This window comes from Camelus dromedarius, chromosome 4 (assembly GCF_036321535.1).
Source record: "Camelus dromedarius isolate mCamDro1 chromosome 4, mCamDro1.pat, whole genome shotgun sequence".
NCBI classification, from domain to species: Eukaryota; Metazoa; Chordata; class Mammalia; order Artiodactyla; family Camelidae; genus Camelus; species Camelus dromedarius.
The window spans coordinates 55,368,472-56,521,904 of NC_087439.1; the positions used below are offsets into that span (position 1 = coordinate 55,368,472).

The following is a 1,153,433-nucleotide window of genomic DNA, read 5'->3' on the forward strand; positions in this document are numbered from 1 at the left end:
ACGTATGTTATGGAAAAAGAGAAAAGTAAGAGCAGGTTATTTTTTCTTTTTTTTTATGAGGGCTATCCTTTTGTTGACAGCAACTTGATCCCCCAAATCCACAAATATTTCACCCTATATATTTCAGGATGCTTTCTGTAGAATCCTAGAATAAAAATTTGGCCAACACTTTTTTCAATGAAGTCAGTGATAAAAGCAATGTTGGAAATTCAGTGGGAAAATTAGGGCAAAATGAAACATGAACTTTCATTAAAATAGTTATTAGTTAAGTTCCAACTTCCTCCCTTTATTCTCTGCTTATATGTGTGGACTACCACCTACCCAGGCCCTCGAGTCAGAAATAAGGAATGATCCTAGGATTGCCTTCTTTAGCTTGCATACTACCAACCATCACTATGTTGCATCTTTCTTTTACACATTTCTTCTTTAGCATACCTCCTATTTCCCCCAAATTCCACTACCTCAGTTTATGGAACCATTTCTCATCTACTTGATTGGAAATTTTTTTCTGGCTCCCTTTTTAAAGATCCTTTTTCCCTAGACATTTCCAGAGGGAAAATTGTGAAACTAATCTTAGATTGTCACTTTTTTGTTTAAAATCAATATCTCATGTTTAAATTCCCTCTTCACCTTCTGGATAAAGTCCAACTTTGATCTCTTCAAGCTGTATAGACAAGACTCCTCCTTCATCACTTCCCCACATGCACCTACGTGTCAGCCATATCAAAGGACACACACACTGTGGTCTTTCTGGCCTTAGTGCCGTTATATGTCCCTTTAATTCAAATGTCCTTATCCTTCGTTTTCACTTGGCTAACTCTCACTTATTATTTGCAATTGAATTCCAGTGACTTTAGTAACCCCTTTACATTCCACATTTCCTACACTTACATCAGTTATAGGGCCTTTATAGCATTATTGATATTGTGTGTTCTGTCATGCCTCTCTGCTACCTGTCTGTTAGCTTCTCGAGGTCAGCTTGTATTCCCAGGGGCTAGGACTGTATATGAGGTGTAGCAGGTGCTCAGTGTACACATGCAGTAGTCTGGTGAGTTCATGGCAATGGAAACATCCCCAAGGTGAGGAGCAGAGCATCCCAGCCAGGGCTGGTTGCCCCTGAGCCCTTCTGTAGATTAGCCTTACCTCTTACTATCCCAGTTCACCAGAACTTTACCAGTTGTTTATTTTCTTTCTTTCTCTCACTATAGGTTTTTCCCTTTCTGGTTCTACCTGATTTACCTAAGCGGATCCCCTGTTTGGGCAGTTGTAATTGACATTGTTGAAATTCTTGAAGCACTTAGAAATAAATCATGTTTGTATATAACATACTCAAGTATTGCATTCACACATGACACTATCTTTATTGCAGAAAATATTTTAACATTGTCATATAAATCTACCTATACTGTAATTTCATTATCTCTTAAATCAATTTCTAGAGCTATGCAACATCTTAAGATCTTTTCATATTTTTCATTACTGGGATAGTATAGAGAATTAAACTTGTGCTTTGATTTATAAGGGCCAGAAAATGGTCTTTAGAAATTGTTATTGGGAGTTCATGGAACTCCTCCCCTTCCTACTCATACAAATGTCTCCCTTCTACTTTCTTTATAATTTTACTGGACTGTCACTTTTGTTGCATATCCACATGCTATTTTTTTTTTTTTTTGATTTAGGAAAGACATATTTTTTCTAAACACTAAAAAATATTTAAAAATCCTATTATAAGCCAAATTTAGATTCATTTGGTATTTCTAGTCAGCTTTCCCTAAAATTATTGGTAGCAAGCAAAAATTCATTCAAAGTACTGTGGAGAGCTCAAATTAAAATTGTTTATATTCCGTCAAAGACCATGATCTGTTCTTTGAGAATCTTCTGTTGTTTTGCTTAATTCTTCTAGTACATTTTCCATCTTGCCTATATTAAATTGTGTTAACAACATTCAGCGGCACTGCTGTCAGACTGATTGTGAGGTTAAATATATACGTGTTTCAGCAAGACGTTTCCTTTTTGGTCATGTCAAGAAAACATCATTTATAATCTATGAAATACTTGCAAGAGTATTATTACTACAAGCACAAATGTGGCCTTGTATTCTTGGAGCAAATTTCAAATGATGTGCTGTATATGGCCAATAGTATACTCCTGGAATTTTGGCCCAAATTCTGGCTTATACACTATTTTCTTTACGAGCTATGTTAGTGTAACTATCCTAGGCTTTCCCTCGACAATATTTTGAATCAATGACTAACAAAGAGGCCATTTTTTTTTAACCTAAGTTGCAATTTGTACTTTCTATAACAGGTGTAAAGCTTATGAAAAACAAAAATTTCAGCTTCGAGTTAGGGCTATGGGAATAGACCACCCTGAGTGTAAGCTATAAAGTGATATATTGTTGCTTGAGAATTACAAAATAACAAAACTGGCTAAGAGTCTGTGTGCTTTTAGTGGCCACCATGGACTGGCAACTCTAAAGTAAATGATAAAATCTGCTCTAAAAAAAGTCTTGTTTATCTAAGTACCAAACAATTACTGTATTTACTATTGAGCTTTAATAGTACATATTCAAGTTAGCATTCAAGTTATATTACTTACTCTTTAAAAGATACTGTATTCTACATGGAAGTTAATTTGCAGAACATTCAGTTACACTGTTGGTCCCTAACACACACATGGACTCAGCTATGTGTTTCGAAGTTAAGTTATTAGTAGTTTAGAATTGTTTAAGCTGCTTCAGACTCATTCCTTTTTTTTTTAACCACCCCCTCCTTACTCTTTCTTTTTCTTCCTACTTTTTTTTTTTTTTCGCCTCAGACAGGAATTCTTAGTTATGTCCTGTAATGCATGATAAGCTTAGGGATTTTTACATCTTTCACCCATCTACTCTCACTCAATCTGGCACTCCCTTTATTTTTTACCACTCTAACTTTCTTTCTTTCTTTTCTTTTTTGGTTTGCTTTTTGGGATGTCTCTCTCTTTTCTTTAAGTCTTTTTTTGGGGAGGAGGTAATTAGCTTATGTATATATGTATTTATTTATTTAATGGAGGTACTGGGGGTTGAACCCAGGACCTCATGCATGCTAAGCACACACTCTACCATTGAGCCATACCCTCCCCCCTTCTTGCTACTTTCTTACTGAAATTTATTCTTAGAAATAATTCTGATATTTAAAATTAAAAATAAAATTGATAAAATTTTATAATATGCTTAGGGATACTGATATTTTATCAAATTACACAAAAGGAATGAATATGATTTTTAGAGTTTAGATGTTACTTAGCCAGGTGAATAGGGTAGATATTTACAGAATGGGCAGGGCCTTCTTGAAGCAACCTGGAACTATAATGTGTTTCACTGTTGTCACCTCTCTACTGCTTTAAGGATTTGTACAAGTATGTACCCTGGCATTCCCAGTGAAAATGCCCTAATGACTAAAGGTATTTTTTCCTTTAATTATAAGGGGGCATTTATTGAATGTTATCAAGACATCTAAACTTTCATAAAGATTGACATTTATGTACAGTATTTCAGAAAAAAATTACTTACTTTCTGGAGATGAACTTTTCAAATTGTAGAAGCTCCATAAAACACAGAGTTCATATGAAGAAAGTGCAAAAGGCAATAGAAGATTCCTCCCATGCGTTTCATAGATTTCAGTATCACAGGGAGTCCCTGAAATAGAATTGGGGATCTTTACTTTACAGTCTACAGAGAAAGAAATGGAGAACTTCAAGAATTTTTTGCTCAGGGTTGATAAATTATTGTATTATATTTGTATATTGTATTTTTGATGCCATAATCTACCAGGTAACTATTTTATTCTTGGAATTATGTAAAATGAACAGTCAACAGGAGGATGCTTGAGTTTTTAGATTTAAAATAGAGAAATCATATCTGTTTCTCAACTAGGAACATTGTTTTCTCTTTATGATTTCAGAGAGCAGTCACAAAAGCTCATTGTGTTCATTTTGAATAACTGGCCAATAATGAGAGAAATCAGCCAGAAACTGAAAGCTAAATGACAAAGAGAGATCAAGAGCAAATACTTCAGAATAATGACAGCTTTGATAAGTCTGTTACATTGGTACTTTTAAACCATGGGAAATCTCCATGGGGAATTGATGAATGATGGGTAATAAGAATTTAAACAAAGAACCTTCAAGAGAGAATCTTTCATGGTAGTTGGAAACAGAATAAAAGAGACCAAACGCTGGTCTCTGTGCCAGGTCAAAATAATAAAGGTCAAAAAGAGGATCCAAAGGACAAGCTATGCAGGGCTCTCTGAGAAACTGGGGGAGAGAGACAAATTCAACAGGGGAGCTGTTTGCATTAAAAACTACAAAATACTGAAAAGTTAGGTTTGAGATGTATAGTGTAACATGTGCATCTAAGGCTTTTAAAAATTCAGTAGAGAAGTAACTATAAACTGTAAATATTCTCCTTAATTTTAAATTTAAAGAACAAATTTGTTTTATAGTGTTTATCGTAGACCTATAGTATTTTTCCATGTCAAATATTATTAAAAAGTTTATGCTGAAAACATGTTCTCAAATGTTATTTACATATTCTAAAATATTAATTAAGAGCCCAAAGTGTAAAATTTTAAGTTTGTTATGATGTATTTTTAAAAATGTTCTAAAATATTTAAAGTGTTAGCAGAGCAAAATTTTTATTATAGCTGTATACTACTTTAATTCTTAAATTAATGTTACTATCATAGCAGTGTGTGAACCTGAAAAAAAGCAATCAATTTTTATTGATTGGTAAGAATGTTTTATAAATTAAGAACACTGATTTTTTTGGATGTTATATATATTGCAGTATTTTTCCATCAAAATTTTTTGTAATAAGGAGTACTTGTGGATTGAATACTCAGTGCCAGGGACTCTGCTTAATAATGGAATTGCACTGATGGACAGGGTCACATCTGTTGATCTCATAGTCAGATTCCTTCACTAGCTTCTTTCTTATGAACCATGCTTTAGAAAGTCCTTTCCCATCCTAAGATTGAATAAATATTTACCTATTTTTTTTCTTCTAGCACTTGTATGATTTCAATTTTTACATTTAAATCTTTGACATATTGAGAATTTGTTTTGGTGAAAGGACCATTGAACTTTTAAACAATTTTAGTAGCCTAGCTCCAAGTAAAATGTTATACATTTATAAGTAAAATATTTAGATATAGTTAAAATGTTTAGAATATTTTGTTTTGGTTATTTCTGAATAGTGTGTGCTAATATTTTCTCTCCTCAACCGTTTTCCTTCATTTTGTGGTAAGAAACTGGTAGGGGGCATTTAGGAGAACTAGTTAATGGGAAATTGGAAGGCATGACTCTGAGCTTAGCTGTGCCATAGCTGAAAAGCCCAATTAGAAACTGTACTTCTCAGCACAGAGCTAGAGTGTCTCTGAAATAAAAAGCAGGGACTCCTGAAAAGTTTAGCTAATGTAAATGGTTTTATTAGACATGACACATGAAGACTAAATTGGATTTCATTCCTCATCTTGATTTAATAATCTCATGTGAAACTTTATGATGCCCTTTTGTGTGATTAAAGACCTAAATTAAACTTAAGTGTTTATTATTTAATGAGAACATTTTAACAGCTCATGTAGAGTTCTTTGCTGATCTCAGGGTCATACAATTCAATTGTTGCCTTCCTAAGTGAATTTTTTCTTTTAAAAATGAGACATGATCGGGCTCTACAGGGTATATAAGCAAATGTACTTTTCTTTATATTATGCAACATCTCACTGATCTGGTTAATGGTGGAGAGAGAAGGAAGAAGGAACCAAGTTTGAGCTAACTAAAAATCTGAGTTTAATTAATAGGAAAAGGCATTGGAAAATTTAAGATGTATCGGATAGACTCTTGACCTTGAACAGGATACAAGTCCAGTTTGAGCTAACTAAAAATCTGAGTTTAATTAATAGGAAAAGGCATTGGAAAATTTAAGACGTATCGGATAGACTCTTGACCTTGAACAGGATACAACTCCTGACTCTTAGTTTCTACATGTGTAGGATAGTGATCATACTAACTTCCTGGACTGCCAGTTCTTTGATAAGTACATAAGATAATGCATATGAGGGTCTTTGCAAACTATGAGATACTATATGCAACTTCCCTATTGTTATTGATTTAAATATGGATAATAACCAAAGTGAGCAGTATGCTTGCTCTGGGTCTGCTTTAGAGAACAGACGACTCACTTATAATGACTACATGCATTTGAATAGAGTGAGTTAGAGTTTTACAAAGTCTGACTATTGAAACAGGCTAAAATTTTCTCTTTTAATTCTAATTATTCTTGAAAGTTTTTGAAGTAAGTCACCAACTTTATAAGAAGTTTTATATGTGACATCAATTTGATGCAGCCACTATGTAAAACAGTATGGAGATACCTTAGGAAACTAAAACTAGAGTTACCATATGATCCAGCAATCCCATTCCTGGCATACTTACAGAGAAAACTCTAATTCAAAAAGATACATGCACCCTAATGTTTATAGAAGCACTATTTACAACAGCCAGGACATGGAAGCAGCCTAAATGTCCATCAACAAATGAAAAGATAAAGAAAATGTGGTATATAAATATATATATATATATATATATATATATATATATATATATATATATATATATATACAGTAGAATAGTATACAGCCATAAAAAAGAATGAAATACTGCCATTTTCAGCAACATGGATGGACCTAGAGATTATCATACTAAGTGAAGTAAGTCAGACAGAGAAAGACAAATGTCAAATGATACCACTCATATGTGGAATCTAAAAAAAATGAGACAAATGAACTTATTTGCAAAACAGAAGCAGACTCACAGACATAGGAAACAGGTTTATGGTTACCAAAGGAGAAAGGGGATGGGGAAGGATAAATTAGAATAAATACAAGCTACTATATACAAAATAGATAAACAACAAGGCCTCACTGTATAACACAGGGAACTATATTTTAATAGCTTGTAATAACCTATAATGAAAAAGAATATGGAAAAGAATCTATATATCTATATATATATTATATGTACAGCAATTAACATAAAAACCCATTCCTCTCATGCATGTCTGATTTTATTTTGTACCTTTATTTCCATTCATTTTATTATTGCTGATTAGTTTAAGTGGGATAATGAGCAATCTCTAAGTTTTCTATTGAATCACTTTCCCATGAAATCCTGTATTTACATATGTGCTATTCACTAAAATCAGAAAAAAAAATGCAACTCTCAGTAAATTTTGAGTACAGATGCATCCTTTACAACTGGTTTTATTACATGAAACCTCTGTAATCTTAGGGGAGCTAGTTAACTGCCTTGTGCCTTAGTTTTTCATCTTAAAAAAATGAATATAGCAATAAGACCTACTGCATTGGATTTTTGAGGGACCTAAATAATACATTTAGAACATAAACTGGGAAAGAGTAGCTATTCAATAATTTTATTCTTTATGGTTTTGTCCTGATTTCCAAAACTATGTTTAAAGTTTAAGAACTTCCTGAATTGCTTTGTCTGTGGTCTATGCAATTTTGAATACATAACAAAAGAATGTGTTAATGTTTAGATGAAGTGAGTAAAAAATTCCAACTTCAGTGTACACCCACATAGGTTAAAGTGGTCTTTAATGAATTATGGATTATTGTTAGTCAAGCAAGTAAATAACTATAATTTTTGCTTATTCACTCTGTTGGGGGAAAAGCAGATTTATTTTATCAGTTTTTTCTTATTTTTCCCAGCCACTTCTCTGCTGGTGTGCATCTCAGGCAGTCAACAAGAACAGTATTTGCTAATTCATATTGTGTATGCAGTCAACTCGTAGGTGTTTGGAGAAGGCAAGGTGGAGGCTGTTCATAGGGGTATGTGTGTGATGCAAAAGAAGGAAAATTGTCCCTGAACTACGAGTAATGTATTTCTTATCCAGGTAGATATTACTTATTTCTAAATTGTATCCTGTACTCCCGTGGTAATTTAGAGAAGGAAATGATGGAGTGGACTGGACTGGTCAGGAAGTGCCTTGGAGAAACTGGTGTTTGAACTGTGCCTTCACCGAACTACAGACATATGGTATATTAAAGTCTTAGGGCTGGAGTAGCAAAGTATCACAAATTGGGTGGGTTTAAAAACAGAAATTTATTCTCTAGTAGTTCAGGAGGCCAGAAGTCCTCTCACCATGTCAACAGGGTTGATTCTTTTATGGGGACCCTGCAGGAGAATCTGTTCCATGCCTCTCCTAACTTCCAGTGGATTCCAGCAATCCTGGCATTCCTTGGCTGGTAGCTGCTTAACTCCAGTCTCTGCCTCTGTCTTCATGTGGCCTTTTTCCCTGTGAACATGTCATCTCCTCTTCTTACAAATATACCAGTCACGCTGGATTTAGGGTGTACCCTAATCTAGTATGACCTTATCTCAACTTGATTACATCTGTAATAACTGTTTCCAAATAAGATGACGTTCACAAGTATTGAGGGTAACAACCTGAATGTATCTTTTTGAGGGGGACACAGTTTAATCCAAACACACAAAGAGAAAAGATGAGACAATCCAAGAACAGAAAAATAGTGTGAGTATAAGCAGCACATTTTTTTAACTTTCCCTAGTTGTTTCTGTTATTTACTTGAATTTTACCCATTTTTATGGTGTCTGGGCCATTAGCAGGTATGATTGCTTCCTTTTAAAGAAAAATACTAACATTTCATTGTATTTAAATTTCACCATTTAGTTGTTTTTGGCTGTCACCAGGATATGATTTAGATGAGATTTTATTATTTTTGAATACTGTAGACTTGTAATGTAGTTCTTACTTGAAAAGAATAATACTAACCACAAAATTGAAACAATCCTATTAGTTTGCACAGTGGTTCTAGGACTAGTATTTCCTCATATTTCATGACAAAAAAGTTTTCCTTAAATTTTCTGGTCAGTTCTTCCTATTTCTCTGTCAGCAGAGGTTTCTTGATAAAACAAAACAAATAAGTTCCTAAACATTCAAGAGGGGAAAAAAGAATCTAGTTTGAAGAATTAAGTAAGCAAAATAGCCAGCATTACAAAAGTTGCATTGAAACTGACAACTAATGTCTAATCAAAATAGAAGGGAAAACATATGAACTCCTTACACTTAGAACTGGAAAATCAATGATGAAACAGTTTTATTTCACTGGGTATGTCAGTTATCCTAGTTATTTCTTCTTATTTCCAATAGAAAAATGATAGTACAGAATTGGAGATTGAGTCTCTTTCTATTCAGATTAGAATTGCAGGATAATTTGTCCACACTCACTTAGAAGATAGTGTGAACAACTGGAAACACTGAACATGGAAGGAAACAATAGTTGAATCATTATATTACTTTGTTTAGCTTTTTTGTATAATGAATGTTTACCTCAGATAATCATATATTTCATGACCTTCTGCAATCACAGAAATCCATCTTTACTTTCTTTTTTAAATTAATTAATTAATTAATTTTTATTTTTATTGAAGTACAGTCAGTTATAATATGTCAGTTTCTGGTGTACAGGAGTAGTCTCAATGTCTTAGTCATGCATATACATATGTACATTGGTTTTCATATTCTTTTTCATTAAACATTATTACAAGATATTGAATATAGTTCCGTGTGCTATACAGAAGAAATTTTTTTAAACCTGTTTTTATATATAGTGGCTAACATTTGCAAATCTCAAACTCTCAAATTTATCCCTTCCCAACCCCTTTCCCCTGGTAACCATTAGATTGTTTACTATGTCTGCAAGTCTGTTTCTGTTTTGTAAATGAGTTCATTAGTGTCCCCCTTTTTTCTTTTTTAGATTCCATATATGAGTGAGATTATATGGTATTTTTATTTCTCTTTCTGGCTTACTTCACTTCGAATGATGATCTCTATGTCCATCCATGTTGCTGCAAATGGCATTATTTTATTCTTTTTATGGCTGAGTGGTATTCCATTGTATAAATATTCCACCACAACTTCTCTATCCAGTCATCTGTTGATGGACATTTAGATTGCTTCCATGTCTTGGCTATTGTATATAGTGCTGCTGTGAACATTGCAGTGCATGTACCTTTTCGAATTAGAGTTGCCTTTGGATATATGCCCAGGAGTTGGATTGCTGGATCATATGATAAGTCTATTTTTAGTGTTTTGAAGGATCTCCATACTGTTTTCCATAATGGCTGCACCAAGCTACATTCCCACCAATAGTGTAGGAGGGCTCCCTTCTCTCCACACCCTCTCCAGCATTTATTGTTTGTGGAATTTTGAATGATGGCCGTTCTGACTGGTGTGAGGTGATACTTCATTGTAGTTCTGATTTGCTTTTCTCTGATAACTAGGGATATTGAGCATTTTATTGTGCTCCTATTGACAATTTGTATGTCTTCATTGGAGAATTGCTTGTTTAGGTCTTCTGTCCATTTTTGGATTGGGTTGTTTGTTTTTTGTTATTAAGTTGTATGAGCTGTTTACATATTCTGGAGATTAAGTCCTTGTCAGTTTCATCATTTGCAAATATTTTCTCCCATTCCATAAGTTGTCATTTTGTTTTGCTTATGATTTACTTTGCTGTGCAAAAGCTTATAGATTTAATTAGGTCCCAATTGTTTAGTTTTGCTTTTACTTCTAGTGCCTGGGTAGACTGCCCTAGGAGGACATTGCTACAATCTATTTCAGAGAATGTTTTGCCTATGTTGTCCTCTAGGAGGTTTATTGTGTCTTGTCTTGTATTTAAGTCTTTAAGCCCATTTGAGTTTATTTTTGTGTGTGGTGTGAGGGAGTGTTCTAATTTCATTGATTTACATGTGGCTGTCCAGCTTTCCCAGCACCACCTGTTGAAGAGACTGTCTTTTCTCCATTTAATATTTCTTGCCTCCTTTGTTGAAGATTAATTGACCATAGGTCTGTAGGTTTATTTCTGGGGTCTCTATTCTGTTCCATTGATCCATATGTCTGTTTTTATGACAATACCATGCTGTTTTGACTGTTGTAGCTCTGTAGTATTGTCCAAAGTCTGGGAGGGTTATTCCGCCAGCTTTGTTCTTTTTCTTCAATATTGCTTTGGCAATTCTGGGTCTTTTGTGAATCCATATTAATTTTAGGATTATTTGTTTTAGTTCTGTGAAAAATGTCCTGGGTAACTTGAAAGGGGTCACATTAAATCTGTCTGGAAGACCTGTCCAATGATGTTAGAGGGGTGTCAAAGTCTCCTACTATTATTGTATTCCCATCAATTTCTCCCTATATATCTGTCAGTATTTGTTTTATATATTTAGGTGCTCCTATATTGGATGCATTTATGTTAATGAGTGTAATATCCTCATCTTGTATTGCTCCTTTAATCATTATTTAGTGTTCTTCTTTATCTTTCTTTATGGCCTTTTAAAAAAAGAAGTCTATTTTGTCTGAAATCAGTATTGCTACTCCTGCTTTCTTGTTATTTCCATTTGCATGAAATATCATTTCCCATGCTCTCACTTTCAATCTATATGTGTCCTTCACTGTAAAGTGGGTCTCTTGTATCCAGTATATTGTAGGTCCTTGTTTTATTATCCAATCTGCCATTCAGTGTCTTTTGATTGGAGCATTTAATCCATTTACATTTATAGTAATTATTGATAGATGTGTGTTTATTGCCATTTTGAACTTAGTTTTAGAGTTGGTTTGGTATTTTCTCTTTGCTCCTTTCTTTTTCTTTTTCTTTTTTTTTGTGGTTTGTGGTTTGATAATTTTCTTTTGTATTTTCTTGCTTTTGTGTGTGTGTGTGTGTGTGTGTGAGACTCTATTGCATGCTTTTGATTTGTGGCATTACTCTATTTTTCAAGTATGTTAACCCATTACTATATCTGTTTGCTTTAAACTGATAATCATATAAGTTCAAACACATTCTAAAAAGAACAAAAAGAAAAAAAAAAGAGAAGAAAATCTGTATTTTCTTCCTCCCCTCTCCCACCTTTAATGATTTTGATGTCCTCTTCATGTTTAATCTATTGCAACTCATTGTAGTTATTGCATTTCCAATTATGGTTTTCTCCTTTGTCTAGTGTCCTGCTTCTTTTCTATTTAGAGTAGACCTTTCAATATTTGTTGTAGCATATTCTTAGTATTGCTGAATTCTTTTAGTTTTTGCTTATTTGTGAAATTATTTATCTCTCCTTCTATTCTAAAGGATAGCCTTGCTGGATAGAGTATCCTAGGTTGCAGCTTTTTCTCATTCAGGACTTTGAATATATCTTGCCACTCCCTTCTGACCTGCAGTGTTTGTGTTGAGAAATAGCTGAAAGCCTTATAGGGGTTCTCTTGTAACTAACTCTGTTTTTCTCTTGCTGCCTTTAGAATCATTTCTTTATCTTGAACTTTGGCTATCTTATTTATACTATGTCTTGGTGTAGGTCTATTTGGATTCCTCTTGTTGGGGACCCTCTGTGCTTACTGTACTTGGATATCTGATTCCTTCTTTAGGTTTGGGAAGTTTTGAGTCATAATTTCTTCAAATACCTTTTCAATCTCCTTTTCTTTTTCTTCTCCTTCTGGGACCCCTATTATGCATAGATTGGGATGCTTTATATGATCCCATAGGTCCCTTATGTTGCTTTCATTAGTTTTCACTTGCTTTTCTGTCTGTTGTTCTATTGGGTGATTTCTGTTATCTTGTCTTCTAAGTCACTTTCTCATCTGTCTGCACTGTCTAATCTGCTTTTGCCTTTAGCTTGGCTCTTACCTCAGCCATTGAATTTTCTGTTTTTAATTGGCTCCTCTTTATGCTTTCTATTTCCTTTTAAAGTATTCTGCAAATTTATTTATAGTCTCTCTTATTTCCTTCAGTGCTTTTATCATCCCCTTTTTGAAGTCATGATCTAGTAGACTATCGAGGTATATTTCATTGATTGTTCTTTCAGGGGACTTCACTTGTTCTTTTAATTGGGTGTGGTTCCTCTGCTTCTTCATTTTACTTGTATCTCTCTGGCACTATGGATTATGGAGTTAGTCACTGTGGTCTTGAAGGAATTTTTTTTTTTTTTTTAAGAGGATGGGTCCCTGTTTAGACTGTGCACCTCTACTAATTTTGTCACAAGATCTGTTTTTAGTGTGGATGGTTGCCACGTCTTTCTTCTGTGTGTGTTGGCTGTTATCCCTTTGATTGGGGGTGTGGCCAGTGTTGTGATCAGAGCCTGTCCTAGTTGTTGAGGGGGGCCTCCTTTTTGTATTGTGCTAGTCACAGCCCTGACAGGGGCTGGGTCTGTTCCCCTTTTGTTGGAGTGGAGGATTCCAGACCCATTTCTTAGCTGCTATGCATGGTAGGCGAGGTTGAAGCACTTCAAGTACTCCTTGTTGATGCTGCCTTTGTGCCTGCTTTAGCCATGGGAATGTCAGTGCCCTACTCTGGTGTCCTGCATGTTCTCTGTCCTCAGAACTACCACCGTCCTCTCCATTGGAGAGGGGGCATCTGAGCGAAAGAGCGGTATTCCTACTTTGCCACTCCCTCCCCGTGGGACAGGCCCTGCACTAATTTCCTTTTGCTTGTTTTTTTCTTTTTCTCCTACCAGACTGTGTTAGGAATCTTGTCTTTTAAAGAAGGTGATGTTCTGTCAAAGTTCAGCAGGCATTCTGAGTGAATGAGTAAGCCCATGGATGTCTCTCTTGGTGTATTCATGAGAGAGGGTGAGCTAAGAGCATCCTTCTACTCAGCCATCTTGGCTGCTTCCTCATCTTTACTTTCTTTAAGCAGTTTAAACCTTTCTTATACCATTGAAAATCTTAATCCATGTATTTAAGACCATCTATGAATAATAATCTAATTAAAGAGGAAAATAAGCAGTTAATAAAGGTCAGTGAAACAATTAACTATTCAATTTTGCTACTGAAGAAGTAATACAATTGTTGTAGAATATGTAGCAAATCATAATAAGATTAATTATTATCAAACAGCTACGGGAAAAATACACTTAGTCTCTGATATATCAAGAGTACATCAGTATGTTGATCAGAATAAATCAATCAAAATGAAATATTAAGTTTAGAGAAAAATTCAAATATAGACATTATTAGACTGTTTGTTTAGAATGACATAGGATTTCATCATGAAATCCCCTTTATCTATGGAGTGAAATGATATTGTAACCTTCTGTTCCAAGCAACAAGCTAAATTAATGGAAAGTATCTGCACTCTATACTAAGACCAGACATTTCACTAGGTGCAGTAGTTTCTACTGCCTTACTTTATCTTACTTACATATATCCATAATTTACATGGAATGCACTTTGAAATACAATCTGCAAAGAATGAGCTTCTCAGATGACTCTCTTGTCTCCCTGTGAAAAATGTAATCATCCATAGCAGAACCACTTCTATCTACAAATCAGTCATTAGAGCTGGAAGGTCTTAAGCCAAGGGCAAGTAGTTTTTTTAAATATCAACCTTCTGAGTCATCGTCACTTTTGATTAATATGATATGTGCACATGGAAAAAAAACCTGAGGGCATATTTAGATAGACAGTGACCTAAACCCTATTATGGTTTGCCTTTCCTGTATAAAACCAGAGATTGACTTAGAGGCATGCAACTGATGGATCTGCAGGCCTGGGTTATATCAGAAGATCTCCAATAATGAGAAATTCTTCAGCAGAGGGTCATAAATCCTTCACAATCTTTCAAACCTGGGTACAAGTTATCTAAACTTTTGTGCAGCTGTTGAATTTTTCAGGTTTCAGACAACAAAAGGTACATGAAATTTCAGCTTAAAAAAAAATGACCTCAATGAGTGCCCCTCCCCTAAGTTTTGCTATTGTGAGGAATTGCTAAAAACAGAGAAACAGTAGTTAATAAATTGAATTTTAGAATGTAACTGTTAATGCTAACTTGAAAAAATATTGAGATGATATTAAGGCTGTGTGTGAGAGAGAAAGAGACAGACAGAAAGACAGAGAGAGAGAGAGAGAGAGGTGGTAGGAGGAGGGAGAGTTGAGATCAAATGTTGGGATATTGCACAAAGTCTCAACAAGCACATCAATGCCCCACCCCCACCCTTGCCCTACTCCCCCTCCTGCCCAGATGCACTGTACTATACAGTGTCTTGATAGGCCTTGTACCTTTTGCCTGCGGTCTGATTTTGCTATCACTTATTCTTTATACTTTTACTTGTTCCTTAAGTCACTCTTCTGTGTCCTCTATCTTCTGTTTTCTCATTTTATTAGTTGTCATTTACTAGTTGTCCCCATGTTTAACATTTACTCTGTAGCCTCTTAAATGTGTCAGAGTAAAGCACTAAATAAATCTAGCAAACAGCCCTTTGGTCCATGCAAAAAATAATACTGAAAGATTCTGGATTATAATTTTCTCTCTAAAACTGAACTATCTAAATTCTAGGCATGTAAAGTATCACACAGACATGTAATTGTTATTCACGTGATATATTCCTTGCACTTTGTATTTAACAAGGGATTATTGCCATTGATTTTTTTCCCTCCCCCCAATTGTCAGTGATTTTATTTGTTGTAGACAAAATTCTTTGCTCACTAATTTTATAATACAGGATTAGAGTGCACTTATTATTTGCTAGAATTTTTAAAGAAAAACTCAAATTATGACTTCATGTCATGCTTTATACTGGCCTCTTGGACACTAAATAAAAAAGGATATAGAAAACATTGTCAGAGCACTCATTCAAGAGAAAGTATTTCAGTGGTTTTACCATAGAACACTTGAAATTTGTTTTTTTGCTGTCCCATATCTATACTACAAATACCTGGCCATTTTTTTTTTTTATTGAAGTAGTCAGTTTACAACGTTGTGTCAATTTCTGGTATACAGCATAATGTTTCAGTCATACATACACATACACAGTTCGTTTTCATATTCTTTTTCATTATAGTTTACTACAAGATATTGAATATAGTTCCCTGTGCAATACAGAAGAAACTCGTGTTTATCTATTTTATATACAGTAGTTAGTATCTTCAAATCTTGAACTCACAATTTATCCCTTCCCACCCGCTTCCCGCACTGAACCTTCACGTGTACCAAATTAGATTTTCAATGCTTACCTTTTCCTGGATCCTTAGATTCATATGTTTAATTCGTATATTCAACTGCCTGCTTGACACCTCTGCCTGGTTATTTAGGAAGATAAACTGAGCAGGACAAAACCAAACCCTTTTGATTCCCCTCCCCACTCAGTCCATCCACCAGTCCTGCTCTTCTCCCAGGCCTCCCTATGTCAGTAAATGGCACCACCAACCACCTTGCATAAGCCAAAAATCTAGGAGTTATCTTAGATTCTTCTGACCTCTTCCTTCACATCCATTCTTTAACAAGACCTGCCTATTTTACCTCCAGAGTATATCCTTAGTCAATCTTATTCTCTCTGCTTGTGCTACCATCCCCCCCCCCACTCCAGACTACTACCGTCTTCTGCCTAGGCTACTGCAGTAAGCTTCTAACTGGTCTCCCCTCTTCCACTCTGGACCCCTTACTATCCACTCCTCACAATACCCGGAGTGATATTTTTTGAAAACAAAAAACTCTACCACATCCCTACTCTGTTGAAAATCCTCCAGCCGCTCCTCATTGCTAGAATAAAACCCTACCACCTTACCCTAGCTTACATATTCTGGAGACTGCCTAACTTCACCAACGATAACTCACGCCATTTTACCCCTTGCCCACTACTTTTTAATTAAGTGGGTTTTTCTGTTTCTTTTTTACATGCTAGTCCTGGTCCTTCCTTAGGCTCTTTGCACTAGCTAAACAGTACTCCACTTGCGCTGACCATCTCCCTGATCTCTAAGCAGCATTGATGCTTATCATTCAGCATTTAGCTTATACATCATCTCCTCCAAAAAGCTCTGCCTGAACAGTGTGAAATTGCCACCCAATCACTAATTGTATTAGCAATTGCCACAACAATTCTGTGTAGCAATCCACCCCAAATTTCAATGACTTACAAAAACAATCATTCATTTTTCTTGCTCACAGTTCAGTGGGTTAACTGGGACAGCTCTACTTCAGGCTAAAGGTTGGCTGGACTTGGCTCCAGGCTTCTGGTCAGATTCAAGTGTGCTTCACATGACACATTCTCCTACCCAATGGTTACCTGAGGCATGCTCTTCTTATGGTGATCACAGGAGTTCAAGAGGCAAACCAAACTGTAAAAACACATTTAAGTTTCTTCTCCTGTCACATCTGCTAGCGTTCTGTCGGCCAAAGCAAGTCATAAGACAAAGTACAACATTAACAGAGCAAGAGATATATTTACCCAGATTCATAGTCAGTAATAATGACAGAAGCATTCTCAGGAACACTCAGCAGCCTCTACTTCATGTTTCCTTGGCTCGGATGGTGTCATTTACTCATATCTAAGCCAACTACTGGCAAAGCAACAGAGTTACCTTTAGACAAATCAACACTCATTCAGGAGGTGATGAAGCTTTTCCTGCAGCACATGGTCACTTGGAGAATGACAAAAAAAATTTCAAGATTCCATTAGAAAGGAAAAGTGGATAAAAGGCTGTTGGTAAATCAATTGTAAATTAACAACAACAAATATAAGTTAACACTAGAACCTTAATGAATAGTAGTTATAGTTGATACAATTGTGCTCACATTGATGGAATTTATATATAGCTATACATTATTATTTAAAAATTATTATATATTGTATTATTAAAATATTATATATATATTATTTTTAATGGAGATATTGGAGATTGGACCTAGGACCCTGTGCATGCTAAGCATGCACTCTACCACTTGAGCTATACCCTCCCCACTATATATATAAACTTTTTATTCCAGAGTAAGGATTGGCCACTCTCACCCAATTTTACTATGATGCTCCTGAAGTTCTGAGTTACTAGCTAGAAAGCTGAACTGTGTCAGTCCTATATGACTATTATGGTCCAAATTTTGGTTCCCAGAACAGATATAAAGTAAGCAACCTCTGCTCAGAAGGGATTTTTAACAAGGATTAGTTCAGTCTGGATATAATCACTTTATATTTTGTTAGAGAATGATGATCTCCAAGTTTGTCTTTTTTTTTTTTTTTTTTTTTTAAGCACTAAGGCCTTCTTAGGAGAAAATCTATATAGTAGACCTCTTGGTTTCTAATACTGCTTCTCCTGCTAACAGCTAGAATGGAGAAGTTTCCTTTTTGCCAAATTGCACATACTGGTAGAATTGATTCTCAAGGAGAGCTTGTAACTTCACCCGTTTCATACATGATCAGTCAAGGTTATACCTTTTTGGCCTACTTCCCCAGGTGAAACTTCTATTTCATGCTTCAGAGATTAACTAGTGTGTAGTGGTTCCTGGCCTCTCTGACCTATCTGATAAGATTGTGCCTTATTTCTGCTGTCTATGGTCCTAATGACTTTGTAACAGATATAGCTGGTTAATAATCATAGACAACAAGATCACAAATTCAGTCTTCCCAGGTTAACAAAAGATGGCAGAGCCCTTCACATGTAAAAAGCCTCATAATATTCATTCATTCATTCATCAAAGAATTAAGGAGCACTTAGAATGATTCACTTTTCATTGATTTATCTATTGGCCATAACTAACAAGCTAAGTCAAGTATAAGTCAGGTCAAACTGAGATAATATTTGAAAATGTGAGGTTAAAGTACTAATTAGTGGGATGTGTATTTAGCAGTGACCTTGAAGGAGGAAATTTTCTTGCTAAATTTCAGGGTTCCTGAAGGATATTCTTACAAGTAGTTTCAACTACTTCCCTTCTCAAAAGGGATAAATTCAAACTTGGGAAGTTATTGTAATTTCTTTGGTTAGTGTCTGATTTTTAAATCATGATAATTTGCAGAGATGCTATGGATTTAATGATTTTTTTTTTTTTGAGAGAGAAAATTTGCCTCTGGTCAGTTTCTGTCACAGTTAATCAGCATGTTTTGTACCATTTTCTAACATTTAAACATAGTTTCCTGCTAGTATACAGGACATAAAACATTGTTAGTAAGTATACAGGCACCAGTGGATGGCAGAACTTATAAGTAGAGCCCATTACTTAAAGATAATTATGGTAAGCTTTACGAATTCTACTGCCAGTATCAGTTTTTCAAAAATTCCAGGCCATGTGTTCAGCACTACCCACTTAAAGCCAGTTTATCTGTTTAGAATCTTATCTATTTAAAGCAAAACTGGGTTCTAGTCTCAATATATTTCTGCAATATATTATCTATGTGACATTGGTGAACTTCAGTCTTCACATCAGTCAAATAGGGATGAGTTCAGTTGCTCTTCCTACACCACACACTTATTGAGATGATAGAGTGAAATAGAAATGTGTTAAATTTCCTTGAAAACTCAAATGTGATAAACAAATTTAAGTTTTTAAAAATTATGATATTTACAGTAAATATGCCCTAAGGGTTTTAATGCCCTGATGTTGAAACGTGGAATAGTTATCACTTTTATTTTCCTGTCTCAGAATCTCCCCACTTCCCCTTTTCAGTCATTTCCAGTTTAATGCAGTTTCATTTCAGTCAACTTGACATACTGTCTATGAGCGTCCATTTCAAAGCCCCTTTCCCAGGATTCGGGCAGAGCTCCCACACAGCTGCAGAGTCCCACTGACCAAAGAAAGGCTCATGTCTGAACTCATCCCCCTCTCCCCTCCCAGCTCACTCTGTCCACACAGCTGCAGAAGCTGCAGGTGTGTGTGTGTGTTAATGTCTTTTCCTGGGAAAGATCATAATTTGGCGATGGCGTTTGTGATCCCCTCTTCTGTTGGTCACTGTTGTTTCTCCACCTAATGCCAGGTGCCTGTTGGCTCCCTCAGTGCCCCTGGCAGGTAAATGCTGGCTCTCTCATCATCCTACTTGCTAGTTCTTTTGGGGAATCTGCACCACTGGCTTCCTCTTAGCTAGTTCTCCAATATGGATGATTCTTTCCAGCTGCAGCCACTCTTTGTCCTCTTGGTGGTAAGTCTTGTAACTGGAGTCTTCCTAGTTCAAGGGCAGTCCTTATAGTATACTGACAGATGGCTTAAGCCCCACTTGCCTTCAGTCGTGTTTTTGTTTTTGTTTTTGTTTTTGTTTTTGTTTTTGTTTTTGTTTTTAACTCAGGGAGTACTTAGGCATCCCTGTAGGCTAAGCAGTGGGGTTTCAGACAACCTTTGCAGACTACCCTGGGCATTCCAGCTCTCAGCTACACATCTAGACTTTTCCTCCATATTCTGACAGAATGAGGTCCATCTGCAGGTTGTGACTGAAGTTTAGGGGTAGGGGGAAAAGAAAAACCCACACCCCAAAAGAAAAACCCAGGGCCAGGCTGGGTAAGTGATCTTTGAGAACTCATAAACTCTATGCAGATGGCAGAGTTGGAAGAGGGGCAATGTTTTGCCTTTGGAATGTTACTACTTTGAAAACTTTATTAATATATAATTTTACTTATGCTGCTTTTCTTTGACTTTAGAGGGTGAATCATCTATTTCTCTTTGTTCTCAGCTCTGAACTGTTTCCAGTGTAGTCTCTACCTCAGGTGGAAAGCTCTAGGGAAGCAGAAATGTTCCTTACACCTAACTTAAGGTTACACTTTTGTGAATATTTAATATCTCATGCTTCATAATATTTGCTTCATGCCTGATTAAAGGTCCTGGTCCATCAGACTATCAGCTGTTTACTTACCTGTTTCACCTGCTTGATTGGAACTTCTTGAGTGCAGAGACTGCTCAGAGGCTGGTACATAGTAGGTGCACAGTAATGTTTGTTGCATGAATGCATAAAATAGATGAAAGTGAATGAAAGAAACTCCAGAAATGACAGGGTAGTACCTTCCATGTACGTCCATGAGCAACTTTCTAGATAGCAAATACTATTACTATTCCTGGTAGATGTTTGCTGTTCTTTTTCATCAGTGATGGTTTTATAAGTTCATATCAGTATACATCCAGTTTTCATATACTGAGTACAAGGCCCATGAGTATATAGAAAATAGTTTTCTTTTCTATACAGAAAATGTTTAACCTTACTTTTCCCAGAAGCCAATGGTAGAATGAATGCAACATAAAGTAAACAATGCACTAAGCTTACTTACATGCCTGAAGTAGTATAAAAATAGCGAATCTTGAGGGGGTTTCCAGGTGCTAAGATCCTTTTGTGTTTGAAGGGAGAACGTTTAGAAATCCCCTCCCCTGATGCTGCCGCAGAGCTGTGTCCTGTTAAATAATTTCAGCTGTAACCTTTTAGTAAGTCTCATTTTTATAATTTCACCCTTTGAAGGAATAGTTTATTTTGCCCATCTCCTTTTTAATTTTGTGTATATTTATCTTTTTGTATTTTAGAACTAATATTAACTTAAAAATTGAGCTTAAGAGAAACTGCAGTAAGTTGTTCAATTATACTTGACATTTCAGTACCATGGAAGTGTACACTTTCTCATGGAATTCACAGCATGTCCTCACCTTACTAGCTTAGCTGTTCAGTTCGTGTCAATAAATTCGTCAGCTGTGTGTGCTCCTCAGCAGATGCAAAGTTCAGTTATTTGCGTGGTTCACAGTGAAATCTAATTTGAGAAATCCCTGAATTCATATCCATGTTCTCTGTTATGTAAAGTTTTCTCTACTATTTCCCTTATTATGAAAAGTTTTCACTAGCTTTGCTTTTGGAATGTCATAGCACACTATTTTTTTTTTTTTTTAAATTTTGCTTTCAAATCTAGAATTTTTTTTCCCCACCCAACACACAGCTAATGTGGGTCAGGTAGAAAGCAGAGTGTCTTTCTTAAAGGGCCCACAACTGAGAAAGACAGAGGCTGACTACTAATATCCGTAATTCATGATGAGCCAGCCCAGTGACAGAGGAGCAGAGAAGGTGCAGATTCAATGGATATTTGCAGGCAAGACAGGACTGAAAAGGCACAGAGGGCAGGACAGAGCTGGGTACTGAAGATAGAGCAGTTAGTTGGGCCTGCATTGAAAAGGGGTCCAAATGAAGATGAGAAACCAGAATGGTATAGATCATTGCTTCTTAGCTAAGGTCAAGTGCAGAATAGGATAAAAATCATCCAAACATGGAGGATAGAGTTGACGTGGATAGTTCAAAATAATATATTTCACTTAATGTATTCTGTTAGGGTTGACATAACAAAATCCCGTAGACTGGATGGTTTAAACAACAGGAATTCATTTTCTCACAGCTCTGAGTGTCAGCAGGGTTGATTTAAGAGGCCTCTCTCCTTGGCTTGTTGGTCCTTTCCTTACAAAGACACGAGTTAGATTGGATTGGAGTCCTTCCTAACCCATCACTTCTCCAAATGCAGTCACATTCTGAGGTACTGGGGGATTGGGGCTTCAACATAGGAATTTGGGGGAGACACAGTTCAGCCTATAACACTTAGGAAAAATATATTTTAAAGATATATCATCTATGAAGTTAGTGCTTCCCAAATACTGGCATACACATGGCTGGGGCCCATCCCTTACCTGTGAGTTTCTGATTCAGTAGGTTTGGGGAGCTGGCTACGAATCTGCATTTCTAACAAGTTCCCCGGTGATGCTGATGTTGCTGGTCCCAGGTCCACACGGTTGTAGATAATTAGGGAAATAGATTAGGTAACAAGCAGAGGGAAATAATATTGCACCATAAAAATTTAGGATGTCCCATACTGACAGCCTGAAAGAAGGAAATGGAGATCTCATGGAACTGAATTCTGCCAACCACCTGAATGAACTTGTAAATGGATTCATCCCCAGAAACTCTAGAAAGGATGGAAGGCCTTTGCTTTTGCCTGTGAAATTCTAAGCGGAGAATTAGTTAATTCATAATGTACCTTGACTTCTAACCCACAGAAGCTCTGAGATATTATGTGGGTGTTGTTTTATGATGTTAGGTTTGTGGTAATTCGTTTTGATGGCAATAGAAAACTAATACAGAAGAGATCATAGTTATTCCATAAAAAACATGTGGATAGAACACTCTCACAAAGTATGTGGTTGTTCTACACACGTAAGTTGGCTCACATTTTACCAAGTCTTAAAAGGCAAAATAAAGGCCTAGTAAACTGTTTTCCAGATTGTGATCCATGGAGAAAAGATGCATAGTTTATCTCTCTTTTGAGGAGTCACAATGCTCATTTTCATAAAAAGGCTCTGCTTAGTCCTGCAGGGGAAAAAAAAATCCATTCATTCATCTAATTTAATAGGTTTTTTTCCCCCCAAATTTATTTGACCACTGAATCCTTTAAAAATAAAATGTTCATGAGCCTACCACCAAAAACTGGTTAAAAGCATGTAGATTTAGTAGTCCAGGGATTATTGATTTTGGGACTCTTTCATGTTAAACCTGTAGGAAATAATCCCAAATCTCATTTCCTTGGGCTTAAGTCTTGGAATGTCTATTTTAACAAATAACATTTTTTTTCTGCTGAATTTAATAAAATGTAAATTCCTCCCCACCCCCAGCCCCATCATCTAAACTTAGATGTTGCAAATACCTACAGGCCAGGCAGATAGTATAAATGAGTGAAGTGGGCTGACTGTGAGTGAATAGAGAGTCATGCATCTCATGCATACGTATGAGAGGTTTTCAAGAGTAGATATCTCTACCTATGGCTGTGTTGGAAGATCTTGATCTTTATTAGGTATGGTCAAATTGCTCTCCAAAGTACTTGTAGCAGTTTTCACTCCCACCAGAAATATTTAAAAATTCCAAACATTTTATTTCTTTAAATAAAAAAAGTGATATTAAGCAAGGATGAAAAAGTGTCTTACATTGAGTGGTATATCGGGTAGATGTGTGTCTATTTTCTTATTTTATGTGATTTCTTTTTGTATGTTCAAAATATTTTGTAATCATAAAAAGCTAAAAAAAAGATCAAAGAAAGGAGGATAAATATGAACAGAGAGAGTTTTAGGGATGGTGGTAAGCTGGAGAGCATGACCTGTCTAAAGCAGGCAGGTTCTGCTTGGCCCCGGCTAAATGCTGCCATGTAATATGGCATTGTGAGATTTTTTTTTTTAACATCAGACAGATAATGTGCTGAAGTTATAACAAGGCTTGAGGGAGGCACATATCACACAAGCCCATGACACCCAATCATCACGCTCATGAACTAACTACAAAAGGTTCTGATTTGCTGAATTTTTAATAAAAGACTAAAATTCAAAAATTTAAGTGAAAATCTCCAACGTTTAAAACAAGGTATGGGCCACATGGAACAATTTTGTGTCCAGGATTTGGCTCGTGGGCACTGGTTTTGATCTTTGAAGGAGGAGCTCACAGGCCACACTCCCCTCCCTGACCAATATGTGGAGTTTGGGGGAGGTTATTTGTGGCAGAGTCTGTTTTCCCACATGTGGCAAAAGTATGTATGAAGAAGCACGGTTCTGAGTTCTTTACCATCTAGAATAAAAAGCAATATGCAATCTTGTTGTAAATGGTTTTTGAAGCCCAGAACCTACAACTAGGCTTCAGTAACTTCCTATTGTCCACAGAATAAAACTCAAACATAGCCAAACATTTAAGCCCTGTTTTACTTTTAATACTTTGCTTCCTACTATTCCTTTTCTCATACCCTTTGTTCAGACCAAACTGAACTTGTTATTTTCTAGAGAAGGAGCCTAACAGAAATTCAGAGCAGAGGCACTGGAATTGAACTGACCCGGAGTTGAAAGCAGGCTTCATCATTACTGGCTGCATGACCTTAGGCAAGATACCTCATCTCTCCGGTCCTTACTGTCTTTCCTGGAAAATGGAGTCATCGTAGTATTCATGTCGTAGGTTTGTTAAGAAGATGAAATGGAACTGTACATACATAAAAGGCCCAAGAACATACCTGACACACAAAAAGCATTTGATAAATGTTAGCTCTTATTATCATCTGTGGAATTAGGATAATACCATCATCACTGTGAGAGTGGAATTAGATAATATTTGTAAGGTGGTAAATGAAGTGCCAGGCATAAATTGTAGCCACAGTTCCTGTTCTCTGTGCCTTCCCACCTACCTGTACTTATGCTAGTCCCTCTTATTTAAGGTCCTTTCTCAGTCTCTGCGTGTTCACATTCTTCCCATTTTCAAATGTCATTTCAAATGCCACCTCCTCCAGAGAGTGGTCATTCACTCATTCAAAAAAATGTTTATTGAGAACTCTTTTCTCAATCCGTATCATTTTATCCTGGCACTTTCACTTTTATACTTGTAATATATATTGATTTTTTAAAAAATAAAACTGTCAGTTTTTGGAAGGCAGGGTATATTTTTATTCGTCTTTATATCTCTCACCCTGTCTACCACAAGGCTAGACACACAGTAGGCAGTAATTTTCTTTCCAAAAAGGGAATAAGCCTGTATGGAAATTCTCCTTTTCTGACTGGGGGATCTAATTACAGTGGAAGATGTGCTTCCAGTGAAAGACAGGAATTCGAAGTCCTAAGAGGTATTATGCTCATTAGTGCCTCTAACTTTTTAAATTTTTTTGCTGCCTATGTACAAAGATTGACATGTCCACGCAACCTGTATGATTAGGAGGCCGGGAATTTGTCTCATTAGAAGTGATAGGATAATTCACTGTAAACATCTTACTCATTCAAGAAACCACAGAGCTGTCATTTAAAAACATGGCTCCTAAACCAGCAATAGATTAATGTGCTTAAAACCTTCTAAATTATTTAAATTGTTTGCTAAATCCTTGATAAGATGTGACATAATTTATTTTACTGACTAGAAAATTTCTTAGTCCTGAGAAGGTTGCATTGACATCTCTGCCCCTAATTAGTTATGTGAAGCTGAACAAGTTATTTTACCTCCGTAGATCTGATTACTCGTAAGTGTAAGGGACAAACCATTAACCTGACACTGTTGAATCAACTTCCTTGTGCCATCCTAGCTGATGAGGACTGAATCCTGTAATTGGCAGGTCCTTTTATTTCTTCTTCACCTTCCAAAAGATTTTTTTTTTTTTTTTTTTTTAGCTATTTGGAAAAGGGCTAAGGGCAAGGTAAAGGAAGAAAAAGGAAATTTAGATCTGCATCTGATGGATAAAGAATTCTTTTGGGGGCTATTTTGAAGGTGATATGGTATTGGAACAGCTGTGGAGTATCAGGAAGAGGGTAAGAGAACAAGAATTTGAATAAACAAAGCTGTGGATTGTGAGTTTGTGGTGAGACAAGTTGTCAACACCATGTCTTCCTCTTGCCTTGGAGTTTCAGGCCAAAAGGCCGAGAACATGGCTGGGGACTCACATTCTAAAGTAAGGTGCTTGCAACCTACGTGCTACTTGCAGAGGGAGTAGTCCACGCTGGATTTTCTTATTCATCACCTATGTTGCATCCATGTAAGAGGGCGAGGCTGAAGAGGCTGAGAGAGAGGATTTACTGGAGAAAGTTGTCAGTGTCTTGAATTGTTCTCCTTGACCAACCACACCCCCAGCGAAGGTAATGGGGTGCGAGATACTTCCTTTTTACTTTAAACCCAGTAGAAGGTTTGTCTCTGTCCTTTAGGATGTGAAGGACTCCAAAGTTGATATTTGACTCGTGCCTGAAAGGTCAAGGGGTGAGAAGCTGGAGCTGGCCCTTTCTGACCGTAGAGGACTGAAGGCTGTGCTTCCACCAGTGGTGGGGCAAAGGCAAGGTTTCTTGGGGACAGATGTGGAGCCCATGAATATTAATACAGACTTCTTAAAAACTATCCTGCCCAAGATCATTGGACAGTGTGACCCAAAGAAGAGAAGGTGAACACTGGGAATGGAATGGATGGCTGCAGACAGTAGCTGGAGGAGAGGCACTGCTGTGCCCATGGGAGTGTAGACTTGTTTTCTGAGGTCCCTAGTGAAGAGGGTCTGTGAGGTGCCTGCACACATCTCCTCGTTTCCCTCCACGAGAAAAACGATTAGCACTGGATATAAGGCGCCAATCCCAGATCCCGACTGGAGCAGTCCTGTGAATCTTCTGCCCTCTTATCTCTTCTTTGGCTTTATGCTCTGACCCTGGAGGGAGCAACATATGGGAGAGGAAGCAGGGAAGGCTTACTACATTGCTTCCTTCATCCTTTGGGCTTCCAAATCAGGCTCAGATGTGATCTGGGGGAGGGGAGAAGTTCTAAATGGAGTTTTGATTTTTACACTGGCCTGGACAGACTTACTTGATTTTTATGTTAGGCCATATTTTTTAAAATGCCAAAAACTAAGCTTCCACTTATTTAATATGTAATAGTGACTGGAAAAGCTGTGGGACCTGTCTGGAATTCCATCCAGAAGCGGGAAAAATGAGTCCATGAAGCTGGACTAATGGGGAGCGGTAAGAAAAATACGGTTCCTTTCATCTTTGAATGAGTCCAGGTCACTCAGTGAATCAGTTACAATGGTTTATGAGATAAGTAAGTAAAAATGGGATTTAAAAAGTTTACTTTTGATTGTTAACTGAGCTTTTAAAATATGCCACTATTCTGAGACTGATTCACATGGGATTCCAGATTTATTAGAATTAGAATATATTAAGATAAAGGAAATGGATTAGATGATCTTTCATGTATGTCTCTTCAAAGAGTGTCTTTCCATGACTTTTAAAACTAATATGGCAGTTGAAAGTGAATTTAGAGAAGAAACTGCTAAGAGCTAAATACCTAGCTTGGAATTCAAGAGCAGTGTTTTAGTTTACTTTAGAATTGAATTTAATGAGGGAATTAGGTTCCAAAGTTACCACACAAGGCAAAAATCTGGAATACCAGGAATTACTTCTGAAAATCTCTTAAACTGTGAAAAAAGTATACTTGGTAGTTTTTTTAGGAATGAATGACTTCATTTTCCTGAATAGTTCATCACTCTTTTATTCATTTGACAACTCTTATATGTCCTTCGAACTCCAAGTCAGATGCCGTCTTCTCTGGAAAGCCTTGGGCGGCTTCCCTCTGTGTCGTGTTGTAGCTGTATGCTCCCAGCACGTTGTCAACTTCCCTATCATAGCAGTTACCACACTCTCTTGTAACCATCTGTTTATTGTTGTAGAACATGTAAGAACAGAAGAAGAATACTATCTTAGGGTGCTGCAAAGAGCCATGTAAATATTTTCAGTGGCTCAAGGGATGACTTACTTTTAAGAATGATACCCTGCACTCCTGGAAACAGAATACAGCCTGGTTTTGATTGTCCCATGGTCTGGTTTTAGATTATAACTACTTAAGAAAATTGGATTTAGATGGTGAAAAAGACACTAATATACTTAAAAAAAATTGAATGTTGTCAGGTCTACACAGTTAAACGATTGCTTATGATCTGATTTCTTTCTTTTCTTTCTTTTTTTTTTCTGCCAGCTTTCCTTTGCTTTGATGACTTTCTCTTGGCTTGAGATTTGCCATGAGAGATCAGCTAACTACAGTCAATCCAGCTAAAATCTAATGCTCTAATTCTCTAGTAATCATTTGTATGTAATTATTTGACTCACACAAAAATAATTTATAACTTAAATTTATTAAAATAATAATGCAAGAAATCGTCATAAGCCCACCTCCCCACTAATAACCAGCAAATTACCCATAGCGTTGAAGCTACCTGTTCTCCTCACTCTCCTAGTTCTCTTCGACAGCAATAATATTCAGCATTACATTGCTTTTAAAAAAAGAATTACTATATATGAAAGTAAATAATGTACTTAACTTTGCTTATTTTTAGCTGTATTCAATGTTATCATACTATATGTAGCATTTTGTGACTTGCTTTTTAAAAAAAAACTAATATTATGCACATGAAAATCATCCAGTATTGTGTATAGTGTATATTGGTATAGAGTTGAGTGTTTTGTGTATAGTGATTCATTTATTTTCACTGCTAAATAATATTCCACTGTGTGAATATTCTCCAATTTATCTAATCTTCTTTTGATGGACACACTTAAGTTGTTATCGATTTCTTTGCTATGTAAACATTGCTGTTACTGACATTTCTGAACATGTCTCCTGCTGCACATGTGCACAAGTGTCTACAGAGTATGTGTGTATGTTGATGATGTTCAGAACAGGCTACCGCAAATATGGCATGTTGGCATGTTAGATATCTTAAGCCAAAGGAATCTGAGAAATGGTCTGTGCAGAAAGGAACTTACTCTGAAGCATGTGAGAGGTGCCCTCCCTATGCCCAGAACAAAGGTACATCCTTATCTCCAAGATACTGGGAGGAATCTGAATGAATAGGCCTTGCTATTTCCCCCAATTTACTACACTTAGCTCATTCTCTTTTTCTGTCCTATTACATTTTTCTATGGCTCTGCACTCTTCATCAAACCTAGCATAAAAACACTCAGGTTTAGCCACTTCTTTGAGTCTTTGTTTCTTTACAAAGGCTCCTGTGTCACATGAAACTTACGTTAAATAAATTTGTATGCTTTTCTCTTGTTAATCTGTTCTTTGTAAAGGTGTTAGAAGGGTAGAGGAAAAACATACTTTTCCTTCCCTATCTTTTATATCTATACATACATATCTGTATCTGTATATATAAACATACATACAACATATAGGAGTGAAATGACTTGAGTTCTAGTAAATTCATGTGTTCAGGTTTATAGCAAAATGCTAAAATGTTTCCCATCAGATTGTAACAATTTATAGTTCTACCTGCTATTTATGAGTTCCTCTTGCTCTAGTGCTTCTCACTACTTGATACTATCAGCTTTTTAAATTTTTTGCCAATCTAGTGAGCATAATATTAATTTTACCATAATGGAATGTCATTATGGCTTTAATTTGCATTTCCATGATTACTAATGAGGTTGAGAATCTTTTCATATTTTTATTGACCATTTTTCCTCTTCTGTGGAATGCCTGCTTATATTCTTTTCTTACTGATGTAGAAATTCTTTCTGTATTCTTAAATTAATCTTTTGTCATTCAGGCATATCTGGAGATATTGCTGGTTCTGTTCCAGACTACTGCAGTAGCAAATATCACAATACAGAGAGTCATGTGAATTTTTGGATTCCCCAGTACGTATAAAAGTTCAAAGTTATGCTACACTATACTGTAGTCTATTGTGTGCAGTACCATGATGCCTCAAAAAATGTACATGCTTTAATGAAAAATACTGATTAACACCTGAGCCTTCAGTGAGTTATTATCTTTTTGTAATGTAACACCGAAGGTCACTGATCACATATCACCTTAACAAATACAGTGATGAAAAAGTTATGAAATATTGTGAGAATTACCAAAATGTGACACAGAGACACAAAGAGAGCAAATACTGTTGGAAAAATGGTATTGTTAGACTTGCTAAATGTAGGTTGTCACAAATCTTCAATTTGTGAAAAATATGGTATCTGTGAAACACAATAAAGCAAAGCACAGTGGAATGTGGTGTGCATGTGTGTGTAAGCACCTCCTGGTTTGTGGCTTGTCTCTTTACTTTAAAAACATTCTATTTTGATGACAGAAAATTTTACTTTCAGTGTTTTCAAACATATCTTTTAAAAAATGAAGGTTCCTTTTTGTGTGTAAGTAATATTTCCCTGTCTTGAAGTCATGAAGATAATCTACTAGATTTTCTTCTAAAATTCTAGAAATTCTGCCTTTTTATATTTAAATCTTTATCCATCTGTGTTGGATTTTTGTTTTTGGTGTGAGGCAGGGGCTCAATATTTTTTCCCTGAAGGGTAACTGGTTTTTCCAGCTCTGTTTATTGACTGGCTTCTAATTGATCTGCAATGTCATCTCTCTCAAATAACAAGTTTCCTTATTTGAATAAAAATAATCTAATATCATGTATTAATATTTCCTTGATTTTGAGCTCCCAGGAGGCAAGAGTGTATCTCAGATGTCAAGTATCTGTGGTGAAAAAAAAATAATAAAAATTGACCTTTATTAAGATCATTAAATGATGAATGACAGTATTTTTGCTAAAAAGTTTTTTTTTAAACTTGTTTACTAGTGTTTATAAATATTTCCTAAAGGAAATAATAAAAAAGTTTAAGAATGTCACAATATCATTTGCCTGCACATATGGACTTTTAAGTTCTGAATCTTGGGAGAATTTAACTCAATCTATCAGCACAAATCATTGAAACAAATAAAAAAACTTGATATTTTTAGTGTATACACACACACACACACACACACACACACACACACACACACACACACACATTACATCTTTATCCAGTCATCTGTTGATGGACATTTAGGTTGCTTCCATGTCTTGGTTATTGCTGTGAACATTGGGGTGCATGTGTCTTCAGATTAGAGTGCTCTCTGGATATATGCCCAGGAGTGGGATTGCTGGATCATATAGTACCTCAATTTTTAGTTTTTTGAGAGATTTCTATACTGTTTTCCATAATGGCTGCACCAAACTACATTCCCACCAACAGTGTAAGAGAGTTCTTTTTTCTCTACACCCTCTCTAACATTTATTATTTGTAGTCTTTTTGATAATGGCTATTCTGACTAGTGTGAGATAATACCTCATTGTTGTTTTGATTGTTATTTCTCAAATAATTAGTGATGCTGAGCATCTTTTCATGTACCTGTTGGCCATCTGTAAGTCTTCTTTGGAGAAATGTCTATTTAGATCATCTGCCCATTTTTGGATTGGGTTTTTGTTTTTGTTTTTGTTTTTTTTTTTTTGATATTGAGCTATGTGAGCTACTTGTATATTTTGGAAATTTATCCCTGTTGATCACATCGTTTGCAAATACTTTCTTACAAAAAAGCCTGATATTTTTAGATGAAGGATAATTTTAATAAAATTCAAATTGATCACGTGGATATCATAATTCCAAATAAACATTTCTGTACAGCAGATTTCTCCTGGTACCTGACAGGATGAACTGGGGAGTAACTAAAAGCAGCTGCTAAAGTTGGAAACCTTGCACGAAGCTTGTTCATGAGAGCTGTCTCACCTGACTACTCAGCCAGAACATTTGACAAGCTTCAGAAAAGCAGTCAAACTTAATTTTTTTTCTTAGACTGAATTTATTATTATAAAGTATGTTCCAAATTGATGTTTAGAGAAATTCCAAGTTCTGGGGCAACACTGCCCTCTGTAGTGAGCAGAGTAAGATTGTGCTCTTTAATTTTTAAAGTATGTCAACTCTGGGTCAGTTATTTCTCTCCTAAGTCAAGTAGATCTCCTTGCTGAGTGATCAGATGACAGGTTTCATCTTCGGCCCATTTTGATGAGGTGGAATAGATGTCCTAGAAGCTATGTTGTCTCCTTGTCCTCTCTTTTCTCTATCCCTCGGGTCAGGAGCTCTTCTACTACCTCTTTTTTGGGCCCTTTCCCGTTACTTTTTGTTCACCAAGGCTCTCAGAAGGCTCCATTCTCTCCATCTGCCCTCCCAGAGACCAAAAGGAGGCTTAAGACCTCAGACCTGAAGAAATAATACAGGATGCCCACTTAAATTTAAACTTTGGATAAATAACGAATACTGTTTTAGTATGATTATGTCCCCAGTATTGCAAGGAAAATACTTACTAAAACCTTTCATTTTTAAAATCTGAAGTTCCGATTTAACTGGGTGTTCTGTATTTTTATTTGCTAAATCTGCCAACTTTCCCCTACCCTCCAACCAAAATTCCCCGAAAGCATCCATTCAGATCACCTGACTAAAAGCTGTGGGGCAGCATGTGGAACTTTCAGCTCTTCTGGTTGTAGAGTCCCTGTACACCTCTACAAAAGTGGCCGCGTGACATTTGTCCATAAATACGGCAGTAGGAGAGAGGGACTGCTTCCTTTCCATCTTTTCCTGGCTGAACTAACTGAATCACAGTACACTTTCATTCCTTTACATTACTATGCCTGTTTTATTTGTTTATTTATTTTTCTCTTAACAGTTCTATTGAGATATAATTTATGTACCATAATAAAGTTTATCTGTTTAAATTGTACAGTTCGGTGGCTTTCAGTGTATATACAAGTTGTACAGCCATCACTTTGCCTGTTTCAGATTTCTCTTAGAGCCGCTTGATCTGCCTTTGTACTACCCTCCATGTGTGTCCCAGAAGCTCCTGGCCTGTCAGGAACCTTTTGGGGAAGAAAGCTGCAAGTAGAACATGGAGTAGGACACCAGGTCTGCGGAGGGACTGGGTGTGAACTGTGAGCGTGGGAGCCACAGAGCCAGTTCTGCTATCTCTTCCTAAAACTCTGGCTGCTGGTATCTTTCTGGATGGCTCAAAACTCTAAACTTTAGACCGAAAAAATCCATCCTTCAAATTTGCTGCAAGTCTCTACACTCTTTACCAAGTTTTGTTAGAATCAATAAATTAGCTCACTGATTTTTTTTAAGGGGAGGGAGGTAATTAGGTTTTTATTTGTTTGTTTATTTATTTATTTATTTATTTATTTAGGTATTTATTTAGGTATTTATTTATTCTGATGGAAGTACTGGGGAATCCAACCCAGAACCTCGTGTGCACTAAGCGTGCCCTCTACCACTGGGATATACTGTCCCCCTAGAAGCAATAAATTAAATGTAAATGACTTTATTTTGGAGGTGAGCTTGGTTTATATATCACTTGCAATAAAAGAAGTGATAAAATGAAGTAGCATGTAAAGCAGATTAATCTGTGAAGTAAAGCTGGTTAATTGGAATCTATGTCTAATGGTGAAAGCAGAGAACTATGTTTTCAGTGGCTGTGGTGGTATTTTTCTCAGAGTAGGGGAAATAAATTCAGAGAGTATGATATTATCCAACCTTAAATAAATAGCCATAACAGAGATTTTGCAGAGCACAGAATCTTTTGAAAAATATTAAAAAGACAGGAAGAAATTGTTCTTAATAGATTCTCATGAGAGTTATATTTTAACCCATAGAAGCACCCTTCCTTTTTATTTTTCAATCCATTCTAATAAAATTTTTCAATAAAAATCCATTGGGACTACATGATAGGGCCATTTTGATGTTATTATATTCTGACATTATCAGGGGAAGTAGCTTTAAAGTATTTCATTAGATGAATGCCTTTAGATTACAAATAGTTTGAAAGAGTGATACATGGCATTAAAAAAAAAAATCAGAGCAAAGAAATGGAGGTAGAATTACCATGATAATACTTGACTTACAAAAACAAGTGTTCTTATCAGCAAAATAGAGTTCTGATTTCACAATTAAATTTGTAATAATTGGAATTATATTATTAAAAATGATAGCAATATATTTACTTGGCACCAATCAGCCAAATCTTCAGCACTAAAGTTAAGCAGAAAATGGGAATACTTGTCAGGGGATATTTAGATCAAAAAGCTGCCTTTATTTGAGTTAATTATTCAGCTAAAATAAGAGAAGCACAGTCAGTCATCACTAGATAGTCTTGGAGGGATGCGGTCTGCCCTTTGCAGAACTTCCACGAATGTGAATGTGTCAGTCAGATGCTTGATAAGCTCCAGATACACATCTTAACTTCAGAGCCTTATCTAAAATGGCTGCACTTTTTTTTTTGTCATTTGTCTATCAAGTACTCACAATTGAACTTGTGTCAATAGAAGATATTCAAAAGGAAATCATTTGTAAGTGATTTAGCACTCTCAGAACAAGTGGAGTACATTATTTTATTGTCTCTGACTCAAATTTGAGGCTCAAAGCAGTGGTTTTCAAACTTGAAGGTGCTCAAGAATCTTTGGGATGCCTACAGATATGCCTAGGAAACTTCAACATAGTAGATTTGAGTTGCGATTTTAGTGTAACTTTTAACAGATACCCTAGACCATAGATGCCTATGGTCCAAGCGCCATACTTTGAGAAACACTGACTTATGCTTTCAGTTGTTTTCTATATTTGCCATTCTTTCACAAGTCTACTTAAGCCCTACATGGCATAAGACAAACATGACCAGGGTGCAGGGTGTGGGATCACAACACATAGCATTCCATTCCACTCTGTCCTATTCCTTGCAATTCCATTAACTTTAGCAAACATTCATTTGACAGTAGAGTAAGGACAGGGAATATAAAAGGGGTGAGACTACAGACTTGAATTAAAAAATACATTTTGCCATTAAGGAATTTGCAAACCTTGCCATATCTGCATGATAAAGTAGAATAAAGGAAGGGAATTAATTTTGTTCTCTACTGGGTCCCAGGCACTTAGGTGATGCCTGTCACTTCTCACATGCTGAATAAATATTTGTTGAATGTTTAATGAATTACAAAGCAAAGTGAAAGTAAGTGATGTAAATAAGCAAGCAGCAATCTACAAGTGGGTGGAACAGGACAGGAGTCTAGTTGTGAGGTTATTGATGTTTTAAAAATTGTTTCACCTCTGCAGTTTGCTTCCCTCCAAACATTACCCTTCATGTTACTCATAGAATATGATAATCTCACCAGCTCATAGAATTTTTAGTGAGGATTTTCTGAGCTGGGTGTCCAGAATGGACATTGTGGAAGAATGGGTTGGCAGTGAGAAGTTCTGTGACTGGATCTCAGATCTACCAGTGACTAACCATGTGGCAACATGTCCCAATTTCTCCATTTGATGAATTGGCAGGGACAATACAACCTGCCTGATTCACAGAGATGGTAGATGATTACTGAGAACATACCTAGGGAAGTACTTTAACGCTTGAGACAAAAAAATGAGCTATACAATTATGTTCCTGGGTTGCTTTCATTACTCAGTACATATACTTTTCTCAGAACAGACCTTATACAAAATTGTTGCTCAGGTGGCCCCTTCACTCATTTCCCTCCGTGATGTGCTCTAGCTACTCAAGCTCTTCGCGTTATATTACTTTTTCTCTTTGGGAAGTAACTTCCAAATTCTACACTTCTTATTTTTTTACTGTTACAACCCATTCTGCTGAAGCAATGTTTTTATCTAGGGTTAATAAACTAATTATATGAAAGTTTTTAGTAAGTAGTTATACTTTAGTAGGTTATTTTACTTATATATTTAAGTTTTAATAGAATTCCATTCATAGAAATGATTCTAATTGTGGAAATTTCTGGTACTATGGCAGATAAAAAGAATGCATTTTTATAGAGATACCTCTTTAGCAGTCTGAAATTATATAATTTATTCTTTCATTTTAAAAATGTATGTGGTTAATTCTGTGCCTGGCTCTCTTAGAAGCTGGGGATGTAGCTAAATAAACGAGTTCTGGCTCTCATGGAGCTTACATTCAGTAAAGAAGGGAGTAAGTAAGCAAAATGCCAGCCAGCAGATATCCTGCAGAATTAAAGCAGAATGGTGTGATAGAGAATGACAGAGTGCTTGTTTTAGACCGCATGGTCAGGAAAACCTCTCTGAAAAGCTGACATTTAGACTGAGATCTGAACAACAAGGAAAAGCCAGCCAGGGGAAGATCAAAGTAAAGAGGATCTCAGAAGAAAATGCTAACAGCGTGGTACTAGGGCAGAAATGTGCTTGATGGGCAACTTGGGGAAACAGCAAATTTGAAGGGGAGGGTGCTACGAGACCAGATTGGAGAAGTAATCAGGGCTCAAGATATACAGGGCTTTGTAAACTGGGTGAGAAGCTTGGATTTTATTTTAAGTGCAGTGCAAAGCCATTGGAGATTGTTAAGCAGGAGCTTGTGTTATATTTTTAAAAGGCCACTCTGGCTGCTGTGGGGAGAATGGCTTGTGGGAGGCCAAGAGATGAAGCTGAGAGACATGTTGAAAGGCTACTGCACTATCTGGGTGAAAGATGATGGTGGCTTTAGTAGAATGAAAAGAAATGGTTGGATTTATTATTTGATTATTTGGTGATAGAGTTAATGGAGTTAATGGAGCTAGTTTATGAATTCAATGTGGGAGTTGAGAAAAAGAGATAACGTACACTGTGCCTTCATATGATATTGTTTCCATCTAGGCACAATTAAGGTAATTTTGGGAACTAATTTAAATGATCTCTGGTGATTTTGATTACTCGTTTGTTAAACAAGCTGTTTTTCCACCTGGGCATTGTATTAGTCAGTTCTGGGTGCAAAAACAAAATACCATACGCTGGGTGGTTAAACAACAGACGTTTATTTCTTATGGTTGTGGAGGTGGGGAAGTCCAAGAGCAAAGGTGCTGGCTGATTCAGTTCTTGCTGAGAGCCTCTCTTTGGCTTGCAGATGCCTATCTTCTCTCTCTTCCTCTTCTTATAAAGCTACTAACTCCATCATGAAGTCGCCACCCTCGTGACCTTATTTAACCCTAATTACCTCCCAAAAGCTCATCTCCAAATACCATCACACTGGGGATTGGGACTGCAACATACACATTTTGAGGGGATACAATTCAGTCCACAGCTAGTATCACAAAGATAATCAAAACTGGGTATGTCCTAGTCAAATCAGAACTCCTGGCCAGTTAGTCTTCGTAAATTACTAGCAAAGATCATGCTAGTCTGCATGTACAAGATTACTTTATTTATTGTTTTATATTGTATGTCTTCTTATCCAATGTTATTTAAGTCAGGTAGATAACCTCTGAGAACTGTCTAATCTGAGAGACATGATTTTAGGAAATATCTGTCGTCACTAGGAATATGTTACTTTTATAGATTATTGACCTTCGGATTTAATACTGTAAAAAATTTGAACATTTAGGGAGAGGAGAAAATTGTCAAAGGACACTATATGAACCTCATTGTTTCTGAAGTCTGCCTTTGTGGTGGTTTTTGCATAACTCTCCCAGAATTTATGACATGCTGCACAAAATAGCCCTAACTGCTAAAACCTTTTCTAACCTAAAATAGAAAGAAACAATGAAGGTCAGATAAAGACCCTGCAGCCTGATTTCCCCTTCTGTATCTGCCAAATCTTCAGCTGATAATAGATGACTGTGCAGAGGCACAGGCTTCTAATACTTTCCTCTCCTCTGCCATCAGGGAAAAAGATCAGCTTAGATCAGTTAACTGGAGCTGAAAGTCAGAGCAGAGTGATGAAAAAGCTGATCAAAAAGAAGGAACCAAATTTCAGCTGGATATATTCAAAATTGCAGTCAGCTGACAAACACCCTTTTATATTTAAGGAGCTTTGTAGGAACAGGTAATGATGTCATTAGTAATTTTTAGACCACAAATCTTAACATCAATATACAGTATTTATTCATTGAGCTAGATGATTGAAATTAATATGTTTAGAGAGTAGTCAGAAATTTGCACATTAGTCACAAATTGTCAGTTTTTGCTTCCCTGCTTCCTCAGTACTCAGCTGTTTTCCAGAGCTTCTTCCTTCCCCTGCTCCATCAGGCTTGGCGTCCTGCCTCTGAGCCTGTACCAGCTCTGTCTGTAGTAGTAAGAAATGATGCAACACAGAGATGGCTTTTGGCAATGGTCCAATTTTCTTTGATCTAAAATTGAAGGAGAAAATGGAATTTTCTTATCCCAGCACCTGGAATTATATTGTAGAAATATTTCATGGAACAGGGTGTGATTGGAAGGCTGGCTGGAGAGAAACTGCTCAGAGAACTACTTGAAAAGCTAGGAAAAAGAAAATAGTTGTAAAAGAAACTAGAAGTGACTCTCTGGCCTGAAAAACATAAAGAGGAAGGAATGAAGATGGAGCCTATTCTTCCAACTAGAGGGGCCTGTGAGCCACGGAAAGAGCAGAGCCGCTGAGATGCAGCCAATAGAAACACAAGGCCCGTGAGGCAGCAGTAGTGGCAAAAAAATCACATGTGAGACAGCCATCCCTCTTATCTTCAGCCATCTAAGTCAAGGCCAGGACCATGCGGTCAGAGAAAAGAGGGCTCTGTCAGTTTGTTACACCAATACTGATAAGTGTTATATTTTGTGTTTCTGTCAGTTAACCTTCTTAATATTTTTCAGTGTCAAAAGTACTTAAAATATATTTCTGTGAGATGTGAATACCATTTGGCTTAGTGTAATGAGTATTCCTAGTTATAACACATGTTAAATACAATATTCCCTAAGATTACTTCCTCAGCGTTTGCTCTAAGCGTGTTCCCTAGGTAACAACATTTTACTATGACTTCATTCCCCCTGCTCCCCCAGAGATGTCAGAGGTCTTATTTTTTCAGCTTTATTGAGGTATAATTGACAAATGAAATTATAATGTATTAACAATGTAGTGTAATGATTTAATATACATACACAATGTGAAGATCCCTCCCATTGAGTTAACATGTCAATAACCTCACATAGTTATCTTTTTTGTGTGTGATAGCATTTAAGTTCCACTCTCTTAGCAAATTTCAATCACAGAATACAGTGTTATCAACTATAGTCACCATGTTATGCGTTAGATCCTCAGACCTTATTCATCTTGTTACTGAAATTTTGTATCCTATTACCAGCCTCTCCCTACTTCCCTCATCCTCCAGGCCCTGGCAACCATCATTCTACGCTGTTTTTATGAGCTCGGCATTTTTTTTCCCTGTGTTTGAGTGATACCATGTAGTACTTGTCTTTGTTTGGCTGGCTTTTTTTCTCCTAATGTAATGCCCTTCAGTTTCATCCATGGTGCAAATGAAAAAAAATTCCTTCTTTTTTAACAACTGAATAATATTCCACTTTGCAACCACACTTTCTTGATCCCTTTATCCATTGACAGACACTTAGGTTGTTTTCTATTCCTTGGATAATGTTAAAAATGCTGCAGTGAGCAAAAGAGAGCAGGTTATCACTTCAAGATCCTGATTTTATTTCATTTGGATATATACCCAGAAGTGGGGTTGCTGGATTTTATGATAGTTTTTATTTTTATTTTCCTGAGGAAATGCCATACTGTTTTCCATATCAGCTGTACCAGCTTACATTGCCACCAACAGTGCAACAGTTCCCTTTTCTCCCTGCCCCTACTGACTCGTTATTTTTTGTCTTTTTGATAATAGACATTCTAACAGGTTTCAAATGATATCTCATTGTGGCTTCAATTTGCATTTCCCTGAGAATTAGTGTTGAGCACTTTTTCATGTACCTGTTGGACATTTGTATGTCTTTGGAAAATGTCTATCAGGTCCTTTGCCCATTTTTAAATTGGGTTATTTATTTATTTATTCATTTATGCATGCATGCATGCATGCATGCATGCTGTTGAGTTGTATGAATTCCTCATATGTTTTGGATAAAAACCCTTTATCAGATATGTGGTATACAAATATTTTCTCTCATTCCATAGGTTGCCATTTCATTTGGTTGATGGTTTTCTTTGCTGTACAGTAGCTTTTTAGTTTCTTTTCTTTTCGTTTTTTTTAGTTGAAGTATAGTTGATATACAATGTTGTGTTAGTTTCTAGTATACAGCATAGTAATTCAGTTATACATATATATTCTTTTCCATTATAGATTATTATGTTATTGAATATAGTTCCCTGTGCTATACAATAGGAACTTACTGGTTATCTAATCTGTATATAGTAGTTTGTATCTGCTAATCCCAAACTCCTAATTTATCTCCCTCTTTCCTCTTTGGTAACCATAAGTTCGTTTTCTGTCTGTGAATCTGTTTTTGTTTTATAAATAAGTTCATTTGTGTCATTTTTAAAAAAGGTTCCACATATAAGCGACATATATTTCTTTGTCTGGCTTACTTCACTTAGTATGATAATCTCTAGTTCCATCCATGTTGCTGCAAATGGCATTATTTCATTCTTTTTTATGGCTGAATACTCTTCCATTGTGTGTGTGTGTGTATAACATTGTTACCCAGTCATCTACTGATGGACATTTAGGTTGCTTCCATGTCTTGCCAATTGTAAATAGTGATGATATGAATGTTGGGGTGCATGTATCTTTTTGAATTGGAGTTTTCTTCAGACATATGCCTAGGAGTGGCATTGTTGGATCATATGGTAAGTCTGTTTTTAGTTTTTTGAGGAATCACCATACTGTTTTCCATAATGGCTGCACCAAACTACATTCCCACCAACAGTGTAGGAGGGTTCCCTTTTCTCTACAGCCTCTTCAGCATTTATCATTTGTGGACATTTTAATGATGGCCCTTCTGACTGATATGAGGTGATACTTCATTGTAGTTTTGATTTGCATTTCTATGATAATTAGTGATACTAAGCATATTTTTAGGTGCCTGTTGGCCATCTGTATGTCTTCATTAGAGAAATGTCTGTGTAGGTAGAGGCTTTTTAGTTTGATATAGTCCCACTTGTTTATTTTTGCATTTGTTCCTATTGCTTTTAGTGTCAAATCCAAAAAAAATCATCACCAAGACTGATGTCAAGGAGCTTATCCCCTATGTTTTCTTGTAAGAGTTTTACGGTTTCGGATCTGACATTCAAGTCTTTCATCTATTTTGAGTTGATTTTTATGTTTGGTGTAAGATAGTAGTCCAGTTTCATTCTTTTGCATGATGCTGTTCAGTTTTCCCAGCACCATTTATTGAAAAGACTATTTTCCCCATTGTATATTCTTGGCTCTTTCATTGAAAATTGACCATATATGCATGGAATTATTTCTGAGCTCTCTATTCTTTTCCATTAATCTGTGTATCTGTTTTTATGCCAATACCATAATGTTTTGATTACCTATAGCTTTGTAATATAGTTTGAAATCAGAAGTGTGATATCTCTAATGTCATCCTTTCCCTAAGATTATTTTGGTTATTTGGGGTCTTTTGTGGTTCCACAAAAATTTTAGGATTGTTTTACATTTATGTGAAAAGTGCCATTGGAATTTTGATCAGGATTGCGTTAAATGCGTGTATGACTTTGGATAGTGTGGACATTTTTACAGTATTAATTATTCTGATCCATGAACATGGGATATCTTTCCACTTATTTGTGTCTTCTTCAATTTTTTTCATCAGTGTCTTATAATTTTCAGTGTAAAAATCTTTCATCTCTTGGATTAAATTTATTCCCAAGTGTTTTATTCTTTTTGATACTATCATAAATGGGATTTTTTCTTAATTTTTATGTTTTATAGTTGATTATTAATGTATAAAAACACAACTGATTTTTTAAATACTAACTTTGTATCCTGCAACTTTACTGAATTTGTTTATTGGTTTTAACAGTTTTTTTTTTTTTTGGTTGAGTCTTTAGGGTTTTATATATATATATATTTATATATATATATAATATCATGTTATCTGCAAACAGAGGTTTTACTTCTTCCTTTTTTCTATTTTTGGAAGAGTTTGAGAAGGACTGGTACTAATTCTTCTTTAAATGTTTAGTAGAATTCATCAGTGAAACCATCTGGTCCTAGACTTTTGTTTTTTGGGGAAATTTTTGATTACTGATTCAGTCTCCTTACTAGTGATAGGTCTGTCCAGATTTTCTAATTTCTTCTTGATTCAGTCTTGGTAGGTTTCATGTTCCTAGGGATTTATCCATTTCTTTTAGGTTATCTAATTTGTTGGTGTATTTTTTCATAGTAATTTCTTATATCCTTACTAATTTTGAGTTACCATTGCATATGTTTCCTCTTTTTATTAGTTCATTTATGTGCATTTTCTCTCTTTTTGTCTTAGTGTAGCTACAGGTTTAACAGTTTTGTTTGTATTTAAAAAAATCCCAGTTCTTAATTTCATTGACCTTTTAAATTGTCTTTTTAGTCTATATTTCATTTATTTATTTCTGCTGAGGTCTTTGGTTTTTTTTTTTTTTCTTTTCCTTTCTTTCTTTTTTTTTTTTTTCTAACTTTGGGCTTAGTTTTCCTGTTTTCTAGTTTTTTGAGGTGACAGGTTGTTTGAGATCTTTCTTTTTTTAATGTAGGTATTTATCACTGTAAATTTCCCTCTTAGTGTTGTTTTTGCAGCATCACATAGGTTTGGATATACTGTGTTTCCATTTTCATTTTTCTCAAGATATAAAATTGTTTACCTTTTAATTTTTTTCCTTTGAATGACTGTTCAGGAACATGTTTAAACTCCACATATTTGTCAATTTTCCAATTTTCTTCTTGTAATTGATTTCTTGTTTCATATTATTGTGCTCAGAAAAGATGCTTAATATGATTTCAATATTTAAAAATTTTTAAAGACTTGTTTTGTGACTCAATACATTTATCCCAGGGAAAGTTCCACGTATGCTTGAGAAGAACATGTGTTCTGCTGCTGTTAGATGGAGTGTTTTGCATATGTCTGTTAGGTCTATCTGATTAGATCTATTATTTACCCTCAAGCATCTGTTAGTGATAACCCTAACTCCTGGCAATCAGTGCCTGTTTTGATATGAATTTATGGAACAATGGCTCCCACCCATCTCATCTCTCTCTGCTGCCTGAAGTCTGGCCCAGCTCACTTCACCACTCTCTCCTTGGTTGTTAACAATTCAGAGTGATGGCATCATTTGCTTGGACTGAATAAATAGCCAGGAGTACTTTGGGGAGCCAGGAGCTTTTCAATTCTGTAGACCTGTGACTTTGACTCAAACCAAGAAACTGTGGGAAATATGATGGTCCAAGTCTATAGACTGTAAGTCCACCCAGTATCTGAGTATTAACATCTAAATGCTCACTCTTTTTTTGAATTCCTGATTTGAAGCAGCAAAGAGCAATAAAATATGAATAAAAGATGAAAAGCTGGAAACCATTTCTATCAACACATATAGCATTTATACTCTAATCAGTAACATTTTGTATAATAGCAATAAGCATCTTAAAGTATTTAACTTTAGGAAATCATAGTGGTCTGAATGGATAAGGAGTTAATCACATATTAACATTTGAACCTAATACTTTAGCTGCTTGGTTATGAACTAAAACAATTGCCTCTTAAGCATTTCTACTTCGATACTCCACAGGTATTTCACAATCAGTGTGAAAATAACTTAATTATTTAATAATGCAGCATTGTGTATCATCTTAGATTTCTTTCTCTCATATATTCCTCAATATCCAGTATTATATCTAATAAATCACTGACTATAAATAATTTCTTCTTAATATTTTTTCAATGTCCCCTCACCCTTTGCACCTTAGGCTCTCCAATTTCTATCTTCATTGGCTTAGTTCAATTCTTACTTGTTTTACTTCAGTAAGCTTCTCTTTGGCCTCCAGTATGATCTTTGCTCCAGTGCGATTTGTCTGCTGGTTGACCAATGATACACTAGGGAACACTGGAATGTTCATGTACATTTTTTTCATTTTACTTGTAGCTATTATTGCTAAAAGAAAGATATTTTGTCAGTAATTCCTCTAATAATATACATATGTGTTTGTATATACACACATGGGCTATATGGAAATATATTGGTATAAATGTTGACTTGTATTAAATTATGGCATATTTGGTATTAAATTAAGCAAACATTTTCTTTTGGATCCTAAACAAATGCATAAATGGTTGAAACCATAATTTTAAGGTAAAATAAAAATATGATTACAGTTGAATTCTACATGATACTTGGACATACTTTTGTAACTGTAGTTTCACTGTACATCATTATCTAAAATAGTACACATGTAATCTCTCATATTCATGTTACTAGTTTATAAAAAGGATGAAATTTGGTAATTAAAATGTTATTGTTATTAGTACCACCTATTCCTCAAAAAATTTTATCTAATAGGATTTTTACATCTTAAATTTTTCTTTGAGCTGGAGACTGTCTATTAAAATATGTTTTGGATGGAGTACACAGCCTTTAGGTAATCATTCTGTAAGTGCAAAATTCACATGCAAGATTCCATGTGAATAATCTTTTCGTTATACATGCTTCCTCTCATCTGAAAAGATTCGGTAGTGATTTCTCTGTGTCAGGTATCTTCTATGTGTCCCTCCAGTTGTTTCGTTCTCCACCCATCTGCATCCTGTTTTTCGCCCTGTGACAAAAGCTATGGGCTCCCTATCTTCTGACTTCCTATTGGATTTGACTTCTGGGAGCCTTATCAGGAGATGAGAAGCAGTAAGAGTGAGGTCAGGGTATTTAATCAAATCCTTCTTCTTTGTGAAGTTCCCTTTGATTGAAGATTAAACTCCTCTCAAGGCTGCCTCCTCTGTATCACTCTCTCCTCTGGGTTCTGATAAATGCTTCTTTCTGTCATCTCTTTGGGTCTCAGGCTGTAGAAGTCCTGTGTTACTTACCCAGTTTCCTGCACTACGTCCCTTGTGGTTCCCATCACTCATACGCATTTTTGTTAAAAAAAAAAAGGGCCCTTTGCTAGTCACCCTTGAATTATCCAAAATTGCGTGTACTGTCTCCTTTTTGTTGAGGCTTTGCTAGCTAAAGTTTCCTACTATTCTGGAATGTTCAGACCCAAAGAATTATATTAGCCAATGTATGATTGTTTTAGCTCTTAGTGATTGATTTGATAAGAACTCACTTTTGGTGATTGACTAAAATCGCAATAACTTGTGTGGTGTTTAAAGGAAAACAATAAACAAGAATGACTAATAGGCATCTCAGAAACCACGGGTCTGTAACAAAGACAGAAATCTCAACAAATGTTTCTCTGCATTTCCCGGACTGCTTGAAGTTAGGTGGAACCATGAGACTAATTCTGGCCAATAAAATGCAAACCTTTATTTTGCACTGAGAAGCCCATGGATAGTTTCTAGTCTCTCTCTTCCTATGGCAACTGAGAGAGCTTTGTGTTTCAATTAATGCACCTGTAACGTGCTGGAACCTCTACCATCCAGGATCTCTGATGGTCTATGTGGAGCACAGCCCCTTTGTTGACCCCTGAACATGCAGGTTGAGTGGGAAATGAAACTTCGTTATGATAAGTTACTGAGATTTTGTAGTTATTAGTACCATAGCATAATATATACTCTTCTAATACCAGGACCATGTAAACCCTCAGGAATCCCTTCCCCCAAACCTGCCTTTCTCTAGGCTTCTCCATGTCAGTAAGCAGCACCATATCACATTAATAAATTAAGAGGTTTTACTGATTCCTGTCTTTACCTCACCTCCAGGTACAATCCACTGGCAAATCCTGTGCTCTCTAACTCCAAAATATCTCCCCGATCTGTTTCTGATGATCTTCTCTCCAATCCTCTGCTAGACCAGGATGCCATCATTGCTGTCCTGGGTTACTATGATAACTTTGTAACTGGTTACCCTGTTCCTGCTTTTGCACCATAATCATCTAATATCCAAACAGTAGCCTAAAATATCTTTTAAAAATTTAAATTGGATGTTTCTTTTCTGCTTAAAACCAACTAGTAAGTTTTCATCTTCCCATTGTGCTTAGAAATAACTGCCTGATCTAAAGCAGCACCCTCAACTCAGAGCAGTCACTGTTATACTCTATAGTTTTTTCGTGGCACAAGGCAGTAACTGCAATTGGTTTGATGTGTTTGTTTACTAGTTTATCTTTTGTCTTCTAGTTTAACGTACATTTGGTTAGAGCAGGTAGTTTTTCTGTTTGGTTTGTTTCTGTATTCTCAGTACCTAAAACTGTGCTCAGCACAAAGTGGGCCTCAATAAATATTTGTAGAAAGAGTGATAAATTATAAGGGAAAATGGTCTAGGGCATGTTTACTAAGCTTAATGCTCTATTTCTTTTTTTTTCTTTTATTTTCTGTTTCTATGTTTTCTTTCAGATTTATAACTAGAAAATTAAAACCTACCAGTCAGACTCCAGGCCCTAGGAAAGATTCAGTGCAACATCAAATTAGCCAGAAAGAGAGAATAAATGAGGTAAAAAACTTTTTGTTCTATCATTTTTCCAAGAAAGCTTGTAAGAGTACAGAGTCACCACATGAAGCTATTCTTGTGCCAATTATTGCTGCAAAAATGAGAAGTTCTATTGTAGCCTGTGAATATCCTTAAAATGGCCAATAGTTCCAGATTTATTAAGAATTCTGTTCTACACAGTCAGCTTAAATGCCCACACTATCTTTGAAAATCTTTCAGTGGTGTGGAGACAGTTTTATAGGGTTGTTTATTATCACCATGACGGAGCAGAAAGCTGGAGTGTGGGAGCCTTGTGCTGGCTCTGCAGCATAATGGAAGTCCCCTAGACACTGTATTTTAGGTCTTCCAGGAAGAGTGGCTCACTTTTATCCAAGGCATAACTCAATACTTTCCCAGAATGTCACTCGTTTGCTAAAGACCTACTTCATCTCTTTACTTAGTTAAGAAGTTTTCAAGTACCTCACAGGGTAGCCTGCTAAACTATTTACACCTTTGTGGAAAATTTATACAACATTTTCTTTTTATTTCCTTTCATAGTTGGTCTCTAAAAATATATTCTTCCCTATGCCACCTATACTAGATAAAATTGAGGAGTTATTCTCATCTCGATTTGTATATATTAAGCCTTAATGATATGTTTAAATCACCTGAGAATAAAATGTGTTCTCTTGAAGTTCTCCAAGGAGATGTGAAACATGATTATTTTACTTTCCTACCCTAAATACAAGAGGAGACATCTCGCTTTCCTTGTTAAACTCTGCATATGCCATACAGATTGGTACATTTTAAGGATGGATGTTGCTCGTTGGGTCCAATTATGCATGTTTTATTTCCAGTAAAATATGGAAATAGCTGTTTATCTTGAGGAATGAATCAGTAGGGAAACAAATGCCTTAGAAGGCAAAAATGCTGCTATTACCCAAAGAACCCACATTTAGAAGCTCTCTTAAGGCTCTTTAGGTTAAATGGCCTGTTTTATGTTATGGATTAAAACTGAGGAGTGTTCTTCCCATACCCCTAATCAAAAAGATAAATCGAAACATTGGAATTCAGTCACTTACAATAATTAATTTAGTAACTTAACTAGATATGGATGTCTATTAGTTGTAATTGAAATTAGAATGGCTACAAAGGATGCAGTCTTTGCCATAAGATGTTAACAATTTAGAAAGAAAGCAGACCAATCTCACACACACACACACACACACACACACACACACACACACACACACACACACACACACGGTACTGGACTTGAATGTATACAAATGCCAAGGAGATGACTTAAAGAGATAATAGAGTCACCAAAGCGTATGTTGCATTTGTAGATTATGTACTCTTAAATCTAATTTATTTGTCCCTTAAAATTTTCCCCTACCTCCCAAAATGAAGGGAGTTAGTCCTAACCTTAGGTGTGAGTTTACTTTACAAATAGAACTTTCAGAAAATTGGCTCTGACTGTTCTCTAACGTCTTGTTTTGGTGGCTAACTGTGTACCAAACCTCTCTCTTCCTAGAATGAAATTAATGGCAAATATTTTACAAGAAAAATACAATAAATGCAAACATTTTCTTAAGGCTTTTCATTTTTGAAAAAAACATATACAAAACTAGTGCAATATTAAAATCTCATTTGCTTAAAACAGCTAAAACTTTTGAAAATTATGGTATCTTTTATTTTCATCAACCTCTATCACCAAGACTGATTATGGTTACTTAGTGAAAATGCAATTTTGGTGATATTTAGAATGTGAATATTGTCTCTCCCTGGGATGATCTTCTCTCCTATGTCCCCCACTGTGCCCCCTAAAATCCTGCCTATCTTTCAAGGCCAATTCTGCTACTCCTTCTTGATTCCTTCAAATAGAGTTATTTTCTCTCTTCTTTAAACTCCCATGGAAATTTCTTTGTGCCTCTCTAGCTACACTTACCAGTTTTGATACTAGGTTGTAGTTTTGGTGTTTATGTCTCACCTGCTTGAGGAGACCCTACATTGCTTCATTCTTCATAGCAGCTAGCTTATATCTTGCACACAAGCTGAATGAATGAAGGACTGACCTGACCAATTAATTGGCAGCACTGCATGTATCGTATAGAGGGCCTATGATCTAATCTAATGTAATTCAGTCACATCTTAACTGTGACATTTGATTGAGTCATTTGAATTTGCATAAATGACATCAAGTTTATTTTGTAAAAATTATATTTAAGCAAGACAGCGATTCTTAGCAAGTGATTAAATTGTGGGCAAGTCATTTAGTTTCTTCGTGCACTATGGCAATGTATTAGTACTTTTTCCGGCATACTGAAAATCAGCTAAACTACAACATTGTAATTTAATGTCAAGTCAGAGGAACAAATTAGAATATTTTCTTCTGATAGGGAATTCTCTAGATGACATACAGCCATTTATAAACACACCTCCAAACTTACAGTCTCATACTTGTTCAGGCTGAAAGTACCTGCTGGTAGTTTGGTAATTCAAAAGCTTCTCTCATGTCTGTCCTCTCCACCTTTCCAGTTTCACCTGATTTGACAATTTCAAGCCCTTAGATATTATAAATGCCTTGACAAAAAGCATCTGATGGGGTCATGGTGAAGGATGCTGAGTTAGATAATTTCCAGGCTTATCCAGAATTCAGATTATTTTGAAGGGCTGGGGATAGTATTGTGCCTGGCTGTGGAAAGGTCTGGAACAAAAAAAGTGCTGCAGAAGAAAAATGAACTGCTATACAGATCTGTCCCTGGGAGCAGGTGTAGTGCATGCCATGGGACATATCTACAATTGTAAGTGCTTTCCCATAGAACTTGATCAATCCCATCATTTGGTGAAACCCTTCCCTGTGGAAACACACATATGATTTTTATAACAGATATTTACAACATGTGATTCACTCTGCCTTTATAAACTCTTTGGCTGAATATTGCTGTTCCATAAAGTGTGGGATACTAAATTGCTTGATGAGATATATTTCTTATTATGTTTTGTAAGCTTAATAACAATTCATTTCATAGAAAGATCTCTTGGTTCTCTTAGAAACAATGCTGAAACTAATGCTCATGTCATTGCCAGAATGCTCTCCTGCCCCTTGAGACTGAATAATTTCATTCCTGTGAATTTGCTGCCACACACTAAGGGAAGGTTTGATTCAAGCTAACTCCCCAAGCAGAGTTCTGCCGAGACACACAGTGCATGATGCCAAAGCCATACAGTCACCCCTTGGGTAAGCACACTTGTATCAAAACAATGACATTGTTCTAATTATTTATTAATTTATTCATTGCCATGTTCCCTCAACAAGGCAACCAAAGGGAACATTAAAAAAAAAAAAAAGCAAGTGGATTAAAATCTTAAAGAAGCAGGTCTTTGCACTTATTTCAAAACACTCAGTTGGCTAAATGAATGGTTGTTTGAAGAAAGACTTTTCTTCTGGGGAACTGACTAGAAGAAGCTTCTGCACTGAGGGAATCGTGGAGAAAATGAAAATCTTTGGCACCGATGTCTGGGCTTCTGCAAGGCAAGGGACTATTCCTGGAGCTCTCTGGGTTCCTTAGACACTCCCAGGATACTTTAGGTATTTTAATGGCCAGGGGGTAAGAGCCCATAACACGTCTGAGTGCTGTTTCTGGCTGTTTCAACTTTCTCTCTGGATGGGATTAGGCAGGGATTCATGGAATACTCTGATAACTCAAATTTTAGGTATCTATTAATATTGTTTATGCCTAAAGATATAGATAGATATCATTCCAAGGATATTAAGCTCAAAAAATCCATGATTGGAAGAAAAATTCATATAGGGTTATTGATGAAAGGTAAGATAATTTTTCAATTCTTGTTGATTGGCTGAGTAAACATTGTTAAGGTCAAAATTGGTAAATAATTTTGTTTTCAGTGCCTCCTTTGTTTATAGTGGCCTCCTGGAGTGCTATTTTGAGAAAGTGTGAGTACATTGATCAGTTGGTGATGTCTGTCACAGGCAGGGGAGAGAGGAAGAGAAATGCTTTGAATGTAGTGACCTGGTATAGGTCTTTTGAATGTTCTATTATTCTTTATAATGAAGGCAGAAATATGATTCACGATGGCTTTGTTCTTCAATTTTATGCAATACCCAAAGTGAAGCTCTGAAAAGCCACCCAAAATCTTTATGCAGGCCAATGAAAATTTTTGTTCAGCCCATAGCAAGTCAGTAAGTTAACAACAGGAATGAGATAATGGAAATCCTATTTTCATTATCATTTGTAGAGCCAAATTGGGGACCTATGAAGAGTTCAGATGCATATTTTTCAAAGTAATGATCTATTCCAAGGCAGCATTTTAAAATCTTTCCACAACATAGAAAGTAGTAATGCATTAGGTAATTTCTAATTTTAAACTCCCAACATCTATAATCATGAATAAATTATATAGAACATGCAGAATACATTTCTCTCTTTATGCCTGTCTCAAACTTGAATTTATGATAAATACATGTCTCCATCAAGTTGGAGCCATCAAAAGAGACAGTTTAAATGGTAGTAAGAAGTTGGAGAGGAGGGGAAAGAATCACTGCATGAATGAGCACACTAGCTTATATAATAATTACACTCTCAGTAATTGCAAATGTTGTCAAATTGGACTTCTTCTATTTGGAGAAAAAATTTAAAATGTGAATTTATGCAAATTTTTTATTATCACGTCCAGAGATTCTATTAAACAAAATTTCTTCATTATAGAGAAAATTTCAGAGAAAAGTCTCATAGGTATTTTTTTTTATAGTTAACAAATGCTGACTTTTAAGATGGAAGTATAGTTGATTTACAATGTTGTATTAGTTTCAGGTGTACAGAAAAGTGATTCAGTTTTATATATATATATGTGTATATATATAGATGTATATGTTTATATATATCTCTATATATGTATATCTATATATAATTATTTTTATCTTAACCTCATTTCTTTTCTTGTTAACTGCATCCTGACTTTTTAAAGGGAAACCACTCTACTCATGTCCTTAGTCCATGTGGTCCAGGGCTGGGTACATGACCAAGGTCTAAATAACTGGAGTCCCAGAGATTGTTTTGCAGATAGTTTCACAACTTAATCTGGGTCTATGAAGAGCAGCCATGGGGATTCTACTGAAATTATTGGGAAAGGGGCAGACTCATTCTATTGTGACTTTGAAGTCTGATTTGCTTGTGGCCATCTTATGGGGAGAGAAGGTAACCCAGAGAAAAAGAACTGAGAGATGGAGACATGACATTCTTTGAGTTACTGCCTTGAAAGGTTCTTGAGTCAGCTCTATCTTGTACTTTTCATCTCTGTGCTAAAAAATTTTTTTTTCTTTCTTCATATATATTTTTTCATTACAGGTTACTACAAGCTGTTGAATATAGTTCCTGTGCTATACAGTGGGACATTGTTGTTTATCTATTCTGTGCATAGTAGTTTGTATCTGCTAATCCCAAACTCCCTGTTTATCCCTCCTCCCTCCCTTTCACCCCTGTAACCATAAGTTTGTTTTCTATGTCTGTAAGTCTCTTTCTGTTTTGTAAATAAGTTTATTTGTGTCATTTTTTTTAGATTCCGCATATAAGTGATTATCATATGATATTTATCTTTCTCTGCCTGACTTACTTCACTTAGTATGATCATCTCTAGGTCCATCTGTGTTGCTGCAAATGGCTTTATTTCATTCTTTCTTTATGATTAATATTCCACTGTATATATATACACCACATTTTCCTTATCTAGTCATCTGTCAGTGGGCATTTAGGTTTCTTCCATGACTTGGCTATTGTAAATAGTGCTACTATGAACACTGGGGTGCATGTATCTTTTCAAATTGGAGTTTTCTCCAGATATATGCCCAGCAGTGGGATTGTTGGATCATATGGTAACTCCGTTTTTAGTTTTTTAAAGAACTTCCGTATTGGTCTCCATAGTAGTTGCACCAGTTTACATTCATACCAACAGGGTAGTTCCTTTTTCTCCATACCCTCTCCAGCATTTATTATTTGTAGACTTTTTGATGATGGACATTCTGACCAGTGTGAGGTGATACCTCATTTTTGTTTTGATTTGCATTTTTCTGATAATTAGTGATGTTGAGCATCTCTTCATGTGCCTTTTGGCCATCTGTATGTCTTCTTTGGAGAAATGTCTATTTAGGTCTATGCCCATTTTTTGATTGGGTTGTTTGTTTTCTTGATATTGTGCTGTGTAAGCTGCTTATATATTTTAGAAATTAATCCCTTGTTGATCGCATTGTTTGCCAATATTTTCTCCCATTCTGTAGGTTGTCTTTTCTTTTTTTATGGCTTCCTTTGTGTGCAAAAGTTTTAAAGTTTGATTAGGTCCCACTTGTTTATTTTTGCTTTTATTTCCATTACTCTAGGAGCTGGTTCAAAAAATATTGCTGCAATTTATGTCAAAGAGTGTTCTGCCTATGTTTTCCTCTAGGAATTTTGTAGTATCTAGTCTTACATTTAGGTCTTTGATCCATTTTGAGTTTATTTTTGTATATGGTGTCAGAGAATGTTCTAATTTCATTGTTTTACAAGTAGCTGTCAGTTTTCCCAGCACCACTAATTGAAGAGGCTGTCTTTTCTCCATTGTATATTTTTGCCTCCTTTGTTGTAGAGTAAGTGACCATAAGTGTGTGGGTTTATTTCCGGACTTTCTATTCTGTTCCATTGATTCATGTGTCTGTTTTTTGTGCTAGTACCATGCTGTTTTGATTATTGTAGTTTTGTAGTGTAGTCTGAAATCAGGGAGCCTGATTCATCCAGCTCTGTTCTTCTTTCTTAAAATTCCAACTAATTTGTTTTTTACTTAAACCAGCTTGAGTTGGCTTTCTGTCACTTGTGACCAAAAAATACCTGATTAATAAGTGTCTACAGCCCTATAATTCTGTAAAAGATTCTTATGTAACTTACTTTAAATTTGTTAATAACTCAAACTCAGAGAGATCCTAGACTTTCAGGTAGTCTTATTGTCATATTCATATATTTGGAGGATATGAAACATTTCTGCACACATATGACATATGTGTATGTTTAAAATTAGGACTACCACTTAATATATCTAGATTGATTTTATATATTGAAAGATTATAGTATTTATAATGTTTTTAAATTATGGTTAGAATGATCACACGACTGTAGTTGGAAAGACTATTGTGGTGGAGTTTGGATTTTGGCATTATTATGATGGTGTTATGGCTACAGATTTTATAGTGTCCAAAATATGCCCTACTGATTATCTGTCATTGTCTCATGGTTTTAAAAAGTGGGAGCAATGTGTAAGAAACAAAAAAACTGGCAATCAAAATGCAACTTTATGGCTGTTTATGTCAAGAATGCCCAATAACCTGCAATTGCAAGGCCCTCTGGCACACTGAGTTGGAGCATATGGTGAGAGGCACTTTCTCCATTAAGTCTAAATCTGCTACACTAGGCATGTCTCTGAGGGAAAAGAAAAAAAGTCAGGGAGTTCAGAGATTGCCCTTACTGATGACACAGTTGAAGACACAGAGCAAGTAAGAGAAAAAGTTGAAGTTTGGCACAAAAAATAGAAGAGAGCACTGCCCTCCATAATGCTGACTTGAAGGCCCCGTTCCTTCAGCTGCTGGCCCACCATGGCCCAGTGAACGTGCAGGGCTCTGACCCCGCAGACTGTGACTCTGCCAGCCTTGGGCAGGGCGGTAACTAGCAGGAAAGTGGGCAGAAGTGGGTCTGGTGTAAAAAGCTGGGAGGGGACATTTCCCTTTCCAATACAATGTAGAGCCAAAATTACTTTTGTATGCTAGATAAAGGAAATTAGTTATTTGGATAATTAGTTGTCTGTGGATCTTTATTAGAGTTTGGCTTCTGGCTTTGCTCCAAGAGTATTCCTTTCCTGATAGCTGCTGACTGTGCTAGACTCCCAACTGCTACTACTGTTTGCCAGGGAGGCATGCCTGTCACTCTTTAACATTAATTACTCTTTGTGCTTGTGACTTTACCATGTTGTTTCGATGCTCAGGAGCTACGTGAAAGCCATTTTACCATTTAGTGTTCTAATGCCACCAATACAGCAGAGTTGCAGCCAACTCAACAGTGTTGTGTTGCAAGGAAGCTCTGGGACACCACCTGTGATCTCAGTCTATCAGTTAACTATCAGTAGAATTTGTGATTGAAGGTGATGATGAAGCAATACGAGAAATACATACGATTTTAGTAGCTATGGGCTCACGTTTATTGATGAAATTTTGAGTCTCTGTTCTCCTCACTCCTATATGCTACTCCACTTTCTCTTGGGAGAAGTGAGCATTTTGACAAACATAGTGAAGCTTCTTAAGAATTTCCATTTTAGCCTGGTTGGACTGGATAGTGCATGAGAAAAAAAATCTAGTACATATGAGATTTATAAACAGCATTGCAAGATAAGGCTAGACACACTGAGAACTGAAGTGCTTTTCCTGAGGCTTGTAAATATGATTCAAGGTAATTTTATTTCTGTAACTAATGCCTTACTCGGTGGCACAGACTGTGTTAAAATTATTGATTTTAATAATAACAAAGACTATTAATTGAATACTTATTATTTACAGGACTTGTGCATATGCAAGTTCTTTCTTTTAATTTTTTCCCATGATGACTGGTCATATGTTTTTTTCACTATCCTTTTAGTGGTCCTGGCATGAGAGATGATAACAGGCATCCTTGACTTATTATGGTCTAATACCAGTTATTGATTTTATCACTTCCTGATAATACCGGAATTTTATGATGCTATATTCACCCACGCTCTCCTTCTATGTTACTGTTGCTACGCATTTTAATTATACTTACTTTCAATCCAAGAAGACATTACTATTATCATCAAAGTGACGTTTGTTATATTTACACAAATATTTACCAATTCATTTACATTTACACTTTGTTTCTTTCAGCATTTTGGTAATACTTTTCCTCCTGCCTGAAGATATACCTTTTAAATTTGTTTTAGTGAGTATCCTATGGATATAAATTCTCTGTTTTTATTTATCTCAGGTATGACTTCATTTTACCTTTATTTCTGGAGGATATTTTTGTATAGAGTTAGAGATTGCAGTTATTTTCTTTTAGAACTTTAAAGAAGTCTTTCCACTGTCTTTGGCTTCTATTATTTCTATTGTGAAGTTTTCTTTTAGTCTTATTGTTGCTCCTTTGAATTTATACCTATTGGTTGTTTAATGACTTTACTTCTTGAAAATCCTGACTTTAGGTGAAGAGCTATTAAATTTAAAAATTCTATTAATTTTAATGAGATGTTATAACATAGTCCATCTCAACCTCAGATACCCAAGTAATTTTAATTGAACAAAGGAAAAAGATCAATAAAGTAATAAGCCAAACTTTGAAGTGCAATAAATGCAGGTCTGTTGTACTCACTAAAAGAGGAAGAGAAGAATCGATAGGAGGTAGTAGTTGGAGAAGAGCTCATTCTTTGGGAGGTACCTTCTTTCTGCACCATTTTCATCACCAGTTTTTCAACTTCTTTGAGACTCTTGGTTGGCTAATATTTAAACTGCACTTAATTGGGAATTTAAAGCCACAAGGATTCCTTTAGGATAAAATAAAGGCTAAACATGAGAGTTTAAAACACATGAACACTAGCATATACGTACAACAGATTGAAAAATGGTAGAAGAATTGCTGAAAATGCTACTTTTCCAACCTTCTCACTTGGTGTGCATTTATAAAAGAATGTATTTTGGGGGCATCTAAATGATGTGTAATTCATATTCATTTCATATGATATTCTCTGACTAGAAACTGTTGTGTTGGGTAAGTTGGTGAATATATCTGCATAAAATCATATTGAAAATATCACTTACCATAATCTAATTATATAGTATGAACTGTGCCCTCCAAAAAGATGTGTTGATGTCCTAACTTTGGAACCTCAGGATGTGACCTTATTTTGAAAAAGAGTTATTGCAGATGTAGATAGTAAAGATGAGGTCATACTTGAATAGGGTGGCCCCCTACCCCTGTATGACTGGTACCCTCCCTCATAAGAAAAAGAGAGACACGGAGAGAAGGCAGCCTTGTGGTGATGGTGGCCGAGATTGGAGTGATGCATTTATAAATCAAGGAATGTCAAGGATTGCAGACAAACACTAGAAGCTGGAAGAAGAAAGGAGGATTCTTCCGTACAGGTTTCAGGGGGAATGTGGCCCTGCTGATACCTTGTTTTTGGACTTCTAGGCTCCATTATTTTAAGCCACCTACTTTGTGGTAATTTGTTACAGCATTCTTAGGAAACCAATACTGTGTTTTTCTGAGGGAAAAGTTGCTATACCAAAGTTTTCTTTTTCTGAAAAGTGATGTAATTTTTCCAGAGCTCTTGTGTTGAAAATTACTAACTGAAAAGTATTTATATGTGTTATGAGAGAAACTTTTAAAAACATTATAGACTTTGGTTTTCAGTTGTTTTACTATTATATGCCAAGTATAGTTTTATGTGGATTTATCCTCGTGGTTAAATTGATTTCTTAAGTCTGGATTGATGTCTTTCATCAATGGAAAATTCTTGGTCATTCTCTTTGCAAATATTCTTCTTCCTCACTGTTTTAGTCCCCTTCTTCTGGGCTCCAACTGCACATAGTGCAAGACCTTTTCCTTATGTCCCACACATCTCTAACAATCTTTACTGGATTTTTCATTCTTTTTTCTTTCTGTGTTTCTGTTCAGAAATTGGTCTGCCTTCTAGTTAATGAATCATATTTCCTGCTATTTCTAACCTGTTGTTAGCCCACATATTGAGTTCTTAATAAGAGATGTATTTTTTATTGCAGAATTTTCACCTGACTATTTTATAGATTTCAATTTTGTGACAAAAAGTCTCCATTTTAATGTAGTTACTCCATTTCCCCCTCTCTTTCCATGAACCTATTAATCATAGTTCTTTTAAAATCCTTGTCTACTAACACAATACTTGGATCATTTGTGTGTCTATTTTTATTACTCCTTTTTCTCTTGATTTTCATTTTTTTGCCATGCATACCGACTATGATTTAATATTAGGCATTGCTTATAAAAAGTGTGGCTTATCCAGATAATGTTGTCTTCCACTAGAGAGCGTTCACCTCTTTTTCTGTTAGGCAGATAGGTGGAAGCTGACCACATTGATCCAATTGGTGACTGAACTGTGCTAAGGCTGAACTGCAGTTACTTATTTTGTTTTTAAGGCTGTAGTACACCTTTCATTTGTTCCTTTCCCAAGGTACAGTTCTACATGTCTTTGAATTAAGAGCCTGGTGTATTCACTGGGAACTCTTCCTCTGGTGGGTCCTTAACTCTAATCTGTAATGTTCAAAGCTTTGAAAGACTGAAAGACATTCTTTCCAGAGGTTTCTGCTTCCAGCACTGTGTGCTTTCAAAATTTGACAAATGTCATTTGTTTTTTAAAATATTTTTTTACTGAAGTATAGTCAGTTTACAATGTTGTATCAGTTTCTGGTGTACAGCACAATACTTCAGTCATATAGGAACATACATATATTTGTTTTCATATTCTTTTTAACCATAAATTACTACAAACATCATTCTGAGACCTGTAAAGTCTCCAGTTTTGTCTCCCCAACTGCATGGCACTCTGCCTGAGCCAACCTCAGAGTTTTCAAAGTCTCAGCCTCTTGCATGAGCCCTGAGCCAGCAAATGACCCCAGGAATAAAGCAGCTTCAGATCGTTAGCTTACCTTTCTGAGATTCTCCCTTTAGAATTTTAACTTCCATAGTTTGAATTGCTTTCTCAGACCTCTGATGATTATAAGTATTATTTTATCTGGATTTTCTGGTTGTTTTATGTGGTGAATTGAGTGTGCCACAAAGTACTCTAGTCTACCTAAATTGGAAGTCTTGTTTAAGTTTTTAAACAATCTTTTAAGGCAGATTTATTTTTATTCAGATGAGATAAAACACAAGAAAGTCAGTTTTGCTCTTTGCAAACAAAGTAGACATTTTACAAAAGAATTATAATTATGACTTGGCTTTGATGGCCAGACTGGAAAAGATTACAATCCAGAGATCAGACAAACCTCTAGTAGGAAAAGTGTTCATAGAAATTATAAAGAAAAATGTCCAAATGAAGGAAGCTCAGATAGGAGAACATCTCAGCAATTTGGAAGGGGAAAAAAAACTCAGGATTAGCTGAAGACATTTGGTGGAAATCTGGGCAGAATGATTGGGCTGTAGACGTGTGTGTCTGTGTGTGAGGTGAGCGGAGGGACCCATAATAAGGCTCAGATTTACAAACAACGTTTTATCTTCTAGGATGCTTGAAATGGAAGGCAGGAATCTACTAAGCCTTGGAGAATAGAAGTACTGGAAAGTAAGGCAGGGATTTGTATCCTTTGAAAAAAGCCAAGGAGTTGGCCAGAGAAAAAAAGGCAAACTCCCATAGTTAATCCAGCCATAGAAAGAATGACTTGAACCAGTGATTTCCTGGAGCTTGGGCTCCTTTAAGTTCTGCTACCTCAGTACCTGATGGGCTACAGTCCTAGGCAGGCCTGAAGTTCTTTGTCTAGATGTCCCTTCTCTTTTCCATTCCATCCCTGCCCAACTAAGAAAGTTAAATTTCAAGTTTTTCCTCTTCTTTGGAGCTTTTATTGACCCACATCTCATCAAATTTACCCTGATTAAATCTATCACTCTGTTTTGCCATTGAATATATTTTGGTAGAGATTCTTTCATACTTTTTCTTCTTTCTTTTTAATTGAAGTACAGTCAGTTACAGTGTGTCAATTTCTGGTGTACTGCATAATGTCTCAGTCATGCATATACATATGTATATTAACTCTCATATTCTTTTTCATTAAAAATTATTACAAGATACTGAGTATAGTTCCTTGTGCTATACAGAAGAAATTTGTTTTTTTAATCTATTTTTATATATAGTGGCTAACATTTGCAAATCTCAAACTCCCAAATTTATCCCTTCCCACCCCTTTTCCCCTGGTAACCAAAGATTGTTTACTACGTCTGCAAGTCCATTTCTGTTCTGTAGATGAGTTCATTAGTGTCCTCTTTTTCTCTTGTTTTAGATTCTACATATGAGTGAGATCATATGGTATTTTTCTTTCTCTTTTTGGCTTACTTCACTTAGAATGACGATCTCCAGTCCATCCATGTTGCTGCGAATGGCATTATTTTATTATTTTTTATGGCTGAGTAGCATTCCATTGTATAAATATACCATGACTTCTTTATCCAGTCATCTGTCGATGGACATTTAGGTTGTTTCCATGTCTTGGCTATTGTAAATAATGCTGCCATGAACACTGGGGTGCATGTATCTTTTCAAATTAGAGTTCTCTATGGATACATGCCTAGGAGTGGGATTGCTGGATCATATGGAGTCTATTTTTAGTTTTTTGAGGAATCTCTATACTGTTTTCCATAATGGCTGCACCAAAATACATTCCTACACTTTTTTTTATACAAATCCTGATTTATTAAGACACAAAGAAAAATAAAAAGCACAGAGTTAGTTGTATCATCTTAATGACTAGAGACATACTATGATAGCTTGATGGATTAATCTCCATGTCTGAGTTAGATTTGCTGGTGAGGTAGTTTTATCAGCTGATGTGAGGAGGGAAGGGATGACAAAAGGGTGTTAAAAAGTAGAGTTCTTAATGCTGGTTTAATGCTGGCCAAACCTAGAAACACCCATCATTGGGTTTGAGCCTTGAGATGCAAAATCAAGTGCTTTAAAATCAGCCACTATTCTGGCTTATCATTCTTCTACTTAAAAAATACGCTATTCACATTAGAGGTTTTCAGTGTTAAATATGATGAAGTGCTGTGGGGTGCAGTTTAAGTTACTGAGCATATTTAAGCTGGAAAAGACTTCAGTAGATCTGAGAGCTGCCTTAAAATATCACAGCCTTTTCCTTTGACAGGGATATGATTAGGACTGTTTGTAAGAATTTACAGAATGAGACTTCAACTCATGACAAATATAGATGAGTTATTAAAAATTTAATTATGTAGGACCACCTATGGAGTTATTAACCATGCCTTGTTCATGCTTAAACAAATGAAAAGCATTTCCGCCTTCCTTCTTCCAAAGAAGTAGCCAGCACTTTCTTTGAAATCTGTATTTTTCTTACCCTCAAGGAGAAATCAACAAGTCAAGGCTTTGGGAAGCAAATAGAGTTAATTGTCTAAGAGGGGAATAGATACAAGCTGTGTGCTTAGACTTACAGTGTTGACCCCGAAACATTGTTGGTAGTACAGAGAGGGTAGTGTATTTTCAGGTGAACTTGGTTTCTGGAGCCTCTGTGAATGCATCAGCTCTGAGATGGCAGGGCCTCAAAGGTTGTGGCTGGGGAGAGGCAGTGAAGGCCTTGGTGCTAAGTGTTTGGGTCTCAGGGAGAATCTGCTGTGGCCAGTTGAGCTGCCAACCCACAATGAATCATAAGTGCCTAAATCTACTTCGCATAGAGCCACTGCACTAGGCAGAGAGTGGAGGAAGAATGGCAGTGTGGCTGAGGGATCATGTTTGATTTTCACTTCAAAATAAATTGTGTGTGTGTGTGTATGAATGTGAGTGTGTATTATCTGTCCACCTGCAGGTATTGGGCAAGGGTGTGTGTGTTTTCCTGTGGAATGACTCATAGTGACTTTCCTGCCAATCTTGGTGAATTTGTTTGAATTTGGTTTTCCTGATTTCAAAAATATGACATTATTCGTGCCCTCAGTATTTCGAAACAGTTTATACTTATCTCAAATGGAATTCTTAAACAATTTTATCAGTTCAAAAATGGGATTGGATGCCTGGGAGTTTTTAAGATTCCTGTCACTGAATCTAGTCAAACAGGAACTGGCTTTCAGGGACATTCTAAGGAAGAGCCCTCTGTTGGTTGGGAGGTTGAAACATTTTCTTATTTATATTTATATCTCTAGTGTCTAGGAAAGTACCACTCATATAACAATCATGATGTAAATTTATGCTGAATACGTGGATGAATGGATAGAGGCATGAAAGGGACCCTCAGTGTGGGTGTTGGATGGATATATGGATGGACTAAACAGTTATTAGAATACAGTTTATATGGATGCTGTATGGAGCAAGTTATATATTTGTAGGGAAGATTTAAAGAAATCAATGTTTAAACTCTTCATTTCACTTGCAGTAACAGTTCTTATTGATGCTACAAAACTTAATCTAATTGCTAGTGCGCCGTCAGATAGGAGCCTGCTTATTCAGAACTCATTTGGAACTTGCGGCTCCTCTAATTTTGCCCCTCATCTCAGCACTAAATTGCTGACTGCTTGCCTTTTTTTTTTTTGTTCATTTCTCACTACACTGTTGTCATCTGGATTAAGTGGTTCTTTTTCTCACTGAAAGAATTATATGTGGGCTTTTCATTTCTAAGGGTGGCCCTCATCCTAGAGCATAAGGCGGAAACAGTTTCTCATTTTTGTACTTTCTGTGTCCTTTAGAAACAAAACCCCAAATGTATAAAAAAGTGAACATTTTTCAATCATTGTTCCTTCAGGGACAATATTCAGGGGTGGCTGATCATGTCATTAGTGCGTGTTCCTTGTCTGACTTTGTATTTCTAGCTGTTCTGTCTACTGACAGACGTGTGGTTTGTCTTTCTCAATACTCTTTGCAGCATAACTGCTTTAAGGGGTATTAAATTTAGACTGAACTGGGTGTAGTAGAAAAAAACACTGGTCTGGAAATTCTGGCTGAAGCTAGGTAACTTGCCCTTCAGTTTAACCAGTGGGACTCTAAGGTCCATTCTATCTTAAACATTCTATGATTCCATCATACCTCTGACACATTGTGTATGCAATTTTAGACAAACTTGGGTATAATGTAATTTGGACTAGAAAATAGTTGCCCAACACTTAAGGGACTTTTTTTCCCGTGTGTATTTAGATTTTGAGAATCTGGTTCAAATTTGTACATGTTAGAAGTTGTACTTTGCAACATTTCAATATTGTTTCTTCTAAATTCTATCACGTTTCCTGTTTTGAGTGAAAAGCTCTATTTTAGAAAATATTTTGCTAAATGTTTTCCATTTGTTTTAACATAAATGTGTCACCCTTTGAATTCTTCTGGATAATTTGGGAAAATGGCATTTGCTTTATTACAGTTATTACTTTTTTTTTTCACAGCTCAATTCTGGGCTGGCATGTACAATGTAGGTAGAGTCTGTACGTACTACTGCTTACAGCCAGAGAAGACAATAGTTGTGGGGATTTTTTTTTTTTGGCAAAACACTTTAGAAAAATCTATCTTCTTATCCTGTTCTGAAATTGCTCCAGCAATGTTCTTGAAAATCAGTCATCCAAGTTTGATTGAACATATTCAGTGAAGGAATGTTTACTGTGCTTTAAGTCTCCATTTTCATTTTAGAAAGTTCAAATTTATTGGTAAACCTTTCCTTCTCTTTCACTGAGCTGAAATTTGCCTCTTTTGAACTTCTACATTTTGATGTTAGTTTTAAATTTTGGAGCTTTCCAGATAAATTTAATCTCAACTTCTATATGACAGTGCTTCAAGAATTTTAAGGTCTTTAATGCCTTGTCTTCCTACTTTTTTTCCTCGAGACTTAATATCTTCATTTCCTTACCATTTTGGTCACCCTCTGGAGGTACTTCAATCTGTCCGTATTGTTTCTCTTAACTCCTTATTGTGAAATAATGACAGTTTCACAAGAAGTTGCAAGAAAATTTATAGGGAGGTTTTGTGCACCATCACCCATCCTCCACCAACGTTAACACCTTGTATAACTGTAGTACAATTGCAGAACCAGGACACTGACATTGGTAGAAACCACAGAGGTTACTTGTACTTTACCTGTTGTGTGTATGTGTGTGTGTGTGTGTGTGTGTGTGTGTGTGTGTGTATGAATCTGTCTGTATAGCTCTATGCAATTTAATCACATAGATAGTTTTCTGCAACCACCACCACAGCTAAGATACTTAATGTAACCTTAAACCTGTGGTAGTATCATTACTACGAGAGTCCCCGTATTGTCCCTTTATAGCCATGTCTGCACTCTTCCCCGTCACTAATCTATTCTCCGCCTCTATAACTTTGTTATTTTGTAAGTGTATACGAATGTCCATATCTTTTTAAAACTGACAAAGAATTAAGAACTGTCTCTTAATGTTTGACACTATGTAGGCAGTTCTTGACTTATAAATATTTGACTTACATGACCTTGTATGAATAGTGTGGAAGCCTGAATCGAGAATTCCTATTTTCTCAGAGGGTGCTGTTCTCAGGTTCAAAGTTCTAGGAAATGACTTTTTTAAGCCCTTGCCAAAATCAGGGCAGACTGTTCTCCAGACTAAAACTTTGGTTTTCAATACTTGAAAAATAAAGAAAACAGACGAAAAACAATAAGGCAGAAACATCAAGTCTCAAAGACAAAGAGGTTTATCAGTCTCTGTGAATTTTCGTATGTCCGGTATCTGGACCTCCTCGCCTTTGGGGAGATGGATGGAGCTCTGTTTACCTACACCTGAGTAGCATCTGCTCTGACAGCTTTGTGGACCTTTGATAACCTTTACTGGCACATATGGCATTCATGTGCTGACATTAAATTAAAACTTTATCACTTCATTTAAGGAATATTAGCAATAATGAACAAAAAGCTGGCAAAATTTTGGAGATTTCTCTTATTAACTTTGCAATCATTGAATATTGATGTTTATACTGACCAACGCAGCCTTAACATTCCCCTCAGCTTAACTGAACTTAGACAAGTTTCTTCGTGACTATAACCCCTGACCTCCCTTTTCTTAAAGCATTTACTTTATTAAATATTAAATTTTTTTAAATTGAAGAATAGTTGATTTACAATGATGTATTAGTTTCAGGTATACAACTTGGTGATGCAATATTTTTTATAGATTATACCTCATTTAAAGTTATTACAAAATAATGGCTATATTTCCCTGTGCTGTACAATATATCCTTGATATTTATTTTATACTTGGTAGTTTGTGTCTCTTAATCCCGAACCCCTATCTCTAGAAAGATGTCTGGCATTGAGCAGGCAATGCATATCATATTCGTGTGTTGAACAAATGAACAAATTTAGACTTGAAGACTGATGAGGGCTGTGGAAACTTGAGTTACACAAATAGAGCCTAATCGTGCACATCAGTATGTCTGGTATTCTACTTCAGGTAGGTTACATCATAAATTATAGCGGTTTATGTGATAGAAGCACTAAATTCAGTGCATTGCATTTTATGGTAAAATGCATTTTGAGTTCCAAATAATTGGATTACATATAGTATTTTCAAACATAACACACTTAAGTTGGGCATAGCTTGGACTTCCATAAATGTAGCCTGCAATCTCAATAATATATTTTGTGAAATGTGGTTACAAAGATTATGCTGTTTATGGAGAAATTTTATCTTCCCCAGTAACTGTGGAACTCAATTGGTGGGCAAAGATAGGAGTTTCTTGACAGCAACATTACTCAAACTTTTCAGATAATTTATCCATTTGGAGAAGGACTCTAGCCATCCTTTAAAGATGTGAGGGGGAAGGCTGATTTTTCTGCTACCTTGGAGAACTAATTGGCAAGAGGTAGGATAAGTGTCAGTCCAAGGAAATAAACAATGCTCCATTTTCATTTGAGAAAGTATGTTCAGTTGGAACACAGCATAAAGCTCAGTGGTAACAAGTAGAGTTAGGTGAAAGCTACAGCATGGTGGGCATGCAGGGGCCCACGATTTACCTGGGCATGTTTGGTGCTAAAATTACATCAGCCGTAATTATGAATGCCATAATTACATGGCATAAGTTCTGTCTCCTCATCTGTAGTTTTTCCCTGGTTAATAATAGTTTAGGCATTGCAGACAGAGATGGAGAAAGGCAGTCATGTTTCCTGAGCACTCACTGTGCCAGACACTGCAGCTGTACGTGCGTTGTCCCAGTAAAGCTTCCAGCTCCCTCCGAGGTGGGTGCTTGTATAATCTCCATCTCATAGGTGAGGTGGCTGAGGCTTAGGGCGGATGAGCGCATGGTAAGAAGGCTGTGCTGGAATACTGATCCAGGGCTGTCTGACTGTGTAGTCAATCTTGTCTTCTGTGACATTCTGTGATTACAGCTGCATAGGACTGGGGAATAAACAATCGATGGCACAGACTGTGAGGGCAGCATTTCAGAAAGTCGTCAATATTCTTGTATTTTACTGAAAGCTTTTTAAGTCATTGTCGGGGATTTAGGGCCAGATTGGAAAGAATTGCTGGACAAGAATAAAGTGCACATTAACTTTTGGGTCTTTGAGTTCCTATGTAACATCTATTTGTCAGCATTTATTCCCCCTATAAGAACATACCCACTAAAGAGAACAATTGAAATTACTTGTTCTTACGAATATCCAAATACGTGAATTCATAGACAGTCACTAAAGCATAACCTCTGCTCTGCTGGAGTTGGAAAGTTCTTATCAGTTTGAATTCTTATTTGTCTCATTAAATAATGGATAGTGGTTGCAATGATTCCAAGACAGAAAAACGAGAATGAGAAAATAGGTGAATGAGTGTTACCAAACAAAAAAAAGTTATCTACAATCTTCAAACCACAAACTAATTCAGAATAACTATTCCTGAGGCAAGAGAGGTCTGTGGGCCCTTCAGAAAATGGGAGTGAGTATATATACTAACTACTATATATAAAATAGGTAAACAATAAGGTCCTACTATACAGCACAAGGAACTATATTCAATATCTCATAATAGCCTATAATGAAAAAGAATATGAAAAGGAATATATATATGTATGTATGTATAACTGAATCACTATGCTGTACACCAGAAATCAACACAACATTGTAAACCGACGATATTTCAATAAAAAAAGAGGAAATGAAGAGTGAGGAAATTCTGCTTTGGGGCATGAGGGGAATAGCTTCTCCTGTATTTTTGTTATTTACGTAAGAAACCTGGTTTTGAGACCTTTGGTTTAAGGTATGGAGGTCTCAGACTCTGAACTTTGCCCTTCTATAGTCTTGCATTATTTGCTTTTGTTCGAGGCTGTTAAGTTAAAAAATAATCTGTTTAAAGAGAGGTTTGCCTTTCTGCCTGTAAAAGAGACTTTACCTGGGTGTTAAATGTTGTGATTCGCTCACATCCAGGTTCTTGTTCCTTGTAGCAACAGCCTTACTCAAGAATTCCCATATAAGCCTCCCATGAAGCTACCCAAGAGGATCCTAGTGATGGAAAATGGAGTGGAAATATTCACGGTGGTCTGAAGTGCCCAGAACTGGATAGGTGCTTAAATACATGTTGATTGATTGACAAGCAGCAACAAATCTCTGAGTTCCTTTTGCAGTTTTATCTGAATTGTGCCAATTTGTTAAAAACAGCTGCCATCTAATGAGGGCACACATACAAATAAAGAGTTATCATTAAATGAAAATCATTTCTAGATACATTTTGGTGAGGATTGAAGATTTTAAGTCCCTTTAATTTTGTAGTTATAATTGGCATGAATTTCCAAATTATTACAAGAGAAAATTTTCATGAAATTTGATTTGTAAATTGAGTTTATACAACCACGTAACAAATATATCATTTACAGTGAGCACTGCAAATAGAGCAGTGACAGGTGAGTAAGATTACCTAGAAGCTCTGTGCTCTGCCTGGTTGCTAAGTCTTCAGCACACGTGGGTGACTTAGCCAGCGCTGACCTGTGTTTGCATGCCTCTTAGCTGGCTGGGCTTGATGAGGAAACAGGCAAAGCTTATGGTGTTTCCATTTTGCTGTCCAGTCCCTCCGTGCTGCTCTCTTCCCTTATCAAATCTTGCTTTCGTGATACTAAGAGAACTAAAAATTTAAGTGATTGTCCCAAGTGTCTTAGTGATAAAAGTAGTATTCAGTAAAGAAGCTCTAATGGTAGGAGTTTGGACTGTCAGGGGCCAGGGAAGTTTTCTTTCTTTTCTTCTTCACTGTACTTTCCTGATTCCTAAAAGCAATCCATTCTGTGACTTGTAAGCCATTCATATGCCAAAGAAGTATCAAGATATTTTATCCATTTTTTTTGAAGAAACCGTATTTTCTAGTCCTTACATTGATGAATAAACATTTCCCTCCTGCCTGGTTGACAGTCTGTATTATTTTTTAAGGGTTAGGTCCTATTGGAATACAGTTTAGATTTGTAATCACAAGGAGAAATTAAGCAGAGTTGATTGCTTTTCCACCAGCTTGCTATAAATTCATACGTGTATTTAACTACTCTCATCAGATATTTAATATGTATTTTAGGTCTGAAATGCATGATGATCTCCGTGCTATGGATATTTATGAAAAGAAAGCAAATGCCTATCAGAATGGTAGAAAATATGTAATAGGCAGTATGCATTTATTATGTAAACCCAATTCTAGAGAAAAACATTCTTTGGCAAGCAAATAACTTTAATGTAAAATTTAATGCAACAGGTTTGACACATTTTAGTACAAATTAATTAGATTAGTGAAGTGAAATGGCCTGAGTCAGAAAAAATAAAATGAGCTGCAAAGCACGAGTCATTTGCAGTATTTCTCAGGCTATCAGTTCTTTTACTTTGCAATTTGAATTCTATTTCGATCATCAAGGATCATATGAAACCAATTTTATTTCTTCTGGTTGATTACATAAAAATATAAAAATGAGTTCCATTTATCTGGAAAATGAACAGAACATCACTTTGTTCAATAAAAAGTTACTAATTTGTAAAATACCTTTAATTGTTTCTTTAATTTTCTTTGTGTTTGTGCAGTGAGTCTTCTGAGAAAGTTCCACTTATTTTGTTACTTTGCTAATTTATTTAAATCTCAACTTACTCTGCAAGTCATCTGTGGTGGTTTATAGCAAAAATTAAAAATTAAGAAGAAAAAGTTGGTATATGTGAATATAATAACCACAACCAGAAAAAAATAGAAAGACAAATGGGAAAACCATTAAAATAAGACTAAAAATGTAGGCCACAAGGCTTATGTAAGTTTTGTGGCTGCATTTCAAATTTGACTCTAAGTTCTTTGCAGCAAAAATTGAAACATGATTAGTTATACAATTGTCTTAATTACGAAAGAGAATCCTGTTAATTTTATGTGTTAGAGTATTTTAAGTCCTAAGTAATGGAAGATTCAACTCAAACTAGCCCTCAGGAAACCAAAAATATTTATAGGTAGGGTAGCAACTAGGCCTAGTTTAACCAGAACTTGGTTTGATTGACTAAGTATTCTTGGCATTTTCATCCTTTTTGCTTTGATTTCATCTCAGTCTCATTACAAGATGGCTGCAGCAGTACTGGGCCTCACATCCATACACGGCTACATACACAGGCTCTCTTTTCTGCCTTACTCTTAAGGCAGGAAAAATTTCTTCCCATCTGTCTAGTAAACTTCCACTTGAACACTCGCATCTCACTAGCCTAATCATTTAATCAATAACCTGCAACCAAAAGAATGCCATGGGCTGATTGGGTTAGGCCTAGAATTTTTGAACCAGGCATAGCAAGGAAACTGCATGGTGTTGCACCACTCAGGACTGTTCCTGAAAATTATGTGTGATCAGTTTCCCTTCTAGTTCAAGAGCTATATGGTTAGGGGTGGATACTTGAGCAGATGTTAGAAACCGGGGAAGGGAAAAGAGGTGCAAGCAACAGTGTTCTCTCTACAACTAAGCAGAGGGCACTTAGCTTTTTATTATGAAGGAATTTAATATTCTGGATTCAGTAATTGGTTATGAAATGGTATTTTGAATTTGCATTCAGAGACAGTCATTATGCTTGGCATATTTTAATGTTAAATAAAAATAAATCAGAAAACTCTCCTGTGATAACTGTATTTCCTTTGTAGAATACTCTGAATATAGCTGACTTCATAGAAGTTTTACATGATGGATGAGCTGATGGGAGTCATTGTTTCCAATTTAAGCTGTGCAGTTTTGCCCAAGTCTTTTCCTAGTTTCACTGTATTTTCCTAATATTTGTCTAAGTAGTAGGGGTAGAAGTCATTGACTGTCAATCAAATTATGTTGATCTGGAAAATTTTTCTCAATGTTGAAAAAATCATTTTTTGGCAGGAAAAGAACAAATTTGAACAAGAGGGTAATCACTACAGTCCTGGGGCTGAAACTTTTGGATTTAAAGGTATATTTCAAGGTAAAAGTGCTGTTACTTTAGTGGTTATGATCTTAGGTAGTGATGTGCCTGACCCTTGGGTACACACACACTCATACACACTGGTAATATGCACCATGATCTTGAAAAGACTTATTTTTAAATGTTATTTTTCTCTCTAGAGAACCTATGGGATTTAAAATAATGTGAATGCTACTGCCTAGAAATGAAGAGCAAAGTACTCACTGAAAAATATTTTAAAATAAAAATGAAATTTAAGGAAGAACTGATGATAATAATTATTCATCCTTACCTCTCTGAATGTGATGATACTGTCTTATCCTTCTCCCTGCCAGTATTTGAGGAATGTCCACAGCATCTACATTTAGACAACAGCTCCTAATTTTCTGGCTCTACTTTGCTACTTATTTTTTTTTTCTTTTATAGACAGTGGTCTTGGCAGGTAAATCAATTCCCGTAAGTACAGTCTCCTGAAATGAAGGCAGATTCAGTGTCCTCTCTTGGGGCAGCACCAGCCAGTGTTTTATTATCTCTTCCAAATCATGACACTCAGTGAAGTGTGGAACTGATAAAAGATGAATTTACTTTAAGGTCCAAGAGGGAAAACATAACAGAAAATGAGAAGTTTCATCATAAATGCATCAATGAAGTTGCCCAGGGAGACTTGGTGATGGTGAAACTATCTCAAAGCTGCAGAAATTGCATCTTACCTTGTTCACGACTGACGCTCTAATGGAACCTGAGGCTGTCTCAGCCTACTGTCTGTACCAGCTTCATTTTCTCTTTCAGGTGCAAAGCAGTGTTTCTGGTTTGACCCATTGTCCCAAGCTAGGCGGACAGCTTCTTTGTCATTGGCCCAAAGGACAACAGGGAAGCGATCTAGCTAAAATTACATATTGATCTCCCCTTCACCCAGCATCCTTTCCAGTTAAATTACCCTGCTTCTTCCTGAAGGAATGACCATGAGTTTTCAAAACCTGCTCACCCAGCTTCTTAGGTAATGATTTTTCCTCTTACAGTGTTCTGGTTTAGATTCCAATATATTTAAAAACTGTTATTTTCACAAAAAGTACCAATTTTAGAGTGCTGTAAGCACAGACATTTCATAAAAAACAATTCTAGAAGTAGGGAAAATTAAATATTTGTTGAAATAAACATTTAGGAAACAATTTCCCTACTATGGGAAGTGAATATTCTTCCTTCTTTTTCTTCTCACCTACCATGGTCTCCTTACAATCAGTTTTCCATACTGCTGAAAAATTCTTCTTTCCCAATTTTACTAATTTTTAAGCCACTTGAGGTAGGAAGCAATGTTTATGCTTGTTTCCTTCTTCTTTTTTGAAACTTCAGATGCACAGACTTGAATTAACCATAGTCCTTAGTACAGGGCACACCCTCAGTCCTTGAAAAGTTCCTGATTGATACAGTCGGTGTTCAATGAATAGGGTCCACCAATTGATCAAAGTCTTACCAATTCAGGAAATTCTCTAATGTTAGGCTTGGGTAAGAAGACTGAAAACTGAAACAGCTGTTTCCTTTACCACACACATTAGAGGTTATCAGCGGTTCCTTAGTGAGTCAACACTGGAGTCTGACATGAGAACTAGGGAATAATCTTTATACTTTATTGTATATTGACATGATGATGAAGGGCATATCACTGAGTGCGATTCAGCTTTTGCAATTCTTTTGTAAATTAACTGACTGCTTTAAGTATTGCTGTAGGTGGATGCCCAATCTGGTGAATCCCGTCTTCCTGTTCTAGTTAAGACTCAGGTGTTTGGAATATGCACAGTCAGGAAGTTGCATCCTTTATAGAATTCTGTATTAACAAAGCTTAATTCTCTCTGTATTCTACAAGTTGAACAGTCATTTACCAAATCTTATTTGATGATGTACTTGATGTCTCACCATTCACTGAGTGGTCAAGCTACGCAGCCAGGGTTGAGAGGTGGCAAGTGCCACGCGGGGAAGAAATGAGACCATGATTTGAGGTTGCTGAGAGCAGACATCAGGCACCCCGGGCTCAAGTGGTGCAGGAGGACAGAAAGGTGCACAAGATCCAGACCCTTGTACTGGGTCCATCCCCCATGGTCAGTGGATTGACTCTGCAGCAAGCGAACACAGGCATTCTAGTGGTACACATCCCACTTCCCACTGCTGTGGAAAGACCTTGGCCCCTCTCCTGAGGGGTTGAAGTACAGAAAGCAGTGGACATGCATGAGGGCCACTTAAGCAGAGCAAAGGGATGTACATTGAGTCTGAAACAGGGAGGTGATAACACAGCACAGACTCTGAGGATTCTTTATCTCTTGGTAGAGAAGTGTTCTGGGCTCAAGTCTCATTCTTTTGTGGCCAAGCAGGGGTTAAAAAGTAGCAGGCATGAGACTGCCTTTCCTAACCATGATGATGATGAAAATACTTCTATTGCAAACAGTTTGAATCATATATACTTTGCAGAGGATATTCCCTTGGCATTTTATTGACTTTTCTAGCATAGAAGTTTCTAGATCAGTATTTCTCACATGTTTTTGACTATCGCAATAAGAAATGAAGTGTCCATATGATGGGTGTTCCTGTATATGTATAACTAAAACAAAAGGTTCAAAAGAACACTTTCCATTATGTATAATACACTGTAATACTTTAAAAGTTTGATTTTATTACTTTCTAAAAAATCAACTCACTTAATTGATTTCATTAATGGGTCCAAAGTACCATTGAAAAAAATACTGTTCTAGGACATGGGCCATACAGAAACAATAAAGTTTATAAGGGCATTCATTGTTTTACAAAACAAGTGGGGAGGATAAAAACGAGCTGCAAGCCCTGCAAAGCAGAGAGTAACTTTACTTGTGTGGACGTTACATTAATCATATTTGCCTTTCTGGCTACGATAAACATGTGGCTGAAAAAACCTCTGGAAGAAGTAACTTTAAATCTTACACATGAAGAGTCACATAGATTCTCACAGTTTGCTTATATAGTTATGCTAGAAAAAGGATTTATTATTTTAGCAATCCACAGAGGAATTGGTAAAATGAATTTAAAATTATATTATTATATGTATAATATACATAGGATATATAATTGTATTATGTGTTAATATAAGAATTAATATAAAATGATTTTTAGGATAATATATTCTTTTAAAGTTATATTATACATATGAAGCTTTATATATATATTATACACACACACACACACACACACACACACACACACACACACACACACACATATAAAGCTGCATATATACATACAGTTGACCCTTGAATAACACGGGGTTGGGGCACCAATGCTTCCGGCAGTTGGAAATCCCGTATAAACTTATAGTGGTCCCTCTGTGTATGTGGTTCCATTCCTCCATATCTGCGGTTCTGCATCCACAGATTCAACCAACTGTGGACCGTGTGGTACTGTAGTGCTTGCTACTGAAAAAAAAAAACCTGAGTATAAGTGGACCTGTGCAGTTTAAACCCACATTGTCAAGGGTCAGCTGTACACATATTTATGTAAAATTACATACATAATATATATTTTAATCACACATATACATATCATCCATCTACCAGCAATCAAACAACTTGCATTTGCCTTGTGTTCTGGGTTCTACCAAGTTTTCTTTCTATCCATCTGAAGGACAACCCCAAGAGCTTTACGCATGTTATTTGCTCTGCTCAGGATGCTGTCTTCCCTGCCATTTTGCTAATTTCCTCTCTACATAATTTAACTTTCACCTCTTTTAAATCTCAGCATAATTGTCATTTCCCAACTCTGTCCTGACTTTCCCAAGACTAAACCATGGCCACTTCTAGTATGTTCTTATAATGTACCTTTCCTTAGAGTGTTTGTAGCACCATGTTTCTTTTTGCTTACTGGTTTTTCTTGCATGCTTTATGTAGTGCCTGATAAGCATTTGAATATTTGTTGCATGATTAAATGCATCCCAATAATTAGAATTCCAATTTTAATGCTGACTTCAGCATTCACAACATACTGATTACTTTTCAGATCTCATGACTTTCTGCCTGGAGCATAGTTTTGTTTTTGTTTTTGTTTTTTTAATACAGGAAGCCATATTCTTTCTTCATATTTTTATCCATCAGATTTGGTATTGACTTTTGTGTGGTAAATGCCAAATAAATCTTTGTTGAATTGATCCTTTTAGGCAAAACTCATGTTATGACATATATATGTTATTCATATAATGGGACTTGTGGAGAAGGAAATATATTTCTAGTATAACATTAGAGCAAATTTACATAGTTATTATGGTTGTGTTTATTGATTTCCATCTTTTAGAATCAATCTAACGAGAAGCAGAGAAAATATGTTTGGGTTTTAATGTGCTTAAGTTACAAAGTGTGTTCAAGAGCTTCTGTAGAAAGACAATGTAACAAGTATGTGTTTAGTATGTTATTTATAGTTAATGGTTATCAAATACAAAAGCTAAAAATAACAATATAAATAGCCAACACTGGGAAAAAAAGGGGAGGAGGAAGCATGGAAAATGAACTCAATTTTCACAATTCATAAAGTTGGCAGTCAATAGATGTTATCTAAACTTAACTCAAGATAATAAAAAGAAACAAACTTCTTACTCACAAAGATAACCACCAACACCCCTAGAAACATAAAAAGTTAAGAGATATTATCCTTGGAGAGTGTATCTGCCAGAGGGGAGGAATTAGATGAGAGATTGCTGCTTTTCATCATAAATCTGCGGTGCTAACAAGGCAAAAATCTAGGAGAAAAAGTGATACAGGATTCTGCTTTATGATTTAACTCTCTTAAAGCTAGTTGTGAGGCCCATGCATTTTTCTTGCCTCTGGCTATTCCTCAGTATCTTGCTATGAACTGATCATAATGATTTTTTTTAAAGCAAGTGTTGGATTGCCATGATGGAAAATATTCAGGCCTACACACTAGAACACTGTTATGGGTGGAAATCTGGGTTCCTATAAAATTGGCATCTACATACTATACTGGCATTTAGAATTTCTATGCAAACAGGAAATCCTTAACATTTCCCAAACTTTCTTATAAGCAGCCTTGTTATTAATCCTAATTAGTAGACCATTATAGTTCCTTCCAAGGAAATAGCATATACTCTTCATTGTTGCTGCTCTGTTCAGACACAAAAACATAAGGATTCTAAAATTATAACATTTGTGAATAGATATTTATAAGGAAACTGATTATTTATCAAAAGTAAGAGTTCTGGAGGTTGAGGGGACTGGGTGAAATGAAGGGTGGTTTGTGCTCTCAGCTCCCAGAAGCCTCAAGGAGCTAGTGGCCTCTTTTTTAAGAAAATATTTTTATTAATAGACTTTATTTTTCAAAACAGTTTAGGTTCACAGCAAAATTGAGCAGGAGTGACTTCTGGTTTCTGGTTTCACATGTATGGAGCTCAGAATTTAGGTAAAAATCTAAACAAACTGAAAAATCAACAACTCTCCTAGGATCCATAGGAGAGGTGAGGACACAAGATGACCACTGCCCACAAGACTGGACAGACACACAGGCAAATACAGGGAGTCATGGATGTTCAGAGCAGAGACTGACAAGAGGAAGCTGCCGTGTGAGCCGGTGCTGAGTAGGAAAATCTGAACTGTGACTGACTCAGTGCTGGGAGCTCAGTGTGGACAACTCTGAGAGCCAAAAACTCCAGGGGAACTCAGTCATGGAGGGGCTCATTTTTGGGAGTTTTACCTCAAGGAGTTTGACCAGGTTCTCACAGCAAATATTAGAGAAAATCTTGTGCTTCCAGCGCAGGGAGGAAAAGGCACCGTTTTGAAGTACCCAGAGCGCTCTGTTCTGCTTTCAGGAGAAGCTAGTTAACAAAGCCTAAACTGCCTGACTCACCTGGGGGAAGGGGAATACCCACTCCAGGCAGCTCTAGTCTTCCATGTGGGGGAGGGGAAATACCCAGCTCCAACCAGCTTTCGCCATCCTGCCCCACCTGAGGGGAGAGAGAGAAACTGAGAAATACTTGCAAAGTTCACAGTCCAGAGGCACAGGCTCACTGTCGCACTGAGGCCTAATCATAGGACTGTAGAATGCGTCCCTTCCCCCCTAGACCTCACCACCACATTACTAAAGGCCTATATACAAAGGTTCCTTTTACTCAGTACATCATGTCTAGTTATGAAGAAAAAATTACAAGGCATACCAAAAGGCAAACAAAAACCCGGAATTTTGAAGAGACAGAGCAAGCCTCAGAACAAGACATGGCAAAAATGTTGTAATTATCATGCTGGGAATTTAAAACAACTATGAAAAATATGCTAATAGCGCTAATGGATAAAGTAGACAGCATGCAAGAACAGATGGACAATGTAAACAGAACAATGGAAATCCTAAGGGAGAACCATGAAGAAACGCTAGAGATAAAAAATGCTGCAGCAGAAATGCAGACTGCCTTTGGTGGGCTTGTTATTAGAAGACTGGACATGGCTGAAGAAAGCTCTCTGAGCCTGAGGATCTCTCAGAGAAACCTCAAAGACAAAAAGCCAAAGACAACATAGACATGAAAGAACAGAATATCCAGGGGCTGTGGAACACCTACAGAAGGAGTAACGTGTAATGGAAATCCAGAGAAGATGAGAGAGTGGAAGAAAAGAAATATTTGAAACAATAATGACTGAAAATTCATTAATCTCAATTAATAATTCAATTCAATTAATAATTCAATTCAATTAATAATTCAAATTAATCTCAAACACCAAACCACAGAACCAGGAATCACCGAGAATGCCAAACAGAATAAATGCCACCACTCATCTCCCTCAAAGCAGCAACAAGCAGGAAGAGAATAGAGTGAAGTATGTAAAGTGTTGAGAGGGAAAACCCCACAAACCTAATGTTATGTGCCCTGTGAAATGATCCTTCAACAGTGAAGGTGAGATAAAGATATTCTCAGACAAACAAAAATTAAAGGGACTTCTTGTCAGTAGACTTGCCTTACAACATATAAGAAGTCCTTCACAGAGAAGGAAAATTTCATAGGTCAGAAACTCAGATCTATGTGAAGAATGAAAGAGCACTGAAGAAGGAATAAGTAAAGGTAAAACAAATTTTTTAACTTTTTAAATTCTTAATTGGTATAATAGATAAACAGTTTGTTCAAAATAATAGCAACAGTGTATTTGATTAGGTAAGCTTATATATATATGTATATGTGTGTGTATTTATACACACATACTTATATATGTGTATATGTAAGTGAAATGAATGACAGCAATGATACAAAAGACAGGAGGGAGAAATGAGGATAATTTTGTCATGATAAGGTATTCACTCATGAAGTGATATAGTGCTATTTGAAAATGGGCTTGAACTAGTTGTACATTGCAAACTCTAGGGCTAACACTTAAAAAAGGAAGAAAAGAAATGTAACCGGTTTGCTAACAAATAAGAGAAAATGCAATCATGTGGTGCTCAGTTAAAACCACAAAAGTCAGAAAAGGAGTGGAAGACAAAAATAGGAACAAAGAACAGGAATGAAAAATAGAAAACAGTAACAAATTTGTAGAAATTAATTTAACTATGTCAATAAGTACTTGGAATTTCAGTGGTCGGAATGAATCAGTTAAAAGAAAGAAATTGTCAGAGTGGATAAAAAATAGTATCTCCTTGGCACTGGTCTTGGCAATGACTTTTTAGATTTGACACCAAAACCAAAGGCAACAAAAGCAAAAACAAACAAGCAGAACTGCATTAAACTAAAAAGCTTCTGCACAGCAAAGGAAACCATTAAGAAAGTGAAAAGGCAAACTATTGAATGGGAAAAAATATTTGCAAATCATATATCTGATAGGGGATTAATATCCAAGATACATAGAGAAAATACAACTCAATAGCAAAAAATGAAACAATTTAGTTAAAAAATGTACAGAAGATCTGAATAGACATTTTTCCAAAGAAGACATACAGATGGCCAACATCTGGACATGATGCTGAACATGAAAAGCTGCTCAACATCATTTATGATCAGGGAAATGCAAATCAAAACCATAAGGAGATATCACCTCATACCTGTTAGAATGACTGTTATCGAAAAGACAAGAAATGATGTGTTGGTGAGGTTGTGGAGAAAGGGAACCCTTTTATACTGTTGGTGGGAATGTAAACTGATGTAGCCACTACAGAAAATGGTGTGGAGTCTCCTCAAAAGATTGAAAGGAGAACTACCATACGATTCAGTAATTCCACTTCTGGGTATTCATCTGAAAAAAACAAAAACGCTGATTCAAAAAGCTATATGCACCCTGTGTTCATGGAAGCATTACTAATAATAGTCAAGATATGGAAGCAACCTAAATGTTTATCAATGGATGAATAGATAAAGAAATTGTAGTATATTCAATAGAATATTATTCAGCCATAAAAAATGAAGTCTTGCCATTTACAGCAACATGGATGGACTTTGAGTGCATTATGCTAAGTGAAAAATTCAGACAGAAGACAATTACCGTGTCACCTCACTTATTTATGGAATAAAAAAATCAAAACAACAGCAACAAAACCGAGCTCATGAATACAGAGAACAGATTGGTGATTGCCAGAGGCAAGGATGTGGGGGGTAGGTAAAATAAGGGAGGTTTAAAGTACAAACTTCCAGTTATAAAATAATTCATGAGGTGTATAGTGTGGTGACTATAGTTAATAATACTTGATTGTATGTTTGAAAATTACTAAGAGTAAATCTTAAAAGTTTTCATCACAAAAAATTACAGCAATGTGTGGTGATGGATTTTAACAAGACTTATTGTGGTGATCATTTCGCAATATACACAAATATCAAACCATTATGTTGTATACTTGAAACTAAAAAAAAAAGATTCTGTTTAAGCTTAGAATCTGATGAAATTTATCTAGTATTTCTCATTGATATTCCATTACTTTTGTGGGTATTTTGTGAACTTCTAAGTTTTACACATTTTTCTGTTCAACACATACTTAGCAACTTATTCTTCATTGTGTAGCTGGGCGGCTCATTTTTTTTTTCCCTCTCAAGTATTGCATATTTGATTCTTTTGCTATAATCAAGTACTTGTTCAAAAATTACTGTAATATATATTCAAAATCATATTTTGAGTTATGGTCATGTGATTATTTCACTTGTTCCTTTTCATAAAAAACATCTTAAATGAACTAAACAAAATTTGTGAGATGCAATAAAGGCAGTGTTTGAAGGAAGTTTATAGCATTGAACGCATCTGTTAAAAAAGAAAAATCTAAAATCAATAATGTAAATTTCCACTTTAGGAAACTGAAAAAGTAGAGCAAACTAAATCGAAAGTAAGCAGAAGAAAAGAAGTAAGAATTAGAGCAGAAATCAATGAAATTGAAAACAGGAAATCAAGAGAAAATCAACAAAATTGAAACTGGTTCTTTGAAAGGATCAGTGAAATCAATAAGCCTCAGCCAGGCTAACTGAGAAAAAAGAGAGGACATAAATTATTAATGTCTGATTTGAAAGAGAAGACATCATTACAGATCCCAAAGACATCAGAAGGATAATAAAGGAATACTATGAATGACTCAATGCCTACAAATTTGATATCCTTAGTGAAAGGGACCAATTCCTTGAAATATGTAAGCTGTCAAAACTCACACAAGAAGAGATAGACAATCTGATTAGGCATATATCTATTAAAGAAGTTGAATCAATAATTAATAACCTTCCAAAACAGAAAGCACCAGGCACAGATGGGTTCACTGGTAAATTCTACCAAACATTTGAGGAAGAAATGGTATCATTTCTGTACAGTCTCTTTCAGAGGGTGGAAGCAGAAGGAATACTCCTAATTCATCCCATGAGGCTAGCATTACCCTAATCCTGCAACTAGATGGAGACATTACAAGAAAAGAAAACTATGGACCAATATCTCTCCTGAGCATAGATGCAAAGGTCCTCAACAAAATACTAACAAATCAAATACAACAATGTATAAAAATAATTATACACAAGTAGGTGTGCTTTATCCCAGGAATGCAAGGCTGATTCAACATTTAAAAATCGATTAATGTAATCCATCACATTAACAAGCTAAGGAAGAAAAATCACATGATTTTATCAATAGGTGCAGAGAAGGATTTTGACAAAATTCAATATCCACTCATGATAAAAACTCCCACTAAACTAGGAATTAAGGAGAACTTATTCAACTTGATAAAGACTACCTACAAAAAACCTACAGCTAACATCATATTTAATGGCCAGAAACTTGAAGCTTTCTTATTAAGGTCAGGAACAAAGTAAGAATGTCCCCTCTCATTAATCCTTTTCAACATCATGCTGGAAGTTCTTGCTAATGCAATTAGACAAGTAAAGGAAATAAGAGGTATACAAATTGGGAAGAAAGAAATGAAACTATCTTCCTTTGTAGATGACATGATCATCTATGTAGAAAACCCAAAAGAATCAACAAAAAGCCTCCAGGAAACTAATCAATAATGATAGCACGGCTGAGGGATATGAGGTTAAAGTGCAAAAGACAACTGCTTTGCTATATACCAGCAACAAACAAGCGGAATTTGAAGTAAAAAACACAATGCCGTTAACAAGCCCCCCAAATGAAATATTTAGATATACATCTAACAAAGTATGGACAAGATCTGTGTAAGAAAAAAATACAAAACTGATGAATAAATTCAAGATAGATCTAAATAAGTAGAAAGATATTCCAGCATCATAGACAAGAAGACTCAATATTGTCAGGATGTCAGTTCTTCTCATGTTGCTCTATCCTCATCAAAATCCCAGCAAATTACTTTGCAGATGTCAACAAAGTGATTCTAAAGTTTATATGTAGAGGCAGAAGACCCAGTAAAGCCAATACAATATTGGAAGAGAAAAGGACAATTGGAGGACTGACATTACTCACTTCGGGACTTACTATAAAGCTACAGTAATCAAGACAGTGTGGTATTGGTGAAAGAATAGATAAACAGATCAATAGAACAAAGTAGAGAGCCCAGATATAGACCCATATCAATACCATCAATGATCTTAAAACATTTTTTCCCCATTTTTTATTTAAGTATAGTCAGTTTACAATGTGTCAATTTCTAGGTACAGCATAATGTTTCTGTCAAACATATACATACATATATTCCTTTTCATATTCTTTTTCATTATAGGCTACTACAAGATATTGAATATAGTTCTCTGTGCTATATAGTATAAACTTCTCAGTTATCTATTTTATGTATAATAGTATCTGCAAATCTCAAACTCGCAATTTATCCCTTCCCACTTCCTTTCCCCCCTGGCAACCATGTTTGTTTTCTATGTCTGTGAGTCTGTTTCTGTTTTGTAAATAACTTCATTTGTGTCTTTTTTATTTTTTTAGATTCCACATATAAGTAATATCATATCGTAGTTTTTTTTTTACTCTTTCTGGCTTATTTTGCTTAGAATGACGATCTCCAGGTCCATTCATGTTGCTGCAAATATCACTAATTATCAGAGAAATGCAAATCAAAACTACAATGAGGTATCACCTCACACCAGTCAGAATGGTCATTAAGAAGTCCACAATAATAAATGCTGGAAAGGGTATGGAGAAAAGGGAACTCTCCTACACTGTTGGTGGGAATGTAGTTTGGTAAAGTCACTATGGAAAACAGTATGGAGATTCCTTAAAAAACTAAAAATAGATTTACCATATGATTCAGCAATCCCACTCCTGGGCATATATCCAGAAGGAATCCTAATTGAAAAAGACACATGAACCCCAATGTTCATAGCAGTACTATTTACAATAGCCAAGAGATGGAAACAAATGACTGGATAAAGAAGTTGTGTTATATTTGTACAATGGAATACTACTCAGCCACTATAAAGAATAAAATAAATTCAATGATCTTTGATAAAGGAGTAAAAGCAATGCAATAGAGCAAAGTTAATCTTTTCAACAAATGGTGCTGGAATAACTGGACATCCACATGCAGAAAAGTGAATCCAGACATAGACCTCACACTCTTCTCAAAACTAACTCAAAATGGATTACAGACTTAAATGTAAAATGCAAAACTATAAAACTCTTAGAAGATAACGTGAGATAACAGTGTCATAGGTATGGTAATGACTTTTTAGATGGCTCTATGAAAGGAATAGTTGTTTTTAATTTTGATAAGATCCATAAAAGAAATAGTAGTTTTCAGTTTTGCTGTAAACCTAAAACTGCTCAAAAAAGATAATCTTTATGTATATATAAAGTGACATACTATATGTCTCATATGAGAATAATGATATCTTTATTATTGATAGTTTAATAACTGAGAAAAAAAGGCAAAAAGTTGAGCAGAATATATAGATTTCCAATATATGCCCTTCCCCCCAATACATGCATGCATAGTCTCCCCTATTATCAGCATCCCCAACCAGAGTGTTCATTTGTTGCAACTGATGAATCTATGCTGACATGTCATTATCACTCAAACTCCATAGTTTACACTTGGGTTCACTCTTGATGCTGTATATTCTATGGGCTGGGACAAATTATAATGACATGTATCCACCATTATAGTGTCATACAGAGTAGTACTGTTCTCAGTTTGTTAATTTTCCTTCCTTCCTAACCCCTCGAAACCACTAGTTTTTTACTGTCTTTTCAGTTTTGCCTTTTCCAGAATGTCATATAGTTGTAATTGTGCAAAGGCATTTTCAGAATGCCTTCTTTTACTCAGTAATATACGTCAAAGTTTCCTTCTTGTTTTTTCATGGCTTGATAGCTCATTTCTGAATAATATTCCATTGTCTGGATGTACCACAGTTTATTTATCCATTCACCTACTGAAGGACATCTTGGTTGCTTCTAAGTCTCAGCAACTGTGAACAAAGCTGCTGTAAACAACCAGGTGCAGGTTTTTGTGCAGACATGTTCTCAACTCCTTTGGGCACACCAAAGAGCACAATTGCTTGGAGGTGTGGTAAAAGTATGTTTTGTTTTGTAAGAAACCTCCAACTTGTCTTTCAAAATGGCTGTACAATTTTCCATTCCCCACAGCAGTGACTGAGAGTGCCTACTGCTCCACATCCTTGCCAGCAGTTGATAGTGTCCAGTGTCTTGGATTTTGTCTTTGCATTCTAGTAGGTATGTAGTGGTGTCACGTTGCTATTTTAATTTGCATTTCTCTGATGATGTATGATGTGGAACATATTTTTGTGTGCTTATTGGCTGCCTGAATATCTTCTTTGGTGAGGTGTCTGTTAAGGTCTTTGGTCCATTTTTTAATCAGGTTGTTTGCTTTCTTATTGCTGAGTTTTAAGAATTCTTTGCACATTTTGGAAAACAATTCCTTGCCAGATATGTCTTTTGCAAGTATTTTCTCTCAGTCTGTGGCTTGTCTTCTCATTCTCTTGGCATTGTCTTTGGCTGCCAATAATAGTTTTTAATTTTAATGAAGTCCAGCTTATCAATTATTTCTTTCGTGGATCATGTCTTTGGTGTTGTATCCAAAAAGACTTCACCATACACAAGGTCACCTCGGTGTTCTCCTATATTATCTTCTAGTTTTATAGTTTTACATTTTACATTTAGATCAGTAACCCCTTTTGAATTATTTTTTGTGAAAGTTGTAGGGTCAGGTACAGGTTCATTTTTTCTCACGTGGATGTCCAGTTGTTCCAGCACCGTTTAATCGCCTCTTTTTAGTGTTAAATTCTGATTGATTTTAAGGAAACTTCACTTAGAAAACTATAGAAAAGAATAACTAGTTCAGGTTAAGTAAGGAACTGCTTTTGGCTGGCTTAACAAATTTAGAGTTTATTTTTCCTCATGTGAAAGAATTCCATAGGTGGGCAGTCTAGTGTTCATACTATACCATGTCACCCCTGGCTCCTTCAGTCATTCTGTTCCCCACTCCGTTAAGTATGGTTTTTCTTCTTGGGTTCTCTCTTGATTTCTCTCCTTGGTTTCTATCATCATTGGTTTTTCTTATGGTCACAAAATTGCTACTTCTTTCCAGGCAGAAAGAAGGAGAAAGGGAATGAGAGTGTCTGTCAGTTAAGTAATCCCCTTAAGAGAACTTTCCCAGTGATTCTGCCTTAAGAATTTAGCTTACATCTCTTTTGGTAACTTTTTCTGCAAGAGAAGCTTGGCAATTTAGGATTTCAGCTGGAAACATTGCTACACCAATTGTGTAGAAGTAGGGGAAGAAGGGGAGACAGAATTTTGGCAGGCAACTTGCTATTCCTGCTAAAAGCTTCATCTGTGCCAACAGTTATGCTTTCAGCCATTTACCCTGCGTAGAATGGGAACAAGACATGGATCTGTAAAACGCCACAGATGTGTTTTAATAAATTATCTTGTCTAGACTATAGGTATGGAACTTTTCTGAGCAATACTCATGATATTGTATGCTAAAAGAAGCTATTCTAGGGTCATACGATGGGACTTGTGGAGATGGGAATGTATCCCTGAGCATCTTACTCGTTGGCTCTATAACCCAGCAGAGCTCTTGCCATATAGGTAATGATATTGGCTTTCTATAGCTGCTGTAACATATTATCTCACATTTAGTGACTTTAAAAAAACCCCAAGTTTACTATCTTACAATTCTATAGGTTGGAAGTCTGACACTGGCCTCACTGGGTTGAAGTCAAGGTGTTGGCAGGGCTGCATCCCTCTCTGGAGGCTCTAAGAGAGAATCCTTGCCCATGTCTTTTCCACTTTCAAGATGCTTCCCATATTCCTTGCCTCATGGCCCCCTGCTTCATCTCCAAAGCCAGCAACATTGAATTTCTATGCCTATTTTTCTACAGTCACATCTCCCTCTGACTCCAACTCTCCTGCCTCCCTCCTTCACTTTTAAGAACCCTTGTGATTACATTGAGCCCACCTGGAGTATCTAGGCTACCTCCCCCTCCTCATATTTTAGGATCAGCTGATTGTCAACCTTAATTCCATATGCAACCCTAATTCCCCTTTGCCACATAAAGTAACAAATGTATAGGTTCTGGGGATTAGGAAGTGGACATCTTTGGAGGGCCACTATTTTGCCTACCACAGTGATGCTGGATAAAATTTCTATTAAAAAGTGATAATTATAAACAGTTAACGTAGCGTGTGTCATTTTATCCTGCAACTACTCTGTGAAACGAGGAAACTGGGGTTTTGAAACTTGGACGAACTTGCACAAAAATCACAAGACCAGGATTTTGCCCACATCTATATGACTTGAAAGCCCAAGCTGGTAAACACCGTGCTATGCTCTTCCTCCCTCTGATGAATACAATGAACAAAGTGTGCAGCAAACCTGACTCTGTGACAGCATTCTGTGGTTTTGCATGAAGGTCAGTGCTAAATCAAGGTAAACATATTTTAAAGTCTTATTCTAGGCTGGAGATCTTTTGAATGTATGATTATGAAGTGAAATAAAAATATTATTTTGTTTTATGATTTGGAATGTTTCTCACCATTTGCCGTCTGTAAAGCCCCAAACTCGTACAGCACCTGCTGGGAAGAATTATTGGTCTTATCATCTGTGCTTAGTCATACTATATAGACTTGGTAATTATATTTTAGTTAATACTGTTCTTTTCTTTGTTAAGCGTTATTATTCCTGTGAACTAGAGGCAGGTCAGAGAGTTAGGCTTTGGACTATATTTGAATACCTTTTATACCATAAAGAAACCATACTAACCAGGAATGGTATGAGGGTTTCTGAATGTATTTTTATTTGCCTCATCCTCATTTAATTTTGCATTCACATAATGCAAACCATTATGCTCAATGTAGATTGAAAATATTTAAGGCTGTGAAAACCTGTGCCAGTTTATTATTGTAATTGAATACTAAAGAACAATATTGGAAAAGTTTATATTATTTTCAGTCTCTTTCATGACACATATTTTGAACTGTTCACATGTACATAAAAGCATTTACTTTTATGAGTATTCAAGGAGAAACCATATTATATTTGAATAAGGAAGTATAATGAAACTGTTGATTAAAATTTGAATTTAGCAATATTGAGAAGTGAAGTTAGAACAAAAAAAGAAAATTGTCACACTACAACAGAACTTTTCACAGTATTTAGTTCTGATGCTTTATTGATATGGCAAATAATTTTAGTCAATAATTGCAATGGCCTTCTATGAAAGAGTGTAACCAATATTTGCAGGTTTAAATGTTTTATTTGATTTATGTTGAAATCATTCTCCTATACTGGTTTCATTTAAGCCCTAAACCGTCTTTTCTTACAAAATGCTTAGAATTCTTCATGATTGTTATGATAAATTCTATAAAGAACGAGTGACTTAGGAAGATCTTCTAGTTAAGCTAATGGCCATCTTTCTACATGATGACATTCTATGAATAAATGGTAAAGATTCATTAGTGTAGTTTTGGAGGCTCATTTGTTTTTCAGACAGAAGAGGAAGACTTGAGTTTAAGTTAGCTTCAGAATTCTAGGAAATCTGGAAATGTATAGTTTGAACTTCAATATTTAAAGTATATATATATATATATACATATATATACACACACACACACATACAAGAAAATTGTAGGCTTCAGTTTGATTCTCATCATTTTGCATATGGTGATTCACAAATGTGGGGTAAGAAAGAATATAAAAAGAAAACAAATGGAAGAGAGTTTATTATCATTATTTTTTATTTTTAATTAAAGTTTAGTCAGTTTACAATGTGTCCATTTCTGCTGGACAACATAATAGTTCATATATATATTCATTATATATATATGTACATATATATATTGTACATACATATTCATTTTCATATTCTTTTTCATGATACATATATATATATACACATATATATGTACATATATATATTCATTTTCATATTCTTTTTCATGATAGGTTATAAGGTATTGAATATAGCTCCCTGTGCTATACAGTAGGAACTTGCTGTTTATCTATTTTATATATAGTAGTTAATATCTGCAAATCCTGAACTCTCAGTTTATCCCTTTACCTTCTCCTTTCCCCCAGTATCCACAAGTTTGTATTCTATGTCTGTGAGTTTGTTTCTGTTTTGTAAATAAGTTCATTTGTCTCATTTTTTTAGATTCCACATGTGAGTAATAACATATGATATTTGTCTTTCTCTTTCTGGCTTACTTCTCTTAGAATAACAATCTCCAGTTCCATCCATGTTGCTGCAAATGGCATTATTTTATTATTTGTTATGGCTGAGTAGTATGCCATTGTATATATATCACATCTTCTTTATCCAGTCATCTGTCGATGGACATTTAGGTTGTTTCCATGTCTTGGCTATTGTAAATAGTGCTGCTATGAACATGTACCTTTTTGAATTAGTTTCCTCTGGATACATGCCCAGGAGTGGGATTGCTGAATCATATGGTAAGTCTTTTTTTAGTTTTTAAAGGAATCTCCATACTGTTTTCCATAGTGACTTTACCAAACTACATTCCCACCAACAGTGTAGGAGAGTTCCCTTTTCTCCATACCCTTTCCAGCATTTATTATTGTGGACTTCTTAATGACCATTCTGACTGATGTGAGGTGATACCTCATTGTAGTTTTGATGTGTATTTCTCTAATAGTGATACTGAGCATTTTTTCACATGCCTGTTGGCCATTTGTATGTCTTCATTGGAGAAATGTTTGTTTAAGTCTTCTGCCCATTTTTGGATTGGGTAGTTTATTTTCTTTTGTTATTGAGTTATATGAGCTATTTGTATATTCTGGAAATTAAGCCCTTGTCAGTCGCATCATTTGCAAATATTTTCAAAGAGGTTTTATTATTAAACATTTTTTCACTGCAAGAATTCTCAGCAAAGCTACCATACAGTGGCAGTGTTTACCCAAATTCTCCCTATTAAGAATCCTTTTCTTTTAGCCATTTGGTTAGAATTGTCAAGTGGTATTAACCCAATAGTGTCATGATATACTGAATCAGTTTTTGAAATATTATTATTTGGACATTTAAACTGTAAATACATAGATCCTCAAGGCAGGATAATGTCTTATATTTTCATCCCCCAGTGCTTATCCTAGTGCCTGATGTGTTGGGAGTACTCAATACATGCTTGTTGGATGAAGGATAAGTGAATTAAATCATAAATGTTTTTCTCTTCTAGGTATGTAAAATGTTTTATTTATTCTTGCTGAGCTCAGTTACCTGATTTATAAATTGATAACCTGGACTAGATTGTATCTAAGACTCTCCCTGGTGTCTATGGTTTTTCTTTTCTCCATTTGGTTGTGAAAGATCACAGGCCCTTACTTCTTTCTCCCTCAGTTGTCACCTCTACTGTGATGGCAGAGAAGATAGAGACTCCTGGGTAATAAAGTCTCTTCACCCTGGTTGGTTACTTGCTGATCCAAATGGTTGGTGGCAGCGGTGGGAGGTGGATTTTGATGGATGGCAAAAACTTCTAGCAGCTTCCATTCTCCTAATTCCTTGGTGACTGGGTTGCTCAACATAACATTCTCAGCACTTCCTCTTTTCCTGCTGAGCTTTCTAGAGGTGGCGGAGTGCTGAATGGCTCTTTCAGTAGGCCGCTTTGTCAGAGGATTTATTCTAAGCTGCTAGAGCTGCTTTAGACCCACAGTGGTCTCTCTCCTGCTGTGTGCCCTGAAGCTCCAGGTTCACTGGCTTTTTTGAAGGCTTGTCATAGGTTCCGGTTTGCCTGGGACAGTTCCAGCTGCCTGGTATCATGGTTAATGGTGCCTCTTTCTCTCTCAGAGATGACCTGGTTTGGACGATAAGTTGTAGGGTTACCTACTAATTTGGCTCCGTTACACCTGAAGGGTTTCCTCTCATTCCTGGCAGTGCTGAGTCTTAGGTGTTGGCCACAGTCCCACATCCCTCCTCCTATACCTCCTGTGAGACCTCCGGCAGGGAGGCAGACTGAGTTCACTCTCTTTCTCAAGTGTTTTGGAAAAAAAAAAAGAGTCAGTTGAATTCTTTTGGGTTAAAAATTTGTTCTTTTTCCTCCAAGAACTATTAAGATAGAACAAAATAATAAATAGTAATAATAATAATAACAGTCAGGTAGATAGAATTTTAAGAATAAAAAAAAATCTACTAGGTTCTAAACAGGAAAGGATGTCAGTATGCTATAAATGAAGGCATTATAACATCCTTCAGATTCTTTTTATCTTCTTGGAACTGTCTTTTTTCATGCATTTCCAGGTGTGCTTCCTTCATGTTTGTGGCCTTTATAGCCCTCCAGTTCAGGGATATTATGCTCAGCATGCTTCTGGGATGCAAAATCTGTTTTGGAAAATTATATCAAATGCACACATAATGCACTTCAAAAGGAAAGAGGACAAGGAACATGTCAGAAGAAGAGAACAAACCAAATGCTGTAGTCTTCCCAAGGGATTTGGAATCGGAGCTAGGCATTCAAGGATGGGTGAGATTTCTGCAGGTAGAGATGGGGGCAAACTGTTAGGAAGGAATGTGTTGTCTTGTAGTGGCCCTGCACAATTTAAGCAAGAGAGAAAAGTGAGTGATAATGTGCTTGGGTCAGACAGAGAATTTGGCATTCTGGAGGTAAAGGAGTCTGAACCTTCTGGTATTCAGCTTTCAATAACAAGTACTTTTATTGGATTTTGAATATTATTTCAAAACCTGTACTCCTGTAGAAGAGTTTTACCCTAAAGACAGATATAGATAGAGCTGAAAGTGCAAAGTAGTTTAACAGTTCTCAAATTGGCTTTATTACTGCCTCTCCTCCTTTCACCCCCTTGGAGTATAGAAGAGCATAAGGAAGAAAGGAGGGAGAGAAAGTGGAATATATGATTGGATTGCTGCTGGCCTGCTTGCATTGGCTGTGTATCCACAGGCAGTCTGTGGGCTTCATTTTGACAGGGGTGAGAGCTTTGAGGACACAGCTCTGGGTTCTATTTCGGAGGATGAGCATTCTACTGGGACATTCCTCATAGCCCGTGATGGGGGTTAGGTTTGTGGGGGAATGAAGATGTCCCTGAGTTTGCTCCACTTTTAGAGAAACTTGTTGGAAGCTTTTATCCATTCAGCTGAGGGTAGCCTGGAGGCATTAATGCTGGAAGCTTGGACCTTTAATCCCAGCAGACCTGCCCTTCACCCAAGGTGGAGATCCTGGTTTCTGCTTTCCCTCTCTCTTCCCATCTGTGTTTTCAGGAATCTTAGTACTGTAGATTTTATAGGTCATCTTCCTTTGGGCACCCTCTCAGGACATCATTTACTTTTTGATTTTGGAGGATTTTTAGCTTATGTCCTCTCTGCCCACCATAAATAGTTTTACAGACATGAATTTATATTCATGTTCACTTTTAGACGGTTACAAATCATCCATTTATTGACTCAGCAAATGTTTATGGAGCATCTACTTATTTGCCCTCCATTGTTCTAAGTGTTAGAATGCAGCAGTGAACAAAAAAGACAGTCCTTGTGGAGCTTAGATTCGCGGGAGGGAAGAAGTGGGGAATGAAGCATAAGTGATAAACATAACAAATAAGAAAATCATACAGTGTGTTAGATGCAGATAAGTGCTGTGGCCCACAGGGAAACTACATCAGGGTAAGCGGGGCTGGGAGAACAGAGGAAAGGGGCCACTAGCAGTGGTCATAAGAGTGATCACGTAGGCCCTCTGACGAGATGAGATTTGAGCAAAGACTGAAAAGGAGGTGACAGAACTGGCCAAGCAGTTCTGTCACAGATGAACGTTCAGCAGGGGAAGAGCAGGAGCAAAGGCTGGAAGCAGGAACATGCCCGGTGTGTTCAAAGGGCAGCAGGGAGGCCAGGATGTCGGAGGGAAGTAACTGAAAGAGAGAACAATAGTAGAAAAGGGAGAGGTAACCCACGGCCAGTCATTTAGGGCGTTGTTGGTTACTGCAGGGACTTAGGCTGTCATTCTGAGGGAGATGGTAGGCCGTTTCAGAATTGGTGATGCAAGAGTGTCATGATCTACATGATGCTTACAAGGATCACTTTTGCTTTGTGTTGAGGACAGACTGTGGGTGGGATGTGGGTGAGTAAAGACAGAGACAGGAAGACCTGTAAGGAGCTGCCTGCAGTCCTTCAGGCAAGATAGGAGGGTGGGTAGCATTCAGATGGTAGCAGAGTGGGCAGACTCTTCAGACATATTTTCCTACCACACCCCACTGAAAATGCACACCTCAGATACAGGGACAGTGAACTACTCCTGCATCTTGTACCTACTGCCATGCCTGTTATATGCCTTATTTCATCAAATCTATTGCTGTTGATTTTAAGATATAACATTATTTTATGTATTAACAACAAATGCTACCACTTATGTAAGTGATATATTATTACTTTAATTATAATTATACATTTAATTTAACTGAAATTATTAAAAGAGCTATTTGGGACTCTTATTGCATACATGTTTATTATTTAGCATTACTGTGTTTAGGGGCATTTGGCATTTGAATGACAACGCTTTTCATGTATATCAATCAAAAAAGTGACATAGCTTCATCTGCGTGTGGGTGACATCCTTTCTTAGATGTCAAAAAGCAGTTGGTGTTACTTTGCAAAAAAAAATACGGAATTGCAATCATTCTCCCAACCATGAATATGTGCTTCATTAATATTAAATGTATGCCCTGTTGCACAGATTCCTTTTCTGCATATGTAATAACATTTCATTTCAGCGCTGGATCATAGTTTAATCTTTCTGAAGATATTTTAAACAACAATTGAACTCTACAAATATAGTATTAACAATGTACATAACTCATTTGAAGAGATGAAAATACGAAGAATTATGACCCAGTTCTGTGCAGACTTTGAAAACTGTATCACAGCCGCCCCCTGGCCAGCAGCCATTATAGGATGTCATTCATTGTAGGAAACATTCTGATACCTGAGTTGTTAAAGTGTGAAAAATGTGCATTTGAGAATCAATGAAACATGACAGTAAATATTCAGCAAATGCTTGACTGCTTGAAGTGTGACTCCCCTTCCCCTGTCACCCCACATGTGTACCTCTGGCTCCAGTGTTTTAACCTGTATGTATGCTACAAGTCCTGGTCAGTCTTTGATGCATTATTTATTTATTTATTTATTTTCTGCCCAGCATCCCTTCTCCTAGGGAACTATCCCTCCCACTTGTCTGTCCCTGTGGTCGAGTGGGTTAGATTTCAATCCCTACTCCCCCTAAAACAGGGCCAGGGGAGGACATGCAGTTAATCATTTGAGACCTGCTCCATCAGGCCACAGTAATTTTTTCGGGGATGGTCACACGGTCCAAGCCAGGCCAGACCCAGACTTTTGTCACCGCTATCAGGAAATAGGCTTTCTTTTCGGAGGGGATTAAGGTCTTTCAGGACCTTGTAGGCCTGCAGCTCATGGTGGCCACCTTAAGGAGTCAGAATTGATACAGAGAAAAAGTTCTCTGGTCACCTCTGATCACTTCTATCTAGCCCTAATTGAAGCTAGGTTTATCTTTGGAGTTTTCAGTTATATGGCCAATATACATTTGTTTTTCCTAAGGTATGCTGAGTTCACTTTCTTTGGTTTAAAACTGAAAATGTTCTTACTAATGCAGAAGCATTTTCCCATCTGCTGCTCTCCACCCTCTTCTCGGTAAATATCCCACGTAGAATGTGGGCGGACGTTCCACTACCATCTTTACTCCGTGTGGCTCCAGGACTTGAAAGCCTTACTCTCACCTTTGACCCATTTCTCTCTGAATTATTCCATTAATCTAGATCGATTTTGAAGTCAGTTGTCAAGGCCAGGTGTAAGTTAGACTCTTCACTTCTTCTAGGCCAAACCTTCAGCTCCATCTTCTTAGTCGTCAAGTGGCAGACCGCAGCTTCTTGCTCTCACACACTATTGATAGACTCAGACTCCTGCTTCTGACAGAAGCTGACTCTCTTTTTCAAAGCCCACATGTGTCTTTGTGCCTCCCACAAAGCTCTGGCCTCTTTTGGTGATAAAACTCCAGGCTCACTTGCACGGAATAGAAGCCTTGATGCCCTTAAAATTATTTGAAGGTTGAAACTTTTTCAGGTCAAATTATCAGCTCCAGCTACTTTCTAAATTTTTCTGTGGTGACTCAGATATTCCCAGGGTAGAGATTCAAATCTTCTGAACATTTCCTAATTAAACTGTTATACCATGTAAGGCATTGTATTGTGGGGAAAAGGATAAATTTTGGAGCTAGAGAGACCTGAATTAAAAGCCTTTCTCTGGCATTTCTAGTTCTATAGTAAATTATTTTCAAATCTCCAAGTTTTAATTTGTAAAATAGGGATGGAAAAATTGTTTCTAGCTCAAATATTTGCTGTGAGTTTTAAATATATCTATGTTTTGATCTATAATCTATCTAACCAAATCTGTCATATCTGGCACTGAATAAGTTCTCATAAATGGTAGCCATCATTAGAAAATTTCATCCCATATTATTTCAGAGTGGTCTAATGTCTGACTTGTGTTTGACACTGAATTTTTATCACACGTGTCGAATTGCTATTATTTTTCTCATCCTCTCACACATGCACAATGCCAGAAGAGTCATACTTAATCCAAGACTGCCAACTTTGGATCCTTGTAGAACAAGAATCTGTTTAATATTGCAGATAAATCCACATATCTTGCCCTATGATAAATATAGGAAAAACTCTGAAAGCAGAGTCAGAATGGTAATAGAATTTATTACCTAAAAGACAGGACTTGGCCAGGTTCTGCCATCTCTTATAGGTTCAATATGTCTCTACAGAATTCTTAGCTGCAGATGAAGTTATCCTGTTTGATGTATGTGGCCTCAGCTTAAGAAATCTACAGGGGGGTAGGTCTATACCAATTCTTTATCTTAGGCACTTCGTTGGCAGTGGCTTTGTGTCCAGAAAGATATGGAATAAGAGGATATAAAGGACTGTTCTCTCTATGCAATTTTCATTTGCTCAGTTCCTTCCTCAATATGTAGTAACATTTGCTGAGCTACATTAATTAGGGATTTAAAAAGTACTTTTCTTAGTACTTGAGGAAAGTGCCTGGTTGATGGCCAGGAAGTTTGTGTCCTCTTAATGTATCATAATTAACTAAATTCAGTCTCTTCTTTGCCTACTTCTTATACCTGTCAGAATTAAACAGCTTTAGGAGAAACTGCTGTCAAATGTGAAAAGTCAGTCCCTGTATTTCTTAATATTATGGAAGAGAAAAAAGAAAGATGATTAAAGATTTAGACCTATGATAAAATTATTAAGAATTATTTGTTCGAGCTTGGTTTGTAAACTTTATGGGTCACAGACCCTTTAGAGAAATTTATGAAACCTCTGGACACTCTCCACAAAAATGTAAAAATATACATAGGCAAAAAATTCTACACTTAATTTCCAAGTTATTATGAATCCTTTGAAGCTCATCAGGTTAAGAATCTCAGTGTGGTTTCTTAAAATCGTAGAATCTTAGAATAGTACACGGACATTAGAGGCCATTTAGATCAATCTCCAGTTTAACTTGCAGTTTTCAAACTCAGCACCATGGGCATGTGGACTGGATAATTCTTTATCCAGTGTGGGATTATTCCACGTATTGTGAGCTGTTTAGGAGCACTGCTTTGCTCTACCCACTAGATGCCAGAGTGGTGGTAGAGGTTGTCATGATAATCAAGAATCTCCCCTGGGGGACAAAATCAGTTGAGAACCACTAGTCTGACTTAAAAATCTTTCTGTTTTGAAGGCAAGTGATCATCTGGTCCCTAAGGGCATGATCATTAACTCCAGCCTGACACATTTATTTTAATTTGAATCTGCAGAAAGTGGATTCTGAGGAAAGTCCTTGAGGGCAGGTAGTTTTTTTGAGAAGTGATCCTCAGAAGTATAAGGGAGAGTGGGAAAAAAGATAAGACATAGACCTGGGCAAGCTAGTATAGTTTGCATTAATGAGGCAACTGGGTTCAGTCATGATGGGGATTCTCTGAAGGACAGTATCGAACCCACCTTTGAATTGCTCCACCAAGGGGAGGAAACTGAAGTATTTATTCTGTCTCCTAGCCCTCATTGGTTGAGATTGCTCCAGGTAGAATTTAATCCTCAGCATTCCCAAATTGCCCTGCAGGTGGGCCGTACTGGCTCCTCTGATGCTGGAAAAGGCCTTCAGGCAGAGCGGCAGAGTAGTCAGACGGCTGGCAGTTTGCAGAGGAATTGTCTGTGCAACTCAGAGGTGGTCCAAGGGGATATGGGACAGGTTTTCAACAGCACCTGTGCAGCATTCCATTTTGTTTCAATTATGAAAACAGTGTGGTCTTTTGAGATGATATTTGTTTTCTTTTCACTAAGAACCAATGCCTTAGGGTGTTACCTATTGCAGAAGGTTGGTATACTTGGCTTGTGGGCTAGATTCAGTCTGCTGCCTATTTTTGTGTGGCCAGTGAGTTAAGAATGTTTTTTATAATTTTAAATTATTGAAAAAGATGGAAAGAAGACTAATATTTGTGATGTGGAAATTAAATGAAATTCATATTTCATGAGTGAGGTTTTATTAAACACATCCATGCACATTAGTACCATCTGTGGCTGTTTTCCTGTTACAGTGGTAAAGTTGAGTGGTTGCAACAGACACAAGGCCTAAAAAATTTATGTTCTAGCTGGTTTATTCCTGAAAAAGTTGATCCATCTTTGGCCCTACATATTGCCAACCTTTGATCCACAGCAACAGCAGGTAAACCTATTTCTTCTTTCAAATGACAGCCTGAAAACATTTCAAGATATTCCTCATGTTTCCCTCCCCTTCTTACTTTTTTCTTTTCGAAGATGAACTTTCCAAATTCCTGTACATGTTTATCATATAGCATTATTCAAAGACCCTTCATTCTCTTGGTCACCTTCCCCTAGACACATTCCATTTAATCAATGCTTCTCTTAAAATGTGACTGTTAAAGTGGAACATATCTTATAATTTGTGGTTTGAACAGTCAAAAGAATAGTGACAGTATCCTCTGTGTTGGGTATTCTAGTTTCTAAATGCAGCCTGATTCCATTAGGCTTTTGGAAGACTCATTACAATGTCAGCTCATAACGAGTAGTGAATCAACTATAAAATCCATTTTCACATAAATTGGTGTTCAGTAGGTGCATTATTTCTTGGCATTAACTGCTCCTCCTTTTTAACTCTTAGATTTGTTTTCTTTGAATAAAGTTTAGGAGTTTGCAATCATTTTAAGGATCTTATTTATTAACTTTAAATATTTGTTAGAATTTAATATTCATTGGTTGTAAACAAAAATCTTTGTGTTTATATTCAGGTGACCCTGATTTGGGATCTACTTTGTTCTTGGAAAACAGTCTCAACATGGACTCACTAGAGGTCAAACTGAAATTTCTATACCATTGTATCATAAAGTGGGGCCCTTTAGGCAAATTATATAATTGACTTTAATGCTTTAGTCTTTTGTAATGCTTTTGGCATTACATTCTTGTCATAGGCTCACGGTGGGTGTACATTAATGTACTTCTCTACCTTTTGACTTTGAACTTGGCCATGTCATTTTCTTTGACAAATGGGATAGTAGCAGACAAGAAACAGGCTTCCATGACTAGGTTTGCCTTCTGGGAGATTCTGATAACTGCCATGAAAAAAACACAAGCAAACCCTGCTCTGGGAAGGCATTGATCTATTTATAAAACCAGAGTTTAATCAAGGAAAATTCCTTTACTTTAAGAGAGAGGGCAACATTTGCCCAGTATAATTTCAAAATTTCTAGAGACCAGAGATTCCCATGTGGCTATCATTCTTCTCTTTTTTGAATGGAAGTGTTTTATTGGAGTTATCCTGTCCTCCTTTGACAATTGTGGAACTTGTCTTTTTACTTCCTAGACCTACAGGTCAAGATTGGCCACATTTGAATCTGATGTAGATCAGAATGTTAGCTTAATGCTTTGCTTGGGTGAGTTCTGGGGTGTCTTGGGGTAGGGGTGGATATATTTTGCTCATTATAGGGATATAAATAGTTAAAACCAAGAGAGTGATTTGTGGCAGATAAAATTATTTGTCCCACTTAAAAGAAAAAAAACCCCACAACTTTCCTATGGTAATGCCATCATGGCCAGGGCAGTGGTGGGCATACTATGGCCTGTGGGCCAAATTCAGCTGTAGCTTGCTTTTGTAAGATCCTCAGCTAATACTGGCTTTCGTATTTTTAAAGAGTTTGAGAAAATAAGAACTTGCAAAAAGGAATATCTGTGGCCTGTAAACCTAAAATATTTCTATCTGGCCTCTGCTGCCAATCCGTGGCCTAGTGGAGGCTGAAGAGCACCTCCCCAGCTGGACTCTGGGCTTTGCCGTATGACTTGCTTTGGCCCGCGGGATGTCAGCAGATGTGATGTGAGCCAAGGCTCCAGACGTGTTTAGGAGTTTGGTTTGACTTCTGGGAGTTCTCCATGCCCTGTATTGAGTTTTAAAACTTTTAAGTGTGAAATATAACACATATGCAGAAAATGCACAAAATGTAGAGCTCAATGATTAATTACAAAGCATACAGCTATGTAACTATCACCTACATCAAGAAATGAATATCGCCACTACTTTGAAACTACATTGTGCCCCCTCCCTACCCCCAAAGGTGACCCCTATCCAGTATGTATCCTTGACTTTCCAAGTCAAACATTATTCAGTATTTTTCCCTACTTCCTGGATGATGCAAGGACCTCAGAACTCTTTAATTTAGTGCCTCCAGACTCATATGTCATTTTTGTCTTTGTTCTATATATATTTTAAACTTGAAACATTATTTTTTTTTACATTTAACATTCATTTGAATTTACCTACATATTAACAATTTTTATTTTTATTTCTTTCCATGTCTCTGAGATTCTGAGTTTTTTTTTTTCTTTTGCTATTAAGAGTACCCATTAGTGTAGGTCTGCTGATAAGTTCTAGCTTTTGTCTAAAAATACTTTTATTTCTCCTAAATTTCTGATGAGCATTTTTCACTGAATATAGAGTCCTAGGTTAGCAGTAATTCATTCATTGCTTTTTGACTTCCTTTGTTTCTATCAAGAGGTCAACAGTGGGTCTCTTTTTTTTTTTTTAAAGCAAAATAGCTGTATTGAGATAAAATTGACAATCAATAAAATGTGCATGTTTAGAATGTCTAATTTGGTTAAGTGTGACATACTCTTGTGAAATAATGATCATAGTCAAGATAATGAACATAGCCATTAGCCTCCAAAATTTCCTAACACCTCTTTATTCTTTCTTTCTTCCTGTGCCTTCCTGCTCTCTATGCCATGGCAAGAAGAATCTGCTTTCTTTCTTATAGATTAGTTTGCATTTAAAAAATTTTTATATAAATGGAATCATATAGTATGTACTCTTTTTATTCTGTCACTTGGCTTGATTATTTTGGAGTTCATCTATATTTTAGTGTTATCAAAAGTTTATTCCTTTGCCTTCCATTGTATATGGATATAGCAACAGTGTATTTATCCATTCCCCTATTGATAATGTTTGGGTTGTTCTCAGTTTTTGTTTCTTACAAATAAATCTGCTGTGAATATGTGTGTACAAGTCTTTGTGTGAATTTGTTTTCTTTTCTCTGGGGTAAATTCCAAAGAGTGGAAGGGCTAGATCTCATGGTAGGTACATATTTAACTTTTAACTTTTTAAGAAACTTCCAGAGTGTTTTCCAAAGTAGATGTGACATCATACATTTCCACTATCAGTGTATGAGAGTTCCATTTCTTCTCCATCCTTCCCAACACTTCGTATTGACAGTCTTTGTAATCTTAACCATTCCAATAGGAGTTAATGGTATCTGAACAAGCTTTAATTTTCATTTTTCTAATGACAAATGACATTGAACATCTTTTCATGGAATTTTTTGCCGTGTGTATGTTTCCTCTGGTAAAGTGTCTCTTCAGATCTCTTACCTTTTTTTAAATTAAATTAAAATTTTTTTTGAAAATTGAGGTATAGTTAATTTACAGTATTATATTGATTTCAGGTGTACAACATAGTGATCAAAATTTTTATAGATTATTCTCCACTTAAAGTTATTATAAAAGATTGGGTGTATTCCCTGTGCTGTACAATATATCTTTGTAGCTTACTATTTTATATATAGTAGTTTGTACTTCTTAATCCACTACCTCCACCTTGCCCCTCCCTTTTTTCCCTCTCCCCACTGCTAACCACTAGTTTGTTCTCTATATCTGTAAGTCTGTTGCTTTCTTTTTCTATATTTACTAGTTTGTTTTATTTTTTAGGTTCCACATATAGGTGATGTCATAAAGTATTTGTCTTTTTCTGTCTGACTTATTTCACTAAGCACAATACCCTCCAAGTCCATCCATGTTGTTGCAAATGGCCAAATTTCATTCTTCTTTATGGCTTAGTAGTATTCCCCCCTCCACCCCACATCTTTATCCATTCATGGGTTGTTGGACACTTCCATATCTTGGCTATTGTAAATTGCACCGCTATGAACATTGGGGTTCATGTATCTTTTTGAATTAGTGTTTTCATTTTCTTTGGTTATATACCAAGGAGTAGAATCACTGGATCATGTGGTAGTTCTGTTTTTCAGTTTTTTGAGACCCCTCCATGGTGTTTTCCACTGTGGCTGCACTAATTTATATTCCCACCAACAATGTACAAATGTTTCCTTTTCTCCACATGCCTGCCAACATTTGTTATTTGTGCTCTTTTTGATGATAGCCATTCTGACTGGTGTGAGGTGACATCTCATTGTGGTTTTGATTTACATTTCTCTGATGATTAGGTACTTTGTTTTCTATGTGAATATTAGAATCAACTTGAAAATTCCACGAGAAAAAGTCTGCTGTGATTTTATTTGCAATGTTTAGATCTATTGATTAATGTGGGGAGAATTGACATTTTAAAAACATTGGATCTTTTGCTATTGGTATATTGGCATATTTATTAATTTATTTTGGTCTCTTAAAATTTCTTTCAGCCTTTTTTTTTTAAAGCTTTTAGTATTCTGGCCTTGTAGTCTTTTGTCAGATTTATTTATCCCTAATTATTTTCTATTTTTTATATGATTATAGCTTGGATTGTATTTTAAGTCAATTTTTGGATGTTTGTTTCTGGCATATAGACACACCATTGATAGATGCATATTGATGTTATATCTCGCAGCTTTGCTAAACTCAATTATTTATTCTATTACTCTAGATGATGCTTCATTTTCTTAATTAAGGGAGTCTGATGGGCTCTGCTCCAGTTCCCCATCTGTGAACCATAGCCCGAGAACATGCTCAAGGCAGTTGGAGGGCTTAGCTTGTGTTCTGTGTAGCACAGATCACTGTTCCTCACTTCCTGATGTCCAGTGTCTTGAAAGCCATTGTTTCATGTATCTTCTCCATTTTGGGGATTGTTTCAGCCAGATAGTAAGTCCACTCTCTGTTACTCCATTTTGTCTGGAAGAGGAAAATTCTGGGAGCTATCACCTCTGCCCTGAAGTGCTCTAAGTACCCACTGCTCTCCCAGCCTGGGCCCCACGAGGAGGTACATGGAGCAGCACGACCTCAGCCAGCCTGCTGGTCTGTAGCCTGACTTGCAGTCCTGTGAACGTGTGAACTACAATAGATTAATACAAATTGTTTTCTAAGTTCACCAGCATTGGTATTAAAAACAAACATAGAAACAAGTAAACACATGAAGGAACAAAAATTTCCCGGTTGATCCTAATGTGTTCTAGGCTTTATGATAAAATGCTATTAAAAGAGAGCAAAGTAGATGAGGTTCTTAAGAAGTTACAGGCAGGATACAGACAATCAGCAGACAGGGCAACATTTCTTTGAGAAAGGTGTTGTGAAGAAGGAATAGATGAAACTGGCTGTCTGTCTTTCTGAAAACTTGATTGGTTGAAAGGGGGAGGAACTTTTATGTACAACTGCCAGCAGTTTCTTTTTCCAGTTGCTGTAGAAGTAAAGCTAGGATTCCACACTTGAGAACAGACTGCTTCGTGTGTGTGTGTGTGTGTGTGTGTGTGTGTGTGTGTTTTAAGAAAAAAAGACACTTCTGTGGAACTTTTGGTTATGTTAAAGTAAAAGCTAAGATTCTGATCTGGAATGAAAAGATTCAAGACAATGAAGAGGTAAACAACTTTCTATAAAAAAGTTTTTCTCTTTTGTAAAAACGAGTTTATCTTCATCAGATTATTCTAACCACTGGAGTACGGGAAAGAGACCGGAGATAAATAGAAAACTTATTTTTTTCTCTCCTCCCAGTTTGGTCCAGGCAAGGGGTGCTGGACTCTGGATGGGAAGGGACACTCAAAGGCCCCCCTTGGTGGATGAGTCAGCTGCAGGGGGGTCTTCTGTAGAGGGCCAGGCCTTAGAACTCTGGAGCATTGTTGGTCAGATTCAGTTTGAAGTTTTCTTTTCTAAGTTACTGTTCCTTTGGCTATATTCAACAATGTGTTGGTGTTTTCTTTTAAACACTGTAGCCAACTCATGTCTGTACTTTGTCCAGTTGGGAAGTTTTCTCTTTCCAGGTGTGGCAGAGTTCTGAGACGTCTCCCAAGATTCCTGCTCCCGGGTGTTCCTGCCCTGCGTAATGCCTTTCCCTTGAGTGAGGGTGGACTGTGTGCTATTGTGGGATATCACTTCCATGATCATGTTATTTTATAAAGCAAAGGGACTTCACAGTTGCAATGAAGGGTCTCATCAGTTGTCTTTGAGTTAATCAGAAGGGAGGTTACGTGGGCAGCCCAGAACTACTCAGGGGAGCCCTTAGAAGAGACGTTAAGGCACAGCAGATGCTCTTCTGCTGGCTGTAACCAGGTAACCTGCCGTGTTGTGAGAGAAAGGGGCTACGCGTCAGAAACCCCAGGGCGGCCTCTAGGAGCTGAGAGTCGTCTCTGGCCAACAGCCAGCATGAAAACAGGTATCTCAGACACCTGTGAGCTGGCAAGAGGATCTTGTTCCTCAAATGAGATGGTAGTCCCAGCTAACACCTTAATCACAGCCTGGAGCAACCCTGAGCAGAGGAAACAGCTGATCTGTACCTGGAATTCTAACCCAGAGAAACTGTGAGATAATAAATGGTGTGGTTATAAGCTGTCAGGTTTGTGGTATTCTGTTAAGCAGCAATAGAAAACTAATTCATCTGCAGAGAGCCAGGTGACACAGGAGAGCAGCAGCCTCCGAAGCAGATATGAAGCAGCAAAGGGTGAGGAGTGATGATCTGCAGAAGGAAGACAGGCTGAGAGAGGCAGCTACTGGAGCCGGTTTATGGCATGTCTCCTTGGAGACTCATCCAAATACTTAAGAAACCCAAGTAGATTTTGTATTTCGTGCAGTCGTATGAAAGAGAGAGAATCAGACTAGTTTGTTCACGGAGGAGGAGTTTGGTATCTGATTTTTGGAGGACTTGGTGATTTCCATGTCATGTTTTCTGTGCCTGGCATTATACTGAGAGCTGGGTGTTCACTGGTGAGCAAGACAGACAATGTTTCTGCCCTCCTGTACTCACTAGGGAGTGGAGAACATAGTCCATGAACTAAACACTTACAATAGACCGTAAGTGCTGTGATGGAGAAAAGGCAGGATGCTGTAGGAGCATGTAGCAGTGGCACAGAATCTGAATTTAGGGACCCAAGAGGAGTAGAGGATTCCTAGAAGAGTAGGTACATCACCTGATCCTTACAGAGGAGCTGGAGGTGGCCAGGTGAACTGGGTGGCACTGTCTCCTTGACAGAAGAAATAGCATGGCCAAAAAGAGAGAAGCAAGGGCTAGCATCACTTTTGAGGAACTGAAAGCGGTTCAGTATGGTGGGAGGATGCAGTGGCTGGAGGCTGGCAAGATAAGCTGGGCTTACATCATAGATATTGTGATAAAACTTATTAAAGGGTTTAACTTTCTACTGGCAGCAAGGGAAGCCACTAAAAAATTTTAAATGAAAATGAGCAGAAAACATCTTGTAATTAAAAAAAATCATTTTGATTGTAATGCAGAGAATGATTTGAAGTAGGGCATGGCTGGAGGTAAGAGGACTAAAAATGATGATTTTCTAATGTCTTTTCAAGGTAAAGCTAAACTAAAACAAAATAGAGCATATTGTCATGGCAGTGATTCAGTACTGGTTTTTATTTTAAGGTAACTTTTAGAGTCGACAACTCTGTCTTGGTTCAAGCATTTTAGTACTGCTTCCTACCCAAGATTAAGTTGTGGCTGAAGCACTCCCCAGCAGCTTTTAAGTTCTGTTCCAGTATAATTAAATGGGCCCTTCTACGGACGCCAGTAGGCCGTGTACGACTTCTTCACGAGTTTGGTCCTGAATTTGAATTTGGAGCCAGAATTCCAGTTGCAGTATATACTGAAAAGCACTGCTTTGATTTAGGGCTAGTTCATTAGGAAAAGAGATAAGGGTGGCAAAGGGCCACCCTGCTGTTACTTTGTTAGCAAAGAGCATCATCCATCCTCTTTCTCACCAACAGACAGACACTGGTGTAGATGAATGCTCATCCTCAAGCCTTTGGAACTCTCGAGTCGTTTTTTCCCATCAGAGTGTTCCAAGTGGGAAACAGGCCCTGTCCACTTCCCATCAATTGTAGCTGAATGAAGAATCAGGGTTTGTTGGGGAAAACACAGATATAATTTTATTTAAAAAGATACTGTAACAAAACTTACATTAATTGATGCATAATTCAAGTTGAAGGTGGAAGACTGGGTTAGAACAGGCATGCCAAAACATATCTGAATTGAAAAAGATTTTGGTTTATTAAAAGTAATTGATTGGAATGATCCACGAGAAAGATTTTGAAGCTGAGTTGACCCTCCTTGGGAAAGATGGTTGTGGTCAGTGAATGATGTCTGCCTGGGCTAGATCTTTTATTAAGCAGCCTTCTGGATCTGAATTCTGTGCTTTCTATCTGGATTAGAACAAATCTATGCAACTGAGACAACAGCGAGGGTTGCTTGATTTGTATTATTTAAGACAAAAATTCCATTTTTTCCCCCAAATTCATGGGGTTTACACTTGTGCAGTTGGAGAATAATTTCTTAGTGGAGCAGAAAGGTTCTGGTCAGGAGAAATTTGCTGGTGTCATTTACGTAAAATGTTGGTGAATCATGAGTCCAATGTTAAGTACACAGGACTTGCCTTATGCATATACTGATTATGTCATGGTGAGTCTAATCCTTATTGTTTGACTTAGGTCGCATTATTCTAGGAACTCTATACTAAACCAGATTATATACATTGTCACTTCACCAGAGAGTATTAAATTGGGAAAGACGGCAAAGAACCATTTTATATACCAACATGTAGGCCAGGGCTCATACTCCCTTCTGATTCAGAGCCTAGCTGTGCTCTGTTCTCTGGTTGGGTTGCCCTTGAACTTAACCGGATTCCTCCTTCCTCCTCCCTTTCCTCCTGTCTTCCCTTTTACAGTTATTCAAAAGCGATTTTCTCAGGGAGGCCTTCCCTCATTTTGAAGACTAGATCAGTTCTTCTTGTTCACCTTCTCATAGCTCTGTTAACTATTCTTCCGTAATACTTCACTGCAGTTTGTAATTGTATACTTTTGTGATTATTTGGTTAGGGTCTGTCTCCCCACTAAACTGTGAACGTCATAAGATTGAGTTTATGTTTGTTTTGCTTACAAACATAAGCACCCATAAGCACTTGTGTTTGCTTATGCTCAGAGCGCAGGCACATCTATACGGCTGGAACAGAGAAGGAACTCAATAAGTGTTGAATAAATGATAATTTTAAATAATTTTAATATAGTAGGACAAGGGCAAATGAAGATTGTGTCAGTGATAGAGAAGTCTTCACCGGGGATTTAATTTTAAGCTGTCTTCAGGGATGAGGACGAGCCAAATGTGGGAGAGAAAGGAAGGGCATTCTGTAAAGCAAGACCTGCATGTTGGCAGAGACACAACGTGTGACAGAAGAAGAGAGGCAGTGATTGTGTGGCTGATGTACTGAGGGCATAGAGGGGTGAGGCTGGAGTGGCCAGCGGGTCAGCTAATGAAGGCCCTGTGATTCCACTGTAAGAAGTTTCAGTATTATCTTCCAGCAGGTTATGGGGAATGATTGAAGGATTTTAGGCAGAGCCAATATGATCACATTTTTTACTTTAGAAAATTCATGGATTTGAAGGAATGAGCCTGGGACCGCAGTTGGAAAAATATTGCAGGCTTCTAGGCCAGAGATGAAAATAGCGTTAACTAAAGACATGAAGTGGAACTAGAGAAAAGGAGATAAAGTTGAGAAATATTTCACAGGCACAATCTACAGGATGTGGTGGCTGACGGGACAGAACCTGGGGGCTGTGTGTGGACAGAAGCATGCTATTGCTGGGGCAGACTGGCTTGGGTTCAGCCCTGAGGAGGGTGGTGGGTAGGTGTCAGCAAAAGCTGGGCAGAGGAGGGCTGGGGCGTTGCGTTGGCATCCTTTACATTCTAGGAGTGCTCATCACCCACTTTTCTTTATTTTCATCTGGCTTTGAGGCATGTAAGAAAAGTCACAAAATTTAAGAAAGGAAGGTTTTTAATTGGGAGTAGAGCACTAAAAATAAATTTTACTTAGGTCTTTTAATTTTGACTAAGGCTTTTCCTTTGTCAGGGAAGAATATTTAATCACACATACAGCCAGTGTCTCTGGCTGTGGTTTTCTCTGACTATAAATTCTCTGAGGAGCATGAATAAATTATGGAAAGTAATTGAGATGTGAGGTTATATGCTCAGTTGCATAAAAAGCTGAGAGGTCATAGTAGGATGGATGGGAGTGATATGTTTTTGACTTTGGCACATGTATTTGTATTAGAATAGCATGTTGTTCTAAGTATTGAAAATGTTAATGGATGCTTTATTATATTTTAAATATCAGATGAGACCTAAAATAGTGCTAAGAGTCTCTGTAAATGACTGACTATTGTGTCCCTGTCCACGGAAGACTTAAATATGACCCTGATTTTAAATAGGAAGTACAGCAAACTGACTAAATTTGTCAATTCTGAAGTGTGCAGAGAGTCCTAGTCCCAGGAATATGAAAGTTGAGCAAATTTTGGCTCTGACAGGGAACCTGCAATTTCTTCCCTCACGCTACAGCTACAGCATGTACCTTCTAATACCCTTCCTTCATTTCTGATTCAAACCCTTCAAATTGATATAAAAGCATTTAATGGGATTTTAAAGGAGTAGCCCCTTAAAACAAGCTCTCTAATGAGGAACAAAGCTATCAGAAAGGAAGCAGATTTTCCTGAGACTCGAAAGACCTGAATTATTTCCTCAGCTCTCCAGGGACAAGGAAAAGAAAACCTTGTTCTCTCTCTCTGGGCTTTGTTCACATTGACTGGTGTACAGATTCTGGATAATCGTCCTCCCACTGGCATCCTTATGGAAGGGTTGTGCAGGCATGTTATCATATCTGAAAAATGCTGCAGAAGAAAATCTCTTCATGAATATAAAGGAGTGATGCCGCTGCCTTGGCCCTAAAAGCTCTAATTTCATACAGTTTGGTATAATAATGATTTCAGCGCGTTTCTTCTCCAGTGCTTCAAAACATCTTTCTGAAGATCTCAACCAAGCGAGACTTGTTCCTCAAATGGTTTTATGAGTGTAAGTGTCATGGTGGCCTCTGAGAAGAGGTGAAGGCACACTGATGTTAGAAGCAGTCATGGAGCTGTAGAATGAGAAGGCGGTGCTGGTGCCTGCCCAAGTATCTGGCACAGAAAAGCAAGAATTTGTCTGTTTACTACCAGAGCAGGTTTTGAGTGACTGTCCATAATATTATATTTGTATACCAGCTATACTCAGCTTTGAGCTAAGCCATCTGACTGTTTTAAGCACCCCTGTCTTGAATTTATATCCAAGGACTATCAAACCTTTAGGACAATAACAAATTGAAGTGGACCGTCTTAGGATTAACTGATGCTGGCTTGTCAGGCGGCTGTAAGCACTGTTGCAAAGGCTGGCAATAATCAGTCCTTCTAATGGTAAGTGAAAGCATTTAATTGGATACTGAGATGTGATTGGGATGAAATGTCAAGGGGAAAGTGAGAAATTCAAGGTTGTTGGTCATCCCAGTCTTATTTTCAAAGAGACATATGCTGGAAAGATTTGGCATTAAAGAGGAGTTTCAGGGCTTAATAGCTTTAGCGATGGTCCCAAAACTATATCAAATTTAGTTACTCCCTTTTTCGTGGTTGAACTAAGAGAGAAACTTTAACAAATAGAAACTTGCTCTGGGGAACGTTATAGTTAACTAAGTTTACTGGAATATGAGTCATTGAACAAAACTGAGAAAGAAAAATTTTAGCATGGTGTACATTATATTAAAAAGCAAATATAAGTAATTAATACTGCTATTATTATTATTTGTATATTTAGCCAAATGTATGAGAAATTTAAAATGGCACTTTTATCTTTAAATGAGTGGCTAAAGTATTCTAGCATTTTTGATGGGCTGTTTATTAAATTGATATTGCTAGTTAGTTTCACAACACTTCAGCATCATTTATGTCCCTTAAGGTCATCTTCAAACTACTGCACTTTTTTCTAACTAATGGGATAGTCATAGACCTTTCATAATGGGGAAGCTGTTACATTATGAAAAAAGGAATATTTTAAAACTTTAACAGCAAATTCTGAGAGGTTGCATTCTTATGTCTATAGTACTGCTTAAGTTGGTTGTGAGAGAGAAAGCCGTTCCACCCGCACCTGATTTTATAGCACCATTAGTGTTATGTGACATCGGGGTACAGAGCAGTGATTCTTGGGCACTGCAGGAAAAAAAGTCAAATAAAATGTTCAGCAGTGGTATCAGAGGTTATTAAGTAACCAAAGGCAAATTATTAATTTTTCTTTCTAGAAATCCCAGGCTCAGGAGGACCACCAAATAGAGAACTCATGGCAATCTTTGAGTGGGTGTTGGAGGTACAGACTGATGGCACTAACTCATACTCTCTCCCTGTACAGGGAATATTCCCCTTGCATACTCTGCTAAAAAGATGGAGGCCCCTAGGATGAAGAGAGCTGGATTTCTGTTTCAGCTCTGTCTTTCTTAGCTGCTCCCCTGGTTCAGTGATTTTGTTTTCTCATCTGTGAAATAAGGCGAGTCTTACCTTTCTCACAAGGTCATTGTAAACATTGATTAAGGCAGCTTTTTATGGATTAAGACAGTCTTAGTATAGACCTGACATATAGCATTTGCTAAATAAATGAGACTTCCCTTTTCCTTCGTTTCCCCGTCTAGCTTAGTATGTGAGGACCTTCCTCAATCCAGCTCCCTCCTCCTCTCCCTAAGTGTGGCTGTCTGGTGCTCAGTCATGAGCTCTCTTGTACTTATTTTTAAGCACAGGCTTAGTGACATTGAGCAGGGCTCCGAGACTGGCCTTTTTAACATTAATTTTTTTTTTTTTTTTTAGTTTAGAACAAGTTCTGTAACTTGTTCTATTATAGACCCAAAATGTACCATTTATGTAATTAATTATTACAGTGATTATAATAGTTGGGATTTTTTTCCCCCCAAATACCAGACCCAAAGTCACAGAGGACTTTGCTTTCAGTTTGACAGGGCTCCTATAACCAACAGCCACTTAAATGGCAGATGGACAGCATGAAAACATGATGACAGATCTTTCTCTAAACTAGCTTCTTAAGATGATACTCAGAATGTTCATTCGCATTTATTGGTTGTGCTCCTTGGCCTTGAATAGTTCCAACCATAACATTAATAAAAAAAAAATCAGTTAGGGTCCCTTTCTACAAAGGGGCAAGATTAGAATGACATTCCTCTGTGAATTCTGATGGTTGCACTGTAGCATGAGCTGGTCTCGGCTGTTTGGTTGATTAACATTTATGGCAAAATTATTTCAGAATAATTTTTTTTCTGTGAATAACTAAGTGTGAGGTGGTTTATAATAGTATTTTAATGTAGTAATACACCACTGGTTGTAGATCAAATCTAGTCTAAGCAATACCAGAAAGAATATTTTTTATAAAGAAACCTGAATGCTAAATTCTGGTATCATTTCTAATATCATTGGATATTGCAGTTATATATGAGTTTAGGACAGTTTCTGGAGAGTTGAAGTTACTTGATAAATTAACTTTCAGAGGTCAAGATATGAGATCAATATTCTGGAAGTTCCATAAAAAGAACTTTATATCAACAAATAAGGTTTCAGTCTTTTTACTTCAACTTCAGCTACCGTATACATACTGGAAACTAGCAATTCTAAAATAGCATATTTTAGCATGTACTAGCAATTATTAACTTTGCTTTGGCAATAAATACCTTCCTAAACGTCTGTATTTTATTTACTGAAAACTCAACAAATGATATTCTGGAAGGGAGAATTTTCAGGATGCTACTGTGGGTCACAGCATGTGATTTTATATTATTACATAGTGCCATGTAAAGACTTTTTCCTCTGAAGGAAGGAGCAATAATTACTTCATTAGTTACATAAGAGAGTCATAGGTCTGAAGCATAAATTGATTCTGATTCATCAAGGATATTATTAAGCTGTCAAAATCTGTCAATATGGAGTGTGACAACAACATGTAAAATTCCATTAAAGGGTCATTAACAAGGTCTTCAAGCTCATGCTTAGCATTTTCTCTGAGTTCCTAATGGAACTTTTCTCAAAACAGGATTTAAGGCAGATGTCTCATAAACTTTAATGCTGTTAAAAGTTTGCTATTGTAAGAAAGCATTAGTCTTTTTTGAGTTTTTTAGTTCCTATGTCAGTCAAAATGAAACAGCAGTTAAGTACCAACCAGAGTAATTTTCAAATCTTGACATTTACACCCATTATTCCTAAAATCTAGTAAGCTCTAAAGATGGGCTGCAGTTGACGTCATATTAGTTTGTATTTAGACACAAACACTCCTCTGCCAACAACAGTCATTGAATTTTTGCCATTGCTTTGATAGATTTTTATTTTTCCTGTAGAAGAAAAGGAAGTACAATTTGTGATGAAAACTTATTTTTTCTATCATTACACTGTCAATTACTGAGATTGGTGGTATTTGCAAATGAATGTCCAACAAGAAAGTTAGTGCAATATTTTTTTCCTTTCTGTAGAAATATCTGACAACTGCAGAAAAAAGAAGTGAGTCATTACCATTTTTCTTACTGCCATAAATATAACTCAAAATGCCAAATTGATCGAGTCTCAACATTGTAGGTGATGGCAGCTGTGATCCAAATAACTTAGTTCTTCATTTAAATGGCAGACAGGTAGAGATTAGAGCTATTCTATCATTTTAATGAACACCAAGAAAAAGTTATCTATGATGCATGGAATAATAAGTTGCATTCTTTGAAAACAGCAATAAAAGTTGGAGCTGCTGAAAAACTTTATGAAACTTGAGTAACTAAACAAAATTTCATATACTTGTTCCTAGTATTTTAAAAAAGATAATTAAGATATAGATGAGGAAAAAAAAATAAACACCTGATAAGCATAACATTGACCTGGGATGAGCCAGAAGGAATAGGCCTACATGTAATCTATTTGATAAGATCCTGGGAGTTAAGACCATGTTCACCCATAGAAGGAGAAATTAGGAGGATACATACAGTTGCCAAGAAAGGATTAATTGTGAGTGAGGGCTGAGCCAAAGAGTGGTAATTGCATGATAACCTTGAAAATCAGAGTGAGCTGAGCTAGGAAGGTAAGAGAACAGTATACAAGGCTAATAATAGGAGAAGGCTTAAAGCAATTAAGATATTATATAACGGCATAAAAATTTAGATGTTATTTAATTTTCAATTCAACAGTTTTTTTTAAACATGAAAACAGAGCATGATTCCTATCTTGAATAGTATCCAATAAGAAATTCATTAATTGATTTAACAGGACTCTACTGTTGTCATGACCACTGATGTTTCTTTAGAAGCTGATTGCTGATTATGCCAATTTCATACCTTGGAAGTTTCCAAGGGGGTGCTCAGACCTTTTGAAACTTATTTTCACTTTGAGAGAGATAATAATTATTTGCTGGCTGACTAAAAAGAAACTGGAGTAATGAAATAAAAATCTTTCTCGGCACTGAATGTTTATCAACCGGGGCTAAGGTACCCCATATAAAATTTGAGAGGAGGCATTATGCAAACTTTCTCATATGCTATTGGTTGTTAAGAGAAGGACTTGCCTCTGCTGGTCACATGGCTGCAGGGATGCTATTAAAACTTTGGACCAACTTGTGCAGTATGCTTACAGCAACCAGAGTAATGACCATTGTAGACAATCACTATGGTCCCGCTGATGCTTCCAGACTGAACGTCAGCTCCTCATGGCTGACCTGGTATGTTTTAGGGTGTGGTCTGGACCAACCGTAGACTCTGTTCTAGGTGAGTGAGTATAAATTAAATGTTGGTTTCTCATCACTAAAAAGGTGAACATCACTGAACAGCATACCCATATTAAGGCAACACTATGTTGACTTGCTTACCAGTGACTGAAAAGTGCTTGAAGATGTGGTAATTTCTGAGATGATTCTTATGAGGCAGCATAAAAGACAGTGGCCAGTGCAGAGCCTGATTAATATCATTACTAGTTTTCACATAATAAACTGGAGTGTAGGCAAAATGACTGCTCCGTTTTGTCAGTTGGGGTTTTTTTTTTTTTTTTTAAGCCAAGATTTTAAACATGTAACAAGTCAAATTAAGTAAAAATGAAAATCTACCATGAATTTGTACCTTCCTATTCTTAAACTAGTAACTTGACAGGATGTCACTCTTATTCTGTATCAGTAAGGGAAGGATGATTATAAATCCGGTTAATTTGGATTAATAATATTTCAAAAATAAAACTTAAAAAATTATTTGAAATGATTTTGAGGATTGGGTATAGAAAGCAGTTTCTCATGGAGGAGAGGAGGGAAAGATGAAAATAACAGTAGAGAACATTCGTGAAACTAATGGACTTAGAAGACAATTATTACTATGGAGAAAAATTTTGAGTTCTCAAAAGTCAGAGTTTTGGGAAACCATATCTGCACAGCATCTGGGATTTACCCTTTTGAACCAATGATTCCATTTGCCAAATTCTCTATCTGTTTTGAAGGCCATAGCGTCTCTTAGGAATTTTCTTACAGACTATGATTAATTATTATTAATAAATTACAGGTTATTACAGACTGTTTTGGAGAGCTTCTCTTCTTTAAATTTCTTCCTCCTAGCTTCCAAAATACTCTGCACTTTTAAAATTCATTACACACTGGTGCTCACTGACCTATTGCCCAGGCGTGAATGCGCTTTGGCTGCTGCGGACACTGCTCACCCTGGGGACCTCGAGGGATCAAGAGGTCTGACAAAGGCCCACAGGGGCCGACGCAGGAGGCAGTTCAGGGAGCATGCGCAGTTTACATCATCTGACTAGGAATGTGTGCTTCTCCTTATAAATAGAACGATGAGATATTTCTTTTGTGTAGTAAATCACAGTTTATAAAACTTTCACATGAGTTGGTTCAGACGTCACCTTTGTAAAGATTTTACTTTTCCATTCTTCAGGTTTCTCCAATAATTTACATGTACCATTTTAATAGTATTTTCCCCCTATTTTACTATGTTCATAAGTATCTTCTCCTCCATTGGGCTGTAATAAAAGGGCACAGGACATCTTTTATTCATTTCTGTATCTCCGTATCTAGTTTGGTGCTTGGTACCGTGGTGCCTGATAACTTTTTGTTTATTTGTTTTGGGTGTTTTGCATGAAGAACATAAGCTTTGCAACAGACAGGGCTGGTTTTCATAGGCTCTCTTGCCCACTCTAACGTTAAGGAGGCTTTGCTTTTCTGAGTGATGATTGTTAGTTGGGTAATCAAAATATAACTGTGGAATGTTCTAAGTTCAATTCTTTCTATTTTTAAGTATATGGTTTCCCTAATTTGTGCTTATTTTTAAGGTTTTAAAGTATGTTTTTATGTTTATTCTTTAAAATTTTTCACTGTTTTCTTTTTATTAAGAATATAGCCCCATTAACTCTTGTTTATTCCCCCAAGTACAGAAATATGTGATGTTATGTTCTAGTGTGTTGAAATTTTTAATTAATGAAAATTAGATTCATATGTAAAATACACAAACATGAAAAGATATACAGCAAGTGGTAGGAAAATAGCATCACATTGATTTATTGAGAAAGAAGAGATATTTTTATATTTTATGGTTCTCACTGTGTTTGTCGGCTGTATTTAGCAGGGTCAGCAAGGGAACGGACAACTGGTAAAAGGTCAGAGAAAAAGTTCTGATGTTGCATTTAAGTTCACAGCGTTGTCCAAAAGCTGAATAAATTTATGGTAACACTACGAACTGCCATCGAATATCCAGTTAAATGCATACGGAAAGATCAGTTTCAGGAAAAATCAGACCCACGCCTTGCAGTTAGCAGGGAAATGGGCTGATGAAGCGATTCGTCGACACTGGGTAGACCTGGCACATTGGAAACTGGGGTGTCTAATGCCTTGGTTGAGTACAAACCTTGATTTTTTAAGCATAGGAGCAGCAAAGAGACTTGCCTCAGACACAGGAAGACTTTGGGCTTTATCACCTGGCTGGACTCACAACAGGGAGGGGTTGGTGCCACAGCGTGAGCGCTGAGTCAGCCTAGTGGCTGCCTCTCTAGCTCCTGGTATACAGGTGGCAAAGGACAAAAAGTGTGAGCTATAAATGCAGAGTGCCCTCTTTTCCTCATTCTTTGTGGAGCCTCTTCCAGAGAGGAATGGTGCTTGTTCTTTGCAGGGAGATATGGCCCCATTGGCTGTCAGCATGTGTTGTGAGCTAATTTAGGTTCACTGAACATGCCTGAAAATCTCTAGAGCTGAGCCGCTCATTTCTGTGTCTGAGACTTTATTTTGTGAGAAAGATGCAGTAAGCAGGAAGAATAAAACATTGCTCAAGTAAGATTTCTACTCAGAAGCTTTTTCAAAGAAGGCTATGAATCACAATGCAAAAGGACACTGCACTCACTGCATGGTGAACTGGTTCTGCAAGCAGAGCCTTTCTTGGATAGCTAGAGACCACGTAGTTCTGAAGATCAAAATACTTGTCGTCACGATAAGAAACCTAAATCTATGCCTGTGTAAGCAGTATTTTCCGAAACGCTTAGTCGTGTATTAGTCCCCGTCACTTTGGTGTTCAAAAACTAAAGTGAAGCATGGGATGCGGGGATAGTGATATCATGGTAGCCCATTCGGGGCAGCCAGGTGGATCCCTTTTAGGGCCCCTCAACTTGGCCTTCATTACCTTGTTGGATCCTTTGAAGTGACTCTTCAGGTTTCTCTTTCTCTCTCTAGTGCCCAGAGTTTCTGGCAATAGGACAAAGTGGACAATGGACAACAGCAGGAGGTGGCAAACTGAGGCCTGTGGGCCAAGTCTTGCCCCACGCCTGTTTTTGTACTGCCTGCAAGCTAAGAAGGGTTTTCATACTTTGAAAAACAAACAAACAAAAAACCAAGTAAGAGTATATGACCGAGACTGTAGTGGGCCCAAACCTATGTCTAAAGTACACACTATCACTTTGACAGGAATGTCTGCCAACCCTTCCACAGAATCAAGCTCACACGGCTAAGCTTGCCCTCCCTGACATCTTCCACAGACTCTTCTGACCTCCTCATGCTACCTCCCATGCACGTCTTGACTTCTGCAGCAGCACAAGACACCCTTTAGTTCCTACAAGGCTGCGTCCTCCCTTTCCCCCACGCCTCTGTGTCTTTGCACACGCTCTTCCCTCTTTTGGGAGCGTTCTCCACGCTACTCTGCATCTTTTGTGATCTGAACTCATTGTGCAATTTATCTACTTTATCTTCACTTCTCTGAATAGGGCAATGTACACTATGTTGGTAACTTATGAATATTATCTAATAATTAAATCTTATTAAATAAATAATATCTGGCTGGGGAGAGAATTATAGATACTGGAAGAAAAGCCAGGGACAGATCCGTGGTTCCTGCTGCCATGGGTCATGTTGCTGTTCTTGATAGCTGTCTTCTCCCCCGCCGTGGTTATTCATTATCAGCATCAAGAATGCAGTGCTTGTGTTTTGATCTTTCTTTCCTCATCTGTGTTTTATTGACATAATTTCTTTCAAAACACAGTGAAAAATATAAAGCCCAAGGTCTTGAGGATTAGTGGTCTGGTGCTGTAAGCAGTGGTGGGGAGGGAAGGTGACATTTCAGGAGGGGAAAAAGTAATGGTAAGAGCAGGTGATTTGGTAAGGAGATACATATGACAGACAGTGTGTTTGTTATGGAAAAGAATTAAGACCACCAGCCACAGTCAGCTGTTTTCAGCCCTGTGTGTCGCTCGGGCTACACTAAGGAAACTGTTGTGGTCACCCTTGGAGTCTGCACAATGATAAAGGGAATTTAGTGCATTTAGATACAGATATGAGTAATGAAAAGTCTGTTTTCAAATCAAAAGGAAGTGAAAATGAGTTTGTTTGTCTCTATCAGCTATGGGAATTAGAGGTTGGAAAAATGAAGTAATTGGCATATGTGTTAGGTTATAAAAAAAGATGTGGTAATTTAGCACTATTCCTGAAACAAATGAAATATTATTCTATTGTGAAATCTTGACAAGGGGCAAAGGGGCATTGGGAATAAAGTAAACTTGGTACCATGGATAAACAATACCAAAATTCTTAAATGAAGGTTTAGAAATAATAAAATACAAAAGTGAGTAACCTATTTATTCCCAAACTTCAATCTTATGTTTGGAACATTCTTGTAATGTTAAGCTGTTCAAATCAGTTCTTGTTCGTTGCCTGCTTTTCCCTGATCTTTAAGGAACCTGTGATTAAACTCCACCTCCATATTTTCCCATTTTAGAGTTATCCAGCAGAGCCGTTCTTTAGTCAACACAATGCTTTCATCTCTGTCTCTGACTTGACCTGAATTTCTTTTGTGATTTTTTTCTCCTAGAAAAACCTATTTCAACCTTTGATATCAAACTCACTCCCTCTGTGGGCAAGTAAAATGTGGCAAAGTGTCAGATTTCATTCACCTAAATCTCCTTGAAAGTCCAGCTATCTCATTTACCTATTTATCATCGTCAAAGTAGGAAGTAATTGGTATTGTCATTTTTATTAAGATTCACTTTCATTATTATTTTTAAAATATCTAAATAGATGTATCACTCACTGACCTTTTGAGATGTGAGGTCAGTACATTATCTTGTGGCTGGCACTAAGATAACACTGCATATTTTATTTTAATTACCTGACTTGGGAAGCTTTCGGTCTCGTTTAGATAATATAAAAAAACCTTAACAAGGCTATGTAAAACTCATTTGACTCAATATTTTGGCTCATATATTTGCCAAATTGATATTATCTAATTCAAAAGGAAAACATGTCCAGTTTTTTTGGGTTTTTTTGTTTTAGTCCAGTGGACCTTTATTGAATGCTAATCTTCCTTATTTTTGATCTAAGTAATTTTATGTGTTCTGAAACTTTGGGCTTTGCATTTAAATGTGATTCTAAAATTCCTGGTGGAACTTAGAAAAGAAATGTTATCAATTACATCTGTCTCTATACCTTTTGACAACTTCTATTGTTCACAATATTAATTAGGCTCAGTGAGCCAAGAGATACTGGTCTTTCTTTTACATTTAGCCTTTCAGGGGTGTTTAGATAAGGCCATCAGTGAGCTTGAGAGCACAAAGGCTCATAACCATGGTCTGGTGCAGACCACTGATCCCCCTCTCCCTAGTCACTCTCGTTCAACCAAATGATCAAGAATGGTCACCTTAACCTAAGTAATAATAAGTAATAAGCTTTGCATGGCACTGGCGAGAAGAGATGAGTTTGAAACATCAGATTCTCTCCCAATACTTTTCATTAGAAAACCTGTGTGATCCTTGCAATTAAAAATGGAGGATGAGATGAAAAGGCTGCAAAGAGAAGAACTACATGGTAGGGTTGGGGCCCAACATAGTCAGGTTGAGGCTGTGAAGATTTATGAAGAACTGAAACCATAATCTAGCACATTTTCCCAGAGGCAGAATGAAAGACCACGTGACCTCTCGACGTGACTGAGCTGCCGCCCCATCTGATGACAATCTGATTCTGATTTATACAGTTTTTTAAAGTTTTATTTTGAGGGAGTAATTAGGTTTAATTAATTAATTAATCGATTAATTATGTTAATGGAGGTACTGGGGATTGAACCCAGGACTTCGAGCATGCTAAGCACGCACTCTACCACTGAGCTATACCCTCCCCCATATAGTTTTATGAAGCATTATATGTAGTTTTACAATAAGGTTTATATAGCTTTACAGTTCTCTCTCTCCACCCATTTCTTCCCCCCAAGGTAACTTGAGTCCCTTACCGTCAGAAGAACTGACCAGGAACAAATGAAATTCTTGTCATTTAGACCTTCCTCCCCGAGCAGCATACCAATGAGCTCCGTCTTCTGCTGCTGCTCTGGGCGTGCAGTCAGTGTAAAGTCAGTGTGCGCCGTGAACAAGGATCTGACAGGCGGCCATTATCCATTCACAGAATGTCATGCTCTTGCTGCTTTTCCTTGGACAGCTGGTCCCCAAAGAATTGTTTCACTGTCAAAATTTAAACGTGGCCCAGCTCTCCTTAATGTGCTTATGTGAGAAACATGTGGCCTCTTTGTCCGTAATAGATGATCCAACTATTTCTGGAATTGAATTGGACTACATGTGTATTTCATGCTCGGTTTCTCTTGTGTTAGAAAAACGCCACCAGCTGAGTTTGCTTTTGGGGAGCTGAGGGACAAAGGCCCTAGCCTGTCCCCATCCTGACCTCTAACCTGCAGGTTTGTACTTACTTGCTTGGTAGATACAAGCCCATGTAGCTCAAGACACTTAGAAGTGTTGAGGTGAAGGTGTCAACTTCTAGCTAACTATTCTCCCGGACATAAGCTTGCTGGGCCTTTCTTCAGGGCTGGTATGATATTGTGATGTAATAAAAATATTACATTTGATCTTTGTCCCTGGTTCCAGGCACAGAGCTACTAAAACCCGTGTAATTTCCTAAGTGATGGGAGTGTCTTTTTGTATGCTAGTGAGATGACGGGTGTCTGGTAGCACCTAGATAGCTTCAGGATGGGGGTTGTTCACCAAGATGACCAAGGCACATTTAGAGGATTGGAAGTCTCGGCCTCACCCCCTCACCTCTGGAGAGGTTGAAGGGGCTGGAGATTGAGTTAATCACCAGTGGGTAATGATTTAATGTCATGCCTATGTAATGGAACCTCTATAAAAACCCTACACCACAGGGTTTGAAGAACTTCTGAGCTGGTGAACACATCCACATGCCAGGAGGGTGATGTGTTCCAACTCCAAGGGGATCGAGATTCCTGTGTTTTGGACCTTTCTGGACCTCACCTTAGGTACTACATCTGGTTGTTCACTTGCATCCTTTATAATAGACTTCATAATAAACCAGTAAGTATAAGTAAATGTTCCCCTGAGTTTTGTGAACCATTCTAGCCAATTATCAAAACTCGGGGGAAGGTTTGTAGGAGCTCCTGACTTTGTAGCCGAGTCAGACAGACCCGTTACTTGTGGCTGGCATCTGAAGTGAGGGCTTTTAGACTGAGTCCCAAACCTGTGGAGTCAGACACTGACTCCTGGTATTGAATTAAACTATAGGACACTGAGTTTGTGTCCAGAGAGTTGGAAAACTGATTGACGTGGGGAAAAACCCTCACACATTTGTCTTCAGAAATGCTGTGAGTAGGGAAATAGCTTTCCTTTAACAGTGAATATTTACAATACACCAGTGGTTCTGGGCACAGGGCATATAGTACTAAGATGAAGAGGAAATCAGGTGGCAATTATATAATGAGCATTTTTATTAAATTTAGGAGCTTCAATCAACCTGTGAGCTTCATTTTTATTACTTAAGAGGACTTCATTTTCTAGATGCATTTATTTCATGGAGAGAGGTACCTGGTAAATATGTATAAGGACCCAAATCATGCCTTAAAGTAGGCACTGTACTCACTTAATTCTTATAAGAATACTACCAGGTAGGTATTTTTACCTGATTTTCTTATGAAGAAATTGAGGCTTACAGTCATTTGTGGACATTGCCCAAGATCTGCTAAGAAGCAGATCTTAACCCACAGCTGAGCTTATTCCAAAGCTTGTAATCTTTCCAATTATCATAAAGATATTGGAATACAAATGATTTATCCTAGCATTAGTTTGCAGTGCCTTTAAAAATTCCATTTAGTTTCTTTCTTTCTTTCTTTCTTTTTTAATAAAGTTGGTTTTAAATCAACTTAAAAACTCATCTTTACCAACAGTATTTCATTTCTGAAAAAAAAAAATCCTTTTGCATTGGAGGCATTGGTGATGAGTAACAGCGGGCTTCTGAAGGTATAATTCATTGTTCCTAATCAGGTGGTAGAAAGAAGTTTTTCTATTGCCTTTGCTCAAAGTAATTGCATATTTATCTATTTATATGAGCAATTAATCAGAGACCCAAGTAGTCAAAGCAAAGCAGCAGCTGGAATTCCCACGCTGGACTTCCATGTTACCTTCACCAGTTCTCAGCACGTTAAACGATTTCTTACCCAAGCAGTGTAAAACCACATGAATCATGTGGCCAAGTACTAGCTATACTAGGGATGATTTACCCATCCCAGAGAATGCATTTCAGATGACTTTGCCGGAAATACAAGGCAAAGTGATTCCAGTAAAGATCTTTTTAAACTGAAGAGCATTCAATAGTTTGTATCTTTAGAATGACACTCCTAGGCCTTACACATTTATCTAAAAATTATGTTTTATAGAGTCAATAGGTATAATGTTCTATTAATTTAATATAAAATCTTCTGTGAAAACATCTTTGTTTAAAAATGTGCGTTTTTAAATGACTCAGAATCAGCATAATGGCCATTGTCCTTAGGTCTCTGTGGCATTGAAAGACCCATGGTGTCTTCTAACCAAGATTCAAAAAAACAGAAGTTCCTTTGACAAAAATGTTGAATGGCAAGCTTATTGGGAATAGGAAACTCTTTTTGAAGACTCAAAAGGAATTACAACATTTATCAGTAATTAAAAATTCAGTTATTATTGGGTTGTCTAAAGCACCCATGAGGTCCAAATTGACTGAGGTTCAAGGAACTTGAATTTTGAAAGCTGGGAGCAAGTCTTGAAAGGCTACCTCCTACAGGTTTATTGTGTTAGGCCTGCATATGTTTTATGAATTAAGAGTTAGTGGGAGAATTTCACATAAAAATGAGGATTTTGGCTTCTCTTCAAAAAAGATAAGGCAACACAGGGCCTATTGTCCCTTTCAGTTGAGGTGTATGCTTTCTGTTTCTTATTCTCTTGCACTTAACGTGTATGCAAATTCTCTTCTACAGCTGACTTGACTCATTTAAAGTTACCTGACTAGCAGTGTAGGCATTTGAGTTTCAACCTATATCCTAAGGTCTGCTTGCTGCTAGTTCCCAGACCACATGGCCATGTATGACTTTTGCCTTTTGAGATACTCTCCCAGTCTTCAGGAGATGGTGGTGATGATGATGATGATGATGATGGTGATGACTTCTGCAATTTGGCTCCATTATTAAGATCTCAGAGACTTTTTGAAATCACACAGACATTAAAAGGAAAGAGCCATTGGCATGAATAAAGAAGAAAATAGAAAATAGTATTGTTAAGATTATGAAATTTGGTAACATTATTTGTTGTGGGAGATTTATGTGTTAAGAAAGGTTTGGAATATATGGAGAGAATCCCAATCTTGGTTATATAAAGAAATCGACTGCTGTTAAGACTGGGAATACAGTAAGAAATTCTATCCTATAGACTTGTCTTCCTCATCCCTTCCTTCTCCTTACCCAACAAATGAATAAAGCCAAAGAAAACCAAGACCCGTAGTAATGGTGGCTGAAGTAAAAGTTGACCCTCCCATATTTAGCATGTTAGAACTGGATTAGAGTAGGGTAGGGTGGTAAGATTAGCATATAAAAGAATACAGGATGTCTAGTTATCTAAATTTCAGATAAATAACAAACACTTTTATAACATAAGTATGTTCTATGCAATATTTGCAGTATGTGTTATGGTCTGAATGTATCCCCTCTAATTCATATGTTGAAATCCTAACGCCCAATGTAATGGTATTAGGAGGCAGAGCCTTTGGGGTGATTAGATCATGAGTTTGGAGGCCTCTTGAATGAAATTAATGCCTCCATAAAAGAGGCTCCAGAGAGCAAGCTCGTTCCTTTCGTCCGAGGACACGGCAAGGTGTCAGCAGGCTGCAGCCCCGAGGAGGCTTTTCCCCAGAACCATGCTGTAGGCAATAGGTTGAAAAGTCTGCAGGTTTTAAAGATAGGTGTGTATTAAAGTCCTGCCTGAAGTGAGAAGAATAGTAATAATGACGATTATGCTGGTATCTAATACATGAGCTTCATTTCATGCCAGGCATTGGTTTGGATGCTTCATACATTAACTTGTTTAATTTTCATGACAACATAGTAAGGTAGATACTATTATTATCCCTTTTTTTTTTTTTTTGGTAAGGAAACTGGGTACCAAAAAGTAAATTAATTTACCCAAGTGACAGAAATGTCAAAGCTATTATTAGGTAAATCATATAATTATTTATTGAATGCTAATACTTTATAAATGTTTCACATAATTTTAACAGCAACCCCATGAAGTAGACATTATTACCAAAATTAAAAAATATCTAAAGTGTTGTTTTTAGGGGTAGAAATTGTTAGAAGTATTTTTAATAATACAGGCTCCTTACAAATCACTGCTGTGGACAGAAGCTCAGAGTATATTACTTTTTAAGAACCAGAAATTACAACTGAGTTTTATACTTACAGAAAAAAGAAGACAGAGAAAGGAAAAGGAGAAAGAAAAATAAACCAGAGCAAATTCATATATAACCTAAATGATTTTCAATTTGCATCAGGTACAAATTTATAGTGTATTGATATATTTTCAATATCAGTCATGTCTTACAAGTCTGTATTTTATAAAGCTCAAAGTTGAACCAACACTGCTGTTTATATAAACGCACATATATACAAATACACATATGTATAAACACATATGTATTTATGAACTTTTATATATTTTAATATGTACTCCCTCTCTATATGTATATATTCTAATATAAAGACAGCTCTGTACAAATCTTCTTGACCTTGTATGCCAGGAAACTTAGGGAGGGTGAACACCCATGAGGAAGGAAAGAGGAGAGAGTTGAGATTAGCTCCCTGGTGGTGGTTAGTCCACCAATGAGGTTGGTCACCCAAAGTGGTACTGTCAGTGGTCTTGCCAGAGACAATATACTCCACTGTCTCTGGATAAACAAAACTTCATGTGGCTACCTCAGAGTCTACTTTTATTAAAACCGACATATTTCTTAAAGATAGAATCATATTTCTGACTCTATATTTTTTTCATCTACAAGAGCAGGCTTTTATTATTTTGGTTTGCCATTATGCTTAAGGTCTCCTAAAAGTTATGGATGACTCCCTTCTCTGGGCCAGACTTGGGTTCTTTTAATTGCTAAAAGAAGTAAATATCAGGACAGCAACGGACAAAAACTGGTCAAAGGTTTCATGTGACCTTTGATTCCCTATTTTTAATGCGGCACTCAAAGCTTACTTTTAGCTGTTAGAAAGTGAGAGTCCATGCTTCTGAGGGTCCCGTGTCAAGCCTTGTTAAACGCTAATGTTTTCAGTGGGAAGTCAGAGGGCAACACAAAAGCTGACTTCTGGACTATTGTGGAGAATTTCTGGACTATCCTTCTTCAGCAACTTATTATAACCTTTCCAAGGTCCAGAGATCGCATAGGATGTGGCTGATGAAGAAATCATTTTGAGACTCTAGGTTTTAATCCTATTGGCTCTTTTGCTGGGCTCAAAAAAGGGCAAAGTGCAATGCCTTAAAAAAAAGGGCAAGCATTTGCTTAAATAGTTTGGGGAAACTGATCTGGTATGGGTGAAGAATGCCTAAACCCGGGTGTAGGATTTATGTATGTCATCCATTTGCTCTCAGGAAAACACACAGGAGTGCTACGTGAAAGAGCACGGTGGTCTCAGGCAGTCCATCCTGGGGGTAGTAAGTATAAATTACTAATACTTTCTTTTCCCTTCATCAGGAAAGAAAAACTATGTGGCTTGGTCACAGAAGGTTCAGCTCCACAAGGGAGACTCTTCCTGCCCACCCCACCCCCAACACACACACAATCAGCTATTATACTTTACTATTCTTGTTTTACTATTATTTCACTCATGAGAAAATTGAGGCTTAAAGAGGTCAAGTGACCTTGCTTAGGACCATAGACCTAGTTAATGGTAAGACTCCTCAGATTTTTAAACTCTAAGGCCATGTGCTTTTCCTTTACAATATCTCCCAGGACAGATTGCTCAGTCTTCTCAGCCTCAGCCTCTTCACCAACAAGATGACGGTGCTATTACCTGCCTTGATGTGCTGTGGTGAAGATTAGAGATACCTGATGCAGTTTCCAGTGCAGTGACTGGCCCATGGTTATGCTCAATAAATGAGAGCTTTTACTGTTATTAAGCAGGTAACAGGTAAGTGTCCCAGCAAGTAGGTGGACAGAACACCGTGTCAAGAAAGTCCAGTAGGAGGGGAGGGTATAGCTCAGTGGTAGAGCGCATGCTTAGCACGCATGAGGTCTTGGGTTCAATCCCCAGTACCTCCATGAAAAAAGAAAAAAAAAATTTTTAAAAAGAAAAAAATTTTTTAAAAAAGAAAGTCTGGTAGGAGGCACTAAACAGAGGTCTGTGTAGGCGACAGGTTTCATGGAAGTGTGATGACTGTAGGAGGAGCAATTAGCTCAGGGAAGGGCTAGACTGAGAATAAACAAGGGAATGACCTAGTTTTGCAGAAAATGAAGGCAGGAACTTAGAAAGGAGATGACTAAAATTACTCAGTCCGGAATGAATTTGACCTGGAATGAATTTTCTTGGAAAAGCTGGTACACACCCCTATAAATCCACTGGTATTGTTCACGTGCTTGCTAAATAATTGAAATGCTTACATTAAAAATATATTTGCTAATAAAATAATCCAATTATTTTTATAAACCAAAAGCATGAAAACAACAGAGGTCACTGGTTGTTTTTCTTTTATCATGGTCTGGATTTGGGCTTGAAATAATTTTTAATTTATTTCACATGCAATCAGGAGTAGAATTTTCTCTAGTTTTTTTATGCAGTGTAATACAGGTCTGACATTTAAAAAAAAATTGATGATGTGTGACAGCAGCAAGAACACTTTTGTATGTGACTGTACAACCTGTCAAACAATTTGCATCAGACCTTTCTGAAGTGCTGTCATTCTCATTCACAATAAAGGCCCTCAAGCCCCTCACTGTCCCGTAATAAAGACTGTCACCCAGTCAGCACCAATTTCCTGTGTGTATGAGTCGGCTTTGATACTGCTGAGGCATGTCAAGCTCTTGTTAAATTCACTGCAGGTCAGCTACCTAAATGTTCCCTCTCAGTGATTCAGTCGTAAAGCATGAGGCCCTGAAATACCTAGCGAAGTGTGGCAACTGGCATTTCTGTGATAGATGCGTTAGGAGCCTGATGAATAGGGGTGGGAGCTGAATTTAACACAAATGACAATAAAAGTGAAGTAGTGAAGATTCTTTCAAGTTTATTTTGTATAGCTGCGTATTATCACAAAGACATTTGGTTTGCTTAGTTACTGGCATCTGCTCTCCCGAATGCTGTGCTAAGCACTGAGGATGCAAAGACAGCTCAGACTTGGCCTCTGTCCTTTTGAGTGTCATAGTCTGTTAGGAGAAGAAATTTAATTGGATAATAAAATTTTCATTGGATTTAAATTTCATTGAATTTAAAAAATTCACATTATTCTCTTTTTTAAGGCTTTCCTTTTCCTTGATTTTTAAAAATGAGTTTCCTGGCCTTGCTGAAAAGATGTGATGGGTTAAATGTGGAGTGCTTTGGGAAGTGTTGAAGAGCGGGAAAGCAAAGATAATGCTTATTCTCTTCGATTCTCTTCCTAGTCTGCATCATGCTGTTCCCCCTCCACTCTGAGTCTCCCTATGTGTGTTTCTGCGTGAGAGCCAAAGACTGGAGGTTGTCTTTTTGTTAAGGGGAGGTCTTTTGGCTTTGGATTTTTTTCTCCCCCAGTAGAAACTGTTGCCCCTCAGTGACTGCCTGCACCACCTAGACTAGGAATCTCCCTTATCGGTTTCTAACTGTAGGGTCTGAAGCCACACATCTAAAATTAACTCTTGCCCCCTTGGGATCACAGAGTAATTTAGAAGAGACATAAAACTATGATCAAGTTTTTTCTGACACTTGTGTGTATTTTAACCCTGTTGCCCTTTCAATTGTGATATATTTATTTTATTATGCAATTAGCATGTTTATCAGAGAAGGTCCCAAATAAAATAGATAAGAGAAAAATAGAAAATAAAAATTTACCTGCTTCCTCAGTACCCAGATAGACTCACTGTTGATGTTTTGTAGATTGTTTTTCTAGCCATCCTTAAGGTACTCGCAGATGCACATACTTTTCCTTTAAACAAATTTGTGATTTTGGGAGAAAAATTTTCTAGAAGAAGATATGCATAGGCAAAACCCTGAACATTTTTAAACATTTAAAACATATCACCAATTTGCTTTCCTGAATCAGTGTAGCAATTTGTGCTCCCATCAGCACTGTGTATAAGTGGTTATATTTCTCAATTTGCCAAAATGAGATATCATTTTTTTTAAAGATGTCAATTTGATAGGTGTGCTGTTTCAATTTTTACAAAGTCTTGGTATAATCCTTGGGTTTTTTTATTGGCCATTAGTCCTCTTTTAGCTCAAGATACTCTTTGTCTATGATGCTTATCTTCCTACTTGCCACCTCTTTCCTATCCTAAGTTGTTTCTGGCTCCTTGAGATCTGTTTGTTGTTGCTGCTGGTAATTGTTTGTCTCTTGGTTTTATCTTGTGCAGTCAGTAGGTTTTTCTCTCCCTTTCTCCTTTTTCTTCTCAGGAAGAGGCCTGCTCCTAGGAGGGCCACCATAGCTAGGACAGACTTCTACTGTATCCTTTCATTAATCCATTAAATAGTATTTACTGCTCGCTAACTCGTGCACAACTTTCTAGGAAAGCAAAATCCTGTCCCTACAATTATTCAGTCCGTTGTCCGAGGTCCTCTGAATAGGGCAAATGCACTATGATTATTTTGATCAGGAAAACAGAAACCATTCTAAGTATTTCAGGCAGGATGGGGTTCCACTCAGAGATTTATAAGCTTGCACAACTGGTAGAAGGATGAGAGAAGCAAAGGATAACAACTATCCAGAACATACAGGGACCATGTTGTCTACGTAGAGTATTTCCATTTGATGGTATACTTGGTTGGATTAAAGTCATTTCCGTAGTGAGTTTTCATCTATTTCTCTCATCTGTTTGCATCTTAGATAGCGTTCAGTTCTTTTTATGAGTCACATTTTCTCTTAGAGGCTGTAAGCATTTTTGTTATTCAAAAAAAAAAAAAAAAAAAAGAAGCCACTTCACCTCATGGTGCACTAAGGTCGGCCTGTGTGCTGTGTAGCTGTTTGCTGACAGGCAGCAGCAGTGTGGTGCTTCTTGAAGTTGTCTCCGTGTGCCTTTATGCCGCTCCTCCAGTCCTCCTTGTTTGCTGCTCCCCTGATTCAAGTTGCTGAGCCACAGCTTCTTGACATCTGGCTTGAGTCCATCCTCCTCTAACGTACACCCTCTGACGGTGAGTTGCAGCGAGCAAATCTGTAGTGCTGTGAACTGGCTGTGCTCCAGGCCTTAGCTGCTGATAAATCTGCCTTGGCATTTGATGTTAAGTATAGCTCTCAGATGATGGCTATGTTTTTTGAAGCTGCGTGCAACATTTTGATAGGGCGTTGTTATAAACCAGCACCTAAGACTGGAACTGGGAAAGAAGGAATTTTCCATGCAGAGAAGCCCGTTAGCAGTGGTTGTCCTTTTCTTCACTCATTAATGTACAGTCTAAAGATTTTTTTTTATCAGAATGTGATCCCCAAATCAAAAAAGACAGGCGAGAGCATAGTCACCCCTAAGGGTGCCTTAAATTTGAGGGCCTTTGCAAGCGGCATTCCCAGAAACCTCAGACGGCCTTTGACTTAGGATGTCCTTGAAAATATGGGTAGTTGTCTATTGTGGATGCCCTCAGGAGAAAGTGGGGCCTGATACAGACGTATAGGAAACAGAGATGCCGTCTGACTCCAGCAGTTACCAACACCCCTCACTTTTATTAGCTTCTGGTCAGTGTTTCCCAAAGTGCATTTCAACCCTGAGCCTTGAGAGGTACTCCAAAAAAGTTTTTCATGGGCAAAGTAATTTGGGAAATGATGTGATGTTACCCATATCTTGAGAATCACAACTAACATTTTAAAATTTATGACAAGTCTTGTAGTAATAAAATCTACTTAATTTTGTTTAACCCAGCATTCCCCCTTTCCCTTTTGTTTTGATGATGGACAGTTTTTAATTCTGCAGTAGTTTAATAAAAGCATGTTGAAAACTGGGATTTTTTTTTTCCTTTCCATTATGTCAGTTATTTTATTCTAGATAATTATACCTGAGGTTCTTCAACTTGTTCTATGTCACTGGCCTCTGTGGCAGTCTGGTGCCTAAACTTCTCAAAATAAATTTTTTTTTTTTGCATTTTAAGATTTTCTCCTTGTCTTTGACTTTCAGCATTTTCACTATAATGTATTTGCTTGTGTTTTCTTGATTAGAGTTCTTTTGCTTCCTTTATGTTATTATTTTTCAATAAATTTGGAAAGTGCTCAGCCACTATTTCTTTGAATATTTTTTTCTTTTCCTCTCCCTTGCCTCTCCTACTGCCATCAATGAGTATGTTGTTGTGCTTAATAGTTAATAGTACCCACCTTTTTTTGAGGCTGTGTTCATTTTTCTTCATTCTTTTTTCTCTCTGTTCTACATCTTGCATAATCTTTACTGATCTATCTTTGAGTTCATTACTTTTTTCCTCTGCCAGTTCAAATCTTCTGTTGAGCCCCTGTAGTAAATTTTTTAATGTCACTTATTGTATTTTTTTTTCTATTCCAGAATTTCCATTTGGTTCTTTTTTCTAATTTCTATCTTTTTATTGATAGTCTCTATTTCGTGGAACATTGCCATCACCTTGGTTTACTTGTTTAGTCATTCTTTCCTTCAGTTCTGGGAACATATTTATAAAAGCTACTGTGAAACCTTTTTTCTTTTAAATCTGACATCTCTCACAGGCAGCTTCTGTTGCCAGTTTTTTCTCCTGTGTAATACTTTCCATGACTCATAATTTTTTTGTTGGAAACTGGGTATTTCTGATACATGGTACCAAGTCTGGGAATGGTTTCCACCCCTCCTTGCCCTTTCCTCTTGTTATTTGCTTGTTTGTTTGTTTAATGGCTGCCAGGATTACCAGGACTATTTTAGTGAGGCCCGTTGTCCTCTCTCCCCTCTCCCCGCAGTGCTCTGTCTCTGACACTGCACCTCAGGGAGGTGCAGTTTAGGGGATGCCGCGGTTACTCTGGCGTGACCGCGGTCCTGGCGGGGCTCTTGCTCACTCTTCCCCTAACTATACACAGTTGTTAAACGTCACTAATTGGTGACTGATTGCTCTGTTGTTTCTAGCAATGCCCTGGGGCCTAAATTCCTACAGAACTGAATCCAGTCAAACTGTGGATCCTTTACAGTGCTTGGTATTTCTTAACCTTGGTTCTCCACTGCAAATTAGCCAGTTTACCATCTAGCTTGTATCTTCATTAGATCCACGCATCTCCTCCCAACCGCCTTTTACCACAACTTCCACTCTTCTTGAGAGTCCTCTTAGGTTTAAACTCCTCCATGTTCTGTCTTAAATGAAGTTTGTTCCTTTGGGAAGGGATTAGGAGCTCTTTTCCCCCCACAGCGTGCTTCTCCTCACTGGCAAAATCTCTGAAAAACCTCTGAGCTACGGCTCTGGAGTATTGTGGGACATGGGTGGCAGTGAGAGCCAGTAATGCATGGATTGGTAAAAGGATTTGCCACAGATGAAGGATGAGAATAGAAGAGGAGTTTATCAGGGATACACTGCCACAGACAACAGTGAGCCACACCGATGGGAGGTGCCTGTGTGAACACGAGGGCTGGTTGTTGGGGTCTTTTATAAGGTTGAGTCACAGGTGCCTGATCAGTCTCTTTTTTATTTATTTAATTTTAAATTTTCTTTAAATTGAAGTACAGTCAATTACAGTGTGTCAGTTTCTGGTGCACAGCACACTGTCCCAGTCTTGCATATACGTATATATATTTGTTTTCACATTATAAGTCTCTGATTGGTTGTAGGTGAGGTAAGAGGTTTAGGGTCCCTGAAGAGTGGTGGGATTTATGACTCTGATAATGTGGGCTGAGATAAGGCAGCCTGAGCTATTGTGAGATTAGGAATTACCTAGGGCTATTAATCTGTTAGGGGAAACACGCCCAGTAAAGAGTGTACTTTCTCTGTTGAGGGATCACAGGCAGACATGTGAGAGCCCAGAAATGGGGGTTATTGAACTTTGAAGGATGTCACTTGGCCCCACGTGGAGGTTGGGCTGGGGCAAAGGCAAGCTTCTCCCTGAGTGACATCTCTGCTCTAGGAGCTGAGAGCTAAGTGAGAGCTAAGTGGTGGGGGGTCAGCATCCCAAGGTCCTCCTGACTTGCTTTTCCAGGTATGAAACCGTCACCTCGTGAGTCAGGGAGGGGCTCTTGGAGTCCTAGTGTTTTCAGTGCACCACGCCCAAGGTGGAGCCTCCATTTCAGGAGTGGAGTTTGGACAGAAAAAGGGTACACTCACTGCTCAGTTGTACTCAGCTGGGGTTGAACCTCAGCGGCAGGCAGCTGGGGACAGGAGGAGAGCACGGAAGTCCTGCGCGTCTGGGAAGGAAGCCCTGTGCCGGGGAGCTGGGAGAGAGGCAGCCTTGTGTTCTAGGCTGCAGCTGTCCCGCGTTTACTTCGCTGAACTGGGAGACTAGAAGGAAGGAGTATCTCGATTCAAATACCACAGACTCTCACTTTTTAAATGAGTTTTCATAGATTTTATTGAATTGATTTTTTTCTTTATTTTTCGTTTGTACTTAGGATCCAGAGTTTGTTAGGATCCAGAGTCTTTGAATGATTGTTTTTTTAAAAAATATCTCACCAGTTTTATTGGGGAGCAGGTTAACAAAGCTGCTTCTGTTGTCATAGAATAATTTTTAAAAACACAAAGAAAAACACACAGAATTACAAAGGAAATAAATTATATTGACATATAGTCATTAAAAGATTTAACAATAATGGTTTTAATGATAAGAACTGTTGTTTGAAGACTGGGTTTGCCTCTTGGTGGGTGTTGACCCGAAAGACACAAGCAAGCCTAAGATAGGGAGAAGGAAGGATTTCTTACTTGCAGCAGGTAAGGAGAACACCAGGGGTCTTTCCCAAAGCAGTGTCACCTGGAACAACAAAGCTGGGGAAGTTTTAAACTCAGGATATACGTCATAAATGGGCTTGGGCAGTGTATGCATATTCATGAAAAGGCTTGAGCAGAGGAGAACTCAGTATAGAATTGGGTCAAAGGTTGACAGAGTCCAAGCTTTAGTTGATTGAAGTCACAAGGGTCAGAAAAGGTCAACACCATCATGTAGGTTCCGGCCAGTCTGGGGTCTCAGCATGTAGTTACCGTCCTCCACCTGGGTGAGGGCCTTAGTTCCTGCAGAACTCAAAGATAAGTAGCAGATTGTTACGTCCCTTAAGGACGAACAAGGGCTCTGTTTTATCTGTGAACTATTGTTTGTTGATTGCTTTTCCTTCGTTTACTGCATTCCTTTGTTCCCTTAAGATCATTAATTACTGAGACCTGTTCAAGGGCAAGCATTGTGACCAGGTGTAGATGATAACATGGCTTCTCTTATGTTGAGAAAGCCATGCCTGGTTCTCTTTTCTCTGGGAAGCCCCTACCCTGTCTGCATACATAACTACCCTACTTTAAGGTAGAGGTGAACATAAATGAAACATATATTTTAGAATATCCACAACAACCACAATGTGATATGAAAATATCTGTGATTGCTATTAGTGACAAAGTTGTGAGGACTTAATACCATTGTGGTTTGTTGCCATATAATTTCAGGAGGTGATACATTTCAGTGAGAGGTCAGTGAATATAAAAACATTTTCCAGCCTGCATTCCATGATCCCCTGAATTTTATCCACAGTCTCCTTGGAGGTCTGTGTACCCAGGTGAAGACTGCATGTAAGATTCCAGACTATAACAAAACTAGAGAAGATCCTTGAACAACTCGTGTCCTGTGACCTAGGAATGGCTCTGATTCTTCTTTTCAATGGCAAATGAAATGAGCCATAGGAATTTTAAAGTCCTTTCAAGTCTTGCATGAACTTTTCCTGGAAAGCCATGACCTCTGTCACCAGCCTTGTCACTTCTCTGTGTCCTCTGACCAGAGTGACCTTGGAAATGATGGCACAAGCATGGGTTGGGAATTTTAATAAAAGTTACATCATTTCCATTATTGTAACAAGAAAGCTACTGTTGATTTTAGAAAAACAGCACTGACTCTGAAATGTGAAAATCTGGGAGCTTTAAGTTGTAAATATCAGGCAATACAAGCTCTAAGAGATTTAAAGTTATGAAAAAGTATTTAAATAATTGCCTACTAAAATTTTAGTCTCTGTAGAAAACATCTTTGTGAAAACATAATACTCTTCTTAGAGACTACAATTCACTTACATAACCCCTTTAAAAGGGAATATTGTCCAAGTCTTACATGATGGAGAGAAAATTATTCTTTACTTATTACTCAGTTCAATTTTTTATTTAAATGAATTCAGATTTTGCTTCTACTATTAAATATAACTATTTCTAAGATACAAAGTTGCCTCTAGAATTACTTCCTCCAGGTTTTATGTAACAGCATGTTGTGTAGGAAGCTTTAGTTCATGCTGTTTGTTTATGTCACCCTAACCAATGATCTGTTGTTTTTAAGAGCCAGTATTAAATATTTGGAAATCTAAAGCAATATAAATTGTGAATTACATAAATTATACATATGTAATTTTATTTTTTCCACCATAGTCATCAAATATGCTATTAAGAAATTAGCAATATGTTATGAAATAAAACTCTTATGCTGTTTTACTGTTGCTCCTTAAGACATTTTGTTTAGATATAGAAGAGGTTGTTTATTTGTTTCTCTCTCTCTCTTTTTTTTTTAATCTTAGCATAGTTAAAATATTAGAAGGAAGGAAGATATCCTTCTCTTTAAAGGTCATTAAAAAACTCTTCTATCCAAGGTGATTTGAGAGTCCTCCTGTTGTCCAAAGGTGGTGAGTTGGACTAGATCACTTTTCAGTGCCTTGGCCGGTCATTTGATTTATGATTCTGGGTTCCGATGTGCAAAAGCAGTTTGGTATGCTGATTTGCAAGTGATCTGGCTAGAATAAATCACATCATTCTCCCTGTTTCAGTATTTTTTTTTTCTCTTATAGAAAAGGATTCATTTTCAGAGAGCAAATGAGGGACAATTATCAGTGTTTGCAAAATAGTTCATGAAATGAAAAGAAATAAGAAAGGCAAATTTCAACTTACTGGCAAATTATTTTGTCTTTCCCTCTATTGTGGAGCTTTATTTCTTCAAGAGCATTAAAAGTTACCAAAAGAGTAATTTTGGTTCTAGGACTGGAGAAACATATCTGTTCTGAGACCAGAACTCTAGGGTGATTAGTACTCCAGGGATGTATAAAACCAGTGTAATGGTTTGCCTTTGCATGAGAAATCACCTTCTTCTTCAAAACCTGAAAATCCCTACAGAGTTATGACTAAGCTCGCCCACTGGGAGGGCTGTGGAGGGGATGGCATCACACTGAGAAGGAGAGATAATTGTTGAGGGCCAGCAAGGTTTTGGAAGACAGACCGCTTGGGTGGAAGGAGAAATATTAAACAGAAATACAATGTAAATACAATAAAAAATCTCTAGATAAATTGGAGAGTAAAGTAATGATTGTCTAATGGCTCAACACTCAGAAATGGACTGAAAATTCAGGGACAATACGTTCTGATCCTGGCACTGTAATTAGCTCACCGTGTGTGCCCGCACAGCCAAGTGCACTTCCTGTTTGAGGTTCAGTCGTTGCAGCTGAATGAGTTCAGAAGGTGCTCGCATACCTAATGGGCATAGGCACATTTGCTTTCCTCTTAGAGTCTCTCACTGAATTGGGAAATCAGGAGAAACACCATTACTTCCTTATAGCTTTCATTGTTCATTGCTGATACCTTCTACAACCCCATTCACATTTGTAATTTTAGGAACTGAAAGTAGAGACATCTTACATAAAAATTATTTTGCTGAGGTCTATTCACTTGGATAACTTGGAATAGAAAGCATTGCCACCTTCGATCGTTTTGACCTCATGTGAAGCTGCTGGACATCAAGATAGACTCTATCTCCAGGCCCTCCAAGAGACAGGTTCTCACCATGTGGCCACGTTGGGGACCAAGTCAATTCTTGGCAGGCACAGTGAAGCCTTTCTTCTTCTTCTTCTCAAATTCTAAAAATGCAGCTTCCAGCTGATACCAGAGAACAACCTGAAAACTCATGTGGATTTGAAGTATGAATACCCATATCCTGGCTTCTTTATTCTCGCAGGGCCAGAAATATTTGATAAAAGCAAAACCCCCAAACCAACCAGCCAACCGAACAAAAGGGTCAGTGAGGCAGCATAGGTTCGGTGAACATTCTCTTGAGTGTAGCCATACCTTCTGTGCCACGTGACCTTCTTCCCCTTTCGGCTCCTCAAAGATTCCTTAGATTTTCCAACTTTTTCTCCTTGAGCCAGGGTTAATTTTCCTTGCTTTAGCATTCAAGCTTATTTATTTATAATTAAAAACATTATTTAAGATCACACAAACTTTTCTGAATGGGTGTTTCAAAGCTGAAAACAGAACACTCGGTGTTTCTGGTACAATGACGTAACTCTCAGAGCACCTGGGTTCTACTTTGGAAGGTATATATATTTCCTACATAGAATTAGTATTTATTTTCTGTATCAACGATTTTATAATGTGACTCTCTTAGTTCTTCAAATAAACCACGGGGGATAATCAGATAATAAACCACTATTATCACCCAAGTTTAACCCTTCATCCTGTTCCTGATCCTAATCGTTCCTACATCTTCCAAGACCTTGCTATTCCAATTACATTTTCCTTCATACTGTTACCAGGAGGAGGGAAATAAGATTTACCTCGGTTCTTAGTCACCCAGAAAAAAAGAATTTTTAACGAGAGACAATGTGATATAAACAAGATTTTATTAGTAAAAGGGTAGTAAAATATAGTACATTCCCAAGAATTCGGAGCGGGCCAATCCAAGAGAGGAAGAATGACGCTGCTCCTTTGTTGTTCCCATTTTTATATCTTGGCTTTGGGGCGTTTCATGATTGATTGATTGATTGATTGATTGATTCGTGGCTCAGGTTCTTTGAGTGCTCAGGCTGACTGACAGCTCAGGTTCCTTGTGCTCTGGCACGCCCATCCCCTTTTGGGCAGGTTCTTGCCCATGAAGCATGCAGAGAAACCCATGGGAGGGGGCTCAAACTGCAATGTTAATTACATTATAATGAGCATTGGGGCAGGTTGATCTGGGTTCTTCTCTCTATTGCTTGCCTGCAGCGTTGGATCCTAGCTGGCTTCTTTGCTGGCCCTTATTTAGAGAAGGTTTTTGGAGCCTCTTATCCTGAGCACAGGTGTACTGTTACTTTCTGGGTCGCTCCTTTCCCCCTCTTCTCCCCCTACCCGGTGCTCATTTCTGTCTAACTGCCTAACAATACCATGTTTAAATCTTCCCTTGAATCTTGAAGTATGTGTATTGAGTGTGCTCTGCGTGTTGGGTACTGTGTTAGTTGCTGAGGAAACGATAGTGACTGAGACACAGCATCTGCCCTTAATTAATGTCTAGTCTAGCGTGGAGGAATGAGAAATAAACAGGCATTGCAAGATGGAGGGTGAGTACTTTGAGAGTCTGGGACATCAGCACAAAGAGAAGAGCCCTAACTCTTCCTGCTGTGTCAAAAGAATGCTCAGGATTCCCCTGTCTTAAATAACCCCACTCAACTCTTCTATGGGTCACCTTTTACTACCAGACTTTTCCGTGGCTCTTTCTCCTATTTTACAGTTTAATTTATTGTTTCTACCATTCAGGCTTCTGCCCTCACCATCCTGATATTTATCATTGAAGAACATCTTCTAAAGGCCAAATCCAGGGTCTTTTTCCTTAACCTTATTTCCTCTTGACTTTATGAAGCACTCATCATTGCTGACTGCCCCAAGCTCGTTGACTGGATCCTTGAACAGCTGCCTAATGTGTTTTACATTTGTCTTTGTCCCTATTCACTCCCAAGATGTTAATCACCACCTCTAGCTCCAGCTCCTCTCCTGAGTGCCATCTTTCATTTCCAACCGTTCATTTCCCCCTAGATATTCTGCCAAACCTTAGATTCATGGGTATCAGTACTAACTCATCATATTCAAACTCCAAAAAGCATGTCTTTGACATAATACAGTTTCTTTTTTAAAAAAATCTTTAATGGTTCCTTGTTGCCTACTAAATAAATGCCTACAAGGTCTCCGGTTTGACATTCAAGGCTCTATATATCCTCAAGCCATATTTCCAGCCTTTTCTTTTTTGTTGCTTCCCACACACACCTGTCCTGAAGACCAAGTTTAGAGATCGCTGCATTTTAAGTGTTCCCATATTTTTCTGCTTCTATCTGTTTGCTCGTTCTTTTTCTTAGACCGGAATTCTATCTACTCCGGTATCGTTCTGTCAGTATGCTGTTAGTCTTTCAAGGTCCTCACAGTAGTCACCTGTTCCATGAAGTTTCCCTATGCCCCCCAAAGAGATATCATTTTTCCTTTTTAGAATGCTGCAGCGTAGTATTTTTCCCAAGCATCATCCTCTATCATGTTTGTATATGTACAATGTGTTTTCCTAATATGCTACAGAATATCTTTGAGGGCTGTACCTAGCATCTTGCTTTGCACATGTACCTTACAAAATATTTGTTGAGTTGCACTTATATCCTCAAATCATCATCTTTTCTTGATTTGCCTATTTCTGGTGTATATTTGTCCCAGTAACTTGTATATAGATATAAAAGTACATATAGTAAATTTGAGGTTTGCATATATTTGTGATTGATAACATGCTGAATGACAAAATAAGGAGTGAAAAAAGATGACTGTGTTTAAAAACAAAGGCAGGATTAATTATAACATTGATCTAAAAGAAACCACTGGCTAAGAAATTGATGAAGGGGATATGGATAGGCAGTAGCTTATGTAGAACAAGTTCTTAAGGATTTGACTCTGTGGTGAAATCTAAATGAGTCCACAGTCAATAACAAGTTGTTCAGTTCTACCATTTATTAGGAGTCAAACATGGGGATGTCACTTAATTTTTCTGAGTATTTCTTTCAACTATTAAACATTATTGAGCACTAGAACTATGTGACAGACATTTCTCAGTGTTGGAGTTACAAGTGTGCAAAAGAATGCATGGTCTCCTGTCCTTGGACTAATGGACTAAAACATTAGTGAAATAATAATAGTTGCCTGATTTTATAGTAAAATAATAATATTCATCTCAAAAAGTTACAGTGCAGAATATTAAATCAGAGAAGGACAAGAGAATTAAGAGCAGAGAAATAGACAAATACAATGTGAGAGATTTAAAAATGTACATAATAATACAAGTAAAAATGTCTAATATGTTACCTGGGTGTGTTTTTGATATGTTTCAGTCCTGATGTTATTTCACTTTCACTGTAATGCATCGGTGTGAATTCATTTCCTACGCTTGGTACTGGCAGTGCATTTTTGATCTGAGGATACATGTACTTCTTCACATTTGAAATTTTCTTAGATATTGCTTCTTCAAATATTTCTGGTCCTATAACCTAACATTCTTTACTTCTGGAACTCCTCTTGTGTGTGTGTTGGAGATTCTCAACATATCTACCATATTTCTTGACTATTCTTTCTTTTAAAAAAGTGCCTTTATCCTTTTATGCAGCATTCTGAGCAGTTTCCTCAGTATTTGAGTATAAAACGTAAGGTCTCTTTTCAATGATGTCCAGTCTAGATTATCTAATCAATTAAATTTAAAAAATTGACTTTATTTTAAACTTTATAGGTTTCTAATTTATATTTTTATGTAGCTCACCACTGTAATTGCTTTTGCTTTTTTGTTTCACAATTTCTTCTTTATTATTTCCATGCAAATTTTTCTTTAATACATCTCTTTGGACAATCTAAACATATTTATTTAAAAGTCTTTGTTATAATACACTTTAACTACGTATAGTTTAAAAAAAGTTTTTGCCATATGATCTCATAAAATTAATTTTATTTGAGTGAATTTATCACCTGATTTTTGACTTTTTTTTTCTGGCATTAGATATCTTCATGGGATTCTGGAATTTCATTTGGTAAGATCAGTTTTTGTGGGAGATTTCTGCATTTATTTTTTCCTGTCACTTTACTTCTGGATCATCCCTCATAGTCTCATATTTTTGCAGTTGTTTCCTTCTGCCCCCTGGTGTCCCAGCCCAGGTCCGGTCTTATAATGTTACTGATAGTCCCTGTCTAGTAGTGATAGTGCAGATCTGGCTGCTGATCCTGGAGATTCTTGACTTGACTTTGATGAGGCTGTGCTATATTCTCCCCCTGTCTCCCTCGGTCTGAAGCTTCCTGTCATGCTAGACCGGCCCCCAAGGACAAGTTGTGGGAGTTACAACACTCCAGCCCCTGACTTGGGCCATGGCCCTGACTTTGTTGCATCATCTCTCCAGGGGGACATTAAGTCCCTGTTATCCTGCAGGAGCAATATTCTGAGCCACTAGTGGCTGCTTCTGGGTCAAGAGTGGAGCAGGCCTGTGACTAGACCTGCACACATTGTCTTCAGTTTTCATTCTTTTTTAGTTCACCAAGATGGTAAATATTTTTGTAAACTTTCCTCTGTCCTTGAGTTTGAATAATTTCTTTCATGTACATTCAGCATGCACAGTCACTTTCAGAATACTTAAGTTAGTTAATTTAAAACCAGAAGTGAAACAAGGCAGCAGATGTCCAACTGTATTGGCAGTCACCTAGAGAGAAAGCGGTGAAACGTTTCTGGCCTAGTACAGACACTCCAGCTTGAATTCCAAACATCTTCTTCTGGCTTCTCCTTCGGAGCCCTCTCTTTGAGTTTTCATTGAATATTATTTAAAACTTAATATAATTCATATAAAAACACTGAAATAAGGGAGGGAAATAAGAGCGAGAGCGCCGAATGTTTTATCTCAACCCCACAATGCCCAGAGACAGATCTACACCCTCAGTCTTACTAGAGAGGCCGTTGAATATAGTTCAGTCCATATCATATTAGTGACTCATTAAGTATACTTTTCCCCACATTTTTCTTTTTTAAATTTGTTTTTTGTGGCGGGAGGTAATTGGGTTTACTTTTTCATTTATTTTTAGAGGAGGTACTGGGATTGAGCCAGGGCCTTGTGTAGGCTAAGCATGTGCTCTACCACTTGAGCTATGCCCCCCTCCTCATTAAGTATACTTTAAATGCCTCTAGGCTTCTCCTCATTAAAGTAAGATTTCTCCAGTTTTCCAGCAAAAAGGGAGAGAATCTCCACTCCTTATCTCTGTGTCACTAATACCTAGTTCTTCACATATATCAGAATTCAGCAAACATATGTAGAATACAGCCTGCAAAAAGATTGTTTGCTTCCGCTGTAGGACTGTAAGAATGTGTTACATGCATTTGTAATTTCTAAGCACTTTCTATCATTTCATGAAAAAAGTTAGATAGTTGGAAAAGTCACATCTCTGCCATATCTCACTGGAACTAACCACAATGATACCACACAGTATTAGATATTCAATGCTAGACCTAATGACTACTCGTTTTTGGATCAAATTCTATAGACTCATTTATGGAATGTCATTTACTGTGTTATTCTTTCCATATATATTGCAATGCCATTAGTTTAGTCCTTTCTAACTTTTTCTTTGTACAGATTCAATTGCTTTTAACTGGTCTTCCTACCTTGAGTCTAATGGCACTCAATGTTTTCAGGGTCCTGGACCTTTCTGAGAATCTGATGAGAACTATGGAACTTCTTTCTTGAAAATGCACTTAAGTACATTACAATCCACATCTTATATAAACTTCAGTAGGGTTCATAAGTCCCTGCAGCTGCCGTGTGGACTCCTAAAAGTGCTTCTATTTGAAATTATCAGTTCCATCTCATTCTTCCACTCATTTATCCGTCAAACACTTCATCTGTACTAAGTTTGGTGCATTTGTGCTAACCTCTGGGTGTACAAAAATGAGTTTTCCTCCTGAGGAAGGCCTGGTCAAGACTAGCGGGAAGAGCTATGTCCATTATATGCAATAAAGTGATACAGGCATCTGTGGGCTGCAGAAGAGGTCCAAAGACAGAAAATTTTGATCCTGTTAGGGAAATATTAAGTAAAAGCTTCAAGAATCAGGTTAACCATTCTAAAGGAATTCCTTTATTATTTTCTTCCTACATTAAAAAAAAAAAAGCTGTGGTAATACTCTATTGATGGAGGAAAATGAACAAACGTCTCAAATTAAAACCTGAGAACTTTGTTAATCAGCTTTCCGTTTATTTTTGTTCTGTCGGGTACCAGCAATGTCACATGGGTTAAGTTAAACAAAGTCTCTGGGTGTCCGTTTTTTCATCTGTAATAATAATGGCAATAGCAAGGAAAACAAGAATAAGAAATAAAAACCGTCTTACGGGATTTTGGATAGTAATGGTAACGTCAGGAGCAAGTACATCTGCAGGCGTCGTGCTAAGGTCTTCCCTTTATTATCTCCAGGGTATCAGACTGGCCGCAGAGGAGGGCCTGGGGGTCAGCAACACCTCTGATCCATCCTGGCTTTGCCAGTTTTTGTCTGTGTGATTTGAGTCAAGTAATTTGACCTGCTTATCGATTTTCTCATGTGCACAAAGGGAATAATATGCACCCTGAAGGTAGCTGAGGATTAAACAAGGATTAACTGGGACAGTGCAAGTGATCTGGGCATGCTGCCTAACCCAGCCCTAGATATCAGTATTACTATTGAAAAATAGAAGACTTTTAGAGGAGATGTAGTTATCACCATTCACATGTAAGGAAACTGAGGTTCACACAGTTAAATAATTTTCTCAGGTTATACGGGCACTGAGAAGTATAGCTGGGATTCAAGCTTCTCTGACTCCAAAGGCCAGGGTTCATTCAGAGCTGGGGGAGGGTTGGGCGGGATGTGGGCGGTTGGGGGAGAGGCAAGACATGAGAGGGAAGGAAGATCACTGGTGCTGCCCTTAGCATGTGGCCATTTGTTTCCTTCTCTTTTCAGCCTTCCAGGTTGAATTTTCCATTTCAACTGGTCATATCTAGTCTTTGACCCAGAACCACCTCACCTCTGTGCCTTTGTCCAGGTCACATCCTGTCTCTTCCCTCCGGGCTCAATTCCTACTCCTTCTGAAAGGCCCCTGGAAGACCCATTGGCTTTTGGAGGCTGTCTAGACCACATCTCCTGGGAGTCATCTTTTGTAGCCTGTGGTCCTATAACACTTAATTTTTGTATCCATTCACGTGGCGCTAATATTACCCAGCTCTTCATGGTTACCCTTTAGGTCCATGTATTTTTCTGACTGTACAGGGTTCATGCCTTCTTGTAAGAAGGAGCCGTGGTGAGAACTCACAGTGCCTGCAGTGCTGTCTCACATGTACAAGCATTCCAAGCACATCTCCTTGTGGATTGATTGTGATTCATTTCAAAAGATAATTTTAAAAGATGTCTTGCCTCAGTGTGAACGGAACTCTGAAATCACAATCTCAATCTTGAGGAAAATACGTTTTCTATTTGTACACTGTTTCTTTAGAAATATAGCTAATGTGTAGAGTAACAAACACTTCTATTCTTGTAGCTGGAAGATGGATGACAAGATAATAGTGTCATGGGCTGTAGAAAATCGTGGCATCGAGGGAGGGAAATGTGATAAAATGCTAGAGAGTTTATCATTATGATCTCTTCCTTTTTTTCTTTCTTTTTTTCTGTCCTGGGCAAAATGAGTTACTATAGCATTTTAAGAGTCGGTCCTTGCAGCCCTGTTAATGTAACAGTAACATTCTTAACAGTGTGCTATTTACTTGCCATATGTAACACATGGGTGTCAGACTGTCGGTAAAGTTCTTTTTTGAGAGTATGTGATTCCTTATGCAAGTCCTTCATATTGACTTGCAGCATGATGTATGATTTGGGGAAAAAAGATACTTAGAGATAAGAATTCAAGACAGTGTTTTGTTTTTTCTCAGTGGAGCTGGTTTTTTTTTTCATTTTTGTTAAAAAATAGATGTTGCAGTGTTGCTCTTAGAGTTTATGGTTAGCTTTTAACTTGTACTATCTCTGTTTTTTTTTTTTTTTAAGTTTTCTGTTCTTTTACTCAGATCATTTTCTGTAGATAAGGAATACTAGGGAGAAGAGACTTCAGACAGATGGGCACTGGTGCCTCGGGTCTGATCTTCACAACAGGCTGTGTCCTGCACTGTAGGAAGCGCTGCTATTGAGGTAACTAAGCATAAGGCATATGGTCATGCCATGTTGATTTTTGGAAATCAAAAAATAATATTTTCATTTGTGTCTGACAGAAAACCAGTTTACTTAATAGCTTTCCCCTTAACCTTAAGTAGAAGAATATGAGACTAGAAAACTTAAATTTATATGGTTATTAGGGCACAATTAGACCCTGTCTCACAGGCCAGTTTGGCATTGTGCTTGTGAAATAATGCCTTTTGTTTTTGCTTTGTTCTTTAACGGCCCGTTCTCAGTCTTCATCTTACTTGACCTCTCAGAGCATACCACACACACTTGCTCACTTTCTTCTGCACCGCTCAGTTCTTCTCAGTCTCATCAACTGATGCTCCCTGTCCTCTGATTGTTGGAGTATCCAGCACACTCACTGCCTCGGGGATTGCATCCAGTCTTATAGCTGATATACCAAGTAGATGCCAACCAATCCTAAATTTATATCTCCAGCCCAAAGCCTGAAATACAAATATCAGTATTTAACTGCTGACTTGACCTCTCTACTTAAATGCCTAACAGACATCTCAAACCGGACATGTCCCAAACTCCTCCCTTCTGAACATGTTCCTGCTCCAGTCTTCCCTGTCTCTTTGATGGCATTTCCATCAATCCATATGGTAAATGGAAAATGGTAGATTCATCCTTTACTTCCCCATTCCTCTCAAACTCCACTCTAATCCATTAGGAAATCCTATTGACTGTAATTTTAAAATATATCTGATTTCAATCACTTTTTACTGATCTAGTCTACAAGTTTGGTCCAAATCATTATCAACTCTTGTCTGGGTAACTGTAATAGCATCTTAACTTGTCTCTCTCCCTACCATTGCAGTACTAGACACTCCTATCTGATTTGTGGATTTGGGAAAGGTGCTTTGACTCCTTTACATAGCACCTGTTCTAATTTCTGAACCTCTGTGTTTACTGTTATAAGATATGACTGATTGCGTTGAAAGCAAGCCAAGCTGGGAAAGGTGTGGTGTAGCAGTGTCACTGTCATTAGTTACTGCGGTGGTATTTTTAGTAATTTCTAGTAATCATGGAACTGAGTAATGTTAAGAATAAAGGAAGCATGTCATGCTATTCTGATTTTTAAATATCATAGCGTTAGGTAAAAATAGACTTTTCTTGCCATTTCATCCTCATATCATTTAAAGTCTGTTTCTCATGCTGGCAAAGCGTTAACAAGTAAACATATGTTACCCTATTGTTTAAGGACACCTATTCTTCTTCTTTAGAGGAATTTTCATTCAGATTGTGCTTAGGATGTGGCAGAGAGTCTCCCGAGATAGCAGCACAACAATTCCTCCTTTTCCTGTATACGCACTCCACTTCTATCTAGAATTTCAATCTGTCTTTTGCACACTTCTCCCCCTTGAGCTGGGCTGGCCTTGTGACTTGCTTTGACCAGCAGGATACTGAAGACAAAAAAGTGATGCTGAGCCAGTTCTGGGACTGGTTTTGAGGGAGTGGCAGCTTTTGCTCTCTCTCTTTTGGAACCCAGCTGCCATGATGTCGGGAAATCCAGGACATCCTTTTGATGAGAAGAACCATGTGGAGAGGCCCTGGAAGATGAGTCACCATTTGGAGAGAGAGGCCACATGGAGAAAAACCAAGTGGCCCAGCTGACACTCAGCACCAAGTCCTAGCACATGAATGACATCTTGTTGGCTCTTTAGCTACCAAATAAATGCAGGTGCCTGAGTGACCCCAGCCAACACCATGTGGAACAGAAGAACCACCCATTCTACCTTCAGAATTGTGAGACCTCATAAATTGCTATTGTTTTGAGCCACTAAGTTTTGGTGTGGTTTGATATATTGCAGTATATAACTGTTACAAAGGACTTTTGGGGACCAGAGGATTGTATTTTGACCTTTAATTTTGGACCTTGCTTGAAATTATTTGGTGGGTTTCCACAAAGGTAAGAAAGTGACTCATTTCGCTTGTTAGATACTCTTACAGAGGTACTGGAAGAGTAGCAAGTGATTGCTCAGTCAAAAAAAAGGCAGTGCTTCTCAGGGGTGCTGTGGAGGGGAAGCCACATAGCCCTGTGCCAAGATGGCCTTGAGAGGGAGATGTCCATGGGTGGAAGGAAGAAGAGAGATGAAGAATGTAATTCTTTTCTTAGGGCAGGTATAGGTCTACCTGACTGCTGTACTGGCACATTAAAATGACAACTTTTGGTGGATTGAAATCTGGAAGATAGCAACACCCTATTCACTGTGAGTCAGTGTGTGTAGAGGGCAGGTGTTCATTTGGTAGGTTTGGATACAAATTATAAATTATTTTTTTCCTAAAGATGAAATAGTGAATATTTGAAATTGCTGGATATATATTTCTGAGCTATCTGTTTTCAAGATTTTTTACCTTTTTATAGACTCATTTCAACTCTGCATTTGAAACCAGATGGTTTATTCTTGAACTGCAAGACTGAATATATTAACCTTTAATGTAAATGCACTTACTCATTGAACAGTTGGTTACTCCTACATTTTTCTGCATGACCTTGGTGATAAAGAACCATTTTTTGATTCTTATTTTTTAAATGCTTACTAGGAATTTTTATTTGAGAGTTACCGAACCGTCTGATTTGGATATTTTAAAGTGTGAAAGTCAGAAATAAACTGGCATTACTAAGGTACTCTGGATGAAAGGGTTACCACCACTCTATAATCTCAAGTAGTAAAGAAGCAATTTGAGTTATTTTCTATGTGGGTTGACAAGTGAGCTTTTCTGTGGGCTAGAGTTGGTGAAACAAAGATTTGTTCAAGCTGTGAAATGCATTCATGAGTAAACAGCAATAAATGACAAGAGGCCTGTTTTGTCAGATATGTTTTTGACTGTTGTACGGGCTTCAGATTAGGGAGAAAACAGGCCTGTTCAAAATTGTGGAATGGTGGCTCTTCCATAATGGGGATAGGTTGGTTTGGCTGCAAAAGGGAACAGATGGAAAACTTTATCTTACACTGGAATGCTATCAGTCAGTTTTTCCTTATCTTTAAAATATCATATGTTCCTAATAGTTTTTAAAGTTCAAATTTTTTATGGAATCCTTTAAAATTTTTACATAACTACTATTTTTTGATTTGGGCCTATTTTAGTCACGTAAATCCAGTAGGTTCTTTCTCATTACTATATTCAAAACCTGTTTACATGAAGAATTCAAGGACATCTCCTTCAACTGAAACTTTTCCTTTCAGTGTGCATTAAAAAAATTACATTCTTTCTAAAATGGTATTGTAATTTTAACCTCAGCAATTTTGCATAGCATAGTTTTCACATTACGGGGCTGGAGTTCGAGAGATTTTCTGACAACTTAATTGATTTGTATTTAGTGTTCTTTGGCTTATGTGTTTGGGCTAAAAATAACTGTCTGAGGTGATCTCATTTTAACTATTTAAGATTTCAAGTGCATCTTATATGTAGGTCTTCATTTCATTTAGGTTTCAGAGAGTTCCTGTTGGTGATTACGGAATTTGATTCTGATATTATGTGTTATTATTTCATTGCCTGTCAGAAAGCAGATTTAGTAGTTAATGTGAAAACCATCAATAAAAGTTGCTTGCTTTTGTGATTTGACTTCATCTATCAGCAAGAAATATTGATGTTTGTGGACAGAAACAGCTTAGATTTTTCTTCCTGACCAAATGAATATGAGGTGGCATTCATTACTCTAATGGATAAATGGCCTAGTGCCTATTAGTATTATTCATCTGTTTGTTCACTCACTGTGTGAACTTTATTTCTTTCAATATGATATCTGAAGTAGTGGTAAACTTGGCATTGCACTGTCTGAAGCATGAACATTTATTTAGTTACTTTATTTTTAAATTAACATTAGTTATTTAAAATATTAAGCCAATTTTAGTAAAAACTGATTTAAGCTATATAATAAAATCAGTATTTCCCATCCTGTTTGTGACTTAATTGGAACATTTCAAAATGCACTCTAATCATTAGTCTTTCTTCATCATTAAAACTAGCAGTAATGAAACCTGTAACCCAAATTTTAAAAACGACTACAATCTCAGGCATTTAGGTTAGGTATAAATTGTGGGTGATCTTGAAATCTCTCAAATTCCCATTTACTCAGTTTATGAATACATATAATATGCTTATGTGGTTTGATATATATATTGATGCATTGTCATAAGATGTAAAATTAAGGTACAAAAGTCAATAGTTAATGTATTTTAGTTAGAAGATTTGATAGAGAAAAAAAACCTATGTACAATGGCAACATAAGATAAGGAAAAATCTTAGGAAATGTGATAAGGACTATATGAGAAAAGCTTTGAACTCTTGAACAAGTGAAATGACATTCCCCCTAAAGTAGGACAACTCCACATTATAGAGATGTTAGTTCTCTTCTTAGAAATCCAACAAGATCCCAGTAACAATGTCAGCAAGTTTTTTTTTTTTTTTCTTTTCGTTTTGGAGTTAGACAAATTGGTAATAAAATTGATGTGGAAAAATCATGAAAAAATTTAGAAGAGCTCTAAAAAACCCAGCAATATAGGGCATATTAAAATATACTATAAAAATGCTATAATTAAACCAGTGTAGTGCTGGTGCTTGATTAGATAGTCAGACGGAAAGAATGGAAATTTCCAGGAATAGACCCAGTGCATGCTGAAATTTAGTATCAAATAAAGATGACATCTAAATTCTCTGTGGAAAAAATGGACTTTTAAAATAAATAATGTTGAGAAAACAGACTGGCCATTTCAAACACACAAAAAATTGGCTTATGCTTTGCATAAAATACTAAAATAAAACTGCAAATGGATCAGAGATTTAAATGTGAAAAAAATGAAACTACATTTCAGAAGATAATATCTGAATTCCTCTATCACTTTGGGGTGAGAAAGCTTTTCTATGACTCAAAATTCAGAAAGAATTGATAGGTAGATAAAGATGGTTAAATCTGACTACATAAAATGTTCGCATGGGAAAAAAATCATCAGCAAAGTCAAAAGACAAATGACCAATTGGGAGAAAATATTTATAATATTTATAGTAGACAGTAAGTCAATTTTCTTAACATATAAAGGGAGTCACAAAAAATGAGAGGGAAAAAAGGCCAAAACCTGATAGAAAAAAATAGACAAAAGACATTAACAGTTCTGAGAAAAAGATATCTAGTGGCTTTTAAATATGCGGAAAGATTGAAAGAGTGGCAGAAACATAAAAGCTTGACAATACACTTTGTTGGTGAGACTGTGGAGAAGCAGATATTGTCCTGTTGATGTGAGGGAAATACGTTACAAGCCCTGTAGAGGGGAATTTTGCAATATCTAACAAAATTAAATGCGCATTTACCTGTTGACCATTTTTAGAGATTTACTTTGAAGATGTATCTACACAAATATGAAATCTAAAAATGTAGAGGATTGCTGATTGTGTCACTGTTTATAAAGTAAATATGGGAAATAACCTAAATGCCCAACAACAAAAAATTGATTGAATATGGTACAACACCCAGTGGAGCACTGTGTGGCCATGAAAAAGTCTCTATAAACTGACAGCAAATAATTTCTGCAATTTATCCTTATGTGAAAAAAAGGTGCAGAAGAGTATCTAAGTTGTGATAGGCAGCTTCCGACATGGTTTCCAATGACTCCCACTTCCCAATGGTATTCATGCCCTCCCCTTGAGTGTAGATGGACTTTGTGACTTGCTTGTCACAGAGTATAGCAAAAGTGACGGAATGTCATTTCCGTGGCTAGGTTGTGAAAGACTGTAACTTCTGTCTTGTTGATGTCTTCTTTCCCTGGATCTTCTCATGTGCTGCCTTTGATGGAGAGGGCTACCTGGGCAGCCTCCTATGAACAGCCTGCGAAAGTGGGCCCTCAGTCGAGTAGCTTGGGAGAAACTGAATCCTACTAGCAACCACTGAGTGAGCCAGTGGATCCTACTTCAGCTGAGTATTGACATGACCGTGGCCTGGGCTGCCGCCTTGATTGTAGCCTTGTGAGGGACCCTGGGCTGACACTGTGACCAGGGGCTCCGGGGAAGCCTGAGGCAGAGGACTCACTTAGCTAAACTGTGCCTGAATTCCTGATCCCACGGACACTGTAAGATATTATATGTGTGTTGTTCTAAGTTGCCAAGTTTTATAGTAATAGGTTATGCAGCAATAGTTTAATAAAATAGTGTGTGTATATATATATATATATAAAATACAATAAAGAATGGAAAGTAAAAATATATATTCATTTTTTACAAAAAAGTCTCATAGGAAAGATAAATTATAGCAAATAATCAAATTCTGAGTATTTGAAAAATTATTGTGAAGTGAATTCGAGCCTCGTCACCTGCCCATCCCCGAGACACTTTAGTATAGAGGTATACAGATGCATTTGCTAGCAGAGTTGTAGCCTTGTCATGATGAGTTCACGTATAGATTTACTGGAAATTATTAATTCTAATTCGTGACAGAACCTGAAATATATACATGCTTCTGTTGAAAATTTTGACCCTCAACTCTGTGGAGAATTTGTTTTTGGAAATACTCTGAACTGGAAGGCTGACATGTTTTGCCTTGTAAAGACTTGATTTTGGTCACTGAAAAAGGCTTGTGTTAAAGGAAGTCTCTATTTATAGTCAGCTTTTGCTAAAGCACATTTACTGCAGAAATTTAACATGTCTTTGAGATAATTTGAGTGTTTTAAAAGAACTGTGAACTACCTCACAAAGGAAGTGATTCTTTACTTTTACTGAAGCTCCCAATGAATAACATAAGTATACAATTTACAAACACTAAGGAGGTTGTAAATTTTTTCAGTAGTCCTTTCACAAGCTCTAACAGCTTGCTGCATCATTTTAGTTGGTTGGCAAAGAGTTGGCTAGATGTACAGACTAAAAGATAATGGGTCAATGAGACTATTCTGAAGGAGTCAGGAAAGTCCCCCACCCCTTTTAATTTCTGAGGGAATTTACAGTGTCTTATGTGAAGGAGAATTGCTAAAATAGCTTTTGTATAAAGTAGTAATTGTTTGAAAGTTCTTAACATATTTAAAAATATCACTGGTTCTGTTTTTTTGTTTTTGTTTATATTTTGTTTATTAGAACAGAGACATTGCAAGTCCAGGTGAGTTAATTACTACATGAGGAAGAATAATTTTCTCTGGTTTTATCCTTGGATTATTCAGTCATATCATTCTTTCTATGCACCTGGAAGCATCACAACCTGAAGCTTAAGTTCCCATCAAACATATTCTTAACTTATTCAAGATCTCAGCCATCTATAAGAAAGTCAATACACATATTCATTTATCTTTAGCTATTTTTTCTTAAAGTGATAAGGTGATCCCTCCAAGGAAAAGGAGGTGTGGTGTTATTGGCATTGCTTGGTAAAGGTATCACGTTTCATTGTGCATTTTATTAGAGCAGGTAGATAGCCAGATATGAGCAGAGAAAGGGGGAAATGGGCCAAATGGCAGGAAACCACACGTCTTGTGAACAATGGGGGCCCTTGGGCAGATAGAGAAAAGCAGGAACTTCCAGACTGATAAGAAACCATACATTTTGGGTTGACAAGTGTCCTGGAGGCAGACAAATAAAGGTGGGGCGAGACAGGACTCTCCACCATCTGAATGTAACCTTTCACTTTTTATGCCCTCATTGCACTTCCCAATCAAGACTAAAGGACAGAAAAAAAAAATCCCTCCTTCCCTTGGGAAGGTGGAGCTGGGATGCAGAGCAGGAAAGAGGACCCCAAACCCCTCCCTGCCAATGAATGTTCTGCCCATTCATTTTTACACCCCGTATTCCCAGCTTGCCAAAGAAACTTGAGGCAGCTACCCACCTGGGCCTCCCCGCCCTCCCCCCAAGAGTGTACTCTCTGTTGTTAGTAAATCCTTGCTTTGCTTTTTTGACTTCCATGTCTCATTTCTGAATTCTTTCTGCTATGAGACAAAAAGCTGCTGCCTGATAACAATTTGGCTCCCTTAATCGTGAGAACTTGTTAAAGGCAGTGTGTATGGACAAGGTAGGGATGACTTAAAACAGCGATCCCAGCTTTTCAAATGCCTGAGGGAAATGTGCTGTAGAGGTGATCCAAGGCTCAGTTAATGTAAGCCCAGGATATAAAGAAAGCACATCCCTGGGTACAATGAATGGAGTGTGAAACATTGGATACAATACCTATTTGTTTCAGTAATGGCAAATTGGAAATTCTGCCTCACTCACCTGTTTTCCTATTGGTTAGATTAAAAAAAAATTCCTTTGATGGAATTTTCCTAGGGAGAATATGGTGAGAAAAAAAGAGTAGTAATAAACCTCTGAAAACCCCCAGCCTGACTCCTCAAATGTGAAACTGAGCATATTTTAACTTTAGCTGAGTGCTCCTCTACTTGGACCCAACTGAGACACAACACTCTTGGTTATAGATAGAAGGGAATCATACTTTGAAAACTGGTATGAAATAGTTAGATCTGGGACAGTCTACTGCTCTATGGGGGAGTTTTCATTAATGCAGATTGTTGACTTCAGGACTCTTTTTTGTTGTTTCAATCTTCGTTAATAAATGAGGCTATGAATGTATCAGAGTAAGACAGTTGGAAATATGTAGAGAAACAACATTCTCCGAACAAGAAGAAATGACGAGAAACCGCCCAGGGTTCAGTGGACAGTGACTGCTGTGTGGCTGTAGAACAGGCCCAGGGTGAGCTTTGGTGGTTTGGAAGAGAGAAGGAAGTGAGAAGATCATTGAGAAAGAAGACACGCATATGTCTGAAATTTTGACGAGTTAGACAAGTAAATTAAATCTGTGGGGGTGTGAGCAGGCAGCACAGATGCGAAATTGTAGCCCTTGAAAAAGAGGAAATAGAACATAAGGTTTTTGCTACATGTGTGATTAAATCTCATGGGTCTATGGAGAGGAAAATTGAGATGCCGGAAAAACAAATGATGCTGTAAAAACTGAAGTGCACTGATGGAGGCAGTGGGTGGAGATCCCTGAGGGAGATGGGGTTTTAATGATTTCTATTTGGAGCTAACTAATAACTAAGGGGATATGTGGCAGTGTCCCACCATTGAAGAATGTAACTATCAACCTGCACTTATAACCACATGTAGCCAATATGTTGGTCAGTACCAGCTGCTGATTCTTGAGGGAAAAAAGTATCAAGCAATCTGGCAAATTCTTACTGTCAAACACTTCTGCTGTATTTGGGTACATGCTGGACACTGCAGTGAGATTTATGCTTTATTTATTGATATGCTCTTGTATTCTTTCTACCCTAGATTTCAACCTCTTTCTTGGTCCTATTTTAGAACTCAGCTATATGAAACTTATGCCTGAAACTTTAAGAGTTTCTAATAATTGAGTAGTGGGTGTTTGTGTGTATATGTATATGACTGTGTGTTTTTGTATGTATATGTATATTTATATATAAATGTTAAAAATAATTATACATGCTTGAGAAGTCAGAATTACAACAGATAATGGAACATTATTTTTAAATATTAAGTCAAAATTTGAAAATTAAAAATAAAAATATTTTAACATTATTTATTAACATTATTAAACAGTTATAATAGTTAATATTTATTTCTAATATTCATTATTATCTTATGATCTTTGAGAAAATGCTTAGTCCTTCCTATACTATATATTTTTTTACTTATTTAAATAAAGAATGGGATGAGAAAGTTAGTATCATTTTTATATTTCCCAAACCCATGATCATTCTTTTTGTGTGTCCAGAAAATTATACAGAATCAATTGATTTAGAAGCTTTTAAAAGAATCAGCTTTATTAAGGTATAATTGATATGTAAAATTGTAAGATATTTACAGTATACATTGTAGTGATTTGGTTTATGTATATATTGTGAAAGGATTTCCCCCATCTAGTTAACTAACATACCCATACATATTTATCTTGCTTTTGTGTGTGTGTATGGGTATGTGAGAGAAAGAAAATTTAAGTTCTACCCTCTTAGCAAATTTCAGTTATACAGTACAGTGCTGTCAACTACAGTTCCTGTGTTTTACATTAGTTCCTGAGGGCTTTTAATCTTGTAGCTGAAAGCTTGTACCCTTTTACCAACCTTTCCCTATTTCCCCCACCCCCCCAGCCCCCAGCAACCTCTTTTTCTATGTTTCCATGAGTTTGAATTTTTTTTAATAGATCACACAAATAAGTGATACCATATAGTATATTTGTCTTTCTCTCTCTGACATCTCACTGAGCACAATGCCCTCAAATTCCATCCATGTTGTCACAAATGGCAGGGTTTCCCTTTCTGCTCATAGCCGAATAATACTCCATTGTGTATATATACAGACACATATATAAACACACATATATCACATATTCTTTATCCACTCATTCATCGGTGGACCCTAGGTTATTTCCATATTCTGGCTATAGTGAATATGCTGTAGTAAACAGGGGAGTGCAGCTGGGACTGTTTAATACAAATCCCTTTGTATGACAGCAGCTGCTGATTGATATTTTTTCAGTCAGCTCCATGTCTCTCTAACTGTCCTGTTGGGGGCTCAACACCTGCCTCCCCATTTGCAAGTCCCTAACTTACCTCTGGCGTGCTGCTTGAGTGGTCCATGGTGCTGGTGGCTTACCAGCTGTGCAGAAGGTGTTATGAAGCAAATACCACGCTGTCTTCCATGGTTCCATGGAATGAACCTCAGTCAGCAGCAGCATATATTCATTTCTGTCATTCCAGAGCAGGGCAGGGAACAGAAAAGACAGACTGCACAGAGCGTTCAGTCCAAAAGACAGAGGGCCAATCAAACTGTAATTAATGGCACATAGTTTGCAGAGTATATGGAGGGAAAAAAAGCTTCCATCAGAATTTGCTGAAAAATGTTAGGTATTTAAAATCAACTTGGATCGATTACTGGAAAAAGCTGAGCAAGTCTGCAAATCATATTAGTAAATTTGTTTCAAGCACATGAACATCTTCATCCCTATTGAGTCATAGAACGGAAGAGTATGGAACACACCAGAGGAAGAATCCAGAACAGACCAAAACAGCAAGTTAACTTAACCATGTTGTTTAAGAGTTTCAGAATTTCCTCTGCAGGAGAAGTAGAAACTCATATCAGAATCTCATGGTATATTATGTACAATGTTTTATACATCCTAAAATTAATGTGTATTGTAGAAAGTTGCTTATTGTTCTTATTTGATTGTGTAAATTCAGTCATCTCCAACTTTTTTGTTTTGGTTGCTTTTATAAAGATCAGGGTTAAAGGACCACTTTGGGTATTTTAATGATTAATATTTGTATTTACAAGTATGCTTCCTGACTTATACAGTAAAGATTCTGATGTCCAAATAACAGAATACGTAAGTGATATCACTTACCAAAAATGGCTTAAATAAGATATATTGAAGTGCATTTACCTGCCTGTTTCGCAAATCACCTTCAAGTATCAGCCATTTTGTTGCTGGAAGTGGGAATTTAGATGGGATAGTGGGTCTTCAAGGCTGCGAACCATTTAATTAGTTATGATTTTGGCCAGCCCGAGGTAGAGCAGTGGAGCTACCAAAAAGAGAAAGAAAGAAAGAAAGAAAGAAAGAAAGAAAGAAAGAAAGAAAGAAAGAAAGAAAGAGAGAGAGAGAGAGAGAGAGAGAGAGAGAGAGGGAGGGAGGGAGGGAGGGAGGAAGGAAGGAAGGAAGGAAGGAAGAAAAAGATGACAGTTCCTTTGGTTAATTAATCAGACAAATGTTAATTGAATATCTGCTGTGTGCCAGGTACTGTGCTAGGCACTTACATGAATGGCTCAAACACACAACACATGGTCCCTGCCCATGTGGAGTTCCAGAACAGTGCTGTCTAATAGAACTTTTTGTGATGATGGGAAAGTTTTTGTGTGTGTGTGTGTGCTATTCAACACCATTATCAGCACTAACCCGATGTGGCTTTTGAGTACGTGAAACATGACTAGTATGACTGATGTACCGTATTTAAAATTTTGATTGTAATTAATTAAAAATTTTTAACTTAAAGCATCACATGTAGCTAGTGGCTATCTTTTCGGACAATATAGCTCTAGAATATGACGCAGTTTTATTGCCACAGTCGTCTTGTTTCTATTTTTAGATTAATATTTATAATAAGGGGTCTATTTCTAGTGGAACTTTCTTCCTTGGGAGATGCGGATAGTAGAGACAGATCCTCCCACGTACCCTAATTCTGCTTCTACTAGAGCTTTTTTGCCTCCTGCCTCTGAGTCCAGTCTTATGGCAGAATTAAAAGAGCTCAAAAGTCACTATAAACATAGCATATGTTGTTGATTTTTTTTTTGCTAAAATACACAATTGAACTAATATTTTTGACAGTTTACTGTTCTTGATTTAGCACATGGGATAAGTGAGTTTTCGAAAATGGCTTTGTGAGTCACTGTTTTCTTTGTATATGTGTTTTTTAAAAAATAAAATACTCACTAATGGGCAGTCTTAGAATGGGAGAACATTCTTTTTTGGAGTTATTAAGCATACGGAGTGTTTGCATTTTCAGAGAAAAAAGAATTAATAGAAAATAAAATTCTGTTATGCACTAGTGCTGCAGCTTTGTAACATAACATATCATAGGCTGATTACAGTTCGGTCTTTCACCAGGATTATACATGATCAAAGCTTTTGAATTCAAAATTATTTGGCTTAAGTGATTTGAAAATAATGTCACTCTTTAAGTTATTCTGCCTTCTCTCTGTTCATATAATGATGCTCATGGTGTGCTTAAAGTGGGGCTGTCCATCTCTGATTATATTTAATTAATTATGCATATATTCATTTAATACCTAAAAATCTCAGAAGTTTACCATAGGTTTAAGTTATTAGCAGGATTAACCATTTTACCTTACAAATGCTAATATTTAAAGATCTGGCTCTGTTCTCTTCTTGGAATTCTTTTGCAATGGACTAAGCATAAGAGAGGTGACATAGATTTTCTCTGCATAATTTTTCTTAAATGAAATACAGTCCTTCCAGAATCCTTGTCAACTTATTTTCAAATCTTAGGGAATAGAGATTGAAATTCTTTCAATATGGTGGCCTTTAGCCTATGACATGGATCTTAATTATTTTCAAGAAATACTTAATAATTTAAGTGATAAGAATAATGATAAGGGATGGTCATCAGAGAAGATGGAATGTTATACATGTCTGCTAGTCACCTCTATCTAAAACCCTTTCCATCGGCTTTCCTTGATACCCATAAGCCATCAGGAGATAGTCAGAGAGCTCGATTTTAATCATCAGTAGGACATTAACACTTTGGCAGGAATTTGTATGTCTGATCCTTTTCTGAATGCTTCATCTGAGCAGGTACCCTTTTGGAACAGAAAAGGCTGGACACCCCAAGGGAAAATGAAATAGGATGCAATGAGAAAGGAGAAAAGTTCTGAAAGAGAGTAGGAGGAATCAGAAACAACCTTCTCTTAGTTCACATTTGGCCTGCTTAGTCTTGATGCTGAAAAGAGTATAATATGAATGAGACTGGCAGCTGAGCTCAATGTTATATTCTCCAAGAAGTAATTACTTGAGTGATTCACTATTCACAATTTGACTGGAATTTTGACTGCACATATTAAAAAAAATAATTTCTCAGTATATATACAAAAACATCTATGACACAGCTTAAAAATTTAAAAGATATTTTTTTCTCAGTAGGCACATGAACACATGTAAGTATGGAAATGTAAGCTAAATAAAATAAAAACAGTGTATAATTGTATATATATCCTTTCATGATATTTTATTATTGATATTAAAAAGCAATATGGTAGATTCTTCCAGAATATAAACTCCCTTTGGATGACTCAGGTACTTAGAGAAAAAAAAAATTAGCCTCTCCAAGTTCACTGATTTACTACCTAATAGAATTTTGAGGTAATATTTAAATTTTTCCTTGTTTGCATAGTTTTATTTATCTTAAATCATATTGTGCTTATTTGATTTATGGATGTATAATAGTATGAAAATTATTAGGCTATTATTTAGACTTTATTCATTTCTGTTTTCTGTATTTAGAAGTTTTTTTTAAAGTAAGTGTTTTATGCACTTATTTTAAACTATTGGCAAAACCAGTCTGACTCAGATCACAGAGCATAGTATAAAAAGTTACAAGAACTCACTTAGACATATATCAAATCATCATGTCGCACACTTTAAAATCTTACAGTTTTGTCAATTACACCTCAATAAAACTGAAAAAAAAAAAGCAGGTGGCACTATTCCAGTGTAAGACAAGATTTTTAATTATTGTTACCTGAATTGTTTGAACATATTTTAAACAGATTGCTTATTTTAAAATGTTATTTTGTGCCTTCGAGGGAAAAAAGGAACTCATCTAGGATAAATATTTTATATACTTTTTGGTTAAACTAAGTTTTTATTTCTCTTGGGTAGATACCTGGAAGTGGAATTGCTTGGTTGCTTGGTAGGTATTTTTTTAAACTTTTGAGAAACTACCAAATTGGTTTTCAAAGTTGATGTATTATTTTGAATTCTGAACAGAAATATATGAAGGCTCAGGGTTTTCATATCCTCATCCATACTAGTCACTGGTCTTTTGAATTATGGCCACTCTGATAAGAATGTAGTGATTCCTCATTATGCTTTTATGGTTTTAATTTGTGTTTCCCTAATGATTAATCTTTTCATGTGCTTATTAGATATTTGCATATCTTCTTTGGTGAATGTTTACTCAGATTGTTGCTGATTTTTAAACTGAATGTTTTCTTACTGACTTTTTAGAGTTCTTCATATATTCTGGATACAAGTCCTTTATCTGATATATGATTTGCAAATACTGTCTCATAGATTTGACTTGTCTTTTTATTTTCATTTTCTTCTTTGCTCTTGTTTTGAAGAACAAACTTTAACTTTGATGAAGTCCAACTTACCAATTTTTTTTACAGATTTTATTTTTGGTGTTGTATAGAACATTCCAAAGATTGTTGCCTAACCTAACATCCCAAAGATTTTTCTCTTATGCTTTCTTGTAGAAATATTATAGACTTACATTTATCTTATGATCCATTTTGAGCTAATTTTTGTGTATATGAGGTAAAGGTAAGCTTTTAATGTCAATTGGGGGCATATCGATAGGCATTGTCCTACGTTTGCTGAAACTACTATTCTTTCCCTATTGAATTGCCTGGCATCTTTGTCAAAAATTAATTGACCATACATTTAAAGGTTTACTTTGGTTTCATTGATCTATGTACTTATCTTTATGCCAATACCACATTGTCTTAATTACTGTAACTTCATAGTAAGTATTGAAGTCAGGTAATATAAGTCTAATTCATTTTTTTCGTTTCAAAATTGTTTTGGCTATTCTAGGACCCTTACATTTCTATATAAGCCTTAGGTTTGGGTTGTCAAGTTCTACAAAAATGGCTGCTTGGATTTTGACTTTTGTATTGAATCTGTTGTGTTGAATTTGAGGTAAATTACCTTGTTAACAGTTCATGAACATGATATATCTCTCCGTTTACTTGAATCTTTTTAAATTTCTCTCTGCAGTGTTTTCTAGTTTTCTTTACAAGTCTTGTACTTCTGTTAAATTTGTCCCTAGGAATTTTAGTCTTCTCAATAGTATTGTGAATGGAATTGTCTCAATTTCATAATTATGTTATTCGTTTCTAGTATATAGAAATAAAGTTAACATTTTTATCTTGCACTCTATGACCTTGCTAAACTTGTTTATTATTTCTGGTAGGTTTTTTTTTCTTTTGTAAATTTCTTAGGATATCTGTGTAATCCATCAGGTCATTTGTGAATAAGTGCAGTTTTACTTCTTCCCTTGCAATCTGATGGTTTTTTCTTTCTTTTTCTTTTCTTACTGCTCTGACTAGAACCTCAAGTACAATGCTGTGCTTGAAGTGGTAAAAGTTGACATCCTTGTCTTGTCTCTTATTTTAGGAAAGAAAACATTTAGTCTTTTGCCATTGAGTATGTGTTAGCGATAAGTTTTTTGTAGATGCCTTTTTGAGGTTTAGAAGTTCCTTTCTAATCCTTGTTTGCTGACAGATCTTTCTTTTTTTATCATATATTGTGATTTTTGTCTTTTATTCTATTGATATGACATATTGCATTAGTTGTTTTTTGGATGTTAAATCAATCTTGCATTCCTAGGATAAATCACACTTGCTTATGGTATATAATTCTTTTTATATATCGCTGGAGTCAGTTTACTAATATTTGGTTAAAGATTTTTGAATCAACGTCCAATACATAAAGGATATTGGTTTGCATCTTTCTTTTTTTTGTTACTTTTTTAGGGCTTCCATTTAGTGTCCTTTGCCTCAAAGTCTACCTTTTCAAAAAATAATAATGTCACACTATGACAATATTGTTTGTTTGTTTCCTTATCAATCTTATAGTAAATCAGGCCCTGCCTTACATTATCCTTTGCACTATCACAAAGACTTCAATTGTCCACCAGACTCAAACAAAGCAAAAGTCTTACCTAGCACAAAGCTGCACTAATGATTGTGCAAAGGATTCAAGAAGGGAGCCACATGCATCATTAAACTGCTGTCCGAGAGTGCCCAAGTCAGTCAGATGCTCGTTGCTAGGCAAACATCTGGGACCATTTGGGTTCAGAGAGCCAGAGCTAATTCTATCCAGGTGAGTTAGCACAGGGAAGCTGCTCAGTCTGGAGATCTCCTAGTTAGCTGTTAACTAGGAATACTGTGTGATTAAATGCAACTCTCTAGCAGAGCTTGGGGTAATCAATCTAAAATTCAGGCTTCTTTATTTTGAAAAAATTCAGTCAGATCAGATATATCCTGGTAGAAGGATTCTTTAGATGAGTACATAGAAGCCACAGGAAGAGCCTCATTTTTTAATGGATATTAAACTCTGTCAGTCATATAAGGAATTTTAGCTGAGGTCAAAGGACCTCAGGTGTCCCTGAGGCAGGAGAGACTGATTTCAGATCTGCCATTAACTCCTTCCTTCTCATACTCTTTCTGTATTACTTTGTTTTAGCTGTGTGTTTTGTACATTATATAATTGGCATTTGTTTTTTGTAAATTAATCTGAAGGCTATTTTTTTAAAATATGCAGAGGCATGTAAGCCATTTTTATTTGCTGCTATTAACAGATATACTTAGCTTTATCTCTGTGATTTTGTTGTATGCATTCTCTTTTATGTGTCCTGGCAATTTCTTTTTTAATTTACAATGTTCTACTATTATACTTTGATCTTATTTTTAATTCTTCTGGAGAATACTGTTAAGGTTGTGTAGAATATATTTTAACTTTAAAAATAAATTAGGAACATTAGGAATGAAACTATACTTTATCACTTCATCTTTTATAAAAAGAAAGGTTTTAACCCAACCCTCCTCAGGATAAGAAATGTTGAAAAAAGATAAACTTAATTTTCGCAGACGGGATCAAGGAATTCTTTATAGAAGAAGCAGCATGTAAGTTGGGCCTTGAACAATAGGTAGAATACAAGTAAGATGGAGGGGCCCCTAAATTAGGAAGCCCACCAAAGTGTGGGTCCTTGCTGTTGGCTGTGAAAGAACTCATGCAGCAGAGGCGGAGGGATGAAGTGAACAGCTGCTTTGTTGCTCAGAAGGGGAAACGGAAGGAAGGTGCTTAAGCAGGGAGAAGGAAAGAAAAGCGCTAGAGTGGGGAAGGGAAGTACTCCAGTGGGGACCCGTCAGCAAAGATGGCCGGGTAGAGTTGTTACTGGGAGGAGGGAAATAAGAATTACCTCGGTTCTTAGTCACCCCCCCCCCTCAAAAGAACGAGAGACAGAAAATGTGATGTAAACAAGGTTTTATTAATAAAGTAAAAAGGTAGTAAAATACAGAACACCCCTGAGAAGTGGGGGCAGGCCAATCCAAGAGAGGAAAAATGGTGTCGCTCCTTTGTTGTTCTGTTCTTATATCCTGGCTTAGGGGCGTTTTCATGATTGATTGATTGATTCGGGGCTCAGGTTCTTTGAGTGCTCAGGCGGATTGACAGCTCAGGTTCCTTGTGCTCTGGAATACCCATCCCCCATCCCCTTTTGGGCAGGTTCTTGCCTGTGAAGCACACGGAGAAACCTACCGGAGGGGGCTCAAACTGCAATGCTAATTACATTAGAATAAGCATTGAGTCAAGTTAGGCCAGGTCCTTCTCTTTACTATGCAGCATTTTGATTTTAGCCAGCTTCTTTGTTGGCCCTCATTTAGAGAAAGTAAAAGTTTCTGGAGTCCCTTATCCTGAGTACAGACGTACTGTTATTTTCTTGGTTGTTCCTTTCCCCTACCTGTCCCTCTGCCCAGTGCTCATTTCTATCTAACTGCCTAACAGAGTCAGCTCCAGCTGCGGCATTTTTTTTTTTTTTTTTGTGGGCGGCTCGCACCATCATGTCCTTGTTCTGGGTGTCCTGGAGCCAATCACCTTGTCTTCTGTCCTAGTAAGGGCGTTTCTGGCTGTTGTCATGGCAGCCGTCAACTGTCCCCGGTGCTGAGGGGTGCGTCACTGAGCATGCTAATGCATTACAATGACCGTATAATCAGACTCAAGGTCCACTGGCAGTCAGACTCTCCATCGTCTTGGGCTTCATGGGTTCTAACCAGTTCTTGTTTCTCCTCCTCAGACTTTGATAAGAGTAATTGGTTTCTAATTCAAGGGTATGATCCTAGGGATAACAGCCTTGGCTACAAGAAAGAAAGATGCTTTAATCAGAATGCCAGCAATCTGGTGGACCCAGTGTTCCCCCATAAAAATGTCTCTGAAGATTCTGCTCAGCCATAAACAAGAGGCAGGGGGTGGGGGACCTTAGTCCCCACAGAAGAACTTAAAGATGCTGTTATGTATATTCCTTGAGGAGGAACCAGGACCCTGCTCCAGGGCTGCACTATTGTTTCTTTCTTTCTTTCTTTTTCTTTTTTTTTTTTGTTGGTGTTGGGGGTAGGTAATTACACTATTGTTTCTTAACTGTTTAACTCCCTAGTTTCTGCATTCCCTCCCTTCCCTGAATAGCAACTGTTTGAATCTGCCCTTTGGAACTCAGGGAAGGTCTAGGAGGCTGCTTGAAGCATATTTCTTAAAAAAGAGAAATGGGACGTAAGGGATTTATATCAGGGAGGGCCCACAGGGTCCTGCTCTCTTTCTGAGCCAAAGAGCAATATGTAACTGTTTGGCACTTTTTATCAATTATGTAAAATTACTCATTCCATAGATTATTTTAGGAGAATGGTTACCATTGACTATTTTACTATACAACTTTTGAATCAGAACCTGAATATAATACTCAGAACGAAAACCCTTCCAACAGCAGTTGGAAATGTTAGTTTTTGGTAACGAGTGAAGGTGGTTCTTTCTGAAACAGAGATATAGGTGCAGCTGTGGCAGACCTTTAGGGACTGGCACTCCCAACCCTGGCTCTGAAGTGCAGATACTGAAGAATTGGAGCATCTAGAGAGAGTGTAAAACACAGGACACATCCCACTTTTGAACAGAGAACATTTTGCTTCAGCCAAAGATATCAGTGCTATTATATATCTTCTTGGTAATCTACATTTTTATGATTCAATATAAAATATAAATCTGCTTGTGAAAGTATTGACTTTTTCTATGCTACCCAAAATGAAGCTGCCTTCTACATAGCAAGGCTTAATAAATGACTGTTGAATTGAGTGAATGCATGGATAAACAGAGTTGTCAGATATGGCCCTGAAGAGGTGAAATGTTTAATTTAGTATGTACATTCACTTTCCATTTTGTTAATAAGAAACTACAGACTGGAGCTGCAAGATAACCTTTACTGAGAGTGACGTTGCATACACAAACAACTGAAATCTCTTTACCAGGCTTGTAAAATGTTTTTATTTTACAACGAAATTTGATTTGTCCTGCCAAATTTGCATTGCTCCGCTCATTATTATCAATAGCATGCGCTGTCCTTTTTTACTCATTTCCATTTAAATCAGGGACTAAACTGTAACTTCTTCAATCATAGATTTTTTTATTTGTAAAGTCATGATGGTAGTGATAATTGTTGTTAGTAAATGAGAGTTTTGAAGCCTATAAATCAGGGCGCCAGACTCTGGGTCATGGTAATTTTAAGGCCCTGACAGGCTGCTTGGGAGATATCGTATTAGCCTTGGAGTTATCTGAAATTTTTGCATTTGCATTGAGCTTCTTGCCTTTCACATTTATCCTATACCTTTTCAGAGGTCCATGGTGAGTATTACTTTAGTCAATGCATACAGAAATATGCCACATAACTTTTTTTTCTCACTATAGCATCATGGCCAGAGGCAGTCTTCCTTTTAGAATCAATGCTGTTTCACAAATGACCAGATTAGGGAAGATATTTCATACACTTGTTGGTGGCTAAATTGGGACAAAACCCTATTATGCTAACTTCTAGGCCAACCTGTCTCCAGATTCAGTGGAACACAACAAACTCTGATATAAACACTGTGTTTGACTCAACCTCTGGGCCCGTAATTTATAGGTGTCATTAGTACAGTTGCACCAACAACCAGAACAGAACAATGGAGACATCATGTCTGAGTTATAGAGTCCCGGAACTCTGCCCAGCTAAGTACAGAGGCACCATCAGCTTCCATGGTTGAGTCTGAACTTAATTTGAATTCAACTTTTGGGCCAGAGACAATTCATTCAGAGGAAGAGGTAGCAAAGGATTTTTAAAGCCTTTTTTTTTCCATAGGCAATCCTTCAATTGCACTGAATGACTTATTGAGGAAAAACTTTTATATATATTATATATATTATATGTGTGTATATATATTATATATATAATATATATAATGTGTATATATATATATATAGTCATGTGACAAATTCTTAAGCTTAGTGTGTACCCAGGAGAGATACTTTTATAGACAAAAGCACATATAATGTATGTCCCCTGTTTTCCTAAATGATAGCGTTTTTCTGGGCATACTCTCTCATCTGGAAAATGATTCTCAAGGATAAATATCAGGTAGAAGACACATTAGAAAAAAGAAAAATGATGTCTCAAAAATTCATTCTCACACAACTTAAATGGTAATTAAAAATACCTTGATCCAACTAGTAGGAGACTAGGATCCCCCAAAGCAAACTAAGGAAGAATTGAATTAAACTTACATGTGTTAAAACTTTATTATTCATACAGTGAAAGTAGCTGCTTAATATGACAAGTAGAAAAATTAAATTTTGGACATAATATTCAACAACTTTAAAATGATTATAATTTTTTTTGCATTGTTTCATTTTGCTTTCTAAAGAAAAAATGAGAAATGCAATTAATATAGTTTAACTCTGCAGGATAAATATTATTATTTAATGATGTATAAAAGAACTCCATTCTAACAGCTTCATGCTGGGCACAGAAATGAAAAAAAACAAATTTATGTTTATGTGAGTATGCATTTAGGACATCTACTTCTTTATTTTGAGCATGAGGACTCATTTAACCTTGTTACCTATCAACTGAATATTTTGGGAAGCATTATGCATGTCACATCTTTCTCAAAAGTCTAAATGCCATGCAGAATAAATGTAAGACATCAGGCTAAAATCTAAATGTATCCATTTACTGATGGCCCATTCCTTTTCCTCGCCTCACTAATTCTACAGATGTAAAGGATATGCCATAATAAATAATGATGCAGTTGGCATCACTGATTGAGTGCCTGCTATGGCCAAAATGCAGTCAGGACTCAGTGTTTCTGTACCTATTCTAGATGATCACATCCTCCAGAATTAAAAGTTCTGACTTCTGAGCCAGGCATTGCAAGTTTTCACAAGTCAAACTCTTTCAGTCTAATCTCCCACTCTACCCTTCATGATACTACTGAACAATACTTTTCTGTGTTGTGCTCTGACACCAAGACTTTCATTCCTTTGAGCTTTCCCTTGTGCTGCCCCTGACACCTGGAATGCTCTCCTTGTGCAATCTGCATATCGGATTTCTATTTCTCTGGAGTGTTTCCCACCACCCCCCCAGTCAAAAGTAATATATTTGTATCTTTTTCATGGCATTTATTTTCCACTCGAATTATAGTAATTTTTGATCATGCTCTATCTTTTTATTAGATTGCAAATTTTGTGAAGCCATAGACCATGCATTAATTATTCTTGTGTCTTTTCCCATCACCTTGGAAAGTAATTAGGCTCCTGATAAATGTCTGTTAAAGAATATGTAGCACTATATTGGCGAACACATGAGAGTAACTAGCAAACTCTTGATGAATTCCTTCCTCTGTATAACTTGACTACTTTTTGGCCTTGAATGCATTCTTAGCTTAATTTCTTCCATATCTCAAAGTCTTCTTTAAAAATATTTTTAAAATATCTAGAATAATAAAGGGATTTATAAATGAAAAAAGCAATGCTGGTTCAAATGGGCAAAAAGAAACATCCAGATACAATGAATTAAAAGATGGAGAACAAATGCTTTGCAGGAAATTTTGAGTACATTATATACACATTGGTAAAGTAGGGTTAGTATTAACTTCCTGGAGCTTTTTGTGTATGTTCTAAGGATAATAATAATAGTGTTAAGAATCTTAAGATGACTTCAGGGTATTTGTTTAGTCTTTTGTAGTAGCTCTGTATATTATTGTTCTTACTTAGACCGTCCTGTAGTTCAGAAACAATACAATTTTCATTCATGAACAGAGTTATTATTAGTAGGCAGGTAAACAACTTTACATAATTTTCTCCATGTTTTAGAGTTTATTTTAAAACTGGTAGGTAGTGCAATGTAGTGGTTAAGAAGAGGAATAGATTACCTAGGTTCAAAGCTAGTTATGACCTTAAGCCAGATAATTAGCCTCTCTGATAGTTGTTTCAGCATATGTAAAATGAGCTCCTATCTTGGCATCTTGTGTGGTTTAAATAAGGTATTATATGTTGTTAAACTAAGACAACAAAACAGCCAGTTATTTTACCAGTGAAATGCGTTCATTAAAGGACAGCAAAGAATTACAATCTGGGACATGCAACTATGGCAAACCACATGCAAGTCTGGTGAAACAAAGGAGAGGAAACTCTTATAGAGGAGAAGGGGAAGTTGGGAGGGGCTGTTGTAAACAAAAAGCCCATTGGAGGAAACTGGGAGTTCATTGTATGATGGCTTTTCATTGGCTGAGTTGTAACAGTCTCTCATTGGCTGAGCTGTTGCCAGGCAAGGAGAAATTATTTCTTCCTTCTGCTGAAGGTAATAAAGTGGTGTCACTTGTCACTCCCTCTGGAAATGCAAGGTACATCTCTTCCTTTTGGGATTTGTATTCTCCTTGAGTGGTACAGGCATGAGAGTTCCCCCTTCTGGCCTCCCAACCCCATTTTAATGAGGTTTCCCTTTATTAATTTTCACAATGTAAAGCAGATAGTGTTTATTAGTACTATTCTTGACTTCTTTCCTCAATTCAGTGCACGGGTGCAGTTATCAATAATGCCATTTATTAGATAGGGAAACAGCTTCCCATTGCAATTTGTTGTGCATGTTTGTTTCTTTTGTTCCTTTTTCACAGGACTTAGGGAACTGAATCTTCCTGAGACATCTTTACTAATCCCAGAAGATGTTATTACTTAAGAAATGTAGCAACTTAACTACCTTGGAGTTTGTGTATTGGAATACATGACATACATTTTTTGGTTTTTAGTAAACTATAAGTTTCCTATGAGTGTGCATCAAGCAACGGAACTGACTCTGACTGGTTAAAGGGAAGTTTTTAAAAAAGGATTTTGGGAGACTCACAGTCATTAAGGGGGCTGAAGAATAACCTCAAAGTCTCAAAGCTAAGCTTCTAGGAAAAAGACTTAAACCATACAGAACACCAGCCTAAGGAGAAAATGACCTGGTGGCTGCCATGGTGGTCAGGCACTGGATGCCACAGCATGTGTTCTGCTCGGATCTCTAGCTCCCAGTGTTGGGATCTCCACCTCACGATCATGACTGTCTCCCAAATGCCTCTCCTCCTCACTCACCAGCAAATAGGGTGCCCCTGAAAGTGGGATAATGCATACTAGTTAGTGGTTTCAGGCCTCTGGCTCTGCATGCAAAGCAGGAAGAGTGAGTGTTCTGGTATCAAGCTTGGAGAGGTGGGATTTGAAGTGTGGAAAACTTCCTAAATTTTAAAATTGTGTTGAAAAGGCACTGAGCAGACAGAAAACAAAATATCCATTGGAATCATCTCCACTGTTCTGTATGATTAACAGGTTATGGTTTTATCATCAACAATGCTAAGTTCTAGAGGCAGTTGTAAAATTTTAGGTGAATGAAATAGTTGCTTTCCATACATATTCTGTGGGCATTGACATATCCTTTGAACTTTTTTTTTTTCTAATTACTGTCAAGATTTTAATACTATGAAATAGCCCTTTGTTATCCAACATCAAAGAATTAGGAAAGTTCAGGGTTTTTTTTTTCCTTTGAGTCTCAAGTCAAGTAATTTAGGAATATCTTTCAATGGTTAAATTAACTTTTTTGAAATTTATATTTCTTTACTTTTGAGGCACTTGGTTCAAAAATTATGAAAGGGCATACAATGATCAGTCTTCTTCCCACTCCTGTCCACTAGCAACTAAACATTATTCCTGCAGACAGCCTATACCAGGAGTTTCTTGTGAATCCTTCCAAAGAATTCGCATATAAAGACACTGTTCTAGCCACCCTGTAGCATCCTGTCTGTATTGTCCTGTACTGTTTTTTTTTTTTCACATACCAATGTATCTTGTATGTCATTCTGTGTCATTCTCTTATGGCTGCACAGTATTACATTTTATGAATGCATAACTTTTAAAAGCAGTTTCCTAATACTGGACATTTAGATATTTCCAATCCAAAAGCAATGCTGCTGTGAAAAGCCATGTACATAGGTCTTTGACACATGTATGTCTTGTATATAGGATAGACTTTCAGACGCTGAACTCCCAAGTTAAGATGTGTTTGATTGGATAACTTGTTCTAAATTGCCTTTCATAGAGGTTATGCCAGTTTGTGCTTTCATGAGCATGTGTGAGAGTAACTTTTTACTTTTATCTTTGCCAGCACAGAGTGTTTTCAAGCTTTCTGAGCTTTTCTAGCCAAGAAGGCAAAGAATACAATATCTTGATGTAATTTTACTTTTCCTTTATTATAGTGAGTGAGATTGAGAAGTTTTTATGTGTTTGAGTCATTTGTATTCCTTTTCTGTTAACTTTCTGTTCATAGAGTTTGTATATTTTTCATTCTGTAAGTTGACTTTTTTCTTTGATTTATAAGGTCTATTTATTGTTTAGGGAAATTAATATTTAACTGACAGATAATTTGCAAATATTTTTTCAGTCTTGCCATGGCCTTCTGATTTTGCTTTTCCTGGTCTTTGGTAATTGTCTTCTGACTTTACTTTTGGTAAAGTCAGCAAAGTGATATTTGCCAAGAAGAATTAAAAAAAAAAATTTGGGGGTAGCCAAGTTGGTCAATCTGACAAATTTATGTCTTCTAATTTATGTGTCATATTAGCTAGATTTATTTATTTTTCCTGAGTATATGTATAGGAACTCAAGAACCACTAGATAAGACAAATCCAAATATGGTATGTGCATGAGAAGATATCTTACCAATGCCCCTTCTGTCTTCTCTTTAGAACTCTTCAATAGCTCCCCATTTTTTTTTTTTTTTAGGATATAGTATAAGTTCAGATTTCTACCATGGGCCACATGGTTCTTCATGAGAGTTTTCTCATCTAGCATACTAGTTGTCACCCAACTCTTTCACTAAGTCACAGAATATATTTTAGTTCCTCAGTTGTCTAAACTCTCTCTTGCTCTAGGCTTTCACAGTATAAATTCCCTTGTTTGCAATATTCCTCTTGCTTAAGTTATTCTCTTGATTCAGTATTCCTATTTAGTCTTGGAATCTTTGCTGACTTATCATTTCTCTGGGATGTTCTTTTGGAACGTCCTCAAGTCAATGTTGAGTACCCTTCCCACATCTTCCCATGGCATACTATTCTACTCTGGGAGAAAATTGTGAGGTTGGATTATTCCCTGGGAGCAGGGATTATTTGTGATGTTATCCACTATTTTTTGGTAACAATTTCTTTGAAATATGATTTACAGACATAACATTTACCCATTGAAAGTGTACAATTCAGTGGATTTAGTACATGCACAGAGTTAAGCAATCATTATGACAATCAATTTTGACATTTTCATCACTCTGAAAGGAAGTTTCATACCCTTAGCAATCACTCATCAATTTCCCCTCAATCCCTCAACTCTAGACTACCACTCGTCTACCTTCTGTCTCTACAGATTTGCCTATTTTGGCCTTTTCATGCAAACTGAATAATATAATGTATGGACTTTTGGGCCTGGCTTGTTTCATTTACCATAATATTTTTAAGGTTCATCCTTATTGTGGCATGTACTTCATTCCTTTATATGGCTAAGTAATATTATATTGTGTGGATGGATATACAATATTTTATTTATATATTCATTAGCTGTAGGTTTTTGAATTGTTTCCCTTCTTTGGCTAGTATGAGTAATGCTGCTGTGAACATTCATGTACTAGTTTTTGTGATGTGGACATGTTTTACTGCTCATGAATATATATTTATAAGTAGAGCTGCACGGTTATGTGGTAATTCTGTTTAACCTTTCAAAGAACTGCCAGATTATTTTCTAAAATGACTGCACCATTTTACCTTCTCACCAGTAGTGTATGAGGGTTCTGATTTTTCACATCTTCACCAGCACTTGTTGTTATCTGTTTTTTTTTTAAATTATAGTCATCCTAGTGGGTATAAAATAGTGATTTTTATTTTGTATTTTCCTGATGGCCAGTGATGTTGACCATCTTACATGCGTTTACAAGCCATTTGTATATTTTCTTTGAAGAAATGGTTTTGCACTTTTAAAAAATTGGGTTATTTTTATTATTATTATTTAGCTATAAGAGTTCTTTATATATTCTAGATACAAATCCCTTGTTGGTGTATGATATTCAATTATTTTCTTCCATTCTGTGCATTATCTTTTTACTTTTTGATAATGTCCTTTGAAGCACAAATGTTTTTAATTTTGATAAAGTCCAATTTATGTATTTTTTTCTTTTGTTTCTTGCAGTTTCTCTAGTTTCTATGCAAATAGTGTCATGTCTGAAAATGCATTGTCTACTCAAAGGTTACAAAGATTTGCATCTATATTTTCATCTAAGAGTTTTATACTTTTAAATTTTATAATCAGGTCTTTGGTCCATATAAAGGTGTGAAGTAAGGGTCCAACTTCATTCTTTTGAATGTGCCTATTCAGTTGTCCCAGAAGCATTTGTTGAAAGACTTTTCTTTCCTCACTGAATTGTCCTGACACCCATGTAGAAAATTAATTGACTGTAAATGTCAGGATTTATTTCTGGACTCTCAATTCTACTCTGTTGATCTATTAGTCTGTCTTTATGCTAGTACCACACTATCTTGATTACTGCAGTTTTGTAGTAAGTTTTGAAAATGAATGTTTGTGTTCTTCAACTTTATTCTTCTTTTTCAAGATTGTTATGGTTTTTCTGGGTCCCTTGCATTTCTATATAAAGTTTTGGATCAGCTTGCCAATTTCTGCAAAAAAAAAGTGTGATTTCGGTAGGGATTGTATTGAATAGATACTCTTTATCTGGTTGAGGAAGTTCCATTTTATGTTATTGTGTTCAGATGTTTTATCATAAAGGTGTGTTGGGTTTTTCCAGATTTTTTTCAGAGTCTTATTGAATGATCACATGGATTTTGTCCTTTATTCTACTGATAGAGTGTATTTCATTAACTCATCTTTAATATTAAATCCACTTTGAGTTCCTGAGGTAAGTCTCACTTAGTCATGGTATATAATCCTTTCTGTATGTTGCTGAATTTTGCTTGCTAGTATTTTCTTGAGGGTTTTTGCATCTATCTTCATGACATATTGGTCTGTGGCCTTCTTTTCTTGTGATATCTTTGTCTGGTTTCAGTATCACAGTAATATACTGGCCTCATGGAATGAGTTGGGAAGTGGCTTTTCTTCAATGCTTTGGAAAAATTTGTGAATAATTGGTATTAATTCTTTAAATGTTTGGAGAATTTACCAGTGCAGCTATCTGGGACTGGATTTTTCTTTGTGGGCAGTTCTTTGATTTCTAATTCAATCTCTTGACTTGTTATTAGTCTAGTGAGATTTTCTATTCTAAAGTCAGTTTTGGTAGTTCGTGTCTTTCTAGGAATTTGTCCATTAAACCTAATTGACCTAATTTATTGGTGTATATTTGTTCATAGGGAGTGCGTATTGCTTCAAATGTCATAGATTCTTTCTGTTTTTATTGATTCTTAGTAGATTTTTTTGAATATATGTTTCTTCATTTTCTCCTTGTCCTTAGAAAAATTTGCAGAGATATAAAATTTTTTTATTTAAAAAAATTTATTTTTATTTTAATTTTTTATTGAGTTATAGTCAGTTTACAATGTTGTGTCAATCTCCAGCGTAGAGCACAATTTTTCAGTTATACATGAACGTACCTATATTCATTGTCGCATTCCCTTTCGCTGTAAGCTACCACCAGATCTTGTATATATTTCCCTGTGCTATACAGTATAATCTTGTTTATCTATTCTACATATGCCTGCCAGTATCTACAAATTTCGAACTCCCAGTCTGTCCCTTCCCACTCCCCTTTCCCCTGGCAACCACAGTTTATATTCTATGTCTATGAGTCTGTTTCTGTTTTGTATTTATATTCATTTTTTTTTTTTTTTTTTTAGATTCCACATATGAGCAATCTCATATGGTATTTTTCTTTCTCTTTCTGGCTTACTTCACTTAGAATGACATTCTCCAGGGACATCCATGTTGCTGCAAATGGCGTTATGTTGTTGTTTTTTATGGCTGAACAGTATTCCATTATATAAATATACTACATCTTTATCCAGTCATCTGTTGATGGACATTTAGGCTCTTTCCATGTCTTGGCTATTATAGATAGTGCTGCTGGGAACATTGGGGTGCAGTTGTCTTTTTGAAGTAGGGTCCCTTCTGGATATATGCCCAGGAGTGGGATTACTGGGTCATATGGTAAGTCTATTCCTAGTCTTTTGAGGAATCTCCATACTGTTTTCCACAGTGGCTGTACCAAACTGCATTCCCACCAGAAGAGTAGGAGGGTTCCCTTTTCTCCACAGCCTTTCCAGCATTTGTCATTTGTGGACTTATGAATGATGGCCATTCTGTCTGGTGTGAGGTGATACCTCATTGTAGTTTTGATTTGCATTTCTCTGATAATTAGTAATATTGAGCATTTTTTCATGTGCATATTGATCATTTGTATGTCTTCCTTGGAGAATTGCTTGTTTAGGTCTTCTGCCCATTTTTGGATTGGGTTGTTTGATTTTTTTCTTATTAGAGACTTAAAATTTTTTTAAAGATAATTTTCACCAGTTATGCTTGTTTTGCTAAGGAGCAGTTCTGCAGGTCTTAGACTGCCTATCTGGAAGTGGAATTCCCCTTGTTCATTATTTTATTCCCAATGCCTTCCAAAAAAATGGACATCTGACAAATATTTCTTGGATCACTTCCCAGTAGACATTAATTCTTAGGCATCTCTTCAAGAAGATGATAAAGATTGCAGACTCTGGGCCACCTTGCTATTTTTTCCTTCTTGTGAGGTCCTCAGGACTAGCTGCCACAGAGGACTCTCAACTAATCTATACTTTATTACCCATTAGAGTTGGCCCAGTTCCCTTATCTAGTCTTACAGTATGAACCTGACAAACCATATGAGTGCTGTGGCTCCTTTCACAAGCAGACTGAGAAATCTCTTTGCTTCCTTTCTCCTACACTCATATCCTAATCTTGACCTTTCAAGTTGAGTCTTAACACTCTTGTGGAAAGAACAATAATGGCCAAATGAATTTGAAAGAACAGCATTTCTCCCCATGGACTGCAGTAGGGTCAGGTTATGCTATTAACTTCTTCCTAATGAACATCCCAGTTGGGATTTAAGGTACCAATCACATTCCACTCTTGATGAGCTTAGAACTAGTGAAAAATCAGCATCGGTACTGAAATATCAACTGGATCTGTAATTACAATTGGCTGAAACGCCCAGGTTGCACACTAGACTAATTAAATCAGAACCTCTGGGGGTGGGGCTGAATTATTCATAGTGTTTAAGCTCTCCAGGTGATTCCAGTGTTCAGCCAAAGCTGAGAAAGTGGGTTGTCCAAGGACCAACAGCATTGGAATCACCTGATACCTTGTTGGACCTGCAGAATCTTGGGTTCCATCTCAGAACCACAGTGTGAAGTTTAATATTCCCAGGTTATTCACATGCATGATGTGCTGTTCTAGAACAGTACTTCTTCTTTTTTAAAAAATACCTTGATTATTTTATTTTATTGTCTGTCTTCACTAATAGAATATGTCTTTTGAATTAACACCTTGTTATGGCTAAGTAAAAAAAATACCAGCTTTATCCAACAAATGTTGCCGTTTTGACCAAGGCTAAATATACAGTTAAAATAGGATAAATTTAAGTAAAAGTAATACATGCTTATCTGTAAATTTGATAAATACAGTAATGTATAAAAACTAAGAATCAGCTATAATCTTATCATCCAAATGTAGCCATGTTAACATTTTGGTGTATGTCTACCCATGTGTAGAACAGTACTTTTTAAACTTTAGCTGTGTGTAAGAATCCCCGGTGGGCTTGTGAAAACCCAGATTCCTGGGCCCTAATTCCAGGATTTCAGATTCAGTAGGCCTGGAATTCAGCAGGTCGATTTGCATTTCTAACAAGCTTACAGGTGCTGCTGCTGCTCCTGGGATGCGGGGCCCACTTTGTAAACTGGCATTGGAGACTCAGGTGTATCTTCTTACTACGGGAGCTCAGCAGTGGGCGGAGCATCCGGACGCTCAGGAGTGGGAGGAGCATCCGCACGCTCAGCGGCGCAGCTCAGAAGCTCGCGAGAAGGGCGCCCAGGCTGTGTGTGGGCAGTGACTCTTCTCCCCACTGTACGACTTGATAAGTCAACCTCTTCTTTTGAGGGGAAGAGTGAGCGGAGTGAAAAGGTTTGAGGCTCTCGGGTACTGCTGAAGGAGAAGCAGCGTCTCTTCTGACAAGGTAGGACTACCCGGAAGGAACAAACTGGTCCTCCCCTGCCCACTCTGGGCTGCCAGGGATGAGATCGCTCCAAAGGGAGAGGAGTCTCGGCCTGTCTTATACCACACACATGAGATAAAATTTAGAGTGAAGAAGACTCAAAAGTGCCCAGGGAGAGAAATTCGGAGGAGCAGTTCTCCATTGGTTTTCAAGTGCCCATGCTGTCTCTTGCCTCTGGTCTTCACTTCTGTTGAAAACTGTAGTCATGACACATGACAGTCTAACCACTTGTGTCCTGAGAGTTTTCAAGTGTCAGAAATCCCTCTCCTCAGCAGAGCTGTGAAGTTTGTGTGCTTTATTTGAGAGAACTACTGGGAAAAACTTTGGCTCTCTGTAAGCATTACAGCGTGCAGTCCGCACTGGTTACTGGTGACTCTGATAGGAAAACTGCTTTTGGTGATGTTGCATATGACGTGGAGGAGCTTTAGCTGGTGTACCACCTAGTGGACCTTGCTGGTTTAAAGGCAGCAGCATAATTATGGCGTCTTCTCTCAGTTTGAAAGTCTTCCATTCCCCCACACGTATCACGAGGCTCATTATGTTTTGCCATTAACGTTAATGGGATTTAATGTACAGTGGGACAGAATAAGGTTCTGACTTTGCAAGCGGAAAGTGGTTTTGAAATCAGTGTTTAGAAATCATAAAACACCTACTTGTCACAGAGGCATTTGACAAATTTCCTTAAATTCCCTAAAGATATTCACTTATGTGCTTTATTATTTCAAATTAATGATCCTTAGATCTCATAGGAAAGGAAAATGTTGTATGTGTCTAAGTGTAACAACAGGTCGCTTTTTCCATTTGAGTGTCAAGTCTTAAAACAGGTGTTCTTTCGTACAAGCTCATCTGTTTTCAGTTAAGCTTTTACTTACAGGTTTTAAGTAGAAATGTAGCTAAAAGCACACTGAAATAAATGTTAGCTGTGGCACAGAAACCTATAGGAGTTTGACCCAAAAAAGGGGCAAAACCTTAGGTACCTAATGAATAAGAGAAACAGCACATGGAGAAGCTTGGTGAATGTCAGTGGAGAGAAGCTGAAGAGGAATTCAAGGAGGTGAGCTGCCCAACTGGAAGAAGGTGCCAGGAGCCAACATGGAGCAAAACAGCACTTTATTGCAGTACAAGCAGACGGCATGGGCGGCGGGCGGTGCGCAGGTGTAGCACTTGTCCTTTTATAATGCTAGTGGCGCATGCGTGGTGTTCATAATGCTGACTCATACCACTGGCACATGCGTATTCATAATGCATTCGCGTGCTGTTAGCGCATGCGTACATTTACCTTTTTAACCAGGTGCAAGCTATTGTGAACTTTGGCCTGGGTCCCACAATCTACTCACTTAAGACTGCTGACAGTGAGGCAAGTAAGAGAAATGAAAAACTACCAGGTAATAGAGAAGAAAGATGGAGGCAAAGGGCTAAGAGGGAACAGTCAGGGGGAGGTTGTGACACACACTTATTGATAACTAATGTCAGAGAGCCCTGGGATTGTGAAAAATAACAAGGGAAGTCAAAGAGATAGAAATGTAGGTTGAAGGGGATTGAAAGGAGATGTGGAGTGTACAAGGGAAGGATACAGAGATATTGACATGAGGTTCATAACAGAAATCAGGTTTGCTGCAATATAATAGGATGTTACTGCCTTGTCGACAAGAATAAACAAGCCACAAGGTGGTGGGTAAGGTAATCGTTCTTGTGATTAGAATATGCAAACATACATATCCTTACAATGTGGTAGAAACTTGAAAGCTGGGTTGGTGAGCATAATTGTGTCTTTAAATATTTTAAGAGCTATCAAAAAGAAGAAGAATTAGGTTTATTCAGAGTGGAGCTAGTGCCAAAGGGAGTGAATATAGACGTAAATTCCTTCAGAATGAAAAAACACACCTCATGTACTACAGCAGGGTCTTTCAGGCAGCCCACTGGGGCAGATTCAGGTTTGGTACTTACTGCCTTGCCATCATGGAGTCAGTTTAATGTGTTTGAGGTTTTCAAGTTTGGAGATGGAATAGTTATTACATTATAGGGCTGTTGAGTGATTTGAATGAAACAGCATATGTAAAATGTCTGTCACAGAGTTGTTGGAAAATAATTGGATTTCTCACAGATACTTCAAATGAAGTATTACACTGAAAATGGGTCTCATTTGAATGCATTGCTCTTCCCAACTCTTGTATTTACCCTTCAGGTCTTCCCTTAAGTATCAAACTGCTGAGCCCTGTTCCTTAAGTTCCTGAACTTCTCTAATGCAGCACTTTAAACAAAAACTGATTACTTAGAATCATATGTTGATAGTTTGTAAAGTCCATGAAGAAAGGGACAAGGTTTGTCCTAGAAACTTTGGCTTCCCTAAAATCTAGCACAGTGCCTGGCACTTAGTTCTCAGATTTTAGAATGGATGAGTGTGGAATTCCTGTCCATTCCAACCCAGCTTCCCTAACCATTGCCCCGTTGCCTTAAATGCCTTGATCATTCTTAGTCTCCTAGTGTTGTAACTCCTTATGTGTCTTTGGTACCACTACCTCTAATTCACTGCATCATTAAGCACTTTTAACATTTGTTTATGTACATGTTTTAGATTTATGCCTAATTTCCATGCCGTCATTCCAGCCTGTGTAGATCTGTTTCTTTTTTATAACTGGAAGACTGAAATGGCTTCTCATTTTCCTACATCAGTTTACTTATCAGAACCTATTACATCCATAGTTGCTAGTACGTTTCCTCAAATGCAAAGTTTGTTAAAGATTTGTTACGTATTTTGTAATGATAAAGAGATCTGCTGATTGTCTATGACCTTCTGAGATGAACCTATCTCCTCATTGGATAGTACTATCAAAAGAGTAGCATATTTTTTTAGAGGAGGAAAATGTTTTAGTTGTGGCAAGTGAAAATAGAAGGGGCTAACTCAATGAATACAACAAAAACATTTGAAAAAAAAAGCCCTCTTAAAAACTTTAGAGAGTTTTATATTCTTGATATCACAAAAGTGAGGTGAGGCAAGAACAGTGGTAGGAATTCCATTAAATGGTGGGGGGTTGGCTGGGTGTGGTTTTGGTTGATGCCACTCCGGGTATTTGGTTAGGGGTCTCCTCGTACATGGTAAAGAGGCTACATGTAAAGTAAGTTAACAGTAACAGGGGGCAGAGCGACATGCGGTCTAGTTAATGTCTCCTAGTAGGTTCCGGGGAAGTGTCTGGGCGATGCTGGATCATGACGGCTGATATCCTGAGGGTATAAACCCGTGGCTGTAGTGAGCCTGTGATTCAGAGCTGCAGGCCCACTGCAGACAGCTTAGTCTCTCCTGCTGATGTGATCTCAGCGTAAATGAACCGGGTGAGCTGACAGTCACGCTGCCTCCTGTGTGCTGAGGGGTGTGTTTCTGCAGGGGAAGAAACCCCTATGTGTTTTTGACTCCACTGTTGCCCTTTAAATATTTGCTCATGGCTGTGTACCCTCATACATTCCTCCTGAGCCCCAGACACTTTACCTCCCTTTCCTAGTACAAAAACCTCTCCTCCAGTGACTCACTCAGAACACAGACACCCCCAGGAAATCCTCCCTGATTAGATCTTCCTGACATTTCACGCTGGTCCTCAGCACAGTTTCATGCCATTTTGCCTCCTGTGATCTGTGCTTGCTCATCTGTCTTTTGGATTCTTGCTTTATGTACTTAATGCCTTGTAATCTTAATTTGATTTACCCTCCTCAGGCGTGGGAACTTTTTTGGTTATCTTTCATGGCATCAAACGCCGTGGTTGGATCACATTTGTTTCCTCCGTAAATGTTGACTCATTTGGGTTATATTTGTACTTGTTCCAAAAGCCACTTTGACCTTTACGGAGTGTGTCACTTCAGTCAGAGTAGATCTGACATTTGGAAAATAAGTCTTGGAATTGTTTTGCTTCAAGGCGTCCTGCATACTTTAAGCCCAAATCCTTGTTTTCCAGGTGAGGAAAGTCAGAACCAGAGAGTTGATGTGATTGCTCAAGGTCGTTCGGAATAGAAACTACCAGGGCAGCCTGACACCTGTCAGGGCCCTTTTTGCTGCCGAGTGCTTGTTCACTGATAAGGCTCAGGTGCAGCTGTGTTGGCTGGCAATTAACTCTGCCGGGTCGAATCTGAGCATGTTCCGTAGCAAGTGCTGTGCGATAAAAGAGGATACAGAATTTGACCAGCACAGGTTGAAATGAAACTGAAAGGAATATAACATGGCCATTTAAAAATGTTTAATTTTATAAAACCCAGTAGATCAAAGTAATTATAGAGCAATAAAAGGTGAGCTGAAGCCTCAGATGGACGCAAGGAAGAGATAAGGCCAGACTTTAGAATAGCTTCTGTTCTTCCTACAAAACATTTTCTGGTTTTGTTTTCTATTGTCTAGTTCTTATTAAACTGGCTGGGTTGCAAACAAAGCCATGTTAATACAGTGTGGATACAATTTATTCATGAGTACATCTTTCCTTTCACAAGGAAAAAAACATCTATTTAAACACCAATGTTTCCCTCAAATTTAAAGTTTTTTACTTATGTGTCAGTTACCCTTATAGTATATTGACAAACTGGAGCTTTAATCAATTGATACTTATTTATAAACTTATACGTTTTCTCACTTTAGAATGCACACTGCAAAAATACAAAATGAAGAAAAATCAATTGTTAAGAAATCTTACTGCCAACACTGAATATAATTTTCATATTTGAGATGTAAGAATTACTTTTTAAAAACTTTTAAAGTTAGGAGTGATTCCAAGTGAAAGTAAAATCAAATTCAAGTTGAAGTAAGGTCGTAATATGAGTATCACATTTCATTATAGGCAGCAAGTTTAGAAATGGTGGGAAAATATTTTGAAAGTTATTGATACACAGAAAAATTGATGTTTTTAGAGAAAATCACAGAATTTTTCAATCCTCTACTTTCAGAGACTAAATATAACAAGAGATAGCCATTTCAGTTTTATACAAGGGCTATTTAATAAAGAAAAAATACAGTGGAGGGAGAAAGGAAGAAAATGTACTTGGAGTTGGGGGGAAGTGCTGGTAGGAGAGAGAAACTGAGATGGAAAAACAGGCAGAAATTCAGAGATGCAGAGGCTGAGATGGACCTTCAGGGAATAAATGAAATCCAGCCTACATCACTTTAATTTTTAAATTTTTCTAGAATCAGTTTTATGTGGAACTAGGTTTCAAATTGATGAAAAAGATTTCAGCTTTTATTAAGTTTGATACTGCCTTTGGGGACCAGACTCTCTTATAGTGAAAATAGGAACATTGCTTATTTTAAACTCTTCTGGATCATCCACCTTCCTAGGGCTATGTAAAATCCCTTAAATGCCTTCTAGTGTTTGGTAGCGGGAGTGTGTCGATGTTGACGAGATCACTAGGTACGCAGAGCAAGGACCAGATGACATGAAGGTGGAGGTTGGGGCTGTTCTATGAGCCGAGGTCTCCCTCCCCTGGCTCTGTGTTGCTGTGGGGTGGCTCCTGTCTGACTTTGCCTTTAGGTAAGTCATTTGCCTCAGTTTTGGTGAATGTTTTCCCTTTATATTTAATGAAACTGTGGGGAAACAGTACTGTATTACTATAGATGGAAATATTTATAACTCTTAGGAAGAAAGAAGACAGGCTATAAGTAGTAATATAGTAATACTTTATGATTTTTTAAAATTAAGTACTCACTATTGCTCCCTTTATAAAATTCCTGTTTAATTTCCTTTCTTTTTTCTTGAAAGATCCAGAAAAGTTTACCCTGCATAATAAATCACATCTTCCATTCTCTTTAATTTCTAATGTATGTGTGCAAAAGTTTGTGTATTTATGTATAAATGTATTATAAAGATATAGTATATATGTAAACTTCAGATATACACATATACATAGTTTCCCTTGAAAGAGCAAACTTGCTGCCAGCTGAGCCCCCTCAAGATGATCTTGCTGTTTGTTGGGAAGAACAGGTGGTCTAATAGTGAGGGAGCAGTGAAGAAATGATGCACTGTTTTAGGTAGGAAGTGATTTAATACAGAGAATGAGATGTTAATCCACAAAAAGTGGACACCAGGTTCCAGAGAACATCTGCCTTTTAAGGCCTCCACTTGCATTGTGGTTTGAAGACACACCCTGCAGCTGTAATCCAGGGAGAGGAGGCCAGGAATGATGGTGGGTGCTGTAGCTGAGTAGCCTCTGATTCCCTAGGATGGAGAAGGGACCCTGGAGAACTAAAAACATAGCTTCAAGAGAATGCAAGGCGTACAGTTTCCACCTCTCCAGCCAGGAGAATGGAATGGAAATGGAGAATACCAATTAAAATTACCTGCTACATACAGATGCCAGTCAATGGTCTCGTGAAGGAAGGCTGGGCAGATGACACTTTTATCTTCCATCCTCCCCAGGGATACTCTGATGCATGTGCAGAAGTTAGACTGCAGTTGGTGCACTTCAGTTTTGATCCCTTGAAATCAAAGAGGTATAATTAAAAAAAAAAAGAATGAATAAGTTACTTCACATAAACCCTGATTTTTAAGAACTTTGAAGTCTTTCACAAAATACTGGTTTTCTAATCAAAATACTGATAAAGAAAAAGAAATGATTGGAGAAATAGATATCAACAAAACTTATTCTTGTGAATCTGAGTCAGTCTTTCTTAGTACAGTTGTGAATTTTAGAGTAGATGAATTTTCTGATGGTGAAAGCTGAATAGAATTCACATGCTAACATAAAACTTCTTTCACTGCTACCCTAGACTAAAAGTATCATTTGGAAAGACTATCACATACAAATACTTTTCAAACTGTTAACAAAGCTGAAGCATAATTTTTCATCTCTGTAGCAAAGCAATTCTATAGTTTATCTGAAAAATGACTTCCTTGATTGATCAGTGAAGCATGTTAATTATTGCTGGTGTAGGGAACCCTGCCTGGAAGGATTGGTATTTGGGAACAAGGGACCCCTATCATGCTCGTGATAAAGAACAATAATGTTGAGAGAAGGCAATATTGTCGGTGGCATGGAATAAAAACAGAGCTTTGTTCTTAAGTTCCAGGAGGGCCACTATTTGGAGCCACTTGTAAGAACTTTTTACTTATTTTTAATGAGTGATACTGTGTTTCTGGTAACAATTTCAAAGTGTTTTAAGGCATACAAAAAGTTGCAAGTTAAATTACTTTAAAATGAGGTTTTTCATAGAATTTTTGTGTATTTTAATGTCTGTTTTCTTGCTTTCTAGATATCAATCTCTGAATATTAACCGATCACCTAACTCAGTAGGCTGATTCATGAATTAGAGCATTAGAAAATCCTGATGCAAATAGGAATCTTTAAGCCATATTTCCAATCTTCAACCAAATGAATTCTTTAGTTAATGTTAAAAACAGCTTAGTCTGTGGCATCATCTCCAATTATGTTCTCAATAATATACCTTAGACATCACTTGACCATCTCTGCATCCATCTACTATAATGGAGATAAATGAACAATTGCTCTTGAACAGTAAATGATGCTTTTATTGAATCACTTGCCCTGTTAGTCTAGCTCCAATGTCCCATTTTAGGGTAGAATGAATGTTCTTGCATAGCAGTTATCCAAGTTGTGATTTTGTTTCCTTATAATCATTTGCAATTGTGTTTGAAATAAGCCATAATGCAATTTTTCTCAATTTAATATGAGCTATTTTTAGTGGTGCAAAAGCTTTGATTACAAATTTTATTTTATCCCTTAGTGTAAGATGGGCATCCATGTTTAATCATATTCACAGATTACTGCAATGAATACAAATGTGTTACATTATCTTTAAATAAATGAATGTCAATATGTTCCAAGGTAACAAGTAATTGCATATTGATAACAGTCATTATTGTAAGTCACGGTCTCTAGGAGAATATGCACTTGTATTTTTTAATAAGGTACAATATTTAAGTCTATTTTAAGATGATAGCTTTGTTTCATATGCAGACAATAATATTACTCCAGTATAGCTGGAAGACCCTACAAGTGGATAAAAATGCAAAATATAAACCTGAAAGTAACAAGATTTTGTAGTCTTTTGAAACTGGATGGATGTTATGAGTACCTTAGCAGAGCTAATATGAAGTTGTCATTATCTGTGACAGACTCTGAGAACTTTCATCTACTCTCCAGCTAAAGCAAATAACAGGAGCTAAGCCATCATCCTGCATTTTTACAGCAAGATATTTTCAGATTTTGTATGGAGGCTTATTGTAGTACACAAATCAATCCAGAAAATGCTCCAGGAAAAAACATTGTCCCTTTTTCTAAATGTGCTAAAAAAAAAAAATTTCATGGAATAGATGGGAGAATGTGAGTATCAACAGCACTCCTTTTCTGTGGTCTGAGTTTTTGTCATTGAGTGGGTTGTCATTCAGATCACCATGTTGCACAACTCCAGGGGGTGCCACTCAAATTATATTCTGTATGGTTAAGGCTCCTATCAACTTGTGCACATGTGTGTGGCCATCCATGATAGCCGTGGATGTCAAAATATTATCTGGGAAACATGCTGAAGGATAAGCAAGGGCCATAAAGACACTGTTAGTCGAGATGACGTAGAAAGTATCCCAGCATTCATTAGTGAAGGAATGAGTACCTTTTTTTTTTCTTTTGGCCATAATCTTTTCAAAATTGAGTATTTCATTATAACTCAGAATACTAATCTTAAATATGAGACCTAACTTTAATCTCAGGTTTACTGCTAGCTGAATGATGCTAGACAGGATATTGCATATCTTGGCCTTAATAGTTGCCTCTGTAAAATGTGGGATTTGACTCCATCAGGGATCTGCAAACCTAGTATTTTTACCTGTGGAACCCCTAAGCAGGACTCAAATGGGATACATTGCTTGATGGTTTCCTTTGGGTAAGTTCTGGTATCTAAAAGGGAACTTCAGCCCTGGTTCTCCTTGGTTAAGTGTGGAAAAGGATCAGTAGTTGAACTGCCAAACTGATTTTTTCCTTCATACTCAGATTATATATGAAGTACTGTCTCCTACTTATTTTGCTTTTATTTTCAGAGTATATATTTAGATGCCATGTTCTAAGAATTTTGAAGAACTCTTAAAGTTACTATTTCAGAGAGGCTCTGGAGTCAGATCAATTTTAAATTGAGTTTTGGCCACTTGTTAGCTGTTAATCCTTAGGCATGTTAACTAAATTTTCCTCATTTGTACATAGTGATAATATAAGCCATCTCCTAGTATATTTGGGAAGATTGAATCTGATAATAATCCAAAATGTTTAGCAGAATTTTTAGCCCAAAGTAAATGCTCAAATTATGGCTTTCATTCTATGCAGAAATAACTTGGAGAATATTTTCCTACTTAGTCAGGGAAAGGATTATGAAAGAAAGGAACTTCTTTTATATTTTTAATACAGGAGCTCCAGCAGCTTAAGAAGCCTGAACCAACTTTTTTTCCTCAGGCGGGGCTTTCTAGGAAGGGAGCTGACTGGGATGGAATCAGTCTTAACCAGAGTCTCCATGTAGGAAGAAAGAGGATAAATATTAACTTGGAAGAAAAATGCTCCAAGGGATAAAGTGGGGGAGAAGAAAACATTTAACCTCGACCCAAGTCTTTTTATAATTGCTTTCTCCTCCCATTAAGTAGATAACTCTTGAGTACTTGCTATTTGCTAAGTGCTGTACATGGACTAGTTTATCTAATCCTGACAACAACCCTCTGAGGTAGGTAGTATTGTCCCTATTTTATAAATGAGGAAACCAGAACACAGAAAGATTAAACAGCCCAAGGTTATACATCTAGAAATAGTTGAGAAGGGATTAAAACCTGGACACCACAGCCCAAACTATTTAATACTGTACTCTCCTGCCTCTTAAATTTGAGTTCTTTCATCTTGGAGAAAGAATAAGAAGTGAGGGAGAGAGAAGAGAAAAACTAGTGGTTCCCACTGAGCTTCGATACCTGGGGAAAAATATTAGCCTATCACCTGTGTTCCAGAAATAAATATATTTAGGATAGTGTGATAAACTTGAATTGTTTTTAATGCTACTATTAAATAACCTTCTGATGGGTAGTGTATATTTCCTTGTTTCTTGACTTTGAACTTGACCATGTATATATACTTTGTCCTGTGGGATGTTGGTGTATGTAATGTGAGAAAAAGCTCAAAATCGCAGTTGTTTGCTCTTACACACCTGTATTCCATTATGAGAGGAATTTGCCTTGGGTAGCTATTGGTGAAGCACACTTGAGCACACCCTGCAACCTAGAGCAAACCCCAGTGAGTCCCAGCTTATGCAAGCCAAATTCCAGCGGATGCATGTTTATGAAATTAAACACTGTAGGCCAGTGAGGTTTGGTTTGTTAGGCAGGATTATTGAGACATAGTTGAGTATAATTTATAGCTATTATGGTGATCTCATTAAGTTACAATATTCCTCCTAAAAATTGAACATGAAAACTCAACAAGTTGATTGTCCCAAAGTTAGACCACTAAAGCATTCATTCAGTTTAAAAAGAGTTTGTCTTTAGAAATGAGTAATTAGAAATTAATTTGAATGGGAATTTGGGGTGATGAGAAAGAAAGGGTCAACTTACGAGGCTGGAGAAGGCAAAACAGATGTATATACAGTATTAAAACCACAAATGATTATTAAACAATACTGAAGGGATACTTAATAGGCTCAAATTGAATGATCCAGAAACAAGTTGGTGGGAATAGTTGGAAATTTTGATTTTCAATTGCTATTTTATTTACTTTATTGACGACTTTCCTAAGTTTGCTCTACGGAAGTTTACTACTTAGATTCTCTGGGTTTGTATGTTCTTTGACTTTTTGTAACCAAGTGTTTATAAAACTTTAAAATCTGTCTTGAAATTAGAGAATTCAATGGAGGATTCTCATTACCACATTATATAATTACATTCATTCCCGCAGTAGTTATTAATGCACCTGTTCGAAAAAAATCACTTAAATTTCAAATTTCAATTAGCATCTTGGCCTTCTTAGGGCTAGATGTGTGTAGTGCTGGTGACAGGGTGTTGATGACATCCTTTATGGTTTCTTTTTGGGGTGTGTGTGCATGTGTGTAGTGTTCTTTTATGCTTGGAAACTGGTGAGAAGAGAGGAGGAAAAAATAAAACTTCAAAGATTCTTTGTGTATAGCTAGCCACTGTGGAGGAGGACTAAGTTGCCCTATATAAAACTGAGTGACTTGATAGGTCAGGATATCTTTAGTAAGAGAGCGAATTAAATAAGACATTTCAGGGTCACCAAAACTTTGAGGTATAAGGATGTCTGATATTAAAGTTTTTGGGTGTGTGTGTTTCTCAAGTGTAAAACTCCTTTGCTCCAAACCTTCAGTAAAGTCTGCAACTCATAGAAATGCCAATCTGAGTAATTTGGTGGGAAGTGGGGATAAGAAATGAGCTAAGATCTATACAGACTGAGTCAGTGAAGAGTAGAAAGATGAGTAGAAAGATACCTGTGGGTGGTATGAGAGAGAAATGTAAAGTTCAGTGGAACCACTGCCTGCCTAGGGGGCACTGGTTCTTAGTTGTAGCTGGATTCACCTGGGGAGCATTAAAAAAAAATGCTGATGCCTTTGTCCCACTCCCAAATATTCTGGTGTAATTAGTCTGGTCTGTGGGAATATTTAAAAACCTCCCCAAGGGAATTCTACTAAATTTGACTGTCACCACTGTCTGTAGCGAAGTTCATACCTGGCTACGCATTAGTCATCTAGTGAGTAACAAATGGCAATGGCGATACCCTATTCCCAGAGATTGCCATTTAATTACTCTGAGAGGGAGGTGAGATACTGCATTTCAAAGCTTCTCAGGTGATTATCATGTACAGAGTACAATCAGATGGGGTCCTGAGAATGTTGGAATGGCTCTGTCTGTTAAGACTCAGAAAGGTGCCCCAATGAGTAGGGAGGCTGGGGAGATAGTGCAAGGGAGAGAGATACACACGGGGCCCTTTCCAGGAAGATAAAACCTTTATTCTGCTCTGGTTACAAGGTTGGAACTCACAAATCCACAAATTTATGGATGTTAATGAAGCAACAGGTAACATAGTAATACTAGTGCCTCATCTGGATTCATGGGTGCTGGGAGCCCAGGATTACTTTCAGAGTTGCAGCTGATCGTGTGAAAATAAGCCTTTGGAAATAATGCCCATTATTCAGGGAGATTGTGTTGCCAGATTCGGCAAATACAAGATACTAAGTCGAATTAGGATTTCAGATAAACAGATGCTTTTCAGTATGAGAATGTCCCATGCAATTGGGGTATATTTCTACTAAATATTTATCTGAAATTTAAATTTAACTGTGCCCTATCAGGAGACCCTAGGGATAGAGAGCTTGAGTTTGATACTTAAACCTTAAGGGATAATGGGATCTTGGTGCTGACTCAGAATGGGTTTAGAAAGCACCTACTGTATGCAGGAGAACATGGTAAATACTGTGGAAGAGTCTCATTACCTGAGATTTTTTTCCTCTTGACTTTCGTGAGTTTAGGATGTACTAATTCAATAGTAAGTAAGAGAGTATTTGTATAAGTAGTAAACCTTCCCAACAGCTCTAACCTACTATTTATCTCAAAACCCCATTTGTAAATTGCATGGTTCCATGTCACAGTGGCAACACAAGGGAGTACCAAAAATACAAAAACATGTTGCTGAAGATGATTTTGGTAATTTTTTAACCTTATTTTTTAAATCCATAGTTTTTTTCCCCTGAATACATACTCAAGTTGTAGGAAGTCTTTGGTCTTCCTTAAAAGGTCAAACATAATTACAACCTTCATTCTCAGCTTAATTCAAGTCAATGGTCAAGTTACGCTTACTGCTTTTCATTTCTTTCATAGGACCTTTCATCTCAACTGGGTGGAAATTCATAGCTTGAATAAAGGCATACAATTAGTGAACATAACATAGTTGTTGACTAGAAGAGAGGAACGTGTTAAAATTTAGTCCTGGATGTATTTTAAAAAAATCACACCCCTATACTTCTAAAACATTGCAAAATTAGTTCTTCTGAACTCTAACAGGAATATAATTGCAAAATATTTTCATGTATATTCTTTGATTTAAATGTTGTACTCATATTTCTTGTAATAACTGAAATGATTCTCTTTAGAAAGTAAAATGAATTATAAAGATTAATATGGCAATATTCATTGATACTGAAGACCAAATGACAATAAAACATTGATTAATCCAGAGAAAGTCACTTAACATTTGATATTTATACATCAGTACAGTTTTTAATAAGGACTGTTGAAAATGTGAATGAAAGGGAAAAAAAAAGCACTGGAATGTATATGTAGGAGTATTTAGAAGCCTGGGTAGGAAATTGAAGGTCTTGGGAACACAGGTGGTGGTTTAATTTCTTCTAATTGAAGGTCATGACTTTGGAAGATAAAGAAGGGACTGAGAAGTGAACAGCTGGCTCTGTAGACGGTGTCAAACAGAATTTAGTTTTCTGGACCATGATGCATGATACTAAACTAATGCTCCTGGCAAAAGAGAGAGTACATCTAATGAAGAGTGGGAAGAACATGCTTGGCAGAAGATTTGCTGACCGGAACAAGAAGGCATTGATATATGAGTAGGGTGGAATAAAGGACCAAACAAGCTGTTAAATTATACCCCATGGAGGAAAACAAGCTGACTTAGGAAGAGTAAAAGTAGTGGAAAATGATCAGTAAATCAAGAGAACTTAACAGGAGTGAAGATAAAGGAGAAATATTTGTGGCTTTATGTATTTATATCCATATTCAGATAGTGTAGGTAGTGATAATATTTTAGATAAGAAGGTAAGTAATACTTGAAGGTTTTCATTATGACTTGATGGGGATGGGAGCTTTGGCTGAGGAAAGCTATTTGATCCTGAAATTCTAGTTCTTACTGCTTCTAGCAAAGAAACCATAGAACACAGACGAACGTAAGGTGGGACCTAAGGAAACAACCAGTAAATTCCCTGGTAAGAGAAACTCTGGAATGACTAGGAGTGATTCTCTATTAAACAAGAGTGCTGTAGGTTGAGAAAATTGGCATTTTTCAAAGGAAATACACTTTGAGTTATCCCCTTTCCCTTCCTCTTAGGCTGTAACGTGTCTACAAGAAATTTCAAAAAACTCAGGGATATAAAGAACACAGTTCAGATTTGGAGGGGAGGAAGATCTCCAGATTCCTGTTACAGAGTATGTAGCAGAGAAGGGGATGAGGATGATGACTGACCCAAGATCGTGGCCGCTGGGAATGTGGCAGAAATGGACAGATTTGGAATTAGGCAATTTCAGCTTTCACATGTCTCTTATTGTCTGCTGTGAGCTTGACAGATGCCAAAATGTAGCATGGAAACTTTATAACTTTTTTCCCCCATAGTTGAGCTTAATTTCTATTCTGAATTCTAATTTCTTGCCTTCTCAACAGCAGAGAATTTAGTCTGCTCTCATCCAGGTAGATACAGTCCCATCACATTAATGACTTCTCACTCTTTTGGGGTGTAAACTATGTCAAGGTCAGTGATAAGTCATTTCAGTTTAAAGCTCAAACACTTCATGATTTATGAAACCCTGCTCGCCTACCTCTCTGGCCTTGGAGTTGATTTGCAGGTGCTCGAAATGATCTATTGCTGGAGTGTCCACAGTGGGAAGAGGCGTCTGCTTTGTCCTTTTCCTTCCTCTTTCTGATACGCACAATCAACCAGTCATGACCTTCACTTTTTGGTATCTATCTCTACATCTGCATGAGTGGCCAGTACCACTTCAGTCCCATCTAGAGTGCCCCTCAGGCCTGCCAACCTTCTCCCCGTTAATGTTCTCATATGCTTAAAGATAAAGACGTGGGTCAGGTTAAGCTGATCTGTGCTTTTCTTGGGGCTCTAAGTGCATGACCATCAAAACTTTTCTACTTCTGTCAAATTTCATTCATCTCTATTTTTCTTTATTCACGCCATTTTGGGTAGGGAACGTGGACGGGTTTTTTTCTTGCAGAACTCCAGACACACAGCCTTCTACTCTCGAGTCTCCAAATGTGAGAGTGCCCATGTCCACCCCATCTTGTCCCACCCACAATCCAGACCCAAGTAAGGGAGCATTGTAGACTAACAGGTACGCCAATGTCTATTCTCATTCTCCAGTTTTCTTCCTTCTTTTTCAGTAGCTCTCTCACTTTTGTTGGCAAGGGGGTGGAAAATAAAACACTTGGTTAGCATTCCCCACCCCAAATCTTTCTTGAAATTAGATTACTTCATTGATACTTTAAAACTTGATAATTTTACTCCTTTCACCTCGAAAACCTTGTTTCATTGAAGCAATGGTAAATAGGGATGCTTCAAGTGTCTAAGATACATACATTGAAGAAAGAAACATAATATTTCATATATCATACTATAATTGGTATGTTTGAATTCCAAGTAGATCTATATTCTGACAAATTTATATTAAAGTCATAGATAAAAGTTTTTGTTAGCATGCCTGCCTATAATTTAAATATTCCAGAAGGACATATTTATTGACAAAACCAATAATTTGAACCCAAGAATCTATTGAATTCTCTGGAAGACCCTCTACCAGTAGTGGAGTTGCCTGTAAAACAGAAATAGTAAACTGTACCTGTTTCATGAATTTTTTCCAATGATTAATTGTTGATAAAATACCTACCTTAGTATCTAAAAAATGCTAAGTCTTCAATAATTGCTAATAGCTATCGTTATACTATTATTGAAATCTTAGGATCTTGGATAGAAACACATTCTAGAGGAAAGGTAAGAGAAACAAATGAATAGTTTAACGATTATTTATGGATTGCTGGGACAATCTGCCTTTTCCTCATGTCCACCAGCCATCAAGAGTTTTGACACACAGTGTTTAAATGAATACAAAAATACTTCTTAATCTGTTTTATATTACTTGACCTGCAGCATTTCCTTCCCTGTGTAACAAAAATAGGTGAGCTTAAGAGAAGTCATGGAGGAAGAACGTTTTAGGAAAGAAGTAGAAAGATGTTTGCTTGAGTGGTTGTTGGCGTTTGAGGTTTTTCCTGTGATACTATGATCTGTGATCTACTTAAGGAATAGTTACAGTTTATATGTTATATGTTGTATAATAGAATAGAAGGATAAATGTGGTGGAGAGGTTTCTTTAATGTGCATATGGAATAATGTTTTGCTTGCATGGCAAAATAAATAACAGCAAGATACTCTCTAAGCACCTGCTGTTCTCATGGTGCTTTCTAATTTTGAGACTTCTCTGGGTCTCAGTGTCTTGGGGTGTTGCTGAAGTAATGTAGTTACTGCATGGAAGTGAAGATGGGTGCAGGCAGCAAGTCCTTTAGTAGAGTAGAGTACCACGGCTAATTATTTCCCTACTTGGGGAATCCAAGTTATACTGAGATGGGTAGGGAAGACAGCAGTAGTTTTGTTGTTGAAATATCCCAGGAACAACCTTCAATACAACTATTAAGTATTGGTTTTTTTGTTGTTGTTGATCAAGAAGCTTTCTTTTCAGGGCTTAAGAATGAGAGGAATTAGATTTTTTTTTTTTCAAACCATCATGGAGCTTCTGAAGACAAAGCATAACAGTTAGAGTTCTAGATGCAAACAACAGGAATTGGCCATGGCTGAAAAATGAGTTTGGTGAAAGGATGTTGGGGAGATCATGGAAACTGGGGAGGTGGCAGGAGGTTTGAAATAGGCAGAGACCTCTGGGGCCTCATCCAGGACTATAACCCAGACACTGTCATGGGGACAGTTCAGTGCCTGGACAACAGCAGGTGTGGTGGCTGGCAGAAAGGTTACATATCGTAGACGTGGCGTATTGAAACACAAAGTGAAATTACAGGACAATTTGATATTTTTTCTTACAGCCATAGTACCACCAGATTATATAAAATTGCCTCATTTAAAAGTAAATGAGTTAAAGGGGTGCCTTTTAAAAATTGAAGCAACATATACTATTGAAGCTAGTACAATATAGAAGTACAGGTACTTCCCACCTTTAACTTCACTGTGCAGAAATGTCTTCCATTAGAAGTTTGAGCTTTATCTTCCAATCTGTGTAAGAACTTAACATGTAGAGCTATAAGATACATGCTGCGCTGTAACCTTACTTTTTACTTGGTTGATTTTACTCTTTGGTTGACGTCAGAATATGTAGTTCTATCTGATCATTTTAGAGGCTCTGCAGCATTTAATTGTTTCAAAAACACAATTTAGTCAACCAGTCTACACTGGATGTTCAGTGAGCTTGTTTATAATTGCAATATTGTACCATGTTTCAGTGGACATTTTTCTTTCACTTGTAGGAGTTCCTCTGGGCTAAATTCCTGGGAGTAGAAATGTTGGGTCAAAGGGAGAAGCATATTTAAAAACTTGAGTCATTACCAGTTGACTTTGTAGAAGGGTAGTCCACTTTGTAGTCATAGTAGTAAGATATGAGAAGGCCAAATTCCCTGTAACTTGGATGCATTTGCTATTGTGTACGGATAATATTAAGTGGAACAATATTTTTCAGAGATGGCTGACTAGATTAATCAACCTGTTCTGATTTTTTTCCCTCAAAATATTTGAAAGCAGAAGAATAGGATCTAATAACATTTTCTATATTTTGGGTACTTTTCTAAAGCTTTATTAATTTATTAAAAGAATTAAAATATGGCACTAAAATGTAGGTGGAAAAGGCCAACTTTTCAAAAATACTGGAGACTGAGTAATTTGATAATCATTGTCATTAAACCAGATAAGTGTTTTCCTTAAGAATAACTTAGTACTAGAAATTTCAGGATGGGTTCTTTTTCAGTGAATCTGAAGGAACATTAAAACAAAACGTTGCTTCTCTAAAATAACAAATGTCTTAAGAAATTTAAGTGTTCTATGCAGGTCTAATTATTTTCCTTTGAAAATAACATGTTGGGTTGAAACTTTTCTTTACAATGAAAAAGTAAAATGTAAAAAAAAATGACATAACTAGTCTTTATAAGAATTTTTACAAATGGTTGAAGAATAGTTGGATGTTGTATATAAATAGTTCAGCCATTTCTCTGCATTAAACATTTTTAATACCACTAGGTAAACTGGGTGCTCGTATTGGCTTTTTTTTTTTGTATAAATGCAGTAATTCTCCAAAAATAACTTTCTTGACATTGTGCTGGCAAAATAAAATTTTCATTGATGTACTCAATTATACATCCCACACAAGGATGAGCATATGTGCTAATTGCATCTGATATTTCATTTGCTTTTATGTTTCAGCAACAAAAACAGGAGTTTGATAAAGAAAAAAACTAAAAACCAACCTGCTCAGGTGGCAATCTCCTTGATTTTGAGTTTCAATTTTTTTTTTAACATTTTTTATTGATTTGTAATCATTTTACAATGTTGTGTCAAATTCCAGTGTTCAGCACAATTTTTCAGTCATTCATGGACATATACACACTCATTGTCACATTTTTTTCTCTCTGAATTATCATAACATTTTGTGTATATTTCCCTGTGCTATACAGTGTAATCTTGTTTATCTATTCTACAATTTTGAAATCCCAGTCTATCCCTTCCCACCCTCCACCCCCCTGGTAACCACAAGTCTGTATTCTCTGTCTGTGAGTCTATTTCTGTCCTTTATTTACGCTTTGTTTTTGTTTGTTTGTTTGTTTTTGTTTTTTAGATTCCACATATGAGCGATCTCATATGGTATTTTTCTTTCTCTTTCTGGCTTACTTCACTTAGAATGACATTCTCCAGGAGCATCCATGTTGCTGCAAATGGCATTATGTTGTCGGTTTTTATGGCTGAGTAGTATTCCATTGTATAAATATACCACCTCTTCTTTATCCAGTCACCTGTTGATGGACATTTAGGCTGTTTCCATGTTTTGGCTATTGTAAATAGTGCTGCTATGAACATTGGGATGCAGGTGTCATCCTGAAGTAGATTTCCTTCTGGATACAAGCCCAGGAGTGGGATTCCTGGGTCATATGGTAAGTCTGTTCCTAGTCTTTTGAGGAATCTCCACACTGTTTTCCATAGTGGCTGCACCAAACTGCATTCCCACCAGCAGTGTAGGAGGGTTTTCCTTTCTCCACAGCCTCTCCAACATTTGTCATTTGTGGATTTTTGAATGACGGCCATTCTGACTGGTGTGAGGTGATACCTCATTGTAGTTTTGATTTGCATTTCTCTGATAATTAGTGATATTGAGCATTTTTTCATGTGCTTTTTGATCATTTGTATGTCTTCCTTGGAGAATTGCTTGTTTAGGTCTTCTGCCCATTTTTGGATTGGGTTGTTTATTTTTTTCTTATTGAGTCGTATGAGCTGCTTATATATTCTGGAGATGAAGCCTTTGTCGGTTTCACTTGCAAAAATTTTCTCCCATTCCGTAGGTTTTCTTCTTGTTTTACTTCTGGTTTCCTTTGCTGTGCAGAAGCTTGTAAGTTTCATTAGGTCCCATTTGTTTATTCTTGCTTTTATTTCTTCTAGGAGAAAATTTTTGAAATGTATGTCAGATAATGTTTTGCCTATGTTTTCCTCTAGGAGGTTTATTGTATCTTGTCTTATGTTTAAGTCTTTAATCCATTTTGAGTTGATTTTTGTATATGGTGTAAGGGAGTGTTCTAGCTTCATTGTTTTACATGCTGCTGTCCAGTTTTCCCAACACCATTTGCTGAAGAGACTGTCTTTATTCTATTGTATATTCTAGCCTCCTTTGTCAAAGATGAGTTGACCAAAAGTTTGTGGGTTCATTTCTGGGCTCTCTATTCTGTTCCATTGGTCTATATGTCTGTTTTGGAGTTTCAATTTTCTTTTTATCTTAAGAATAAACATTAGAAAGGTGACATGTCATTGGGATAAACACCTCAATAAAGTTGATTGTTATTGTACAGTTTGGTACAGCCTTTTGGGTGCAATTCCTAAAAGGCTAAGAATGACACATACTAAAAAGAAGCTGTTTTCAGGGTCACAAATCTGCTACAACTGTGTTGTAAGCAGGAGAAGAAAGCATGTTCAGGATTTGTTTTAAATATAGTATTTTGTGGGACATATTTATTTGTTTGACCTAAATTTTCATAAGACCATACTTAAATTTAATTCACTATCGTGGTGTAGTAGGAAGAACGTGGAACTGGGCTCCATAGGCCCTGGATTATAATTCTGGTTCTTTTGTCATCTGCTAGCTATGTGATTTAGGTCAACTTACTTATCTTGCTGAACCTTGGTTTCCTTGTTTCTAAGATGGAGTTAATAATACCTACTGCAAAGGGTTGGTGTATGTTCAGGGGAATACATGTAAATCACTTCAACTAGTACCTGGAAGATAGTAAATGTTCGTCTCCTTCTCTCCTTCCAGTATCCCCTCGAAGCCTTACTTTACACCCCAGTGAATCATTAAATTTTCTTGAGCCAGCTGGTATTTTACCATCTCTACATCAAAGCAGAGACCCTTACAGAAGAATTTCTGTATCCTCTGTGAGCCTCGGGGAAAAAACTCGGAGAAGCCTCAGGAGTTCTTGAACTTGTCTGTGTTTCTGAGCTAGTCATGTTTTATTTAACTAATATTAATGTTCTTAGTGTGAATATCATCACTACTTAAAGGACCTCTTCACCTAAAACCACAAATGATTTTTGTGTTCTTACTATACCAAAGTATTACCTTAAAATTGTTTTTTAAATTCATGAACATTCATAATTATAATGTGATATTTAGGTAGTCTCAACAATTTCCTTAAAATATTTAGTAACTTCATATATTTTTTCTATTTTGTGAAATATTCAACTCTTGATATTCACCCTTGCCCTTTTCATCTGCTGTGTATCTATTTAGTGTTGCTTGAAGAAGTCATTACAGTTCAAAGTAGGTTCTCTATACACAAACTAGTTCTTCAGAACAGACTGTCATTTCTTTATTGCTCTCTTGTTGGATCTTTATAGCACAGGTCCACAGAGGATGTTAAAAAAAAAAATTCTTAGCCCTACTTTTGCTCTCCTGACTCTCAAGAGATCATCTTGCTGCTACGATGACTTGCTTCCATTCTTTGAATCCATCCTCTGCCCTATTTCATATGTGTCTGTGTCTGGTGGGATGCTCAGTGAATGCTTACCAGTGTTGAATAAAATTTTCCCAAAGCCTACTTTCTAGCATGTCATAAGTTGATCGGAGATCTTTGCTAGCTTCCTGTTTGCCACTAAAGCTCTTCAGCCATATTTTCAAGACCCTCTCCAGACAACTTTTCTCACTTCATCTAGTGAAATGTAAAGCAGAGTTTGATGCCAAAGGATTCTGAAAGATTCCATACTATTCAAAGTTGTAAAACTATTTTGTGTCTTCCCCAAACTATATTGTTCCCATTGAACCCGACCGAAGTCAAGATTTAATGACAGAAGAAATAATTACCAAATAAATTTTAAGGTAATACTTTGGTATAGTAAGAACACAAAAATCATTTGTGGTTTTAGTTGAAGAGGTCCTCTAAGTAGTGATGATATTCACACTAAGACTTTGTGTCTATCGCATTCTATATTAGATTTCAGGGTTTTTTTCCCCCCTTCTTTAGGTACCTTAATAGTCTAGTCTTCACGATATTAACTTTATATTGTCTACATTTATTCCAATATTGAGGCCAAAGCCCATTTTCTAAGACAGAAAAGGGACTAAGATTTTCTATCAGGAATGAATTTAAAGAATGTTCTAGATGACAGGGTACATACCATGAGCCCTTATATGCCAGATGTTATTCCATTTCACAAGAACTATTTCATTTCCCCAGTAATATTCTTATCCCCCTTTTCTAGAATAGGTCATGGATCCTTTAAGACCTTAAGTCATTTGCCCATGTCCGTGTAGACAGTAAGTGGCAGAAGCATGATTTGAACTCAGATCCTCTTGTCACCAAGTACACATTTTCTCTTCTACTCCTGCTGCAGGAAAAATTACTAAAATATTGACTTTTATAAATACTATAAACCTAATAAATCACCTTCCTGGGAATATAATGAATGGAAAATGTTAGCACTGTAGGTCATGCCCTTCTGATTTTTTTCCCACTGTGACTCGAAAGCTGGCAAGTGGCTCTTGAGGAAGGTTTCACAGCTGTACTCTTCCCTCTGTTACTTTTGACTAGGTGGATAAATGGTTCCTGGCTTTGAGTCTTAGTTCCACCCTAAAGAACTCACACGTGCCCAGGTGTGTTCTCTGAGCAGTGTCACTGCTGCCGTCACCCCCACTGCGCTTGCATTTGGAAGGATGATTTCTAAGCTGCAGCTTTGAGAAGCAGGCCTGACTTACAATGCCCATGCGGCAAGTTAGCTCTGTTTCCCACACAATAATGTTGACGCTGTGCTGAAACTGTTTCTGGGACAAGTTATTTTTAAATGTGATCAGAGACTAAGCAGACAGATTGGCTCAACCCACTTTTCTATGTCTTCATAACAATTTTTCCTGCTCCTTCATCTTACAGTAGGGACACCTCCCAGGAGTTATGATACTTGAACTGCATTTCTTCTTGGTCATGATTCTTCCTGGAAGTTGTTTTTAATTCCTGCTTCCTTTAGATGTCTTTTCCACGACCCCTGCTTCTCTTTGCATGCCTCCTGACCACTGAACTCCCATGTTCAACTTGGATATTCGACTCTTTTAGTGGGTTGTCTTTCAAAGTTTTCAAAACCTTAAGATACTACATGTAAATATAACTTAGTGTTCGTTTCTTCTCTTATCCAGGCTTTTTGTCCTCTCTTTCAGTTCCTTAATGCTTCGCCCACAGCTACAGTTATCCTGAGGGAAGAAATGACTTGTGGAAGGCTGGATGGCTGGTTCATTATTCCTTGGGTTACTTTAAAAGTGCAGTTAACTTGTGGCTGTGACTGATAGTTTGTAAATGAAACTATAGGCTGAATGATTAAGGACAACAGCATTTCCCATTTGCACACAATTTGCTATTTACTTCAGGTGCTTACGTGGTAATTTGGCTCTGGCTGAAATCCTGCCTCCTCAGGTCTTTATATTTGTACAGACCAATGGATGGGGAGAGGTGTCTGGAGTAGTCTGTAGTTGGCCTTCTGGGCAAGCCTCAGAGAGGGACTGCTGAAAAAGAGTGAAAATGGGCCACATTAGAGCCGAGAACACTGTTTGCCAAGAGACGAGCCTAGTAAAACCTGGTTTCTATAGAGTATGACATAACTATTTACAGTATATATAGGTAAAACACCTAGAAATTAAGAAGAATATAAACAACCCAATTTTTAGAAAATAGGCAAAGGGCATGAAAAGACAAATCACAGGGAAAAGTACATATAGCACTTAAGTGTTTGAAAAGATGTTCAGTCTCACTCATAATAAAATAAATTTAACTACAGTAATGAACCACTTCTTAACTATCAAACTGAGAAAAATGCAGAAGTTCCAAAATAATTCTTTTGGACATGTGCTTGCAATTTCTGGAAGGATTGCAAAAATGGTATACCACTTAGGGAGAATTTGGTCGTGTTTAACAACATTATAAGTGTTTTAATCCTTAAATATGACAATCTTCTAGAAATGTATTCTGTAGATATACCCGAGTAAATGTGAAATTTCATATGTTCCAAGCTTTCACTGTGCTACTAATTGATACCTGAGTTCAGCAAAAAACAACTGGTTGAGTAGACGATGATACATTTATGTAGTAAAATATAATAGTTTTTTTTTTAATGAGAACTTTTTTTATGTGTTACTGATAAGGAGAAGATAAATTGATATTCCAAAATAAATAATACTGTTAGGGGTAGCAACATGAAGAATAGCATATGTTGTAGGTTGACTTTGGGTAAATTAAGGGGAAGTAAATACTTGTTCAAGGATAAGAAATTTAGGAAAAGTTACCTTTAAGGGGTAAGAAAGAAGGAGCAAGAAAGGAAGCAAGACTTCTCTATGTATTTTTCCATGTAGTTGTAACTTGAATCACATAACGCGTTACCTGTATGTGTTTAAAAAAAAACACACACACACACACACAAAACTCAATTTAACAAAATTCCTGATCCTGAAAACAAAAGGAAACAAATTTAACTGGATATTGAATTAATAATGTGACCACATGGAGAAAAGATTTATTTCAAGTAGCTTTAAAATATAAAAATTTTGGCCATACTTAGTAGAGGTGGATTCCAGGGACAAAAACCTACAAATATATTTGAAACTTTACAAAGGTTAAAAAGATTAAACTACTGAATATATTGAGATAATTTTAGATCACATACAGTTGTTAGGTATTTTAGACCACATACAGTTGTAAGAAATAATGGAGAGAGAGTCCTTCATCTGGTTTTTTCTAATGGCAATATTTTACATAGCATAATCTGATATCCCAACCAGATAATTGACATTGACACACTCTACCAGCTTTGTTCAAATTTCACCAGTTTTACAGGCACCCCTTTTTGTATGTTCTGTGTGATTTTGTCACATCTGTAGATTCATGTGATCAGTCAAGATATAGAACATTTCCATCACGAGGATCAATTATGCATCTCCTTTATATTCACCTCTACCTTTCTCCCTTACCTGGTAACCACTGATGTCTTCTCCATCTCTGATTTTGTCCTTTCAAGAATGTTATATAAGTGGAATTATAGAATGTATCTTTTGAGATTGGCTTAAAAAAAAAACTCACCATAATTTCCTTGAGATTCATCCAAAAAAAAAAAATCCATTCTTTCATGTTGCATGTATCAATAGTTCATTCCTTTTTATTCTGAATAGTATTCCAAAGTGTGATGTACTATAGTCTGTTTATTCACCTATTAAAGTTTGGATTCTCTTTTTTTTTTTTTTTGGCTCTTATGAATAAAGATTATATGAACATTCATGAACAGTATTTTTTTGTGTGTGTGAACATAACTTAGTTCCCTGGGACAAAAGGCAGGAAATCAACAACTGGGATATATACTAAGAATATATTTAGTTTTGTTAGAAACTGCCATACTCTCTTCTAGAATGACTATACCATTTTGCTTTCCCAGTAAAAGTACATGAATGATCCAATTTCTGTTTTTTTTTTTTGTTTTTCCAGCATTTGGTGTTAATCACTGATTTGTCTTTTTATTTTAGCCATTCTGATGAGTGTATAGTGGTACCGTGTTCTGGTTTTCATTTGCATTTCATTTCCCTAATGGCTAATGATGTTGAACATCTTCTGCTCATTTGCCATCCGTATTACCTCTTCAGTAAAATGTCTCTTGATGTCTTTTGCCTATTTTCTAATTGCATTTTTCTTCCTGTTGAGTTTTGAGAGTTATTTATATATTCTACATACAAGTTCTTTGCTGGATATGCGGTTGACAAATATTTCTTGTCTGTAGTTTATCTTTTCATCCTCTTTACAGAATCTTTTGGAAAGTAAAATCTTAAATTTTGTTGTTAATCCAGTTTATCAATTTTTTTCTTTTATGGGTCATACTTTGGTGTTAAGTCTAAGAATTTTTCACCTAGTCCTGGGGACTGAAAATCTTCTTTTTTTTTTTTTTTACTAAAACTTTTGTAGTTTACATTTAAATCTGTGATCCATTGAGTTAACTTTTGTATCAAGTATGAAGTTTAGGTAGAGTTTATTTTTTAACCTACAGATGTCCAAGCTCCATTACTGAAATGGTTATCCTTCCTCCATTGAGTTACTTCTGTACCTTTGTCAACATCAGTTGGGTATATTTATATTGGTCTGTTTTAGGAATCTCTATTCTTTTTCATTGATCTATGTGTTCATTCCTCTGCCAGTATATCATGCTGTCTTGATTACTGTAGCTGTGTAGTGAGACTTGACTTTGGGTAGAGTGATTCTTCCCATTTTATTCTTTTTCAAAGTTCTTTTGGCAAGTCAATGGCATATGCCTTTCTATATAAGTTTTAGAATAGGTTTGTCTATGTCTACAAAAACATGCTGGGCAGTAGTTAAACCTCTAAAAAGTAATTTGCTATTATTACATTGATACTCTTTTCTTTATATACTGTTGGATAAAGCAATAAATGTTAATAAAACAACATAATGATACAGTATTTTAGTGTAAGTTAGGATATATACAAGAAAAGATTAAAGGAATAAAGTATTGTATATAATACTGAAATTGCATTGCAGATAGCAAGACAAAGTCATAAATTTTAAATGTATAGCTCTTTCCACTGGAATTGCTTAGAAGCAGTGTCACCCTCATAACAGCAATCATCCATGGAACCATGGTTGTGTCCTCTGATACCATTTCCCTCTTTAGGGAAATTGTGGATTTGAGATGTGGGTCAAGGAGAGTACAGGGTGGTATTGGGACACCTAATTATGCCAGAAATCAAGGAGGCTTCGAAGATTGTGGTCATGTCAAAGATCACAGGGGCCAGTTCAGAGGAGCTCCCAATGACCAAAACTGTAACAATATTTGAAAGAGAGAATAACTACTATAACTGTTGGAATTACACTGATTTTGCAAAAAATTGTTTAGAGTTAATGACAACATGGGAGAGAATACTATAGAGACTGATTTGATTGTTAGTGGGAATGTAAATTGGTGCATTCATTATTCACTATGGAAAACACTATGGAGTTTCCTCAAAAAATTAAAAATAGAACTACCATATGATCCAGCAGTTCCATTTCTGGATATTTACCTGAAGAAAATGAAAACACTGATTAGAAAAGATACATGAACCTTTGTTCATTGGTCATTATTTATAATGTTATGTTCATTGCAGCATTATTTATAATAGCCAAGAATGGAATCAATGTGTCTATCAATAGATGAATGAATAAAGAAGATATGGTATATATATACAAAGAAATAATACTCAACCATAAAAAAGAAATAATATTGCCATTTGCAACAACATGGATGGATCTCTAGACTATTATGCTAAGTGAAGTAAGTTAAACAGAGAAAGAGCTTATGATTTCATTTGTGTGGAATCCGAAGAAAATGAACAAACAGAAACACATACACAGTGAACAAACAGGTGGGAAATAGGTGGGTGGATGAATGAAATAGGTGAGGAAGATCAAGAGGTACCAACTTTCAGTTATAAAATAAATACAGGGATGTATTGTACAACATAGGGAATATAGACAATAATGTAATAACTTTGGTGACAGATGGTAAGTAGACTTGTGATCATTTTGTAATGTATTGAAATATTAAATCACTATAATGTGTACATGAATCAAATAACATTGCAAGTCAGTTATACCTCAGTTAAAAAAAATGAAATACACAAATTGTTGCTTTTACCTCTCATTCCTGAGAAGTGTGTACAATGCCCTAGTGGGCATGTGCATTCTGAATACAAACTTTTCTATGCTTGGGAATACTTCGCTGACTTATTTATCAAGTGACATTGAGGGCTGTCTGCTGTGAGTCAGGCCTTGAGCTGGAAAATGTTCTTATCAGATTTGGTCTGTGATACAAACACCCTTGCACTTATTACCTGTGTGTCTCCGATCCCTGTGGATCTAAAAGTCCTGCTTCTCAGAGAGGAAATGCTTCTTACATGGAACACACAGCAAGAGTTACACTTTATGCCGTAGCTGAACACTATGGTATATTTGGGCTCCTTGGTGCTAAGAGAACAGGAGCAAGGAAAAGAGCTATTACCCTGGAAAAAATAATTAACCCTGATGAACAGGAGGATAGGACTGCTGTTAAATAGTAGGGGAAGGTTAGCATAAGTGAGGAGAACATGTGATCTCTTAGGCTATCTTTTAATATTCTTATACTCAGTTTTGATGATAAATTGACAAGTGCAGCAGCTGTGGCCTGAGAAAGGCATGGTGGCTAGGGGCTCATATTCTTTGTTTGGGAGTCTGGGTCCCCCTTCTGCTCCTGCCACACCCCAACCTCAACTGCCAGATAAAGCTCCTAGACCAGTAGAGGGTCTGAGGATGAGGGATACCTAGAAAGTATAATTGAGGAGGTAAGTACCATTTAGAGACCAGCCGCAGTGGCAGGGGCTGTAGTTTATTTAGGTAGCCTCCTTAGATCAACCAGAATACTAGAGGAAGAAAGATCAGCTGGAATACTGGAGGAGCTATTCCCAGATGGGGTGAAGTTATTATATGGAATGTTTTTGAGAGCTGCAAGAGTTGGACTGCAGTGGATACTATGATAAGCCCCTGAGATCCTTCTTCAGGAATGAGACACTTGTTTAACTTCTGCCAAAGTCTCACAGCTAAGACCCTCTCCAGTAAGTGCCTTTGGCCTAAGAGAGTACCTCATTGAAGGTTATGCCCTGTCTGGGGGAGAGAGCCAACATACATTAGGGGTTAATAGGTACAAAGTTCCAACCCCCTTGACTCAGTTGGAAAACTGAAGGCCCCATGGGGTGAGCTGAGGCCTTTGTTGCAATAGCATTGCAGTTAAACCTCTGCCTCTGCCCATTTGTTTTTCTCATTTCATCAGCTGTGATGTTTCTTAGAACTTCAGTGTCCTGGAAAATTTAGATTGTGCATTAATGTTGAATGGTAGTCAGGCAGCAGTATAGTATAACAGGATGATTACTACATGACCACGCGTGAGTTATGCTAACATGTTTTCAAAAACAGGTTTGTTGAGGTGTCAGTTACATAATCATAATGAAAGTGGGGTTGATGAGTTTTAACATACCCATATCTATACTTTTTTTTTTTTTTTTGGTAGATTTCTTAGGATTTTCTACGTAGACGGTCATGTCTTTGACTAAAGGACAATTTTGATGTTTCTTTCCTGTTTTTTTCTCGCCTTATTGAATTAGTTACAGCTTTGAAAATAATATTGAATGGAAGTGGTGAGAGGCATTTTGAACTTAGGGAAAGTGATCTTATCTCAATTTTAGAGCAAAAGCATTCAGTGCTGCTCCATGAAGTATCTTAGTCATATGCTCTTTGTAGATGCTTTTCATCATACTGAGGAAGTTCCTTTTATTCTCAGGCACTGAGAGTTTTCATTATGAACAGGAATTGAATTTTGTCAAGTGCTTTTTACTGCATCTTTTGTGACAAACATGCCTTTTCTTTTTTCCGGTAAATCACATTATTTTTCAAATGTTTTAGTTTAATAACCCTTTATTCTTGGAATGAACTCCATGTAGTCACAATATATCATCCTTTTCTATATTGTTTGATAGAATTTACAAATGTTGTTGATTTTCTGTCAGTGTTTATGAGGAATATTGGCCTGTAATTTTTTTCTTGATTGTATTTTAAGTTTTTGGTTGTTAGGATTATGCTGGCCTAATGAAGCTGAGAAATGTTCTTTCTCTATTTTAGGAAAAAGTTTGTACAAAATGGTATTATTCTTTACATGTTTAGTAGAATTCACTAGTGAAAATTTTTTGGGCCTGGAATCTTCTTTCTGGAGATTTTTAAAGTAAATGTATTTATAAATTCAGTTTTAAAATGTATGTATACAGCCACCATTTCATGTATAAGATTTGGGAAGTTGTATTTTTCAAGGAATTTGTCCATTTTATACAAGTTACGTAACTTATTGGCATACAGTTTATAATCTTATTTATTTAATGAATTTCCATTAACATTAATGGTAGTTCAGGCTTCTATACTATACATTCTTTCAGCTTTTGTTAATTGTGATGTCTTTATTTTCCCCTTGTTTTTGAGAATATGTTAGTTAGATACAGAATTTCAGGTTGACAGTTCTTACTTTCAAGACTTGAAAGATGTTCTATAGTCTGTGGCCTCCTGTGTTTCTAGGGGAGAAATGTCAGTCACCGCTTGTCTGTAGTTCCTCTCTATGTAAAGTCATTTGTATCTAGTTTTACTTATCTGCGTGAAGACTGGTTAAACTCCAGTTTGCCTTTTTCCCTAGGGTGAAGTCCTTTGAATTCAAGCTCAACATACAGAGCAGTGAACCAGGGGTTCCAACCTCAGTGGACACTGGACAAAATTTGTCTCTCTGGGCCATCACGGCTCTCAGAACCATAGCTCTGACTTGTAGTCACCGTGTCTGAATAGAAACACCTCATGAAAATGTAACCTGACAATTCAGGCTCACCTCCCTGTCTTCCTTCCTATCTTTTTCTGGATCTTGACCCAGTAGTTCTTCACTTAGATGTTTAGAGGAAGAAAAAATACACACATACAATATAATCTTACCCTGCTTGTGTAACTGCCTTTAGTGGGAGGGTTGGTCCAACTAACATAGTCACCCATTACTAAAAGTGGAAATCCCACCTGTACTTTGTCATTAGATTAGTACATCTATGTAATATTCTCCATTTGATGATTTAGAAAAGATATGTGCTTGTTATGTGACACTTTTTCTTGTCTTATTTGATAAACACATATTCATACATATACATACCTAAGTATACACATACATGTATCCACATACACATGTATCCAAATAATCTTAAACTCCTTATATGGAGATACTGAAGGTTTTGAAGAACAGAACAAACATAATTCTGAAAAGCTTTAAAATACTTTTTCTCGATTTTAAAAGTAAATCATGGCTGTAAAAATTTCAAATGATACAGAAATGAAGTAAACAAAGTTCCCTATACTTTGGGTACCCTTAGTTATGAAATGATTGTGTGAGTTGTCTACTGAGACATTATGAATTTCACTTTGACAGTGTCATTTAGACACAGCTTATAAATGACTACATCAAAGTGGCCATGGCAGTGTAGCCGCATTAGAATGCCGCTTTTTTCCTTATGAGTTAATCCTCGCTGGTTGATTCACAATGCATTTTAGCATGTGAAGGGCTCTGAAAAATCCTGTAAGAGAGAAATCTAGTTTTAACTCAGCGCTTCCCCAAATGATCTGCTGTCCAAAGATTTTTTTTTCACTTATTACCTGTTATAGTCTATGGCATTAATATTCTGTGGTACAGTCTTTGTTAAATACTGATTTTTACTTTTGATTTTCATATGTACCCTATTAACATTATTTTTAAGTGGAAAAGTTATATTAATTTGAGATTTACTGTCTAGAAGAGTCAGCAAATAAAATGAATTACAAGCAGAAGAGCTGATCTTTTATTTACAGTTCACTCCTGTATTAGTTTGCTAGGGCTGCTGTAACAAAGTACCATAAACTGAGTGGCTTAAACAATGGAAATTTATTGTTTCATGGTTCCAGAGGCTAGAAGTCAAGATCCAAGTGTCAGAAGGATTGATTGCTTCTGAGGGCCATGCGGGAGAATCTGTTCCAATACTCTCTGCTCTAGCTTCTGGTGTTTTGCTGGCAAGCTGTGGCATTCCTTGGCTTGCAGAAGAATGACCCCCATCACTGCCTTTGTCTTGATGTGACATTCTCGCTGAGTGCATGTGTCTGCGTCTAAATTTCCCTTCATGTAAGTGTACCAGTCAAACCGGGTTATGAGCTACTCTAATGACCTCATCTTAATTACATCTGCAATAGCTTTATTTCCAAGTAAGTCACCTTCTGAGATACTGGAGGTAAGAATCTCAATAGATGAATTTTGGGGGGCATACAATTCAGTCCATAAAAAGTTTTTCTGAGAGAAGAAATTCTCATTATGTAAATTCCTTTAGATCAATCTTCTGCATGTAGGCTCATACTCAGGAAAATGGGAAATGAAATGTAAGAGGTAAGAAGATTGGGTACCATTGATAAAGCCTTTGCTTTTTCAAAGATGGTAAGGAGGCTGCAGACTGGAAATAAGATTTTGTGGTAATTATAAAAATGGTGAGGAGGGTATATATTTTCCGAGGAAAGAATTAATGTATATTTGACTTTAGGGAGATACTTGACCCTCAAACTACACTATAGTTATATACCAATAAAGGGTTTATCAGCTTTATACTCAGATATGCTGTATTATTGGCAATCTCTATATTTCAGAATACAACTCCTTTAAAATTTATTTTATCCAAAGTCAGTAACCATTCTACCTATAAATTATTTAACTCTAGCATTTTAGGATTTGTTTAGTCTGGAATAACCTCAGAGAGCATATGGATAGGGTCTGTTTAGTAATGTAGAACACCTGGCACAAAATATGTGTAGAAGGCTGCTTTAGTAAATATACGATATGGTGCAGAACTTCTATGTAAAACCTTTGTTAGCTGATAAACAGGGAGCATCTGTTACCTTATGAAATTAACTCAAAGTTAGGCAACCCATAAGGTAAGAATCCCTATGGCAAAAAGACTATAGACTTATTTACTGAACACTTGAGAGCAAGGCTCTCATTCATTTTTATTTCCCTAAATTCCTGACATGAAAAACTATAAATAATGAGTGTTCAATATATGTTAATGTAATTTTTGGGAGGGGTTAATTTAAAAATTTATTATATTTTATTTTTTAGAGGAGGTACTGGGGATTGAACCTAAGACCTCGTGCATACTAAGCATGTGCTGTACCACTGAGCTATACCCACCCCCCATGAAGTATTTTAATTGAACAAAAATAAATAAATTGTCGTGTTAGATATAGTTCTCATTTCTAGTCACTTAACAATTCTCTATTTATGCCGAAGTTTAGGCTTTAATATCAAGTAATTCTAGGATCAGATCTCAATCCTGGCACTTATCAGCTGTGATATTTGTAAGTTACTAAAATACTTTGAGTCTCAAGTTTCCTTATCTGTCAAAAGGAAACAATTATAGCTCTATCAGAAAGTAGGAATGAGAAATAAAACTGCTGCTACTTTAATATTGGCCATTATTATTACATTTTACCTGGATGAAAACAACCACTTCACAACTAGTCTACTTAAATTCACCATGCCCTCCTCCGGTCATTCTCTACCCAGGAGCCAGTCTTTCTAAAATGAAAATCCAATCGTGTACTTCTGCTGCTCAGTCCTCCAGTGTTTCCCTACTGAACTAAGAATAAAACCCAGATTTCTTGGAGCCAGTTAAGATCCTTCACAATCTGCCTCTCTCTGTTTGTCTTTCTCTTTACTAATGTGATGGTTAATTTAATGTGACTACATGCCTGGTACAGGGTATGCCCAAAGTAAATATTATTCTGGGTGTGTCTGTGATGGTGTTTCTCAGTGAGATGAGCGTTTGACTCAGTGGACTGAGGGAAGCAGATTGCCCTCCGCAGTGTGAGTGGGTCCTCATCCGCATCCATGTGTGTGGAGAGAGGAAGAGGAGAGATCTCTGATTGGTTGTTTCTCTGAGAATCCTGACTAATACAGGAATGCATTCAGCCATCTTACCCAGCAACTTACTTTGGCGTGGAAGCTCCATGCTCTCTTCTCTATGAGTGTATCTGTCACAATGCATCTGCACCGTAATAGCCGCCCTTCCAGATCTCCTCTTCCTTACCTCCTTTTTCATTTTCTCCCTAACTTACTTGATGAAACGTTAGCTTTCTTGCAAGTTGAATTTATTTTTTAACTTGAAAATGCCATTGGGGGAACTTAAAAGTCCCTCATGACTAGGTTTTGTGTTTCTCCCCTGTGGGCCCTCTGGTAGTTGGGTTTACTGGATTCTAGATTTGACTCTATGACATTCAAGTCTCCCATTCACTTCTCTACTTACCTTGAAAACTTTATGAATGCTTACACCTCTCGTACAGTTCCTAGTACCTGGTACATGATGAATAATTATTTATAGAGTAAATGTGAATGAAAACAAGATGGCATTTGTTAAAAATCAGTACAGTTATTGGCATAAAATAAGTGTCAAGAATAAAGAAAGCTCCATTTGAAATTCAGGTTTGTAAACTGATGGAGTACTTCTACAATAATCACTGAAGAAGGGAGATAGAGATGCTGTTCTTTTAAATATTGGACATTATCCTGAGCTTTTCATAGCATATAAGTTACTGGAATCTAGTTAAGGGGAAGAAAAGAGTTTCAAAAGCGAGCGCGTTTTAACTTCATTGGTATCAAACATGAGTAACTGTAAGTTAAATTTATAAACTAATTTCCTGCACTAAATTTTGATTTTGATGTAAAACACTTCACAAAATGTGTGTGTACAAAATCAGGTAGGTAAAAACAGGGTCTTAACAGTAAAACAGTCTGATAGCAAGAGAGTCACAGTACTTGACCTTGATGGGCAGCAAACCACAGCAGGGAAACTGGTCAGTTCTAAGACAGACATGTGGAAGACACCAGTGTAATCTTGTTTGACACATTTCCCTTTGTTGATGAAGTGGTAAGTCTCTTTTTAACTTCCGTTTTTCCAGTTTACTGGTGTTTAGTTTGTTACTAGCACAGAGAAGAAAATTGTAACTCAATGTCTGAATAAATGAAAACTGCTCTAGATACTGGCCATGTGCACTGTGCTAGTTTCTTTAGTTATAGATGACTCCCTTCCAGTAGAGAGACTCACACTTCTGATACACTTGCCTTTCTCAGAGATGGGGCTTCTAATACTCAATTTCCCAGCATGTTAAAAAAAAAAAAAAAGTTTCCTCTTAAGAATTTTTTGGCCTATGCAGACTGGATAATCCTGAGATGCTAAATTTTCTAAAATGTTACTTTTATTACCAGAAAATTATTCTAGCTATTTTGTCCAAAATATCATATCTCATACCTCAGATTAATTCTTCACTCTGTTTCAGAGAAGTACGATTCAGTGTTGGCTACACATTAGAATCACTTGAAGAGCTTTTTTTTAAAAAAGGCAGATTTTTGAGTCACATACCAGATCAATTAAACTGCTTTAATATCAGCCCCAATGGGGTGGAACTGAGACATGGATATTTCTTATAAGCTCCCTTAAGTGATGTAAAGTCAAGAGTGAGCACCAGTGCCTTAGGGTCTATATCTAATTAAAAATCAATCCCTTGTCCAAGGTTAATTCCAAATCCAGTGCCCCAGAAGGTTATGATACTGGGTTTTCTTTTTTCCCTTTTTAAAGTAATTAATATTTTCCCTTCTGATTTCAAAAAAGAGACAGCAATGTGGGAAAGTACAAGGGAAAAAAAAGGCATCTATAATCCCATTGCTTAGAGGGAATCAGGGGGACCATTGTTAAAATTTTAGGCTTTAAAAATTTAAAATTTTTCAAGTGAGCAAAATTACTGTATGCTGTTATATGAGTGCAGTCTCTATTCATTGCTATTTTAGGATTAAATTGAGCTGGAGGAGCTCTGAAGTGATTACCCGGTTTAAAGTTGTACCTTTATTAAAGTAACAATGTAACTGAGGCAACTGGTAAAATAACTTTTTCAAAGGCACATAGATAGTGAACCAGATTCTGCGTCTCGCCTCTCTGCAGTTCATATCACAGTACCGTGTGTTTTGAAATACTAGACTTTTTCATCCTTAGGCAATTCCCTTAGTATCCACTATCTTCTTGGTGGATACTAATATTATTTTCAAATATGTGTAAAACTCTTTCTGTCTGAACTTTAGTAATTCATGTTAGCACTGCTCCGTTGCTCGTTCCTGTTGAGTCCAGTCTCCCGACACACTTACGAAGTACATCCTTTGAACTTCAGTCAGTTTTTAGTCTTTCTGTGTCCACTGACCCTCAGAACAGTCGCTTGTATCCTCTGACTGTGGAAAACTAATTTTTCTAATCCTGAGTTCTAAATTTGACAAGTGACTGCTTGTCAGGCGTCCTAGGAATATTATATGAAAAACTGCCTCCTACCCTATTAATAGCAGACACATTGTTTAATTAATGAAAAATCAGGCTGTTAGGTCAAGTAAGTGATGGCTTGCAGTGAATGCCACAAAGAATGTCAGGAGTTCGTTCATATCCATCTTAATTATAACTGAATAATGGGGTCAAGTTCTTTCCTTACAAAATAAATGATTCCCTACTTGTTATGGTAGAGTTCTAAAAGTTAAAATAAGACTGGCTCCCAATGTTACAGTGACCCTAAATAATGTTTAATTAAGCCTAAATTTTGAGTAAATTATTTCCAGACTAGTTTAAAAGTTAATGAGATAATAATCACTCAGGAGAGAACAGCATGGTAGCGATATTATGAAACAGCAGCAGCCTGGCTAGCTTGTGTATTTTCTCTTATTCCAGATCTCACACATGCTTAATTGACTTAAAACATTATGGTTCAGATGTGCTTAGGGTCACTCAATAGGCCTGTAATGTGGATGGATTTGAATTATATATGAAGTGTTTAAGGCACAAATATATGAGCATCGTTGATGCAATGAGAGAAAAAAATACTAATTTTTTATCTGACACATGAATATTGGTTCAGTTATCCTGACAGAATGTCAGGAAACCTGGAAAGTTTACTCAGCAACCTTAATAGCATAGTTATTAAAGAGCCATAGTGTTGACAGAACGTTTATTAACGCCTATATAATTACCTAATCCCCCCAAAATCTGGTGAAATTCTGTCTCAATCACTTTCTGATAATAAAGTGATAAAAATTTATAATAGAAAATGTAGGAAATAGGCAAGTTTAAAAAAAAGTCACTTGTGTTACCACCATAACGAAGCAGTGGTCATTCACACCTTGGACTTTAAGTGTTTTTAGCCCAATGTCCTTAAAATACAACTGTTTTTGTATTGGATATACTGTTTGTAATCTACTTTCCTGACTTACTGCATTAGAATGTTCTATGTCATTGTATTTTTAACTGGTCTCCTGGTGCCGTAACTGGTCTCGTAGCTTTTATTCTGCACACACAAGCACAAACAAACAAACAAAGAAAACTCTAAGTATCTAACATTAAGGAGTCTGAACAACAGCTTATATACTACTAAAGGCAAACAAACTGCAGGAAAGAAAGAATTTGCAGCCTATGTAACCAGCATGGAGGATAATACTCCAGGTACATGTTTAGCTTGGCAGTAGAAAAATTGCCAGGCCCCTAAGAAGAAAATAATTCACAAAAGAAAAAAAGTTACTTCAACAATACTGTTTAAAATATCAGTAGTATTTTTTAATCTCTTAAACTAGAAAATCCTGAGACAAGTAGATAAACTGGATTCCCTGTTTAGAATTTGTGATTTATGTCTGAGATCCCCAATGCCAAGTTTGAGTTTTCTGAAAGTGCTTATGTGCCACATATCATAAAATGATGAGTGTGTGTTTCTTAATTATATTTTTCATACAGAGATTTATAATGCTTAATCAATTATTTAAAGGATATAATATTTGTGTTTTTAGAAACTATGTTCATATAGGCATTTAGTGCAATTCATCTTTATATTATCAAGGATTATAAGAATTAAGATCTTTGTAAGAACTAGTTCTCTGTAAGTATCAACTGAATAGAAAAGAAAATTCCAAATTTAGAAGTTTTATCCTAACAGTTACTCATTTTTATCCCACATGGTCCTCTTAATCTCACATTTATTGTACTTCTTTTTCTCTTTCATAATTTAATTTAATCTCAATGTACATCAAACAACTTAAAAGCATATGTGATTGAGATATTCATTTTCCATTTACAGTTTATAAGTTTAGTAAAAAAAAATTTTTTAGCCTATAAGTTTACAAGAGATAGGGGAATATACTTAGAAAAAGATGCTGAGAATTGGATCTCATCATTCAGATGCTGATGTGTAAATAATCATTAACCCATAGTACTGTGTGATCCCTACAGTTCCCTTCATCCTCAGATGACACGTTTTGAGTTCCAGTTTTAAGACCTAGTTTTCATTTTATGCAGAGTTTTCATTCCAGATTAACTAAGCATTGGAATATATGCATATACTGTCTGAGAACTTCCCCCCAACTTAGCCTATCCTCCCATCCATATGTGACCTTCACAGCTTGAATTTTTTTTTAATAATTCATCACATTCTTCTATTAGGGACAATTTCTTTTTTTCAAAGTTACTCATGTATTAATTTGGAATTCTTTTTATGAATACATTTGTTTACTTACCTTACTTTGAATTATCTTTGCATGTTAGTGAATATTTTGTGACCATACTATGAAGTTTGACTGAAACAATATTTGACTAAAAAAAAATACTAAAATACTTATTCAAATGAACATTGGCCTTTAAAAGTAATACCTTGAAAGCTCCATACTTGTTTCAATGTTAATTGACATTATTCCAAGTATTTTTAAACTCCTAATTTTGAAATTATTTGCAAAGGCATGGTTTATTAAAAAAAAAACTTGTCATTAATAAATCTTGATTTTTCTCTTTTAAATAATTAGAATATAATAAAACACTTGGGGAGTAACCTAATCTAGGTAATTCTGATGTATTTCATTTTATACGAGATACTCTTTTTTTAAGACTGCATTATTTTTAAAGAGTTTAAAAGGTATTTCAAAAGATAGAGGTATTTTAGAATAAATACATTGCTTCTTAAGATGAATTTTTTGAAGGAAAATACTCTTTTAGAATAAGTTCTAGAATAGTTACAAGCCTCAATATATAACAGTCAATTCAGATGAAATGTGTGGTGCTAAAAGGAATCTGAAAAGGTCACTTTGTCCAAACTTGTCTGAGGAATTTGGAATATTAAAATAAATGTTCACTAGCAAATGGTTATAACATTTGGAGCTATTTATAAATCTACACGTTTACCTAAATTATAACATATATACATATTTGTATGTGCATATGTGTACATATGGCAAGTAAAACTGTCTAGATAAATGTAAAGCATGTTTATTTTTCACTATAGGTATTTTTTTCCTCAATCTTTTGTCTGAACCATGTTTTATATAAACCTCATTACAATTAGATTTGGATTTGAAAACCTGGTTTTATTACCTATTAACTATGTGATCTTGACCACATAATCTAAACTGTGAGTCTTAGATCTGCATTCGTTTATTAGAAATATTTTCCTTTTTTGAGGATGGCATACGAGAATTAGTGTACATTGCCTTAGAGCATGGGTTATTTAGCAGCTGTACCACATGTTTCTTCTCTCTGTGCCCCCGTCACTCCTGTTTCACTCTTGTCTGACACAGCCAATATTTGTACTTGGATATTGGGACTCCAGGACTTCACTTTTCGTGAAATTGGCTTTGCTTTCCAGCACATTACCCCCCTTCTTTCAGATAGTTGTTTTTATTTTTTAACAATTTTCTACTGAAAATCTTGCTAGGCCTACACCTCTCTTTGGTCATACAAAATTATACAAAATGGAAAAACAATAGAAATGGTTCTATTTTGTAAAAAAGATTTGTGAAAATGTTTGGAAAAGAAGTGCAAATGACAAAAAATTTCTGAAGGAAAATATCTGAAGTTGAATGGAGTTTATTAGAAGATTAAAAAAGTAACATTAGCATTTTCTCATACCAGTTGTGGCTTTTAAAAAAGCCATAGTCTGAGCAGTAGTTTAATTGATCCCTTCAGGCCTTTGATAAATCTACAGATTTAGGGCAAATGTAATTTATGGAGGTATTAAAATTAATTTGACACCGAAATAAACTCTGCATCATTAATATGGTAACATCTACTGGGAACTGCCCCAGACCTATAAAACCAAAGCTACGGTAATTGATAATGAATGATCATTGCTGAAGTACAGATCATGTACTGTATGCTAATGAACGTGTTTTCTCCCTGTTGGTTGCCTGTCCCAGCCTCTGATCCACATCTTTGTCTCTGTTCAGCTCAGAAATAAACCCCTTCCCACTACTTACCAGCAAAACCAACTTCCTGTTAACTTACATATTAAAAAAAGAAATGTTTCATAAAGCTCTTAACCCTTATTTGCACTGGGGCCTTTACACCGTGTAGGCTTATGGGTTTCTCTTGAATCACCTTTTTTTGATTAAGTTGCATGTTTTCTAGATACATCATCATATCACAAATTAATAGTCTCTTGAATTTTCACTAACATTTTAATATCTCCAACATAATGCTTTGTAAAATGGTCTGAGTTCCTCACTGAAACACTTTAAAAAATCTTTTTCTTATGTATATAAAGAAGCAGAATCATTCAAGGTACTGACAGCTGAACTTCTGCCGAGTTAGTTCCCATAGTTTGTGCGTATGGTCTGTTTTAAGAGTAAAATGATCTTGTTATTTTAGCTCTTCACCAGTGAAAGACTGGTCAACCCAGAACTTACATTGAATTCTAGCTGCAAAACTCTGCTATGAAATAGTTTTACTGAATGAAGTCAATTTTGTTTTACTATTCAGATCTAAAATTTTATAATCTATTAAATTTTACTTAATTTATACAGCTCTAGTCCTTCGGTTCAGGAGAAAAATGATGTTTTTGGTCAAACTGTAGTTCAGTCTTGCAAGGAAAAAGTTTATATTGAGTGATGTTACACCATTTAATTTTTATGTCCATGGAACATGACTAAAACCTAGGGGAGTATTTGAGAAGTAGGTTGATGGCTAGCCAGCTTGTAAAAATACTTTATTTAATTTACAAATATTCATAAGGGAACAGTTGTTTAAAAACAATTCTTATGTCAGAGAAGCTCCTTCTGTGTGATACATTGAATAAAAGGGTGGCTGTTCAATTCAAATGAAATAGTGAATTATGAATACCTTTTTCTAAAGCTTATTTGCAGAACAAATCCAGCAACACTTTGTTCATCAGAGACCCCAAAATACTCTCTTCACAGCAGTGTACATCTGGGTAACAGTTTGTTCACAAGTTCAGATGTTCTACTATTTATGAAATTATGGTCTCAATATTTCAGTGACATTCAGATAGATTTTCACAAAGAATGTTATGTGTGGAATGGAAGCTAGAACAGAGAAAGGACCAGTATTGTAGGAAAAAAAATTCACAAAGCTGATCTCTGGATCTCATTTTCTAGAGTAGCCATTTGGGACTCACTTATGTCACTAAACACAAAGAATCACTTTTCCAGAGAGAAAAAGAGGAAAGTAAATGTCTTGACACATGGTAAGGGATTTTGAGTAGATATCTTTGTGCTTTTAGAATATACATACTTCTCCATTTATGAAAATTGAGTTATATTTATTAGAATTCAAAAAACTTATTTTTTCTTTTAAAGAAGCCTTTGCTTATAAAATGAATGGGGAATATAATCTACTTAGCTGGAATTAGCTTCCTGTATCAGCCAGTTTCGTGGGGAAGTGGCCTAAAGAAACTTAGTCATTGTCAGGAGATAACACCATGGATCTCTGTGTATCTTGCTAGCAAAAGCACTGAGTATATTTGTTCCAGACAATCTTTTCAAGGTTGGTTGTTCAGTGAATGGACAGATAGTGTCTCACCCTGGAGCAAAGGAAAAATTTATTACAGCCTTGAGAATAGAGATAGCATCTCCCTTCAGAGCAAAGGTCAGCTCTACTTTCTGTTAAGTAAAATAAAGATAATGTTGCCTTCTGGAGCAAATGAACAGGCATGCTCACTGCTAATTATAAGATTTGTATTCCCTAAGTTCAGAGTGGCCTTCCTATAATGCAGCTCAGAGTGTGCAGGTGTCACCTGGCATTCTTTCTATTACCCGGTAAGAGTTGGAACTCAGGAAAATGGCACATGAACATGCTGATGCTCTGGGCAGTGCTGTTGCTGTGAGGTTTTTGTTTTTTTTTTTTTTCCTAATTGAAGTATAGTTGATTTACAATGTTAGGTTGGTTTCTGGTGTACAGCATAGCCATTTGGTTATACATCTATATGTATATACATTCTTTTTTGATTCTTTTCTATTTATTATAAGGTATTGAATATAGTTCCCTGTACTCTACAGGAAATCTTTGTTGTTTATCTACTTTATATATGGTAGTGTGCATCTGTTAATCCCGTACTCCCAATCTATCCCTCCCTTCCCTTCCCATTTGGAAAGTTTGTTTTCTGTCTGTGAGTATGTTTCTGTTTTGTAAATAAGTTTGCTTGTACTATTTTTTAGATTCCACATATAAGTGATAGCATATAATATTTGTCTTTCTCTGACTTACTGCACTTACTGTGAAAATCTCTAGGTCCATCCAGGTTGCTACAAATGGCATTGCTTCATTTTTTTTTATGAGTAATTAATATTCAGTTGTGTACACCCACCCACCCACCCACCCACCACGTCGTCTTTATCCATTCATCAGTGGGCACTGAGGTGGTTTCCATGTCTTGGCTATTGTAAATACTGCCACTATGAACATAGGGGTGCTTGTATCTTTTTGAAATAGTTTTCATCTTTTTGGGATATATGCCCAGGAGTGGGATTGCTGGATCATATCATAACTCTATTTTTAGTTTTTTAAGGAACCTTTGTACTGTTCTCCATAGTGGCTGCACCAGTTTACATTCCCACCAACAATGTAGGAGGGTTCCTTTTTCTCCACACCCTCTCCTTGCTGTGAGTTTTAATAAAATCCTTTGCTTCTGATCCAGGAGTTTCATGTCGGCTTGCAACATCCATGAAACTGGCAGGCAAATACATTAGCATTCAAGAAAGGTAATCTCTTAGATCTTCGACAGTCTTAGTGACAAGGGTCAGATGCTGATAGAGACATTGTTTTCTGGAAGAGAAAGAATGAGCACTGTATAGTCCAGTTAATGGAACTTGAGAGAAATCCTTTGTATTGGTAGTGAGCATATTGAGCAACTTAGGTCAACTAGGCAATAAGTGATTCTTTATTCTGTTTCTTGGTAGTAAGAAGTTAAGGATGTGGTCATTGGTCAAATGTGAGGAAATAGGTTCAAAGACAGCAGCTTGAATGGTGGTGTTATATCATCCATATGGCATAATGGTTGAAACCTCTTCAAATCCAGTTCTTTTCTAATCAAATTACGATAGTGAGCTGAGGAGTTCAGGGAGCCCTGTGGCAAACAAGTAAATATAAACTGGGATCCTTTGCATGTGAATTCATATTGCATTAGACTTTTTTCCTGGGTTCAATCCCCAGTGCCTCCGTTAAGGGAGGGAAAACAACAACAATAAAAGAATAAAATTGTTCAAAACAGTTGAGATTGAAAGAAGGCATTAGCAACATCAGTCACACAAATCCAGTCCCCTTCGGCTTGTTACAACTTTTGTATTGCCAATACCATGTCTGGAACCGCTGAGGCAGCGTATGGAACTACATTCAGACTGGGCTGGTCTATAGCAAGTGTCCATAACCTCCTGCCTTTTTCACAGACCACATAGGGCTGTAATACAGAGAGTGAGTTTGTGTCTGTACTCCTGTTTAGGACACGTCACTGAATAAAGCTGTAATCTTTTTTTTCTTACCAGGTATTTCCTATTGCTTCAAATTAAAAAAGTACGTCTGCTCAGGCAATTCCAAAGGCTCCCATTTAGTGTGGCCAATTCATACTGGCTTAAGGGCAATTTTATGTGTGTTCTATTTAAACTATCTGGTAGGGGAAGTGTTCCCCAATCAAACATAACATCGATTTCAAGAATACATTCAGGCAGCGGAGATGCAATTACCTCACATAACATTTGTTCAGGCAGCCCAAAGTGCATCCAAATTTTTACTTTAACTCCATTTACAGAAAGAGCCCCGTATGCTCCCAGTCCAACCATTGCTCTTTGTAGAGGTGCCCTGGTTGTTGCTACTTCTCTTGCAGGTAGAAGGCTTCCTTGCCAATCTGGAAGTCAACTTCTAGTCTGCTTAATTGTACCAACTGGTACTGAGACTTGTCCTGGTACTAAGTACTAAGAAGTCCTGCCCCCACTTTTAGACAACAGCTACAGAAGTACACGTCTATCCTGAGCGTGAAAAATAGAAAATCTGTCACCACCTTGGGCATAAGGAGGCAAATGGTTAGAAATTGAGCTGGGACTAAACCTACGGTGTGGCATGCCATGCTTAAGGATAAAGGCAACAACTGATTGTCTCAACTTCTGCGTCTAATATGCCGCTCTGAGATCCATCTGGAGATAGCTGCAAAAGCTCTGAAGTCCGTCCCCCACCCCCCAGTGGGTACTCTCGACCAGATTTCCCTGAGAGAGTAACTCCCATGGGAAACAGTGAGTACTTAACTACTATTTGGGCTGGATTTACTGTGCTGATGAAGGTGAAGAACTGGAAAATGAAAACTCACCTGAAGAACTAAATAGATACAGTTTTGAAGTTGGCCCCACTAATCAAGAAAACTTCTCTAGCCTTTTTGTTTAAAATCAGGCTATAACTAGGGTGTTGTCATAGCAACAGGGCAGCAGATGCCCATTATTAAGATGGACTCTAAAAAAATTCTTGCCACCATGTGACTCAAATCCAAGTCAGCCTAAGTATGCAAACCTTGTGGTCCTAGTTGGAGAACAGTGTGTCTGGCTGCTTCATCAGGGGGTGCTCAATGCTGAAATAAATGGTGTCAGGTATGAGGTTCTTGCTGTCTAATGTAGAGCATTGACTGGTTTCCAAACACAGAAGTTCTTTTAGTTGAGTTGTGATTGAGCAGCTTCTTAAAGCTGAGAGTGAATGCAAAGCCTTGGGGGTGCTGTCTGTCTTTGTGAGCCCTGTTTCCTTTCTTGCCCTACTCCAGCCTCAGCTGATTTAAGAATAAAGGCGATCAGATGTGAGGCCAAGGTCTTCCTGTCTCAAGAGGCAACAGAGACCATAGGCACCCGAGGATGGTGGGGGAAACTTTGGTCTGGCAAGGGCTCAAACTTTTATGACTGTTAGAGATAGGCACCCAAGTTAGTATTCCTACCTCTGGGGGACTAGGACTCCCTCATTTAAATAATGTGGTTCACAGTTAGGAAGGGAGGCTAACATTACCTTGTTGGCACTTTGGTGTAACTCTAAGTACTGTTGTTGTAGCTTCTACATCTGAATGAATGGTAGGAACTGATATGTTTAAACTTGTACTTCTCTATCCTATCAGAGTCAGTAGGGGATTCTCCCACCCTGAGAGAGCCACATCTGGCAGGGGGAGTTAGCATCTTTAGGGTTCCCCAACCCTGATGACTCTTTTCAGGTACAAGTGTTAGTGACCGATGATTGTACCTTATGGAGCCTTTGGCAAAAGGAGGCAGCCTTTACCAGTTGTATCCATTAGGGTTTTGGACTTTTGCCTTCCTGACAGGGCTACCTGGTAAACCTCTTGTTGTTGAAACTTAACACCCTCCCAGGACACTTTGATTCTCTAGCCTGTTACTTGCTTTTGTGGTCAGTCAACTTGGACTTGGTGACTAGTAAGGTGGGAAGGGCCCAACAAACCTTGCTTGCTATGTTGAAATAGTGTATGATGCCATGGTCCTTGCTGTCTGGTCTGCCATTTGGAAAACCACAAACTGGCAGATTAAAGATGTTTCTCTTTGAGGCCACAAACTGTAGAAACAAATAGTATTTACTGATGGAATTGGCTGGCTTACTGATATAAGTGACCCATTGTAAGGCATCATTATTTGATGAGATTGACTAGCATTAAGCTGCTGATTAAGTCTGTACTGTCTGGGTTGCCACTGTTGCTGCCTGGATACATCATCATGTTGGACAGGGGAACATATCTACCATCACAGGCTGGGCTCAAGTGAAGGAGCCTACATTTCTGATACCGTGATAGATTTGTGGCTCCTGCCAAAAGTTGACCCTTTGTTTCACAGTGAGGTAGATCTCACTACGTGGGGCATGGCTTCTGCTGCTTTGGCAAATTGACAAGATCAGATCTTTGACTTCTCTTTGGGCTTTCAGTGAGGCTTCACTGTTGTTGACACCTTTTCAGGTTACAGTGTGGCTGTTCAGCTGACCATGACCGTATTGGGGAACTTGAAAATTATCCATGTCATATTTTCAGCTCCCTGGATCATTTGCAGAAAGCAGTACTCCTTTCATTGCAAAATTACTGATTGTTGAATGTCATCCTCAAAATTCAGCTCAAAAAGATTTCTCCCTTTTTTCTCACCTCTTCCTTGTCCATACATCTTAATACTGAATTTTGGCAATTATTCTTTTTTTTAAATTTTATTTTTGATAATTACTCCTTTTTAATTTAATTTTTTATTTATTTTTATTTATTTATTTTTTTTTGTTGGGGGGAGATACTTAGGTTTATTTGTTAATTTACTTAATGGAGGTGCTGGAGATTGAACCCAGGACCTCAAACATGCTAATAAGCACCTGCTCTGTCATTGAGCTATACTCTTCCCACTTCCTGACCTTTGGTAATTAAATGTGTCTGTTCCAAGGTAAAAATTACTTGGTCTTCACTGCTTCCTGGGGGTATGATCAGAACAAAAATGGAAGTGGTTTATGTAGAGTGATTTTGAAAATTCAGAATTTCACTATGACTATATCTGTGTAAGAAGAGGTATTTCTTTTCTATTACTGCAGTCCTGGTTGGTACACAACCTGGATGGTACCCTATCAAAAGGCAGGCATAGGAGATTCAGACTTAATTCTGGTTCAGTCACCTAGATTTTCATTACATTGGCATGGTCCTAGATGTTAAGTATGATGACCACTTTGTAGAGTAGTAGCTCAGTAAGTCCCTACACCATGGCCCATACAGATTAAAATGAGTCTCTAAGTTTGATAAAGAATGTACTTGACCTTTCTGGACTGATCCTTCTGGATGAATGATCTGATTGCACGTAGGCAATTATAGGAAGGAAATTAAAGTTGTAGCTACTAGTATGGTAACACTGATTTTGTAGTAGTGACAGGAGCTTCCCAGAGGAATAACTGACTCATTATTATTATTTTTTACTGACTCATTGTTTATGAGCATCTTGCAGCAAGTATTCCTACAATAAGAGTAATCCAATAAGAAAGAGTTGTCCCTGACTTTAGCTAAGTAATCAGTGACACCACCTTGCCTCTGAAAGATGTTCAGATTAGTCTAAACTCATTGGTCAGAATTGTGGGGAATGATAGAATTATTCTAGGTGTACTCCTTGTGGGCTAAAGCAGAATCTGTATAATCACCAGTACCATGTGCTGAGCCTAGATGTATACCTCAGGTCAAATGGAAAGGTCAGTGTAGAAACTTAAGGAGAAAGCCACCTGGCTTTGTGCAGTTTGCTTTGATGGTTCAGGCAATTGGTGCAGCTGGAATACTGCAGGCCTTACCCTGTTTCTTGGGTCCTGTTGTGGGTCTTAATTAAATGCTGTAGGAGACAAGCTTAATGAATTTGGTCCCAGCATCTGTCAGTCAGATAAATCAGGGTGGCCATCAGAGTAGTATATTTACTGGGAAACCCACCAGAAGCCAGCCAGCATAGAAACCTGGAGTGGATACTTTTGGGAGGGAGTTTTCCACGGGCTTCTCACATTGCTGCACGTGTATTTCAAGGACAGTTTTGATAGCCTTGGGAGATAAGAGATATTGCTCCTCTCGGGAATGGAGGGCATGGTTGGTACAATCCTTGTGAACCTGCCCAGTGGAAAGAAGACAGTGTTACCCTCAGAGTGAAAGGCAGGCATGTGTATTGGCCACTATAGAAGTTTCAGGTTTGCTAAGCTCAGGGCTGCTTCTCAATAAAGCAGTACATCTGGCTTTGTTGCATTGCTTTATGGGAATGGGTGCAAAAACTTCTGATCCTCTGCTGCTGCTGTTACTGTCTGACCAAGGAGTTGTGTCTTTCACCAAGATCTGTGAAACTGTCAGGTTATCTTGTTAGCTTGTAAGTAGGTAAAACCTCAGTCACCTGATAATTCTTGGTGGTGGTAAGGCAGTATATTAACTCCATTGACTCTCCCAGTTCTGCGTCACCATTTCTCACCCTGGCTACACATGGGAATTATATGGGAAGCTTTTAAAAATACTTATGCCTTTGATTCACTTAAGACAATTGAAAATCAGATTCCCCGAGAGTAGGACATGAGCACTGGTAGTTTAAAAGGGCTCCCTCAACAATGATAATGTTTAATTGGAAGATTCACTGAGTAAGATACATAAAATGTTTGCTATGGAGCTGGATACATAAAATGTTTGCTATGGAGTTCAACATCATTCTGCACTCTGTTATCCATGCTGTCTCAGGCAAAAGTAAAGAATCCATAAATAAATACCTAAATAATTGTGCATTAAATCAGTTTTGTGACTGTGTGCTTCAGTGTTGTCTAGTGGTCTTCCACAAACTTATTTCCCTGATGGTACCCATTTTTCCTCACCTGTGATTAGACATCTCATGATGGGTAGTATGGGCTGTTTCCTAGACTTGTACAGGATGGCCATCTTCAACTTGATTTATACCTCTTGTGAATGATATCACATGCTATTGCAGGCAGTTCTGCTGGATCTTAATTTATCATCAGACCCCTGGAGCTTAGCAGCAAACCTAATCAGGGTTATTCATGCTTATGTTCTGTTATCTTAGATGGACTTTTATCTTGAACACAAATTCTGAATGACTAGAAGTCAAGTATAAACTAGATTTGTCAAACTGCTGAAGAACTTAGATGCTGATTAAGCAGCAAGAATTGTTGAACAAATACAAATGTAACTCATATAATTGTCTCATAATACTTGAAGTGCAAGGAAATTATATTTCTTTAGATTTGAAAATCATATCAGGTATAGCCTTGGGCTTCTGTGAGCTAAGGTCAAGTCAAGTTTTTGGAACAACTGTCTTCCTTTTTTAGACCATGCCAGGAACTTGGGGACTGTAGTTCAGAAAAGTTAGGGAGAAGCATATGGTTGCTGGTCCACTGGGGAAGCTGCAGAGTTGCTCCTGGTTTAAGGCCAACTCCCTCCACATCCACAAGGCCTCAGCATAGGGCCCTCACTGCTTCTTCTAAGCATGCTGTGTCTAGTATCCAGATGCACAGAATTCCACACAGCCTGCCCACTCGAGATGCTGCCACCTTGGCATGTATACTGTATGAAGAGTACAAGTCTCTGCCACATAAGAAACAATACCTTCCTGTTTCTTTTCCCATTTCCGGGGATCCAGTCATATTTCTCATGTCCAGCAATCAGCCCCCAATTCCTGGAACCATGCCAACCTGGACAGTCCTGTCTAATTCTGTATCAAGCCTAATTTTTAGTAATCAATGACTAATTGACTCAACTTTAGGAATGATCATTTATACATCCTGATGCAAAACTCTTTTCCTTCTTAGGAGAGAGAGGAGAAATATTCTAAACTGTTGATAATAAACTTACTACCAAGAAATAAACTACAGTTAATTTTTGAATGAGATCATTATGCCACACAAAATTTTCAGTAAACCATTCTGGAACTGAATGTGAATGTCTATAGCTTTGTTTAGTTGAGTATGATGGAAACCAGGCTAGATATTAAGAACCAAGGTGTTGTCCTACAAAAAACTAGCCATAAGAATAGAGAATGTAGAATAAGAAGAATTAGAAGGATATTAATAGCCTTATAGTTAACCTAGCAATGTTGTCAATGCGTAAAGATGAATTCAGTACGTGCTATGAGATGAAAATACGGTTTAAACATTACAATGTCAGTTATTTTTAGTAGATTTTCATGGTAAGGATAGTATTGTGATTTATGCCTTGCCTCTGAGAAATCATTTAATTCTTCATTCAAGTAGCCACATACCAATAACATAGAGACATGGACAGATATAAAGTTAGGTCATTATAATAAATTCTGAATAAATTTCATTCACATTAAAATTGTATATAGTCTTGTCAGAAACCAGCAGAAGTAGGATAGTGGTGTTCCCATTAGGAAGGTACTTGACTTGTAAAGCAACCTTCGGTAACAGCTTTTTGTGTAACAATAAAATTAACTTGAATGCTTATTACATCGAGAGTACCATGGTAGACGTTGTAGGGGGTGCAGAAATGAATAATACATGAATGTTGCAGCCAAGGACTCATATTCTAATGATTAAAAACCCACTTCTGAATAAGTAATATAAGAAAGATTAAGTAATATTGTAAGGGTCCTATAATCAATGTAAAAACAAAACTTTGGTAAAGTTTAAAGACAAATGTGATTTGAGTGAGGACTGAAAACATAGACGCCATCTGTAAGCAGTGTGGTGTGACTTGAGCACAGGGAGGTGGCGTGGTGACGCAAGGAGTGCACTGGTGCCGCTGGATCAGTTAGCACAGTTACCTGTCACTCTATGAGCCAGTGTTAAGTGGTGCTGGAGGCTCCAGTTGAGTTGGAGCTGAGATGCAGATACATTTAGTGTGTCTCATTTGGTGTGGTCTCGTAGGTCCCAGATGTCTTCTGACAGCAGTAGGTTGCTTTCTCAGGGAGGACTTTCCTAGGAAGATACTTGTGTCTAAGCACCTGGAGATAAGGCAAGGGACAGACAGCAAAGAACAACGGAGAAGGAAACTGTGGTGTCTGTTTCCTCAGCTCTGATTTCTGAGGCCTCCCTTCCTGCAAAAGCTCACAGAACACTTCATGAGAGAATTGAGCAGAATTAGGGAGGTGAGCAGTGCAGGGACTGGGATGACCAACTGTCACAGAAAGGGAGAGATGAGCAACCTGCTTGTGTATGCATGGGGATTGGAATCATTTGAGTTTACGAGGGTGCAAGGCCTTTGAAAGCGGCACATTAGAGGAGTCATGGCACTGGCAAGGACAGCGGTGTGCAGTGGAAAAGGCAGAAGCCTCGCGGACCTGGCACTCAGCATTTCCTGGGAAGGCTGGAATGGGGGATGGATGATGTGCGTGTGTGGTGCCCTCTCAGTGCCCTCAGAGTGTTAGAGAAGGCCCTTGGTACTCGTCTGGGTGCCTAGGTCAGATATAGTCAGATAGGAGATTTGCTCTCATTAATATCCAAAGACCCAAAGAGGGTAAGAAACTTTAGGGTTGCTGTACTATTTATTGGAGAACACAGAGTGCTTATATTCCGTTTACTGAAAATCTATTCATCCGATTTACATCATGCACAAAGATGTAAATTCTAGGCCCTCCTGTCAGTTTCAAGGTACATGTCCAGCAGAGAGGGGTCTCCTGTCCTTGATGCCTCCAGCACCAAAGGGGCTTTCTAAGCAGTGCTGGCATCTCTTAGGTGCACATAATGTGCAGAAAAGACACAGCAGTAATCAAAGAACTGCAGAAATCTAGCTTCTTGAGGTTATTTCAGCAAACTAGATTTAGGGCAGGTATTCTCGCTGATGAGCTATTAATAAAACTTTGTCACTTTTACCACTCTCTTTAGTTATAAGCAAGCTAAAAATATCACAGTCAATCAGCTCTTATTTAAATGGCCATACGGAGGTGAAGGAATGAAGAAAGTAGCCCACGAGATCTGGAAAGGTCAGAGGTCAAAAGCAACAGCAGGCGTGCCAGTCTATTTTCAGCCTGCAGTTTTCATAGTGGATTTCTTTGAGTAGAACTGTGGGATATAATTTCTTTCCTGCCACCAGCAAATATTTCTGGGTCTAAAGATCAGACAAAATATTAAATTCCCTCTTTATTTTGATGAGGCACAACATTGTATCACTCTGTAGCCTGTCATTATGTTTTACTTTTTCTGCTACCTTAGGTCTGTATGAACAACAGGAATATCTTTTATCTCAAAGATAAAGAATTTTTTTAGATAGTGAAGAATCCCCAACTGTGTGGGGACAAAAATGGTGCAAAGAGAAAATATACTAAGCAAAGAGAAAATAACTTAAGCAGTTGGGCTCTCCTATTTAACATTTCTAAAATGTCTTCCTTGCGTTGGAAAAAGGCTAACAGGCCATTAATCTCGCTTGAAGCCCCCAAAAGAGCTCTCCTTATTAAAACAAAATTTAGATGGTCCATTGGAGGTTCAGTATTTAATTCGGATAAAGTTTTCACATGAAGGCCATTTGGCATCTTCCACCATCAAAGTCTGGAGTAGAGTGTTGAGAATGAAGAGGAGTGTATCTGTAAAGCACATATTCCTGGCTAGGGTTGCTGCATCTTAACTGGAGTTCTTATATGAATTTCACAGATTTTCCCTTCCCTACTAACTCTCAACTTGGAACTGAAATTCCAAGGTAATAATCTGTAAATGAGGAAAGGGCAAACCATCATATTTGAAGTCAATACGGGGAGCTCTGAGTTGTACCTTAGGGTGAGAACCCCTGGGTTAAATTTATGACCCCTAGAAGCAAAGAAGGCACATGCATCTTACAGGCAAAATGTCCTGGATATCTTACTCCAGTTAAGCATATGGATTTTGGAGTCAGACTTGTATTGGAAAACCAGCTTCAACACCTACTAGTTGTGTGACTTTGGGCAAGATACTTAAACTTTCTAAGGTTCAGTTTTTTTATCTCTAAAGTGGAGATCATTATAATCCTTCCCTTTTTAAGAGTACACTGAAATAATGCATATAACGTGCTTAGCATATTGCCTAGAACAAGAAAGTACTCAAATACAGTTGACCCTTGAACTGTGTGTCTACTTGTACATGGATTGTTTTCAGTAGTAAATCTACACTACTACACGATCTGATTTGTGATTGTTGAATCTGCAGATACAGAGGGAACTTGGATACAGAAGGCTGACGGTAAGTTACACACACATTTTCCACTGTGTGGAGGGCAGGTACCCCCAACCCCCATACTGTTCAAGGGGTCAACTGGATTGGTAGTTCCTGCTGCTATTGTTATTACTGTAAGAACTTGTATTACAGTAACACTGATCATTACTTAGTAGTAGTAGCTGAGCTTAGCTAGGGAAAAGGTCAAATGGTAGTGGATACCAGACTAGATTTTCTTGTTTACATTTTACCTCAACCATGAAATGTTTTTACCTCTTTGTTACACTCAGTACTTTCTCATTTTAATCATATTAAAATAAAAAAGTAAAAGGTTAGTTATCATACATCCTTATACTTTGAATAAAACTTATTGAAGACATTGCATTGTCACCCTCAGTCCTGACAATTAAAAATATCTATCTGTAATTATCAAGTGAAAGACTTTGTCTCCTGTGCCAGGAATTCTTGGCAATGTGAAGCAAGCAGAAAAACAAATACTGTTTTTTACTTGAAATTGTACTATTCATAGGATTATTCTGGAAGGACCTGCAACAGTGGTTGCTCTACAATAAACACTTAAAACATATTTGGGTAAATCTCCAATTATTTCAGGTTGACAGGAGGAAAGAAACTGTGACGAGGGAGGGAGTATGGTCTCTGGGCAGGCAACTGGCTTCATTTTCTTTGTTTCCTTTTTGGTGGCCCTTTCTAGGCTCGCTTTCTTAGCTCTGCCTGCTCTTAGCTTTCCAGCACACCCAGGGGGAGGGCCGCTGAGAGGTGACGAGAGAGTCTGGAAGACAATGGTCTGTGGGAGTTAATGGGTGTAAGAAAAGAAAGTGTGACTTGGGTCCTAGGCCAGGGGTGCCAAGTTGAAATTCCTAAGGAATTGGGTGGATAACTTAGATGGGGACTGAGCGTAAGACACATGGGTGTGCAAGGGACACTGAGCAACTAAAGAGTTCCGATAGGAAGAGGCCAGGTAGGGATGTGGTCCATTCCTAGAAATCTTACTTTTTTTAACCCCAAGAAAAGCACAAATCTAGATTTTTTTTTTTTAGATAAAAAAAACCCCTTTCCTAATTTTGAAATGTAGGCAAGTGCATTCAACTTAAAAGAAAATCATGAACAAAACATGTCGACCGTTGAGTCTTCAGGCCTCTGCTTTGTAATTTCTAGGCCATATTATAGAGCAAGGGTAGTCCAAGTATTGTGTATAGTTGTTCCTGGGTATCCACAGGGAATTGGTTCCAAGACTCCCGTGGGTAACAAAATCCACAGATGCTCACGTCCCTTATATAAAATGATGTAGTATAGTTGATCTCTGTATCCGTGAATGTAGAACCCTCAGATACAGAGGGCCCACTGTAATGAGTTTTAAATCGTGAATTCTTCTGTGTTCATGTGATGAAACTGATAAAACAGTACATAGTGTGAAGGAATACTGCGTACTTGATGTGAGTTATAGATATGAGGACATTCAGTAAATTAGAAGAGGCCAAAGATTTGTTTGGTTCTATTAAACTGACACTGTTTACAGGGCTGTTTTATTGTTTGGCTCGGCATACTATTTCAGAATTCCTTTCTTGGTTGTATGGAATATGAAACAACTGTTTTTCTTTTTTTGGTTTAAGTATAGTTGATTTATAATGTAATAGTTTCAAGTGTATAACAGTGATTCAATATTTTTATTGAAACAACTAATTTTCCTAATGTCTATCAACAATATAAAATGTAGTTTATATACTGATATAAGTTAATGTTAAAACAAAAATGACATAAAATGTTACAGAATTTTACTGTCTGTCTATATCATGCACAGTATTTCGTTAGATACATTTCTTAAACCAGTGTTCAGTACTGTTTCTGGATCTGATATAGATATTTATAATTCAAATAAGTTATCAAATTTATTGGAATTAAAGATTAGGAAAGCTATTTTTGTTTATCATACATATGCACTGTCATTATGTAAAATTGCAAAAAAATTCAGATTTCATTTGAATAATACTGATAATTTGTTTAATCTTATTTATATCCTGTTAAATAAGGATATCAGATTAAATGAATTAAATATTCAAAGTACTTTTACTGTGACTTTTGTCTGGGTTTGTAGTGTTCAGAACACTAAATAATAATCTAATTTATCTGAACAGAATTTTTTTTAAAAGAAAGCCCTACTCTTGGAGTTTTACCAAAAAGGAACTATGTGAGGTAATGTGGTAAGGCAATTTACTTAACATTTTAGAAAGAACCATTGTTGGAGCCAAGAAATGAGCTCTGGCTGCAGTTTTTATATGACAATTGAACTATCTCTTTTGCATGGTTCCAAACAAAATAATCATATTTTAAAGAGTCTACATAATCAGGCTTACTATTAAACAATAAGCTATCGTTCAGTTTAGCAACTAAGATGGCATGTGCATGTTAGTGTTAAGTCATTTTTGTGTAATTATAACCATTGCCTATAGAGAGGAAAATCCGAACCTCTTTTCTTACTTGTGTAAACTTTGTATTTTTCCCATGGAAGTTTTTAGGGCAACAATTCTTCCATTCTCTATTATACAAATCCTAGTATATAGTCTCCACAGTGTGGGTTGAATGAATGAAGGACTAAATGAGAATTGACTTTGTTTGGAAGGGGCAGGGGATGGGGAATGGATGGATTCTTTTTATTTTTTTTGCTGCAAGATTGATCTTTACACAGAGTATGAGAACTCTTGCCTCAAACTAATAGGGAAGTGGAAATGTTTTAGAATACATTGTTTTCCCATTGGCTGCTTTATTAAATTGAAACTCGAGATATTTGTAAAAACAAGTTGAGATAATATTTCATTAATTTGATGTGAGCTGCATCAACTCCAGAAATCTATGGTGAAGTTTTAATGTAGTAAGAATTTCTATTATATACATATTATATTAAAAATATGACACTTGTACTTCCACAATAAGTCAGATGAGAGATCTTATGAATTATTTTATCTAAAATAAATAAGGACATTTTCAGTGGATCTTGAAATAAATTCAGTTCTTTTGAGTGGGGTGTTCTATTGCTGCTGTGACGAGTTACCACAAACTTAGTGACTTAAAACAGCACATTTGTTATATTACAGTTCTCAGGTCAGAAGCTGGCCTAGGTGTCAGTGAGCAAAAATAAAGGTATGGTCAAAAATGCATTACTTTCTGGAGGTTCTAGGGGAGAATCTATGCTCTTGCTTTTTCTAGCTTACAGAGACAGGCTGCATTCCTTGATTTGTACCCTCTTCCATCTTCAAAGCCAGCAGTGTCTTGTGGGGTTTCTCCCATCGCATCGCACACTGACACTTCTAACTTGGTCTTTCTCGTTTAAGGACACTTAGGATTACATTAGGCCTATTTGGATAATCCGGGATCATCTACCTAAGGCCAGCTAATTAGCAACCTTAGATCCATCTGCTCCTGTAATTCCCCTTGTCACGTAACATTCACGGCTTTTGGGGATTGGAATGTGGACATCTTTAGGGGGGCTGTTATCTTCTCTACCATGGTAGGTTTTAACTATCCCTTAATATATATTAAATCAGGTACTGTAAATGTGGCTCATGGGTGAGATAAGACTCATGGATAAATAATTTTTTTCTTTGCTATGTTTTTCATCATGTTGGATTATGAAGTATTTAACATTTAAGTTGCCAAAATTAAAGATACAGTCTTAGTAAAATAATCTGTGTTTCTAGATTTTACAGCAAAAAATAAAATCAAGCATTTGTGGTTTGGTAAGAACTGGCTGAAATGTGTTAGCAGTGACTCAGTTTAAATGGGTTTTATGCTTTTCATCTTACCAGTGTCCTTATCACTCCCAATTGTATCTGTAAGTCGGAGGCTGGATCTTGGTAGCCATTTGCTCTTTTATTCAGTCCATCTGTTTGATTTATATGACTTGCCTGGTCCTTGTTAACATCTGACATCCTGTGTCAAATGAGTAAATAAGTGTGTACTAAGTCCATTTATAGTGAGTATACATTTTACTTTATTGTAACAGTAGAATGAATGAAGCACTAAAATGTTTTCCTAAATTTTTATATTTCTCTAAATCAGACTTCCAGGCCCCAATTACCTTAGTAGCAGAATATTTAGTCTTGTTATGGGATCCAAACTCCTGAAGGAGTGCCCTTTGGTGAGCTGTAGCCAGGTGAAATATTTACAATATATGCATTTCATAAAGGATTCTTAGGCAGATTATAAAAATAATTCCTGCAAATAGTAAGAGGACAAACACTCTAATTAAAATTATGGGAAAATCTTGAACAGGCACTTCAGAAGAACCTATTCAAATGGGCAATAAAAATAAGATGCTCAGTATCTTTATTCAAGAAGAAAACAATTGAAAAGAAGACGTGGAACGACCGTATCTGTTTTGCTGATAATAGAATAAATGGAAACAATCACTTTGAAGAACTCTGGTTATATTTCCTAAAGCTATGTTTACATCTGCCTATGATCCAACAATTTTAGGTTTCTTTGTGCAGTCACAGAAATGAGAACATATATTTATCAAAAGACAAAAATGTTTATAGTAGTTTTATTTGTAATAGCCCCCAGTTGAAAACAAGCATATGATCAACAACAGGAGGGTGAATAAATATGTTATAGAATATTATGCAGTGGAATACCTCTTACTGTAAAAGAATGAACTGCAAATAATGTGAATGGATATCACAGACATAATTATGAGTAAAATAAACCAGACAGAAGAGTACCTACTGTTTGATTTCATTCATATGAAGTTCCAGCACGGGTTCCAGAACTAAACTATTATGACAGAAGTCTGAATAATGGGAGAGGCATGAGGGAAGACTCTGTTAGGCTGGAAATGTCAATATTTCAAATGGGGTGATGATTACATGAGTGCATACATAAATATTTTATACTTAAGATTTTATACTTAAGATTTGTGTATGTGTCTTAAATCCTGACTTGAAAAATTTAAAGAGAAGACAACTTGGTCGTCGTTTAATCCACTAATCCACTTCCTAATTTTTGTGTTACGGTCTTGTGTTTTAAATTAACATACATTTTAAATTCTGTAGGCCATTATATTGTATTTTGTGCACACAATATTAGATTTATTAGATTTATCTTCATACTAACCTCTTCAGGTACGCTTCCTTAATAACCAAATTTTCATGTTTTCCTGTCGGTTTTATTTTTCTTCTACCTAAAGAAATTCCTTTAGTATATTTTTTACTGTAAGTTATATAGTAATGAATGTTTTCAGTTTCTGTTTGCTAAAAATGGTTTTTTTTTCTGTTTTGGAAGAATATTTTCTCTGGGTGTAGAAGTTTTTGTTGGCATCTAGTTTCTTTCAGCACTTTAAAGATGTTTCATTGTCTTTTGGCTTTCATACTGTTTCATAAAAAGTTACCACTCTTGCTGCTTTGAATGTCTTTTTTTTTTTTTAATTGAAGTATAGTCAGTTTACAATGTTGTATCAATTTCTGGTGTACAGCATTTTGTTTCAGTCATACATATACATATTCCTTTTCATATTTTTCATTATAGGTTACTACAAGATACTGAATATAGTTGTCTGTGGTATAAAGAAGAAACTTGTTCTTTATCTATTTTATATATAGTAATTGTATCTGCAAATGTCGAACTCCCAATTTATCCCTTCCCACCACCTTTCCTCCCTGATATGAATGTCTTATTTCTTGATACCTATAACATTTCTGCTTTGTATTTGATTTTCAGAAGCCTTTTATGATTTACTTAAGTGTGGCTTTCATTATTTGTGTTCAGCTTTGGATTGCAGAATTTCTTGAATTTGTGCATTGATAGCATCCATCAGTTTTGGAACATTTCCAGCTCTTATTTTAAATATTGCTTCTGTCTCATGATCTCTTCTCCATTTGGGTTTTCATACGACATATGTGGCACACTATGCCTTTTGACTGTGACCAATGTGTATCTTCTCAATCTTTCTTCTCATTTATTCTTTGGTTTGAACATTTTGTATCGGCCTCCCTTTCATTTCACTAATCTGCTGGATTCAGTCTTCTCTCTATAACTATCTACAGAGAGATTTCAGTTTCAGATATATTTTAGTGCTACATGCATTATCCATTCGGTTCTTTTTTAAAGATTTAAAATTTCAAGCATAATTCTTTATCTTTTCATATATTTTCTCTATAATTTATTTAACACTTTTAGTTATTTAAAAATTGTTGATAGCTATAGTAGAAGTATCTCCTGTGAATTTGTTTTTTCCTTTTCTGCCTTTTTTTTCCCTCTTGGTTATTTGTCATAGGTTTTATCTCTTGGCATGACTAATTCTTTTTGACTGAATGTTGGACATTAAGAATAAAGATCTGTGTAGGATGCAGTGATGTTTTATTCTATCACAAAGAGTACTTTTCACTGTTAAAATGATAAAATGGAGGCTGACCACTTGTTAGGTACTGAGCTGATTAGAGACTGGGTTACAGTTTTTTGGTTTTGTTTTTTTTAAAAACTCTCAGTCTGCTTCTAGTTCTCCCATTCCTGGGGCACGACCCTCGAGGGCTTTCAATGGAGAGTCTTGCGAGGCTGTGCATCCTCAGTACCAAGAAATGGGGAGAAATGTTGCTCTGCTTTTCATAGCCTTTCACCTTAGGTCCGTCTTGTCGACAAATTGATACAGTTTACTACTTTCCTTTAGAGCGTTTCACTGTGGCCTTATGTCAGGGACGCTTCCCATTCGTAAATCTTTGTCTCCACAGCACTGCTAGGTGGTGGGAAAGTCTGGTCTGTTTCCTACGGGTTTTTGGCTTAGTCTTTGAGACTTCTGCATTGTACAGCCTCAGGATTTGGAACCGAGTATTTTGAGAGAAACCAGCCATATGTTTGAAGCCCTCCAATCTTGAATTTTGTCATTTTCCTGCATAACTGCCAAAAGCTTTGCGGGTTTCTCTGTCCTCTGGCGGTAGCCCTCTGATTGTGCCAGATTCGGATTCGCAGCCTGCAGCCCTCACCCGGAACTGGCAGAGACTCTCACAGTGAAAGTGGGTACAGATTTGAAGTTCAGATCTTAGAGTTTATCCCCGCTCTGGAATTTAATACCTCTGGTTCTTCTGTTTCTGCGCCTCTATGATACCTTTAAAAACATAACCTTGGTGTTTAATCTTGATTTTCTAGTTCTCGGTGGGATCTTTGATACCTTGTTAAAGGATTCTGCCCTACGTTAGCACCACTGGGTTTTGAACAAGCTGATTTGCTCATGGCTTGTTGCTGTGGTTGCAGAGGAATAGAGCGTGAGCCTTTCTTCAGGCTTTTAAAATGTTTGTAATTCCAGGGCATATCCCTCAAATGATTAATAAAACAGAACATCGTGAGATAATGTCCTGATGAATTGTATAAATAGTATAGTTAGGAGGCCAGGAGAGAGCTTGCTGAGTTCTAGGATAGTCAGGAAAGGCAGACTTTTAAAGTTAACTTTAAAGAAAGGGTTTTGTGAGATAAGAAGGAGCATTTTCTTTTGAGAATGTGTGGGCCAACAATGTGGGTGAAACAACGATATTCACAGTAGTTTTATTCTGAAGCCCCTAACCTGGAAACAATACTAAAGTCCATCAAGTGCAAGAATTGGTAAATTAATCATTTTAACTTATACAAGAATGTAGCTCAGTAATTTAAAAGGCTGAACTAATCATGAAACAATATACATATAAAAACATAAAGCAGAATAAGCCAGACACTATAGAGTACACATAGTACGTGAGATTCCATTTACAGGAAGTTAAAGCATAGGTGATACCAGTAGGCAGGCAGGTAGGTAGACAGATTGATACACATGTAAATCAGAACCACAGTTGCCTCTGAAAGGAGGGGACTGACTGGATGGGAACATAAGAGAAATTTCTGGGGTGATGGGAATGTTCTATATGTTGATTATTTTTAAATAGTGGTTTTGTGGTATATACACATACCAATTAGCCAAATTTTTGTGTACGATTTGTGCATTTCACTTTGTGTAAATCTTTAATAATACGACTGAATACAAAAGCCATAAGTAATCAAAATGGCTTATAATAGATAATTCGTTCATTGATTTGCAAGAAATGGTAGAAGATACATTTTGATAAATGTGTTGAAGCTAAGATGCAGAGATTCTTAAATGTTTGGCAAAAGAAAAAAACCACGAAAATGCCTGCAGAAGTGAGAGAAAATAAGAATAATGGTTTAGAGATTTTAATCTGCGGGTCCTAGAGAAACCACTCAAAACAAAGACATATAGCCAATAACCCATAGCTGAGATATCTTTTAATGCTCTGTTTTCTGGAAAAAGTCTGTTATCATACTTTGGTAAAATTGTAAAAAGTAATATATTAGTGCCTCCTTTAATACATATTTTTCTAACAATAGTATGTTAAAATTTTAATGTGGCCTTTACTATTAGGAGTTAATCCTACTGCTTCTTTCAAGAGTGAAAATCACTAGACTTGTGCTAAAAATAGGTAGGAAGTCTAACAAAGCTATAGGTAGGAGGGGAAACTTGATTTCCAGTTTCACAAATTACGGCTTAATTTCTGTAAAGAGGTTTTAAAAAATGCAGCAGAATTATAACTAATGATATGAAGAAAAAAATTGGTAGAGGTGAGCTCCTTTTGTGTCTCTGAACACTCTGGTTCAATTCTGATTGGGTTTTGAGCAAGTTTTATTCACTTCTATGAAAAAATATTAGAGGAATACAATAACATAATCTAAGATACTTTCAAACTACTTAGACTATAAGGAAATGAGAAGAAAATGGTAATGAGCATCAACAGATGTTTCTTTCCTGGAATAGTAATTAGAGATAAGAAATAGCATCTTGCAGAAAGCAAAGGGGTCTTATCACCAAATCTTTAGGAAATCATTCAGCCAGGTAGCTAACACATATGTATAACTTTTACAACAAAATGTGAGGAAGAAATGCAGATCTGTAAGCTCCAGGGGGCTGTGTGGATCCCAATTCTGTGTACTGGTGTACTAACCAAAGGCCGCAAAAGACCCCACTAAACAATATCTGAAATTATGTTATAATAGATTCATTGTTTTTGGTTGAAGTGCAGTATCTGCATTTTGCTGTGTAAATGTACATTTCTCTGGGAGTGGTAACATGGAAGAACTATTTCTTCCACGTTGATGACTTAGTAAGAAATGCAGAAGAACAGTTGGTTGAAAAGGAATGGCATGTTGTGGTGGGGGGAGGGTATAGGTCAGTGGTAGAGCGTGCACTTAGCATGCAATGAGGCCCTGGGTTGAATACCCCATACTTTCATTAAAAAAAAAAAAAGCTGCACACATATCAATAATTTGCTTGTGGGAAATATATTACAGTAAGTGGAATGGCATGTTGCATTTTTTTGCAGTAAAGAGATCCACTGTGGGTTTACATCAACCAGGAAAATTATATCCCCTCTTCATAATACCATTGAAATTTCTTATTCATCTCATTCGTCAGGGACATTGAATACCTCAGAAGTGGTGCTATAGGACAGGAGGGAGAGCCTAGGAAAGATGAACAGTAAGATGAAGAAGATCAGCCTTTCTGGTTGTTTGTTTTTGTCTACTCAGCCTTAGTATGTGGAAAAAATTATCAGTGCATAAAATTAATCTTCCTCCATATATTTGTTCTCTTTAAAATGAAGTCGACGTACAGGATTATGTTAGTTACAATCTGTTGTGTTCTTAATGTTACTGTTTGGAAGTTTGACCAGCTGCCTTATTCTTTTGTTAGAGTTGCTGACTCTGCCCTGTTCTGAGCTCCTTTTTCAGCAACACCCCCAGCACCCGTCTCCATGGCAGAAAAAGACAGCCAACAGTGATATATGAGCATTGCAAGCTTAATATTCTCAAACTTTCAGTTCCAAAATTGCATTATGAAGGTCATCTTTTAAAAGCAAGCTATATGCTTGATGCTTGTGATTGTGGATTCTGTCATTCCATTCCTGTGTTGTTGGAGAAAACTGTGTTTATAATATTTCTCCATTTGAAATCATTAAGGACAATCTCACTATTCAACCAATTCTTAGATCCCCGTTAGAAGCTATGGTCTTAATGTTGTTTTGTGTGTATGTGTACATGTGTGTGCATGCATATGTGTTTGAATTACAATGCTCATTATTCCTTTGGAGTTTTACTAAAGGTCTGGATTTGTAGGTCTTTGCTAGTAGTCTTGACAGAACACATACAGTTGCCACAATCAATATGTTATTAGAAACAGTGAGTCCTTTGGTTTTTTTCTAACTTACTATCATAGTCAAGGTTAACTCATGCATTTGTGTTATACTTGACATATTAATTTTTCTTTTTTAACTTATTATTTTCTTTTATCAGTATGTAAATGTAAGTATAGAGAAGTATTCACAAATTTTCCTTGATGACAGAACTCAGGGAAGAAAATTGTGGTGTTTATTAGGCTGTATATTGGTTTTATTTGATGATGTTTTTATTAGTATTTTTTACCTCACTTTATTAGTTTTATGTGCTCACAGAGGTGTAATCATTAATGTGCACATTTCTTAGATAATACTATTTTTAAATATTTTAAGCTCTATTACTGAAAAAAATTTAATATATTAAAAATAGAAATGTAAATCCTTTTTTTGTACTCTATAATGAAATGTCCAAATTAAGTTCTTTATGCTGATAACCGTAATCTATTTGTAATCCAAAGTGTTCAAATTGTTATGGAAGGCCCACAGTTGCAGTAATACTCTGGGCAATGGGAAGTACCTCTGTCAGATGCTCTATTCTATTGCTGGATTGTAGTTGTGGAAAACTAGGTGGCACTTAAACACACCATTTCACAGTGACACAGCCCCACTGTTGAGCACAGGTGTTTTTCTAATTGTGATCTATTGAGAAGGTGTAGAGTTTAATGGCCCAGAAACTTACATGTTACCTCTCTGACCTTGGGTATTTGTGTAAGTACTTAGTAAAATTTGTAGGAACATAGCCTAACTCCTGGAATTGCTGAGAATTATTTTCTCAAGTGTATATGGCAGTGTATTTGTTTTCTCCTTCTTAATATTTAATACTTTGTTAGAAAGGAAGTTGCTTAGATGTATGTTTCCTTAGGTGTCTGATAGCATGAAAATTTTACCAATTTCCAATAAGAATGGTAACTTTCTCCTTTCTGCCAAGAAGGGGTAATGAATGAGAAAGCATTCACTAGGAAGTTCCCACTTTGTATACTGGTTTCTTCAGGGTTTATATTCTTTCTTAGAGTGATAGAAAATTTAAAATATGCCAGATAACTCATTTGCAATAAATTAATTGTCCATATATATATTTGAATTTATTTCTGGACTCTCAATTCTGTTCTGTTGATCTGTATGTCTGTTTTTCTGCCAGTACCATGCTGCTTGGTTACTATAGTCATGTTTTACAATTTGAATCGGAGTGTGATAACTCCAGCTTTTCCCCTCAGTATTTTGGCTGTTCAGGGTCTTCCATGGTTCCATATACATTTTAGGGCTTCTTTTTGTTCTATTTTTGTGAAAAATGTCATTGAGATTTGGATAAGGGATACATCAAATCTGCAAATTTCTTTAGGTAATATCAACATTTTAACAATTTTAATTCTTTCCATGAGCATGAAACATCTTTCAGATTCTTTGTTGATAGCAATTAAAAATGATGTCTTATAGTTGTCAGTATACAGGTCTTACATCCCCTTAGTTAAAGTATTTTACCCTTTTTGTTGCAATTATAAATGGGATTGATTACTTAATGTCTCTTTCTGTTAATTTGTTGTTAGTATATAGAATGCAACATATTTTTGTGTATTGATTTTGTACCGTGCAACTTTACTGTATTAATTACATCTAATAGATTTTTGGTGGAGTCCTTAGGGTTTTCTTTATATAAAATCATGTCATCCACATATAGTTACAGTTTTGCCAATTGGATGCCTTGTATTTCTTTTTTGTGCCTGATTTCTCTCGCTAGGACCTCCAATACTGTGTTAAATTAGAGGGGCAGGAGTGGAGATCCTTGTCTTGTTCCTGATCTTAGAGGAATAGCTTTTGGTTTTTTACCACTGAGTATGATGTTAGCTGTGGGTTTCTCATTTACGGTCTTTATTATGTTGAAGTACATTCCTTCTTACACATTTTATTGAGAGTTTTCATCATAAATGGGTGTTGAATCTTACCAAATCCTTTTTCTGCATCATTTGAGATTATCATATAATTTTTATCTTTTATTTTGTTAATGTGGTATATGACACTGATTAAGTTGTGAATGTTGAACCATACTTGGAATAAATCTCATTTGATCATGGTGTTTGATCCTTTTAATGTATTGTTATATTTGGGTTGCTACTATTTTGTTGAGAATTTTTGATTCTATGTTCTTCAGAGATACTGGCTTGTAATGTTGTTTTCTGTGTTGACCTTCTCACATTTTGGTATTAGGGTAATGTTGGGCTTATAAAATGAGTTAGGAAATATTTCCTGTTCTTCAGTGTTATGAAAGAGTTTGAGAAGAATAGGTACTAAATCTTCTGTGAATGGTAGAATTCACCATTAAAGGCATCTGGTCATGGACTTTTATATTTTGGGAGTTTTTTGATTATGGTTTCAATCTCCTTATTAGTGATCAGTCTATTCAGATTTTCTATTTCTTCATGGTCTTGGAAGGTTGTATGATTCTCAGAACTTATGTATTTCTTCTAGGTTGTCCAACTTGTTGGCGTATATCTGTTCATATTACTTTCTTATAATCCTTTTTATTTCCATTGTGTCCATTCTAATTTCTCATCTTTCACTTCTGATTTTATATATTTGAGCCTTTTTCTTTTGTCTTAGTGAGTTTAGCTATTGGTTTGCTGATTTTATCTTTGCAAAGAATTAGCTTTTATTTTTATCAATTCTTTTCATTTTCTTTTACGTCTCTATTTTATTTACTTCCACTTTGATTTTTATTATATTTTTCCTTCTACTTACATTGGGCTTTCCTCTTTTTCTAGTTCCTTTAGTTGTAAGGTTAAATAATTTACCTGAGATTTTTATTGTTTCCTGAGGTACGCCTTTATTACTATAAACTTCCCTCTAGTACTCCTTTTAATGTATCCCATAGATATTTGTGTGTTACATTTTCATTTTCATTTGTCTTCAGGCATTGTTTGATTACTACTATGATTTCTTTATTGACTCAGTAGCTGTTCAATAGTGTGTTGTTTAGTCTTCACATGTTTGTGATTTTCCAACTTCCGTCTTGTAGCTGATTTCTGGTTTCATACTGTTGTGATTGGTAAAAGTTTGATATGATTTCAGTCTTAAATTTATTAAGACTTGTTTTCTGTCCCAATGTATAGTCTATCCTTAAGACTGTTCCATGTGCACTTGAGAAACATGTATATTCTGTATTTGTATGGAATGTTCTGTAGAAATCTATTAAATCCATTTGACTAATATTCCTTTAAGTTTGTTGCTTCCTTGTTGACTTCCTATCTGGACGATCTATCCATTGATGTAAGTGGGGTGTTAAAATGGCCTCTATTACTGTGTTGCTGTCGTTTTCTCCCTTTTGGTCTGCTGATAATGGATTTATATGTTTTGGGGGTCTTATGTTTTATATATATATATATATATATATTAAAATATACCTGTTGTTTTCACTTAACACTATATAATATCCATCTTTGTCTCTTGTTACTTCTTCTGGCTTGAATCTATTTGGTCTGATACAAGTATGGCTACACCTGCTTTCTTTTGGCTGCCGTTTGCTTGCAGTATCGTCTTCTATCCCTACCACTCAGCCTATGTTTAATCCATAAAGCTGATAGGAAGCTCCTGGAGGCTGCATATGGTCAGGTCTTATTTTTTTAAACCATTCAGCCACTATGTCTTTTGATTGGTAAATTCAGTCCATTTATATTTAAGATGATTACTGATAAGTGACAAGTTAGTACTGCCATTTTATCTTTTGTTTTCTGGTCTCTCTATATTTCCGTTCTTTCTTTTTCCTTGTTTTTGTTTGCTACTTTAGTTTGGTGATTCTCTGTGCTGTTTTTCTCAGTTTTCTCTTTTTTACCATTCACATCTCTACTCATCATGTAGTGGTTACCATGAGGTTTATGTAAAACATCTTATAGATAAAATGGTTCTTTTTCTGCTGATAGCATCTTATCTTCATTTGCCTACTTGAGTTCTGTCCTTCTTTTCCCTTTTTATGTTTTTGTTGTTACAAAGCCATAAACATGTAATGGAGAAAGGATAGTCTCTTCAATAAACAATACTGGGAAAACTGGACAGTCACATGAAAGAAAAAGAAACTAGACCACTATTATACCTTACACAAAAATCAATCAAAGTGGATAAAAGACTTGAATGTAGGACTTGAAACCGTAAAAGTCCTAGAAGAAAACATAGAAAGTACAGTTTTGGCATCTGTCTTAGCTGTATTTTTCTGGATATATTTTCTGAGACCAGGGAAATAAAACCAAAAATAAACAGATGGGACTACATCAAACTCAGAAGCTTTTGCACAGCAAAAGAAACCATCAACAAAACAAAAAACAACCTACCAAATCAAAAAAGATATTTGTGAATCATATATCCAATAAGGAGTTAACATCCAAAATTGGTAAAAAACTCATACAAAAAAACCCAAACAACCTGATTTAAAAACTGACAGAGGAGCTGAGTAGACATTTTCCCAAAGAAGACATAGAGATAGCCAACAGGTACAAGAAAAGATGTTCAACATCAATAATTATAGGCAAATGAAAGTCAAAACCAAAACCACAATGAGATATCTCACACCTGTCAGAATGGCTGTTATCAAAAAGACCACAGATAACAAGTGTTGGTGAGGATGTGGAGAGAAGGGAAATCTTGTGCACTGTTGGTGGGAATTTAATTGGTGCAGCCACTGTGGTAAACGTTATAGAGATTCCTTAAAAAATTAAGAATGGAACCATCATATGATCCATGTATTCCAATTCTGGGTATTTATCTGAAGAATACCTAAACACAAATTCAAAAAGGTAAATATATACCCGTATGTTCTTTGCAGCATTATTTACAATAGCCAAGATAGGGAAACAACCTAAGTGCTGAATCAATGGATAAATGGTTAAGATGTTGTATACACATACACATACACATACACACACAACCACACTGGAATACTACTCAGCTATAAAAAAAATAAGATTTTGCCATTTGCAACAACATGGATGGACCTTGACAGTATTATGTTAAGTGGAATAAGTCAAATGGAGAATGTCAAATACTGTATAATTTCACTCATATGTGGAATATAAAAAAATACCAAGCAAGACGAAAACAAATGTTTAGATACAGAGAATAGAGGAGTGGTAAAGGGGGGTGGGAGGAGTGTGAAATGGGTAAAGGGCACCAACTGTACATTGATGGATGGAAACTAAACTTTTATTGGGTAGCATGCTTCAGTGTGTACAGAAGTCAAAATATAATGCTGTACACCTGAAACATATAATGTTATAAGTCAGTGTTACCTCAATAAAAAATCAGTTGGCCATAAAAAATAAAATGAAATATACCAAAGAACTGAAATCTAAGAAAATTCTGTCTTTGACAGTTTTAAAGAATTTTTAGTTGTATAATACTCAAGTATAAAATTTTAAGAAGTTCATTGAATTGTGGTGCTTAGGTTGTTTGTTTACTATATTTCAGAATCCTTATTTTATTTATAGTTCTAAGAAGTCTGAAAGTCCTACTGTTTATTTCCCCTCCCTTGAAGCACTGAGGTTGAAAGATTTTTCAAGTTGCTTTCTTTTAACTGTTGGTAGAATAAGGAGTGGGTATATTTAGCAAGTTCCATTTCTAGAAATAGTGGATTAAGTTATTTTAAACCAAAGGTCTTGTTCAGAACAAGTAGAAAAACTGAACAAAACGTAAAAAATAGATTTCTTTAAGGCATTGAGAACTACCAAAGCAGGAAGGATTTATAGCGTCAAGATCAAGGGAGAAGGAAAACCATCCCAGCGAGCATTAGGGCTGCTTTAAGGCAAGAAGCATGACTTTAGAGTTAGGGGGAATATTTCATAATGAGAAAAGACTCAATTCTCCTAACAATCCTAAGCATGTGTACGACTAGTAATATGGCTTAAGATATAGTAAAGACAAAATTGAAAAAAATTAAAATAAGTACACAAATATGTCATTAGCATGGGATATTTTAACACATCTTTCCTTGTAATTAATAGAACAGACAAAAATAACTGAGTATATAGAAGATATGACCAACAGAGTAAGTCCACAGTGCTACTTCGGCTTTGCAGTAGATCAAATAGCTCACCATGTCTTCTTAGGAAGCTGCTGTCAACTTGAAAGTGTACATGTGCTTTTTCCTTCTTCCCTGCCTCCTGCCTCACTTTTTTTTTTAATTTAATATTTTTTTTCACTTACTTTTGCTGTCTTGGGTTCCACTACACAGGACTGTCACATATTGGCTCTGTTTCATAGGAAACTTAAATTAAGAAAGCATATTATCCTTTAATAACAATGTTTATTTGAAAAACAACAGGGTTGCTTCAACACCTTGCTAAGCAATGATAGATAGATACTCCAGATGTTAAGCTCTCTCTGTAGGTGATAACGGAGATGAGAATATTAACAGAGATAGGTACTGAGCAATACTTGAACTATGGCAAGAGCATGAAACTTTGCCAATATTGGAGGGGAGGGGACAGCGTTAAAAAAAAAAAATCAGTGTTCCTAACATCAGTGCCACACTGAAAGGCCAAGAGTACCATTCTCATCCCAAAGAACGAACACAAAATAGAAGACATATGTGAAGAGTAATCTGTGGAGTCAAGAGTAATTGAGCAATTAGGAGTATTTAGCAAAAACTGTTTTGGGAAAAATTTAGTGAATCTCCAAGGACATAAAATACCTACTAATTTCAGGGTAAAGTATCTTATAATGTACTATAATTAAGAGAATTTCTGAAAATTTAAGCCAGATGTTTGATACAAATCGTAAAATATCACATTTTCCCCGCAAACCAAATTCAATAAAGCATTTTCATGTAAATTAATTTGGGAGAGTAGATTTTATAGCAGACAGGTGCCTGAAGACTTAGCATATGGTCCACAGTGTAGCTCTGGGAAAACACTAAATTCTAATCTGCTCTCTTCCTTAGGTGAAGAAGTGTCTTTTCTAAACAATTTGATGCCTTAATTTCTGAATTTATTTATACTCTTGTCTTAAATGAGTATGTACATTTCTGAAGTTCTTTGAAAATGTAATCCAAAAGAATGCCTACAGTACTTCTCTCGGTGATTCTCAGATACTTGAATTGACCCTCAGTTCAGCCTATTTATTGTTCCAGGGTGGCTTTTCCTATATCACAGAGCATCTCTCTCTAAAGCCCATATTCATCCCAAACTCTGTATATCCCAAAATACACAAACCACGTCCTACACTTAATGAATCCCCATTACACACACTATCATGTCCAAATCCTTTCTTCTAAAAAACAAGAGTTATCTTTCCAGGTTCATTTCATAGTGATCCCTTCCATACACCCTGTGCTTAAGTTGAGCAGTGTTATTGAATATTCCCTAAAAATGATCTGTATTTTTCACTTCTTTGTCTTTTTTCACATTGTTCCTTTTGCCTGATGATGCTGCTACTTGTTGACCCTCATGATATTTTTTGAAGTTCTGTTTTATCACTTCTTCCTAATACTTTGCCTGAAGCCCTGAAAAAAATGCCTTTTCTGTACTCCCATTTTATTGTATTGCTGTTATTGGTGAACCATTTTTATTCCTCTGCTAGATTAAAAGCCCCTTTCAGTCATTTAGAATACTTTATTTCTCTTATTCTTATAGTACATAGAACAAAACTTATTAATTCATGAAAATGAACATCTGGGTTTCATAAACTAACAAGTAATATATTACATATTTTTATTTTACATATATTTAAAGCTATTTTGGGAAATAAGCAGACTTTCCTATTTTAATGAGGAAAGGTTTTGTCAGGAACTTGCTGAACAATCGTAACTTAAGCATTTAATGAAGTATTATCTTAATGCCTAATTCTATTATTGAAATATCATAAATGTCCACTAATAAATGTGCATTTTAACCTGACAGCTGTCAACTAAAAAGCAGCTATATATCATGGTAAAGAAGGATGCTGATAATGCTGAGAGCTTAAGAATAAGGACAAACATCATTTTGATATTTTAAAAACCTAGTTATGGAAATGGAGACTAAGAAATGAATTGTTTTGAGTGTTTTAATATATAACATTCTTAACCACTTTAGTTGAAATTCTCAAAATAAGCATGAACTTTTCTAAAAGGTAAAATTTGATCAAATGAACTCATTTTATGGTGCATCTCTGAGAACTTGATAGCTATAGTTTCTTAATGAACTTACAACTTGCTTTGCTTCAGAAATTCTTTGATGTGAAACTGCCACATGCATTGAATAATCTCCATTGCTGAGTGGAGTAAAGGCAGAGACCTCACCTTCAGCCACATTTTAAAAATTCATTTCCTTTTTTTTCCTCTTTTACATTTTATCAGTCACTACATAGATAAGCACATAAGATTTGCAACCAAGTAAGTAATAGTGATAATAATAAACCTTACATCTGTAAGAGTTATTTTTACCTTTCAGTCTGTTATCTAGACCATCTCACTAACAACGTTGGCGTGAAAGTCTAGTTAGGATTATGCTCGATGGAGTTCACCGAGTCAATGAAGTTGTGTTGGCATGACTCATTTGAGCTACTTTTAAGACTGCTAAGAAAGACATTATCTCATTTCACCATAACATTTAGTTTTTTAATCCAACTGGTATTTACTGAATCAGGGTCTATATTATGTTACGTGGTATCCAAAGAATTTTTTCTTTTTTCTGAAGTTGATGATTGAACTAGAAATCCATTATGATTACAGAGGAATAACAGAAAAGAAGGGTTGTAATATTGAAACTGTTGCCATGAATTCATTCTGGTTCTCAGAAAACTGTAGACATGCTGTTCAACCAACATTCTCACCTCAAGTTTAAACAAGTTGTCGCTCTTATAGAAGAAAAGAACTTTTGTGTCTTGGTGGTAATAATATTCACTGCTCTGTATTAAGTGTTAAAAAGTAGTTTCTGAAGAAGTAGATATCAATTCACAGATAGAAGTGTCTGAAAGGTAATCATTGCTTAATGTGTCGTTGACTACACCACCAAGCTGAAGTGGGCTTGTATTAACTCAGCATGCAGATCCAATACTTCAACAAATTTTGAGACTTGAAGCCATTCTCTCTCTTGACCACCAGAGTGGAAACTGCTGCTTTCCAATCATTACAGCATGAATGATGGTTATATTTTGCTGAAAAATCCATTTGTCAACATGCACTCTTTGGTATGACGCCTCTGCCCAGGAAGACAATCGCAAAACTTGCTATAGTGTTGTTTTCTGGCATTGTGAACACTTTTGTGGAAGATACCTGGGAAAAAAATTTATCAGAGCAGCAGGTGTCCTTCTCCCTGGTTAGAAGAGACTGATAGGACTTAGACACGGCTAAAATCTAGCTGCGTGTGCATTTCTCATTCTCATAAAAGAATGTGCAACATCCAAATGTACTTACAAACAAATCAGTCAGTTGTTTTGTTGTATTATAATTACTGCTGTCTTCAAAAGAGGCTTTTAAAATTTATAATTAAAATAAAGGTTTTTCCTTTTTTGATAAAAATTCAAATACCAAGATGAAGCATTTAAATGTTTAGAGATTGTTGGTTAATGATGAAAATTAGTTGAATTACCAGAAACTCGGTGTGTCTTCTACACACTATAGAAATACGGTTTCTGAACAGGGTTTGGGAAGTACATTTTATGCCACCTATTAGTTCTACTCCAAGTTTATTAGGACTTCTTGTATTCTCTCTCAAAGGATATGATTCATTCTTTAATACGTTGTCATCTTTCCCTAACCATATATCTATGACTCGTCCAGGAATTAAAAAAAAAAATTGAACTGTTCAAGCCCACTCTACCTGGAAGAGAGGAAAGGCTACTTTAGTCACTGTTTTCTTTGAAATACATTTTTCTTTACATCTTGTATTTCAGTTTCTCACTATTGATTTCCTCTGCTTCCAAAAATTGACAGAAGCTATGGATTTTGTTCAGCATGTTCTGCCACACCTCCTGGTAGGAAAGAACACACTTCACTGGCTTTTTTCGGTTTGACTGTTGTCACAAATAACTATGCAGTCATAATTAGTGCTTGATTTCTTGTCTTTAGATAAAGTACTTGAAAGATACAAGAAGAAACAGGCAAGGTTTTGGCTTAACTTAGTAACAACTCCCTTTATAACTTTTGAAAATGTCTGATTTTCTGTTGTAGACCTAAAATTGCATTACTGTTTGTGGGAGCAGAGAGTTTGGATTGTTTACAATAGCTTTTCAGTCAAGATGAACATATCCAAATTGTTTCTTGGGTCCCAAAGACCACTCCCATACTTCATGATACTATAGAGGGACGCAGGACTCAGCATGTTGTATTTATGGCTTAGATTTCACAGTCACATATTAAAAATATACAAGATTAATGAGGGGGAAAGACATAATAAGAATCTGGATAAATCTAGTCTTACCAGCTAGGGAATGTCAGAAAAGCCATATCCCAGGTGCCAGCCGAGGGCCAAATGTGCAAGCAAGTCTTTCTAAGGATGAAAGCCTCAGAGTTGCTTTGTTCTCTTTTCTGCACACAGGTGTGTGGTGCATACTTTGTTCCAAATTTTTTTATGATATAAAGATTTTGTTTTTAATTCTACCCTCCATGTTTTCTTTTTCTTTCTTTATCTTCCTTTCCCAGTGACTGCACACACGCACACTCATAATTTTTTTTTCTCTTTCAAAGTGTGTGTGTGTTGCTAGATTGCTTGCTCCAAGAAGGAAGAAACTTTTTTATCTCCAGCAAAGTTATATTTGTTAATTGATGCATCAAGGGAGACCACACACAATTGGATGATGATTTGGGGGGAAGTTCTAAGAAAATTGCAGGTCTCTTTTGATCAAATATTTTCAGGAAGAAGGGACAATTCAGTGATTTTTTTACTGCTATATTGATTTTACATTTATTATATTTTGCACGAAACATTTTATATAGGGGGCTGGAGGAAAGAAACGGGTACAGTTACCACTGGGGAGAAAAGTAGTCACACTTTAGTGAGGGGCAGAGCGTGCTTGGTGTCCTGTGGTTGCACAATGTCTGTTTTTGTCTCTTCAGGCTCGATGTTGGAGTGTTCTCATTTTTGTCTTGTCCTATTGTGCTCAAGGAGAGTCCTCATCATATGTTACTGTTTTGTAAAATTTCTTATTAGCAGAAAACTGTTAAAACATCCGCTTGTCCTGTTGTCATAAAATACCTATTAGAATGCTTTGTATACAGTTTGTAATTTATAGTAGTTGATTCACCATTTCCTGGCCCCACTGTCAGTGACAAGGACAAACATTGCATCAACAACTCTACCTAGCCATAATCATTCTGGTAGAGTTTCTCCTTTTCTGAGGTCAAATGTTAGAGATGTCTGAAGTACAGCCCTACCTTTTCTCAAAAGGAATGATAATCAGATGTTACTGCAGAATTTAAGGAATCTGAGTACTTACCTGTCCCTCTGTGTTCCTCAAGTGAACACTGGAGCGAGATAGTCTACAGCGAAGGAGGCTCAGTGCTGGTTAGTCAAGTGTGAATACAGAGTATGAGTGAGTACACATCGCTGCTTTATGAGCTCAGCGATGATGGTCTCAGCTATCGAGAGTTCATGGGATTGAGAGAGAGACAAGCCTTCCATTGGTTACGGTTAATCAAACCTTCCTGTTAGACTTGACTCAATTTCCGTGTAAACAGGGTTGAGTCTTAAAACTTTCTACATAACCAGTCCCTATTCTGGCCCTGAAGACCCTTTGTCCCTGAGTTTCTCTCTTTCTCCCTTTTATCTCCTCCTTCCTTTCTCTTCGTAGTCCATTGGAAATTTTAATTAACATTTTGCCTTCATTGGCCACACCAAGTTGAAACTTCTCTTGGTGTTCTTTCTGGGTCATTCTCAGTTTAGGCTGAGCATTCGCACTTTTATTATATATAATTAATCCATAAAAATAGGACTGTGTTCCTTGTGTAGCTTTAAACACTTTAATAAATATAATCATGCTTTTACATACTGGTGTGGATCTTGATTTTTCACTTTACATTATGCTTTTGATACCTACCTACTTGAATATATTTACACTTAATTATTTTACCTCCTGTGCCATAGTAAAGGGTATGTTAACTTCTAGATATATAATCTGAACGTCTCTAGTCCTCACTCTAGGGTCAGTCTTGACTGTTCAAATCTAACCCTCCCTCAGTGACTGCACGTGGTCCGGCCCTCTCCCGAAGTTTATATAAGGATTTCCAATAATGCTTCCACCCAACTAATTGTCAACTATCACAGGAATTCATGAGCTTTCAGTGACTTCTGTAAAAGATATTTGCTGATGTACTCCAAGAAAAATTATGCTTGAGTGAAGCAAATTAGCTCCAATTCTTAAAAAAAAATCTTGTTTGACAGACTTTTATGAAACTGTTCACTTTTTTTTTTTCTGAGTTCAGCTGGAAGGAGGAGTCTGTCACTAGAATTAAAAATAACTCTGTCCTTAGAATTCCATAATGGTTAAGAAAGTTCAATAGAATAAAACTGTTTAAAGATCATAATGCTGCAGCTACAAAAGGACTTAGGTATAAAATATTTGGAAGATGAGTTCTTTTTTATCTGCTTTCATTGTGTCTAATCATATAAAACAAGAATTTGGAGATTAATAAGGTATAAAATGTTACACTGACATTGTAGTTCTTAATATGTATTCCGAAATTTAAAACTGCTAGAAAATACACGTTCTCATTTTGTGATATATTAGATGACCTCTTTTTAGTGGCTTCTTTTCCACCATCCACACAAGCTGAATGACATGCTTTCTTTTCTTTGTCCTTTTTTTCATCGCTTCTTTCAGGTATTGTGGCATGTTTTGTTGGCAAAGGATGTCATAACTTTTGTTCTCTCTAAAGGAAGTATCTTCACTTTTGTCATAGGGCTGAAAAAAAAGTTTTATTTTATTTTTTTTTAAATATAATCTGGTCTATGGGCAGGTGGTGTGCTGAGCTTTAAACAGCTTGATGAATGATTTGGCTCTGCGTAGCAGTGTCAAATAATGTATCTCAGTTGGCAGTCTCAATGAAACAGAATAAGGCAGCCAGTTTTCCATTATATATTAGAATCCTTGTGCCTACTCGACTTCCAGCTGTGCATGCTAGCATAAATCCTGTCCTTGCTCTCCTTCTGCCAGTAATTCACCCAGGGCTGCCCATTCAAGTCTGTTTACCTAACGATTGCATTCACCATCAGGAGCCACTCCTGTAACTGCGGCAGATGTATGTTCTTTACTTGCTGATCTACTAAGTCGTATTATTCTAATCAACCTATTTTCTGGGAATAATAATGAAGGATGGAGGGAGTTATTGCCTTTTAAAACCCTCTCTTATGAAGGGAATAGATAGTTTAATCTTAAGAAACTGGTGAATTTGCACTTACACTTCAATAAGTATAACAATAATACTAAATACAGCAATATTGATATCAACCTTTTCACCATATTTTCTCTAGAATTATGCTTTAATTTTTCTTGATAAACAAATAGGGCAAAATCCACTCATCTAAAGGAGCAATTATATTATTTAAGGTGCTGAGAACTTCTTCATGACACAATATTTGCCTTTTAATTTTACCCTGTAGACCACAGTGAGATGTTTAAAGAGAAGAATTTAGTTTTTATTGCATACTGTTTAATTCATGAAGACATTCTTAGGAGATAATGGAGGATGTACTGGAATGAAGACGTGAACAGTATTGCATCAGTGTTTACATTGATCACTTGATATATTGTTTAATTCAATAAATCCAAAATGTTATTAAAATTATTATTTCTTTAATACAGCAACTGTGCAATGTTAAATTATTCATGTGCTTTGTATTTTATTTCTGTTGTTTAGCACTTACCTATGGAATAAAATCCTAATGCTTTTGCACACTGGCTCATTGTGATCTAGCCGTTACCTGCCCTCATTCACTTTCTGTTCCGTCCATGTCGTCTCCGTCGAGCTGGCTGTGAGCTAGTCCCCTTCCACACTGTCCTATCTCAGATCTGTAGCCTTTTGTACATGTTGCTCCCTGTTTCGAGAATGCCCAGCTCTTCCTTGTAAATCTTCGTTCTTTCAGATTGGCTTTTCAAAGAGAAGACATACAGATTTAATGACAAAAAGAATTAGAAATTCTCGAACTATTTTTCAAGAAATAAAGGGGAGAGAATAATAAAATGAGTCCTCATGTACAGATCACCTCATTTGGTAATTATCAACTTATGTCCAATCTTTTTTTCTCCATATTAGTGCATCCTGTTCCATCATTTTTGGAGAAAACCCCAGATAGCACCTAAGTTCATCTATAAATATTTTAATGTGTATTTTTAAAACAATGAGGGCTATTTATAACGTAACTCCAATACCATAATTCTTTAGTATCATTGAATGTAAATGACGAAGTTTTTCTCTGACTTTATTTTTCTTCTTTTCAAATTGATTGTTCAAATTAGGATCCAAATAAGATCTCGGTATTGCAATTGGTTGATTTGACTCTTAGTTTTATTGATTCTCTCTTCATCTCTCTCTCTTTTTGTTAATGTTTATTTGTGGAAGGAACTGGGTCATTTGACTTGTAGAGTTTTTACAGTCTGTATTTTATTTTTTGAACTCCCATTGTTTTGTATATTTCTCTATATGTTAATTCTACAAGCATGATCAGATTCAGGTTTTTTTTTTAAAGAATGTGTCACTGGTGATGTGTGCTTTCATTTGTAGGTACGTAATATCTAGTGTTTTTTTTTAAAGTGATGTTAGCAGTCACTGATGACCTCTGCCCACATTCGTTACTTAGGAGTTGCAAAATAGTAATTTTGAAATTCTGTTCTTTCATTTTTAGCTAGAATACTTCAATAAAGAGAAATGTTTCCTCATCAACTAACTGGTAAATTTTAGGGTCCATTTGTACAGAAAAGGAAGGGTATATGTGTGATTCTTTCCCTTTACATCCTACTTTTTAAAATAAAGCTTTCCTGGCACTAGGTTCTACGTAATTTTCTAGTTCACCAGCATTTTCCAGGAGTTGCCAAGGAGTTGTTGCTGCTGCTGTTGCTATAAACTCGTGAGTAACAACATATAACTGTCCCTTCTTGGCCAGTTGACTGAGTCCTTTTTCCTCGTGTTTTGTTATGACAGAATGTTCCAGTATTATCTTGCGCATGTCCTGCTCCAGACCTGGAATCAGTCATTTTCCCAAGGAATTGTGGCTCTTTTGTGGGACACACTATTTAGAAACTGCGATGTGGTTGCTAGGGATTCTCGTTGTTACTGGGTTGCTTACTGGTCCCTAGGTCGTACTGGTAGACAAAATTAGGAAGTAAGCAATTCTGTTTTCATAAGAGGTAATTTATTAGAGTTCTTATTGTCACTTTTGATTCAAATGCAGTATAACGTGGTTTCAACTTAAACCAATCAATCTTACCATCTTTATCGCTTTTTCATGCTAAAAAATGGTAGTTCTCAATATCAATACAATTGCTCACTTACTTTATTCTGCAGCACACTATAACTGCTTCATAATAGTAATACTAACACCACCACCAACACTATGATTTCTTAGAAGCCATTTATATATTTTTGCAGTTCTTTTTGTCCTAAGGCTGTATCTCGCTATGGATGTTTAGTCAAATTACTGCTTTTTAATGTCACTTGTTTTTTCTCTGTGTGGTTATTAGCACCAAATGGTTACAGTTCAACTCATTTGTTTTATGGTTGCTCTTTAGGAGTTGTTTTTAAAACACTTTTAAATTTTCTCTTATGATTGCATAGATTCTTGACAGTGTTCCAGAATATAATTCTATCGATTAAGGAACATTCAGAGAAATCTTACTCTATGTGCATCCTTTCTATTCTGTTCTCAATCTCTCTCTGTAGGTAACCATCTCTACAAATTATGTCCTATCTTTGTATGCTTTAATATAAACTACCTACCCACCCACCTACCCTCCATCGTTTCCTCTTCCTAGATAAGTCATAGCATTCCATGTACAGTTTGTTCTAACTTATCTTTTTAGATTTAAAAGTACATCTCCATAACAGTATGTAGAGAGAGTTTTTTCCCACTATTTTACATCTGCAGGGAGCTGCATTGCTTGGCTGTCCCCTGATTTATTCAACTAGTACACTGATGATGGATATTTTGGTATTTTTATTCTTTCGCTATTGTAGATAATGCTGTAGTGCGTAGCCTTGAATATAAATATTTTTAAATCTTTGCTTGTGTGTCTTTGATATAAATCCCTGGAGAGAAATTGCTGGGTCCAAAATTACCTTGTAATTTTACTAGGTAGTGCCAAATTTGCCACATCTCCTGGGAGAAGTATCACTTTGCATTCTTACCCAAATGTGGGAAGGGATAAATTGGGAGTTTGACATGTGCAGACATTAAGTACTATATATAAAATAGATGTACAACAAGTTTCTATTCTATAGTGCAGGAAACTATATTCAATATCTTGTAGTAACATAATGAAAAAGAATATGAAAAGGAATATATGTATATATATGCATGACTGAAACATTATGCTGTACACCAGAAACTGACACAACGTTGTAAACTGTACTTCAATTAAAAAAAATGTGACTGTGTCTGTTTCTCTATCAGCAGAATGTGTTGTCAAAATGTGGATTTTGCAAAACTGACAAGTGAAAAATTGCATCTCAATGTAGTTTTAATAGACTGAGGTATAATTACCTTCGGTTAAAAAGTACAGATCTTCAGGGTACCTTTGCATGAATTATGGTAAATGTATTCATGTGTGCAACCCACACCGATCTGTAGAATGTTGCCCTTGCTCTACAGAGTTCTCTGTGAATTTCTACTCAGTGCTCTGCTCCCCAGTGGTAACCAGTATTCTGACTTCTGTCACTAGATATTTGTTTTGCCCTTTCGTAGCTTCATATAAATGGGATCATACAACATGTACTCTCTTGTTCTGACTCCTTTTACTCAAAATAATATTTTTGTGATTCATCCATGTTACATGTGTGTCAGCTTTTTATTGTGGAGTAATATTTCATGGTATAAATATATCAGACTTGTTTATAATCCTGTCTAGTTGTTAAAGTTGTTTTAAAAGTTGTGCCAATAATAAGACGGCAGCTATTATTAACAAGGCTTCTTGGAGATACATTTTTGGGGGCAAATACCCAGGACTGGAAATGATAGAATCATAAGAGACAGAAATACTGAAGTTCACAAGAAACTATTGAAGTTTTTCAAAGTACTTGTACCAGTTTGCATTTCTACCAGCAATATGAGAGGTCCAGTTGCTCCACATCCTCTTCAATATTTGGTTGTAATCTTTTTAATTTTAGCTATTCTAGTGGGTATATGTCAATATTTCATTGTGATTTTATTTTGCCTTTCCCTGATGACTAAATTTTGAGAATCTTTGACTATTTTTACATTCTTTTCTGATGTGTGTTGCACCAGATCTTTTTGAGAGAAATGTTGCTTCTTTATGTATTCTGAATATCGGTCCTTTGTGTCTTTCCCCCTTTCCCTTCGCCCTCCTCTCCCTCATGTTCTCTCACACACACACAATAAAATATGTAAATATACTTCAGTTATTTTTTGACTGTTCATTGTCTTGTGTATTTTGATAAGCAAAGTTTTTGACTTGGAAATCTAGTTTTTAAAGTATTTTCTTTAAAGATTAGTGATTTTTGCATTATAAGAAAACAGCATAACTTCACATTGCTAAGGTTTTTTTTTTTTTCTTGTACTTTCTCCTGTGATTTTTAGGAGCTTTTTGGTTATAGCTTTTATGTTTAACTGAAATCCTCTCAACTTAATTTTTGTGTATGGTTTGAGAAATTCAAGCCTTATATTTTTTTTCCCACATAAATGTTCAACTAATAATGAACCATTTGATGAAAATATTCTTCAATGCCTATTAGGTTTCACTGCCAGTTTGTGGAAGAACAAAGTGGATTTATTTCTAGACTACTGTTACTTATTCATTTGTCTGACTTTATACTAATAGCACACTGCCTTCATTACTATGGTTTGATAATATGTCTTACAATTAGGTATTGTAAGGAATCTAATTTTGTTGTTTATAAACTTATTTTGGCTACTTCAGTTGTTTCATATTTCCATATACATTTTAGCATTGGCTTTTAATTTCTACAAGAAAGATTTCTGGGATTTAGATTGGTATAGCAATGAATATATAGATAAATTTGGAAGAATCAACTCATTTACAATTTTGTGTCTTCCTATCCATTAATGTGGTAGATCTCTCTCTTAGGTCTGGTTCTTCTCAGCAATATTTCATAGTGTTCAGGTTGGAGGTCTTGTATATTTTTGGTTATGTTTATTTCTTGATATATTCTGTCAATATGTATTATTAAATTTTAAAATTATTTAATTGTACATAGAAATACAATTGGTATTTTTTCTTTTTCTTGTCTGAGTCCCTGATATATTCACTTACTAGATTTAGGAGCTTTTTTCATAGATTCATTAAGGCTTTGTGTAAACACACTGAAAATGTCTGCAAATAAAGACAGTTTTATTTATTTCTTTAAAATTTGTATGCCTACTGTTTGTTTTCTTTGTCTTACTGCATTGGCTAAGACCTCTATTAAAATATTGAATAGAAGTGGGGATAGTAGACATCTTTGCCTTGTTCCTGCTTTTAGGGGAAAGTGTTCATGCTCAGCGTTTCATCATGTATAATGTCAAGTAGGAGGGTTTTTTAGATACCCTTTATCAGATAGAGGCTTTCTTTTTTTTCTGTAAATAGTTTGCCTAGTTGTATTTTAATCACAAAAGAGCATGTATTAAATTTTGCTAAATCGTTTTTCTGCATTTACTGAGAAGATCATGTAAAATTGTTTTTCCTTTTATTAGTATGGTGAATTACATTGATTAATTTTTAAAATATTATCCAAATCTGCATTCCTGGATAAATTCCACATGTTGTGATGTATTGCCCTTTTTGTAAATTAATACATATTTATGCCAATATTTTGTTAAGGATTATCTTATATTCTTTTCAGATTTTGATGGTAGGGTTATTATGGGCTTATTTATTGAGTTGGGAATTGTTTCCCAGGGTGTGGTTATTTTTAGTACTAATGTTGAAAATACTTTAAATATTTATTGGCATATGTATTTTTCTATGGAGATTTTTTTCTTTTCTTTTCTTTTCTTTTCTTTGCATGTCCTTGGCAAGTAGTTTTCCAAATAAAACTTTGATCTTTTGTATTATTGCATGGGTAAAATGAGTTGACAGGCAGTATTTATTTCTAGGCAGCTTGAGAATTTGATTTTTCCTTTTAACTTAAATTAGCATATATATTTTTGTGGTTTTGTCTCAGTGAACTGATTGAGTTCATTCATGTAAGGTAGATCTTTCAGAAGGCAGACAAGTTGAGTTTTGGAGACCCAAGGTGGGAATGTGATAACCTTCATAGTCTCTGCTGAAGATCAACTCTAGGTGACAGATTATCAATTTATAGGTATATACATTTTAATTTATAGCCTTCTTTATAGCATTTTTAGAAATAAATTGAAAAATTAAGTTCATGGGCACTATTATACAGGAATTTTTAAAACATTCATCAAAGAGAAGCTATTGAGCATCAGAGAAAAATTAGGAACTGAAAGCTGATCCGTGACAGAGGGATGTGGCATGGGGGTGGGGGATGAATGAATCTGGTTTCATATGGTCAAACGAGCATTTCATAAAAGTCTTTAAAATGTGGAGGAGAGATTGCAGCAGGGTGAGACTGAAGGCAGTTAAGAGGTCATAGTCGTTGTTCGGGGGAGATGATGAGAAACAGAACTCTTGCATTGGCAATGAGAATGGAGAGACATTTTGGACGGACATAGGACATATGTGGTAAAGTGACTTCAGGAGGGATGGCAGTATACTGTGAAACAGGAGTCAGCTGGTAAGTTTTCAAATTGTTGACATCACTGTCTACTAGAATCTAGTCTGAGCAACAATGATCTCACAGTATAATTCATAAGAATAGAATTTTCTGAAATAAAAAAAAGGAAAAAGCTGAATACTTCAGACCCTTTTTGGAGATGACAATGGTCCTGTGGGTCCAGTGCCTCTGTCTGCTTCTAGTTGTGTATCCCTTCCATCAGATAAAAGTAGAATAAAAGAGGGATTTGAGTATTAAGATTATTTTTAAGGGAAATGAATTGCATGCATTGTAGAGTAGGGGTAAGTACTTGAGCCCTCATAAGTGATTTCACTTTGTATAAACTCTTTCAAGATAATTGCTGTCAAAGAGACTTTTGAAGAGTGGAGTTTAAGGGTTTTTTTTTTCCTTTTTTTTTTTTGAAAACTTAGTTTAAGTGAAAACAGGTTTTCCTGGGTACTGAAGTGTATTGGCATAAACGTATTTCCTGGCCATATGGATTGTAAAATAAGTTGGGATGTTGAGAATTAAATGAGATAATTTATGCAAAGTCCCTAGCATAATGGGCACATAGTAGGCATTCCATAAATAGTGACTCTAGGACATAAATTCTGAAATCATTAACTTAAAATGCTGTAGTTACAAACATGAATATGGATGTAATTGTTCAGGAAGAGCACATGAGAAAAAGAAAATGATACAAATCCGGGAAAATCTGGCATCTTAGAACAGACAGTGAGAATCTGGCGAAAGAGGAGAAAGCAGTGGTCAGGGAGTTAGAAGGGGAACAAGAATAGGGCTGCGTCATGGGAGCCAAGGTTTTACGAAGGAAGGAGTGATCAGGCTGGGAGGTGCTCTGGAGCAGGACAAAAAGTGTAGAAATGAATTTGTCCACTTGGAAGGTCATCTGTGAGTTTAGCAAACCTGGATCCATCTGGCACTGGGAGAAAAAAAGGGAAAAATCAATTTGAGTTTTTCAGTTTCTCTTTGAGAGAAACCACATGAAGGGACTACACAGAGGAGAGACAAAGAAGTTGGTTGAATGGCTTTGTGATATTTTGAGAGAAGGAATACTTGGGTACCCCTTAAAACTCTCTGGTAGTAGATAACTGGTGACAGGAACTTGGCAGCTCAGTTGCCACAATCAAGCTTTAGGAGACATACAGCTTCCTAATGAAAGAATCTCCTTGGGTAAATCATCACAAGCCAAGACAAAATCATAAACCTGCTGACTTTGAGCTGCTCAAGGGCAGAAGCACCATCTTATTCATCTGTGTATCAAGCAACTATCACAAGGCTTGTCACTTAGTTGAGTCTTAAAAAAAAAAAAAGACTTAAAATTTAAAGTGGTTTGTTTTTGAAACTGGAACCAGAATTTTAACTTTATGGTTTATTCAAAAGAGAATATGTGTCAAATTTGGGACTAGGAAAAGAGTGTTGCATTCTTAATTCTTAGGACTGGAAAATAGATGAAAGGTGTTTCTTGATGAAAGTCATTGGCTGCATTTAAACTTTTGCTTTGCCTATTTAGGCTCTTTACTTCTTTTACTACAAAAGAGCTTTGCCTCTCACTAGGTTTTATGAGTAGAGAAAAAGAAGTAGCCATGTGAGCGAAAGCATAGTGCCTAACAGGGATAGGAATTAAAGTTAAAAAAAAATATGTATATACACACATACACACACAAACACACACCCACGCATTATTTATATATATATATATATATATATATATATACACACACACACACACACACACCTAGTTTAAGTAAAAATATAAAAGTGAGAGACAAGAGAGTCAGGTCAGTTTTTAGAATGAAGCTACCCTATAACAACATGATTGTACTTAAAATTTTTCTTTATAGAAATGCAGATACCCTCTTCAGAAAAGTTTTAATACCTGATTAGTTCAAGTATATTTTGAAATTTAAAAAAATTTAACTACATTTATGTCAAAAAAATTATTCCTTTATAAGAAACTTCTACGCTCTTTTTCGAAATGATTAATTGACAAATTTATGTTCCTGCCAGCAGTGTGAGAATTCCAATTGCTCCACATCTTCACTAACATTTGATATGGTTGGGTTTTAAGATTTTAAAGACATTTTAGCCATTCTAATTGGATGATGTTTTAATGTAAATTTCCCTAATGACCGATGATATTAGGCATATTTTCATGGGCTTATTTGCCATCTCTATCACCTCTTTGATGAAGTATCTGTTAAAACTTTTGTGTGTTTTTTAATTAAATTGGAGGTTTAACAAAATACTTTTGAGAGTTCTTCAGAGATTTCTTACACCAATCTGTGATCAGATGATTTGAAAATATTTTCTCCCAGTCTGTGGCTTCTCTTTTAATTCTTTCAACTAGTTGCTTTGAAGAGATGTTCAGGTTGAATTTATCAATTTTTAATTTTATGTATATTTTAGTGTCATGTCTAGGTTAAACATGTGTACTATATGATCCAGCCATTTGAGTACTAGGTATTTATCCAAAAGAAATGAATGTGAATGTCCATTTAAAGAGGTACATGTGAATATTAATAGCAACTGTATTTGTAATAACCCCAAACTGTAAATAACTCAAGTGTCCATCAACCAGTGAATGGATAAACAAGTTATGATATATCCATACAATAAATTCTACTCAGCAATAAAAAAAGAAATGACTATTGCTAGATACTACAGTATGCATGTTCTCAAAATAATTCTGCTGAGTGAAAGAAGCCAGGCAAAAAGAGTGCATGATCTATTTCTATTTATATAAAATTCCAGAAAATGCATGTTGATATCTAATGAAAGAAGACATATTAGTGGCCATTTGGGGGAAAAGGAGGGCTGGTAGAAAGGGCATGAGCAACTTTTCAGGGTGAGGGATATGCTTATTATATTGATTATGGTGATAGCTTCGTATGTATATTTTTATGTCAAAACATATCAAATTGTACACTTTAAATGTGTGCATTTTATTGTACTTCAATGTGTACCTTACTAGTATTGTAGATAAAATAGCTTGCAAGAAAAAAAAGAAATCCAATCTTTGTTAATTATTCCTTAGAATTATCTGGGAGATGTAGCACTTAAAGTAACATTTTCTGGCCATCCACTTGAAGCTCTTCAGACCCATTGGAGTGGATATGACTCACCATTAACAATAAAGAGATAAAGAATAACCCATAGTAGGAAATAATGGCTGTTCCTAGTAATGAATAAACAGAAAGAGAACAAGTCAGCATCAAAGGGTGAAGAATGATTAATTTTAACTTACTACTTAAAAAATTAGAAAAAAAACAGAGGTTAATCAGAGATAGTAGATAGAAGTGTCTTATAACTATTACTAAATAGAAATTAGAATAATAGATGCAGATGATTAGGGAAGTACAGAAGAAAATATAAATATTTATGATATGAAATTAAATTTTGGAAAGAGTTTGCTTAATACTAGCTTAATAAAGGAAGAGTGGAGTTCAATGAGAAATGGATCATTAACTATAACAAAATGCTTGTAATATACAGAGACAGATTATTGATGACAATGACGATGTCAGTGGTAATGAATGCAAAAAGCAATTACACTTTTTATATATTATTTTTTCAAATTCTTAACTGCTCTTCTCTAGGCTGAATTTGTAGGGTTTTTCTATTAAAAAATTGTATATGTCAAGGACTTCAGTACTGCAATGATACCATAATTACAAAATAATCATTAAAAGCTAGAAAGAACATAGAAAAGACACTATTAATGCAATGATTTTTTTCAGTGTTTAAATGATTTATAAAAAGTTTTTGAAAATTTATTATTTACTACACTTCTGGTTAACAAAATGTATTCATGAAACAACAAACTTTCGAATACTGATTTAGCCATCTTAGCAATGTAGAAATATTATGAATTATCAATAGGTTTTCTAAATTCTACTGTATTAGTTTCACAAAAATTAGTGCATGAATATTAAAAATTTATATTAATATTTTTAAATTTATACTTATCAAAAATGAAATGTAACTAATTTTAAATTACAGTCGGTTTTTAAGCATTTTCATCTTATTATGAAAGTTAATACATGATCAATTTAAAGAATTTGAAAAAATAAAGAAGCACCAGAAATTAAATCTTACCTGCAATTTACCGTTTAAAGATAACCACTGTTAAAATTTTTGTATTTTCCTTTTAGTCTTTTTCCTTACTCATGATGTATAAGAATACTTAATAGGTAAATTTTGAACATGTTTTATTAGTTGCATTCTATGTATATACTTTTGTACATTATACTTTTCACTTAATATTATACTAAGTAACAACCTACTTCTCTTGGAAATATAATTGATACACTTTCTTTGGAGACAATTTTGTATATATGTCAAAAGCCTCAATATATTCATATTTGTCCACTTATAGGAATTTATTCCTCTGAAATTTAATGATGCTCATAAGTATTTATGTACAAGTTTATCACAGCATTATATAAAAACAAATGAAAAATAAAACTAAAATAACCCTAACAATTAGTAATCAGTTGCTTTATTCAGTCAAGAGACTACCATGAAGTTGTGAAACTTGTGTTTTTAAACAATAGGTAATATTCTGAGGAAGCGTTAGTATTAATAGACTTAAGAAATCAATCAATTTAATTATACTAAAGAAATAGAAATCTTAACATATTAAACAAGATATGTTAAATGTATACACAATATGATCTGTGTGGATGTGTGTGTATATTTGTATAATCTGAGTCTAGCTTTCAGAATGGAAGCTGCAGACAGTGGAGGAAGGTGGGGTCATTGTTTTCTAAAAGCACATGACTGCTATTCAAAGCCTGCTCTGCCTACCATCAGAGATGTTACCTGAGAGAGACAAAGTTCTAGCTGGCTATCCATTTGTCTCTCATATGGTAATTTCTAAGTGAGGGACTTGCTGGTGATATTTATCTTTTCCTCTATTATTTTTTTATCTTCCTAATATTGTATATGTAATTTTTTATAAGCAGAAAAAATGATTTTAAAACTTTATGTGTTAATAATTTGCATCTGTCATTAAAATCACTGAAACGATATTTTTATAGTTGCGTTACATTCCATTATATTGTTGTGATTTACTTTATAAATTCACTAGTGGTAATATTTAAATACTTTGTTACTGTTGCTGCTGTCTTTTAAATAATGCTCTCAAGATCATGTATGTGGGTAAAACATTGTCTTGGATTATTTCATTAGTACCCCAATTTTTTTTTTTTATGAAGGAGCTCTGACTCCTAACCCTCAGTGAGGTAATATTTATTAGAGCATAGTTTTAATGAAGGAAAAGTCATAAAAATATTTAGCTGTATTTAAGCCTCTGACCACAATTTGAGTTAGCTGTATGAAGAGTATGCATTAGTGGTCATTTGAATGAGAGGTGGATGAAGAAAGTGCAAATTTGTGTGCCCTGCTGCTGGAGGGGTCAGCTCTGTTGTATCTGTAATGATGCCATTCTTCATTGGCTTAGAAGCTCTAGTTAAGCCTTTGGGGAAAAAAATTGTGATACGGCCTTGGGTTTTTTGGAAGCCTGTAGCAACAGAATAGCTAGCAAGAAAATTTACATTTAGGAGAGTCACATAAATGAGCAAAGCTTATAGTTATTTTAAATAGCTCAGTTAAGTGATTTTAGTTCTTATGGATTTGAAGAACGTAGTGCCATCTTTATTGTGAAACCTTCAGTGTTTTCTAACTATATACGGTGAAGTTATACCAGAAAAAGCTACCACTAGATTATGTTAGTCAAAGTAAAGAGCAGATTTCTCTTGAAAAAGTAATGCCAATTTTTTGTGGTGTATTTTGGTATTTATTTAATTATTTCTAATGAGTCTGACCCCAGTGCTGGAATTGTGAATATAATGGGAAACTGGAAATTAATAAGTTTCAATTATAGAAAAAAACAGATAATATTTTCTTCTTTATGGGTTCTTCTCATTGTTAACAATTTTAGCACACATATTTAGATATATGCTTGCTGCTTCATTCCTGTCTTCCTGAAAATAATGGTAAATAGATTGCAACAGAGATTAGAGTTGCTTTTCAAAATCCATTCTCCCACAAAGGCTCCAGTTTGGCTGGTTACCTTGTCACCCATCTAGAAGTTGCTATTCACTGTTCTACCTTGTAATTAGGTTGTGGCCATGGGTCTGAGAGTTGGCAAGTGAGATATAATCAGAAATGCTATGTGTGTTCTAACAAGTCCCTTTAAAAGGCAGGGGTGGCATCTTTCTGTGTCTCTTTTTCCATCCACCTGGTTAGGATGAATGTAATGGCTGCAGGTCTAGTCATATTGGTTCTGAGCTTGAGCATGGAACGTGTGTGCAGTAGAGCAAAAAACCAAGAGCCTGGATCCACACTGCCATATCACCTCCACATAAATCTTGTCCTGTCTACCTTCAGGATAATTGCTAGATATAGAAATAAGCTTCTCTTGTGTTTAAACTGCTAATATTCCAAGTCTATTATCAGAACTAAAATAAATCTTCATTTTGCATGGGCCTAAGGTAAGCCTTTCTCTTTGTATGTTATGAGTGTTTTTAGGCACGTATTACTGATATCACTAGATATCTATAAAGTATCTCTATAAGAGCAGATGCCAAAAAAGAACATCACAGCTCTAGTATTTAACTTAGTATTACATTATTTGCATACAGCTTTTTTGATCTATCCATTTATATGACAAACATCTGAACATGGCCTAAAAATGACAGTTTTAGTTTGTCAATTATTACTGAATTGTGTATGAAACAGAATGCCTCCTTCATTCTGAGTTTCACTCATTCCAAAATGGAACCTGTATCAGGATGGCTGTATCAAAATACCTGATTCAAATTGGTCTTAAGAAAATACATGTGTTTGGAACCATGGACATAATGTTCCTACAATACTGGGCTTACAAAATACAGTGCAACTTGGCCTTCCTGAGTACTGAACTATGGCAGCCCATCACATCCTTTCTTTGCACTAGCAGAACCTCCTTTCCCTATGAGGAATCTATTCCATGTAGACGCTAGTGGGCTCAAGCTGGAAATGCCCAAACTTGTGCTTGGTTTGTATGATTGTTTTAGGGTAGAGCATGTTACTCAATCTGGGAAAATTAGAATTCTCACCAAGACTTTTCTGCTCTTTTCTCTTAGGATTACAAGCTCTAGGCCATATAAACCTGAAGCATATAAATCTGGTGCTTGTTTTGCCCACCATGAGGAGAAATCTGGCCTGAATATGAAGCCAAGGCAGAGGAAGGTAGAGCCTAGACATGAAGAGAAAGAAGAAGTTACAAGGTAATTTAGCACCTGGATCTGTATATACTTCCAAACTTTTAGATACATGGAAAAAGATAGTTTCTTTTTTCACTTAGGTTGGTTTGACTTGACTTTCTATCACTTACTTGCAACTGATAATGAGTCTTGATTAATGAAGTTTCTTTCTTATAGAGCAATTATTGTACAAGGGGTATAGTAAGTGAAGTGGAGGAAGGCAGGTGTGCTTTGCTTAGCTGATAGATCTCTTAGATATTTTATAGTTGAATCTTCTGAGACCTCTATATCTTTGTGTCTTGGGACTCAGACAGTTGTCCTGTTAGTTGGCTCTTTGTCACTGGGCCACTGAACATAACTAGCATAATGCGAGGGACTAAGTATTTAATTACATGAATTGTTATGATTCTATCCAGCTCAACAATTTGAAGAAGGCTATTGCATGATGATAACTAGATCAGCTGGTTTCACCATTGCCATGGAGGGCACCTATAGTGTTCACTAATTATTTTCATTGGACTGGAATCCTTTCACCCCCTTTTCTGGTAAAACATCTCATTTCTTCCTCTCTCTAGTCATTCAGGTAGGGAGGCCAATTCAGTACTCCACTGCCATGGTCAGGGATGGGAATGTACTTTAGACTTGATCCATCACAGTATCTCATTGCCCTGGATACAACAATTTTCTCAAAGCTGGGCATATTCAACCTCCGCTGGGCCAATCAGAGTCATTCCTTGATATTTTCTGTATGGATATAGGATGAGAGACTCTTCTTTGTATCTGTTCAAGAATTAAGCCAACATACATAAAATGGCAGAGCTGAGAAACAATAAAAAAAAAATGCTGACTCTATCTTCTGAGTCAACAGGGTCGACATACGTGTGTGCTTCATGATTCTGAGTGCTAATGCACACAGTGTTTTAAGTTGCTGTGATTTGGGTATCTGTCCTTAATAAAATACACTGGTAGTTCAGTACTTGAATACTTAAGTATTGGGCCACAACAAACTTAGCAGTGTCAGTATGGGAGTGAGTGTGCGTATATGCATGTGTGAACACACTTTTGCATGTGTAAGTCTTATAAAAGGTGGATATCTCTGACAAATATTTTGGATGGAAAAGGAAGACTAATCTCTCTAAACTCTATATTCTAAACCGAGTTATGGAAGCTCTTTCACTTTATTGTAATTGCTTAAAAATATTAGTCTGTGTGAGTGGTTACTGACTTGAACCCTGAGAGGGGAAAAAGTTTGAAAATTCTACAGGCTTCTTGACATGATAATATGGGCTAAGCAAGCCAGGACATTTGCAAAGTGCTATGAATTTGCTAATGTTTCTTTTGCTGGTTAATTTTAAGGTCAAAGGCTTTGGTTATATTTTAATGAATCCTTGAAATTATGTTAGAATGGCTATGAAAATGGTACATGAGGGAAATAAATTGCTAACAATGCTGATGCCATTTTTTAAACTGAATTATAGTGGAATTTACATGCTGAAAATATCAGAGTGCAATAAAAAAGTCAAGTGATAAACTAAATCATAGGTAGAAGAAACTAATAACACTCTATCATAAGAAGCGGTTCCTATTTACAGGCACTCCAGGCATATCATGTGCTTACTTTGCAGCTTTGGAATGCTGGATCCTCAAGTGAGGTGTGTGTCAGGAGGGGGACAGGGCCAGAGCCCTGTCTGCCCTGTTGTGCCGTCTCTTCAGTCACATGTTAGGGAATGAAGAAGGTTCTTCATTCCCCAGCCTTCTACTCTTGACCTCAATATGGAACATATCCCCCCTTTCCTTCTTACTGTGGCTTCTTGCTCTGCCAGGGTAATGACCCTTACTGAAGGTGACCTGAGGAGCTGTAACTGCAGATGTGACGCCAGGTACTACCTTATTGCCTCCCAGCTGAAAGCCCTTTGCCTGTTCCGTGACACTGCAGTTGGACTCTCAGACTATTTTTGTTCAGCTGGTTTGAGTTAGGCTCTGCTAACAGGGGCCCCTGGAGGAAGATGGTGAACTTGAGGGAGGCTGAAAAGACTTTTCTGGTTTTTGTTATTTCTGTGTGAAGGCAAGCCCATTGACATCCAATGAGTCCTGGAAGTGCTAGGTGCTTACCTGATTTTGTAGTGGTAAGTGGTCTCCAGAAGGTTCCTTCTTGATCAGAGCAGTGGGTGGCAGATTTCTTCAGTCCTTCATCATCTCCATGGAAGTCTATGTCTCATCCTCAGTGGGAATTTCCGTCTGTTTCCTCCGTTGTTGCCATTTATCTCAGCCCTAGATGTGTATTAATTTTCTGTGTAATGAATTTGCTGTGTAATGAATGACCTCATATCTAGCAACTTAACACACATTTATTATCTCACAATTTCTATGGGCTAGGAGTCCTGCCATGGTATGGTTGGATTGTCTGCTCTGGCTATTGCCAGGCTGCCACCAAGGGGTCAGCTGGGCTGTGGTCTTATCTGGAAACTCAACTTGGGAAGAATCACCTTCGAAACTCATTCAACTTTCTGGCAGAATTTGTTTCCTTGTGGTTTATGACTCAGGGCCCTAGTAGCTCATTGACTGCTGGCTGGAATCCACCCTCAGGTCCTAGAGGCCACCAACAGTGCTCTCCCACATGGCCCTTTCCGTAAACAGCTCACACATGGCTGTTGGCTTCTTCAAGGCTGGCAGGGGACTCTTGCTTAAGTCTGCTAAGATGAAATACCATATATAGTAACCTAATCAAGAGAGTAATATCCCATTATGTTTTCCATCTGTTTTTGGTTAGAAGCAAGTCACAATTTTTACCTACACTCAGGAGATTATTAGAGAATGTTATGCATTGAGGTCACTTAGAATATGTCTCCACGGAGTGGTAGCTGTTTTGTGGTGCTGCTGCCTTTGAAACACATTAGAGTTCTTTTATCCCTTTTAGTAGTTAATTAACTTTGACCTACTTAATATTTCTTTTTTTTTTGTATTTCATTTTTTTTTTAAATTTTATTTTATTGAGTTATAGTCAGTTTACAATGTTGTGTCAATTTCCAGGGTAGAGCACATTTTTTCAGTTACACATGAACACACATATTCATTGTCACATTTTTTATCACTGTGAGCTACCACAAGATCTTGTGTATATTTCCCTGGGCTATACAGTATAATATTGTTTATCTATTCTATATATACCTGTCAGTATCTACAAATTTCAAACTCTCAGTCTGTCCTCTCTGACCCCTCCCCCCCCCCCCCCGGCAACCATAAGTTTGTATTCTATGCCTATGAGTCTGTTTCTGTTTTGTACTTAATATTTCTTTATATTACATTTTATTTGTTGAAATGACTGGTATGGGTTCTGTGTCATGGTGAGATGCTGAATGATACAGCTCTAACCTTGGTGTGTCCCCTGTGTTGCCTGCTCATTTAGTAGACTCCCTCATAAAGCTAAACTGTGTCGACCCTTGACGATCCCAAACCTTGGACCTTGCTCATGTGGAAGAGCTGAATATTTTACTGATGGAGTCAGAATTGCAGGAAGAGTTGGGGTGAAAAACGCACTCCATCCTTGACATTTGCCTGGTGTGAGCTAGTTCCTCGTCAGTGGGCTATCCTTGTACAGGCAGGCTTTCATTCTCTTCTTTCGCCTGGAGGGCAAGCGGGACCGAGTTAGCTGGGGGCTCTGGAGGGCATGTGCCCTTTCAGAGTGATAAATTAGTTAGCTATTAAACTAAATGTTTCCTGACTTTCAAAATGAGAACATCTCGATGGTCCTTCAACATATTTATTTGCCTTGCTGTGAAGGTAGTCAAGGTCTGCTGGATTTGTGATGTGCTAAATGAATGTTTAGCTGAGGTGCTCAGGTGGTTTTATTGGTAAGGTTAGCTACAAAAATGAAGGCGTGAGGTTACTGGAGGACAATATAACATCCATTAAATTAAATACCTATTAAATTTTCTGAATGGTGGAAGAAGATTTCTTAAAAGCCAGGAAGGGATGAAGCCTTCCAAAAAGTGTAGCAACCTGACACTTAGATTAAGCAAGTTTTCTTCCTGTTGAGATTTCTTTTGACACTATTTCAGGATGTGTTTTGCAGCAATTGAAAACAGCTTGTAGATGTTGATGAAAATAAAGCAAAGATGAGGGAAAGGGAAATAACTAGGCTGTTTCAGATACTAGGAGCTGATGTCATCAGTTCTTGTCTTAGTTTTTCTACTTGCTTTAGATTTGCAAAAGGGGTACATACATCAGTCCTGCTTTGCATTTTCCCTGCTATACAGACTTTCAAAAGCAATGTCTTACAAGGTTAATTAAGGAATAAATCAGTCAAAATGCGTCATCAAAAGAGGCCTAAAAACACTACTTTGGTTTTGAAGAAAATGTGTATTTTACGACGCTAAATGATTATAAGCCATATTCAACAGCAAAGCCATATTAACTCTTCAAAGAACAGGGTCAAATTGTAATCATCTTGGACTGTGGGCAAAGCAGTGAAGTGCTAGTGTAAATATAGACCTCAGCTTAAATTACAAATTTTATTTTTATTTTTTATTTTTCGAGTTATAAATTTCAAATCATTGAGATACAAGCAATTCACTTTTGGCCTTGAAATTTTATATTTTTGAAATAGAAGAAAATCTTCTACATCATTAGTCAATCGCAAGGGAGCATTCTCTGTTAATATAACTTATATATATGTTGGTTCCTCTGACTTACTTTCCACTAATAAGATTGAGAGTTGCAAAGAAATGGTGAATCAATTATAAAAATACTGTTATTCAAGGGGGGCATGGCTCAGAAAACAGAATCTATGGGGCATTATTTGACAGAAATAAGAAAGTTATCTGCAGGTAGACCTCCTCTGTAGGCTGGACTTAACAACCCAAAGTCAAAGTCTTCTGTCCTGGATCATTTCATATAGCACATTACTGATAACTCTGTGTAGGTAATTTAAATAGGAATTTCTGGTGCTGGTGAGTCAGTTCAAGATGAGCATTTTAAACCTGGGTCTCTTGATAGATGTGTTGTAGAGTGTGCCAGCGGAGGCACAGTGAAGACCCATGTCTCTGGCAGAGTTTCTCTGTCCTCCAAGTACCTCTTGTCCATCTGTTGTTTAAAATATACTGAGAAGAAAAAAGTACTCTGAAATTCAGACGTATATACACACAGCTGATGGGTATGTAGGATTAGTTATAGAGTTGACAGAAAGTAAGTTACTAAGAGACTGGTTAGAAAAAACTCACTGTAGGAGGAGGAAGGAATCTGGCCTGGGGTGCTGGACTCGGCAGCAGGGCTCAAGTTCACAGTTGTTTGTATATAACATGACAGCTAACATTGAAACCTTTACTTACCCAGATGTCTTGCCAGTGAGTATGTGATTTTGGAAAGAAAAGTATGGCATGTATGGATTTAAAGAACTGTCTGTACAAGTCCTATATCACTTTAGGGCCCCAGTAACTTGTTGGGTTATCTCATTATCCTCCCCCCAATTTTTGCATAAACAGATGTATTCTCCTTAATTTCATAGTCTGCATACACAAGAGGAAGTATCAGCAATTTCCTAGATGGTCTCATTTTAAGGTAGTGCTGGTAGCTTGGCCATGGAAGCAGAGCTCTGGCTTAAGGAGAACTGAAGGGGCAAGGGGATGCGCTGTAAGCTTAGAAGTCCAATTAACAATCAGTAGGAAATAGACTCATTATAGACACTCCTATGAGATTCCGCTTGGTGATTTCCACAGATACTTGGAAGAGGGAGACGCCACAAAGAATTGGGCTTCCTAATTGAGTATGGGGGCTCAGAGCACTAAATTTAGGTCTCTGATAATTTATTTTTCTAAATCTACAAATTTAATTTTCTACCAAAAAGGCTACTTTTTCCCCCCCTCAGTCCAAAGATTCAGGCACAGCTATGAGTCTGACTTCATTTATAACTAAAGCTGGTGAGATTTAGAGGGTCTTGGTTAAAATGCTGAATAGCAAACCAATGTAAAAGTCCAGAAAGTCTTAGTAAAATAATGAGAATATCTTAGCCACATAGAATATTTCAGCCACATAGAATCATCGGATATGAAAAGCCTAATATAAAAATGAAATCGTGTCCCAGTTTAAAAAAGAAAAATCTATGCTCAAGCCAGTGAGAGAAGGAGAGGTTATTTAATCAGTAATGTAGAAAAGCAGGTCACCAACCAGAAGACAATTAAAACAAAGCCATTTTCAAAGTATATACAAAAATACCAGGTGGAATAAAGATGAAGATGTTAGAAAAAATTGTGCAAAATAAATTCCAGAAACCTGCAAGTATAAGTATGTAAAAGAAAACATTGGAATCAGGCTAAAAATCAGATGTTGTGAAAGTAAAGACAACCAAGTAAAACTTTTATATACAAATGAAAAAAAATTGACAAATTACATTCTGAACATTAAGGAATAAGATACCTAGAAAAAGTTATTTTTAATGCTGATAGGTGAAGGGTTGTTATTTAATATACAGAAAGCTCTTACACAGTGACAAAAGAAGCAGCAAAGAATATGAAAAAAAAAGTGCAAAGAAGTCCAAATGGCCCGCAAAACTATGAAGAATCTCAAGTTCTCTAATCGTTAAATACAGGTTAAAGTCACAGGGAGCTATCATATATCCATCAAACAGATCAAAATTTCAAATATAACTGTTATAGTGGGAATGAGGAGAACAGGCATCCTTTTGCATTGCTGTTGGAAATACGAAGTGTTGCCATGTTTTTGGAAGGCAGTTTGGCAATATATAGTTGACTCTTGAATGACACAGGTTTGAAATGTGTGGGTTGCAGATTTTTTTCCGTACTGCGCAGTATGCTTTTGTTGAATGCATGGACGTGGAGAAGCAGTGTATGTGGAGGGCTGACTGTAAGTTACATGGATATTTTCAACCACACGGAGAGTTGGCATCTTTAACACCATCAGTAGTTCAAGGGTCAACTGTATATTTAAAAAAATAACAAAGTTGTATATTAGAATTCAAAGGTGCATAGATCATTCGAACCAGCAATTCCACAACTGCAAATCTAGCACATAAAAATAAATAGACCAAATTTTAAGGACATATGCAAAAAAATGTTATTCCAGCATTGAATGGGAAATAAAAAGTGAGTGCCATCCAGAGGAGAAAGGCAGAATGCATATTGAATAGCTGTATGGGAGAATATTAAAAAAAAAAATACACTTGAACTGTACCGGTCCTTCCATGATTTGGAGTCTACATAGGATGATAAAAGTATGGAGAAAAATATGGAAAGATTAGATTTTTAACAGGGTGCCCCTTGGAGTGAGCAAGCATGTGGGGGTAAGACAGGTAGCTATGATAAAAGTTGAACACATGAGATAGTTTCTTTTGTATAAGAGAGTGGATATTAATATTCATGTAAGTGCATGTGCATATATATTCTTACAAACATGTATGACAGAATGATCACCAGTACTTAAGGCAGCAGGGATCACTCTGATTGATTGATGGGAGACCACACAACTTTTGAGTTCTTTATATTTGTATGTACTTTTTGAATTATTTACAGTGAGCATGTGTTATTGGTATAAACAACAGTATTTTCACTGCGTGAAAAAAAATTGTCCAGTTTTGTGAACCATGTTTACCATATTTTTTTCTTACGTACTAATTTATTTATTTAAGTTAATAAACTATTTTTTAGAACAGTTTCAGGTTCACAACAGAATTGAGTAGAAAATACAGAGTTCACCCATAGCCCTCCCCATCCACACATGTATACTCCACTACCCTCAACATCCCTCACCAGTGTGGCATATTTGGTACAATCAATGAACCAACATGGACACATTAATCTCAACCAAAGTCCATAGTTTACACTAGGGTTCACTCTTGATGTTGTACATTCTGTGAGCTTTGACAAATGCATAATGACATGTAGCCACCACTATAGTATCATACAGAATAATTTCATTGCCCTAAAAATCCCTTGTGCTCAGTCTGTTCATCCCTCCCTCCCTCTCTCTCCCCAAACCCCTGGAAACCACGGTCTTCTTATTGTTTCTGTAGCTTTGCCTTTTCCAGAATGTCATTTGGTTGGAATCGCACAGTTTGTAACCTTTTCAGACTGGCTTCTTTCATTTAGTAATAGGTCTTTTAAGTTTCTTCCATGTCTTTCATGGCTTGATAGCTCATCTCTTCTTTTTTTCTTACTGCACATATATTTTTAAATTTACATATATGTACTGTTCATTGTTTCTAAGAATGTTTAGAGCTTTAGTTTTTTAAACTTAACACAGTTATCAAAGGAATAAAGCCAACCACAAAGTAAGAATTAATTAAAAAAGATACATACACCCTGCTATTAACAGCATGATCACAGAAAGTCAACATAGAGTACTCATGGGAGAAGTGGCTTTTTATTTTTTCCTTTCACTGCTTATACTGCATTTTTCAATGATGATGATTTGATCTTTAAAGGTTCTCATGCATGCTCACTGGAGATGTAAAATGATAGTTTAAAGTAGAAGTGTGAGAAAAATGCTTATTTTAAGTTGGTGTTATGTTATTTGTGAAAGTAATTGAAATTTCAGCTTTGTACATGATACTGTGGAAATCAAAAATTACAGGCTTTAAGTTCTTTCCCTGACGTTAGTCATGGAAATATAGATTACAAGTTTATTTAATAGAAAACCTTGTAAAGTTTAAAACACCAAGTTTGCCATAACCTTTGTTAGTAAAAATAAAAAGATAAGGAAAGAAAGATTGAGAGATATTTATATTCTAGTGACCACAGAAATACGATGCTCAAAGAGCTGGTATCATAAAGGTCTTGTATGACTAAACCACGTATATTAGTCAGGGTTTTCCAGAGAAACAGAATCAATAAGAAAATACATATGTGTGTAGGCATTCATGGTAAGGAACTGGCTCACACAGTTGTGATAGGTAAGTCCCAAGATCTGTAGTCAGCAAGCTGGGTATCCTGCAGTGATGATGGTGTAAGTTCCAATCTGAGTTTAAAAAGCAGAAGAATGATGTCCCAGTTTGGATACAGGCAGAGCAAATGAATTTTCTCTTAGCCTTTTTTTTTTTTCTTCTTCAAATTGTGTTCAAGCCTCCAACAGACTGGGTAAGAAACCATCCACACTGGAGAGTGCAGTCTGCGTTACTCAGTCTGCTGGTCCAAATGTTAATTTTATCCATGGATATCCTCACAGACATAACAGAATAATTTTTAACCAAGTATCTGGGCACCCCGTGGCCTAGACAAGTTGACACATTAGATTGTTCATCAACCAGGCTTACTCTGGGCTTTGGCTTTGGACTGTCTTCATTTAAATCTTGATCTCACTAATGTACTGTGTGATCTTACATGAATTGCTTGGTCTCTTTATTCCTCAGTTTCCTCATCTGTAAATTGTGAGGATTAAATGTGATAGTTCACATAGTCCTTAGAGAACTGACTGACTTTTTCCAGGCATATAATATATTCTAGATGTTATTGTTATTATCTTTATCATTACTATGATTGTTATCATTGTCATTTACAAGGTCCTTATCCTATGTTTACTGATAGTCGTGTAGAAAAAACAATGCTTGGAAGTGTTATAGTTGAATCACTAAACTTATAAATTGTGCTTTTTAATAAGAAACTGTGTTTCTGTATTTTGTCAAATAGAATTTGCTTACTTCTTTTGTAAATGACGTCATTATTTTTGTGTTGATTTATCCCACCATCATACATACTGTAGAAAGTTTTGTTCATTAGAAAAACTGAGATTCCCTGGGTTTAGCCTTTTTGCAGAATGGCAAAATGTAATTAAATAAAGCACACCTCCAAATTACTCAAATCCTAATATGACAGAAAGCATGATTTCCTTAAAATATTAAATCATGGGGGGAGTATAGGACAACAGATGGAGTCAGGGGAAATTCAATTACTTGGCTGAATTATTATCACTATAATAAAATGCTAAAATATTGTTCACTTAATATCATGTTCAATGTTGAGATTATAAATGTACCCTTGATTTCAATTACATTATCAGTAATAAATGGAGACTGGAATCAGATAATGTGGGTTCAAATCCTGATTTCTTATAACTGCCAACTGGTAACATTAGGCAAATTGTTAACTTCTCTTTCCTTATCTGTAAAATGAGAATAATACTTTCATTATAAGATTTAAATGAAATAATCCATGTGATTACTTTGAACACTGGCTGTAACATAGTAAGATACTCAACTGTCTTATCTCTATTACTAATATCAGTGTTACTGTTGTTATTCCTGTGGTCCCATTTTCTTTCAGATGAGTGTATCTGTCTCCTAAATATAGCTACATCAAGGCCCTACTTCAAATTTAGCGTATCTTAAAGTAAACACATTCCTTCCTCTCCTAACCTTTTCCTCATATCACAAAAAATGATCCACTCTGACTTGTTGCCAGTCCAGAGGCTTGGACATCATCCTATAACCTCTCTTACAATCACCATCTAGTTGCCAATCAAGGAGACACTTACTGCCTTATAGTCTCCTTAAATCTTTTGCTGATTATTTCCCAAAGCCATTGCCTTGATCCCACCTAAAGGTCTACTATTCAGGTCTGACTCGAGTCTGAACCCCTGTGAACCCTTCACAGTATATCCAAGGTATTGTCACACTAAATCTGAAATGTCTAGATACAGAGTTCAGGATTAAATTCAAACTCTGAATTGACACCTAGTCTTTTATATTATGTCTCTTCTCTTGCCATTGCCTGTAGGGTAGCCATAGGGAGGCCCCGAAGATCTTGGAACACACAGTGTTATTTCTCTTTCCTCCCTGTCTAACTGCCATTTACTTTTCTTTAAAGCTCAGTTCAAGCATTGATCCCTCTAGGAAGCCTTTTTAAATCTCCTGTATGATTTTCAATTTCTCTTCCCTGTGTGTCTATAGTGTCTTGTGAAAACTTTTATCAGAAAACTTGCGGTACAGATTGTAGCAGCCAGTTTGAGGACAGGGACTGTGACTTCTGTGATCTTGTTTCTGAAATGTAAGTGCTAAAAAATCTTGCCTAGTATGAAGAGAAATCAAAACAGTTGTGACCTTGGGGGTTTTCCCTGAAAGGGGTAGAGTCAATATCCTGGGTTCCCTTCCCAGCTTCTACCTTGCAAGGGCTGGTCATGCACCATTGATAGGAATGGGTAGAATAGACAGTTTGCCTTAATTTGACCTTGAGCACTACCTAGGAATGTGGGAACTCATGAAGCTTAAGAAGGAACTGTAATTTCAAAGCATTTTTGTATTCATAAAGGTGGATATGCAGGGTAGACCGCTCTCTTGCATATAAAATCAATTTGTGCCTTTTTGTTTAAGAAGTATAACTTCTATAGAAGGGAGATAGATGGCTCTATTAACACAGCTTGGAAATAACATTTATAGTGTTTCCCTAGAAGGACCTCTTTAGGCTGGATTTCAGTAATGTGCGTATTATGAGAAGGAGGTGGGTTCTCTTTTGGGAGTTTCACTCCACTCAAAATGTTACAATTATTGTGCTCCCTGAAAAACTGAAGGATAAATCTAAACCTAGGTTGGCATCCAAACTGTTTGTCATTATTACTAATGGATTTGGAAATGTATATAATCAGACTTGACATCTACAATTAACTTTTGGATGCCCACTTTTTTTTTTAATATTACTTACTTTTTTAAAGATAGTTTACCTGCTAAAGGATTGATTTCTTAACATGGAAAACAGAAAGTAACCACAAGATATTCTTAACTCAAATAATTACAGATCTTTTCACTAAATGATCCTGTCTTTTGCACAGGAATCCTAGAATAGGATCTCAAAGGAACACTTTACTCCATGGAAAAGGGAAGGTGTGATGATTAAGGCATAAAACAACCCAGTGCTCTTTTCTCAGTTGTTCCTTGGGTTACTCATCTCTCTGGCTATTTATCAGAGCCCTTAGGAAATTAATAGTCTCTTTTTCTGAAGGTGATTTTCCCTACCATCCCCTACCCCGCATGTTACTGAATGTGAAATCTGCCCTAGGATTAAATTAAAACTCGGTTTCCCTCCAGGCACAGAGAACAAAGTGTATTGGTAAATTCTGCCTGCTATTATTTCATAAAAACAGAATAATATTCATATCACTTGAGTTTCCTGTAAATTTAGGTCTTATTTGTTAAGTACAGAATATATTCATGCTAATATTTGTGGCAGTGCTGTTGGACAATGCTTTTTATCATTTCAGTGTCTAGTCGAAGTCTGAAAATAAAATTGTACTCAGGATTCAAAAGAAGCTCTTTCCAAGCAGAAAGTAAGAGTGTAAGGGGATATTCGGTAGGAAAACCAAAATAAAACTAAAGAAAGCAACCACCCCCCCACACACAAAGTTAGGTTGGAGCTTCAAGAGTGAACTACAATTTATGGTAAAAGTCTTCAGTAAAAGAGAATGTGGGGGGCGGTGCAGGGCGGGGCAGGGCGGGGCAAATATCTGCAGAACGATTCTTAGAAGGAACCACCCTAAGGGACAAAGTCCAAGTACATCAAGCACTTGAGCTCTTGCTTCCCAAAGAGGAAGCTGAGTAAATGCTTTGCCACTCCAACTATTTGGCCCAAATATTTTATGGAGGTTAGTAGTAGTCATTAAAATAAGGTACTTTGATTTTTTTTTTCATTAAAATGTTCTTTTTTCTTTCTGAACAAGTATGATTTTAAAAATAAATTTGCATTTGTTTTGGTAAGTTTTGGTTTTTTATACAAATTCAGTCAACATTTCAGCAACCTAACAGTAACTTTTCTTTACCTTTCTTAAGCAGATACTCTTTATCCAGTTGTTCCTACTTAAGGTTTTGTGTGGTAGAGAATGATGCTTATGTTCACACGGTCACTGCTGGTATCGCCTTCGGATTGGAGGTCACGCCATTGATGTGACACTCCGGGCCTCTCCACACTCCCCCCCTGTAATTCACTCTGTCCTGAAGAGTGCCTTATCCCACAGGCAAAATTGGGTAAAATAAACTGGGCATGCAAAGCTCCGTTCTCTCTTCTTTGTCTTAGGAGCAACTTCTTTGCAGGAAGCAGATTTTCTACTCCGGTGGTGATGGGCACTGCTGGCATCACTGATGAGAAGCCGGCATGTCAGTGATGAGGGACGGAGTATAAATCTTCCCTTCAGGGGCTAACACGTGTGACGTCGCGTCCTCTGTCAGTAAGAATCTGCTTTCCCGCCTCAATTTGTTTGGAACCTGTGTTCTAAATAAAGCCCTCCTAAGGCATTGCGGACCTGTGGGGCTGCGCAGTGGGGTGGATATGGCCACCGAGGGGGACGTGGAGCTGGAGCTGGAGACGGAGCCCAGCGGCCAGGCAGGACAGTGGCGTGGCGGACGTGGAGCGAGTCACCGACTCTGCGGAGGAGGAGATCCAGGGTTCCAGCCTGGAGACGACCATGACCGTGATTCTAGATAGATGGTCCCGGGGGCAGAAAGCCAACCAGGAGTGGGAGAAGGACCTGGCAAAGGTCACCATCAAGAAGGAAGATCTGCAGCTGATAATGACGGAGATGGAGATCTCGCGAGAAGCAGCAGAACTGGAGCTTGAGGGAACACATGGACAGCGTGGTAGAGGCGCTGATTGCCCCACCCCAGTTGTGCTTTCTCAGACCTATCCACTGGATTAATTTATTTCAATAAAGATTTGTCTTTTTTTTTTTTTTTTTCTTAAATGGTTTCTTAGCATGGAAAATAGAAAGTTACCACAAGATATTCTCAAATAATTGTGGGTCTTTTCACGAAACCCTATGTGGGGAAGAAGGATGCTCTTTACTGGATCGTCTAATTGATACTAACATTTGGTGATTGGGCCAGAAGTATGGAGAAATAATACAGGAGTGGAATTTCTTGAGCAAAATATGCACATATAGACTTCCAAGTTTTGAGGCTTTGAGATTCAGTGTGGGGACAGGGCATTTTGACGTTGGTGGTTTGCAGAAGCTTCTAATTACTTGGAGAGAAAATGTCCATTGACTTTCATCTTCTGTGGCCTGCACAAAGGGTGTAATTCTGCTGCAATGACAGCTTGTCCTGTGTTGGTAACTGTAGCTTCTGGTGGCTTGGTATGTGGCTGATGGGCTAGTTTTGTATTGTTAGACAGCATTTCACGTAGGCAGTGAAGAAGCTGCGTGAATGACCTCATCAGGGGAAAATGGGAGGCACAGAGGCCTTAGTAAGAGGATAGCTGATGCAAGGATTGAACTGGGGTTTAAGCGGACAACCTTGGGGTGAGCACTGCTAAGACTTACTACACTGCTGTAGTTTTTCCAGGGCAATGATTTGATTGTTGGAAAGGTGCTTTATATATAGGCCTTTGAAGCATTGATGAACTGAATAAAACAATTCTTTTAAAAAGCAAAGTACTCAGTTGGGAGTCTGATACAAGTTATTAGAAAGATTATCGGTTAAAATTGTTACTGTTGGACTTACAGGCAGCACTTGCTCCACTGTCCTAAACTCCATTAGGAGCCAGGGAGGTATCTGTGTGGCAGCTGAATTGGGTCTGCACTTGGACTCATGTGGTTTGTACATATGTGTGTTTTTTCTCCTACCATTGGGTCACAAGTTGGCCTTAGTCTAATTGTGTATGTGGGGAAAATGTTTCCTAGGAGACAAAATTCTTAGACCTAACCCATCGCATAGCGAGAAGTGGTGGAAACTACTGCTAGGCTCAGAACTATAGGGAGAGCTCACCAGAGAGTGTGAATCATAGTGTAGAGCTGACATTCACATGACTATTCAAAGGCAGGAAACACAGGGCTCAGAGGAGAAGAGGGGACAGAGTTTAGGCAGAATTTGTAAATGCATAGTGCCAAAATCAAGTTCTTCCTGGGAAACTTAACTCAATTGAGTTTACAAATCCTAGATTATGGGATCGAAAACAAAGAATATTTTCTCTTTCTCACAGACACACCAAGTTTCTGTCATAGTTCTTGGCAACATAAAGAATTCTGGAATGCCATTTGCAGCAACATGGATGCTCCTGGAGAATGTCATTCTAAGTGAAGTAAGCCAGAAAGAGAAAGAAAAATACCATATGAGATCGCTCATATGTGGAATCTAAAAAACAAAAACAAAAACAAACAAACAAAAACAAAGCGTAAATACAGGACAGAAATAGACTCACAGACAGAGAATACAGACTTGTGGTTGCCAGGGGGGTGGAGGGTGGGAAGGGATAGACTGGGATTCAAAATTGTAGAATAGATAAACAAGATTACACTGTATAGCACAGGGAAATATACACAAAATGTTATGGTAACTTAGAAAAAAATGTGACAATGAGTGTGTATATATCCATGAATGACTGAAAAATTGTACTAAACACTGGAATTTGACACAACATTGTAAAATGATTATAAATCAATAAAAAATGTTAAAAAAAAAAAAGAATTCTGGAAACTTAATTTTGGCTTCTCTGTTCCTGATCTTAGGGGAAAGGCAGTCTTTCACCATAAGAATTACACTATCTTATGTATAGATTTCGAAGAATGCCCTTTATGGGGTTGATGAAATTCCTTCTTTTGAAGTTTCCAGAGATTTCTTTTTTATCATGATAAATGTTGAATTTTGCCAGAGACTTTTTTCTGCTCTGTTTATGTGATTTTTCTTTAGTTTGTTGACATGGTGAATTACATCGATTGACATTTGAATGTTGAACCAGCCTTGAATTCTTAGGATAAACTACACTTAAGTTTATGCATTATTCTTTTCATATATTGATAATTTCAATTTGCTAGTATTTTAATGAGTTTTTAAATGTGTTTTTCATGAAAAATTTAAATCTATAGTTTTTCTTTCTTTTTTTTTTTGTAACATCTATCTGCTTTTGGCATTAGAATAGAATGAGTTAGAAAGTAGACATTCTTCAATTTTCTGGGAAAGTTTTGTAGAATTTCCTTAAATGTTTAGTAGAGTTCATAGGACATCTTGTTCTGCCATATTCTACAAATTCAGTTTTAAAAATATAGGGCTAGCTGTTTAGGTTATCTCTTCCTTTGTGTGTGTGAGCTTTGGAAGTTTCTGTCTTTCGTGGAATTTGTTATTTCATTAAACTTATCAAATTTACTGGCAAAAAGCTTTCAAGATATTCATAGTATTCTTTTAATATTTGTAATGTCTTTAGTGATATCATATCTGTCTCATTCCTAATACTGGTAATTTGTATACTTTTTTTCTGATTAGTATGATAAGTTTATCAATTATATGAACTAGCTTTTGATTTCATTGACACTTTTCCTTTAATTTTTCTGTTTTAAATTCAGTTGATTTCTATTCTTTATTATTTCCTTCCTTCTGTGTATATTGGCTTCAATTTGCTGTCTACTTTATAGTTTATTAAGGAGGAAACTTAAATAATTCATTTGAAACTTATATAAGATTCCTTTTTATCCTTTATAATATTGGTGTTTTCAAAAGTCCACCTTGTCTGATATTAATATAGCTACTCCAGGGTACTTGTTTTGTGTTTTTGCATTTCTATCTTTTAACTCTTTTCTTATTTGCATGTTTTTCATTCTTTTAATTTATCTATATGTTTATGTTTAAAGTAGATTTCTTTTCTTCTTATTTTTGGTTTTTAGCAGTTTGAAAGTGATTTATCTAGGTGTGTTCTTTTTGATATCTGTCCTGTTCTTTGGTTTTTGAAATTTTTGGATCTGTGATTTGGTGTCTGCCATTAATTTTGAAAATCTTTTGGTGATCATTTATTCAGATATTTATTTTGCTTCACCCTTATGTTTGGGATTCCAGCTATGTGCATGTTGGCCCATTTGATTTATCCCATGGCTTTTGAATGCTTGGTTTGTTGGTTGGTTTCTTTTTCTCCATTATTTTTTATTTTGGATACTTTCACTTGATCTGTCTTCATATTTTTTTCCTTAGTTGGTTGAGTCTACTGATAAGCTTATCAAAAGCATTATTTGTGTTACTGTTTTTTTTTTTTATTTCTGACATTTTTGTTTAATTCTTTCTTATAATTTGATCTTACATTTTATTTTACCCTTTCCATTTAAGCTTTTAATCTAAAAATAATAATAGTTTAAATTTCTCTTTATGAGTCTGGTTCTATTGACTGCTTTGTTGAGAGTGTGTTGATTTTTCTTTCCTTGTATGCCTTTTGTTTTTATTGTCTTGAAAGCCAGTTGCTTTGTGTAGAGCTCAAGTAGAGCCTGAGGTAAATGCTCTTTATTCCCAGAAATGGGTGCACCATTCTTTTTGCTTGCCTTTAGTATGGGAGTTGAGTCAGTCTAGTCAGATACGGAACTGGGTTTAGCTTTAATTGCTGCTATGGATACCCTTAGATTACCACAATCTTCAAATTCCTCCAGTGGAAATTCCTTTTTGTTTTTGGTAGGGCTCTTTGCCTGTAGGTTTTTCTATGTGTCTACTCTATACTCAGTTTTAGATCATTCCTTTGTGCTATGCTTTGGAGTTCTGTAAGTATTTGCCTTGTTATAAGCAATAGCTTCCTATTATTTGGTTCTTCTTAGTACATTGATGTGGGTGGGTTAAGCTTTCTATTGTTTTGATTGTGCCTCAGTCTTAGGTAGGCAGTATTTCCCTGGATCTTGAAGGAGGGTCTTTCTAGTGATCAGTCCTTACCCAGGACAGTTATTTTTGTGTTCACCTCCCCCAACAGCAATTAGTCTTATTAAAGTTCTTTGCTACCCTCCAAGTTGTTGCAGTTTTTTGATCTGTAGGAAGGTAGTGGAAGGATCTGAGTGGAGTTTTTTAGACCTCTCCCACATTGACTAATGTTCATTTCCCCCAGACCCCTACACCATATGCGTAGACTCTTAGTACTCTCATCAGTCTTTCTCGTGATTATCTGGGAGATCCAGAAAGATATTCCTGCAAGTGGTGTGTATTTTCCTGGTGCCTGTGGCCCTCAGGGATTCTATATCCTCTTACAACTCAATGCTCAACTTTTAATAGTTCATTAAAAACTGTAGTTGAATTCTTCTTACTGGTGCTTGGAGTTATCAGCTTAAGTAAAGTGTTATTCCCATCCCATTTTTCCAAGGAGGCACCTGTCTGTCCTTAGATTTCTGGTTTGTTAGTTACCTAACCAATAATTTTTTAGTTGTTAGGTCTTGGATGGGTTCAAGAAAATTGTGAATTTTCAGGCTGTCTGGGAGGTTCTTGTTATTGTTGCTGTTGTTGTTTTAAGTGTGGAAACAATGCTCTTTGCAACTTTCTACATCCTGAGTAAAATCTGGAATTGCTATTTTTTCTTGTTGTAAGATTTTGAAATATATTACAAAAGGAGATTGTTTATTCATGAACTCATCCATCTATCCGTCTATTCACATATTTTCAGAGTGCCTATTGTTTAGAAGCCCGTGGAAGACACAGAGTTCAATCAAACAAATAGACACTTCCTTGAACATTTTGAAACCAGCCATTCATTATTGTAGAGTGACTTCAGGTTAGTTCTGACCAGAAAGAGCAACGATTATCTTAAAAGTCTGAGTAATTGCTAGACCTGTTTTAGAGGAAAGTAGTTTTTATGTACCTTCAAGTATGATTGAGAAATACGTTAGAAGCTGTTCTATTAAAAATACCTTTTAATTGCAAATTATAACTCAATGTAAGGTTTATCTTTTATAACTGGTAACATAATTTTAAAAGGTTATCATTAGATTGAAAATACAAAGAAGTTTTCATAGACCTTGTTGACCTTTAGTAATCTTGCATCACCACCATGAGAAATAGTAGACTAGGTTAATTTCAGGAACTTCTTTCTAGCTTTGTAATTGTCTGACTATATAGTAACAGAATGAGTGGGTGAAGAGTTAAGAATGAGTATGTTTTGAATATCAAATGTCTTTCTAATAATAAAAGAATTACTTTTATTCCCTTGGAGAGTGGCGTTTTTAGTCTGGCTAAGTTAATGATGTTTGAATAAGAATTTATTAAGACTGTAGTGCCTATCAAGTGTTGGCAAGAGGTCTAGAAACAGACTGGAAAGGAAGGAAATAGTGGTTCTATCAAGTTGTTATTAACTCCATTAGCAAAATAGCAGTGTCATCAGTGGTACTGGGACAATTGGAGGTCAAGAAAATGGTATCAATAGCATTGCAAAAGCACAATCACATAGTAGTGATCTCAGGAGCATTGTAAATAGCACACTTCAATGACAGTCTTATCTGAGAATACTGTTAATCATGCTTTTGAATGACAGGAGTCTCTATGGTATTGTATGTAAGTGGTAGAGTTGAAGGACAGGCTCTTTAAGGAGAGTCTTAACAGAAATAGAAGAGCATGAAACGCTTTGGAACTCAGGTTCAATTTGATGATTCAACTTTGTTTACACAGATTCCCGAGTAGAAGTCTTAAGAGAATTGGTTCAAGCCTTTTAGGATTCACCTAAAAAATACAATGGACATTTTAACCACTGTGAAAGATCACAAAACTGATAGTCATTTATCCTTGTTACTGTAAGTTCTCTGAAACACGTGAGCATCTTATAAAAGTGCTGCATATAATCTACATCCTTTGCAGTGAGGCGGTCAAGATTATTCTCATACTAGCACTGCTCATATGTTGCTGTAGAATTAGATAGAGAGGGTGTGAATATCTTTAGGGAATATTATGAAGCAATGTTAAATTTGTTGAAAAGTTTTATCCAAGTAGAAAAGAAATGTTCTAGTAAGAAGGGAGGCTCTTTTTTTAAGTCAATTTCTCTTTAAAGAATCTGTTGTTAAGAAATTCAACTTTCTGTTGCATAAAACTTTCAAGCAATGAGGACTGATGGAGTGTTAGGGAAGAACTAAAAATTCCCTCAGACAGAAACTCATAGAAAAAAGACATAGTGAGGTGGGAACTGGAAATGCCTAAAAACATTATAAGGAATGTTAGACTTCAGGAATAGAGTGGAATATTAGGAGTGAAAGGGTATTAGATATGGTGGAATAATGTATAGAATCCATCAGAGTACATATGTACATTTGTGAGATTAAAAGTTGCATTGATTCAGAAAAAATATTCTATAATGTGGATACTGTCTATCAACAAACAACAAAACTAGATTATTTCATTGTCCAAACATAATACAACTTCAATTCACTTTTGTGATTTGATTGTCCAAGTGCTCAATTACACTATTTGGAATGAAGGAGGCATTTAGAACAAAGGGGGAGGAGGGGAAAATTCTTTTTTTTCTTGTTAAAATGCTGAGGAAAGGGTGTACTATTTGTCTTCAGTGCTTTGTGAACCAAGAATGTGACATGTCTTGCCATGTATGACAGTGCAAATGACTAAGAACTGTCTTTCTCTAAATGAGAAAAACTGGAACCAGGATAACAATAAGCCCATTTAAAATAATGGTAAACTATAACGTCTGTTGAGCAGTAAGCACATGGTTTTGCTCAGTTCTTATAGTTTGTTCCTCAGGCATGTGAACATCTACAGGCAGGGATGCCAATCTCTTTATAATCTGTCAAAAGTAGTAGAAAAGCAGACTTTGTTTATAGTGGGCTCAGATCTAAGGGTATAGTGCAATCCATCGTGCTCTAAAACCCTTCCCTTTACATATTGTACTATTAGGTAAGTACTCAACTTTCAATTCTTGGAAATAACATAAGTGGATATAAATTTCAAATATAAAACATGAATAAAATAAACTTTTCAGCAACCACAAGAATTAGGTCCCTATAATATGTGTTGAATTTAGCGAAGTTTAAGTCAGTCCTGTTGGAAATAACAGAAAGAAATAACTAGAAGTTAGTCATTGAAACTAGCACTGAACAGACACTAGAGACAGGATTTATCAGAAGGCCTTGAGAAAGCAAAGAGGAATATGAGGGAAATTAAATTACTGTTTCAGAACCACATTCATGTTGCATCCAGTAGCAGAAATGGAGCTGGATACATATTGGATTGGTGGAACAGGAACCTGCAGAGGATAGAATTATCCCCTCTTTTATAAAACCAAAAAGGTTTGAGCATTTAGGCAGAACACAAATGCCTATGAATTATGCTTGTTACTTACAGCAAAGTGGTAGAATTGCATAAGCAGATGGGTTCCTGAATTTGGGGGCAGAGGGATATATTGATCTTGGTAAATTTGTCATAAGAAATTATGCTAAAAAGTGAGTGTACATTCCACCTAATTATTCATTTAAAATATGTAACAAGGCCCTTCTATGATCAGTGGTTAGTGAGTTTCTTTATTCAGTTTGCCTCAGTGAGTATAGAAGCATTTATGAGCATCTGTAAGATTGCTCCAGTCCTTACATCCCTAATCTCCATTCTCCTTAAGGCCTTGCATTCATTAACTTAATTTTATAGAACCTAAATTGAGTATTTTAATAAACTGTTTTTGCTTTTCACTGATTAATCATATGCATGATGCATATTTTAATAAATATTTTAACTTTTTAGTAATTATTCATCTGTATCGTATGTGTCACTTTCCATTTCTTATGACATGTTATTTTAGGTGCTGACTTAAAAATTGTATGAAACATTTATACTGGTTATAATAACTACCATTTATTTGAGGCTTACTATATACAGGCACTTTACATACATTATTTCTAATTCTCCTAATAACGTTGCAAGATAATGTTTTTCTTAGTTTAGAGGCAGTTTCTAGTTTGCAAGGGAAATGTGTGGAAAGTCTGGGCCTCAATGATCCAAAGTTTCACTATATTGTTTGTGCTGTACTGTTAGGTATGGAACAAAAACTATTGAGTTTGAATAGAGAAGCAAACCCATTGTGCCTGTCATAGAAATACGGGATTTATTATGGGAGTTTGGCCTTCCACACAGTAGGAGCAGGTCAGGCACTCCACATAAGACTGTCACTTCTTATCTGCTGTTGGATCTCAAGTCAACAGTTGGGAACAGAAGATGCATGTGAAGCGGGGTTGAGCAAGAATCAGCTGGAACTCTTAGGATGAGCCGGGCTGTGTGATGATAAACTGGAACCTGCATGTGCCTCTGACCACCTCCAAGCCTGCAGCTTCACTGATGCCGGTGATCTGTGGGAGAAGCTGGCCTACTTGGTTCAGAAATTGCATGTGCCCGTGGACTGGGACCGGGAGAAACCGAAGGAGGAGATCTAAAGGGAGCTGGAGATTCTGCTGGTGCAGCTGGGACCCCAAGACAACAAAGCGAGGAGATAGGTCAGTGATGACTTTGTGAACTGCAACAAAGCAAGACTTTGCACTAGACCTTTGAGCAAGAACATGGCTGCTCTCCTTCGCTTCTGTCTTTCTTTGTGCAGATGTCATCTGTGGCCAGTCATGACCCAGAGCCACATAGAGATGGGAAATCTGGGAAACAAACTCCAGCCTAGCTAAGTTGATACAGTAAAAAGCCACCTCATTTAGTTGTAGATGTAACTGATTTTCTAGCAAGAAAATGACGTGTAAATATGTTAAAGAAATGATACTTTGAATTTTCACACATTCATTTTTCTCTACTTACCACATATATGATAGTTATTATTTCTCAGTCTACTAGGCAAACAGGTGTGTACAGTAATAATTTTCAGGAGAGGAAGAGAAAGACGCAGTTTTATTTGCTATTTATAATATCTTTATTAAACGTTTTGCATAAGGGAAGCCAAAATGATGGAATCTGTTGACTAAGGTTTCGAAGCACTGAAAATTCTATTTGAAACATTTTGTAACTCAAACTAGAGGTATCTATGATTCTAATGAGTTCTGCATGAATGGAGAAAATGATAATGAATATCATTAGAGAAGAGAGATTGAGCAGTTGTTTTTGTTCTACTCTGTGGTTGCCATCTCCAAATAAAAGCAGGGAGTTTCTGTAGGAGTCAAAGTGCCCTAATAAAAAACATTTTAGAAATGACACTTGAGTACAAAGAAATGAATCTGATAAGTTCTAAAGAAAGGAGTCTAATGTGTTATACACAGGCACATTACCTTGTGTAGATAAGGGAGTTAAGACTAAGAGTATAAGTACAAAATTTCCATATGCCAAATGTTGCTAGGAAATGGAAGAAGTTAGCTAGGGCATATACATAGCATTTATATGTATCAAATCCAGAGATGGTAACAACCCCTGTGTGCCTTTTGCATGACAGCACTATATTATAAATACACCCTATTACAAGGATACCCTGAGGAGCCTTGGGGCATCACAGCTCTTCTAGAGAAAAAGTTAACTGATTCAAAAAAAAAATTATGAAAGTCATACTTACTGAAGGAACTGTAGAAAACACAGATAAGCAAGGAAAAAAAATTCCATTAGCAGTAAGTTCGTTCTCAAGGTGAGAGGAAGTAAGATCTCCTCCTGGAGGGAGGAGTATCAAAGTATTTGAGAACATGTGTTAAAATCATCACAGTAATCAGTACAGTTCTTAGGTACTTTGCAGCTGTGCAGCTATTTTCCCTTTAAGCCTTCATTTAGTATTTGTAGCAATCCTTGGTGGATCATGCTCACACCAGTTATTATTGTGATATTCTAGTGGTGACCTTCTATTTTCTTCATTCATTCTGTGTTCATTAATTAGAAGTCTTCTTTAAGGAATAATTGTCCTTTCTCCTCTATTCACTCACTTATTCAGTCATTTATATCAGTATGGAATTACGTATTTTTTTCTTTGAGTTATAATCCAGTACTGTCATTATTTTCCTGCTCAAATTGTTCTAGCTTTGGCATTGGGTGCTCTTTTGGGTTGAGTCCTGTGTCCTTTTGAAATAACTCTGTCCTTTAAAATTTTATATTCAGCACATTTTTTATTTTTAGGCACCATAGAATGCTCCAGGCTCATCTTTAAAAAAATTTTAATAGTGTTTATAAGACCTTTTAAATTAGCCTTTTTATTAAACATTTTAATTTACTTTTTATTGATATTTAATATTATGTTGGTTTCAGGTGTACAACATAATTTGATATTTACAATTATAAAATGACTGTAAGTCTAGTTAACATTTGTCCCCATACATAGTTAAAAAACTTTGGAAATTATCTGCAAGAAACTGATTTCCAAGTAAGGTTACATTTATAGGTTCTAAGTAGACATGAATTTTGGGAGGGGGAGCTATTCAACCCAGTGAGAAACAAATTAACCTATTAGTGTATAGTGTTGGCATACAATTCTTTTTGTTATTAACCTTAACAAATTTATCAAGTTACTGTTTTAGAAAGTTACTGGTGTAAGTTCCTTTCTTCCCTATCCCCTTTAGTATGATTATATCTCACAGGTATAATACAGTTAGATTCATTTGTCATGGTTTGCATAGCATCTAGCGTTTCCCTGACACATTGTTTGATGATTTTTTTATGTCATCATAGTAAAAGTCATCCTTTGTGGTGTACAGTTTTGTGAAAAATGCTGTCATATATTCCACCACAGAACCATTTAGAACAATCCCATAGTCCCCGGATTTCCTTTTCTACTCCTTTGTACCCAATGCCTCCTGCCCCCCAACTTTCTGATAACCACTGATCTTATTCTCTTTTATTATAATTTGGTCTTTTCCCAGCTGTGATATAGGTGGAATCATAAAATATGCAGTTTTGGGGGGCATACTTTCCTTTTTATTAGAAATTTAAGATTTAGCCATCTCATTCCATAAGTCATACAGTTTGTCCATTTTCATTGTAGTGCAATATTCCATTATATGGATGTACTAGTTTGTCCATTTTTCTATTCAAGGGACATCGGGGTTACTTCAAGTTTTGGGCAATTATGAGTAGAACCGCTATAAACATTAATGTATTGATTTTTATATAAGTGTTTTCAGTTTATTTTGGTGAATACCTAGGAGTGGGATTGCTGGTCATCTCGTTTATACACTTCCTCAGTCTAGCTGTCTTTCATTCCTGGGAATTTTCTCCAGGTGTTCATAGCACTGATCAAAAATAACATGACTTTTGTGTAGTAATGGCCAGAAATATGGCATGTCTGCAATCTCTTTTTTCAGAATGATAGAGCTTGGAAAGAATAATCTTTCCAACCAAAATCCACCTTAATCACAACTACTACAAAACTGTTACTCCCTCATCGACCTTAATAGTAAATAGGGAGTTGGAGATGGGCATTATAAAAAAAAAAATTGGTGTGAGAATTTCTTACTAGTAATATTTTCTTTTCTGTTTTATTTTATAAGAAAATATATACATGTACATATTGTGTTGAATTACAGTTTAAAGCTTAAAACCTTATTAATGGAAAATAAATATTATTTATTAATAATCTATTTGTTATAAGTAAATATTTTTTTAAACTTCTTTCTTTTAGCTATTTATTTTGACATAACTTCAGACTAAATAGAGGAGTTGCAAAAATGGAATAATTTCCATAAACATTTTATCCAGATTTTCCAAATCTTACCATTTTACCACATTTTGCTTTATCCCTCCCTCTGACACATGCATTTTTTTCCCCTAAACTGAGAGTAGCTTTCAGACATGATGTTCTTTTTTTAATTATTATTAACAAAGAGGTTAAAAAGAGTATTTTGCCATCCGGTGCCAAAATCCAACGTATGATAATTAATATTATAAAATATAAATCCTAGGGATGGTTGTTTACATTACAAGAAAGGATTACAACTATTTTAAACCAATAGTTCAACTGGTTCTTAAAATTCTTCTTGAAGGTACCTCTAACATGATGAAATTTTAAATGTAAACTTTTTTTGCACATACACATTATATTGCATGTAAATACATATATACAGTATACTGCACATTTTTTTTAGTTTTCATATATACTAATTATTGTTTCTAAGAACAGATTAGATCTTTAGCTTTTTAAACTTACATAGTTATCAAAGAAATAAAGCCAACCACAAAATAAGAATCAACAGAATGCGGTAATCCAATCATAAAGGACAGTCAAATGTGCTTACACATATTCAGGAAATCAAAATAATAATTAGTTTATTTGTGTTCTTATTGTTATTTTTTAGATTCTTCATAGAAATGATACTGTGTGGCATTTTTCTCTCTTTCTGGCCAACATCACTTAGAATGACAATCTTCAGGTCCATTCATATTGCTGCAAATGGCATTATTTTATTTTATTTTTTTTATGGCTGAGTAGTGTTCCATTGCATATATGTACCATATCTTTATCCAGTCATCTGTTGATGGACATTTGGGTTGTTTCCATGTCTTGGTTATCGTAAATAGTGCTGCTGTAAACATTGGTGTGCATATGTGTTTTTGAATTTTATTTTTCTCTGGATATATGCCTAGGAGTGGAATATTGAACCTCAATATAAGTAATTTATTTTGACAATTTATTAGACTACATTCTAGACCTTATTAACTTATTTGTTATTAAGAAAACTCCTACGTAGAGTACTGCTGTGGAGAGTCTCAAATCCACGTTGATCTGGTTGACTTCAAACATGCACTTAGTGTGAGAAACCAGGATTTGATGCCAGATCTCTAAGTCTCTCTTTTTCTTCTTTCCCTCTGATCCCTTTCCTCCTTTCCCCTCCCCCTCTTTTCTTTCATCTCCCTCCTCCCCTCCTATCTCCTCCCTTCCTCCCTCCTTTCTTATTTCTATCCCATATATAGAACTACATTCCAGAAACTATTCTAAGCTTTCTACAGTCTTAACTCATTTAATCCATATAATGACCTTGTTGAGTAGGTAATATTACTTTCATTTTATAGATTAGGGATCTCAGCCAAGGGATGGTTAAATTACTTTTCTTTGATCGTGAATTTACTTCATTTACTCATCTTATTTCATTTTAAGCATGTCTTATTGCTCATTGACTTGTGTGATGACAGAAATGCTGTTTTATTCCTCTCTGTACTCCTGATAGTTCTAGCACAGTACCTTTTGAAAGTCAGAGCTCAATAAATGTCTAATGATTTGAGATAACTAGTGAGGAAGGTTAGTAAGTGGGGATAACCTTTCTCTCTTGAGGCATCACTGCTGTAGTATTTCAGCAAATTTTACCTTCTGAATAAGATAGCCTATTAAATTGTCAGTATGAATTAATAAACATCTAAAATGTTCATATGAAGGACACGGCAGTTAAAAAAAGAAACTATAGAATCTTTGAAAGTTTGAATCAAGAAATCTTGGAGATTTGGTCCAATCTCATTCCATAGACCAAAGATCAGGCTTCAGAGATGTGGAGTGATGTATGCAGTCACTCCTGAGTCCCAGGGCAGTGGAGTTTTGGTGACCAAACTGCCTCTTTCTGAGCATTTGCTGGAAGCTTTGACTGTGGCCACTGTTTATTTTTGATCTGCAGTTGAAGGTTACAGATGTGTGTGTGACAGCACCAGATTGAACACCTCAAGCATGGCTGTTTTTCTCACTTTGAACTCTGTTTTTAGGCCCTCACCATGCTAGTGTAATTGTTCTCAAAACAGGAGCTTTTCTTTATAGATGATAATTATTTCCAAGTAGACTGAATTTACAGACAAGAAGATGTCAGCTATTTATCCATGTGACAGCATTTTATCTCTCCCCAGAGAAGATGACCAGTTTAATGGGTAACCTCTCTCACTATGACTCCTCTCTTGGTGCCCTTCTTCTTTTTTGATTCTAACTCCCACCTTTTACCTTGAAACTTCCACTTAAAGAATTACTATTCTTCCCTACCTCCAACTATGTTCCTTGACTGATATTCCCCTTTTTAAAGGCTTTAGCCCAATTCCAACAAATAACTATTAATAAAGAGGTACTACAGGACAGTTCTCCTTTAATATGTAGGAGCCCACCAGAAAGAATTTTCCTTCCTACCCTAAAATGTAAGCTAATTATTGTCCAAAAAGTCATCTCCCACGATTTTGGCTATTCTTATTCATACAAACAACTGAGTTTGATGATTTTTGTCCTATACATTTGTAGGTCAAAATTTATGGTAAGGTCTGTACCCCTCAGGTTTTTCTGGTGTGGTAACCTTCTTACCACATAATTATATCATGTAATCCTATTGAGAGGCTAGTTTTTAACTGTACCCCAGATGTAAATATTAAATGTAGATATTTACATTAAATTTTTTTAAATGTGATTTTAAAGACCTTTGTTGTCTGAATGAGTTATGCTTTAGAATCCATGTCTCTAATTGTCTTCATCTGGGATTATAAAAGAATCTAGCTGGGAAATTTCTCTGAGAAGGGCTACTCTGCACATCAATTCATTTTATTCTGAAACTTACTGGCATGATCTTTCATTGAACCTGCTAGAAACTCTGTCAGTTATTGGAATAACATATGAAAATATATGATGATTAAATATTCAAAGGCAAAAAAAGAAAAACTCACTTAAAAGAACTATCGAATGAATAATTGAAATAAACTCAGGACCTGACCACAACATTGCAAATTACTGTCTAAAAGTCCCTATGGATGCTTAATTCTTTAAAAACAAAGCTGTTTTGATCAAAACCAGATGTTTCTATTTTTAAATTCTTGGCACACTTCCTCAGTAAAAGATTTTCATCTTCAAAAAGGAAAAGACAGACATTGCCTTCAGCCTACAGTGCTTGAGCCCCAGGGAAGTAAGACTGGTTTGATAAAGGCAGGCGTGCTTGTTGCTGACGTTTCGCTTTGGACAATTGGTGTGAAAGAACTAGGGTGTGAAGAAAGCTTGGCCTTTGGATTGTCAGTTGTTTGAGCTGTGGGTACGTAGCTGTGTTTGTAGCATGAAGCAAAGACAAACTGCACGAGGCTTTTGTGGGTATTATAAATAAAATGATTCAGTACCTTACAGAACTCAGTGACTCACCTTTAAGCCTTGTAATGATTGATAAAAATAGAGGTGGAAATAAAGCTTGCCAACTTTAGAAGGGTGACATTAATTAGGTTGATTAGTACATGACAGCGCTTTAAGAATTATTAAGGAATTCTTGGTAAATCAGTACGTAGAAACATTACAGATTACAGTAAACCAATTTAATTTTCTCTGTTGCTCAGATTTCTAGTGAGGAAATTTAATGATGTGGATGGATTTCTGACTGAGCTAATACTATCACTTACAGTGATTCCCCTGACTTGCAATATTTGTAAGCACCTTATAAAAAGAAAATAATAGGCTCTCTTGGATTTTCTATTATAAAAAGCTATTTTTAAGTATTTAAGATTGAAAAGTTTATAAGATAATACAAATAATACTTCTAGGAGTAATCTCTGTGAAAAATTGGCACACTCAAGGATTCGCTTCATCAACTGTTATGCATCAAAGTTTTTTTTACCATAAACTCGACATAGAATGTTTTTCAGCTAAAGTGCAACTTGAGTAAATAAAAATTCAATTTCAAAATGGTTTTATTATCAGTTATTTATATTTTATACCTTAAAGCTTGTTCTATGATTTTTTTTCTTCTTGGATTCACAGTTCCCAAAAATGAAAGAGGCTTCCACTTGCAGGGTACAGAAACCACGCTAATTTAAGCAAAGGGGATTTAGTACAAGAAATTAGATGCTTACGCAATCATTGGGATGGCTGGAGAGGCAGCCTCAGGCTGAACCTTCAGAAAGAATTCTGACATCAATGAATCAGAGCTGACCCTCCAGGGAAACCTCAGTTTCTCTGACCAGGAAGCTCCTGTCTAAACTGCTGAATCCAGAATCTCAGAGCCTTAGCTGCAATCTGGAAATTGTAAAGCTACCGCCATGAAGGATTTGTGGGAAAACCAGTCTCTTGAATCTGGCAGGAGAGATAATCTGTTGTCCAGAGCTGGGCAGCTTGTGAATAGATTTTATATTGCATTAAAATCAATAACCCAAATATTCATGCCTCACCTATACGCATAGTTCTCTTCATATTCCCTGACCTCATGTTTCTGGTAATCTCCCAAGTGTCTCGCAAATACTTAGGATTAACTCCTCTCCCAAAGCATCCGTGCTCTTTTGCTCAGTTGCAGTGTCTGACCTACTTGGCTGTTCTCTGGTGGTGGATACCACTGCTCTGTAGTAGAGCTGCCACCTTCCCCTGCTACAACCTGAGCTTTAGTTTCTTTCTTATCCTTAATCAGCACGGCAGCTCTTTACTGGTGCCTTTCTTGAGTTCGGAATGATACACCTAAATGTGTATGACTGGTGATAGGTTGGACCCGGCTTGTACTAGCTCACAATAGCTGACTATTAAATATTTTTAAACTTGTTAGCCATTTGCCAAACAGACATTATTAAAAATTGTACAAACTTAACACTAAATAAACTTCCAACTTGTTGTCACTGAACAGAACTGGGAGGGGAAAGCCCAGCAGCCTCTCATTACGCAGCATAGCTACACACAGAGGCAGTAGGTGTGAGTAGCCTCAGAAGCACAGATCGTAATGAAATGCGAAAACCATTAGGGATTGGTGAGCTTTTAGTGATTATACCTTTGTGCCCGTGATCCCAATAAGCTGATAAACATCTGGTGATCGTGTGTGTGCGTGTGTGCGTGTGTGTGCGTGTGTGTGTTTGTGCCCTGACTGGCAACCTCGGCGCCTCTTGAATCTCTAGCATCTCTTCCAGTCAAATAGGCAGTCTTTTCCCACCATCTTACCACCACGACTGTCTGCTCGTCTGTGTCTTAGCTCCTTGCTTTTCAAGTAGAGTGTCTGGAGAAAGTCATTTTGAAATAGTTTTTTTTTCCCCTAAGTAAGAGTGCTCAAGTCTGACGCTCTCTAAAGGACTCTGTATGTAATAGTTTTATGCACATATGTCTTTTGGGGATATTATTCTGATTACTTATTTTAACAACACTAACCATTCCCAGTTGAGTCCATTTGCTCATTTCTTCACAGCGGGGAATGGAAATTCTGATTTCACGGCCACCATTACCTCCTACCTATCCTTTCTCATGCTCATAGGATCCCATGGAAATAAAATAACCCCAGGACATTCACTTGTGGTTCCTCCTTTCTCCAGAGCTCTCTTCCCTGGCTGGTGGCCTCTTTTCTGGGCACCAAAGCATCTGAGTTATGCATGTGTCAGTAAATAAGCCTGTTAGTGTCAGGTTTGTTTAATACTGATGGAGCAAGAAAATATATGAATAATGGTAGGGCCCCACCTTCTCGAGCCTTTTCAGGGCAGTCAGCTTTTGCATATGCCAGCAAAGTGACCACAGCTCCATTCTTTGTGGACTTTAAAAAAGTCCAGGGCTGTTCACAATATTTGTGAGGAATCCTAAAGAAATACCTACCTTTTTTTCAGAGGAAACATTTTATATCTTGCTCTGAATTACTGTTCCTTGCTTCGACTCATTAAGCATCACCTTCGTGTCCCTCCTCTGAAGGCAGAAATTCTCTTCTACTCGATTCCACTCCAGGGGTGGACAAAGCCTCCTTTTCCGTCCTTCCCTAATGCAGCAACAAGGTGGTTCTATGTACCAGACTTGCTGTTGTTTGGGTGCAATGGAGAGTCATCACTGTGCAGACCTCAGCAGTTCAACCCTGGACATCAGGCATCCCTGAAGCCATTCGTTGGTGTTCTGGAGCACCTCTGCCTTTGGCTTCTGTCTCTTTGCTTTCATCTTTCTCCTCAGACGCGAGGTCCCAATCTCTTGTCTCTCCCGCGTGCCTTTCCTTGAGGGAAACAACACTTAGAAAACCGAACAAATTATCAAACTATTCAGTAAAGACACCCTTTTATATTATTATTTACAGTAATTTGGCACTGTTTTACCCTTTTTTAAAAAACTGTGAGTGTGTGTGTGTGGAGAGAGAGAGAGAAACTGGTGTACCTATTTCTTTCTTATCTGTCTGTTACCAGATATTCTTTAATATATTTTTCTAATTAAAACAGCAGTCTAATTGCCACATCCAAACCTGAATGTGTCAAAGACTGCAGTGTTTCTGAAAAAGCAGTTTTTCCTGTATGACCAGGTGTACCTAAGCCTGGTTCTGATTAGTTTTATAACCAACATGAAACTTCCGCCTGGAAATAAGAGGCATTGTAAGTGTTCAGACATAAGATTACTTCTGTGGTTCATTCCACATTTGTAAAAATCACAGTGTATCTTTGTTAGTGGAGGCTTTTATCTTAGTGAATAATGCTACACAGTGGGAAACACTGGGAGAGTCTAAACCATCTCTGGCCTGTTAACTGCCAAACTATTTAAAAACACTCTGGTAGTTTGACAGTAAGTTTTTTTTAATCACAACTAAATTACCTCTGTGCTTTGGAGAGGGTCACGAGGCACTGTGGATGTTAAATGTTTTTGTCTCTTCCCCAAATTTCTTTGAGGGACAAATGTGTCTCAAGCGTGATTGGAAAGACTGAATAATAGGAAATATAGTTCTAAAAAGTCAGGTGGGGCTAAGGGTCATCTTTAGAGAAATACCATGTAATTACATTATAATAGGTCTCCAGGAAGTATAATCTATTCTAAATTTTTTTTCATACGCCTACAGATTTCTTTTCAAGTGACTACTGTCTCAAGAGTTTCCTTTATGCAGGAGTGAAAAAAAAGAATAAGCATGATACCACCACGTTATTCATGTCGCTCATCACACTTACACTTGCATGAAATCATGATCTTTAAAACACTCTAACCATTATCCAGGAATATTAAATAACCCTAACTCGAGGCTAATAAATTTATTTTATGTCTCTTTATTTAGTGAACGTTTATTTAGTGATTTCATAAATTTTACTGTTATAGTCTAAAGATTAATTTATTATAAGAATTTGGAGTATGTTTTTCACAAGAAAACAACGTAATGGAAATTTGTTCACTAAAGACATTTTAATAATAATATAGCTGATATACTCTATATTTACAGTGATGAGTAGAATAATGCTGATCTGGTACTAACAGTTACCAAGATAGTAAAACTGAATCCAGTACTGATATATTGGTCTTGCATACTGGTGTGCCAATTCTGCTTAAAGGAAAATTGATGCGATTAGACTCTAAAGGGATTTGGGTACTTTTTAAGTGCACGAGTATCTGATTAAATAGATGACTTAATTTCAATCAAATGTACCTTTGCCTTGGTATAGATGATTTACAAAGGACTACTCTTAGACTTCTTGGTGGTTATTTCTTTGTTTTTACGAGGTGGGTGGTGTTTCCCATGGTAAACCTAGATGAATGTTCCTAAGGTAGACAGGAAAGAACTGGGGTAAATAGAGAAGCAAAGGAAATACCTTAAACATAATGCATATAAATGAAAACGTTAATATATATGACTGAATTAATTGAATTTTGACAAAGGGGAGGTAAACACTGATTGTGTTGTGATTTCTTTGAGAGCCCAGAGGCGATTGTGTCTGGTAGGTTCTGATTTTGATCAGTAGGTGTCCATCCAGTAAATTGATAGCTGCCTGGTGGGTAAAGGAATGAGTTTCAGGTGAGACAGAGGCTTGAATTAAAAACTGCCTGGGTAACTTTGACTCGTCTATCTTCAGAGAACCCAAGCTATGGAATTTTAGTGTAGTAATTCTGCCAGCACATTGTCACCATAGTTCTCCAATAAAAGACTATATTTTTAATCAGTCACATGAAACAATGATGGTCTGAACAATGTTTATTTGACATGCATGTATTACTAGGAAGATTAGTCTTCTTCATATGCTTACCACAATGTCACTTAATTGGTTTCCATCTGGATGAACTCTGTATCATTGTGAGATTGGACATTTTGACTGGGGAATAGAAATAATGAAATGTATCTTTGGGCTATTAAGTTCTCACTCAAAGATTTTGAATGACCACAGGGCAACAGAAGGATGGAAGATGAGAAAGATATATAGAGATGGGAAAGGAGTTAGAAAAGGACGCAGAAAGATACCAAAGAAAATGTAGCTTACAAGTTTAACTCGGAACTTACATGCTGAACTATGTGCTACTGTTAATTATCCTTCAGCTAACTTTTGCAATACTACATACATTTTTCATAATTTCTGTGAAACACGTGTCATTAGGAGAAAGTTCATTTAGCCTAGCCCTTTTGAAAATGAATTACTCTTTTGAATCTAGGTGGAAACATTTTTCAAACTTCTAAACTCAGTGACTCATTTATTAAAAAGTATTAGAATGCATTGAATTAACGTACTGTTTTCCAATGGCAATGGGTTATTGATTTCTAAAAATATCATGTATATTTTATCGAGGATCAATATATTTCATTATCATACTGGTACATCTTCTACCTGGACTTTGAAAATGATCTTACTCTGGCACTTACAAAGCCTATTGATGGCTGTCTAATTATAGGAAAAATTTACCTGCACTTATACAATATTTTCATACTTAATTAAAGCCTTGATGATGTGGCTGACCTGTCTTCATGGACCTTTTCCCCACCCTCACAGCCCACTTTCTGTATATTGCATTATTGGGGAATAATGACTCAATTGTAGTGACCTCTGTATTCCCTAATGTAGCTTTACATGGAGTATTACCATCATGATAGGATTACTTGTTCCACCCCTTCTTTAAATAGATTCTGATTGTGTTATGATCTCTCTTTGATTTTTAGATTCCCATTATTATAATTACATTTTGACAACCTCTGTTGTATCCATTCTAAAACATTTCATTTGATTGTATAAATTTTATTTCAATTATACCTGATTGATTTCTAATCATAAGAATAATGGTTAATGTAGTAATATGTTTTTTAAAGCAGAATTATTTTGATACTGGATAATTTGAGGGAAAATTTTTCTGTTGGCAAACATTGCTTCCTTAGATATGAGAAAAATAAGACAGTGAAGGGCTGATGATACTGCTTTGCATTTGCATATTACATGTAGAATATAAACCTTACAGATACACGCACATAATTCACATGAGTGGCATATATATATATATTTATTCACCGTCTTCTCAGATACTTGAATTTATTCCTGAATTGTCCTGCCAGTAGAGTGAAAAGCCATTAAGTGAACAAAAAAATTTCCACTAGTTTTAATGGAAAAAATTATGCATTCTATCCCAACCCAAGATAGCAGTAAAATTTTCTCAAACAGAAAAATATATCAACTGAAAAAGAAAAACCAGTTCAAATACAGAAATTAAGAGTCAATTTGGAAGTAAATAGTTCACTCAGAAAATGTTAATGTAATTAGAGTATATAGTATTCATTTTTCCTTTATTTTTGTAATGGTTTCTTTAGCAAATTCTCACCAGTTTTGTGGCCATGGTCATCTTGCACTTACATATTTAAACCTATAAAAATAGAGCATGGGGAAATACCTTCAGGGCATAATAAACAAAATAAGTACAAAACAGGAGACTGTTGAGCTATGTGGCAATAGCACATGATGTGTGCATAATACAGATGGAAAAGTGATAGATGATGACTTGGCAAACATTTACAAAGCATTTGTTTTCATCCAAACATGAGGTACAATGCAAAAATGTTCCTTTTGATATTCTCTGATCCAACACTTGTGGCAGACAAATCGGTATTTGTCCTTGCTGGCAATTATAATCTGAAATTCTACTACTTAGAGTATATGTACTTAGTGTGTTTTTAGTAAAAATATTATACCTATCAAAAGCCAGAGAAATTGTGGGAAAAGCCTTTAAACATATAAAATAATTCCATTGTTTTATACTCCAGTATGAAAACTTAACTATTTAAAACACCTTTCATACATTTAAAAGTAATGCTATTTATGGGTTTGAAAGAACTTAGATATGTGCATAGAGTAATTTGTGTATGAGCTGATGTGAATAAAAGTCATACAATCTTAACAATGTCAGCAGGGGGAAACAACTTCATTCTCCGTGTTGAAGGATGACCTTGAACTTAGTGGGATCTTCCCTAGTTTATGATAATTGCTCTCATAAATAGTTAGGAGTGAATTTCAATCTGTAATATCTTAGCACTGTTCAGTGCCCATTAAACACTCATTCAAGGGAATAAACCAGTAAAGAGGAATTCATTCACCACAGTTTCAGTTCCAAGAAATCAAAACAATTTAACAGTCTTTACCTATTACATGCAATTTTTATCCAGTGTTACAACTGAAAACTTCCGATCTAGCAAGTTCTCTTCTTTATTGTTGAAAGCATCTGGCACTTTTCATACTTTATTTTTTTCTCCATTAAGATACACTTAGGGATTTTCCTAGGGGAGATGGTAGAGTTGAAGGGCTTTCCTCAAGTTAATTTTTTATCCTTATTTACACCAGAGGTGTTAGTTGGTGTTGGTAAGCATGGAAGTGCCCTGGCTATTCCACCTGTGGTCTGCGTACCAACAGTCTCACTATCGCCTGAGAGCGCGTTAGAAATGTAGATTCTTCAGCTTCCCTCCAGACCTACTGAGACAGAATTGGCATTTTAGCAAGATCCTTAGGTTGAGCAACACTGTCTATGTCACACACCAAGTTTTTTGAAACAGGAAGTACATGTTTAGATTGAGTCAATTAGGGTAGCTAGGACACTGGAAGTGTGAGGAATGTAAGGGAATGTTAGTGTGGCCAAGCTGATGCCAAATTGTTGTTCAGTGTGGTGAAAAGCTATGCAATATAAAAGGAAGGAAAACTGTTTCTTTAAAACAGATAGCACACATTCCTCTGTGCCCTATCATAGCCCAGTCAGTAGTATGAACTGAGAGAGAAAAGGAGGCAAGAAGAAATACTGAAGAAATAAAGTGTTTTTTAAAATGTATATTGGAAGGGATAAGTTGGGAGTTCAAGATTTGCAAATACTGCTATATATAAAATTAAAAAACCCCAAATTTGTTCTGTGTAGCACAAGGAACTGTATTCAGTATCTTGTAGTAATCTATAATGAAAAAGAATATGAATATGAAAAAAAACTGTCAAAAATGTATATTGGCCAAAATGAGATGCTGGTCTTGTGTACTCCTGTGGCATTTATTTTAGTGATCTATGCAAAGAGCGTAACACATGAATCAACTCCAGTGAACTTATAATGTATTACTGAGTAAGTAAAATAGGATGTCCCTTCTCGACATCGTTAATCTTCAAACCACTTTTCATTCTTTTCATCATATCAAGAACAAGGTTTTAAGTACCAATGAGTAAATACCTGATTTTATAGATTACCGCATCTGATAATGTCCAAACCAGGAAGGCGTATTAACACTTGTGTAACCAGGAAGCCATGCCCTAGCTCAGGGTCAGCCTGGAGGAGGAGGGAGGATCAAGACACCATTCCTAATGGGTTACCAGACAAACAACCAATATTCAAAACAAATAATTCCGAATTCAGAACCTACATTTTGAAGATCTTTCTCTACGTTGATATATGTTTAATCCATGTGCTTTATTTTTACTTTTAGAAGTTTCAGATAAGGATGTAGCTCCAGCAGGTGGCCTGATGTCCTGCATGGTTATCATTGCACAATGATATGCTTGTAAACTTTTATTGTACTAGTGATTTTATATTCAGTTACAATTATAACATTGGATTTATCTTAGAGATAACCCAATTTTACAATTGAATTAGTTGCAATTGATTTTGATTACATTGAGAATCAATTTTAAAGTCAGGAATTTGACTTTTTTTAATATTGGCAAAACATCAATTTGACTTTTTCATATATTTGCTTTGGAAGATTTATTGTAGTTTTTTTTTTCTTTCTTAGCAAAACTCTAGAAGTTTGTTACTGTTCCACTCATTTAAAGTCTGTGAGTCTGCATTAAAATCTGTAAGTCTATTATTAAGGAGAAAGGAGCTCTTATTACTGATTTACTGCTGTGTCTCTCTTCCAGCTGTTCATATCAGTACTGTGAATACAGAAGAAAAGGCATACGAAAGTGAATTTAGTATTTATTTGCGAAGACAGAGACAAGGTGTAACATACTTGATCTGATATTTGATCTGAATTTTGTTCAGCTGTCCACACACCTAAAACAAAAATCTCCTGTGGAATGGCACCACTAGTTAAATACAAGTTTTATAGTGACCCTGTTTCAATGTAGGGGAGTTGAGGGACCAATGAGGAAATGTCAGAGTGAGTTATTCACTGTGGCATGATCTGCTAGTTAAACCCCAGATCCTGTATACTGTCTTGCTGGTGTGGTCCTATGACTATATTCTCATCTATGGCATGGAGTGGATGTATCCAGCTCTGGTTCAGCTAATGAAGATGCCTTCTCTCCCTTTCCCATCTTGATGATTGGAAATGGAAACAACTGGAAAAGTCTTGGTAGTGGCATGTTAGGAATGAAAGAACTGTCCTGCTAGCCTGGGTCCTGAGATGACTTTCCTGAACTGGACCATCTATCTTCCCTGGACTGTTATGTGAGGAAGGAAAATACATTTCTGTGTTCTTGCACAAGCGTATTTTTTAGTGTCTTGGTTGCTTAGCCTTTGGTTTAACTGATGCAGCTCTGCAGTTTTTCTGCTGGGGATAGCTGGGATGCCTGTGTAATTGTCCAAACTGGACACTTCTCAGTGTAGAAGAATAGGTATAAATAGGGAATATTAGAATGAGGGGGAAGATGCATTAGTCCAGAGCGGCTCTTTTCTTTCCCTGTAATGGCAGTCTTATCATGTGACTCATCCAAGCATGTTTAAGGCTCCCTCACAGACTATGACCTATCTTCATCTGGTTTATGATAGGTACTATTTTAGAAGCTCAGCATTTCAAATAATGGACACATTTTCCTCCCTAAAATATATAAAGAGTAAAATAAGTGGCTAGGAAAAATTGTCACCCCAGGATCTTTCCTTTACAGAAGACCTATGTTCCATTGATCCTGTTCCCAGTGGCCATGGGGTCTCCATATGGTGTCAGCACAGATTTATGCTAGGTTTCTGTTCCCAGGGGTCTTGCCTTCTGTAATTAACCTCTCTGAGTTTGGAATCTTCATTTATAAAACAAGATCAAGTCTATTTAATATCCATGGTGATTGTGAAGATCAAAAGGAAGAAAGCACACACAGTATTTATGATAATGCCTGACGAATGAAAACCAGTCAATGGGCAGTAGCAATAAATAAAAGTTAGTTCTAAGGTACCTAAAACTACACATATCCAGAGCAAGTTCATCACCATTTTAAAACCCGTACGTCCTTCTGTGGTATCTTTTGGGGCTAATAATGTCGCTGGGCATTCTGATGCCCACACTTGAGGACCTCCAGCTTCTCTTCTAGCCCTCAGTTCCAGCTGGTCCCAGATCCTGTGATTTCTCTCTTGAATCCTGTTCTCTCCCTTTCTACTGCTGCTGTAGTTCAGCTCCAGGTCCTCTCAGGAGTGAATAATTGTGACAGTCTGGTTTTTTTAAACCATCCCTTTGTCTCATATCTTTTGTTTTGCAGTCAGCCCCTGCTTAGCTACAAGAATTTTTCAAAGAAAATAACACTTACTGCTTTTTTGATTAAAAAATCTGCATGTAAGGTAGAAAATTTGTGGGGACAAATAATACATAGAATAAATTAAAATGTCCTGTTGTAACATTATCTAGAGATCATATTTTCTTTTATACATACATGTGGTCATATAGGAACTTTTTTGGTAAATGACATCATATTTTAATACTGTCAAACTTAGATAGGGTCAAGTCCTGAATAAAAAGGATTACAGTTCTCATAAATTGCTAAAATTTCTAATACTTTTTTATTGAGGTATAGTCAGTTTACAAAACTGTGTCAGTTTCTGGTGTACAGCACAATGCTTCAGTCATACATGAATATACATATATTCATTTTCATACTCTTTTTCACTATAAGCTATTACAAAATATTGAATATAGTTCCCTGTGCTATACACTATAAACGTTTATCTATTTTTTACATATTAATCAGTATCTACAAATCTCAAACTCCCAGTTTATCCCTTCCTACCCCCTTCCCTTCTGGTAACCACAGGTTTGTTTTCTATGTCTGTGAGTCTGTTTTGTAAATAAGTTCATTTGTCTTTTTGTTAGATTCCACGTATAAGTGATATCATACGGTATTTGTCTTTCTCTTTCTCGCTTATTTCTCTTAGAATGACAGTCTCCAGGTCCGTCCATGTTGCTGCAAAGGGCATTATTTTATTATTTTTTATGGCTGAGTAGTATTCCATTGTATAAATATACCACAACTCTTTATCTAGTCATCTGTCGATGGACATTTAGATTGTTTCCATGTCTTGGCTATTGTATATAGTGATGCTAGGAACAATGGGGTGCTGGTGTCTTTCTGAATTTAGGTTCCCTCTGGATATATGACCAGAAGTGGGATTTTTAGATCATATGGTGAGTCTATTTTTAGTCTTTTGAAGAATCTCCATACTGTTTTCCACAATGGCTGCACCAAACTGAATTCCCAGCAGCTGTGTAGGTGGGTTCCCGTTTCTACACACCCTCTCCAGCATTTATCATAAAATTTCTAATTTCATTTCTGATATGTTTGATAAAATGAACTCGATCTCATGCCTCTTAAAACAGAGATCAATTTTTATATTGTATCTGTCAAAATACAAAATACATTGGACCCAAAATGGCCAAATCAATCTTGAGGGATCAAAGCTAGAGGCATCATGCTACCTGATTTCAGACTATCTTACAAAGCTATAGTAATCAAAACAGTATGATACTGGGGAGAAAAAGTCACACAGATCAATGGAGCAGAACTGAGAGCCCAGAAATAAACCCATGTGGCCAACTAATATTTGACAAAGGAGTAAAAATATTCATTGAGGAAAGGATAGTCCCCTCAATAAATGGTGTTGGGGATACTGGATATCCACATGCAAAAGATGAAATTGGACCCCTACCTTACACCATTAACAAAAATTAACTAGTAATGGATTTAATGATATAAATGTAAGACCTGAAATTTTAAAACTCCTAGAAGAATCAGGGAAAAAGCTCCTTGACATTGGCCTTGGCAATAATTTTCAGATTTATCACCCAAAGCACAAGCAACAAAAGCAAAAATAAACAAGTGGGACTGCATCAAACCAAAAAATTTCTACACAACAAAAGAAACCTTCAACAAAATGGAAAGGTACCCTAAAGAATGGGAGAAAATATTTGCAAACCATAACTGATACGGGTCTAAAAATAAGGAAGTCACTAAAATTAATAGCAAAAAATATGATTAAAAAATGACTTGAGGACTTGAATAGACATTTTTCCAAAGAAGACAGACAGATGGCCAACAGACATGTGCAAAGGTGCTTAACGTCACTAATCATCAGGGAAACTTCAAATCAAAACCACATTGAGATAATTATCTCAAACCTGTCAGAATGGCTATTATCAAAAAGGCAAGAGATAACAAATGCTAGTGAGAATGTGTAGAAGAGAGAACCTTGGTGCACTGTTGGTGAAAATGTAAATTGGCACAACCACTATGGAAAATAGTACGGATGTTCGTCAAAAAATTAACAACAGAACTACCATATGATCCAGCAATACCACTTCTGGATATATACCCAAAGGAGATGAAATCACTATGTGAAAGAGATATCTTCATTTCCCATGTTCATTTCAGCATTATTCGCAGTAGCCAAGACATGGAAACCACCTAAGTGTCCACTGATTGATGAATAAAGAAAATGTAATTATATATGTATATATAATATGTAATTCAGCCATAAAAAAGAGAAATCTTGTTTTTTGCAACAACATGGATGGACCTTGAGGGCATTATGCTAAGTGAAACAAGTGAAAGAAGGACAGACACTGTTGAGTCTCACTTTTATGTAGAACCTAGAACCATCGAAGTCTTGGAAGCAGTGGAAAGGTGGTTGCTAGGGGCCGAGGCCTGGAGGAAATGGGGAAATGTTGATCAAATGGTACAAACGTTACTGTAAGATGACTAAGTTGTAGGGATCTAATGTAGGGTTTTGTAACTAAAGTTAACAATACTTTATTGTATAGTTGAAAGTCTCTGTGAGAGTAGAGCTTTAATGCTCTCACCATAACAAGAACACCAACAAAGTGGTAATTGTGTTAGGTGAAGGATGTGTCAGCTAACTTCATGGTGGTCAGCATTTCACAATATATATTTGAACCAAATTATCACATTATACACCATAAACTTGCACAATATTATGTATCAATTATATCTCAAATTTGAAAAAAAAAACTTTACAGCCCTTTGTTTTTTCCTTCCCTTTAGCCTATCATTTCTAGGGGTGCAGAACTTCTATACACAGGGATCCGTGATTTCTTGGATTCCTTATTTTAACCTAAATATGACCACTAGCCCGTACTGATATCCTTGGTGTTTACCCTAGGGATTCACTGTACAGCAGAGTGCAGTTTGAAACATCAAAAGACCCTTACAGTAGTTTTGCTCCCCACCTGCCTTACCATCATAGCTTTATGCTTTTGATGCTTTTGATATTTCTTTATCTGATAACACAGATGGGGAAAGTTTCAGGTCTGTCAGTATATAAATCCTCTGATTCTCTTAGTTATAAAACATATATAACTGCCCTTGGCACATTCTGTCCTTTAGGCTTTACCAGAAAATGTTTCATGTAGAATTTAAAGCACTCAGCACTCCTGTTTTTTTTTTTTTTCTCTGCACTGTTTCCTTTTCACAAAACAGCTCAAAGTATAAATATATACTCTTTGATTATCAGTGATCAGTTTATATTTACATATAAGGTGTTCCATGATTTCAAAGAATGTTAAAAAAAACAAAGTAGTGTAGAGTATTAATTGAGAAGGAAGCATTTATTTTGATAATCTTATCACATGATAAAGTGAGTTTCATTGTGGCCCCCTGAAAAGATATGTGCACGTGCTGTTTTTTGCAACCTGTGAATGTTACCTTATTTGGGAAAAGGGCCTTTGCAGATGTAATTAAGTAAAGGATTTTTGAGATGATGAGATACTCCTGGGTTATCCGGGTGGGTCCTAAATCCTGTGACAAGCATCCTTATGAAAAAGACAAAGGAGAATTGAAACAGAAAAGAAGACATAGACATACCAGTGGAGAAAGTGATGTGAAAATGGAGGCAGATTGGAGTTCTGTGGCCACAAGCCAAGAAAGCCAGAGAGTGCTGGTACCCACCAGGCGTTTGAAGAGGCGAGAAAGAATTCTCCTCTAGAATTTCCACAGGGACTGCTGCCCTGCTGACACTTTGATTTCAGATGTCTAGCATCTAGAACTGTAAGAGAATAATTTTTTTTTGTTTTAAGCTACCCGGTTTGTGCTAATTTGTAACAGCAGTTACAGGAAGCAATATACATGGCCTACTATTAATAGCTGTTTTCCCCAGCTAATGTTACATAAAGAGCCTTTTTTATGTCAAAAATATTCTTATAGACATTTGCAGTAAGATGTGCAAGATGAGATTTTTTTAATGAGTGGAATTTACTTTTTTTCACTCAAAGTCGCCTTTTTTTTTTTTTTTGAAGTATAGTCAATTTACAATGTTGTGTCAATTTCTGGTGTACAGCACAATGCTTCAGTCATACATGGATATACATATATTCATTTTCATACTCTTTTTCACCATAAGCAAGGTACTGAATATATTTCCCTGTGCTGTACAATATAAACTTGTTTATCTATTTTATATATACCAGTCAGTATCTACAAATCTTGAACTCCCAGTTTACCCCTTCCCACCCCCCTCCCCCTGACAACCACAAGTCTGTATTCTATGTCTGTGAGTCTGTTTCTGTCTTATATATAGGAATTTTCTTTTGATAAAGATGGAATTACAGGAATAGGACTTACTTTTGTTTTAGTTTTCTATAACTGCATGAACACTACCATAAAGTTAGTTGCTTAGAACAGCACAAATGCATCATCCCACAGTTACGTAAGTCAGAAGTCTGGGAACAGCCTGGCTGGGTTCTCTAACTTAGTGTCTTATCTTAGTAAGCTGAAATCAAAGTGTTGGCTGCAGCTGCCATTCTCATGGGGTTGGAATGGGGGGGTTCAGGACCCTCTTACAAGTTCATCTGTTGTTGGCATAGTTAATTTCCTTGTTACTATAGGACAGAGGTACCTGTTTTCTTGTTAGCTGTGGGTTGGAAACAGCTCTCACCTCCTACAGGCCACTCACATTCATTACCATGTCTTTAAAGTCAGCAGTGGCATGAATCCTTCCCAGGCTTTGAATGTCAGAGTTTCTCTTCTTCTGGAGAAAAAGCTTTGCTTTTAAAAGATTTATGGGATTATCAGGTTCACCCAGACAGTCTCCCTATTTTAGCCTCAACTGATTTGGGACTGTAATTACATCTGCCAAATCCCTTCACAGCAATACTTAGATTAGTGTTTGATTGCATAACTGGAAAAATTCATGTGTATCTCAGGGCCTGAGAATCTTATAAAGGCTGTCTTAGAATTCTGCTTGCCGTAATGTTCCTGCTTTAAACAACTAGAAAACTAGATAAATTACATGAAATAAGTTTCCACATTATCAGGCATCAGGTGATGTTGGACAATGGTTGCTAAGAGATGCGGATAAAATGTATAACCCCACAATTGCGTACTTCACAGGGAGGGTTTCCAGGTCACAGCACAAGGAGAAGAAACCCAGTAAAAGTCCAGCAGTTTCTCTAAGGAGACGGAGCTGAGAGTCTGTGAGGCCAGGTGCAATGTTTTGGAGAAAAGAAAGTGATATAGAAATCTCAGAGGGTTCCCTTCATGTCTTCAACTGAGCACTGATCAGCATATACAAGTGTGGAACTTATCTATGGCCAGAGAGAACCACTCACAAGGACTGAAAGGATGGAAGGAATAATCCCCAGGGTTTACACAAGACTGGAAATAGTTCCTCTTTCTGCTAAACATAGTGGGAAGTGTCATAATTCATGGGCTGCTGGGTAGAGTCCTCTGAAGTGTGTTGCCTCAGTAATGAGTTAATATTGGCCTTAGACTAAATACTGTTCTAATCCCTATGTAATAAAGCTTAAAAGCATGAAAGGATCAAACTGTTCCAAGCAAGTTAACTGTAGCCAGTAAGAAACTCAGGAGTGTTTGAGTATAAAAATACCCAGCACTCAGCAAGTTAAAATTCATCATATCTGGTATCTAATAAAATTTTTTAGGCATGGAAGGAATCAGGAAAATATGACCCATAATGAAGACAATCAATCAATAGAAACATGACCTAGAAATGGCATAGATGACAGAATTAATAGGTGAGGACTTGAAAACGATTATTGTAGCTATAGTCCATATGTTCAAGAACATAGAGAAAAAGGTTGTGGAGAGACATAAAAAAAAAAAAGACCAAAATTGAATTTCCAGAGACAAAAACGGCAGTGTTTAACTTGGAAAATACACTGAATGGGATTAAAAATAAATTATACTACAGAAGAAAAGACTAGTGACTTGTACACATAGCAATAGAAACTATCCAAAAATGAAAAACAGATAAAGACTAAAAAAAAGTACATTAATGAGCATAGGACAACATTTCATTTCTATGTGTTAACTATGAACAAGCAGGAATTGAAATTTTAAAACTGCCATTTTACAATGGCATAAGAAACCAAAATGCTTAGGGACATATATATCTCAAAGTATATGTAAACCTGTGCATTAAAAGGTTCAAAACATTGCTGAGAGAAATTAAACAAATCTAACAGAAAAAGACCTGAATTTAAGCACCCGATATAGTTAAGATGTCAGTTCTCCCTATATTCTCCCCCTAAATTGGTGGGTATATATTCGACATCATCCTAATGAAAATCCTATCAAAATTTTTCAAAATAGGAATGTACAAGCTGTTTCTAAAGTTCATATGGAAACTCAAAGTGTCTAGGATAGCCAAACTTTGACACAGGAAAAAATTTGAAGGGTTCATACTACCACATTTTAAGAATTGTTTAAAGATGCAGTAACCAAGACTGTGATATTTGTCTAAGGACAGACAAATAGATCAGTTGAACAGAATGGAGGGCACAGAACTAGATCCATACATTTAACTTTGACAAAGCAGCAAAACAGTTTAGTGGATAAAAGATAGTCCTTTCAACAACTGGTGTCAAAAAATTGGATATCTATGTGCAAAAACATGAATTTCAATCTCTGTCTCTTACCGTGTACAAAAGCTAACTCAAATGATTTATGGAACTAAATGTAAATCCTAAAACTACAGATCTTTTAGAAGAAAATCTAAGAGATACCTTTATAGTCTTGAGTTAGGCAGATATTTCCAAAGAGCCCAAGGAGCTATGGTGTTATGCGTATGGTTGTGGGCTTGATTGTGATGCTTCCATGATGTATGCATGTGTCAGTCCTTAGTCATATACTTGCATTTGTGCAGTTTGTTACATGTTGATTTTTTTTGTAATTAGACTTTATTTATTTTAACAGAAGTACTGGGGATTGAACCATGGACCTTGTGCATGCTAAGCACGTACTCTGTCACTGAGCTATACCCTCCCCACTAAATTTTTTTTTTAATGGAGAATTTCCCATTACTTTTATGTTAGTTGAGGCTCTGAGGATTAAAACCAAAGTCAACTTACTTCACTTTTCAAAGAGAAGTATTTATACTGAGCCACCTTAGCAGTGACCCAAACCTGACTGGCCACGTCCCATTAGCCACTTTGATAGTATACAAGGCGAGGTTTGGAGATTAACTGGGAGAGGTTGATGAGTGAAGGATTTCTTTAGAGTGACAGCTGTTAGAGACCTCTGCTACCATTTCCCCCCTGTGCTGTATGTTAGGAGAATATTTCAAGGTCACCTTAAACCAGTGAGCAAGTAAGAGACCCTTAGAAGAAAGCTCCGTGAATACCTGGGCTATGAGTTCTACAAGCTGGGTGAACAGAGACCAGCACCTGACTCTTATATTAACATAGGCTGCCAGCAGAGCAGGTGGAGAAGGCCATAGTGTGTGAGCCACATTCCAGAAATGCCAAAAGTGTGCCTGGTTTTTGGGTTTTTAAAAAAAATTTTTAATTGACATATAGTCAGTTTATTAAGTGTCAATTTCTGGTGTATAGCATAATATTTTAGTCATACGTATACATATATATTCCTTTTCATATTTTTTTCATTACAAGTTACTACAAAATACTGAGTGTAAAAAAAAAAAAAAAGATACTGAGTGTAGTTCCCTGTGCTAGACAGAAGAAACTTGTTATTTATCTATTTTCTATATAATAGTTAATATTTGCAAATCTCAAACTCCCAACTTATCCCTTCCCACCCCCTTTCCCCCATGGTAACCAACAGTTTGTTTTTTATGTCTGTGAGTCTATTTCTGTTTTGTAAATAAATTCATTTTTTTCTTTTTTTTAAATTATATTCTATGTTTAAGTGATACCGTACAGTATTTGTCTTTCTCTGTCTGAACTTTTCACTTAACATAATGCCTTCTAAGTCCATCCATGTTGTTGAAAATGACAAAATTTCATTCTTTTTTATGGCTGAGTAGTATTTCACTGTGTGTATATATACCAAATTTCCTTAGTCATCTGTTGATGGATGCTTAAGTTGCTTACAAGTCTTGGCTGTTACAAATAGTGCTGCTATGAACATTAGGGTGCATGTATCTTTTTAAATTAGAGTTCCCTCCAGATATATGCCCAGGAGTGGGATTGTCCAATCATATGGAACACACAGAAAGGAGGTGGCAGTGAATTGTCCTGAAAGGAATTCTCATTATACAGATCACCTGCAAGATGAAATGTTCCCAGTAGAACATAGTCTGCTGTGGGGTGGATTGCCATAAATTCAGACATGAAGTAGGGTTGTTCACTGCATGCTGGAGGAGGCAACACCCATTCTAGCAAACTGAAATCAGAGAATCTTATTGTGTGGGGGTCGCTATTAAACTCACAAAAGTACCCTGATGCCAGGCATTTGCCTCACTGGGGCACCGGCAGGAGATTAACTTTGTCAGGCGACTATGCATTTTATGCCTCTTGCTTCTTTTCCTTTGCCCACCATCATCCAGAACAAACAGTGCCATTGTGGTGAGCAGGAAAAGAAGTAGAAGCATTTAATGGAAGCTGATGAAGAAGCCAACTTGGAATCCCTGGTCAAATGGTGCTCGCTGTTTCCTAAAATCTGTTCTCTACTTTCTTAGTGATAAATTACTTAGTTTTCAACTAGGCACATGGCTGCCTCTTAATATTTTTTTGGTCTCCCAGCAAGTTAGAGGCCAGGTGATCAAGTTTTGGTCAATAGTATCTACACAGTAAAGTCAGCTGTGACTTTTGAGAAATGTGCATAAATAGAAGGGGAAGATGTTTCTCCATATCTCTTTCTTCCTGCTGGGGAGACTATGGACTTGATGTGAGTTTGTTCAGGCATCCTGAAGTTGAGGTGGTAGTTACATGCTGAAAATGATGGGCAAGTTAGGAGAAGGAGCCTGAGTGTCTGTTGACTATATAGTACCACCTTACCACAGCTGGACTGTCCGCCTCTGGACATCTTTACATGAAAAAGAAACAAAGTTCACTCTCTCTCTCCCCGCCTCCCCCTCTCTCCCTTTCTCAAGGCCCTTGAGAGTTGGTTCAAGCACATTTGAACCTAATACTTGATATTAGGTATCCATATTTGATATGCCATCCCCAGTTCAAGTTTACCAACCCGAAGCAAGACTGAGCTGAAAAAGAGGAGAAGCTCTATAATAGGCTTGAATGGACTTGTTAGTACCTAAAGTGAGATTGTTTGCTAGTATCTGACAGTGATGAAATTGCCTTGTGATCTGTCTGTCAGGGGTATGGATGAGAGACTCATTGGAGCACAAGAAAACACAGTAAAGTGAAAGAATAAAGTTACATTTACTTGCTCCCTACCAACTTAGTGCTAACTCATTCGATGAATTGGTTACACATTTGTTCTCATTGACTAAGCAATACTTATTATATGGTTGAACTCAATTTAATATATTAATGAGATATACTACCTTGAATTGCTCATTTAATGATTATTAAATGTTGTGTAATAGATATAATAGTCATGAATGTCAGAGCTTTAGTAATTCAATATAATTTTGGTAACTAATATAAAGCCATAATGATTTTTTATTTTGTCACAGAGAATTTTTAGGCCTTATCTGTTCTTCCACTGTTTAGGGTGTTAAATAATAATTGGTTCTAATATGATCTTCCATTTTACTGGATATACTTACGGTTCTCCTTTCCCTTGACTGTATGTTTGATTTTTTTTCTTTTTTTAGCATAACCTTACTTAAACATATATCGAAAGGCACTGCCCTCTCCCCAAACAAAATATTTCCTTCTGTGTTTGGCATTTTGTGCAATTACAAGACAGATACCCCCTTGAGAAAAAACCACTGTGGTTTTTCAATTGCCCTTGGATGAGCTCATCTCTTCCCATGAACAGTTGTGGGCATCTCTCATTACACCTCAGTTTCAGTCACTCTGGAGGATGAGTGGTCAGATGTTCACCTTGGTTGCCCTTGAGAGAGCTTAGTCCTTTTTGCCAGCAGTGATGCCATCCTGTCTGACTTCTCAGAGGGAATTTTTTTGTGCCCTGCATAGACTATATGTTGACAGACCATTCTAAATATATTTTCCAAGTTTGGCAGCCATTTTTGTGTGTTGACAACAAGTGAACCAAAACATAAATTTAAAAAATTAATTTGTTTCCTCTCATCCTCTTCAAACTATAAATGGTGCTGCCACAAGCTTTCTTCATATACATTCTTCATTATACATAGTTCACTTTCTATAATATTTCCTTGGAATAAATATTGAGAAACAGGATAAAAGCATACCACAGCTAACATTTATTGATACTATATACAAAGCTGTATGCCTAAGGGTTTGAAACACATTATCTGTTTTACTCTTTATAATTGAGGTAAGTGCCATAATGTTTCTATCAGACATATAAGAGATCTGAGGCACAGAGATATTAAATAAATTATCCATGGTCATGCAGACAGTGGCATGGCTAGAATTTGTGTCTTGACTGTCTTATTTCAGTGCCCTTGAGACAATCCACTGTGAGGAGTTACCTTTCTAAAGTGCAAATCTAACCGTGTTATTCACTAGTGATGTTTTATTGGTTAATGATGCCAGTCTAAATCTGACTTAAAAAGCTGTTCACAACTTGGCCATGACTTACATTTCCAATTCTCAACTTGCTCTGGTACAAATGCACTCACCTTTGTCTTCTACCAGAGAGACATGGAACCACTTTCTTGGAAAGGCTATGTTCTGTTATGCCTTTCTACTTTAGCCTGTGGGGCTCCATCCATGTTTAATCCTCTTCACCACCTTGGCTACCTGGAACCTTTTTACTCATTTTTCAAAACCTCATCTGCTGAAGACTTTGCTAACCTCCACCCCTAGACAGAATTATATGCTTAGGAGTGGGCTGAGACTGCTAATATGGAAAAGTCTTTTGAAAAAATTGTCATGAAAGGAAAAAAGAATGTTAAGGTGACATCTGGAGTAAAAAATGAAGCTAAGGAAACTAACTTTTTCCTAAGATATGTTAACATATTTAATGTTAATGTGAAGGTTCTAGTCAAGAAGGAGAGCTAAAGAAATGGTAATTCTTAGTGGCACCTAAGACGATATAAGAGGTTGGGGCCAGAGTAGTGGGAAGGATTTGCCATGGAGAGGGAATTCTGGGAAGAAAGATACGGTTTAACATCAGGAGAGGGAAAATGTCCAAGTGAACATGCAGGCAGATGTGACCATATGGACCTAAGAGTTGAAAGAGTTCCTAATTTTCTGTGAAGGAAAAGCATTGGCCATTGGGAGTTGGGGAGTCTTAGGGAATTAGGGAGAGAGGGAATGAGTAGTTCAGATCTCAATTCAGATTTTGCATTTTATAAAAAGCCTGTTTGCCAAGCATTATATCATGTGTAAAGTATAAGAAGTGGAAAAAAACCTAAAACTTTTAGGGGGCTGCAGACATGTTTTTTCATCACTCAGTAACATTTTGAAAAGGTAATTGAATGAATGTAATGTGTGGAGCAAAGAGGGACAAGGATTCAGGGCAGTTCTCTATGGAGTTAGGTCTAGGTGTTGTTCGCTTCATAGACTCCACTTTGATTCTCTTAAATATGTGGATCTTACTCAGATCACCATATTTCTTCACAACTGCAGCTTCTGTAGAAGAAGTCCAAGATATTTATAATTTTTACATTATCAAATGTGTGATCAGGTCTCCTTTGAATATAACTTCTAACCAGAGGTCAAAAAATGACAGAGACTGTTTCTTCTTTATCTTTTGTAACTCCCAGTTTAGTTCTCTTCACATGAGCAATAAACTCTGGTTGAAATGCTTTCTGTTAATAAAGCCATTCTTACTATTTTCTAACTATTCCTCTCTCTCTATGGTAGATTGATTAACACTGAAATTTCAGTGACTCTTATGAGCAGTTCTTGGATTTGCATTTTGTGCTGTCAGAATGCCAGTTCAGAGCATTGTTGTCCCCATGCTAGAGGTCTGGTTTCTCTTATTTTGGGTAATACAGGAAACAGCTTAGTTTTTTCAAATTCATTCAAACAACGGCCAATTCTGATATCAAAGCATTTCTTTTTGTTACTCTTTGCTTGAAATAAAAAATTAAAAGCTGTAAAAATGTTACACACAGAGCAATACTTTCCCATGGGGAGATTAACACAGTACATGGCAGTTCAGAGGAACCTAACGCTACCTTTCAAATGCATGTCGACTTATGCTGGCCAATGCGTTCATATGCCCTAATCACCTCATCTGTTCTGTTTTTTCCTTTCAGAAACTAAAATGCAATTCTTAATGTTTGTTTCATTGTCACACTGTCACCAAGGATACCTGATACAAAGATTCTCAACACTGTGGGATTATAATAAAAGGTTATACATCTTCATTACTGTGGTACAGACACTCATTACCGAACTCTAGAACACTGAATGTTTCAGTGCATAAGATTTTCTAAGGTGATTATCTTAGATGATGTTTACCTTATGTGTACAGTACATATAATGTAGTGAAGATTTTGACAAATCACTCTAAATCAGTTCTTAAAATGTCACATTCTATAGTGTATCTAGGAAGTAAATTTTATTGGTTCATACTCAATATTTGGAACTTAGAGTAATTTTATTTTTAAACATAATATTTCTATTTCTATTTCACCATCTTAATTATTCTTCCCTACTTAAATTTTCTAGCTATAGTTGAATTCAGTGTTCAAAATTCAGCCATCTATTTACATAATATACATTATTCTGACTGATATAAATACAGATCACAGTCCTGATTTAAAAAGTGAACGGATTATTTACTAACCTGATCAAGAGATTGGCACTGTTTGATCTTTGGCATGTGACAGATTATGGCAAGGAGAGGTGACCAGGGTCATCAAATAGCAATTATAAAGCTCATTGAAACTAGGTGGCAGAAGTTCAGAGAGGTCATGTAATAAAAATGTAGATTTAAATTAAATTCAGAGAATTAGATATTATTCTTTTTTAAATATCTTACTGGTTTCTCCATTGTATAATTGTTACAATCTTCTGTTACTTTTAATTGCTTCTAATGTTTCTATTATTCATGCCTACTAATTACTGGTATAATATTTAGTAATTATCACTTACGGAGTTATTTTCAGGGTATCTTAAGTATCTTGCAGATAAAAAGCTCTACTAATATGCTGACATTAAGATTCATATGAAATATGATTCTATAATAGGTTTAAGGGTTTTTTTCAGATTAATTCTCTGTGGCAAATACACATCTTTTTATTCTTTATATGGGCTGCTAATTTGCATATTCTATTTAATACTTCACATCCTTACAAAAGATAACTAATTTATTCATTTATCTAATACAAATTGAGTCTATATTGCATGACAACACTGTGTAAGAAACTAGGGAAACACAAACTTGAAATCAGATAAATTATAATGCACAAAGGAGAGTAACAGATCAAAAATATGATAAAAAATACTGCAGGAAGACATAATAAAGTAACGAACTTTACCTTGGAAGATGAGGAAGATAGTAACAGAGAAGTGATTGTTGAAAAGCTTCCAGGTGGAAAAAAAAGGCAGCATAAAAATTAAGGTCATTCTAGAAAGAGAATAATATGTGCAAAAATAAAGATGGCTGAAAATCTCTGCCTGGTCAGCAGACAGTAATTTATCCTGATGTCAGAGGATACTGTCAGCTCATTGGCAGTTGCAGAGATTGTTGATTCCACGTCCAAAAGGCTACAAAATCACTTACAAAAACTACCACTAGTTTTACTACCAATAGTCTTTAAATTAGAATTCCTTTCCCTTTGGAAACAAATTTTTCTTGCTCTGCATAGGGTTTTATTTGCGACTTGACAAAGGGAAGCATTCTGATACATAAATCTTTGAGGAATTACGTTTTACTGTCACAATCTCAAAGGATACTTTTATCAGAAAATGCTCTCAGGACACGTCTGGTTGGAGTACGGTAAATGGGAGTAGCTTCTCCAGTCTCTGTTTTACCCACAGAAGATAGACTCAGTATGATGGTGATGGTATTCTGCTGGGCAGGCTGAGGTCTTGACAGGTTGTGAGGAGCCCCCCGTGGCAGCAGAGCAAAGCTCTTACATCCCTAAGAACAACATCTTAAAATTCCACAATAGGTATACTGACAAAACTCCATCTCAGAACTGGACCTTTAGTGTAATTTCTTACTCTGTCACCAGGGAATAAAACACGTTGTTCTTCCTTGATGATGAGATGACCCTCAACGGTTTATCTGTACTTTCTACTAGCCTAGACATTCTTGTAGAAGGAGTACACCTTTTCATATAGTTCTGACAACAAAATCGGGGGGGATCTCTGATGGAATTGACCAGAATCAATGAGATTAACTTGGTCCTTCTCGCTCCTGTAGTCAGGAAAGAGCAAGCTCAGCCTGTGAAAATCTTACCAGTTGGCATAGAATCCCTAGAGGAAGAGGAATTTGAGTAACAAGGTGCATGTGTGTGTAATGATGGTGAGCTGGAGGGGTGGAGGTTGTGACTGTGAAAATGGCACATGCCCACAATATTCCTCAGTGCTGTTTGCTTTCGCTGTTTTATTGCTTCATTGTTGATAAATTTTATTTTTAACTATCCTAAAATGCGTTTAAGTTGGTTCTAACAGCAAAAACCCTATGTAATGCAACAGATAAAGATAATTCTTTTCATTATGTATTTTTTACATTAGAAAAATGGAATAATACCTGCCTGTTCTACTAGGAAAACCTTTTTTAAGAAAACCTTTCTTTTCTTTTTTTAATACAGCAGTAATTGTGTAGAGCAAAATAAATTTGTTCCTTTTATCTGACAGGCATTAAGCCACTCTTCACAATTCTGTGAGTAAGTTTGACTAATTACATAATGCTTTTAAAACTATCTCTGAATTATAGAGACCTTTGCTTCAGGTTTTTTTCTTTACCTGTCTGCTGCTGTCTGCTAATGTTAATTAGATTGTAACCACTAAATTAATATACAGTAAAGGAAAATAAACTACATGAATAAGAGGTAGAAATTACATTGCTTTATTACATATTTTATATGTTTTAAAATTTCAGGCAGTGGCCTAAAATACTATTCTCAGGATAGTGGTTGTACAGTGAGGGAGGCCACTACTCAAAAATTTGAAAGGTTTAATGATTTCAGTAAATGACCATTAATCTTACTAATGAAATTTCTGTACTTTAAATGGTAATCAACAATTTTTTAGCTCTGTAATATTTTCATGATTTACCTATTTTTAACCTTCCTTTCATTTTTTATGCTACAAACTAGAATGTATTATTTATACAAATTTTCCGAGTGGAGTGTTAGGGTCATCTGCACTTTAAGTGGCATGCATAAACTGTATGCAGCTTGGGTTTTAGTATTTTGCATTTTAATATTTGAGTTTTTACAGCTTTTTCTGTAACTGTAAATCCTAATCAGGAAACACTGTTAAGGAGAAATTAAAATCTGATTTCTACATGTGAATTTGTAGCTAATAAATGACTAATTACATTGCTATTTTTGTTTACATACTTAGTAGATTTTTCTCTTTTCGTGTGTGGTGCCCTGTTAGAATTTTCCCTTTAAAGTAGAAATAATTATGTCAATTAACTTAACACAAATATAAGCAATCAAACTAATTTTATTCCTTCCAATATATATAAAATATTCTTTAAGAAATAGGTATCTATTTTCTTTCTTTTCTTTCTGTTAGTACATGTACTATAAATGCTGACCCTTCTGTGAAATCATAATCAAATTTTATCTTTGTTTTTATTGTTAAACATTGTAAGTGTTGTTTATAAATAATGCATTAGGTAGCTAGAGAGATTTTTTTCCCCCAACACAGCCCATAAAAAAATAATGAAATATTTTTAACAGAAGTGTTTCTAAAGTAAATTTCAATGGTAATTAACTATTCTTGTTTTTAAAAATAATTGGATACTAAATGTTGAACAGCATACATTTTCATAATTCCACTTAGGCCTACTTAATATTGAATTTTCTTTTCTTCACTGTAACATAATCACTCTGCAAGTTTAGCAAAGGCTGGCCGATTTTGATCTTAAGTAAAAAGGTGGAAGATAGAAGAAAAATAAAAGGCATCTGGTCTTAAAAACCAATTCCCACTACAAATAGTTCTTTTTCAGGCCTCAGTTACAACATGATATGAAGGAGTCTCAAATTCCTTTTACTTGAAATTTAAGATGTTACCACATTTGGAATAGCATGAAACAGATTTAGGATCTTCCTTGGTGAGTAGCTAGCAAAATGAATAGTTTGGGCATTGATTACTAGTCACAGTGCTGTGACCTGGGAAGCCTTGGTACCCCCTCTGAGCTGGCCTGGAGATGCTTGTCGGTCAAGAACTATTCTGTATGATTCTTTGGTAGGAGACAATCATTAGACACTCACATCTTCATTAAGGTAGATAGAGGACTTCAGGATTCTTGTTGCTGCTGCATAGGGAAAGAGGTGTGGAAAAAAGTTTATTGGACTCCTTTGGGTATCCAGAGGCAGGATGAAGCACTTCTCTGAGTTCTGATGTTTTAGCAAATTAGATGGTCTGAGTTGGTAAATTAACCTTAGTGCATCACTTTTGAACAGTTTCAAAATTGCTGTCTTTGATATTCAGCCAGTTGGCTGGTCAATTTGTCACTTTAAGTTCACAGATCCCTTAGCTGGTGGGTCTAATGGAATAGACTTGCTTTTATAGGGCATTAGTTTTAATAGAAGCCATTAACTTGAATGCATAGGTACACTTTAGAAAGTGAAAAATGCTGACATAGTATTTTCAAATATTTATTTGACAAATAGTAGTTAAAGCCATCCGTGTTGTCTGTCTCAGTGCTAGTGCCTCTCACTTTGCCTCTCATCTTCTACATTTGTTCCTGTCCAGAAAAAAATACAGTGCTCTTTGAAAAGACATGAAACATGTCAGGGAAAGTCATGTCACAACTCCAAAGTCCTTCCCATTACATTGAGGATAAAATTCAGCCTCCTTACCTTGGTTCTGCACAGTGTGGTCAATAACACACTATCCCTTAAATATTAGCTCATGGCATTCACTCATCATGAGGCTACAGCCATACCTGCCTTCTTTCAGTTTCCCTAACCTGCTGCCTCTCTTCTGTCCTGGTCAGATCTGTACATGTGATGTCCTCGGTCAGTGTGATTTTCCTCAGTGCCTCGGTTCTTTTGTCCTTAGGTTTCAGTTTGTTACCTACTCAGAGGTACCTTGGGCCTGACTGAGTACCTGGCGACCCAATCAGTAGTAGTGTGCCTTCTCCCTCCAAATAGCTTCCATCATGGTACTCTGGAACACCAGTCACAAGTTATAATAAGGATTATAGTTGTTCATATGTTTTATGACTGTCTTCCTCACTTTCAGCATCTTAAGGGCAGGGATCATGTGCATCTCATTTGATCACTAATGTGTAACTGGAGCATGGGTCAAAAATAGGTTTTGGATACATATTCTGTTACCTAGTAGTAAGCTTTATAAACGTGTTTCTTCACACAGACCCTCTTAGAACCGTTGATATTTAACTTGGAGGTTTCCTACACTTACCTGACCTTGGGACCCACTTTTGATGGAGCATCTCAAGGGATTAGTGTTTCTTAGTTTACACTTTTTTTTGTTTTTTTTGTTTTTGTCGGATTGGAGATGATTCCTCAAGTGATCATTTCGGTATATCACAAACACATTGGGATTTTAAGAACACAGTTCATCAACTCAGGTAATCAATATTTGTTGCACTGTTGGTGCTTGAGTACAATACAGTCTCAGAGAAGAGACAAGCATAGTTTGTCCTTAGGGATTTGCTATCAGTGAGCAATCAGAACTACTACTACAACTGGGTTGTAGAACATGGACGGTTTTCCAGTGAAGTGTCCAACTGTTCTCCAGACTGGTTGTGTCAATCTATACTTATACTAACAGGCTATGGATATTTCTATTCCTCTCTGTGCTAATAAACAAAATCTAACCAATCAATTAAATTTTCACTCTTGTGGTAGATATAAAGAGTTATCGCATTGTAATAGTAGTTTGTAGTCTCTGATTATTAACAGGGTTGTGCATTTTTCTCATGTTTTATGGGATATTTGTGCTTTCTCTTCTTTGAGATATTTATTAAATTCAATAGTTCTTTATATATATATTTATAAATTTATAAGTACCTAAAAATATATAAATCCAAGAGTTCTTTATATATTCAGGGTATTATAGTTTTATAGAGATATGTGTCATAAATATTCCCCAAGTTTGTAACTTGTGTTTATAGTATCTGTGGGTGAACTGGCCTCTCTAATTTATTGTAATAAGGTATTAATAATTCCTTCTATTGTTAATGCCTTTTCTTATTTAAAAATGTCTTCTCTACTCCAAAGTCTCAAAGATATTCTCCATATTTTTTTCCTATAGATTTTTGGTTTTGGCTTTTATGCTAAAAATTTCAGTGTACTTGGAACTGATTTTAATTTATGACTGGGAGAAGGAGTCTTATTTTAGTAGTCACCTCTCCCCATCATACACCAAGTTTTTACATGTCTGAATTTGTTTCTGAACTCACCATTCTCTTTCCTCAGTTCTGCAGTAGTGCCAATATTACACTATTTTTAATTACTTTGGGTTTATAACAAATCTTGATATCTGGTTCTAACTAAAGAGAATTTTTACCAGAGAATGTGGTCTTTCTTATATCATTAGAAAAAAATTGTTAGAGCTTCTTTTATGGTCTAGCATATATTGGACTTTTAAAAAAGTGATGACTTAAAATAAGGTATATTCTCAAATTTTGAGTATAATATTATTTATAAATGTGTTGAATCAAACTTTGTATTTAATGCTATTCACATTTCTGTTTCAGATTTGTGTCCACTTGGTCTATCAGTTATTGAGGGATTTGCTGGGCTTTCCCACTGAAGGTGGATTTGTCAGTTTCTTCTTTTTTGTCACTTTTTGATTTATGTACTTTGTGTGCTTATATTATTAAGTGCATACAAATTTTGAATTACAGCAGGCATAACAACTTACTGGTGTCTATTGGTGTTAAGTCTTTTCTGTCGAGTGTAAACATGGCTATACTTTTACTTTGATTAGAATTTTTCTCAAATATGATATATATACATATATTTTCTTCCAGTGAGTTTAATCCTCTTGATGTCCTCATGTTTTAGGTGTTTTCCTTATACTTGGCATATCCTTAGTTTTCTCTCTCTTTGAAAAAAAAAATAGTGGAACAATCTTTGGGTTTTTTTATGAGGGTCTTTTAGGCATTTGTGTTTATTTGAATTACTGATGTACTTGAATTTATATCCATTCTTAGATTATGGGCTTTCTATTTGTCTTTTTTTTTCCCCTCTTATTTTTTTCTTCCAGTTTTAGCAACGTGACTGCCTCTAATAGATTTATTCAAAAAACTACATAGCATGATGAGAGCAGAAGCCAAACTGAAATGAGTTGGGTGGTGATAGGTAAGGAAATGGACACAATGAATGCAGAAAGTGTCTCTTGAATTGATTGTTATGTAAGAAGATTAAAAATAACTGGAGGAAGATGTGGAAATCAAGGGAAGGCTTTGAAATTTTAAGATGTGTAAAACTTAAGCATGTATAAATGTCACTGGGAGTAATACGAATGAGAGACAGGAGTTGAATATACATAAGGAACAAAGGTTTTTGATGGTGTAAAGCTTCTGCTTTGGCAGGATGACATAGGATTCTGGGCACGAATAGAGTAATTGCCCTTTACAAGTGCCTTTTATGGGGTTCTCCACAAAAAGGAGAGAAGCTATAGAGGACATGCATGTAGATGTCATAAGGGCTGTGGATTTGTAGCAGGCCATTAAGGGAAGTCTCACCTAATAGCTTCTTCTTTCTGTAAGAAACTGGTTTGTCTGCTAAGAATGACAGTATCAATAATATGGTAGGCTGGAGGTTTGAGGGTATTTGAAAGTTAATATCACAATGTTATTGACAGGTTCCAGGGTGAAAAGCATGGATTTCCAATTTAATTTTCTAATTTTGTATATGTTCATCAGCACATACTATATTCATTTCTCTACCTGAAGCTTTAAATAAATGTTTAAAATACTTAACTCTAGTATTTTGGTCTTTTTCTAGGTACAACTTACATAATTTTGATTTTATTCTCAGAGGGACTAGGTGATTCAAGTTTACAAAGTTATCACTGAGAAAAAGACTGTATCTTCCTTTTCTCTCACATCTCCTCTTGGAGCTTATTTTCAAGTTCAACATGACATAGAAACTATAAGTATTGAGCAGTGGGGTCAGGATAGTGTAGTGTACACTCAGTTTCTTTAGTCTCTCCCTTTTATTTCCCTTCCTAACTTTGTAATGAAAATCTATGTGCTCTAAAGGCATTTATTTGGTTCCAAGGACTGTGAACAGCTCTGAGGTTAAAATGATACATCATGGATTGCCCTTGCATGGGAGTTAGTTACTGGAAGAGGGGGAGGGAGCTGGGGCTTATGGGTAATGTTCCCTTTCTTGACCTGAGTGCTGGTTACATGGGTGTGTTCACTTTGAAAATTCATTGAGTGGGAAGCCCATGTTGTGTGCACTTTTTGTGTTAAGATATATATGCAGAGATAGATATATGAAAGCTAACAGTTCATAGTATACACTATATAAGTGAGTATGTAGGGTATGTATAAATAAAATTTATGTAAGTATAATCAATATGACATTAGGTATATAGGATGCCATCAGATTACTCTATTGATACTGCTATCTTAAATATCTCTAGTAATCTCTTAGTCATGAAATACAATGGCTTATTCTGAGTAAATGTTATCAGTTAACTTTCTGAACACCACCATCTTCAAATGCAGTGTTGCTTTGGATCCTGGACTCTACTTTTCTGGGCCTATATGCAGCCCACTGTATCTTCTAAGTTTCTAACTCATGAATAAACCATTTTTTTCCTGAATTTTTAGCTGTCATTGCTGCCTGGATGACTCCTAGTGTCATCTTTCTTGTCCTGTTCTCTTCACCATGCCTCAGATCAAAATTCAAAGCTGCCAGCTGACCATATCTATTTGTAGTGAAAATACATCTCACTCTCTTGTTCTTCTTGTACTTTTGTGTAAAAACCCCATCAGTCTATCCATCTCTGGTATCATGTGAGGCTTGTGCCTTTCTATGGCAAAGGGAGATACTTTGTAGAAGGCACTCAGGAAATGTTAGTTTTTCCTGGAAATCTTGCCATCAGCAAATTCGTTGCATTGTTTAATAGCCAGTTTTAGGGGACCAAATGTTAGTGATGGTAAGTGATTGCAAGTGATAAGTAAGTCTATATCATTACCATACTGTTATACTTGAAGCCAGAATAAAGGTTAGAATCCTAGGATATTTTTGCATATATGATGAAGGCATATCACATTTGTTTTGCACTTTGAGGTATGTAGGTATTGAGTCTAGTTTTTCCTTTTTTTTATTTAACTTTTAACCAGTAGCATACTGTTCACTGATTTTCTGTTTTTCATTCTCTTAGGACTATCTTGACTTTTCAGAAAATCATTAGCTGAGATATGAGTATTATCTCTTCTATTCACCTTAGCTTTCAAGGTGAGAAGTCAGCATTTCTTGAAAATCTGAGATGACTTCTGATGATTTTATGAAAAACATGAGTCTACAGCATTACCTGATAACTTGCTTATTACAGTTCCATGTGCATTTGAAACGAAATGAGAAGATATTTCATGAAAGGGAACACAGACAAAAGAACACCTTTATTCTTATTTTAGAGGACATTACAGAGGACAATATTCCTGGTGTTTTCAAGGTCCCTATCATCACTTTTCAAAGTAGTATAAATCTTAAATACAGAGAAATATTTCTTACTACAATCATGAGGAAAAAGTCTTATTAAAGTTTATTTTGAATTTGGTCATCACAATATGGTTATCTTCATTATCCAGGATTTTGTATAAAATACTACACAATTGTGATGAGGTGAAAGTGTAAATATTTTGAGGCCAGAAATATAAATTAAGCAGTTTCCTCTGGAAGAGTACTTGTGTAAAATGATGATCAAGGTTGTTGAGTATTATTGGTACTAACATGGGATTTGAATAAGAGGTCTCCCATTGTACTTAAAGTGCCATGTTCTTACATGCCATACATAGCTCAAGTATACCTCTGATCTTTGGGAAAGAAATAAAGCTTTAGAAAAAGGAGGAAGAGGGTATCAGTGATAATAGCTTGTAGGAAAGGTGTTTTACAGACAGGAGTTCAGGTGAAATCTGAAAGTATCAGCACGGATCCTCATTAGTGTGGAGCCGGCACTTGGGAGTGGGAAGTGGTGGGTGATGTCAGATGTAGGTACAAAGAAGTCTAATATTCTGACTGAAGAATGGTTCCTGGAGTGTGTGGTCCCAGTCCAGGTATTAGCTCAGTATCAAGGATGAAATAGAAACACTAAGAGATAGCGGGCAGGGAGGCAGGTGAGAGAAGCACGTTCTAGGAGTACTCAGCGTTCAGTGACATAGATGTATCGTTGCTTGTCTGCGTTGTTCTTTCTGCCGCTGAGCTTGAATTCAGGAGTTGTACCTAGTTTTAAGTTTGTGCCATAGAAAAATACAGTCTTGGTATGAGAAGAAGTAGAACACTGAGCAGGTATTTAAAGTAGAGCCTCCTGGGCAAAAAGATAGGAAGTGAATTATTGGAGCTCAGATGTGTTTCTATAATATGAGATCAAACTAGAATTGGAAACATCAGTTGATTTAATGATGAATCATCTACTAAATTAAATGTTCTCTTTTAAACACACACTGAATCTAAATAAAGCCTGGGGCATGGCTGAGTGGGGATCAGATGTCTCCAGCTGTGGATACAGGAAAGAAGTAGGAGTCAGGGTACCTGAAAGGGTTCTCATGTGTCTTTTTTATGCATCTCCTATGTTTCAACCCTGCATGAAAACACCAGAAGAGAAAATCAAACCAAACCAACATTAATAGAACAAATTGACCTCACTGTCCCCATACTTTGGAAGAAAACTGAGAGCATTACACATTTCCATTTGCCCCTGATTAAACAATTTGCTTAATAGAAACTCTTCATTCCCTTTAAAAATGACCAGATCTCTGCTGGGTAATTTTTGGTGTGTTAGGCAGAGTTCCTGTTTGCAGTATATCTGTGGAAACTGAAATGATGCAAGGAACAATAATAGAGTAAAATAACATAATACGGTAATTTGTGTATCATTTATCTGTATGTAGGACTTCAGTTCCTGATTGATTTTGGTGTTCAAATGATTGTCCTTTTAAGACAGCATGTGTGCACAATCATACACGCTCACACACTGACACACATGGAGGCAACAGCTATTTGTGAAATTAAACAGTACTTTTTCTCAATTTATTCTGCTTGGGTGGGGGAAACTAAGTGTTCTGAGAAATTAGTTCATTAGTTTGATGCTATGTAATTATTTTTTTAAATGAGAAACATACTGTAAAATAAATCCAGGAATCAAGCATAGACAATTAAATCAAATGTGAAAAAATTAATAAAGAACTTCGACGGTCAGAAGACTTTAAGAGAATAATTTTCGAGAGAAAATGACAAGCACAGTGGATAATAAAGGTCTTAGGTCCCTCCTTCCCACATTCGGCACCTGACATTACCTAGAAAGCCTTGTTCTAAAGAGACCAAAGATATGCCATGTTTGGTAAGGAGAGAGAAATGCATTGTATTGGGAGCCTTTCCTTTCTTTACTCTGTGATAAACGTCTTTTCCAAGACTTTCTGTCATACCATCTCCTGAGTCAACCTCTGGAGCACAAATGAAGAGAATCAGTTGTATTAGTGCCGTCATCCTGAGAGGTGAACGGGCTGCCATTTTAAATACTGTTGCCACTAACTTATGTAGCCGAGTGCCAAGATCCATGGGCGTTGTCGTTCCGTGATAGGGTTATATACTGCCATAGAGAGACTCATAATGATGGTGCACGGCCATCTCTTCAAGATTAGGTTTCTGTCGAGACCATAATTCTTACAGAATTGGCCTGAAGAATTAGAGTCCACTAAGTTCTAGATAAAGTAATAATTAATTATAGTCAGTAGAGTATATAGAAAAGTGACAGCATCATTGCTGAATACACACAAAAAAGGGAACTTGTTTAATTAGGTGGCAGGGGAAGAAATCATGTTTGGAATTCGAATGAGCACTACGATTGAAAACGTTAGGCCTTTGGCCAACGCAGGTAAAGGCACAACTTGAAGAGAGATTTTTAGAGATGAGAACAGAAGAATTTAGTAATGAGGTAGAATAAATTGAAGGGGGAAGAAATGACTGATATTTCTAAATGAGATAGGCTGTAGTCGCCTTTTTAATCTTTTTTTCCTTCTTTGAGTCAAGAACATCAAAGGCACTTCAGTGATCGCATTGACTCTCTAAGTGCAAAACAGGCCAAGAATTATGCTTGGAGCTAGATTCCTTGATCGTTTTACTAGACAGAATAGATGAATAAATGGCTTAGGTTGTGCTGAAGTAATAAGCAATTACTCTCCCCGCCCCCCCATAGCAATAACTTAATATAACATTTTTTTTTCCTTTTTATTAGTCAGGTCAGCCATGGTTTTGGGTGACCCTCTGAGCAAGCTTTTATTCATACTCAGTGATTCAGCCTTTCACTTAAATTTTTTTTTGTTTATTATTATATTAGTTATGTATTTGATTTTGGCGGTGGGGGGAGGTAATTAGGTTTATTTAATTTTTCAGGAGGTATTGGGAATTGAACCCAAGACCTGGTGCACGCTAAGCATGTGCTCTATCACTTGAGCTACACCCTCCCCACTAGGTTTTCACTTTTTTGGCTCCACCATCTCATTTGAGGCCAAGTGGGTACTTCGTTTGGAAATGACGTATGCCACAGATGCATGTATTTCCTGGTGAATCACTTGGCCACACCTGATGTCTTGGAGGAGGGGAAGAACAGCCTTTCTGTTACTGGGAGGTAGAGATGAGAACTGGGTGTGAGGGAACAGTTCTAGTTCTCACAGTTGGCATTTATCAGCTAGCGTTACTGATCTCCTCGTAAAGGACTTGCCTCTTGCTCACACTGGGCATTAGAATCATCTTCCTTGGAAAAGAATATAATCCCAAGATTCTCCATACAATTTCTCAGATGTCTATGTAGGATAGTTAAGAACTCTGACTTCCCACAGGTTATAATATAAGCTACTTATTTTCAAAAGTCTGGAATCAGAAGAAGGTTAAAGTTAAATTGAAGGAAGTCACTATCTTGGGCATAGAAAAATAAGTAAAGGATCATTATAACTTAAAGAACTACTTCACATTACTAAATCTACCATTATTCTGTTTGTTCTTATTCTTTTATTCTTATATATCATTATTATAGACAAATTTGTGCTTAAGTAACAACCCCTAAATTCTCAACAGTTAAGACATCACTTTATAAAGACAGCAAAAGTTATTTTGAAGATACATAGGTAAGAAGAACCTAAAGATATAGGTAGTTTAGGAGGAAAAATAAACTGATAAAAGTAATTTGTTAAACATACGATTATATACTGTTGTAGCTTCATTAAATTAATATTTGCTAAGTAGAGCTCTGGAGTGTAAGATGACTCAACAGAGACTCCAAGGGAATTGAAATAATGAAGTGTATTATACAGGTCCTAGAGGGAGTACACTGTAAGCCCAAGGGACCCCACAGAGGGATCCAAGCAGGGTGCAGACAGAGAGATGGGCAGGACCTGGGGCACATGCTTTTGTTACAGTCTTTGGCTAGAGTGTTTTGGGGTTCCTGGGCTAAGCCTGGACTAACCAATTCAAAATCAAAGGAGTGGGGTTTGGGGACACTCCTTGGGGATCTTATTAAAGGGGAGCAAAAGGGAAAGGCACTGGGAGGCAGAGAGACTGTTTATCACCAGAGAGGCTGGGGAAGGTATACCAGGAAGCACATTTACTCGTGACTCACAGGCTTTATCTAGGGCAGGCACTTGCATGAGAAGCTGATGTTAGCTTAAGGCTCCCGCAGTCCTCTTGGCCAAACAAAATGGATGCTAAGGCAGCAATACCGTGGAGTGGCTTACCTAATTCTAAACAATGCTTAACTCTTCTCCTTCCCATTCTGTTTATTGATCATAACAATTTGTTTTTCTTGGCAAAAATAATTTGTCAATCTAAGTTCTTGATATAAAAGCGTAGGCATCCTGGATTCATTTTAGGACTATTTGTTTAGTCAACAAATTCTAAGCCTTTATTTGCAAATTAACATTTTTCATGTGTTCTTTCCTTTTAATAAGCATTAGTTCGTAAATACTGATCATTGCAGCATGAATAGAAGTAGCTATTTTTTGAGAAAATGGATATGATGCAGATACTGACTTTTGTTGCAGTGAATATAGAGATTTATTGACCTGGAAGATAAGGTCAATATTTGCCTTGAGGGACAATAAATCTAAATGTTCAACAAAATATAAAGTCAATATTTGTATTAATACCTACGTTTTGAATATCTGTCCAAAATCTCTAGAAGTTTTTCTGCCGAGTAGTGAAATTTCTCGATCTTTGAAAAGTGTGCAATTGTAAGTAGACCTTGGAAAGCTATCACAAAGATGGAAACTAAGACCAAAATAAACTACTAACGACTTCAAAAGTAGAATGTATGAGTTTTGTAGCAGTCTCTTTTGTGAAAGAGCGGCATTTTCTTTAAAATGTGTCAACTTTAAAAAGTATGTGATTCATTAAAGTGTGCAATTTATTTGGTTAACACCATTGCACTAAATTACATTTTAGTAGCTAAAAGGCATACGTAATTGACATCGAGGTCTAAAGGGCATAAATAAAGTGTTGCTTCTTCTAGATTTAGATTTTGATTGCCAACTTCTTTTGTCTGTTTAGACTTCTAGTGCATTTCCTTGCAAATATATCACTGGCTTTTTAAGTACAGTACAGTGCTCATCATGTTATTACATGATTTGTTCCCTTGGGCACAGCTATTTTATTATTACAACCACATGATTGATTAAGTGCTTCCTCCATTAAGAGATACCTATTATATATAGACTGCACAGTATTGATTTCAGAGGCATACTTTCTAGAAGGGACCTGTAATCATCAAATCAAAACTAGGTATCCTCCACCAAATACCCTCCCTGTCGTGTTTCTGGCAGTGGCTTGTCTGCCTGCCAGATCACCTGGACTCGTCATTGCAAGGTTCGTTGACCTTTTTTCTGTCTTTAATCTTCTACTTTTAATTCACAATGAATGTCTGAGCCTATGCACTTAACACTTCTTTCCCTCTGACATTGAAGTAGCCAACACTGTTTTAATGGAAACAAAGCAGAACAAAATTGGAACCTAGCATTAGAAAGTAGGCAAGGAAGCTCAAAATAACAGGGACTGAAGACAAAGATAGGCCATGGGCAATTAGTACGAACAAATGTTGATCTTGCAGACGCTTTTGAAACATACACTGCTGTGATAGTCCATGAGAAATGAGATTTCTGTGAGAGCAGCATTACTAGCTTACATTTGTCATGGGAGTCGTGCTGAATAAAGTGGAGACACGGCTCCAGAAGTCTTGTGAGGTAGGTGGACATGCTGGTTCCAAAAAAATCTATTCCAGATAGCTTTCCAAAAAATGAGCAGAGCTGGGCTCTGCCTCTCACTACTTGCCATGGCAACTGGACCTGTTATCTTGCAGATTATGCTTCTGAAAACCAAAACACTTTTCTTCTTAAATCTGAGTCTGATTGTTTCTTTTAGATAATGTTCATGTTTAATCTTGACATCCCAAAGCAAACATACATTGATCACCCTCTACTTGTAACAAACAAAGAACAAAATTTTGGAAGTGTGAAATTTGAAAGATGAAATCAAAGTTAGGGTTCTAAATTATCACAGCACAACAGTTACGTAGGTAATGGAGAAAACATAAATCATCTCTCACTTATACTATAAATGCTACTTGAGAGGATGTTTATTCCATCTATGAAAGGGAAAAAAGTCTGATACCAGAAAATATTGCTTTTAGATGGAGAAACAGATTTCTGGATTTAAAGTCATAGCACTATCACCACTGCTTCGAATTCTATAATTTATGTGTGAAAGACTCAAAAACAAGTGACTCAGGACTGTTAAAGGTGAAAAGACAGTGAAAGTGCCAGGTTAGTGCAATGAACAGGAAGTATCAGTGGCAACATAACCTTCAGATAAAATGGCATTCGTGGGCAAAGTGTTAAAAGAGCCAAAGATGACAATGGTGAGCCACCTAGATTCCACAGTTCCATCGTTATAACCACTCCGTTGCTCAAACCTTCAATTCTTTTGGCCTGAAGTAACCAGGTGAATAGTGCTGGTGACAACTGAGAGGGGAAAATTGTGAGCCCAGACTCACAGGTGAAAATCAGGAGTTATATTTTGGCCATTTAAAAGCTGAAATCACCGTTTCCTGTCTCTGCGGAGATGCCAAGTATGTGGATGAAAGGAAGGAGTAGTGAACTACATCAAAATTTTCTGAAAGATTGAATGAGAAAATACCAGTGTTCATTGGAATGATCAGCACGGACATTACTGAACTTTGTATAGGTTTCTTTCTCCCATTCCTGCAATCGCTCCATCAATCAAGAGAATCTCACTATCTCACATCAAGAGCAGTTCTGACTGTCTTCCATTCTCCACTCACTCTCACTACTTCTAAGCTTATTTTTTTTTTTTGCCAAAAGTCACTCATTATTTCACACTTTGCTAAAAAATCTACTATTTTCATGCAAGATAAAGTTTTCATCTTGATTAATAAATAGCACCAAAATATATGTTCATTCTTATCTGCTCCATCTCCTATATTAAGGGGACACATCTCCAATCATGGTAGTATTCTCCTTTTTCTCTTAACCAAATCATGCCTGTTCCTTCTGTCTCAAGTGCTCATCTCTTTCTTTCCCTATCCAAATCCGTCAGTATCTAGGCAAAGTCCTTCCATGGTGCTTTTTACATTTCTCTAGAGCAGTGATTTTAAAGGATCATCTGAGATCTGTAGCGGGCCATGAACTCAACTTAGCATCTCCTGCCTTCATTGAAAGACATCTAATAGAACAATAGGAAATGATAGAATTTGAAAGAAAATATAATTTCTTGAATATAGCTTCATGAAATTTTTGTTTTAGGTTGTGTGTGTTTGTATGCTTGCTTTTGTGTGTGTGGGTGTGTGCATGTCTTTGTGCATGAGTATGTGTGTGTTATGTGTCAATGATCAGGACATAAAATGTTTTTGTTGTGGGTCACATTAAAGAATTTAAAAACCACTTATCTAGTATATATAACTCTCCTTACACAATCTTCTATTGGTCTCTTCTTATCTATTTCATTTTAATAGTTTATAGAATTCTGCATTGAATTGTTAGTCATTTTTATGCATATTTTCTTGGAGAAGATTTACTCACCTGTCCATTTCTCACTGAAAAATACACATTTATTGCCTGTTATGGGTCATTTTTGTGCTTTTCTCTGGGTCTATAATCATGTTTGATTTTCATGAAGCTTATATAGGGAAAGACATTAATAAAGCTGTTAGACAAAGCCATCATTGACAAAATATAGTGAAATTAATTGAGGAAGACATGTAGGGGACTTTAGAGCATATAACAAGACAACTAGGGCTTACCTGAAAAAGTGATATTGAAACTGACATCTGAAAAATAATTAAAACTTAAGTAGGCAGAAGAAGTGAGCTGGGAAAGAGTATTCCAAGAAGAAGAAATACATTATTTAAGACCCTGAGATACAGAGGAGAACAGCTAATTAGAGGAACTGAAAGAAGGGCCCTAAGGCTGGAGCAAAGGGGATGAGGAAATAAAGACTGACGGCAAAGCTAACGAAGCAGATAGGGAGAAAATCACTCATCCAGGATGCCCTCATACAGGCTGTGTAGTTATTTTTTCTTGATTCTAAGAGCAGTGAGAAACCTCGAAAGCACTTAAGTCTGGGGAGTAATGTGACTAATTTTTCATATTTGAAAAACATGCTCTGTGGAGAATAAAGGGGAGCAAGAGTGGTTGGGGAGACCTAAGGTAGGGGGCTGATGCCCTAGTGCTTGCTAGCGATGATAGTGAGCTGAGTTGGGACAGTGACAACAGAGGTGGAGAAAAGTTCATGGGTTGGAAGGAGATTTAGGAAATAAAATTCCTATGGTTTAGTGGTTTATTGGAATGGAAGGTAAATGAGAGGGTTAGGATTTTGCTGGTGAAGAGTAAGGAATATGTACATTTTGTCAATGCTCAATAAATCCTTAGTGAATGAAAAATGAACAAGTATGTTTTCATACACAGTTTCCTTCACGTGATTAATATAACGTTGGAAGAAGGAATCGACGTTGAATCCTTACAACTTACCAGGACTTTTCATTTCATCCTTCTTAATCCACCCTGTAAGGTAGCTGATTTTGTTCTAATTGTTCACATGATAAATCTGAGATGGAGAGAAATTATGCAGTTGTCCAAGTTGAAGTTCATGTGGCTAAGAAGTGGCAGAGCAGTGAACCTGTATTTGTCTCAGAATCTTTTATCTCCCAGAAAATGGCAACTTATTTGACCACTAGAGGCTATTTTTCTATAGCTAGAGGAAGTCCTAGTAATACGCTCCTTGCACCTAGCTTTTTCTGGCCTAGTAAGCCACGTATGGAGGTCCGCTTTAGATGAGAGATTCTCAGCCACGGCTGAGCATTCACTCACCTGGAGTGCTTTTCAAAAAGTTGGGTGCCTAAGCCCCACCTCAGGAATGTCTGAGAATGTTATCAGGGAACCAGTTTTTTTTTTTGTTTGTTTGTTTTTAAGGGATCCAGGGTTATTCTAATGTGCCATTAGAATTGAGAAAAATTAGATTATCCCCAAATTACTTATTACTAAAAGCCTGCAAGCCAAAACAGTAAGTTTCTTCAGATGCTATTTTACTAGTTTGGACCCTTTATTAAGTATGTATTTGGGGGAAGAAGTGGAGCATACACATCAACTGGACAAAACAGATGAACACATCTGGTGGTGACTGCTAAGGATCAGGAGGACACTGAAGGCCTCAGAAATCTTGGTGCCTCCTCTTTGGATTATGTTGATGCAGTAGAAGCATATCCTCCAGCCCTATTGGTACATTGCATATTTAAGACCTGCTGATAGAGATGTGTCTCACCTAAAGTAAAGAGAAAAGACCCAGTCCTAACAGAAATGTAGGATGTTGAATTGAACACCTACTGCCTCCCCCTGCCGCCTTTATCCCCCAGTAGTATGCATGAACTCTTAGAGGGGAAGATTGTGAGCATTTCTTCTGAATAGAGAGATTAATTTCTTCTCCTGGCTGCCTGAAGGATGATAGAAGTTGGCAGTAAAAGACTTGTGTGACATTTAACCTGAAAATGTATGTATTTGTAATGTCCTAATTGTTAGACAAAAGTAGAAGTAACGTATAATAAACCTTAGTGCCAAGACAAAAATTATTTTCAATCTTAGCTCAGAATTCATTGCCATGAAGGGGAAATTGTCATTGGGTTATATGAGTGAGATGAAAGGTTTTCCATTTTCAGTTGCTCTCTTACACTGCTGTGCACTGCAGTGGCTGCTGTGGGACTAGAAGCTACAAAGTTTTACACTTTTCAAAAGATGAAATATTTCTTAAATCATAACACAGCAACCATTGTTAAAAATGGTAACTTAAATAAATTGTTATCACTCTTCCTTAAAATTTTAGTAGGTTTGGCTTGTAACCCATAGTGAGCTTGGTATGAAGATGGTGCATACATAATTCACTTTTAATAGCAAAAATGTGTTTGATTCCCTTCTTCATCATGATTCTCTTAATACACTGTGCATGTGCTTTTTGAAGTAGCTGGTACTCCATTGTCAAGAGATTTTTTTTCTGTTTTCAAGGACCAACCAAAAATAGTGCTCATTTCTTTTTTCATTTTTTAAAATGATATATTAGCTTCCATTTATTATAAATCATGGGCTAAATGAATCCTGTACTTGGGGGTAAGAAAGTTCAGAAAAGTCTCACTTATGTTTATATTGAATTTTTCACCATATAAACTTCAAATTTTTAGCCCTACCACTAAACTTTACAAGGGTTTAAATGCTTATGAAAAAAAGTAGCATTTTGTCTGAAAATTAATTACCTTGGATTGGCAAATCCAAATAAATAAAGAACAGTTGTAGAGTATTCATTTGAAATTATACCTTAAAAATGAAATTATGTTAAATTTTTTTGGGGGGATGGGATTGTCAGTGGTAAAATAAGCAAAAAATAAAAGACAAAATTTTTTGTCTTTATGAGAAAAACTCTTTGAAACAGATAATTTTTAAAAATAATATTATTCCTCCCTCTTCACTTTTCTCAAAAGATAGTAAAGAATGTTAATGGGAGTTTCCCCTTATGTAATGGCAATAAAGATTAGTATGTGCCAAATATTCTATATCATGTATTTTTGTTAAGTGATAATAGCTGTCCTATTGAAATGGGTTCTTTTCTCTAGATTTCTCACTTAATTTGTGAATCCATATATTGGCATTATAAAAGTAATATACCAAATCTTTCTTCTTAGAGTAACATTGTTTAAAGCCTCAGAAATTTGGCCTGGTAGGAAAATCTAGTCTCATTTTTAATAGTTGTGGTTTTTGGAGTCACTGCTACAGCAAATCTCTTGATCAGAAAGGAGAGAATTACTCAAGAGCTTCTGACTAGGGCTTTGGTTTCCAATGTGGTGGTAGTGGCTGCATTGCTCCTGGATTTGAGTGTTGTCTTCCCTGGTGGCATTGACTTCCTTGGCGGCCATCCGGTCCTCTGCTGTTTCTGCTGTTCGCCTGACCATAGCTGCTGGTGTCACTATGGCTGCTCCACAGGCCATATGTCCTCTTGTGTTTTTTAATGGGTGGATTTTTTTTCTGCTCAGCCAGCCTCAGAGTCCTGCCATCTACATAGCTAAAGGACTTTTGATTCCTAACTGGTAGGCAGATTTTCTAATTTGAATCATTCATCAATATTTTCTCATCTGATTTGGTTTTATAGTTTTATATTTCACAATTATCTTTGTTAAGCTTTTAGATTATTTTATATAAGATGGGAGTTTTAGACTGAGGTTTGTTTTGTTTCTATGTGGATATTGTAGAATTCCAACAGCATTTATTGAAAAGTCTATAGCACAATTGAATGCTTTTGCAGCTTTGTAAAAAAAAAAAAAAAGGTAGCTATATTAATATGGATCTGTTTCTGAAGTCTCTGTTCCATTGATCTATGTAGCTATAGCTATCTGTTTGCCAACACCACATTATCATAATTACTGCATTTAATTCTCCCAACTTTATTTTGCTTTTTCAAAATTGTTTTAGCTAGTTTACTTCCTTTGACTTTCCACATAAATTTTAGAATCAGCTTGTATGTATTTATAAAAAGACAAAACAAAACACCTGCTGGTATTCTGATTGAATTTGGATTCAGTCTATGGCTGTATTTGAGAGTTGACATTTTTACTATGTTGAGTCTTCCAGTACATAATTCATTTAGGTCTTCTTTGATTTCTTTCATTAGCATTTTATAGATTACACACACATGTTTTATTATATTTGGACCTATTAATTTATTTTTGAAACTATTGTAAGTATTATATATATGCACATGTAATATATATATACACACACACATATATATGTATTTACATATATATGCATATACAGATACATACACACTTGTGAGATTTTTTTGATCTTGTATCCTGTAACTCTGCCACCTTACTAAAACTCATTTATTAGTTTCAGGAGCTTTTTGTACATTACTTGAATTTCTTATATAGATAATCATTTTTTCTGTAATTGAGAGTTTTTTTTTTTTTCCTTTCCAATCTACATGCCTTTTAATACTTTTTCTTATTGCATAGGATTTCTATATGGTTTAAGTTTTCTAATATTTTGTTAAAAATTTTCATGTCTGCCTTTATGCAAGAAATTAATCTATAAATTTTTCTTCCTTGTTATATCTTTGTCTTGGTTTTGCATGAGAGTAATACTGACTTACAAAAGAGGAAACGTTTTGTCCTCTATTTTCTGGAAGAGCTTGTTTCAAATTGGTGTTATGTCTTCTTTAGACATACGGTAGAATTTACCAGTGAAGTAATATGGGCCTGGAAATTTTTTATGGAAGATTATTGTTTTTACTACAAAAATAATTATGACTGTTCAGGTTATCTATTTGACTGGTGTGTTTTGGGTTTTAAGGAATTGGTCCATTCATTTAAGATGTTGAATTTATGTTAATAGAATTATTTATATATAATTTATTTTTATTTATATTTATATTTTACGTATAATTATTTATCCTTTACAACTTTTTATATGGTTAAAATATTTCATAATATGTTTTATAAGATAAAAAGCCTTATATATTAGTCCAAAAGGAAATGATTTTTTTTTTTTTTAATGGAGATACTGGGGATTGAACCCAGGACCTCGTGCATGTGCTCTGCCACTGAGCTATACCCCACCCCACAAAGGGAAATGATTTTGATTTATGACATTGCAGAATTTTCAAGTAAATGTGAGATACTATCTTTCATTCGTTTCAATTATTAATGGAACATTAAGCTTGAAACTAGTAAAATATCCACGAAGTAGAAATTAAAAAGAAAATCAGCCTGCAATAGTAGAAGGGTAAGAAAAATCTTCATTATACACGTGGCTTTTAGCTTTTGGAAAAATTTCATCTGTGATACCTGCTGTCTTTGCTGAATTTTGCCTGGTAAGCGAGGCAATAAAAGTGAATCCTCAGTGTACTGAGCATATGGAAGTGAGGGTTAAACATGAAGTACCATCCATCGTGTTGGCTATAGTATGCAATACTCTTTTTGTAATTTTAGTGATTTATCTGTTTGATTCTGTTTTCTTTGTATTCTTGGAATAGTTTCTTTCCACACTGCTAATATTCTTTCTTTTCCTTTCATACTTTCTTAAAATATTGTAATCTAAAAAATATGCAGCACCTAAACCTCTTCCATTTTCTTTTTAGCTTTTTACTTTTATTTTTACCAGATTTGTTTATGACAGTACAGTTTGGTGCTAAATCTGTCTCATACATATCCAAACACAGTATATAATTTAGCATTATTTCATGTTGATTTTAGAATACATGTTTTGTTTCCTCCTAAATGATATATAGAATTGCAGTTCTGTGCCATAAAACAAGAAAATAACACTGTACCAATTTTAAGATGTTTGGAAACAAACTGAAAAGGGCATATTAAGAATGAAAAGCACATGCTTACAAAGAAAGAATTTATAGAAAGTATTAGCAAAACAGACTAGAACCATAATTAATTATGAAACAATTTTTTGTTAACATGTTTTCGATTGATGAAAACGACTCATAGTGGCAAATGAATATTTCATGGATAAACATTATATTTTTTTAATTAGAGGAAGAGAGTAATGGCTGTGACATATATTTACTCTATGCCAGACACTGTGTTTTACATGTACTAAATGTTTAATCTTCTCCAAAACCCTTTCAATTAGGTTTTGTTACTGTTACTGTCCCCATTTTAAAGTCCAGAAAACAAGCATATTGATCTCATTAATTTTACCCAGGTTGAAGAACTCAACAGTAGGAGAAATAGAACTTGGGTTTGGCCATTTGTTTTGAATTCATATTTTACCACTATGTTAAGGAGAAAGGGGTAAGCAGTTCTCATTTCCTTGCTGTAAGTTGACTTACCTTCATTGACTTGTGTCTTGTGTGTGGTGAGATAGAAACATCCTGAGTGATCAGCATTTCCAGTTTGAGCCTTTTCATTTTCTTGCTTCTGGAAGTATTGCTCTTGTGTGCTCAGTCAGGCTCTTATATTTTGTATTTCAGTAGCAAGTATCTGATGTTCACAAGTGGTCCACAATAACCATTCAGTCACCGGTAAATTCCAAACAGGAAATACCAATTCTTGGTTCCAATATGTTGAAATATAAATATTCAGCTTGTTTTCTGTTTCAGAGAATTGAAAACTATTAGCCACTGTGTGCCAAAAATAGGTACTACAGAGGCTTGATAAAAATCCCATAGATGTTTAGTAACTATTATAGACATAGTTCTGAGCCCTCTTTCTTCCTCAATAATCTGCAAAGAGCTGACTTTTCCCTTTCAGACTGAATGGCCATATATTATATGATTCATTTCGTGCTGTTGGTTTATTTTTACTCTTGCTCTCATAATTGCATTTGGACTTCTATCATTTATTCAAATGTTCAATAACTATATATTGAGCACCTACTTTGTGCCAGTCACAGTTGTAATAGCTGGCAAATATAAACTAGAGATAATGTAGTTAATGCTGGATATAGGAAAATGTATCTCCTGCATCTCCTTTGTTACCCACTTCTCCAGTGGAAACTAGCTCAAGATATAAATTTTAGGTAATCCTTTAAGTTCAGCAGCAAATAGTGGCTTTTTCTTGGATGTTATAATTCTTGGAATGCCTATGGCAAGAGGTCTCCTTAAAAGATAATATAATATTAGAAACCTCCTGCTTGACCATTTTTCATTTGGGTTGCCATGATGCTGAGAGAGTAACAAAATTTAAAAAGAAGTGAAGGAAAGAATTTTTGCTATTTGGCTTTTAAAAAAAATTGAGGACAAGATGGCATAAACCCATTTTTCCTGCTCTTCCCCACTAAGTATAACTGTAAACCCTAGTAATAACACAAGAGGCAACCAAAGGGAACTCTGAAAGGTGGTAGGAAAGACAGGACTGGAGGAATAACACAGTGGCACGACAGCTAACACCAGTACCCCACTGAACAGAAATATGCTATCCAGACCTGGCATTTCTTGAGCCCCAAACTCATTCTAGAATTTATCCAAGGAAAGTAAAAATGATGAAAATATGCTCAATAAAAAATCGCCAGTAGACTGAAAGCTATACTTGGAGTTCATTTGCTTTACAAAGTATTTTAAGATGTGCACATTGTATATTTTATAGCTCAGAATGAATTCTGTATAGTTTGTTGAACAACTTAATGAGTACTGATAGTATGGAAATTTACTGGTGACTCTGGTTTATGAGAGACTCTAAGGAACAAAAATAAAAGCTACATGGAATGTCATCTTCAATTTGAGTATAATCTTTAGAAAAGCTACAATTTCTCTCATATTTAGATTTTCAGACTAGTCTATTTTGATATAAGCTTCTATTTATTTTCAATAATATTCCATATTTTACTGAAAATTTTCTAACTTTAAATTTCATTATACTTGATTAAGCTAAATCTTAATTTATTATTTCTACACTGTGCTAATCACAATATATTAAATTTGTACTTTACATATTTCTAATGTATGAATTCTAATGAGACTTGTGAAATTTATATCAATTTTGTCTATAATGTTTAATTTTTATAAGAGATAACAGGGTTGCCTTAAAGATTCTGAAAACTTTTTTTGCATTCTTAACGTTTTTGACATGGCTTACCTTCCCTAATGTTTTAATGTATATTTTCTAGGAATAAATTTGTTATTAAAATTTTTGAATCCCATTATTTGATTAAAAAACTAGAACCATGAATTCAAAGTTCAGTTAAAATGGTTACAGATAGCAGAAAGGTGATTCTCAGAAGCAACTTGAGGAGCTTGGGCTTTTCTCGCAATTTTTGTGATTCCTCTTGGTACTCGAATGCCTTTATCTGAAATTCATTTTTAAAGGAATCAAATTATGATAGAAAAAGATGAAATGCCAAGGGGATTTTATTTATGTCATTATTATCAAAATACAAGTAGAATGTGGACACATTCATATTGAGTTGGATTTTTTGCTCCCCACTGACCCCATGCACAGTGATGTAACATGAGCTGGGACAGTGGTGGAGAGCACGGGCCTTTCTCCTCCTCTGCCTGGCACCACAGTTCTTTGAGTTCCCTCTTTTAATTGGGTTAATGATAGGTTAAAAGGAAAATTGATCTCTGAGGTAATACAACCTGTAACGACTGATTTGGGGATATTTTTGTAGGCCTGAAGAGCTGAGAAAGCTGTTGATTTTGTCCTGTCTTGGAAAATGTTGGCTTGTGTATATGGAAGAATCTCACGCTAAGCTGGGTTTGTCCCTAAATCAAATTCTATCCTGAAAGAACTTGAGAGGATTGCTGAGAGGAATGAAACAGGCCATTGACTTTCTGCTTTCCTATTCCCATGGCTAGCCTCTCTCTGCTGTAAGCAGGATTTTTCCATCTTCTTCGTAGAAGGGCATCCCTCAATAAACAGAGCATGCTGAGCATAATTTACCCTTTTCTTGATGACTCAGGCTCATCATAATGAGCATTGGTTAGCACACTCAACTGTATTAGAAAGATGCCCCTAAGAGCTATTAAGATATGCAGTACTGTTTGTCCTGACTAAACTAACTGCTCCCAGATGACCTAAATGTTCCAGACTGCAGTAGCTCCTCAGTACGATGTACACTAAACAGAAAATATGTTTCCGTGGACTGCAGGGAGGTGTCTGTGCTGTGGGGCTAGATCCGACATGATGCTGTTATGCTGGCCTCTGTTCTTGGAAGTAAAGGTCCTCCCCAGATTTTGCCAATCGCATGAAACGCTGCTGTTACCGTTCCAAATTTATCAGTGAAGGCATAACTGACCATTACCATGAGTACTAGGATAATTGGGTTTGAAGGCCCAGTTTAATAATATATGCAGGGGGCAGCGTCACCGAGAGGAAAGACCTGGAGCTCACAGATGAAAGAGCATTCTAGAATGAACCTCTACCCCCAAAACATAATCCTGGTGAGAAATTCACTCCATTGTGACACATTCTCTGAAAAAAAAAAACAGTTGTCAAAAATCCTCCTTAAAAATGCAAACATCTAGTGAAAGGTTAAGAGCCTGCCATTGCTTATTATGAAGTAGATTAATGGGATTATTTTCACACTGATGCTTTCTTTAGTCCATCTGTGCAAAGGGGCTAGGATTTTTCATAGATGGCAAAGATCAAGGAAAGCGAGAGGTCATTTTGAAAGTTCAAATATTTGGGGAAAAGGGTAGTTTCAGTAGACGTATCTCAGTGGAAGACTTTTGACTTCCATTAGAAGGTACCATGAGGACACTGGCACTTGCGAAGCAAGAGGAGTAGAAACAGGAAGGAGAAAGCAAGAAAAAAAAGGCAAGCAAGATCTCAGTGCAGAATTTTTTTTCATTTACAAAATAAAAATATATTTCCGTGTATATAATTTTTATATAAAGTATATATGCACATGACAGTTGAATAAAATGGATCCCATGTGAATGCATTAAGAGAATACTTTAAAGGAACTCCACGTTTCATTTTTTATTTTATTTTTTTTAACATTTTTTATTGATTTATAATCATTTTACAGTGTTGTGTCAAATTCCAGTGTTCACAATTTTTCAGTTATTCATGGACATATACACACTCATTGTCACATTTTTTTCTCTGTGAGTTATCATAACATTTTGTGTATATTTCCCTGTGCTATACAGTGTAGTCTATTCTACAATTTTGAAATCCCAGTCTATCCCTTCCCACCCTCCACCCCCCTGGTAACCACAAGTCTGTATTCTCTGTCTGTGAGTCTATTTCTGTCCTTTATTTATGCTTTGTTTTTGTTTGTTTGTTTGTTTTTGTTTTTGTTTTTTAGATTCCACATATGAGTGATCTCATATGGTATTTTTCTTTCTCTTTCTGGCTTACTTCACTTAGAATGACATTCTCCAGGAGCATCCATGTTGCTGCAAATGGCATTATGTTGTCAGTTTTTATGGCTGAGTAGTATTCCATTGTATAAATATACCACCTCTTCTTTATCCAGTCACCTGTTGATGGACATTTAGGCTGTTTCCATGTTTTGGCTATTGTAAATAGTGCTGCTATGAACATTGGGGTGCAGGTGTCATCCTGAAGTAGATTTCCTTCTGGATACAAGCCCAGGAGTGGGTTTCCTGGGTCATATGGTAAGTCTATTCCTAGTCTTTTGAGGAATCTCCACACTGTTTTCCATAGTGGCTGCACCAAACTGCATTCCCACCAGCAGTGTAGGAGGGTTCCCTTTTCTCCACAGCCTCTCCAGCATTTGTCATTTGTGGATTTTTGAATGACGGCCATTCTGACTGGTGTGAGGTGATACCTCATTGTAGTTTTGATTTTCATTTCTCTGATAATTAGTGATATTGAGCATTTTTTCATGTGCTTTTTGATCATTTGTATGTCTTCCTTGGAGAATTGCTTGTTTAGGTCTTCTGCCCATTTTTGGATTGGGTTGTATATTTTTTTCTTATTGAGTCATATGAGCTGCTTATATATTCTGGAGATCAAGCCTTTGTCGGTTTCACTTGCAAAAATTTTCTCCCATTCCGTAGGTTTTTTTCTTGTTTTACTTCTGGTTTCCTTTGCTGTGCAGAAGCTTGTAAGTTTCATTAGGTCCCATTTGTTTATTCTTGCTTTTATTTCTTCTAGGAGAAAATTTTTGAAATGTATGTCAGATAATGTTTTGCCTATGTTATCCTCTAGGAGGTTTATTGTATCTTGTCTTATGTTTAAGTCTTTAATCCATTTTGAGTTGATTTTTGTATATGGTGTAAGGGAGTGTTCTAGCTTCATTGTTTTACATGCTGCTGTCCAGTTTTCCCAACACCATTTGCTGAAGAGACTGTCTTTATTCCAATGTATATTCTTGCCTCCTTTGTCAAAGATGAGTTGACCAAAAGTTTGTGGGTTCATTTCTGGGCTCTCTATTCTGTTCCATTGGTCTATATGTCTGTTTTGGTACCAATACCATGCTGTCTTGATGACTGTAGCTGTATAGTATTGTCTGAAGTCTGGGAGAGTTATTCCTCCAGCGTCTTTCTTTCTCTTCAGTAATGCTTTGGCAATTCTAGGTCTTTGATGGTTCCATATGAATTTTATTATGATTTTTTCTAGTTCTGTGAAATATGTCCTGGGTAATTGGATAGGGATTGCATTAAATCTGTAGATTGCCTTGGGCAGTGTGACCATTTTAACAATATTGATTCTTCCAATCCAAGAGCATGGAATATCTTTCCATTTTTTAAAGTCTTCTTTAATTTCCTTCATCAATGGTTTATAGTTTTCTGTGTATAATTCTTTCACCTCCTTGGTTAGATTTATTCCCAGATATTTTATTACTTTGGGTGCTATTTTAAAGGGGATTGTTTCTTTACTTTCTTCTTCTGTTGATTTATCATTAGTGTAAAGAAATGCACTGATTTTTGAACGTTAATTTTGTAACCTGCTACCTTGCTGAATTCTTCAATCAGCTCCAGTAGCTTTTGTGTGGACCTTTTAAGGTTTTCTGTATATAGTAACATGTCATCAGCATATAATGACACTTTTACCTCTTCTTTTCCAATTTGGATCCCTTTTATTTCTTTCTCTCGCCTGACTGCTGTGGCTAGGACTTCCAGGACTATGTTGAATAGGAGTGGTGATAGTGGGCATCCTTGTCTTGTCCCAGATTTTAGTGGGAAGCTTTTGAGTTTTTCACCATTGAGTACTATGCTGGCTGTAGGTTTGTCATATATAGCTTTTATTATGTTGAGATATGTTCCCTCTATACCCACTTTGGCGAGAGTTTTTATCATAAATGGGTGTTGAATTTTATCAAATGCTTTTTCTGCATCGATTGAGATGATCATGTGGTTTTTGTCCTTTCTCTTGTTGATGTGATGTATTACACTGATTGATTTGCGTATGTTGAACCAGCCTTGTGTCCCTGGGATGAACCCCACTTGGTCATGATGTATAATCTTTTTTATGTGTTGTTGGATTCTATTTGCTAAAATTTTGGTGAGGATTTTGGCGTCTATGTTCATCAGTGATATTGGCCTATAATTCTCTTTTTTTGTAGTGTCTTTGCCTGGTTTTGGTATCAGGGTGATGGTGGCTTCATAGAATGAGTTTGGGAGTATTCCCTCCTTTTCAATCATCTGGAAGAGTTTGAGAAGGACTGGTACAAGTTCTTCTTTGTATGTTTGGTAGAATTCCCCGGTGAAGCCGTCCGGTCCTGGACTTTTATTTGTAGGGAGGTTTTTAATTGCTATTTCTATTTCCTTTCTAGTGATCGGATTGTTCAAGTGTTCAGATTCTTCTTGATTCAGTTTTGGTGGACAGTATGTTTCCAGAAACTTGTCCATCTCCTCTAGGTTATCCAGTTTGGTTCCATATAGTTTTTCATAATATTCTTGTATGATATTCTGTATTTCTATTTTGTTTGTTGTAATTTCTCCATTTTCCTTTCTTATTTTGCTAATTTGTGCTCTCTCTTTTTTCTTCTTTGTGAGTTTGGCCAGAGGTTTGTCGATTTTATTTACTTTTTCAAAAAACCAGCTTTTGGTTTGGTTGATTTTTTCTATGGTCTTGTTAATCTCTATTGTATTTAATTCCTCTCTGATCTTTATTATTTCCTTCCTTCTGCTGCTTTTTGGGGCTTTTTGTTCTTCTTTTTCTAATTCATTCAGGTGGTGGGTTAAATTGTTTATTTGAGATTGTTCTTTTTTGAGGAAGGCCTGTATCGCTATAAACTTCCCTCTTAGCACTGCCTTTGCTGTGTCCCATAGGTTTTGAGTGGTTGTGCTTTCATTATCATTTGTCTCAAGGTATTTTTTAATTTCAGCTTTGATTTCCTCATTGATCCATTGTTTTTTCAATAACATATTGTTTAATCTCCATGCTTTCCTTTTTTTCTCCTTTGTTTCTCTGTTGTTGATTTCCAGTTTCATGGCATTGTGGTCAGTAAAGATGCTTGAGATAATTTCTATCTTCTTAAAATTGTTGAGGTTTCTTTTGTGCCCAAGTACATGATCGATCCTGGAAAATGTTCCATGTGCACTTGAAAAGAATGTATATCCTATTTTTTGGGGGTGTAATGTTCTGAAAATATCCACCAAATCTAGTTTTTCTATTGTAGTATTTAATTTCTCTGTTGCCTTGTTTATTTTCTGTCTGGAAGATCTGTCTAGTGATGTTAATGCAGTGTTAAAATCTCCAACTATGATTGTATTCCCATCAATATCCCCCTTTATCTCTGTTAGTAATTCTTGTATGTACTTAGGTGCTCCTATATTGGGTGCATATATATTAACGAGTGTAATATCCTCATCTTGTATCACTCCTTTAATCATTATAAAATTTCCTTCTTTATCTTTCTTTATGGCCTTTGTTTTAAAGTCTATTTTGTCTGAAATCAGTACTGCAACACCTGCTTTTTTGGCTTTTCCATTTGCATGGAATATCCTTTTCCATCCTTTCACTCTCAATCTATATGTGTCCTTCTCCCTAAAGTGGGTCTCTTGTATGCAGCATATTGAAGGTTCTTGCTTTATTATCCAGTCTGCCACTCTGTGTCTTTTGACTCGAGCATTTAGTCCATTAACATTTACAGTAATTAATGATAGATGTGTGTTTATTGCCATTTTGAACTTATCTTTGCAGTTGAATTGGTATATCCTCTTTGTTCCTTTCTTCTTCCTTTTGTGGTTTGGTAATTTTCCTTTCTATTATCATGGATTTTATTTAATTTTTGTGACTCCTTTGTAAATTTTTGGCTTGTGGTTACCCTTTTTTGTAAATCTATCAACCCATTACTATAACTGTTTTTATTAAACTGATAGTAACATAATCTCAAACCCATCCTACTGTTAAAAAAATTTAAAAAAGAAAGAAAAAAATATTCTATATTTCCCTGCCTCCCTCTCCCACTCTCAGTAATTTGTATGTCTTCTTATATAATTTCATGTTTACTTTATTTGTAATTCATGAGTTATCACCTTTCTAGTTGTGTGTTTCTCATTTCTGTAGCATCCTGCTGCTTTTCTATTTAGAATAGCCCTTTCAGTATTTCTTTTAGCATGGGTTTAGTGTTGCTAAACTCCTGCAGCTTTTTTTTTGTCTGTGAAACTCTTTATTTCTCCTTCTATCCTCAAGGATAGCCTTGCTGGATAAAGGATCCTAGGCTGCATCTTTTTTTCATTCAGGGCTTTGAATATATCTTGCCACTCCCTTCTGGCCTGTAGTGTTTGTGTAGAGAAATCAGCTGAGAGCCTTATGGGGGGTTCCCTTGTAACTTACTCTTTGCTTTTCTCTTGCTGCCTTTAGAATCCTTTCTTTATCCTTGACTCTGGCCATCTTGATTATGATATGTCTTGGTGTGGGTCTATTTGGGTTCTTCCTGTTTGGGACCCTCTGAGCTTCCTGTACTTGGATATCTGATTCCTTCTTTAAGTTTGGGAAGTTTTCAGTCATGATTTCTTCAAAAACCTTTTCGATCCCCTTTGATCTTTCTTCTCCTTCTGGAACCCCTATTATGCGAAGATTGGGACGCATTATGTTATCCCATAGGTCCCTTATGCTATTTTCATTGTTTTTTATTTGCTTATCTTGTAGTTCTTCTGAATGGGTGCTTTCTATTGCCCTGTCTTCTAGGTCACTAATTCGTTCCTCTGCATTATCTAGTCGGCTTTGCACAGCTATTAGATCATTCCTCATCTCTGTCAATGAGTTTAACCATTCTACTTGGCTCTTCTTTATAGCTTCAATTTCATTTTTGACATATTTTATATCTCTAAACACTATCTCTTTTAATTCCTTCAGCAATTCGATCACTCCTTTTTTGAAATCTTGATCTAGTAGGCTATCGATGTCTATTTCGTTGATCTTTCTTTCAGGGGATTTCTCTTGTTCTTTTAATTGGGAAAGGTTTTTCTGCTCTTCATCTTGCTCATACCTCTTTGGCACTGTGGTTTATGGAGTATCAGTTATTTATTTTGGTCCTTAAGGATTTTATCTATCTGATGCCTATTTAGGAATAGAACTTAGGAAAGAAAGAAAAAAAAAAATAAGAGAGAGAGAGAAAGAATTTTAAAAGAAGGGAGAAAGAGGGTTTGAAAACAGTGTATAATGAATAATAGAAGAGTGAGTTGAAGCAGAGTATTAATCGGGTTGAGACGTCCTTTTAAAACCTTTACAAAAAAAGGGGGGGGAGATGAATAGATGTATTTGAAACCTGTGTCTAATCAATAGCAGGACATCAAAACCCAAGAGAAATAGAAATGAATTAAGAAGTAAAAATTAAGAGAGTAATAGAAAATAGAACAGGTAAAAACAGATTAAAAAAAAAAAGGGGTGGGGGGTTTGTCGGTGTTCTCCTGGAGTCTGTGTGTTTTTAATGTGAAGTCTTTCTGTCTTCGTCCTGTTTTGGAAGCTCAGCTTGCTGTTTTCAGAGGCCCTCCGTTGGCGCCCTCTTCTGTGCTGCTCCCAGCACCTGTCGGCAAGCAGATCCTAACACTCCTCCTAACACTGGGTCAGGTGCAGCTCTCTGCTGTGGGCGGGCGGGTCGCTGCCACTCCGGATGCCGCACTCAGATGTTGCAGACTGGCCAGGTAGGAGGGCGGGTCATGCCCCTTCCCAGCACCTCGGTCAGGGGCTGTGTTCCTGCCCGAATGGCGTTGGGGGGTGGGGGGGTGGGGGCGCTCTCCCTCTACCTGCGCAGCTGGTAGCTCCCCTCTCTGTGCTGCTGCGGGCTCCACCCTGGTCGGCGCTCCGCGGGTGGGCTCGGGGAAGACCGAGGGACCCTGCTCTGAGCCAAAACCCAGCTCCTTGTTTGTCTTTGTGGAGCAAGTTCTCTGAGGGACCAGGATGGAAGGATCCTATCTGCCCCGGGCTGCAGGCCAGTCTCAGTCTGGCCTTTGAGGCTGCTAAGCCCTTCTGTGCGGATGCAGGTTTCGCCCCGCCCCCGCCTGGGTGCTCAGCGCGGAGGATACGGCGGCTGTGCCTGAGCCCCGCCTCTCTTCCCCCGAAAACTTTCCGCGGGTTTTCAGAGATGGGGGTGTGCACCCTTCCCCCGAGAGCACATCAACCTTGCTGTTTTATGGAGGGCCCAGGTTGATCTGCCCTGTGCACCCACAGTCACAGCGTGCAGCCCCTTGCAGTCACCCGGGGCTGCCTCTGTGCAGCCGCCCCCGTCCTCCACCCGGCTTGTGCAGCCTGGCCCTGCCCGCCGCTGCTGGCCCGCGTCTCAGGCTGGGTGTCGGGGGGACGCTCTGTGCCCGTTTAACTTAGTTCTGTTAGTCAAGGGCTGCTCTGTACAGATCCGAGCCTCGGAGGCTCCCCCTCCGTCCCGCTGGCCTCTCAGTTGGAGAGGGGAGACCCAGCGAGCGAGCGCCAGTCCTCCTTTGCCGCTCCCTCCCCGCGGGACCCCTCCCGCGCTGCTTTGCCTTTTGTTCTTTCTTTTTTCCTTTTCTCCTACCAGATTTTTGGCGTCTTTATCTTTTGAAGAGGGCGATGTTCTGTCGGAGTTCCACAGGTGCTCTGGTTGGCTGAGTGGGTCTGTAGATGTGGGTCTTGGTGTATTTGTGGGAGAGGGTGACCTGCGAGCGTCCTTCTACTCCGCCATCTTCCACGTTTCATTTTTTATAATTCAGTATTCTAATTAAAGAAGTTTTCTTTGGAACGTCAGTACAGAAATTTTTTTCAAATGTGTTGTGCTTTATATAGTTTCTATTTTGCAAACATTATATACCTTATTAAACTGGTCACGATTGTCTAACTTTCAAAGTGGTTTTTATCATAAGCTTTTCTGTTCATTTTTAATTTTTCTAATGCATCTGTGCCATTAGATAGAAATGGGTATCTTGGTATCATATTGAACTTTAAAACTGTTAAGAAAAGATAATTAAAACAATGGTTAATGTCCTGAAGGATAATAATAACAACAAATTATTAAGAACACAGTCCAACAAAATCTTACATGTGTGTAATAGTTTATCGTTTAGAAAGTCAATATACAAATTATGTCTTTGGATTTTCATAAAACCTTGTAATGTGGGAAAGGAAAACTTTATTTCCCATTTTATAGGAAAAGGTAAAAGTCCTGAAAATCATGGTTTTGTTAAAGGTGACCCAAGTAGTGCATTATAAACGTAGAACTAGAATCTAATTTTTAGTTTTAGAAAACTGGGCTTTTTACTGGTGATGAATCAGAAGACTTGGCCTCTGGGTACTTCAGTCTGTGCCCGAGTATGTGGTACTGCTCGTAAACTCAGTAGGAGCAGCACATAACTTGTAAAGCTTGTGAAGAAAGCAATTTAAGTACAAAAATATGTAAGAAAAGGTGGGAGGATTATTCACCTGTTGTTAAAATAGACTGTTAGTATTCTAAGTTTACTGATTACTCTAAATATTTCAGGTAGCTTTACATTTGACACATCTACTAACAGAAATAAAATCATTGTTTTTATTTTTCATGGGAAAAAACAGTAATTAGTCTATGTTCATATGCTATTTTTGCTTCTTTTAAATCTATTTCTAGCTCAGTGCTTAGAAACAATGGTGTTAACTGTCATTATAATTCTAGTAAATAGATTAGTCTATTGGTATCCATTCCAGATGTCTACTCATTACTCACATTCCACACTTATATATTCTTCAAAGAATTATACAGTCAGACTTTCAGTGCTTTTGGTGTAATGAAAAACCCCCCAAACTTGAAAATTGATTTAAAACTAAACCTAAATATATGCTGTCTATAACAGACCACAGAGAAAGACCAAAGTAACTTATAGCTAAAAGTAATAGAATGAGTAATTATCTGGCAAACAGACATAAATAGAAACCAAAGAATGTAGACAGAGAACTCAAGCAAAAGTTAAAAAGGACAAGGTTTGTCATTTTTGTACCAAGTATTAATTGGGTTAGTCCTTTTACACTTTTGAGGAAGAGAGGTTTCATGAAATATACAAGCATTGTAGCATAGGGTTGGCAAACTATGGCCAATGGGCTGGCTGCTTGTTTTTGTAAATCAAGTTTCATTGGAACACAGTCACACCTGTTCATTTATATACTGTCTTGGCTGCTTTAGTTCTCTAGTGACACGGTAGAATAGTGTGACAGAAAACATCATCTGTAGTCCTAAAATATTTACTCTCTGGCTCTTTAAGGAAGAGAGCAGAAAGGACTAAGGGAATTTTTATTTTGAAGTTATTTCTCTGATAAGAAAATCTGGTCAGGGTATCATTAAATAGGTAAAGAATATAGTGGACATTTATCATTCGTGGCTGGCCAACATCTTGGCATGTCCTTTTTATTTTCTGTTTGTTCCTCACAAGGATAGACTCTAAAGTCTTATTTACAGCTGTTGAGTCCATTCTACCAGTCCATACAGACCATTATGAAACCTGAATGTGAAAGAACTTTCCTTTGCAACGAAGGGCACTAATTGATAAATAAAGCAATCATGCTTATGAATATACAAGGAAAATTCTAAAGCAAATATGATTCAGCATATTATGAATAATTGCAATTTGATCAAGAATTAGAGGAGTCAACTGTGCTGGCATGAAATGTCTCCCAAAATCCAAAGATATTTTAATATCAGTACAAACTAGGAAGAGAAGGACATGACTTCAATATGATAAAGAATATCCCTCAGGGGGATATAATCTACTTTATAGTGAAACTCTAGAGGCGTCTCTACCATAATCACTAACAATGTAAGAATTAACATTATCCTTATATTTTCATTAAACTGATATGAGAATAAAATAACAGTTAAATATATTGGAAAGGAAAAACTGAAGTATCAAAGCTGGTAATGATGTGTTTACAAGGAAAATCAACTGAGAAATCAATAGAACACTCTGGGAGAAAGTTTGGCAGTTTCTTATAAAATTCAGTATAAAACTACCATATAATCCAGCAATTGCACTCTTTATCCCAGAGAAAAGTTACCACTTATATCTTGGACCTCTGTAAGTCTCCAGGAAACAAATTTCTGTTGTTTAAATCAAAAAGGAAGAAAGGAAGAAAGAAAGAAAGACAGACAGACAGACAGACATCAATAGAACAGTTAAAAATTTTAATAAATTGGGAGGTCAAAAAGCAAAAAAATTTAAAAATTGTATTTTCAATGTATCAGTAGATCAATGAGAATTCCGTTAGGAAAATAGAACCACTACAATTATGGGAAGACAACATTTAGGAATTAACATTGACATATCTGGGAGGAGGTGAAGAAGAGAAATTATGGAAGAAGTGGATGTGGGTGGGTGAGGGTAGGAGATGGGAGGGACAGCAACTGATCACAACCTCCTTCAGCTCTAGCATGGAGGAGTAAGTGAGAGCGTAGGGAAAATCTGAGAAGTTGTGCGTGACTGGACACAAAGTGGACTGGCCAAGGGGGAGCCTTTAGAGAGACCAAGAAACTGCTGCCTGCGTGGACTTTAGAATCATCTGTCTCTGGATGAGCTGCAGCTTCTCTGTGGGACCTGCGTACCCTGCGGGCTTGTGCTGGTGGTGAACATGGGTGGTTGGCCAGACAAGCAGTTGGAGAGAGGAGCAGGGAAAAAATTGCTGGTTCCGATGGCTTCACTGGTGATTGATAGCAAATATTTTTAAATGATATAAGAGCAATATCATAAAAAAGTCTTTCAGAAAATAGAGAAGTTCGCTTTATGAGTCATTATCCTGATATCCATACCAGGCATAGACACTACACTGGGAGGGGAACCCCTGTAATGCAACATCTATCATGAACATAGGCACAAAACTCCTTAACATATTGGCAGATTCAACCCAGCGCCATATAGAAAGGACAACACATTATGTCCAAGAAAGGTTTTTTCTGGGAGAGCAAAACTGGCTTAGCATTCACAAATCAAGCAATGTAATTCACCATATTAGCATAGAATGTTTATATGATCATCTTGATAAATTCAGAAAAATATTTCTCAAAATTCAACACCCTATTCATATTAAAACAAAAACAACCTCAGCCAAATTGGAATAGTAGAGAACTTTCTCAACCTGATGAAGAACAATTATAGAAAACGTTTATTTACTTCATCCTGTATGATGATGGATACCATATGCTCTACCACTTTTACTTAACGTTGTACTAAAGCCCTAGTTAGTGTAAAAAAGGTAAGAAGAAATAAGGGGTATACAAAAGAGAAAGGAAAAAGAAATGATTTTATTCATAGGTGGCCGAATTATATATATAGACAATTCTAAGGAATCTATAAAAATTACTAGAACTAATTAACAAGGTTTCAGGATATGAGATCATTATAAATAAAGCCAATTTCTCTATACTTATAAATGACAGTGAACATCAGATGAATACCATTTACATGAGCATCACAAATACTTAGAATTAACTTCATGAAATATTTGTATGACCTGTATACTAAAAATTAAAAGGCGTTGATGAGAGATTTAAAAAGATTTAAAAAGACCTAAGTAAATAGAGACACTATTTTCATAAGTTACAAGAGTCAGTGTTCAGCTGTCACAATCTCCCAACTGATGTATGGACTTAAAGCAGTCCCATTCAAGATCTCAGCAAAATTTTTGTAGAAATTTCCATGCTCGTCATAAAATATATGGTAATGTTAAGGGCCTTAAGTAGCCGAATAATTTTGGAAAAAAACTCAGTTTGGAGGACGTATGCTACCTGCTTGCAAAGTTATTATAAAGCTACAGTAATAATGTACTCCTAAAAGGACAGACGAATAGTTCAGGAAAACAAAACAATTAAAAATAATATACACATAGTTAATTGATTCTTGATAATGGTACTGAAGCAATTCAGTGAGGGACAGGACAGCCTTTTCAAAAAGCTATGCTGGAAAAACTGATCATATGAGGGGGAAATGACCTCTGTCTCATCTCATAAACAGTGTTTATTAAAGGTGGGTCATAGACATACATATGAAAGCTAAAGTTATCAACTTTCTAAAATTATAAGATTATATCCTCATAACCTTGGAGTTGTCAGAGGTTTCTTGGGATATACACATAGACAAAATATTGAACACAAAAGGAAAAAGTTAATAAAAATTAGATTTGATAATTAAAATTTTCTTCTCATCAAAAGACCCACTTCAGAAAATAAGCCCACCATAAACTGGAATCATTGAATAGGACAGCGTGCCCTCAGGCTCTCATACATTGCTGATGGGGATGTGTAATTGTAGAATTTTTTTTTTTCAAAACTATTTTTTCAATTGTTTTTAAGAGTAACTTCTAAAAGTTGCTTTTAAATATACATTTATTTTTCTGTCACCCAGAGTATGATCAGAAGACAAGAAACTACACAGTAATTTGAAGAGAAAAAGCTTAAGAAAGAATTGCTGGGCTTGGGGTGATGGGGTTTGGCTAGTGGAAGTAAAGATTTTAATGAGTATAGGGATAGTAGACCCCAGGAACAGCTATTACCTCTAAGGCTGAGGTAACACTGAAGAACCCCCGTCCGCTCTCACCTCCTGTCCCCTCTCACCTCCGGGGCTGAGATCCCAGCTTCCCTGGAGAGCACAGCCATGGCTCACAGGGTGGTTGAGAGGTTTGCTAAGGGTACTGTGTCAGGGAAACCACTGGAAATATGCCCTTTGGGAGCCTTCCCCAGAGGGGTTCTGCATTTTGGAAGTTTGCTGGAAAGGCTTTCAAGGGAATGCTAAGGGAAGCTGTCCACAGGAGGGTGCTCCGTCCTTGGCACTGAGTGCTGCGGGAGCCATGTGCTCTACAGGTGCGAGAAACCTTCTCTTCAGTGTCGTCTTGGACTGACAAACTTAACTGGGTGCCAGCTGGCAAAGGACCAAATATTTACAAGGTCCCACTATGCTGTTGCAGAATTAGAAATGAAGGGCAGATTTGGAGCTGAGTGGCAATAAATTGACAACAGCCACAACAGCCATTTTACTGCTAGATATTTATCTATGAGACATAAAAAGATGACTTTACAAAGATGACTTATGGAAGGATGTTTGTATCAACTTTATTCTGAGTGCCCCCAAATTGGAAATGTCATACAGTGGGAAACTACTCAGAAACAAAAGGGAATAAAATTCGGATACTCAACATGGATAAATCTTAAAAAATATTACATTGAATTGAAGTGACCAGATATAAAGCACACAGACTATATGACAAAAATTTAAAATATAGAAGAGGCAAAACTTTGGTGCACACTTGGTGAAATGGATTTCCCATTGATTGAGATGGGAAACACTGAAGAACAGAATTTGAGGGTAAAGTCAAGAAATACAAATAGAAATATGACATCTGGGTAGGAAAGCATTTTCTAAGCAAGAAGCCTATGGAATAAATTACAGAAGAAAATGCTGATAGATGTCACTACATTTCTGAATTATTTCAGGAAAACACATTTCTTTGACTTTTATTGGATCAAAAATAGTACTAATCTATTTTGAGAACTCTTTCTTGCTATGGTCTTTCTTTAGGAATTATGTGTGTGTGGGGGGTGGGCAGTGAGCACACACTTGTGCATATTTTTCTTGTACATCCAGAAATTGAGTTATTACAGTAAAGATCATGTTCCACTTATGACATAGTGAATTTAACAAATGTTTTATTTAATGAAAGCATTTCAGTATCTTTCCATAATAATTCTACTGCATAGTCACTTGATACTTGATGAACAGCACAAATTATTATTAAAATGAGAGCTTTTCTTCAGCTTTCCTTGCAGAAGAAGTGGTGAGAGACTCCTGTGAATTTACCCATCTGAAATATGCCAGCCCAGTCCAGAGCCTTAAACAGAGATCTTTTTTCTGAGCTGGTTTCTTGTTTAATGATCTGTAAATGAAACTGTTATTGCTTCTTGGCCTCTCATTTATGAGCACCATTATTTCTCACAGTGGGTTGTCTTTGTCAGACAATAAAGGTAGAAAAAGTTTTTAAGCTTGTCAGGGGATTTATTGATATAAATGAGAGAGATGTTCAGTCAAAATTAATGACAGTGGTTTTCCATGTAGGATAAGGAGAGCAAGTTTTTAAAATGATGGCTCTTCTTAAGATAGATGATTCTGTCTTGGAACAGTATCTTCCTTCTATCCCTGTACTCTGGATTTCAGGTTTTCACATTCATTTACTGCAGTTATTTTACTATGTAAAACACAAGTAATAAGATTTTGGCTCCATAAACAAGCAAAGACCATCGATCTTGAAATTCAGCATTTAAAGAGTTTTGTAGGTACTATTCTGTGATCATCAAAACATAGTATTTGGGTTAAAAAAGTCTTTAGTTCATTATCAAAATGAACCATGGTGGAAGGCATGGGCATGATAAAATGAGTGATTATCAGAAACCAATCAGGTTTGCATTGTTCATAGTAATTTTAGCAAACATGCAATTTGAAGGCTTATTGCTCCCTTGTCTCTCATCAGAAGAAAAGGAGGAAATTGAATCTGCAGAAAACATAAGTTTATTTGATACCTAAAATTTTAAAAAGCCCCTCTGGAGTAATTTGGGTGATAATAACCAAGTTTCTCTAATTGGAGAAAAATTACCACTTACATAGATAATTAGTCTGAGAAATATTGTTGATGTTTGAGTTGAAGCAGCAAATATTGACTGGAAGAACCAGGTATCTGCTAACGTAGAAATACTATAATCCCTAGCATTTGAAAGAAGTTTGTGACCTACATTCATGTTTCTTTTCACTGCTACTCATGTGATCAAATTCTGAGTTACTTATTTTTATCTATGTTCTTCATTTTCCTTGTTGATAGAAACCCTTTTTGATCCAGACTTTATAACTGGTGGCATTATAGATTCTAATGCTTTAATGGCTTTCAAAACAAGAAAGAGAGGAATAAAAGGAGAGTGAAATGCACTGTTGGTTGAAATGCCACTTTAGAAAATGGAGTTTGATTTATTTCAAGGGTAGATTTAGTGAGAGTAAGGGAAAGCAGGCTCAAGAGCTAGAACTATCTTAATGACTCCTTGGCAACTCCTGCTTTTTGAGGGCTCTCATGAAATGACTGCACGCTGGGAATTTTGACAGCTGATCTTGCCGTGGCACACTTTGCAGATCTGGGGGCCTAGACTTCACCTTTTCCCCTAGCTGCTGCGGTTGCTGTCTCTTGCTTATTAGCATCCACCCTCATGGTCCTTATCAGTATTGACAGATGTGCTTATGAGATAAATAGTGTTAAAAGTGCAGCTTAGATGATTCACACAAACAACTTGGAAGCTGTAACATACCTTTACTTTTGTGCTGAGTGATTACTGACTTATCTTTATCTGAAGCTTGGGAATTTAAATATCAGTGTGCATTTTGTTTTGAATTTTTGTTGAACTAATGTAATTAATCAATGAGATGTTAGAAGTGTTGGAAGATAGACTTTGTTTTTTTTTTATTCTTTTTAAATTGAAGTATAGTTGACTTACAATATGGTGGTAGTTTCATGGGTATAGCAAAGTGATTAAGTTACATGTACATATATTTTTTTTCTGATTCTTTTCCATTATAGGTTAATACAAGACATTGAATATAGTTCCCTGTGGTGCACACTAAATCTTTACTTTCTATGTAGCAGTTTGTATTTGTTAATCCTATGCTTCTTCCCCTGCTCTTTATCCTTTGGTAATTATAAATTTGTTTCCTATGTCTGTGAGTCTGTTTCTGTTTTGTAAATAAGTTCATTCATATATTTTTTACATACCACATATAGTATTTGTCTTTCTCTGTCTGGCTTACTTCACTAAGTATGATGATCTGTAAGTGCATCCATGTTACTGCAAATGTCAATTTTTCCATCATTTTTATGGTGGAGTATATTCCACTGTATGTATGTGTGTGTGTATATATATATATATAGACACCACATGGAAGATAGATTTTTAAAACATAAACTATTTTAAAAGCTAGTTTGACATCTTATAAAAATTAATACCCAAGTTTGCAGTAGAAGAAAAAAAGAGAATTTTTTATTACAAGTAGAAAAACCAAGGAACCAAACCCCAAGTTTTATCTAGTGAACTGTGTACATGCAGTAGCCCTAAGCAATTGGCCATATATGGTTTATGTCTCCCATAATGTTGACAAATTGATTTTTATTAGCTGACCTATAGACCTCTAATACAAAATTGATAACTTCATTTTACTGTTGGCAAAAAAACAGTGATTACTTATAAGCACTAGAATTATAACACGCCTGTTACTGCTATCATAGAACACTGAAGACGTCAGTAGCAGTTGCTACATTTTTGTACTTTGTAGAAACATGAGTTCTAAGTTCTGTCTTGGGTAGTTTTCACAAAGTGAAATTATATAATGGATGCTTTGGTTTTTTAGACTCAAAAGCTGTACTGATTATGTTTCTGATAATTACTTATATTTATCTACTGTATGCCCAGTAGAATTTAATTGACTTCCGATGTGTGATAATAGTTATGTCTGAAAGTGTCTTCTAGATAGAACATTCTAGTCTAGAACACTTTGATTCCTTCACTCCGCCACTGACCCAGTGGTTGAGTACAGGCACGGGTGTCACTTGGATGTTGTTTCACAATTTTGTTTCTAAAAGTCCTTTTCAGAAGACAGCCCTTCTGAGGGTTTTAATACAAAGCGTACACAATGTATTCATTTAGCAACTCTACTTTGGTCATACATTGGCCACCTCTTTAGTACCTGGAGAATACGTGCTGTAAGTTTAAGATTCACTTGTCCAGTGCATACACAATATATGCCATAGCAAAGTCAAAAAAATCATGTAATATATAGAGCGTTCAATAACCAGAAAATTTCTGGTATATACTAGAAAAAGAGCTTTTGCAGTTTCTTCCTCCCCACTACTTCCAACCTGATATTGCAGGTGACAGAGACAATATACTGCTCAGAGAGGTAGTTAACGATTCCATTTCCAAAGACAGTATTACTCATCAGTTTTAAAAAGCTACTTACAAAGTGCTGTTATCTTACTGCATTTCCTTTTAAATACATCTTGTGCTTATAAACATCTGAAAGGATTAGATATGTTAAATAGGAATACTGTTAACATAAAACTACATACATAGCAGTAGTTGCAGTTGGCAATACCTTTTAAATATTCCCCTTCCTTCCTTCTCTCTACTACCAACAGAGTAAACATCTGTAATGCTTAGAAGTAACTGAGAAATTCATTTCCAAGTCATTTATAGGAGGTAAGCTTTCCTTTAAAGTTCAAAACAAAGTGTACAAAATGTGTTTATTTTTACTAAATCTACTTTGTCATACACTGGCAACTTTTTTTTTAACAACTAGTGACTACATTTTGCAAAATTAGGACCACTTGCCCATTATACACACTAGAAACACAGCAAAACAAGAGGCACAGAACATCCTTAGTGGTCTATCTGAAACTGTCTATAAACACACTAGTAAATTATCTTCTGTAAATCTTTGCCTCTCACTCCAAACCATCAAATAATATTGATAGTAGTATACCACTCAGATAAGTGGTTTAGCAATTCCATTTCCAAAAGACAATATTTTCTACAAAGTTTGGCAAAAATATTTATAGTGATATTTTACTACATATGTTTTTAATATAGATTAGCTGTTTCAAATAAAAACTTAGTTTGTTCATTATATATATGCTTAAATAAACTGCACAGATATAATAATAGTTATAATCTGAAAGTGTTCTTTAAATGTGAACATTCTGGCTCAGAACCCTTCCATTCTCTTACCCCTCTACCAATCCAATGGACTGTATGACTCAAATTTTCAGAAAACAGTCTTTCCAATGGATTTTAACACAAAATGTACTAGTTTTCCAACTCTCCTTTTGTCAAACACGAACTCCTTAACCATCTCGAAAGACCACATATTGTAAAATTAATACTCATCCATCCCTTCCATACACTACACACACAGCAGCATAGAACAAGATGCACAGACGTCAGGGACCTCCGTCTTCACTCCAGACACACGGGCTCAGAGCCTGTGTGCTTGGTCTTCCGCCCTCCTCCCTGGACACCAGGGCGCAGGTGGAACGCATACCACTCAGAGGTGGTTTGGCTGTTCGACTTAACATGAACAGTATTTCAAAGGATTTTAAAAAAGTGCTTACAAAATGTGCCATTTTACTACCTACTTTTGATGTATACTTTAGAACACCTAGGAAGACTAGCTATTTCAAAAACGACTTTTAATTAAAAAAAAAATTACTGTTAACTACATGTACGCTAGTGGAGAATAAGACGCTTCACAGAAAGGTGGTGATTATATAAACGTGCCTTCTAAATACAGGCAGCCTGGCATAGAGCCTTCCTTCCTCTTCACAGCAGAATCATCTCTGAAGAGTCCTTTCATTTATGTCTTTGTAATACTGGGATGTGTATTTTTATTCTCTGGTGTTTATAAGTATATAGATTTTTATGAACCTAGGAATTATACTAGCTTTTTGCTCCCTCACATATGAATTGAGTTCACTAGGCGTTCTTTCTCCTCACTCAGCATGCACCAGTTACAGATAAAAAATGCCTTCACTTTTCTAATCAGCCTCTTCACGGACTTCTCCTCTGACCCACTGATCAAATGTGGAGGTGTCACTTCTAGAGATGGTCTAACAATTCCATTTCCAAAAGTCAGTCCCAGAAGGTATTTATTTTCTATGATTAAATCCCCCCCCCCTTTTTTCCCTCCTTTTACCAAAGAGGACAAGCCAGGTGATTTTTAACTCAGCTTTATCATACAAGGTTGACTTTACATCTGTAAGGCCTGAATGTAGAAATAAGTTGAATTTCAGAAGGTTGGAGGGTAAAGTTGAGAGCAGCTCTTTCTATACTCTTTGCACAAGTCTTCTGTAAAGAGGAGTGACTCCTCCCACATGGTGATGTGCACTTTCTGTTGGCCAGATGTGGCCCATTATCCTTCCCTGGCTCTTCCAGTGCCTGGGTCTACCTGACCATTCCCCCATTTCTCCTTATCCTTTGGGGCTCCAGACACCCACTGGGCTGCAAGGCCTTTGTCTGTTGTTGTTAGGATGGTGTGACATCTCCTCCAGGTGGGACACAGTGGTCGCCCAGGTCCCCAGGTGTGTGCAGCTCCTGGCCTGAGGCAGCCATGCTCTCTTCCACGCCAACCCACTTTCTTAACCCGAGGTGCCCCAGGCTTTCAGGGCCTGCCTTACCATCCCGCCATCCTCGGGTCCCAGAAAGGGTCTCCATGGCTTCCTGGATGAGGCCGCTGGTGTCTGTGGAGAACTCTGGTCTGGTCTCCACTCACCCACTCAGGGTGGGAGGCATGGGTCGGGGCTATCCCTTACCTCACTCGCTGGCTGAATGTCTGTCTTTTATTGCTGAGGTTTCTTTTTCCTCCAGCTTTATTGAAGTATAAGTGACAAAAATTGTGTGTATATAAGATGTACAATGTGATGGTTTGGTATACATATATGTGGTGAAACGACTACAATCAAGTTAACTCACACATCCATCACCACACCTGCTTAGCTTTCTTTAGAAAGGTGGGGTTGTGGTGAGGACATTAAGGTCTAGTCTCTTAGCAAATTTCAAGTATACAATACCATATCTTTAATTTTTTTAGCTTTATAGAGGTATAATTGACAAAATTATAAAGTATTTAAAGGGTCCATTGTGATGATTTGAGATATATATATATATATGTGTGTGTATATATATATATATATATATATATAGAGAGAGAGAGAGAGAGAGAGAGAGAGAGAGAGAGAGATGGTAGAAGGATTTTCCCTACCCTCCAAGTTAATCAACATACCCATCACCTCACATATTTACTTTTTATTTTTCTTTTTTCTTTTTTGGTGAGAACATTTATGTTCTACTTTCTTAGCAAATTTTGCTTATATAACACAGTGTCATCAACTACAGTCACCATGTTGTACGTCAGATCCTCAGACTATTTATCTTATAACTGAAAGTTTGTACCTTTTTAATCAACCTCTTCCTATTCGCCCTCCACCTGAAGCCCTGCCAATCACTTTTCTGTTCTGTTTCTATGAGTTTGGCATTTTTTAAAGATTCCACTTGTGTAAGTAACACAGTATTTGTTTTTCACTTAGCATAATACCCTCCAGGTTTATCCATGTTGTCACAAATAATAGGGTTTCCTTCTTTTTCGTGTCTGAATAGTATTCTGTTGTGTGTATCTGTCTGTGTGTATGTGTGCATATACACACGCACACACACATTTCCTTGATCCAGTCATGCACTGACTGGACTGTTTCCATACCTTGGCAATTGTCAGTAATGCTACAGTGAACATGGAAATGCGGGTGTCTCTTTGAAATAATGACTTCTTTCTTTTGAATACATACTCAGAAGTGAAATTGCTAGATTATAATGTAGTTCTGTTTGTAAATTTTTGAGGAACCTCTGTCCTGTTTTCCATAGTGGCTGTACCAATTTACATTCCCATCAACAGCATGCAAGGGTTCCCTTTTCTCCTCCTCACCAACACTTACTTATCTCTTGCCTTTTAGATAATAGCCGTCCTAATAGATGTGGTATCTCATGGTTTTGGTTTACATTTCCCTGATGGTTAGTGGTGTTGAGCACCTTTTTGTGTGCATTTGGCCATTAGTATGTCTTCTTTAGAAGAAAAGTCTTTTCAGGTCCTTTGTTCATTTTAAAATCAGTTTATTTCTTTATTTTTGCTATTGAGTTGGATGAGTTCCATATATAGTTTGGATTTTAACCCCTTATGAGATACATGATTTGCAGATATTTTTCCCACTTCCATATGTTGCCTTTTCATTTGGTTGACTATTTTCTTTGCTGTGCTATCTTCCTTTTTTAATAAACGTGTTAGGCATGCAGATATCCATTTAGTAGAGCTCTCCAAATAATAGATGCATTAAAATTGAGATTGATTTTTAAAAACCTAAGCCTTTTCATATTTTTCTACTTATTCACAATCCTATATTAATATTATAAGCCTGAAGAAATTGCTTAAAGCCCTGGGGAATTTTATAAGAACTATTCATTTAAAAATATTCATTAATAAAATGATGCATCAGGAAAATATGATGAAATATTTTCAAGCCTGAACATAATAACCTTTTGATACTTTGTCAAGTAAGACTTGGTGTCCCTAAAAATGTGTGATCCAATATTATATCCAGATGGTTTAATTTCTTTGTAGTTCCAGAAATTAAACTAAACCAAATTTGTATGACACATCAATGAAGCTGTATGATCAAAATCAGTGTACCTGGGAGGCTAGGTGTAAGAGAATATACCATACAGTGTTTGAAGTTTCACTGTGAAGATTTTTGGAATACGCATATACCAGTGACATTTGAAGAATCTATAAATTTGTCTTCAACAATGGGGCAGTGTCAGTGGTTCTGCCAGCCATCTGTTAGTTATTTCAAAGAGTTTAATCAACAGAAAGTGCAAAGATTAGTCAGTTCTTGAATAAAATCTGAATCACCACTCTAATAGCAAAGTCTTATTTAATGGCAGCTTAGAGTATTTATGTCATTACAGTGGAATACGATGTAGTATTAGTGGGGGTTGGGAGGTGGGCATAGAGAAAATTAGCAGTTCATTTGTCCTGAGGATAGTTTGAAAAGTGCTATATGATGGAGTAAATATTGGGTACACAGAAAAGCAACAGCCAAATCTCACAGAGGGTTCAAGGACTGCTTCCCAGAATGGGTGTCTCGTACCACAGCAAGATTTCAAGAAGGGTGGGAGATGGTTAGGCTAGAAAGGGGATAAATTCCTGGAGAAGAGGACAGTTTGAGAAAGGTTGGAGTGTGGGAAACAATTCCATGAACAGTAACGTCTCGAGAGGCTGGGAAGAAGGATGTGTATTGGGAGTTACCTGGAAAAAAAAAAGTGTGATTTTGTTGTTAACCAAGTATAAAATAAATTCAGTTTGAAATGATAGCGAAGTATTAATTAAATGAGAAAGTAAAGGATTTTTTTTTTTTTTTTTTTTTTTTTTTTGCTGCGATCTAAGCTGTAAAGGAAGCATCCCCATTTTGAAGTGCTGTAAAATATAAAGCAGTTGCAGTCACAGGCTCTGGATGTCAAAAATTTTGGGGCAAGAGGTGGATGTCAGAACCTTCCTGGTAGCTCTGCACTCCAAGCTGCAGCTCAGAATGGGCCCTCTGGTGCCACACTGGAAATCCCAAGGCAACTATTTTCATGCTCTGAATAATCTCCTGGCTGTAGTTGGCCTTTATTGACACTGACACTATATATTTGGAGAAAGCACCCAAGGAAATCAGTGACCTCATTGATTTTTCTGGACATTACAAGGTAATAATTTGAGACTCTAGTTTGCTTTTAAAATCAGAAGAGGATACTAGCTAGAAGGGAAATGTTTTCTCATATGGTCTTAGAACACAGAGATAGCTATTGCTGACAATTCATGGTTTTTATATTATCTTTGTAAATAAAAATACTTCTATATAAATATTATCAGATCCATGTGCATAAATATGTTATGGTAGTGGTGGTGACTTAGCATTTGAAGTATCGTAATCAGGCATTCACACTGTAGAAGTAACAATGTCATAAACACTTCAAATATGTAACCAAAATCTATGCAAAGAGAAGATTAACATATTTTTCCTTTGGTGAAATAAGCAATGCTCAGGGTACTCAGTAGGTTGGACTTAATTCTAAAGGTGATAGTGAGATACCAAAATATTATTAAGCAAGGCAGTGGTATAGGTGTATTTGACTTGTATTAAAGGCATTCTTTTGTATAGTGTGAAGTATGTGACTAGACAGTGAGCCTGGGTCATGCTTAAGGAATTTAATCTTCAAAAGGTAATAATAAACTATTTCCAATTGGAAGCAAAGGCAGAAAGTTTTCAAACTTGAGGTACCACCCTGACTGAAGGAATGTCAAGGTAAACCAGAACCTGTATTAAAAAGTAAGGAGTAGTATCTTCTTATTTGGTTCTTGTATTTCTCAAACATCTGGACTAACACTGTTATGAATAGACCTAAACCAATATGGCTATTCAACTCTTACCGTGTTCTCTTTTTAACACTGGGAAGCCCCAGGAGATTAGAAGAGCAGGGGCAGAGGGGGCTACATACACACTATCTAATTTACCATCCAAACAGGAAGATATTTCTGAGCTTGAAAGAGGATTTTTTTGGAGGGAGGGTAATTAATTGGGTTTATTTACTAAATTTAATGAAGGTACTGGGGATTGAACCCAGAATCTTGTGCATGCTAAGTATGCACTCTACCACTGAGCTATACCCTCCCCACAAAAGAGGGTATTATTAATAATAATGCTGGGACAAAAATATAAGCCAGAATTGTCCCAGGCAAATATGTGACCACTGCATCCATAGGACCCTTCTACACTCTGCAACCCAGTGTTTCAGTAAATATAAAACTGAGACCAGATTCTGCCGAATACATAGTCAGACCACTTACTTTTGTACGATTAAGGAAGACTTCTGTCTGTCCTCAGGTCTGCATAAAAGATTTGCTCTTTTAAGTAAGGAAAAGATTCGAAAACTTGCTCTTTTATAGAGAATCTAAGAGTGGAAATTATTATATCTTCTTGCGTAAGTAGAAGATAAACAAATTCCAAAGAATTTCTTTTCATTTTAAAGAAGAACCTCACAATTATCTATACTTGACATCTAGAATACAAAGATCTCAATTTAAACGTTCTGAAAAGAGAAATAATTAAGTCACCTATCTGATATTTTGAAGTTATTGGGTTTATTTCATAGGACATAGCAACAAATCTGAAATTTTCACAAATTTCTTCATAGAATTCTTTTTACACATTAGATTTTCAAGGATAATTTTATTAATAAAAACAGAAAAGGAAGTTGATGGCTCATCTTCACATAAATTTCCACAATGAACAGGTGAGTGAGATGAAAACTTTTATGACATTATCACGTCATCATTTTATGAGAACTAATTTTTGATACCAAAAAATACCTGATTTTCTGTGGCTATAGTGAAAAACAGTATACTACCCAATTTTTGGTTATGAAATATTTGATTTCATCAGCAATTGAGATGACATAAATTTTTTAGGAAAATAACTAGAATTTCATTAGTTAGAAATGAGATAAATATATGAAAAAGTGAGTCCCAGAAGCATAAAATGTTCAATATGAAGTGTGCTGAGAGAGAATTTTAGAAAATGAGATCTTATGTGATATTATGAATCTAATATCCTCTCTCCCCTCCATGGATAAATATTTTGATATCAGGACTAGTCAATATTCTAAGTCAGATGGATGACAATTTTCTGTGAAACGTGAAAAGTCAGGGCCAAGTGGAGTTCTAGAACTTGAGAATGAATTCCAGTGGGCTTTGGAGCTTGTGTGATAACAAATGTCTTAATAATGCAGGGGGAGTAGCCAACAACGTACCCTGGTTGGCTTTTTAAAATTATTTAAATTTAAATAATTTAAATGATGAAGGTTACCCCACTTTTCACATTCAAAGCTCAAGCGTCTCTTCAGTATCCCAATTGTATTCATCCCACAGATACCTCAATGCAGCATGTGACAAGCTGATCCATCATTTTTTCCCATAGACCTATTCTTTCATCGGTGTTGTTTCAGATGTTGGCACCACTCTTAATCCACATTCAAGTATCTGGCTGTTCTCCTTTATAGTTGTTTCCCAAGGTAGTCCTCCTGTGACAACAAACTCCAAAGAGTGTTTATTATAAGTGACCTCAGAGATATTTCAGGTTTGATTTCAGACCACCACAGTAAAGCAAATATCACACAAATGAATATCTTGTGTGAGTCACTTGTGACTCACACAAATATTTTGGTTTCTCAGTGCATATAAAAGTTACGTTTATACTATCCTGTAATCTATTAAGTATACAATAGCATTATATCTGAAAATGTATGTAATTAAAAAATACTTCATTACTAAAAAGTGCTTGTCATCATCTCAGCCTTCAGTGAGTCATAATTTTTTGCAATAGTGACATCAAAGATCACTGATCACAGATCACCATAACAAATTTAATAATAATGAAAAAGCTTGAAATATTATGAGAATTCCCAAATTGGACACAGAGACGTGAAGCAAGCAATTGCTGTTGGCAAAATGGTGCTGATAGATTTGCTAGATGCAGGTTTGCCACAAACTTTCGATTTGTTAAAAAACAATACCTGTGAAGCACAGGAAAGTGAAGTACATTAAAATGAGGTATGCCTGTAGTCACTCAAACGTGATAGAAGTGATTTTCCCATTTAATGTAAAGTTTTAAATGATGTTATCTATGGGCAGGACCATCTCTCCCAAGAGGTGATCTAGAAACCAGTCACCTTCAGTCTCAGGGTTTTATTATCTTCTGTTACCCATGGGGAAAAAAGAACGTGGAGGATCAGGCATGGTAGGAGTGTCCTGGAGTAGGACAGATGTCTCTGTTCATACTCTGTTGACTAGAATTAAGTAACATGGTTACACCAAAGTCCTGCAGTCCAGCCGAGTGCCTAGGAGGAAAAGAAAACAGGTTTGATGAAGAGCTGGCTGATAGTCTTTGCCATATTTCTCTATAATCACCACCCTACCCATTCAACCTTCCACTGACATCAATTTTATTTCTTGAGTATTTGTTAATTTTGTCTCTCTCTAGTCTTACCACTACTGCCTCTCATCAGCTCTCCCTTATACTGAAATCAAACATTTCAAACTAAATAGTCTGTTCAGATGGTCTTCTCCAGGAAGCTTTCTCTGAACGTTCTGGCTCTGCTAAATGTACCTCTTTCTGCTTCCAAAGCACTCTGTGCATGCTTTTATGATGTAATGTACAGTATCATATTTAAAATATCTTTATGTTCCTCCTCCTTACTGTACTATGAAACCTTCAAGGAGATGGATTTTTTTTTTTTTAATTTTAGTGTCTCCATTGTCTTGTGTAGTTTTTGCACAGGTGATACACAGTGCTTGTTTTAATGGAGAAGGAATAGGTTGCTCTACTGGCATTACTGCTCTTGGAAGGGATGAAAAAAGGACTTCATTAAAATAGGTGGTTTCTGGATTTTAACTCAAATTCTGAGTAAATTCTTCAGTTCTTATTTTTTGTCTTTTGCCTCTTTCCTAACTGGCATTATTCCTTACCCAAGTATTATTAGGCTTTCTCTGGCCTTTTCCCTTGCCTGCCAGCCCAAGGAACCTTTTCTAGTCTACAAAAGACTTTGTTCTTATTTATATTTTTGTTCATTGTCTGTGCTCAAGGCATTACCAGGCCCTTATTCCTGAGTGACATGATGTCTGTGATTTTCTGTAAAATACTTCACCATGAAGATTCTGTTCTGAGGTATGTGTTAGCTGCTTCAAGTTAGTCTCCAAGGGCATTCAGTTGGACTCATCTAAATATACAACCCAGGAGTGATGAGCTAATCTTTAATCAGACCCAGAGGCCATCCTGTAAGAGCTTCAGCTATCTTCACCTCCCATCACCATCAGAGATGTCTTCATTTTCATAATGAATATTAGAAATGGATTTTCATTGGTGAAAGGAATGACTCATTAATTAGCAGAATGGATATTGGAAGTGAATTTTTATTGATGAAGTTAGTAAATTGCCTACAGGATTGTAGGGAGTGGGTGCTCTTCTTGCCTAAGAAGAGTAGAAAAAGTTACCTGTTGTGAAGTCTGTATCTTTTTAGAGTGGATCTCTAAGATTAATCCATAAATGGCCCTATAATCCTGCTCTTAGTGGGAAGGTTTCTTAATCTCCTACTTACAGTTGACTGCATTTGATACTAGAATATTGTCACATTTGCCTCAGATAAGCCTTCCATGAAAGGTAGTTTCAAAGCACGCGAAGGGACAGGAGGCTGAGACATCTTTAGGAGTTCAGTATGTGACTTCAGCATGTGTATGCTAGGTTGCCAGTAAACAGCACATGTGGTAAAATTTGGGCTTCGATTTGCTTCTGTTATGGGAGAGTAGCCAATTCTTAACTATTTCTACTAGAAGCCCCCCAGATTTAACAAGATGTGTATTCAAATTGAAGTAGATCCGTTCAAAACACTAGGCATTTGAAATTCTAAACCTAAGAATTAATCCTTTTGTTGTTGTTTCTTCTTTGTCAACCTTTACTTAAGTCAGTTAATGAGACTATCTACCATCTTGAATGGGGAAGATGTAGAGAATATAAGGAAATAACAAGACAACAAACTATTGCTTAAAAATTTTTAAAATATAACCCAAACGCAAATGTTTGCTAATTTAAACTTGATAAAGACAACCCCTTACACTACCTATCTGCCAAGTAAAACCATTTTAAATCTTTTTTTTTTTTGTAAGAATAAATTAAATGTCACAATAACTTATTCCAATTCTCAGCCTCTCCAAGTTTTTTTCTTAATGCATGGATTTCTGAACCTCTCTAATAGGTAACTTTAAAATCAGGAATGAAATTTCTGTGGGAGTCTCGCATTTGTTTCCTCAGCATTCTGAGGAAGGTACAGTACACGAGCTCTCTCACAGCCGTGCTTCAGGTCCTGCCCTGCAAGCATGCTGCCACTCTGATTTTATACTTGGCCTCCTTTACACCCTCACACTGCCTGCCTGGCCCCTGTAGACATTTGAGCTAGCATGCTTGCTCAGGAAAGTTACCAGCCATTTCAAATATATTGCAGTAATTTTGATTGTGAATTATTCATTTTTAATTTAAAATAAATGTGCACTAAACAAGGTAGGGCAAGAGCAGAGACTGGGAAGTTACTGACTTTAGGTACATGTGTATCTATTGCAGGGAATTTAAAAAAAATACTATTCTCAGAACTGAAGAAATTCTTCCCATACATTGAACTACCCAGCTGGGAATCTCATCTGCCCTCCCAGGCAACACAAATTTTTTTTTTCATCATTATAGTTTTAATCTTGTATGCAATATCCTGGTATGTAATATTAGCAGTTCTTTACTAATTTAGGAAAGGGTCATGGTTTGTGTTATTTCCTTAAACATTTAATATATAAACTGAGCAACCTACTGCTGCTGTTCACATCAATTTAGATTTTTCATGCTTATTTCTGGTACGTGTGCTGCTAATGCACAAGGGATGAAATAAGATTCAATTTCCTCATCTGTAAAATGAGGGTGATGGTATTTGGTGATCTCTAAGGTCCCTTCAAACTCTAAAATTTTATGGTTCTAATAATGTAAGTTTAAACTGCATTAGTAAGAGTGATAGCTTTTCTTAGTCTTGTCTGTGGCACAGTCTTCTTAAATTGCCTAATTGCTTAGAAACAATCCACTAAGCTTCTTTTCGTACCCAGATTAAAGTGTGTTACTCTAACTCTCCAGCCCTGAAATCCCAGTGCTTTGTAGGATATTAAAAATATTATTTATATGTGTAGCTGAGACCCCCCTGCCCTGTAAGCAAGCCCCTTGAAATATAATTCACCTTCAGTTCTTATAGGATATTGTCTTGTCCCTAGTAGATGTTTAATAAAACCTATTAATGAATGAATGAACACAAACTTTTGTATGTCATCTTACAATTTACAAAGTGCTCTCATTGCTCATTATCTAACAGCATAGAAGTATGAAATATTAAAGTTGAGGGACATTCGGGATGGCTCTAAACCACTGGTTCCCAAATGGGATGATTTTGCCTCCAGTGGACGTTTGGCAAAATCTGAAGACATTTTTGGTTGTCATTACTGAGGGGTGGATGTTACTGGTATCTAGTAGGTAGAGACTAAACCTCCTGGACAACTCATAGCATGGTTTCCTACAACAAAGAATTATCCACCCAATATGTCAGTAATGCTGAAATTGATAAACTCTGCCCTCATTTTATACGTGAGATAACAAATCCTGAGAAGTTAAGTTCTTCCAGATAATTCCGGAATTTCTGTGCTTTTGCCTAACAAGTTTATTCTCAATAAATTTTGCAAAGGAGATGGAGATATTTTTCCCATTTCATAAGTGAGAAAACTGGAGATTTGGAGAAGTGATAGTCAATGTCACAGAAGTTGCAGGATTGAGAGCTGGGATTACTGGATGTCAGCTATGTATTTAGAAATATAGTAAGTAGGTCCTAGGTGATTCATAATGTGCAGAGGAAGACATTTCACATTACTCTTTCTAAAGGTCCTGGTCATCACTTGCCAAGCTCAGTGGAATTCACTATCACTCATCATTAGTGATTTATAATCATCAGACTATAGAAGAGCTTCAGGATCTAGATAACCCTGGGGAAACTGGGCAGGCAGGTTTGCTTTTGGTACAGAGTGCCTGGTGTTGGCAAGTACTCACTGAATAATTCAGTGAGTGGTGGTCACTTTCTCTTGTCCTTCGGCTCCTGCCTACTGCTCTTAAATGGTTGTGCTTTACCTGTTAGGCATTGATTATCTAGGAAGGCTGTGGTGTGGCTTCTTCCCTGAGCTTCACAATCCAAATAAGCACAAGATTGTTCACAGGAATCTTTACTAAGTGCCCATGCATGACATTTACTGACCAGTTCTCTTGTATACCCATGTAGGCTTTCACGTCAGAGGTCTTGCCTCTCCCACAGGAATGTGTCTCAGCAGGGTCCTAGTAGACTGGAACCTGTAACCACTCTTCAATTCCCAGTCTCAGGGGAATATAATCCTCCATAAAACGCTTTATTCTCTCTTCATTTTAGCCATTCCTGCCTTAACCCTTTCGGATAAATGCTTTTGAAAACAAAAGATCTATTACCTCTCTTGTGGGGCAAGGGCAACCCAGATCTTAAAGACATAGCCCTGGATAACCTCTTGGGATAGAGACCAGGGAAAGGGAATTCCCTTTATTTTTCAGTGAACCCGAGCCCTCCATCACCCTAAAACAAGATGTGGCCATACCTTTGCCAGATTATTTTGTCACATTCATCTTTTAATAAATCATGAGAGAAATGAGTTTAAAGAAAAATCTTGCCAATTCAGGTTTTTGGTTTGTTTGTTTGTTTTGATCATATTTACTTACATGATCTACAAGCTTAAAGTTGTTTTTCTATGTGTATATAACCTGACTGTATTACACTTATATCAGAGTCAAAAAAAAAACATCCACATGGGTAGATGTGTACTCTCAGACTGCAAGAGAAAGCTATACTGGTTTTCAAAATATCTTAATGATAGAAAAGAAAATTGTACTGGAAGAGTGATAAAGTTTGTGAGAATATGTAAAGAAAAATTTTTGAATAGATAAAAAAGAAAAATAGATTATCTCACAAATACTTAGCTTTTCTATATGCATTGATTTATTAAGAAACTTAAGGAAAATACCATTACAAGCACCCTTCCTGAAAGTACATTAATGGCATTTTCTTGAATTCTAAAGGGTCCCCTAGAGTAAATATATAATTTGTATATTTATTTGAGGAAAACTGTTATCCTCAAATATTGAGAAAATGTTTTTCTTTGTAGCCAGATTTTTTTTGTGGCTTCCTGGTTTTAGTTTCAATATACAATTTTTATACAAGAAAATATGTTAAGAGTCCAAGAGTTTAGGTTATACTAATCAGTTGTGTAACCAGGAATTATTTAATTCCTCGCAAATTTATTTTAAAAGAATAAATACCATTTCTCTAGATTTTTTTTTTTTTGGTAAATCTAAGATTAAAACATTTTCTCTATGCTTTTGTTCCTGTCTCTATAACTCAGGTGTTTTTTGTTTTGTTTTTTCTTTCACATTTTGCACAGAACATCTTTTTAAAGTGGGCAATGAAAAAAGAAGTAAGAAAACATAGAAAGCACATTAGAAGTGAATAATGTTCCATTCTGTGAACAATGTGATCCTTCTAATACTTTTCTAGGGCAAAACTGAAGTGTTTAATGGAGGCATAATTATATATTATTGCCACTAGGAACAAGTTGGCATATGTCTCTTAAAATTTCATGACGGATACAAGTGGAGAGATAGTCAACAATAAAATAACGCGTTTCATTTACGCACATGTTTTGAAATCTCTTGCCTGTGCTTTGGTTGATAAATACTTAGCATCAGGTACAAAATGGGCTTCAAGTAACTATAGAAGAAATAACAGACAAGTGAAGTTTTTTTCTCTGTTTCTCCCAGGACATAATCACTGAAGTATCACTCAGTACCTACCAAGATATCAGACATATTATCCCACAGGAAGTATCTTAGAATACTTTACTTCAAAGGCAGTAAAAAAAAATTTCTTTCATCAGTATTACTTTTAATAGTCTTTCTCCTTGTATTCATGTCATTTAAAAATTCAGTCTTTCACATGTGAATGAAGATTACTTACAATTATAGTTTATATGCATTATTTTTCAAAAAGCAACAGCTGCAGAGTTATATTTCCAGTTTTTGTAGGTGCTGTCCATGATCCCAGAAGTTGTTGTACAGTTATATGTACTCTTCAGTTTAATTATTTACAACCTGCATTTTGTGATATCTTTTTGGTAACAAATACTTGGCACTGCTTTTCCTAATTGAAAATTTCAATTTAGCATAACTTAAAAAATTGTTTAGAATTTTCATTTCAGTACAAGGCAATAAAGTCATTAAAATTGCTCGATCTTTTAACTGTCCCAATTTTAACTAGGCACTATCTCAACATCGATGCTACACAAAAGCTCAGTGCACACATCAGTGATTCAGTCAGGTTTTCAGTAAAAATTGTTGGTATATTGCCTGACTTTTATCTCCCTGCTCACCCTGACTTTCCTATCTATATTTTAATTTTTTCAGGGGATCTCACCTTATCCACTCAGTCCAAGTCTCCACTATTCAAGGGAAACCCCATTCTCTCTGCCATAGCTCAGGAACCCAGGCCCACACCTATTTGAATGGGGGATTTTCTTTGCCTCAGGATGTTAGTTTAGGATTGGGCACAGGATTCTACATGAGTCAGTGGGCCTCAAGGGAACGTTTACCTGAGGCATCTGCCAGTAACAGTCCTTTACTCTTAAGGGAGAATTATCAAACAAGATGATTTCTCTTTATCCCTGGGTATTGTTGCATGCACGTATCAAGTCTCGATCTGTAAAGGCCGTCTTGTTACTGATCAGAGAACAGAGGCAGTAGGCAGCGGAGGACAAAGCTAAGAGGCCTCAAGAAATAAGGACACTTATTAAATTATCTCTGATTCCAACCCTATGCCTGGATTCTTTTCAATCACATGATCCAATAATTTTCCTTTATTTTTTAAGTTAGTCTGAGATGAGTTTACCATTCCAGTGACATCGAAAGTGACACATGGACCTTTTCAAGGTATTTCTCAGCATTTAGCTGAGTTAATTTTCTCATTGGTTAGTAAATGGATTTTCTGGGGACACACAACAGGGCTAATTATTGAGGATGGCAGCGCTGCATGTCACGCTGAGAAAGCTGTGCTTGGGAGCCCACGTTGCGGTGGATGCAGCAGTTCTAAAGATGGGGCCGGGCTGGCTTTCTGGGCATTTAGCCTGTAGAATGTAGGCCTCCATACTTGGTTTAAGGCTTTGCTGTCATCATCTTGAATTTTTAAATTTTTTTTTTGATGGAAGGGTCCTACATTTTCATTTTACACTGAGCCCTGCAAACTGTGTTGCCTGTTCTACACGGGTTGCTGCTAAACACTGTTATTCTAGGTGGAACACAGATACAAGTCTTAATAGGGTGAAACAGGAAGATCTCTGTGGTCAGTTGGGAAATGGCAGGAAATGCAAGGATTGAAGCTTGGCTGGTTTAACTGCTGATCTCAGTGATAAGATTCTTCATTCTCTGACCCTTCAGTGCCCATATTGGTCTCAGAGGCTGAAGTTGTCTGAAATTAAGATTTTTCTGTGAATGCTAGAGGAACCCAAGAAGAAAGAATCAAGTAGATCATTAAAGAATCGTTTAGAATATGCACTTTTGCAGTTCAGGACAATCTACACTGCAGTGTGAGAGAAGAACCTAAAAACTGAATCTGTTTTTTAGCTAAGTTTTGCTTTGCCAAAGACTCAGTTTTTCTAATTAAATATGTGTGTGTATCTTTAATTTGTTTACCTTTAGTTTTAAATGGACAAGATCTAAAAGAGTACACTATGAAGATTTTCCCACTTAAAAAAAGAATAAGGGGTTGGGTAATAGCTCAGTGGTAGAGTACGTGCCTAGCATGCATGAGGTCCTGGGTTCAATCCCCAGCACCTCCATTAAATTTTTTTTTTTTAATTGGCTTTTGATGGTTATGAGTAGTGGGCCAAATAGCAACCCCAATGATATACTCATAACCTGATCCCTAGATCCTGTGAGTATTACTTTACACGGCAAAAGAGTGATTATTATCTTACTTGGCAAATGATGTGATTAAGTTAAGGATCTTGAGAGGAGGTGCTTATTCTGGATTATCCAGGTGGGCCGTAAATGCAGTCACATGCACCTTTATAAAAGGGAGACAGAGGCAGTTCTAACACGAGCACACAGAGGAGAAGGCAATGCGGAAATGGGGAGGGGGATGTTGCCACAAGCCGAGGAATGACGTCAGCTTATAGCTGCTGGGAGAGGCAAGAAGCAGATTGTCTCCTGAAGCTTCCAGAGTGCAGTACTGCTAACTCACACCTTGATTTCAATTCAGTGAAACCGGGTTTGGACTTCTGAACTTTTGGCATGCAGAACCGTCATGATAAATTTACATGGTTTTAAGCCACCAAATTGGTAAGTTTACATCCACGACAGTAAACTAATACAGTATGCTATTACTAAGAATGAAATTCAGTGTCTTACATAAGAAAGGATATACTGTTGCTAAGGTATGGGATGGGCATAGCAGATGAATGAAAGTTAGCGTTAAAGGTCAGTCAGTACCTTACAGGAAGCCTGAGCCCTAGTAAGCGCACCGACTTTGAAGTCTAGGACTTCTCTTCAGCTTAGCTAGATTTAAAAAGTTCCCCGTTCTCAACTGAGGATCCAGTCCAAAACCAGAAGCTAGTCATGACTCATTGGCAATGGCAAAGAGCTTATTAGATGTAGTGAATGTTTTCAGGACAGCTATACAGGAAATTGATAGTTATTAATATTTAATGATTCATTTTATGCTTGGCAGGCTACCTTCCCGGTACAGACAAGTTCACCCACAGAATAGTTTTATGCTCTTGGAAATGTTTTTATTGTTTTGTTTGTTGGTAATGGAATCATTTTTAACCAAAACATTTGAAGCTCTGACTTTGTATAGACATAGCTAGTCTGAAATATTTATCAGTACCCATTCCTATCACCTCAAATAAACAGACATAATTAACTTAATACTTACATTTTACTTTATTGCATCATGAATTTGAAATGATTAAGAGGTATTATAAAATCCAATATATTTTTTAACTAGACATAAAAAGAAGTAACTTATAATGGGGAAATGCAGGATTTATTTTCAACACTATGACAGTTTATATTACACAAATGCCCTAGCCATTTAAGTGATTTTTCACACTTTCTTTTACACCTTATTAAATTGTTCAGTCACTTAGTCTATTTGCTATGAAACTAAAGTTATTTCTATGTGTATTGCTGCAGTTCTATCAGTCTTTCATTTTTTTTCTAAATTATAAAAATGGGAATTGAAGATACTCCTAAGATACCAGTGGAAATAATAATCAGGTAATTAAATGGGAAATAAAGCAATAGGCTCAAATAAATTTCTACTTGACAATACCCTAAAAAAAAATTAGTAAGTATTTATTACACATCTAAAGAATGCTGGCAATGGATATAAATAAATGAACAAGTCAGTGCCCCCAAATTCTCTGAGCATGGGGTGGGTGTGGGAGGGGTGGAGATGATCACACACACCAGTATAGGTCCCAGGTTACCTCTCTGATGTTTCCTGCCACACTTCTCTCATACATCAGCCACACTAATAATCTCCTGGCTTTTCCTGAAGTATGTCAACTACATTTCTTCTTCATCACTTTTGTGTTTGCCATTTCCTATGCCTGGAATGCTCTTTTCCCACGTCTTAGGTCAGGTTCTCCCAGAAGTAGAATCAGAGCCAAGGGTTCAAGTACAAGGACTGCTTCAGTGGGAAGGAAGGCCCTGGGGAAATGTTCTTTCCCACCGGAGCATCAATGGCATCTGAGCAAAGACACCAGACTTTGGTTTTCTCACACCAGTCGGTGACTGACTTGGGGTGCCTGAAGGAGGAGAGGAAGGGATCAGTAAATATAATCTCATGGGCACTTGACCCTCTCCATCTCAGGGAAATCCTCTAAAGAAGATGTGATAGTATGATTTACGGTAAGAAATACATATTTGAAATTCACCTCTGGTCCCTGTTCCTGGCACAGATTGGCTAAAGCCTTTGGAATTTCCTAGATGATAAGGGTGAGAAAGATGTCTTGATATTTATAACAAACCTCTTTCAACCACCTCTGAGTTCAAGTTAATTATGTGACTTTTAGAAAGTAAGGCTTCATGCTAGTCACCAAAGAAACCAACCATATGATGAGAGTGTTATAACCTTCAATCCCACCAACCTCCAGGGAGGGGAGAGAGACTGGAAATTGAATTCAATCACCAATGGCCAGTGGTTTAACCAATCACGCCTGTGCAATGAAGCCTCTATAAAACCCCAAAAGGATGGGATTTCGAGAGCTTCCAGGTTGGTGAACATGTGGAGATTCAGAGAGTGGCTGCTCATAGGGCATGGAAGGTCCGATACCATCCCACGTGCCTTGCCCTATGCATATCTTCCATCTGGCTGTTTCTGAACTAGATCCTTTTATAATAAACTGGCAATCTAGTAAAATGTTTCTCTGAGTTCTGTGAGCCATTGTGGCAAATTTTTTTAAGAGATATTTTATGTTTTTTAAAAATTTTTTAAAATATATTTTTATTGAAGTATAGTCAGTTTACAATGTTGTGTCAATTTCTGGTGTACAGCACAATACAGAATATACATATATTCACTTTCATATTTTTTCACCATAAGTTACTACAGGATATTGAATATAGTTCCCTGTGCTATACAGTATAAACTTGTTGTTTATCTGTTTTATATATGTTAGTTAGTATCTCCAAATCCCAAACTCCCAATTTATCCTTCCCCACCCCTCCCCTCTATAACCATAAGTTTATTTTCTATATCTGTGAGTTTGTTTCTGTTTTGTAAATAAGTTTGTCTTTTTTTTTTAGATTCCACATACAAGTGATATCATATGGTATTCTTCTTTCTCTTTCTGGCTTACTTCACTTAGAATGACATTTTCCAGGTCCATCTACATTACTGCAAATAGCATTATTTTATTATTTTTTTTTATGGCTGAGAAATATTCCATTGTATAAATATACCACAGCTTCTTTATCCAGTCATCTGTAGATGGACATGTTAGGTTGTTTCCATGTCTTGGCTATTGTGAATCTTTCTGGCAAATTATTAGAAACCCAAGAGGGAGTCGTTGGAACTCCAGTCTAGCCAGTTGGTCAGAAGCATAGCTGACAGCCTGAACTTGTGATTGTCATGTAGGGGGAGGGGGGAGGTGAGGTGGGGAGCATCTTGTAGGACCAAACCTTTAATCTCTGAGTTCTGGTAGATAGTATCAGAATTGAGTTAATTGCTTTATGGTGCGGGGAAAAAACACACATATCAGAGTTGGTGTCAGTATTGGAGGTCTCTACTGTGAGTCATACGTGGTGAAGTACGAAGAAGCAAGGCTCTGGGTACTGATCCAACAGCAGGTCTGCAGGGTGTGCTGTCTCACTCTGGTCTCTGCTCCACATCAAGTGAATGTTCAGTACACAGACGTTTGCTGGGCCAGACAGAGACAAGGGACACGGAGAGACACAGAATTGTCTAGGTTCCTCCCTGTCTGTATACCTAGTTCATACTACAGTTATCTGTGGTGACAGTTTCCTTCCTGGAACAGGTCCTCTGTCTATATTTATTCTGTTAAGGGGAAGATCAAAGGTTCTTCCTGAGTCTTTTAGGTCCTGAAAATAATTGGCCTAAATTAATCCTCAGGCCCAAGAGACAAATCTTGAGGTGGCAAATTTTGTTCTCCTACACACTCATGCAAACGATGGCATTATATTAAACATGTATTTGTTTATTTTCTATATCTCCTCACCACCTCTACTCCCCTGAAGTTCCTGATACACACTGTAATGTAAGCTCCATGAGGGTAAAGATTTTGTTGCCTGTTATTATGCAGTACCTTTATCAGTCTGGCTAAAAATTGTTCAAAAATAATTGTTGGATGAATAAATAAATGGACTATGGTGGCACAGAAAGTGGCACATAACAGGTTTGAGGGCAGATGCAGTGTTGTTAGAGAAGATTTCCAAGCCTCTTCTGAATTTAAGAAATCCGATGGAAACAGGAAATAGCATAGTTAACTTTGGAGAGAGGTAAGACCCCCATGGAACTACAAGTAGTCTGGCATGGGTGGAGTATAGGACTCATTAAATCATTTTTTCAGCTAATCATCCATCTTATCAGTGAGTATATATTGAGTATTTGTTATGTGCCAGATGCTCCTGCACTCAAACCCAGACGTAATTCCTGTCCTCTTGAAACTTAACCCATAGTGGAGCAGGTATTATCCACTGATCATTATGTTAATACAATTTGCAAGGCAGTGCACACTACATAGGAGGGCTTTTGATGACAATGTAGCAGAAAGAAGTAGTCAAAGTCTGGATAATGGGGGTGGTTAAAAAAGACTTCTGTGAAGAAATACCATAAAAAATAAGAATGTTCACAAGTGCTAGAAATAAAGCAGTAAATAAAAGACAAAGCCCCTCCTCTTTTAAGGCAGGTATTCTAATGAGATAAGGGCACAGTACATAAATAAGCAAGTATAACTATGTAGCATGGTAGTTGGTAATAGTTACCATGAAGATAAACAAAGCACAGAGAGTGAGAGAGGGAGTTCCAGAGGGTGGGCCTTAGCTTTCTTTGTCACTTAGCCTTGTAAGAGAAGACTCATTGATAAAGTGACATTGGAAGAGAAAAGAAAAAGAAAATAAATACACCATGGTTCGGAGGACACATGTTAAAAGACCCAGAGGTAGGATATGCTTCATATGTGTGAAGAAACAAGAAGGTCAGTGTGGCTGAACTGAGAGAGAGGAGAAAAATTGCAAGAGAATGATTGAGTCAGAGAGGAAGAGCAGGTTTGTGAGCTATTATTAGGGCTTCCCTGTCATCTGAGTGAAATGGAACATTTGGAGTGAGGGAACAACATGGTCTGACTTATTTAAAAACATTTTCAAACTGCTGTGTTGAGGATGTTGGGGGAAAAGGTAGGAGCAGAGGACGACTTAGAAGGCTCCTGCAGTAGTTCAGGAAAGAGCTGATGGCCGGGGCCTGGGTAGTGACAGCGTGTAAGTGGTGAGTAGAAAATAAATTCTAGAGCCAAAAGAAATTGCTTGTTGACAGATGACTGCAAAATATGAGAAAGAGAGAGGAATCAAGGTTATCTGCAAGGTTTCGGCCTGAGCAACTACAAGGACAAAGTGGCCATTTACTGAGGTGGAGAAGGTCACGGTTTTCAGATGAAGATCAGGAGTTCACTTTTAGACATGGTTTATGTCCAATATTAAGTGTTAAAATTAAAAGATTAAAAAGATTAAGCCTGAACCCTGAACAGAGGTCAGGACTACTAATAATGAAGCTTTGGAAAGAAGTCACAGCTGGGAACACAGCGCACCTCAAGGACCAATGGGAGAAGGTAATGTAAGTACGTTATGTAGTTACTGGTTGTTCCTTGTGCACCCAGAAATGAGATGCCACAGACAGCCTAGACCTCTGGCAGGGTTCAGTTGTGTGTGTGGGAGTGGGCCTTCCTGCATTCCTCTAGCTTCAGGACAGAACCGGTACCGAAATTGGATTGTTATGCTTCAATTTTATCAGAAATACAGAAAATCTGAGGCAGACCAAAAAGAAGTGGATCTACTTTTATCACATAAACCAGGGCTTTTGAAGGAAGTACAATGGGAGGATGTGGCAAAGTGAGTGGTAGGCATGGAGATGTTCATTATGTTAGCCTATGCAGTTAAAAATTATTTTTGAAGGATTAAAAAATAAAAAAACCCTCTAACTTGACATGTTTTCTATATACACACACACACAAATATGTTTCATCCTTTGAAAAAAAGAGATGAGCAAAAGTTGCTGTCACTGTGCTTTTTCAAATCACTTAATATTGATGAATTACTTTCTTGTCAGTTCACTTTTTAAAAATTTTAATAGATCTTGGTTGGGTTTTTACTAAAAAATGCTGTATGTTTTCTTTGTCTAATAATATAAAAAAGTCATGTGTACATGTATAAGCAATAGTCTTCAGCCAAGTTTTTCTTTCTAGTGCCAACCATATCTAATTCCCTGAGCTGTTTTTATCGTATAGTTGCCAGAATATCTACATACTAGGAATCTGATCTTTTTTTTTTTTTTTTTGGTTGTAGCTACATAGAATGAGAATTTAGCTTGTGTATATCATCCTGCTTCATACTGCTACTTTTGTCCCTCTCATTTCCAGTATATTTTTATCACTATTTCAGTTTCTCAGTTTGTCTTTCTGTATTCAAAAAACATCTGAGCACCTTTATTTTGTGTTCTGATAACTCCAGACAGTGTCTCTTATGGCTTCTTCTGCAATAACAGGCCATGGGCACAATTACCTTCTGTACTGACAAATACAGATTAAAAACAAGAGGCTTAATTCTCCCTGTTGAAAAGAAAGAGGTTTCCTCACCCCTTCCTTTTACTCAGATCATTTATTTTAGATCACTGGTAATTGTGAGTGCTTTGTCCTGTCTTTGAAATGTATATAAACTCTTTTGAAGTCTAGTTAGGCCCTTTGTAAGCTTGTGACCTAGGAATGTCTGTCTGGAGGAACTGGAAGCCATCTTTTTGAAATGTAATGATCAGTATCTCTCAGGTTCTGTGTCAAGGGAGAAGCCTAACTTCAGTGGGCACTTTGCTCCAGGTTGCAAATCTGTGTTACCATAACGGTATGAGAAGCTTCCCCTCATTAAAGCCAATTAGCGAACACACGTGATTCCCGAGTAAAGGTAGGGCGAATTGTGTGTTACAAATGGTGTTGTCACGCCTACTCGCTTGAGAACTAGTTCTTGTTTATCTTGAAAACTTGTATGTAATGGGTTGTATCTCCTCAGCTCTTTAGAAGGGCATGATTTCTTTCTGTCTTTGCAATCTCTTCATGGATTGCCTGTGATGGGTATCACATTGAATAATACTTATTCAACAAGAAAAGTTGTTTTTTCTTTTTTATCTTACTACCTTTGTGGATTGGAAGAATATATTTTTTTTTAGTTGTATTTTTCAGAACTTCCTATTGAGGTTTCCTTTTTCCTTTAGTTTCTGTCGTGTACGAGCTTACTTCTGTATTGTGAGGGTTGATAACATTGAGATTGTATCATCGAGATGAAATAACCTAGTGACAATGAAACAGTAACTTGGTAGAGATATTTTTTACTTCATCTTACTAAAGCAGAGCTCACCACCCAGCCCTCTTCTGTCACTCCAGCCAAAGGCTTCACTGTATCAGAAGCCAGACTGTGGACCTGTTTACAATGTTGTGTCAATTTCTGGTGTACAGCACAATTCTTCAGTCATACATGAATATACATATATTCATTTTCATGTTCTTTTTCACCATGACCTACTACAAGATATTGAATATATTTCCCTGTGCTATACAGTATAAACTTGTTTATCTATTTTGTACATACCAGTCAGTATCTGCAAACCTCAAACTCCCTGTTTATCCCTTCCTACCCGCCTCCCCTCTGGCAATCACAAGTCTGTATTCTATGTCTTAGAGTCTGTTTCTATTTTATGTATAAGTTCATTTGTCTTTTTTGTTTAGATTCCACATATGAGTGATATCATGTGGTATTTTTCTTTCTCTTTCTGGCTTACTTCACTTAGAATGACATTCTCCAGGGGCATCCATGTCTCAAAAATGGCATTGTGTTGTCATTTTTTATGGCTGAGTAGTATTCCATTGTATAAATAAACAACTTCTTTATCCAGTCATCTGTCAGTGGACATGTAGGTTGTTTCCATGCCTTGGCTATTGTAAATAGTGCTGCTATGAACATTGGGGTGCAGGTGTCTTTTTGAATTAGGGTTCCCTCTGGATATATGGCCAGGAATGGGATTGCTGGGCCTGTTCATTCTTAACATTCGTAACTCTGTTCTTTAAATTTTCCTCAGTAGATCCACCATTTGCATTGCCTTTAATCTTATTTTCTGTTCTTTTCTCTGGCTATTACATTTGATTTTCAGTCACTCAGAAGTTATTTATATTCAGGAATTGTGACTCTAGGAAATTAGAGCTAAAACCTTCCTTTAATATTTCAAAAAGATATAACTCTCTTATTCTTAGAGCCTTCCTGATAGCTGTTTAAGAAAGTGAAAAAAATGAATATAATAAATGAAAGGCAGATCTCAGAAACAGACATTTTGAAATAAATTGTTCCAAAAAAATAAAAGAACACTTTAAATAATAACAATCTTAAGAAAATTCAAAGAATTGTGAACTTTCAGAAATAGGAGCTAAATTAAGAGATGAAAAATAAGGAAGGGATAAGATAGAAGAGATGGAAAAATTGGCAAAAAAAGTAAAGAATTAGAAAAAAGTTAACAATTACAGGAATAAAAACATCTTTTAGAAGCTGTGAAAAGCAGGTTTGTTCAAAAGGACAAATACAAAGAATTTGGTGGGAAAGACAAAGACAAAAGTTACTCCAGAGAAGTTGACAGAAGTAAGAGCCAGACTATGGCTGACCACCTTAAGTGTACTTGGCATTTATAAAGAAGAGTATAGATCAAATGGAACAAGCAAAATAAACCTAATTTAGAAGACATCTTATATAGAAGAATTAAATCAATGCATAGAAAGCATTTCTGTATCAATAAAATAATTAGAAAAATGTTGAAATTGTGATAGGTCCTGAAAAATGAACCAAGTTTGAAGGATAAAGAATCCTAAAAGCATTCAGGAAAGATAATTATATCATCTGCAGTGGAAGAAAAACATCACGTTGGTTTACCATATTAAAATATATATTAAAATATATGGAAAAATTTAATAGATAAGAAATCATACTTCAAATTATTAAATAAAACATGGTTTATATAATAATATTTTGCCAACAGCTAAATATTTAAAGAAAAATGTTGAGTTCCTAATTTACTTCCCTTTCAAAAAATGCATTACAAATGGATGGATTGTTTTAAAAAAGAAATTGTAAAAGACCTAGAATAAAAAAAATGTTGAGCAATTTTATAAAATTACTTTTAAAAATGAAATTCAAAAAGACAACATGAAAAAATGTTGAACAATTTTGTATGAGTGTTTTATGGGAGAATAAAGTGGGGTTCTTTAAAACATGGTGAAATAACCAGAATCTAAAAGTGAAGAAATAGATAATTTGATGATACATTTAATGACAAGAAAAAATAACCACAAAATAATGTATACCAATGTATCTCATTAAACTAGGGTAATAGAGAGCAAGGGAGATCACTTTTACAATTTTAGAACTTCGATGTCTTTTTTCCTTTGCTAACATATCTCTTCAATGAAAGCCCTAACTTTGTATAAAATATATATGAAAACTGATTTAATTTCATCTCTTCATTGTCATTGTCGTGATAGTGACATGAGTATGATAATAATAATCTCTAGTAGTTGTAGAACTATGCCTTTGATGATGTAAAACATCTTTTTTAAGTTCTTATGAAATTTGCTGGGAAGAAATAGAAAATGTTTTTATAATGTATTAAAGGGACACTTTTAAATTTGAGAGAAATAAAATGACCTTCCCAAACTCACATGGTTACCAAGTGGTGATCGTTACCCAGATTTATTAGCTGCTGACTTAAGGAGTTTTTGAACAAAGGATAATTGTCAGTCATCTGTTAAGAAGCAGTTCAGTTATCCATTGACTAAAATCTTCAAGTTTTTAGACATTATTGTAAACAGAAAGTATATTTCTGAAAAAATTAAAACAAGATAAAAGCTAAATGGCAAAATTATGTTCTGATACCTGCATTAATTGTACCCCTAAACCAACCCAACCCAACTTCTGGGGAATAGATATATGACCTTTTACTTTTCTAAGATTTGAGTCCTGCTGGCCTTATTTTTTGATTTATAGTTGTTAGTGTTAGGAAATACCATGCTAATTATTTTGATACATTTTCAGTTCTACTAGTTACATGTCTTTTAGGCAAAGCAGTCACCATTTAGAGTTAAAAATCCTGTTTATACCAAGCTCATACTTTTCTGCCACTTGTTAGCAGTTTAAATTCTTTTCTGGGACCATATGTCAACATCATCGTTCTATCACTTGGAGCTTTTTAAGCGTCTATTTGCAAACGGCATTATACTTGATGCTGTTCAGAGTAAGTTAAAACTTAATGGATCTTGCATTTGAGGAGTTTAAAACAGAAGATGGAACAATAACTCAGACAGAATAAGCATTAGAAATTTAAGAGGGTGACAAATGGTGTTGAAATATATATAAAAAAAAAATCTTTGCTTTTAACAAAATCTGGTTTTCAGAACATTAGGCTACAGGTCTAATGCTGCAAAGTAAAAGAAAGGAGTTTGAAAGCTTCTGTACCTGAATGTAAGCCAAACTGATCTTGCAGGGGTTATTTTTCCCTTATGTAACCATCCTAAACTATTTCAATCAGTGGCAGATCTAGACAACTATTCATTAGCTTTTTGAAAGACCAGAAAGATTTCTAGAGATATGATTAGTAGGTAGAATGTGCCTATTAGGGTCACTGAGAGTGTGGCTGTAACTCTGGGGAGCCTTGCAGCTCCAGAGCTGTGTTTACTTCTTTCAGCTCTGCCAGATTCATCCCTCTCCATGTGATCAGCAAATTGCCACTTGTGCCTTGCTCTGTACTTTACTAAATTTGATAATAAGACTATTTCACTTCCAGCTGGGATTTTTGCTGATTACTTAAAAATATTTCCTGAGAAAATCTTGCTATTTTTAACCACACAACTTTCTATACCTGTGCAATTAAGAAACAATTCAGATAATGCTCTTGTATCCCTGCTGCATTTAAATGCATTTTGGGCAAATGAATTTTCTGAAGATTGAGTAGAAAAGGGAGAGATTGGGATTGTTAAATGCTTTGCCTTTTTTTTTTTCTTTTTTTCCAAATTGTAGTGTTGTACATGGAAGATCTTTCTCTAAATAGTAATATTAATTACATGTTCATTCCCCAGCAAGATTTTTGGATTGTCTTGAATTTAGCCTAGTTTTGTGAAATGATTCACAGGCTTTCAGACAACTCTGGACCAGGTTATCTATGGATCAGCAGTTGCTGTAAAGAAAATGCTGATATGTTGAAGAATGAGGTCAGGGTATCCTGAAATAGAAATGAATACAAGCATACTTTTTAAAATTGTGCCAGTCATTAAATATTTTTTTGAACACCAATTTAATATTTTTGGATCATCTTTTTATTGACACCTCTGTGAAGGTCAGTGTAGAATTAGAATGATATGTTTGAGTGGTTTATTATTATTATTATTTTTCTAATTATATACCAGAATTTCTGAAATTAATTTTAAGTAGGATTTGAACTTATGACTAAGTTATTCATTGTTACCTGTATTTATTGTGTATGTTATTTAATACTGAAGGATAATTAAGTCCCGGAAAGCCAGCTATATGGGATATCATCTCCTGGAAGTCTGTTTATCCAGGGGCTCAGTCTGTAGCAATGGAGCTGGTAGGGAGAAGTGTCACAGGCTCTTGGACCTGATGTTATATAAGATACAGAATTCCAATGAGAATAATATCACCACCAAAGGAAGGAGAATTGGTTCCCACTGGGGGAAGGGGTAAGAAAATGTTTTTATTACAATGGTATGTAGCTCTCCAAAGCTCAATTGTATGCTACAAAGTTTTATTTCTTAGTATTTAATTTCTCTTGGGTATCTCTCTTCTCTTAGTATTTAATTTTTCTTGGAATTTTCTTGGGTGTCACATGAGTAGCACTGACACTGAGTTCTTGGAAGATAAATAAAATGTTCCCAAGACATTGCTACAAAATTATGGTGAATAGATGGCTGCAATTGGAGGGCTTTTTGATTGCTTGCTTAGTCTAGAATTTCTATCAGGAGAGATGGCCTGCAGTTGCCTGTTGGTTGCCACTCTCTGCCTTGTGAATCTGGTGGTTTTTGTTTGATTCTTAGTTCTTTTGTATGTGGTTGGCTCTGAGAATCAAATAAAAATAGTTTATATTTTATTATTTAACTCTACCACATTAGTCAACTCAGAATTAGTTATGTAAAGTACTAAAAAGAAAAAAAACTCTATAATGTCTGAATGACTACCTGATTATCTAGTAGATAATTAAAAGTTATTTTCTCATATAAAGCAAAAGTTAAAAGTTAAGTTCACTAACAGTAATATTTAAGCAACTAATCTAATTTTTTGTGGCTTACTTTTGCTGGAAAAATGTTTTGAGTTATCGGTTTAAAAATTTATCACATTGCTATTTTGTATTTATATATATTCCTAATTTAATACATACTTTGATACAATTACTGTTATGTAAAAGAATTATATTAAGTTACTCAGCAAAAACAGTATTAAATTACTAGGCTTTACAGTTTTAAATTTTTGCTTGGAAGTTTTTAGTCATTCTTGCCCCTGCATTGAATAAAAAGAGTAAGCCTTGTATATTTATTCTTTTTTATATATGAAGCTCAGATAGATTATGTATCTGTTGATGATGTAACATATCTCTATCTACGGTAGTAAAATATCATGGGGAAAATTAGGAAAAAAATGTATAAAGGCTCCTAAGAAAGGTGATAATGAAAAAAAGAGGCTGGAAAACACTGATGTGGAAACACAGGCATTTGGTATTGGTTCCAGGCACAGAGGTCATTGGTAACAAGAAGGATGTTAGGTCAAAATAAACACTCTGACTAGATTCCATTCTGTGAAAGAGGCAGGGTAGGAATTAGGAGTTCAGCACGCACACACGCACATACACACACACACCCTCCACTAAATTTCAAGTGAAATAGAAAACAGCAACCTCAAGGTAGTGATAAGGTAGATAAGGCCAGTGACGGTGAGTACAGCCATATAAAAGCAGACAGGGGTTTCTGTGTCTGGCTTTAATTACTCTCTCTGTTGATGACTCCCAAATATATAGATCCCCAGTCTTTTTTCTAAGCTCCAGACTAATCTTAGAGACTTGGATACCTCAAAGACATTTCAGACTTTGGTACCTCAAAGACATTTCAAACTTTAAGACTGAACTCTGAGATCTTTCCTCTAACCATTTCCTCTCTTGTTCTTCCCCTGACTTTTGCATCTCGAGGTTTTGCAGAAATATTCAACCCATTGCTTCAGCCAGAAGTCGGTTTGCTGAGTCATCTTTGATTCTTTCTGTCACTTCATTCCCGTAACAAAGTCAGCAGCAGATATTTGTGTTGTTGTAATGCTTGTCTCAAACATAATCACCTTTTTCTGGGTTCCCCAAAGGAATCAGACTAGTTTCCCTTTCCTTCTCATTCTCTGGCAATCATTTCTCCATTAATAATCAGTTACTCGAATACAATTTAATAAAGATTCATTGCTTAAAACTCTTCAGTTGTTTCTCATTTCTTGCTATGTGCTATACATTCTTTCATAATCTGGTCCTGTCTCCAAGCTCTTATTTTGCCACTTTTTTTTCTTACCCTTGAGCTGCAAGCTGTCATCCTTTCAGCTTCTTGCATAAGCTCAATTCTTTGCTGTTTTATAAGACCTTTTGCTCAGGTTGTTTCCATTTCCTGGAATGTCCTTTTCTGCCACTCTTTCAGTGGAATTATCCAATTTTGTCCTTGAAGTCTCAGCCAGAAAGACACCTTTTGAATGACCCTTTCAGACTATTCTGCTGACAAAGGTTCCCACCTTCACCCTACTCCCTTCTTATTTTAAGTTGGCATCCAGTTTGTTCTTTAGGTCACTTACCATCACTTGTCATTTTTTATTTGTTGGTTTACTTGTTTTAGTATATCTCCTCCACTAATCTGTGAGCTTCCTGACAGCAGATTTCTTTTCTTTGGTTCACCCTGCATCATCAGAGCTTAGCTCCCAGTATGTTCCATAATAGGAAACCACCAAGTATTTATGGAAAAATGTCCTTTCCAGACAGGACTGAAGGGTTCATGTAATCGTGCTCAGGAAATCTTAAAGAAAAGAGTTTGTAGGTAGGAGGCATCATTGACTTACCCGAGTTTCTAGAAATTGGTGTATTTAAATCAAGCAGTCCTTGAAATTCTACTTAAAATTTATGAAGGTATCATGCATGATTGAGTCAAAAAAGTATAATGAACTCTCTCTAGTTTTTTTACTTTTTGGCAAATTATACCCATGTAACAGAGGTGTTGTTTTACCTGTCACCGAGTTACACAAATTATGCCTAAATGAATTTTTATAAAATTTCAAATTTTAAAATTCACATTTCTAAAATTGGAGTTATCTAACATAAAATATAGGATTATAGGATGTTTATTGTGTATAATTAATTTGTTGCCTTTTTGTACCTTAATTATATGAACTGTTGTCCTTAGAACAGCTAAAACGAATGTATCAAGAGAGGTCCACACAGCAGCTGGCAGGGGAGAGAGGACTGATTAATAAACATTCAGTGGACTTGGGGGGGAGGTGGCTCTAATATGAATGCTACGTCCAGAATAGCAAAGACAACCAACAGACACACGAAAAGATGCACTACATCACTAATCATCAGGGAAAAGCACATCAAAACCGCAGGGAGAAACCACCTCACACCCCTCAGAATGACTAGCATTAAAAGGACAAGAGATATAAATGATGGTGAGGATGTGGAGAAAAGGGTAGTCACTATAGAAAACATTACGAAGGATCCTCAGAAAATGAAAAAAAAAAAATAGAACTGCCATATAATCCAGCAGCTCCACGTATGAGCATTTATCTGAAGAAAATGAAAACATTCATTTGAAAAGATACATGAACCCTATGTTCATTGCAGCATTATTTACAACAGCCAAGATATGGAAGCAACCTAACTGTCCATAGAAGATGACTGGGTCAAGTAAATATGATATGTACATACAACGGAATCTTAGCCGTGAAAAAAGAATGAAAGTTGTCATTTGTGACAACATGGATGGACCTGTAATGTATTACACTAAGTGAAATAGTTAGACAGAGAAAGACAAACACCACATGATTTTACTTATATGTAGACTCTAAAAATCAAAACAAACAAAGCAGAAACAGACTCACAGATACAAAGTGGTGGTTGCCAGAGGGCCTCCTCCCCTGGAAGGAGGGTTTGGATTAAATAGGTAAAAAGGACCAAGAGGTACAAACTTCTAGGTATAAAGGAAATCAGTCCTGAGGACGTAATGCACAGCATCGGGAATACAGTCAGTGATACTGTAATAACTGTGTGTGGTGACAGATAATTACTGGTCTTATTATTGGTGATCAATGCATAACATATATAAATGTCAAATTACTACATTGAACACCTGAAACTAATATAATATTGTATATCAATTATACTTCAATTTAGGAGAAAGGGGAAAAAAGTAAGAATAGCAAGGTCAGATGCTCTAAATAGCAGGTTTTGGTTTGAAGTCAAGCTGCTCCTCTCATAGACAGGGATAGCACCACTACGGTTATTTTATCATGGTTCTGGAGAACAATTCCAGGAGGCCACCTGATTAATACTAAATATTGGGGAAATGTCCAACTTTATTTGGTACCTGAGCTTTTAGTATTTTTGTTATTTTGCTTTTATGATGGTTATCATTACATGGGAACTTTGAGATAATTATATTTATCTCAAAGAAACATATTTTGTATAAACCATTGAGAGAATGTTTGACCATATTTAAATAATGTAACTATTTTTAGAATTTCCGAATTAAGAAAAATCAATATTAGGAAGTTTTTTTAAGCTTGAACATTGGTGTGCTCTTTGATGAGATATGTCAAAGTCTAAAGAAGTGAGCAGTCTTTTCTCATAAGTACTTTTTAAAAGCCTCTATTGCCTATATTTTATGATAGATCCAACAATTTGTGGTTTAAGCCATACAACTGAACCTTTATTTTGTTTTTAAAATGTATAAGATATTGTCTGTAGATCTTAGACAAAGATCTAAGGCTAAAATAAAACTTTTGTTAGACAACTGTCATTTAAAAACTAAAAGGAAGGAAAAAAGTCTTGTGGGCTTTCCATAAGTTATTACTTAAATGTTAGAATTTAAAGTTGGGTTTTAAAGATGTTTTTCCATAATATAAGATTATCAGGATTTTAAATCTCTAAAACAAAACTAGTTAAATTCTTTGATGAATTATTTTATATGTGACCACTTTTAAAAAGCAGCTGTATTCACCATTTATAGTATAGATCAGCGTATGTATAGACAAGAGATTATAGGGTTCCCCCAGGGTGTATCACACGTAGTTGGACATTTCTGAATCTCCCGGAAACTGAGAAGTCTTCCAGTAAAACCGACGAATTCCCTGGCCCTAAGAAAATCAAGCAGATATCTAGTAATAAAATAAATTTACCTGTAGGCAGTGGTATAATGGGACCACTGTTTCAGCTATTAAAATCCATTTTGTTTTCGTTAATGACCTTCTCATTTATATTTGTCTGTAAGCTCATGCCCTTCAACTCATTGTTTTCTAATTACTTGCTGCACCACCCTTTCTTAATCTCCCTATTTTATCTTTTAATCTGTTAAAAATTATTTTTAGATTATTTTGCCACTTGTCCATTTTAATTTTTCTGGTAACTTCTAACAATTTCATGAATATATTATGCCTAAATATTCTAAAAGACTAGTTATTTTATTTTTTGGATTTTTGACCCAATAATTCTTTAACATCGAATATAATGGTTTATGCAAAATTAAGATGCCATCAGGACTGTTAATGACCACTTACAACCTTATCGTTATAGATATTCCCACTTTAGTTATGCATTCATTTGTTCATTTTTAACTGCTTCAAGTGTTTTTGTTTTACACAGGCTCAAACATGACAACCTTTTCCATAAAAGTAGTTGTTCTAAGCCTCAAATACAGACTCACCCCTTTCGCCATTAGAAGTGATTTTTGTTCTTTGGTAAGGTAAAAAAGAGTCTATTCTTGTATCATCAGCAAAAAAGACCTGTAGGAAAGCATCTCAAGTGGAAGGAGGTAAAGCAGTTTCCCTATGATCCTTTCCTGTGCTCCGAAATAAGGACCCAGTCCTGAGGAGGGAAAGAAGGCAGATGTCGTGGTCTATGATAATGGAACCTCTGGACAAGTTTTGTCCAAATTTGCCCAGACATTTGCTAGAAGAATCTCTGTTAAGGAATGGTCTTAGCAGTGATGTGCCTGATTTAGGGCTGCTTATGGTTAACAAACCTATGGTTCATGGACTATGAATAAGAATTCCAAGAAGAATATTGTACAAGTCTGTAGAGTATAAAATGGACATGTTTTATGGTCTGAACACTCACAACTGTGTATGTTAACATGCCAGTCTCATTAAAAATATCTATAATTCTGGGCTAAAAATTGAGGAACTGTTGCAGGAAGGAAGGACTTGGGATACAGATGAGATATCACAGATCTTTCTCTGCTTTGCCTGAACTTAATTGTGGGTATGCATAAAATCATTAGTCAAGCTTAATATTTTGTAGGATCTCTGATTTGTATGAGTCAGATTGAACAATCAAATCATTCAGATTAGCTCAGTTGGTGTGATGAGGCAAGTTGTCTTTCAGACTCATGAAAAAGAATGGCTAAAGCTGTTTTTAGACAGAAAAAGGAGAGGATGAGAAAATATGGTGAAAATCTGAGGCTCGGATAACTGCTACTCATCCTTACTATGAAATGGAGAAGAAATTGAAGCAAAGTACAAGGGAAAATTCTCACTAATAAAATTGGGAGGAAATGGATTTAGTACTGGAGGGACTAGCTAGGTGGATTGACAAGGAGTGGCATACAGTGGAAAAGATAGCAAAAATTCTTTATTTTTGTTTTTTGCTATCAATGCTATTGAAAATAAGACCCTTTGATAAGCAGGAGCTGATAATAATAGGAAAAGCTTTAAGCCTCTATTTTCTTGATATTCGAAGATTCCTTTATGACTCTACGACCATGCAGTGAGATGTCCTGTTCATTTACATAGCAACACTAGTAAGGCCATTACTTAACTATAAAACAAGACAGCAGGAAGCTAAAATCATATGACCAAAAATACCCAAGGGGTAATCTGTTAGATATTTCACAGAGAAATACTGGACAAAGTCTGGTTAATAATTATTGATCTGGTTTCTTACAATTAATGATCAAGGAGTGTACTTGGTTGAATACAGTCCTCCAATAATTCATATCCAACTGGAACCTGTAATTGTGATCTTACTTGAAAATAGAGTCTCTGCATATGTAATTAAGTTAAAATGAAGCCAAACTGAATTAGCGTGGGCTCTAATCCAATGACTAGTATTCTCATAAGGAGAGGGAGATTTGAACACAGGCACACGGGAGGGAAGACCATGTAAAGATAGAGACAGAGATTGTAATGATAGAACAATATGTCAAGGAATGCCAAGGACTGCTGACAAACACCAGAAGCTAGGAAGAGGCAAGTGAGGATCACCCCTGGAGCCTTCAGAGAGAACATGACCTTACAAACACCCTAATTTTCAACTTCTAGCCTCCAGAACTGTGAGGGAATAAATTTTTGCCGTTTTAAGCTGCATAGTTTGGGAAATTTGTTATATCAGTCCCAGGAACCTAATGCAAGAGCTTTGTTGATAATTTTAGATTTTACTAAAAGGAAGGGATTCTTTTATCATGACAATTGATCCCTGAGTGATTGTAAACTTCTGTAAGCAAATGCTTTTAGATGTTGTTATGGTTAATTTGCTGCAGAGGTTTATGGCACAGGGGTGACAGAACCACTCTGAGAGGAGTATCTGTCCCACCCACTCCCTCACCCATAAATGGAAAAATTCTTCCAAAGTAATTGAAGTGCTACAAGTACATATGACTTCAGTTGCCTTCATCATGACCAGAAAGAGACACCTAATTAAATGACACTGATGCTGATGATGTTAGTTGCATGATCTGAAATGCTTTCTAATCTTGAGAGATTTATACAATCTAGTTCTTAGGAAGTCAGGAGAATATTCAGGAGGAAGTATATGACCATCAGGCTCAGTATGGGATGCATGATGGGTAAGCGATCCAAGGCACATCAAGAAAAGAGCACAATGAGGAGACATGAAAATACGGAGAAGGAGGTAACTGACTGAGCGGAAGGAATCTGTTTAGGTGACTTTAGGTAAACAGTGTACCCATTCTTATGGCTTAAAACCCCATGGCAGTTTTATTCTAGTCTAGAGGAATTACAATCCAATTATGAGAATTGTGACTGAGAATGAAAAAATGCTTGGATAGGAGGCTGAATTTACCCTAGGACTCTGAACAGATTGTCTAAGAAGCTGAGATTGGCTTGCACAACCCTCAGTGAGAGATCTTGGCCCTTTTGCAATGGTTTGGGTGCAGTGATCTGGGGTCTGGTATACAAAATATCTTAGGATAGCCAGATTAGGGTGCTCAGTATGTAGCAACGGTTCTCAACTGAGAGCAGTTGGGAGTTCAGAACCATTCATTTGGCCCTGCCTGGAGAAGTGTCACAACAGAGGGGTTGCTACTGACAACTGTGGGTCAGAGGCCAGGGATGCTGCTAAACATCCTACAGGGCACAGAATAGCCCCCACAACAAAGGATTACCCAGCCCCAAATGTTAACAGTGGAGCTGGAGAAACCTTGACATTTAACAGTCCCTCTGGGGGATGTAGGTGGTGCTGTGAAAGACTTGGATGTGAAAGTGGGGGTATAGAGACACCGTGGTGGAGGCATTCAAGATACTGGCGCCATTACGACTTGGAAAATTTGACCAGGCAGGTCATCTGATGGTTATGTTGCTTTTTTTCTAAGTGCATAATTTGTGTGGTTGTTATACAAGAAGGCATAAGGTTGCCTTTTCCTTTTCATGGGAGTTACCAGTTCACCCTTCACTCAGTTTTACCTCAGCCTCAGCTGAGGTAACAGAGCACATGCCCCATGTGAGAAGGAGAAGCTGGGGAAGCACATGAGATGTTCTGGTTTCTCCATGCTCTGTCTCTTCCTTACTTTTATCTTTGAAATTACTAGTAAAGCTTGATACACAGTAAGGATTCTAATTTGTGTGAGTCTTGTTTGATGGATGATCCTTCACATTACCTCAGCAGCCATGACTGTTCATTCTGTAGGATACCAACAGTCACCAGTGTAAGGTTGTTTCTTCATCACCAACATACTAAGATAAAAATAAAGTGCTATTAGATATTGGAATGGTAATGCATGCTTACCCTTCTGAGAGAAATTGTGAACATTTAGAAACATATATCATAGTATGTTAATGTATAGGAAGCATTGGGGAAAAATACATGCTTTTTAATAGAAAATAACTTGCACCTACTAATACTTACACAATGGCTTCATTATTTTGGATACATGGATCTTTTTTAGAAAAACAAGATCAAAAATGACCATTTTAAGATAGTAGCTCTGCTGTGTAGTTGTTATTTTCTGTGAGCATTTACTCTGAGACTTGGTGTTTCCATTCATGTTACTGAATGTGGGAGGGTACAGGGGTGTGGGGACAACATCTTTATGAATATCTTACTCTCCATGTCTAGCCTTCAACCCACTCTTGTGAGTGAGTTGAATAGAGAATATTTTTTTAAATTAATTTTTTGTATTGAGAGAAAAATACATTTATATTGTGAGATGATAAATAACTCCCAAATTTACTCATTTCAAAAATACTATGTAAAGTAAAGCTACGGAGTCTGACATAAAAGTTATGTTTGCATGGGATTTTTGCAAGATTGTCAAAACTAGGTTTTTCTCAGTAATTACTTCTGGCATATAATTTTAATGATATTTAAAATTTCTATTATGAATAACTGAGATTTAATTAGACTTAATCTAATTAGCACTTATAAGCATAACTTTGATTTACACATTCAGCAGATAGTTTTAATTTTAAGTATTGAATTCCCTTTACAGATATTTGATTAGAATTTAGATTAGGATGATCACATTTTTAATCTGTTCTTATTTTGTAAGTTTTTAAAAGCTGTATTTAACTAACTAGTGATAATCATTTAGGTTTTCTAAAACTATATTTTGCATATGCCAGTAATCAGCGATTTTAAGGACATAGAAATGATGAAAAGTGTAAAAATACCCCATTGAGGTGATAAACTCTAGTTGTATATATATATGGAGTTTTAATTTTTTATATCAATGTCTGAAACAAATTTCAGGCTTTTTAAACTCATTATACAAGCATAATAATTGATTAGTTGTATATTATTTTTAGCTGCTGGAAAAATACTGTTAATTCTTGCCTAATTACAAAATGCTCTTCTTTTGGGAAGGGGAATCGCAGGTAAAGTACGTATTCATCAAAGGCAACCTAAAATGCAAACTGAGTTTTCTGTATAGGGTTGGGTTTATTTAAAGTTGAAGAATGAATGGTTTAAAGTGAGTGTTCAGTTATCTTGTTATTTTGCCCTTATTCTGACAAGTGACTAGTTTGAACCAAATATTTGCTTATAGCTTGGCTTAAAAATCAAAATGCCTAGATGAACAAGTTTTCTAACTCAAATTAAACAGGGAAAAGTACTCTTGAGATCCACAAAAACACATATTTTCTGCCATTTTGGGGAGAAACATTCTGCCCTCCTGACCCACCATACTATTTTATTTTGATCCATATCAAAGAAAAAAAAGAGATATTTATCTTTAAAAAAATGAAACAGTGAAAACATAACAACAAATTTAGATGGCTATTACTTTCAGAGAAAGTAAGATGAAAAAAATGAAGGCAATTGTGGCAAAATGAAAAGCATATGTTTTCTTTCCAAAGGTGGCAGATATTACCCAGTTCACAGAAACAAGTCCGCTAACCTTTTGAGTGTGCCATCTGTTTCATGGCAGGACTCTAAACGATACAGTATCTCTATTTAGTGTCCTGTTAAATAGAATCTTCACTATGCAGGAATGAGAACTTAATTTTGCCATGCCTTCTTCATTTAAAAAGAAATGTAAATTCAAATTTTTTAACAAACAAAAGAAAGTGCATATATCTTAACACATGAGCAACAATGAATTTCTGCAGGCTTTATAAACTCATATCATCAACAATCAGTCAGGAAGCAGAGGATTATTAGATCCTTACAAGTCCCCTTTGTGCTTCTAGGAACTATTCTCTCAAGTGTAACCAGTATCTTAACTTAGAACTGCATGAATTTATCTCAGCTCTTTTTGAACTTTCTATAAAGAAATTTATTCAGCATGTACAAGGTAGTCTCTGTTTTCTTTGCTCAGCATTGTGTTTCTGAGATTAATCTATATTGTTAATTATAATTGTAATTCATTCATTCTCATTGCTGTGTAGTATTTCGTACAACTGCTTTATCTTTTTTTGGGAAGGAGGGAGAGGGGAACTTTTGGCTTGCTTCCAGCTTTGAGCTATTATGAATTAAACAACTCTGAGCATTCCATGCTTATCTTTACTGGATATGTATTCTCTTATCCCTTGGTATAAACCTAGGATGGGACTATTGGGGCATGGGACTGGTACAGATTGAGCTTAAGTTGATACATCTCAGGAGTCTTCTGGAGTGGTTATACCAATTTACATTCACGTTAACAAGCCATGAAAGTGACATTTACTCTGCAGTCTAACCAATGGTCTTGGAAGTAGTCTTTCCTTAAGCCCTCCTTTTGTGTGTGTGTTTGATGAAGCCTAATGTCTAAAGATCATCAGGAACACAAAAGTAGATTTACTAATTTGTTGTCATAAGGTGACTGCACGAAGAGGAATTGTTGGTGGTTCAGTAAAGAGTAGTATAGATTTATCTTACCCTAGGTGATTTTTTAGAAGGATTAAGGAAAGAGGGATTTGTTCTAGATTAGGATTTGTCAGGAAATGATAGCAAGCTAGTAATTGCTTATTTTAATTATTTTTAGTCTAGAAAGTAAAATGAAAAAGTAGAGCTGAGATTGTCATAATAAAAGAAGCAGTGGTCAATAATATGACCAGGGGAGAGGGACATTTAGTAATTTTTGTGGTTGCGTGATGTCCTTGTATTCTGTTTTGTCCCATTATAGTCATGCAGTAATGGCATCAGCTGTTGATATTTTGTTAAATCATTTATATTCATTAGGGAGCACCATGGACTATTGTTACTGCCAGGTCAGCTACCAGTTGTCAGCTAACAGGGCTATTTTGTTATTTCTCAGTTCACCATCTTGGCCAAAGGTAGTTAAAGTCAGGATCATGATGTTAAGCTGTGGTGTTCAGTACTGCCCCATTGCCAAAATTCTATTGACTAGGAGGTTGTTTAGAAAATACTATTTGTGATTGGACTAGAGTTACTTTCTCTTGCCCTTTTTGTTTCACTGTGAATTGTTGAATCATCTGATATGACAACAGGTATGGAGACATTTAAACTCTGGATAGGATGCATCAACAAACTGCAACACAGGCAAGTATCAGAAATAAGATGCTTATTAGCCTTTATAATAGGTCATGAAAATAGGGGCTTAGATAAACAAATGCAGGCTAAGAAAACAGAAAAGCTAGCCTGTATGTTCTAGAATTTCATTTTGTATGTTACATGAGTCCTTTTCCCTTTGAACTTGCAGTGGGGAGAAGTCTAAGAACAGGGGTGAATCTCCTAAGCACGTAGGAAGGTTGAGGAGCACTGGTCAATAATGTACTGGGTAAAAGGCAAGGCTGTACAAAATTTTAAAATATTTCCAAGGAAATGGGGATCTCCTCAATTTCATCTCTTTCATTATTTTTTTAACTTATGCTTGACTGAAGACAATTAGTTCATCTATTTGGGAAGAGATGGTGAATTTAAACACATGATAGCACAGTAAGCTTGGAATTTCTAGTGTCTGTTATTGAGTATGAACCATTAGCAAAAAATGATCAAATCAGTCTTATCCAAGATAGTCTTCAAGAGTTTTGTATGAGACATATATTATTTCCCAAAGGAAGTTAAATAGTGCTATTTTCCTTTCTGAGGAAGTGAGAGGAGAGTTGCTGGGTTCAGGGTGTTATGGCAGGGGCTAGAGATAGAAAAACAATGAGAGCATTGGCAGAACTCTAGAGTGCTTAATTTATCCCATACAGTGTATTAATATTGAGCCCAATAGAAAAAAAACATGACTTAAACCTAAAAATCTAGAAACAAAGTCAGCCTTTGTGCTTAGATGTGAGTGTATGTCCTTTAACATAAAAGTTACATATTCCTTGAAACACATTTAGATATTTTGGTTAAACATAATTAACTTAAGACTGAATTTTCTTTTTGATTTGTTTATAACTTTGTATTCTGAGATAATTGTAGATACACATGCAATTGTGAATCCTGTTTATAGAGGTTGTAGAGAGATCCTGTACACTCTTCACTCAGTTTTCCCCAAAGATAACATATAACCATAGTGTAATATAGTTACATAGTCAGGAAATTGACATGGGTACAATCCACTGATTTTATTCAGATTGTACCAGTTTTCCTTGCACTCATTTGTGCGTGTGCACATTTCTATGTAATTGTATCAAATGTGTAGATTTGTTTTACTGCCACCATCGTCAATGTATAAAAAAGTACTGTTTAAAAGTCCCTTGTGCTACCATTGGATAGTCAGTCACCTTCTTTCCTACTTTCTTCCCTAACCCCTGGCAACTATATAGTCATGCAGTATATAACATTGTTTTTATTTCTCTCCCACTCAGCATGATTCCCTTGATACCCATCCAAGTTGTACATACCAATAGTTTGTTCCTTTCTATTATTGGATAGTAGTCCATAGTGTTATAAATATCATAATTACATTAACCCTTCATCCATTGAAGGATATTTCGGCTTTTCTCAGTTTTTGGCTATCACTATAAATAAAGGGGCTATGAACATTCATCTGTTATTATAAACATAAATTTTCTTTTTTTTTTCTTTCTGGGTTTAAACACTCAAGGGTGTAATTGCTGAGTAATATAGTAAATATATTTTGGAAGAAGCTGCCAAATTGTTTTCCAGTATATTTGTATGATTTTACATTTAGCAATTTATGAGTTTTTCCAAATTCATACTAGCATTTGTTGCTATCACTATTATTTTTAATTTTAACCATTCTGATAGATTTGTATAATAGCTCACTATAGTTTAATCTAAATTTTCCTAATAGGTAATGATGTTGAATGTCTTTCCAAGTGATTATCTTATTTAACAAGAATATTATACATCTTTCTAATAAAAATTTTCAATATTTCTATATACTAAAATTTAAAGACTTTTAAAATCATGTCAAAAGCTCTGAGCATCCTACCTTTCTTCTCATCTTGAAACTTAGTAAACAAAGCCATTATTGAAGTTATACTTTAATTATTCTATCATTTTCTTTGAATTTTGGCTTTTAGCAAGATGGCATTTACAGATAATTTATTTTGCCTTTTGCCAATTAATTGTCCAATGACCTTCTTTTTAAACCAGCAACAAATACCAACTTAAAGTTGCTGAAAAACAAGCTGCTGGAAAAGAAACAGCTGGAAAACAAGCTGCACCTAAATTTCCATGAGCTTAAAATATTACATTCACACTTGCTTGCTTAAAATGCACATGCTTGCTTTGTTTTAATGTTTTACGCAGTAGATGACCTATAGCATGTATTATGCTAAAGAAAATTCGTGGTGAGCAATCCTGAGATTGACCATAAGGGCAGGAAGGAGGGCAGATATTTCCTTAGGGTAAAACAATGGACCATCCTGCAAAGCCAGATCATCCATTAATGGAACTTTGTTCTGGCATGAAAGCATGTGGTTAAGCCCAGGGGAAATATTTGCTATCTCGAGATGTCCTGGAGGCAATAACAGGATAGATTTAGAAATTTTGCATACCCTGAGGAGGCTGATTGTTCCTGGAAGGGATAGGCCTGAAATTAATCAATTAATCAGCAAGGAGAACTTGGTGCTTATTGCATGGAATATGTAAAGCCCCTCCTCTTTGATCCCATTTTTTTCTGAGCTGTATACTCCTAATAAATATGACGTCGACCAGGCTTTTGGGACTCTGAATTCATGAGATCTTGAGTCCCCTGGTACCATCTTTGCTATTTACTTTGTCTCTCTGTTTCTTAAGTCTTGCATCACCCGTCCTCAGACACGGTCCCGAGATGCACTGGATGCAGCAAAAGTCTTCTTAACTTTTAAATACTTTTAAGTGTCATACCAATTGGCCATTTAATATAATTGTGTTTTGTTTTTTAATTTATTGATCCCACAATAAGATGGACATATTGGTAGATACCAGGAAAGTCAAAATTTCCCCCAAATTCGAAAATTTTCACTAAAATTTCCCTTTCTTTCCTGGGGTTTGAAACATCCTTAACAAAGGCACAAAGAATTGGATGTAACTAGAGTTTAGGCCTATATCCGATTAGAACTTGCTCCAAGTGATGGTGCCTTTTTAAAAAAAAATTGAGGAAAATTGAATTCAGAAAGAGGAGGAGGGAGGGAAAGGAGAGATTTAAATAGAAAAATAGCAAAATTTTGGTGACTCTACAAGTATAGCAGTGTGGTTGGACTAAGTCAGTTGAGTGTTCTATAAATAACAATAAGATCAAGTTTTTTCATGGCTCAGGATTTCTCTATTAATAATTTTACATTGTTGAACAATTTTTGAGCAGAAGATATTGACATCTTCACTTGTCAAAAATTGTTTCTCTTTGCAGTTCCGTTGGTTTTTGCTTTGTTTGAAAACTCTACTGTTATGATCATGCACAGTAGAATTGTTGTATCTTCCTGATATATTACTCCCTTTATCGTTATAGAATGTCTTTCTTCTTCCCTGGTTATATTTCTTGCTCTGAAAGCTACATTGCACGATATTAACACAGGAACTTTGCATATGTATTTGTTTATCCATCCTTTTACATTTAATCTGTCTCTTTCTTTATGTTTACATTGCTGTTTTTTAAGGCAGCATATAATTAGACCTTGCTTTTTATCCAATTTAAGATATCTACCTTTAACTTTCATTGTGTAGATGATTTGTATTTTTAATTTGATAATTGTTATGATAGAGTTTAAATCTACCATCTTGCTGTTTGTTTTGTTTCATCTATTTCTTTATTCCTCTTTTTCATGTTTTCCAAACTTCTTGGTGTGAATATTTTTATGATTCCATTTCCTCTCCACTATTTTTATGCTTTTTTCACATATTATTATTTTTTGTTGATGTATAGTTGATTTACAATATTGTGCTAGTTTCAGGTGTACAGCAAAGTGATTCAGTTATATTCATATTTTTTTCAGATTCTTTTCCATTATAGGTTACTATGAGATATTGCAGATATTTCTCTGTACTATACAGTGAATCCTTGTTGTTTATCTATAGTGGTGTTTATGTATAGTGGTGTGTATATGTTAATCCCATATTCCTAATTTGTCCCTTCCCCATCTTTTCCACTTTTGTAGCCATAAGTTTTATTTTTTATTTTTTAAATTGAATTATAGTTAATGTTCAGTGTTTCTGGTGTACAACATAGTGATTCAGTTTCATATATATATATATATATATAAAATTATCATATTCTTTTCCATTATAGGTTATTACAAGATATTGAAGGTAGTTCCCTGTACTATACTGTAGAACCTTGTTGTTTATCTGTTTTATATGTAGTAGTTTGTATCTGCTAATCCCAGACTCCTAATTTATCCCTCCTCTGACCTTTCCCTTTTGGTAACCATAAACCATTGTTTTCTATGTTTGTGAGTCTGTTTCTGTTTTGTCAAAAATTCATTTATATTATTTTTTAGATAATGCATATAAGTGATATTATATAATATTTGTCTTTGTCTGACTTCACTTAGTATGATATTCTCTAGGTCCATCCATGTTGCTGCAAATGGCAGTATTCATTCTTTCTTATGGTTGAGTGATACTCCATTGTGTGTGTGTGTGTGTGTGTGTATATACACACATACACCATATCTTCTTTATCCATCCATTTGTTCATGGACACTTGGTTGCTTCTTTGTCTTGGTTATTGTAAATAGTGCTGCTATGACCATTGGGGTACATGTATCTTTTCGAATTAGAGTTTTTATGTTTTCCGAATATATGCATAGGAGTGGGATTCTGCTGGATCAACTCTATTTTTACTCTTTTTTAAGGAACCTCCATGCTGTTCTCCATAGTGGCCACATAAATTTACATTCCCACCAACAATATAGGAGGATTCTCTTTTCTCCACAGCCTGTCCAACATTTATTATTTCTATATTTTTTGATGATGGCCATTCTGACTGGTGTGAGGTGAGATTGTAGTTTTGATTTGCATTTCTCTCATAATTAATGATGTTGAGCATCTTCTCAGGTGCCTGTTGGCCATCTGTATCTCTTTCTTTGAAGAAATGTCTATTTAGATCTTCTGTCCATTTTTTGATTGCTTTTTTGGGTTTTTTGATATTGAGTTGTATATTTTGGAAATTAACCCCTTGTCAGTCACATTGATGAGAACTCTGCTGTCGTCTTGTCTTTTTCTTCAGTACGTAATGTGCTCTCCCATCCTCCCTCGACTGCTTTTAAGATTTTCATTTTAGTACTGTTTGTCAGCAGTTTGATGCTTATGTGCTTTGGTGTTCTTTGCTTTATGATTTTCTATTTATAGTTTGTTGATGACTTTGATTTGTGGCTTCATATTTTTCATCAAACATGAAAAAAATGGCTATTGTTTCTTCAAATATTTTTTCTGTCTCCTATTCTTTCTTCTCCATGTACACTAGTTATACGTATTTATATTGCTCAATACAATCATACAGCTCACAGATGCTTTATTTATTTAGTTAGTAGGATCTCTTATCTCCACATTTCATTTGGATAGTGTCCCTTTTATTTCATATTTTATTTTGGATCATTTCTCTGTATTTCACTTTGGATGACTTCAAGTTTGCTAACCTTTTTTTTTTTTTTTTCTGCAGTGCGTGACATATTGTCAATCCCATCTGGTGTATTTTTCTTCTCACACATTGTATTTTTTCTCTCTAGAATTTTAATTCTAGATTATTTTTCATTCTATTTCATCATCATATTCATGTGTTCCTCTGTCTTCTTAACATATAGTTGATGTTTGTAATAGCTGATGTACTTGCTTGCTAATTCTATGATCTGTGTTATTTCTCAGTCAGAATCTATTTACTGATTTTTACCTTAGCTATAGGTCATATTTTCTTGTTACCATGAATGCTCATTAGATTATTTGATTTCCAAATTATTAATTTTATCTTGTTAGGTTTTAGCTTTCATCTTTTTCTTGTAAAATGCCGTTGGCTTGGTTCTCTGATGCAGTTAAGCTACTTGCAGTCACTGTGATGTTGTCAAGATTTGTCTTTATTCTTTGTGAGAATACATCCATATTAGTCTGTAATGCTACTTCAGCCTTACTGTTAAGGAAAACTGTTCCGTGGACTTACTCAGTGATGTCTTCTCTATTAGCTGGATTTTTTTACTCTACTTGAGAGGATCATAAACTATTCTCAGACTTGTGTAGTTCCAGCATTTGTACTGCTGACTTTTTTGGTTGTTCTTTCTCTGACTTTGGATTATTTTTTCATGCAACAAATAGTACCCAGGCAAAGTACTTGAGGGAACCCTTTTGCAGATCCTGGAATTAGTGTGTTTGTCTTTCTGTCTCTGGCTCCCTCCTCTTGAGTTATTTTGTCTCTCAAATTCTAACCAGCTGGCCCTCTCAGAAGTCCAGACTCTGCTTTTATAATTTACAAAGTCTACTTCCTCTTCTGTGTGCTGTGCCAGGGAAATTATCCAGGCAGAAAGCCGACTTAATTGTAGATCTCACCTCATATTCACACATCTCTTAGGAGTTGCTTTGCTGCCAGTTATCCAGTGTTTAAAAGACCATTCCTTCAGATATTTTGTCTGATTTTCTAGTTGTGCAAAGTGAGAGAGTGTTGCTTACTCTTCTACCAGAGTGGAATTGTCTAATGGTGTAGACTGATGGATATAAATTTCTAACCTAAATAAGGTCCAAGTTTTTTTTCTTGCATATTAATGTTTTTGTGTCCTGTTGTTCAAAATTTTATCTAATCCAAGATCATAGAGGTATACTTGTATATTTATTTCTACGTACTGTACTTTTCATCTTTAGAATTATGATTTTAGTTTCTATAGTGATTCCATCTGAGATAATTTTCTTTCAGCCTGAAAAAGTTGTCTTAAGTTAGTACTTTAACCACTTGTTAAATAATGAAAAAACTGTATGATAGTTTATTTTGATTTACTCCTCCTTTCTGTCTGTCAGTAGAAGCCATTAGAAGCTTCCATTCTTAGCTACAATGGAGTAAGACAGGCTGGATTTACCTTCCCATTTTACACATCTGGAAACTCAAAAAAAATATAAGTTGATCAATTTAAATACAAAATGTGTTTATTGTCTTAATTCTACTTCTCTCATACCGTATGTGGGACTAACAGTTATCCAGAGCTAAGTAATTTCCTTACCCTTTCTTTTACTGTAATCCAAGTCATTTTTTTCTTAAGATACTTAACCAGAATTTTATTTGGCAGTGTATTTTGGTAAACCATATCAATCTTCTTAAGCATTCATTGTTCAAACAAATCCTATTTATTTTTCAATTCTTATTAATTGTTGATATTGTACTTATTGACTTGCAATAACTTTATATTTCAAAGAAAGTAGTCCCTTGACTCTGATATTAGTTAAAGATAACTTAAGATTAAAATATAAAAAAAAAATTTAAGTATGTCTAAAATTACTATGGGAGAAAATTGGAAGTAAATAAGATTTGAAGTAAATAAAAAGATCTGAGAAGTGAGCACTAGAACTTTAGAAAATGTTTAAGATGAGCAAAGGGCTTTAGTGCCAGACTTCTCAGTCTGGGCTCTACCTCTTACTACTTTTGTGGTTTTGGGGAAGTTTCTAAACTTTTCTTACTCCAGTTTTCTTTCTATAAAATGGGAAAATAATTATACAAATCTTATGGGACAGCACTTAGAACTGTACCTGGCTCACTGCAAGTGCTGTCTTAGCTATTTATGAATCCTAGGGCAAAAGTTTCACAAAGAGGAAATGTCAGAGAAGAAACTCCTTAGGTTTTAAGATTCTTAAAACATCTTTCAGGAGATATTTTTCAGATGCAGACTGTTGACTTCAAACTGAGTCAAGGCTGCAAATATACTTATTACAAAGGATATTTAAAAATGTTCCTCAATTGAATCATTCTGTGGTCTAATTTAAATGTCTAACTATTTTACCTTAGATGCTGTTACTATTAATTCATAAATCAGTCAGTCAGTGTTATTTTTATCTATATCCAGCAAGTAATTGAATATTGAAATTGCAAACAATGCCACTTATACTAATAAAAAATATGAAATATTTAAGAATAATTTTGACAGATGATGTTTAGGATCTGTACACTGGACTCTACAACATCATTGTTGACAGAAGTTAAATACTATCTAAATAAACAGAATGAAATACCATGTTCATATATTGGGAGACACAATATTTTTAAGATAGCATTTCTCTCTAAATTTTTATGAAGAGTTAACACAATCCAGTGAAAATCCCAGCAGAATTATTTTCTAGAAATTGATGAGTAGGTCCTAAAATTTATATGAAAATGTAAAGCAACTGGAATAGCCCACAAGTTTGAAATATAATAACAAACTTTGCTGATTTACACTATCTGACTTTAAGACTTGGAATAAAGCTATGGTCATCAAAACAACATAATATTGACGTTGACAATTAGCTCAACAGTACTGAACAGAAAGTTCACAGAGAGACCCGTATGTATATGGCTAATTGGTTTTAGACAGAGTTTCCAGGGCAAGTCAATAGGGAAAACAAAATCTCTCAACAAATGATGCTGGAATAATTTTAATCTTTAAAGACAAACATTTCTCCTGAAACCACACAAAATTAACTTGACATAAACATAGATTTAAGTATAAAACTTAAAACTATAATCTTCTAGGAGAAACCACAGGTGAAAAGTCTTAGTGACTTTTTATTTGGAAAAGATTTGTTTAATAAGAGAAAGATAGCAAAAAATATAAATGAAAAAAATAAATTAGACTTCACCAGAGTTACAAATTCTTGCTTTTCAAAAGATTATGCTAAGAAAATAAAAAAGAAACACTTTGGGAGAAAATATTTGCAAGTTATATTTTTGACCAGTGATTTATATTTAGGTTATATAAAGTGCCCTTGCAACTCAAAAGTAAATACACACACCAAAAAACCTAATTAAAAATAGGTAAGAGAATCAAACAGATGCTTCACCAAAGAAGGTATATGGATGGTAATCACATGAAAAGATAAGCAACATCATAAAGATTAAACAATAATCTTTAGAGAAATGCAAATTAAAACCATAATTGAATATCATTGTGTACCCATTAAAATGGCTAAATTCAAAAGGACCAATCAAATTGTGTTGGTTGAGATGAGATGCCACTGGAGCCATCACACGGTAGTGGTGGGAATGTAAAGTCACACAATCATTTTGGAAAAACAGTTTTGTTTTCTTAAAATGTTATACACATCCCAACCATATGACCTAGCAAACTCAATCCTAGACATTTACCTGAGAAAATAAATGTATGTGTCCACACAAAGATTTGCACCCAAATGTTCACAACAGCTTTATCTGAAGTACCCCAAACCTGAAGCCACCAAAAAATGTCCGTCAACAGGTGATGGGTGAATAATTTGTAAAATATCCATATGTTGGAATATTGCTCAGTGATTAAAAGAAAAAAAAGAATAATGAATATATGCAAAAACATGGATGAATCTTAAAATAATCAAAAGTGGAAGAAGCCAGAAAAAAAAAGTTTATACAGTATGATTCTAATTGTAAAAAGTTCCAAACAGTACATACTGATTTATAGTGTCAAAAAGCAGACTGGTGCTTTGCTTGTGGGAGAGGGATTGAGAAGACATGAATTTCAAAGGAGCATGAGAAAATTTTTTAGTCAACATGATAGTGGTGGTTTTGTAGATATGTATATCTCAAATATAAAATTTAATACTTTAAACATATGCAGTTTTTACATGTCAATTATATCTCACTAATGTTCTTTAATTTTTGTTAGTAGTTTGGAGTTAATGTATTTATGGATCAATTTGAAGAAAATTGATGCCTTTATACTATTCTTTCTATCCATAAATATGAGACATCTCTTGATTTGTTTAGGTTTCCTTAATATCTTACAGTAAGCCCTAATATTTTTTCTTATGGAGCATTTTCATAGATTTATTTTTAGAATTCTATTATTTAGAAAGAAAGTTAAGCTGTCACACTAAAGAGACCAACACAACAATGACATAAAGTACAATTACATCTCTTTTTCTTACACAGTCTATATCTGAGTCAGTTATCAGGAAATGGAAAGCACTCCACAGGGGCTTACTTTGTGATCGGAAAATAATGGGGTTATTTTGGCAAACAGGCTCCTTCCTTCCTTCCTTCCTTCCTTCCTTTTGTTTCTTTCTTTATCAAATCAGTTCCTTCAAATACTTTAGTTTTCTGAACTATTGACCTTTAGTCAGTACCAGCTTCAGTACCCCTAGTTCTTTTCATGGATCTGTAGCTTGCTTTGTTTTTAGCTTTTGTCCTAGATCCATGCCAGTTGGCCTTATTTTATTGTTAACTACTGTGCTGGGAAAGGCTAACTCAGCAGGCCTGGGTTGTCCCACCCCTGAACATTCCCAAGAAAAGCTTATTGTCAGGACGGCCTTTTGGCTATGCCCTGGGAGGTGAGCTCTGTGACCTTGGAGTATCCTGCCTGATAAGAATGTTTGTGTATGCCTGAGATTTGAGGCCCTGTAGTTCTAGTTTGATCAGATAGTTTATGCTAACCATGTAATTAATGTGATTAATCAATGTTTTTACTCTGGGGGACTGAAGTCTGAGTAATTGAAATCACACAGGTGCTATATGCCTACATGACTCACCCCAATAAAAATTCTGAACACCAGGGCTTGATAATACTTTGCATTTGTTGTCAGACTTCATTACTGGGAAAATTAAGTGCTTATGTGCATTGGGTGACTCCGCTGGGAGAGAGCAGCTGGAAGCTCACACCTGCTTCCTCCTGGACTTTGCCCCTTGTACCCTTTCCCTTTGCTGACTTGTACCTTATCTGTGATAAACAGCAACCATGGGTATAACAGCTCTTCTGGGCCCTATGTATCCTTCTGGCAAATCATTGAGCCTGAGAGTGGCCTTTGGGACCCCTGACACAGCTACTTTGAGACCATTTGAAACAGGAACCATAGGAAGACAAGGTTCTTGTCGCCCACCTTTACTTATTGGCTCTGAAGGATGAATTAGCCTTTGAGAAGGGATCTGGGGAACAATAATAACTACTGCTTCTTGGGATTTAAACCCTCAGGGCCCTCTGATGGATTGATCTCAGTAATGGCTTCAATCAGTGGTCTCCCTGTATCATACACAGTCATTTTACTTTTCAGTCTCCTCCTAGTTTGGTTCTAGACTTGTTCGTGTGTCTTGCTTTGGCCAATGAGAGGTTAGCAAACATGACATGAAGAGAGACTTATAAAAGCCCTTGCATGCTGCTGCTTTTTCTCTTGGAACTCTTGTTGTTCTCATGAGATGAAACCTAATTTAGTCTCTGAGAGGACGAGAGACCATGTGGAGATGAATTGAGCTGCCCAGTAGGGACCATCTTGGTCCAGGAAGTCCCCGGCTGACTCACTAGCAACTGACATACAGATATTTGATTAATAAATATTAATTATGCATAATTTAGATTTTCTGAGGGTTTGTTAAACAGCAGCATTATTGTGGCAATAGTTAATGATTATAAGTCCTAAATATGTATTTTTACTATCTCGTCTCTTGCAAACTTGTCAACACACCCAAGTATTCTGACCTTTTGTATCTGCTTCCCTTAGAACTGTAGGGTTTCAAGGCACGTGGTCTTCCTTCGAACTTATCAAAGGTAACAGTTTTATAAAATGTTTTGCCATGATATATCCTATCCTCAAGTTGTACCTTAAAGCTGCTGACTACTTCTCAGTTAGTCTTCATCTTATTTCCTGCTCTGTGCTACCATCATCTCTCTCAACTCAATAATTCATGGTAACTTTCTAATTCGTGGTCTTGATTTTGTTTGGTGTTTTTTTGTTTTTTTTTTTTGCCACATAGTTTCAAAATGATTCCTAAAAAAAGATTTATTTTCTTTCTTTGTTTACGACGTTCAGAAAAAAATCTAAATCTCTTGTATACATGTCTTGTCAGTCCTATTGATCTGTCTCTCAGCTGTCTCTCCTTTTACCCCCTCTCATTCAGGTTCTTCCTGGTCCTCACACTTACTAAGCATTCGACAGCCCCGAGGTCTACACACTCACTGTTCCCTATGCCTCTTTGACTCATGCCCCGGATATTCACAGGGATCACTTTCCCATTATTTAAGCTATTCTTATGCAGAGATGGAATTCAGTGAGCTATTACCAGTAAAGCCTGCTGAGTATCATGCAGCAATCTTTGAGCATAATCAGGAATCTTTCTAATTGGGAAATGATCAAACCTTAGAGTTTTTAAATATTTGACTATTTTTAGTGCTTCCTTGTTACTTTATTCAGAAAGTGATAGGTTCAGGACCTGAGCCCCCCAAATATGGTGCCTTGACATAATGAATATTTTAAGCTGAAGGAGTTTGAGAAAAACAGCAGAAGCAAGAAGATCTGACCTCCCCCCTCTCTTTCTCCCTGAAAGAGATCTTAAAACCCTCACGTGAGAGTTGCCCTCCCTATACCAGGAGGAAAGGAGCGTCCTTATCTCTAAAAACAAAAGACACTGAGAAGAATCTGAAGAGGCCTTGCTAAGTTTCCCCAGTTTACTTCACTTACCTCACACTAACTTATCATATTTCTCCAGGACTGTCCATTCTTCATCAAACCTAGCATAAAAATGCTCATGTCTAACTGTTTCTTTCAGTTTTCATTTCCTCCCGAAGGCTCCCTTGTCATGTAAAACTTACGTGACATAAATTTACAGGCTTTAGTCCTATTAAACTCTTTGTCAGTTTAGTTTTCAGACCCATCCAGGGACATAGTAGCATTAAGAAAAACATTTTCCTCTCCCATGGAGGCCTTCCCATCCATCCTGTATGAAATAGCATCTTCCTTCACTCTCAAAATAGTGCTTTTCCACAGATTTCCCTCTCCTTTTTCCTGCATGGCATAGCATCAGATACCGCTCCCCAAGTAGAGTGTAACCTTATCAGTGTCGTGATTGGTTTTTAGCTTTGTTCTAAACATAATAGGTCCTCAGTACATATTTGTTGATCAAATGAAGGAACCTTTATCTACTTGCATCCTAAAGCAAATTTTCCTCGAAATAAGTTAGCCACTTCACAGTGATAAACCCAGTGGTCATCCTGTGGTGTTCGTTGACAGTCTAGGCCCAATGGAACTATCCCAGGTGGTCACGAGCTCTACCAGCGTCATCCATTCTTCGACGTTTTCCCACCCATGTGAGTGACAACATGCCTCAACTTTCTCAGTATCCAGCATGTGGCTGTTGCATCAAACGTGCACAATACACGCACATCACACATACTCCTACCCCACAAAGCAATAACTTTCAGCAATAGCGCATTATAAACTAAGGAGGAACAGAAAGATAATATTAACTCTCTAATTGTGAAGTAAATGTCTACAAAAGAACTATAACTTTATTTACGAGTGTGGAGGAGTTTTAGTTCTATTTTTGGTTTCCATCTTCCAACTTTCAAATGATGAAGAGACTTTCTTCAGTCCTTAGCATATTCCCCTTAGAGCCTCTTGTTATTGGGTTGACTTTGCCTTCACATGTAGATCCCTTGGGCCAATCTTCTAGAGTTGCTTCAAGCTCAGCTACTTTCCTTGGTGCTCACAGAATTTGTTTGACTAAGTCACTGGAGTGGGGCTTCTTCCAACATAGGTATCTCTCTCTGTTTTGCAGAGCCCACCAGCCTCGTACTTTTATATCATTTTCAGGAAAATATTGGGCATTGCATCCTGTGTCCTTCAAATTCCAGGTGGCACAGATTCTCTGCTTCTCTTGCTTCCCCTCTCTGGGTACACACATCTGAGGCCACCCACTGGATAGAGTACCTAGTGTCTGATGTGGGGAAGAAAGTTATTGTTCTAAGGGCACCACTTGAGAGGACGGGAAACTTACAATTTTACATCTCATTAAGGTGGCAATAAGGAGCATTTTTAGTTTGTAAACCCCTGAGTAATGACTTAGAAGCAAGTTGTCATTTCATTATTGCGCAAACCTTTGAAATTGATTACAGCGTGCCAGGTCGCAGTAATTGAGGAAGCAAACTTTTGTGAAAGATTAATTTCTTTACCTTACTCTTTTGTACACATTGTCAATGCTATTAGCTTTTTCTCTTTTAATTTCATCCTGTTTTTCATTAGACTTTTGTACCATGTTGATTAATATGATTATAATATTTTGAGGAGATGGGGATTTCCATGTTTTCTGGGATCCTATGACTTACATGAATATCCCTTTGAGATGTCGATTCTGTCTGGCAATTTATTATATTGACAAATATTAATAAAAATTCACCTTCCAGCAGTCTTGCTATTAATTATTATGCACATGGTTGATGAAAATATATTAGGTATGTTTGCTACATAAAATACACTGTATGAGGTACTCAAAAGTAGATAGTAGAAAATCAAAGATATGGTCCAAATAAACCATACATGAAAGCATTTTACAGAAAGTGGTTTGATTTTATTGGAGTTAGTTGAAAGCAGATAATTTTATTCAGGAAAACATCTATACTATAGATATGAGCTTCTATATGAGTCCTGTATAAGGAAAAGGGAAGAAAAAGCCAAAAATGTTTTTTACACTTTACCTACAAGGAATGAAAAAAAACTGATTCTTTGATGTTGGAGAATGATAAGTGATATGGATTTTTGAGTTGGCTTTATAAAATCCCAATTGTTAACAAAACTCTTCTGAATCAAATTTATATTTTAACATTCTCTCCTCTGATTACTGATTAAATTTGTGATAAAAGCACATAGAGCATGTACCTGATTTTCTCACATATAAAAATAGAAATAATGACACTATTCTTAACACTATACGTTATAGTGTTTTCCACTGCCTAATTTATGATATGGACATTGAAAATTAGTGTCAAAAAGTAAGGTATTGTTTTACTGTTTATATTTTTTGTAATATTTAGAAAATGTACAGATAATTTTGCAGCTGATTTCCATTAACTAAGCCCAACTGAAAATCCATTACTTCTACTTAACTTGGAATATACTTAATATATTGTTGGGGAGTATGTTCAAACACTACAAATTTTAAATACTTCTTCATTCCATAGTACAGAGAAATTTCAGCATTTTCCTAGCTTTAATTTTCAGGCTAGTAAGTTCAGTTGCATGCCGTATTTCAAGTGTTCGAGTGTTTTTCTAATGCTTTTCTCCAATTGAGATATTAACCTCTGATTGATGATAAAAATGTTACTACTCATTAATTATTCTCAACTAACACCTTTAGAAAACATTTTACATAAGTATTCTAAAATATCTTTAAAGATGAGTTTATATTTTAAATTGTCTTTAGAGACTCTCTTCTTTAATTTTAGGACATTTATTTATAGTTGTGATACACACTAGAACTTCTTTTCCTGAACTAACTATATTTTAAATGTAATCTTAATTTCATAAAGATAAGGTGATTTAAAGCAGAGGATAATTTTGTGAAAATTGAAAAGTTTCTTTAAAATATTGGTTGGTTTTTAGTCTATATTCCCATTAGAATCCAACCAGATAAGTGCTTTAGTAGAAAGTAATGAGTAATTCTGTTACTAAAGCCAAAATTTCTCAAGATAGAAAATAGAGAACCAAATATCAAACATCTTATTTTGCTTAGAGATTCACATTATTACAGATAATAAAATTTTATTTTATAATAACATATAAAAATCACAATGTATTGTATAAATGCCATCATTTTTATCACTATTAATCTTTTATAGTTTAGGTCCTCTGAGCAACAGACACCAAGACAGTGTAGTGAAGGAAAGACTTTACCTCTGCTCTCCTAGGTTCTATATCTGGGTCTGTGAATAGCTGGGAATAGGTAGTTTAATAGGGGAGACTGTATATAAATTTATTCATTTTTGATATTACATCATGGGGTCATCACAGGAAAAAAGGTGAATACTCAAAATAGCAGTGAGATATGAGAGCTTATATGTTGTCTGAATAGGAGAAGGAGACTTAGAAGAAAGTAAATGATTTTTAAGAAAGATAAATGGGCCCTTATAAGAATAAATGGGAGATATGATAGTTTTTGACAGAGTTTATCTGAGTATAGTGTTGACTTCTAGTCTATCCTGTGATAAGTCAACCTTCCCTCATTGATGAAACTCCTGGGGAGGGGACTTATGACAAATGAGTTCCTTTTGGAAAATGTCTTTAGGCCAATAAGGAGAATTCAGAAAAAGCCTTTCTCTGCATTTGCTGTTTTTCACATGCTGATAATCCTTAAGCCGAGAGGCATATTTGAGGGTGTGACACCTGCCACCCTTCAACAGGATTCAGTGTGTAAGAGATGTGTTGCAGAAAACTTCTTGGAGGAAAAATGAGGGGAGTTCAGAGGAGAAGAAACATACTAGACTGCAGTGTAGAACAGATACGTGTGAAGGAGACAGGGTTGGAAGGAAGGTTGGATTATGGTGCAATTCTAAGAAAGTTTTTGGGAGGCTAGTGAGAAGTACTCAATGCCTAAGTTGCTAACAGGAGTGGACTTGCCTTAGTACCCCTGCCACACTCAGTCATTGGCTGGGAGCATCTCATGGGAAGTGTGGCTTCAACACAAAGATGAGGTATAGACAGTGGGTAGTAGTCAGTCATGCTCCCTGAAATAAAAATGTGCTCCCTGCAGCATACTTTCATGGCCAGCATTTATCATTTTCGGTTTGTTAGAAAGAATCTTCTTAGTATGTTATGACATCTCTAGAATTTCTCAAGTATTTATTTTTCCATTCCTATGGAATAGAATTCAAAATGTGACAAGCTTCCTGTATCTGAGGATATAACTTGGAAGATATAGTATGAAAACCTATCATCAAAGTTATATATTTACTGAAGAAAATAGCCAGTTTCACAGGAGATAATCCAGTTTGGCATGATGACATTCTAAGGGCATAAAAATACGTAAGGAATAGTTATCTTCATATACTTGCCAGCAGTCCAAGAGTCAGGCAGACCCCAGAAATGCGAATTCAGGAGTAAGAAGTCTGTAAGGGTTGGGGGAAACCTCAGGTAGCAGACCGTTTTCTGCTGGAGTAAGATTCAAGGATGGGGTCCAGTCCCTGGGAAGTTAACAGGTTGAGTAAAAAAAGTAGGACAGGACCCCAGGCCTAGAGTTTGGAAGATAAACTGTTTTCAATGCAGAGATTTAGAGTTTCAGGCCCAGGGAACAAAGTTAGATTTCAGTGATAAGAATTGGGGTCAGGATAGACAAAATCCGTAACAAATCAGAAGCCCAATTATCCAAACTGACCAGTCAGTAAGATTAGCAGCAAGAGTAAATTGACCATGTGTCCCATCACGCTGGCCTAGAATTCTTAATGTCTTTGTGCTTTTGGTTATCAGTAGACTTAGAGACTGAATCGGAAATGAACTATGTTGGATTTGGAGTTTTTCCAGTCACTTTAGAGACTGAAGCTTCAGAATGAGGCAGGACCAGATGCCCACTTTTTCTGGTTCAGGACATTACAACCTTACCATTGTTCTCCCTGCTTCCATCTTGGAGTCTATCACATTGTTGCTGAACAACTGAGATAGATTTAAGATGAAGATCTTACATCTCCTACTCTTCATATGACTTCATTGAATTGTGTAGATTATTTCCAGTAATGTTCTAGTGTCACTGTTTGTTTTTAAAATTTTTATTCTTTAATTCAGGGCTTTTGCAATGGTAGCTAATCTATTCTGCTGAATGTTACAGAGGACTACTTACATTTCATGTTTCAGCAATATTTTGTAGCAGTCTTGTCTGAGCTTATCTTGGAAATTTTCAATCAAGAAGCCCTCTGCTTTTCTTCATTAGTTATTTAAGGTCTGAGACTATGGAGTTCAGTGCCTGTTCTGTGTACTTATAGAGCTTTCTAGAAATACTCAGTTTATGTAGCATAATTGGAAGACATTATTCATCATTTTTGTTTGTGGGAGCTTGAACCAAGAAATTCAGCTACCATAACATTGAAAAGTCATTAGTATAAGAATTTCTGGTTAGCATATGCAATTTTTACTATATTTTCATCACTTCGATTCTTCAAAAGTGCTAATTTGTTATTGTAATAAAGAGAAATACATTCTAGGGATCATAACTATTTTATTATTGATAAATATAATTTTTAAAACTTCAAATGTTTATAATATGTTTCTTATGCATAACTGTGGCATTGATTTAAATTATCCTCAAACTACATTAATACTGAAAGTCTCCTCTGATACATTTATTAGTTTGTTGATATAAACACGTTCAAAATTTTTAACAGTTATTTTTAGGTAACTATAATAAACAACATATTTTTAAATTTTTATATTTGAAATATGGTTACTATAATTTCTGAATCAGCTAATAACTACCTTCAGACTTTTAAAGGTGGTGTCTGCTCATGTGGATAAAAGTTGTTTTGTTTTTCAGAATTCTCTTCATTGTTTAGTTAGCATAAAGCATTTTCATTTCTAGAGTTACTCTCAAAGTTTAATACAACCTCCTTTCTTACAAGTAAGTAGAAAATGATTTATGTTTTTTCATTTCTAGTTTTACATAAAGCATAGTTACTCACAATGAAAATGCATCATTCTAGAAATCTCTACTGGAAAATTTCCAGACCAATATCTCTCCCAAAGAGGAAAGGTTGTTTAATAATGAGCCCAATGCAATTATCATACAATCTGTGTAAGTATTTGCTATCTGAAGATCAGCCCATTGAGTGCAATTGATTTAGAAAATACTTGGATTGATTTCTGGTCTCTCAATATGGAAGCCTCTCTTTAATGAATATGGTAGATGGACTAAGAGAGAGCTAAAACACAGTTTATTAAAGATGATTACTTGAGTTTAAAACTTTTGGGGAAAGTGCATTTATTATCTTTTGCTAAGTCCCCAGGAAATAAGAATTTCTCACAAGATCTTTTATTATAATGTGTAAAAACCTACTTACGACTTGCAAGCATAAAATGAGAAATTAAACAGCTTAGTTGTGAATTATTTTCTTTCATAGAGCATTAAACATTAATAGGATAATATTTCTATTTAGAACCAAGAAACAGTATCTAATTAATATACTAACATACTTATTCATGTGATTCATATAAATGTATTAATAACATTTTTCTTGATCTCTAAAGAAAATGCTCTATTAGCCATTATTTTCTACAAAAAAAATGAAGCATTTCATTTTGTATAAGATTGTGATTTTTTTAAAGGAATGTTTTATAAATAAATGTTTTATAAATTCTAGTATTGTCACCTTCAGGTCAAGATGTATATTCTGCTGAGGCCCCATTGCAACACGCCCTCAGGGTGATGAAAAGAGCAGGGAGAGCCACTTGAATGCGGCAGGTGCTTAGATTCCTGGAAACTGACCAGTCCTCATGGTACCAGCCTAGTGGGCATCAGTCTCATTCTGGTCCTGGTTGATTCATACGCATCAGTGCCAAGGAGGAGAACAGGTGAGACAACAGAGATCAGTAACTACAGGATTTATTGCCTGTGCTGAATTGACCAGCGTCAGCAGCAATTAGTCAGCAGTTCACAGATGCTCTCTAGAGCAGTGCTTCTCAGACTTTAATGTACATACAAATCCTCCTGAAATCCTGTTAAATTGTAGGTTCTGATTCAGTAAGTCCAGGGTAGCAGATGGGGCTGAAATTTTGCAGTTCTAACAATCTCTTGAGTGATGCCCGTCATGTTGATGTAGAGTCCACACATGGAGTAGACTGGTCTGGAGCACTTCAGGCTCAAAGTTCCTTTACCTGAAACACCGTCACTTCCCTAAACACCTTCCCAAAATTTCCCGCAAGGTAGACCAGGTAGAGCTAACTAGATCCATCTGAAGTGTGTGTGTGTGTGTGTGTGTGTGTGTGTTTCCCCCATTAACTCAAATACTGTAGATGGAAGTCTTTTACAAGAACAAGACAGACACTCTTAACTATTTGACCAGAGAACTGTTTGTCTCTTGGTCAGCCTCTACTGTTTTACAGTTCTATGAAATAATTCTCTTTCTCCATCTGTCTTTTCCTGCCCCAAATTTGTGCAAAATTCAAGTGCTTTTTAGTTTCACCTGGCTAATTCGGATGACCTTCCCTTAAGCTATTCAGTAGATTCTTCTGCTGATCAATACTCAAACTCAATCTATTAAGAATTTGGGGAAAATTATGTTCATTTTAAATGTAAACCCTAAGAGATTTTCTGAGTAGAATTTTTAAAAAAAACATTATGGGAGTAAAACACCCCCAGACACTTAAAATCTAATATACAGACACAAAATGAAGTTGAGCTGAATATAAAAAACTAAGGCATTTTCTAACCCTCTGTACATCTCCAAAAGAACTTCAAGTTTGTTTTGCTACGTATGCCTTTCTAGATGCAGAGACAACAACTTAAATGTGTAGAATGATTTTCATGCCACAAAGAACCTTCCAAAAGATTATTTATCTTTTTTATTTGAGGCACTTGATGAGGAAAGTGGGATCTATCATTGCCCAGGTAATATAGTTTAATGATGTTGGAAGTTACTCCTACCTCCATATATTTGTCTTTTCTATTAGACTTGCAGTAGTGCCCAAAATGATGCTATTGAGTTCTTTTCCATGAATAGGCATATAAGTCTTGGAAGTTATTTAAAGATAATTGCATACCAAAATGGTAACTTGAGAATTTATAAAGTTTATTCTGGTTATGTTCTCCAACCAGTGTCTTCTGCATCCTTTCTTTCCTGTTTATATATTCTGGCTCATACATCCTCTAAATAAATGCTGGCACTTGCAGGATTCTTTCTTGATTTTTCTATCTACTTATTATTAACAGAGTCTTACTTTCTTTGGCTAAATTTTGTTTTTCAATTATAAACAGTACACTTGAAACTCTGAATTCTTAATCTTAGCTAGCTTTCTTGAGTCCCAGAAATGTATTTCCATTACCAATTTCATAAACCTACAAAATATGTAAAAATCTAAATGAGATTTAGGGCTTGGGAGTAACTACAGTAAAGATTCTAATAACATGCAGCTATAACATGTTTAGGTTCATATACTCGTTATTCTACATTCTATGTTGAAGTTACTGGTAAGAAACTTTCATTACTAACAACCCCTTTTCAAGTACCCTGATCAACTTGGTTATTAATTTCTTTAGAATGTATTCTCACTAAGAATGGAAAATATAACTATGAGAAAGTCATAAAGTAGATATATATTTTTTCAAAAGGCTAAGTTAATTCTTTTTTACATTTATAATCCCTGAGTGTCTGAATCCTTATAATTTCTCATACATAAATTAAATTATGCCTTTAAAGCAAAAATTCGTTGCATGATTTTAAAGCTACCAGTAAATTAAAATTTGAAAATGAATAAGTAAATATTCATTTAATCAATAAAACTCCTGCTTGTATTATGTCATCGTGACATATCCTGTTTGTAAATAGTATTGTCTGTTAAACATAAAACAAATTTTCTTGGTAGTCTTTAAAAGCTCAGTGAAAATGGTTGTTTTTTTTATCCTTAGAAAGAATTGGTTTTATTTTGTACTTGTTAAATGATTACCTCATCCTCCCTTAACAACTTGTTTCATTTAACATTACAAAGTTTTTTTTTTATTTTTCATGATGTATGTTTATATTCCCACTATTTAATTATTTACTTGTATTAGTATGTCTAAATCACATAGCAGGGCTTCTAGAAGCATTGAACTCTTATCCTATAAACCTTACCATAATTTAAAAAAATAAATTGAATTAAATAAGTGATTAAAGACATGTAAGAGAAAAAATTAAAACCTTTTATCATTTTAACTACTTCAGAATTATGACCTATGGAGTTAATTATGATTTATGAAATAAATAAATGCAATTATGTATAGGATGGTTATGAGTTAAACATTTCTGAAGTGTATGCTATAAAGCATCAAAGTTAATGGCCCAGGGAATCGTGAAAAAATGAGAAATAGTAATTTTATTGACCACAAAGGTAAAATATATAGAAATAAAAGGGAACGATTTTTAAATGTCATATATTAGAAAATTTTACTAGTATAATAAAAGGGAAACTAATGTTGCTGAGATTTTAGAAACACTGTAGCTACATCCAATTTCCATTGTATAAATAGGTACTTCCAATCTGAAACTTAAGATACCCTCTTAATATTTAGTCCAGAAACTAGAAGTTAAAGTTTGGTGATGAGGGCTATCAAATGTAGCAGCTAAGACACAACATCATCTAATAGTGTGAAGCTGTCCTGGTACCATTCCTAAGAAGCAAGCTAACATTCCTTAAGGGGATTCTTTTCAAAGAGCAGCCATAATGTAGGTAATTCTTGCTCATTTAATGACCATCTGCAAACTCTATATGAATATAATAATAGGATGTCTTGAAGGTGTCATTGTCATAAAAATACAGATGTCTGGATCTGAGACCTTTAATCAAATCTTTATCTTCTGGAAATGGCTTACCAGTTTTCAAATTAGCTATATGAAAAATAATAGTAGATATTCGATTATTAAACAACTATAAATGGCTACAAATCAATGAAACTATCTACATATTAGAAGGCCTTTGTTGCATGGAACATAGAGTAGCTAATACATGCCAGTGTTTGCTGTGTACTTCCCATCCTCACCTTCACAAGTCTGCTTCATTGCTGGTTTCTCCTATGTTAAGAGGCTTCTTGTGGCTAGCTGGACTGGGAAAGCTAAGGTGAGCCTTTGATTACAGAATTAGTAGTCACAGTCAGGACTCCAAAGATAGGGGAGTTATGTGAAGAAGAACAAAGAGAGCTAATAACTTGGAATTTTCCTGTTCCATATCCTAATCAAATACTTAAAAAAAAAGTAGTTCAGTTCAGAAATAGAGAACAATAATTACTATTTTAACAGATGCTAATCATTAGTCTATTTTTTGTTGTGAACTTTATGGGATGTTTAATATTCTTTTGTATATTGGAAAATAGTGACTTAAATCTGCCACTCTGTCTTTTCATTCTGGTTGTAGTGAGTCTGCCTGAATGCTAAATGATACGGTATTTATACGACATGGTCAGCATCCTGACTGGGCTCATGCCTTTACAATCGGCCTGGCATTATATTCTGTATTTAGATTTGATTTGATGAAACCTATATTTCCTTCACTCAATATTCAGCTGAGAAGAGAAAAGGAAAAATAACATGCTAAGTAATTCTAAAGTGGTTATAAACGTGTGCCAAAACTGTAAAGGGTCTGAGGTTTTTACCATACTCATGAGTTAACCTGTTACACTACCACAGCATTCATGGGTGTTGGGAGGAAACATGAGACTCCTGAATCCCGGAGGAAGGATTTATTATTTATGGCTCAGCAAGCACCGTATGTCCATTCTCCTTGTGTCCAGTCCCATGAAGGTGATGTGATGTATACATGCAGTGGGTTACATTATAATGAATGTTCAAGGTTCCCTATAGGGAACCCTGAGCTCAGGAGCCCAAATCTTTTATAATAGGCAATGAACATTCCTGCATTTGCTCTGGAGGGAAACACTATTTCTATATTCCAATTCAGAAACTGCGTAGAAAAATAAAACAGTGCCTCACTTAACAAAACATGTAGGGATGCAGGAGACTCATGGAAAATTGTCTCTCAAAAGGATGAAGAGTATATCATCATTTGAAAGTTATTGAATTCTTGTCCCCCAACTTATTTACATCACCTTCCCTACTTCTGTTCTTCCATGAACCTCAATTAATAGATCAAGAGAAAATACACTTTGAAGTATGGATATTAAAAAGATATACGTAAAATTTTGTAGGAATTTGGAAAAAAGTAAATTTTATAAAGAGATGCAAGGAAATATAGCTATTAGAATGTGAAGAAAGCAAAATATTTTACCTAATATTGTGATAAAAACTGCTGGCCATGAATTCTAGAAGATAAAACACTTTCAAAGACTTGAATGCTTAAAGTGGACTAGTGGTCAATTGCTACAATTTATTTTTCAAATTATACTTAACAGAACTATCTTCATACATTAATGTGTATTTAAACAAATATCTTGTAGTAATTTATAATTTATTCTTATGTTTGATGCCCTAAAACTTTAGTTATGTCAAAATTAGAAATAATTATGTGCTCAATTTTGAGGGTTTTCATTTTTTAATGAAAATTACTTGACAAATTGTCTATATAATGTAAATAAATGAAAATCCATTAAGAAAAAGTTAAAAAGTTGAGTGGGTCAAAACTTATTAACCTACTAATTATTACAAAATTCTAATTCTAAATTGTGACAAAAAACCCCCAGACTTTTGAATTCGTTACATAGCTGTTAGTAATTTGACCATTATACAATCACTTATCTTATTGAATTTTTTAAAGATTAATACTAGTAGTGTTAAAATTAAGCAATCATGGATAATCCTGATAAAAATCACAGGAAGATACTATCATACATAATAGTGAACATATGTTTTGTGTTTCTGCACCTTCTGAACCAATATCAATGAAAATAATTAGAAATTAAAGGTGTTAGTTGAAGTTGTTAAATAAGTTGGTGTGAAAACACAAGCTGTTAGGAGCTCTAAAATTTGACAAGATATTTTTATCCCTTTGAAAGAAAGCAACTGATGTGAAAGCAAGGACTAACATGGAATCAAGCATAATACAGGAATTATTAGAATGCCTCTAAAATAGTCTTCATTAACACAGGTAGAAGTTACAAAATTATTTTACTTTGTTTCAACAAGTTCTGCCATTAATAACTATTTTTTTTTGATGTCTTTTTTATCACTTTGTATTGTTATATGAGAAGGTTCTGTTACTGGGAAAGAATCAGAGTGGCTGTTGAAAGACAAGTCTGCCCTATTTTGGCTCTTTGGTTGCTCAGCTGCTCATGCATGGCCTTCATTCCATACACTGGATAAACTAATCACCTTCCTGGAAGATTAAGATTTCTGTGTTGATTGTCCTACCCTTTGGGCATGGATTTGGCTATTTTTGGTTTAGCAAACTGCAAACTCAAAAACACATTTCTTCCTTAACACAGCCAATGCATAATAGTGGAGCAATCAGTTCATCACTATAAAAAAGTCCCATTTGGAAAAGAACATTAGGAAACACATGGATTTACTGGCACATAGCAATTAGCATATCCTATTGCCAGGAATAATAAAGATCATCTGCTTAAGAATGAAGTAGGTTTCTTAATCAGTCCATTTAGCAAATCTTTATTTTGCTTTCTGAAGGAACCACTTTCTCATTGCTCTTACCATTCTTGGTTCTGTCCTTTAAGACATTTAATTTTCTTCCTTTCTATTTCCAAATTGAGGTCACTTCCTATTCAAGATTACCTCATGATCTAAGAAAGCTGTTGGAGCAACAGCTATTCACACATTTCACACAGGAAGGAAGAAGGTTGGCAAAAACAGCAGGAAGTTTCACTTCTTAGTTGTGTTAGTCCTGTATAAGGAACTATCTAAGAAGCTAATAGAATGATGGCCACTTACATCTCTTGGCCATCCCTAGCTGCCAAGTAGGCTGGAAAATATCTTTTAGCCAAGCACATTGCTCAACTGCACAAAACTATGGTGCTGTAAGTAATAATGAAGAGAGACATGGGTATTGGAAGGGTAACTAGTAATCTCTATGCAACAAAGCATAGCAGCAAATTCATCCTCTTTCTCCCCTGTTGTGTTCTCTTCCACTGTTGCCTGGTGAGTGGCTGGTAGCACCATCTACCCCGTGAACAACAGAAATCTGACAGTCGTTCTTGACACCTGTTTTCCTCTCACTCCATCTCCAAACATGTAAACGTTCTCAAGATTCTTAACTCCCTTCAGCCTCAGGTACTTTATAACTACATGACACTTTAGCTCCAGTTACACTTTTTTCCCTTGTATTTTCGATCCAAAGTGTATTACGTATATCCAAGCTTACTTTTTCATTTGGTTCTTCAATCCATTGCAGTCTGTTTCCTACCCCTTCTACCCCAAACACTTCATAGAAACTCTTCCTTAAAAAGTATTCAAGGCTATCTACTTACCAAATTAAGTAAAACTTTTCATTTTGTTTTGTTTTGTTTTATTCATTCTCATTAAAGCTTTAGGTTCTCTGACCCACCTTCTTCTTCTTGAACTTCTCTTATCCCTTAATTTCTTTGCATACTCTTTTGCCATCCACTTCCTCTCTCTTATAACTTAATAGGAACAATTCATTCTCCTTTCTAATGTCAATCAAATGACCCGTATTTGGGGTACTGTCTATTCTTACTATTTTTGAAACCATAAGTAATCAGCTTACTTCTTTATTCTTAGCCACTCTGTATAGAATAGGTTACTCCCAGCAATATTTAAATATGCCATGTTAGGCAGGATGGACCTCCAAGACAAGCATGTCCTGATCCCTAGACTTTGTAAATGTGTTACATGACATGACAGAATGGATTTTCAGAAGTAAGTAAGGTTATGAACCTTAAAATTGGGGGACTGTTATGGATTATCTGATGAGTTCAGTGTAATCAAAGGAATCCTTAAAACCAGAGAACTTTCAAGAAGATAACGGCAGGAGAGAAAGATGGAGAGTTTAGAAGCATGAGAGAGACTTGAACTATCAGACCCGGAGGGACCAAATGGAAAACATGAGGAATGTGGGCAGCCTCTAGTAGCAAAGCTGGCTCCCAGCTGATAGTCATAAGGGAAATGAGAACCCCAATCCTCCAGCTGCAGGGAGCAAAATTCAGCCAACACCCTGAATGTGACAGAAAGCAGATATTTCTCTGGAGTCTCCAGCAGGGAAGCAAAACCTTGTTTTCTACCACTCACACTTCTGACCTCTTACAGACACTGTGGGAAAATGTGTTGACTTGCTTGGTTTTGGGTAATTTGTTGGGCAAGAATAGAAAATTAGGACATGTGCAGAACCTTTTCCCATCTTAACACAACCAAAGGAATTCTGGGAATGTGGAGCCTGAACATGACTCTCCTCCCCTACCCTCCCTCCTTCCCCACTCCCCCAGCCAAATCTAGGTTCTTTGCCTCATCTGAGCCAAGTGGCTGCTGACACAAGCTGAGGCCTCAAGATTTATGGGCATCCTTTTAAAGAGTGATGTGGGAGATGGGAAATTGGCTGGAATATGGCCTGAAAGTCCAAAGGTTTAGTGAAAGAAAGAGGTTTCTAGAAGAAGCTTTTTGTTGGGGAGGGGGCTAATGACTAAGACCTGGGAGGAATGCCACGACCTTAAGTGAGAGTGTCAAATGCCAGAAAGGAACTAAAAGAACAAGCTGGATCATCTCAAAATACTGAGGAAAAGGGTTGGAGGTTGTTGGGGTGCAGGTTGGCTCTCCTCTTTATAAAAATTGGGAAGGACTCAAAAAGGGAAATTTTTACTTCAAGGGCCTTAAGCAGAGGTTAACACTTTGCTCTTAATCCATAGACTCACAGTATGGCTTACCCCTTTGCTGTTTACACCTTAATGATGTACCACATTTAGATATGAGCTCAAATAAAGCCAGTAAATAAGTGCATAAGTAATTAACTTCTCTTCTGATAGCCTCTGTACAAAGGAAGAATCAGGCTGAATAATCACAGTATATACCTGGTAGTGCAGAATTCCTAGGGGAAAATGATGAAATCCTGAATTACAAAGAGAAAAAACAATAAAAAAAATTGTAGCCCTTAAAATTCTAGTGACAACATTATAAAGTCCTTTTGGAGCATAGTAAAATCTAGAAAATTCAGTTTATGAATTAAAGAACATAATCAGTACTGAAAGCTGAATTAATACCTTAGATGATCAAATGCAAGAAATATCTCAAAGTGCATAGAAGTAAAATAAGTAAAAACTAAGAGTTACAGATCTGAGAGACTGAATGTAATAGGTTCTACTGAAGGAGGAAAAGGAACAGGAGGGAGGAAGCAAACAATACCAGAACATTTTCTTTAGCTGAAGAAAGGCCTGAATTTGCAGGTATAAAATATTCACCAAAGTTACAGACTCCATTGAAAAAAAACAATGACACTCACAGGCATATCCTGGTAAATGAACAAGGAAAGAAATCTTAAAAATTTCTAGAAAATTGAAAATAAAAAAGGAAAAGCCAGTGTATAAACGGGGCAGTGGGGTGTGGAAATCAGACCATTGTTGAACTCTGTATCCCCCAACAGTAAAAGGCAGGAGACTGTTAATGTTTATAAACTGGTGAAAGAAAATGACTGCCCCTTGAGAATTATTTAACCAGAGAAGTCATTCACTAGTTAAAGGGAAATAGAGCTGTGCAAAAAATCAAAAAGTTAGCTTTTGGAAATCAAGTGAAAAATACTTTCAGATAATCTATGTAGCACAGAAGAAAATGAGGAGAATAGAAAGTCTTTAGAAAACACCATAATGATGTTATTCCTACCAAACATATGGGACACAGCAAAACTTACTCTTAGGGGAAAATTTACAGCCTTGGATTAATTACCTATTGCTATATGTAAAATTATCCCCCAGCCTACGTTCTTAAAACATTCTCTTTGCTAGTTTCTGATTGTCTTTCCTGGCTTCTAAAGGTGAGACATTTGAGAGTGGCTTGGGTTCAAGGTCTGGTTAGTGTCTCTCATGTGGTTGCTGTTACTTGTCAGCCAGGGATGAAGCCATCTGAAGGTTTGACTGGAGTTAGAGGATCCATTTCCAAGGTGACTCCCATGGTCAGCAGGCTGTCACTGAGGCCTCATTTTCTCTTCATTAGCATCTTTACACTGTGCTGCTTGAGGCCTCCTGTCAAAAAGACATTTAGGGAACTTAGATTCATATTGCTAAGTGAAAGAAGCCAGTCTGAAAAGGCCCTCACTATGTGACTCCAACTCTGACGTTCTGAAAAAGGCAAAACTATGGAGACAGTGAAAAGATCAGAAGTTGCCAGGAAGTAGAGGGGAGGAAGTGTGAGTAGGTGGTGCACAAGGAATTTTTAGTGCAGTGAAACCATTCTGCATGATACCGTAATACTGATTAAATATTTTCATACATTTGGCTAAACCCATAGATGGTACAACAGAAAGAGTGAACCCTAATGTAAACTATGATTTTATTTAATAATAACACATCAGTACTGGAGCATCAGTTGTACACATGTACTCCACTGATTCAAGATGTTGATAATAAGGGACACGCTGGGAGAGCAGAGGAGCGTCAGGAAGGAGAGAGGACATATGGGGACTCTGTACTATCCACTCAATTTTTCTATAAACCAAAAATGTTCTAAAAATAATCTGTTAATTTAAGACATTGCAAAACTAGAGAGAAAAGGAAAATTTAAGACCAAACAACCCGAGTTGACAAAATGCTCAATATAAATGTCTAAAATTGACAGTAGAATAATTGAAACATTCAAATATACCAACTACCATATATTGCTACACTTAACTAATGTTATTAAATCTTTGAATTGGTAATTTAAATATTATTTAAAATATATAGAGGCATAGAAAAATATGGAAATCCCTCTATTTGACAAAGAATTTATAACTATAAAAATTGATATTGATAGTACAAAAAAGGATTGTAAATTAATCTCACATAAATATAGATCAAGCTTATCTCATTAACCATTAGCAACTAGAATATAGCAATTCATTCAAGGAGTAAAATACTATGACTAAGCAAGATTTATGTCACGAATAAAATAATAATTTAATATCAGAAATTCTGTCAACATGTGGTCAAGTTTTTAACCCCACAAATGACAGCACAGTTTTTTCCAAGAAATATTTGGCAAATATAATGAATGCTTTTGCAGAAGTGTGCAATTTTATGATTTATGTTTTTATTCTGTGGAAATTCTTAAACAGATGCTTGGGGGAGAAATAAGCCTGTCATAACTGAGCTCATACCCAGTCATCTTCCTAATTGTGTCTCTTTCCTCCCCTTCCCACTTTCTAGCTACATTCTTTTCTTTCCCATGTCACTCCAAAGGCATTACATGAATAATTATAGGCAGTTGCAAAGACATTGTTTTACAGTTACGGTGATGTTTGGCCGTAAGTAATAGAACCTTTAACCACTGTGGATTAGACAAGTACAGTGTTTATTTGTCTCAGACTAGAAGAAGTCTGGAGTTGCAATCTCGATCTGGAATGATAAATCAACAGTGCCATGGGGTGTCCAGATTCCTTCTATCCTTAATGTGTTGCTTTTGTCTTCCTGCTCCCAAGATGCACTCCTAAGCATCAGAATTACTTACGAGTAGTGAAAAGTCGTGAAGGAAAAAAAAACTTCTCCACCTGAAGTTTTGTCTTTGTAATAGAAAGCAAAACATTTTAATAAGGCAACATTTATTTCATTACTGTTGGAATAAAATACTCTGTTCATCAATATTCACAGTACTTATACTTACCAGCTGTTTGCAATAACATATAACCCCAAGTCTCACAGGTTTACACCAACAAACATTTATTTTCCCTGATATTAAATGTTGGTGGCTGTTTATCTGCTGCACATATCTTTTCACTCTGGGAATCCGGTAAAAGGAGCAAACTGTATTTGCCTCATGCTGGTCTCAAGATAGAGGGAAAAAGAGCAAGTGGTAGAAAATTTCAGTGTCTCTTAAGGCCTTTGCTCAAGCATAACATACATCACATGTGTTAATGGTCCATAGATCAAGGTGAGACACACGGAGAAGCCTGACACCTAGCAGGGAGGTGTATTTTTCTTCAGGGAGTGGCTGTCAGTCACATGGCAATGGATAGAGCTGTCTATTCCTCCCAAAGGAAGTGAAAAAAACAGCTGGGAACAATAATTTTCCCCATCAGTGAAATCTATAGTTAGGAGACAATGTACTATAGTAAATACAAGAGAATTGGCTTTAGAGTCCAGCCTGATTCAATTCTGTCTGGCTCTCTTGATTGCAGCTTGTCTCCAGGTCTTAGATTTCTTACGGATAAAATATGTTAATATCTATGGTAATGCTCTATTATAAAGTATTAATGCTTTAAATTGCATTAAAAATGACTGGCAAATAGTAGCTGCCTAACTATTTATCATTTCCTGGACCATATGAAAATAATCATCCTTATTTTTTCAATGAAAATCTCAACCAACTTGCTATGATTGTGGTAGATATAGCCATAGACAATCTCAAAATTATCTGGATTTTCATTGTACACTTTGTTTAGACAGGAAAGGGTGAAGTTTTGGCATTTCTGTGTGAGATTGGAAGCTAAATAAACCAAATAGCAATATAAACCAGTCATGTTAAATTTAAGAAGCTGAATATTTTATGCACTCATATTTGGCCTTACACAAGTGTATATACATAGCTTATGAATTTTCATGAAATGACTATCTCAAGAATATAAAGATTGATTACTTTTTTCAGATTGTGAATAATCAGTTAAATATGTTATCATATCTCATTATTCTCTGATCTCACAGAATACATCCAAAACATACTTACAAATCTAAGAAAGAAAGATGCTGTTGATGATTCAGGATTTTAGCTTATTTATTCACCTCTGTGATAACAGCCCTCTATAGTTTTCCAAAGTGCTCTTGAACAACTGTTGACAAAAATGAAATGAAATGAAATTTTTTGGCTTCTGATTTTAGAGAAGAAATAGACTATTGATTTGTGTTTTAAGTTTCTTTATTGATTAGTCCATTTTGCCTTAGCCTATTTTTTGATGTTTTTTTAATTGAAAAAAAAAGTTTTAAGAAGATATATTGAGACTGAATTAAATATTTGGTCAGAATTATTTTTATCATTATTAATTTTTCACCCCCTGGTACAGATAGTTTTTATTCTATTTTTGTGATTCATTAGACCCCTAAAGCTTGCGCTTTCTTTTCTCAGTACACTAGTTTAAAATTCCAGATGAGTGTCATCCCAATAATCTAAACATCTAGCTCATCATATTAGCATTGAAAGTGAAATGTAGAATTTGAAGTGAAAGTGATTTTTTTTCTAAGGATGTAGATCTCTGGACTATATAGAGACTGATTTGTAGACGGACTGTTTATAAAACACATTAGAGAGAATTGCAAAAAATGGATTTGGCATAACAAAGTTGATTTCGTATCCTAATGAATATCACAAGGGCCACAAAGTAGCTATTGTATTTGACTGTCAAGTGTTTTTTCCCCTCTCATTTTCTTTCTTCTGAGAGGGGAGCTAACGCTCTGACTGTAGATATAGATTTGTGTTCTAGGTTTGGCCAATTGTGGTAATTCATTTTCTAGGGAACAATAAATACCCTAGACGTAAGCCTCAGACCCAAGCTTCTGAGATTACTATGCAGATATTGGAAAAGGAGATATAAAAAGGACATTTATTGCTGGAGAGGGTGTGGAGAAAGGGAACCCTCCTACACTGCTGGTGGGAATGTACTTTAGGGCAGTCATTATGGGAAACAGTATGGAGACTCCTCAAAAGACTAAAAATAGACCTACCATATGATCCAGCAATCCCACTCCTGGGCATACATCCAGAGGGAACTTTAATTCAAAAATGTTATACAATAGCCAAGGCATGGGAACAACCTAAAGGTCCGTCAGCAGATGACTGGATAAAGAAAGTGTGGTATATTTATACAATGGAATACTACTCAGCCATAAAAACAAATAAAATAATGCCATTTGCAGCAACATAGATGGACCTAGAGATTGTCATTCTAAGTGAAGTAAGCCAGAGAAAGAAAAATGCCATATGATGTCACTCATATGTGTCATCTAAAAAAAGAAAAAAAAAGGACAATAATGAACTCACCTACAAAACAGAAACAGACTCACACATAGTAAACAATCTTATGGTTACCAGGAGAAAGGGGATGGGAAGGAATAAATTTGGGAGTTTGAGATTTGCAAATGTTAGCCACTATATATAAAAATAGGTTTAAAAAAGAACCAAATTTCTTCTGTCTAGCACAGGAAACAATGTTCAATATCTTGTAATAACCTTTAATGAAAAAGAATATGATGACAAATGGATGTATGTAAATGCATGACTGGGACATTGTGCTGTACACCAGAAATTGACACATTGTAACTGACTGTGCTTCAATAAAAATAAATAAATAAATAAATAAAGCTGGACTCCATAGCCTAGCTGCCCCAAGTGGGACGCTGGCCACAGCAGCAGCGGCATCATTTGGGAGCTTGTCTGAAAGACAGAATCCAGGACTACATCCTTGACTTGCTGAATCAGAATCTGCGTTTTTATTAAGATTCTGGTAACTATACACCCAGTAAAGTTTGAGAAGTGCAGCTCAGGGAAGTCCTGGGAATTTCTGTAAGCTCCCCTTACCCCCGCCCCAGGAATATTCATAGATGGGGGATGCAGTCATTGGCCCTACTTTCTGAAAGCCATCTGTAATACACTGTTTTGTAGTTTCATTTTTCTGTAAATGATTCTTTAAAGTCAAAAACATTTGAAAAGCCAAAAAACAAAAAAAAGATATATAACAGCTCTGTCACCCTCCCCTAGTTCTGCCTGTGCCCCTTTTTAGTCAGTCCCTACCCTTGTTTTGGCAATTATAGATAAAGCTGCTATAAATACTTCTATATAGGTTTTTGTGTGAATGTTAAGTTTTAATCTCACTTGAGTAAATAGGAGTCACCAGATACTTACTCAAAGCCCCAAATCAAGAGTTAGCTAAGGTATCAAGTTTTTATTAAGCGTTTTGACAGGCATCCCCCAAAATCTGCATAATAAGTTGCTAAAAAGGGGAATTGGCATCAATACTTGAAGAGTTAGCCCAAGGGACGTTAATAAAGTAGGCCAGAAGTGAAGGGGTGAAATGTATCAGGACCTGTCTCTCATTGTGCCAGCACAACAGAAATCAGAGGAAGTATTAGGTATTGAAAAGCAATAAGGAGATACATGATTTCAAGACTAGTGTATTCCCACTGGTGCTGTAATTTGGATCCCTCTATTACTCCTACAAACCACATTTCTGAACTTTAAAAAAAATTGTTAGAGTGAGGATAACTTTTAGGAGGTCATGGTGCATTCTGATGTTTGCTTAACTGGAAGCTTCCAAAGAAGAGCTCACTGTAATAAATGCTACAATTAACTTAAAAAAAAAGAAGAAAGAAAGGACATTTGTATCTCCTCAGATTGCCGTGCTGAGGGACATGTGTCCGAAACCTTTGCAGTTGACTAGGTCCTGGTTCACGTCTCTGAGGCCCTGGAACTTGCAGCACTTCTTCAGATACTGTGAAGTACCATGAGTTCCTTGCCAATGAAGAGAACCAGTATGTTTCTCCTTCTTACTTAAGCTGATTAAGTCCCTGTCATTTGTAACAAACATACTCATTTCTCAAGTAAACAGCAGGAGTGCTTACTTTGATAAATTAAAATAAAAAAAAAAAATCCTAGAGCATGAAGAGTTTTTCCCACCTTCGGGAAATTGAGACTGATTGTCTCATCGACCTGGTCAGGGCACTACTGATGAGCTGATGGTACGTGACCCTGTTGTGTTTTGTGCGAGAGAGGAAGATGCATAGTCCCTGAACTTCTTAAAAGAGATTTGACTGTTCAACTGGAAGAATAAAAATAATAGAGATTTGCAGATATTAACTACTATATATAAAGTAGATAAACAATTTTCTCCTATGTAGCGCAGGGAACTATATTCAATATCTTGTAGTAACCTATAATGAAAAATAATATGAAAATGAATGTATGTGTGTGTATGTATGACTGAAACATTATGCTATACACCAGAAATTGACACAATGTAAACTGACTATACTTCAATGAAAAAAAATACAGCTGTGTCATTGATTAACTCATACTATTCAAATATACTTGTCTGTCCACTCCTTACTGCTTTCCTCTTGTACACCAATAATGGAGGAAGGAGGAAGGAAAGGAAGAAGTGAGGGAGAAGATGAAAAACAGAGAGGAGCTTTGTTCCATGTGTGTGTGTGTATGTCCCCCAAAAAGTTAAACCAGAGGGAAGCAAGGATATGGTCACTCCATGCAATTTTAAAAGATCCTGAGCATTTTATCTTACCATTCTTCTGTCTTTTCCACTCACTCTCTTTTTCTTTTATGTGATGAAGTATGCTTTAATGTTTATCGTGTGTATTTAAAAACATTACTAAGCAGGTTTGTATTTTCAGTTAAACTGAAGATGGAATGTCAAGAAATTATCAAGGATAATTTTGACTCTACCCTATGGATTAATTGTAGGACCTAAGTCCTATGTGAAATAGGACTCCACAATTTCTGAAGTTTTTTAAGTTTTCTGAATCTATGTTAAAGCATGGAGAAGGAAAGGAGTGGAAATAAAAGTGTGGGAAAGAAATATTAGGTTTTGCTTTGCTGAATTTAGACCTGATTTTATTAAGTATTGCTGACTAAGGACAGAGAGGCTTGGCATGAGCCTTCTTTTACCATGTTCCAGAGTAGTGAGACTGTGTCTAGCAACAAATTCATTGAGGAATGCTTAATTCATGGCAGTCCAGTTAAAAAGTTCACTATTGCTTAATAAGAGTTCAAGTTTAAGAAGAAATGATGGCATCTTACCTTATGATCCTTTTCATCCATATGTTTTCTTACCAGCCAGCAGAGGAGAAGGGGGTGAATAAACAGATTCGATATGTACTGTATTGTTTAAAACTTTCTTGGATTGTTAAGTTGTCGAAAATCCTTAAAAGTTTTTAGCAGAAACAGGTTTAAGTGAAGCTTCTGGTAAAATATAAAGATGAGCAATAAGTATTTTTTTAACTTATGTAAAATTTCAAACATTCACTAGAGAAGCAGTAAAATAAGCCCACATGAAGACATGACCCACCTTCAACAGCCATGAGAGCAGAGAAGTGGGGCACCTGGCAGCTGGCTGTTCTTAGCAGAAAGAGTCGCATCAAGCCTTGACCTCAGGCTTGGTCCTCATTGGCCTGATGAGCGTCACAGGCGCTGGAGGCAATTTGATCCATTTTCAGGGCTGTTCTTGAGCACAAGTAAAGAGTTAAAATCAAAGTAAGACTAGAGACTGGCTAGTTTTTTAGGCACAGTGCTATATGTTGTGGGAAAAAAATGTCAATTTAGTCATTTAGGACTCGGTGGCCTAATTCATAGTATTATTTTTTGCCTCTGACCTTAGATACAAATCATTGTGAAGGTGACCAGCAGGGAAGAGAGTAAAGCAGTAGTTTTAATGGGAACTCAGAGAACAACAGTCATCAATTACAGCAGATCATATGAAAGAAGAACAGTAAGAGTTAGAATGTTATTTCTGTCCTTTTTTTCCTTCTCTCACTTATCCCAGAGGTATTTTTTTTTCCAGGCTCAAATTGCAATTTTGAATTGCATTAGAGAATCTGGGTTATAAAAAGAATTTGCTTAAGCTCATTAAACTGTAAAACTGCTTGTATGCTGATAGCTTCTCCAGTATTCAGTCTGAAGGTCTAAAAGGCAGATAGTACATGAAGAAAAATGAGTGCGATTACTGATTAAAATTTGAGTGTATGGTTCCTGGACCTAGAAAAAGTCTGTAGATGACATTAAAATAAACGCTAAATGCCTACTCTAAAGCTTTTTATCATCCCTACTTCTTGATCGGTGGTTCACTCTCTGTGCAGTGCTCCTTGCATGTGACAGTTCTGTTCAAATTGTAGCATAATAACCTTATAACCTTAGAGAATGGTCTGGTCTGAGAAAGTTAGGATTCTGTAAACAGCTTCAGTTATGTTGGTATAAAGACATTACAAGGAATTGTAATTTATTTGGGCCTCCTGATAGTCCTTTATGTCATCTCTACACTTTATGATTATTAAAACAACAATGTTTTACCATTTATTAAGGTCCTACATATATATATGCCAGGCACTATTCTAAGTACTTTATAATCATTTATTCCATAGTCACATCAATTCTATAAGTACAGTACTATTATTTTCCCTCTTTGTACCAGTAATGAAACATTCTGAAGCACAGAAATGTTAATAGTTTCCCAGGAGCACAGAATTAGTTAATGGTTGAGCAGAGATTACAATTCAGAAAGTCGACCTGCAGGCCCTGTGCTGTAACCAGTCTCCTATGAAAATAAACTCAAAGAAGCAACCCCAGTGGGATAGACAATCAAAAGTTTAAAAAAAAACTTCCAGTTGGTAGTTGTTTATAAATGTGACCTTTGGCTTTTAATTGTTCATAAATTGAAGGTAGTAAGACTGGGAACTGAAATTTGCAAAAGCAAAAATTTATAGCTTTCTGTTTTGGTGAGGATAGTAGTATTTTGTTTTAGGATGTATAAAAGCTGATTTAAGAAAAGCTATAAGAACAATACTAGAAAGACATAAACAAGAAAGAATGCATTTAAGTAAATAAAAAATCAGAAAGCTCTTCCTTTGAGTTCTTCAGAAAATATAAAAGTTAACACCAAGGAAAATTTCAAGGACAAAAAATACTAGAGTCAGGATCAAACAAAGTAGAATTTTGTTATCAGAAGGAAAGCAGAGGAAAGCCTGCTAAGACATGGTACGTTCACATCGGACAGTGGCAGGTGCTGTCAGTTTCCCCTGTATCTCTTGGGCTTCACCGCTTCAGAATGTGCTACTGTAGATTCCACTGGTAGCCAGAGAGAATTGGCATTCAGCCAAGAGGGGTTGGATAACTACTCTAGCTTTCTCATCCTTCAGGTGAGATAATTCTAAGGTGTGTTTGACAATTTCCTAGAATTTTCCTACGGGCTTAAGCTTCATTTGCTCACAGTGATAGCTGGCTTGATGACTTGCTGGCTTTGGCTATTGTTTGGAGTATTTACTGCATCTGACAAACAACTCCAAATGTTAGTTGTTTAAAGCAACAAGCATTTTACTACATTTTACAAGTTTGTGAGCCATGAATTTGGGTAGTGTCCAGTTACATGTTTGTTCTGATTTGTACGGCATTGAGTGGGGACACTAAGTGGTATTCAGCTAGTGGCTGTGCTGGTAAGAAGGATCCAAAATAATTTTGCTCACATGGCAATGCCTCAAGAAGGACAGCTGGAAGGCAGAGCCTAGCTGAGTCTCCCCCCTTTCCATGGATTATCAGCCTATTACTTGATCTCTCTAGCAGGTGGTTTGACTTCCTACATGGGAGCTTAGCACCCTAAGAAACTCTTCCATGTCTGATATTTTATCAGATGATTCTGTAAGTTGACACGAAGTCAAAAGGTTTACTGATTACCTTACTCAACTACCTAATAATATGTGCAAAGCATCCCTGATGCTTAATTTGATCTGCACAGACAATAGGAAAGGAAGGGGCGTTAACTTTGGTACACATCTCCGCTGTTCCAGGCACTGTGCCATTGACTTTCACTGCTCTTCTATTTAATCCTCCCATTGTAGATAATACCTAAATTTTTTAGATGAAGGAAGTAAGGTTGGGTAGAAAGTAGGCATTCTAAGGCAGTCCGTCTGGCTCTGTGGCCAGGCAGATTCAACAGCACTTCACTTTTTCCAAGGAGGAGATAATACTTAGTGGCTATTTCCCTGTGGGGGAAGTGAATTCAGGCTCAGGGATACCATGAGATTCTTTTGCCCTGCAACTGGTAGTTACAGTGCCCTGCTGGGGAAGTGGAAGCAATTTTCTTCTACATGAGAGGTCCCTACATTTTATTACTATTTTTAAACAGCTGCTATTGAGGTTAAGTTTGACCTACTCCTGCTATGATTGTTTCTCTGCTTCTCCATCTACTCTGTGTCTGTCTGTTGTTGATTGTCCAGGCTTGTTAATCACCGGGTTTTGTTCTCTAAGGACTCACAATCTATCTCTTCCTGCTCTTGCTCTCAAGTTTATTTTGCTTCAAATACCATTTTAGAACTTTGACATTCTAAATAGATGTGGTTGATGAAAAAAAGATCTAACTAATCATGCTGACGTGATTTAATCAGTTTTAAAAATTTGTTGCCAATACTTTGAACAAAAAAGTGGTCTATCACTGCTTTAAATGGCTTTTACTTGATTACCAGTAAAACTAAACAACTTTGTTATTTATTTTCCAATATTACTTCTTTTTTTAATTGCATTATTGTATTAACATTCTAAAATTAATTTGTGAACTCTGTATATTAAGGAAATCTGTATTCTGTCTGAGGTATGCCGCAAATCTTTTCTCAATCTTGTCATTTATTTTTGAACTTTATGGTATATTTTGTCACTGAATACAATTTATAGGGCCTAGAATATCAATATTTTGCTTTATAGGATTTTAAGACAAAATAACACAATGTAATGCAAATATCATTTTAAATTATTTAGTATTAAACTTAAATATTTACTCATATTTTAGAAATATATTTTTCCTACTCTTTAGCTAATTTGAGCTATTTATGTAAACTATCCTTTCCCAATCAAATCAAAATTTATTTTAAAGTTATGCCCCTGATTTCACTATATCAGAAGATATATTCCCATATCCTTCACTCGTTCTGGTTGCTAGTCTGTTCCATCTGTTTGTCTTATCCTATGGTCATAAACTCTGCGTGTGTGTGTGTGCGCGCGTATGTGCATGTGCATGCACATGCATGGAGGTTTAATGAAGACAGAAGTCTTTTAATCTTCCTTTTTAAAAGGGGAATTGCAGCTGTAAATTCCTCAAAAACACTGCTTTATTTGATCCCACAAATTTTGGTATTTTATATTTTTATTATAATTTGGTTATAGACACTTAAAATTTTCCATTGTGATTTCTCATTTGACCCAGGAGTTATTTAGAAGTGTGTTTTAATTTCCAAATCTATTAGTTCTATTTGATGAGAAAAATTATTCTGTATAATTTTAATTCTTTTAAGTATATTGGAGTCTGGTTTGACTTAGTATATGGTCTAGCTAGATGAATGTCATATGTATACTTATAAAACAATGTGTATTCTGCAGTTGCTACGTATAATATTTTACAAATGTCAATTAGTCCAAGCTGGTTGATAGTGTTGTTCACTTTATCTGTCTTTATTGATATTATATATTTGTCTAGTCATTCTGTCAGTTGCTGAGAGAGGGATGTTAAAAGCTACCATTTTAATCTATGTCATTTATTCTGTCAGCTTTTGTTTTTGAAATTTTGAAGATTTGTTATTAGGCACGTAGACATTTATGATTTTCATGTCTTTGATGAATTAACCTTTTATCGTAAAATGTCCCTCTGTATCTCTGGTGTATTCTTTGTCTTAAAATCTATTTTCTCTGTTATTAATATTACCACTCCAGTGCTTTTATGCATTCTATTTGCATATATATTTTGCCTATCAATTTCCTTCTTTCTCTGTATATTTAAAATTGGTCTCTTACAGAAAACAGTTGAATCTTGCTATTCTTTCATTCTGATGATTATTGCTTTTAAATTGGAGTTATTAGACAGGGTGAAATTTAATGTAACTGTTATGATCTGACTTCATTCTGCCACTTCACTGTTTGTTGTCCTTTGTCCCTCTATTTTTTGTTTCTCTATTCCTTATTTCTGTCTTCTTTTGGGCTAATCTAATGTGTTAAGACTTTTCTTTAATTAATCTGTTGGCTTTTTAGATACAGCTCTCTGAATTATTAGGGTGTGCTTTAGGGATTATAATGTACATCCTTAATTTTTCTGCACCTTACTTGGAGTTAATATTGTACCACTTTTCATAAAATATACGAAGCTTGCATTCTTTGTATTATTGTTGTCATATGTGTTGCATCTATAGAAATTATAACCCCCATGCTATAGTGTGAATAATTTTGGCTTTAAATAGTTGTATATATTTTAAAGATACTAAGAGTAAAAATATTCTTTAATATTTGTCTTTAGACTTATAGTTTCTGGCTGTGTTTATTTCTTCCTTCAAATGTGTATTCCCATCTGATAGAATTTCACTCCACTCTGAAGAATTCATTTTGCATTTCTTGTAGAGAGCATTTGCTGGTAACAAAATCTCTTCATTTTCTGTTATCTTTATCTCATACTTTGTTCTTACTTCACCATCATTTATAAAGGATTTTTTTCCCCTATACTTGAAATGTGTCATTTCACCACATGTAATGTTCTCCTGTAGATAACATGTTGCTTATCTTCAGCTGTTTTCAAGATTTGTCTCTTTATATTTGGTTTTCAACAGTTTGACTATAATAGGTCTAGATATGCTTTTCTTTTTATTTGTATTTATCATAACTGAGGTTTATTGAACTTCTTGAGTCTGTACATTTATGTCTTTCACCAAAATTCAGGTTTTATCAGGCATTATTTCTTCAAAAAAATTTTTTTTTCTACTCCTTTCTCTCTCCTCTTTCTGGAACTCCAGTTACATTCTTGTTCGATCTGTTGATACAGTCCCACAGCCCCTTAGTACCTTTCTATTTTGAGACAATATATTTTCACTCGGTTTTTCCTACTGCATAGTTTCTGTTGATCTATGTGCAAGTTTGCACGCCTTAAAAAAAAAAAACTCCACTCTGTTATCATAATCATTTTCTGACTTTGAAAAATGATATTGTATATTTGTTTCATAATTTCATGTGGCTCCTTTAGGTAATTTGTTTGTCAGCTGAGATTTCTCATGTGTTCATTATGAGTGTAAATTGCTTTGGTCCTTGAACACAGTCACAGTGTGTGTCTATTTCAACATCTTGGTCATCTGAGGGTCAATCCTTGCTCTTACATTCTTCTCTTTCTTCCAAAGCCTAGTCAGTTTGGACTACCTCCTGCATATTGTGATATATTATAGAAGTTCCAGGATTCTGTTTCAGAAGAGTACTAATATTTTGCTTTATTAAACTATTAACATAACTGAACCTGTGCCTCTCTTGCACTTGGCAGAAGAAATCTCTGCTTAATTCATTTAATTTTAGCTGAACTGCCTGGTTTCTGCCTCATACATGTAAAAATCGAGAGTTACTCAGAAATGTGAGTAGTGTTTACACATAGAATTTTGGACTTCCACTCCGAAGCTCCTTTCTACGATGTCCTCCCTCATTTTCCTTTTGCTGTAGTTGCTTGAACTTTATCTGTTGCCCTAAATCATCTTGCTGGGCGTGGACACAGATCTAAGCCTAAGTAACAATGTCACTCCCCCAGTGCCATGTAATAACTTTTAACAGCTGGTACATGTGGTAACTATGTTTTCTTATTTCTGAAAAATTTGACCATTTTCCCACATTTATTGTTTTATATAACATTTTCAGTCACTTTGTCCAATTTAAACATAATGCATTTGATTCAGATAAAAATTGCCTTAAATGAATAGTATTTGAAGAAAAAGTGGTATGTATGTGTTTCATATGAGAATATGGTATCTGTCTTCATTTATTTAGCTTTTATGTGTTCAATATAATGATGTTAATTTCTTTTTCTTTTTTCCTTCATATAAGTCTTATATCTTAAATATGAAATTTATTCTTAGATATTTTCATATTTTTGTTTTATTGTGAAAGTTATTTTTCCAATACCATTTCAACTGGCTTTTGCTAGTATAATGAAAAGCAGCTTATAGTTGCATATTCACTTCATATCCAAACACATTATCAATTCAATTATTAATTCTACTGTTTCTAGTAGAATCTCTTGGGGTTACCAGATACACAAAATGATACAATAATATCATTAAATATTGAACATTAAATAGTTTTAAATGTTTTTACTCTTTTTATATATTTTAACTGTCTGTTTTATTGTCCTGTCTACCCAATATGTTGAATAATACTTGAATAATAATTAAATATTATTGGCAAAATATGAATTTTTAGAAACTTTTAGAAAATATTTGACAATATTTAACAATAATGTTTTTAAGCATGTGTATCTTTTAAGACAGTCATTCACCTTTGGAAATCTTTCTTGGAGATGTAAATGAGTGTGCTAGCACTTGGGGAATCTATACTCAGATGTCTTTTTCTGCATTATTTTTAATGCCAAAAAACCCCACTGGAGAATAATCTGAATGTCCATAAAAAAGGGAACAGTTGAATAAATTATGATACAGTCATAATGTGAAATAATGTTCAGTCCTTGAAACTAATTAGATCTACGCTTGTTTATGTTGATGATGTGCATTTTATATGATAAAGCAACAAGTGGCAGGGCTATGTGTATATTTCTACCACTGCTTGTAGGAAAATAAAAATTTAAGCATATATTTTCAAATGTTTACATGTACAGAGAGACATACATGGAATGATATATACCAAATTAAATGATGATGGTCACATTTTAGAGGATATGGAATTGAAGCAGAGTGGAGAGAAATTATTTTTTTCTTTATATGCCATTGCCTTAGAAATACATTATTTTGGTAGTTCAGATGTAGTAAAACAAGTATAAACCTAAGAATCTCATTATAAATATAAAAATTCAATAAGTAAAAGCAATCTTGTAATTAGACTACATTCCTTTATTTTCACAATTCCCTTTCTCTGGCTTTTATAAATGTGAGCTTCTAAGTTAATCCCATATAAATTGCAAATTAGCCAATTTATATAGTGATTTATATGAACAATATGAATTGTTAAGAATAACAATGAGTCTGCAGAAGACCATGTTACCTAACAACAGAGTGCACTGGGAAATACTGAAAATTCACATAACCATAGTTAAAAGTAAATAGCATTATTTATTGTTTTTTTTTTAATCTTTTGAGTGATTAGCTTCTGATAGCTTCCCAGATATTTTAATATTTACCCATAGTATTTGTGTAAAACATTTACATAGTCTTCGATTCAATGCAAGGTTGCTTTTGAAAAATTTCTGGCAAAAGCACAAATGTTCATTATAATTGACTGTTACTTTTAAACATTGCCCAGACAACGCTGGCCTTCTGGTTGCTTTTGCAATTAACCTCTAGGCTATTGGAAATAACACTTTTAATTATTGTGCCTCATATTTATGAAATAGACAATGTCCTCTGAAATAATAGGTTATTGATTTGAATAGTCACTTTAAATGCAGTTGAAAATCCAATCATTTTTTGTAAAGTTACTGAATATTCATTTATTATACTTTTGTATTCCATCAGTACAGACCTTGCTTCACTCTAGAAGAGTCTGATGGTATTTTATTCAGTAACCGTTAGACAATAAACACTTGGGCCCACTATTTTGTTACTTCAACAGGAGTTGAGACTGCCTTCCTAGAATATTTTACACATTATGGTTTAATGTTCCTCTTGGTATAATTCATCAGATTATATTTGAGAGTGACATTTGGTGGCAGAATATATGTCTACTTAATGACTTGGACTCTCCATACTCAGTTTGATTAAGTAGTTAAAGGACTAGACATTGGGTTATTAGAATTATTTTATGTGCTGTATTAGAGATAATTGTATTTGGATAATTTAGGTAGTGTCTGAAGATAAATGCTTTATTTTGTATTTCCTCTAAGTTTGTTTTATAATTCTTAGCGTAAGTCCTATGATTACATTTTACTTAAATATGCATGAATTCAATTAAACTTTAAGAAATTAAAGTTTTCAATGTATCCCTTGAGGTAATTGATATCACTCGACTACTTTTTTTTGAGAGCTTACTGTGTGCTAGAATATGTGTTAAATGTTATGTAAATTACTTAATTTAATCATAATTTAGATATGTTAATCGTAGTGCTGTAAATACAGATAGCCAGTTTTTTTTCCACCTCAGTGAATTTAAGGAATATACAGTAAAATTAGAATAAAACCCTTCTTATTGGAGGCAAGTATTGTTTCACTGTAAAGAGTAGGAAACAAAATACATTTATAGTTATTTATGACAGTGAAACTGACACATATTCAATTTCTTCCTGCCTGTATATTTAAGTCCCTAACATGTGACACTTCTCATCCATCTAGTCATCCATTTCTTTATTTATTCAATAAATATTTATTTTGTGCCTGTTATGACATTTGTAGGTACTGCTTAAATGAAGATGAATCTCAGTCCGTGATCTGAAGGAACTTATATCCAGTGTTGTAAGCAAAAACACCATTACCATTTATTTTCTGAAATGATACGACCATAATAAGTGTAATGGTCACAAAGGAAGAAATAACAACATAGGATGACTGTGGGTGATTATGGCCACTTGTAATGAATGAATTCCTAGGTAAAGAAAAGGACAACAAGGAAGCTAGATACATGCAATGGCGTGTGCAAGGACATTGAAATATGAGAAAACATGGAGATTTTCAAACAGTCCAATGGGACAGGACAATCAGATTCAAGGACAGGAGTGGCAGGCGAGAAATTACACTAAATAAGAAGGTTCCAGAAATGCTCTGTCAAATCTAGAAACTTAGATTTACCTTATAGTTTTTGGGAAACTGAGTATTTTATTGTAGTTAAATGGCTGAGATTTGAGTTTGAGATAAATATGAAACCTTAACGTGTATTGAAGAGGACAGAGAAAAAAAAAGGAAAAAATAGGACAAACTTTTAGTCACCCAAGTATGATAGACTTCTACTAAAGCAATTTTAACTCACAGAGAAAGATAAGATGAAGAGATCTGGGGAGGTGTAGTGATGAGAGTGTGGTCATGAATTGGATGGGGGGAAGTGGAGTGCAAGTGTGAATTAGAAGGCAAAGCCTCAGCAAGAGGATTTTAGTTTTCTAGACTGGATGTAACTGTGCCGTGCTAGAACGCAAGGTGTTAGTAGCCCACAAATGACATACCTAGGAGATGCAAGAGACAGTGAGGGGGTGAAATGAGTTCAGATTTGGATTTAACTTAATTTGACAGGTTGATGCGAAGTAAAACAGATATGTAGGATGACAGGTTTAATCTTGTAGCTGCAGATGGATGTGAGGGTGAGTATCTAGATTTGGAAGTTGCCGAAATATAGATGGTTGTTGGCGGACAGATGTGTGATCAGTTAGTTGGGCTATAGAGCAGAGAAGTAATAAAAAATGTAATTACAGCTTTTAATAGACTGGTACACAAAGTGAAACCAGTGATAGGGAATTTGCTTCATAAAGGGCTGACGAGATCCATGAGCAAGCCATGTCCTGGAAATCAGTGGCAAAAACAGTTTCAAATGAGAGGCAGGGGAACAGACTTGATGAGAACGTGAACCCTAGTGACAAACTGCCTGGATTTGAGTCTTGGCTCCAATTATAATTCATTCCCAGTGTGATCTTGGGCACAGTGTCATGGAAAGTGATTTTATCTGAGTCTCATTTCCCTCAGCTGTAACACTGGAATAATAAGAGGTGGAACCTCTTATAGTTACTTTAAGAATTAAAGCACAACCCCTGATACATGACAAGCAGTCAGCAAATGTTTTTTCAATATTGTTACTCAGAATAGCTGGTCCAAGTGAGAGAAGTCTCCATCTGATTTTGTGTGAAAGTGGGCATGAGTGGATATTTTATTATACTTTTATCTCAAAAAACTCATAGTATAAACTGAAATTCAAAATGTACAGCTTCAAAATCTACTTTATCTTTGGAGGAATACAGGCTAATTCAGCTCACTCTGGCTAGTCAAAGAGCTCTAAAAAGTCCCTTGCTTACATGAAGACATAGGCACTTAGGGAGAAAGAAGTAGTGTCAGAACAGAGAACATTGTCTGTTTGGATGAGTGTCTCAGGCCTTCTAAGGGTGAGCATAAATATGTTGGTATGGTTTCATGTGATATCAGTTGACAGTACATTTGATGATGCTCTGACAAGAATGTAAGTCAATGTCCAGGTAATTCTTCTGTATTTCCCTATTACTTCTTTTGCTATTTTCCTCTGGAATTTACATTGTACAACGCATAGAAAAAATAAGTGAGACAAAGCACGTTTTATCTCTTGACTGCCTTGTAAAGGTGATTGCTACTATAAGCACTGTCCAGACCTTATTTTCTTCTGTCAAGATTTAAAGGGAAAAGAGAAGTCAAGGGGACAGCTGCATTGCCAGCACCATCCCACGTGAAAAATAGAGAAGTGACCTTATTATATCTAGACAGCATTTAATATCTTTGAAGATTCTTTAAATTCACATAGATTATCCTCAAGAAATTAAAGCTTAATAACATTCAGAAAATATAAAATACATGTTCTGAAATGGTAATGAGTTATAAGCATCTATTACAAAGCTGGTAAGATAGTATTCCAAAGCTGCTGGTGCTTGTCTGTCCACTCTTATGGGAATTTTGAAGGTAAGAGTAAATTGGTGTCCTTCAGGTCCAAATAGCTGCATAAAATCATACCTTAATTCAAGACATTTCAAGTTAACGAAAGGATTAATGAAATGCCTGAACCGGCTGTATCGGATGAGAATAGTATGCCATTCATATAACATAATTCTTTGCCTGACAAGTTGTAAATAGTATACATGACAATCTTGTATTGATTTCCATTTTCTTCTTACTTTGTACATGCTGAAATATCTGTAGAGCAGATACGGGTTAAAAATATGGTCTTTGTTCTCGTCCTGTCAATCTCCATTTTTCTCATTGTCCAGGTTTTGGTGATTCATTTTTTGTAGCCCCTGATACTCTATGATAAAACAGTGCCTTGGTAGTTTAGAGATTGAACAACACTGGCTTTGGTATTGGACAGTTTCCTAGTCCTGCCTCTGTCACTTACTGGTTTGGTGATCTTGGGCAGGTTACCCACCCATTGTAAACATTGGTTTCTGCAAAAGAGGGCGAGAGAATTGGCTTAAATGTTAGAGAACTTAATGAAATAATGTCTGAATTGCCTACCACAATGTCTGACATATTATGAAGGTCTTATTAACATTATCATCACCATCTAGATCATTTTCTGTTGGACATTACCCTTAACCCTTGCATCAGTACATGCTCAAAATTCAATTTTTATGTAACAAAGTCTTAATTCTATTAATAATTAGTGTTACTTCACTATGTTACTTCACTATGTTACTTCAAAATGCCTGATACCAATTACTTGTTATTTTTCAATAAACCCTTTCCTAATTAAGACCCAGCCCTTTAGCTATTTGTCTCTTTTTTCTGACCATTCTTTGAATGTTTCCTCTTAGCCAGTTTCCTCAGTGCTGTGTTCTCTCTGCAGTGGTTCCTTGTAGACTTTCCTTTTGGACAGAAAGAATGACTTTGAGCCCATACTTGTTCTTAAAGTAAACTCCCTCATGTTGGAGAACCCTGGGTGTCCTTATGCTCCTTGTGTTTCAACAATGCAGAACTTCACTGTTTAATTTCATATTTGTAATAAAATTGTCTGCATATGCAGATCATGTAAAATATTTTTTCAGCTATGTTTTCCTTCATTTTAAGATTTTAATGCTTTTTATTTTTCAGAAACAAACAAAGGAGGAGAATGAAGATGCAGAGACCAAGAGAAGAATTCACAGTGAGTAGGAAGCATTATTTTCTCTCTTTGTCATCTGTAAGTGGCTATAACAATTTAGTGGAACAATGGTTTTCTTTTTCATTGTGGATTTTTCTGGCAGTGATACTGTTTTAGACTCCCTGTGGGGAGAGGGACCTTTTATAAGGATGCTGCTTTAAGTATAGCAAAAAAATAATTAGAGACTCACTAGGCATGATGGATGATAGTCTTTCAAAGAGGAACCCAGATTATCAGACAGAAAGAGAAAAGGTATGACGTACCTCTTGCTGCTGTGGCTGGATCAGCAAGTTACTCGACAGGATGTGTCATTGTAAGTTGTTGATTCTAATGCAGACAAAAGATTAAGAGTTCTGGCTGTTTCACATAAAGTAAGTAGCATGGGCATGTGAAACCATGTGACGCTAAACAGGGTTTTTTAAAACTGGGAAAAGGAGGTTATATGGAAGGTTGAATGGTCAACTTGTTGGTCAACTTGTTCGGTATTAATAAACTAATTGTGTTTCCTTGGTTGGACGTTGGTTGGGTTTAACCTATTCCTAGTTTGTACTTTGACCATTTCTTTCATGACATCATGATATTTCTTATATTTCCCTTGGACAGTACTTAATATGACACTGAAAAAATGTAATCAAATGTAGGATTTTATAGACACTGCTCCTAAAAATATACTTTCCTTCATAAAAGTTTTCTCATTTAGTGATTCTTAGTTAACATGAAAAGGGGTTATTGCATTCAGAAAGAAGAGACCTCAGTATTTTATACAAACAGTGTACTTCATTTGATTACATACTTATTTAATCAGATTTTTTTTCCTGTTGACACATAATGCCTTCTACTAGCAATCCAAGGCCTGCTAGTAATAAATTCATTTTCATGTCTTTGAAACAGTTATCAGTTGGACTTGTCTTCTATTAATTGTTCATTAATATAATAAGTTCACCTTCACTCTTTGCCCTTTTTAGAGTCCACGTGTAACGTTTTGCAAAAGGGATAATGTTTTGTTAATTTGCATTGTCTCAGTAGAAGCGACCTGGAAAAAATTGTTGGGAAGGCTAGCCAATAAAAGCAATGCTATGTGTACAATGTTTATATCTAACACATGCCTTAATTTTATGTATAGTTTTATTTTTAAATACAAGAATTTGCTCGCACACATATTGCCTGGAAACTGTAATTAGAAGATCAGTAGGACAAATACTTGTTAATAAACATTTTCATGATTCCTGCCATGTTCCAGTTACTAGTATTAATAAATCATTTAAAATATTTGGTAAAATACAAATATTAACTCTTTCAGTTGAAATAGCCACCCTAAGAGGGAGTAAGTCTTAATTTACAGTTCAGGAAACCGAGGCACAGAGAGGTGAAGTAACTACCTAAGGTCATGTACCTAGTAAGTAGGACACCCAGGAATCACACCTAATCAGTTTGGTTACATATCCTTTGTTCTGAACGATAAGCATCCTTGATACTATATTATACTAGGCTGACACAAAGTTTTGGAAAACAGACTAGAAAGTTGGTGTATCAATCTTGTATTCAGGTGTTTCTTTGTTGAAATACTTCTTGTCAGTTCTCTGAATTGATGGGAAAAGCAGGGTTTAATTCTTTCAAAATCATTGTCAAATATTGGAGGTTTATGTTCCACAGAAAAAGAGAGACTGAATTTGTGACTTTTTATTCCTTAATTAACCCGCAGGGCACTTTCATGAATTTCAGACATGCATGGTTCTGACTTTCTGAAATGAAATGTTTTTTCCTGTGTTCTGTTGGGTCATTCTGAATTCATATTAGGGCCTTGGATTATTACGAGAAAAGACCCCAAACTTGAAGCTGGGTTTCATGCACCGATACACTTTGAACTTGGAGTCTCCTGACTAATGATATATAACTTTTAATTGTCGGATTCAGTGATATCCACAGATGGTCCTCTTTGCTTCAGAAACAAAACAGCAGTGGCCTCCTTCTCAGGACTTGCTCTATACAGACCAAATCTAATCTTTCCAATGACCTTGTGTCCAGACTTTTGCTGAGTGATTGAAAAATGCCTTTAAATACAGATTATTAATTGAGGGTAATGGGTCTTTTCTAACATTTATATGTAACAATTTCTTAAATGAAAAGAGCAAATGATACAGCAGGGTCAGGGAGAGAGAGACTATGTCAAAATGCAGAACAGTGATCATCAAAATTTTCAGCGAATCAGAATCACTAGGAGGATTTGTTAAACTGCACATTGTTTGTTACCTCAAATTTATTTGTAACGAGTTGCACGGTGATACTTATACTAATGGTTTTGGGAACTACACACTGGGAGCCCCTGATCTAGAGCTTTATACATTATCAGGACATTAAAACAGGGACTGTACTTCTCTCTTACTGTTTTCTTGTAATTTAAGAGGGTTAATAGTTGTATAGCATCTCATTTCTATTTTGTGCAGCAAAGACAAAATTCAGACTCCTCCAAAAGAGTTCTTGTCAGCTATTTATCTATCTTTTTTAGCCACAGAGGTTTATTAAAAAGAAAAGAAAATTAAGCTTCTAAGTGTGGGCAGAAGTGAGTCAGAGGTGAAATGGTGGCTAATCATATGTCTTACAGGTCTTTGAAAGTTCACTGAATTAAAATGTATTCAATAAGTAGGATGTTTGTAAGAAGTGGAAGAGATGACTTCTTAAGACTGTTTCATGAGCGTACTTTTCTGTAAGAGATGGTAGAGTGAAAGCTAGGAAACATGTATATGGATCCCAAATGAAATTTTGAGAAAAAGAAAATAGAGATGCTAATAATACTTAGATTTTAAAAATTTCAAATGCTTTTTCTGCTTATAAAAGGATTTTGCCGTATTTTCTATATTGAACAGCAGCTCAGAAAGGAAAGGGTCAGTTTGCCCTCTCTGGTTCTCAAGAGCTTGTTGTTACCAAATGTTGCCAGATTTTCATTTGAATTCTTATCGTTCATTCACTTAATACTTTCGAACATCCACTCTGTCCGGTAGAATCTGGGCCAATCTACTCACAATATATGGAATCAAACAGTTGTACAGCCAGCACCTGGAACAGGGTCTGAACTATGATAGCTACTCAGTAAATATTTTTGAATGAAGTGAAGAATAAATGAATGAAACCAATCATTTAAAGGAATATCTGGCCAATTTTCTTAAAGGCAGCATGTTAAAAAGAAATATTCCTAATGTTACTGTTTTTTCTTGGATGTAATCATACAGAAGCAGTGTGAAGCTGTCTCACCTGGCAGGAAAAATAGTCATTGTACAGTTAGGCCGTTCCAGAGAGATGTCCCTTGGGTACCTCACTCCAAATGTCTACCTGAATCCACATAGTTCTGCTGGCAGGTTCCTAAGCAGGCACTCCGTCCCTGCTTCTGTGTCAAGGCAGTTGCTTACGTACCATTTCAAATTGGAAGCTAACCTTTTCAAAATGTCAGCACATTTACTTCATCATCTTTATAATCACCAGCAATTTACATTTATTCAGTAGCTTCACAGTTTGAGTACTGTGTAAAGTTCTGTTATTCTTTGAGAACCCATGTTCCAAGGAAGATGCATCCACCTCACATTGAAGGCAGTTACAGACTACTAGAAAGTGTACCTGGACAAACAGTGCAGTCTGTCTTTCAACATGCTTCTCACCTGGGGACAGAAGAATTCTGTTATTTTTGTTAGTAAGTGAGTCCTTCAAAATGACTGTCTACCCATAAGTTAATTACAAGCATATGGAGAGTTGACATTGATTGAAGCTGGTGTATGTGTCTTCCTAAATTCCGTATTCTTAAAATGGAAGGCCCCCTGCCAAGATGATTGGAAGAAAGTTAGAGGACTTAATTTCTAGAAAACTTTACAGAACATGGTCACGTAATTCAATTAATGTCTTCTGAATTATGCTAGCTTGGACATTTGACTCATAATTGTATAAATGTGGGGAAGTTAAATTATATCAGGTTGCTCAGACAGCAAGTCATTATATGAGACACTAGCAGCTTAAAAAATGAAGACCTCAGTCCCCCAAAGTGTTCAGTTATGTAGAAGTCTTTGTATCACGAAAATAAACAATAATATATAAAGATTATGTTTATAATATATGTTCCAAAAATTTAGGACCTGTTCTAAGAATAGAATTTCAAAGATAATGCTTGTTTTCATGTCCATTGAAAGGAAATTGGGAATTTTTTGTTACCTTGACTTGGGGATAAAATTCTTTGGGCAGTCAGTGTGGGAAGAACCATGTACTTCTGCTTCAATGCAAGATCCTATTAGATTAGATTCAGATTAGACAGACCTCATAGCCAACTTGATGTATTATTATACTCTATATTTGCCCACCCCAGAACACCCTTCTTTGGCCCTGAGGGAAGTGCAAATTATAGATAAATTGTAGGTCTACAATTCATAATCTCTGAGATTTTATTACATTGTTTTATAAATTTGTGTACAGTAAAATTTATTGTAATTAGTGAGTTTTAACTGGAAATATTGTTCCCATTTCAAATTTAGCCCCAATGGTTCCAACATTTTTAAAATCAGCTTCCCTAATCTCACAGATCTTTTGCCTTTCATTAATGTAATTATTTAAGGTTCTTTAGTGCCAATATCCAGGGAGTGTTTTAAGTCAAATTCTTAATTGATTCTTACATAGACTTATTGATGATTCTAATGGATGATTCTTATATATACTTATTACCTAGTTATTGCAATCTTATAAGAATATAAAAGAATGATTGGTCTCTCTGGTTAATCTGTCTCATCTATTAATCTACCTATTTAATTAAAATAGGGGCTGAACTGTATTAAAGTTAACTTCTCCCTTGTTTTAATGTGATCAGTCCTTAGAATGACTATTTTCATTTCACAGAAAGTAATCAGTTTTCTTTCCTCCCAATACATGGCATAGATGTTATAGATGTTTCTAGAGTCCCATTGACCTTATGTGTTGAAATAGAAGGAAGTGACTTGAAAAACATGTTTATTATTACTCTCTGAGAAGCTGCCTTGACGATGATTGACAGAGACAGATAGATATACACACGTGCACAGATTGTGTGTGTGTGTTTGTGTGTGAGAGAGAGACTGATGGAGACGAGCCGATTGTAGGAAACAGGAAGGACCACCTCCTCCACATTTTAGATAAAACTGCCCCTCAGCTATCTTTAAACCATGATTGTCTCATATACTTTACATCTGACACCAGATTAAAACCTACTTTTAGTGTATCTATTCACTTTATAAATTGATAAAGTAGCATACAAGAAGAACTATTTCAGGCTCATGGAGGAAATTGCACCATGTATCAATTTTTATCTGATTGTCAGAAGGTAGCTGCATTCCCCCTGCCCCCTGAGTTAAACACAGACGAATTTTGGAACGATGGCTCTGTTTTCAGTGACAAAACACAGACGAATTTTGGAATGATGGCTCTTTTCAGTCACAACTCCTTCTAAAGGTCCAGAATAAGACTTTGATTTAACTCGATTTGTTTTTGCTGTTTCAAAAGTGAATACATGAATAGTAATACTTCTCTGTCAACGTAATGTAAGGTTGCATAAAAGCCAGTGCATCTGAGCTAGAGAGCCCTGTGGGTGATTTCCTGTAATACAGACATCTGTATATCTGTCTGTGAAATACATGGCATTTCCTAGCAACTACCAACTTCAGGGCAGTACTGCTGTCAGTTTGGGCTCCCCGTGAAAATCTGAAACTTGAAGTAATACACAAAGTCACTTCTCAGTTGATCTTTACTGAAGTATTCCCTCTCCTTTTTAACCTACATCAAGAGATATCATAGGGGTGATTTTCAAGGTAAGAATTCCTCCCTCAGAAGAGATAGAAAGAAACCAGTTGGGAAGTTGCTGTTCTTGTACTCACCTCATCGCCAGAATCTTACTGAGCTGGTGCTGGAGGACAAGATGTGTTCCTCTCGTGAGCACTGAGAAGGTCCATGCCCCTTAACGCTAGTATATCATTAATGCTCAATGATAGCAGCATGCACTGTGCTGAAAAAACGAAACTATGCACAGTTGTTTTCCCTACGATTAAATAGGATTCTGTGCTCCCCCCTCCAAAAAAAAAATCCATACCAGTAAACATTAATATCATGCTCTCATTAGGTTTAAAGATGATGTTATGACTAGATTCATTATCTCATAAATGAATGATATTGTTGGCTCACAGTCATATTGAAAACTTTTAAGAAGATCAGAAAAAAAAAAAAACCCTGTGTGGTAACAGATCTGTTATAAGAACCGTGACATAAAAAGGAGCAGTGCCTGTTTTTCAGTTGGGAAACTTCTGATCTCCTGTTTGAACTACAGGCTTAAATTTAAAAATGACTCTTCTTGGTATGTATGTCCCCCAAACATCCCCACTTGAGTTTTGAATGTAAGAACCCAGAACAGAATACCTATAACACGGAGAGTCACCCAGGTACAGAGGAATGAATGATTTCAGGGACACTACGCCACAAAACTCTATCGACTGTATTTCCTCACACAGGGAATGAAATTTGAAAGAGGCAAAGAATAATGGTGAAAGCTGGAGAAAGCTGTGAAAAATTGTTCTATGTTTTCAATTTCATCTTGTTCTCCACTCTTGGGCTTTGAAGTGATTTATCCATGTGTTAAAAAAAAAAAAAGAAAGAAAATCTCAGATTCACATTTACTGATGCCCAGTTGAATTTTAGGGGCTGCTGTTCCAAATTCCAATCATCCAAAGCAGATCAGAACATCAGACTTTACCAAAATCAGATAAATATTTGCGATTAAAGTGGCCTTACATGTAAAATTACATATTTTTGGAAACCTTGGACTCTATAGATTATAAAAATGTAATATTTTATTATTTTAAAAATAAAACTTGACATTGTTTTTGCCTGGGGACACTTTTCTTAGCATATTTCAACTCTGCAATACAGTATTATTCATTATAGTCACCACTATAGTTAAATAGCTAAATGGTGGGGAAATTTTTAAAAGATGTTGTGTGTTCCCTGATGTTGTGGTAGGTGGACATCATTTAAATGCTCATGATCTGTGACTCTTGCTTTGCCTCTGCCATAGTTATGCAACAAGAAATCAGAGGGGAGAGTTCAGATTGTCATCACAATTTGCATTAATGAAACAGATGTGTTGAATGACATTGCTTGACATTGGTGTTTAAGTCACTGTTAATCGGTGAAGACACAAGGTGTAGCCAGGTATGGTAAACATTGATTGCTCCCAGGGGAAAAAAATAACTGTCATTGAAGTTGAATGAGACAGTGGGAACTCAGAAAGGACAGAGATTCTATGGCAATAATGCAGAGTAAAATAGAGAATAACCAAAGAAAGCCCAAGTGAGCCGCTGTTACGTGGATCGTATGCATTTTTAACTTTATAGAGCACCCCTTTAGGAGAACAGTTTTATTTACATCTATGGAATCTAGCTGTAAAATGACTCTCTGATTAGAAAGCATTTGAAAAGAAAATGCAGAAGTCTTTCAATGATTCTTATCAGTTGCATTCTTTTTGAACAACTTCCCAAATATCACATACCACTGATGTTTCAGTGGTGGCATACAATTATATTTAAGCCTCAAGGCGCAATGAAAGTGCTGGACGGTTTAATCAAGTAGACAGTATTTGAGCATGTTTCTAAGCAGTGTCTCCCTTTAAAGTCTGTTCTGCTTGCACAGATCCCTACTGTGGTGTTTATCTGACTCTTGTCTGTCTTCAAAGAGCCCAGTGATTTTCCCAGAATGATCTTATTTAGGTTGACATTCTTCAGAGGCTAATTCTGTTCTCAGCAGGATGTTGTCAGGAATGTCTACACTAGTGAGCCTACTGTGACCTTCTCTGGCAAGTTTGTTTTACATTAACTTTACTTGATTAAAATAAAAATTTATGTTTTCATTTCTTAAGTCTCTGCTAATCAGCAACCTACTTAGCTCTAGAAATGGTAGCTATGTATCCTTCACACAAGGTCTCACATAAGCCTAGAAAACTGAAAAAAACCCATTACTATTTGATTATAATCATTTTTTATCTAAGTGGTATATTTGTGATACTCTTCTCATTAATGGAGAATTGTTTTTGAAGTTTTAAATACTTTTAGGATTGATATAGTCAGAGTATTTTTGGCATCCTCCAAAAATATATAAACATTTTACGAAAAATATTGGAACTAAATTTATGGAATGAAATTGATTGGAACTAAAACAACTTCAGTAGTCATGCACTGGCTGAATAGTAGTTCTAATGTGATCATTACTCAGCATTTGATTGAATATGTCTATAGACATAAGAGATTAGAATATGAAACTGTATTTACTGACCTTTCAAAGATATTTACAACATTGTAAACTAATTATACTTCAATTAAAAAAAGAAAAGTATTCAAAAATCCCAAAGATACTTACAAACTTTTACAATGTATATACATCATCAAAATACAATTAATAAAGAAGACAAAAAAGAGTATTTCAGAAAGGAAACATTTGAAGTTATATGATTATTCCAACACTTTACTCCATGCAATTTTATGGGAATCAGCATGCAGCCTGTCATTACATACCCTTAAAATCAAGTGTAACAAGAAATAATTGACCCCCAAGGTCATTTCTTGTCAAAAGAAGGTTGAGAAATAAGTAAGAACATTTATATTCTTAAATTTATAGAGAGTAGTCAAAAAAACAGGATCGAAATACATACAGAGAACACAATGAAGTCATTAGCAGTTGTGAAAAAATTGTGTGAGTTCTCTTTAAATTCATTTTTCTTTAACAATGAACTATTATCAAGTAACTAATTAAGAATCAAACTGGTTTTAGTAGTTGCCACCTTGATAATTTCCGTATAATGCTGGTAGGTCAGCTAATTCTAGGTCATAGTAATGTTAGCAATGGTTGATGGCACATTACTATTATTTCATTTACTCAAGAGTGTAAGTGGTTGATTTAGTGTAATAAAAAAAACTGTGTGCACTAAGAATCAAGGCAAAGGCATTGGGTTGTACTTTTGTTGCCTGGGTTCCTTGATGCCCAGCATGGTAAAAATGTCCATATCATTCTTGATCTTCAAAACACATGACTTTTGCAGAGAAGTGATATTAGAAGACTAAGACAATCTCTAGAATTCAATTCCAAGCTCTCCTTTGACCAGAATTGCATTTTATTTTAAAATCAGGGAAAAGAAAGTAGTATAGGAAGGTATGAAAATACAAATGGATTAATATGAGAATAGCTTTCTAAACTTCTGCTTCAGTTTGATTTGGAGATCAGTGCCAGGCTGGCTTGACTATAATTTACAGTTTTCCCTTCTGACTTATATTTATCGAATAAATAAAATAAAATAAAATAAAATTTTTAAAGTTTAATAAATGATTGAAGTTTCCCCTCCCCTTAATATGTTAACTCTGTGCTAATTCCTTTGTGAACCTTAACATGTCCAAATACCATATTATGGTATAACTCTTTTCATGTTCGTACCTCACAATGTACAATGTACAAATTTTCAACCTTTCCAGATAACTGAATTGATGTAGATATTGCTTTCAATATATTACCTTGATCAAGCCATTTTCTCCTGTCTCAGCAGCCACAAGTTTTATCCTATCCCTTGTAATCTGTTACCACACATGCATCAGTGACATTACAGACGTTAATTTTTGGTCATCCTATTACATGCATTATATATTGTCATCTTCAAATTGCTATAAGAACTTTCTCTGCAACTTTGTTCCCTCCCTACAGAACTATGAGCTGATTCCTAAAATGGTTCTGTCTAATAAAACATCCCTTTCAGGTTTGACTTTTGTCTCAAGGCTTATATATATATTGTTCCTTTAAACAATTAGTTTCTTTAGGATCAGATTGCCTCCGAATACTTGGCTAGGTCTAAGTGGTCTTTCAAGTCATTAGGAATGAAACTATTTGTAAAATAGAATCTTTCCTGGTCAAAAGCATGGTTTATCTATTGGACCCATTCTACCACCTGTAGGTCGTTACTCATTATTTTTATAAATACAAATCCATTGCAATCTGCCTAACCTTAGTCTGCAACCTTTTTTTTTTTTCTTGTAGAAATCTTTACTCATAGTCTTTTGTTCTTTAGTATCCAAATTCTTTCCTCTTTTCAAAAGCATAATGAAACTGGCCATCCTTTCTAGATGATCTTAAGTTCTGTTTCAAGTCTAATTCTTAGTACTAATGAAGTTGTGTTTCCTAGTATTCATTCATATGTATCTGCATATTAATTGACATTTTATTTCAATGTCCCTGAAATGAGAAAGAGGAAAATGAGCCAATGGAAAGGGACTTACATGTTTATAATATTGTGATTTATAATAAATATATATTTGATCTTAGTCCCAGTTTCAGGCACAGGGCTCCTAAAACCATTAAAATGTCCAGTGAGGAGAGTGACCAAGGTGTCTTTTGTTATGTTAATGAGGAAGGTTTTGGATCCAGTGTAAGCATGGGGGCTGGTTGCTGGTAGAGCCAACATGTGATCAGAGGTTGGAACTTCTAGACCTCCAAGGATGGGAGGAGAGGCTGGGCTGAGTTCAGTCACTAATGGGAATGATTTAATCAATCATGCCTATGTATAGAACCCTCATAAAAATTCCACAAAGGCAGGATTCAGAGAGCTTCTGAGTTGGTGAACACATGGAGTTTCTAGGAGAGTGGCTGGTGCTTGATTAGGACACAGAATCTCCTCCCTCTTTGTCCATAGTGCCCTATACATCTCTTCCATCTGGCTGTTCCTGAGTTACTTCCTTTTGTAATAAACTGGTAATCTAGTAAGTAAAATGTTTCTAAGTTTTCTGAGTCACTCTAGCAGATTGATCAAACCTAATTTAGAAGCTGTGTTCTATAGCTGATTGGTCAGAAGCACAGGGGAAAACCTGGACTTGGGGTGGGCGACTGAAGCGAAGCGGTGGGGGCAGTTTTGTGGGACTGAGCCTTAGAAATAGAGGGTATTACTGTCACTCTGAAAAAAATATCTCATAATGGCATGAAATGTGTCATGTACACAGTGGGCTGTAAGTACTGTGATCATACTAGTGACTTGTGTGTTTTGCTGGACAACGCTTATGTGGTAGAGCTGTTCAGTGTACTTAACAAATACTTTCTCTGATTGACATAGGAACTCTGTAAGGTAAGTATAAATTCACCTGACCCTTGTAAGGTAAGTATAAATTTACCTCATTTTGTAGATAAAGAAATTAGAGGTCCTAGAAGCTCATAAACATTTCTCAAGTAACCATATTTAGTAGGTGACTGAGCCAAAATTCAACTTTGGCTCCTAATTTCAGGTTTTCTCCGTAATGTCACGTAGTTGGTTCTGTTTGATTGACTGCTGTGTTACAGCAATTATGAGTTTGCCTTAAGACATTTTTGTGATGGAGTTAAGTATTTTAACATCATCATAGCAATATATTTTTGATTTTTGAAAAATATAGACTTAAAATAAGTAAGCATTGCAAATCATACCCAAGAGAACTTCAAATACCATGAATTTTATTTTAGTGGTGGTCAGACTTTGAGGTGGCCCCCATAGTCCCTGCCCCTGGTATTCATGCTTTAGGTCATTACCTCTCCTTGAGTGTTAGTGGAAGCTGTGATTGTAACCAGTAGCATGCACCAGTAGATGATTACATAAAACTGTGGTGCCTGTATTGCTGGAGTTCTCTCTGTTGCTGGTCTTAAAAAAAGCAACTTCTTGTACAACTGTAAGGAAATGAATTCTGCCAATAATCCCAAGGAAGTTTGAAAGCAGATTCCTCCCCAGTCAAGCCTCTGATGAGCACCCAGCCCTGGCAAACACCTTAACTGTAGCCTTGGAAACCTGAAGCAGAAGACCCATTGAAGCATTTAAGCCATGCCAGTTCTCTTAACACACAGAAACTGTAATAGTTGTATGATAATAGTAATATCACACACTGTAATAATTGTGTATTGTTTTAATCCATTAAGTTTGTGGTAGTTTATTATGCAGCAATGGAAAACCAATACTGCTTTGGTTTGTTTTTATCCTTTGAGTCTAATGATGGATTGTCTAACCACATATGGAGGTTTTCTGTTACAAATATATATATATATATACTGAGAAAGAGGTTCTTTTTTTTTCCCCTTAAGTCCTAAAATCATTACCTGAATGAATATTTCCGTATTTTATTTGGCTGCTACTGGGCTGTAAGCAATTAATTTTTTTTTTGTCTTTTTGTTCCTTTTAGCCCCTATAAATCCCTCATTAACTGAACAGACTAAATGCAACTGCATGCCTGAGTGAGCCTACTTTACATTAGCATTTTATTTTCTTTATATTTCGCTGTAGTAAATTTAAAAATTTTTAACATCTAGTAAGAGTTAATACTACATTTTCTTTCTCTTATTTGAGCTGACAAACATTTCCTCATGTTCATTAAACTAGAGCTCAGGAGAGCTGTTATTTATACGGCACTCGGTTTTACGATTATACTTCTCAAATGACTGAGAGAGAAGAGGCCACCACCAATGATTCTTGTGATGTTTTCCAACTTTCTCAGGTCCTCAAACATTTCTCCCAATTCTCGCCAGTGGAAAAGGACATTTAATATCCAAATAAATTGTAGGTAGGACATGTATATATTTGCAAACTCTCACATAGTCAAGCATCAGGCCTAGGAGAGCCTGCTGACTAAATTTAAGAAAAAAGTTAAACTACCTATCACAGTAAGATAAACACAAAATCCTTCAATATGGTTTTTCCCCATCATCATTCCTTTTTGAAAAAAATATGCTCCCTTGATATAACTTCTAAATCTTATATGTCTCAATTGTAATATGACTACAACACTTATCCCTTACCCATATCATGGGCAAAAATGGAATACTGATGTATTAAGGATTTTAATGTAAAGACTACAATATAAAATAGTCAAAGAAAATTAACAAGAGTGCTTTGACACTCTAGGAGTGGAAAGATCTTTTTAAGAATGTACATGCCGAAGACCTACAAGAGATACAATTATTTGACTTTTTTTCAAGAAAATAGCAAAGACTTGGTACAAGTCAACAAAGGAAAGCCATAAGGCAAAGGTTAATGCTTTTCATAAACAAAGAAGTTCTATAAATTTATTGTTAAAGAGGCATATACTTCAGTATAAACATAGAAATATAAATAGATAATCCACAGAAGAGAAAAAGCATGTGAGCAGTAAGTATATAAAAACATGATCAACCTCAGTAGGGCTCAGGAAAATGCGAATTAAAACAAGAATAACATAATTTCATCTGTAAGATTAGACAACTTAAAATATTTGAAAACATAAATACTGAAGGACATAAGTAGTCTACTTTTGGTCAGAGTAAATTGCTGTAACCTTTTGGGAAAGACAACCTAGTGACATTTATTACTATTTAAATTTCATATTCTTTGACCCAAATTTGAGGAATTGCATCTATAAATTTATCACTATATAAGAATGTATGTGCATGACTATGCTTGCTATTTTCTTGATGCTTGACTCATTCCAGATAAAAATAGGTACTCAGATGTTGATAGTGATGATCTGTTGGTAGTGTGAGAAAAGGGTTGGGTCTAGGGATGGAGATGGCGATTCTAGGCAGGGATTTATTTGGCCCTAAAGTTTTATAATTTAATAAGACATCTCTTCAAGTCACACACATTGTTGTTTTATTTTTTATTGAAATATAGTCAGTTTACAATGCTGCATCAATTTCTGGTGTACAGCATAATGTTTCAGTCACGCATTAACTCCCAATTTATCCCTTCCCACCCCCTTTCCCCACTGGTAACCATAAGTTTATTTTCTGTGTCTGTCAGTCTTACAGTTGTTTTGTTTGTTTTATTTTCAGTAGTGGAGATATATTCCTGTATGACCTTTCTGCTTTACTTAGCACAGCCCTAAGATTTTTAAGACTTACTGCCCAGCCTGGATAATGAATCCCAATTATTTCCTTTGTAAATAGCAGGCTGCTTTTTAGATGACTCTTTCTTCCTTTCTGGACTCTTCTGTTCATTGTCTACTTTACATGTTTAGTCTTAGAGAAGAGATCATGATAAAAGAATGAAAAGTTTATAATTTGTAGAGGATGAAATAAAACTATAATTATCTGCACATGACATGATTGTATATGTATTTCAAGACTCTACAGCAAAACTATTGGAATTATTAAGCTAATGTATTAAGTTGCTAGGTACAGAGATACATAAAAATCAATTGTATTCTCACATAGGAGTAACAAAGTATAGAAAGTAAGATAATAAGGTATCCTTTGCCATAGCATCAAAATATATAAAATACCTCAAGAGTAAAGCCAATTAAACATACATAACACTCCTAAGCTGAAAACTACAAAAATATTTTTGAGGAGTAAACATAGAAAAATAACTTTATGATCTTTGGATAAAAAGTGATTTCTAAAGTGGGACAGAAAATCAGTCAGCATGGAGGAAAAAAATCATAAATTAAACTACAGGAAAATTCAAAGCTTATGTTCGTTATAAGATACCATTTAAAGAGTAGAAAAGCAAGCCAGAGAGTAAAAGAAGTTATTTGTGATAGATCCAATGTAGAAAGTCATTGTAGCCAATGAAGAAAATATAAATTACTTGTACAAATCATTAAAAAACAAAGACACCCAATAGGGAAAGGCTTTGATAGCATTTAAGATGAACTAGGAAGCATCCATGAAGCACTTCTGCTGCACACTGAAGTATGTTGATTGTCTCAAGGAAGAGCCTTGAGGAATGACTGACAAACAATAGTTACCCTAATTAGGATATTTGGTATAAATTTTCATGAAACAAATGAAAGTGTTTGTTATTAATCATAAAATGTAAACTTTCAAAGAAACATTAAAATTTTGGAAAATTTGTGTCTGCCTCTATAAGCTTGAAAGCTTAGGGATTTCTGATGAGATATTGACAAATGTGTGGGTTTTTATATTGTATAATATATGTGCCAAAGTTTGGAAGATCTACTCCAAACTCAGTAACTCAGTTAATAAATACTTTATGAATGATCAATGTATGAGGTAACAAAATCTTGCAAGGGTCAAAAACCATTAAAATAAAACATAAATCAAGAAATTTTAATGCACCAGAGTGCAAAAACTGCATTGATATGGTTTCAGATTGCAGATTGCAACAGTTTGTGAAACTACCACTTAATGAGTTTTAATATATTATTATACAAGAATATTCACAATTATCTGAAAAGACTTTTCCATTTTTCTAACTGTATATCCATGTAAGGACAGATTATCCTCATGTATTTCAACCAAAACAATACATGTAACTGACTGAATGCAGAAGCAATATGAGATTATGAGAATTCGCTCTATATAAGCAAGACTTTAAGGAAGTTTGCAAAAATATAAAACTCCCTTTTCTTACTATATGCAATGGCATTATTATTGATATTTTAAATAGATTAATAAACAAATATTAATTTTTTTCTGAGTTTTATTTTCTAATGTAGTAAATATTGGTACCTACAACCCATACAAACAAAAAGTTTTAGGAGCCCTCAGTGACTTTTAAGATTGTAAAATGATCCTGAGATCAAAAAGTTTGCGAACCATTGCTGTAGAGTTGTGAAATTACAATGGAGGCTCTGAGAGGTATGCCTTGAAACCCTGAGAGAGTAGAAGGCAACAGAGAAAAACTAGAGTTCTCCAAATGCAAAGGCCAGAGTACTGATGGGCCTCTAGATCTGGTTTGATATTGGAATGACAACATTACAGATTTCCATGACTGACGGTTCACTGCAAAGATGCTTTCCTGTGTTTCAATATTAAGGGGAAAAAGTAATGATGATTTATTAAGCAATCAGTAACTGTCATAAACATGAAAACATCTTACTTTCTTGCTTGAATCTCTTCATTGGCTTCCTGGTTAGTGTTTAATGTTGGAAATTCTTGACACAAGGGCTTCTTTGTGATCGGGTCTCTTTTTATCTGTTCAGTTGCATCTTCTTGCGCTACCCTTTTCCATATTATTTTCCATCCATTTATTTCTTTTACCTAACTTTTTTTCCTTTATCACATGTGTTTTTATATGCTTTTCCTTCTGTGACTGGAATTCCTTTCATTGCATTTAAAAAGAATTACCCTCCTCCACCCCATTGTTCTTCACACAGACTCATCCAAAGTATCTCTTCTTTATGAAGCCTCCTTATGTGGAGTTTGACTTTCCTTTCCCTGTTATCTTTGTGTATCACATATTTCTCCAAAATAGCATTTACGTCAATAAATCCCTTTTATTTATATCCCTGGAATAAGAGAATCTCTCATGCACAGAGGTAGTTCTTTTTAAAGGTAGTATCCCTAGCATCAAACACATTTCCTGGTATGTATTAAGAAGACAGATAAATGAATAAACCAATTGTGGTGGATAAAAGGAAGGACGTAGTTACATTAAGCACTGGAATTCACTACTGACCAGGAGAGTCTACAAAGGAAAGATGCAGGAGTAGGAATAGGAATTAGGAATTGAATTTTATCAGCTTTCCACACATACTCAACAACATCTAGTGGAATCAGGGATAATGAAATACTTGATTTAACAAAGAAATCCTGCTGTCAAGTTAAGATAACAGAGCAAAGTCAATAAAGGAGGCAAAATTGGCATGCTTATTAACAAAACTGTTCCTTCTAAATTACAAGGTCAGATAAATCTATGAAAAGCAATACGTAGGTCATCAAATTCTCTTCTCTAGGATGTGAGTTTATTTGGAATCTTTTCTGGAGAATTCCAGCTATAAGTATTCATGAAAAATAAATACATTTGTAAATGTTTAGGTGTAATAAATCAGTATTTACAGTATTTCTATGATTTGTATTTTTTTTTTTTTACTGGTTTTTCACTTACTGAATTTCCTCCATACCTTTCTTGATCTTATCTTGTTCCTGTTACAGACCTCTATACCTCTTTTCTTCTATTCTTGAATGAGCCTCTATTCTTTGCCACCTCTCCCTTTCTTTTTAATACCCTTGGAATACTGTTTGAGGTATAACTGATACAGAACTAGACCTTATCATCTCTCACCTAAAGCATTGTAATAACCTTCTAAATACTCTCCCTACTTGTCTCTCCCGTACTTTGCAGAATTGCATTATTATTCAAAATATTTGCATGACTTTCTTGAGGTTTTTCCTCTCCCTGTGGGAGAATTATAGATTTCTGGTCTTTTGATGTCAGATTTGACTCCATGACTTAGAGTGGTCAATGAAATGTGATTGCAACTAACCTAGAGAAAACAGTTTTGAGCAGAAGCTTTAAAAGCCAGCTCTTGGTCCAGCCTATTTTTCCTTTGACATGAGACTGGCATTGTCCTAGATCACAACTGTTCTTTCAGCCTGGGTCCCAGAGAGAAGGCAGCATGGAGCAGAGCCACGGTGACCCACAATGGCTGTATAATGTGAGTAAGAAAAAACTTTTTATCTTCCATTGCCTTTTTAAGCCTCTGCAATTTTAGTGTTGTGTATTACCACAGTAGGATTGAGCTGACACTGATTCATGATCCCTTCCTGTACCATCTTTTCTCAACACAGTAGGCAGAGTGAGCTTTTTAAAACTGTAAATCAGATCATGCAATTTTTCTCATGTAAACTCTGAAATGCTCCCCCATTTCACATGAGTAAAATGTCCAAATCTTACGATGTCTGAAGAGACCTGCCTGATGTGACACCTCACTCCTACCTTAGCTTCATGGACACAGCATTTCATACTCCCCTGTCAGTCACTGAGCATCAAGTGAGCGGGCCCTCCTGCTCTTCCTTGAATAAGCTCAACTTTAGGAATTTTGCTTCGACTGTTCCCTCTTCCTTCTGGCTAACTCCCTCACCTGCCTCCAGTCTTGGCTCAGATAGTCCTTTCTCAGTGAGGCCTGCCTTGACCACACTATTTACAGCTGGAATGGTTAACCAAACCCTTCTACACCACCTGCACATTCCATACCCCTTTGGCCTGTTTTGTGTTTTCCTTTTTCTCTATTACATCTCACAACTCTGAACATACTCTGCAATCTGTATATAACTCTAAACATTTAGTATTTATTGTCTGTTCCCACTCAACTGAACTTAAGTTTTATGAGATCAGGAATCTTGGCCTGTTTTTATTTGCACAATTGTGAGCCAGAATCGAGCCTGGTACATAGCAGGTGCTATTTGGTGACAGAAACAAAAGTTGTAGCTATTCCTGTCTTCTTTCACAATTATCTCAGCTGACCTGTGAAGTCCTAATCTTTGCATCTTTATTAACATCAGTTTGCTGGAAAAGAGACTGTATGTAAAATCAGAATATGTAGCATAGACATGGCATTCAGAAGCCCAAAGGCTGCTGTCATGACAAGAGCCTTAGAAAAAATGCCAGATAAAGTGAAATTGGCATTTGGCTTTCCACCTTCTTTTCTGTACTCATTTTATTTGAATAAATGAGGGGAAAATTCAAATTATTCAGGTGATCAAATATAGATAATCTATTTGATTTCTTTTATTTTACACATTGACAAAATAAAGTGACGAGAAATATTGAGTGACTTTACTGTTGCACTCTTCTTTTCCTGATTCTAACCCCAAAGTCAGCAAAATGAGTCCAGGAGAAGCAGGAGAAGAACAAAGCGGGGAAACAGTGAAAATCCAATCTTGGCCTCTCTTGGACTAAAGATTTCTCAGTCTAAAACTGACCCAAGCAGAGGGAGCAAGGGGGCTTAGAAGTATCAATAAAAACCCAAAGCCTTGATACTAGATCAGAATGGATGCTTGCTAGCATAAAAATAATTTGGTGGAGCTAGTGTAAAGGAGGGTGATTAAAAAAAGGATCAAGTTGATATTTTTGAATATTATTAATTCCAACCCATTCAATGATATAGTTATGTTATTACTTTTAAAATGTATTTTTAATTCTGCCCTATTCTATTTAATTATGACTTCCTAATAGGTCTTTGCAAGTTAATCAGTCATTGAAACTTTCTTTTATGGGCACTGTTTTAATATCAAATATATCCCATTTTAATGAATACTTGTATAATTATAGGGTTACATTTTCTTTTTTCTCTTCTTTTTAATTAAAGTATAGTCGATTTACAATGTTGTGTTAGTTTCTAGTGTGCAGCATTGTGATTCAGTTTTATGTATATATGTATATATTCCTTTTCATATTCCTTTTCATTATAGGTTATTACAAGATGTTGAATATAGTTCCCTGTGCTATAGAGGAGGACCTTGTTGTTTATTTATTTTATGTATTGTAGTTAGTATCTACAAATTACAAACTCCCAATTTATCCCTCCCCACCCCCTTCCCTCACCACACCCATAACCGTAAGTTTGTATTCTATGTCTATGAGTCTGTTTCTGTTTTATAAATAAGTTTATTTGTGTCTTTTTTTTTCAGGATTCCACATATAAGTCATATCATAAGGCATTTTTCTTTCTCTTTCTGGCTAACTTTACTTAGTGTGATAATCTCTAGGTGCATCGATTTCACTGCAAATGGCATGATTTCATTCTTTTTTATGGCTGAGCAGTATTCCATTGTGTGTGTGTGTGTATGTGTGTATTTATGTATATATATGTATAAATACTGTAACTTTTTTATCCAGTTATCTGTTGATGGACTTTTAAGTTGCTTCCATGTCTTGGCTATTGTAAATAGTGCTGCCATGAACATTGGGGTGCATGCATCTTTTTGACTTAGAGTTTCCTCCAGATATATGCCAAGAGTGAAATTACTGGATCATATGGTAAGTCTATTTTTACATTTTAAAGGAATTTCTAAACTATTTTCTATAGTGGTTGCGCCAAACTACATTCCTACCAACAGTTTGAGGGTTCCCTTTTCTCCACACTCTCTCCAGCATTTATCATTTGTGGACTTTTGAATGATGGCCATTCTGACTGGTGTGAGGTGATTGTAATTTCGATTTGCATTTCTCTGATAATTAGTAATATTGAGCATTTTTTAATGTGCCTATTGGTCATCTGTATGGAGAAATATCTTTGTAGGTCTTCTGTCCATTTTTTGATTGGATTTTTGTTGTTGTTGTTGTTGTTGTTACTGACTTGTGTGAGCTGTTTGTATATACTGGAAATTAAGCTCTTGTCAGTCGCATCTTTTGTGGATATTTTCTCCCAGTTCATAAGTTGTATATTAATTTTGTTTATAGTTTCCTTTACTGTGCAAAAGCTTATAAGTTTAATTATGTCCCGTTTGTTTATTATTGCTTTTATTTCTGTTGCCTTGGTAGACAGACCTAAGAGGACATTGCTATGATTCATATCAGAGAATGTTTTGCCTATGTTCTCTTCTAGGAGGTTTATGGTGTCTTGTCTTAATGTTTAAGTCTTTAAGCCACTTTGAGTTTATTTTTGTGTATGATGTGAGGGAGTGTTCTAACTTCATTGATTTACATGTAGCTGTCCAGCTTTCCCAACACCACTTGCTGAAGAGACTGTCTAGGGCTATATTTTCTTAACTTTGCTTGATGTTCAGTAATCCTATGTGAATCACCAGAATGTATTTTTTTCAGTTTTCTTTTTTTAAAAATTGTGTTTCCATTCATTTTATTGTACTTTTGTGGAGTAATCTCTCAATCAGGTTATTTAAAATCCTGGAGCAACATGTCAAATGTTAGGCTGTACCTCAACAGAAGTATTTCATGGTCTCACTTGCCACAGTAGTGCCCTATGACTTTAAGAGATCATTTTTTATGTTTAAGAGAATGTTTCTGAAAAACTAAAGTTTGATTCAGAAAGACAAGCATGCAGTTTTAACAGTTTCTGCCTGGATGTGGAAGGAAAGTGTTATTTAGTTAGTTCAGCTTAGATCTTTCTGCAGTGGCACTTTTGGGCCCTGGGGAACTGGTCCTAGAGGAAATAAAAATCCAGAAAGCTACTATTTTTGCTTAAGAGAAGCTGAAGAGTTAGTTCTCCAAGTCCTTATTTTGCATAGAATCAGGGTCTCTTCACATTTAAACACTTTTTTATTTTATTAAAAAATATGAATATTCTTTGTATGGCTAATGATAACCTCATATATTTGTCAAGTACTTGATGATGCAAAGAATGATTTTACATTCATTACTGGGATCTGTTTCATAACTACCAGGTAGAGAATGGTTGTTTGAAATTTACCTGAGGTCCAACAGGAACTCAGATGTTTTGCTTTTGCTACACTTAACTACTTACTCTTGGAAAGCAAAGTGGTGATCCCCAGAGTCCTGCATCCGGAAGGAAAAACCTCCGAAATCTTGGCTTTGTCAACCATGAAATTTGAATGCATCTTAAAGAGTAAAGTATACTTTATTTTAGTTGAGAAATTCTGCCATCTAATATCAGGCTGAAGGATAAAACCTGATGTAAATATTTCAATTACCTTAGGCCCTTGAATGACACAACATGTTTTTGTTTGTTTGTTTCTTTGTTTGTTTTAACATTTTTTATTGAGTTATAATCATTTTACAATGTTGTGTCAAATTCCAGTGTAGAGCACAATTTTTCAGTTATACATGAACATATATATATTCATTGTCACATATTTTTCTCTGTGAGCTACCATAAGATCTTGTATATATTTCCAAAATATCTTCAACACAAAATCGTCTGTTTAGGTCTTTGTTTCCATAAAGTGTTAATTTAGATGAATTTGCCTTAATTTACTCAATCTTCCTTTATGCTTTTTTAGATTTTAGTTTAATATTTTTTAAGATTGCTATTTAATTCATTTGCTTTTTCTACATAAAAACTTACTCTCATGCAGGATTTGACAAAAGCCTTAAAAATAGTATGTACAAATCTAATGAGACTTTGTTAGCTCTCTCAGTGATATTTGCAATTACTTCAAGACAAAGAAATGTCAGGCATCAGCAAGCAATTTAAGAGGGATTTGAGGAGATTATTGAGTTTTTTTTACATTCCTTGAATTCATACCACAAAGTAGTTGCCTATTCCACTCAATATTTCTGGCCTATGTACAACATAAATTTATTTTGTCCCAGTGATTTGTTGGAGAATTAGGAAGTTCAGAAACAATAAAGGAAAATAATCAAAGAGTCAAAGATTAAAAGAGAAACACACACACACATTATAAAAGACCACATGGCAAATTGTATAGTTGACTCAAATAATTTGTTCTCCCTCCCTGTAAGATTACACATGCTCACTCACTGACGTTGCTCTGCCATATAATGGTAAACCAAACAAAAAACAAAACAAAACAAAAAACTGGAAATAACCTGAATAGTGAGAAAGATCAGTTGAAGAATTTCTAATAAATATATAATAGGGAGTATTATGCAGCTATTTTTGAATAGAAATGAGTTAGATTTTGTTTACTGGGAGAGATGTCATTCACTTAATATATGGGGAAAAGAAAGAACATCTTAGATGAAAATGTATCATAGAGTGTATTTTTATAGGAAATAGTAGAAAATCATGAGATGTTTATAGAGGTACTTATCTCAAAGAATATACATTTAACATTGAGCACTGATTACTTCAGAGATAGTGGCTTCAGAGGAGGGAAGTTAAAATTATTAATATTTTCTTTTCATAACTGTACTTTTTGACTTCTTGAAATAAAACGTATTTTATTGAGTTTTTTAATTATAAAAATATAAGAACACACAAACAGAGACTAACTTGAAATTTTTCTTATTAAGATGGCATTTGGTGACTGACATGACAAGGATTGGGGGAGTAAATATGCCCAAATACTGGCTGTGACTGATCACTTCTTAGCTGCAGTTCCCAAGGAAAACATATGGAAAGTGTGGTAGTTTTCTCTCCCTGCCAAAGATGCAGAATTCTGGTTTGGCTTAGTATCTCCCACCCAGTTCTCCAGGGAAATCCTTGTTTGCCAAAAAGAAAATTATTTGCTACTCTGTCAATTAAGTAAGAAAATAAACAGAGTATAGGATAAGAATTAAAGGCATTATGTTAGAGTAAAATGTATGGGTTTTAGGGAAATAATATTTAGTGTGGGAAGTGTGAGGCCAGCTGCATGATATGAGGGAAAAAGAAGAGAGGGCATTATTAAAAATCCTACATTGATTGATGTATCAATCTCAAACTGTTGGAGATGTACAAATAAAGATCTTGAGTTAATTTTATCCTACTTTGGCTTTCAGACTTAATTTCTTTTTTTTTTTTTTTTTAGTGCCATAATGGTACTTTGAGAAGAGACCATTGGAGTCATAGCTCTAATATTTTAAAATAATGTTTTGCTGAGATTTATCTCTGGTCATAAATCACAGTGCAGACAACTTAGGTAATATATTGTTTTATTGGGGTGATAACCTGCCTAACAAACAGCCCAGCCATCCCAGCGACTTATAGTGAGAGACGGACGATGATCACAGGTCTGAGAGTTGACTAGGGTGGCTGGCTGTTCTTCAGTCTGCAGGTCAGCGTCACACCTGTTCCACATGTCTTTCATTCTGAGACCCAGGCAAGATCTTCTGTTGGCAGATGGCAGAAGCACAAAAACACAAGCCAAACCACACAAGCTCGTTTAAAGCCTCTGAAGAGGTGCAGCACACATTATACTCACTTACGTAGCACTAGTCAAAGCAGATGATATAACTAACCCCAAAGCTAGAGTGACGGGGAAAGAATGTTGGAGGCATAATTTTATTGTAGGGAGAGAGTGAAGAGCTGACAGCAGTAATCCAAGATGGGGCTGGGTCCTGTGACACACTCTCTTTTCTTAAGCTAGTTAGGCCTGGAAAGCTTCAGTATAACTCTGTAATAAAGACTGTGCTCTCTTTTCTCCAAATTCCCCCTCCACAACATCAAAACCTTTGCTTGGCTGTTACCACTGTGATTTAAGGTAGCACAGGAAAGATGGACTAGAGAGACATTGAGAGGAAACCTGAGAGATGCGGGTCTTCCTCCACTTTGGGAGGAGATCTTCCACTTACCACCTTTGTCCCATGGATAGAGAAGGAGTTAGAGAGAGGACCTTGCAAATGTAAAACTGAGTACCACATGGTGAGTCCACCCACTATTTGAATGTACTCCTTTCAGCTTACTAGAAAGTAATCTATAACAACTTCTTAATGGAGGGTAAATAGGAAGATACAGGAAAGAGAGTCCCCAAACTTCGCTCTCTGTGTAGCAAGTGCACTGCAGATGGCATCTGTCATTTTTGATAGTTTATGTCTTCTGGCAAACATCAGTCTTTCTTCCATTCATATTCTGTGTGGTTTGCGTGGAGCTGATTCAAACCCCGTGGCCATGTGACTCAGGCTTGAGAAATCTAAGCACCCTGTCCTGGTGATTAATCCAGGGGTGAACAGGTGATACAGTCAGAGCCCTGGAGACTACATTCTAGGGCTTCTGCTGGAACTGCTGGAAATACAGCATCCCTCCACCTGCCCCACTGGAGCTGTTGTTAGGACGGTGTACAGGCTGAGCAGTGTAGGCCGCCATCTTCCCACTACGTGGAGGGGAACTGAGAATTTAACCCAAGACTAGCAGTACAGAGAATGAAAAGGCAAAGGCCAGAGAGTCCTCGTGACCTTGTTTTATTCTCTGTATCCAGAAATGCCTGAAAATACCCCCTGTCTTTCAAGTTACGTGAGTCAAGAAATTCGTAGTTTTGGTCAATTAGTTTTGTTTGTTTTTTTCTGTCACTTGCTACCGAATGATTTCCTGATCAATGCTAGTCTCTGTATTTATGTAGTTCCTATTTGTATCTAGGAAAACTTCGTAAGGCATATACCCATACTAAAAAATTAAGGCACGTGCAACTGGGAAGAAAATGAATTCCGTAAAAAGCTGGCTATTTCTGAGTGCTTCTTCTACAGTTAATTCCCACTCTCCTCCCACTGCCCGCCCTTACCTCCCCACCCAGTGTAGTTTAAGTTTCTTTTAAGAATGGAAAGTTCCTGAGGGCCATTTATTAAGAGTGAAAAATGATTCAAATGCAAAGTACTGTCTCAAGAAGTTGTAAAATTATTTTCTTAAGACTACAGCATGCTGGATATTTAGAATAATGAATAATTTTTGAGAAAAATATATAAGTATGAATATACAATAAATGTTTTCTGTGATTAAATGTTATGGAAAGTGATAAAAAAAAAAACACTTTTCTCAAAGAAGGATTGATAGTTTACTTGCAGATTTGGGCCATTTAAGGCCTGAGTTCTAACCTAATTTTAATGTGTTCCGACTTTGGGGGAAATTATTCAGCTTCCTGACGAACAGCATCATCCACAAAATAAGGGGGCCAAATTGGATCAGCCTCTCTCTTTCAAATGCTATAAGCTCTACCTTATTGCTTATGTTCGTTGCACTTTAAGTATCATGCTCTCCTAAATAAATGGAATATTACCTTTGTATTTACGTGGATATGTATAGCAGCCATAGATAAAAATCTGTCCTTGATGTTACATTTGCAGAAGTAAGTACATTCTTAAGCATATAGAATCAAGTAAGGGAATCAAAAAAATGATAAAGCAGTTTAATTTACGTAATCTCAACTTTGTCTCCTAAGCAGAACAGAGTGGAGATAATGCTGACTAACTCGCCATGCATAATGCATTCACTCCATGGCTCATGCTGACACATTCATAATATTTATCTGAGGGAGAGAGAGAAAAAATATTATGCAGTGTATTGATGCCCTAATGAGTATATTTTCAAGCATTCCAAGTGCTTAATTATAAGCTAAACATTGAAACCATGGTATAGAAAGGTGACTTACTCTGGGACCAATACAAACATATGTTGTTATTGAACAAACTGGGGAGATTTGAAAGTGGATTACCAAGAGATTTCTTAAGAACTAATTTTCTATGCTGGATTAGCGAAGCTTCTTATGGTTTATTAATTTGTATCCCCTTCAGAAATCTTATTTATCTTATTTGTTACATTTGCTTGAAAAATCCTTATGTCTTTGAGCTAAAAGTAAAATAAAAGGATTTTTAAGATTTTTTCTTTTTTCCTAATTTAGTAGAAATTGAAGATAAGGCAAATGCTGTTAAGAACAGTTTTAAGTGTGTCTTTATTCTGGTACAAACTCAATGAGTATTAAAATTCACACACGCACATACACATATATCATTAAAGGATTTAGAAAGAAAATAGGTAAAAATACTAAACATGTTAAACATTATTAATTTATATTTATTTGTTTCACAAAGATGTTAAAGCTGCTTAAAATAATAGGTACCATAAACATTGTTAAACTAAACAGCTGAGAAATTAAGTAAATTTTAAAAAGGCTAGAAAGGTAACAAGAGCAGGGTCCGTAGAACACAGGCAGGAATTCGTGCCGTCGGTCTCACATGGCAGTTAGAGGTGGGCTGCATGTCTACCTCTGATTGACTTAAAGCCAGAGAAAAGCGCCAGTCATGATCCAGTAGACGTTCATCATGTTAGCAAGATAAATTCAAGCCTACTGGTAATAAAGACAGGAATTTCTGGAACTGAGACTTGAAATAAATGTCTTCTACAAAATCACTGGACAAGGCATGATAAAAAAAAAGGCATGATATAATGGACAGTATACTCAGTTGAAGCCTTATAATAAATAGAATAATGCATTTTAGATGACTTTTAAATATAAGGTTTCTTTGGATTGATTGATGACAAGACACTGAGGTAGAGTTCTGTAAGAGTGATTCTATGTTAAGCTGAAATAGCACAGTTCATTTGTGCTGTTATACCTTCAGCAAACTATCATGAGGATATTTTGTGGAGAAAGACTTGTATTTAATATTACAGACAGTAAGCCAAACAGCATTTTACTTCCTTATCTACAGTGCCTGTAGTTTGATTTGTACCACTTGAGTGATCTGGATGCTGTCTTGTGTACAATTTTATAAAACACAAAACTTGCCAAACCTCTGTTATGTGGTTGGTTATAAAGATAGAACCTCCTGGGTGCTTTCCTTAGCAGCTCAGACTTGTGCAAAAGGCTCTCAGAAGCAGAAGGACTGGATTGCAGATGGGGGCTGATTGGCTAGTTTGTGTCCCTTATCTATGAGTAGCCCTCTTTTAGAAGAAGATAAAGGAGGTGGTGCATAAAGCAACCCAGAGGAAAAATCTCCATGGTGCTCTCTTCATAAGAGCTGCATTAGACGCTTTAGCGACTATGAATTAAATCTCACACACACAGACACACACACACAATCTCATAATAATCATCAATCTCTTTGGAAGACTTCAATAAAAATTGAGACATGAATATAACATGATAAATATGATTAACACTACTGTTCAATATTATATGAAAGTTAAGAGTAAATTCTGAGTTTTCATCACAAGAAAAAAAGTTTTCTGTTTAAGTTTGTATCTATATAACATGATGTTCACTAAACTTATTGTTTTAATCATTCCATGATGTTTGTGAGTCAAGTCATTGTGCTGTATACTTTAAACTTACACAATGCTTTATGTCAATTTTATCTCAATAAAACTAGGGGAAAAAAAAAAGAAGAAAGAGAAAGTTAAAAAAAATGGAGGCATAAAATTTCTTCTAGAAATGCAAATTAATCCAAGTATACCTTAAGAGAAACATAGTGTTCCTTATTAACTTCATGTAGGTAAAAAGCAGAAATGTCAGAAGTAATGAAATGTGATCGTTGGTCTATGAGTTTGTCTCACTGGCAGTGTAAGTGCTTAGAAGGAGTTAAGAAAAGTGGGCTGACAATATTTGCAGTAGCTGTCTTTTGCTGGGTTGGGATTCAGAATATTTGTTGTTTATGTACATTTTTGCTTTTCTCCATATGTCTATACAGTTTTGAGTTTTCTATAATAAACATGTATTAATTCTACATTTAAAAAATTAATGATCACTGTTCCTTCCAATTGATCTCCCTGAAAAATGTTAATAACATAATCAGATTTAGTGAAGTCACTAATAAATTTATGTTGTCTTTGGATCTCTTAATTTGAATCATATAGAACTAGAATTCCTTTTTACCTTTAAGTTGAAAGTAAAGAAGCAAAAAAAAAAAGCCATTTCTTATTTAATGAGAGATAAATGCAGTATAAGTCTTAATACTGGTTAATTAATCTAGTTCTAACTCTCTTATACCCTGTCAGGGAGGAAGAATTCATAATGTTTGGTGAGGAGTGTTAAATTCATGAGAAGAAATTTTATTAGGCCCAGGAGAATGGGTTAGGATTGAAAATCATTCCTAAGACTTGCCATAGCTTTGGAAGTAGAAGCCAGTTTGTGCCCCAAGTGTCAAATCCCTATTTCTTTTTGCCACATTCTAGATTTCACCTAAAATTACCAATAGACAATATCATTGACTGCTTTAGTTCTGATGGTGGTGTTTTAAAATGGTACCCAAACTATTTCTATTGTGACATTGTAAAAAGGATGAAACGAGATAAATGAATATCCTTAACCAAATATTGTGGTTCCATGTGATACTTTAATTTGATCACACTGACCATTAAATATGATATTCTTATTTTAGTTGTGTGTGATTAAATTCTAGCTAAGTTAAAACAATTCACCTGATGGTGACATTGTTTTTTAAATATTTGTTTATTTTAAACACTTGAGTCTCCCATCTTTGAAATCTATTTTTTTTTAAAGCATGAAGCTGCAAGTGTGCTTTCCTCAGAAGGCTCATAGTCCAATTGGACAATCTGTTTATTTAGAATTGGTTACTGTTTTGGGGGTGAGGTCAGTGTACCAAAAATGTAACATAAAACCCTTTAGTGATTTAGTTAGAAATCTGGATTGCCTGAAGTCATTAGGAGGATCTTTGAGGTTGCATTACTGATACTTACCTGAAGTGCTGCACTTGAAAATGTATCAAGAGGCTTCTCACCATACTAGATGTCTCTTGGCCCAAGACTGTTTAGTCATTTGGCAACACTTACTAGAACCCTAGTGCCTCTAACTTGCAAGGAATATGTGAATGTTTTTTGAAAAATAGAGACTCAAAGAAAAAAAATCAAGAAACTCCATTTTTGAAATTAAAATTTCCATGCTGTAAATAAGGCACATTCCTTAATTATACAGTCACAGTTCACTACTTCCTGCTGGCCGAGTTGGATAGAATCTATTAATTCCTAGCTCTCAGATTTCATACTTGAGACAGAAAAAAAAATGCTATGGCAAATCTCTATTTATCCTATGTAGTGTGACACAGCTAAGGGGAAGCTCTTAATACTGTCAGGGGTATTTTTCAAAGTCTTTCTTCAATACACAAGCTACAGGACTGATCTTGTTTCTGGCTGTGTTTAATTCATTGGTAATATAAGCTTGGGGGAGTTTATAAATACCTTAGGCGGGGCATTGAATATAAACAAGTATGAGAGGAGGATGCAGATGAATCCTATCTAGATCTTACAGAATAAACTAAGCTTCCTAGACATCTAGTTTACATAGAAACAATGGATTTGGGAGACAGAAATCCCTAATGCCCATCAGGATTCACATTGTGAAGACCACTTTTGAGTTGTATTAAATCACCCTGTCTTTTTCTATCTCCATGCTTAATGATATATGGAAAAGTTTTACTTTTAAGTAATTGCTTTTCATACCTAAGATTTACTTCTGTAAAACTGTTTTATATTGAATTGCTTGCAGTCAACTCTGAACTGTCCTACCACCACTCTTGTCTGTGTGCACTCTACCTCTTAAAAAAGTGTTTTGTTTTCTGCTGGAGCACACATATTTAGTAAATTGATATGCATTGGAGTTTTAGTGTTCAGATTACTGCTGCATAGAGAATTGTAACAAAACTAGGAGGAGACTTTTGCTTCTCTCTTTAAAAATTCATTATCTGGTGCAGATGACGAGATAGAAACAACTAGAAAACTTAAACCATTCATAATGATCGTGGACAGAACCTTGTATGAGACTCAGGAAGCTAGATTTTCAAATGTCCCACCAACTACAGATGTAATATGAAATGAGTTACTAAACTTTCTGATTCTTACTTTTCTCATCTGAGAGATAAAAGAAAAAACTATAATTTCCATGGTTTCTTTTGTCTCTGCAAATTCTGTTTTTATTTTAATTGTTATCTGTTTACATTTTTCTGGCTTGAACTATAGTTGTGAATACCTGTGGTTTCAGTATAAGGTTCTTAAAAGTACAGAAAGAAGAAATGCTTTAAACTTTAAATACTTTAAATTACTTTTCTACATATTATCATTTAAAAAAATAATACGTGTTCATTTAGAAAAGCTTGGCAGTGTACTAACATATGAAGACAAAGTTTAGATTCGCCCATCCAAACCTAGAGAAGCATTGTTAGACAGTGGGCAATATATTATAAATAAATATTGCTTTTAGACTTTGGAATTCTGCTTTTTATAGTTTATTTAAAATATTTTGATCAAAAATTTGTCCTGATATTTGAACTGAAACCTTGAGAAAATTCTGTGAATTTTAAAATTCAGTGACTACATTCTTTGAAGCAATATCAATGATGTAAAAATAAACTGCTGTAAGCAGAGACCTCAAATAGTCACAATAATTACATCAGAGGAGAACAATATAAGGTATTATTAACCACTTATATTTGCTTATAAACAAAAGAGAAAGAAAGCAATGGAGAGGAGAGGTAAGGTAATGTTATTAGAATTAGCAACAGTGTTCTTGGACTTAGGTGGACTTCTTAACCCTGGGCGAGGGCCTGTTTTCCTGCGTGCTTTTAAAGAAAACACAGTTATAACCTGGATTATGCTCTACACTCATCAAAAGACGTCCTTGAAAAAACTCAAACTGAAAGAATGGGATACTCTAGGAGAATTTTAAGATTGTTAATAAGCAAAGTTAGCAGAATTTCTTGATGCATTTCCAAATGTATTAGTTTCAGACCACATTTGCCAAAAATATTCATCTTACTCAGACCAAAGAATATGGCTAAGTAGCTATTATTATTAATCATGAGCAAACACTGAGGAAATAAGAAAAAGCAAGTGACAGCGTAACCTTTGCTCGTGTCATGCTTCTAAGCTCCTTGCCGCTGGTTTCAGACTTAGTTGTCATGGGAATTATGTTAAGGGGTAATGTTGATTTTATTGCATTTTGGAGAATGTTTTCAAAGCAGACCTAGGTAGGACGCGGACAGTGTTCCATGGAGATGGTTGCCAGTAAATCTGGCTGTTTTCAGAATTGTGTGTTACCCCCTGGATGTGGGAAGGGAATGAAGGAGCACCTGTCTTCCTCTGCTCTACCCAGTAGTCCTTAATGCTTGAAAAAGAAGCCTACCTGGAGTAAGGGAACTAAATGCCCCTTGCTCTCAGTGCGTGAGGGCGCCTATGGGAAGGAAGAGGGAGGCTGAGACATCCCTCATAGCAGAAGTTTCTAGGGTGAAAAACAGTAATTTAAAAACCCTTACATATTATTTTAATCATATGTAATTTCACATGCCTTTACTAATATTTATAACTGTGAATTCTTTCTTATTCTTTTCTCCTTTGTTAAGAAACAAAATTCTCCCAAGTAAATTTGAGGATCTAATGGGCTTTATTAAGTGCATGAATTAGGCAGCGTCCCATCTAACAACTGGAAGGGCACTCAGGGATTGTGCAAAATGGAAGGTTTTTATAGCAAGGCAGATTTGGCAAGAAGGTGTTAGTAAAAGAAAAGAATGGGATTATGTGGGGCCAGGACATCTTCTTTGAGGAGAAAGAGAACTGGCATGTGTTTTATCATTGCAGATTATTTCACTAGTGCAACTCGGTAAATTTCTGATTGAGTATTTAAAGGTCACATTCCCGGGAAGGGCTGAAAATTTCAATTAAGTTTTGGTTTGCTGTCTTGGGGGCCATTTTGGGCCTGTCCGTCCATCCGTCCGTCCTTCCTTCCTTCCTTGCTTCCTCCCTCCCTCCCTCCCTTCCTTCCTTCCTATGTTGGAAGTACTTGCCAAAGTTTTAGCTGTTATATAAATATTCTACGCCCCCTCAAAAAAAGATAGTTTTGTTTTTATTAATTTATTTTTCCTCTTCTACTCTATTGACTTATTTATTTATATTACTATGTGTTTTCTTCTGTTTCCTTTGGGCTTGTTATTTTTCCTTTTTTTCTTTACTTACGTTTAAAAATATAATTCCTTTTATTTCCTCTTTAATAAATGTATTCAAGATCACAAGACTGCATTCTGAAGCCTTAGGTAGACCTTCATACATAGTTTATTTAGTTCTTAATTCACTGTAACTCTATTTTTATGTCCCCATTATTGCCAAAATTATTTCGTAGTATATAGTTGATTTCTAGGTATAAAATTCTGCGGTGGAGCATACTTTGTTTTGGTTCTCATTTTCTATTTTTAGTGTATTGAAGTCAGTGAATGAAGCCAATATATATGAACCATTAGAATTTGTTGAGATTTCTTCTATAGTCTAATACATGGTCAGTATTGTTAGTATGCTATGCATGTCATAAGAAAAAATGTTAGAAGAAAAATGGGCACATAATTTTATTATGAAGTATAAACTTGTACTGCGTGCTTCATGACAGGCCAGTCAATCAAGAGACAAGGTGTTAGGGCAAGGAATAGCGACTTTATTCAGAAAGCCAGCTGACTGAGAAATTGGTGGACTAGTGTCCCAAAGTACCATCTTGCCTGAGTCTGGATGCTAGTTTTTTATAATAGAATAAAGAGTAGGAGAGCAGGTAAAGTGAAAAAGGGCATACGTTGTTGCAAATATTTCCTGGTTCTGGCCAGACTCTGTATTAATTTCTTCTTTCTTGCAGCCATTCATAGGTAATCCTGGTCAGGATGTTTTCTGTGAGCTAAACAAAGGTCTTTTAGCTTAACGCTCAGCCGTGGGAGGCAGAGATCTCAGAGATGGGCCGTTATGTATACATTAAGCTTTAAGCTATAGGCACTATCCCTTTGGTGACTAACTTGTAGCAAAAGCAGTAGAATACAAAGGTTAAAGTAAAAGAAACAGATCCAATGTGGAGTCAGATTTGTTCTTCCCTATTACAGTTTCATATAATAAAGATCAAGTTTGTTAATTATGATTTTCAAGATGTGTTTTTTCTACTGACACATACTTTTAAGTTACTCTTTTAAACAGTTTGTTACAAAGTATTTGTTAAGCATCTCCTTCTCCTCACTGTTCTACTTAAATTTTCTTCTTCCTTGTTTAAGAATCAATACATAGCATCTGTCTCCCTTACTGATTCAGAACCAGATGAGGGTCAGCCAGATGGCCATCAGTATGTCAACCTTATAGCTAGTGAAGCTTACTTGTAGGGCTGAAGGAGTACATGGGTTTAAGTATGTAGCTAACAGCCTCCTTGTCAGTTTCGGTCTTACAACAGGCCACCTAAAGTAAAAGTTTAGGTCCAGGGTTATTGCATCATGTTAATCCAGTGGACAGAAAGGAAACAAAGACAATAAATCTCTAAATGTTTAAAACCTGAGGAATGTAACTAGTTCATAATTGAGAACTGTCAGAAGAAAGAGGGAAGAAGGGCTTGGACAAGAGTCCAGATGTGTTACTTCACAGAAATATAAATAAGTGAGATGCTGGCTGTCCCCAAGTGTCCAAAGGAGTACAGTATTGGGCATTTTAATAAGAATTTCATTATTCTTGTGGATGTGTGTCAACAGTTCTTTCATTTAAAACTTTGTAAGTTAGTTATATTCACTTATAAAAAAGGAACTTCCTACCCGCTAATGCTGTAATGAGAGTATGTGACAAGTACAAGATGTGTCGAGAAGATTCAGCCACTGTCTGTTGATTGTCATCTGGGTGCCAGACACCATGCATACTGCTTGCACATTTATTTTGACTATCATAGTTGGGAGATGTAGGTGTAGCTTAAAAACTATTTCACATAAGAGCTAACTATTTTTTCTAAGGTCACACAAATATGAAAACCAGGATATGACCAGATGATATTGGGCAAGTTTTCTCATATTCACGCCTCTCTTTTCCCTTTTGTTTATGAAAGTTCTAATAGCTCATATCCTGCTGTCGCCAGGGGCTGAAATAATTGCTCCTGTTTATACTTTTGTGCAGATTTTAACTACTACAGAGCAAAAGGGCCAAGTTTAACTAACTATCCAAATCCACTCCTGAAATTATTTCTGAAATTCTGCCAAGGCAGCTTTTTGTCCTTTCCACTCCTGTCGTTGCTCTAAAATATATGAAACAAGGTCACTCATCTACTTGATGTAGGGTAAATAACAATTCTGTAATTTTAAGTGGAGAGTGCAGATTTAGAGGCTTCTAGAAATTCCTTGCAACAGTGCTTTAGACTGAATCCTAAAGCGTTGTGTACAATTACATATATATATATATATTATATATATATATTACATATATATATAGAGAGAGATAGGGAGAGAGAGAGAAAGAGAGTCCTCTTCTGGAATGTATTTAAAATGAAGTTCTCATATAAAGCTTTATAATTCAAATGAAAAGATACTGCAGATATTTTAGAAATTCAATCCAATACGGTCCCCTAAAACATTTCGCTGCCTTTAGAGAAAATCAGTCTTTGTGTCAGGCTTTGGCAGTTAAGCTATAGTCTGCTGATATGGCAGTATTCAACCTTCTGCATCCTGCTCCACAGCAGACATTCTGCTTTGGCTGTGACCACGCAATCCCATTTTAAACTCTTGTCTCTAGATGTGTCAGTTACAACTTGGCAGCTGGCTGGAACAAACATTTAAATCTTTAGATCTGTAGATTTAATTAAAGTACTCTATAATGAAATGAAACCCTGGATTCCATGGTTCGTAAACATACATTTCAAGATAAATAATTGCAAACATCTAAAAATGTTGGTCAGTTTCCTTGGCTATTGTAAATTTAAAATTGGACACGTTTTTATATTATAAAAATTATCAGAAGTTGATATGGGATATAATTCTCTCAGTCTGGGCCCTTAAGTGGCTGACAACTTTCTTTAGTAAGAGTGTTCAGCAGAGTACAAAATGCAGAGCTCAGGAGAGCTAATTCACAGCTCTCTCTCCCACCTGGACACAGAGTTACAGCTCAGTCCTTTGCTGCTGGCTGGCTCAGCTTTGACCTTTCATACTGTTCCAGTCTCTTAGAAATCATTCTCATGAGAACAGAGCAAAAATTTGCTGTTTAGCAGTTTGAGGAACCAGGTGCTCTGTGACCTCATGCCTTCAGGAACTTGCCTTTCTAAAGGTACTACAGACTTAGTAGGAGTTCACAAAAGGCCCTTTTGGGGACGTTCTAGAAAAATGTGTTGGAAAAGGTTCTTTTGTGGTGTCAGCTTTGGTAAAAGTGACTGCTCTTGCAGAATTCTGGAACTGTGGGATGTCCACTCGGAACAGACCTTGGAGAGAGCTCATCTACACTTGAGGAAGCAAGAGGAACAGCAGCCTGTCACATAGCGATAAAACAGCTTAAGAACCCAACCCTCCAATCCCTAGTCCAGTCCTTCACCAGCTCATAGCACATGCATTCAGAAAGAACCACTATTATTTTTAAAACAACTTTGTTGTTTATTTATTTTAGCTGATTGAGGGCAGCAACATTTCTGTGTCCCTGTGACTCATCATGATTTCAGTGTTTCTACAAAATTTTTTCAGTACCACTGAAACTAATTTTTCTTTTCTTATCACTTGAAAATTTTATTTCTAATCATGTAAACGAATGACAAAGTGTGTAGTGAACTGAATTACCTCAAAATTAAAATATAGTTCCCAGACTGAGAGGGAAAATACTAATGAAAATTGCAGCATGCAATTTAAATGAAGATTTTAAAAATACTTTAGGGGGTTTTATCTGGAATAGTAAACATTATTGTTATACAGCTCACATATATAACCTAAAAAAACGAGTTCATTTTAGTACTGGAAGATAATTGGAAATAACATTATGTCAGAAACCTAGCAACTCAGATATTAGTGGAATTGCCTTAAAATAAATACATATTTCCAAAAGGTTGTAATCAGATAAGGCAGCTGTCGTGGTTACCATTGGATTCTTTCACTTAAGTACTACCTGAGAATTCTCAGTGGTGTTTAGGGCCCCATTAAAGCAGACACATGTGTGAGAGGCAGAGACAGAAATGAACAGAAATCATCTCTGGAATATTTCACTTTGAGTGCCCTGAGTTCTTCTCTCTTTCCAGGAACCATGATCTTGAAGGTAATTTTTCAATGTCACATTTCAGCATAGAAGTAAAGCACTCTGCAAAGGAAAAGACTGGAATTTACTGTTAGAAATGCCTAGGTAATAGCAAAGTGGTTAAGAATATGGACTAAACAGACAGATTCCCAAGGGTTGAATGCTTGCTTTGCCACTTTTTCTGGTTTGGGACCTGGGGCATATCACTTAATTTTACTGTTCTTCTGTTTCCTCTCTTTGAAATAGGAAAAGTATTAGCAGCTATCTCAGAGGATTCTTTGAGGATTAAACTAATATATGTTAAGTGCTTAGAATAGCATCTGACACGTGGCAAGTTTATATAAGGGTTAGCTATTATTGTTATGATCAGTTGGACAAACCTAAATATGTTACTTAATATTTCTGGGACTCAATTACTTGAACTGTAAACTATGAGTACAGTGAGTGTTATCTTTTAAAGTTTTTATTGACATTTAAATTACATGTAACATAAATGATTTGAAACATATATTATTACATAACACACACACATCTACTAAGAGCCTAGTAAATGTTTGACAAAAACCAGGTAAATGGATAATCAGTAGATGTTAGTTCACTCTCACTAAAGGGATTAAACTGATGATTCTGTGTGTGTGTGTGTGTGTGTGTGTGTGTGTGTATATATATATATATATATACATGGAATTTTATATATATATAAAACTATATATAAATTATATATACATAATTTTTATTTTTGAATAGATTTACATGGGTCAAAAATAAAAACACTTCAAAGCTATACAGCAGGAATTCTAGTACTTAACCTCTTACTCATTATACAGTTTCCATCACCTACTACTATGGTTAATGATTTTTACTGGTTGCATATATGTTCTAATAAATTTGTTTTATGCAAATATAAATACAAGTAAATGCATAGTTTTATTTTATCACTTTTCTTCACACACGTAGCATATAACACAATCTCTTCTGCATCTTTCTGTTTGCACTTACTGTATCTTGGAGACTTTAACATTTGTGTGATAGAGAGAGCCCTTTTCTTTCATACTTTCACTGTTGCTTAGTAGCCTGTTGCAAGGATGTGCTATTATTTTATTAGCCAATGCCCTGTAGATGATCTTTTGAGTTGTTTCCAGTCTTCTGCTATTAGAATCAATGCCACAGTGAGAAACTTTGTACATAGGTCACTTTGCACTCATGGAAGGCCATCTTTGGGATAAATTCCTAGAAGTTAAATTAATGGGCAAAGGGTATATGCATTTATTTATATATCAAATCACCCTCTAGGAGAATTGTATATATTTACACTAAACATTAAGTATTGTACAACTTTTGAATTTTTACAGGCTGAACACGTGAAAAAACACTCATTCAGTGTATTTTTACTTGTATTTTTCTTAATATAGTGAGTGAGCATTTTGCCCTTGTTCAGTGGCATTCTGTATGTTCTCTTCTGTGAACTTCCTTTATGTTAGAATGTTGGTCTTGATTTCTGGGCACTCTAATGGTTTAGGGGCATGAACTCTTTATCTGTGATATGATGGGCACCTATTTTTCCCAACTCAATAATTACTTTATGGTTCTGATTTTTCCCCATACAGACGCTTTAAAAATTTTTTATGTAGTTTACTAACTTTCTCTTAGGTGGATTTTGAGTCATTTTTCGAAAGGCCTTCCCTATTCTAAGTTTATATAGGAATTCTTCCATTTGTTTTCTTTAAATATTTTTATAATTTGCTTTTTTCATTTAGTTTTTTGATCAGAAATAATTCTTATTTGTACTCTTTGCCCCAGCATATTAAAATTTATTTATGTTATCTCAAAATTTCCCAAATAATAATACTAGTTCTTATTAGAGTACTGGCATAGAGAAGATGTGAAATCTTGTCGAATTCTGTTAATTATTTCCCTTTACAAAATATTCTTTATTATTCAAAACTGGGGTCACTAAGAACTCCTTATTAAAGGCCCTGCTTGTATCCTGCGTGTTGTACTCTGCACAATTCCAGGAGTGCCGTTGTTGTTGTGAGTGGTGTAGAATGAATGTAATCTGCGTGGCCCTGAATGGCAACCTGCCCTCACTTGTCCAGCCTCCATTCGAGTACACGTTACTGTCCACTTGTCTTACCACGATGTCATGATCTCCTTGAAGGCAGATACTTTGACAATCTCATCTTTGACGCCGGGAATGTAACAGTATGCTTGCATATAGTATGTATGTTGTAAATTACTGTGGAATAAATGGTTACCTGTTTAATATATACATTTTTAAATCTTTAAAATCTGTGTACTTTAGAGCAGTTTTAGATTTACAGCAAAATTGAAAGGGTGTGCAGATTTCCCGTACTCCCTGCCCCCACCCATGCATAGATAGACTCCCTCCTTATCAACATCACTTTCCAGAATAGTACATTTTTAAAATCAAGGATATTGACACATCAAAATCACCAAAAGTCCATAGTTTACCTTACGGTTCAGTCTTGTTGTTGTGCAAACTATATGTTCAAATACACAAATATTCAAACATACAAATATTTAAGAAGCATATAGAGTATTTTCACTGCTGTAAAATGCTCTGCCTATTCATCTCTCTCCTCCCTTTTGATTGTCTCCATAGTTTTGTCTTTTCTAGAGTGTCATATTGTTGGAATCATTTACTATGTAGCCTTTTCAGGTTGACTTCTTTTACTCAGTAATATGCATTTAAGCTTCCTCCATGTCTTTTCATGGATTGATGGCTCATTTCATTTTTGTTCTGAGTAATATTCCATTGTCTGGATAGGCCACAGTTTGTTTACCCATTCACCTACTGAAGGACATCTTGGCTCCCTCCAAGTTTTGGCAGTTATGAATAAGTCACTATAAATATTTGGGTGCACATTTTTGTGTGAACATAAGTTTTCAACTCCTTTGGGTAAATACCAAGGAGAACAATTGCTGGATCATATGGTAAGACTATGTTTAGTTTTGTAAGAAACTCTAATACATTTTTGAAACTGGATATAAACCACATTTGGTTCATCTATGTTACTTCTGACTTAAGCCATTACATATATATTCCATCATTTAAATTAAATGTTTATTTAATACCTCTTTGCAACAACAAAAAGTGTTTCATTCATACATTATTCCTACAGACCAAGGGTTTTCATGAAATTTAAACATTATTACGATCTTCAAAATGACTTGTATTCATAAAGGCATTCCGCGGTTTTGGAGGAAAACTTCTATTTATATTTGCTTTCAAGATAAAACACAGCATTATTGAGTGCATACTATATTATGGGCACTGTATAAAATTTTGGCACATGTAGCCTTATTTAATTCCTTACAATGAGACTGTCATCATCCCTATTTCATGAATAAGTGAATTGTAATATTTAATGTTTCAAATTATAAATTATAAAGACTCTTTCCTAAAGCTACAGATGTGCATTGATGGAGCCAGACTTGGAACACAAATGGTCCAAATCTGGAGCCTGAGGGTGGCAGCTCTACTATATCACCTCCCTCCTGACTTTGCAGGGGCTCCTCATTCTAAGGCAGTTACCGACCAGGAACAGGGAGAACTCGAAAGGAAAGGAAATAAGAGGGGTCACTAGCATTGCTTGATTCCTTAAACCTTGGCATTTGAGGAGAAGCTACTGTTTTTCATTATTTTCTTGCTAAAATTCCTCAGATGACAGTGGAGCTCTTAATACTTTTCATTATCTGAAAACCACTGAAGGATGACCTGGTGGTATGTTGAAAACAATGCTCAGTGCACAATCAGATGCATTTCTAGACACCAGGCCTCCCCGTAGTGGTCAGGGAAACATTATGTTGTTTTTATTATAGAGCTGCAGGGATCCAGGAACACAAACTATATTCCTGAGACTGCCTCTGAGTATGGAAGACAGATTTTAATTACATTTACTCCAACTACTGAAGTTAGATTTTCCTCTGCCCTTCTGCCTTTGGCACAGTTTAAACACACATCCCCCTCTGTCTCCTGCCCTGACAGGTAAATGTGTGTGTGTGTAGTCAACATGAAGTTCCTCCAGTAATCATAAGAACATTTTTTAAGAGTTTATCTCTAAATATCCTTAAGATTTTTTGGCGGGGGGAGACATAATATTCTGAATTGCATGGTGAACAAACACTAGGCAAGTACAGGAAGCTGGAGTTTTCAGGCTTGGCCTAACTTTAATGAGCAGACCCTCATTTTCCTTGCCCATAAAAATTAATGCCACAGATGGTAAAGCCCCCAAATTCTGTCATATTAAATCACTGATACATGATCTAGTACAAGAAAGAGAGAGACCAAAAACATAACGTGAGTAGTTATGGATTGAGTTAACTGAAACTTTATTGGAGAAATAACCACTATTTTTTAAATGCATATGGTGAAATTGCTGAAACCAAAACCAGGTAATTCTTTTCTTAAATTTTGACTGCTTTAGGGAAAAGCCTTTTTTTTGCATGAAGTTCAGCCTTTCAGAAGTTGACTATGTAGTCTTAACTTATATATTGTTACATTTCAACATATGAGTAAGTACAATTGAGCTAGGAATGTAAAAGTCTACCTAGCTATTCATTAGATTGCAAAACAGACTCAAAATTGACAGCAGATTGAACAGGAAAATTTATTTCTCCTAAGGACACACCACAGCTGGGAAGTGTCATAATGACCCCCTTATTTGATTTTTACTGCTTTTTTACTCATACAGAGACTTTGTTCTCTAAAGTCATAGACGATGAAGAAGTATCCTCTTTGAAATCCCATCAAGAATTAAACACACCATCTCGCCTGGAGCACATACATCATTTTGACATGGAGAAAAGCAGCTCAGTACCCAGCTTCTATGTACAACAGCCTGCGTTTGTCTTGGCTTTGTGGTTTCAAGGAAAACAGGATTTGTCATCCATTTTGCAGGCCACAAGCCTTTACGCAGCCTTGTTTTGTGCCCATTAAAATTCTGCTTCCTTTAAATTTCTCTGAAACTTCCCCGTCCCCTCAATTTTATAAAACTCTATCTTTTGTTTAATGCGATGCCCCAGATTTCCCCATTGCAGTGGGTTGATAAACCAAGTTTTTCCCTTGTGGTTACAGACTGATTGGGCTGGGCCCAGCGGTGAAAGAAATCTGAAGTAAGATTCATCTAATCTATCAAAGAAATGAGTGATACAGCTGATAGGGATGAGAGGTTCAAGTTGAATGAAAGATGTTTATAGGATTAATTCATAAAATATGTGGCATACCCTTTCCTTTTCTAGGGGTGGGCCAAAAACTTGGCTTTTAGCATATAAGCCACAAAGAGAAAAAAAAAATCATTTTCAAAGCTACAGTTATAGTCATTAAGTTAAAAACAAGCCAGTTGCCTAGGAAAAGTCAAAATCTTCCTGCCACTGGGTTTGTAAGAAATGTGCCCTTATAAAGAAATACTGTGATGAAGTGAGCTACATTCTCAGCTGTATCTCTAAATTGAGTAGAGGCTAGTAACATGGCCCACAAAGTAACTCATGCAATTGAAATTCCTCAGGACTCAAGAGCCACTCCTATCTGTGCCTGTGTTGATCACGTCACTCTTCCTGCCCTGTATGAATCCCAGAGTCTGCCCACTTATCCCATTTCCCATAATTTCTCCTGGGGCTCTGGCAATGTTAAAGCTAGATGAATAAAAATATAACCTCAGCCAGCCAGTGCAAACTTCCCCCTTTATATTCATAAAATCATCTACACAAGTATAAGGGGCCAACTTATTTCCTGTCAAGAATGTGGAGTAATAAAAGAAAGCAAACGGTATGCTGAAGGGTATGTTGGCTTTCTCATACCTTTAAAAAGGCATACAAGGTCAGATAAAGTTATAAACTCTCAAAAGACAGCATGCTTATAGTTTGTTACCATGCTTGAGGTTCCCAAGAGGTTACTTTTATTTAAACCCCAATTTTTGTGAAAAAAATCATATAATGTAAGAAATAAACACAGAAAGTAGGCAGTATAACTTCAGAATATTGTTCATTGTAGGGGAATAGAAAAAAATTTTAAATCAAAATGTCATTTAAATTCTTTAATGAAATTTCTGATCATTTGTATCTAGTCAGAAAGTAAAAAACTGTCAACCTGTTAAAAAATATTTTCTGTTTCTTTATCTCAGTTGAGTCTCAATAATTGTTGACAAATTGAAAAATATTGAGTTGTTCAGGACTGACGAATTTATCTTGCGGCAACACTTTTAAAACATTTGAAAGTTCTGAGAAATTTTTCATACATAATTATTTTCATTTTGCTGTTGTTATTCTCTGAAACTCTTGAAAACATGAAGAATCAGTCAATCAAACCACTGCACTTTGATGTCAGATACTGTGAGAAGTTGAAAGGGAAAAAGATGTATAAGCTGCCAGCCGTGAGTCCCTGTCACAGAGGAGCTTGAAACTCATTTGGGGAGACATGTATTAATTGTTTACTATTAAATGTGAGCACACAGGCATTTAGTGAGTACTTGCTATAGGCACATCATGTCTTAGATACTTAGTGACCTTTTGGTGAGTGTTTCAGTTAGGGTCCTCAAAGAAACAGACGAAATAGTCAAACAGTAATTTAAGAAGTTATTTACAAAGCTAGGGGTAGGTTTTAGCAAAGTCATCCAAGGATGGTTCAGTACAAGGGCTTGCATCAGAGAAGAGTTGTTTCTACCCTGAGCAAGGACTTTGTGGGTGGAGGTAGTTGGGAAAAATGAGAAACTAAAGAACGTCTAACTGGAAAAGAGAAAGCAGGAGCATAACGTGAGTGTCTGGAGAGGTAAATGGAGTTAGGACATTTTTTCTCGTAGGGTATGTATGTGATGTTGGTACGTTCATATTTATGTTTTTGGTGAGGAGAGACATTTCTATGACTAAAGTAGTTCTAACTTCTGATGCCATGTTAGTGGTGCAGAAGGAGAAAATGGATTGATCCAAAAGATACTTCAGAACATTAAATGAGAATCACAGATAGACTATAACAGGAAGTGCATAAGAAGGAGATGTCAAATATGAATTAGTTTTTTTTTTTGATTTGCAGAATTAGAGATTTGTGATGCTGTTCACTGGAAAAAATAATAGTGGACATATACTTGGTTATGTAGAATAGACCAGTATCTTAGTCTTTAAGGTACTTTTTCTGATTCCCAGCCCAAATTCTCTCATTGCATTCAGTCACCCCAAATCATTGATTGGTTCCCTGTTAGAGCTTGAAACTTTGTGTGTCTACCACCAGAAAACAACTAGGTAAAAATCCCTGATCTTTGGGGGCTTTACAATTTGGCGCAAATGAAGATAATGCTAGTCAATACTTGCTCTGGCTTTGTAATCTTTAATAACTTCAAAGAACAGTAACTAATGTACTCAGATATATAGTCTGAGTCATAACCTTAAAGGTAACTAAAAATCAGTTTTAGAAAGTATTTTAAAAATGTAGATTCAATTTAAGGTTCTCTATTTAGTTAGATAAACTTTTTTAAACAAAATGAGACACTATCTGCTAGAACTCACAAAGGACAGAGACTCCATTTCAATTTTAGGGGCTTGAATTAATTTGTTTTACTTTCCATTCTTTGCTTGTTTTTACTGGGGCCCAAACTTCATATTGCCTTAATAGAGTTAGTTTCTCTGTGTGTTATGTTTATATTTTTATGGTTTGTGTAATTCTAATAAAACATTATTTAGTTGTAATTGTGGAGTACATCTAAATTACTTTGAGATTATAATGTGCACAGTGTTCCTGTATCATTAATTCACTTGGAACTGAGATGTATTTAGAAGTACTGATGCTTTCCTAATAAACAGGCATTGTTCTCTAGATACTGGAAATAACCAGGTTCCGCACAACTCTTCTTTGCATCTGGACTATACATAGTTTGTTATTTGAAGATAGAAGCTGTGACTTGAGAAAGCAGAAAGTGCTATTTTAAGGCTGCTAAATTTCAAATCATCCTCAGCCTCAGCTGCTAAAGATCTTCTGCCTGAATTTCAGAGAGCAGAGTTTATCTGGGTTATATACGTTTTCACACAGATTAAAAATGTTCAGGAGCTCTACAGAAAGGTCCTTCCTCAATTGTCTTTACCTCACAGAGTGATAAGTATTTATATTACTTGATGTAGATTAAATGTTTAAACAGTGGAGGAAAAAATGGAGAAAAGTTGATTTTGCGTGGTGATATTAAAGCCACTAAATATTTTACTGAGAAAAAGCCAGAAATTTTTAGGAAAACTGTCACTGGAATTTAATACTGTCACACAAACACACGTACACCCCATGGATGTTTATTTACCACTTACTTGTATAAGCTCTGAGGAATCTATGAAGACTCATTACATTGTAAAGATATAACAGTACTATTTTCTAATGTGTTTGCACTCTTATTAAAAGCACTGTTGATAGTAAAACAGTGTGTGAACATTTCACTGACGTTTTAAAGAGGGTAAACCTTGGTGTAGAGCTGTTTATTATAATAAATAACATTTTATGTAGGATTTTCTATTTTTCTCATAGTACTTTCTCATTTTATTGTAAACAACAGTTTTTAAGAAAATGTTCAAGGCATCTTGGACGTGCTGAAAGTCATAAATTTAAATAATTACACTTAAAATTCTCAAATTATAATTTTATAATAATGAAAAATGTTCTTTAAACTGGCAGTTTTCTGATTAATTTATGCATATCTCTGTACGAAATTCTATGCTATTGTCAGATTTAATAAAATAATAATTTGGTCTCAGCCTTTGAAAAAAGGAGAAGCAAATTAAAGATTTGGGTTCTATTTAAATGACAAGACTGCTTTAGTGAAATCAGTGCTCTTTGAAAAAAATTAATAGACTTTCACGGTTTAAAAAAGAAAATTTTATTAGTAACTATGTCTTGTAAATGGCTCTTTCAATTAATTTTAAATGCTAAAATACACTATATTTGGATTTATCCTTAATTTTTTTTTTTAATTATAGTCACAGTAAACTAGCTCTTAACCTAGTGGTCTTCCTGGGTTATGTGTTTCTTTATTTCCTTTATTGGCAGAGGAAAATTCATCATGACATCTAGTTAACAGATTAACTTTGACCTTTCCTGTTGTATGAACTCTGGGATAAGCCTCCTAGGTCCCCTCTCCAATAAGAAATGACTGTTCCCCAACTTCTGTGAGTGCTGCCAGCACACAAGCCCTACAGGAAGCGCCATCTTCCTGGCTCAACTTGCATCTAATGGTGGGTTGGTGAGAAGAGATCCCTCAGAGCATGGTGGAGATTTTTTTTTTTTTTTTTTGAGACTGCCTCATAGCCCAGATTCTTTAATCTACCCAATCCTGCTTCCTTCCTTCCTACTTTTTTCCTTCTGTAGATGCTAATCCCAAAACAGCCCCTATTAACTTGTGAGAAGTTATTAGGATGGAGTGCTAATCTCCATCTCAGAGTTTGCTTCCTTGGGGAGTATAGTCTGTAGCGCACACTGAAATCTGTGGTTACCAGGCCACTCTCAGATATGCCCATACCTTTCATTAGTACCAGTTACCCTTGTGTTTTTATCAAGTGGCAGGCGGGTTCTTCCTAATCTAGTTACTGTAATGATTTTTTGTATTTACATATTTTGATTGAAGAGTATATAAACAAATGAAGTACAAATGTGAAAAATGATTTTTTTTTTCTGAGTATTGGTTTCCATTGAGAGAGCTTGCAATGGAATCGGGTTTTTAAAATTATTTTTAAAAAACTATAAAATTGTTATAAACATGATTGACTTACTTAAATAAGCTCTCCACTTAAAAGAACAAAATCAAAAGTTAGAGCAGATTCATTTTGGGTCTATTTAAGAAAAATATTTTAAAAAAAAATAACCAAAAAACCCTCTTGTCCAACAGACCCAGACTTAAAGAAATGATCTTGATCTTGTCTCTACATCAAAAGATTGTTAAAATGCATATGTATTGATAATTTTATATTATGATAAAATATTTAAGTTACAAGTGTGGATCATTTTTATATTCTTTTGCACTTAGCTAATAAACTGTTGGTCTCAAGTGCATCAGATAATAAAACATAACTGTACTGAGTAATAAAAACAAATGAAGGGCTGGGGGTGTAGCTCAGTAGTAGAGAACGTGCTTCGCATGCTCAGGTCCTGAGTTCAATCCCCAGTACCTCTGTTTAAAAAAAAAAAAAAGAAATATTATGTTGCCATTGGTTTTAATCAGTTTTTTAAAATAAGGTTGAACATTTGAGTAGAATTTATCTTGCGGGCTTTTAAAGCTTTGCAAATCTAGATGATACTAACAGGTGAGAATGAAGAAGGAGGAAACGAACTAACTTCCCTGACACTAAAACTGTCTGCTGATTCTTTCTAAGAAACCCCGCAGTCTGCTTTCTCTCCCTTTCTGCTTTTGTGCTAAGCAACCTGAAACTTCTCCCTTATGTTCTTTACAATAGTTATAACCCAGAAGCGATGCTCCAGGAAGAAGATAATGGGCCCATAATCTCAGAAGAATGGACAGGCCTTCTGCAGTTTCCCCCAGAAAGAGTCACCGAGGTTAAGGGGAATGTAGCAGCACCCTGTAAAGTGTCCTGTTTGTTGTCACCTTTTTTGTTCCGTCTAGCTTTTTTCGTATAAAACTTCAAGACCCCGACTCCAGGACGGATTCACAGTCTCTAAGGCATGAACCAGCTGTGACTCCCCTTTGCCTGGCAAAGCAATAAAGCTGTTCTTTTCTGTCCTCCCAGAAATCCGCCTCTGAGTCTCAATCTGTTTACAGAGTACAGAGGCCGGTTTTGGGGCAACAGGAGCACGTAGAAACTTCAGGTCTAGCTCAGTACCTCTCACACTGTGCTGTGCATACAGAGAACCTGGAGGATTTGGGGAAATGCAGATTTGGAGTTAGCTTATCCCTGGGAGGGTAGGAAGTTCATCTAACAAGTTTCAGGTCCTGTGCTGCTGCTGCTCCCAGTAGTACCAGCAAGACCTGGACAACTAACTCGGTATCATTAATTTTTTTTCTTGGTTCTGCTCTAAATTTGTACCACACGTCTAATAATGGAGCTCCTATTTGTTCCTTGTTTGTTAAATATCTTTTTTTTTTTACTTCAGTTTTATTCTAATTTTCCTGCCCTGTTTCTCCATGGAAAAATCGACTAATGAATTTATGGTATTTGTATTAGGTTTACGATTAAGGCTGCACATGGTGTGGTTAGAGTATAATCCTGAAGTGACTTTGATAACATCCAAAGGGATAAATCTTCCTCCATTCCCATAGCTTCCAAGTCACTGGAAATAAGTTCTGTTGTGGAAATGAATAGCTAATAGTGCTGAGAAGTGTAGTAGAGGTATTTGGTGGAGCTGAATGAGTAGAAGTGTTGAACAACATCTGGCTGGAGTAGGAAAACATATACTTCAATCTAGTGCAGATAATCACAGGTAAAGTGGTCTTTTTCAGAGAAGACAGGATTGGATATTCGTGTCTGACAGAAAATGATTATAGTGCTAATATTGCATCTTGGTTGAAAAGGAGTCTAGTCCTATTTGTGACATTTTTTCGCAGGTTATGAAGCTGGCAATACAAGTGCGATAGAAAAGCTGTCCTCTTTTGGGGACATTTGACATTTTTCTATTTCTGGACATATATATTGGTTTATAGAATAGCATGTTATGACAGGTTTGCACATGCTTATTCAACAAACTGTTTCACCAAAAGAGTGGTTTTGGATTTTCTTTCAAAAATTAGGTTTTGTTTTGTTTTTTTAAGTTGATTAAAACAGTTCAAATAAAGCATTTCTCTGTTAATAGCCACTGGATTTTTATCTTTTCTTTTTTGACTTGTGAAGAACAAAGTCCAATTGCTTTTGTATACTTCTCTGTTGTACATTTTTAACTTTTTTAAAAACTCAAGAACAAATTACACCTCTAATTAAATAGCATTATAAGATAACTGAGGGGAAATAACTAGGAGTATTTAAAAATGTATTTCAAAATAAAAATAAGCACAAATAGAATTTTTATGAAATAAACCACAAAAAGCACATGTGACATTAATTATCAAAAAGACATTGGGTTCAATAGTTCAAAAACATTTTTCATGATGTGGCACCAAAGGTACCAGATTAATTAGTGGTTGTCTTAAAGAATTGGTTTCTTGTTTGCATACAGTACGAGTACCTCCTAGAATGGAGTCAGCAAATTTCTTTGGCTCTGTTATATACAAGTTTTCCAGAACGTTAAAAGGCAGATCTTGTCTTCATTTGAGATACAATTTCACAGATATTTTTAACTTAAATAATATACCAAAGTTGGTAATATCAAATAGTAATTTTTCAGGCTGAAAAATAATTTATAGTGAAAATAAAGCAACCTTCATCATATCTGAAGTTATATGGCTTTACATTATAATGTTGATTCAGAAAATAAGTTTTGGATTTTAATGTTGCCTGAAAGACAAAAAGCGAAAATCTTGTAAGATTGACTGCATAAACATTAAAGATATCTTCATGGAAAAAAAAGCTTAAGGTAAGAAAAAGCCAAAATCTGAGAAACGTTTTGAACCGCAATTCCTACTCTTGCTCTAAAAGACATAAGTACTTCACGAAATTAAAACACTTACTTGTCCTTTACCGTAAACTCTAGTGTTCTGTCTCTTTTTTTTTTTCCCCACAGAAAAAAACAATGTGAATGTGCTGTCACGGTTTCTCACCACATTTGTTGGACAATACTGTCTCCACCCTGATGATTAAATGTGGTTGGAGAAAAACATAGCCTAGGTTATGCCTAAAGCTTTTAAATCCAGAATTCTGTCCTAGGGTCAAATTATAACAGTTTTGAAGGACTGACCTGTAACATTTCCTTCTCACATAGCCAGTATGGTTTATTATTAAACATGTGCATTTGGTTCAAGACAGTAAAACTGAACTTGCCTTGACACCATTATAGCTGAGCACATCATGTTCCATAGTAAGAGAGGGGAAAAAAAAAAGAATTTCGCATCCTGAGATAAACTAAAAATATGTAACATCCTGTCTAGCACTAGCCTCTAAATAAATGCAGACTTAAGCCCTTTCCTGTAAGTTGCTAACTTCCTAAGATAAACAACTTTATCTCTGACTTTTGCAACACTGACATCTACAGATATGTGACTATCCTTACAGATAAGAGAAGATATGATGATGTTTCCCCTACTATGAACTGAATGACAATGATCATGGTTTTATTTTTTTAAGTATCTATTGGATCCCTTCATCAGTTCTTCTGAACTCTAGACTCTTTCAAACCATTTGCAGATAAATATATATATATATTTTTTTTTTCTTAAAGCTTTTATTTATGAGTTTTTCTTCCAGAGATGGAGGTTCCACCAAAATGTTCAGAGAGATATAACCACTGGTGCTGGGTAGACAAATACTGTCCAAGAGGTATAACTCATGGGTCCCCACACCCAGGTCAGCCTTTTCGTCTCCAGGGGTAAGTCTTGCTAATCAGAGATGGAATTTTTTCTCTTAATGATTCTGTTACTGTTTCAGATTCTGTTTGTGCTTCTGGAGTATATCTGGTTCTCAGTGAAATCTGGCTCTCTTTTGTTCCTGGTTACAATTTATGACTTCTGTTAGTGGTAAAACATTGGGAGCCCAGTTTTGATTATAGGATCTTTGTCAGGTAACAAATGGCAGAAAGGGTGGGCTTATCTATATATGTCACTTACATTAGTCTCTTGTCTTGATGATTCTATCATCTCTCTTTTGGAATGCCTGTATCTTTGCTACCAAGTTCTAAGACATTACAGGACATAGATTAGTAGGACTGCTGTATCAGTTATGAGGTTGAAAAGTTGCTTGTGTCACTTTTTGTCTTCAATATAAAGGATATTTTGCCTTCTGATTTTTTATAGTATATTCTAAAGTTGACTTGTTTGTGTACCTTTAAGAGCTTAAATCATTTAAGGAAAACAAAAACAAATCTTTGTGCCCAGTGGAGTAAAGAGTAGCCACTTGAAGGGAGTCATAACAAATATGTTTTAGATACCCTTTGTGCTTTCCTGGTCTTTGTATCATACAGCTGAAGCAACCAACAGGTGAGTTTTTGTTGAAAAATGTAATTGTGCACTGTGCTTGCCCATGGTTTAATTTGTATAACTAAATCTGACAGTTTTCTATGTCTCTATGTTACTATGAGGAGGGTAAAAAGCCCTGGGTTCTTTATCTTACCTAAGGAAAAGAATTTAAATGGGAGACTGAAAGTATGATATAAACAGAAAATTTTATTAATAGAGCAGAAATTAGTATAGTACCCCTCTGAGAACTGAAGGCGGGCCAACCCAAGAGAGGAAGATGGTGGTGCTTCTTTGTTTCTCCTGTCTTAAGTCCTGGTTTAGGGGCGTTCTGGTGATTGATTGACAGCTCGTGTTCCTTGAGTGCTCAGGCATACCATCTCCTTTACTCATGCTCTTACCCAGGATGCACACAGAGAACCCTATGGGAGGAGGCCCAAACCATAATGTTAATTACATTATAACGTGCATTGGGTCATGTTAAGCGGGGTCCTTCTCTCTATTGCGCAGCAGCAGCATTGTAACTGGCTTCTTTGTTGGCATTCATTTAGAGAAAGTAAAACTCTTTGAAGGCCCTTACCCTGAGCGCAGGCATGCTTTTATCTTCTTGGTTGACCACTCCCCTTTCTTCTGCCCTTGCCCGGAGCTCATTTCTATCTAACTGCCTAACCTATATGTATGTAGATATTTTAAAAAGACTTTTCCTCTTCTCACACACACACAAAGATTTGTATTATTTTTATAATTGTACCGGTTTTGTTTTTGTTTTGTGTTTTGTTTTTTGGTCAGTGGCTGGCACATTGTCACTCTCTTGTTTTGGGACTTTTGGATACTAGTTGGTCTTAAAAACTATCATTTTTGCACACCATAATCATATGTGTGTGGTGTAGAGATCAAAGCTCTCTGATTTTTCTGATACCTTTAGTTAGTTTTAATAGCAATTGAATGAGTGTGTGTAATAATTACAATGTAGATTAAAACGTGAAAGATTATCGCTGGCTTGTCCAGAGATTTTAGCCTAAGTGCAAGGTATTTTTTGTCTCTTTTGAAAGAACTAGAGAAATCTATAAAAATACATAAATAAGTCAAGTGAAGATGTGGATAAAATATTTGTTAGCAATAAGGTAGGTTAATAATAAATGTCTAATAAATATTTATTACTTTATTAGTCAACATTAATTATCAAAAGATAGATGTCTAGTAAACATTAAAGTTAAGCCCATATCTCATTTCACAGCCTATTTGGAGAAGAACTAGAGAAAACAATGGCGCAAGGGCCACTGTATATAAAAAACTTCATCCTGGGTTTCTTGGTGTATTGCCACTGTGCCTATACTATGATCTCTACCTGGGGCTCAACCCAGTGGTAAATCAATCCTGAAGAAAGCAGCCATCCCAAATTCCTCTCTCTGAGAACTTGATAAGAGACTTCTATTGTCTGTATGAAATGTTGTATGATCATATGGATTGATATCCTTTTGCCTAACTCTGGGGAAGTGTATAGATTATAAGCCTCTTGGAGCTTCTATTCGGATTGACTTACAGGGACTATCAAACACTGACATAATTCAGAGCTAATAAACCCAAACTAAAACAAACTCAATAATCCCAGAAATAGAAAAAATGTCCAAATGATATTAAATTGCTGATTCTTTAAATTAAAAAAAAAGTTAGCTTAGAGAAATGATTAAATTGCAAATAAAGACTGATTGCCAGGATACAGTATAAGAAGCAAAGAAATTAAAATTAATGTCTAATTGATAGAAGAAGAAAATTGAGAACTTCAGTAATAGCAGAATTTAAGGTATAAAAAAGTTATTTGTAATATTTCTAATCAAAGTGAATACTTGAGCAAATTAATCTGATTAGCTAATTTTATTTCATCCTGACTTTATCATAGTCCAAAAATATGTTAATATAATGTAATTTGTATAAAGTTTGGGTGATTTTTTTCATAAAAAGCCCAATTAATTTAACCTTACTAATTTCTTATACTGGTTATGTTATTATATTAAGTTATAATCATTTCCAAAAACTGTTTAAAATAACAGTTGTAAAAAAGGGTTCAGTTAAGTTCATATTGTCTTCTAGAATAGCAAATTCTGAGAACATTTTTTCTACTTAAGCAGCATATGAATAAAATACAAATTGTCACCTTACAAACAAAATCATATCAATATTAAATATGCTTCTCTGTAAACATCAGTTTTAACATTTATTTCCAAGATCCTTAACTGGTGTAAAACTGTAGAGTGATACTTGAGTTTATTAATATATAAAGTTTGTCTATCTGCAAAATTTCCAGATAGATTTCAATTTAAAACTATAGAGACAACCAAAAAAAATTTTTAAAACACTTGGTTGCCAAGCTACATGTATCCTTGCTTCTTATTTTTTCTTATTTTTATGCACTATTAAATGGCCATTACCTAATAACTTGTAAAGAATGCATAGGTCATTGTGTCATTTTTAAAAATATGTACACATTGGGTTTATACATACACCACATTTTTGAAACATTACCAATCCCCAACCACACACACACATACCCAACAAAAAACAAGCTATGTGAGGTGATGGGTGCATTAACTCGATTGTAGTAAGCCTTCCATTTTATATATATATATATACACACACACACACACACACACATATATATGTGTGTGTATATATGTATATATAATATGTATGTATCTACATCTCTCTCTATATATATATACATATATATAATCATCACATATACACTCTAAATATATACAATTTTATTTGTCAGTCATATATCAGTAAGGCTGGGAAAAATATGTACACACATGCTGTGATAGTCCTCCCCTCAAGAAGTACATCTTTGTTCACTTTCCCTTGAATATAAGCTGAGCTTAGTGACTCATTTCTAAAGAGTGAGAATATGACAAAAATGATGGGATTTCATTTCTGAAATTAGGGTATGTAAAAGCTGTGGCTCTGTCTTGAGCATACTCACTTTTCTGGAACCATTAGCTCTGGAGGAAGTCAGCTGCCATATTATGTACACAGCACTATGGAGGGGCCCACATGGTGACAGTTTGACTGTATTTTCTTTTGATATCCTGAGCCAGAACTATTCAGCTTTTATTCCTGATCTTCAGAGATTATGTGAGATGATGTTTGTTGTTTTAAGCTGCTAAATTTCACAATAATTTGCTACATAGCAATAGATAAATAATACTGCAACGTCCATGCACGAATTGACTTTTTTTACTTTAAGAAACATAAAAGTGACGTGTAGAGACTGCTCCTGTGGCAAGGTCACCTCCGAAGTGTGTGGGCCCTGCACGTGTTTGTTTTTGTGAGCATCCTAAGTATACAAACAATTTAATTTAAAAATGAATTAGAAAAGTCATAGGCCTCTGTGAAGTATAGTAATACAGTGATTTATCAACCTAGACATAGAGTAATAGAGAAAATACACTTACAGATTTGCTGATTGTCAGATCACTGGATGTGAAGATTCTTCATATTGTTCAGGCACTATCTCTTCCTCTTCAGGTCCAGGAATTATCTCCTTATGTTCTTTTTTTTATCAATTGTGCATTCATAGCTAATTTCCTGTCTCCTACCACATGAAAAAGGTCGCAGTACTGTTATTACTTACAAGGCAATGGCTTTTGGGAAACTGTTTGTATTGAAATAACATAGATCTTGGCTCTGCAGTTCTCCATTACCACGTATTTAAACTTGGTTACATCATTACTCACAATACTGCATCATTCATCATCCATTGTGCCTCCTGTGAAAACCAGCTTCCAATTACTCGCTCTGTGATTATCATTGTGCTTCATTAATAATGACCACAAATACCACACTTGCCTAGAGTGTGCAGTAAAACGTGAATGTATTTTGTTTTCTGGTCATGTTAAATTGATCATTCAGGATTCTTTCTATGGTATAAACTTAGAACAGCACAGTGTCTGACCATGATTTCTCTTGAACTCTTGAGGCTGTAATCTCTACATTGCTGGAACGTGATCCATTTCAGTGTTGACTGCCCCCCTTCTGCATACTCACCACAGGGTAAGAGTTAGGAGAGAAGAAGTGGAACAAGGAGTGATTACTCCTACTCGGGTTTGGTTTAAGACCAGTGTCAGATAGAACAACGTTGTCACTTGAATAAAGTCAAGAGAACATCATTTGGAAGAGCCTGTGGCATTGCAAAACAGCAGCCTCAGAAGTCTGTAAGTCCTGGCAGGAAATGGAGGACTACCTGACATGTGGTGAGGAGCCTGAGGAAGGGATGGAGTGACCAATCTGAGTGCCAGTGAAGTAAGGGGAGGAATAGACACATAGGTAAAAGATACTTGCTGACACTTCTCTGCCCTCGGTTTCTAGAGACAAGAGACTATGGTAGCACTGACAAGTAAACCCGTGCATGTGACTTGACCCCAGCTTTTGACAGTGGACTATGTGTCTCCCAGAGCTCTGAACTTGCCCCATGCCTCATGTGAGTGACAATCCTCCCAAACACTATTCTCATCAATGTCAGGACCATTTTGGTGATTCAATCTTGGTTACTTCTGGGGGGAAGGGGCTGCACTGACCTGCAGCAGGGAATCTATTTCCAGGGCTCAGCCACAGGGCTCGGTGATAATCCCGTAGAATCACGTCCCAGGATCTGCGGTCTGTGTGTAGAGGAGAGGGTCGAGGAGTGCTCTGAAGGGGAAAAACTGACTGGATCCCTCTGGAGCCAATGCAGAGCAGATGTGACCTTGGGTTGTCTTGCCTGAACAGCACTGCTGACCTCTGCTGGGCCCAGACTAAGGAAGGCAGACCCTTCAAATTGGAGGGGAGGGGGTGCCCTGAGGCATGGAACCCAGGGCAGAGGTCTGAGGGTAGCAGCATACTAGGACTGAAAGCCTACTAGGCTCAATGTAGCAAAATAATAGATATGCTTTGTCTGTTTATTAAGTGAAATATTAGAAATTTAAAAAGTAATTCTCTATAGTATAGGCATTGTCTTGCAATGTTCATATATTTTAAACACTTTTAAGTTATATGTGGACACATATATGGAATATTAAATTATATGAGGATGTCTATATACACAGAAATAGAATGAATCAAAACTTATGAATTGTAAAGAGGACAATAGTTGTACAAGTTACAAAAACTTGCAAAGAGGACAATAGTTCAGAAAAAAATTGATCGTTGAGTATATAGTGTTTTTATCAAGACTTATTAAAACATTATTGACAGCCAGCTGTACACAGCTTAGTTATGTAGACCTGCAAGTCTGTGTCTCAGGCTCCACCTTTTTGGGAGAAGCTGGACTAGGGCAAATATTATACATAGTGCCTTTGCTGAGTCACTTCACTTTTCATGGCAATGTGGTTATTTACATGCAATCTGCAAGAATCTGTCCTCTTACCCAACAAGACATAATTGGACAAATCAAATTTGTAACCATGGCGATGACAGAAATGTCACATTTAAATACATGTACCATTCAATTAGATGTAATAAGTCTGTTATTAAAGAAAGATTACAGAAGCTCTGCCAAGGAAATGGCCTCATACCTGTTCTGTGGTTTATGAAATCCAAGCCTCATAGTTTGCATGGGGATAAGAATTAGCCTTATAGAGTATGGCCTCTTGAAAGACAACTTCAAATTATGAAAAAGAATGAAAATACATACCAATATTAATTTGTATTGGATTGTATCCTTCAGCAATTTTCTAGTATGGTATCTCTCAGGTGTTTTTATAAGTACAAAACAATTATTTACAAAAAGATTTTAAGAAGGGTAGTCACTCCAGTGTTGTTTATTTATAACAATAATCTGAATACAACGTGAATATCCATCATTTTAAAAACCTGGAAATAAATATACGTGTGTGCATGTCTTTATTTCATACATATTTTATCTGTGCATAGATACATATATGTACATATATGAGTATACACATACATGAAATAAAATATACATACCTTATTACTATAATATACAGTACATCTGGTGCGTACTTGTCTCTGAACCTTTAAATTGTTTCAATTTATGAAAGTCTACTCAGTTCAGGCAAATTTTGCTCAGTTGCGTAAAACAAAATAGGCTGAGATGGCAGAAGTGGGACCATAAGGTTAATTAGGATACAGCTTGTTGCATGGCCACTGAGTATGTTCCTAACAGCAGTCAGGGACAGCACAGTGAATATGAAGTACATGCAGTCAAACTGAACACTGAGGACACATGCTTACAATATGGTAACAGCCACATTTGCTCCACTGTGAGCAGAGGGCTACAGATTGACGTGATATTTATGAAGGAGTCTAAACTGATACTCTGGATGTTACTGACAAATATGGCTCTTAATTTGTTTAGTAGCATGGAAGCTCAAAATTTGCAATTGCTCTGGGTCTCCTTTAGTCTCTGAAAAACTCTTTCACCACTTTTTTGCTGCTGTTAGAAGCAATCAAAATACAATACAAGCTAAAGTAGAGTTTACAGTACCTGAAATTTGAAAGAGTTGTAAAAATTTGTCACATTAAAGATACTTTTACTAAATAAATATGAGGCAGTAACAGGACGTTGCATTAATATGTGATGTCTGTAATGATGCTAGGGCTTCAGACATGAAAACCAGCATTTTCAGTGTGAATTGGAAATTAACAGTAAGAATGATTATCTGCAGGCAGATGGAATTTGGTGTAACTTATTTTTATCCATTTTCTCTTCTTTTTCTGAAAAATGTGTGTATTTATAAGAAAGTATAATACACTGAAAACATTTTTAATCACAAATAACCTCAAAACAGATGTGTCTGATTTGAAAAAGTAAATATGACTCTGAAATATTAGTTAAATAACTTTCTAAAATACCAAATTATATGCATTTATTTTTCAAATATATCATTTTTATTACTGTTACTAGCAAGAGTAACTCACAGTACTAATGTTCCTAAAAATCAGTGATTTACTAATACACAGGAGAGTATGTTTGTATATACTAATTTTGAGGCAGAAAAAAGTTTTGGTATAATGAGGATTACGTTTTTATAATCACCAGTTGGAGTCTATAGAATCAGATCATATCTTGTAGCCGTTTGGACCTCAAATTATATTTGAATTTTAATAGAGAGCTGCTATAAAATGGGACCCAACTATAAAAATTTCTGCTAAGCTAATGATGTTTTTTGTAAAACAAATAGTTATTTTGTAATTAATTTACAGGTTTTTATATATTAGAAGTAAAGGGGAGTACTATATGTAATGAGCGATAATAAACCATGGTTCTGATAAATATATTAATGTGTTACCAAAGAAATACATTTCTAAATTAATATCAAAGTCACAGAAAAAATAAATTAATAATAGTAAGTACAAAGAGATTTTGAATTCTGTTAGATCTGTTTTACATTTATAATAATATATATTTATGTCTAAGGCAGAATAAAACCCCTTATCAAAATTTAAGCTCACGCTTTTATTTGAAGTAACCTTTGGGCTCTTAGCTATAATATAATGAAATTTCATAAAAGTTACAGAGAGAAAACTGCTGAGCTTAGAAGTAGGACTCAGAACACCTAAACAAATTAAAAAACAAACAAGTAAGCAAATAAAAAGGTGAATTAAAACTGGTCATAGATCATTCAAAGCTAGGTTTTGTAAATTTAAATATTATTGTAGTTAAAAAGTGCAAATGGAGAAGTAGGGGGTCTTTTTCATTGCACCATCTGGTGGAATTTTTATGTAACTGTAATAGAGAAGAGTGTGGTAAAGGCAAACTGTATCAAATGCCTTTTCATTTCTGATTCTGGGCTCTGCTTTATATATAGCATTTATTTTCCTCCTTCATGGTTATTTCCTCCCCTTTCCTAATTTTTTATTTATGATCATTTGTTACTGGCATTTTTGTAGAGGGTGGTTACTTTTTGTTTTTTTTAATTAACCCATTCTTAAAGATATCTTCTACCCTGAGATCGATGAGAGTGAATTCAGGGTGAGTCCCCGAGTGTGTCTGAGAACCAGAGATGGAGCATTTGTCTTGATTCATACTATAAAACCAAAGCTGAAGGAAAACTTGGAACAAAAATGTTGGTTTTCTAGACATTGCCATTTCTTTGGCCTTGCTTATTTTACTGTGGTTTTTCCAGGTAATCATTTGTTCTTTCCCAAATTCAAAATGTTATTTAGATATCTCAGTAAAATTTAAAAAGTATGCCGTTACTGTAATATGTTGAAATTTCAGTGCATAAGACACATTATCTACTCTTTACTGATTTTTTAAGTGGAAAAAATTAGAGAATATTTAAGAAGGGAAAACCATATCCTTTCAAAGGTGTAGCCCCAATTTTTATTTTGTAACTGGAACAGAGTTTGTTTAAATCAATACTGCATAGTGGTTAAAATCATGGATTCTGGAATCAGCATGTTAACTCAACCCTGGCTCTGTCGCTTACTGTTTAGTGTTGGACAAGTTCCTTGACCTCTCTGTGCCTTAGTTTTCTCATCTATAATTTGTGTCTCATAATGGCACCTATTTCATAGGACTAATAAACTAATTAAATGCTACTATAAATGAACACTTATAAATGTAGAGTGTAACTGGTGCCTGTTATACACTCTCTACCTATTAACTTTATTATTGTCATCATTATTATAATCATTACCATTTTTATCTCTAGTTAACCAAACTATTTTACAAATGAACCAGAAGTATAACTTGCCAAAGGTCAAACATCTAGGTTAGGTAACTAGGTATCTATTGAAGAAAAACAGGAGAAGGAGGAGAAACTAGCCTCCCTAGGGCTTACATTCAAACTTTTCTTGATGCCAAACATCAAAAGTGTTCTGCATTTTCTTTATTGGTTCTTGTCCATTTTTTTTTAAGCCTTCAAAAAGGAAAATCACATACATACATGCTTGCCTAGAGTTTTGAACAAACCTTGATCTTTAGATTTTGGAAAAAAAATTTAAACCACCTAAAAAAGTAATATTTCACAATCTGAAAATGAAAAGTCAGAAAACAGTTTCCAGCAAGAAAGAATGATGGTCCAGCAGAAAGTGCAGGGGCAGCACAGGTCCTGAGATCTGAACAGGAGACAAATAGGCAACCGTGATTTCATCAAACCGTAGCTGATTCTTCTGCTTCAATCTCATCAAATAAGCATGGTAGTTAAAAACATACATTTTTGTGAATGGGTCTTAACCTTATCATTTGTTACGTCAGGGATATTAGGCAAATTATTTAACTTTTCTGAGCTTCTTACTTCTTATCTGTAAAATAAGGATAACCAGAATGCCATGCTCACAGATGTGTTGTGAGAACTGAAAAAACCAATCCATGTAGAGGTTGTAGCACAATGTAGCATGTGATAATTTCTCAGTATTTAATGTTAATACCACATACTGATACAATTGATTATGCATTTTAGATATTATTTATAGGAAAAATAGTAGGTCATCTTTCATTTGAATAGTTCAGCTTCAAAAATTGAAAGGAAATTTTGGTACATCCAACTATGTAATATCTATCTGTATCACTACATTCTTAGAAAAATTTCCCTGGGTAATTAGTTCAAGGAATATTGCTGAGTTTGCACATAACCATCCTTTACAGCACTTTTGAGAATAATTAAATACAGCTCAGAGACAGGTTCTTTTACCACAGATTTATATTAACACATTAATTAACATAAAATATCATCAATTTAGTGCTTGCCAAATGACATGGAGAACCTCAGTTTTACATACAGCCAAGTTTCTCATCTCCTGAGAAATCTCTCTTCCTTATCAATGGCTAAATATAGAGAAGTCTTTCTGCACTTCGGGGATAAATCTTTTATTTCATAGGAGCCTAGTAGCTCACTTGGCCACTCGAAAATCCACGATGCCGGTGGATAAGTTTTGTTGACTTCTTCCAGAAAAGGAATGATTATTTTTTCTCATGTTTTGGCCATGTTTTCCTGTTTATTTCTTGGTGTCCTGGGCTCTCTCTCTTTACCATCATAATATCATCTGAAGAGCTTTCCTCCCATCAGCTGTCAAACTCCTTTTCCTGTGGCACCTCCGACAGAACTTGACTGTGTCGACCTTAGAAATGTCAGCCAGTTATCTTACCAGCAAAGTTTTATTTGGGACTAGTAGAGAATAGCAATTTGGGGATAGGCAAGCTATAGTGAATCACAGGCAAGTTGGGAGAGACAAAGGGAAGGTCAGCTTTTTTCAGGTTTTAGGAAGAATTGGGGGAGAACTGTTTTGAATAAAAGTTCATTGGAGAAGAACAAGAGTTTTGAGGTTGTGGCTCGCCCTGCCCTGCCCTTCCCTTCCCTTCCCTTCCCTTCCCTTCCCTTCCCTTCCCTTCCCTTCCCTTCCCTTCCCTTCCCTTCCCTTCCCTTCCCTTCCCTTCCATCTCATCTAATCTATCTATCTATCTATCTATCTATCTATCTATCTATCTATCTATCTATCTATCTATCTATCTATCTTCCTTTTCTTAAAAGCAGGAGATTAAATTCCCATGTGAAAAACATCCTCCCCTTTGCCAGAAGAAAAGTAACACTTTTATCATCATGGATGAGAAGTTGAGTCCCAGAGTGAACTTTTACAAAGAATTCTAATTCAGACAGACCTTGTTAGCAAAATTCTTACTTTCCTTCTTCCCGCTGGATATACAGGCTGCAGCAAGTCGTACTTGTGCACAGCGCTCCTGTCAGGGCGTCCTGACTCCATTTAAGTAAGATTGACTTTTATTTTCACACTTGTGGGTTTTCACTTTTCTCCAATGTATGAAATTTCCTGGAACCAGTGCTCCATAGAGCTCTCTGAGGTTTAACCACTGGGATTCTCCTCCCCTGATCAATGGAGAATCTGGTACAAATAGAAGGGGAAGTCGGGAGGCCGCGTGTGGTAACTGGGATCAACTCTGGCTCTGGAATCAAGAGACTGGAGTTGAATTCTGCATCCATCATCTGCTCTTTCTGTCATCTTTGGCAAATCATTTTACTCTCACTGAGGTTCAGTTTTTTCAAGGTTAAATGGGATAATAATATCAACTCGAAAGGTTTATTCTAGGGCAAGGATTCTCAAAATATGATTTGGGGACCTCAGTAGATCTCAGAAACACTTCCACAGGGTCTGTGAGGTAAACTATTGTCACAATAATACTAGGACATTATTTCCCTTTTTACTTCCATTCTCTCAAAATGTACAGTGCTGTTCTCCAGTGGGTGTGTGACGTGATAGCACAACAGACTGAATGTAGAAGCAGATGAGAGAACCCAGCTGTTTAGCCAGAAATTAAAGATGTTGGTAAAAATGTCAGCCAATGTCATTGTTTTTACTCCGTTTTAAAAATACAGTCATTTTCATGAAATTATGTAATGTTAACCTGTAATGAGTTTATTATTTTAAATAAATATTTCAAACATTTCTCAGTTTCAATTTCCAAAATGGCAAATACTGATAGATATAATCCCTGTAAACAAAAGGTGTTTAGATTTTCTATAATTATTAAGAGTGTAAAGGGGTCCTGAGACCCTATTTGAAGGATTTTGAGAACTGTTGTTCCAGGGATTAAATGAGATGTTACCTCCTAGAATAATGTCTACACAGAATAGGCATCTAGTAAATGTTTTTTAAAATGGTACTGGCTGTGATGTGGCAGGAATAGTCGTTTTATTATGCTACACGTCCTGTCCTTATACTTTGTTAAGGGGTACAATGCAAACAATAAAAAAGGGAGAACTAAAATATAGTTTGTGTTGAGTAGAGAGTGGCCTGTATAATAAATATTAAGACGACATTTTGACCAAATAACAAACAGAAAGTTCAGACCCCGTGGGTTTGGTTATTTTCTTGGAATGCTAAGGCATAACAAGATGGAAATTCCTTTCAGGACAGAGTCAAACCTTCACACTGTCGTGAGGGATACTCAGATTGTTCGACAAATGAAAAATGTTATAAAGGAGCATTGGCTATCCACTTCCATTATGTTCATTTTATATGATTATTTAGTACTCAGTTCATCCATTTGGCTATTAGTTTATCTGTCCTTTCAGTCAGCACACATGCATTGATGACCAAGCACTGTGATAACTTCTGACAGGCTGTGATGCACAAAACCTACTTCCTGTCCTCACCAACATTACAGTTAAGCTAAATATAACAAGAACAACAAAAACAACAAAGAAAATGAGTATAAGCCAGGGTAAGCTCTAAATTCTCTAACTTGCTGATGAACTTAAAATCAGAAGACATAGTTGTTGTTTTTTGTTTGTTTTTTTTCCCAATTACACCTCTAAAAACCATGAATATCATAATAGTTTCCATAACAGGAGCAGGAAAAATGAGATTAGGTGGGGACGAGCAGGATGACGGCAGGCCAGCAAATGATGTGCTTCTGAAAAGCGTGAATATGTGAAATGAAATGATGACTACAAAGATCTTGTATGTTTGCAGTAATTAGCCAGGTGTGGCCCTGCTGATGTTAGTGCTTGGCAGAGTTATCTAGAGAACAGAAATGGGAGGTTTGCAGAGGATTCTAATTTAAATGGAACAACTACTCTGTGTAGGGAAGAGTGTAAATAGGGAAAAGTGTAAATAACAGCTGGCAGCAGTTATGTGTCTCAAAAATCCAAATAGTGTTCTGCTTTTGAATATAGGTTAACGTAGAGCTGATATGCCAGGGCTTTTTTTAGGCCCTGGAGCCCTAGAATTCTGCAGAAACAGACTAGTGTGATTTTGTACTCTGCAGATTGTAGGCACTCTTGGTTTATTGATTTGATAAAAAAAAAAAAAAACTACCATAAATTACTGGGGAAATGTTATTTCAGAAGCATTTTATAGACACAGTCTATTCCTATTCCTGGATCAGTTTTGGAAAGTCTATCCCTATTCCTCTTAATAGGAAAAGTCAGTCTGTCAGCATGTCTATACCTCAGTTGGTGATATCACACCTACTCTTTCAACACAGAATGATAGAGCCACTTGAAAAGCACTTGAAAATTTTGTGAATATTCTCCTTCCACTTGAAATGAACAGTATTCCGAAAATAACAAGTTCTAATGTGTAAGAAAATGTGAACCAACCCTTAGACCACTTATTATTCAGAAGAATATGCAACTTCAGCCTTTCTATCTCATATTTTTCAGGCATATTTATGTTTTAGAGTTTCTCTTCTTCCTGTAAAATGTGTAATTCTTAGTGACCAATATATATTTTGCTTGCTTGTCTCATTTAGTAAGTAAGGCTTTATGGATCTAAAATTACTTTAGGAAACATTTTTAACTTTGATAATTTCCTAATTTAAGAAAGAATAGTTGGCATGATGGGTGCTTACCTGTGGAGTTTAGAAACGATACTTTTTTTTTTTAACAGATTATAACTCTCCTATTATTTCGATAAACGCAAGACAACAATCATTCTAGAGTCAAAGATTCTCAGCATTGGAAGGAAGTTCAGAATCCCTCTAGCTTGCTTGATACCATCTATTATTGAACACTTTTGGCGACAGTGAAGTCACGAATCTCTAAGACCCCCAATTCCATCTTGAACTGTCTCTGGTTGTCACAACTCACAAACTCCGTTGTTGACATTTTCTCTCTAACCACAGTGAGGAGTTACACCTTTTCTTTGCCTTCGTATAGTGCTGTTTCATCTGTTCCCCAAAAGCAGTCCAGAACATTCTTGTTATTTTTAGATACTCATATAATGAAGAAAAATAAGCTTTTCTCTCTTTGACATTTTATGTTGTTTTGTTGGCAAATAAAAGTCTAGTGTTAGATTTCTTGATACTTGCTATTTTTATAAATCCGTGCTAGTCCTTTTTTGCCGTCCTCGATGATATGCATGTGTTTTCAAAATTTGTCATTTTTAGTTAAAAATTATTGTCCCCTGGAAATCTCTCTCAGTAGCTCTCCTTCATATTTTAAAAAGCTACTTTATCTCCCTTGGGACAAAGAGTGATTTTGTATTTAGAATTATAATTTTTTTCCTTCTAGTCTCATAGAGTAGAAACATGTAATAATAGGGACTTTTGGAAGAAATGTGTTCCCTAATAGTGGAAGCTCCTGTTTTTCTCTGTTTATGTCTGGTCCTCCTGCTCTCTCTTATAAAAGAGCTTGCTTCTGTATTCTAACAGGTTTATTAGCTTAAGCAATAATTTGTGGAAACCCTTTTCCCACTTGTAGGACAAATAAAAATATTATAACATGTATTTCATAATTATGGCCTAATTTAGCTGAGATTCTACAACACACTCAATTAATCTATTTTCCTGCTGTTTAAGAGCCACTAGAATTGTATCTCATGCCTGGTTACTCAGAAATGCTGCACTGGAGTATACAACATATTCTTTGCTAATCAGCTTTAAATGCTTAGCTTTAAATGCAATTAGATTCTACCAGGGAATCATGATAAAATATTAAATAAGTAAGGGAAGTTTTTTTTTTTTTTGAGTTAAATATGTAGTATGTTATTTCCATGGTACAGCTAAGTTTCCTGTTGTTGTTTTTAAAATCAAAGCTGTTTTTTTCAAAAAAAAATGCTATGCCAATAGAATGGCAATTGACCTTTTTTTGAGTTATCCACTTGAATTTTCCACTCAAGTTATCCACTCAAGCCACTGGGCTTCAGTGACTCTCTTCTGAGATAACTAAGCCAAGATACTGAGGGTGACAGGGAGAGAGAAATAACCTGCATACTTGATGACATCATTGTCCCATTAACCATGCCTAGAGCTGCTTTACCTTAGCACTCATTGCTTTGCAAAATAATACATCACCTTATTGTTTTAAGATGTTTTGGTTCAGGCCTTCAGATACAGTGAAACGTCCAACTTTTTTAATCCTATGGCTGAAATCCTTAATTTCTCCAACTCTCTTCATTCACCCGTGCTTGGAGCTTCCATTTTGTGTAAATTTCTTTCCCTTAAACTTCTTCCTTTTAAACTTTAATAATTTCATTTTTATTTCTTTCTTTCCCTACTGTAAGCAGAGAAGATGAGAGGTACTAAAAACTAAAAGGCTGATGAATGGAAAGGAGGGATTTGGGGTGATTGTAGCACTCTGCTTCAATTACATCTGATAGTGTTGAGTCTGTGAAGAACATTACAGAAGTCAAGAAATAGCAAGTAATGAATTTTTATCATTTTTCACATCACTGGCCAATATGCTAAAGGCATATCGTACTAAATATATATTGCCTTTTAGAAAATGGTATATAATTTCCCAGAACTTTGTTAAGTAAAAAATATAACAGTAAAAAAGTATTTGAACATTTTTATACAGCTCACAAACTCAGTAAGGCAAAAAATACTGCTCTTTAAGTTTTTCCAGAAAACAAGCTTAATCTCTGAGTCGGCCCCATTCCACCTAATGGCAGAAACCTTTCTAATCTCTTTCAAGAAAATTCACCTCCAAGGACATTCATTGATAATACAGTGTATTTTAGATGTAAGCTTAGTCAAATTCAGGCTTTTTTGCCTTCACCATTTTTTCTGTTGTGGAGACCATGGTCCTGTGGCTTTGATGGTGTTGGGGTATTTCATGAAAGAATACATCCACATTCATTCTGTGGTGGCATCTTGTGAGAAATACAATTACCCCACCATGGACTTCAGTTACGGACACCTCGTCACACTGGCTTTTGTCAGTAAGTCCATCTTTCCATAAATCTTGTCAGTAAATACATCTTTCATCTTACACTGCTGGTGATGCTCGGCTGCATCTCCCGAACATGACTCCTGAATCCATCCGAGTCGCTAGCCTGTCATCAGTGCCGCCAATGCTCCTCTGATGGCCCAAGGGACAGTTTACCCTGGCTTCCCTTCATGCAGGATATTTGAGGAAATCAAGGAGGTCTCTCTGTTTCTGATACCTCAGACAGTGGTCTTATTTCCAGACCAGAACTCAAAACAGACAGGTGAGGCTGCTCCTGTTCTTTTTGAGATCCAGAATGATGTTTTAAGAAAGAAAGAGGTATTTAATATACTTAAGAACATTTAGAAAACTTGAAAGCAAAGTAAGTGTGGTCTAGCAAGTAAGCTGAATGTCCTTATTTATCCTGGATGTATTAAAATAGAGCTAAGTAGAAGCTTTCAATGCATTAACTTTGCCGCTACTGGAAGCTTTCACTTGAAATGAAATGCCTGTCTCCCAAGAGCTAGAAGTGCCAGCAGTAGTTTAAGTAGAGACTTATTCTTCCTCTCTCCCTACTGCCACATCCCGGTCTTCACCAGTTTCCTTTCCCGTCACCCACACAAATACATCTGGAAGTTACCTTCCATTACAACCAAATCTCCATGACTAAGCCCTGCTTACAAAGAAAGCAGAATGTGACTCTGTCATGATTGTTCTCACTTGGACATCTAGGGGAGATTCAAATTTGCTGTTTTTTCGTGGTGCACAGATCAAATACGTACATAGTCCTCCATTTTGTATTCCTTAGTAAGGAAAATGTGATGCTCATGAATTTGATTCTAACCTCCTTTTAAAGTAAAACATTTAGAATACTAGCAATTCTCTAAGTTTCACTTCTCACCTGAATGGGGAATTCATTTTTAAAATATTCCTTACAGATTATTAGTTCTGTAGAACTGTACAGTTCTCAGACACTTCTGGTCAAATTCCATTTTATAGTCATGAAGTCTCTTAAAACGCACATATATGTATATATATGTGTGTGTGTGTGTGTATATATATATGTATATATATATATATATATATATACTTTTTTTATCTCAAGGAATATATTAAAGAATATATGATTGTTAATTCCAGTTATCCAGTAACTAACATCATCACCTATGTGCACTTTTCTCAGAAAGATATACTTCCTATTATTGGGACAAATGGGACTTTGCTAATATTACCAGTTCCTGGAAAAAAAATTGTTCAACAACCATACTAGTTAGATCTTTATTTTTGCTGTTAATTAGCTGGAAGAGAGATAATGGAGTTGGAATTGGACATCATCATGGCCAGTCACTTCTGCCCCAAGGGAGAAAATTTGAAAGAACAAAACAGCTCTCTCCTCTTTGAAGCAGATGTTTGATTTGAGGCAAAACCTGAATCTACCTGGTCATCTATAGCTGATATTTATGTAGTAATATTGAACTTTGCATAATAGTATTTAGAGTATAGCAGCCTACTTCCCTCTCAGCCTTTCTAGATCCTCAAATTTCTATCATGTTGTTCATCATTAAAAAAAAAAAAACTGGACCTACATTACCGAAACTATCCTGATTTTGTCAAGCACCTAGTATACTCAATTTCTGAGGGAATTTTATTGTTAGAGCTCAAGCTGTTTAGTCCTTGCATCATCTGGTATCTGTCTCTGTATGGTACACACCTGCGTGGGTTTGCCTGTATTCTGCCCTCTGGAGTAACAGAGGAAACACACACACACACACACACACACACACACACACACACAGAAACACTTTTTTTTTTTTCGTAAGTCTATTTCTGGAAAACTGCATACCTCCTGGCTGTCCTTCCATCTTTCTCCTTTGCTAGATAGCCATTCCTTTTCTCTTCAGTCAGTTCTATCTGAAATATTTGCAGCCCCTCACACCAGGAAATAGTCTAAATATAGATTAATAGATAAGCATCAAGTTAGGTCTATCTTTTAAATGCCTTTCAAAATATCGAAGGGTTTTTATCTTTTCTGTAAGAAAGCCTCTCACTTTTTTTTCCTACCTATATCAAAAGAAGAATAAATCTGAATGTCTTGCACCTTCTATGAGTCATTGATTGCCAAATAATGCTGAGTAACAAGCTACTACAAAACCCCATCAGCATAGAACAATGAGCATTGATTGCGTGTACCTTTGGAATCAGCTGGGGATTGGTGAGATGCCTCTGCTGATCAAGACTGGGCTTGATCAAAATTCTAGAGGTTGGCTGACTATTGGCTGATCTAAGTTGCCTTTGGCTGGGGTGACTAGAACGGTCAGCTTTACTCCCTAATTTATTTTCTTTTGAGATAAACCAGGACTTGTTTTGGCTATTCCTAGCATATTCTTGAAAAGTGTGGCAAACACACAAGAGCATAAGAAGGCAAGTGCAAATGGGTAAGCATTTTTCAAGCCTGTGCATGTACATTTACTAAAGACCAGTGGTCTTCAGACCACTGTCTAAAGAAGGTCACATAGTAAGTCCTAGAAACAGAATGGCAGGGCACTACCAAGTGACATCGCAGACAAGGGTGAAAATTTGGGCCAGTTTTGCAATTTATGTATAAATGCCTTAAGTCAGAAAGCATTAAAAAAGAGTCTGTGAATTCAACTCCATACCAGAAGCTCTGGAGAGTTTAAAAGAAGAATAGGTCATGATTTCTACAACAAACAATCTCATGTTTATTGTTTATAGTGATTTTAAAACTCAAAAACTGCTTATTGACTATTTGCATAACCACTGATGTATTATAGGCCTGTTAATAGTTGACCTAAATTTCAGCTTGATTGCAATTTTGCAATAAGACATTATGAGGAAAAAAGGAGAATTCAAAACTACCAGGTGATGAGTTAAACCCAGAGAAGAAAGATCAAACATAGGCATAAAACATTTTACTGTAAAGAGTTAATGACCATGAAACTAAGTTAAATATCTTGAGAGTGCCTAAAATCTGCTCCTGGTTTTCTACCTTTTAGGCTATCAGTGTAAGAATTTTTTCAAGATAAATCTAGAAACATGACTTCCTTCCTTCCTCCCACTTCCCGCCCCTTCCCCCACCATATCTACTTGTGGATCAGGGAGTCAGTCCGTCATCACTGGGCAAAGGAGTTGGGCAAGCTGACCTTTAAGCAGAAAGACAGGTTACACCCCAGGGTTGCAGGAATCTCAGTGACAGTTGTTATCAGCAGAGTCTCCAAAAATTGAGGTATGCATCTAGGTTTCATTGTGAGTCTCAAAAGTAAATAATATTTCACTTTTTGTTCTCACATTAAGAGTAAACAGTACATAATGTACCAGATATTTCATCTCAAAGGGAAACATGTTTATGTAAAATTAGCACCAATTTTAGTTGTCTCTGCAGAAGCATGCATTTTTCTCAAGTGTGTGAGGGACCTGTACAGCCTTGGATACACTAAGGACAACCTCAAAATATGGGAAATAGAAGATTTTGCTTTGAATGCAATATTTGAAAGAGAGCAGATCTAAGAAAAGTGACAATAGATGTCAAACAATCAAATATGGATTATACACTAAACATCCTTGGAAATAATGCCTTTGGTGATTTTTTTGAATGTGTCATTTTTATTTTGTTGGAATTTTAACTTTATTCTATCTTGTAGATGAAATGCCCTTGAAAATGCCCTGCTATTGATATTTACCAATAATATTTGGCAGATAAGAGTTTTATATATCATATACTATTTTTAGCCCTTTAAAATGCTACAATAATTCTTTAATATATTTTAAAGATTAAAATTAATTAAAAGCCATATGTTTAATAAATACCAATAACAGTAGTGGCCATTAAAGTAGCTCCAAATTTACAGTGAAACTTGGCAGCTAAATATTTTCAATCAACTCTGTTGAGGTGTGATTCAGGTAAAGTGATGTGCTCAAGTTTTAAGTATACAGATTGAGAAAATTTGACAAGTAGGCACTCAAATAACTACCACCCAAAGCTGTATACGAAACATTGACATCATCCCAGAAAGTTTCTTCATGCATAGTTAATTCCCTACCTGAAGAAACTACTCATTTCTAGTCTTATTTCAGCTTAGAAATTTCATATATGTATGTACACTTTTCTGTTTTGCTTCTTTCAAGTGTATGTTATTTTTGACATTAATCTAGCTTTCATATCTCATCAATAGTGTATTCATATTATGATGTAATATTCCCATATGTAAATGTATCCCTACTTGTTAGCATACATGTTGATGAGTAAGTGAATTTTCCAATTTTTTTCTGGTATATCTCAAAAGATATTCTGTGATAAATTTTTTGTGAGTAGAGCTGCTGTTAAGATTTTTGTTCAAGTCTTCTGTGGACAGATGTTTTTGTCTTCAGTAAATAAATAGTGAATTGTAACTCATATCTGAATTATAAGAAAATGCCAAATAATTTTTCCAAATTGATTATGTCATCTTACACCTCCAGCAGGAAAACATGCATTCCAGTTATTCCATATTCTTTCTAAATCTTGGCATTATCAGTTTAAAAAATTAGTGGGTATAAAGTGGTGTATCGTTGTGGTTTTAATTTGATTTTCTTTCATGACTAATAAAGGAGATATTTATATATTGTTGGTGCAACTACTTTATCAAACATACTCATTGTGAATATTTTCCCCCAGGCTGCTGTTTCCTTTCATTTTCTTAATGGTGTTCTTTAAAGAACAAATTTTTTTTAATTTTATAGCAATTTAATTTGTCAATTTTTTAATTTAATAATTTCATTTTTTGGGTCCTGAGAAATCTTTGCTTATCCTAAGGCTGCAAGTATTACTTCTTTTGATTATTTTTCCTGGAAGTTTTGTGCTTTTTATTATGGCTGATCTAGAATGTCTTTTGAGATTATTTTTGTGTTTTTGTGTTTGGTGTGAAGTAATGGTTGAAAGTTATTTTTTTTTCTTCTTAATGGAAATCTAGTTATTCGAGCGTCATTTGTTGAAAACACAATTATTCCTGATTAAGTTACCTTGGCACTTCTGTCAGAATTACTAGGAAAGGACATTAACACCATTATTATAATAGCATTCCAAATATTCAAAAGATATTCTGAGATAAATAAGACATACCGGAAGATCAAATCACACTTTGAGAGATAAAAATCTTCAAGTGTTTGATTAAAAATACATTCCTTGGGGTCAAAGTCAGATTAGGCATTGAAGGAGAAAATACTATTGAATTTGAAGTCACAGCAATAGAAATTATCTACAGTGAAGCACAGGGGGAAATAATAACAAGCACTGATGAAGGATGAGTGAGCAGTGGATGAAACTCAAGGCACTTTATGTTTAAATGGAGTATCTGAAAGAAAGGAGAGAGGAAGGGGCAGAGAAAAATATTTGAAGGAACAGTACTGAAAGTTTCCAAATTTGATGAGACATGAAAAAAAGTATACCAGGCTGCATCTTAATTAAATTGTTTAATACCCATGATAAAAAAGGAGTCTTAAAAGCAGCCAGAGTAAAAGACATATTATGAACTAAGGAACAAAGACAAGGATGACAACTGATTTTAGACAAAAATGCAAGAGGAAAGACCAAAGATCAACATGTTTAAAGTATTAAGACATACTGTCTACGAAGAATTTTATACCAAGCTGAACTGACTTTTATAAATGAAGGTAAAATACTCTTGGACATACAAAAATATTTCATGAAATTCTTCAGGAAGAAGGAAAATGATGTCACACCAAAGTATTGGTCTACACAGAGAATGAAGATCATCAGTTATGGTAATTTTATGGATGGTTACATACTTTTTTCTCCTCCTTTAAATTTCATTAAAAGATAATTGGAAGCTCAAATAAAATAATAATAATGGATTTGGGGGTTATAACATGTGAAAGTAAAATGTATGACAAAAACAGGACACAAAGTAGAAATGGAGAAATAGTATAAAGTATACTATTTTAATGTTCTTATACATGAAGTGGTATAATATCACTTGAGGATAGATTGGGATACATTAAACAGTAATATTGACTCAAGCAACCACAAAATATCACACACAGTTTTAGTTAGTAAGCCAATGCTGGAGACACATAAATTGTCTTTTTGTTGTTGTTGTTTTTATTTAAGACAAACCAGAAAAAAAGGAAAAATATATGGAAAGGCAAAAATAGATGAGGCAACTACAAAACATATAGTAATACACTAGATAAATACCTAGCCATATCAGTAATCGAGCTATATATAAGTGGTTTCAATATAAAAATCAAAAGCTAGAGCTTGTCAGATTGGGTGACAAGTACTGTGCAACTATATGCAGCCTACAAAAAATGAACTTTAAATATCAACATGCAACTAGGTTAATAATAAAAGGGTAAAACAATATAACATGTTAAACTAATTAAGATCTACTTCTGGGTGGTTATATTAGTATATATTCATGTGCCTCTAATGATATAAAGTCTTTGGAGGGATAACAAATTTGGGGACGTTGATAGGATGAAGAATGTATTGAATATGAAAAAATAACATGCATAGGGTTAGAGGGAGCTAAGATAAAAAATAGGTTACAGAAGGAATATTTTTTACATTTAAAGACATTGATACATGACTACATGATACTTAATTCTATGTCAACTTTAGCAATGTAAAACAATCCATTTGAAATTTAAATAACTACCTTTGAAGAAAACTGAGTTTTCATATCTGTCCTCTTTAGATCCTTCAAGGAAAAGAAAGGTTGAAAATGTACATATTTTACTCCCTTTGCTCATTAATTTTTAAAGTCCTATCTTTGAAATACCTGCCTTACAGTGATGTTTCACCTGATTGGTTATGGCAGACACATTATTGTCATGTCACTAAACATGATGCTTCAGAGAGCTGAGTAATTTTGAATACTTGGTTAGAGATGAGAAAACATTGGTAGGTTGATTTTATGATGAAGAACCTGTGTGGAATGAATAATGTAATCTTCAATTTCAGGCAAAAATTGCCTGTGTGCAGCATTTATAATCATGGAATCACTGGGGTGATTTGCCCAAAAGGCATATTGATAAAGTAGCTAAATTGTTTCGGTCATAAGAGACACAATAATTAATGTTTCATTTATTTTTACCAAGCTGGAAAAAATTTATTTGTAAACCAATATTTGGACAATATGGGAGACATTGCTTTACACATAAGTAATAGATACCTCATAATTTTAATTCTAACAATATTTTTTTTCTTTTTTTAACAATAGAACAAGAATGTAGTCACATTTTATAGCTTTCAACATTCTTTCCAAGTCTATAGTTTGCTTGTATAATCATCAGCATCACTTTATAATCTTTATTCAATTTATGTCTTAAAATACAGAGCTTTCTTTTGGATTCCTATTAAATATATGTCATGATAGAAGACCAGATTTATTAGCAAGAACTAGGAAGTTGTTTTGGATCATAATAGTTAAAGCTCCTTATTGTTTCAAAAAGAAAAGTGTGAAATTAAAAGGGAATGGAGGTAAGAGAAGGAAATGGAAACATTAAATTAAAAGTGAACAGGAGATTCAGGGGGAAAAAGTGTGATTTGGTGGTTTAGTTTCTTTCCTATTCTTTTCCTTTTTTTAAAAAAAAATTTTATTCACACCTGCCCTTCATTTTGTACTTCATTCTTTCGACTTTATGGATGAGGGTTCAGAGATGGATCTCAGTATACTGGACTCAGAAATTCTGTGGCTGCTACTCTAAAGTTTAAACCACCTCCTGTTGAATTAGCCTCCCCTGAACCTCAGATGGAAAGGTTTAGCTTCCTTCACTGGGACATCTGCTTTGGTTGATAATACGTGACAATACACAGAAAATGCATTCTTTTTGTTGCAGTTCAACACAAAGTTATTAGGTGTTTATTGAGAATAAAATAAAGACATGAAGTCTTAAACCAGTAAGCCCTAATACCAAATATTAACAAGATGGGCTCATCCGATAGTGTGAATATATCCTGAAATATGTCTCACATGTTCTTAAAAAATAACAATCTGTAAGATAGCTAACCTGGACACTATGTTCTATCCAAAAGTTTTACTAAGCTGAAGCATGTTTACCGCATGCCCACAATGTCTTTTTCTATTTTTCAATGTTACCCAGCTGGAGACTACCAGAAGCACACCTGGAGTTAAACAAGTTGGGTTTATTACTCATTGAAGTTGTGAGAATGCACTCCAGTGGGCAATTCTGGGGCATTTCATTAAGTAAGCAGATGTTAAAAAGGACTTGCAGAGTTTAGGCTTTGGGAGGGTGATTTGGGGGACAGTCCTGTGAAGCAGGGGCTCACTCTGAAGGAGAGCATTCAGAAAGAAGGGAAAATGTTTATGATAGGATATCTTAGTAAGTCTTAACCATAGATTGAGGAGACTAGTGTACAGCTAAAGCCCTGGTTGATAAACAGGCAGCAGTTACTCATTTTAGCCTGGAGAGGGGATGTTTGCAATTTTGTGCCTTGGACAGTGCTCGTATTTTGCTGTGTTCGGGTATAATAACAGAGTGGCCTTATTTTTGTCTCGATTCATCAAGATCACAGAGTGACCTTGTCTGATGTTGCTCTTTTGTGAAATTTGTTTCTGTTTGATGAGGGATCACCAGGACCCTGAGGTCAGAGCCCAAATGTCAGGGACTGACGTCCTTTCTCCATGTAAACACAGGGTCTGTTTCTTATCCTTTCTCCATGTAAACACGGGGTCTGTTTCTTAGCTGCCTGGGACATAGTGTGCAATTACTTTTTTCTTCATAACAACGACAAGGACATATTTTATGGTTTTTCTTTATCGTATCGTAAAGTTCAGCTTCATGATAAAAATGAGTGGATTAGTAAGTATCGAAATAGACACATAAACCAGATGTCAGACTCAAAATGAGTTGCGAAGGGAAAAGAATCAAACACTCATTGAAATACTTTGGCCCTATTATGGCAATATGACTTGGGAAAATTTTATTGAAAAGAGAATAATAACAACTAAAAATAATTAACATTAAGCATCTGTTGTAATTCTAGGTACTTGGCTGTATTATCTATTCAATTCCCAAACAACTCTTTAAGTGAAGAATTGTTTTAACCCTAAAACTAGATTTGGAGAGGTTCAATCACTATCCCAAGGTCATACAGACCACAGGCATTAAGGAATGAACCCAGCATTCTAACTGAGGAAGTCCCTCTCTCAGTGCCCTACTTCTTTGTCCTTGAACTGTTATGTCTTTTGTTCCCTGCTATCAAAACTAATATTGCTAGTAGCCACCCAGTTGCCATATTCAGTAGCCTCTTTTCAAATGTAGTATTACTTCACTGCTCTGTAAATTTCAAACTGAACTGGATTCTCAATTCCCTCATCATCTCTGTCTTCCATCACATCTGAGTTGCTCTCCTGCCTCTTTTATTTCTTTCATTACTTATTTTCTTAGTATTTCAATGCCCTTGAGTTCTACCCTCCATCCTAAGCCTTTTTTTAAAGTTCTCTCTCCCGTACCATTTCACTCTCCAAATTTCAGTCACTACTACCTTTCCAGTTCTGTATCGTCAGGTCTGACATTTCATCTGAGACCCAGTTCTGCATTTTCAGGAGGCTGTTGTTCATTTCCACATGCATCTGATACAAGATCCCCTTCCACTCTCTCCTCTCTCTTTGTCTCTTTCTCCCTGCCCCACCAACACTAAATGTCTTTTATTATCTATCTCCTCATTTTGCTTAAATTAATCTATATAGTTGCCTAAGCAAACCTTTAGAGGAAAGAGCAATACCCATTCTTATTCCCCATTACTCAGTTGGTCGTCAAAATCTGTGATTTCTACTTTTCATACACCTCCATTCCTTATTGGACACTTTCAAGAGCCTCCTTACAGATCTTCATCTCTTAAGTAAAGTAACCCTCTGCATTGCACTCAAAACACAGATCTAATAATTCAGATTCATTCCCACTGAAGTCTAACTTTGGCTAACTTTATAAGATTCTTAATCATTTGATCCTAACCTGACATTCCAAATTCATTGTCACTACTTCTTTCTTCGAATTGGAGGAAAGAATCAAGCCTTTTCATTTCCTTTTTACTATTTCCACCATGTGGATTCTTCTGTCTTAACTTGGCCTTTTGGAAAATTCTATTCATGTTAAAAACCAAGATTTACTTCATGCTTCTAATTTCCTGTAATTATACTAAGCCCTTTACATGGATTTTCTTAGTTAATCTTCAGAATCACCCCGTGAAGCAAGCACTTTTGTATTCCCATTTTACAGAGGGGAAAATGAAGGCCTAGTGTGGATAAATACCTTGCCCATGGATACACCACAGTCAGTAGTGAAGCTGGTATTTGAACCCATGCTTTTCGTTACAATCCGTATTATTCACTTCAAGTGCTTCTCTGTGAATCCTTTCATATTCCCCATCCACCCTTACAGTAAGAATTATCACCTCCTTTGACAACAGAACATACATAAAAGCTTACACTGTAGAATATGAATACTTGGGTTGTGGTCAAAACTTACATAACTGCTTGTTGAGCAATTAAATTGAGCCTCTTGACAGCAGCCATTTTATCTTATTTACATTCAAATCCAGTATTAGTGTGTAGTGCTGGTGTATAGTTAAGTCTTGTTGAATGAATAAATAAAGAGATGACCTATAACAAAAGAAAATACAATACTTCAGTTGCTAACACAGAGCAGTTACAATCTATCTTTTTTTCTAGTTTGAAAACAATATTGAAATACTAGAGAAAAAATTTTTCCTTTAAGTTTTCTAAATATAAATTATATAAGTTCTCTGATCCTTTTGTCTAACATTCTATCCCCCTCACCAAATCCATCTAAGAATAAAATTCATGTAAAGTGAAGAAGAGGAAATAGTAGTGCCTTAAGAATTTTCCAAGTCCGTTAATACTATTCTTTTTTATTAGTATTAAAATGTTCACTTATCTCATTGTTTTGAAATTTTCTTAGTATACATATTTTCTTGACAAATAATGTTGTGGAATATATGGAAAAGATGATACAAGAAGTCCAGAGTTGCAGGGTAAATTTCCTTTAAAATGTCCATGAGTAGGTAGACAACCAGTTATGTTCCTGTAGTTTTCATCTACTGACCAGGGTAACATTATTATGGGAGAGGATTATCCATGACATAGAAGTATCACTCTTTTCAGTAACGCTTCTTAAAGCCTTAGACATTTTCAGACCCTAATCACCTGGAGAGTGGAAAACCAATTTTTCTTTAAGTTGACAGGAAAGTAACTTTTATAACAGGTTCAGGAATCAATACAGAAGTAATCATAAAGTATACAAAATTTCTCTCTCTTTATTCACCTCAAAAACTTCATCTTTGTATGGTATTGGGTAGTGACAAAAAAAAGTCAGGGAACCAGGACTTTCACAAGAACAATCTTAAATGACTCTAAAGATTCTAAAACAGAAGTTCTAAAACCTGGCTTCCACCAAATCATGTAAATATATGTAAATATATATATTCCAGGGCTTCTTCCTGTATTCAGTGAAACACAGTCATCAATGAGGGCATTCCAGGAATTGTATGTAATTTTCTCCACCTCAGTATTTCAAGGTGTAATGCACAAATGCCCTTAGAACCACTGCTTTTCTAGAACTCATTTAGGACAGATCGCAAATGAGAAATCAAAAGAACCATTATACTAATAGTCAACTAGACTATACTTCTTGGTATGGAGAATATTTTGATAAATTTAAAGAAATAAGCATTAAGCCTACTTAATGCTTTTAAATTCTTGGCCACCAAGAAGACATGTATCCTTATTCTTTACCTATGACTGGAACTGTCTGAGTTTGTGCTAAACCTGTTTCATCACCTCCCACCTGAGTTGTTTTAAGAACCAGTGGGTATTTGGCTGGCTGGTCTAACTTCACTCAGTTATAAAGCTGCAGAGAAAATTGTTCAGAATTCTTCTTAGAACAATTCTCGGTGTGTTTGAAAGTGATATTTTAATAAACTTCTTGCTTGTTTCACTGGGGTAAGGAGGAATGGACTGATGGTCCAGTTTACCTAAAATGTAGAGGGCAGATTTGCTTACTGTTGCTTGAGAACCATGACTCTGACACACTCCAAAACAGGCATCATCCATTATTCCTTCCAACTGATAGTTTGATGTGCAAAAATCTCATTAATCAAAACTCTCTAAATTGGCATACAGGATAATTAAGATAAGGAGATAAGGTCTATAGAAAAATTACTCTGCCCTATCCAGAGTATAAATATTTCAAATATCTAAATATGTATTTTTTTTTTACTGGCAGTAATTTATGAATCATGTCTACTTGTTTTCTTTAATAATATTTACAGGGTGCTTAGAAAATAATGTGCTAAATTTTGGTGGAGGAGTTAAAATTGTTCAAGAAGGCAAATTTTCCAAGAATTTATAAGTACAGCTAATCATAAAAATTAGTCAAATGAAGTATTTGCAAATAATTCCTATCCATTGGAGCATGCTCTTTAAGAACATATTCTGAGCAGCATTTCTGCAGTCTGTGTTTTAGCTAGTCTTCACGTGGGGAAGAAACATTTTTAAATAAAATGTAAAGAATTCCCCAAATTATTTTTTTATTCAGTTTGCTATTTTTTCATGTCCAAATATTAATTTTTAAGATTCATATTTCATAATATAAAATGTTTATCATTTTTAATGTAAGTATTCCTTACATATTATATTATATTCTATTATGAGGTTATATTTTAAGATTTAATATTTTTTAGTCTTTATTAATTTGCTGAGTTGAGCAGATTCCTGGTGGCATGATGCTAAGTATGCTCTGCTCCATCTGCGTGTTGTTCTAGAAGGTAATGGGAGGATTTGTGATTGTTTTTTCCTATGATCTGGGCTTGAGATATTTCATTGCCCACTCCGGTGGTATGGCGAACATCTCTTGACGTTAGTAAACTTTCCTGTGATTCTGCAAGCCAGACTATAACTCTCTATTACCCTAGGATCCCAAGTATACATCACTAGTAAGTAGGCATGTTTTTATTATCTGTATTAAGGTTGAATTGTTCAAAATTTTATTGTTGATTATTCTCTTTGTGGTTGCTTGGGTAAAATTATTTCCAAAGAGAGAAATATTGAACAGAATAACATTTGCCAAATAATTTAAAAACATTATGTTATTGTAAAAAATCTAATTTTTCTCTATTAGGGAGGTAAAAAGATAGTTAATACTCTTTCTCCTTAAATAACCTTTTCCTGTGTATAATGGGTGTGTTATTGCCTCAGGAATACAGTCCTCAGGCCTGTACTGTTACGTAGCTGTCAGGATATTGAACACAATGAAGTGTCATCTTTGACATTTACGCTCATTTAAAGTATTGACTGTCTTATGAGCCAAAGCAAATAACATATCTTTAAATTTATTTTTTGCTTGCTTATTTCACTCTTAATCTATTTGATCAGAGAATCAAATTTTTTCTTTCCTAACATGACATTTTGTATTTGTAGAGAATTCTTTTTTCCAGTATCACCACTGAAATTTTTAAATGGGATTAGATTTAGTTCTATACTTTAAAAGATGAAAATATAACACAGTTCTCTGTGGTCACTGTTGATATTGTGCTTCACTGTTTAACTAAATCCACTTTCAATGAGACTTTATCCACCTTATATTGAACTCAGATTGTATCACTTTTAAGTTTCAGATACCAGCTAAGAATATAAAAATTATTTGATGCAATGTAGCACCAGAACTACTCCAAAGTAAAGCTATGGTTCAGAATAATTTTTTGCTGAATGTTTGAAAATAACAGAGAGTAATTGAAGAAAACAAACAAGAAGAAACAGTTCCCAAATAAATGTTACAGAATATTAGAAAAGATAATCAGTCTTTTCTCTCTGTAGAGAATCTTACACAAGATATGAATATCCCAAGGACCTGTGGCTGTGATCTTATTCCTCAGCCCTTTTTTCTTCAAAGCTTCATTCTCATATCTTCCCTTATTTAAGGTGTGGGTTTATTCTCTTGGCTCCACAGTTAATCGGGGGAATAAATGGAAGCAAACATCCACTTATTCATAGAATGGTAGGTGCTTTTTTCTCCAATAAATACCTCCTCCTTCCATACTGTGTCAAAGGGACTACTTGTTTCATCACCCAAAGCACACATTTAAAAAAATTTTTTGGTGGGGGGAAGTAGTTAGATTTGTTTGCTTATTTTTTAAAGGAGGTACTGGGGATTGAACCCAGAACCTTGTGCATGCTAAGCATGCACTCTACGACTGAGCTACACCCTCCCATGCAAAGCATACATTTTTATGTCTTATAATCTAAGGAGACATCAACCATAGATATCAACACATTTAGAATTTAAAAAAAAACTTTTTGATTGATTGGATATAGAATTAGAAAGAAGGAGTCAAGAATGATGTTTGTTTTTCTGGAACTGTGCACTTGGTGCTTTATATTGAGGTAGATAACATAGCCAAAAGCACATCAGTTTTTGGATGCATTAACTGAACGTATCAATTTTTGAAGTACAGACAGATTACCTTAGAGCAGGGGTTTTACCTAGCTGGACTGCAGATTCGAATGGGGCAAAGGATTTGAAAGTAATAGTAAAAGAATAGTTAGTTAAAACAACAAACAGCAAGGTTGAACTGTTTAGGTAGTGAAATTAATGGGGAAGATGTAAAATGGTAGAGAAACTGAAGAGTTCAATACAGTTAAACAACAAATACTGTAGATAATGTATGTGAGAGTTGGAAGAATGGACGTTTGTATCAAGATATTATAAGTACTTCTGGGAGGTGACAGGTTGGGCATGGGTGGCTGAAGTTATTGGTGTTACAAAGGTGAAGGAAATAAGTAGTTGGTAATTTGGATATGTATTCTGCCATATCAAAGACCACTCTAATGGTGGCAAGGTTTGTTAGAAAAGTATTTCAAGAAAAGGAGCCAGGAAATTGATAGATTCATATGATAGCAAGGGGGAGTCTCATTCATTGGACTGACTTGGTTTCAAAGCAGGATATTTTGTCCAATGTTGGACGGGCATCAGTGGTCTGGATGTGGTGCCAAGGAGTCGGAAGCACACTAAGTCCACTTCAAACAGAAAGTTCATGGGGTATAGGAGAATGAGTTGCAGTCCAGATGAGAAGATGGATAGGAAAGCAACCCATTAGAAAAGAGCCAGGATTCAGCTACGGAAAACAGTAGAAGAAATAGTTTGTGAATAGATGAGTGGTTTCATAGGGCACAGATGAAAGATTGGAAAGGCAGCAGGCAAAAGGAGGTTGGATCAGAGACAAGGAATCACAGGAAATATAAGGATGAATGCATGGGGAGTGCACATGTCGGGGGAGGGGGTGGCTAGAAGGAACTTACTTTTGGCAAAAAATGTCTGAGAATGATGGCGATCTGAGGTATGATGCAGTGATTTGACCTTACAGGTCAGTCCTCCTTTATCATTGTCTTTTATCACTATTTTATCATTATCATTAATCCTTTAACATTTTTCAAAAAGATGAGAGAAACTCAGTCTTTGTTTAAAAAAATGAACCTTGCCCTGGTACAGGCATGTAATGAGGCTAACTGTTTTTCAAGAATCTCACCGTAATTTGGAAACGACTGCAGTACCTAGGAAATCGAGATTAATTCATTCACTCATTCATGAACACAAAGAACTTCTGTGCCAGACACTGTTCTAGAGACGAGGATTAGAACAGCAAACCAGGTAAACAAGGTCTTTGGTCTCAGGGAACTAATTCTGTGAGCTCATACTGATGTGAAAATGGGCCCTCTGTCTGGCAGGGAGTGGGAAATGGCCCATGGGCAAAAATCTTGAGTAACGAGACACTGAATTTTTTGGAAAAAAACTGTAGGCTCACTAAGGAGGAATAATTAGCTAATCACTTTCTCATGGTAAAATGAAATGAACCAGTTTCAGGGAATGGAAAATTGTTTATTTACCTATGTTTCCTATTTCTAGAAAAGTGTTTGCAGTGCAGTTATTCCACAGCCATAAGGCTAATTACCTATGGTTTTCTGTGACAGTCTGATCTTTATTAAAGGATAGGAAAAGAATTGTTTTCTTCTTCTTATTTTAGAGGGTGCCAAAACTTGACTCTAAATTTTGGAGATATTGATAGAAATATATGGTAGGAAAATACAAGGCTGACATTTCTCCGTATTGTGTCTTGGCTAAGTACACAGAGGCATGTATGTGCTAGCTACCTCTGGTGGGTCTTAAATATGAAATAGAATATATGACAGTTCCTTAGTATATTGTTATTCAGACATTTGTTTGACTTAGTAAAATTTTTTCTATGTTTTTTTAAGAAATTTTTCAAATTTCTATTTAAATTTGAATAGAAACAGAATTTTTTTCTCTGTGTCATTTCCATGTGTTTTTTTCTGATATGAAATAGCTGATTTATCATTGTCAGAAAATTTCTGAGTGAAAATTCTTGATTCATTTAATGGAAAACAAAAGAGCATATTAAGTGGGGTACCGGCTACTTAATGCTTTGTTTTGGAGATAACCAACTTGGCTTCATCATTCCATTCGAGCCCTACTGCCTTTCTCTTCTCCCTCTTCTTGTTTAAGTCGGTAACCTGATGTACGAAGCAGGCAGAGAAGGGGCAGAAAATATGTTACCACCCCATCTAAAAGTGGATCATCAAACCTTTTGTGAAATTACTCCAACGCTGAGCAGCATTAGATCTCCAGTTGAAAGTCAGTGTATAATTTGCAGTAATCATGTGAATATCAACTTTGATTTATCCACTGATTTTCCCTTTTCTGAAGCTGGAAGTATATTCCTGGTGTCTTTTGTTATAGGTGGCACTTTTCCAAGATTTGTCAAATTTCCAAGTGAAGAAAATATTTCTATCTAAGAGACAGACCCAGAGCCAAATTAAGTTAGCCATGTATTATGTTTTTTCATAATTCCTTTTAATTGAAGAATGAAATTCTCAAATGTCAGTATACATGGATCTATCTCCGCGTATATAAAAATTGGGAAATTATGTGAATAATTCTAAATTATGGAATATTTGTAACTAATATTATTTCTGGCTAATGTTGCTCAAGATTTATTACTGAAACTCAGTTTTACAAAGTATTTATTTTTCCCTTGTAAGTACTTGTGTTTACAGAAATAGTCGTATACTCTTTAAAAAGTATGTGCTTATCAGCAACACAACAGCATTGGCTTTAACCAGCTAAAATTAACTTCTAAGTTTTATGCTTTTAATTCTTATTAGACATGTATTTCAGAAACTTTAGCAACCCTTTAGGAAAGCCACAAGGATAGCTTTAAATGCTACAATTTTTGAGCTTATTATTTCGGGGAATTAGATAGAAGTACTTACTCTTAACTTTTAAAAAGCTAAAGTTTCTTTGTTCCCAAGCTGATCATGAATGTGAAATGCTGCCATGTTTGTGTCTGTTATCTCTGTTGCTGGAATTCTACAGACTGAATGCTTCTTGAAGAAAAGTATACCTATATTTGGATTGAATTCTGTCTCAAGTGTATGTTTCATAGTATCTGAACTGCATAACTGCCATATGATAGGGATAATGAACTGTATGATGTGTTCCGAATTTCAGGTAATTATCTAACATTATTCTCAGGTCCATGCACTCCTTCATGGGCAAGAGGTATTGCATGAATGTATAAAAAATGTAGCCAGGTAAAAATAATAGGGAGTGACGGTTACTATGTGAAGGTGGACAGCACATGCCTTCTTCTAAATGCATTGGAATTAAAACTTAAAAAGAGGGAACATTCTGCTAGTCATTCATAACTCATCACTTAGCTAGCTCTATATCACCCTTTACTACCATTTTGAAATAGTTTCCCTATAGAGTGACACCAATTTTGGAATTAAACATTTCTAGTTGGAAAAAATTTATTATTTTTTCCTAACCCCAAGTACAAAGGAAGACATTTGTATGTGGTTCTTGAGAATATACCATCTTCTCTCTCAACTCTTCGTGATTTTTCTAAAGAAAGGCTTTGAGACATGAATATGATTCAGAACATCTTTGTTCCTTGATGTCCTTCCTTCCACTTTGATCAGAACAATGCATCACCATCACCAAATGGAAGGTACTGTGATAGCTAATATCCTTAATAAGAATGTGAAAAAGTCATAATTACCAAATTCTGGCCTCTTATATTGGGTTCTTTTCCTAGTGGGAATTTGGTTCATAATGTATCGTATGAGTCTGCATTTTCAGTGTCCTTATTTACAGCCTGATTGTGAAGCACTTCAATGTCAATGATACTGAATTATTTGTCTTTGTCTTCTAACCCTTACAACAATTTCTGAAACACAGTAATTCTACCTACAATTTATTGAGTACCTTCTCTATGTCAGGCACATTACTAGTCATTGTATGTCAACTTAACTAATGAATGAATTAATGAATGCAAGTTGAGTTAAGGTTTAATATTTGTTAACCAAAAGAAAAAGGAAAAAACTTTCTTCCTATCTGAGGGTAAAAAGGGGTGTAATTGGAAATGAGTGAAGATATTACCAGAATCACAGTGACTGGCATAACATAGTATCTCTGTTAGATAAGGAAGGAAATAAGCTGCAGGAGAGGAGACGTTTGGGAAAAAAATACTATTTGTGAGGAAATAAGTGACTACAGTTTTGAACTAAGCTCAATGGAATTAAAAATATAAATATTACTATAGACAAATAAAGTATATTAAAAATATATCTTTAGATTATCAGAAGATATTTTTTCATGGATAACTCTTCCTTCTGCATGTTTCACCAGTGAGACATTGATTACCCTTTGTTTTATCAAGAATATTTGTAGAGTGCATGGTCTCGGGAGATAGAGTTATTGTCTATCTCTGAAGCAAAGTTTGTTACAGTCTTGAAAGATAGAGATAATATTTACTTCCAAACAAAGCAAACATGCTTACAGTTCAGTATAATAATGAATGACTCTAGAGAATCTGTAAATAAAATACTTGTTTTATATAAAACTGCCGTTCTAGGAAGTTCTTTTGTAATGCAATGCACTGTCTTCTTTGCGTTACCATGTTTGAACTGGGGAAAAGAGGACCAGTGCAAGAAACCAGTATGCAAGCAATTGCTGTTTCTCTGAGTTATGAACTGTCACTTGTCTATGACCCACGAGTTTTGTGTCTCTACCAGCCTTCATGAAACATGGAGCGGGCTAACACGATAATGTGCAAATAGAGTAAATTCTCATTCCCTTCAGCATCTTGATACAGTCTTGACTGAAGTTGGGGGTTTATTAACACTTGGCGTGTTACAAGACATACCTATTCTTTATCATTATCTTTTCCCTATTCTGAGAGTTTCCAAAGAGACAGGTAAATGTAACAATTACTAACTTACACCTGAAAGCATAATTAACAGTAGAATGATCCACTTTGGTGTCAATGTGTACTTTGTATAAAGAAAAATAGGGTAATAAATACTGACTGGTGTAGACAGTTCACCATGGATGTAGATACTGAACCAGATTTACATTTTAAGTGGCATAAATAAGGGAAGCAGTAACTACAAGGATCTATTTTAAGTATATAATTGAAAGACTCTTTTAATGCATAATTGCATGAAATATTTGTACTTATCTGTTAAAATGAAAAGAAAAATTTTAAATAGGCACATCTGGCAGTTTAAAAAACTGTGTATGGGTAGTAGGCTTAAGGATAATTTGTTAAAGAATTTTCCTCACTAAATTAAAAAAAAATTACCAAGAAGATATATTCCTCTATAATGAGAAAAAAGTCATTTTCAAAGAGTGTCTGTGCTGAGCTATTAAATCTCCACACATTTAATGGTGAGGTCTAGAGATAGATGATTGCAGGATCTCACATTGGAATTGTGAAGCTAAACATTGTTGTGAATTGCTGCAACCTCGCATATTTTTTTTGTGCTCTAGTCTCCCACCTCTAATAATAATCTTGTTATAATTGTACCACTAAGGTGTTAGTTTTAAAACAGAAGATTAAGAAACATTGAAACTTGATATTCTAGTCTTTTAAATACTTACATTTTAAAAACATAAAGTAGATTTTAAAACAATTTAACATTCCTTTAATTTTATTTAACGTTTTTCTCTCAAAAACGTTCTTTGCTGTCTCAGTGTCTTAACATATTGAAGAAGTATCCTTAAGGAAGCTCTTTTCAGGTCACTCTGTTTAAAAGTTCAATAATAATACTATACTGTGCATAGACTACTTTTCTTTCAAAGAGCTCAGTGTATATAATTTGTATGTAATTAGCACACAACCTGTGTGAGGTCAATCACATAATGAATGAAAGAGATAGGTTTTGGGGCTCCCTATCTTGCATCGAATATTCTTTTGCCATTAGAATATAAAAACATGGTGAGGGTGGCAGGGTCTAGTGTTTATGTCACCCTAACTGGGTTCCAAGCATTGCAGAATCATTTTTCCCACGTTACCTTACAGCATGGTATGTTGGGTGTCCCCAGGACCACACTTAGGCTTGATAACTTACAGGAGGGATACACAGGACTCAGACTGAGAGTATTTAAATGATGAAAATCAGCAAATCCTTGCTACAAATAAAATTTTAAAAATTGTTAGTTTACCACCATCCATATGTCTCCTGAGGGATATACTTAGAAAATGAGTTTTATTGAATGTTCATGTGGCCCTGTGGATTTTTTTTTTTTACATTCATGACATATGTATACATATACCAAGATGATCATACACACATGTATATCTTATAGATGTTCCTTTTACTGATGTATTAATGTTAATTTCACACTTAATCTTGCAATCATCACAATATGGATTTATTTACAGCCCTTCATGTTTTTAGGATTAATGCTTTAAGCTGCTATTTAGAATTATCATTCATCCCACAGATATTTACCTGACTTCCACTATGTGCTATGTGCTCTTCTGGGTGCTTGGAATATATCAGCAGACAAAAGAGATGAAGGTCTCAGTCCACTTAGAAATTACATTTTAATGTAACAATAGACAAGTAAAATAAAAAAGCAAAATAGATACCCTGGGAAAAATAAAATGTAGAGCAAGGTAAAGCAGATCAGATGTGCAGAGGAGAGGGTGAACAGTTTACAATGGGTTATAGGTTGGTCAGGGGAAGCTTCATTAAGCAAAACTTGAAGGTGGTGAAAGCTTTATCCTTGTGAACATAGGGTGAAGACAATCCAATGCAAAGTCCCCATGGTAGGAACAAACCTCATATGTTCAAAGAAAGTAAAAAGTCTAGTATGATCAGAACAGAGGAAACAGAGGTACGAATTGTAGTAGATGAGGTCAGAGAATCGGGCCAGACCACTGAGAGGACATTCTGGCTTTTACTTCAGGGAAAATGGCTAGGAAGCCATAGCAGGGTTTTGTGCAGCGGGGTAACATGACAGACTCCTTTTATTTAATGGTTCACTTCAGCTACTTGGTTCAGAAAAGCCTATGGGGGTAATGGACAAAAATGTCAAGAGACCACGCTGGAACTCTTGTAGCTATCCAGACAGAAGATTAAGTTGGTTGCAATAGAAATGATGCAGATTTACACGATTATGAATTTATTTGGAAAGTAGAGAAAATCGGAGTCTCTGAAAGAATGGATTTGACATGTGAGAAAGTAGTAATAAAGGATGATAAATTTTGGCCTGATTATTGGATGTATGGAATTGACATCAGTTGAGAAGGGAAAAGCTACTAGAGGAATAAGCCTCATGAAAAGGTCAATTCAGTTTTGACAATCTGATTTTGAGAGTTTTCTATTATACAACCAAATGGGGATGCTGAAAGTCAGTTGGCTAAAGAAGTCTTGAGTTGTGGAGATGGTTCTAAGCTATAGATTTATATTTGGGAGTTGGAGGAATGTAGACAATCTTTGAAAGCAGAGGCAGCCAGATAATTTATGGAGACCAGGGCAAAAAAAAATGTTATCCTATTCAAAAAGCAGAAAGAGTTTCTTCCTTTCTTCTGCAGTCTCTTTTTCAACCTATCGTGGTGTTTTTAACATGCTGTTTAATGTTGTACTTTATCCAGCATGAGATTTTTAATGAATTGAGTGCAAATGCTCACAGATGGCTGGGACCTCACCTCACAACTAGGCACAGAGGGCACAGGAGCCCAACCTCAGTGCTCCTTGCTCCTGGACACAGGTCCCTCCCAAGGTGCAGGAGGTAGCAGTGGTTACTGGGTGGGGGGAGTAGATCATCTTCAGGAGGTTGGTCAAGTGGGGAAAGGAGGGAATGCACCCGAGCTGTGGCTTCAAGTGCTTGGCACATGATCCATTTTTTCATCAGACTTCACTTAAAAAGCGCACCTTCAAAGATAAAACTGTTAAGAATTTCGAGATAGACACTTCAGAGTGTTAAACCCTAAGCATCTGCAATGGTTGCACACTGAAAAGCCATCCAGTTGAATGAGATGACTAGAGGAGTTAGTGCAGAAAGAGAAGTGAAGAATCAGCTTCAGAGCCCTTGAGCTTAAGGAAGTAGAAAACAGGAGCCAGCAGAGGAGACTGAAAGGTGGCAGGGAGGTGTGCGGGAAAGCAGAAAGTATGTTTTCTTGGAAGCCAAGACAAGAAAGCTATTGGTGGTGAGGAGTGTAAACTGTGAACAGCGCTGCATGAGGCTGAGTGAAAATGAAAATAAAAAGGAAAACTGGCTTTGGATTTTGTACCCAGATGTCACCGATGCCCTTGACAAGAGTAGCTGTCGTGAGGCAGTGAGGGTTGAAAGCTGACCTAAATGGCAAGGTTTTGAGAGTAAGGGGGTGAAGTGTTGAAACCTGAGTGTGGGCTACTCTTTCAAGAGATTTTTCTAGAGGGAAAAACAATGAAAAAGAGCAAAGAGACAGGCTGTAGGTTAAGATAATTTTTTTAAGGGTGTGAGCGATATCAATAAATTATGATTTATTATAGTAATCATGAATATTGGTACACATGTGCAAGTGGAAGTGGGGGCACCAAATGATTTACAAGTTACAGGTCACTAGAAAATTCATCTCTCTCTCTCATGCCTAGTTTAGGATGTGGTGATGAAGTCCAGGCAGCCGACCTGAGTATGCAGATTCAAATACTTAGCACCTACCTTGAAATGTATGCACTACACTTTATTTTTTATTTATTTTTATTTTTCCTTCTAGTTTTAATTGAGATATAATTGACATATATCATTATATAAGTTTAAGGTGTACAGCATAGTGATTTGACATATATACATCATGAAATTTATCACAATAAATTTAATGAACATCATCTCATTAAAAAAATTAAAGGAATAGAAAAAATCTTCATTTTGATAAGAACTCTTAGGATTTACTCTTCTAACTTTCATTTATAACACACAGCAGTGTTAATTATACATATCATGTTGTACATTCAATCCCTGGTACTTACTTATCTTACAACTGGAAGTTTATACCTTTTGACTGCCTTCATCCAATTTCCCCTTCCCTTACCCTCTACCTCTGGTAACCACATATCTGATCTCTTTTTCTATGAGTTTGTTTTTGAAATATAATTGACCTACAACACTGTGTTAGTTCCTGTTACACAATATAGAGATGTGGTATTTCTGTGCATTTCAAAGTAATCATTGTGATAAGTCTAGTTATGTCACCATACAAAGATATTACATAGTTATTGACTATATTCCCCACACTGTACATTTTATAGCTATGACTCATTTATTTTGCAGCTGTAAGTTTGTACCTCTTATGTCCCTCATCCATTTCTTTCTTTCACCAGACTTTAAATAACCCTGAATTCCTTTGTGGAATTTTATGTTATGGATTATTATTTTACTCAGTGATATAAGAACATAAATGCGTTTTCTTAACATTTGTTTTAAATAAAATCCTTTGGACATTATAAAAGCATCCAAATCATTAATCTACTCATTTTTCTTTTCAAATATTCTTTCTCCATCATTAAATACAAACCATATTACTATGGTAAATTTTAATAGATTACACAGTAAAGTTGTCATTGATATTTATATACAATTATTTCTTATGTTAATATTAACCCTTTTAATAACTAAATTAAATATGTATTATAAAACCTTAGTTCACTATTATAAACTAAATACCTCAATTCCTTGGTGTTTCTTTTAAAATCTTTCTTTTTTACTTTTTTTATTGAGTAATAATTATTTTACAATATTGTGTCAAATTCTAGTGTAGAGCACAATTTTTCAGTCATACATGAACATGTATATATTCATTGTCGCATTTTTTTTCGCTATGAGCTACCACAAGATCTTGTGTATTTTTCCCTGTGCTATACAGTGTAATCTTGTTTATCTATTCTGAATTTTAAAATCCTAGTCTGTCTCTTGCCACTCCCTGCCCCCTTGGCAACCACAAGTTTGTATTCTATGTCTATGAGTCTGTTTCTGTTTTGTATTTCTGTTTTGTTTGTTTGTTCGTTCATTTGTTTTAGGTTCCTCATATAAGCAATCTCAGATGGTATTTTTCTTTCTCTTTCTGGCTTACTTCGCTTTGAATGACATTCTCCAGGAACATCCATGTTGCTGCAAATGGCATTATGTTGTCGGGTTTTGTGGCTGAATAGTATTCCATTATATAAATACACCACCTCTTCTTTATTCAGTTATCTGTTGATGGACATCTAGGCTGCTTCCATGTCTTTGCTATTGTAAATAATGCTGCTATGAACATTGGGGTGCAGGTGTCATTTTGAAGTAGGGTTCCTTATGGATATATGCCCAGGAGTGGGATTCCTGGGTCATATGGTAAGTCTATTCCTAGTCTTTTGAGGAATCTCCATACTGTTTTCCACAGTGTCCTTCCTTGCTTCCCTCTCCCACTCTTAATGATTTAGATGTCATCTTTTACGATTTTGTGTTTATTCTTTTTGTAATTCATGGCAGTTATCTCCTTTCCAGTTATGAGTTTCTCATTTTTGTAGCATCCTGCTTCTTTTCTATTTAGAGTAGACCTGTCAATATTTCTTTTAGCATGGGTTTAGTGTTGCTAAACTCTTTTAGGTTTTGCTTGTCTGTGAAGTTCTTTATCTCTCCTTCTATTCTAAAGGATAGCCTTGCTGGATTGAGTATCCTAGGCTGCATCTTTTTTTCATTCAGGACTTTGAATATATGTTGCCACTCCCTTCTGGCCTGTGGTGTTTGTGTAAAGAAATCAGCTGAGAGCCTTATGGGGGTTCCCTTGAAACTCACTGTTTGTTTTTCTCTTGCTGTCTTTAGGATCATTTCTTTATCCTTGACTCTGGCCATCTTGATTGTGATATGTCTTGGTGTTGGTCTGTTTGGGTTCTTCCTGTTTGCAACCCTCTGAGCCTCCTGTACTTGGATATCTGATTCTTTCTTTAGGTTTGGGAAGTTTTCAGTCATGATTTCTTCAAATCATGCTGCTATGAACATTGGGGTGCAGGTGTCATTTTGAAGTAGGGTTCCTTATGGATATATGCCCAGGAATCCCGCTCCTTTGTTCAGTCTCCTTTGTTCTATCTTCCCCTTCTGGAACCCCTATTATACGTAGATTGGCACGCTTTATATTATCCCATAGTCCCTTATATTGTTTTCATTGTTTTTTATTTATTTTTTTCTCAGCTGTTCTGATTGGGTGCTTTCTGTTGTCCTGTCTTCTAGGTCACTTATTCATTCCTCTGCATTATCTAGCCTGCTTTGTACAGCCTTTAGGTCAGCTCTCATATCAGCAAAGGAGTTTACTAATTTTAGTTGGTTGTTTATAGCTTCTATTTCATTTTTGACATACTTTATATCTCTAAACACCGTTTCTTTTAATTCCTTCAGTACTTTGACCACTTCTTTTATGAAATCTTGATGTAGTAGGCCATCAATGTCTATTTCCTTGATCGTGCTTTCAGGGGATTTCTCTTGATCTTTTGATTGGGAGTGGTTCCTCTGCTTCTTCATAGTGCTCATATCTCTCTGGCACTGTGGCTTAAGGAGTATGAGTTATCTAGTTCTCCTGGAGACGGTGTGCTCTTAGTGGTTTTATCGAGAGGTCTTTGTCTTCACCCTGTTTTGCGAACTCAGCTTGCTGTTTCCAGAGGCCCTCTGTTGGCTCCCTCGTCTGTGCTGCTCCCAGTGGCTGTTGGCTAACAGATCACACCCCCTCCTAACAGTGAGTCAGGAGCTGAGCTCTTACCTGGTGGGCGGGCAGGTTACTCCCCCTCCCGATGCCTCAGTCAGATGCTACACTCTGGGGTGGGGAGGCAGGTGGGCAGATTGCACCCCCTCCTAGCACCGTGGTCAGATGTTGCATTCCTGCCAGGAAAGCGGGTTGCCGCCCGCCCTTTCCCAGCAATGGTCGCTCTGCTGCTTTGTGCAGCTGCCCGCTCCACCTCAGGTCGGCATTCCGTAGGCGGGCTGGGGGAAGACTTGGAAAGGCCCCGCCCCTGCTTCATGCCAAATCTCAGCTCCTTGTTTGTCTTGGTGGCATAAGTTCTCCAAGATGCCAGGGCAGAAAGATCCTGCCTGCCTCGGGCTGTAACCAAGCCTCAGTCCTGCCTAGGAGATTGCTGAGCCCCTGGGTGTGGATTCAGGTCTCTGCCCTGCTCCTGCCGGGGCACTGCACACAAGAGGAGATGGAGGCTGTGGCTGAGCCCCGCCTCTCTTCTCGGGAGAAGCGCCAATAATGGCGGCACAGGTATGAGGAGACAAAGGCTATTGCGCCCCTCCCTGCAGGGCACACCAGCCATGTTGGTTTGCTTTTTTTTTTTTTTTTGCAATTTATGGGGAACTGAGGTTGTTCTGCTCCATATCCCCTCCCAGCCATGAAACGCAGCCCTCTGCAGTCCTCCAGGGCTGCCTCAGTGCAGCCGCCTCAGTCCTCCACCCAGCTCGAGTGGCCTGTCCTGGTCCCAGCTGCCGGCTCGCGTCTCAGGCTGGGTGTTGCGGGGACCCTTTGTGCCTGTTTAACTCAGTTCTGTCAGGCAAGGGGTGCTTGGGGCAGATCTGAGCCTCGGAGGCTCCCCTTCCATCCCGCTGGCCTTTTCTTTGCAGAGGGGAGACCCAGAGAACGAGCATGAGTCCTCCTTTGCAGCTCCCTCCCCACGGGACCGTCCCGCACTGTTTTGCTTTTTCTTCTTCTTCTTTTTTTTTTTTTTTTCTTTTCTACTACCAGATTTTAGGCGTCTTTGTCTTTCAAAGAGGGCGATGTTCTGTCGGAGTTTGACAGGTGCTCTGGTTGGCTGAGTAGGTCCATAGATGTGAGTTTTGGTGTATTTGTGGGAGAGGGTGAGCTACAAGTATCCTTCTACTCCACCATCTTGCTTCTCTCCCTAAAATCTTCTTATTACAATATTAGCAACCTTTCTAAATTGGTTTACCTCCTATGTAACAGTTTATTAATGTGTAAAGCCTAGGTTAAAATAAACCTAACACGGAGCACACTTATGCAATGATAATTATACTAAGAATGTACTAAAAGGTCTCATTTCTAACCTTGTTCCCTCACTATTGAGTTTAAAATAAAGAGATACCCTTTTTTTCCCTGTAAATATCTGAGGAGGTACAAAATTAAAAGCACAAAGTATCAAATGCTGCATGATAGAGTAAGTTAGAATAAATTAAGGAGTTATAATGTTGTAGAAAGAGGCTCAGCTATAAGGACAAATATTTTTTCAGAAAGTAGATTACTTACCAAAGCAATTCCAAAATTAAATGTAGTTATTTTTAACTATGTTCTGAGACATACATACAGTACAGTATTTTAAATATTTGCCATGGTCTTTTAAGGTGGAAGTGGCATGAAATGGACATGAAATTTATGCAGTGTCAACTGCCTCATATATTTACTAGAATTTATGTAATTAGTGATTCTTCTTTTAAATGTAAGATTGTTCATATGCCAAGTAATGCTTTGATATGATAGTCACATAGTGATACGATGATGATAGTAGTTAACAGCAAAAGTGTGGTATGAGCAATATTCTTGGATTATTATTCTGCTGTCAAGATAATACATGGTAAAATCTAGTTCTTATTTAAAGAAGCTAACTTACTAAACTTCACGTCAATCATTTCAACATTTGGTTATACTTTGGAGTGTGATTAAAAGCAGTCATTTTAATTAAAAATGAGGAAAAAGTCTTTTTAATTAAAAGAAAATAATCAAGACCCATTTGCTTTCTTCCCAGCCTACCTACTTCTTTCTTTCTTTTCTTCTTTCCTTCCTTCTTTTCCTTCCTTCCTTTGTTCCCTTTTTACCCTTTTCCCATTACTTTTGGGGAATACCAAGTCTATCTGGGAGATCTGTTCTCTGAATGGTCTTTTTATATATTTATATTTCTTTTGCTGGAATATACAGTATAGCATTGTGTTCATTTTTCTCTTTCAGATAAAAGTTTTTATTTTTCTTCAATTATATTTTAAGATAGTCTGCAAGAGGCAAAATTTATTATTGCTATTTTGTTTTAACTTCTAGAAATTACTGAATACAAAATTTTAATGGTTATCATGGATTTTTTTTAAGTTTTTTTATTGAGTTATAGTCATTTTACAATGTTGTGTCAATTTCCAGTGTAGAGCACAACTTTTCAGTTATACATGAACATACATATATTCATTGTTAAAATTTTTTGTGCTGTGAGCTACCACAAGAGTTTGTATATATTTCCCTATGCTATACAGTATAATCTTGTTTATCTATTCTACATATGCCTGTCAGTATCTACAAATTTTGAACTCCCAGTCTGTCCCTTCCCACCCCCCGCCCCCTTGGCAACCACAAGTTTGTATTTCTATGTCTATGAGTCTGTCTTTTTTTTTTTTTTTTTTGTATTTATGTTTTGTTTTTTTTTTTTTTTTTTAGATTCCACATATGAGCGATCTCATATGGTGTTTTTCTTTCTCCTTCTGGCTTACTTCACTTAGAATGACATTCTCTAGGGACATCCATATTGCTGCAAATGGCATTATGTTGTCGTTTTTTGTGGCTGAATAATATTCCATTATATAAATATAGCACATCTTCTTTATCCAGTCAGCTGTTAATGGACATTTAGGCTGTTTCCATGTCTTGACTATTGTAAATAATGCTGCTATGAAGATTGGGGTGCAGATGTCTTTTTGAAGTAGGGTTCCTTCTGGATATATGTCCAGGAGTGGGATTACTGGGTTATAAAGGCCATAAAAAAATATAAAGAAGGACATTTTATAATGATTATAGGAGTAATACAAGATGAGGATATTACACTCATTAATATTTATGCACCTAATATAGGAGCACCTAAATACATAAAACAATTACTAACAGAGATAAAGGGGGAAATTGATGGGAATACAGTCATAGTCGGAGATTTTAACACCACATTAACATCACTGGACAGATCCTCCAGACAGAAGATAAATAAGATGACAGAGAAGTTAAATGATACAATAGAAAAATTAGATTTGGTGGATATTTTCAGAGCATTACACCCCCCAAAATAGGATATATATTCTTTTCAAATGCACACGGAACATTTTCTAGGATTGATCACGTACTTGGGCACAAAAGAAACCTCAACAATTTTAAGAAGATAGAAATTATCTCAAGCATCTTTACTGACCACAATGCCATGAAACTAGAAATCAACTACAGAAAAACAAAGGAGAATAAAATGAAAGCATGGAGATTAAACAACATGCTATTAATAAACCAGTGGCTCAATGATGAAATCAAAGTTGAAATTGAAAAATACCTTGAGACAAATGAAAATGAAAGCACAACCACATAAAATTTATGGGATGCAGCAAAGGCAGTGCTAAGAAGGAAATCTATAGCGATACAGGCCTTCCTCAAAAAAGAAGAACAATCTCAAATAAACAATCTAACCCACCAGCTAAAAGAATTAGAAAAAGAAGAGCAAAAAACCCAAAGGGCAGCAGAAAGAAGGAAATAATAAAGATCAGGGAGGAAATAAATAGAGATTTAAAAAAAAACCCAAAAAATCAGCCAAACCAAAGGCTGGTTTTTTGAAAAAGTAAATAAAATCAACAAACCTCTGACCAAACTCACAAAGAAGAAAAGAAAGCACAAATAAGCAAAATAAGAAAGGAAAATGGAGAAATTACAACAAATAACATAGAAATACAGAATATCACAGGTTTTTTTGATGCAATAGAGAAAAGACAAATATTAGAAAGGTTATGATTTGATTATATTCATGCTTATATTCCTCACTTTTAGAGAGGTGATATTCTGTATAATAGAAATAACTAATATTGGAATCAAATCACTCATTTTGATAAACCTAACTGAAATTTACAAGATAATTGCCATAGTGGTAAATTGTAAGGTGACTCTGTATGGGTCCATGATTGTATTAAGTGTGCCCCTTTCATCAACACTCTGAGGGATCTCCAGGTGTGCTCTGCTTGTTCCCATAAAGAGAATTGCTCAAGAATTCTATTTTGAATGAAATCTCATGTTTATGTACATGGAACTATTAAGTCATATGTCCTCAGAAATATTTTATAGCTTTTCAACTTGAGGAAAAAAACAGAATATGTGTAATCAATCAGTGAATTAGTTTTAATTCTCTTTGTCTCCAGGTTAAGTTAGAATTTACAGTTTCTCTAACATAGCAAGCTTGACACTTTTATATGTAACTAAAATATCCCAGACTCCTAAGACTTATAATTTAGTCTCATTTCCTTAATTTTCTTTTAAGTTGAAAGCACTCAACCCTGTATATAAAACTCTTTTCCTTCCTAAGAAATAAAATCAAAATCATGCCTGTCTAAAAGCAGAAAATTTAGTTATATTGTGAGTGTGACCCATTTAAAGCAGCTCTATTTTATGCCTCGCAGTTTTAAATGGACCAGCTTATTTAAGTAACTGAACATAGACAGCCTTAGAAGGGAAACCTAACAACTGGAACAATGTGATGATGATATCTTGTAAATTTCCTTCCTCTGGGATCCATTGGCCTGTCTAAGCTTTATTTTTATTTATTAATTTTTCCCCTCTGTGGAGGATATTTCCTGTAGAGATAGTAGGGGAAAATGAGGGTTATTTTTGTGTTCTTGGCTATTAAGACAATTCTGTTTTACTTTCAGTGTTTTGCTCTGCTCTAAGTGTCTTAGGTGACAATGCATATCTACTTTGCAAGTATTTTCTAAAGCATACCATAATATAAAACACAATTCATGAAATGGGTGAAAAATATCTTTCTCTTTTGTGGGGGTGGGGGGTTGGGGGGGAGAAAGTGTCAGTGTTTATGATAATAGCAATTGAGTGCAGCAGCCAGACCAGTTCAGGTTGTTTTTTTCTAACAGAATTGCTGCTAGACTGAAATTTTGATCAGAAACATCCTCACTGGAGGTCTTTTTCAGGACAGCTTGCAAGTGATGCCAAATTAAGGAGTTCAGGCTAATGTTCTGGGACCCTCTGGATACTATAGCCAGCAAAACAGACCTCAGTAAAATGCCCAGTTCTTGTTGATGTTAGATGGGCTATAGAAGCTTTGGCCAGCTTGTCTTTCCAAAAGAGACAAGAAGGGTGGAGTTGTTATTTAAATAAGCATCAAAAGTACCCTCTGCTTAGTTATTCAGAGCCAAAAAATTAGCATTAAAGTCCTAATGTGGTTAAAAAAATGTACATTTTCTGAAACAGCATTAGGCAACCCAAAAGCTTTAGACAAACAACTGGCACATTAAGTCTGACATGAAAAATGACCCTCAACTAGGATAATGGAAAACACATACCAGCTGTAATACTTGCCTTCTCATCATGGATCATAGCTTTGGCCTGGAGTCTTCATTCCTCTTTGCAGAAGTACCAGCAGTGAGAAAAGCCAATATCTTGGGGTTTTCAGTTGTGTTCAGGTCTGAGTCATGGCCCTGTGTCGGCAAAAATGTGTCAAAGTACTGGCAATATAATGACCCAGAACAGTTATGTCTGTTGGCAAGCCGCAGGCTGGCATAAGGTTGCTCCATGTGTGCTTCCAACTAAACGCTGATTTGCCAGATTCATCAAACGGCTACAGACAGATTTGAGGGCCTATCCATGAGCCTCACTGGTTTTGAAAATTTATGATGGTGGTAAATGAAATGGTAAGATAACTTCTTTTCTCCCTCATTTGAACTTAGGACAAAATTCTAGGTCATTCAAATGTCTTATTTTAAAATCCAGTCAAAATCATTTATAATTGATAGTGATTGAGGTTTAGGTCAGGAGGAAGCATTTGTCAAAAATTCATTTTAAGCATGTAAGTTCCTCTTTGGATGAGAAAACTGAAATCTGGAGAGATAAAATGTCCACAAAACAAAGAAGTTAAAATAGAATCCGTGTTCCCCAAACCTTCTATTATTAATTCTTTCAGCTGCACAGAGGTCACTTTAACATTGTTGGGAATTGAACTAGTAATTCACTCATGTATTCAGCAAATGTTTATTGGAACTAACCATGTATTAGGTACTGAACTAGGAACTGAACATAAAAAGGTAAGTAGTGTGGGTTTGTGGAGTGTACATTCTAGAATGGGGAGACAGATGATATAATTTCAGGTGAGGTTAAATATTCCTAAATCAATCAAGCTAACCGATCAATTAAATAGCCAGTGAAAAGATAAAATGGGAAGACTACTTTTGATTTAATGATCAAAGAAGGCATTTCTGAGAAGATATTTGATTTGATATCTGAATAATAAAAATAAATCAGTCCATTGCACAATTCTGAGGAGAGCATTCCAGACAGAAGGAGCACAAAGTGTAAAAGACCCTAAAGTGAAATTAAAATAATTCTCACATGTAGAGGAACAGAAAGAAAACAAGAATGGCAAGAGTAGAGTTGGACTCTACTTGAATTAGGATTTTAACACTGGAAATGGAATGGAGGTTAGATTTGTTTTGAGGACAAAGTTGAAGAACTTGTTGATGGGTAAGATTTAAGGAACGAGAGAAAGAGGGGTATCAAAATAACTTCTGGAATTATTTGGCTTGAGTAACTTGGGAGCTAGAAATGGCATTTATTGAGATAGAGAAGGCATAGAAGCAGGACTTTTTGTGGGGATGGGGAAGATAATCCAGAGTTTTCCTTTGGCCATAAAAAAGATTGAAAAAGCCATTCAAAACCCAGAGAAGCATTTATGTATAAAACCATGCAAGTCAGAGGAGCAGTCAGTGCTCTGCATGCAGCTTGGTGAGTTGTTGGCATCTGGTGCTTATAAGTCTTGAAGAGTACCTCCAGGTATAGAATACATCCAAATATAGAATACATCTAGGTATATAGTACATATAGATGAGGGAGTTGTCCTCTGATGTCACTGCTTCCAGAATATGCTCTTTCCTTAAAGATCCCTAACTTTGAGCACAAATTACTGGACTATATTACTTGCTGTAGCTCCTCATTGTAGCCCTTTACAGATTCTCAGATTACTCTCCCAAGGATTTTAGGTCACAGTTTACTTTCTCTCTCTCTAATACTATTCTTGTCACAATTACTGTAATTTGGAATATTGGCATAGACAATCCTTCCCATACCTTAGCTTCAGAACTTCTTTACCTGTATAATCTTCATTTAACCTACATGCTTGCAGTGTCACCATCTAGATCTTATAACCCCCTCCATAAACTCAAATTCAAACATTCTATTCCCCAAACACCATTGTCTAGCTTCATAATGGTTCCTCTTTATACATGAAGTCCAACAGTTCTTTCAGTAATATTTGATTTTTCTTCCTTTTCCTTCCAGACCTCTCATAATGATCATTTTCTTCTGTATAGTCTTTACTCATTTATCCTCTTCACTCTTCATATTTCTTGCTTGGCAAACTCTAGACACAAATTAAATCCAACCCTTTTCTTACTTTATACCTGCTGCTGGGCAAATGAATATGGCTGGAAATAAAACAACCATGCTTAACATGTTTCAATTTAAATTCATAGCCATTAAATTCAAGTGCCCTCTGGGCAGCCTGCTGCATTTCCATTGCCAAGTCATTCTTCCACAGTCCAGACAACTTTTTAACACCTCCTGTATCTTCCAACTTTCAGCACCTCTATCTTTCCTTCTTTCTTAGCTGATAACCTTGATTTCTGTTTCATTGGAGAAAAAAAAATGTATCAGTATAAAAGAATTTGGACCTCTCCAACAGTAAATCTACCAACCTCCCAAATCTAGCATTGATATACTCTGCCAGCTCCTCTGTTAAAAGATAATTCTGCATACTCATGGGAAAGGCTAACCCATTCATTTGTGCACTGAATCTCATCCCTCACCCTCTAGCCTATTCAAAGAGATTACCTCAGAAATTGTCCTCTCTTCTGTGTTATTATTTTTCCCTCTTACAAAATTATCCTCATTGGAATATTAACTTACTTTTACAACTGTTTTCTTAATAAACATCCTCCTCTTTGAGCCTATATCCTCCTTCAGGTATCACCCATATTTCTGGTGACCTATTCCCCAAAATTCCTTAAAACAGCTCTCTGTACTCCCTGTCTTCACTTCTATTTTTCCATTCTTTCTATCTTTTCTCTTCTTGCTTTATTAAGATACAAAGTAACTATAAGTTTTGATTTTTTTTAGATTCTGCATATAAGTGAGAGCCTGCAGTGTAGTTGACCCTTGAATGACAGGGGTTTGAATTGCACAGGTCTACATATACACAGATTTTTTTTCAATAGTAGGTCCTACAGTTCTATACAGTCCATGGCGGTTTGAATCCATGGACTTGGAAGTACAGATAGGAAGGAACCTGATATGGAGGGCTGACTATAAGTTATGCACGTATTTTCCACGGCATGAAGTGACAGTGCCCCAAACCCTTCTTTGTTCAAGGGTCAACTGTATTTGTCTTTCTTGTCTGACTTATTTTACTTAACATCATGCCCTTCAGGTCCATCACTGTTGTGGCAGATGGCAGAATTTCCTTCTCTTTTATGTCTGGGCAGTATTCCATTGTATGTGTAACCATATTTTAAAAAATCTATTTAGCTGTTGATGGATACGTAGATTATTTCTATGTGTTGACTGTTGTAAATAATATGAAACATGCAGGTGCAGATAACTCTTAAAGATACTGTTTTCATCTTTTGTCTTTTTGATGATAGACATTCCAACAGGTGTGAGGTGGTATCTCATTATGATTTTGACTACCTTTCCCTGAAGATTAGTGATGTTAAGCATCTTTTCATGTACCTGTTGACCGTTTGTATGTCTCTTTTGGAGAAATGTCTATTTAGGTCTTCTGCCCATTTTCAAATTGGTTTTCTTTTTTCTGTTGAGTTGTATGAGGTTCTTGTATATTTTAGATATGAACTTTTTATCTGATACATTGTTTGCAAACATTTTCTCCCATTCCACAGGTGACCTTTTCATTTTAATATTCCTTTTGCCATGTGAAAACTTAGCTTGATATTTGATGTCGTCCCATTTATTTATTCCTGCTTTTACTTTTAATGTCATATCCCAAAAAACACTGTCAAAACCAATGTCAAGGAGCTTTCTCCCTACATTTTCTTTTGAAAGTTTTACAGTTTTAGGTCTTACATTTCAATCTTGAATCCATTTCAGGTTGATTGTTGTGAGTAGTGTGGGGTTCAGTTTCATTCTTTTGCATGTGAATATCCAGTTTTCCCAACACCTTTTATTGAAAAGACTGCCCCTTCCCCATTGAGTATTCTTGGCTCCCTTGTTCACTATTAGTTGACCATATATGCATGGGTTTATTTCTGGGCTCTTGATTTTCTTCTGTTGGTCTATGTGTCTATTTTTATGCAAGTAACAAACTGTTTTGATTACTATAACTTAAAGTATAGTTTGAAATTAGAAAGTATTATTCCTCCAGTTTTGTCCTTCTTTATTAATATTGCTTTATGCTATTCAGGGCCTTTTGTGGTTCCATATGAATTTTAGGATTTTTTCCTACTTCTGTAAAAAATGCATTTGGAATTTTGGTAAAGGTTGCACTGAATATATAAATGGCTTCAGGAAATATAGACACTTTAACAATATTCTTCTGACCTTCAAACATTGGATGTAATTCCATTTATTTGTGTCTTCAATTTCTTTGAACAGTGTCTTACAGTTTTCAGTGTACAAATCTTTCACCTTCTTGGTTAAATTTGTTTCTAAGTATTTTACTGTTTTTGATGCTGTTGTAATTAAGATTTAAAAATTTCTCTTTCTGCTATTTTATTGTTAATGTATAGGAATGCAGCTGACTTTTGCATATTGATTTTGTGTCATACAGTTTTCCTGAATTTGTTTACTAGTTCTAACAATTTTTTTGTGGAATCTGTAGGGTTTTCTATATGCAAGATCATGTCATCTGCAAATGGCAGACTTCACTTATTTCTTTCTGATTTGTATGCCTTTTATTTCTTGTGGGGTTTTTTGTTTGTTTCTTGTGGGGTTTTTTTTTCGTTTGTTTTGGTTTTTTTTACCTAATTGTTCTTGCTAGGACTTCCAGTTCCCTGTATCAGCAGGATTGCTCATGGGGCTAAGAATAGTGCCCTCTCAGGATCTTCTAGGGTGCAGACAGGAGTGTCACCTGACTCATTCCTGTTGTAATACTATTGTTTGTGGACTGCAGCTGGGGCAAGCTGGAGCCTAGTTATAGGGCCCTTTCAAAATCTACAGTCTGATAGAATTTGGAGGATTTACCTCTTTGGGGCTGCCAGACCAAAGCAGAGAGGGGCTGAAACTGGTTCACAGGCTACTTTAGGTTCCAGAGTGGGGACCAAGATCTGTGTACCTATTGCTCAATATACAGGTGGGCATGACTCCTACTGGGTCTCTTGGCCTATGGTTCTCGTGACAGAATCAAGGTTAAATAGGGCTTCAGCTGTGCCCTCAGGCATACAGCTATGTTTCCCAATTGATAGCCTGGAACAAGGCTAGTGAATTACACACGGAGCTACAAGCCTACCTTTCTCAAATGGCTTTCCTTTGTCTTGGACTGCACCATGGTTTCACAGTCTCCTACTTGGATCCCCTAAGCTCCAACAAAAGCACTTTTGTCTATGGATGGATGCCAAATTATTGTTCTTGGGGGGCAAATGAGTGAGGGACACCTTATTTAGCCATCTTCCTGACATCACTCTCCATTCTCTATTAAATCAACTCCAGTCATATTTCTTCTACCTCCCATCTATAGACACAACTCTTACTAGAATCATCAGAGGCCTCCAATTACAAAAATCAATGAGTAGTTGATAACTTTCTACTTATTGAAACTTGACTTCTGGATATCACTATCTTTAGAGTTTTCTAAATTGCCAGTACTCCTTTTCTGTTTCTTACACTAATTCCTTCTAATTTCCACTTGTAAACTTGGAATATACTGGGACTCAGTCCTTATCTTAGCTTCTCTTGTTTACACCAATCTTGTCTTTAAATATCCTTTGTGTACTGCAAACCACACATTTGTATCTTAACTCTGGATTTCTTTCCAGAACTCTAGATTTGTATATACAGCTATTTTCTCAACATCTTTATATTCACAGCTAAAAAAAAGTAAAAAAACAAAACAAAACAAAACAAAAAAACCTTGAATTTATTATGTTGAAAAAAACACCTGATTTTATTGCAGGTTAGCTCTATCCAATCTATATTCCATCTCAGAAAATGGCAGTACTATTTCTTCAGTCGTTCTGATCAAAGACATTAGAGTTATTTAAACTGCTCTCTTTCTCATATACCAAGCCTAAATTATCTTCAAATTCTGTCTTAACTCCCAATTATGCCAAGAATATTACCAATTCTTACTTTACTCTCCCCCTTGTCCAAGTAATTATATTTTTGCTTGTAGTATTTTTCAGTACGTCCTATTTGGCTTCCCTATTTTTCACCCTTGCCCTCCTGTTGTTCTTAAAGTAGTAACCAAATTAACCCTCTTAAAACTTAACTTAGGATATGGCACTTTTCTTCAATAACTCCATAGTAAAACCAAAGTCCTTAGAATGGTCCACCAGTCTCCTTACTACTTCTGTTCCCTCTCTGCTGTCATTGTCCACCATGGTGCCTCTTGCTTGTTCTGCTCCCACCACCTGGACCTCCTTACTATCTGTTAGACAGGTGAAGCATGCTCCCATCACCAAACTTTTGTAATTTCTCTGGTCCCACTTCTTCAAATGTTTCCTGGTTTATTTCTTCACTTTCTTATTGTTATCTTGCCAGAAATTTCCTCCCTGAGTACCTTATATAAAATGACCAGTCTCACTTAACATACATCCTAGAATTCCCTATCCTCCTTAATGCACTTTATTGATACTTATACCTCTTATTATTACATGGACTATCATCTTTTTTAAATGTTTTGCTATATTTACTCCAAGCTATAACATTAGTTCCATGAGGGGAGCAATCTTGTCTGTTTTATTCACGGCCAAATTTTTAGTGCCCGGAAGAGTTCCTGGCACTTAATGGACATTTCATAAATCTCTTTGAAAGAATGAATATATGTGGATTTTAAAGCCATGAGATTAAGGCAGTATTTCCTAAACTTGTATTTAAAATATTGGGCTATCTCTTAGAAATTTTAATTAAATAATTATATAACACAGCCGGAACTGTGTATTTATGATTCTAGGTTGATTCTAGGATATTTTAATATGGAGAATTGAACAGAGAAGGAGAATCCAGACGTGGAACCTGTAATTGATTATATTTTGTGACATCATCCGAAAATTAAATGCCTTTTAAAAATATGTACAACTTGGTCACAGACTGGATTCCCAAACTTAAAATTTAGTTTCTGGTATATTGTATATATCATTTTAAAACTATTTAAGATAATTTTTATTTTACTTTTGTCACTGTACAAATTAAGCAGTTAAAACAGGTGAATAATACTTAGACATTTATACAAGTTAATATCAAATAATGTATTTAATACTTCACAGTTTTATTTTTAATTAAGAACAATTCAAATGAAGTTTGAAGTTGAATCAGATCTTAAATTCAAAAATCACAGATATGTTTACTTTCATATTTAGAGAGCATTATCTAGACATTCAAAATAACATCCAGCATTCTAAATGGTTATGCAGTTTAATGAGCTTTTTCCCCTAATAGAAAATGAGAAGCCACTCTTAGAGAAAGGAAAAAGAATAACTTACCTAATGTCACAAAGCAACATTGCAGGTAGACACAGAATAATTATTTCTCTAAAATAGTCTTCCATTTGTCACCTGTGTGAGATTTACTGTCTGAAATTCTTAATTATGAGATAGACAGATAGATTGGTCGATCGATTGATCTACATCCATCTATCTACCTACTTACCTCTTTTTTTCAATTATTCAGTTTATAGACTATGGGGTAAAAATTGTTATAATTGTCTGTCAGCTGAGTCACCATAGCTTTATGTTAGAGCAAACGAGTTGTGGCAGCAGGGACAACATTATACTTCCATATATTCCATACTGTTTCTCCTTTCCTATAAATTTCAGTTAAGCGGTTCTCTGTTACCACAGCCCAACTGCTAATTACGTGTCAACTCAGAAAATATACTCCAGGCAATGTGAAAGTAGTCCTCTCACAGCTGCTAATCTTTTGTAATATGCAGGTGATTCAAAAATGTAGACTTTGTAGAAGTCTTGCAGGTATATTCCAAAGGAATGATGATGCATTAATTTTTACCTGGACTCTTGTTTTTTTATTCTTAAAAATTAATAAACCTATCAGTTTCTTTTATTTATATCTATAATTCTTTAAAATTATTTTATTTTGTTTTTTATTTTTTAAACATTTTTTATTGAGTTATAGCCATTTTACAATGTTGTGTCTTTAAAATTATTTTAAAATACTAAACTCTCATACCTGATTTCCCTGAAAATAATTTGTGGCAGCTCTATCTGGTTAAATGTTCCTTGTATAAAATATGATTACATTATTAATTTAGCCTAGCTTATATTAAGCTAGAGGGCCTCTGAAATAATACTTAGCTAGCTGGCTGTTACTAATAATAATTGATTTGAGGTTTATCTTTACATATTAAATTCAATTTTTAAAACATTTGTTGCATTTTATTTTAGTTTACTATTTATGGATTATAAGCCTCATATGAATTCATGTAATACATCAGCATTGATTAAATTGTAGAATGGAATTATGGGAAATGAACTTTCATTTCCTCACATTCATTATATACTTTTTCCATTTATATCATACACTGATGTTGGTTACTCCAGAGTGTGCTTAAGTGCACTTTTATTCATTTAATTTATACAAATGCATTTTTTTCTTATTCTTGTCAATTTTTTCATTATTACCTGCATCTTTTAAAAAATTTAGTTATTCATACGTATAAAATTACCCATAATTCTGAATAGAACAACTCATATTTGAAGCAATTCAGAGCCTTTGAAGTTTGTCTAAATGAATGAAATATTTTCAATTCTTGGTTAGTTCTCTACAGAAAGAAGTTTTATTTATCCATGATTATATCATTACTAAACATATGAATACAAGCACCTCAAAATCAACTGGCAAAAACATTTGAGTCAGTAGTATCATGAAGCCCCTAGGTATTTACAGCGATTGATAGTTTCTTATGCCTGTTGTTTGTGAGATATGGTTGTCCAGAGCATCTTCTTAAAATGCACACTCACTATAAAGAAGGTAAAAATATTGCTTTGGGTTTCCTCATCTAGATATGGACTTATTTGAAACTTGAAGTTATTGAAAATGATAATTTTGGAATGTAACCAATTTGTATAAGCAGACAAAATAGTATTTAGAAATTCACTGCCTCCTGTCCTACTCTGTTTTTGGATGACTCTCCTCAGTATACTCACCCTCTATGATTCTGTCACAGATTTATTTCTACCTTGCAAAAATCTGCCCGCACTCCTCAAGCCATATTTCAGTGAGTCTCCTGTTTTCCTAACTGTAATTGATATTTCTCTTTAGTTTTGCTTCCTATCACACTTTGGCTTTGGAATTGCTCTTACTCCATTCGCTTACTATTCATATTTTTCTTCCCCATTGCAAATTAATTAAGGTCAGCACCAAGTTGTATTTATCTGGGAGAACCCACAGCACTTAGTCAAGTAATTTGTCTGTAGCAGACACTGAATTCTGACACTTAAATAAATGAATATCCCATGCTAAAAATCATTTGAGCTTTGTCTTATATTTTCTTAAGACTTTGGTAATAAAATGGATTTTGCTGAAATAATATTTATTATAGTAACACTATAATGTTTACTTGTAAGAACACTTTATATTAAAGAAATTGAATATTATCAATTTTTTGAAAATGAGCATACACATCTTTGTATCTTCATATAATGTACATAATATCTTTCATTTACTCTCCTTATGGATAAAAACAACATCTCTCAAAACCCATTTCTCTGTAGAAGTTTCACTTTTTTCCTCAAAATAGAAGGACTATCTAAATTTGTATACTGCCAACTACGTCTTATTATTAAAAACTTCTTCCATTTTAGGTATCCCTTTGGATCCTAATATTAATTTTTTAATCACTGAAATGTGGTCACTCACAATGATTTCAGGGTTGCACTTTTCTCTCAGCCAGATGTTCATTCTAAAATCTTTTTTCTTTCTGTGTTTATACATATTAATGAAATGGAGATTTTAAATTGGGTATCCAAACCATTAAATAAAAAATACGTATATAGAGTTGAAGTAATGAGGTTTTGAAATTAAAATAATCTAGGTCTAAAGGATTTACTTTACTTTCATATGAAAAGGAAAATATTATGAAAATCTCAAAGTATGAAAGTTGACATCATATAAGTGAACAGGAATTATTTCTCCAAATTTACACTACTTGTGTAGAATTTTCCCGGTTTCCTCTGAATTTATTTTCACATTACATTCCTTACTATAATTATTAAGAAGAGTAACACCACTTTCTGTATTGATAGAAAGTCTTATGTATTCTTTCCACTTAGATTTGCAGATTTTTTTTTTGCTCGATATTTTTTTTAGATTGCCTAAAAATATAATCCGTATGCTGTTTTAGTTTAGTGGCATTAGAAAATTATGCATGAAGTGGCTGCAAGTATGTGACTAAAATTAGATTCAAATATTCACTGTATCTTTCATCAGATTTTTACATAAAGAAGTTCTTTTTAATTCTGTATAAAAATTCTAAAAATGCTTTTATGATATATACGTCACTTTGGGCTGATGGACTATTAGTATAGAACTGATGTCTATTTTTGAGATTAATAAAGTTCTCTGATTTTAGCATCAAAATTGCAGATCTTAAATGTTGAACCAGAACGGTGTATCTTTCAAAGACAGTGAAAAATGGAATCCTTTAAAATTACATGTGCCCTTAAAGCTCCATAAATCATTCTTTTTAAATAAATAATTCAGTTCTAATTTTATTCACTTACACAAGAGAATAACCCCAAACCATTAATAGAGCAATTACTTTTTTTAATGAACTGAGTCCAGAATGTCTATAAAGCAGTCCTTTTTCTAGCAAAATTTCAAGGTATGCTTAATTAATATTAACTGAATAGATACTTTACTATCATGGGCTTCTTCAGCAGTAGGATTGTACTCTTGAAAAGGCAATTTTATGCAGCCAGAGTAGCAGGTAGTGGAGATAGCTTCTGTAAAGTTTTAAATTAGTGATTTCTTTGATAAAAGAGCAAATAAAAGACATTAAATATTCTTGAAATGAGAAAATTGAGAAGAAATTGTAAGTGAAATAAATGTTTCTTTTTCCCAGTTCAATATTGGGAACTCAGTAATCTCTTTGTATTAAAGGTAATCAATTCATTCATCAATGCTCTTTAGTATTTGATTTTTTACCTTGTCCTTTCTTCTAATTTCACATCTATCCATCAACCAAAGCTCCTGTGCTAAATTCTAGCCAGGTACCTAGTCTCATTATTTAAGAGGAAATGAGTTTAATGGGGATAGTTGGAATGAGAAAAATAATACTTAGATTACATAGGAATAGTAAGTGATGGGTCACAAGGATAATTTGTAATCCATATGCTTTGTCTAAAGGAGTGTGACAAACCAATCAGTATTTAGAAGTTCCTTGAGGTGGAAGGAATAAGGGTTTTGGTAACAGGTTAAGTGCAGTACCATGACCCTAGGCCAGGAAGTAAATCACAGTAGTACTCCAGCAAGTGGCTAAAGGTCTAGAGAGTAGAAGCCAGCCTCCAGTGAAATAGTTTAAAGGGGACAAATTAGAATTGTTCCAAGTCACTGGATTGATGTTCAATGTGGTATTCAAGCTCCAGAGAAATTAACATGCTAGATATGGGAAAATTAGGCCAATTGACAGTTAAAATAAACAACCTCAACATGTGAAATATGGGCAGGCTTGGTTAGAGCACAGGTGGCAAGTCCTTGCCTCTGGCAAGCAATATAATAGATTTACAAATTGATACAAAGACAAATCCTAATATACTTTCTAGAGAGACCTGTTAGATCTGCACTGTCCAATATGACAGCCACCAGTTACATGTAGCTATTAAGTTTAAATTAATTAAAATTAAAATTCAGTTCCTCAGCCATACTAGACATTCTGTTATCAGTTGTATTTTATGGCTTTGCCTACCATATTTTTCAGTATGAATATAGACATTCTATCACTGAAGAAAATTTTCTTGCTATTTTAGGTGAAACACATTAGTAACACAATTTTAGATAGTCTGGGGCTGCCAAAGGTAATTTTCATGAGTGAAAAATAACTCATACTAACAGTAACCTATTGACAGCCAAAAAACAAATACAAGTGAAGCAATGAAAGAAAGTAATTAAAAAACTACAAATATAGCTGTTCATATTTCCCGGGAAAGCTGTTAGAGTATAAGCAATTTTTTTCTCAAAAATCACTTAAAAGAACAAAATATATGGTGAATCCATACAGTTAAAACAAATCTGAACATTGGAACCAAACAAGAAAGGATGCTGGAGTTAATATATCCAAAGCAGAAATAAAATAGACTGTAATGCTGTTTAGAACTTTATAAATTTAAGTTTTACTTTTTTTTTTTTAAGGATATAGAAGCTTAGAGAAGTTGTTTCCAGGTAACAACTGGAAAATTACATACATATTTTAAAAACAAAATTTTTATATAAAAAAGTGGTTTGAATGAAATAATTTTCAGTTAAGAATGAGCCCTTCCTAGATGAGTAGTAATTGCTCACTAGATGGATTTGCTGAGTTATGGGATAGGTGACTAGAGGATTGGATCTGACATGGAAAAGGGGACTCTACAGGGAAAAGAGAAACCAGCAGAAGGTTAAAACCATTTGGGTTGGCATGATGGGTTGGAATTTTGTGTGTCCAAAGGGGAGCTATTATATCTTCTTGCTGAGACTTTCCGTTGACTTTTGCTGAATACAGTGGTTGTAGTATGGGCGACTGGGGATCTTTTCCACAGAGAAGGGAAGGAAGGAGGGTGAGAGGTAGGTGGGAAGAGGTGTGGGGGACATGATCAAAGACAATGCTTAGATACAATAGGGAGGGTTCTATGATATGCACAATATAAAATTTGCCCTCAAGACCTTTTAAAGCACAGGTGAACTTAAATAATTTCATTGTAACAAAGCCCTAATTCAGCAAAACTCCCATTGAAATGAAAACAGCATCTCTTAGATTTTGCAAAAGAAAGGAATTTTTATGTTCTGGAAAAATAATACTTACTTGAATCTCTTGTTTTTAAACAAATTATTCAGCCCAAATGTGAAAAAAAAAATCAGATGTGCAAAGAGTGATTAAAATTGGACCCATAATCAAGACAAAAACAGCCAATAGAAGCAGACCTATAATTATATAAATGTAAAATAACTTATAAAATATTAAAGAAATTAGAAAGAAAATGGACAAAATAGATTAAAATACAAGGATTTCAACAGATAAATGAAATTTCCAAAAAAAAAAGACACAAAATAGTATCCTAGAACTGGAAAATGCAGTATCTGAAATTAGATTTAATGTTTAACAACAGACTGGTCAGAGCAGAAGACAGAAATAGTGAGTACAAAGACAGGTAAAGACAGACCACTGAAGTGAGAGACCAGGGGAAAATAGCAAAAATAACAGCATAGAACAGCTAAGACACTGAGGGCAATGTCAAACATTCTAACAAGTGTAAACCAGAATTTTTTGAGAGTTGAGAAAGAAAAAAGGACATGAGAATTGTCTAAAGAGATAATATTGGTGAATTTCCCATAGTTCAAGAAATTCAGAAACCTTAAGAAGATAAACATAAATAAAATCATAACGTGGAACATTATAGACACAGTGCTGAAAACTGAGTGAAATAGAAAAAGTTTAAAGCAGAGAGAAAACAAAGACATATTACCTTCAAAATAACAAAAATAACAATGATGAATGACAAAAATGATAAAAGTTGGGAGAAAATAGAATAACCTTAAAAACAGAAGAAAAAGAAAACAATTTGCCTAGAATTTTTATACACAGCAAAAATAAATCTTCAAATATCTACCCCACTTCATTCTTTCTTCCCGTGGGCAACCATGGTCCATCCTTTTGTTTTTATCTGTTCTTATAAAAAGGATCTTATATCCAATATACATATTTCTATTGTATAGAATATTTGTTTTCATAATTTTTATTAAGCATTATGTTTTTAAGATCATTTTATGTTATACATGTACATCAAAGCTGTTGATTCTAGAAGTCACACGATATTCTGAGACTTTGATTTACCACATTTTACCTATATGCTCTAAGTGACAGGTACACTGGTTGATGCCAGTTCCCTCCCAAACCAAATAATACAGTGGTATATATTCTTTTGTGTGTCCCAAAGTGGGTCTGTGTAAAAAATTCTTAAGGAAATATTTCTTAAGGGATGGCTAAAAAATGACACATATTTGAAAATAAAATTAATTAAAACATATTTAAAAATAAATCATAATAAAATTGCACTTAAATCTACATGATTGAAAAATACAGCCTGACAAAATTTGTGGTTCAGCTAAAACAATGCTCAGAGTAATTTACAGCTCTAAATATATTTCTTTGGAAACATAAAATACAAAATTAAATGAGTTAATCCAACACTACACAATTTTGAAAAATAGACAAGCAAGAATAGGCTAAAAAAAGATGATAATGTTGGTCATAGGGCAAAAAATAATGAACAGATAATAAACAATTTCAAAGATGACAAAAAATGAAACTTTGATTTTTAATAAGAAAACTAGAAATATGATAAAGATCATCAAGAATAAAAAAGAAGACAGGTTACAAAACAGATTAAAAGAAGGATTTAAGTACAAAAATAACAGAAACTAATAAAAATGTAGCATGAGCTAAAAATATGACTGGAATCAATTAATTTATTTGAAAAGGTAAGGCCACAATTAAAGGCAAAGGACATAGAAAATTTGAACAGACAAATATGTATTAAAAAATTTTTGCATGTTAGTGAAAGATTCCTTCCTTTGTAAGAAAAAATAAAACATGAGGCCCAAAGTGTTACAGGTGAATTCTACCAAATGTTCAAGAAATAGTTAATTATAATGGTAAATTTATATTATAATACATTTATATTAAATAGTATAATACTAATTTTTTAAAATTTTATGCCAGAAAAATATAATTTTATAGCAAAAATTCATTGAAGTAGAAAATAGAAATTATATATTGATAGTATCTTAATTTTCCACCCCAAACAGACCTCAGTTCAATAATTTTAATGTAGCAGTGATATTAAGTTACCTTTGTATAAATTTGATACATTTTAAGCTGTTACTGTATTTTGTCATCCCCAATCCATACTTTCTAATTTTTTTCTTAGCATTTTATTCTCATATACTGTACCACTACTATATAGAAAAGCTATTGATTTTTACTTTGCCTTTAATTATCCTACGTTTTTATTCATTTATTTGACTTGTGTTCCAGGTGTAAAAATGAATCATTTCTAAATATTAAAAATCTTTTCTCACTAAAGTTTTTATTTTAAAATATTGTTTACTTATACACCTGCATTCGTTACACTGACACACAATTAAATGATGATAGTCCCTATTTTCTTTTTGATAATAACAGTATTTCTGTTGTTTCACTAGTAAGAATTCAAATGTTGTTTTCAGATAATTTTTTGGTTAACATAGAATTCTGTTAACTTTTCAGAATTTCAAAAATTAGTCATGCTTATGTGTATCAGTCATTTATTTCATCTAATGATTTTGTGTAATTTTTTCTTTGAGCCTATACCTAATTCTTTTTTTTTTTTACTACTTTTTTACTATTGGTATTCTACAATCTATTATTAACTTACCATTTATAGAAATAGTTTATGTATTGTTATATATTATACAGTATATACAGATAAATTATATTCAGTGTGTAGTTTTATAGTACTACTATAACAAATTACTACAAATGTAGTGATTTAAATGACATAAGCTTATTATCTTATAGTTTTGTAGGTTAGAAAACTGACACAAGGTCTCAGTGGGCTAAAATCAAGGTTTTGGCAGGGCTGAATTCCTTTCTGGAGGTTCTAGGGGAGAATCTGTTTCCTTGTCTTTTTTAGTATTATCAGATTTTAGTATTATTACATCCCATAATTACCTAGGAAAGTTTTTAGAATGTTGTGTTTGGGTATCTTTTGTTTGTTTGTACATTTCTATTTCTCTTTCCTAGGCCCACGTACCCACCCACCTACTTTCATATTTGTTAATGTTCTCAAATTTAACATGTCTAAAATTGAACCCTTGATTTTTAAGACTTTCAAATTAGGGAGTAGAAGTTATCAATCATCTTCCCCCAGAATTCTGTGCTTGAAGTAGCTTTACCCATCTGGAAGTGGGTCTGAAATTAAAACTTTCAAAAGAAAGCTTGGTGTCTTCCAGCCATGAAATAAAATGAAAATCATGGTATAATCACACTAAACTGCACATTTAAGGAGAAGGTGAATAATTTACTCATTTATTTCCACAAATGTTTATATCTCCCTATTCTGCACCTAGCATGGTGCTATTATAAAGAAATGTCAGGGTTTGATTTCAGTCTCATGCCATCAAAGGGATCTTTGTCTAGTGGGCAAGATACACTCCAACGCTGATGGTGACACCAGGCAGCAAAAACTATGGGAGAGACTTATGAGAATTACTTGCTATTAAAGCAAAAAGCAAGGTCATCTAACCAGAGTGTAAGAGAGCAGTATCAGGAAATGCACATTTTATTTTGACTCAATAAAGACACTGTACTCTCCTCTAGTCATAAAATAAATTATTGAACACACAATTTTTAAAATGATAAATCATAGCTTAACGGTTAAAAACAGCTAGAAAAGCCAACAGCTTTGGTTTAAGTCTCAACCTCACCAATTAACTAGCTTTGTGAGTATGGGCAGCTTAATTAACTTCTTTATGCTTCTGCTTCAATATCAGTAAAATGGTGATAATAATGGAACCTTACAGGATTGTTAAGAAAGTACCCAGGAAATAGGAAGTTCTATTGAGTTGATCCCTGTTGTTCTTAAATAAGTAACTCAAACATTTAGATCAAGGGAAAAAATAGGAAGTGGAAGGAGCAAAGCTTAGATTTAAAATCATATTAAGGAATTCAGAATTTATCTAAGTAGTCTCCTCTTCTTATAGTAAATGTCTAACCTTCTCCTAACTAGCCTTACCTGTTTGGAATGGTCTCTAGATCGATGTGTAAAAATATATTCCTACAGAAAGAGACCAGGAAGGACATGACATCATAATACAGGTTTCTTAAAATTCTAGAGGAATTCAGTAGAAGCAAAACACTCTATCAGTTAATAGTGAACTGTTTTCTTTTAGTTAACTGGCATTATTTTAGGATTTTTCTTTATTTCCCTGCCAGTCAATAACAGAAATAGATTTTAGTTAATCACATAGGATGATTTATATAATACACTGATGTCCATGTGGCTCACTTCAAATTTCAATAGTGATTTCATTTTAAGTTTTATATTTTCCAACAGTCTAAGGCAGCAGATGAACCCTTCTCTACACGAATTTTCTGAAATTGTTCTAAGCAGACATGCCCTCTTTCGTCCAGTTGTCTGAGTAGCTAGCATATGACTGTGTAGCTCCGGAGCTTGGCTAATTAGTGCATTGTATTGAGTCAGGGCTGGCTTCCCACCTGGGGGCTCTTGGCTCTGCTCTGATTCACATCCGCAGGCTGCAATCTGCCCCACTAGGAGTCTGACAAATGGCATATTACTGGTCAGAAAAAGGGCCCTGGCAAGGTAGTGTGAGTGCATTAGTACAAATCTGTCACTATTACTGAAGGAAAGAAAAAATCACCACCCATGAGTGCTACTGGTGTATGAGTACCATCGTCTGTATTTATGAAAGGCAGCACATTTGGGCCCACATCCAACTATTAAGTTTCTTTGTGACCTTCTAGTTCTCACTCTGGGATCAGAAATGGCTGGTTTCATTTGAAATTACTGACTCACGAGCATAATAAACTTTATGTCCTTACCATTCTAAAAAAGAGAGAGAGAATATTAGTCTAAACAGCCCTGTCCTCAATTTTCAATCTGGAGGGAGTGCCAGATATTGGATCTTCAGTGGATAAAAGGCATTTCCCTTAGTATTTTGATCTTTTAGTGAGGGCCGCATCTTGTCAAGGCTATTAAATCATGTAATGACCAACTTCCAGCTGCCCTGTACCTCTGAAATATTGCTCCTGAAGAGGTTATGCACAATTATCCTGTGCTGGGATATTTGGAAATCTCCACATCCTTCCCAAATTATTTTTTTCATTCACACACACACAGTACAGAATAAATGTAATTGTTATGAGAAATAGATATAGTAGAAACTGTCTTCATTTAGCTGTTTGGGGACTATGGAGACTAAGAAAACGTGTTTGTATTTGTAACTTTTTTTAATCTGAAAAGTAGACTCTTGTATTACGCAATTTACAGAAACAATCTACTGCAGCTCAAGTTTCACTAGTTACATCTTTCTAAAAAGGAAGGTGAATTGTAAAATTTTATTAAATTTGACTTATCTTACATACAGTTAGCAACAGCACGTTGTAATGTAATGGCTCTCCATGTAAACACTTCACCTGAAAGACAGTAACTTCATTGAACATTTACTGCGAAGCCCACAGAGGCTTGTGACTGTATCTCTAACGTGTTAATTGTACAGTGGTAATTGCGTCATTATTTAGAACTACCGTTTTATATTAGGATTCTTCAGAAAGGGATACTACCCTTTAAGTTCTTTAGAGCCCCTATTAGAAATATTTTCAGTGTAAAAACAGAAAACACAGCAAATAGCAGGTCATTTATGGTGATAACTACATGCGGATTGTCTGACATCTTGAACTTCAAGGATTAGCGGTGATGTCAGAATGTGCACCTGAAGGAATCCCCTGCTTTACGTTGTGGCCAGGGCTGTGTGGAGTGTTCAGCTAAGTTAGATCATTAATGAAAACATAGTGGATCTAATGTTAAGTGGCTTCAGCAGCCATAACCAGTGAGTTGCCAAACAGCTGACTTTCTAACTAACTGGGTCATGTATGGCAATTCATTTAACTCTTTGATAATTAGTTTCTGCATCTGTTAAAGGGTTTGCGTGTATGTATTCTGTGCTGACAAGACTGTATGAAAGGACTAACACTGTGAAATGTGGAGTCAGATATGTGAGTTCAAAACCCAGATTTGTTGTCATTCAGCTGTGGATCTTGTGTAAGTAATGGTATTTTTGTGCTCAACTTGTTCACTTGTAAAGTTGAAGCAATAATAGTACTTATAATTACTTAAGATTGCTATGTACATATATACACGTAGACATATGTATAGACACATATGTAACGATGAGGACTGTATCTGGCATGTAATAAACTCTATAAGAGTATTAGTTGTTGTTATTCTGAAGTAATAATTTAGAGGCTCCTAAGTTAGAAATCAGTATCTGTCAACATAAAGATCAAATTCTTGGGGAAAAAATCCTGTATTGTTTATTTTTTTCTTCACCCAGTGTGTCACAGTGCTCAGCACAGTCATTACTCAGGAATACTTGTGAATCATTTAAGTCTCACTTTTACTGTGTTTATGAATATGTGGAATTAGAATCCCTTAATTTCATGATGTAGGCTAACAGTAAGTATGGTGGATAAAATAGATGGTGAAGAAGGCCCTACTATTACAATCCAGGAGGCAGGTCACTCACTGCTTCACCATTTATTCTCATTGGGCCTCCGAGGTAATATGGGGAGCCAGTAAGACAACATTGTTCTAACACAGAATTTCTCCCTATGCCACAGGCCTGGTGTATTCACAGCCGTACAACAGGACTTCCAAAAATCATAGACTTTCCATGCGGTTGATCTGGCCACAGTCTACCACATGACATTAGAGGACCTTGATAATAGGATTGCTCCTACCTCCCATCCTGACCTACCACACTGCACACAAGACCTTATATTCCACCCACACCAAACTACTTCTGTTTCCCCAAATGCCATGTGCTAACATGCATCTATGACTTTGCACAAGAGATTTGTCTACATGGTAAATCCTTTCAACAACATTGTTTACCTCCTGTTTTCCTTTAATACTGAGCTCAAAACTCATCTTCTGCCAGCTTCCTGACCCCAGACCTGTCTCAGCATCTGATGTGTGTCTGCAGCATGAACTGTATAATTGTTGGTTGTTCAGCTCGAAGCCTAGAATATTTTCAGACTCTTAAGTTTTCTTTCTTTTATGTCTCTCACTCCAGATTTATTTTAGTATAAAGCGCAGAATTGGTACTCAATAATACAAATTCTGAAGCCAGAATGTCTATTATAAAATCTTGTCTCTGACAGTTACTAGCTGTGAAATGTTAGTAAGTGTCCTAAGCACTTAGCCCGTTTCCATGTATGTAAAGTTGGGATAATAATAGTGTAAGTTCAGATATGGAAGGGACTTGAGACAGTGTCTTGCACGTTGTATACACTATAAAAAAGTTTACTGTTATTATTACTATTACTAAATAGCTATTCCTACCAAGATGAAGACCAAGTATATATACAGAAATGTAGAAGCCTTGTAGTTGGGACAAGGACCTTAGGGTTAGGTAAAATGAAGTATTTCCTTATAAAAAGAGTAGTCATTATATGGTGCGTTATGACTATATATTACAACTATAAATTAAAATCAAATTAAAAATTTTAGGTTAATTTATGACAACCAGAATCATAATGGACTATTAAAATGTAATTTTTAGTTGTCAAAAATTAGGCTTATCTTTACTACCACCGGCAGAAAAATACATAGTATATTAGACGGAACTAATGTGACTAGTCCCTATGTGTACTATGTGCCATATACACATATACATAGTATACATGCTACACTGGTCACTGACATGACTTAGCACAACATTTCTTCTATTTTATTGTGTCATGGCTTTGGTGTAGCTGCTTTAACACTTTGGATTTAGATCATTTCAAGAACATTTAGAGGGTAGAATGTCACCTAATGAATCATTAATACTGCTGTAGCAACATGATTTTCCATTATACTTTCTTCCTGAATAGTAACCTGACTTGACCTTAATGAGTTTGGGAACTAATAGAATCATAGCTCATCTGTCTGTACATATGATAATAGGGATAGATGTACATAGACCATTTCTTCCATTTCATCAGCAATGGAATGGATCCATTTGGTGATAGCCATTAAGATGAGTAGATATATGCTACAGTCAATCACTCATGGGGCTCCACACAACTTTCTTCCTCAATTATCTCTGTGTGAAATAGGTAGTTCCTTTACAAACAGAAAACTCAAGGCAGTTTTTAATGTTACCCAGTATAAAGAGAATTAAAATATGCTATTGGGAGACAGATATAAGTTAAGTATTTTCTTTAAAAAATACTTTAAAATATCACAGGCTATTCTAGGTCAAATTCTCCAAGGAACAGATACTAAGATGTGCTTGTAGATCATTTATTGGGATATGTTGTCTTCAACAAACCCTTTAAGAGAATAGCAGAATGGGTAGCAAAAGAAGCAGGTGTAATGCAGTTGTGCAAAGGCCTTAGCTGATCTGAAGATACTATAATCATACTGGGTGTCCTTAAGCTGGCATGGCCTTTCAAAGAGATCTGAAATTAAAGGAAGAAAACTGGGGTTCATACCCAGGTATCACCCAATCATTGAGGACAAGGTGCCCATGGAGGGATCATAAAATTTAATGAGGTCCCTCAGAATCAGAATTGAGGCATCAGCAGCCAACTTTCCGGGAATCTGAAGAAATAGGAGACGTGGGTAGCACATCACAACATCTGTACATGCAGAAATCTCCAAATATCAGCCCTGACTGTATATAGTACAGTAAACTTTTGAGTACAACTGTGAAGTCTTCCTTAGGGTTCCAAATCAAACCAAAAGGGGTGTGTGTGTGTGTGTGTGTGTGTGAGAGAGAGAGAGAGAACGATAAAGAACCAAAGTAAGGACAATTAGAATGTGAAGTTCCTATTTATAGAGAGAATATGAGAGAATAAGAAAATAAGAAAAGAAGCTTTTAAGCTTTGTTTAAGTAATCAATCAATTATTTGCTTTAGCTTTGGAGACTGGCTATCAGGACTCTCTAAAACAATAAAGTGTTTCTGAAAGGAATAAAAATTATAAGCAGTTGCAAATTATAGCCCTTTGAAAAATGTTAAAATACTATTTTAAATGGAAAAAAAATTCACATATGGAAAATACAATATTGAGTCACTCAGCTAAAAGTTAAATGTAAGAGAGATTGTGATAATTCACAAATGTTATTTTTACAAAAACATCTATGTGCATATACACACATAAATCTGTGTGTGTAATATTGTGTATGTGCATGGATGATTTGTACTAATCACACTGACAGTCCTGTTTTATACCATTTTCAATTTAATACATCAGTCAGTAAGAAAGCAAAGATCTTTTCATTTGATCATATATATGTGCCCTAATGTATGTATCCATTCCCAAGTGTTTGTAATCTTTTATTTACTTGTAATCTTTCTTTATAGTTGCTATTAATGTTGTTGATATCAGAGTTACAATAAATATCCTTGTAATTATATCTTACCTGATTCCATATATTTTTCCTGAGAATGGATTTCTAAAAGCGGCCATATTTGTTTATGTGTTTTTAACAATTCTTTTGAAACACATTTTAGATGAGCTTAAGAAGTTCCCACCATTTCCACCCTCACTGCTAGTGTAGGAAAATGTCAGTGTTCCCTACCTTTTTTGTTTCAGAGTATTTCATATTTCTTCTTAAACCTTCTTTTCCATTTCCCATGCTTCTAAACGAAAAAAGGAGGAACCCCACTTTCTTAATTTGCATTGCTTTGATTACTGCTTATGCTGAACATCCTTCATTTGTTTATGGGTCACTGCATTTCATCATTAGTGAATATACTTTGCCTACTTTTTAATTGCAATTTGTCTTCCTCTTAATTATTTTGAATTTCATTTAAATATTAAGGGTATTAAGTCATGGATCTGTTGCTTCTTTTAAAATTTTATCTTCTAGTCATTTGTTTTAACTATTTAAGGCATGCATAATGTTTTTATCATTTATTTTTCTTATAAAGAATTTTTAATTTTTTATGTGGTCAAGTGTCAGTATATTTTTGAAATAATTTCTGGTTTTGCTGTTATGTCTAGAAAGACTTCTGCTTCCTAGTTTTCTGTTCAGGATTGATTGGTGTTGGAATATATATGTATTATCTATTCTTTATTTAAAAAATTTTTTGAAATGCCAGCAGAATAAAAATAAGAACAAACATATTGCATTATTCTAAAATTAAGAAAAGCGTAAACTACCTACTAGAATATTGAAGAATTTCTTGAAAATATCAAGCTAATGACATCAGATTAATATGCGATTTAACAGAGATGAGAAGCCCCAACAAAATAAAAGCTAAAGAAAGATCTACCATCAAAGAGTCTTCTAGTGAAAGTCTTAGAATGACACTTGAGATTACAGAGGAGAGAAAAAAACAAATGTGGGTTTGGGAAGTGAATGAAAGAATTTCTCAAATGTTCTTAGAACAGTTGCTCCTGTGCTTAAGCGTAAATTTTCATATCTGAAGGAGGGCTCTCTCAGTAAATTTGAGGATCTGCAGTGAGAGCATATTAGAGTGAACACTCGGGCCACAGAGACAAAAGGGTGATTTCTGTGTGAGTCTCAACCTTCGAGACAGACATAGTGGCCCTGAATTTAGAGTGCAGATCCCTTTCCAGTAGGAAATGATTGGCAAGGAAATCTGGCTGGCATTTACAATAGGCAGAATCCGTATAATCAGTATCTGCATGTAAGGCTTTCAACACAGTAAATTTCACATGTGTTGAGGAGGCTTCTCCAGGTTACCATTGCTGCTGAATCTATGCCCTCATGTGACTGACAAGAATTGACAGTTTTTGAAGAAAACCAACACTATGAAATGGCAAAACTAAGTTGCAGAAATAGTGGCACTAAAGTACTAAACATTTTTGGAATATTTAATGTTTTACATACATTTACATTAGAGAGATATTAGAGGATATCAAATCCCAAAATAGACTATATAGAGGGAGCCAAGAACTTCAGGAGTTAGGAAGACCGCTCCACTCCAAGATTGCTATATTTTAAAAATCTGTGTTTCCTTTTCACTTTTCATTTTTTAACATGATAATCTTTAATAACATTGATATTTAAGATATGTGACAGGCATCTAATTGTATTTTATTTTAACTTTTAACTTGTTTGTGCAATGGTGTCTGCATCTGTATTCTACTCCATTTATTACCCATCTATTTTAATGTTAGTACAAGTGCTTTAATTACTGTAGCTTACAATGTTTTACTATCTTCTACAAGAAATCCTTTATGCTTGTCTGTTTTATTCAACTGTGTCTTCTCCTAATTGCATTACATATGACTGTTATATCATTTGAATATAACAACAACAAAGAAATCCACTCTCTAGCAGTTTTATCTGACTGTATTAAATGCTTTTATAAGTACCAGTTAAACAGGCAATTCTTCAGGAAGTGGTTGGATGCTCCATTTTTAGCAAGAATGTGATCCTTATCTAGTTTCCATGAGATAGATAATTCTTACTATTATAATGGTTAGTTTGTTTTAAGGCAGTGTTGACAGAGGGTTGATGGAAATCAAACTTTGAGGACCCTCTTGATTCTTTTGTAGTCTTCAAATATGTTGTTTTCAAATAAAAAGCAGTCAGATTCTAGCTGTTTATAATTCCTCTTATTTGTACCAAGGAAGATCTCATATCTCTTGGAGGTAAAAGAATTCATTGGTTAACTACTTTCAGAAACAAACAAATGCAACACTTGAACTGGCTTATAAGTTAAAATATTACAAGGGATAAAACTGTGCTAAAGATATAAAAAAGATGGAAGGCAGAAGACTGTAAATCAGCAGGTACCTCAGGATTTTGTTTAAGGAGTTGCTCTGATGGGACAGACTGTATGAGGGATGGTCTATTCCAGCTCTGACATTTATTTCTAGGAATTCTTTCCATGCTCAGTAACATCTTGGCAAAGCTATAATCTTTTTTGATGTCAAGTCATTGGTTTAATGATAAAACAAATAGTATGTTTATGGTCAGATAGTCCATTTTTTTAGGTGCTCAGTTTTAGATGGTAGGGTATATAATTTCATTTTGCAGTCTCAACCCATCTTTCTGAAATGATTAAATTGGCATTAACTGTAAAAATTACTCTTAGAAAAATCACCAAATCCACTTAAAACTATATATTGATCTCCAAATGTGTCTTTTTTATATAAAAAATAATTTTCCACCATTTTTCAATTTGCTTCTATGTCCATTTGTCATCCTTTTTTCATTTCTTAGGCATTTTAGATACGACCTTGCCATGTTCTTGGTAGCTTTTATTTTAATCATTTTTATTATTACGTGAATATGAATGAGAAAAAAATCTAGAGACTTTTTCTGTCTTTTAATTTTCTAAAAAAATGTGGACATCAGTGGAGACGGTAGTTTATACTCTACCTCCTTCAACGTAACAGCAGTATGTTATATGCATCCTTTTAGCTGAAATTTTAATGTTAAAGTGAGTTTTTATTAGGATGAGGTCTCAGACTTTCTAATTCAGATGTCAGAGGTTGGCAGCAATATCAATAAGAAGCCATCAGCATGGCCCTTATTCCTAATTCTCATCCTGACATGTTACAAAAATAAGCATGATAATTTTATGGCTTCTTTTTCTGCCTAAAATGTAACTACATTAATCTGAAAGACAGCTGATTTTTCAAGGTCAGAAGTGCTTAGTTACAAATTGATGAGCTATTATGCGTGTCTGTGGTTTTCTTGATGGCACTGTATTAACAATACGCGTGCAGAGCAGGCCATAAAAATTCCATTTAAAGGTATTAAGGCATACTGGGACATTTAATCAGGTTAAAATTCCTGTCAGTTGGCTCCAGGCACGATGTTGTTCAGTCAGTGATTAACAAAGTGTGTGGAATATAAAGATGCATGTCTATTACATGAGTTCAGATTTCAGTGAAATGACCTTTTTTTGTTTTCTGCATCTAGAAAATGATTCAGCTAAAATGCATTAGTGATATTGTCTTAAATAGCTCCTACTGTCTCCCAACCTGGATTGTTTTGATTAGAAAATCAAGAGATAATCTACTTGTAAAAGTGCTGACACTCTTCTTCAGGTAGGAAAAAAAGGACTCAGTGATGAAATGTTTTTAAAATAAGAATCACATTGTAACTTTTCTTTTGTGATTTATAAAAGCTATCTCACCAGGTGTGCGCTATACTCTTATAAAACCAAGGAAGATTAGATGAGAGAAATCTATGGAAAAGATTCTTCTGATGGCCTCTTACAGTCTACCTTACAAGTTCAAGGGGAATGTTATTTAAGATACAGAATATAATGTAACAGAGATGAAAATTAGTCTGCAGAACTAGGTACATATTCTAAAACAGTAAATTTCTCAGATAAATAAAAGAACGAACATTTCTAGCCTATAAAAATCTTCTCTCACTCTCTTGTTCCTGTAGTGGTTAAAGAGGAAAATTATAGAAGTTCAAGTTTCTAAGAATATCTAATGTAGCAAGAAGATGGCTGACATTCAAGTAGCAATTATGAAACTGTATGAAATTCACTCTTCCATTTTTGTTTGTTTATATGAAATTAGCTAATATTCATACTTGGTCTTCATGCATGTGTCTGTATCTATCCAATCTTTCTGTATGAATATGGGAATATTTCAGTAAGTACTAAATTAAATTAAATTCTTTTTAAAAACAACATGGCTCTGTAATCGGAGTTACCTTGTCTTTGAACTTGAGGAGAATGCAGATTTATTTCAGCGAAACAAATACCAGGGTTTTCTTCCTAACCCTTAAAAACACAAACTCTCTTTAGCACAATCTCACACATTGATTTTTTTGTTTTTAAATTAATAGACTATTTTTATAACAGTTTTGACTTACAGAAAAATTGAACAGAAAATACAAAAATATACCATATTTTCCCCTTCCCACAGTTTCCCCTACTAACATTTTATATTGTTATGGTACATTTGTTACAATTGATAGACCACTACTAATACATTATTTGATAAAGACTATAGTTCAGCACTAATTTACATTCCTACCAACAGTGCAGAAGGGTTCCCTTTCTCCCACATCCTCCCAAGCACTTGTTATTTCTTGTCTTTTTGATAATAGCCATTCTAACAGAAGTCAGGTGATATCCATTGTGGTTTTGATTTTTATCTCCCTGATAATTAGCAATGTTGAGCATCTTTTCATGTAACTGTTGGCCATCAGTATCTCTTTTTTGGGAAAAAAAAAGCCTATTCACATATTTTGCCAGTTTTTAATTGGATTGTTTGTTTATTTGCTGTTAAGCTCTATGGGTTATTTATATATTTTGGATATTAATTACTTAACAAATATGTAATTTGCAAATATTTTCTCCCTTTGTGTTGATGATTTCCTTTGCTGTGCAAAAGCTTTTGAGTTCAGTGTAGTCCCATTTGTTTATTTTTGCTTTTGCTTTTGGTGTCAGATTCAAAAAATTATTTCCAAGACCTTTGTCAAGGAACTTACTGCCTGTATTTTCTTCTAGGAGTTTTATGGTTTCATGTCTTATGTTAAAGTCTTTAATTAACATTTTGAGTTAATTTTTGGGTATGGTGTAAGATCATGGGGAGTTTCATTCTTCTGCATGTGGCTGTTCAGTTTTTCTGATACCATTTATTGAAGAGACTCTCCTTTCCATTGTATATTTTTGGCTCTTTTATTATAAATTAATTGACCATTTATGTGTGGGTTTATTTCTGGGCTTTCTGTTCTATTCCACTGGTCTATGTTTTTGTTTTATGCCAGTACCATAATGTTTTAATTACCATGGCTTTGTAACGTAGTTTGAAGTCAGGAAGCTTTTATGATGTATGAGTTTAAGGATTTTTACCAAATGCATATCATGCATCCGCCATGAAAATATCATACACAATAGTCTACTTCACAGCCCTAAAAATACCTTATGCTCCACCTGTTTATACATTTCCCATTGCTACCCATTCTCTGATGTTATTGTTCTTTGTACTTTCTGTAGTTTTTCCTTTTCCAGAATGTCATAAAACTGGAATAATGTAGTATATAACCCTTTCAAACTAGCTTCTTTCACTTAGCAATATGCATTTAAGGTTCCTGCATGTGTTTTTGTTTCATTTTATGGCTTAATAGTTTGTCTAAAATAGATATCTACCCTAGTTTGTTTCTCAATTGACCTATTGATGGACATTTTGGATGCTTTCAAGTTTTGGGAATTATGTATAAAGCTGCTGTAAACGTCTTTGTGCAGGTTTTTGTGTGTATATAAGTTGTCAACTCATTTGGGTATATACCTACAAGGGCAATTAATGGATCATTTAACTTCTTAGATGTTGGGATAATGACACATTTTAATTTCAGGAGTTTTTATTGCTAACCAGGATCAGATTATAAAGAAAACAGTTTTAAAAATAAATTATTTTTGTCATAGGAAATGATTTACAAATATCAGAAGCAATTTAGCTTTTCAAAATAAATAAAGTTCTATTTAAAATGTCTATTTTTTCAGTTGTATCTAAAGGATATGATATAGCCTAAAGTTATTTCTTTCTGTAAAAGTCCATACTTGGTTATTAGGTTGTTTAAAGCAGTGAGAAATATTTAGAACCTCTTAAAATATTTTAAAAGCAATCATTAAGCTATCAGTTTTTTACTCTGGATTTGACACTATTGTATATATCTAGTTTGTGTCTGAACATTAAAACCTCCATAAATGGTACTTTTAAATTATTTAATTCCATAAAAAATTAAAGTAAGTTCATATACTATTTCCCTTTTTTGTTTTTGTTGTATTTGGTATACTACCAACTTTCATAATCACAAAGTGTAGGTGAGTAGAAGATATGTTGTAAGTTGTAATGTTACTTGGCTCCTTCAAAACTGAAATCTCAGAGGACTTCCTTCTTTGGATCTATCTAACATATGCCCTGCCTCAAAAATGCGTAAGAGGAAGATAAGGCAACCATAAAGCTTCTAAACTGTTAGCATGCATTGCCTTTATAGCAGAAAAAAATTAGTAGTGTTCAGTTAAAAATTACAGAATTTACAGGAAACTTAAAGTATGAACTATTTAACTTCTCTATGAATGTAGAAATTCCCCTACAATATTTCTCAGGAGTTTAAGGTGCTGTGATCTTCCCTGATACTGTTATGGCATAACTCAAATTCCAGTAAACTCTTTATTAACAGTTCATCACCACTAATGAATAAAATATTTTAAAATATGTTTTGTTATATTCAATAATATTTTATAACGTTGCTAAGTCTTATGGGTAAGTGTTAAGAAATGTATTAATATTTAGAGTATTAGATTCATCTTTTTATTTTGATATATCCACCTATCTAAATTCCGAAGGACAGCTGTTGCACCTCATTATAAAATTTCAATGGCACATTTATGTTGAGCTCAGAGTTAACTACAGGGTTACAAAGATTTAAATAGTTTATGAAAATAAAATAATTTTATAAATTTATATAAATTTTCAAAAGAAATACAGTTGTAATGGGTTATTTCCAGAAACTTTAAAAATATAGTTCAAATTAGTTATAAAATTTGTACAGATAACTATATAGTAAGATGGCTGAAAATTATTTCAGCCATCTTACTTACCTAAGTGAGCTAATATTCCTTGTGTGTTAGACAGTATAATATGTCAAATATGTCGTTATAATATGTCAAAATACAGCTGATAGACTCAAAGAGGAAAAAGCATTTTTAGGCAGCTAATTGAGTTAAATTTGCAATGAATACAAAGTAAAAAGTGTTCATTTAAATTTTCAGAGTAAACAAATCAAAAAGACAATTATAAAATTTAGAGGATCTTTACAATCCTCTATTCCAAACACCCATGTTAAATAAATTTCTTCTTCAATATCTCTGCCAATTGATATGAACACATAAGTACAAATTTGTATCCCCTGTGTGTCTGTCTGATGATTGAATTATAGTAGCTGCCTAATGTTAGCACTTAATTTTCCCAATTTTAACAGACAGTGTACCAAAACATATGAATGAAAAGTGAAAATATCTGCTAATCATATGGGTGCTTATTTACTGTGCTTTTCATCTGCTACTCCAAGTCTGCTCTCAAAATCTGGGCACAAAGATAGGTAGGATGATGAAGGGGAGAATGGCACCTCCCGCAAAATGGAAAAACACAGTCTGCGAATGCATAGTAAGACTACTAACGTCAAAATTAAGGTACTCTCCATACAATAAAAATAGCAGCTAATGTTTGATGAACATTTACTGTGTTCCAAGCATTGTTTTAAGTACTTTATGTGAGTTATCTATCTATCCATCCATCCATCTACCTACCTACCTACCTACATACCTTCCTATCTATTTAGTATCATCACAGAAATCTCAAGTGGTAGTTAATACTCTCATCACCATTTGTAAATGGGGATCTGAGCCTGAGAGATTAAGTAACTTGCCCAAAGCCATTAAGCTAGTAATTGGTGAAGCCATAATGTAACTGAAGAAGGCCAATTCTGAGAGCTTTCAACTACTCTTTAACACTTCATACTCTGCACTCTATACATCTTGTTTCCTATAATCTATGCATTTTAATTTGTAAATGATTTGACGTTCTGCTCTCTATATCTTATGCTCTATAGCGGACAGGTAGATGCAAGAAGAAGATGGGGGAAGGAGAAGGAGAGTAGATTGTAATTAGTGCAGCTCTAACCAACCTCCTGTCTCTGTGCTTATAATGGGTATTTGTCCAAAATACCCATTTGATGATAAGGTGTATAACCAGCAAGTGTATTTGATTTGGGGATAAACGAAATTTTGCCAGAATTACAGCTGCCTGAAACATAGCAATGAGAATGCAGAAGTGGAGCTAGTAAGTAGCTTTTTAAATGCAGAGTAGGCTAAATAGATCAATACATATCTCTGTCCTTTTTTTTTTTTCTGTCCTTTCCTCTCTCCTGTGCTCTGTCTCCCCCTTCTTTCCTTAATTCTGTAAGCATTTATTGACTGTCTCTCCTCTATACTAAGCATTATAATATGTAACAGTAAAAATGAATAGGACACAGCTCCTACTTTTAAAGATCATTAGCACAATAAGGAAGATATTTTTAACGTTTCTTAAATTTAACATTTATTAAAACATGGTGATAAAAATTATGATAAAAACAACAGGGAAATTTTTTTTTTGAAAAGACATGTATTTGTGATTTCAGGTCTTTATCTACTGTGTGCATGGATTTACCAATAAGGAAAATCATTACCAGACAGCAGACAATAGAATTGTGAATGTGACATTAACTCATATTTAGCACTTCATGATGTGTTTAAAAATTAGAGAAAATGTGTTGCAATGCATTGACAGTTACAACACTACATCTTTTCAGTTGTCTTGTAATTCAGAGGAAGTTTAGAAGTCCTATAACAACTGGGAAATAAGTCAATGAAAGGGTAACAGTAAGAAAGAGAAGCATGAACAAATATGTCTGTTTTGTGCCTTAAGAAATATAGTAACTTTTTGAACAGTTTTGTAGTAGTATAGAGGAATGGTGTACGTTTTCCTGTGGAGAAATTGGGGAACACTAAAGAGAAAGTAAATTTTTAACTAGTCTTAAAAGGATAAAGTGTGTGGGTGGGAGAATGCATTTTAAGCAGAGGATAAATGCATGCAAAGCATTAAAGTTGTAGTCTCTGAGGGAATGATGGCTATTTAGTGAGGGATTCTGGGATGCAATACTGGGTTTATTACTGTTGGAAACATGGATTGGGACTATATTTTGAGGAACTCATAGTTCAATTTATAAGTGTAATTATAAAAAACTAACAATATTTTATAAAGTAGGTAACTAAAATGATGATAATTGTTTTAGCAACATAATTTTATTAGCTATTGCAAAGCTGGCCTCTAGTGGAGGGGAGCTGGGTGTAGAAAGGATAATTAAGAGGCAATTGTGGTGGCCCAGGAAAGAAAGAATGAAGCCTTCAATTATATCAGCGGATGTGCAGATCATAGAAGAGGCAGGATTTTGAAGCAAAGTGAATAAGACCTTGTTAAGTGATTGAATAGATTGAATTTTGGTCTTTTCCTAAAATATTTAATATATAATTGCAAGAAATTAATTTTATGGAAGAGTGTTAAAATTCTCTATTAAAAAAATTCTCTATTAACCTGAAATTAAAATTTTATTACATAGAAAAACTCAAATGATAAAATTAAAGATTTAGACTAATTTTCATATAAAATGCTATTTTATAGACTTTATTTATAATTACCTTCGTTGAGTATTAAAAATTATCCTAATGTAAGAACATAAAATTACGTTTTACTTCCTTAATTATAAAGATGATAATAATAGTACCCACCATTTACTGATTGCTTTTTAAATATGGAAGCCTGTTGTAAGCTCTTTGCATGAATCATCTTACCTATATTTCAAGTAAAGAAGCTTTACTATATTTAAAGTAAAGCTCGGTGGTAGAGTGCATGCTTTGCATGCAGGAGGTCCTGGGTTCAATCCCCAGTACCTCCATTTAAAGGAAAAGAAGAAAGAAAACCTCTCGCACTTCAGAAAGCTGTATCTGGACTTGTCTAGTTTGACTGATTTCAGAAAAGGTTCCTCCTACTAATTATTTTCTCTGACTAAGGGAGAAAATGGTATAGTAAGCTGTACCAATTTCATGTTTTCAATATTAATGTCAAATTTAAATAAGAAAAAAAAACTCTTATACTTTATTTTCAACAGTTTTTATATGCTTAGTAAAACGACTTTGTTCTTTCATTTAGTGATATGATTTCAACTGATGCTTTTTCTTCCCAAACTATTTATATGCTTTTGTTCTATGGACAAATATATGTGTTGTCAAAGGTCAACCACTTATTTGGTGACATTTTCACTTTAAGCTCTCTCTATTTTCAGTATCTAAGAGAGAATTTTAAGAAAAAAATTTTTTAGTCTAATAGGTCAACAGTTTATGAAAAGAACAAAAAAAGAACTTCATGTAATTTATTTGAAAGCTGTGCAGGAAATGTCATGGTAAAGTTTAGACAATTGTTCAACAAAATGCAATTTTCACTTAAAGGATAAGGCCACTTCACCAACTGAACTTGGTGAATCTTGGTAAATGTCATCAATTCTTCTTAAATAATTTAAATAAAGATGGCCTGATGTCTTTTATTGAGAGGATCAGTGAGGACAAATAATTTAAACATTTCTGTAAGTGCATTAATTTAAAAATATTTATTTATAAGTGCAGTTATAGGGAACAGTAAAATTGATAATAATAGAATATCATTTTATATTAATTAATATCATTTCAGGCAATTTTAGTGAGAAACTATGGGCTTCTGACTGCATTCCTCTTTACTTTCTCTTCCCTCATTAATATTTAACATTTCTTTCATTACACCATCACTTAGAGTGACATTTCTAAAACAGAGCCTCCATCATGTATCTGAGTGGGTAATGGAGACTGAGGTCATATAGTTTCAAACAACTATTTGCCAAAAGCAGCAACAAAATGCTGGAAGACTAGATTAACTGACCTCATGGAACACTCTTCTTTTCTCCTTTTCTTCAACCAACATGGAAAAGTGTCAGAAAGATCATGTATATGTGTAGAAGATAGAAGGAAGAAAATACTCTATTTCAATTCTGGCTATCCCATAGGCTAAAAATTTTTTTTAATTTCTATTACACATAGTACAATTTATTTTATAATGTATTAAACATTTATTATAATAATTTTAATCACTCAATTAATTACTCCTTGTAACCGGAAGAAGTTACTTAAATTACAGTGGGACCTTAATGAAAACCTGTTATGGCATGTGTTTACTTTAATATAAGGTTTCACTTCTAGCACCATTAAAACCACTATTGTGGAGCTCACCATGTGAGAACTGGTCACATGCCAGGGCTAAGGTAGCATGGAGTAGGAAATAGAGTGTCAATAATCTACCATCACTAATGAGCAAAGACAGATTTTGTTCTTAGAAGACCAAAAAGCTTATGAAGAGTCATAGTTCAGGCTCCAAACTGGAGTGACTTCATAGTATTTAGCAAAGCTGAACATTCACCCTCTTGAATGGAACAGCTGTAAATGGATTTAGCAGGGCTCTTAAATGAGTCACAAGACAGTTTGCTGTTAAGGACATTTCATAGTCTGATCCTCCAAAACAGTATTACCTTACAACAGTATTATAGATTGAAATGCATTGTTACCTTCCATCCAGTTAGATTGCTTAAGATCTTTTTGTCTTTCGCTGGTCAGATTTTAATGGTACTTCTCATGTTAGATTTTGGAAATTCTCTTCATGTTTTTCAATTTCTGCAAAGTCCAAAATTTAAAAGATTTTTGAAAGCTCTTTGCTTCCTAGCACATCCTTATGTTAAAGTGAATGGAAATAGGTAATACACATTCCTTTTAATAGATGGCCAAGCATAGAATAAATACTACTAAACAAACCTCCTCAGGCCTAAGAGTATAAACACTTTGGACAAACTTTGAAGACTTTAGACAGCAGGTATGCAGGCGCTGGCTAGGTTCTAGCCTCTGGCCTTTGTCTTCGCTTGGTCTCGCACATGGTGGGGTGTTCTACACTCATGGGAGTAGAGATCAATATGCAAATAAGGGTAGAACTGTAAAGATGGATTTTACTATAAGCCTTGAAGCTGAATAGACTTTTTTTATAGTCCAAATTGATCTCTGGGGGTTAAGAAAGGGGTGAAATGATGTGTCAGCAGAACTGAAGAAAACTTCTTGCTAAAGTGAAACAGTACCTAGAAATTTACACTTACTTGGGGAATGTTTTCTCTGTAAAATTCACATGCTCTCTGAATCTGCGGTATACTTAAGTTGTTATTAGTGGTGATAATAAATTGAATAAATAAAACTTCAGTTACCATGTCCTTTACTATCAGAGCTTGGTGTACCTTTCTTGTTTTTCCCTTGATCCCTACCGTCATATTCATATTCCTTGAATTAAGATAGACGACTTTTTTGCCTCAAGATATGCCTCCGTTTCAAAATTGTGTATGGTAGCAAGATATTTATCACCTTTGTATTTTTTAAACCAGGAGACTTTAAACACATTAATAAGTCATACATTTTACGTATTTCTCAAAATAACATATGTATTTCCTCATTGTATTTCGTTTCATGTAGAGAGTCTCAAGATCAGGCGAAAAAAGCACATTGTTTTAAGTGCACATGGATCTCATGGAATATCAATCTTTCTCTTTCCTCATGAGAATATGGGAGGTGGTTATTGATAATTATTAAGCACATATAAATTATATAACTAGACATACAATAGCCCTGTCATAGTTTTTGTTGTAATGGCTTTTATGTAGTTCAGAAGACAGTGTTAATGCATGACAGTTATATATATGTGTGTGTATATATATATATACACACACACACATACACATATCTATATGCTGAATATTCTGTTATTTTGAGTAGTTAATGGTTAGGACATAATAGATTCTATAAAATTATATGCTTTGTGATGCGATGTGAGCATGTTATGTCAAAGAAGGAACATTTTGGAAATAGTTATTGAGAATTCTGAAACTTTTTGAATTCCAAATTCATATTCTTTCTTAAATTTCAAACTTGTTTGTCAGCTATTTTGTTCTGTGATTAGTAGTGTACAGGCTTAGAGAAGTATTAGTACTATCAATTATGATTTTTCAGAAAGTTTTTCAAGCCTTGGAATATCCTTAAACTATAAATTTCTATTTCAGCAGTATATTTTCATTGAGGTATAGATTAATTAATTGTACCTAAATAGCTCTTATTGGTATACTCATATATACACTAAGAAAGAATAATTATGAAAGATATTTTAATTATTGCCATATAGTTGAAAAATATTCATCACTTTTTATAATATTAATAAAAATATTCTCAAAATTATGGAAAGTCAAAGAAAGATAATTTTATGACATAAATGGCAATAGTAAAGACTTAAAAACTTAAATAGGAAATACCATGTTAGTCAATCAACCTCATATAGGCTATTTAAAACAAAACATAATCTTTTTCCTGAATGAGTATATCCTATTTCAAAAGTAAAGGTCAAACTTGTATCAATATACTATAGTTTTCCAGTATACACAGGTGCATAATCTAATATAATCCAAATCATATGCTGCATGGATTTTAATATTGCATTATCAAAATTGATACAAGGTAGACATATAAAAAAGTATCTCCTTCAGAAGGATAACTTAAAAGTATTTCCTTCAATTGATCATCTCAAACACAAGTTTTTTTTTTTTCTATTTTTTCTTGTTCCCCTCTCTTAAAGGTCTAAGAACTCATTTTTGAGGAAAAATATACTAAGGATGTGATAGTCTTTATTGATTGCTAAAACTGCAGCAAATAAACAAAGAATCTCAGACCTGATACATTAAGTGTGACTGAGCTTCCAGAACTTCTTAATGAATTTTACTTCCCGCTATCTGACCTGGAAAATTATTTTCCTAAAAATATGACTTAATTGTAGCACCATTCTTCCTTCTTTATTTTGTCTTAATCCTTCTACATGTAAGGAAAGTAATTTTCTTTATGTCGTAAAATATTTGTGCAAGTGTTTATGAAAACTCATCCCCAAATTGTCAGACTGTCTCTGGAAATTCTGGTAATGCAGGGAAATACTGAGAAGCACATTTCATAATAAAAAAAAAATGATGAAAAGCTACAAGAAGATTAAAACTAAGACATATTTTTGTGATATCAGGCCTGTGTCTTTGTTTACCCATACGCACAGGATTTACCCCACAGGAAAGCCATTACCAGACAGCAGACAGTAGAATTGGGAGTGTAAAACTAACTCTTGTGTACAGCACTGTTTATTTTTTAATTAGAGAAAATATGTTGCAATGCATCAACAGTTACAATACTGCATCTTTTTAGTTGTCTTACAATTTAGAGGAATGTTGGGAATCCTATAGCAATTATGAGAAAAGTCAATAAAAGGGCATCAGGTTGAAGCAGTCATGGCTAATTTGAGTGCTAGCCCTCATACACTTAAGGCACAGGGTAGGTGAACTTCCTTAAAGGGTTTAAAAGAACATTTTTTAAAGTAGTCAAAAGCAGTAAGTATTATATGATTACATTGGTTGTATTGTTGATACAATTTTAATATTTAATGACTTATAGTTGGCATTTGGATTTTGTGAAAATTTTTTAAAAATCACTTGAGGTGTTCAATGTGATATACCCTTAGAGAATGAATCAAAAACTGAGAGAGAAAAATAAATAGAAATAATATAAGAATGAAATCACACGAAACATGTTATTTATCAAAATAAATATTAAATTTTATACTTGCATTAATAAAAAACTGAAGTGATACTAAAGAAATCATTGAAGCCAAAACTTTATTCCTTCATAACAAGAGATGTTCTATTCTAACAAAATTCTTCTAAGCTTAAGTAAATTATGAAAAATTATTAGTTCTTCTTTTCAGCTCAGTTTTTCCAATTTTATTATATCTACTCCTTTTCTGCTATGAAAAATGAACAAATTAACAACACACTTTTGCTTTACTTCCATCTCCCTGTTCTTCTGCCAATTTTTGTTATTCATATTTTTAATTTTACATTTTAAATATTTATAATTGTGGTATACAGTAGTGCTGTTCATAAATATTTCTGGCTCTTTGCTTTCCAAGCATATGGTAGAATTGTACTTTCTATCTCTGCCTTAGTCAGCTCAGGCTGCCGTAACAAAATATCATAGGCTGGTGGCTTACACAACAGAAAGGTATTTTCTCACAATTCAGGAGGCTGGAAGTCTGAGGTCAGAGTGCTGGCTTTGTAGGGTTCAGCGAGAGCTCTTTTTCTGGCTTGCACACAGGTCCCCTCTCACTGTGTCCTTCCCTGGCCTTTCTTTGATGTGTGCACCTGGAGAGAGACAGATATCTCTCTCCCTTCCTCTTCTGATAAGGCCACCGACCCTCACCCTTATTACCTCAGTTAGTCTTAATTAACTCCTAAAAGCTCTAGCTCCAAACACATCACACTGGAAACTAGGGCGTCAGCACATGAATTTGGAGGGGGTACATAATTCAGTCCATAGACATCCCCATTCAAACTGAATGTCGCCTTGTGACTTCTTTGGCCAAAAATATGTGAGTGGAAGCTTTTAAAACCCCTGTAGGATTTGTCAGGCTTTGTTCCCACTGCTAGAGTGACGACGGGAGCTTCCTTGGAGATGAATCCTTTCCTCAGCCTGGCTCCCTGAGGAGCTACCATTGGCAGGGCCCCACTTCTGACCTGTGTCTGGATGTGGTATACAGTGTAATTCAAAGATAATTGTTGTGCTAAGCCATTGAGATACTGAGATGTGTATTACTACTGTATCACTTAGCTCATCTGGATGCATAGAATGAAGTGTACAGTTTAATCTGTATCAGTTGTTCCCTGAAGTTTTAGTTTCACAATTACGCTTATTCAGTTTTCATCATCACTCTTTCAGTCACTTCGATCTTGTGTTATTTATGATCAAATCATATTTTTTAAAATGTAATATTCTATATTGTATTATTTCTTTCTTAGGCGTAGCTATTTTCTTTATAAATGTAGGAAAGACAGTCATTGGGTTCATTTTAGTTTTCTAAACTCTGAAAGTACCTCTACTCTTTTTCACATGGAACTCTGCTCTAGAGAACTCTGAGAACAGTCTGATATTTTGCCTCCTGTACTTGATGTTCTTTTCTGTGGGAAAGAATATGAATGTGGAAATTCTTTTTATTGACAAATATTACCCATATAGGAAAGTGTAGAAAAATAAATGAAGGCACAATGAATAATGATGTAGCAAACTTCTAGGTTGAAAAATAGTGCATTGCTAAGATTGTAGCCTGTCCTTCAAGTGGCCCTTTTTAACTTTCTTATTTTTCTTTATATTTTACCTCCTCTTTGTGTATAAATAGACTAGTTGAGAGGTTAATAGGAGAGCAGTGTAGCGAGTAGTTGATGATCAGAGTGTGAATAATCTTTAATGCCCGTGTGAAGATCTCCTACTATATTCTTTGGCCACTGGTGTGCCATCAAAAGAATTTCACCATTGTGGGTGTGTGGTGGGGAGAGATAATAAGGAAAGTCCTGTTTTGGTAAGTTTAAGTTGGCAATTACGTACTGCAGGAACTGTTGCCTTAAATAGGTAGAAGGAAGGAAACAATGGGGTGGCAAGTTTATCAACTACGGAAAAAGAAAAAAGACATTAGAAATTTTATGTTGAAAAAAATCAATTACTCTTCGTGAAAATCTGAATAAATGGTAAAATTTAGAGGGAACACTTAGAAATCACTTTATATTTTATTGTTAATGGTACCACTCCAACTTGCTATTGTTTTTAAAATAGTTTTATTTTACACTTATTGGTTATTATGTGTGTGTCTACATTTGGAGACTGGGGATAGAAAGAAAGATTGGCCTGAAAACATGGAAACTCCATTCTTTCATGGGAAAATACGGAGACTTCCAGTGTGTATATATTTCTTATGGAAAAATTATTTTGTGACGATTTGAATTGTCCAGGCAATGTCACTATTGAAAATAAAAAGTTGCATGATTTTATTTCTTGTTAGACTTATATGATACTTTTCCTTATTATAAGAATAAGAAATAGTTTGTCATATAATTCATCTAACAGCATACTTTGAAAAAAAAGTACAACTGCTTAATAGGGTTTTTCCCTGAAGGACCAGCACCATATGTCCATAAACAATTAATATGAAAATATTTTAATACTTTTTCTCTATGGTTTGTCGATCTCTTTGGAAGCTTAAAATAGATTGTAATTACTAAGAGAAAATGGTTTTAAGGAAAATACTAATAGAAGTTGTCTGGCATATTGGCTTTGCTTCTTCATGAGCAATCACCAGATTAATAGTGGAAAATATATTAAATCCTTCAGATGTGTTTGGAAATTGATGTTATGATTCCAGAAATGGTGGTACAGGCTGTAAGAGATGCCTGATATGTTCTCTGTAATTACAATTTTGGTTGTAGGTTTAGATGTCACATAGATTTCTTAAGGATGACCTCTTTTTGAAAGACATTTTTATTATGGTAACAAATCACGTACATTCTTAATGGTTCAACTCATCTAGAAAATATTAGATTTCTTTTAAAACAGTCATTCAACAAATTCCCCCCACATTTCCTCTACTTAGTGCCTTAAAATTTTTCTTTTCTCTCTGACCTTTACGAGAGCACAAATTTAAAGCATTAAATAGTGAATGTCAGGGTACTTTCCTGGAGGCATAAAGAGCTCACTCATAGTATGGCTATTACACAACTCACATACCTTTATATAGTTTCTGCTCTAGGAAATAAAAGGTTAAATGCAGTTTTCATAATGCAAAAGCCAAACAGTAACAAGTGGAATGGCGTGTTTTTTAACCTCTTTTTATCATCTGTAGTGTTTAAGAAATGCTACAGTGAATAAAACATTTGAAATAGAAAATCGTATTCAGAAGATAGTGATGGACTGTCATGACATTTTATGTCCCAGTAGCACAGAAACAAATTTGGAATACACTCTAATGGTTTAAAATCAGCACACTGGAATTTTCATTATGGGACAATATTTTGATGTGAAGGATAAATGGTAAATTGTAGCCAAATTCAACATTGACAAATGGAATCGCTATTTCTAGGCATACATAGTATATACCTGTTATATATATTACACTTATTTCAATATTCCGTTTCTGTTTTCCATTTCTAGTCCTTGGGAGTTGAATTCTTTCTTCCAATATTGACAGTTTTCAATTTTAATTAATTATTTTCAGAGAAAAATATTTAGAATTTTTCTGCTCAAATATTGCAGTAGCCTTTTATTTTCTTTCATCTCTAAGGAAAAACTATGAAGTGGCAGTTTCTAAAGACAGAGAAGTGTTGACAGTGGCTCAGTAGATACGATGTTTGGAGACTTTAGCAATTGTTCTTAGGCTTTGGGAAATCAGCTTGGAAAACAAGTTTCCAGACTGCTTGTGAAGAGTATGTAGAATCAAATGTGTATCAATAAGGAAGTTAAACTAGATCTGAGTTACTGATGGTTCCTCTGGGCTACCTGAGGCTGTGAAGGACAAAAATGGGCTAGTTTGTTGGAAATAGGGACATCCAAATAGAGATCATGATCCTAAGGTGTTAAACCAAAAAGCAACAGGTCAGTCAAAACAACAGAGTCTGTAATTTTCCCAGATCAGAGAACTTCAAATTCATATATTATTTACCTTCTTGGTACTGAAGTTGTTCTCACATGTCACAGTGCTGCACTGTCCACTACAGATTTAGATATAGATACATGTAAAATACATGCTAGATTTCAAAACTTAAAAAAAAAAGAAAAAATGTGAAATACCTCATCAATAATTTTAAGTTGATTCTATATTAACATATTTCAAATATTAAAAATAATTTTACCAGTTTATTTTTTTCCTTTACAAATATACTGCTAGCAAATTTTAAGTCACATATGTGACTCATATTGTGGTTAGTCAAATGTGACCCTGTGGTCTTGAAGAATTATTTTTATTTTTGATAAAAATTTGTGATCCCTAAATTGATCAAGAATCTTGATACGTGTTTTTAAATCCTCTAAAAACCCCTTTATATTGGTGATCTGTGTTACCAATTGGACTAGGAAAGTAGAAGAAAATGTGAAAAATGTGAACAACTTTGGTAAAACAATCCTCTTTTCAGCATTGTAAGTCTTTGGTCAAGTATATAAAAACTAAATGTAATTTTGTAAACACATTAGTGTGCTTCATATTTGGTTTTTATGCCTACAAACTATTTTGAAATACAAGAAAATACCAGCCATTGAACAATCTGTTGTTTGTGTTAATTGACTTTTGCTTTGAAACTTCAGGATTATTTTCCCACTTTCACACAGAGATCATTTTCTCTGAATTTTCAGGTTTTATTTATTTTTGTAATTTTTTTCTTATTTACTTTTAATTTTATTGGTAGCCATTAATGTAAAATAAAGTAATTAATGTAAAATATATCAGTAAAGATTAACTGATATATGTGTATACTTATCCATATATACATATATAATATTACTTAATCCTTACTTTAGGTTAACTGTAGGGAAATTTTTAAAGATACTGTATTTTTCTTAGAAATAAAGCAATGCTTATCAGCAACACTTTTCATAGCTGAACTATATTACACTTTAAGAGTATTAAAGGGAATGGCTGGTTTGGACATAGACTCATGCAGTAAAACAAACACAAAAACTAACCACCTTTCTCCTTGTAATTACAATTTTCTTTGCTTATGCTTAGGTGTAGGAATTGGTTTCTTTACAGAAGTGGTAAAACAAGGAAGGAAAGGGACAGAATGGAACAATAGAGGCTTGGATGGTAATTGTTCTTAAAAACAGTCAAAAAGAAAAAAATAATAATCTAATAAAACAACAAATATGAGGCAGTGATGGGCGAGACAAGAAAGGTGATTAGAATGAGGCCCTGCGGGAGATTCGTCACAATGGATTTCATATCCCTGGTTTCCAAGGTTCTCATGTGGACTTGAACTTCTCCATTTGTCTTCCTGTGCCCCCTTCTCTTCTCTTATGGTCATTTATTTTCAGAACCATATGCCAGGATTATTACCTTCTCTATTTTCAATGCTACAACCACTTAAAGTATCTATAACTCTTTTCCAGCATCTTAAATTCTCTAATCTAACTCTCATTAGTGGGCTATTTTTGCCACTAGCTTAAATGAAGGCAGTGTTGCCAGTTATCACAATTAACACTCTCTGCGTCAGTATTTAAAAATTGTCTTCATGTATATGACAATTTATCATGTGAAATATGCTAATGGATATTTTATAATTTCCATGAAATTTATAAAAGCTATAGTTTCAGAATAGGGTAAAATGGAGTCAAGACTAGATAGAAAAGTAATTTGCCAATAGTACAACTTGCTTAAACTCCAAGCAAGGAAAGTTAATTGCTTTCCCTGAAGGTTTTTTCTGAAAAAAAAAAAAAATTTTAATTTTTCTGGGATGTTTTATGTAGAGTCAAGCCTAGAGGCAGGAAAATAGATGAAGACTTTCTAGATCTATGATTTTATGAGATTAAAAAAATTTTTGTACTAGAAGTACCACTTTTTCAGAGTTAAAGTCTGTTTCCAAGTCCATACAGGGTAATCCATTTCAGGGTAGTTCTGCGGATTGCATGAAATTGACCTTGTTACATGCTTAGCACGGTAACTGTCACATAGTACATACTCAGTGAATGTTATTTATCATTACTCCTTCTTTTAAAAAATGTATGCTTAAATACAAATACAACTCAGAACATAAATTTAATTTACATCTAAAAAGTGATGGGCACAGGAATTTTTTTTAATGCTTTTTCTCCTGCTGACATTTTGTGGTTCCATAAAATGAGAAATGTTCCACGAAATTTTTGGTCAAGCCAAAAAGATAAAGCTGGTAGAACTTTTTTTTTTTTTGCATCCATTCTTCTGTGTGTTATCTCATAGAAATTTTTAATTTAAGTTATGCTAATGACCACAGAGGATCATTTTCTAATCCAACCCTGGAGAGAAATTAAATTCTAGTGGAAAAGTTAAAGAAGAATTTCTTTATGTTATAGAAAATCATAAACATTCAAAACTGGGGAAATCATCTTTTTATACACTTAACTATCAACTTCTTTTATGATCTGTAAAGTAAGGCACAAAGTAGTTAAATAACTCATCAAAGGTCATGTAGAAAGTTTTGAAAATTCTGAATAAAGATTTCAGATCTCCACTTCAATCTAACATTATATTCACTATAGTGCTCTGAACACAGAAAAAAATATTATTAAACAGATTATAACAAGCTCAAAGATGGACCCTTCTATCTGGTAGTATGCTCAGTACCAGGATAATAAAATACAGCTTTAGCAAATTCATGCATATTACACATACCCGCACCTCATACACACATACATAAAAACTCATGTTACATCCCTGTCCAAGAGTGTCTGTGTGGTCATAATCATGCAGAAGTGCAACACACACTTAACACACACTGGGATTACATGTTAAAATAATACACAGTATTCTGTGATGTTATTCAATGGCAAATACTTTGCTAAACAATGTCCCAAGACACAGTTTTACTAAAAGGCAGATTGGCTCTTGATATAAAAGTTGTTTCCCTTCAGTTTAAGTGTACATAATATCCATTTTCTGGATTTTCACACTAGTAACTTTTCTAGAACTCACATCCAGCATTATTTTAGTTCGATTCTAGCAATCCATCACTTCTTGTTGGATAATAAGCCAGGACACCAACTGGTAGTGGGTTGTCCAACTGCAAAATACATATACATCATTTAATTGATTTGTACTACTATCCACTACATTTATTAAGATAGAAAGTAGTAATTCAAGGCTGCAGAGAAGAAGCAAATAAAACCTAAAAACATTACTGACATAAGTTTTATTTTTTTTAAATTAGATGAGGTGAGAATGTATGTATGCATGTATTGGTTTCTTAATTAAACTGTCTTTAAGACCAGAAAGTTTTTCCCATATGTATACATGTTTCACTGAAAACTTTTCCTCTTAAGTGTATTATTTAATGGAAGATAATTCCCATGTGGTAAACGAACTGTCTGGTTATTATTGTCAGCTCTTGTTTAGTTAATGAGCTGTCTCCAATATGATTTTATCCATTGTGCTGATTGAAATTCTGTAAATGATCTAAGTAATCATTTTAATAAGTATATTCTTTTCTAGACAATGAAAGTTAGGTAAAATAAAGTATTTTTAAACAGCTCTTTAGAAGAATCATCTGGCTTTCAAATCTGATTGTTCTTGTCAAAATAAATGAAAGTAGAAAATGATACAACATAATATTTCTCAAATGACAATACACCAGGTTGTGCAGGTTAGTAGACACTTGATAGTTTGAAAGAAAGTCTATGGTTACTAAAGGAAATAAGATAAGTCTTACTCAGTAAGGTGGAAAAAAGTTGAACCCATTGAAATGGTGATAAGGAGGTAGATTCACTTCAAAGAACAGCAGCTCAAATAGCCTCAGTCATATTCTACTGAAATTCATTTACTTTTGAAAAAAAGCTTCTGAATTTTTAGTAAAAAGAAAACAAAATAAAGTTTATTCAATTCTCGTACTTTGATTGATACTACCACAAAATGCCCTGGCCCTTGGCATTTGGAATGTCGGTGAGCACTGTTAAGTAGCCAGTGCGTGGCTTTGAAATGTGTCTGCTATCCTAAGAGCAAAATAGGGCGCATGTTTAAAATTAAAATGGCCTTTATGTTTAAAAATCTTACACACACACTGAAAATATGTAACATGTATCCACCTCAAAATTAATATATGATACACATTTTCTGAAAAAGTTTTGTGCTGTGTTCTATACTTCATAAAAACACTAACTTGTATATCTAATGCTAAATTTTTCTGGAGTACTTTTAAAACAATGTGTTCTTTCCTTCACTATCACATCTTAATTTAGTTCTAGTACCAACAAATCTTTGGATTATCTACTGAAATATTTTTGCTTACTTGATATTTTCCTGAGTGCTATAATTACGGAATAAGATGGTCCAGCCAGTCAGAAATATTAGTCTAAATTCTCCTTCTTCTTTGATTACAGTGTTTGTATTCTGTTTCATAAAACATTAGACTCACAAAATAATTTACTTTTAAGGCTTTAATTTTAAGATTTATTGCCTTAAAAAGTATTGCTGCCATACCACAACAGTAAGAATCCTTTCTAAATGTTCATTTACTCTTGCCAAGAAGTGAACTTAGAGCGATTCTGCATTCAGGCATCTAATCAATTTCTTCTCGTTTTGCTACAATTTGATGATATTTTACTTAACAGTTCTAAATCCCATGATACTCATATAAAATAGATAAGGATTTTTTTTAGTTACTGACACCCCCTTTGATAGGTAAATATGTGTATTTGATATTAAACTATAAAAGTTTGCTTAGAAAAAGAGACAACTTTCCTTCTTTTCCACTACACATTGAGAATATATTGAAATGTAGCATGTATAGGGATTTATCTAATGTTTTCCCAAAACTTGCAGAGATAAAGAGATCAATTCTAGAGTTTTGAACATAGTTGAGAGCTTGCAGAAGAGGCTAAATCAGAATAGACAACACGAGCTATTTAAAAGAGAGGAAATTAACCTGAAGATCTCATAAGGCAGAGCATAAAAGTGATAGATAACTGATAATTCAAGAAACATTATATCTGTCTCTCCTGGAGGGTGTATAAAATTAAAGGTGGACTATTTGGTCCATTCGTGGGTCAAGCGAGAAGTACTGAGTTTCAGGTATCATCACTGTATGGGGATGAAGGACAAATACCAGAAATCCTGTACTAAGGTGGTCAGACCTTAAATGGACCACTCATTCACGTTATCCCAGGACAGGCCTGATTTATGATCCTTTTTCCAGTTGATAAGAGTGCTCCGTTTCACTCTTTAGAATATCCTTGTTTGGGTAATAAATTATATGCATACTCTATCAAACTAAATATAATAGTAAAACTGAGCCATCAGACAAGTGGGTTATGTAAGAAAATAGAAATCAAATTACATAGTCAAAGCAAAGTGCTGTGAGAAACCAGAAAATAAGACAGAAGGACAGGTTCAGAGAAGATGATTCAGAATCTTTCTGTTACTCAAGAGCAGGTATTTCCAAAAATATTTTGTTGAATTGCATCTCACCTTGTTTTGATTTTGACTAAAATATCTGTATGTGAATGAATAGGCAAATGGAAAGGAAAGGATCTAAAGAATATGATCATACCTTTCCTTGTCAAGGACAAGGAAAGAAATGCAACCATCGATGTAAAAGAAAATAATTCTGCCTCAAGAGAAAAAAATATGGATAAATTTCCGTCAAGTAGTATGTTGGGTATAAAAGAGAATTACCACCCTACTCGTACACTGTAGTGTTATATCTCAAAATGGAATACTTCCAATAATAGTTGTGGTCTCAGGAGTTCAATGAAATCTGTCAGAACTGGTTCTGATAAATAGGTGAAAGGACTCTGTCTATTTGAGTTTAAATGTGTCTTCTAATCACTGGATAATAAAATATCCATAGTAAATATTAAATATTGAATGTTATTTTAAAACGCTTTTAACAAAAGTGCATTGTTGAATTCTATCGAACACCACAATGGATTTGCAAGAACACTTTTTTTTTCTGTTTATCATCAGGCTTGTTGACTCAGTAAAGCCCAACCAGAACATTTACAGCATAGACAGTATTAAGGAACAGGTTTAATGCTTAAAAGGATATGAAGACTGATGGTAAAAGTAAAATAAATGAAGCAGTAGGTTTTACTTTACTTGGCCAGGTAGCGTAATAATTCATGTGCAAGGATATATATTGTCCAATTGATAAATTATTCTATAGGTGAAAAATATTTTGGCATATACTTACCTTAAAATGTATTATATCATTCCAAACACTTGACAGAAGTGATCAGAATTTTGTAATATACATTCTTAAGTGTTTTATTTTTCTTGGACCTAAAACAGATACTGGATTGTATACTTTTATTGATGTTCAGCTTATCTTGACAAATACACAGATTTGTTGCTTTCCTAAAATTCATACATGAATTGTTTCCTCTTAAAAGTAGCCTACTTTTACTGTTAGAGACAGATAAAAATAAGAAAATTTGTGTTTGTGTTTCATTAAGTTATGTAGTACCCAATATGCAGGGTACTGATGCAGTGTAGTCTGAAAGGTGAACAGATGGGATTTTATTTTTAGCTCACTTTAGCACACCCCATCAAACACTCATTTGCCTGATACACCAGCATAATATAGCTTACAACTTCAAAGTGTAGCTTTGCCAGTCATGTAAAATTCAAAGAAAAGAAAACAGATATGGAATAAATATTTGGTTATAAGTCTGATGACCACTGAGTTGCAAAGCTATTTATTGTAAGCAAATGGTAAAAGAAAAACTTCATTTATATTTCTGGAATATATCCAGCTCTGAGCAACGTAAAAGTAGCAAGAGCTTTTTCATTTAGAATTTTTTTCAAGCAGGCCTTACAATGGAGAAAGGGGGGGAAATTAAGGGTGCATAGACACCTGTTGAAGTAAATTAATGAATGTTTTTTATATTTCCATATTATAAAATTCTGCTCCCACTTTGCTTGAAGCCTCAGTTCTGATGCAGAATAAACTATCAGTTTGAAAATATTCAAAATGTTTAATACAGATGGCTGTTAATGAATAAAATCAATTATCTTTTTGTCTATAAATTTTTATGCATAATTTTATATTTAATATCTGTCCTAACATTTTAAATATCACTTTCCTTACCTCACCTTTTCAAGAAAATTAATTAAATTCTTCCCTAACTACTTTAGTTATTGGGCCAATTTCTCATAGGGGAGTTAAGATGAATGTTTAAATATCACTTTGATGGTCTGACAGCCAACTGTGGAACCCACTTAACCCTCGTCCATGCATTCTCAGTAGGAGTAATATTGCCCCCAAGCAAGTGAAAATGAGTTATTGAGGAAAGAGTAAAAAAGAACTTTACCATATTATGTATGAAGCACAGCTATATGAAAAGTATATTAATAGATGTAGCTATGGTACTAAAGTTTCATAGATGAAGGGGCAATTAGGGAAAAAAATGTTCAAAACCCTGCTTAAGGAGGGAATAATGAAAAAAAAGTTGAGAAACACTGCTCTAGTTTTCCTTCTGTTCCCCAATGCCCTTTTTCTTTTTAAATGAAGGTACATTTTACATGTGATCCAAGGTATTGATCTTAATTATGGAGTTGAATGGGTTTGGCAAGTGCACATGCCCAAAGGGGAAAAAAAAATTCCATCATGACTATTTTTGTCAGTCCCTTTCCAGGCAACACCCAGCAAAGGTACATGTTTATTTGTATTTTTTAAGTTTGGTTGTTTAGTTTCTATCACTGTAGATTTGTTACGCTGTTCTTGAGCTTTATATAAATGGAATCATACAACAGCTAATCTTATGTTACTTTTTTTCCCACGTGGTTTTCTGTGAAGATCACATATTATGAATATGGCATGACTGAGTTATCTTTTCTTCTGCTAATGAACGGTCAAGTTGTTTCCAGTCTTTGGCTTATTAATATACCTGCTATGAGCATCTTGTACAAGTCTTGGTAAAAATATGCTTTTATTTCTCTCGGGATATACCAGGATGAGTCTGAGATTGCTGGGTCACCGAGTAAGCGTATGTTTAACTTCATTAGAAACTGTTAAAACGTTTTCCAAAATGGCTGTAAATTTTAATATTCCTACTAGAAACTTAACAATGTTCTATTTATTTTACATCCTTGACAATACTTGGTATTGGTAGTCTTAAAATTTTACGCATTACAGTAGATGTCTCTTTGTGGCCCAGCCAACAGGTCCTATCTTATCTTTAAACTTTTGATATGAATTGTTTATTATTATTTCTTTTTTTTTAATGTTGCATCAAAATATCATTTCTCTTGATTGAAACTTGTGGTTTCTTGTCACTCCCTTAAATTTTGTCCTCGAGGGGCGCCTCACCTCATCCTAGCCCTGGCTCTTTAATTTGCATTAGCTTGATGACTAATGAAAACCTCTACCAGTGCTAACACCTTACCCATGAAACATCATCTTACCTGAAAAGCAGGATTCCTATATCAACTCCCACTTACTGACTATGGTTTAGCAATCTTCTGAGTAACAACCTAATGTCAAATAGTTTCTGCTTGTTTGTATTTCCTGTTTTTTATGCAGGAAGTCTACAAGCCTTCTCTCCCATATCTGTTACTTCATTCAAAGTGAAGTTAGTTCATTAGTGTCTCAATTCTGGCACCTCTCCTTTCTCTCTTTCAATCCTCACCAAGGAGGAGAAGACACTTATACTAATGGTCAGTTTAGAACAAAAAACAAAAAACCTGTCTATGTTGATCCCAGCCCCTTCCTTGTGGGATAAAGTCAACCTTGTCAAGAAGGTTTAAAGCCATCTGCTCTCTTGGGAGAGGCAATACAGTACTGTCAGTGACTGGGTAAGTGTGCCTAAATCATGGATTTAGTATGCAGAAGCTCAAATGTCTACATAAATAAGTAAAACTACCAACCTAGGGGAAGAGGGGAAGCTTTGGAGTTTGTATGCTGACTCAGTTGGTTTACTTTCCATTTGGTTGTGAAGCAAAGTGGAGAAGAAGGGTGTGTGTGTGTGTGTGTGCGCGCGCTTGCATGTGTGTGCAATGCCATAGTACTGCAACAGCAACCAAAAAAAGAGAAAGATGAGAAATGATAGGGTGAAAAGTTTAATTTCAGAGAAAGAAATTATAAAGAAGACAATAAGTCATTAGCCTTATCCAAGTTAGGCAGTGGTTCATGTTTATAAAAAAATTAAATTAGTTTTGAATCAGAGGAGTTTTGAATGGAAACATATTAAATATATCAAATACATAAAAATCTTGAAAGTGATTTCAGAAGAAAAAACTCATCAAAAGAATCAGACAAATGCAACATATTATATTCTCTATCTTCCCCCTTTAGGCATATGCTTCCAATATTAAAAAATGTCTAGACTTATAATAGTCAAGCAAATGGTACACAATTGTTTTTTTCTTCCATGTTGCACAAGGTCGATTAGAAAATAAATCACAGAAGTTATACAGAATTGGGGAAGTTTTTATTCAGATATTTCATCTCTGACTGACACTTCCCGGTCTGAGAAACAGCATGCATTGAAACAGTTTTTCCTTCAGTGGCTTCCAGGTATTGCATGATTAAGTGTTGGCAAGGAAGCAGTCATTAGAAACATTTTATTGTAATACAAAGATGTTGATTACATTTGTAATTTAAGTTAATTTAGCAAAGTTAAATTTAAACAAAGATTTGTTCATTGTATAAAAGAAACAAATCCAACTGACAAAACAAATTGCAAAGATGGTAGTGTTGTTCCCTCAGTATGATCTCTACTCTTCTCAGTGAAGTATCTTCAAATTACTACTATTAAATCTATTTGAGAATTACATCTATTTGAGAATCTTCAAATGTCACAGTTATTGCTGTGGTACTAATTTTACCTTTCAGAATCATCAATCTTAATTTCTTTCTAAGTCATCAGTCAGTTTTAGATTGAATACTTCTTATGTTTTATGTTTTAGAAGTCTGTTAAATGATTGACCGTTCTTTCTGTGAAAGCTCTTTAAAATGAAAATAAAAACGTCGTCTTAGTTATTGAATACTTATCTCTAAAGAATACTTTGTGACACACCAGTGCAGGCTGTGAGGTGCAGCTTGCTCAATGCCTGTGTACAGTCATCAATCACAAGTCTACAACTGACCATCACTGTCTGCTGAAATGTTACAAGTGACAGTATAGAGAATGATGTTATTTATTAGGAAAAGATTAAATCTTTATCGATATTAGTGTTTACATTGCATTACATGCAGACTTTAACAAATACATCATACAATAAAATATAATATCTAAGACTTTAAAAATTCTAGAAGAAAACGTTGGAGAAAAATCTTTGTGATCTTGGTTAGGCAAGGATTTCTTAGCACCAAAAAAATGCAAGATCCAATAAAAATGATAAATTGTATCTTCATCAAAATTAGGAACTTCTCTTCAGAAAACACTGTTAAGTACTGTGTAGCACAGGGAAATATATACAGGATCTTGTGGTGGCTCACAGCTAAAGAGACTGTGACAATGAATGTATGTATGTTCATGTATAACTGAAAAATTGTGCTCTACACTGGAATTTGACACAACATTGTAAAATGACTACAACTCAATAAAAAAGGTTTATATATTAAAAAAAAGAAAACACTGTTAAGAGAAAGAAATGTAAAGTATAAGTTGGGAGAAATATTTTAAATCATATTTCTTATAAAAGATTTGAGTGCAGAATGTATAAAGACCTCTTAAAACTCAACAGATAGCAAACAAACTAATTTAAAATAGGGAAATTTTCACACAAATAAGTGACCAAATAATATGTACCTAATGGCATAAAAGTACATGACAAGATGCCCATCAGTAATCATATGTAAAATTCAAATTAATATCATAATAAAATATGACTAAAACCTACTAGAATGCCTAAATTTTTAAAACAATACGATATTTAAAAAACAGACAATACAAAGTTTTGGTGAAGCAATTGAAATCTTGTACATTTTGGTGGTAATGGAAAAGGACACAGTCATTTTAATTAAAAAATTAAGCAATAATGTTCCAGGATGCTTTCTAAGACATTATATAGCTCATAAAACTTCTGATAGCAAATCCAAGCTAAATATCCAGTATTTTAAGCATAAAAACTATATTTCTATTTTATCATTTGAAAACCATTTTTCCCTCCACTACTCTCAATGAGAATACAACCAATTTCCAAAAGGCACTACCAGTCAGCCCAGGATAGCCGCCCACCTGAGCAGTTAACTAGATTTAGGAATCCTGAGGTTTCAAGGTCTCCAGCACTCATGACACCTGCTGAGGTAACAGAACTGTGGGAGCAACTCTTGAAGGAGTAGAAGGTGAAGGTTCTACGTTAGGGCACAGTGAGCCCCAGCCACAGATGAGGAAGAATTCCATCAGAGGGTTCTTTTCTTTTTCTTCCAAGTTTTACTTAGATATAATTGACACATAGCACTGTGTAAGTTGAAGGTGTACAGCACAATGACTTGATTTATACATATGTCATCAAATGATTAGAACAATAAATTTAGTGAACATCCATCATCCCTTATAGATATAACAAGAAAAATTTTTTTCTTTCGTGAGAACAAGATTTACTCTCAACTTTCGTATGTAACATACAGCAGTGTTAATTATATTAAATATGTTGTACATTACATCCCTAGTACTTACTTATAACTGAAGTTTGTACCCTTTTTATTTTGGTTGGGAGAGGTAATTAGGTTTATTTTTAGAGAAGGTATTGGGGATTGAACCCAGGTCCTTGTGCATGCTAAGCAAATACATGGCATGGAATTATTTATATATGGAATCTAAAAAAAAAAGTCAATCTTTTAGAAACAGAGGGTAGAAAAGTGGTTGCCAGGGGCTGGAGGTTGAGGGAAATGGGGTTGGTAAAGCTCGACCACTTGAGCTATACCCTCCCCCTCTGAAGTTTGTACCTTTTGTACCTTTTGACCATCTTCATCCAGTTCTCTCTCTCCCCACCCCTGCCTCTGGTAACCACAAATCTGATCTCTTTTTTCTAAGAGTTTGTTTGTTTTTGAGGTATAATTGACATATAACATTCTGTTAGTTCCCCATGCACAACATTGTGATTCAATGTTTCTATGCATTACAAAATGCTCACCACAAGTGTAGAAAATTTTATTGCCTTCAATCTTGAACAAATTGTCTTTGACTTGGAGTAATTTTCATAAACCACTTATTTTCAAATGTCCTCTTCCTCCTGCCCTCTGTTCTCTCTCTAGAATTGCTTCTAAATTGTGGAGCCCCTAAATCTAGCCTTCAGGTTTCTAAAAGATACTTTAATGGTTTTATGTCTTTGTTTATATTCACTGGTTTCTGGGAGGATTCCTTAACTAGATCCTTGTGCTTACTAATTTAATCTTAGAGGCATGTTTTCCATTATTATTTGGCCATCTTTTTGTTCTTACATTTTGGCAATTATATTTAATTTCCAGCAACTCTGATTATTTCCTTTCTGTATAACATCATTTTTGGGGAAATGTAATCCCTGTAGAAATGTCTTCTATATTGTTTTGAATGCTCTTCAATGTCTTTTATTAGTGCTTCAGTATTTAATTGTCTTCAGGTGGGTTTGATGCTCTTCAACAGTTGGACTCTTCTTAAATACAGTCCATCTTTGATTTTCTGTTAGTGTTTCTTTTTGAAGGACTCAGATGAAGAACTCAGTTACCTGTAACTATAGTGTATTTTCTTAGCCAAAGTAAACATCTCTTACCTCTTGCAATGAATGTCAGTTTTTGTTTAGAGGAGCTCTGCCTTTGAAAATTGCATAAGGCTGTGGGTGGGGTTGTGGGAGTGTGGAGAAGGGTAGTGATGATTCTTGGCAGGGATTAATACTGGATAAGCTATCTACTGTCAGGATGCACTATGTTCTAATCAACCAGTTTGTTTTCTGTGTATGGTGACAGGGTCCATGTCTTTTAGGTGAGCTGTAGGTTGGCAGGAATACTGCCTTTTATTTTGATCCAATGCACATTTGGAGAGTTTCTTGTTTTTGTCTTCCTGCCATATATATAAATTTGGTGCTTGATTTAGGGTGCAGATATCACAGTCAGTTGCTATAAATGTGGATAAATAATGCAGATGATTTATTTTTCTTTTTTAAACTATCTGCCAGAAGAAAATCATCTTCATTTATCTTCTGCTACCTCTGATCCTGAAATTACTCCTTGATTCCACTAGGAAAACTCACTGTGGTGTTCCTATCACTTGCCTCACAGAATTGATGTGAAAATTAGGAGTAATAATGTATGTAGGGGTTAGCCTATAAATAATGAATAAATGTTTTTGTTATTGTAGATGTATTTTTTGTGGCTGTTAAATTATTTGCAAGATAAAGTTGCCAGAAAAATACTAATTTCACATATTAAGGTGAATCTGTCTTCTTTTTAGTAAACTGGAGAACAAAAACTTAGAACATAACCTGCAAATGGCACAATAGTTTCCAGATGCTGAAACATAAATGATCTAACTTTGGCAAACAATATTATATTAAGCTGGGTTTAAACACATTTACATTTTTGTAGAGAAAACTGACCAGGAATTTATATACTTATTGCATGGACATGCACCTTAAATTTGTTTTTTGGAATGAGCTTAAAGAAGCAATCTCGGATGATGAGAGTTTTTATTTGTGGTCATTCTTTTTCTTATTAAAAATAACTTCCATTTCGGGAGGTTCAGCTTTTGATTTAATTCTGTTCTCACAGACAATGTTTTAAGTCTTCATTTTAAAAAAGATACAGATTCTAGGAAAACATCTTTATTTTTCTTTCAGGCATTCCTTGGTGTTTGTTCTTGGTGTATGATTCATATTAATTTTTTCCCAGAGGCAGATGCAATAACCAAGGAGGGCGTTAGAGGAAAGAATTCAGCTCAGTCTCTATTTTTAGTCTGAAATGCAGCTGTAATGGAAAAAGAAAGACGCATAGAAAGAAACGTAACTTGGAAGCATTAATGACTCTGAATCTATTTTATATGCAAAGTAATTTTAGTTAATTGAGCTGATCTTTTCTGTCAACATAAGTTCACATATGAGGTAAGAGAATCTAAATTAACTCATCCAAATATCATCACTTTTGCTAGTTTTATTTCTCCTTATGTGAAAGATTGGTAAGATCAAATGATTATTCCAAATAGTGTATGTAAATAGCCTAACAACTGTTTTTTATCCCCTCGACTTTTTTTTTTACAAGATGAATGAAGTATAACTTACATTCAGCTAAAAAAATCACCAATTTTAAGTTTACAGTCCAGAGTTTCAGTATATTCATAAGGTTGTGCAACTGTAATCAAACTCAGTTTCAGAATACTTAAGTCACCCGCCACAAAAAAGCATCCTCCCAACCCTTTACAATCTCTTCTCCCAGTGCGAGCTCCAAATAAAAGCATTGATCTGATGTTGCCTTTTCTAGAAATCACATGTAAATGGAATCATACAATGTGTTGTTGTCTCTTGCTTTTTAAAATTAGCATAATTTTGTGAGTCATTCATGTTGGTGCATGTATCAAAAGTTTGTTTTTTATTCTAAGTAGTATTCCATATTTTATCATATTCCATGTCATACTTTGTTCAGCATTGGATGGATATTTGGGTTATTTCCATTTGGGGGCTATTCTGGATACTGCTTCTGTAACCATTGTATACAAGAATTTTGTAGATTTATGAATTCATTTGTATTGGGTGAATTTCTAGGAGTGAAATTGTTGAGATGTCTGGTAATCATTATCCAAATATTCCAAAGCGTTTTACAAATGGCTGTACCATTTTAAATTCCTACTAGACATGTATGAAGATTACACTTGTTCCAGATCCTCACCACTACTCCATATTGTCGATCTGTTTTACATTATCTGTTGTAGATGATGTGTTATATTAGCTCATCATGGTTCTAATTTGCATTATACTAATCACCAGTGATATTAAGCATCTTTTCATGTGCTTATTTGCCATCCATGTATCTTCTTTCATGAAGTATCAACCAATCTACCCATTTATTGGTCAGCGTCCACTTATTTTTGTTGTTTGTCATGTTTTTAAATTGTAAGAATTTTTTAATATATTCTGTGTAAAAGTCTATATATCTGTATCTATGTATTTCTATCTGTCTGTCTGCTTTCCTTCCTTCCTTCATTCATTCCCTCCTCTAATCTGGAGCTTCTCATTTTTTTCTCATAACAATGTCTTTGAAGAACAGTTTTAAATTTAGATAATGTTGTATTTTTCGAGTTCTTCTTTTGTTAGTAATTTTTTGGTGTCATATTGAAGAAATCTTTACATAATCTCACAAATCATAAAAAGATTTTTTCTCCTACATTTTCTTCTGTATGTTTTTAAGTTTTACATTTATATTTGTTCCCCTTAGTTAACTGTTGTTTATTATGGAGGGAGGGCTGAATATTTTTGCCTCTAGATATCTAATTGTTTTCATTGATTTGTGGAAAGAGCATCCTTTCCGCATTGAAGTACCATTATTCCTTTGTTAAAAATCAGTTGACCATATATACGAGGGTCTACTTCTGAAATTTCTATTCTATTGATCTCTGTATGTATACTTATAACAATACTATACCGTCCTGATTTATGTAGGTTTATAATGTTTGAAATCAAATAATGTTAATCCTCCAGGTTTGTTCTTCTTTATAATTGTTTTTATTTGCTTATTATAGATCCTTTGCATTTTCATATAAATCTTAGGGAATAATTTTGATATCTATTAAAAAACAATATCTATTTATTGTGAAAGACGTTGCTTGAATCTGTAAGTCAGTTTAGGGAAAATTGTTATTTTAGCAATATTTAGACTTCTAAATCATTAACATACCATATCTCTCTATTTAGGTCTTTTTATTTTATCTGAAAATATTTTGTTGTTACAAGTGTTTAGATCTTACATTTATTTTGTAAAATATATTTCTAAATATTTTTTGTACTACTGTAAATGAAAGTTTTTTTAATTTCATTTTCAGATTGTTTATTTTAGTATACAGAAGTTGAATTTATTAGTATATATTGCTTCTGCATCCAGACATATAGCTAAATTTGCTTTGTAGTCATAGTAGCTTTTTTGTGGATCCCTTAGGATTATCTACGTACAAAATCTTGTCATTTCCTAATAATGCCGGCTTTAATTCTTCCTTTCCAACTTGTGTCCTTTAATTTTCTTCTTACCTTATTGAATGGGCGGTGGTGTTTAATTATGATAAAAATGGTGACAGCAGATAATCTTTACTTTATTCCAATCTTAAAACATTACATTTTTTACCTACCTATGATATTAGCTATTGGGTTTTTTTTTAATCAAGTTTCATCAGGTAGAGAAACTTTGCTTTTATTACTTAATGCTGAAAGCTTTTATCATGAACAGATGTTAGTTTTTGTAAAATGCTTTCTCTACCTCTGTCAGGATTATCATATGGTTCCTGTCTTTATCCTTTGTGAAGTATTTATTTATTTATCAGTGTTAATCTAAATACCATTCCTGGAATAAATCTCACTTATTTGTGATGTGTAACCCCCTTTTCATATAGCTATATTTTGCTGTCCAGTATTTTGTTGAGGGGTTTTGCATCTATGTTTATGAGGAAATTTGTTCTTCAGTTTTCATTTTTTGTAATATTTTACCAGACTTTGGTATCTGAGTAATGCTGCCCCAATAGGAGTTGGGCAGTTTTCTCTGCTTCTCTGTTTTCTGGGAAAAAAAAGACACAAAACAAAAAACATGCATATGAATAATATTACTTCTTTCTTAAGTGTTTAATAGATTTCACCATGAAGTCTTATGGGCTAGGACTTGACTTTGTAGTAAGATACTGAATATTCATCTAATTCTGCTAGATGATAAATGTCTATTTATATTTTGCATTTATCTTGAGTCAATTTTGGGTTTTTGTTGTATCTTTCCAAGAGTTCATCCATTTCTGTTATATTTGTTGGCATAAAGCTATTCATAAGTTTCCATTATGGTTTTAATTCATGTAGAATCAGTAATAACATCCTCTCTTTTATTTCTGATTATTAATTTGATAATTTTCTTCTGTGATAAAATGTTTATCAGTTTGTAAAAATACCAGCTTTGTGATTTTTTGGTTTTCTTTAACTGTCTCTCTATACTGTTTAATACTTTCTATTTTTTATATTTGATTAACTATTCTTTTTATAATTTCTTACAGTTAACATAGATTACTGATTTTAGTCTTTTCTTTCTTCCTTTTTTCCTTTCTTTCTTCCTTTCTTCCTTCCTTTCCTTCCTTCCTTTCCTTCTTTCCTTTCCTTTCCTTTTCTTTTCCTTTTTTCTTTTTTCTTCCTTCCTTCCTTCCTTCCTTTCTTTCCTTTCTTTTCTTTCTCTCTTTCTTAGTATAAGCATTAAACTAAGTTTCCCTGTAAATGTTGCTTTGGCTGTATACCATGTGTTTAGAGTTGCATTTAATTTTTCCAACCTCATTTAAAATTCCCTTTGCAATTTCTTGTTTGACACATGAATACTTAGAGGTATCCTGCTTAATTTTTACATTTCTGATTTCTGTATTTGGCTGTTACTGATTTCTAACTTAATTCCACTGTGCTCAGAGAATATACTTCATTTAATTTTGACTCCTTAAAAATTTACTGAAAGCTTTTGTGAGATCTTATCATATGGTGCATTCTGAAGACTGTTCTAGGTGCACTGGAAAAGAATGTATATTCTATGTTGTTATTTGGAGTTTACTATATAGATCAATTCAGTCAACTTAGTTATTAATGTAAGTTTCCCTTATTCTTACTGGTTTTCTATCTTAAAATTTTGTCATATTCATCACATTACTTGGGAGCTCTGTTGTCTTATTGTCATTATGAAATATCTCTCTTTGTATGTAGAAATAGTTGTCTTAAGTATATTTTGTCTGATATTAATACATCCACCCAAGTTCTTATGGTTGCTTATTGATTGCCTTGTATTTCTTTTCTTTTCCTATTTTCCACCTACCTGTAACTCTGAAATTAAATTGCTTCTCTGTTAGATAGCCTGTTGTTTTATCTTGATATTTTTGCTCAGTATGGTAATCTATCTTTTATTTAGAGTGTATAGTACATTTATAGTCAAGATAACTATAATAATTTTTGTAATGTTTCTCAACTTTTCATTTTTTTCTATATGTTTTGTATACTTCTTATTCCTATTTCTTTAACTCCTCTTACTGTTTTCATTTGTGTTAAATATTTTTAGTATACCATTTTATTTCCTCTTGAATTTTTAACTCTTTTTTTGAGAAATTTTAGTGGTTGATCCAAGGATTGCAATATGTATTTTTTGTTTACTTATAGTTTATTTTAGGTTAGTACTCTTAATTTGGGTTAATTATAGCAACTTTGTGTAGCATAATCTATTTTGTCCTTATTTCTTTGTGCTGTCTTACATATTCCATCTAAATATGTTAAAAACCCTACAATGTGGTGCTATAATCTTTGCTTTAAACAATCATGTGTTGTTTAAAGAAAATTAAGAAATGAAAGAAAGTATGTATATGCTTTTTGGAGTTTTTTGCATGTTTAATGATTTTGGATTGACAATTGGTCATTTTAGATAATACAATGAATAATTTCAGCAGCTTTGGATTCTGTTTTATTTTTATAAGAGTAGTTGTCTCCTTGCCTGATTTAAATTGTACAGTCTATCTCCCTCAAAATATTATGTCACTGATGTCTCTGCTCGGTTTTTTTTAATGCTTGTATTTTTATTTTTAGTCCTAGTTCCCAGAGGGGGATAGCTGTGTCTGTCTTTAGTGGTGAATCAGTGGTTTGGAAAGATTTCGATGAGATGTAATCTCATCTGTCTTGGTCAGCTTGAGCTTACATAACAAATACCATAGACTGGGTGGCTTAAATAACAGAAATTTATTTCTCACAGTTCTGGAGGCTGGGAGCCTTCTTTATTGTACCCTGGCTTGGTGGGGAGAGAGAGAGAGCACTCTGGTCTCCCCTACTTATAGTGGTACTAATCCCATTATGAGGGCTCCACCTCATGGCCTCATCTAAACCTAATTACCTATGAAAGGTCCCACTTCCAAATACCATCACATTGGGGATGATAGCTTCAGCATATTAATTTGGGAGGGACACACTCAGTTTATCATATTGTATTTCTAAGGCCTTTGTTCTCTGTCAACTCAACTGTATATGTGTGTGTATGTGTATGGAGGAATTTATTCAAAGTTGCAGCCATTTCTCAAGTTTCTGATGACTCTCAGTTTTTATCAGAATATCTGATAAATAAAGGTACCTAATACATATAAAATTTAAAGTTAGCTGTGAACATAAATGAAGTGTTTATTTCAGAACTTACATGGTGCTCTTGTTTCCAGAATATCTACATTAATTTCCAGTTGTTTTTCTGCTTGTCTTGACCTGAAACACAAAACTATGGGATCTAAACTGCTGCTTCTCCATTGAGACACCAAAGGGTCACTCTACCTCTTGTCAAATAAATTGCTCCACCTCTGTTGACAAAGCTGCTGGTTTTTGTGACCAGCCATAAACTGATAAAGCTACAGTATTCACAGAGAGAGTTGGGAGTGGGAAATTTGGGAGCAGTTCTAAGCAAGAAGTGCATAAAATTCACTCTTGTGCAATGCTGCAGCAGTTTTTCAAGAGAGAATTCTCTTCAATTTTTGGCCAATTTTTGTTTAATTTCCTTAGAAATGGTTGTTTTTGACAAGAGCTGAGGTTTATGTCCTTATGAGCTATCCAGTAATGGCCATATCAAGTTAGCAATGAATCAAGAGGGTAAATTATAAGGGAAGTGACACTTGGCAATGTGAGAGGTACCTTGAAAGAAATGTTAGCCTTTGGGTTTTACAGGAGTTTTCTGTTGTTGCTGCTGATATTTTAAGCAACCACAGCAAAGAATAACTGTGGATAAGTCCAAAGACTTAGTTATTTGAAATGACTTTTGAGATCACCAGTGGGTTGAATCATTGAGACAACTGAAGGATGTATGTGTCAACAAAGAAGAACTATACTTCAAAAAACAACAAAAACTATATTTAGAAGATCTTAGTATTCAAAAGTGCTGGCCTCTGTAGCCTCTCATATTTAAGAGGGAACACTGAGGGTCTCCATTATCTAATTGATATAGAAATGAATGCAGATTCTTGACTTTTATGCTGTCATTTCTAAATAGAAGGAAATATTTTGAGTAATGCAATTTAAAAACCTTTTTTTGGTGAGTTTCAAGTAAAAATACAAAAAGTTTTTTAAATCACAGAATTTAACAGTAGGTGTGGCCCAGGGAGATGGATTATAAAAAGATTTTGAAACAGAAAAGAAAATTCTGGCATTTTGGTGTTGGTCTCAGCTTTGCTCTGAATTAGTACAACATGGGGGTAAAGAGATAGAAAGGGATGTGTGTCTGATGATTGAAGGAAAAGCTGAAGTAGATCAGAGAAATGTCAGTTCTTAGATAAATAATGTAAAAGTGAGCTAACTGAAAATATTCCATTTGTCCAATGATCAAAACTTGTCTAGAATGAGCAGGCTAAGTCAGCTCTTTAAAAAAATTCTATTGAGTGTGGGCTCCCTGGGGTGGTGTTTCTGATCCTTGAAAGCCCCGTACCATGCTCTGTGGAACTGTAAGAGAATTCTGCAGCCAAGTATTTTATAGTTAAAATTGACATACAATTGTTTTGTTGATAATTAGAATTAAAAGTTAAATTAAATGAATCTTACTGTTTTTTGTGACATTATATAAACATAAACTTCTCAAAGCAGAAAAGTCTTGTTTCTTCAGATGCTGGTTTGGGCTGAGCATGTGAACAATAAAATGAATAAAACTAGCTGGCTCTCATCTGTTCACTTAAACGGGATCCACTTTTGCAGTGCAAGTGAAATCAAAGTTAATACAAGTACTCAAAAGTATTTTCAAATGGTGTAGCATGGGCTAGATTGGGACAAGAGACATCTGGAAATAAGCCATAGCTCTGATACGTAATAGCAATTTTTTTGGCAGTGTATTGAATCTCATTACATCCTAGTTCCCTAATCTATAAAATGTTAGTAGTAGTACTTACCTTCTGGAAGTATGATAGCAATTATTGAGAGAATTTATCTGATTCATTAACTGTATATTAGGGATTCAGCAAATGTTGGTTCCCTTCTTCTCCCTTGACCACTATGACTTCAGAACTATGAAAAGGCTAGTCGTATGTTTAATGAGGTGACTTAACTTCAGCAGTTAGGAATGCTCAAATAAGACAAAACTAAAGTGATTAACAGAGTCTACAAAAGGTGACTGGAATTACTGAAACTCTACTTGTACAAAACTACTTAGACCTGGAATGGAGTTAAGGTGACTGAAGTTTTATGAGTAGCTTTGTGATCTTGATGCAGGCAAGGACATTATCAATCTTGTTGCTGGCATATCAGTGGGGGCTGGTACACAAAGCTTTTAATTTGAGATTTATTTTACTTCTTGATTGAATGGTGTTGTCCTTCCTTTACTTCTAAATAATTTAAGGGTAACATCAAAAAAAAAATACATTCGATTTTTTTTAATGTTTAAATCATGTGAAGTGATTGAAATAGAAAACAGTTGTAAAGATACTGGTATTCATGTCTCCGGCTTGTTAAAAAGGGATTTGTTTGTGGCATGTAAGAAAGGTGCATAGCACAAAAAAGTCAAATTCAATGCATTTTAGTTCTTTCAGACTCCTTAGGGAACTTTAAAATATGCCTACCACCATTTCTCTCTCATGGAAATGTGAAGTGTGATAGGAAGCAGCTCAGTCTCTCAGAAGTATTACAGACAATTCCAATTACCAACTTACTGTGGCATAATCCGTTACCTCAGACTAAAATAAACTTAGTGCCCCACACTAAGCTTCAAAAATTAAGCACACACATACACATATTAACATATACAAATGGACATATGCATACACATACACACAGATGTAGAAAATACTATTTTCGATCTTGTTTTCCAGTGGAAAATGTTTGGATATATGCAGACAACATTAAATTGATCTATAAAATGAAATAGAGAGCTGTTGATTATTCTGTTAATCTGATAAATACAGAAAATCAAACCCAATAACCTAATGATTTAGGAAAATAAAATGTGTGAGAGAGATGAAGTTGAAATATCAATTTTCTGTCTGACAGTATGAAATAGTGTCATAAATGTTTGTCTAACCGAAGTGAGAAATAGTTACTGAATGTAATTTTCTCTCAACAGTGTTTGATTATTCATCTATAAAGATGAGTATGCAAAGGTGTTTGTAATGAGCTTCCAATGTAATTTTCAAACTTAAACATTTTTTCTACACTCATAAATTTTATGGACTTAAGGATATTTGAAATACATTGACAAATAAGCAGGCATACTTATGTTTTAAAACTGGTAGGTAAGGTGTATTATTGTGCAGCCTCTTCAGGACTATCAGTCAAACTAGAAAAATGTGTTTGAAAATAGAAGATAACATGTAAATATGAAAATGATGAGTTAGCCATATATTTTTGAAACAAAATGAGCAACTTAGTTATTAAACTGCAAATAATACTGATCTAAGCCATAAGCAATTTAAATTAATACAGGTTCATGACTCTTGGTAAAGAAAATTATTCTGAATAAAAAAGAAAAAATGAACATTAATATTGATTCAGTATCTTGGTTTAATGGAGTTTATTTTTCACTAACTGGTCTTTCAGTAGCCTTTCTTCCTTATATGTTCTCCTGTTATTTTTTTTCTTATTTCTCAACCAATTGTATCACCTACATAACACACCCCTTCCCAAAAACAAGTCTCATAAGCAATTCATTCACTTGAGAAAAAAATAAAATGGTACTCTAGAAGCCCTCTGGTGTTCAAGTAAGAAAAATAAGGGTTTGATTTCTGCCATAGTCAATTACTATCTATATACTGGCAAAATCACTAAACTTTGCATACTGCAGTTTCCTCATCTTCAAAATGAGGATAATAGCATTACTTACCTCATAGGGTTTCTGTAAGAATTATAAAATATCTTGTCAGAAAGAATCTGTCACTATATTTGTAAATAGTAAGCATTAAATAAAGAATTGTTATTTGTGATTATTACAATGTTTGTATCATTGTCATATCTGAACACATGATGTTTCAAAGGTTTTTTTGTTTGTTTGTTTTTTGGTTTGTTTTTTTTAACCAATTACGACTGTAAGATAAGAGTACTGCTTTTGTTCCCGTTGCCCATGGGCAAATATGACATGTTTGTTGTTTGCTCTCACAACACATACATAATTGACATTAACAGCTCTAGAAATAATGTTGGGATACCAATAAAAGGTGGCTATGCCACATGTGAAATGTAATTTATAGATTTACCTGTTCATATTTTTGTGTATTTATTTCTGATTGCCTCCCAAAACGTTGTGTTCAGAACATACTTTGTAAAGATTTATAAATCTTTTGGACTATTGACAGCTTCTCCTAAATAAAGCCATGATGAATTATATGAGAATGAATGATAAGCATAAAGATTGAGTTCTCTTGTGAAATGAAAGGGTTTAATATTATTAGAAAAGTTGTGTGGTATTAAAAAAAAAAAACCTGAAAAATAGTTTGTGACATTTTGTCACATTTAAGCTGTTAGCTTTTTCCATTCCTGTGGAGAATTGTCATTAAGGACTTAGTATTCTCTATTATTAATTGAAGATTGATTGTCTGTGGCAAAAATAAATTGTTCATACAAGTTATCCATTTGCATGTACAGAAATGCTAAAAAATAATATACATACACACATGCCCATATGTAAATTAGCTGAACCCATGTAAGTCCAGTGAAAAACCAACCACAATCTACTTGTTTCTAACAATAATTTTTGAATTGCAGATAGTCATTTTCTTATAATTTAGGTTAAGCAGAAAAACAAAGAATCAAGAACACATTTCTATGGTATTTTAAACTGCTTAGGATCTGTGAATTTTAGAGAGGTGAGATTTTTAAAATTCTGTTTTTCTCTTATAAAATTTATTGATGAAAGAGTTGTAAAATTTTCAATTAAAAAGCACAAAGGATTTTAGAGGCCCCCTGATGCATCGCCCTAGCAAGAGTGTACATTTTTGCTCTCTCATAAGGTGGTTTATTTGCTTTTTTTGAAAATTTTGTTTATTCAACTTACAGTAAGGAAACTCTATACTTAATCTAATTCTAATCCTAAATATTTGAATGCTATCGAGTTACTCTTTAAACTGGGTAAGACCAATTGAGCGATTTGTAGATTGACTCATTTTCCATTTTATATGTCATATATAGCACATATATGTAAATACATGTGTAAATGTATGTGTAAATATATATATTTGACATACATTTACATATATATGACATATAATTTATAGTTTAATATATGAAGCAAAATTTTATTGTATATTTATTTGAAAAACAAAATGGTGTTTCATTGTGTTCTACTTTGAACTCAGGACTTCCACATGTCATTTCATTTATTTCTTAAAATAAAAACATTTATTTCTTATTTCAGAAGTTCTATCTGATATAAACCCTATGAGTTTTCCCCAAATCTAGAACTCTTGAAGTAATCTAGATACTTCATTTTTCTTGACTATTTTAAAATTGTATTAAAAAATAATTTACATCTTGCATGAAAATGTTGGTCAACACTAGACATGCTATATTGAGAAGGACGCTGAATCAACATCTGTGATCACTGGGAATGAATGCCAGCTTTTATTAATGGTAGGAGCTTTAAGCTCAGAACAGATAATGGTAGCATATATGTTGTGTATTTACTACTCCTTTTAATGGCATAAAACTATTTTAATTTGTAGTAGTTTACAAAATTTTCAGGATGTTTAAATCTGCCAAATTTTATATAAATTTAATAGACAGTAATCTCCATAAGGTTAGGAACCTTTGTCTATTTTGTTTACCGTTACAGCCAAGCACCTAGAACAGTGCCTGGCATATTTAATCACTCAATAACTATTTATTGAATCAGCTATTTAATGTGCAAATAGTGGTTAACTGGTGAAATTGGAAATCAAATACTTATATTCTATTTAGAATTAGGATAGTTTTAAAGGGAAAGGTTATAAATGGGACAGGCTATGTTTTTCAGAGTCATCTAAAATAATAACTTCCATTCCATAGGCTCTTTAAACGTGATGTTGACATTTCTTCCATCAAGAAGGGACAAATTTAGAATATAGGATTAGTAGATACAAACTACTATACGTAAAATAGCAACAAGGATTTACTGTATATATAGTACAGGGAATTAAACCAAATATCTTATAATAACCTATGATGGAACATAGTCTGCAAAAAAAAAAAAAAAAACCCCAAAAACAAATCACTATGCTATAAACCTGAAACAAGCACAATATTGTAAATCAACTCTACTTCAATTAAAAAAAAAAAAAAAACAGAATCTAGGCTCCTTCTCAGTCTGGATGGCTTGTGCCTATAGTAGTGCTGCTATGTGGTTTATAGGATGAGGTGGTATAAGCCTATATAGTTCTCACCTGGTTCTCTTATGTTGCTTTTGAGTCCCTGAGCCACCGTGTAAAAACTCCAAGGCCACCATGCTATGAGGAAGTCCATTTAGACACTGTGTAGATGCCAAGAGCCCCAGCTGAATTCCCCACTGGCAGCCAAGATCAAACCCCAGATACGTCATGGACCTTGAGCCCGACTACAGACTTATGTTACTCATATCAAATATAGGAAAATGCATTAATACAGATAATACAGACATTTGAAAACACAGATGAAATGGGCAAATTCCTTGAATGATATAACCACACAAAAATGACTAAAGAAAGAATAGCTGTAACTTAATCCAAAAAAAAAAATTTTTTTTAATTCAGAACCTAATCACAGAGAAAAATCCAGGATCAGATGTCTTCACTGGACCTGTTTCCTAGCTTAGCATTCCTTTATTGTCTCTTATAGGCCACGAGTTTAGTGAGTTTGGTTGGAAACCTTAAGTTCTCAAATCGGCCAAAAGTGAGGGGCTGGACAACCTGGGCTTACATCTAGAAGCTTGGTAGTAAGAGGTGATGTGCTTTCAAGCTCATTCAGGTTGTTGATAGAATTAAATTGTGAGGTTGTAGGACTGAGGTCCCCCATTTCTTTGTTCACTGTCAACCAGAGGTCATTCTCAACACTAGGAGGCTATTTATGTTTCTTGGAAACATCAGTCCTCAAATTTAGCATTATTAATACTGTAACTCAGGTACATCTCAAATGCATTATGCTGAGTGAAAAAAGCCAATCTCAAAGGATCACATAATGCATGATTCCATTTATATAGCATTTACAAAATGACAAAATTATATAGAGGAGAGAAACTCATTAGTGGTTACAAGGGGTTAGTGATGGGGGGTTGTGTGACTGTAAATGTATAGTATGAGGGAACTCTTTGTGGTGTTGGAATCTGTATCTTATATGTAAGGTTCATAATGATGGTGACTCATATCCACACATGTGATAAAATAGCATCAGACTGTATAGGTGCACTATGTATGTCAATTTCCTGATTTTGTTATCATTCTTAAAAATGTGTAAATTCTCTCCATAGTGCCTATTTTCTTGAATTTAATCTCTAAATGTTTGATATATTTTGATGTGTTTAATGTTTTTCAAATTTTATGTTTTATTGGTTTTATGCTAATATACAAAAATATAATTGGTATTTTTGTTATTGAGCTTTACCTTTTATCTGACTAACCTGCTCAACTGGCTTATTAGTTGTAGTAGTTTCTTGACGATTCCTTAGGAATCCACACATACCCAGTTGTGTGGCTAAAATGAAACAATTGAAAATATCATACATTGGCACGAAAATGGACCAACTGGAGTTTTCATGCATTAGTGTAGAGAATTCAAAATAGTTGTGCCACTTTGGAAAAGAATTTTTCAATTTATATGATAGTTAAATTATATGCATATCCTAGGACACAGCATTTTCCACTTTCCTAGGTATTTATCCAAGAGAAGTGGAAATATATCCAGTCAAATACTTGTACTTGAAAGCAGCAGCTCTATTTATGATAAACATAAACTGTTAATAACACAAATGTCCATTAACTGGTGAAATATGAAATTCTAGATAAGGCAAAATTGTAGTGACAGAAGTCAGGACAGTGGTTGCCAGTGGTCATGTTGGGGGTATTAATTGACTGCAAAGGCACATTGGGATACATTTCAGGTTGTTGCAAATATTCTAGATCTTGGTGTGTTGGTTACTCAAGTATATATGTATAGATATATATTTATATATACTAAAATAGATTTATGTAATATATATTTATATATTTTTATGGGTGCCAAACCTCATTGAACTATACTCCTAAATTTAGTAAGCTTTATTTTATGTGAATTACATCCCAATAAAGTTAACTGGGAGGAAAAAAAGACTATACGGGTGACCATTTTGAAGCATAAAAACAGCAAAACCCTCTATCTGGGAATTCAACCTTTTAACAATTTTTCACATGATAATGTAGTTTCCAATTTAAAAATAATAATAGCTGGATAAGCTATAATTCATTTTTTGAACCCATTAGTAACCTAGAAACCTAAGTAAATTAATTCCATAAAGTGACTAGTATTTCTTAGGAAATAAAAAAGCATGCATCCGCTTTTATCCTTGGCAGAGCTATGGGAGAAGAAGCAAATCCTCCCCGTGTAGAGGTCAGACAAAACCAGTCACCAATACAGTTCTTCAGGGGTCAAAGCTTTATTATCAACTTAATTGTCCCTGATAATGACACAGAGCATTCATTATTTCAACATGGTGGCTGGTAACCACTTCATAAATCTTACCAGATCTACCTGTTACCAAAAAATGACTTTGCCACTTTATGTCAAGGATCTGCAACCAACCCCATTTCTAATGCCATCAAACAATATACATTATTCTCAACCAGCATAAATAATTTGGGCTTCAGTTTGAAAATCAGTCTCAGTCAACAAATCAGGGTTCTCTAGCACCAAATTACTTCGTTTTAGGAAAGAACAGGACGGGTAATAACACAGATTTCATATCAACACCACAGCTGTAGTCTCGTAATTCCTAGGTGCATCTTTGATGATCTGCACTCAAGATGTGAATGATTGTATGTGAAAAGATTGAATAAAAACAGAACATTGCACTTAAGATAAATCCATTATGGCTACAGTCCCCCATCTTTTATACATTGCTGGTAGTCCTCTCTGGGCTAGTTCCCGTTCTCCAGGGCAGTTGCTCCTCAACAGTGATACTTTTTCTTCAACAAATGATCTTGACAATGAAGTATAGACACTTGGTCTGACACACAGTGATTTAGGCAGAAATCTTTATTACCTTGGGTCTAATATAGAAATACTTATAAATTTTTGACTTCGTATTTCAAGGACACAACTAAAGATCAAATTTTTAGATATCCCTGGATTCAGAGAAAAAGACCCATAATCATTTCTTAACCCTTTCCTTTCAGATAGCAACATTCCAAGTAATAGTTAACTATTTGTGAAATAATGATAAATTAACTCATATGGTACATGTTGAGTTCAATACTGTATCACTTTTTGTATATGATAGTAAACAGTAATATTAAAAACTAGTTTGCAGTGCCTTCAGTGCATTGCATTATTCAAGAAACATTGTTTGAAGTATTTCTTTAGGTGTACTTTATTACAGGATCAGGATTTCACATTTTTAACATAAATGTTCCTGCTACTGATACATGTTTTATGATAAATTTAAGTCATATGAGATCGCTCATATGTGGACTCTAAAAAACAAACAAACAAACAAAAACAAAGCGTAAATACAGGACAGAAATAGACTCATAGACAGAGAATACAGACTTGTGGTTGCCAGAGGAGCGGAGGGTGGGAAGGGATAGACTGGGATTTCAGAATTGTAGAATAGATAAACAAGATTATACTGTATAGCACAGGGAAATATACACAAAACGTTATGGTAGCTCACAGAGAAAAAAAATTCGACAGTGTGTTTATGTCCATGTATGACTGAAAAATTGTGCTGAACACTGGAATTTGACACAACATTCTAAAATGATTATAAATCAATAAAAAATGTTAAAAAAATTTTTAAAAAGATAAATTTAAATTTAAGTGACATCTACTTCCACAAAAACCTTAAGAGAATGGAATGAATATTTAGACTGCCACTAACTGGATTCTGATCGAGTTACATATTCCTAATAGAATCTTAAACTTTTTTCAGAATAGAGTCAAATGCATCTATTTTTTCATCAGAATCTAACAGAGTTTTTAACCTATTATCCCTTGATAATAAAAGTGAGAGAAATAGTAAAAGTATACATTTTTCTATGTGTCTAATGTATTCAAAGTATAACTTTTAAAAACATGAATATGTTTGAATGAGGTTTATTATTTAATTTTAATATTCTAATGTTTTAATTCTAACTTAGTTTTAATCTGACTAGTTTTCCTCCACTTAAAATTTAAAATAGAAATTATGTCAGAGTGTAATAAATAGGTTTATATAATATGTCTTCAGTAAACCATATTTTCCTGTTATACAGGGAATTGAGTGACCTATTGTTGTTAACCTGAGTATGCATAAGGAAGATAATACAGAATTGAGAAACTACTGATAGAATTTGGAAAACTTTGGAACAGAGATTAATGTTCTAAATATAATTGATCTTTAAACAACATGGATTTAAACTGCATGGACCCACTCATATGCAGATTTTTTTAAATAAATATACAAAAATAGGTGTAGAACACTGTGTGCAAGACTTGTGTTGAAGTGGATAGCTTATCCTTATATAGGCATAGAATGAATGATACTGAATTTAAAATTAATAATGTGTTAGTTTTCTTATTGTTTTATAACTTTGCTTGCAAAGAATTATATTACCATAAAGTATGCCTTTCTCTCTTATAATTGGAGGAACTGTGTATCAGCCTGTCATAACAGGTAGCTGGTTTTTTTTTAATGTAACAATATTTCCAATGCTGTATTATAAATATGACTATAATAATGTATGCCACAAAAATTCCGTTTAACGTTTCATTCATTGATGCTGTGAAGCAATCATATTGATTATACTAAGCTACCATAAAGCAGTCATGTTGCCGCTTCTTAGTTATCAATGCACAAATCATTACACCTGTAAATGAATACAAATTTCTTTTCACATTATATTTTATTGAAGTATAGTCAGTTACAACATGCCAATTTCTAGTGTACAGCATAATGTCCCAGTCATGTATATATATATATATATGTTGTTTTCATATTTTTTTAATTAAAGGTTATTATAAGATACTGAATATAGTTCCCTGTGCTATACAGAAGAAATTTGTTTTTTTATCTAAACATTTTCAAATCTCAAACTCCCAAATTCATCCCTTCCCACCCCCTTTCCCCTGGTAACCATAAGATTGTTCACTATGTCTGCAAGTCCATTCTGTTTTGTAGATGAGTTCATTAGTGTCTTCTTTTTTCTTTTTGGTTTTTATAGATTCCATGTATGAGAGAGATCATATGGTATTTTTCTTTCTTTCTGGCTTACTTCACTTAGAATGATGATTTCCAGGTCCATCCACATTGCTGCAAGTGGCATTATTTTATTCTTTTTTATCGAGTAGTATTCCATTGTGTAAATATACCACAACTTCTTTATCCAGTCATCTGTTGATGGACATTTAGGTTGCTTCAAGGTCTTGGCTATTGTATATGGTGCTACTATGAACATTGGGGTGTGTGTATCTTTTTGAATTAGAGTTCCCTCTGGATATATGCCCAGGAGTGGGATTGCTGGATCATATGGTAATTCTATTTTAGTTTTTTGAGGAATCTTCATACTATTTTCCATAATGGCTGAACCAAACTACATCCCACTAACAGTGTAGGAGAGGTCCTTTTCTCCACACCCTCTCCTTTTATCATTTATCATTTATGGACTTTTGAATCATGGCCATTCTGATTGGTGTGAGGTGATACCTTATTGTAGTTTTGATTTGCTTTTCTTTGATAATTAGTGATATTGAGCATTTTTTCATATGCCTATTGACCATTTATATGTCTTCTTTGGAGAATTTCTTATTAAAGTCTTCTGCCCATTTTTGGATTGGATTGGTCTTTGTTGTTGTTGTTACTAAGTTGTAGGAGCTGTTTATATATTTTGGAAATTAAGCCTTTGTCAGTCGCATCATTTGCAAATGTTTTCTCCCATTCCATAGATTATTGTTTTGTTTTGCTTCTGGGTTCCTTTGCTGTGCAAAAGCTTATAAGTTTAATGAGGTCCCATTTGTTAATTTTTGCTTTTATTTCTATTGCCTGGATAGACTGCCCCAGGAGAACATTGCTAAGGTTTATGTTAGAGAATATTTGCTTATGTTTTCTTCTAGGAGGTTTATGGTGTCATATTTAGTCATTAAGCCATTTTGAGTTTATTTTTGTGTATGGTGTGAGGGAGTGTTCTACCTTCAGTGATTTACATGTGGCTGTCTGGTTTTCCCAGCACCACTTGCTGAAGAGATTGCTTTTCTCCACTGTATATTCTTGCCTCCTTTGTCAAAGATTAATTGACCATAGATCTGTGGTTTATTTCTGGGCTCTCCATTCTGTTCACATTGTCCTTTAATTTTGATGTCTAGTGTTGGAAATGTATATAACATTTACAATATGTTTGATCATATAAGACAGTATCGATGTAGGGACTGACAGATCATTCACCTTATAAACAGATGACTTAAAATTATGGCATTGATAAATACAGTATAGTACTGTAAATATATTTACTCTTATAATTTTCTCAATAACATTTTCTTTTCTCTAGCTTATTTTATTGTAATGATACAGTATATAATACACATGACATACAGAATATGGGTTAATCAACTATGTAATTGGTAACGCTTCTGGTCAACAGTAGGCTATTAGTAGTTAAATTTTGGGGGAGTCAAAAGTTATATGTGGATTTTTGACTGTGCGTAGGGTCAGCACTCCTAACCCCCATATTGTTCAAGGGTCAACTGTAGTTCAACAGTTAATAGTTGTTTTTCATAAAACATCTTATGTTATAAATGTAAGCATACCATATTCACCAAATATGACAGATATCATGGAAAGCTAGTTTACTAATGTGAGTAAATAGAAATATTAAATAAATTAACTGCTGATGGTATTCTTCTCAGATTTTTTTAGTTATTCCTTATCATCTGTTGCTTATTAATACAGATACTTTAGGGCTATGTATGTGTATAAACCTGATCCAATTACTGAATGTGTGATTTTGGCAAAGCATTGAAACTTTTTGAATTTCCATATCTGTCTTCTCAACCAGAAGATACAGTTACTTAGCTAAATCTTCAATAATTTTCTATTTAAATCTAAAGTCTTACAATTTGTACAGTTCCTTTTGTATTAACCAAATAGAATCTTATAAATCTCAACATTCATTACTGGATTGTTTTACTTTTACAAAAGGAGGCTCCAAGTACATTGACTTAGAGTTATCTTAAAAATTTAGAATACATCTGTTTAACAACCCACATTGGTTGCGTATTCATTATTTCCGCATAATTTTAAACTACATTATAAGTGATGTAATGGCATTACTAAATATTTGCTTATCTTTGCAGAAAATACAATTTGAGCAAGTAACAAATCAGTTCCCAGATGGTATTACACATGGATGTCCAGATAAAGATACTAAAACTTCTATATTCCATAAATATTAGTGAGATGATATAATGTATATAAAAATTTTTGTGCCTTTTACATCAATAGAGCAATTTGTAGAAAACAGATTTTCACTATTTTTGCACTAACCAGATCATTACACCTTTATTAGTCAATGTTTAAGTATTTATCAAAAGTTTTGTAGATACTAATAGTAATGATTAAGGAAAATTAATAATACTCTATTCTGCTTTGTATTTTGTCTTAATATAACTCCACAGACTTTGTTAGCAGGCAAAAGAGCAAACCATCTTTAAAACACCCAAATAGTTCTAAAGTGTTAGGAAAAACTATAAAACAATCTATCCTTCAGGTTTTGTAAGATAGGAAGTAACTGCAAATTACATATATTAAGTATACAAGCTGTATATTAAATGTGTTTACATAAAAATATATATGAGAACCTCTTCATATACAGAAATTCTTCTCTGTGTAGTATAGAACTTTTAGTTATTCTGGATTCATAATAATAAATGTGAGCAAAATATTGTGCAAAAGCTTAATTGTCTTTTATAAAATTCAGTAGGAAGAAGCTTAATGAGAAAAATAAGATTTACAAATTTTGACCTAGGTATATAAATAGCTATTCAAAAATATAATTTAAAAATAGCCTTCTTTTCCTGTATGTCAATAAGAACAAGTGGAATTTGAGATTAAATATGTAATATCATTTATGTTAGCACCCCCAAAATGAAATACTTAAATATAAATCTAACAAAATATGTAAAAGATCTATATTTAAAAATACAAAACTCTGATAAATGAAATTAAAAAACTAAATAAATGGAGAGATATTCCATGTTCATGCATGGGAAGACTCACTATTTTCAAGAAGTCATCTTCCCAACTTGATCTGTAGATTTGGTACAATACCAATCAACATCTCAGCATGTTGTTTTATGGATATTGACAAACTGCTTCTAAAGTTTATATGGAGAGACAAAATACCCAGAATAGCCAACACAACATTGGAGGAAAATTACAAATTTGGAAGACTGACACTACCCAACTTCAACATTAACTTTAAAGTTGCAGTAATAAAGTCAGTGATGTTTTGGTGAAAGAATAGACAAAAAGATCAAAGAAAAAGAATAAAGAACAGAGAAATAGACCCCCATAAATACAGTCAACTAATCTTTGACAAAGAAATAGAAGCAATACATTGGAGTAAAGACAGTCATTTCAACAAATGGTGCTGGGACAACTGAACATCAGAGACAATGAGTCTTGACACAGACCTTACACCTTTCACAAAAATTAACTCACATGGGTAATAGACCTAAATATAGGACATAAAACATCAGAACTCCTACAAGGTAACATAGAGAAAAAAACCTAGATGATCTTGAATATGGTGGTGCCTTTTAGATACAGCTCCAAAGACATAATTTATGAAAGAAATCAATTGTTAATCTGTAAATTAAAATTAAGAACTTCCATTCTGTGAAAGATAGTAACAAGAGACTTAAAAGACAAACCACAGACTAGGGGAAAATATTTACAAAAGAGCATATCTGATATTACTTAAAACGTACAATGAACTGTTAAAACTCAACAACAGGAAAAAACACAATCAGAAAATGGGCCAAAAATCTAAACAGACACCTCACAAATACAATGAAAAGGACCCAAAGGTGAAAATTAGTAAAGATGCTAAAAAATTTGGAGAATTTTATTAGCAAGTGAAATTTGGGTGGAAAGAAGAGTACATTTAAGATAATATATATCAATTAGATTATATTAAATCTGAAATTTTACTTTTTATATTAAGGCTCTGATGCTTCAATTTAAATATTTTCCCAATACAAAGTATTTACATTTCATTTTCAGTACTGATGTTCATATATAAACACTTTCACTTTTCTAGGTACTTGTAAGAATTTACGACCAAAAGAAGATATGTGATACTAGCTTAAAGACTTTCATTCAGTGGTGATTTGCTCCAAAAAAGAAGTAACTTCTCTACAAAATTCAATCTTTAATGATTAGGTCAGAGGCTTTCAGGAAAAACAAAACAAAACAAAACTTACTTAGGATAAAAACGTATAATGGTAGAGTTATGTTACTTTTGAGGGTTGAAGAAAAGGAAAAAAAATTAATATCCTTAAATGTTTTGTTACCAAGAGGAAAGAGCAGGTGGGGAGGGACCTTCTGACTGTATTAAAATTTCACTGCAATAGCCTTAAGAGAAAATATAATTAGAGGGGAATGAAGTAATTGTACAACATAACTAAAAGAAAGGAATCATCTAACGTAATTTAGAGGAAATTTGTTTTAAAATACACACACACACACACACACAGACACACACACACACACACACAAAAATATTTATCTCCTCTAAGCCAAAATATGAAGCAATTTATTCTGGAGAAATCACTGAAAAAATGCTGTAGTGTCATTGTTTTACAGTATCAAATTTATCACTTCATTATCTAGAAGGACCTTTTCTAAGAAAGGAAGTGTAGATCATGGCTATATTGAAATTGGGTACAGAGGTGCCCCCCATGGTGTTACACAATAACTACTGAATCCATAAAAATACAGTACTTTGAGACTAACAGAGCTTGTGGCATTTATTTTCTAAGGAAACTCATGGAAAAATCAGTCAAACTGATTAGTTTGTAATGATGCAGAAAGTTAATGCTAAGTGGGTGCATGGAAAAATAATTTAATAAAAAAGAATGAGACATGACTGTGTATAATCATAATGGCACATGGAACATTTATAATTAAAATGATTATAAAGAGTAGGTTAACATGCATCAACAAGAGTTGGTCTAAGGCAGAAACATAGAAGGAATAAGCTTCCTAAAGGCAGTATTCTGTGATGTGTACTTTTTACCTGCTCTGTCAGCACATTTTTGAAAAGTACTGCCCACCAGTCCCTCTATTTGATGCCGAAGCATCAGAGTAACAAATTACCAGAGTAACGATCCTCAAAGAAAAGGTATGTAAGTGGCCACAGGAATAGTAGTGAAGTCTATTTAAAGAGGACTAAAACTCAATACGTAAAATGAATGTTTATTAACGTTATTTTAAGTGGAAAGCATCTAACTAATGTTTTCTCATGAACTTATGAGTCATTGGCTCCATGCCTTCTGAAAAGAACCAATTAATTAATTCAGAGCCTGTCAAGAAGGGAGTCACTCCTTCCTGCTCTTTGGTCACTAACTCTGTAATGTATCTGCTTTGCAGCAGAAACCACAATATTTATAGTAATCCTCATGTATTTTTAATCAATTTTAAGCATTTATAATAAAGTCTGAAAGGTTCCTCAATGCTTTATAGATATGACAGGTTAAAGTTTGAGAATGATTAAAAACATACACTGAAATTAAGAATGATATATTACTGATACAGTTGTATATGGTGACCTATAAAATAAATCCATGATTTATCATGGCAACCTCACTTCTTCCTCACTAAGGAACAATGAGATACTCTCATTCCACAGGATCTGGACATCTTTGGTGACATTGGGTATTTTCAATGAGTAACCTGATGCTTCTTTCATGCAAACTGGGTTGCAACTGTCTTGCTTTAGAGAACTTACTAGGAAACACCAAGAGCCTTAGTTTGTTGTCAGAATTGTTTCATTTTCTCGAGCTTTCACTCTTTTAAAATGCAGGTGCTCTGTATATGTGGCTTCTTCTGCATGATCATTGCATTTTTGTTTATTTAGATTCCAAAAACATTCTGTTTCTAGTTTAGAGGCAGGTGTGGGTGGCACAAGAGATGAGAAAGAAAGACCAGTCTCATGATGCCCTCTTCCCTCTTTTCATCCCCTCTCATCCACTGGGGTCCCATCCATGGCACTCATCCTCACTTGTTCAGGAGAAAGGAGGTGTTCATTATAAATTCAAATGTATTTTTAAATTATGGTATGCTTGAGGCCCCAGTTTACCTTGGTGAAAATTAGTCTAGGTTAGTGGAAGAGGCATTATATGGTTTTAGAAACATTAGTTCTTTTCAGTAGAAAGATGTTGAAGGAGAAAGGTAAAAATAATTCCATTTGAAAAACCTACTTTCAAATGTATCAGTTTAAATTAAGAGAGTATCTACACCAGCGGTGGATCCTGACTTTTCCAGTTGATTTTCCATTTCATCAGGCCAAGAGTAATACTCAGACCTCACCCCTTTTATCAGTTTAAGCCCCATAATATGTGTGAGCTGCAGAACATTGAAAGGTTTAGAAGTGACATGGTTAAAACTATAAACATTCATAGGTCAAATGTAGGTATTTATGAATTATGAAATTTTTGAAAGGGAAAGAGAAGAAAGCTGAAAGACAATGCTTATTTGAGGGGGAAAATATTGCTGCATCAGTTGGAAACTATGCTGATTGCTGAAGAAGTATTTCCTGGGACATGTCATATGTCTCCAATAACAGTTTACTTTTCCCCCAAAAAATAAAATCTCTGTGTTTATAAACAGAAGGAAATGACATCTATATTTTACATTTAATACCAGAGAAGTCTGCACAGAAGATGGTATGGATTTTTGTTTAGTATGGTTTTACTTTTACCAAGTGAACTTCCTTTTACCAAATCTATATATTTTTATCTCATCAAGATCAGAAGTCTCTATGAATGTGATGAAACAGTAGATTTTGCTTATGTATTAAATGGTCTTCTATACTTTGGATCAATATGGTCAATGAAGAAACTAAAAAAAAATTAAAAGGTTGAGATAAAACCATAAAAATATTAAAAATGATAATTTACTGATAAAGACATAAAGTATAAAATAATTATTGAAATGAATCTACAGAATTAGTTTTTCAAATTGCAGTTTTTCAAATTTTTTTTACATGACCATTGTCAACATACTAGAAAATGTTAATAAGCAATAGCAAAAGTAAATAAAACGGTAACTTTCATTAAACTGAGCTAATCACCTTATAGGTGTCCTTCATTATCAGCTGCAACTCTGACTTTGTCCTATTTCCTTATATGTTGTTTACTTACTTATTTATGGATCTTTCTGCCTAGAAGCCTTGATAAGGCAGAGACCTTACCTAGCCTCTGACTTGCTTCACTCCCAACACCCAGAAAAGTGTTAGTCATGGAGAAGGCACTCAGTACTTAATTATTGAATGAATATGTATGTTTAATTCATGTTTCAAACTTAATACATCCAAAAAGGAACTTGTAATTTTCCCTTCAGTCTGCTCCCAGATCATCCTTACTATTCCTGAAGACAAAAATCTCAGTATCATTCTTACGCATTTCTTTCCCACTCACACCTAGTCTTTCCCCGTATTTTGTGGATTGCATCTTTATATCTAGTATCCAACCACCTCTTGCCATCTTTACTGCTACCATGCTGTCTCTTGCCTGGACTGTAGTAACTTCTAAAATGGCTTCCATCCCCCAACTATTTCTCTCTCCACAATCCATGGTTCAAAGAACAGCAGTAAAAATGTAAACAAACCCTGCAGTGTCTGACATCTCATTTAGAATATAAACCCCTGCCTGTTCTGGCTCCTTTTCCCACTTTTACCTTACCCCCCCCCTACCAGCCTCAATAAATGCACTAGGTCCGGCCATTACTGCCACGTGCTCTCTCCACAAACACACCAAAGATAACTTTCTCCAGCCCTTGATGTCTCCATTCTGTCTGGGATGCTGGGTCCCCACACATCCCTGTAACTAGGAATCTCACTTGACTCAGGCCTCTGCAGGAGGGCCACCTTCCCGGAGAGGCCTTCCCAGCTACCTCACCTGACAGAGCAGCTCTCCTCCGGGCCACTTCATCGTGCTGTTGATTTACCCTGTTTTATCGTTCTTCTGACAGTTATGCCCATAGATACTTACATATTTATTTGATTTTTCTTTTATTTTTGATCCCCACCTTCTGCTTGAGGCTTTATTCATTGCAAACTCTGTATATCATAGAACATCACCTCTTTACATAATAAGCATTCAAATAAATATTTCTTGAACAAAGACGTAAATGGCTGAATGAATTATGAGGAGAGCTTGTCAAAGAGATCCCCTAGTATTTCTGAGAACTCTCCAGGTGTCATCTCGGGGGAAAATAAAAATCTATATATTCTACTTGGCTAACTACTGCTTCTGAACATTAGATTGCTTTTCTATTGGACAGAACTTCCTCTACTTCTGGGTACAGCTGGCTGCTACTGTCACATGAATGTCGGAGAGGAGGTGCCCCATTGCTACGTTAGTCACTCTTACCTCTTCTTTTAAGCCTGACAACAAAAACAGAGACCAACCTATGACATTTAAAATTAGTTTACTGAAGATTGGATGATAATGAACAAGACAAGATAATGAACAATACATAGACTGCTACTAAATTAGACTGTGTCAGAGCAAGAATTAATCAGATTTTTTGTTGTTGTTAAGAGCTATACATTCTTTTAATATTACTACTGAGGTAACTTAATAGAGTTTACTATTTATTACAGTCCGTAAGTAAATACTTTTACCACTTCCTGATCAGTACCAGGATCTTACAGTAATTAAGGTCTGCTTACAACCCTGTTGGCTAGTGTGTGTGGTTTTGTTTTTTGTTTTTTTGTTTTTTTGGTCAAATACAGTTGCCCCTTGAATAACGTGACTTTGAACTGCATGGGTCTACTTATCCGTGCATTTTTCCCAGTGATGACTATCACAGCACTACAGGATCTGTGATTGGTGCACCAGTGGATGTGGAACCGTGGCTGTGGGGGAACTGCACACATGGAAGGCAAATTATAAACTAAATGCAGGTTTTCAACTGCGAGGCCGGTTGGAACCCCTAACACCCGCTTTGTTCAAGGCTCCACTGTATTTTAATTCCGTATGTCTTTGATGGCCCTAAAGAAGTTATTGTTAATGCTTTGAACAGACATACTCATTTACTTTTACCTTAATACTTACCCCTTCAGTTATTATTTTCTTTCTTGCAACTGAGGTTATTTTCCTTAGTTGTACAAAATTCATTTAACATTGTTTTTATTACTAGTTTACTGCCAGTATCTTTTCTATTTCTTTTTCTGAAAATCTCTTTATTTTGCTTCTTTTGGTAAAAAAATATTTTCCCTGGGGCTAACATGGGTGGGTCATTGATTTTCTTTTAGCAGCTCAAGATTATCTTTTGGCTTCTATAATTTTTATTAAAAAGTCAGCTTTTATTCTTGATTTCTTCTTTTGAAAATAATTTGCCTTTTAATTCTGGCTACTTTTAATATATTCTTTTTGTCATTAGTTTTTAGCAGTTTTATTATGTGATATTTTAAATGTTTATTTCTTTGAACTTACACTGCTTGAAATTTGTAATGCTTCTTAACTATTTTGCTTGAAGTCTGTTTTGAAAATCCAACCCACTGTTTCAACAAAACTGCTGCATCTTCTTTTCATTTTCATTCTGTGACTCTAATTTACACGTATGTTAGAGCATTTCACCTTATTTTGTATGTCACTTGTGCCTTTTTTGTATCTTCCATCTTTTATAACTTCTTTCTGTACTTTGAGCTAACTTTCCCAGACCTCTTCCAGGTCCCTGATTCTCTCTTCTCCTGTGTCTTCTGTGTTATTTATATTATGTTTTATTGTTATTTGTATCATACTTTTCAGTGTTAGAAAATCCATTTGATTCATTTCTGTAGATTCCAGTTATCTGATTAAATTTTTCACCGTTTCTATTTCCTTGAACATATCAATCATGATCATTTTAAACCACTGGAGTCTGATAACTCTAATATCTGGATCTCCTATGATTTTATTGTTTTCCTACTTATTCTTTGTATTTAGGTCGCTTAATCTTGTTTTCCATATGTAGTGATACATGTTGTTGAATATCAAACATTCTGTATGAGAAACTGTAATTCTAAATGATGGTGTATTTCTCTAGAAAGAATTTAATTTTCTCAAAGCTGAAATACTGGCAGGTCATCTTAATGCAGTCAAGGCTGGGTTTTGGAATTCGTGAGGGATGTTCTTTCTCTGGTTTGTGCATACTCCTGAGGCGTAGCCCTGAAGGAGTCTCAGTTGAATGACTCAGTTGCTTCATAGGTCTCTGCTTTTTCAGGCTCTGAACTTCAATCTCTAGTTCTTCCACATTTGTAGATTACAGGAATTTCTGCTCAGACCCTCAGCACCTTGCCAGCTGCTTTCTTATTTTCTCTTGGGTCACAGAATGGTTGAGAGTTGGCAATCACCTTGACAGATGATTGCAAGCAGAATCCTTTGTCTGGGTTGAGCTCCTGTGATCTCTTTCTACAGAGTATGTTGGTTATTCCAGACACATCTTTTTACTCTAAATTCTGTCTCTCCAGCTCTGCGAAGCCTAAGCACTCTTTTTGATTGACCTCAATCCCCAGGACAGTGTATTGGAAAATGTCCTGAAGGGACATAAGAGGTAAATGTTCACCTTAATGCGCTTCCCTTTTCTCCAGCATGTTAGCCTGTCCATTCCTGGCTGTATTGTTTTACCTGACACTTTCAAACAGCTTTTGGTTGTTGTTGTTTGGTTGTTGGTTTTGTGTTTCATTGAGACTTTATTGTTGTTCACTCCAGGAGGGTTGGCCTGATACAAGCTAGTCTTTTATTGCTAGAGACAATTTGGCTTTAAATAGCATTTTATATAGGTCATCAAGTCTTCACTCCACATTTTTCTAGAGAAATAACTAGTTGTGGCGTGATATAGCTCTGCTAAAACAGACTTCTTATACATTTAGTCCAAACATTTTCCCTCTTTTAAACTTTGACTCATATTTTTTCCCAAAAACACATATTGATAAATTTTTGTGTGTGTGTTGTTAAAGAATCTAACACAGGGATTTTTGTCAGATATATAAAGTAAATAGACTTTATGGAAAATGAATACTATGCACAATTTAATAATTTTTTTCACATTTATCAAGGCTAGAAAATCCTGAGGGCCTACTCTTATGAGGAGCCCCTGCTACATATATATTTATAATCTGTATTTTCCTCCTCTTTTCATTGACACACTTTCTTCATAGAATTTAATGCAGAGCTCCCAAACGTATAGAGCCACTGTCACTCGATGTTTTTCCTAACTTAAGGCCATCTCTTACTTTGGAACTAAGGTCAGGCTTGGGAATGTAATACTAATCTTTAGTATGACTATCTCTCCGCATGACTACCAAGCTGCTGGGGAGGAAGAAAGCAGAGCAACAAAGCAGGTCAATGGCATTAGATATGAAAGGAAAATCCTCTTTGCAGGCTCCCTAGAAAATCAGACACCATGTCAGGATTAACTTGATACTGGATAAAGGAGAAAGTTATTGAAGTGAGCTTTCCATGTAATATGTTTTTCTCATCTTCTGCTTTCACTCTTTTTTTCTAAAATAAAAGCATAGAATAGAACTTCAGCTAAACAAGATTTCTTGACTCACAGAAAATATGAGTCAAAGTAAATTAATGTTAGTCAAGGATGGTGAAGGAAGTACTGACAATGATTAATATCTGGCTTTAGAATTATACTGATTAAATTTAATTCCTCATTTTGCAACCTACTAACTTTAGTAAATTTATTCACCCTTTCCTTCTAAACCTTAAAACACTTTTCTCTAAAGTAGGCATAGAATAACATCCATGTATAACCATTGTATAGTATTTAAATAAGTGAAGTCCTGAACAAAATACTTGGCACAAGATAAGCTCTCAGTAAGTGTTAGATGCCATGTCCAATACTAGGTATTACCAAGAATGTAAGTGGTATAATATAAATTCTCCATTTTCAAAAATTAAAGGTACTTCTTTTAGCTTCAAACTCTTTTTACATTCTATTTCCCAGTTAAGTGTTATATTAGATTTAATTTACATCTTCCCTTAATCTTTTTTTGCAAATCAAGTCAATAGAGTAACATCTGATTTTGATTAAGGAAGCAGCCTATTAAAACTTTGTTTTCTCTTTTGCTGATGCATTGATCATAATTATCTTGTCAGATGTCACTAAAAGCAGTGACAAGGTGGTAATAAAGCTTCTTCGCAAGTTTAAAATAAACTCAGTTTTTTTTTTTAATTTTTAAGCCTTAGAAATCTGGAGCTTTTAGCCAAGTATGAAAAATACTTTAAAGAATAGTTGAAATAAATAAAATCTAATGTCAAAGTACTTTGCTTTCCAAGTCATGGTGTTGTTTTGGTAGGTATTAATGATGTCTTCCCACTCCCAGTGCAAGACGGTGTATGGTACTCACTAAATACTAAGTACTAACTAAATACTAAATTGTAAAACCTGAATTAAACCAGATTTCAGGTGGCTGAAGCTGGGACAGTGGTGACAATTAAAGAGGTGTAAATGAGAGATTCCAGAATGATGTATACATTTAGATATGTTGGCTTAGGTTAAAAAAATAGATATCAATCACAGGTGCTCAACTAGAATTTACAGGAGCAAAAAAGGCATATCACCATGAAGGTAAGAAAGCTCAGGAGGTAGTTAGAGCAGCACGCATGTTAAAAATCAGATTATTCTCTGCCCTTTTTGTTGTCCCACTGATGGATATGGGGAGTCTTAGATCCACGGTTATTGAATTTATATGAGAAAATAGATGTTTGAAGATTAATAACAATTTTGATTGAGGCAAAAACCAAGAGGCTAGTATTACCTCACAGACTGAAGGTTGTCTATAAAGAGTTTTCAAGTGCTTTTCAGGTTGGAATCTTGTCATATCATTTTAAGATTTCTATTGATGATTTATTTAATGTTAATTTCAAGTGGAATGGAGATATTGCTAAATGATATCACACATTAAAATTTGGTTCAGAATACAAAGAAAACCAACACATCTCCAGAAGTATAAATATGTGTCTTAATAACTAATGGAAGAAAATAATCCAAATTGGTTAATTTTTTTTAACAGCATTGACTCAAATCTAGACTTCAATAGAAGCTAACTCCATATGGTATATACTTTATATGTTTATCTTATGTAGCTAAATTTTTCTACATTTCTTCCCCAAAGGTTTATTTTTTGGCTAAATTATGGATATCAAAGTGCTTTTATCAGAACACGACTTGTAAGTTAAAAGTTCTGATATGAAAAATAATATTTCAAAATGAATCAGTGTACTTGATATCATGAGTACTTTTTCTAATCCCTGTGTGATCACAGAAGTCCTTTTATGAGATGCAGATGCCCGGCCCACACTCAAATTACCCATTTTGTCTTGGAACAAGCATCAGTTATTTTAAAGCTTCTGGTTGATTCTAACATGTTCCCTGGTTTGAGACCTACTGATTTGTTGCTTGATTTCTCATATGCACTTGTGAATGAAACAAAATTACTAAGTAGATAAAATAGTGTCAGTGAATTCCAAATTCAAACAAAAAATTTAGAAAATGACTTATTGTGTTTATAATGTATCTTTTGAGTGAATTAAAGAACTTTGAGACATCTAATTAATTTAAAATATATTTACCCTTATAGAATCATTCTCAATTTATAGACAATGATGGGAGGAGAAAGGAAGTCCTCTAGCAAATGTGAATCTTAAAAGAATCCAATGTTTTGAAGCTTACGGCTATGTCATTGAATTATTTTATAAAATGTAAGAAACAAATAAGACAACACTTTGAGGTCAGTGACTTCCACAAGTAGCAGGTGAATTTTTTTAATAATACATATTTTTTAAAGTACCTTATTAAAAATAGAAAGGCATACAGATAAATGCTGTAAAATGAGATAAATTGTGCAAATAAAATTATTCATGGAGAAAAAAATACATTCATTGCATGGGGCTTCAAAAATGTCATCTCCAAAATCTTGTGTTGTAATTTTTTATTATTCTAATTTTACATGTTAGGAGAAATTAAGTAGTCTGCCCAAATTTACATAGATAATAAGTAGTGAAGTTGATGAATCTATCTGACTCTTTTTATATAATTGGAGTCATACAATATGTAGCCTTTTCAGATTGGCATTTTCACTTAATAATGTGCATTTGAGTTTCCTCAACTACTTTTCATAGCTGATATCCCATTTCTTTTTACTGCTGAATAATATTCCATGTCTGGTTGTACCACATTGTGTTTATTTTCACTCACTGAAGGACATCTCAGCTGTTTCCAAGTTTGGGCAACTATGAATAAAGCTGCTATAAACATCTGTGCAGGTTTTGGTATGGATGTAAGTTTTCAGATGCTTTGGGTAAATACTAATGAGCATGATTGCTGAATGGTATCATAAGAGTATGTTTAGAAGCTGCCAAAATGTCTTCCACAGTGGCTGTACCATTTTGCAGTTGCACCAAAATGAATGAGAGTCCCTTTGCCCCACATCCTCACCAGCATTTGGTGTCATCAGCGTTCTGGATTCCGGCCATTCTAATAAGTGTGTAGTGCTGTCCCGCTGCTTTAGTTTGCATTTCCCTGATGACATATGATGTGGAGCATATTTTCATATGCTTGTTTGCCATCTGTACATATTCTTAGGAGAGGTGTCTGTTAAAGTTTTTGGTTCATTTCTTTATGTAGGTTTTTTGTTTCTTTACTGTTGAATTTTAAGTGGGTTTTTTAAAAATAAATTTTGAATAATAGCCCTTTACCAGATATGTCTCTTGCAAATACAGTTGACCCTTGAAGAATGCAGGGATTGGGGTGTCAACCCTCCATGCAGTAGAAAATCTGTGTATAAGTTTACAGGTCGCCCTCTGTATCCACAGCTCTACATCCATGAATTTAACCAACTGCAGATCATGTATTACTGTAGTATGCGTTCAGTTAAAAATGCATGTTTTAAGTGGACAGAGGCAGTTCAAACTCATTGTTCAAGCGTCCACTGAATCTTCTCCCATGACTTACTTATGAGTAATTATAGAATTTATTTTTTTTTCCTTACTTCAAATGCTTAAAAAAAATAAGCAAACAAGCAAGAACTCTGAAATGACAAAATATCACCTGTTGGCTTTGATTACACTGAAATATCCTCTTACTGGGTCTCTGTGTTTAGTTTCCCATTGCTGCTGTACCAAATTACTGCAGACGTGGTGGCATAAAATAATACAAATTTATTATCTTACATTTCTGGAGGTTGGAAGTCCAGAATGAGTCTTAAGGGGGCTTAAGTCAAGGTATCAGCTTCTGGATGTTCCTGGACATAATCCATTTACATAACTTTTGAGGCTTTTGCATGCTGCCTGCATTCCATAGTTTGTGTCTCTATATTACTTCAATCTCTTGCTCCTATAGTCACGTCTTATTACTCACTCTGATCTCCTGCCTCCCTCTTATAAGGAAACTTGACTACAGTGAGTCCACCTCAGGATACTCTCCCCATCTCAAGATCTTTAACTTAATTGTATTTGCAAAATCTGCAAAGAATGCATATTTGCAAAATCCTTTTTGCTATTAAAAGAACATGCACAGGATTGGGATTTGGTATCTTTTGAGAGGGTTCACTTACAGAGTCTCCTCTGTTGTAACAGAGACTTACTCAGACTATATGATTAAATTCAGAGAACTGTAATACTAGGAAACTTGGCCAGTTTTGTCATGGGATATGCTTTTCCTGCATGTTATACTAAGAGAGAGGTCAGTCTTCCTATCAAGCAGTAATGACTGTGTCTGAAGCAGAAGTCACGGTTTTGGCCTGAGTGTTAGAGACGGTAGACATAGAAGCATGCCCAGACACCAGAGAAAGAAGTGACCAGGGTTTGCGGCCTTGTACTTGATATTGAAAAATGGTCTATAAAACTCAACCACAACTCTAATAAATCAATTTAGTAATTGAACACATTTTAAAACTCCATTTAAAACAGTGAAAAAAATACTCCTATAACAAGTACTACTGAGTCACAACAATAAAAATGTCACCCATGAAATTAAATCAAATGCTAAATTGGTGGCCAAAGACTCTTAATTTCAGGAGAAAATCCAATACGTATTTGTGTGTGTGTATGCATGCACATGTGCGTGTGTGGTTATTAACCTAGATTATAAGAATGGTGGGATGGATGAAAATATACAAAGTACTATGGATTTATTAATAAATTGGGAAGAGGCCATTTGGAACAGGTAGAGAAAGACATAGTGTATGACTTGCTAAAATATTGATATTATATTGGACAGAAAATTTGAGACAGGGAAGGAGCACTGCAGAATAAAGGTGATTTTGGATATGAGCAAAGAGAAAAAAATAAAGATTTGTGTATTAGAACCAACTCTAGTGAGAGTGAGTATGCAAGGTGGAAAAGGGCACACTTAAGGGTGTTACTGAGGGAAGGAACTGTGGCCAGTATTTTTTAATCCTATAATAACATATCCTAAAATTCTATTTTAACATTTTTCTTCATTAGAATTTAATGTATTGTTACAAGTTGATTATCAACATTTTTTTGTTAAATTTTCTATGACCACTTAATTATAGGAAAATTAAGTGTTTTGAAGAAATAATCAACAAATTATCATTTTATTTACCTGTCAAAAAGATTAGTTCGTTTCTTAAAAATTATTAATTATGCTAATGGGACCTTCTGAATACATTCTATTAGCTGAATATGGGCTAATTTATGACAGAAGGAACATTTACAGTTGTCATGGAACTTGTGATAATTACTCACAACTTTGATGTTCTTTGTGAAAAATAAATTGCTTTTGTCCATTCTATTGCTTTTTGAATTAACACATTATTTACAGAAACTCATTATAAAATAATTTTTTCTAGTAATATAATTCAAATCCTAATGCATTTTAATTCCTCTAGCAACTTTTAAACCTCATAGTAAAAACATGTAAAAACACACCTTTATTGAATCACCGTCACTGTGCCAACTGTCTCTGATCAGTCAGTCAGTCACCTTGGTTTCATCTTGTGGTTAATGGTGTTATCGCTCATATATTTTTATACATATTGATGAGAATATGCCCCAGATAGATAAGTAAAAAATAAGGAATGTATTAGACTTGAGATATGAAAGAAAATTCACATTTAAAATACAGAGCTTTAGTGTTTTGGAAATAGCCAATGGGATATAAACAAGCTCAACTCTCTGGCAAGAGTCCCTGGAAACTAATCAGTACCAACTCTTTTAAGTTTAGATGAAATCCCTTATAATGTATGTATTTCCATACTAGAGGGTATTTGACCTTTTATGGTATCTGAAAATACCCTTTGAATATCTGCGTTTCTAGCAAGTTGTCTGAAGGACTGAGCAATACAAACTGCAAAAAATAAGCCCTTAAATCAGTTGCTGTGCGGGGGCATTCTGATTACTCTAGGGAAGTTTTTGGATAAGGTTGGTATAAGGTCCTCTAATCTGGATTGGATCTCTATAATGTTAATGTGCAAACGGACCACCTGGGGACCAGGTTAAAGAGGAGATTCTCATTTAGTATGGCTGGCGTGGCCGATTATCTGCATTTCTCACATGTTTGTAGATAATCCCAGTGTCGCTGGCATGCGGGCACAGTGAGCATGGCGTCCCACACTCCGATGGGTGGCACCTCGGTGCTGATGTTACTCCTCTAAACGTTCTGAAACTGGTCTGTGAGAAGCCCAGGGCACTGAGACTTTTCAGACTTCTTTAGGTGATCTAATGGGTTGAGGAGCAGGTGCTGAAGAGCTAAGCCATGATTTAGAACATCTTACAAAACCTCTGAGAAGTTCTGATGACTGAAGTTATAAAGTTCATCTACTTCAGGGCTCTGGAGGCCTGGAATGTGTATACCTTTCATGGTTGCCGTGCAAACAAGAATACCTCTAAAGCCCAAGTACAGTCTTGAGATAAAAGGACACTTTGGGCAAATAATACTTTGAATTGAGACAAATTGACACTTGGGATCAAGTTATTAATGCTCCTGGTCCCTTCTGTGTCATTAGCAGACATCCATGGGTGGATCAGTGCAGGAGGAACAAAAGAATACCTGTTGTGGTAATAACTGTACTAAATCTGAATATTTCTAAAAACCATTTGCACAACTTTAATGTACCCGTGATTCAGTCATCTCCTTGGAGTACAGTTTTAAACTGTTGCTCCCTTGGTTTAGAAACCTGTATGTGCTATATGACCCGGTTAGTTTAAATTGATTCTTTCCCTCTGTACCCAATTAGCAGTTATGGTTTCAGAGCCCAAAGGGGGGAAGTTGTGTGTTGATTATAGAGGACCAAAGTCATTAAATACTAAAACACAAAGACAAACAAAAACCAAATGAAAACAACACCAAACCAACTTCCCATTATTCACCTTAGAAAACCTAGTGTAACATTGTTGGTTATGTTTTTCTAAGCTCTTTTTAGTTTGTATTCAGCAAGTTCATCAATGTTTACACACTCTATACTTGACAGTGTCAATTGACAGTGAAATAATTCCATCCTTAATACAACTTTCTTTCTCTCTCCCTTCTCTTAGCTAAGGGATCCTTATATTTCCTCCCTCCAGGAAATAGGGGCTTGACCATGCTTCTCCTGCTCCAAGCCCTATTTTCAGGTTAATTATTAAAATTGCTAAATATTAAGCTTTCCCTCTAGAGATTGTTATACCTTCTTGTACTATTATAATCCAATATCTTTCAAACTTAAGCCAAACAAATTATTTTAATGAATATAAACTGAGGCATCACTAAGGGCCATGAAAACCATCTGGTATAGAGTGAACTTTTATCATTATTAATCCCATACTTAATGTGTACACTTTGCTGGACCTAACTGTGGTCCATGCTTAACACACTGTGTTATTTAGGGGAAAAATGCATACTACTATTCTGATAGAACTCTCCATTTTCAGTCTGAGGTTTTATCCCTACTCCTAAAATAAAAAGGAACAATTGGGCAGCCTCTGTCTCAGGGTAGCTGGAGCTGTGTCTAGAAAATAAGCACTGAGGGAAATGAGGTAACAAGGTATGTTGGTTTGCAGTGGCTGCCGTAGCAAAGCACCGCAGGCTGGATGACTTAAACGACAGAATTTTCTCTCAGCTCTGGAGGCCAGAGTCCAAGATCAGGGTGCTGGCAGAGGTGGTTTCTTCTGACAGCTGCGAGGAAGCATCTCCTCTATGCCTCTCCTCATGGTTTCCCAGCAATCTCTGATGTCTCTTGGTTTGCAGATGCATCACCCAGATTTCTGTCATGATGTTCACATGGAATTCTCCCTGCGTCTGTCTGTCTCCAAATTTCTTCTTTTCACAAAGACTGCAGCCATTTTGGATTAGGGCCTACCTTAAGGCCCTAATGACCTCATGGTAACTTGATGACCTGTATAAAAACCTTGTTTCTAAATAAGGTCACATTCTGAGGCACTAGGGGGTAGAACTTCAAGACAGTATTTCTGGAGGGACACATTTCAAGCCATGACACAAAGCCAAGTATTTGGGTTCATCTGCTCCTTAGGAGTAGCTGGTCAGGACAGTAAAAGGAGACTGAGTACCCCTGGCTTTATTAGAAGAACTATACATACCTGACTTCCACTAGCAACTTGGCCAGAAAGATTTATTATTAACACTCATCAAAAACGTATTGTGTGGTAGGCATTCTTCCAAGTGCTTATTGTCATCTGTTCCACACAGTCACCCTAGGAGCTCATTGTAAAGTGGAGGAAACTAAGGCACAGAGAAGTTAAGTCATTTTTTCAGGGTCACAGAGTAGGAGGCAGGGCCAAAATTCAAATCTAGAGAATCTGATCTTAGAGGCTCCATTCTCACCCACTATGGGAGACCATGGAGAACTGACTTGCCTCCGCAGGAAGGAGACCCGACATTGACTGAACAATGAGTAGCCTCACAGGTTTCCTGCTGGGGTCTGTTACTTGTGTTATGTTTAAAAGGAGATTTTTCTCCTACTGTTTAACAAGGACTACTTTAAAAGACTAAAGAAATCCTCTTTTCAGTTAAATGTATATAGTGTAGATTTTGTCTGATTTATTTAGGACCCTTAATTATATCAATTAATTAAATTGAAAGTAAAATGTGAAGAACTTGAAAAGTTCCACAAAAACCACTAAGTAAAAAAAAAAAGTCCTAAGAAGGGTCCTGTTGTTTTGAATTTAAAAATGCATTAAAGTTGAAAGGGAGAAAGCAAAGCTATTTAGTCTCTTTAGAGAATATAGCTAATTGTGAAATCAGGGGAAGGGGAATGTAAACCTTTTCCTTTGCAGTGAGGGCGGCAAACTCAAGGCTAGAGCGCAGCACCCAGAAGGAGCCCTGCAGGCTGTGGGAAGAACCATTCTAGCTGCGGCGGCGCACTTTTCCTCCCTAGTGTCTGAGGCCCCTTGGAATCCGTCATGTAGAGACCAGTTAAGGGGGCCACTGTGCACACGGTAAAGAGAGATTTGAAGACATTTCTTCAGAGGCAGGGAAGCTCAAGACAGAATAACTGATGAGTTTCTAATGAAAGGGAGTAGGGAATTACCTAATTAGTGCTTTTCCGCAGAGGTGGCAAATGTGACACTAGAGCCCTTTGGGAATCCAGGGCGCGAAAGAAGGGAAAATGTGCCGCCTCGGGTAGCAAGCCTAGTAAGAAACATGAGAAACAGCACAAGTAGCAAAATAATTAGGTAAATCTATAGAGGAATAATAAGGATTTCTTCATCTTGTCCCAAGTGGTTCATTCTTTTTTCTTTCTCTTAAACAATATGCATTATAAATATTGATGTTAATTCCCACATGGTGGTGGTGGCGGTGTTTTGGTTTTCATTTACTCACAGGTCAAAGAGCTTGCATTAGAACCTGGGCGTAGGGCATTCACAGACATTGGTGAGAAGAGGTCAGAAGCATGGTCTAGAAAAGAAAAAAAAAATGGATGATGTATGGGAATCAGAGGAGGAAGACAGCTCAGTCTTAGGTAGTCAAGCTGGTAACAAACTACACAAAGGAGGGTTCAGGTTAGGCAGAAGGTCACAGATCATGCAAGTCTGTAAGAACCATGTGTTTGAAAATCCTGCAAGTAGAGCAGACCTGTTTGTCAAGTATTCAGGCAAAAAGAAACCCCGGAGATCTGTCAGCAATAAAGGAGCAAGACAAAGCAGCAGGAGAAAACAAGGACTTAACCATTAGCAGAGAAAGACCTTGATAAGTAAGGCACAGGCCTGCTCTGTCCCAGTACTTGGATTTGTTTCCTGTGGATCAGGAGCTCATCTACAGGAATGGCTGGCCTAAGGCTTGTAGGTGGAGAGAATTAAAAACGTTACATTTGTAAAATGCTTGAGAAAAAAATACCTGTTTGCAAACTTTTTTTTAAAGCAATAAATAGAATACATTCCTTCTCAAATATTAGGCTCTTAACCTTCATCCATAGGTGTGGTTTTGAATAGGGAAAAAAGACTGCGTAGTTTCAAAAGGCAATGTATAGACATTTGTTTTATAAGAAATACAGTCTCAACTAAAAATTGAAATGCAAGGTAAATAAAACTCCATCCTTTTCATTTTGCCTTTTTCCCTGGTAGACCCCAGAAGCAGCATGTTACCTCCTGGGTTGCTCTTTTCAGCCTAAGCCATGCTGTGGGACACAGTTCATGGTTCACTGGAGCTATGTTCCTTTTGGTATATGCTGTCTTCAGTCACCAAGATGTTGTCTTAGTAAAGTGAGAAATTAATACATTGTGACCTGCTAATATAAGGGGGATGGAAACTTGAGGGCAATTTCATGAAGGCAGTGTGACTATGGATTCTGACTCTAATCATAGAAAATTGTAAGGCACTCACAGAGAGTAAGAATCTGGCTTTTTCACAATCTGGTTAACAACACACCTCTCCAGTCTGATCATTGGCTATTCATTTCATTAAGTTAACAATAACCAGTGCTCTTGCAGAAACAAAACGGACATCTTGCCCTGTTGCCATTAATGGTGAACGTGCACATCACACCCCACAGTGAGGAAGACACGGCACTTTCTTTCCTGAAATGAGCAATAACTACAATAACAAAAATCAGTCATTCTGCCTCATTCTCACCCCAAAAGAAATGACACCTTGGCATTTCCATGGGTTGCTGAATCTCTAACAAGAACACCTTTATCCATGACTTTTCGATTGTTAATATCTGAAGAGAGATAATGATCTTTGTGAATAAAAAGTCATGTGAGAAAATTCCTGCTTGTCCAGCATGAATTGACGAGCTTCAGACTGCGGTGTCGATGATACAGTGTGTCTTTTCCCATTAACCCCTTATCATTCACTCTGCTTGTTTTGACTGGAGTGATTAGTTCATTTACATTTAAAGTAATTATAGATATTTTGTTGATTTTTTCCTCTTATTTTTCTATTTCTTTTTTTTCATTATTCTTGTTTTGCTCTTATTTCTTGTGCTTTGATGAGTATCTTGTTCTATTTGGATTCCTTTCTGTTTTTTGTGTGTGTTTCTGTCAGAAGTTTTTGGTTTGTGGTTACCATGAGGTTTATATGTAAGCATATGTATATATGATTGTTTTAAATTGATGGTCTCTGAAGTTTGAATGCTTTCTATGGTAACCCTACTTTTACCCACCCTCCCCCCCCCCCAAAAAAAAAGAGTTTAATGTTTTTGGTATCCTTTAACTACTTATTGTAAATTAGCTGATTTATTACTTTTGTTTTTTAACCTTCCTACTAGCTTTATAAGTGGTTAATCTACTACCTTTACTGTATGTTTGCCTTCACCAGTGAAATTGTTCATTTTGTAATTTTCATCTTCTAGCTGTGGTCTTAGAGAAGTCCCTTTAACATTTCTGGTAAAGCCAGTATGGTGGTGCTGAACTCTTTTCGCTTTTGCTTGTGTATAAAACTCTTCAACTCTTCTTCAAATCTGATAACCTTGCCAGGTAGAGTATTCTTGGTTGTCATTTTTAAATTTCCCTCATTTTGAATATATTGTGACATTACCTTCTGATCTGCAAAATTTCTGCTGGAAGGTTAGCTGACAGCCTTATGAGAGTCCCCTTGTACTTAACTAGTTGCTTTTCTCTTGCTGCTTTTTGATTTCTCTCTTTATCTTTAACTTTTGACATTTTAAGTATATGTCGTGGTGTGAATCCCTTGGAGTTCATCTTGTTTGAGACTCTGTGTTTTCTTGGACCTGGATGCCTGTTTCTTTCTCCAGATTAGGAAAGTTTTCTGCTATTATTTCTTCAAATAATCTCTCTGCCCGCTTCTCTCTCTCTTTTCTCCTTCTGGGACCCGTACTCTGAATGTTAGTGTGCTTGATGTTGTCCAGGAGTTCTCTTAAACCATCCTCGTTTTTAGAAAATTATTATTATATGATGTTTGCTCAGTTTGGGTGATTTCCACTACTTTGTCTTTCAAATTGCAGATCCACTCCTCTATATCATCTAAACTTCTTTTCATTCCTTTTAGTGTATTTGTTATTTCAGTGAAGGTGTTCTTCAACTCTGTTTGGTCCTTCTTTATATTTTCTAACTTGTTGAAATTCTCACTGTATTTATCCATTCTTCTCCCAAATTCAATGAGCATCTAAATGATAGTTACATTGAACTCTTTTTTGGGTAGATTGCTTATCTCCACTTTGTTTAGTTCTTTTTCTTAGGTTTTGTTTTATTTATTCATTTGGAACATATTCTTTTGTCTCCTCATTTTGCATGGCCTAACTGTTTTTATTTCTATATATTAGGTAGGTTGGTTACATTTCCTAATGTTGGAGAAGTGGCCTTATGTGGGAGATGTCCTGTGGGGCTCAGCAGCACAGTCCCCTCTGGTCACCAGAGTTATAAGCCCTAGGAGTGCCCCCATGTTGGCTGTCTGCCCCCTTCTGTTGTGGTGGGGCCAAATACTGTGGGTGGCCTGGTAAATGTAGCTGGCGCAGCCCAGATGGCTGTAGGCCCTTTCTTTTTTAAGAACTGTCACTCACTGAAGGGTGAGGTAGGCTTCCAGCGTGGGTTGACTGTGTATTCCAGGAGATTCGGGCTTCCTGCCAGTCTGCTGGTATGCGGGGCTGGGTCCCCTCATGGCTGGCTGTGTTGCTTGGAGGGCACAAGGCTGCTGCTGGCTCACTGGTGGGCAGGTAAGCCTCAGGTGCTAATAGGCTTGTGGGAAGATTCCAAACTGGTATTGCCATCACTGGTGTCATGATGGTAGAATAGCTTCCCGAAATGGCGGTTGCCAGTGTCTGTGTCCCTGGGGGGATTCTCAGTTGCCTCCTTTCTCTTTGGGAGGCTCTCCAAGATCAGTAAGTGGTTCTGACCCAGGCTTCTTTCAAACAATTGCCTCTATGCTGGGACTCAGAGTGTGTGAAATTTTGCATGTGCACCCTATAAGCGAGCCTCTGTTTCCTGTAGCTTGCTGGCTGTCCTCAATGTAAGCCCCACTGGTTTTCAAAGCCAGGTGTTCTGGGGGCTCGTCTTCCTGGTGCAGGGTGGGTGGGCTGGGATGGGGTGCCCAGTCTGGAGCTCATACCACTCAGTCCAGGGGAAGGACTTCTGCAGTTGTGATACTCCTTGCATTTCTGGTTTGATAGTCTGGGGATATGGGGTCAGACTATACTGTGTCTCCAACCCTCATACTCATCTTGTGGTTCCTTCTTTATATCTTTAGTTGTTTAAAATATTTTCCGCTAGTCTTCTGGTTGTTCTCTTAGATAGTTGCTCTGTAAGTCATTGTGATTTTGGTTTGCCCATTAGGTGGCGATTACAGGGTCTTCCTACTCTGCCATCTTGGCCACACATCCTCAGTTACTAATTTCTAAATCTGTATTTCCTGAGATTGTTCCTGGAATATAGCAGATATTAATAGACACTGATAAATGGTAATCAGTGGCCATATGAAAGAGCCTTTGGAACACTCTATAAAATTAAACATTTTGATAATGACCTATTCTGCCCATATATTAGTCTGGTCTTTCTCAAATCCATAGAATTCACATAAGATTATCTTTGAAGTATAATATATAGTGCTAAAATGTATATCTTTAACATATTAATATTGCCCTTGCTTAGCCTAAAAATATCAACTTTTAAAAATATTGTAATATCCTAATATATTTTATCACTTTTAATTAGAGAGATCCCTGCTTTTGTCTACAAACTTCAATAATAACAATAGTAGAATTAAATTGGTTATAATCATTTTTTGCTTCATTATTCTTGGGTGTGTGAGAGGAAAATGGACCAGTGTGTGGAACACTAAGGACCTGGAAAACAAATTTATTTCTAATAAGAGACAAATTTGGAATGCATGCTTAATATTTATGTAAAATATAAACATCCATTCATATAAAATAAGCACTTAACTAACACATTCTATAATTTGCTTAATTTGGTAAACACTGTGTTTCTATTTTTACAGTTAGAGAAATAATGCTATCCAACTCAGAATAAGAATTCAGCAGTTGGATAACACTTTATTTCGGCTCATGGAAGTGTTAAGTGGTTAATCACATGAGTGCTAGCGTCAATTTGTGTCCAATTTCCAACTTTATTTCTTCCAAGTTACATGACCTTAGTCAGTGATTGAAATTTGTTGTGCTTTATTTTTATCATATTATTTTAGGAAGAACTTAGAGAAGTATCTGACACAAAGAAAGTCCTCAGTGTTAGCTATTATTATTTCAAAAACAGAATGTTTACACAGAAAGTTCAGAGAGTTTCTCTCATTTACTGTATGGCATTATTCATACAGCCTCCACGTTTTGAATCAAAAGCCAACTGAGAAATCTTCAGAACTGGTACAATTTGGGGAAAGATAGTCTTAACTGAGTATTTGTGAATGAGTGTGATAATTTCATAAATCTCCCTTTTAGCCACTGATTTGCAAAAATCACTAAAATCCCAGTTTTGCTTATAGATTCTTTTGTTATAGTTTTAATTAAGAATTTTCTATAACATTAATGGGAAAATGAATAATTTAGTGTCTGGATTTCACTAAGCAATTATTCAGTGCAGGCAACATTACTGATTTCATCTGTAATTCTGTGCAGAGAATTTTAGATTCAGTTTCCAGATCAATTGATGATATGTGCTTAATTTTAATCTTGCTTTAAAATACTCATCTAATATCAGTTCACAAAAAGCTAGTAAGTGTAACAATTTACTGTTTTCACACTTCACCATATAGAAAACAAAACATGTTGAAAACACATTTTCTTCATTTATGTCTATCACAAAATAGCACACACTCACCTAGAAAGTCATCAGTGTCAGTGCTTCATGTTACCCACTTTATCTTAGTTATTTTTTTCTTTATAAGGAGTTGAAAAAACAATTATTAAAATAAAAAGCACAAACAAAAATTAGCACTAGTGAGACTGGTCAGAATTTAGAACAGTAAAGTGCAAGGTCAGTCATTTTATGGACAGACCTACTTGTAAACGCCAGCAATGAGCAGCTTGTGCTTCTGCCGAGTCTGCCCATCTACCTGGAAACACAGCTTTGGTCTAATGACTTACTGTTATAATTGTGAACTGCCTATGGCAGTGTTTGTTGCCACAGTGTTTCAACTACAAAACAAACCACTGAGCACCAAACATGCACACATACTGGCACTTACCTGTGCACGTGTAAACACACACATCATAGGCAATTTCCATGGCTTCAGTTACTCTTCATACAAGGTAATGGCCAAGTTGTTGAACTTTTTATGTCTGCTGATGGACTATAATGTCTATTTACAAGAAGGGGTACTATTTCTAGCTTAATTCATGTTATAACTTGGGAAGGAGTGTGACATCTTGGGATTCCAACTAATCTGACAAAGCTTGATTTACTAAATTTAGCCTGAGGTCATGGTCATCCCAGTCATGCCAAAAAGAATTGTTTATAATAATATACTTTCAAATTTGGGGTTACTCTAAGTCCAAGAGTGACTTGGAGGCTGTCAGGAAATTTGTCTACACTTTGGGACCCCCCCCCCAAAAAAAACAAAAGGACTTTTAAAAATTTTAAATCTTGGCCAGAGATACAGAGCATGAAAGAATAATTAAATTTAAAGGAAAATGAGGTAAAAGCTAAATCCAAACCAGTGCTTTGACATATGGAATGGAATGGAACATTTATTGGAATATAAAATCTAGACAGGCAATATATTAAACTCTGGGAAAATAATGGTGACTATAAAGCATCTACTTAGGAAGCAAATCTAGACTAGAAAAGTAGATTCTTAACCCCAATTTCCATTCTCAGAAAAGAATTTAGTCTGATGAGATAGGAGTGTATTTTAGAATTCACTGAATCCTGTCTTTTAATTCATTTTTAGAAGTGAAAAGTCTAATTCTTTTCCGAGAGTTTTTCTTATTTATTCCCAAATGAGCCTACCCTTGAAGTTATCGCTATAGGCAGTGCTGGCTTAACGCAAAGCTAAAATGTAGTCTAAAAGGGATTGGTTTTGAAAATGCCGTATGTGTGCTTCAAGCTGAAGTATAAGCCCCAACCCATCCCAGACCCCCAATCTAGTCAGGATTTTTCCAGAAAAATATAATTTGAATAAAATACTTGTGTTTTATTCAATATTATTATATTGGAGTTTTAATAATTTATTAAGATTATAAAAATTTAGAATAGAAAATGTAGAAAAGGCAAGGGAACTAACAACGCTAGTGTAGAATATATACAGACACTTACGTCTTCCAAATACAGCAAACTGTAAGGCCGCATGTTAGTGACTGGTAGAATGTTAGAAAGGAAGGTAGTACAGGAATTAAGATACTAGAACCACGGAGAAAGAATTGAAGTCAACCACAGTGGTATTTTTCTGTAGTCTTGTTTTCTGGAAGTGGCATTATACACATATTTCCTGTTTGCATCAAAATAAATGTATACTTTAAAATTCTTATAGTGTGATAACAAAAGAGAAAAATTAAATCACCTAAAGTTTCATACCCTAATGATTATCAGCAACATTTATCATTTTATATATCTCACTATGTTTATATACATGCAAATGTATACACACACACATACTCTGTCTTATACATACACACTGATGCCCACACACACACCTCTACAAATGTTTTATGTTACTGTGTGCATGTTTTATCAATCCTTTATCTTGATTTCTGTATTAAGATAAAGATCCCTCTATCTTGTGTTCAGTGAAAATAGGATTGTGTATAAATTAAACATTTTTGGGTTTTTATTTGCTTTATAAATAAGGGATCATATCAGATATATTACTCTTTGTTACCATCTTTATCATGCTCTCTTGGTGGGGGAGGTGTACAAATCACTCCTTTTCAACTGGAATAAAAATATTTTTTTTGGCTAAAAATATTCTATTGTATAAATTCATTAATATTTATTCAAGTAATCTTTATGCAAAAGCATTTTGGTTTCCTCTCTCTTTTCTTCACATGTGAACATTTCTGTGAGATATTTACCCAATAAGAAGATTGTTTCATTTAATTTCATTTTATAGGTATGGCTAGATTGACTTTCAAAAAATTGTTTAAACATCTTATTTCTACTAACAATGTAATGAGAAGATTGCTCTCCCTGAATAACATCTAACAGTGGCTGCTCTCTTTCCTTTATTTCCTTTTTTTTTTTTTTTTTGTAAAAAAAAATGATACCACATTTTTCCTTTATAAACTACAGTGGAATTAAGCATCTTTTATTATGCTTTGGGCTATTGGATTTCTCTTTCTTTAAATTACCTACTAATAGGATATTTCACTTTTTCCAATAAGTTCTTTGTCTTTTAATCTTAGAAGGAGATTTTTGAATATTATAGATATAATATTGATCTGTTATTTGTGCTGAAAATATTTTTTCTTAACCTGTCATTTTGGGGGGTTTTGGCCTTTGATTTTTTTTTTTTAACATTTTTTTAAAATGTGTATCTTTGCCTCTATAGTTTTGGGTTTCCTGATTTGCATTAAAACTCTCCTGACACCTAATATACAGTCTTTCATTCTTCTTCTAAAATACATTATTGTATCTATTTTATTGCATGCGTGCATATACATTTTATATATGTATACACATATTATTTATATTCTTCTTAAAAAAGGATGTATAATATATAAATGTAATATTGTCTTATTTTGTTCATTTAAATATACCTATAAGTTAAGGTTCAACTGTATAAGGTTTAACAAAGTATGACCATTGTTTTCATAGATTAATTTTTTATAAGTATTAAGATACATTACTACATTCTATCTATGCATCTACTTGTCTATTTTGAACCGATAACTTCTACAGCGGGCACACACACATACAGACTTCCTTATACAGCATATGATTAAGGAAGCTGGCATAGGATTCACATCCTGGCTGGGTAGATTACTACATGTCTGACATTTGATAAATCATGTGACCAATTGTCTTTTAAATATCTTATAATGTATAATATTAATATATAGCATTAATTACACAATTGATATAATGATATAGCAATATATAGGCTTATAGGAGATCACGTGAGCTAATTTATTTATTTTATACATTTATATACTGTATACACTTTACACGTTTTACACATTGCCAGGATTTTTGTTCGTCTGCATTTTTTCATCTTTCACTTTTATCTCTGACTACCTCATAGGTTTCTCTTCTGACTCCTTTTTCTCTCTAGGTTGTATATCTTTCACCCAAATGCCCCAGAGGATAGAAGCTGTCATTTCTTCAACAGCCCAGAGTACTGGCTGTCAGTGTCTCTGAGCTAAGTTGTCAATGGTACTTGCCCTCCCTGAAGAGTTTCCTCACCCACAGCCATACTTCCTCCAAGTGACAGTCTTCTTCCAATGAGTGTTTGACGAAGTAGTTTAAAAAGCTAGGCTACCTTACCCAATTCAGAGCAAATATTAAGGGCGATTTCAGCTCCACAGGTCTGTATAGGATTGTCTGACACCTTGGCTACAAAAGCATTAAGTTCAAATTCTTTCTTTGCCCAATCCTGCTTCCTTTACTCCCTACAATTGTTGGTTGTGAAAATACTCACCAGTATACTTTCTTCAGGTAAATCTTCTCAGAATCTGCTTCTCAGGGATTTCATCATAGGATAGGTGATTTCAGCTGTCACTTAAATTCACATGGTTCATGTTAGTGATAGATATCCTGAATCTTTCAGTATCTCAAAGCATCTTTTTTTTTCCCTGACAGAAGAATTCTATCTTTGCTGCATATTTTAATACATATTTGTTTTCCTTTTTGTATTCTCTCTCTCTTTCTATATATATATTTCACTGCCTTGTAACTTTTAATGTATTTTATGAAAACTGTGATACATTTGATCATATTTCTTTATTAGTATTTAATTCTTCCAGGTGGGTTTTACCTATTTTGTAATCATTACTAGAATAAGAAGTATATAGCAGGATAGGTCTGGAAATGTGTGTCTTCATGAAATCAGTTTTGTAGGAAATTTTTTAGTGTTTTTATTCTTTATATTTAGAAGTTTCTTCACATGGAGACAATTTTCTTCTATTAATTCCCTTTGTTATATCCTATGCCTTATCCTTTTCTTTTGCTCCTTTGGAAGACCAACTATTGACATATTTGATATCCTACATCTTTTGACAAATGTTCATATTTTCATTACCTTCCATTTTTGTTTTGTGTTTTGAGATTTTTTTTTCCACTTTACTTCCAGATTTTCATTCTCTTTTAGGTTCCTATATTAAATATTTCATTTAAAAATACTTTTTCCAGAATATCTTCAATTAAATCTCTCTCATATGCTGTCATTATTTTTTCAAATTTATTGTCTTCTGTCCACTCCAAAAATTTTACTGCACTTAAAGCCACCTGTTTGACGGGATTCTCCGTTTCTTTTCTTCTTGCATTCATGTTTCTGGTCACTCTGGTCATCTGTGTAGTAGAAAACCAGCACCTGAGTAGTGGGAAGCAGAGGAAGGTCTATTCACATAAAGCCTAGTGATATTCTAAAAGTAACTGTTGAGATGCTAAACGAAGCCTCACTGCACCCAAGACTTTTCACTTAAAGCCTCAAGATAGCCGTGTGGCTTCCCTGAACATCTTTTAGTGCCCAGTTACCCAACATGACTTGCAAGGATCACACAGATGGGAATACGACAGAACAATGAGCACTGGAAGTCAGGTTCCCTGGGAAGCATGAAACTCTCATCTTTACACTAGTAATCCCTGAGGTTTGTCCCTGCTGTTGTCAGGATAAGATCTTGGCCACATCTGCTCCTGGTGTCCTAGGAGAGCAGGTGCACCCCTGCATGCAGCATCATGATCATGGCTGATTTTCTCGGAGAGGTCTTTTTATTAAAGTTTACTTTGGATAGAACTTTAGGAATGCTTTTTTCAAGTTGTTGTCTTGAGACCAGGTATAAATAGAGAAATATTTTAAGGTCATATAATGTGAATTCTGATACATTTTTCCAACATTTAAGCCCAGTATATAGGCAATATCCTGAAGAAAGAATAATGACAACAAAGTTGGCTACTTTAACAATGTAACAGGAAGGCTGTAGCTTTCTTTTATGATGTGATGTAGGAGGGAAGTATGTAAGTAGAGGAAAATCAGGCCTGTTAATTTTCTAATATTATACAGCAGGGAGTTTAAAGATAATGGAAATAGTGATTGAATCACAAAATAGATGTTTATGTACATTAATTCAAGTTTCAAGGACCATATATATATGAAATTAACAATAGGGCTGTTATCATCAAAAATTTAATAAAGTTCAGAAGAAAGGCAAGTGAATTCTATTCTCATTTTCTTAGTAAGAATTTTAAAGAGAACATGAAGAACTATTCAATATAGAAATATCATGGTAAGATTATTATATAGTCATAGAAGATCTCCATCAAAAAGGTAAAATTGTGAATTCTTACAAAGTGGTGGCCTCTGTGCGGTGGTACTGAGGTGTGGACCTGGGAACTTTTGCTTTTCTCTGAGCTCTTCTGTAGCTGTTTATGTGTTACTTATGAAAAGAAAAAAATGCTTTGTAAAGATTAATGACAATTTTTAAACCAAAGAAATAATTCTCTATGGTGGAATTTCAGATAGTGTAGCATCTAGGTGGTGGTGATGACAGGGTTGTAGTAGTAAGTGGGTATCTTATCTGAAATTTAATTTCATAGTAGGAAATTCACTTACTAAGCATTTTTGTGATCCCATGATAGGCGAACATCATGCTGAACCCCTTAAAATGTACCATGATTCGGGAAAGCATCCCCATCTATGGAGTTGGAGTCCTCAGAACTCTGACTTTGATATGGTGAACAATATGCAGGTCATTAGAGAGGGCATGCAGTAAGCAGGGTCCTGCAGAGGGAGACTCTGAGCTGTGACACGGTTTTAAAGGAGGAGGCCCCCGTCGCCGTAACAGTGGGCTCTGGAACTTGGATATCCCTTTAGTCTTGTGCTAAGTTCGCATAAGGGGACCAGCCCTTTATACTCTTTTGTTGATTATTCAGTAGCTGTGGATTGCTCCTCGAAAGAGAAGTGACATTAGGCAAGGCAGACATCTTTAGTGACGGCAGTTTCTGAAGAGGGCTGACAGCTGAGAGCAAGATTCAGGAAGAACTTCCAACACCTGAGTCATTGTCATTATGTCTGAAGGAGGATCTGAGTGGCATGTCACCACAGACCACACCTTGTGTGGTTCAGATCTATTTCTTAATATAGGTTATGCAAGTAGCAACTTTCAGCTTCTGGTGAGCATCATTTCCAGGGAGAAATTTAAAGAGGAAGGTTAGTGAATCCAACAACAGCCCTTACTACTAAAGCTGGTCTCAGGGATGCAAATAAAACCCTGTCTCCCCTTCTAGCCTTTCTCAGTTTCCCTCACCCTCAGCGAGTACTGTGCTTATCCCAGTTACCCAGAGGCATGACCCAGATTCTGTCTCCTAAAATTCTGGGCCATTACCTGACCCTAATCAGGAATATCTTGCTGCCATTGTCCACACACAGTAAAAACTGGGAGAAGGCATACCAGTATGTTCCTACAGACCAACTGGGTGCTAAACAGATTCCTCCTTTCCACCATATGTAGTAACTGTCTTACCCCCTGCTGATGGTAGGGGCGGTTATCCCTGCCAAGATGGCTCTTTCTCTTCTTGCTTGGTGGTCTCTTGGCATGAGGAGTCTAAAGCACTCAGGTGGGTGTTGTAGCTTCCAGTTCAGTAGGACTCTTGCTGTTCTCCTAGTGGAAGTGATTCTGCTGTAGGAGCCAGGCTCTCTAAATTTGCAGAGCCCAGAGTTGCAAGAACAGAAATCTAAATTCTTCAAATAGGTCACTGGTTATGCTTGTGCTTTCACTACTTGATTCCTGCTTTTTGCCTTTTGGGGGTTCACCACTATATATAGGATACTCTGTATCCTAGAGAATGGTGCTCCATCTTATTGACTCCCTTCAGCTAGCTGTTCCATGATTTTATCAGGCCACTGTTGGCCCCGTATGTGGAAGCGGACTTCATGTCTCACTCAGTGTTATGTGGATCCCTATATTAAACATCCTGTAGGCCATCTGAGGTGGATGCTCTCTGGGGTGTACTGACATGTGATTCAAAGATTTTCATCCTCTGTACCAATTCCCCTCTGACCACCACATATAATTACCTGAATTTTTCTTCTGATCTAGTAATCTCTTTCCTTCCAGGCTTCTGACCAAGCCAGGTGTTCATGTCCATAATTGTGTATATGTCTTAGGCACACCTCTCTCCATTCAAGGTGAATCACCTGGTAAAATGCTCCACGCTCTGTTCATTAGAATTTTACTTCACTCTCCCCTTTCAAAGCCAGCCTGAGTAGGGGATATAGGGCTGCTGCCACTGACTTTGGCTTGCACTCATGTACACAGTCAGCCTCTCTGCATTTGAGGCTGGGAACTTTCCTCTTCCCTCTTCTGGTCGTATATGGTCTCCCACTGTGTCTGTGGCTGTGGGATGAGAGAGAGGTTCCAGTGCAAGGATGGCAGAGGACATGAGGTCTGGTCTACATGCTTAGGGAACTCACTTATTCGCTGTGATCCTCAATCTATAAAAAAAAAAAAAAAAAAAAGAAAAAAAAGAAAAAGAAAAGAAAGAAAGAAAGGTTTCATAAACTAAAGGTATTCTTTCAGAATTGGAACCAACTGACTGAAAAAGAGCTTCAATCCCTAGGAAGAAGGACTTTGTTTACCCATCTATGTTGGCCCAGTAAAATTGGGTTGTATTAAAAGTGTACAAAATAAAACAAAGGAAAAACACCATAGCCAGCATGGAATAGAAAATGGAGAACAGCTGGGGACCTGAGCTGTGTGCAGGAAGGAAGCAAATACCCAAATTGTTTCTCCCAGGGGCCATGTGGTTGTTTGTGCATCTTACTGGAAATCTTGTTTCCTCTCATGTGCTTCCTGTTCACACAAATCAATTTTTTTCTCTTTTAACCTTCCTGCTAAATAACCCTGGATGATATCTGAGACCAGTGGACTTTTATTTGTATTTTCAAAGAAAACCTAGGTCCTTTCAAGTAGTGGGAAGAGCATGAACCAACCTGTCACATGACACTTCGCTCACTACAGGCAGATACGCAGGAGAGTGTACATCAGTTGTATTATTGTCCTGATCTAAAAGAGAATCAGAAAAAGCAGAAGATATTTCTGTGGAATATTCATCTTTGTTCTTTTAAAATTCTTTAGAGACGGAATACAACTTCTTTCCTTTCTTACCAAAGAAAAGCAGTGGGATAACGTAAAATCACTTTCCAGATTATAGAAATTGGCAAACTTACCAAGATTTTCTTTTATAAGAAATTATATGAATACCACATTGAAATGGCAACAACTATTTTTTAAATCATTTTAGAGGTTCAGGACTGCAGGGGGCAGGGACGGCAGTTGGGTGTGAGTGGAGGATAAAAGTGTTGCAATCGGCTGAGAAAATTAATACAAATACTTACTGCATTTCTAACTTCGGATGGGGCATGTTATACTAAATGTGAAAAACAACGGAATGAAATTTGCACTAGGGATCTTTGTAAGAATCACTTAGGAACATTTAACGTTTAACATTCATATTCTTCAAGCTGAGTTCTATTGTTTGATCCATAGAAACAGTTACTTGTAATAGTTAACATATTTTATAGATATAAATATTTTGCCTTTCTGGATAGTTCCAGAGGAGTGGAGCATTTTTTTTGCATGAGTATGTACCACAGTTTATCTCAAAAGTGCTTCCTAGTTAGCCAAAGTTACAATAATCCTTAGATATAAGGCTATTGGAGAGCTTTGTACTCACCAAGGGACGTGCAAAATATTTTTAGGATTATCTGTGCCTTGCAGATGCTCTTAAGCCACAGAGAAAATTATTCAATGGGGAATTTTTACCCTGTAAAGGACTGTGAAGCTAAGAGACTGGATTGCATGACTGACCATTGATAGAGGTAAAATCCAAGCAGAACCACATCTGTGTGAGATCATCTGCCAGTCCTCAGGGAAAAGTACATGTCACTCAATTCCCCATTCCTGTTGACTGGAGTGTTATATCTGATGGACATATATAGGCCCCGTGGGGCCCGGCTGGCAGGAAAGATAAAGACAACAAATAAGTATTTAAGTTTTGGGAGCATTCTTGAATTGGATCTCTAGCATGTTAGATTAAATGGCTTAACAATTGATAGACAAAGCATTTCTTAGAAAAGCAACTCTTACACATTTTTTTCAGAGATTGCTCAAGAGAAGAAAACAATGTAACTATTCCGTCAGAGTACACAAACAGGGAGAGAACAGACAATATTTTCTAAAACTCTACTAGGTCAGGGTGTTCCCAACTGTGGTCTGGAGTTATAATTAGCAAGTACAGAGTTTTCCCACATAATTAAAAATTCTGCTTTCATGAAAATAGGTACATATGTATTTGAAGAATTAAAAACATAAAATAAACAACAAAACAGATCTTTGGCATATTTAGGCTAAGGTATCTTGAGAACACTTTATTTTAAATATGTGAAATTCAAGCACTAGGAATTACATGGATTTGTTTTATGATGCTGGGAAACAAAAGCCAGGAAATGGGGAGGGGGATTAATAAAATAACGCCAAGTGTGTTTACTGTAACATAATTTTTAAGTCCTTGACAAGCTATAGTGCATGAACCATTGCTTATTCATTAATTTTCACAATAGTCATTGTTTTATGATTTCATCTAATTATTGAAAGCTATGTTTTACCAGCCTTAAAACCTGCTCAAGCATAGATGAAAATCAGCTACACAGCACATTCAAGGTCCCTTCTCTTTTGGTATCAGAAACTTGTGGGAGAAAGCAAGTAAGGAGGGTGAGGAATAACAGCATATAGCAAATACAAAATGCAAATGGGACGTTTAGTCTTAGCCTAATAAATCAATTAAGCAGGGCGGTTTATTGAAAAGAGAAGCTGATTTCCTTCAGAAAGGGTGATCTCATGTTTAGGATTTCTTACATTCCTTCATAAACAGACTTTGTTTCCCTAAACCTTTAGCTCCCTAAACCCTTAGCTCCGCTATCTTATCTCAAGCATAAACTATATGTTTATTTTAACTTATTTTTCCATTCTGTTTCAATTAACTTGGTTAGCTTATTTTCACTTTATTAGTGGTACAAATTAAATAACATTTTGTCAGCATTTCTACTATTAAACACATGATGATTGCCGCATAATTATGCAATATTTCGTCCTAGTCTTCCCAGGAAGATTGATGTATGTATCAGTCAAGGGCCCAGCAGAAAAGAGCACACTCAGAATTAGTAGATAAGAGTTTATTATTAGATGAGAGTTATCAGATAATCCTTTATTGACAAAGGATCATTTACAAAGGTATAGCCGAATCATCCTGTTGAGGACAAAGTCAGCTCGTGGAGACACCACAGGAAAACAACAAGATAAATACCCTGACTTCACTCTCTCTCCAGTCTTTCTTCTTTCTTTCAGTCATCTTCCTGATCTTCCTCTTAGCTTCGTAGGAAAAATTATCCAAAACTTAGAAATAAAGCAAGAGGAAGACCGCAGGACTTCTCAATATCATCCTGGGGCATTATTTAACAAGCCCTCTAAAGAATGATTTATTTCTCTAGGAGCACAGAGCGTTGTTTGACCTTGCTCTTTATTATTCATTCCAGGCTGAGGCTGTGTGAAACTGCATGTTAGGTTGCAGATTTTTTGTCTGGTGGAGATCAAATTATTTCTGTCTGATAGAAACTATAACCTAGGTTGTATCACCCTGTAAGACATTTGTATTGGTTTTCACTTTAATTAATGAGTTGAAAAATATCATTGATAGCTTCTCATTCTATTTTTTGTGAGTCTCATGTTTAAGTGAACCTGGTTAGAAATCAGAGGATGCTGGAGCCCTGTTCGTGTAATCCATACAGGTCGGCCTTGGGGAAAGAGTAAAATGGAGAAGGAGAGATCATAAATCTCAAGGAGCAAATTAAAGATTATCTACCTAATTAAAATCTTTGATCTTATATGCTATCTTATTTTATTCATATGACTAGTTAACGCTTGACCACATTTTAAATTACTGTGAGTGTAGCTGCAGTATTCTTTACTACTGAGAGCACTTTTGTGCAAAGAAGTCATGGATAAAAACCACAAAAACCTATGCAGGACAGATTTAAAAAAAAAGATTTATTGAGGGAAAACCTTATAAATGGAGAAATAGTAGAAACTCTATTATAAAAGATGATGGTATGTATTATATGAAATATAATAGATATTATTAGAGACATATAATCCCTTAAGCTCCCATTATATCTTGAGTTCATGATGGAAATGAAAATATGCATGCAACATGGCCAGTATTTCAGGAAAGAAGAACCCTCATCCCATGATATTCTATTTAACGGAAGGAGATGGGTAGGAAACATTTTTGTGACTATGCAACTATAAAGATTCCTTGATTAGAAGGTGACCTTATTAGAAGTAGAAGCTTCCAGAGTCCAGTGGCTGGTATCAGCTGATTCTGATGAATGAACTATGACTTACTGAGCTATGTCCTTGTTTAGCTACTGAAAGGAGGGGTGGCGATGGTAATGAATGAACATCAAGAGCCATCCTCATTTCTCTTTCTTAAACAGAAGTATATCTATTATCTCAGATTGATTCCAGGTCTGGAATGGGGCATTAATAAGATCCCACTCAACTGGGTCAGTTGGAAAAACACATGTCTAATTGTGAGCAATTTGCATTCTGAGCGCCTTCCCAGGACAGCTGTGAAAGTCTCCTTGTCTTCCATAATACTGTACTCTTGACCCCATCCACATCCTTGATTTGGAACCAAGGGTCCAAATGACTGGCTTATTGTCCTTTGTTCAGAGTAATGAGTTCTACGAGGACCACCATTTTGTAACTGTAATCAATATCTCTGGCAGAAAACGCTGGGACATCAGTGTCTAAGTTCATGTCTCTCCATGTATCCTCTTTCTGAACAATATGTTCATCCATCTGCTGAGGTCATGTGAACTGTCCATAAAGAGTCAAAGCAAGCATTATATGAACTATTTACTCATTCATAAGACCAAAGCAAGCTAGAAAAATAGTAGACAAGCATACTGTTGCTCTTCGGGGAAAAAAGGAAGTAGGAAAAGATTTCTTCTTAAATTTTTCCAACTCTATGACCCTGGGTAGGTACCTAGAACCTCAGCCAAGGCAGAACTGGGTATGGCCAGGTGATCTTTTTTTATTTTATATTTGTGGATGTTTTGAATTTTATTTTTTAGGTTAATAGTAGCTATTATACACATGAAAAATAGGATTTTCACTGGGCAGCCAGATCTTTTCTTGTGATTCCATTACCACAGAGGCATTGAACATGTATACAGTAGGCTATAATGGGGGTGATATCTGCATAGACTTGATTGGTGTTATAAGTCAAACGTTGCCCTTTAGATGTGCTTGCTTCTTATTGGCATGCAGATGAGCAACATAACAATTTAAATTACTGCACCAATTTTAAAATCTTTTCCATAGGAAGATATCCTAAATGGTAGCAGAATCCATTCATGAGTAGACAGAGGGCCTAAAGTTAAGACATTCAGTTAAGACATATTTAGTGCTGATTCATGAGTCTGTATAAAACTATATTTCAAATTGTTTTAATTCTTCTAGAAGCACCCTCATGGAGTGTTCAAATGCTGTGTTTTATCAAGTTAATATATTATCATCAATATGAAAGAATGTAGCCTTCCATTAGATTTGTCCACCTTGGAGGCAAGCTGATTCATTAATAAACCATAGATGCTAAGTTTTGCGGATAAGGCCCCCATTGGGCCATCGCTTTGGTAAAGAAGTAGGTAAGACTTTTTCTTTGTCTAAATGGTGAACACTTTAAGTGGCTAAGGTATTGTATCAGAGACCTGGATTAAAATCTCAATTTGAGGTGTTATTTCATTTTTCAGTGCGTTTATAGAGCAATCCCATCTCATAAGATTTTTTTTCCATTTTTATTATTGTAATACACACAGAAATAAAATTTACTGTCTTACTATTTTTAAGTACATAGTTCAGTGGTATTAAATACATTCATAGTGTGCTACCATCATCATCATTTATCTCCAGAACTCTTTTCATCTTGTAAAACTGCAACTCTACACCCATTAAACAGTAATTCCCCTTTCCCCCTACCTTCAGCCCATGGTAACTACCATTATACTATGTTTTTGATTTGGACTACTCTAACTACCTCATATAATTGGAATCATATGATATTAGTCTTTTTGTGATTGACTTACTTCACTTAGCATATTGTCCTCATGGTTCATCCATGTTGTAGTGTATGTCAGAATTTCCTTCCTTTTTAAGGTTGAATAAAAGTCCACTGTATTTATATACCACATTTTTACTTACCCATTCTTCTGTTAATGGATACTTGGGTTCCTTACATATTTTAGCAATTGTGAATAATACTTCTATGAATATGGGTGTATAATACCTCTTCAAGACACTGCTTTCATTTCATTTGGTTATACACTCAGAAGTAGAGTTATTGGATAATACAGTGGTTCTTTTTTAATGTTCTGGGGAACCACCACACAGTTTTTCACAGCAGCTGGATAATTTTACATTCCCACCAATGGTGCACAAGGGTTCCAATTTCTCCACATCCTTATCAACACTTGTTATTGTCTGGTGTTTTTTTTTTGTTGTTGTTGTTTTATGGTAGCCATCCTAATGGGTATATCTCAATGTAGTTTTTATTTGCATTTCCCTAATGATTAGTAATACTGAGCTTCTTTTCAAGTGTTTATTGGCCATTTGTATGTCATTGAAATGTCTATTCAAGTCTTTTGTCCATTTTTAAATTGGATTATTTTTGTTGTTATTGAATTTTAGGAATTCTCTACATATTCTGGATAATAATCCCATGTTAGATATATAGCTTACAAATGTTTTTTCCCATTTTATATGTTGCCTTATTACTCTGTTGATAGTATCGTTGGGTGTACAATTTTTAAAAATTCAATTTGTCAATTTTTTTCTGTTGTTGCTGATGCCTTTGGTGTCATATCAAAGAAATCATTGCTAAATCCACTGTTGTAAAGATTTTGTCTTAGGTTTTCTTTGAAGACTTTTCACTTTTAGGACTTTGATCCATTTTGAGTTAATTTTTTATATGGTATTAGGTAATGGCCCAAATGGTCCAACTTAATTCTTTCACTGGATTTCCCAGTACCACTTGTTGAAGGATTACCCTTTACCCACTGAAAGGTCTTGACATTCTCACCAAAAATCTGACCACATACATGAGGGTTTATTCCTGAGCTCTCTATTCTATTCCACTTGTCTATATGTGTCTTTATGCCCAAACTGCCTTGTTTTGATTACAGTAAATTGTAGTAAGTTTTGAAATAAGGATGTATTAGTCCTCCAACTGTGCTCTAATTTTTCAAGATTGTTTTGGCTGTTTGAGGCTCCTTGAGATTCTGGATAATTTTAGGACAGGGTTTTCTATCTCTGCAAAAAAAAAAAAAAGTCATTGGATTTTGAGAGGGATTGTACTGAACTTGTAAGTTACTTTGGGTAGTACTGACATCTTAACAATATTAAATCTTTCAATCCATGAACATGTGATATTTCTATTTATTTATACCTTCTTTAATTTCTTTGAGCAATATATTTTAGTTTTCAATGTACAAGTCTTTTACCTTCTTGGTTAAGTTAATTCCTAAGTATTTTATTCTTTTTGATGCTATTGTACATGGAATTATAAATTCCATTTTCAAGTTGTTCATTGTTTGTGTATATAAATGCAACTAATTTTTGTTGACTTTATATACTGCTATGTTGTTGAATTCATGCATCAGTTCTAACAATTTCTTTTGTGGAATCTTTAGGATTTTGTAAATGTAAGATCATATCATCATTACTTCATCTTTTCCAATTTGGTTGTCCTTTATTTCTTTTTTGCCTAACTGCTATGGCTAGAACTTTCAGAACTATGTTGAACAGAAATAGTGAAAGCCGGCATCCTTGTCTTGCTCCTGATCTTAGAGGAAAAGCTTCCAGTCTTTCACCATTGAGTATGATTTTTTCATTTAGATTTTTCATTGTGTTGAGGTAGTTTTCTTTTATTCCTAGTTTACTGAGTATTTTTTATCAGAAAAGAGTGAATTTTGTCAAATGTTTTTTCTGCATCAATTGGAATGATCATGTAGTTTTCCTCAGTCTGTTAATGTGCTTTACATTCATTGCTTTGCATATATTGAACCACCTTTGCATTCCAGGAATAAATCCCCTTGATCATGGTGTGTAATCCTTTTCACACACTGCTGAAATTGCTTTACTAGTATTCCATGACCATTTTTTTGTATCAGTGTTTATAAGGGATGTTGATCTGTAGTTTCCTTTCCTTGTAGTATCTTTGTCTGGCTTTAGTATCAGGGTAGTACTGGCCTCAAAGAAGGAGTTAGGAAGTGTTTCCTCCTCTTCAGGTTTTTTGGAAAAGATTGAGAAGGATTGATGTTTGCTCTTGTCTAAGTGTTTGGCAGAATTCACTGGGGAAGCCATCAGATCCAGGAGTTTTCTTACTAAGGAGATTTTTTTTTTTATTACTTATTCAGTCTCTTTTTAAGTCTATTCACATTTTCTATTTCTTTATGATTTGGTCTTGGTAAGTTATGTGTTTCTAGGAACTTGTCCATTTAATCTAGGTTATCCAATTTGTTGGCATATGATTGTTCATAGTTCTCTCTAATATCCTTTGGTTTTCTGTCAATTTTTGTTGCTGTTTTTGAAGAAGCAACTGTGGTTTCCTTGACTTTCTGTACTGTTTTTCTATTCTGTGTTTTGTATATCTGTGCTCTAATCTTTATTATTTTCTTCCTTCTATAAGCTTTGGTTTTAATTTGTTCTTCTTTTCCTGGTTCCTTAAAAGAAGTAAAGTTAGGTTGTTGATTTTAGATCTTTGTTTTTTTTCTTTTTTCATGTAAAAATTTATGACTATAAATTTTCCGCTTAGCATTGCTTTTATTGTATTCCTTCAGTTTTGAAGGACAGTTTTGCTGAATATAGAATTCTTTGTTGACAATTTTTGTTTTGTTTTGTTTTTTAGCACTTTGAATATATTGGCCCAGTCTTCTGGACTTAGAAGCTTCTGATGAAAAAAATCTACTGATAATTTTATTAAGGATCCCTTGTGTGTGACAGTGCATGTCTCTCTTGCTGTTTTCAAGATCTCTTTTTGTCTTTGACTTTCAAAAAATTGATTACAATGTGTCCTAGGCTTAGATCTTTTTGAGTGCATCTCACCTGGAGTTTATTGAGCTTATTGGGTATTTGTATTCATATTTTTCATCAAATTTAGGAAGTTTTTAACCATTATTTCTCTAAATAGTTTCTGCCCCCCCTTTCTTCTTGCTCTGGGGTCCCATAAAGTATATACTGATCTTGATGGGGTCACATAGGTCCCTTAGTCCTGTTCACTTTTCTTCAGTATTATTTTTTTCTGTTCCTCAGACTTCATAATGTCCATCATCCCTGTCTTCAAGATCACTGACTCTTTTTTCTACTTGCTCAAATCTGCCTTTGAATCCCTCTAATGCATTTTCCCATGTTTTTTTTTTTTTGTTTTTTGTTTTTTTTTTGGCTCTGGAGTTTCTTCTAGTTTATTGTCATGTTATCTATCTTTCTATTTTTGTTTATATATTATTTTCTTGACTTTCTCCACATCTTCCTTTTGCTCTTTGTGCATCTTTTGACACAGTCATCTTAAAGTCTTTTTTTCTAGTTAGGTCTGCCACCAGGTGCTTTCAGGAACAGTTTCTATTGATTTAATTTTTCCTTTGAATAGGCCATACCTTTCTCTTTCTGTGTATGCCTTGTGATTTTCTTGAAAATTGGACATTTCAATCTAATAATGTGGTAACTCTGAAAATCAGATTCTTCCTCTACTAGAATTTGCTGAGGGTTTTTGTTTGTTTATCTTTTCTTTTGGTTTATGTTGTAGTGTCTCTGTGCACTGAGAATCAGCCTGAGATGCAAACTTAAGGTCTTCTTGGGTCTTTTCTGAGCCTTCACCTTTTCTTGGGTGTGCACAGTGACTTTTTAATTTTCCCTATCTATGCAGTTGCTTTTGAATGTCCCAGTCTTTCACGTCTATCTCCGAGAAGGAGGAAAAAAAATGAAATGAAAGGAACAAAAGGTAGCTGGCTTTTTAAATTCACTGGAAGTCACTTCAGCCAGAGGGAGATGAGGTTTGCAACAATGGGAGGAGATACTAAAACAGTGACCACCTGTATCTCTGTCTACACCTCTGATATCAAAAGTAGCAATCAGAGCACAGACTCTTGAATTTGAAGGGGAGGGTCCATATTGCCCACAGGGACTCCTTCAAGCTATGTGCAAGCTGCTTCAGGAACACATGTGACTGCCTGCCTCAGGGCTGGGGCGTGGGAGATGGATAGCAGTTACTATGCTAGGAGCTGAAGTTGATCAAAATTGATTATAATTTATCACCTAAGTCTTTCTCTGGACATTATAGGCCTTCAATAGACTCCATAGTTGCAAAATAGTTAAATGAGACAGATTTTGCCAGTTCATTTGTTATCTAGATCATGAGACAGATTCCTGATGCTTCCTACTTTGCCACCTAGGGAGAGTTCTCTCCATGCCATAGTATTTTAAGCAAAAAAGGCCCCTTTTTAGAAATAAGGATGTCAGGTTGGAGGTCATGACTTCGTTTTTAGTGAAACAACCTATCTTCATTAGAATCTAGCAGTAGTTGAGCATCCAGCAGAAGTTTCAAGTCCCAAAGTCCAAAGACCAATGAACCTCTATGAAGTCTTTATCCAGTGCCTTGATCATCTCTGAGTTTTACCATACACACCTGAAATTTCTTGGGACATAAAGGAGAGAGGGTACTGCAGAATCTGGACTTCCTTTAACCCTTCTTGCTACAGTGGCTCTCATGTCAACTTTGGCCATCTCCAAGGTAATTGATTATAGTAGCTATCGCAAAATTCCCAAGTACTGAATGTCCCCTCTAAAATAACCAAGAAGGTCAATAAAATGTTGAGAATCTTTCTGTGAGTCTTTTGCCTCTAGGCCAGCAGTTTATTGTTGCAATCTCTTTGGCATATAGCCAATTTTCCATAACATTGTTACTTGAATGTAAAAATTGCTTTTTTTGTTTCTTTTTCTATTGTTCATTGCTAATCTATTCTTAGGTGTGCTTGGTGGCATGCAATGGGACATGAGCAATTATCAAAAAGTCATCATCGTAACAAAATACCTGGCTATCTACCACTCATTCATATTGTGATAATGTTGGTCCAGCTGATTGATAATATATTGGCAGCATGGCTGGCCAGGTGAAGCATCAGAGTTACTATAAAATCTAAGACATCAGTAATATACAAATTTATAAACTAAAGGCTACTATTGACAGTACTTTTACCTGTTGTTACAAAATCATGTACTCAGGGAAAAGGCAGTTACCACATTTTCACTTAATCATTTATTATCTACTGTATGGTTCCAAATAGCAGTGCCTTCTGATGGGCACATAAAGCTGTTAAATTTGTTATAACTCTTCTGTGAGAAAACTCAACACTTTTCAAAATTTTCTTGGTAGGAAGACTATTGTTTACACAATTGTGATAAGCTTTCTTTGGAGTATAGACCTTTCTCTGTCACACATTATGCTGACTTTGCTCTAAACCACAGACAGTGGTCACAATGATTACATTCACTAAAAGTACAGTAAAAATATCTTAAGACTTAGACTTTGTCCCTCTTTATCTGATGCTCCTGTTTTTCTGACGTCCAGTCTGAGTTTTCCATCAGCTGTTTCATACTCTTGATTACAGTTTTGAGCAGCTACTACAAGCCACAAATTGGCCAACTTTTATCTATTCAATTTTATCAGTCCACTAATTTTGTGTATTTTTTTCTGGGCCCATAAGAACATGGCCTCCTTTCTTTTGGCTGTGAATAATTTCATCTTTCAGGGTTCTTACATCTGTAGTTAATCTAATCTCTCTAACTGTTTGTTTTAGAGAATTAGTGTCTGGCAGATTTCCTGTTTTTAAATGACAATTATTTTTGGTTTTGGTGGTTGATAGACTTCTATTCTGTCTCTCTACTCACTCTGGGGTTTGAAGAAAAATGTTCTGAGGATCTTTTGGAATGTGTCCTCTTGGTCTTCATAATTGCTTCTCACATACATGGGCTTGGAAGACACACCCCAAGAACCCCTCTGTCGGACCCCGAGCTAGCAGACACCATAACCACACTGTTTATTTTTTCATTAATGGACATTTTGTCACTGCCTTTCTCATGCCCTGCTACTGCCCTTAGCAGCCAAGTTTCCTACTCCTGTGGTAGACAAACATTGTCACTATAGTGGAAGACAGAAAACAAGATAGGATCTAGATGAATGAAGTAATTACTTTTATTGTAACTAATTGTCATGTAATGGGTTGAGACAAATTAATAGTGCCATGTGGTGAAATATAAATTAGAAATTATTAAGAAGAAAACCTATGAACAAAAATGTAGTAAAGTACACTCAGCCCTTCAAAGTTTCCTTGTTACCCCAAAACATAAAGACCCCAGTTCTTGTCATACCCGAAAGATAAGTTTACAGTCAGGAGACAGTGCATTGTGTGGCGAAAGATTTTAAAAGATTTATGTAGAAAAGGAAAAGTACACCTCCAAGAACGGGAGGCAGGCTGAGCCGAGGGAGGAAAAGCAGCGGTCTTTGTTTTGCCCTTTCTCTTACACCTTCGCTTAGAGTTGTGGTCTTTTGTTTGATGGCTCTTGTCCCTGGAATGCCTAGTCATGTTCGTTTTCTTTATGCGTGTCCTGACCCACTATATACACAGAAAAGCGCCTGGGGGTCCTCAACCACAATGTTAATTATGTTGCAATGAGCACTGAGTCATGTCTCGTAAAGTTTTTTTCACCACTTCACAGTTGCAGCTGTTGGGTTCCAACCGGTTTCTTGCTGGAACTCATTCAGAAGAAGTAAAGCCCCTTTATGCTGGAGGTGGGCATATCACCATCTTCTGGACCGTCCTCCCTCGCCTCCATCTATCTGCCCAGTGCCCCTACTTATCTAACTGCCTAATATCCTAAGTCCACATGTGAAGCTGGGCATACGCATTTGTGTCTAATGGCCAGTGTTCCAGTAAACAGAAGTCTCACCTGTAATCATTCAGATTATTCTAACATTGGCCACAGATACCTCATTCCTTGATAAAATAAGATTTATAGCCATGTATTTGTTAAAACAAAGTTATTAAAGTCACCATTTGCACTGTAATTAGCTTAAGTAATGTAGTTGTGCTTCTAACTTGTTTCAAATAATAAGCCAATATTAAGTCACAATAGCATTGACAAAAAAAAATTGAAATTGCCGATGTCTTTCAAGGATGATTATTTCCATAAAGGTTGTAAAATATATATATTAATAACCAACACTACATTTTAAGACTTGGGAAGCTTTAAAAGAAAAAAGACAAAATGAGCTAAAAATCTAAAAGGGAAGAACACTTCAATTTTTTTAGATTTCAGAAGCTCAGCAAAAATTCAGACAAGATAGATAAAATGAAAACCACACATAGTCAGTAACAGTAAAATTACTGAAAGACAAAGGAAAAAACAGCAGCTTCAAAACTATACACAGAAGACAGATGACTGAATTTTCAATACAGTCTATAGAAGACAGGGATTTGCATGATATTTTAAAACTTTATAGGAAAATAATTAAAAAGCTCTACTAAATATAATATTCTCAACTCAGAAGTCACCTTCAACAATGAAGGTGAGATAAAGATTTCAAAAATGGAGAAGCTGAGAGAAGTAATTGCCAATAAACAGGAACTATAAGAAAAACTAGATAAGATTCTTTTCAGGCTGAATGAGAATGATTCCAGGTAGAAGCCTGGAGCTGTAAGAAGGAAAGAGCATTGGAATGGGTAGTATATGTGGAAACATAAGACTACTGTTTAAAGCAACAACATTAAAAGTGTCTTGAGGGATTTAAAATCTATGTAGAAGTACCATTTTTTTTCTTTGTCCCTGTTTCCCTTTCTCTTATTCCCCTTTCCTATCATCTGTCAATTGTCTGAATATTTTTTTGCATTCCATTTTAACTTATCTGTTTGCTTTTTAGATACATCTCTGTGCATTATTTTTAACTGCGCTAAAATTTCTACATATATCTTTACAATTACTTTGCATCATTTCATATAAAACATAGAAACCTTGTATTTACTGCCCCCTCAATGGTACAGTTGTCATACACCATCATTTTTGCTCTGAACAGTCATGCACATTTCAAAGAAATTAAGAGAAAAATAGCTCTTACTTCTCTGAATATCTGATCTTGAATCTGTTATCATTTCACTTCAGCATAAAGAAATTCCTTGTAAAGCAGGTTTGCTGACAACAAATTCTTTTAGATCACTTATCTGAAAATATTTTTTCACCTTTACTTTTGAAGGATACTTTCATAGGAGAAAGGTTTTTTTTTTTTCTTTTAGCACTTTAATAGATGTCATCCCACTCTTCCAGCCTTCATAGTTTCCAATGAGAATCCTCTTGTGGTTTTAGTTTTTGTTCCCTTGTATATAAAATGACATTTTCCCTTGATTTCTTTCAAGAGTTTTTCTTTATCTGTGGTTTGGAGCCATTTGAGTTTGATGTATCTTTGCATCATTTTCTTCACTTTTATCCTGTTTTGGACCCTATGATCTTCTAGAATTTTAAATTTTATATCTTTCACCTACTTAGGAAATTCTTTTTAGTTTTTTTTTCTTTTTCCCCTGCTTCATTCTTTCTTGTTTCCTTCTGGGACTTTAATTAAACATATGTCAGGCCTTTTTTTTTTTTTTTTTTTTAATTAGCCCACACTTCACTGGGTCCTGTACATACATTACTATCTCTTCTCTCTCTTCAAATTAGATAATGAAATCTACCTTTCATTTGACAAATTCTTTTATCTGTCATTTAAGCCCATCCAATAATTTATTTCAGAAATTTTATTTTTATTTATTTCTCTGCTAAAATCTCTTATGTAATACTTATTCATTATGAGAATGTCTTTATCTTACTGAGAATAAGTATAACAATAACTTGTTCTTGCCTGATAATCCAATATTTAGGTCATCTTTATGTTGATCTCTTTTGATTGTCATGTTCTTTATTTGAATTTTCAGTTAATTGAATGTCAAGTGTTCTGAATATTGTTAATATTATGTTGGGAAAAGGAAAATCTGCATTCTGTTATGTTGTTTTGAAGAGTTTTTGTGGGTTTTTTTGACAGGTAATTAACTTTGTTAAAATCAAATTTCAAACTCTATTTTGTCTATGGTAGGTGACAGCTCAAATCCTGCTTCACTTGTTTTAGTCAGAACTTCGGTCTGTTCTGTGTCTGCCGCACACATGCATAGTTGAGGAGTCAGCCAAAGTCTTGGAAAGATTTTATGCACATAATTTTAGGCACCGTTTCTTTGCCTCTCTTTGTTTTAGAGTTTGCCTGTCTTTTTATCAATGCCTGCAGATGCCCGGGGCTCTCACTTTTCAGTTCAGAAAGATGGTAGAGTTTGTGAGAGTTTTAGCCATTCTAGAACTAGTTATGACTATGGCTTCCTTTTGGTTTGTATCATATTCATCTTGCCTTTTGAAAGTTATGCATTCTAATTTTCATTAACTGGGACTAATGAATTCTGTCCATGAGTATATTTTACTTGTGTTTATTTTCTATCAATTTTTCATTATATATTAACATTTAAAGTTATTCTGATCAAACAAACTTTGCATGTGACAAGAAAAAGTCCAGCATTCAGCATTATTTGATTCTCTTCATTTCCCTTTTGACCTGTTTCCAGCCATCACCTTGCCATCCCAACCCTCCCCAGGTACACTTCAGCCTTATATTTGTCTATTTCTTTTTTTTTTTTTTTTTGCTTGTAATGTGTCCCTTTTTCTTCCTTTCTTTCCCATAGGAAGTGTTTGTAAATTGTTTTTTTAAGACTACTATAAATTTTTATGAATTATTAATGTATACATCCTCCTTATGTGTCATTGAATTCTGAATATTTTTCTTCATTTATAAGAGTATTTTCTGCAGAACTATTATTCAGAGAAGTTTTGCGTTTGGTAAAGATTTTGAGCTTATGTGTGCCTTAGAATACATTTATTATAAACTCTTATGTGATCACTTAAATGGATATAAAATGATAGATCCAAGTCTTTTTACTTCATAATTTTGAGATATTGTTTATTTTCTTTCTTTACTCCAATGTGGACTGTTGTGAAGCTTAATGTCAATCACATATTTCAGTAGATAACATGTACTCTCTCTCTCAAAAATTTTCTTAAAATCTTTTTCTTGTCTTTCCAATTGTATGACCAATAAGGGATTAATATCCAACATATATAGACAGTGTATATAACTCAACATCCAAAAAACCAAACAACCTGATTAAAAAATGGGCAGAAGAACTGAATAGATATTTTTCCAAAGCGGAAATGAAGATGGCCAACAGGCACATGGAAAGATGCTCACAATTACTAATTATCACAGAAATGCAAATCAAAAGCACAATAAGATCTCACCTCACACCCATCAGAATGGCTGTCATCAAAAAGAACACAAATACCAAATGTCGGTGAGGATATGGAGAAAAGGAAACCCTCCTACGATGTTGGTAGGAATGTAAATTGATGCAACCACTGTGGAAGACAGCATGGAAGTTTCTCAGAAAACTAAAAATAGAACTACCATATGACCCAGCAATTCCACCTTTGGGTATATATCTGAAAAAAAAAAAAAACCCTAATTTGAAAAGATAGCAGTATTATTTACAATTGCCTCATGTTCATAGCAGTATTATTTATAGTTGCCAAGATATGGAAGCAACCTAAGTGTCAACAGATGAATGGATAAAGAAGATACACACACACACACACACACACACACACACACACACACACAATCACAATGGAATGCTACTCAGCCATAAAAAGAAAACAATTTTGCCATTTGCAGCAACATGGATATTCTTGGAGGGTGTTAAGCTAAGTGAAATAAGTCAGACAGTTAAAGACAAATACTGCATGATAGAACTTATGTGTGGAATCAAAAAAAAATAAAAACAAACTAGTGAATATAACAAAACAGAAGTGGACTCACATACATAGAGAACAAACTGGTGGTTACCAGTAGGGAGGTAGAGGGGCAATATAAGCGTGGGGGAGTTTGTACTATTGGGTGTAAGATGAGGATTATAGCCAATATTTTGTAATAACTGTAAATGGAAAATAACATTTAAAATTGTATAAAAATTTTAAAAATTCTTCTTTTATCTTCTATATAAACATGCCAACAAATGCTACAGATCTAAAGTTTTATTTATCACTCAGTTTGTAATTCTAATACTCTTTTAATCCCTAGTCAGTCATGAGTCTATTAAATATTTCCTGTTACCACTTAGCTTTTAATTTTCTTCTATTATTTGGTTACAATATAATTTGGCATTTTTACTTCTACTTTTTGTATTTCTTAATTTTCTTCTTGTATTTTCTATCACCTTATTAATTTGTAGAGGCTTATGTTTTCCGAGTGAGGAAAGGGTAAGCAGTTGTCTTGGTTGGTCCTACCTTCTGACCATCCTCTCTCTGTCCCAGAGTAGAAATGACTATTCCTAGGATTAATGTCCCTTCCACGTCATTCTAGCTGACCTCACGATACCTTGTCATGTTAGTGATGCGTAAGTTCTACTGTGACTCCTTTCTCTAAAATCTCAGTGAACAGTATTTTTCTTCTGATACATCACTGTTGTGGATAAAAGCTCTAGCTTATTATTATTCAGCAGGTTTTTCAGGTCATTTTGTATGACCTTTGATTTGTATGACTATAACTTCTTATTATGGGTCATTAATTGTTTGTAATATTTGTGAAATATTATACGGTACACTTGTGACTTGGAAGTAGATGGCCTCTGGGTTGTTGGTAGAGACTGAGAGGCCTGTACAGGAGGGTAATTGAAGAACTCCCTTTTTTCTATGTATTGAAGATCTTTTCCTCGTAAGAAATTTGGGGAAGGATCAAGTCCATTTGAGTTTATATTCCACAAAATTGCCTTTTAAGAAACACTTTATTTTTAGTTCCTCTCTGATAGCCTACACTACTTGCTGATGCAAGTAACATGTTGAATCTGTTATGCTGTCCAGACTCGTGGCACAATTCAGCCAGTACAGTGAGCATGCCTTTTACTCCTGATGGATACAAGTGTCTCAAGCCCCAGAACAGCATTCGTCATAAAATTTCGTTATAATCTTTACGCATGGAGAGGCAGTTACTCATTTTCAATAAATAATTAAATGTAATAATATAAATAATATATTTGAATAAAACTAAACTAATAGCTAGGTATTTATAAATTATGTGAAAATAATTACAGATTCCAGTTTTGTTTTTTTTCCCAGACCAAACTAGATTTACTTAAAACCATTTCAATTTTTTTCCAGTAATCTTTAGTTTGTTACAATAAAGATTTGAATTTTTATTGACCTAAACATGGAATCAACGATTGTCTGTGATGCCCTGTTCCTGTTTTTTTCAATCAAGGACAGTTAGAAACCAGTATGTGAGCTTTAGACTTACATAACTGAATATGCTATTAATCTTTTCCAATGAAAATGCTCTGTAATCCAGTAGATTTTAAAATGCAATTTATTTCACTTTATGCATTTTTCTGAAGTACTTTGCATAAATTACAGTCTATAATCAATACCTTGGGAATAGCATTAAAAAATACAAGAAGATGAAACTCTTGTCATATTTCACATGTAAGCATTTTATGTCTAGTGTCCTTCTATGATGTCATTTGAACTATTTAATAATGAAATAGAAGTAAAATGCTCATCTGCATTTTGCACAGTAAGATTTCTCCTTGCTGTAAATGTATTTTATGAGTAGTTACATTTTGCAGTTTAATCTTATATCCAAAAGTCAATACCCTGAATGTACCTAATTTATAAACCTCACTTTTCACATGCCCAGACTGCCTTACCAAGATTTTATAAATTGTAGGTTATCAAAGAACCTGAAACAGATTAATTATTGATAAACATTGTGTATAAGTTTCATAGGTGATATACACTGAAAATAATATTTCCAACATTGAATAGTGATGCAGCAGAAATAGGTCAACTATACAGGAAATTCTTACAAGTAATGCCAAAAAGAGACCAAGTAAAATACTAGTCAAAGATTATAAACATGTAGTTTATAGAAGAAGTAATACAAAACACTAACAAGAACATTAATGGATATTCATAACAATATTTAGTTAGCAAAGAAATGCTAAATAAAGCGTCAATATTACTTCACTGGTATTAAACTTAAAAATAAACTATGACTAATTTCATCTCTTGGCAAAAAAGAGGAAAGATCTTAAAACTGTATTTCCTTGCACCATTGTAAATGGGTACAATATTGAACCTCTTAGGAAAATTAATAACATACTATCTGCTGTTATAGTAACCTCATACCCAGGTAGAAATATTGAGAAACATATTATTTGGATTTTTAAAGGTATGTATACAAGAATATTTATTGGAGTACTATTAAAGTGGCTCTGTTTTGAAGATAACCTTACCCAACCGGGATAGTATATAGGTAAAATATAGTGATTATATACATGAAATATTTTGCTGTACTTAGAAGTAATAGCATGGAGGTACACAGAGTGATGTGGGTGGATATGTAAATATCATGATGTTTTAGGATAGCATTAAAATATTTATGAATTTAGCATGAAAATCTAAAAATCTAATAAAATATATAAAGCACTCTATACCAAAAAAACAAAAAAAATCACTGAGACAAATTAAATAGATTCTAGTATATACCATATTCACAGGTTGGAAACAGTAATAAAAATGTTAATTGATCCAGAGACTAAATGCAATTTCATTCAAAATATGCAAGTTTTATTTTTTTGTTTGAAAATCTATAAACTGTTTTAAAAATTTATTTATGAATTTAAAAATGTATATATCAATGAAAAGGGCCAGCAATAGGTAAGATAATGTGTAATTATAAGAATAATTTTGAGGACATGCTCTACTATAATAAAAAGTTAAAATAATTAAAATAATGTGGTTATTGTTGCAAGGATCAACACATAGACTGAAAAATAAGTAGAGAATTTAGAAATGGAATCCCACATGTAAGTTACCTTCACACAGAACAAAGCTGGCCCCGCAGTGCTGTGGAGAGAAGACTTTCCGTACTCGGTGCTCGATCAGATGACAATACATAGAAGAGAAAAATGAACTAACCCCCATCTCATGACCTCACATCACATGCAAACAATAAATCCTAAACGTGAAAAGCCCCCCTGTACATACACCCACACATTTTTTTTTCCTAGAAGTGGTAGGAATTTAACATGTGAATTTAAATAAGAAAAGTCTTCTTAAATAGGACAGAAAATTCACTAACAAAAAAGGAGCAAATTCATATATTGTACTACACCAAAATTAAGAACATATGTTACTCAAAAGACACAGTTAAGAGTGGAAAAACTCAATTTATAGCAATTGGAGGAGACACTTGTCATATATGTATCTGACAGATAATTCATATACAGAAAAAAAATCCCTAAGAAAAGGAGACACTAATTAATCATTAAGGGACTTGAATGTGCTCTCACAAAAGAGAGCATTAGGTTAGCCAACAAATACATTAAAAGATGTTAGACTTCAACTGTGATCCGAGAAATATAATTTATAGGCAAAAAATTACAAAAACAATACAAAATATCAGTGATCTAGAGTAACACTCAAATTGACTATTAAGATTGGAATTGGAGCAACTATTTTGGAAAACTTTTTCAAAGTCTCTATAAACCTCAGCATTTGCCTACTCTGTGAACTAGCAGTTCCACTACATATACAACAAACAGAAAATAAATATATTCCAAAGAAGGGAAGAATTTTTAAAAATTAGTAAGATTCAATTGACAGGAAAAGAAAAGTGATTAGGGCTAAAAGTAAGAAACATAATGAAATGTGTAATACAATGTACTTTTAAAATTATACACATGAAAACAACTCTAAATTTGCAAGAACACACGCAAAGTGACACATAGTACCCATCAGAATATCTGTCTACAGAAAGGGCAAAGAGAAATGGGACTAGGTATGGAGTTAAAGGGAAAGATAAAATAGCTGTCATTCAAACAAGAAAAGGGCCTTTTGTGGGTGATGATAATGGATCATGAACTGAAGAGGCTGATTAATTAAACCTTCTGTGCTTGAAGACAAAAGGAGGAAGCGCAGTGTTAGTAACACTCTTGTCAAGTTTAAAGGGACCTTGAAATAAACAATATATCCACATATAAATCATTATAATCTTCATTAACAAACCCTTACTGTGTTGTACGGGTTAGAGTTACAGAGATACTAAATTGTCCCTGCCTTAGAGGACCTATGAAATATTTGCATCAAAGTAAACAGAACAGATAAATAGTCGCATGTTATTTACTTAAAGATAAATAGTTGCATTTTATTTAACAGATAGTTGCGTTTTATTTATTATTTTATATTAGAACAGATAAATAGTTTTATTTCATTTATTTAAATTGTTGAGTAATTTAGTGATTTACTCTTAAAGATGCAAGGTTCTCTATTTCAGGATTGATTGCTTCAGTTTAGATATTTATAATTTTTCTAGAAAAATCTAATTTAAGCAAAGAATAAACTGGTAATTATCAAAGTAAGATTCCCAAAGTTTATTTATTTATTTATTCAGTCAGTGTTTCAGCTAACATTTATTGAACTTTGATAATAAAAACTAGGTTCTGTCTCTTTTTTAAACATTATAAATTTTCAAATTTAAATCAAATTAAATCTGAAAATACATGGCTAGTATAAAGTATGTAACCAGAAGTTTGGTTTGCATGCTGAATTATAAAACCATTTAAAGACAGACTTTATAGTAATAGAGTTAATCATATTTTTGAAATTTAGGTCAATGGAAAAGTTAGACTTGTAATAAGAAGGATTTGACAAATATAAATTTGTTTTTAATTATCAGCTTTTAGAGTTTCTTTCTTTCTTTCTTCTTTTGATCACAGAGATGTGATGATATGAAAGTATATTTGGTGGTGTCACTTCATTTTCATCTGGGGACAGTACATGGTGTGACTTTTTTTTTTCTCGTTCTTTTATAAACATTCAGAATTTTGCCTTTAATAAACAGTAAACAAACAAAAAACAACTTATATTGAGAAGGTGCATTTTATAGATACCTAAGACATTGTGAAGACCTGGCACTTAAGTGGCACATGCTTTTCAGAGCAGCTTAAGTTAGAAAGGCAAAAAGAAAGCAAAGCACAGTGAGAAGGGAAGAGAAGCACAAAATGTTTTCTTCAGAAAAGGTTTGACTATTTACAGAAAAATAATAAATGTGTGTGCTGAGGGGGTTGAACTTTAATGCTGTGTCATTTCAAAAATAAAATTTCAGAAATCTTTCTTTTATTCCTATCAAAGCAAATAGATATTCATGTCTATGACCAAGTTTTCTTTGAAAGGACCATTATATATAATATACATATGTTTTTATAACATATAATTATACATACATGTAGTGATATGCCTGAGTATTAAATGGCTGGTAAAGAACAAAAAATAATAGTTGGATTCTGTCCCTTTAAGAAGTAGTACAAGCTTAAATATGTTCCTACCTAATCAATGGTAAAATTAGTTTCTGCCCAGAAGGTATTAAGAAAAGATGCAGCAAGCTGTTTGCCTAAGATTAAAACTCTGGTGAGCCAAATCCAGTAACTGTGGATGTAAAGAACAGTTTTCCTTGCCAGCCTTTAAAACTCCATCTGATTATTTGCCATGGCTTTAAGGAGACTCACTCAATTGCTTATAGTCCAAATATTCCTACTCACAGCAATTCCATATTGTTTTTTCTTTCTTTGATTCTAAAATTATTGGTGCAGGTGGGGTTTATAAAATATGCACTGTACAATGTAACTCAGAATTAGACTCAATAATTTCCTGACACACTTTACCAAAAAGTTTTGAGCAAGTACCAAATCCTCATTCATTGGTTGGTACAGTAAACTGGTATCTAATTTAAGATGGGGACTGGGGACCGGCGTGGGCATAGCGTGGTTTAACATTTTCCTTTTTATTTCCTAAGGGTACAGATTTTGAAGAGTTGACTTGAACGTCTGTTTTGGGGTTTGCCAGTCGTTTAAAATCAACAGCCACTTTCTCCTTCTCTGCTTCAAATACCCTTGTGATACAAGCTCACGTGGCAAATAGCTGTGACTTTTAAAATCACTTTCTAGCATGATGTGAAAAGAAGTATGTTTCATTAAGACTGTCTTCTTAAAATTCTTACTTTTTAAAATCTTTTTTAACAGATTTCTTCAGTTTTTCTATCCTTTTCTGATCACTTGTCTTTTGCCTCTGTGACTTTTCTCTATATTTTATTCTTAGCACACTTTTGCTTTATACTCAGTCCTAGGAAGCAGTCAATTACTCTCCCAATGGTGCTGATGTACCCCAAATTTGCATCTTCTGTTCTTCTGTGGTACTTAAGTTTTTTTATTGTTTGTTTCAGCAGCTTCGAGATCATTCCTACTTACATGTCTTGGTCTCAGCTCAAAATGATCATATTCCAAAATTAAATTAATTTATTTGCTGCCCAGATTGGTTTTATTCTTCCCTACTTAATTGGTACATACTTCTTCATTATTAAAAAATAGAGATTTTGGTGTCATTTCTTTCTTTCTTTGCTTTCATTTTTTTCCACATAATCTTTTTAGAGAAAATTGAAATAATGTTTTTCCTTCCAGCATCCCTGGGAATTGTACCTTACTTGTCTGTTCTCTCTTCCCCATCCAATGTCTCATTTCCATAGCACCGTCCTATGGTTATTCTGCCAGCTCCGTCATAGAATTGTCTTAGGCCAATTTATCTGAAACAGCTAGCAAAACGTTTTTTTTCTAAACGAGCTTTAACCTTCCTGTATGAAATGCATGAAGTTTGTTGTCTGACTTTTAAGACTCTTAAATTTATTACTTGGCATTTATCCACTTTTATCCTATCCTATATTGGAACTGTCCTGTTTGGAAAAATTACTCAGCAACACACCTCTTTTTCTCAGTATATACATTCTCCCCATTCACAGGCTATTTGAATTTTTAATTTTTAAGACTTTAGGTATTTTCTTACTTGAATTGGAACTTTATTCATTCTCTGTGTCACAGATTAGTATCTAACTTCTTCATGTACTACCTCTTAACACTCAGTGTTTTCCACTTATTTGCAATCCTCACTGCAGTTAAAATCAGTACCAAATTGAGTTACTTTGTAATTCCCCATTTTACAATATTTCACGGCTACATCAAAGTAGTCTACAAAATTTCTTCTTTTGGTTCCCCTACAGCATTTAGCATTACTGTTTGTAGGAGCTCTGGAGTTTTTTTAGCAGATTAATAATTTGATGATTTATTCAGAACCCACTTATGCAACAGCGATTCAGAACTTACAATGGCATCTTGGAAATTTCAGTCTAAAAGGCAGTCAGTGGGTATGTCAAAGAGAAAATATATCTTTCATAGTTTGCAAGTGACAGTCTTGTTTAGATAGTACACTCTCAGAGGAAAAATTATGGTGACTATGAGAGGTCAAAATGAAGGTTAGCGTTCATATTTCTCTCCACCTCCTTTCAACATACTGCATCTTTATTGTAACATTTTTGGTAAAATGAGTTGCTTCAGCAAGCAGCTGAGTATGCCTGATAGTAGCCCTCTAGTGGCCCCTGGATTCCATGAGGTAAACGATAGTGTATTTATCAGTAGTTTTCAGAGAGTATAGAGAATAATAATCATTGTTGCAGAAGTGATAAATTTAATGTTAAAATCTCCCCAAATCTTGTCTAGCTAGTAAAAGTAGAGAAGGCAAGTAGGTAATGAGACACAGGAAAGGGAGATTTCTACTCTGACTTTCCATGCACAAACATAATTTTGGACTTAAAAAAATAATCATATCTCTCAATATTACTTTTTTCTCTGATAATTTCTATAAAATCATGCCTAGATATAAGCAAGGCCGGTGTCACTGTGGTAGGTATTTCCAGGTTAATAGACATATTGAACAATGCTGAATATGAATACAATTCTCAGTTTGAGTTATTGGAGCCTGTCAGAACTGAGGTAGTTTCATAGCACATGGTAAGTGATTCTCAAATCCTCTTAAGTGCTTATTAATAAGTCTGCCCTTTCATAGACGCTGCCAAGAAGACATTTTGAGAAGGGAATTGTCCATTACATCTTATCATATAGGGACTGGAGATAGAGAATGTTTTTCTACAAATCCTCGGGAATACTTCTTAGTGTAAAGGTAAAATTGAAATTCTAACAACTCAAGCAAAAGTCTGCAAAAGGTCTTTTCAGCAAAGTGACTCCATAATACCTCTGACATCCTCCCTGTGCACTCCAGGCCTCTCACGAGCCCCTAAACATTGTTGGACACTCTTGAGTAGCAGCTCTGCCTGCGGAAGGCTGCCACAGCCAACAAAGTACTCAAGACAGAACCGCGTAGTTTCCTTCACCTATATCACTTCGTGTTGTGCAGCTGTCACCTGAGTATGTATGGCTAGAGCTATTGAATAACAAAAATATATGCATATCTTTTCCTGCTTTTTTATTTGCAACACATTTGGGAACAGGAACACATGTACACAGCTGGGAAAATGATAAATTACAATATTTATGAACCCATTAATTGGACATCCTATTATTAGAAAGAGAACTGGTACTATTATATTTTCTGGAAAGGAATCTGTCCATCACCAGCAGCCAGCATTCTGCATATCCAGCAACGTATATGAGCAGAGCCACCAGTGTTTGAAAGCATTCTCAAATATAAAGTAAAAAACTTCTGTGACCATACAAGGTACCGCTGATGCCCCGAGTCGTGTCCTCTCAGCTCCCCTTTTTACTCTAGGAATGGCTACAGAAACCAGCCGAATGCAAATACGACATAATTACTGTTTGCTTAGCTGAATCATGTATCCCTGGCTTTTTGTTCTGGGATTTCGACCTCATGGTGCAACCTTTGACTAATAAGTCTTGGGATCTGAACACTATCTCTTTTGTTCTTGGGGTAGACAATTCTGAGATTATTTGTATAAAGATCCTCAGAGTTTCCCTAGTGGAAACGAGGCTAGTTTTTCTATCGTAGTGGTCAACTTGAAACGACCCTTGGGTAGGCTTTTTCTTTTTTCTTGTTTCGGTTTTCCCACTACTGTTCCACAAGATCACCTCCCAGAATAGGACAGCTGTATCTAGCTCTTGCCTCAGGCTGAGTTTTTCGAGGGAAATGAGGACACACATTTCTAATAAAATGGCCCCAGTGAGAAACCACAAATGGATTTAAAATTTCATTTTAGAGAAATAAGAAAAAATCTATGACTCTTCCTGGGTGTTACTTTGTATGATGGATTATGGGAAACACTTTTTCAAAAATGATCAGAAATAACCTCCTAAGTAGCTATCACTGGAGAAGGAATAAAGGTATAGAATAAATTACTGATTTCTAGAAGTATGTTGACCATGTAGAAATAAAAACACCCCAGTGGCATTCTCACCACACTGTAATGATGTATTTTAATGATACAAATAATGACTGAGCTATCATTCTTGTTCCAAGTTGACGGCTCATTCAGGACATAAACTGCAAGTTACTAAATCTGATCTCCTGGGCTCCAGCTCAGGAAACAGCATGTAGCAATCACTTGTTGAATCAATCAGTTACTATAAATAAACTCTACAGCATAAATCAATTCTAGTTGGGTTAGTCATAGCAGCAGCAGCAGTGCCGACTCCTCTGATCATCCACCTGCCGAGCCGCTTACTCAGGTCTTCACACGGAAAATGCGAGCGCTGCCGTTCTTTCCATGAAGAAAGTTTGCCATGCATTTACCAAGGGTTCTCAAGGGTCTCAGTGGGATCTCCAGGAATTCATTTACCTGTTTTAAAAATATAATTGGTATTTGGGCCATCAGCTATCATCTTTAAAAGGTTCAAGTTTAAACTCAGTAGGAACACGGTATAATTTATTACTTCCAGAATGCAAAAGAGCCTTGAAAGAATGCCATTTCACTCATCTAAGCAGCATAAGCTTAGCTAGAAAAGTTATTTTTGCCAAAGTTTAAGAACTTACGTTGCAGATCACATGTTTGTGAAAGAGATACACTCACGTTTTTGAAAGTACCTCCACTTATTCAACAATATTTATTTAGTGCCTAATTATATAATATTATTGTACTAGAAACTTGTGACACAGAAATGAATATAGTACTTGTCTCCAGAGGCTCGTTATCTAGAGGTGGGTACTGTAAGCACAATTACAATAAAAGTAATGAGTGTCTTCATAGTTGTATAAAGTATGCTGTGGGAGCACAGAAGAGAGAGTGACATCTTATAAATAATGTTCATCTATTTCTCCATTGAACTTTATATTTAATTAAAATGTTATTTTGCTGTTACTCTTTGGAATGGACCTAGAATATACCCTGTGAAACCTGAAATACTAAAGCAAAACCAAGATACATGATTGGTTTATTTCTAAATTTGCCCTGCTTTTACATTAATGATTATTCTAGTTTGATTATTATCATATTATATTTAGAATCTAACATTTTTGCTGCATATGACATACATAGTGGGTTTTGTAAAACCCCGAATGTAAGCATATCATGGTAGAAAGATTATGGATGAGAACTCAAGAAGCTCAATTTTTAGGAATGGTTCTGCAGCTAACACTCAAGTCACAATCTCTCTAGGTCTAAATTTCCTCCTTCTTAAAAAAAAAAAGTTAGATATTAATGGGTTTGTCAGGATTAAAGTACACTGGTTATAGAGAATTTTGACACAGCTTAGCAGGCAGCATTTTGGCCAATTTTATCACAATGTTGATAGAAATATAATTTTGGTCTTTGTAAAAACATTTTTCTGGATCTAAGAATAGCTTTTGAGTTACACATTTTTGATCTATAGTATAATAGAGACTTTAAACACGCATTGGTTTAGTTAGAAATCCAATTCAAACTTTAAATAGCTTCTATTATCACCTTTAATTTTCTTTCTGATCCTACCATTTGTCTTATTTTCCTTTGGTCTTTTTCTTTCAGAGCAGCTAAGTATCTAAATAGAATATATAAAGAATCAGCTATGATGCTTTTCAACTAAAATGTTTAAATGGTTTTATTTGATAAAATGACATAGCATCCTTGAAATGAGACTAAAAAGAGCAAGAAGTATTAATTGGTGATATTTCAGTTCTGTTCATGTCTGTCCAGAATATTAACTAGAATGATTCCTCTTTTTTTTAATACATGCCACAAATAACATAAAGTAAAAATTACATTTTGTACTGAGAATTTTAATGACTGCTTTCAAGATTTAAAAAGTTTGTATCGATTTTCACAATTTAGTTAAATAAATATTATACAGTATCATTTTCCTTAAATATGCAGTAAAGAAAGCTAATTTTAGCCATAATTTGAATAACTGAACAAGTTTGAAAAATATATCCTTTAAAATAAATAAATAAATAATAAGCCTATTTAGCACACAAAAGGCCACTTAGATAAAAATATACCTTGTACATTTATAACTATTTGTAGTACTACTCACATTTGGAATCAGTTCTTACATTTTCTTGAGGTAAACATAATTTATAAGCTGATTATAATTAAACACTTTGAAGATATGAATATGTTTAATCAAACATAAAATTTTGACAAAACACTAAATTTAGAGAACAGGAATAATAACCAATTAATGAAAGAAAACAGATAAACATATAAACGATATATTTGATGGAATTTGTATAACATTTGTCTGTGAAACAAACACACATGTAAGTAGAGAAATGATGGTTACATTTAGGAAAGTCAGATAATGCCATGCTCTGAGGCTTAGGAGAAGCAGAATAAACTAGAAAGTGGAAGAGGAGGCATGTGTATGTCCTGCGTGCCTTACAAATACAAAGTGGTTTTTCTGCTTCATTCAAACGAATCCAAGTGCCTGGAACAGTGTCTGGCGCACGTTAGGAGAGGAATACATATTTGCTTGAAGAATGTGTGAATGAGGGCAGAATGTTGGAGGGCTGTTGGGTAGGTCAGGGTGACTTCATACAGGGCTAATTTGACTGCTCTGACCAATTCATTTGTATTGACATACAACTGACATGCAAAACCTCTATCATAATTCAGCTCAATTATGAGAGTGTACTTTTAGCATCATTTTCAGATGGGCTGGAACAAAGCCTTGGCATCTTGTGCTTTGAGACGCTTCCTGGAGTAAGTTTACATGAGCCAGTGCTCATATCGCTTTCAGTGGTAGACCTGGGCTCACATTTTCTCTGACCACATTAGTGAGATAACTGGTTTTGAATAAAGGTGTCCCCTTTACATGATGAAACTCTTCCAGTGCCTAGACTTGGGAGAATATTAGAAACCTTGATCGTGGCTCACCATCATGCCTGGACAGTACTGAAGCTGCAGTTGCGTATATCTCCATCTGGCAGTTGCCTTTTAAGACTGGCTTCAAAATCAAATGATAGATAATGATCATTATCTAAAGATAAGTAGAATGTAAATTTAATGAAATGAAAACATGAGACAGGTTTTCAATTGAAGTATTAACACTGATTTTGTAACCTAGTAGTTGGACTTCTATGGTATACTGACTCAAGAGTGTGGTCACTTACAGCTTATTTGAATCTTAGAAAAAAAATAAATCTTATATGATGGATACAAATACATTGGTTATTTTAGAATTATATGGACAAATCCCTATAAGATAAAATAAGGAAACTAGTTTATGAATAAATATTTTTTAGAGGAAAGAGTGCAATGTAATTTTAGTGGACAGTGAATGAAGACATCCATTCACTTACTGGGCTGTAAAATATAAAATATTGGTAGCAGATGTTGAAATGGTTTAGAGATAATTCTAGAATGTTGAATTCACTGTCATGATTATAGCTAGTCATGTTGTGTTTTGGGATGAGGAACTACTACACAAATACATGTAGAAATCACCTATTTTCCCAGCCAATGGAATCACTTCCCTACTGGTTTATTTTCTAAGAGCTCTTACCTTCCATTCCTGTACCTACTGTAACATTTGATTTGTTAAGCTAGAATTAGTTTCCTTTAGAAATATGAAACCATTCTTTCTAAATATATGCAGTACTTTCCAAAGTTAAAAAAGTATGGTATAAAGCAAAAAATACAGTAATAGGTAATACTGATCTCAAAGGATTGTGATAGTATTAAATGATTAGAAGAAATACGAAAAGTGTATAACAATAGTAAACACTGAACAAATAATGAGTAAACAATACTGAAGTCACAAACTACTAGAGATCTTGGGCAAAACTGGGGGGAAAACTAAGGTATTGCAAGATCCATATTGTAATATATTTATTATTTTTGTGGGTGTAGTTTTTTCCCCATCAAAATGCTTATTACCCTGTAAGAAATGGTGGAAATCTAATTTACACGTCCTTCACAGCTTAATTACCCAAATATTTTATCCAACATAACATCAAAAGTAATGCTTAACACAAGCTAAATCTATCTTATCCTTTGTTGTGCATAAACTTGTTCTTTGTTAATCCTTTGAGACATGTAAGTGTATTCTGAGGTCCCTTTTGTACATCTTCTTAAAACAAGACTCTAACAAAGGAATCAGGTTTTATTTATTTAATTCCTCATTTTCAAGTCTTTAGGAGAGAGAATAACAATTTGAATATAAATAGTATCTTCTATAACGTTAATTATTCAAAATATATTTAATTTTTTATATCATATTTGGAAAGCTTAGAAAGAAAATATTCTTGATGCTAAGTTCATGAATTTGAGCATCTCTCTGAACCCAAAATGTATATTTATGGTTTTCTTGGTATGGCCTTACACTTACTGAATAGATTTTTTACTTCCCTTTTTATAGCAGTAATAGAACCTTGGCTCAGCCAATCTTTTTGAAAAAACTAAAGATAATACATGAAATTACTTTAAATGATGACTTTTATGTTAATTCCAGTGTACAAATAACTTAATGTGACAACCACTCTGACATTTTTTAATGAGGACAAATATTTCATTGGCTGAAACAAAAAGGTTAATTCTTACTGTGATTTCTTTCCTTGATTTATCTTTCTCAGCCCCCAAAATTATAGATAATACAATAGAACTTTAACGTAAAATTATAATACAGTATGGAAGTTAGGAGTTCAGCCTAATAGTCCTGGGATAGAATCCTATATATGCCACTTATTAGCTCTTGGACATTTTAAGATGTTTAAAATTTTTCTAATGCTCAGTTTCCTCAGCTTTAAAATGAGGAGGATGTTATTGATAGTCACACCAAAATTTATAATTACTAAAAGAAGAACATGCACATAATATTCTGTACACAATTATTTACTTAAAATAAACACACATTAATTATATTCACATATAATATATAATGATTTTAAAATTACATATTTCAGGTGTATAGCATTACATTTCAACATCTGTATACACCACCAAGTGATCACTACCGCAAATCTACATACCAGCCATCACCATACAGTTGATTCTCTTCGCTCATTTTGCCTACTCATTAACTTCCTTACCTTCTGGGAACCACTAATCTGATCTCTGTATTTATGAGTTTGTTTTTGTTTTGTTTTGTTTCTTTGTTTTGCTTTTCTAGATTCTGCATATGAGTGAAATCATATGGCATTTGTCTTTCTCTGTCTAATTTATTTCACTTAGTTTAATACCTTCAAGGTCCATCCATGTTGCCACAAATGTTAGGATTTCATTCTTTTTTATGACTAAGTAATATTCCATTGTGTATAATACCAACTTCCTTATCCATTCATCTATCCATCCATGGGCACTTAGGCTGATTCCATCTCTTGGCTATTATAAATAATGCTACAGTGAACATAGAGGGGCATATATCTTTGCAAATTAGTGTTTTAGTGTTCTTTGGATAAATAACCAGAAGTGGAATAGCTGCATCATATGATACTTCTATTATTAATTTTTTAAGGAATCTCTCCTTTTTTCCATAGTGGCTGCACCAATTTACATTCTGACCAACAGGGTATGAGGTTTCCCTCTTCTCTACATCCTTTTTAACATTTGTTATTTTTTGTCTTTTCAATGATAGCTATTCTAACAGGTGTGGCAGCTCATTGTGATTTTGATTCACATTTCCCAGATTAGTGATGTTGAACATCTTTTTGTGTACCTGTTGATTATCTATTTGTCTTCTTTGGGAAAATGTCTATTCAGATCCTCTGCCCACTTTTCAATCAGGTTCTTTGTTTTTTGTTGTAGAGTTATACAATTTCTTCATATATTTTGGGTATTATCCCCTTACTGGATATATAATTCAAAAATATTTTCTCCCATTCAGTAGGTTGCCTTTTCATTTTGATGATGGCTTCCTGTGCTGTGTGGAAGCTTTTTAGTTTGTTGTAGTCCCATTTGTTTATTTTTGCCTTTGTTTCTATTGCTTTGGAGTCAGATCCACAAAGACATTGCTAGGACTGATGTCAATGAGGTCATTGCCTGTTTTTTTCTAGAATTTTTATGGCTTCAAGTCTTACATTCAAGTTTTCCCAACACTCTTCCCAAAGGAAGAGACTGTTCTTTCTTCATTGTATGTTCTTTGCTCCTTTGTCATACATTAATTGTCCATATGTGTGTAGATTTATTTCTGGGCTCTCAATTATGTTCCATTGATCTGTGTGTCTGTTTTTGTGCCAGCACCATACTGTTTTGATCACTACAGCTTTATAGTATAGTTTGAAGCCACAGATCATGATATCTTCAGCTTTAGTCTTCTTTCTCAAGATTGTTTTGGCTATTTGAGATCTTTTGTGCTTGTGTACAAATTTTAGAATTATTTTTTCTAGTTCTGTGAACTATGCTGCTGGAATTTTGATAGGGATTGCAATAAATCTGTAGACTGTTTTGGCTAGTATGTACATTTCAACAATATTAATTCTTCTAATCCATGAACACAATCTCTTGTCATTTATATATGTTGTTTTCAATTTCTTTCATTAGTTTCTTATTATCTCCTATGGAAACACCACTGAATTCTGTATACTGAGTTTGTATCATGAGACTTTACTGAATTCATTTGTTAGTTTTAATAGCTTTTTGGCGGAGTTAGGATTCACTTTACATAATATGATGTCATCTGCAAATAGTGACAGTTTTATTTCTTCATTTTCATCCTTTGCATACCTTTTATTAATTTTTCTCACCTAATCACTGCGTCTAGGACTTCCTATACTATGCTGAATAAAAATGTTGAAAATGGGTATTCATGTCTTGTTTCTGATCTTAGAGGAAAAGCTTTCACCTTTTCACCGTGGAGTATGATGTTAGCTGTGAGTTTGTCATGTATGTTTTTTATTATGTTGAATTACGTTCCTCTATACCCACTTTGTTGACAGGTTTTTTTATCATAAATGGATGTTGAATTTTATCAAATGCTTTTTCTGACACTTTTGGAGCTTAAAACCTGGAGTTTAATTTTGGAATAGTATAATGACTAGAAATATCAAATCTAAGATACATTATACCTGGGCCTCCAGGGAGGAGGTGTAAAAGTGAGTGTCCAACATGTTACACTTTTGTGTGAATAAAGTTTGACATAATTGACATGCATTCTGACCAGTTCTGGATGACTGCTTTGATCTATTCAGCATACTCCTATACCACGTAGCTGACAAATCTAAAGTGGACCTCCAACATTTTTCTTGTGCTTAGGTGTGAAATCACTTGCATGAACCTCTTTTATACTATTCATCCTGATTTGTTGCCCACATTCTGAGCTTTTGTCTTCTTAATTTATTTTTAATGTCAGTTTTGCCAACCTCTTGTCCTGACATTTAAGTTCATTTTACCACATGTGACTGACTTTCCTAGTGATGTACAATTTAGAATTTTCTTTCAGTTCCCCTAATTTCTACCACCCTAGAGATAATTTCTCCAGTCCTTAGGATGATAAACTACATTTTACTCCATTATAAGAGATACTTCTGCTGAGCTCCCCTTAGAATTATGAACAGAATTGTATCTAATATATTTCAATTACTTAAATTTGATAAAAATGACATTCAAAAACCTAAAAAAATTAGTTTGGCTTCTAAGCAGAAATCAGTTAACTACTCTGAACATTGGCAAATAATATACCAGCAAATAACCCAACTTTCTCTATCATTTCTCTGTCTGGAAGGCATACCATTTGCCCATAACTATTCTCACCCATCATTTAACCATGGTTCTGGAATCCTTGAAGACATTATAATGCTTTCTAGCTTCAAGAAACACTGACCCATTTTCAAACGCATTCTTGCTACTGCTTCTTGTGCCTGATACTTGCATCTGTGGGATGAGGTATTTATTACCCATCCCCTTCTCCTTCTTGGTTTCTTAATTCACATTGCTCATCCTCTGTATATAGATTTTTCACAATGAGAAGGATATATCTACATCCAGAAATGCAGTAAACATTTACTCAATAATTATATAAAAATTGTACTTTATGCATATTTATTATATTTCTCTATAATCCTGGAGTAAAAGGAAGAACACTCAATCACCAAACCTTGTAATTGAATCTCTTTGTTCTTGGATACTTGCTCTTCTCTGTTACTAGATGTAAGCTATAAATGATACCTTTTACTGTAATCACTTCACTGCTGACTTTCTGTACTTTGACCTAGCATGCTTACATGGAAAGCTTCTCTCTGACCATTCAAGCTTATGCTTCTGTCTTAGATATTTATTTGATTTCAGTACTTCGAGTGGATCTGTTTGGGTGATTCTATGCAACTCTACTTTTTGTCTTTGATCACAGTCTTTTATTGGGATTCATGTCATCCCAGCACATTTCTCATCTAATAAGATACCACACACTGTCTGTATCATCAATAGTCTATAGGTTTGCTTGTTTCATCAGATTATTGGGCTTGCTTCTTCCCATATTACCTGATTCTGTTAACATTCATTACCCATACATGATTTATAATTTCAAAAAGTAATTTGTAGTATATAAACTAGTTGAAATATTTATCACTAGAACATACCGTTTTTCCTCTTGATTAAAAATAGTATATTTCTATATAGATAAAATTTAGATATGCTAAGAAAATCCTATTTAAAATCAATCAATTAGTTACATTGATAGATAATTTTTTTGATTTAGTTTCCTTTCCATGGCACTGATGCTAAGTGGAATTTTATTTCTTGCTATGTAATTATTAGTAAGTAAGCTTGGGCCTGGGATAATAGAATTGATATTGTTCACAAAGTGGGAAGATTATTGAAGGCCTTCTTACTGCCTTTTTCCCTCTCCATCAAAAGAAAAAAAATATCATCTTTATTAATTATTAAGTATAGATTAAAATTGGGGGTCAACAAATTTTATCTAAATTATTTGAATGTATCTTTAAAGTCTTCTTAGGTGAAAGGTAGCAGATATATTTTCTGCTGCAACTTACTGTTTCAAACTGTATTTGTACATTTTTCTGTAGTAGTCAGAACCATTTGCTGCTGCAGCCTATAATCAAAGCATAGCATACTTAGAGAAAGAGCTATAACCACAATATTTCTGTTAAAGCAAACTTGGCTACTATAAAGAAAAATCTGGCCTGGGGAATTTACACGGAGAGACTTTGCATTTGACTGCACATGGTAAAAATAATGAAATTATCCTCCTACAACCACTAACTTTGAAAAAAAGATAAATTGCCAGGTAGATTTTATATATGACAAGTTAAAAAAAAAAAAGACTTCGTAATTCAAACTATATAATGTTAAATTATGTTGTTCTTCATTATTGGCTTTTACAGCTTTTTCTTATTGCCAAGTATGAAATGAAGGAAACCCAGTATCTTGCAGATACATTTTCCTTGAATTTTACTGATAAACATTTTTGATACAAATGAATCAAAGTGGGGTCTTAGTGGACAAAGAATTTTTTCTGGAAGTAGTTTATTCAATGATTTTTTTTAAATTTTATAATTGTATCATATTAGTTTAATGGAAAAAATAATCTCAGTGAATTCATTTATATATTTTATATATTCACTGACACTGTATTAACAATCCATCAACTCTTTCACATTGTTTAGGTTGTGGTTAATGTTAACAGCAATGTGGATATGCATGTAACACAGTGAAAATAATTCAGAGAAATTTAACTTCATTTGGCAATATACTGCAAGCAATTAAACATACAGATGCTAATTATTTGGTGAAGTAGATACAGAAAACCCTGAAGATTTTTTAAAAAGGAAACCTAATAGAGTAGTTTTGAAGCTTAATGGAAGTCTAGATGAAAGTAACCATTACATACTGTTGATCCCAGAATGCCTACGCGCACACACATATACACACAAGAATAACCCAATGAATCAAACAGAACCAAGTTTATAACCTCCTGCATGAAGGAAGAGAACCAACTTGATAGGGTCTTAGTAGTTTTCAACAGGAGAAGGGGAAAGGTGAAAAGTTGATGGGGACTTGGGATCTAGGCTCGAGTGGCTTAAGGTGGGTGTTTCACTCTAGAAAATCGGAAATCAGTTGGGCAAATTGTGTAAGTTTTAGGTTAGAGGATCTTGAAGGAAATTTGGACAAGTAAAGAGTTGTTTAATAAGAAAATGCCTTTATAGAGTTTATTTTATAAGATATTAGTAATGTAAGTTGTTTTGAAATACATATAGTGCTACTTATAATTTATAATAAATATGAGTAGCCAAAGCTATTATTTAAAAAATTAGGAATATAATAGAAGACAGAGTAGTCTTTGCTAAAATTGTGTGTATGTAAGCTGGTGTTTGATTTTATTAGTAACTGAATACTTTAAAATGTAAAATGCATAAATAATTAGTTTCATTAGGCATCGTAACTAAATATGTTCTTATTAATTTAATGAAAAGGGTACATAATAATACAAATTGGTCCAGAATTAATATATAATTAAACATTTTAAAAGATGAATTTATGATCATTGGCTATTGTAAGAATAACATTTTATAATATAACTGGATTAACTAAATTTATCTGTAGGTTTTATTTAGTATGCTTTTAAAAATATAATATTCCAGAAATATCCATTATTTTAAAATACATTTTAAAATAATGTTAGCCAGTAGTGTCTTAGGAAGTAAAAAAAAAATACCAGTTTTAGGATGGATTCTCTGTGTTCCTCTAAAATAACCATCTGTCATGAACACTACACTGTGTGACCAGGGGGAGCACAGAAGACCAGAGACCTCTTCCACTTTTCACTCTACAACTGAAGTCAGAGTATCCTAATACATGCCACACTATTTCTGCCAATTTCCATGCTTCCTCTCTAAATGAGATAGAAGAAGATAAATCCTATGCTATTTTATGGAATTTTGAATAATCCTATTAATAGTTCAGTAAACTGAATACATAGTTTTATGGATGATATATATAATGTTGATAGTGTTGTTTTACACTTAGTTCTTTCTTCTGATAGTCTGAAAACCCTTGAGAGACTCAGATGTACAATAAGATGGTTAAATATCATTATGCTAAATGTGCTGGGTGGGAAGTCAAACAGATTGTTTAAAATTGGTTCTTGCTAGGAAGATTTCTCAAAAGAACTTTTCATGTGGTGAGTTGCAACAAATCACACAATAACTCAGGAGTCTAGTCCATCAGTAACGGTTGTAGATGCTCCAAAACCCTTGTCAAATGGTTAATCCTAAATAATGTTATATAAGTATCATTTTCTTTCTTGGTCATAGCTTATATACTGTAGAGCAGATAAAATATTTTTATATATATACATATACATATGTATAATTGAGGAATGTTTTCCAACTGAATATGCTATTAATAGGAGTGCATTTTCAGATGGTAAAAATTGTAAAGTAGTCAATTTAATACTCTTACACTTGGATTTGGTTTTAAATTACAGATGACACTTCACAAATTTTAAAAATAAGATAAAAATAATGATCCAAACAATTTAGGATTAGTGTCATTTCTGTATCCCCACCAGCATTTCTTTGTTACAGTTTCTGTGTTTCTCTTCACTAGCAAAACTTCTCATTTCTTTTAAATATTTTCTCTGAAATTGCTGCTTTTATGTTTAACATATTATATGGACAAATAATCTAATCACGGGAGACATATAATCACGTACCTCAGGAAGACATATTCTTCTGAGGACTCCTAGGATAGACAAATGGAAGTACAGCAAAAGTTAGTTTTCTAACAATTCTCGGAAGCTAGGAGATATATTTATAACTTGGCAGGAAGCTGCAAATGGGCAATGCACCTTTTGTTCCAGTATGAGATTCCTAACTGTACTGCCAAGTTTGAGTCAGATGGCTATTGTTTTTTTATGCTTTACATAGCACGGTATGCATTTCCTATAGATCTTTTCTTTTTGCTTCGTGTACTGTAAGAATCGGTACTGTTTCTGGCTCTGGTTACTTATCTTCTTTTTCACACTCTAGTTATAAAATTTTTAATAGAAGGTAGGAAATATTCTTGTCTCTCATGTGAAAGGGAGAACAGCGAGGTAACCTTCATTTGTTCTACGCCGAACTATTTCTTCACTCAGCTGCAGATCAGCACCACTAGTGCAGGAGAGCTCACCCACACATGCGCACTTAAACTGTCCTCATGGACATCGTTACCCCTCGGTTCTACAGCTGCATCTCTGGTTGTTTCCTCAGCATCCTTTTCTGAATCTGACTCAACTCTTCATCTTCAGTTTCTCAGTGTGTATCAATATTATTAACAAAGTGGTCTTGCAGTTTTTGCAAATACACCATTTGAAATATTTTCTTGCTGTGTGCTTTCTTTTAGTGGCATCGCTCTGATGTAAAACTTTTAAGAAACTCACTTGGCAGCATCTCAGTACTGAGATGCTCTCTACTTCTTTGTAAGAAGAATCATAGCCGTAAATAATTTTATGTTAAGGTGTTCACATATATGTTTATTTTTATTACTTGTTTATAAAGCATTTTTCAGGTGATTAACTGAATTGGTTTAATTACTATTGTTTTCCATAAGGAATTAACAATTGATTTGTCTATCTATACTTAAGTCCCGAAATGTATTGTGTTATTCACTTACTTTTTCATACATTTATCCAGCAGTCATTTAATTTTTATTATTTTATCAATTCGCTGTGTCATTCAGTGATAATATAAATTAGTAGATTAAAAAATTCTAAGAATATATCAAACATACCAAGAGTGGGAAAAAACACTGATAAAATGACATTTCTAGTTTCAACTTAGTTTCATTTTTAAGATGAAAACAAGAAAACTGGGATAAATGTAAATTTCAGAGATTTGGATGAGTGAGAAAAGAAATTAGTCTGATTTTAGAAAACATGATTGAATATATAATTCTTTAGGATTTCATAAAAAAATAATGAATATTTCCCAAAGTAATTTATAATTTAAAAAAAATCACCAAGTGATGTTATGGAAGATGGTATAGTATGACATTCCAGGAATCAATGACTCCATTGAACTGGCAAGAACTATTAGATTTGATTATTTCAGAACTGTAGAGTCTAGTTCAACACTTAGAGTGCTCAGGGGAGTGCTCGTCTGAAAAATGAGGCAGGCCAATTTCAAATATTTTGACATTTCCCAGAGCATCTGCAAGGCCCTGCCCCTGGCTCCATGGCAGGTAACTATAGAGACTGGTCCACATCCCTAGTGTAGCTTGCTATGCCCCAGGGTGGGCAGTAACAACCTAGCCCTTCAAAAATTGAGTTGTGTGTGTTTGATCTGACTGTCAGTTCACCGAGAGATCAGCAAAGAGGCTAGTTACTGTTTCTACCTCATCAGGTTCAAATAGCTTCCTGAAAAGATCTTGTTGAAAGAACTTAAAGCCACAAAACACTTTTCTTTTCTTATTGGGTCCAGAAATTCAAGGAAACCTTTGATAGGTCACTGCCTGAATACACACATAATGGAACATATGGCAAAGAGTATGGTCCTTGCTAAATAGTTTGAAAAGTCACTAAACAAATGGATGACCACTGCCCTCAACAAGTGATAATGGTGTCCCCTGGGGAGGAGGGAAAATCTGTTATAGAGAGTTACCATATTACAATAGCAAAAATGTAAAATTCTTCAAAAAAATTGCAAAGCATTCAGAAAAGATTAGAAAGTGTGGCCCATTCATAAAGAAAAAAGAGGAAAGCATCTCCAAAGAAGACCAGAAATTGGACTCACCAGAAGGGCTTAAATTACCTGCCTTAAATATACTCAAAACACTGAAGGACAAAGAACTAAAGACAATCAGGAGAGTGGTGTTGAGCACATAGGGCTATCAATAAAGAGATAAGAAAATTATTAATTTTTGTTAAAATGAACATTTTTGTGAGCACAAACTACCAGAGTTGTCTTAAAAGGAAATATATCACCTCAATAGCCCTATATTTATTAAAGAAAACTAATCTGTATTAACATTTTTCCTATAAAAAAATACTCTAGGCAAAAATGTTTTTTCCTAGTGAATTCTAACAAAAGTTTAAGGAGAAAATAATAGAAGTTACACAATACTTTTCCCAAAAAATGAAGATGGGGGAACACCTCAAATTTAATTTAATGAGACCAGTGTTATGAAAACCAAAGACAGTATAAAAAAAAAAAATACAAGCAGAGAGTAATGCAGTCATGCCGTAAATTCAAAATTTCTTAGCATAATGTCAGAAAAAGATGTTCTTGTAATAGTTGTAATAGAAAATACATCAAAACCAAGTGGTTTTATCCAGTGGAGGTAAGATTGGTAAATATTAGGAGATTAATCACTGTGAAACATCATGTTTCTATTTTAAAATAACATACAGTGATCTCAACATATGCAGATAAAGTATTTCACAAAATTCAACAATCATTTATGATAAAAACACTCAGCACTTAAAGAATGGCAGAGAATTTCCTTGATCTGATAAAAGGCATTTACAAAACCCTATAGTTAAATTATATTTATGTAGAGGAAGACTGAATTATTTCCACCTAAAATTGCAGAAAAAGGCAAGTATGCTTTTCTTACTCCAACTCGACAGAGCAGTTCAGTGATTGAGTTGTTATCGTGTTTATGTAGAAGTTGGGACATGAGAACAAGTTTCTAGTTGACACTGTTAAAGAGATACTCACTTATGTTATTACGAATTGAGGGGTTTAAGTAATTTTGTGGTTGTCAAGAATCCTGATTTTATGAGGTGGAGTCGTTGCAATAGACTGGGCTTGTCTAATTACTGTCATTATTCTGTGGAAGTTACTTGTTTTTGTTTAGGAACTTCATAGCCTGGCTCTCAGCTGCCAACCGCCAAGGCATTTCTCTCTTTCCCTTTGGGCAGTGAGAATATGTAAATATCCTCAGAGTGTCTTCTTTATGGAAACAACGAGTGCACCACAGAGTCAGAATTAAATTACTAATTTGACAAAAAACTGTCAGTTTGTATTTATAATATTTAAAATACACAATATTCTTTGATAATAATTCATTAAAAGCATAACCATGTAAGACCATAGATTTATAACATCTTTCTGGTCAGTCGCCTGTGTGAAATAATGAAGATAATTTAAAATAGCATTTAGAAAGCATGACACGTGGCCAGGAGCATACCGGATATGCAGCATGTAGTGTTTCATTCTTGGGATCCTTCCACAATAGACATAAAGGGCATTTTGCTATGTATCAATCTATGTATCTGAAATCATTATGCAGCTTCACAAATGGTCAACAATAATCATACCATAATGGAACACTTTGTTAGTCTAAATTGGCTTTAAATGCATAAAATTAATGATCTTTTTATGAAAATGATGACAAGTTTGAATTACTCCTTTTTAATGAGATGCAAGCTTGTCAATATTAATTTTTTCAAAATGCAATGAAGCATGAAGTCCATGTTCCTTATAATCAAAAATTATTTTACACATATCAAAAAATGAAACTCAGGAGAATACAACTGTTAACTTTTAAAAATATGTCAAAAATTGAATCCCATATACCTAATCTTTAAGAGAATTTTAGATAATCAAGATACAGTATAATATTTTAAGGAAGATGTAATTTGGTTAGATTTGTAATCTGAAATATAATACTAATCATTATAATATTAGAAATAGCAATAATAATAGCAGTAATAATAACCCAAGATGATGGCAGTGGATGACAGATTAGGCACGTCCAGGATCTTACGGGAAGACTTTTACTGAGTCAGGAAAAAAAAATACAGAGAATTTAACAAAGGCATAAGTTGAGGGAATAAAGAAAAGAAATTCAAGAAATGTGGAGGGAATAGAAGAGAAAGAACTTTGCCAAAAAAATGAATAGATTGAATTTTGAGGACATAATGCTAAATGAAATAATCCAGTCACAAAAAGACAAATACTGATTCTACTTACATTACATTCCTAAAGTAGTCAAATTCATAGACAGAGGAAGCAGAATGATAGTTACCAGGGGTGGTGGGGGAGGAATAGGGGATTAGTATTTAAAAGTATAGAGTTTTAGTTTTGTAATCTGAAAAGATTTCTAGATATGGAGTGGGTGATGGTTATACACCAATATGAATGTGTTTAATATCAATGAACTGTACATTTTTAAATGGTTAAGATGGTAAATTTTGTTATGGTATTTTACCCCAACCAAAAATGTTTTATTAAAAAGGACAGATTAATGGATAGAGTAGAATGGAATAGAAATATTTCATATGAGATAGTATGTTTTAAAAAGTCAGAAAAATCCACATATCCGATCAACAAATGTTTGTTGAATATAAAGTAGTTTAGTTTCACAAGACAGAAGTACATTTTTCCTTAAGACCATGTATAGAAAATGGGAAGACAGATATAAAGATGAGATGGAGATTAAAAAGTTACCTCATGTGAATGGCTTGGTCTCTTTGAAGTATACTGTGAAATTATTCTTGCACTTCTAGGACAGGAGAAAGAAAATAGCTGATTATGTGCAACAATAAAAAAAGAACTTAAGTATGAAAAGTCTATAGATTTGTGACCACTTAATAATAAGTGATAATACATTTTATAAGTAAAATAATGGAGTGAACTGACCAGAAAGTTAAGGTAATCAGTAAGCAAAGTGCATTATATCTCTTTTGGGGGAAAAACACATTAAAAATGAGAGATTCTGGGGATTTTCTTAAAAGAGACTTACTAGAAGATATAGATAAAAAAATTTCATGATCCTTTTCATTCATGAGAAACAGAAAGAAAGAACAATAGTTACAGAAAAGGATAATAAAGTGAGAGATAAAAAGATTTCTAAAATGTTAGTGGAACACAAAATTAGTTAGGTGACCCTAACGCTGCCTCAGGATCTGTAACTGAAGAAGACCATAAACCGGGAAAGCACAGCAGTTTCTCTCTTGCAGTGTCACTTGCTGATAGCAGCATAATGAGGAAGCCCGTATCAGCTGTGCACAGCTTTTGACACAGAGTTTAACAAGCTCTGCCAAGATACTTGTGATGTCTGCTACTCAACTATCAGGAAAGAGAAAGAACATTAAGCTTGAAGACTGTGGTTTTAAAAGGGGTAAATGTAGTAAAAGCAAGTCAGAGGTTAGACTTTGGGGGGGTAAGATGGTTAATTTAATGTGTCAACTTGGCTGAGCCAATGGCAACCAGTTTCTGGTACAACCAGTCTAGGTGTTCCTGTGTAGGTATTTTTTTGAGATGTAATTAGTATGTTAATCAATTGACTTTAAATATGGCAGATTACCTTTTATAATGTGGGTGGGCCATATCCAATCAGTTGAAGGACTTAGCCCCCTGGAAGCCTTCAAACTAAAGAATGCAACATTAACTCTTCCTTGGGTCTCTAGCCTGGGGCCTGCCCTGATAATTTGGGACTTGCCAGCTCTCACAATCTTGTGAGTCAATTCCTTAAAATAAATCTGTCTCTTCCCACCTCTGTGTGTGTGCACACATCCTATTAGGTCTGTTTCTCTGGCAAACTCTGTCTAATACAGGGGCCCAGAGCAATAACCCAAATATTGATGTGAAATTCTAATATAAAATGTAGAGATTAAATATTACTTGAGTCAATGAAAATGAAAAACTCTTGTCCAAACAATGTCATTAACTTAAATTACATATGGTAATATTTGTCAATAGTATTGCCATGATACATTCCTCAAATAAACAAAAGACAATAAAAAAGGCAAAAAAGAAAAAAACTGTAAAACTTCAGGATCTAGTAAATTGGAAAATGCTGCATCAAATAGCCCTCACTTCAGATTCACAATGCAGATTGGAATACCATAGCATGGGAAATCTTGCTGTAGGGATAATGGTTGTGAACGCTGTGCAGCCTAGGGTTTCACAAATTCATTTGGCTGTCGAATCCTTTGCTGTGTATGTGTGTGTGATCTGATATGACTCATCAACAGGACTAAGAAGAAAAAGAAGCATGTGTTAGTCATGTAGAGTTGCCATGACAGAATACCACACACTGGGGGCTTAAACAACAGGAGTTAATTTTCTCACAGCTCTGGGGGCTGTAAAGTACAAGATCAAGAGGCCAGCAGGGCTGGTTTTTCCTGAGGCCTCTTTCCTTGGCTGGCAGGTGACCTCCTTTTCTTTTCGCTCCGACACGGCCTTTTTCTCTGTGTGTACTCACTCCCGGGGTCTCTTCTTCTTCTTACAAGGGCATCAGTCCAATTGGATTGGAGCCCTACCCCTAGGTCCTCATTTAACCTTAATTACCTCCTTAAACACCCTGTCTCCAAGTACCATCACACTGGGGGTTAGAGTTTCAAACTACAGATTTTGAGGGAACACAATTCAGTCCATAACAAAGTGAATTTTCTTTGGTCTAAGTAGGTTATTTATATTTATTAAAATGGTGAATTTTTGCTGACCAGGTTATAAGCATCAGATATCTTTTTGTCCATAATTATATTGGCATTGTATTATATCAATCCTTGAAAAATGTGAAATGCCAGTTTAACTATCAATAAATACAATATGTCAAAGGAAGTTAAATGCTTGCTTATATATCACACTGTGGCCTTTTAATCAGTTCAACACATAAGGTATCAAAGTGGGCAATTTTCTGAAATGTATCACTTTTTCTAGTGTCTATTTGTCATTTTCTATACTTAAGAAGAATGAATTTTTAAAAAATCTTTTTATTTCATAAAGTAATGTAACATTTTTAATTATTAATTTATTTTTTCTTTTCTTTGTTTAGCTCTATTTATTTTTTTCTCGTCTTTCACTCCTGCCAGACTTACTGATTCCTGAAGCACCCAACTGTTTTCCCACTTCACCAGGGAACGGGCTTGAGTTATAGCCCATTTCAGGGATGCCTTGCATGTTTATGAAAAATTCTATAACGTATCCCTAGTCTAAGTTAATTTTAGACCTAACGTGAGCATAGCAAACTGAGAGTCCATGAGCTCACCTGCCTTCAGTCTGTTTTGCATTGTAAGCTGCATTCAGTTTTCCAGAAACTGAATTTAAAGGACTTCAATACAATGAACTCTCCATTATATCTTAATCTCTGACAGGCTGATGTATGTTATACAACAGATGGAAAGATTTAAACAATTAGGTCCACATTCTGATTCTTGCAGTCATTAGAGTGATTCCAGGACCAGCGTCATCACCTTCTCCTGGGAAATTGTTAGAGATGCAGATTTTTTTTTTTTAATTAATCTTATAGCTGAAAGTTTGTACCTTTTTACCAGTCTTTCCTTACTTCCCCCACTTCATCAGCCCCTGGTAAACACTTTTCTACTTTCTATTTCTATGAAGTTGATTATTATTATTACTAGTATTCCACATAGTAAGTGATGCCATTGAGTATTTGTCTTTCTCTGTCTGGCTTATTTCTCTTAGCAATGCAAATTCTTGTGCCAACCCACCAGTCTTTCCGAATTAGAAACTCTCTGAGTAGGGTCCAGCAATTTGTAGCTTAACCAGTTGTCCAGATGATTCTAATGCACACTAAGTTGTTCCCTAAATGATTATAACCATCTCTTCCTCTTGTCCAAGTTTCAGTTAAAATCATTCACATAGTAAAAGTAAAAGGGCTCTATGAAAGGGACTCTCTTCTTTCTATATTTTCCCCCCTCTTTTTCCCCATAGAGTCATTCTCAAAATATACTCTACTGGACAGTCAGAGCAGCCAATTATATGAATGCAGTAATAAATATGCATAAATGCCCTAAGATGCTGTTAAAGAAACGTATTTGTCTAAAACAGTATGTCTTAAACATACTTGACCATAGAGCCATTTTCCTCCGACCAGTAATTTCTACTAATTTTCTAAGAGTCAAGTGTTGTCTTTGGGGAATTATCTCTTTCTTCGTACACAGCCTATTGGGGCAGTAAGTCAAGAGTGACACATGAGACAGCCGAAAACCACCAGACTGTCTCCTTAGCAATTTGCATTTTGAGACAAGAACGTAGATGAGTTACAGCTGATTCGTGCCTTTACTCATTTTGCGTTTCAAGATGACCACGACATATTATCACTTAAAAAGAAAATCTTTTCTCACTTTCCAATTATCAAATAATAAAGCACTGAACAAGCTCTACATTACAGGAGTGTTTTCCCAGATAATATAGATACTCAGAAATTGTTTGTCTCCTGTTTTCCTGAGGCCTGATCGCTTAGCTTCTCTTTGTATGTACAGCACCATATTCTTTCAAGGGATTCCTTTAAAAAGCTCTTGCTAACTGAAGTTTTCTTTGGTTGCTGGGACTCAGCTTAATTGACAGAAGAGTGCAGCACAGTGGCTTTGGGCCACAGACCCTCAGGGAACTGTGTGACCCTTAGTGTGTTATATAGAATTGCTCATTGTACTGAGACGGAGACAAAGTTAAGATACTCTTTTTTTCTTTTTATTCTATAGTGGAATATTATCAGCATACGGTGTATATATAGAAGCAAGCCAACTAGTTGAGTTTTTGCCTATGGTCACCTGAAACCACGTGACACTGATGATGGAGCACCAGTGGTAGTACGGCTCCTGACCCAAAATAAGTAAATTGAATGTTTGGTTCTGAAAGGGAAAAATATGAAAAGTTAAAATCTCGAAGTCCTTATCTGATGTCGTAAACTAAAGCTAAGTTTTTTGGGTTTTTTTTAACCATGGTTTAAAAATCTCTGATTATTTGCAAACCATATATCTGTAAAGGTGTTAGTATCCAAAATGTATAAGGAATCCCTACAACTCAATAGCAAAAAAAAAAAAAAAAGTGAATAACCCAATTAAAATTGGTCAAAGGATTTAAATAATCCACTTACTTGTACCACAGAAATAGTATTTTAAAATATTAGGCTCAGTAAATTACTATTTTAACAAATGATTCTCATAGACATCTCTGGCAAATTTTATTATCCCAGTAGGCGTCCATTCAACATACATTACTTAAAAAGATACTCTTCCTGACCTCAAAGAGTCTGCAGTCTAGTAGGTAGGACACATGTTTTAACAGTAGTTAGAATGCAGTGTGGTAAGGCTCTCTTTGCTCTGAGAACAAAAGCAAAATTAACACCAGGGGGCATCGGGGAAGGCTTCCAAAACAATAATAATTAAATAGCATCTTAAAGATTCTATGGATATCATCTGGTTAAAGAATTGGGAGAAGAGTAGCAAGACGGGTACTTCTGATGATGGAATAGTTCTATGTCTTGCTTATGGTGGTGGTTACACAAATACACGTGTGTGATAAGTTCCATGGAATACACTTATAAACACACAGACATGTACAATTGAGTACATGCATAAAGCTGAAAAAGACCTGTAAATTATACTGTTTTTAATTTCGTGGCTTTGATATTGTACTCTAGTTATGTAAGATATTATTACTGAGGGAAACTGGGTGACAGATGTGTGGGGCTTCTCTAGTATTTTTGCAACTTTGTGTGAATCTATACTTATTTCAAAATAAAAACGTTTTTAAGCATCAAAGAGCAAGAAGGCAGCAAAGTTCTTTAGTGTTATCAAAGAGAGAGTGTGTATGAGTCTGGTGAAGCAAGGTTTAGATTGATTTAAATTCAGTAAACACTTACTCAGCACTTGTAGTCTGCCAGACTCTGCAATGTGTTTCACATCTATTACTTCTCTTAATTTCCACAACAAACGTATCCATTAACATGTATCAAAGTTATAGAGACTTCCTGTTAAGAGAATGGATTAAAACCCTGCAGGCCAGCAGGAAGATTTTAGAATTCTCTACTTCCCAGCCACTTCATATCCTTCGCCCCAAGACGTGCACACACATTTGCCACTCAAATTTTGACAGTTATCTTAAAGGCAGAGTGTTTTGAATGCTTGGACACCTCCTGTTATAGGTGGAGTTGTGTCCTCATAAAATTCATATACTGAGGTCCTAAACCTCAGTACCTCAGAATGTGACCATATTTAGAGAGGTTACAAAATGAGTCAGGGTGGGCCCTAATCCAGTCTGACTAGGGCCCTTTTAAGAAGAGGAACTTTGGACACTGAGACAACAGGGATGTGTGTGCACCGAGGAAAGAGCACATGGAGACACGGGGTGAAGGAAGTATGCAAGCCATGGGGAGAGGCCAAAGAAACCAAACCTGCCAGTGCCTTGATCTTGAACTTCTAGCCTCCAGAACTGAAAAAAAATATTTTTCTATTGTTTAAGCAACCCAACGTTTTTTATTTTGTTATGGCAGCTGTAGCAAACTAATACACTTGCATATTGATTTTTCTTTTGTTATTTCTTAACTCTGTGCATTAACCGTCAAATCTTAATGTGCACAAGAATTATTTAAAAGGCTCTATATTGAAAGCTATAACATTTTATTTCATATTTAGGAGAATTATAATATTAATTTTGAATATATAAAATGCTTGCTTTACAGTCTGAATTTACCAACTAACCTTGAATTAAATTTATTCTACTATACCTCAAGATAAATAATTGTATTATGATATAAATAATATGGCTAATAATAAGACATAATCCTATTCTCCAAAATAGGTCATTTATATTTACGGTGAATAACATACATGGAAAGTATTAAGACTCAATGAAATAAAACTGTTATCTCTAGAAGTATGGCTTACACATTTCCTTAATCTAATGAGAGAACTATTTTGATTTGAAAGATATTTGATTGGCAGTTAACAAAGCTATTCTTTGTCATCAAAGCCCTATTTAAGCATACCACTCTTATGCATGAACAAAAGACGGGTTGCAAGTCATGGAAACAGGGCTGACCACCACTTAAAGAAAATGATTGTGTTCTGGATAGGATGTGATCGTGTTTGGTGACTTGTCCTCTGGTATGTTCCCTCAGTAACCAACTAAACTTCTGACAGTTTGGTAACACTGCTTTAAGATGAATCCAGAAATAAGAACTTTGTATCACAAGCAAAACATGCAAAATGATTTATTACTATGTTTTTATGTCTCCATTTCCTTCTTCGAGTGCCTACAAAAATTTAAATGCTTTGGCATACGTGTTTCGGTTAGACCCAGCATGTCACTAAATACTTGAAGCATGACCTTAAATAACTCGCACACCCTATCTGAGCATCAGTTATTTTGCCCATATAATATCTCAGTCTAGATGATCCTAAACCCTAGTGTGACTGTATCTGGAGACAGGGCCTTTAGGGAGGTGATTAAGGTTAAATGAGGATATGAGTGAGGTTCTAATCCTACAGGATTAGTGTCCTTATTAGAAGAGGAAGAGAAACCAGCAGTTTGTGTGCATAGAGAAAAGGCCATATGTGAGCCAAGGAGACAGGCCTCAGGAGAAACTAAATTTGCTGGCACCTCGATCTTGGAGTTGTAGCTTCCAGAGCTATGAGAAAACACATTTCTGTTGTGCAAACAACCCAATGTAGCATATTTTGTTATGGCAGCCCTAGCAGACTAATAAGGCATCTCTACTTGTAAAAGTACTGCTGTGTTATAGATGTCCTGAATCTGAGATTGCCTAGAGATAGAAATTAACATTTAGACAATTTAACACAAGCAGTAACAGAAAGAAGTACTTTTTAAAAATACTATGGAACATCTATCATTTATACTAAAAATGTCTTCATCAGACAGTTTATACGTAATTTTATTTTAGCTGTGCATTTCTAAAATTTCAAACTGTAATCATGTTTTACAAGTATTTTGGTTTTTATTTTTCCTAAACAATTAGAACCTTTTGATTGAATCTAGACTATTCGTTAGATGGTGATAAAATTACAAACTGGCATAGTGGAATTTTCGTTTGGAGCAAGATGGTTTCAAGTTAGTAAAAGAGCAAGATAATTATTGATTCTAAGTTAAAAAGCATATACAGCACATTAAGTGGAGACAAAGAAGCAAGAATCAATACTGATGACTCCACATAGAGCAAAATAATTAGAGATATGAGTTTACAAAAGGAATAACACAAAGATATATCATTTATCTCTGATTGGAGAACAGGGTCTTGTGGGAACCTTATCAGCAGTATCTCCACCTCCTTTTCTAAAGGTTTTCATTTAGTGTAAAGAAAACCTGCAAGAAGCTGCTGTTTCAGCTTCTCTGTCCTCAGCAATGATGACCTAAGTAAAAAAATTAGAATGATTCAGGCCAGTGACCGGTAACATGTTCAGACTCTCACTTAGCCTAGATGCCTCTTGACTCCAGTAAAGCCACAATTTCAGGAAAGAGGTGGATTGTAAATGGTCTCATGTATCAGAAGTTTGAATGAGCAGACTTTAAATTGGAAGGAGCATAGAAAGATAAGTAAAATATCTTGTAAAGATTTTAACATGATTAAGTTTTAAGCATATGAAATACATCAAAACCCAAGATATTTGTAATCATCTAGAAAGTAGAAAGTAAATGTTTATTAGTTGCCAGAAGAATGATTCAGTAAAGGTCTTCGTATTATTATGTAACTATTCTAAACACTTTAGCTCATGTGAGAGGATGTCTGTGTTTTCTATCCTGTCAAATAAAATCATTTGTAGATGAGAGTTCAGAGACAATTATTCAAACATCTAGGAGGCTTGCCTCCAATTCAGTCTCATGAAGAGGGATACGAAATCATATGTAAAATAATGGAATGTAAAATATTCTTGAAGAATCTTAATTTTTATTTTATTTAAAATCAAGTATCAAGTTGAAAAAATGTGCCCATTTAAACCCAGAGTCAGCCCCTCAGCACAGTTCATGATTGATGACAGACTGGCTCACTTGATAGTCCTCCCGCTGAGACAGTGAGACATGGAAGCACAACGCTGATGACACACCTGCAAGGGCATTTTATCCAACCTACAGGGTCCTGCTAGAATGCTTCATGATCCTGGCCACTGTAATCATTACCTCCTGTGAGAGAAAAGTAGAGCGGCTAATGTTGGTAACACACTAGTTACTTCATCCCCGTCACCAGGAAGATCCTGTTTATAAAATTCTCTTTGATTAAGTGTGGCACAATTTCCATTTTCATTAACAGCGGCAAAATTCAGGTGGATAAAGTTCTTTACAGTGTGACAAATATATAAAAGCGAAAGGAGGACATAAAGATTGTTTCATGTTTCTACTAACCTTTTGAAGTCTCAATAAACCAATTTTATACTAGAACACTAAAATATATAGGTCTTAATTATAAGATGACTCTCTTAGGTGTTCTAACCTTGCACAGTACATGCTTTATACTTAGGTCACATACTAGCATCTATTTGTAGGAAGAGGCAAGATTTCAATGAGAAGAAGGGAACTGGTTACAGGAAGATGAGGTGATGAAGCCTGGAAAACAAAACAAGTAACCAGAGTGAAAAGAAGTTGAAGGACTAGAAGGAGATACACAAAAAATGGGAGAAAATGTATTTATTATTCACACTAGAGTCATAATCTCATATACAATGCTTCTCATTTTTTAATGTTTTTTATTATGTCCTTGAAGAATAATTTGGAAAATTGGACTCTTTTAAAAGAGTTTGGTGAAATGAACAGCAGACATATTTACAAGGAGGGGTTAATGTCAATGACAGTAGTTACCGGATACCAGGTGATGGCAATATGCGATGTAGTGTTCTAAATTTGTTACGTGGACCGATTCATCTCCTCATCTCAACAACCCTAGGAAATAGTAGAATTATTATTGCTCTTAGTTGCATATCTGGCTTCCTATTGCATTGAAGTAATCAGAAAAGAAGAGTGGACATCAACCCACCCACCAGCTTTCCCATCTACACACTCAGCTTTCTTACCAGTTTCCACAGAGGAAGTATTCATACTGCTTTCGCGCGTGACTAGGGCTTTGCAATAGCAATCCTGTCTTCTCCCTTCTACAGCCTCAACTTCTGTCGTACTGGATCATTTTCATCGGTTGTATACCATGCTATTTTTTTCCTCATCTTTACTCCTACTGCTTGGCAAGCTAATGTCCCATTTATTTACTCCCCTTTGAAGCAAAACGCAATCAAATTCATAGTTCATTATCTGTGAGGGTATATCCACTCTCTGTTGAGCCCACACTACCTCTAACTCCTACTCCATCAAAATACTCTTGTTAAGTTCCAGCAATAATCTCCATGTTGCTAAACTTAATGACCATTTTATTTGGCCTTTGGGAATCATTTGTTGTAGTTGATAACTCTCTCCTCCTTGATAGCCTCTCTCACTTGATTTGATCACATCCAGAAACTATGCCCAGAAAAGCCATATTTAAAAGATGGCTTTCCTTTCTTTTAAAGGAAAACTCAGAACATGTAATTTTTATATAATCAGAGATATGTAAAAATGTAGGTATTCAGGGTCACCCTTATAATGTGTAGTGTCCTCGACAAGAGTATCAGTGAGGCCCATTTACCATATGTCTCAATATTTAAAAGTCATAAATCAAACTAAAAAACTACTAAATGTATTCTGTACTCTTCCTTTTGCTTCTGTGCTTCACCCCCACCCAGGTTTATTGAGGTATAATTGACAAATAGTAATTGTATATTTTTAAGATATACAAAATGATTTGATAAATGTATACATTATGAAATGATTACCACATTCAAAGTAATAAACGTATCCCTCATCTTAAGTAGTTATCGTGTGTGTGTGTGTGTGTGTGTGGTAAGAATACAAGATCTACTCTCAGCAAATTTCAAGTACACAGTACAGTATTATTAGCTATTGTCACCATGTACATTAGATCTGCAACTTACTCATCTTATAATTGAATATTTGTACACACTGATTTTGGCTTATATGCTTTTATATTAACAAAATGTCTTTTGTTGCTTTATTTTCTTTCCTAAACTGTGTGCTTTTGTGTTTTCTGTTTCTATTATGTTCTTGACTTTTACTTATCCTCTATTATCAAAGGATCTGTAGCAAGAAAATTTAGTTGTATTTAAAATGTGTTCCAGGGGAAAGAGGGTAGGAAGGGATAAATTTGGGAGTTTGGGGTTTGTAAATATTAACTACTATATATAAAAATATATTAAAAACAAATTTCTTCTGTATAGCACAGGGAACTATATTTAATATCTTAAGAATATGAAAATGAATTTATGTATATATATGTATGACTGGGACACTATGTTGTACACCAGAAATTGACACATTGTAACTGACTATACTTCAACAAAAAAATGTGTACAGTATGAATATAGTATTTTCAGAAGACAAATTGAAGACAGTGGAAAGCATATGAAAAATACATTTATTCATACATATTTCCAAAGCTACTTTCATTGTATTCTAAAGTACCCATTACTTACAAATTATACATACTAAAGTTAAAAAGCAAAACAAAAAATTTAAAGTAAAAAATGTTAAAGTTTATATCAAGCATTTAAATAAAGATGGAGTTTTAATTTGGGGGAAAATTAAATAAATGTTAGTATATGTATAAAATATTATCTAGCAACCAATATTATTCATTGACTTGTCAATATAATAAACTATTGTTATTTATCATACATGTTATATCTAGACGTCCATTTATACAAATACAAGTGATTCAAATTGATATTAAAAACAGTCTTCCTCAGTCACCATGTGCAACGCCTGCAAATGCCATGATAATTTATGACTATCTCTAGAGTACCGAGTCATGAACAGAAACAAATACAAAGATTATGTCTACCATTGAGAAATAATACTTTGTTATGTAACAAACAATTGCATTCTTGCTGAGAATGATTTGACAAGTTAATTAATTTGTCTTCCTATTTAATCAATTCTCCTGCTCAAATTATGTCTCTGTAAACTAAGTATTGTCTGTTTCATCATCAGTAAAGACACAATCCATAACCTATCCCAGCAATTGAACTACTATGATTTCCAAGGATATAGGATAAGAGATATGGAGAGGAATACAACAGAGACTGAAGGGTATTAGTTACATAGTGGATGTTTAGCATTACAGGTAGTGTGCCAGTTCTGAGTACCAGATTGGAAGCGTCAAAGGTTTTTGTATATTCTTCAATAAACTTATTTTTTGTGTTCGCAATATTTAAGGCCTTCAAAGGATGCCATTGTAGGGGCCGTTTGTGTATGGATCTATGGTATAATTTTGTGAATTATTCTTAGTTATTGTTATATCAACAATTGTAGTGAGCATGAATGTGATATGTATCAGTGATTTACCAACTGTATGTTCTGAAGGGTTTCATGGATGGGACTGTAACAAAGGAAAACAGAACAAACTGGGATGTGGACATCCACTCCCAGTAACTAGCACAGCTCTGGCTTTATCTGATTTAGAGAGGGACAGTTTACTCATTTTTTTTTTTAATATTTTGTTGAGAGTTTTTATCATGAATGGAAATTGAATTTTGTCAAATACCTTTTCTGCATCTGAGATTATTTTGTGATTCTTATCCTTTTTTTTATGCTAATCAAAGTTTTTGGGAAATGGTTGAAATACATCATAGACTATAACTTGAAATAAGTTGAACTGAGATGTAGGCTGAAATGCATCACAGAAAATGTCAACTACATTCATATTGTTCATAAGTTTTTAAAATACTGCATTTACTACTTAAAGTTTTTTTGATAATAGATAGTTTTTAATGTTGCAGGATTTGGACTTAAAAATTTTATTCACAGTTTTAACATATAGCATAAGGTAACGTTTAACTCCTTATCTCTCAAGGCAGCTACATCTTTCAGAGCTCTTTGAATTGAATTGACATTTGAATCTGAATACAAACCTTTAATTCCTCAGCTATTTCCATTATTCTTTGCTTTGCTAGGAATGAAAGTTTAAAATGTAGGAAAAGGAATAAGGTACAAGTCAACTGATTTGTTTAAAGCAAGAAAAAAGAAAGCAATGTACTGTCTGTTCATACGAGAATCTGTCAGAAACCAAAGGAAATGTTTAGTTTTTATTGTTTAACTTTAAACTATAGATCTTACTCAAATTTGAAATTAATTTAGCATATCTAAATAAGTGCTTATACAAATTGAGAAAACATTGAGAATGTCATTTCTGGGAACCACAGCAGCAGGACTTAATTGGAAAGATCACAGACCTCTGAAAGGACATTTAGCTAATGATAACTCTAGTTAATTTAGAAAAACGTAAGTCTACTGATTAATCAAGAAATAGAGTATTTCAAACAAATTAGTATAGTAAATATTTTTTCCAGAGTAAGCCTTGAAAAGCTGGTGAAAAGGGAGTTAAGAGTCTTCTCGTGGAAAAAGATCATCATTAAGAATATAAAATGGTCCACTTTATAACTGAATTATTTGTTTTATTGTTGTTATTGCTGAGTTATATGAGTTCTTTATATACTTTAGGTATTAACCCCTTGTCTGATATATAGTTTGCAAATATTTTCTCCCACCCCATAAATTGCCTTTTATTTATTTATTTTTGATGTTTTCTTTCCTGTGCAGAAGTTGTTTAGTTTGATGTAGTCCCACTTGTGGATTTTTGCTTTTGTTGCTCGTGTTTTTGGTGTCACATATAAAAAAACCATTGCCAAGATCAATGTCAAGGAGCATCTATCCTATGTTTTATTCTAGGAGTTTTATGTTATCAGATATTTTATTTAAGCCTTTAATTCATTTTGAATTAATTTTTGTAAGTGATGTAAGATAGGGGTCCAATTTCATTTTTCTGCATGTGGTTATCCAGTTTCCTTTTTTTTTCCCATTCATCATTTGTTGAAGAGACTATCCTTTCTCCATTGAGTGTTCTTGACTCCTTTGTCAAATATTAGTTCTAAGCTCTCTATTCCATTCCATTTGTCTATGTGTCCATTTTTATGCTAGTATAATAATGTTTTTATTACTTTAGCTGTGTAATATAGTTTGAAATCAGGAAGTGTAATGCTTCCATCTTTGTTCTTTCTCAGAATTGCTTTGGCTATTCAGGGTCTTTTGGTTGCATACAAATTTCAGGATTTTTTTCTTACTTCTGTGAAAAATTCCATTGGAATTTTAATAGGGATTGCATTAAATCTATAGATTACTTTGAGTAGTTTGGACATTTTAACAATATTAATTCTTCCCATAAGTGAATATTAAATAGACATTTTTCCAAAGAAGACATCCAGATGGATGTAGCAACCATCCAGAGCTGAAGGTTCAGAATTGGGCAGTTAAATATGATTTTCACATGATTTTTAAATTTTGAATATAAGTAATTAAAACTAAATAAACTGACGATCAGCCTTGTTTTCCTGGGAAGAACTCAATTAGTTTAAATTATGAAAAATAAAATAAATTAACTTAAGTTGTGTTTCAAGTTAGGCTATGATGCTAACCATCATTTTATATCACTAATTAGAATATTATCTAAAAGAATATTCATTTAATTGCATTAACATTTTTTAAACAAGCTTTTATTGTAGCTATAAAACTTGACATTATATTGTTCCTTATTCAAAGAGTTTTTTTAAAGAGTAAGATAAAATTCTCAAGATAATAACTTCTATCAATACTTTGTTTTATAAAAACTTTATAATATGAATTTTTGAGGCATAGGTATATTCAAATGAATTATCTCATGATAAATTATGAATCTTTGTTTTCTGATCAACTGAATTGTCTTAAAATTTAAAGTTAAATTTAATGACTTTTAAAATTTATTTAATATTAAATTTAGTGACTTTTAATTTCACCAGTTTCTTTTTACCTTTTTTTTTTTAATAGAGGTACTGGGGATTGAACTCAGGACCTTGTGCATGCTAAGTAAGTGCTCTACCCCTGAACTATACCCACCCCCAATATTAGTGACTTTTAAACCCCAAAATAGAACAAAGTATGTATTTTATAATAAATTGCTGAGAACTATTAACATGCTACACAATATTATAATCTCATATTAGCTATGTCTGTCTCTTTGAACATCTACTTGAAGTGGCCATCTATTTTGTGAATTATACACATTTATTAGGGGGAAATACATAAAAAGCAAACATTTATATCTGCCTTTTCCTACATGTTAAAATGTTTCTAATTGATATTGATGTTTTACCAGTAAAGTCACTTTATGATCAACATGGAAGTGCTTTGTCAAAATAGTGTTCTAACCATTATGTCTGGTCTTGTGCACCTGTCCCCTCAGCTTACTCTTCACTCTGCTCTGTATGGAGAAATGGACTGGGATTTCAATCTGAAAGGGCACTAATGGCATTAAACAATTCATTAGGATCTTGCATTCTGCTTTGTTCTGTAACTCTTGGGGTGTTTGTGGTCTTGCTCTCCCAGCCATATGTAAACTACATGGGTAGGCTGAGCGCTGAGATATTCCTCTGACATACCATTCACTTTGCTTGCACAAGGAACTCCTGAGATACTCTCACCACTGATTCGATGTTCTGCACACAGGATACTAGGAAGACCTCTAAATGCACTGTCTTAGCCCATTCAGGCTACTATTGTTGCAGAAAAATGTGTTACAGCTCAGTTTATAACTTGGTGTTACAGCTCAGTTGTGACAGCAAACTGGATCCAGGCGAGAGACCAAGCAACACTCAGAGAGTTGGAGAACTCAGGTTTATTGTGCCAGCTGGCCCAGAGGAGTTAACGCTCCAAGCTCTGGACCCTGTCTGTTGGTTTACACAGGCTTTTATAGGCTGCCAATTTACACTTTGCAACATCATATGCAAATAAGGTATAACAAAAGTTGACTAATTAGAAACAAGCTTTGTAGAAATGGACCAATCAGGAGGGAGAGAAATAACCAATCAGGAGTGAGGGAAATGGACCAATCAGGAGTGAGCTCAGGGAACCAACAGAATTTTAGGGGTAAGTTCCACTTTCCTAGAAGTAAGCCGTTTCAGAAGCAAAGAGTGAGAGAGAGCTTCTGGGCCAGGAAACCGGGTGGTACTGGCAGGAGAGTAGTGGCCCTGCTGGGAGTCCTGCTGGTCTTTTTTTATGGGGCTTCCCACCTCACTATAACAACTTATCATAAACTGTGAGTTATAAATAACAAATAACTTATAAATAACAAAAAAGTCATTCTCACAGTGGGGAGCCTGGGAAGTTCAAGATCAGGGCTACAGCAAATTTCATGTCTGGTGAGAACCTGCTCCCCGGACAGCCATATTTTCACTATAATCTCACATGGCAGAAAGAGCTAGCTCTCTGGATCTCTTTATAAAAGCACTAATCTCAGTCATAAGAATTGCTCCAGTGACCTCTTCACTTTCCAAAGCCCCACCTCCTAATGTTATCGCACTGAGGTAGGATTTCAGCATATGAATTCGGAGGGGACACAGACATTCAATCTGTAGCCTGTACAATTAAAGCATAGTATATGGGCGTTGTTAGCTGCGTGTAACATCAGAAATCCAAGCTGGAGAATTATAAGTAGAGCTCCTGAGCCCCTAGACACGAAATAATGTGGTGGCCTTATGCTGGTATCTTTAATCTCAAACCAGCACCACAAGGTTTGTCCCCACCTTACCCATCCCACTCTGTAGTTGTGTTACTTTTAATATGATCATTGGCTTCTCATAATGTCAAATCACATACTTATTTGCTTACTTCTACACTGTGCATAACTCTATTGTGCAGGAAATAGTTAACATAGCCTGCCTAAACTGCTATCCTTGAAAAGCCCTGCTTCCAAGGTTAGCCCCTGTGTGGCATCTGGGAACTTGGACTTTGGAGTGTTCCTATACCTCTCACTGATGAGAGTTACTCACTGTGCCTAAAGTGTTTGTGCAAGAAATATGGTTAATACCGAACAGGTGCTTTCCTTCTCAGAGTCTGGAATTACTGGCCAGGCATAGGCCACCCATATGACCAGGCCTCCCACAAAAAACTATAGGTGACTATTCTGTATGAGCTTTTCTGGTTGGCAACATTTCACATGTTGTCACAAATCCTTGCTGGGGAAATTAAGCACATCCTGTATGATTTCACTGGGGAAGGACCCTTGGTAGATTGCTTCTGGTCTCTTTAGACTTTACCCCATTCGACTTTTCTCTTTGTTGATTTTTGCTCTGTATCCTTTTGCTGTAATAAATCATAGTTATGAGGACAACAATATGCTGAATGCCGTGAATCCCCCTAGGGAATTGTTGAACCTGGGGATAGTCTTAGAAACCTCCCATACGCCTGCAGATAGAAAACCTCTAAGTAGAGTTTTAAAAAGCATAGTACTTTTGGCCTTTAGTCTGAAGGTACTTAATCAAAAATAGAATTTTTTTTCTTTCAACTTTTTGTTTTGAAATTATTGTAGATTTACAGAAATTACTAAAAGAGTACAGAGTGTTCCATGTAACTTTTTCCTAGTTTCCTCCAATAGTTATATTTTACATGTCTATAATGCAATAGCAAAAGAAGGAAACTGGCATTAGTATAATGTGTGTGTACAGTTCTTTCATCACATGTGTAGATTCATGTAACCACTATGGCAATAAAAATTCAGAAGTACTCCATCACAAAGATCCAATTGGAGCTGCTCATTTGTAATTACATCTGACCCTCTCCTTACCATCATCACTGACAACATTGATCTATTTTCATCTCTGTGATTTTGTCATCATAAGAATGTTATATAAATGGAGTCATGTATATGGTATGTGACCTTTTAAGATTGGCTTTTTTCACAAAGAATAATTCTGATGAAATTAATCCAGTGACTGCCTGTATCAATAACTCATTCCCCCTTTTTTTAACTAATAAAAATTATATTTTAGAGAAGTTTTAGATCCAAAGCAAAAATTAGCGAAAGTACAGAAAGTTCCCGTTTATCCCAGGTTCCCATAAGTACACAACCTCCCCTACTACCGACTTAGGAAAAATACTTTCACACTACATCTGACAAAAGACTTGAATATATAATGCATTTAAAAACATGACAATAAAAGAAACAATCCAATGATAAAATGGCCAAAAGACATAAGCAGGTATTTTACATAGATGATACACAGATGGTAAATAAGAACATGAAAATATGTCTAAACCAGTAGCCAGTAGAAAAATACAAATTTAGACTACAATGAGATATCACTAAGGATCTATTAGAATAGGTAATATAATTTTTTAAATGTAACTTCAGTGCTGGTGAGGATGACAAACTGGGTCTCACATACATTGCTGGTGAGAATTTACAATGACACAGCCATTCTGGAAAATTATTTGAAAGTTTCTTTAAAAATATGAAAAGAAAAACTTATATTTAACATATAGCATAGCAATTAAACTCTTGGACTTCTATCTCAAAGATTACATCTAAAGAAAAAAACAAGAAGTCCATAACTTCTCTTTTCATCATGTGAATATAGTCTTTCACTGAGCAAAAGTTTTTAGTTTTTATGAAGTCCAATTTATCAATTTTGTAAAGAATAATTGCTCTGGTGTAATGTCTAACAACTTTTTACCTAGCCCTTGAGCCCATATATTTTCTCCTTTTTTTTCTTATTTTTCCTTTCTTAAAGTTTTACATTGTGGGTTTATATTTAAATCTATTGTCCATTTTGAGTTAATTTTTGTGTACCTTGTGAGGTTTATTTTTTAGCTAGTAGATGTCTAGTTGCTCCAGCACCACTTGTTAAAAAAGTTACCCTTCTTTCTCTGAACTACATTTCCCCTTTGTTAAAAAATCAGTTGGCTCTGGGGGTAATAGTGTCTGTCTCTGGGCTTTCTGTTCTCTTCCATTGATCTATATGTTTATTGCTTTGCCATTAAGACACAGTGTTGAATACAGCTGTGTATAAATGTCTTAAAATTGGGAAGAGTGATTCCTCACACTGTATTCTTTTCCAAATTGTTTAAGCTATTCTAGTTATTTTTTTCTTATATTTTTTAGGGTAAGCTTACCTATATCTAAAAAAAATACTAGAATTTTGATTTAAATTGCTATGAACTTATTGACCAGCTCATCTCATTTTCAGGAATGTATATTTTTCTCACAGATATATTCATTCATTCATTCATTTAAAACATTTTTTCCAACAACTTCTATTCCCTAGGTAAAGTCCCAGGCTCAGAGGGTACAAAACAAGATAGTCACAAGATATGTTTCTTATTAATCTTATATATAATAAGCCTCTGAAATCATTCCATCCAGGCTTCAATGCATAAATTAAAATGGGTTTTAAAAATTATTACTAAAAACCTAATAAATACATTTTTGTTTGAGTTGACAAACAAATGAGAGAAATTGAACAGTCTCATATCCTCAATCACCTTCATATTGGGCAAATAGTTTTACACATTTTTTAAGTAGTGTTCCCCCCCATTTTTACCATTCTATGTATAGTTAGTGAGGTAGATAAATACAAACACACAAAAAATACAGTTGTACGTGTTTTGGAAAGTACACAATTCTATATTTTAAATTTTAACTCAGTATATAGCATCAATAAGTCAAGATATAAGAATATTCTCCTTCTGTTCCTTCTTTTTCCTCATCTCCTTCTCCTCCTTCTAAAGATCTAATACTGGGTGGATGAGCTTAGATTTATTTAACCAGTTTTTTTTTGATAGAGTGTCATAAAATGTGACACAATAAAGCCAGTTTCAGAACCAGAGAGAGTTGGGCAAGTTTGGTTAAAAGACCAGTTTTTGTGGGCATTCGTACTGGGGGACACAATGAGGGCAATTAGAATTAAGAATGTGAAAACTTATGTACATAACTGACAAAGAATCATGCGAAAGGGGATCCTTTTTCTCTGAACTTCCACATGGCAAGTGCACCTGAGCCCTATGGAAGCAAGTTAGGATCAAAATAGAAAAGGCTCTTTGACAGAGGGGGGAAAACGTGTAGACGGAAGTCAAACAGTGACTAAATATTTGCCTGAATATGCATGTGTTTTAACTTGGGCATGATGTGAATGTCCATAGTAAATTTTCATGATAAGTAAAGAAATAGTAAGACGTAAGCAATTCTTACACTATGGAAGAAATTAACAGACTGTTGGGATAGGTAATAGGCAGATAGGAATATGTCAAGTAGACCACCTGAGAAAGAAGTAGGAACCTGATACAGGACAGAACTTATTGTCTGAGGATTTAAAAATTCAGTGTGCCTGGAACATAATTTAAAAATGGAGGCTAGGAAAAAGCCAGATGAAAATTTCAGATTCATAGTATATAATAGTAGTGATAATGGACAGGGTTTCAGTTTCTTGATTAGATTGGATATTATATTAATGTGTCTTTAAATAGCATCAAAGTTTTGCATGTGAGGCTTATTTATACTATTATAATTTTATATAATTCCATATTATACTTTGTTATAAATTTATGCTATCATAATATTAATGAAATAATAATGTTACTATTAATGAAAGAGCTAGACTTTTTATTTTATAAGGACATCTTCTCAGATGGATCTTGTCTCCCTTAGCTATTCACAATCTATGTTCCAGAATTTATTTATTTCTCCTTTTCATCTATTAATATATAAACAACTATAATTGTAAATACATTTATACACATATGTCTCTCTATATACATGTTTATTATAGATATAGATTAGATATCAATAGATGTAGACATTCTTACAGTTCACCAAAATTTAACATTTTTGCTGGAATATACTTATCTAAATTTTCTAGATATTTCTGTTTTGACCTTTTTTGGAGTGATGTCTTTATTTCCTTCCCCTGCTACATTTATGATTTTTAAATGTCACAATATCAATTGTTTTCAAGAGCACATTCTCTCTTATTTCAATATTTCTTGATATTTCAAAAGCTTTCTATGGTTATAAAGCTTCCTGCACTTAAAAAAATATCCATGCTCTGGAATTTTTACTTTGTGTTGGAAATATACAATCCTCACGTTAAGATATTTCTTTGTTCATCTAAGTGCCAAACATGTTTATGGTTCTATATAAGTGATAGGGATTGAATCTTTGCGCCTCACCAAAAAAATTCATATATTCAAGCATTAATCCCATTAATCCCCAGAGAGATTGTATTTGGAGGCAGGGTCTTTGAATGTTAATTAATCATGAGGATGGAGTCCTCACAAATGGAATTAGTGCCCTTATAAAAGAGACCCCAAAGGGCTAGCTAGCCCCTTTCTACCCTCTGAGAATGCAGCAAGATAGCTGCCTATGAACCAGAAAGCTAGCTTTCACCAGACACCAAGTCTGCTGGCAAATCTCAGACTTAGCCTCCAGAACTGTGAAATAAATTTCTATTGTTGATAAACCATTCAATCTATGGTATTTTTGTTATAGCATGTATTGACTCAGACAATAGCCAAACATGTCTAAAGAAAGAATACTAGAAGAGGGAATAGATTCAGCACAAGTCTGAAAGTGGGAATGTGTTTGGTTTATTTGAGACACACGGAGGCTAGTCTGGCTGGAGCAGGGAGAGCAGAATCGAATTTAAATACAATAGCAAATTAATGGGCAACCAGATTGTGTAGAGCCCTACAGGGCATTTAAAAGACTTTTGCGTTTTACTGTGAAAGAAATAGGGAGTCACTTCAGTGTTATAAGGACAATGTTGGCATGGTTAATTTAAATTTAAAAGGTTACTCTTGGCTACTGTATTGAAACTAAACTACATATGGATGGGGTTGGGAGGTAGGTAAAGAGTAGATAAGAGAAACTTGTTTGACTATGCTTGAAATAATTCACGTGTGAGATATTAGAGGCTAAGCCAAGTGGAAGGAATAAGATGTGTTCAGAAACTGAGTATCTTGTGAAAGCGATCCAAAAGGATTTTTGATAGATGGGGTGTGTGGAGTGAGAGAAAGAGATGTCAGTAGATTCTGAGGTTTTGGGGAGATAAGTGACTTTATGTGAAGGGGAACAAAAGAACTATGTCAAATGCTGGAGGTTAAGATTAGAAGATAAGATGAGAACAGCTAACTGATCATACTTATATGGAGCTTAATATTAACACTCATTCTTTTAAATTTTTCTATTTAAAAACCATATTTTAAACATGCTAATTTTAGAGAATATTTTATCATGCAAAAAAAAAAACACGTAGAAAGAAAATGTTTTTAATGATATATTTCTGCACAAACAGAAGTTTTTTTTAGGAATCAATCCTCTCCAAAATCCAAAACCTTTAATAAAGACCTTTTATTTTGAAACATGAATAATGGTATCTAGAATCAGTAATTTCCACATGAAGTAGAAAATATAAATGATATAGTCATTGATGACAAGACTCCTGCTTGGATGTGGTAACATAATATTTATTTCTATGTTAATAAAATCTATGGTATATTGCATTTTACTTTTACTATATACATAGAATTTTCAAATTAAGTTTTATGATTATAATATACCTTTGTCCTCAGATTAATACAATAAAAAAACTCTAGCAAAAAAAAAAATGCAAAATTGGAATCAAGTAAAGGAAAATATCCTTTCTATTAAAATATTCTTTTTATTAAACTTTTAATAAAGGTCAACTAGAGAATGAGGCAATGTAATTAGAATGAAGCCACTAAATCAATAATATCACAACATCAAAAGTAATAATTAGAGGAACTCTTAATGTAAGACTTATCAGTAGAAAGACTTATTTTGGGAACTGTAACACATACATTTAAAATAAGATTTAAAAACATGAAATGACTGATAGAGTAATTATGAAAAACGTAGTTATATTTGAATGCATACATTATCCTGCAGGTGTGAAATTCAGACTACTCTGGAATCATTAAAATAACATTTCTTTCTTGAAGGTAGTAAGAAATGGCTATTGAATTTGTCAAAAATGTCTGTGAATATACAAAGAATAGTATAAAACTTTAAGGTGCCATTACACCCCCCTCTTTTCAAGCAAGTGTTAGTTTCAGTCTGTTCAGCATACTCAACAATAGTATTGCAGTTTGTTCTTCTCATCCTCAGTATAAAACACTCCGAGATTCACTTTGAAGCGACACTCAGATGCTAAGAGGGTCCAGTGAATGTCCATGAAATTTTAGTACCCTCTCTCTCATTAGCCATAAAAAGTATTATGATTTTAGAAGAAAGAACAGAAGAGTATTTAAATCAACTGGTGGTACATATTCATCTTGTGGAATAAAACATTTTCAATATAAAGCATTTTATGCTTATTGTGTTTATGGCTGAATTTTTGGAAAGAAGTTTTTGTTTTAACGCTATATCTAATAGAACCTGTCCTCAGTTTTTTCCTAATCAAAAGTACATGATATTTTTAAGTGGTCTCTGTACCTTCTATTAGTCTATACCATTTTGCCTCCGGTAGAATAATCTTTTAATTGTTACTGATATTTTGGAGTAAACTTATTTCATGAGTCCATATAACATATTAATAATCTATCTGTGTGCATTATATGCTATATGTATAAATCTGCATTTATTCATATGAAATTGAATTTTTAAATTGTAGGATTAAAAATTCTCTTAAATTGAAGAGACAGGTACTAGGAAATTCTTATTCTTCCATATCTGCATTTCTCAATAACAAAGGTTATAAAAATTTTTAATTTTTCTTCCCTGTAAATAACATAAATTGCCTGTATAAAGTGAAGACAGACATACATAACTGAATCCATCATCTTCTGCCTCATCTGGGACCTTGCACGGTCACCTGCTCTCTTTGTCTCTCACTTTCACTCTCCTCTTTATGTGTCACTTACGAAAATGTTCAGTCTAGACTTCCCCAAACCCTCATTTCTTTCAGAACATAACTCTGGTTCATTGTGGTTTTGAGTTTCATTTTCCTGATGATTAGTGATGTTGAGCCATCTGTATGTTTTCCTTGAAAAAACGTCTATTGCTGCCCTTTGCCCATTTTAAAATTAAGTTTCTATTTATTTTTGCTATTGAATTCTATGGGTTCTTTATCTATTTTGGATTGTTAACCTATTATCAGATATATGGTGTGCAAATATTTTTTCCCATTCCATTGATTGCCTATTCATTTTGTAAATGGTTCCCTTTGCTGAACAAAAGCTTTATAGTTGGATTTAATCCCACTTGTTCATTTTTACTTTTGTGCCTATGCTTTTGGTGTTATACCCCCAAAATCATTGCCAATACCAGTAACAAGGAGCTTTTACTTTGTTTTCTTCTAGGAGTTTTATGGTTAGGTCTTTTATTTGTGTTTAATCTCTTTCAAGGTAATTATTATGTATGGTACAAGATAATTTTCCATTTTCATTCCTTTGTATGTGGATGTCCAATTCTCAACACCATTAAGTCGTCACAATTCTTAATAAGACGTATTTTAGGAAGAGACTCAGGATGGAGACCAATTGGGGTCAGTTACGGAGATAATGAGAAGGGGGAAGGTGATAATAGCCAGATGCAGAGATAAAGTTGTGTATATGATAGATAAGTTTTTGTTTTAAGGTAACTTTCATTCTGTGGTGGAAGAGAGTATAAACAAGTGAATAAACAAATAACTTTAAACTGTAGTGAATACCAATTAAGAAAAGGAAACATATTGTAAAGTAACTAAGGAAAATTAGCATTTGTGATGGAAGAAGGCATTGATGAAAATGTGACATTTGAGCTGACAACAGATTGGGCAGGAAGAATCTGACCTGGACCATATGTTTCTTTGATTACTCTCTCTGCCATTTTCTATGTGTTCCCTGCCCCTGGGAATCATTTTAAGCATCCCCAGAGGAATTATAATTAGGGAGAGTCAACATGCTTCAATCAGCCTTTCCTAAATTTAAGAAGATTAAGAAGGAAATCTTTTTTTTTTTCTTACATACCTATTAGTATCCTATGGAAGTGATGACCTTAGAACACATGCTGTTGTAGAATTCATCTAATCATAGTACGTGCATTGTGTTAGATATGTAGAGATTATTTGGTATAGAATGTTTAATTTCATATTATGATGATAGTTTTTAACAGCAAATTACAGTTTGCATACTAAGCTCATTCTAGCACTTGGGAGGGAGGGAATGTTGATCAAAAGGCAACACAGTATAATTTTTCCTATGACATATTTCTCCCACCAGGGAAATGGGGTAACCAATGTCATTATTGCTGTGGTCTTATGAATTTGTCAAACTAAGACTTGCTAAGTGGAGCACAAGGTTCCAGATGGTGAACTGCGGTTCAACAACAGACCCCAAGGGAAATTGAAATAGGGAAATGTGTTACTCATCGGTCCTAGAGGAAGTACCTGGCATAGCTTGAGGGGCCACAAGGGAAGGTCAAGGCTGAGTGCAGACAGAGAGAGAGCATTAGGACCAGGAGCACATGCCTTTTTTAGGGTCCGTGGGTGAAGTGCTTTGGGGGTTCAAGGGTGAGGCAGGCCAGACTGGTCAATTCAAACTAAAAGGGTGGGATTCTGCTAAGCCCCTCAGGGTTCTTCTCTAAGGGGCACATAACGGGGAGGCGTTGGGAGGCAGGGGAGATTGTTGATCCCAAGGCTGCTGGGGAAGTCACAGCAGCAACTGACATTCACTTCTGCCTCTTTGGATTGCTATCTAGGGAGGGCATGCCCTTGCATGAAGGTCTAGTGTCAGTTTCAGGTCGCTGCCAGCCACTCAGCCAAACGAAATGGATGCCCAGGCAGCAAGACTATGGAGTGACTTTGCTGAACTCTTGACAGGTAGCCAACTTAAAAGTCCCCTACCTCAGCTTTCCAAGAGATAACATCAGAAGTTTCCTTGTGAATTTACATAAAGTTGTGACAAGACCTTTCGGATAATACTATTTTAATTTAGCTATCCTGTGCTAATGGTAATTTTAATGTCTCCTCTGACAAAGTATTGTGGTATGGGACATACAAAATTAACCATTTAAAAAAGTCAAACCATTCATTTTATTTTTATTTATATATTTTTAGGTTACCAACTAGTGTATGAAAGACGTATCCAAAATCTGTGAGCTATACCCAATCATCAGTTCCCATCCTTGGGGTAAGGAGTTGACATAGACTCAGGGTGTATTAGAGTAATACTAGTTGCTGTAACAAACACCCAAAAATCTTTAATGGCTCAGCAGTAATACAAGCTTATTTCTCATTCACAGAAATTTCAGATTGGCAATGAATCTCTTCTAAGGGGTGATTTAGGAACTTAGTTTCACTATATACTGTGACCCCCTCCCCCACCATATTTAGAGTGTCTTCTAAATATTATGTTTATCTGCATCAAGATGGTTAGGAAGGAAAAGAGTGGAAAAGTGTATTTCCTTCTTAAGAATATCGGTCTAATCATGTCACACTCCTCTGGTGCTCAGGAGTCAAGACTGTCTCAGGGGCTAACCACGTAAGAGACCTCCTACTGTATTAAAAATAGTTATTCACGATAAGCCATAGACATAAATGTAAAGTAAAATGGTCAAACATTTACGGAAAAATATAGGAGACTGTTTTTGTGACTTGCTATATACAAGACAGAGCAGGATAGACGGTTGTTTCACCTAGACTATATACAGTAGGGGAACTAGAACACCTTAACAGGAATTGGTTACATTGTTCAGAACTGGAGACGAATCCTGGGCAACCAAATGGGAATAAAAATGTATACATTTCATTTGGGAACTAAAATCATTCTACAGTGAAACAAATTCTTAAAAGACAGCTCCATGGCGCTGTTAATATATGATTAGTTTTAATGCTGAGAAATGTCATTTTATTTCTTCCTCTTTGGTTAAGGCCAAGCTAGGTTAAATGAAACCTATTTGGAATACGTGGGAAGATGTAATCCTAGAAAATTAATAAATGCAATTGATTATTGTGTGGGAGGATGGTGAATTGATTCCTCTAGTGCTAATTTAAGGTAGATTAAATTCTCATCTGGCAAGAGGAGTTTTATTGAGTGCAGGAATATACGATAAAGAACCTCTTAGATGTCTTGAAGTTCTATATTCAAAGATCCACCCCCAAATATATGATCATTTTGACAATATGTAAGTTTTTAAATAATTCTAAAATTATTCTTAATGAAAGAAAGGATTTGATGCTTTAAGTTCCTTTGATATAAGCAAAGGTAAGAATTCTCCAGATTGTTATTTATAGTCCATGCCCTTAAAAATATGTCAGCTGTTCTGTCACTGGACCATAGCATTAGGATAAAAGTCAAACTGAAACTTCTTTTACAAAGTCTTGCTTTAGAGTTGCATGATCACTTAACATGTCAGTGTGAAACAGCACACACACATATTTACTATCTAATAAAGCATCGCTGGTCATCTGATCATTTTTTATTTAGTTTATAAATATGAGAGATTTAGGGAAACCTACATGTTAATCTCAGGACAACTTATTTTCAGAGACTTTGGCTTCTACTAATACTTTTTAATGTCAAAAACTGCTTATGGACATTTTATATACAAGCAAAACTAATAAGCAAGTTATCAGAATAAAAATAGCAAATCGGATTCATGTCCTGTGAATCCAAATGTAGAAAGTGTATGATGTGTGTGTGTAAATATTTTATTTACAAAACAGGGCTGGGTTTTACATTGACAACTACTGGTTTGTGTTCAGTTTTATGTTCCCTGGTTTCTTTTAGTCCCACCCAAAAGCTGGTGCTGGAGGTTTTCCCTTCTTTAACTCCTTACTCCAGTGTTCTCAGTACTGCTAAGTACTTAGAGGTTCTCAGGAGTACCGTGCATAGTAGAAATCACTAAGGAGCTTTTAAAAATACCGGTATGTTGTTCTCATCTCGGACCTATTACAACAAAATCTCTTTGGCAAGAGGTTGTTGAGGCCGGCAGTGGTGTTTAAATGTAAGTCTGATATGCATTCGCGGTTGAGACTTGAATGACTTTCCAACACAGAGTATGGTCTCCAGACTAATGTACTACCCTCACCTGGCCGCTTGTTAGAAAGACAGAATCTTACTTAGGCTGCCCTCTAGGCCTCCTGAGTCAGAATTTGCATTTTAACTCCATCTCCAGGTGATGCATTCGCACAGTAAAATTTGAAGAACACTCAGTGAGATGTGAGATTTCTGGGTCATTGCAAAGGAGGGTTTGTCCATTGGTATAATTAGGTGTAGCTGAGCAAAGTATATCAATTCTTTAAATAAACGTGGAGGAATGTAAGGTCCTGCAACAACGAGGAGGGCTGTTACACCTCCATCTCACAGGCTGTGTGGACTGAGGGAATTGGGAGCCTGTCATGCAGTGTTGTTGGCACATTAAAAGCTTGGAACATGCTGTGGCAGAGGCTGACCAACCACTGGCTGCCAAATCTGCGTGCTTTTATTTGCACACCTTTATCCTGTGAGGTGAGCCCCACTGAGCCCTTCTGAGAGAAACCCTCTTCCCTCACCACAGTGGGGACTGCAGGGTGAGATGACCTGTCTCTTCCTCTCATCTCTTTCCCATCTATTGTTTCTTGCATATATTCTATCTTATTTTCCTTCTAGATTTTAGCCTTTTTAATCTCAAAATCATTTTAGCTTCTCAAAGTGTCCAGCCCTCACAAGCACAAGATTTGGCTTTCGGACTACTGTCTCTGTTATGATTTTGAAATATTACTTAAAATCTCAAAAACAGGATATTGTAGTTTCTTTCTCTGTGTAATCTTCCTGTAAGCTTTTGAATGATGAGAAAATGGATGTCTGAAACTGAATGCAGGAAGGGAGGCACTGCAGACAACTCTGGGGGGAACCATGAATCCGTATATTTAGCAGTAAATGACGTGGATAGCTCTGGGTAGTTATGACTAGAATATTAGAACAGTTCTTAGATCTATTATTTTGTTCACTTGGTGTTTTGATACAGTAAAAGACCTTTATACTTCTTTTTGACTCTCAGGGACTTGACTTTTAATAATATTTATAGATTTAGTCCTGCCTGTGAGGGAAAGTAAAATGCAGTGTAATTTGGATTACTTTGTTAGTAGTGTAAACAAACACTGCTTACAGGCCTTCAAGCTCTCGGTACTTAAAAACAAAAATGTGTCCCTAGCATGGCATCCTTAATCTCCAAGATGAGCTCAGAATATAAATTATATGATTATATATGTTTATATATGCTTGAGATTATTTGTATATATACACCTATATGTATATACATGTTTATACATGCATGCATGCATATATACATCTGATATACTCGTATATGTGTGCTAAGTACATAAGTGGTGCTACATATATACATTATAAATGTACATTATATGAGTATATGAGTGTGTGAATACTGATGTACATATACATCCTCGTATGTGCGTGTGTGTGTATATATATATGTACTTAGGTGGCGCTTAGACTCCATTTTTATCTACCTTCATTTCTTTAATTAACAACATACATTAACAGCTACCACTGGCTGGGAGCTAGTTGTTAAATGCATATACAAGAGTGATTTGCTAACTCATGGATTATTTAACCATTTCTTATGAGTGCAGCTACAGGTCTATAGTATTTAGATATATTTCTATTCCTATTTGTCTTACATTTATTTATCTGCAGGAACATGTTGCATGAATGAACCACTAGTTTTTGCTTCTAACCTTCTATTTCTTTTCTCCATAAATGTTTCAAGGGAAATATTAGAAACATATATAAATAGACACTAAAAGAATTACTGGAGTAATTCAGCACAACACTCCTGCTTCAACAACTTTATTTGAATCTTTTTTATATTTGTTGTTTACAACAACTCTGGATAAAATGTAAATTTTCACACAGGTTCTTAAAATAGACGTGTTTAAAAAAATTCTCAGAAGGACATATGAGTTGAATAACAAGAAGTTTTCCTTTTTTAAAGTCTCTTTAGCATATTTTTTCTTGGGGCAATTCAGGCAAACTAAACAATTTTAACACAAATAAGAACTGCTTAAATTGTAATTTTAAAAGAAGTCTTGAAATAGGTATGTCTCTTCTTGAGAAGAATTGATGTGCATGTAGTATGAAAACTCATTCCCCAAAGATAATTGGAGCATTTTTCTTTTTATCTGTGAGGTGATTCTTAATAATTAAAGTTTTCTAATTTTAAAATCAGGGGAAATAAAATGAAATAAAAAGCATCCAAGTTAACTCAAAAAGTTAAGGGTAGAATAAACTAACAGCAAACAGAACACTCATGAAAAGTTTTGTTCTTTTAAAATATATGCTACTATGGGCTTCTAAAATTGGTATTTATATTCTCTAAATGATAAAAGGCAGCCCCTAAAAGGTATCAACAAGTTCTCAGATGTGTTATGAAACTTAAAACACTGCAACATTTCGGCTTTAAGGGTAAAGAGACTATAACTATGTCAATTCAGATGCCAGTAACAAAATACCACAGAATTGGTGGTTCAACAATAGAATATTATTTCTTCACAGTTCTGGAGGGTCGAAGTCTAAGAACAAGGTGCCGGCATGGTCGGTGTCTGGTGAGGACTCTCTTACAGGCTTACAGGGGGTGGCCTCCTCCTTGGTGGAGGTGGGAGGCTGGGTTAGGGGGTGGAGAGGAATAGAGAGCAAGCTTTCTGTTTTCTTGTAACAGCAGTAGGCGCTAATCCCATCATGAGGGTCATCTCCCAAAGGTCTCAGCTCCAAATACCACCACAGTGCTGACTTCTGGGGGGACACAACAGAGTGCACAGCACTCTTCATAAAAGGGGAAACAAGCCATCTATATTTTCATCACCCAAAGAGAACTACTGTCCTCTGGATAGTAACTGGATAATTTCTGGGAGATTGACCCTTGAAATAGCTGGATAAATGTGTATGTATGTGTGTTAGTGAGGTGGTTTGTGTGCGTGCATGCACTTGGTATTCTTTTTCTATCTTTAAAGAAGAATCCCCGTTTCTACATGTCCGTTCATCCCAAAATTCCTTAACTGAAGACATCAATGATTTTGTCATTTCAAGAATGTCATATAAATGGAATTGCACATTATATAACATTTGGATATTAGATTTTTCTCGAGCCTAATTCTCTGACAACTTATCCAGGCATCAATAGTCCATGCATTTTTATTGTTAAATATACCATGGGATATATGTACAACAGTTTAACAGCTCAACCAATGAATGACATTTGAGCCATTTCCAAGTTTTTGCAATGAATGAAGCTCCTAAAATATTCATGTATACATATTTGTGTAGTCATCTGGTTTTATCTCTGTGGGATGAACACCCAGGAAACAATTAACAGTCATATTCTAATGGCATGTTTAGTTACGGAAAAAACTATCAAACTTTCCCAGAAAGGTTGTACTATTTTAATGAGTTATCTGCTTTCTCTGAATCCTCATTATTATTTGCTATTGTTAATACATTTTAAAATCTATTTTTAACCATTTGTACATGTATTTAGTGATATCACATCAGTTTTTTGTATATATACATATTTTTGAGATATAGTCAGTTTACAATTTTTTTCTATAATTTTAATTGAAGTATAGTCAATTTACAATGTAATGCTTCAGTTATACATGAACATATATTCATTTTCATATTCTTTTTCACCATAGGTTACTACAAGATATGGAATATAGTTCCCTGTGCTATGTAGTATGAACTTGCTTATCTATTTTATATATATTAGCATCTGTAAATCTCAGCTCCCAATTTATCCCTTTCCAGTTCCTTCCCCCCTGGTAACCATAAGTTTGTCTTTTTTTAGATTCCACATATGAGTGATATCATATTTTTCTTTCTCTTCCTGGCTTACTTTACTTAGAATAACACCGTCCAGGTCCATCCATGTTGCTGCAAATGGCATTATTTTATTCTTTTTTTTTATGGCTGAGTAGTATCCATTGTATAAATATACCAAATCTGCTTTATCCAGTCATCTGTCAATGAATATTTAGGTGGATTCTGTGTCTTGGCTATTGTATATAGTGCTGCTGTGAACACTGGAGTGCATGTATCTTTTTTGAATTAGATTTCCCTTTGGATATATGCCCAAGAGTGGTATTGCTGGATCATATGGTAAGTCTACTTTTAGTCTTTTGAGGCATCTCCATACTGCACCAAACTCATTCCCATCAAAACTGTAGGAGGATTACTTTTTCTCCACACCCTATTCAACATTTATCATTTGTGGACTTTTTAATGATGGCTGTTCTAACTGGTGTGAGGTGATACCTCATTGTAGTTTTGGTTTGCATTTCTCTGATAATCAGCGATATTGAGCATTTTTCCATGTGCCTATTGGCCATATGTATGTCTTCATTGGAGAATTGCTTGTCTAGGTCTTCTACCCATTTTTGGATTGGGTTGTTTGGGTTTTTGTTGATGTTGTAGTTATTGACTTGTATGAGCTGTTTGTATGTTCTGGAAATTAAGCCCTTGTCAGTCTCATCTTTTGCAAATATTTTCTCCCATTCCATATGTTGTCCTTTTGTTTTGCTTATGGTTTCCTTTGCTGTGCAAAACCTTGTAAGTTTAACTAGGTCCCATTTGTTCTTTTGTGATATCTTTCTACATGCTAGTCCTTTTTGGATATATGATGTGCAAACATATTCTCCCAGTCTATAGTTTGTGTATTCATTCTCTTAAATTGGATTTCTTCAACATTAGAAACATTTGCTCTGTGAAAGACCCTCTTATCAATTATTCTTTTATGCATCATGTTTTTAGTATTTAGCTGAAAGATTCTAACTCTTGTTGTCTCTTACAGTTTTGTAGTTTTACACTTTTCATTTAAGTCTGTGATCCCTTTGAGTTAATTTTTGTATAAGATGGAGATTTAGACTGAGATTCAAGTTTTAGCCAGTGGATATCCAATTGCTCCAGCACCACTTGTTGAAGACTTTTCTTCCTCCATTGAATTACCTTTGCACCTTTATCAACAAGTAGTTAGAGAAATGAAATACTTAGATATAAATTTACTAAAACATGTATTGGATCTATATGTAAAAAACTGCAAAACACTGATGAAAGATATCACAGAAGAACAAAATAAATGGGGAAGATACCCTATGTTACAAATTAAAGACTCAATATTTTAAAATATCAACGCTTACCAACCTGCACAGTAGATTCAACACAATACCAGTCAAAACCCCAACCAGCTATTTTACAGATATTGACAAACAGTTTCTAAAATTTATATGAAAAAACAAGAGAACTAGAATAGTAAAACAATACTAGAGAAGAACAAAGTTCAGAAACTAGCAATACCCAATTTCAAGAACTACTATAAAGCTACAGTAATAAAAACAGTGCAATATTGGTAAAATAATAGAGCTATAAATCAATGGAATTATTAGAGTCTTGAAATAGACTCACACAGATATCAAGTGATTTTTAACAAAGGGACAAAGGCAATTCAATGGAGAAAGGGTAGTATTTTCAACAAATAGTGCGAAAGCAATTAGACTTCCATGTGCAAAACATGAGCCTATATTTTATCTCTTATAACTTACAAAAATTAATTCAAAATGTATCATAGGTCTGATGTATGGGGGAGTATATACATACATATCTGTGTGTGTGTGTGTGTATGTATATATATATATGTAATTGATATACTAATAGAGTAGCAAAGATGGTTTTATGTATAACACCCCATTAAAACCAGAGAAGCTAGAAAACGAGTGGAGGTCAAAAGAGAAACAAAAAACAAAAAACAAAGGCAGTGAATAGAAAACAATTACAAATATGGTAGATATCAATCCACCTATATCAATGATCACTTTAAACATCAATGGTTGAAGTACAATTAAAAGAGCTTCTAAGAGCAAATTTTTAAAAAGACCCATTACTATATTGAGAAAGAAAGCCCCTTTAACATATAAAGACAAAACTAAAAAGTAAAGGGATAAAGAAAGCTATGCCATGCTAACACTAAAAAACAACAACAAAACTATATTAATTTCATACAAAGCTACCTTCAGAACAAGGGAAATAATAAGGGATAATAAGCATTACATAATAAAAGAGGCCAATTTTCCAAGATTTCTTATTGTGTAGGAGCCTAACAAGAGAGTGCCAAAACACATGAAGCAAAAACTTACAGAACTGCAAGAAAAAAGAGACAAACCCACTCTCATAGCGGGAGTCCTCAACACCCTTTTAACAGTATTTGACTGATCCAGTAATTGACAAGTCAGTAAAGATGTAGTTAAACTAAATAACATGATTAGTCAACTAAATATATTTATATATGATTTCATACATATTCTTTTCAATGCCACTTGGGACAATCAACACATTTGTTTGCTAGGGATGCTGTAATAAGAACCCCACAAACGACTAATTTAACATAAATTTATTCTCTCAAAGATCTAGAATTCAAGATGAAAGATCAAGGTGTCAGCAGGGTTCATTCTGAAGGCTGTGAGAAGACTGTTCTATTCCACTTTCCTGGCTTCTGGTGGTTTGCTGGTGATCTTTAACATTTCCTGGTTTTGGGAAGATCACCCTAACTTTTGCCTTTTTTTCACATAGCAATCTCCCATGTCCATGTCTGTCTCCCAATTTCCCCTTCTTATAAAAACACCAGTCATATTGTATTAGGGCCCACTCAAATAACCTCATCTCAGCTTAATGAATTACATCTACATGTATTTCCAAATATGGTAACATTCTTAAGTACTAGTGTTAGGACTTTAACACATGAATTTTAGAAGTACACAATTCAACCCAAAATGATAAGACACATGGCATTCTGGGCTACAAAGCACAGCTTAACATGAATAACAATAGAAATCATACACAGTATATTCTTAGATCATAATAAAGTTAACTAAAATCAATAACAGAGAGATGGAATATCTCAAAATATTTTGAAATTAAACAAACTCCTAAATAATACATAGCTTAAAGAATACATCTCAAGAAAAATATAAAAAAATATTTTGATCTAGATGTAAATAAAAATACAACTAGTCAAAATATGTGGAATGCAGCTAAACCAAATGATTAGGGGGAAATTCATAGCATTTAATCTGTATGTTAGAAAAGAAAGATCTGTAATCAATATGTTTCCTCCTTAAGAAACTAGAAATAGAAAAGTAAATTGAATACAAACTAGGCAGAAATTCATTAAAAAAAAAGATCAATGCAATCAAAACTTGTTTCTTTTAAATGATCAATAAAATTGATATACCTCTAGTTAAGATATCAAAGATTAAAAGGGAGAAGGCAGGCAAAAATAATTAATATTAGAAATGAAAGAGGGCCCTCAAAACCGATCATGTAAATATTAAGAAGGATATTATAAACCACTCAATGCTCACAAATTTGCTAACAGATTAAATAAACCCATTCCTGGAAAGAACACAAATTAACCAAAACAGACATTATGAATAGGCTATATCTACAAAATACATTGAATCATTAATTAATAATCTTCCAGAACAGAATAGTCCAGGCCCAAGTGAATTCTATCAAACATTTAAAGAGGAAATTGTACCACTTTTATACAATCTCTTCCAGGTAACAGAAGTAGAAGGAACACTTCCTAACTCATTGTATTAGGCCAGTATTACGCTAATATCAAAAGGATAGAAAGACATAATATTACAAGAAAGGACAAATACAGACCAATATCTCTTGTGACCATAAATGTAAATCCTCAGTCAAATTTTACCAAGTCAAATCCAATGACATATAAATAAGGAGAATTATATACCATGAGTCAGTGGGATTTATTCCAGGTATGAAAGGCTGTTTCAGTTTTCAAAAACAAATTAATGTAATTCATTAGATCAAATAGTTAAAGAAGAAGAAAAAATCACACGAACATATCAATAGATGCAGAAAATGCATTTGACAAAGTCCAGCATCAATTCCTGATAAAAACTCTCAGCAAACTGGAGTTAACTCCAATCTTAATAAAGAATATCTACAAAAAGAACCTACAGGGAATGGCATACTTAATGATGACAAACTAGACACTTTCCTGCTGAGAACAGGAACAAGGCAAGGATGATACTACCAACATCATACTGAAAGTCTTAGTTGATTTGCCACAACTCATTCTTTTCTTTATACAATATTTATGGTACTAGGATCATGGATAATTTAGTTTTAAAGTTTATCCTTAGGCTATAAAACATGGTAAAGTAGGAAGAAGAGGATGTACACAGGAACTAGGATTATTTGAACTATGAAGGGAGGAGTATCTGTAACTGTTAGAGCTGATTGTGCTTCAGAAGTAAAACATACTAATTCCATAGCAAGAGACATGGATTGTTAATGTGTACGTCTAAAAATTAGTTCAAGAGAGCAGCAGAATTAACTCAAATTATCTGAATGCTTCGGAGTAGTATTATAGGCAATTTTATTATGAGTACAATGCTTATGCTGCTTAAGTATGTGTAAGGGGATGGAGTGAGTAGTACTATGATACTTGCAACAGGAAAAGAGTGGCTTAGTGTATCGACAGTGCAAGGGTTATGGAACTTTCATGGCTTCTGAGAAGGTAAAGTGCCCGTGTGGTTTAAATCATCTACTCCTAAGCAGGACCAAGCAAGAATAAGACCAGCTGTAACTATAATGTATTTCAGTCTCTGTATTATTGGGGTAAACCCACTGATGTCATAACTAACTAGAAAAGAGATTTCGGGTTTCACACTGAACAAAAGAATTAAAAGATAATTCCTCTGTAGCATTATTTGTAATGTGTAAAAGTTGGGAGTAACTAATATTAAACCCAAAATAAATGGTTGAATAAGTGATACATCAATAAGAACTACGATAAATAATATGTGGAAAGTATTTTATGACACATGGTAAAATATTAAAAGGTTACACTGACCTGCACAGCAATAAGTATATTAGACTGTGGCCACACAGACTTCACGATTAGAGGCTCTTTCCATTTTCTATATATTCTGTAAGTCTCCTGGAGTTGTGGGAAAAGTAAGAAGAATTATTCCAAACATGGGTTAAAATAGGTTGTTCTGCCAACTTAAAGAACAGAAATATTTTGACTTATAAAACTAAAGAATTTGTCCATTTCTTGGTGTTGGGAGAACGGGATAGCTGCATGTAAATCAGTGAAGTTGATTCAGTCCCTCACATCATACACAAAAATAAACAAAATGGCTTAAAGACTTAAGCATAAGACACAGTAAACCTCTTAGAAGGAAACATAGGCAAAACATTCTCTGACATAAATCTTAGCAGTGTTTTTGTTAGGGCAGTCTAACCAAGCAAGAGAAATAAAAGCAAAAATAAACAAATAGGACCTAGTTAAACTTGTAAGGTTTTGCACAGCAAAGGAAACCATAAGCAAAACAAAAGGACAACCTATGGAATGGGAGAAAATATTTGTAAAAGATGAGACTGACAAGGGCTTAATTTCCAGAACATATAAACAGCTCATACAACTCAATAACTACAAGATCAACAAAAACCCAAACAACCCAATTCAAAAATGGGTAGAAGACCTAGACAAGCAGTTCTCCAAAGAAGACATACAAATGGCCGATAGTCACATAAAATATGCTCAATATTGCTGATTACCAGAGAAATGCAAACCCAAACTACAATGAGGTATCACCTCACACCAGTCAGAATGGACATCATTCAAAAATCCACAAGCAATAAATGCTGGAGAGGGTGTGGAGAAAAGGTAACCCTCCTACAGCATTGTTGGGAATGTAGTTTGGTGCAGCCCTTATGAAAAACAGTATGGAGATGCCTCAAAAGACTAAAGATAGACTTACCATATGATCCAACAATTCTACTCCTGGGCATATATCCAGAAGGAACCTTAATTTAGAAAGACACATACACCCCATTGTTCATAGCAGCACTATTTACAATAGCCAAGACATGGAAACAATCTAAGTGTCCATCGACAGATGACTGGATAAAACAGCTTTGGTATATTTATACAATGGAATACTACTAAGCCATAAAAAATAGTAAAATAATGCCATTTGCAGCAACATGGATGAACCTGGAGAAAGTCATTCTAAGTGAAGTAAGTCAGAAGGAGAAAGAAAAATACCACATGATATCACTTATATGTGGAATCTAAAACAAAAAAAGGTGAACTTATTTACAAAACAGAAAGACTCATAGACATAGAAAACAAACTATGGTTACCAGGAGGGAAAGGGGGTGGGAAGGTATAAATCGGGAGTTCAAGATTTGCAGATACTAATATATGTATATATATATATAATAGATATACAGTATAAACTTGTTTAGCACAGGGAACCATATTCAATATCTTATAGTAACCTATGGTGAAGAAGAATAAGGGAACAAATGTATGTTCCTATGTGACTGAAGTATCATGCTGTACCAGAAATTGAAACATTGTAAACTGACTGTACTTCAATTAATATATATATAATATATATATAAAGCATGATCTACTATCAAAAAAAAAAAACAACAACAGTAAGATAGCTTCAAAAAAAGATGAGGATTCTTCATATTTCTGAATGAAAAAGATAATATTATAGCCAATCTTAAAAGTATGGCAAATTCACTGGGATACTCTCTTCCCCCATGGTATTAAATATATTAATAAAATGCATAGGCAAGCTCAATAGAAGGAACTTAAATCATCACAGGCAAAAAGTAAAATTTTCAAAGTCAAGGTGGTGTAGAACTAAAACAAGTAAAAATTAAGTAAGTGCCATGGGTGTGGGGTGGTGAAAGGATCAGGCATATCATCTCTGTGGACTGGGGTTTAGGGTTTAAATCCCTGCGTGCACACGTTTAACATGGTCTTTGGACATGAGTTCCACAGAGGAAAGAGGCCTCCATATAAAACCAGTCCCTTGGAATGTTTGGGTTCTCTGCTAAAAAAAAGAGGCTCACCCACCAGCTCAGGGAAACAGGCTGTTGTAGTGGTTTAAAAATAGAATAGAATCTTTCAAACTACAATCCTTCATTGAGGAAAAAAGGGTGAATTAAAAACAAAGATTTGTTAATTATACAATGCTTGTGTTGATAACTTTCTATATGTTGACATATACACTTACACATTTTCTTGATGTAATATAAATTTTTGATAGAAGAATGAAAGTGAAAACAATTTTTATGTGAAAAATACATTACCTCCTAGTGTCTAAGGTAACACACATCATGAAACAGTATCACCTGGTTTACTGGTTCACATGGCGTCAGCCTCAGTTTACGGATTGAAATGACAAGTTGTAACATTGAAATGTGTCAAAATGATCATAAAATGAGAATATGAGAGGTGGAAACAAGCTTAAAGGTCAATTAATTATACCTTCCTCTATATCCATGACTAGTGTTCATCCAAGGTTACTTTGAGAGACAGCCCCCTCCCTTGTTGGAGCGCTCACTGTTACAGAGACACACCACCGTGTTTGGAGTGGAAATAGGTCTCTGAATAATTACCATCCGTGGAAATTGCTTATGTCATCTGAAGCAATACAATTATCTCTAGTCCCTTATTGTCTGTCACGGAACATCACATATTTGAACGTACCCTTGTATTCCTTAAGTCTTGCCTCGTATAACTAAAGCATCTCATCCTTTCTCAATTTTTTCCCCATATCACACAGCTTCAAGGCCTTTCATTCTCAAAGCCAATCTCATATTTTACAGATGACAGCTTATAAGCATGTATCATTCTTTAAAATGACAGCAAGGAAATGTAAATGAGACATTTCACATTTAATTGGGCCATGGATGGAGTACCATGGAACTAATGACTGTTTAGAGCTGAACATTATTTTTCTGTTAATTCTGCTTTTTATGAAATTAACTTGTTTTCCTACAAACATATTACATTTTAAAAAATCATATAGAGCTTAATAATTTGTCTTTTTTTTCAGTTTTGTTTCCTATTAACAGTTGTTAAATCTTCCACCTCCCTTAACATTGTCGCTGTTTGAGTATAACTAAAGAACTTCACATTTATCATTAATATCAAACAGCTGATTTGTGACATGGGTCTAGATTATCAATAGTATTAACAGGGAATCATTCTTTAGAATTTTGAGTTTGCTAACTCAGACACTAGCTTTTTTAGAATTATATGATTCATCATTTAGATAAGGATGCCTTCTAAAAAATATGTTTCTAAGCTCTTATTTAATTGGTAAATCTAGCACTAAAATCATTCCTGGTCCTTAAATCCCATCTGCTCTGATCAGTGTTTGTGTCATGCTTATTATCAATTTTTTTTTTTTAGTATCACTTCTGTTTCATTTAAGCAACTGATTCAAATTTTAATTTTAATTGGAGGAAACTAAAGGAATGAATGAGTTCAATATCACACTTATAACAAAAACACCATTTTTTGACAGTCATCATGTTTTCCTCATTATATCTGCATCTATGTAGTTTCTCATGCACACCAGCCAATAGTGAAATTTTCTCACAGGCTTTGGTGAAGAAGAAAGTATGCTTAAACCCATTCTTTAGACCTTAATTCATTTTAAATTGATACTTAATAAATTTTAACATGGCAGAAATTCTTGGTATAAGTTATACTTAATTCACTGATGCAAATTCCATCATAATCATATAATTTTCTTACGGTTCGAGAAACCATCTGTTCAATGTAATCTGGGATTTTGCCAGAAAGTATACTTGTATATGTAAACATTGATACACACAGAAAATGAACAACCCCCAAGATCACAAATAATAAATAGAAATTACACAAGTGTGGTGTTAATATTTAATATTAACAATTTTTTAAATTTCTAAGCTGTTGGTGAAGTTCTAGCCAGAACTGCATCCTTTATTTTTAGGGTATTTAACCGCATCCTCACTTTCTCTGTATTATCTTGGTCCTTAAACAACAAAGGACATGTCTACCTTTGTTTTATTGATGTAGATAAACAAGTGTCATGTCCCTTAGCTCAGAGAAGTAATTCACAGAACATTTTATGACAATTTAACATCCCTGATGTTTACCTGCATGGCAGTTACGCACAGCAAACACATTCTGTTAGATGTATTGCCTTGCTAGACAGGAAAAAAAAAAAAGGTAAATTCCTTCCAGAACACAGAATTACAGAAATGTTTGTTGGCATTAATTAACACGGATAATTACCTGGATGCTATAGTCAATGGGAAAATTGTAACTAGATTTGTACCATAGTTTTAGCTACATAGGTGCCACATTTGCAATTTGGTTCCTGGCCTTAGAGACTCTGTCAAATTAATGAGTTGATCTCTTGTCCTCTAGAGATTCCAAATTGCTTAAGAAAAGGTTCTAGCTATTTTCAGTTATGATAGAAACCTAAAATGCTCTGTCTTCAGTCATGCTAAAATGTGAATTCTCTCCTTTTTATCTGTATACATGTTATAATATTTATAAAATACTTGTAATGTTTTTACATAAAATGTATGCATTTTTTCCTGTAGAAGATTTTATGCTTTAAAATAACTATTAAACTCAAGGGGTAAAAATCGAGAAACAGAAGAGAGCATATTCAGTGGCCTATCAGGTTTTCTTTACTATGTTTGGTTGTACATCACATCATATGCAAAATAGAACTCAGCTTAGATTAGAGGCCTGAATATAAAAGTTAAATTTATAAAATTCTTAGAAAAACGTGAGTGTAAATTTTAATGGCTGTGGGCTTGGCAATGACTTCTTAAATATGACACCAAAAGTATAAGTAAAAGGAAAAAATAGATACACTAGATTTCATAGAAATTAGATGTTTTGTGCTTCAAAAATGACTACCAGTAAATGTGAAAAGACAACTCACAAAAGAGAAACAATTTATATATCATATATCTGAAAAAGGACTTGGCTTGAGAATGCATAAAGAATAATAAGAAGACAAACCAATTAAAATGGGCAAAAGCTTTGAATAGACATTTCTCCAAAGACATAGAAACGGGTAGTAAGCACAGGGAAGGATGCTCAACACCATTAGTTTCTAGGGAAATTCAAATTAAAGCCACAATAAGATACTACTTCAGACCTACTAGCATGTCTATAATTTAAAAAAAAAAAAGACAATTAGAAGGGTTATGCAGAGAAATTGGAACCTTCATACTGTTAGTGGGAATGTAAAATTGTGCCACTACTGTAGATATAATTTGGTAACTTTTTAATAAGTTACACAAAAATGTACAATATAATTCTAATTATAGGTATCTACCCAAAAAAACTGTAAACATCTCTGCATACAGATTTGTATGCAAATGGCTATTAGCAACATTTATTTGAAAAAGCCCCAAAGTGCAAACAATCCACTTCTAGATGGACAAACACAAACATTATACTAAAGACCACATACTGTATGATTACATACATAGAAAAGGTCCACAAAGGCAAATATTTAGTGACAGAAAATATAGTGACAATAGTGGTTGCCTCAGGCTGGGATTATAAATCGGGATTGGCTGCAATGGACATTTGGAATCACTCTGAATCTATGAAATGATCTAAAAATGCATTATGGTGATGGTTACATTCTATAAATTTATGAAAAATCTTTATACACTGAAAACGGGAATTTTATGATATGTAAATTATATCTCAATAAGATTGTTTAAAAAATTACATTTTCAACATATTGAGTGGTTTCTTGTACCAACAAGAAAAAAAATTAATGTCCTACTAGAAAATATGGCAGTGAGAATGGAAGAAATATAGACATAATATGCACATGAAAACATATTAAATCGCAGTTGTTAAATAAAGTAAAACAAAAATTTTATTCTATTTTACTCTATATTTGAGACATCTATAAGGTTGTGGGGAAAAATCTCTAACACTGGATTGACAAACTTTTTCTGTAAAATAGAAAATAATTTAGGTTCTCTTAAACATAATATATATAATATACAGTTTCTGTTGTAACTACTGTTAAAAGTAAGTAACAAATGAGAAACTGTGAAACACTAGGTAAACCAATGAGCGTTGCTTTGTTCCAGAGAGCCTTTATTTACAAGTGGTGGCAGGCCAGATTTGGCTCAGAGACCATTGTTTCCTAAGACTTATTCTTGCAAAGGAAACTTCTGATGATTTAAATTACATCCTTTATGGAGGCAAGTTAGTCTAGCATCAAAAGTTTTAAAATGCACTTTTATGGGGGAAAAAATCAAATATATATAAAATATATATCTTATGTATAATTAATTTGTGCTAATCACCTAAAAATACATACAATGAAAACTACACAGTTAAATGCACATCTATGCAAATTGGTATTTATTGGCTTGGAAACTTACTCAATATATATTAAAAGAAAAAAAACAGTTGCAGGGATTATAATGATCTCATTTTGTGAAATTACATACGAATGTATCTGTGCATTATTCACCTCTAGTTTCATACAAGCAAATCTAGAAATATATGCTTCTGATTTTTAACAGTATTCTTTGTTGGTATAATTCCTGATAATTAAATGTTTTAACGATTTTTATTCCCTGAGTTATACTTATTTTTATCCAGTGAATATATAAAGCAACGCCTAAAATGAAGTATTAAAATAAAAACCTGTATTGGCACATTTCCTTTAATAATTGAAAACATAACAATCTGTGCTTAATATACTGATTTGAAGTTTCTAGTTAAACTTTTATGAGTACTCACTGTATCTCTACACGAAAGTACTTATCAACTACATAAAATAAAGTGCATAACACATTACTTCAAAATCAGTTAATTAAATATTCAAATCCATATCTGAAGTTGAAATATGACTGATTAGAAACAATCAATTTTTAAAGCTATTTGAAAAGCCCAACTGAATGATTCTTTGTAAAAACTGACCTGGATCACCAAGTTACTCACTTTTAATTATAGCAACAAACATAAATTCTGTACATATTATTTTGTACAATCATTTATTAGTTTCCTCCACTATCTTTCAAATGTCATTTGAACTGCTACATAAGCTGCATAATCTAAATCATTTTAATTGCTAAATTTCCTTCTCAGGACTACTTAAAAATAAAAAGGCAATTCAGGCAATTAATCTGTCAGTGAGCAAACAACATAGATAAAAACCTTGATTAGCTAGAAGCCACCTTATCAGACACTTCAGTTAACTATAATTTCAGGAACATATCAACTTTAGGAGGGGAAAAAAAAAAAAAGAGGGCAAATTTTGGATTTAGAAACAAAGCAAACAAACAAAATCCCCCCAGACAAAGCTTTGGAAAATAATCCGCTTTTTTGCTCTTACAAGCAAAGCTCATTTAAATTCTTTTTACTTCCTTTTCTCCCAAGGCTCAGAGAAAGACTTGACCTTAAATTCTCCTGCTGCTGCTGCTATTCAAAGTTAATGCCTCCATTTCTTTGATTCTTTGACATTCCAGGCTTGAGCTTCCAAACTATACCAGGTCCAGCACTGTGTTTCTTTTCTTTTTTTTCCATTATTTTCTCCTTTTCAACTGTCAACCTAAATAAATAGGTAAACTGAGGCAAGCTCAAATTACCAGAAACTGTATTTCTTGAGAACAGCGGAGAAACTGCAATTCAGTGAAAGGCATGCTGTAGCAAGTTCCAGGAGAGACTGCTGAGAGTTTGGGTGAGCTGAACTTATGGGCAAAGAGTGCAGATCAGGGGAAGTGCACCTAGAGTTTAAGTAGTAAATTCATTGGCTTGAGGTTGGGGAGAGAGTCTTGGCAGATGTTCACTGGTCAGGAGATAAGTCTCGGTCTTCTGTAAATCAGGCATTTATGGGAATCTTTGTCAGTTCTTAAATTCCATTCTTCTGGAGGTCCATGCATGAGATTTTCCATTCATATCCTCCAGTTCCATTTTAGACATTTTAGACCGAAACCCTTTCACACACACATGTCCTTTAACCATATATCATGACCTCACCTCTTTCAGCTTAAAAATATGTTCACTTCAAAACCAAACGTCTCAAACCATTCAACTACATTTGTCTTCCTCATTTTATTACCCTATATTATTACTATTCTTTTCTCTGAAATCTCTTTTCTCCAACCATTATTCTAAAATCTTTCTCAGGTCCTAAATGATGTCTCAATTGCCATGTTCAATCAAAACCATGAGTTCTTAATTGGAAAAACATGGTTTCTCCAGTGATATTTGTTGTGGAACATAACACAGCCAGTCAGTGACATGGTGACTCACAGGTTGGTGAAAGAATTTGCCAGAGATATAGTTTGGGAATAGAAAAGGAGTTTATCAGGGGTACACTACTGTAGGCAACAGTGGGCTACACAGACTAGAGGTTCCTATATGAGCGCTGAGGGCCGGTTCTGGGGGTCTTTTCTAAGGTCGGGTCACAAGGTGCCTGACTGGCTTGTGCACAAGTCTCTGATAGGCTGTAGGTGAGGTAAGAAGTTTAGGGCCCATGAAGGATGGAGAGGACAATGACTGTGATAAGGTAGGCATCACCTGGGGCTAGTTTGTTAGGAGAAACACAGCCAGTAAAGAATGTCAGGAATGGGGGTCACTTTGAAGAACGTCAGTTGGCCCAACAGTATTTGTATAAGCTCAGGCAAGCCATTTAACCTCTCTTAGCCTTAGTTTCATCACTTTAAATTAACAATTATTAAACCATCCTGATACCGAGCAGGACCCTGTGGGGTCCTCCCAGTATAAATCTTGCCCTGTTCCCCATTTCTTGTTTGAAATAGGCTTCATTCAGCCTCCTTGACCTTCCCTGAGATCCAAAGGGCAGATTCAAACAGTTGCTAATCAGGGAAAGGGGAAAAAATGCAAAGAAGAGGGGGAGAACAATTAAGAAACAATAGTGCAACAACTCAGTTTAAAAAAAGGAAAAAAGAAACAATAGTGCAGCCTTGGGGCAGGGTCCTGGTTACCAAGGCTGTTGCCCCCAGGATCATACCCCTGCCCCTCCCTTGAATAGAAAACAACTACCCTTATCTAAGTCTCAGGCAGCAAAGAGAAGAAACAGAACTGGTTAGAACCTGCAAAGCCCAAGACCGACTTGACCTCTGGTGGACCTTGAGCCTCATTACAGGGTCACTGTAATGCATTAGCCTGCTAAGTGACACACCCGCCAGCACCATGACAGTTGACAACTGCCATGACAACAGCCAGAAAAGTTCAAGTACAAGGAATGGGAAAGAAAGGCGATTGCTTCCAGTGTACGAGGACGCGATAGCAGAAGCCTCCCACAAAAGTCTCCCGGCAGTCTTGGCTGACCGCTCCCCACTGGAGCACCTTTTCCTCCCTCCAGCACCTCCCTTTCCTTCTCCTCTTCTACATAGCAAAGCAGCCGTTCACTTTGTCCTTCTGCCTCTGATGCTCAAATTCTTTCACAGCTGGTGGCAAAGACTCACTCTGGTGGGCGTCCTAATTTAAAGGCCCCTCTATCCGCTAACAATCTCAGCCGTAAAACCTTCCCTGAACCTTCAGGCAGAGTTACCCTCTTTATAGTAACCACCGTAACATGAATATATCTGGTTTTGTTACAAAAGTATATTATACTTAAATGCTTACCTCTCCCTGACCTTTTAAACTATAAATGCACTGACTTATTACCACAGCTCATTCATGAATGAGCACATAGGAGCCACCCAACAAATGTTCTTTGAGAGAATTAATGAATCATTTGATATTCCAGTCATTTCTAATGTGCTATGTGAATTTATGTTTAGAAAGTATGATAATGAATATATGATTCTAAAAATGTTTATGTTTTTGTTGTTTATATGATAAGGAATTACCTTAACCCCAGCTGTTCATGGTAATCAGAAGATTGCACATTTTTTAAGACTTAGTGGAAAACTGCAAACAGACATTGCTGGATTTGGCACAATACGAATAATAAGGTGCTATGCAAAAAGTACTAGAAATGTATCTTTTTCACTGTAGATGCCTCAAGAAGCAGCCCAAACTGATAATTTCCTGAAGTTCTAATATAGATTTAAATAAGTGAACAAATTTCTTTAGATCAGTTTTTTTTGTTTGTTTTTCCATTATTATTTAAGTTTAAAAAACCTTACCAAGCTGCTTAGTGACACAGTTTATGTGATGAGATTCTGTGCTTAAAGTGATATGTGAATGAGAAGACCATTTCCTTCAATAACTGACTTCTATCTTACTCTGAAACAATTCTTACGCTATGTCCTTTCTGAAGATTAGTTAATATAAAATTTCTTACTCACCAGGGAAATTACAGAAAATTATTAACTTCTCTTAAGCCATCTTAGCCTATAGTTCTGGTGTAATGGAAGGGCCTTTAAGAAATACAAAATATGTAAATGAGAGTTGAAACACTTAAAGGGCAGAGGAGAGACACAATTCCACTGTCTGGGACATCAAAATTAATACATTATCTGTGGGGAAACCAAGAGTGACTTTATAAATAGAGAAGTAATATGATCAGATTAAGGAGACAATTATGATTGCATGATACAGATTTTTTTTGGAGGGGAGAGAGAGAAAGAGAGGAAGGAGACTAGGTGCACAGTTACTGGTTTAAGCCCTTCACCCTGAGATGTCTCCATCACCTTCTGTAACACCAGTCTACTCCCCTTGCTTTCCCCTGTGGAAGACTCTCAGAATCTCATCTTTGTTCTTAAGGTGAAAACAGATCTTAGTATGACACACATGTCCTCTCCTTTTAGTAATTTCTCACTCATCAGAGGTACTCAGACATTCTCTTTTCCTCCTTGTGATATCTTTATGTGCAAAATCTCTGTCTCTTACTCTTCAAAATCCTCTTTATTGACCACCCCTCCCCCTCCCCAATCCTCGGTCTAGTTAACGTCTCCTGTTCCTTCAGATGGCATAAAAGGCCACTTCAACCTTTCTAATCAGGCCAAAACCCCCCGTCATGGAGTCTCAAAGCATCCTTTTCTCTCTCTCATAGTATTTGCTATGGGAACAATTTACATTAGTTTGTGTAGTTGTTGGATCAATGTTTTTCTTTCCCAATCTCATTGCTTCCTCCACTCGAACTAGAATTGTGTCTGTTTTCGCTCAGTTGTTTCTCCCCCATGTCTAGATATTAGGGCTGCCAGAATTAACAAACAAAATTACATGATTATGCCCTTCTCATGGATCAGAAAAATTAATATTGTTAAAAAGGCCATACTACCCAAAGCAATCTATATAATGCAATCTCTATCAAATTACCCAGAACATTGTTCCGCAGAACTAGAACAAATAATCCTAAAACTTATATGGAATCACAAAAGACCCAGAATTGCCAAAGAAGTACTGAAGAAAAAGAATGAAGCTGGAGGAATAACCCTCCCAGGCTTCAGACAATACTACAGAGCTACAATAATCAAAACAGCATGGTACTGACAGAAAAAGACATATGGAACAGTGGATCAGAATAGAGAGCCCAGAAATAAACCCATGTGCCTATAGTCAATTAATCTATGCAAAATAACTACTCATCATGAAGAAGGCAGTGTGGTATCCTAAAAAGGACTGAGAATGGGAGGCAAGAGGCCAGCATCCTTCAATTTAATTGATCCAGAAACTCCTACAAGGTAGCCCTGGGCAGGGACAAGACCCATCCTCATATGTCAAGAATCTGGGTTTAACCAATGTTCATAGCAGCACTATTTACAATAGCCAAGACATGGAAACAACCTAAATGTCCATTGACAGATGACTAAATAAAGAAGTTGTGGTATATTTATACAATGGAATACTACTCAGCCATAAAAAAGAATAAAATAATGCCATTTACAGCAACATGGTTGGACCTGGAGATTGTCATACTAAGTGAAGCAAGCCATAAAGAAAAAGAAAAATATCATATGATATCACTTATATGTGGAATCTAAAAAATTGAGACAAATGAACTTATTTACAAAACAGACTTAGATAGAAAACAAGCTTGTGGTTACCAGTGGGGAAGGGGGGTTGAGAGATAAATTAAGAGTTTGAGATTTGCAGATACTAACTATTCCATATAAAATAGATAAACAACAAAATCCTAATATATAGCACAGGGAACTATATTCAATCCTTGTAATAGCCTATAATGAAAAAGAATATGAAAAGAAAATATATATATATATATATAAAACCGAATTACTATGCTGTACATCAGAAATTAATACAACATTGTAAACCGATTATACCTCAATTTAAAAAAAATCACGGGATGTCCAGTAAAGTTTTGATTTTGAATAAACAATGAATAACAGTTTTGTATGTTTGTTTTTTAGTGTAAATATGTCCTCATGACCTTAGTGTTGCATGGGGCATACTTATACTAAAAATATCATTAAAATTATTTATCTAAAATTAAATTCAACTGAGTGTCTTGCATTATACTTGGCCAACCTACTGGAAACGGAGCACATATTAACTCTCAATGAGTATATTGTGAGTGTATTAGGGTGTCCTAGATAAATTCAGAGGACGTTTGACATGCCAGTGTTTCCTGGTTATAGTCTGTTTTCCTCTTCACATGGTTTGGGCCATCCCTGATAGTCTTAACTCCCTTATAGTCTTTGGCTTTATACAGGATTAATTTCAGAAACTTGAAACTAGTGAAATTTGTTTTTCAGTGACTTTCCTCCTAGGAGAAGTCATACGTTCTCCAAATGTGTCTCACATTGTCAAGTATCTTACACCTGGCTTTTTTCACCCATTTACATTATGTCCCTAGAAAGGTCTGTCTTACACAATAGATACCTTATGCATAAAACCTATACCCACTTCAAAGGGCTACTCAGTGTTTATGATTTGAAAAAAAAAAAATATGAGTAGGAGAGGAAATTTGTAATGCCAAAGTTAACAAATGTGTAATTAAATGACTAAAAAAGTAACAGTTTCCATCTCATCAATTATTAAATTTATCAATGTCATTACATTTGAAAATAATGTGTATGAAAGATGGTTGCAGATAAATCATAGTCCATTATAATTAATAAAAAATGCAAAAAATAAAAAATCATTTTAATCTTTTTAAAGTAAAATCTAAATTTAACATGGGATAATATGTATGTAGTTGATTTGTTTATGCTGTGGAATGGTGTCTTACAAAGCCAGAGTGCCTATGAAGATCTTAAAGAAGATAAACTTTGTATACAGGTCTAAGCATGAGAACTCTCAAAAGACACTTAGTAAATAAAGTTTAAAAAATATTTAGGAGTAAAGTTATGAGCTCTGGCTTCTAGTGCAGCCTTTAATTGATGCCTTAAAACAAACTGGACTTTTACATTGCTCCGGATATAAAATCCTCCACTAAATTCTAGTTTCTCTAACTAGATTTCAATTGTCTCTTGCTTCTGACTGAGTGTATTAATGGCTTGGCCTAATAGTTCAGTTTTATAAAACAAGGCTTTTATTTACTTGTTTTTTTCTTATTTTTTCTTACTCAAGTCCCAGAATGTTATTCCTAAAACCCTGTTTCACACTAAAAGATTTCTATTATACTGAGTATCTACTTAATGAATTCTGATTTTTAAAACATGTTTTATTCAGGAATACATAGTAGGCAATAAGAATTTAGTCAATGAATAATGAATATATTTTAACATTAAATTCAGTCAACATTAATTTACATGATCTATTATTTTTACATTGGTCCTTTGAGACCAATGGCATTACTTTCATTATTACCAATCAGCCATTGTGTAGTCTCTGGCTATTACGTTCTGCCTGCCAATATAGATTTCCTCCAAGAAAACAGCTGTAGATAGGTCAGCCACCTTGGTGTTTGCTCCACACCACTAAGTAGATTAGGTTCCAGATCCCTTCCGTCTACGCTGAAACGGGTCATGCCTGGCTGTGTCTCAAGATATGTCATATTCCATGGAATTACTCTCCTGAAAATATTTTAAAATGATCTTTTCAGAGTCAACATAAGATAGCAGATGGATAATCTGCTCAAAGGCAGCTGAGGGCATATATCATTAGGCATCAGGGAAATTCTATATGTAACCAAACATCTGCATTTGCAAAATAGAGCTGAAAGCTTTCCAAAAAGAAAAAAATCTCAAAGCCTAACATCTTGCCAATTTAACATCTGAAAAATGTAGAAAAGGTAATCATGAAAAGAGTCAGAGAATTTTCAAGCTGAAAGGGCCCTCAGAGATCAAGTTTTCCAACTCACTAATTTCACAGATGAAAGAGCAGAGCCGAGAGAAGTTAAACATCTCACCTAAGCTCATGTAACTAGTTCCAGACAAAAGTGGAACCGAATGCAAATCTTTTGCCACTGCCTTATTATCATGCTGCCTACCTCAGCATATTCAATTTATTTAAATACTGTGGACAATATATATTGTGGACATTAAAGCTGTATTCTAAATATGATACCAAAGTCCCCAATCCTTTCAACAAAGTTTCTGTAATCATATTGGGAAAATGGCAGTCAAAATTATCTTTCATAGATGCTGAGAGAATGCTTTCTCCTGAAGGAAATAATATTAAATTAGGATAAAAAGATTTTTATAAAATGAATGTTTCCATTTACAGAATTAAATATTTAGAGCTTCCCAGAAGTGTGCTGGCATGAGTTCACATGCTTGAATATTTCCATTCCAGTTTAAAACAAATATCCTAAGAAATGAGGAAATGAGATAAGGGGGTTCCCTGTATCATCCCTGGAAACCAGAGTAGATTTTTCTAACTTCCACAGACTAGGAAGAATTTTTGATAGAAAAAGGCGAGACAAGGCTTTAGGCAGATTGATAAATCAACTTTCTGTAACAGTAAGGCTTAATGGGAAAGCAACGGCAATCATGGACCACTGGGCACTAGGTAAAAATGGGGCAAGGAATGAAGCTGGATTGGTAAATTTAAGTTTCAGTGGTTTTTTTGTTTTGTCTTCTTTTATTGTAGTCAGTTTACAATGTTGTGTCAATTTCTGGTGTATAAAACTTCCAATGTTTTTTAACATGAGTGTTCCAGGGTGGGGGCATTATTTACTGAACGGTCCAACTGACAGTTAGGTTTTGTGCCTGAGATGCAAGAAATCTGGCAGTGCTGATGACAGTCCTGTGTCACAAAAATCTGCCCCATATTCTGCATCCCTCACACTTGTGAATTTCATTGATCATTCCTATAAAAAGTGGTTTATTAATAGTTGAGACTGGAACTTTGATTTCACTTTATACATGAATGTGAAGTATTATCAAGTAGTTTTAATACTTGGTGAATTTCCCAGTAATAGCATTACTGTGTAGATCAAGAAAAACATCGTATCTTTCAGAGAAAGGAATGAGTCATTCTTTATTTTGGAAAATTGTTCCATGTGATATTTGAATGTCATGTGCCATGTAAGTGTTTCAGTCTATATTTGTAGCCATTGCATTCACTAAGATTTGACTTTCAGATACAGGCATCTGACTCCAATATTTTCACTGATATAGTCATCTCTTAAGTTTTTATATATGAAAAATATGTAATTTTGTTATAAATTATATTCCTTTTGTTCAATTTTATATTACATTTAGGCATAGTATCGGCTTTTTGAAATGTATGTAGTCATAATTCTGAATTTAATTTAGGATAGTCAAGGGGAATCATAAAGTACGTGCTTAAAAATGGGGGCATTGTGTGTGACTGGGTGTGAGCCACTGCTTTTGTCACTGTTCTGCAGAACTAAAAGACATCAGTATTGGCAAAGCCAGGAGCCCAGAAAAGGCCAAGGAACAAAATGTATCCTCTGTAGTGCCAAGAGCAAAAGCAGGAAATACTGCTCTAGACTAGAGGTCACTGGTGCAAATACATAGAGGCCAAATTGGTAATAGGAAACTGTGACTCGAGCAAGTAGAAGACCTTGAGATTTCTGCCCTATCACACGGGGATAACCACAAACCTCTGACTGTAGTTCTCAAGTGTAATAATCCATTTTGGTGAACATGTTGATGCACCACCAAAAGAGCACTTCAAGGAAGATCTGTGGATGGCTCTTAGCAGTCAACCTCGTTAAGGACTGCTTCCTCAAAGTAATTCCAACAACTCAGTCAGTACACGTACAATGCCTTTGTGAGGCATAGTGTGGATATATATGGAACTGTGCGGGGACAATTTTATCTCTAGAGTACCCCCTGGGGTCAGCTGAGGCTGTCACTGATGACTCGCCTCAGCTCCCTCCCTTCCACAGATATTGATCCTAAGTGCACTCCCTAATTAACATTCTGCCCACTAAACTCAATCTCAGAATCTGCCTCTCAGAGAACCAAACTTGCAACATTCCATGATAGTATCTCATGATAATTAAAAACAAACAAAAACAAAACAACAATAATGAAACCTGGCAATGTGAATTCTTATGTGAACTCTCTTGATTTTTAACTGTTGCTAATTTCTCCTTCCCATCATCTAAGGCTACGTTTAGATCACAGTTATAAAGACCATAATTCAGAATTTTCCCAAGACAGTTGTCCCAAAATAAACATTGATAGAACTGCTTTCATTGTTGACTGTGTCTCAGCTTAGACAACAAATTAACTTTATGATCACCCTTATCTTAGACCATTAGTTTGCCAGTTCTGCTTGAGAAGAGAGCCTTCTTGAGATAGTAGATTTCTTCCAGGCTTAATTAGGTAGAATTGTTAAGTCAAAGAAAGGACCACCCGTTGGCACAAGGCATTTAGAGAGCATGTGTTCCTACAGTGTAGTTGGCAGTCTGGTGATGTGATGTTGGATGGAAAAGGAAAAGCTGTGTCAGTGTCCAAACAGAAGATCAACCAAACCTAGTCTGGCCCAGTATCTTGCCAAAACGACTTTCCCAATAAGAGAAAAATCTGTATTTCCCTTTTGGGTTTATTCATGTTCTTGACCTCTTCACAAGTTGACTCAACTGTGAATCCTTTAACTAAGCAGCTGATGAGTCCTCCACTTTGACATCTTAGATGAAGCACCTAATAGTCTTTAAGTGTCTGGGAAACATATCCAGAAATAATTATATAGTAGACCTCAAAACAGAAATGAGCACATAAAAGGAAAACACCTCCCTGACTAACATATAAATATTACAGGCATTTTCATAAAATTATACACAAATAAAAACAAGTCACTTGATAATTAGTCAATTAACACAATTTTAAAAAGCCACTTTCCTAATTAATTCTTGAATCACAGAACAAGTAAAACTGAAGTGACATAATGCCTTGAAAATAATGGTGTTGAGAGCATCCCACATCAAAGTATGGATGCAGTCAAAGCAGAAATCAAAGCCAAATCCTTAACATTAAGGGCATGAATTTTATTTTTTTAAATAGAAAATGAAAGATCTAGAAACAAAAAGAACAAGAGAAAAAATAATATATTTTAAATTAATGCCTTATTTTGTATATATATTTGTATGAATATATACATTTGTGTACATATAAACATATACACATACGTTAGTAAAACATATAGTGAGAAACTAAACTTAATCTAAGGCATTGTTAAAGGATGTGACATGTGACTAATCATATTTGTAAATTACACTGACAGAGATAACTGAGACTTAGATAAATATTTATGAAGAACAGAACATGAGAGTAAGCCTGATATAGAACTATCAACAAAAGGATATCAGAGTAAGCTCAGTGTAACCACTGCTGACCATTTACTACAACTAGGATGATGTATGACACTGTAGCTTTCACATAAATAGAGCTGTCACTCCCTGACAGTTCTGTATCTCTTTGCTGGCTACCTGCATTCACTCAGAGTACTCTGTAAATTAACTAAATACTATATTAGCTAATAATATACTACAGTGTATATGTTTTACACTGTCTTGACTATATAAGCATATTGGGTTCAATATATTACTTAGCAATTACCTTTGAAAAATTCATGTCAGTTTAGGATTCTCTCTACATTTATAGTCAGTTTTGGTAATTTGTTCTAAATAAAATTTACCCATTTCAAATAATGTTCATTAGAGCATTATACATATCTGCCTCAATTTTCAATAATAATACTATCAATGATATTTATTCTTTTTCTCTCTGTCTCTTGTCTCTCTCAGTGGAGAAAAATGACATGAAGACTGAAAAGAAATAAGTCAATTCATATAGAGTTAACTAATTTTCCAACTACTACAGCTACATTGTTGTTAATAAATACTCAATAGGTATTTGCTAGGAAGAGAATTAACATGATTCATATCAATATGTTAAAGAAGGAAATATGCTACAATATGGGTTTTACAGTAATTGACACTTAGTGCTGATGAAAGCATTTACCAATGGCAACAATGTACTGAGCACCAAATGTCTGCCAGACTCCATGCGGAGCTTTAAATGCCTGTCTAATTCTCTAACAACTCCATTTGGTTGGAACCACAGAATTTTTTGCAGACGAGAAGACTAAGACTTACAGAGGTGAACCTATTTGTCCACAGTCACATAATAAATAATCTATCTGGCAGGAATAGTGGGATACATAGAAATGGAACAAGAGACATAGTGTCCCTTTTTTTTTTTTTTTTTTGCATTTTGTACTTTTTATCATGGATATAATAAATCAAATTTATGAACTGCATATATATAATAGGATCTGCATATACAGATATAAAATCTTTTTATGATGTAGTATAAGTGAAAGAGCAAGAGTATATAAATTGTGATACCATTTATGTAAAGAAAGGTATTCTTAAAAGAAAAATGTTTACTAAAAAGTAAAGTTTGTAATATATTAGAAGGATTATATCATAAATTTCATTTAATATTTTCATAAAATTTTACATCTAAACCATGTAGTGATAATCATGTTCATTAGGTTGTAAACTTTTATGCAGTTTTATTTTATTTTTCTGTATTCCAATTGTATTTTATATTTCTAACATAAACATAGCCACTATGAATGTAATAAAAGTACTTAAATAAAAAATTTAATGTCCAAACTAATGGTTTTATATAAACCATAACATTCATCTCTGTTCTTTAATATGTTGTTATTTCAACCTTACATACTGATTTGAAAACTGCATTTACAGTGCAATGTTCACTGAAATTATAGTGTATAGACCTTGATGTCAGCTTTAGTTATCTTTTCTTTTAGTATTTAGGGTAATTGGCTCACACTCAAGCCTTTGTATGTTTGAAAGCCTTGAATCCTTTTAAATACCTACCAAAGGTTTTAGGGCCTTCTATATCAACTGGTTACTTCTGAGGCAGATTTGTGGCTTCTCAGACTTTCTACAACTTTCTCCAGTCCTTCTTCCTATAATCATGTCTTTATTCACATCCCAAATGTGAAAGAAAAACGGTCTTATTTTCCTCAGTTTCCCAAGGTATCACTTACACAATGACCTCAGTTTTAAAAGAGATGCTGAAAACTGCATCATTACAGCTCAGGATTCAATGCAAATTAAATTTAGACATATTTAGTTAGACCTTCTTTCTCTTAGAAGTAAAATCAACTCTTGTTTTCTTTTCCATCAGGGAATTTCCATCTGTCATCACTTCTGCTCTGACTCAAGCCTTGTGTCATATGACTGAGCTCCCTCTCCCTTCTTCAAATCCCTCTTTTCTCATTTGTATATACCTAACCCCTAAATTATTATTTTTTCCCTCAGAGAAGTGTGTTCTTTGATTTGAGTACTACCTTCCTCCTTCCAATTAAAATGACTCAACAAAGTGTTCTGTCAACCAAAAGCATCCTCCCTCCCAAGGGGAATTATGAGGCCACCTCTTAGATTTTCCTTCCCACAACATTTATAGTTCAACATCTTAATAAATAAAAAGCTATTTCTAATGATCACATTCTTGTCTCATAACATTTATATTATGTGGTCATTTCAAACTATGGGTATACCTGTTTATCTTTCTTTTTTTTTTTTTTTTTTTTTAGTTACTCACACTCCACACTCAGGAAAGCATGTTCCCACCAGACTTGTTAACCATTGGTCAGTCATGCTCTCTAACCACATTTCAGTTTGCAGATGTATTAAATGAGACAGATGGACTATCGGCTTTCTGATGATATTTTCAATTTAAATAACAGAAGTATGTTTTTATAAATAAACAAGCAAAAAAAAGGAAAAATAATATACCTCACTAGTACATTTCATCTGCTAATAAAGCTTTCTTTATTATTTCAAATATGAATTCACAAGCCCATAAAAATTTAGTGTTAATTATACTTTAAGAAGTATCCCTTTACTTATTACCTCCCTGGGTTTTAATAAAACAAGCTTTTAACTTCCAGCAACATCTTTATAAGACTATTTTATTATGTTTGACATGCTATTACTTCTACAAATTTTTTTGTTTTGCACCAAGTCTTGTGAATATAAAATCTAATCTACAGCTCTAAGTTGGGATTCCTCTAGGGAGAGTTTGGATGGTGGTGTCATTTCACTAAATTGTGTGTCTCAGAGAACACTTAGAGAAGAATTATAGTTCTTTGAACAAAACTAAGGTAGAAGAGTAAAGAGAAAGTAAAGATAATTATTTAATTTTAAAAGGAAAAAACACTGTTTATGAAGCCTTTCATAGAATTTAATTAATTTAAAAAATCACAAACAGTAAACTATACGCTTCCAATGTGTTCTTTCTCTCTCTCTCTTTTTAAGAGTAACACCGTATATCTAAAAGACAAGGAAAAAGTAAAAAGATTGAAAGGAGGATGAAGACAAGCCAATGTATTGGGAAAATTGCACTGAAATGGTAAAGATGAAGAAGAGAAAAGGAAAGAACTGAAAAGCAAGAATATACAATATTTTATAATAGTTCCCTTACTACTTAAGCTTTTCATTTACTGATTTAATTAAATAATTAAAAATTCTTCCTCCCTGCAATATCGTATTTTGGGTACTCAAATTTTTACCACACTCTCTCTTTTGAAACAATTTCCACTTCATCTTTCAAAACTACCTGCTTAAATAGTTGATACATTGCATCTCAAATCTTTTAGACACACAGTTTTCTTGCTATGACATATTCTCACCCTTTTTTCTTTCAAAGGAAAATTTTCTCCTATACAGTTTACTTCCACCTTATAATAAAAATTCTGACTTCATTTTTATTTCTGACTGCTGTCAGCTTTCAAGTTCCACCACTGCCTCCTCTTCTGTCCTACATCTGGGCAAAACACAGGTGCTCCTTCCCCTGGGAGCCAGAGGTTCAAAACAAGGACACCCCAGCCCATGCTTGGGAACACTTCCCAGCCTGCCCACAGAAAAATCCAAGCCAGACAGCTTCCTACACCCTCCCAGGCCACTTAGGGGGCCTGCTTGGGGCCAGCCCTGCTCTCCTGAGAAAGGCTCATTATGTAAATGATAAACTCTTTCATCCCTTTTCCTGTATGTGGAGGTGGCATCATCAGCCTTGAAATCCCAAACTAAACAAAATTTAGTTTGGGACTTCAAGGGGCCCCTCTTGTTTCTGTGTGGTGATCGCAACACACCTCCACGGTTTCAGTAACACCTCACTCCTCCAATGGGGTGAAATAAACAAAGATGTTTCTTATCTAGTGATTTTTCTAGATTTATAGCCATGTTAGCAGGGAGTCTTATTTTATTATGAAAAACATAGTGACTAAAAGACAATTGTTTGTTCCATACATTCCCCTATTTTTTTTTTCTTAACTTCTGAGTTTACCAAAAAAAGAAAAAAATCCACAACTCCCAGCCTGGTGGCCATTCTCTTTAGGGAAGATGAGTATCAGTTTAGTGTATAGTTTTATTCCCATTTTCTGATTCAATTCTAGAAGCAGTGTTCAGTTGTTTAATTTTTGTGCCCAGATATACTTGAAATAGTTTAGACAGATATATTAGTTACACAAATCCAAAGCCATGTTCTTTCCTAGATCCAAACTGTCCGTTTTTCTGTTCTCATCCTAATTATTGTTCCCAGCCACAGGGTTAATTATGACTCAATGAGGGTTATACAGTGATTCAAATGACCCTATAAAATTAATTTTAATAACACAATGTAAAAAATACTATGCCTCGTATTTAATCACTATAAAAATCTCCTGTTATTAAGTCTCTAAAAAGAAATTAAAGTAAAAAATAAGTAAAACTCTCATAGAAATTAAAAACAAATGAAAAATTCTTATTTTCTATTGGAGACTTCATCGTAACAAGATCACATCAGGGTCCAAAATAAAGCTGCCTTTTCTTCTTATGTCCATTTCAGACCCCAGAACACAAGTGCAAGCGCAAAAAACATATTCAAGAGAAAATGAGAGGTTAAAAGTATGACAAGTCAAAATATGGATAAAGTAATTCTACAAAACTGAGAACCCAGGGCTCACTCCCCAGGGTAATATTATGTCAGTATGCCATGCTGCTCCTCCGACAGGGAAGCCCGAGGGAGGTTGAGCAATGTCTGTGTCTTAGGTAATGTCTTGGTTCAGAGAGCTCAGAGGACCTATGCCCTATCAGCTTCATCTGAACACTAAATCTTTAAATAGATGGGCTTCAATTATAAACCCAGTTCTTCCTAGAACATTAGACTAAAATAAATCCCAGTTCCCTTAATTTGCCTTCCATTCTGATCCCTGCAAATGCAAAATGTAGGAGGCATCTGATATCAAAGACTCCCAAACTTCCTGTAAAAATGTCCCCACTCAAGGTACTTCCAGTTTTGCTAGAACTATACTGATGCTGGTTTACAGAGACTGGAGCCATTTTAACCCTGCTCAGGTAGTGAGGCTGAAGTGCTCAGGCCTTGAAAACAGTTAACGCAGCACCAGTCAGTTTAATTGTTTGATCTATTTTTAGGAAAATCTCTATGAAACAATCTGCTTTATACATAATAAAGTTCCATGTTTTCTAATATGCAAGCAAATGGACAGTTTGGTCAATTCAGATTTCTTTTCAGAGTCCTTTCATAACCTTATTTGTAAACTTTGCTCTTCCTGTAATTTTCAGGAGTCAGCAATCTGCATAGTTAACATAATAAGCCATTTCAGTCCTTCTCACTGCTTATATCACCAATACTACAAAAGTTTAGTGGGAGCAGCCAGATGGCAGAGTAGAAAAACCCTCAGCTCATCTCCTCTCATGACCACACCAAAACCACAACTATCTGTGGAACAACCATTCATGAAAAAGACTAGACCCTACCAGAAAAGATCTTCTACAACTAAAGACATAAAGGAGGAACCGCAACAAGATGGGTAGGAGAGGGGACTCATGAGATAATCAAATCCCATACTCCCCAGGTAGGCGACTCACAAACTGAAGAATAATTCTATTTCAGAGGTTCTCACAGAAGTAAGAGTTCCAAGCCCCTCATCAGGTTCCCCGGCCCAGGGTTCTGGCATTTTGAAGAAAAGCCCCCAGAGCACTTGGCTTTGAAGGCTAGCAAGACTTAACTGCAGGGGCCCCACAGGATTGAGGGAAACAGACTTCACTCTTTAAATGCACACAAAAAAATCTCACATATACTGGGACCCAGGACAAAAGCAGTAATTCAATTGGAAACTGGGCCAAACCTACGTGCTGGTCTTGGGGGGTTTCCTGGGGAGGTGGGGAGCAGCTGCGGCTCACCCCCAGGACATAGACACTGGGGGCAGACATATTGGGGGACATTCATCCATATGAACATACATCTTGGATCATTAGCACCAAGACCTGATCCCACCCAACAGCCTGTAGGTTCCAGTGCAGGGACGCTTCAGGCCAAATAACAAATTGGATGGGGATACAGCCCCCACCCATCAGCAGACAGGCTACCTAAGGATAAAAAATCCCATAGCTGCCCCTGGACATGCCCCTAGACGTGGCCCAGCCTACCAGAGGACCAAGACCCAGCTCCACCCTGCAGTGGACAAGCAATGGCCCCCTGCAAGGAAGCCTGCACAAGCCTCTAAACCAGCTTTACCCACCAGGGGGCAGACATCAGAGCAAGAAAACTAGAAAATATTAACAGACCAATTACTAATCCTGAAGTTGAATCAGTAATTTAAAAAACTCCCCAACAAACAAAAGTCCAGGTCCAGATGGCTTCACAGGTGAAGTCTACCAAACGTTTAGAGAAGAGTTAACACATATCCTCCTGAAACTATTCCAAAAAATTGCAGATGAAGGAACACTTCCAAACTCATTCTGTGAGGCTAATATCACCCTGATACCAAAACCAAAGATACTACAAAAAAAGAAAAGTAAAGGCCAATATCATTAATGAACATAGATGCAAAAATCCTCAACATAATAGTAGCAACCCGATTCCAACAATACATTAAAAGAATAATACAACATGATAAAGAGGGATTTATCCCAGGGATGCAAAGATTCTCCAGTATCTGCAAATTGATCAATGTGATACACTACATGAAGAATAAAAACCACATGATTATCTGAATAGATGCAGAAAAAGCTTTTGATAAAACTGAACATCTATTTATGTTAAAACCTCTCCAGAAAGTGGGCATAGAGGGAACAACCTCAACAAAATAAGGGCCATATGTAACAAACCTATAGCTAACATCACGTTCAATGATGAAGAGCTGAAAGCATTCCCTCTAAGGTCAGAAACAAGACAAGGATGCCCATTGTTGTCACTTTTATTCAACATAGTTTTGGAAGTCCTAGCCCCAACAATCAGAGAAGAAAAACAAAAGAAATCCAAATTGGAAATAAAAAAGTAAAACTGTAACTGTTTGCAGGTGGCATGATCCTACGTATAGAAAATCCTAAGGATGCTACCAGAAAAGTGCAAGAGCTCATCAATGAATTCGGTAAAGTTTCAGGATGCAAAATTGATATTCATAGATCTGTTGCATCAGAAATATCAGAAAGAGAAATTAAGGAAACAATCCTATTTTCCATCCCATCAAAAAGAATAAAATACCTAGGAATAAACCTATCTAAGGAAGCAAATGATCTGTAGTCTGAAAACTAAAAGATAATGATAAAACAACTGAAGACTACACAAACAGATGGAGAGATATACCATGCTCTTGGATTGGAAGAATATTGTTTAAATGACCATACTAGCCAAGGCAATCTACAGATTCAATGCAATCCCTATCAAATTACCAATGGTATTTTTCACAGAACTGGAACAAAAAAACTTACATTTGTGTGGAAACACAAAAGACTCCAAATAGCCAAAATAATCTTGAGAAAGAACAGAGCTGAAAGAATCAGGCTCCCTGACTTCAGACTACACTACATAGCTACAATAATCAAAACAGCATGGTACTGGCACAAAAACAGACACATAGATCAATGGAACAAGACAGAAAGTCCAGAAATAAACCCACATACTTATGGTCAATTAATCTACAACAAAGGAGGCAAGAATATACAATGGAGAAAAGACAGTCTCTTTCGCAAGCGGTGCTGGGAAAGCTGGACAGCCACATGTAAAACACTGTACATGTATTTAGAACACTCCCTCACACCATACAAATATAAACAGAATGGCTTAACGACTTAAATATAAGACGTGATGCCAAAAAATTCTTAGAACAGAATATAGACAAGCCATTCTCTGACAAATATTGTAGCAACATTTTCTTAGGTAAGTTTTCCAAGGCAAAAGAAATAAAAGCAAAAATAAACAAAAGTACCCAAACTTACAAGCTTTTTCACAGCAAAGGAAACCATAAACAAAAGACAACCTATAGACTGGAGGAAAATATCTGAAAACAGTGTATCCAACAAGGGCTTACCTTCTAAATTGTACAAACAGCTTATACAGCTCAATATCAAAAACAACAACAAAAACCTGATCAAAAAATAGGCAGAAGACCTAAATAGACCTTTCTTCAAAGAAGACATACAGATAACCAAAAGGCACATGCAGAAATGCTCAACATTGCTAATTATTAGAAAAACAGAAATCAAAACTACAATGAGGTACCACCTCACATTGGTCAGAATGGCTATCCTCAAAAAGTCGACAAATAATAGATGCTGGAGAGGATGTGGAGAAGAGGGAAACCTCCTATACTGTTTGTGGGAACGTAAATTGGTGCAGCCACTATAGAGAGCAGTGTGGAGGTTCCTCAAAAATCTAAAATTAGAGTTACCATATGATACAGCAATCCCACTCCTGGACATATATCCAGAGGAAACTCTAATTCGAAAAGATACATGCACCCCAGTGTTCATATAAGCACTATTTACAATAACCAAGACATGGATGCCACCTAAATGTTCACTGACAGATGACTGGATAAAGAAGTTGTGATATATATTTTTACACATACACATACATAGATACATACACACACATACATACACACACACACACACACAAGTCAGATTTATTTCTTGCTACAAATTTTTCCAAATTGGGCTAGAACAAAATTGGCATAAGAAAAAAAATAACTGCCCCTACTTCAACTTGTTGAATAGTTAAGACAGCCAGGTTTAAGACTCTGCCAAGATTAAGTCCTTAGAAAACCAAATGATACCAAAGGTATTCTGATCTCCCCGGGACCTTGAGGCACCTTGATGCTACTTACACTTCATTCCACAAATGGCCATGACACTTCTTTAGAGGTAACACGAGTCACTAGTATTCAGTTATAGGCAGGTTTTTTAAAACTGTTTCTCAGGCTCCTGGACTTCAGCCATCTGCTCAAAATTTTCAAACCATTAAAGAATTCTAGCATGTGCCATATTTAGAAGTTAAATACTAAAAATATGCAGTTAATGAATTTTTGTTTTATTTTAATACTTTATTTTAAATGATACCCCAAAAAATTAATCATAAAATAAAGCAGAATCATTCCACCAGACCTTTTAAAAAAAAATCGTTTCTCTGAATTATTATAAAGGATTTGACAGTACCATACTACTTTATTGAGTAAAATAGAAACTTCACAACTTATAATTTTAATGATCAATTAAACATTTACTCTTTCAATCATCTCATTTTATTACCAGAATAATCCTAAAAGGCAGACATTGCTATTACCTTTTCTTTTTCAACTATAGCTAATTAATAAAAATATTTGAGTTTTGGATAACTTTCATATATTATGAGGTTCCATATTAGTCTTATTTATTGTTAAAAAAGTAAATCTTTTTATTTGAGGGGAAAATAATTCCTAAAGAAATACAAATCTGAAAAAAGTAAGAATGTCATTATTAAAATGTCAAATATCTAAAAGATGTTATTTGTCATCACTGGCTAAAATAAGGCTTACCATATTAGAACCTATTTTATTTTTTCCCTAGGGCAATCAGATACATGATTGCTTTACTGAGAAGTGGTCCTAGAGTTTTTGACCCTACCACGCATCATATGGTATACAAAATACTCCAGGAAGAAAGCTAAAAGATCAGTCCACCCAATATCATAGATTCCTCCAGCCACCCTAGGAGAAGTCTACCCCTACTTCAGTCTGAGCATGGCCTGACCGGTGTATCTGTTGCTTCCATAGACTGCATCAATCCTGAGGGGTTAACGAGGAACTTCTCTGTTTATCATCATCACCACCACCACCACCACTAGTCCTTTCACTTCTTAACTTCTGGCGTGAAGTGAAGGCTAGAAATTGGACTGACTTCAGGACTAAGCTAGTATCAAGTATGTGATAATAATGGAGTATTTCTTATTTAATCTGTATGTGTCTGGGATTTCTCTTTGCATATAAGATAGAGGGAGATTAGGTAGAAGCAGACATTTTTTGAATGAAAGAAGATGAAAAATGTTGAACCTATTCCCTATGGAAAGTTTAAAACAGGTTAAATGATACTTTTTGTGGAATAAAAAAAATCATAAGTGAGAATAATTTGATACATTTCATTAAAGGTTTTCTTCTCTGGAATTTCATGTGTATCATTCAGCAAAAATAAGACTATACCTTGTTTCTGTTTTGACTTTACTTCATAAGTTTAAAAAATATCTACAATATTACAATTGTGTGTTAGATATACAGGAGAGAGAGAGGGGGGAGAGAGAGAGAGCTGCCTCCTTAGTATGGGGTGATACTGCATATCTTAAAATTCAGACTTTAAAAGTGACAGGCACAGTATTTCAAGGAATTAAAGAAGTCATGATCCACTTATTATAAATATAAAAATTAGTTTTGTGTATAATCACTAGTTTTCAAATGTTCGCTTATGCTTTTAAGTAAAGGCATTTTCATAAAGCTCTGAATTTAAACTTTTAAAAAAAATGTCAGACACCAAATTATGAGGCAGTATTTTTCCTGTTTTAGTTGAGGCACTTGAAATAAGCTATGACTTTGTATCTCCTATTGGTACAGAAAGTATCACCACTATCTTATTGATTGATTATAGAAATAAATATGTAAGTCAATGAGCTTATTTAAAATGAAGCCACGTGTCTATGTAAAACCCTGTTAGTAACCATGACTCTCCCCCCAAAAGTCAGAAGGTAGAACTGATTGTCCGCATGAAGTTATAACATCATAACATTATGATTATGTCTGCCCCATGAAATAGCATGAACAGTTATTTTAAATATTGATTCTAAACTTACTGATTAATGCTGATTGCTTCAATTTGTAATTTCTCTAAGGATCTTTCCTCTCTTCATCTTGCCATCTGGTTATTCAAAACTCTCACAGGTAAAAATTATGAGACACTCAGGATACAATCTAGTTGGGGATCTAAAACTCAGTGGTATAGGATTTATTGACACAACTGTTTGATTCATTTTAATGTTGGGTGTTTTTTTTTTTTTTTCTTGATTTCAGAAAAGCTAGAGGCAGATATATTGTTCAGGAAAATGGATGGTAATTTTTAAAATGGGATCAAAATCTTTGATTCTTCCTATTGAGAAGTAGAGTCTTTGTCCCATTTTCTTAAGTCTAGCAGGCATGTGACTGTCCTGAGTAATAAATGTTAAGAAAATGACTTCCCGGGCATGATCACAGTAGAGGGTGCAGCTTCCTCCTAGGTTTCTTGAAATGATCTTTGCCCAGAAGCTCAGCCTGAGATGCTCAGTAGGTAGGAAGTACAACCACCTTAACACTGCCATGATGAAGGTACTAGTGTAGCATTCCTGGTGACAGCCTTGGCTGAGTTCCCAGCTGACAGTCAGCATCACTTGACAACCATGTGATTGCATCTCTTGGATGGCATTAGCAGAAGAGACCCCAAGTGAGAATTGCTCAGCCAAGTCATCCCCTTTTTTTTCCCCCACAAAATTGTGAGCAAAATAAAATTACTGTTTTAAGCCACAAAGCTTTGGGGTTTTTTGTTATATAGCAATGATAATCAGATCATCTGGGTACCAACTCTGCTTCCTTTATTTAGATGAAGATATGTCCATGTTTAAGTGGAACTTGACTCAGGAACCAGTGTAAACATTTTAGTAATAGAAATGCATACATTGAATGTATATATCCTCCCTGACTTGAGAAAAATACTCAGATTACCAAAAAGATGTATTACAGCACGGATTCAACTTTTCAGGTTCTCTCTCCCCTATCTTGCACCTGTGGTCATATGAGGGGCCTTGTGTCACCAGCTGAAAGGGAAGGAAAAAAATCTGCATTTGGTTTAAGTATATGGGTGCAAACTGTAAAGCAGTAATGGCTGCATTACAGCCACATTTGTGGTAGCCCTGAGAGATGCTGAGTGGAAAGAAAGATACGTATCAGCTGCAGCTCTGAACATAGCTGCAGTAAGAAGACTGTATTCATCCATGTACTTCCTTTCCTCTTCTAAGTGTCTCTTCACGAAGAGGGGGCCTAGGGGAATCATAAAGAGCCAAGCCTGTGTGGAGAAATAGATCTGTGTTACCCAAGGGATGGACCTGGGTGGCCATGAGAATGTGCCTCTAAGGTCTGTGACTGCAGGGAATGCAACTGATCAAGAGCTCCAGCTGACTTACTCTGGAATCCATTGCTTTGCCTCCCATACTTCCCACAGACCCTCCCAGCCAGTGACTGAGTATATGGTAGGGCACTAAGGCAAGTCTATTCCTGGGAGGCAAGGGACTCCTCTGACAGGCATTTTGGATCAAGAACTCACTGACAGTCTTACCAGTCCTTCCTTAGAACTGCACTGCAGTCTAGCGCTCTTCACAAAATATCCTGCGAGGCTCATAAAAATTCATGGACTAGAAAATATTATCATTTACTTTTAGGACAACAGAAGCTTAATGATGTTAGGATCAATTTCTAAGGTCACAGAGTTGGAAGTGGCATAGCTGGAATGTCCAACCAGGAAGTCTGATAATAGAGTCTGTTTAATACAAATTAGCTAAAATAGCATTTCCCCAATATGATTATATTAAGTCATGTATCATTGTCTTTTAAGTACCAAGAAAGTTAAAGTATGGGCTCTGGATGGAAATTTAAACTTTTTATAACAGTGCTTAATGAAAACAGGATGCACATTGGAAGAAATGTCTTGAGGCGTTTTATCAGTAACCTATGAATTCCGGTATATGCCATAAGCAAATAGGCCACACTCTCATGAAGCAAACAACAATAGATGTTTTAGGAATAAGATGTTTAAAAGATGTGTCAAGCATTTTAATTTTCGGGGTGCATATTTTAATCTTCATAGAAAAGTTTGGCCTCAATCAATTTCAGGCCTTCAGCACTTACCAGGTCCAGTGTACTGTCCTTGTTAAGAAATTACACTGGCATGGCCACAAGCAATTAATTAGCCACATATAATGGTCACTCTCTGTAGCTTGACCACATTCATTTCTATGTATGTAGCTGTAATGCATATGCGGGTAACATTATATACTACTCTTATGGAGCAGTATGTCTTAAAATTAGCATTGTCTATAATAATCATTTTAGCAAGTCACTTTTGAGAGGCTGTTGTATATTTTAGTAAAGTCATAAATATTCTTTGATTCTTTATAAGTTTTATGTAACTTTCCAAATTTCCAGACTGTGACTTAGAAATTATGTAATGATCATCTTTCCAGGGATACAGAAAATGTATACTCTGGGAAGAAAAAATATGTATTTATACAAGTTTGGCATGTCAGCCAGCAGCTAAGAGACTCAAGGTTTCAAGAGGAACTTTTAAAAATTAAACTAATTGCAGGTTTTATTTTAATTAGTACTCTAAAAAGATTGTTCTAAGAAATTAAAATTCAGAGGGTTTTTTTTTTTTTAACAAGAAATGGCTTAGGGCAAAGAGTTTTTATTTTAAACCATTAATCCATAGGAGAATCATGCAAAGTGAAATACTTTTTTTTTGAATTGTGTTTCTACCACTACAAAAGTTTCTTCAATATGCTTACGAAATTGATATTTTCTCCCTTGCATTTTGTAGTCATACTAATTTAACCTTCTTAAATACTTAATATCCCTGCCAGTTATAGGTAATCCAAGATGTATTTTTTTTCCCTAAGCCTAAACTCATTTTTCAAATGTGAAACATTCCTTTAAAAAGCCCATAAATTATACAAATCTAGATGTACTGTGTCAATTCTACAAAAATACTACAGATATGTGTCTACAACAAAAACTTAAAAAAAAAAACCTTAGAATAGTTCAAGCAACAATTATCAATTGTGAACTAAAGTTCAAATATGAAAATAGAAATATAATCTTTAATCCTATGTTATTTGCAAGTAATGGGCTATCTTAGTAATTATAATACTTAAATATTAAAATTAGCATTATATTTTCAAACAGAATTCCATAATAACACATTTTAAAATACTATACTTTTAATTAGATGATTAGAATTATTAAACCTAGTCATAAGCGAATAGTATTACTATCATGATTCCAACATCATCACTGTGAATGTGGCTCTTAGCCTCTTTCAGACAGATGGAATGAAAAATAATAATCAGACACTTGATTCTTACTACCCGATAGGAGGAACCATAGGTCATGAAGGAAAGAAGCCTTTATCTTAATGTTTAAAAAAACACTGCCAGGGACTTGATTCTGAGGTTCTAAAACACAGAAAAATATGTTCAAATATCTATTCAATGGCAGGATTTGGTAGTAATCCTATATATATATAAGGTGGGACATGACACCAAAATAAATTTCAACGTGTATACTTTTGTCAGGAGAGTCATGAATAAAATCTAGAATAGAATTGGATTGCATGTCCTTTAAACTGCCCTGCAAAAATACTTCCCCTAGCCAAAATTTAAATAAGAGACAGTAAAATTCTTTAAGATTACATTATATTTTAAAGGCCTCACGTTAAGTCATTAAAAATTATTCTTATGTGTTATAAAGTAAGCATGTATATGAAACTCAGAAACCTAACTGAAACGTTTGGAAAACCTCCCCCAAAAGTTATAGGTAACTTTATCATTGAAAATCAAGTGAATCTTTAAGTACCGCAAAGAACATTTACTGTCAGGCTACTAACATATCATCATTTGCCTTTGACATTTTAGTCCACACAAAACTGAAGACATTCATTTGTCACAACGTTAATTTGAACTGCATTTCTTAAGGACCAGACCGGACTAACCTTTTATAAAGAGACTAGGTAAACAATTTTACCCATAAAAAATCAGTATGAGAAGGCAGCAAACAACTATGATTCTATATCAGCACATTATATATACTTTACATTATCCTGGATTAGAAGCACAAGCCTCATCCTTGGGCCACATGTTAGGGTTTGAAGATTTGATGGAACATAAAGGAGGGAGATGTAAAATCTAAGTGAGCATCAAAGTCTGGGCCCTGAACATACACAGACACTTACAGGTATATGTATGTGTGTGTATATACTTTCATATATATTTTATATATATATATATTTTTTTCATTTATTTTGCTGCATTTTGCCTCTATGACTCTTGTTGGACACCAAGAATTCATTCCTTTTTTATCACAAGGGTCTCAGACACACTATTTCTTAATATTATCTCTATTACTTACTTTCTCCCTTCCATATGATGTATGTTTGACAAAATTTTGCTCCAAAAGTGACATTAACTTTTCAGGAAACTTTTATTCTGTGAGGCCTGAGGCAGTATGTGTTAGTTCTCAGCACACTATCTTATCATAGACATTTGTAATTTGAGGTTATAGATATTTTCTTTTCCAATTAAAGTTTTGTTTTTCTGTTTGTTTTTTTTTTTCATTTTGGAAAGGAGTTCATATTCTATAGGGTTGAGAGAAAGAAACTGAGTAAAACGGTATTCATTCTGACACATTTTACTTGTATCCTAATAACTAATCTGTAGTGGGCAATTTTATTGTTATTAAAACTCGAAGACTTGTATAAGGCAAAAGACACTATAAACTAAAATAAAAGACAAATGATAAACCAAGAAACAATATTTGTCATGTAAAGGAAAAAAAAGTTAAAATCTTTTATATGAAGAAATCATGAAATGTAATTTTAAAAAGCACATGTAATTCACAGAAGAGAAAATGCAAATGAACATACATTCATTTATTCAGTTACCAAAATTCTCAAGTGCTTAGTTTGTAGCAGATACTACTTATCCTAGGCGGTATGAAAGCAATGGTTAAAAAAAGAATAGGAGTGGGGGAAGCAAAAAGAGAGAAAGCACTTGGATTCGCCGAGTACTTATAGTCTAGCTGGGAGGGGTTGGAGAGCAGACAAAAATAAATGAACAACAGAATGTATGTACCATGTTCTAGATGTTTAATGTCTTCATGTAAAATTAAGTAAGGTGATAGGAACAGAGAGGGTAGAGTTGGGAACACTGCTATTTTATACAGAGTGACCAGATAAGGCAAGATTAATGACATGATATTAATCAGGGATCTGAAATAAGTGATGAGGTGAACCATGTGGATATCTGACAGAAAGCAGAAGAAACAAGATGGGCAAAGGTCCTGAGAAGTAACCATGACTATTTGTCTAATGAGGCAGGAGAAGAATGAGCACATGGGGTAGAAATCATAGGTGGTGTCAGAGGTAGCTGGACCCAGTTCTTGTGGGGTCCTGTATACCTCTGTAAGGCTTTGCTTTTGACTGTGAGTGACATGAAAAGCCACTGGAGTGTTTTGAGCAGAGTCATCATGTAAGTGACATTCAAATAAATGAAATTATTTTAATAACCTGAAAGGGATGCTCCAACTTTTAGAAGTCAGTGAATGAAGGTACTAGTAAGAAAGAGTAATAGTCGGAGAAACAGCAGAAGACACAGTTATCCTAAAACACCAACCCCCAAAAAAAAGTGTTTCAGGGAGGAAACAGTTAAAATATTTCCCATTATTTTGATGGTTTAAGTAAGATGAAGTCTGTACAGGGGGTATGTGATTTGGCAATGTGGACGTCATTGGTGGCTTTCTCAAGAGCATTTTGAATGAAGTGTGAGAGTAAGAGTCTTTGGGGTTGGGAGGGGTTAAAGAGCACACGCAAGAGGCTCAGAGGGAATGGACAGAGACTGCTGTTTCGGGGTGTTGCTGTATAGGAGAGCAGAGGAATGAGAAGATAACTAAAGGAGATACGGCATCAAGGGAAAGATTTTCTTTAAAATGGAGCAATTATGGCTGATCACATACAGATGTTCCCATAGGTCCAACAGATATCAAATAGGAAGGCAAAAAATGATAAAGCAACAGAGAGAAGGGACGATTGTTGGATCAATATACTTAGGAAGGGAAGAAGGTATGGGAGTTAATGTACAAGTAGAAGGTTGGCCTTACATAGGAGCAAAGGAAATTCGCCCACTGTATATGCTTCAGGGCTCCAACAGAAAACAGATGACACACTCAAAACACAATCATTAAAAACGGAATTATCCATATAGGTGTGAATACAGAGAAGCAGTAAGAAATAGGTAAGCTGTTACCACATCTGAACCCAAAGCTCCAAAATGAGGAAGGGAAAGACATAATGCTGCCAAGTCAGCTACACTCATAGAAAGTAGTCTGTTCATCAATAGGTAATTCATAGCAAATGGACTTTTTTACTGCTTTTAAAACACATGCATTTGCTCTATATTAAGTTTTCTCAATTGTGTCTACACATTGGAATCACCTGGGGAAAAAAACTTAAAAACATTAATGCCTCGGGAGACACCATCAGAGATTCTGATTTAATTGATTTGGGTCTGGCCAGGACAGAGGATTTTTTTTAAAGTCCCCATGTGTTTTTAGTGTGCAGACAAGTTTATGAACACCTGAATAAAGTTTTGACCTGGAAGAACATCTATAATACTTAAGTCAAAAAGCAGGTTATGTATGAACTAATGAATGATTTAATATTTGTAAATTATAAATAATAAATGCTGTCTATCTATATTACAGTTCTATGTGATGAATATTTTTATACAGGTAGAATGGTGATGAAATGGTGAAAACAGAAGAGTTGAATTTTGTTCTATTCAGTCATTGAAATTAATATGTAATATTTACATAGTTTGGAAGAAAATCTGTAATACTATGTAAGTAATTATATCAGATCAAATTTAAAAGTAAATAAAACAATTGACTTATAAAACCATCATTGTCTGCTGTCTTTTACTGGCTGTTTCTTTGTAAAACATAAAATAGTTTATTCAATAGCTATTAATCTGTTCAGGAAGGTAACTGATCATTTTATAATCTTTGACTCTTCTTACCTCATCCTAAATACAACTATTTTGGTTTCTCTTCCCATTTCTGTTTAAACTTTTAGCAGCATTTAGTTTGCTTTCAATTATTTCAAAGCTAAATTACTTTGGCTTTGTGGGTTATATTCCAATCAACTTCCCACTTTCTTTCTGCTTAGAATATCAATCTCATTTTTTATCTCTCTTTTTTAAAGTGTATGCCTTCAGGTTTTATTGAATCTTAGTAAAATGGAAAATAGATTTATTTCATAATATTTTCTGTCTTTACTATTTTGCATTTTCCTTTGCACTGTATTATTTTCTCCTTTTTAATACTGCAGCTTTGTAAGGCTATGTGTTGTGTGTATGGATGTGTGTGTGTGTGTGTGTTTGTGCCTGTGTATGTTTTTGTTTACTCATACCTTACTGAGTCTTAGCTAGCTGTTTTCTCAAAATTGTGTAAATTCTCCTTACTTATCCTCACTATCCAACTTCTTGTTTTTATTTTTCTCTTCTGAGAACTTAAGCCAAAAGCTCAGCTTGTGAAACATTTAAACATCTAGCTCAGTCATTACTAACCTAGGAATTCTGTAACTGTGACAATCCCAGCTTACAGACTTCCTTACTTGAGCAGCCCCTCTGTCAACATTCATATATGTCTTCCTATTTGGTCCACCTTCCATGCTAGTGTCACAGCAGGCACTGGCATCTTTTTTCTTTCTTTCTTTCTGTTTTTTGTTTTTTTGTTTTTGAGGGGGAGGTAATTTGATTGATTGATTGATTGATTGATTGATCTAACGGAGATACTGGGGGTTGAACCTAAAACCTCGTACATGCTAAGCATGCACTTTACCAGTGAGCTGCACCCTCCCCAGTGGTGTCTTTCTTAATGTCACTGATCTCTGAGCTTTTCTAGTTTCAGCCATGGTCTATATACTGGGGCATCATAAGTGCTAATACATTCATGTGCTCCTAACTAGCTATGGTAAAACTAAATTGAAGTCATGTGGAGTACAGGGTATCATCCAGGGCTCCTTGCCCATAGTTTCTGTCATTTTTAAGGCTTTTCTCTATTTGTTGCAAACCTTTGTTTGGCTATTTGGGTCTTCCACTAACATTGACTGTGATTGCAGTACCTCAGATTTGTTTCCTCAAAAAGTCAAATTCTGCAAGATCTTTTACACATTCACTTTCTATCCAGGGCAAGCCTTTCACACCTAATAACTATCTGCTTGTTTAGTTATGGTAAAACCCCTGTCCTACACAGGAGCACCACTACCACAAAATTCTACTCATCGATGATGCAAAACAAATTCCAGGTGGCATGCTTAATGTTTACTTCTACCTCAAGTCTTCACTCCTGAATCCTCTGGGATTCCACAAAAATCCTTACAGTGCACAAGTTTTACAGAGGAAAGGAAGTTATAAGTTGGCCTTCATTATCTTCCTCGCTCTGGTTAAATGGCAACATATATCCCCCACTTGCCCTGAAGGCTCTTTCTAGTACAATTCCGTATTTTTCTAATGCTTTTCCAGAATTCTCCTCTTCTGTATTCTCTTGGGTATTTCAATAAAACTCTGAAGGGACTGAGGCAAGCACTATTCACATGCTATCACATAACTTGGAAGTCTGGAATTATCTTCACAGAATTTGGTTGTTATTTCAAAATTCTAAATATAGGTTATATTTTAAGACATTATTGAAGCTTAAAATCCTTGCTATATTCTTAGCTGAACATCTGCATTAAGTTGTTTATAACCCGTTTGCTCTTTTCATAATTTGATTGCATATGAATTAACAACTCTATTCAGGTCACAACCAGAAGTAAATAGTTTTATTTTTATTTAATCACACTTCCTTAAATTGTGGAAGTAATTTGGACTTCCTTTTCAAGTCCAATAAAAGTTTTCTAATGCTGACATCAGCCAAGAAATCTTGTGTATTTGAATCAAATACATCTGTTTAACACAATACAATTTAATCATTGACTGACTGATGATACAGATAGGGTAATGCTACCACCATAATTTCAGTGGCTTCATGGAGCAGAAGCATATTTCCATTGTGCTATTCCAAGTTACAGACTAATATTGTTTTTACAGTTGGTGGGTGGGTTTCACAAAAGTCACAAGGATGAGGGTTCCTACTAGCATGGTTTTACCACCCCTGGGGGCCTCACTGTCATTTGTTTCTACCTGCAGCGTGGACACACTTCCTAAGTCTTGGCCTGCAAGTTAAACACCACAACAGTTCTGTTAGGGTTCCACTGGCGAGAACAACTTTGTGGGACTGTGAATTGTCTTCTTACTACAAAGTGGCAGTGTCTTTACTACAGCGCAAAATGAAAATGAGAGCAAACTAATACAACAGTGTTATTAGATCACTGACGGCAATAATAGACTGATGCTGCTTTTAGGAGGGTGAAACTGAACCTCATCAAAGTAACTGGCATACTCATTCTACACCCTCAGTACAAAGGAAACTCTCACAAAGGGAAAGTAGGAAGAGGCGTTCTGATAACAGAGGATCTTGATAGGACACCGTGTATGTATCATCAGATCTCTTCCTCTTTTACTTCTTAAGTATTAATTATGGTTCATGAAGGGAGCTTATCCACATCAGTAAAGTATCTTCAACGACAAAATACATGAGCTTCAAAGGGCCACCTATGTTTATTAAGAAGAAAAATAACTTGAATCCATTAACTTCTCTCCTCTACTTCCCATTCTAAATGACTGAGAAATTGTCCCTTGTTCAGTCTGACCCATTGGTAATAACAGTCAAATAAGTAATAATTGAGTGGACTAACCTGGAAAAATGGTCCTTGACTTGTTTCTATAATATCAGCTATCAAAATATTTCCCTGATAGTTCAAATAATTCTACAGAGTGTAAAAAGCAATAGCCTCTAAGTATTGGTGGTAGAATTTACTTCATGCTCAAAATAGACTTCACAAAATGGATTAAATATCAATTTCAGTATTGTTATGCCTACATTTACAGATTCAAACAGAAGTCTATTCACACAGTGTTTAAATATTCCCTTGTTTTCAAAATGCTGTATTTGTTGAATAACTTAATATTTTTGCCATATGTAACTTCTTTTATATTTTAAAATTATTATTATATTTTGGCATATTTAGAAGAATAAAATGATTAACAAGAGATAGTAAAAAGAAGAAAATAAGTTAAGCTATAGAAATCATTACAAAATACACTACATTTTAATTAGATACAACAAATAATAACCCTAATTATCATTTGCATTTTCCAGATTTCAATCTATTTAACATTTCACTTCTAACAATCTTCCTTAAGGTATCTATGTTTAAGAGTCCTAAGTTTTAAAAGCGATTTTTTAGCTATTTCATTCAAAAAGATAAAATTAAGACAACTTCCTCCCAAGCATTTTCCTTAACTAGAGAAAACAACTTTGTAAAAAAAATTATTCCAGAGATAATTTACATATATATAGACATATGTATATTTTCATTGTGGCATTTAAAATAATGGGCTCATTTTTTCAGATGGCTACGTAATATTACACTTTATGTAGGTCCCATTAAGTGTTGCATCAATTCTCTATTGACAGGTTTTTTTTGTTTCTATTTTCAATTTGTGATTACAATGCAAACTAATAATTCTTTTCAAAAATACAATTTTACATATATGCATAGATATCTGTAGGATAAATGTATCACAGTACAGTTGCTGAAACTAAGGGTTTATGAATTTGAAAATTTTATAAATATTGTCCTTTTGTCTATCAGTGTTGTAAGTCTCACAAATACATGAAATAAGCTAGACATAAAAAGACACATTGTAATACCCAAAAGCAGGAAAACTCGTTACAGTGGCAGAAGACAGCACAATGACTACCTTTGGGAAGGTCGGAGGGGTCAGTTTGGTAGGGGGCGCTATGGGCACTTTCAGGAGACCAGTAACGTTCATCTCGGTTTGAGTGGTAGCTAAGTGGGGTTCTTTTCTTGATGATGCATCAGTCACACTTAAAATTCTTTTACTCTTCTTTATTATGCTAGACTTCAAAATGTTTATCAACATGAATATCATATAATGAATTCAGTTAATTTAGTGAGACAAAATTCTTTTTATATGCTTCAGAGCCATTTTGTTTTATTGAGAACTGTATGTCAAGTCCTTGACTGGTTTTGTTATTTTTAACTGTAGTCTGACAGTTTAAGGCATGAATATTTTAAGTTTACTAAGGTGTAATTTACATTTACGCTGTACGTATTTAAAATGTAAAACGTGATAAGTTCTAACAAATATACACACTCTTAAAAATTAGTTATATGCCTTTTATGTAGATTCCTTTGAGTTTTCAGAGTAGAAAGTCGTATCATCCACACAAACAGCTGCATTTTTTATGCTCCAGTCTTAACCTTTTGTTTCTTTTTCTTACATTATTGCGCTGGTTAGGTCTTTCGGTACTACGTTGAATGGGGATGGTGGGAGTGAACATTATTTCATTTTATTATTCTCAATCTTAAAGGTAGAAACATTCAGTCAGTCAACATTAAATATGATGTCAGCTGTATTTGTATTATTTGGTTTAGATATCCTTTGTCAGGTTAGGACACTTCTATCCTTAGTTTGAAAATAATCATTTTCCTTTCTATATATATATATATATATATATATATATATATATATTTTATCATGAATGGGTGTTGAAATTTTTGTCAAACAATTATATGAATCTATGAAAATAATCAGAAAGCTTTTCTTCTGTAGTCTGTTAATATGGTGAATTGCATTGATTGATTCTTGAATGTTGAACAATCTTCCTAATTCCTAAAGTAAACCTCATTTTGTCACTTGCTATCCTTTTTATGTATTTTGAATATTATTTAATAATTGTTGCTGAGGAATTCTGTATAACATTGGTAAAATTTTTCAGTGAAAACATATGGGCCTGGAACTTTATTTCTTGGGATACCTTTGATTTAAAAATTGCTTTTTTAACAGATGTAGGACTAATCTGATTATCTACTTTTTCTTGAGTGAACTTTGATTATTACCTTTTAAGGAATTTTTGGTCCATTTATTCTAAGTTGTAGACTTTATGGGTGAGAGTTCTTTGTAGTATTCCCTTATTGCTCTTTTAATGTCTCTGAGGTCAGTAGTGATATCTTCTCTTTCATTTCTAATATTGGTAAATTTGTCTTAACTTTTCTATAATTTTTAAACAAATCAGCTTTTGGTTTGGATGACTTTCTGTATTTTTAGTTTTCAAATTCATTGATTTCTGCTTTAATCACTATTTCTTGACTTCTGTGTGTTTTGTGTCTATTTGGGTTTTCTTTCTCAATTTTTTCTTTATAATATAGAATCTAAGGTTACAATATTGAGATTTCTTATTTTCTAATATAAACATTTTACATTTTAGTAGTACCCCATAAATTTTGCTGTATTTCAAATATGTACAGAGAGATGAAGTGTTTTTATACTATGGATTGGGGGTTTTTTATATGGGTCTATACATTTCCAAACTTCTCAACTTTTACAATTATGATCTGTGCATTTTACTGTTTTGCAAATTTTGCCTGAATTTTCAAAAAAGTTAAAGGAGCCAAGTATAGGAATTTTCTCAGAACGTCTAAGAAGAATATGTAATAATTTTACAAGAAATGGTAAGGACTTCTAAACTCTGTGTATTTATTAACAGCTTAAATTTGTGGTAGCATAAATACCAATGTCACACCTCCCAGTTTTGAAACCAAAAGTTCAGCTACCTTTTGGTTTCAAGCTGAAAATCCTCTTCTCTAAAAATTTGATGACATGAGTTCAAAGATAAAAAATACTGTATTGTCGTCAGAACTTTCTCTTATGTCACTGTTATCAGCATCCCCTTGGCCACTCTTAGGTTATCAGAATCTAATAACTTAACCATGTTAAATTAAAGAAGAGTATATGATAATTATGTTTATCCTCAACAGTGGTCAATTTGTTTTCTTTCTGACTTTACCTTGTAACTTATTTTGGTATGATGATACGACAAGACAAAGGAGATTTACAGACTACCTGTCCACCTCCCTCTTCTCATCTACTATAGAATCTCATCTAGTCCACTCTTACTAATGCTCAACATTAAAAACAGTGTGGTTAACTAGTTTAGGAATATTTATCAAGCATCTGCTATTTTGATAATAGTAAGGTAAGTACTTTTTAATTTCATCTCATTTTGTACTCACAAGTTTATAAGCAGATACTACTGTTCCACAGTGTACTCACAAAATTGTGACTCAGGAAGGTGTAATGTCTCTAGGCTTCCAGCTGGTAATTTAAGGAACTTAAGTTCAAAACAAAGAGAGTAAGAGTGTCTTGCCCGCGTTTCCATTGCACTAGAGTGCTACAAAGTATTCCCACTTCCATCTTTTTACCAGTATGTATTAATGGTATTTTTAATATCTATATTTACCTAATAAAAAAAAATGCCTCCTTAATAACCATTAAAGCCTCTTTTCTCGGCAATCTTTTCACTTTTATACATCCCTTAATACACATTTACATATATTCAATTCTAAATAGTTCATTAGTACATAAAATACTCATATGATTACTTGGCTAGAATTTATACTGCAGAAAGTCATGGCTTTATTGTATAATGAATTTCAAGTTGTAACTAAGGAACATTATAGACTCAATGTTGCATTTTAAAGTTGCTTTCCTTCAGAGGAAATAGTCCCAGATCTTCAAATAATTATATTTCAAGATTATCACAAAGCTACTTTTAAGAAGATTTCAAGCATCTTATTAATATTTAGAGTTTAAAAGTATTTAGAGTATAAAAATAGTTTTTGTGAACCCACAAAAATATATGACTATTCAAAGCTAAAACACACAACATTTCTGGGTAAATTCATCTGTTCCATCTTCACTTTTATCATACATTAATTTATTTTAATTAATTGTAACTTTTTTTGAGATGAGAGTCAATTTTTCAGTATATAACTATCTAACAGATGTGAAATGGAATGAAAGCTCTTATGTAGACTAATTACTAGGCTCAAGAAACTTTTTTTCATTTTTTAACTGAATATTTTTGGAACAGGTGAACACAGATTTAATCTAGCAAGACACGATCTCCAAACTAAATGATTAATCCAATATCTGACACTTTGCTGTGTTACTGTAAAGTTGTTTTAACCACTATGTTCTTTAAAATGACCTTAAATAATATAAAACCAAGAATTTTAAGAACAGCTGCCAGTTTTAGCCTTTATTGTACCTACGGCGCCAAGCACATAGAAGGTACTTATCATTTCTTGAATTTATAAATCTGTTGTATTTGAAACACTGCTTTCAAAGATCTAAAGCCATGCTTGTCTGTTTAGCAGTTTTGTTTTTTAGAGTATTACTCAATTCACAATTATTTTTTAAGTATTCCATCCACCATAATTATATTTCATGTCAAAAAATTTTTAGAAATTTAGTATATGTGCCCTTGCCAATGTTTCTTCAATCTTTAGGCTTAAAGATAATTTACAACTTGAAGATACCTGTGTTCTTGGGGATAAGTGGCTGGCAAAATATTTCTATAGCATGTTCAATGAGCTGGCTTTATTTCCAGCTATAATTTAAATAGAAACCATCTCATGCATTTGATGGAATCATGGAATTTAATGACTTTATAAGACTTTGCATCTAAGAGACAAAAGCACCCCGTGCATAGATAAAACAACTGACAAACAGATGGGAAAAGTATATTCCCCAAATGCAAGCAAAAAATATTTATAGTTCTCTGCACAAACAAAATATGCTTTGATAGTCCAACACTAAGTTATGGCTCAAGACTAATTTTCCTGTGCCTCACTTTGCTTTTAAATACTTTAAATGTTAGCACAATAGTATTACTTGATAAGACCCAATTATAAAAAGTACAACAAGAAACAAAATTTCATGATGTTTTTGTCTACTTGGTTTCTATAGTAAAATAGCCTCTAACACATTTTTCCACTCTAAAATTATGTACTTAAACATGTTCACAGTAAATAGAAATTCATTCTAGGTTTTCCTAACTAGTAATCACAGAATATTAGGGAAGCATAATTTTGGTAGTTAGGTACATTACCTCAATAAAGTAAGAATAAATCAATATATGAAATATGATCTTAAATCTATGCTTTTGATAATTAAGATTCTTTGCACTACTTGCAGGAACAGTTTTTCTTTAAAAACCCTTTTAAGCAGTAGCTTGTATTTTTATGTATAAATTGTTAATACTGATCTAATGTGAGTTTTTAATCCATAGTTGAAGATTAAAATGTTTTTAATGTTTTATAGATTTTATATGAGGATGATGTAAGACTCATACTTGAGTAAAATGAATGTAATTAGAATTCTACAAATGTTCACTCTATGTCAGTAAATGGTAACAACATACAGTAAGCAAATGTGGTAAGTATAGGTCAACCATACAACCAATAGCCTCTATAAATATATGAAATATTGAGAATTCATACCCATCTCTCTGAATACATTAGCCTGGAATTGTGAATTTAAATAAGATTCTGACAACATTAAGAGAGGAGTTAAGGCCTAAAAGTGATGGTGGTGGTGAGAGGAGAGGGGGCAAATATGAAGGCAGTGGGAAACATGTCCTTACTCTACATGAGATATGGCACTAAGATAAAGCAGTGCTTTGCCTAATACATTTGCTGAGCTAGTTTTTCCCTGAATCCAATCCAATTTTTTTTATTGCAAATTTCATTTATATTTAATTGAAAAGTTTCCTTCCAACACAGGGATATAATTTTTTTCTCAACATTCCCACACCCTTCCCACACAACTTCAGGATATGGATTATATTTAAGCCATTTATGAAGAGTTCGATTTAATCAACAAGGTAAACATTCACATTGCAATGATTGCAAATTAGCCACTTTGATGTTAATCATCCCTATTTGTGTTTTTCAGCCTTCATTTCTTACGTCTTTAACAGAAGTAACTTTACTCTCCTCATAAGATGCCAACTTTTGGAGTCATGAACATCCATTAAAAATAAAGGGGGATCACCTTGAGCTCCAGAAATGCAAATCAACTGGAAAAACACCAGCTGGCCTTAATCATTCACCATCGCAGTTTAGGCTGCATATCATGTCAGCAGGCTCGCAGGTATTCTTTTTATAGAAACAGAACTTAGCAAATGTAGCTGCTGTTTCTTTCTTGTCAAATTCCTTCTTGTCAAAAGTGATTTTCTCCCTTCCCCAGCTGTATCCAAACACACACACACACACACACACACACACCCCAATTGCATGCAAATATACATTTGGAGAATAGTAACATACTGTTGAAAGTTACTAACTAGAATAGGGACATTAAATTGAAGACTTGCTCTTCAATTTTGTACAAAAATAGCTTCAAGCCCAAATGTGCTTGTTATCTTTTCAAGAAATTATTAGTAGCAATAAAATAAGACGTAAAAAGACAAAGAGAAATCATTAATTACACACTCTTTGTATAAGAGAAATAAATGCCAGATGATGGTCATGAAAGTTACCCTGGGGTTATGCTTCAGTTCAAAAATATTCAACTGCAATTCACTCTGGTAAAACCTCGTTTTGTTCTGATTGTCTCCCCATCCATTCTTTCCTGTCCTTATTTTTAAAGCATATAATAAGTCACTGTCTCCTTTGCTATGTTACTCTGTCCCCAAAAAAGATAAAAAGGTAATATATACAACCCAAAATAACCATTTCTTATAATAAGTAAAGGTTAAAACCATTTATACAGTGACTCATATTGACATCAAGCGCTGTAAATGAATCAGGCATATGATGGTGTCATTTGGGAAATAGACCTACTCTTAATTTTTTCCCGTGAAATGGGACGCCGTATGAAACAGAACATGGAGAAACATAAAACATATCCTGTCTTCCTTGAGTAACTACTTCTATTTTCCATTTACCTATTTATCCGGTTATCTCTCTTTCCTTTGTTTATACCCTATATTGAACCAGCACATGTCATAAGCTGGATAATAAATCAGATTGCTCCACAGCTTCTTCCGTTCCTGCAGTTGCCCCTTTTCACTCTGTGATAACTTGAATGAAATATTTTAACTGTTGATCTCTGAAACTTTCTTTTATAAAAGAACAGAGATAGATGCTTTTTGGCAGTAAAGATCCCTAATTATGTGATTTGTACCTGCTCTGACATGACATCGAAATATTAATTTATATATTTAAACCCCCACTGTATGCCAGGCACTGTTCTAAGTATAGTGGAAACTTGGAAATCCAGGCCAACTGGCATGCAGTTTGTTAGTTTTGCAACACTAAGTCCAATTAATGTAGCTACTCAAAATCAAAGAGCAAAACGTGTTCGCAAGTCCTTACATGCAAGGAAAAGAAGTACCTTTAATATCTGAATCACTGTCTGTATATTGTACATTTGTCAGTATTTCTCGTATAGCATTACATCAAAAAGAGGGAAATATCAGATATTCTTGGTAAATTTCATTTGATTATAACATATCACATGGAAGTAGACCACAAAGAAACCCGCCGAAGTATAAAAATTAGATGTCCCTATTTTTGTCTTTTTTACTATATAAATACATGCAATGTCATATTACTTTGTTTATATGGTTTAATTATGAAATATACCAAAAAGAAAAATTAATTTTAAAAAGAGAAATGCATAACGCTTTTATGATCAATGTAGTTTAGCATTTTTCCATGTTTCAAATATCTTTTTTCATGAACTAAAATATACAGAACTTTTTCCTCGAGTTATCACTTAATCATTCATTGTTCATCAAATTCTGAAAACTCTGCTATATGTATTCATATATGTAAATATCATTGCATAATTTCTCTATAATTTCATAAATAACACAATAGTAAACATGTCTTTTTCAGCTTGATTTTCACCTAAGTATTTTGATATTTATTTATATGTTACATGTAGCTCTATTTCAATCATATTAAATGCACATACAAGAATTCTGGGAAATGTGCTTAGTCGTTACCTTTGTCATAAAGTACAACAACTAGTAGTTATTGCCGAATTTTCTCCAAATGTCTGTACCAAATTGCATTCTTTTTCTGTTTATGACATTAGTTTCATGTGAGGAACATAATAATTTAATATTTGTATACATTGCAAAATGATCACCACGATATGTCTGGTTGGCATTCATCACCATACATGGTTAAATTTTTTCTTTTAATGAGGACTTTAAAGATCCTTCTTAGCAACTTTCAAATTTGCAATATACTATTAATTATAGTCATCATGCTGTACAGTTTCTAATTTTTGAAATGGGTGACTTTGTGATGTTGTCTGTTTACTATTCCCTGTGAATCCTAAGGATGATTTAAGTACTCCAATTTTTTCTTGTAATAAAGTTTAAAGATCTAGAAGATTAGTATCTGAGTCTCTGCAATTAAGTGAAAATGTATATGTAAATTGGAGAAAATTTATTTATGCCATAAGTGTTAGACCAGAAATCCAGGTGGCCAGTGCACATAATCAGAATCATTCATTTCATTTTTATATCTTTCATTAAAGTACGGAATGGTATTATTGGTAATATGAAAAGTTTAATAAGATTGAACATTTAATTCACTTAAGTGTTTACCAAGTCAGTGATAAAGACTAAATTTCAAGACATTTCTAATAAAATTGCTGCAAACTTCAGAGTATTTGAATATCCGAACATATCTTTCAGTGGAGTATGACTTTCTTATAACTAAAAGTCAAACATTTTAAATATAGGATATAATCATAATTGGATTAGATCTATTGTAATAGTAGTTGTGATTTTTTAGTTAATCTAAGAACACTGAAAGGAGAACTCTGTCTCATAAACTGTTGTTTCTATAATTCATACATCTTTTCCCAAAGCAAAAAATTGCATCATTCTTTCTTTGATCCATTTAATTAGTATTTATTGGAAATGCAAATCAAAACCACAATGAATTATCACTTCACACCTGTGAGAATGGCTATCATCAAAAAGAACACAAATAACAAATGCTGATGATGGAGAGGGTGTTGAGAAAAAGGAACCCTCCTACACTGCTGGTGGGAATGTAATATGATGTAACCACTATGGAGGACAGTATGGAAGTTCCTTAAAAAACTAAAAATAGACTTACTGTATGATCCAGCAATCCCACTGCTGGGCATATATCTGGAGGAAACTATAATTCAAAAAGACACATGCACCGCAATGTTCATAGCAGCACTATTTACAATAGCCAAGACATGGAAACAACCTAAAAGTCCATCAACAGATGGCTGGATAAAGAAGATATGGTATATATATATAATGAAATAATGCCATTTGCAGCAACATTGATGGACCTAGAGATTATCACACTGGGTGAAGTAAGACAGAGAAAGACAAATATTATATGATATCACTTATATGTAGAATCTAAAAAAAAAATGACACAAATTCTATTTACAAACCAAAAATAGATTCACTGACATAGGAAACAAACTATGGTTACTAAAGGAGAAAGGTCAGGGAGGGATGAATCAGGGATTGGTGATTAACAGACACACATTACCATATATAAAATCTATAAACAAGGTCCTACTCTATACTACAGGGAACTATATTCAATTTCTTGTAATAACATATAATGGAAAAGAATCTGAAAAGAAAATATATACACGTATGTACATGTATAACTGAATCACTTTGCTGTACACCTGAAACTAACATTATAAATCAACTGCACTTCAATAAAAAAATTTTTTTTAAATGTTGACAAGGATGTGGAGAAAAACAAACCCTTATATACTGCTGGTGGAAATGTAAATTGGTACAGCCACTGTGGAAAACAGTGTGAGGTTTCTCAAAAAATTAAAACTAGAACTACAGTATGATCCAACAATTCCACTCCTGGGTATATATATCCAAAAAAACAAAACCACTAATTTGAAAAGATATATGTACCCAATGTTCATAACAGCATTATTTACAATTGACAAGATAGAGAAGCAACCTACATGTTCATCAACATATGAATGGATAAAGAAGATGTGGTATAAATATACAATGGAATACTACTCAGCCATAAAAAGAATGAAATTTTGCTATTTACAGAAACATGGACAGACTTGGAGGGCATTATGCTGAGTGAAGTAAATCAGACAGAGGAAGCCAAATTACATTCTCAATAGAAATACATTTAGCAAAATTTTCCCAATGACTCAATACTTGATAATATGCAATTCTATAAATGTTTATTTTGCTATCTAATTGGTGAGAAGCTGTGCTTCATTTTATTTTAATTGCATTTCTGATTTCTAGTGGTTTTTAGTACCTTTTTGTGTTACCAATCTTTCAAATATTTCCTTCCATAGATTGTCTATTTATATTCTTTTCTCAATTTCCTATTCATTATCTATTTTTCCTTTTTGTCTCATAGAAGTTACTTAACATTCAAAACACTTACATATTCTAAAGTTTGCATCTAACTTGTCTCTATGGGTTTTCTCTTCTTTTTGTGTATCTTTTGACCTAAAGAAGCTTTTCTTTAAATTTTCATGTCATTAAATATTAATCTATCCCTTCATGATACGACATTTTGAGATTTGAGTAAGTCATCTCTCCTACCTTGATATTATAAATAAATTGACTACATATTCTTCTAAAAATTTTTTTTATCTCTTTTACGTCTTTAATTCATGTGTATTCTATTTATGTTTATGGCATGAAGTAGGGATCTAAACTTTATCTTTCAATAGGGACAGCAAATTTCCTCACAGCATACACTGGGCCATTTTCCATACTAATCCACATGCAATTGTATTAAATACCATGTATTTTATATCCATATCTATTCCTAGATTCTCTGTTTTGTTCCATTAACGTACATATATATGTTCTAGTACTCTTTGAATAATTAGATATATTTGTACTCCTGGAACTACATCTGTCCTTATATATTTCAGCCTTTTCTTGCCACTTCTGTGAATTGCATACATTTTGATGAAATGATAAATTTGACACCACTTCATAAGTTTATACATGCAGTTTATGTATTTTTTTAATATTTAGTGTGATTTTTTTTCAAATTGATTAACTTCATTAAAAAATTTAGTATTTTATATACTATTCAACTGATGTGGAAAGTTTATTTAACTATTGGGAATGTATGAATTATCTGTCTTATAAATAACTTGAATTTTTGTATATATAACTTTATATGTACATATATACATAATGTATACATAATTATAATTTGTATACATATATCACATATATAAAATCAAGAAAATTAATTATAATTATATATGTGCATACACATATATATATATATTTATAAAGTTATTTACTTGGTACAGAATTCCCAAGTGGGAATATTAAAGCAAATGGAACACATTTTGATATATTCTCAAATTATTTCCTAAAATTTCTTTGTATTTATAATGCTACATACAACATGTCAATTTTAGATAAAATATATCTGCATGAAAAATGAAAATTAGCATACTAAAATATTTAAGATTTGATGCATAACAGGTGAGATACTGTGTGTATACATCCACACGCCCTCCTCTTAAGGGGGACAATTAGAAGTCTTATCCACTAACTGAATCCTGCTCAAAGCCAAGGTAGCTTGTGTAAATTTGCCTGGGTAGGGTTGGATGTGTCTTCTCCCAGTTGTGAGACCTAACGAGAGAAAGATGAATATTCCACTCTCCTGCTTTTCCCATGCTCCCTTTCTGACCCACACAAGACCAGTAGAAACAGAAACAGTGATTGTCCTTCCTGTCCAGAAACATAAACCGTCAACTCTTTTTTTTTATCCTTGTCTTACATTAAGGTTTTTAAGAAATAGTATTGAAAAAGAAGAGTCTTTTTTTTTTTAACCCATAAAATTTAATTGACAGAGCTCATCTCACTTGACTGCAGGACCTTTTGAGGCTCTTGACTGCTCTTTGAAGCTCTGTTATTTCTCAGCAATGGGGAGACCGTTCCATCCCAATTCTCCTACCTCTCTGAAAGACTACAGCTTAGTCATGATGCATGATGCATTCTTCTTTCAATATCAGCCAGTGGGTTTTCCAGGATTTTGTTCTCATTTCTGTTTTTTTCATATTCAGAGATTTTGCTGGCTTAAACTATAATCTATATGCTAATGATTCTCAAATCTGTAACTTCAGGTCTCCTGTGTACAATGGATTATTGGACATAGCTACTTGAAAATCACAATAGTGGCTCAAAATGAAACATGATTGAAATTTTAAAACTGCATCAGTGTCTTTTAAACTGCTTCTTACCTTGTCATCCTTTCCCTATCTCCCGTCCCACCCCTGGTCACCATCTGCTCTACCTGTTTATTCTACATTCCCAGCATGGGAAATGACTTAACACTTCAGCTTGTCAATCGAGTCAGAAACTTGGAATCAGTCTCAATGATCATTTTTCCCTTTATAACTATATTGAATTAGCTATATTTTCTATCACTTCTGTACCCTAAATATCTCTAGGTCTGCTCTGCCCAGCACCAGTAGCTACAATTTAGCTGTCAGTTTTTCTCTTAGCTAATTGTCACAGTATCTTAAACTGTCTTTTTTGTCTACATTTTTTATGCTCTTTCCCATGCATCCCAATTCAATGTGGACAATTCTCAAAAATTCCAATGTAATCATGCTATATTTGTCTGCCTGAAATCCTTCAATACTTTCAAGCACACAGATCCTATATAACCTACCTCACTCTGACCCTTTTATCTTTTTCTCTAAACATATCTTTATTTCAGATACATCCTACAAAATGCCCAACTCCCTGACTATTCAAAATCTTTTTCTGGAGTTTTGCACCTGGTTTATTCTGTTTAAGAAGCTCAGCCTGATCCAATTCATTTCATGAATTCCTATTCTTCAAGACACAGTTAAAGCATTACTGTCCTGTAACATTACTCTGAAACCTGTGCCCGATTTCTAATGTGCCTTGGTTTCTGTATTAGTCAGGGTTCTCTAGAAAAACAATCAAAAGTGTGTGTGTGGGGGGGGGGGGAGTTGGGGGAGAGAGAGATTGATTTAGTTTAAGGAATTGGCTCTTGTGAGGCCAGCAGGCTTGAGACCCAGGGAAGAGTTGTGGCCTGAGTCCAAAGCACTTGGCTGGCAGAATTCCTTCTTGCTCAGGGGAGGTCAGTCTTTGTTCTATTAAGGCCTTCGATTTATTGGACGAGGCCCAACCACATTATGACGGGTAGTCAGCTTTACTCAACTGATTTAAATGTTAATCTCATCCAAAAAACCCCTTCAAAGAAGCATCCAAAATGTTTGACCAAATATCTGGGCACCCTGGCCCAGCAACATTGACACATAAAATTATCTGTCACAAGTCCCCATTTCTGTGCATCTGTTTTGTAATTCTACAGCACTCTGGCTAATTTTTTTAAGGAGAGATGATCTTATTTAATAAAAGAAATCCGCAAGCATAGTATAATAATCAAATCATATTTAAGTTTCATAATGAAGAGCAAGCGTCTTCTGTCCCTTCCTTCCCTTCTTCCTGGTCCAACGCCCCAGAGAAAACCACTTTTACTTTCTTCTGCTTTGTAGTACCTCTAGTAATTACTCGTATTTTCCAAAGAGTATTTTAAATACCTCTTCCTTATCTTGTTAACTTTAGGTACAGCCTTTGTTTTCACACTTAGACCATCCCCAATAAAAATTGGCCTGTCTCTAAAAACATTTTTAGATCCTCTTTATTTTTACTTGTCATTAAAATAATATGCTTGGGATCTTCTGTACTGGCTTCGTGATTACCTACTTTCTAAGATGAGGATTTTCGTACCTTTTGCATTCTCTGTATTTTTTCTTTTTAATGTCTCCCTACATCTATCAAATACAATATTATTGTTGCATTGTCAAATTTTTATAAATTTATTCTTTTCTTTAAACATAAAAACCTGCATGTGCTTTCCAGGTGAGTATATTATACACCCACATAGACAGCCAGGTAGAAGTCATATTCTGTTTTTGACTTAGCTGCTGAGGTTCTATAGCTTCACTTCTGTCATGTTCTGTTCATAAATAGTGGGGCACTAAGCCTAACCCACATTCAAAGAAAGGGAAAATATTCATCACCTCTTGAAGGGGGAATATTGAATAATTACAAGCATCTTTTTAAATTATTCCACCTTCCTTACCATATCATGGGTTGTATTCTATTACAGTATTTACATCATAGTAATGAATCTTAATTTTTCCTAATTGCACTTTATTATTTCCTTTACGGAAGACGTAATACATGAGGAAGAAAGTTTCATTACTATTGGCCATTCACATGCTGTTCCCCTACAGACCCCCTTCATTGCATTTTTGAAGTCTGGTCCTTCCAATCTCCTGAGCAGCCAGCAGAGCCTTCTGGCACTGCCTTTCAATTCCTCTATATCTTTTCTTAGAGTCATTTTCCCTCCACAGGATAGATAGCCAGGTGTATTACCTCCAGGTGCAATCATTGGAGGATTATTTCCTCTCACCACTGTCTCTTAGGGTCACTGCTGAGTGTCTCTAATGTGGGCATAGTCCATTTTCAGCTTGTACTTACATACCAAATTGCCACTTCCATGATGCGTTTCATTTCCAATTAACTAGCTATAGGAAACTACCCATAATGTCTTTTGTGTTACTTGATGTAAAGACTTCAGTGGAACAATGGTGGTGACAGGTGGTTTTTGTCAGTGCCCTTTAGGTATGCTTGGGTCCAGTGCTGAGCATGACACTTTTAGGATGAATTGTTGTTGGGCCCCCTTTATCTTACGATTTGATGGGCCTGGCAGTATCCAGTTTATAATGCTCTAGGTCACAGGCTCAGTGTTTATCGGGACCCTTACAGGCTAAAAGCTGCCTTGTGAATGGTGTAAAGTTCTTCGCGCAGGGATCATGGCTGTGTTACCAAGAGTTAAGGGTCTGCTCTTCAACCTTCCTGCTGGAGTTTACCAGAGATCCCACATCTTTCTCTCTCACAAATACCTCTAACAACTTGGGATCTACTGAGTCATACCTCAAACTGTACCTGCTGGAATATTGTCCTAGAAGCTGTCTGTCTCCAAGTAAACGAACTACATAATCCCCAAGAGCAGAATATGTAGCCATCAAAACCCAAAAGGTCTTATGCTTCTTTCTTTTGTTCTAGGATGTGGAAGTGTACTAAATTGTCCTTTACTTTGTGGGGAGTTTTCTAGCATGTCTCCAAACTTCAGCAGTGGGGCAGCTGCTGGGTCGCTTTAGAATAATCTCTCACCAGTTGGAGCACATTATCTTACCAAGTCATTGAGAACACTTTCCAATTGTCACTCTGTGTTTATCAGGCCTTATTAACAAGTATCTATATAGTGGAACAGTAAGATGTTCTGCATAATGCCCTCTGCAATTCTGGGATTGTATCATCTGCATTTTTCCTGGGAAGTCAGATCCATAACTGAATATCCTACAGTCAACTCCAGCCTATAAATGACAGCCATTACTGAGCTTCTCAGTGATGACTCTGTACCATTCTCTCTCTGTCCCCCAACCCCACTAGACTTTACCTTATTATCCAGCTAAACAAAAGTGTCCTCTAGACCCTTCAAAAGAGGTAGTTGATACGTTTCCTTGCTTTTTGTAGTACATTGATTTATCACACTGAACTCTTAGTCTGTTTAGCAGTTTTGGCTTCTCTACTTAATTTACTGTGGGCTATGGCTTTCCCAACCTTACTAGGGCCTTCGCAGAAGCCTATCAGGACTGGCTCAGGGCTCTTCTCTGATGTCAAAGAGGACGCTCCCATATCAACAAACTGCTGTATCCACTTTTGTGAGAGTTTAAGATGACTGTAGAAAATGTTGTGAGATAAAATACACATTTAATAAATAAAGAATAAAACTCTGTTGGGTCTTGAATGTGAAAAAGTCGGGTTAGTCTTTATTAGGGAAAGTAATGTTAGTGGTTTGAAAAGAGATTATCTAAAATTCAAAAAGTATACATTTTTAGTTCTCTTATTGATATGTATTTTTAGCTTTGACATGTAGGCTATTTACAGTTTTTAGGCTTTTTGTAAAAAACTATTTGCAGTATCAATTTAGTATTTATAATTAAATAAAATTGTTATTTTATATCCTATCTCCAACTATTGATTTTTTTCTTGCTTCATTAGAAAAAAGAAATCTGCTACCCCCTCAAAAAGGAGTGCTTATTGAAATGGTCAGTATCACCTTATTATAGATATTATATATAATCAAGATGTATCCTTTCCTGATAATGTGCTTTAAGTTATATATTCATAGTGAAAGACTCTATGGTACAGATTATTTTTGTTTGTTTTGATAAAGGCCTTTAATGTTGAGTCTCTTGTTTAATTGTCAAAGATCCATTCACTAATGCATGGCTGGATAATGGCTCAGATAATAAGAGTCTCGGATTTATGTGTAGCCAAGATTATGCTTATCCTCCCAGTGTTTAACTATGGCAGGATACCAGTTTAATTACATTGTCACACTAACAACCAGGTACTTAGGTAGCCATCATTAACTATTTAATAGTTTACTGTTATTCTCTCAGGAAGTTAGGAAATAGAATAAACAGTGGGTGGCTGGAGGCCAACTAAAGAAAAGGAAATAAATTAGAATAAGGGTGAAATTGCCAAAGTCAAGCCTATGGGTGTAAGTACTAAGCAATGAAAATTAACTATCCTAGGTTTTAATCCTTCTTTTAACCTTTATATGGTATCTATTTTTTAAATAAAGGTATAATTAATTTACATATTATATTAGTTTCAGGTGTACAACATAGTGATTTGGTTTTTTTTAGAGATTATACACCATTAAAAGTTATTACAGAATAGTAGCTACAATTCCCCGTGTTGTACAATACATTCTTGCTGCTTATTTATTTTATACGTAACGGTCTGTAACTCTTAATCACATACCCCTGTCTTGCCCCTCCCCACTAGTAACCACTAATTTGATTTCTGTATCTGTCAGTCTGTTTTTGTTCTGCTGTATAGTTTCATTTGTAGGCTTTTTGATTGATGGTCATTCTGACTGGTGTGAGATGATACCTCATTGTAGTTTTGATTTGCATTTCTCTAATAATCAGTGATGTAGAGCACCTTTCCTTGTGTCTGTTTGCCATGTGTACGTCTTCTTCAGAAAAATGTCTGTTTAGGTCTTCTGCTCATTTTTGATTGGGTTGTTTTGTTTTTGATATTGAGTTATATGAGCTATTTATATATTTTGGATATTAACACCTTGTCAGTCATATCATTTGCAAATATTTTCTCCTGTTCAGTAAATTGTCTTTTCATTTTGTCAGTGGTTTTCTTTGCTGTGCAAAAGCTTTTAAGTTTAATTAGGTCCCATTTGTTTATTTTTGCTTTTATTTCTTTTGCCTTAGGAAACAGATCCAAAAAACAACTGCTACAATTTATGTCAGAGTGTTCTGCCTATGTTCTCTTCTAGGATTTTTATAGTTTAAGTCTCACATTTAAGTCCCTAATTCATTTGGGTTTATTTTTCGTATATGGTGTAAGAAAATATTCTAATCCTTTTCTTTTGCACGTAGCTGTCTGGTTTTCCCAGAACATCTTGTTGAAGTCTTCTCTCCATTGTATATTCTTGCCTCCTTTCTCATAGATCTAGTGACCATAGGTGTGTGGATTTATTACTGGGTACCCTATTCTGTTCCATTCATCTATGTGTCTGTTTTTGTGCCACACAAATGATACTGTTTTGATTACTGTATCTTTGCCTGGAGTCAGGGACCATACCTCCAGCATTTTTTTCCTTCAAGACTGTTTTAGCTATCTGAGGTCTTTTGTGGCTTCATATGAATTTTATTTGTTTTAGTTCTGTGAAAAATGTCATCTGTGTTTTGATTGGGATTGCATTTAATCTGTAGTATGGTCACTTTAACAATATTAATTCTTCTAATCCACGAGCATGGAATATCTTTCCATTTCTTTGTATCATCAATGTTTTATAATTTTCAGAGTTAGGTCTTTTACCTCCTTAGTTGTTAAGTTTATTCCTAGGTATTTTATTCTTTTTGATGCAACTTTAAATGGGATTTTTTTTTTTTACTTTCTCTTTCTGATAGTTCATTATTAGTGTACAGAAATGCAACAGATTTCTATGTATTAATCTTGTATCCTGCAACTTTGCTAAATTCATTTACTAGTTCTTAGTGTTTTTTCTGGTGGAGACTTTAGGGTTTTCTACATATAGTATCATGTCATCTACAAATAGTGACAGTTTTACCTCTTCCTTTACAATTTAGATGTATTTTATTTCTTTTTTCTTTTTCTGTCTGATTGCTGGGCTAAGATTTCCAATATTATATTAAACAGAAGTGGCAAGAGTGGGCATCCTTGTCTTCCTCCTAAATTTAGAGAGTTTTCAGCTTTTCACCATTGAGTATGATGCTAATTGTGGATATGTCATAAATGGGTATTTACAAGTGCCCTATGTACCTACATACCTCAGATACATCACATGCAAAATGCTTTATTTTGCTAATAAACTCTACTCAGTAATCTATATAAAAGTAATATTTTAATCCTTAGTGGAAACATGTGATATATAGTTGCTTTTTTTTTCAATTTAATAGATTTTATGTTTAGAGCAGTTTTAAGTGTACAGAAAAATTTAGTGAATGTGTATCTTTCCCCATGAGTAAAAGAGTCCTTCAATTTATCAAATTATCCAAAGAGTCAAAAGCCTCCAAAAAGCAGTCCACATTTTCAGCTCTGAGATGTAAAGACCTTGGGAGTCATTACTTCTATAATAACAATGAGAAGAATCTATGAAAACCAATAACTTTTCTTAGACCCACAGGGAAGTGAGGTTGTAGGGCAAATTGTATACAACCTGAAATCCAGAGAGACTACACTAATGCAGAGTTTTGGCTAAGCTCCGCTTACCTGGAGCAGAAGACACAGGGGCCGTGAACGGGTAGGAACATTTAAATAGTAACTTTTATGAACTGCTGTAGTCTGAGTGCAGACCAGAGTGGGAGAGAGAGACTACCAGGGGCTGCAATCTTAGTGGGAACCTCCACTCTTCCATGGGTCTTTCGCCCATCAGCCCTACCAGGTTCTCCTAGTGAGGCTCTGAGAAAAATTCCCTGTGGCTCTGGCTTGGGAGAAGAGTCATTGTAGTGATGTATCCCAGAGCTTTTTCCAGGAAAAAAAAAAGACCTATATTTCAGGGAAAAGAACTTTGCCAGAGCTAACTCCTGAAACTTTGTCCCCGCTGGGGGCACGGAATTCCTCCCAGCCCATCCCCATCTTTTCTTTCTGTCTTACATGATGCTGTTATGAAGCAGTCAACAGGAGCCAGACCTCCAAGGAAACACATTAGGAATTCTGGAACCAGGAGTAGGGGCCCTGGGAATATACACTATGTCACTGGAGAAATACTTACGAAGGTCACAGCCCTGAGACACAGACCTACTAAAAGACTGACATTTAATCAGTAGATTATAGAATGCTCACCCTTTCCTACACTTTACCACCATACCAACAGAGATCTAACACAGTAGCAGATAATTTTAGATGACAGAGCTGCAAGACACAGAATCTCTCTAAGGGGTGTCCACAGGGGAGTTTAAAGTCAAGAGTTTAGGGCAAAACAAGGACACCAAAGTACATAGAAGCCTCGGGAACCTATAGCTGCAAGAAATATTACACACAGTCCAACTCCTAGCCAGATTAATATCAATCTTCACACTAAGGTCTATTTAGCTCAGTATGTATTACCCAATACATGTCTAGCTTTCAACAAAAAAATTATAAGGCATGTCAAAAGCTAAGGAAAAACACTCTGAAGAGACAAAATAATCTTTGGAACCAGAATTAGACATGACACAGATGCTAGAGTTATCAGACAGGTCATTTAAAATAACTATGATTAATATGTTAAGGGCTCTAATGGAAAATGTAGACAACACAGAAAAACAGATGGGTAATGTAAGCATTGAGACAGAAATGCTAAGAAAATACCAAAAGGACATGCTGGAAATGAAAAACACAGTGTCAGAAGGAATGTCTGACGAGCTCATACAGATTCAACACAGCAGAGGAATGTATGAGTGAACTTGAAGGTAGGTCAATAAAAGCTTCCCAAAATGAACTGCAAAGTCTAAAAATAATTTTAAAATAATGAAACAGAATATTTAAGAAATGTGGGACAATATAAAAAGGTCTCATGTGTGTAAACAGAATATTAGCAGAAAAAGAAAGACAAGAAATAATTAAGTAATAATGGCTGAAGACTTTCTATAATTAATGGCAGGTATCAAATCTCAGAGTTAGGAAGCTTAGAGAACACCTAGAAGGATAAAGATTAAAACATACACACACACACACACACCCTTAGGCATATAATATACAAACTGCTAAAAACCAAAGATAAAGAGAAAAACCTTCAAAAGAGCTTCACAGTCCTAAATTTAATACTGAAGAACGTTTTTCACATTATCAAAATATGTTTTGTTAATTGATATCTAAACATCACAGATACAGATAGATATATTTTGGTGAATTTAAAAGGCAAATATACTAGTATACAAATATCCACAGAGCTAAACCTAGAATAAGTAAATTTTGAGATTGTAGTTTATAGTTACAGTGCAGAGGTTTCTTCTGAAGAAACGTCCTGGCAAATAAGTGCTTGGGAGATATGTAAACATGTGGGAATAATGAATACGCTAGTCATGTTAATCAAATTCAGTTTTTCTTTATGAACATATCATAATTATTTAAAAATTATATATGTATATAAAAATATGTTTCAGTGCAATTAGAATATAGATAGAAATAGCTAATTTTAAAACAAAAAAATGTGTATTCATGCTGACAGCTCTTTACCATCTACCAACATGACTACTTAGAATTTGAAAAAGTTCTGTCATTATAAACATTTTCTCCCATGAGGAGGGCATCCATTCTCATTAAATAAATCAGCGAGTCCTAGCAAAATATACATTCGCAGATCTGATCCCAAGTCCCCTGATGACAGGGGACTAAGTGTATCAAATTATGAATGCATTAATTTGCACCCATAGCATCATCCTTGTACAATTTATTAATTTGTGATCACTAAATTTCAGTACTACTATCCTCAAGCTAGTCAATAATTTTATAAATTCTGAAAACTCTGTCTCCAAAATTCTATATCCAGAATAACATTCAAAGCCAAATTTCTTCTTTTCTTCCTTTTTTGGTTTATCCAAATATTTTTTTCTCTTGTGTAGATGACATTCTTGTTTCTGAACAATCACCAAGAATATAGTAATTATGTTTAATGTCATTAGCTTATATTTACAGAATCCATTCAGTTTTCACCTAACATGATAGACTGATTGTGAGCCTTGGGACTTTTAGTTCTAGAAAGTACTTTAAATTCCATTGTATCTTTAAAATGGTTAGACTAGTATGAAGAAGATTCACTGTATTTCTGTTTTTGTTTTCTTTTTTCAGACTCTTATTTAAAAGTATTCTTTTTCTTCATACACAGCAAAATAGCATACTATTTAGACTGTTGAAATTTGGCAAATATCTTTCCCTAACAATCAGTAAACCCTTTCCAACATCAACATATAACCTAACCAAATCTGTACAGTCCTGCATACATGCAAACAGGAAATAATCCTCTTTTCTATCTAAGAATGGGGGTTAAACCAGTACAATATGATCTGAATAAATTAACTTCCAGTAGGCAAAATCTCCAAATAGATAATAAAACATGTTAATCTATCAGTAAAATATTAAATTTTTAATAATTAAAATGCTACAGGAATTCTGCCAGTGTAGGCAAATAATTTAATGAGGAAGAGTATGTGGTTAAAATCCAGTCCTCTATATATGAAATATGATTATATTTCCACTTTCAATGATGATTGAGAATAATACTTCTTCAGTAAATGTTTGGTTCAGCTAACTAGCTTCTTTGATGTGTCAGTTAAATACGTCAGGATACTTAAATCTCATCTTTACCAAAAAAAAAAAAAATCCAAATATGTCAATGCTAATGAAACAAATAAAACCATTAAATATTATAAAATATGTTATAATTTTATAATTTTGAACTAATTTTATATGTGTGTTTGTGTATGTATATGAAAAGATAAGCATAGAAAAGAAAGAAAAACTGGTAGAAGTTGTCACAGGCAAGTTTAACATATTTGCATGCTTTTTTCTTCAAATTACAATAAAAAATTTTCTGGTCCAAAATGTCAGCAGTGCCGTGATGAAGGAACCCTGGTCTTACAGCAAATTTGTTGGGGGTTGGGTGATATGAGCAATCCATGTGCCCTTTTCTGATGATTAAGCTTGTGGAAAACTCTTTTTAAAAATAGTTTAATGACATGCTATCAATAGTTGTGTACGTCCTTGATTTTCTAATTCTACTTCTAGAAGTTATTCTAAGCACATAATTGAACAAGAACTTAAAAACTGTAGATTTGTTCATCACATCCTTGTATATAATAGTGCTAAAGCCTGCAAATTGATTATCTGAATACAGGAATACTTATTTAAATCATGATAGATGTACACAACAGAGCATTTTACAGACGATAGAAAATAATCTGTATCCCTTAACAGGTACGGAAAGGAAGCCATAGCATAGAAACAAAATGAAAAAAATATATTTGATACTACATGGATATCAGGAGTTCATTTATCATAGATACATAATATAAATACTGCAATATACATTCGATTTTTACATATAGACATGTTTGCCAAATTTAATGCAATGTTTAGTCCAGGGTTATTACATGGAGCATTTTAAAAATCTTTACCTTAATACATGATAGTGGTTAATTTTATGTAAAAGTAGCTGCTACCTTTACATTCACAAAATAGGTAACTTTGATGAATATGTATTATTTGCTTAATACAAATTATTAAACTGGTTCTTTTTAATCAACAGCTTCTGCTCAAATTTTAGACTAATATTTTAAGCTGGATTATACTAAAATAGGTTTAAAAGGAGGTCAGGTTTAAACATTTATATTATTAAGGAAGTCTTTTCCGTCTGTGAGGCCCTTTTACTCTTTAAATCTCCCAAGAATAGAATTTTAGCTACCTGAAAAATGCACTTAATTTACTCTCTCATGCATTTTTTTATCTGTTACATCTATTCATTCATCTATTCATGCATCCCCCCTGAGAAGCACCAGATATTGGTTTACACTGGCAATTCATATGAAAAGTAATTTTAAAATGTAATATTAGAACTAGTACCGAGCTATACAAACTATAAAAATGTTATGTAAGTGATCAGCAAACAGCAAAGGCAAATAGCAGTTGTCAGTCATCCTGAGATTTTTTTCTTAATAAACTTCAGTACAGCCATTCTTACAAATTAAAAGAGGTTCCAGATATTCATATAAGAAAAAGAACTTATCACTTGTCTTCATGTTTGTCTAAGAGTAAGACACCAAAAATAACCTATTGATTTCTTTGGTTATCTGAGACAAGGAATAGGAGAGATGAGAAGCACATATGATTAATTTCACTGTCACCAAGCAATACATGAACAAACCAGTCAAACACATTAATAAGCCATTACGACTTAAAACTCTTTTAAAACTATTCTCCTGAAAATTTAGTTCAACCATTATATAGAATCATTTTTAGCTTAATGCTTAGGACACAGTTTTGAAGAATTTTCTGATTTACTAGGAAATTGCCAGAATACCAATGATGAAAACATCACACTAATCTAATGTAATAAATTGTATTTCAAATTAAGATGACTTATAAGACATTTTAAATTACAAGGCATGAAAATATAAATAAAATTGATTAATTTCTTTCAGAAATTAATATATTTCTGTCTTTACATTTTCAAAGTGTTAAATATTTTGAAATAATTTGCCTATTATAGATACTCTGTAGAGACAGAATATATATTCATCTTGGTATAGTGAGTGAACTGCATATTCTCTGATGTTTTGCCAAAATATCCTGAAATGAATGTGGGAAACTGTTAAGCCTTTCTGTATCCTGAGAGGGCACAAGAGGTCGACATTGTGGTGTCCACTCTGCCCCAGAGACCAGAACAGTGCTTGGTTTTAGTCCTTATACCCTTTACAGTCTTTGCAGCCTTTGCCTGTTATCATCAGTATTACTTTAACTTCTTGTCTCTTAGTCCCAAGCCTACTTTCCTATACCAGCTTAAATTCCTGAAGCTGGAAAATTTCAGACTATAGATTCCCTTGCCAGCTTGCTTTCTGGTGTGTCTAGCCAGTGTAAGGCACTAATCAGATATTAGAAATTTGAAGAAGAGGAGAGTAACTCTGTCCCTATTTGTGATTCCTTTTCACATTAGCAGCAGACATCTAAAGACTCAGTACGAGTTAGTGCCCCATGTACTGCTGTAAGAATACCCCTATTCACTCGCCCAGCTCCATCTCCAAAGTCCCCAGTCTGAACTATCCCACTGTCTTGTGTCTTCCAGCATTGTTACCAGTGAATAAATCTGATGTATTAAATCCCCTATTTTGAAATAGATAGTATGAATTCTGTTTTACTGATTGGATCCTGACTGATACGTAGACTTTGAAGCATTTGCAGTAGAGAAGCGTAGCTGCATAGGTGGGGGACCCATCTTACTGTTGACCTACATAGACAGAGACACTGTTTTCCAAACTGCCCAGACATAAGGAATTCTTACCAGCAAAATCTGAGGAGGAATCAAGGAAAGCAAAATCCATCTGTAGGATTCAGCAGTCACAGACTGAAAGATCAAATTGACCACACAGAAGGAGAAGGCTGGTTGATAAGAAATAAACTGCTAGAAGAGACAGTGGTACCTTGATCAGATATAATACGAGAATTCAGGAAACTGCAGTCATGTATACACACAAAGAAAGACTTTCTTTCTGGAACTTAAAATATTTATGAGCTATAAACATTTAGTATTTAGCATTTTAGCTGACATGGAAGAATGTTATAGTTAAATTAGCAAACTAGAAGACAAAGTGAAATTACTCAAAATATAGTGCAAGGGCAAACATACATACATTTAAAAACAAATCTTGGACCACTAATATTGAGATAATAGTAGTTTCAAAAAAGAGGAAGTAACAAGTTAAGTAAGTAACCCTAATTAAGCTGCTAATTACAGTATAAAATATAAGAAATTTTCCTGTACTAAAAAAGATTTGAATTAACAGAAAGCAAATCTTCACCAGCTTACAAACAAGATACACATGTTCATACCTGGATATATGTATATAATGGTGTAATTCATAAATTCCAAGAACAAGAAGGTGTAATTTTTTTTTTACAATCATTTAGGACTTCATAACATGTTACTTAAAAGAATCTGATTGGCATTAGATGTTTTATTTCTAAATTGAAAGTTAAGTGATGATGGGGGAAAGTATGCTTTAGAGCGAACACTATAGCAATGCAAGGATCTGATACCCAGCTAAGCTATTACTCTGCCATTCAGATAAGAGAAAGCTCTGTGGGTAAATATGAGGATTCTAAAAATACATTTCTCTCTTGTGCTTTCTGAGAAAAAGACTTGAGAGAGAATCTAACTAAAAACTGACACAAAAGAAAGTTTATAACTATTTATAGTTAACTTTAAACAAATTATGTTAGCATGAAAGAGTGTGTAATTGAAGAGACAAAAATGACTCATAAGGGAAATTAAAATGTTTCATCTGGTATTTGTTAGTGAGCAGTGAGAAAGGAAAAGTAAAAATACTTCAAAGTTTTTATCTTTTAAGATTGTAGCAGGGGAAGAATGGGAAAGTACAGTACAACTCCCAAATTAAAAAAAAGAAAAAGAAAGAAAGAAAAGAAAGAAAAAGAGGAAGCTAACTATAATATTGACCAAACAAGTTAATAGAAAAAAAGAAAAATATATAAAATAAGTAAATATAAAAGAGGGTAATATAAATAAAATCAAGTTTATTAATTGTTACAACAAATATTGATGGGCTGAATTCTCTTACTAAAAAAAATAATAATAAAAGATAGATTATTGGAGAAAATAAAATATAAAATAAAACCCAGGTCAAATCCTTAAGTCACTGCTACTTTTAATGAATCAAGGGGATTATTATGAGAATGACTGAATGGAGACTGATAAATATTTTATACCTCCTGAGCAGATGAAGCAGGATTTGCCAAAAATGAAGAGGGCCAAAAAAATCACAGCCTTGCTGGAGTATGCTGAGATAATTTTTTCTCATTCCTGGCAGAATATCTGGAAAGACATTGATGTGGAAGGTGAATTTTAAGTTTCCTGTCTCAGTGATTTTCAATAGAACTAAATTCTTCTCTAGAGTGGGAAGGACACTGATCCAAGGAGCTTCCGACCCATGATGCCTGGCTCCAAGCTTTCAGAGCAGGCTTTGGCAAGCTCTGCTTCGAGCTTAACCTAAAGAAGTCCAACCCACACAGGGTTTTCTCAGCGACTGAATAAAGAAAGGAACAAAGCTGAATTCCATTTACAAGAGGAGCTAGGCATACACAGAGATATTACAGCAGCAATAGCTGAGACAGAGATTTGTTTCAAGACACAGAAATCCTGATCAAAACTTTGTAGATTTGGGGGAAGCCAAGTGGCTTTAAGAATCTAACATTAATTTGAGGGAACTCCAAAATGCCAACAAATCACCACTCACTCCCCTAATGTGTCCCCAGTATGCTATCCTTAGGTCCACACAGAGAAAGTTACTCTCAGAAAAAGAAACCCAACTTCATAGCACACTGGAAAGCGGACGGCCTTGCATCAGAATGAAACACTTCTTCCCCACTAGGAATTTTGAAAATCACATGTTCTCTTCCTGCCATGCTTCTGTGAAAAAGGAAATGTCATGATGAACTAAACCCACTGGGAAATATCTACAGATTGTAATGCATAGGTTAGGCCACACTTATAGAGTCTTGTGGAATCCGAGAGCAATGAGGAGTAAAGTTCTTGGGCATCCACAATAGCTTCATGGGCTTCCATTTCCCTCACATGCCAGCTGCAAACACAGGATTAATTGTGACAGCTGTCACCAATACAGACTAGTGACCATTCTACTGATCTGTCATCTAGCATGGCCACATTTGCTCAGAGCAACCATGTGAACTGTGAGGGCTTAAACAATGTGTTCATAGGGATTAGAATAGTGAGGAGGTCATCAGACTACATTTCCTATAGTAACTGACTCCATCCAGCTGTCTTTGAACCAGGTATCTTTTCCTTCCCAATTTGTGAAAGAAAAAAAAAACTCTTTTTAGGTTTAATCTGTCTTTGTGAAATTTCTCCCAGGCCGATTTTGTGTCTGATCTTTGATGGAGAGCATTAGAAGTCTGATACATTGCATAAGATATATTGGTGCTTAGCCGCATCTAGAAAACATGTAAATGTTCTTTGCAGGAATGTGAACTTAGTAGAGATTATGGGACATAATATTGTGAGGTATTAATCTGTACATTTTATTCTTTATATATTCCTATGCCTTTCCACCCCTGCTCTAGCAGATGGCAAATTTCTTCAAGCAGACAATCCAGAGTATGCTCCAGGAGGAAGGGGCAGAGGAGGGGCAGAGAAGTAAGGCACATCTTTGGGTCCTGAAGTGGAGGAACCTGAACCAGCACACACCCAGAGAAGTGGCCGCACTGGAGCACAGTCCCCCTCACAATATTCTCACTGCCTCTGTGTGACATGAAAGGGGCTGGGGAGCCCAGTCCTGAAATGTAATAGGCATCTCCTCTGTTTATATTTACAACCAAGGCACAAAGGACTCTTGTCCACATTCTATACCATTAATATCTTGGTAGCAGCTAAGTTCCCAAGAGCTAGAAGTGGAGGAGAAAAACACCAAAAGGGAGATCGTTTCCTCTAGCCTGATAGATCAGGAGCTTAAATCCAAAATCCAGTTGTCACAGCTAAAAAACAAAATGACATTCCTTGCACACTTGACCTTTACAGCCTGAAGTTCATATGCACTACATGCAAGTATTTTAAATTGTGCGCCCAGTGAACAACACTGAAGACAATATTGTCTCCAAAAATGCATGGGATGTTCACATAACTTGCCAGTGTAATGTGCCATAAGCGTATATTCCTTTTAAAAAACAGAAATCATAGCATCCATATTATCTGACAACAATGCAATAAAATAAAAATTAGAAACCAAAGAATTTAACCATCCTAACTTCATTAAAAACTATTAATTTGGAAACTATAATAGGTATCTTTAAGTAGTTATTTTATTATAAAGGAAATAAAACATTAAATTATGTGACGAAGACAAAAATAGAGTAGTACATATTCAAATATTCATGAAGAGAGGAAACAGTAAACAGAGAAAAAAATATAGCCTTCAATGAATTTATTAAAAAGTAAACAACACCATGTGAACTTCCATTCTAGCATCTATGTGTGCGTACGATCCTGACCCAGAAAACCTAGCAAATCATCAGTTTTTACTGTGTACTGACTCTGATGAATCTTCATGAAAGATTGGGTCAAGTGGCATTATTAGTTGTGATGGTTAATTTTATGTCAACCTGGCAGGGCTAAGGGATGCCCAGATAGCTGATAGAACATTATTTCAGAGTGTGTTTGCGAGGCAGTTTATGTAAGAGATTAAATTTTGAATTTGCAGACTGAGTAAAGAGCATCGCTCTGGCCAATGTGAGTGGGCATCATCCAGTCCCTTGAGGGCCTAAACAGAAATGAAAAGTAAGAGAAGGTCAAATTTGCTCTCTGCTTGAGCTGGGGTATTCATCCTCCTCTGCCCTTGGACATCAGCACCCCTGGTTCTGGGGCCTTTCTGCTCCAACCAGGACTTAAAGCAATACCCCAACCCCGACTCCCCTGTCTTTGGACTTGGACTAAATTACACCACTGGCTTTCCTAGTTCTCCAGCTTGCAGACAGCAGATCGTGGGCCTCCATCATCAAAGGAGCCAGTGCCTATGATAAATCTCCATAAAGGACAAACTGTTGGTTCTGTTTCTCTGGAGAACTCTGACTAATACATAAGTGAATTTATCCAATACTATAAACACAGTGGGGTTATTCATACATCATACGATTTTCCCTGTTTTTCATTCCTGAACCTTTGATAGACCCTAGTAAGCTGCTGAGTTAGAAATGCAGCAGTTAAAGCTGGAGTCAGATGTTGACCAAGACAAGTACAAATCTCAAACATACCCTCCCAATGTGCTAGCATTGCTCTCCCTCTGTGATTCTTTAAAGAAAGGATGTATAGTCTCCTCATCTTTATTGTTGCTTATATTTTATGCATATATCAGCCTTCTTATCTCTTACTTTCCTAAAACAAAAAACATCTCTCTATTCCCTTACAGATTTGATCAATGTGCTAAAATATTTAATACTCCATTAAAAGACCAAATTCCACTTTGTGGAGTTAAAACTTGACCTCCCTAGTCTTGCCATATTTTGTGATTAATATTGACAAAAACTGAAGAGCATAGTATCCTAAATTTGATTTATCAATATATGATATTGATATCGATAATATATATCAATATATTTAAATAATCTAGCAAAGTTTGAATGCTTTCAACTATACTTTACTATAATTCACTTCGTTTCGTATTTTCAGAATCACGATTAAGTTTACACACTTTTTTTTAGCCCCTATATGAGAGAGCTGTTCAGTAATTTTAATAGCATTCCTGTCGTTTTTTCCCCTATCTGATGCTGGCTAAAATTCAATTAGTCCTATTTTCTTTAGTGGGGAATAATTTCAGGGTTTGAAATATAACACTAGGTGTATGTGTTAGATTGTTTGATGTGATTATTAGAAATTGCCTTGGAGGTATCTGTGGAATCTTAGTTTTTTGATTTTTGGTTTTTTTCTTTTTTTTTTTTTTGGTATATACTAATATTCACAACTCTACCCATAATAACCAAAAACTAGAAACAACTCAATTTAATATTTATTAACTTAAGAATAAATATTCATTAACATGTGGATAAAATAGCATGGAACACATACGTAAAACAACACGGACTACGTTGGCTGCTACCCAGCAGTGAAAAGGAATGGGCTGTTCCTGTGTCTAAAACATGCATGTCTCAAAAGGATTAGGCTAGAGGAGAAGCCAGACACAGACCACATACTATGTAACTCCATTTGCAGAAGACCCTAGAAATCCCACAGTTGTGATGACAGTTAGTGGTTAGTGGTTACAAACGGGAGCATGAGAACTTTCAGGGTGACAGACTGTTCTGTATTTTGTTCATGGTCATTACACATGGTTGTATACACTTGTGAAAACCTGTGCATTTAAAATGGTTTAGCTTTACTGTATGTATATTTTTCCTCAATAAACATGATTAAAAAATAAAAATAGTAAGGAACATGGAGCCCCAGATACTAGAACTGGAACTGACTCCATCACCGAGAAGGGAAATCCATTTCCTGAGCATCATAATTTCTTTTGTAATATCTCCTAGGCTTCCTTTACAGGTATTGAGGATTCATATTTAAATCAGAGAAAGAGAGACTGTGATACAAATCCCAAAACACACAAATGCTATGGCCATCTTATGATAACATAAACAATACTGTCTCTTGCTTTACTGGTGTATAAGAAGGCTCTCAGCTGTGTAAAAGGAAACCAGAGTGGTTAAACGGATCAGGGTCTATTTTTCTCCCGTGGCGGGAAGTCCTGAGTTTGGTGGTGTAGGTCTGGTGTTCTTGTTCAAACATGTTATTGTAGATGGAGACTCTGTCTCCTCATCTTCCTCAGAGTTTGGGCTTTTGTCTTCTGGCTTGTCACCTCATGGTCACAAGATAGCTGCTCCAAACCTAGACATCATACCCATTGTCTAGGCAGGAAAAGGGAGGAAGACAAAGAGGGAGAATGGCTTTTCTTCATGAGATGCTGTCCTTTTATTTGGGAATTAAAGCCTTTTTGGACTTTGTAGTGGATTTCCCCTCACGACTCCTTAGGCAGGATTTCTTGCACACCACTGGGCCATTGGTGGCCCAGGGGATGCAAATCCCGTGACTGCTTTAGACTAAGCACATTAAAGGCCTTCTGTTCCGAGATCAAGAGATGTCTGTGTGTACTGGGAAATGGAGGGCCCCTGTTAGCAAGAAAGCGAGGAGATGGCTTTGGACAGGGAGTGAACAGGCTCTTCCTCACCTACCTTTTGTTATTTCACATGCATTACTGTGTTCCCCAATGAGATTATGTAATAAACATGTAAGAGAAGACCATATCATAATTTTCCATGGGTCAGATTCCTTCACATAGTGTTATGCACATACTGAGAGTATTTAACTTTGTTTATAAAGTCCTTTCTCCTAGATTATCTTATTTGATCCTTAGAGCAACACTGTGCGGTAAGTATTGAAAATTTTAGCCTGAATTTCCACATGAGGAAGTTGAATAAAGAGGCTAAAGCATTTGCCAAGACATGGTGGAACAGAAGCTCGTTGGGTTCAAAGTCAGTGCTGGTTCCACGACATCACACTGGAGGGGCTGGGGAAGGACACTCACTAAAGGTTCCCAGGTTACACCGCTGCCCCCAGACCAGAGGAAGCAAAGAGCTGGGGAGTCTCTCGATGTGCCACTCGATGGCTCCAGCAGCTACTGGCAGGGCCAAGCCAGTGTGAGCTGGGCAAAAGGACAGGGAAGGAGCTGAGTCACCCAGATGGCAGCGGGGCCCTGTGGTCAGAAAGTGGAGCTACACTGCTAGACACCCAGGCAGCACACAGCAGACGTAGAGAGAGTGCTGATTGGTGCCTGGAGACCTGGCAGAAGACAGAGAAGGGGCAGAGAGCCAGCAAAGCAGTGCAGAGCTTTCTCTGAGCTGTCTGGGAGTGGCAGTAAGGTGACCTGTCTTAGCTTATTTTTTCTTCAAAAGAGGAGCCTTTCAGAGACCTACAGTAATGTGATGTGACAACCTTTCACCTTCAATTCTAAGACGTTAACTCAAATTTATAGGAAAATAACAACAAAATAAATTTAAGGAAATTTGAAGAAATCTATTGATTTTTTAAAGAGCAAAATATACTGTAATAGAAAACCAATACATTGTGATCACAAAAATGTACCTTAGTGATCTCTGACTCCCCGCCAGGAGTGTAATCGCTAACGGCCCAGTGGCTGCCCTTTGAAATCCCTCACTGCGTTCCAGCTGAAGCCACACTTTGCAGGAGCTCCTAACCAATGGCCCAGAGTAACCAGGGAGCCTAAGGCCTGATCCCTGGGAGGCGGCACTCCTCGGAGTGGTGACTTTGGCTCGGAAACTCCCTGATAGCCTTGCCATGTGTTTTCTTAGAATTGCATTATAGTCAAAGATACTTCCACCCAACCTTCCTCCTTTCACTTTCTCCTTCCCTAGGTATTAAAACCGCACCATGGTCTGAGGGCTCTCCCAGACGACCCACTTCCTCCCACTTCCTTTCACAGGCTTTATTCCTAACAAATCGCTTGCACTCCTAACCTGGTTTTGTCAATAAAGGTGGTTAATATGTATAATATTTTGTATGGTAAATATTGCAAAGGAGTAAAATAAAGTAGAGAAGGGATAAGATGTGCTGGTGCGTGGGTGGAGGCTGTCGAAATTTCAGATAAAGTGGTCCGAAAGGATTCACTGAAAAGGTGATATATTAAGTTTTGACCTCAAGGAACCGAGAGAATGGGCCCTATAAATATATGAATTTATCAGGGAAACATCACTCAAGACAGAACAGCAAAATGCCGTAAGCCTGAAGCATGAAGCAGGTGTGCTCACTGTGTCTGAGAAACAGCAAGGAAGTGTCTTTGCTGGAGGGACCTGGGGGAGAATGGGAGAATGGGTGTTTGGCGTCTTAGGTCAGAAGGTTAACTGGATAGCACATCTTTTAGGTTTTGTAGGTCCTAGGAAGTTTTATTTTTCAATAAGTGAAATGCAATGATCTATATGTAACAGGATCACTCTGACTCCTGTGTTGAAACTAGACTGCATAGAATCAGAGGCTAAAGCAGAGAAACCTGTTAGGAAGCTATTCCAATATTCGAGAAGAGATTAGGGTGGATTGCAGCAAATTGAGAACAGTGCAGATTTCGATAAGTGGATATATCCTTAATATATTTTGGAATTAAAACTGACAGGATATGCCAACACCTTAGAAGTGAGGTGTGAGAAAAAAGAAGAATCAAAATTAATTTCCTTTTTTCCTGAGTAAGTAGTTGCCTAGAATTATTATCTATTGATTTGAATAGAGAGAGAGAGAGAAAGAGGATGGTTGGGGGCAGGGGTCTTCAGGAATTTAATTGTGACTATGTGCACTTTGAGACATTTTTTTTAGATATCCAAGTGAAACTGCCCATTAAGCATTTAAATTCCATGTTGGAAGTTTAGAAGAGAGGCCTGGCTAAATATTTATGTTGGAGAGTCATTTTTCATTTTGATGTCAGGATAATAAAAGGGATCATTAAGAAAAGTTGTGAATTAAACAAAATATGTCCAACCACTAAAACTTTGCAGGCAGGGAAAGCAGTCTGGGGAATTTGGAGGAAGACACAAAGGAAAGTAAGAAGAAGCAGAATGTGAAGGAGAACCAGCAAGTGTCCAGGAAACAGGAAATTGTCTATGGATGATCAGAGTTATGTGTGTTACCTTGCTGATGAGTCACGCGAGGTGAGCTCAGAGAACTGACATTGGAGGGATTGATCACTTAGAGCATTTTCAGCGAAACAGGAGGAGCAAAACCTAAAACTGGGAGGAAAGAAACTCAAGACAGCAAACAATGTGAAATTGTTTCAGGGAGTTCTCCTTAACAGGAGGGAGAGGAATGGGCCAGTAGCTGAAGGGAGGAGTGAAGACAAGGGAAAAAAATGCAAGGGCGAATTAAGAGCTTATTTTTAAATTGTCTTTCTGGTCATCAACATGGGAAATGGCTATTTTAAAGAAATCATCTTGACAACTAGAGGCCACAGATTTCTCTTTCATGGAAGTACAGAGCAACTTCTGTGCTAAAACAATACCACACAGTTTTAAAAAGGCTGTTCCACATGTGCTGTGAGTCTATGGTAACAACAGGATAACCTTAAGTCAAAAAATTTTGAAAATTCTGTTTCCTTTTGCTTTTGAAGCTAAGAAACAAACCCACAGTACGTTAAACTAAATCAGTAGTCCTACACCAGGGATGTGTTGACCACCCTTGGGACATTTGGCAATGTCTGGAGACAGTTTTGGTTGTCACAATTCGGGAGGGGGTGCTGAGGCATCTAGTAGGGTGGAGCCCAGGGAGGCTGCTGAACATCCTACAACAAACGGAAGCACTCACAGCAAAGAATAATCCAGCCCCAGATGCCAACAATGCTGCATTTGGAAAACCTTGTTACAGATATAGAAAGGCAACATAGGGAGTTAAAATAACTAACTCTGAAACTCTGACATATTATACGTCTATCAAAAGAGAGACCATGTCCCTCAAGAGGAAAGGTGGTGAGTCTCAGACTCATCGAAACACGAGCTCTTCAAATGCCACTGTTGGCAATGACTACCATCAGGGCCCAGAAGGGAGGGGAACTTCCTCAACAGACTTAACTCCTACTGCTAAGGGCAACTCTCCAGAGAAAGGAAGTCAATCAACTGTGTTATCCTGGATACACATAGTTTATCTGACAGACTCCCATTGTTCTGATTTATTAGTTCTCAATATGTGTTTAGACTGCAAATTGGCTTCCCATGGGGGGGGTTGTGTATCATAGGAAGAAAATACATTCATCACAGGTAGACAGATATACTGGTCCTGGTAACAATAAAATGTATTAAACCATATAAGTTATTTTGTATTATAATCTGTTATCCATATAACTTTAGTAAGTTAGGCAGAACACTGACCAGTTCTTATAAGGATTACTGTCCATATTTTATATTATTTTTAAAGTGTTCTATAATCCACATCACTTTTTTGCATTGGTTAAGTCACGTCCATCTTTGAAATCTGCACCAACTCTCAAAGAGCTGAAACAGTAACATTTCTGAAACTTTAATGTTAATGTCCAAATTCTGGGTCACACAAAATTCACCAGGGAAAGTGATATCACTTTCCTGAGAAATAATCAATTGTTCCTTGATTTCACTGTGTCTGGACCAATCATGTTCCTTAAAGTTCCACAAATGGTTCTTTAAAAATCTATGCTTTATTCATGTACTCTGTATTGTATGTATGTTCTATCATGTGTACCCTATGATGGCTTCAGGGGAAACATTAATATGTTAGTCACTTTAAAAACGCAAAAATGTTAATGAGCACACATTTTCTTTCCTGAATTTTTCTCTGCTTATAAAAGACATATAAGATCCCTTGACATTAATTGAGTTACTAAATTTCTCAGAGCCATTTCTGTCAAAGCTGGTAATAATTTCACAGGTACATAATTATATTAAGCTCCCTCTCAATCTAGCATCTATCAGGGACTTGTTCTGTTTGGAAAAATAAAAATAAAAAGGTGATGACTCAAGTAAATTCTGTTTCCTGTTATTGAACAACTGCTCCTTAATCTTATCCTCAGCTGGTGGAAAAATCTATCTACTTAATTTTATTAGTAAATGATTTTGTGGTATCCGACCACATCTAATACGTCTAATAAGAAGAAGATAGCATATAAATTTCCAGGAAATATCAAGTGTGGGTACTGAGTATTAATTCAAGACAACGTCTGAAGGAATTTATAACAGTGCTCAGGAAGTAGCTGGACCAACAAGCCCTGTTTTACCGATTATGCCAGCACCATGAACCCCAATATTGTTAAATATTCAGTAGTTAACAGAAGTTCTTCCCCTAGCATTCATTTTCAGAACAAAATTCCAAAGCTGTTAAAAGCTGAACCAGCCATAAAACAGCAATGGCATTTAGATGAATGGTGGAAATACACATGTAAAGGTCATTTTAAGAGTGTGAAGGCCAAGCCTTTCTTAGTTAGTCTCACGAATTAAAATTGTGTGAGATCTCTACTGTGTAAAATTATATTTTAAAGAGCATATTGTAACATGGGTTGCTTCTTTTTGTTGTCTCCAATATCAGCCGGACAAAGGAAAAATAAAAGTATCTATACATAGCAGCAACTTGTGGATCAGCTCCCAGAGATCCAAATAAAGGGGGTGAGCAGGGTGCAGCACTGGGAATCCACTGTCAGCACTACGCGTAATTCCACATCATGCTGGGTAAGCTTCAGCCCAACTAGTAGACATAGATCAGATCAAGAAAGAACTTCTGCAGCAAAGCTGAGGCAGCAGCCTCACCGTGCACCCTGCACCTTGGAACAGCAGACTCAGGAAGCAGCCCCTCCCATCTTAATCACACCATCTAGGGAAGCTGGAAGAAACTCTTTTTATAGCTGAAATATCACCTTGCACAGCCCAAGGGGGTAGAGGCCCAGAAGTCAACACACAACCAAATAAGACATTTCAGACCCTAGTTTTATGGCCCTATTTTTCTGAAGAGTCTGTAATAATTGATTCCATTGCTTCTCCCTGGGCATCTCGGTCACCATAAAAGTCATCATTTATCATTTTGCCACAGTTTTCCATAAGTTTATTTATAATGTCTCCTTGTCCTCCATCCCTTTTTCTCTCTCCAGTATCTTTGCACTATAGGCTCATCAACTTCTGCTCTTAGCACAGTCACTTTGTCTTCAACACCATCACAGAAAAAAAATATATATATACACACATATATATACACACACACACACACACACACACACGACTGAATCACTATGCTGTACACCAGAAACTAACAACATTGTAAATCAACTATACTTCAACAACAGCAACAAACAAGAACATCAGATTTCTGTGACCTATTGAACATCTTAAACTTGCTACATACTGTATGACTACCCCCTTTCCTAAAAGCCTGTTTCCCACCACCTGTTAGTTATCACCTTCCATTGCCAAACCCTGAACATCACTGCTACGAGAACTTGCTGCACCACTTCTGAAATCCCAATTTTCCAATCTCATTTTCTGGTCTCTTTCCCTATAACTCACTCTCTTTAATATCTTTAACAATATTTAGACTTTTTGGAAATAGCCAATATATTGATTCCACTGATTTATATTTCCTACTCTGCCCATTCTGTTTTATACTCTTTCTTGTCCACCTTAAGTTCCATGACCTATCTTTTGCTATTATTTACAGAGCAGTTCTATCAGTAAACCCTAATCTACCCTGAGCAGGGGCCAGCAGTGCATTCAGAATCATAAGCTAACATTGGCCTGATTGACACTACAGGACAATTCCTGCAGATTGGCTGGATAACTATAGGATTCCCAGGCAACTAAAATCTAAAATATTCATGATTGTGAAGACAGAGGGGAGATGAAATTGTGTCAAACAGTATGGTGAAGACAAATACTGGAAAACAGAGCATTTCTTCACAGGGCCAAATTAGAATCGTACTAGAAAATAACTTAAGAAAAGCATTTGACAAAAATTTCATCCCACTGAATTTGTAGGGTAGAATATAAAATTCATATAAACATATGTGGATTTGAACATTACATTCCATAAGGATGCAGTGTGTTTTTAATTTTAAAAGTAACTGGCATCTATTTAAAAATTAAAACAAAAAAAAATTTTTAAGTATATGAAACTAAACAAATGGCGTCAAGGTGCTGGAAAGTGGTTTCAATTTACAGAAATCTTAGGAAAAGTCATACTAGTAGAACTTCAGAACAATACACTTATCAGTTGTATTCTAAAGAGATTAGGATTAGTAAGTTAATATTTAAATTTGTACAGAGGAAAAACAGCCAAGAAATGACAACCAGTTACAGTAAACATAGAATATATTAATATTTACTGTACACATAGCCACCAGAGGAAAAAAGCCTATTTTGAGCCATTGTAGATAGTATATAATATTTTAAAATTTAATTTTAGTAATAGATGTGCTATCATAATTACTTTTGGAATCACACTGACTGATTTTTTCAATTCCATAAATTTCCTAAGAATTTATTTTTAAAAAAAACCCTTTCATACATTTTGCTCTACCAAATGGTAGGTGGAAGAATTCTCTAATTATGTACCAAAGTACAAAGTAGTGTGGTGTGTGAGGGGGTGTGATCCATAATCTTTATTTCATGACTGGCAGTGCTTATAGAAATTTTCAAAACTGTAAGGGAAAAAACCATAAATGAGTTATTTTCTACGTTAAAAAAATGTGCTAAATCATTTGTTAAAGTTCAGCAATGATTTTTTTGGCCAGATTACTCTGGAGGGAATCATCAGTGCCCATTAGGTTCCAACAAATGCAGAGATAGAAGGTAAGTAGAAAAAAAAAATACACCCCATCATTAGTGGAGGAAGAAAGAGCCTAATGAGAAATATGACCTGATTTAAGTTGATCTTAAGTTCCTTTTTTAAAGCTTTGCAACCTTGGGCTGTGAATAATTAATAGACAAAGTCCTTCTGAGTTCCTTCTTTCTGCTAATGTCAGTAAGATGCTGGAATCAGTTAGTAGGCAGAGATTTCCTCTCCGTGTCATTCATTTTTTAATTTGTCACCTAGTCCAATTATTTTTCTTAGTTTGTGAAACTTTTTAAAATTTCCCTGAAATTCCAATATTGTTCCACTTAAAACCATATAAAATTTAAATGAGATGCTATGATCAACAGAATTATGAAAAATATTAAGTGAATTAATGATTAGCTACCTTTGGGGACTGTTAATTATTTAAGCGAAAGGGAAAACAACAAAGATCACTTCTAGGATGCTCAACACCACAGTACGTGTCATTCCAAATAGCAATCACACGTTTTCAAAATACTGACATTCAATTCTTCCTTTTGTAGTTTTTCTTTGATTATAGTAGGACAATATTCAATTTCAGACTTACAAAAAATTGCAGTAGTTGTGCAAAGAATTTCTGTGTGCTCTTTACCCAGATTTCCCAAATGTTAAAAGTTTTATTGTGTTTAACTCAAGATAGATTTTTTTTTTTGAGTCATGTGAGAGGAATTTACAGGCAAGGTGTCTGTTATTCCTAAATGCTTTATCTTCTGTTTTCAAAAATCAAGACACTCTTTAACGTAACTTTAGACTAGTTATCATAATCAGAAAATTAACATTGTAAGATAATATATAATCTTCAATATTTAATTAGATTTAACAGTTTGATAATTATCTCCATAATATTTTATAGAAAATTCCAGACTTAAATTCAACTTAAATTCAGTTGTCATTGCTTTTTAATCTCCTTAATCCACGACAGTTTGTCCAACTTTCTTTGTGTGTCATGAGACTGATTTTTCAAACAGTAGGTCTGTTATTTTGTAGAACATCCTTTAGGCATGGTTTATTTGACATTTAGATTGTGTATATATATATATATTTAGAGAGAGAGAGAGAGAGAGAGAAGAGTATCACATTCCTGATGTTGAATCCTTTTCCGTGCATCGTATCAGGAGGAACATGATTTTGTTTTATCACTTGCTGGTGATAGTCCGGCTTTGATCACTTGACTAAGACGGTGTCTGCCAATTTTCTTCATTATAAAAATGAGTATATTTCCCATTGTAATTAAACACGTCTTGTGGAAGGATGCTGCAGGAGGAATTTTGAGTCTATGTAGGTTTCGTTACCCTTCAAATTTTCACCACTAGTTTTAGCATCCATTAATGACTATTGCCGAAATCAATTATTATGAGAACCAAGTGATTTTAGGCCAAGGGCAGGAAAAGTAAAAGACATGCTTAGAATATCTTTGTAGTGACAGAAAGTAAGATAGCACTTAGAGATTAATAAAGGCATCTCAAAGAATACAGAAGCCATTTAAAGGGACTCCACTGGCCAAAATTGGGACAATTTGAGCATCAAAATAAGTAATACTAGTAAAGACTAGTCATCATGACTAAAATAAGAATCAATCAGACCATTCTGAAACAAATAAATTAAGAGAAAGGTTTTCCTTACAGTAGATATTCAATCAATAAATACAGAAAAAGTAATGGAATTTAAAAAGTCATCATATGAAGAGTTTTAATAAGGAATAGCATCCATGCTAGGGCTTCAGAGAAAGAAAGAGAATATCATCAAAAATCTAAATTCTACAGATGTTGAATTACAAGGTCACTGAAGAAGAAGTTTGTGTACTTTTTACAATTTTGTCTAAGATGAATTCTGTTCCAGGTTTAGATCTAATTTGAAATGCCATTCCTGGGATGATTTGAAGTTAAATAAGATGTAATCTTAAAAGCATGCCGAGTTGTAACCAGGAAAATAGAATGGACTTCAATGGAAAATCATCAAGGATGATGCAGCTGGCTGTTTTCCAGTTAGCAAGATCTCATAAACCTGCTAGAACTCTTAGAATCGTTGTCATACTCCTCTAGCTAGTGAAGTTATTTAATATGCAAGAATATAAGTGTACAACTATCCCTCTAATGAGAAAGAGAACATGACTTCCATAACTGAGATCTGCTGGCCTTCACTGAAAACTAGCGTATTCCAAGGACTTAATCAAATTTACTAAAAATAGACGTGCATAGGACATAGGATCATTTCAGATAGGTGTGTAGACGCTGTCTATGTAAAGACAAAGCATGCCTTTTGATCACTTGATGTGAGTGTAAGAAAAAGTGTGCATTCTTTTCCTGGAGAGACAGATCTGCCATCTTTGTCATCTGTTCTTTAAAGAGATAGGCAGATAAATTTCACTGCCTTTTATGAAATAAGTTTTGTTTGGCAAAAAAAATGTGCACTTACTAGCATGATACGAGGTTAAGAAAATCCTAAATGTGCACTGACACGTGGTGGGATGCAGGAGGGAGAACAGACTTTATTTTCCTTCTTGATCCAGAAGTTATAGAAGGCACCCAATAGAAATCTAATATTGGGCTGTAACTGGAATATGGCATAAAGCAAGCATGACTGAATCACAGTCCCCAAGAAATGAAGCTGAACAATTGATGAAAAGTGAATGATTGTTTTGTAGATGAGTGCATCTGCAACAAACAGACTCAGACATAGTAAACAGTCTTAGGGTTACCAAGGGGAAGAGGGTGGGAAGGGATAAATTTGGGAGTTTGAGATTTGCAAATGTTAGCCACTATATATAAAAATAAATTTAAAAAAACTAATTTCTTTCATATAGCACAGGGAACTATATTCAATATATTGTAATAACCTTTAATAAAAAGAATGTGAAAACAAATTTATGTATGTATATCCATGACTGTTACATTGTGATGTAATGTACACCATAAATTGACACATTATAACTGACTGTATGTGTGTGTGTGTGTGTGTGTGTGTATATATATATAACAACAACAAAAGTGAATGCCTGGCAGAAATTAGTGGCCTAGGAATTAGAGGTATTACAGAGTTGGAATAGTATAGTATAAACGACTGTACTAGAATAAAACGTTCTCCCTTTGTAGTATTTTTCCCTTTGCAAGTCATATTCCTGCCACAGTGATCTTCTTTCAGTTCATCAAATCCCAGCTTTCCCTAGCTCAGGAAGCCTGCACATGCTGTTCCTCTGTTTGGAACACCCTCCACCGCCTTTTCACCTATGTGATTGCTATACACCATTTAAATCTCAGCTCTATTATTCTCTCCTCTGGAATTCTTCTCTACTCTTCCCAGCCTGGTCAGATTCCATTATAAATAAGTCCTTATTTAATAATTATAGTCACATATTGGTTATAGTTGCAATTTAACATTTATTTGTTTGGTCACTTAATTAATGATTGTCCCCCTCACTGTTCTATAATTTCTAGGAGATTCAGCCTTATGTTTTTTTTTTTCCTTTCACTTTCTCAGTATTCTCTAGGATCTGGATATTTCCTGGCACACAGTATATCCAAACTAGTGATTAAGTGAACAGAAGGTACTGGGGAGATGCTACACGTGAATATAGAAATAAAAGCTGATGCTGCATAACCAGGAAAATCAGTCAAGAAAATAACTGCTAAAGCAATTTCATTCACTTTTCCAGATGATTCCACTTATGTTCAGATATCTTTTAAGAAGTCAAATTTGGCATCATTGTCTCACCGTCTCAAAAGCATTAACCAGAAACAAACACAAAAATTGTAAAAATTCTTAATATCAAAACCATCCTTCTAAGTTACTAAAATACATTCTAAGTTAATTTTGTCATGTGTGTGTTTTAATGTAACTCTTTAAGGTGTGTATTTTACTCCCTTTTAGATGAGAAATTTCTGGTTCAGAAACATCAAAGCTTTTACCTAAAATCACAATTAATATTGGGGTTCAGCAGAAATTCAAGCTTCTGAATTTGTGTATTGGGTGTTAGGTAGAAATCACAGTGCATCAACAATTTAGTTGGTATAATTTGTTAATAGTACACTGTTACATGGAATTTTTAATGATAATTGGATGCTTAAATTTCACCTCCCTAACACTGCCAAAGGTAAGCATGACTAACATTTACAGGTTGGTTGCAAAAGGGAAATGCAAAAATGCTGAAATAATTTTTAGATAACAAGTTATACTTACCATTGTCAGCTAGACAGCATGTTAAAAGGTGTTGGCATGACAAATATTACCACTGGTATTTGATTCATATATTGTCATTAAAACCAAATTATATTCTAAAATAATCAATTTATGTGTTCTGACCTCAAAATAAAAGCATTTGTAAAATATCAGATTCTAGAAACTAAATAGTAAATAAGATTTTGATGTCTGCTAGCTAAATTTTAGTGTCATCCTTACTTATATGTGGATATCGTATTATGTCCCTGATTCCTTTATACCCTTATTCACTTAATATGTGATCCTAAACTATTTCAGATGGGTTGTGATGAAGGTGTTTATTAAAAGTTTGTGTACAATGTATAATGAATAAGTTTTTAAAAAGAAATATTTATGGAGGCCTGGTTGTTCCTTGGCATGTCTCTAATCTATTGAGGCAATAATGATATTTTGAAGAATCCAAGTGACTTTTAACAAATGAGCATCAGGCTTATGTAAGAGATCTATGTTTCCCACTAGCTCATGAGTGTTGCATGTTGGGAGAGGATTTTTCCATCTTTAAAATAGCTTATATAGAAATGCTTATTTATGCAAAGCAAAACTTTTACAAAATGACTTAGAAAACATTCATTGTATCTCCAAACTTAACGCTAAGGAGAATTCCATTTTATCACTATATAGTTAAAATGCATCCATTTTTTCCTTTCTTCATGCATTCAGTTTATATTTTCCACATTTTTTTCTTAAGAAATCTGAGATACCAGGCCATTTCTTTGTTTGATATAGCTATAGTATATTAAATTTCCATCTTCATAATTTATTAATACCCTACATTTGTGTAATTTTCTTCACTTGCCCAGTGACTGTACCACATTTATCGCTTTAATTACAATAATCCTATCGTAAGTAGGGCAGAAATCTGTTCCTTTTTACCCTTTAGGAGATGAACACTTAGAGATTAAAAGATTGTCTAAGATCAGACGGGGAGTAATGTGTGACTCTCAACCTTGAATCCAGTTCTTCTGGATCCAGGGATTCTGCCTGTTACCATAGGCTGCTTTTATTAAATTTTGTAAGGTCATATTTGCCTCAAACCTTAAACTTGCAGAAATTCCCTTTATCCTAATACGTACTCCATTTTCATTCTGTGATTAATTTAGAATCCAGTAGAGGTTATGTTATTAGAAATTTAGGCCTTTATACAATTGACTAAGTTATTTACATTGTTCTTATATGCCCATCAATTGCCAGAGGATATGAAGAGTAAACGTACTCAACCCACATTCAGCATCATACAGACGTAGAAACAACTGCAATAGCATAGGATATGCAGAGTGCAGTGGGAACATGCAGAGCACGGGAGGCCTTCCAGGAAGGGAATGGAGTCTTCTCGGAGGGCTTGGATTAGACGGGGAGCTTTTTACGGGTGGTTGTGCAAGGGAATGAGGTCATCAAACCAGATGGAACCACCTCCGCCAAAAGTAAAGCATGAAGCCAGTGAAAAGAATTTAGCTAAGTTTCACCATGATTTAAAGTGTGAAACAGGTGGTATAATCCACTGTACATATTTTTGTATATGCACAAATATTCATATTTTTTTCTTTCTTCATAGAGAACACATTAAGGTCAAGGACTTAATATTAACAGTATCTGTAATTTTCTTGACACCCAATGCAGTAAGTGCTTAACGAACAAACTAAAGAAACTAGGTGTTTCGGTTCATACCAAAACAATAATGGGTTTTCATTTTCTGAACATCTCTCTTCCAACTCTTTACTTGTTTGAATTAACAAGTAAATTATGATTTTTTAAAATTTTTATGTTTGTATTGATGTCCCAGTCAGAATGAAATGAATTTATATACAATAACCATATCATGGGAAAGTGTGTAATTAATTTTATCTTTTCAATTTAAAATAATCTAATAAAACTTCACTGAGTACCTACTAGATGGAAGAGAACAATGTTAGTTCCCAGAAGTATATGGGGATGAATGAATACATGGTAGCATTCCTGAAGAACTATTCTGTCTAAAAATCCTCAAAATTGTCTATGATTTTCATTGTAAGTATGTTTGGCTACCAGGTCAATAAAAAGTTTTATACACATACACGGACACACCCGTTAATGTAGCAAATTACTTTATATGCTTAAGTTTGAAAATTGTGGAAGAGATTTAAAAAAATCACTGTATATTTATTTAACTATATTGTCAAATTAGAAAAAAGAGAAAAACATCTCATGGAGTCTTTGCATTTTTTAGCAGTAGCTATGTGTGACAGACATGGGGTGGGGGAGGCAGCCTACAGGATTCTTGCGCCCATGGGAATCTTCCTTTATTAGAATTTGTATGTGTATTTGTTTTCTCCAAGCCCTTTACATCCTCTAAATGATTTATGAGAGTAAAATTGCACATTAAAAAAAAATAACTGTGGGTGTAATTAGTTTCATAAACTAACTTACCTTCAATTTTAAATGCCAAACTGTCCATCCAAAACTACAATTAGCCACTTGTAAAAGAGAAGTTCTATTTGGAGAACCCCTTTCAAATGTCACTATAAAATTTTATTTTGCAAGATAATTGCTTGCTTGAATTGCCAAAAGTAATGTACTTTTCTAAGGAGGTTTCATAAAACTCTTTATTTTAACATGTTTATTTTTGTCAGAGATACTCAAAAGTTGTAACTATTTCCAACTTTGCTATTACTTTGTTTTTGTTAATGTTCTTAATCTGTAAGATTTCACTAGAATTTTTCAAGACTGGAATGTGACAGTCAACATGGAGACAGTGGTCTGGCTGTAGGAAAAAGTGCCCTCACCAACATTCTACAAGAGCAAAATGGATTTTGATACCTTATTAAGAGTACACATTTGTATAGGAGAAACCTACCCTCGAGGCCAGGAAGATACCCACCAGGAAAAGATTTTGAGTCATATTTCTTCCCAGGGCCCATGCTGGAGACTAGCGTTAATTTTCTTCAGGACAGAGTTTAAAAGACATCCTTCCATCAACACTCTTAACTGATCCTACTCTCTGAATTATTCAGCATTTACTTATATATGTACTAATTCATTGTAAAATATGTATTATAGAATATATTGAAGATGTAAAAGAATATATAAATATATGAAAGATTTAAAGAATAAGAAAACTAACCTACTTCTGTTCCACATTCCACATGAAAAAGTGAACATTGTTAATATCATCGTATCAAGTCACCATATTTACCATGTGCCAGTCGCCATTTTCATCCCCTTCCTCTCCTTTCTCCAAGTCACCAATATAAACTTTGTCTACTATTCCTTTCCTTTATTCAAAATGTTATATTTTCACATGTACAGTATTTACTTTTTAATTTTTTACAACACATACATGGAACAATTTAGTACTTTTTCAAAGTTTGCTTTTAGATTAATGATTAAATTCCTGCTCCTCCCAAGTGATACCTTCCCTCACCTATCATTTATTTTCACTGCTGCAGGATACTCCATAGTACAAGCAAGAAAAAGTTATGGTACATTTAACCATCGTGTCAGTGGACATTTGGGCATTTGGAGGCTTAGCGGCTGTCGCTGTTATGAACAACAGGATATGGCCTTTACACATCCCGTATTGCACGAGTCCAAGGACTTTCCTAGAACAGAACTGATGAGACATGGGTATGTTCATTTTCTACTTAACTAAATTATTCCCAGTCATTTTCTAGCGTGCTGGTAGCAATTTCTTTTCCTTCTACAACTCTGCTGCTCTGCATCTTCACAAGTAAGTGTTGTTATCAGACCTCATTACTTCGCCAGCTTAATGTTGGGTAGGGGGTGGTTATTAAGCAGATTTCACTGTAGTTTGAGTTGATATTACTCTCTTTACTGAGATCTTCCCACATGTTGACTGAGTTTGCACATTTAGTATTTTCTTAAATTCCATTTCTTCTGATATTGATGTAACCACTAGGTTTTGTTGCATATTTTCTTTGTGTAAAATTTCCCATCATTTTATATTCAATACTTTTGTTTTTAATGTTTTAATTATGTCTCTTGTATGCACTAAGTAGGTAAAAATTTTTTCTCACTCATAAAATGTATGCCTATTATCTATCTACCAATCTATCATCTGTTATCTACCTGTCATTAAATCTATCTATCATCTGTCCTTCTAAAGAGAATACTAAGAATCCTGGTCATATCCTACACACTGCTCTTAGAATCAGATGTCAGCAATCTTAGCATAGCTTCACAGTTTTTGTTTGTTTGTTTGTTTTTCTGGTTTTACTAGGGTACTGAAAAATCCACAGACCATAGTGTTTTATAGTTGTTTTTTTAGGACATTACCTACTTAAAATTGGATCCCTCAAAAGAATGGAAAGTTGAATTTGAAACAAAATACTCATAACTAGTTTTCAGAGGAATGTGAATCAGAGGTCCATACTGACCCTTGGGTTGTATGAGTTTACAACCAACCACTTTACTGTAATTCATACAGTCAGATTCTCATATGCCTTTAGATCTTGCTCTTTCAACTATGCATTCTTAGTATTTGGCACAGGGTGAGCACCTGTCAGTGCTTTCTGAATGAATGAGAAAAACTGTATCAAGTGAGTCTTATTTTATGAGATACATTGTAGTAGTAGTTGGTCTGAGTCACTGCCTTGGGAAAATGCACCTATGTGAAGAGGATAATAAAGTGAGTGCAATTCCCAAAGACTCATATTGCTTAATGGGGTATGTGTATTTTAACAGGTATAAAGCTTTAAAAGTGAAATTTTATCCTCAGTTTTGTAAAAATCTAAGTCCAAAATTGCATCTAGAGCAGCTAAATTAAGGAAGGAAATTATTCACATGTAGCACAGTTTCATTTTATAAATATTAATCTCAGCTCATCAATAAATTTGGTAAAGTTGCAGAACACAAAATTAATAAACAGAAATCTGCCACATTTCTATATACTAACAATGAAATATCAAAAAGAGAAATTAAGGAAACAATCCCATTTACCATCACATCAAAAAGAATAAAATATCTTGGAATAAAACTACCTAAGGAAGCAAATGACCTGTAGTCTGAAAACTAAAAGACACTGATGAAAAAAACTAAAGACCACACAGACAGAAATATATACCATATTCTTGGATTTGAAGAAGCCATATTGTTAAAATGATCATACTACTCAAGACAATCTACAGATTCAGTGTAATCCCTATCAAACTACCAATGTCATTTTTCACAGAATTGAAACAACAAAAAAAAAAATTTAAATTTGTGTGGAAACACAAAATACCTTAAATAGCCAAAACAATCTTAAGAAAGAAGCTGAGGGAATCACATTCTCTGGCTTCAGACAATACTACAAATCTACAGTAATCAAAACAGTATAGTACTGGCATAAAAACAGACACATAGATCAATGAAACGAGATAGAAAGCCCAGAAATAAACCCATGCAATTAACCTACAACAAAGGAGGCAAGAATATATAGTGAAGAAAAGGCAGTCTCTTCAGTAAGTGGTGCTGGAAAAATTGGACAGCTACATATAAAATAAGAATATTCTCTAACACCATATACAAAAACAAACTCAAAATGGAGTAAAGGCCTAAATGTAAGACTGGGTACTATATAAAACTGTTAGAGGAAAACAGGCAGAACACTCTGACATAAATTGCAGCAGTATTTGCTTTTTGATCTGTCTCAGAGTAGTAGAAATAAAAGCAAAAATAAACAAATGGGCCCTAATTAAACTTAAAAGCTTTTGCACAACAAAGGAAACCATAAACAAAACTAAAAGATAATCTTTTGAGGTTGTCATGATTGAGGGCAGCATGCAATTCTAAAATGATTACTATATTAAGAAAATATATTTTTTTCCCACTAATAGTGGAAGAGCGACCAGGGTTGAGACCTTAAACTTGATTAAAGAGACAAAAGTACACTTGCAACTGTGGAAAAAATAATGTTTTCCCAAACCACTGGGAAATACCTGTGAATGGTACTTGTGATGGTCACTGAGAGTCATAAAATTTCATATTTTTTAATTAAGTTAAACTTAAGAGGTAGGCTTTAGAGAATAAATAAAGCTAGTGCCCATATGCTCTGAGGAGCAAAGGAGTCAATACAGATGGACTCAGAGATAAATTTTGTTTGGACCTTAATAAAAAAGTATCCCTAGAATTGGAGACACCCACTGAAAAATTGTACAATTTTATTATGTTGTGATCATTTTTTTCTTCTCTCTCTGCTTTAACACTTATTTTTATCTGGATTCACCCTCTACTATCCCAACCTTTCCAACCCCTGCTTGGGTCTATGAAAAAAGATGTTAACTTTTGTGGAATTTTCCCATTTCATTAAGATACAAATCAATTTCCTAATTAAAATGCTCAACCAACACCATGATTCTATGGGTATTTTCTCATAAAGTCACAGCTAAATTTCAATTACATTCACTTGTAAAATTTCAAGTGTTACCCAATGGGGCCATAATGCTTCTAATAAGTACTAACTTGTTAAAGATTGTGTTTCATAGGAATAAATCTTCCTACTCCCTTTGGTTCCTTAGGAGTAGTCCAAATGCAAAGGTGCTGGCTCCATGTGAGTATGGCATTGATTCTAACTGTAGGAATCTTTAATGACAGATGCAAGTTTCTCAGAAACAGAAGCATCTTCTATTTGGCTTCATATTTCTACACTGTCTTTTATTGTCTTATTCTGTTAATGAGAAAAGGAAGGAAGGAAAGAGGAACAAGGGAAATTTCTTATTGAGGGAAAATACCTTAATTGTGTGTGTGTGTGTGTGTGTGTGTGTGTGTGTATAAAATGTTCTATTGAGAAACGTATCTAAAAGGTCTTTGAAATTTAAGGCAAGAAAAGGAACTACCATCTTTTATACTTATCCATTCACTTATCCATACATTTCCTACTTCCTGGAGTCTGATGCTTCCCATTAATGACCTGACCAGCTGATTGAGTAGAAGATATCAACTGAGTAGTCTAAAAGAGAGACTGTATAATATGAATAATAATTGTTTGTAATCCTAAAATTAAATCTGTCTAACAGATCTTAGAAATGATAAATTCCAAGGGATTTATTTTACTTAATCTCCTAAAATTAGCCTTGGATCAAGGACTTCTTGTTAACTATAGCAGCTGTTCTGAACCCAAACCCAAACAAGTTCTATAGCACTCTCACCTTCTGTGATCTATAGTGATACTTTCTTTCATAAGAGGGAGAATTTTTTTCCTTTTTCTTTTCCCTGCAGTGCAAATTTAAAATTGCTGGTGTTGAGTTATCTCTGCTGAAGTGAGGGAGGAGTGAGAGAAATGAGCCTTACTGGTAAACACCTGACATGATGAAGCTCGTTTTCTTATGAATTACACTAGAGGAATAGAAATAATTAACCTAGAACAAACACAAGTCCTAAAAAGCAATGGATTCTTCTGCAGAATTGCTATGGTGAAAAAAAATCTCCTTTTTGCATTTCACAGAAAGGGTAGAAAAATGATTAGATACATTTTACAAATACTCTTACATAAGAAACAAAAAGTTAAAATATACTAAATATGCTAGAAAAACATTATTTAAAATAGAAAGCTACATACTGTTTGTTTGGTATAAATAAAAAAAAAACAAAACCTAAAATGCCATCTTAGTGAGATGCAAAGAGCTCCACACCAATTCAAGAAATCTCATTTTGGTAATTAATTTATCCACTAAAGAGCTCTGTGCTCTTCTGCAAAGCACATTACTTTCTCTGTGTTAGTGTCATGTGTGAGAATGACAAATGTTGAATTAAATGAAATTTGAGGTCCTATTTAATTCTAACATTTTATAATTTGTGGAATCTTTTGTATGTTTTATATATTTATAAGTACATCATGTTTAAAATCTTTAATTGTAGTAAAAAGTATGGTGTGAAATTTACCTTCTTAAACATTTTTAAGGTGAAGTTCAGTAGTAACTATATTCACATTGTTGTGTGACAGATCTCCAGAACTTTCACATCTTGCAAAACTGAATTCTATCCCAATTAAACATCAAGTCCCCATTTCCTCCTTTCCTTAAGCCCCTAGGAACCAACATTCTACTTCTGTTTCTGTGAATTTGACTACCTTAGATACCTCATGTAAGTGGAGTCATACAGCATCCGTCTTTTTGTGATTGGTTTATTTAACTTAGCATGTCCTCAAGGTTCATCCATATTGCAGAATGGGACAGGAATTCCTTTCTTTTTAAGGCTGAATAATATTCCACTATACGTGTATACCACAATATTTTTATCTGTTTACCTAGTGATGCACTTTTGGTTTCCTTCTACTTCTTTGCTACTGTAAATAGTGCTACTATGTGAATGGATATACAAGTATTTCTTCTAGATCCTGCTTTCAATTCTTTTGACTATATACCCAGAAGTGAGATTGCTAGATATACGGCAGTCCTATTTTTATTTTTACTTTTTTGATGAACTACCATACATCTTTCCATAGTGGTTGCAACACTATATATGCATTATATGTTTTTAAATTACATTTAATGTATTGCATCTATATATTGTGGTTTTATTTCTTAATCCTTAAAAATTTGGAGAAATTCCATAAGCCTTCTGAGTAGTCATACCCAGAAATCATTAATGTTTCTGGTAATATATCAAACCCTGTTATGAGACATCTGTCTAGGAAAGTTAACTGGGAAAGTTATGAGAACTAAGGTTTCTTATCTTACATTTGCAGCTACTGATATAATCAGTGGAGATTACCTACATCTTTTATTTTCCTATAATTTATTTGTGTCTGTCTAAATAACTATTGATGTAACACAGTAAAGAGAATTAATTTTTCTTTTTATGAATGGGGGAAGAAGGAAGCAGATGGGGCCAAGTGTGATCTTTTGCCTTTCAAGCTATCTGCTCAGAATCCTTAAAGCACACTGTGACTTTCAAGGAGGAAGAGAGAATGGTGCCTGTACATTCTAGGATCCAGAGATGTTCTGTTCCTTAATCATTTGGAAGTTGTGGTATTGTGGATAGAAAGATCTGAGAAAACGTTTTCTTTTTATTTGGAGCTGCTACTGTGATTCCAAATTCTCTCCAGGGACAGAGTTGCATGCCAGAGTCCTCTGGGAGGCTTCAGCTAAATTAATCCACTGACAAGAATCTGGATAAGAATGTGTGTCTCTAAAGCCCATATTCCAGGAGGAATATGGTTTAAAAGGGATGTGGCTTTCCATTTATTTCTCTGCTGCAAATATTAAGAAAAGAATAAGTAAGGTGTATTTTATCATTCAAAATTGCATGGAGAGACATAGGCTATGAAAAATTATGTACCATGGGAAGTTTATAAAGCATTGAACTTTTTCAGTGTTCAATTTTATAATTGTATTTAAATAATGCATGGACAGGAAGACAAAAGTAAACATGACTACAAGTTTTTATGTACTTATATATTCAATCCATCAAAAACTATTTAAAAGGTACAAACTTCCAGTTACAAAACAAATGAGTCATGGAGATAAAATCTACAGGGTGGGGAATAAAATAAATGCATTGTTATATATGTGAGGCATTGTTTTGAACCATAAGGAGCTAGAACAGAACAATAACTAACTAAAGAAGACAGAAAAGACAAAAATGGACAGAAACCAAAAGTGTCCAATGAGCGTTAGGATAGAGGGCTGCTCAGATATCCATGATTTCATAGAGAAAGACCAGAAAATTAAGGGCTTTGTGTATTATGGTAATTGGTTTGAAGTCTATGGTGAACCACTGAAGGGTTTTAATTAAGGGTATTATACATACAGGTTTATTATGGAAAGATCATTCTGGCAGTTCTTGGAGATTCTATTACAATGAGGTAAAAGTGAAGTAGACATACTGGCCACTGTAGTAATACAGGTAAGAAGTGAGGGCAGATTCAGTGTGGAAACGAGAGAACAAACACCAAATGTATTTAGGTGACTAAAATGGACATAAATGGTGTTCATTATGGATGAGGGGCATAACAGGACAACTCAAGAATGCTTATAAATCTCTCTAAACAGGGAGAAATAGGCTCCTGACTTTGTGTCCAAGGTTCCACACTTCTTAGTGTGTATTATTAAATTTACTTATCACCAAAGTCATTTCTATTTATAGATCCAATCTTCCTGACAAGAACGAACCTCTGGAGGGCAAGAAGGCAGTATATATAAAACACCTAGCAAGGTGTTTGTGGATGATACTGTTCTCATTACGAATAGCCACCTCTTAAATGCCAAAGGGAAAAGGTCCTTTCATTTGTCCTTGTGCTGGACTTCTCTGTGGCTTTAAACATTACTGATAATCCCCCTCTTGAATTTTCTCTTCCTTATTTCAGTATCTGGAACATAATACTTATTCAATGATATTAATCTCTTCACCCCACCTGTTACTTCCTTTCTTTCCAAAGAGCCAATCTGCCCTCCTTCTTTGATAAAACATGTTCACTCAGTCTCCATCACCATGTTTATTTCCTACATCTTCTGCTTAAACTCAGTTGATTCCAACTTTCTGTGCTTGATCCTCTTGTTTAATTCTTTGTTTTCCCTTGGTAATTTCGTCTACTTTCATCATTTCATTTCTCTACTAGTATCCATAAACGAATGGTTTTTGTTTTAGTAGTCTGATAACTTTTCAAGTAAGTGTGTCTCTATAAATGAATTCTGGATGTCAATATCCCAAGCACTACTTATGCTCTTTGCATGTGGCTATCAGCAAATGGTCGTGTGGAATGTAGCACAGGAATTGATTTCCTGGTGGGAAATCAGATGGGATTATCTTTAAAACCCAATTTGCCTCCTCTGTGCATACACAGAAATTGACTCTCGTACCCATCAAAAACCGTACCACTCCCGTGCTTCATGATGTCAACAGAAACAATTATTCATTTGGGGAGAGATCCTAGCTTTGTTCTATTACATGTCCAAGGCCATAATTTTTGCAAAATGAAACTTGCTACAAAACACATGGAACTAGGATCACAGCTCTGAGCAAGTTGGGTGTCTTGTCTGGTGATGAGGAAATGAGACTCTTAAAATTATATTAAATAACATGTCTTTGCGTTATGTTTTCCCATTGATATTAATTTTTCTTAAGTTGCATAGAAAATTTTTAGAAATGTTTTCACCTAATCACTAGTTTTAAAAGGCAAATAGTGTAATACCTAATAGTTCTCTAATAATTCTGCATTTCTGTTTTGTTTCAAAAAACCATAAAAGAATCCACCAAACGTTCATTGAGCTGCAGATGTATCTATAGTACTCCTTGTCTTATTTGGGGGGGGGGAGTAATTAGGTTTATTTATTCTTGAAGGAGGTACTCCCCAGGACCCATACATGCTAAGCATGTGCTCTACCACTTGAGCTATTATCTTATCAAATTCCAGCATTTGGTTTTGTTTATCCAGTCAACTCTTGGTGCATATTTTGATTTCTTTTCATTTAGGTAACTTTTATTTTCTTCTTTATTAGTTCTTTTTTACTTTCATAGTCCTCATATAGCATTGGCTCTAGGAGCCAGTCAATGTTTTAAGAGCTTTGACAATATTAACACATTTAATCCTGATATTAGTTCTATGAAGAAGATACTACTATAGTTCTATTTAAAAGATGGGGAAACTGAGGAAAAGTGAGTTAAGTAACTTTCCCAATGTCTTACAGCTGGTGGGTGGCGGAACCTGAATTCCAACTGAGGTAGCCTGAATCTAGAGACCAACTTTAACCACAATGCTAGGCTATCTCCCTTGTATTAAGTTTGGATTTCCATTATTATGTCTAATTATAACTTTTAGAACTAAATGCTGATTTCACTTACAAATATAATTTCTCATTTTATAAAGAGAGCTTTTAAGGCAATACATTTTCTTCTGAACATCTCTTTGGCTACATCCAACATGATCTGGCATAATGCTCCTGGTGTCCTCATTTATTACTTTCCCCTTTGATTCAAGAACAATTTTGAAAGTTTTGTTTTTAATGTTATGGGGGGTGTTTTTAAAAAGACTTTTTAGAGCAGTTTTAGGTTTACATCAAAAAAAAAAAAAAGGTGCAGAGATTTGCTAGGTACCCTCTACCAGAACACATGCACGGCCTCCCCCATTATCAACATTCCCCACAAGAGTTGTACATTTGCTGCAACTGATGAAGTTACATTGACACACCATCATCACCTTAGAAATCTATAGTTTACCTTCAGGTTCACTCTCGATGTTGTACAGTCTATGGGTCTGGACAAATGTCTAAGGACACATAATAGCCATCATTATAATTCCACACAGTATTTTAACTGCCCTAAAAGTCTGTGCTCAGCTGATTTAGCCTTCTGCCCCTACTCCAACCCCTTATAACCACTGATCTTTACTGTCTATACTTTTGCCTTTTCTAGAATGTCACAAAGTTAGAATTATAACAGTACATGGATTTTCTAGATTGGCTTCTTTCACTAAGTAATATACATCTAAGTTCCCTCTGTATTTTTCTTGTGCCATGATAGCACATTTCGTTTTAACACCAAACAGATTTCCATTGTCTCAATGTACCACAATTTATTTATCCATTCACCTACTGAAGGACATCTTGGTTGCTTCCAAGTTCTGGCAATTATGAATAAAGCTGCTATAAACATCCCTGTGAAGGTTTTTGTGTAGACGTCTTTTAAATTTCTAATGTGATTATACTATGAAATATATCAAGTAGAGAGAACAGAAAATAATTTTCAACACCTATGTAGCTACCATGCATATTTAATGAATGTTAGTATTTGCCACACTTTTTTTCAGGAAAAGATATTTGAAGGAAATAAAGGTCATAGACATAGTTGAAGTACTCTTTTTATCATTTCCTAATACCCTTGTCCTTGTTTTTCTAGAGATCACCATCTTTCCTGCTCAAGGGTTTATACTTTTTCATATACTTAAGCATTGATAATATTGTATATTTTTGTGTGTTTTTAAAAAGTTATTCTATAGAGCCAAGTGTCACTTGCTTTTTCAACGCATCACTGTTTTCAGTATTTGTATGTTGATAGTTATACAAGAAATTAATAATTAAAAGTTGCTTGCAGTAGCTTTGCTATAAAAAAAAACCAATCGCATTGAGGACATCCTGATGCTTGTGTTCATGTCCACAGATGTAAGAGTTCCTCTGGGGCATGTCCTTAGTAGAACTGCTTTTATTGTATACTACGTACATCCACCAGTTTACTAGGTGTTACACAGCTCTCAAGAGTGAGTGTAACAATTTACTCTCTCATCATTTTATATGAAATTCCTCTTTTCTGCAAATCCATTCTTATATTTAGGACTGCCAAACTTCCAAATTTTCTTCAACTTACAAATTATAGATGTGATTTTTTCCCTTACGTTTCTATGATAATGAATAAGGTAGAACATTACAGATTTACAGTCATTCTGGCTTTCTCATTTTTGAAACAACTTTTCAAACTTTTGCCTAAGTTTCTTCTTCCTTTTTTTTTTTGGTTTTCTAAAAGATTCATAAAAATTACTTACATATACTCAATGCTAAATCTTGCATCGGTGTGTTGGTTGTTCACAATTGCATTTGGTTGGCTTATATTCGGGATGCAGTTCATATTACAGCATGTGTCTCCCACGGCAGAGAAACAGGATGTGTTGCTGCCGGGCAGGCAGTCTCAGCAATTTGTTTCCTGAGGCTCAGAGGAGGCAGGACTCCATCACTCCTGGTGTTCTCGAAGCCAGCCAGGATTCTGTATGACTTGGCTTCTCAATACAGCAAAGGGGAGGTTGACCTGTCGATCTCCTATTGATCATTACTTGAGGCTTTCCGCACTCCCATAATTGGCTCCCTCCGCTCTACCTCGGTGGAAATTCTCATCTGGGCTAGGTTTGGCTTCTGGCTTCCTCTAACTCTTCAATTTAATCTTTTCTAAAAGATTTCAGAAATTTTCCAAACCTCTGGCCTTCTAATATCATCTATTCTTGGTTTCTAACAGTTTTGGATTTAATTTTTAATTCCATATCCTTTTTGTTATTTTTAGAGTTTTAAGTAGGAAGGAAACTAGGGACATATATTAAACTGCCATTTTGGCTCACCGTCCATACATTTTACTGAATATTTTATTTTTAGAGAAGTTTTAAGTTCACAGCAAAATTAAAAGGAAGTTAGATTTCCCTTATACTCCCTACACCCCCACATGCACAGTCTCGCCCATTACCAACATTCCCCATCAGAGTGGTACATTTGCTGCAATAGATGAAGTTACACTGACACATCATAATCACCCAGAATCCATAGCTTACCTAAGGTATGCCCACAGTGTTGTACATTCTATGGTTTAGACAAATGTATCCATCATTACAATATCATACACAGTATTTTCACTGCTCTAAAAATCCTGTGCTCTGCCAATTCATTCCTCCCCTCCCATCCCAATGCCTGGCAACCATTGATCTTTTTACTGTCTCTATAGTTTTGCCTTGTCCACATATTTTTAAAACAGATCTTTGGATTATGAAGACATGCTTTTCCTTATATCTGTCAATCTGAACTGTGACTTGCTAGCAATTGTGGAATACCATATTGACTCCTCCTCGTTCTAAGCTTTTACTCAGAGGACTAAAAGAATAACTATATAAAACAAAACAAACCAGATAGCCTTAATTAACTTTAATTACTGGAAATGTCTTTGGAATCCTGATATTAAAACTGAAACTTAAATGTTAGCTAGCAGGCAGTGGCACCATGCAATAGCTGAGATCAAGATTTATAAAATCATATATGAAGGACTATCTTTCATAATGAAAGATGATTTATAATTCTCAATGTATAATGCAGATTCGACAAAAGTAGCAGATAACTTGTGGTTATGTAGAATTGAATGGACACATTTCTCTCTACTCCTCGGTAACATCCTATATTAATTGTTATAAAGGTTCAAGAATGGTGTCAATTCATCAGACCAAAACAAACAAGACCTTTATGAAAATGTTGTAAGTTAGAAAGCATAGGAGCAAGTACTAACTAATTTATCTGATCATAGGATAGGGAACAAGAAGAGAGCTGACTGGCTGGAGAAGTACACACTAAGAATTATACACTGGGGAAATCTGAATAAGATGGGTAGATTATACTCAGGTCAATATACAGTTTATGGTGTTATACTACAGTTTTGCCAAATGTTACCTTTGGGAGAAATTGGGCAAAGTTCATATGAGATCTCTTTGTATTACTTCTGATAGCTGCTTGTACCTTACAATTGTCTCAACCAAAACTTTAAAATTTTTTAAATGAAGGTAGAGTTTGCTTTCTAGTTCAACTGCATAAAATATTTATATTGTCATAATTAGGAAGAGAGTAAAGGAGGGTAAACTGTGTGTGTGCGTGTTTGTGGGGAGAGACAGAGGAAGAGAGAGTATGTGTGTACAGCGGAGGTACAAAAGTTACATAGCTTTATGTACTTTATGGGAAGTTGAACAATGATACCTAAAACTGAAATATAATTAAAAGATCATAATGATGTTAGTAGATAAAGGAAATTAAACACTACAAATAATAGTTGATGGAGATAAAAGTGCTTGTGCCTGGCAAGTGATATTTGGGAATAGTGTTAGGAGAGGCAGAAAATAGTTATCTTCAATCTTAAGCTTTGTTGTTATCTTCATTTTTAAATTTATATAATAAATCATTGTACCTTGTTAATATCAAGTTAATAAATTAAGAAAATAAAAAGATCATGTAAACATTAAGTGAAAAAGCAGTTTGAAAAATCTAATGTTTAAAAGTAAATACCTAATAAATTAGAACATACAGATATGTAAAAATGGGCTTATAATATTAATTACTCTTATCTCTGAACAACTGCATTATAAGTAATCAATAATCAATCCATTTTGTAATAAAAATTAATAATGCTTAGAATATTAGCAAACAGTTAGTTAATATATTCTTGGTTTTTAATTCCTGGGTATATGCTGATTCCTAGACACTCAATTTTTTAAACTTCTTACATAATTTTTTTTTACCTTGTTTTTATAGAAAGAATATACCTGAATATAAATAAATGTAGATCCACGCAATTGTAAATAATGTATTCCTGACATGTTTGAAATAAAATTATCTTAAAGACAAACAATAGACTTTAATATTATGGGTTTGGGCATGTTAGTCACAGCAAGTGTTGAAATATTATTCCATTACTATTTCTGATTCCTGCATGTGCCCTATCCTCAGCTCCAGGAAACCCATTGTAGGTAATGAGTTAGGGATTATGTCTGTTTTGCTTATCCTTACCTCCCCAGAACTATTGCCTGAAACATATTAAGTCCCTAATAAATATTTATTGAAGTCTTAATAAATTTCTATAGATACAAAGGCTGCTTCTACCTTTACTGTCATTTCAGAAAAATCTCTGCATTCTGACTTCATAAAAATATTCATGCACATTTTATTTTGCTTTTAATATTACTTATTCAGTGTACATTAACACCTTAACAACTCTAGAATGTGGTTTTGCTATGGCATTTAAGGAGTAGCCACATACTTTTTTTTTAAACACATAACTAGTATTTCAAACATTACTTTTTATTTTTTATTTTGGGGGAGGAGGTAATGAAGTTTACTTATTGAGGAGGTACTAGGAATTGAACCCAGGTCCTCGTGCATACTAAGCGTGCACTCTACCATGTGAGCTATGCTCTCCTCTCCTCAAACATTACTTTCTGAATAACTACAATATCTCCACTGATTTCAAATGATACCCTTATGTATTAATATAGCACATTTCATTATTTGCAACTTTGTCATTTGTTTGCCTTCTCTAGTGCTCATATCATACAGAATTAATCACTGTATTTTTATTAAATGCTTTAATGTAAGACACTTTCTGCTTCTTTTCCTTCTTTATTTTAAATAACTAAATATGAATAAATGTTCAGTGTCACAATTCAACTAGAGGCACATAGAATGAAAAATTAAAGACTGATGTATTTGAATCGTGCTCTTTATACCACTTTTTCCCATTGAATACTTTCTATTTATATTCTATTTTATCCAGTAGTCATGTTGGTCCACCAATGTGTATTACTTGTGTTGGTTTTTTCATGGTATATTTACTACCATCTCTTTCCCCACCCTTTTGCATTATTTTATTTTGAGTGAATAACTTATAAAGAGTATGTAGTTACTCTTCTATTTTCTTTCACTAATGCTAAGTTTGTCTTTCAAAGAAATGTGGTTTTCTAAATGATAAAAAAAAATCAAATTTAAATAATAAATACTTTAATATGTTACCTTAACCTACACCACATTCTGTAATTTAGGAAAAGTCACCTTATCTCTGTTTGAAAGTTGTGACATCATTTCATCCTGTCTCCCAGGCCTTCTCTTTATCTTCTTAATATTTCCAAGAAAACTGACAGCTATTCAGAGATTTCATCTTCAATTTCTTTCTCAGCATTCTTGAACGGATGTCACCCAGGCCAAGAGATTTGCATTTTTATAGAGCAACTAAGAGCTCTCTAAAAATATCCTTTCTTAAAACCTTCTCTCCTCTCTTAGGCTTCATATCACTTTTACCAATGTAGACTCTGCCTTTTATTGTCTGGGTGGCCATCCATCTGGCCAGAAAAAGCTGAAAACTTGTGTAAGTTTTTACTCATACTTTAGCAATAAACAATTATCTCAAAGTAAACTGGGCTTTGTGTTCAGTATTTTTTGTTTTATAGCAAATATATTTTAAAGGACCATTTTATGACCATTTAATACTTTTTCACAAGAATCATTTCATACTACCTTTGCTTTAAGAATCTATCTTTACAAGTTCATGTCAATTTGTTATAATTAGCTAGATTATCAGGCACTCTGTTCTTCTATGCATTTAATTTCAGTAACTGAACTCTCCATATATCTCACTATTTTCTCCTGTCTTACGATCATTCCTAACTGTATCTTCAGAATTTATTTCTGAAAGCAATCAATTAGCATGTTTCCTATTAATGAATCCTATATTGCTCTGTAAATGCTAAAACTTCAGTAAGTGTTTTTGTTATCTCTTATGATAAAAAAAAAAAAACCTTTCCTTTTGAAGAGTGTATATTTGACTAAACTCAAGTAACCAACCTTGACAATAATAAATCCTAAGAGTTCAAATTGAATCTCTTCCAGATTTTCTGTCATTTCAACTTCCCTGCCAGTCAGTTACTTCTTATTGGTTGGAATTAAGTACAGAATAGCAGTTCCTCTCATCATTCTCTCTGGCTTCTTAGAGATTAAATTGACAGTAAGACGAGCCAAGTATTTACCAGACCCTGCTTTTAACAGAATGAGTTTTGTGGAAGGTCTGGAAGATTAAATCTCACCTCTTTATAATAATGTCAGTTCTTTAAACTCTGAGTCTCTTTTCCTTATCTGTAATGTGAGACTAATACTTTCTCCTGTTAGTCCACTTTACATTTTTTTAAGGAACTTAATGAACCAAAGAATGTTGAAATAATTTGAAAATCTTTTTAAAAAAATCCTCTATAAATATGCTATGGCTTTTATTTTATGTATGCATTTTGAAAATGGCTTTGTTTATTTGGGCCATAAATCCTGTAAGATCAGAACTCAATGGAACACATCTGAATAAGTAGGTTATCAAACACCTAATTTGCTTTAGTATTTATCATGTAACTAGACACCTAATTAGACCCATAATAAATAGTTAATTGATTGATACACTGAATTAATTTGAATAATTCAGGATTTCATAGGTCCTCTATTTAGTAACAGCAATAAACATCCTCAAAGATGTCCTCCTCTTAATCCCTGGAACCTATGACTATGTCAGGTTACATGGTAAAGTGGAATCAAGGCAGATGGAATTAAGGCTGCTTATCAGCTGAGCTTAAAATAGGGAGCGTATCCTGAGTTATCCAGGTGGACCGAATGTAATCACAAGGGTGCTTACGAGTGGAAGGGGGAGGTTGTTGGAAGAATTAGTCAGAATGACACAGTGTAAGAGCAGCTGGCTGGAGGAGGCTGATTGCATTGAGGAAGACTGCCATGAGTCAGGGAATGTGAGTGGACTCTACAAGCTGAAAAAGGCCAGGGATCAGTCTCTGTCAGAAGCTCCAGAAGGAATGCAACCCAGACACCACCTTGGTTTCAGCCCAGTGAGACCCATGTCAGATTTCTGACCCCCTGAACTCTTAAGTGTGCTGTTGTAAGTCACCACGTATGTTTCCTTTTGTTTCAGCAGTCATAGAAAACGGATGCAGTCTATATTAGTTTGTTTTATTAGCACTATAACAAAATAAACACGTTTCTGAATAAAACCACTACTGACAATGATATGAATTGAGCAACCATGGTTGTGGGGTTGTGGAAATAGGTGTCTTTTACTATTGTACTGCAAGTGCATTCCTTCTTGGTAAAATGACCAAATGAGAGGAGAGGCAAAACAATTGCTGTATGTCTTTCCTGAGATCAATACTTAAGATGATTTCTTCCTTGGCAGTTCTCTTGCTAATCAATATGAAGCACTTTATTGCTTATGCAAGTCGCTAACCATTCAACAAAGTACGAAACTTCACCATTTCTCTTTGTTTTCAGTAGGTAATTCTCTAAAGCATATTTCTTGTGAATATATCACTACTAACAACTAGGAACTATTAAAACAAATTAGATGAAATCATAAAATTAAAGTAATTAACACAAAATACTGTCTTCACAAAAGTATATGCATACATGAATGCACAAGCCTGTGCACACACACAGTAAGGCATGAGTCCATGGCAAAGATCAGGTGGTTTCATGACAGACAATATTTGGCTGTATATTACATAGATAAAGAATTGCCAAGAGATGTGAACTTAGTAAACTCAGATAAGCTTTCTTTAGAAAAAAGAAGATACTTATTTTTAGAAGGAATGTTTTCATCATTTAATCAATCTATAGTTTACTATTTCTCATATAGTCTTAATCTCTCCAATTATACTAAAGTTTTTAGAAGTTATATATCTTTTCAGAGAACTTAAATTATTTGATGCTTTTTTTGTTAATTTATTAATGTCTATTTTCCTCAGTATATCATAAGCTCAGTGGAAGCAGGGTCTGTAAGTGTTTATTATTTTATCTCTAGAGCCCAGGCTTTTTGGTGGAGTAGTCATCAATGAATATTTGTTTAATGAAAGATTTTTGTTATAGAATGAGGTTTTAATATCATTGAGGTCTTTCATTTTCTGAATGTTCTGGATAGAAAAACTTCTATCTTTAAAAAAAAAAACAACCCAAAAAAAACCCACTGGACTAAGTTTTTTCTACGCCAAATGACAAAGAAGCTAAAGACTAACATTCTGTAGCTTCTCTTGGATGATGTCTAGGAAATACATGTCAATCACCAAGAGAAAAAAATCCAAATTTAGGCTCCAAATTAGAGACTTCAAAATGATTCACTGGATATCACAGGTTGTCATCTACGGCACAGGTATCTAAGAGTCTTACGGTATTAGGAAACAGTTCAGCTTCTGGTGTCTTCCATTAAAAAAGAGAAGAAAACAGCTATTTTAGGTAACTACAATTTGCAGTGCTATAATACCTGTAGACTAAAATATTTTAAATTGATAAAAATATTTTGGGATATTGTTTTTAATGTATTTTCAAAGATGCTATAAATAAATTAGACATAAAAATTGTGGATTAATGCAATACTTCCAGCAGGATTTTTAAAGTATGACTCTTCTTTTACACTAAAGACATTAAATAAATCCTTCAAAATGCCTATTCAAATGCCTATTCTATCCTATAGACAGGAAATGAAAATGGCAAAAAGGGGTGCCCACGTGGTGTGATTACATGTTGAAGCATCATTATCAAAGCAAAGGCTTTTTTTTTTTTACCTGAAGTATAGGTTTTTCTGAATTCAAGGCAATCTACTGAAAAGAAACCAGAGGAACAAAATAACCTAGATGTTTTTAAATGGAAGAAATTATTAATACAAACTAAGTTCCCAAATTATGTTCTCATCTGTTACAATATTTAAATATCTCACATCGTTTCAGGATCTAAGTTGTGTTTAATAATGTCAAAGCAGCCAGGGGGAATAGTTCGAGTGGAATAAGAATCCTAGTTCTGCTCAGCAATACAACCAGCTTACTGAATTTTACACCATTCATCTTTCTGACTAGTGTTCAATAAATCTGCAATTTTTTTTTTACTGATTTATACTCAGTTACAAATGATAAATGCACACAAATGTGTGGGTATATGTAGTAAAATAATAGAGAATACATACGAAAATTCAAAGGTACAGCACTTACGCTTGTATTTTCCAGGCCATAATCAGAAGGAAATTCAAAACACACAAAAAATCAAAACGTGCATGTAGAATTGCAGTTTGAGATGTTTACACTTATTTTTAAATTACGTAAAATTAATTAATTTTTAAGAAGTTGCGGAAGGTTTTACTACACTGATCATGATATATCTTCAACTGAAATGTGGGATAATATACTAATGTTTATCATCTTGTAATAATCACTTAGGATATGATATGATATGATATGATATATGATATATATATGTCTAATCTCAGTTCTACGGCTAAACAGGCTTGCAGCCTAAGTCTGTTACCCCAGTGGCCTTATGTATGAAATGAAGATAATTCTTACCCTGCACATTTTTTGATAAAGATTTGAGATATGTGTAAACTGGCTCAAATGGTATATAGTATGTAGCAGACTCATAACATATGTAAAATAGAAACATATGTTATTGGTTAAATGTGACTCATTCAATTGAAGAATATGAATTCCGTAACTAATAAGGATTTTATGGTGATATAATGAAGAGAATTCTTTATTGAATAGGAAGGATCTTAAACACACACACGGGCACACACATATTCTAAACATGGTTTCATTTTAAGGAACAGGCTTAGCAGTGCTAGAGTGAAATCCATCCAGGTAAAATATACCCTTACACTACTGGCCATAAAAGTTTAAAGTTCATTTTTGGTGATCCACTAAGTAAACATAAAATGGGCCATTGATTTTGTTGATTTTTTTTTTTTAGGGAAAAACTACAAATAACTAAGATTTTCCAGCTCTAATAGCCATGGCAAATACTTCAATAGAAAATGGCCTTTCTATAAAAGTGGAATAAAATAATAACATTCTTTTTGTATCCCTAGAGCAATAAACTTTACTTTTGTGCTCTCAGCCTAAACTCATTCTGAGAATTACTTCACTGTGCAAGAACGACATTTTGCTTTTTAACTGTCATGATCCCTGAGGGTTTTATTATTCAAATGTGAAATGCATTTTTAAAAAATATAAGGGCTTTGATGGTTGGTTTATAATTTTTCATTGTTTCATATAAATTCCATTTTATAATGGGAAAATCATTACCTTTATCTGTAGGTCTCTTGAGATTTTAGAGTAAACTTGCCATATCATATTGCAGTCCATTTTTAGAAAACATTACTCCCTTTTAGTTTATGGTCCATTGCAGTTCAGAAAGAAATAAAACTAGAGGTTACAAACAACACAAAATAAAAAGAATAACTGTTCGTTTTGGTTTCCTTTACAGCCTGGGTCATTGTATTACATTGGATTCAATAGTCAAAGTTCTTATTAAATAGTAATGATTTGGAATTTTTTGAAAACAGCTTAAGGAGTATTCAAAGTATTTGGGGAAGTGTTATTGTCATTCATATTGTTTTTATATCAATTTGTTTTTAAATTCTAGACAAATGTGAATATACCTAATATATACACATATATGTATACTTATATTTTATTTTAAAAATCATGATGTCCTTAACTTCATACACTAAGAATAATATGATTCCTAAAGGGGAAAAAGATACATATATTTGTTGATGATGGCTGTATTAGTCTTCTAGCACTGCCATAACAAAACACCACAGACTGGGAGGCTTGAACAATAGACATTTATCTATTTTCTCACAGTTTCCGAGGCTAGAAGTCTAAGATCAAGATCAGAGTTGGTTCCTGGCTAGGCCTCGCTTCCTAGTTTGTAGACAATCACTTTCTCACTGTGTTGTCACATAGCCTTTTCTCTGTGCATTCATGGAGTGGAAGAGGAGTGAAAGGAGAGGGAGGGAGAAAGGAGGAAGGAGAGAGAGAGAGAGATCTGCGCTATCTCTTCCTCTTCCTATAAGGACACCAGCCCTATTGGATTATGCCCCACCCTTATGACCTCTTTTAAACTTAATTACCTACATAAAGGTCCTTTCTCCAAATATAGTTACATTAAGGGTTAGGGTTGTAAAATATGAGTCTGAGGGCAGCACAGCTCACTTCATAACAACGTATGTTTTCATGTGTTTATGTACTCTGCATTTATTAAGGATCTGCTACGAGCCAGGCATTCTGTTTAGTGCTAGGGTACTACATTAAACAGCACTGACACAATTCCTCCTAAATGGAACTTACATTACAGCCAGGAAGATGCAATGTTAAATGTGAGGAGTGTTAAGGGGGCACATGGTATAAAATGAAAATGTAAATGAGGAGATCTAACTTAAAGTAAGTTAATGCTAGTGATAATCCCTGCTTTCATAAACTACCATTCTAGAGGAAATAAAAATGTTTCTTGTGCATAAATGTGATATATTTCATACCTTTTCAATTTGCATGTTATATGTATATGTTTCTCTCTTTGGTTATAATGACCACAATAACTGAATGGTGAAACAGGCAAATGTGCATCAGCTCTGTAGTCTATATGAGAATTTGCATTTGCTTAAATGCTTAAGGCACTTTAAATCACATTACACTGATTCACACAAATATTACAAGGTAGCTGATGTAGGTCATGTTCAAAAGTGGTAGGTTCACTTGAAAAAAACCTCAGGATAGGATAATTCAGTGACTTCTGAAGATAAGCAGTACTGTGGTGATTTAAATCTTAATTGATTGATTTAAAATTTAATTGTATATCTGTTGCATCATGCTGAGTTTCTTAGTCTAATTTATTCTTTTCAGGAAACTGACAGGAAAATTGTTAGTTTTAATGTTTTATAAATATATTGTCTCAATTTCTATACTATTGTTGCACAATTCCTTATTTTGATTAAATTTTTAGGGAAGATATATGCAAATAAAGAAATTATAGTGAAGTAATCTGAACTTAACTAACTTCTTAATAGGTAAATACTTTCATAACAAACCCATCTGTTATTTCAAGGAGAATTGATTATCAAATTCCATCCTCATTAGATGTCTAAAATATTCAAAATAACTTATAGGCACAAGGAGTTACTTCTTTGTTTCAGAGGGAAACTTACCACTACTGCAGAATTCAAACAATTTTAAGAGGTATTTAAATAACCTGTAATAAATGTTATTATAAACAAAGTCTATGGGCCTAAGTTGACACATACAAAATTATCTCAATACATTCTTCAGTGGGTTTAGGAGTTCCATATATTAGAACTTTTACCAGGGAATACTGAAATTTACCTAGGTGAAGAGTAAGCTAAAGATGGAATAGTGTTTGCAAAGACCCAAGAATAGGGGAAGCATAAGTACTAAAGCAACTGCAGTAAGTGCTATATGGCTTACATGAAGAAGGTGAAGGGGGAATGACCAGAGATGGAACAAAGGAGATGATGTGCCAAACCTTTCTCCTAAGTCTTACATGGGCTATCTCAGGCATTCCTCAGAACAACCCTGCAGGTTGTTCAATAAATATTGTATGCTCAATAACATATATTTGCTAAGACATGGCACGGCAGCTGCACTGCCTATCAATTATTAGCTGTGCAACTCTCAGGAAGTTACTTAACCTCTCTATGCCCTTAGCTTTCTCACCTGTAACGCAGGGTAACGGCAGCCCACATACTTGATAGTTATATTGAGGATTACGTGAACTAACAGAGAAAGCTCTTAGATAGTACCCAGCACACAGTAAGCATGTGTTTTAGTTATTAAATGGTATTACTTCCACACATAATTTTTGCAGAAACTATCAGGGTGTTCCTTCAAAATATAAATCAGAATACATTAGGGCTCTGATCAAAAGCCTGAGTTGAGTTCTCAGTTCACATAGAGTAAGAACTCAATTAAAGCCCTCAAAACCTCAGTTTTTACGACCTCCTTACTTCCTCCACAAAAGCTTCATTTCCCACCTAGCAATTAGTCAAACATTCTGTTTCAGAACATTTACCCTCATTAGTCCATCTAACCAGAAAGCAATTCCTGCAGATATACTCATAACTTACACTTTCATTTCTTTAAAATTTCCTATGAAATAGGTTTTTAATGACCATGTTATATGAAACAAGGAGGCCTCTCCAAGTGGAGGGAATTCAACTAGACATATATACAATTTTATGAAATATACCGATGATTTTCAATTCAAAGCCCAAGATACCAAGGACAATATATATGAAATAACTGTTTTCAGAAAATGGACAACAGTCAGCAAAGGACTGTGATCCCTTAAAGAATGGAAATAAATGAGATGAGGACTAAGATTAACACTGCTCTCTTCCCAGGGGCAATTTCCGATCTGAGGGGGCAGGGAGGGAGAATCTAATCAGAATTTTGCAGATTTTCCAAGTTGAGAAGACAGAAGTCAGAGTTTGGGGAGCCTGAGGTGACTGGAAAATGAGAGAAAGAGCAAGAAAGAGGAGGGAGCATTACAGAGAAAGAAATCCCAGAGATTTGCACGTGGGTCCCCTTGAGTTTTTTGCAGGGCATGCCTAGAGTGAAACTCTACTTATTTGGGCAAAAACAGACCAAGGAGTTGTAAGCTTAAAAATTCTCAGAACTCATGCACAATAGGAGACATCTGAATTCCATTCAGCCAGCGATCACAGGCATAGCCAGTAGCACTCCCAGAAGGGGACATGCCTTAGTAATAAGACTGAACTCTCCATGAAGTAGAGGATACTCGAAACAAACTTCTAGCAGGCCTATGAAAGATAAAATTAATCCACATGTAACCTATCATAACAGAAAATAGTACTCATTAATTGAATACAACAAAATCCAAATCACCAACAACATAACATTGATTCAATCAGCACTGGTCTCCTTTGGCTGCCATAACAAAATACCACAAACTGGGTGACTTAAACAACAGACATTTATTTCTTCACAATTCTTGAGGCTAGAAGTTCATGTTCAAGTTGCTGGCAAATTTGGTTTCTAGTTTTGGCTCTCTCCTTGGCTTGTAGACGGCAGCTTTTTTGCTGTGCATTTACATAACATTTCCTCCACGTGTGGAGGAAAATCTCTGGTGTCTCTTCCTCTTAAGACATCTACGCTATTGGATTATTGCCCTACCTTTATGGACTCATTTAACCTTAATTACTTCCCTAAAGGCCTTATCTCCAAACATCATCACATTGGGAGTTAGGACTTAAACATACAAATTTTAAGGAGACAAAAGTCCATAAAAATATCCAACATCCAATCAACTATGACAAGATATGTCAAGATGAATGAACATGAAACCAGACGCAAACATCAGTAAACTGATCAGACCCAAAGATGACAGAGATGAAGTAAATAGCAGACAAAAATGTTTAAAAGGCTACTATATGTAACATAAAAACAAAATGAAGAGTTAGAAGACAAAAAGAGCTAAAGAAGCTCATAAAATGAGTACTACAACATCTTAAATGATCGTATTGGTGAGATTTACAGAAGATTACACACTGCAGATGAAGTTAGAAATACAGCAGTAGAAATGATCCACAAGGAAGCACAGAGGGGAAAAAAATATAAAAAAGGAAGGAAGGAAAGAAAGGAGGGGACAGAGGGAGGAAGAGAATACATTGGGGACAATCAAATGTGGTCTAACTTATATGTAATTAGAGTTCCAGAAAGATACAAAAGAATGGATGTACAGAAAAAAGCTTTCAAGAAAAAAAATCACTGAATATTTTCTAATTGATAAAAATATAAATTAACATATACAAGAAGCTAAACTATCCCAAGGATGGAAAACAAACATACCAAAAAAAAAAAAAAAAAAGATTTAAATAGCTAAAAATAATATTGAGAAAGATAAATATTACAAGCAGGAAAAACAAAATGCACTTTATATACAATGAAACAAGGATAAACATGAATGCAGAATTTTCCTGAGATGCTAAGGCAATCAGGAACAGAATGGAACAATATAAATAAAATAATGAAAAAACAAAAAAAGTCAATCTAGAATTGGCAGAAAAAATAAAAATACCATAAAAATGCCTTCAAAAATTAAGACAAAACAATTTTTTCAGATCAGTAAAATCAAATATACTTTGTCAACAGCAGAACTGTACTATACAAATTGCTAAAGGAAGGACTTCTAGTGTGTAGAAAATAATAATAATAGGTGAAAACTTGCATCTAAGTAAAGATAATAGTGAGGAAAATAGAAGCTTTTTATCATAAAATTTTTAATTTAAATTATTTTTGTTCTTAAAAGACTATAAAAACAAGAGCAGATTTTATTTCCTGAAAAGTCAATTAAAGTGATAATTTCTTGCTAGACTGATCAAAAAGAAAAAAAAAAAGGAAAAGGCTAAAGGGACCCACAAATAAGGATTGAAAAAGGGGACATAACCTCACATCCTACAATTATTAACCATAGATAAAATAACTATAAATAACTTTTACGTCAATATATTTGTCAACACAGATGAAACAGAGATAATCCCTGAAAGACACTATTAGCAAACTCAATTCTAGATAAAATAGCATAACTGATTTCACAGTCTACTGTTTAAAAATTCAGTTTCTAATTTAAAATCTTTCCAAATAAAAAACTCAGGTGAATTTTGTCAATTAAAGAGTAAATAATATCAAAGCAGCACAAACTATTTCACAAGATAAAATACAAGAGAACACACATCTCAACTCAATTTAGGAGGCTGCATTTATACTAATACGCAAATTTAAAAAAGACGGTACAGGAAAACTAAACCCTGAAACTTCCAATAAACGTAAATGCAAAATTCTTTTAAAATATCAGTAAATTTGTTTCAGCAAACTAAGAAGAGAAGGGACCCTCTTCAGTCTGATAAAGGTCTCCAAAACCCTAGCAGATATCATACTTAATGAGGAAGTACTAAACGACTTTTATGAATTTTTCCAATCATAAGAATACCAGTTCTATTTCCATTTAACACTGTGTTTGAGGTCCTAGTCAGAGATAAAAATTGACTTAGATATTTAAAAATGAACAAATAATGTTTTACGTGCCCAATATTCAAATTTCAATGGGACTTTGCCAAGTTACCTGAAAGACTCCTGTGCTATAAGAATGAAATAAATGAATGGTAGATGTGTCCTGGGTAATATATTATAAGAAAAGAAAAAAGTGTGGGGGCTCTATTGCTTAAAATAATCAGAAAAAAAAATGCTTAATATTTAGCCAAAAGTAAGTGAATTTGAAGTCAAATTGGTTTGGGCAAAACAAATGTATTGTTCTTATAACTAAGAAGACCCATTGTGAAACAAATTGATCCAAATACTTAGATATTGTCATCAGGTTGCTCTAACTATCTAATTTAACTTGCTTCCTTTAGTGTTAACCTTATTATCTAATACTGCATGTAGGCTTTCTCTGTATTACAGGAAAAAGAACCATGACAATATTTTTAGGATTTCACAACAGCAGGAAGTTATCATTAAACTATATATGTACCAAAGGAATTCTCTATCTTTATATATATACATATATATATATATAAAATCATTGGAATATATTTATGTATTACAATGTATTTTATAATCATGTAATATATTAGAAAATAAATTCCAATTGGCCAAGGGATAGGCACAGGATTGGTAAATCAGATCTGATTCATAAATCTTACCCCAAAGAAAGGAAAGGAGAAGGGGTGGTTTTATACTTCAGTTAGCATCCAGAAAAGGTAAGAATAGTTTCCTAAAAGGATTGTGTGGCAGTAGATTATTGTTTGTAGAGGGAAGAAGGGACACTGGGTGACCAAAAATAACATGTACATTACAATTCAACTGTGATTTATATGATCTATTTCAACTTTAAAATTATATGAGCATAAAGTCCTATGTTCTTTAATGTTCTTATTGATTTAGTGGCAGTATGGAACCTACATCAGTACATTTATGAAATATCTTACTGATCTATGGACTTTCTTGAATCTTAACATTCTCTGGGAATTTCCTTATAACAGATGCAATGTCATGTAATTTAGGTTCACAGCTCTTTTGTAGGAAAGGCAGATATCAATCATTCCTATTTGTACTGTCTAAATATCTCAACCATCTTTGCCTCTTTGGAAGAAAAGCAGGAAACTTTAATTAAACACATAACAATTTGTAGTTTAGTTAACTTTTGCTTCTGCTCTTAAGCTAGAATGCTTTATTCTAACACCAATCCATGTTTTTTTCAAACTTGAAATACCACAATAAATGATATATTTTAACCAAAAAAGGTGACACGTTTTCCTTAACACTTGCAAAAAAAAAAAAAAAAAATACGTAAGAAATTAAAAAGATAAGTTTCATTTAAAAGATTAAAAATGTAAGTAAATAAGAATATCTAGTAAATCTTATTATATTTGACTTTAAATTCAACTCCAAGCTCTTGATATTCCCTGGGTGTGGGGTAAGTGATACAATTTATATAGTTTAATTAAAAAGAAAGGGTAAAACTCACAGATAAAGAAAACAAATTTTTGAAACTATACAAAGTTACTGATTGACCAATACATGAGACAGATCAGAAAAGTAAAAAGAAGCCTTTAATCTACGTCTTATAGAAGATACTAGTGTCCTCTGAGACAATTTATTTAATGTATCTCCACTCCAAAGATAAAGCAGAATAATATTGCTAAAATTCAGAAAAGTCACTTCTTCAGGGAATTGGAAGTACGGAATTGTAAACTGACCTAAATTGATTTATCAGCTAAATTAAGATATCTCTAGTAGAATGGATATTTAGCTTGTCTCTGGGAAAGTTTCCCACTATTGCTTACTTTGGAAATAGGTCTGTGATGGCAGTATTAACTGCTATAGCCATTGATTTGAGACTTAGCTTCTGAAATATTAATGTTGTTTGGTGTTTCATGAAAAGAGGGTCTAATGCAGTTATATTTTATATTCTTGAGTGTGACTTTTATATTCTGGACTAGAACCTCACCTGGCACACAGTACATGGTCAATAATATTTTGAATGAATGAATAGTAAGAGGCTAACTCACATCTACAGTAGAATACAAGATAACACCCCAAACTGCCAATTGCATAACTTAAATATATCTAAAGCATAATTCAGGAACACCTTAAATGCTCAAACAGATATTTAACTAACTTCTTCAATTTCAAATAAATAGAATGTTTTTAAAACCTAAGTACTTTTAAAAGATTTTCAGAAGGCCAACAAAACTGAAAGCAGAGAGAAACAGAAATCTGGATAATTCAGGCTGTGGAGTTCTCATTAAACCAGGGTTGAGTTTAGTGCAGAGTGGATATGAAAGGGCAGACAAGGAATATAATTAAACTGTTTGATTAACTATGATTTGAAATAAAAATCCAATATAGTGCTGGAAGTCCTAGCCAGAGCATTGTAAGAAAAATAAATAAAAGGCATCTAAGTAAGAAAGAAAGAAAATTGTCTCTGTTTGCAGATGACAATACCTTATACATAGAAAATCCTAAAGACTCCACCAAAAAAAACTGTTAAAATTAATAAATTCATTAAGGTTGCAGGATCAAAATCAACATAGAAAAATTAGTTGCATTTTTATACACTAACAATAGACAATCTAAAATAAATTAAGAGAACAATCTCACTTGTAGTAGCATCAAAAACAATAAAATACTGAAGAACAACTTTAACTACGGAGGTAAAAAAATCTATACACTGAAAACGATACAACACTGATAAAAGAAATTGAAGAAGACATAAATCAATGGAAGGGTATCCTGTGTTCATAGAATGGAAGAAGTAATATTGTTAAAATGTTCATATTACCTACCAGAGAAAGTTACCTATCACAATTCCAATGGCATATTTCAGAGAAAAAAAATCCTAAAATTCATACAGAGTTTAAAAAAGCATCCCAAGTAAAGTAATATTGTCAAAGAAGAACAAAGCTGAAGGCATCACATGTCAGTACCCACATATAAACAACTGTGTCTTGTTATCTATCCATTGTCAGTCTTGTTCATAGTAACTGTAGAGATACTAGAGATATCTGGACTAAGATACTTCCATTCTCTTGTTAGTCTACTCAAAACCAATGAAAAAAAGAAAAAGAAAACCCCAAATATTCCTAATTAGGAAAATAAAAAATTAATGTATTTTGGAACATGAAGACTACTTCCAAGGCTATGTTCTAACTGTTAGGATTCGCGTTGTTAGAAAGCTGCATATTGAGAGGACTTATTTCTATAAAAATACATTTCAGCAAGCCATGGAAAGTCAGAAGCATCTAATTTTTTTTTGAGGATGACTACATCTGAAATTTAAGTACAGTTGGGAGTAAAATAAGTATGATATTGAGTCATAAAATTCTCTGAAGAAAAAAATGTTGAAATAATGAGTAATATAATTAGGTTAACTTGTTTAAATAATATAAAATAAAATACTAATAATATTGAAAGAAAATCGGTCTTTATTCTAAAAATATTTAACATAGCTAACAGATACTTTATTATAATTGTTAAAATTAAATAAAAAGGAGTCAATTACTAAGAAAATCATTAAAATATATGCATCTAACAAATAAGAGTCAAAATACATGAAGTGACAATAATAAAACATAATGGAGAAATAAACAAATCCACTATTGTAAGTGGAGACTACAACACCCCTCTGTCAGTAATTAAATTATCTAGAAAGCAGAAAATTATTAAGGGTATAGTTAACATGAATAGCATTCAACTTGATCTAATTGACATTTATGGAATACTTCATCCAACAAAAAAATGTACATTCTTCCCAAGCTTATATTGAACATTCACCAAAATAGATCACACTTTCAGGCCAAAACACACTTTAATAAATTTAAAATAATATATGTTCTCAGACTATAAAGGGAATTAAAGTGAAATCAATACGAGGAAGAGAGTCAGAAAAATCACTAAATATTTGCAGAAAGAACACTTCTAAATAGCATATGGACAAAAGAAAACTCCTAAGAGAAATTTAAAAATACTTCGAGCTAAATAAATTTAGAAATATAGTTTACCAAAATGTATTAGATGCAATGAAAGCAATAGTTAAGAGGAAAGTTGATGAAGCATACATTAGAACAAAAGGAAAATATTAACTAAATGTCCTAAGCTTTCATCTTAGGAAACTAGAGAAAGAAGAACAATTTAAGCCAAAAGAAAACTGACAAAAATTAATAATAATTTCAGCAGAAATCAATATAGTTAAACTTGAGAAAACAATGATGAATATTAATGAAATAAGAAACTGGTCTTTCAAAAAGATTAATAAAATTGATAGACCTCTAGCCAGGCTAACCAAGAAATGAAGAGAGAAGACACACATTACCAATATTTCCTCTTTCTAAAATGAAAAAGGGACATCACTACTCATCTCATGAATATTAGAAGGATAATAAAGAACTGCTATGAAAATTATATGCCCAGAAATCTGATTACTTAGATGAAATGGACCAATACCTTGAAAGACACAAACTACCAAGACTCTCACTGGAGTAGTAGATAATCTGAATAGCTATATCTGTTGGAACATTTGTATCAATAATTAACAATCTTCCAAAAACATAACACACAGTGCAATGGTTTTATTGGCAATTTTTCCAAATATTAAGAAAGAAATAATGCTAATTATTTAAAACAGAGAGTATTTCCTAAATCATTCAATAACAGCAGAATTATTTTAATACTAAAACCATAAAAAAGACATTACAAGAAAGGAAAGCTACAGACCTATATATGTATCTTATTACCATCAGTGAAATATCCCCAACAAAATAATAGCAAATTGAATCCAACAGCGTGTAAAAGTTACACATCACAACCAAGGACAATTAATACCAAGTCTGCAAGTATGCAGGGGTGGTTCAACATTTGAAAATCAATCAATGCATGCCACATAAACAGAATAAGAAAAAAAATCATCTCAAATGACACAGAAAATCATGTGAAAAAAAACCCAATATCTATTTATGGTAAAAACTCCCAGTAAACTAGGAATACAGGGAAATTTCTTCAGCCTTATAAAGAACACTTACAAAATCCTAAAACTAGCATTATACTTGATGGTGAGTGTATGATCTGAAATTTATCAGAGACCTGTACTTGTCAAAAAGTCCTTCCTATGACTCTTTTTGACAATGAAGCACTTTTGCAAAAGCATCCGGGTATAACAATAACTGTCTATAAATGACAAAAGACTTACACAGCCATGGTTCAACACCTGATCACAATGCAATCCATAAAGAAACTTGATTTCTATAACTAGAATTATGACTGATTATAACCTTAACCCTTGAAAACCTTAATCTCTGGCAAAAACCAAGAAGCAAGTATTTGTGAACTGTTTGTCATACCAGCATTTCCTGATTGGAAAACTTACACTTTAGTCTTCTCCTAAGAAGGCAAAGATAGGTTAACTTAGACTTGCCCAGCAATTAATGTTCCAATATTTTATTGTATCTGAAATGACCCAGAGAGTCAATAAATTCCCTTCATTTAACTTAGTTTAGTTTCAAGTTACCAAAATCTGGAGAGACTATTTTAGATAGACATTCTCAAAACATAATTATTCCTATAGATTTTACCTGAAAGCTCTTATCTCATTTACATTTACTTAAAGTTTCATCACATCAAGTTATTTTCCTTGCTGACAAATCTGCAACAGATATAATAAGATCTTATTTGACCTCTGGCAAACCTAGGTACAACAGAAGTATTATACTTAACACTGATGACTCTAAAGACATGTCTTTATTAATCAAACCAGCAAGCTTAAGTAGCTTCAATACCAGACACTGATTCAGTACTGAGTATTTCCCAGATCATGTCAAACTGAAATTCATTCTGTCAATTTGCAATTCATTCTTTCACATTTATGAGAATTCATATAATCACATAAGCAGATAATTTCTTTTAAGCCAATTAAACAGAGCTCACCCACAAACCAATCTTAGCCATGCCATTTGGAGGCAGAGACATCTTTATAAGGTACATATAGACATGCATATATCTATATAGACACAGAGATCTCAGTTTTCCTGCTACAGCTTAAAAGACCTTTTTTTCTTTCACTCTCAGAGATTAAAATTCCCTCAAAGACACAGGAAGAGAAATATCAATTCCTTCTAGAAAGCTAACTTCTTCTAAGAGTATATGCAAAAACCAGTTTTAGAATATCAAAAGATTCCCATTTTGGCCATTTTCAGGGATTTTTTTTTTCCAGTTTCTAAATTCAGTGCAGTTTAAACAAGTAACAGTAATAGACAGTAATACATAGCATTCACTCATAGTCACATGCCTCGCCTTCAGAGAAACGTGAATCAGCACTCAAGTTAACCTTTGCCTCCACTGTTAGCTTAGCCTCTGTGGCCTTTCTTAGCGGCCACTGGGCAGCTGCACATAAACCAATGAAGTTAGAACACTCCTTCACACCACACACTAAAATAAATTCAAAATGGCTTAAAGACTTAAACATAAGACAGGACACCATAAATCTCCTAGAAGAAAGCATAGGCAAAACATTCTCTGACATAAATCATAGCAATGTTCTCCTAGGGCAATCTACCCAGGCAATAGAAATAAAAGCAAAAATAAACAAATGGGAGCTATTAAACTTATAAGCTTTTTCCCAGCAAAGAATACCATAAATAAAACAAAATGACAACCCATGGAATGGGAGAAAATATTTGCAAATGATGCACCTGACAGGAATTACCAGAATATACAAACAGCTCATACAACTCAATAACAAAAAATAAACAACCTAATCAAAAAATAGGCAGAAGACTTAAAAAGACATTTCTCAAATGAGATATACAGACAGCCAATAGGCACATGAAAAAATGCTCAATATCACTAATTATTAGAGAAACGCAAATCAAAACTACAATTAGGTATCACCTCACACCAGTCAGAATGGCTATAATTAAAAAGCTCACAAATGATAAATGCGGGAGAGGGTGTGGAGAAAAGCGAATCCTCTTACACTGTTGGTAGGAATGTAAATTAGTTCAGCGACTATGGAAAACAGTATAAAGATTCCTTAAAAAACTAAAAATAAACTTACCGCATGATCCAGCAATCCCACTCCTGGGCATATGTCCGGAGGGAACTTGAATTCAAAAAAAGATAAATACACCCCAGTGTTCATAGCAGCACTGTTTACAATAGCCAAGACACAGAAGCAACCTAAATGTTCATCAACAGATAACTGGATAAAGAAATTGTGGTATATACACTACTCAGCCACACACAAAAAAAGGAATCATGCCATTCGCAGCGACATGGATGGACCTAGAGATTATCACACTAAGTGAAGTCAGACAGAGAAAGACAAATATCACATAATATCACTTATATGTGGCATCTAAAAAAAAAAATGGCGCAAATGAACTTGTTTGCAAAACAGACATAGAAAACAAATGTATTATTACCACGGCGGAAAGGGGAGGGGAGGGATAAATTAAAAGTCTGGGATTTACATTTACTAACTACTATAAATAAAATAGATAAACAATAGTATCTTACTATTAGCACAGGGAACTATATTCAATACCTTGTAATAACCTATAGTGATAAAGAATAAGAAAAAGAATATATATATATATATATATGTATATCTGAATCAATATGCTGTATACCAGAAACTAACACAACATTGTAAATCAACTCTACTTTAATTTAAAAAAAAAAACAAAAACGGCCAGCCCACAGCTGTGGCCGCTCCCTTATCATCAAGCTTTTTTCCCTCATTGTAATGGCAGCCAGTATCTCCACAATAGCCTTAGGGTGTCTGTGAGTTCCCGTACTCTCCTGGTGGCCCCCCTTCATCACGGACAGCCACCACAGGGACCCACATACTAGCAGACGGACACCCCAGGAGTCCCTCTGCAACCTTCGGGCCCCATATGTTAGTGGACAGCCCCGCAACTTTCCATTCCGTTTTTATTTCTAACATTTCGGCGCTCAGCGGAGTTTCCTTGGTCTCCTGGCTGGCTTTGCCGATTGTTAGGCTGCACCACACAGGCCTGTAAGCCATGTACTTGCCCAATTTCAAGAGGGAAGAAAGTCTGGAGTCTGTGACAGAGACTTCAATAGTTTAAGGAATAGGGGGATCTTACCTGTCTGAAGCAAGGTCCTGCAGTGACTCCCCACCGTGTGGGGCGGATGGCAGGCAGGAAGTGGCGTCACCCCTTGCTTCCGGGGGGGGAGGGGAAGGGAGGTTACCAGTTATAGGAGAAATTGAAGTCAGGTTTGCTCATCAGTTACCAGGGAAACTAGCAGAGGGGCATGCCCCTCATCACCTCTTTAACAAGCTATCATGGTGTTGTTCTGATCTAAAGGTTACAATAATCACCAGCTGGGGCTGGGGCAAGCATGTGAGTGTGAATCCTTTCACAAAATATATGTATATGCATTTGCCACAATGTATACTTTAAGTATCTAATTTTATATGTTAGTTATGCCTCAATAAAAGCTGAATTTTAAAAAAAAGGGTTTATGAGCTGTCAGAAGAGAAATCCTTTCCCCACTTTGCTAGTCAAATTCAATCAAGGCTGCAAGACCCTGAAAGAAAATTGACCACATCAGGTTTATAGGCAACTAAGGTGCTTGCATAGTCTTCTCTGTGCTACAGCATGCTGTGAGAACCACAAAGGCCACAGTTTTCCAAAAATGAAAAAATAAACTAACACAGACAGAACCATAGGATTTGAAGAAATTTTGTCAATAGGAATGAGGATAACTAAGTAACAGGTTTTGGAGCTCATTAATAAAATGATGGAAGTCTTTGCAGCTGTCTTCATGATCATATAAAATTGAGGACAAGTAACAATTCACCACTACTATCATATACATCCTGTCACTAGACAAATCCCATAGATCTCAACTTAATTAAGCTTACAGCATTCAGGCCAAATAGGCTTCCAAATAAACTGAGTTACAAAAAATACAAAAAATTATGTATCTTCTACCCTAACTTTTTAGACTGAGATATATGCTTGCTCTATAGGTAAAAGGTCATTTTTCAGGCTCTGCCCTGCCAATTAATAATAGGAAATGAGTCTTTGGGAAATATTTTTAGTCCAAAAATTTGTAAATAGGGAAGTATAATGACAATACAACTTAATGTTTTTTAAACTCTATGAATTGTCCTTTTTCCTTCAATCATTTGCAATGTATTGGAGACTATATAATATAATGGAGAAATAAATTATGTGATTTCTGCCCTTAAGATGCTTGCAATCTACATGGAGATATGACATTCTCAATAACGTTTAATTGCCAGGACAAGTTATTATAAGACTTATTTCCAAGATAATTTTCTTCTGAGGGATGGTAAGTGAATTTCAATGGATAATGTAGGATAAGAGCTGGCTGTGTGACATAAGGTTTTGAATATATAGGATGGGAAAGGAAGAGAGCTTTGGTAACTGAAACTGCATTAGGAAAGACGTCAAAGTTGGAGATAAGCCTGGTTTATTTCCAGGGCAGTAGGGAACCTGGTGGGTCTAGGTGAAATAGGTAACTTAAAATCATCTTAAGGAAAATGGATATATTACCCCAAATATAAACAAAAAGATGAGTTTAAGTGATAAAGAAATGTTCAGCCATAAAAAGAAATGGAATACTAATGTATGCTACAATGAGGATGAACCCCAAAAACGTTATGTTAAGTAAAATAAGATGAAAGTTCACATGTTATATTATTCCATTCCTATGAAATATCTGGAACAGATAAGTCCATAGAGATAGAAGCAAATTGGTGATTAGGAGAAGGGGAAAATGGGGAGTACTGCTCAATAAACATGGGGTTTTGTGTGGGGATGATGAAAATCTTTTGGAACTAGATAGAATTAGTGGTTGTATAACACTGTGAATGTAATAAATGCCACTGAATTGTCCAATTTAAATGGTTAATTTTGTTATGTGCATTTCTCCTAAAGAAAAAGAAAAAAACTTAGGAATAATTTCCAGAGTGGGCTGGTGAGCACTGTTTATAGGAATATATAGATACCCTGTTTAGATAAATACACTTTTATACAAATACCCTGGTGAATAGGGTATTTATAGGAACTAAATATCCTGTCAAAAATGTTTGGGAAATGTTTCCATAAACTGATGTGTCATATTCAGTGAGTCCTAGCATTCTAGTTGTACACATTAAATATCTTAACCTGCTATCCCATTAGCTTAATTTCAACATATCTTTTTATATCTCATATTTATCCAAAAGTACACATCCTCAGAAGTTTCTATTATTATAATCATTCTCCTAAAAAACATTATAATAAATGTCTCCCTTTTGCCAAATTCAATCACAGTTCATTATTGATCATTTCTCTTTTTTATTGAAGTATAGTTGATTTACAATATTATATTAGTTTCAGGTGTACAACATAGTGACTCAATAATTTTACAGGTTATAATCCATTTAAAGTTATTACAAAACAACAGCTGTATTTCCCTGTGCTGTACAATATATCCTTGTAAATTATCTATTTTATACATAGTAGTTTATATGTCTTAATTTCCTACCCCTATCTTACCCCTTCCCGCTTCCCTCTCCTCTCTGGTAATAACTAGTTTGTTCTCTATATCTGTGAGTCTTTTTCTATTTTGTATATACATTCATTTGTTTTATTTTTTAGATTTCCACATATAATTGAAAACATACAGTATTTGTCTTTCTCTGTCTGACTTACTTCACTTAGCATATGTCCATCCGTATTGCTGCAAATGGCAGAATTTCATTCTTCTATGGCTGAGTAGTATTCCATTATATCTATGTATATCTATATCTATATCTATATCCCTATATCTATATCTATGTATCTTTATCCAGTCATCTGTTGTACTTAGGTTATCCTGACTTTTTGGGTAAATAATGCTGCTATGAACTCTGGGGTGCATGTATCTTTCCGAAGCAGTGTTTTTGTTTTCTTTGGATATATACCCAGGATTGAAATTGCTGAATCATATGGTAGTTCTATTTTTAGTTTTTTGAGGAAACACCATACTGTTTTCCAGAGTGGCTGCACCAATTTACATTCCCATATTAATGATCATTTCTTCATGATAGCTTTTGCAGTTAGCACATCATTATTTTACGAATTGACAAGTCAAATAATCCCTGACTAGTTCGTCCTCCACTTTCTCCCTGTAACAGAATATCTATTCATTGCAGCTACAGTAATTTTATCAAGTAATGTATTTGTTCTATATATAGTATTATTTTCTCAGGTTAAAAAAAAGAAAGTAGACAATTAGTGGACCCAACTTCCTTGTATCTTTCTGATACCTAATTCTAACCTATGGCTTTCATCTTTAAGGACACTTCACAGTCCAAGTTATCTCAAAACATCTTATACAAGTTTCAAGCAGCTCTAAAACAAAACGTGTGGAGAAAGATAGAAAAATACAAACACTACTCAGTTGAGTCAGCTCTCTTTAGGAAACTTTCCAATAAATCTCAGACAATACATCTGCTCCTGTCTCATTGGTCACAACTGTGAGAGAGTCAAGGGAATAAAATGTTTTAATCAGACAATCAGTGCCCTGAATAAAACTGGAGTTTTTGTCGTTAAGTTGAATTACAAATGTTTATTGAGCAGGTAATCAGCAGTCTCTTCCTTTGGCATATTAAATAGCATATGCATATTAAGTTAAATATTATTAAATATGTTACATTATGTATTTTATGTTATACTTTATGCATTATGTGTGAATGTTAACTATACCCAGCACTATATCATAAACAATACTTTTAGTCATTAAACAAATATTTGTTGACTGCCTACTGTGTTTTGGCCGTAGACTAAGCACGGAAAAGCAAAATCAGACATAGTTCCTATTCTTAGGGAATGTATAGCCTAGTAGTAAGGGAACCATTCTTTAATCCAACAGACATACAAGTAAATATTCATGTATAAATTAAGGAACAACCTTCCATGAGAGCATATAAGTAAGAAATCTGACTTAAGTTGGGGAAAGAATCATCTGAGTAGTCACCGTGACATTGGCACTTGAGCTGAGATCTGAAGGGCCATAGATGCTAAGCAAATGTTGGGAATGTCTCTAGGTACAGAGGACACAGTGGGCAAAAAACCCTGTGGAGAGAGAGACCTGAATGCAACTGGTGAGACTGGAGTTAAAGGGCAAAGGGCAGCAAGGTGAAGGAACCTGGGTGGTAGACCATAACAGACTCTCAAAGGCCTTTTCAGCAAGGTTAAGAGATTATAGGCATTTATAAGTGAGCACCTACTTCCTACTTTATTGTTAATCCAGAGGCATTTTTAATAATCCTGTACACAAAACGCTTTTCTTGTCCTTGCATCCACTGCACCTCTTGCCCCGCCTCCCTGGCTTGCTCGGGCACTGCCCACTCTCTCCCTGCAGACTTCCTCTGTCTAAATCACACACATCCTTTGATGCAGCGCACGTAGAACTTTCATGACGTCTTTCCTGACGTCAACCGCCTACCCTCAGTCATGGTTACAAAAATACTTTATCACAAGCTGTACACACTTGTCCTTTGGTTCTTTCCTCATAATTTTATATTTTCTGTTTTTATATCTGCCTCCCCCAGCAGACTTTAAGCCCTTTGAAGCTAGGAATATGACTTATTCAAGTTTATTTTCGTAGCACCCAGCAAAAGGCTTGGCACAGATATTGACTCAATAAATGGTTGGTGAATGAATAAATGAATAAATACTGGTCATATTGATGTATTTTACTTTTTAAATCTAGTTCTAACATATTACATTATTGTACCAATCTGTCAGTGACTTGGAAATATCTTATGAGAAAAGTGGTTTAAAATTTACTTTTAAACTTTTTAGTATTCTGGTTTAAGAATACCATTGGGATAGTTTGATGAAACTGTTCTGACACTATTACTGAATCTCTTTAGCACTAATAAAAGCACATTGGTATCTTAGAAGCTGAATTGTTAAGAGTTTCTGCTAAAGATGCTTTCTATTGCTTAATAAACACTTTATTTATTAATCCTCTAATTTATTAAAAGCTAAGTGCCCCTTAGACTATCTAAAGTGGAGGAATTATTCCTAACTGCAGTATGCATGCTGTAAAAACATATTCATTGAAAATTGAAATAATGGCAAATAAAACTTCATTATTTTGGGTTATGGTCAATATGTTCATTTGGAAGGAATTCTAATATATATATAGCTATAATTTCTATCTGCTTGCAGTATATATTTAAAAGGATTCTGGACCCAATTCCACCATTGGTGGAGGGGTTTCCCCATACCACCAAGCGAGTCTTCATGACACCAGCTAGGTTTCCTGTAATATAACTCAATTCTGACACTATCTACCCAGGATAAAGGTTCAGTTCTATAAGACTGTCTCTCCACCTACTTCAGATGCCAGTCATAAGCCAAGGTTGTTACCTGTGCTTCTGACCCATGGGCTGCAGATTGAAGGATCCCATGATTCTCTGGACTTCAGATACCAGCCATTAGTCCAGATTGTTCAGTACTTTGATTGACTATAAATCAGACGATCCCATGACTTCTCAGGTTCAATTCATTTGCTAGAGCTCACAAGACTCAGAGAAACATTTTACCTCCTAGATCACTGGTATATTATAAAAGGATATAATTCAGGAACAGCCAGATGGAAGAAATGCATAGGGCAAGGTATGGGGAAAGGGCCAGGAGCTTCTATGCTCTCTCCAGACACGCTGCTTTCTCCACAAGTTTACCAGCCCAGAAGCTCTCCAAAACCCTTTGTTTTGGATTTCTATGGAGGCTTCATTACATAGGCACACTTGATTAAATCACTGAATTCATCTGCCACCGTTTCCTCTCCCTGAGGTCAGCAGTGGGACTCAAAGTTCCAACTCTCTAATCATAAGGTTGGTTACATTAGCAATCAGCCCCCATGCTTAGATGTTTTCAAAAATTACCTCATTAACGTAACAAAAGACATTTGCTCACTCTCAACACTTAGGAAATTCCAATGGATTTGAGGGCTGTGAGCCAGACACCATGGATGAAGACCAAATATATCTGAGACATAATTTGGTCATCTGAGTAATCATATATATATATATATACGTAAAATATATAATAAATCTCAATATCACATATTAAAGTCTCTCCCTAAACAGTCTTTTTACCATCACTATGAAGGATGGAGTGTCTCTGACAACAGTGGCACTCATATACATCTCTGCTCCCTTCACTCCAACACCTGACAACTCTGTATTTCCTTCTTCTGGAGTGCTCAAACTATTCTTTGCTCCATTCTTTCACTTCTTCTCAAGTTCCTGACTTGTGTTGCAAAATTGTGCTCCTGAAATAGCTCGATCCTGTGACTCTCTTTGAAGACTGAAGTCGTTTCATAGGTTACACAGTTAGATGTCTCTTTCAATAAATTTGTGAAAAGGACAAGTGGTCTAGAACAGAGAAGGGGAGTAGGAGGAGAAAGAACAGTAACTTTTGTCATGAGATATTCTCATTTACATTAACTAAATTTATCTTCTCCACAACCCTTAAGAATAAAAGAGCCAAGTATTATAATCTCCAGTTTACTTATCTGGAAAATGGAGATTTAATAATGCCAATTTCATATGGCTGCTGTGCACTTAAATGATACAAGCAGTTAAATTGTTTAGAACATTTCCTAAAAGATAGCAAGTGCCTAATCTGTTAGCTGTTGTTATTATTATTATTATTATATTCCTCATTCCAAGGAAATATCTTAAGGTTGAGATGCTTGTTAATTTGTCTAAAGTAATAGAGGTTAAAGCCAAGATTCAAATTAATCCCTTCTGGCTCCACAGTGCTATCTGCATTATGTTTCTTAAAAGAGATTGCCTTTTCTTAAAAAGGCTTTTGAAGTCACTCACCTTTAAAATCAAATTCACTAATGAATTTAATGGGCAAAACTGCTTATGAGTTGGGGGAGGGTGGCTGGTAACACCTATTTCTGATCAAGGCAATCCAGAGGAGACTGACTAAGAGGAATAGATTTCAGCAGTCAAGGTTAACTGGAATGAAAATAATTTAGTTTGGACTGCACTTCAAAACTTAAAATATCACAATTTGACTTTAATTAAAGCATCGGTTTAACTATAAGCTATGATATTATGTTTCTCCAAAAAAAGACAGCCTCTTTGACAAAATATAGATAGCATGATTCATTAAATTCCAGTGATAGGATAAAATATAGTTATCTGTGTTAGAGAGGCAGGAATGAAGCATGATGTTAACAGGATGTAATAAAGAGCAGATAAAGGCTTATAAGGCTCAGTCAGAATTAGAACTTATTTTAGCTCATAAACTGTGACTGCATTATTTTATTAAAAAAATTGTGTGCTTATATTCTTTTTTTTCAAATGATCCTAATATACTCGTACATTGTAATGTGCCTGATGGAAAGCACTCATTTAAAAGCAAATTGGTAATCCTTTCATTTCTACAGTAAATATAAAAATAAGAGAGGGGTGAGTTTTGGCATCAGCTAAATGGGAAATTGTTCAGTTAGTTCTTATTATCATGTCTTAAACAGTGAATACCAGAAAAGATGCAGTTCTTAGACAAGAGATGTCAGGGTATGTGGTGGGACAAATGAATGAGTGCCTCCAATTAATAGCAATTGCTATGCAAATTGCTGCTAATAATGTGAATATATAGAGATTTATAGAAAGATTTAAGAGAAGTTTTTGTTCTTCTCTTTAACAAATAAGAAGTTATTACCTGGAGAAAATTCCCTACAACTCTATGTTTAATGCATTCTAATGTAGAATTTATTAAATGTTTATGTATCAGTACAATAAATAAAATTCAAAAATTAGTTTTTAAAAATATCAACTTTGATTAAACACTTAGCTCATCTTAAGCATTTACAATGCAATTAGATATTATATATGACCGATTATTTTGAATAGGTTGTTAGAGATTTTTAGGTTTATATAGATATTTATTTCGATCCCTTCCTTGGTTTGAAGAGATCCTATAAAAGCAACAAGAAAAAGATAACCACCTCAGAGAAGCCAGCTTTACAGGACATGGACGATCAAGTCAGTGATTTTTGGTCAGAGTCTGGGACCTCATTGCTTCTCTCAGGTGATTTAGTTTTTTCAAAACTTTTGTAATTAGGCTGAGTTTTCGCTTAATTTTTCAAAGTTCTACTTGCTAAGTCAGACACTTATTTTTAATCACCCATGACTTTCACATAGCTTTTATTATATGGAAACACTTTATCTCCTTAAATCGTGAATCCTTTTAGACCAGATAGGTCAGCTTTATACCACCCACAGTGCTGTCATAGTGATTTTTTAAAATTTGGTTTCATTAGCCTTACTAAAAATTGTGTATGCCTCATTTGTATTTTATTATAGTTTTGAGGAGCCATATAAAGAATCACTTGCCAGATACTAAGGGTTTTATTCCTTGTGGTCAAGTCTTCATTTTAAGGTATTTGGATAAATTGTTCTTTAAAATGTACCCTTGAATGCTCCTTCTATCTGTGGTTTCACGATGCTAATTAGCTATTTGACTCCCAACTGGGTTATAATGTATGATTGGTTCTTTCTATTCTTCACAGTGTTTTCTACTTTTTTAGTTGTTCTTTACATGAGGCTCTTTGGCTAACTCAATGTTCTCTGTGTCTATTATTTTTTCTGCTTCAAAAAAATGATTGATTTGGGTGAAGAATAATAGGAAAGTTCATAATATATGTTAGTGTATTTAAGATTGGTAATGGACAATATGAGAAGGTTTCCATGAAATAGACCGAGGTGCGGATTTGAGTTCAGGAATTCACTGGGGAGTGATCTCAATATTGATACATGTGAGGAATTACAAATGGGTTTGGGCAAAGAAAGAAGTTGGGGTGCAAAATAGTCACAACAGAGTCCTCAGCCAGTCCCATGGCAAGTCTTGACACTTTTATGGTCCCACAGTATTGTCCCAAAATGGGACCCCACATCCACTAGCCATTGAAGGTAACCTGATTCTAGGATTAGACATAAGCACCGGCAAAGTGGCTGTCTTCAGCAAAGTTTAATTAAAAGAAAAGGACTTAGCTGAGAGGTGTAGGCAACTGACACTCTCAAATGATTGGGGAACATATGCTTTAATCCTGAAGGCTAATTTATGTTTAATATCATAGTATGAGATACATTCATTAAATAGTTGTGGAATGAAATCTCTTAATCTCTTGTTTTTTTATAAAAACAATTAAAATTTATTTTAAAATAATAAAGATGATGAGGGTTTAGGTAAAGAAGGTGATCTGAATACATCTCACCTATACCTATCAACTTTCAGCTGCAGCAATTTAGCCACCAGATCAAAGATGGCTGGTCATCTTGTAAAGGACTTTGGAGATCAGAAATTTGTACGATACCTTCCTCGTTCTTGGAGATGAAACTATAGATATCAGGGGATTTTTTGGTGGAGAGGGGGTGAGGAGATAGCAGATACCTGAGGATTTAAAGGACTCCTGTGTCTCTAGGGGGTACTTGGAGCTAGGATCTCTGGTGGCCTGGCTGCCTTGAAATCATCTTAAAGTAGACACACAGTGTGATTCAGCGAAGTAGTAAGACTTCTCCACGCACAGGGAGGTGGACTGCTTTGTTTGCTTGCTGTTTATCACTGTAACAGACCGGAAAAAACAATTATTTTTAAAGCTAGATCATGTTGATAGACAAGGAGTTAGTCAGTCATCTAGCAGGCATACAACATCGTGAAAAAGATAAAACAACCTAATGGAAAATCACAATAGAGATATAAAAAGAATACTCATAGAAGAGAGAACACAAATAAGCTTTGCAAATTCCAGAATACTAGATATCAAGGAATGCATTCTTTCAGTAGAATTCAGGTAAAATGAAAAATAAAGCACTAATGATATGCTATATTTGCCTGCATCAGATTAGGAAAAAAAATCAAAAACCTCTAACATGGAGGAGCATAGTGCACATGTAGCTCCTGTTTCTGCCTATGATAGCATAAAAATTCTTTCATCAGTGCTTAAAATGTTAGTTTATAAACTCTTTATTTTATAAATATACTAATATTCAAAAATTTGTGTCTATATCCATGAAAACCTGATAAAATATTTGATGGAGGATACATCAGTTGCCCTATAATACAAATAACTGAGGTTATTGAATTTATCCTACATTATGATATGTTATATCATTAGTAAATATATTGTGATGTCCTTATTTTACAAAAGAGGCTTAATTTCCTATCATTTGAAATATTCAGTGACTGAAAAATAAGGATAACATTTTCTGTTAAGTGTCACATTTATTCTGTTATTAAAATGCATAGATCATAAAATCGATCTAAAATACTCATTCATATTAATGTCAATGATTACATTTTGGAAAATATTTTAGTCAGTAAGTATCAGTAAATGATTTGATAAAGTATGGATCATTTATCAGTTTTTCTCATATTTATGCATCCAGTCATTTAACATAAGAATTTTATTCAGATATTTTGACAAAATTCTATTTTTATTTTTTTTAAGACTATTGATGTTGTCAAGGTTGTTCATTTTCCAAAAATGGATAAATTTTAGCAGTAGTTAGCAGTTGGTAATATAAGTCAGGAACACTGAGGTTTTTTTATCACATTCAGACTATTTAATTTCCCCTCCATCTGATAATAATTTTGCATGTAAAAAATAACACAAAATTATGTCAATTTGAAATAGCCACCCACACACCTTATGGAATTAAAATATTGTGTGGGATTGAAATCATGAGTATGTTCTGTAAGCATGATCTCAAAAGCATATTTTTCTAAAAAAAATTATAATAATGACAGTTGTTTGAACCAAATGATCTGATATTTTAACGTCAGGAACTTGCTCAATAGTCTCTGGTTCTTGGTTTATAGTGTTAACTAGAGCATTTGGATTTCAAGGACATAAAGTCTCATGGGAGTAAATATAGTAATACAAAATTTTAGAATGAAGAGGGAACAGAAAGTCCATTAAAAGCTATCATTTTTTTTAGCACTGCATTGAGGGCTTTTTTTTTAGGTGCATATTTTTGCTGTAGATGGAAAGGTTATGTTCGTTACCAATCTAAACAGTACTTCACTAGCATATGGACACAATCTAAGATATAGGGTAAACATTCTCAGGATGCCTCTGAGAGCTAGCTTTAATAGCTGAACAGATTTGGCACCATATAAATGGGATATAAAGCATACATCACAATTTCACATAACTCACTGACACTTAAAACATGATCAAAATAAATTCGGGGATTCCTTTCCCTCTTGCCATTCATTAAATGTGTAAATTGTTTACTGCACATACATGAGCCACTTGGTGCAATTTTCAGAATAATTTTTCTGTTCAAAAGCCCTTGAGTTCTAACTGTTCCTTTTATATGTAGTTTAAAAGTAAAAGCGAGGGAGTTGTATTTTTATAAACATGTTCCCTATTTTTCTCATTAGGATAATTTTCATACACAAAACAATATTATAAGAAATTGAAAAAAGAAAGGATTTCATTTACTGCAAGTTAAATGTGTAAAACTAACAACAAAATGTAATATAGTCATTTAAACCTATACATCAGTCTTGTTCTTCTAGTGTCCTTATTAAAATTTAATTCACCAGATTTACACTCTAACAACTAAAGAGGATTTATAATAATTAAAATATATTGATTGCAATCTCCAGATATTTTGGAAATTTGTGATTTAAATCATTATTTTGGGCAACTTAACTTCCCTTTTTATCTTATAAAAAACTAAATGGATTAAAACAGAAATCTGGTTTTTATTTTAATATTCTTAAACTTCAGGAAGTAGAAGATCTTAGTTTATTCCTCAATCAATGACTATTATTTTATCTATTTAAAAATATTAAGCAACAAAGTGTCCTTTAAAGACAATCATTGAACTGTTATAGGACAAATGGTTAATTAGTATTTCCTAGGACCCTCACCCTAGATATGTTGTAGGACACCACCCACATTCAGATTCCCAGATACACTGCAGATGGATCCATGGCACAGAGATGAGGAATGCTCAGATAATCAAGGGACAGAAAACAATAAAAGAAAATTACACAGTCATTAAAGTGAATGTTTGAAGTGTACAAAGAAAAGATCCATATTCTATAAAGAGTTGGCCAAATATAATAAAATACTCACCATCTATATTCATGGTTAATAAGTCTTGAAAGACCATGTTAGAACCAAAGCTATCAATTACTGGTAACTTAAAAATGTGTTTTTGTTGATTTGTTTACCACAAACTTGGTGTTTTACTCTTTACTTGATCTATTTAGATAACTTGTGAAATTGACTTTGGTTAAGGCTTGGTAGCTGAGTTGAAGGAAATTATTTCATTGTGCCAGCTGTACAATACGATCACTGTATCAGCCCATTCTTAGAAAAATACCTATTTGTATATAACTGCTTGTTACTATTGTGGAATCATCTTGTCAGGGGATAAAAGGTCAGAGGAAAACACATAGTAGGTGGTTGGTGAATGCTCTGCCTCTGGAGAAGAGGTATGGGTAGCTTCAGATGCTTGATTGTCTGCTGTTGAACCACAAATTAAATCCAATTCAGCGGATGTTCATTATGCTCTTACCATGTGGCAAGACTTTATGTACACAGGAAACTTGAGGAAGATATTGATGCTGCTTTTGTACAGTTCACAAACCTTGTAAGCCACAGGAATAGGTAAACAATCAACTAACATACTTTACTGTAACTGGAGTCTATTTGGAACGTTGTCCATTGTGCAGTTAAGAGCCTGGTATCCCAGAGTTCGAATCCAAGCTCTACCACTTACTGGCTGTATGACATTAGTAGAGCCACTTACACTCCCACAACCTCAGCCTTCTCTTGTGTAGAATAGTGATAATAAAAATTTCTTCATCGAGATGTCATGAGAATTAAATTAGACACTCACATGTAGAGTTTTAAGCTCAGTGACTAATGTACGTGAGGGATACTGGACTGCTTCATTTCCAAACATTGGAGGGTTATCTAATCATCTTTATGTTACTGATTTCTGATTTTCTATTATTATAATTCATTTAAGTCCATTGAGTAAATTGAATTTATATTATGAAAAGTTTTTGAAATGAAAACCATGTGTATTCTGCAATGCATCAAATTTTACTGGTACAGAGATAAACATTGTCCAGTTCAACAGCTACATACCTGGGGGCCAAATATTGTATTGAATTAATCCAATAAGAAGACTATATTGCATCATTGTTTATATTAATCTACTTTAATATCCAAGATGCATTCACTTTTGCCATTCACAAACAAGGGAATAAAAGAGAAATGTAGCATGTAATGTCACTTATGTGCCTTTCAAAATTTTAAATGTAGTGCTAGTCTCTGTTATTTCCTGAGGGATATTGCACTGTTTGTTGGCATATTATTTGGCAAAGAGGAGAAACTTTTATTTTATTCCACTTCGCTGTTCTTACCACAATAACTTTTTCTCCATGTGTCCAAGTAAAGATTCAATTTCTAACGATAGCCGTTCTGACTATGTATTCAGAAATTGGGAATCTATCTTGCTTCCATTGTCTTTCTAAGTCATACTGAAATGCAATCCTAAAGGCTGGGAACAGTAAGCTGTAGGAATGTGAAATACAAGGAAAAACTGGCTTTCCCTTTTAAGTCACTGTGTCAGATGAGTGGCATAAACCATCACCTTGTCTTTAACGGAAAAGGAGGTGCTTTTCATAGAAATGAGGAGGAACTGTATCTTTTGGCAAGCATACATCCTCTGAAGCCTATACTTACCTGATAAATACACCAAGTTGTATATAAGGGACATAGAACTGTGAACTTAACTGATACTGTGTCCAATATCTTTGAATGGAGAAAAATTAGAGAGATTCTCAAATTAGGATACTTTGCTCTCACTCAAGCATGAGGTTCTTTAAGGCAGACAAGATACTGTTCATTCCGTCATTCTCAGTGCTTAACATACACTAATACATAAAATAGTAAATATTTATAAAAAGAATGAATGAATATCATGGCTGAAACTTTTTTGTCAGACACCATTTTATTTTTGTTTTAACAAACAGAACATAGTTTCCAAGTTCCAAAATGAGTTTCAGGTTCTAAACAAAAGATTTTAAAATGGACCTTTAAACACAAGCAATGAAAAAAGTTGGGAAGAAATTCATAATTATGACCTCAAGGATTTTAATTAAAAACCCAATCATTATCCGATGAACTAAAAAATTACCTGATAAACACTATAAATTCCAGTTTGGAAAAACATATCCTAATTGACTATCCATATTTGAGTTATTTTTAAAATACAGATTAAACATACATTTTTAACTCGTAATAACTTTCTATTTTAAATTTATTATATTCAGAAATTACAATATACATAATTAATTTTAAATTTTGCACCAGCAATCTTTTAATGAAATTGAGATATATTAGTAGAGTTAGCAGAGTAAGTCTAATAGGTGATTTGCATATACCCTCCTAGACATAATAAAATGTAAGTGATGCCTGGGAGTTTCCTTTGTTCCTTTTGAAAATTCTCCCGTTGAGACCTAGCTTGAAAAGAATGTGTCTGAAGCTATTGGCAAACTACTTTTGTCAGAGAGATATCAGGGAAAAAATTATTCTAGCAGGATAAACATCACTAGACAAGAAATAATTGCTCCTGAAAAGTATTTTCTTTTCTCTGGCTCATAGTAGTAATCTGAAGGCCATACCAAAATTGTTTTAGGTGAAATTCCTCCACACATTAGCTTATGGCAAAGACAATCTTTGACAATGTGATTCTCCATACAGATAAAATATGTATTATCTCTATTCCCTAGAGTCAGAACCTCTGCACTTGATTTGTTTACTTCAAAAATTTGGTTCAGAATACATGTTAAGGTTCTACTAATTTTTCTCTCCCTAGAAAACCCATTACCCCAAAATAGTTGCATGCATCTGTAGATCAAGTAATCAATAAACCAACTCAGGAGGCAGAAATTTAAAAGTTGAACTGTGTTCAAAGATCTGGAACAGCACACTAAAACTTAATTTTCTAACATTTTTGGAACTTTAATAACATACTTTTCAGGTTCTACAAACTTTATACTACTTTAATTTTTTTTGTTGACAAAGTGTTTTAAATTCACATTTATTTAAATTATTACCTACATAATAGATTTATAACATTTTATAAAAATTGAGCGCTATTAAAGTCCCTATAGAATTAATCTTATTCAATATTCTTTTACACACAAGAAATCTAAGAGTCAGTCAGTTTTCAGGACTTGATAAAAGAAGATCTGATAGGGCAAGGATTGAACTATGGTTTTTTGATTTTAGGAATATGTCTGTATTTTTCAGTTACCAAGTTAAGGATCACACAATTTAGACATTATTCGCTGATTCCATAAACTACACTAAGTGCTACAGCTGTGTGACCTTCATTTACCTATATATCTACTACTCTCAAAATCATTGCCTAGTTATTCATCTTTATCACAAGCCTATAAGCCTGTCGAGCCGGAACTATGACTTCTTTATATATTATCTTATTTGTAGTGCTATAAACCACTCACAGAATAGGAGTTTGGTAAATATTTTTTAAATGAATACATTCAAGAGGCAATGAAAAAATCCTGTAAGTCCTGATTTATAGTCACAAAAAAAAAGTGAAACAACTAAAATGTCTTTCAACTGGAGAATTTCTAAATAAACTGTGGTACACCCATGCAATGCAATACTACTCTACAATAAAATGGAAAGAACTAACATGCACAAAAATATGAATGATGCACAAATGCTTTAATGTAAGTAAAGGAATCCAGGGATAAAAGGAGACGTATTGTATAATGTCTTTTACAGCATTTCTTGAAAAGGCAAAATTATAAAAACAGAAAACAGATCAATGGTTTTTACAGGCTGATAGTAGGAGTGGTGGTAGACTACAAAAGGGCAAAGGGAAAGTTTTGGATGTGCCAATTTATGTCTTGATTGTGGTCGTGATTACACTATCCATTTCTTAAGTATTGAACCGCACACCAACAAAAGAGTGAATTTACTCCATGAACATTATACCTCAGTGAAAGATTCAAATTTAAAACAAAGAAAACATCATTGCTATTTTACAATGTTTACCTTAGAGGACATAGTAAAATGTTTATTCAAGAATTACACCAATCATTACCTAAAAACTTAAATTAAATTGTTATTTATAATTGTTTATAATTTATATTTTTTGTTTTGATAGTATATCATTCAGGATTCAGCAAGAAAAAAAAAAAGAAGCAGAAGGTGATACCTATTAAAAGATTTACTGCTTAGAATTGTCTTAGGCAATTGTGAAACTGACTTTGGAAGTTCAAAATCTAGAGAGAAGGCCGTCAGGAAGGACTGATTAGAGCTCTCAGTCATAGGCTGATGTTGCTGTCCACAGGCAGAATTTAAACCTGAGGGAAGCCTCAGGTTTTTCTAAGGTCTTTCAACTGAAAGAACCAGGCCCACCAGATAACTGAAACTAATCTCCCTTACTTAACATCAACTAATTATGGACTCTAATCACATTGACAAAATACCTTCATATCAACCCCTAGATTAGTGTTCGGCTAACTGAGAACTACATACTAGTCAAGTAGACACATCAAAAGACTATCATAGCTTTAGCATTTCTCTGAAATCAGTGTAATGATTAAAATAGCAACTTTGTATTAAGGGGGAAAAATTCTCATTTCTTGTATGCAATTCTTTTCTAGTTTTAGGAAAGAATTCCAGAATTGTATTATTTTTTGCAGTTCTAATCCATCATATGTTGAGATTCAGCTTGGGTGCTGTCACACTTTCTTCATATGCTATTGCTAAATGTCTCCCCAAACCATTTAACTATGAATAATGATGCTTTATCTTAACTAACTTACTCTCTACTAAACATTGGGCTAATTTTTTCCAAGATCCTTTTAGCATCATCTCTGCTATAGTCTTAGAGAAAGTCCCCATTATCAATAAAATGCAGAAGAAGCAGAACTTAACAAATGCTTACTTGTATCCTTGATATTCACATGTAAAATTCAATGGTTGAATTTTGTTAGTATGAAACAACACCAGTACTTATAACTTCTAAACATGTGCAAAAGAGCTTCGATCTCTTTTTACCAAGGATTTGTGCTAGAAACTTTCTTCTTTTGGAACTCTATTTCAGAGGTGAGTACACAATCCTAGGACAGCCAGGCCATGTAATTTATGAAAGACTATAACTTCTCTTAAATATATCTAAAAATAATAAAGAAAAGTGGTCATTCTGCAAGAGGAATGTATGTAGTGTACAAACAGTGCTGTAAGTTTTTAACATCATGCTTATTAATATTCCAGAAAGTTTAAGGAGACCATTCTTTAGACCTAAAAATTATTTTATTATACTTTTTAAAGATTAACATATAATTTAAGTAAAAAAGAAAGAAAGAAAATTAAATAAACTATAAAACACATGCAGGCTTATAAAAGCCAGTATAACTTCTAATCTGTCTGAAGGCTTGGCTGTGAGGATACTGATAGAGTGCTTACTCCCTAGATTTTGTCAATTATAAGAAACAAGAATTAACTAAAAGACAAATAAATAACATGTCTCTTTTTATCAAGTACAACAAGGTTTGTAATTGAGTCTTTTTGAAAAGTACCAAAATACCAGGAAAAGAGTGTCCTGTTCCTGATCCTGTCATTAAACTATTTACTTTCATTCTTCAGTAGATACAATTCAAGAAAGTTTTTACTACATTTTTGTAGAAAGCAAAAAGTTCCCACCAAATAAAAATAAAGAAAGAAATAAAAAGTTCCAGACCTCTCCTAATGATCTCAAACAGATGGGGACATGTTTCCATCACAGGGCAAGTGAGGAGCATCTCAACTGGGGTGTCACTGGATATAGTATCTTATGCTTCTGTTGTGTTGTACTGGGACAAAAAATAAACTCAATACTGAAAAGTAAAACAAAATTACTATTTTACCTGTTTAAGACTCTGTTATGAATTAGACTGTTAAAACAAAATATTTGATCAAAAAGCTTTCAAGAGAAATAACTGGCAAAAAACAAAGGGTGATGTGGATGCATATTTTTACTTTTTAAAAGCAAGTTTCAAAAATAATTGTATATAACTCACTCTCTTCTGGAGTTAAAAAAAACATGATGCAGGTTTTCAGAAAGGGAGGAAGTAGGTAGTTGGAAACATTTAAGAAACTTCATCTGGAAAATAATCTCCCCTCAAAAATTTTTCTATTTTAATTTCATAAACTAATACTCTACAAAGTTTTCATCAGTTTCCTTAATAACAAAGGGGAGTGAAGTATATACACTGAGGCTCTGGGGAGCACATTTCAAAGCAAACAGTTTACCTATGCTTGTGTCTTAAAATGTTTAATGTTTCCATTAATTTTTGCATTCCTTTAGTATGTAATATTTATCATGTTTTACTAAGGAGATTTTACCAAACCTTCCAGTGTAACCAATATTCAAGGAAGATGTGCCACTTTCATCCAGCGGCTTTTCATATCTTCGGAGGTGTTCATGGCCTTATTAGGGAAAAAAACAAAAACAAACCCAAAATAAAAATCTGTATGAGTTTTAGTTTAATTTTTCATATATGGTTTCTTTGCAGGTACAATTTTGTATGTATAAATATAAGTTCCATTACAGTATATGCTTTTGATGATTAGACTTCAGAAAGCCTCATTTTCCCAGAATGACTATTACCCAAATATAGAGTCAAAGGAATTAAAAATTCAATGAAAACAAGTACCATAACACCTGTTCCTGTCCCTTGGAACATTGCTGCCATGCCCCAAGTCATCCCCACCCACACAATACACATAGCCACACAAGTAGAATGGTACTGAAAAAACATAACAGATTTCTGCTTCACTTCCAATGTGTAAAGGGTGTGGAAGTTGATACATCTATCTTTACAACAAGGTTAAGCTAAGAAAAGAAACAAATTTTAAAAACTGACTTTCTTGGGACCCATCAGAGAAATGAGGTTGCAGGGCAAATCATCACCCTGCAAACTGGCAAGAGAGATGCATTCAGAGACTCACAGCTGAGATTTGCCTACTTGGAGAAAAAGCCACTTGAGCCATCAACTGCCAGGAACATATAAGTGGTAATTGTCACAAACCACTGAGGTGTGATACAGTAGACTAGCTTAAATAGGAGAAACTCCTGAGGGCCTGCAGTCCTAGATGGGTCCTCATACGTTTGTGGGCCTTATCTCCAATAACTCCACCAGTTTCTCATGATGACGATCTGAAAAAGATTTCCTTGTGGAAAGTACATGGGGAGAAAAAGAATAATAACTGTGAAATACACCTGGAACCCTCTCTATAACAAAAGCCTACTTCCTAAGGGAAAACAATTGACTCGAGCCTTATGCCAGCTGGAGAAGAGCACGCTTCCCCCTCAAGTTCCCCCTTTCCCCTCCGACATCACATAAGGGGCAGCAAATAGTCAACAAGGGCTAGGGCTTTAAGAAAATAGATTGGAAACACCATAGTCCCATAAGGGAGTAGGGGAGAAGAGAAAATAAACCTGTATCACTGGAGAAACACTTGGTGAAGGTCAGAATGCCGAAACATGGGGCTACTAAAAGTGGAGATGTGATTAAAACATTACAGTCTTTTCCTCCTACACATCTTACCACTGTAGCAACAGGGAGTGCTCTAGCACAAGGACAAGAGATTATAGCTGAAAGACCTGCAAGATACAGACTCCCTTTGAGGAGGAATAATCAGGAAGCCTAATATGCGACGGGGGATAAAACCCAGGGCACTAGAAGAACAGCATCTCCCTAGGCACCCACAGATACGGCACACATTAAACACAGTCCAGCTCAGCATAATTAACATAAGTGCACATGCTAAAGGCCTATTTACCTCAAGTCCTATTACTTGACATTACAACATTACCTATTACTGGACATTAGAACATGCCTAGATTTTAACAACAACAACAAATTACAAGGCAGGCCAAAAAAGCAAGGGAAAGGATACATACCCTGAAGCAACAAAGCAATCATCAGAAACATACTTAGATGTGACACAGATGCTGAAATTATCTGGCAGAGTATTTAAAATAACTGTACTATTCCCATGCCAAATTAAAATACACATAGAAAAAAAGAATGAAAAAATATATAGAACACCCAAGAACTGTAGGATAGTTATATCAAAAGATATCCTACATGTAATTGGAACACCAGAAAGGGAGCAACAAGAGAACAGAGTATAAGAAATATTTGAAGCTATAATGGCTGAAAACTTTCCAAAACTAATGACAGACACCAGACCAAATCTCAAGTGCATGAATCTCAGAGGACATAACTAAGTAGAATAAACACCAAAAAACAAACAGGCATATTATATGTGAATTCCAGTAAACCAATGACAAAAATATTTTTGAAAGAAGTTGGGGGTGCTTATTTATAGAGGTACAAGGGTAAGAACTATAGCAAATTCTCATGAAAAATTAGGCAAGCAAAAGAGAATAGAGTGAAAGGAGACCACTAATATAGAATTCTATACACAGTAGAATTGTTCTTCAAAGTGAAGGAGTAATAAAAACTTTCTGATGCATACAAAACTTATGGGACTTCATTGACAGCAGATCTTTCCTGCAAGAAATGGTAAAAAGAAGTCTTTAGGCAGAAGAAGTATGGCATAGATAAGAAACATGGATCTATATAAAGAAAGGAAGAGTTTTACCACTGGCATTGTAATTACTGGGAAAAAATTTAGAAAGAAATATACTTCATATAATGAGAGAAAATAAAATGTGATCGTATAAAATGTTAGTTCAAACCAGAGAAGGAAGAAAAGGAAGAAGAAAAATAAAAAAAGAAATAAATGGGGCAAAGGAAAACACTAACCAGGATGTTAGCTATTCACCCAAGTGTATGAAAAATAATTTTAAAGACAATGATTTGAATATGTGAAATGAAGAACAAATTGTGTGGACTTAGAAGGCATTATGCTAAGTGAAATAAGTCAGACAGAGAAAGACAAATACTGTATGACATCACTTGTATGTGGAATCTGCAAGATAACAACAAACTAGTGAAATAACAAAAAATAAGCAGACACATGTATATAGAGAACAAACTAGTGGTTACCAGTAGGGAGAGAAAAGGTGGGGAGGGGCAATACAGGGTAGGAGTGTAAGAGGTACAAACTATTAGGTATAAAATAAACTACAAAGATATACTGTAAAGCATGGCAATATAGCCAATATTTTATAATAACTATAAATGGAATATACGCTTTAAAAATTGAGAATGACTATTGTACACCTGTAACTTATATAATATTATATAGCAACTATACTTCAATTTTAAAAAATCAATTAAAAAAGAAAAACAAATTGTCAGTGTATAGAAAAAAGCAAGAATATACTATATGCTGTCTAGAATAAACCTACTTTTAAGTATATAGTCTGATAGGTTGAAAGTAAAGCGAAAGACATAACATGGTAACACAAGTCGAAAGATATCTGATGTAGCTGTATTAATTTCATACAAAACGGTCTTAGACCAAGAAAAAAATGTCAGGAATAGAAAAAGGTCATTACATAATAAAAAAGGAATGTATTATCCAAGAAGACAAAACACCCCTGAACATATATGCAACTAACATCAATGTCAAAATACATGAAGCAAACTGGTATAACTGGAGAAACAAACAAATCCACTCTTGTAATTGGCGACTTCAAACCTCTCCTTCAGTAATTGATAGATCAAGCCGACAGAAAATCAGTAAGGGTACAGAAGACTGGAACAGCAGTATCAGTCAACTTGAATGAATTGACATTTATGGAATAATCCTAGCTATTTGTCCAGTTGATTTGAAAATGTACGTCCACATAAAAACCTGCCTAAGAATGTTTATAGCAGCTTTATTCATAATTGCAAAAGACTGGAAATAATCAAAATGTCTTTCACTGAGTGCATGGATAAACAACTTGTGATACATCCATACAATAGACTATTATTAGGCGGAAACAGAGAATGAACTATCAAGGCATATAAAGACCTGACGACATGGATGAATCTTAAACGTATATTGCTAAGGGAAAGAAGCTAGTCTGAAAAAGTTATGCACTCTATCATTCAATTTATCTGACATTCTGGAAAAGGTACAACTATAGAGACAGTAAATAGTTTAATGGTTTCCAGGGGTTTGGGGGGAAGATTGTTGACTACATTAAGCACAGGGGATATTTATGGTGAAATCATTCTGTATGATTTTATTTAATAAGAACATATCAATATTTGTTCATTAATTGTGACACAGAGACCATATAAGATGTGAATAATAAAAGAAGCTGGGTATGTGGTATATGGAAACTCTGTAGAATTTTTGCAATTTTCCTGTAAATTATTATCTATTTAAACTAGAAAATTTTAAAAATTATAACAGTTTTCTGTTTGCCTGTGAAAGCCGTTTTTTCTCTTAAAACTAGAAATCAATAGTTTTGAGGAAAACAAAGGAAGCAACATAAACATACAATTTTGAATTAAGAATGGGCTAAAGAGAGCAACAGAATGAGAAAGGATACTTAGGTCTAGCATCAAATATACATTTCTCATTCTTCTGTCAAACTCTGTATATCTTACAGAGCAGCTCACAATTTGGTCTTGAACAAACAGCCCCAAGTTGTCATTGAAATAGAGCATAGCAATTGATATTCACAATGACAATTCTAAATTTATTAATATACCAAATTATATTAGAATATTCTGTTTACTAAGTCAGTGAAGTATGTAACATATTTAAAATTAATGAGTTTTTAAAATTTTAAGCATATTGAAAATTAACTTAACTAGAACAGTTAAATCCCTAATGATGGCAGGTAAATTATTTCTTAACTATATGGTAAATTATGTGTCCTGAATTCCATAACAGCAATTAGATTATATATAAATGATGTTTCCATTAGCAAATCTCCTAGGAATGAGGCTGCATTATATAAAAAGTATATTCTCATTTGATCTTATGATGCAATGTTTTATTCGATTCCTAATATTAAACTGTCCTGTATTTCTAGATTATATATGGACCAATGTGCTCTTGCATAAATTAAGTTTTCTATTGCCATTTTGCATGAATATTTTTATCTTGGTATAGAAACATTATGTCAAAATGTTTTCTCTTTTAAGAAAACTTAACTACTGAAGGGCTTATGTAGCATAGCAAAGGAAAACTTGAGGAAAAAAATTTTCCTCCTTTGTAGAGCGATATTAGCTGCAAGATATTTGTTATACTTTCCTTTTTCATTCCAAAAATTATGAACTATTCTTCACCATTGTTTAATTGTAGGTTACTTGATTAACTTAACCTGTATCACAGGGAATCTAACTGCAGTTTTAAACATGAATCAAGGGTGTAAAATGAGAGTAAATCAATACTCTTTCATACCTTCCTGGTCAGCTTTGTGATTCAATACTTGGTGCATTTGCTAGTTTGAATCAATTTGCTCTTCATTGTTCTTATTTTGTGTGTTTTAATGAGAAGTTGGAGAGGAATATTCAAGCACTGCTAATACATCAGTGAGTGTTCATTTTGTACTGCCTTGAATATCCACATTGACCTAATACTTTCTTTGTACTCTCAAATAGAATTTGTAGAAAACTGGCTGACTCATCAAAGCCCTATCTCCAGATCTTGTGTCCTTCATTATCAGTTCCTTTCAGGACCTAGAAACCATCAAGCCTGGCATAGACCTTCTGGCTAATGCATGACTTTTCTCCACAGCATTTGCATCTATTACATTTGCATGGAAAATGCAGGTTGGATTTCAGCTACCTCTCCTACCCTAGCTTGAATCTTCCTCCTGCTCTTTATTGTCTACTTCTGCTTTTTATTCTGGTTGTGTTATCTGACACATTATTTTCATTAGTTTTAATTTTTCTTTAAATTATCATAGAATACTTCCATATGCATTTTTTAAAATCTTTTCAATAAACAGTATGACAACTCAGATATGTGCTATTCTAACATTCTGCTTCACTAGTAACAGCCACTCTGTAGTGTATAATGACATTAGTCTAAGCCACGGTGACAGGTGTCTCACTACTGGTGATTTTTTTTTAATTACTTACGTTGAAGAATTAAATTTCCTTTGATTAAAGTATCTTAATGTTTGGTACTACCTTTGATCATTTGGACCCTTTTCCCAGTCCTTTAGCAATATTTTTCTTATAATTTTGAAAAATTTTGAAGGTTCAACTTTAAAAAAAAAACCTGGATACCATTTCAGCATATTGATGCCTCAGTTGAGAAATTGTCTGGCTCCCAACTTTAAAAGACAATAAAAAGAAACAAAGCAAAATAATACAAACAAACAAAAATAAGTAGGGCTGTGATAAATAGTTTTTTGACTGAATATTTTACTGTTACCTCATGGTGAATATCCAGACCTCTTAAGACATTTGACTACATGAGATTTTCTGGTTCAACAAAAATTTCTTGATGATCCTTCTCTATTTCTTAGACCAGTGGACTTTAAAATGGGCTTCATAGAATGCTGAGCCTTTACTTTGACAAGCTCTGGGTCCTAACTCCAAGCTTCAACTGAATTAGCTTATGTAGCATAAGGCTTCATTTGAACCAAGTGTTTTCCAGCTAAAAATAATGCCTATCCTATAATCCTTAAGTTGGCAAGTAGACAGCGTAAACCAGATACCTGAAAAATACTTCAAGTATTTACTGGAAGTACGACAGATCAGTCATTTAACCTATCAATTGTAGCAGAGTTTACTTGTAAATAACATCTCTGTGTTTCGGGATAACACAGTCACAAGAGGGAAGATAAACAACACCCATCACACTCTTCACATGGATTTCCTTAGAATGAAAACACGAGTTATTTCTATAGCCAGTGAGGAAGTCATGTGTTGTGTAGTTCATCACATTTCACTTGAGAGCTTCGAAAATGTATACAAGTTGGCAAGGCTCTAGCACCTTTATATAACCCTCGATTATAAACCTGTGAGGACTTTATTGCCTTTGCATTTTTAATAACACTGTTACAACTGCCAGGAAAGAACCTCAGTTGCATCAGCAGAGAGAAATTCCTTGTCTAGAATACCTGTTATTGAGGCACCTTTTCCCCCATCCCACAATCATTCTGATGTTCATCTGTCTGCACTCACTTGACTATATATTCCAGACCTATCTATTCTGTACTGAGAGATTTCTAGTCCTTGGACTCAAACCCCAAACTACCATGGCTTCCTAATTCATATTATGGCTAATCATATTTCCTGCATTTCCTGGATCTAGAACTTTGATTTCAAACCTGCTTACTTCTTATTCTGTGAAATCCCATTGAATTCCTCTTGTGTAAATAATCTCCCAGCCTTTGTATCCTCTGACCTGTCCAATCCTATTATTATGACTTGCTGTGAACAATCCAATTTTATTTCTGTACTCTGATAGCACAATTAAGCACCCTATTTCCAATAATACAATCATTAACATATTCTCCTTTAGAAGCAGCTGGATAGAATTGATAACTTAGGAAATTTGAAACTGAGACAATGTAGTAAACTTCTCTTTTCACTGCTAGCCATGTGAAAATCTTACACTGGAAATATCCAAATCAATGCTTACAGTGTATCTTGGCTTCAACTGAAACGATTAATCTGTGTAGCCAATATCAGATGTTCTTTTTGTGTGTCATCCTGTATTTTAGTGGCATTTCAGATTTTCAACATATAAAATATGCTATCATAACTATAATTAAATTTATCTTAGGATATAAAATAAGGACTTTATTAATTATTTTATATTGACTATGATACTCTTAGCTGGTTAATACTTAATGTGGCCCTTTTGTTTTAATCCAATCTATTCAATTTTTAACATAGAAATTGTCCACTTTATTGTGAATTTATAGAGAGTAACTGCAAAATCATATGGGTTTTCTCACTTTTTATGTAATCAAAAAAAGCAACTGTGAGAATCAATTAAAATGAACTATTTGATTAAATTATAATTAAATACTGTGTATTCATGTATATTTTCTGAAGTATGATTTTATATTAATGGACAAAAATTAATACAATATGTATACATATATGTGCTAATATACATGCTACTTTGGAATATTGTATTTGTTTATGTGATCTGTCTTGATAATTGAGCACAGTTACATGTATTAGGAAAAGTACAGTCTTGACATAAAGAGTAATAAAATTAATTATTGCCCAACTAAAAGTTATCAAGCATATTAATATTTTGTGATGTTAAACATCATTTCTGAGATATGATTGTAATAACTGAGAATACGAACTCTAGGCTATATTAATCTTAACTATACCAGTAATTTGAATATCAGTTTTTCCTACCACAAAACACAAATAATAGTGTTAATTCCTACTGTTGTGCATATTAAATGAGATAATGCATGCATAGGTTTAGGCAGTGAACATTACATAGTAAGCATTCAAATGTAACTTAATTAGTACCATCATTTTTACTATGAATACTATCTGCTCTTTCACAGAATTTCCAAGAGGCTAGACACTTCAGAATGATATATTTACACACTGTAGAGAGGGGAGTTGCTATTTGATAAAGTGCTTGGATCTCTATGATATATAATTCACTTATATCCCCCTATGCTTCACTGGTTCATTGGCGGGAGAAGGTCACGTTTATATTTCTGTCCAAATAGGAGTACAAGCAACCTCCCACTTGTTAACAAGGGTTCTAATATTTTACAGGTGTCCCAATTCTACCTATTCCTATGAATCCTCAGGTTTGTTAATATATTTTCATGAATAATAATTCCTTTTTAGTTCAACTACTGCTGCTTAGAGAGCACAAGTAACTCCAATTCACTGTTCAGACTAAACTACAAATCCTGATCAATGGACAGCTCTTCCCTTTCATTTCAATTGCCACTCTATTGCCTATTTATCTCAGTTGCCGCTGATGCTCCTACAGCTACCTGATAGAGCTGAAAAAGCTGGATGCTTGAATAAAGTGCCTTACTAAAAGTTAAGGAAGGACGTGGTCTCAAAGAACCTCCTGCTCTCCCTGGCCCCATTCCCTTGCTAACCATCACTCCTATCTCTGTCAGTTACTGCTCTATGAATGTGTCTTCTACTGGTTGGCAACCAATCCTCTCAATGTCACATTTCATGAAGGGTGAGCCATGGAATTATTTCCTAGGTCGGTAGTTGTAAAGGTCTTTGCACTCATATTCATGTACCTATTTACTTAACGTATACCTATGAATACCAAGTTGGGTTTTAGCACTAGCTTCACTGTTTGGTGTTGGTGTGAAGTCTGACTTTCTGATCTAGACTTCTTCAAAGTGAGTTTCATTGAGAGTCAAGCTTTATTATTTTCTTCCAACATGGTTATTGGAAAGGATATATGTTTTCTTGTATTTTAAATTCAACATGGGATAGGAGATAGTGACAGTATTCCAGCCTTTTCTTTGCAAGAGAGCCAGACAGCACCTATGTAAATATGTAGATATGAATATATACATAGCCAAGTTCTTTATGCAACATCAGGTTCATTGAGAGAAGTATATTTTCTCATAACACCTGCCAAATGTGTCTATGCCCAGTTAATTACCCAACAAAATTTTCCTAATAAAATAGAGAAGATCAATAGTTCATGGGATTTCTACGACTTCACTTTAAGCTGATCATTTTATTGATGAAGCAAATGTTAAAATAACTCTCTTCAGTTTCTTCAGGTATGATATAGGGATAAATTGTTAGCTGAGACTCAGAAAGTACAATATGACCACCTGTTACCTGGTTTGTAAAACACAGAGTATCCTACATGAACAAAATTCTCAATTGTCCACCAAAAATATTGTTAAATTTGCCTCCCAGTCATTTTCTGGAATGAATAAAATTTCATTTTATTAGCAAAACAAATGCTAATAGTAGCACATAGATGCATCAATTAAAATGGTATAATTTCATTAAATATATATTTCCATTAGGAGATCACTGAATTGCCTATGTGATGAGAGAGATTAATTATTTAACTTTTTTCTACATAATTATAAAATTATGTCAGTTTATAGAATTAGGACAGTTTATATACATTTATTACTTTTATCTCCACATAGAATATATAAATATATATATACATATATATTACATATAAAATCTGGCTAGAATATGAGAATGATTATGTTGTTGGAATTTAATCACAAACTTTACTTCAATTTTGGCAAGAGGATTTCAGAAATTCTTTGTAAAGTAATTGTTATAGAGTAGATTTAAAACAAAACATACTACTTACTTTACTTGCATTTTTAAGTAGATAATTTTAAAACTATTTTTTTTTGATATTTAGAATGAATAATCTTATGAAATAGATGCAAGAACACTGAGAGTTTCCACTGAGATCATATGAGGAGAAAACTGCACTTTAAAGACAATAAACTGAGCTTTGCAAGGGCTATCCTGTTCATCTGTTCATTGAACTTATGGTTCAAATAATAATATCTGGGCACCCTCCCAAAGAAGTTTTGTGGTTGCTAAATAAGCATATGAGAAGACAATATCACATGTAATTAGAGAACTGCTAATTAAAAAATGATACCCCTACATACCTTTCAAAATAGCTGAAATCCAAAATATTAATAACAATAAATGCTGGCAAGGGTGTGGAGCAACAGGAAACCTTATTCATTGCCGGTGGGAATGCGAATGTTACAACTTTGAAAAAAACAGTTTGGTGGTTTCTTATAAAACTAAACATAGTCTTAGCATACGATCCAACAATCATGCTCCTAGGCATTTACCCAAAAGAGTTGAAAACTAATGTTCACATAAATACTTGCACACAAATGTTTGTAGCAGTTTTATTCAAAATTGCCAAAACGTGGAAGCAACCAAGATGTCCTTCGAAAGTTGGATGAATAAACAAACCATGGTGTATCAGTACAATGGAATATTATTCACTAATGAAAAAGAAATGAGCCATCAAGCCATAAGATCTGGAGGAACCTTAACTGCATATTGCTAAGTGAAAAATGCCAGTCTGAAAGACTACATACTATATGATTTCAGCTGTGTGATATTTTGGAAAAGTCAAAACTATAGAGGCAGTAAAATCAGTGGTCTCAGGGGCTTAAAGATAAGGAGGAAGGGGTAAATCAGTGGAGTACAGGGAATGTTTTGGGCAATGAAACTATTCTATATGATACTTTAATCATGGATATGTGACCTTATGCATTTGACAAAATCCACAGAACTGTACAACACAATGTGACTCTTACTATAACATAGACTTTTATTAATAATTATGCATCAATATTGGTTTATCAGTTGCAAAAAGTACACTAAACTAATGCAAGATGTTAATAATAGGTAAACTCTGTTCAGGGTCGGGAGAAAAGTTTTCATGAGAAACCTCTGTACTTTTTTCTCAATTTTTCTGATAACTTAAAACTACTCTAAAAAATGAAGTATATTAATAAAAATAAAATAAACACTGGTTTAGTTTCAAATTCTTAATGTGTTTGCCACACTACTGTCTTTTCATCATCATGTAGGTTGCTACCCCCCAGCTAAACTTATAGACTGTTTTAGACTTCCAGATAAAAGTGAATATAAAACAGAAAAATGCAGGGGGAGGGTGTAGCTCAGTAATTGAGCAGATGCTTAGCATGCACCAGGTACCCAGTTCAATCCCCAGGACCTCCATTACAGTAAATAAATAAATAAACCTAATTACCTCCCTCTCAAAACAAATGAGTAAATAAATAAACTGGAAAATATCTTAAATAAAAGCAAAACACACAAAATAATTATTTAATAATCACCTGGAAACTTAGTAACTTTCTTCGTATAAGATTTTTTTTCTCAAAACTGGTCAGAGAAAATAAATGCTGCAAAAAATGGCTTGAGGAAATTCGCAGCCATACGTTTTTCCACTGAAAATGGACACAGTGAAAACACCAAGCAAAATAAAAGAAGTATCTAAAATACCTTATTTTCTTTCATGCTTTTCAATCTATTTTCTTAATTTATTATTGGCAGTTATTACAAGCACTTATCTCTTTTATTTTTACTTGTTTGACCATTTAAATGTTTTCTCCATAAATTCCGAACTTGGCCTTAATGTTTATTTTTATACCTATCTACTTCTCCTGTAGTATTACTGTGATAATTTTCTTAAATTTAAATAAAGGTTTTGTGTAATTGTACATGTATCAGATATTTTGACACTGAATTTTAAAACAGCATGTATATTATAGTATTTTGATTTGACACCATATTGTTTGTCAGTATCCTTACAATGAGCCTTCTCATGATTATTATCTTCTTAAGATACTGTATTTTTGTGGACTAATTTTGTATAACTGAAGACAAAATTTGAAATGGCTTAGTAAATTGTCTAATGATCATCATTACCTGACCAAAAGATGAGAAAGTAAGCTTAAATGATCAGAGGAGAACTGCCCCATGTGTGTATGACGGAGTGATGACATCAATCAAAATCTCTGCTCAGCCCTTGAAAAGACTGTGGTTATGACTTCAATTGCTTAGACACTGCAGTTCTGTTCGGAGAAAGAATCCATGGCAGTCAGAACTCTGGCTTTGCAGATGTAAGATTCTTAAAATGTGGACCCCAGACTAGGGATCAGTGGCCTCAACAGCACCTGGAAACTTGCTAGAAAAGGCCCTACCTAGGACCTACCTACTGAATCAGAAACTGTGGTTCGATCTAGAAAATCTGTGTTTTCACAAGTCCTCCAGGTTATTCTGATTGCAGGCTAAAGTTTGAGAATCACTAGTCTACAGCTTTTAGTCTCAGCTATAAGGCTGTAAGTCAAAAAGTAAAAAATTATCGCAAAGAGTAGTGGCCCTTAGTTAAGACTAAAACACTGATTATTAAAATTAAGACAAAAATTTCATACAGCCTACTATACTTCAGATACTCTTTTTAAATGGCTTACGATTAAGGTTGGAAAGTAGTAATGAGAACTCTTCCCAGTAGGGCTTGCAATCAAAGACAGCTGGATCTAATAAATACCTGTCACAAAACAGATCCCAGTCAGAACAGCACCCCCCAAAAGTTAGTTTCCTCAAATCAAATCAGTGATATTAGGATATAAGTTTTCAAGTCTTAAATTCATTTGCTATATTAAACATACTCTTATGGAAACAGGAAGATTAATGGGTAAATTTTTTTCTATTAGTCAATCATTAAACCCATATATTAGCATAAGTAGTCATGATAAAATGGAAGCAAAGAATCTTCCTTGAGAAAATGTTTTTAAAAACGTACAATAGTCAGTATCACTTCCTTGAAATAAGTTAACTCATTGGGAGAGAAATTAATTTTTGTCCATGAGGCCAAAAGTTTAAACCCAGACTAGAAATATGTGAAATGCAGACTAACAATAGAAATGCTAAGTTTATATGAAATAGTTAAGTCATGAAAGAAAAACAAGAAAGAAAAATATAGTTGAATGTCAATGTGAAATAGTTTACATTGGCATTTCTGGCTTATTGCCCCAAAATTCGACATTTGAAGGTTAAATGTTATGGATTTATAAGATTTATAAGAGCTATATAGAAAGTAATAGCTCATATAAATACAATATATTTTCCCTTACAGTTAAATTTCCCTTTAAATTTCTTTCTGTCAGACATTACATTCCAATGTCATTTTCTCTTGTCTAGGCTATGTAGCACAATTGAAATGTTCTCAACTGCATGTATGATCCTATTTTCACAGAAGTTTTTTGTTTGTTTGTTTTAAGAAAGTCAGTTCCTCACAGTCACGTATCTCTAAAATAAATTGCCCCATCAATTTAGGAACTTGATTAGGTGTTGCAAGACCAATTCCAATTCTTTTTTCTTTCTTTAATAATACAGCTTATGAATTTCAGTTTGGTATATAGCCAAGGACTACATTTCCAAACTTCCTGCTGCAGCTTTGTGTGACTCTGTGACAAAATCATAGCCAATTAAGTATGAGAAGTGTCATATGTCAAGAGCCATTCTCTTAAAGGGAAGGGCAGTGCCCTCCATTTGTCCTTCTCACCTTTGAATTTGCTGAAGCACGTTTGTAGCAATGGAAGCAAGAGCTAGATCCTAGCTCACAAGTTGGAAGCTGCATGTCCAGCATGGCAGAACACCACAGCAGAAGGTCTGGAGTCACTGACACAGTGCATACACTGAATGTCGTGGATGACAGAAACAAACCATTCTGCTTAAATTTTTGTCCTTTTAGCATCTTTTTAGAGATTTGATGTTTATTCTCACTTATACACTAGGGAAACCTTATTTATTTCATGTTTTATTGTTTATAAATAGAAAGGCAACACATTTGTTGATATAAAATAAAAATGAAGAGATTTCTCACAGGGAAAAGCATTATTACAATGCATTTGCTTTTTCGAATACTTGTCCATAGTCCTTTGCTCCTGGAACTCAGTCAGTCAACAATACTTACTGAGCACATTCTAAGCTCAAGATACCCTTCAAGGCTCCAGGGATGAAAAGCGGAGCAAACCAGCCAAAGTTTCTGCTCTAAAGGTGCCCTGATATTGTTGAGGAACTGAAAAAGTAAACAGATAAACAAATTAATTATATGAGGTTAATTTAAATAGGCAAAAAGATTTCTTCATTTATTTGAAAATTCTAAAAAAAAAAATCCAAACAATATTATTTCCTCTCCACTTAAAATCATTAAAAAATATTATCTTATAAGAAATGAAGGCTGCCTTCACCTAATCTTCCTGACTCTTGCCCCTAAACCATTCAACTTGACAGTGTTGATCACTATTAATTATAATTACTTCTGTTCCATATCCAGTCTTTCTGCCTTTCCTGTATGCTTTTCATGTATTTAAGTATGCATATTAATATTCTTTTAAATATATAGAAGCAATTTTGTAACTGTCATCTTTATAACATTATCTTAATTATCATTTTTATGATATTAAAATATTATAATATTATTTACAATAATATATCTTTTGGATTACCTGTATTGTTTAACTATTTTCCATTGTTTAAATTTTATGTTGTTTATGGTATTTGCCTACCATGAATAACTGAAAAATAAATATCTGATTTCTTCCTTACGATTTGTAACTAGAATTCAGAATCTTCATGAACACGTTCAAAAATTGAATGTTATAGATTCAATTAGTTATAAAATCCAATTCATATGAACTTAAAGAACTAATTTTTAAAAAACTTATTGTGATATAATTGCCATATAACAGTAAGTTTAATTTGTTGATTTGATACATTCATATATTACAGTTTGATTACCACCATGGCAATAGCTAATACTTCTTTTTTTTCCTTTTTCAGTTTTATTAAGTAGAATTATTAGTTTGACTGCATATATACATTATATTAAATAACTAATTTTATTATAAGGGTTCTGAGTTGGCACATAAAAACATATGAAAGAAAGTAGATCTTAAGAATATGTCTGTAGGGACATTCTCCATTCTTCATCTATATAGAAGATGGGCAATTGTAACAATAATACCATATCAGTGGGTACAGATACAGTTTATTACTTTAATAGATGCAAAGATGACCCTTTTGATAATTATTTCCTTTATTTCCAGTCTTTTTAATAACTATGAACAATTAAACAATGTTGTATTAAGTATTCTTGTGAATATCCTTTTATTCTATGTAGAGAGTCCCAAGAATACAATGGCTAGGTCAATAGTTATATGCAATTTTAATGTTAATAGAGGTAGCCAGATTGCTTTCCAGAAAGACTATAAAACATAGGAATGTAATAATTGTTCATCTTTATCTTACTTACAATAATATATCTTAATGTTATTCCTTTTGGTAAATTAGTTACATAGCATCCAATTATATTAATTTCTCTGGCAACACATTAGAAATGTGGCTTTGACTTTTAAATTAGCATTTTTCTGGCATCTATCCCAATGCTACTTATTAAAACTGAAAAGTGAGAGAATAAAAAAGATAAAACCCATTATCAGGATCAGATAAATATATTATACTGGTTGAAAGGTGAGGTAGCATTATTTTAAGACATGTGAAAGACGGTTAAACCTAAGCAAAATTGTAAATTTTCTCTCTTATTGTTGACATTGGCATCAGTTTCCACATTTCCACAATTTCTGCATGTCCATCAGCTATTCAAGACACACATCCTGAAGTAGGAAATTAAAATGGTGCTCTGTTCTGCCAGGCTTGACCAAATATCAGCTCTAGAGAAGTTGCCAAAAAATCAGAGAAATTAAAGCTTGAAAATTCAGAAGATCATATTTGGCTTATTCCCTTTCTTCTAGAGGTGAAATAACTGAAGTTAAGGAAGTTGAATCATTATTTGTCCATATTCCATGGTTGCTTTAGTTGACATATTTTAAAGTGGTTTCTAGTTAGGCATTAGCTGTGGTAGTGTCTACCCAAATTTAGGTTCCATATATAATTGATTCTTAGGTGACTTTTTGTTTTCAACATCTCTGTAATTCAGATGTCTTATAATCAGTGGCTTCCTACAGCTAATTGGCAGTGTGTTTTACCTATAGTGGAGATAAAAAGAGTACATCTTATAATTGATGGGGTATAAGATTTGTCAAAATATAGTATTTGTTTTTAAAAGCCCCCACATTTAAATCCAGCAGAATTCAGATACAGAAATTGGAATATGGGAGATGGGCCTACTTTTAGGTTATAATTAACTAATAATTACCTAAAAAGTCACCATCTCCTTTCAAATCATACAATAATAGTATCAGCTTCAAATAAGGTCAGTAATGTTTTTCAGTACTTATCCCATGACCAGCATATACCAGTGTTCCCATACTTGACTAATACACAGATCCTTCACTGGTGACATAATTTTACTTAAATATGTTAACCTCAAACTAATTATAAAACCCCATATGCTTATAGCTCTTATGTAAATACAAACTAAAAAACAGAAATCAAATAAAAATACAACAGACAAAATATCCAAAATTGCAATCTTAATTTAATACAGCAGATGATGTTGCTTTGCTGAAACCAAATCCTATCTCAAAACAGGAATATGTTTGTGAGTATTTGTCTCAACAGTGATCTAAGTATGCCTGATGATTACAGTGAGTGTGGGTACTATATGGTCATATAGTTCTCCCAACACTTTTCTCCAATCTAATTATGCCACATCTCTGTTTATGCAGCATGTCCCTGACATCATTTGGTCTCACGTTAGAATAAACAAAACATTTATATGTTAAGTTCCTAGATTTTTCTTCATTTGTCCAATAAAATAAAAGCAGTAATACTTGACACCAATGTGATCACAAACACGGATGCAAACAAAAGAGACATAAAATGACAGAACTTAGTTACAGATTAGTATTAGATTATTACAGTAATGAAAAGGTAAATTCTGAATCTCAATAATATATTCCGTAACCACTAAGATTACATCACAGCCACATTTACAAAACACTGGAATATGCTGCGCCCCACCCTCCACCCCCTCCAGGATGACAGAAGCTCAGGTAAGGCTGAGTTGCTGGGACCCAGAAGTGGATCTAATTTGTGCATCATTCACTTTAGTGACAGGAAGTTATCCAGACAGAGTAAAAGCATCCAGAGATTGTAATGACAGGAAGGAGGAAATCCAGGCATGCGAAGGTAGCAACATATGGTCTCAAATAGCAGTAGGCAAACTCAGGGAAGTTTTACTTCCCTCTGGAAGAACTGGACAGAGGGAATCACAGCAGGAATTCAGGATGCAGGGGTCTAGCCATTGGTCTGGGAAAGGAAGCAGGACCTTGATTTTAAATTTCAGGGCAATAACATTGTGCTAAAATTTTGTGTGAGACAGAAACAGGTCAGGAACAGTGCTCAGTTGCTGTGCAGAAAAACCTGGCACCCAGATTTGGGCTAAGTATAGTAAAATGAGGAACAGTGAATGAGGTAAGTTGGTATAAGCACAGAGCATAGGGATCTTGATTTGAATCACAATGGTAGAAAGGGGAAAATTGAAGAGGGAACTGCACCTGCAGAAGGGGCAAATTGAAGTGTAGTGGTGGCAAAAAATGAACTGCAATTTTTTTTTAGCGTGATGTCAGTTACTTAAACTTTTATGTTTAAATCATTAATTGTAATTTTTTTCAGCTGGTAAGTTGGCAATTAAACACAGGTGTTTGATAATTATTCCATAAAATACTTAAATTTTTTTATGATTAAGAAATATCGATTCTGCATGTTTATAATAGCAGTTAGATGTTTAACCTAATATAAATTCTCTATGGCTTTGAAAGGGAAATCTTTTGTTGTTGTTGTTGTTTGTTTTTTAAATCTTTTATTTTTTAAATTAAGAGTAGCATTGTTCTATAGAAATAATCCATGTCAAAATGATTACTAGTCGCAGAAATCAGAAATGTTTGAAACAATGGGAATAGACCAGAATATCAAGGAGATTGTTGCATAATAGGAAATTTGAAGATGGCTCTTATATACTTTCTTTGCAGCATGACAAAAGGAAAGACATGGGACCAGCACAATGGAAGGGCATAGCAATTTACTACTATTTACTGATTTTAATTTATTGCCACAGAAAGGTATGTTTTCTCCCTGCAATGATGGGGAAGTCCTGATTTCCTATTGGACTTTTCTCTTCATTTTTAGCAAAGTTCAAATGAAAAAATTCTCTCCTACCTTAATAGAAGAATTCCATTGTGTCTAGCAGTTGTTTGTTATAATTAGAAACCAGAATGCACATAGTGGTGGCTCATTTTTCTCTTGAATTTTAAGGTTGAAGTAATGAAGCAACAGAGCTATAATGGCAAAGCCATAATGAGTAGCATTTAATGTGATTAGTGGTTTTATTTAAATGACCATTATAGATATGGCTACTCTATTGAAATGAAGGTAAACAAAAGGAATCTGCCCTCTCTTCTGAAATACATCTGTGCAAGTTCCAGGAATAGGTACAGAATCTTGCTGATTATATTCAGGATTAGGTAATGTTGAGACAGATTACCTCCTGTGTAGAAACTCAATGAAGATAAATTTTATGTAAAAAGCTACATCCCTTTTAAACTGTCAACATCCTTCATGTATTAGCAACAAATTTATCGTGTGTTTACTACCATTTGTCCATCGACTTAGATGTGACAGTCAAAAGCCACCCCATCATATCATCAAGCTTGTAAATGCCAACGGTACACTATTCTAACAGTAAAGTGAACCTTTTCAGAGATTACTTCACTAAAGTTTATTTTTTAGGATACACAGGGTATCATATACAGGTATATGTGTCATATAAATGGTATATATTATATATAAACTTTGCCACTAGAAACACAGTATGGCATTCTCTGCAGATAATATTCTGTTCCAGGGACAACTCATGTAACTGTGGTTCCTGTTTCCTTAACTGGAAACTGAACTTCATGATATAGATACAGATCTGAACATCAGAAGTATTTTGAGAGAAAAATATTGCAAAAAACCTAGCTTAGATTATTATGACTTGCACACACATGAAAACTACATGATCTGATTCTTTCACATATGGGGCAACTTCCATTTCCTTAGGAGATTCCTTGGTTTGTTTCAGTAATAATGAGATTTTTATCTCCTGTTTAATAACTGCCAGGACCCACAATTTCAAAAGACATAATGAAAAGCATACAGGTTGTTAGCTGTTCCCAAAGTGATGTGTAGAGAATGCCTACATCCTCAAAATATAAATTAAAAATAATTTTAATGAAAGGAGCCAAAATGGATTAAATTTGCACACAATATTTGCTGGAGATCACATAAATTTTTTTTCTAATAGGACTGTGTTCATACTGAATTCTAACAAATTATTAGGTGATCTGTTCCACAGAGTATAGAAGTTTTGTAAATTCTTGCTTTCTCTTTCTCCCAAGACTTCCAGACTCCCCCAAGTGGATATCTGAGAAATTTAAGCCAAGTACCTCTAAATAACTCTTACACTTCATAATGAGCTTTGATCAATCCACATCAACTTTTTTTTCCTTTGTTTGAATTCAAGCATGACACATGGAGAATTTCCCTCAGATGAAGCTAGCATTCCCCTCTTATACGCTTGTAAGTTATAAATTACTCACATGACTATTGCCTCTCTTATAAATACTCTTCTCTCTCTCCTCTTCCCTTTTCAAAGGGTGAAATCAAACTGGCAGATTCATTTAAGGACTATACTGTGGTTTGCAGAGCCACTGCGATATAAAATCATATATATGGGTCACCCAGAATGGAATGTCTTGAGATCTTGACCTTCAAATAAACAAGATCACCACAGTTTATATCAAAGTGCAGGATGCTCTGACACAGGAGCATCAGAATGCCTGGAATCTGCTTTAACCAATTAAGCCATTCAAGGCAAGAGGAAAATAAAGCCTTCAGTAAATCCATTGAAGGCACCATCTCCCAGCCTCCCACTGCCTGTATCGATCCTTTTAAGTGCCGACTAGTGAGTCGTATATATACCTGATGGGATGCTCTCACCCAACCACCTCCGAGGAGTTAAACTTACACAAAGAATCAACTGGGTGAAAGGGAGGACGGGAGGGCACATTCAGGCCGGTGTCTGCCTTGGCCCCTTAAAAACCAGCGCGATGGTTTCTCTTCAGGGACTGCAGCAGACCCCATCCCCTACTTTCCTAGGAACCCATTTGTTCCTTTGCGGGAGATTTTCCATTCAGGTCGCTTCTAGGGCGAACGCTTTTGTTCGCTACCACTCTATAGTAGGAAAAGAACTGAAGAAAAAATGCAAAGCAAGCTCGTGGCAGCAGCTTCTTTGCGGCAAAGCACCCCTTTTTGTTCAGCTTTGGCAATTTAGAAAGAACCCTAGGTTCTCTGGGGACGTGGGTGAGGGGAACTCAGGGTCGAGGAACACATAAACCAAGAGTCCGTGTTTTTACCTTGTATCCCCTTCCACTCGTATCACCGTAACTACCCCTCCCCGTCCCTCCTCCCCAAACTATCAACACAAACACACGATTTCTACAAATGGGTGGTGGTGGAGGTGGTAGTGGGTGGGGGGACATTTTTTTTCTAAGATTCTGAACAGGATCCAGCCTCCATGATAAAAAAAAAACACATTACAAACAAATAAAATCAAATAAGCCAAACCCACCGAGTAGCAACTATCTCAAGAGAGAAGCAGCTGCTGACACCTGCCTGGATACGCTGCAGTTGGAAGCAGTTGGCTTTTGGTACTGAATTATTAATTTATTTATACCCCCTCCTCCCCACCCCCTTTCCCGACTGCTAGGCAAGAATTCTCCGTGTCTCTACATCTTCCCCTCCGCCCCCACCTTATAGGAGTCTCCCACTTCTCTGTCGCGGGCCGCTCTGCCGCCCGCCCGCCCGCGGTGGCCGTCGCGTCCCTGGCCCTCTGCAGCCGCCGCGCTGCGCGAGGGGCGTCCTGCTTGCCGCGCGCTCCCACTCGCGCCCGGACCTGCGCGGCCGTGGGTCCCGGCGGCGGCGGCGGCGGCGGCGGGGAGGGGGGGCGGGTGACAGATGTACTCCTCTGACAGCTCTCAGTATCAGCCCAGTGGCTCCCTGCCATTGGCTCAGTGCAATGGACCGGCAACGCCGCTCAATATAATAACACTCATGCCTGCCAGCACCAGCAACTCCAAGTGCCGGCGCCGAGCGTGGGGAATGCTGCCGCCGCCGCCGCCGCCGCTGCCGCTCGGGCGGTTCCCGCTGCCCGGCTCCGCTCGGCCGCGCCGCGGGCACTGACTCGCGCCCCGCTCGGCGCTGCTTGACCGGCCCCTCCCAGCCCGGGATCCTCCCGCGAGGCACGTCGCCCCAGGGCGAATTAGGAGAGAAACGGAGCCCGAGAGGGAGAGCGCGGCGAGCATGCGGAGGCGGAGGAACCTCGGCGCGCGCGGCAGAGGCGTGTAGCGCGCCTGTCTCCGGAGGGCGTGCGAGAGAGGCGCCGGGCGGTTCGCCCTCCCGGCGGCGGCGGCGGCGGCGGCGACGGCGGCGGGTCCCCAGCCCACCCTCCGCGGGCTCCGGCGCGCTGCGGCTGCGGGCGCGGGGTGCATGGAAGCGGCGGCTGCGGCGGAGGAGGCGGCGGCTGCCCCATGGAGTGTTACTACATTGTCATCAGCTCCACGCATCTCAGCAACGGACACTTTCGCAACATCAAGGGAGTTTTCCGGGGCCCTCTCAGCAAGAACGGGAACAAAACTCTGGTAATCGCTTCTGTTTGCGTCTCTGTCTCTCTGCTGCTTAAGAAGGCATTTGGAGGATTGAGGTTTCTGTGAGATTTTTGAGGTGTCGCAATTCAGTTTGGTTTACAGTATATTCATTTATTTATCTTGTGGGCAGGAGGTGAGAATTAGGTGAAGAAAAAGGGAGGAATCTGAGGGAAGCTGTGATGCATGGCTTTGGTTGACACTTAGACAACGCTCGGGACTCTCCACCTCACTCCGTAATGGTGAAAATTACCACAGCTTCTCCTTATTTGAAGCAAAATGTGTCAACAGGGCCTGTTTTTAAGAAAGAAAAATAAAAGAGCACCCTAACCCCAAGTGACCCATAGCATCTTTCGGTCTAGGAAGCTGAAGGTGAATGAGGGTGTGGGTGCCTCTCATGGAGGCAGGGAGCCATGTGACTGGTGGCGCGGGGCAAGTGGCGGGATTGAGTGATGGTCTCAGAAGGAGTTTGTGTTCCGGCTGTCTCCGGAAGGACTGGCAGCAAACTTCTCTAGTGAGAAGTTGTCAGCACAGAGCTTAACAGAGTGACTCCAGAACGTCATGCCGTCAACTTTTAAGCTATTCATTCGAAAGAGGTTGGAGACAAGTGTGAAGGGTGAGCGTTCTGACACAATCAGAGCCACAAGGAAATATGCTAGACAGACATGTTCCTGGGAGGTTCTCACCGGACCACAGAGCTTCTCTTTCAGCATTCTAGTAGGAAAAGGACCCTTGATGGATAAGAGATGTGCTGAGCATTGAGATAGTACAGGGTGATAGCGCTTACTTTTTCTTTCAAATTCCTTTAGCTACAAAACCTTCCTGCAGAACTGGCTGTCTTGGTATCTCCTGCGAAGTATACACTCCAATAAAAAAAAGTAGAGGAAGGCTCATTAGGCTAAGTACTGCAAAAAGAGTAGAGCCAGAGTAAGGCGATAATATGCAAATGTATGCCTCACTAAAGTCTGGGTCCATTAGCAAGCAGCACCGCCTCCCGCCTCCTTTTTTATAAGGTGAGTACTTAGCCCTGAATAGGTAGGGTAGGCGTTTAAGGACAGACTAAATTAGTCCAAAAGTACAGTATTCTTAATCTACTTTTCTTTATATATCTAGTAAAATGATTCTACATAAATTAAAAAAAATGTGATGTTGCATGTGTTTTTCAAGAATGAAAAGTTCTCATCTGAAATTTTAAGTGAATTCTGACATTGATGTGATGCATTTAATATTTTTTTTCCCTTGAATCTCTTGGATACACTCCTCTCAGCTCTTTTAAGACTCAAAGAAGCAGGGTTAGTTTATTGCTTTTATTATTGTTCTGGATAAGATTGTTTATTGTTGTTGAAAGTGAAAATACTCTTCTGTGGTCTTCTTTAGTGGAGTGCTATACAGAGCAGTAAGCAAAGGCTAAGTGAATTATGAAAGTTATTCTGGCTAGACTTAGAGAACTCCATTACATGTGAAGACAATATTTTTGGGGGAGGGATTTCATTTTGAAAAAAGTAAGCACTGGTTTGTTTTTTAATTCAAGTTTCACTTGTGGAAAAAGGCAAACTTATTGAACACGATCTCATCTCCATAGTTACAGTGATGATGTAGGTGATCAAACCATGAAGTAAAGTTCATAAAAAAAAATTTATTTGCCAGATCTCAACTTGTTAAAATTCTGTTAATTGCGATTCTTAAGTTAACCTTGGGCTTCTATCAAAAGCTGAACTTACTTATGCTGATTTGTTTGTTGTCGGTCTGAAGTTGATTAGTTCTTTATCACTCATTGACAACAGCTAGGTTAAAGTGTGGATTTGCCAGTTTAATCTTCAAATTAAAATAGGTGTTAAAAAGCAGCCACCTAAATGTGATGAATACACCTAAATATATGCACATGTCCGAAGCAACACACTGGGATAAAAAAAAGCTTAGAAATAGCTCCTGCCTTATTTCCCTTGGTTATAGTAAAAGGACTTAAAGAGACTTCATAGTTAATCCTTCAGGGTTGTGTTTATAAACTGCCCAAGTTTGTGTTTCCTGTGTAAGAGATTTACACTGCCTGAAATTACATAGATTTTCATATATGGTTCCCCTATATTTGAAACTATTACTTTCGAGTAATATATGTCATATATTTGTCTTCTGTGTCTTTCGATGGTTTTGTTTTTGAAGAGGGTGAGATTTATGCCTGTCTTTAAATTCAGAAAAGATTCAAAATATATTCATAAATGAATTTTTTTATTAAAGAACTTCCTATACTTACCTAAAAATGTATCTTTTATAGCACATAGGATGCTATGAGGACTAAAGATAAGCTAAAGCTTCTTACTATAAGCTAAAAACAGAAAACTGAACCTGTAACTTCTCAGAAATAGCAAACTTAATAAGAAACACAAATATTATTTTCAAAATGTATATATGCTACATTTTGAATATTTTGAAGCAAGAATTTATGGTTGTCACATTTTTAACCCCAGTTCTGTAGAGTAATAATTATAAGATCTTTTTTAGTTTCTTTTCTATTTGATTTTGACATATTTTGAAGTTTTGCCTTTAAAAACATCACATTCTGCATTTTGGAATATGTATTAAAATAATTTTAATAGTATCTTATTCTTTTTTTTATTATTATTTCAGGAAGGCATAACTTAAAACATAAAACCCATTCAGGGAAGAGGTACTTTGGTTTTTCCAAAGAGATTCCAATTATTTTCAGTCACTAGATAACTAATGGATATTTCGAACATTTAAAAAATTCATATTTTTAAAACATGATTTTATAGTCTTTAAAAATTATTGAACTGATTTAAGATAGCCTATAACTGCTAATTCAGTGTTCTTTCATGAATTAGAAGTTACCTATAAAGTTACTTACAGAATAAAACTCAGTTTTTAGTGACATTAACAACTTTATTCCTAAATCCAGAATGTAATTCTGTCACTCATATTGAGGAGATTATCAAAATGTCCAGGCCTTCCCATAGGTCATATTGTGTCATTTACACAATGAAATTTTAAGAAATACTTAAAGACTAAGCCTGTTGTTAATCTTGACCCTACTTTTGAGCTTTTAAATTTGTTCCTCTTCACAATTTTAACGGAAAATATACAAATTTCCATTTTGCAAGGTCCTACAAGAAAAGAGAAAGGTCACTCTATTTGTCATGATTTCTATTATAATTAGCATCATATCTATGATATAGATTTAATACCATGGAATAAGAAATAAGCTAATATTTTATTAGTGCTCCAAAATATATCTGAATAAGTTATATGATTTAATGACAGTGAATGAAGTTTATCATCCATATATTCTCATTGTTTTTCCTTAGATTATTCCAAACCATCATTGCATTGTGTATGCAGTTGTTTTTTGGATAAAGACATTTTGTTATACTTATGTTTTGCAATTGATCCACAGTTTTTTTGCCCTAATTATATATTTTAAAACTTTTAATACAAATATTATTACATATATTTAATACATAATTTAAATATATATTTAATCACTTTTAATACAGAATTTGGAGTTTGTCTGTGGAACTTTGGAAATCATTATTAATTTGTTTATTACATTCTGGTAATACAATTGGTCAGCATTTTTGTATTCCACAAGAGCATTTTGTCTGTTCTATAACTATGAAATTCAAAAATAATGAGTACTGGTTTTGAGGTCATACACTGGGTCAATATTATAATGCAGATTTCCTGACTAGACATATTTCCTTTATAATTGATGCAGTAAATTAGGGAAGCCTTAGAAATTGGCATGATAATATTCATACTGATGAAATGATGGTATTGATTTCATCTATTGTGTGAAGGCATTATTTGAAGGCACTCTACTTTTCCACTTGCCTTTGGGCATGGAGAAAGAGTGCCAGACTCACAGAATAATTTGAATTCAAATTTATTTTATTTATCATCCTCCAATATGCAGCCATGAGTAGTTTTTGTCCTGCCTAAGCCTTGTTTTTGAAGGCTGTCCTCCGTTTCCAAAATACTAAGTACCAGGTTTGGCAAGAAAAGTTGTGTTGATTTACTAATCAGCTCTCAACATATTTGTTATTTAGTTCATTCAGATTTATCAAGATGCTTTAATTGCAAAGCACTATTCTAAGCCGCACAGGCTCTGTGCTAAGTATCATGTACTAAATATTGTGCATTAAGATATATTCATGGATGCTCCTGTTCATTTAGAATGTTTTGAAAAAATATTCATGTATTTTGACAAGTTTGCAAGTTCCTTGTCACTCAAGACATTTTCATATGTATGCATTTTGAACAGTATGAAAAAATTCTGGATTTTTTCCTTGTGTATAGGAACTCACTAAAATTAGGTAGGCCTTTGAAATATACTATGTGGACTTTTGTTCTAATTATCATAATCTAATATAACATTATTATTCATGTTATTCCCTTACACATTTCTATGTCTCCTACAGAATATAATTTAAAAAGCTTCTTCACTCACTAAAACCCATTTATGTGGCACATTTAAGATTGCACATAAGACTAAAGAAGCCAATTGTTGAATTAGTGCTGCTGAAATGTTATTGTTGGATTAATATCCTCTAGAAAGGTCAGGGGTGAGGTTTTGGGTGAGTAATATATTACCAAACTTCCCTGCTTTATAAGCTTGCTCACATAATTAGTAAGTTATATATTTCTCCAAGTTTCTCTTGAACACATTCAGTATTGAAGACTACCTTGTGTCTCACTTTTCTGAACTTAAGATGTCATACATTCTTTGCTATACTTGTTTTTCACTCTGGCAAAACTTTACAACATTTGCATTTTCAGTGCACATTATTGGAGTAAGGAAAGTAACTTAAGGTTGAAATATTGACATTATGAACTGCTCAAAAACGTAAGCGATGTTTTAAGGCAAATGTTGTCAAGTAATACCCATGATTCTAACATGTCTTTTTTAGTTCATCGATTATTTAACATATTTTTGATAGCTGAAATTCAAATAGTGACATACTGTCTTTTCTGTGTTTCTCAGTTATGTACCCAGTATGTTCCAGTTTATTGATGACTGTGATTATGTGAATGACAAGAGCCTGGGGACCACTAGTCCAAACGTTTCATATAGTTGTGCTCAGGGCCAAGTTCAGGCTGCCGAAGTAGTTTAGTGTGCACTGTGTTTTAAAGTATTTGGGCTTAAATGCCATTCAAAGAGAAAAACACTTTATAGTTTGCTACTGTCTGTACTGTTTTTTACTGTTATGTAAGTTTTCACTTATTTATATTACCTTCCTGACCAGTGAAGGCACTTGAATTTTCTACCTCTTGTTTAGTCTGAGAACCAAATTTTACACACAGGAAGACAGAAACATTTTCATCATTCTACATGTGCTCTTCATGGTGCCAACTTTTAGACAGACAGTAGTCTTCCAAAAAGTTTTTGGCATATTCGTGTGTTTCTATACTGTTTACTGTTTTTCGGTTGAACTGCTTAACAGTATTCTCCAGGTCACATAGCTAAGAATACTATCATAATAAAGAAATGTGGATTTGAAGATGATGCATTTTTTCATTTTAGAATTGCACACTTTCGCTCAGACCACGGGTGTTTGTGGTAATTTTTTGCTGTTTTTGTTCTTTTTAAAAATTAATTTTGAATGTAGTTTTATTCTTTATACTTTTGGTAAACATGTTTAGTTCATGTAACATTTAGAAAACAGTTTTGTGAAAGTATTATGCACACGAGAAATCATACTTTTTAATAATTGGAATCATAATACAGTGTTGAGATAATTTTCTCCAGGGACCCTGTTTAACTGAGATATTACTATTGAAGGCAATTGTTGTTTATTAGGAGTTTGAGTAATCTTTCCAGAGAGGAAAAAACATAGCAGTTTTAATCTGTGGTATACTGCCACCAAAAATTCATTAAGAAATTATTTATACTTATTCGTCACTTTTTATATTGCTAGCTACAAATTAATAGTTGTATTAATTCTATTCCCTAAAAATCTTAGCCTGAAACCATTTGATCTGTTTTATCTCATTCTAAATTATCCTCTGCCTCTGAGAAAATTCTTATCGTACATAAAATATTGTGATGGTGTTTTCAACTATAAGATTTCATTAATTTTATAAATGTATTACAGTACATTTCCTAGCACAGTCTAAGATAAAGTGGGGTAATAAATAATTAAAACTCAGTCCTAGTTGTCAAAATAACGAAGTCCATTACCTGATGTAGTACTCTGGACTCTTTCATAATGGCTTGGCACCATTAGAAGAAAGTTATATACTTTTCTAAATGTTAGTACATTTAACGTATTAAATGTTTATGATGACAATGCCATATTCAAATGATAAGAAAACACTTTTTACTTAAGTAGCTTTAGAAAAATGAGCTCTGCTGAGTGTGCTGACTAGTTTTACATATCAACCAGAATAGTCGCCAGTTATTTAAACAAACACTAATCTAGTTGCTGTGGAGGTATTTTGTAGGTATAGTTAATGTTTCTAATCAGTCAACTTCAAGTAAAGGAGATTACCCTCTATAATATGGCTGGGTCTCATGTAATCAGTTGAAAGGCTGTAAGAGCAAATACTTGAGTTCTTCTGGTGAGGAAGAAATTCTGCCTCAAGACTGCAGCATCAAATCCTTCTCTGAGTTTCCAGCCTACTCGCCTGCCCTGCTGAAGCCCAACTGAGTCGATTCCCAGCTCCTTAAAATAAAGCTCTCTCCTTCTCTTTTCCTCCCCGTCTCCCTCTGCCTCCCTCTCCTCCATCTCCGTATGTTCCCCCCCGCCCCGCCCCATTCTCTCTCCATCTCTCCTCTTGGTTCTGTTTATCTGGAGAGCCTCAGTTGACACCCTAAGGATCAGTTATTACATCTCTTTTACAATAAAACAGCTCAATATTTGAAATATAAATCATATCCAATTCCAATTGGATTTAATTGGAAACAGGTGAAATTGACATCATTAAACTATTCAGGTTTAAAAATTGATAGAACTTAATGTGGAATGGTTCCGTTGTTTTATAAAGGAATGTATAATAACTTTATTGTAATATTTGTCTGGACTACCTTGTCTCTCGATCAATCCCCCTCCTCCTCCCAAAAAGCTTTAATAAAACTGTAAAATATAAGAAGCCTTATCTGTTCAGTTCCAATGGCTAATCATACATGCATTTATTGTATTTGAAGAAAATTAGACTGTCCTTAAATGAGAGGAAATATTTTTAAACTTAGTATCAAAAGTGTTCGTTTTGATAGCCTACATTTAAGAAAATTTAGAGTGGCTGTGTAAAATGAAGATTTTATGTTTTTTATGAAGAACATACAGAATGATGTCAGTAACCACTAGCCAAAACCCACCAGGAACACAGCTCTAGTCGAACCAAGTTGGACATATTGGTACTTGGTGGAACAAGATGAACTGTACATCATGGGGGACCTTGATGCATCTCCTGAAGACGAATTAGGGAGAGTTCTATAGGATTTGGGATTCTGTAAGGTGATTTTGTGTAGAGTTTCTTAACACATTGTTTTATTCTGGATTGTCCTGTGAGGAAGAAGGGCCAGTTCTCTGATTGGCTGACTTACTGCTTTTTGTGTAGGAGACGAGGAATGGAGTGGGGTCAAGCCACAGTTGGGGAAGAAGCAGCTTTTGCTCATGTTGGCTGGCAGATGGGAGGTTTGGTAACAACAGTGTTTTTGTTTTTGTCTGTGCTCAAACATGATTGCACAGTGGTCTTGTTTTCTCCTACTTCCATTGTGCTCTTAGATGACCTCTTCTGATGTTAGTGGACTGGGAGACTGTTCATGTTTGATAACAGAACACCACACATTACTTTTAGATCCAGACAAGCTCCTAGCTGACACTTCGTAGGGGCTGCTTTTTTCTTTCTCAGGTATGGCATGAGAACAGATGGTTGCAAATGAGAGGGAGGCAGGACCATCACAGAAGAGAATTTCCAGGGAAGGAGATCGAAAGCCAGGAAATTTTAGGGATGAGGGAGGGAAGGAGAATGGAGGACATGTGCCCTGCACAGGCACGTTAATATGAGGACTTGGGGAGATAAAAGTCACCCATCCCTTGAGAGAGTTACGGGGGAAGGAGTTTTCAAGAGAGAAAAACTTCAGTTGGAGTAAAATGGTGTAGTGAAATGCCAGCAAAAAGTCTAAAGCTATAGAGATTTCATTGATATGGGACAATTCTGAATTCAGGACACAGTCCAAGTGTATTAGGACATGTAGAAATACAGAGAATTGTGTCATAAGAGGATGTGACATAATCATATGGAGACTGAAGTCCAGAAAATGAAAAAGAATTTGGGCTTCTTGTGGCAACTGACATTATTGCGGATACAGGGCAGAATAAAACAGGGCAGAATAAAATTGGTTCTGATAATCCCAGTGCAGGTAGCAGTAGCAGTGGAACGGGGGAGGGTGACAAAGAGGTAAGAGTCCTGAGGGAAACACTCAGAGTTCTTGGGCTCACCTTGGACGCCTCCTGTGAAGCTGAATAATGCCCAGCTCTGATCTGAGCCTCACAGCTTTCTGCTGACCTTGCTGAACTATGGCAGAGGGGCTTGGTTAGTCCCGCTGCATGGATTTCCTCCCGTATTCAGCCCCTGGGGGTGGGGTGGGGTCATTGTATTAATGATGACTCAAATCCAAATTGCCTTGTGTCCTTCAGATAGGAAACACCTAAAGAGTTTGATGTGGAGCAAGCAAATTTTATTTGGAGAGAATTTAGGAAATTGCCAAGCACCTTAGATGAATGATGGAACTCAGGAGAGTTTTGGACAATAAGTTACTGGGGAGGAAGTGAAACCATTTAGGAGAAAGGAAGGGATTTAATAATGAGGCGTTTGTACTAAATGGTTTTTCTTACAAGCGGTCAAGGACAGAAAGATGGGATAAAATATGGATTTTCTCTTTGTTTAATGAATGGGTCTCAAGTGACATGGTCCAGTGGCCTCCAAGGAAGTGTCAGCGAAGGTACAGAAAAGTTATCTTTGTGGTATTTCCCTCAAAACCTGCTATTTAGCAAATCACTTCTTGCTGAAATGGGACAAAATACCTTCACGGTAGGGAAGAGAATGACTACTTTCACTCCAGGACTGTGTTCTTGCATCCAGTCTAGCATGTCTTCATCAAAATACTTACTGTCATGCCTACATAGTGGCTGAAAGCACAAACATTTTATCACCAGATGGATCTGAGCTCATATTCTAGATAGCCCTCTGTATCAGTAAATAGTGGGTGAAGCTTCTTGTAATCAAAATCCCAGGTATCAACTCTGTATCTATATAGTGTTTTATAGAAAAGTTTTAATAGAGTAGAAATATGCAACTAGATATTTTTGGACTTTAAGTGACTCAATAATGTCAAGGCTAAAGACTCTGATTTTATTTTTATTTTTCCTACAGTTGTAAGATGGCTATTGCTCCAGTCACCACGTCTACATTCTAAGCTAGTAAGGAGGACGGACAGGAAGTCGAATGTTATTTTTTTTTCCTAAGAAATCCCACTCTGGTGTTTGCTGATATCTCTGGCTGAAACTGTGTCGCAGAACCACTTCTAAGCGTGGGGAAGTACGGAAACATGACTAATTAAGCCAAGCACATTGCTAATCTTAATAAACTCAGCGTTACGTTAGTAAGAAAAAGAGGCAATTGATTAGATAAGAGAAGCCTACCACAGCTGGTCACTAGCTTTATGACCTTGGTCAAGTTCACCTCTCTATGTTATATTTTCCTTCAATGGAGATGATACTGATACCTGCCTAGAAAATAAGTTTGCACATCAAATGGGATGAAGCAAATAAAGTAATTTGCACAAGGTTTGTCACTAGTGAACTCCCAATAAATGGGGGCAGCTATTGACAGTGTTTCATACTGAAACATTCATATATAGGAAGTCTTCTGTTCAATTCAGTATGTATAAATTTACAAAATTTGGACACTTTTAGTATTGAACAATATCAGTATTTTCTTTTTTCTCCTCTTTTTACACCTGGCACCTCTTCCATATATTATCCCCACCCCAAGATTTATAAAATCTCCTCCCTTAAATATGGATTAGGCCCTAAGTATTCTAGTAGATAAAGAAATGAAAATCTTATGGAAACTTTACAATATCAGGCATTCTTTCGACTCATAAAGTTCATGGAACTATGCTTTGTACTCCTAGGAAGCTGGCTTTTCGGGAAAGCTTAGAATTTCTTTTAACTCTCTTCAATAATGATTTCAGTAGCTGTAATTCTCTTGCCGTGTCCTGGATCAGTGCAGTTCTGGTGTAACAAAATGAATATTTACACTAGGGGGCGGCATAGCATTTCCTCTTGCTATCATGTAGCCAGGAATAGTAAATAATCATGCATTAATAAATGTGTCAACTATAGGGCTACCACAGTTTTATTAGCTAAAGAATCACTTCAAAATTTTACTGGCCAAGAAGTCAGCAAGGAAATGCGAAATAGCTGTGATGTATTTGCTCTACACTTTGTGTACGTCACGAAGTAATTATTCTTGCCCATTCTCTACCTCGGTCACATGTCATATGTGTAGTAAGATGGAGCTGACATACAGTTGATGTCCAATCATACCTTACTAGAATATCACTGTTGGCTGTAAAAGTGTCCGTTTTCACTCTTGAAATTGATATTTCTGGTTACTTCTGAGCACCTTCAACCTACTAGTTTCATGATTCTTAATGCCCAATTTATTTTAATGTCATAGTTGATTTATAATTAAATTTGATTGATATTTTCATGAACTACATTGCTAAGCAAAATACAGATGGACTGTGAGGACCAGTATTTGTTGAAACCCAAATAGCTACAACACAAAGTAAAAAGTATGTGAAATTGTGAAATCCAACCCTGATTTTCATGATTGCCACCTGCGACATTACAGAAAAATAGTTTAAAAAAGCAGAGACTTAAATTTCCCAGTTTTATTAAAATGTAATGGAATTTCCTCCGTAGAAATCAGAATTAGATTTCTTAGGGAAAACGTGCACATTGCATAAAGTAGCACAAACTGTCCTATTTGTGTTACTAATCACTGTGAAATTATTGATACAGCATGAAAGATGCAATTTTTATGATCAGGACTTAGAGGAGTTGATACTATGATAGTTGTTGTACTCAAAAACTCACAGGGCTGTTTTTTTAGATATTAAAAATTTCAGATGTTGCACAGTATCTATTGCTATCCTGGAGAGCCACATTTAAGACAATCTGTAACTCTGTTATTCTACAGTAAAGGGTTAGCGAAGTTAATAATAATAATAATAACAATAATAATAATAATAATAATAATAATAATAATAATAATAATAATAATATAGAGTCAAAACAAAGCAATCCTCTTTGTACAGTACCTAGCATAGCTTCCCTTGCCATAAGCAGGCTCTGCAATAAAACGGGCATTTATTCTGGTCCCCGCTGTTTCCTCTTCCACTTTTTATGGCACATTATTCTGTGGCTATCTATAAATTTCTATTCATAAAGACGAAACACCCACAAATTTGAATGTGTTAGCACAGTGTTGGGCACATTCAGCTGTAAGCATAATTTGATGGTGTAAGAAGAAAATTAGAGATAGGAGATATTGTTTACTTAGATGTTAAACTAAGCTTAATTAAAATACTGTATCAGTAATTCAATTCAGGTATGCCACAGTCTGAGCAAATATTCACCTTCCAGTCATTAAACATGCCAACTATTTTGACTCATAATAAAGTGCCAATACAATTATATCAACTATAGAAACGACAGGTAATGTGAGAAATTCTCTTTTTTCTCAGTACCGTACATAAAATGAGTATAGTATCTATTCTTGGGCGCAGGCGAAATAGATTTGCACACACACAGCAAAATCGTGCATGCGCGAACCCCAGTGCTCTCTTGCTCACGCGCTCTCTCCTCTCCACCATCTCCCGTTCCCTCCTTCTTCCTCTCTTTTTCTCTCACTCTTCCTCTCTTTTTCTCTCCCTCCAACCCCCTTCTTGCTATGCCCCCACCGAGTGGTCTAGAAAAACAGAGAGCATATTGCTTTTACAGTTTCAGCCTGTCTGCATGTCTGCTTTTCAGGAAGTACATAGACTTCTAGTAGCAGTTTCGGCCAGGTTCAGAGAGCAAAAACATTATTCACTTGCAAAGCAATTAAGAGCTTCCTTTCCCCTGACCTCAGCCACCAGATATAATATCAGAGATCTGAAACTAATACTGCAGAGATTTTGAGAAATCGGAAGCAACTAAATGGTCAAAGTTCCACTGGATGAGCACAATTCTAGGAATTAAAAATAAATAAATAGAGAGAAAGGAGGGAGCAAGAAAGGAAGGAAGGTAGGAAGGAAAGGGAAGAGATAATTAATTCTTAGGCAGTAGGGAAGAGTGTAAGCTTATATCAGAAGGTTTATCAATTTAAATAATTAGATGACGGTACATGCAGGTTTGCCTGGGGTAAGCCCTGTTTAGATTGTTGTCCTGGAATGCTCAATAATGGTACTGCCTTTAACTCTTAGAATTATTCTGACCTGGATGATAATCTGTATGATCATCCTGCTAAATATAGAAACTTCCAGAGTGACCGGAATCTGCCTGAATTGATCCCCCATTCTCTGTCCTGGCTTAAAACCTACATTCCTTTAGAATTTGTAGATTCTTATGAGAATGCTGTCCACAGATGCTGTGTTTAATATGATGCTTGGCTACTTTTTCAACAATCCTAAACCCTATAATCTGCCCTGATGAAAGGAATGTAGTTATTCTTCTCACCTTCTGGCAGGTTGGGTTGAGCCTCATAATAGAAGAAGGGATTTGCAGAGGCAGGACGATGCAAAGACACAGGGTCAGTTGGAGATCACTTGAGGCAGCTGCAGGAGAGTGAAGAGGAGAAGGGAGCCACAGGGATCGTCCAGTGGCCACAGACCAGCCACACCTTGTCAGAAAGAGTTTCTGGGGCTGGACAGCCAGCTGCGTTGTTCCAGGCTGACCACTTTAGTGGCAGGATTTTGCCCAGGCATTGCCAGTTTCTGTTCCTCAACAAGCTTCATTCAACAGTGTCACCTTTGAATCTGTCAGCTACCTAACACTCTTCCAATACATGTATTTTATGCTTCATTTAATGAGTTAATTTTGATTATTGTTAGCTGAGAAACCTGACTAGAATTAGGACAGCTGTAGAATTGTAATTTTTTTTCAAGAATGTGAACAGTTTGCTGGGTTTTACATCCAGAGAGTTTTGACAGTGTTTCACAGACTCTGCCTCCCATCATTCCTCCTTTTTTTTTTTTTTTTTTTTTTGTAAGTAATGGAAAACGTTCAGCCTCTGGAACTGAGGAGTCCTAGGTTTGAATTCTGACTTTGTCACCTGGCCCAGTTATTTAACCTCTCTTAGTTTCTATTTCTTTATAAATAACAAAAATTATAATTCGTTTAGTCCCTGCTGTACACCAAATGTTATTTGAAACATATTGAATAAATTATGTATAATTTCTGCTGAAATGCTTTACGATGGGTATGTGAGGACACGATTGTTGTAAGGATTAAACAATATAAGGGAGTTTTTTACTTCAGTGTCTGGCACATAATCAAAGCTATTGTTATTTTTAACTGTTACCGATTCTTAAAGAAGACTTGTCCTTCCTTCCTTCCAAAGCCGATACTTGGACTTGTGCTTTTCAAATAGAACATGAGAGCTACCAGATGAATGACACAGAATATAGTTGCTTTAGAGACTCCAGTGAAAAATAGGCCAGGGAATTAATTGATCATATAATTTAGTGTCTATATATGGAATATGAGTAGATTACCTAGCTTATCCTGTCCAGGAAAACTGAAGCTCTCTGGCGTAGATCCTAAACTAGATGATTATAATTATCACTTGAGTACTTAGAAAATACAACATCCTGGACTTCACTTCATAGCTACTAACTCTTAATATCAATGGTGAGGGTCCAGGAATCTAGCTTTCCTGAGAGCCCTCAGATGACTCTCACTTTCCCAGGATAAAATGCACCTGGGTTGGTATCAGTGGTCTTGCTCCAGTAGGATGCATGGATGCCACGCATTTACACTTAGTATGAGAGTTGATGCCCTGTTCTTCTCCTTTCTTAGGTTCTCTACCCAGCACTCCTCATCATCCCACCCCTGCACCCAAAGAGATCCTTTCCAGGCTGCAAAAATACATTTGTTTCATAGTGAAGAAAAATGAAATTAGAGAAAAAGTTAGTTAGAAAATAAAGGGACTTAATCTTAAAATTTAAGAGTCCAACAGATGTAGAAGGGATGAAAATGTAAGACTTTACGTTGTAAGCAGCAAAAATTCGAGTTCTGGGTTCAACTTCATGAGACAATTTAGTTAACTTGGCCAATTTCCTTTTCAACCATGCTTTGGATATATTAATTCATGTAGAAATTAGGGATAATAATGCATTTTATAGTATTTAATGATTTTCCATGTGTGCTTTTGTTTTTAATCATTGTATTGTACATCAAAGCAAATGGTTGAGCTAGTAAAGAGATAAACATAAGATAATTTACAAAATAAAAAAGTGTAAAGGTGAATAGCTTTATGAAATGCAAGGTGATACTAGGTACTTCTAAGAAAAGTATGTCAAAGATTTAACATTGATAGCCTGGATTTATAAATAAAATAATATATCGTAATTATATTCTTATTAAATCAGATGATATATCTCAGTTACCTTTGACATACAAATTCCTTTCCATATTTTATTTTTAAATTTCGCCTAGATATTCTTAAGTCATTGTTTACATATATGGGATTACCTTTTATCATTGTTTAAAATTTTATTTGTAATGTGACATGATCCCATCAGAATCAATTCTGCAATAATTGTGTGGTTCTGTTAGTTATTTAATATAGTTTGACAAATGAGGTAAGTGTCTGTGATTAGTCCTATCTAAATCATATTTTCAAACTATAGTTTCAAATTCTAAGAATAAATCAACTCATTTATTTTAAGCTTTCAGTTTTTGCATGCTTATTCTCTCAGGTTCAGTGCTAGACCTTACATAAAATATTTGTTTAATCATTTCAGCAACTGTTTAATTTGGTCCTCTTACAATCACCACTTACAAAAAAAGACTTAGTTTTATTCAAGGTCATCATTCAAGGTCATCTCTGTTGTTCAAGGTCATCTCAATGTCTTGTAGACACTGTAGGGATATGAATACTGAGACTTAATGTACATATGTCCATGTCCATTTCATTCTCTTTAGTGTAGCACAGAAATAATGATGCCACATTCTCAGATCCTAGAATACATGGCTGTGTCCAGTTATAGAGATTTAGAATTAGGAAGTCTATATATAAAATCCTTAACTATTTCCCCCAAATATCATGGTTTTATTTTCAAAAATGTTTTTTAATTTTATCTTTCTAATTGTTTTCCTAATTTTGATTCCAAAGTCTGGATACTTAGTGAAAATTGGCCTCATTGTCCATTTGTTTGCCTCTCAGTAGTATTCAGTGGAGACATTTTCATGTTCCTTTATCTTCTCATAGGTAACCGAACAGAAGCTAGTTAATTAGTTAAATCATGTAAATGTCAGATTGTATGTTTTATATACATTATATATTGCACCAAGGCAGAAAAAGATTATTTAGTAAAAGATGATTTCAGTAAAATTCAGGGCTTAAGATATTTTTCTGTACTTTGAATTCACTTTGCAGTTCCTTCCCCCAGCTTTTTTCATTTCTAGTGTTTGCAGTCTTCTATTTACTGACTATTAAGTGTAATAAAAGTCTTGAAACTAAAGCAGATAATAAATTATTTGCAAGTCATTTATAGCTGAAAGTGCACCATCATTTTCCAGCATGTATTATTGGGTTTTTCATTTATGGGAATAAGAGAAACTGTACATTTTCTAATCACAGGGCTTTGCAGCACACATTTGTAGAGGGCTGGCTTTCAGTTTTAGACAATTCATAACGTGTAGGTTATCCTCCCATCTTTCTCAGAAGATTATTTTCAGGGAGAGTACAAGAAAATGAAAAGATTTGAAGCTTTTGAACACATTTTTTTGGTGGAACGCTGGTGCTTCTACATTTATTTTCCCCTAATTGCTGGCTGTGCTGCAAAGGAGAGGAACAGGTGATGGGAGGGGCAGGGAGAAAAGCACCTTGTGATGTGTGAACAAAAAGGAGCTTTTGAGCGGCCCTTTGATATGTCTCGGAAAGAATTTTCTACTCTCTCTATCCTCATCAGTTTGGTCCAAGTATAAACTGTGTGTATATATATTTAAGATAAAAACTTTAAATGTAGTCATAAGCCCTCCTGGGGTATCTGGAATCTGGAGAGAATAGGAACATCTTTTAAAGATTGATGATATTGTTATCCTGAGAAAATATTATAGTAACTTTTTGTTGTGGAGAATAAAGGAAGTCAACCTAATCCAGTACAAAACAGAAGCTAGAAACAAAAACTGTATGGCTAAAAATAAAGTTGATAATAAATAGTATCCTCAGAGTAGAGACTCACAAGATAGCAGCATACCCCTACATCACATTTCTTTTAAGTTCGTATTTTATATAAACGTGTTTTTAATACAAAAAGCATATCATTATTTTTTAAAATTTCTGGTCAGTCATAGAAAAGAATAAAATAATGTCATTTGCAACAACATGGATGGACCTGGAGATTGTCATACCAAGTGAAGTAAGCCAGAAAGAAAAAGAAAAATACCATATGGTATCACTTATATGTGGAATCTAAAAGAATGACACAAATGAACTAATTTACAAAACAGAAACAGACTCATAGACATAGAAAACAACTTGTTTTTAATCAGGCATTATTGCCTCCATTTTACTTATGAAGAACTGAAGAGAATCTTTGGACCTTGCCAGAGATTGTAAAAGCTTATGAGTGGTTCAGTCTACTTTTGTCTTAAGTTGTGTTTTAGTCACAACCACAGTACATGGTAGCTATTTGTATAAATTTTATAACAATAAAACTATAAGCGCTTTCATTTTACAAAGAATAGTATAGGTGAGAGGTCAGTTAATTACACAATGAAAATTTTATATTTTATTTGCAAAGTACATATTCTACGTTCTACCCTTGAAAGTCTATGATTAAATCTATATATGATAACAAAAATATATCAAATTAGAAATCAAGTATACGTTTCCAAAATAAATGTACAGGTATTCCCAGGGAAGTATATATTGTAGCTTTTATACATTTTAATTTTGTATCACATATGTAGGTTTGTCAGAGAATCAATAGTGAATACTTATTCTGCTAAATTAACAATACAAACTATTAAAGACAGTTTGTATAGAAACATTTGAAAAATGGAGAATAATTACATTTGATCATGACTTGTTCAGCTGCTGTCTATAAATCCTTCATATCTATTTTGTGTACTAAATATTGGACACAATGAAATTAGAACTCATTAACTTTAATACAAATTTAAAGGGACAAATTGTGCTACAGAGTTTTCTACAAAATTAAAGGAAAATACATTACTTTATTTTCTGCTAAAAATGTGTTAGTTTTGCAAACTGATTCACAGAAAGGAGAAAGGGATAAATCATGATTTTCATTGGAAGGAAGACTATGAAAATAAGGTTGCATTTTGCCAGTAGATCGGAAGCTAAGTGATTTGATTTTTATTTTAGCAATTATCACTCATTAAAAATTGGCAAATGGCCTATTGTATTTATTTATCAAATATGAATTGAGCAGGGTAGTAACATGATCTGATGATTCTCCCTTTCTCCTCTCGTAGTTGCTTGGTCATCAGGGTGTGGAATCACACCTCTTCTTGCTTGAGCCTGTTGGAAGTCATCCTCAAGGAGTATGATAACACAAGTTGGAGGGACAGGAAAAGAGAATTGCAAATGAATGACAAAAATAGTAAATAAAATAAGAGATGTAATAGACATTCTGCGGAGAAGAATTTTAACCATTGGTGGGATAAAAAGTGTCGTAATTACTTGATCAATTTCATCAGCTATAAACATGATCACCCTGCAGATATATCTATAATTTCAGATTCCAAGGAAAAGGATAGACTATTACTTTCAATTATAGTAAATATTTAATAAAAAGTTAGCTGTAATTCATTTCACAATGGAGTATTTGAATTTTAATGGATCTTATTCTATAAATTTAATTTCTTGTTATTAAGAATAATGGCTAGATGGTTGATATATAAGTAGGTAGCTGATAGATAGTGACACAGATGGAAGGAACAGACAAGTATACATTGCTATTAATTTGTTAGTTTTGCAATTTCAGCAAACTAGAGAGTAAATATCACATAATCAGATATAAATTACTCTTGAAATTTTGTCATATTTCCCCAAACATTTTTCCATGTCTAATTTTATACAGAATCATTTAGAAAAGCTATTTTCCAGATAAAATATTTTTCTATTTTTAACAACATTGTCAGATAATCTTTTTTAATATTTAGGTACTTAGGATTGAAATTTAGAACCCTGACAATTTTCTAATAAAAAGCCTTATAAATTTATATATTAATCTTAAACAAATTATTTTTCATTATCAGCATTGACATTAATCATTACACATATATTTGCGTAAATTGTGTAACTTTCATCTACATTTCTAGATGGACAGGTTGACATAAGTCAAAAAGAATTGGATTTAAAATTTTAAGATTAATTCCTGCCTAATTATTCTATGTAATTAACTAATACTTAGTTTCTGGGTAATTATAGATGATGCTTGAAAAGTATATATCTGCTTTGAGCTACATATATTCATTTATTTCTATATACCTGTAATACATATTTGTTGATTACTTCTATGTAAATTCTGCAAAAAGAGATTTGATGTCTATCCAAGGTCATTCTTTTTTATGCTGTATCTGTAGGGATTACCAATGACACTCAAAACAAATGCTCATTGGAGAATGCCTTTTAGGTCTGTGATACTAAGTGCATCGGAAGTATACAAAAACCCTGGAAATGAAAAATCTAATTGATTTGTAGAGGATGTTTTTGTGTGTGTGTGTATTTTAACATCAACTAAAAGTGAGTCACTTTAGATTATTCTCAGCAGACTAATTTAAATAAATAAGCATAAAAGAAAACCGAGGAAGGAAAAGGATATAGAACCGGGAAACATATTCTAAAGAAGATCTTTAGTAGTTGGAATGTCATTCAATTATTGCCTATAAAGTAAATTAGAAAATGGCATTTGAAGAAGGGGTATCCCCATGGCAGATATGTGATACTGCATTGAGAAACCAGGAATTGGAACAATCTGTTCCCCTATCAAGAGAAGTAGTACACAAACTAAAAGGCATATGCTATTAGGCCCACAGAAAAGTCATTCTTTTTATTTGTTGGAAAAGTGAGTAGTGGGTATTTGAGCAGCAATTACTTTGTAATGTACAATTCTTTTTTCCAGCCGTGGAAGAGGTAACTAAAAATGTTTAAACATTATCAGCTGTTCCTTAATTGAAATCCATGTAATAGTGTGTATATAGGATTTTACCCGCAAAATTCAAAAGTAAACAAAAGGTTACTAGATATAAAATATTAAGAGAATGAAATATCAGAAGAGGTAAGATAATAGAAATAAATTTTTTAAAGTAAAAACCTGACGTGACTTTAAAAAAAAAAGTATGTATTTTAATGTCTGTATAAAAGAAAAAACAAACTCAAATACTAAATAAACAGAGTCCCTAATTATATCCCTTTTGCTTTGGGTAAAACTGTCATATTCAGAAGAATAGATAAATAAGAGGATTTGGAAAAAAGTCTAGGAATTATTCAAGATTTCTGAAGTATTTTGTGCCATTCTACTAAATGCATATAAATTCTAAACAAGGGCATGCCACATTTTTCATATTTGTTATGTTAGTTGTTCCAAGAAACATTTGTTTTATTGACTTTTGTGTATTTCTTAGGATCAGATTAATGGTTGTCAAAACCATGCCAAGTTTTTTCTTTTATAAATTAGCCTGCTGAATGTTATAATAATACACATTTTTAAAAGATGAAGTCCAAACTCATCATTTAACACAAAAGGAAAGCCATTACATTTAAAATCATGATTGTCATTACACTGTCCATGATCTTAAAGAAAAAGAAGAAACACCCGCCCCCACACACACCATATGTAATATGTGGCAGATACCAATAGCAAGATTATGAATGATGGATTATGAAAGGTGGATAGGTTAAATGCAAATCATTGCTCTGATTATAACATTCCACTAGGGCTCAAAAGTTAAGTAAAGAGAGTCTGATTTAAAGGGGGAAACATTATCAGGAGACACCTATGAAACAGTATCAATAAATCACTTTGTTTATTTGGACAATCAGCCAGATGGGCTGAGGATTCTTAGGTATGTCTGACTGTTCCAAGAGTTTTGACAGACACATCAGGACGACTCATAATTGATTGACAGGAGTAGTTAAAACAGCACTGACCTATTGATCCCTTTGCAATGATCAGATTAGATAATTGTAGATTAAATCATTTTTGGCTCTCATTTTATTCAATACTATAAGAATGGTTGTACAACAGCATTAATGCACTTAATGCCTATGAGTTATACACTTGAAAATAATTAAATTGGTAAATTTTATTTGATGCATATTTTACTGCAATTAAAAAAAAAAGGCCTAGAAGTACTATAAATATGTCGTCTAGCTGTAAATACAATGCTTCTAGCCTTCTGTGAAATTTTTTCACCCCACTTTTGTACGAATATAATCTTAAGTACCTAAATTCCAGTATTCCCATGAAAATGTACATACGGGTCTGCATGTGAGGGATGTAGTAAGTCTGTATCATATTTTCCCAGAGCACCAGCAATGAATATGAAAGACTGAGTTCATGTGCCAGCTTGGATTACGTACAATCTGGAGAAAACACATACTTTCATACATTTGTGAATTATTCATAATGCAGGTTCCAGGTTGTAACTAAAAAATGGAACTCCATCTGTAGCGTTCTAACTTCTAGAATACTATAGTAGGTTTCTTTCCTTCTACGAGGAACTGCTGTGCTTTTTTTCCCTAAACACCTATTTCCCGTTTGTTTTAATTATGAAACATGGAAAGTTGCTATCATTCAGAATTGATTTCTGTATAGTATTGACATTTATAACTAGGAAGAAGAGCAGCTGATTTAATTAATAAGTCATGCCACATTATAAAGTTTGAAAAATCTACCACTTTGGTGAATGGGGGTGGGTGATATGGCATGCAAACTGCTTCTGCATATTGGATTTCAGTATTTTATTATTTATAGCACTAAGTGATTGTTCCGTCTGTGTTGAGAATGTTCTCCTGTTGCTTCTAATCATTAAAACAAGCAGGATGCTTTGATTATACCAGAAAGACACTTATGGTATTATCAGAACAATTCAGTCTTGCGGATGTCTGAATTTTTAATTCAAGAACATCCAAATGAAAATGTTAAGAATCAAGCTGATACTGGTGGGAGGATAAGTGGTGTGTTATTTCTAGTAATATAATGTAAATAATATAATTTTTAAGTTTACATTTTATAAAAATGTCAGTTACCAGATTATAAAAAATTATTAAGCAGTTATTGCTTTTCTATCTTTCTGTTTTTTCACAATGAATTCTATGTGTTGAAATTCATTGGAAAAGTATAGACGACTTGAAGCTTTAAAATTATTATATAATGTAATGTTTTACATTCAGATTGATAAGGAACTGGTATTATCTGGATCTGTATTGTCAAGATAATCTGGAAAATGACATTTTTTGTGATATTTAGATGAGTACAACATAAATAAGTTGTTATTTATAATGAAAAGTTGAACACATGGTTGGAGAGGTGGGTAAATAGCTAGATAAAAAGACAATTTTAAGGTGAACAGATTTTTATAAAACTTGTTTCAAGCTATTTTTAGCTTTTCTAGTGTAGGGTTGAATGGAATGAATTAATGTATATTATATTTTATTACCATTTTATCACTTATTAATATGGATATTCTTCCATCAGTTTATTTTGAGCAATATTGCTAGTATTTACCATTAATATTTTTCCTAGAGATGAATTAAAATGAAAAAAATTAAACACAATTTATTTTATTTGAGTTTTCATACAGCTAAACAACCAGAAATATCCTAACAATGAGGATTTCTTAATATAAAACACTTGGAGGGCAGAATAATTTTTCCAGTCTTTTTGCTTATAACCTCATGCTCTTAGTTACTGTGATTAAGTTGTACTTTGAGCTCATCTTCAGTGGTGTATTGCCAGCATTGTAGATGGAATAAATTTGTTCATTTGACAAATTTCCACATGCCATTCTTTTGTTTTAAGCTTTATTAAAGTCTTTATAAAACTACTGAATTTGTGCTTCTAAAATTTTTAAAGCTATTTTGAATACTTAATACCCGATATAAATTAAAATCCACATTGTCATCTAAAACTTGATAAGTTTGGAAAGTAGTTTTTACTTAGCCATATAAGAAGTTGCATACATTTTACCATAAATAATTATTTCTGCATCTGAATTACATAGAAATAGAAGGCCTCTAATGTCCAGAATATATGCTCAAAAAAATAGGAAACAATTATGTTTATCTATTATTGTTATTCTCTTGACAGTTTTTTGTAATGGTCACAAATCCAGAAGTGATGTCTATGACTGAAAATGAGAGCATAGACTCTAGCCACTGTATCAAATTACCAAAAGATCATTTTTTAAACAGATCCACAATGTAGAACTAAATAACTAGTGTACCTTAAAAGTATTTTGATAGAAAGAAATTATACTGATAATAATTATTTTTCTTTCCTTCAGCTGTTCATTTATACAAATAAACAGTTCAATGTTGTTAAAATTAAGATGAATATCAGCAGAAAAACAATGCATTCAAATACATATGTTATGTCATATGACATTATGTAGCATTAGAAAAGGAGAATTAAAACCCATTAACAATAAATGCATATTTCTTTATCAGTAGATAAAATTATAGTACCTCAGATGGGTTTCTACATGAAATCTCTCCCAGTGTCTAATTTAGCCCCAACTGCAATGGGTAAATGTATGGTTAAAAAGAACACATATTTTAAGATAGTGCTTAATTCTAGCAATCTAGTCTGGTACAATGCCAGTGGTAGAGAAGGCTAGATAGGAAATTAATTAATTATGCTCTGTTTACTACTTTATTATCAATTCTGATCATTACGATGACTATCTTGACTACTCTATTTAGTACATGAAAGTGAATCATAGTACAATTGAATTAAATCAGTTTATCAAAATTCATATTTGTGCCTTTTCTAGAAAGAATAAGTATGTTGAATTATTGCTATCTAGAATGAAGATGGATTTATATTTCATTCTAATATATATTTCTCTAATTAATTTGCTTTTAAGAAGCTATTTTATTATATAGCAACATTTTGTTACTAAAATGATTTCCATTTTTTACTGTAAACTTTCTCAACTGTGTTCCATTTTTCCTTAAACAAATTGTATTATTTTTCAGAGATCTGCCTTGAAGTAATTGCATCTACAACATGCCCACACTGAACCAGTCTAATAATGAGTGTAAGCTTGACATTTATTAGATATTATTGATTGAATAAGTAAATATACCATATAAATCCTGCATGTATAAGGAAAGGGAAAATAAGCTATTTAAATAATTTGTATTAATTATTATGATTTCCACAATTTGCCCTGATTATTAAGGATCCTTTAAATTGCCTAGATAACTAAAGAGATTAGGAATGGATTCATTCTAGGAAGCCATTCAAGTTATCATTTCAGCTGAGTCAAAAGCTGAATTCTTGAGAACCACCAGTCTTCAAATTCTTAATTCGTTACACCAATACCAATATGGTAGTGAAGTGACCTTCACTTCCCAGGAGAGTTTAGAGGGAATTAAAACAGAGACAGGAGAACTGGTTCATTCGGTATTTATTCAACATGGAGTTTCTCACAGAATCTGGGAAAAAATGATGAATACAAACAGCCCCTCTTTTTACTTCGTGGAACTTGGACCTGCCGAGTTAGACAGGCATTAAGCCAAAAAATTACAAAAGCAAATCTAGCATTGCTGTTGTTTAAAAGATATATAAAAGAAGAGCTTTGTACTGTGAGAACCTGTAATAGGATTTGCTATATAGCAGGGACATCATAAAATTGTGTTCAAGATACCCGCTAGGTTACAGTGGAAGGTTGAGTAGGAGTTAACTTAAGGTAGAGTGAAGGAATGAGGGCGGCAGGTGAAGCATCACTGAATGTCCCATATCAGAAGGAGAGCATGATTTATTTGAGAAACTTAAAAAGACATATGTAGCTGAATTACACAGAGAGAGACTTGTTTAATATGAAATCCCCCCAAATGGGTTAAGAATCAGATCTGCAGAACTATTCACATAAGACTATACAGAGCCTTACTTTTCCCTAAAAGCAATGTGTTCAAATAAGACATTTCTCAATGGTTATGGGCATGCATATGAAACCACTATATTTTTGTTTTTATAAATTTATTCTCCATACGGGATAAAGAATAGAAGATATTCAAAGTGTATATGAGTTGGCTTTCTAAAAGGCTGTCTCAGTAGTTCAGACCCGTAATAAGGGCAATTTGAAGCTGAGTACAGATGTTTGAGATGGAGAGAAGACCATGGATTCGGGGATAGTGGTAGTCACCATGGCTGGGGGTTAACTAGAACTGGAGAGGAAAGGTGGGAAAGGTGTTACGGATGATTTTCATTATTCCCTGTGGGGAGATATTCAACATCGAAAGAGGACAAGTTTGAGTTTACTATGTTATAAATACTTTGACTTGTCTCAGAATAGTAGTTTTATTTGCTTTCGTTTGTTTTTGCATAGTGTTTGAAGATAGCAAAAGTAGTGGATTATGTAGAAGGATCCAGAAAAATTGGACAGATTCTTGATTTTATCCCATGTTTCCTTGTACATCATTCCTTAGGTTTTAAGGGAGAAAGCTGTTTTTACTTCTAAAAGAATGTAGATAAAAGGTATCTAGATGAAAGGAGTGGAATACAAAAAAAAAAAAATAAAATTAATAAACTTAAGTAAATAGTACCTTGGTAAATTTAAATTTTAGTTTCAAATATTGCAGTTTTGCTTTAAATTGTGAAACAAAATGTGATAGAAATTGTTCTAAATTCCAGGTCTAGTTAAAGTATTTTAACATTTTTAGTTTGTTTGCTTGTACCAAATTAGAATGTTCAGGAAAAATAAAATAACTGCATATACATGTTAAAAAGAGAAAAATAGACATTTTAACTATAATTTCAAGTAAGCAAAGGGGGATACTTACATAGATAAGGAAGTATTTAGATAAGTAAGTAGGTACGTAGGTAGATATAATCAAACCAGTAGAAGCCAAGAAAGAAGAAATGAATCAGGCATAGTTACTACATGAGCACTACAAAAAAGATGGTAGAAATACATAGAAGTATAATAGTAATTCTGTTAATTGTAAAATTAACTCATAAATAAAGCCAATTTTAATTTTTCAAAACATACAGAGCTTTAGACATATCTGAAATAATGTGAGTAGAAATACTGAAAACAAAGGACAGAAAAACATACTTTAGGCAAACATAATCAAAGATGACTCACATATCTATATTATTATCATACAAAATAGTATTTAAAACAATATTACTAATGAAGAAACTAACAAAACACCAACAGTAATCATTAATAAAAGTTCATCTGATGAGAGAGTCACAGATAGCTGACAAAACTAAAGAAGAAATCGATGAACTGGACAATCACAGTGGGCATTTTTAACATTTCATTCAGAAACTGATAAGTCAAGCAAAAACAAAAAGAATTAGTAGATATATAAAAGATTTAAAGGACTCAGTTTTACGATTGACGTAGTAGATGCTTAGGTATTTAAATGAAATGTTCATTTTTGAAGATCAATTATGGAAAATTATAAGTATTAATAATTTAAAATATTTGTTTAAATCTCAAAAATTTCAAGAATCAAGTATCATATGCCAAACTCAAACTTTTCAAATTTGGAAAATAGGCTTTTGAATCCTGATAAATATAAGTGAAACAATTCCTCTAAATTAATTTTAGTCTCTTACTCAGAATTAAATAATTTTCCATGAGAACATTATTGTTAATGTTGGTATTTTAATGACAAATATATATCTTTGGTAATACTATTTTGAAAGTCCTGTTAGTCGAGTTCATCTCACTTAGAATTAATGGTACTGAATCGTGGCATGTCTATTGCATGTTGGTGGTACATGCACACGAGTTTCTTTTTGGTTTATAATTAGAAATATAATGGCTCGATGCACGGTATGTGCACATTCAAGTTTATCAGGCAATGTTTTCCAAAGAGGCTGTACTAGTTACTCCCTAAACTACAATATTTTGGAGACTGTGATATAACATACCTACTAACATTTGTTGCATATTTAAATTTTTCCTTATTTAGTATATGTGAATTGGAATCCCTTTTTTTTTTTTTGAGTGAAGGTAGATTTATTCAGAGAAATACGTTGAAAGGCAAGAGAGAGGCCACAAGGTGTGGGGGTTGGGTGCTCAGATTAAAAGTATGTACACACTCCATAGATAGAGTGCCGGCCGTCTCCGAAGAGGAAGGGGGGAGCCAAATCCCATCTTGGTTTTAGTTTTTCTTTCCCACATTTTCATTATCTTGATTATCTGACATTTATTGAATAAATCTGAATATCCCTAATTTGTGAAAATAAATATCTTTTGCCTATTGACATTATTCACTTGTCCATTGCCATACTGAGTTATGTCTTGTTCCTGTTGATTTATAGGCATTCTTTAAATGTTCATTTATAATCCTTTGTTGATTTTGTGTTGAAAATATATTCACTAATTTCTACATTATCATTTGCTTTATTGTACTTACATTTACCAATATTTTTCTTGTATTCCTTGCTATTTTGCAACTTGTTTGAAAAATTATTTCTTAACTAGAATTAATAGTCTCCCATATCTGTATTGTCTAATATGTTAACCACTAGCATATATACTACTTACACTTAAATTTAAATAATCTAAAATCAAATGGAATACCAATTTCTTAGTATCACTAGCCACATTTCAAGTGCCTAGTAGCCTATACTTAGTGGTTACCATATTGGGCTGAGTAAGTCAATATTTCCATTATCACAAAAAGTTCTATTGAGCTGAGCTGTTTTAGTCTAAGAATTTCATTTTTTTTTGTTTTATTTTATTTTATTTTTTGCCTTCACAGTTATGTAATTGGAACTTCATTGAATCTGCATAGCTCACTCCTTAGGACCATCAAAGCCATTTTCAAAAAGGGTTATGAGAGAATGAATCTAAAAAACTTTGACTTCAACTTGAAATGTATTTTTGGTAGTTGTTGTTGTTGTGTATGCCTATGTGTGTGTGTTTTTAAAGACCGTTATGGGGTTAAAATTTTCCTTTCTAGTCCGTTTCTTTGACGTGAAACAGCATTCTTCAACATTGTCATAGAAATTACGTTTGTCCACTTACATTGAGAACCATTAGTGTTATAGTTGAACTTATTTCTATAATCATATAATGTGCTATTTCTTTAACTTTCCCTAGTCTTCCTCCTACTTCCTCTTGCGTTGTTTTGAATTGGATGAGTTTTAAAATTATTTTTGTATCTATTTATTTATCTAATTATTTAGAAGATATGTATTTCTTTTACTATTTTGTTGGTTTTTCTGGGTACATTAGGCCATGCTTTACTTAGTACATCCAAATATAACTAATGACTTTTCTTCATCTCAGATAGCAAAGGGTCTTAGAATCATTTAATTTTGCCCTGTACCCATCATCCTGGCCCCCATTTACACTGTCTGTTACTGCCATCTAGGATTTAAGTTCTAATCTGCCCCTCCAATCTAGACATGAGTATTGTCTCACAAAATAAGTGCATGTTTAAATTATTTACAGACACATTTTCCTATCTGTTAGCTCAAGATTTTCTTTTGCATTTAATAGCTTAATTTATGGCCAGTTTTTCTTCTGAAAATACTTCTTAAATTTACTTTAGTGAGTATATTTGTATGATTAAACTCGATTTTTCCCATTTCTGTCTGAAAATATCTTAAAGTCATACATAAAGGTAATTTTCTTATGCAAAGATTATTGACTGGTAGTTATTTATCTCATCTCATTCAGGGTATTTCTTCAATATTTCTACCTTCTGTTGTTCCTAGTGACAACTCACTGGCCAGTATAGTTACTTTTCCTTTGAAGTTGCTTTATGTTTTCTTATTGGCTTTTCTTAATGTCTCTTTGCCTGTGCTTTTCTGCTGTTTCACTATGGTATGTCTAGGTGTGGATTTCTCATTAATTATCCTGATTGGGAATGAATGGACTCCTAGATCTGATTAATATTTTTCAAAGTTTCTAGAAGTTATTCAGCTATTATCTCTTTGAATATTGTCTTTTTATTGCCTCCCAGAGCTGTGTTTAGATGTATATCAAGCCTTCTCACTATCTTCCATGTAATGTAATTTATCTTTATATATCTGGACAGAAATATAAATAATTTCTTTGGGTCATTTTTCCAGTTCACTGATTCCTTTCAGTTCTGTATGAACTACTACTTCATCTATTCATGAAAAAATATCTGTTTATAATTTAAAGATGTAGAAATTGAATTTGTTTTTTTCAAATTTGTCTTTTATGTCTTTATAAAAAAATCTATTTTTATTAAGTTTGTTTCTAATAATTGCAATAGCTGAAATCTTTCCATGTCTATTTCTGCTATTGCTTGTATTAATTTTTATGTATGGTGCCTTCTCTATGTTTCTGTATATGTGTATATGAAGGTTTTTTTTTTCCTCTTTTGGTTTGTTTCATATTATAATGAGGTACTAATTTTCTTTTCAATTTCATTTATAGACATTCTTTATATCCTGAGTTGAGGTTGAGTTCATACAGTGTTTGCTTCTGTTTGCCAACCTGGGACAATTTTAAATTAAATTCTTTCAAATAACTTAGTTTTGCAATATGCCGTGTAAAGTGACTTTTGACATTTTGGAGGATTAAAGTTTCAGATGATACATGTAGTTTTTCTCTTCCCCTTGATGCGATGTCAAGACAGATATTGACAATATTCCAGTTTGTCACCATCTTTAGAAGAGGCAGTTTGAAAAGAGTTGGGAAAGGAACATCGTATTTCTTGTCCTCCCTTGTTTGTTTTAGCCGACATGTTCCAGGTCTAAGAAATTTCTTGTTAGTTTTCATACCTTGCGTGCATCTTTTTGCGGTTCCTGTTTTCTGTGACCTATGCAGTGTCAAAGCTCAAGGTCTTAGATTTTGTAGAAACACTCAGTGAGAATGCTAGCATTGGTACATACTTGCTTATTTCCCAGGTGTGTGGTTTCCAATTTTTTGATCGCTCTAATGTCTTTATGGTCATGGTAACTCACCAGTGAATTTAAAATTGTTCCCAATTTTAACAAATTTTATCCAATGTTTTAGTTACCTTAGTCAGTAATTAACATTAATCTCTACATATTTTCCTATAAAATAAATTATAACATAAATTCCACCATCTAAAATTTTTATACTAGAATTTTGCTGTTTCAGTTGTATGCTTGCACTTATTGCATGTATCAAACCTATAGGTAAACATTTTTCAAAATATGTGATGTAGACATTTTTATTGAAAACAAAATTTCAAAATGTAATCCATTTTCTTGGTAAAATTGATTTCCTCTTTGCAAATTATAGGGTGATTTTTTGAAGTTTTTTCCCCAGGTCCAGAGGAACATGTGAATTTGTAGAAACAATTTAAGCACTGACTTTTAAAATTTGGTCCTTTATTTTATTTTTATTTTACTGTAGTAACTTATATTACATGATCACTATGGCAATGAGGTTCTTAGAAAATTTAAAAACGTAAGTTACTGAAGCCACCCACAACAGGTAGTACTTAAGAGACTAGCCGTTAAAACTGTCCAAAAATACATTGGCATATAAATTATGAGAAGTAAAAGTAAATAGCAAAATCAAAGCAATTAGTCATATGGTTAATCATGTAATTTTCACTGAATAGTCTTCTTATTAAAACCTTTGTCTAATCCTTTTGGAAAAAAAACTAAAAGAGAATTATTTTTAAAACCTTTACTTTCAACGGGTATCAGTTCATTTAAATGAACAATTTTATAATTTGTTAACCTAATAATCTCACCTGCAAGAACTTTTCAGAAGTAAGGAATTCAAAACCCTATATTTTATGCATAAACATAGGTATTAGCTATATTAGAGTACCTGAATAAAAAAATCTGTATGCTAGGGGTTTCATTGTGTCCTTTATCACATCAAATTTAAAATATCAATTTAGCCATTAAAATTATATGCATAAAGAATTTGTAGCAACCTGAATAATGATATAATATTAATAATACAATATTAAGGAGGGAAGGAAACATTTAAAATGTAAAATATACTTACATATGCATTGACAAGAAGAAAACAAAAAAAGTGAAAATATTTATGTTGGCATGGTGAAATTGTGTATGCTTTTAAAGCATGCTTCATATATTTTTATTTTGGTCTTATAATCAAGATAACCTGAATAGAAGTTATGTCTAACTCAAGATAAACTCAGTAAAGATTAACTATTTTATTAAAATATCCACATAGAACTAGAAACATCTATTTTAAATTGGTTAGCTTACAAATTTATATGATGATATAGCATAATTTTACATGTGGACCAGTTATCATTTCTAGACTGTATGGTCTTCAGGCCAACTCATAACATCAAATTTCCAAAGTTAAAGGTCTAGGGGAAATTTCCTGCATTTTCAAAATTATTTGTGGAGGTTTTTTAATAAGCTAAGCAGATGACAAAAAAATAAATTCAGGATACTGAGAGTTGTTAGATGAACAAAAAATAGAAAACAATTGCATAATAATATACAACTGTTACTTCAAAGAACACTTTCAATTTTATGTACCATTAAATTGAAAACCTGTTGGTGTTGGTTAATCATAATTGCTGTAAGCTAACATCATATTAGCCAAAGCATCAATATTGAAAATAAGAAATTCAGGACATTAGTCTCTAATCTGTTAATAATAATTACATTGAATATTCTCAAGTTTCTTCTTGGACTAAATATCAAGTGACTTTACTGAATATGTGTGTTCTTTTGGGCACAGAAGGAAATATGAGAGGATATATTGTACAGTTATTAGCTTTGGTTTATCAGACATTTATGATGTCCCTGGCATTATGCTGGGTGCTGTGTATACAAGGATAAAAGATCTCTTAAGGAGTTTACAAGCAGAAAGCAGACATGAAATAGGAATAATATTTGATCTGAAATCAACATATTAAGAAAAAGTTTTAATGCAGTCGCTAACTAAAAGAATGACTGAAAAGCAGTATTGGTCTTTCAGGACCCTATTTAGTCTTTTTTGAGTCATTTCTGTATTCCTCAGTGGCTTTTCTAATCTCTCACTTTTAGCTATCAGGTCCTCTGCACTGCAGCAGGTTCCAGTGAACTCAAGATGAAATCTAAGTGGCTGTTAGGGACTGATTTGTTACATTTCCAAGGAATTCTTCTACTTCTCCTATATTTATAGATTTTTTACAACTAGACAAGATCCTAGATTAATTTATTCAACTTCTATTCAGAAATTTGAATAGTGAGGTCCGGAGAAAAATTGTGACCTGTCCAAGACCATTAGCTATTAAGTTATAGAATAAGGACCTCTCCATTCTCCATTTTAATATGGGTAAGTTATCTAAGCTAAATACCTCCCCCTGATTATTTACAAAAACCTCTTGGTGCCAAACAGTTTCCTTTAACCTCTTACTTCCTCAAAGGAATAATGTATAGAAATGTAGTAAGGTATAATTCAATGCTTTACATGTTTTGTGGTTCCAGATGAAGAAAAAAATTAAAAAGGAATGATCCAAAATTCTTTCATTTACAAAATAATTTCTTTTGAATGCAACCCCACACAGAAGTAATATTAGAAGAAAATTCTAAAGATATGAAAACCCAAGGTTTAGTCTACTCATCTATCATTTATAATGGAAGCAATGCAACTAATGATCCATTCATCATTTTGAAAATCTACTTCCAGTGTGTTAGGCTGCTAAATGCCTGGAGATCAAAGGACTTGAATGAGGCTATTGTATTAAAATAAAATATTTTAAAGTTGGAAAGTGTGAAAAATAAACTCTTTAAAACTTATAAGAGCTATCAAGAAACTTGTAAATATATTTTAAAGCACATAAATGAAATAAGCCATTTAAAAATAATTTTTAAATGTTCAATTATTAAAATTGATTACAACATGATGAAGAAGTATTTTTGGCATTCTCTACAAGTTAGATTTAAGAAATATGTGATACAAAGTGAAGAAAATATGTTTTCAGCCTGTGGAAACATTCTAACTGTATCACTGTTGAATTAAATCTTATTGCAATTTGATATAACCTTAGATAATTTTTTAAAATAGTGCTGGATTGTATGTTAATTATTTTAGGTGATAATACTAACAGCCACTGGCATAGCATCTTTAACTGTAATTATTTAATGAGACTTACTTAATGGTAAATTTGGGAGCTTGTGCAATATTTTGATCAGGATAACACTGACACTGATCAAATAAAATACATATAGGCAGCATTATAATCTATGCGTGGTACATAGTTAATATCAAGGTTGAAGATAGAGATTTATCCACATTTTCCAGATAAATTAAATGGGATATGGGAAACAATAATCACATTGTTAAATTGTTAAGTTGAGTTTTAATCTACTGGTTTCTCTTTTTCCCTTCCAAAAATGGATAATTTCGATTTATGAAACAAAAAGCGTCAAAACCAAAACAGAAATTTTCTGTATTGAAATAAAGGTAAATAGTATATCAAACTAGCAAGAATTTGACTTTATAAATCTCTGAGGCAGGACACTTGAATTTGGAGAATGTGAAAATAGAGTTATTTAGATAAACAGATAGATTTCTATGAAAAGGGGCAAAGTATATGAAATGCCAGTACATAGAATCAGGCATATTAAGTCAAATAAAATATGAAGATACTAAAGCTCACTGATTGCCTTAGAAACATTAGTTAGTAATAATAGAATATCAGACTTGACAAGGCAGTTAATGTCCACATTGGTGTTAGGAACTGGACACTTTTACAAGTTGTTGTTGGGAATATATAATGATCTACCATTTTTGCCAGCAAATAAGGAAGTATCTATCAAAAGTGTTAAATGTTCATACACATCACTACAATAATTCTATTTGTAACAAATTTTAAGTAGTATTCTCCAGCAAGTTTACAAATATTATGCAGTTTCCTATTTTTAATCAGTGAATTCAACCATATTCTGTTAAATTAGTCTTCACTCCCCTTTAATAACTATGTTATCAGATTCTACTACATTTGATAACTTTTAGTTATTACAGTACATACCACTTAGTTTTCATTGTTAATCTTATATTCAAATGTAATCTCCAGAGTGCTGTAAATCATCTTTCTAAATCTCAGTGGATCCAATTCAGTTAGGGTAGGAGAAGGGAAAGGGAAAGAAAGGAGGTAAGTATCCCTTTCCTTGTCTGGCCAAAGCTGTAGCCTTTTTGGTCATATATAGATTCTTTTCAGTCTGACATTGACTACCTATAATATGCCTTTGTGTAGCAGATACATTGGAAATGGGACTGCACTCTTAGAAAGGTAATATTTGGTTTTATTGCATGATCCTCTGATGGGGAATACCCAAATGAAGCTTAACCTTTTGTACCTGACCTCATCTTTGTTTACTAGGAGCTTTTTCCAAAATGTCTTCCCTTAGACAACCTTCTTGAGTAAAGCTTCAGAAAGACGGCTCAAGTCCCACTTCCTTCCATGGTGTCTACTTGACTAACAGGAAACTTATCCTGCATTGCTATTCCCAACAGTGAGCTTGTAAACTGTGTCAATTCTGCCCCCTTTCTATCCTGCTACCTTTCTTAAGTCTACTTTCTTTAATCAGAAGAGTACTTAAATTTTATAGCATATTTTTCTTCTTTTGAAATAATAAAATAGGGTGTTCTGATATCAAATAGATTTTTATTCTTTTAGAAAGTGCTTTGGTAGGGACCTATAGAACTTTTGCAATTCATTTTCTTCTTTAATTTTATGTACCTGTTGGGAAGATAATGTATACACATTTAACAAGACAATATTGTCTTCTTTGACAATACAAGCACTTTCTCATCTAAAACAACTACATATTGTTTATGTAACACTGGAAGGGATTTCCTGTGGAAGTCTAGCAATTAAATCAAGCCAGATGCTCCACTTCAAGAATAAGGAGTAGCTTGGCAGTAACATTATAAACCTGTCTACTTGTTTTTATTTAGAAGTCATTAAGCACTACAGCAAAGTAACTAATTACCACTGTTCAAGGTACTATAATCACCTTGCATAGAGAGTCAAATATAGGAGATAATAATAATGAATTGTATATGGTAAAAGTATTATTAAAGAAAGCAAATAAAAATGTTCTCCACAATTTTACCCTTTATACCTATGTAAATCTGAATTAGTTAATAATAAGTTGAGCTTAATGGGTGTTGATAATTTAACAATTCAGTATCTCTTTCTTCATTGCTGAAATATTCAAACTGAATTAAAAGTTTTGCGTGTATCCTATTATCTTTATCAAAATGCCTAGACTAAAAGTGTGCAAGAGTTTTCTTATTGGGAATCAATGCCATTTCATCCTCCTTCCCTGAATAAGTTACTTATTTACTTGTTTGTTGCAGGCTAGTTTTTTTTAACACCCTGCAGTCATCAATGGGTTATTTGAGGTTGCAGATTTAGTAGCATATGCTTATTGAAATAGTTGATAGATAATGATATGTTAAAGAAATACTAAGAGACATTATTAATTCTCAATTATTGCATTTGAGCATAAATAAAAGGAAAAAGGAACAGTTTTTCTGAAATTCCACTGTGTTAAAAGCATTGGAACTCTCAGATTTGTATTTTAGGTTATTTTCTCTTCCTCATTTGGCTTTATAATTCTAACATGGGTTATTAAATAAAGCTTGAAGTAAATGAAAATTACCTTTAATATTTCAAAATAAATCTTAGTCTTTGTATATGCACAGACACATTTCAGACCAATTCTGCCATTGATGTTGGCAATGTTGAAACAAAATGACATTTGCATTCAGTCACCTTTTTTTTTTAAGGACAAAGGATAAGAATATGAGGAAGAATATTCCTCTGTGGCCTGAAGGTTGTTTTCATCACAGAAGTGGGGTGTTTAAGATGATAGACTAGTGTGCCTGCTCTGAGCATTTAATCTGTAGTGAGGGAGCCTAGGAACAAAGACATCCCAGTAACAACGCACACCCATAATGGCCAGATCTTGGTTTCTAATACCATTTCCCTCTAAAAAGAACTGGGGCACCTCAGAAAAATTACTGATTCCAGAGCTGAGTCAGAAAAAATAAAAGATAAATCTGGAATATTTTATGAAAGGAAGTAACAAAGTGTTCAAAAAAAAAAAAGTGGAGGCATGTGACAAGGACACAAGGGCCAGTTTAAGGAACTCACACTGACTAAACTTGTGATAAATAGAAACTCAAAACAGAGGATTAACAATACTAAGTTAAAAACCATTTTAAGAAGTTGAAATGCATGTTCAGTAGGTCCTGAAATTTGCTGCAGATTGGAATTGTCTGAGGATCTTCAAAAATAAGGATGCCAGGCTTTCCCCTCAAGACATTCTGTTTTTATTGGTATGTATGAGGAGCAAAAGGGACATCAGATTTCTTTTTTTTTCCTTAAAATTTACTATCTAATTATATGTAATTGAGAAAAGAATAATAATATTTTTCTACAATGTATGGGTCTTTTTTCTTTCTTTGACATTAAGCCTCCAAGTAGAGGAAATACAGCTTTTTTCTCACCTCCTTGATAAGATTAGGAAACTGATACCCTCAGTATTTCTTATATTATCTGAGCAAAATCAAACAGACATTTGGGGGCAAATTAGAACATTTTCCTAATTTGGAACTTTTTTTTTTTTCAGTAAACTGGGCTTTCTGCTTTGCCATAGTGTATCTTGTGTCAGATTGTATGTTCAAAGGCTCCAGCAGATTGTAAGAAGTCAGATGTACGCAATAATATGACACCAGGGGTTAAATAACTTCATCTTTTTGTTTCTTTCTTTCCCCATATTTGCCCTACTATTTCTAGCAACAAAAGCTTTGAACTTTTAGTGTTCAAAGTGTTTTTTTTTAATCATCCATTTGAATGGCACTGGTTGATACTTGAAGGTCAATTTTATAAAAGATAATCCAACTCTAGTTAATTCCATTTTTATTTATCTACTCTGATTTACTTTTTAACCTTACATGTTTTTATTAATGTTGTTCTTACCAGAAACTATATCACATTATTTCACATTTTTTCACATTAATTCTCAGTGTAACACTGAAATAATCTTGTGCATATGAAAGTATCAGAAAACTAGAGAGGTCTTCAGATGTGAATGTGGTAAATACTTTAATTTTCTCTATCTTCATTAAAGTACTTGGACTAGAACAGAGAATGGCAGGTGAACTCAAGGTCTGTGTTTGGGAGTACGTGAGAGAGTGTGTGTGTGTATGTGTGGTGTGGTGTGCATTTGTTTCCCCAATAATAATGCAAACTATTAAAAAGCAGTCTTTCCACTTCATCTATTCTTTATTCCATTATTTTTTCAATATCCTTTTCTGTATTCGACTAATGCTTTTAACAATGAAGGTGTGTTAATTATCAAAATCTATACTTTGATAAAGTATATCAAAATTAAGTCCTTAAATACTTTGGGCTATTAAGATATAAGGAAACATCTTACTTAACAGTGGGGTTTATTTTCTAGGATATTACTTTTTTAGAAGTTATAATAAATTAAATCAGATCACTTTCATTTATATATATATATGTATACTCATATATACTATTGCTATTTGTCAGTGGTATTTTAAAATAATGTGTAAAATATTTAAAAATTGCTTTATAATGATGTAACCATGTGATCATTAGTTTCTGTAACAATATCAGGTTTTTAACCTGTAAGTTTTTCAAGTATTTCTTATTTCATTTTTAATTGCAGTGGATGGAACTTAAAATTAAAACTACTTTTTTTAGAACTTGGGGCATTTTTAACTTTTAAGAGACCAATTTTAATCTGCTGTAGGTGGTTCTTTTAGAACCCATGATAATTATATAGTAAATGAAGAGAAGATAAGATGTGAAGTATTTCATGAAGTATTTTCCCCATCTTGGAAGATATTTTAGGCAGAATGAAACTTCGTACTATACTGAAAAATGCATAATGTTACAATAACTTGATACTCCCTAGGGAAAGAAACTGAGGAGAACATTTCCAGTAAAGTCTGAATGATTATATTTAAAGTGTTCCCATATTTTCTGAAAGATTTCTGTTTAATAACTAGTTAATATTTTATTATTATATTTTAAGTATAAAAATGGAATATAGTGTTATCATCTGAAGTGAGTTATGGTCAGGTCTCATGGGCTAATAATTCTGTTTAAAGCAGGAATGGGAACATTGTGGTTACTTAAAATAGATGTATGTTATGTTCATTTCTACTCCGAATTAATATGTCACAAAATATTCTGCAGGCATAATACATTCTTCTCTGTATTTTTAGAAAGTAACATTTTAGAAAATGACATTTAGAAAATAAATAATTCTGAAATGAATTTCAGAATTATTGTGCTTAATAATAATTTCATTTAGAACTAACCATTTTAATAAAACTTTAAAAATGTTTTATCCAGTGTTTCTCTGGGACACAGTAACCTGAGGGTACAATAAAATCATAAGAACAGGAATCAAATTTTCTTATCTAGTGCTTACACTAAAAATTAAGGAGTCCTTATTCCTTCATCCTACTCCATATCATTTCATTCTGTACCTATGGGAAACCAGAGGATGATGTCCTTCTCTGCTACTTGCTACTTCCAGTGATGGTCAAGTGTATTCCTAGACAGGCCTGTGCTTATTGGAAAGAGCCAGTTAAGGATTTCCCTTGTCTAGAATTGGCTGTATAGATGCTCTGCATCCTACAGAACTTGCCACTGTTCCCTGTTGCTGCGTCTAATTACTATGCTCCTGAAACTTAAAATTCAAGTGGTCCCTTAAAATATAGTTAACCTAGGTTAAGAATTTTCCTAATTCTTAAATGAATGTCAAATATTCTCTGATCCTTCCTGCACAACAATGGAGGGCTGCTAGATTTGTTCAGGTCTCACAGGAATTTTGCCAGCATAACTCTTCATCTTACTATTTATTCCATCCCCTCCCCTCATGGATGTGAATCCATTGAGGTATGATTAAGGAACAATCTGAATGACAAACTTAGTGCTTCAGAAATCACTCCTATCTGATGACGGGCAGACTTTGTATGTGGACCAAGTTTACATCAGGGTTTATTGGTCCACCAATGACCCAACAGTTACATACAAACATTTTGAGGGCTGTAAAGTTGAGGCTCCTATTCTTTCCTCAGTTCAGAGAGACATCCATAATGAGTAGTTTACAAAATATGTTAAATCTTTGGATATATTTTTGATCATTTCAAGGATATTCCTTAAAGTCAGTACAAACTTCAAAATAATTTCCATCATATTTTAGTTACATTTATATAATTAATGAGTACATAAATTTGGTCGCAGTAAAGAACTTATTAGATTGGATGTATATAAACTAAGGTGGATTAATTTTATGTACTGCCTCTGAATGTGACTGATAAAAGTCTATTTCCAATTTTCTGCCTCCATTTTCTATTATTTTTTAAGAAGAAAGAAGAATGGATAATACAACGTATACAAATGTTGGATATTTCCATCTTCATCTCATCAATACTGCTTACCATCCACCACCCATAGTCCCAAAGCCTACATGCTCACATTTACCTTCCTTTACTCTTCTTCATGAGTCCTTAATTCCAGCAAGGTCAGTTCAGAGCAAGAAAATTTAATCATGGACACCAAATTCTACTTTTAAATTATAGTTTATACTGTTTGAATATAAACTTTCTAAGAAAGGGAATATTAGTAGTTGGGGTGATCTGATGCAAGAATTATTGTTTCATTTTATATTTCAAAATATGTGCTTCTCCCTAATAAATTCCATTTATTGACATGATGTTTCTTTATCACTAATGGACCAAAGGATCTTTCATGGTGCTGTCTGAAAATCTTATGTCATATAAAATGAGCTTTAAGAACAACCGGGGGATGATGAATATTAATGTCACTTGCATTATTTAACTTGGAAGATTGCACTTTTAATGTGGACTTTCTTTTTTAATGGTTAAGACCATTAGAAAATGAAGTGCTTTAGAGGAAATACATTTCACACCATCTTCTATGGTCTGCAAGCAGTAAACCATATGATATGTTCATTGTATTGAGTTGTGTAGGAGAAAATCGTACTGCTTGTCATTTCCTGCAGAGAAGACGGTCTAAATAGCACCCCTGCTTCTAGCGTTTTCCAACTGAACGAGTGTTCAACACGAAACTCATGTATGTCTTCCATTTCTCACTGTCACTCGGAGGACAAAGCCCAAGATCTATAATGTGGCCTACAAGGTCTCCAGTGATTTGGAAACTGCTTATCTCTTTAATCTCACTTCTTTCCTTTCCTAGCTTCATAGTTCATCTTAGCTGGGTTTTAGTCACTTTTTGTAAAAAATTTACGGGGAGTAGTGTTTAACTGCATCCTCGGGTAATTGATGCTTACTGCAGTAAGTGACTATCCAGGGGGCTTCAGCCAGGACAGGCTCCCAGGGGACCGCCAAGGCTGGGGAGACTAAGTCACCTTAGCCTAAAGGAGTACGGTGCTTCTCTGGAGGAGAGCTTCTCTAACACGTTGTGAAAGATCCTTGGGAAAATGAACCACAAGTATCTCAACACTCGTCATAGTCCTTTGTGTATCTCATGTTGTTCTTCTTCCTCATGCACTTGTTTATATTGTTCTTTCTCACTGAGACACACTCTCACAAGGTTTATTTTTACCTATTTGTGAAGTGTCTTTCAGAACTCAGCACAGGCATCACCTACTCTAGGAAGTCTTTTATAAACTTTGAAGATTCATGAGATGAACCTCTTCAGTAACATCAAAATATACTTTGTAAAACTACCACTACCCTTAATAGATATTTTTAAGGCTCTTCAGTTTTCTTGCTCCAGTGGATATCGATATTCTTGAATACTGAGTAGTTGTTGAATTTATTTTTAGAGTCCTAGCAGCAATCTTAGTTATCAAGAAATGCTTTTAAGTGAGTGGATGAAAAAGAACAAGACAGGAGATATTTTACAAATAATAAAAAGTTGTCAGAGTTGACACATTTTAAAATTCATCTGCATTTTGGGTTGTTAGATTTTTACTTTGGGAGAGGATTGAAAAGGAGAGATCAAAGTAACTGAGTAAGCATATAAGTTTGGCCTCAGTAATTTCATAGATCTGAACTCAAATATGTGTCAAAATACAAATGAATGAACACAATTCTAAGAAATGAACATCATTAACATTTTCTACAAAAAAGAGAAGAGATATAACTTCTATATCATATGTCTTTATTAAAAAGTTACATCTACATAAAATGCTTTGGTTCAGGGTTTCCAGTTTTTTAAAAGTGTTTATCAGGTGGCTTCATTGGTAAACTCTATAAATATTTAAGAAAGACATAGTACCAACACCACACAATTTCTTTCATTAAATAAAGGAGGAGAAAATGCTTCTAAACTTATTTTAGGTAGCCAGCTTTTCCTTGGTACCAAACTAGGCAAAAACAATACAAGATACCTACAAGTCAACGTCTCTCATGATCATGGATACAAACATTATTAACAAAATATTACCTCTTGAATACATCAATAAATGAGAAGGATAATAATGCATTACGACCAAGTGATGACTAAGTGGGGTTTATCATAGGAATGCAAGGTTGATTCAGCAAATAAAAATAATTTAATTAATTTTATTAGAATAAGGGAGAAAAAAACTTTATTATTATAGATGCAGAAAAGGTTTGGACATAGTTCAACATTCATGTATGATATTGGCCCTAAACAAATTAAAAGGGAATTTACTATTCTGAAAAAGGACATCTATGAACAAAACATAATTAACGTCATCCTCACAGATGACAATCTGACTTATTTCCTTCTAAGTTTGGGAATAAGGCAAGAATGTCCATTACTTTTATTCAGTATTGTACTACTTGGTAATATAAATTATATAAACAACAGATATATGGGACAGCAGGCATAGATCTCAAAACATTATGCTGACAAAAGCATTTAGTCAAAGAAGTATAATCTATAGTGACAGAAAGCAGATCAGTTTTTGCCTGGGGCCAGGGATGGAATTGACTAGGAACAGAAATAAAGAAACTTTTTGAGTTATTGGAAATATTATATCATTTGTTTGTGATCACCATCAAGCAAATGTATACATTTTTCAAACTCACAAACATGCATGCTTAAAACAAGTGCATTTTATCATATGTAAATTATACCTCAAAATTTTTATTTTAAAAAGAAAGTGCATTGTTTTATTATGGTATAGAAAACATTTTACACGTAGATATTATTGTATTTAATAGCAGATTATTTCTGAAAGAGCATAGCCAATTGTTTCTTAAATATTAAGAATCTGTAATTCTGCCATAAACACTTCTAGCTTATATCTTATCTTTATGGTGTTTCACATTACATTTTCTAGACTTTAATTACAGTATATGCAATAAGTGAGAATTATTTTCTTCATTCCAGGTAAGCTCTTTTTATTAAATTTTCTGCCTTTGTTGATTGCCTAGGGTTAGAAATAAAATATTCTATATTAATGTAAATTAGGTCTTGTACCCCAACAGATTTGCTAGAACATTGACAGAATAAGTGAGTCACAGTTCTCTCTGATTCATCTCATAATCTGAGATGTCATCTCCTTTAACCCTTAATGTCGGGCCTCTCCATATATACATGCGCGCGCACACACACACACACACACACGTACTCACACTCGATATGCTCTCATTCCCATGGCTAAGGATTCTCTTCCAGTTCATAAAGGACTCAAACACCCTGCAAATTGCAGTGTTTGAAGGCAATTGTTGCTTTTTCTTGATACTGAGTTTAATTGTATAATTCCATACTTTTATTTTGTTTTCCTTACTGATTTTTTTATGGTGTTAACTTTTTAGTGGGTTCTCTAACATCATTACTTAAGGGAAACAGTGTTTCCTTTTATTTTATTTTTAAATTTGGTCTTCATCTGTCCTCAGGTGTCCATCATTTAACATTCTTGCCTATACTCAAAGCCTCTCTACTTCACTGTTTTTACTTTTCTTTCAAAGAATATTTTCTTACTGGTTGAATCTAAGACAGTCTAGAAGAGGGTGTATTACTGTTCTCTATAACACAATTGATGCTTCATATTTGCTCTCAAATACCCTTTTTAAAGATACAGTTTGCTTGGTTCTTTAGGCCAACATCTGCTTAAAGTAATAGTTTTCAAAATATGTCAGTAAGGATATAACAGGGAAAAGAACTATAGAAATCAGATTGTATGTTTACTTTTTTTCTTTTCTTTTTTTCTGTATTCTTTTTTTCTTCTTTCTACATTATCTTGTGTAGGCATATGGCAACCAGTCGCTCAGGGAGCCAAGTTTCATTAGTGACTCTGGCAACATCCCCAAGTCATTCTTCCTACTACCCAAGCTCTGTACACACAATTTAAGCATAACAATTAGAGAAGCTCCTGTGTGCCAAAGATGGAAGAAGTCTGAAGAGCTCATACCTGAGAGCACACTCTCAGTTCTTGCTCCTATATTCTGATAAAGCTGGATTCTTTGCATGTTAAAATCAAGATCTTTTGGAATGATGGCCTTCACATTTTCTTGAGAGAATAATGGATGATGGTGTGATATATTTAAGTGAATTTACATTAACTGATATTAACATAAGTATAAAAACAAGTATAATTCTCTTCTGTTGATTTATTACTTCTATAATGAGCATCGTATTTATCTAGAATGGTAATACTAGATGAAAAATTGTAGACAACTTCATATTACAAAAACACATCTACCCATTTTTTGCCGTAGCGTAGAGGATGATATCCTGATTGAAAATGTCACTTATGACCCTATTGTTTATTTTCCTTTAATCATTGAAGGCTTACTTATTCCTTTTCTTTTAAATTTCTTTTCTTTCTATGATGAAGAGAAGAATGTTGGTATACAGGGAATAGTGCAGGAGAAAGAATAAAACCTAGGTCTTTGTTCTGTTTTGTCACTTACTAGTTGTATGATTTTGGTCATCTAAGCATTTTGAACTTTGGATTTATCTTTTATAAATGAGAATTAAAACACTTTCTAGCAGCCCTTTTCTCAGTAAATTTATGTAGGACATGAAATATACCCTTTATAAGTTTGATTTGAATAACTAAAAGGAGATGTACACATTTTAGGTACTATTACTTTTCTGATTTTATCTTATTTTTAACAATATATTTGTGATAAATTACTCAGGTGTTGTAAACGTATTCTACTAAAACTTCAAATAAAACTGTATTCATAAATTTTCTGGTTCTTCCCATTGTGAAGAACATAGAACCAAAAATAATCATTTTATTACCATTTTTTTTAATTTTAATAATACATATTGAGAAAGTTACTAATCTTGCAGGAAGTAAACTTAGATGTTGAAGTTAAAAATAGACAACGCACACACAAGAAGCACTGGGAAACCAAGTACAATCCAACTGACAGTGTTACTGAGTCCAACCTCACATTGCTCACCCCCTGACAGGCCAGTAAACTAAGAGATGAGGTGTTGGGGCAAGGAATAGTAACTTTATTTGGAAAGCCAGCAGACCAAAAAGATATTGAACTAGTGTCCCAAAGAGCCATCTTACCCGAGTTAGAATTCAGGCCTTTTTTATATCAAAGATGAGGGGTTGTGGCTGGAAGTTGCAAACTTCTTGGTGCTGGCCAGACCTCTCCAGGAGAATATGTGATAATCCTTTGTTCTTGCAGCTATCCTTGACTATCCTGCAAACTTCCAACAAAGCAATTGTTATTTTCTGTCCTACAATGTTTTATCTCTATATAAATGAAAAGTGTGAAGGTTTTAAAGGTCAAACTTGGGAGACAGAGCCTTGAAAAAGAGATATTATGTATATTTCAGGCTATAAGCAACATTCTCTGATTGATGCAAATAAAAGTCCATGGCTAAAATAGGCAACAGAGCACAAAGCTTCAAGCTAAAGGAATAGATTTAATATGGAGTCAAGTTTGTTCTCTGTTACAACAGTGTGGGTTCCCTGGAATCGAGAATAGCCCCTGCAAAATAACTTCTATTCCTAGCATGATTCTAAAAATGAATTCTAAAAATAAAATTCTCAGAACACCTTAAAATGTCTTTAAGGTGAATCATGTTAATCCACTTATCTGTTTTTAGTGAAGGGAATAGAGTATGGCATTAGGAACCCCTTGTGCTTTCTAGAAAACAAATAGTTAAATAAATATATGGAAATTTAGGTGCCAGGGTTAGAGGTGTTATAATAATCATTAGCAGAAAGGCAAGAGCCAATGCGGGATATAAAATTGCAGTACAACTAAAAAGTTTATAATAAACACATGATCAATTGCATTTTCAAAGGACTAATTGGATGGATTATTTTAAAATAATTTATAATCTGTACTAATGCATAAGAAAAATGTTTGTGTGTATATAATTTTGCCTTATTGTGTTTTAGCAAGTATTTTGTTAACTGGTCTTTGTTTCCTAAATGTAGATGAGCTAGTTGCAAAGTAGACTATCAAAAGGCATAAAAATTCATCTTGATTTATAAAATTATAAAATCTATGAGTATATGTCTGACAAATAACATCGAATTTCATATCTTTCAGAAAAAAATCTCTGTAGACCTTTTATGTCCTGTAATAACATGCTCATTTAATCCTATACTAGTATTTAATATTTACATCTGATGTAGGACAGGTTGTTCCTTTTTAATCTGTTATGTAAATTGAGATAAGACAATCTCATTATATGAAAGTGTTTCAATGCCGGAAATGATAGACAAGATGCAGATTTTTCAGAAATCTATGAAACTTAACTTTTTAGCTTGCTTTTCATTTCTTAAACTATTGAAGGGATTGTGTCAGGGAAATGTGTCGGGCAGATTTTTTTTTCTTATACTATTCAAGTCTCTGGTGTTTAATATTGTACCACACTGGGGCAGCAGATGGCAAGATTAATTTTCTTAAATAAAAGTCTATCCCAAGTGCCTGGTGTTTGGCTTTATTTAAAAAAAGTAACAGGGAGTTTACATTTTCTTTCTTCATATATTTGGCTTCAAAGCTATTACCTGTTTGTAGTTTAATTGTGGGAAGCTAATACAGAGACATCTGTGATCCAATAAAGAATTTTGTGTACCAGATCAGCCTCTAAAGTCCTGTAAGATACCTTGTGCATATTTACTTTAAAATTATGAAGAAAGGCATCACAGTGATAGCAATTGTTTTATATTTACTACTTTCTGCATGATTTCCGCCTTTTCATTTCTGGTAAAACATCTCATCTTTCTCTGATATATTAGGTGTTCTTTTGCTTTTAAATAAAATGTTAATTATATTTGTGTATGTGTGCTCTATAAGTAAGTTGAGAGTTTAAAGAAAAGAGATTTAAGGCCACAACAATTATATTAATGTGTTTATATTAACCTGAGTCTTTGCTTTCTGTCTCCTCTACATGTTAGTAGACATATGTTAGTTTCACATATACTTTTTTTTTTTAACACTGATGATACTTACTGGCATGTTACTATATTTTACATTGAAAACATATTGAAGACATTTGGTTGTCTCTGGTTTATTGCTAAGGACATGATGACACCAAAAAGCCAGTTTATTAGCAAGATAATTAAAGTGACTTTTTGTGTGTGTGTGTGTGTGTGTGTGTATATATATAGATATATAGATATATAGATATTTTGTATACATATATATATTTATTGAAGTAAAGTCAGTTTATAATGTTGTGTCAATTTCTGGTGTATAGCATAATGCTTCAGTCATACATGAACATACATATATTCATTTTCATGTTCTTTTTCATCATAAGTTACTACAATATTGAATATAGTTCCCTGTGCTATACAGTATGAAATTGCTGTTAATCTATTTTATATATATTAATTAGTATCTACAAATCTCAAACTCCCAATTTGTCCCTTCCCACCCACTTCCCTCCCTGGTAACCATAGGTTTGTTTTCTCTATCTATGAGTCTGTCTGTTTTGTAAATAAGTTTGTCTTTTTTTTTTTTTTTTTTAGATTCCTCATGTAAGTGGCTTATTTCACTTAAAATGACTATCTCCAGGTCCATCCATGTTGCTGAAAACGGCATTATTTTATTTTTTATGGCTGAGTAGTATTTCACTGTATAAATATACCACAACTTCTTTATCCAGTCTTCTGTCGATGGACATTTAGGTTGTCTCCATGTCTTGGCTATTGTAAATAGTGCTGCTATGAACATTGGGGTGCATGTATCTTTTTGAATTAAAGGACTTTATTTTTCACAGAGGAAGAGGAATACAAATTATTTTAACATATTCATTTTAGATATAGCTGTTTATAATTAAAAAAATAAAGTTCTTTTGGTAAAATAGTTGAAAAAAGGTATTACATTGAATTTAAAAGGAAATGCTCATGACACTGAAAGGGTGTGAAAGTGAGGGAATGTTACAAACTGTTACAGCAAGTCACTAAAAACATTTAATAAAATATATTTGAACTTTTAAATTATTTCATTCATTGGAGTTTGAGATTGTGGGATTTTGATGAAATCCTTGATTGATTAATTTCTAGGCAGTTAAAAGAAATTATTTGTGAAAAAGGGCCCTTTGCATTCCTTTGTAAGTAGCACAGCTCTCCAATATCTTTCTAAGAACTTTTCCTTGTGCTTTGTTTAGTGTAGATTTATCTTTTGATCTCCTTCTGTAACTCTTTCTGCTTTGTTCTTTCATGTTTCCTCATTCCGGTGTGAATCGATACAATGGCAGTTGAAGTCATTTTGCTTGACTGCCGCTTCAAACAACAGTTGATTGTCTTGTTTAATGGTCTATAAAATAAAGTAAAAATAAATATTTATATATACAGATTTCCTCAACACTTAAATGTGTACATTTTACTCCCATAATGCAAAGCCATTTTGGATATAAACAAAGACTACTCAAATAACAACAAATGGTAAAATATTTTTATTCTTTTGCTATGCAGTACACGTATTTTTTTTAAAGTTGAAATCATGTTGTACACAGAAATTGTATCTTCAAATAAGATAGCAGCATCAATATCTCCAATGACAGGTAATGATTTTTAGAAGTAGGTTGTTAATGGTTACTTAATATCTCTTAGCATAAGTGTATCATATGCTACACATTCCTACACAGTTGTAGTTTGTCACTTCCCCTTTCTTTAAGTAATATCGTGATTATTTTTAGTAATTTTCAGTTAGTTAGGGAGGTCGCAGTTGTGATTGCTACATTTGGGTTATTGAAGTCTAATTCATTAGTACTGCACCTTTGACAATTTCTGGTTTGGCAAATTTTAGCATATTTTGGGGAATGGAAATGTATTTGATTTTGTTCCATAGATACTTGAAAAGAAGGTTTATTTCTTATAATTAAAACTACTCACACACACATTGTTCCTTTATTCAACTTATCTCTGCTCAGTTTTCTAATAATACTAGATGTTTAATGTACGTTTTCTATAAGCATTTGTTTCAGTGATTTTATTATATAGTTGATGCCAGTAAGCAGTACATTATAGTTTAGTACCAGAATAATTCTATACGATTTTGTATATTTTATTTATTATATAATTAAGATTTTTCCAGGTTAGTTTCTAAACTGAATTCAACTTAAGTATTTTTGTTAAAACTCTGATTTGACTGATAATGTAAACCTGTTTCATTTGTGCGTAATTTAACTCTTTAAAAACTCAATGTAAACACTGTTTATTTTCAGTTGAGAGTTTTAAATATTTTAATTAATTCACAAAACTCTTGTTTTTGGTCTTATTTTGATGATCATAGTATTATCTTAGTATTTTATTTTATATGCTTCATTTTTAGTTTTTCATTTGCCATATAATGTTTTCTTATTTGATTGTTTTAATTTATTCAGTATTTTTGAAAGTAAAAATCTTTTAAATATCCCTGATAGTAATTGTCTTGCAACTTTACAAAAGATATGATTCAATCTGTATTTCTCAATCTTTTAAGTCACCAAAAGTGTATCTCCAGTTGTCTCCTTGTGTAAGGTGGGGAATTTATTGTGCTTTTATACCATACCCAAAGTCTTACCGTCTTCCACCCAATAATATAATCTTGGATTGGGGAATCAAATCACTGTTTCTAAATTACCTAAATGTGTTTTATGTCAGAATTATTTAACTATCCAAATGCTTGCTGGAACGGTTTTTTTTTTTTTTTTTTTTTTAATAACTATTTTGTTGGGAACATAGTATACCTTTATCATTTTCCATTTCAAGTTTCCTTTTTGATCAGAAAATTATGTTCAATTATGATTTTGGATTTTATTTCTATTCCAATTGGTGTGTTTTTAAAAATCATTATTTTCAATTATTGTGTCTTTTTCTGTTATGTTTCTACAGTTCGTCTTGTTCCATCTAGCTCTATTTTATTCCCAAATTATGTTGAAACATCATCAGGGTCCCATTTCTTTTGCCTTTGTTTCTTCTCTCACCTGAGCTTTTTGTCTTCTGTTTCAATGAGGCCATGTCTTTTTCCTTTTTATCAAGAGATTTAAAAAGTTTTATAAAATGAATCCTTTCTATATTGAATACTTTCACAGGACACTTATTTTCTCTAAGCTAAACTTGCTTTCATCTTTTGATACATGTATTTTTAAAGTCTCATATTTATCCATCCTTTCATGACAAAAGACTTAGCTGATGTTTTTCATTAAAATAAAACTTAGATGTTATAACCTCTTTTTTTTTAATTTGTTCAAATTGTTACTTCATTTCATTTACAAATGCATACAAATAATTGAAGAACACAGAGAAAAATACTTTAAATGATCCAAAATCAGAGAAAGATCTTTCATCAGCATTTTTTTTTTCAAGTCCAGATAAGGGAAGTTTGATGGAAAAGGTTTGTTTTTATTTTTGTTTTTAAAGAGACATCAAGAATTTTAGGAAATAGTAAAATATTTCTCCATTGAAACACTTAAAGATCACTGGAATGTGGAACATGTTCAAGGATTCACTTATCATTCCTTTCTTAGGTAGCTTCCAGTACCAAAAATGGAGTGCTAATAACCGTTATCTCAGTATTCGTAAACCAGAACACATTTTCCAGATGTCCTGCAAACTTAAACTTACTAAGAAGATACATGTTTTCTGGTCACAAAACTCCTTGTAGCTGATGATGCTAAAAGAAGCAATAGTCCTTTTCAAGATTAATGTATTTCCATCTCAGTTAATATAGGACACTTCCAAGTAAGTATTAAATTTCACAACTTAAAATTAAACTTATCAATGGATAAATATTTCCTGGTAAGGAAACTGATCTTGGGTGATGATGCTAAAGGAAGAAATACTTTCTAAGGTAATAAGACACTCCCACCCTAGTAATTAAAAATATATAAAAATAAATATTAAATTTTACAACATTTAATTCATAGTACATGAAATGCAATCATATTTACAGTATTACCAGTTATATAGATTTCTTAATATGATGCCTTCATTTTCACCCACACACACACACACAAAACTTTAGATACTTTGCCTCAGATAAAGCACAAATCTTGCCTAATGCACAACTGTTCATTTTACTGAATCAAATGCCAGCTTAATCAGTGACATTGATTTTTTTTTAATTAGATTTTTTTTTCTGCTAGTTTAACATCTTGGAGAATCAATTGAAGGCAAAAATATTGCTCTTTTCTGATTTAAAGAAAATTTCAACTTAATATTCACCTCTTCATAATAGGCAAATATATATTCAAATTACTGTACCGTTACCTAAAGGGGAAGTTCAGAAGATCCCCTTCAGTATTTTATGCCAATAATAAATTGAAATTTCATTGTTGAATGTGAAGTTTCCTTAAGCTTTCTGTTTGGTTTTAATAATGTGATTGTCAAATTTTCTTAGGTTGCCATTTGAATATAAAATTTAAGTAATGTTTTCATGCAGTTTTTAACTGATTCTTTCTCCCAAAGTAATTTTCACACAAAAATCCACAGCTGGGTAAACAAAACAAAAAGGAAACACAAGAAGGAGTCCTATGAAAATTTATTAGTATGGTTTTTATTTTATCAAGCAGAGGTACCGCATTAGGATGGAAATAGAATTTCACTACTTAATAGCCATATTTTTAGTAGTATTATTACTAATGAATCAAATCTGAAATAAGCTGCATCTTACTAGATTATTTACATTCTTCTAACTCTCAATTGTTTCATTTGTTATACTTTATTATATTGTATTATGCTTTTCTCTGTATCCTTTCTCTGTTTCTTTTCTTTCTTTCTTTTTTTTTTTTTTTTTTTTTTTTGGCTAGGATGTAGAATTCTAGGGAGTCTCTGGCTATCATAAACTGTCACAGAAATAATATTCTTAATAATTTATTATTTGAACTTCTATCTTACTGAAGTGCCTGACCACGGGGAACTGTGACGTGTATTGATAGCAGAGTGTTAGAATGACTCATTATAGGATTTGGGCTTGTGAAAGGCTTAAGAAAGCTACATAAACAAGTGAAGAAAAAAATTCTCTGAATGTTATACAGCAGATCTCCTTCTGTCCATCCTTCAGCCTCTGGGAACTATATGACTTAAGTCCCTCACAGACTTGTTCTCCCTGAGCTGCAGTTTTAGAAAGTGGTTTTTAACTCAAATTCAGAAGTAGAGGTGGTTTTTATGATTGGCTGTTATAAATCTTATCAAGAAAAAAGGCAAATTAGAGTGAGGATAAATTTGTAATTACTAAAGAAGCAGCAGTGATTCATATTAGTTGGAGGAAGCTGATCATTTTTGTTTTGGACAGTGTTCATAATTCTGTCTGTTTAGATATGATTATAGAGAGTCTAATGCTTGTTTTGACCCATGACGGTGATAGAGCGGCCTTACTTGGTATTGATGATTTGTGAAACTGCTTATGTCCAGCAGGAGAACAAGAAGGCTCAGATGTGAGTGCCACATTATTTCCCAGATGTTAGGGTCTGTTTTTCTCTTTCTCACCTCAAACTCGACAAACTAGAAAAGATATTGTTTATATGCGTTTGTGTGTATGTTTCCCCTGACTAAAATTTCTGGATGCAAATTTGGGGTGAGAAACTCTGTCTAAGTCAGAAAAATTGTGCTGAGACTTGAAGTTACAAAGGCATAGGAAAATAAAATTAGTAAATAAGACCAATTTCCAGCCTAAACAAGGAAATAAGGAAAGAAAAATGAAAATATAAATATTTCTGAAAATATTTGTATTTACACACATTGATTTATTTATTAAAATAACTGAATTAATCAACTGAGAATTTGCCATATAATTATTGTTAAATAATTTTATTCATTGCCTACATAAAATTATTGAAGGAAAGCTTATTAATTCTGTGTATTGTTTTGGTTATTTGAGAACTGCATCATCAGCTGAATACTATTGTTAAATATTTGCATGATACATGGGTGAGAACTCATTACAATTAGGATATTCAATAGGGTTTCATTTACTGCACTTTTAATGAAAGAAAATATTTGTTAGAAGTTTCTGTTATTATCTGTGCTGAGACATTTCATCGTATCTGAAGCTCATACCAAAATAATTTTAGTTGTTATATAAAAACAGGGGCATAAATAATAAATATGGCTATGGAAAAATCATTAAACTTGCATCATAATTCAGGAACACAACACAATCTCAGAAAAAAACTGAATAAGGGCTTTATAAAGGTGGAAAGTGATGTTAGATATGTCATGCCATTTAACCATGGGACAACCCTTAATTTGATCCACCAAGTCTTTTTGAACAATGCGTTGCTTGTTCCTCCTGATTTATGTTTAACCTGATAATATTTGAAAACTTCAAGAGAATTATTTAGAATGCTATTTGTAGAAAATCTACCAAATACTAATTTTATTACTTTCCCAACTTTGTATTTTGAACACATTTGAAGTATATGAGTATTACAGTGAATACTTTCATAATTTATATTCTCCAGTCAGTAACATTTTACCACATTTTCTTTAATTCTTTTTCTATTTGTGTGTATATCTAGATGTGTGTGTGGGCAGAATCGTTTGAGAAATACTTAAAACATCATAATTTTTCACTCCTAAATTTTTAGCAGCTATCTCAAAAAACAAAGACATTCACCTTAATAACCATATATTAACACACTCAAGATATTTATTGTTAATATTGCATTAGTTATAATATATACTCCATATTCATAGTTTTCTAATGGTCCCTAGTTGTATTTTGAATTGCATTTTTATATTATTCTTCTGTGCCTTATTTCACTTTGCTTTGATCCAGATTTCAATTGCAGATCATACATTACTTTTAGTTGTCATGTAGCATATATTTTAAAGTATTTTTCATATCCTTAATAACACTGTGTATATTTTTTGATTTAGTGTATTTCTTTCCTTCTTTTGATGCCAACCCTTGGTGATATGTATATCTTTTAAGAGTCTCAAGACTGACCTGGAGGAGGCTTCTCTTCAAATAATAATACAATACTATAAGAGATTGAAATATTAAAATACTTTATTCAATATGTGTTTGTTAAACTAAGTGTTAAGTCAAGTGTTGCCTGACAGAATTACACAGATACTAAGCTTTCAGGGGGAGACCCTGTCTTCATGAGGCTGTCTCTACTTAATGTCCACTTATTTCCCCAGATTCACCTGTTTTTTCCCTCCTTATGACTATAGTATAACCTCTCAGACATTTTCTCATAAAAATCAAAATTTCTCATTTCATTCGTAACAGACTACTTGCAACATCTTTTCAGCTCAACATGAATCTGTTCTTATTTTACTCTTGTATACCACTGGGGGCAATGGGGAAGGAGGAGAAGGGGGTGACTGTCCAAAATCAGTGCACTTTGTTGAGGAACATAAAAAAGCCAGGATGAGGTCAAATTTGGGTATAGTGTCTGTCTTTATTTTGTATTGTGTTTAAGCTAGTAGAAAACAAAGCACCAGAATAGCGTTTTTGAAAATAAATAATGGATGAAACTCAGAGTCACTAGATAAAGGAAAATTACTAATTATTCTCCTGCTTGATTTTGACTTTTGAAGTATTTCCAAGACTCTAACTTTTCTCCAAATCCTTTGTAGATTTTGGTAGGAAGGAGTAAATATAAACTTAATACCAAATACTCATTTGCCTGTACAAAGTCTGATTTAGAAATTGGAAAATATGATAAATGTGAATAAAGAGGAACAACTGAAAAATAACTGTGAGGCTAAGTTGATGCATATATGACCTAGGTGTTGGATGGCAAATGCACACATGTTCTGCTCTCTCATTTTCTGCCCTAGGCAGACATCACAGATAGATTATAGCATTGAGATAAATGAGTGTTCTTTTTTGGAGCCTAGTATTCGTCTTAATATCATTCAGAACACACAGCTTAAGTGAACAATTTCCAAAAAAGCAAAGAGAATGAGTGAGAGTGAAAAGAAAGAAGTAGAAGACTTCGAGAAGGAAACTTCAGAAAAATAAAAGACTATAGAAGGCAATCAGAAATAGTTATAGACTTTGTAGTTGTAGTTTGAGTGATGAATTTGTCATGAAAACATGTTTTGTCTCTTTTGCTTAGTGTTAACAAATTATTTAAACATCTTTGTATGGAACGTATGTTTCCCATATGTTTTATTTCTATTACCTGACTAGTTTGTAAAGACATTCATTTGGATTTCAAAGAATGGTAGTGAAACAAACCAGAAATAAATGACAGTGTTTGTATCAATTCAAGTATTTTATTTTTAAAAGAGTTTATATTTCATAAAATTTAAATAAAGCAATGTAAATAAATAAACAATGGAACCAAACTATTCATCTAAAAGAAATTTCTATACAAATACAAATTTTTCAATTAGGTATTCATTCATTATATATACTAAACACTATAAATTATAAATTATACAGCATTAAATTAATAGTAGTCTATAAATCCACATGGTAAAATTGCTGTGATTAAATAACATTAACGTTAAATATTATTTATATTTCTAAATATATTCTTGAGTATGAAGAATGAAAGCTGTTTGGAGAATTGATAAGCTAATTCCCAGTTCTGTGCTCAAACTCTTCATCTAATTATCATCTTGATTTTTTACTTGAAAGGAATTTTTTAAAATACCATTTTGCTTTTTGTTATTTTATAGCAATAATATTGATCTCTCAGTTTATGTTCATCTTCTTTAGTTGTATCGTGTAGAGAATAATATTTTGATACAATCACCTGTGTCAATATCAATATTATATCCTGTTTACATTCTACCAGTTCAGAAATTGTTTGAGCCAAAGGAAATATTGCTCTTGCAAGACTGCTCTGCAAAACAGCATTGTTCTTATGCAGTTTTTGTAGCTATGGTCTCTATATTTTATAGGCTATAATTATGTTCCTTTTTGTATTAATTAAATAATTGAATTATTAATGAGAATGATTCTAAATGTAAATATGGAACTTTGGAATTTAAAATTAGCAGGGTATACAGAATCCTGGAATATCTCCAAACCTTTATTATAATAATTTTTAAAAAGCATAACCCAGTATTCAGCTAGTTTAACTTTTTAAAAATAAAAAACAGAATTTGGAACTATATCATATCTATTTCAGAGAGCTATATAAATAAATATACACATACAGACTTCTGCTATTGAAAAGTGACAAAATAGTAGAGGCAAAACATTTTCAAATTTCATAAAGATAACAATTCAAAGTTTAAAAAGTTAGTTAGTAATAGATTTTAAGCAGTTATAGATGACAAGAGCTAGCATCCAGTTATGGAGGCTTGAAATTACTGCTTTACATGATATTTTATGATCATGAAGCTGTCCATGGGGATGTGGAATACAAAGGAAGACTGCTTTTATGAAATACACTATTTCTGTGCCCCTATCTCCAGGTTCCTTTGAGGAAGAAAAAAAAAAAAATCCATTCTCTTCTCCTAAGCAGCTTACCTAAGGAAAAAACTTATAAAGATGGGAATTTTAATTTGGAGATACTGACTTGTGTTACCATACTCGTTTTCTCTCTTTGTAACAAATTACTACACATTTACCAGCTTACTGCAACATACACTTACAATGTTACAGCTCTGTCTGTCAGAAGTCTGGCATGGCGAAGCTGGATTCTCTGCTCAGATTCTCAGAGAGTCAAGGGCTAGGCTCTTGTGTGGTGGATCTAGGGAATTAATCCACTTCTAAATTCAGTTGGCTAAGTTCAGTTCCTTGAGGTTGTAGGACTCAGGTTCCTGTTTCTTTGCTGACTGTCAGTCAGGAGCTACTCTGCTCCTGGAGGCTGCCTGCATTGTTTTCTCATGGCTCCATTATCACCTTCCTAGACCCTCAAGGATATAATTCAGTTCAGAAAAGGTACATCATGAGTCCTCGTGCTTTGAATTTAATGACTTCCACCTCTGCCACATCTCTCTATGGCTTCCTTTTCTGCTTGCCTCTTCCACCATTAAGGGCTCATGTAATTATTCATCTAGATGATCCAGATAATCTCCTTATAAAATCTCTTGTTGGTATGCTTAGTTACATTTGCAAAGTCTGTTTTGCAATGTAACATAAAATGTAATCATGGGAGTTACACCAAGAGGTGGATATGATGGATGCCAAAATTCTGCCTATCACAATTATTTTCAAAAAAAAGATTTGCATGTTTAGTATAAAATGCTCATGTATTTTGAAATGTTTCCTGTACCCAACAACAAACATGTATAGTGTAATTTCAGTGTATAAGGACATATAATTGAATATGAACATTACCCTGAAAGGCAAAGACCCTGGCTCTTGTCATACCTGAAAGATGAGTTTGCAGTTGGAAGATGGTACATTGTGCAGCTAAAAGTTTTTAAAGATTTATTTAAAAAGAAAGGAAAAGTACACCTCCAAGAATGGGAGGTGGGCTGACCCAAGGGAAGAAAAGCTGCAATTTTTGTCTCCCCTTTTTCTTATACCGTCACTTAGAGGTGGTCTCTTGATTGATTGATGGCTCTTGTCCCTGGAATGCTTCGTCATGTTTGGCCCCTTTGCACATGTCCTTATCCATGGTGTGCACAGAAAAACCCATGGGGTGAGGGGCACTAAACTGCAATGTTAATATAATACAACAAACATTGGGTGTCTAGTTAAGTCCTTTCTGCTACTGCGACAGCAGTTGTCGGGTTTTAAGCAGTTTTTTTGTTTGTTTGTTTGTTTGTTTTTTGCTGGCACTCATTTAGAAGAAGTAGAGTCCCTCTTTGCTAGAGGTGGACATAACGCCATCTTCTGGACCATCTCCTTGCTCTCCTCCACCTATCTGCCGGATGGCCCCACTTATCTAACTACCTAACAAATATACATTTTATTTATTGCAGACTTTAACATTGTATATCATAAACTGACTTTTTTTTAAAATATCAAAGTAGATGGTCTTTTAAATTAATATCACAATATATTCTTCAGAAGCTAGGAAAACAGTAATTTCAAAGCATACACGGAAATTCTAAGTAGTATGTTACATCTACAAGTCTGATATTATAATCTATTATACCAGATTCAGAAGACATGTACTTTAATTTTTTTAAATTATTGAAGTATAGTCAATTTACAATATTGTGTTAGTTTCTGATGTACAACAAAGTGATACATATATATGTGTATATATATTCTTTTCCATTAATGTACTCAAAATTTTTAACTAATCAAATTCAATGGAAAAAACACAAATAGCAAAACTAACAATATCTAAGATGAAAAATTATATCTATATATTACCAATTTTAATTATAAGATATGATACAATTAAACACCATAGTAAAATGATTTTATGGTTATTTTGTATTACAGAAGTTGTATGAATAAGTTTTCTCATGATCAGCAGAAATTTTAAATTTCCAAATTGTATACTATAATCTCAGATTAGCATAAAATTTAATTTGTGCCAATTAGCCAGAGGCGAGGGAGGGAAATTAACTTGACACATTAATTTTACGTTTGCAGTAGTCTTATCATAATGTTCATGTGCGTATAAGATTTATTAGCTATTCCCTTTGCATCAATGTCAGAATTTACTTCCTTGGTTATCTTAATTGGAAGAAAATATTTGTTCACAAAATACATTGCAAATCAAATTGAATTACAGAAAACTGGCCATCTGGGGGGTAGTTCCACAGGATAATTGCATAGAACATAGTTTTTCTTAACCACATACAAATTTTGGTTTTGACTGTAATGATTTTAACTTTCAAATGTTTGTAACATTGAAGGCCTAGGAAGGCAAATAATCTAAAGTAGCAGATAATTTGAATTCTTTTGTGAAATGTGCTTCTTTTAAAATGTGTGGTATGTGGTATGAAATCAAAGAGTTTGACTATAAATTTGAGTTTTAGTCCTATATACTGTATTTTTAATAAACGTAGCCTTTTATGACTATCCTTTGATTATTTTATGTTATTCATTAATTAGTATCATTCTTTAGTTATTAAACAAATATTCTAATTTTTCTTGACATTTCATGATTCAGATCTACAGTACTGACTTTAATTAACTTTCAGTAATATTGTTTCTTTGATTTAATGGACATTCAGCATTTGTGAAACATCAGTGAGTAATTAATGGATTTTTAGGTCTCTCTTCTTCCTTTTATAAGTTATCCAGTCTTAGATTTTATCTTTGGTAAAGCTTATTAGACAAATATTAACATATAATGATTTATTTCATCTGAAATTATGGTTGAAGGTCTGCTATGTCTAAGACACTATGTGCACTGCATACGGGCATTGCCTTCTGGGAGAATTACATACACAAAAGTGTCTGCAAACATTCATGTACATATTAGAAGAAGAAAAGCTATTGAAGAGTTAAAGTCGGCAATTTGAGTTAGAATTGCTTCTTTCTTAGATTTTTAACTGTAACTTAATCCATTTAACAAATCATATAAATCTCAGTGTTTTTATATGTAGAATGGGGATACATATGTTAATTCACGTATTAGAGAATACTTCTGAGGATTAAATGAAATATTTTTCACATAAAAATCCTTTGAAGTTTCTAAAAAGCTATTGTATAATTTATCTAACCAAAATAAAAAACTTCATATCCTTTTCAAAATATCTTCAGATTATCAAAAACAATCTTTTAAAATGGCAAAAGATTAAGCAGTCTTAAAATCAGTACTCATTGCTTTGAGGCAGTGTGACCTCTTGGAATGTGAACTAAATTTTAATGTTAATTCTTGCAAAAAAGTTTAACAAAAGGTAAAGGAATTGTTACCAAGTTCATACTTGTTCTGTTTGCCACAAGACAGGCCAATAAATTGTGAAACGAGATGTTGGGGCAAGAAATAGTAACTTTATTTGGAAAGCCAGCAGACTGAGAGGATGGCAGACTAACATCCTGGAGAACCATCTTACACAAGTCAGAATTCAGGCTCCTTTTATACTAAAAAGGAGGCGGTGGGGGGTTGGTTGTTGCAAACTTCTTGGTGTCAGGGTCCTTTGTTCTTGCAGCTGTCCAGATAGATCAGGTCATGGTGTCCCTGTAAATCTCCAACAAGATAAATATTATTTTCTATCTTGCAAATTTTTATCTTTATATGAATTGGAAAGTGTTACACTCTTAAAAGTCAGAGCCTTGAGAATGGGCTATCCAGTATATTTCAGACTATTGGCAACAATCTTTTTCAAAAGGTGCAGAACCAGCATGACTAAGCACAGGAAACAGAGTGCAGAGTTAGAGCCAAAGGAACAGATGTAATATGGAGTCAGATTAGTTCTTCCGTACTACAGTATCAGTTTTATAAAAAATAAGTTCCAGTTATCTCAGGTGTAAGTGGAGGAAGATTAATTAGAACATTTATGAGATCCCATAACAATTCAAAGACATTAATTTCTATGTGTTTATAATAAATTATAAATAAAATACAATGACTTTTTTAAATAATTGCATTTAAACAGAACATCAACTTTCAGTTGATTATATACTTGAAATAACATTATTAACTTCCTTCACCCACTAATTTTCAAAAGAAAGCCTATAGTTTTCTGTTGTTTTCACAGTAAAAGCTTGGCAGGAAATTTAGTTGCTAGAAGCAACAGGAACCACTCAGAAGGTTTGAAGAATCATGAAATATGCTACTATTGGGTCCTTGAAAAAGGAAAAATATTTGTTTCAGGAGCTATTTGGAAAGTTATACTACTTGACTGCAATGATCAAGATTGTTCAAGATCAACCAAAGGTCAAATGTCCTTCCTGATTGAAGTTGTCTATTATTTAAAATAGCTAGAGAGAGCAATGCATCTACAAACAATAGGAGGAAATATTTCAATAGAAATAATAAATATAGTTTTTGAATTTAATTCATTAACATGTAATTACTACTGCCCTAGAATTGATCAGCCTATGATTAAACTATGGAATTTGTCATTTAAACTTCTTTCCTTGTTGACAGAATATCTAAGGGACACCAGTCCCATTTGGTACCAATTTTCTGAGGAGATGCTGTGGAATAAAATTCAACGTTTTCTTATTTGTATGGATGCTATACTTTATTTATTTGAGGGCTCTAAATTTACTTATTTTATAGCATTTCATATTGCATTCAAATTTTTTATAGAGTAAACACATCTTCTACTGCTTATTTTTTGGTTGTTTTTCTTTAATTTTTGGATTTGAGAATGCTAGTGGTAGATTCACCTTGAATTCTTGTGTGTGTGTGTGTCCCACCTTCTCTTTCTCAGCTCCCTTTCTCTTTGGTATATGTATATATATATTTAGTTGCCTTCTTCTGACCCATTGTGGTTCTCAATCAAACGCGTTATACTATCTGCCTGGGAATCCCTTCCTGTGGTAATATTAGATATATTACAGATAGAATATCTAATCAACAGTCAAGTTTTCACATCTTGATTATGAACTTAGAACTTGTTCACCTGCCTCTCCACTGTGCTCAGGTTCATATAATAATTCAGGGCCCAAACAGTGGTCAGGCCAGGCTTTTCAGCTGCTTTCTTGGATGGAGGTGTATCACCTCAGGCTTTGTTTTGAGTCAGTGAGCCCAGATGCTTTCATTCTGTATCAGTTTAGGTACTATGTTGCCCACTCCCTGTCCACTATTGTAGATTCATTATGATCTTATTTAATGTTACTGACCTGTATAGAGCTTATCCGTGGTCTTCCGTGTCCTTTGTCTACTGACTGGGTTCAGCCATGGGAGAAGCCATCCAGGGATAAATGGGAAGGGAAGAAAAAGAGAGTGGCTGAGGTATTGTTGCTTTAGGTAGTTCCCTGAATTGTATTGAACTGACCTACTTTTTATTGTGAGAACCTATCCTTCCATGTTTGGGTAACCACTGATCCCTTTCATAACTTGGAGTCTAAAGTGGTAACAGCTTTCCGCTGGGGTGCAGCAGTAGCCCTAGTGATTTTGCTGTATCTTGACATTGCTTGTCAATCAGTCCCCTTATTAGACCTTCCTGAATTATCTTAATTTCAATGTATCACCACTTTCCTGCTGATTGATTGATAAGCCATCTTTCTGCAGGAATACTCCAATATCCCTTGCTTGATTCTGATACAGGAGTCTCATTCATCGCCGATTCAGATCTACTTACCCCTTTGAAGTTCTCTTCTGTATCTGTCCAATGCAATACTTAATTCAGTTTGTGAGTTTGGGCTATTATTTATTTTCTAAAATAATTCCTCTATCATTGCTATGTACTTTGAGCAGGGCGTAGAGCATGTTCGTTGTTCATAAAATGAAATTAAAATATTATAGTGACTGATGTCTTGGCCCCCTCTATTTATGCAATATGAATATTTTGAGGCAGGAAAAGCAAGATACTCTACTTGTGATAGGTGGGGGGGAAGTACCTTCAAATTATCCAAGGAGCTATTTATAGGAATGAAAGTTAAATGAGTGTCTCTGCAGGCTTACTCAGTGAGAACACTAGAATTTTTAAAGTGGTGTAGGAATAGTACATTTATAAAGGTAAATGTAGGCCATGTTTGTAATATCCTTGCTTGTCGCATGTATTTCATGCCCTAGAAGCCTAACAGATTCAGAACAGAAAACCAGGTAAGTGCATGAGAAACTGGAGCTGAATTGGACGATGGCTTCAGAATCAGGCAGAGAGAGAAGAGAGAGCTCCTGCAGAGAGAGGGCTCATCAGTCAGCAACTTCTGGGCTGTTTCTGTCACATCCTCACTTGCTGTGATTACCTCAGGCCCTGAAGTCCTAACAGCTGATCATTTAAATTTAGAGAGAATGTCTATGAAACTGCACCGAGGTACATAAATGCCCAGAAAACATCAATGGAAATTTATTTAAATAATTCATTTTGTTACAATTCCATAAAATGTATTTATTCAAGAACTCTGGATTCTGATGAGGATGCATATTTCAGCATTAAATTTTATTAAATTGACTTTTAAAATTTCGGTTGCACAGCATTTTTTTTAAGAATAAGGATGATTTTTTTTTTTTTAAATGACAGAGGAAGCAAGTGATTTGCCAGGTGGGCAAAAGGGTAAATTTAATCTCTCCAGATGTTTGTAATTCTCACCATATTAAAAAGAAGAAAAAATAAAGGAAAAAGATATAAGGAAGAAAGGAAGGAGGGAATAAAAATAAAGAATGAAAAAGACAGGGATGGGGGAAGGAAGGAGGAAGAAAGAAAGAGCGAATTCAGAGCCAACTCAATTCTCATGTTTGTACATTCTTCCCAAAGAAAAAAGGCATTGCTTGTGTTTAGTATTCAAATACATTGATAACCCATTTTTATGCTTTGTAATTAACCTACTGCTGCACCTTCTCAATATTTAGAATCTCCACAGCTCCCCATGGCCTTAGCCTTTAATTCAGGTACCTCTGTAACAAGTCAAAGTGTATCTACTGTATCCTGATTCTTTGTCAGGAAAGCTTTGCTTTGCTTAAATCAGATTCTGATGTGATGAAACTTGTGCAGAATAAATATTGTTTGTGAGAGCAACTAGTTTTCTAAGGCCTATGAAATGTGACAGTATCCAGTTTACTGATAAATTGCAGTGTAGCAGAAATGATGATGCTACAATAAGTATTGATTTCTTTTGTGCACAGAACTCATTTTGCTACAGCTTGTGAATTGCCTTCATGAGCTGGCAATCTTTTAAGTATAACTTTGTGTGTCTCTTCCTTCATTATTGCTTTTATTTATTTATTTATTTTTACTACTTCACATTTTGCTATCTTTAAAAGAGGTTACCAAAGAAAAATGAGTGAAGGGAAAATTTAGTGGTAGCACCACAATTTGGAGGGAAATAAATGACTTTATTAGGTAAAACTGAATTTTGGCCACTACCTCCAAAAACAGACTGTAAAGAAATAGCTTTAAAAGAATTGCATTAAAATATCTTATAGAAAAGTAGGTAATAGAATGACTTGAGTTCTATTCTAAAATCAGTAGCTTTACTTTGACATTTTATACTACAATCAATACAAATATTTTACCTGCTGTTGATAGTATTGTAGTTTTATGCATTTCTTCATGGGAGATCTGCTATTTTATGTGTGAATGCAAAGAAAATACCTTTAGAGCTTAACTACCACCATCCTAAATTGCCAATTCATATTTTTTGTTATAAGGTGAAGATTTAAAATATCTTATTATTATTTTGTGTATGTTTCCTTAATTTCTTTATATCATTGCAGCTTAGAGTAACTGTTTAAAGTTAAATATGTAGTAAAATATTATGTTGTCAAAATTTCAGATTCTTATGAAATTATTACTCCTTTTTTAATATTGGCTGGCTTCATCTTTGTCAGAAGGTGGTAGAAACACAATTCTGAAGCATACGAGAAAAAAACATATTTCAAATTAGCTTACAATAACTAGAAGAAAATGCATCACTGCAGTGTCTGAAGGCATGAAAATGGAGAAACAGGAGCAGAAAGCCAAAAGTACAAAAAGAAAAGGAAATATATATATATATATATTTTACAAGGCAACATAATAACATAAAGGAAGCAAGAGGCTAAATTTGAAAGAAAGTTAAAATCTAATTGGAAATCATAATGAAAGTTGACATTCTGAGAAAATAATTTTAGGATGTGGAGGAGCAATGTGGTAATTTAACTATATGCAGGTATATACGATGAAGACTCTGGGGAGAAAACAAGAAAGAGAAGATGGACTATAGGATGGATATAACTAGAGAAAAAAATACAAGTGTGGAGGAAAGAGAGTGTTGACTCCACCTAAAAATTATGTTTTCCTAAGTTAGAGACCAGGAGGATAGAAATACAGATTTATTTAAATAAAATTATAGAAAACATTCCAAATCTAAAAAAAAAAAAAACTCACAAAAATCTAAGAAGATAAAAAGCACACACTGTTAAAGAAGTAAAATAAAATCCCACATGTTAGTAACTGTTTATGTATTAAGTGAATTTTAAAAATCTTATACATTTTTCTAATGTTTACCGAGTCAACCACGAACATGATAAAATAATATCAGTAGTCCAGACCCACTCATCCATTTCATAGCTAAAGTCACATAGTAGTCTTAACCATGTATGAGTATATATATGGCTATATATACATATATATGGAGTGTATATGGATATATGTGCATGTATTTACATAAGGATAGATAGATGAATAAATAAGTAGAAGATAGATATATGCACTTCTGCATGTATAAATGTACATGCATATATATATGTGTGGAGAGAGTATAAGTGTATGTTTATATTCACACGTATGTCATGCACATACATGCATATATAATGAAAAATACAAATAGTACACTTATTTAAAAATCTTTCTAATTGTGGTTATCATTGTTATTTTAATTACATTTAATAAACTATGTTTAATTGCAGTTCAAAAATGCTATTACACATTTTTAACTGAATGAGGGGTTGCAACTGTGTACAATGTATTAATTTCTGGAGATTACATTAAATAGAAGTTTAGACCAGATAAGTCACTCTGCTGTCACAATACTTGAATTAAAATTTTGTGACCTAGACCAGTTACTCAGTTCCCGTTGCTTCAATATCTTGATCTCTAATAAGAAATAATAATCATACTTGCCTCATATAATCATTCTGACAACTAAATATAATAAAATATGTAAGATATTTAGCATAGAGAGAGCACTGAGTATGCATTTGTTGGTATCATTGTTATTACTAATACTGTTATCACTACTATCTCCACAATCTAGAACTCTCACTCAAGCAAATTTTTGTTGGAGGAATAAGAATATGTCTGAAGTTAGCAAACCTAAGTCTTAAAAAAAAAAAAAAAACACATACAAAATATTGTTTTCCTCAAAAAATGATAAGTCATTAGTAGAAAATCACTTATGTAAAAATGTAGAAGAAAGACTTACAAATTACCAAGATAAGTTACAGGAATATAAACACAATTTTTACTAATTCTATGTTCACTTTATCCTTGCTTGAGCAGTAAATTTATTTATGTTTGCACATACACACACTCACAAAACATACAACTTTTTAAAGAAGAAATCACATGTATAAAAATCATAATTAAAATTAACATGATATATTTTATTCTATCTTGTTACATATATTTGAGAATCATTTTTTAAAAGATAAAATAAACCACTGATTACAGAGCAAACATTGTGACACATATATTGTTTTTGGTATTATTTATAAAATTTAAAAATTTTTGGACCTTAGTTATATGTCAGATACTATTGAAGATAATTTTGACTTATATTAAATCACAATCCATTTGCTAGTTACTATTTTTAATCTTCATTTTATGGAATAATAAAGTAAATGCAGAGAAATTTAATAATTTTCTTATGGTTTTATAGCTAGTAAGTGAAAAATCCAGGACTATAACCTACTACCTTGTTTTTAATATCTGTATTCTGCCTCTGTGTTTTCTGTCATTTCTCTTGTCATTGGATAAGATTTTTTCCCTCACCAAACAGGGTTGACAAAGAAAAATAATACAACTTTTTAGCTAGAAAAGTAAATGTATATCCATTTTAGTACATATAGTATTACTAGTTGTTCGTGTTTTTATGTCTTAGTCATCAAAACTTTGAGAACATTTATTAAATAAAAGCAATTGTTTACTAACCTTTTCAACAATGCAGTAATACTGGAAAGAGTGACAATATGTGTATTAATGCCATTTACTCATACCTCTTATACAATACTTTCATAATAACATGGAAGCAAATAAATCCTATTGGCTATTAATGATTTTTCATAAATCATTTAGTTTGTTAAACTAAAGATGATAGTATTTCACCCCGTGAGAATGTTTAAGTTTATTTTTAATGAAAATATGCTGAGAAAAATATATTGAATCAAGTTTACTGTTACAGTAAATTTTCTGCAAGGTCTATTATATAAATTCTTTGGTAAGAATAAGAATATTTTGCTTCACTTTTTTTCAAACCTTGAAGATCAAACATTGGAAATATTTTTAAAAGCATTGAAAAACAATAATGACAGATACATGTAAAACTAATTTTATTAACATGTTATTTACTGAAACTTACTCAGTTGGTTTGACAGTAGCACTAAGAATGGGATAAATCTATAATACTTGCTATTAAACATCAGTTAGCTTTTCATAATTGAAATGAAGCCTTGTATGTTTACAGGTGTACTTACTAGATACATAATGATAAAAGTGAATGGCCTCTGCCTAAACGATGGTTCTATTAATGTAATAAACAGAAAAGAAAAAAAATTTTTTTCTCTGTTATTATCAGATGTATCTGTCAGATGATTTGGGCTACAATCAATGGAAAGGCAAAATCAAAATCAATCTGGGTCAAAGTATACATGGTTTATCATCTCATATAACAGGAATTCTAGAGCTTAGAGAGACTTCAGGTATGGTTCATTGAGATATCACCAGTAACATAATTTTCTTCTAAGTCTAGTCTGGCATTCTTGGTGTTGATTGTGGTTGCAGCAGATACAACGTATAAATAATAATACCTAGGGGAGGACAAGAAATCATCCTTTCCTGTTAGCAACAGTCTCACCCTCACATCTCATTGGCCCTGACAAGAAAAATGATATTATCATGAGCAATGTACACAATCATCTACGTGGAAAAGATTTTGGGAATTAACTGCAGTACTGGAAACACTCAGCATAACAGAACAAAACAAAAAGTACAAATAGAAAAATCCAAAATGGTTTTACTGAGAGAGTAAATTTCTCTGAGTCCTTCAAAATTTGCACATTTTATCCACATTTTTTGTTTCACTTCATGATTACTCTCGAAAAGTAATTTAGTTGTCTGAGGAATGTTAAAAATTATTTTCTATAAGTTTCAATATGCTAAATAAACTATTGTCCTGTGCAACTCTTAGCTGAAGTTACTCACTAAAATTTCACACTTGGAATTTCAGTACTTTTTTCCCCACATATGCCATGTATCCTGGATGTTGGAGGTCACATAAGCGATAAGCCCAAACATAGGAATTTTGAACTTACTTCCATCATAGTATCTTTCCACAATGCATTGTACTTACTTATTTTCCTGAATCACTACCCCAAGACTGATTTTTCAGAGTATTGCTCTGCATCACTTTTTCCCCTTCAGCTTCAATGGCTAGAATAGTTCCTCATGCAGAATTGCTAAATGGAAAAATGTATCCAGATAGAGGCAAGGTAGGGGTGAGAAAATAAAACAAAATTATAGAAAGCTGGATTTAGGGACTTCGTAGTGTATCCAAGGATATCTGAATGTAGATAATTATTTTTTAATCATTATATTAGATAAAATATCCTATCATTTTCTCCTTAATGTAGCAAAGAATTTATTTCATTTGTAAAATTGTCAGTACCCTTATCACATGTGCCATTTGATGTCTTTAGTAATAGCTAGCGGGGGCTCATCACTGTCCTTTGCTCTAGATAACATCCTGTACCCATCCGTTTCTTTGGTGGCATGTGTGATTATTTTTCCTCAATAACCTTTGATTGACTGCCAGAAATGTCTGTTAGCTTAGTCTTCTCTTCCTTATTTAGTTAGCTATTCCTTTAAAACATAAGTCTGGCTAGATGTAACGATAAGCAGGCAGATGGCTCTAGAGCGATTCTTTCCTGATAAGGAAATAGCTGTCCCTGAAGATGTGTCTCTGCAACCATCCTGGCCCAAGGCATAATGTATGATCTGTGAGCTTGTATGGGATACCTTAGTCTCATGACAGAAAAAAATTAAACATAAACACTGATATGTAAGAATAAATAACTCGTATTTCTGTGTGAATGTTGTATTTCCCGGCAGCAAAGGGGCGTAAATAACATAAATGGGTAGAAAATTGAGTTTATCTGGGGGAATGGAATATTGCTGTTGATAACTACTCAGTTATTACAGATACATGAGAAAACTGAAATTCTGAAACTAAATTTAATTTGTACAGGGTTATTGAAACTCTATGTGATGTTATTGGGGTCTTTACTCATTCTATATAAACCCTGCAGTCCATTATATGCATGAAGTCTGTATTTTATCATTTTAGGGACTATTGTGTATTTACATGATGAAGAATGGTAGTGCATATATTGCTGGAAGTTGTCAAAGGTCAGTACCTACTTATATTTGATTTATTCAGCATTTGTTGTCAATTTAAAAGATTTATTGAGGGTTAAGTCAGGACAACAGGTGAGGCAATAGTGTTAAAAGATGGTGAAAGATGTCAACATGCTGAAATCTTTGAGGAATTGTGATTCATTCTTGTTTAAAGAATTTAATACAAGGACTAAAATTCACTGCCTTGTTTTAAAAGTAAAATTTTAAAATTCAGCATATTATACCAGGGGCTGAGAGGAGTGGAAAGTGGGAATTATTGTATAATGGTTATGAGTTTCTGCTTGTGGTAATTAAAAGTTTTGGAAATACATACTAGTGATGATTGTACAACATTGTGAATGCAATTAATATCACTGGATTTTATACTTAAAAATAGTTTAAAAGGTAAATGTTTATGTATACTTTAACACAGTAAAAATATTAAGACTAGCATAACAAATGTGAAGACAAATTTATGAATATATATTCAATAAGCACTTCTAAGTTATAGCATAAATCCAATATTAAATAAGTATTTTGAATATCATGGTAGGATGAATCATGTACTTTTTTCTCCTATTCTTTTTGAGAATGTTAGACAAGATTTTTAGGCAAAATATATGTACAAGTGGAGTAACCCTCTGTATGTGTGTGTCTTCTCTCTGCCTGTCTGTCCAAAGTAGGTTTAACAGTCTGTAATAATACTCAGTATACAGGATTCATCTTACTTTTAATAATAAGCTCAAAAATTCTTTAAAAATGGCTTTCAGGCTACTGAATCTCTTTCTTTTCTCCAGGCGAACTTACTCCTAACCTGTCAGCAAAACTCAAGCTGAAGTTTAGAATTACTTTGTCATTCTTGCTTATTTCAGTATTTTAACTGTTGTTAATAATTTTTCACTTTAAAATTTCCTCAATACCTAACTCCTTTTAATGTTTACTTCCCCAGGGGTATAAAATTAGTTTTGGTCTCTGGATAAAATAATTTTAATGGATAGAATATCATGAACAATTAAATGAAATAATTATGCATCTTTGGGCAAAAGGGAACCAGTTAAAAAATAAAATGCACTTAATGAGACTCCTAAGCCTATTTTAAAAAAGTCTCAATTTGAACTATGTTATGTATCTGTCTATTCTAAGAAAATGGAAAAGACAGCAAGTGAGCTATAAACTGCAGTGTAAATCTGACACCATTGAACTACTTCTAATTTTTAAGAAGAGAACATCTAGCTCTTTTGTCCCTTATTACCAACAAATTTATAGAGTCATATAGATGTGAGTGTGAATCTATACTCTGTATAGTGTTAATAAATAATTACTAACATTAAATCAGCACTTGCATACATTGACTGAGATGAGGATTATGGCATCCATCAGGTAGTATGCTATTTTCTCAAAGATTGAATTGACTGTTGCCTTATAATGGTTAATTTTCAAAGTATCTCTCACTTCCAAATCTTCACATACATTGAACAATACTTCAAATGTGAAATTTCTCATACAGTTGTATGATAGATGATTCATTTTCAAATGACATTCACCTAAATTTTCTCAAAATAAAGTGAAAATAAACTTGGAATTAACAGGTTGGTGTCCAAGTTTTCATCTTACCCTTGAATACTTACGTGGCCATTGGAAATGCATTGGGTCTCCATCGTTGCCACATCTGTTAAAGAAGTACACTAATAACATAGCTAGAGTTGCTGAAAGAATTTAAAAGAAAATACACCTGGAAACGATTGGTGAGCAATAACATATTTTAAGACTATAGAGTAATTTTAAAAGTTTGGTCATAACATTAGGGCTGTAGTTTAGGACAACAAGGTATCCCTTAATTCTAGATAGGTGATTTAATCTTTAGTATGTTTACGTATGTGATATAATTTGATATATTTAATGAGATTTTTATAAGCATAAAATCTTTAGCTCTCCATACATCTTGTTTAGACATAAAGTCCTGCTCTTCCACATGATTTCCATAACAAAACCTGGGTGTATGCAGGTGGCTCCTTGGAATTTTTCCAGATTTTTTTTTTGTCTCATATTCTGTGTAGCCTTTCAGTACACTCTATGGTATGAGACCCATGGCTGTACCTTAAACAATGTGCAATGTAAGAATAAAAGGATTGGGCAACTAGCCAATAGATGGCATGATTTTTCTTCTTCTTGGAAATGATACATAGATGTAGAATATCCCAGATTGTAACAGAACAATTTAAAAGAACAATTCATATCAGTCTACTTATAGAACATCATTTAAAAATCATTAGAAATAAATGTATAGATTTTCTAGTTAATAACATGAAAAGACAACAAGGGAAGCTCGATTATGCAATGTGATTGTTTACCTTTCTGTCATCCGTCAGATTGTACTTCTGCCTTGTATTTACTCAGTCAGTTATAATCTTTGTACTGTGATCTGTGAATAATTTGCTAAACTCTTTAATGAGTTTGGGTGAGTTGGCAAAAATCTGATTTACAACTGCTTTTTAGTTAAGTATTTTAATTCAGAGCAGAAATTCTAATGATGGGAATTTCTTATACTGCTGGCCACTGTGTGAAATACTACTCCAGTCATGCCAGAGAAAGGTTATTAGCACTCCCTTAGTAAGCCATTCATTAAATCAACAAGTATTTACTGAAATTCACCTTTGTGAAATAACTGTAGTCTTCCCTTACGTAATCGTCAGTAAAGATGCATCGGGCAGTAGTGTTATCACCAAAAGTGACCATCTACTGAAACCGAATATCTCTCTGGAAACGTCCAATTTACTGTGGGTGGTTTAGAAGAGTATCATTCCCGTATTTTCTTCTGTGTTTGCTTCTATAACCATACATGTTAAACTACACTGTATAAACAGAGATATAAAAGCAGATTCTTTCAATCCTTTGTTTGAAAATAATTCATGGAATATATAATACCTATTTGGTATACCAAAAAGACCCTCAGTAATTTGTTAATGTAAGATACACTGAGTATAATCTTGTAAGTAAGATATATTTAGTGAGAATAATTTGTTAAAGTAAGATCTATTTAGTGAGGCTCACTCCTGCATGGCAGTTCTGTGCAAGTCACTTTAGTATAAGCAGTTTGAAAGAGATAGTCATGATTTTTCTTACTGTAATTTTAACAAGGTGATGTTTAGGAGCTTTGTTAGTATCTACAGATTTATGTCAAAGGACAAGAGAACAGATATTCTCTCTGATCTTTCAACTTGCTCAGCACAAAATCCTCAAAAGCTTTGCCTACCTTTTTTTTTTTATCAGAAATACTACTGTTTATAATAAAATACGGAGAAAAAACTACCAATACTAGAGTAAGTTAATGTACTACAGGATTCGTATTCCTTTTGTTCTGAGCTAATTGCCATTAGATATAAAATCATATACAAAATATATTCTAAATGTTAGTATTTAAGGTACAGAGTTAAATTGTTCTTAATTTTACATTTGTGTTTAGGAAATGACTTCTCTATTTAAACAAGTTAATTTACAAAGTGACTACATATAAAAACATATTTGTAAATACGTATAATCACAAACTTACACTTTTGTGTGAAATATCTAGAATTTCTAAAAACAAATTCTAGTAACCTGATTTGGATATAATATTGACATGAACTTTCACTTATACTCTGACTGCAATTTTGAAGCAGCATTTATTTTTGTCTCTTAATAAAGGCTAAGGGGCTAAAGTCTGCCTGTTTCTATTTTATTTAGTATCAATTTTACTTCTCAGTACACAGTTTTTCCTGTATTCTACTACATCATTTTGTATAAGGGACTTGAGCATCAGGGAGATTTGGATATCCATAGGGGGATGTCCCAGAACCAATTCCCTGCAAATACCAAGGGATAACTGTATTCCTCCAGGAACTGTAAGTGAGAGCAGTTACCTGTGTGCTCTTGCAAATAACAGTTGGAGGAAGTAGAACAGAACAGAACTCGGAGAAGTGGTCCACTTCCTAATGAGAGAAACTGTGAGAAATCTTTTACAGTTTCCTTGTTAGATAACCTGCAGGTAAATTGATTTATAAGTGAAAGATAGTTTCTAAAGCTGTATTTTAGATGTTCCTTCTTTTAAAAAGGATGTTGAACTACATAGGCTACTAAAAGTTGATGTTCAATTTTGTATCTCTTTGTCTAGAAAAAAATAACTGGGCATAGAAATATATTTTAGGAGACATTATTCCCTTTCTTTTTTGGGGGAGGGGGGCAAAGGAGGTAATTAGGTTTATTTATTTTTAGAGGAGGTAGTAGGGATTGAACCTAGGACCTCATTCATGCAAAGCATGCACTCTAGCTCTTTGAGCTATACCCTCCCCCTATTTTGGGAGACAAAAGCAGACAAGTAACGGCTGTTCAACAATATGTGTCTTCATACACTTTAACTGGTGTGTGTGTTTGTGTGTGTTTGTGTGTGTGTGTGTTTAAATCCAGGGCACAGCAGTTAATAGCAGCAACGCTTCACACACACTGATTCAGCACTTAATTTTTACTAGAAAACCCCAACTGTCTTCTCTCACGGTGTGAATGTTTCTGCCTCGAGGACCAGCACCATGTGTTAAATTCATTACAGTCTTTCATAGGATCCCAGGAGAGTTTATTCACAGATGTAGATTTACTGCCAACCACCCATAACTGTCTGTTTGGCCTTCATTGTGAGCACAAAGACAAGAAATTATCCACTGGAAATCATTCATAGCGGTGTATTAAAAATAATAAGCATCACTCCTAGTCAGTGATGCTGGAGGTTTATAATTTCTGACACTTGACTCTGGTTTTGTGGCAGCCCCCAGGATTTATGTGTAATATCATATGTCCTTTCAATGTCTCACAGTAGAGCCTGAGTTTTTACAGCTTGAAAGAAAGCTGAAGGATGCTGGTAGCATAGATCTGTCTATTTATTGATTTTCCCGTAAGTGTATTTAATTATTCAGTGAAGGTTCCACTTAACAATCTCATCTATTTTTAACCAATTAAGTTCACATTAAAGATTTACCAATATCATTCTAATAATAGAATGAATCATGGCATTCAGCCAGCAAGTGCACAGTCCTGGGAGTCTATATCCTATAGTGCGTATAAAGATCTAAAATAAGTATGCTTTCAGACAAACAATAAAATATATATGTAGCTGTCATCCTACAAAGAATTAGTTATTTAATTATTGAAGTGTTATAAAACTGTATGTCTTCTTGACATTCGTATAAATATTAATAGATGAAAATATTCTTACAGGAGTAGAAATCTTCAGATGTGATATTACAAGTCTTAGAAAAAGTATGATCATATAAGATTAAAGGAGGCAGTGTAGTAATAATTCACTGAAGAGTCAGAACACATAATATTTCTGTTTATCATCCAACACATTTACTAAAATGTAGGGTCCTTATTTCTTTTTATCATTGTATTCCTTTTATTGCCATAGAAAAATATAAGATTAAAATAATTTATTTTAAGGTAAGTCAGTCCCAACTATCTTTTTTAAAGGGTCATAGAATTTATGAATTAGAGAGCTTTTAAAAACCATATATTACATACAGTTCATTTTTTAAAAAAAAGAATGCCCACAGTGGCTTACTCAAGGTAATCTAATATTAATAATATTACAGGTAGACCTCACACCATTTTGCCTCTTAATTCAAGGCTATTTCTACTTGTACTGTATTTTATAGCCCCACACTCATAATTTATCTCTTTGTTGTGTTGCACTCACATGCCGTTTTCTCTGAAGCCTAATTTCACGATAAATATTCACACGTGCAGGATATGTTACACTTGGTTCCTGTTACCTGTATTCCTAGGAGGAAAATTCAACTTTGCCTTATATTGACTTCAGTAAGCATATGCCTTAGCACTGACATATATTTAATTTTAAATCTACTTAAAAACCAATAGTTCACACATGTCTGTGATTGCTTTTTGCTTTCTCATTTTTGTTTGTTTTTGAAATGTGCACGTAGCTAGCATTATTTTCCTATTGATAAATTATTTTCCTCCATCTTTTTTATCTTCCTCAACCCCTTTTCACTTTGTTACATGTGATGTCAGCTTGGAGTCAGTGGATATCAACATGAAAAACAGTAGAACAAAATAATAAAAAGAAAATCTCATGAATGTTCAACTGCTATGGGGGCAAAATCAATGATACAATTAACTTTATCTTTATTGTTATAGACTGGAATTACAATGTTCTGTGGTAAAGTGCAAATAATATGAGAATTTCAGTGTAAAATGTAGACTACCACAAACAGTTCTTTCACAAATCCTAGTCTGCCTATGGGTAACTTCTTTTAGAAGCTTAATGTTTGCCATTCCAGGAGTAATTTTTTGTATAATGCGTGTGTTCTTTATAGCCATTACTATTGTTACATAACACACACACATATTTTACATAAATTAATCAGTATATATATATTAATCAGTATAGATACATAGAGAGAGTTACCAGTTTTGAAATACATGTTTTATAACCTATCAGTATATAATTGGCATTATCTGAGGTTGGGTTTCCTAGAAGCAGACTCTAAGGCAAGATTTCAAGTGAATATAATTTATTGAAGAAATGCTCCCAGGAATAAGATTATGCAATTTAACAAATAAAAATATGGCATGCCTAGTGAAATTCAAATTTCAGATAAACAGTGAATATTTGTTTGAAATATCCAAGGCATTTTTATACTAAAATAATGTTCATTCTTTTTTTGAAATTCAAATTTATCTCAGAGTCCTTTATTTTATCTGGTGACCCTATTTAAGAGAGAGGGAGTAAAGAAAGACAGGGCAAGGGAAGGAGCTAAGCAAAGATGTGGAGTCAGCTGGATGCTAGCTTCAGCCTGAGTCTTTGGGGAGTGCTGATTCAATAGGGGGTCTGAATTACACTATGAAGTTGGTCCCACACTAGGACTGACCTTTTGTACTGGTATTACTCCGGGAGTGGCTGCAGGCTGTGTGGGGCAGAGGTGGGATTAGGGAGGAACTAACCTCCTGGATGGGTAACTCCCATTTTAACAAGCACAATTCCCTAGAGAAGATGGTAGCTTTGAGTGGTTAGTGGGCACTGGTCATATTAAATATAGACATGTTTATGTGTTCAGGCTTACAGACCTACAAAAGTACCTCACCTTCCTTGCAGTGATAATACTTAGGTTTATCCTATCCAGTGGATCTGGTTATCAACAAAACATAAGGAATGCCTTCTTAGAGCAGGTGTCTAGGGCATTTCATAATCAAAAGGTGGATTTACGCTTGTTCCTGTTTTTCATACTATCACCTCTTTGTCTTTTAGGAGTTTTAATGATTTTTACTCATAATTGAGACAGTTGCATCCTCTGCTTATTATTCTTGCAAAACTTAGATGGAATGATTTGTTGAACAGAGTGAGATGAGTAGTTTATTTATGTGTTCCCGAAGTTATACTCTATAAATAAGTTGTGATTTGTATAAACACTATATAAGAGTTCTAACTGGAGTAACCAATTACATTGTAGTATCTATTGGGTTGTTATGTTACTACTGATGGAGAACTATCATTTCTGTATTTACATGTTAACTTCAAAGATATTTCAGCTCTGACCAGAATATCTGCATATATAGGTCTCCTATGCCAAGCGACATTTGCCTGGTCTAAGGACAAAATAGTTGATTTCTAAACAGCTAAAAGCAGGTCATAGAATATTTTCCAATGAACCAAAGATTGGGTTAAGAAAATTAAAGGAGGAAGACAAATGAATTATGTTAGAAAAAGATTAATTTCAAATGATAGAAAAAAAAAAAAACAGGAAACAACAAGTTCAAGTTAGGATTGAAGCCTCAGGTGTATAGACTCAAGTGTAGGATCTAGTGGAGACAAAGTACAGAGGTAAGGGCAGGTTGGAAATAAATGCTGAAGGTTTAGGATTATTGGGGAGTTTAGATATGTTTGGGACTTGCCTAATGAATTTCTGGAGTTTGGTTTAAAGGACAGAAGTTAAAGGGATGGCTCACTCAAAAGAAATTGTTATAAAATGCTTAGTATTTCATGAAATGCAGTATCATTTAGCATACTTCCCATGAAAATAATATTTTTGTATCATTTAAATAAGTCAATTAACTGATATTTTAAATAGTTTGACAATATTAGTTTATTATAAAATTAACATGTTTCTTCATGGGATTTTGAAATATGAAAATGTGCAGGAAGAAAGTCACCCTTAGTGAATCATTTTAAGGAACAATTATTAACCCTTTTTCACTCTCTTCTTGACGTCTTACTGTGTATATTATTTTTATATAATTATAATCAAAATGGTGTATATAAAATTAATTATGCCAATTAAAATATCTGTTCTTCCTGATTTTAAATATTTGCTGCTTGCAAGTAATTTAAAAAATGTAGAAACAAATGTAATGAAGAAATACAACCCAGAACCTAAAATAACAACTGCTATTTTAGTATTTCAGGTTGTGTATTATCATTCAAGACTTAAAAAATCAACAGTGATTCCAATAATTCAATATAAATATCATTTTTACAATGAAAAAATATAATGCTCTCTTCGTGTGTGAAAGAGTGAGCTATATTTTAAATTCTATTCAAACAAGTCCTATTTTTAAAATTCTAGCTATTACTTTTACAAGATAAAGAACTAAATTGAGCTAAGAGGTGATCAACAAGTCCGGAGACCCTGTGAGATTTGTGAAGGGAATAGTGATGTTCAAGAAAGCCACTTTCTGTGACGTGCAGAGAGAGGAAGTAAAGAAGCAGTTGAGTCTCCCACTGTCCCACCTTTGTTTCTGTTCATGGAATCTGTATGAAACAAAAAATCCATATGAATTTCTGAGTTTCATACCCCAGATGATTAAGTAACAACCACCATTTATATTAAAAATGTTAGAAAATCAGAATATATTGCTAATTCCATAATTGTATTTAATCTATTAATGTATAAATCTAAGTTCAGTGTTAGAACCACAGAATATGGTCTACAGGATGTGGCCTCATGGCAGAAACACTGATCAAGAAACAATAATTCAAAGAACTATTACTTATCAAAATTGAGTGTCTACTTGTTCTTCTCAAGTTAAATCATGTAGGAAGTTATCATCGGAAAAATGACTCAAACACATAAAAAATCATCAACATGCATTTTCAATATTTTAAAAATTAATTTTCCATTTGATATATAGAACCCTATCATTTAAAAGCTAGAAGAGGTCTTGGAGATTTTAAACTATGCTCAGTAGAGCATCCAGATTTCACAAAGGGGACATCAGAGTATGATGCTGATGTTCACTGAGTGGCTCTAGGTCCTTTGCTCCCACCGAACCAAAGCATATATACTTTGTAGCCCATGTATCTTGGACTTTCGCCCAGAATCTCATTTGGGAAAAAGAAATGTTTTGGCTGCTTTAAAAAGGAGGTGAAAATTTCAGATTTAATTTCAGCCAATTTTATGTTATATGGGAGAAATTAATGGTCGTTCCAGTCAAGTTCACACACTGGTTAATTCAAAACCAAGACTGAGTCTTTCTAAAAGGGCTGAGTTCTTTCAACTGCACATCTTCACTGTCTGTGTGTATCTGAAGACCTGTCTTCTGAACGTGCTGGAATAGTGTTCTTCTCACTACATCATAATGATGTTTATGAAATATGCAGTGTGGTTTAGGATATGGGGAACATGAGCAGTTCAACCATTATAAAAGATTAATATTCTTAAAGTTTTTAAATTAAATTTTAATCCCCCAAATTCATTTCTCTAGATGGGGGCATTATAATCTTGATAACTTTTCCATTAAAGTTAAAAAAAGTTTTAAGCATATTACTGAAAAAGAAATGTATCACTACAATTTAAAACATATAGTCAGTCAGTCCTAAAAATAAAAGTTTTTGGCTGAGTTAACCTCTTCTGCCTGAGTCTTTGTACCTTCATCTGTTTTGGGAGGCAAGGATTAAATGATATAAAATAATCCTTTCTGTCCTGTATCATGTAGTATGCTTTGCATTGCAAATGGAAGGAAATGCTCATTTAAAGGTTTAATTAATGGGGAAATTTATTACCACACATAATAGAAATTGCAGAGATATGAGAGACTCTGGAGTTGATTCAGCAGCTCAAGAATGTCATGCATGACCCAAGATCTCTCCATTTCAGTCTTGTACTCTTATGGTTGAAGACATTCCTGGCTGGTAACAAGATGACTAAAGAAGTTCTAGGCATCATACCCAGACCCAGGAATGCCCTCAAGTAAAGGGGAAAAAATGTAACTTCTTATGACTTTCTCATGAAAGATAAGAATGTTTTTGTAGACATAGTTTTGCTAACTTGCCATCATATCTGATGGATTAGAGTTGGCTCACATGAATATTCTTGTACCAATTAATGGCAAGAAAGATGAACTGAACCAACCATGCCCACTCTTGGGATTGGGTATAGGTTCACTTTACCATGAAATGCTTGGCTGTATGCATGGCACATGAAGGTGGCCACCTGGAAGAAATTGGGAATCTGTGACCAAAGAGAGAACAGCAATGAATGATGATTAGGCAAATAACCATGTCCACTACACAATGCTCACAGCATATGGCTATATTTATAATCAGCAATCATGAATGGTAATGAGAACAGACAAAGTAAAACTAATCTGAATTTGAACAGAGTTCTCAAATATCACTCTAGGCATTCCTACCCAAGCCTTCTCTAACCATTTAAACCTTTGTTAGAATCAGCTTAAAAATAACAGAGATTTGCATTGGTAATACTAATCTGAATACTTTCAATGAGTTAAATATTTAGGTCCCATGATGCTTAATGATGCATTAATTAGAGAAAAAATTAAATTCTGAATACCAGTAACCAAATGACCTCAGGAAATTGGCACAGAAAATGACCAAAGCCTTTGCCCAACTGTAGACCTTCGCTGTCCTTGAGGACTTGAAGGCTGGAACCAGCTCTTGTGTTACCATTACTTAAGCAGTGCTAGCAGGGAACGCTGTCTAACACTGAGTGGCATATCAGGATGACCACAAACACAGTCCTGAAAATCAAGCTCACGTTGCCATGATCATAATATAAAATGATTTCACTGAGCAGATTGGATGAGAGCAACTAAGAAATAAAACAGACAGTTATAAACAATGGTAGACAACATTTTCCAAATCCTTATTGTGAGGTGCCCAGCAGTATTTTAAGTGACCTAAAGGTCTGCCACAGATATAGAAGGCAGGTGCTCTTATTATTGCAGTCATCCTCATTGTCTAGAGGAGAAAACAAATGAGTCATAGAAAGGATAGGAAGGTCATACCCTTAGTAAGTAGTGGAGCTGGTAATCCCACCCAAGCAGCATGGCACCAGGGCCCACATACTCCTAAAATTTATGCTATCCTGCTAGTGCTATAGCCTCTTTGCTAACAGAGGTACAAGGGAGAAGAAATGTGTAACTTTAATATGAAGAACTGGCTTTATTGTTGAGAAGAGAAAGGGATTTATGGAGCTACTTAAGAAAGAACTTGGTAAAATTTAATTATTTTATAATTCTGGAAGATATAAAATGAATGCATACAAATTATTTTAGTATATCATTTAAATAGTGACTTATTTTTCTGTTTGTAGTATAGTATGTGCTTATTTATATCACTGAGTGAAATCATTTAAAACCACATTGCACCAGTTCATTTCCAGACTATATAGTTCTTAGAGAATATGGAATGTTGGTGTAATTTCATAACACTAGAATTCCAAAATTAAATTTATAAATGTATTTTAAATATGGGTCATTTTTCCCCTAAAAATAATGTCCAGTATTTTTATTAAATATGCAGTTGGCCTAGGGAATACAAAAGTGTTCTTCAATGCATGAATGACTGAATGAGTAGATAAATTTAACTTAATAGCTTGGTAGAAATACTTCTGTCAGTCCCACATTTTCCTTGTATTACTGAAAAATATTTTCTGTTCAAAAACTATTTTTGGGGACACTTGGAACTTGTATAAGGCCATAAACATTCCAGAACTCTAGGCCGCCCATACAGTAACCCCTTGGTATTTGTGGCTGATTGATTCCAGTACCCACTACAGATACCAAAGTCTGAGGATGCTCAAGTCACTTATATAAAATTTATATAACCTATGCACATACTCCTGTATAATTTAAATCATCTCTGGATTACTTATAATACCTTATACAATATAAATACTCTGTAAATAGTTGTAAATGAACTACAATGAAAATGCTATGTAAATAGTTACAGGTGTGTGGCAATTTCAAGAAGCAAGTTTTGCTTCTTGGAACTTTCTGGATTTTTTTCCTAATATTTTCCATCTGCAGTTGGTCGAATCTGCAGATGTACAATCCGCAGGTATGGAGAGCCAACTGAAACCAAAGTTAAATATTGAGGATCATATGAAGAGCATTTTAAAGTGATGGAAGTTAAGAATAAGAAGTGATTGACAGTGAAATAAAATAATGAAGGAAAGACTTAAGAAGTGACATTAGGACAGCAACAGGTTTCAGGCATACCTCGTGATGCTGTGCTTCACTTTATTGAACTTTGTAGATACTACTCTTTTTACAAATTGAGCAAATCTATCATGCCATTTTCCAAAAACATTTGCTTACTTTGTGTCTCTGGGTCACATTTAGTTATGTTCACAATATTTCAGACTTTTTCATTATTATTATATTTGCTATGGCGATCTGTGATCAGTGATCATTTTGATGTTATTACTGAGACTCCGAAGGCTCAGTTGATGGTTAGCATTTTTTAGCAACAAAGTGTTTTAAATTGAGGTAGAGTCAGTTACAATGTGTTAATCCCTGGTATACAGTCATACATTTACATGCATATATTAATTAAGGTATGTACATTGTTTTTTTAGACATAATGCTACTACACACTTAATAGACCACAATATAATATAAATACGACTTTTATATGTACTGGGTAGCCAAAAAATTTCATGTGACTCACCTTATTGTGATATTCACTTTATTGTGGTAATATGGAACTGAACTTACAATATCTCTGAGGTCTTCCCATAATTCCCTTCAAAGGCAGCCTTAAATGACATAAAAGCAACCCGAGGACAGCAATTTCTGGAAAACAAAATCAACAAAAAGACATAACTGGTTGAAATTGCCATTGGAAATGTATTGTGCCTGAGAAGAGAGAAGTTATCACTTGACATGGGGTGTTGTCTGTATCATGTCAGAACTGCATCAGCAAAGAACCTGTAAATTTTCTAAACAGTAGGTGAATATTTGTGGATAGTGGGAAAGGAAGGACCCTTGGTCACTATTAATCTGAAAGAGAGATAATGAAAGGAATGTTTTTGCAATGTTTGCACTTTTATATTGGCATACATATTAATGTAAAACAATGATTAAGCCTTCCTAAAATTAATAGTTTTATAATGAATGTAATGTTATCAGGCACAAAAGTGATAGCACAAGAGAATACAGCCAAAGACATGCAGCATTTCTATGGTAAAACTTTCAGGACTAACTAAAAGCCTGCGTTATAAGACAGTATAGAAAGGCAACAGAACCCTTTCCAATCCGCTAAAATAATGTTCTGTTTCTCTCAATCCCAAAAGTTTTCTAGAATAATGTGACTGTATGTCTTTTTTTCTTCAAATTATGTTTTTTTTTTAATATTGTTGCTTGAAATCATTGGTAAGAGGACAAATTAACATCTACTTCGGTTCAAATGAAGTTAGCTGCTTGCCTGCCAGTCCTTTTAGTCATTTTATTATACCTTAGAAACATTTTATCTAAAGGAAAAAAAAAAGATTGAGTGCCACTGGATTTCTAGAATAATCAAGGGGGCATTAGCAGCTTGGTTTTCTTAGAAATCAGGTTCATTTTTCTCCTCCAACTTAATATCATAAAAATGTAAAGGCAAATGAAATGTTGTAAATTCATAGAACAGTCTCCCTGGGAAGGTACTATTAGTGCAGAATTGCTAACCACGAACAAATTACTGCAATTAGTTACCTGAGTGGCATTGTATGGTCACTCTTCCTCACTAACGTTACATGAAAACAGGATTTGTGTTCCTTACCTTAATGTTAAGACTCTCTGAGTGAATGAAAGAAGATATTTAATGATTGTTCATTTGACAAGGTGATTTAGTGTCATAAGGAGTTCTTCAGAGTTTAGACTCTTGTAAATCTAGAGCAATTATAGGTCCTTTGGGAAATTCAACTACATTTCTATCTTTAAATAGGAGCTACCAGGAAAACCACTCTATAAGCTAGCTGTAGAATAAAAACCATGCTTTTAAAAAATAATCTTGAATTCTTCATTCTGAAATGTCTGCATAGTCAGGAACAAATCAGAAGTACTTCAGAAATCAAGATATTTCTAGGCTCTAATGAGGATAAAAGGAGAGTGAGAACTGTCTAAAATTCATATATTGCTCCCTCTTTATTTCTCTCTCTCTCTTTCCCTATCCATCTATATATCTATCTATAAAGAGATACAGATAGTACATAACTCATTTTAGCTAAACCTTCAACAGTGAAACTTGTACTGAAAAAAGTTTAGTATAGAATTACAAAAATCTTAGAGAAAATCATAATTTTTAAAATGCTTTAGAATTTCTTTCAAGAAATTCTTTAAAATTCTTTAAAATTCAGATTACTATTTAAAAAATAACTTTTCTTCTCTGGTAGTACTTGTTAGCTTCTTAAATCTAAGTCTTTGGAACTACCCTTTCAAATTTGAAAAATTCTTTTTTTTTTAAACTTTTTTTAGAGGAGTTACTGGGAATTGAACCCAAGACCTCGTGCATGCTAAGCATGTGCTCTACCACTGAGCTATACCCACCCTTCCTTTGAAATTCTTAAGTAATAACTTTGATAAACATCTAGAATCTATTTTAAACAAACTTTTCAGGAAGAGTTGTACAATAGATGACAGAATTAGAATCAAAGTATCTCTAAAGACAAAAATGTTCAAAACAATACGCTAAATTTTAACAAGACTAAATATAACAACCAGTATTTTGCTTCAATATGTTTTATGACTTTGACTCCATAAATTCAGATTCAGTTTTGATAAAAAGCATCATGTGTCTGATAAAATTGGCTTTTTCCAATTAGAAAGCATTACCAAAATTTATAGAAGGCTAATAAAATAATTCAGTTAATAAATTTTGTATTACTTTCCTTTAATTAGCTTATAGTCTATTAGAAGATATAAAGATATAATAATGATACAGTGGAGTATGGCCATGACAGTGATACGATCAGGGTTTTAAGTAGAGAAGGCACACCTCACCCTGATTGGCAGACACAAGAAGTGGCTTCTAAGAGTGATGACACCTACACTGTGTTTTAATGGTGCTTCCTGGCTGCGTAATAAGATACACTGAAGAGAAAAATGGGAGCTAAAGTTGTGAGAGCAGAGAGGTCGTTGATCATTGGAGTCCCAGTATGGAATGCTAAAGATGTTGGCCTTTATCCTGTGAGTAATGAAAAAGCTGTTGCGATATTTAAGCCATGGAATGACAAGTATATTTTTAAAAGATTGCTTTAAAAACAGAGTAGAGTATAAAACAAAGTATGGAGAGACACAAGGGTTTTTAAGGAGTCCTGCATGATAAGAGATTAGAAACAAGACTTAGAACTTTAATTTATTCAAATATTTCATACTGTCATGTATAAACATCAAGTGTTGTAATTTCACTTTTATTCATAGAAGAAAATGAACCATGCTACTTCTGCTTCAAAGATCTAATCTAGGCTGGTGCTTTGAAACAGTTTTTTGTGGTGTTTTTTTTGTTTTTTGTTTTTTTCCTGTGGTTCCTGCTAAGTGCTGCCAGAGCCCACTTGAAGGGAAAAGGAAGGGCTGAGTGGCTGAACCAGTAGAGCTTTGGGGTCTACAGGTCAAAAAGTATATGAAACTGGATTAGATACATTATGGCGTCCATGTACTACCACATTGAATTAAAGAGTCTGAACAACACTGAGTTGTGTAAACATACTTAAGAAATCTGTGTTGATTCTAAAAGGTGCAGGCTGTCATTCTGGTGTAATTTGCAATCAGATAGTAATTAGAAAATTCAATAAAAAGTTTCTAATAGCTCTGCATTCATTAGCATTAGCATCATTGTGCTAGTATGTATATATATATATATACACACATTATTATATAAATGATTTATCTACAGATGTTTGTCCTTGTACATATTTTATATATATATATATATATGTAAATGTTATTTAAGAAAGTTTTCAGAAGATTTTTTTCTTGACTTCTAAATCATTTGCCAATGGTAGGAGTTACACATTTCTCCACTGTTCCCTAATCTGATAAAATAGATATTGCTGTGGAAAAACAAAAAAACTCAGAAATCTGGACTAGCTATACAACTGATGTAGAAGAAATGCCTTTTATTGGCAATTTCATACCTGGAGACTGTACCATCCGTACAGTAGCATCTGGAAATGGGCATGTTTGAGGTTTTCAGTGACTGGGGGCTACTGCAGACATTCAGTGGGAAGGGCTGGGTATGCTGAACACCCCACAGCATTCTCCCTCAACAAAGAACTGGTCCACTCAAAATGTCAATAACGTTAAGGAACACTGGTATTTAGGTTCAGGCTGAAGGAGATACAACAACAACTGAAGCTAGGATTTATGGTGGGAATTAGGGGCATCCCATATTTTAGCTGTTTCAGCAGCCATCCCTTGGCGTGTAATTTCTCAAACATACTCTTAAGATTCTGATTTTGGAGCCTAATATCCCTTTAAATGCTCTGGTTATGCCGATTTAAGTCTCTAATCCTGACTTCTACTTTCTTTTCTATTCTGCGTATTCTCTATTCTTCTATATATATTTTGACATACCCTTCTGTGTTTATGAAATCCATCCAAAGAAATGTACACTGAAGAAAACAGTGATTATGTCCTTGAAACTTTGATTTCAGAATTGCTCTGGTTCATAAAAAAGACATTATCCTGATTAGCAATAAGTTTAATATTATTTTGCTTCACAGTCATGTATATGTCTTACAAAAAATCCAATCTATTACATTGCCTAGGAGAACTTGGAGGAGCAACAGTTTACTCAGTTAATTTTGAAATGGTTAACATTTGAGGCACCAATATTTGGCTTTTGTAATAGATGCATATCATCATTAATTAGTTGCTTTATTCGTATGCTTATTTATATAAATATATATATATATTTAAAAGAAATTTATTAGTGGTCATTTTGTCCTTTCCCATTTTGCCAGACAATTTTGTAAACATATTGGTACATAACATCTCAGTAAGCATTTCTGACTCTCTGGTTTTTTATTTGCTATGCTTATATCATAATATGCAAATCAGAATATTCAGTCTGGCTTTTTCTTTTCACAGTTGCTCGCATTTGATTATGGGCAGTGAGACTGTTGCATACATATTACAACTTACCATGATGTTTCTTTGTCTTACATGTTCATAAACAGTTTATTATATCTATACTTTTAGGGAAAAAATTGTACTCCTAAAATTCTGAGTGTCATGTATGTTTTTTCAGAACAATAATCACTGTAGGTTAAAAAAAAAAAGCTCCATATTGTCTTACTGTAGAGAACCTACCTGATGTAAATGAGATCTTTTAATGTCTCATTTAAAATAAACATTATCATAAACATTATCACTAAATGCTGTTACATAAAATAGCCATAGCGAACATATACCCTGTAGCTGTAGTTAAAAATCATTAGAATTAAAATCTCCTTGCATGAGATATATTAGGAGAAGAATCGTTCACAAACAGGAGCTATATATTTTAGATGAATGGTACAATGTAGAGAGATCAGGTGTGTGTTTTTCTTATAGAGGGAAATGCCAAATTTAAAATAATGTTTACATAAAATCTGGAATAGTGCTTCTTGAAGAAAAAAATTGTTGATTTCAAATAAAACCAGAAAATCATTGTGATAAAACTTAGAAACACATACTTATTTCAAAATCACAGAATTTTCAGTGTACAAGCTACTTGTTTTATTCCAAAAATGTGAAAACTATGAAGTATGATTCATCATATTAAGGATGCTGTAGGGGTGACATCTACCCCAGTGTCAATACATTCAAGAAAAGATCCTAGTTGAATTTACAATAACTGTTGGAATATAGAGAAGGGAGAGAGGACTTGCAGACTGAGTTTCAAGAAGGCTTCATAAACGAGGTGCAAATGAATCCTGAGAGGTAGGTAAGATTTTCAAAGAAGGAAGAGAGGAAAGATACTGATAGGTTAGGTTAATATTGGGTGAGTTTAAAAGATGCTCAAAAATAAGAGTTGAGGTAAAGTTCATGTGAAAAAGTAGAGGAAAAGTAAATCAGAAAGGTGGAGACTCTTTAGTTTGTGAAATCCTTTGAATTGAGGAGTTAAGGGGTTTGGACTTTTTGTTCATAAAAATTTTTTTGAAGAGAGAATGAAAAACCCAAATCTAATGTCTTAGCCTAGGTTCCGAAGAAAGCAGAGCCTGAGGCACACGCTTCTGCTTCTGTGCTATTGTTTTCTAGGGAGTGCATCTCAAAGGACAGAAAGGAGGGGCAAGGGATTGAAGCTGGGGAGGAGAAAGAGCCGGAACTAAGCTTTTCTACAACTGTCCACTTCCAGGTGGTGCTTGCATATTGTGAACAGCCATCTGTAAACCAGACCCAAGTCTTCTCTTTAGCTGTCAGTTGAGCAAACAGAACTTCTCATGAGGCCATACAGGCTGGGAGAGAGAAGACAGTATAGCAGGATGCAGCCCGTGGGCATTTGGGCCACTTTGTCATGTAACTTGCTTGTGTCTTCAGGGCCTCCTTGGGTCTGCTCTCATACATACCACATTTCATTTCACTGCTGCACATGCCCAAATATATGGCTTGATGGGTCACATAACTGAGCATCTGTCTTCAACGACACATAGATGACTGAGAGTAGCCTGGCCTGGTGTATCAGGGAGACTCAGGTAGGCTTCAGATGATTATCTCCCATCCTTTGTAACACCTGTCCAGCAGGACGGCTACATCTGGGAGCTAAGTATTGGGCCATGTATTCTCTCACAGGGATGTACTGAAGTAGTTTTGTTTGCATTCTCTGTTCCAAAGTCTGTTGGCTATCTGGTGTGCACAATATCCAACTCTGCGTATGTCACTGAGTCTTATACGTGTTTTAAGTATTTGGAACTTTTGTAGAAAGTGTGCCCCATTACTGCTGTACATTTATTAAGTTCCTTTATAAAATAGAACTAGAACTACATGTATATCTTGGCAGCAAGCCAGGCAGAGTTTAAGTATGTATTTCAATAGTTTTAGTAAATAAACTCAGTCTACCAAAAGTCATGGTATGCTACCTTATGTATTAAAATTCTTTACCTAAAGTACCAGGTTTATTAAATTCATGACAATAAACAGACTCAAGGTTACTCATAACCTACTGCTTTAAAAGTCGTGTTGGATCATTTGAACTAACCTTGAAAATCCAAATATGGTATTGTTTCTGGAGCTGAGAATAATTTAGTATTTTCTAGGATGGAGGCGTTCTTGCCTTACCCCAGAATTTTCCATCTAGGTACTTTTAATATGTTTACATGGGGAATTTTTTTAATACAATATCATCTCATTAAGCATGTAGTATTTTGATCTATGACAAGAAAAATATATCTTTGCAAGTGTGTAAACTATATATAAATAACCTTTTTATTGGGTAAAGAGCCTCATGAAATTTTAACATGTGAGCTACTTCATGATTCCTTCCTGCCTAAAATATTTCAAGCATTTCCCACTGCACTCAGAATGACATTCAAACTCCTTATTTTAAGTCATTACATGACTGCTTGCTACTCCATCCCGTCTCCCACGTCATACCCTCTAAACTCCAGCCTTACTACCTGTAAGCCATCACATGAATGATCCCTTGTTTTGTTTTTGTTTTCTTTTTTCAAGTATCAGACCATCAATCATCCAGGAGTTCATAGGCCAGAACACTGGGTGTAGACAATCCCTTCTTCTCTCTGCCACCTAATGACACCAATATGGAAAAGCAACCACATGAGCAGTGCCTCTAGGGGCAGCTGGCTGATCCCTTGTTAATTAGTTTTCAGCACAAACATTTTCCCACATAGAACTTTCCTGGCCACCAAATCTTATCCCCTTGCACAATCCTTCTGTCACTTTACCCACTTTATTTTCTTGAGAAATATATTACTTGGTGAAATTACCTCGTTAAGGTGATGTGGAAAAGTTTGAAGAGGCTTTGTGCTGCCCTTTGCGGTAGAGCCCCATCTCCCTGTTGGCTTTGACACTTTGAGGCCAGACTTCAGACCAACGTGTCAGAGGATCAAAGCAGATATATTGGTGGGATAGTGGTTTTGTGTGTAAACTTGACTGGGCCAAGAGATGGCTGGATATCTGGTTAAACATTGTTCCTGGGTGTGTTTGTGAGAGTGTTTCTGAAAGAGATTAGCATTGGAGTTGATCTACTCCATAAAGCAGGCGGCCCTCCACAATGTGGGTGGGCATCTTACCCAATCCACTGAAGGCCTGAATAGCACAGAAAAGCAGGAGAAGGTTGAATTATCTCTGCTTGATTGCTTTAGCAGAATATCAGTCTCCTCCTGCCTTCGGCTCTCTTGGTTGCAGAATTTAAGACTTGCACTAACATCTACAGCATTGGCTCTAAGCTTCTCAAACCTTCAAACTATCCCACCAACTTACTTTCCTGGGTCTCCAGCTTGTAGATGGCCGATCATGGGACTTCTCAGCCTCCACAGTCATGTGAGCCAAGGCTTCATATTCAATTTGTCTGTCTCTACCTTCTGTATATACATACGTGTATGTACATTCCTACATATGTAGGACTCTTTCTTGATGAAACATCTCAAAAATAACCTTTTCCCTATGAATGATAGTAGATTGTATATGCTCCCTTAATGAAACTTACCTACATAGGCATATGTGTATTTCATAGTTTTCCCTCTGCGTCATAAACTCCTCAAAACAGTAACTGTGTGCCAAAAGCCATTGTAAAACTTACAGTACCTATTTCTCATATTTGGATAATATTTTCAGAGGAATTAAAAGTATAATTAGATTAGTTTACAGCATTCCTAAAATCCTAGACAATGAAATTGTTAATGATGCATTTTCTCTTAGACATTACATTATAGAAGGTATTATTTAAAATAATCAACTCTTAAATATTACCTTTTATACTGTTACTGTTCTTTTCCCATATATATTAAAAAACCATATCCAGTACAAGGCAATGAAAAGTTGTCCTTAAAGCAGAGGAGGAAGTAATGTGCCTTTTGAGATGGAAATTAAATTTTTATTTGTGTTATTGCATATTTAAGTTAATACACATGAGGAATTAAATAAGGTCATCTTGAGACATTTTAGTGATGTACAGGCACTTACTAAATAATAGGCCAAACAATAAGATTTTTAGAAACCACTGGTGTAGCAATTTAATGGATTATATCTTTAAAAGTTGTAATGAATCATTCCGTTGTATTTTAATTTTTTAACTCTAAATACCTCTGATTAACTAGAATTACTGGTACACTATATCATGGTTTATTATCAAGTCCTGCTGGAAAATGGGTTATCTGTTCTGAGCGGTTGCCTTGTCAGACTTAAAATATAAAAGCCATTCAGAAAGATTCAGATGTCTTCTTCCTTCATCGCTTAGTGTTTATCTCATTTTCTCTGACAGTCTCAAATTAGCAAAAACTGAATCACAGGCACATATATACACTATTCCCTTGCTGCCAGCATTTAATTTCTCTATTTTATTTTAATGTTTGCAAGTGATTAAACATGCATTATCACTTGTGTGTCTACAAGCTACATATCTGAGTTTTATAATTGCTGCCATACTTTATTTTGTATGTTAGAACACATTTAAATTTGATTGGAAAAAAGCTACCACCACCCAGTTTCAAAGGTGACTTCTGCAAGTTGTGAACTATTCCAAAGAGCTGAGAGGGTACATACCACCCTCCCCTGCCTCCACCACCAAAACTGATTACAAAACCATCCATAGAGAAGTGAATGTCCTCAGAGTCATCATTTTTTCCAAACACAAACAGAAATCACAGGGTCCACCTGTTACCAACTCGCTGCATCAGAGCAGGCCGACAAGACCGTGAACTTGTGTACGGGGGCGAAAAGGAGTAGTTCATATTCTGGTCTATCTGAATTTGAATCCTTTTTCTTTTTTGAATGTGAGTTTTTCCACGGCATTCTTGCGAAAAGACAGCTTACTCTGAGGTAAGACGATGAATGCGTTCCTGTTTTGTATAGCCTCAGAATTTGTCATCTTTCGAGAGATCTTAATGATCCTTGCTTTCTAGACCTTTTGTTTTACAGATGATGGAGCTGCAGGATAAATATTTGTAATTCTGGAAAGAAAAGTGAATGTGAGGAGTGGGTTTGGGGCTGTGGTGTTGAGAATGAGCCCTGAAGGAAATAATAAGGCCCATTGAACTGTCATAGTAAGAAAATCCGGGCAGATATGTCTTTATCTGGAGGATAAACCAAGGTTGGATAAACTTTATAATGAACATAGATAAGGAAGATTTGGCTTTATTTGCTCTCTTCTGTGACTTATTTATACTAAAATGAAGGCATTATTGAAGGATCAGTGTTGGAAGGGGTCAGGTTACTGAACATATTTCCCTGGCTTTGGCATGCTTCTGAATGAGACTGCTAGCCTGGCTCAGAACCTGTTATATAAAAGTTTGGACTTTTTTTTAAATAAAATTACAAAAAAGAGAAGTTTTCTAGCCCCTTAGAGTAGAAAAACAAAACAAAACAAAACAACAACAACAAAAAAAACCCCCAAAAACTTGAGGCCTCAAATGCTAATGCATCTGCAATACTGGATGCTCTGTCGGATGTGTGGAAACCAGAGAACATGTTGTTACTGGGCAGTGGGGATGAGGTGCCGCAGGCAGTGGTGGGTGAGCAGCGTTCACGAACTCCATGAAAATATGCCCAAATCTGGACCTGAGCTTTGTAGTTCCTTACACTTACTGTAAAGAGGAATTAATGATATAAGCACAAGGCTTTTTGAAAGGTAATTGATATATAATTCTCTGAAATATTGCTCTAAGTGTGTCATATCTTATAGTCACTTTTATAAATATTTTTCTTTATGAAAGAAAAATTGTGTATAGATTGCATTTGGACTATCAGAAGATTTTTACGTTGGTAGATCTTCACTGAGTCTTCTTTGCCTTGCACGGATACTGGCCTAGAATAGGCATTCATTGAAAGAATCCATGTTTCAAGCAGATGCTCAAACATTTTTATGCCAGCAGGACTAATGCCTCTAAGGGTAACATTTTGTGTGTGTGAACAAAGCTTTGTAACTTATAAGCAGTGAATTGTGTGTTTAATTTAAATCACATTTGGCATACTTATCAGAAAGTATTATTTAACTTTTAATTTTAGGAAATAGGGAAATAATCATTTAAAAGCCAAAGAAATATTACAGCTCTGGAATCACTACGCATTTAACTGAGGACTGTTGCCATGTTTTCATATACCTTCTGTTGTTCGTGATTATTAATATTTGAGAGTGCTTCCTCATGCAATTCCCCCAAGGCTGTACTTTTACATTGTTGGGACGGTTTTGCAAATACTATTTTATATTCAGTTTTGTCCAACTAACATTTTAATACAAACATTTTAATCGTGTTATGTTTCCTTTTAATAATGCTATAACTCCTGAATAATCGATGTAATAAGTTGCATAATGTCTCATGATTCATGGATCAGTTAAAATCATTAAAAATTACAGTCAAGAAAAATAAAGGCTCATAATATAAAAAGGCAGAATGGCATAAAGATCTTGAATATGAGGTAAAAATGTCCTAAAATTTTAAAGCAAATGAGTTAGTGGATATTTACATGTGTGGAGACTGGAGTCACTCACCTTCAGTTATTCATATTCTATTACTAAGCTCGACAGAAACTCACCTGGTAGAAGTGGATTTAAGAAAAGCTGTGGTTAGGAGGTGTGTGTATGTTGTGCATATGCATGCAAAAGTACTGAGAGGTGTAACTGATATAAGTGGAGAGAAGGGAATAATTGTTAAGTGATAATTAAATGTCAGGTGTGGTCCTTTGTGTTTTATATATGCTAATAAAATTTCTACCCCCACAGCTGCTCTCTTCTGACCACAGTATGGGACCCATACTGTGGAAGAACCTGTGTGTAAAGGCTATCATAACTCCTCTAAAATCATAACACGTAAACCCAAAATACTGCAGGAATCTCAGCCTGTCAGGGTGTCAGACTTAAAGACAAACCAATTAGACATCTTGAAATAATTAGAATAACTGTTTACTGTAACTTGCTGAAAAATTACAAAACATCTATTTATATAATACTATAAAGCTTCTTAAAATGAGTTTTTATATGTCTCGCTTAAGATCTTTCTTGTCCTTCAGGTGCCCTGAAATCTTTATAATTTTTAAAATTATTTTTTATAAATTTTTGTGATAAGACTACTTGACATAAAATATACCCTCATAGCATATGTTCCAGTATACAATATAGTATTGTTCACTATAAGCACTATGGTGTAGATCTCTATTATTTTGAATGCTCTGACCTTTCTCCCCTTCCTTCTAGATCTATTTGCTGTTGTTTTTACCAGTAACCCTATACCACCTTTTCAAAATAATACAGTCAAGAGCCGTTTAGGGCATCTCAGTGTTTCACCTTATGCAGTTTTCAAATTCTTCACAGTTAATGTCCAGGCCCCGATCTGGGCATTAGAAAGATGGAATTTTTTCTAGAGAATGATATGGGAGAGAAGAAGGAGATTATGAATTCACACAAGTGAGATTCTCTTTCACTGCCCTACATCCCAGAAACTGATGAAAAAGAACTATCACCTTACATATAAAGTGTCAAAGAAACCCATGGTCCTTTTACTTAGTTTACTTATAATTATATGCATTTTGTAATAAGTTGAGAAACTAGAGATATATGGACAGCAAGAGTAAAGACAGTTTTTCCAGATAGTAAAATGTGGCTGCTTTGGTCTATAATAAAGTTTCAAAGAACAGTCAATTGTTCAAAAGTCAATTTGCCATGAAAATGCTGTGTGAAAATAAATCCAGTCTCACCACTGCAATTCCAATCATCCTGTCTTAATTATGTTAGTTTCTTGGTATCCGAGGGGAATTGGTTTCAGAACCCATCCCCGTCCACAGATTCCAAAGTTTATGGATGCTCAAGTCTCTTATGTGAAATAGCATAGTATTTGCATATAACCTACCCACATCCTCCTGTTTACTTTAAGTCATCTCTAGATGACTTATAATACCTGATACAGTAATAACCTGATATAAAATTGTTGCCAGTGTTGTTGGCCTGGCGAATTCAAGTTTTGCTTTTGGAGTTTTCTGGAATTATTTGTGAATATTTTCATTCTGCATTGGTTGAATCAGAGGATGTGGAATCCTTGTATAAAGAGGATCTACTGTAATCTATTTGTGGGTCTACATCTGCAGTAACCAACTGAGACACTGCATTGTGATTAATACTTAGGACAATGTAAATAAGCCATCAGAGAAGTTTAAATTTTCTTCTGTATGTGTGCTTTGTTTAAAATGACTACAAAATAAATGGTGCACACAGAAACTTTCCATCTGAAAAGTTTAGGTTTTAGGAATTTTGTGTTAAAATTGGTTATTTAGAAAATGTGAATGTATAATAAAAGCTGCTGTGAAAGTTCCCCAGAACTGAACTTAGATTCTGAATTTTCACAACTCTAATGTATATTTAACTTAGCAGTTATATTGATAATTATTTCAGAATTTCCCAGAATTACCTTCAGAGAACTTGAGAGTGAGAATGCTTCACTCGATATTGAATGTGAAATGCTTAAACATATCTTCTGAAAGTCAGATAATGTCACTGAAACACTTCAACAATAGAAATGATCATCTTTGGTTTGTATATTTATAACTTCAATATTGCCGACAGCTCTATACAGATAATTAAGGTGCAATTCTATCTTTCCTAGATGCGATCATCAATTTAATATTGGAATGACAGTCTGCAAAAATAATTCTCCCTTAAGAAGGTTTCATCAGAGTGAGAAACTCTGGCATTGAGAGACATCATAAAATAGTTGTAAAACTCCTTCATGTTAATAGTATTTACCCTACAGGAAAGTTTAGGCTTCATTTACAGTGTGCAACCATTCAAAACAGCATAACTTTGCTATGCTATTAAAGTAATCACCCAATTTAAGAACATATTACTGTGAAGACACCATCTGGCATATTACAGGATCTAGAGGGCAGGATTGGTTTTACTAAGGATTTTTAGAGAAAGTATAAAATAACATCAATAATCTGTTAAATAGCCCTGTACAATATTCAAAATTATCATAAACCCAGGAGGTAAAGTAGGTACATAAACACATTAAAGAATATTTCTTCTTTTTAAATAAAAGCTCATTCTGAAACTGTTTACAGAAATTGTACATTTAAGTGGAAAATGGTCCACATGATAGAGATTTTTAAAAAATGCATTTTCTGACACATATTACATGCTAAGCAATGAATCTGCATAACAACCATATCCTTGTTTACTGTGCTTTTCCTGTGACCTCCCTTGACTGGCTCCCCACCCTCCATGACATCTTCTGTCTTTTGGAAATGAAGGTGATGGCTTGGGCCATTTTGGGGAGTTACAGGCATACCTCGTTTTATAGCTCTCACTTTGCTTCATTGCACTTTGCAGATACTGTATTTCTTATAAACTGATGGTTTATGGCAACCCTGCATGGAGCAAGCATGTTAACACCATGTTTCCAACAGCATTTGCTTACTTCATGGCTGTGTCACATTTTGATAATTCTCCCAATATTTCAAACTGTTTCATTTTTACTGTACTTGTTATAATGATCTGTGATCAGTAATCTTTGATGTTGCTGCTATGACTCACTGAAGGAAGGCTTATGTGAAGGTCAGCATTTTTTAGCAATAAAGTATCTTTTTCTGTACTCTTTTTTAAAAAACAAATTAAAAAAATATTTTTGGGTAGGGGAGGTAAGCAATAAAGTATCTTTTAGTGAAGGTATGTACATTGGTTTTTTTTATACATAATGCTATTGTAGCCTTAACAGAGTACTATATAGTGTACACATAACTACACACATTGGGAAACCAAAAAATTTGTGACTCTTTTTATTTTGATATTCACTTTATTGCAGTGGTCTGGAACCAGATCCACTGTATCACTGAGGTATGCCTGGACTCAGCTTCTCCTCTCCCATGTATACAGAAGGTATACAAGTTGTTAAGTTTCTGTTTGTTTTTCTCCTGTTAATCTGTCACTTATTCTCAGCCAAGAACCTAGAAGTATACAGGGAAAATTATGTTATTCTCTACAGAAGAAATAGTCATTTTATGGTTTAATGTTCCTATAGAATGATTTGTAAAAATGTTTAAATTAAAGGTAAAACCTGTCTTCAAAGAGGAAATTAAAACAGGTATATGTGGATTAAAAGCTCATTTTAGTTTACATAGATTATAAAAGTTACTTTAGGCATAATACAACTACAAGTATTGGAACTATAATCTTGAATGAATGTCAATCTCATTACTTTATAGGCATAACTTACCTCTCAACAGTACATGGTAGTATTTTGATTTGAAATTTTAAAAACCCTGATATACTTTTTAGGAGGATATTTCTTTAAGTAAGCTGTTTATTTCAAGCACATCTTGCTTATTACTTTCAGCTCACATATTACTCTGTTAAATGTGCATTTTAATCACTATGAAAACAACAACTGCTTTCCATACGGTTAAGTGGCAGTGTTGTCCGATGCATAGTAAAACTGCAATGATTAGCATTAATACTTGCAGTGTTTCCAAGAATGTTTAGGTCCATAGGTTGGCTTCTAATGCTCTAGAAGTTTGAGGATTTCTATATTAAAGAAGTTTGTTTTGCTTCTATTCAGATATTTGTAAGTGATAGACTAGATGAATAGATGGCTAGATAGATTTTAAAATTATTTTCTTCTGAAAAAACTTGAATTGGCACACTGTCTTGAAAATGCGCATAAATCACTGTGTAGTATTACAGATTTACAAAATCTTTATATAATGTTGAACTTGTGAGGTTTGACATACTTTTGGATATTGTTTTATATCCATCATACATACTTGTTTATTCTTCTTGTTTTAGTTTTACTTCTCCTTCTCAAAATCTCTCAACGCTTTCATATAAATTAAATTTTTGCAAAGCTATGTACCAGAAAAAGGCCATTATAATCTTGCCTCAAGCAGCTTGCAGTAAAAGAAACATACTAATAAAATGATGTTCATAAATTCTTAAAGGTGGAATAAGAAATGACTTAGAATTACATTTATTACTTTATATAAGTAAATGAAGTATATAGAATATATGCATGTCATGCTCTGTGCACATTTATTTGTTTTAAGTGGAGAAGAAATTACAGCTGCTACAATTTAAAATGATATTTATGAGTTCCCCTATAAAGGAGAAGAAGAGGGCATTATGGGTGTGATGTGATTACACAAGAATAGGAATCAGACTAATAATCAGAGAATCTCCCAATAGGGTATTACCTAAAAGCAAGAGAAATTTTAGGAGGAGGTGTGTTAAATGAAGTTGCCTAGGAAACAACTCAAGTTAAAAAAAGATACTAATGCTGATATTGGTGTTGGAGAGAAAGAATTTTTCTCTATCCTTTAAAGGTTCTTTTGGTTGGTCTAATCAAATTCACATGAGACAGATTAACAGAAGAAATTCAAAGTTAACTTTGTCCATACAGGAACCCCACGTCCATGACAGAAAGGTAAAATGAGGTATATATGCCAGCCTGAGCTGGGAATGGAAAGGGACCTGGGGCTTCCAATGGGAGGAGGACCATTCACAGGACAATGAAAATAAGAGCCGATGTTTGGTAGCTGGGTGTTTTCCTAGCCATCCAGATGGGCCACTCAGATCAAATTTATCTCTGGAAATAATTCTCATTCTGGGAAAGACCTTCACTGCAAATTCTTCTAGGTAGTTGAGGGAGGGGAAGAAGTTTCTCTGGAGCTGGCTCATCTCAGTTGTCTTTAGCTTAAAATAATCCATATGTCAACGTGGCACATTTTGGAGAGGTTCATTGCAAAATCCATTCAGTGGTCAACTGAGTGAGTAAGTCACTGTGTTATTCACCAAACTCTTGCTAAATACATACCTGGTACACATTCTATAAATATGAATAGGAAATAATTCCTCTCGTAAAGGAGCTCACTATCTACTTACAGAGAAGGACATGTAAAATGAATTACGATACCGTTTGAGCAGTGTTGGAAATGTCTACGTTTTACAGGGACATCACAGATAATGAAGGTGTGGAAGGGTGCACAGGAGTTTGTTAGGAAGATAGGAAAACAATTGTACAAGTAGGAATGACAATATTTGAAAAGTTTAATTAGAGAAATATACAATATGATGGTTTTAGAGCATTGGGCTAAAGCCTAAATTATGATAAGAGTAATGTAAAACAGTTCACATTCTATTTATGTAGAGAATTTTTTTAAACTTTATTGAATACATGGAGTTTTTCCTAGTGACATTTAGAATTTTTTAAAAGAATTAAAATGTTCATCACCAAACAGAGAAATAACACAGTGGTTAGCTGCTAGGACTTTGGAATCAGACAGTTTGCATTTCAGTCCTAGCTTTGCCTGTTAAAAATAGAATGACTTTTGGAAATTTCTTATCTTTTCTAAGTTCACTTTCATCTTCTATAAAATGGGAATAATGGTACTTATCCATAAATTTGCTGTAAGTATACATAAAATGTGCCATTGGAGTATGTAAAAATGGATAAATGTTAAGATATAACTATTAGCTTTGTATTATTATTGTGAAGAAGATATTTAAAACATAATTCTGTGTCTGCATTCATCAGCATTATCTTCTCTGTTCTTTAATAAAACAAATACATGGTGCTCATCATTATGTATAATAAGATTTTTATTACACAGGGGAGTAAAATAAGTATAAATCTAATGACTCTGAAATCAATTTAAGTAAACTTCTTTTACCCCCAGACATACTCTTCCACTGCCCAACATTTTTAAATTAGATTTTTGGGAAACTTTTTACTTTTAAATATTCATAGATTTACAGGAAGTTGCAAAAACAGTACAGAGATTTCCTGGGTACTCTTCACCCATTTGTCCTCATTAGCCACATTTTCCATAACCATAGTACAATATTAAAACCAGAATGTGACAGAGACATACTGTATAGTTCTATGTCGTTTCACCACATGGGTAAATGTATGTAACCTCCACCACAATCAATATGCAGTATTATTCCATCACCAGAAGATCTCCCTCATGCTATTCCTTTATAGTCACACCAACCCCACTCCCTCACCCACTGTTTTTCATCCCTGAAAACCAGTGGTGCGTTTTCCATCCCTATCATTTATTTTAAGAATGTTATATAAGTGAAAACATATTATATGATCTTTTGATATTGGCTTTTTCAGTCAGCACGTCACTGAAATTTACTAATGTTCTGGGTGTTTTTCAGTAGTACGCAGCTTTCTTTACTGAGTGATACTCCATGGTATGGCTGTACCACGGTTTGCTTAACCACTCACCTCACTCATAGGACATTTTTATTGTTTCCAATTTGGGGGCTATTACAGATGAAACTGTAGTGAACAATCATTTACATGTTTTGTGTGGACATATGTTTCATAAATGCCTAGAAATGCAATTGCAAGATTGTATCAAATGTATCTTTTTAGAGCTTTAAGAATTTGCCAAATTATTATTTAGTGTGTTTGTTCTATTTTACATTCATATCAGCAGTGTAAGATAGTTTTCCACATTCTCGTCAACATTTGACATTGTCACCATTGTTTTAATTTAATTGTCCTAATAGATATTTACTGATACTTCATTGTGGTCTTAATATATTTTATGTCAGAAGAAGATATTTATTTTTATAGAAACATATTTCTAAATAGGTAAGAAACTCTTTGTCTTTTTAAAATATTGAATGGACATTTGGAAAAAACAGTTAATTTTGCTATAAATTATCAGGGAACTGAAGAAATATGAGGGAAAAAAAGATCTATTTCAAGTTGGTTGAAACTGAAACCAGACTTCTGAACCACAGTGAAAAAACATTCCACATTCCCATGAGAAAATTCATAATCTTTTCAATGATTTTCAAGAATAGCATTCACCAAAAGAAAAATAAAGATCAACTTCTCTCACTTAAATGTGGAGTCTAAAAAAGTCAAACATAGAAGCAAATAGTAGACCGGTGATGCCAGGGGTGGGAGGTGAAGGAAATGGGGAGATGCTGGTCACAGCATACACATTTGCCATTACTTGGGATGAGTATGTCTAAAGATAAAATGTTCAGCACAATGACTTTAGTCTGTAATAGTGTAGCAGATGCTGGAGTTGCTAAAAGAATAGATTTCAGATACTCCCACCACACACAAAAATTAGTGACTATGTTAATTAGCTTGACTTTAGTAATCATTTCAGTATGTACATGTGTATCAAGTCATCATGTTGTACACCTTAAACAAACAAATGTTATTAAAAATAATAATACAGTTGTGTCTGTTAGCCATCTTCCTGATGAACCATCCCCAGAACTTATACTCATTATCTAAATATAGCTTTGAAAAAAGAATGCTTCTGAAAAAAATAAGTTGTATTTCTTGTATGACTGTTCTAAGTCTTATACGCCTACTAACAGTTAAGAATTCTAAGGCTCTCAGCTTCATATTCCCTGAATTAAAAACAAAAGTCTATGTGCAAAACATATTAAAAGAACAATTTTTTTAGTATAAAATGTGTTAATATAACATAATAGCAGAAATAGAATAAAACTCAGAATTTAGGTTCTCTAGCATTACTCACATTGAGAAATTACATGGCACTGGAAGATAGTTTCCTTGGTAATTTAACCAAAGTAAATCCTATCTGTAACTGAAATAGCACACACACACACACACACACACACACACAAACCCATAACATTTCCTTTGCATTTTCTTAAAAGGAACTCTTTTTTACTTTTTTTTTCAGAACATATGTTAGCATTTCATTTAGGGTCTTATTAAAAATGCCCTGGCATTTCTGCTTGTCTGAATAGAATTTCACTGCCTCACACATCTTGAGCATTATAAAATATCGCATTAACCTTTCTAACAGAGCTTGATATGACACAGAAGATATATTTTTCCAGGAGAATGTATTATTCATTAAGTAAATAGTAGAAGCAATATGAAAGAATTGTCTGAGTACTAAAATTTAATCAAAGCAATTAAAGTCAGAGGTGTTAATATATAGCTAGACATATTAGAGTCATCAAATTCTGTCGGGCTCTTCCTTCAGGGATGAAATAGACTCCTACTTCAAGTACTCATCTGAACTTTTATTACGTCTCATCCTTTTTGTACTAACTCATGATGCTGAATTTATTCCAAGTACTTGTGCATAGGATACTGTGAATTTTACATTATTCTTCCATTATGTCTGCAGTTGATAAATCATTTCTAACTCACTATTTATTTTAGTACTGCTTTACAGATCTGCTATAATAATATACCAGAGGAAATATTTTAAACATGAATAGAAATGATTTTATATATCATACATTAATAATTTTCAGGAAAAAAATCATTGCATGCAATGCTTTATGATTTTATAGTATATATTTGAATACCAAATGGTGTTATGTAATTACACTAAAGAGTTTTGCTTCTAGTCAAATATGATGACAGGAGTTATAAGTTTATGAGCATCTACATCGTGTCATACTTCACACCAGATAGTTTGTATTCAGAATATCATTTGGTATTGTTATTAGTGGCATTTGCAAATAAAACTTGGAGAATAACTTGCTCTAGAACCTACAACCAGTCAATGGAAAATACAGTTTATGAATTGAGAAAATTTTAAAAATGACCATAGGTGATCACCCAATACTGTGACAGGAAATAACCAACATATAGTAGTTGAATTACCCATACCTAAGAATATGCTGGTTGAGTAAATCTTTTGAATAGAGTTCTCAAGAAAAATAAATCCTTAAAAAAAGATAAATTTAGGAAAGTATTTAAATACACTACCCCTATGGAAAGGAAACACATGATACATGAAACCACCAGAAATAGAAAATCTATTTCAAAACCTAATATGAACCAGCATCTATGATGCAAATATTATTAAAGTGTTATGTAGGGATACATAAAATTTAAGTTGACCTCCCACTTTAAACTATGCCATAGTTGGATGCTTTTAATTACAGTGAATAGGGAAACTCAAATCACTAAATGGTAAGTATCAGTCAATGTGTATTATTATTTCTATGTCCTATCAAACTAGTTTCTAGAATAGTCAGGAAATACACGTTCTGCTTCCAACTTTCAGCCTGTGATTTCAGCATGGGGAATAAACAATGCAAGGATTGCTGGCTCCCTGCCCAAGCACAGTGGTAGGATGGGATTTGTGGCCACTCAGGTTTTCTGGTTAGGCTTCCTAGTCAGGCAGAACTGGATACTATCACATCATTATGCTGTATACCTTAAATACGTACAATGCTGCATATCAATTATATCTCAATAAAGCTGGGAGAAAAAAGGGCAAGAACTTTGTACCTGGAGATTTCTTCTGTCTGACAAATTGCTCTCTAAAGATGGGTGTCACTCTGATCCTTCTGTGCAGAAGTCTGAGCCATGTCAATGACTGTCATATTTCTCTTATTTCATTTGTGACACTAAGAGCAGAGTTTCTTTCTATTCTGCAACATAAACGTGGAAAATAAAACAACATAATTTTCAGAAAGGGGTTGAGTAAATTAGGTGACTGATGCCTCACTTGTACCTCTGAATCCTTGGAAAGAGGCATGAGATCTTGATTAGCTAGCTTAAGAAAAATAGAAAATAATCCCAATGTGTTAATCTCTTTTGCTTCCCTTTGGTAAGATATTACTTTATGGAATTAGAAGATTTCAGCCTAAAAAGGAATACTGGATAATATTCCATAAAGACATATTAGTATATGTTAGTAATATGAAGCCATCTTTAAAAATAGTAAATTTGAAATGGAATCTATGATTTCAGATCACTCAGTTCAGTTCATCTCTCAGCTTCTAGCTTTCAAAGTTATTTTTAAACTATTTTAATTTCTTCAATGTTATTCCTTGTAAGCCAATTTATAAAACCCAAGTAATCTAAGAATAATGCTGCTGTGCAGATTATTGAAGGCAAAACTGAAAAAACAGATTTATTTGTCTGATGGAAATGAGATGATTAATCGAATGTTGAGTGTAGAATATAGAAATCATTTTGTTACTGACACATTTTCTTTCCTTAACTCTGTGTATTTATATAGCACTTATTACTATAGTGTCTAGACATCTTGACAAATGTGTCATGCCAGTACAAAACACTGTATTCTCTGGCCAAACCTATAGGGAGACCATATGGCATACTATTATTCAAAAGCAAACACAAAAATAAATCTCCCTGCATGATCAGACACTGAATATTATTACTATATTATAATGGTACGATTTTCTCCTCACATGTTTGTCTTAAATACTAATGTAATTAAGGTATGTCATGGAAGTTATTAGAATTAGCCCTGGCTTATAATGAAAGATTAATAAGTAGTAACTAGTACTATTAGTGTAACTACCAATATGGTTACTTTTACTTGGACAAACTCCTGAAAATCTTGATAGCAAGATTCAGTTAAACTTCAGGAATTATTTTAATTCTTTATTTTAAGAAGTTCATAATTTCAAAAACTTAAACTGTTTTCTAGGTAATTGGCTAGAAAAGACAGTTTTCCTTCACTTGGTTACTTTTGAATTCCTTTTTAAGAATCATTCTTTTTCTTTCTCCCGTAAGTACAAAATCAGGTTATAAACACGATTAAATGCCTGGTCGGTAAAAGGAATATTTATATTACCCACAAAAATAAATTTTATGACTTATATACATATTATTAAATAAATTCTGTAGTTTTCAGGGTTGAAGGTAAAAAATAATGGAGCTTGAAAGTGAACTGGAGGAAGCACCCTTACGGCAGTCTTCAGATCAGTGCTGATTTGTATTTCCTTTTCCAAGCACATAAATTCAATTGAGGAGAAGAATGGGAATATACATACGTTTTATTAGTGGCAGAACCTAGAATATGGAAGAAGTTTATGAGAAATAGTGAAATGAAAGACTTAAAAACTTCTTTATATGCTTCTAACCTCCACCACTACCCGGGGACAGGCCCAGGGACACAGAGTGGTATGGATAAACATTCCTTCCCTTTTCTGTGTCCTTGTATGTAGTTCACTGCCATCTTATGAAGTTCATTTCCTGACTCTCAGATCCTGAGTGGGTGGAAGCGTGGCTCACTGATTACCTAGGACTTTTCATGTCTTGTGGTTCTGATGCTCATTCTCCCCTTGGATTGATTGCAACACATGCATTTGCCCCTGGATGTCGAGGCTACACCTCAGCTCTTTATTGATTGTTTTCAGGATGAAAAACACAGCCTAGGGCAACGGAGGTGATTCAGATGTAATCCTGACCTAGCGAATTTCCTAGTATACTGAGGGGGGACAGTCTTGCCAGCTTCCCTTTCTTGATGATATTTTTGTTTGATATTTTATTCTTACAAGTTTTGAAATTAAAATGACCAATTTTTTTAATGAAAATATAGAGGTAATAGACTTTAAATATGAAAATATGGAGCTAAAAGATAATAAGTAGCATTATCTATTAGTCCATATTTTTCTAAAAGAATACTTAGTATTTTAGTACTGGAACACTCTTTGTATTGTACTTAGTGTAATTAATATCCTAGCACAGTATAAGTAATCTACTGATACTATTAGTCTTATAGTACTAATACGTAGTATTTTCCTACGTCTTTGTTTTTTTAACTCAATATTCATTCATTGATTTTCCAGTAAGATGCTTTTATCATTTACAAATCATATGATCTCTCTCTTCCCTTCTAATATTTAGACCCCATGTTCCTTTTTATTTTTCTATACAGTGATAGCCAGGATCCCCATTATTATATTAAATGGTTGTGTTAATGGATATCTTTGTCTTTGGCTCGGTTTTAAAGAGAATGTATTTTGCAGGTTTTGGCATTACTTATATCAAATTATGAAAAGCCTCATTTGTCACTAGGTCAGCTATTTTTAAAAAATCATTAAATAAAAGTAACCTTTGTCATATGAATTTTCTGTAACAATTAATAAATTGTATTTGTTTTCTTCTTTAATCTATCAATGTAGTAGACTACACTATCATTCATGTATAATCTGGATTTAAGAGTCCAGAGTGCTCACCATTATACCATGGAACCACCCATAGGTGGAATCTAAAAAAGCAAAAAAGAAGACAATGAACTTATTTACAAAATGGAAACAGACTCACAGACATAGTGAACAAACTTATGGTTACCAGAGGGAAACAGAGTAGGAAGGGATAAATTGGGAGTTCAAGATTTGCAAATATTAGCTACTATATACAAAATAGGTAAACAACAAGTTCCTGCTGTACAGCACAAGAAACTATATTCAGTATCTTGTAGTAACCTATAATGAATAGGAATATGAAAATGAATATATGTATGTATATGTATGACTGAAACATTATGCTGTACACCAGAAATCAACACATTATAAACTGACTATATTTCATTTAAAAAAAAGAAACACATGCATCTTGATGGTGCTTATATAAAATGTTTATTGATCCCTATCCAGAGACTGCACTCTGACTTTCTGGTGCTCTGGAGAACAGGTCTCAATACACAGAATATTCCAGAAGCCAAATCTTTTGTTTTCCAAGCATAACACTAACGTTCTATTTTTTTTTCAAAATCATATTTCTTTATGATTAAATAAAAACCCTGAAAACTTACTTTAGAGATGCTATCTTTTAAAAAATAGAGTTGAGTCACATGTCCATTTCTTTATTAGGGCAAAAGAGGGGAGTTTCTATATTAAACTTTTAATTTTTGTTTGTAAATTTGAAGATTCAGTAATATTCTATGTCTTATATTGTACTTTTTCCTAACTCAATAATTTTTATTATACGTAATTAAATAATATCATTCAGTTGATATTGGGTGTTGACTAAAATAAATGTGCAGCCTAAAAGTTGAGAGTTACGTTTTGTTTGGCAGGAAAACCCAAGCAGGGATGACAGACTCTCAGATGGCTCTGAGGGACTGCTCTGAAGAGGTAGGGGAGGAGCTAGGATACACAGGAGCTTTACAACAAAGACCAGGTAGTTGGAACAATAAAAGATTACTTGTTATCTAATGAAAACCAGGCATCTCAAGTTAAAGAATTTAGTGCTTTTCTATGTGTGGGAGGGAGCAAACATTTGGGCTCATTGAATTCATTCCTTTGACATGTATCTAGCTATCTAGGGCCAGTATCTTGTCCTTTATTATTCTGAGTGCACTCAGGGTGCACCATTGTGAGTGGCTGCAGGGGCTGGGCTGTAGGCTTGTCTTCACTGAGGGGTGGTGGTGGCCGCTGATGACTTGATGGCTTCAGCATTCTTTGTTTACTGATACGGTTTGCAGTATTTCTCATTCACATGGGAGATTTCAACCACAAAAACAGAGTAAAAATTACTTGGCCATTTCAGTTGCTTCATCCATAAAATGAGCTTAATAATAATACTTAATTCAGTAGTATATTGCAAGAATTACATGACCAATGGATATAGTTAATAAATATTAGCTATAAGGTTGTAAATATGAGGATTAAAGTACTTTTTTAGGTTCTTTTTTATGTTTTTATTGAAGTATAGTCGACTTACAATGTGTTAATTTCTTGGTGTGCAGCGTAGTGATTCATTTATGTACATATATATTCCTTTTCATATTCTTTTTCATTATAGGCCATTGCAAGGTGTTGAATACAGTTCCTTGTGCTATACAGTAAGACCTTGTTGTTTATCTATTTTATTTATAGTAATTGGTATCTACAAATCCCAAACTCCCAAATTATTCCTCCTTATCTCCTTTCCCCCCTGGTAACCATAAGAAAGTACTTTAAATATTTGCAAAATCAGGAAACAATTTGCAATACCATCACTTCTGACACCCATTGCAAATTCAGAGGTCCTCAAGACCACCACTTCTGACACAAAAAGCAACTTTAGGGGTTCCCAGAACCACCCTCAATTTCAATAATTTGCCAGAAGAACTCACCGAACTGACTAAAAGCTGTCATACTCACAGTTACAGTTTTTTTCGGTCAAAGGATACACATTAAAATCAGCCAAGAGAAGAGATGTCTGAGGCAGAGTCCATAAAAATATCATGTGCCCACAGAGCCTCCACTTGTCCTCTTCCCAGGGACTCCCAGACAACACTAGCTTTCCTGGCACTGACGTTTGACAACACTCACAGAATGTTGCCAACCAGGGTAACTCGCTGGAGCCTTGATGTCCAGACCCCTGTCATGTAAACATAGTTGACTACTCCTGTGGCTAACTTCAGTCTCCAGCCCCTCTGGAGGTAGAACTAATACTGCAAGGTCAAACCCCCCATCATAAATCACGTCAGTAGATTGTCTAGCATAGTACCAAGCCCCTAGCTGAACAAAGACACTTTAATCCAGCAAGACCTTCCAAGGATTTAGTGATTACCTCTCAGGAACTGAAGATAAAGGTCAGATCTTTCTTTGGACAAGGATAATTCTTTACTATACACTGTAGACTTTCTGATTGCTAATATCAGTATTTCAAAGGGAAATTCAAATGTGTAGACAAAACAGAGATAAGAATTGCAGCTGCCCATTTTGTATAGTGTATTGCTTATCACAGGTTTTCCATTGAGTGAACCTAGTAATGTTTCCAGATGCAAAATGTTAATTGCATTAAAATAGTTTTTGTGTTGGTGTACAACTAACTAGAATTTTATTTGCCCTCTGGATAGCAAGTGACATTTTTTGAATTATAGATGAGCAATATGGTTGCCATTTTGTGCTTATTTATAAGCATTTTAGCATTTTAGCTTTTTAATTTATTTGTTGTCTAGTCTTTATTTTTTTTTTAGTCTGTATTGAGTTTTAGGTACTGATTTTTATCAATAGGATGCAAAGTGTGCTTTTAAAAATGTAGCACTGTTGGCATAAATGCAAAGTACTAATTTACATATCATTTTGAAAGAAGTAACCTTTCTTTCTAATCAGTTAGTCTCAGATATGGTGTGTAACTATACAACAAGTATTTTTATGCATTCATTTCAATCATTATGATAATAAGTTTAAAGAGATAAAAGCTGTTCTATTTCTTATGCTACATTGTTAAACCTGTGCAAGTGTTTCAATTACCATAATTCTGAAAAATTTTATGGCTTAAAATTTTAAGGTAATATATTCCCTTCCTTGTATTCTATTTTATTTTTTGTATTCAGTCTAAAATACCTGACAGCTGCTTTTGAATATGTTTTGTAGGTATTTGAAAAGAGTCAAGTGTAGGGTCGGACTGAAAAAAGTCTAGAACAAAGTTGATTCTGACAGCCTATCATGTGTTAAGAAAGAACAAGGTATTTTTGTGTATGGCATGGTACTTTTATAAAAACTAGCATGAACCTCCAGTAAAACTACTTGTTTATCAAGGCTTTTTTTTTTTTCCTTTTTTTTTTTTTTTTAAATTTCACATTGAATTTAACTGCCTCTGAACATGCTTGGTAATATTCTGGACAATAAACATTTCTAAATGTAAGTAAATATATAGTAAATATATAGTTTCCAATTTCCAGGACATGAGACTCATAGGAGCAAATTTCAAACAGCATGGTGAGAGTGAGCCACGTTGTACACAAATAAGAAATATTCTCTAGCTCCCAGTTTCAGATTCATGGATGTTACTCTCTGCCAATCGAATACCGAGTCTTTATGTCTAATACTGAGTCTTTTGTCTCTCAGGCACTGGCAATTTCTAGTATGTATCTTTGCCTTGTAGTTTGGATCTGTTACCCATGGTTGGCAGAAGCTTTTTTTATTGTCTCATTCACTAATAATCACCGACTTTAACATGACCTAGGTAGAACTTCATATCTGCCTCTCTCTCCTCCCCAAATCACTGAATCTGAATGTTTTCCAACTTCCTAGCTTAGGAAGCAGCACCATAATTGACCCAGTTGTTCAAGTCTAAAATTTCTCAATATCCTTAATTCTTCTTCTGTCATTCAATATAGACAAGGAATCAGCAAGTTTCCCTGAATGCATCTGTTTGTTTTTATCTCTAACAGAAATGGTGTTCCTGACTCACTTATTTATATCTTTCATAGGTAATATCTCATTGAACTATAGTTGCTGAGGCATTAATTTTGATAACTGGAAACAGTTACAGCCTAGATTCTTTCTTGAGGGCTAAGTGGTACATTATCTTAATTTTTTTCTTGAAGTGCAGTAATATTTGAAATAGATGAATGATGGAGAAAGTTAAGATAAAAGCAAAGAAAATCCTTTAAAATTAAAAACAAAATTGTATCCCTGGAAGCCAGTGTATGGCACCATGTTTAATAGGCTCAATAAATATCAAATTAAAAAAATATGTTTAGCAATTTTGAATTTGTGTATATAATACTAAATTATTAAATAAAATAACATTCATATGTAAATGTTATATATTTATGTATTATATTAAATAAAATATTAAGATGAGAGAAATGAGACTTCAACCTATAGAATATTAATATTTAAGGATGGCGTATTATGTGTATATCTCTCCTTAGTTTATTCTTATTGAGATTTCTCCTAAATTTATAGTAGAATAAAATAGGTGATGCTACACATTTGATAAGAACATCTTGAGGAACGATAGTAGTAACATTCAGAATAGGCATGGATTATAAAAGTCTGAGCTGAAGGGAGTTCAGCAGCAGCAGCAGCTGCCTGGGGCATCCTATACGTAATGTGTGGTCAACATGTTGTGGACATCTGTGTACTAGTTCTGGAATGTGCCAAGAGCATAAATGGCCATGGTGAAGTAGACCCCATGGAACTCAGCTGCCAACACCAGTGTCAAAATTATATAGTAATGTGTAATTATAAGTGAGTATCATAGTGTATTTAATGCTGCTTGAAACATTTACTTGTTAATGGGCAAAAATAACGTGGGAAGTAGACAACTTCTCTATTTCAGCTTTACCACCTCCTAGTCATGTGAGCCTAGACAAATGTCTTTTCCTCTCCAGTCTTCATTCTCTTTTTGTCTGTTTGTTTGTTTTGTTTTGTTTTGTTTTTTTCTTGGAGGTGGGTAATTAGGTTTGTTTACTTGTTTGTTTGTTTGTTTACTTTAACAGAGGTACCAGGACCTTGTGCATACTAAGCACACACTCTACCACTGACTATACCCTCTTCCCCTTCATTTTCTCTATCTACTAATTAAGGCTAGGCAAATCTGCCCTTTGTAGCTCACAGATTATTACGAACACCAAAACTAACACATTATAATTTCTTTTCAGTGCAGTACAATTGCAAATGTAAAATATTATTATAGAATATTTTCAAATACAGTAAATGGTTTCCTCAGAGAAGTAGTAACAACCCAAGTAAGCATTAATTTACAAGTATGTATAGAATTCAATTAAGTGACTACAAATACAAAACTAATATCTTATTCCCAGGATTACCTCGCCACCAAACACATATTTGTATAAATATACACAGTTGTTTTTTTAAAAATCAACTCCCATATTTTTAAAGTAGATTTGCCCTATTTTAACCCCAAGCTCAAATAATCATCTGGAAGAAGAAAAATAAAATTATTAATAGCTCAGTCAATATAGTAAGAAAGCCCTGGGGTATAATCTTGTGTCTGCTATTTAATTGGTTTTTGACTGTAGGCAAGTTATTTGCAAATATATTCAATGAAGATGATAAATATATATACATATATATTTTGGTTTGCTGTTTTAAAGGATAAATGAATTTTTATATAGCAGTTTATATAACTTCATTGTGTCTGCTGCATAAACATATGCTTAGTATATTATAGCTGCTTTTTATACCATTGTCATACAAAATAGAGATAACATGTCACAGCTAGGGAGATTAAACCGTATATTATAAGAAGGAACCTTGATCCAAAGGATGAGACTGGGGCAATCATATGGATCTATAAATACGAATTTGGCTGTTCTATTTACCATGTACACTAGGTAAGTTCTCAGTAGAAAGAGAAATTTGAAGATTCAGTACTTTTTAAAAAAAAAAAAACAAGTATTTATTTGTTTTAATGTTCTTATTAAGATAGTGTTCTACTGATATGTTTTTTCAAGAATGCAATTATCCCTATCCCTCAGGGACTGTATTTAAACTAAACTTATTTGTGTTGAGATATCAAGAACAAAAGCCTACAGTCTTATTTATATTGAAAAAAAAAATGTCCTCCAACCAAATGTACGTACAAACAGAACAGGAACTCATGAATATTTAATTCTTCTTCTCTTCTCTAGGCATCAGCAAATTTCGCATTGTTAGAATATTTCATTTATTTAGCATAATGTGTAGCCAATGTCAGAAACAAATAGTTTACTTGAATTACAACTTCACATGGGCAAGATCATGACTTAACCATGTTTTTTTCTTTATCATCTAGCATACTGTCTGGGACAGAGTAGATAATGGAACATGTTTATTTGATAAAGAATAAAGACAAAGAATAAAATCAGTTTATATCATATGAAATATCAAATAGTATATGAATTATTCAGAGTTTATATGTTAGTAGTTTTGTCACAAATATAAGGAACTCTGACATTATTAAATAAAAGATTTGCTCTCAGGCTTTTGTGAATCAGTTTTTTTCCAGTAAAGATCAGGAATCCAAAAGAGTGTATTTTTGATGAATCAACCTGAAAAGGTTTTTATCTCATTTTTAGACAAACACACAAAGGATTACATGGTTACTCAAAGCTTATCTGAATAAACCCAAATCCCTCTTCCAGAATCACACAAGAATCTATTTTTTTATAGCCTTCAAAATATTTTCAGTTCCTTTCCTTTGTTAGCAAATTTTTTAAGCTGTTTCAGCAATAACATTAGTAAATTTTAGTTAGACTTCTTAGAGTGGAAAAGTTACACTGTCCAACCTTTTCTGCTTGTGTCTGTGAAACATTAAATACTTAGGAAACTAAGCAGAAATATGTATATGTAATGTTTGAATAGACAAACAACTTTTAAATATGTTTTCAAAATAGCTGTCTTTCACCTTTTGAAATGTGTAAAAACAAGAAAAAATTTTACATTTAGAATAACTTTTTACATATGAAGTAAGATGTTCATACCTTTACATAGTTAGTGAACAACTTAATGTTCTTTTACCCAAAATAAATAGAAATGGAAAAAAGGAATTTTAAAAGATAGGTTTAAATTTAATATATAAATTCTAATTTATTTTAAGCACTAAGTATTTCCATATCAAATAATGAATGCCACTAATTTACTTAGGAGCTTATCTACAACTGGATACTGCACTTGTTATTAATGCTCACATTTAAAAAAATTATCTCTGTTGTATTTTAAGAAGCTAATATATATGTATTGCTCACAATTTTAATTATTTATTATTAACCTTTGCAATAGACCAGCCACGTTTTGGTAGGAAAAAATGAATTCTCTGATTTATGGGTTCTGGTATTTCTTGTGTTTCATTTGTTTCATATATTCTATTGAAATTAAGTAACATTGTATTCAAATAAAACTCATTGATTTTTCCTTTATTTAGCTTTTACTTGAGATTCTCACTCATTGATTATTTTAATACAAAGTAACTCTTGCAAAAGATTTAAGATCCCTTAAAAGTATAAAGAAGATGTTAATTCTCATGGTTGTCAAAGAGTTTTATTAGAATTTTTATAAAGATAATGATTATTTATACAATTACTTAGTTCTGAAATTATTTCTAATACATGATGGTCAGATTCAAGTTTGGCAATTACCAAAGTTAAAGACTGTACAGAATGTGCTGTTTTTTCTTTTTACTACATTTTTATTTTGTACTTTTTATGTTGGTTTTTTTAAGTTTTGTGTTTTAAATTCCTAGATGATTGATAACTTAGCCTTATTAATTTCTTTAAATGATTCTGTAAACTAGTGTGGATAAATGATAATGGCAGTGAAGATTATCTTGTCCACAATTTAGCATGGCATAGCTGTGTGGTCAGACTCATTGAATAAGCAGTGAAAATTATTCAAGTCTCATAAGGAAAAAAAGATGATTTGTCCAGTAGTATGTCCCAAACTATGCCAATCTACATTATGTCTCATTTTGAAATATTAGTTGGCTTTTATTTGTGATGAATTGCCATTGGGGACATAACCCGGAGACTTAGTTCCCAGAGACAGTCATCTACATCATGGTCTAAGGTGAGGGTGGTCTAATCTGGGGTAAAAATGATGGGTGGAGAGCACCACAAAAGGAAAATTCTGTCATGTTGTTTAGGTGGAAGCGATGAGGCCTTGGTTCTGAAATCTGGGACAGAAGATTAACTGATGATAACACAACGATTTGATTGGGGTTCTGATATTTGGCTTTATAGTTTCATAGTTGTTTAATATCAGATTTCTTATTTCAAGAAAAATATTTTAAAATTTGATGCTAATTATAAATTTGGGGAATGAGGTTGGTGACGTTTACTCCTAAAGGCAATAGGCTGGAGGGTTCCTCCTTCCATGGCCTCCTAGAATGACAGCAGAACTTAAACATAGCCATTCATATACTCTAGAAAACAGTGCTGAATGACATATCATGAATACACGTATCACACAGCTCTCTTAGTCTGTGCAATACCAATCCTCTTACTAACCTATAAAATGTTGCTGTGTCCATCGTTTTAAAAAACGTGATGAAACAGCTAAATGTTATGATCTAAGGGCTAAGATTGCCTTTCTTGCTTGGCATGGGGTTCTCTACCACTGCCACTCTGTAGTCTCTGATTACAATCTAACATATGGTGGGTAAGTGTCCTGACATTCCAGTTTTACTTGTGGCAATGGAAGCCTATAGTGAATTGTTCATCTGAAAAGTCAGCAATGTGAGCAACTTCTCTTTGAATGTTCTCCTAAATCCAATTTAGTAATCTCCAAGCATATTTTGACAGAAATGGTAAAAAGATTAGATTGTTGGAGGGATACTATACAAAGTCTTCATGAAGGAAGTAAATCTTTAGCTAACATATGGAGGAAGGATAAAACTCTATTTTTCTTCCTTGGGACTAGATTTGCCAGATTATCTAATTAAAATACAAGATACTCAGTTAAATTTGAATTGTATGTGTAGACAAATACAGTTTTGCTTTTTTTTAGCATATCCCTAGGATGGCATGGAGCAAACCACACACAGATTACATCGATATCTATATTGATACTGATAGATGTTAACGTAGCTATCAGATGTATATCTATATGTAGTTACGTACCTGAATGAAATTTAATTTAGCATTCTGTATTGTAACTGGAAGCCTTACTTGGGACATAATCTTGAATGGTTTAAGACTCCTCAGTAGTCTTTATCTTATGTCCTGTACCCAGTTTGTGTCTATGGTTTATCTAAGCAAAGTTAGGTGATCCTTCTCTGCTAAACATTAGAAAAGTAGCTTTAGTGAATATTGACAGCTCAGTTATCCAACTTAGCATACTTATGCTTAGCAATAAATTTTGTTTACTTATAGGCCGATACCAATCTGTGAAACATGTGGGATTAGAGAATACGAATCTGTCAAAGCTTATGATTGGAAAAATTTGTGTTTATATCTGAACTCTCTTATATAACCCTCTCACAACTTTTTCTCCTTCAAGTGTCTAGTGCCTTCCTCATGCCCAGTGTCCTTCGTATATCTGTCAGTCATGGTCACTTACTTATAGACCATTAGAAGAAATAAATTTCAAGGCATTCTCAATTTCTATTATTCATTTAATTTTAAGCCTTATTTTTTCCCTTTGTGTAACATATTTGCCATAGTTGTGGAAATGCCAGTGGAAGCAATTAGTAGCAGAATTATCTCAATGTTAAAGAGCATTTTCAATTTATATTAGAAAGAGTTTGAAAGATGAGCCAAATGTAGTCTTAGAGGTTGCCTTCCTCACACACAAAAGTGGCCCTTCCTTCTCTGGGGAGTACGAACTGTGATCCATAGGTCTGTGATGTATGAGCTTGTTCCATAGAGGTCTAATGCTGGCAAATGTTGTTGACCTACTGGAAATACCAAGGCCTCTCCTTGGAATTTAGAGTCAGTTTTGGCCAACTTTCTATAATGGGAATCCTTTGTATGAACTGAGTGCTTGTCTCTGTCTATTTCCTGCCATAGCTCACAAGAGCTGGGTGTAACTCTAACAATGCACATAATTCTACACCTAAGGCAGTCATGTTCATATTTTATATTTCTTGGCACTTTTGTTGTTTTTATGCTGTGTTCTCCACATATTTATAAGGCTGTGGGATGAACTCTTAGGATTCTTGTATTGTATTTTTTTCTCCTTGAATTTAAATGGTAGATGTTAGAAGGTAATAAGAATGGGTTCATTCCTCTCGTAGTGTTCTTCAGATTATAATGAGAGACATAGAGCTGTGATTTAAAGATTTATTGATAGGTAGCTACAGATTTGTAGATAAAGTGAATTTTAACACACTTGATTCTTAGCAGTGAATATTATAAAAGCATGTATTAATGTAAAATAATTCTCGATGCATTTGAGAAAGATGTGTGTACTGCATCTGACTTTGTTCTCTTCAGATGCATTCCTGATTAGGTGCTTTGTTCTAGAATGGCCTACAGTGCTATAACAGAATTTTTTTTTTTGAATTTTCCCTTACAAAAGGAAAGATTGTATTTGAAACACTATGCTATTTAAATTTTGTCATTACAAGTATTAAAATATTTATATTTATTTCATAGCATACAAATATTATTTGATGTTTAACAAAAGATTAGTTTGTTTCATTGTAATTAACTCTTACAAAAGCCAAACTGAGTAAACAAACATGTTTTAACTATAAAGCCCAAGGAAATACAGTTCTCAGTACTTGTGAGGATTCATTTTGTAGTCCTGCCTTCTAATTCTACAAGTTTTTGTACTGTAATCTTTATTTCTTGGTTGATACTGTGTATTCATTATATAATAAAATATATAATGACTATGTATCTGTGATTATAATATTTTGAGCTTTCACTTCTATCAGATTGATACACTTGTAGAATATTTTAATATGTGACTGTCCCTTAATATTTTTTTTTCATTTTAAGTATAAATTTCCCAGGTTTGTAGAGCAACGTTACTTTTTTTTAAATTGAAGTCTAGTTGATTTACAATGTTGTGTTATTTCAGGTGTACAGCGAAGTGATTCTGTTATACATATATAGATATATATTTTTTCATATTTTTTCCATTATAGGTTATTGCAATATTGACTTTAGTTTTCTGTGCTATACAGTAAGTCCTTGTTGTTTATCTATTTTATATATAGTAGTGTGTATATGTTAATCCGAAATTCCCAATTTATCCCTCTCTCCACCCCTTGCCCCTTTAGTAACCATAGTTTGTTTCCTATGTCTGTAAGTCTATTTCCAGTGTGTAAATGAGTTCATTTGTATCATTTATTTTAGAATCTGTATACAAGTGATGTCATATGATATTTGTCTTGCTCTGTCTGACTTACTTCACTTAATATGATAATCTCTAGGTCCATCCATCTTGCTGCAAATGGCCTTATTTCATTCTTTTTTATGGCTGAATAATATTCCATTGTACACACACACACACACACACACACATCTTCTTTATCCATTCATTGTAAATGGACATTTAGGATGCTTCCATGACTTGACTATTGTAAATAGTATGAGCAGTGCTACTGTTATTCAATAATTTTTGGAAAAACAATATGATTCTTCATATCTAATATCCATAAAAGACTGCTTAAAATGGAAAACAAGGCTAAAAGGTCTGTGGATTATTTCATGGGAATATTTTAAGTAATACTACAGAAAATTAAATGATATGAATGTATGTATATATGTATTTAAATATATATGTATATATGTATGTGTGTATAAGATATCTTTTATATATTTCTAACTTTGTAATATTGCTGAACACAATCCTCAATTTTTTTCTCTGTTTTTATAATTGGTATGTTGAACACACTTGAGAAAACTAGAAAATTGAATAGCTTAGTGCCATAAAATTTATTCATTTAAACCTCATTTCTGTCTTCAGTTTTTCTTAACAGCTCTTTTATGTAGGTTTAATAACCTTGCAAGTTTACTTCAAAGTCTAGACTAAATATTCAACATCCCTCAAATCTCTCTCTAAATTATTGTGCCCTAGTCCTGAGCCTACAGTCTTGCTACTTCAGTGGAGAATCAGGAGAGTGATCTTCAGAGGATCACTGAAATTCATGTTGACATCAACTAGGTTTTGTTCCTTGGATCAAAGGTGAAGCTACATCTGCATCATTGCATGCAGTCTATATTCTTCTTTTTCCTACAGTCTACAAATTCCAGTCACCAAGTCACACATCTTAAACACATTTAAATTTCTTCATCACCTTTGGCTGCATTATTGCAAGAACCTCCACATTGGTCTTTCTGGTTCCTTGAAAGTTCTTTTTCTCTCAAATCAATGTTCCATACTACCAGTGATTTTCAACTGTGGCCTTTTAATTACAGACTTGATAATCTTTACATTTTAGGTTTATTATGTTTTTTTCTTTCAGTCTTTCTAAATGTCCTATGTTTATATGGCAAATGGTGACATTATGCAATCAAATTATTTGAAAAGTAGTTATCCAATAAGATGTTTGTCACAGTTTTAAGAGTGAAATGTTAATATATAAAAAACAAACAAACAACAAAAAACCCCAGCTAGGCCTGTTCTGAAATAATCTTGAATTTCTATAAGAAAATGTTTTCAGAGGATGTCCCACTTATTCTTTCATTCTTACCATGAGTTTCAAAATGTCTATTTGTAGATTTGGGAAAAGAACAAAATAAACAAACAAAAAAAAAACTAACATAAGCAGGATGAATTTGCTGAACTCTCTAGCACATAAATAAGCACACATCTATGTCTGTTTCTGTTTAGTGTTTCCATGATTTTTTTGAAGAGAATTATACAAATTTAGAAACTTCTTGAAGACTCCCCCTCTTTTATTGTATTGACTCTATTAGTTCAAACATTGCAAAGTCTAAAATGGCATCACTGCTTAGCATTGTACAGGAAGAGCTATTATAATTCAGAATTTTTAAAGCATGAATTGTAATGAGCCATTTTAAATACTACTATTTGGAAATTTGAAATCTGTTTTTGTATATTGCTACATATTTCTGGGAATTATTAAAGAATCATATGAAAATAAATAATTAAACTTCAGTTAAATATGTCAGTTTAATTTGCCACTAGTTTTATAATGCAAGGAATTAAAAACAACGTATCATTTGAGATAGCAAATGTGATAATATGAAAGTGTTCTGATGATTGAAAAATTAATCATTAATAGTATTTTAAGTAAAATTGATACATAAAATGATAACTAAGAATACCTATTATTTACAAGTCACTATTTTAAGTGTTTTATATAAATTCACTACTTTAATCTTTCCAATAATCTTATAAAGTCGATACTGTAATTAACTCAATTTTGCAGGTAAGGAGACTAAGGCTTAAAGATATTAACTCATTTTCCCAGTTACTTTTAAATGATATTGCTGGAATGCCAAGCAGATTGTCTGCCCTCATACCCATGAACTTAGCCACAAAGTTACAAATAGTTATTTTTTTAATCTAATCTAATATTTTATGAGAGCATATTCAAATCATGCTCTCATTCACTTTAACTGATTTAAAAATTAAAAAATGGATTTATACTCATCCACATGCCTCCATATTATGACATAAACAATGATACAAAACAGTATATTATTAAAATAGAATATTGTCTCTTCATTGTAATTTTTGACCACAGACTAAATAAGTATTTATATTTACAACTTAAAAAATGGATTTTAGGTAAAAAGTATTGGGAATTTTACCAAGTAAAATAGTAAAGTACACAATTGCTTCAGACTTAGTTGGCAGGGAATACTAAGTCAGACACACACATGCATTATTGTATATGTGTATAAAATATATATATATGGTAATCTGTAGTTCTTACAGCATGTAAGATATATGTGTAAAATTGTAAGCTATAACATATATAATAGATTATATATAACATAATATGTAAGCTATATATATATAAAACATAGTATAATATGTAATAATATATATGGAGGTATTATTCTCATGATAACCTTTGGGAACTAATTATTAATAACAGTATTTGTTATCAAAAATAAAATATGAACAACTAACTTATAAAATATTACATTATAAATCTGTAAAACAAATAGTAAGCATAGCATGCTAAATGCAGTGTGTCCTGGATTGAACTCTTACACCAAGTAAGGGCATGAGTGAAAAACTGATAATATCCAGATAAAGTCTGTAGTTTAGTTAATAGTAATGTACTAACATTAATTGCTTAGTTTGTCAAATGGACTATGGTTATGAAAATTATGAATATTAAAGAAAACGTGTGAAGAGTACATGGGCACTCTGCATACTATCTTTGCCTCTTTTCTGCAAATATAAAATTATCCTGAAACAAAAATAAGTTCAAAGAAACAGAACATAAATACTAAATACTAAATAGTGAATCTTTCTATGGTTAGGGAAGATAGAAGATATAAATAACTTATCTAATAGAAATATTAAGCAATATTTTTATTCATTCTTTATGAATATTATATATCATGTAAAGTTGAAATAAAAAATCAATAAAGTATTTGGTATTATATAATACCAAAAATAAGTCATATGCATATATGTCCAAAATTATATGTTTTTATTAAAAAATACAGAATTTTCTGTTGAGATAATACAGCTGAACTAAATTAAATCTCAAATCATTTCATTTTGAAAGAAATTTAATTTCTTTACTGTGTCTTTATTGGAAAGAGTTTTAGAAAGACAATCATGTATGTTTATGGCAGAGCTTAGGTGGGCATAATGTGTGAATTTTAAGGTGCTTTATCTTATACTGGCCAAACATTATAACATTTATTCCCTATTGGGTCATCCAAAGGTATCTTAAAGGTCCTGTCTCCCTCTCCTGCCTCAAGGAACAGAAAAGCACACTCTGTCGCGGACTGGCTGCATTTGCCTACACCCTTGGAAGAGAGAGATAACTAGGCTAAATGAAAGCTATCACAAGGACCCAGCAGGATTTTTTTGCTGCTGTTTTTTTTTTGTTTTTATTTTATTCGAGTTTTTCTGTTTCTTTTTCTCTCAGTATACCAAATCGATTGTCTTAACTTCAAACCCAGCATTCTTACTAAATGTGTGAGACCTTTCTGCTCTCCAAACTTCAGTGTTTTCGTCTGTAAAGGGTTTAATTCACTGTCCAGCACTTGGCAAATTTGACAGGCGTTAGCTATTATTATAAACTAATTTCCATTTAATTTACTTTTCTCTTTGTCATAAAAATTAAACTGTTTTTATTTTTGTTATTATCAGAGCAGTTAGTAAGCTTTAGTGAGCCAAAAAATGTTTTTCTTTTTGAGTTCTTACTGGAAATACTTTCCACAGCACTTAAATTAAATTTACTACTTCAGCACATTTTACTGGAGGTATGTTTGAAAGTCAAGAGATAAAGCTGGTTTGTGATTTCTATAGAAATTTTGCCAAACATAAAAGTGGCATAAAACCATTATGCGTGCAGGCAAGCGCAGTTAGGATATTTTCAGTCTGTCAAGTTTGCATTTTAAAAAATGTAGTAAAGCTGTATGAAAAAAAAAATTTGCTTTTCCCCAGTTTTGTTATCTCTTTCTTTGAATGTCAGGATACATTTGTAAATCAAATTGTGCTCAGCCAGATAATGCTCAAACCAGAAGCTTAAAGCTTTAAGGATGGTTTTTAGGCACTTTAATAGGTTAGTTTGATGTGCAGAAAGTGATTAAAAGAGCATTGTGAGTTTTCAAGACAATACTGAGAATACAATTTACTACTAATAATGGTCTATTCAGGTACATATTTTTAAACATAATGGGAAAATCAACCCGGCAGTTGTTTATTGCGTGCTAGACAGAGGGTAAGAGGATTGGAAGGCAAATAGGAAATAAAAAATATAATTAAACAACAGGAAAACAAGTTCTCAACTCTCCATATAACTTAAGATGGCAAATAAATTTGGGGTAATATTTCTTTTCTTTCTTTATTTATATTGTTATTTTATTTTAATTTTTATTTAAAAATTTTTTTATTGAAGTACAGTCATGCACAATGTGTCAATTTCTAAATGCCACAATGGAAATTGTTTATGCACAAAACACATGCAAGAGAATTATCTGAGATTGCTCCAGGATGTCAAGGTTGTATCTGTTAACCAGAACATGAAATGGACTTCAGGGATCTTGAGTGGATCTGACAGTGTTCCTAGCTTCCAGTTACCTCAGGCCCTAGTGAGATTCTGAGATTGGAACATGTAAGACAAAGCTTCTGATATGACTTTCTCAGGAAGGCTGTCTCCTCAGTCCTTGCAAGCCAATGGAAGCATACTCTGCAGGTGTTACTCCTCAAATTGCTGATATACAGCTTAGAGGCTGAGAAGGAAGTCAAGATGTTTCTATTACATTCCATGATGTCGCTTCTTTTTTTCCCATTGTCTCCTTCTACATTCCCCTTCTGTCTCTCCCTCGCATACCCTCCCTTCCTCCATTAGATAGCAATGCTATAGTGGTATTTTGCCCATAGTCTTCATTCATTAAACAAATTTTTATTGAGAACCTACTATTTACTGAGCATTGCTCTCAGTGCTAGGAATACAGTGTTATACAAATTAAATAAATAAATAAATAAATGAATAAATAATGGGGGAGGTATAGTGAAGCCATTAGGGCATGACTGTTTTTAACTTGGATGAATGCAATCCATGATTGCTAGGTACCAGTGTAAGGCTGTGCCAGGCGTGACCCTAGGAGGAGCAGTCATAAAGGTTGTCATAGCAATGTTGCCCTGCAGTCCTGTGCTGTGCAGAATCCACCTTGCATGCAAACTCCTTCCTGCTCTTCTAGCCTGAATTAGGCACCTTTCTTTAGCATTCTCCTAGGAATCTATGGTCTTACATGTATCACATTTTATTGCAACTTTTTATTAATGTGTCTTTCTCCCTTATAGATTCTGAGTTAGGTGAAGTCAGGGACCTATTTGCCTTTTACAAGATGTATATCCTGGGGCTATGTATTTAATAAACAGATGACAATTACATTATCATAAATTTACTTATATTAGCGATTTATTTTATATAAGTAAAGTTTATTTTATGCATATAAAACATTATATAATATTGTACATATCATATATATAATATAAAAATAATTCTCTTAAAGTCAAAGATGTTTAGCCAATGACTTCCAGAAAGGAAATGCATTTTAAAATCAAGGAATTCACACATATTAAACAATAGTTTGGTACCTAGAGCTGGATTCTTTTTGACTTCAAAAAATTCAAGTTGTGGGCATTTGAGAGGGATGTTGGGTTTCACATATAGCAAGCAAATCATTAAAAGTAAGATAATACTCAAGACCAAAATTTAGTTTTTTTATTTGAATAGTGCTAGCTATTAGGTTTTCAGTTTGGGAAAATGTGATGACAATATAATAGTTATATGTTTATATTGCCTATAACCTTTGGTATCTTCCTAGGAAAGAGTACATGTGTATATATGCAAAACATATATACAGTATATACTGACTTGACCAAAGTAGACAAAGAAACAAGGGAATAAAAAATATTTGCTCATAAAGATATAATTTCATTTATAAGAGCTGTTCCTTTCAGATGCCCAACAAGAATTATCAATAGCAAGATTGTTTAAAAACAAAAACAAACAATCCTACAAAGTTTCTGAAAATTCTTGAAATTTTCTGAAGTTTTAGAGAAATTAATAACATAGTTCAGATGAGAAGCAGTGTCTAGGATTCACCAAGAAGTGAGGATATAGGGGGATATTTATCCAAGAAGAATAGGCTATCGAGTCTCAATCCAGAGGAAAAAAGGGTAAAACTAGTAAAACTTTTTGGTTATCAAAGTAAAACTGCTTCAGGATATATAGTTGACAAATTATTTCTCATAGATTACTATCGTTATAAGATAGAAAAGTAGTCAAATTAACAGCTCACTGTTTCAAAAGCATAATTATAGTTTCTTTTAATAGTTATGGTAATTTAAAAATATCATACTATAGTTGTACATGTTAACTATAGAAAAATAATGTGGTATTGAATAGCAGTTTAATTAAACTGTAAGTATAGGCATATTGTTTCTAATCAAAATAGAAGTTAATAACATATAGAATAGATAAATTTATAAAATTATCGATAACTAAGTTAAACAACTTTCAAGTAAGCTGTAAAAAAAAGGATAACTTTTTGATATATGCTTAAATTTATATTTGTTTTCTTAGTGGTTGTAGTTTATTTTAAAACCCTGCATTTGTATCAATGCTATATTAATAGTGAGGGGGAAAAATGAAGAATACAAGGCTTACCACCCTGACTCAATATATCTCCTCAATTATTGTATTTCACTGCTTTCCTGTGAAGCAGATTTTCTCTAAATATCAGTCTTATGACTTTCTCCTCTCCAATTCTCACCAGGCCTCCTAAAATCAGGCTTTTCCCAGCCAGATCCACCACTTATTAAGATCATTAATTACCATTATGATCATTAATTACCTTTCCTGAATATCTAACATAAGGTACCTCTCCACCTCTCTGTCACTTTACTTTTTTTCTTCAAAGAGCTTTGCCGTTACTTGTGTGTATCTCTAACTTATATCTGTCCCCTCTCGCAAAGACTGGGACTTGTTTTCGCTACTCTGAGTCTCTGTCCCTGAAGCACATAATCAGTGCTCAATTATTTTTTGAATGGTACAGTGAATCTGTGGTATGAAACCCAATTAAATACAGAAGACTTTTGTTAAGATCAAAACACCTAAATCAAAATATAAAAGCCATGTAACTTTTTTTTTCCATTTTCCTGGTCTACACACTAAAGTTGTCCTTGCCAAAATAATCATTAAGCCATTTCTAGTTGGGGTTATGTGAGAGAGCATTTTGATTGGCTGGCTTATTAATTATAGCCAAAAGCTTATCTCAGTTGATGGTTTGAATGAAAAGACTCATAAAATCAACAAGGAATTTTAGTATTTTGTTCCTCATTTTCTCATTAAGAACATACCACCTTTATTTTCTTGAGCTATTAACCGTCATATTCACTCTTAGGAAAAATTGACTTGACTTTCAGGGTTTAAACTCGACATAACAAAGTGGCAGGCAACTGGGCTTTGCTCCTTCCATGAAACCTAGAGCATTGCTCTATTAGCTCTTTGTTGTATGATTCCACTTGCATGGTTTTCTCACTTCCTTTTAGATAAGGGCCACAACAGTTTATACAGGGACGTGTACATTACCAGTCAGAAACGTAACATCTATGAGTAGACAATTTACAATATAAAAGCATAAGACAATACAGCTGTTTTCCTAGCACCAAATCATCCCCTTGACATTTGTCAATTGCAGATGAGTTGAAATTAGATCAGTGAATTAATTTATGAAGAGATTTGTTTAATTTATGCTGTTTCAAATTTCTGAATTTTATTATTCATATCATTTATGACTCATTTTAAAATATAACTATTTCAAGGAAATTTTAAATTTACTACAGTAAATTGTAATATTTTTGTTTAGGAAAAAAAAACTATCAACAAAAATATTCTTGCTTTAAGAAAATGTTTATGAGTTAAGTTTGATTTTGAAAATTACAAGTGTACAAGTGATTTTAAGCCAAGTTTAGAATTGTCTGTTATCAATATATTTAGAACTACATACTTTTGTTCATGTCATTGCTTTGTGAAAATTTTTTGTAGAGAATCACAAAATGGTTGTGAATAAGCCAATTTTATATCTCACGTCAGTAGCATATGAGTAGCTGACTTGGGTGAACTAGCATACAAGACTAAATTGGAACCTACTGCTGAGCCCCACTACCACCGTTAGAGACCGAACTTGAAAGAAAAGTCCGTTCTTCCACTTCCATTACTTTCTTGTACCATTGAGGAGACTTGAAAATATCTCCCACAATGAATGGTGCCCGTAGGTCTCTGTGTATTTACCAGTTTCAAGTAGAGTTATATAACCATTGTATTTTCTACTGAAACATTACTTAGAAAAATCAATATAACACTTGGCTCCAAATTATTTGTCTAGAGCAGCAAAACAAAATTCTTCTTGTAGAAATAAAATAGGAGTATGTTTCTAAGTTAAAGGAAAGTGGGCCATTATTTTTCCTCCAGAGTACATGTCAGTATACAATATATCACTTAGAAAGGATTTATACATATCAACTTGTTTATTAAATTATTAAGTTTGCTTTCTGGAATTCCTATGTTGATAAACAAACCAGAAGCATTCATTGGTAAATCATTTTTCTAGTTGAATATCAAATCATCTTTTGGTTATAAAATGGCTCTTCAGAGGTTTTGAATCCTAGTAGGTAATATAGTTAACATCCTGAAGCCTTTGTATAGAATCATTATATCACTTGGATGATAATTCCCAGATACTAGGACTAAATACAGATCAACAACTGTAAATATACTCAAAAGGTTTTTAAGATTACTTTTTCTGATATGATTTTTGATTAGGAAACATATAAATATTGATGAATAGGCTAATCAAAGCTTCAGTTTTAAAGTGAGCACTTAATCTTGTCTTTGAGTACTTGGGAACCAGTAAGTTTATCCAACTAAATGCATCATATAGTGACTATTAAATGCCTGAGCAACCTTGACTTAATTGCTGTGGAAATTTAATTTTATTCAGTAAAAAAATACTCTACCTTAAAACCAGCCCTGTGGATATTTCTATGATTTATAGTTAGAGCACTTCTGAAAAACTGATGAAAATGAAAACAAAACAAAACAAAACAAGACAAAATTAACCTAAGACAAGCCATGACAGCTCTTTGGAAATTGAAGAATTTAGAAAGTGAAGCTAAATTTCTAGAGGAACAGTATTTATGTTCAAGAGCATGTGTAACAAAATGTAGTTAGATTTACTGGGTCCTAGACTAAGACTGAAATGGGTTTTGGCTGTAACTGCCATATATATCCTATAATTGTAAGTCTCAAATGTTCTTCGGTTAAGTGAAGTCAATTGTACCTGTAGTCTCAGTCTTCACACCACACACACACACACACACACACAATCAAAAGACACATGATCTGGTAATACAGTAACTGAAAGTGAGAAAAATATAAAATTCATCATTTTTGATGTTATCACTTCTTTTATTTCCTTTATGAGTTATTTTTATTGACTAAGGAAATGAAAATAAGTTGTATTTCTGACTGCTTTCTATAAGGTGATCCTCTGCTTCTTTCCTCAGATGATATAATTACATATCACTTTTGGGGGAAAGATAATTCAAGCATGTATCAGAAACTTTATAACGTGCTTAAATAGCATAAAACATAGTAATAAGATTACATATTTTTAATTGTATTACAATTAAAATTTCTGAGTAAACAGTGAATTCACTAAAGGATGATATTTTAACACAGATTATTTAGTACCCTATTGACTTTTAATTATTAATTTAGAAATTGATTTTTAATCATTCGTTTACAAATATGGCCTATAAGTGAAATATGGTCTATTATGTTAACATACTCATTCTGCTTAATTGTAATTGATTTGGTCTATTTGTTTATTTTTACTTTTATTTTCTTATTTATTTATTTATTTATTTAGCCTTGGGAGACTGACCTAAGAAAACATTGCTACGATTTATGTCAGAGAATGGCTTGCCTATGTTCTCTTCTAGGAGTTTTATGATCTCATGTCTTATATTTAATTCTTAAGCCATCTTGAGTTTATTTTTGTGTATGGTGTGAGGTTTTTGTCTTTTCTTTTGTTGATGCGCTATATCACATTGATTGGTTTGCACATGTTGAACCACCATTTTGACCCTGAGATGCAACCAACTTAATCATGGTGTCTGATCCTTTTTATGAATTGTTGGATTCAGTTTTCTAATATTATGTGAATTTTTTTGCATCTATATTCATCAAAGATATTGGCCTATAATTTTCTTTTTTGATAGTCTCTTTGTCTGGTTTTGGTATCAGGGTGATGGTGGTGTCACAGAATGACTTTGGGAGTATTCTCTCCTCTTCAGTCTTTTGAAAGTGTTTGAGAAGGATCAGTATGAGTTCTTTGTATGTTTGGTAGAATTCCCTGGTGAAGCCATCTGGGCCTGGACTTTTGTTTGCAGGGAGGTTTTGTTGTTGTTTTTAATTACAGATTCTATTTCACTTCTAATGATTCATCTGTTCAAATTATCCATTTCTCTTTGACTCAGTTTTGATGGGCTGTATGTTTCAAGAGACTTGCCTATTTCTTCTGAGTTGTCCAATTTGTTGGCATATAATTGTTTGTAGTATTCTCTTATGGATTTTTGTATATCTGTGGTATCAATTGTGGTTTCTCCTCTTTCATTTCTTTTTTTGTTTATTTGTGTCCTGTCTTTTCTTCTTGGTGAGCCTGGCCAGAGGTTGTTGATTTTTTAAAAATAGTTTTAGAAAACCAGCTTGTGGTTTTACTGATTCTTTTCTGTTGTTTTTTAATCTCTTTTATTTATTTCCACTCTGATCTTTATTATTCCCTTCTGTCTGCTGACTTTAGGTTTTGTTTGTTCTTCTTTTTCTAATTATTTTAAGTGGTAGATTAGGTTGTTTATTTGAGATTTTACTTGAATAAAACAATTCTTAAATACTTGCCTTATTAGGAAAATGTAAATGAAAACCATAATAAGACATCACCTTACATCTATTAGGATGGCTAATATCAAAAAACAAAAACAGAAAGCAACATGCGTTGGTGAGGGTGTAGAATACTGGATCCTTGTGCACTGTTGATGGAAACATAAAATGGTGAAGGCTCTATGGAAAGCAGTATGGTAGTTCCTCAGAAAATTGAAAATAGAGTTACCATATGATCCAGCAGTTCTACTTCTAGGCATATACCCAAGATAATTAAATAACTAAAAAAGAATTTAAAAGAATCAAGGAAATAGTTGCACACCCATATTCATAGCAGTATTATTCACAGTGTTATCTTTACATTTACACATGAATTTAGTAATTGTAATGGCATTTTATACAAACTAAATGTTTCCTAAATGATGATAAAAGTATCTAAGTGCAGATTTGTTAACATCTAATTAATGTATCCTGTAGCCTACATCATTTTAGTTAATGAACCCTCTTTTAACTGCATGCATTAAACACAGGAATCAAACCATCACCATGATTTACAGAATGAGGAATATGCTGTATCTAGATTTGATGTGCCAGATTTCAGCTGTCATACTCTTGTTCTGATCATGCTCTTATGCAAATATTTATAGTACTTCTGCACCTTGTGTGGTGGGTAGGGATATTTCTCCCGTCACATTGCCTCTGCTTCACAGTCGCTGAATATTCCTTCCAACTGGTACGTGCCAACCAGGGAATGACCTAAACTATTTGCATACTTTCTCTTTGCAAGGTTCTTGTCTTCTTCCTTTAAGGGATGAACACACTGCTACTATCTGGTTTAAGGACTATCTATTAATTTTATGACTAAGAAATGTATGACCCAATTGATTGAGGATTTAGGAAAGCTACAATAACATATGTGGGAGTTTTTATACTTTCCTTTTCTTTCATATTTAGAATGTAACTACTTCCAAACACAAACTACTTAAAGTACTATAAAACACATATTCCGGTATAATTTGATAAACTATTGCTCCAAAGTTAAAATTTTATGAGATAGAATGGGTTATAAGATTTTCACAAATTGGTGGGAAATAATATCAGTAAACTTAGTTGCAATGGCATTTGTAGCCATATACTGTTGTTCATCTCCCTTTAGAACCACGTTTTTTAAAGTACATGGGAGGGGAAATGACTGTGTGAGTAGTTTACTCATTTAACAAATATTTATATTGCTTATGAAGCCATTGTACAAGAGATACTGGGGATATAGGTGTAAAGAAGCAGACAAAATTACTATCTCAAGAAGCCTAGTCTATTTTTAGTAGAGAAATATAAACAATAAACAAATTAACATGAAAAATGTCAGAGAAATAAGGTAGCATAATGTGATAACAAGTTATTTAGTAGGACCTATAGGTTTCCATTGCCAAATATCTAAAATTGAGCCTATCAGAAAGAAAATTAAGCAACTCAAATTTAGTACATTACAGCTGTAGGACTGAGCCCCTCAGCTCCTGCAGAGCCTGTAGAAAGTGAGAAAAACTAACAAGATAGAGTGTGTACAACGTAATATAATCATGGGAGCGATACCTCATCACCTTTGCCCTGCAGTGTAACCACATTGTGAGTCACATGCCATCTCCTTTGTCACCTCCTGTTGGTTATCAGCAAGTCACATGTCTCACTCACTCTCCAGAGGAAGGGGATACACAAAAGTGTGAACACAAGGAGACAAAATCACTGGAAGACACCTTATGGTCTGTCTGTCTGTCTCAATGGGATGTTCTGCTTCTTGATGTTTTTTGTTGTTTTCCATTATTGGATAAAAGCAAGGTATTAAAATTACTTCAAAACATAACTTTTTTGCTTTTAATTATACTTTATTGACATGTAGCTCACATAATGTTCACAGAGTTGTGCAAACCATAACCATAATGAATTTTAGAACATGTTCCTCACCCCTTCAAAAAATTCCATACCCACTAAGCATCCACTCCTTATTTCTCCCACCCCAGCTCTAGCTACCACTATTCTATTTTCTTTCTATAGATTTGCCTATTCTGGACATTTCATATAAATGGAATTATGCAGTATGTTGCCTTTAGTGATTTGCTTCTTTCTCTTCCCGTAATGTTTTCAAGGTTCATTCATGTTGTAGTATTTATCAGTACACAGTTCCTTTTTGTGGCCAAATAGTATTGCATTAAATGCATATATGACATTTGTTTATGCATTGATCAGTTGATGGATATTTGTGTTGTTTCTACTTTGGGGCTATTATGAATAATGCTGCTATAGCATTTATGTTCAAGTTTTTTGTGTGAACATATGTTGTCATTTTTCTTGGGTGTATACTTGGAAGTGGAATTTCTGAGTCATATGATAAAGCTATGTTTAAACTTCTGAGAAACTGAAACATTGCTTCCAAAGGAGCTGCATCATTTTGCATTCCCACCAGCAATGTGCAAGGGTTGCAACTTCACCACATTCTTAATGACATTTGCTATTATCTATCTTTTTGATTGTGTAACCATTCTAGTGGGTGTGAAGCGATATCTCATTGTGGCTTTAATTTGCATTAGCTTGATGACTGATACATTTTTTTTAATATGGATATGTTTACTAGGTGAAAATTAATTGAGCTATATCCTGTGATCTATCTATTTTTCTGTGTGCCATTGTTCATTAGGTTATTTTAAAAACAGTCAGTGGTGCTGCACTGTGATGTGCAGAGAAACAGAAAATTACAATTCCTCAGACTCAGTCCATATGGACGTTAAGCAGTTATTTCAGTTTATCTTGGCCTTGCCATCAATCTCCTTTCAGCAGCCTTCAGTATTATCTCACCTGCGGTATGTGAATACACTAATTCAAATGGAAGCCTTGGTGAATCATTGCCCCCAGTCTCTATTTCAAGTGATGCTCCACCAAAACAGAAAGAGAGAGAGAGAGAGAACCAGTATCTACATTATTAACTGTCACCTAGTAATAAATATTAGTAACTATCACCTAGTAATAATCAGGAGTGGAAACCAAGTAAGTGATCAAGACTTACAACCATAGCAATGTAGTCCCCAAGCAAGAAGAAAACACCTTATCTGAGTTTAGTATTAAATGTTAACTCAAAGTCAGGAGGAAATGACAGAATTTAGGGAAATATTGATTATTCAGTTCATATGTGCACATTGAATCTGGGTAGAAAGCTTGTATCAACAAAAGTGAGGAAAATACTTACATGGTCTACTGTACTCCAGAGGTATTTATTCAGAGCTGCCTGTACAATCAGATTCTCTGAAATCCTGCCACTTCGATGTAGTTTGAGTATTAGATAAATGTTAAGAAAGTAGTCCTGCCTTTTTTTTTTTTAAAGTAAATGCTATGAAGAACACACAGAATTTAATTCTGTGGATTTATTGGTGATAGCTAAACTGTTTTTTTTACTGATGAATCTTAACTCTAATAAAAATATACATAATTAACTGGTAAACTATATAATGCAGTGGCAACTAACGTCAAGGTTGGCGAATGAAAATCATGTAGACATGTCTTACTCCGTGGACTTAAAGGAAGAATATATAATGTTACAATATGCTTCTGTAACTGGAAATGTATGGTATTGTGTCTTGAAAATATTATTTCTTTCTTTGTGGATGGTTCTCAGGGGTTAGAGAAACAAAAAATCTTGCCAGAAAAGAAGTAGAGAAAGTAGAACTTTTAAAGCTTTTGCTTTATTGGTTTGGTCAGGGATTGTGAAAGGGGAATCTTTTCTCCTTAACACAGGCTTGGACTTTAGCACTTCTGTTCTTTACCCCACCTGCCGCAGGGTGTGCTCTCTTATGGCAGTACCGCTGTCCAGGTTCATTCCTGCAGTTCATGAAAGTAGTTTGCGTGTTGAGATGAATAAACAGCACATGTCATTTCATCATGTGTGAAGTTTTTTGGAAAAGGATACGTTCTATTTTGAATTCCTTTATTCCAAATACTTGCTCTAAGGGCGGATCTTACATTTGATCTCAGCAATACATTTTTGCCACATCTGAGGTGGTGTTAACGAAAGAGGAAAAGGCCAGTGCATATAAAGAAGTGTGGAGAAAACCAAAGTGCGGAAAAGTTGAAGCACTGCAGCATGTGCCTGCTGGATGTCAGTAGTATTATTAGCGATCCTTCACTGCAGCCTATAATCAAAAAGAAAGTGACTACACACTGTGAGGGAAGAGATTGATTACTCTCTCTTTTTCTCCTTAATGCTAGATTTTATTTTATTTTTTTTTATGTTCTATATGAAAAAGAAATCAAAACAAAATAAAAGGGAGAGCCAATAGCTCAGTGGTAGAGCATGTGCTCAGCTAGATTGAACCCAGGACCTCCATTAAAAATAAATGACTAAATAAATAAATAAATAAATAAATAAGTAAACCTAATTATCTGCCCCTCACTAAAAAAATAAATAAATAAATAAACTTAAAACCAAAACAAAAATCTATGTATTTGTTTCATAACAGAATTGCCTTAGTACCATGGAAAGAATGATTTTGAGTAATTAATTTATTCTGCATTTCCTAATATTTCCTCCTCATCTATTGTAAAACATTATGTAAATATGGAATTATGAGCATGTTTAATTGTATAATTTCCTCAAGTCTCTAAAATCATCTTTGAGTTCTTATGCACTTTAAAGATGCACTTAAGCAAAATTTCTAAAGTATCATTCACATTTATAAACAGCTCACTGAGAACTCATAGGCTTTTTTTGAAAATCAGGTCAGTTAGATTATCTCAAAAAGATAGATTATTTACCTATTTAGAAAGTCATGGTACAAAACCATGATAGCCACTAAGAAAGCAGAGGCTCTTAATTTTCGTAAAATAGGGCCAAGTGTAGTATAGCCATTTTGAAGCACTGTCATAGCTTCGTGAATCCGTGCTTTTCTCTACATTAATCTTAACTGCCAGCTATGAGGCTGTACAGCAGAGGGTGACATTCTTGGGACCTATCTCCTGCTTTAGAGATACAGTATTATCCTTTCTGAACGTTGTACAATCACTGACTCCAGGGTTGGTTTTATAAATGTTTGTACAAGGAAGTTTTCTTCTTTGGGAGTGAGGAATATTAGTAAAAACAAAAAGACAAAAAACAAAAGCAAAAAACCAAACCCAAATTGTTCTTCTTTTCGTATTCTCAGATAACTCCCCTCAGGCCATTCTCTAGAATTTAATTGTCCACAGAAGCTTGACTGCTTGGTTATCTGGAATGACCGTGAAGGATCTGTACAGCTAAAGCACTTCTTCTCCATGAAGCAACTTAAATTTGCACTAGTTCTTATTACCGAAAATGAAGATGGGTAAATGGGGTGGGATGTTTGGATATAAGAGCAAATGTTTACTTAGCTAGATATTAGTATTTCATAAGTGAGTCACCAAATGCAAGAATTATAAAACTCTAGTGACCCTTTAGAAGAACTTTTTTTGGAAATATTATTACATTTCATTATAACTATTGATGGCATTTACAAAACTGATAGAACTAAGATCATTCATTTTTCTACAAATGGAGAAATGGAGTTATGGTTTTAGCTTTTTAAAAATATATTTTGATATGTGAGACACTTAACTTAATCTGGATTGCTATGGTCAACAGTATCCTCACTTCTTTCTTTTCTTGCTTATCTGGCTGTAAGAGAAAACAGAGAACTTCTCTCTGATCTAAGAATTATTTTAGCATGTTTATAAAAAAAAGTTGATACTTGGCTCTGATTTCCTTTTCATCCCATTGCTGATTGATTTCATGGGGCATCCTGATTACCCAAAAGACACCTCGTAGTTCTTTTATCCCCTAAACTGTGATAATCTCTGTTTCCTCGTTCCCAGTCACCCATTCACCTGATAACCAGCTGGGCCCACAGATGTGCTACCTCAGGAATCTTAAAATCATTCATCCTGATAACACACTCTTATCCTTCAGTGTCTCAGTTTATAGTGCCACTGTACCTGTTTCTGAACCGCAGAAAGACTTCTACATCTTCGTTGTACCTTCCAGAGTGTTGACTCTCTTTTACCCTTCCTGCTGTGTTTTCTTTGTCTGTATGGTTTAAATGACATGATGATGTATCTGAACTGCTTTCCAACAATCACTTCATCCTCTTCCTGCACTTGCATCTTTACCACATCTCAGCCGACAAGATCCTAATCAGGAATAATTAACTGTATTCACGTTCTTTACTACCATGTAAAGGAAGCTAAACTCCACTTTTAAAACAAAAAAAAAAAACAAAAACTTGTTTTAAAAACCCTTATACAACTATAATTAACTTGTTTGATTAAATTAGAATCCAACTAAGAGCCAGAGACCTAAGAAACTACCTGTGACCTATCTGTGACTGATAGAGACCTATCTGTGACTGTTCCCCTGCAGTTTAGAGGAATCTACATTCAAATAAAAAATAAGCACTCTCTGCTTTAGACTGATTCTGGGATTGTGTGGCCAAGCCACTATGTTCAAGTGTTGCCCAAGACTCCTGAGTATTTTCTTGCTTTGCCTTCAGATAAAAAGCTTTTGACATGAACAGATTAGTGGTGGATTCGTTTTGTTATAATAATTTGCCACTTTCACATTAGATAATTTTCTCATCTGATAAATATCATTGAGCACTAACTTCCAGGAGGCCCTGTTCTAGATGCTTGGAAAATTGTAGCAAAGAAGCATGATAATATCTCACTTCCTCTTGGGCTCACATTGTGGTGATGAGAGAAAGTCCATCAGCAAACAAACATGTTCGTGTCAAGTGTTTATAACATTAGAGCAGTGGAAGGCAATGAGAAGGAGCAGGTTATGGATGTTACTGTGGATGGGATCTCAGGAAACACCTGCAATTTCTACCACCTTCATGATTCTGACACTATTTTTAAAAATCTCAAAATTGACAAGAATGTATGCTAATAGCCAGGATGCCTGCTAGTTAGTGAGAAACACTATGGCTAGAAATTACCTTTCAAGGATGCTTCTAAGTCCACACAAGGCTTTCTGTAAAAATGTGCTTCGACATGTAGTCGTTGCATGAACATTCCTTGAGTCTGTGTAATGTGCTGGGCACTGTGATTAACTCTGGAAGCACAGGAAAACAATGTAACCCTTAAGAAGCTTCGGGACTGGGCAGTTGGACAGAGCTTCAAACACTTGGCAGGTACATCTCAGCATCCCAGGCCTACCAACGCGGCATCTTTAGGAAAGGGATTAAGCCGCCTACATTTGCAAAGTCCCTATAGGTTACTTTGGTGTGGAGTCATAGTTAAGAATAAATCACCAGGAGAGAAATGCAATAGTAAATTTCTGTTTCAGCATCTACCAACAAAATTTCACCAGTGCTGCTTGTGTGTAGTTTCCAGGACTATCATAAGACATCATTCTCCTTTCTTCTGCTCTTCCAAAAATATTCTGGTGGCTTTCAGGTCACTAGAATGTCACATCCTGAAGCTGCACCTGCAGGTTGTATAGGCATGACAATCTCTGTGACTCTGAAATCAGATTGCCCTTCCACCTGGGTTACGGGGCCACAGGCCACTTCTACTGTCACTCTTTATTTCCATTTTTTTGTTTTTCCCCAGGCAAAAAGTTTAGTATCGTAGCTATTTTTTATTTATTTTTTTGTTGGTTTTCTCCTATTTCTGTTGAGATTCTTTCACAAGGATGAGGAAGAATGTTCCACCTCCTCCAGCCATGATGCCTACATCTTAACTGCAAGAACCCGTCAAGGTATTAGGTTATCTGGCAAAGGGAAATTAAGGTAGCAAACAGAATTAGGTTGTTAATTAGCTGAGATTTAGACAGGGATATTAGCGCATATTACGCAGGTGAATTCATTGTACTCAAAAGGGCCCTTGAATGTGGAAGAGGAAGAAGAAGAACCAGAATTATGTGAAGTGAGGAATACTTGAACAGCCATTGCTGCCTTTGAAGGATGCAGCCCCAGCCAAGGAATGCAGGGAGCCCCTACAGACTAGAAAAGGCAGGAAATTAGACTCTGCAAGAACCTCCAGAAAGGAACACAGCCCTGCAGACACCTTGATTTTTAACCTGATGAGACTCATTTTGGACTTCTGACATAAGATAATACATTTGTGTTGCCTTAAGCCACTAAATTTATGGTAAGTAGTTACAGCAGCAGATCGAAAATCAATGCAATCCCCAAGGTTTCAACAGTCTTAATTCTGGGAAGCAGTCTTCAGTATAAATAAATTTTGCAATAATTTTCCCCACTAGATACAGTGGTTCCCCAGGCAAATAAGCCTCCATCGGTTCATGCTTCATCATTCTTGACATTCCCAAACGTGGATATATTCATAGTGTGTGCAGAGCTTAGGCTGTGACATCTTCATTATACTATAAAATCAAGTTTAATCCTGATCCTAATACAATTGCACCTTAAAAAAAAGATGAAGTACCATTTCAGTAAATTTTAACACTTAATACTCTCTGGTAATACCACACTGGCTTAAGCACTTGTTCTGTTTTAAGGAAAGACTTTAAAATGTTCTTTTTTGGTCATTTGTGTTATCTGAATTCCTGTGGGCACCACGCTATACTTTGGTTGCTTGGAGTTGAGAGGATTTCTGTTACTGACTCTACTTTCCTGGTCAAACTAAGCCCAGCAGTGACTAAATTGTGATAATTTTTACAAATGGCATTCCACTCTAACTTCTGCTTCCTCGCATCATCTTTGTACAAGAGAAAACATCTTTCTGAAATGTTCCCTTTTCATAATCAGAACAGAGAGATGAGAAACATTGAAAGAATTGGAATTCGTTTTCCAGGGCCTCCCTAACACAACACTAGAGACTGGGTGGCTTAAATAGCAGAAATGTATTTTCTCACAGTTATGGAGGTTTTAAGTCCTAATCAGGGTGTCAGCAGGGTTGTTTCTGAGGCTTTTCTCTTGGTGTATGGATGGCCAGCTCTGCCCTGTACCTTCACACAGCTTCACTTTGTCTGTGTTCTGATCTCTTCTTAGGAGGACACCAGTCTTATTGGATTAGGGCCAACCCCAGGGAAACGTATTTAACTTTAATAACCTCCTTAAAGACTCTATCTTCAAATACGGTCACATTTTGAAGTAATTGGGGAGGGGGCACAAGTCAGCTTATAAAGGAGTTCTTCTACAATAAGCCTTTGACATTTAGTTTTCCAAGAAAGATATTTTTTTTTTTTCCTGGACTCTTCTCCTTCTCTCTGTCCTTGGTCTCTGAAGTTTAAAACTGGGATAAGCATAAAAATGTGAATTGCATTCAGTACCTTGTGGACAGCCTAGCATGTTCTCGTACATAGTCTGCTCTAGTTTTTGTTCAAATTTGTTTGTGTACTGGTACTGTGTTTTTTTTTCCCCAGAGTGTGATATTTGTGCCCAAAATCTTAAAAAATACAAAATATATATACAATGACTTACTTGTTTAAAATGTATCTTCTGTAGAAAGAGTGATTTTTTTTTTTTTAAGGTGGATAATCCTACACTTTAAGTAGATAGGCTACCACAGTGAGTGTGGGGATTGGACAGAAGATGGGTCAGAAAAATGCCATAGCCCTAAAGTTAAAGAAATCCATATAAAAATAAATGAGGTAAGTGATTACCACAACCTTCCAGGTTTTTAATGTTAAGCAGTCATGTTTTTATCCTATGTGTTAAATCTTAAGTATCCCTTAAAATGTATAACTGTAACAATTAAAGGCAATACACTTCTAGGGATTATTTTTTGGAAAAGCAATAGAAATTTGTGATACACTGAGCGATCATTATAAAATAAATTGTAAATTTTGTTATTTTTATTTTCCTCTCTTTTAGACCATTGGGTAGGTCTACAGAGCTGCAGGTTCTTGTTACATGACAAATTCACCTAACTTCGGTAACCAGTTTCTTTCCCTTTCCATTTCTTTTCTCTTTTCCATCTTCTGCTGTTTCTGTGAGTTTCTGGTATCTCTGAATAGGATGCCTTATGAGTCATCTTCTCTGGGTTTTTTTTGTTTGTTTGTTTGTTTTGTTTTTTTGTTAAGTTGATAAAATCCTACCTTAAAATTTCAGCATCTCTTTAACTCTAGCAAAACCTACCTCTCCCACAGTGTCCTTGCCATAACTTGTCTAGGCTCGGGAGTCAGAGTCCCTCATTTATTTTCCACATATGAATCCTCAAGAGATGACGATTGCTCTTCCTCTATTTAGGCATGCAACTGTCTGTCCCTGTTGAAATTACAGAAAGTGTTTGTCAGTTTCTAAAGCAGCAGGCTTCCTCTTCAGCAGTATCATATTCCCATAATAAATAGTGTTAAGGCAACGGCTTCATTTAGATGCAATTAAAGTATTAAATGTTTTTCACATTATTGCCAGAGCTAAGGCATCCTTTCTCTAGTTTTCTTTCAAAATAGTGTTTCCTAGTGAAATTCTCATTATGAAAATGTCCAGCTAGGTTATCAGAATGTTACTATTATACAGATTCGTAAAGAAACACAAATGAAATGGTACTCATTATGTATGCTTTATGTCTTCCATATGGCTTAATACAGTTTTAGTAAGGTGAGCTATTTTGTCTTTTAAGCACTGAGGACAGTTTTAACCTCAGTTCCAAAAATATATTGGGTTTCAAACTTCTTTTTGGCAGCAAGACATTTTTGATATGTGACATCTTAGATATTAATATCTATCTACATATCAATATCTATCTATATCCCACATTTATAGGGATATATATTATTTTGTGTTTTGCATTTGCAATGAAAAATGGAGCATTCTCATTGAAGTTCTAATTGGCACCAACTTCATTGCCCTTTACTTCATTATACTGTAATCTCTGAAAAGCCTTTTTAAAAAATAAATATATATATCTAAGGTTGTGGGGAATAGGTTTCACTTTCAGTAACTGAAACTATACTGAAATAGCTTGTAAGAGAATCTGTTGTCCCAATGTGGTAGCATGCAGTTGTGAGTCTAATTTTAGAAGCAGGAAAACTGTAGAAAGGACAAAGTTTTTCAATACTCCAGTTTTCCCCTTTTTTGTCAACCTGTTGTATTTCACTCTAAATTCTGCCCTCCTGAGACATATATTGTCAGTTTTTTCCCTCTGAAATGATTGAAATTTATTTTCAGTTTCTTAACTTACAACAAACCTCTTCTTAAATATGACCTAGCCCAGGAATATTTGCATTTCAAAATCAGCAATACCGTAAGTTCTAAGAAAGTAGAATCTAAGACCTCCACAGTGGTGGATAAACTTGGACCTGGGTGTTACGAGCCTTCCCAGTGCCTCCAAAATCAGACTGCTGGAGATGTGGGCTTCATCATCTATGCACCATCCTGACCCTGCCTGTCTCCCTACCTTTGCTACCTTTGTTACACATCTGTTACATACATAAACGTTTACAAAAAAGTTTGTTCTCACATAAATGTTTGTATCATTGGGCTGGCATCCCTACAAAGTTGCCTTTCTGTCCCTATGAACAAAACTCCCTGTCTTAGCTCAGGCTGCCACAGCAAAACACCATAGGCTATATGAATTAAACAACAGACATTTAGTTTTCACATTTCTAGATACTGGCAATCCAAGATCAGGGTGCCAGCGTGGTCGAGTTCTGGTGAGGACCCGCTTCCCCATCGCCATGTTGCCATGTCCACACAAAGGGAGATCTAGGGTCTTCTCTTTTTATAATAGCACTGATCCTACCATAAGGGTCCCACTTCTATGACCTAATCTAAGCATAATTACCTCCCAAAGGCCCCACCTCCAGATATCATCACACTGGGGATTAGGGCTTCAGTATATGAATCTTGGAAGGGACACGACCATTCAGTCTATACCATCTTCAGATATTTGCAATTAACCCTACAGCCTCCATATCCCCTATTTACTCATTCACTCATCTACGTTTGTCAGGAAGATAATTCCTGGGCCAGTAATATGTCATAAATGATTTGATACATCAATCTTCATAAATTAATAGTAATTTATTTTAAGACTCAAAAGAGCTTTCCAAGTCTGAATACTCTGTTATTATTTTAAGTGCTCTTAAGTGCAATTAATGTAACTGAGTACTAATGAAATCTAACCACCACAATTGGATGGTGTAATGTGCCCATAATAACTATAACTTTTCATCTGTTAACACCACAGTCATCATTCACACCATTGGGTCTCATGATATTATTGTGGAGAAATAAAAGTTATTAATATTTTATTAAAATTTCAAATGAAGACAGTGTACTCTTTTAAGTCCTGTATTAACTTTTGAATGGTTAGACTACATAGAAGCCATTCATCATAAAAATGGAAATTTAATTTAAACCTGGCTTAACTTGGTGAAAAAGGAAGGTTGCAAAAGACATATATAAACATACAAATATAGGTATAGATATTCATATGTAATACATATGCCCATGTCTACACACACACACATAAATATGCATATATTTATATGTGTGAGATATACATACCATATAGAAAATATGCATATATAGGTATATACAAACATCCATACATATGCACATATATCAGACTAGGATTTTGAAAATGCAAGTCAGGAGAAAGAGCTGAGGCAACTTGACTCCTCTAAGTTTAGGTTCACTTAGTCATCTGAATGAGAAAGGTTACTTCATGTCAAGTATAGCCAGGAGAACTTACAGTACAAATACTTGTTATGTTAGGACCTAGTTGAGGTCAGAGATAGAGTGTTTTGGATTCAAAATATATAAATATCAGCAAAAATGTGGAATCACAAATTTAGAAAAAAACATGAAAAACATCTGTGGTTCAGAAAAAAATCCTAATTCTAAGGATACTAAAATAATTCCCTTAAAAGTTCACAGGAGGCAGTATTTTAGCCTAATTCTTCTGGCTAAAAAATGTTGAATTAATGGTGAGAGTGGGTGCCTTGTCTTGTTACTGATCTTAGAAGAGAAGCTTTCAGCTTTTCACTGTTGAGTATGAGGTAAGCTGTGAACTTGTCATCAATAACCTTTATTATGTTGAGGTACATACCTTCTCTACCTAATTACTTGAGAGTTTATCACAGAAGAATATTGATTTTTTTCAACTTGTTTTTATGTGTGCATACAGATGGTCATTTGATTTTTTGTCCTTCATTTTGTTGATGTAGTGAAACACATTTATTGATTTGTGTATGTTGAACCATCTTTGTATCCCAGGTACTTCCAAATCTGGTCGTATTTTTAATGTATTTATCTTAATTAACTATTTTTTAGAATAGTTTTAGAGTTACACAAAAATTTCAGTGAGAATACAGAGAGTTTGTAATCTCCCTATAACCAGTTTCAGCTGTTAATCCAACATTAATATGGCCCATCTCTGCACAATAAATGACCAATATTGGTATATCATTATTGACTAAAGTTTACCCTTTCTTCAAGTTTCCATAGGCTTTACTTAATAGGCTTATTTTATTCCAAGATCTCATCCAAGATAATGCATTGCGTTTATCCATCCTGTCTCCCTAGGCTCCTCTCGGCTATGGTCATTTCTCAGACTTTTCTGGTTTTTTATTACTTTGACATTTTTGAGGTACACTGGTAAAGTATTTTGTAGAATGTCCCTCAAATGGGATTTGTTTGATATTTTCCTCATGGCTAAACTGGGGTTATTAATTTGGGGGAGGAATGCCACCAAGGTAAATTACCATTTTCATTTCATCAACACAAGGTTGCATGCTATTATCTGTGACATCTCTGTTGATTTATTCTTTGAGCAACTGACCAAAGAAATGATCGTCAAATTTCTCTACTGTACCGTTCCTCATTCCTGCCATTCAATACTGTCCTCTATGGAATAAGAGTTACAATGCATGGTCCATACTTAAAGATTGGGTAGTTATGCTCTGTCTCCTGGAGGATCGAGTATTTACATTAACCATTTGGAATTGTTCAGCACAGGAGATTTGTCTCTTCTCCCCCATTTATTAATTTAATCATTTATTTATATCAGCATAGACTCATCAATACTTATTTTATACTTTGGATTATAATCAATACTTATTTATTTTGTTGCTCAAATGATTGCATCTTTACTATGGAAGCTCTTCCAATTAGCTTCTGAATGTCTCTGATACACCTCTATCTCTGTGGGATTCTTTCGTTTGTTTTTAAGTACTTACTTATTTTCTGTTGCTACAATAAGGTCAAATTTTATTCGTTTCCTCTACCATCCTAGAATCAGTGATTTTTTTTTTTTTTAAAGAAGCCCTGGTTCCCTTTATTGGAGAATGGCGTTAGAAACCAAGATCTGGACTCTATGTGTACATATTGCTGTTGGGTTGTCATTGCTTCTTGGGCTTCTCAGCTGACAGAGCAAGAAAATATATGTGTGTATACTAACTTGTATGTATATACTTACCTACAAATATTTGTGTAAGTGGCTGTCTGTGTCTATATTAAGCAAAACATGAGTTCATGCTGATGCCTCTAACTCTAATCTATTACCATATGGTCATTCAAACCTCCTCCTTCCTCCATCAGTGAGAAGCTTGACTCCCACTATCTGTGATCCATTTACTTAATTGTTCACTTTCAATATACATGTATAGCAGAATCAGAATTGTTAACCCACACCCCAGTAGAAAACAGTTTTATTAAGTAGAGTGTTGTGCATATGTACAATTTCTTTTGCTTTTAGCCTTAAAGACTACACTCAATTAAAAATCACATGGCACCTTTCCTTCTACTCCCTTCAGTGTGGTTGTTGCGTACATTTATATTAAAGTTAGATTGGTTTTTTATATTTGACATTCCACACTGTGATTCTCCCAAGCTACCAATTAAAATTTTTAATAGCACACATTAAAGTTCACTCTTTGGGCTGTACAGTTCTATGGGTTTAGACAAATACATACTGCCGTATATTGACAGTTGCACTGTTGTACCGAATAATTTTGCTGCTCTAAATTTCCTGTATGTTTTTCATCTATTCAACCTTCATCCTTTACCCTGAGTCACTGGAAATCACTGCTCTTTTTATTGCCCCTATAGTTTTGCCATTTCCAGAATGTCATTTAATTGGAATAAAATGGTAAAAACTTTTTTTAAAGACTCACTGTTTTCACTTAGGAATGTGTACTTAAGGTTCCTCCATGACTTTTTGTGGTTTAATTTACTTTTATTATTACATTTACTTTTATTGCTGAATACTATTCCATTGTGTAGATGCACCCAAATTTACCTGTTGAAGAAAATTTTGATTGCCTCAGGTTGGAGCTATTATGAATTAAGCTTGTATAAACATTCATATGCAGGATTCTAGTGGACATAAGTTTTCAAATCAGTTGAATAATATCAAGGAATATGATTTCTATATCACATCTTAAGATTATGTGTAGTTTTGGAAGAGCTCATTGTTTACCAAACTGATTTTTAGAGTTGCTGTACCAAAAATGCTATGCATTTTCACCAGCGATGGTAAGAGTTCCTCTTTCTCTTCATCCATCCAGCAGTTGATATTGTCTGTGATTAGGATTTCAGCCATTCTAATGTGGTATGGTGATATCTCACTGTTGTTTTGCTTTGTAACTTCCTAATGACATATAATATTAAGCATCTTTTCATATGCTTATTTTCTATTTGTATGTCTTCTTTGGTGAGCAATCTGTACAAATCTTTTGCACATTTTTAATTGTTTTTTATTCTTCAGTTTTAAGAGTTCTTTGCATAATGTGGACACAAGTCTTTTTATAAGATAAGTGTTTTGTGAATATTTTTCACAGTCTGGGGCTTGTCCTTTGAGTCTCTAACTTTGTTTCACAGAAGAGAAGTTTTTAATTTTAATAAAGTCCAGCTTTCCTTTTTTTTCTAATTGTATCATGCATTTGGTGTGGTGTCTAAGAACTCATTGCCATATATTTTCTTATAGAATTTTGAGTTTTGCATTTTGATTTTTGCTGTTTGATCCACTTTAAGAAAAATATATAAAATCTGCATCTAGTTTCATACAATCATCCAATTGTCTTAGCACCATTTGTTGAAAAGTCTATGCTCTATTTTTTTTCAATTTTAGTGAGATATAACTGACAAAACTGTAAGATTTTATCATTTATCAACTCATGGTGATTTGATATACATATGTACATTGTGAAAGGATTCCTCCCATCTGGTTAATTAACACACACTATCCTACTTCGCTGAATTGTCATTGCTCCTTTGATAAAGTTGAAATGACTATATTTTTTGTTTGCCCTTATTTCTGTTCTCTCTATTGTGTCCTTTTATGTTCTCTCTTATATATAATTTTACATATATGTGTATAATTTTACTAATGCTATGTTGTCTTGATTACTTTTAGGGTGAGAGTAAAATCAGGTAATCAGTTGTGTTCTCCAACTTTGCTCTTCATCTTCAGTAATGTGATGACTATTCTCCTTCTGCTTTTCCACACAGATACCTAATGAGCTTGATGAAATCTAAACAATTGTTTGCTGGGACTTTTAAAAAGATTGTGCTTAATCTATATATCAAATTGATAGCAACTGACATCTTAACAATTTTGAGCCTCCCAAACCCATGAACGTGGAATATTTCTCTATCTGTTTACTTCTTTTTTGATACTTTTAAATCAGTGTTGGTAATATTCTATAGCTAAAGAGGAGAAGTCAATGCCTGACTTTAAAGCATCAAAGGATAGACTGACTCACTAGTTAGGGGCTAATGCAGCTGGTGACTTGAAGTTGAAGCCAGTGCTGATTTACTATTTTGAAAATCCTAGGGCTCTTAAGAATTATGCCAAATCTACTCTGCCTGTGCTCTATAAATGGAACAGCAAAGCCTGGAATGACTGTAGGTGTGCTTACAATATGGTTGACTGAATATCTTAAGTCCACTGTTGAAACCTACTGCTCATTAACAGTGTACCTGGTCATAATGTAGATGTACAATGAGATTAATGTTGTTTTCATGCCTGCTAACCCCGTGGTCATTTTGCAGCCCGTGGATCAAGAAGTAATTTTGAATATCAAATTTTACTATATAAGAAATATATTTGATAAGACCATAGCTGCCATAAATAGTGATTCCACTGATGGATCTAGGCAGAGTAAACTGAAAACTTACAGGAAATGATGCACCATTCTAGATGCCATGGGGAACATTTGTGATTCATGGAAAGAGGTCAGAATATCATAGGAGTTCAGAAGAAGTTGATTCCAACCCTCTGGAATGATTTTGAGGGTTTCAAGACATCAGTGGAGGAAGTAACTGCAGATGTGGTGGAAATACCAGGAGAACGAAAATTGGAAGTGAAGCCTGAAGATGTGACTAAATTGCTGCAATCTCATGATAAAACTTTAATAGATGAGGAACTGTTTCTTATGGATGAGCAAAGAAAGTGGCTTCTTGAGATAGAATCTACTCCTGGTGCTGTGAAGATGCCGTGAAGATTGTTGAAATGACAATAAAAGATTCAGAATATTACCTAAACTTATTTGATAAAGCAGCAAGTGGTAATATTCTGCATATAGGCTCTGAGCATAATTTGTTAGATTTATACCTAAATATCTCATTTTCGTGTGTATGCACTATTATAAATGGTACTGATTTCTTAATTTGAAATTCTAATTGTTCACATTGGCGAATAATAAAACAATTCATCTCTGTGTATTAACCTTATGTCATGTGACCTTACTGTACTCACTGATTATTTCCAGGATACTTCCAATTGATTATTTGGGTTTTTATATATAGCAATCGTGTCTTCAAGAAACAATTTCTCTGTTGCATGCAATGCTATTTGATAGCATTTTACCCACACTGCAATATCTTTTAATTTATCCTCCTTGGTGTTCTCTGGCTTCCTGGATCTAAGGTTTGATATCTGTCAATAATTTTGGAAAATCCTGGATCATTATTATTTTTAATATTTTCTTCTCCTTTCTCTTTTTCTTGTTCTGGTGTTCCAATTATGCATCTTTTGTAGTTATTCCAGAATTCTTGGATGTTCTGTTTTTGTCATTCTTTTTTTTCTTTCTGTATTTTCATTCAGGGAGTATTAAGTTCACTGACTCTTTCCTCAGCAGTTTCCATTCTACTGATGATTTCATCACAGGCATTATTCGTTTTTGTTACAGTGTTTTTGATCTCTGGCTTCCCCCCCCCCCCCTTCTTTCTTAGAGTTTCCATATCTCTGCTTACATTAACCTTCTGTTCCTCATGTGGCCTACTTTGTCCTTTAGAGTCATTAACATTTTAAGAATAGTATTTCATATTCTTTGATAATTTCTAAATCTCAGTCATGTCTGGGTCTGCTTCTGATGCTTGATTTGTCCCTTTAGGGTCCTTATTTTTGTGCCTTTTTTTGCATTGTAATGTTTTGTTGAAAGCTGGGTTTGATGTTAAGGGTGATAGAAACTGAGAGTAATAGGCCTTCAGTGTGAGATGTAATGTTATTCTGGCTAGGAGTTAGGCTGTGTTTAATGTTTGCTGTAGCCGTAGGGGCCAGGAACTTCAAATTCCTCTAGTGTCCTATTATTATCATTGTTGCCGTTGTTCTCATTATTATTATTATTGCTACTTAACGTTCCCTGCTGTCTTTGGGGTTCCTTAAGAACTACTCCTAAGACAGAGTCTAAGTCTTACAGCTCTTTCAGTTGTAATTCACTGTTTTGTTTTTTTTTTTCGGGAGACCTGTTGTTACGGTGGTAAGGTGTCAAAGAAAGGACACCTTTTATAGTATTATGACTAAATCTTAGCCCCTTATTGTCCCTATCACTGGGTTCTCACTTTAACAAGTGTCTTTGCTTCCCTTCCCTCTCTCCTTTTATTTAGATGAGACATGATAGCTGGAGGGAGCTGGAGTTGGGGAAATGCACTTGACCCAAGTAGGGTTAGACTCTATCCATGTCTTTTTTTCTGGAAAGTGGGCCTTCATTATATAAAATGTCCTCATACCTAAAAATACTTAAGGGTCTTTCTTTTGTCCTTCACAGTAAAAATGTGTGAGTTCTTTGAGTTTAAAACCCACAGAAGTGTGGGGACTAAGACTAGCCTCTAGGAGTTTCTCACTCTCATGTTTGTCCACACTCAGCCTCTAGCACTTCATTAAAACTACTGTTCGGGTGTTCTTACCAGCCTATGACTCCAGTGGCAGAGGCTTTAGGTAAGCAGATCTTTGCTTGATCTCCCCAGATTTTGGGGTGCTGATTTGACTTGCAACTTCAGTTCCCTCTTGGGTCCAAGGAAAGTAGTTAATTTTGGTTTGTTCAGCTATTTTTCTTCTTTTAAACTGAGGAATGGTATCTTTCAAATTCTTTAAATAGCAGAGCTAAAATAGGAATTTCCCTGGTCATACAATTGTAATTGATTATTTCTAAATATTTGCCATTCATCTTGCAAATAAATTACACTTCTTAACTTCACCCAATTAGGTGTCATGAGTGTGTCCTGGTTAAGAGGATGAACTCTGTAATCAGACTTTAGATTTAAATCCTGACTTCCACACCTCCTAGACATCTAGCCTTAAGAAAATGATTTTACCTCTTAAACTTTAACCTTCATCTACAAGGTGAGTACAGGTGACTTGTAGGGTCATGGAGGATTTCATAAAGTAATCCTTGTGAATTATCTGGCACATAGTAAACTAATCCCTAAATAAATATTAGCTATTAATATTTGCTATTTCATTAGTTATTACTCCTACTGTATTACAACCACATTGGCTCCTTATTTTTTCTTGAACATGTCAGATACTTCCCCTGGCCTTTGCACTTTCTTATCACCTTCACATCATGTTCTAGTCTTCAAATCTCATATTCTGATTAAAGCATTTCCTGACTGCCATATTTAAAACTGCAGCCCACATCCACCACCCTCAGTTATAATCTTGATACCTTTTACGTAGGGTGCTGTTTTCCCACAGCATTATTATCTCCTAAAATCATATATGGTACAGGGTTATCTATATTGTCTAAAATTCTCTAAATATTGTCTAGAACAATATCTTATCTATTGTATATGCTCAGTAACATCTTAAAAGTTTGACTATTGCTGTCTGATGATTGCATAAGAAAGGAGTATTCCTTTACAGAATGTGCCCATGTGATAGTGTATTAGTTTCCTAGAGATACTGTAACAAATTACTGCAAATTACTTGCTGGCTTAAAACAACAACAGTTTATTCTCTCACAGTTATGGAGGCCAGATGTCCAAAATCAAGGTGTCATCAGGATCATGCTCCTCCAAAGATTCCAGAGGAAAAGTCTTTCTTGCCTCTTCCAGCTTCTAGAGGCTTCAGAAATTCCTTGGTTTGGGACCTCATCACTCCAGACTCTGCCTCTGTTTTCATATTGCTTTCTCCTTTGTGTCTACACCTTCTCTTCTGTCTCTTCTAGGGACCTTTGTTTTTGGATTTAGGGCCCACTGGGTTACTACAGGTGATCTCAGCTTGTGATATTTAACTTAATATGTGTGCAAAGACCCTTTTTCCAAATAAGGTCAGTTCACAGGTTGCTGATGGATATATCATTCAATCCACCATAGACAGTGTTATTTGGTGTATTGTTTAAACACTTGATGAATTTGTATCTAGATGTATTGGAAATAATTTCTTTGCTATTTAAATCTTGTCTCTGTATCAGCAGCATGAACATTATCCAGGAACATTTTAGAAATGCAGAATCTCAGGTCCCGCACTCACGTAATTGAATCAAATGCACATGTTAACAAGATCTCTACTTGTTTCACATGCACGTTCAAGTTTGAGAAGTCATGATGTAGAAAAGAATGGAACAAAACCTAGATAAATAGAGAAATTAGGGAGCTATATAAATTAGAAACCCAAAGAAGACAGATGTTACAAGTTTAATGAAAATAGGTGGCAGGAAATTTACATAATTTAAACAGCAAAGGAAGGTGAGTAGTTCAATGAATTCAGAGCACAGAACTCAGGCAATCTGTAGAGAGGGAAAGGTTGATCAACTGAGTTAAACAACAACAGGAACAAGAAAAAACACCTTAGAAATTAAACAGTGCACTTTTCTGGGATTAACTACATCTTCTTTAACTCCATTCAGATCTGGAGTGCATCACAATCACCTTCAAGTCTTGGTAAAACAGGTATTTTGATATGTACTCTCAGAGTTTCTGATTTAATAGGTGTGGAGCGGTCCCCAGAAGTTTCAATTCTAACATGTTCTCAGGTCAAGTTAATGCGTCTGGTGCAGGGACCACACTTACAAAACTTTTCCTTGGAGTTACTTAGAGAGTTTAGATAAATATGCTAAAAAGGAAAAAAAAAATGCCTACAGTTCTTGAGTTCCAAATTTCCTCAAGTACCTCCTTCTCAGATTTCTTTTAAACATAATATTAAGTTATAATTTCTTTCTACTTAAGAGAAACTGGTGGTGGTAGAAATGAAAGCAAAGTTTAGATGTGAAAGATCTGGGCCTAAAAAGTTATAACTATCTTGAATATTCTTAAAATTGTTAGTTGTTCAACAGTGATTTCTCTCTTTCATTTCAAAAATTGTCATAATGTCTTGGTATATGCTTAAATAGTATTGTCAGATATTTATAGCCAGGGACCTACCCTTGGAATGTGGCTGTTAAATGACTATTCTTAAATCACCTACCATAGTTCAGTTGGCCATAACAGATGATTCAAGCCTTCAGAGATATATTTCCAGATCTTTCCTAAATATTTCAGAACCTCCCTCAAAGATGTCATTAATAGAAAGTTGAAGAGATCTCAGAGGGAAAAATGTAGGCACTCCATTATTTTGGTCAAAATATTTGAATTGTTTTGAAATCAGTAAGACACTCTGTCTTTCAGAAAGGTTTTAACCTTTATTCCAGTTAACATAGTCCAAGCTTCAAGAAAATAAGCCAACAGCAGTTGAACTAAGGAGAGAATTGAGCTGTGCAAATATTTGTTGAGTTTGAAGTTTTGACATTTATTGACATTTGGGACAGGGATTTAAAAAAATACTGAGTCAGTGAATTTTCAAGTCAAGGAATTTGTTCTCTCTGAAACAACTAGGAAATAAGTCAGTCTCTTATAAGGAATTATGTTTCTGGCCAATATATAGAAGTATATCGATAATTAGGATGTTTAGTATTTGCATGTATTATCACCAATTCTAAAGGGAATCAAGAAGCTGAACTAAGACTTTGAAAATGTTTTATCATTTCTAAACCAAACAAACATACCAGATACATTCATATCAAAAGGAATTAGAAAGTGTACACGTTGGTTCCCTGGAATAATTATAGTAAGACTAGTCATTATTTTGTGTACCCATCACTACTGAGTTAGGAAGGCACTTAATGAATGGCATTGAGTAAGTAAGTAGGCAGTTTCTGAGCAACTCAAAATAGAATGAGTTCTCCAACACAATACACAGGAGAAACACTTGTAAGGCCACTGCTGCTAGCAGAGTAGTCCCATTCTTTTATCTATTCATAAGCCCTTTATTCCCAAATTCATTTCTAATGGGAGATTATTAATAGAAATATTGGAATTTAATATTATCATCCCTTATAATGCCCACAATTTTAGTGAAATAAATAAACGTGTGTGTTTTAATATGGATGGAAACATTTAAGCAACATTTTAAAAGAGATTTTTAAAAATTATATTTCACATAGGAATACTTTCAGTGATGTTTTGATAAATGCTGCTAATTGATGGTCACGATCAGGATGATGAGCAACAATTTTTTCAAACAAGATAAAAAATAGGCAAATTGCCATGACATGTGTAATAATAGTAGTCACATCTTTAATATATAATGTATATGTAATGGACCATCTTTATAGTTGATATACATTTAGGCCAAATTGGTATTTTTATTTTTAAAAAAAGTATTAAAAACAAGCTTATTGAACTAAGCCTGGGTTTACAAATGGCTAAAAATATTTTTTTCCCCAAAGAAAAATTAAACTTGCCTATAAGATTATTAATGACTAAAAAGGAAAGTAATGGTCAAATATATTAAAGCCTTTATTTAAATAAAACAAAAATTATGTTGTTACATTTGAATGAAAATTCTAATGAATTATCAAAAGTCATGAAGAAAATCATATATTTACATGTTCACTTTCCATGATGAGGAAACAGTAGCTTGAGTAGTCTTATAATAAAATTTACCTATGTTCTTTACAGATAGTCCCCTTCCAATTTAGTAAATGCTTTATCTTGAATATGCTAAAAAAGTACCTGCTACATATGTATATCAGATCTAAATCAGAAGCAAAGAAAAATTGTAACATTCACTCTAATCATATTACTGTTCCTGTAGTGTAACAATAGAATGCTAGAAAATAAAATTGCAGGACACAAACCTCAGGTGTCAACGTGTCACCATGTTACACTTAAAGTAGTTATTAAAACCATTATGCTATCAACTCCTGAAGTTTGGATGCGCCAAATATAGCAACCCGGTTTAATTGCTCGCCATTTTATTTTGAGTGAAAGAAAGAAAAGGAAGGAGAGATGAGGGTGGATAAAGCTGTATGTTTGAAAGATACATGTAAAGGGCTTCTTCTATCAAAATGAGATGAAAAAAATATTTCTCAGCATGAGTATTGGATAAATGAAGTCTTGGTTGTTGAACTTAGATTTCTTATTGTCTTCACAATCAGGAGGGGAAAAAAAGTACCCAATTACCTGCACAGCTTGAAGAAAAGCTCAGCAAATGCTAAATAAAAACTGCAGGACAGCTGCCTTGATATTGTATAATATTTCTACTTCTAAAATTAAACAGAAAAAAATCCCACAGGTTCTTTTTTTTTTTTTTCCCAATCTGTTTCAGTGATTGACTGATGAGTAGGATTGTCCCTGTTGAGTATAACTTGCGTTGTTTGTAATTCAGTGTCCAATATAGCAGTGCAGCCTAGGAAAAACACTTATTAAATCATTCAATTGTCCAGCTGCTCCTTTTGGCCTTGAATATTTGTGCAGAAATCAATATTACTTAATGAGAAAGGGCAAGAAATAGACTTGAATTCAATATTAGATTTAGAGTGCAAGTATGAATTTGGAATTATTACTATGTTTTTTTCCATTCCTTTATATTTTCAGTTAAAATTGAAAATTTACATTTCATAATTATACATATGTGAAAATGCATTTTCTTTAAATTGCAGAATTACTCATTAAAAGGTAACATACCTTAACTTTATGGGAAGGGTTTAAATCAATATTAATGTTTACAGATAATATGACGTTATAAGGTAGTTCAGTTCTTTTAATTTATTTAAATATTACAGAATTATTAATAACGTGAGTGAATATATATATTATAGGTATATTATTATATATAATTTCAAATTTTTCTCCAATATCTTATTTTATGATATAGATTATATTTTTATTTTATAGTATGCTTTAGAATCATTTAGATATATATGTTTCCTCTGCTCACTGAGCTAAACCTGTTCTTTTAAAAAATTTATTTTTTTGTCTAATTTTTATTCATTGGGCAATTGAATTGATTTGTGCACAAATCCACATTTATTTTTTGCAGAAATGATGCTAAATAATTAAAATTTGAAGAGCTAAGTTATTTTCAGAGAAATTGTGAAGCCCATATATTTAAAGCAAGATATAAACTTGAATTTAATATTTAGTTATGGATAGTACAGATATGAAATTGTGGATTATAGCTTAGTGTTAGAGCATATATTGTTTGTTTTTCAAATTATTTAAATTTCAAATTATTTCAAATTATTTTCAGATTATAGCTTAAAACTCTCTTATTTTGTGCATTAATATACTTTTTTGGCTGAAGAGGCATTAAATACTTAACATTTGAAGAGCTAAATAATAGTCAAATTGAAATGTGGAACCCACATATTTAGTGAAAACCTGTTTTAGAATCCAGAAAAAAACATTAAAATTTAATAAAATGATTTAAAATACAACACAATAACTTCTAATGTTTAAAATTTGATGTATTTATAATAGTCAATTTTTATTTTCCACTTCTGGCAAATATGTTTATAGGCATGTTCCTTAACACAGTCCATTATCCCCGTGTGTATATACATGTGTATCAACTTGTATTTTTATATATATATATATTTATTTATTTATTTATTTATACAGTGTATATACTATTTAAGTAACATCAATACTTGATTCTTCATGTACTATTTCATATCTTTTACTTATGTGTCAGGAGTACCATATAAACCCTTAAAATTCCACATCCCTTTGCAAAATATAGATATAAACATTTTGATTTTAGATAACTCTCCCATTATTCCCCAGTGAATTAAAATAGTAAAATGGATTATGGCGATTCATTCTCATAAATGTTCATTCAACTTGAGTCATTTTTTAAGTCAAACATGTATTAGCTTTTTTCTTCATAGATCAAGAATGGGCAAACTGTGGCCCGTGTGCCAAATCCAACCTGCCAACTGTTTGGGTAAATAAAATCTTATTAAAGCACAGCTGTACACATTTGTCTCTGTATTGCCTATGACTGCTTCTCCCCCGACAATAACAGAGTTGAGGAGTTGTGACAGATACCATATGGCTCGTAAGGTCTAAATGCTTACTATTTTTACAGAGTTTGCCAGCTTCTGCTATAGATGATTATCGTACACGGTTGTAAGTTTCATCTGCTTTTTAGGATAGTAATGAGTCCGTTATATATGTTCACAGCTGTCTCTTGTAGTCAGTGCACACATTCATATACATAGTCATACAGTCACATCAACACAAACTCTCTATTTTTTTAATTTAATGCTCAATCTGGGCAGACATATAACTATTCATTGTGATAATAGTCATTATCACTAGTTCTCTCTAAAATCGGAGCTATTCTTACTCCCGTAAAATCAGTCAAACATACTGAAAACCATTCCACTATGAATTTCTAACAGAATATGAAATGTAGAAATAGTGTTTATGTGCCAAAAAAAAGTCTGAAATGTGTCTTCATATGTAAAGGAAATTTTCATTGTGTCAGATGTTACTATTACTTTCCTTACAAGGTAATTCTTTCCTCACACAGTATTATTTTTCCCCAGACTCTTTTAAAGTAGAGAATATTAAGATACTGGATCTGCGGATGAGTTTCTCAATGACAGGCTTTGAAGTGTTACAAATTTGCTGTAAAAAAATCTGTTTTCCCATTTGTTGGATGTTCCACTTCAAGGACAGCACACCATATAGGTGGAAAATTATGATTGCAATGAAATGCCAGGACTCAGCCAGGCCCATCAGTTATATAACATCAAAATTGTTGACGAGAAAATGACACATTAGCATCAGCTGTACTGCATACCAGTGTCTCGCTCTTCATTCCTTTATATTATCAGTAGCCTCACGTAGTAATTCACTTTCACATTGTTCACAAGTAAAATCACTTATTTAATTCAATTTATTATTAAGTTGAATCTAGAGAAAATGGTAACCATCTCTTTCCAGTTTCACTCGAAAGTGGCCAAATATATACGTTACTAGGTATATGAGTATCTTGATTTTCTAGATACTAATCTATAGCTAACTTTCTTTCCTTTCCCTTTTATTTCATTGTGATTTATAGAGTATTATTATACGTGTATTATAGTACTATGATTACATTAGAAATTAAATATCCATATTTAGTATAACTGAATCTATATAGAATTTCAGCTGCTACCTTAATTAATATTTAATAATAAAAATTTTGTGATGTATGGCAAGGATGTAGAGAAAAGGGAACCCCAGTTGGTGGGAATGTAAATTGATACAGCAGTATGAAAAACAGTATGGAGGTTCTACAAAAACTAAAAATAGAACTACCATGATTCAGCAGTTCCACTCTTGGGTATATATCCAAAGAAAACAAAAACACCACTAATTCAAAAAGATACATGCAACCCAATGTTTATAACAGTGTTGTTTACAATAGCCAAGATATGGAAGCAACCTAGGTGTCCATCAACAGATAAGTGGATAAAGAAAATATGGTTTATATATACAAAGGAATATTACTCGGTCATAAAAAAGAATGAAGTTTTGTTATTTGCAGCAACATAGATAGACCTGGAAGGTGTTATGCTTTGTGAAATAAGTCAGAGAGAAAGACAGTTACTGTATGCTATCATTTATATGTGGAATCTAAAAAATAAAATGAACAAATGAAAATAACAAAACAAAAACAGACTCACAGATATAGAGAACAAATCAGTGGTTACCAGTGTGGAGAGGGAAGAGAAGAGGGGCAAGATAGGGGTAGTAGATTAAGAGGTACAAACTACTATGTATGAAATAAATAAGCTATGAGGCTAAATTGTACAGTGCAAGAAATACACCTGATATTTTATAATAACTTTAAATGGAATATAATCTATAAAAAATAACTGAATCAGTCTATTGTACATCTGAAACTAATAAAATATTGTGAATTAACTATACTTAAAAAATATAACATAGCAGTCAAAATAATCATCTTAGGAATTTCCTTCCTAACTGCAGAATAATTCAACAGAGGTTTACAAAAAACACATTATAAATAAGTTGTCATTCTTTTAGAAAAGATAGCACCATCACTCATTGCTAATGAATCACTCAAACTTGGGCCAAGTTATCAGTTGTGTAATTTGAATCATCGATAGCTTATCCCAATATCTAAATAAAATGCAAATCAAGACCTCTGAATTCTAACAGTACTAGTAGCAAACTTTAAAGATATTAGATTCTTAAGTTTATATATAGGAATATATACTTAAAAATTTGAATATTCAGTTTTTTCAAAGTTCTATATTCCCTTCATGCAGATTTATCACCCACCGGCCTCCCAAGTTGCATAGTATTTCTGAGAACAACTAATATCCAATTATAAGGGAATGGCAGTGCGGGTGAACCCATAACAGCATTCTAGTTCTGCTGACTCTAATTCTACAACCGCACAGTCAGTATTGAGAGTTTCTGTGAAATCTGGTTGGAGTTTGAGACAGAAGAAAGTAAAGGACCTCTGGGCCATGAGGAAGAGTTAAATAAAGCAGAAAACTATTCTTTAAGTTTTCTTTCCCTTCCCTCTTAATAGTATCAGCTAAGATGAAGGGAAAAAACCACAATGGACTCCATTTTTCCCCTTCTCTTCTCTGACAGCTCTCTGTGTCAGATTTGACCTTGGAAGATCACTGAGGGAAAGCGTGGAGGGGGGATACTCTTTAGGAAAAGATGTAGGCAGCAGCCAGCAAAGCTTTCAGTTACAAGGAACACAGGGAATTAAATGTCTAGCAATATCACCCAAAACCAAGGCAAGCCCATCTCTCTTTCTGAAGGTGGGTCTGTCCTTGTGGTTGTAAGATATTTTTCTTTCGAGGAAAAGGAGCTAAGACATAATTAATACAAAGTAAGAAGAGTATTGTTGGTTATGATACTGTTGCCCTGACTATATTTGGGGCTGTTTTATTTCTCCCATTCTCCAGAAAATTTAAGAGCACTGATTTATTATGTTTCCTATCATTGTTGGAATAATTAATAAATAGTGATAAATAAGTAATAAAAGTAATAATATGGGTAACATGAGACGCTGGTGTTTATATCAAGCAACTCCATCTTGCCAATAATGGATAAGTGAGCCCTAGTATCATAAATATTTTCATATAAACTGCATGTCTGTGTGGTTGTGAGGTGAATGACGTCAGTGGGGCGGGATGAAGACCCAGAAGTCTTAGAGTCAATGGCCAGGAAATAACATCTGAAATCACATTGTTCCTGGGTTTCATTATGTTTCCATGTTCATTTTAACCAGAAAACTATTCATAGAGAAGAGTTACATTTTTTACTTTTATTTTTTATCCATTATAGGACACTCTGGTAGCCTCTATGAGAATGAAAAAAATTGTAAAATTAGCCTCTAATTTCCAGAGACTTATAATCTATCTGAGGAAGTAAAGATAACTAATATTAAAAAACCCTGTAACAGAACTATTAAGTGCTCATTTCTGAATGGTGAGATCAGGAATTCTTGGGAAAATTGGGATTTGAGTTGTGTTTTTAAATTTTGGCAGAATTTAAATGAATAGAAAATAGGGCGTCCCTACAAGGAGAAACATCGTGACAAATTTTAGTTGGGAATCTGGCCACCTTATAAGTAGATTTTTGCCTAAATTGAGAGTTTTTTAAATAATGTAGTAAAAAGTACCAGGCGCAGAATTAAAGGACTGAGCAAAGATCTTTTTTATTCTCATTGAAATATATGTTTATGAAGTGAATGAAAACATGTAGTTTTACTTTGTCATTTATCATTTTTATTTAACCGTCTGTAAGGATTTTTTAAAGCAAAGTTTAATGTTATAATGACACCTGCCTAACTCTTTGGGTCTATCTCCTGGAATCCTCCACTTTCTCCTATGCTAACCACCCAAATATGTCATAGATCCCAAAACGTACTTCGTTTTTCCTCCTGGCTGTGCCTTTGTTTAGGTTATCTTCTTCTTTTAGCCTCTATTATTAGTCCCACCAAGAGGAAGCTTTTCTCTGACTCTTTCCCTTCTCTGATGCTCAAGTATATGTTAGGTTCTTTACCTCTATGTCCTTTAAACATTTAATGTACACTTTAGCGATAGCATGTTTTACACCTAGTTATTGGTTATGCTCAGTAAGAAAGGCAGGCTCTTTGTCCTGTGCACTGCTCTAAGCCCAGCACCTAAAACTATACTTAAACATAAACATTCAAAATTCTAGGTACTGACTGATGACTGTGATCTCCTTATGGGTGGGTATTATTGTATTTTATTAATCTCTGGAAAGCTAGAAACTGCTACGCAGTGCCACGGATTTCTTTGGGATTTGTCTCATAGACATCAATAAATTGCTGTTAGATGGATGAATGGTTGGAAAGACAAACAGCTAACTTGAATCGTTTAATGCATAAAACTAACATTTTGATGGAAAGATCGCTAGCTTGAGAATTTAATAGTACTGTTCGGATTAAAAATTGCTGAATTACACTCATCAAGTCAGTGAAGTTATTTGGATGTCAGTTTTCTCATTTGTTAAATTAAAGAGCTGGACATTGTACAACTATATTACTTGCTGAGAGCTATTTTTACACGTTCACCCAGTACATTCTGCAGCAAAACCCCTGCCTCAAAGGTTGCTTCTTTGCTCCACAAACACGTAATTTAACACCTAATTGTCTCCACATTATAGGAAATGAGGAAGTTGTCATGGAAAGGTCATTGAGGAGAATTTATTCAGCACAGCATGGCAGCTTCGGGCTTTCAAGTGCTGCCTGGGATATAATCACTTGTCTAGCAGGTGAGAGGCCCTTCTAAACTTGAGTAGATTTTCCTGACCTATTTAAAACTCACTTAAATTTCTGGCATCTTTTTTGGAACGTGGGGACTTAATTTGACATATGTAAATGAGATCTCCTTCACCTGGGTAGTTGTTCTTGCATATCTGTGGGTTTAATAGGTAAGGCTTTGAGCATATCTTTTGTTTAGGTAGAATTTTGAGTATAAGGGAGAATCTCTTCCATCAAGGACCTGACATTTTAAAGTCCTGTAGCTTCTGTCTACACCAGATCATTACTATCAAGAACAGACATTTATAAGCCTCAGTTCTGAGCTCTACTTTGGGATATATGGGAACTTCTTTTTCAAAAGTTAAAATTATGCCTAAAGAAAAAATTTCTCAATCCAAACAATGTAAAATTTTAAAGTATTTTGGCACAAATGTTAGTGTTCTGATTAGGGGTTACCAATTTGTAGAATTTAAAAGTCAGTGACAAAATGCAGTTATTTTAAGAAATCTAGAAATCTGTATAATCCACAGACTAAATAATTATCTACAATCACCTTTTTTAGATGTATGTAGATGTTGAAAAATAGCAAATTGACTTAGAATTATTAAATCCGTAACAGATCTTGCCATCTTTTTCTCTCAATATTTTCTCAAATAGTATGCGCTGAAAGTAAAACCATCATACTGAGTATACAAAACATCAGTTACTCCTTGGTAGTCCCTATTTTATTTCAAAGTATTGAGTTCATGAGAAAAGTAAATAAATTATGAAGTTATCTTAATATGTTCAAAATTATATGCAATTTCTTATCTATTAGAGTAAAACATAATTATAGATTATTATGTAATGGCAGTAAAATGTTATCAAAATAAGAATAATGTAATATGCAGGCATACCTCAGATATATGGTGGATTTGGTTACAGAACACATAATAAAGCATATATCGCAATAAAGGAATTTCCACAATTTCTTTTAGTTTCCCAATGTGTATAAGTTATATTTCCACTATACTGTAGCCTATTCAGTGTGCAGTAGCATTCTGTCTAAAAAACAGTGTACATACCTTTGTTAAGAATACTTTATTGCTAAAAAAACGCTAGCCATCATCAAATCCTTCAGTAAGTCATAATCTTATTCTTGGCAGAGGATTTAAAATATTGCAAGAATTACTAAATGTGACACAGAGACAGGAAGTGAGCAAACACTGTGAGAAAAATACCACCAACAAACTTGCTCGATACAGCGTTGCCACAAACGTTCAGTCTGTAAGAAACATAACATCCGCAAAGTGCAAAAAGGCAAATTGCAGAAAAACGAAGTATGCCTGCATTGCTACTTGATTTTATTTTCACTATTCATATTTTCAAAAATATGTCTAAAATAAGGATAGGTTATAAAATTAGTGTGTATGGTAGTTTATCGTTTAATACCTCATATAAAAGTAATTATTTACTCATATTAAAGCAGTCATAATTTACTCGTATATTTGCTAGTGACCAGAATGTCAGGATACAGTGATGATCTTCATGGACAGAAATCCTAACAGGGTCTATTATATAAAGTTATCTAATCTGAAAGTAATCATACCATGTATCCGTGCTGACGGATAGTCAGCACCTTACAATGAATGAAGTGCTGTCACACTGACTTTGGCAAGACTAGGAAATGAGGTCTGGGTGCATGTGCAAGCAAGCCAGGCTCCTGTTCTGACTTTTGTTGTCGCTGTGTCACTATAGCATGTTAGTTTATGGCCCCTGTCAACTTTTCTTGTTTTGATACATATGAACACCCAAGTGCCTTAAATCTAAAATGCCATTTTAAAATACACAAGTACAGTACATAAGCTGTCATTTGACAAATGCATTGTGAACACAGAGCCAGGAACATAACATCTTTCACCGTCCCATTTTCCTCACTGCTGATTCTAGATCTCCTCAGGCAGTAAGACTCTAGAGATTCCTTAATGGAACACAACTTTAGGTCAGAAGTTTATTCGCTTAAACAAAGAACATAGAAATTGTTCCCAGATGAATTCAGCAAGCCACTAGGCAGCAATGATACCTAATTCCCCCAAGTGACTGTCTGATCTCTCTTTTAAGATCAAATTGCCTTTTACACAGGAAATTGGGCTATCAGTCCTGCCTTATATTGAGAATACAGTTCTACCCTTGGAGAGACAGCTGTATTTTGGCACTTCTCCATTAGAGAATTTCAAGACTTAAGAGAAGTGAGTTCTCTTTCTTTTTAAGTACTTGTAAGATTGTGAAAACACAATAATACAATGTTCTCTCTCAAGTTCAGAAATCTCTCATTTCCTGGCTATTTATTTTTCAATTAGCCGATCTCCAGGGCACAAAACAGTCACTAAACATGGTTGCGTATTGGCCAATCTGTTCCTTCTTACATTCTTCATGACTTCTCTAGAATTTGGTCTTTAAATTGATTCATTTATGGCAGTTTTAAGTGGGCTCAAATCTGTCTTATTTATCAAGCAAGCCCTCCTTAGAGTCCCAGTGTTATTCTTTACCAATCTTTTACTAAGCTTTTGAAAATATTGTCTCCCTATGCTGTCTTTTTTATTATTATTGTTGTCGTTGTTTGCCTTGTTTTGTTTTGTTTTTAAAATCCCTCCTTCAGTCTTCTTTTCAGATGAGGGCAGCATGGATGCTTGAATCAGTTTGAGTAGCTACAAGTACTGACTTGTCACTGGATCATAATTTGTTAGTGTGTAGTGTAAAGTAGGTGGAATACATGAAATCAGATTTAAAGAGATCACTGAAGGAGTTGTGGCCTGAATTACCTCTTGATTCTTGCTTAAATTCTTTGGCAGATTTTTTGAATTTTCATTGAAAACCTTTTAGAAGATGGAGATAGATATTTGACTGAAGGAAGGTGATAAATTCTAGATAGTGGAATTTATATTTAATAGACCTGTGGAATATACAAGTCTAAATATTTAGCAAGCAACTAGATATATTTGTGCACTTAAAGAGAAATAAATTCATTGCTACTTCAACCAAGCATTATATTTCAGATTACCCAAAAATCTCAGTAATACCTCTGTTCATGAAGATTGAGACAATTCAACTTGATCCAAATAAAGTGTGATTGTGTGTGTACATGTTCTATAGTACATATCAGGTGAATTTGATTTTGTATTTTAGAAGAGCACAGTAATAGAAATAGTCATAGAAATCCTCTGATCAAGAGCCATGATTCTCAAAGTTTAGGACCTTCTGATCACCTGATGCTGATCATCTCAGCACGTCACCCAGAGCCACTGATATATCCCAGAACCATTGACATGCAGGGAAGAGCCAAAGGGAAAAACATGTGATTTATTACCGATGCTTATTGAATCCTTTTGTCAAAATATGTATATCACACATGTAGGGGATATTTGTTGTAGACAAAGTACTTTTGTTGTTTTGTTACTGGACGAACAGCCTTTGAATAAATGAGAAGAAGGAAACATGCTGCATTTTTCTGTCTGGTGTACTATTTCCTTGGTCTTCTGAATATATCTATTTCTGAATTCACTGCTGGTGGCACACTTGAAGGAAAGGAGACCCTTCTTGTAAGCATGCCTCTTATGAGATAAAACATGTTTGAAGTAGACTTGGAAGCACTTCTTTTGGCTTATTGTTATTTTTATTAATTTCTAAAATTTATAATTAGAATGTTCAGTTGGATGTTAATAAAAATTAGATTAACATGTATATAACTTGAAATGTAAATCATAAATGAACACTGAAGTTCTTGATATTAAAACTATGCTAGAGAATGGCAATAAGAAATAAACATTTGTTTTCCCATTAAGCAATTAAATATGTGCCTGTTAAAGCATATCTAGAAAAAATTTAGTTGTTGTATTTTTCTTTTAAAGCAGATTTTAAGTCTTTTATCAAATACTATTTAATAAGCTTAACCCAATGTGGAAGATATATGCATGTTGGCAAAATCTAAATGCTGTCATAAAAAATGAGATTAATTATGACATATCCATTAGAATATTATATACCCAATAAATGCATTTGTGATATTATGATTTTTGTCATGATAATGATAATAATAGCAGCAGCAATTGCTATTACAGCTTATGTTACTGTTTTTTTAATTTATAAATTTATTTTTTCTTTTTAACTTTTGACTCCCTCCCTTCACTCATTTCTCTCACCCCTCAATGCCTGCCTCTGTAACTATGTGCTTCTTCTTTTTCTTTTTTTTTTTTTTTAAGATGCCACATATAAGAGAGATCATATAGTATTTGTCTTTCTCTGTATGACTTCACTTAGCCTAATGCCCTCAAGGTCCATCTGTGTGTTGTCAAAAATGGCAAGATTTCATTCTTTTTTATGGCCAAATAATGTTATATATCACAATTTCTTTATCAATTTATTCCTCAATGGGCATTTAGGTAGTTTCCACATCTTGACTACTGTAAATAATGCGGCAATGAACATGGGGTTGTAGATACCTTTATACAAAAGTTAGTATTTTTGTTTTTTTCAGGTAAATGCCCCAGAAGTGGAATTGCTGGATCATATGGTAGTTCTGTTTTTATTATTTGGAGTAACTTCCATACTGTTTTCCATAGTGGCTGCAACAAATTACATTTCCAACAACAGTGCAGAAGGATTCCCTTTTCTTCATATCCTTGCAAACACTTATTTCTTGACTTTTTAATAATACTGTTCTAACAGGTGTGAGGTGATATCTTACTGTAATTTTGATTTACATTTCCTTGATAATTAATGATGTTGAGCATCTTTTCATGTACCTATTAGGCCACTTGTATGTCTTCTTTAGAAAATGTCTATTAAAGATCTTCTTCCCAGATTGTTTGTTGTTTTGCTATTGAATTGTTTGAGTTCCTTATAGATTTTGGTTAGTTAGTAGCCCCTTATCATATATATGATTGCAAATATTTTCTCCTATTTAGTAGACTGCCTTTTAATTTTGTCTATGGTTTCCTTTGCTGTGCAAAAGCTTTCTATTTTGATATAGTCTCACTTGCTTTTGTTGCTTTTGCTTTTGGTATCAGGTTAAAGAAATCATTGCCAAGACCTATGTCAGGGAGCTTACAGCCTGTGTTTTATTCTAGGAGTTTTATGGTTTCAGGTCTTACATTCATCTGTATAATCCATTTTGAGTTAAGTTTTGTGTGTGGTTTAGGATATGGTCCAGTTTTATTGTTTTGCATGTGGCTGTCCAGTTTTCCCAGTGTCCTTTATTGAAGAGACTGTCTTTTCCCCATTGCATATTTTTGACTCCTTTGTCACAAATTAATTGGCCATATCTGTGTGGGTTTATATCGAGCTTTCTAATCTGTTCCATTTATCTATTTGTCTGTTTTTGTCCCAATACCAGACTGTTTCAATTACCATAGTTTTGTAATATAGTTTGAAATCAGGGAGTATGAGGTCTTCAGCTTTATTCTTCCCTCTCAAGATTGCTTTGGCTATTCAGGGTCTTTTTTGGTTTCATACAAATTTTAGGATTATTTTTTCTATTTCTGTGAAAAATGCCATTGATATTTGATAAGGATTGCATTGAACCTATAGATTTTTTGGATGGTATGGACTTTTTAACAATATTTATTCTTCTTATCCATAAGCATGAAATATCCTTCCATTTATTTGTGCCTTCTTCAATTTCTTTCATTATTTTGGTTTTCAATATACAAGCCTTTCACCTGGGTGGTTAATTTTATTCCTGGGTATTTCATTGTTTTTGATGCAATTGAAAATGGGACTGTTTTCTTAATTTCTCTTTCTGATAATTTGTTATTAGTGTATAGAAATGCAATATATTTTTGCATATTGATTTTGTATCCTTCCACTTTATTTGTTTATTAGCTCTAAGAGTTTTTTAATGGAGTCTTTAGGGTTTTCTCTATATAGTATAATGTCACCTGCAAATAGTAATAGTAATAGTTTTGCTTCTTCCTTTCCAATTTGGATGCATTTTATTTCTTTTTCTTGGCTAATTACTCTGACTAGGAATTCCAATACCATGCTGAATAAGAATAGCAAAAGTGAGCATCCTTGTCTTGTCGTGATTGTGGGAATAGCCTTCAGTTTTTCATCATTGAATCTGATATTAGTTGTGGGTTTGTCATAAATGGACTTTTTTATGTTGAGGTGTGTTCCTTCTACACTCACTTTACTGAGAGTTTTTATTATAAGTGGGTATTGAATCTTGTCAAATGCCTTTTCTGCATGTATTAAAATTATAATTTTCATCCTTCATTTTGTTAATGTGGTATATAACACCGACTGATTTGCAGGTGTTGAACAAACTTTGCGTCCCTGGAGTAAATTCCACTTGATCATGGTGTATGATCTTTTAATGTATTATTGATTTGGTCTGCTAACATTTTGTTTAGGATATTTACATCTATGTTCATCAGTGATACTGACCTGTAATTCTCTTTTCTTGTAGTATCCTTATCTAGCTTTGATATCAGGGTAATGCTTGTCTCATAAAATGAGTTTGGAGAGTTCCCTCTTCTTCTATTTTTAAGAAGAGCTTAAGGGGGATCACTGTTAATTCTTCTTTGGATGTTTGGTAGAATTCCCCTGTGAAGCAGTCTGCTCCTGGATTTTGTTTGTTGGGAGTTTTTTCATTGCTGATTCTATTTCATTACTAGTATTTGATCTGTTCAAATATTCTATGTCATCATGATTCAACCTAAGTAGCTTGTATACTTCTAGAAGTGTATTCATTTCTTCTAGGTTATTCAGTTTGTTGGTGTTTTATTGTCTCTTTTGGTCTTTTGTATTTCTGTGATTTCAGTTGTAATAACTCCTTTCATTTCTGATTTTATTTATTTGAGTTCTCTCTCTTTCTTCTCGCTGAGTCTAGCTAAATACTTGTCAATTTTGTTTATCTTTTTAAAGAACCAGCTTTTTGTTTCATTTATCTTCTCTATTGTCTTTCTAGTCTCTATTTTGTTATTTCTGTCCTAATCTTTATTTTCTTCCTTCTACTGACTTTGGGCTTCATTTGTTCTATTTGGTGTAAAGTTCCTTAAAGCGTAAAGTTAAGTTATTTATTTAAGACTTTACTTGTTTTTTTAGGTAGACATTTGTCACTATGAACTTCCCTCTTAGAACTGCTTTTGCTGTATCCCACAAATTTATATATGTTATATTTCCATTTTCATTTGTCTCAAGATATTTTTTGAATTCTCTTTTTATTTCTTTTTGACCCACTAGTTTAGTAGCATGCTGTTTAATCTCCACGTATTGAAGTTTCTAGTTTTCTTCATGTAATAATAGTTAGTTATTATTAGTTATATAATTAATAATTATTAGAATCAATTAATTATTTCATATCACAGGCTGAAAAAGATGCTTGATATGATTTCAGTCTTCTTAAATTTATTAAGACTTGTTTTATGGCCTACCATGTGATCCATCCTGGAAAATGTTTTATGTGTATTTGAAAAGAATGTATTCTGTTGCTTTTTGATGGAAAGTTCTGCATGTTTCTAAGTCCATCTGGTCTAACATGACATTTAAGACCTATATTTCCTTACTGATTTTCTATCTGGATGATGTATCCATTGATGTAAGTGGAGTATTAAGAGCCCCTACTCTTATTGTGTTGCTGTGTATTTCTCCCTTTAAGTCTTTTGATATTTGCTTTTTATATTTATGATGTGTTGGATGAATTAATATTTACAAATGTATCCTCTTGTTGGACTGACCCCTTTATCATTATGTAACATGCATCTTTGTCTCTTATTACAGTCTTTGCTTTAAAGTCTCTTTAGTCTGATGTAAGTATAGCTACTGTATCTTTCTTTTGATTTCCATTTACGTGGAGTATCTTTTTTCATCTCTTTATGTTCAGTTTGCATGTGTCCTTACATCTAAAATGAATCCCTTGTAGGCAGCACATAAATGTGTGTGTAAGTGTGTGTGTGTGTTTTATTCAGCCATTCTGTGCTTTTTGATTGGCAAGTTTAGTACATTTACTTTTAAAGTAATTATTGGTAAGTATGTACTAATTATTTTGTTAATTATTTTATGGCTGTTTTTGGAGTTCCTCTCTGTTCCTCTCTCTTCTCTTGCTCTCTTCCTTTGTGATATAATGACTTTCTTTTGTGGTATGCTTATATTCCTTCCTCTTCATCTTTTGTGTATTTACTGTAGGATTTTGCTTTGTGGTTACCATGGAGCTTACTTATATAACAACTTAGATCTATAGCAGTCTATTTTAAGTTGATAAAAACTTAATTTTGATCCCATTTTGAAGCTCAACATTTTTCTACCCTCCATGTTTTGTGTTTTTAATGTCACACTTTACATCTTTTTATCTTTGTATCCTTAACTAATTATTGTAATGACAGTTGTTTTTTACTACTTTTGTCTATTAAAATTGTCATTCTAGCTTTATAAGTTATAAATCCATTACCTTTAATATATGTTTTCTTTTCCAGTGAAATTTACTCTTTCCTATCTTACCTTATAAATAATTAGTAACAGAGAAACATTTTTCTTATATTTTTAACATCATTCTCTATAATAAAAAAAGAAATTAAAAAACAATGCAAAAGAGTATTAAATTAGATAGATGAGTACATTTCTGAAATATATGGTCTCCAATGCATCCTGCTGGTAAGAAAAAGTCATATAACTTGCCTTTCAAGTATTATATGAAAATGTTAAAGAGAATAACACATTTTATTTCCTTACAGGTATGTTTACTTATAAAATATAAGATAAGCTTAATTTGAATGTAAACAGTTTCTTTTCCCCTATTTTAAGATTTTATTTCTAATAAACTCTTGATAGTTCGACAGACATGCTTGGAGTGTTCTCCCAGTGTGAAAACAGGATGCCCACTACTTTGTGGCTGTCTTCTATTCAAACATGTAGCAGCCTATAATTCAAAAAACAAGCAGAGATGAAATATATCTGGTTACATTCAATGCCACAGTGCAAGTGAATTTTAAATAAAAATCTCACCAAATGAGGACAAATTCATGTTATGTTTGACTACATCAGTGGTAAGAGATAATGCACATCCCGTTTATTTTGCAATTTCAACTTTTTAAATAGTTGAAGGGCTTATCTTTAGATATGAAGTGAGGCAGTCAAGGTGAATTTAAAAATATACCCTGATAAAGCTTATTAATCATTATATGTGAGAAAAACATGGTGATATATAAGTATTATTGGTAGAAATACCTGAATAGCAGTTTGATGTGCCTATAACAGTAAAAGAGAACAGTTTATAGATTAGAATGTGACTATGATTGTTCTCATTCTTTTCTTGCTAGGCACAGGGGATCCATTGGTGAGCAATAACAACAAAAATGTCACACTTTCTGCTTTCTGCTTTATTGTACCTTATAGTTCATTGAAAGAGACAGACTTACTCAAATTTTAAAAATAGCATGTTTCTCAAACATATTTGATACCAGGGCTCTAAGAGAAAAGACCATATTATTGTATCTCAAAGTGGTCAAAGTTGTTACAAAAAGGCTTTTTTGAGCAAAGGATTCTTATCAAGCTAAGTCAGGTAAAGAAGAGGTTCAATGGCATTTTAGACCCAGGGAATGTTATATTCAAAGGCTATTGTTCTGTTAGGAACAGTAAGAGTTCAGAACTGGGCAGTTAATACAGTCAGATTTGTATTTTCAAAATAAATTAATAGATAAGATATGTATTATATATATGTGCATGTATGTATGTATATATGTATGTGTGTATCCTTGCCTTGTTTATTTAATAACAGAATGCTACCAATTTAATACATTTCAAAACCATACAATTATTTGAACACATTCAACAGTTTCACCCTGAAAATTTTTATAATTTAGAAGATAAACATTGTTAAGCAATATGGAATTAAATGAGCATATTTAATGTGTCCTCTTGTGTCACGAGAAACAGACTTTCTAGAGATAGACTTTAAGATATTCCTACTATTCTAATTTGTGAATATGAAATTTCTTTCCTTCTGAAGGAATGCATTTTCTCCTTAGATTAGGTGGGAATTAGTGAACCAAAATTTCTTTATATTTGTGGAGTCCTTAAAAATTATCAAAATTGTTGCATTTCCATGCAATTGTTGCACTTCCTTCTTTTCTAATTCTTAAAACTGCAAACAAACAAGCAAAAAGGGATAATTGTGAGATTGCTTTTCATTGACTTTATCCAAAATGAATTTTATTTTTATTTTTAATAGGTCCTTGAAACCCTATTAATAGGCAGTTGTAGTCCCAGTTGATTATTTATTTGAAATTTATCTTATTATTTGAAGAAGTTCAGAAAAACCTGTAAGAAGCATTGTATCAAAGCCTGCTGTGATTGTTTATTCTTGTACTCTTTCACAGCCAATCCATGTTTCTACTTAGCAGCTACATTAAAATAAATCTGTTGAAAAATGATAAATGGCACTATATAGGAAACAGTTAAGTCCCCACTGTCAAACTTTCAGAAGACTATTTTAACCTTATATACTTTTTACTTAATCTCAACAAGAATACATGAAATCTTGTTGTTCATATAATTTTGTCCTGCTGACAAGAATTCAGTCAATTCACCTAAAAAATGTACTAGCTGTCAAATATCTTTAAGTTTTTAAAGATTAAGCCAATTTCTATAGCAAATCCTAATCATGTCCTGAACATGGTCAATATGTTTGACAAAGAGTGAAGGATTAGTTTTATTAAAATATAGAAAATTAAATGATCTAGTTTATTATAAATGAGGTATATAAGACTATAATGTCTCTTCATGGGAATAGATATTATTATATAATGGTAAATGTGAAAAGTCTAGTTATATTTTTATACAGAAAGCACTCTCCCACACACACATCTAATATTGCCTTTTTAAATTAAAAATGGAGGTACAATCTATATACCATAATACTAATATATTTTAATTATTCATGACTGTTAACAAATACATACACCTGTGTAAATGTCACCCCAATTTTAATATAGAATATTAATCTTTCTCCAGAAAGTTTACTCATACTTTTTGTAGTCAGTCTTCCCACTCACCCCTGAACATTCAGTCTAGGTGACCAATAATTGAATTAGTTTGCATGCTGTAGATGTTCATGTACTTTAATCAGAAAATATTTACTAATCTGTGTTCACTGTCTTTCACTCAGTACAATATATGTGAAATTCATCCAGACTATTGAATGAGTCAGTAGTTTGTTCCTTTTTATGGTTGAGTGGTGGGCCACTGCATGAAAACACCAAAATAAATGTATCTATTCACTGGTAACAATGTATGATAATATGTGTGTGTGTACATGTTGTATACATACACACATGTGCACACTTTATGCAAATCATCTCATGCATAAGTGAATATATCAATGTTCCAATTTCTCATTTTGTCTCCTTGACATTGTGTGAAAATTGCATTTCCCAAAAGAAAGTGAAATTCAAAATAATACCGATCAACAAATATATCTATGGCAATGATTTGATTTTCTTTAGTACATAAACATGTTCCAGTTTTTTTCTTTACATTTAATTAACTAGATTTCTAATGCATCAAAATCTACATCTGCCTGTTATTCCCAATATCTTATACCATTTTTGTTTCTTCCCTTCAGAGTTCATAATCACAATAAAATAATTTGGTATTCAGATAATCCAGCATTGTTACCACATCCTCCTGCTAACTATTTCATTTAATAGTTTACCAAGAATAATATACATTCATGTAAACCATGATTAAGGGTGCAGTTGAGTTTATATTAGCTTCTGTCAGCTCTACTTTTGTATGTCTAGGACTTAGTATATATATATTCTGTTCTGGGACTATAGTAACATCTTGTTCTCATTGCTTATAATTTGAATCTAAATGTTTATTACCAACAAAAAAGCATATATTATTATTATTGTGAAAATAACCAAATAGTGGTCCTATAAAGAAGAAAATATAATCTTAAGTCATTAAAACTGTGTTTCTTAAGGTAGAATCAATGCAAATATTAGATTCAAATGAATTTGCTTTCCTTAGATTTTATCAATTGTACAATTATGCACTTAACTATCACAATATACTGCCTATAAAACATGATTTAGTAACAGTAATGTTTTCATAAAGAGATACTTGAATGAAAAAATAATAGGAATAATACTTGAGCTCATAAGTTCTAAATAAATTATGTAGAAAATTATACATATTATATATACTCTAATTCTACATGTAATAAATAGGGAACCTATATAAATTTCACATATGTAACATAATATTTTATTTAGCTTTAGACTATACGTGCCCACGACTTGTGATATAATTAGGGAGCTACAAAAAAATTAAAATACTTTATATAATATTTTCAATAATGTGAAAAATATTTTAAAATAAAGCATTTTTACAGGATTTAAGTATCATTAAACTCTCACATTAGTAGACATAGAGACTTTAAATGATCTTTTGTATTTCCTACTGACCTTCTCACTGTCATTTTAAAGATAAAAGTATAGGAACTATCATATTGGATTTTTCAAGGAAATATTCTGTTTATCAGAGGGCATTTCATGAAATAGTGGGGACAATGCCTCACGAAATATCTATTCTCCCTTCAAATATAACACTAAGTTTTGTTTTGCTTCCAAAAGAATTTCAGTTAGCTACTATTCAAATTATCAGTAAAAGAAAAATCTAGAAATAATATCTGACATAGACAAATAAACAAATTTTAGGGGACATAAATTATTTTACTGAAATTATTAGTTTTATTATGCAATTCAGAGATTGTCTTTTAATCTCTGGCAGCCAACTGATTGGGATTTTTCTCATTTTAAAACATAAAATAAGAAAAGAAACTTCTTTATTAATCCACTTGACAAAAACTTTATATTTTGTAAATATTAATTATTCAAAGTATAATTATGTATAGTATAGAACAAATATATATTCATTTTCAGATTCCACTTACTGATAGATGTGACAGTTAATGATTTTGTGTCTATTTAATAGCTAAGTTTTGCAATCTACCTATTTTTTTTATTGTAAGAAGCCTATCCTGAAACAGGTTTGAAAATATTATAAACCATTTGTGTACCTGGAGAAATATGTGATCTGTTTGTTTACCTCATAAGTCCAAGATTTAATAACAGGGAGAGAGATTTTTTTTCAGGAATTAAGCCTGAGGATTTATTTGACCTAGTGTTAGTTCCATGCTTTAAAACTGTCACTACAATTAAAGAGAAAAGATATTACATTGATGTTTACTTGAATATTTTGTCATTTGAGACAGATCTCTTTCCTTGTGAGGTTGTTAAAGTAAGGAATTTATATACATCAGTGATGCTGTGGAATGCTTAGATAGGGCTTAGGTTTTAGTAAGTGGTCAAATAACTCTGACCCATCCAACTCGTGGGTGGTGAACTGGATTTAAAAAGAAAACTGTTAGCACACAATTGAGACCACCTTGCAGTATCTGATCACCAGAACTTTAATATCAATATTTCAGGGACAGTCACCTTCCATCTTCTCCTAAAGAACTGAATTGGTTCTCTGAGGCACTAAAAAGATTTCCATCAGGATAAAGCATTTTACTAGATGATGGAATCCAGCTTGGGTGGACAAATAGCTATAATTTTTTACCAGATACTCTTGAAAAACTTACATGACACAATAAAATATAAATTATCTTTAACTGTAGCCTCAATTTGTAGGAGTAAGTTAGGGTGTAAAGAATCAAATATGCAGTTATTCTGCTAGAATAAAACTATGCTACAAAGATGTTTTATAATCTTCAGAATATATTGACAGAAAAAAACTGGTATATTTCATACAATCTTGAAAGCTGCTTTCAGAATGAAAAAGGATTAGAGAGCGTGTTTGGTTTTAAAAGTCGAGAGGGAAAAAGCCAGATTTTCCTTTAAAGGAATAGCACCCTCTATTTATATCCCTGGCTATTTGTATTTGCATATTATTGACAGGTAAACTGGTACTCAACTTAATGGTTAGTGTTAATGCTAATAACCCCTCTTGTTTGGATTTTGGGAATTAATATTAATTTTAAAATATTTTTCTGTGCTAGACTTAAAATTTAGGATAAACATCTATTTGATTATTTGATTTAATTCTTTCTCTGGAGGGAGCTGATGATTGGTTATGCTATCAGAGGGTTCAACTAAGGAAGATATGGGTATTTTATATTATTTTTAAGCCCTTTGGAAAAACATGAAAATATTTGAAACATTAGATTTTGGAGAGATTTAAATTTCCACTCATATTGCATTAAAGTAGCATTAATGTTACTTGAGAACTTCTAAAAAATTCAGAATCTCGGGCCCAGCCAAGACCTACCGAATCAGAATCTGCACTTTGACAGGTGATTCGAGTGCATACTATTTAGATTGAAACACGCTTGTTCAAATAGTGTCTCTTTTCTGAAGAAAAGAAATATCCTCATATGTGAAGTTGGCTGCACTAAACATGAAACCACTACCACACCAGCAAAAAGACACTGAGGGGAATGGAGAGAAAATTTTGGAGACCGTTATACTTCCCACTGAAAATATTCCAGTTTCAGATTCTAGAATAATACCATGAACATAAGTCAAATTCTGAATTTCTTATCGTAGAAGTCAAAAATTCCGTCTAAACTTTTAACACTGACGGCTACACTTGACTAGAGAGAAACCTCAGTTTTTCATTCTTGTCATATATAGAAAAATTAACAGTTCGGGGGGTACAGAGTTAATCAAGAATTCATTATACTTTTAGGACTTTTATGCAGACTCTCATTTCAATGACCTGTAAATTCATCAAAGTGTACTGGGCTTTGCCAATTAATTATGCAATTTGTCCTTCTCTGTTATCCACATCATAATCATGCATCCATTCCCCCGGTTTATAAGAAGTCATTGAGAGTCTGTCACAACCTGGTACTTTGGCCAGTGGGGGATCCTGGATGTCCAAAGATCTCCTGTTTTGGCAATTATTGACACAGCAGGACTTTGCTGTGTACTTGAAAAAAAGCAGACTTACATGGCTCCTTTAGGATTCAAGCCTATTTTAAGTCTTCATGGTACAAAAGATGAGTAGGAAAACTATAATTAGAACTTAGTTTAGAGAAATGTCAAGTTCTTTCCAGAAGTTATTATACCATGTTGCTTAAATGCTTATTTTTAATGCCTATTTGTCAGTAAAACAAGTATTTTTCTTTTTAATATGACAGCAAATTGCAATAAAGTCAGTTAATGCAGACAAAAAAATGTAGGTAGTTTAATCTTTTAAACGGCTCTGGCCTACATATTGGATTTAGTTATTTCCCTTTTTTATTTTGAGACTTAGATGTCAATAAATGAGTTAATCATACTCCTAGTTCATAGCACATTGTTATCATTCATTTATGCAAGACCTCACTGTTCTGTTCATACTGTCCTGTTTTGTGTTGTTTTATCCTTGATCCTCATTCCAAAAAGACATCTAATTTGTTTAGAGAATGTTCTTAAATGTACATGTGTTGTACATACATACCTTATTTTGTCACATTTTGTTTTATTGCACTTTGCAGATATTGCATTTTTTTTAAAAAAACTGAAGGGTTGTAGCAATCCTGCACTGAGCGAGTCTATCGGGACCATTTTTTCAACAGCATTTGCTCACTTCCTGTCTCGTATCATGGTTTGGCAGTTCTTGCAATATTTCTAACTTTTTCCTTGTTTTGTTATGGTGATCTGTGATTAGTGATCTTTAATGTTACTCTAGTTACTTCATTTTAGGGCTCTACAAACCAAACCCATAGAAGATAGCCAAATTAATTGATAAATGTGTGTGTTCTGACTGTTCCACTGAGCAGCTGCCCATCTTTTTCCCTCTCCTCAGGCCTCCCCGTTGCCTGAGACACAACAATATTGAAATTAAGCCAGTTAATAACCCTACAATGGCCTCTAAGTGTTCAAATAAAAAGAAGAATTGCGAGTCTCTCACTTTAAATCAAAGCTAGAAATGGTTTATTCATGCTTACTGAGGAAGGCCTGTCAGAGCTGAAACAGGCCAAAAGCCAGGTCTCTTGCACCAAACATTTAGCCAAGTTGTGAATGGAAAGGAAAAGTTCTTGAAGGAAATTAAAAGTGCTATTTCAGCGAACATACAAATAATAAAAAAGAGAAACAGCCTTATTGCCGATTTGGAGAACATTTTAATAGTCTGGATAGAAAATCAAACCATTGTCAGCATTCCCCTAGAACAAAGCCTGATGCAGAATGAGGTCCTAACTCTCTTCAGTTTTGTGAAGACACAGAGAGGTGAGGATGCTGCAGAAAAATTTCTAGTTTATGATCTGTTCATTTTAAACCATTCTCTTTTGAGTAGAAATTCCTTAGTTTGATATGTTCCTGATCTTTCACAAGAGTGTCATGGAAGTGATGGAATGTCCGTCTCGTTGCATCGTATCTTGCTGCACATGAGACCAGTTTGTCCATCGCTGCCTATCCTAACTCTGATCACACAGGGGAAGGAATGTCTGCCAGGCCTCTGAACTATAACCCGTGTATGGTCCCTTCTGTAAGGAATAATATTTTGTGGGGAAATATTTTGAAACTGCATAAAGTCCTGTTTTTCATTAACCTTTCACCCTCTTATTTTTTGTATCTACTAATGATTCTTGCCTAAATCAGTTTGCACTGTGGTTCTTGTGAAATAATCATTTTCCTGATTCTAGAATTATTTCTTTTAATAGTTTGCAGCATACTATTTAAAAAGCCTTTTTTTTTCCTTCTCCACCTTTTTTTTTACTCATTTAACAATTTATATTAATATATATTCATGGATTCCTATTTTACTCCAATGCTTTATATTTAATTTCCGTATTTATTAATTGCTAATTGTATGCAATATTTGGCCAGTGGGTGACTCTCCAAGCTGGCTTCTGTTTTATTTCTGATATGTCCCACAATTCTTCAAACAGTTCCTCTAGTGCTGACAGAACAGGATATTCCAGGCTTACCTTTCCTTTTCTGTCTTAGCCCTAGAAACATTCATTTAGCCGAGATGCCCTGGTGCTTAGTAAAGGCACAAGCATCTGGGAGCGAGATATGTTGTTTTCTCCTGGAATGTGAGTGCTGCTAAGCCTGCTCAGTGAACAGAGCTGGATAATGCGCTGCTCTCACTCCGTTTCTCTATCTCTTTCTTTCTCTTTGTTTCTAATCTCTATCTCTCTTTTGAGTTCATACAGATAGATATATTCAATTCTAGTCCGTTGTCCGGCAAAAGAGGGTTCAGTTTAGTCTTTCCCACTTTCTTAATTGTTTTCATGTGAGGAGCTCCATGTCCTTTCAAAATCACCTGTAAAATTTATTTGAAGCCTGACACGAAGGAGCTATCTCCAAAGACTTGTGTTTGCTTTTGTGAGGAGCTTAGGAGCACTGGTAATCTAGGATCTCTGAAGGCAGGTTTGTCATTAAAATTTCTAATGAACATTTAAAACCCCCATTCTGCTTTATGCTAAGGAATTTTTTCTTATTGCTGTCAAGGCCGAGAATACCTCTGGTTTACTCTGACCCTGATGATACTGTTTTTTTTAATCCAGTCTTTGTGGATGGAGGGTATCCTGTGAGACTTCCGACTGGCCAGGCTCAGAGCTGTGGCTTCTACCTGCACATGTTCGTAAGGGGTCAGGAACTGAACCCAAGTTCCTGAAATATCCAAAAAAGCATTCAGGGCAAAAGTAGCGCTTTGCATTTATCTTCTCTCTGGGCTCGTCTACTACTCTACTTACTTTTCTGGAGATGTCTTACTGTCTTATCGCCTCTGCAATGCTTTTGAAGGTTTTGATATTTCATCCAGCTTTTTTATTCACTTCCAGTGGGAGCATTAGCCCCAATGATTTGATAATCTTATTTACAGAAATAGAGGTTTTGATCTTAATTCTCCTATATAAAATTTTCTCATAAGAAATTCTATTTACATAATCCTATTTTATTTACATTAACTTATAAATTACCTCTGAATGAAATTAGTTTCCTACCAATCCAAGACTTATTTGGCTGCACCTTTATTTTCATTTGATACAATAGATTTTCTATCAGTAGAACCATAGTGATAAGTTTAAAGTTAGACATCATTTTAATAACTCCACTGAGTTATACTTTGTGTACAGTCCACTCCATGCATTTATGGTTTATATTGAATGGTTCTTATTATATTCACAGCATTGTACAGCCATCATCACACTCTAACTTTAGAACTTTTGATTCATATCCAAAAAAAAGAAAACATATTAGCAGTTATTCCCTTCCACCAGTTACCCAGCCCTAGGCAATCACAACTCACTTTCTTTTCTCTATAGATTTGCCTCTTTTAGATTTTTTCATATAAATGGAATTGTACAATATGGGTTGTGTGTGTGTGTGTGACTGGCTTATTGTGCATAGCACAATGTTTTCAAGGCTTACCCATGTTGTGGTATGTCTTGGAACTTAATCCGTTGTCACTGCTGAATGATATTCCATTGTTTGGATATACCACATTTTGTTTCTTTGTCTTTTAGTTGATAGACACTTGAATTATTTCCACTTTGGGCTATTATGAATAATGGTGTTTTGAATATCTGCATTTTTATATGTACTTTTTTTTTTCATTTCCGTTTGGTGAAACTGCTGGGTCATATGATAACTCTATGTTTAACAATTTAAGGAACAACCAAATTTTTTCCCCAAGTTGGTGCACCATTTTACAGCCACATCAGCAAAAAATGGTCTCCAGTTTCTCCACATCCTTTCCAATAAATGTTGTGTTGTTAGTTTGTTTCTTTGGTTGTTGGTTTTTAAAATTATAACCATCAGACTGAGTGTGAAGTGGTATCTCATTCTGGTTTGATTTTCATTATCTAAGTGGCTGATAATTTAGAGTATCTTATGTTCTACCTAAGAAGGCTTTAACCACACTCACAGAGATTTATTTTTATGTTTTCTTCTAAGACTTTAGAGTTTTAGCTCTTACATTACTGTCTATGATCCATTTTCAGTTAATTATTGTATATGACAATACACAATCTTCTTTATTTCAATAATGTTTATAATTGTTAATTTAAGAGTCTTCTACTCCTTTTGTTAAATTTATTCCAAAATATTCTAGTCTATTCAATGCTATTATAGATGGAATTGTTTTAATTTCATTTTTGGAGCATTTCTGGGTAGTGTTTGGAAAAACAATTGATTTTTGTATTTAGATCTTATATCTTATTAACTTGCTGACTTGTACATTAATTCTAATTTTTTTTTAAAGTAGAGTTCTTTAGATTTTATTTATAAGAGATCATGGTATCTGAAAATATGGATGGTTTTACTTCTTCTTTTCCAATCTGCATGCATTTTATTTCTTGTTATTGTCTAATTACCTTGGCTAGAACTTCCCACACAATGTTGGATAGAAGAGGCAAGATCAAGAATCCTTGTTGTTTCGTTGTCTTGGGGGAAGGGATTTAGCATTTCTCCAATCAGTAAAATATGGCTGTGGGATATGTGTACATATTTTTGTCAAGTTGAGGACGTCTCCCTCTGTTCTTAGTTTGGGGAGTGTACTAATGATGAAGAAGTATGGAATTTTGTCAAATGCTAGTTCTGCATTTAGTGAGATGATCTTGTGCTTTTTTAAAAAAAAAAATCCAGTTAAAACGGGCATAAGATCTAAATAGACATTTTTCTAAAGAAAATATACCAAAAATGCACATTTATTCTATTAATATGATGTATTCCATTGATTGCCTTTGTGACATTAAGCCAATCTTGCATTCCAGAGATATGTTATGTTACTTGGTCATGGTGTCTAATACATTGTATATGTTACTTGATTCTGTTTACTTACAGGTTGTTGAGGAATTTTGCATCTATATTCCTAAGAGTATTGGTCTATGCTTTTCTTTAGTATCTTTGGTATGAGATCAAATTAATACTGGCCTCATGAAATTGGTTGGGAAGTTTTCCCTTCTCTTCTATTTTCTGGAAGAGTTTGTGAAGGAGGGGTGTTAATTCTTCCAGTGCTTGGTAGAATTCACAGTGGAACCATCTGAGTCTGGGCTTTTCTGTGTTCATAGTTTAGAAATTACTAATTAATCTCTTTATATGTTTCACATATAGCCAAATTTTCTGTTTCTTGAATGAGTTGCAACAGTTTGTATCTTCACAAGATTTGTTCATTTCAGCAAAGTTACCCAATATGCTGACATCTTGTTTATTGTATTCCTTTGTAAACTTTAATATTTCTGTAAACTCAGTAGTGATGTCTTCTTTTTCATTCCTGATTTTAGTAGTTTGATTCTTCTCTACATTTTCCTAGTAAATCTAGCTAAAAGTTTGCCAAGTTTGTTGACTTTTCAGCTTCTATTTTGATTTTTGTCTATTATTTATCTATTTTCTATTCAGTAAATTCTGCTTTAAACTTTGCTGTTTTCTCATCTCCATCTGGTATAATATTTTTCTCCCTCACAAGCTCTTTTTCTTCCTTTAGAAAGCATAACATGATTGGTAATTATTTTTTATATCTTTGTAATTTTGTGCTTTTTTTCTGTGTTGTTCATCCAGCCCCACCAGATTGTAGGCACCATGAAGACAAGGACCATGTGTAACTTCTTCACCATTTTTCACCATTTTAATGAGAGGAAAATGCAAAATCAAGGAACAGACTGGACAAAAAGATTTCATTGCTCTTTTCTTTACAACAAATGTAATATGAAGTAATATTCGTTAATTCCTGCACTGCTTCCAGACCTCTAATGGTGGTCTGGGGCCTCCAGCTCTAGTTGCTACTTCACAAGCAAGAGCTGGCAAAGAGAAAATGTTGCCTATGCCTTGTAATTTAGTCCCCACAGTCAAATGGGGGGAAGTTCTGACCCTTCCATTATACAAGTCAGAACATGTGAGTCTTTGGTAACACAATCATAGCTCTCTTAACTCACCTGAGACGTTCTGGTTAAATGTCCTATTTTTCTAAGATAGAAACATAGCAAATAAGCTATCAGAATTTCTAAAATAAAACCAGGTACCTTATCAGAAAATTTTCAGACATTTTATACTTTCTGTTTCTATTTCTCTTTAAAACTACTATGTTATCTAGTCTATTGCCTTGCCAAAATTATTATGTTCTTGTTTACTTTTCTTGCAAGTTGACAAGAGGCAAAGTTTATTGGTTCTTAGTGACTCGCATTAAAAGGAAAATTTATCACATAAAGTTGTTGGAAAATATTCAGGGATGCTGCTGAGAAGAAGAATGCCTCATAGTATAGGCATTTAGCAAATATTTGTTGAGTGAATGAATAACTGAAAACCCTTTGGAACTGTGTAACTAAAGTGACATAATGATCTTTGAAAAATGCTTTTACATGGCTAGATTCAGTGTCTTCCTTTGTAAAATCAAGAGATTGGGTCATATAGTAGTAACATCGCTTATTGATTTACTTGCCAAAAATTGCTTTCAGTATTTTTCCCTTCTAATTTAAAAACATAAAACTGTAAAATCATGCTCTGTTGAGGAAGACACATGGTGTACTTTTTAAAAGAAAGGATGCATTGATATAAAAGGAAAATAAAACTTAAGCAGATGAGCTATCCATTGATTCGGCTTGCAAAAAAGTTAGATGTAACTGAACCCAAAGATGAGGAAGTAGTTAACTCCTCTCTGTTACTTCCCCTCCCTTGGAACTATAATTATGACACATTTTCTGTCCATGGACCATAGAAATGAATTAAACCTGAAACCATCATCAAAAAAACAACTTTGCCATATAAATTGAATTATCTTAAGGATACATTTTCATTTTAAAAATTACCTTGAAGACAGATGTGTTGAGGGAATTACAACACTTGCCCAGCTGAGTCTAATCAATTTCTTTTTCCAGTTTAAAACTCACGGCTCCCCATTGTCTATAGAACAAAGATCCAATATATTATCATGACATACAAGCCTTCCCAGCCTCAGACCAGGGCCTGTCCCCAGTTTTATCTTCTGAGTTCTGCTTCACAAACTCCCTGGCATCTCCAAACAATGTGCTGTTCCCAGAACACTCCGTGAACTCCACACCTTCCTTCCTTCCTTTCTTCTGTTCCTTCTGACAAATACTCTCCTCCTGGGTTGGAGTCTTCATTTCTTAAAGTTCCACTTGATGCCACCTCCTTTTCGTCTTTCCTAACTGATTTCTCTCTCACTCGTGGTCTGATAGTCATCGCATGGCATTATACCCAGCCCCTGGGTCTTCTACCCCGCTCTGTTTGCTGAGGAAGGAACAATTTGTTTTTCATGTTTACATTCCACACCTTTTTTTGTTCTCAACACGTAGAAGGGACTCAACCTTTTTTTTTTTTTTTTTTTTTGGTGTTAAATTGAATTGCATAACTTCAGGAATATAAATGAATGGTCAAGACTTCAAAGCTGAGGTAAACAGGTGTGAATTTAAATCTTAGTGCTGCCACCTAATTCCTTTGAAATCTGGAAGAGCTGCTTAATCTCTGGGCTGCCTTTACCTAATCGATAAATTAGGATTATTAAGAATACCTATCCTGGAGGATTTTTTGTTGTTGGGGGGAGGTAATTCAGTTTTTATTTACTTTTAGAGGCAGTACTGGGATTGAACCCAGGATCTTGTGCATGCTGAGCATGTGCTCTACCACTTAAGCTATACCCTCCCCGCCTCTGCATCCTGGAGGATTTTTGTAAAGATTAATTCAGAAATGCCTAGCGTGGTGCTTAGCGCACTGTAGTTGTTCTTTAAAATGAAGTTGTTTAATAACAGTGAAATATCTCGTGGGAGAAGAGACCAAGGACCAAGGATGGACAATCAGTGACAGTGGGGCAGTCTGTTCTCCCTGGGACGCCTGTTGCTGAAAACAAGGAGCTTCCTAAGCAGGGGCAGCCATCCAGGGCTGAGATCTGTCCACGTTCACAAAGCTGGGGGAGTTGCTCGTGCGCGCCTCCAGTTACAGACCCTGGGAAAAACTCACGACAGGCAGGATACAGACTCAGTGCTCTAGAGACAAAAGTAATAAGTAGAGTTGAATTACAGTGGGGCTGTATGATTAAAATCAGTGATTGCAGACATTAATTCTAGGGAACTTTTAGAACAGAGAACTCAAAGTAAGATTTGATAAACTCTTTATAAATTATTTAAATATAAATATGTGATAGAATTGTGTTATTAAAATCAATGTGACTTTTGATCTTAAAATTGAACTTTTTTTTTAATCTATAGGTTTTGTAACACAGGCTTTCAATATCTCTTGCTTGAGTGGTTCTAAAACTGTTTGAACAAGCTTCCCTATTCCCAGTCTCTCTTCTTAATTATAATAAGCAACCCAAACAATAGCCAGCTCTTTTGTGTGCCAGGCACTTTGAGATCGGGCTTTTACCTCCCTCTCCATACTTGTCTCTTACACACTCTGACTAGTACTTTAAACCCTAATGATATCACCCTACTCTTGTCCCCTGACCCCATCAGATTTTTTTCAAGCCTCTGTGGCTATGCACGTGGTGTCTCTTCTTGCTGGGAACCTGTTCAGGCATTTCCTTTTTTGGATACTTACTGCTCCAGCTCGGTTCAGTTGTCACCTTCTCCAGAAGCCTCCCTTGACTCTGAAGTGCCCAAAAGATCCTGTGACGCCTTTACCGTAGCACTTAATGCTATTAGGCTGACACCAGCTATTCATGTGACCCTCTCTCTCACCAGCCCTTGTGTTTCTCTATTCCAGGAACCCTCCCGTCCTCTGTAAACCCAGAATCTAGCATGCTGCTTGGTAAATAGTAGGTCAGGCAGACAACTGGGCGATCACCTCTGTGTCCTGAATAATGTGGCTTCTGTGATAAAACATTGGCTAATTTAGAACCCAAATTATAACATACGTTCTATCCTGAGTTTGACTTATTTTAATGTTTGTTATGGTTGCATCAGATATGACCGTTTATTTTCTTTTAGAAATAGTATTCACTTCACATTTTGTATTGAATACAATTATATATTTTTTTCAGTTTGGGGATTTTCAGTCTGTTTTTTCTTGATATTTAAAAAGAGAAAGTTAAAATCATTTGTGGCACATATAGATACAATAAAAGATACAATCCTAGTAGTGATTTGTTCCTAAAGACAGAGAGAGAGAGAGAGAGAGAGACTGATAGCAATTTTCTACAGAAGGTTGTAATGTTCTGAAATGTTGTAAGTTAGAGAACCAAAAATGATCTGAAGAAAAGGATTATATTCTGTGCTTTTCGTTTACCAGTTACTTGTAATACTTCATTGTATTTGCATGTCATTTTTGCATTAAAAAAAGGCCGTACCTGAAAGCTCACTGAGTGTGTTTTACAAAATGGAACGACATTCCTACGTTTATGGGGCGCCTGGCACATCTGACTCTGCTCTCATCCGCAGCAAGGGAGGCCTCCGCAGTGGCCCGGCTCCTGACAGGAGTTATTAGCTTTAGTATGATCACCAGGGCCCCAGGGAGCTGGCCCCGGGATGAAAAGCAGGAAAAAGCTGGTCATATGGCTCAGTGGGCAGAGGAGCCCTGGCAGCAGACATTTCTGGAGGCACGACTTGGTAGCGGAGAAAAAGAGTGTGTATGAGCACACAGGGGGTTCTCTATAGGGGGTATGTGCCAGGAGTCAGGGCTACTCAAATAACAGGTAGGAGTTTAAGACAGAAAAATACCTTTTTATTACTGTTATTACCATCCCATTTTTAGTCAAGAGTACAGTCATTTGGGGCAATCATGAATTGTATTGTTTTTTGTTATTGTAATGCGTTGTCATCAGCTTCCGTCATTAGAACACAACATTGGGGACATTCTGCCTATGTTCAAATCCACAATTTGCCTCTGACTACCTGTATGACCTCAGGCAGGCTTCTTAAGTTCTCTGTGTCCCAGTACCCTCATCTGTGAGCTGACAATAATAAGACCAAGTACATTAATTGTGAGAATTACATGATGTGAAATGTATGGCGTACTCTGGAGGGAGCCTGGCGTGCAGAAAGTACTATAGAAATATTCACTGTTAGCAGTACTGTGATTATTTATTCTACAGATATCTCCGGAAACTTTTTCTATTTTGCTAATTGAGTTTTTCTTCCAGAAAGTCATATCAAAGGATAGAATATCCCAGAATATGTAAGTTCATATTCTCATTAAATATAATTTACAACATTTTGATATTCTGCACATGCCTTATTTGAATGGTTTGTCCTAGCAGGAGTATGAACCCTATAGACACCTTTATCAAATTACAGCCATACACAGCAACCTGGGATTTTTTAAATAAAAAACAGAGGCATTATCTCAATGGTAGAAAAATTTTAATATTGACTAGGCAATTCACTATTTGTTCTTAAAATGCACTCATATTTTATTTTGTAGAACTTGAATACATTGGAAACATTGTTTTCATAGTTTTTCCCTATATTAGAAAACTAGACTATAAACTTTATCCAGTGATGTGATGACTCCTCCTGGCTAAAGCTTTTGTGAGGGTTACATGGCCACTTCCTTCCCCATCACTCACCTTGTTCAGAGCAGCAATCGCTGAAGTATCATATCCTTCTCATTTTGTAATTCAGACTAGCCTCATATTTTAAGTATATATATTCACTGAATAATTCAAGTAGTATTAAATGTTTTGCATTATCACATGTTTACATTTTAATTAAGCTTATATTTTAACAAAATGTACTTTCTTCTTATTTTTTTAAATTCTTATTTTTTATGGAAGTGTAGTTGATTTACAATGTTAGTTTCAGGTGTACAGCAAAGCAATTCGGTTATACATATACATACATGTATATATATTTTTTCAGTTTCTTTTCTATTACAGCTCATTACAAGAAATTGAATATAGGTCCCTGTGCTATACAGTAGATCCTTGTGGTTTTGTCTATTTTATATATAGTCAGTGTGTATCTATTGATATTAATTAATAATTAAGATGTGTAATCTTACTTTTTAATTTCTTTTAACATCTTTGTTCACATACATATATACTCGTATTTTTTGTCATGTTAATTCTTTTAAGCCACTGTTGGTTCCTTCTACTAGAGAATCACGTCAGGCATGGAAAGAAGGTTCGTGGGTAGCTCAACAAGAAGTCAGACTCGTCATGACATGGTAGAAGACCAATTATCCCTACCCTTGGAGTCTTGCTTTCATCATATGTAAAGTGGGGCTACTAATACTGGCCTGAGATTTGACGCGGTCAGGCCTGCGATGACGTGAGTGCTTGCTCGCGGGAGGCAGTCAGCACATGTGCATGTCCTTCCCTTCTTCATTGTGTCTTCTCCACCCAGATTTTAGTTGTAAGTTTTTCAAGTTAAAATGCTTCTCTCTGCAAAACGTCCCTTTTCTTTTGGATACCTGAAACGTATGATTATGTTCAAATGGGCTTTCCCTGCTGTGCTAACAACATATCAAATGCACAGAATATCACTCCCATTTGTAGTTCAAGACAAAGCAAAATTAACCGCAGGGGCAGAGCCTGCTGGTGCTAATGGGAGGGCCAGCAGGTCTCCATATATTGTCCCTCCTGTTACGGAAGCTGTGGTTGCATTATGATCTTTGCAAGGCATCTGGGGAACCCCTCCAATGTGACACGTACAGTGGCAGGCTTGCTTTTTGAGAAAATATTTTCTAAGAATGCATAAGGCTGAAAGTTTTGAGGCCTATTATTTTACCTTATTTTGTTCTCAGCAAGACAGTTACATTTTATAGCCAGGAAATGAAAAAAAGAAAAAGAAAAAAGAAAGAACTGTACAACTTTAGGAAGTAGTAGAACTTGTCTAAAATTAATTAAGCATCCATCTTTTCCTCTTTTTGAAATCTGCAGCATATACGTCTGTGTGAATATTTCCATGAATCTAAGCGTCGGGCTGTGTCCCTTGTTTTCTGTAGCTGGAAGTGCAAGAGGCTTGAGGTTGTTCGAGTGCCCTTTAACTTGTGCTCTTCCGTATACATGTCCTCAGAGAGAGTGTGTAGCAAAGGATCTTGGCTTATTTCACAACAGTCATTTTTCCCATTGACTTTCCAGAGACACAATGGATTCCTTCTCAAATTATCATTATGAATACCGGGTGGAGTTCATAAAAGGAAAGCCTGTTTGTGGGGTGGCTATGACTGTAGCCACCAAGAGTTTCTGTCTCACATCAGGTTTCTGTCTTGCACACTGTGTGCATCGGCCCATGGAAATTCATCAGAGTTAACATTTAAGAGTTCCTACCAGCTCGTGGCTCAGCAGCTTCTGATCCCAGTAAGCAAATGTTAGTTGCTCCGTGTCTGAATGGGTCTGTCTCTCCAAACTTTGACGTGAGTGGTGTTTGGCCCTGTGACCTCTGCTCTAAGCAGTTCCAGGAGAAATAGTTGACTTCCATTTTCATAGATCGTTCTTGTTGTAAGGACAAGAGTGGTGACTTTCAAGCTTGTACATGTCAGGACTGGAACCAGAAATCTTCATCAGCTTCTGCCCATTTCTGGAGCTCTCAGATGAACCACTTGATCTACGGCTCTTTGTCTCAGTGTTTGTTTCTGGGAGACGCCAAGCTGGGAAGGTCATTGAGAAAATTTGCTAGAGGAGCTGCTCTGGCTTACTCTAGATTACTCTTACACCTGAGACAGTAACGCGTACGCATCAGATCATTACATGTCTTTCTTCTACCTCTCAAAGAAAATGGTTATTGTCTGCAAATTCCGGAAATTTCTAAGTTGAGCAAGTACTCTAAATTACTGCCACTCACATTCTGCACTGTGATTCTTTGTAGAATCTATTTTTATAAGTCCTGTGTTGAAATTATATATATTATATATATGAATGAGATTATATATATATATATATATATATATATATATATATATATATTTGAATCAGAATACTATACACCTCAGCTTGCATTCAGCTTCAGTACATCTGATAATACTTTTTCTGCCTTGAAAATGAGATCCCCCACAGCCTTGCTTTATGCACAGGGAGAGTGACGAGTGATACTGAATTTCAGCCAGCTATTAAAACATGCCGTCCCTCAGATCTTTCAAAACGTGAAGGGAAACGTCTAACTCAGTCTTCTGGTATTGTCTGACATTGTACTGAATATTGGTGTAAATTAACCAGAGGGCCTAAAAAATGCTACTCATGGGCTAGGGCTTCCTGGAGCATCCACGGAAGAAGAATGAAATGGATGTCTCCAAAGAGGCACGGTTTTGATGAGGAGGACAATGGCCAAGTGAGATGGACAAGACTGTACTTTGTCTGAGGCTTGGTTTTCATATTTCTTTTATGTGAGCAGGTTCTAAAGTTAGAAACCATGCTGTTTATCCAGTGGTTGTTATCAGCTAAATAATCACAGTATAGAAATAGATAAGCCTTACGAATGAATCCTCTTTCCCTGAAGCTAATTCTGAAAGAAGTTGTCAGTTGTGGGACACAGTTTTACTTGCTCCCGTTCTTGTAAACCTGGACATTAAGGTGCACGTTGTCCTGGCTGTTGGGTCGTGCTTGCATTAGCTCACCAGAGTTGTCCCCAGAAATACGATGTTCAAGGCACAGCCTTTTCTGTAGCAGTCAGCCTCTGCCTTCACCTTTGATGGTGGTGCAGATGAGTTTGCATAATGTGGAGCCCTTTTTAAAACTTTACATTTAAAGGCACATTTTAAACTATAATTCTGTTTAATAAATCTGTGACTTTTGATAAAATTGTGACTTTCTGACCCAACCCTTAGTTGTGCCTGTGTTCCTCAGAATTGTCTTGTTATCCATTCTTTAGCCGTTGAGATAATAGAACTCAGCCTTTCAGAAGAGAATGACATATATTTTGAGACAATAGCACAGCATTTTATCACTCCACAGTGGTTGCTCTCTCGCCTAATAGGGAAAGGATTTAAACCAGATAAAGACCAATATCAGTTTTTTTGTACCCCCTCTCCCCCTTATTGTTAATATAACTTTCAGGATTCATTACCCAAAGGTGTTCTACCATTGTTTTCTTCTTGAATAAACTTTCTCTTCTTTACATTCAAATGAAGGATAAAAGAGAGAAAGAATGCAGAATAAAGTGTTTTTATTCCAGAAGAGTGATAAAAGAAGACATCTTTGAGGAAAGAGTGTTCTGGCAGAGATCTGCTAGAAGTGAGTAAGTGTTTCATGCAAACATCTGGTATAAGAACATTCCAGGCAGAGTAAATCACAAGTCCAAGTGTCAAAGTGGGTGTACAGTTGAAGTTTTAGAAACATTAAGGAAATAAAGGTGGCTAAAGCAAAATGAGAGAGAGAGATGTGGCAGGTAGAGTAGGACTTGGAGGTTGCTGTAAGGATAGTTATTCTAACAGTGATGGAGGGCTGTTAGAGAATTATGAGCTGGAAAATGGTATCATCTTAAATTATTCTAGAAAATGTGTCTTGTCAGAAAGACATTCATAGAAAATACACACACACACACACAAAAACCAACAACTGATATCTTATTCATGTTCATCTTAAAAGTCAAACCCAGGAAAAGCAGACATGAAGTTTCAGGAAAGTAGAACAGATGAGAAAGAAAGGCTAATGTGAGGATATACTGTTTGTCACTATTACAAGTAACGATGCTCCGTCTCACTGGGACCCTCTGTGGAATGTTAAGAAATGTGTCTCAGAAATGTCTGCCTGGTAGATAGGAGAGGAAATAATTTATCCTTGAGTTCTTACCCTCCACAGTGGTCAAGGGTGGGCCTACATGGTATTAAGACCACAACACCCTCCGGTTGTGATCTGTTAGTGCTGAGTGGGAATCCACAAGCTCCCATGTGATGAGTCAGAGAAGCCCCTGGACAGGAAGGGGAAGATGCCCGGGGCAGCCTGCAGGCAGGTGGTATACAGGAAGCTGCTGGACACCAGCTCAGAACCAGTCACTTAAGTCGTAACTGGAACAAGAAATACAGACCAGAAGATGTGCAGTATTTTATGGGAAGTGTAGACTATGGATTTCCAGATGAAATGTCTTCTGTCTAGATATCCTCTAAGAAGAGAACAGTTTCATGATCTCTTCCTTGATATTTTATTACAATCAAATCTTTTCATTACAATCAAATTTTAACAAAGTTTTCTTGCTTTCTCTCTTTAGAGAGACTATAATAAAATTTATCCTGTATATAAATCTCAAGGATGCTTTTATTCTTGATGGAGCAATGGAAGAGAGAGAGAGAGAGAAGAGTTTTTAAGTGTTAATTACATACAAAATTTTTTCAGCATTGAAAATAATTGTACACTAAGAGTACCTAACTTATTTACGTATTTGCAATTTTAACTACTTTAAATAGAGTATTTCTAGGAGAAATACTGCATGTAATATATGATTACAACTGCTATGTAGCAGTTTATACGTAACATAATTTGGTATAAGCTCTAAAGATGTCCCCCAAATGACTGAGTACCACAAGCCCAAACATGGGCACAACTGCATTAATAATACTGTGTATCGAGTGCTGCTAGTTTCTATAATGTTTGCTTTTTATACGCGTACAAAACAAAAAGGGTGGTGCTAATATACTTTCGGAGCATCTGCTAGTGCTGAGCTCTGTTAAAAAGTTGGAGGATTTAGCAGTAAACAAAGCCAGTACAGACCCCTGTCTTCCTGGAGTTCCCGTCCTCAGGGAAGGTTACTATCTGCACTGAGTCACGGATGCCTTGTAAGAGAAGCTGAAGAGCCTTTGACACCATATGTTATGCTGAGGCCACCACAAAATGCATCATTTTGGAAAAGAACGTTTTCTCCCTTCCAAGCCCTACTTCAGTGCTGTTCATTTTTAATATAGGGTGGATGGAATGGCTCTGGGACAGCGGCTAAGGCATTAACTTCTGTTTCAGTTTGCTGTTCTGCAGAAAGTACTGCACTGCACAGTTGCTAAGGTTGCATATTAGTAGATTCTTGACTTTATAAACTTGGAATTATACGCTGCTTTCCTGAAAGTAAGGGTTCAACCTTTACTGTTTTTAGATTCATGTAAAATGGGATGGATTTGGAGGCCCTGACTAGCTACAAGAAGCTCATCCCTTCTTCACTTTTTGCCATCACACTCAGTGGGGCATTTCAAAGTGTGTACGTCGTTGAACAGAACGCGTTTGCCAGACAGGGAAATTTGTGGGTTGAGGCTGTGTGGGCAGTGTGCTCCTCTTTCATCTTATTCAAATGTATTTCTTACCTTCTGCAGAGGGATGGCTCTGTTGAATATGTGTATGTTGTGCTTTATAGTATCAGTCAGTGCCTCTTTCAACACCATTCACAGTAGAGAAGGAGAGGGTTCATGGGGTACTGAGTCTGTCAGTTCACATCAAGCTGAAAGTTCTCACCTAAAAATGTTTCTTACTGTCCTGTTACTTGCAATCTTAACTTCAACTATGCCATGTTTCTTTTAATATCTTAGAGGAAGATAGAGAGATAAGGAAAGAAAACAAACATATGCCAAAATATTAGCAATGATTTGATTTAAGTGAAGGCCTTCTAAGAGTTTGTTGTCATATGCATATAATTTTCTATAGTTCTCAACATTTTTCAAAATGTGAGGTATAATCCAAAACATTCTGAAAACCATATAATGAGAAATAAAACAAAGAGAGGGAAGACCTATAGCATTAAAAAGACTGAGCATAAAAAAAATCAGATGATGGTAATATATTTGGGCCTTGTTTGAATCCTGTTTTTGAACAAACTATTAAATATTAGGCAGCTGGAGCTGTTTGAATGCACTGACTGGATTTTTGATGATAGTAAGGAATGACTGTGGTCTGTTTCTTTGTTGTTTTTATTTGTTTAGGTCTGATATTGGTTTCATGATGATGTTTTAAAAAGTTCTTCTGTTTTGAGATACATACTGAAGGATTTACAGGTGACATTGTGTGAACTTAGGAATTTCCTTTGAAAACTATCTGAGACAGGGCCAAGGATCTGAGGTAGGTTAGGATAAAGCGAAACAAGATTGACCCTAAGTTGATAATTGTGAAACTGAGTGGTGGTTACATGGGGGGTTTATAGTGTTCTCTCTACTTTATTTTTTTGTTTGTTTTCTGCTTAAAAGTTCAAACATAGTGAAGTGCTGGGGATCAGATTATTTGGGTTCAAATATGAGCTGCCCATTTATTTGTTATATATTGTTGAGCTAGGTATATTTAACTCTCCTGTGCCTAGTACTCTCACCTGTAAAGTGAGGCAATGTCTGGAATACACATCTCCATCATTAACCATGGTTGAGTGAGTTAATACATACAAACTCTTAATCAGCGACTGACCCTAAACAAGCGCTGAATAAATGTTCGCTATATTTTAACTTCGTTTTGTCCTTTCAAATCTAGGCTAAGGCTAGTATTTTTGAAAAATGCAATTTACCTGAGAACCTCAGTTTGCTTTACTCAAAAATTTCCCACTTTTGTGGAAAGAGTAAGTAGGAAACAATTATTGCTTCTCTGGAGGAATATCAATCTTAGGCAGACAAATAAAAAAAAAAGCCTGACACCATAATAAGAAATAACCAAAAATGTAGAGAGAAGAAATAGCTTAGCTGTAATTGTAATTAATGGGCAGAGTCAACTAGTTTGCAAAGAAATTGCTGTTCAAAAATACTGTTTTGAAAGCTAATTCAGCTTTGAACGAAAGACTATTGCCATTATAATACAGCTCACACTGATTGGAATTTTATCTCTGCTTCGCACACTTTAGCCATGAAATCGTAGTACTTAATTTTTGTTTCTTTTAATTTGGATAATCCACAAAGTATTATTTTGAAGATTTTGTAAAAATTCAGTAAGCAGTTTAGATCTATATGACTCATTTTCATCTTTTTAAACAAATGAACATTTTTTTAACATCAGAAGTAATCAAAAAGAATAACAGGGACTATTTCACGAACCTGTTGAGGAATGGTAAAGTAATTATTGAAATTGACCACTCATATATGAACAATCTGAATGACTTTGCAATTTATTACTTCTTGCTGTACAGTTGATAAAACTCATAAAACCTAACAAGGGATCATTGTCTTTAAAGTGAGAAAGAGAGGGCTGTGTGTTCACAGATTATGGCAAATGCGTTATGCCTTACCACAAGGTCAGGTACTAGCTACACATACAAATGATGGTGAACATGTGACGTGTACACACGTGTATAGCACAATAAAGTAAAGAAAGTATTCATCATTCATTAAATGACCAGTAGTAAGACACTTTCAAATTTTGTAGAAGCAATTTAAACATTCAAACTGTGAGTTCTTTCTAGCCTGTATATTAGTGAGAGGAGGATTGCCATTGACATGGAGAAGACTGTGCTGTTTCATCTCCACATCCTAGTGCCTAAGAGAGTGTCTTACAGTGGCGCCTGAGGCCTGAATATGCAGTTATTTTGAATGTTAGTGAAGTTGAGCCTGAGCCAGACTGTAAGTCAGACATAAACTATATGCTGCGGTGGGGATGAAGTTTAGGTTTTTCTTTAAATCAGTGCTTCAGTGAAAGACTTGGACAACGTTTCAACATGTAATGTTTATTCATGTCTGGCAACGTTAACATTTAAGGAAGCATAAAATAGTAAGTACATTTAGATTTCAACAACCTAAGAGCCACAAACATTTTTCTATTTTATGCTTCGTAAATGAAAGCTAATGATAACTCACTGCGTTTTTCATATTTTCAGGAGTTTGATTGCACAGTCATCTTTATTTACTGTGAGCATGATGAAAGAAATCTGCTTGTACAGTTTAATTCTTTTCAGTTTAGGTAAATAACTTGCAGAAAAGAATCTCATTTTCCAAAGACTGGGGAATTTTTAGAAGTTCAACCTAAATTGATGTGACTCAAGATGAAAACATTAGTCAAATGAAATCTAGTTGAGATGAATATAGAGATATTTAGGGAAGCAAACAAGCAAACAAAAACATCAAACTTGAATATTTGCACACCAATATGGACTTCTTCATGGAGGACACATTTTGGAGGTTGTTTAGAATTTAGAAGTCTTACATTAGCTAAGCCATTGCCAGAAATCGACAGTTGAATCAACAGCTAAATGAGTTTCTTTCTTTCTTTCTTTCTTTTTTTTTTCCTATGCTAACATTGCAGAGGAACTTGTTCCATCAAGGGCTTCTGTTTTTCTTCTCCGTATTTCTACAGTTCTTTCCATCATTTATGGTGACTTCTTCTGTTAACCTTTAATTTTCTTTAACTCATAACTTCTCGTAATTTGGTTTGCTGGTATTTTATTTGCTTTATTTTTCTCTTTGTCTGTTATATTAATCATTTCCAATTATTATACTAAAGTTGACAGCTGTCAGAAAAAAAGTAAACGCAGAGGAAAACTAATTGCTTGCTTTTTTTTAATTTTATTTTTTAGGATTATGCTGAGAAGGAGAACACCATAGCAAAAGCTCTGGAAGACCTGAAGGCCAATTTTTACTGTGAACTCTGTGACAAGCAGTACTATAAGCATCAGGAGTTTGACAATCATATTAATTCCTATGACCATGCTCACAAGCAGGTAAGAAAGAGTGTCCAAAGACACCAAGTATTTCTGAACTTTTATAATAATTTGAATTGTGTAGACTGTATGAATATCATATTTTTTCTTTGCTGTGTGATTTTTAAAGATGTCATTCTGGGATAATAATTTGATTACTTACAACAAAAGTTTTAATTTTTTTAAAGAAAACACTAAAAGTAAAGTCTGAAACAAATAACTAATATAAAAAAATACCATTTATTTGCCTTTTAGTGATTGACAGTAATTTGAAAATTATATTCTTCAGGTGGTGATCCTCTGAATATTTTCAAATTTGTTAATTTTTAAATATGTTAATCAACTAAAGATACTTACCAAATATAAATGAGTCCATTCATAGTTTCTTATAGAAGGCATTTCCCATTTAAACTACCGTAAAATATTTTTTTTTAAAGTTTTGGTATGGTAAAAACAATCTAGGGTAACTGGGTTGAATAAATACTTAATATGTATATGATTTAGTTTATTTTAATGCTATTTCATTTTCCCATTGATTGAAAAGCCAAGATTGATTTTTCCCCCACATTCTATGTAAAGATGAATTTAAATTAGTGACATCAGAAGTGAAATTAATAGTACAGATTTTATTTTCTCAAATATATCAATTCAACTGCATACGTTGTTTAGCTCACTTGATATGGTACAGCATGCTTAGTTATCATCAACTTACAAATATTTTCCTTTTTAGCCATCACTTACAAATATCATCCAAATACCATTTTTGGTATTAATAAAGGTACATTTTTTTTAATCCCATGAGCTTGCACTAACTTTCTATTAACATTTGAGTAATTTAGCATAAGTATGAAAGAGTGGGAGGAGATGATCACATTAAGTGCTTATGGACCAATGGCATCTATTTTCTTTTGTCAATTCTTCCATTATCTCATACCAACAAAACTAAGTTTGGGGAGGCTATTGCAGGGAGGACGTTAGCCTTCATTTACGTATGTCACTAATTAATGCAGACTAAACTTCATGATCTGCCCTTGCCTTCCTTTTTCCTGGTAGTAGATCCACTGGCAAACCAGGTAAGGAAAAGGTTTTGATGGAAATATCATTCCATTTCCTACATAAAAATGCATACATATAAATATACCATCGTTTGATTTGAACATTAAAATCCATCAGAAAATAGTATTGATTTCATTCTATGGTAACATGTGTTTTTTAATAAAAAGATTCTGGAACCCTCTTCCCAATGTGGTAAATCTAAGAAAGCTGTTTCTCTGATTTTTCCTAATATATTCCTGTGTTCCTTATAAAAGTGCAAAGGTAGAATATGCTATTTTATCAGCAGGGTATTAAAATGTATTTAAAAATTCTTTTTAGCTTCAGTCATGAATAAATATTTGCTGTTAGCAATTTTTAAAAAGTATGTATATTTTATGGTATAAACTAGGTATTTGGGAAAGTGTGTGTATATGTGTATTTTAAGAATATCTTATCAACTGGGCATTAATATCCTTTGCCAAAGAATGCTTCATTCAGCCATAGGTTGCCTGGGAGACCAAACTCAGATTATCATGAGGACCTTTCCAGCTCCAAATTCTATGAAGTTAAGATGCCGTATACTGTACACAAATAACCTAAGGGAATTCAGGATAAATCTGGTTTGCTCTTTTGAAGCTCCAATCACGTCATAATACTCAGGAGCGTCAGGCTCTGGAGAGAGACAGACTATCTAAATGACCATGAATTCTGGTAGACAGCAGAGTCTTACTTGATTAAATTAACATAAGACTATGTTTCAGTAGCTGAAAATACTTGAATCTATATGAGCCCATCCCTAGAGGATAGTAGCTCATCTTGGAGAGTGTCTTCCTAGAGAATGCACTCCCTTTTCGGAACAGAGACCTCATCCCCATGACAGCTATCTCTGTTTCTACCACAGAGTTTCCAAACCTTGGCCACTTTGAATGAAGTAGAGGGGAACAAAATTTTGAGGTGGGCAATTCAGATTTCTTTTTGTCCTGAGAACTGGAATTGAGATACCAAAAAGCCCCAGCAAAAACAAAAAACAAAAACAAAGAACAAAAAAACCCCAAACAAAAACAAACAAACAAATAACAGCTGCCTACTCTCTGATTACAACTGGACCTAACACTTGAAAATGTCATCTTGTGCTGTGGCTAAATGCATTGAAAAGTTTAGAAAGCTGGTGGAGAGGACAAAACAAATGCACAGAGAATGAGATCTGTGTGGCCACGTGAAGGGACACGAGTATGGAAATAGCAATTTTGATTTTGAATGACTTTCAGAGAATAGCGGTCTTTCCAGCAGTTTATCTGTAGATTCTATCCCTGGACTCTGAGAGATACTTCAGCTTGCTACTAATGAATGAACTTAAAAGGAAAAATGAAGCAAAACCCTAGCTCAATACTTATTATTACTTGTGACCAAAAAACAAAACAAAACAAAACACCCTTTCCTAAAATATTGACCTGTCTCAGTCTCAAAGCAAATTTTTTGGTCTCCCATAGAAAACACCTACGTGAGAAGTACTAATACTCAACGTCCATGTAATTTATATTTCAGGTAGGAAAACCTTCATGTGATTAGGACACTTCTTGAATGGAATTAGAAAAAGGCAAAGAGGCCCCACATCTGATACAGTCTCTCGCTACAGGGATATGATTCCAAGGCCACCTGCTGCAGGGAGAAAGGGAGGGGGTTACTGGTGGAATGAGCCCAAGCCCTGCCACTTACCCACCTTGGGTGAAATAAACAAAGGCTTGGTTAATTCCTTTGTTCATTCTTAAGGAGGATAAATGAGAGAATGCACATGAACATACTCTGCAAAGTGTAAAAAAAAAAAAAAAGTAAAAGCTCAATACTTAATTCATTTTTATTATTAATACTTACTAAAATTTCTTTTATTCCAGAATGTTCGGGACTCTGACAGTTTGCCTTTGAGACTTCCTTTATTTAGAATTCCCAAAAGGATCTATTTTTGCTTCAAAAAAGGCTTAGAGAGTCTGAAACATAGGGTAGATAATCTTGACCTAAGAGCTTTTTACCTCCCATATCTTTGCAAATCCATGTTATGGCAGGGTATGTGTTGCATTTGAATTCTAAGCTTCAAAGGAAAATCTGTTTGTCTCATCCACATGCTCCTTGGATAACTTCAGAATCTCTCTTGAGCTCTTACCACTAAGACCTGCTAACACAGAGTTAGAAAGAGGAAGAAGCCCAGATGTATTGGCAGTGATCACAGTAGCTCACAAGTTAGAATTGATTTTTGAAATATTTTCTTTTTACCTTAGAAACTTGAAAACCTCTGGATCATAACCCTTTAATGGCAAAGATTCTTTTCTTTATATCTTCATCCCTCACAGCATCTAAGGCAGCATTCGGCACAGGTTAGACCCCCAATCAATGTTTTCCATACAAATAAATGTAAAGAGGCTGGTGTCAGATTCCTTTTGAGATTTTGTAATAAACCACAATTTCAGAGTAGGTAAGAGTTTCAAAACAATGAAATTCTTTACTTATAGATTTATACTTAGATGAAACTATTTGTAAGAGAATATTACGTATGAGAGTGAAGTGACTGTTAGAAGGTGGATGGGTATTTTGAATTCTTCCATATTCATGAGTATTTTTCCTTTGTAACAGTAATGTTACTGATTATAATAGAGCAACTACTTAAGTAGCATGTGTTTGGTGCATTCTTCAAACTGTTTCCTATATATAAAACTTTTTAATATTGATGTATTTTGGATGTGTATTGTCAATCATTTTTTCTTAATGTGGGGAAATTATTAAAAGCAAATAACACTTTCAGAACTACCTCAGAGATTTCACTTTCAGTAGGGTAGCACACAAGAGACTCCAAAGGGCTCTTGTCTTAGAAAACAAACAGATCTTCTACAATATAAAATTTTTATTGAATTAGTGAGTTTCTAGAAAGGGTGATATCTCCAAAGAGCCATCCCACCACCACAGGAGGGTGGGGGAGCTGAGGCTAGTGGCGAAAGCCTGGGCATGCGTGCAGTCATAGTAACCTCCAAGATGCGAAACTGAATGAAGAGGAAGCCCCACTGTGAGCTTTGTAGCCTGGAAATGAGCTGTGAACAACAGTTGATAAACTCTAAGACTTATGGATTAAAATGAATATTTCCCCTAGTTCTTGACTGAAACATGTACAAGGTACTCTGGAAAAAAAACAGACTTGATTTAGATTTTCCACTGAATATGATTAAGAAAATCAAAGGCCATAATCAGAGATCAAAATCTCAATGTTTTTTAATGAACTTCACAAACTGATTCCACAATGTGTACGTAAGGGTGAATACAATCCTAAAAAGGCAACTAACTGAAGTGGGGAGCTCTGTCCTACCAGGTACCGAGTCTGTTATGTGGAGCCCTGCTGGTACAGATACGGACAGATTGCTGAATGGAGCAGAATCCAGAGCCAGGACACGAAAACTCACTTACGTTTGGACATTTGTTACACAACAGAGATACATAGCACATCAGTGGTAAAAAGATGTACTTTCCAAAAACTTGTATGAAATGATTGGCTATCTTTATTCTTTTGATTTTAATAGTTAATTTAATTAATTTAGCTTTTTAAAAAAAAATAGATTGATTACTTCTTCACATAAAAAACAAATAAAAAGGCAAAATCAATGTCAAATCAGTTAAAGAGTTTAACATAAAAAGCAAAACTTAAAAAATTTTAAATATATCTTGGAAAATATTTTTATGACTAAAGAGTAGCATATAGATAATTAAAGCATTGAAAGCACACAGCATTGCAGAAAGATTGATAAGCTACATCAAAATAATATTTTATTACAAGGGATTTTCAGTAAAGAAAGTAAAAGGACAAGCCAGAAATTGGGAAAATATATTTGTAATATACATACCAAGAAAGACTTGGCATTCAGATCTTACTAAAAATATGAATGCATAAGAAAAATAAAAACCCAGTAGGAAACTGGACCAAAATAAGAGGAAAATTTACTAGAGAAGAAACACTAAATGCCCATAAATATATTACAGATTGGTCAAAAATGAGCAACCATTTTGCATCTACCAAATTGGAAAAAATAACTTTGATGATATCAAGTCATAATGATGTGCATCAAGGGAAAATCTTACACATCATTTGTGAAAGTATGAATTGATTTGGCAACTCAGAAAAACACGCTTACAAATTTATGCATTATCATACCAAAACAAAACAAAAAAACTCTTCTTTATAATAATATCTATGAACAACACAATTTGTAAATAAATCATGATATATTCACACAATGCAAAATTATTCTGTAGTTCACATAAACTAACTATAGGTAAATATAACACGAAAGAATCTTAGAGATGTAATATTGAGTGAACAAAAAGTTGAGAAAGAATACACACCTTTCATTTTGTTCATAAAAAAGCAAAACTTAATGCTATTTTTTTTTAAGATTATAAACATGTGACCCGTTCCTCTTTGGGAAATGGAAATTGGTGCATATGAAACTCAGGATGGTCGTTACTTTGAAGGGTGAAGTAAGGTGATGTGATACCAAAGGGTCACATAAGCATACAAACTATGTTCTCATTCTTAAACTGGATCGTGGGGTCAGTTTAAGGCTTCATGTAATTGCCTTCATATGTCAAATACTAAAGACTAAATTGTTAAACAAAGAAGTAAAGTGAAGCAGATGTTTTCTCAAAGCCTCTGAAACTATTCTGTCACAGTTGTAAAAGCTGCCTTAATTGCAGTTAAGTAGTAATTCAATATTAAATTGAGAATTATAATTGAAGTTATTGCTAACTTTTCCAGGTGCCATTCAAATATTTCACTGTTTTTTTTAAGTCAGCATTTCTCTCCTATTTAGTAATTTATCAGGATCATCTTGTTTGTTAAACTTCAATCAATATCAAAATAAAGTTTTCAAGGGAAAAATTTAAAAGGCAAACATTTTTTAAATATTAAAAAAAAATTCATTTCCATTGCTCTTTCTTATTATCATTTTACCAGGCCAATTGCTTACTGTTAATGTAAAAAATGCACAAATTTTTATCATACTTATGTTTTTATAGAATGCTTTATTCAAAAGCCCAGAGAAGCACAGGATTTTTTAATGTGCATAAAATATAATTATATGCTGATAAGTGACAGTTTAAATGCAAATCATTATTTTAAGCTGCATAAACATACAAAATAATGGTGGATTTATTACTTTTAAAACATAGAAAATAGTTTTTCATAACAGAAAATACAGTTATTTTAAGAATAGGGAGGAGAGTGAGGCTCAGTGGTAGAGTGCATGCCTAGCATGCACAAGGTCCTGGGTTCAATCCCAGTTCCTCCATTAAAAAAAAATAAGTGAGCAAATCTAATTACCTCCCCCTACAAAAAATAAACAAATGAATAAAACAAAGAATAACTATACATCCCAATATCCTAGGACAGTCTCACTTTGTACACATCATCCTGGCTTAATTATTAATAGAGTTCTTACTTAAGTAATAAATAACATGGTTGCAATAGATATGTTTATTGAAAAGCAGCAACATTTTTGGCTACATTTTTTAAACAATCATTTATATTTTAACTGTAATGTGTTTTTCTGCATAGCTTTTTCACAACATATGTGCTATAGATCTTTTTTGTTTTGGTTTGGTTTTTGATTTTAAGTGGAGTTACTGGGGATTGAACCCAGGACCTTATGCATGCTGAGCATGCATTCTACCACGGAGCTATACACACCCCCTTGGCTCTATTTTAGAAAGATGAAAATTGAATGTCAATGGCCTAGTAAGTCTGACCGTTCATGTTAGTTATATGTTTACTCAAACTCAGCAATGTCAAAGGAAGCTTTTAAAAAAATCTAAGAAATCACATACATTTTTTGTTTGTTTGTTTGAGGAAACTATATAAACATACATTTGTATGTTTAGCAAATGCACTTGAGTCAAGAGACCAGGCAGGCTCCATTACAAACTCCTGCTAAGGGCAGAGCTTTCCATCTTCGCCTTCCTGGGTCCATTTCTTCATCTATATCCAGAGAGATGAAACTAAATGTCCTCATTGGCCTTTCGGGTTCTAAATGTTCAAGATTCTGTATCCTTAAGTATAATATGTAAATCTGTGTGTTCATAAACAATCACGTGTATTTCCTTCTCAATTCTACATTTTCTAAGTGATTCTTTTGTATAAAGAGATTATTAGAATAGTTTCCAGTGAAGTTGTCATTCTGAATTCTAGTGATTGAGATTAAAAACATTTTTTAAAGTGGGAAACTCAATATCTGGTAAAAAGAAAAGATTTTCCCTTAAGCCCTTTCACCTGTTCATCCGCCCTGAAACTAGAGCCACACTGTGTCTGTCTTCTCACCTGGTGGCCTGTGGGCAATTCAGAGTTATTTTCTCTGTAAGAGATTTGTCACGCTGCTGCTATGAAAAGATAGAAAAGGGAATGATTGCCTTATTGCTGCTGCCCTTCAAACATCTTGATTCTTACTTTAGCGGCTTCAGTGTGGCTGAAATATCTCCCCAAAGGCACCGAAGTGACCTTCACCCAGCAAGTCAAGATTCAGTGCTTTATAGCGTGCTGTTTTGTCCTGCTCCAGAGGAAGTCTCTGTCAGGCTGGGTTGTTGGAATTTGCTGTCCTGCAGGGACTTGTATTGCTATAGAAATGGAGCCGTTTTATTCTCAGATTTGAACGTTTCCTAATCATTTAAACTTCTGTTCCATAATCTGATACTTGAGAAAGAAATCACCTCTATATTTGGGTGTAAATTTTCATCCACAAAACATTATTTAAAGGTTAGTAAGAAAATATGAGATACAGGTAAAGCCATGCATGATTCAATCCATTTCAAACATCCTTCCCAAGAGAAGCGCACACGTATGTCTAGCTCATCACTGAGCTGCACTGTTTTGACATTTTTTGTTCAAAAGCCGTGATTTGAATAGAATTAAACTGAAGGTTTTGTCCATTCTTGAGTCTGAGCCAGACTCTGGATAAAACACTCATTTCTAGTATCCAAAGCGATGCCATTTTCCTAAACTTTCCCCAGTGGTGCTGAGGTCTCCTTCCCTTCCGTCTTCTGCCATCTATTAGGTTGATGGCTGTCCGTTGAGTCAATTCATGTTCAGGGTAGACGAGAACTACTGCAAGTTTAAGCACAGGTTCCTGCTCTGTGTCACCTGCATGTAATTATTTTGAATAAGAGAAAAAAATGGAATAGTAGAGGAATGAACCTAATATTAGAGATTTTATTTTATAAAGTAAATTATGTATTGTAAGCCAAAAATTAAAAAATGTTCCTCCACCCCTTTGTGTTTGTTACTACTAAAATTTTTAGTTTTAGGAAACAGCAACAATAGCAAAGGAAACCATTTTGAGCCAAAGTATGTATCTTTATTTTTATCATAATGATTATTTATTAACTCTTAGGAGTATATTCTTCCTGTAGGTTACATAATGCCTTGATTGGTGGCATCAATAAAGCTGTATCCCTTTATTTTACTATTTTATTTTTATTGTACTATTTTAATGTTGATACATTAATAAATATATTTGATGAGGCTGTATCTACTTTGGGAAATAGTTTATTTATAGATTTGCTTTATAGATTTGTCTTACATTTATATTTGTCCTACCTATAACAGATTGATTCATACCTGTTTTTTTTAATTGAGACAGATTCTGGGAATTATTCTTAACAAAATAAAATTTTTAAGAATAAAGTTGATCCAGAAAAGCTATTTAAACTCTAAGATTAGCATAATGTGAGAATTTGGGAGCAGTGGTTATCTTTAAGCATCCTGAGAATTGAATGTTTATCTCCTAATCAGATCAAGAACCAAACCTTAAATTATCTTCTCAGAGGATTATCTCATAATAAATTTCAATATTCTCTTGGCTTCTATAGAAATGAAGACACCAGGATTTCTGTTATCTGTAGTAGGAGGTGGAAATGGTATAGAACAAAGAAACTTTAATTCCAGATGAATATTGGAATCACCAGGACATCTTTAAAAAATAGTCATCTCAGAGTCTAGTAGAGGTCCATGACATATGTCTTATGTTTGATACTTTCCAGGTGACTGTAATATGAGGCCAGGGTTGAAAAGGAGAGTGGAGATACCAAGAGTCATGAAGTTACTGTTTCAGTTGCTGTCTGATGACATGTTGCATGTTTCTTTGATATTGAGGGATAGTAAAAGTACAGTTCTTCTTGATCCAGAACAATTGTTGAATACGTAATAGAACAAAGATAGAGAAGGAAACAAAGAGAATGGAGAGAGAAGCAGTTTGCGTATGTGTTCTGATTTCTCCTCCTCAGGACACGATCCAGAGATGGGGAGAAGTATTACAAAGATATGGAGAAAGTTGGTACCTTGGAAGGGGAATGCCTTTTGGGCTGCCTGCTCCATATCAGTGTGAAACTCAGCCAGTATCACAATACATTTGGCAGCAGAATGTGTTTAAGAAATGAGCTTTGCTGTCTGGCTTTCCCAGGATGTTCTGTTTAAATATCCAGTGGATAGTGCAGGGAATTTCCCCTTGCTCTTTTGGAGGGACTCAGAAGACAACTGATTTGAGAACCTGTGGTCTTGCCGTGGAGAGGGAAGAGATGCAGGTAGATTATGGGAGACAATGAGCAGAGTGGAGAATATGACTGATTCCAAGATGTTTGTCTTGCCAGTGAAAATGAACAAGGGGTTGAATTTAAGTCACCTGAAGAGGGCTACTGAGTCCTGACCAAAGTGAAGAAACAAACGATAGGATATGACAGACTTGAGAGATGGAGGCAGCACATGCCCTGTGGTTAGAGAAATTAGATACTGTATGTAGAGACACTGTATGTATCTTTATTTATTTGTAAAGATACTGAGCAGTTATTCCAAAAATACCCATTAATAGTAATGTATCCATTTAAAAATAGGTTGGAATGCTGTACATCTTCTACCCAGAGGGGGATGACTCAGGTGGTGGGGAAGTTGATTTATTCAGAAAATAAAGAAGCAAACATGTCTTTTTACATTTATGACATAAATGTTCCAACCAGCGAAATATTTTACTGATGAGCATTTTATTGTTAATGATACAAATGTTTTTCGTTTCCTTTTTCAAGCTCTGACAATTGACCAAGTCCAACCAAATTGCCAGGATATTTCAAATTATCTCAAATTTGATCTTGAATAAGTGAAAAGTAAACAGCCTATAGAATGGTTCATGTATGATATTTGCCTGGCTACTTTAACATTTACCTATTTTTTAAGGATAAAATGAACTATTAAATTTAGAAGTCACCAGCTAGTATCTTAAACATAACTCAGTTTCAATAATCTAGATAATTTGTATAAGAACAAATCTTATTTGTAAAAATAGACAATAATGCCTCATAGATAACTAGAAATAGCAAGAAGATGAAGGCAAAAAAAAGTATATATACAAATGTATATTTGTATACATATGGTTATTATTTTTATATTACATCCCACCTGCATTCTTCCTTTATCCAGGAATATAAATATTTGCAGTCTTGGTTATTTGAGGTTGGGTAGCACTATAAGTAATTAAATCTCCATGAGCAGCTTTGACAAAGAAGAATTCTGGCAGTCCTTTAACTCACTGCATTTTTGTAAGATTGATTTCTTTATTATGATCACACCTTCGGATAGCAGTACATGATGGTATTTGCAACTCCGTCTTTGAGAAAAATTTCCTTTTTTGGGCATAAATGTCTTTTCTTTTACTGTATGTGTGGGTAATCTCTGCTTTTTCAAATTACCAAAGGTATGACACCTTTTAAAAAATAGAGAGGGAGACTTTGAAGAAGTCATTAAATTGGCAAACACAACTTGTGGTGTAACCTGATAGCCTCAGTTCTTCATATGCTGAAATGCTGTTGTGTCACTGTGATCATCATTCTATGGACTGGCAACTCCTGAAGTGCCGTGTATGATTATCGTGGTATTATTATATAGACCTTATAGTGACTCTAATAGAAATGTTTGTTCTAAGAAAGGCAAGAAATAGGCTAACTATAATATGGATTATTCATAATTGTATTGCATAATACTAGCAACTTTCAAATGACTATGACTTGCAAATAGTAGTCACTCTTTTCATATTCCTTACAGCAAGGTTCTAGTCATTTTCTCTTCATTTTATCCTCAGCACATAAGTACAAGATCTTTTCTTTAAAAAACACGCAGGGCTAATCATTGGGTATTTTAACACTTTGTATTTTTCAGTATTCCTCCTTCTAATTTTAATGTTATCTAATCTACTTGAAAATAGCACTTTTCCCTAATGATGATATTATGTTCCTAGGGATAGAGAATGTTTTTTTTTTTTAACACCTTGTTGTTCTGTGCTATGTGTGTCACCATGGCTTTGCTTTGGTTTCTCTGGGTGTAATCAGTAGTATTCAAAATCCTTTCCTAGTACAGAAAAAATAGTCTGAGGACAACTTAAAAATAGTTGATGCTATGTGAAGATAATTATGCATAGGATGTACCTTGGAATATATCCAAATACCATTATTTAACATTAAATTATGATAATTAGTACCTAAAGTAATGCTGAAATTTGCTTTAAGTAAAGCAGAATTTCAAATAAAACTACTCATAAATTCTCCCCAACCTCCACCCTGTATCCTATGTCTCATCTCCATCCCCTTCCCAGTTGTTGAATATCAGATGCATAAGAAATATTATGTGTGTGTCCATCGGAGAATATGTGCAGAACCAACTTTTAAGATGCAGTCTGCTGCGCCCCTCGCCCCACCGCAGCATCCTGTCCTTTCAAGTCCTTTGTTCAACCTGATTCTCTGACTTCTTTGTTTGTTGGTGTGTACCAAAGTGAAATATATGAACTTTCAAGAGCTTAACTTGCTTTAAAGTTTGAACAACACTGTGTCAGAATCATGGGGTCTAGAGGTTCATGCAGTTACTAATAGCTCCCTTACACAAAGAGATCAGTGTATCAGGCACTGGAAACTCAGGGATTTTTGCTGTTGTTGTTGTTTGCTTTCTTGTTTCTTGGTTTATTTTTTTATTGGAGGACTATGAAAAGAAAAAAAAAGACAGAAAAAATAGTATGAGGTGAAAAGGAAGTACCTAGCTTCAGTTCCTGCTCTTACACGTTTCTTTCCGTTCAAAGACTAAATTTCAAAGCTACTTACATTTTCATGACTTGCTATTTCTTTTCATTTTTTAATTTTATTAAATATATACACTTTTGTCTTATGTATGTATGTATGTTATATATTAGTCATATATGTGTGTATATGTGTATATATATAAAAAACATATTTGAGATATGGAAAAAATTCCCATTCTTGTTTACCCTCATAACAAAATTATTTTTTCCTAACTTTCTTCACATGTGTGCATATTTTTAGATAGATAAATTTTGTATTCTACCGTATTCACTTTTACATTAACAGGACTTGTTCCATTTTTACAGAATTTTCATAACTATTTTAATGGTCCATAATATCTCATAAAGTTTTTTTTTAATTTAACCATTCCCTATTTTTGGATCTGGGTTCTTTCAATATTTAAAATTTGTATAATCTAATTGCTTTCGTACTTACTTCAGATTCTCAATTTTCCACCCTGCAAGACCCTGAAAATGCATACAAAATATAGAAATGATGTTAACATTCCCTAGTTTTATAAAATATATAGCAATCTAATTGAGACCTGACATACTAATTTCATAGAAGTAATTTTCAAAATGGTCATTCATGTCAAAATTTCCTTAATGATTTTATTTTTATCATAGTCAAAATAAATCTTACTTTTTCTTTTTTTTAACTTTTTTTATTGAGTTATAGTCATTTTACAATGTGCCAAATTCTAGTGTATAGCACAATTTTTCAGTTATACATGAACATACATATATTCATTGTCACTTTTTTTTTCACTGTGAGCTACCACAAGATCTTGTGTATATTTCCCTGTGCTATACAGTATAATCTTGTTTATTTATTCTACATATACCTGTCAGTATCTACAAATTTTGAGATCCCATTCTGTCCCTTCCCACCCCCCTGCCCCCTTGGCAACCACAAGTTTGTATTCTATTGTTTGTTTGCTTGCTTGTTTTTTAGATTCCACATATGAGCGATCTCATATGGTATTTTTCTTTCTCTTTATGGCTTACTTCACTCAGAATGACATTCTCCAGGAACATCCATGTTGCTGCAAATGGCATTATGTTGTCAGTTTTTATGGCTGAATAGTATTCCATTGTATAAATATACCACCTCTTCTTTATCCAGTCATCTGTTGATGGACATTTAGTCTTTTTCCATGTCTTGGCTATTGTATATAGTGCTGCTATGAACATTGGGGGGCAGGTCTCATTTTGAAGTAGGGTTCCTTTTGGATACATGCCCAGGAGTGGGATTCCTGGGTCATATGGTAAGTCTATTCCTAGTCTTTTGAGGACTCTCCATACTGTCTTCCACAGTGGCCACAACAAACTGCATTCTCACCAGCAGTGCAGGAAGGTTCCCTTTTCTCCACAGCCTCTCCAGCATTTGTCATTTGTAGACTTTTGAATGATGGCCATTCTGACTGGTGTGAGGTGATACCTCATTGTAGTTTTGATTTGCATTTCTCTGATAATTAGTGATATTGAACATTTTTTCATGTGCCTATTGATCATTTGTATGTCTTCCTTGGAGAATTGCTTGTTTAGGTCTTCTGCCCATTTTTGGATTGTGTTGTTTGTTTTTTTCTTATTAAGTCATATGAGCTGCTTATATATTCTGGAGAGCAAGCCTTTGTCGGTTTCATTTGCAAAAATTTTCTCCCATTCTGTAGGTTGTCGTTTTGTTTTACTTATGGTTTCCTTTGCTGTTTAGAAGCTTGTAAGTTTCATTAGGTCCCATTTGTTTATTCTTGCTTTTATTTCTATTGCTTGTGTAGACTGCCCTAGGAGAAAATTTTTGAGATGTATAGCAGATAATGTTTTGCCTATATTTTCTTCCAGGAGGTTTATTGTATCTTGTCTTCTGTTTAAGTCTTTGATCCATTTTGAGTTTATTTTTGTGTATGGTGTAAGGGAGTGTTCTAGCTTCATTGATTTACATTCGGCTGTCCAGTTTTCCCAACACCATTTGCTGAAGAGGCTGTGTTTATTCCATTATATATTCTTGCCTCCTTTGTCGAAGATTAGTTGACCAAAATTTGTGGGTTCATTCTGGGCTCTCTATTCTGTTCCATTGATCCATATGTCAAATCATACTTTTTTTCAATACAATATTGTTCACTCGACAGGAAATTTAATTATCCAAATAGAAATAGCATTTGATATAATTTTAGTTTTATAGTTTTGAATTACAGGTACTGTGTATTAAAGAATTGTATGCACATATGCATAGGTATTTTTAGAGTTGTTTAGATATATATATATATCAATGTATACTAAAGGTACATAAACACGAATACATATGTCTGTATTTTTGTTTTGATGGGAAAACTATTGTCACTGTTATTTAACATTGCTTCTTATGCAGTTACATACTTAACCCAATACATTGTACCTAATAGGCACCATAATACATATAAAATACATTCAGTTCAAAAATTTGTCAAAATATATTAATCCAAAAATCATTTTTTCATACAGATTTTACTCTTTAGGACACTCTGCTATGATATCCTCATCTTTACTCATGTTCCAATTTTATCTCAGTGTATTTGTAGCAATTTGGAAGTTGCTGCCTATGTACTTGGTCAGAAACAACTGCTTGTGTTTGTAGGATGAACAGGGATGTTAATGGGGAAACAGCTGACACCTCTTAGTGATGCTCCCCAAGGCAGCCAAAGGTAAAGTTCAAATCATCAGCGTGATGTTTTCCAACCAGGGAAGCATGATTCATGTCACAAAATCTCTAACAGAATCCTCTACACAATTTTAAAAACTGCTTTTCTCAGCAGATCATTGTATGTTTTAATATAAAAATGTGTCACTGTGTTTTCTTACATCAACAAAGATGTGTGCTAAAAGCTTACGTGACATGTCTGGTAAAAAGAAGATATGCTAGATGTTAACTCCAACTTTATTTTCACCCCAGATGTTTCTGGGGGCTACAGAGCTCTTTTACCCATGAACCCGTAAGAAATGTTATTGTCAGCGTTGCAATCCCAACATGATTCACATAAGGGGAAAGATAAAGAAGAAATACAGCATTGTGTCGAAAAGTGTCAAGAAAAACTTTTAAAGAAAATACCACATGGTGTTTATTTAGCTTATCTTTGGCCACAATGTTTTTATAGAGTAAGACAAATAAATACAGCAAACAAAATTATAAAAATTTTATTTTGGAAATGCCCGACATAAACTAACATATGCATGTGTTGTGTGTATACAAATAGATATGTTACCTTTTTTCCCTCAAGAAGTAAAATCAAATCATGACTATCATAAATTAAAAAATGATGTATTTAAACATTTTATTCAGCTCATTAATTAAGAAAGCAGTAAAACTAAGACTGATCCAAAGGATCATTTAAAGAACAACTATATAGTTTTTCTGTGTAGTTAAATGCTATACAGTCAGTCAGGAATGCTTATATTAATATTTTAATGCATCTAAACCGGTTTACATCCTACCGGATAATAAAATGTAATATTCTAGGTTACATTTGCTAAAGGACAAAAACCAATTGTATCCCTATTGGGGAAAATATATTTGCTTTTCAATGGACAGTAATAGTTTAGTTTACATCACTCTCTATTTTCTACAACCTAACTTCCTGAGTTCTAAGTAGCCTTATTAATGGAAACAAAAACACATTACCAAGCTTGTAGATACATAGATTAGTCCCAGAAAGTTTCCTAGACAATGACCAGCACCTGACTGAAAATACTGTACACTTTTTGACTGTTTTTAAATCTTGGAAATTTGTTACTGTAACTTTGAGTGCAAATGTGACATTAACACCTGCATTATCAGCTTTTCAAGTAGTTGAAGGAAAAAGTAACTGTGAGTTCTTACAATGCTCTTCCCCCCATGGTATGTGTAATGTCTGTCAGATCAGCAGCATATTAGATCACAAAGCACCAGTGTAGTGAAAACTCTGCTATCATTCAGGAAACTTCATTTTGAAACTGAGCTTTTATAATTTTATACTGTGACAGTTGTTCAGGGAATTATCTTTTCTTGTTCTTTCATGTAAGAACAATAATATTAAGACTGTCCCTGGGGGACAAGAGAGAGGGAAATATAATTTAAATAGGATTTTATTTAGTTTTATTGCTATAAATACAATGCATATGTTTAATACATTTATTGTAATAATATTCATTGTATGCATTTCCTGATATTATAAAGGGAACTGGCAGGGGGAATAAAAAAGGAGCTACGTAATGATTTAATCAAAAATGGTTCAGATTATGGATGTACATGGACCTGAGGAACTAATCTACGTGAATAACAATAGTGAAAGAAAGATTTTTCTTTCATTGAACTTAATTTTGCTGAGTCAAGAAACAAATTCACAACTCAGTATTTAAGTTTAGATAGTTACATCTTAGAAGAAAAATAAGAAGACAGAAGCTAAATGAGAGGCAGCTGTTATTTTAGATAAGAAAATGCATAAAGACCTCTCTGAGGAGATAGCAGTCAGGCAGAAACTTAACATGAGTGAACAAATAGCACAGATATCTGTAGGGTATTCCCAACACACAGTGGGGCAGGATTGTGTTTGGATTCTTTTAACAACAAAGGAAGCTGATATGACTGGCAAAAAGGTGTAAACTAGGGAAATTTATAGGAGATGAATTTGGAAAAGAAGCTTAAGGCCAGATTAGGTAAAAAATTTTTAGGCCATAGTAAAGATTATGGGATTTATTCTAAATGCTGTAGGGTGATGAAAATGTTTCCATCTGGGAAGTTGGATAATGTTGCTTACTTTTTTTGGAAAAAAGCACTCTGGTTATTATGTGTAAAATAAATTGGGAGAATGAAAGCAAAAATGGCAAAAAGGAGACCAGTGGGACTCTTGTGCTACAATTCAGGGTATAGATGACAGTTACTGACTTAGGGAGTAACTCAAGGTAAGAAGTGGTCAGAATCTGAGTATTTATGGCATGCACATGCCAACAGATATGCTAATGGATTAGACTTTGGGTGTAAAAAAAAATAAAGAGCTCAAGAAAGGCCTCAAGATTCTTGTAAGAGCATTTAAGTGTATGTTGCTGAAGAAAAATAACCGTAATAAATGTTTATGAGGTTAGAGTCAGGCATCTCATTGTGGACATGTCAAGTTTGAGATGCCTGCTAAGCATCTAAATGGCGATGGTGGTTATGGAGTTAGACGTCGAATCTGGAGGTTAAAACCGAAAAATTGACGGTCATCTAGGGAGTATGTAGAGATAGAGAAGAGATGTGCTAAGAGGAATGAACCCTTAGTACATGTTTAGAAGTTGGGAAAATGAAATGGAAACAGACTCACAGACATAGAAAACAAACTTATGGCTACTCAGAGGGGAAGAGGGTGGGAAGGGATAAATTGGGATTTCAAGATTTGAGAATATTAGCTACTATGTATAAAATAGATAAACGACAAGTTTCTTCTGTATAGCACAGGGGGCTATATTCAATATTTTGTGGTATTCTATAATGAAAACAAATATATGCATATATATGTATGATTGCAACATTATGTTGTACACCAGGAATTGACACACTGTAAACTGACTATACTTCAATATGGAAAAAAAATAATAAAAAAGAAGTTAGGAAAAGGAAGAGGACCTAGCTTGGGGCTTGGACAAATGTGGCAGTGAAGTCAAAGGAAAACAGACAGTCAAGGAGTGGGGTGAACAATTGAGTCAAAGAGAGATGATTACTTGATTTTGGATTCGGAAAAGTGGAAAACTTGACAAGAGAGGTTTTGTAGAATGGTTGGAGACAAATTCTTGACTAGTACATTTAAGTGAGAATGAATAAAAGAAAGTAAGTTCAGTTTCTGCTGTTCAGAAGCAAATGTGTCTTAGAAATGAATGGCGTGGAGAATACATTAGCAATAGAGAGAATGAAAGAATATAGAGCGTTTAGAAGTTTTAGTGAAGTTTTAGACTTCACTAGCCTTGGACAGAGTATAAGAAGCCATTTTTTTGAGTTATCATTTCTATTTGACATGTAATTCCAGATTTCTGTAAGTCATTCTCCTCTGTAGGGGATCTCCTGTTCTGGTTTTTGTTTCTTTCTTGGACTCTACTTCATTTTCAGGAAAGGGGCCCATTTTCTTTTTGTAATTCCAAGACCTTTTCCCACATTCTTTGTACCCAGAATCTAGGGTACTGAAACTAAATGAGTGGAATTTTTTTCTTATTTATTATTTCTGTCCTGATTCTATGTATCCTTAACAATCTGTATAACTCTAAGGTTAACAATGTACATTGATATGCAGAGTACGGTCCTTTCTGGCTTTCTAGAACATCATTAATTTAAAATTATAACTTGGTATGACCTTGACAAAACACATTGCAGTGTTTTTCCTGAGACAAAAAATAACTTGAAATTAATACATCTAGGAAAACTCAAACTGCTAAGATGAAAATTTTGCTGAAATTCTGGATGTCATAAAGAAAACACAAACAGTATTTGCAGTATTACTACTGAACTCTTAGCAGATCATCTGCTTCTGCAGAACTTTCTTACTTCTATTCACCAGTTTATTTCATAATTATTAGTTTTGGACATCAAAGCAATATTTTTACACAAGTTTTTATTTTTTTAATGAGATTCTATTGTAAAGAATATTGACATTTGACATGTAAAGGCATTTCCCCTCAAATTTCCGTAACATTGTAATTAGTAGGGTCAAGCCACATGGTGTGCCAGTAGTTAGAGTCAGAAAGACAAGGTTAATGTACAGTTCTCTGTTAACCGAAAAGCTGTCGGACTGAATGAGACAGGATGAGAAATGATGGAAGAGGAAAGATGTTGTAAGAATTCTTTTCTCCACCTTCTGTTCCTCTTATTGTTTCGTTTATTTGAAAACAAAAAATGAACCTGAAATTCTTGCCTCATATATTTGCATTCAATCATAAGAGACTTTAATTCCACCTGGATATATTTCTGATTATATTTAATTCACTCTGACCTGTGTTGCAATCAATAATAATAGTTTCATTGTGTCTTTGTTAAAGTAACAAATGATCAACAGGAAGGCTATGGACAAACCTGTTGAGTTAAAACAACTAGCTTTTTTTTGTTCATTTTGACTGAATAAATAATTTTTAAGACTTTATTTTCTTTAGCAGTTTTAGGTTCACAATAAAACTGAAAGAAAGGTACAGAGATTTCTTACATATCCCTGCCCACACTCATGCAGAGTTTTCCCTGTTATCAACATCACTCATCAGAGTGGTACATTTTTTACCAAGGATTTATGCATCATAATCCCCCAAAGTCCATAATTTACATTAGGTTTACTGTTGGTGTTGTGCATTCTATGGCTCTGGAAAAAAATATGCTGCCATATATCCATCCTTATAATATCATATAGACTATTTCCACTGATGTAAAAATTCTTTATGCTCTGCCTATTCATCTCTCACCTCATTCCTAACAACCATTTATCTTTTTACTCTCGCCATAATTTTGCCCTTTCCAGAATGTCATAGAGTTGAAATCATACACGATAGAGTCGTCCAGTTGGCTTCTTTCACTTAGTAATATACATTTACATTTCCTCCATGTCTTCTCATGTCTTGATAGCTCATTTCTTTTTTTTTTAATAAAGATTAGTTTTAATTTCCATTAAATTAACCCATACATACAGCTTAAGAAGTCAGATAGCATACTATGATTTAATGAAACAGTAATTTCCTATTGTCTCCCTGAGAGCTGTCATCCCATTTTCCAGAGGCAAGCAAGTTTAATTCTTAGTGATATCTCTCCATTGTCCCTTTTTTTTTTTTTGCTAATATTCTTGATAGCTCATTTCTTATCATTACTGAATAATATTTAATTGTCTGGATGTATACAGTTTATTTATCCATTCACTCACTGAAAGACACCTTGGTTACCTCCAAGTTTTGGCAGTTATGATAAAGTAGCCATAAATGCCTGTATGTATATTTTTATGTGGATGGAAGTTTTCAATTCCTTTGAGTAAATAATAAGGTATATGATCACTGGATTGGTGGTAGAGTTGTTTAATTTTGTAAGAAACCACCAAACTGTCTTCCAAAGTAGCTGTACCATTTGCATTCCTAACACCAATGTATGAGTCTTCCTGTTGCTCCAGGTCCTCACTAGCATTTGGTGTCATCAATGTTCTAAGTTTGGCCATTCCAAAAGGTGTGTAGTGGTATCTCATTGTTTTAATTTGCACTTCCGTGATGACATATGATGTAGAGCATCTTTTCATATGCTTATTTGCCATCTGTATGTCTTCTTTGGCGGGGTGTCTGTTAAACTCTTTGGCCCATTTTTTAGTTAGTTATTTGTATTCTCATTGTGAAGTATTAAGAATTCTTTATGTATTTTGGATAATAGTTCATTATCAGACATGTCTTTTGATTTTCTCCCAGTCTGTGACTTGCTAATTCTCTTGATACTGTCTTTGCAGGGCAAGCAAAAGTTTTTCATTTTAATTAAGTCTAGCTTATCAATTATTTCTCTCATAGATCATGTCTTTGATGTTGTATGTAAAAAGGCATCACCATAACCAAGATCATCTAGGTTTTCTCATGTTATCTTCCAGGAGTTTTATGTTTTGTGTTTTACATTTAGATCTGCGATCCATTTTGAGTTAAGTTCTTCTGCGCTCTCTAGTATGTTCCATTGATCTATTTGTTTCACCAGTTACCATATTGCATTGATAACTGTAGCTTTAAATATAATTGGAATGCCTAGTTTAAAGTCCTGGAATACTTTTTAAAAAGTGCTCCAATAGGCAGTTGAAGATACATTATCATTTTTAATGATATATATAAGGGATATTATCCATTTTATATATATACATATATATATATATGATATTATCCATTTAATATATAATGGATATTATCAACAATTATATCTTAAAATAACCCACTGTATTATTACATATTATTAAGAAATAAATTAATATACTTGTTTGATGATGTGTTTGTTCCAGATGATGTGAAAAATTTGATAATAGTGTAGCATGCTTTAACAATAGAAATAATATACTCAAGTTTGCTTGTTACTTACTTAAATAGTCAGCTGTTGTTACTTTTTAAATGTTTAGAATATTTAAAATCATTTCTTAATTTACATCCTAAATTTTCAGACACAGAGTTTATATGTTTATAAGATTGATTTCTTTTGGTGTAGAGGTATATCATACAATTATTTTTATTGTCTGTAAATTGCTGAGATGATTTAAATACTTGAACTTTTCCAAGAGCATAAAACATGTATCAATGTTAAATTTTCAAATGCACATTAATTATTTATAAACTCATATTTTTCTAAACTTTTCCCAACATGGCTTATAAGAACTCTGAAGGAAAAAATTTTACCAAAGAAAGATACAAAATTTAAGACATTCTTGAATATCTAATAATTTCATTACATTTTTATTTTAAAACAACTAAATAATAATGGATAAAATGTTTTAAGATTTCCTTTGACTCATAAACTATTTTAAGAAGTGTTGAATTGTTGATAGTATATTGTATGGACCTTTATAAACATGATTTTGAAATAACATTTAATGAGAATGTATCAATTATTTAATATATTGTAATGATAATTTTTTTTGTCATTTATAAGGTGTCTTTAATGTAGTTTTATTCGCTGGACTAATGTCTAACTGATGGTGACTTGTTCTATAACTCTTCTTATTTCCAAGAGGTTGGATAATCTTTGATTATGAAACAGCAGTAGTTTCACAGTGGTTAACGACCGTCCCTAATAATGTGTTCATAGAATTCTCCCATTAGACAAAAAGGTTTATTCTTAAAACCTTCCTTCCTTCTTCTCTCTTTCTCTTTCTTCCTTCTTCCTTTTCTCCTCCCCACCTTTTTTCCTTCCTTCAATATGTTTTACTTCATGTTTATTGTTTAGTATTATCAGTCAGTAGCTTTAACTACTTTGCTCTTAAGGTGTTTCTAATGAACTTTTTGGGGTGAATTTAATTCTCATGAAAAAGGTGTTAAATTTTTCCTTTAATTTGCAAAATAACTTAATTCAAAACATTTTAGAAATTAAGTTTATTATTTTATTCATTTAGGGAGAAAAGTATTTAGCATGCATACCAAAAAAAAGTGCTGTAGAGAAGACAAGTTAATGAAATATATATCTAGAGTAGGCATTTGCAAAAGCCTTTCATTATATCATGTTTACTTAGATTATGAAGTAGTTAATTTTAGAATTTGCTTATAAGCTAATGTATAAAAGATGATATTGGTCATTTTAATCTCTTAAGATCATTGAATTGTTTTATTTATGGCTTGAACAATTAGCTAAAATGTAGACTAAGAAATAAGATTTAGAGAGAATTTGTGTTAATTGAAATTTGTGGAGAATATCTTTAAAATATTTTATAATACGAATGAAATCATCTAAGATTTATCACTTGCAACCACTTTCTTAGAATAAAATATTCCATTCTTTAGCTTTTATCAAGTGCAATTAATATATTAAGCTAATCATCTGTTTATATTTGTCTAGTGGAAATCTTAATGTTGAAAAAGTACTCTATAGTAGACTTTTATTGAAGTAGACTTTTATTGAAATCAGTATAAATATTCCAAATATTTGAAGTTTGGACTGATTGTTTTCATCCACATAGATTCATAGTTGAGATCACAGCAAAACTTCCATTATAGGACATAGTAATTTTATATTCCCCTAATTAAAATGGGGCCATTTCATCACATGTTAATATGAATAGCAAAATAAAAAATCATTATGCATCATTTATTGTAAGTAATGCGACCTGGGATGTGATTTTCCTCTCATTTTATCCAGCATTTTGAGCATGAATAAATAGGATGAAGATTTTCCAAAATAAAAACTCTGTATTACTTACAATACATTTCAAGAAAATTATAAAATAGCTGGTAAGCTACCTATCTTTGTTTCATTAGGCTTTTTATGGAGTTTTATCTTGTTCTTCATTAGGAACATAATCCTCTGCTTTCTTATTTCATTTGACTTTGTATGAAATTAACCAGAACCGTTAACCCTCCTAGTCTTGAAGGTGCGTCCTTGTGTAGGGAGGATCCCTATGCGGTCTGTGTGTGTCCAGTGGCTTTCCCAGCCCGGCGGGAGCTGAAGTGAGCACAGGCCAAGGCTTCTTCCGGGTCCCAGGTTGTCGTCTTGGCGGCCTGGGACAGGGTGTGGGGGCTGGAACCAGGACCTTCAGCTGGAGGTCAGTGTGAGCCAAGGCTTCTGCTGGGCTGCACCGGCAGCCGCTGCCTGGAGGAGTAAGAGCCAGAGCTTGGCGCTGCGGGGACGTCTCCCGGCGCGCACTGGCAGCTCCTTCTTGGGTTGTGGTGGGGCCGGAGCTGGAGGCGCTGGAACTGGAACCCAGCACTGTCCAGGGCTTCTCCCAGGATATACTGGTGGCAGCCGCCTTGAAGGTGGGTGGGATGGGGCTTCTCATATATCCCGGGCTGAGGTGCCCAAGGCAGGGCTCTGACCCCTCACTCCTTAGGGAAGACTTCTGAGTTTGTGACATCCCCTTCCTCTTTTGGGTCGCCTGCAGGGGATGCGAGCCCTGACTACATCGCTTCTCTTCCCCTCCTACCCATTTCGGTGTGTTTTTTTCCTTATACGCTTAGATGTAGAAGAAGAGCCATTCTGCTAATCTTTAGGTCATTCGGGGAAAGAGTTGTTCTGTAGGTTGTTGTGGTTTTTGTGTTCGTGGGAGCGTGAGAACTCTGGGTCTTCCTATTACACCATCTTGACCCTGCCCTCTGTCATGACTGAGAAGATTCTGACCAGTCAACTAACCTAAAAGAGAACCTTACATTTCATACATAACAATAGATCGAATTACCTATAACAATAGATCCAATTATATGTATTACCTTGCGGTTTTCTAAAGTCTTCCATTGTTTATCTTTCTTTAACCTGTGAACTCATCAAAATACTTCTGCAGACCTCTGAAATCAACTCTTTCAACTTATTTTCACAATGTTTTATACTGTGCTTTTTAATTACCTCTTTTTCTTCATTAATTCACTTGCTCATTAAAAACTTCAAAAGTTTTTTCCAGTTATAAAACAAGTCCTGGGGATATAGTGGATAGCATGGTGACTATAGTAAAAAAAAAAAAAAAATACCCTTTAATAATCTGGTATTAAAAATACAGATCATTTTTTCTTCTCTCTCTTAGCAGAGTACCTCTTACTTAACTTTTAAAATAAAAGGATTCACGTAAATACATATTGGATTTGGTAAATTTTCTATTCACACAGAATCTCTTCTACACTGGTAATGATTCCACTTCCTTCTGTAGAATCTTAATGTGGATAAAATATTATTTCATTTGAATTTTAAAAATAACATCAAACTAAACAGAAACATGATTAAAACTGGAGTTAAGCAATCTTTCCAGATGCTCTGTTTGACACATAGCAGTAATGATGAGCTGAAAATACTAGTAAATCATTTGCAGAGCTTTGTTAAGTTAGAACATCCCAGTGCGATGTTCATGTTGAATACTGAATCATTAACAAAAGCAGGGAGATTACTAAAAAAAAATTATGCAGCTAGGTGTTCATTAAAACAGAAACAGATATAAACAACAAGATAAATTCATTCGAAGGGAATTTTGCTGACTGTTTTCTCACTCAGTACTAGTCTAAAAGCAGTTTTAATTCTGTGGCTAATCTTTCCCAGAAGGCTCCCAGGTCATTTAATTAAAATGATTCTGAGCCAGGAGAAGATGTGCTTGAAGTTCTCAGCTCTCACAAAGAAACACCATGGAACTTAACTTACACCTTCATTTTCTTCTGAGTCCAATTTTAAAGTGCTCAGTAATCTCATTATGAAAAAGCAAGTAAACCTTAATTTCATCTTCAGTTCATACCCTCTTCACAGAATATATCTGGTTTTGCTATATACTTTTGTCTATGTGGACATTAACCTCTCTCCTATTTTAAAATCTGTAATTCTCTATTCTTTAGGAATATAAAAACAGTAGATCAGAAATATACATTGTGGTAATGTAAAAATGTACTGAGTTATTTCTACTATGAGAACATATGATTAGAAGACCGGAAAACTAAAGTTTATTAAAAACAGGACACTGTGCAATGCCATTTGCAATACCTTATTAATTTTCATAAGCTTTGTGTAGAATTTTGAGTGTTTGAGATAACACAAATAACTGGATTGTCAAATCAGACTCACAAAACAAAAGTCTTAGCTAGTATACATCACTACTAATAATTTTAGGAATGCAAGTACTGAGGTACCATAGGCGAAGGAGGGAGAGGTCTGGGGCCCCAAACACAGCTCCCCAAGTCCTTTATTTCCATGTCAGGAGGCATCTGTGTCCCAACTTATATATGAGATCCAAGTAATACGTGTGATTCACATCATTTACACACAAAGGACCATTCAGGTCATGAAACTTCTTCATGTGGTACTCAGATAATGACAGAATTTACCTGACATTTTGCAGAGAGTCAGCCTCTTAGATCAATAGATTCTCACTTTGTTTGCTGTGACCAATACTAGAAAAATCAGATGTATCCTGCTGAAAGCATTCTGTAAATAAGGACTCTACTACTAATAAATACTGTGAGCTTGTTTGTCAGGAGGTCTGTCATTAGCATGTTTGTAGGAAGATCTGACTGGGTCACAAGTTCTTTTATTCTGAAAACTTACCACTTAACCATATATATTTATTTACCACATAGACAAAACATGATCCATCTATGACAGTTTCAGTGGTTTTCTTTAAAAAATATATTTTGGGTTTTTTGCTTACTAGTCTAGCTAGTTAATAGAGTGGGGAAAAAAGTAGTCCTTGCTCATAAAATACAGGAGAGACGTCTAAATTCACCATTAGAACTGATGTTTGCGATGAGCTTGCATTTGATACCCTTTATCAGACTGAGGAAGTTTCCTTTCATTCCTTTCTTGCTAAGCGTTTTGTTAGGAATGGCTGGTAAATTTTATATGCACTTCATATTTGCTGTGATGATTATTACTGATCTCAACTAATTTCTAGATGTGTTGTATTTTAGTAATTGATTTCTTCATGTTAATTGTATCTTGAGATCCTAGAATAAAATCCTAAAATTGTTCATGTTGTATTATTTTTTAATATATACTAGCAAACATTTTTACAGTATTTTCACCTGTGTTTATGCATATGATTATCTTGTAATTTTTCTTCTTCAAACTTATCTAGACAGGCTATAGGATGGGATGAGAAATGTTCCCTCTTTTTCTGTATTCCAGGATGATTGTGCAAGATTAGAATTATTTGTTCCTTTGATATTTGGACTTTAAATATATTGCTGGTTCATTAATTTCTTTGTTTTACTTGTGGTGGTCCATGTTTGCGAGTGGCAGGGAGGGAATGCTTATTTGCCTCTGAGTTAGTTTTACGAAGTAGTATTGCCTGAAATTTGTCCATTTTGTGTAAGTTTCTTTTTTTTTTTTTTTGATGTAGAGCTGTACATAACATTTTTCTTCTGGATTATCATTCTCAATCTTTTTGACAACTTGCCACATTTGCCAAGTCGTTAGCCCTTTCAAAAAACCAATTTTGGCTTCATAGATGAAGCCCCTCCTGACCCCCAAACACTATTGCTGTATCTTTAATTTCTTCTTTCATACTTAACTACTTTCTTTCTTCTACTTTCTTGAATTTACTTTTCTTATCTTTTATCCCTTCCTTAGAAACGTTTTAGCAATATCACGTTTTAGCCTTTCTCGGTTTCTAATACAGACATTTAAGCAAAAGATTATCTTTTCCTGTTTTTGCTTCATGCTGTAGATTTTGCTATTTGCTATATAGCATTTTCACTTCTTTTCTAAATATTTTCGAATAAAGTTATTTTTTACACCCAAGTTATTTATGTTTGTGATTTCTAAACATGACGTATTTTCTTCCAAGTATCTTTCCCCTCAATCTGTTACTATTAATAAACTCTTTTATTCATAGCACAGTTTTAGATTTATGAAGAAAACAATTGAGCAGATAGTACAGAGCTTTCCCAAATACATGCCATCTTCTCACATTTCCTCCTGTTAGTGACATCTTACATTAGTGTGGTACATTTGCTACAATCAATGGGAAACAATGTTGATCTATTATTATTATTATTAACTAAAAACCTGGGCACTAGATATGCTAGTTTATTCTTATTTTGTTAGTTTTCAGCTAAAATTTTTCTGTTCCAGGATCCTATCCAAGATAGCACATGACATTTAATTGTCATGTCTCCTTAGGCATCACTTGGCTGTGACAGTTTGTTAGGCTTTCCTTATTTTTTGGATGATTTTTACAGTTTTGAAGAGTGCTGGTTAGGTATTTTGTATAATTTCCCTCAAATGGGATTTTCCTTATTATTCATTTTTTATGATTAGACTGGGTTATGTTTTGGGGAGGGAGGAATAGAACAGAGGAAAAGAGTCGTTTTGTGATATCATTTCAAAGGTACATGCTATCATCAGGAATTATCACGAGTCGGTTTTGACTTGAGCACTTGGGTGAGGTCAAGTTTGTCAGGTTTCCCTGATGTAATTTTACTCTTCTCGCCCCCCTTCCCCCTTCCCATGCCGTAATCTTTGGGATGGAATCACTCTGTACAACGCACACCTAATTAATGGGGTGTTATGACCCACCACCTCAAGAGAAAGTATCTACATAAATCATTTTGGAATTTTGCTACATGGGACACAACCCTTCTATTATATTTATTTATTTATCCAGTCATTTATTTACATCAGTATGGACGTTTGTTTTATACTTCGGGTTGTAACCTAATGCTGCCTTATGTTCTTGCTCAGATTATCCCAGCTTATTGGGAGCTCTTTCAGCTGGCTCTTGTGTTCCTTTGACATACCCCAGTACTCCCATTGTTGTTTTTTATCTGTGTGTGTGTGCTTCTTTCTTTGTTTTCAGTACTTCCTAACTTTCGAATGATCCATGCTCTTCTTTATTATTTCCTGCCCTGACCTAGAATCCGCCATTGCTCTGAGGGGCCCTGATGGCTTCTATTGGAAGATAGTATTAGAAACCAAGATCTGGGCTCTGGTTCTGCCCCTTCCTAGCTAAGCATCAATGCTCCTAGCCTTTTCAGCCAACAATTCACACAGAGATATATGTGTATATAGTAACCCATGTTAATTTACGTAAGTATAAATTCCTATTTTTTTATACTCTATTTCTTTATATAACTATCTGGATTTATGTTAGGCTGAATCTGTTTATACTGACCTCTAATTATAATCTATTAAGATGTGGATCATTCTAGGCTATTCCTTTTGTTTATCTGTATATTTCCACTTTGCGGTGAGACCCTTGGTTCTCACTGCCTGGGCTCTATTTACGTAATTGTTCAATTCCAGAACTCTGTTAACTGAAATGCAGCACTTACGCAGTTCCTTTTACCTGCAGGCGTCCAGACTTCATTAATTACCAGAGTTACTTAGGTCAGCACCTTCTCCCACACCCCTTCAGCGAGGTTGTTTCAAACATTTATAATACAGTTAGATTTTCTTGTCACCGTCTGAATTCTTTTCTTAGATCCCTGACTTCCTAAATGATTTTTTTTTTAATTCACATCTGTTAAGGTTTACTCTTTTGCGTTGTAAAGTTCTCTGGGTTCTGGAAAATACATAATGTCATATATCCACCATCTGAGTATCACACTGACTAGTTCCCTGCACTGAAAATGCCCCCATGCTCCACCTCCTCGTCCCCCTCCTCCTCCCCTTGAATGTGTGGTGACTGCTGCGCTTTTTTTGTTTTGTTTTGTTTTTTACTATTTTCTATAGTTTTGTCTTTTAAATAATGTTATATAATTGGAATCATACAGTACATAGTCTTTTCCAACTGGCTTCTTTCATTTACCAACATGCATTTAATTTTCCTCCATATTTGTTAGTGACTTGATGGCTCATTTCTTTTTATTATGAAATAATATTCCATTGTATGGATATAACACAGTTTTTCATCCACTCAGCTAGAAAAGGGCATTTTGGTTGCTGCAAGTTTTTGGCAATTATGAATAAAGCCCTTTACACATATCTGTGTGCAGATTTTTAACTGGACATATATTGCAACTGAATTTGGTAAACACGGAGGAGCGTGATTGCTGAATTGTAAAGTAAGACCATGTTTAACTCTCTAAGAAACTGCAAACTGTGTTCCAAAGTGGCTGCACAATGTTGCATTCCCTTCAGCAATGAATAAGAGTTCCAACTTCTTTGGCTAAATACCAAGGAAAACAACTGCTGGATTATATGCTGAGAATGTGTTTAGTTTTGTAAGAAACTACTAAACTGCCTTCCAAAGTGTCAATCCCCACCAGCAGTGAAGAGGCGGCTCTGTTGTTCTAAATCCTCATCAGTGTTTGGCATTGTCAGGTTTTAGTGTTTTAGCATTTCTAGTGGTGTGTAGTGGTGTCTCACTGTTGTTTATTTTGCGGATCCCTAGTGATAAATGATATTGAGCATATTTTCATATGCTTATTTGTCATCTATATTATCCTTTTGGGTGAGATGTGTTTTCAGATCTTTTGCCAATTTTTTAAATTAAATTTTTTGTTTTCTTAATGAAGAGGTTTAAGAATTCATCGTATATTTTGGATACAAATCATAAAGCATTTAAATATTTTATTATTTTAATTTAATATAAAAAATATTTTATACCAGCAAATGCTTAAACTTGTGTTATCCCATGGTTAATGAGCATTAGTGATTTACTGATACTAAAGGAGAGAGAGCATAAGGAAGTCACCAAATTATGCTTTGAGTCTGCTTTTGCAAAGATGTTTGAACATTGGTTAATTAATACAATTAATTCTCACCCTTCACATAATCTGCAAAAAAATAGAAAGCTACACTAATAGTGCATAAAGCAGCGATGACTAGCAAAGAACTTTTGTATTTTTACTCTCTTCCAGTTCAATAGTTCTTTGGTTTGAAGTCTCTGTTGAAAATTTGCTCTACCACTTCCTTAAGGACTATAGAATACCAGCTCCAAAATAACTATTTTTTTAATCTAAACTTTCTTTCCAATTCATACCTAAATCAGGCCTAGAGAGATGATGAAGAATTCATATTCAGTAGAAAATTCCTCATATAGTGCAAGAAATCTTTATAGACAGTAAAGGAGAGCATGAAGAGACTGAAGAAGCATTTGGAAAAACTGTTCCATTTGTTTTTATTTTACCTTGTTTCAGACTGAATTTAGGTGGCTTGTAAAGATAGAATTTGGAAATTCTCAAGTAGGATGTAAGCTTCTTATGTATAGTAAGAAAGGCTAATTTTTATTATCATTTCATAACCTAACTCTTCTTTTTTCTCCCAATGGAAGAAATATTTATGAAAAATACTTCCATGTTGAGTCATTTCCAGTTTTATAAATGTAAAATTTTTGTTGCCTCCATTATACATTTTTTACATATATAAAAATGGTAAGGTTCTGATTGAATAACTATTTTACAATAATGTCTGTGATTATGGTAATTATAATTAATTGGCCTTGTGTTTGGGGTTAAGCACTTTACTTTTTGAACTAAATATTTAGTTGTTTAATTTTATATTTTTTAGATAACCATTGTTTATAGTTGTGAAATTAAGGTTACTCAGTACTTTTATATAAGGAAAATCATCGTGTCAAAGGACTTAATTCATTGTTAATATTAATCATTTTAAATGGAATTCCACTTTATTCAAACTAATCTATTTGCAATTTTAACTTCATACAATCTTTTAATGTACATTTAAATGTTAAGTGTGTGTGTATATTTGTGTGTGTGTGTGTGACTATTTGTAAGAATCAAATTTTAGCTTTTCAGTTGACATACAGAGATCACTCAGTGAGGTCAGTATGAGTCCCTCAGATTTTTAAAGCATGTTAAGTGTATCTGTTATTTCTAAAATCTTTTTTATAGATTAGATAAAAATAAAAATAAAATTTCTGTTTGTATTTCTTGCTAAATGCAAGCAAGGAGTTTGTGAATGGATTAGTCTCATTTATTTTCCAAAAGCATGGTGTTTTTCTTAGGTGCCGTAATGCAGATGGACAGGTTCTGGAGGACTGAAATTTGTGTGTGTGTGTGTGTGTGCACGCGCGTGTGTTTAAAGTACGGAATATTTGTTGGAATACTTTAGGTGAATCTGTGTTCTACAACTAAAAAGTATAAAGAAAAATATGTTTGCATATTGAATCGTCATTTACTTCAGTCTAGTTCACTCTAAAATACACAGCTACAGGAGATGAAGGCGTCTTGACTCTTACACATTGCCTTTCACTGTTGTTACTGCATCTCAGTTTTTCTTTATTCTGCTATAGAACTTCAGTGTAACTCAGTTGTAACCAGTAATGATTCTGTCCTTGTAGGGATAATTCACTCCGTATTTTCAAATGCTTGAACCATTGTAGTGCCAAGGGTATTCCACTTACTCGGAGAGGAAACCGTTAGCAATTAAGAGCCTACTTGGTGCCAAGAAGTTCTGTACCTCCCACGCTGATTACCCACCAAGCAGTGATTGAACCAGTTAAAATGCTCCATCTTACCCATCTGCTTTCTCACTGCTGGCATAACCTGAGCTTTTTTGAATTTTTCATGAAGCTCACTATAAGACTGGATTTGATTTTCAAGATATTTTTTGGAAGAAATGACTATAAATGATAAAGAAGAGAGAACCAGAGAATTCTGGTAGGAGGAACCTTCAGGCCACAGTGAAAGTCTGAAACCTGTTAAGGATGGGGGAAAAGAATTGGGTGGATAGAGTCTAAGACTGGGACAGAACATCATGAGAGCTTTGGCCAGGCTTATGTAAGTCAAAGGTAGCCGTTACAGAAGTTCCAGCTCTTGCAGGAGTGGGCCTGTGGTAGTGCTGATGCCAGGCTCTGTCATGGACTTATGGAAGCTGGTAGGAAGCAGAACCTCTGCGTCAACACGGTGATAATCCTTCATGGCAAGCAGCTGGGGCCATGGATCAGTTATGCTTCCCCCAGCAGGACACTGAATGGTGAATTTTCATGGCTGTCACTCTGGGTACTCATTCCTAAGGTCATCAATCAGTTGTTATGGTAGGAAAACTGTTATGGTAGGAAACTCTAGAAAACTGTTCGTATCCACAAATAATCATGGAGGTAATGAGTTTCTTTCTCTTATTATTTTTCCTTTTTTATGTTTTGTTTCCTACAGAGTTTTGTCTTGGAATTTATGTTACAATGGCAGATTTCTAAAATAGAAGTGAGATTTGCGGTAATTTATCCGTGTATGTGTGAAACATTGCATGACACTTTATCTTATTTTCCGTTTGTATACTTACATTGATTTTTTAAATGTCTCCAAATTATATACACATTTGACTACCTTTTTCCCCCAAATGTACTTAAAGACAGTATCAGAAAGTGACTTACACTAATTTGGTCACCTGGTCTCTGAAGGTGTGTTGTGTTTTGCTGTGGTTCTTGTGTCCGGGATGTAGCTCATTATTTCATTCAGGGTCCTGTTCATGGCAGTTTAAATGAGAAATGCTGACCCGGTCAGAGATTCAGGTGGAGTTGAACTTCTGAGTGTTTTTGTTCTTTTTACCTTATAGAAATCATGACATTTGTAAATGACCTTGTTTCCTTTGTCATTAGCTATGCTATAAGCTTAAAGCCGATTTTGTGAACTGCATGAAATTCATTTGACATAATTTTGTCATTGTTTTTCACTGCCATTTGTCCTAACACTCTACCTTTTTACTCTGACCAGGAAGCTCAGCTAAGGAGTGCACAATTGCAGAGTTTAAAAGCATTACATCAAATTCTTTCTGGTGACTTCTGATTGCAGAAAAAAATTTCATTATACCAAATTAGATCAGATAAAAAAAGATTGTGTCTGAGTTGTCCCCCATGCAGTGAGCAATATTCTTTATACATAAGTCAAAGGCACTTTATTAGGAATTTTCCAGGTTTATTAAGGTATTATGGACAAATAAAAATTGTATATATTGAGGATCTACAATGTGATATTTTTAAAGCATATAACATGATGATTTAATATAGGCAGACATTGTGAAGTGATTACCTAATCAAGTTGATTATCACATCCATCATCTTGCATAGTTACTTCTTCTGTGGGGAGAACATTTAAGATCTACTCTGTTAGCAAACCTCAAGTATACAATATAGTATTACAATATTATTAACTATTGTCACCATGTTGTATGTTAGATTTTCAGAACATATTCATTCTACGTAACTGAATGTACATCTTTGACCATCATCTCCCCATTTCCCCCACCACCCAGTCCCTGGAAACCACCATTCTACTCTTCACTTTTATGGGTTAAGCTTTTTTTTTTTTTTTTTTTTTTTCTCATAGAAGTGAGATCATATAGTATTTGTCCTTCTGTATTTGACTTAACTTCATTAAGCGTAATATCCTCCAGGTTCATCCAGGCTGTTGCAAATAGCACTATCATCAAGGAAATGCAAATCAAAACCAGAATGAGATATCACCTCACATCTTTGAGGACAGCTGTTATCAAAAAGACAATAGATAACAAGTGTTGGCAAGGGTGTGGAGGAAAGGGAACCCTGGTACACTGCTGGTGAAAATGTAAATTGGTGCAGCTACTATGGAAAACAATATGGAGATCTCTCAAAAAATTAAAAATAGAACTGCCACATGACTCAGCAATTCCACTCCCAGGTAGATATGCAAAGGAAATGAAATCTGTATTTCTGAGAAGATATCTGCATTCCATGCTCATTGCAGCATTATTCACAATAGCCAGGATTTGGAAACAACCATAGAATATTATCCAGCCATAACAAAGAAGGAATACCTGCCATTAGGAGAGATTTTCTTAAGAGTTTTCAATTGCCGCTGGCTACAGCTTGGCCAAATCCTAGTACCCTAACAGGTCTGCTTCCCTAATATGAAGATCCATCTTCTTCTGGTTTTATCAACCCCTTCTATTATTTCTTATTCTCTATTACACCCTGCCAGCAATTCATATGTCTGATTTAATGCTCATTAAATACAAATAACTAGAAACCCAGGCTTATAGCATGATGGTCACTACAGGTATAGTATACAAGTTTGTAGCATTCCAGTGCTCTTACTCTAAGCCAGAAATTGTGCTAAATGTTTTGAATGCTTTAATTCCTTTAATATTTATCACAACTGTATCAAGTAGATATCATTATTATATCCATCTTACAACTAAGAAAACTGATTACACAGCTAAAAAGTGTAAGAATGAGGAGTTTCAGCAATAATCTGTTAGAATCCAGTCCCATATTATCAACCATTGTCTAATTATATAATATGGAGGTTCAGATACTAGCTAACCAGTTGATTATTTTTTTTGACCATGGCTTGGCATTTATAAGTAAATATACATTGAGGTTCACAAGCATGATTACAGCATTACATTTTCCAAAGATGTAAAATCTACTTTTAGTCAATGAGGAAAAGCTTTATTAGTTTAGCAAGAATTAAAATCTTATAATATGTATAACTCTCTAAAAGGGATAATAAAATTAAGTTCTGGATTTCTTGTTTTCTCTTGACCATTTATATTTGTGAGTTATTTTAAAATGTAAAACAGATTTTAAAATTGTTAATAGAATATGTAAAAATGATTATAACATACAGAATGGTCAAGAACTATATTAAAAATTCTGACCTTATCTCTTCATCTCATTCCCAGATCTGAGAGGTAACCGATTTAACCATTTCTTTTACTGATTTATTAATTTTAGACTGATCTTTGATATACTACGATGAAAGATGAAGAATTTAGTATTTTTAATTTCTACTTTCCTCCATCCACCTACAATTTTTATTAAATACACTATTACCCTTATGGTATCTAGTAGTTTTTTGTAATTTTAAAGTGTTTTTCTTCCTTATTTATTTCTTGATTCATCAGCATTAGACATTATATACTGACCCACTGATATAAAAGATAAAGAACTTAGTCTGCTTGCATTTTAACTTTTTCCTTACTTCAAAGTTTTTGTAAGTTAGACAGTTTAAAACTGTTAAAAGAACACCATTAAATGTATTTCATTCTACAACCAGAATTAAGTCTTCAATGCACTGTTTTTATGTCGAATCATTTTATGCCCAGCACCAATATATATGTTATGATTCAGTTAGGACTTTTTACAGAGTCGAGTTATAACTGAAGACATAAAGAAGGGGATGTTATCCTTTGTTACTAAATCCTGCTGCTTGAAAGAGACGATCCCTGCCTTCAAGATTCAAAGGGCTCCTTTTAACTACCGTGCGCTTTCTTTGACTCTTTTTGATAGCACGCGACTGCTGCCGATTTCTTATATTTCATGTTGTCCTTTCGTAGCTACTTCTTTTTCTTTTACTGTGGTTTATCCTGCCAAAAGATCATATTGATGATAATCAGGTAGCATTTTTTTTTCGCTCTGGCATGTTTCAAAATATTTTTTCTCTCAACTTTTGCCTGAGTATGTAAAATTCTGGATTCAAGTAATTTTCCTTCAGAAATATGAATCAGTAGCTTTTTTGGCGTGGGGTGGGGGGTTCAATCATTCAGTGTTACTGGTTATCTCCATTTCATTCTCACTTCTTTATAAGTAATGCGTTACTAATTTTCTCTGGAAGGACTAGGCTCGTCAGTACAGAGAGCTGAAATCTATAAATTAGTTTTCAGTGTATCCCCTCTTTGAACTGAGTGCAGATTCTGGGCTTTGTGTTTACTGGCACAGGGTGTTTATAGGCCTGTTTCCATCTGGGGTGATTTTATGGTGACTACCTGGAGGGGGTACCCTCCTCCTTCTTTGCTGAAGTAAGAGGTCTCTATTTTGCTGGATGAAGTCCACTGGTCTAGCTGTTCAGAATCCAGTTTTTCAAATAGTCTGATAATTACATCAAGACCACTCATCATTTTTGTATTTGTCCACTGACTTGCAGATTCTCAGACTTTCCCTTTGGAATCAACACAATTACTTCAGTGTTCTGCATGGCCATGTCCCACATCTGTATTTCCTGTCAGTTCAATCTCATTGTCCTTATAACCTGGATCTTCAAACATTTGAGTCCACATCTGTCTCATTTTCTTGGTTTGGAGAACATTCATTATTTTTATTTTTTCTTAATGTTTTGTCTTCTTATTTGATCACTGAAAGAAATAGAAGGGAAACATTTGCTGAATCAGACATTTTTCAAGTCATTTAAAATTGCTGGTTTTCCTTAAAAGCTTCATAAAACAATATACAGGAGGGTTATTGATCCAGTTTTGTATAATTATAGAATAGAATCCAAGCATTTTAACATAATATTCAAGACTTTCTGTCCTTAAGAGTAATGCATCTCCTTTTTAATACCATCTTTGCTTTATTCCTGTGATGGGTAGGACTCTACAATGACCCTCAAGATTCCTGGCCCCTTCTGCACACACATCTCCCTCTTATTCAATCATGCCTTAATCTCTATTCTACTGTGAAGTGATTTTGCAGATGCAATTAAGATCCCAAATTAGTTGACTTTAGGATGATCTCATTAGGCTTAATGTAATCCTATAAGCCCTTTAAAAACAGTTTTATTTGGCTTGTCTAAGAGGAAGTCACAGAGGTGAACAATAAGCAGAATTTGGCATGTGAGAAATTCTCAGCTGGGGGCTTTGAAGGGGTAGGGACTCCATCGCAAGAATGCAGCAGCCTCTCACACCTCAGAGAAGTGTCTGGGTGACAACCAGCAAGGAAGCAGCTATTTCAGCCCTGCAACCACCAAGACGTGAATTCTGCCAACAACAAGAATTAACTTGGAAGCAGATTTTTCCCCAGGGCTCTGGGATGAAAACGCAGCTCAACTTTGACCGACACTTGATTTCAGCCTTGTCTGCCCTGAACAGAGAACACAGCCACTCTGTGCCTGACTAAAGGACCCATGACTAATAAACTTGTGTCATTTCAATCCATTTAATCGTGATGATTTTTGAGGCAGAAATAGGAAACTAATACATTCTCTCACCATTCCACATTTGTTATGATAAGCTCTAAACATTCCTTCTATATCTTCATGTCAGTTTCTGACTTGAAAAATACCTGTGATGTTCTTTCTTCTATCTCTTAACATTTTGTTCTTCTATTGTGATTTGTTTTATTTTTGAAAATTACCCACAGCTTATTTACAATTCTTCACAAATCCTTCCTGGGAAACATAGTATCTTCTTCCTTTTCTGAAAAATGTCACTTTGTATCCCATATATAATACATTTTATTTTGCCAAATTTTGTATTGCTGACAGTAGGAGGCACGCCTTTGTAGTACTTATGTAGTACTTTCATTAGTGTCATAACTTGAAATTAAATAAACTACATTTTTAATTAAATTGTGACACTACAGAGACAAACACTGTAACAATGCAAACAGACTTCAAATCGATGAAAGATTTTAATAGAAAATATCACAGTGTTGACTCAAATAAATGAATGATGATAGACAGGCTTTCAAATTGAAATCAGAAGTTTCATTATCTAAATAATATAAGTAGCAATATTAGGTCATACAATTATATAACACTTTGTAGTTTGAAAAATATTATCATGTTTATTGTTTTATTTTGATTTTCCAAAAAATTCTAAAAGGTAGGAAGTTTGTATTTAATATTTGAGGACACAAACTTCTTTATAATTTATAAAGGCATACAGATAGCTGTTAATAAATCCAAGGCTCTCATCTTATAACTTAAACCTGATCTTTTCCCCACACAACCTGTACTCCTCCATTATGGTAAATTTCTGCTAGAAAATAGTTACTTCTTTCGTACTGTATTAGTTTCCTATTGCTGCTGTAACAAATTACTAAAATTTAGCAGCTTAAAACAACACAGATTTTACAATTCTGGATGGCAGAAGTCCTAAAAGCCAGGTATCAAGTGTCAGCAGGGTTGTGTTTCTTCTGGAGGCTGTAGGAGAGAATCCATTTTCTTGCCTTTTCCAGCTTTAAGAAACTACCTTCATTCATTCTTTGGACCTCTTCCCCCAGCTTCAACATCAGCATCAGTATAGCATCTTTAAATCTCTCTCCTTTTTCTCTCTCTCTCTCGACTCCCTGTTCGTCTCCCTCTTCCTCTGTCACTTCTGCTTCTGTCATTACACCTTCTCTGACTCTGACTCTCCTGCTCCTTTGATAAGGATGCTTGTGATTACGTCTGGCCCCACCTAGATGATCCAGGAACATATCCCCCTTACAGGGTCCTTAGGTTCATCACATTTGCTAAATCCCTTTGCCATGCAAGATGATGTATTTGCAGGTTCTGGGGATTAAGACATCTCAGGGGAACCATTCTTCTCTCTACCACAGGCACCTGTAGTTAGAATTATAGGGTGGCTATATCAATAGGTTTTATCTAGTATTAAGATTAGCAGACTTTAGAAAGACAGTTCTATATTAATATCACTAAATTCAAACAGTTTCACAGATTATTAAGAAGAATAGTATAAAAATATAGAAAATTTACTTTATTAAACATTGTTTACCTAGTATAGTACTAATTTCTAATAGACAAACAGCTCTTTACAATTTTCCATAATGACACAAAATTGGGTTATACACGGAATTCACGTTGCTACTCTGTGTTTAATGTGAATTGTGTTTAAATAGATCTCCAGTGAAAGAGGCATTGGAATCATAAAAATAAAAAAGGTAAAAAACATCACTTGCCTTTGTTCTACAGCTTTGAGCACGTTTACAGCTAATTTCAGTTTTTGGAAGTGAAATGTCTCCACCACATTTTTTTCATACTTATAATTCTATAATTTGAAATATTCATGTGGTAATTCCTTTGGAAAATGCTCAAGCTCATAAGCTGATGAAGTTATAAACTGCTTTTTCCTTAGGGCTTTTAAGAACTCATCTGTGAACAATTGTCTATCAGAGACAAGTCTGTTTTCAACAGAAAGCAATGAGGTAATGCTGGCTCAATTCCAGTTGGTTTCATTAAGAAAATGTAGCAAAACTAATAGATAAATTAAAAAGACAAATTAATTACTTTATAAGTAGCTACTGAGAGCACTTATGTATTTAAATGATTTATATAAATATACAACAGAAAATATTTGTTACATGGATTTTTCTATAATTTTATTTGTAATTTCTTAGAACACATGTGTATGGGCCATTGCTGTACACACACACACACACACACACACACACACACACACACACACACGTGTATATATATGAATCAAATTGATAAATTAACATAAATGAAATATGATGTTGATTTTCTAAAATAGAAGGCATCAAGTGCATTCTAAAATCCCTTCTACCTTGAAAAATTATTTAATTTTTCTCTCCAGCAGGAGTCCTTACATTCCTACAGCAGCTTGGAGGCTCTTTCTTTTGGCATTTCAAGTTACAATTTAGTTGCCAAGGGAAGCGATCACATGGGTGGATGCGGGAGCCACTAAGGCCTAGAAGCCCTCTCTCACAAATAAGAGCAATTATACCACAGGTTGCATGGGTGTAACTTCCCTGGTCCCGGCAAGGGACAGAGCTCGTTTGCACTCAGCAGAGTCACCAGTGATGGCTTCCACCAAATATTAATAAATCCTCCACATTCTTCCTAGTCCAAATGCCATTTGCCAAACAGAACTTTCCAAACAAGCAAAATTTCCTAATAACACAATTGATATTCCACATTTATTACATGCATAAGAAACAGAGCTATAAAGTTATACCAAGGTTAAACTACTCCATAGAGAAGATGTTTGCTAACCCTTTACTTATTATTTCTTTATTGTATACTAAGTGCTAAATCATTTGTAATTACACATATAAAGTACTTTTGAGAGAGAAACAGGATATATCTATGTCTATAAATTGTAATATGTATTTCCCACACTTAGATTACTGTTGTCCCTATTTACTATTTGCCCACTATACTTATACCAAAAAGATGACTAAAATATTAAACAACCCACAAATATTCCATGTTGTTAAAAATCATGGATATAAAAATTCACCAGATTTAAATTTAAATTTAAATTTAAAAATTTCTTCTCAAAGTAAAACATACTAGTAAAAAAATGGAAAAATGCTATACAACAGGAAATAAAATACAGTCCTTTGATTTTACCTTAAAAGGTGAAATATTGTGGTGGTGGGGGGCATTTGACTCTGGCAGAACACATGCTTGGCATGCACAAGATTTTGGGTTCAATCCCCAGTACCTCTGTTAAGGGAAAAATAAGTACATAAAATAAAAGATTTTTAAAAAGTGAATATTATTAACATTTGTGCATTTTCTGGCATTTTAGTCTGTTTTTATGAATGCATATACATTTAATTATATTGTAAAATTATCAGCATGCTATTTTTAAAACTAGCATTATACTACAATATTTCTAGTATTTTAAACTCTTAGTATTATTAGTAGTAGCTGCATAGTATTTCCTTATAAAATTGAACCAAAATTCTTAATTATTCTTCACTTTAGGGCACTCAACTTGTTTATGTAGTTTTTTTAAATAAAACTGTCAGTATTTCTTACACCTGTTTCCATTGCTTTTCCTATACTACCAAAGATCTTAGTGAGATTTTTGTTAGCAAATTTTCAAAGCTTTCTATTGTATGCGGGAGTTAATCACTGCTATCCTGTGCCAATTCAATTTGCCAAGCATTTGTGAGCACTTACAATGCACAAGACAGTCCTGATCCAGCACTTAAGAAAATGAACTGAATGGTAGGAAAATCAGTTTCAGACATAACACATACAAATTGCAAAGACTTTTATATTAGAATCAGAATGAGTTTTTTGTCCACAAAGAGAAACTTGAGTTAATGGAATCTAAAGAATGAGAGGCCTTGGGGAAAGATACTGTTCAGATCTGATATGCCATTAAGAGATTAGACGCTTTTAAAGCTGCCAAGAGGAAAGTCCAAATGATACACATTCATGATAGTAATGGGAAAAGAAATTTGAAAAAGAATCTTCCACAGGTTCACTCAGCATAATGCCATTGATTAAATAATGACTAGAAGGAAATTACACATTGAAGTGTGATACCGTTCACTTGAATATCTTAACCTTCCCTGAAGAAATATATTTGCTAACATTCTAATAGAACCCAGCGCATAGTGTCTTCCAAGAGAGTTAAATTGATTCAAGAAATAGAGATGGTGATTGAGCTGTAATTCTTTGAAGGTTTTACTCTATGTAAGGTAGAAAGAAAGCATACTTAGATTTTTCAAAAACCACTGAAAATCATTCTTGATAGAAACAACTCGTGGGAATTTAAAGGAGAGTTTAAGCCTGTGGAAACAGTAATACTGGGTAATATATTAACTTACTAAGATATATGAAACTAGGAACAGCAGTATTGGAACAATTCAGAGGACTAATGGATTTACTTGTAGTAGAGAAAACACTTCACAAGGTAATAATTATAATTATTCTAAATACATATTTTATTTAGTATCAACTGATTCTACCTTAAAAGATGACTTTGAAAGCATTAGTCTTAGAATGTGACAACTGGGACTTTAGATATCATCAGCATCTTCTGAGGAAACAAATCTCCAAATAAAGACAGCAGTAAGTAATATGCTGCCTGACATGATACAACTATCCTGTATACAACTGAAAATAAACTAACTTATTCCCCAGAACAGGATGTAGGTGGGTGATGTTCATTCTTCTCTTCGGTATCTTATAACTTAAATACCATGATGTAAATTCAATACATCTTGTATGATAAGAGAATAAAAGAGGAAAGAAAAAAATATGTATTTTTTCATAATAAAATGTGGAAGAAATACGCATGACAATTACAGTCCTCATTCCTATAACTAGTCCCGTGGTCGTAGTTGGTATTCATAACTGCTTTATATCACTGTACGTGACCTTTGCACTCAGCAAGCACCTCAGCTGGTCACGGTTCTTTCCGTTGTGAAGTAACCCAAACCCTCCTTCCTGAGGGATTCTGGGTCATTAGTAGTACAGCCTGAATTGGGTTGTTAGAGTTTTCCATTGACTTTAACCACAGGGCATGGCCCTAAGAGACACCAAACGGGATCTCCTGTGTTCCAGACATCATCTTCCTTACCTCCATTGTGGTATAGCAGTTCTCTGTTCACTCGATAATCAGGATCAATCATCTCATCCCACACAGCAGCTCCCTTCTTTGCCTGTTGATTTGGTGGCATGAGAAGCCCAAAGTGGCAAAGTAGCAGATTTAACTTCTAGTTCAGTGGCATAATTGATGTGTCTCCTGGTAGAATTATTCTGCAACTTGGACCTAAGACTTCTAGGCAAGAAAAGCATAAAGTTGTGGGTACAGAAGGCAAAAAATGTGTCTAGTGTACACAGTTCTGAATGTCCACAGTTCTCTAGCGGGGAGGGTATACCTCAGTGGTAGAGTGGTGCTTAGCATGCATGAGGTCCTGGGTTCAATCTCCAGTACCTCTGTTAACAATAAATAAATAAATAAACCTAATTACTTCCCTCCCCCCACCCCACCCCCAAACTAAATATACACAGTTCTATAAATCAGCATTTGGGGGTTGATTCCAGCCATGTCAATCACTCAGTTATATCACAGATAACACAACAGTGCTGGCATTTGATAATCGACAGACTCCTTGATATTTAACTGCTATGTCAGTGGAAATGGATTAAATCAAATCATACTGGTTAATTTGAAACAGTAAATAGTGAAATTCTTGGCATTTCATATACTTGCTCTAGGGAAGAAAATATAATGCTTCTAACAAAAAGCAAATCTTAACTTGAACATATATGCATTTTTATATAATAGAAATTAACTTTTATTCTAAAGAGTTTATTAAAAATAGTCAAGTCCATCTTTCTTATTGGTTGCCTCCAGTTTCCCAAAGGATCTAGTAGGAAAAAATTATGTCTACCCATTAAAGTATCACTATTTATGAATGAATTTTTTTTAAAAATCTTTAAAATAATAGTTCTTTCATTGGTATTGCAACTTTCTTGCTTTATTTCACTTTGCATTTTGATTCTCTTGTTTATTTGAACTTATCTTTCACTTTCATTCAAATTCTGTTAGCATCCTCCTCCTAACATAAACCCTCTCTTGACTGAATATTCCTTTCTTACAATGGCAAGTGATATTTCTCAGTAAAGATAATGCATATCCTTTAGGTAACTCAATTATGCACATTCAATAAATCACCAATTCTACTTTTTCTTTCCATTGCAACTCCCTTAGAAAAAGGCTCTTAAGGTTTCTTTCCTGGGTCATTGTATTATCCTATTTACTGGTGGCTTGGTCTTTAATCTTGTTTCACAGCAAAATTTCATGCATACTGATACCAAAAGAATCTTAATAAAATGAAAATCCTATTGTGGCATTGCATTGTTTAAAGTCCTTCAATGTTTCCTACAGTCACATTTAGTAATATGATAGACAGGGCCCTCCATGATTTGGTTGGACCCCATAATTCATCAGTTTTCATTATTTCCACACATACACTCTGCTCTAGCCATACTTCTTTTTTAAGAATGTGCATGCTCCTATTTCTATGTTTATACAAAACTGTTTTATTTTCCTTGAACTGTCCTCCCACTTCCAACATCCAGCCCTTCTTCTTCATGCTTTTTTATATTCTTCAAGACCCAGATTGGATGTCACTTTTCCCAGGTAGCCTTCCTTGGAATTTTGGGGGGCACCTCTGTTCTCAGATGGCACAATAAGAATCCTTCAGCCACTCACTGCCATTCTCTCTTCCTGTGTGTCTTCTCTCCCTACTTCTTCAACATGCATATAAGCATACACTCATACACTTGCCCACACACACCAGATAAAGGTAAATATGTTTTCTTTACCCTTTTTTAAAATATCCCAGCCTTAACAGAGTGACTGTTGCTTGTGCTCAATAACTTGTTAAATGAGTCTTGATGTGACTTCAAGGTTTTAGGAAACAGAGATGACTGTCAAGACTATGAATATCTAAAATTTAAAATTAAAATGTGTTTGCCCTATTATACTCTAATTCTACATAATTTAATAATCAATAGATAATTTAATGTGTATTATAAAAATGTAGCTACTTTTAATCATCATATCCGTGTAATGATATCAAAGTTTTCCTTTCTATAAAATAATGAGACAATTGAGATATTTATGATATGGTCTATCTTTTATCTAAATTCAACTCTAAATAAACTCCCCCACAAATATGTCAATGCAAATGATCATTCTCAAAATATTTTTATTTTAAAATAATTATTCTAGAGTAATCTTTTATATATATATGCTTATATATATCTACATACCTCATAAAATCCAATTTATTAAAATATTAGAGATTACTTGAAGTTATGGTTTTATGTAGGTGAAATTAAGCAGGTACAATTAGGATGAATAGGAATCTAATACTCTTTCATCAGCATAACTTTTTTTGAAGTAGGAAACTAATTTGGAGGATCTAAGTGATTCCCACATAAATCAAAAAATATTTATTGAGCAGGTCTTTTCTACATTAGGCATTGTTCTAAGACCCTGGCTTACATCAATACATATGTACAAGGCATTTATGAACACTTTGTTCAACCATTTCATTAAGATGTTATTAGTGTATGTTTTAGTCTCTTAAGAGTCCTTTTCTAAGACTCTGACGTATCATGATTGCCTAACAAAATGAAAAAGAAAAAACAATACTTTAATCATTTTCAGTAACTACACACTATCTCTGTAAAAGACTATGGTGAAAATATTTGGGGCATGGGACCACCTTGGTGTCCATTAATCATGCCACATATATGGCTATTTATCAGCTCTATTCAAGTTGCCACATTCTTTTCCTGGCCTTCCACCCCCACCAAATGAGCTCCTTTAGTACACATGAAAAATATGCTTAATATGAAAAGAATTTACACAAAACACTATTAATTTTCCTCTCAGATCTTGAATTATTTGGGAAATATGCCTGATATTTGAGGGGAAGGATTGTTTTAAATCACATTAGTAGAAGGCATTTGCCATATGAATTAACATAAGACATTTACTCTTAAAAAATATGAAAAGGGTCAGATACCTTTCTAATATAGAGCACATCAAATATAATGGAATTTATTGTATATAACTGAAATACACAAGCTAATTGAATTTGTTTAAAAATTAGGGGTTTATAAGACCAAAACTTCATCTGAATTAAGCAGAGATCCTTAGCAGGAAACAATCAATAAGCAAAAATGAAGGTTTTCCATCCCAATTTACCTAAGACATAAGTATACCTTTTAATATAATATGATAATATGTTTTGGCATTTTTTTACAAGCCAAAAGTGCAAGAAAATATTTTATTAGAAGTGGTTTGCTAATGCTGTGTTTTCCTTAGATGATGTATTGGAATATTCCAACAACAACAGTAACTTTGACATTGCCATAGACTCAGATAACATTAATCATTTTCATGTTTTTTAATAGAGACTCAAAGAACTGAAACAAAGGGAATTTGCTCGAAATGTAGCATCTAAATCCAGGAAAGATGAAAGAAAACAGGAAAAGGCACTCCAACGCCTGCACAAGCTGGCTGAACTAAGAAAGGAAACTGTGTGGTGAGTGTGCAGTGAAATGTTAAGTTTTCTTAAAACGTGACAACAACAACAAAAGGAACCAAATAAAGGGCACAAATCTATTTATTTCTGTACCCAGAATAAGACACTCACATTTTCATGGCTTTCTGTGGGCCATAAACAGTAAATTGAATTTGAATTTTATGCAAACACCTGTTTAATGCACATTTCAAAAAAAAGCCAAATGGCTATAATTTTAGTTTGCAAAAAAATTACATTATTCTGCTATTTAAGCTATCTTAGTTGAAAGCTATTCTATTTCTTAGTGCAATTCAAAACATTTGATTGAAGAAGAGATCAAAGCACTATCTCATGGCCTTTGTTATAAATGGAGTTTAAGAGGAACTTACTTTTTAATTGAAAATTTGGAGAACTTTTATTTGAAATTATCTTTAAGAATATATATATATAGACATATATAAGTCTGTCTATCTATCTATCTGTCTATCTATCTAGATACACTCACAAGGTTAGGAAGACCCTGTGCATGTCAGAAGCAGATCAACATTAGTTTCACAGTGAATGAACTCTATCTGGACTGTTAAAAGTTCACAACTTTTACACTTTGTCCTGCTTCTAACAGAGAGCAGCTATAGTGTTATAAATCAGAACTTAACAATTAGGCCAGGGCAATAGTATGAAAAGAAAACCACCCTATTGAGTGCCCCCTGCCCCATTAAATCAGCCTTTCTGATGATTGTCTAAAAGAAAGCTATTTTATACCAAATTTATTTTATACAGAATAATGTAAAAGGATATTGATATATCGAAACATTGTTTGATATGTCAAATTTGGAAAAAATCAAAATAAAATTTAAATATATTTGGAATTGTACAGTGAACTATTAAAATCAAACATAACTGCTATTTTATACTAACCAGACTCAATCTTTACTCTGTGTAGTGATAAATGAAAAGTTATACAAGTGCAAGTTTACATTTCAGAGAATCATAGAACCTAGGTAATTTCATGTCCTATAAGTAGCATTTGCAATTATAAATTCTAATATATTGAGAGAACTATAGTTAATAAGACATGTACAAAAGAAGCAAAATACCTAAATTACTTTTCTTGGCATACAGTACATATGTCACATTACACACACACACACACACACACACACACGGTTTTCACATTAATTCAGTGTCTTTAAAGAGGTGCAAACTAAGAAATAGTATTGTTTCTTAATATCAAACAAGGCAATGAAACAGTCCATTGTGTTAGCAATTAAAGAAATTACTTGATTAAAAAAGATTTTGGCCCTTTATAACTTCTGGGAAACTAACTTTTTAGAAAAGTATCAAAGATTCTGCACAGTATGATTCTGTTGGGATAAAGATAATATTTAGGTAGTGCTCTGTTTATGTGCTGGTATAGTTTTTTGAATAAGAACTCACTATTTATGGGATACTGTAATGTCAAATGAATGGGAATCACATCTTAAATAAATAGTCTTTTATCCTATATTTATATATGATATAAAAGATAACTTCAGGGTAATTTTAAAATATTAAGAATAGTAACTCCAAAAGACTCAAAGCTCTCATTGAGCGTATCACCTGGCCAATGGTGGATTGTCACTGAGCACTGGTTGAACTGAATTGTTGAACTGAACACCCAGCCCTGCTTACATCATGATTGAGAGTTTTTCTTTAATTTCCTTCATATTCTCTATGTAGTATCAGTGATGTTAAGTATTTATGAATTAAAAGTAATTTTATGTTAGAGAATTCTATACTCCAGAATATCCCTGAAGAGGTCATGGAGGTAAAAAATCTTGGTCTGGAAAACTGGCTGAGAGAATACAGATGTCTTTGACCATTGCCATTAATAGCTATAAAAGCCACTTAGGATGGCATCTCTGAGTTATCACAATCACCAACAACTAAGTGAAACTGTGGTACTACGGAAGGCAATTGCACTATATGAAAGTAATTAACTTACAGACATTTAAAAACTTGGGAAAAAAATCTTATAATGACATTTCCAAGATGTACGTGTTTACATATTTTGCCTCAAAAGTGTCCTATCTGAAAACACACTTTTGTTTCTTTTTGTAGTGCTCCTGGAAGTGGCCCCATGTTCAAGTCAACAACTGTTACTGTGAAAGAAAATTGTAATGAAATTTCCCAAAGAGTTGTTGTGGATTCAGTTAATAACCAGGAAGATTTCAAATGCACTTTGATTCATAGTCAAGAGAATGCTAAAGATGTTACCACTGTGGCTGCAGATGCAGAAAGTGCAAATAGTTCTCCTGCCAAAAATAACCAACTTGGAGATCAAGCCAAGGGAATTCACAGACACAAAATTGGCTTTTCTTTTGCGTTTCCAAAGAAAGCATCCGTGAAGCTGGAGTCCTCAGCTGCAGCCTTCTCTGAATACAATGATGATGCCTCTGTGGAAAAAGGATTTAGCAGAAAAAGTAGATTTGTCCCTGGTGTTTGTCATCTTCAACTATCTTCACCAACAGACGTGCTTTTGAGTTCTGAGGAGAAAGTGAACTCTTTTCATCCACCAGAAGGACTGTGCACTGACAAAGAAACTGCTCAAACTCCAGAGATGAAAGACGTTTCTAGTGAAAAAGATACACTGTCATTACCTCCATTTTGCCAATTTCAACTCCCTTTATCATCTGATGCAGGTAATTGTCAAAATTCAGTCCCCTTAGCAGATCACCTTCCACTGGAAGATGTAATCATTAATGAAGGCATGCCTATAAGTGGAAACAGTTCTGAATTTCTAGGAAATGAATCCATGGTTCTTAATATGGCTAATGACTGCCTATCTTTGCAAGCTACCACAGAGGAAACTAGTAAGGACCATGATGCATCCACAACTGAAGCTGAAAATAAAAATCACAGCCCTGAGATGTCCGCCCCTTCAAATTCTGAAGAGGATAACGTAACCTTACAGAAAAAAACAGATTTATATAAAAGACCATGTGATCCATTTGTGCCCGTCCTTAACAAAGATGGATCCACGGTTCTTCAGTGGCCGTCAGAAATGCTGATTTACACATCGACTCAACCATCAATTTCCTATAGCTGTAATCCTCTCTGTTTTGACTTCAAGTCCACTAGATTAAACCACAATCCAGATCAAAATAAGCTGCCCTTCAGTGATCTTTATTCTCAGCAGAAGGGAGAAGACATTTACAAGAGACCAGTTGTGGACTGCAAGGACACATCCACTGCCGGACTCACTGATTATGAAAGTGGAGGTAGCAGAAATGAATACACCCAAGTCACTCCTCTTCTGGCTGAGGATACACTGTCCAATAGCTGTGATTCTGGAAAAAATAAGAGTATAGGTCAGAGGTATAAAAATATTTCCTGTAGGATCAGAAAAACAAAAAACTACACTGTTACTAAAAATCAGATAAAACAGGATGCTCTAGATGACAAATACAACAAAATAAAACAAAAAGATACTCATGAACACTGGTTCCATAAAAGTAGAAGGAAGAAGAAAAGAAGAAAGTTATGCCACCATCATTATGGGGAGAAAACCAAAGAGTCAGAAACTCACATTAAAATGGAAACAGAAAATAGTTATACTGACACAACTAGGAAAAATCTACTGGAAACAGTTTCAGAAAAGCAGTATTTAGCTGCGGACCAATTATCAGACTCACATCAGTTACCTGATAAAAGGCCCAAATCAGCATCCATTTACTTAAGTGAAAATGATGAAATGTGTAAAACTCAGAACACTGAATACAATAGTAATGATGTTATCAGTTCTAAAAACCACAGTAAAAAGAACTCAGTTGTTTTACATGGACAATCCAATTCAACAATGATACATTCGGGGAAACATAATTTAACATTCTCCAGAACTTACTGTAGTTGGAAAGCCAAAATGTCCAACTGCAGTCATGATCACAGATGCCTAGTTCTTCAAAATGATATGAAATGCATGAGTCAGAACCAGGGTATTAAAAGAGGTTATAATTCTCTCATTAGTGAATCAGAAAGGTGCCATCGAAAACGTAGACAGCATTCACATTCTTACTCTTCAGATGAAAGTTTAAATCGACAGAATTATTTACCAGATGAATTTTTGAGGCCACCCCGTGCTGCTGCTCCTTGTAAACCTAAAAGAAAACGGAGGAGAAAAAGAAGCAGATTCCACACCAGTTTGGAAGCTTTGGAACTCAAAGAGAAGACAGATTATCCCACGAAAGGCAATGCTTCCTTATGTCACCAGGATGAAATAATAAGCGAAGACAAAAAAGAGGAAATAAATCCACAAGAAATTGCAAATGTCCAAAGGAACTCAGAACAAATAGACCAAGTAGAAGATGAACTGGCTTTGCCCCCCAGCAGTCCCCCTCCTGAAACCAGTGGTGAGACGGAGCGTGTAATGGAAACCGCTTCTGGTGAGTTGTCAGAGACTTCCAATGAGCCCTGTGGAGCTAGTGCCCCAAGGAAAGTACAAATCGACGGTACCTTGCTCGAACACAAAGAAAGAAGTGAGCGTACAAATATTAATGAAAAGCAAATTCCTTTCAAGGTGCCTAATATTGAAAGGAACTTCAGACAGTCGCAACCTAAATCCTACCTTTGCCATTATGAACTGGCTGAGGCCCTTCCACAAGGAAAGATGAATGAGGCGTCAGCCGAGTGGCTGTGTTTTAATTCAGGAATCCTCAATGCACAACCACCATTACCATTCAAAGAAGCACATGTCAGTGGCCACACCTTTGTAACAACAGAGCAAATCCTGGCTCCGTTAGCGTTACCAGAACAAGCATTGCTGATCCCAATAGAAAACCAGGACAAACTGAGAAATCTACCATGTGAAGTCTACCAGCACATCATCCCGCCGAACATGCTGGCCAACAAGGTCAAGCTCACCTTCCCCGCCGCAGCCCTCCCGCCCCCCGGCGCCCCCCTGCAGCCTCTGCCTCTGCAGCAGCCCGGATGCTCTACCTCCGTAACCACCATCCACCACACCGTTTTGCAGCAGCACGCGGCGGCCGCAGCGGCCGCGGCGGCGGCTGCAGCTGCAGGGACCTTTAAAGTGCTTCAGCCACACCAACAGTTTCTGTCCCAGGTCCCAGCTCTCACCAGAACATCGTTACCTCAGATCTCAGTAGGACCAGTAGGACCAAGGCTTTGTCCGGGGAATCAGCCAGCTTTTGTTGCTCCGCCTCAGATGCCGCTCATCCCAGCCTCGGTTCTTCATCCCGGCCATCTGGCTTTCCCGCCCTTACCCCATGCACTCTTTCCTTCGCTGCTTTCCCCCCACCCTGCTGTCATCCCACTCCAGCCCCTCTTCTAGTCCTCACCATGAAAGGGAAAGAAAATACTCATGTGAAAACTATTGCTATATGCATTAATGCTCATCTAAGTGGATAATTGCCTATTTAAATGGTGGGAATAAACTAGCCAAACTATGGCCTCCTTGATATGAAATCGTTTACTGTATGCAAATAAAATTCCTAAGTTTCTAATATATAATCTTATTAAGGCACTGAATAGTTTGAAAATCAATACAACATATGCTGTATATTAAAAGGATGTCTTAAGAGTATGTATAATGTACATAAAATATATTTATAGTACTGTAATTTATGTTGTAAAGTATGCTCTTTGTTTCTTTTTAATCTCGTGTATTTGCACCTATTTAATGTTTAGACAAAGCTGATGGCACTATGTTTTGTACCATGTTCCTTGAAACTGTAAATTCAGTGAAAAATATCTCTTGCAATAAATTTTTGTTAAATATTTAAGTAAATCAAACTTTTGTTTTTAGTTGGTTTTCACTGGGGAATGTATGATAACAGTAGATTTTGAATTTATATTGTTTCTTCTGCTCGTTGGCATCTCTGAGCCTCAGAGGCTCAGCAAAATATCTTTGGAGTTCTATCAATACTTAAACTAAAATACCATCTTTCAGAATAACAGGGCCATTTGCTTTTCTGTTTATCATAGTGTTGTTTATACTCAGAGTTTACTATATTTCCTGAATACTTGGCCCTCTAGATAATAAACTGTGGAAATTCTTGTTAAAGTAATATTAGTAATGAGGGGCAGGGGTGGTGGATAATGACAAAATATACAAAGTACATAGTAGTCTTCCAGGAACTGTGAAACGGTACGTGTAGATAAGAAATAGCAAATAACTAATATAAATTCTTATAACATTTTTGTATGTCAAAATTATCAAATGTATAATGCTTATTTTCAACTGTTGCAGGAAATATACATACATAAGAATGTTGGCCTGGATTAAGGAATAGATTTAATTAATTAATCTCTCTCCATTATCTAACATCTTGGGAAGAATGGCATAAACATGATCTGGATATACTCTTAATTGAGAACCTGGAAGTGGAAAAGAGAGTAAATAAATAACTCTTCCTTCTGCAAATCTTTCTAGTAGTCATGTTTGTATCATATTTCCAAATCACCCGGGGAGCAATCAGAAAGTCTCCACTTCACCCTTCCAGATTCTACTATATTTTTAATGACCTCTACATTCTTGTTCACTCAAGTGCTGCTTCTGTGTGTACTTTAATTATTTAATAGAAAACTGGAGAACATCACGCTTTTCCCAAGAGAGTTTTCTAATGTGTACCTGCCCTAATCCATGCCATTTTTTAAGACAGAGTCTACGTGCCTAGTGGAAAGGATTCACCTCACCTTGTGCAAATGACAAAGGATTGCGGTAGCCTAGCAATGAATCCAGGCAAAAGAGAGGCCAACTGAGTCCTTCTAAAGGGAGAGCAACTTTTAAGTGATGCTGTACTGAGGAAATGCTATTTCATATGCTTACTGTGTGAACAGGGTTACCCTAAATAATACTGGAAATTAAACACATGTTCCCATATCAGAATAATCTATATTGAATTCTATTTTAAGTAGAAAAATAAGGGGAAAATCTATGTTGTTTACTTTCCTGATTATGTGCCATAATAGTAATTGATTTAAAGATTTTCCTGCAAAATGGTTATGAAAAACTGCATATATGCCCTTTTATGATTGGCAAATAAGAAGAAAAAACAGAGAAGAAATTCTATTTCAAATGCTCTAAGATAACATATTCCAAAAAATGGGAACTAAAATTGGAACGGATGACTTTTCCCCAAGCAAAATATTTGAAACTATCTTTGAAGATAATATAGATGGCAGTCTCTACTGAGGAATGCTGACCCAGTTTATTTTTAACGTCAGAGCAGAACTGTTGCTTCTGCTGTTTAAAGTCAAACCAAGTGTTTCACTTCAAAATATGCAGGTTTTCCCTCTTCTTTTTGTCATCTTGTATCATCCTGTATGTTCACCTCTTACCTTTTGTTCTTATTCTTTAATTTCTTTTTCCCCTGATATTTTCCTTCTGAATTTCACTGTAAACATCATTTGTGTGTGCGCGCATTTCCTCTGCTTCTTTCCTTCATGTTATCATTCCTTTTATTTTTGTCTTCAATTCTGTTGCTCTCCTGCATTTATTTTTGTTAAATAATGTGTTTAGCAATGCTTAACTTTTTAGTTGTAGCAGAATATACCTGATTACTAAGTATATAACAGAAATTTCTAGAAAGTTAAAGGAAAGTTCTTTTAAGACTAATGGAAACTCAACCTAACAGATAAATTAATTGGCTTTCATGGATACCAGTGGCTTGACAAGAAAAGAATGTTAGTTAAGTATGTCAAAGCCGTTCCTTTTATAAACAATTCATTTAGCTATTTGATATCTTTTAATAAGAGACTGCTTACAGAGTTTGAGCATCCGTTATACATTGGGGACTCAAAACAAATGTGTGATGACACACTTTCATCTATTCTGATAACATCCAATCCAGAATGGAGGGAATCAGGCTGATGGGCTGAAGATCAGCAGAGAGCAGAGCAATCAGACAGGTAAGTCAGGGTGGACTTAACAAGCAATGAAGCTGTCAGAGGACCACCAGTCCAAGCTCATAGTTGTGGCAGCAGGAGTTGGTTGGGTGTATCAGTACTCTGGAAGTAGATTTGGGCACTGGTTGATAGCTTACCCGTAAGTCCTAGACCTAAAATCCCAGTCCTATCCACGTGTAAATCAGTACATCCTATATAACTGGAAAATTTCAATGATTCTAACACTCTCTCTTAACCAGCATCTCTGCTCTGCCGATTACAGACTTTGCTGTAGCATTTGTTACTGTAAAGATGAATGATTTGGAATATAAGATAAGACCTGAATGCAGAAGTAACAAGTAACTACTGTAGCCAAGTAACAGAATAACTCACAATGGATGACAGGAAGGAAACTCATCCCCAACTACTTTAACTATCTTCTCTCTGTCTTTCATATATGTATAGCTATGTCTATATGATATATATATATATATATATCTCCAATTTATTTTTTATGTTGAAATGAAGACCTGTATCAAACTGTCTACAGGACATCCCAACCTGGATATCTGCCATGTATTTTGAATACAAAACTCAAACTCATGATCTTTCTTTATAGACACCACTGAAACCTATTATTTGTCCTATGTTTTGAAGCTCTGTGAATGCCATTATAAAAAAATAAAATTAATTGTTATCCAAGTCAGAAGCCAGGGTATTATTCCATATAAAATCAATCAGTGAACACTTTGGCTCTATTTCCTTAAATTTTTCTCACCAGGATACTCTATGGAGTTCTAGTGCTAGTAGTTCATAAGCTGAATTGCTGTCTTGCTATTATAAATTAATGTCTCCTTCCCCAATTTCCCATTCATATAATCTATACTCCCCACTGCTTCCTGGGCTACATTTTTTAAATGTAAGCCTATTATAACACTCCTCCACTTTAAAACCTATTATGGTTGTCAATTAGTCTCAAGATAAACATCAAAGTCCTTACCCTGTCATGGAAAAATCTATGGTCAAGTGGGTGCCAGCCTCCCTACTCAGGACCATCCCTTCCAGCACTCCTCTTGGCCAATCATTCTCATCTTAGTTGCAATCATCTGAGTTTGTGTGAGCATGCTCTGTTCTGCAATGCCTTCCTCCCTGTGTTTCCTTTGCTTGGCTAACTACTAACAAGTCATAATTCAACTTGTGTTAGTTTTTTTTGAGGATCCTTACCCAGACTCCCTCTGTCCCCAGATAAATTATCTTCCTGTCCTCTATCCTCACATGGGCTACTGTGCTCAAATTTTGTTAATGAAGTATTCTCTGTGTTGAATATATTGTCTTGTTTTCAAATTCACTAGATTAAGAGCTCCTTGAGTCAAAGTAGCACGTGACACATAGTAAATACTCAGTAAGTTGGTTAAATGAGGGGATAAATGAGTAGGACAAAATGTAATTAAAAACTATGCAGATTGTATTGCAAAGTTCTAGAACTGTTATCCATTTTTACTCCAGGTTGGTCCTAAGTCAGTCTAAATAAAAATCTAATTTCCAAAATAATTAGGCCTTCAAAATACCATTTCACATGAAGAATTTATTTTTTAATGGAACTATGAATTGTTTAAAATAGAACTCCATAAGCAATCATCAAAGCATGATTTGAATCCTTTCCCCTACCCTAGAAGGAAGGCACACTCCTACCTACCTACCTATCTCACCTTTCTATTAGTACTTGTCACCAAACATTAACATAGTATGTGTCAGACACTAAACCAAATATGGGGATAAGTAAATGAATAGAACACACCTGCTACTCAGATATTCAAGTCCAGTAAGAGAGGTAAAGACATGCAAAATCTTGTATTTAGCTATCCAAAGTTTGTTCTTTCATCATAGTCTATCAAAATGCACTGAATTCCATTTACCAATGCCTTTTTACCCCACTGTACGGTATGCTCCATTTCTCATTCCTATTTTTTCCCCTCTGTTTATTTGCCTAACTAAGTACTGTCGTGGGGAGTGAAAGTTATCACCAGGGATGCTTTCCAATAAGCTGTTTACTTTCTCTCACAAATAATATGCTAAAGGCTTAAGGCTTCCTTATATCCTCAGTTGAGGTCCAAGTTTTGCTTTAGAGGCTGCAGTAAAGGGCTGTGCAGCTCGTTCTGAGGTGTCGAGCATGACTGAAATCCAGCTCACCATCTGTCAGCCCTGTGGATTGTGTCTGCCTTTCCCAGACTCAGCATGGGCTACATTGGTACAGAGGAAGCGACCAGTTTCTCTTCACTCCAAGGCACCATTGCTCACTAAGCCAAATGCTTAGAGCAAGATCCTTTTATTTATTCATAGAGGCATCTTGTAGACTAGCACCTGCCTGAGCCCTCCTCCCTTGGGAACACAAGCTATGGAATCTACTTAAGCCTGGAAGCTCCTGATAGAAAACTATGAATATAACAAGCTTTTATTTTAATCTCCTAATACCTTATTTTTAAGTAACTAAATTATTTCTTTTAACCTTTTTGTGGTAACATTTTGAATATATTATTACTAACATTTTCCTTTTTTATGACTCTGGTTTTAACTGTTCCATTTAAATTTTTTATAATTTACTTCCAACATTTTTAGTATATTTTATGTATTTCTTATCTTTATACTATTTAGAATATTACATTATATATTCAATTAAAAAAATAGATCTCTAAGTTCAATGTAATTAATCATACTTTGTGGTTTAAATTTTACCTTCCATGTCTAGCTTGTATTGATAATCTCTAAGACAATTTAAACTCCTTCATTGACTATTACTTTCACGTCATTCCTCAGTGTATTTGTTGATGGGATTGGCAGGGAGCATAAGTTCTTTGGGAAGTGCCCACATATTAAGTAAAGGAGTTCTGATAACAGGCCTTACGTTAACCCTTCAGGCTTCCCCAAATAGGTTTTCCTAATCTCTTCAGTATTTAGTTCCTATACCCGGCAACTATACCCAGAACTGAATTTCCGCTTTACTTGCAAGAACTAGGGTGAAATGCTCGTGTAAATAGTCTGTTTCCTCTTGCTTCACTGGCTTAGTTCAACAACTGGGCTTCTAAAAGGAAAACCCTCTCAATGCATAAATCCCTTGGTTACCCTACTTAGCCCACGATCCCCTCTAGAACAGAAGCAGGTCTCAGATTCCTCCCTAGCTCTCATCAGCGCTGCCCTGTGTTCTGCTGGTCACCCCTTCTCTGTTGCCCCCATCAATCTAGACTTTCGTTGTTGCCTAAACTTGCTACCTGGACATTGCACCTTGATCCTCCTGCTTGTGCTTGCTGAAGTTCACCTCCACTCTTGAGTTAATTCTGTCGGTCCAGAATGCTTATTGACTTACATGACATGTTACCCTCTTTTGAACAAATTCCTATCATCTCCCAAGTTGTAACATTTTGTATTCCAGGAGAGTGAGTTTTTAAAAATCCAACATTTCAGCTGCCTTACTTTTGTGGACTATATGAAATTTCCCACACTCTTGAAAACAACTAAGCTTCAAATTAATGCTTTGAATTTCAGCTAATCTGCTTACCTTTTTCAACTTACTTTTTAATCTAAATGATTTTACAAGTGGCTACTAATTTACCTTACGTAAGTTGGTAAATCATTAATCTTTACATGACAATGGTAAGCCTAAAACTGACTATAGATTTTATTACATGGCTTCTATCTCCAGAACAGTTGTGCTGAAACAAAAAATGACAGAAATATTAATATGTTCTACTGAGATGAGAAATCTGTTTTCTGTCCTGAAATGCAGCTGTCCTGACCATGAACTTTGTGACGCCATACCATCTGCTAGGTAGTAGGAAACACAATGTAATATTTTAAATACATTTTAGCCATTAGCAATTTTAACTGCATTTTGCACATGCAAGGATTGCCAAGGTGCCTGCCTATCTGCTATACTAATACATAACAGTAGTCAACACTATCTTTTTCAATGGTTAAACGAAGATTTATTTATAAAATTGAGAATCAGAATGTTTCTCCAGTATTCATATGATACAGCATTATTCTCTCATATAGATAATCTTTGCCTAAACATGCCAGCATAGAAAGGACTCTATAGAAACTCATTCATACACTGATAAATGTAGCTACAATTGGAGGTAGGTATTAAAGCTCATGATTGTTACACTGTCAAGTTGTTAAGAGTCCCATCATATTATGACCTGAGTTATGTATTTTCACTGCAATGATAGTTTACTAACAGTAAAGATGTTTTTTAAAAAAGTATAAAAATAAAACTCTCTCAGGTGGAGGGTATAGCTCGATGGTAGAGTGGTGCTTAGCATGTACAAGGTCCTGGTTTCAATCCCCAGCACCTCCATGAAATAATAAATAAATAAATAAACAAACCTAATCTTCCTCACAAAAAATAAATAAATAGAATAGAATAGAATAAAGCTCCCTCTACAAGAAAAAAATATATAGTATTCCTATACACAAATTTAAATTGAATCCACCTATAAACAAACTGTGAGCTCAGAGCTCAGAGAGGGAAAATGTTTTTGTTTTTGTTTTTGTTTTTTCATCTGCTAAGTCGTTACTTAGAAACTTGGAAGCTGCTTTAAGGTACTGAATGCCTTTCCCTCCCCTCCCAGGGACCTGAGCTCATTGTGCTGTGTGCTAGTGACTGCCAGGCAGTCCTGGCCACTGTCCCTCTGACAGTGCTGCTCTCCCTCTTTACAGTCACAGGCAAGAGGCAGAGTGGAACAGGCCCCACCGCCTCTGTGCCACACTGTCCCACAATGCCTTCCAGAAGGAACACGTGTAGGTTCTGAGCTGATGTGCTGGGACATTTTGAAGGCGTGGAGGAATGGCAGAGCAGAATGTAAATGTTAAAATCAGGAGCTGACAACGACTCTCCCTGATCATAAACTCCGCCATTCACAGGAGGGTGATGTTTTAGTACCTCATCGGGCTCGTTGCACTCAGGTGTGCTGCTTCCCTCTCCAAATCCCTTCAAACCTGCTTCCTGTTTTGAGAGATACAGACATTCCTGTGTCAGCAAATAACACACCTTCTGAAGTCTAACTCATTCAGTTAGGGTTAACACCCAGGCAAGGCCCCAGCAGATCCTTCTCCACAGGTCACCCCTCCACGAGAACACAGAGCTTGAGGCACTGGTATTCCAAATTCCCAGTCTGCAGGATGAGTTTTGTCTCTCCAGATATACTTTGTGGAAAACACACACACACTCCTTCCAAGAACCGCCTGATGGTTGCTGCCTGGAATGCCCAGATGTCATTCCCCTAACAGGATGCTACCCTCTGTCTCTCCACGATCACAGTCAAGAGGCTGAATGGAATATATTCTCAGGTCCATATAGTCGAAGAGGGGAAAAAATTCTTCACTGCTTGGAAAACTGTAAGATGCCTTCTTTTTCCATGTCATCAACAATCCTCCCATTTATTTAGGAGGATTATTTCAATGCCATGATAACTTTTCTAGTAAATTATTGAGTAAATAGTTAGCCAAGGTTGCTGGTTCTCAGTTTTGATTAGCAATGAAAGGACTGAATAAACTATTTATGCCTACTAATATAATTTCAGGCTATGACTACACTATTTTCTTTTTGTGATAAACCCTTCAATTTATTAACTTGTTTAGACAAACTTGTCTCTCATGACCATTTATGTCTGCTATGCCCCAGGGCTCTACTAGGCTCTGGAGAGAGAGAGAGATAAAACCTATCAATAATGAGTTTAGAGTTGAAAGGAGGAAATAGATAAGTACATTGGCAATTTTAATATGATGAGCTGCAGAATACAATAAATGTGATAAACAATATGTTATGAAGGAGAATATGACACATTAAGGAAACAAAAGAGCAAAAGGGGGTCTTTTTGATAGATGAGGCTGAGAGATAAACAAGACAAAAGGCAGATCATTAGGACTTTATAGTTAGCATGATAGACATTAACAGTTTTTAAACATTGAGCTGAATGGCCTTTATCAGAAGTGCAGATCAGAAATATCACCAGGATTACATAAGGAAGAATGAATTAGCAGGTGTGCGTTCGGGAGTATAGAGGGTGTCAGAGAACTAAAAGGAATTTCAAGCAGTAGCAAGCAAATAAATAAAATGATGGTTAGATAATCTAGAAGTTAGGTAATCTAGGGCTATTTAGAAGTTGACTTTATAGGGGAAGTTTTGGAAGAGAGGATTTTAAAATGAAATTTAAGTTTCAGGCCTGGTCAGTTTGGTCAATACGATCATTTACCAATAATGCAGATAGAAGACTGAATGGAAGAAAATTTACAGAAGTCAGAGAGCTTAGGAGAATGGAAGATAATATGTTCAATATATGTATTTAAAAATGTTCGAATATATATATTAAATTTGAGGCACCTAGAATACATCCAAGTAGAGCTGCCTTGCAAATACATGAATATGTAGAAAAAATTCTCTTATCTGAAACAATCAGAACTGGTTTATTGTCAGTCATTCGATTAAAGTGGGAAAGCACACACTGAAGCACATATGCACACAGGGACCATCTCAACATCAGATACTAACTCATTATCTTACTGTATATCAGATTCACCAATATTGAGCTATAAGCCCAAGGCCTTTTCTTTGAGTATTTGTTTACCCATTAAAGCTGTTAGTCATCTTTTCTTCTGTACTTTTCACTCAAATCACCTATCACTTCCAGACATTCATTTAAAGTGCACTTCTGCACAAATCAAAACTTTTTTACTTATTTATTTTTCTCCAGTCTTAATCTGTCGCCATACCCACACCATAGTCAACATAGCAGCCCACCTCAGTTTAGAGTTTCTAAAGCATTAAACTTCATTGTTGTAGGGATAAAGCTGGTCTCCTTGTACTCATATTCCATCACTTAACACTGAGTTAAATTATGTAATTATAGTAATAAATGCAACATGCACAAAGTGATTTGAGAAGAAATGAATTTGAATCTTGGTAAGCAAATTATCAACGGCAGTGAAGATAACTCCAATGGCATCACACAGAACAGCCTAATAGCTTCACATTGTGCCTTGGGCTTCAATTTCATAGAAAATAAAGAATTCAATCACTCTAAGATGGAAATACAGAACATTTGAAAAAGAAACTACTGCACAGGTCTAAAGTTCAAAAGGGATATACACTAAAAAAAATTATCTTGAAATCATCACCCTGATCATTTTAATTAAAAGTCTTAGAAGGTTTGAGATTAGCCCCAGAGAGAATATATAAAGAGAGCAGTAGATCCTGAGATTACAACCGACATTTAAGCATGGGAGTAAGAGAAGGAAACTATGGAGGACACGGAGAGATTCCACAGAGCTAGAGTATAAACTAAAGAATAACAGTGCCATGGAAATAATGGCAAGAGGTAGTTTAAAGTAAAAGAGTACGTTAAGAGTTTCAGTATCATTCAATGGTTAAGTAAATAAGAACTATGAATGTTTCACCTAAATCATTTTTATCAGTTTTGAGATAATAATTTTACTAACATTATTGTTTTTGCCTCATTGTTGTGCCTCAAAGCCACATTGCACTGAGTTTAAGAGAGAATTTTAGGCAACAAAGTGTAAGCAAACCTTTTAAGAATGTCTATGAAGTGGCAAAAAAGATGCAACTATGGTTGTAAAGACTACAAAAAATAGTTTTAAATTTTATAGTGATGTCCAAGACTACTGTAAATACATGAAAATTTGACAGTCAATTAATTACGTCTAGTATTAGTCAATTAATTATTTATAACTTCTTATATTCTTTACATACTAATTTAGAGATATGGATGTATGCCTGGAGCATCCTCTGGGTTTAAAATCCTATAAAGTGGTTTCATGCTGTTAATTGATGTTATCCAGTACAGTGATTGGATTTCTAGTAAAACAAATATGACTTATTGAATCTTTTCTTTTCATGTCATCATATATGGTACAGTTGAATATAAAGAATGTAAGGAAACATCATTATATAAGAAAATCCAGGTAAAGCCAACACATGACGCTGTGTGAACAATATGAACAACACTGGAAGTAGGCATAGGGAAATTGAGCTTTTTTTAAAGGTTTAACATTTTAACTTTACATGGGGTAGCTGTTCTTTTGTAAATCACAATGAATATAAATGTCAACATATTATGTACATTTTACTTGATATCATACTATGAGAATCAAAAATTCCATATCCCTTATCATTTAAGACTCTTCCACTGAGATAACATTAGATTAAAATCATTTATGATCTATCAGTTTCATAAAGTCAATTTTTTCACTTCCAACTTTAAATTATATAACTTACTACACTTAATAAATATAATTTCATTTTTCCCTTGTATTATTTTATTGACCAATGAAAATAACAAGTTTTATGGAATAATATCATGTATTATTTCTTAGAAAACAGAGACTTTCCTGGTTCCCCTGTGTCCTTGTTGCTGTTTTATTTTTTGTCTTTAATTTGAGAACTATAACTTGACATGTCTATAATTTATAAAGTCATTTGTAATTGCTTTGTTTATTTAAAAAGATATAAATTTTGAATAAACTTGGTTAGCATTCAACTCAGCATTTTGAAGTTTCTAACTCTCTGGAATGGTAGCATCAGGGCTGGACTGGAGGCTTTCTGTTTCTTTTCTCATCCACACAGGTCCTGCAGTCAAATAAGGCAAGTTTGTGCTGAGAGTAGGAGGTTAGGCATAAGATTCATTCATTCATTCAGGGGTTAATAAAGTAATTTCAGTTTGTTTCTGATGATACAAAGACATTGCATCAAGAAATCTGCTTCTGTGTCAACAAGACTGCTGAGTTGGATTTTAGCTAAATACCCATCTAGATGCCTCTGGAAGTACATACTTCCCCTTGCAAAGTCTGTTCTGGACACCAGAGTGGCTCGTCTCAGTAGCCTCTACTCTCTGGAGGTACGTCTGTCACAGCATATGCAGGGAAGTTGGGAATCTCATTAGAGGCTTTCAAATATCATAGGTTAGGTAATCTAACATTTTCTAAGGATTAGCTCTTGCACCCCCAACTGCAGTATCTCTACACTAGAAATATGATTGAAAAAAAAAAGAGTGAGAATATAGAGCAAAAAAGAAAAAGAACAACATTGGAGTATTAAAAATGAATTTAAAAATATTTTCCAGTACATCACCATGTTAGGATGAATTAATATCTATTTTTAAGTATTAATTGATGTTCTCTCTCACCTCCTTTGACTTTCCATAGTTCATTCCATAATATAATTGCAGTTGCTTGAGCTGTATGGCAGACTCACTGAATCAAAACCTCTGGATCTGACACCAGTGGACCTAGATTTTCTATAAGCTTGACTCAAGAACTCCTACCTCTGTGGACCAGAGAATTCTTACATTTTCATTCACCCTAACATTTGAGGAATACTGATTCCAAAGTTACTCTCAGTTGGAGTGTGTAACTACAGAATAGAGTGGCACCAGTAGCATCTGGGAGGCATCATCCATGTGTACGTCTCTGCTAAAATATCTCCATGGACATATTCTTGACTGTTAACAAAGTTCAAAAGACTAAAAGCTAAACGAGAGTTCCTAAACTCTGTAGGGAAAGACAGAGTGATTGATTCATCTTCTTTACAACATACAGTGTTGAATTTAGAAGCACAGTCTTTGGATGGAGATGGTTCCAGAACTGGGCTCTGCTACTTACTATCTGTGGGACTTGGACAAGTTAATTAACACTTCTGAACCTCTCTTTCTCCTAAGTAAAATGGAATAATAATATCTACCTCACAGAGTTGTTCTGAGGATGAAATCAAGGACTTACACATTGCTAGAATATAATAAGTACTTAATAGTGGTAGTATCATTTAAAATTTTTTTTCTGCCTGTTTTTGCATAGTTAATGAGAATCAGAATTGGAAACAAGATTTCTTCTTTTTTTTTGCAAAAATGATTTACTAAAAAAGTACTCTCAGGAGAAACTAGAAAGGTAATAGGGAAAAACAAACAAAAAAAAGGAAATAGAAGTTTAAAAGAATGTTTTTTAAAGAAAGTTCTACAGATGGTAAATATAGCTGATCCCTCAGGAACACTTGGAAGTGTAAGCTTCACTTCAGCGTTTTTCTTGTTTAGAAGCACAGTGAGCTTTCAAGTTCAGCACCAATCACTCATTGGGTAAGAGCAGCCACTGAGAAACAAACTCCCAGCCTCTTTCAACTCTGCCAGGAGAGGCAAAGCGGCATCAGTATCCCAAGGGACCTTCTCTGAAGAGAGTTGCTAGGGCAGACCCTTAGAAATAAAATTGCAGAGGAGCCAGGGGGGTGGTGCACACACAGAGTAAAAGAAGAAATCCCAGTGTCTGCAGCACTGGCTTCTTTTTTTTTTTTTTTTTCCCCTTTTCTTTTATAGTTTAGCTCATTAGAATCAAACAACCCTCTTGTTTTCAAATAGGGTTTCTTTGTTTTTTCCACTCTCCACCTCCAAGAGTTTCAAAAAATTACTCTACCTTAGAAAGAGATCCTAATAAAACATTTTTGTAAGGTGGAAGGTGTTGACAGAAAATTCTCCATGTGTCTCTCATACTTCTGTAGGCATATAAGTGAGACATGGACTACTTTTAGTTCTGATTTATTTTGAATAATGTTTGAATGGTGAACAATCCAGGAAAAGAATGATAGTTTCTCTCTAGAGGAAACGGTAAGCATGCTTACTGTCCATCATTTTAAAAAAATCAGGTTCTCAAAGCTCGGCATTCCTCTTCTTTAATGCAACCAACAATGTGCAGATGTCATCTGGTTCTTTACACATTACCCTGTTGGAATTGGGGGTCAGAGAACCTGCATCAAAATGCTGAGTCTCAGGCTAATGCTGCTGCTGTGAGTAAGAAGCATTGTCTCTCATCTCTAACCTGAGTCTCCTGTCTTCTATCAGAATCCATGAGACGGTGGAAGGCTAACTTACTTTCAAGTAGGTTAAATCTCAGACCTACCAGAGCTCTTGATTGAAAGAATTTCATGTAAAATTGTTTAGACCAATTATTGTTGGTTTACATTATTCTTGTTTACTTTAGTCATTCTTTTCTAATAGTCTTTGCTCCATTTTCCATGAATAAAGCACAAGTAAAATAAAGCAAATGTTAACCTAAAACTATCTGAACAAAAATGATTTCTCTATCTTAGAATACACTGCTTATTCACAACAGGAAAAAAAGATTTACAAAAATAATTTTATTTATTGAATGTAACTTCTTTCCTTTAGTTGTATTTGTATGTTTATAGATAACAGGCAGAATAATTCCAAGGTGTCAAGGAATGTTGAGGCCAGAGCAAAGACACTGGTCCATGTAGATGAATAAGATAAATAAGCCCACGACTACAGAGGCTAGTGGAGATGTACCAGAATGGGCTGTATGCAGGCCCTCTTCTATCACCATTGCCTTGGAAACTTACGGGGGAGCCCTCATTTTCAACATTCCGAAAAAGACAGTTAGAACAGAGATAGACAGATAGGGAGAGGAAATAGCACATAAAAACAGTGAAAGAAAGGGCAAAGAAAGTTTAGATGTTCAAAGAGTTCCTTTACAGACCACTGATCACAAACTTACACGTTTTCCTTCTGTATTTTGTAGTGTGGTAGGGGAACAAAAAAACAAAAACTAAACTAGAAGTGGGTCAGGAAGGTAATTTTTATTTTTTAGCTATTTCAGTAACTAAGAACATGGTCTTTAACAAGGTGATCTTCCAGTGATTTAGGAATTTCCCCCATTCTAATCAGGAAGCTGAATTAAATAACTCTTAATTAAATGAATGACTGTGTTTCATATGGTATTACATTATTTGTTCTAAATTATATCTCCACTCATCACTATATGTCCTGATTCTGGAACACTTAATAATAAATTTTGATAATTCTCAAAATTGTACTTAATTTAAAATAATTGGCTGAAGGCTTTTAAAAGAGAAACTATATCTAGAATAGCAGCTAATACATAATACATATTATATTCTGGCACCCCCGGATTCAAAAACTGGAGTACCTTAGATGCTTTATACACTGATTACTTGTCCAGAATAGATATTAAGTGACCCTCTATTGATCTTTATAATTTATAAATTGTTAATATATAATTTAATAGCAGCTCAGTTCATCTGAAATACAAATATGTTTTCCAAAATTCTAATTTATTAACTTTGACCTTAGACAGTTTTGCACCCTGACAGTTAGTCTGGGCATAAAAAATATTGTGAAGGAAGGAGAATAATAGTGTTGGTCAAAATCATTTAGAAAAGTTAGTGTTTATAAGAAAAGCAATATAGACGTTAACTCTTTCTAGTTTCAGTCTCATGATACTTAGAAAAGTAGGATGGATTTAATAATAGTGTTCTGCCTTTGCTATAAATCTCTGGAACCCCCAACTGAGACACTGCAGAAATAATATGATTGAAAATCAGGTACAACGGTGTGTCAACAGAAACACTGTTCTTTCTCTGGTGGCAAAAATAGATGAGGAGATTAAAATAAAGAGCATTATACACATTGTGGCTCTACAAAGTTGTCAAGCAAGGGGCAAAAATATATTCATTATTGAGCCAGTTTTAAAACAAATTATAGTGATAAGACCATATTTCACCAAACGCCAAATTGTTGGATGAAAGAAAAATTATAGGACACTTCCTGGATGTCTACCCAATAGCCTTTCTTTTAAAGCTGGTTACTTCTTACCATATAAACTCTACTTTATGAGATAATAAATCTCCCTTATTGTTTGTACCATATGAAATTGAGTATTTTATTTTTGGTAACTTTCATTTGAATGAAATCCTCCTTGATAGAGTTAAATCTGTGTAATAGGGATATGGACATGTTGTATTGTTAGGCAGTTTAGATAGAAATGAGCACTGGGCAGAGGGAGGGGAAAGGAACAACCTAGAGCACAAGGAACCTGTGCTGTCAATCAGCCAGAGCGCAGGGAACCTGAGTTGTCAATCAATCAATCAATCAGGAAACCAGGATATAAAAACCAGAAAACAAAGGAATGGCGCCATTTTTCCTCGTGGGTTGGCCCGCTCTCAGTTCTTGGGAGTGTACTATCTTGCACTATTTTTACTTCACTAATAAAAATTTTGCTTACATCATGCTTTTTGTCTCTCGTCAAAATTTTTTTTTCGGGTGACTAAGAACCAAGGTAATTCTTATTTCCCTTTCTTTGCCCGGTAACATTAATTTTGGTGTTGTGACTCAGATCACTTTCTTAAACCTAATCTTTCCTCCTTCATTTCCCTCTCCCTCCCTGGGGCTGGCTGTGGAGGCTGGAATGATACAGGGTGTGGTAAGTGAGCAGTGACTGGGCCTGAGGGGTGGCTGGGCGCACATTTGACTGCTCCAAGCACCGGTGGGGCAGTGAGTGGCCTATCCGGGACCCTGTGCCTGGCCCAGCCCGCAGAGCACAATCCCACCTCCCTCCCACCCCGCTCCAGGAGCTCCAAGCGGTGCTGGGCTGGTCAAGCAGCAAGTGGCCCATCTGGGACCTGGCGCTGGGCAGGTTGCTGCACGAGGGTATCGAGGCCATGCGCCGCCTCCCCGACACCCAGCCACATGCATGCCTGCCCCAGCGCGCTCTGCACCTGCCAACCCTGCCAGCCATGGAGCTCCAAGTGGAGATAACCAGGCTTACCCCAGAACCACAGTAAATTAATCATTTCTGGCCCTTACGCTGGACTGGCCTATAGAGCAGACTACCGATCACCTTGAAACAATGCTCAAAGGAGAAGCTACCAAACCAGCAAATGACATGTGAGGTAGACAGCTGACCCAAGACACCTGACTGATTACTTTATCACTCACACCTTCATATACTGGTCTCTGTCCTTTGCTAGGGGTCCTTGCTTCTGCTTTCTGACCTCTGCTATTGGGTTCTCTAAGAAAACACCCTCCTTCAATCTCTAACTCTCTTTTTCCCACTGGTCGCTGCAAGGTCCTATGGCTCCAACAAGGGTGCCTCCCTCCTGGGCTATTACTAACTTGCTCTCCGACCTAAAAGAGAACTCTCAGTTCCCTAAGGTGGCTGGGGCCTTACCCCTGTTGCCACTATTTCAACCTGCGGTGCCCTGGGATCTCTTATAACCATACCGTTCGCCTTATTCATGGGCCAGCAAGTATTTGGCCACGTTTTTCATACATGGCTTGAGTAACATTGTCCCTAGTGGTCTTTTCTAGAAAACACCACTGTGGACAGTAACCGTGGGCTGCAACGTCTCTGACTTCTTTCTGGCTTCATGTCCCTCTGGGGACACTTGCTCAGGCAAGAAAACATCACTGCCTTAGAAAACAGAGCTGCTGGAGTTCTAGCTCAAGTTCTCCTCTCCTGCTGCCTTCCCCATTCAGGAGCTTCTATACGGACCCTCTACCCCTAACTCGCTCCTCTATTTTTGCTCCCCCTTTCTCTGGCTATCCCAGTTGAGCAGCAACTCTGTTTCTGGTTCACCGACCACCGCGGGGTTAAAACTATTTCCTTGGACTGCGGAGACTCCCAGCTCATGGTAAGACTGTGGCCGCTTTCCCCATCCAGAGAGGAGGCCAGGACGCCGGGTCCTCCTTCTGCGGACCAAAGACCCTGGGACGCCAGACTCTCTTTGGTCCATGGCTTCAGGGCACTCTTGGCTACAGGCAGAAGACTGAGACTTCAGACTATATAGCCTGTGGGCTTCACCTTGGAATGCTGAGCTCTAAAGACTCCCCTTCCCCTCAGTATCCTGCCCTGCAGATGGAAAGCCAACAGTTGATCCCTGCTGGGACTCCCCTGGGCTACATCCTAGACAATAGCATTGCCCATAAATAGTAGCATAAATTCAACCACCTTGTTCCAGCTTAATCTCTTCTACAATACACAAGGCAAATGGTCTAAAATACCATATATCCAGATCTTTTATTTGGTGAGGGACAACAATGATCTCATAAAGAAATGCAAAATAACCACCTTAGGCGTGGTTACTATCAGCAACCAGCTGTCCCCAACACCTCCTTGAGAGGGGGACTCCCTTAAACGTACATCCTCCCCTGCTCTCCCTACCATATACCCCTCATTTAAAGGAAAATTTTCTCACCCAATCTGCCCCGGATACTAGACAAAAACTCTAAGGCAATCCAGGAACCCAGAGTAACTCTTGGTAAATGCTAACCATTGCTGCCACAGGTTTTTTTAATTGAGATCAGGTACAAGAGGCCAAGGGTCAGGAGAAGGAAAGAAGGAAAGAGGCCAGGCAGGCCCAAGTGATTACAACGCTTCAAGGGCAGCCACCATCCCTAAATCCTCGGCCCCAGCAGCCTGAGACAAGCCTGATGATCAATACTGCCACTGACCTGGTCAATGCGCCAAGAAATGTCCCCAAAAGGACAAACATTCATGATCTGCCTGTTCGGGTGTAACAAGCAAGGTCATTGGGTGGACCTCTGTCCCTCGAGCCAAATGGCCCGTGGGGGATAACTGGCCTGCGACCTGCAAATGGTTGTCCGGGACTAAAGAAGCCCCCTCCAGTCAGCCCCAATGCAAGAGATCTTCACCACCGGGCTGGAGCCACGGGTACAAATGGATGTGGCAGGTAGGACAATCACTTTTTTTTTTGGATACCAGGACCACCTACTCTGTTCTAACTTCCTTCTCAGGAGCCTTCTCCTGTAGATTCTGTACCGTCATGGGAGTCACAGGTAAACCAACCTTAAGATTCTTTACTCACTCCCTTTGTTGTTTATGGGATGAGCGCTAATTGGCATATTCTTTCTTATGCATGGCAGAATGTCCTCACACCCTTTAAGGCTGAGATTTTTTTTACAAATTGGGAACCTGAGTTATCCTGGGAGAAAATCCCCAAACTTTCACCTCTTTACAACTCATTGCTCTCTGGACCCAGAGGCCTGGGAGAATAAAATTAATCCCGCTGTCTGGGATCAAGGGATCCCAGGGTGAGCAAAGATGCCTGCTCCAGTTGTCATGTCCCTCAGAGATCCTACCTGGTTCCCTAATCAAAAACAGTATATGACTCACTTATCTGCTCCCGTACTCGAGAACAGGCCACCCAACATGCAATCCAAACTCTTCACTTCTTAGCTGAGCAGGGATATAGTTTCCAGGTCCAAAGCCAAAATGGTCAAACAAGAGGTCACTTATCTAGGAGTTGTTCTGACTCCTGGCAACCGTAGCCTTTCCCCTGAATGAACTGAGGGAATCTTACAACTCCCTAATCCCACTACTTGAAAACAGCTCAGGGCATTTCTCAGACTAACAGGTTACTGTAGGCTTTGGATCCCTAACTATGGGTCTATAGCCCAACCTCTATATTACAGCTTAAAGGGTAAGGATGACTCAGTACCTCTCCAGTGGGATTCTTCCCAACAGGAAGCAATGGAAGAATTTTAAAAATTCTCCTAGTAAGATCCCTGGCCTTGGGGCTTCCAGATCCCACGAGGCTCTTCCAGTTACATGTTCCTGAGAGAGGAGGAATAGCCTTGGTGGTCCTCACCCAATGGCTGGGTCCTATCCAACAGCTTATGGGATACCTCTCCAAGCGGCTAGATTCCACTGCTCAAGGCTGGCCTTCCTGCCTAAGAGTGTTGGGAGCCCTCTCCACTCTCCTAGCTGACATGAGGGTCCCTCTTTTTACTCTTCCTTTAGTTCACTGGACTAACACTCCAACATCTACCTTCTAAAACCTAAGCCAACAGTAAACACAGAAATCAATATTTTTGAAGACAATTTTTCCATTTAAGTAGGTATGACCCTTGTTTGCCCCCTTCATCCCTTGGCTAGGATTAGCTCTACATATTTTGACCTCTATCTTTTCAACCTTCTTATAAAATGTGTTTCTTCTCATCTAAAGTCAAACTTCAAATAGCTATACAACGAGGTAAGCAACTAATCAGCCAAAACAACTTTTATACAAGCCCCCTCGATGGACACTGACCCTTTGCTCACATCCTGCCCAGTGACAGCCAGCTAGTCTAGGACCCCAATGAGCTCCATGGTCACCCCAGATCAGCAGGAAGTAGCCAGAGCAGTCCTCACTTTCTATGTCCCAAAGATTTGGGGTCCTATGACTAGAGGGGGGAATGTTAGGCAGTTTAGATAGAAATGAGCACTGGGCAATGGGAGAGGTAAGGGAAAGGCAACAATCCAGAACACAAGGAACCTGAGCTGTCAATTAACCAGAGCGCAGGGAACCTGAGTTGTCAATCAATCAATCAATCACGAAACCAGGATATAAAAACAGGAAAAACAAAGGAATGGTGCCATTTTTCCTCTCTTGGATTGGCCTGCTTCCAATTCTTGGGAATGTACTATCTTTCTCTATTGTTTTTACTTCACTATAAAAATTTTGCTTATATCATGCTTTTTGTCTCTCATCAAAAATTCTTTTTTTTTTTTGGGTGACTAAGAACCATGGCAATTCCTATTTCCCTTTTCCTGGTAACAGTATGAAGTGAATTAACACTAATTGGGGTTCAATAATTTTGTTATATTACATTAGTATATTTAGCATTCTTACATTTTAAATTAATCTTCATATGAAATCCACTTTAACATCTCATTTTATTAACAAGTAAATCACAGTTAAGAGATTAAAGTGTCCAAGCCTACTTCATAAATAAGCAGTAAAGGGGGTGTGTGTGTGTGTGTGTGTGTGTGTGTGTGTGTGTGTGTGTGTGTGTTTAAACTTAATCTGTAGATTGCCTTGGGCAGTATGGTCATTTTAACACTATTAATTCTTCCAATCAAAGAGCATGGGGTTTCTTTCCATTTCTTAAAGTCATCTTTAATTTCCTTAGTCAGTGTTTTGTAGTTCTCCACATATAAGTCTTTTACCTCCTTGGTCAGATTTATTCCTAAGCATTTTTTTTTTGGATGTGATTTTAAAAGGGATTGTTTCTTTACTTTCTTTTTCTGATATTTCACTGTTAGTGAAAGAAATACAACTGATTTCTGTATGTTCATCTTGTATCCTGCTACTTACCAAATACTTTACCGGCACTAGTAGTTTTTGTGTGGAGCCTTTAGGGTTTTTTTTTTATATATAGTATCATGTCATTTGCATATAGTGTCAATTTTACCTCTTCTCAGAATAGAGAACCCAGAGATAAACCCACAGACTTATGGTCAATTAATCTTTGACAAAGATTTGGCAAGAATATACTATGGAGAAAAGACAGTCTCTTAAACAAGTGGCGTTGGGAAAACTGGAGAGCCACATATAAATCAGTGATGTTAGAACGCTTCCTCACACCATATACAAAAATCAACTCAAAATGGTTTAAAGACCTAAACATAAGACAAAACACTATAAACCTCCTAGAAGAAAACATAGGCAAACCATTCTCTGCATAAATTTTGGCAATGTTCTCCTAGGGCAGTCTACCCAGGCAATTGAAATAAAAGCAAAAATAAACAAATGGGACCTAATGAAACTTAAAAGCTTTTGCACAACAAAGGAAACCATAAGTAAAACAAAAAGACAACCTATGGAATGGAAGAAAATATTTGCAAATGATGCAACTGACAAGGGCTATTTCCAGAATATGTAAACAGCTTATACAGCTTAATAACAAAAAGAAACAAACAAATAAACAAAACAACCCAATCCAAAAATTGTCAGAAGACCTAAAAGGCAATTCTCCAATGAAGACATACAAATGGCCAATAGGCACAGGAAAAAATGCTCCATATTGCTAATTATCAGAGAAATGCAAATCAAAACTACAGTGAAGTTATCACCTCACACCAGTCAGAATGGCCACCATTCAAAAGTCCACAAATGATAAATGCTGGAGAGGGTGTGGAGAAAAGGGAACCCTCTTACACTGTTGTAGTGTAAGAATGTAGTTTGGGAATGTAGTTTGGTGCAGCTGTTACGGAAAACAATACGAAGATTTCTCAAAAAATTAAAAATAGACTTACCATATGATCCAGAAATCCCACTCCTAGGCATAGATACATGCACCCCCATGTTCACAGCAGCTCTATTTACAATAGCCAAGATATGAAAACAATCTAAATAGCCATTGACAGATGACTGGATAAAGAAGTTGTGGTATATTTATACAATGGAATAGTACTCAGACATAAAAAAGAATAAAATAATGACATTTGCAGCAACATGGATGGACCTGGAGATTGTGATTCTAAGTGAAGTAAGCTAGAAAGAGAAAGAAAAATACTGCATGATATCACTTATATGTGGAATCTAAAAAAAGAAAAAAAAAGACACAAATGAACTTATTTACAAAACAGAAACAGACTCACAGACACAGAAAACAAACTTATAGTTACCAGGGGAGAAAGAGAGTGGGAAGGGATAAATTGGGAGTTAGAAATTTGCAGATACTAACTACTATATATAAAATAGATAAACAACAAGTTTATACTGTATAGCACAGGATACTATATTCAGTATCTTGTAGTAATCTATAATGAAAAAGAATATGAAAATGAATATATGTATGTACATGTATGACTGAAATATTATGCTGTACACCAGAAATTGGCACAACATTGTAAACTGACTATACTTCAATTTAAAAAGAAGAACTGCTAAGAGGGAGCATCCTTGCCTTGCTCCTGATCTTGGTGGAAAGCATCTAGTTTCTCACCTAAGTATGGGGCTACCTGCGTGCTTAAAAAAAAATAATTGTCCTGCAGTTCTTGTATATAATCTTCATTTTTCCCATCTTTTATCTGTTTGCATTTCAGGTTTGAAATTTTCTATTGACCTGTTTTCAAGCTCACTGGTACTCTTTGGCCACATCCAGACTGCTAATGTGCTCATCAAAGTCATTTTTCATTTCTGTTAAAGTTTAATTTAGTTTTAGAACTCCCTTCTGAGTTTTGCTTTGAGTTTCCATCTCTCTGCTTCCATTATCTATCTTTTGCACGTGCTGCCTACTTTTTGCATGGATACCTTTAACATATTAATCATAGAGATTTTAAATTCCCTAAATTCATTCTAAAATCTGTTTCATATTTCACTCTGGTTCTGATGTTTTGTCTCATGTCTTTTAGCACATGCCTTATGTTTTATTGTTGCTGTTATTGTTGAAAACCAGGCATGACATATCAAGAAATGTAAGATTTTATGTTAATCTGGTTAGGTGCTGGACTGTGTTTAATATTTTTTATAGATGTAGATGCCAGAAGCTTCAGTTTCCTCATTTGTATTTTTTTCTCCCCTGTTTTTTTGGGAGGGTGGTTTCCCTAAGAACTTTTTAAAATTGAAGTATAGTCAGTTACAATGTGTCAGTTTTTAGTGTACAGCATAATTTCCCAGTCATGTATATATATATATATATACACACACATATATTCATCTCCTATTCTTTTTCATTAAAGGTTATTACAAAAGATTGAATATAGTTCTCTGTGTTATACAGAAGAAATTTTTAAAATCTATTTTTATATATAGTGGCTAACCTTTGCAAATCTCAAACTCACAAATTTATCCCTTCCCATCCCCTTTCCTCTGGTAACTGTAAGATTGTTTACTGTGTCTGTGAGTCTGTTTCTGCTTTGTAGGTGAGTTCACTGGTGTCTTCTAAATAGGGTCTGTGTCTTGCAGCTCTTTCAGTTGTAATCCACCCAGGACTCTGAAGCCCTGGTAATACGATGTTAAGATACTGGGGAGGGCAGGGAAGCATTCAAAAATCTGATAGTTAACCCTGAGTTTTAGTCGTCCTGAGTCACTGGGCTGTGATTCAGAAGCATTTAATCACCCTTTTTTCCCCACCTCTCCTATATCCCTACTCCCTCCCTTTCCTTCTCCTTATCTCCATAAGATATAATAGAGGAGTCAGGAGCTCGCTAATTGCCCTTCCCCTGGTCAGTTAATTCTCTGGTAGAGTAGTTCTCCTGGAGGGCAAACTTTTGTGATACAGACAGCTCTGGGCAGATTTCAAAATACTTATTTTTTTTCTATGTGTATTTCAAGATAGGTACTTTTCTCCTTCTCCTGACAAATACTAGATGTTTCTCTAATTTTCACAGTGAGCACCTGGTGGGATTGCCGGAGGTAAAATCCATGATAATTCAGGGACCCTTCTAAGACTGGGCCCCCATGAGTTTTTAGTCAAGCTACTGTCAAGCTAGTACACACTAAGCCTGCAGAAATTCATCAAAATTACTATTTAGGTGTTCCTACCAGTTAATGGCCTCAGCTGTTTCAGCTCTAGGTGAGTGGATCATGGCTGTAATTCTCTTTTTTTGTCTTTCTCTCCAGATTTCTAGGAGGCTGTTTGTCTTGCATCTTTAATTTTCTGGAGGATCCAAACAAAGTCAGTGATTTTTGGTTTGCTCAGTTTTTATCTTATTGTGAGGATGCACGTGATGAATTTCCAACTCCTACATGATGGAGCTCAAGCCAGAAGTCTGTAAAAGGATGTTTTAATCTCAGTTCTATTTGAACGTGGATGATGAAACTATACCCAATAGCTCATGAAGAAATTATATATAAGGAGTGAAAGTCTCTACGTAATTACAATATGAAAGATTGCAAAGAAACCCTAGACCTAGATTTACTTACTATCTTCAATAACATCTTTCTTTCTGTGTTGTAGATTTGTTTTTGAGGGCATTTTTTTTTATATCAATCAGGAATTTTTCAGGTACAAGTGGCAAAAAGACAACTCAATTTATCTAACGCCAAAGATCAATGTTACTCACATAACTTGAGAGTCCCAGGGTAAAGCTTACATCAGGCTTGACTGGAGTAGGGTCTCAAATATCACAGGCAGGGATTTCTTTCTGCTATCCCCGTAAGATGGGAAGTGAAGCATGATGTTTGGTATCCCAAAAGGACCACGTGCTTGCCAACCAACAATTTATTATCTCAGCTCCAAATCCAGTCTTTTCCCTCTGTTCTGCAATAATGGAGCTGAACTCTGAGAATTTTTCCTTGGCAGAAAATAGGATATTAATTTTTGTTGGTATAGGGTGATGCAGACATAGGGCTGGAGAGAAAGACATCTCTTCCTGGTCCAGTGTACTTCCATTTTAATTTTTTTTCTGCTCATCTCCCTGCTGCCAGTATTGTATGTTGGAGAACATCCAGTTACATTCTGCCCAGCTGTGATCCTGGAGAAAGTAGTCGCTCAGTGAGCTTACAGCCCTGGTCTTAGTTCAGTGACAACCTCAATGAAGCCGTGCCTACACCAGCATCACACATCCAAAGAAAGAAAGAAAGAAAGAAAGAAAGGACAGGCTCACAGTGTCTGATCAACGTTTGTTCATAGCTAGACATAAACATTTATAAAGACATAAACATTATGGGAAGAAACAATTGAGCATTTCTAAGCTGGTGAAAGGTGGCATGTTAGTATAATCTATAAGTATCCAGACAGTTCTACTGAGAATCATCTATTTGTCAACTTTCACACGTTTTATTTCTTGTCATTGCCAGTTTTGTTGAATAGTTTCACAAATTACTTTCTTTTAATTCCTGACAGAGTAAACAATGGACTTTTATGCCACTGCTAAATTTGTCATTGTTCCCTCTACATTTATACCAAATTTCTATTGTATGTTTAAGAACCATCTGTTTCTTAGACTTTTTCATAATCCCATTACTTTTATTACCAGCCTAGTAATTAGATATTCTCTAGTGAGCATTCTACAATAAAGAAAATTGTGTTCTCCCCCCAACTCCCTGGGGGGATGGCCTCCACAGTGAGAGAGAATGAGGGTGGTGCGACCGACAAGGGCTTGGTGTGGAGAATCCATGAACCGCTCTTACGGCTCTGTGTCAAGGGGGCAGACGGCACGATCAGAGGGTGGCTGGAGGCCCTGGGTGGGCGTTTTTCCAGGGATGGCCGTCAAGTACATGGCAGGGTGCTCCGTGTCCTTGATTGTTGGAGAAGTGCAGATCGGGGCCAGAGTGGGATACCACCTCACACAGGTCACAGGGTGCTGTCCTCGAGGGGTCTACAGATGATAGGTGCTGGGGAGGGCGTAGGGGGTGCCTGTGCACTGTTGGTGAGGTATAAATTGGTGCAGTCACTGTGGAGGGCAGCGTGGAAGTTCCTTAGATGACTGAAGGTGGAGCTGCCATGTGGTCCAGCGATCCCACTCCTGGGTGTATATCCCGAAGGAACAAGGGCTCTAGTTCGAGGAGATGCATGCACCCTAGTGTTCATGGTGGCACTTTTTGCAGCGGCTGGAATGTGGGGACAGCCCAGGTGCCCATCAGCAGACAACTGGCTAGGGAGAATGTGGCGTATGTGTACAGTCAACATTGCTCAGCCATGGGAAGGAGCCTGGTATTGCCATTGCGGCAGCATGTATGGATCTGGAGAGTATTGTGCTTGGCGGGGTAGGTTGGACAGAGAGGGACAAGTGCTGCATAATGTCACTTGAGTGTGGAGTCTAGGAATGATACAGATGAATGTATGTACAGGGCAAAGGTGGACTCGCAGACATGGAGGGCAAACCTGAGGTTCCCAGAGGGAGATGGGGAGGGAGGTACAGGTTGGGAGCTTGGGATTGACTCACGTAGGGTGGATGGATGGTGGGGATTTCCTGTGTAATTCAGGAGATTGTATTCAGTATCTTGTTAATGATCAATAATGGAATATCATCTGAAGAATGGCTGGGTTGCTTCACTGGGCACTTGAAGCTAGACCAGTGTTGTAGATCGACTGTACTTCAATAAAGAAAAAAAAATAACCTTTCTAAAAAAAGAAATGTGTGTTTGTTAATATTAAGAAGACTTGTATGATAAGAAGTTATCACATATGTAATAATGACTTACAAACATTTCATATATATGTAATAACAAATTACAAACATTGCCTGGGTCCTTACAAAATCTAATGAGGAAATTTTCTGCCTTGGCTGTCCAAAGACAGTTTATCCTAGGAGGTTTTTCTTCTCCATTTCAATATCTTGTAGACTAATAGTTTCTGGGTTATTAGTTGTAGAGTCTTGACAGAAATAACTGAGAATCCAAGATGCTGTTCCATAAAGTATTAGCAGAAACTGGCTGTCAAGCTGTGCGCTTGGGTGTGTGAGAGAGAAAGTGATTCTTTTTGTCTCTAACTTGTAGCCACTCTCCCACTCTCACGGAATGTCTACTCCAAGATGTTTTCCCATTGGAATCCAGATTCAGGCATTATTTTGCCAAATGGCACAGGGATAATTTAAAATTTCAGTGGCCATTCTGGGAAGCTTTTGGCATCTTATGTATAATACATCTAACAGAAGCCCTAGAAAAGAAGGGAGGGCAAATTTCAAGCAATATATAGTTGGTCATTTTTTTTATTATTATGCGGAGGCCTTAACATAAAATTCTGAATCCAGAATATCTTCCCTCGAAGACATTCTAATAAAGACCGAAGAAAAGAAACAACTACCGTTTAAATCATTGGGAACAGGTCTGTCTTGTGCTCCAAGTTCTATACCCCACTTTAACTTCACCACCTGTTTATGTAGCTTACAGCCCTTCTTCCACTCTCCTAAATTCATATGGGAACCACCCTTGTACTCAAGATTTTCTCCAGAATGCTCCCGTTTTAGTGATTGGTTGCAAAAGACTTTCAAAAATCCATTTTAAAGTGTCTCTGACAGCTGACGTGATAATAAGCACTGCCCTCTGTTTTCATAAATGGATCAAGACCAGAAATAATGTATTAAACAGAAAAATGAATTGGAATGAAAATGTTTACACCTGGCCAATCAATCTCTCACATCAAGCCAAATACTTTCAGAGGGCCTTAGAAAACTGAGAAGCTAAGAACAAAATCCAGCTCTGGACAACAAGAAAAACAACTATTAAACAGAAACAATACCAAAGGATCATCTTTCAAGAAACAGGCACCTCCTACTAAGGGTACTTGCAAATACTTCAAGGAGAGGGCCTCGGGAAGAGCCAGTACCCTATACTAGGAAAACAAAGGTATAAAGACACAAAATGTACCGTCTAGGAAAAACTCCCAGCCCCTCATTCACTCACTACTCAGAGTACTTCTCTGCACTCAATAATATTTCACCTCTTGTCAACAGATGCGTGGATTTATTCCCACACCCACAGAATCTCAGACATCAGTCTGGTGTCCTAAAATTCAATTCAGTTCTGACACTGACTGGAGTTAGTGCAGACCCCTAAGACTGCCCTGCTACCGCCACCACTTCAGATGCCGACTGCAAGTCCAGGTTGTTACCTGTGCTTCTGACAGACTGGTTATAAATCAGAGGTTCCCACAACCTGCTACGTGGGTTTGATTGATTTGCTAGAGTGGCTCATAGAACTTACTAGATTACTATTCATGACAAAGGATATTAAAGGCTATAAGTGACGAGTCAGATGAAGAGAAAAGTAGTGTGAGGTTCAGAGGGGTCCTGAACCCAGGAGCGTCTGTCGCCATGGGGTTGGAGTGAACCACTCCTACAGCATGTAGACATGGTGAACAATCCAAAAACTAATGGGATTTTTATGGAGGCTTCATCGTGTACCCATGACTGATCATTAACTCAGTCTCCAGTAACTCTCCCCTTCATGGAAGGTAGAACACTAGTTAAAGAAAGATCATTGGCAAGTCAAAATTCTTCAAAACCAGTAACAG

The 1,153,433-nt window shown here is 34.9% G+C and overlaps 1 protein-coding gene, 2 long non-coding RNA genes, 2 other non-coding genes and 1 pseudogene across 6 annotated transcripts; 3 read left to right on the top strand and 3 right to left on the bottom strand.

Annotated features, from left to right (window-relative positions):
* Positions 1 to 23,991: 23,991 nt before the first annotated feature.
* Positions 23,992 to 24,098, bottom strand: LOC116153186 (small nucleolar RNA U13). Its single transcript, XR_004136978.1, has one exon. It is a non-coding gene; the product is annotated as a small nucleolar RNA U13 (small nucleolar RNA).
* A 237,456-nt stretch (positions 24,099 to 261,554) lies between these two features.
* On the top strand, positions 261,555 to 753,061 carry LOC135321218 (uncharacterized). Of its 2 annotated transcripts, XR_010380784.1 has the most exons (4): positions 261,555 to 261,691; positions 444,187 to 444,238; positions 746,250 to 746,343; positions 753,026 to 753,061. It is a non-coding gene; the product is annotated as an uncharacterized LOC135321218 (long non-coding RNA). The 2 variants fall into 2 exon arrangements; XR_010380783.1 differs by lacking the exon at positions 753,026 to 753,061 and having other exon boundaries at positions 746,250 to 746,378.
* On the top strand, positions 274,900 to 275,306 carry LOC105099295 (huntingtin-interacting protein K-like; annotated as a pseudogene).
* Positions 753,062 to 882,658: 129,597 nt separating the features above from the next.
* ZNF804A (zinc finger protein 804A) lies at positions 882,659 to 1,126,864 on the top strand. Its single transcript, XM_010991717.3, has 4 exons — positions 882,659 to 882,853; positions 1,074,156 to 1,074,299; positions 1,119,887 to 1,120,017; positions 1,122,097 to 1,126,864. Exons 1-4 carry the CDS (start codon positions 882,743 to 882,745, stop codon positions 1,125,320 to 1,125,322), a joined length of 3,612 nt encoding a protein of 1,203 aa, XP_010990019.3. The 5' UTR covers positions 882,659 to 882,742; the 3' UTR covers positions 1,125,323 to 1,126,864.
* On the bottom strand, positions 941,466 to 953,092 carry LOC135321147 (uncharacterized). The gene is made up of 5 exons (XR_010380642.1): positions 953,051 to 953,092; positions 952,328 to 952,368; positions 949,657 to 949,762; positions 943,288 to 943,332; positions 941,466 to 941,682 (listed from the first exon to the last, which is right to left on the bottom strand). It is a non-coding gene; the product is annotated as an uncharacterized LOC135321147 (long non-coding RNA).
* Positions 970,615 to 970,745, bottom strand: LOC116153173 (small nucleolar RNA SNORA17). Its single transcript, XR_004136967.1, has one exon. It is a non-coding gene; the product is annotated as a small nucleolar RNA SNORA17 (small nucleolar RNA).
* Positions 1,126,865 to 1,153,433: the final 26,569 nt, after the last annotated feature.

What these genes read in the sequence shown, in the direction of transcription:
- ZNF804A (XM_010991717.3), top strand. Translation starts at nt 882,743, where the DNA reads ATGGAGTGTTACTACATTGTCATCAGCTCCACGCATCTCAGCAACGGA. An exon ending in AGAACGGGAACAAAACTCTG is followed by an intron (nt 882,854 to 1,074,155) that starts GTAATCGCTTCT and finishes TTTATTTTTTAG; the next exon opens with GATTATGCTGAGAAGGAGAA. An exon ending in ATGACCATGCTCACAAGCAG is followed by an intron (nt 1,074,300 to 1,119,886) that starts GTAAGAAAGAGT and finishes GTTTTTTAATAG; the next exon opens with AGACTCAAAGAACTGAAACA.